The 1,091,036-nt window shown below is 44.4% G+C and overlaps 71 protein-coding genes, 16 long non-coding RNA genes and 30 other non-coding genes across 215 annotated transcripts; 60 read left to right on the forward strand and 57 right to left on the reverse strand.

Moving 5' to 3' along the window:
- Positions 1 to 471: 471 nt before the first annotated feature.
- On the reverse strand, positions 472 to 3,573 carry LOC119124432 (MOB kinase activator 2). The gene is made up of 5 exons (XM_037254416.1): positions 3,168 to 3,573; positions 1,708 to 1,847; positions 1,543 to 1,639; positions 1,217 to 1,341; positions 472 to 831 (listed from the first exon to the last, which is right to left on the reverse strand). The coding sequence occupies exons 1-5, from the start codon at positions 3,245 to 3,247 to the stop codon at positions 575 to 577; spliced, it is 699 nt and encodes a 232-aa protein (XP_037110311.1). The 5' UTR covers positions 3,248 to 3,573; the 3' UTR covers positions 472 to 574.
- Positions 3,574 to 4,964: 1,391 nt separating this feature from the next.
- ppp6r2b (protein phosphatase 6, regulatory subunit 2b) lies at positions 4,965 to 13,534 on the reverse strand. Of its 4 annotated transcripts, none has more exons than XM_037253973.1 (26): positions 13,081 to 13,534; positions 12,812 to 12,917; positions 12,510 to 12,668; positions 12,330 to 12,428; positions 11,847 to 12,033; positions 11,636 to 11,773; positions 11,507 to 11,572; positions 11,196 to 11,308; positions 11,013 to 11,126; positions 10,793 to 10,913; positions 10,564 to 10,725; positions 10,280 to 10,486; positions 10,150 to 10,214; positions 9,968 to 10,083; positions 9,736 to 9,821; positions 9,597 to 9,674; positions 9,425 to 9,522; positions 9,294 to 9,351; positions 8,990 to 9,111; positions 8,758 to 8,915; positions 8,524 to 8,674; positions 7,819 to 7,886; positions 7,531 to 7,735; positions 7,081 to 7,104; positions 6,334 to 6,444; positions 4,965 to 5,990 (listed from the first exon to the last, which is right to left on the reverse strand). In XM_037253973.1, the coding sequence occupies exons 3-26, from the start codon at positions 12,635 to 12,637 to the stop codon at positions 5,948 to 5,950; spliced, it is 2,718 nt and encodes a 905-aa protein (XP_037109868.1). In that variant the 5' UTR covers positions 12,638 to 12,668; positions 12,812 to 12,917; positions 13,081 to 13,534; the 3' UTR covers positions 4,965 to 5,947. The 4 variants fall into 4 exon arrangements, with proteins under 4 accessions (XP_037109868.1, XP_037109870.1, XP_037109871.1 ...); XM_037253975.1 differs by having other exon boundaries at positions 4,965 to 5,981; positions 13,081 to 13,532; XM_037253976.1 differs by lacking the exon at positions 7,081 to 7,104 and having other exon boundaries at positions 13,081 to 13,532.
- On the forward strand, positions 9,038 to 11,725 carry LOC119124250. Of its 2 annotated transcripts, none has more exons than XR_005098231.1 (3): positions 9,038 to 9,122; positions 10,174 to 10,734; positions 11,638 to 11,725. It is a non-coding gene; the product is annotated as an uncharacterized LOC119124250 (long non-coding RNA). The 2 variants fall into 2 exon arrangements; XR_005098230.1 differs by lacking the exon at positions 11,638 to 11,725 and adding an exon at positions 11,036 to 11,163.
- Positions 13,535 to 13,917: 383 nt separating the features above from the next.
- On the forward strand, positions 13,918 to 17,918 carry dnaja2b (DnaJ heat shock protein family (Hsp40) member A2b). Of its 3 annotated transcripts, none has more exons than XR_005098229.1 (10): positions 13,918 to 14,190; positions 14,934 to 14,993; positions 15,206 to 15,432; positions 15,579 to 15,659; positions 15,728 to 15,861; positions 15,945 to 16,141; positions 16,230 to 16,374; positions 16,465 to 16,592; positions 16,666 to 16,970; positions 17,003 to 17,918. XR_005098229.1 is itself a non-coding variant. In XM_037253980.1 (9 exons), the coding sequence occupies exons 1-9, from the start codon at positions 14,113 to 14,115 to the stop codon at positions 16,855 to 16,857; spliced, it is 1,242 nt and encodes a 413-aa protein (XP_037109875.1). In that variant the 5' UTR covers positions 13,918 to 14,112; the 3' UTR covers positions 16,858 to 17,918. The 3 variants fall into 3 exon arrangements, 1 of the variants encoding a protein (XP_037109875.1); XR_005098228.1 differs by having other exon boundaries at positions 17,007 to 17,918; XM_037253980.1 differs by having other exon boundaries at positions 16,666 to 17,918.
- Positions 17,671 to 21,834, reverse strand: LOC119124248. 2 transcript variants are annotated; one of them, XM_037253979.1, is made up of 15 exons: positions 21,751 to 21,834; positions 21,492 to 21,596; positions 21,068 to 21,392; positions 20,854 to 20,995; positions 20,696 to 20,791; positions 20,515 to 20,634; positions 20,350 to 20,449; positions 19,733 to 19,853; positions 19,487 to 19,671; positions 19,138 to 19,426; positions 18,712 to 19,064; positions 18,471 to 18,632; positions 18,306 to 18,410; positions 18,148 to 18,236; positions 17,671 to 18,062 (listed from the first exon to the last, which is right to left on the reverse strand). In XM_037253979.1, exons 3-15 carry the CDS (start codon positions 21,084 to 21,086, stop codon positions 17,969 to 17,971), a joined length of 1,875 nt encoding a protein of 624 aa, XP_037109874.1. In that variant the 5' UTR covers positions 21,087 to 21,392; positions 21,492 to 21,596; positions 21,751 to 21,834; the 3' UTR covers positions 17,671 to 17,968. The 2 variants fall into 2 exon arrangements, with proteins under 2 accessions (XP_037109874.1, XP_037109873.1); XM_037253978.1 differs by having other exon boundaries at positions 18,306 to 18,632.
- A 459-nt stretch (positions 21,835 to 22,293) lies between these two features.
- LOC119124245 (kielin cysteine rich BMP regulator) lies at positions 22,294 to 37,571 on the reverse strand. 2 transcript variants are annotated; one of them, XM_037253972.1, is made up of 46 exons: positions 37,274 to 37,571; positions 36,166 to 36,686; positions 35,658 to 35,730; positions 34,612 to 34,916; positions 33,982 to 34,150; positions 32,622 to 32,680; positions 32,292 to 32,385; positions 31,931 to 32,013; positions 31,728 to 31,824; positions 31,588 to 31,667; positions 31,438 to 31,523; positions 31,275 to 31,365; positions 31,100 to 31,199; positions 30,786 to 30,871; positions 30,607 to 30,700; positions 30,380 to 30,529; positions 29,972 to 30,078; positions 29,815 to 29,908; positions 29,566 to 29,739; positions 29,390 to 29,472; positions 29,154 to 29,247; positions 28,866 to 29,048; positions 28,591 to 28,761; positions 28,340 to 28,513; positions 27,800 to 27,882; positions 27,644 to 27,734; positions 27,425 to 27,507; positions 27,184 to 27,357; positions 26,742 to 26,921; positions 26,411 to 26,675; positions 26,231 to 26,313; positions 26,065 to 26,158; positions 25,752 to 25,925; positions 25,594 to 25,676; positions 25,407 to 25,527; positions 25,233 to 25,315; positions 25,061 to 25,160; positions 24,906 to 24,994; positions 24,741 to 24,843; positions 24,536 to 24,678; positions 24,246 to 24,418; positions 24,062 to 24,173; positions 23,892 to 23,993; positions 23,667 to 23,831; positions 23,060 to 23,360; positions 22,294 to 22,950 (listed from the first exon to the last, which is right to left on the reverse strand). In XM_037253972.1, the coding sequence occupies exons 1-46, from the start codon at positions 37,362 to 37,364 to the stop codon at positions 22,730 to 22,732; spliced, it is 6,282 nt and encodes a 2,093-aa protein (XP_037109867.1). In that variant the 5' UTR covers positions 37,365 to 37,571; the 3' UTR covers positions 22,294 to 22,729. The 2 variants fall into 2 exon arrangements, with proteins under 2 accessions (XP_037109867.1, XP_037109866.1); XM_037253971.1 differs by having other exon boundaries at positions 30,380 to 30,541.
- A 1,087-nt stretch (positions 37,572 to 38,658) lies between these two features.
- On the forward strand, positions 38,659 to 44,081 carry LOC119124894 (cadherin-related family member 5). The gene is made up of 16 exons (XM_037255265.1): positions 38,659 to 38,846; positions 39,060 to 39,157; positions 39,227 to 39,441; positions 39,953 to 40,009; positions 40,846 to 40,938; positions 41,010 to 41,096; positions 41,170 to 41,280; positions 41,352 to 41,519; positions 41,628 to 41,718; positions 41,788 to 41,894; positions 41,982 to 42,182; positions 42,263 to 42,394; positions 42,555 to 42,633; positions 42,696 to 42,886; positions 42,968 to 42,988; positions 43,086 to 44,081. Exons 2-16 carry the CDS (start codon positions 39,088 to 39,090, stop codon positions 43,914 to 43,916), a joined length of 2,454 nt encoding a protein of 817 aa, XP_037111160.1. The 5' UTR covers positions 38,659 to 38,846; positions 39,060 to 39,087; the 3' UTR covers positions 43,917 to 44,081.
- Positions 44,082 to 44,087: 6 nt separating this feature from the next.
- Positions 44,088 to 46,784, reverse strand: LOC119124895 (calumenin-A-like). 2 transcript variants are annotated; one of them, XM_037255267.1, is made up of 7 exons: positions 46,559 to 46,784; positions 46,153 to 46,304; positions 45,609 to 45,802; positions 45,368 to 45,534; positions 45,219 to 45,279; positions 44,554 to 44,747; positions 44,088 to 44,486 (listed from the first exon to the last, which is right to left on the reverse strand). In XM_037255267.1, the coding sequence occupies exons 2-7, from the start codon at positions 46,293 to 46,295 to the stop codon at positions 44,382 to 44,384; spliced, it is 864 nt and encodes a 287-aa protein (XP_037111162.1). In that variant the 5' UTR covers positions 46,296 to 46,304; positions 46,559 to 46,784; the 3' UTR covers positions 44,088 to 44,381. The 2 variants fall into 2 exon arrangements, with proteins under 2 accessions (XP_037111162.1, XP_037111161.1); XM_037255266.1 differs by having other exon boundaries at positions 46,153 to 46,296; positions 46,559 to 46,783.
- Positions 46,785 to 47,489: 705 nt separating this feature from the next.
- On the reverse strand, positions 47,490 to 74,639 carry LOC119124919. Its single transcript, XR_005098360.1, has 3 exons — positions 74,623 to 74,639; positions 65,227 to 65,230; positions 47,490 to 48,035 (listed from the first exon to the last, which is right to left on the reverse strand). It is a non-coding gene; the product is annotated as an uncharacterized LOC119124919 (long non-coding RNA).
- Positions 48,126 to 50,477, reverse strand: LOC119124916 (calumenin-B-like). Its single transcript, XM_037255294.1, has 7 exons — positions 50,364 to 50,477; positions 49,517 to 49,771; positions 49,123 to 49,316; positions 48,886 to 49,052; positions 48,754 to 48,814; positions 48,457 to 48,653; positions 48,126 to 48,334 (listed from the first exon to the last, which is right to left on the reverse strand). Exons 1-7 carry the CDS (start codon positions 50,465 to 50,467, stop codon positions 48,230 to 48,232), a joined length of 1,083 nt encoding a protein of 360 aa, XP_037111189.1. The 5' UTR covers positions 50,468 to 50,477; the 3' UTR covers positions 48,126 to 48,229.
- gtf3c6 (general transcription factor IIIC, polypeptide 6, alpha) lies at positions 50,587 to 52,127 on the reverse strand. Its single transcript, XM_037255296.1, has 6 exons — positions 52,015 to 52,127; positions 51,695 to 51,775; positions 51,526 to 51,589; positions 51,223 to 51,267; positions 51,021 to 51,119; positions 50,587 to 50,958 (listed from the first exon to the last, which is right to left on the reverse strand). Exons 1-6 carry the CDS (start codon positions 52,036 to 52,038, stop codon positions 50,891 to 50,893), a joined length of 381 nt encoding a protein of 126 aa, XP_037111191.1. The 5' UTR covers positions 52,039 to 52,127; the 3' UTR covers positions 50,587 to 50,890.
- Positions 52,548 to 54,532, forward strand: LOC119124917 (B-cell receptor-associated protein 29-like). Its single transcript, XM_037255295.1, has 8 exons — positions 52,548 to 52,647; positions 53,014 to 53,146; positions 53,325 to 53,425; positions 53,499 to 53,646; positions 53,723 to 53,858; positions 53,934 to 54,030; positions 54,176 to 54,276; positions 54,341 to 54,532. Exons 2-8 carry the CDS (start codon positions 53,055 to 53,057, stop codon positions 54,374 to 54,376), a joined length of 711 nt encoding a protein of 236 aa, XP_037111190.1. The 5' UTR covers positions 52,548 to 52,647; positions 53,014 to 53,054; the 3' UTR covers positions 54,377 to 54,532.
- Positions 54,776 to 71,701, forward strand: cnot1 (CCR4-NOT transcription complex, subunit 1). The gene is given in 50 exon segments (XM_037255291.1): positions 54,776 to 54,930; positions 57,030 to 57,329; positions 57,423 to 57,530; positions 57,758 to 57,856; positions 57,972 to 58,040; positions 58,136 to 58,190; positions 58,305 to 58,508; positions 58,618 to 58,786; positions 58,864 to 58,990; positions 59,074 to 59,184; positions 59,600 to 59,770; positions 59,870 to 59,997; positions 60,117 to 60,357; positions 60,471 to 60,590; positions 60,763 to 60,885; positions 60,972 to 61,123; positions 61,230 to 61,380; positions 61,455 to 61,668; positions 61,793 to 61,933; positions 62,622 to 62,746; positions 62,853 to 63,139; positions 63,220 to 63,298; positions 63,668 to 63,907; positions 63,981 to 64,121; positions 64,205 to 64,384; positions 64,464 to 64,580; positions 64,693 to 64,803; positions 64,876 to 64,953; positions 65,031 to 65,208; positions 65,311 to 65,379; positions 65,382 to 65,467; positions 65,738 to 66,034; positions 66,114 to 66,254; positions 66,575 to 66,679; positions 66,776 to 66,895; positions 66,990 to 67,184; positions 67,249 to 67,391; positions 67,527 to 67,635; positions 67,726 to 67,895; positions 68,038 to 68,269; positions 68,350 to 68,598; positions 68,688 to 68,851; positions 68,933 to 69,050; positions 69,136 to 69,237; positions 69,380 to 69,553; positions 69,704 to 69,853; positions 69,928 to 70,108; positions 70,174 to 70,306; positions 70,450 to 70,584; positions 70,764 to 71,701. Coding segments are annotated over 49 exon segments (7,173 nt in total). The 5' UTR covers positions 54,776 to 54,930; positions 57,030 to 57,227; the 3' UTR covers positions 70,843 to 71,701.
- Positions 71,909 to 74,300, reverse strand: setd6 (SET domain containing 6, protein lysine methyltransferase). The gene is made up of 8 exons (XM_037255293.1): positions 74,149 to 74,300; positions 73,744 to 73,815; positions 73,456 to 73,600; positions 73,246 to 73,387; positions 72,992 to 73,186; positions 72,775 to 72,913; positions 72,325 to 72,642; positions 71,909 to 72,249 (listed from the first exon to the last, which is right to left on the reverse strand). Exons 1-8 carry the CDS (start codon positions 74,173 to 74,175, stop codon positions 71,935 to 71,937), a joined length of 1,353 nt encoding a protein of 450 aa, XP_037111188.1. The 5' UTR covers positions 74,176 to 74,300; the 3' UTR covers positions 71,909 to 71,934.
- trnap-ugg lies at positions 74,484 to 74,555 on the forward strand. The gene has a single exon. It is a non-coding gene; the product is annotated as a tRNA-Pro (tRNA).
- Positions 74,640 to 75,247: 608 nt separating the features above from the next.
- On the forward strand, positions 75,248 to 79,647 carry tes (testis derived transcript (3 LIM domains)). Its single transcript, XM_037255292.1, has 8 exons — positions 75,248 to 75,460; positions 76,131 to 76,216; positions 76,864 to 76,936; positions 77,035 to 77,520; positions 77,741 to 78,142; positions 78,531 to 78,746; positions 78,852 to 79,010; positions 79,171 to 79,647. The coding sequence occupies exons 1-8, from the start codon at positions 75,434 to 75,436 to the stop codon at positions 79,360 to 79,362; spliced, it is 1,641 nt and encodes a 546-aa protein (XP_037111187.1). The 5' UTR covers positions 75,248 to 75,433; the 3' UTR covers positions 79,363 to 79,647.
- Positions 79,648 to 81,173: 1,526 nt separating this feature from the next.
- Positions 81,174 to 81,247, forward strand: trnan-guu. Its single transcript has one exon. It is a non-coding gene; the product is annotated as a tRNA-Asn (tRNA).
- Positions 81,248 to 90,840: 9,593 nt separating this feature from the next.
- Positions 90,841 to 93,106, forward strand: cav2 (caveolin 2). Its single transcript, XM_037255172.1, has 3 exons — positions 90,841 to 91,139; positions 91,540 to 91,727; positions 92,767 to 93,106. Exons 1-3 carry the CDS (start codon positions 90,987 to 90,989, stop codon positions 92,915 to 92,917), a joined length of 492 nt encoding a protein of 163 aa, XP_037111067.1. The 5' UTR covers positions 90,841 to 90,986; the 3' UTR covers positions 92,918 to 93,106.
- Positions 93,107 to 93,690: 584 nt separating this feature from the next.
- On the forward strand, positions 93,691 to 99,024 carry cav1 (caveolin 1). Its single transcript, XM_037254769.1, has 3 exons — positions 93,691 to 93,999; positions 95,270 to 95,452; positions 98,180 to 99,024. The coding sequence occupies exons 1-3, from the start codon at positions 93,964 to 93,966 to the stop codon at positions 98,519 to 98,521; spliced, it is 561 nt and encodes a 186-aa protein (XP_037110664.1). The 5' UTR covers positions 93,691 to 93,963; the 3' UTR covers positions 98,522 to 99,024.
- Positions 99,025 to 100,664: 1,640 nt separating this feature from the next.
- Positions 100,665 to 101,695, forward strand: LOC119124503. The gene is made up of 2 exons (XR_005098289.1): positions 100,665 to 100,741; positions 101,444 to 101,695. It is a non-coding gene; the product is annotated as an uncharacterized LOC119124503 (long non-coding RNA).
- A 1,842-nt stretch (positions 101,696 to 103,537) lies between these two features.
- On the forward strand, positions 103,538 to 131,132 carry met (MET proto-oncogene, receptor tyrosine kinase). The gene is made up of 22 exons (XM_037254643.1): positions 103,538 to 104,828; positions 106,478 to 107,486; positions 107,572 to 107,769; positions 115,528 to 115,731; positions 118,334 to 118,459; positions 118,566 to 118,742; positions 119,553 to 119,710; positions 120,071 to 120,188; positions 120,285 to 120,421; positions 120,541 to 120,705; positions 121,176 to 121,275; positions 123,222 to 123,431; positions 125,282 to 125,431; positions 126,755 to 126,908; positions 127,040 to 127,174; positions 127,245 to 127,499; positions 127,938 to 128,018; positions 128,589 to 128,770; positions 128,837 to 128,946; positions 129,021 to 129,186; positions 129,285 to 129,421; positions 130,235 to 131,132. Exons 2-22 carry the CDS (start codon positions 106,479 to 106,481, stop codon positions 130,512 to 130,514), a joined length of 4,251 nt encoding a protein of 1,416 aa, XP_037110538.1. The 5' UTR covers positions 103,538 to 104,828; position 106,478; the 3' UTR covers positions 130,515 to 131,132.
- Positions 131,133 to 135,381: 4,249 nt separating this feature from the next.
- LOC119124394 (F-actin-capping protein subunit alpha-2-like) lies at positions 135,382 to 141,634 on the forward strand. Its single transcript, XM_037254320.1, has 10 exons — positions 135,382 to 135,510; positions 138,706 to 138,769; positions 139,127 to 139,178; positions 139,314 to 139,377; positions 139,801 to 140,007; positions 140,215 to 140,294; positions 140,378 to 140,456; positions 140,529 to 140,600; positions 140,707 to 140,769; positions 140,882 to 141,634. Exons 1-10 carry the CDS (start codon positions 135,472 to 135,474, stop codon positions 141,020 to 141,022), a joined length of 861 nt encoding a protein of 286 aa, XP_037110215.1. The 5' UTR covers positions 135,382 to 135,471; the 3' UTR covers positions 141,023 to 141,634.
- Positions 141,635 to 142,395: 761 nt separating this feature from the next.
- LOC119124393 (suppressor of tumorigenicity 7 protein homolog) lies at positions 142,396 to 153,222 on the forward strand. 8 transcript variants are annotated; one of them, XM_037254312.1, is made up of 16 exons: positions 142,396 to 142,627; positions 145,733 to 145,768; positions 148,213 to 148,295; positions 149,438 to 149,597; positions 149,753 to 149,807; positions 150,196 to 150,311; positions 150,387 to 150,462; positions 150,663 to 150,817; positions 150,905 to 151,002; positions 151,099 to 151,228; positions 151,499 to 151,571; positions 151,911 to 152,013; positions 152,090 to 152,240; positions 152,397 to 152,489; positions 152,559 to 152,701; positions 153,039 to 153,222. In XM_037254312.1, the coding sequence occupies exons 2-16, from the start codon at positions 145,747 to 145,749 to the stop codon at positions 153,132 to 153,134; spliced, it is 1,554 nt and encodes a 517-aa protein (XP_037110207.1). In that variant the 5' UTR covers positions 142,396 to 142,627; positions 145,733 to 145,746; the 3' UTR covers positions 153,135 to 153,222. The 8 variants fall into 8 exon arrangements, with proteins under 8 accessions (XP_037110207.1, XP_037110208.1, XP_037110213.1 ...); XM_037254313.1 differs by having other exon boundaries at positions 142,396 to 142,624; positions 145,729 to 145,768; XM_037254318.1 differs by lacking the exon at positions 145,733 to 145,768.
- Positions 153,223 to 155,789: 2,567 nt separating this feature from the next.
- cttnbp2 (cortactin binding protein 2) lies at positions 155,790 to 177,108 on the forward strand. The gene is made up of 23 exons (XM_037254183.1): positions 155,790 to 156,363; positions 158,655 to 158,762; positions 167,094 to 167,324; positions 168,693 to 170,037; positions 170,709 to 170,969; positions 171,060 to 171,159; positions 171,244 to 171,394; positions 171,514 to 171,720; positions 171,791 to 171,908; positions 171,973 to 172,233; positions 172,320 to 172,415; positions 172,563 to 172,642; positions 172,949 to 173,035; positions 173,293 to 173,392; positions 173,473 to 173,628; positions 173,778 to 173,950; positions 174,070 to 174,248; positions 174,311 to 174,519; positions 174,599 to 174,769; positions 174,951 to 175,002; positions 175,111 to 175,210; positions 175,304 to 175,405; positions 175,628 to 177,108. Exons 1-23 carry the CDS (start codon positions 156,277 to 156,279, stop codon positions 175,847 to 175,849), a joined length of 4,596 nt encoding a protein of 1,531 aa, XP_037110078.1. The 5' UTR covers positions 155,790 to 156,276; the 3' UTR covers positions 175,850 to 177,108.
- Positions 177,109 to 177,236: 128 nt separating this feature from the next.
- Positions 177,237 to 195,367, reverse strand: cftr (CF transmembrane conductance regulator). The gene is made up of 27 exons (XM_037254185.1): positions 195,039 to 195,367; positions 194,568 to 194,678; positions 193,106 to 193,217; positions 192,734 to 192,949; positions 192,581 to 192,670; positions 191,723 to 191,886; positions 191,462 to 191,587; positions 191,101 to 191,347; positions 190,931 to 191,023; positions 190,556 to 190,726; positions 190,296 to 190,487; positions 188,456 to 188,550; positions 187,742 to 187,828; positions 186,663 to 187,446; positions 186,424 to 186,552; positions 186,314 to 186,351; positions 185,954 to 186,240; positions 185,807 to 185,886; positions 185,588 to 185,738; positions 183,901 to 184,128; positions 183,023 to 183,123; positions 182,692 to 182,919; positions 182,370 to 182,525; positions 182,104 to 182,193; positions 178,201 to 178,373; positions 177,969 to 178,074; positions 177,237 to 177,752 (listed from the first exon to the last, which is right to left on the reverse strand). Exons 1-27 carry the CDS (start codon positions 195,089 to 195,091, stop codon positions 177,537 to 177,539), a joined length of 4,524 nt encoding a protein of 1,507 aa, XP_037110080.1. The 5' UTR covers positions 195,092 to 195,367; the 3' UTR covers positions 177,237 to 177,536.
- On the forward strand, positions 182,086 to 182,962 carry LOC119124329. Its single transcript, XR_005098254.1, has 2 exons — positions 182,086 to 182,176; positions 182,348 to 182,962. It is a non-coding gene; the product is annotated as an uncharacterized LOC119124329 (long non-coding RNA).
- Positions 195,368 to 196,532: 1,165 nt separating the features above from the next.
- asz1 (ankyrin repeat, SAM and basic leucine zipper domain containing 1) lies at positions 196,533 to 203,886 on the forward strand. The gene is made up of 13 exons (XM_037253300.1): positions 196,533 to 196,640; positions 197,247 to 197,328; positions 197,413 to 197,535; positions 198,762 to 198,873; positions 200,189 to 200,300; positions 200,357 to 200,491; positions 200,606 to 200,718; positions 200,898 to 200,970; positions 201,328 to 201,384; positions 201,690 to 201,802; positions 202,696 to 202,801; positions 202,906 to 203,019; positions 203,516 to 203,886. Exons 1-13 carry the CDS (start codon positions 196,533 to 196,535, stop codon positions 203,678 to 203,680), a joined length of 1,413 nt encoding a protein of 470 aa, XP_037109195.1. The 3' UTR covers positions 203,681 to 203,886.
- A 250-nt stretch (positions 203,887 to 204,136) lies between these two features.
- wnt2 (wingless-type MMTV integration site family member 2) lies at positions 204,137 to 206,556 on the forward strand. Of its 2 annotated transcripts, none has more exons than XM_037254582.1 (5): positions 204,137 to 204,418; positions 205,023 to 205,243; positions 205,308 to 205,585; positions 205,761 to 206,031; positions 206,112 to 206,556. In XM_037254582.1, the coding sequence occupies exons 1-5, from the start codon at positions 204,342 to 204,344 to the stop codon at positions 206,315 to 206,317; spliced, it is 1,053 nt and encodes a 350-aa protein (XP_037110477.1). In that variant the 5' UTR covers positions 204,137 to 204,341; the 3' UTR covers positions 206,318 to 206,556. The 2 variants fall into 2 exon arrangements, with proteins under 2 accessions (XP_037110477.1, XP_037110478.1); XM_037254583.1 differs by having other exon boundaries at positions 204,324 to 204,827.
- Positions 206,557 to 206,851: 295 nt separating this feature from the next.
- cnot4a (CCR4-NOT transcription complex, subunit 4a) lies at positions 206,852 to 215,702 on the reverse strand. Of its 4 annotated transcripts, none has more exons than XM_037254581.1 (13): positions 215,447 to 215,702; positions 213,501 to 213,724; positions 212,896 to 213,093; positions 212,709 to 212,795; positions 212,230 to 212,331; positions 212,033 to 212,158; positions 211,811 to 211,935; positions 211,524 to 211,730; positions 211,377 to 211,434; positions 211,027 to 211,279; positions 209,646 to 210,149; positions 209,151 to 209,375; positions 206,852 to 209,050 (listed from the first exon to the last, which is right to left on the reverse strand). In XM_037254581.1, the coding sequence occupies exons 2-13, from the start codon at positions 213,672 to 213,674 to the stop codon at positions 208,716 to 208,718; spliced, it is 2,394 nt and encodes a 797-aa protein (XP_037110476.1). In that variant the 5' UTR covers positions 213,675 to 213,724; positions 215,447 to 215,702; the 3' UTR covers positions 206,852 to 208,715. The 4 variants fall into 4 exon arrangements, with proteins under 4 accessions (XP_037110476.1, XP_037110473.1, XP_037110474.1 ...); XM_037254578.1 differs by having other exon boundaries at positions 212,230 to 212,337; XM_037254579.1 differs by having other exon boundaries at positions 212,230 to 212,337; positions 215,432 to 215,692.
- A 386-nt stretch (positions 215,703 to 216,088) lies between these two features.
- Positions 216,089 to 221,345, reverse strand: zgc:136858 (uncharacterized protein LOC678543 homolog). The gene is made up of 19 exons (XM_037253147.1): positions 221,100 to 221,345; positions 220,959 to 221,031; positions 220,752 to 220,866; positions 220,498 to 220,672; positions 219,941 to 220,052; positions 219,635 to 219,741; positions 219,361 to 219,487; positions 219,159 to 219,279; positions 218,706 to 218,791; positions 218,494 to 218,621; positions 218,269 to 218,328; positions 218,015 to 218,078; positions 217,842 to 217,936; positions 217,586 to 217,714; positions 217,337 to 217,451; positions 217,120 to 217,257; positions 216,880 to 217,046; positions 216,683 to 216,765; positions 216,089 to 216,597 (listed from the first exon to the last, which is right to left on the reverse strand). The coding sequence occupies exons 2-19, from the start codon at positions 221,014 to 221,016 to the stop codon at positions 216,402 to 216,404; spliced, it is 2,076 nt and encodes a 691-aa protein (XP_037109042.1). The 5' UTR covers positions 221,017 to 221,031; positions 221,100 to 221,345; the 3' UTR covers positions 216,089 to 216,401.
- Positions 221,346 to 221,430: 85 nt separating this feature from the next.
- LOC119123825 (interleukin-17 receptor A) lies at positions 221,431 to 226,521 on the reverse strand. 2 transcript variants are annotated; one of them, XM_037253151.1, is made up of 12 exons: positions 225,855 to 226,521; positions 224,151 to 225,635; positions 224,038 to 224,062; positions 223,823 to 223,966; positions 223,624 to 223,742; positions 223,441 to 223,561; positions 223,161 to 223,208; positions 222,924 to 223,078; positions 222,770 to 222,844; positions 222,607 to 222,679; positions 222,444 to 222,539; positions 221,431 to 222,364 (listed from the first exon to the last, which is right to left on the reverse strand). In XM_037253151.1, exons 2-12 carry the CDS (start codon positions 224,265 to 224,267, stop codon positions 221,631 to 221,633), a joined length of 1,707 nt encoding a protein of 568 aa, XP_037109046.1. In that variant the 5' UTR covers positions 224,268 to 225,635; positions 225,855 to 226,521; the 3' UTR covers positions 221,431 to 221,630. The 2 variants fall into 2 exon arrangements, with proteins under 2 accessions (XP_037109046.1, XP_037109045.1); XM_037253150.1 differs by having other exon boundaries at positions 225,851 to 226,452.
- Positions 226,522 to 226,889: 368 nt separating this feature from the next.
- On the forward strand, positions 226,890 to 229,793 carry LOC119123828 (troponin I, slow skeletal muscle-like). Of its 3 annotated transcripts, XM_037253155.1 has the most exons (9): positions 226,890 to 227,278; positions 227,912 to 227,940; positions 228,043 to 228,046; positions 228,231 to 228,272; positions 228,347 to 228,478; positions 228,539 to 228,628; positions 229,291 to 229,461; positions 229,533 to 229,640; positions 229,740 to 229,793. In XM_037253155.1, the coding sequence occupies exons 2-8, from the start codon at positions 227,930 to 227,932 to the stop codon at positions 229,617 to 229,619; spliced, it is 537 nt and encodes a 178-aa protein (XP_037109050.1). In that variant the 5' UTR covers positions 226,890 to 227,278; positions 227,912 to 227,929; the 3' UTR covers positions 229,620 to 229,640; positions 229,740 to 229,793. The 3 variants fall into 3 exon arrangements, with proteins under 3 accessions (XP_037109050.1, XP_037109051.1, XP_037109049.1); XM_037253156.1 differs by having other exon boundaries at positions 226,890 to 227,940; XM_037253154.1 differs by lacking the exons at positions 226,890 to 227,278; positions 227,912 to 227,940; positions 228,043 to 228,046; positions 229,740 to 229,793 and having other exon boundaries at positions 228,182 to 228,478; positions 229,533 to 229,685.
- On the reverse strand, positions 228,013 to 235,437 carry LOC119123832. Its single transcript, XR_005098139.1, has 4 exons — positions 235,007 to 235,437; positions 234,479 to 234,673; positions 234,145 to 234,286; positions 228,013 to 228,383 (listed from the first exon to the last, which is right to left on the reverse strand). It is a non-coding gene; the product is annotated as an uncharacterized LOC119123832 (long non-coding RNA).
- LOC119123831 (troponin I, slow skeletal muscle-like) lies at positions 230,026 to 232,082 on the forward strand. The gene is made up of 8 exons (XM_037253159.1): positions 230,026 to 230,102; positions 230,324 to 230,350; positions 230,448 to 230,451; positions 230,529 to 230,570; positions 230,659 to 230,790; positions 231,363 to 231,452; positions 231,556 to 231,729; positions 231,801 to 232,082. The coding sequence occupies exons 2-8, from the start codon at positions 230,340 to 230,342 to the stop codon at positions 231,885 to 231,887; spliced, it is 540 nt and encodes a 179-aa protein (XP_037109054.1). The 5' UTR covers positions 230,026 to 230,102; positions 230,324 to 230,339; the 3' UTR covers positions 231,888 to 232,082.
- LOC119123833 lies at positions 230,801 to 233,461 on the reverse strand. The gene is made up of 3 exons (XR_005098140.1): positions 233,394 to 233,461; positions 233,231 to 233,274; positions 230,801 to 230,906 (listed from the first exon to the last, which is right to left on the reverse strand). It is a non-coding gene; the product is annotated as an uncharacterized LOC119123833 (long non-coding RNA).
- On the forward strand, positions 232,832 to 234,614 carry LOC119123829 (troponin I, slow skeletal muscle-like). 2 transcript variants are annotated; one of them, XM_037253158.1, is made up of 8 exons: positions 232,832 to 233,006; positions 233,282 to 233,317; positions 233,442 to 233,448; positions 233,627 to 233,665; positions 233,750 to 233,881; positions 233,951 to 234,040; positions 234,136 to 234,309; positions 234,481 to 234,614. In XM_037253158.1, exons 2-8 carry the CDS (start codon positions 233,307 to 233,309, stop codon positions 234,565 to 234,567), a joined length of 540 nt encoding a protein of 179 aa, XP_037109053.1. In that variant the 5' UTR covers positions 232,832 to 233,006; positions 233,282 to 233,306; the 3' UTR covers positions 234,568 to 234,614. The 2 variants fall into 2 exon arrangements, with proteins under 2 accessions (XP_037109053.1, XP_037109052.1); XM_037253157.1 differs by lacking the exons at positions 232,832 to 233,006; positions 233,282 to 233,317 and having other exon boundaries at positions 233,389 to 233,448.
- On the forward strand, positions 235,332 to 237,667 carry bpgm (2,3-bisphosphoglycerate mutase). The gene is made up of 3 exons (XM_037253152.1): positions 235,332 to 235,420; positions 235,843 to 236,456; positions 237,118 to 237,667. The coding sequence occupies exons 2-3, from the start codon at positions 235,862 to 235,864 to the stop codon at positions 237,291 to 237,293; spliced, it is 771 nt and encodes a 256-aa protein (XP_037109047.1). The 5' UTR covers positions 235,332 to 235,420; positions 235,843 to 235,861; the 3' UTR covers positions 237,294 to 237,667.
- Positions 237,668 to 241,221: 3,554 nt separating this feature from the next.
- cald1b (caldesmon 1b) lies at positions 241,222 to 247,777 on the forward strand. The gene is made up of 15 exons (XM_037253302.1): positions 241,222 to 241,530; positions 241,604 to 241,729; positions 241,804 to 242,122; positions 242,222 to 242,611; positions 242,693 to 242,740; positions 243,054 to 243,121; positions 243,279 to 243,528; positions 243,596 to 243,721; positions 244,353 to 244,396; positions 244,473 to 244,545; positions 244,615 to 244,731; positions 244,812 to 244,970; positions 245,429 to 245,503; positions 245,592 to 245,626; positions 246,818 to 247,777. Exons 1-14 carry the CDS (start codon positions 241,376 to 241,378, stop codon positions 245,622 to 245,624), a joined length of 1,983 nt encoding a protein of 660 aa, XP_037109197.1. The 5' UTR covers positions 241,222 to 241,375; the 3' UTR covers positions 245,625 to 245,626; positions 246,818 to 247,777.
- A 167-nt stretch (positions 247,778 to 247,944) lies between these two features.
- Positions 247,945 to 250,881, forward strand: tnnt2d (troponin T2d, cardiac). Its single transcript, XM_037253153.1, has 12 exons — positions 247,945 to 248,018; positions 248,628 to 248,697; positions 248,803 to 248,813; positions 249,002 to 249,023; positions 249,096 to 249,153; positions 249,237 to 249,353; positions 249,735 to 249,812; positions 249,888 to 249,998; positions 250,061 to 250,167; positions 250,240 to 250,330; positions 250,512 to 250,549; positions 250,620 to 250,881. The coding sequence occupies exons 2-12, from the start codon at positions 248,660 to 248,662 to the stop codon at positions 250,663 to 250,665; spliced, it is 717 nt and encodes a 238-aa protein (XP_037109048.1). The 5' UTR covers positions 247,945 to 248,018; positions 248,628 to 248,659; the 3' UTR covers positions 250,666 to 250,881.
- A 91-nt stretch (positions 250,882 to 250,972) lies between these two features.
- Positions 250,973 to 256,949, reverse strand: dnm1l (dynamin 1-like). Of its 2 annotated transcripts, XM_037253145.1 has the most exons (19): positions 256,728 to 256,949; positions 255,726 to 255,870; positions 255,508 to 255,537; positions 254,974 to 255,020; positions 254,764 to 254,835; positions 254,541 to 254,627; positions 254,299 to 254,461; positions 254,113 to 254,233; positions 253,901 to 254,032; positions 253,511 to 253,717; positions 253,249 to 253,369; positions 253,018 to 253,173; positions 252,860 to 252,949; positions 252,703 to 252,795; positions 252,568 to 252,621; positions 252,210 to 252,389; positions 252,022 to 252,131; positions 251,781 to 251,940; positions 250,973 to 251,299 (listed from the first exon to the last, which is right to left on the reverse strand). In XM_037253145.1, exons 1-19 carry the CDS (start codon positions 256,827 to 256,829, stop codon positions 251,243 to 251,245), a joined length of 2,127 nt encoding a protein of 708 aa, XP_037109040.1. In that variant the 5' UTR covers positions 256,830 to 256,949; the 3' UTR covers positions 250,973 to 251,242. The 2 variants fall into 2 exon arrangements, with proteins under 2 accessions (XP_037109040.1, XP_037109041.1); XM_037253146.1 differs by lacking the exon at positions 255,508 to 255,537 and having other exon boundaries at positions 256,728 to 256,948.
- Positions 256,950 to 257,456: 507 nt separating this feature from the next.
- dnajb9a (DnaJ heat shock protein family (Hsp40) member B9a) lies at positions 257,457 to 259,418 on the reverse strand. The gene is made up of 3 exons (XM_037255120.1): positions 259,253 to 259,418; positions 258,943 to 259,171; positions 257,457 to 258,656 (listed from the first exon to the last, which is right to left on the reverse strand). The coding sequence occupies exons 2-3, from the start codon at positions 259,157 to 259,159 to the stop codon at positions 258,238 to 258,240; spliced, it is 636 nt and encodes a 211-aa protein (XP_037111015.1). The 5' UTR covers positions 259,160 to 259,171; positions 259,253 to 259,418; the 3' UTR covers positions 257,457 to 258,237.
- Positions 259,419 to 259,850: 432 nt separating this feature from the next.
- LOC119124623 (calcium-independent phospholipase A2-gamma-like) lies at positions 259,851 to 269,509 on the forward strand. 2 transcript variants are annotated; one of them, XM_037254767.1, is made up of 10 exons: positions 259,851 to 260,026; positions 260,276 to 261,480; positions 261,922 to 262,071; positions 262,180 to 262,331; positions 262,684 to 262,778; positions 263,097 to 263,268; positions 263,345 to 263,402; positions 263,521 to 263,715; positions 267,710 to 267,908; positions 267,966 to 269,509. In XM_037254767.1, exons 2-10 carry the CDS (start codon positions 260,344 to 260,346, stop codon positions 268,232 to 268,234), a joined length of 2,427 nt encoding a protein of 808 aa, XP_037110662.1. In that variant the 5' UTR covers positions 259,851 to 260,026; positions 260,276 to 260,343; the 3' UTR covers positions 268,235 to 269,509. The 2 variants fall into 2 exon arrangements, with proteins under 2 accessions (XP_037110662.1, XP_037110663.1); XM_037254768.1 differs by having other exon boundaries at positions 259,855 to 260,026; positions 260,444 to 261,480.
- Positions 269,510 to 270,531: 1,022 nt separating this feature from the next.
- LOC119124426 (neuronal cell adhesion molecule-like) lies at positions 270,532 to 312,535 on the forward strand. Of its 20 annotated transcripts, none has more exons than XM_037254386.1 (31): positions 270,532 to 270,651; positions 289,218 to 289,294; positions 298,918 to 299,119; positions 299,444 to 299,455; positions 299,829 to 299,934; positions 300,012 to 300,205; positions 300,308 to 300,430; positions 300,519 to 300,689; positions 300,890 to 300,946; positions 302,041 to 302,152; positions 302,508 to 302,692; positions 302,756 to 302,890; positions 302,971 to 303,114; positions 303,397 to 303,508; positions 303,587 to 303,753; positions 303,815 to 303,962; positions 304,043 to 304,170; positions 304,279 to 304,308; positions 304,643 to 304,744; positions 304,844 to 305,044; positions 305,115 to 305,185; positions 305,369 to 305,594; positions 305,996 to 306,111; positions 306,175 to 306,379; positions 306,512 to 306,634; positions 307,004 to 307,180; positions 308,357 to 308,476; positions 308,621 to 308,782; positions 309,303 to 309,434; positions 309,628 to 309,706; positions 311,707 to 312,535. In XM_037254386.1, the coding sequence occupies exons 3-31, from the start codon at positions 299,008 to 299,010 to the stop codon at positions 311,960 to 311,962; spliced, it is 3,906 nt and encodes a 1,301-aa protein (XP_037110281.1). In that variant the 5' UTR covers positions 270,532 to 270,651; positions 289,218 to 289,294; positions 298,918 to 299,007; the 3' UTR covers positions 311,963 to 312,535. The 20 variants fall into 20 exon arrangements, with proteins under 20 accessions (XP_037110281.1, XP_037110293.1, XP_037110290.1 ...); XM_037254388.1 differs by having other exon boundaries at positions 270,533 to 270,651; positions 304,046 to 304,170; XM_037254387.1 differs by lacking the exon at positions 270,532 to 270,651 and adding an exon at positions 286,186 to 286,372.
- A 3,250-nt stretch (positions 312,536 to 315,785) lies between these two features.
- Positions 315,786 to 347,013, forward strand: cntn1a (contactin 1a). Of its 2 annotated transcripts, none has more exons than XM_037254474.1 (24): positions 315,786 to 316,291; positions 332,043 to 332,178; positions 332,777 to 332,815; positions 335,389 to 335,515; positions 335,992 to 336,170; positions 336,243 to 336,338; positions 336,792 to 336,998; positions 337,067 to 337,166; positions 337,237 to 337,418; positions 337,650 to 337,774; positions 338,091 to 338,208; positions 338,521 to 338,668; positions 339,382 to 339,509; positions 340,131 to 340,303; positions 340,578 to 340,701; positions 341,614 to 341,775; positions 341,972 to 342,121; positions 342,523 to 342,593; positions 342,782 to 343,016; positions 343,372 to 343,475; positions 343,548 to 343,737; positions 343,819 to 343,931; positions 343,995 to 344,154; positions 344,220 to 347,013. In XM_037254474.1, the coding sequence occupies exons 2-24, from the start codon at positions 332,121 to 332,123 to the stop codon at positions 344,294 to 344,296; spliced, it is 3,066 nt and encodes a 1,021-aa protein (XP_037110369.1). In that variant the 5' UTR covers positions 315,786 to 316,291; positions 332,043 to 332,120; the 3' UTR covers positions 344,297 to 347,013. The 2 variants fall into 2 exon arrangements, with proteins under 2 accessions (XP_037110369.1, XP_037110368.1); XM_037254473.1 differs by having other exon boundaries at positions 315,787 to 316,286.
- A 778-nt stretch (positions 347,014 to 347,791) lies between these two features.
- LOC119124466 (PDZ domain-containing RING finger protein 4-like) lies at positions 347,792 to 412,693 on the forward strand. Of its 2 annotated transcripts, none has more exons than XM_037254475.1 (8): positions 347,792 to 348,210; positions 403,624 to 403,877; positions 404,974 to 405,076; positions 407,398 to 407,496; positions 408,429 to 408,491; positions 409,618 to 409,719; positions 410,177 to 410,305; positions 410,618 to 412,693. In XM_037254475.1, the coding sequence occupies exons 1-8, from the start codon at positions 347,875 to 347,877 to the stop codon at positions 412,028 to 412,030; spliced, it is 2,499 nt and encodes an 832-aa protein (XP_037110370.1). In that variant the 5' UTR covers positions 347,792 to 347,874; the 3' UTR covers positions 412,031 to 412,693. The 2 variants fall into 2 exon arrangements, with proteins under 2 accessions (XP_037110370.1, XP_037110371.1); XM_037254476.1 differs by lacking the exon at positions 347,792 to 348,210 and adding an exon at positions 384,208 to 384,500.
- A 12,052-nt stretch (positions 412,694 to 424,745) lies between these two features.
- Positions 424,746 to 431,468, reverse strand: LOC119123879 (glucoside xylosyltransferase 1-like). 3 transcript variants are annotated; one of them, XM_037253249.1, is made up of 8 exons: positions 431,096 to 431,468; positions 430,674 to 430,766; positions 430,031 to 430,214; positions 429,768 to 429,899; positions 429,451 to 429,702; positions 429,040 to 429,163; positions 428,795 to 428,967; positions 424,746 to 425,147 (listed from the first exon to the last, which is right to left on the reverse strand). In XM_037253249.1, the coding sequence occupies exons 1-8, from the start codon at positions 431,305 to 431,307 to the stop codon at positions 425,100 to 425,102; spliced, it is 1,218 nt and encodes a 405-aa protein (XP_037109144.1). In that variant the 5' UTR covers positions 431,308 to 431,468; the 3' UTR covers positions 424,746 to 425,099. The 3 variants fall into 3 exon arrangements, with proteins under 3 accessions (XP_037109144.1, XP_037109142.1, XP_037109143.1); XM_037253247.1 differs by lacking the exon at positions 424,746 to 425,147 and adding an exon at positions 425,158 to 426,891 and having other exon boundaries at positions 431,096 to 431,467; XM_037253248.1 differs by lacking the exons at positions 424,746 to 425,147; positions 430,674 to 430,766 and adding an exon at positions 425,158 to 426,891 and having other exon boundaries at positions 431,096 to 431,466.
- Positions 431,469 to 431,874: 406 nt separating this feature from the next.
- LOC119123882 (YY1-associated factor 2-like) lies at positions 431,875 to 433,979 on the reverse strand. Of its 2 annotated transcripts, XM_037253255.1 has the most exons (4): positions 433,696 to 433,929; positions 433,299 to 433,427; positions 432,735 to 432,884; positions 431,875 to 432,639 (listed from the first exon to the last, which is right to left on the reverse strand). In XM_037253255.1, the coding sequence occupies exons 1-4, from the start codon at positions 433,767 to 433,769 to the stop codon at positions 432,399 to 432,401; spliced, it is 594 nt and encodes a 197-aa protein (XP_037109150.1). In that variant the 5' UTR covers positions 433,770 to 433,929; the 3' UTR covers positions 431,875 to 432,398. The 2 variants fall into 2 exon arrangements, with proteins under 2 accessions (XP_037109150.1, XP_037109151.1); XM_037253256.1 differs by lacking the exon at positions 433,299 to 433,427 and having other exon boundaries at positions 433,696 to 433,979.
- Positions 433,980 to 434,227: 248 nt separating this feature from the next.
- LOC119123881 (periphilin-1-like) lies at positions 434,228 to 466,540 on the forward strand. 4 transcript variants are annotated; one of them, XM_037253250.1, is made up of 10 exons: positions 434,267 to 434,327; positions 434,539 to 434,668; positions 434,825 to 434,898; positions 435,002 to 435,223; positions 435,320 to 435,381; positions 436,845 to 436,901; positions 437,002 to 437,144; positions 437,768 to 437,844; positions 438,070 to 438,207; positions 440,594 to 441,440. In XM_037253250.1, coding segments are annotated over exons 2-10 (966 nt in total). In that variant the 5' UTR covers positions 434,267 to 434,327; positions 434,539 to 434,667; the 3' UTR covers positions 440,786 to 441,440. The 4 variants fall into 4 exon arrangements, with proteins under 4 accessions (XP_037109148.1, XP_037109149.1, XP_037109146.1 ...); XM_037253253.1 differs by lacking the exon at positions 440,594 to 441,440 and adding an exon at positions 465,874 to 466,540 and having other exon boundaries at positions 434,228 to 434,668; XM_037253254.1 differs by lacking the exon at positions 440,594 to 441,440 and adding an exon at positions 440,330 to 440,571 and having other exon boundaries at positions 434,232 to 434,668.
- prickle1a (prickle homolog 1a) lies at positions 441,532 to 458,962 on the reverse strand. 3 transcript variants are annotated; one of them, XM_037253246.1, is made up of 9 exons: positions 458,746 to 458,962; positions 447,653 to 447,874; positions 447,208 to 447,418; positions 445,803 to 445,916; positions 444,976 to 445,113; positions 444,250 to 444,453; positions 443,908 to 444,094; positions 442,942 to 443,796; positions 441,532 to 442,854 (listed from the first exon to the last, which is right to left on the reverse strand). In XM_037253246.1, the coding sequence occupies exons 3-9, from the start codon at positions 447,400 to 447,402 to the stop codon at positions 442,028 to 442,030; spliced, it is 2,520 nt and encodes an 839-aa protein (XP_037109141.1). In that variant the 5' UTR covers positions 447,403 to 447,418; positions 447,653 to 447,874; positions 458,746 to 458,962; the 3' UTR covers positions 441,532 to 442,027. The 3 variants fall into 3 exon arrangements, with proteins under 3 accessions (XP_037109141.1, XP_037109139.1, XP_037109140.1); XM_037253244.1 differs by lacking the exon at positions 447,653 to 447,874; XM_037253245.1 differs by lacking the exons at positions 447,653 to 447,874; positions 458,746 to 458,962 and adding an exon at positions 450,729 to 450,950.
- LOC119123883 lies at positions 464,399 to 465,475 on the forward strand. The gene is made up of 2 exons (XR_005098142.1): positions 464,399 to 464,581; positions 464,682 to 465,475. It is a non-coding gene; the product is annotated as an uncharacterized LOC119123883 (long non-coding RNA).
- A 788-nt stretch (positions 466,541 to 467,328) lies between the features above and the next one.
- LOC119124577 lies at positions 467,329 to 467,750 on the reverse strand. The gene is made up of 2 exons (XR_005098297.1): positions 467,546 to 467,750; positions 467,329 to 467,404 (listed from the first exon to the last, which is right to left on the reverse strand). It is a non-coding gene; the product is annotated as an uncharacterized LOC119124577 (long non-coding RNA).
- Positions 467,751 to 473,965: 6,215 nt separating this feature from the next.
- Positions 473,966 to 480,832, reverse strand: LOC119124757. 2 transcript variants are annotated; one of them, XR_005098327.1, is made up of 7 exons: positions 479,834 to 480,832; positions 479,467 to 479,630; positions 477,842 to 477,886; positions 475,110 to 475,176; positions 474,934 to 475,032; positions 474,732 to 474,822; positions 473,966 to 474,266 (listed from the first exon to the last, which is right to left on the reverse strand). It is a non-coding gene; the product is annotated as an uncharacterized LOC119124757 (long non-coding RNA). The 2 variants fall into 2 exon arrangements; XR_005098328.1 differs by lacking the exons at positions 474,732 to 474,822; positions 474,934 to 475,032.
- A 5,623-nt stretch (positions 480,833 to 486,455) lies between these two features.
- Positions 486,456 to 488,172, forward strand: LOC119124756. The gene has a single exon (XM_037255018.1). It carries the CDS (start codon positions 486,780 to 486,782, stop codon positions 487,773 to 487,775), a length of 996 nt encoding a protein of 331 aa, XP_037110913.1. The 5' UTR covers positions 486,456 to 486,779; the 3' UTR covers positions 487,776 to 488,172.
- A 6,295-nt stretch (positions 488,173 to 494,467) lies between these two features.
- LOC119124992 (A disintegrin and metalloproteinase with thrombospondin motifs 20) lies at positions 494,468 to 560,980 on the reverse strand. 2 transcript variants are annotated; one of them, XM_037255400.1, is made up of 41 exons: positions 560,870 to 560,980; positions 555,281 to 555,452; positions 554,297 to 554,379; positions 545,272 to 545,621; positions 541,344 to 541,506; positions 534,265 to 534,503; positions 533,176 to 533,259; positions 532,971 to 533,095; positions 532,862 to 532,902; positions 532,568 to 532,673; positions 530,987 to 531,133; positions 528,468 to 528,609; positions 527,730 to 527,834; positions 521,120 to 521,265; positions 520,839 to 521,020; positions 520,564 to 520,700; positions 520,373 to 520,490; positions 518,698 to 518,793; positions 517,161 to 517,327; positions 516,299 to 516,428; positions 515,334 to 515,460; positions 514,967 to 515,177; positions 514,506 to 514,670; positions 514,235 to 514,405; positions 513,539 to 513,658; positions 513,224 to 513,331; positions 512,259 to 512,423; positions 511,387 to 511,656; positions 510,701 to 510,862; positions 510,027 to 510,206; positions 502,241 to 502,408; positions 501,245 to 501,418; positions 499,668 to 499,838; positions 499,402 to 499,593; positions 499,212 to 499,341; positions 498,400 to 498,494; positions 498,243 to 498,337; positions 497,517 to 497,650; positions 496,318 to 496,409; positions 496,149 to 496,253; positions 494,907 to 496,030 (listed from the first exon to the last, which is right to left on the reverse strand). In XM_037255400.1, exons 3-41 carry the CDS (start codon positions 554,376 to 554,378, stop codon positions 495,941 to 495,943), a joined length of 5,685 nt encoding a protein of 1,894 aa, XP_037111295.1. In that variant the 5' UTR covers position 554,379; positions 555,281 to 555,452; positions 560,870 to 560,980; the 3' UTR covers positions 494,907 to 495,940. The 2 variants fall into 2 exon arrangements, with proteins under 2 accessions (XP_037111294.1, XP_037111295.1); XM_037255399.1 differs by lacking the exons at positions 554,297 to 554,379; positions 555,281 to 555,452; positions 560,870 to 560,980 and adding an exon at positions 545,686 to 546,359 and having other exon boundaries at positions 494,468 to 496,030.
- LOC119124996 lies at positions 503,831 to 508,048 on the forward strand. 7 transcript variants are annotated; one of them, XR_005098396.1, is made up of 4 exons: positions 503,831 to 504,151; positions 504,684 to 504,730; positions 504,923 to 504,995; positions 505,321 to 508,048. It is a non-coding gene; the product is annotated as an uncharacterized LOC119124996 (long non-coding RNA). The 7 variants fall into 7 exon arrangements; XR_005098393.1 differs by having other exon boundaries at positions 503,833 to 504,151; positions 504,670 to 504,730; XR_005098398.1 differs by lacking the exon at positions 503,831 to 504,151 and having other exon boundaries at positions 504,657 to 504,730; positions 505,321 to 506,723; positions 506,795 to 508,048.
- On the forward strand, positions 553,415 to 555,038 carry LOC119124998. Its single transcript, XR_005098399.1, has 2 exons — positions 553,415 to 553,561; positions 554,658 to 555,038. It is a non-coding gene; the product is annotated as an uncharacterized LOC119124998 (long non-coding RNA).
- On the forward strand, positions 560,777 to 565,202 carry irak4 (interleukin-1 receptor-associated kinase 4). 3 transcript variants are annotated; one of them, XM_037255401.1, is made up of 12 exons: positions 560,777 to 561,051; positions 561,411 to 561,556; positions 561,627 to 561,806; positions 561,887 to 562,053; positions 562,129 to 562,193; positions 562,260 to 562,374; positions 562,441 to 562,550; positions 562,761 to 562,947; positions 563,094 to 563,156; positions 563,217 to 563,381; positions 563,442 to 563,507; positions 564,856 to 565,202. In XM_037255401.1, the coding sequence occupies exons 1-11, from the start codon at positions 560,891 to 560,893 to the stop codon at positions 563,496 to 563,498; spliced, it is 1,416 nt and encodes a 471-aa protein (XP_037111296.1). In that variant the 5' UTR covers positions 560,777 to 560,890; the 3' UTR covers positions 563,499 to 563,507; positions 564,856 to 565,202. The 3 variants fall into 3 exon arrangements, with proteins under 3 accessions (XP_037111296.1, XP_037111297.1, XP_037111298.1); XM_037255402.1 differs by having other exon boundaries at positions 561,893 to 562,053; XM_037255403.1 differs by lacking the exons at positions 563,442 to 563,507; positions 564,856 to 565,202 and having other exon boundaries at positions 563,094 to 563,139; positions 563,217 to 563,372.
- LOC119124995 (twinfilin-1-like) lies at positions 563,678 to 568,319 on the reverse strand. The gene is made up of 9 exons (XM_037255404.1): positions 568,178 to 568,319; positions 567,042 to 567,122; positions 566,760 to 566,938; positions 566,306 to 566,401; positions 566,122 to 566,226; positions 565,550 to 565,675; positions 565,030 to 565,180; positions 564,832 to 564,953; positions 563,678 to 564,747 (listed from the first exon to the last, which is right to left on the reverse strand). Exons 1-9 carry the CDS (start codon positions 568,200 to 568,202, stop codon positions 564,580 to 564,582), a joined length of 1,053 nt encoding a protein of 350 aa, XP_037111299.1. The 5' UTR covers positions 568,203 to 568,319; the 3' UTR covers positions 563,678 to 564,579.
- A 1,776-nt stretch (positions 568,320 to 570,095) lies between these two features.
- On the forward strand, positions 570,096 to 583,365 carry tmem117 (transmembrane protein 117). Its single transcript, XM_037254756.1, has 7 exons — positions 570,096 to 570,418; positions 571,679 to 571,811; positions 576,748 to 576,847; positions 578,389 to 578,486; positions 579,470 to 579,629; positions 581,599 to 581,728; positions 581,799 to 583,365. Exons 1-7 carry the CDS (start codon positions 570,139 to 570,141, stop codon positions 582,500 to 582,502), a joined length of 1,605 nt encoding a protein of 534 aa, XP_037110651.1. The 5' UTR covers positions 570,096 to 570,138; the 3' UTR covers positions 582,503 to 583,365.
- Positions 583,366 to 583,471: 106 nt separating this feature from the next.
- nell2a (neural EGFL like 2a) lies at positions 583,472 to 629,138 on the reverse strand. The gene is made up of 20 exons (XM_037254754.1): positions 628,704 to 629,138; positions 628,455 to 628,583; positions 621,383 to 621,533; positions 620,122 to 620,295; positions 619,953 to 620,052; positions 618,420 to 618,492; positions 618,266 to 618,348; positions 617,885 to 618,013; positions 616,169 to 616,271; positions 614,602 to 614,693; positions 612,730 to 612,835; positions 611,606 to 611,734; positions 601,567 to 601,692; positions 595,951 to 596,073; positions 595,479 to 595,574; positions 587,908 to 588,048; positions 586,926 to 587,119; positions 586,023 to 586,199; positions 584,215 to 584,439; positions 583,472 to 584,113 (listed from the first exon to the last, which is right to left on the reverse strand). The coding sequence occupies exons 1-20, from the start codon at positions 628,753 to 628,755 to the stop codon at positions 584,072 to 584,074; spliced, it is 2,445 nt and encodes an 814-aa protein (XP_037110649.1). The 5' UTR covers positions 628,756 to 629,138; the 3' UTR covers positions 583,472 to 584,071.
- A 2,572-nt stretch (positions 629,139 to 631,710) lies between these two features.
- Positions 631,711 to 632,516, reverse strand: LOC119123912 (prolactin-like). Its single transcript, XM_037253303.1, has 3 exons — positions 632,179 to 632,516; positions 632,004 to 632,105; positions 631,711 to 631,935 (listed from the first exon to the last, which is right to left on the reverse strand). The coding sequence occupies exons 1-3, from the start codon at positions 632,230 to 632,232 to the stop codon at positions 631,711 to 631,713; spliced, it is 381 nt and encodes a 126-aa protein (XP_037109198.1). The 5' UTR covers positions 632,233 to 632,516.
- Positions 632,517 to 633,113: 597 nt separating this feature from the next.
- Positions 633,114 to 636,036, reverse strand: szl (sizzled). Its single transcript, XM_037254200.1, has 4 exons — positions 634,213 to 636,036; positions 633,962 to 634,128; positions 633,706 to 633,798; positions 633,114 to 633,591 (listed from the first exon to the last, which is right to left on the reverse strand). Exons 1-4 carry the CDS (start codon positions 634,488 to 634,490, stop codon positions 633,278 to 633,280), a joined length of 852 nt encoding a protein of 283 aa, XP_037110095.1. The 5' UTR covers positions 634,491 to 636,036; the 3' UTR covers positions 633,114 to 633,277.
- A 449-nt stretch (positions 636,037 to 636,485) lies between these two features.
- mov10l1 (Mov10 like RISC complex RNA helicase 1) lies at positions 636,486 to 646,109 on the reverse strand. 6 transcript variants are annotated; one of them, XM_037254199.1, is made up of 27 exons: positions 645,412 to 645,764; positions 643,618 to 643,751; positions 642,377 to 642,495; positions 642,125 to 642,312; positions 641,755 to 641,914; positions 641,561 to 641,673; positions 641,288 to 641,475; positions 641,051 to 641,191; positions 640,694 to 640,948; positions 640,427 to 640,627; positions 640,038 to 640,152; positions 639,757 to 639,934; positions 639,613 to 639,683; positions 639,333 to 639,424; positions 639,211 to 639,266; positions 639,061 to 639,155; positions 638,900 to 638,975; positions 638,652 to 638,833; positions 638,405 to 638,551; positions 638,229 to 638,350; positions 638,058 to 638,157; positions 637,828 to 637,974; positions 637,566 to 637,739; positions 637,337 to 637,486; positions 636,960 to 637,067; positions 636,728 to 636,868; positions 636,486 to 636,620 (listed from the first exon to the last, which is right to left on the reverse strand). In XM_037254199.1, the coding sequence occupies exons 3-27, from the start codon at positions 642,462 to 642,464 to the stop codon at positions 636,525 to 636,527; spliced, it is 3,384 nt and encodes a 1,127-aa protein (XP_037110094.1). In that variant the 5' UTR covers positions 642,465 to 642,495; positions 643,618 to 643,751; positions 645,412 to 645,764; the 3' UTR covers positions 636,486 to 636,524. The 6 variants fall into 6 exon arrangements, 5 of the variants coding, with proteins under 5 accessions (XP_037110094.1, XP_037110091.1, XP_037110090.1 ...); XM_037254196.1 differs by lacking the exons at positions 642,377 to 642,495; positions 643,618 to 643,751 and adding an exon at positions 645,901 to 646,106 and having other exon boundaries at positions 638,900 to 638,972; positions 645,412 to 645,603; XM_037254195.1 differs by lacking the exons at positions 642,377 to 642,495; positions 643,618 to 643,751 and adding an exon at positions 645,901 to 646,105 and having other exon boundaries at positions 645,412 to 645,603.
- A 3,241-nt stretch (positions 646,110 to 649,350) lies between these two features.
- Positions 649,351 to 656,489, forward strand: nuak1b (NUAK family, SNF1-like kinase, 1b). Its single transcript, XM_037253304.1, has 6 exons — positions 649,351 to 649,423; positions 652,386 to 652,537; positions 653,484 to 653,549; positions 653,797 to 653,943; positions 655,236 to 655,368; positions 655,432 to 656,489. Exons 1-6 carry the CDS (start codon positions 649,351 to 649,353, stop codon positions 656,487 to 656,489), a joined length of 1,629 nt encoding a protein of 542 aa, XP_037109199.1.
- Positions 656,490 to 659,739: 3,250 nt separating this feature from the next.
- On the forward strand, positions 659,740 to 678,416 carry LOC119124922. Of its 3 annotated transcripts, none has more exons than XR_005098363.1 (5): positions 659,740 to 659,775; positions 660,541 to 660,749; positions 674,109 to 674,249; positions 676,103 to 676,182; positions 677,396 to 678,416. It is a non-coding gene; the product is annotated as an uncharacterized LOC119124922 (long non-coding RNA). The 3 variants fall into 3 exon arrangements; XR_005098362.1 differs by lacking the exon at positions 659,740 to 659,775 and having other exon boundaries at positions 659,792 to 660,749; positions 677,396 to 677,528; positions 678,247 to 678,416; XR_005098361.1 differs by lacking the exon at positions 659,740 to 659,775 and having other exon boundaries at positions 659,794 to 660,749.
- A 1,831-nt stretch (positions 678,417 to 680,247) lies between these two features.
- On the forward strand, positions 680,248 to 696,801 carry LOC119124722. Its single transcript, XR_005098324.1, has 5 exons — positions 680,248 to 680,376; positions 680,448 to 680,680; positions 683,292 to 683,389; positions 696,105 to 696,288; positions 696,466 to 696,801. It is a non-coding gene; the product is annotated as an uncharacterized LOC119124722 (long non-coding RNA).
- On the reverse strand, positions 681,286 to 702,250 carry LOC119124721 (overexpressed in colon carcinoma 1 protein homolog). Of its 3 annotated transcripts, none has more exons than XR_005098323.1 (7): positions 701,980 to 702,250; positions 699,431 to 699,455; positions 698,677 to 698,712; positions 698,488 to 698,567; positions 698,152 to 698,187; positions 696,807 to 697,834; positions 681,286 to 681,296 (listed from the first exon to the last, which is right to left on the reverse strand). XR_005098323.1 is itself a non-coding variant. In XM_037254948.1 (6 exons), the coding sequence occupies exons 1-5, from the start codon at positions 702,029 to 702,031 to the stop codon at positions 698,183 to 698,185; spliced, it is 198 nt and encodes a 65-aa protein (XP_037110843.1). In that variant the 5' UTR covers positions 702,032 to 702,232; the 3' UTR covers positions 696,842 to 697,834; positions 698,152 to 698,182. The 3 variants fall into 3 exon arrangements, 1 of the variants encoding a protein (XP_037110843.1); XR_005098322.1 differs by lacking the exon at positions 681,286 to 681,296 and having other exon boundaries at positions 696,842 to 697,724; positions 697,786 to 697,834; positions 701,980 to 702,233; XM_037254948.1 differs by lacking the exon at positions 681,286 to 681,296 and having other exon boundaries at positions 696,842 to 697,834; positions 701,980 to 702,232.
- Positions 702,251 to 703,963: 1,713 nt separating this feature from the next.
- appl2 (adaptor protein, phosphotyrosine interaction, PH domain and leucine zipper containing 2) lies at positions 703,964 to 712,685 on the forward strand. The gene is made up of 21 exons (XM_037254863.1): positions 703,964 to 704,115; positions 705,004 to 705,102; positions 705,203 to 705,262; positions 705,360 to 705,431; positions 705,947 to 706,034; positions 706,352 to 706,393; positions 706,467 to 706,525; positions 706,627 to 706,773; positions 706,835 to 706,917; positions 706,986 to 707,138; positions 707,781 to 707,969; positions 708,056 to 708,098; positions 708,173 to 708,229; positions 708,298 to 708,392; positions 708,496 to 708,651; positions 708,806 to 708,858; positions 708,964 to 709,138; positions 709,583 to 709,619; positions 709,695 to 709,859; positions 709,928 to 709,975; positions 711,474 to 712,685. Exons 1-21 carry the CDS (start codon positions 704,059 to 704,061, stop codon positions 711,603 to 711,605), a joined length of 2,010 nt encoding a protein of 669 aa, XP_037110758.1. The 5' UTR covers positions 703,964 to 704,058; the 3' UTR covers positions 711,606 to 712,685.
- On the reverse strand, positions 707,648 to 707,721 carry trnan-guu. Its single transcript has one exon. It is a non-coding gene; the product is annotated as a tRNA-Asn (tRNA).
- trnag-ucc lies at positions 710,246 to 710,317 on the reverse strand. Its single transcript has one exon. It is a non-coding gene; the product is annotated as a tRNA-Gly (tRNA).
- On the reverse strand, positions 710,408 to 710,479 carry trnag-ucc. Its single transcript has one exon. It is a non-coding gene; the product is annotated as a tRNA-Gly (tRNA).
- trnag-ucc lies at positions 710,570 to 710,641 on the reverse strand. Its single transcript has one exon. It is a non-coding gene; the product is annotated as a tRNA-Gly (tRNA).
- trnag-ucc lies at positions 710,732 to 710,803 on the reverse strand. The gene has a single exon. It is a non-coding gene; the product is annotated as a tRNA-Gly (tRNA).
- Positions 710,879 to 710,950, reverse strand: trnag-ucc. The gene has a single exon. It is a non-coding gene; the product is annotated as a tRNA-Gly (tRNA).
- Positions 711,024 to 711,095, reverse strand: trnag-ucc. The gene has a single exon. It is a non-coding gene; the product is annotated as a tRNA-Gly (tRNA).
- Positions 711,171 to 711,242, reverse strand: trnag-ucc. Its single transcript has one exon. It is a non-coding gene; the product is annotated as a tRNA-Gly (tRNA).
- A 3,447-nt stretch (positions 712,686 to 716,132) lies between the features above and the next one.
- Positions 716,133 to 728,952, reverse strand: tubgcp6 (tubulin, gamma complex associated protein 6). The gene is made up of 25 exons (XM_037254935.1): positions 728,761 to 728,952; positions 727,487 to 728,295; positions 727,200 to 727,363; positions 726,883 to 727,096; positions 726,074 to 726,232; positions 725,551 to 725,672; positions 725,404 to 725,467; positions 725,225 to 725,334; positions 725,059 to 725,150; positions 724,062 to 724,201; positions 722,528 to 722,677; positions 721,938 to 722,019; positions 721,448 to 721,536; positions 721,252 to 721,367; positions 721,032 to 721,170; positions 720,892 to 720,963; positions 719,119 to 720,817; positions 718,943 to 719,053; positions 718,719 to 718,878; positions 718,088 to 718,229; positions 717,810 to 718,004; positions 717,443 to 717,575; positions 716,696 to 716,909; positions 716,424 to 716,617; positions 716,133 to 716,356 (listed from the first exon to the last, which is right to left on the reverse strand). Exons 2-25 carry the CDS (start codon positions 728,264 to 728,266, stop codon positions 716,265 to 716,267), a joined length of 5,433 nt encoding a protein of 1,810 aa, XP_037110830.1. The 5' UTR covers positions 728,267 to 728,295; positions 728,761 to 728,952; the 3' UTR covers positions 716,133 to 716,264.
- trnag-ucc lies at positions 718,315 to 718,386 on the reverse strand. Its single transcript has one exon. It is a non-coding gene; the product is annotated as a tRNA-Gly (tRNA).
- A 1,844-nt stretch (positions 728,953 to 730,796) lies between the features above and the next one.
- On the reverse strand, positions 730,797 to 835,477 carry plxnb2b (plexin b2b). Of its 3 annotated transcripts, none has more exons than XM_037255251.1 (40): positions 834,951 to 835,477; positions 821,301 to 821,487; positions 807,549 to 807,675; positions 794,651 to 794,770; positions 781,189 to 781,285; positions 761,845 to 762,959; positions 761,574 to 761,762; positions 761,383 to 761,508; positions 759,703 to 759,803; positions 758,508 to 758,634; positions 758,024 to 758,183; positions 757,622 to 757,733; positions 756,609 to 756,720; positions 756,024 to 756,125; positions 755,860 to 755,949; positions 755,087 to 755,174; positions 754,766 to 754,950; positions 753,192 to 753,340; positions 752,379 to 752,490; positions 751,558 to 751,694; positions 750,499 to 750,681; positions 749,599 to 749,695; positions 747,177 to 747,374; positions 746,047 to 746,226; positions 745,241 to 745,377; positions 744,776 to 744,876; positions 744,480 to 744,709; positions 742,546 to 742,727; positions 741,208 to 741,274; positions 740,923 to 741,069; positions 739,978 to 740,134; positions 739,132 to 739,232; positions 738,104 to 738,188; positions 737,762 to 737,913; positions 737,528 to 737,688; positions 735,797 to 735,944; positions 735,653 to 735,717; positions 735,489 to 735,564; positions 735,095 to 735,169; positions 730,797 to 734,387 (listed from the first exon to the last, which is right to left on the reverse strand). In XM_037255251.1, the coding sequence occupies exons 6-40, from the start codon at positions 762,955 to 762,957 to the stop codon at positions 734,283 to 734,285; spliced, it is 5,550 nt and encodes a 1,849-aa protein (XP_037111146.1). In that variant the 5' UTR covers positions 762,958 to 762,959; positions 781,189 to 781,285; positions 794,651 to 794,770; positions 807,549 to 807,675; positions 821,301 to 821,487; positions 834,951 to 835,477; the 3' UTR covers positions 730,797 to 734,282. The 3 variants fall into 3 exon arrangements, with proteins under 3 accessions (XP_037111146.1, XP_037111145.1, XP_037111144.1); XM_037255250.1 differs by lacking the exons at positions 821,301 to 821,487; positions 834,951 to 835,477 and adding exons at positions 825,189 to 825,192; positions 825,461 to 825,471; XM_037255249.1 differs by lacking the exon at positions 821,301 to 821,487.
- Positions 835,478 to 841,686: 6,209 nt separating this feature from the next.
- On the forward strand, positions 841,687 to 841,827 carry LOC119125043. Its single transcript, XR_005098415.1, has one exon. It is a non-coding gene; the product is annotated as a U4 spliceosomal RNA (small nuclear RNA).
- A 522-nt stretch (positions 841,828 to 842,349) lies between these two features.
- LOC119125044 lies at positions 842,350 to 842,490 on the forward strand. Its single transcript, XR_005098416.1, has one exon. It is a non-coding gene; the product is annotated as a U4 spliceosomal RNA (small nuclear RNA).
- Positions 842,491 to 842,780: 290 nt separating this feature from the next.
- Positions 842,781 to 842,921, forward strand: LOC119125045. The gene has a single exon (XR_005098417.1). It is a non-coding gene; the product is annotated as a U4 spliceosomal RNA (small nuclear RNA).
- A 434-nt stretch (positions 842,922 to 843,355) lies between these two features.
- Positions 843,356 to 843,496, forward strand: LOC119125061. The gene has a single exon (XR_005098434.1). It is a non-coding gene; the product is annotated as a U4 spliceosomal RNA (small nuclear RNA).
- A 437-nt stretch (positions 843,497 to 843,933) lies between these two features.
- Positions 843,934 to 844,074, forward strand: LOC119125062. The gene has a single exon (XR_005098435.1). It is a non-coding gene; the product is annotated as a U4 spliceosomal RNA (small nuclear RNA).
- Positions 844,075 to 844,513: 439 nt separating this feature from the next.
- On the forward strand, positions 844,514 to 844,654 carry LOC119125060. Its single transcript, XR_005098433.1, has one exon. It is a non-coding gene; the product is annotated as a U4 spliceosomal RNA (small nuclear RNA).
- A 3,588-nt stretch (positions 844,655 to 848,242) lies between these two features.
- Positions 848,243 to 848,316, reverse strand: trnan-guu. Its single transcript has one exon. It is a non-coding gene; the product is annotated as a tRNA-Asn (tRNA).
- An 893-nt stretch (positions 848,317 to 849,209) lies between these two features.
- On the reverse strand, positions 849,210 to 849,283 carry trnan-guu. The gene has a single exon. It is a non-coding gene; the product is annotated as a tRNA-Asn (tRNA).
- A 2,405-nt stretch (positions 849,284 to 851,688) lies between these two features.
- On the forward strand, positions 851,689 to 879,532 carry shisal1b (shisa like 1b). 2 transcript variants are annotated; one of them, XM_037254853.1, is made up of 7 exons: positions 851,689 to 851,779; positions 853,849 to 853,958; positions 859,322 to 859,545; positions 870,884 to 871,114; positions 871,879 to 872,092; positions 873,298 to 873,594; positions 877,141 to 879,532. In XM_037254853.1, coding segments are annotated over exons 4-7 (579 nt in total). In that variant the 5' UTR covers positions 851,689 to 851,779; positions 853,849 to 853,958; positions 859,322 to 859,545; positions 870,884 to 871,047; the 3' UTR covers positions 877,142 to 879,532. The 2 variants fall into 2 exon arrangements, with proteins under 2 accessions (XP_037110748.1, XP_037110747.1); XM_037254852.1 differs by lacking the exons at positions 851,689 to 851,779; positions 853,849 to 853,958 and having other exon boundaries at positions 859,285 to 859,545.
- trnae-cuc lies at positions 852,291 to 852,362 on the reverse strand. Its single transcript has one exon. It is a non-coding gene; the product is annotated as a tRNA-Glu (tRNA).
- LOC119125047 lies at positions 874,436 to 874,576 on the forward strand. Its single transcript, XR_005098419.1, has one exon. It is a non-coding gene; the product is annotated as a U4 spliceosomal RNA (small nuclear RNA).
- Positions 875,051 to 875,191, forward strand: LOC119125046. Its single transcript, XR_005098418.1, has one exon. It is a non-coding gene; the product is annotated as a U4 spliceosomal RNA (small nuclear RNA).
- On the reverse strand, positions 875,412 to 875,483 carry trnaq-cug. The gene has a single exon. It is a non-coding gene; the product is annotated as a tRNA-Gln (tRNA).
- Positions 876,132 to 876,203, forward strand: trnaq-cug. The gene has a single exon. It is a non-coding gene; the product is annotated as a tRNA-Gln (tRNA).
- LOC119125048 lies at positions 876,471 to 876,613 on the forward strand. Its single transcript, XR_005098421.1, has one exon. It is a non-coding gene; the product is annotated as a U4 spliceosomal RNA (small nuclear RNA).
- A 1,060-nt stretch (positions 879,533 to 880,592) lies between the features above and the next one.
- Positions 880,593 to 884,446, reverse strand: parvg (parvin, gamma). Of its 5 annotated transcripts, none has more exons than XM_037254231.1 (13): positions 884,195 to 884,443; positions 883,640 to 883,728; positions 883,389 to 883,453; positions 882,702 to 882,804; positions 882,428 to 882,562; positions 882,184 to 882,299; positions 882,069 to 882,124; positions 881,970 to 881,998; positions 881,775 to 881,839; positions 881,347 to 881,415; positions 881,182 to 881,283; positions 881,032 to 881,101; positions 880,593 to 880,747 (listed from the first exon to the last, which is right to left on the reverse strand). In XM_037254231.1, the coding sequence occupies exons 2-13, from the start codon at positions 883,707 to 883,709 to the stop codon at positions 880,647 to 880,649; spliced, it is 981 nt and encodes a 326-aa protein (XP_037110126.1). In that variant the 5' UTR covers positions 883,710 to 883,728; positions 884,195 to 884,443; the 3' UTR covers positions 880,593 to 880,646. The 5 variants fall into 5 exon arrangements, with proteins under 5 accessions (XP_037110126.1, XP_037110125.1, XP_037110123.1 ...); XM_037254230.1 differs by having other exon boundaries at positions 881,970 to 882,001; positions 883,640 to 883,719; positions 884,195 to 884,441; XM_037254228.1 differs by having other exon boundaries at positions 881,970 to 882,001; positions 884,195 to 884,441.
- Positions 884,447 to 885,456: 1,010 nt separating this feature from the next.
- On the reverse strand, positions 885,457 to 894,562 carry parvb (parvin, beta). 3 transcript variants are annotated; one of them, XM_037254224.1, is made up of 13 exons: positions 894,355 to 894,562; positions 890,200 to 890,289; positions 889,978 to 890,048; positions 889,686 to 889,788; positions 888,840 to 888,980; positions 887,861 to 887,976; positions 887,727 to 887,785; positions 887,452 to 887,471; positions 887,275 to 887,336; positions 887,130 to 887,198; positions 886,825 to 886,926; positions 886,660 to 886,732; positions 885,457 to 885,784 (listed from the first exon to the last, which is right to left on the reverse strand). In XM_037254224.1, the coding sequence occupies exons 1-13, from the start codon at positions 894,449 to 894,451 to the stop codon at positions 885,708 to 885,710; spliced, it is 1,080 nt and encodes a 359-aa protein (XP_037110119.1). In that variant the 5' UTR covers positions 894,452 to 894,562; the 3' UTR covers positions 885,457 to 885,707. The 3 variants fall into 3 exon arrangements, with proteins under 3 accessions (XP_037110119.1, XP_037110121.1, XP_037110120.1); XM_037254226.1 differs by lacking the exon at positions 894,355 to 894,562 and adding an exon at positions 893,009 to 893,291; XM_037254225.1 differs by lacking the exon at positions 894,355 to 894,562 and adding an exon at positions 891,191 to 891,335.
- trnag-ucc lies at positions 888,196 to 888,267 on the forward strand. Its single transcript has one exon. It is a non-coding gene; the product is annotated as a tRNA-Gly (tRNA).
- Positions 888,440 to 888,511, forward strand: trnag-ucc. Its single transcript has one exon. It is a non-coding gene; the product is annotated as a tRNA-Gly (tRNA).
- trnag-ucc lies at positions 888,734 to 888,805 on the forward strand. Its single transcript has one exon. It is a non-coding gene; the product is annotated as a tRNA-Gly (tRNA).
- LOC119124352 lies at positions 889,962 to 905,363 on the forward strand. Its single transcript, XR_005098256.1, has 7 exons — positions 889,962 to 890,062; positions 895,232 to 895,658; positions 896,217 to 896,472; positions 896,557 to 898,311; positions 898,459 to 898,493; positions 903,414 to 904,551; positions 904,864 to 905,363. It is a non-coding gene; the product is annotated as an uncharacterized LOC119124352 (long non-coding RNA).
- On the reverse strand, positions 894,756 to 899,772 carry hdac10 (histone deacetylase 10). Its single transcript, XM_037254216.1, has 19 exons — positions 899,597 to 899,772; positions 898,165 to 898,299; positions 897,999 to 898,095; positions 897,798 to 897,895; positions 897,624 to 897,728; positions 897,485 to 897,553; positions 897,295 to 897,421; positions 897,157 to 897,222; positions 897,038 to 897,097; positions 896,888 to 896,977; positions 896,711 to 896,817; positions 896,579 to 896,646; positions 896,240 to 896,462; positions 896,085 to 896,160; positions 895,925 to 896,007; positions 895,803 to 895,859; positions 895,450 to 895,723; positions 895,226 to 895,385; positions 894,756 to 895,103 (listed from the first exon to the last, which is right to left on the reverse strand). Exons 1-19 carry the CDS (start codon positions 899,737 to 899,739, stop codon positions 895,075 to 895,077), a joined length of 2,067 nt encoding a protein of 688 aa, XP_037110111.1. The 5' UTR covers positions 899,740 to 899,772; the 3' UTR covers positions 894,756 to 895,074.
- aplnr2 (apelin receptor 2) lies at positions 900,278 to 902,050 on the reverse strand. Its single transcript, XM_037254222.1, has 2 exons — positions 901,725 to 902,050; positions 900,278 to 901,594 (listed from the first exon to the last, which is right to left on the reverse strand). The coding sequence occupies exon 2, from the start codon at positions 901,536 to 901,538 to the stop codon at positions 900,285 to 900,287; it is 1,254 nt and encodes a 417-aa protein (XP_037110117.1). The 5' UTR covers positions 901,539 to 901,594; positions 901,725 to 902,050; the 3' UTR covers positions 900,278 to 900,284.
- On the reverse strand, positions 902,443 to 907,116 carry pus7 (pseudouridine synthase 7). Of its 2 annotated transcripts, XM_037254218.1 has the most exons (17): positions 907,018 to 907,116; positions 906,157 to 906,456; positions 905,994 to 906,078; positions 905,735 to 905,854; positions 905,522 to 905,663; positions 904,877 to 904,894; positions 904,608 to 904,719; positions 904,453 to 904,530; positions 904,257 to 904,385; positions 904,026 to 904,151; positions 903,904 to 903,965; positions 903,669 to 903,829; positions 903,482 to 903,608; positions 903,306 to 903,407; positions 903,102 to 903,231; positions 902,914 to 903,005; positions 902,443 to 902,839 (listed from the first exon to the last, which is right to left on the reverse strand). In XM_037254218.1, exons 2-17 carry the CDS (start codon positions 906,444 to 906,446, stop codon positions 902,703 to 902,705), a joined length of 1,911 nt encoding a protein of 636 aa, XP_037110113.1. In that variant the 5' UTR covers positions 906,447 to 906,456; positions 907,018 to 907,116; the 3' UTR covers positions 902,443 to 902,702. The 2 variants fall into 2 exon arrangements, with proteins under 2 accessions (XP_037110113.1, XP_037110114.1); XM_037254219.1 differs by lacking the exon at positions 904,877 to 904,894.
- Positions 907,117 to 907,195: 79 nt separating this feature from the next.
- srpk2 (SRSF protein kinase 2) lies at positions 907,196 to 928,799 on the forward strand. 7 transcript variants are annotated; one of them, XM_037254206.1, is made up of 17 exons: positions 907,196 to 907,350; positions 908,269 to 908,469; positions 908,674 to 908,740; positions 921,300 to 921,451; positions 921,684 to 921,792; positions 922,439 to 922,526; positions 922,609 to 922,696; positions 922,805 to 922,911; positions 922,970 to 923,135; positions 923,551 to 923,591; positions 923,723 to 924,071; positions 924,431 to 925,186; positions 925,302 to 925,402; positions 925,694 to 925,801; positions 925,873 to 925,942; positions 926,766 to 926,858; positions 927,825 to 928,799. In XM_037254206.1, the coding sequence occupies exons 2-17, from the start codon at positions 908,454 to 908,456 to the stop codon at positions 928,007 to 928,009; spliced, it is 2,496 nt and encodes an 831-aa protein (XP_037110101.1). In that variant the 5' UTR covers positions 907,196 to 907,350; positions 908,269 to 908,453; the 3' UTR covers positions 928,010 to 928,799. The 7 variants fall into 7 exon arrangements, with proteins under 7 accessions (XP_037110101.1, XP_037110098.1, XP_037110099.1 ...); XM_037254203.1 differs by lacking the exons at positions 907,196 to 907,350; positions 908,269 to 908,469; positions 908,674 to 908,740 and adding an exon at positions 909,934 to 910,097; XM_037254204.1 differs by lacking the exons at positions 907,196 to 907,350; positions 908,269 to 908,469; positions 908,674 to 908,740; positions 926,766 to 926,858 and adding exons at positions 909,934 to 910,097; positions 927,062 to 927,154.
- trnat-agu lies at positions 907,784 to 907,857 on the forward strand. Its single transcript has one exon. It is a non-coding gene; the product is annotated as a tRNA-Thr (tRNA).
- On the reverse strand, positions 909,217 to 909,289 carry trnak-cuu. Its single transcript has one exon. It is a non-coding gene; the product is annotated as a tRNA-Lys (tRNA).
- A 257-nt stretch (positions 928,800 to 929,056) lies between the features above and the next one.
- On the reverse strand, positions 929,057 to 932,178 carry adck2 (aarF domain containing kinase 2). The gene is made up of 8 exons (XM_037254220.1): positions 930,979 to 932,178; positions 930,655 to 930,801; positions 930,454 to 930,582; positions 930,286 to 930,381; positions 929,952 to 930,221; positions 929,754 to 929,882; positions 929,641 to 929,694; positions 929,057 to 929,563 (listed from the first exon to the last, which is right to left on the reverse strand). Exons 1-8 carry the CDS (start codon positions 931,831 to 931,833, stop codon positions 929,423 to 929,425), a joined length of 1,821 nt encoding a protein of 606 aa, XP_037110115.1. The 5' UTR covers positions 931,834 to 932,178; the 3' UTR covers positions 929,057 to 929,422.
- A 1,848-nt stretch (positions 932,179 to 934,026) lies between these two features.
- si:dkey-82f1.1 (DENN domain-containing protein 2A) lies at positions 934,027 to 951,841 on the forward strand. 2 transcript variants are annotated; one of them, XM_037254201.1, is made up of 20 exons: positions 934,027 to 934,404; positions 942,159 to 942,245; positions 943,128 to 944,099; positions 944,746 to 944,873; positions 946,091 to 946,203; positions 946,831 to 947,028; positions 947,098 to 947,191; positions 947,254 to 947,304; positions 947,380 to 947,561; positions 948,015 to 948,124; positions 948,215 to 948,284; positions 948,377 to 948,454; positions 949,139 to 949,279; positions 949,353 to 949,501; positions 950,117 to 950,294; positions 950,363 to 950,404; positions 950,502 to 950,607; positions 950,683 to 950,970; positions 951,060 to 951,146; positions 951,288 to 951,841. In XM_037254201.1, the coding sequence occupies exons 2-20, from the start codon at positions 942,160 to 942,162 to the stop codon at positions 951,317 to 951,319; spliced, it is 3,105 nt and encodes a 1,034-aa protein (XP_037110096.1). In that variant the 5' UTR covers positions 934,027 to 934,404; position 942,159; the 3' UTR covers positions 951,320 to 951,841. The 2 variants fall into 2 exon arrangements, with proteins under 2 accessions (XP_037110096.1, XP_037110097.1); XM_037254202.1 differs by lacking the exon at positions 942,159 to 942,245 and having other exon boundaries at positions 934,029 to 934,404.
- Positions 951,842 to 957,250: 5,409 nt separating this feature from the next.
- LOC119124350 (transcriptional enhancer factor TEF-3-like) lies at positions 957,251 to 971,555 on the forward strand. Of its 2 annotated transcripts, none has more exons than XM_037254234.1 (11): positions 957,251 to 957,376; positions 961,879 to 961,943; positions 962,577 to 962,648; positions 963,730 to 963,864; positions 963,946 to 963,989; positions 964,249 to 964,310; positions 964,450 to 964,580; positions 964,904 to 965,077; positions 968,079 to 968,219; positions 969,458 to 969,610; positions 970,452 to 971,555. In XM_037254234.1, exons 4-11 carry the CDS (start codon positions 963,763 to 963,765, stop codon positions 970,563 to 970,565), a joined length of 921 nt encoding a protein of 306 aa, XP_037110129.1. In that variant the 5' UTR covers positions 957,251 to 957,376; positions 961,879 to 961,943; positions 962,577 to 962,648; positions 963,730 to 963,762; the 3' UTR covers positions 970,566 to 971,555. The 2 variants fall into 2 exon arrangements, with proteins under 2 accessions (XP_037110129.1, XP_037110130.1); XM_037254235.1 differs by lacking the exon at positions 957,251 to 957,376 and adding an exon at positions 961,220 to 961,361.
- Positions 971,556 to 971,795: 240 nt separating this feature from the next.
- On the forward strand, positions 971,796 to 973,442 carry LOC119124345 (MANSC domain-containing protein 4-like). Its single transcript, XM_037254223.1, has 3 exons — positions 971,796 to 972,025; positions 972,104 to 972,232; positions 972,384 to 973,442. Exons 1-3 carry the CDS (start codon positions 971,806 to 971,808, stop codon positions 973,196 to 973,198), a joined length of 1,164 nt encoding a protein of 387 aa, XP_037110118.1. The 5' UTR covers positions 971,796 to 971,805; the 3' UTR covers positions 973,199 to 973,442.
- Positions 973,225 to 975,977, reverse strand: mrps35 (mitochondrial ribosomal protein S35). The gene is made up of 8 exons (XM_037254227.1): positions 975,821 to 975,977; positions 975,264 to 975,316; positions 975,020 to 975,187; positions 974,761 to 974,821; positions 974,559 to 974,698; positions 974,105 to 974,214; positions 973,973 to 974,042; positions 973,225 to 973,602 (listed from the first exon to the last, which is right to left on the reverse strand). Exons 1-8 carry the CDS (start codon positions 975,951 to 975,953, stop codon positions 973,345 to 973,347), a joined length of 993 nt encoding a protein of 330 aa, XP_037110122.1. The 5' UTR covers positions 975,954 to 975,977; the 3' UTR covers positions 973,225 to 973,344.
- Positions 975,963 to 1,058,162, forward strand: kcnq1.2 (potassium voltage-gated channel, KQT-like subfamily, member 1.2). 5 transcript variants are annotated; one of them, XM_037254212.1, is made up of 21 exons: positions 975,963 to 976,073; positions 976,595 to 976,665; positions 977,414 to 978,022; positions 982,353 to 982,443; positions 985,805 to 985,931; positions 986,047 to 986,125; positions 986,194 to 986,290; positions 986,954 to 987,094; positions 988,146 to 988,256; positions 988,331 to 988,426; positions 988,487 to 988,624; positions 989,616 to 989,784; positions 991,321 to 991,347; positions 991,907 to 991,960; positions 992,137 to 992,254; positions 992,949 to 993,017; positions 1,017,847 to 1,017,922; positions 1,018,644 to 1,018,738; positions 1,019,413 to 1,019,453; positions 1,020,613 to 1,020,674; positions 1,056,722 to 1,058,162. In XM_037254212.1, the coding sequence occupies exons 3-21, from the start codon at positions 977,487 to 977,489 to the stop codon at positions 1,056,866 to 1,056,868; spliced, it is 2,274 nt and encodes a 757-aa protein (XP_037110107.1). In that variant the 5' UTR covers positions 975,963 to 976,073; positions 976,595 to 976,665; positions 977,414 to 977,486; the 3' UTR covers positions 1,056,869 to 1,058,162. The 5 variants fall into 5 exon arrangements, with proteins under 5 accessions (XP_037110107.1, XP_037110106.1, XP_037110109.1 ...); XM_037254211.1 differs by lacking the exon at positions 975,963 to 976,073 and having other exon boundaries at positions 976,434 to 976,665; XM_037254214.1 differs by lacking the exons at positions 975,963 to 976,073; positions 992,949 to 993,017 and having other exon boundaries at positions 976,434 to 976,665.
- Positions 981,925 to 982,520, reverse strand: LOC119124353. Its single transcript, XR_005098257.1, has 2 exons — positions 982,329 to 982,520; positions 981,925 to 982,141 (listed from the first exon to the last, which is right to left on the reverse strand). It is a non-coding gene; the product is annotated as an uncharacterized LOC119124353 (long non-coding RNA).
- LOC119124354 lies at positions 1,057,831 to 1,065,115 on the reverse strand. The gene is made up of 2 exons (XR_005098258.1): positions 1,064,779 to 1,065,115; positions 1,057,831 to 1,058,757 (listed from the first exon to the last, which is right to left on the reverse strand). It is a non-coding gene; the product is annotated as an uncharacterized LOC119124354 (long non-coding RNA).
- A 2,006-nt stretch (positions 1,065,116 to 1,067,121) lies between these two features.
- cdkn1bb (cyclin-dependent kinase inhibitor 1Bb) lies at positions 1,067,122 to 1,070,746 on the reverse strand. The gene is made up of 3 exons (XM_037254236.1): positions 1,069,999 to 1,070,746; positions 1,069,788 to 1,069,911; positions 1,067,122 to 1,068,553 (listed from the first exon to the last, which is right to left on the reverse strand). Exons 1-2 carry the CDS (start codon positions 1,070,429 to 1,070,431, stop codon positions 1,069,796 to 1,069,798), a joined length of 549 nt encoding a protein of 182 aa, XP_037110131.1. The 5' UTR covers positions 1,070,432 to 1,070,746; the 3' UTR covers positions 1,067,122 to 1,068,553; positions 1,069,788 to 1,069,795.
- Positions 1,070,747 to 1,071,113: 367 nt separating this feature from the next.
- Positions 1,071,114 to 1,073,627, reverse strand: yars2 (tyrosyl-tRNA synthetase 2, mitochondrial). Its single transcript, XM_037254221.1, has 5 exons — positions 1,072,832 to 1,073,627; positions 1,072,593 to 1,072,760; positions 1,072,369 to 1,072,524; positions 1,072,111 to 1,072,281; positions 1,071,114 to 1,071,888 (listed from the first exon to the last, which is right to left on the reverse strand). Exons 1-5 carry the CDS (start codon positions 1,073,608 to 1,073,610, stop codon positions 1,071,729 to 1,071,731), a joined length of 1,434 nt encoding a protein of 477 aa, XP_037110116.1. The 5' UTR covers positions 1,073,611 to 1,073,627; the 3' UTR covers positions 1,071,114 to 1,071,728.
- Positions 1,073,628 to 1,073,881: 254 nt separating this feature from the next.
- On the reverse strand, positions 1,073,882 to 1,090,395 carry pparab (peroxisome proliferator-activated receptor alpha b). 3 transcript variants are annotated; one of them, XM_037254749.1, is made up of 7 exons: positions 1,090,185 to 1,090,395; positions 1,083,459 to 1,083,722; positions 1,082,125 to 1,082,297; positions 1,080,902 to 1,081,040; positions 1,078,394 to 1,078,593; positions 1,077,405 to 1,077,858; positions 1,077,082 to 1,077,326 (listed from the first exon to the last, which is right to left on the reverse strand). In XM_037254749.1, the coding sequence occupies exons 2-7, from the start codon at positions 1,083,667 to 1,083,669 to the stop codon at positions 1,077,082 to 1,077,084; spliced, it is 1,422 nt and encodes a 473-aa protein (XP_037110644.1). In that variant the 5' UTR covers positions 1,083,670 to 1,083,722; positions 1,090,185 to 1,090,395. The 3 variants fall into 3 exon arrangements, with proteins under 3 accessions (XP_037110645.1, XP_037110644.1, XP_037110646.1); XM_037254751.1 differs by lacking the exon at positions 1,090,185 to 1,090,395 and adding an exon at positions 1,085,157 to 1,085,351; XM_037254750.1 differs by lacking the exon at positions 1,090,185 to 1,090,395 and having other exon boundaries at positions 1,073,882 to 1,077,326; positions 1,083,459 to 1,083,669.
- Between the last annotated feature and the right edge of the window lie 641 nt (positions 1,090,396 to 1,091,036).

A 1,091,036-nucleotide genomic window follows, 5' to 3' on the forward strand; every position in this document is an offset into this window, starting at 1 on the left:
CCATACGTCATTCAGTGGAGGATATAGTGTGTGTGTGTGTGTGTGTGTGTGTGTGTTTGTGTGTGTGTGTGTGTGTGTGTGTGTGTGTGTGTGTGTGTGTGTGTGTGTGTGTGTGTGTGTGTGTGTGTGTGTGTGTGTGTGTGTGTGTGTGTGTGTGTGTGTGTGTGTGTGTGTGTGTGTGTGTGTGTGTGTGTGTGTGTGTGTGTGTGTGTGTGTGTGTGTGTGTGTGTGTGTGTGTGTGTGTGTGTGTGTGTGTGTGTGTGTGTGTGTGTGTGTGTGTGTGTGTGTGTGTGTGTGTGTGTGTGTGTGTGTGTGTGTGTGTGTGTGTGTGTGTGTGTGTGTGTGTGTGTGTGTGTGTGTGTGTGTGTGTGTGTGTGTGTGTGTGTGTGTGTGTGTGTGTGTGATGCAGTCTTGACAACATTACAATTGAATTGGGTTGTCACTTAAAGTCCAGTGAGTCTGTGTTTTTTCTTTCAATTAAATAATGTCTTGGCTTTTTTTAACAAGATTTCAATCACAACTTTAACTATACACAACGAGAGCCTGATATTGTCGAGCAAAACTTTCCAAGTCATTATTTCTTGTCCTGTGTTCCTCCCTGCAATCCCAGAGCCGAGATAAGGTCCTGCAGCGGTTCAGTGTCCTCGGCGTCCAGCAACGCGTGCTGCCGGCAAAAGAGCGTGAGGTGCGCAAAGAGCGTGTTGAGATGAGCGTGCAGGCCCAGCGCGTGCGTCTGCCGGAAGTGAGACCAGTAGATGTGGGCCAGAGTCCTGAACAGCAACAAAAACACCTTCTGCGCCAGGAAGATGAAGCCGGTGGGGAAAACTGAGCCTGAAATTCAAAGGTGAGGGATTTTGAGGTGTTGAGGAAATCTCATGGTGTGCTACCAAACAAAACTAAAAATATAAATCGTGTCATAATGATGAAATTGGCTCACTTTACACACTAAACTAATTACTCTGGAATCTGGGACTGTTTAGCAATTATGATCTCTGCCCGCAGGCTTAGCTCACATGACGTCAACAAAAAAAGTTTTGTTTGTGATCTGTCTTTGATATTTCGTTCGGATTGGGACTTATAATGGGAGTTCATTGAGGACCTGGAATTCACCCAAAATTCTGCTTTCAAAGCAAAAATAAGTGAGCCTCTGTTCAATTCCAAGCATGACTGGGCCAGATAGAAAACATTTTTTAAAAACTATCTTCAGGATTTTTACCTGCTTTTGTGGGGAACACATCTTCATCTGTAAGTAGGTCCTGAATGTAAGACATGGCGTAGTCAAAGTAGAGAGGAGCCGAGCATTTCAGCTTCCTGCCATGATCATCAGTCCAAACATAAACTCTAAAAACAAAGATAGAAAGCGTAGTCAGTAAAGCATGCATGGAAGTGTCTATGTATCCCAAAAAAATTCTCTAATGCTTCACTGAGCAACAGCGGCAGTACACATAAAGCACGCGTGACTTTTAAAGGTTCATAACGACGGCATAAATAACAATATTATCCGACGGCTCCATTTCACGGCGTCGTGCACCATTAACTCACGTGTCGCCCGGTCCGCAGGCGGTCGGGCAGGTGGTGGGGGTGCAGAACTCGGACAGCGCGCTGGAGAACAGGTTTATGTGCTTGAAAAACGACACGGCTGCAAAGAGAGGGGCGAATGAAACGACGCGTCGTCTTTAACCGCCGAAAAGCGGAAGAGTTACTGACTGTTGCTGGCCAACCACTCGGCTTTGTCCACGCCGGGCGGTAGCGACGTGAGCGCGCACATGTCCGTGTGGTTGATGTGCTGACATGCGTACTCCTGCTGGAGGTACGGACGCGTCTCCAGGATGTTGTTGTTGAGCCCCCTTTGAAGGACAATGCACGAGTGACGAAGCGAAACATCGGTAGATGAGACATTTCACACTCGGTGGAGACATGCACCGTCTAATTGTTTTAAGCTCCATGTAAAAAAAAAAAGAAAAAAAAAATCATATTTGCCAGACATGCTGGAAACGAACGGTTTTATTATCTGATGAAGAAATACTAAAGCGTCTGTAAAGGAGAACATCGTGAGTGACAAGAAGACAAAGTGCTGTTTGATTGCTGTCTAGCAGATGTCACAATGTCGGTTGACGGAATTGCTGGGATTCTTCGCCTTAGCTATGTCACACGTTTGTGTTGCTAGGCTGAGTTTTTTTTGTACAGACTTTACATGATTTAAAAAATTTTAGGACTGATCAATTTGACAAGTACGACATAACCCTGAATATTGTCTTTGATTGACCTCAGAAAATAAATTGTCTCAATATTTGAATCAAACTTATTCTGCTGGATGTATTTTTCTCTTTACTAAAAACAAACTAATAATAATCCATCGCGAGCAATATGTTATTATATGTTTTGATTTGACAGAGCAAATCCTGAACACAACTGCATATTTGAATATCTATCCATTCATTTTTTTTAATACCACTTGTCTTTTTAGAGTTGCTGGTGAGCTGGAGTCTTTTTTGAGTTGTGGGGAAAAAGAAAACCGGCATAAGGAGGAGAAACCATGTCAGGTCCACAGACGATGGGAATCAAACCCAGAATCTCAGTATTGCGAGGCAGATCTGCTAACCACGCTGGCGCGCTGGATGCTTCAGGTAGGCCGTCCCTCTTCTTTGCATGCCCACTTGATATTTGATGCAAAAACAAAAAAAACTTGGCACTAAGCAGGACAAATGTGGGATGTCTGACTGTGAGGCAGATGTGCAAACCATTAGTCCAGCGGGCCTATTTCGGTACCCCTTAGTGGAAATTCCCCAAAAGAAAGCATGCTGCTCGCTAGAAGGAAATGGAGCGAACATCCTGTGCTGCCTTTAAGGCCTGGAGTTGTGGTCCACACACAAAACGCACAATGGACCCACATCTTAGTGTGCTTATGCGTAAACACGGCGCAAGTGGAGGTGACGTCTGCACTGTTTACCTTTACCCGGCTGGAATCAACAGCAAAGAGCAAACATTTGCGTCGTAACTCGGGCACCCTGCTTTCGCCCCGCGCTACTCGTTTGCCGAAGGAATTCACTGATGCCATCGTGCAAATATGTGACGCGCTTATCTGGACGACATTCCTGCTTTGTTGTTGTTTTTTTCCCTCAAACAATTGAAGCGGAGCATAAGAAAATGTCAAAAGAAAAACTTACACTTTGCCATCGCAGACGTCGGGAGGAGCTTTGCCGTCCGCTTTGGTGGTGGTGGTGGGGTAACTATGGCAACCCCCCATGGCGGACAGCTAAGAGCAGAGCCGGCCCCTATTTTCCATCCCGAGCACGCCTATCCGCGCGCACATTTACGCACAACATATGGTAGCGCAACTTATGGATCGGCACAGCTGGAAAACGTACAGCTCCTCCTTTTTTTTGACAACTTTGTTCGCCAAGCAGGGGGGAAAGCAAAAATAGTCCCAGGAGTTGAAGATCGATTCCAGCTGTCCAACTCCAGTCGTGTCTTGTGTGAGCGTTGTGTAAGTGTGTGTGTGAGTGAGTAAGTGAGTGTGTCTTCTTTGTCTAGAGTCCCACGCCCCGCAAGCGCCGCCTCCTCAGCTCTGAGCGGACAGGCAGGTTTCTCCAACACTAGTTGAAATAGTCAGCGCAACTCCACCCCTTCCCCTTTCCGTAGTGTGTGTGTGTGTGTGTGTGTGTGTGTGTGTGTGTGTGTGTGTGTGTGTGTGTGTGTGTGTGTGTGTGTGTGTGTGTGTGTGTGTGTGTGTGTGTGTGTGTGTGTGTGTGTGTGTGTGTGTGTGTGTGTGTGTGTGTGTGTGTGTGTGTGTGTGTGTGTGTGTGTGTGTGTGTGTGTGTGTGTGTGTGTTGTGTGTGTGTTGTGTGTGTGTTGTGTGTGTGTGTTGTGTGTGTGTTGTGTGTGTGTTGTGTGTGTGTGTGTGTGAGGAGCAGATGCTCATGACAAAGTAAAAGGCCACTGGAAAAGAGATGAGGGACTAACCGCCCGAAGCCACAAAATATTGTTTGTGTAAAACTTCATCCGATGATGGTAGCGCGGTGGACTAGTGGTTATGCAGGTCTTCCTCACAGTGCTGCAGTAGAAATGCAAGAAAACATTTCAAATAGAAAATTGAACTAAAATGCAAAAATAAATGTGGGAAACTGAAAAGCGGCGGCTCATTTGCATGAGACAATACCGCCCCCTCAAAACAGCCTGACTTCAGCATGGCCAATAGTGTAAACGACTAGGCCATTCCCAACTGAGCGTGACCTAATTTTCCATTTCAAATTGATGGATAGCCCCTTAAACAGAACAGCCATCTCATTTTCAAGGGGTTCGACGTACAACATAGAGCACATAAATAATCTATACAGCTATGACCACATCAAAACAACCATGACACAGTGCAACATGAGACAATTCAAGCGAGTCCAGCAGACTCTGTCTTGGCAGTAGCCCAGCGGTAGACGGGGGGGCGGGGTCAGTGGTCCACCCGCAATACGGGCTAATTTTAGCAAGGGCAGAAAAAGTATGTCAAGTGTGACACCTGGAAACTACTTTAGATTGTTTTAAAAAAAAATAAAAATATGTGGGCAGTTTGCAAGCACAGTGTCTCCTTACGCTTTTTTTTTTTAAATTATTGAATTGTGGGGAAACACCACTGTTTGGATTTTAATGGCTGCCAAAAAATAGAGGCTGGAACTACTCAAGGGCTTTGGCAGAAAGCAAAACGGAATCTTAACGTGTGTACAGTACATAACGTAAGCGCCACTTCACATTCTAATAGCTTGTGAATTCGATTCAAATCTACCCAAATCATTCTATTCATCTATTTTCCATGACGCCAGTCCTTATTTGGGTCACGGGTGAGCCGGAGCCTATCCCAGATGATGTTATGGATAATGAATTTAGTCTTCAATGAACCCAACGTGCGTGTTTTTAAAGTGCGGGAAAAGAACGACCGCTAAATAAACTCCACATTGGAGTAAACAAACAATACGCTGGGTACTAGCTGTTTTTATTTTGTCATTGACATCATATAGTAAGTACCAACAAGATAATGGCTATGCAAAAAAAATCTCAGCTGATTAGCTAACGCGCTACAAAGTTGTTAGCGCAATATTATGGAAGACTACACAAGCACACACTCCTCTGGAAATGATGCTGGAATACCAAAAAAAAACGTCATTATTGCCTCATTTCAACAACACACAAACGCACGTTACACACACATTACATTTTTCCATCTTTTGTTTCAAAAATAGATATGATTATATGTGTATATTATACATTGATATTACGTTTATTACCAAGAGTAGCCACAATCTAATACAGGAGCAAATATCACAAGAAGTACACTGATAGGTTCTGAAGGAGGACGGGTATGAATGGCAGCATGCACTTACGTGTGTCTTTTTGGAGGATGTTTATTTACTTTATTTATAATACAGTGTGTGTGTGTTCAGGTGTGCTTTCCTTTTGTATCAGGCATCTCCTCGGACCTGAGAGTAACCTCTGCACCTGGGACAGAGCTCACTCTCACGCGCACGTTTTAAAGTAGTGACTGACACGCATGATGCGCTATTTCATAATATAAATAAATATTTGCCTGTCACCGTATCCTTGATATGTACTTTAAAGTCCATGCACAGGACGCACTGATAGAACAACTTTTTTTCCATGACCTTAAGATGGATATCAAGGATATGGATTAAATGCGCATACAGCTTAGTTGAAATTCTGAAATGGAGAAAGAAAAAAATAGATTTGTGGTGTTTTTGTACTTTTCTTTTTCCAACAAGTCAAATGTTGCGAAACTCAGACCGACTTGTTTTCTTTTTAGTCTCGGGCCGATCATTAATGTGTAACCTCATTTGGCTGACGAGCCGCCGGACTGACAAACATGGCCGCTAAGAGAAATCATAGAACAAACAGCGAGGTTGCGCGTTGAAGGGCCCGTCATCCATATTGGCGATGATGCCGGTTAGGCCGGTCCGTTGGCGGAGTTCTGCTTCTCTCTGTTCAACCCACAAAGAAAAAGCAGATTTGCAAATAGGTTCATGTTTCTCTCCCATGAAAATCAACATTATGTGCATGCGTGACATTTCCGCATAGAGTGACCACGCCTTCGTTAAGTCTGTAGAATCTACACGTTGCGGATGCTCAAATGCCGCCGAGCTATTTGATGAGGAAACACCGCACCTAATACTTGCTTTTGAGTAAACGAAATACCGCCCAGCTGTTATGAGAAAATGTGGTACTGAACACCTCATGCCTGGTTCTCTCTGTAGTTAAGTAAACAAAGGCCCCTCGAGCTCATTTGAGGAAATAGCTCCACTACTATGTGCTCAGTAAATAGACACTACTCACTGTGCGACAGCAGCCGGCTGCTGGCAAGGACTTGGGCAGTCTCCGTTTTTCCTTCCAGATTCCGCATCCACCTCTCCTTTCCCTTTGTCTTCTGCTGTCTTCTCTGCGTTACTTCAAAACCCCCGCCCCAAAAAAAAAAGAGAATGAGAATGCGCTCTCGGTAGAACGAAAATAAACAGCCGTTGTACATCCTGGTTAAAAGCTCACCTCCGTTACCTGCTGTTGACGGTGTCAAGCCCCGCCCCCCCACCACCACCCCAAACAAGGATCAAATTGTCCATGCTTGAATAGGGGGTAGTATTTGTTAGTAAATCGCGTGCTAATGCATTGACTTGGATAGAAAAAAGTTTTTTCTTCAGAGCATGCCTTGTGGTAAAACGGGGGGTGGGGGGGGACCTTCTTTACTCACTCGCTTGCTGCACAGGGAAGACACGAGCTGTTTAATAGGAAATGATGCACTGGCTATGTCATTATTGCAAACATCTGTGGCACACATGTGAGGCCACAGACACGCCTTTTGCTATTTATGGATGTGTTAATGCCAGACTGGTGTTGGGAATAGGGACGAGCTAAGCTCATGGTAAGGTTTTGTGGTAGGTTAGTGCGGTCCACGGATGAATTAGTCTTGATTGTCGCACGCGTCCTAGTTCAAGGCAACAAGCAGAACACGCCTCTTCTCGTCTTTTCTTCTGAACGCTATTTGCTTTCTCATACAAACTTCAGGAAATCATCACACGCTTCACATACCGTCGAGTGGCTGGTCGGAATACTCTGAGGGCGAGGGGGGGGGGGAGGGGGGAACAGGTGGGAAGAGACAGGTGGGGTGATATCAGAACAGCAGCAAAGAGAGGGACGGAGAGGGAAAGCTCGGAGGGATAGATGAGGGACGGACGGACGCTCTTAGTGAGCAGACAAACGGTAGATTGTAGAGCTAGCACTGGTTATGTGCAAGGAAAGAATGTTTTAAGAGGCCATGTGGAATGTGAAAGAAAAGTTTAAGATCGCACTAGAAATAAATATAGAAATAGTGATAAATAAAATAAAAATGAATAAAAAAAATAAACAAATATTCTTACGCCACCCAGAAAACCAGGCTAGGCTGATTGGTGAGCTGTGTGAACCACTACACTGTCGGTGACTCAAATGATGAATTAGTGGGAAGTGTTGAGAAAAAAAAAAAGCATTCAAGTCCCGTACCTGCTGAACACGGCACGCTCGTTCTTGGCGTCCACAGTCAGCCGGATGGTTTCCTTGCCGTCGCCCCTGTTGAGGGTCTCGGTGGCGGCCGCGCGGGCGGACCCCATTTTGTTCTCGTCTTCGTCGGTGTCGGAGCTGCTGGAGGAGGAGCTGTCCGACGCCACCAGGGGAGCTTTCCTCGTCCCGCATACGCTCCACACGCAGGCTGGAGGTAAGATAAAGTCCTCATTGATTCAACAGAGCCGTTCATTCTACTCTTAACATTTGTATTGTGAAAAGAAATCTTACGATTCTGGCTTGGTTTGGCGCTAAGGTCCGAGGCCACGGGGGAGCTGCATTGAGGGCCAGCTTCAGAACTAAGGAAATATAATAACATGTCAAAAACTTGAGAGAGCGAGAGCACCGCAGACACAATGCAACCATTTTGAGCAGTCGGGTGAAAGCCCGAGCGGTCACATTCCTTGCATTCCCAGCTCTAAATTTAATTTCCCGACATGATCCAAACATTGAGCGGCTGACACCTTGGACGAGCGATACCTTCAGTGAACCCCGTTTATTGCAGGGTTCTAAACACACGCGGTGAACATTTGGCAGAGATGTCGTTAATTATATTGAATCATTATTTGGTGGCTCGCAGTGAGGGCATTTTATTAAGTATACTGGAAAACCAGTCAAAATAATTGCTTAAAGTAAAATATCGTGGGAAACACCATTTTCTTGTTACCACGTCCACCTCCAGGTAACCATTAATTCATTTGGATTGACTGTTCTGGATGTGACGCATCAGAGCGGGCTGAGTGCACTTTGGTGGTTTTTCTTTTGGAATGTGGCCGCGGCCTTGTTGTTCCCCTCATAAACGCCACTAACTGCACGTTGCTAAAGTTTGACACTGGGTTTTACTTCCCCTTCAAGTTGTGCGGTCAATGAGTGGAAACAAAAGTCTCATTCGCTTGGACCATTTCCAGCTCAGATAGTATTGCTCGGGCGGCTCACCAGCAGAAAGGCTGGAAATCTGTAAACTTGGCCCAGCCCTTCTCCTCTGTTTTAGTAGCGGCGGGCTGCGGACTGTCCCAGGCTGCAAAGCCCATGCCTGCCGCCGGAGCCTTTGAGTTCACCTCCCCAAAGTCCGCAATCCAGCCCGAGTCTGAGGAACAGTCGTCAAAAGCCGTCAGTCCCTCAGAGCGAACCAAACAATGGCGTGATGATCATACCGTCGTTCTATCTCACCCGTTGCGGCCTCTGTCTGACTGGAGAAAGGGTCCATGTCGTCTTTCAACTCCTCTCCTTCGTCAGAATCCGAGCTCGCCGCTTTGTCAGAAGTTGCCGACCTCTCGCACGCTTGGCCGGGCGGAGCTTGGCCTTGGGCTGCCTGCGACCCACCGAACCTTCGTTGAGTAGATCAAATAAATGAGCGTCGATACATCGCGACGCCAATTGTGTCTACAAACGTCCGCAAAACCTGTTTCTTGACTTGGTTTGTGTTGCATAGTTGAATTCTTTTTCCTCCCAGATGTCCTCTTCGTCATCGTCAAAGGCTTGTATCCTCTCCTTGGCGCAGGCGTCAAACGAAGCCGTATTAGCCTGTAAAAAAGGTTTGAAAAAATAAATAATAACCCTTGACCAGGACTAAATTTACTAATGCAAAATATCAACCATTAAAATAAATTGCAATTTCATTCATCAATACCAGCCCCCCGAAAAAAAATGTTTTATCATAATAAAAGCACTGTATTGTACAAAAACACATTCAACTGTATACTCACACTGTCTTGGCCCACGTCGATGTTGATATTTATCTCTGCGATTCGATTAAATGTTGCCCTGCAATAAGAGAAGCATTCGCTTAGTCCCGCCAAGCATCAAAACGCACGGCCACTGTAGCACACACACACACCCGATGCCGTCGTCGTGATCGGTGAACTCGTCATCGTTGAAACCAAACTGATCCACGAAATTTGCCGTCATCTGCTGAATTTGGTAATCTGAGAAAGCCTGAAGTGCAGATACAAGTAGATTGTGTTTACAGAGCATCCCAGCGGACACTGTATTTGAACGTGTGTCGAAACCTGCTGGAGTGTCAGTTCTTTTGGGAAGGGGCTTTCCATGTCGTCTTCCGAGGAAGACCGCGGATTACCGCTGCCGACCTAAAACGTAGCCGTGAGACTTCAAAGGCTCTGTTAGGTGGATGGATGGCGGGATGTTTACCAGATCGATGGTGTTTCTCTTGTTGGTCTCTGAAAGCGTCTCCGTTACAAAAGTCTCCCAGCGCCCTCTGCAGTCATCAGGTAGCTCTGCAGCCCAAAAAGAAACCAAACCAATAGAATTAGACGGAGGGGCCAAAATAGTTGCAATATGCAAATGCTAATTTGTGCCCAAGACGTATGTCGAAAATATTCATGTTTATCATTTCTAAATTAAATTAACGTCGATCACGCACCGCTGATGAGATCACTAATCTGGGTGTGAACCGGGCCTTTCTCCAGATTGTGAACAACCGTATTGGCGATCCTGGTCAGATGCCCCATGTAGCCTCTCCTCATTCCGCCTTCTGACCTGCAACAATGTCCAACCTTAGATCATCCCATGGTAAGCGGCGTTATAACCTCAATTAACACTTACTGGGTTTTATCGTTCTCTTCCCAGGCCAGGAGAATCCTCTGGACAAGGCGGCAATGCTGAAACAACTTTGCAAAGAGCAAATCCGGAGATCAGTCACGAAAACGACATCAAGATTCCCTCAGATACCTACATGCGTCACCAATAATTGATGTGCAGAATCGTCGTGGGTCCCGAGGACGTCCGCCGAAGCCTGCTCCTGTTGAGGAGCCTTGACGTCTTGGGAGAGGAGTCCTGGCTGAAGTCTCATTTCGTGAGCACAGGGCCGCAAGATGGCCGCCACGCATAGCTCCACTTGCAGGTGCAGGAAGTTGTTCCACGTGTACTTGAAGAAGGAGTTCTGAAAGTACGAATTTTTTGTGTGTTTTTTTTTTTTTTAATAACGGCACGTCATGAAAAGGCGTGGCTTGGTCTCACCAAAAGCAGGTCCATTGTATTGAGCCGGCAGAGTTCCTGCGCGATGACCGCGTGGCTGGCCGAGCTGGTGTACAGCAGGGAGGCCACGAGTCGGGCCACGTGCAGCCGAGTGTTCCCCAAAGGTTCCTCCAGCACGCCTAAAGTCGTCAGCATCGGATTTCGCTAGATGAGGTAAAGAGATGAGAGAGACAAATCCTTCCAAATACATTTAGGCTTCTTATTTACGTACTTTGGGAGGCTCCAAAAGTAGCTGGTGGAAATGAAGCAAGTGTGGCTTAATGGCCAGAAGGATGCTGCTGTTAATGTTGTAACTTCTCTCAAAGCCCTGCGTGTCCATGACGCCATCCACGCTGCCGTTATAGAGGAGAGAAAAAAAAAAAAACGGGAGCTTGAAACGAAGCTCTTCCCGCTAGCGGAAAGGTTAATGAAAGCAAAGATTGGCCACTCACACAGGCCTCCTGATTTCCAACAGAGTGAGCAGCACCTGAATCCCGTTGATGATGCAGCTCTCGGTCCTGCCCCCTGAGAACATGTTCCTTAGCAGCCGCTCCACACACTCCTGCCTGCGGAACAGAGACACGTGTCCTCTTTACGTATCCGAGGGCACAATCCGAAGCGTCCGCGCGACTTACGACTCGAGCACGGTCAGCAACGGGTCGGCCTGTGACATCTCCTGGAGCTGATTGGCCTGGTCTCTGCTTAAACGAATGATGTCGCACAAAGTCTGAGATGCGTTGGACTGCCTCTTGATAGAAATGAGACACACCCAAGTGGCTTTTCAGAATGGTAAAAATAGAGGCTCCATAGTGGTGCCTTATGAGTATCGTTCAAAGCGAAGATGAAATAAATTGGTTTCAGTGTGCTGGATTTGTGCCTTTATGGGGCTCGGCCGGAGCTCGGGTTTTAGTCAAGGCTATTTATAGTTAACGGAAATGAACAAAACCTCGTCATCCATCTCCGGGTGAATGATTTCGATGAGTCTTTGGGCCAGCTTTTCTTCATTCAGCCACTGGGAAGAATAAACACAAGATAATAGAACGTGAAATTGTCTGTCTGTTTCTTCGTCTCTCACAGTCAGAGTCTCCAGTCGAAGAGGGGGCGGCTCCACGCAGCTTATAAGTCGTAGCAGGACATCCATCATGGCCGACGTGTCGATGTGCTTCAGAACCAAAGCGAGGAATCCCTCCTTCCGCCGCAGGAAACTAATCACCTAAGCACAACAAAAACAACGTCATGAAGTCTCCTGCGCTTCTGCAAATGTGAGTTGTGGACTTAATGTTAACCTGCTCAGTCTTTCGCGCGATGAGGTTCCCAATGGTCTTGCTGAAGAACGACGCCAGTAGGGGGTTGAGAGGGGCCGGTTGCTCCAGGAAGGCATACAAGGTTTCTAAGAGAGGATCCTCATTGCCCAGCTTGTCGTTGATCACACCCACGTCACTTGTCAACAGCTCGCATGCGATATTTGAATACCTGTAAATCAAAATAACACACACCCTGCTAGTTAACATTAAGAGCGAGAAATGATTTGACTGACTCGGAAAGAATTTGTTTATGTAACCATGACTATAAAATAGCAGTGTACTTGCAAAAGCAACATGTAAAGCTAAAAGGGATGTTATTATAAAAATGTGACTTTTTGTTGCGTGTAAACTGATCATGGGAGTGATTGTCCACCTGTCATGTTTTAAAAAGCCTGAGTTAGAAAATCTTTTGGGAGATACCTAGTACCACTATATTTTACGTCCATCAGCATAAAGGGCACATACTTGAATCGCTTGGTGTCCTCTATACCAGCAGGAGGCTCGGTGGTAATTTTGCGGACCAGCTCCTGCATGCACTGGTCCTGGCATAGAAACAGAAGGAGTCTACACGAGCCACAATGAAAAGGAAAGTCAAAGTCAGTTGAGTCAGCCAGACAGCGGAAGCCGCAGAGATACAATAATGACCTCCTGTTCTGAGCCTTGCACTCCTGCAGCACATCGTCCTCGTCCATGAGCTCGGTGAGCGTGACATCCTCCTTGTCCAGTAAAGCCTCCAGATGAGAAGGTGTGTGTAGGTCAAATTTCCAAAACATGGCTGACGTCAGGGGTGGCTCGAGCGCTTAACTGTATGGAGAGAATTTGTGATTGGTGCTAGAAAACAACACTGCGCGTCTTATCGAGACAGTAGACACTATATAAATAAATAAGATCATTTACTGTACATCAAAACTAAAGCCTAGCAACCTGCTTAATCAAGCGTTAATTACCATTCATTCAATGAACACCACTGCGGGTTTTTAGTTGTCTTTATCTCCCATTTAGTACACATTCCCCAGTGAGTTTCCACGAGCGACTGTGGCGTTCATCTTATACCTTGAAGGAAAGATAAATATTTGACATATTAATACGACGACGCTATTTAAGCAGCAGCTAGCTAGCTGACCTCCTCAGTCAGCCTCCTCGGCTCTGCGTCATCACTTTCCACTTGACATTCTTTTATAATATACATCTATTTTTGATGACAATCCCGGCTTACCTTTCAGGCCTCATTGTCCTCGGTCATCGTCGAAGCTCGGGCTGTCAGGTCACCCGGAGCGGCCCATAGCGGGGCTCTCTTCCAGTTGTGGCGTATGTTAGCTTCACGCTAGCGGTGTCCTCATCTCACCATCCATCCATCCACCGCGAGCGCGCTGCTCTTGGAGACGCTGTCGACCGCACTGACACCGGCCCCAAATCAACTTCAACGGGCCGGCGACGACGACCGGTGGTGTCACCGATCAAAATGGCGGAGAAGATAAAACGTAGTCCATAAGTTCAGCTGTCCGTTAAGCCGTGTAACCATCAGCCTGATGACATTTTTTTTTCCCCGACGGAGGGGACGCGGTCAGCAGTTCCATCTCGAGAACGGGATTTTAAATCACAAGTACAGAGATTCACGTGACAGTTAACACAAACACAAGGAATACTCTAGAAAGATTCGACACGGTATATTTCACAATTCCAATGCTTTATTTCCATTCGGTTTCTGTAGTTATTGTGGTGATGACTTTAGGGAGTGTCATTCAATGTTATCATGTTGAAAAGAAGACTTTCGGGATACGTGCAGGAAAACAATGTGGGTCTCGCACTAAAAATTGCAAATACGTAGGTGTAAATGAGAGTTTGGGTGTGCATTTTGTATGTGTTTTTATTTTAATTTTATTTTATTTGACCTGTTCTACAATTGAGCAGCCCAGTGCGTCTGTTTTAGAAATCAAACGTGGCCCTGCCCACCCGTGGTGTACATTTGGTCTTCATACAAACAAGAGTTGCGCTCTGCAGTAGAGCGTCACAAAGAGCGTCATAGTACGCAATGCTAATAATAAAACCCGATTATGGCCCCGCGTGAAGTTCTAGACGTCCCCTCTGCCCGCCCCCTGGAAATGCGACTGCTCTGGTTTGGGGGCGTCTACGTCAAAGGGGGGACTTTTCGTATGAATCTGGCAACCCATGACGATCCCAGCCGGCTTAGCTTGTTTCCTTCCTCACTCATCTGAACGTCCGCAGAAGGTAGCCGGCCCTGAGCATCATGTCGAAAGTCGCGGACACCAAGCTCTACGACATCCTCGGCGTCTCACCGTCGGCCTCAGAAAATGAACTAAAAAAGGTGAGGATGTTGCAAATGGACAACAGTGAAGCGGTGACGCTGGTCACTTATAAAAATGGGCCTAAAAACTGCTTAGCCAACATGAGCTAGCTGGTTAGCTCGCTAGCTAGCTTGTTAACTCAGCGAAATAACTGTGAAACAAACTACGTTCCTCGCTGTGACGGTGGGACACAGTTCTGTTTACTCTCTATGGAATATGTCACATTTAATTTGTACCCTGAAAAGATATTGCCTGCCGAGTGTTAAACGGAAACTAAAGACACCACGAGTGTCATAGCTCACCGGATATTAGACGATACATTTCAGGAAATAGTCGTCGCCATGGAGTAATTCTCACATTTCTTCAATGCCACACGAAGGAGTTCAGTTGTGTATGTTTCTTCTATATCCGCTGTGTTTTGAAGAAAATTCTTAATGAAAATCTTAACGATTAATCTGGTCATGCCACTTAAAGACTGCTATACTTCTAATCCTAACATTGCAGATTCATAACAAGTGGTTATTTCATGCTTTTGATATCGTACTATCAGAAGAATGGTTTATTTGTTCAAGTGGAGCTCGTGAGATGAAAACTCAAGATGGTTGGAGGTGTCAAAAGCAGTGATGCTCCTGCTGGTGTCCTGATGTTTTTGACAGCCGGCCCACAAGTCGATGCTTTAGCATTTTTAGAAACAAAGCGTGACTTAAATAAACGCTCGAGTTAGTTCTTTCTTGTAGAATATTAACAATTTGGTTTATTACAGGCCTACCGTAAATTGGCTAAAGAGTATCATCCTGACAAGAACCCAGATGCTGGAGACAAGGTATGAAATGCTCAGTGGTGGTTTATAAGAAATAAAAATATGGTTTGGGACCAGATAGTTTTGTTGAAGGTGTGTCGGCGTTGAAATGTAAGGGCAATGTTGTAACATTCTAACGTCCCCACCTGCCATAAAAGTGGAGAAAAAAGTTGCATAATTACAATAAGATAATCTTCAACATGGGAGGTAATAATCCGTTTCATTTTGTCACCCAGTTTAAAGAGATCAGTTTTGCATATGAAGTACTGACCACCCCGGAGAAGAAAGAGCTCTATGACCGCTATGGAGAACAGGGGCTACGCGAAGGCGGAGGTGGCGGGCCCGGCATGGACGATATCTTCTCGCACATATTTGGTGGAGGACTCTTCGGGTTCATGGGGGGACAGAGCAGAGGACGCAATGGAGGACGGAGACGAGGCGAAGACATGGTGCACCCTCTCAAGTAATTGACTTTTAATCAGGGACACATTCTGGAAAACTGACTTTTCACAATTGGGTCTATGATGCAGAAATCAAGATTTCAAGCCATTTTCAATTATGAATGTGTTGTTGTATACTGATAAATCTTTCTACCCCTCCCCACCATAGAGTTTCACTTGAAGACCTCTACAATGGTAAAACTACTAAACTCCAGCTGAGCAAGAATGTCCTTTGTGGTGCCTGCAATGGGTGAGTGTTTTTTTTTTTTTTTCGTGTTGCTGTAAGAGATGGCTGACAGTCTGCCATTTGCAATCCAGTCAGGGGGGCAAGGCGGGCGCAGTGCAAAAGTGTGTGGCATGCAGAGGACTGGGTATGAGGGTTGTGATTCGACAGCTGGCCCCTGGTATGGTCCAACAGGTGCAGTCGGTCTGTACAGACTGCAAAGGAGAGGGTAATGTGACTGGAAAACCAAAATCACACAAATCTCATTTGCGGGATCAAAAAGGAATCATCTCAAATATGTTGTTTGTGCAGGCGAGGTCATTAGCGAGAAAGATCGCTGTAAAAAGTGTGAAGGTCATAAAGTGAGTAAGGAATCCAAGCTGCTCGAGGTGCACGTGGACAAAGGCATGAGACATGGACAGAAGATCAACTTCACCGGGGAAGCCGACCAAGCGCCCGGTGTGGAACCCGGAGACATTGTCCTGGTCCTACAGGAGAAAGAACACGATGTATGGAGAGAGAGAGAAAAAAAACAGACAGTGATGTAGTCATCAGTGAATCTGAGCCTCAGATCTTTGATCTTCTTCTCCGTGTCAGGAATTCCGCCGGGAAGGCAATGACCTTCACATGGTGCAGCGCATTGGCCTGGTCGAGGCTCTGTGCGGCTTCCAGATCACGCTCATGCATCTGGACGGACGGCAGCTGCTTGTCAAGTACCCGCCTGGCAAGGTCATAGAACCAGGTACACGTGCCGACTTCTCAAAACATCTTTTTAAATTGGTCTGGCTATATTTGTGGATTTTTATTGTATCGTGCCGTGTCGCTGTCTCAGGCTGCATTCGCGTAGTTAAAGGAGAGGGAATGCCACAGTACAGAAACCCCTTTGAGAAGGGAGACCTCTACATCAAGTTTGACGTGCAGTTCCCTCAGAACAACTGGATCAGCCCCGAAAAGCTAAACGTGAGGTCCCGTCGGTCACGCGTGTCCCTAAAAGCAACCACCGCCGATAACTGATGGATAATTCCTCTTCTAGGAGCTGGAGTGCCTGCTGCCGGCCCGCACCGAGGATCCCCTCATTTCCGCCGACGCCGAAGAAGTGGAACTGACGGATTTCGACAGGAGTCAAGGCTCGGGCGGTGGCGCCAGGAGGGAGGCCTACAACGACAGCTCCGACGAGGAGGCCGGCGGCCATCACGGCCCGGGGGTGCAGTGCGCGCACCAGTAGAAAAGACTCGGATGCGTGTTTACATGCGTCATTCCTCCAGCTCCACTGTTACCATGACGTTCAAGACCTGACACGCACATGCACATTTCTCTCCTGATATATGGGGTCTCTCTCTCACACACACACACACACACACACACACACACACACACACACACACACACACACACACACGCACCCTCTTCAGTTCAATGGTGCCCAAAAGAGATGCTGGAGTTCAAGTTGATTATTTTGTGTTTCATGGACAGTAGTGCTCAGCGAAGCCTCAGGCCAAAACTTGACTCAGACAGTCCAGCAGTCAGTCTACTAAAAAAAAAAAAAAAAAAAAGACTATTGTCAACTAGTGTTACATGGTTTAGTGTGATCTATCACAAACACAAGCATGCTGCTTACCGTACTTGCTGATGACATACAACCCGGGTCCACACACACACACGTGACATCACACAGACGTCAAGCCTGATGATTCCACACCGCCTCATCCTCGGCTACGATTTTCCAAAATGGTCCTTTGTGCTGTCACTGCTTAAAAAAAAAAAATGAAGTCCTGAGTTGTCGTACTTTGAAGTTTTATGTTCAAGTGTTTTCTCGTGAGCGCTCCACGTAATCTGTGGAGTCTCCGTGTGCGTTAACGCGGCGGCCCGTCAAGTCGGAGCTGCTTTGGAATGTGCCGGCTTTCCCACCCGCCGCCTTGTTGATGCTGTACCGTGAGCGGACGCTGTCACACTGTTGAATGTTTGCCAAGAAATTTCCCACGCCCGACTCGACAGCTCCCGACTCACTTCACATAGGCAAAAGAGCGTACATATCATAATTATTGCGTCAAAACAATATTCAGCCCCCAAAGCTTATTGACATCATTTTGTTGCGTGAACGAAACAGCGCCCTCTATCGTTCCAATCTTTTAGCGGCCAACTTTATTTTGAAAAGACTTTATGGCACTTGAGCGTGTACATTTGGCCACAGACTACCGGAAGTTGTTCTTGATTAAGTGGTATTAATGTCAATGCTTATGTTTGTTCAGATAATTAAACTGTATAATAAACAATCTGCAAGTCCAACATTGTTTGCAGAGCAAGAGTTTAATTTTCCAATCAGGCGCCTTCTCCTTTCATTGCAAGCCGTCGTCTTGGTCCGACCTCTCTTCAGTTCCTCTGCTTTGGAGATGTGCTGGAGCCAGAAGTTCCTTGAAACCAGCAGTGTTCCTTCAGAAAGAAACTCAAAATATGGACGCTTGCAAAAAATTGATCCCGAAATGTCATCAGACAGCCTGATATGCGAGTTCCGTACCTTTTTCTCCTGGACTGCATAATAAAGGAGCGTTCCCTCCTGAGCTGCTCCAGTTGCTCTCTGACCAGCATTTTCTTCTGATTCTCATCCTGAAGGACAGTCAAGATGTTCATTTGCCATCTTTTGTAGCCTACCAGCATTTCCAATGACAACTTTACCTGCGCTACATCTTTACGAAGATGTCTCATCCTCTCTGTGTGCTTAGGCCCAAATAAATCCTCGTCCGCTTTCCTGCTCTGAATGATGGACAGACGTTCCTGCACCTGAAAGCAAGAAAGGTCTTCCTCATCATCTTCATCATTCCACTCAGCACTTCCTGGTACCTTCAGCTGCTGTCTGTCTCTGTCCCTCTGCTGCCTCCTCTCCACCCGGCGGTGCACGTCCACCAGCTTCCGCATGGTCTTCTCTCTCTCCAATGCAGAAACTGGTTCTCTCTGTCTCACACCCTCCATCGCTGCCATCTTCTCCTTTGTGCTGCAATGGCCCTTCAGGAGAAGAAGCGGGAGAAATGTCAAGAAGATGGAATCAACCAGAGTTAAAGTTACTTTCAATTAGAAGACATACTGAAGCATGTGCGGTGACCTCAGGAGCTCCAAGTTCCTTCACCTCGTCAGTTGAACTCGCCGAGGCCTGCTGTAGATTTGCGTGAAAGTCATTTTCTTTTCCTGCCTCCTTTAAGTCTCCTTCACGGCGTTCGGCTGAAGGCTGCGTTTGCATAGCAACAGCATTTGCGGGCTTCCCATCAAGGTCTTCAAGATGTGTGCTCCAAGCCAGTGTAATCAAAGAGTCCTGTTCCTCACACTTCCTCGTTTCACCATCTTCATCATTGCGTCCACCTTCTCCGTCGACTTTAGACAATGAATCGGGAACACATAAAACCTCCAAATAGGGCAGACCTCCCAGTGTCACGCCGCAGCCTGGAAGAAGTATATCTTCATGTACATACTTATTTACTGGACACTTGATTAGGTACATCTATTTTAGCGTTACCTGCACAGACTCCTTGTTTATCAGCGACATCCTCAATTTGGTCTCCATCAGGTTTTGTGCCGATTGTATCGGCTGCCGTCTGAGATTCACGTGGTCCACCTGTGACGTTCTGGACCTCTGCCGGTTCACTCGAACTGGCCTGTTGCGGAACATGCTCCTGACTGCTTAAATTAGCGTGTGAAGAACATAAAGAGGCGTCTGGATTGAGAAGTTGGAGCAGGTTGGCGTGCAGGTGTTGAGCTTGGAGTTTGGACTGGAAGTCTTCCCTCAGCGCTTGGAGATGTTCCCTCTTAAAGCAAGTCAGATTATTAAATCACTTTGCATTTGATGACATCATCACTCACGTTACCTCATTCAACAATGTCAGGAGGAATGAAGACGTTTGCCTCTCCTGGATCTCCAGAAGCTCGACCAAGAGGTCCAAAGTGGCTCGTTCCAGCTGGTCCTGGGACCACACTTTTGGACCTCTGCTGATGTCCCACTGGGGTTGCTTCTCACTGCTGGGGAAGATTTGTTGCAGCCTCTTTATGCAACCTATGAGGGAAGAGAATATTTCTTTTTCCATCCAGTTCAAAGTAACTTGATGATGATTTACTTGTTTTCAGAGAATCTGTGGGAGCTGCTCTTTGTACGTCCTCCAAGGTGATTCCTTGTAACAGACGCACCAGCTGCTTTCTTTCCTGCTGCTGAGTCAGCACCAATAACTCCAGTAATGACTGTGGTTGAGAATTTCATTTAGGATACAACAACATTCACGCCTACACATATCACGACTCGTCCCCGGTTGTTTTATCATGTGTAGGTTGTCATGGTTTTTGTCCGCGTCTGTGTACTCGCCCCTCCCTTCCTGTGTCTACTCACAATCAATGTACTAATCACAGTCACCTACCTCTCGTTACCTGTCCTGTATTTAAGTCCTGTCTGCGTGTCACTCCCTTTTCGGATTGTTCACGTCTCTTGTGTCTTGGTTCCTGTCTTTGTCAGTTCTGTTTCGGTTAGCCAGTCTGTCGCTCGGTCCGTTAAGTTATGTCAGTTTGCCGGTTCTGTTAGTTTGTTCCTCTTATCCTCTCTTCCAACTACCTTTTCCCTTCTTTCGTCCAAGCTGCATTTGGTCGCTCTGCTCCATTCCGGTCAGTGACAACACATTTATTGGACGACATTCCTAACTTTATAGAAAGACTAAAATCTTTATTCTGGATTATTGAGCTGTACCTGTTTAGATAATTGATCATCACTGTGTTGTTGTATGTCGTCATCAGCGCGTAGTAATGTGGCAGCTTGCTCTTCTTTGTGTGGACTGGCAACACGCGGCCTGCAATGCCTCGGAATTAATTCGTATACTATCAAAAGCGTTGAAATTGCAATTGTTCGTCTCACCACGCGTGCCAGGATTGACCGACGGCCAAATATGCATCGTAGGCTCTTTTTTCTTTTTGACCTCTCAGTGTTGCTGATCGAATATACAAACACAACAATCGCAGACTTTCCTTGTCCAGCCTATAGAGACACAAAAAAATTTCAAGACAATCATTCAAAATGGTGGAAGAATTATTTGTACCTGTCCACTAAGGCTGTTAGTTCTTCCTTCTCTTGTCGACGACACGTGTTTAATTTATACAAGAGAGAAACTGCAGTGAAGCACTCTTTTCTGGAACTGGAGAACAGTAATGTTAAAGATGAAATGAGGAAAAAAAATTATGGAAGTGAAGAGTGCACCTATCGTATATTGTGAACGCTCCCGGCAGCTCGGCCAAAGCGATCATGTCGTCGCACGCTAAAGCTTCCTCTGCTAGTTCCTCAAGCCAAATCTCTTCATGGTGCCGTCGCCATGGTGTCAGAGCCTCCCACTCATGCACGCCTGTGACATCACAAAATCAGGTGTTCCACATTGTGGGGAGAAAACCAAAACTGTCTAACCTCTTGTCCTTACTGTGGTATTTCTGCAGCATTTCAGCATAAAGCAAACGAGTCACCGCGTCGTATTTGACTTGGTTCAAGAGGAGGACGTCTGAACGGGATGCCACGCCCCAAGCTTCATCTCTCACCGCTGACCTTTGAACTGGCCAGGAACAGGCCAGAACGCTTTGGACGCCTTCTGTCACCAATCTGAACTCTCACAAACACACACTCACTTGCAGAGTATCATACTGTGAGTTCTTCCCAATATTTTGACCCTCTCACTTGGCCCAGCTCTGTCTTGCCGCCTTTTGGAGCCGTCGCACTCCTCTCATGTCTTCTTCTGCATGTGTCTTCCTCTGCATGAATGTAGATGATGCAGAATACATAGTCAAGCTCATTAAACATGATTATTATTACTATGATTATTATAATCATGATGATTATTATTCGAGTACCTGTGTGGTTTGGTGTGGACACTTGAGCACAGTGCCAGGTGGACTGTTGCATACTTGCAGCGTGTCCATACGTCCTGCATTGAGCAGCTGGAGTTCCCAGTATAGCTGAACAAAGTTTTTTATTTCAAAATAATTTTATGTTTTTTGCTTTCTTTTCAGGGCTGCAAGTAATGTGTCCCAATAAATTGAGTTGCGATCTTGTTGAAAGAGCAAATTAAATTCGTAAGTCAAGAGTCGAGGTATATAGTACTTTCTTGACCTTTTCCTTCTCCTTCATGCTGTTCATTTCGAGGAGGACATCCAAAATGCGCTCACCAAAGCAGGACCACTGACTGTCTCCTTCTGAAAACTAATTGGTAAAAAAAAATCTCTTCTAAATTATAAATAAATAAATTAATACATTAAATAAATAATACATTAAATAAATAAAGTTGTCGGATTACCTTTGTTTTCACAGGCATGCGCACTTCCTCCTCGCTGTAGGTTACAAAACACTTTCTCCCAGAACTCGTCTCCTTCTCTCACGCCAACACAAGAAACAAGTTCAACATATAACCCTAATGAAATGATTCTCAATAAGACCCTTCCTTACCTTCTCCATGGTGCGCCACCTGCTGGCTCATTAATTATACAAGTTGTTGCTATGGTTACCACAGCCACCAAGAGGACAGAAGGATCAAGTGACAAATAGTGCTTCATGCTTTGAAATGATTTTTTTCAAATCGGTACCTTGAGGGACTCGTAAAGTCATATCTGATTATAATTAGCCGTTGATAATGGTGACTATAATAATTCATATAGATTGGACATTAGTAAGAGCTTTATTCACCCCCCTCCAAAAAAAGAAAACCTGAGAGAATGTGAGATTGCACAGTGCTTGCAGAACATGTATGTCCATTTGGAACACAGTACATAAACATATTTTAGAAACGTGTTTAATAAAAAGTAGAAGTGAACGTTCAAGTGAAACTACTACACCTTGTGGTTTATAAATAGCACTGCATCTTCAGTCACTTGGGCAGCACAGTGGAATTGGTGGTCAACGTGTCTGCCTCACAATTTTGAGGTTCCACGTTTGAATCTTGGCGCTGGCAGTGAAGTTTCTGCCTGCATTTTAAAACCGTGAGGACTCAAAATGATCAGTAGCCGTGAATGGTTGTTTGTAAGAGCTCTGTGATTGGCTGGCGGCCAATCAGAGAATGGATTGACGAATGCAGTCTTGAGTGGCGAATGAGGTGTCACGACTGGTTGCCGTGGATGATCTTGGGGCACTTGCTGGAATGGATGCAGTAGTTGTTGTGCAGCACCAGACCAGCGGGGCACTGGCAGCCCGGCACGCAAGGCTTGAAGCAGTGGCTCTCTAGCACCCCCAATGGCGCACCCACATTCAAGCAGGTGACGGCGCACGGCGGGCCGCACTCGTCAAACACGAAGCCCCTCTCCACCGGACACCTCACCGCTGTAGATGTATTACAACTATTATTTATTTCCATATGATAAATGTGATTTTTTAAAAACCATAAAAAGTCAATTTTATCGCAATATGCTTTTGGAGGTTTGCAACTCACCGCACAGCGAGGGTCCCCTCCAATGAAGGACCACGCCGGCCTCGCGACACTGTCCGGCGTAGGCCTCCAGAGCGTCGCACAGACACTCGTCGGTGTTGGCTCCGCAGGCACACAGGTCGTAGACGCAAGCGGCGTACCAGGCCTCGGGGGGCACCACGCGATGGCACGGCCTAAAGACCTCCGATTTGAGGACCTTGCAGCGGGCGTTGGCGTTCTTACGGGCGTGGTAGCCCGCCTCTTTGCAGGGGTCCACGTCCTCGCCCGGGCGGCACGATGCCAGAGAGTGGCTTCCGTTTGTTACCTGGGTGACACAATCACACAGTTGATCTTTTTGTCATGTCTCATTGGGAATGAATGTAACATTTTTTGTCATTGGATTTTAAGACAGAACCTAATAACCACTGTGAGAAATTTTGATTCTACCCTAATCATAGTTTGAAAGCCAACCTAACCCTAGTTTGAAACCCTAACCATAGATTTAAGCCCTAGTTTGAAACCCTAACCCTTGTTGCAAACCCTAATTTGAAACCCTAATATGACTTTGAAGCCCTACTTTGAAACCCAAACCAAAAAAAAAAGGTCCTCCTTCCAACATTGTCTTATTTACCCTCCAGCTGTTGCCAAAGTCTGCTTCCGACAAGCTTATCTGTCCGCCGGGCATGCGCAGGTCATCCTGATGGTAGTTGTTGAAGTTTCCACACAAACCGCAGGTGATTCCCTTGTAGGAGCCCGGAACGCTCACCTCCAGGTGGGAACGGCCGTTCCACTGCACCTGGACACGGGAGCGTTATCAATCCTTTGCCATTCCTCTCCGAGGAGAACAAGAGCAGACCTTGACGCCGATGTTGCTGTTGAGCAGGATGGTGTTGGCCTTTCGTTCCACGTAGATGTACGGTTCTCTGAGGAACGGTAATTTCACCGTCTCGTCGTCGACCTGAGGAGCACAATCGGGTGAGACAACCTATTCTTTTATGTGGAAAAAAACTGGTGTTCCACACAAACCTTTACTAGCCAATCCTGCAGCAGCTGCACTGTGACATCACCGACGAAGACGGTCACCTCTTTAGTCCACGACACTCCTTGACGACCGCGGTCGTCGTTCGTGACGTGGATACTTGAAAAAAACAAAGCAAAGGTGTCATCCAAGCGCCACGCGCTTTTCTTGTTGCCATGGTGACCTTCAGACCTGAAGTCTCCGCCCTGACAGTCCTGCGCCAGGACGTAGGTGCACGCTCCCTGAAAGTGCAGCATGCGTCCGTCGAAGGTACGGTAGTGAGGGTCGCCGAACGCGATGCACGTGGCCGGCCGAGGGATGCAGTGAGGGCAGCACAAGCCCGGGACCACCGATGGCATCTCGTCCTATGTATGCATTGCATAATAATAATAATAAATGATATTTCTTTTAAAATCATAATAATATTAATAAATTATATTTATTTGAAAATATTGCTTTTCACTTTTTTTTTTTTTCCTGACCGTATTGCAGCTTAGGGGAGGGCAGCGTTCACTGTGACAGTGCACATCTCCAGACACGCAAGTGCAGCCAGTGCACTCGTCCACCTGCCACTGCTCGTTGGACTGGTACACGGTGCCCAGGTGCACACATGACACGCCCCAATCTACAACACACATGTATGTAAACATGCAGCCGACGCACTACCGAGCTGTCTGGTTGTGTTACCTTGACATTCATGGCAGCATTTGCCTGCTACCTTCACTTTTTTCTGACCATTAGGACAAGGCGTGGATGGACAGTCTTCAATGCTACACTCGATAAAGCCCAACTGTATTACACACAAAAAAAGAAATTGAGAATTTGTCCCACCCCATCCACCATCCAACTTACGTTACAGGTGCAGGTGACACAGTCGTCGGCGCTATCCGTCCAGCTGCTGCCGCTCGCCACGCGTTGGTTCTGACCCTCGATCACACATTCTGCGGCATAAGCGGGATGTCAGCGTCAACGAGAAATCGCAGGAAGATGGAGGATGGTTGCGTCACCTTTACAGAGTGGGCAGCACGAGTCGGGAGGGGTCAACTGCTCGCTGGGAGGGCAAGTCAGCGGTGGGCAGCCTTGATGGAGGCACGTCCATGTTAGATCCTACACAAACACACACATGCAATAGAATGTCAAAGTGCCCATTTTGTGAAGTGTTGTGTTGGATTGTGTTACCCTGCACTGGCATGTGAAACAGGGGTCGTCTTTAGCCAGCACCTCATTGCCGTTCAGCGTAGTCGTGCAGTTACTCAGAGGCTCTGGTTACACACATACACACACACACATTTGCATAAGCATTACAGTCCCTAAATTGCAATGTTCATCTGTCGTGCAGTTTTTGCAACTGACGTGCGCAGACAGGACAGCAAGCGTCGGGTCCAGAGAACAAGATGTTGTTCTTGGGACAGTCCACCAGGCTGGGACACTGTTTACGATAACAACGCAAGTGCTGCTCTCCGTCTGGCATCACCTGCATACACACATTGTCACATTCCTGCATCACGTGTTTTTATGTGACTCCTTGTTTTTTTCCTACCTCACAGGTGCAAATCTGGCAGGGGTCTCCAGCCGGATGGAAGCTGTCTCCTGGGCCGTACACCGTCCCCTCAAACACGCAGTCTCGGCAAAGAATAAAAATCACATGACAGTGAAATATCACAACATGGCATCTACGTCATTGGTGAGTCGTCCTACCGGCGCACACGGGGCAGCATTCTCCGGGCATCTTGATGAAGTTGCTGCAAGGGGACAGGCAGCGAACTTCCGAGCACGTCGTCACGCCGTCCACGCACATGCAGCTGCGGCAGTGGGACGAGTCGGCGAACCAGCTGCTTCCTTCCGCGTACTCGCCTCCGTCGTACATGCAACCTGGTGTCATTTTGAAGTGAGAAGCCATCATCACAATTGAATTTTGCAATCAGCCCTACTTCGGAATGATAAAAATCTTTTTTTTTTTTACTCTGCACTTTTGAACAGACTTTTGTGCTTGCTTATTTCCCACGTTTACCTCTGCAGCGAGGACAGCAAGCCCCCGGCTCAGTCAGCTGATGCATGCAGGTCAGCCGGGGACACTGCGGAGCTGAACACTGCACATCGCCAGCCTGCAGCGTATGCAATAATGTCAGCCCTTGAAAATGTCCGCTACTTAAATCGAGAAACTTGACCACTCCCACCTGACAGGTACATGTGGAGCAGCGGTCTGAGGTCGAGGTCCATATCTGCCCGTCGCTGTACTCTTGTCCATCCAGCATACATCCTTACAACACAACAACACAATGTCTTTAAAAGTCCTTGAATGTCAAATTTGCAGCTCAATCTTGAGTTTTTTTGTTATCATAGCCACATTGCAGTACCCGTGCACTCGGGGCAGCACCGTCCCGGTTTGGTGACGGCTCGGCCGCAGAGGGCCGGCGGGCACACGGGGGGCACGCAGGTGACCGTGCCTCTGACGCAGGTGCAACGCTGGCAAAGATCGGAGGAGGGCGCGAAGGCCAGGCCGTGGGCGCGGACCACGCCCTCGTACAGGCAGGAGTCGCACACGGGACAGCAGGCGTCTGAAGGGACGGGGTGGGAACACTGCACGGGACAAGGTCTCCTCTGACAGCTCACCACCTCTTCCTTAAGTATGCAGACACGTATTTAATATTCTTCAATATCCCGCAGGTTTTATGTAAGCAGACTGACCAGACAAGAGCAGGAAGAGCAGGGGTCAGAGGGCGACAGGAAGGTCGAACCGGACTGGTATTCCCTGCCGTGATGGCGACACGTCCCCGTGCAGACGGGGCAACACTCGCCAGGGGGGGTCATCGGATGCGAGCAGGCGGCGCTCGGGCACGACACGCGTGTGCACAGCACGTCGCCGTTCTGCAGGCAAAATATTTATGTACATCACACGGACTGGACAAGTAGTTTCAAATTTGACAAGTTTTCCTCTTGTAACTCAGTAGCGATCCACTTTTTCAACAACATATTGTTAAAAATTGCCTTTCAAAATATGCATAATTATACACAACAGTAAATATAAGGCAGATGTTTTATTCTTAATATTATCAAAATGTCACAAAATATTTGGACACTCAATCTGGCCACCAATAATAACTAATAAACCAAAAAATATTTTTTGTACCTGACATGAGCAGAGCTGACAACGATCGGTTGGATGCGTGAATCGTTCTCCGTCCAAACAGTTCCGCCCCTCAAAGTTGCACCCGTCGCACACGCCGCACGCGCATCCGTCCAGCGCCGGATGAGAACAGGACACGACGGGACATCTTTTCTGTACGCAAGCCACCTCGCCTCTCTGAGGAGAACAACAATGACCATTTTGTACGTTTCTTGTGTATCTTGATGATGATTGTTACACTCACTGAGCATCTGCACTCCTGACAGCTGCTCTCTTCTCCTGCCACGATCTGACCGTCCAGGTAATCCACACCTTGGAAACGGCATCCTGAAATCATCCACAGCAAAGGACGAGCTCACTTGGACAGTAATAAAACAAAAAATTAATCGAATTTGAGTTTGTGGATGTCAAACATAAGGTCATAGACAAGCACAATGCATCCCATCATATTTTTACCACTTACCGTCACACACGGGACATCCGCACCCGTTTGGGACCGGGTGAGGACACAGCGTCACTGCACACGATTTTTTCACACAGTGCACAGTGCCAGTCTGAAAGCAAACGCACACATTTGGTGGCCGTAAAATGTGCAATGCGTGTGTGTTTTTGATGGTACCTGGCAGGTGCACTCCGAGCAAGGGTTCCCCGGGTCAGGAATGGACTGTCCGTTGTCCAGCACTGCTCCGTTGTAAAAGCAGCCTGATAAATGGAGACAACTATTTTGAATGACGACCACCATCTTCCATCCACCACTCTCGCATTAAATTTCCTCAAATTATTACAAGGAAAAAGAAATGATGTTAAAGGAGAAAATGAAAGAAAAAAAAATCCTACTCATATCATTTATGTATTTTTTTCTGGTAGTATAATAATTTTTGTAATATTACTATATCTCCTAAAAAACATTTCTTTAATAATTCAAAATATATTATTAACTCAAATTATTACAAGGAAAAAAAAGAGAAAAAAAATCCCACTCATATCATTCATGTATTTCTTTCTGGTAGTATAATAATTTTTGTAATATTACTACATCTCCTAGAAAAAAAATTCTTTTAATATTTTTGGCAATGACTCATTTGAAAACAGAACTCAAAACAAGATTTCATTCAGGTGGAATGAAATCCCCACTTGATGTGTTTTTGCAGCAACTCACGTTGGCACTCTCCACAACATTGTCCGGGCGCTTTGTACGGATGGCGGCAGTCTCCGTAGCAAGGCACCTTGGTGCAGACCACCTCGCCTGCGTAGCAGTAGCACACAGAGCAGGGGTCCTTGTCGTCGGTGAACTCCGTGCCGTCCACGTGTTCCCTCCCGTTATACAGGCAGCCTGCGCAAAGGTGACAATGAGATGTATTTATTTACTGCGTATAGTGTTGATGAATGTCCAGATGAAGTTTTGCTTACCCTCACAGGACTTGCAGCACTGTCGCTGCACAGGATGCTTACAGTTGCTGGGGGGGCAATGTTTCTTCTCGCACCTTACGGACCCCTCGTGGCAAACGCACGCAGCGCACGGGTCCGAAGCGTCGTCCCACATCTCCCCGTTGGCGCGCTCTCGACCTTCGTACAGGCAGCCTGATGGAAATAGAGCAGGCGGGGTGAGCTCAGCGGCCATGTTGGATTTTCAAAGTGGATGGATGGGATGCTTTGAACACAAAACAGGAAATCCCACGTTATACCTTGACAGGTGCGGCAGCAGTCCCGGGTGACAGGATGGGAACATGAGGCGAAGGGGCACGGCTTCCTCTGACAGTGCACGGTGCTGTTGTCGCACGAGCACAACTGGCAACGGTCCGACGGCGAGTAGAAGCGCTCGCTGTGTCGGTACGTTTGGACATCCAACTCGCAGTCCAGAGGCGGAGCTGCAGCCACAAAAAGTCACAAATTTTTTTTTTATCCAATTGAATTTTGGGTACATTTGTGCTTTCTTTCAATCTGAATTGTGCTTTTTGCTTGCACTTCCTCACCAGGACACTGGGGGCAGCATTCTCCAGGCAACACTTGCGGATTGGGGCATGACAGGTGTGGACACCTCTTCATAAGACATTGGACATTTCCATTCTGAAGGAGACAAATGGACTTACCACACAAATTTCATTTCATTCTTACATTTATATGAAAAAGTCCATTTTTAAACTGCAACAAATGACTCGACATGATTCGCTTAGGTAAGAAATGAGCCAGTGTGGATGTGAATAGTCACAATGCAGTTGCAGGTCCTGCATGCGTCAGTGGGATGTGCAAACTGTTGACCGTTGGGATACTCTTTGCCGGCGTAGCTGCATCCTGAATGGCGACAAGTCACGTCGTCACAGTATTATGCATGGCGACAGTTGAAATGATTTTTCAGTAGAGATTGTTGAGCATGGACGTGCTGACCGTTGCAGTCGTTCCTGCAGCACGCGCCCACGAGCGGCGCGTTGCAGCGCGGCCGAGGGCACTGAGCCCGCTGGCAGTCGACGGTGCCGCTCGAACATCTGCACTCTTCACACGTGCCGGTCGGGTTGGGAAAGGCCTGGCCGTCCACAAACACGTGCTTGTCAAACAAGCAGTCTAGCCGAGGGGGAAAAATACACATCGGAATCATGAAGGTGATCGGTTAGGATGAAACGAGTGGGAGATAGATACCTGGACATTTCGGGCAGCACTCTCCAGGCGCTGTGTACGGGTTGCTGCAGTTGAGGGCTGGGCAAGGTCTTTTCTCACACTCCACAGTGCCGTGCTGCAATGGGTGGGGGGTGAGCAGGAAGGAATCTGAAGAGGAATTTGTCAGCAGTGTGCTCACCCGGCAGGTGCAGACGTGGCACGGCCGCTCGGGCGTCCCAAACGTCTGTCCGTTGCCGTAGATACGGTGATGATACGTGCAGCTGTCGCACAGCGCGCAGCAGGAGCCTGACGCCAGATGCACACATGGATCGTTTTGGCTTTTTAATATTACAACTGTATTCGACTAGCTTGTATTTTGTAATGTTTGTAATAATAATAATAATAATAATAGAAATACATTTCTTACAATAATAATATTTTCTCAAAGTGTAAAAAAAATCTCATGTTTTTACTTTGTTCTACTTGAATTTTTTTTCTCTTACTATATATTTTTCCCATAAATATTTTCACATTTTCCGAACAAAATTAAGATTTTATTCACACTGTTTTGATCCCAACTTCACACCTCACATGGATGTTTAGTTACCGGCGGTCTTGGTGGGATGCTGGCAGGTGATGGGGGGGCAGTTCATCTGGGTGCACTGAGGGTCTCCATCCAGACATGCGCAGCTGGAGCACGGATCCTCGGGGTGCCGCTTGGAGTTGTCTTCGTATTCGGAGCCGTCCAACACGCATTCTGCGTGGAGATCAAGATGATGCCGCCGAAGTGTACCTAATGAAGTGTCTGCTGAGACGCACTGCGGGTGGTTCTACCTTTGCAGACGGGGCAGCAGCGATGCGGATCTCGTACGGGGTTGGAGCATCGCAAGGGAGGGCATTTTTCTTCGTGGCAAACGACGTTGCCGCTCTGCAGTGTGGCAAAAGAATGTCGCGGAGTAAAGCAAAATTTCAAAGAATTTAAAAAAAAAAATTTTGGTTGTAGGAGGACTTGCCTTACACCTGCACTGCAGGCAGGGGCCACTTCCGGGCGGGACAAACACTTTTCCGTCTGCATACACCTTCCCCTCAAACTCGCACTCTGTCCAAGCATTAAGATCTTATTTTTTGGGGGGGAAAATATTCAACTTTTTTTTCCTTGAAAATATACTCGATTTGTCTTGAATAAAATATTTTTTCTTACAAATTATGGCTTTTTCAGACAAAAATTAACTTTTAAAAGATTATTTATATTTCTTTTTATTCATATTTATTTATTTATTTCACACAGATACAATATAATGTAATCATGTGTTTGCAGATTACAAACCATTGCAAGTTGGACAACACTCTCCCTTGCGTTTGGCCGGGTGGCTGCAGCGTGACGGCGGACACGACGCCTCCGTGCGCTCACAGGACACTTCACCTGCCTGACAACGTAAGGACTATTTGCTTTCGACTCACGGCAACATAATACAACACTACTAACGCATTGCGCAACTCACAGAGCAGCGGCACTCGATGCAAGGGTCGCCCGTGGACGGAAACTTCTGTCCATCCAGGTAGACTTGAGATTCGTACTTGCACTCATCGCACCTACGAGTCACATCATATTTTGCAAATTGTTAAATAGAATTGATTGATTGATTTCTGGGTAGTAAGCATTACCGTGGGCAACAATCGCCGGCGCGGTGCACGGGATTTGAACAAAAGAGGGCGGGACATGGACGAGGTAAACATGCCACATTTCCATCCTGAAACACAACGTTTGTATTGACAACCACGCTTAAAAGATGTCACTTGAAATGTTGCCCATACCACGCATGAGCATTTTTCACAGCGGTCTCCTGTTGGGATCACAGCTCCGTTTGGGAACTGCTGACCATTCACACCACAATCTGGAAGACAGAAATTGACCATCATACTTAAAGCATACATGTGACAAGACGCGCACACACCGTGACACACTGGACAGCAGGAGTGGTGCGGAGGAGGCGCCGGGTTGGTACAGGGCAAAGGGGGGCAAGGCTCCCTCTCGCAGCGAACGCTGCCCTCCTGGGGGAGAAGCATGACGTCAAATTTTACTTATTGTAAAAAAAAAAAAAATATGTGCCTTGGCGGCTTGGGTCAATAAAAAAAAAAAAGGTTGGGGAAGACTCACCCAACAGTGGCAGACATCACACGGACTCTCATCCGGCTGCCATTTTGCTTTGTGGTCGTAACGCACGCCTGAGTGGACGCAGCCTGATGGACGACACAAATTCAGTCATGTGTTATCAAGCGAGACATTTCAGCTAATAAAAATAGTAATTAATCATAATAATTATTATTACTTATACATAGAATATACCCAAGGGTTTTTTGAATTCGTATAGCTCTTTTTCATGGGTATATGTATTATTTTTTTAAATGTGTCTTTTCCCAATGCCACTAAATTGACTATTTTTCCTCAAATTCAAATTATTTCTAAAAATTAAAACATATATTTTGACTCTTGGTTTTATGTTAGCGAACGTTGTTACCTGTACATCGCTGGCAGCACTCTCCAGGTACGCTCTCCCTTTGGGTGCAGTCCAGCGACGGGCACGCCACGCCCGAACAATCCTCCTCACCCCCCTGTGTTACGAAAAGATCCAAATGATTTGAGTTCAAAGTCGAAATATATTTTTTCTCAAAATATTTCACTTTTTCACATTTTTCTGTAGAACTACTTTTATTTTTGTGTATTATTATTTTGTTTAACTACAACATTAACTTTGAAGATGCATTTGTTTCCCGGAATAGTTGTTTTTCTTTTTTTGTACTATTGCAAACGGTTTGCCAACATCGATGTAAATCTTTGAAAAACTCACCCCACACGTGCTCACAGTATGGGACACGTTATGAACTCTTGTGTCCGGTGTCTCGCAGTCTGAGGAGAAGAACAAACGTCATGTTTGACTTATACAGTCGTGAGTATCCAAGTGATCCAAGTGAGTGCACTTCCTAACCACAAAAAAAAAAAGGAATGTGGAAATAATTGTGTCACACACCCCCTCCCCAATCAGCAGCAGGTTTTCACCAGGTCACACTGCACGGGCAACATCTGGCTCCACTCGTAATGACAGAGCGGCGCGCCTGTGATGTCACATTTTTCTCTGTGTGCCGAGGGAGGGAAGCCTTTGAGCATCTATTCCATTTCCTTCATATTAACCGCAAGGTCCGTGTACTAGTACACCCTTTGTCCCCACTAATAAGCTGTGCCGCACTAGCAACATGATCAGATCCAACCAGTAAGTGCACACTCGAAAGAATGAAGGGCGTGCTAGTAGATGGTCGGTGATAGATAGCTTTCCAGAGAGTCCACACTTATCTGGAGGATTTCCTGGAGATCGCGTATCACATACACACACACGTGCATTTACACACGTAGGAGTTCACCAATTGACTTTTGCTTAGCTTGAGATTTTTGGGAGATAATTACTTTAATTGTGTGTGTGTTGGTAAGAGAGAGAGGAAGACTATGAAGGCCTGAAGCCAATAAACATTTCCTCTAGCAACCCAAGAATGAATGAGATCAAAGTGTGTGCGTGTGAATGAAGTGCATGCATCTGGAGTCTCCTCAGGCCGACACACACACAAACAATTAACGGCGAGATGGAAGGGAAGACAACGGGAAATGATTACATGAGTTCACACTGGGGAGGCCAAGTGGGAGGCAGTGGCGTGCAAAGAGGTGCGACGGATCCACCTTTGTGTCAAACTGTGGCTACACAAGGCTACTTTTCTTCCACTTGTCCTGAACAGACCCTGTAATAATCCTGAGATTATTAGAGCATGAATTGCTGCGTCCATATTCATAATAGAGGATTAGGGCCATTCTTGCTATGTAGGGATTTCTGTCTTAACGCCTCTCACCCCTCCCATCCCCTATCCCATTGAAGAGTCCCTGTAAAAGTCATAATAGGGCAACAAAAACAAACTCCTTGACAAGAGCCAACAAAAATGAAGACTCGCTCACCAGCTGTGGGCTGTGAGTCATGAGCGACAGGCACCAAGTGTTTTTAATGGGATGAAACCAGATAGGCGACCAGTCGGGTCACACGGCAACACAGTTGTCCCGGTCATGGCAACAGAGCGTGTTATTCATCCAAGATCTTCACCTGCATTTCATGTGTCATCTGCTACTTCGGTGATTATGTAGGAAAATGATTTGGTCGTATATGCAGGTACCTCTGATGTTGGCTTGACACGTGACCGTTCCGGACGTGCACGTGCACACAGTGCTGACGTCGGTCTGCCAGCGTCGGCCGTCCTCTACCTCTCTGCCTTCCCACACACACGATCGCCGCACACACTCGCATCCCTCCAGGTGGCGCACTCGTGACTGTAGCGCCTCGTTCTATCACGACAAACACATAGCGTATATAGATTAAGCGGCAAAATAACTAGACAGGCATAAATTCTTTATCATCTGCGGAGAACACTTATTACAGCTGTACTGAGAAGCTGAAAGAGGAGCTGAGTCTCCAGCATAGTATATCCATGTCTGTATTATAGTGCCCCCTGGTGGCCAATGTGTACACGCCAGAAAACACAGCAATGGAAAAAAGCGTGACAAAAACGTTTTGTTTTTAATTATTTACAATTATGTCACGACTGTATGTTTTTAAAAATTAGAATATTACAGAGTCGTATTTTTCTCATTATGAAACATTTATTTTATTTGTTTAAAAAAATCCTCATTGACCCCAAAACTTTTGACTGGCACTGCACACAATTTTCATGAAAAAAACAATATTGTAAATATAAACACAAATGTGTATACTGTTAAAAAACATGGCTAATATGCATTGTCTCCACCTGAGCTTGAAGTAGGTCCATCTTACGAGCCAGGTCCTCCAGTCTACTCTCCAGCCTGCTCAGACCTTCGTCCCGGTGGACCTGGGAAATGGACTTCCCCCCTTGGGGGAGTCCTGGTGGGCCCAGGACCGCTCCCCTTTGCAGCTGCTGACTTTGGATGCTGTGTGGTGGATAATGAGCACTCTGGAGTGACGCTCTGTGCTTCCTTTTAGCTTGACCGCTGGTGGAAGGAGTCTCCCGTTGTAGCACTGGTCCACTAACATGAGAATCTGCGCTGTCAATGGAAGTGGATGCAGGCAGAGCGTCTAGAATAAAAAAAGAACAAATAGATAAATAGAATCCCTGCGTTACTTTTGTTTGAATTAAAAGCACATTTAGGGTCGGTATGTAAACATAATGTTCAGTGGACCCCCCTGCCCGAGGCCTTGGAAAGTTTCCAGGCCAAGTTAATTGACTTAAATGTTTGCATAAGCGTTGATGGCAAGACAAGATGTAAACAAGAAGCAGGAAATGACTGTCAGTGTGGCCTTCGGCACACTGAAATTGTTAAATTGACGCTAAAGCACGCTTGTGCTACCTGATATGTTGTTGAGTATACAGCAAATGCACATGTGCAGACGTGTGGAAGACAGATCACATGGAAAGAGTTCGTATAAGTCTATAATCTTATATTCTTTCAATTCATTTATTTTTTGAAGTGTTTATTTTAATCCTTAATATATTTTTATTTGAAGTTTTTATTTTTTGTTATTATTTTATATATATATTATTATTTTTTTTTAAATTGTATATAATCTGTGTTTATTCATTATTACTATATTCTTTACATTTGATTTTTAACCATTATTTGATTTGTTTCTTTAAATCTTTTTATAACTGATTTTTCTTTAATTCAGCTTTTTTTTCTTTAACCCATTTAAAAAAAAAAAAAAAACTTTTATACATACAGACGACCACACACATTCACGGCACCAGTCCATCTTTCATTTGAAACATTCTCAAACAGCCAGTTCCACTCACTTTTTTCAACAGTTGGAAATATTTACCTGTCACGTTGTCACAGTGCCAAGGACGTGTCTCATAGGCCTTTAGTGAGATCTCAGCTTTTTTGAACTGACCCTGCAAAAACAGAGCACATTGAGGCATCTTCTTGGTCTCCCTCTCTGTGTACCAATCAATCTGAAACGACTTAAATGTGTACTCAACAAACCACTTGACCCCTTTTTCACATTTCTAACCCTCTTCTCTTATTCACTTAATGGCTGTTTAGTCTCAATCCTTTGATTTGTAACTTTCTTGTTTGAAAATGTTCAATCCTGCGAGTTACTCTTTTACAGGATGCATCTGAACTTAAACGGTGTATAAACAAACTGATAATGGAAAATTTGGCATCCTACAGCGTAAAGTCAGGAAAGCCCAATTATCGCATGTGTCTAAAGATTTTCCGGTGTGATTATCTTTCTGTCGAGCACATCAGAAGTTTCTGGAATAAGGTGAATCCTATTTTTGAGCTCGAGAAACCCAAGTAAATATGTCAAGTGTGCAAAAACCTACACTAAATTTGCTATCTTTTCTCCCCGGTGTGCTTCCCAGGGTGATAACAACATCTTGCGGTAGTTCCAGCTCCAACTTTTCCTCCGCTTTTACGAGGACAACTTGGACTTCTTGACAGTCCACAAAATATACGAGCCTGTCTGGCTCCAGGCTGACGGCCAACTGCACCCATTCTCCTGAAGAGAAGGGATTTGTCTCTGGGAAAAGAAAGCTCCGGATACCCCCTCCTGCCCGGTAGTCCACACGCAGAACATCATCCAGGGTGGAGGAGGTAAGCTGGAGAAGAACGGACGATGTGGAGAGAGATAAAAGGGTGATGTTGGTGCGCTGAAGCTGCTGGCCCACCAAATGGAAGCCCATGCTTCCTTGGAATTCCGAGCGCAGGATTCGGGAATATTGAGCGGGGAGCGTCAGGTGAGGCGCTCTGGGTCGGATTCTGTATATGGTACCCGTGGGACTGTGCAGTCTGGACAGCCCGCTTTTTGGGTGGGATATGTTCAGAGCTGACAGCAGGTCAATCGCTGGGGGGGGGAACACATACGACACTCCACGTTATGCTCAAATATTGACATCAATAATGTCAGATGTTATTTACAGTAGTTTTGGGGTCTGATTTGTAACAGATGGAAGGGATCTTATTACTGTGTTATGGAATGTAACATTAACACAATGGGTGAGAGATTGCAATAGCGGACGGATATAAATAGGGTGAATAGAAAAATATGCAGTAACATATGAGCATGATATCACTTATATTACGTCACATTCTTGTGTCAACCTTCCATTCAGTTCTATTTTGTAGAAAAAAAAAAAAGATTTCAATCCTTTATCTGCTGACGTGTAATGCTGTATTGATCTAATTCTCATAGGACAAAATATCACCAATATAATAAAATAGCAATTTGTATATATTGTAAATAATATTTTTGCACATTTCTGAGTATTTTTTTATCCATTTTTAATTTGTATAACTTCATTCAACAAAAATGTTAAATGTACAGTAAAAACACGATGAAGTCATTAAGGTCAACATTTGTTCGTTATGTGCGTTTGGCGGGAAATACGATGCTCATCTCCTCTCATCTCGAAAGAAATCCGGAAATCTTACCCTTGTCCTGATATGGAGCCGCCGCCATCCCTTGTGCAGACATTGCCACCAACCACAATAAGTCCAACAACAACACTAGGACACTCTCCATTCTATCATTCAACAAGGAGATGTTCTAGAGAGCCTGCAGAGAGTGTGGAGACAAAACATCTGGATTCCCTCAGTGGGCCACACACAGCATAGCGCTCACTGACACTTTTGCCGTCTTCATTCTTCTTCTGCTTGTGAGTAAAGTTGCAAGGTGACCAGCGAGTCTTTTTCTCCCTTCGTTTTGTTGGGAGTCTCTCCACCCATCACGGACAAGCACTGTTGATTCTCACTCCCTAACTCTCTCTCTCTCTCTTCCTCCCCCTCTCTCCTCAATCCCCCTGGCTATCAGCTAAACCCGGTGTGGAGACTGGAGAGGAGCCATGAGACCCTGTGGACAAGAAACAGATGTTTGTTTTTTCTTCCCATAGGAAATAATGCTAATAGAAATGATCTGTGGCGGGGTCAAAATGTCAACGTTGTAAAACAATGTGCTGTAGCTAACCACTTTATTAACTTTGATGACACCTACTACAACACCATAAAACATTTATTAACAGTACAGGAAATGATTTAGTTGAGAGTTTATCGTGTTAACATGCCATATTAGTGGAAAAATAAGTGAACTGTTGTAATAAATGGTGCCAAATTAATACACCACTTTATGAATGGTGTTTCTGATGACAAGTAATGTGTTTGAAACATGAAAACCTTTGCTAACTGTCATACAGTGTTTTAAGTATCATTTTAAATCAACAAACTAGTAACATTTAAACATTTTTATCAGTCATAAAAGACTGAAAAAAAAAAGGGAAAAGGTCAACTTGGCACTTACTGTAACTACACTGGTGAGATCTGCTGACACCTGGTGGACAGTTCTCGTCATTGCATAATGTCACCTGTTGCAGCACCGCCTCGCCTGTTCGAATATAAGGAAAAAAATCAAGATGATGAAGTGTGGCGCTTGGATGCTGACTGGGTGGTTTTTAAACCTACATGACCAAGGGAAGGTTTGAGCTCCATGGGCAACTCAACTGTTGACACGAAGACAGAAAAGAACTCTGCATGACACAAAATACATCACAGCTTGAAAGAAGGACACAAAAGAATCATTGACTGTTTTGATTATCAACTTCTACCTGAGTGCTGAGCCTCATTTGCATAGCAATCTCTTTCTCAAGGTCAACATTGTCTTTTGAGCCGGACAAATCTTTTAAATTCACCGACGGCAACAGTCTGGGCCCTCAAAGGCAACGTCTTAATCTGATTGGCTCCATCTTACCCCTGACCAGGTAAGCCCCACCCCCCTAGAGGCTTTATCCCCTGAGCTGACGTTTATCCCTAGATACGTCCTTTAAGCTGCTGTCTGCTTTTTAACGTGCGTCGCCGGAGGCATTGGTGGGTCGCGCGGATGTTCTCCTGCCACTTCTGTTTTGAAGCTGTTGCTCCAAAAGTTTGTTGACATTTGTGAAGCAGCAATGTGTTTCCCGTCGGATGGAGGACATGGAGGCTGATGCTACCGCTGCAGAGGATTTAACAAAAGCAGGTTGGTGCGGGATGCCAGCTTGAACACTAATACATATTTTCATCACTAGGATGGCAATACTAGTTAACTCAAACTGTTAAAAGTACCACCATCATGTCCATCGTTAAAATACAGTTGTGTAGTTGACCTAAGTGTTCATCTTGTTAGGTGGCGATTGTTTCGTGTAATGACGTTACATGGGTTAGTCGGCTGTTTCTCAATCCTAACTTGCAGCCATCGAGACGTCTGTCTGAGCTGAGGGATGGCCACCACTGCCAAAGTGAAGCGAGCCCTCCTACTGATGCTCTTCCTGCATCTACATGCAGTCGCAGGTACGTTACACTGCCCTCGATGAAGCCACCGAATGCTTAATTCTGTGAATTTTCTCATGTGGGACGCAGGGATGTCGGGTTGGGGCGGTTGCTTGGACGGTCAGGATGTCTACTCGAGGGTGGCGGAAAACAGCCTGTGTGGGGAAGTGGTGGCTGACCTCATGGCCGACCCCCCGATGGAAGGAGTCGAGTGGAGACTCCACGGGAAAGATGCCGATTGGTTCTTTTTGGATGGAGGAGTCATACGTTTGAATTCATCACCGGAGAAAGTGCTTGACCGAGAGGTAGTTCCTGATCAATTCACGATCGCCTTGTTTATGGTTTTGGTTTTTGCAGTACCTGACAAATGTAGCACGTGTGATATTGCACAAGGTTCCATGGAGCTTTGCAGAACTGTGTTCAGTCGATTCTATACAACAAACACACACACAAAACACTAAGCAGCATGTCACACATTTTTATCCTATTCCTGTCAAGATCTGTCACAGTTTGTTTCCTTGTTTTAATGTCATAGTTTCGGTTCACGTGTCTGTGTGCTCGCCCCTCCCCTCCTGTGCTCACAATCGATGTAATTGCCGTTACCTGCCTCTCGTTACCTGTCGTGTATTTAAGTCCTGTCTGCGTGTCACTTCCTGTTGGATTGTTCTCGGCTCTCGTCTTCTTGTTTCAAGTCTCCCGTCTGTTCTAGTTTTTCTGTTCAGTTATTCACGTCCATAGTCGAGCATCTATAATTAGTCTTTTGAGTTCTTTAATAAACCCTGGTCCATTCACTTAATGACAATTGCTGTATTTCAGGTACTGGGTCCTGTGCTGATAGCGGAATTATCATGTTATGAAGACAACGTGCTTCAGGTAAACTTTTGACATGAAAAGTTCAGCGGAGGTAAAAGTACTCATTGTGTGGATTTGAGTAGAAGTACTGTTACAGTACTAATATTATTGGTACTGATTCAGCCTCTGGACTTGAGTCTGAAAATTACGGTATATTGTTTCTTCATTTGCAAATATGTTAAGAATTAGCAATAATGTGGAAGCAACCAGTTGAAGAATTTGGTATTGACTCCATTTTGTTTTTTAATTCCAAGTGTATCGCCACGTTTTCTGATTTTGCTGCCATTAGAATAAAACGGCACAGGTTTTGAATTCTAAATGCACATAAATACAAAAATTTAAAATATCAAGAAGAATTTTACCATAAATTTTATACAAAATCATATTTGATTAATTTATACTCTTAATGTGGGGGTGATTACGTCATATGTTTTAGGCTAGCTCGCATGGCTACCGTAGAGTGCTGGGACTTGGATAAAAGTTTTTTTTTTTTACCTGGTGTCAAATCCTGGTCTAGAAAATAAACTCCCCGCCGTAGTTTGGCTTTAGCTACAGGTGCTTCGAATCTACCAAGCCGGCAGGTAAACCGGCTGCCAGAAGCTAGTTTTGTTTACTTAGCGGTTGATTAGGAGCGCTTGTGGCTAAAGCTAAACTGTGGCACGGTTCACACTTGCTGGATCTGGATTTGACACCTGAGGTTTTTTTTTTAACCCCTCTTTAAGCCCTAGGATCGATCAAGATTCCAATCTTGACTGACTTTATTGTATATAATAGAAGTAAAAAGCTATCAGAAGAAGAATAGTCAAAGTGAAACCTGAAAATTGACATTAATTTTGTGTCTACAACTGTCACCGCAGAGCGTTTCCAGGATCGCAGTGGAGATCCTAAATGAGAATGACAACTGGCCCGAGTTTGTAGAGGACACCGTCCAAACTGTTGTCATCAACGAGGTAGGGCGCTCAGACAGAAAATAAATAAATAAATACTTAAAAAAAAAAATTTGATTCTGCTTTTTGTCCAGCTGACTCCGGTCGATACGCTCGTGATTACCGTCCTGGCAACTGATGCAGACAATGATCAGATCATTTACTCCATTGATCAGTCATCTGTAAGTTGATCTACAATGAAGACAACTAACATGAGGCTGATATCATGATCATACATGCTTATGTGTTCTGCAGCCTGACGCAGAGTACTTCAAAATTAATCTTCACAACAGCGGTGAGGTGATGCTCGCCAAAGCTCTCGACTATGAGAACAAAACTCAGCTCTTTCTCACTATCAATGCAGCTGTAAGATTTTTATTTTCGAGATTTTTGACAGCAAAACGCCAATCAAGGCCTTAACAATCCAACTCTGACAGGAAATGAACACAGCAGAGCACTTCAACACTAGCACCGACATCGTGGTGGACGTTCAGGATGGAGACGACCAGTACCCTCAGTTCCTTCCCTGCACGCTGTTTCAGGACCGCACCAATCACATTTGCACTAGTCCCGTTTACACCGTCAATGTCACAGAAGACAAAGAGGTTGGTTGTCCCCTGGCTTTAGCCTTTTGCGCATGTGGGCCGTAAATTGGCAATGAGGTCCCCTGACTCATTTTATTCTGGGCCATCGCCTTGGTCTGGTTCTTATAGGACTTTGTACTGGATTTCTCTCCTGGTCCAATCCATGCGGTGGATGGAGACAGAGGACTCAAGGCCACTGTCAACTATGCCATCCTCTCAGGTAGTGCAGTAAAAATGTTTGAGTCCTCTTCGAAGTAGAATTTTAACCATGCTGTGTTGTGCTTGCCAGGCGATGACCACGGCCGTTTCCTGATGGACCGACAGACAGGAGAAGTAAAGTTCACCCGCGCGGTGAAGGATAGACTCATCACACCAGCACTGCACCTTCAAGTTATGGTGAGTGTTAAGGTTCGACTTAAATTGTTATGACATGGTTTACGGCCCACCATCGAGAACTTCTCTTTGGACTCACTCGGTGTGCAGGCCTTTCAGGACAACGACCCCAGGAAGTACACCGTAGCCACTGTGCTGGTCCGTGTTCTGGCGGTGAACCGGTTTCATCCAGTATTCGACATGGCTGAATACCACGGCTTTGTGACGGCGGGGAAGAGTCCCGCCTCCCTGGTTTATACCTACGGCAACAGGGCGTTGATGTTACACGTGCAAGACCAGGACTTTAAACACGTAGGTCTACCGACACAACAGCCGCAGTACAATGAAGTCCTTGGCCCTTGTTCAATTGTCCTCCCTATCCCGTCTCGCAGGGATTTAATCCGATGATCTACTTCACCTTCAGCCCCACGTCCAATCACACGGGAATCTACCGGGTCACACAGGAGGGACTCCTCATTGCCAGGACCAATCAGCTCAAAGCCAGACAAAAACACCTTCTGCACGTAAGCCCCAGCAGCCAACAAGTGACTCATTGCGCTCCTTTCGATTCCGGTGTTACTGTTGCCTTGCAAACAGAGGTCAATTGTCTAACGAATATTAACAAGGGCAGCTGATAAAAATAAAGCGCACACACAGTATTGCATAAATATCAATATTTGGCAGGTAATGGCGAGAGACCGGGAGTCAGGTGATGCCGTTGTCTCGACCGTGGTGGTGGATGTATTGTCTGAAAGCCAATCAAGTAAGAATCCTCCTCAAATCCCTGAAACGATTGAAAACTATATTCAGGAAATTTCGTCACAGTTCCTCTGAGCGCTCTGGTAGACGACCGCGCCATCAGTTGCACCCTGGGCAAAGCCTTGTTCCTCAGCACGGCCTTCCTGACGGTAATTGGCTGCGTTGTGACCTTGGTTCTGTGGCTGAAGAGGAAACATAAGGGCCATCTGGACCCCCTGGAGAGGGGTTGCGTGGCGCAGGGCAAGCACCCCAACGTGGTAAGATGTCTGGACAATTAGGATCAGCTTATAAAGCATGTGAGTGTGCTTGTCTTCTTAATGTGCTTGTTTTGTCCGCAGAGCCTTCGATGGTTTCAACTGGTGAGTTGTTGAGTTGCGGCTAAACTGAACGGAATTTTCCATCTTGATGGTAACGGATGGATGGAATTGACGGATGCCGCTCACCTTTTGACATCAGGCGAATCCGAGCGGCGGCGCGCCACGGGTGGAAGATATGAGCTTCAGCAGTGAAGACTACGGAGCAACGAATCCTTCGTTCAGCTTCTCGGGGAAAGACCCTCCATCTTGCCAACGGCCGAACCAGCCCAACAACGGCGGCAACGACCTGTCGATGGCTCCCCTCGATGCCACCCTGAGCTTGGCTGAAGTCAAGTGTGCCACCATCACCTTCAACAGCGTCTCCACCCCCACCGGGAACTTGTCTTGCTTGTCCACCTTCAGGCCAAACTCTGTGGACATCAACCCTGTTGAGCCCACAGAAAACTCGGATTCACCTCCACCGGATCCATCTGTACCTTGCACCTGTCTCGACTCGCAAACAAGTACCGAGGACCCTGTTGACACATCCACCAGCCCCTCGCCCTCGTCTGCTAGTGTCCCTCGCATCCAGACCCGGATCACCTCAGCCGAGACAGAGAAACCTTTCAGCAAGCCTCGTGCGGCGTCATCACAAAACCCTTCGGACTCCCCGCGACTGCTTTCGCTGGTCGCCAAACCGACAACGCCGCCGCCCACCCCCGAGCAGCCCCCTTTGAAGGCCACGCTGGTTATGGTGGACGCGTCACCTGAACCATCAATGCGAAGATGGAGCGAAGAGGACCAGCCCTGCACGTCGCTGGACCATCCAGAGCAACCCCAACACCAGGAGCCGAACCGCGAGGACGACGAAGGATTTCTGGCTGACGAAGACGCCGACAAGAACAGCGAGGATGAATTTGAGGCGGACGACGAAGAGTTAATGAGGGTCATGTCTCGGTGCAATCCCATGTTTATCACGTTCAACCAGTGACGGAAGAAACGGATGCACGGCGGACAAAATGGGACGACTTCATTTAAGAGTGAAACCCGGCATTCAACTTTGAAAAAGTATTTGACAACCCACTAAATGTTTTTTTGCCTTTTAAATCCTAAATATTCTCCAAACCACAATAAAATACAATTGCAAATACACAAACACAAGAACCTCATGCTGAAGTATTTATTTTTAACTGACACAAATAATGCTTCATTCTAAACATTTTATCGCCCACTCTGAAGAAATGAATTAGCCTATCTGAAATTCAGACTTGTCTTTACTATTAAAGAGAATTTTCTAAATGAAGAACAATCACTAGTTGATATTCTTCCTGCACGCTACATGCTTAAGTTAACCCTAAAAATAAATTTTGTAGAAAAACCTGCCTTCAAATTAGAGAACAGTAATTAGCGCGCTACCAAATGAAGTCAACTGTAAAGAGAAAACAATCATAAAAATTTAGAACTCATCGTGTTGAACGAGGGCTCTTCCAAAATTGGTGGCCTTGCTGCTCACAAACATGTCGTAGTTGTCCAGGATTTCAGTCTTGGACAACTTGCCATCCTAGTGAAAGATGGAGTATATAGAAAATGAGTGTTGGTCATCGACGGGATGAAGACAAAGGGCTTACTTTGTCCGCATCGCACTCAGAGACCAAGCGCTTGGCCTCCTCTTCAGCGTGGATGTGATCGATGGGCTTGATCCATTCTCTGATCTCATCCGTGTCCAAATTGCCATTCCCGTCCTTGTCCAGGACCTTGAAATTGCGCTTGCTGAGCCACACCGACTCTGGTTCCGGCTCGCCTTCCTCCAGGTGCAGTTCACCTGAGAAGGTGAACACCAAGATGGTCGGGTTTTACTCGTGTTTCCCCAGCAGTTTCAAGGTTTAAAAATCCCATACCAATTATGCGAATTAGCTTATTAAAAATCCCATACCAATTATGCTAATTGGTGCATCTACCCTGTTGCTGATTTGGATATATGGTTTGGTTGAACATACATTTAAATCTAAATTTCTATTTTTATTTTAAAAAATCTAAAAGAAATTTGCCAAAAACTGATGCATGTCCTATACAATGTTAATTTTGCATGATTTGTTCAACTGAGGATGAAGGCAATTTCTGCAGTTAACTATTTTAAGATTAATTTAAGTCTAAAAAAAAAACAATCAAAATGACAAGGTAACAATTGTTTTTTGTACAGCACAACTAAGTATGTCATAAAGAAAATTATCACCTTTGATTTGATTTCATAAAGAAAATTATCACCTTTGATTTGATTTCATAAACAATTTACCAATATACTCTCCCAATTCAATCACGCCATTCCCATTGTCGTCCATGTCTCCCAGTGTTTGCTACAAGGGAAGAAAGAGTGCATAGAAATTTTAAACAGCTATTGACTCAGCAGTGTCATTTATCGGGCGTCTCGGTTTTACCACTCACACGTATGGCAGTCTCTTCCATGTGATCGAAACGCTCGGGGTAAAGGAAAGCGGCGTACTCCGCTCTGTTCACCTTCTGGTCCTCGTCCTGGTCGACAACCTTGAACCTCTTTGCGTCGCGCGCCAGCATCCATTTGAGCCCATGGCTACCCTTGGGTTCAGGGCGATCTGGGGTCAAAGCAGAGGGATTGGACGTCGGTTCTATCCAGGTGGATTTTTAAACTCTGCATTAGGGTTCTTACTGATACGCTCTCCGTAGGTGACGTTGGTGTACTCTTCCCATGACACCAGACCATCGGCGTTGAGATCGAACTGTGGCCACTGGTTGTCAATTCTCTGGAAGACCCACACCTTGTACATGCGTTTGATCCAATTACTCAGTTCCTCCGTGGTCACAAAACTATCCTGGTCGCTATCCATAAGCGCCGCCACGATGCTGCCGATTAACACAAAAGCAAACTGGTGAAAAAGTTGACCTAGAATATTGGAAATTGTGCTTTGATCACTCCCACAACGGCGCAATTGCCCCTTTCGGAGCATTTGAAAGAAAGTTCCACCCATACTTTTTGCTTAACATGTTCTGGGTATGAAGAACCTACCAATTTCCATTTATTATATGTTTTAAATACATTTTAAATTAAGAAGGCTTTATTGTTGGAGCAGGTGCCTGTTAATACCTTTTGCCAAAAAGCATTCATTTTGGGATATTGGGATTTTTCCATCAGATGATCAAAAGGTGAGAAGTGGCTTTTATCTCTGGCCTCACGTTTAGGAGCGCAACCTTACCTGAGGTGTAATTGGCGCTCCTCAACTGTGAGCTCGTCTAAGATGTTGGTTTTCTCCTGGTTGGTGAAGTCGTTCACCGTGATCTCGCCGTTGGCATCCACCACACAGAGGAGATGGAAAATGAAAAATGGCCACAGCCTCATCCTGCCAATCTAGATGCAGTTGTTAAATTGTTAGCATTGGTATTGACAAATAAATTGACAAAAATTTAAATAGATTGAGGAAATTTATTGAGCAAAAATATGTTGTATTAATTGTGATAATTGTTTTGAAATACCCTTGACGAATTTCCTATATATACTTTTATGTGCTCCAAGTGGGATAACTCTAACCGTTCCATTTCAATCCGCTCCAAATATTCCGGGGTTTTTTTCCACAAAAGTTCTGCATCTTTAACTCAACTTACTTCCAAGTTGTCTTCTTTGTCTCTCGTCGCTGGTACTGCTGCTGTACTTCAATGATGGCTTGTAAACCGATCTACCGTTTCTTCTGAATGTTGTCTGTCCAGTAGGAACAGCCAAGTACCCACCCCAAAACAAAACGTGTCATAAAGGTGAAGGTTTCGTGTGTTTATTACACTCAATCTTCTATGATATGTCATAAACCGATGAAAGAATTTTGACACGATGTAGAAATGACATCAGAACTTTAAAGAAAATGTTTTACCCTTTACACAACAGCCTGCTAGATGTTTATGTGACTCACAAAGCAAATGCAAAATTACAAACAGATGCGATGTAATAACCTTCAGATATTGCAAGATGTTTTTGTTAACCCGATCCTTCTTTTAAAATAAAGTCAATACAATTTGAATAAAGCAAAGTACTCAATTTAAAAAAAGTTGGTTAGTTCTAGGTAGATTAAAATTAATTCCAGGTAGATTAAATTACTGTTGCTTAAAAATAGTCAGTGTTGGTTCATATGCAAGTTAACACAATAGTCACTTATGACAGTAACACTGAGCAATAAACTGCATGATTTATTTTGACACTTTTGTGAGTGAATTGGTGCGATATACGTTAAATTAATTTAATCCAAAAAGTAAAAACTGTTGTTTTAAATCAGTAGACTGAAATTAAAGGGTAAAGCTTAATTCCTTGAAGTTGTGATGCAATGCAATCGTTCCTTTGTTAGATTAAAGTTTGAATGTAATAAAGCGCTTATGCTTTGACCTTTGTGATACTAGCTGGATGAGTTTGCGCTCACCTTTTCCATGGAATCTGTATTGTCACCCCAGTCCGTTTTATTACAGTGCGTGGTTGCCACACGATTGATTTCCATCCAGAATTTAAGGAGACAAGAAAAAAAAAAAGAGGCCAAACTGACAGACATTGTATATTTTTTACATCGTTTTTATTAAGATATTTTCAATCACAAAAACTGGACTTGATCGTCAGCTCAGTTTGCAGAACAACATATTTACATTTAAATCTCTACAAAAAGGCTTCTTAAGCAGAGAGCCAATAAAAAAAAAAACTCAAGAAAACATGTTAATGATGTAAAAGTATGCACAGTGGTTTTAAATGTTGGTGGTGATAATATCAGCATAGCAAAGACCTTTTATACTCAAGTGTTTGCAATGGAGAAATAAAGGCTTGTTTGAGTGTTTTTGGCTTGGCACATAAAACAAAGTGTATAACAATGCCAAAAGTGGATGTCAGTTGTCAAAAAAGACAAGAAAATGTACTGTACACACAAATACACAACTTATAGCAATGACGCAATAGAGCATTCCGTCCATAAATTTAGATGCCTTAAAACTTAAAGTGAACAAAAGGCTCCATTTTCAAAAGTCCAATTTAGCCCTTGTTACAAAAATTCAAACGGTGCAAACAACGTCAATAAATCAGGCTAGGTTATTGTCCAGTGCATTGCAAAAAAAACTAAATTCATTCCATTCCATTCAAACAAGGAAGCTTTGCAAAAGTGTGTGTGCGTGTGCATGACAAGAGACATTCAAAAAATTAAATAAATTAGATGACCTGTGTGTATATATATTAAAAAAACCGGTGATATCCACTGAGAAAAGGAGTAACGAGGCGTGGTGGACACAAAGTCTTTGCGGACGGCTGCAAATTTAGAACTCGTCGTGCCGAGTGAGGGCTTCTCCAAAGTCGGTGGCCTGGCTGCCCACAAACAGGTCGTACTTGTCCACGATCTCATCCTTGGTCAGGACTCCGTCCTGGTGGAAGGAGGGTTCAAATAAATGTACTATACAGAAAATTATTTCTCAAAAATTTTATATAATCTTTTCCAACTTTGAGAGGGTTCGGCAAGCCTTGCATGCGGGAGGCGAGGGCTTACTTTGTTCGTGTCGGACTCGTGGACCAGGTGCTTGGCCTCGGCCTCTGCGTGGTCGTAGTCGTTTGGCAAGATCCAGTCCCGTGTCTCATCCCTGTCCATCTTGCCATCTTTGTTCTTGTCCCGGAACTCGCTGAACTGCTCCCTCTCAGTCTTCACCCATTCGGGCTCGGTGGTGCCTTCCTCGTTGTACATATCACCTGTGAAGGGGAACAACAACATGGTCGGGTTCTTCTTGTGTTGCCCTCAATCAGCTTTCAGACCCCAAAGTGGCTCTTTTGATTTTCATGAAGAACTTACCAATGTACTCGTCCAGGTCAATTAGGCCATCTCCATTCTTGTCGATGTCTTCCATCGTTTCCTACGAGGCAGGGCAATGTAAACACTACTGTGAAAGTGGCGTGCTACCTGCCGGGCGTTGTTATCACTCACAATCACCACGATGTCCTTCATGTGGTCGAACTCCTCGGGGTGAATGAAGGCGGTGAATTCTTCTTTGGTGGCCTTCTGGTCACCGTCCTGGTCAGCCATTTTGAACCTCCTCTCATCCCGCACCATCATCTGTCTGTAGCTGAAGTCATCGTCGGGTTCGGGTTCATCTGCGGTCAAAGATTGAGAATTGGCGGCATGGTGGTGGATTTTTATCAAACTGCGGCTGAAGGTTCTTACCGAGAATGTATCCGTACGTGGCGTTCTTGTACTCCTCCCATGACACCTTGCCGTCTTGATCAAGGTCGTGCGTCTTCCACTGGCGGTCCACGTCCTCGTAGATCCACCTCTTTTGCGCGTGCTTGATCCACTTCTTCATCTCCTCCTCTGTCACGAAACCATCCTTGTCTTCATCGATGCGCTCCACAAGCATGCTGCAGACGACACAAGAGCAGATCGATGAAAAACAGAACGTGGGGGAAATAGTAGCAATATTTAAATCTGTCAAATGATGCTGAAAGAGCAGTTGTTTTTTTAGAACGTACTGACCAACACGACGAACAAGCATTTTATCACTTTTTAAAATCCTTGCCCACAACATAACTTGCACTTTTATCTTTGGTAGCAACTTTACCCGAGTCGCTCCTTGCTCTCCTCAGGAGTGAGCTGATCGAAAGACTTGGCCTCCTCCTGGCCCAAGAAAGCCTCGTGGTCGTAGTCAAAGTTCTCCGCGTCGTCATGCTCCCGGTTGCTGAGCGGGTCGTCGTGGTGGACGCGGTCCTTCTTCTCGGTGGGCTTGCTGGTGGCATACACCACACAGAGTGCAAAGCACATTAAAAACGCCCGCAGTTCCATCCTCCCCATGTAGACACGGCAACCCTCTCTGCACCTGCGTGGGTGAAATAGGACATTGTCAGCAAGGGAAGGAAAACAAAACTGTGAAACACCTCCATTGTCATTTGAGGTATTCATCTCCATAATTCATACTCTGGAGCTGATGAGCATTCATATTTTCTCAAGCGTATGGTGACTGGGGATGATGAAACATGGTGTCATTAGTTTGAGTTCGACTCCCATGAAGTCTTCCAACTTAGTTATATCGTGCCAATTCACAGAACTATTTTAAGTGCCAGATTAAAGTCAATCACGCTCCTTAAACAGAAAATTAAACCCTGCTGAATCACAAAGCAGATGCGACGCTTAGGTAACACAAATAACCACAGAGGAAGTGGCACATCTTTAAACGTACAGAACACGGTACTGGTAAACAAGTGATTGATTGGAGAAGAGTGACCGTTATATTCTCAACGGACTTGCTGGTGCTACATTTGACCGGCTAGCTTAGCGCAACATTTCGATAACATATTTTACTACGTCTAACGCGAAGTTGCTCCGGATATTGTGTAACACATACTGGCGATATTTAAATTAAACGACATTTGTGTTTTAACTGAGTCCAAATTTATTCCAAGATGACTTACCGATGTCTTGAGATAAGTTCGTCGATGTGGCCGTCGACTCCAGGAAACACACCCGATGGTCGAACGGCGAGTAGCCAATGACGTTGCGAGGACGCAGATGCCATGTCGCTCGCTCATTGGTCCACATCCTGTGAGCATCATTGATTGGATTGGCCAAAAACCGCCACGTCCTCAAAGGCAATCTTTCCTTTTCAGTCAACGTTTCCAACTACGTCCAACAGTCAAAGTAGGATATTTTTATTCAATAATGTTTCAAAACACATCAACTACAAAATAATGCAAATCACAGAATGTACATGAAAAAAGCAAAACATATATGCTTACATTCAGGGTGACAATGTCAATGAAAATATCAAAAATATTTGTTAAAGGGGCAGCTCCTTCATATTGACAGGGACACAGAGTAGGAAAATACAAATGACATTGTCAAAATGCCAGGTTCCTTAAATAATAAGGTGGACAATAAAAACAAATACAAGCTTGTTTCTTCACTTGGATCATCACCATCTTCATTGCATGTCTGGTGTTCATCCTTCCTGTTTTGTTTCTTCGACCGACTGGCAGACCGTGTCGCCCTGCTTATGCCCTTCGGCACCTGCCCACACAAAACCAATGTTATATTGTGATTTTGTACTACACAGCAATGTTATCTATTACCTGCATCACTTTCATTTTCTTTCTTCGCGCTGAGGAAGACCCGCTGCATCATGAGTTTCTTCACCGTATGACACTTGTACTGGAGCTCAGGTACACCGCCTTATTTTCCCGTAGATGTGCACAAACATCAAGATCAAGTATGACTGTGGCAAAAGCAGTGCCAGAAATCATTCAGAGAAGACATTTAGCGTGGAGACTTTACCTTTGCCTTCTCCCTCCTCAAAAAGCACGCATGTTCCTATGGCATCTTTGGAATGGGAAATTGGTGGAGAAAAAATATGGAAATAAATTATTGCTTTGAAAGTCTGTCAGTATCTGGTTAAGTGTGAAGATGTACAATAAAACTGCTGTTGTTGTTGTTTTTTACATATCTTGATCCATTTGGTCATGTATGGTCTGTTTACCATATTAATTTCTTGTCCTGTTACCTGACCGTTTTCTAAAGCTATTTTTGTCCTTAAACTTGTTTGAAGTTCTTTCCCACAACAGTGAAGCTTCTTCTTACCTTCATATTCACCTGCAAACACGTACTGGCCCACTTGCATCATTGGCTGCTCACTGTCAATATCCTATCAGACAAATGCAAATTAGTTGATTTAAGAATTGCAGTGCCAGACGTGTTTTTTTTTTTTTTGAGACAACGAACCCACCCCCCCAAGAAAGTCCAAACTTACCAGTATTTTGCAGGTGCCCCGAGACTTGAACATAGCATCATTATTTATGATCCCAGAGAGTTCTACAACAACAATCTGCTCCTGGACACAGGCACGTATCATATCTGTCAAAATTGACCAACCTAATTTTTTTTAAAGTCAAAAAAGTGCAATAAAGAACACAGAGAGGAGCGCAAGAAAACTGTTTTGGTGTAGACATCATGCACGTGCAACCGTGTCTTAAATCCCCCCCCCCCCCCCCCCCAAAACCTAACGTGCTGGCCACACAATTATGTTTTCCAAATCTAAAAGCATTTATTTACATTGCTAATATCACGTACCTCGTCTTCCCATTCGTCATCCATGTTTATTGTCACGTTACCCACGCAAGGGGGGTCAATGTTTATTCTCTTGCCGCCTGGATAAAACCATTGGCGCGACTACTTCCGCGATTGTTACGGTGGCCGAGAATGGAGAATGTGACGTCATTCTGTAATTGGGCTTCCTCACCAGTGAGTGTCGCTGTGGTCCATATAATTTACTCTCTTGTGGAGGACATGTCTTTAGGCTGCACCATACATTTTGTGCTTCATTTGCTGTTGTGTTTAGTGATTTTTGTACTACTGCTATTGTTGTTAATTAATACCTTTAAGAACAGAAAGAAATGAGTATTGTGTTTGATAAGAAATCAGTTCACATTATAATCCAAATAAAAATAATGTTTTTTTGCAGTTTTTTTTTTACCCAAGTGTAAAATATGAATAAAATACAAAAACAAATACACTTTTTTTAAAGAACATAAGCGTAATTTGACCAATGATTAATTAATGACACAGAGGGAAACTATTTTGTGCTCCTAAAGTGATTGACATACGCGACTGTTGTGGAGCACACATGCAGCTGTTGTTCGTGCATGTGTGCATATGTGTGTGTGCATGGACTTTTCTGTATGTGCTGTGCTCACGCAACTTCTGGTAAGTCAAACTCCTTGTAATCTATTGTTCTAACTTGCTTTGTTTAATTGAAATATATCTTACTGTCTCCTCACTTTTGAATTGGGTAATGAAATTTAATACTGGTTGGCGGGTGAGGAAAAAAAAGCACCTATAAATAGAAAAAAAAGAAACAAAGCCGAGTTATTCGATCTTAGATTAGTCCTCTTGGCAATTGGAACGAAGTAGTTTCTTTGTACTTACTGAAAAGACAACTATTTGTGCAAAGGTCATTAAAAAATAATCAAAATATCCACAACCAGCATAAGACTGCCATGCCTACACCCAATTACTAGTTCTGTCGCGAAACTGATTTTTGTTTTCTTTTTTGCTTCTTGACTCATATAGGAAAGTGCCCGTTCGGCCTATGACCTAGGAAACAGACCAAGATGACCCTTCAGTGGACGGCCGTGGCCTTCTTTCTCTATGTCGAAATAGGGATCAACCTCATCCTATGTGCACCTTTCGTATCAGCACAGAGGTAGAATATAAAGTTTACGATCATATTTGAAAACAAAAGTGTGTTTAGTGCTAGAATTGTAATACATGTAAATAATTTACATGTTAAATTATAGGTCACATTAATGGTGAAAAAAAAGTTTTAATTGTGTTTTAGGCTCTGTAAAGATTGGAACTGTACATATAAAATATTTTTGCAGATGGCGTATGGTATTCAGTTGGAGAATATGGAGGTGGTTATCCCCTTACTGGAATAAGTGTTTCTTCACCATGATCATGGTTCTCATTGTTCTTTTCCTCGGTGAGCTACCTGGACACCTCTGTTGTTCATCTCAACGACAAAATGTGAGTCTAACATTTTATCCGCCTCTCAGATGCTGCTCGAGAGGTACACAAGTACTCAAACCCCGAACCGATGCAAGAGGCTCAGGTGAACGCCAATCTCTTCGACCACCTTCACATGAGGCTCTTCAGAGCGCAGCGGAACCTCTACATCTCGGGATTCTCACTCTTCCTCTGGCTGTTAGTTTTATTTCCTACTACACATTGAAAAACATTGCTGTATTTGCCATATCTGTGCATTTTATGTATGTTCCAGTGTCATGCGACGGGTCATCGTCTTGCTCAACCAGGTGGCTGTTGCTGCGGAGAACAATGCGGGTCTTCAGGCACAGATGGAGAGCGCTGCCAAAGCCGCCAACAAACATCAAGAGGACAACCGTGTACTCAAACAAGTCAGAAGAAATCAAATTTTATGATAGGACTGTATCGGAAAGTATGACTTTGGTAAATGTAATCATTGTCCCCAGGCTCTCTCAGATGAGGAAAAGGTCATTTCAGAGAAGAATCATCAGCTGAAGATTGAAGTTGAGAGCCTGTCCAGTCAGCTGAAGATGGCAAAAGAGGGTGAGTTTTTGCCACAAAACGTTCTTTTCACAAAAATATGAAAAAAATAATTGACTGAAATAAGATCATGGATTGGAAGTATCTGCTTTTCTGAATCTGTTGCATTATTAGCAAAAAACTTATTTGTAGTCTTGCTTGTGTGTAGCCGTGCACAAGTCCCACACTGAAATGGAGGCCATGGGCAGGCAGGCCAAAGGTCTGGCCAAGGAGTACGACCGACTGCTAAGCGAGCATCATCAGCTCCAGGTAAATAAACATGAATCTCCTGATTCTTAACTTCTAATTATTTCATATTCTTTTTGATCCTCAGAATCTTCAGAGTGCTTCAGACAAAAAGATCCAATAAACACGGAAGGACATTGACAATTCATGAAGGGGATATGTTATTTATAGAAAATGTACTTTTTTATTGTTTGTATATAAATAGTGGTAGCTTCAGATAAGATGTAGTGGAAAAAATGTGCAATAAAGTCACTGTCATGCTTTTGCATGTGGGCAAGGAGAGCCACGGTTACGCGTGTCCTTTTAGCAGTTTATTGAATGGGACAAACAGTACACATAAATATAAAATGAGAGGCTGCACTAAATAAAAGGCCTCGTGCCCAGTTCAATCTATCAAATCCATCTATCTAATCTAATCGGTAATACCGAAAACAAATAGTGCCGCATTTATCAGGTGAACGTGCGAGAGCATCTTGAGTGCGTGCGTGTGCGGCGCGCGCGCGCGCACGCTCGCGCACTCTTCTTGCGGCGAGAGCGCGCCGCAACGGTGACAGTCGCCATTTTATTTTGAAAATCAAACTGCACTTGGAGGCGCCGTGACCCTCTTCCATTTCGCCCAAGTTTGTTTGGAGAGAACGAAGGAGGAATGAGCCACTGAATCACTTTCGTGGAAGCACTGTGAGTTTCGGAATAAATATCCGCTGACATATCCCTCGGTAGCTCGGGTTCAGGGTGATTCTAATGCTTACGGCAGCGATTTGAAATCAGCAGGACGGTTAGCCACCAGGGTCGGGGATCGACTATTTACTGGAAAGCAGCTGTCATACGTTATCAAATTGCTTAATTTGACAGTTACTCATGGATCATTCCTTCTTGTGACGCACCTATATATTGCACAAACTCCACTTTGATATATACTAGAATTAGAGTCGGGGCACTGTTCATTTGTTGGGCACAAAACGCTTGGACCCGAAGTGATTGCAGTTCCGTAAACTAGACGGGACTCGAAATGAGCTAACAATGCTAATGCTAGCTTTACCCGATCCATATGGTTTGTTTCTACATCTTACTGACGTTATTTTAACCCAGACCTCCTCTATAATTCATTACAACAACACTTCCCCGTAGTTCGGTTGTTTATTAAATGGGTATTTAATCAAAAGTTTTCAGCAAACAATCCTAACCTTGTTTCGGGCCTCAGAATCTAGCACGGTTAGCTTGAGTATTAGCGTGAAAGCGCTAGACTGTGGGTTAGCTTAATTTCCCCGATGTGTAACATTAGTAGGTATTTATAAATACGGGTAGCTATTTTTGATGTTGCGTAATATTGCCGAATGATTTAGACGAGCTCTAAATGTAATTGTTAGTCGGCTATAAGTCAGGTCAAGTTAAGTTATACGTTAGCTTCGACGGCTAGGTGTGCTCCGTGGACGACACTAGGAAACAATCTTGACTTCTAGAAAGCACGTTTGAATGCTGAATTGGGAATTGGGTTGCCAACTAACATGAGTTTATATCATACGTGTTAAATTCTGGTTGCAATGGGGCACTTGGATATATTTTTTAAGCCACGTTTCGATTCCTTGTTTATGGCTCGCGCGGAGCATTATGCTACCGTCCATGCACTTGCCCTTTGTTTCACTGTGTGTGTGTTTTTAGTTTATTCCTCTCTACACTATTGCGTCTCCGCGTGTTTGTTGTGTGTACGTTTGGATGTTTGTTGTTTAACGGGACCACCTTGTTAGGGGAGCGTTATCTGGAATCGGCTCTATCGATTCTGCGTTTTGTTTTAGCTCATCTGAGGCCTAGTGCGAGTGATCTGCAGCTTCGTTTTGGGAGTTAAGTTCTCATCCCGATTTAGATAGCCACCAAACTTTGGGGCGCATACCTCCAGATAGATCTGCCCGAGTTGGTTAATGTCACAGTATTGGATGTTGAAATGTGCTAAACGGAATATTTCCAGCTGTCATGCTCGCAGGCCTCAAAAAGCCTATCTTATTCTGGCATGACAAGAAGTTGGTAAATATAGTGAACACTTGCTGTTTGTGGCTATTTGGGACCAAAACCAGACGTGAGAAGGAACATATCAATTTCCTATAAATGATAAATTGAGCCTTAAATGCTCAGCTCTAAACTATGATTATGGTAATTATTTTATACTTTCGTGGACCTTACCCTGTAAAATAATTGGCTTACTGGTGATTTGATTTTGGGAAGAATGCACATATATCACCATCCTGTAAAAACACCAATTACTACTTTCCTTTTAGCCATGTTATGACATTGATGAATATATACACTTTTTTAAATCTGTTGCTTTAATTGGTCACAGCACCTTATGTAAGAGTGAGCAACTGATCAGCTGTTAACTTGCTGTTAACACGACTGCCAATACTCTTACGGACTTTTATCATGAAGGTTACCATCTTGCTTTGTGTGGTATCGGTTCCACAATGGCCCTTACCTGCTTTCCTCTACCCGATTTTTCAATCCCATGTCAATTCACTCCCTGTCCAGCTACCAACCGGTGGCTACTGCTTGGTTTATGGTGACTTAAAAGCATCTTTGGCCATTACAGAAAGTACATGAAAATGCCTAAATCGGTGTGAATTTTCAAAGAGTTTCTTTTTTACATGAAAATTTCAAAAGAGAAGTTGTGATTTTTTTTTTTTGGAAGCGGAAATGTCAATCATGTTTCCAGAAATGATACAGCTAGTTATATACACTGATCTCGTAAATAATGTGGCCATTACTAATTTTTGATCTCTTCATTGCAGATGCTGAACCTTATTTTAAACTGAAAGACTCTATCAAGGACCGGGAAGCCACTAACAGAAAATCTCATTTGGACGTCACTATTTTTTTTCACACCTTTTGGGGGGGGGGAGGAAAAGTAATCTATCACTGAAGTGACTAAAGGGGAATAATGGTGATTTTGCGCCGTGCTCGGCCGCCTGCTTCCGCCCCAACCAGCAATGAATCTTGACTCGCTCTCGCTGGCTTTGTCTCAAATCAGCTATTTGGTAGACAATTTGACAAAGAAAAACTACAGAGCCAGCCAGCAAGAAATACAGCATGTGAGTGTTTTTAGTTTTGGTTTTTGAATTACTATGACGTCGCGGAACGTGTGAAGGTGTGACGTTAACTCGCCTTAACGGGCCTTTTTCCAGATTGTTAATCGTCACGGTCCTGAGGCAGACAGGCATCTACTTCGCTGTCTTTTCTCACATGTGGATTTCAGTGGCGATGGTAAAAGCAGCGGCAAGGATTTTCACCAGGTAATTTTGTTTTAAAGCAAAATCAAAGCCCATTGAATATTTGTATTGACTGTGCGTCTGCATTCTTTTTTATTTCCCTTATTTTTGTCAGCCTGTCACCATAAATAGAAGAGTAATGTAAATGCTTGAGTTGTAAGCACTTGTGAGATTTCCCTTTTATAGCCCTTCATATGCCTTTTTTGTCTTTGCACTTTCCTCCCTGGCATGTTGTTTCCAACTTGCCCAAGACACAGTTTCTGATCCAGGAGTGCGTGTCGCTGATATCAAAGCCCAACTTTATCTCGACTCTGTGCTACGCCATCGACAATCCCCTGCACTACCAAAAGGTACACCTAACACTTCCTAAAATACAATGAGTGCAGATACATAAGCAAAAAAAGTTTCTTACAGCTTATGTTCAGTTGCAAATGAGAATTTTTTTTTAATTTTTTTTTATTTCAGAGTTTGAAACCATCTGCCCACTTATTCACTCAACTAAGTAAAGTTCTTAAGCTCAGCAAGGTTCAAGAGGTAAGCTACTCAAGGCAACTGCTACAATTAGCATGAAGTAATGCGTCAAAACATTCTGAAATGGACTAACATGCTTGCTATCTTTTACGTTATAGGTGATATTTGGCCTTGCACTGCTCAACTCCTACAACGCAGACCTTCGGGGATTTTGTAAGCAGTCCTGCATAGAGCTTGATGAAAGAGTGCTTCATTAAAAAAAATAATGCATATATTCATTTGTGTCCTGACTTTTAATGTGTTTTTTTTTTTTTAATACCTGCTCAGCTGCGCAGTTCATAAAGCAGAAGCTCCCCGACCTCTTGCGGTCATACATCGACGCAGATCTCGGCGGAAACCAAGAAGGTGGCTTCCAGGACATCGCTATAGAGGTCTTACACCTGCTGCTCTCCCATTTACTCTTTGGCCAGAAGGGAGCCAGCGGGGTTGGACAAGAGCAGATTGACGCCTTCTTGAAGACACTTTGCCGAGGTAAGTTGAATCCTGCAGTCCACACAGGTCAACTGTTATGGGTTAGGGTTAGGGTGTCTAGCGCCTAATATCAAATAGTTGGATTGAGTGTCATCTGTGTTGGTTTCAGATTTCCCTCAGGAGCGCTGCCCTGTGGTGCTCGCACCACTGTTGTACCCTGAAAAACGGGACATTCTCATGGATAGGATCCTGCCTGACTCTGGAGAGTTAGCCAAGACCATAATGGAGAGTTCTCTTGCGGAATTCATGCAGGAAGTCGGCTACGGCTTCTGTACCAGGTATGTTTGCTCTCGGCTTGAGTCGGTGTGTGCGCCCCTTCGTTGTCAGTACTGACCTGTTTGCACTTTCTCCTCAGTCTGGACGAGTGCAGAAACATAATCCACCAGTATGGGGTGAGGGAGGTGACGGCCAGCCAGGTTGCCAGGGTCCTGGGCATGATGGCACGCACCCACTCTGGCCTAACTGATGGCATCCCCCTACAGGTGAGTTACTCACTCGGTTGTATGCAATTTGACCGCAGAAATGTTTCGATACGTTCCAGCTTGTCTTTTGTATCCTCTCGTAGTCAATTTCTGCACCTGGAAGTGGCATCTGGAGTGACGGAAAGGATAAGAATGACGGGTCGCAGGCGCACACCTGGAATGTTGAGGTCCTCATCGACGTGGTTAAAGAAGTGGTAAGTCAACGCTCTTATACGGTGCGAAAGAAAGGAAGGCGCATTGTGATAAACTAGCAGGTTGATTGTGACAAGATCTCACAGTCAGTCATGACCAAAGTAACCAATAAATGAAGTATAAATCGAACATTTTACTCCAGCTCTCCGCTTTTACAATAATTACGACGGAACTGTGCAGAAAATGTATTAAAGAACTCTGGTGTGCATGCATGCGCGGCTCCAGGCATTAGTTAAACATTCACAGATCCGCTGGGAACACTAGCTTGTTACTGTCTGGCATCACACAGGACAGACGTTGCGAGTCATACTAAAGAAAAAATCTATTCAACATGGTTGTATATGTTTTTTTAAATGCCTTTTCTTCATTGTACTTCACTTCCAGCCTCTCCTCACTTTGCCCTTGTCAATCCTTTAGAATCCAAACCTGAACTTCAAAGAGGTGACGTACGAACTGGATCACGCAGGATTCCTAATCCGGGATAGTAAGGGCCTGAATATCGTGGTGTACGGCATTCAACGGGGTTTGGGCATGGAGGTTTTCCCTGTTGATCTCATATACCGGCCATGGAAACACGCAGAAGGACAGGTAACGTTAACTTATGGTAAAGTCAATGCAGACCCAATGGCTATAACTTTTGTCAAATGTTTGACTACCTCTCTAAACTCTTCCCATGTTGTTTTCCAGTTATCGTTCATTCAGCACTCTCTAATGAGCCCTGAAGTGTTCTGCTTCGCCGACTACCCTTGCCACACAGTAGCCATCGACATCCTTAAAGCGCCACCGGAGGATGACAACAGGGAGATTGCAACATGGTATGGAATTGGTCCATTTTGAGGTTTCTCATTTTCCAATATAATGGAACACACAAGCCACAAACCAATTGCAGACCACACATACACACACGAGCCTGAAACGTCTGAACTCCTCACAGGAAAAGTCTGGATTTGGTGGAAAGCCTGCTTAGGCTATCAGAGGTCGGCCAGTACGAGCAAGTGAAGCAACTCTTCAGCTTCCCCATCAAGCACTGCCCGGATATGCTTGTTATGGCGTTGCTGCAGATCTCCACCTCCTGGCATACGCTGCGCCATGAGCTCATCTCTACCCTAATGCCTATCTTTCTGGGCAACCACCCCAACTCTGCTATCATTCTGCACTATGCCTGGCACGGACAGGTTGGTTATGAAATGTGTCTTGCTCAAATATGCCCACAAATCAGCGGCAGTATTTATACCATGGTTGTGCACCCAAATCTGATGGTTTTTTTTTGTTTTCTTTTCTCCCCCAGGGACAGTCTCCGTCCATCCGTCAGTTAATTATGCATTCAATGGCTGAGTGGTATATGAGAGGTGAGCAGTATGACCAAGCCAAGTTGTCCCGCATCCTGGATGTGGCCCAAGACTTGAAGGTTTGTCACCACACACCGAAAACATTTGAAAACTGACTACAGCACAACACACATTTGATGAAAAAGTCAATATGTAAACAAAGTTTTGTTTCGTTTGATTTAACGGGAGGCTGTTGGACACTTATGTTAGTGGGCGTCCTGTCATTCTGTCCGTATTTTGTTTGTTCTCCAGTCTCTCTCGATGCTGCTGAATGGTACTCCGTTTGCCTTTGTTATTGACCTTGCTGCACTTGCCTCTCGCCGTGAATACCTCAAACTTGATAAATGGCTGACTGACAAAATTAGAGAGCACGGGGTATGTCTCAATGTTAATGTTTTAAACGCACTCGATGGGATCGGTATGGAAGTAATTTTGTGTTGTTGTTTTTTTCTCTGGGTCAGGAACCTTTTATCCAAGCTTGCGTCACATTCCTGAAACGGCGATGCCCATCCATTATGGGTGGTCTGGCACCAGACAAGGATCAGCCTAAGAGCTCTCAGTTACCTCCAGAGACCCTAGCCACCATGCTGGCCTGTCTTCAGTCTTGTGCTGGGTGAGTGCCCCTTGTCGTTCAATATTTGTGCTTGCTCCTGGCATTAAATAGTTTTATTTTTTGTGCACCATTTCAAACTGAAATTTTTGTTTCACCTATCGCTCAGGAGTGTTTCGCAAGAGCTGTCAGAGACCATCCTGACCATGGTTGCAAACTGCAGCAATGTTATGAACAAAGCCCGGCAGCCACCACCTGGAGTCATGCCGAAAGGACGGGCCCCGAGCACCAGCAGCCTGGATGCCATTTCCCCGGTTCAGGTATCCTCCAACAAAATAAACCGTATTTCACTGTATTAGCCGAACCATTCTCAATCCAACATCCCTTCTGTTAGGTGGACCCTCTTACTGGCATGGGCGCTTTGAATCTGGGCAGCACGGCCACCTCCCACACACAGAGCATGCAGGGTTTCCCCACCTCCCTTAGTTCGGCTTTCAGTAATCCCCAGTCGCCAGCAAAGGCATTTCCACCCCTCTCAAACACCAATCCAAGCACACCATTTGGCGGTATTGGCAGCTTGTCCTCGCAGCTTCCTGGTATGGACTCTGGTACTGTACTTTTTCCAAAAGTCTTTCTTGAATATGCGCAATGAAAGTAATGTCCTGATTTTAAACACTTCTCCGTTGACACTCAGAAAGGCTGTAGTTTAAAGCAGACTCTGTTTCTGTCCAGGTCCCTTGAGCTCAGGCATCGGTACGGGTATCGGTTCTAGTCTTGGAATGCCGGCAGTAAGCACTGATCCATTCAGCACCAGAAAGATGAGCACACCAAGCCTGAACCCTCCTACCTTCCAGCAGAGTAAGATGAAGGCCTGTAAGTGGCGGTGGTAGTGGTGTGACTGAGAGCCTCGCCCTGCGCTGCTCAGCACTGTATTTCCTCTGCAACTAATGACAATGTTTGAAAACCTATATTTTAGAGGGACATTGTAGTCTGGGCAATCATGGCAGTAAGAACCATCTTTCTTATATCTTTGACACATCAAATCTGTCTCTGAAATGCCATTTAACCTTGCAAATACTTTGTAGAGGAAATACAGGCCAGTCTTCCATTCCTTGTCCGCTTAAGCTGACAGCCCCACTTTAGTTTTTTTTTGCTTTTTAAGAGTCTTGAATACGCAAGTATACGTGTGTCTCAGTAAATTAGAATATTAAGGGTGGGGGGTGATTTTATTTGCTAGTTCAAATAACAAGTCAACCTGGAATTCTATGAATTCATTAAATGCATAGGAAAATTTTAACTATTTTATAATTAGAATGATGGGCCTAATTAAATCCCCAAATTTGGAATCTCTCAAGATTAGAATATTAAAACTCATTTCAAGTATCAAGTGTGCTTACAGAACAGGGCACTGTTGCATAATGGCATGTCTCATAATTGATTGAGATGCATCTGTATACTTGTGACTTGAGACACAAGAATCAATTACATGGCTCATGCTTTGCTTTTATGGAGTCACTACCTTCCAGTACATCATCTCAACTCTGTAATCTTCTCCTCCCAGCTGACCTTTCTCAGGTTTGGCCTGAGGCAAACCAGCACTTTAGCAAGGAGATAGATGATGAAGCCAACAGTTACTTCCAGCGCATCTACAACCACCCACCTCACCCGACGATGTCTGTGGATGAAGTAAGTAGCCAAATGAATTGATTTGAGTCTTCTTCATTGAGTGGATCTAGAAGTGGCTGGATTGTAACATGGCTGCCAATCACAGAGCAAAATTGTCCACCTCCAGGTTCTAGAGATGCTGCAGCGGTTCAAAGATTCCAACATCAACAGGGAGCGGGAAGTGTTCAATTGTATGCTTCGGAACTTGTTTGAGGAGTACCGCTTCTTCCCGCAATACCCGGACAAGGAGCTGCACATCACGGCCTGCCTGTTTGGTGGCATTATTGAAAAGGGTCTCGTCACCTACATGGCCCTGGGCCTTGCACTCCGATACGTGCTTGAAGCCCTAAGAAAACCGTATGGATCCAAAATGTATTACTTTGGAATTGCTGCTCTCGACCGGTTCAAAAACAGGTATTCAATTTTGTTTTGATTCATTCGACAGCTGTCGTGTCATGTTTGACTAAAATTGTTCAAATCCCGTGTGGTTTTAGATTGAAGGATTACCCCCAGTATTGTCAACATCTTGCGTCAATTGGTCATTTTTTGCAGTTCCCCCACCATTTACAAGAGGTAACAAGGTTTCCTTAATTTAGCAAAGTCTGGATGCCAGGGCTGAACGATTTTATCATTTTTTTTCATCAAAAATGTGATTCCAGTCAACGCGACCACATGATTGCTAAAGCTTCATGTTTTTTTTGCAGCGCTTCTGACTGACCCAGAATCTCTTGCATCAACTATAATCCCACACATATATGGTGTGTTAATAGTGTATAGAAGATAATAGTTGAATATCATCTGGCCCGTTCCATCAATTGCAATTTGCTCTTTTCCTGAAATCGTTCAGCCCTACTTGTTGCCCTAATATTGCCTGCGGTGATGCACTACTGAAAGATAGATTAAATCCTACGCTCTGCATCTTCCAATATCCTGTGTGTGCAGTATATTGAGTACGGCCAACAGTCACGGGACCCCCCGGTGAAGATGCAAGGCTCCATCACCACCCCAGGCAGTCTGGCGCTGGCACAGGTTCAAGCCCAATCGCAGCAACCCGGTATCCCAAAAGCGCCGCAGCCGGGACTGACAAGCACCCTCGTCACGACCACGACAACCACTACCGTGGCCGCAAAGACCACTACCATCACAAGGCCAACACCGAGCAGCTTCAAGAAGGATGTGCCAGTGAGTTTGACTCAACATATACGTAGTTGTTGGTAAAGTAAGCTAAGATAAACTTTGTATTCCCTCCTCGCAGCCCTCCATAAACACTACAAATATTGACACTCTACTGGTGGCCACTGACCAAACGGAAAGGATTGTAGAACCTCCAGAGAATGTCCAGGAGAAGATTGCGTTCATTTTCAATAACCTTTCTCAGTCAAACATGACACAAAAGGTAAGTAAGTGAGGGCTGGAAATATCAATTGATGTCATTGACTATAATAAGCTAAGCGGTTATCATTTCTCTCTTTTAATTAGGTAGAGGAATTGAAAGAGACTGTGAAAGAAGAGTTCATGCCGTGGGTGTCTCAGTATCTGGTGATGAAGCGTGTCAGCATTGAGCCCAATTTCCACAGTCTCTACTCCAACTTTCTGGACACACTCAAGAATCCCGAGTTTGTCAAGATGGTCCTCACGGAGACCTACAGGAACATCAAGGTTGGAGATTTGTGGGAACTCTACTGGAAATAGTGTGTGGCCTACAACTATAAAAGCTGCCTTTTTGTTCTCCATTCAGGTTTTGTTGACATCTGACAAGGCCGCTGCCAATTTCTCCGATCGCTCGTTGCTGAAGAACCTGGGTCACTGGCTGGGCATGATTACACTGGCCAAAAACAAACCTATTCTCCATACAGTAAGATGTTTGACCTCTTTAGTCCTTTGTGATCTCAGTTGGACTTTCAGTCAGATAGCTTCACCCCACATAATTTAAGATGACTCAGTGTTTCCTCGCATTGTTTTTTCAGGATCTGGAAATTAAGTCACTGCTACTGGAAGCCTATGTGAAAGGCCAACAGGAGCTACTTTATGTGGTTCCCTTTGTGGCTAAAGTTTTGGAGTCCAGCCTGCGAAGCATGGTGAGCCGCGATATGGATTGAGATGGTCGTGGCCCGAGCCTGCACCTTCATGGTTTCTTTTGACTTTTGTAGGTGTTCAGGCCCCAGAATCCTTGGACCATGGCCATCATGAATGTTCTTGCAGAGCTACATCAAGAACATGACCTCAAGGTGGATTTTAAAACGAATTGACAGACATGCAGGCATCTGAGAACACTAGAAATGCTGACCTTTGCTTTCCATTGCAGCTTAACCTGAAATTTGAGATTGAAGTTCTCTGTAAGAACTTGTCCCTGGACATCAATGACCTGAAGCCAGGAACCCTGCTGAAGGACAAGGACAAGCTTAAGAGTCTTGAGGAGCAGCTTTCGGCACCAAAGAAAGAAGCGAAGCCTCCCGATGAAATGCTCCCAGTCTCGACATCAGGTCAGTCTACATTTGAACACAACTTAAAGTATTTCCATATTTTGTGTTTGCCTGTGTATTCTTTCTTCAGATTTTAAATCAGACTTTTTTTGTGACCAACAGGAGACTTTGTTCCGTTTTCAGCACCACCCTCCACTCCGGCTGCCGCCACCACCACCCCTTGCACAACCACGGGCCCCCCACCCCACAGTTCAGTTATCACGACATCAATGTGTATGCCTTGGCAGGCCTGGCACCACACATTAATATAAATGCCAACGTAAGTAGTGGCTAAATTTGTCCAAGTACACATACAAATTTCTTTTGTTGTTGGTTTTTCTTGCGGGAGGTAGGATCATTCTCGATTTTTGATTTTGTTGTAGGATGTCGTCACATAGTTATTTAAATTTTCATACATTAAAGGACATGCAAAATTGACAGGAAAGAATTGCAATAGTTATTTTGAAATGAGGATACCTTATATATTAAAGTCCAATCAATTTAAGTGAATTGCTACTAATTTACTCCGTCTCTTCCCCCCCCTCTTTAGATCCCTCTTCTACAAGCCCATCCCCAATTGAAGCAGTGTGTGAGGCAGTCAGTTGAGCGTGCCGTTCAAGAGCTTGTGCACCCCGTGGTTGACCGCTCTATCAAAATCGCCATGACGACGTGCGAGCAAATCATCCGGAAGGACTTTGCCCTGGATTCAGAGGAGTCCCGCATGCGTGTGGCAGCCCACCACATGATGAGGAACCTGACGGCCGGCATGGCCATGATCACCTGCCGTGAGCCCCTGCTCGTCAGCATTGCCGCAAATCTGAAGAACAGTTTTGCGGCTGCACTGAGGGTAGGATCAGTTCTGATAGTTTAGCCCGCTTTCTTTGACAAATTATGAATGTTTTCTTTTTTTCTTCCCCCGTTGTCAGGCGCCGACTCCCCAGCAGAGGGAAATGATGGAGGAAGCTGCAGCCAGGGTTGCTCAGGAGAACTGTGAACTGGCATGTTGCTTTATTCAGAAGACGGCTGTAGAGAAGGCTGGCCCTGAAATGGACAAGAGGCTCGCCACGGTGAGGGTTCACAAAAGTCACATTTAAGCATCTATTGATTAGCTCTGGCTTTGATCAAAACCGGCAGTTCTTCAATATTGATTGAACACAGTGCATTAGCGTCTCACCACCAACCACAAATTAATTCGACCACACATTGCTTTTGAGTACACAAGGTGGGCCTAAAGTAGGTGCAGTATACAGTGGATCATCATTGATCCAAGATCCAAAAGAAATTCCAAATGTTTATTGAAAAAAAAATAAACATTCACCCTTGCATTAGACAGTACAGTAGGATAATATGTCATTTATAATCAACTTGTGTGTCCCTTGTCATGCAGGAATTTGAGTTGAGGAAGCACGCGCGCCAAGAAGGACGTCGGTACTGTGATCCAGTTGTTTTGACTTACCAGGCTGAACGTATGCCTGAGCAGATAAGACTCAAGGTAAATCAGCTCAACAGATGATTGATTTTAATGTCAGTTCAGTGTATGCACTACCTAACTTGCCGTACGGAGTCAAACAACGTCTTTGTTTTGTAGGTGGGAGGGGTCGACCAAAAGCAGCTCGCTGTGTACGAGGAGTTTGCAAGAAACGTTCCGGGTTTCTTGCCAAGTAATGATCTTACCCAACCAACCGGTTTCCTTGCTCAACCAATGAAGGTGACTTATTTGTTTTGTCCCAAGTGTGTCAAGTCGATTTACACAAAATGTCACAGAGCAGTATTTTATTTATTGCGATTACCTTTGTCAACAGCAACAAGCTTGGGCCACGGATGATGTCGCCCAAATCTATGACAAGTGCATGGCAGACTTGGAGCAGCATCTTCACGCCATCCCTCAGGCGCTCTCCATGAATCCCCTGACCCAAGCGTTGCGTAGCCTTCTGGAGGCTGTGGTCTTGGCAAGAAACTCCAGGGATGGTATTGCAGCGCTTGGACTGCTGCAGAAGGTAGGACTTAAAGCTCTCTATCCCAGTCCCTTTACCGTTGGTAAAAACCATGTTTGCGCTCCAGGCTGTGGAAGGTCTTCTGGATGCCACCAGCGGGGCCGATAATGACTTGCTGCTCCGCTACAGAGAATGTCACCTGTTGGTTCTGAAAGCCCTCCAGGATGGACGCGCATACGGACCACAGTGGTGCAACAAACAGATCACCAGGTGAGTGCGGAGTCATTTCAGTTACATAATACAGGAAGTCATTGTTATGACAGTGCTCCTTTACTTGTGGGATGACACCGTCTCATCAACTTAAGTTAGAAAAGCACTTTCTAATTGCGTGTCATTGATTGACAGGTGTCTCATTGAATGCCGGGATGAGTACAAGTACAATGTCGAGGCGGTGGAGCTTTTGATTCGAAACCACCTTGTGAATATGCAGCAGTACGATCTGCACCTGGCCCAGGTATTCGGCATATAATTGTCCCACGACAAACCAAAAAGGGGTGTGGCGGCTGTTTCAATTCACACTCTTCCATCGTGGTTTGCATTGCAGTCGATGGAGAACGGACTTCACTACATGGCCGTGGCGTTTGCCATGCAGTTAGTGAAGCTGCTGCTTGTGGACGAGCGCAGCGTCAGCCACGTCACCGAAGCGGACCTCTTTCACACCATTGAGACTTTGATGAGGACCTGCGCACACTCTCGAGCAAATGCGCCAGAAGGGTAAATTACACTGTTGGAATACAATGAACTCTCTTGTTTGATTGCGGTTCATCTTATGACTCTTCTGGAAAAATACGACACAGCCCGGTCAGGTTGCAGCATCTTGTCTTGTCTTCTAAAGTGTTTGTGAATATTTCCCCAGGCTTCCCCAGTTGATGGAAGTTGTGCGCTCCAACTACGAGGCAATGATTGATCGGGCCCACGGCGGGCCGAACTTCATGATGCACTCTGGGATCACCCAAGCGTCGGAGTATGATGATCCGCCTGGCCTGCGGGAAAAGGCCGAATATCTCTTGAGGGAATGGGTCAACTTGTACCACTCAGCCGCTGCTGGCCGGGACAGCACCAAAGCATTCTCTGCATTTGTAGGCCAGGTACTCAGCAGCTCATTGAAAAGCGAAGATCACCACTATTGTGGTTTTGTCTCAAAAGTCTGTGACATTCCGCCACTCAGATGCACCAGCAGGGTATTCTGAAGACGGACGACCTGATCACGCGCTTCTTCAGGCTGTGCACTGAGATGTGTGTGGAAATCAGTTATCGCGCGCAGGCTGAACAGCAGCACAACCCGGCGGCCAGCGCAGCCATCATCAGAGCAAAGTGCTACCACAACCTCGACGCCTTTGTTCGACTCATAGCCCTGCTCGTCAAACATTCTGGAGAGGCTTCCAACACCGTGACCAAGATCAACCTCCTCAACAAGGTACAACGTTGATAGGTCTAAATGTCTTGCTGGTGAACTAAAACTACCGTATAGTCCTCCCAACTCGAGCTTCCGCATTCTCCCACTAGGTGCTGGGAATCGTCGTTGGGGTGTTGATCCAGGATCACGATGTCCGTCAGACAGAATTCCAGCAGCTTCCCTACCACCGCATTTTCATCATGTTGCTGTTGGAACTCAACGCGCCCGAGCACGTCCTGGAGACTATCAACTTCCAGACGCTCACTGCCTTCTGGTAGGACCTGCGTCGACCGATGCCTTAGCAGGGAGGTTCTGGTCCAGCTGAGATTTTTGACCAAATTGCCCCCCTCTTTAGCAACACCTTCCACATCCTGAGACCCACCAAGGCACCGGGTTTTGTGTACGCTTGGCTTGAACTGATATCTCATCGCATCTTCATCGCCCGCATGCTTGCGCACACGCCGCAGCAGAAGGTTTGCCTTGCGCGTTGTCACAATGCAGAGGAACGCACCGCGCCAAATGTTACGCGAGTGTAAATGTTTTGTTGTCTCTCCGCAGGGTTGGCCCATGTACGCGCAGTTGCTCATTGATCTCTTCAAGTACCTGGCACCTTTCCTTAGAAATGTAGAGCTCAACAAACCTATGCAAATCCTCTACAAGGTATGTCTTGCCGTGTTCACCCTATTATGATCGTGGTACCTTGATTTTTGCGTACCTTATATATTTTTTCAAGTTACAAGCCTATCATTGTTTTTGTTCCCCCGCCCCCCCAGCCATGATTTAAAACTTTGTCTTGTTTTAGGGCACACTGAGGGTACTGCTGGTCCTGTTGCACGACTTCCCAGAGTTCTTGTGCGATTACCATTATGGGTTCTGTGACGTGATCCCGCCCAACTGCATTCAGCTGCGCAACCTCATCCTGAGTGCCTTTCCACGCAACATGAGGCTCCCCGACCCTTTCACACCCAATCTCAAGGTAGAAAGCACTCAACCGCACACTCAAGACAATAAAGAACAAGAACAGATGCACGCCGGGGGTTTACAAAGTATTGGACTTAGCTTCCCCACGATTATGTTTCTGCTTATATTTGTTGTGTGCTATATTTGTCTGTGATGTCACGTGCAGGTGGACATGCTGAGTGAGATCAACATCGCTCCTCGCATCCTCACCAACTTCACAGCGGTTATGCCTTCCCAGTTCAAGAAGGATCTGGACTCGTATCTGAAAACGCGCTCACCCGTCACTTTCCTCTCAGAGCTGCGCAGCAATCTACAGGTAATTTTTTTTTTTTAAAGGTTTGCGTTATTGGAAATCTGAAATCTTTTTTTTTTTTTTTTTTGGTCGGACAGGTTTCGAACGAGCCAGGAAACCGCTACAACATCCAGCTGATCAACGCCTTGGTGTTGTATGTGGGCACGCAGGCCATCGCGCACATCCACAACAAGGGCAGCACACCCTCCATGAGCACCATTACCCACTCTGCACACATGGACATCTTCCAGAACCTGGCTGTGGACCTGGACACCGAGGGTAACCCGTCTAGATGACTGAGCAATATTGAAGATGACACTGAACACGTATGTTGTGCTTTTCAGGACGTTACTTGTTCTTGAACGCCATCGCCAACCAGCTGCGCTACCCAAACAGCCACACGCATTATTTCAGTTGCACCATGCTCTATCTGTTTGCCGAGGCTAACACTGAGGCCATCCAGGAGCAGATCACCAGGTCAGTTTGTGTACTCGCTCACGCGTGGGCACAATCGCTTGAAATGATTCATTGCATTTCAATTTACTTGGAATTAATTGAGTAGATTTAACACGTTTGGTCTCCAAACCAATTCAACAGCGTTAACGCCTCGTCTCGCACAGGGTCCTTTTGGAGAGGCTGATTGTGAACCGGCCTCACCCGTGGGGTCTCCTCATCACCTTCATCGAGCTCATCAAGAATCCCGCCTTCAAGTTCTGGAGCCATGACTTTGTGCACTGTGCCCCTGAGATTGAAAAGTGGGTTTAGCTGAATCAATAAATTTGATGTTAATCTACTGTCAGTCTTTAGGGAGTGGCGTTTGTATGCACTGCACCCTATTTTTTTAATTTTTATTTTTTTGGTCTGTTGGGTTGGTCAAATCGAGGCATTGCCTATTGGCTTTGATGTGGTGAAAATGTCTCCCTGTCCTCGTCAGGTTGTTCCAGTCGGTGGCTCAGTGCTGCATGGGTCAGAAGCAGGCCCAGCAGGTGATGGAAGGAACTGGCGCCAGCTAGCCTGGCTCACGTTGCAGCTCGTAGCCCTCGAGAGAGAAAGAGAGAGAGAGAGAGAGAGCACACACACACGTATGCACCTCCCCCTTCACTGTTGGCAGCACTGGATAAACTGGCAACCACAGTCCATTGAGAAATGTGGGCTTAAGGACTACTGGTTCTGAAGATTTACATTTTTTGTTGATCCCTTTTGGAGCTAAGTCTGGAAGGAGATGATGATGATGATGGATGTGAGAAATGCTGTTTAAATACTTTTTTTGATGCTTTGATGTAAATATTTTGGGGGGGGTTGAGGAGTGGAGAGTGGTGGGACATGTCACATTTGTACACTGACATGTTAAAAAAAAAAAAAAAAATCTGAACATAATTTCATTCTACCAAAGCTTTTGGTTTGTTCCCTCACAAATCCTTTTCATCCCTCACTTTGTTTGCTCTCAGGCAGAAAGCTAAAACCGATTGAAGAAAAAAATGTTTGCTTTATTTTTGTTGAATTTTTTTCTGTCCTCAAGTGGACCCGAAGATGTAGTTTAATCTCCCGGGGGAGGGGCCTGATGTTTGTGCTTTTGGGCGAGATGCTTTACTGATGGTTTACTGACGGCCGGCGCTGACACGTCTCTCTCTCCCGGGCGCTTGTAAAATTGTGCAAAGTGAAAATGATTGACCTTGTATCTTGACAATTTGTACAAAGATTCAAATTGAAGAACAACAGAAGGACCAATACAGACCATTTTGTAACATTTTGAATGTTTTGTAAATGTATTGGTCCATGTGTATTTTGTAGTCCTTTCTAGTTTGCCTTTAGTTCTTGCTAATTAATTGCAGTATGCGTACATACAGTAAAATAAAGCATTCAAACTGCAAATCATGATTGTAATGCCTTATTTGCTATTAGATTGGGTTTATAAAATAGTTTCCCCCCTATCTCATAACTATACAGTATAAAAAAGTGAATCCATGAGGAGGTAATGAATAATAAGTTTGTTTGGGTCTCCTGTACTTTCAAATAGTTTTAATGACAAATTAAAAGTGTCTGCGATAGTTTAAAAAACCATGATGAAACAAATTAATGGACATTGCAGAGGAAAAACATTTTTTTCATGTCTTTGTGAGCTCCATGACTTTTTCCAGGATGCTTTTCTGTCCATATCTGACATGCAGTGCCTTCCTCTGCCTGCTGCTCAGTCTCTGTAGCAAAACCTGGTCTTCCATCAGGACTCTGTCCTGGTCCACATCGGGGTAGCCCCTCATGGTCAGACGCACCGCTTCGTGGATGAGCCACTTCCACTTGGTCTTTAATCCAGACAGCCCGTCATTGGAGAATGCCTGAGAAATGATCTCCTCGTCCTCCTCGTCCTCCCATCCGTCATTATCTTTCAACTCGGAGAACTCGTCCCTGGACATGCACAGCACCTAAAACCACCATACATCAGTACGTATTCCGACTCGGAATTCCCATACTTGCACTACTACAACCATGTGTATCACCTTGAGCACACTGTGCAACTCCATGTCGGTGAGGCAGCCATGTTTGCCGAAAACAAACGGTCCTTTATCCCGTAGCAACTCCCACATCTCCAAGAGTTGTGGATCTCCATCTGGCTTGGAATGATCATGAGATGAACCTGTTGTGGCCGCTTTGTACAGGTTGATGATGGGGATGTCGGCGGTGTCGTCAGTATTGTCGGAAGGCGGCTGGGTGAAGCCGTACATGTGCAGCAGCTGCCAGTTAGCCATTTGCCCGTACGTATTGAACACTTCCTCGCCTTTTTTGATGGGATGCACGCATACCATCTTCAAAGTGTCCTGAGGGGGTGAACAGAGAAGACATTTGGAAGCGAACTTTTAGGGGGAGTTGACAGAAGCATGTTGTAGCTATCGTAAGACACATAAAAAAAAAAGCATAATGTCTTTTTTTTTTTTAAAGTGTGTCTTTACTGGCATAAACTCCAGATTGGCATTGTGCTTGGAAACATGGTTGAGCATATCGGCCATGGGAACCATCATAGGTGGATTGGGAGCCTTTCCCTCATCATCATCTTCATCATCATCCGCTTCTTCTTGTGGCTCTTGGAAACTACACAGGGAGGGAATAAGACTTCGGAGAATGTTCAAAATAAACAGTGAAGAAAACTTTAAAGTATGTTTGACTAACCTGTAGGCCATGACAAAAGCCACTAGCTGCGTGTACAGCTCCAGAGTGTGCGTGCGGGTGTTCCACATGTCTGGATGTTTGGTAATGAAAGGCAGGACCACATCTTTGTATTCCCTCTGAATGTTATCCAGGTCTTTCTCCACTGCCTCTGGTATACCGGTTCCCCTCAGGAGTCCATCTCGCTCTTCTTTGGACCTGATTGGACCATTAACACCTTGTAGTTGTGACCCCATATAATTGTGTTTCCCCCTCACCAGAACATGGGGTGGTCCAGCATCTTGAAGTCGGTCCATAATGACAGGTATGGTTTCCATTTGGACTGCGCTGTGGTATATTCGTACAGCAGAGCTAGAAGGAGTGGCACCCAGCCTGAAGTGCTTTCCAAGGAGAACTTCTCTGAACAAAAAGAGATATGTTAGAAAAATGTGATGGAGGGGGAAAATATTCTATGTTGGAGGAGTTACCTCGCTCCAGCAGGGATGCGACGTGGGTCGTGCCCTGGTGAAGAAGAGCCGATCTGGGGATGGTGAACAACACTTCACCTTTCTCAATGTCATCCTGAGCCAACATCCCATAGTCGGCCACCACACCTTCTTTGCTCACTCGCACCTGCATACGCAGTTGAAATGATCCAACAGTTACAATATTTGCCATTTTTGTTCAACTACGCCTGCGATCGATAGTGACAAACAATTCAATGCGCTTTCACTTAATTGCTCCAATTAAGGATTCTGCTCTGGAAAGGAACGGACCTTGGTGCTGAGCACTAGACCTACGCCGTCGCACCACCGAAGGAAGTCCTGCAGGGAAGTGTCATCGTCCACCTGCACAGTAGGAAGAGGAAAATTAAAAATATATATTTGTAGCTAATTGGGTGACAATTTTGTGATGGAAAAATACGCATATTTATGCATAGGCATTCGTCACACAATCAATGTTTTAAATGTCAGATCAAATGATGTCAGGAAGTTTATTGTTATTTAGAATATATTGTCTTTATACGTCAAACGGTTTGACTCAACCTACACTAAGCTGTAGTATCGGTACTAGTTAACAAGCTATTTATCGCTACAGCACGTGTAAAGTACACACGACAGTTATCTACTGTACATCGCACTGCAGCATTACATAAACGAATTGATTTGACGAAACCGTACCTTGAGCCGCTTGGCTTCAGATGCCATTTTATGAGCTTGTTGAACTCCGTCAAGCGGCAAAGTGGATTTTAAACAGTTTCACGATCCATGGCAGAGTAACTCAAACACGTGGAGGCAGGAGGCAGGACCAGACCCGGAAGAAGGACGAGCAGGCAGAACGTGAGGATGGATAATCGAGCTCGATAAAGCTAACTCAAAATGTCGTTAGAGCAAAGCATTATTTTATGAATCACTGCTAAATGACAAAAATATCAGTATTTTCTTTAAATAAACTTTGGGATTCCCAAATCAGAATTTGTAATGTTATAATAGCAAGGATTTCCGTCAAATACTGTGGCTCGTTGGTCTAGGGGTATGATTCTCGCTTTGGGTGCGAGAGGTCCCGGGTTCAAATCCCGGACGAGCCCAGTTTTTATTATTTACTAATTTTGCCTATCTACATGATCTTTTACTAACCCAAATCCCCAGAGAAACAACAAAAGCACCCGAAAAGGACAGCACCGGAAATGTCCCGAGTTGCAAAATTGTAATGTCTACCTGTGGCCTCACAGAGGGCGCTGTTTCACATCCTGAAGACACCCAACTTGCCACATCATCAAGTTTTTGAATTTTGAAAACTTAAAATTCCTCAGCACTCAGTGATTGGTTTTGGTGACTTGGTTTAGCGAAACGATTCTGATTCTCGCTTCGCGTGCAGTTCTACTGGATCCAGCGTAGATAGAGTTGCCCCTATCCTTTGTCAGGCGGAGGGCCCGCCTTCTCTAACCGTCGATTGGCTGATTTCATTTCATCGTCTTATTGGCCTGAAGGAACATCTGTCAGCGCCTCTCGGGACATATGTGAAAGTGAACGGGACCCGCAGACTTATAAAGCTAGCGTGGAAAATGAAGAAGTACGGCATGGTCAATTTCAAAATAAAATAACTGTGAAGCTTTGCTATGATAAAAATGATGGCACGAATTATTAAAGAAAAAAGAAAAAACTATTACATTAGTATGTCGTGCAGAATTATAGTAAAACAACCGAAACAATCGAATAACTTGTCGTAAATGTATTTGATCTCATCTTATTATTTCCATCAACACCAGAAATGTTGTCTTTAGCAGTGATAACTTGACGGTTGTTCGTAGCGGGCTGCCTTCCCGAACCGAAAGTGGCATCAAAACCGGTCTGTTTGTAGTGTCCAGTGTCTCATCCTCTCCTATTTACCGTTAATTTGTCACAGTTTTCCCAGCAGCGTTCACCCGGTTCGGTTAGTGTGTTTACGAAGCCGAGAGAAGCGAACATGGAGATCGAGAAGGAAGTGAAAAAGGTGAGTCAACGCCCTGCTGAGGTGCGAGAGGAGGACGCAGTGCAAGGTGGTCGTCACTGGTCGCTAATCAAAAAGTTTTTCCAGCTAATAAGTTTGACACCTTTAATAAAATCGTGTCACTTTTTGAACTTTATTGAGTGTTAACTTTGCTTTTGTCTGTCGTAACCAAATTGATCATTTATGACATGGGTCTGGTTCAGTTTACAGTGATTTAACCTCGTAGGTTTAGTAAACACCACGTTTTTTGTTTTTAGTTTCAGATCAAATAAAATCAGTCCCATTTAGGGGGCGGGGCGTCTTTGTTCGTGTGTTCATAGACGCATGAACTGATGTTTTGTTGACCTGCCAGATGACCCAGACGGGTTTGCTAAATTATAATCCCCGGTGGCGATAAATACTGAAAGCTCATCCCCATAGCTGTCTTGTTGCACCCACAAATGACGTCACCCTCGCCAACATCTTGACGTGTTTTGACAGGCGTGAAGTTGAATGTTGATCAGTGATCTTTTGTGTTGCAGTTGAAAATTCATAAAAGAGGACGTGACACATTAGGAGCTTTTCTGAGTCAGCGTTATTGAGAAACCATAGACGGACCCGCCGACCATATTGGTCGCAAAGCAATGTTGCGTACCTAATGAAATGTCTTCTTAACGTATTATTTGTGTTTCAGATGACGCTGGGACATGAGTTTGGTGCGGGCGCCTCCTGCCTCAAGTGTAAAGATAAATGCGAAGGCTTCGAGCTTCATTTCTGGAGGTGAGAACTCCACCAAGGCTGAAATGTATCATCCTACTTTTCTACACGTGGCCCTCGAAAGTTGCTTTAGATGATTAATTGTCCACCCGAGCCTGAACTCACCGATTCACAAACTAACCGCAGGAAAATGTAAACACATGCTAAAAGAATAACACAGAGGGGGGGGGGGGGGAAATCCAAAAAGAAATACGAAGCAGCTTGTCCTTCTTGTTGAGGGGCAAACAGTCTCCAGCAGTGAAGTTCATTCCCAAGTGACAAGGCCGCTTTTGTTAAACACAAGACACTGACTCACACAGTGACTCACTTGCAAGATTCCAGCAAATTCCCAGCGTGTGGCCTTAGACTGGGATCAGTGGCTCGCAGATTTAATTGGCAACACTCGACTGATGTCACGACGCAGAGGCTCCCTTTTTTAGTGCCTTAACTTGTCAGGAATCTACTCTTGGCTAAGTGGTTCAGTTAATGCTTACGTAGTGGTCTTCATCTTCAACCATAATCATTACCATGTGAACCCACATCTATGTACACGTAATAGCAGTCATAAACAATGGTGATCATAATTGCTGACGTTGCCAAAATTCAACTCATTTGTCAGCGCGCATTTGGAAACACACTTTGAGTTGTTTTCCCATTTTCGTATGTTGCAGAAAAATCTGTCGTAATTGCAAGTGCGGTCTCGCGGAACACAATGTGCAGATGAACTCGGAGGAGAACAAAAAGGTTGGGAGACTTGCAAATTTCCGTCTCTATTTTAGATACAGATTTCTTTATCTCTTTTTTGCTCTTGCTCTTTTTGATTTGCCTGAATGTCCATGCAGGTGGGGAAGCTCTTTGAGGACACCAAGTACACCGGCCTCATTGCCAAGCTGAAGACAGACGGCGTCCCCGTGTATCGCGGCAACGCCGTCACCATCACGCTGGGCGGCCCCGCCACCGCCCAAACCGTGTTGCCGGGCACCGCCCACACCGTGTTACCTGCCTCCGTCACCGCAACAGTGCCTCACACCACCGCTGCCACCGCTGCTGGTTCTGTCCCGTCTGCCGCAGCCTCGGGAAGTACGGCGTCCGTCCCGTCTGCCGCAGCCTCGGGAGGTACGGCGTCCGTCCCGTCTACTGCAACTTCGGGAGCTACGGCGTTAGGCGGCGGCGTCCGGCCACGCCCGGCTGGCGTTGCCCCCGTCAAGGCGAACGCACCGAGCGTTTCTGTCAATACCACCGCTGCCAACGTGGTGCTTGTCGCCAACGAAACTCCTCTCAAGTCTGTCACATACGAGTGGGCGCCACCTGTGGCTAACAAATATGTGGTAAGTTTTCTGGAGGCATGGCCTTCAAAATCCATCAAGTAATCAATAAGAATTTGATTGATTAATAGTGGAAGTGAAATCTGCCTCTTTTTTTTTTTAACAAAGGGCTGAACATGCTGTGCTGGTTGTTTGGTCTCCACTCGTATCTTGCTCTCAAATATTTTCACGTCCCTCTTCTGTGATTGGTTGATGTATTTTTTTTTGCTTCCTTTCCTCGCAGGCGGTGCGCTACATCGAGCTGCTCCCGCCTGAGAAACGCCCCGTGGCGGGCACTGAAGGCGCCGCCTACCGCCGCCAACAGATGGCCCGCCAGCTGCCCGAGCACGACCAGGACCCGACCAAGTGCCACGAGCTGAGCCCGGCCGAAGTCAAACAGATGCAGCAGTTTGTGCGCAAGTACAAGGACGAGGCCTTGGGTATCGGTGACGTGCGGCTGCCCGAGGAGATGGTTCTAATCCAGGCGGCGGCGGGTCAGGGCGGCCCGGGTGCTGCTGGAGCGGCCGGACCGGGAGCAGTGGGTGTCAAGGGGGCCGCTGGAGTTGCAGGGTCCACGTCTGTTGGAGCTGCCGTGGGTACCACCGCTGGAGCCATGGGCGCCCCGGGAGCCCCGCAGCAAAGCTTCGTAAGGAATTTGATGTTCGTATTTGGCAACATTGTGTCAAAAGTCGATTTTAATACGCATCAAATGTGCAGCCAGTCGCCAATGTCACATCAAAGTATTCCGGTGATGGAAGTCTGGCTGTTGTGGGCGTACGGCGCATTGTGTGCTTGTTTGGCACCGAGCAAGGTTTTGTTCTTGGCGCAACAATGAACGCGACGCGCCAGAGCGGCTAATCTTTCAGCAACAATTAGCCAACGTTTCCTTGCATTTAACAAACCGGCGTGAGGACTTTTGATGTGTATTTTAGACTCCTCTCCTGTGGCATAGATCACCAATAATGGCCAATTGAATGAAATGTATTGAATGAAAGAAGAAAAAAAAACGGTCACCTTCTCTCCAAACCCCGCAGTCGTGCCGCCACTGCAATCAGCCGATGCGCGTCGGCGACCCGGCCGTGTACGCCGAGCGGGCCGGCTACGACAAGCTGTGGCACCCGGCCTGCTTCGTGTGCTGCACCTGCAACGAGCTGCTGGTGGACATGATCTACTTCTGGAAGCGCGGAAAGCTCTACTGCGGTCGTCACTACGGCGACAGCGAGAAGCCGCGCTGCGGCGGCTGCGACGAGGTGAGATCCGTAGAGATGGTACCGTTCTGAACATGTTTGTTCAAGTGTGTGTCATTCATCTTATTGTTCTTGATCAACATCTTAAGCGCTTTTGTTCCTCCGCAGCTGATCTTCTGTAATGAGTACACGCAGGCCGAGGGCCAAAACTGGCACTTGAAACATTTTTGCTGCTTCGACTGCGACCTGGTTCTGGCCGGAGAGACGTACGTGATGGAGCAGGACAAGCCCGTCTGCACGCCTTGCTACATGAAAAACTACGCTGCGGTAAGGCGGTGCAACCTCGGTCACGCTTTCTTTCTCGAAAGTCTCTCATTAGCTAGTTTTTTTTTTGTTTTGTTTTTTAAACTGGGTACTCCACCTTGGTCAATCTGCAAATATTGTTAGCGGTTTAACGCTGACTACGTTGTTTGTCGGTCGTCTACAGAAATGTTCCGGGTGCGGCGGGGCGGTGGAGCCCGAGGCTCAGCGCGTGTCCTACGGCGAGCACCACTGGCACGCCGCCCCGGAGTGCTTCAAGTGCTCGGGCTGCGCCAAGGTTCTGATGGGCCAGCGTTTCATGGCGGCCCAGGGACGGTTGTTTTGCTCCGTCGAGTGCAAGAAGAACACTCCCGCCTAGATGCCTGAGTCAAGATGGCGGGCGTGGATTTAAGATAGCCACGCGGCGTTGAGGTGAAGCCATTTGTACGAGGGCCTTCAAAGTCTGCACCTTTTTTTTTTTTTTTACTACAGGTCTCAGCCATGTAACTACTGAAAACTGCTTTTTCATTAAAATATGAGTTATTGACTGAATATTTGCCATATATGCATTCTGGTGTGAAATTTGAAGCATGTACAGTATACTAAACCAATGGGCGATACTAAAAAAAAATGAAATTTGGTACGCATGTTTATTATGAGTAGACCCACAAAAAAGGCACAAGCCATGCGTGAAAAGAGAGGAATTTTGTCATTTTGGTTTGAAGCGGCCATTTTAGGGTAATTTCCTTAAAAGATGTTTCTGAAGAGATTTTAAATAAAATTAAAACAAGGGTTACTTTGACGCCTGGGTGACAAATTTCGAAAAATAATCATGTTTTTGTTATTGCGTGTGACTGTAGCATAGCAAGTTTGATTATTCGCCGTTGTGCACCAGGGAATTTTGTGGAAACTCAGACCCCGGAGCCAGTGTCACATGGGAGTAAGAAATTTGGCCGATCAAGAAGTCTCGAGCCAAAGACTCAAGAAGTCTGCCTTTTTTTTTTTTTTTCCCTCAACAGCCATTTCCAGAAATCAAATTTTCAACATCAAAAGGATAAAAAGTTATGTTTGCCTTATATGGGTCATGTACTGTATGATGGCGTGATGGAAAAAATTGTCATGAAGCTTTCATGCTTTTTTTCTCCTGAGGTTGGAAACTATTGACAATTCCAGGAAGCTTCATCTCCCGAGGAACGCCATTGTCTCCGATGGCCTCACGGCTACTTCCCCTTCATTCAAATCTAATGTGACAACCACTTTGTCAACCAATTCAATGACTGCAATTGTTCCATGTGCCTGCAGGAGGCGCCAGTGTACGCAAGAAGCAAACGGAACTGCCAACACGTCTGTGAGGTCGAAGCAGGAAAGAGTTTGGTGGGCGCGGTCGAATTGAGATTGACAGGTAGCCACGTAGCAGCTTCACTCATTTTATTTACACACACATTTGCCACCGCAGTGGGTACACGATCTCATTTTATTCAATACCAAAATAGTGTGTGTCAAAACTTTTTTGCTTATAATTTATATTATTATTTTAAATAAATTGTTTATCATTTAGTTTTGGGTTGTTTTTCCCTAATGAATATATACAAAGTCATTATTTAAAAATGATTTCTCAGTATAAACCACACCGTAATATGTAATGTTTCACTTATAATTGTTAGCCTGACAAAAAAAATCCCTCAAAACTAGAAACTTAAAAATTTTAATAAAAATTAAATTCACACCCATAAAAATAGTTTTTTCATGAACTTTAACAAATCAATGTGATTGTTAGACTGCTGTTTTGTTTTGCATTGAGCTGCGTGAGGATTTGCGTTAAGAGGCGAAAAGAGAATTTGCATGATGCAAATTACTCCGTGTTCAACTCTAAAACCAAAATATCTTCCACGCTGCGTACTCTGGGATCGTAAATAACCTTTTGAATGTTTTATTATGTTCACATTGATGCGAGCGCACCTGTTGAACAAATGTGAACCGACTGACTTGCTCTTATCAAACCCAATTTTCCTTACTCAAATATTTCCGTGACGAAAGTGCAGATGAGAACTGAAGGCTGCTAGTGTAGTGGTTTTCGAAAGTGGCATTTTGATGGCAGATTTAAACATAATCTTTGTTGACTTGTTCTGCTCAAATGGTTTGACCTTTGTACCGAACTATGTGGTGTCAGTAATCGGCTTTGTCCGCATCGTCTCTGTGGCGCAATCGGTTAGCGCGTTCGGCTGTTAACCGAAAGGTTGGTGGTTCGAGCCCACCCAGGGACGCTTTTAGGATTTGCTTTCAAATATTCTACATTCAATTGATATATTCCAGGCTGTACAGCATGGCTAGTCAACTCCTATCCTCTTGTAATAATACTAACAAAGTAAGAATTTACAAGTTCATAAATAAATTATAAATATAATAATAAATTAAATTAATCACAAAATGCGATTGAAAGTTTGCGTTTCATTAAAACTTATTTCTTTATGTGCAAAAGTATGAACACTTAAGGCAAGGTTGCAGTACTTTTTTGCACGCACTCACACACACGCTTCCCATGAAGTTTCCCCTTCCTGCTATTGTGTGTGCTGCGCTGGCAAACATGGAAAGTTGGAAAAAGGGTGCAGCAGAATTCCACAAGCCTCAAACTCCCCACAATCAAACGATGCGCTTGCGGACCTTCGCCGGCGTGTGTAACAATGCGAGAGCGCGGTTCTGCCTCACGGCAACGCCGGTGAGCAGCTGGACCGTGATGAGTGCTTCCATTGTGTTGTGAAAATACAATGCAGCTGTTTGCCGTGACTCATTACCTCCGCCAAGCATGAAAGGCCAGAGGCATTAACCCCTTTCTCACCCTCAATTTCAACAGATTGATCATAGTACATAAATATAGCATGCGCGTGTGTCACCTACATGCGAGGAGTGGACCGTGGAAGTGTGGATTTTGTCACTGGCGTCCTCCAAGAGGTCAAAGGTAAGGTTAGCGTTTGTCACGAGGCGTCGTCGTCCACTCATGGAATTTATCAGCGAGTGTGGAAGTAGGATGGGAAATGTTTGTAGGATTTTAACCTGAACATTTGGGGGGCGGGGTTACACCATGATGGGACAAATCCAACCCTCGTAGTCACTCAGGCGTTTTTTTGACTTTTATTATGATCTGGATGCAGCACCTGACTGTCAACTAGTACAGTCTGTTTGCTGGGCGTGGTCGTCCACCATCTTCACGAGAACAATGTTATACAGCAGCTTGAGGAGGCCAAGGCAGTGCTCCATGTTTATGACCATACAAGGACTCCGCACATTCCTGACTCTGTCATGGAAGCGCTAGCGCACTTCTCGTTCTGCACAGAGGAGGAGGCGGAACTTATCTCGTTTGCACTCATTAGTTTGTAACCAGGGATAAGCTGAGGTCAAAGGTAAACCGGAGCAGGTCAAAGAGATGCTTCTGGTATGACAACTTTCCTTCTGGAGGTTTCCTCCTACAAACATTGGAACTAGATTGAGAGCTTCTCTTAGTGTTTTGCATCAGTGTCTCCTGCAGAGGGCGCTAGTGGTAGCGAGTCAGCTGGGAAATGAGGCCACATGGAGATAGCGCAAATTAACACGGAGCTGACATTGAAGATCGGTTACCGACTTTGCCGTTCAAATTGAACCCGGTAACTGCTTCCGAACGCTGAGTGTTAGGTGTTAACGTAAACGCCCCCTGGTGTCCATTGGCCATTAGCTTTTGTGACACTGTCACTTGTGTGTATACCGTTTTTTTCCATGTATAATGCGCAAAATTTAACTACCATTTTTTTCCCGTGTATAATGCGCCCCCATGTATAATACGCACCCAATTTTTTTTAAGTCCCAATGATCGTCACACACGCAGGAAGGCAATGGGTCCCATTTTTATAGTCTTTGGTATGGTCTTAACTAGGCTGGATGTATTTTTTTTGTTGGCGTTGATTTCTCCGACTGCCCGTAAAGGCACCACCGCGATCAGATGAAAAGAGAGGAAAGTGACGTGCGGACATGTGAAAAAGGCGGCTCTGTATGGGAGAGACGTTGAAGAGGAATAAAAACACCCTTGGAAACCAAAACTTGCCCCTCGTCGTGACTCGGAGCCGCAACAAATGTTTCGGATTTGTGTAGGGTACATTGTGACAGCAAACGAGCAGGTGATCGAGCAAGCGTCTGATACGAACGCAATGCTCTCGTATCAGACGCTTGCTCGATCACCTGCTCGTTTGCTGTCACAATGTACCCTACACAAATCCGAAACATTTCTTCGCTATCGAGTTTGCTAGCGCATGCGCAGTGATACTGACCGGCAGAATAACATTCGGTTGTTCCCAAAGATGATCTTTTTTCTGAAATAATTTTACGTTTACGGACTTAAGTAGGAGTCAAAATTTGGGTGCGTATTGTACATGGGTACAGGCTTTTTTCCAGCATCAACATGCCATTTTTAGGGTGCGTATTATACATGGGGGCGCATTATACATGGAAAAAAACGGTACTTTGTTTACATCATTCCCATCATGCTCAGGTTTAAGTCTTTTGAGTTTCGGTCCAACCCGCTCTTGCTTCTCTTCTTCCTCCTCCTGTCAGCATCGCTATCATACCTACAGCCAGACGCAATAGTGGTCCCGCTTAGTTTTTGTAACCTTTAGGAACGCGGCTGCAAAAACAACACTCGCTTAACTTGTGTGTTTTTGTTTTTATGAGAAGTGAAAGAACAATTCGAGCCTTAATCTTCAAATGTTAGCATAAAGCGAAGGTTCACTTTAGGGTCAGGAGGGCCTTTTGTTTTTTGTTGGCCGTTGCCAATTACAATAAAATTCTGATAACCGATTAATCAGCCAAATAATCGAAAAAAATTATTGCATAAAGTAACCAGATGATCCAAATATTACAATATTAATATTGTGTGCCAAATTGGTCAAGTGATTCCCAAACGGCACTTCCATCTGACCAACTCCCAAATTAGAAAAATAGAAAATCCCTTGTAAAACAAGGCTTTCATTGTCACTTTCCAAATGTGCCCAGCACCAACATACAAAGCTTTTGCCCCCACTTGCGAATCATGAAAGCTATGCTTCAGGAAAACAACCTTACCGATGAAGTCATCCAAAGTTTTTTCCACTCGCTTGTGAAAAGGGAAGGAGGGAAACTGTTTGGAAAATGTGCTACTCGCTCACTCCCGCTAATCCGGAGATGTCACGGCGTAACCAGTTCAACACTGGAACATTTCTCCAAGACTTTCCCAAGCCCACCGGGAACCCCCCCCCCCCCCTACCGCCACACCCATTGGCCGTCTTTTACCTTCCTGTCTCCAGGTGGTACGGCGAACTAGCGTGTTGTATGTCAACGATGATGCAAACAGCGATGACAGGAAGCAGATGCTGCTGATGTCATGTTGGTGTTTGGCATGCCAAGGGAATTTTGCCACCAAAGTAGGTTGAAATGAGTTGATGCCCCCCACCCCGTAAGGAGTGCAACATGGCAGCGTACACGTTCCCATGTCATTCCGAGCGAGGATAATAAGTCTTAAGCGCATGAACGGGAAGCTCAGTCCTCATGTCAGTTTCCAAGCTGGCCTCTTGAACACCTCCAATAAATACCGCCAACTCACAAAGAGCAGCTCCACGGAGCTTCGCAAGGAATGTGCGTGTGTGTGTGTGTGTGTGTGTGTGTTTACGCGTACTGTGTTGCCATTGTGTAAGTGTGCGAGCCCCGCCCGAGTCTCTCATCTGCACGCATTGTTTCAGCTATTTTCCTTGGGGCCTGTCAGGACATTCCAGCACTCAGGTGCTCTCAGAATATTTCCCCCCCCTTGTAGACAGAGGCGAAAATCATATCAGTTAGATACTGTTGCTGTTTACTTTGATATTTCTTTGGTTATCAATGTGTTTTGATATTGATATCATCATCGATATGTTGTAATATCGTATCTGCTGCTGATTGTGTTGTTTTGTTAAGGGTAGTAAAAGGACAAAATGTTGATATCGTGATACGGTATATGTGTCGATTATCATCCAATAGCTGTATCGTGATAGTGGGAGATATTCAGTATCATTGGCATCATTGATATTTTCGGAGTTCTGGTTTCGTATCGTGATATGATACCTGTATCAGTATAATTAGCTAAGTATCCCGATAATTTTATTGATGCAAGTCTCAAATATCAATTTTCAGTTTAGACATTGCAATTGATGATCAGATGTTATTATCAAAAATCACACAATTGCCTTATCATGACTTTTTTTTCGATTTTTGGTATCTCAATCTAATTTTATAACAATCATATTGATATTAAGCACTTGTATGCTGCGCTAGGATATTTAGCATCAGTGGCAAAGGATGTTGTTGTGACGTTTTTCTTTTTCCCAAGCATCACCACATTCCTACCTTTTGGTTTCAGCAGCTGGGATGTTTGTCGGGGATATTATTTTCCTCGCTCTAACAATAGACGGAAGCGGCCAGCTGATTCCCGCCTCTTTAAGCGAGGCCAGGAGGACCCTCTCTGGGGTGTCGTTTTGGCACGCCAGGGCTCCGGAAACACACAACGCTCGGGACACGACGAGGACGAGGGTGTGTGAGGAAATCCCTGAATTGAATGTTCCACGTGGCCTCGCCCAGGCTTTTCCCTCTTTGTGGCGCAGATGTGAGAGTGTGTCAGCCAGCGTGTGCGTCAACGCACTACTTGATGTGCTTTGGAAGGAATTCCTCGGGTTTCCCTCTCGGCCCTTTTGACAAACTCTCCCTCGTTTCTAAGGCGGGCAGAATTGCGGCGGACGATATCATGCTTTATTTCATTCCCAGTGACTCACTTCCAAATAATGTTCAGCGATTAGCAACATTTTGATGGATGATTCGGAAACATTGAACTTTCTCCTTGATGAAAAATAATAAACATTCGCTGGACAGTTAAAAGTAGCAGAAGAGAGACTGTATAAAGAAAGATTTTTAAAATAGTTTTACCACTCCCATGAATTTGAAACACATAAATCCTTTTCAAAGTTTCTCACTGCACCAGTTGCCATAAAGTACAAGGTGCTATTTTTTTAAAGTTGAAAACATTTAAAAAAATAATGTATGAATATTTAGGATGTAATCTGTCTTCTGTCACCATGGCAACCACATCACAGCAATCTTCCAGTGTGTCATGCGTGTGTGGTTGTGTGTGCGCGTGTGTGTGCCATCACTTTGGTGTTACTATTAAGTTTGACAGACTAAATAAATAATCGGTATGCACAGGTACGTATGGCAAGAGTGAGTCACTGAGAGGAAAGAACCATGACGACCATATTGAATTTTTTTTCTTTTTTGCGGGGATAGAGAGAAAGAAAGTGTGGTTAAAATGTGAAATTGCGAGTTTAAGGGCTGCTTTCCAATAGTGGAGAGCTCTGTTTAGTCTTTGAACACAAATGGAGCATCCAAGTGAAGTTTTCAAGAACAGGAAGCAGTGAAAGTTTACACCACTTCATGCAAGAGAGGTGCCGTGTCCAAATACAGGAAGAGACGAATCATCAGGAGCACGTTTTATAAAGTGGAGATATTCGTGCTTTTATTTTTTTGGGGGGAAATTTGCAAAATAATGCTGCCAGGCTATGATTTTGTAGAGTCAGTCTCTAGAAAGTGATGTCCATGCCTTTAAATCAATGCAGAGGAAAGTGGAGGTCTTTGTGCTTTTATTTTGCTGACTCTGGCTCAGTATTTGGCAGCTGTCAAATCATGTCTTTCCATGCTGCTCACTATTTGGGTGGTGTATACTATTTGATTCTTAACTACGCCGCTATGTGCTGCTCAGTATTAGGCAGGTGCTTCAACAGATGTTTAGATGACCCACCCAGCAGATCTCCCACGTTGAGTTAAGAACAACAAGGGAGAGGTCTCCTCCCGACTGGTTGCCTCCTCTTTTCCGAGGAATGTTGCTTACAAGCATGCGGAGGAGGCAGAGGAGGAGGAGGACCTCTGAACTTACACTTGACTCTGTTCTAAAGTCATCAGCTCCTCCAAAGAGCTCCCGAAAACATCAGCACCACGGCTATAAAATAAAAGCAGGAACCTTTCGATATGATGAGCTCACACTGCAGGAATTACGTACAGCTTCCAGGATGTGTGTAGCGGGTCCGATAACGAGACTGTAACGTGTTTGCTTTTTTCCTGCGTTAATGGCCCGTGGAATTGATGCTATAGCAAACAGGAAGTGTGAGCTTTGTTGTCATTGTTACAAGTGGAGGCCTTATCGCTGACCCCCCCCCCCCTCCCCTCTCTGAAACGTCATCACTCACTGGAATGCTAACAATAAATGCTAACAGTGAACATCGTTGACAGATAATGGCTAAAAAGTGTTTCGAACTTCATGTTAAAATGTGACTTCTTAAAACATAATGAAAGTCACAGTTTGATTCCCATAGGAGAATTTTTCGTCGTGGTTCCCTTCTTCCTAGACTCGCAAACACGTTCCAATGCATCGTGGTCTATAAAAAGCTCCCTCTCCACGCTCGCTTTCTTCCCAGCATCCCCGGTCAAGTCGCTGGACGCACACTTTCCTGGCGAGCGTTCAGGAAGCGCTCGCTCCAAATAAGGCGGAGGAGCAGCGAGCAGGCAGGACGGAAACCTTGGAGACGCTTCCTTGGAGACCGGAGCGCCATAATAAAACACTCCCTCAGCGACTGAGGAATTAACACAAGATACAAGTGTGGGAATGCTGGACTCAGAAAATGCACGAGAGGGACAAATGTGACACATGGTGGAATTTGTTGACTCAGAAATGTTGAAGAGGATGAAACGATGCATTGACAAAAGTATTGGGACATCCCACAGAAAGTCTGCAGAACTGTGTATTGCTCGCTAGCAAGATTAGCTCCATGGTGGAAATTCATGAAAGTCAGAAAAACATTCCAACAGGGTAGACAAAAGTATTTGGACAGTCACGGTGTATTTTAATAAGGCTGTCTATGTGTGTGTGTGTGTGTACAAATGTGAGCAAGCGAGTGTGTGAGTGCAGAATGATGACTCCAAATTACAGAGCAAGTCAGAACGTTTTTATCCGGGAGACCCCGCGGCCTGCTAGGAGGAGGAGAAAATGGCCGCCACTCCCTCACCAGGAGATTCCTAAGCGCCAGCTCGTGCTAACGGGAATTCTTGGCACAACGTTGCCATGGCTACCCATCAGAAAAGTCCAAAACACAAACAATATCCTATTCAAGATCAATTTTGTTCGGAAAAAAAGACTCACTGGTACAATTTTCCTACATTAGAGCACACTTGCCCTTCGTCTTCTTGACACTGCAAGCTTCAAAAGCACTTTCACATTTTTAGTAGCGCCTAAAAAGAAGCTTTGTGCTCCTTGGAGACGATTCCAGACGGATAAGTGAAAGCAGTATTCACTGGCCTGGATGGGATTCCTGTGGAAAACTACTGTGTGTAGGTGTGTTTGTATGTGTGTGTGTGTGTGGGGGGGGGCATTTTTTTAACTTTATATGTGGGGATTACATATATGAGGGGGTTATATATGTGGGGGTAACTTGACATGCAGTGGAGTTACATGTGTGTCAGAGAGCCAGCTAGGCCCTGCATGCATTCTTGTGCCTGCCCCAGGGTGACTGAAGCAGGAACAAGAACATCTTTAAACTGTCTTCTGCAACGGTGTGTATGTAAGTGAGCGTGTATGTGTGTGGATTAGGAATGCAGTGAGTCAGGCTATAAAATTCTGAGAAGTTCAAGTCAATATTAGTCAATTATTAGTATTTCAATAATGTATTGACTGGTGAGCAGTAGGTTTATGTTGTCTAAACATATGCAAATTAATTATTTATTTATTTCTGAGGGGTTGTAGCCTGCTAGAGAGTGTTCGAATTATTATTATTATATAGTGTAATTTATTTTTGGGTTTAGTTATTTCTGGAAAATTCTAAAATCACAATTACTTAAATGATTATATTGTCTATGTATGCTATTCCACTTGCTAGATTGTATCTTAAATAGCTTCAAAATGAGGCAAAGCTACAGGGTTGCATGTCCAGACAGTGTGACGCCACCAAAAAAAACTTTTTCAAGAATGTGCGCAAATTCAGGCCCCATGATCTAGTTTCATAATCATGTTGCCGCAACACAAAGAGCCTCCAAAAGTGAGAAAGAAAGAACAGCAGAACGAGAGCAAACACAAGCTAATAAAAAGTCATAATTGCTCTTTGTGACAAACATTTATGAGCGTGGCCCATCAGATAATCTTAAAAGGCGATGATGAAGATGAATGCTCGTGTCCCGCGGCCATGGAAAGCCAGCATGAGGACTGAGTGATAGACTGACTGATGAGACGGGTTGCGGCACGTCAACTCAAGAACGTCTTCGGTGTGCAAACAAGCCATAGCAGATTCAAAAATCTCATTTGGAATATTTCTGTACGAGAAATAGCATCGCACAAGTTACATAAACAAATGAGTCACGATGCTAAGCTAACATAACATACGGATGGCGCAACATATTATGGCTCAAGATGCTTTTATAATTGCTAAATATCTGGACCGTTAAGTTACAAATGCGTGGCAAAGTTATTTATATGTTGGTATTTTGGTTAATGAGCTAACAGCAGCAGAACAACTTTTACAAAACATATTATTTGTTGGCAGCAGAACAACTTTTACAATTTGTTGATTTTTTTTTTTTTTAAAGGACCACTTTTGTCCCTCCAAGTGCACCATACTTCCTGTTTGAGTCATTATGTACTTCAGGGGCGAAGAAATATAAAATGTTACTAAACTATTTTGACATACAGTTGAGATGACAAATCTATGTGATCTGATATTAGCATTTTGGCTAACATCAGCGAAGCAATTCATGATGAAATCCGAGCTATTGTGAAAATTCAAGTCATGGGATTTGACCAAAGGCATTGCCAAGGTTGACTGGCTGGACATCAAGTCTGTCAAAAGCCATTGCGGAACCGAGTTGCATCCGAGCCGTAAAAAAAACGGGAGGTCGTGCTGGATGAAGTAACAGTTCACATGGCCCTTTCCAAATCTGCCTCCAGATGCACACTTCCCTTACATGCTGTTGTGTCATAATTTGTTTTGAGCGTTAATCTAGCAGGATTGTGTTCTATTGTTCCCGCTGGCTGGTTTGAACCTGATGACTGGTTGATGTATTTCTGCTTAGCTGTCACTCACTGCATGGTGGCCCACTTCTAGCCCCCCGAACACACACATATTTCTCTGCGCCCCAAAACAATACCCGCACACTATTGTTCCCGATTGTAGTATGGCCACAAAAGCATGCCGCGAAAACAAATAAGATGCAAAGTGACACACTTTACGGAGGTAATGTGTGGTCACGTGATAGCAATCATGCTGTTGCCATGGCAACAATTGCACGATATACAGTGATCCCTCGCTACTTCGCGTTTGGTTTATCGTGGCTTCACTACATTTTTCCAAATTAAAAAGAACATTTAAAAGTCAAAATAAAACTTCTAAATTGAGGAAATATGTGTCTAACCTTTAGGACAATGTAGTATTGCTCCAAATGTTCGTTCACATTTCTTTAGTCCATCTTCGCGTGTTAGCACGATCGCGAATTAGCATCTTTCCGCTAACTCGTTAGCCTGCCCAGTACTTCTTGTTGGTGACCGTACTTCGCGGATTTCACTTATCGCGGGTGATTTTTGGAACCAATTATCCGCGATAAACGAGGGATTACTGTATTTGTATTGTAGTGGGGATAATGATTTTTTTTTTTTTTTTGTACACGGAGATGAACGAGAAAACAAGTTTTACCGTCCAGTCTTACTTAAGAAAAACTCTTGAAGAAGTAAATACGTTAGCGACTAGTGGCCGTTGAGTGACTGCACACGCACAGTCGCGTGTTTTGGCGCCGCCGACTCCACGCTGCTTTCCAGCCTGCGGGGCGGGGTGCTGCCTTGTCTGCTTGCATGCCTGCTTCTGTTTTGCTGCTGCGACTGCATAGGAGCGGAGCGGCTCGCTCACTGCGCACTCGAATCGCCACTAAAAGTCCAACACCAACTGGGACATGGGTGTGGAGAAGGAGAAGTCGGACACGAGCATCATCATGGACGAGGACGAGTTTAACAGGTCCATCGAGCCCATTCTGTCACGGAAGGGTCACGTGTTCGCGTCCCCGCACGAAGACCGAGACCCCGACGACGTAAACGCGCACCTCAAGGTAAAAAAAAAAAAAAACTAAATAAACCTAAACCCAGCCTTTCATTGTTTTCAAGTCACTACGCGGAAGGAAAAGGAGAATTGCGTTATCGATCACTTAGCTGTGGGTTCGTTGTTGGGACGGGTCAGGTGAGCTTCCATGACGTCATCGCCGAGGGGTGATGATTTTTTTTTCCCCCTCAAACTTTATAATGCACTGACTGGACATACTGAATATACTGTACGTACATATACTTTGTACATATGTACATTTATAAAAAATAGTTTGAATTTTGAAATAGAATATTTGACAAAATAAAAAAAGGAATGAGAATATGCACGTGCAAATCTTCAAGTCACCGTTATGCTTAAGTCAAAGTATAACTCTCTGACTTGTCCTCCCGATTGTTTTTTCCGGTCAGGTGGGCTTCGATGACGTCATTGCTGAGCCGGAGTCGGTTCGGACCATGGACCGGGTGTGGATTTGCAGCCATGCCATGTTCGAGGTGCTCAAGTTTGGCCTTTACCGGCTTCTCGGGGCGCTGCTGGCCGTGCCGCTCGCCTTCATCCTCGGACTTGTCTTTGCTGTCCTCAGCCTCATACACATCTGGTAGGGGGCCATCACGCTTGACAAATATATGTACAAATATAAGGTTTAAATATTTTTGTCTTAAAATGTTGGGATTAAAAGTTGTAATATTATGAAACAAAGCTATCTGTAAAAATCTAAGCACTAACACAGTTATGGAATTTACGATAGTTGATGCTATGCTAATGCACGGTCATTTGGGTTAACGCAGAATTGAAAGTGACCATTAAAGAGCCCAGCAGACTATTATGGGATATTTGCTCAAGCTCCCAAAGTAAACATTGACACAAGCTATTTATACAGATGACGTCACATTGCAAAATACTGAGCCATTCTCTCTCTACACCTATTAGAATCATGAGTCGTGTTTTTCTTTTTCAACTGATGACATCATCACGCGGGCCACCTGGATACTGTTAGGCGGCGAGCTAATGAGCTAACGAGCTAACCAAGAAGAGCTCTTGTTGATGGGGAACACTCGTCGTCACCTGCAAAAAAGTGAGCTCTAGGAAAGTTGGCCCAAATGTGGCAAAAAAAAAAAGTTCCACAGTGCAGGGAGAGTGGAAAACAGACACGATGCTTGACATGCTATTCGACACTGGAGTGGGACATTCTTGGGTCCCTTGGCGGCCATGTTGGAGGCAGGAAGTTCCCGCGGGGAGACGGGAAGTGCATTTTGGGCGTTGCTAGCAAGTAAGCTAGCTGCGTGAACAGTGACGCTAGCTAGCTCGGTCAGCTCGACAGTTCAGCTCATCAATAGCCGGTTACATATTAACTTGAGGTTGGTTTTGTATTTAATTGATGAGAGGTTGTTCAATTTTTAGACATTTACATGTTCATTGAATCATTAGAGATAATGTATTTTTTGTGATATGATTCATTTATTGTCGCTAATATGTTGTGACTTGCGTGAACCAACTTGACTAGCTTGAAATTTGGTGGTGACTCAACTAGACTTGCTTGATTTTTTTTCCCCCACAGTAAATCGAGACTTGAATGAGACTTGAAGGCTACGACTTGAGACTGTCGTAACGGTTTTGAATTTGTGGGCATCTCACAGGCTGGTGATGCCGAGCATCCGGAGTTTACTGGTGGTACTGCCGTCGCTGCAGGTGGTGTGGATGAGCCTGACGGACACGTTCGTCACGCCGTTCTTCCGCAGCCTGGGCAAGAGCTTGTCCTCCGTCCATGTTCAACACATGGACGAATAAATTCCGCCCGGGTGTCCCAATACTTGTGTGAATACGATGTCTCCTAACTGAGCGAGACCTAATTCGCAGTCATGCTATGTTGGTTGTATATATATTGTAAGAGGAAAAAAAATGCAAGCTTGTCGCACGTTCACTAGCTGCTTTTTTTGTCTGAATATCAAACTAATATAAATAAAGATGTTTATTCTATGTCTTCTTATCAATGATTTGTCATGCACACTATTCAATTCCATGGAACTGCTTAATTGTAAGCATAATGGACATTTTTCACGTAGTTTTTATTGTGATAATGTTTCATTTTTATCTCCTTTCCAAATACTCTCTTTCCATAACAATTTGTTTCTTCTAATGTTCTGACTAGAATTAAAAAAAAAATATAATGTATATAATATTGATTATGTCAACTGAAAATTATTCAGAGCTCGGGTCATTCACCTCTCACCTGTTACTGTTCTGAGTATGGTCATGTGACATTTGAAAGCTGAGCCGTGATTGGTTGTTACCTGAGCCCCGAGTCTTTTCAAAAGAGAACTTGATTTGACGTACAAGTAAATTGAGTTTTTTTTCTTGAATGCATCTCTTGTGCAGTTTGGTTTGAATCTATTCCTGCCACATTTTTTTTACCCACATTTAGTCCATGCGGCAAAGTGTTAGCGCCACTTGATCTGACTTGTGCAGAAGAACCGCGCGTATATAAACACCTTGTCTCTCCCAATTAACGCCCACCTCTCGCTCGACAAGAAGCCGCTTGTATTCTGCCTCCTGCGTGCAAGTCATTCCACGCCACATGCACACCAACATCTCCTTTTACCCTCCACGCGCACACGCACTGACTTTTGACATCACAGATCACATCAGTTCCTCCTGCAGCTTGAAAGCTCCTCCAAAGCTTCCTACGATGCCATTCTAATCACGTTCGGTGGGGGGAAAAGGTCGGGAATAAATCACCGTGGGAAACCCCACGCACACACACCTCCTCTTTCCCCAATCGAGCTCCACGCCTACTGGCTGACGGATTCCTATTTTGTCGCTTGAAGGACCACATCATGGCAGGAGGACCGAAGAACACAGACCCAGAAGAGGTATACGAATAGGCTTTTTGGGGAGTTGTTTGTATTTTGTATTGGAGCGGTTGCGCATTATGGGTGCGTCTTTGCGCTGCATTTTTTTTTATGTGCCCCCCCTGATCACTCGCACCAGCTGATTGAATGTGAAGGAACTGCGGCGCGTGTGCATTCGCACCACAATGCGACATTTCACCGCCTGTGTGGATTTTTTGCGCATGGACTTTCCGTGCGTAAAAGACGCATATTGCGCACGTTGTAAACTCTTAAAACTTAAATTAAAGTCGCTCGCTCGCATACACACATACAGACACACAAGAACGCCTGATGATGACGTCACGTTCCAACTAACACTGGTGACACTAGCAGCTATCACGCGCTACTTTTGAGCCACGTGCTGTTGGGCCACTTTGTAGGGCATTGGCGTGCAAAATCAGTCGTGTATTTTTTTCCTCCATATTTCATTGATTATTTTTTTGTTTAATACTTTCTCGATTAGTGATTCTCAAAGTGTGGTAAGCTATCCTATTACTTTTTATCTAGGCTACACTTCTTTTATATAAAGTAATAGGCTTACTTTTCAATACAATACATTTGCATTTAATGTTAAAGATTTGGGGGATTTAAAATACATTTATTCTACTTTTATGTACAATATATTTCAACTGAGTCATTTTTTCCCTCTGTTTAAGCTCAGTGTTCATGTTCAATATGCATAACGTGACAGTAGCTTACGTTACCTCCGGCATACTTTTTAGAAATAGAACGTCCAGCTTTTTTGATGAACACTTTGGCCTACTATACGTTACTGCATTTTCATGCTGGTCATGACATTAATAGTAGTAGTATTTTGAAGGGTTGACGTGGTCCTTGGTGCAACCATTTGGGAATCTCGATGGCGTAATGGGCACAAATCCCCCCCTCCCCCCCTCCAAAACTAGGCAATTTTTGACTTGCTGTGTGGTTTATATGGTTGGTAAGATAATGATGGGAGTCCTTGGAAATATGTCTGTCCTGGGAAAAAAAAGTTCCATCGCCTCTGTAGTGAAAGACAGTGGATACATTACACGCTGGTTAAAAGTTTGGGCGCACTGGAGGTGTTTCCCGGTGCGTAATTACGCACGGACAATGTGTACCCAAACTTCATGCGAGAGGGTGGTGAGGACCCCTTGCGGCTGTTTTGAGGGGTGTGGCTGCGCTCCACCCCGTGGAGCCACTCCACTGCGCTCTCTCACTCCTTCCTCCTCCTCGTCGTCGTCGTTCCTCACTCCCTCTCCGTCTCGCGCAGGAGTTTGTGCACTCGCCCTTCATCCGCAAGCAAGGCAACATTTACAAGCCCAACAACAAGCAGCAGGACGGCGACATGGAGAACGACAGCCTCAACGAGAAGTCCATGATGGACGAGATGCACACCAAAGAGATCGACCTGGTCAACCGAGACCCCAAACACATCAACGACGACGTGGTCAAGGTGAGGACTTTGTAGATGACGTCACCGTAATTAAGAGATGTTTTGCAGTTTTATGTTTTTAAACGCAGTCTAGAGCAAAAAATGACAAATTTCCTGTTGTTACAGTCGGAGTTTCCCCTACTGTGGAAATGTTTATTTAATTTAATTTTGCGACGACTAATAAAAAAAAAAAAAAAAAAAAAAGCGAGTGGAGGAGTGGCGCCACCTGTTGTCAGATGGCAGGAGAGAAGCGTGCATATACGTGTGTGTGCGTGTATGTGTGTGTGTGAAAACCTTGTTAAAGTTGGGAAACACTCATATTGTGAGCATGGCTTGTATCTTCATATAGCCACACCCCGCAATATTTCCATTCTCCTCTCCATCCCACGTGACCAGGACAGCAGCTTTATCATTACAGTGAATACACTGGATACATTCCAGACCCCACTCAAAAGATCATGCAAAAAGAAAAGGGGTGTGTGTGATTTTTTTCAAAGTTGATTCTAAACTTTTGATTGGTTCTGAACACATATTTTAACCCCACAAAAATTTTTTTTACCATCATCCAATGTATAGTAAATGCTGTATGTGTTGCAATGCGTGTGTGCGCATGTACCTTTAAGAGGCGGAGTCTGGTGGCTTGTAAGTGAGCTGTGCTTAAAATAAAAAAATGAATGAATGATTAATCGCATCATGACTAAGTAATTGATGCCACCGTAAAAAATCAAGGTTTATAATTGCCTATAATATCCACAAGATGGCGGCAAACTAAAACAGCAAATAGGTGTGTTTTTTAACTAGTAAGTGAATTTGCTGTATCGCCATCATGCGAAATAATGCCGTAGCGCAGGGACATTGAATGATCAAATCTTGTCAACTTTCACATGGTCTTTGTCACAAGACGCGTTGAATGGATTTTATAATGGGAAGGAAGCAACAAAAATGACGAGTGAATTATAAAAGACACAGACACATTTGTCGCATCATGTTTGCGTGTGGACACGATAAGAAGTAAAGTTCAATCTTTGTCTGTTCCGCCTCTGATGACAAATGAGTCATACTCTCCAACCTCCCCCACAATCGACCACAATGTTCACATCCCCAGTGGAAACATTTCATTACACTCTGCCTTTAATTATATGCAATACAAAACAACCAATGAGGCACAGTACACCCAGGATCGGTCGCCAGCCAATCGACCAGTCACACATTTGGACAGACACCTAAGGACAACAGTTTTTGGAGTTTAGCAATCATGGAGAATGCCAACTCATTCCCAGAATTGTTTAAGTGTGAGGTAGCTACGCTAACCACTAGGCTACTATGCTGCTGCATTTTGTATGTAAAAATAATTCAAGAGGAATTCCTTCAGTCAAGCATTCCGAGGCGAGGAACACCGTTTGGGCTCGCCGCCCACCCTCCGGACGGGAGCGTCAAGTTTTCCCCATGGTTGCTTGGCAATTTGAGGTCACTGACTCAACTCTGCCATGCACACACACTCACGCACACTCGCACACACACGCAAATACAGTGATTGAAGGGAGCCTCGGCTTCCGCAGCTGGTCTCAATCAGCGGGCTGCATCAGAACCACGCGGGCCGCTTGACTTCACTCGCTTGTGACTTTCCGTTCCGACGCGGTCTTTCCATAGCCCAGAGCGTCCGCTTGAGTTCAATAGAAGATCTGTGAGGCGGGCCGCCACTTGTTCATTGTGGAATTTGCTGGTTAAACTCGGCCCAAATGGCAACAATGGTTTGCAGCGCATCTGCCTTGCAGCACATGAATTCGGGGTTTGAATCTAGGCTCAGCAAGGTCCATTGTTTGTTTATAAATAGCTTGACATTGACTGGCGACCAGTCCAGTTCTTACCCAGTTTGGTGGGGTAGACTTTATTTTATTCATGACCCCAGTACTACGGAAAATGTTTAGAAAGTTAGCACAGCGGCTAGCAGTTTTTCCAAAACCATACCGGCGAGACAATTTATGGCTCTGTATTGTTTATTGTCATCATTTTATTGTGAAACAGGATGTGACCAGAGCCGACACTTCCTGTGACGCGTGAAGCCCCTCAAAGCAACACGAGAATCCATTAACATGCTTCTGTCTCACTTTGTTTGAAGATAGCGCTCTGAGAATAGCATGTCACTTTTGTTTTGGCCGCAATGACACGGTTGCCAGGGCGACGGGGGCCGTTCACATGCTTCCACGAGACTTCAATTGAGCTTCAGAAGAAGTTTTAAGATGTTATTCACGTGGTATTTTTTATTTGTTATAGTGCACGAGTCCGCCCTCTTAAAAACTCCAGAATGACAACATACAGCAGCAAGGATTCACCGAGATTTCCAAATAAACACTCAAGTGTTTCTACAAGAGCTCTAAAGTTTTATTATGCTGTACTGATACTTTTATACAAAAGTCCTTTTTGCCTTCAGTACACTTCTGGAAAGTGACTCTATGAATTAATCTAATGTTAATGGTGCTAATTTGCCTTAGCATTAGCTACAAAATGCTAACGTTCATATAAAACCTTGCTCTATGAGAACACCGTGAGGTCTCCAAGGTTGAGAAGGATAAATATTGACGGTGAGCTCATGAAGTAGCGGGGAGGGACGATATGGAGTGTGTGTTGTGTTGACGCTTCAACGTGTCCTTCAGTGTTCCCACCATGGCACGATTACGTTGCAAATGTGAGGCCAGATAAGAAAACCAGAAAACATTTGGCTTAAAGAAAATGTTTTCAATTCCTCAGGTGGACTTTGTGGACGTGATCGCCGAACCAGCGGGCACGTACAGCTTCGATGGCGTGTGGAAGGCCAGCTTTACCACATTCACCGTCACCAAATACTGGTGCTACCGCTTGCTGACGGCGCTGGTGGGCATCCCGCTGGCGCTGGTGTGGGGCATCTTCTTCGCCATCCTGTCCTTTGTGCACATCTGGGCGGTGGTACCCTGCATCAAGAGCTACCTGATCGAGATCCACTGCGTCAGTCGCGTCTTCTCCATCTGCGTGCACACCTTCCTCGATCCGGTTTTCGAGGCCATGGGCAAGTGTTTCAGCAGCGTGCGGATCACCACCGTCAAGGAGGTGTAGGCGCCATCTGGAGGAGGATTCATGGGAATTCATTGGGGATTGGGTGGGGAGGGGGGGGGGGATATCGGGGGAGGTGGGGGCAGAGTCTGATAGGACATTTTTACAGGTTGGACGTTCCAAGCTAAGAGACAGGGAGGGGGGTGGTATTTCTTGTTTTAGAGCTTTCCTTCATGTTTTGATCAATTCAAATCCTGGTACACACAACAAAAGCAACCTTCACGCTGACTATCGGAGCCAGATTTAGGTAAGGCGAGATGAGATGGTTGAAGTCGACTGCTGTCTTCTCATTATCTGAATGCATCAAGTCGTAGTGAGCGTTTGAAGTTGCTGTCCTAGCTTTGCCAGGAAGCCAATATGAAATGGGCTTAAGGATCTGATTTTGATCTTGATTTCGACCCGAACAAAGCCAGCGTAAACCGGCTTTTGTGTCCGATGTGTAACACTACGAGCAGGTCAAGTCACCACTGTATCTGAATGTGGAGCGCCACAATGGTTGTGTCAGTGTGAAATTTGACTTGTCTGACAGATCTTTTTGTTGTGGTGTTTTGATTGAAGAGTGTTTCGTCTCCCTGCGTGGATAACAATCATGGCCAACATTTTCCGATATAAACCCCTGCCGCCAAATCTGGCTTCAACCACAAGTTAAGGATTTAGCAGTTCAGCTAACAACTAGCACAGTGTCTTCTTTTACTCAGACAATTGTGGTTTTTATTGTCCTTCTGCGTGTACCGGATGTAGACAAATCGACATTCACCTTGTTCACGTTTGCTCATTGAGGGATGCTGGTCGTAGCGCTAGCTCGGCAGCGACCTGAATTCTGCCGACACCGCACAAAACCAAACAACCATTGATCCCTTTGTCCCCCCCATGACCTCTGATACCACCCCCAGTACCTCCTCCCCCGACCTGGCTTTGCTGCAGTCGGACACACTGAACCCGCCACCCCCCTTTTTTTTTTTTTTTTTTTTTGCCGTCCGCCGCCCTCGAGATCAACACGCTACCTGCTGCTCAGTCACTCGCTTTGTCTTGAATAAAAAATGTCCCAATTCACCTGTTTTAGCCTCCTGTTTGACGATGTGAACTTGAGGCGGTTAATCTTAGCAGCTAGCATATACACACATAGACTTTGGACTCAGACTCTCCATTATTGCGTATCAACGTGAAGAATATGCAATAAAACTTAATGTCACTGCCAGCTATCGTCTGTTTATTTTTTGCTTAGCACAACCTGCTAGCGTGCTAGCTAGCTCGGTGACGACCGATGTCTTGTAAAGACTTGTACACGTTTCTTTTTAATCACAAATGAAAGAAAGTTGTGTTGTGATTAGTGTGTTCTCGTTTTTTGTGAAGAACTAACATTTTTTCAAGTTAGTAAAAAGCTTATGCAATGTGCTTTTGTTGTGTCACCATTTGTAAACTCAATGTGGGCCTCTATCCCGCGAGGGGAGGGTTCTTTTCACGTTTGCACGCTTTTCCTCCCCTTCAGTCTACCTGCTGTTTTTGTTTCTTTCACAGGCGACTCAAAAGGTGATATTTTTATATATAAAGTTTTTTTTCCCCCTTTCTTGCCTTTACTTGTACAATATCACGCTGTGCACATTAAAGTTGAATATGATCACTTGTGTGTGTGTGTGTGTGTCTGTTGACATCAAAGTTTCTTCCTTTTAGGAAAGCGAATGAGAACATGTTGAAACACTTTTTTTAAATAACAAAATATAGAACGAAACTTGAACATTAGAAGATATTACACTTTATATTGTAAATTATTTGGTAGGAAAAGAAATCTGTCAAAATGCCTAAATCAAGGTGCCAAAAAGTATCACTCAGTTAAAAACATCGTAAAAGTACTAATAAACTTTTTATAATTCTTCAAAAAGAATCTTAATTAAATCCACGGAAGACTGTGCGTGACAAGGATAATTTGAGTGGATGTCCTATAGTTTACAGTGGATTGGCGTTTCTATGGGGTATTTGCGCCCCCTTGTGGTGTCGCCCTTCGTTGAAGAGATGATAATTTTGTATGATGAAACACTACCCTCTAGTGGATAAAACCGATAAATACAAACTCCATTGGAGCCGAACGTGAACGCTGCAATCTCGCCACTGGGAGGCAGTATAATACAGTTATGCAAACAAAAATAAAGTTAAGAGAGAAAGAAGTTTCCAGCTGCTGTCAAAAACGAGAACGCCCATTCATGGCGGCAGTTGAATGATATTACAGTGAGTCATATTTTGCAACACGGAGAACTGTGTGTATGCATTTGTATGTTAAAATATTTAAAATCGTAACTATTGATGCTGTAGCCGTTGGTATGCTCGTGGCGTTTTGCATTGTTTATTAGCATTTAGCTAAGCGAACTTTCCTAAGGCAAAAAAACACAACGTTTATTTTAAGTATTCAAAAGGTAATAATTTGTGTTTTTACATAGTTTAACACTGAAATTTATGTGGGAGTGTTCGTAAACACCTTCGAGCCATTTAAAAAAAAAATACAATTTTCAATATTTGCCAAACTGCTGCGTGTTTTTTAGATGGTAGTTTGTTCCAGCAAAAGCCACAATTAAAATGGTAACATCGTGTTGTGTGTCTTGTTGGGCACTTTTGAAGTTTTAGCCTGAACGTGTTTGTGACCTTAATTTTCCCCAAAACCACTTTTTTGTTTCTTTCATGCAAAACTACTTTGGCTTCAGGGTTGTTCTTTCTGTATGGAAATCTTTTTATTCAAAACCAAAGAGCTGTTTTTCTAATAACTAGAAAAGCAACTGAACTAATTTCTTAAGATTACAGTTATTTTAGGGGCCTGCACTCAAATGGTGGAAAAGTAAAGAAGTTGGAAGCCCAAATGTCTTTTGGTTGATTAATCAGCCGTGTCTCAATACTTTTGTCCATACAGTGTCAAGCACTGAATTATGTTATTTTCAGGGATGATGCGGTCCTCATCTGATATCCGCTGCGGTGGCTGCAATCAATCCATCACGTGGCCGTTGAAGATGTTGCACGAGATGAGCCAAACTGTGACGTTCATTCGGCATCTACGGCGTGAGGCAAGGTGAGGTGGAGTGTCCGTCTTGTCAGATGTAGACATAGTAGGAGCAGGTGCTAAGGCCCAGTCATTTCCTGTCGTGCGTGATTGTCTTACTTGATTTCCTGTGACTGAGACGGAGAAAATGGGAATAAAAAAAAACAAGCTAGTTAAATAGCCACATAGTATGATTTTTCATGATCATGAATATCTAGGCATGCATTTTTTGTAGCACATTAGTTTTGCAGGTGAGCTGGAGTCGATGAGAGCTGACTTTGGATGGAGGCCGGGTACACCCCGGGTTGGTCTCTCTCTACATACAGTGATTTTCTTAAAAACACATGCACAGCCATGTAAAGTGTTGTGTACATTGCAACACATGTGACTCATGCGTTGTTTATTATGACAGGCCAGCTGCACGCACAAAAAATAGAACGTGCGCATAGTTTGTCATGTCGCAGGTGTTGCGGTCGCAGGATGCCGTGCTGCGACATTAGAACTAGAACCAGAACCACAGTATGAGCTTTTCTACATTCCGATTTTGTCGTCCTCCTTCATCCCCGCTCCACACCGAAGCATAACAACGCTGATGGCCACAAGAGCCACAGAGACACACCCATTGGGCACACAAACACACACAAACACACACACACACGGGTAGACACACCCATGTGTGTAAGTGTGTGTGCCCCGAGGCCAAGCAAAACTGTGCTCTCTAATCAGACTGACTAGAAAGATATGAGGAGTTTTGGCTCGTCACTGCAACACCAGTGAACATAAAATAAAAATAATAAAATTATTCTCTTGCTTGCGTCATTGGATGTAATCATCAAACTTCACCGTGATGCTTTGCCCACACACGTAGACAAAAACTCAAATTCCTCACAATAAGGCGGCCCCTACTTATCTAGTATACCTTCTTTAAATTTATTAGCAAGTTGACAAAATCTCTCAAATTTCATTTTGCTAACTTACGCTAACTTGGGGGCGAAAAATTCTTTTGGGCGTGACATTTTCAGAATTTTTTGTGGGTCTGCTCACAAAAGAAATGTTCTAATTATATGTTGCATAGTGACACTGGGCAGGTGAGGTTGTTTTTGTCAGTGTTAGCTTAGCGGGCTAGTTGTGTATTTTAAGGGTGGTATAGTTGTTGTTGTAAACAAACACAGCTGAACTAACTCATGCTAATCCAGAGCTAAATGTTAGCGTAGCTTATCATAAAACAGCACACACGTTTTGTTTTGACACTGGAGTGACTTTTCAATCATTCAGCACTCTCGCTAATGATGACCCTGATGCACTTGTCGTCCTCTAGGGAGCAAGACTGTTGACTAGCTAACATCGATTGACCTAAACTAACCTGTGTGACGCTGAGAGACAAGTGTAAACATTAAACTTAACATTTAGGAATGCTGAGAGGCAAATATTCACATTACTAAATTAAGATAATGCTTATCTCTCCGCATGGGCGCTAAAGCTATTGTGGTTGGGAAAAACAACAACACTGTTCACGTCCACTAGGGGCGCATTGAACTCAAACCTCTGGATGCTTGTTTCAGCATTCATTCATGTCATATTTTTGTCTGCATGAATGATTGTTTGTAGTGTTTAAGGGAAGCTCTCAAGAATGTCAGTGAATATAAAAAAGAGGAAGCTACTGGGTTAGGGATATCATCAGTTTCACACGAAATGATGACAACCATCAATCATTTTGACAGTTGATCATAGTCATCACCATTTCCATTGTGGAGACTGTGGGTGGGTTTGTGTGACTGTGACTGTGTGTGTGTGTGACTGTGACTGTGACTGTGTGTGTGTGTGTGTGTGTGTGTGTGTGTGTGTGTGTGTGTGTGTGTGTGTGTGTGTGTGTGTGTGTGTGTGTGTGTGTGTGTGTGTGTGTGTGTGTGTGTGTGTGTGTGTGTGTGTGTGTGTGTGTGTGAGACTGTGTGTGAGACTGTGTGTGAGACTGTGTGTGAGACTGTGTGTGTGACTGTGTGTGTGACTGTGTGTGTGACTGTGTGTGTGTCGCTGTCCTGCTTTCTTTCAGGAAGTGGCACAAAGGAATGTTTGGCCGTGATTCACGACACTCCGCGGCCACGCAGTTCGTTATTTACGGCTCAGCGAGTCGTCGCTCCACGTGTGACTCAGTTTGTGGATGGAGGAGTCAGGTGCAGAGGAAATGACAATCACTGTCTCTGTGCTTCACGTTAACTTGTAGCGTTTAACGCTCAACCGAGCTGCGGCGTAATCGGGCAAAATATGTAGGACAAGTTTGCCAGTTTAAAAATGGCCACTTCAAATTGGAATGGGTGACTTTGTGGGGCTTTTCGGGCATGGCTCCTTGAGACTTTTTTGCGGGTCAACTCATGATGAACATGTCGACCAAATTTTATGTTGCTAAGTACAACTGGCTTTGGGGCAAAATCTCTCGCCTTTGAAGAACTATAAATGAAGTCAACATGGCCATTTTAAACTAAAATGGCAGACTTGGTTTTTTTTTCCAGGCAAGAATTTTGGAAAAAAAAAATCCTGAGTCTACTGATGAGAGACTTGTTTACCTAATTTCAAATTGCCAAGTACAACTGGCTTCAGGGGTAAAGTTTAAATAGACAAATCTGGCATACACTGCTACTGAACTATTGGTGAGTCATCAAACTTTGCTGTCATAATCCGCTTAGATGCAACAATTCAAATGTTTTACAATTTTTAAACTGTTGCAACACCTCTGATTCTTTGCACTTTATTGTATTATGTTACCACTCTATGTTTTTTATACAATATAAAATAGTATAGTTTTTCCTCATTACAAATTTTTGGAGGGGATGTGGAATAGAACGAATTAGTGGCACTCAATGTTGATCATGGTCATTTTATTAGATAAAACTGTAAAAAAAAGTTTGAGCAAACGTTTTATAGTGAAACCAAATACAAGAAACTGACTAAAAAGTAGTCAAGAGAGAGACGAAAAAAAAGTTTCACCTGAGCAGACAAACAACAGAGGGGCACCTCCTGACGTCACGGCACCGTGGGCGTGGCTTGTAGCCACGCGTGCGGTGGGAGGCGAGCGCGCACGCAACGGAGCGGCAAAGCGGCAGCATCGTATCGGCTACGCGCACGCATCTGCGCTCTCTCCTCACGCGCCAAGTCAACTGTTTTTGTTTGTATTTATCACCAAAAAAAGGAGAAGAAGAAGAAGAAGAGGAGAAGTTGACTTGCCTTTGCTTCTGTTTGGACTAATTTGGAGAACTTTCTTGCGTGGAGTATGATTTGAACGCCGCCGAACAGGTGAGCCCAAACCGCCGCATTACGTTTTATTATTATATTTAATAATAAACTTTATGCTGGTTTGAGTGGCTGGAATACAATCAACGTGTTGTTGACTTGGCTTTGTCTGCTCACGCGTGTGTGTGCGTGCGCCTTTGCTTGCCATGCAAGTGCATATATATGTGTGTGTGTGTGTACTCTGCATGACTCACTTTCCTCTTCAATTCGCAACTTTTTCACATCTTTTGTGCTTTTACTTTACTACCATTGTGTGTTTTTTTGCAGGTGCACCCCACACACATTTTTATGACCATACCATTATTCATTCACGCTTTAGCAGTCAAAGTGATTCCTCTCCTCTGTGATCCTCTCTGTGCGTCAAAGTTGCCCACAAGAAAATTTATGTCGTCCATGTCAAAAGGAGTTTGTGGATTCTGTTTATAAAGAGTATTTTTATCCATGGCCCCTACTCCCGACCTTCTCGATGCATACAGTATCGACTATATAAATTATAAGATGCGTTTCATCTTAATTAAAACTTTTTTGTTCTTTTTTTTTTTTGGTCCAAATATGTTTTATTTTGTTTAATATTTTAGTATTGTATAATAGATAGTATAGTATTTGTTTTGTCAGTGGACCCTCTGCCCCTCTTCCTTTCCCCTAAATGGACTTGATGATTTTGATAGTGTGTTCACATGCACTTGACATTTCAATATTTTAGTCAAATCAAAAAGGGGCTTATAATCCCACTCCCACATGGGGCCCCTATTTATCGTGACAGAGTTCATCTCCATCCCTCATGCAAAGCTACTCTTGTTTTGATGCCTTTCACGCCACCGCATGTGTCACAGCCACATCAAGCTCAACCAGCATTTTGCAAATTCTACAGTAGCACCGCAAAGCTCCCCCCCCCCCCCCCCCCCCCCCTCCAATTCGCCTTTCACCCACCCCGCGTGCCGCTATTGAGTCGCCGGGTGATTTATCATGTCCCACCAGGGTCCGTCCCGCCTCTGCTTTTAATTGAGTCTATCGTAATGCTCCCCGGAGGCCTCGCTGTCTTAGAACCCCTTTCACACAAAGGTCCCTGCAAAATAGCTGCATTCTAAAAATGATGGCACCCTCAAGTTTAGTGAGTTTCACACAGAACACAGCAAAGTCGAGATGTTGATGTGCACCATCACATTTATTGTTCACTTGTTCCATTTTCTTTTGCTTTGGTTGCTTTTATGCTTTTTTTGGGTGGTGTGTTCTACTTTTTGGTGGCCCACTTTTTGTGTTCCACTTTGTGCCCTTTTACATTTTTAGCATTCTATTTTTTTGCAGTCCACATTTTTCTTTCCACTTGTCGGCCATTAATTTGTTTCTGTTCTGTTTTTTTTTTGGTTCTGATCTTTCTGCTTCACCTTTTGTGTTGTCTTTGATTTAACTTCTCGTACCGTGTTCTACTTTGTGTGTCTAACTTTTTTTGTGTTATAATTGTTCTTGTTCCATTGTTTTAATGTTCTCCTTTGTTTTCCATTTTGTGTCTTGTTGTTGTGTTTCACTGTTTTAAAGTTCCAATTATTTCTGCCATCCAGTTTTTTCCCCACTTTCTTTTGTGGTGCTTTTCGCTCTCCACTTTGTGTTTTTTTTTTGTGTGTACCACTAACTTGTTTGTGGTTTGTCTTCAGGATGAGCCTGTGCTTCCTGCAAACGCTGCACGTGGTTTTGGTGTTGTGGTGGTCCCTGTGGTCGCCCGGCGCCAAAGGCCAGTGCAACGGGCCCTCCGAGTCATCCAAGGTCAACCTTTCATCGGACCACCGTCTCCCGATGTTCACCGCCGACTTCCCGGTCCAGAACATGGTGACGCTGGACGGCATTGTCTACGTGGGCGCCGTCAACCGGATCTACGCTCTGGCGCCCAACCTGACCAAGCTCTCCGAGTACCGCACGGGACCGCTGCTCGCCAACGAGACCTGCGGGTCCGGCGGCGCCGGCGGCGAGGTGGACAACCGCAATTTAGCCCTGGTGGTGGAGAAGATGTACGACAAAGGCTTGTACAGCTGCGGCTCGGCAGACAACGGCGTCTGTCGCCGCCACGTGCTGGACGAGGACAACAGTCCTAAGACGGTGAACGAACAGGTTTACTGCTTCGCGAGCAAGGTCAGCCCGGGCAAGGGGACACCAGCCGACGCCGACGTGGTGGCCGGCCCGTCGGGCTCGCAGGTGCTCAGCGTGGAGAGCAACATCATTGTGTTCTTCGCCGGCAATTCCGAGATTCCCGATTCGGGAACGCCGGCCGAGGTTGCCGCCCGGCCTCGCACTATCTCCTTGAGGAAGATGAAGACCAGCCAGGACGGGTTCACCTTCTTCTCCAGCTTGTCTCACATGGATCTGATCCCGTCACTGCGAGGGAAATACTACCTGCGCTACGTTCACTCCTTCCACAGCGGGCCCTTCACGTACTTCCTGACTGTGCAGCAAGTGAGCCGCGACTCGCCGGCGTTCCACACGCGCATCGTGAGGATGTGCTCCTCGGATTTGGTCATCCGCCGCTACGTGGAGATGCCGCTGGAGTGTATCAGCACCGACAAGCGGCGGCGGCGGCGCTCGGCCCAAGATGACAAAGTGTTCAACCTGCTGCAGGCGGCGCACGTGACCAAGGTGGGCGACGATGTGGAGCTGCAGCGCCATCTGAAGGTATTGATTGTAGCTTTGTAAGTTCTCTGCGTGTGCTCACATTTGTTTTTGTCATTGAAATTTGTCCTGATTTTTTTTTTTGGAGGTGGAGGAGGGCGACGACGTGCTCTTTGCCGCCTTCGCCCGCGGCAAGCCCGATTCCAACGAGCCCACCGCCAACTCGGCCGTGTGCGTCATGAGCATCAAGCACCTGAACAACATGTTCCGCATGTACATGCAGAAGTGCAACACGGTGGACCCGTACCACTTCACCGGTTCCGACGGCAAGGCCTGCTACAACGTGGTGAGTGACCCGCAACGCGTGTTGTTGGCAAAATGGCCGCCCTAGCAATGGATGAATTGATGGGTGGATAAAATGAGATACTTGTTGACAGTTGGGCTTTCATATGATTTGACAATTCCAACACGTGCATGCTTGATGCAAAGTGTTCTTAAAAGCTTCAAAGTTGCTGCTGCAGTATGGAAATGTTGTGATTCAAAATGGATGCAAATGAGGTCCATCGTCATCTGCTGTTGTTTTTTTTAATGCTTATTTATGCGCTGCTGCGTTGTAGCCCAAGACGACTCCCGAATCCTTTTAGAGCCGTTTTATCTTCCGGGATCTCGTCCTTGATTGCACGAATGGAATTTAGGAATTTTTCCGCTCAAGATGCGTGTGTATGGATGAAAGCGCGAGTTGAAAGTGCAACGGCGTTCGCTCTATCGACCATATTTGGTGCACTTATCTGGTGCCTTTTTTTTTTTCCACCCGCTTCTTTGCTCACATAAAGCGTCCATTTTAGGACAAAGTATCACAGACTGCAGCCAAAGCTCACCGCTGCTTTCGGGATCGATCATGTAACCCTGTCATGAGGGTCCGGGGGGGCATTCCAATACCATCGACAAAGCTGTTTATTTACAGTAGACATTTACGGCCCAACCCTTCAGCCGCCCGACCCTCCAGATCAATCAAACACTTGATCAATAATCACACGAAGACTTTACGTTAACTTGTTAGCTGTCCAGCTCTTTGCTACATTGCACTCTTGGGTATTATTCTAATCAGTGCGTGGCCTCCAACGAGGACATCTTTTAGTTTTGCCCCCGGAGGCCATCCTCGGTAACAGCCTCTCATCTCGTAAACACATTACAAGGATATCAGCGGTTGGATTTTACGTCCAAGTTCCTCTTAAGCAAACTGAACACCTGCCGCTCTGCTAGCTCACCTTAACGACGTCCCGTTAACTTTTTTTTTTTTTATTGAGCTTTTATTGCGCTCTAAATGTGAGGCCTGTTTGACTTTATATCAAGTTTTGTGTCAGGTTGGAGTGATGGACGGATGAAAAGAGGGACAGATAGACTGCAATTGTTTTTCAAGTACTCAATTTGCTTAATTCCATTTTTCTTTTGGCCCAAGTATCTGAGTTTTATTTAAGGTGGCACAAGTACACATAATTTGTGTTTATGACCCTTCAGATGAGCAGCTGGCAGGTAGCCGCTTGACTCAGATATGATAAGCAGACTCATAAATTCATCACGTTTGTCTGCAGTTGAAGCACTCGAGCGCACACAAGCTTATTTTGGTCTTTATTTTTTTTCATGTTGCTTTTTTTTGCCGGACGAAGTGGAAAAAAACGTCCCAGTAGAAATCTGGCGAGCATTGAAAGCGCAGCGGGAAAGAGCATCTTTGAAGTTTTTTAAGTGGCGGTTGTCAACGCCAGCGAGCCTCCTAATTCGAGGGCATGAGGGATGCTTTTAATGATGACTCACACATTGCTGGATGGTGGGGCAACATAACTTTCATTGAAATGAACGGGAGGCAAAAAAGGTCAAATAAATGAAAACGGCAGATGTAAAGACACTATTAAAATAGTACAAATTAAAAATACAGTTAAGTTTTTATGGGGGGGAAAAATATTTCAACAGTCCAGCTAGACAAATACAGTTGTGAAAATAAACTATACTATCCATATAAATCTGCTGACAATGATAAAGAGGAAAAAAAAGTAAAAGAATCGTACCAAATAAATGTTAATTATTTTCGGACAGTCACCAATGTTACTCCAAGTTTTTATTTCCATGAGTTGTGATGAAGAATCAATCCTTGTGCGCTTGCAGTGTCAAATGTGAAACCTCCAAATGTGTATTCGTATTCCTTATGTGCTTTTCATTTAATTAGGAACCACGACAGTCCAATACATCACAACCGTGCTTGCGTCTTTTTCATAATGAGAAATGATGGTCGCCCGGCGCGCAATCAATGTGTTGTCTATTTGTTCGTGAAAAGCGGGGGCGGCCAAAATTAAAATGGCCGTCGCTCAAAAAGTGCCGCTGCTAGCTTGCGTGGCGCCGTGTGATCAATCAGTCGGTAGATTGAATTTAAAAGCAATCAGCATTTGCTGCTTTTTCTTCCGATCCATGCTAATCGGATCGGCGCTTTGACCTCATGTGGACGTGGATCCTCTTTTTTTTTTTTGGGGGGGACTTTTGGGAACCTTGACATTCCGTGCCACACGGGACAAGAGAACGCTTTTTTTAAAGGCACATTTATTTATTTAATTAAATTTTATTTAATTAAATTCTTTTTTTATTTTATTTTATTCTATGTCTGAGTTCCCACCACATTTGGACACAAAAACCTGCACCTGTTGGTCCTCAAAGAGTCACGAGGGAATCTCGAAAGAATGAAAACTCGTCTTATATGTATGTCTACGCAACAGAGTTCTGAGTTTGGATCGGAAGCCTGGAAAGCAGGTGTGCTTCTTGCTGAGACGCTATCTCATTCATGAGCTAAGCTAAGTGTGCTATAGTCATCGCATGGACACCTGGAAAACCTACGTGGGGGTGCGTCCACCCTGAAGCGTGCACCACTTATTCCGTGTATCAGTCGTGGAAATTTGATGAGGCGTTTTAGTTGCTTTTGCTGACTAACCATGACGTCTTAGTTTGCTGGAGTGTGATGATACCCCCTAAATTTTAGAATTTTATCCTCTCAACTGTAAATATTCTCGAATTTCTTCAAAGCAGCGGTGCACACAAGCTCAATGTTTAATTTGCAGGTTTAGATGACGTAAGCTCCTTTCTGTGGGGCAAAAGTGGGGGGTGCTCTGTTGCTAAGGCGTTTTGGTTTTGGATCCAAGCATGCCCCGACGTGCCGTGCCAGCGTTGACGACAGGGCAGCGGTGCGGGCGGCTCCTCGGCAGGCACTAAAAGAATGAATGTTCTTATCCCGTCTTGCCCTGTCCTGTCCCTGCTTTTGTTCCACTCATCCCATCTCGCATCCATCTTGGGTCACGCTACAGTAGCATGCTGGAAAATAACGGCTCCTGTGAATGTGACATTGCGCAAGAAACGAAACAAAATGGTGTGAAGTCTTAGCGTTTTATCCAAGACGAGAAACGTGATGCCCTGGCATTGTCGGAAATTTAAAGCACTTATCAGCATCCAATCAGATATTGTTTTTCGCTATACTGCTTATAGCCACTAGAGGGCATAGTTTTTGAAATCTGATGCTTTTGACTAATATAGAAACTAAAAGACCATGGGTACCTTTAAAAATATTTTAACCCAATATGGGTCCACTAAGGACTGACACGACTTGATTCGGGTCAAATCAATAAACTACAAAACAACACATCTGTTTTGGTTGTTTTGTGGGTTCGTCATTTGAGCCACCATTTTGGGTTGAACGATTAACCCATAAAGTTGTGTCACTCCCTTATTGATCCATAATAGTTTTTTTTTTTTTTATTACGGCGGCTCTTTTTAGAGTGATGAAAAACAATGAGCGTCCACTCAAATTTCTCCAATCTCGCAGCTTCTCCGATCCATTGTTAGCTGTTGACGTCATTGTTCAAAAGATAATTTTCGACACTTCCGCGACACTTTTCTCCAATTTTCTCGTGTCCGCAGGCATTTCCCGGCTGTTTTTCCACATGAGTTGACAACGACTCTCCGTTTGGTTAATGATCAAACCCGGGTGTTCGCTTTCTTTCGTGTTGTCCAAGAACAAACGGGCAAATGTGTTATCTTTGTTATCCTTGATAACATGCTTAGCGGTCAAGCTGGGAAATGAGCAGCAGCCAGACGAAGGTTAATGTTTTGGGGTTAAACTTTGGGTTTTGAGATACCAATTAGGATTATTAATTAAAAGATGAACTATTTGTGGTTCAACATGAAATACTACACCGTACTAACCCATAACTCCAACACGAAATCAATCTTTTGCTTTTTCCCCCCATCACGTCGTCCTCTCGCTGACATGGGATGGCTCTCCTTCCTTGCCCTTTGAAAAACGTTCTAATCACAGAGTCCAGCTCGGCGTGCAGGCCTTTGGCCGCCGAGCTTCTCCTCTAACTACTAATTGAAAGCTTTGCATGGCTGTACGCACGCACGCGCACATACGTGGGAAAACGACATGAGAAAATGATGGAAATGTTGCCTTGAAGATGAAGCCGCGATTAAAGCAACACTGATATTTTTTTACGTCTTTTAAGCTCCTTCATGTACTTTGCAGTATGTTTTGCTATGAAATTTTTGATTTGGTCACCTTTCAACCAATTACATTACCCGAATCATCGCCAAAGTCTCAAATACTATGAGTTTGACCGCTATCTGATCCAATCCGCTCGGGATGTCTCAGGGTCCCAGGTCACATGGGAGCATGTTTTGACAGTCCGGCAAACATCTGCTGCAGACATCTCATTCCAACGTAATCCCAGCACAATGCCAGCACCCCTTCTGTGTGTGTGTGTGTTTGCGTGTGCACTCTCAAGTAGCACACACACACACACACACAGGCACACTGGGCACAGTGCATCCAAAACAAGAGAATAAAAAGGAGATAAACTTTCCTATCAAGACGACAAACTATTTATGTAGCGCTTTTTTAAAAATAACTAAACTTTTTTTAGGGGGTGGGGTTTAATCAAAATGGACAGATAGACATACAAGTGCAGCTGTAATTTCAAATTATTTACACGTTTGTTTTTTCTGTCATGTATTGGATAAGGTAGCACCAGAATCTAGCGCACAAAAGAAAAAGCAGTTTTATGTTTTGCATTTTATGGAGCCCGCCTCTTCATTTGTATAATCATGAGTTCCAAGCAACCCAATGCAAATATACAAGTCTGGGAGGAAAACAACCTAAAAAACAAAAACTCATTCAGCGGTTCTGGGCTTCGTTTCCATAAGCAGAATCCAAGCTTATTAAAATGGACAAACACTAACTAAAATTTAAAATAAATTTTCATTAATGAAGAAAACTAAAAACTAAAATGCTTTTATAAAAATGAAAACTAACTCAAACCATGTTTTGTTTAAAAAAAAAACTGATATTATTTGAAAATCCGTTAAAGAACACGACCCAACCCATTCCGCTCGCTTTGTATCACGCGGTTCTGGAACTGGTCTCCACATGTTCTGGCTCTAGATGCCGGTTCTATCTTCTGGATCTTGCTTGTGGTTCTGAGATCTGGCTCTTGATTCTGCATCCAGCAATTGGTTCTATCTGGGATCGTTTTTCGAGATGTTTCTAATGGCAATCACATGCTTCTCTGATTAATGAATGAATGAGTGATTAAATGAAGGATTGCACTTGGCTGAGGAGTGTTTGATGGATCTGCCCTCAGGAAGATTCCGGCGCTCCCAAGCAGAACCATTTTTTTTTGTCAGTGACCTGCTGACATTGTTCATTTGCTTCCGTGCTGTCGGAAAGTATGCGAATGGAAAAGTTCCGGAATACCCAAGAGTCCCTGCAACAGCTACAATATTCTTCACCTACCACTTCATTAGGTACACCTACACATGCACCGTGAATAAAAAATGATGGCGCACCCTATTTGTGTTCGACATGTTAGCGATCCATTTCCTGGCGTGAGATGACGTGAGATGATGGACTGTAGCATCTTTCGTTTCGGTGCAGGGTGTACACATCCATCACATTCCGCTAACAAAAGTGATATTTTATATAAAACAACAATTTGGTGTAGAGCTAGCTCACTAACGTACAATCTAACAGATAAAATAGCTAAATATATAACTGACTAATTAATGGGGCAAAAGTGGTTGTGTTCTCTGAATTCTGCCTAGCAACAAGCGGTCGCCATGTAATTAAGCTTGTTCGCACCAAATCCTTCAAATTAGCAACATTTGGCTAAGGACGTTGCTGTCTTCAGAGGCCACGTTGCGCGTGATTCTGGGCCAGAGTTGGGTCGCCGAGGATTTGCATGGGCGCCATCGGGCAGGGCGCAGTCGCCGCATTGTCAGCTGACCCTTGCGCTGTGACAATGGCGGCACACGTGCCGCGACAAATGTGCATGTACAACACGGAGAGTCGAGTTGCAGATGGACGTGTGTTGTCGTTTCACTTTCACACACACCCTCAAGCTAACAACCGCTCCAGTTCACTGGTCCCCAGTTCAAAGGTCACCCATACCGGTGGTTCCATTGGTACCAACTTTATTTTTGTCCAAGACCCTTGGCATACCTATTATACTATACGCATTTTAGCATTTGATTCATTCTTAGGACTTTTGTTTACGTAGCTATCTTTCTTTACATCTATGCTAATCTGGAGTGATATTTTTAGCGCTTCTGCTACAGCCGTTGCGATCTTCCACAGATAGTTTCCCAAATTTGAGCATTTTCGTTATAAGTCGTGGCCCTCTACGGGTTAAGAGAGCAGTTCCTTTTGGATCTATTTTGGCATTTTTGCTACTCAGGGAGCCAGTTTTTTGGTATGTTAGCATACTATTAGCACATTTGTATTTGATCCATTTTTGATCAGTTAGAACTAACCACAAGGCAAGATATAAAGTCCTGGATCTGGTTGCTATCTTGCTCTATATTAGCATAACACCTGTTAGCCTGTTAGCACTTTATTATTAGAAATAGTACCCGACAACAGGTCAAGATTTACATTACGGATGAGAAGCTGCTTGAGCCCTGACATGGCCCCTTGGCCACTTACGGCCATCTTGTGTGAGAAAATCAATCGTATTGTTGTCCACTCCAGACATTAAAAGTTTTCTTTTTTTTTTTTTTACAACCCACCAGCCCTTGTGATATAATATCAGACTAAGAGCTATCTACTTTCATACATTGGGGGGAGGTTGTGTGAGGCCTCCTGAGCTGCGCTAAGCCCCGCTTAGCTCGTCTTTCATCAGGCTGCGCTCGTAACGGAGTGCCGGATTGTGATGCATCATGGGAAATGGCCGCAACACTCCCCCGGCGAGTGGCACTTGTCTGAGAGCGTGGCTTTGGCCCGCTAGCCTCTTGTTGTGTCTGCGCCCGCTGGAGCGTCCAACAAACGCAGTGAACAGAACCAAAGTTTGATGTAGAAAGCCCCCCGCCCCCTTTTTTGATCTCTTTGTGTTTAGTCATGGCCTTCAGCGCTGGGCCTCGGCTTTCATTAATCATTAATGACCCACAAGGGGAGCTCTTAAGGTCCTTGACCTGACCGCTTGACCGCACCAAAGCTTTGCTTGTTTTCTCAGCTTCACTGCATCATGACCTCGGCACCGACGCATGGTTGGGGGGGTAACAGGTACGAGAAGAACCCTTGATCTACGCTAGGCGGGCAACCCTGCAGCAAAATGCAAATGACATGGCTTATTGGTCCTTTTATGTTTCATTTTTATGAAGCATTCACAAATGTAAATCTGGACTTCACACGGTGTGTGCAACTGCACCTGTGCATCTCACATTTCTCTCAGGTTTGTCGTGTGACTTGATTGATGGCGCCGGTCCAAAGTTCCGTCACCGTATTCGCGTCACCGCGGGGCGCCCATGTCAGACATCGAACACCACGCACTTAACCGGTCGCTATTGTTCCGACTACAACGGTAACATGATTGGGTTTCGTTTTTTTACACCAGCAGCCATTCGGGCGTAAGATGATATGTTGGACTTTAATGTCAAAGAGCAACGTGTGAGCCTGAAAGAAAAAAAAAAAAACAGTGCTTCACTTTTTCTTGCACGTGAGTGATTAAAAGAGTTTGGAAAGAATGTTGCTAATCTTCAAAGCTGAGATGTTTGTCTGATGCCCATCGTCTCCACGCAGACCTCGTCGGACGAGTGCGACCCGCACGAGGGCATCCACGAGGGCAAGGAGGGCAAATACCGCCTGCAGGTGACCCAGTTTGTCCAGCGTCTGGAGTACTGGCACAAGGAGCTCACGGGAACCCTGGTGACTTCCATCAAGGTGCTGCCCGTCCACGGACGCGCTGTTGCCTTCCTGGGTACCGCCGACGGACGCCTTATTCAGGTACTGGGTGGTAAAAATATCCAATTGGAATCACTGTTAGTAAATGAGGCCCGTTGTGTGTTTGGACCGCAAGAACCGCCGTCAAAATTGTAGTTCTCGGGTTGATGTATCTGGACCGAAGGGAGACACCTGTTCTCATCTCGTTATGGCGTGAGTTTATGAGGGCCGGAGAAGATATTGCTGGGGGTTAGTATTTCCAAGAAGTCCTACGGTCAAATGCTCAGCATATTTGATTGAAAGCTTTTCCAAGTTGGAAAGTGTTTCATTGGAAAAAAAATGTTTTTAGGGATGACAGGCCTCAGCTTGACATCTGCTCAGTGAGGCTGCCGTGTTGCACTACTCACGCCACGTTTGGCGTGTAGCGTGCACAAAGAGCAGCTGTTTGTTGGCGTTCCCACCTGCTGCCTTTCTTTCAGCGTTTTAACGTATTTAAGTCAGGAAGGACAAGTCACTGTTGTTAAAGTTGGAGTCGAGTCGCGCACGGCAAATCGTAAACTTTTGCTGCATGCAATGGCCAAAACTGAAATGTTCAGTGCTGCCCATCTGTCTGGACGTGCTTCAGTTCCTAGCAATAGGATAAACATTTCTTGGAGAAGTTTGTCTTTGAAAGACTGCTGGAAGTAGCCAAAATGGAAGGCTTCATGTCATGTTAAGCGTGACTTCTCAGACTTTTTTTGTGGGTCTACTCATCATAGATAAGCCTGCAAAATTCACAATACACAACACAAAATCATGTAGCATAAGTAAAACTTGTTCTTAAGGGGAGGAATCTTTCAAATATTCCAAGTAAAGAGTCCCTACAAATTAGCCTCAACCAAAATGGCCACCTGCTTTTCAGTCATCGCAGTCATTTTTTGTGGGTCAGCTCACAATTGACGACCAATTTAGTGAGATTAGCCTCTGCGGCAGAAATTCCAAAATATTCAAGAAGGAAAAAAAAGTTGCATAATTAGTCAAGTTCTAACCAAAATCTCTGTCTTTTCAGGCTTGACTTCTTAAGACTTTTTTTGTGGACCTACTTATTATAGACATGCCATACAAATTTCACGTTGCCAAGTGGAACTGGCTTAGGGGCCTGAATTTTCCCACACTGTCACCGCCAAACCTTGCCGACATGCCCCGCCCACACTCAATGACCAAAACAATAAGCTCTCGCAAACTCGCGTCAAATATTTGTCAAGTATACGTTCTTCTAATTCCAAATCAAAATCTGTAGAACTAATCCTTCCAAATATCCAAAATGAGCTCATATAGCCGCTTGGAATCAAAATAGCCTCTGATTGATTATTTTATCTTTGCATCTTTGTTTGTCCCAATACTTTTGCCCTTGTGTGGCATAGATGGACATTTCATTTGAAAGGACAGCTGCTGGAGAAAAACACACAGCAACAGCTGCACGAGACCCTCGCTGAGTTGGGAATGTCATGCGAGGGAACGTGTCGGTGAAGACCGCCGCTCGGCCATTAACGTGCCGATCAGCGTGAACCCCCCTTTGCACCCCACCGCAACTCAGCAGCTTCTCTCATTGGCTATGGCATCCCGCCATTTTCCATGCAGCTGTCGCCACTTCCCAGCTCGCTTGTGCTTCGCCGACACGTCAGCTCATTCACCTTTCGCTCGACGTATTGTTAATATCATCTCAGGTCATCTAATATATACAGGTCAGCAAATAGTATCGGAATTAAGTCACAAGGAGCCACACTGCCACAGGGAAATCGTAGTCACCTTATTTCAGGATTACGAAATTAATTTGACACAAATGTTACACGTGCAGCACAATATCGACAGCAGGAACATTACTATAATTATCACTGCCGATATTTTCTTATTAATATTTTAAGCAGACTGATAATCCTTTCAACAAAATAAGACATTTGCTCAACATTTTCCACCTAAGACTGAATCTTGATCAATTTATGGGTGAGAAAGAAATTGAGTGAATTTTAGGGGTCAAGTTTGGGACCTTCACAATGTTGGTGATTTGTGTGATGGGGAGGGGTGGTGGTGGAGGTTTTCTGTCTGGATGTGATTGTCTACATACTTCCTCATTCTCACACACATTGTCAAACGTGCAACCTCCCCAGCGGTTCAACGTTAGCTTTTGCAACAGTGAGAATAATGGCCGCCTGGAGGAGTTAATGGTGGTGTGAATTACAGCTTATTGTATTAGGCGGGTTAGGAGGGGGGGGGCTCGCGGAGGGGGGGTGCTGATGTTTGCCGAACAAACACTGCGACCGCTGTGTTATTCCCACAGTGGACTCAGAGCGAAGCCGAAGGGAGAAATGTTTCCTGAGCGCGGTGGCGGGGAGTCGGCGCGAGCAGGAAACTGAAATACAGCAAAAGCTGACAGCTTCAAACAATGAACGACACTCTCGCCATCTTTTTGTCGTTTTGCGCCCAGCGCAGGTGGTCGAGAGGTCGCCGGTTCCCAACATAAGATCCACTCATTTCTTTTAAATAGATTCCTCCTGTAAATGTATTTGTCACACACACAGCACACATGAGAGTGCTTGTGTGTTTCTAATGTGTGTGTTCGTATGCGTAGAGAAGAGCCTCTCGTGTGATTCCGATCGGTCACGCGCAACTTTGGCGTCTCTTCCAGGTACGCTTCTCACGCTTGGCCTCGCCGCACGTCAACCTGCGCTTGGACTCGCAACCCGTCACGTCCTCGACGGCGTTGCTCGACGGCCGGGGAGGCGGAGCTCTGCTGGTGGCCACCGGGAACAAGGTGATGTCGTTGAGGTTCCAAATTAATCAAATACGTTCTGACGATGACGAGGCACAATTTTTCAACGCTGCAACTGTTTTTTTACAATGTCCGACATTTCCAACAGATCACCAAAGTGCCCCTGATTGGCCCGGGTTGTGGTCAGCTGACCTCCTGCACTTCCTGTCTGCTGTCCTCGCGGGTGACCGAGTGCGGTTGGTGCGACGGCCGCTGCACTCGAGCCCACCAGTGCCACGCCCCTTCCGTCTGGACGCAGGACTACTGCGCTCCCGTGGTTACCAAGGTAACCGCCACAGGAAGTAGCCTGCACCTGGGAGTAATAATGACTTCAGGATAAAAAAAAACCTGTGCTTAGAAGCAACACAAGGGAGAAATAACGCACCAAGGTAACCATGGCAACCACAAAAAAAAAAACAGGCTGTCTGTTTGATGTGTGTTGAGTGCTGTGAAGCGGCGTGATGCCGTCACAAAGTCTGTTCCCGACCGTCTCAGATGACCGGCGTGTGGAATGCCGCTTGTGGAAGTGTTTGGACAGTATTCCATCAAGCAGTATTCCGTGGACCGCTTTCAGCTCAGATGGAGCTTCCCCGCCGACGCCGTTGTTGTTCTTGGGTCGTCCGCGCCAAGTGAAGATGGACACGCCACTGCTTTCTTTACAGCCGTGAAAAAAACTTGGGAAAACACTTTTCATCTTCTTTTCTGGGACGGAATGTGCATCTAACATTAAACACACAACATTAGCAACACCTGCACAAGCCAATCCCGTCCAACTCAAACATTTCAGATTTATGTTGACATTTGGAGACGCACATTCCTTTTGTAGCCTTTTAAGATGCTAGCCACAAATTAATAATGACAAATTTGACTGTATTTGGACAAAACTTTTCACTTCTTGCTGGATCCAAAACTTGATCCCAACGTGCCGGGTCAAATCCTCAACCCAACTTTGTCCCTTTTGGAACCAGCGCTGGTTTTGCTACTTCACCTAACTCATTCACTGCCAACCCAGTTAATAACTTTGACGTCTATAACCATCAGTGGTACTGAATGAGTTAAGAGTTCCAAGGTGAACGATGGGAATATGTTTCCTCAGGTGTCTCCATCATCTGGGCCTCTCCGTGGCTCTACCGTGGTGACCATCTGCGGTCAAAACTTTGGTTTCGACAAGACGGAGAGCTTCAAGGCGTCGCTTGTGAGCGTGGAGCTGGCCGGCAACCCCTGCAAACTTCCCAGACAAGACAATCTCAACAGGTCTGTGTGTGTGTGTGTGTGGATGCAACAAAGGGGTCCTATAGGATCAGCTTTAATGGAGCTTATTGTGTGTGTTAAAGAATGTTAAGAAGCCCCCCCAGAATCCCATCCCCCCCTGTCCCATCCCCGATTTCCACATTCAGCACATGACTCTGCTAAGTGGAAAATTGCTGGGAAAAAAAATCAGCATCCTGACTTTCCGCTCTTGTTTTCAACAAATCCACCAATTAAAAAGCAAAAAAAAAAACCCCACTTGCCAGTTTTTGCCAGTTGCATTCCTCCAGAACGTGATGATGTTGATTGGATTAGGCGCATACTAAGTCTTGTGTCTTCTGGGGGGGTGTTGTTGTGTTTTTTTAGGTGGACTGAGATGCAGTGTTCCCCCGTCTTCGCTGGGAACTTCACCCCGTCGGGACACGCCGTCAAGGTCACCAGTGGACACAAGGTCACGCACATGGAGGGCGCCTTCACCTTTGTGGTAAGCGGAGTGACGCGCTTCCCTAAAAGTCATCGGAATCTACTGTAAAAGTCTCAACATAAGTCACTTGATTTAAAAGTCGATCTCTGATTCTAGGATCCGATAATCCACAAGATCTTCCCGACCTTCGGGCCCAAGTCCGGCGGCACCATGCTGACCCTCACGGGCTCTTTCCTGGACAGCGGTAACAAACAAGAGGTTACCGTGGGCAACGCAGCCTGTACGATCCAGAGGTGATGAAAATTCAATTCAATTTTGGTGCTTCGAAAAGGTTTAAGCAGAGATGATTTTGCGCGCTGACAATTTAGGATGTTCGTAACCCGAATGTAAAAGTGTAATTTGGCGCCCACAGTTTGTCGTCGAGCATGCTGACCTGCAAGACGCCTCCGCACTCCGTCCCGTCGGCGCAGGCCGTCAAGTTGACGGTGGACTCTGTGGAGCGACACGCCCCCTCGCCGTTCACCTACAACCAAGATCCGCTCATCAACAGCATCCAGCCGTCACGCTCCTTCATCAGGTGACAAACATATCATTATTATTAAATCAAGGAAGTAAGAAAAATGGAAAGTGCAATTTAAAAAAAAAAAAATCTATTTTAACAAAACAATAGATCTACTTATTAATTTGAACTGAATTGAAGTTATGACATAGTATAACCTAATATTTTATATTAGTATTTTTTTTATTTTCTTTGGTCCATATTTCATGTCAAAATAACAAAAACTAATTTTATTTATTCAGATTTTATCTATCAATATTTTATGCTTGATTGAATTGATATTCATGTTGCCTGGCATGTTTTTTTCATCAAAAAGTCGACATTCACCGAGCGCAAACGTAACGTGACGTTCCGACAGCCCAAAGAGGAAGCGTGTGGGAGGTGGCTAAAAGCGCTAACGCTAACAGCTTCTACCTCCCTGTGGGCATCTCGCGTATCTCCGCGCAACAGATATGCTAACGCTAACCTCCGCTCCCCCCACCCCCCAGTGGAGGCTGCACGTTGTCTGCTCACGGCTTCTTCCTGCAGTCGGGCCTCCAGCCAGAGATGGTCCTCACCACCGGGCAGGATGCCGTCGTCTTCCATGTGGTGAGTGACATCACTTGAAGAAACTAAGAAGTCATTTGTAGCAGGAAATAACTTGCACCTAGAAGTAATTAGAGGTAAAAAGTTGTGACACGATAGCACCAAAGAGTAACCCAGGACCGTTCCATGTGGTTCCTCTCCACTCATTGCAACAGTCACCTTATCTTCACCCTATGGATTAATTACTCCCAACATGAAGCTCCCAGCTGAAGATCCAGCAGAAGGCCGTGAAGATGAATAGCAATAGGAAAGGAAATGAAGTGTAGCCTCGCGTGTGCGGCGCATGGAATTGTCATCAGAGGTCCTCACGCCCACTTGGAAGGGAAAAGACTCCAGTGTGTTGATGTGGACGGAAAAGAGCTAAATGGAAGACGGACGGGACAGCGCAAAGACAGGAAACGTCTTCTCCGCTTGTCATTCAAGTCCAGTAGCTCGGCGAGGCCTTCAGGCGCTTCTGGATTTTGCACGCACATAAGTCACGGCTACGTCGAGCTGCTTTGAATTATACGCGATTTTTTTTTTTTGCTAAGGCACAATATTGGCATTCAACGTCATGTGTACCTCTTGCGGCATCCAACATTAAGTTCCTTTGCATGTGAACTTGTGATGCTCCAACCAAGTATTCCCACATCAGAAGACACGAGTCTCTGGCGGATTGAGTTACGCTCCAGTTGGCACTCAGATGAAGGCGTTGAAGGTCTTTGAAAGGAAAAAGACACTTTTTTTTTTTATTGGCTACGCTAACCACTCGCTAACATTCCACATTAACAAGACCTTTCAGCTTCTTCCTCTTTGCCGTGGTGGCTTCCATAAAACACCACCATTGTCTTCTCCTGAAGGACAGCACGGCAGCATGCAAGCGCCAGCACGCTTCGGTTCCAACTTCACGTTGCGTCACTGTTTATTTGTCTAAATGTGTAACGGAACTTACACAACGGTACGGCAAGAAATAACCTGTACCAAGAAGCGTGTGTGTAAGCGTATATTTGCCCGCAAGGTTTTGTGCCGAGGACGTGCTGCTATGCTCCGTGGGGCTCTTATCTGTCACTGGGCTCCTGTTGAGAGATAATTTGAGAATTTGGCCAACAAAAACAAACACTACAACATGTCATCACACATCGCACTCTGATGGCCGCCGTTTGACCCGGATGAGTTTTCCTATATCCGATGGGAAAGTGTCGGACTGTTTTGTCTATTAGCGCTATTACCGCGTTCATTTATTGAGCTAAAAGCCTTGTTGTGGAAGTTGTCGCTTCCCCCAGAGGAGTGCTGAGTGCTGCGCTTTGCCTTGGCGGAGGTCATTTTGCAAACGAGAGGGACGTGTCAGCACTTAAAAAAAAAATAATGGAAATAGTGAAGAGCAGCACCTGCTGGGTGACGATACAGAGGAAGAGACCGTTGATACTTTACATTTTGCAAGTGTTACATTCTCCATCTTGCCAGTCCTTTCCATTGCAATGTGGGAAGTTTGTCTTCCTTACACGTCAGCGTGAAGATGCCAAAGAAAAAACACGCAGAGTTAGGGTGAAAGGGGATCTGCCGGAATGTTCTGTCCGTCTTAACTTTCCCACATACATAAAAGAGATTTCACATTTCCTCTCCGGCACCAGCGGAGGTTCCTGCACCGTCCGATCGGATCCCGGCGAGAAAAGCCAGCGCTTTCTTTTCACAATGTGAACATTTAGTTGGATAACTGAGCGCGATTGTGCATTGAAAATATCAACAATGGGGCAAATGGATCACCTGACAGGACAAAGACGCCAACAACAAACTATATAACGTCTTCATCCATCTACTTGGTGCAAAATTTCCTTTTTCTGTTTGTCCGTTACACAAAGTACGCAAAAATAGCATGTTTGAAAAAGTGTGCACAGTTTGCACCTGAATAAAAAAAAAAATCAGCCTTGGAAATAAGTGCTTGATATATTTTTGGTGTCTCCTGCTCGCAGAGTTGTGTCTACGGTGAGAACCGCACCTCCATCCAGTGCACCACGCCCTCCCTGGCCAAGCTAGACCTGCCGCCGCCGGTGGTTACCAAAGTGGCGTTCATCCTGGACGGCTACGCCACCGACCAGTGGGACCTGATTTACGTAGAGGACCCCCTTTTCCAGGACCCCAAGCTCACATCCAAGGACAACAAGAGCGTCGTGGAGCTCAAGGTAAGACCACGACTTAGAAATTATGTTGAAAATTTAGCGCCCTGGAGCTACTTCCGCTGAACTCTTCACGTGAAGTCTCAAGAAGGCGCCCATTTTGTTTGGAAGTAGCCATTTTAGGTATTTGTCGGCCATTTTGCAGGGGTTCTTCCAAGACAGATTAGCGACCAAATTTCAAGCACTTCTAGACAACAAACACCACTGAATTGTGAAATCATTCATATTTTATCTTTGCCCGTGGACGGAGCAAGGTAACAACATTTGCTGAGTCAGCATGAGCTCCACAAGGTGGCCAAATGCTAAGCTAATTTGTTGTTTACTCTGTGGCTGACTTTGCGAACATTCCCACGTGCACGCCTGTTTGGGTCACGCCGGGAAGGAAACAATACAGAAACAAAAACAGGAAGTGGAGTCTGTTTCCCATCGTTTTTTGGTTTTTTTGTCCAGTTTTAGTGGCTCAACCTTTATGTCTGCGAGTGCATTGTTGTTGCTGCCAAGGTCAAACCTCTTGACAATGTCAAATGAATTAACACAATGAAAACATTTTTATTTCTTTGGTCTTTTTTGAAAAAAAATATTATTTTACTCTGCCGACCACAGCAGATGCTTCGAGGCAGCTGCGCTGAAAGATTTTTTTTTTTTCTCCTGGGGTGACCTTGGCCCTGTGGTTAAATCCACCTCCTTCCTTTACGCCTTCATCGGAGACGGCTTTTTATTTGAGGCAAACTTCACACGAACGAAACAGCATCTGATATAAGTTTGAATTATTAGCACTGCTTAGCAAAGCTGACAACTTGACAAGTATTGTCATAATTGACTGTAAAATTTAACTTGTACTTTTTTACTTATACATTTTGAGTCTCTTCTTTTTGACCTTTACAAATCTGTGTTGCTACTTTTAGTCTCCCCCCACACACACACACGAAGCTGTTCTTCTACTTAAGTCAGGGGTGTGAGTACTTTTGCCACCTGATCACTTGACAAACATACTGTAAACACAAAGCTCAACACACGCCAGGCGTGGATGGCGTGAAGGAACGCTGGTATGGGGCTTCACGAGAGACTCCCTGGCATTTGTCGCTGCAACACTTTATTTAGAGGTTGGGACAGTTTCTTGCCAGGTTCCGTAACAAAGTTGTCATGGTGACACTTGGCTAATTCCGACAAATATTTCATGTCATTCATTTGTATGGTATGGTATATTTATTTGTTTGTTATGAGTATATTAAGTCATTATTTTAACTAGTTTATTTTTTCTTAAAGTTATATATTTTTTGCTCATGGATTTTATTTTTGTATTAAATTAAATATGAAATTATTTTTATAAATATTAATTCTAGTTTACATTTGTTTTCATAGTAAATCTAAATAATAATTTGGAAAAATACAGTAATATCGAACAAATGTTCCTGATAGAATGCAATATTTTGAAACATGAAATATGAAACAAACATCATATTGTTTTTAATACGCACACTAAGTAAGTCAATATTTCCTAAGAGTGTGCGTGCATGCATGTGTGTGTGGGAACAGGTGCGAGCCTCCGCTCTGTGTCAAATCTGGAAATCCTGAGCTGTCACGGCAGGAATGTGATCATTCTTTTTATTGCCTTCTGCTGCACTCAAACAAGCATGCCACTATATTGTGTATGTGCGTCTGTGTGTATGTCTGCGTGTGTGTGTGGAGTGTATAAGAAAAACAAAAGTGAGTAAGAAAGTGAGAACGAGCAAAGAGTGACTGGTGTGTTGTCGCCACACTATAATAAGCCACGCAACAAATTGTCTCCATGGCGATAATTCAGTTTTGCGTTTGCTTTGCAAGAGAGTTGTGTAATGACGCTGTGGCACCAACAGGGCGACCGCATGGACCGCGAGGCCATGAAGTGCCAGGTGCTGACCGTGTCCAACCGCAGCTGCGAGACCCTCACGCTGGTGGGCAACACGCTGGAGTGCACCGTCCCCAACGAGCTGCACGCGGCCACCGCCAAGGAGCTGCAGGTGGAGGTGAGCCACAAGGTCAAAGGTCACCCTGTTGATGTAAACGGAATTTTTGAATCACAGTAGATGATGCACCGTCAAACACACAAATATACAAAATTTAAATACTTGCGAATGAGCTGCTGTAGACCACAGCTCACATCCAGACGCTCACGCGCTGACTAATGGTAACCGGCCAACCCGACTCCTGCCCCTGATGTTGTTTGCTCGGCCATGACACATATCGGGGGATGGGGAACACATATAATTGACCCCCATTGAAAAGCATTCTGGCTTTTATATAAAACTCTGCGTTCCAACTCGAGACGAGCCTGATCTTTATAACCAAAGTCGCACGTTTCCACGGCGACACATGCCAGTCTCAGTCCACGCTGGACTTTTATTGTGAGAGCAGACGCCGGATGTCGAAGCCTTTCACTCGTCACGTCTCCTCCTGCTGAGGCTTTTACCACATTGAGCTATCTGTAAAAAGTAGACGGAACGCTCAAGGAATGCCGGAGAAGAAGTCAATAAAGACGCAGACAGAGACGTGTAAATCTCTATTTACGTCCCGGATCGTTTAAGTGAAATGCGACGGGAGTGGAATTAATACAGCGACATTTTTTGTGCATAATTGGAAGAAGGAGTTAAGAACATTCAGAGATTGATTTAAAATATAGTCGCTCAAAAAAGTTTTAAAATGTTTTAAAAAAACAAAAATTCTTTTATGGAATAACTCCCGCTTCATTGAGCAAAGCATGCAGTTAGCACAAAGCTAACAAAAGCAAACTTCAAATAGGAAATGCTCCCAGCCGACACTATCAGAGGACCTTTCTTTATCTTCAGGCTAATATCCTTTAGCTGTTTTCTTGCGCGCGCACACACAAACACATCTCAAGTCAAAGTGGTAACCTCATATCCACTAAATTTAATAAAAGCAGGGGCAATATCACTGATGTAATCTGACCTCAGATAACTGCGTGTCTGTGTGCGTTTGTGTGTGTATAAATAATCTGTCTATGGCTGTCTCAATAAGGCTCAAGGGGATCAAACCTTGCCTGAAGATAAAAGTGGTCCATATGAACTATTTAATAACACTCCGTTGGATTCAACATTGTTTGCAGTTTTGTCTTTTTAATTGTATACTATATTAAAAAAAACAGCTCTACTATCATGTGTATAAACAATTCAGTCCTGATTTTATTTAATTTCTTAGTTACATTTGTCTTAAAATCATGAAATTTAATAATTGATAACATTTTTATGAATTATATTTTTATTGTGAATATATTATTTGATTACATTTTTATCATCACACACCCTTGTGTCTAATCCAAAACTCTGTTCCAGTGGCGGCAGGCCGACTCCATCCGTCACCTGGGCAAGGTGACGCTGGCGCAGGAACAGGATTACACAGGTCTGGTGGTGGGCTGTGTGTTGGTCAGCCTGCTCCTGCTGATGCTTGCCACGCTGCTCATGTGGCGCAGGAACAAGCGCATTGACGGTGAGTTGGAGACGGTCAAGGCATCCTGGTGGATTGCTCTGCGCTAACTTAGCAGCTAATGTAATATGAAGACAATTTGATGAAGTCCGTCAAAATCAAGCTAAGTAAGAGTGAATGGTTCTCTCCTGTAGATCTGTCTGAGGTGTGGTACGACGGCCGCGGCGACATCCAACATCTGGACAGGCTTGCTAGCGCCAGGAGCGTCAGTCCCACTAACGAAATGGTGTCTCACGAGTCTGTGGACTACAGAAGTACACTGCTGGAAGGTACGTGGAAGCCACTTGTTGTCCCCCGCCGTTTATCATAAATACAGAAATGTCTTATTTGCCCCTTCAGACCAGGGCACGGAGCGTCCCGAGACGTGCCGAGCGGTCCCCGTCCTTTTCGGGTCCAGCCGGGAACTGCTGTCTCCCCGGCTGGGGGCGCTGGCCCGCGGGCTCGGGATGGAGGGCGAGCTGGTGTCGCCGCTGCTGATGGCGCCGGTCCACATCGACCTGTCCAGTCTGCATCCTGACTTACTGAGCGAAGTCCAGCACGTGGTGATCGCCCAGGACAAACTCCTGCTGCATCTCAACCAAATCATCGGCAGAGGTGAGTCGTAAACTCACGACGGCCATTTTTGACACCAATTTGTACGCGACGCAACCCTGCGGGACGCCCGCCCCAGCCAGCCCTTCACAATTGCCCCCGTGAAGGAAAAAGGAGCCTCCGATTTTCACCGCGACTAATTCCTGCGGCGCTCGCAACCCGACACCCTCGGCCATCTGCGACGGCGTGATAGGGGAACGTCGCGCTCATTTCGTTCCCACCGCCGCCCCCCTGAGAACTCCCATGCCCGCAAACTGCAGCTATAATTCATTGATGGGGGGGGGGGGTGTTAATGAATAAAGCCTGGTGTTGACTTACTCTTGCATGCTGACTTGGGAGGTGTGTAAACATGAGAGCTAATTTGCTACATTAGAGTTGAGATGTTAAATGTAAATTTCCTAAATATGAGTGTGAGTATGAAATATGATGTGTCCCCTGCAGGTCACTTTGGATGCGTCTTTCATGGAACTCTACTGGAGCCGGACGGTCAGAACCAACACTGTGCCATCAAGTCTCTAAACCGTAAGCTCCTTTTTTTTTTTTTTTTTTACACACAGGCAGCGAGGAACAGACATTCCGTTGCCATCCCGGCAAAACGTTTCCAATCAACTATGACATCACAATCAGGTTATCAGAGACTTGTTTTTTTTCTTCTAACCGCTAAAAGTGATGAATAAGCGTGGCCTGGTGAGGATTTTAATCTAGTAAAGATGACAGTAAGGGGACGGGATGGGATGAGGTCTTGTCCCCTGGGATCTCGACCTTTTGACTCTCATCTCTTTGTTGTCTTTTGTTTCATATGAAGGCTTCTTCCTGTCGCTATGACAACCAATCAGAGAACCTCAACATTATGTTGTCCCACTTTCATACAGAGACTCTGCAAAATTGCCACGTCGGCGTCGTAATGTTTATCCACCTGTGCCTTTTACACACAACCCAGTAACACAACAGTGACAATTGCGTTCAACATGAGCTGGGAAGGTAGAAAATACGTGGAGGAGGGTTTTATTTCCCGAGCCATCATTTCACACGGACATACTGACCCGCTTCCAGAAGTGCTTACTTCTTTGGCCGCCCCTGTCTCGCCTAAAGGCATCACAGACTTGGAGGAGGTGACCCAGTTTTTGAAGGAAGGCATCATCATGAAGGACTTCAGCCACGCCAACGTGCTGTCGCTGCTGGGCATCTGCCTGCCGCCCGAAGGCTCGCCGCTCATGGTTCTGCCCTACATGAAGCACGGAGACCTGCGCAATTTCATCCGCGACGAAGGCCACGTAAGAACAACAAGCTCGGATGTGACTCCTTGTGACATCACTGATTGGTCCGTTGCCGTCCCGCAGAACCCGACGGTGAAGGACCTGATGGGCTTTGGACTCCAAGTGGCCCGGGGGATGGAGTACCTGGCCAGCAAGAAGTTTGTCCACCGGGACCTGGCAGCCAGGAACTGCATGTGAGTGTCCAAAACCAAACCAAAAGTGGACCAAAGGGGCCGGACGTTAATTTTGTTTGCTTTTGCGTTGCCAGGCTGGACGAGAGCTACACGGTGAAGGTGGCCGACTTCGGGCTGGCGCGCGACGTCTACGACAAAGAGTACTACAGCATCCACAACAAGAGCGGTGTCAAGCTGCCTGTCAAGTGGATGGGGCTGGAAAGTCTGCAGACGCACAAGTTCACCACCAAGTCTGACGTGGTACCAAAACAACATCTAATTCATTTTGAAACTTAAACACTGATAACTTGATTTGAGAAATGTGTTTCATGTCTCTTGACTCTTGTTTTGCTTTTCAGTGGTCGTTCGGCGTGCTGCTATGGGAGCTGATGACCCGCGGGGCACCGCCCTACTCGGACGTCAACTCCTTTGACATTACCGTCTTCCTCCTGCAGGGGCGCCGCTTGCTGCAGCCCGAATTTTGCCCCGATTCCCTGTAAGTGGCATTCCGCTCACCTTGTATATCATAAAGGTTTTTTTTTTCATTTTTTCCCCAATGCTCAAACAAGTTAAGCATGACAGGAACAGTTCAAATATTTTTTTTTAAAAATTGTAAACTTAAATAAATAAATAAATAAACGTTTAAAAAAACAAATGTTATTTCTTTTTAAGTCATAAATGAATTAAAGCTGATTTCAATAAGAAGCTTCACACCTTTGAAAAATGATGCAGGGTGGCGTAAAATGTTCTGGTCATTGCGTCATCATGTTAGTTATATTGAAGGAGGAAATTATAAATCCGGAAGGTTCTCATCAAGACCTTTCATTTGAGATACAACTCAATGATTTATCAAATGAAGGTTTTTTTTTTTGCTCCTAGTGAACAGTTAAAATGGTTTCAAAGCAAAGATAGCGTGTGGTGCACATCAAGTGTTCCACTTCTGATTTATGAGCATGAGAGACAGGAAGCAGACAAGCAAAAACACGCGTGTTGAACCTAACGTGACGTGACAGCTGCCGACCAAGGCGACCCTTTTTCTTCTGCTCCTGGAAATCGGATGCCGGCTTTCTTTTTTCTTTGTGTTTCCTTATCTTGACTGGTTGCTTAGCGCTCAGCGCGCGCGGCGGCATTCCAGCCGCCCTCGTCAGGAAAACGCATCAATCAGGGAAAATGTCAAAGCCGGCAGAGATTTTCAATGTGTCTTTCCTTCTCTGTCAAAGACTATTTTTTTCCTCGACACTGAGCGAAACCTGATTGAGCCAAAAAAAAAACTTGTGCCTCAAATTGAACCCTTGTTGCTTCCTTTTAGCTACACGGTGATGGTCGAGTGCTGGCACCCGAAGCCGGAGCGTCGTCCCTCCTTCTCCGACCTGGTGTCCAGCATCGCGAGTATCTTCTCCAGCTTCAGCGGCGAACACTACGTCCTGCTCAACACCACCTACGTCAACATCGAGAAGATGACCCCCTACCCGTCCCTCCTCGCCACCACCGACCCGTCCTCCTCTTCCTTGTCGTCATCCCAAACCTCCACCTCCCTAACGTCCCACCCGCTCCTCTTTTGCCACCACGAGCGGGTGTGTTGCGCTTGAGGATTACGAGGGAAGAACTACTGTGGGTCCCAACACTGGACAGAGGACAAGCTCTTAATGTAAATAGATTGTTGATCGTCTCAAGTTGTTGACTTCCCGGACGTTTTTTTTGGGAGGAAGTCAGAAACCTTGAAGGAGGAGTGTTGCTTTCTTCTCGGTAATGTGAATTATGTTCAGTGAAAAAAAATGAAACCAGATAAATGTCAGTGGGTCATTTTAGAAAGACTTTTGGGACCGTTGTAGCCTTTTTTTTTTTTTTAAATCAACCCCAGTGTTACTTAGCAACATGGAATTTGGTAGGCATCTTTATCATAAGTAGACCCACAAAAAAAGTCTCAAGAAAAACGTGCATGTGGTTTGAACGGTCACTTTAGGCTCCTTCCCGGAGATTCTTCAAACTTCTGTTTTGAAAAAAGCCAAGTCATTTTAGGCTACGTTTAGCCATTTTCCAGGAGTCCCTCAAAAACAAATTCCGTCTAGAGAGTTTGTGTGAACACGTATACTTGACAAATGAACAATATTTTTCAGATACAACAACAAAAAAAATGGCCGCACTGACAGACGGAATGTTTGCTCCGGAAAAAAAAAAGTCTATTATATTTGTAGCGGCGACACGATGACGACGAACTCACTGCCATGTTGTAAATAAAAACGCGTCGAGTCATGTTTAGCCTGACGTTAGCCGCGATTCATCATGGAAAAACGCGCATGTTGACAATGTGTATGTGTGTGCGCGAGAGAGAAGCCTGGAGGTACATGTTCATCTTCTTACGTGATGTTATAAATAAATCTACATGAGTTTCCGACGTGCATGCTTTGCTTGCTCTAATTGAACGTCTTGCATGAACACACCTGTCCTCCAGGTGAATGCGCCACACACGCGTGTAATTACACGCGTGTGAATTATGGCCGCTGTCATTCACAGTTGCGGAGCTGACGGACAAGTGTAAAATCATACAGGTGTGGGCTACATAACGCAGACGTCAAAATGGATGTTGGACCTCAAATACCGGCTGCATGTAAGTCTTCTTTTCCCATTAGCAGAGAATGACCTATGACCTCATGTTGACCTCTCTTGACAGGTACTGTCTAGACAGTCCTCTCCCCCATGGTCATTTCCATGCCGGTTTAATGTGAGTCGTGAAGGTATTTGGCTGACAAAGGTTTGCCTGTACAGGTTTGTATTGACACTTTGTAAAATTCAACCCCCAAAGCTGATTTGGCTTGAAATTTTGATGGGCGTGTCAATTTCAAGTAACTGCACAAAGATTAGTTAAGAATCCATGCTTGAAAAGACTTGTAAGGTGGTCGGGGGGTGTCTGCCATTGTGGTTTGAAGTTTTCGGATCATTTCCAAAAGAACTACAAACTCTGTAGCACCTTCGGGAATGTTTTTAAAAATGTAGCCCCTGGAGCTAGTTTGACTTAGCAACATGAAATTGCGTGGGTATGTTTATCATGAGTAGACAGGTTGAGAAAAAGTAGTCAATCATTTGAAATTGACATGGAGGAGACTAGAAGCTTGTTTGGTTAACCCCCCCCCCCCCCCTTTCAATGTTTTCACAAATCAGCTCCTTGAATTTTGACTTAGCAACATGAAATTTAGTAGCTATGTCTATTACAAGCAAACCCACAAAAAAAGTCTAAAGAAGCCATGCTCAACAAGACACAAAAAGTCTAATGTACCATTTTAGGACTCATTTCCAAGTATCTTTCAACTTGGTAGCATCTTTAGAAAAAAATCCCAGATTTAACATTAAACACCCAACTCCCTTTATTTCATTGGTTAGCACTGGTAACCAAACAAGGTGCACTGAGCACACCACCGCGCTCAGCAAACATCCTGTTGGACATCTTTCAAAATCAATATGTTCTCCTTACAACAGTTGATGTTAAGAAGATAAAACCCTTTTACGGCGACCTTTGCACACAATAAGCGATGACAAGAGAGCGGTGGTCGTCATCCGAGTGTTGTTTACATGGCGACACAAAGCTGTTAGCTTAACTTCTTTACACCTGTGTCACATGATCCTCGTGGGCACGCCCATTCCAGATGAAGCTTTGTGACACACTCAGAAGTTGGAAATTTCCCACTTTTTTTTTTTTTCTATGAATGCAGCAAGTGTGCGTACTTAATAGACTAGCTGATTAAGTAGAGCGGATGGAATATTTCCCAGCTCGCTAGAACAAAGCATGCTTGCTGGGTATCCTAATATGATAAATCAATTAGGATACAGTTTCACACACACACACACACACACACGCACACACGAAGGCATGCAGTTTGTGTGTTATCCTAAGATAAAGCAACCAAAAGAATGCCAAGTAACATTCTGACCTACTGAGTCAACGTGCACCCATTCTGAGCTGTTAATGGGGCTTTGGCATGAGAGAAAGCAGGGAGGCGGATGGCACGGGGTGGTAACACACACACACACACACACACACGCGCATATGCACACATTGCCACACACTGCCCCCTTGGTTTATAATTTGTGAGGCTGACACTCACGTGTCTAAAGTTGAGGCTGGTTTGGGGTTGTTGTTTCTTTCCTGGCGGCTGCCAGTTGCGCAGCTCTTCTCATGAGCTCAGCTCACATTCCTCATGTGGGCCCATCTGATTTTCCACACCTGAATCATTCCACCATCACTCATCCAAAAGTGTAAAGAGGACAGGGAGTGTGGGCACAGGCAGCCAGGAATTCCACGGGAGTGCAGTCAGTCGGACCCCTGATGAGAGCTGATATCTTTTTCATATCTTGTCAAAAGTGAGGTATACTGACAGACACAGTGAAGCTGGAACAACACTTACTATTGTTTCATTATTTTTTTTTAAATGAAGTTTCATTGTATCCCTGACATTTTGTATCCAACTGTGGCCTGATTTTCAGGGAAATGCTGGAAGTAGCTGGCAGCCAAAGGTCATATCAGGTTTTTGCCTTTTGTCTGCACTTTATTATCTGAGTTTCCTGACCGCTAATGAGCGACCCTGACGAGATCCGCAGCACTTTTTCCGTCTGCTTGCTTCTTGGAAAACTGACTAAGTAAAGGCCAAGAAGATGGTGAGCTCAGTAGAAATAAAAGACACCATCTTGCTTATGCATCAATATGTCATATAGGAGCTTCTTACTCACCTTTTAATAAACTCACTTTCTGCTAAACTAATGAAGCAGTCTCAACACTATCAGGTGCATCCCCACCTTTTTATGCTCCCAAGGACATTTTGGGAGACAAAAAAAAAAAGTTACTATGTAGACTTTCATCTTTATATTTCATTATGCTACAGCTTTGATATTCCCTCGAGGTGATGATTGTCCAGGCGGGAACAGTGTCATGACTCAGCAGAGGCTGACGCTGAGTCACAGAGGTCGCCTTTCACAAGTCCTCAATGCTGCTTTGAGTCCCTTTTGCTGCACACCGCAGGATATTTTCAAGTTTGAGGCCGCTCGAACTCTGGTTTGCTTCATCTTTTTCAGATCTCCAGCTGAGTTGCCTGGCAACGCGTGTGGCATCTGTAGATGCCCCCTAGCAAGGGGAGAACTAGGGTAGACAATAAGGTATCACATGATGCTATATGATATGATAAGATACAAAAACACGATACTGTACAATACAATGTGGAACGAGACAATACTGCACAACAGTAACACCCAAAAGAATCTCAGGATGGTGGGCACAGTTACAATAGTTCACAAAAACTGACAAATAACTAGCCTGGGTGACATTTAATCTAATTTTCTTCTAATAAATGACTTTTTGTCTCGTTTGCTTTGAGAAAAGGAATGCCTTCTAAATCCTGTCTTACATTGCCATCTAGCGGACAGAAACGGCACTACAGAAGCCTCCGACAGGTAATAAACTTCAATTGATTTTTATTTAATAATCATAAAGCGTCAGTACTATTGTAAATGTATTAATACTCAATAAATACAAATATAATGAAATAATTAATAAAATAAAATAAATATCGTATTTAAATAATATTTTTAAAGCATGATTCGGCCACAATAGAAATAAATTAGACAAATGAACAGTGTAATTAGGCTACTCAGAAAGGAAAGTCTGTTCGCACAAGAAATAAAAGTTAAAACCAAACAAATATATGCTAATAAAATAAATATTTTCTGAACAGCTATTACTATTGTGTGCGTGCGCGCGCGCGCGCAGCTTGCCGGGTGAGCTGAGCCATACTGAGGGGAACCACCCATGGGATGACGTCACGGCGCCCTGACAAGCTGGTGTAGTGATGTGCATTCCAGTTGTTTTAAGTGAACAGAATCTTTAGAATCAGTTGACTCAAAATATTCGTTCAAACGAATCGTCCCCCCCCACACACACACTGATCCTTTATTTTATTTATTTTATTTGTATTTTTAACTTCAATAACACACAACTAAGCACATTTTTTTCTATATTACAACATCCCGTGGGAACAACATATACATCAAACAATACAACTACACCCCCCCCCCCCCAAAAATATAATAATAATAATTGGCTCGGGTAATTCACACATTTCTTTCTATAATACAACACCTACAGTTCACTGACTGATCCGTTGAAGCACGGGAAGGAAGGCAGTTCACCCATTGACTCGTTCGCGAACGGGAAAGTCAGGATTCGTTCCCTCACTGATCCGTTCTCGCGATGAACTGGAAATGCAAATCACTGACTCGTTCACTCACATACCCGTTTAGTTGGTGAACGGGAAATGCAATTCACAACTCGTTCGTGAACGGGAAGTTACGTAATCTTCTTCTTCGTTTTGTTTTACGGCGAGGTGGCACCAGCTTCAATCGGCATTACCGACACCTACTGGCTGAAGCCATATGAATTGAAAAAAGAACGAATCACTTTAGGAAGTGATTCGTTCACTCTCGTTCACTGAAAGGATACGTTCATTCGAACGACTCGTTCACTCACGAGGCAACACTTAGCTGGTAGTGCCGGAAGAAAAGATGGCGGATCAAGACGAGCCGATCAGCAACGAGGAAAGGGTAGGAAGACTTTTTTAATCAGTCAAACAAAACACAATTAGGATTGGACAAGCCATGCCTTTCTCAGGTGGCACTTGACCATGTTTTGGACGTTCTTCGAATGACGACCGTGTTTATTTGACGAGTGGCATTCGCGGGCCTGCCGTCGCCGCCGCCGCTCTTCTTATTTTTAGCTCAACTTCCGCTCATTTTAGCGAAGCTCCAAAAGGAGACTCCTTGTACGGTGTTGGCTGAAAATAGGAGCGGCGTTCGCGTTATAAACTCAGTTGAGAGAACATATAGCGCATTCTTTCGCCGAGCAGAACGCGTCGCTTGTCGTCCGCCCTGGCAAAGTTTTTGCTTCGCCAAAATACCTAGCTCGCGTAGTTTAGCATTTAGCAGCTTGGCGGCTAACAGTTAGCTGGACTAACTAACACGCCCTTCTGCTGTTTTGATGCCTCTTTTCTGATTTATACGCTGTTGACAGTATTTGCAACACAATTTAACATTTCACGTGATATTCGTGTCAAATCAAGGCGCTTGTGCATATAGTAAACAAGTCACGACGTTAAAATGAAGTTGACGGAAAGAGGTGCTTACATGTTCATAATCGAAACAGTGTTTTTATGATCGTATTTACTCATCACCCAATGGATCTGTATTGCTATTTACAAACTGTCCTCTACCTAAACAAATGTTTTATAAAGTGTAATACTCTGTACGTGCTGTAGTATTTGTGTGTTGGATGTGTGCCTTTAATGGGCGTGGCCTAATGAGCTGGAGTCAGGTAGTCTGTTTCTTGTGTCAGATTTATTTTCCCATTTGATATTAGTGTGTTTCAATAAATGGTTGGAAAATGTGTTGCGCTTAACTCTCCTTGCCCAAATGCGGACGCTCGCTCTTTACTAAAGCTTTGGCTCACATTAAAAAAAAGTGACGAGTGGAGGAATAGCCTAGCTTTGGTGACTAGTTTAATTGTTGTCCAGCTTGACCGAGAAAAGCAGCGTGATGTAAGAGTGGTGTGGAAAGCAAGGTGGTAAACTTCTTAAGATGATGCAGTGAAAGGTCTTAATTGTTATTGGCAGAGTTGTAAGTTCGCATCAGCTGCTAACAGCTAGCTGGGTGGGATCATTTTTGTTCGTCACAATGTTCATCTTCAGGCTGAACTGTGGCATCCTTGTTCCGTCATCTGCAATCCGATTTTTCTGAGGAAAATCTCATCGGCCTGAACTAGCTCCAATTTATTAAAAATAATAATAGCAAATGTAAGTAAATCACAACTGGAAAAAGAATAGCTTTCTTTTTGGTGTTTGTTTGTTTGAGCTTCCTGGTGGCTGCAGAAACTAAACCACACACACACACACACACACACACACACACACACACACACACACACACACACACACACACACACACACACACACAGTGCACAACAGGAAACTGGTGAGTCAATCTGTTTGCGCTGTAACATCACTGCATCATAAAGTGACTCGACAGCTACCTGTTAGCGCCCATTCCGAGTATCTAGTTTTTTCTATTGTATACAAATAGTATTGTGTTGTTGCTCATATTGTTGTGTCGTATTTTATTATGGCATATACTGTATTGTGTTTTACTGCCTTGTATACTGACAGGACTGTGGTAGGGAACTTGAACAGAACTAGTCGGGTTAGTCCACCCGGCTCGTTTGAACGCTTTGGCAGGTTTTGATTTAGGAATGTCTTCAAGAATTCCATCAGTGCTGTCGCATCCATGGCGACGCTTTTTTAAAGAAATAGTTTTTACTCAAGTTGTGCTTGCGGAATAACCTGAAGACCCACGTTTGTATGGATTCGCCTAAGAATCCTCTTTGATGCTATTAATATCATCGCAACACGAGGAAACACGGGGCAAAGTGAAAGCACCATTTTTTTTTCTCTCCCTGAAGTCCAGAATTCCTTCTTCGGTATCAGTCGAGCTGCTCAAAATTCATTCTCGGCTAGTTGACAGCCCCCTCGTATCTGTCTCTCCTGTCACTCTGGCAATTTAATATTCATAAATGACTATAAAGCTCCTCCCCATTTCCATCCGCCTTTTCAACCAGATGGGCACAAACCTCAGTTTGATGTCCATTGCTGTCGTGCAGATTCATTTGTTGGATCTGGAAAGGTCTGATAAAGTGCTTTTGATCGAATTATGACAAGCTTTAAGGGTTCAACTTGATTTCAGGTTGTTATTTTGGACTTAATAGTCTAAAATGGTGGACAGGGAACGGCGTCTGCTAGTTGGGGTGTAATATTGAAGTACAACAACAATAATATCAGTCGTTAGCCGTCTTTTTAAGAAAAGTGCAACAAGTTAGTTTTTGCTTTACAAACAGTGTCGCCTCAAAGCAAGAATGTTCCGGGAATGCCTGTCGACGTTTTCATGTTGCCGCTTGTGTGCGCGTTCTCTGAAGGTTTCTCAAAAGCTTCACTTCATTTGGGCCCGCTTCCGAAATACGGTGCTTAGTAGGTAGAGCAGGTTGTCCGGCGACCGAAGTCTCCGCGGTTCAATTCCCGTCAACAACTGCGGTTGAAGTGTCTTTTGGCAAGACAGCGCACCATACATTCTCTCCAGGTCGGCATTGTAAATGACAAACTGGTTTCAATTGCCTTGCTTGATTGAGCAAAGGAAATGACTTAACACCTTATTGGAAAAAAAGAGAGAGAAGAGAGAAGTAGTTGGGTATCGCATAATATTTTCCTTGATGCAGTGCATGAAATGATACCTTCTGGATATTCGATTCTAAAGAGATTGGATAGTGACACGCACACACACACACTGCTAATACGTGCCCCCAGGACACGCACACTAACACACACACCTTCCTCCCCCCCTCCGTTCATCGACATGCGAGAACCTGGCCGAGCCGTCGGGCGCCGCCAACGAATCTGGCACGTCTTCCTCGGGAAATTTTCATGTCCTTATATGGTCGAGAGCTATAGGAGGGGGTGGACGCTGTTGTCGCCTTGTCATGTGACCTAGAAACAGGAAGTGTGGAGCAAAAGCGGCAAGAGAGAAATGTAAGAGAAATCCTGCGGGTCTCGACATGCCCGTTGTGCATTAAGTTCTTCCCTTATTCAGTTCCTCATTTATTCATTCATTTATTTATTTCACCGCGAAAAAAAATGGATGCGGACTTTGTGTAAGAGTTCATGTATGAATGTAAATGTCTATTTTGTGTCTCGCCCCCAGTTGCGCATAGCAGCTGAATTCATCATTCACGCCCCACCAGGAGAGTTCAACGAAGTTTTCAACGGTGAGTTACACGCTTTGACTCTCAACCCAGTTGGCTTGTGAAGAGCTGCGATTAATGCCTTGGTGTTTGGGATCAATGGTAAGCTTAGCCTGAAGAGACAGGCACAAGTGTCATTAAAGCTTCATCCCACCACGATAAGCGCCCGCAGGGGGGGGGGGGATGTTGATTCCCCTCTTATCTCCCCTTGACAGACACGCACAACTCGAAACTCTTGAATGCAATCAATCCCCTGTCGCCACTTTGTCCCGCGTGATGTTTACGGGATTTTACAGCCCCTTCCAGCCTGTTCATTTGCTCGCGTTGACTCTCACTCTCTCCTCCACTAATCCCTCCTTGTGTCCTTTGCCATGTTTGTAGATGTGCGATTGCTGCTGGACAATGACAATCTCCTCAAGGAAGGCGCATCTCAGTAAGTGGCTTGGCAGGGAGCGGAGCTTGCGGGATGGGCGGAAAGTGTTATTCTGTCATTCTGAAAAATCGACAATTGCAAAGTCGACTTACTCGTTTTTATTCATTCGTTTATTTCCTCCTCCTCCCTTTGCAGTGCGTTTGCGCAGTACAACTTGGACCAGTTTACCCCGGTGAAAATTGAGGGCTACGATGACCAGGTGACTTACTTCAACACATACTCTTCATCCAATCCCTTTCGTGGCCTGAACCCTTCTCAACGCGGACCGCTTGAATCACGCATTTGATGACGCTTGTGGAGTCGAGGCTGAAGAAATGCGCGGCAATGATTGCAGAGCGTTACGTCGATATGTCATCATGTCAGCGTCGCTACTTAGTCCACGCGTTAATTCCCCCGCCGCCCGCCCGCCTTCCCTGCAGAATCGCTCGAGTGTTGATGCACATGAGACGTGATGAGGATGCGCTTAACTCTCACTTTGCACTCGTTCATATCAGCCACGTCTTCAGCTACGCTTTTCTTTTGAGAGATTTTTTTTTTTTTTGTTCGAGAAAAAATAAATCATGTATATTGTTTGAGGAAAAGACTTGTGTGTTGTAGTTGCTAACATTGTCCTCTGCGGCAGGTCTTAATCACAGAGCACGGGGATCTGGGGAACGGCCGTGTCCTGGACCCCAAGAACAAGATCTCCTTCTCCTTCGACCACCTGAGGAAGGAGGCCAGCGACCCCCGGCGTCACGATGTGGACGTCTCCATGGAGGAGTGGAGGAGCGCCGTGGACGCCGCCGTCAGGGCTTATGTCAAGGAGCATTACCCCAACGGAGTCTGCACCGTACGCTCTTTGTTTATTGAGACTCAAGAACTTGCTTTTATTTGTTTTCCGCATGTTGGCTTTAAGGACACTTGATTGGACAATATGTTCCCCCAAAAATCTGGGAACTGAGAGCTTTTGCCGCTTTCTCAAAATAGTTCAGATGCATTTTTCAGACATTCAGCCATATTGTTTCCAAATATACAACGTTATCTTTTCTTTCCTCAGATTTACGGCAAAAACATTGACGGACATCAGACCATCATCGTGTGCGTCGAGTGCCATCAGTTTCAACCCAAAAACTTTTGGTACTTTTATTTACTCACTTGCAGTTGGAGCCAGTCAGTCCCATGTGTCATTTTTTTTCTCCTCTCTGGCTTTCTGTGCTCAGGAATGGACGCTGGAGGTCCGAATGGAAATTTAACATCTCTCCATCCTCCACCGAGGTAGCAGGAATCATGAAAATTCAGGTAACTGGACTAGTCCGCTATGGTCACTGGCACTCTGGCGCCCCCTAACGGTGGCTTTGTTCGTCCACTCAGGTTCATTACTACGAGGACGGCAACGTTCAGCTGGTGAGCCACAAGGAGGTGAAGGAGTCCATGTCCATTTCTGTGAGTACCACCTTCTGCTTCCCCATCTCTTACACCAAGTACTGACTCCTTATTTAATGTATATATATAAAAAAGTAATTATCTATATCCAATTATTTCCTTCTAGAATGAGGTCACAACAGCAGAAAGGTTTGTCAAGATCATGGCGGCCGCAGAGAGCGAATATCAGGTACGTGATCACACTGCGACTCACCACGTGCAGCTCAAAATGTATATGTAGTTGGCCTTTGACCCTATTATTAGTATTAGTATTATTAGTGTTTTGCTGTCGTCCTGCACAGACGGCCATTAATGAAAACTATCAGACCATGTCGGACACTACCTTCAAAGCCTTACGCCGCCAACTTCCTGTGACGCGCACCAAGATCGACTGGAACAAGATTTTGAGCTACAAGCTCGGCAAGGAGATGCAGAATGCTTAAAAAAAAAAAAAAAAAACTAACTGCCCCCTTTGTCTCTAACACACACACACACACCAACATGCACACAAGAACAAACAATGTTGCATGACTGGATAGCTGTATTTGTACAAAAAAAATAGAGACGACAAAGAAGATGCAAGATGTCGAATTAACTCATTGGGTGTCTCCTTTTATTGATGTTTCTTTTATACACACACGCACACACACGCACACACACTCCTCCCTGCTATATCAGACATTATTTTGAAAGATATATACTTGACATAGGAAAGAAAGTTAACAAGGCAGCAGGCAAAATGTATGCAAAAATACAATTATTTGTAGTTAATTTCCAGAAAAATAATTATTGTGATTATTGGCAAAACATTTTTCCCCTTTTTATGGCGGGGGTGGGGCATTTTCCACTGCTTGTCACATTTTCCTCTCTCCTGACCGACTGAACGGCCTCATCTGTTTCCAACCGCCCGACAAGCTTGACTAACCCGGTCGCCCGCTGCAACTAATATCGAACGTTACGATAAAGACAAGTTAAAAAAGAGAAAAAAAAGGATCATTTTCTCCTCCTGTGCTTATTTTTACTTGACAAAACCTGTATTCTATGCCAATTAAAAACAACAACGACGAGACACTGTAATATATATACCTGTATGAAACATCCTGTCAGTTTGGTGGTTATTTCCATGACATCCATTGTAACTCGGTCACAGTTATGTTGCATTAAATAACAAATTTTCTATCCAAAGAGTCTTTGAATTTATGTTGTTTTCTATAAGTGAAGATATATATATATATATATATATATATTTATTTTTTATTATTTTTTATTTTTAATGGGACAATGTGAAATATAAATATTTAGTTTCCTATAATGCAAATGTCCTTTTTGGTGTTATAATTAAAAGTATTTGATAATATTAGCAATGAGAGTAAAAGTAAAACGGAAATTTGACATATTTAAGTTTTATTTTTTTTACTGCTGGTAACGTTCAATGTTTTATGTTACAAAAAATGTGATTAAAAAAATCAAAGGATCAAGTTTAGTTGTAAACAGGCTACATTGGAAATTAACACCAAGGGTCTTTCAACGATCCTGTTGTTTTTTGTCTTTAATTTATGTTTCTTTAACGTTCGTCACCTTCCTAAATTGGCCCAATTCATTTTTTTTCAATTCATAAAAGCTGAAACAAATCCTGATTACAATTTAATTTCAGGGGTATGCGGGGAATGTAGTCGATTTTCGATGTTTTAGGCCTAATCTATATTATTCTGCTGAAAGGGTGACGATATTTACGTTTTACGCCGATAAAAGTCTGTATGTTGTGTTACAAGGACGCCCACAGCGACACCGTAAGGCGGGCGGAGCTAACCAACCGGCCGTCCGTCCACATTGGCTTGGCTGCCTTACTGACTGTTGCTAGCTCGGCTAACGTTAGCCTGCCTCTTCCAGCGAAGTGCGAACACTCCACAGACAGACACGTCGCCCAGCATCCACGCCGCGAGACTACTGGGCACATGTTGGGACCCTCCGGAGCCACCACTCGGGGGGAAGAAATGCTAGCCACGAATAGGCATCTGAGCACCGCGCACTGAAGAAAAAAAAAAGAGGTGAGCGCTTTAAATAACCCTCCCTTTTACCACACCGCCGCCAGTATTTTAACGCCTCCACTGGTTTACAATTTAAAAATAAATAAAGTTCATTAGCCGGCTAGCTGGCTAACCTAAGTTTAAATGGTCACGGAGTAGCGCCGACTACATTTTAAAATGTTGCATGTGGATGGTACATAAAAAGGTGTATTAAATGTACTTTTATGTGCTGGCTTAGTACACAGTGTACAGTGTCAAACTTGACAGCTGCTGTCTCAACATTCTGACCATCTCGTGTAGCTAAAATAAGCTAAATGGCTAAGCAATTTGCTCACATTCAGGGGACAACAGTTGTGAAATAATGAAAATGGTCCTCTGTAGTGATGTACAGTAATATTTTTTTTAAAGATTTTATTTCAGTCCTTTTCCCCCCCAAACGACCAACTGTAAAAGCAGAGGTGGCAAAGGTAATCAAATAGTAAGGATACTCGTGTCACGCAACTTATAAGTTACTAAAAAAGTACAACTCCTGAAATGTACTAAAATAGGAATAGAAAGCACGCATTGTTTTCAAACGTAAGGAGGAACAGTCCAGTCATCAGGAAAATAAATACTTTTAGTACATAACAAAGTATTTGTACTTTGTTCTTCCCACCTATGTGTAAAAGCAACAAAACTTTGATTTGCATTTCCACTCTTTTTTTTTTTTTTTACATTCTCATTGGTCATACGTGTAAAATAAGTTAACCATTTTAGTTTTAAGGCAATGTGTCTTAATTTCAGTAATGTGTCTCGCATTTTTTTCATTGAACAGTACTGCAAGTGAAAAATAAGTACATTCATTTAAAAAAAAAAAAAAAAAAAATTCTGTATGGCAAATTTATGGAAGTGGACGGTTGTGTTGAACTTCTTGAACTTTCACTTCCTTGTCATTAGGGTCATTTACTTTCACACCTTAGTGTAGAACCCTCTCTTTCTTTACTGTAACACATTTTTCAGAAATCGTCTTGGCGCCGTGAACCTTTTTTGTTGGCATCTTGTGGTCAAAGTGTGTCTTTGCTGACGTGTGCTGCTTTTACATGGTTGCGAATATTTGACCTCATTTGCGAAAAGCACAATGACAACAATTTAGGGATTTTTTTCCATTGAATTATTTTTTTTATGTTTTTGGTCACACATTTTGCAATTTTTCCAGTGTAGCCCGCCAGCAGGTTTGATCAATTAAATTTTATTTTTCTAAAACCCATGATGTACTTACGAGGTCTTATTTTAAGGCCGTCTTTGCCTAACTTGACCTGGGTGGTTGGTCTACTTTACCTCCTAAAATTTTGGATATCAGAGACCGCTAACATTTCTCAGGTCCCCCCAAACTGTCACGTCAGAGCCGTAACCGACGACGTTCTTCCTCCCGCCATCTCCTCATCTTGCCTCTCGTGCTTTTCAGTTGCCTGGCAACTGCTAGCTAGCGTGTGATGTTAGTGTGGGTGAGGGGGGGGTTTACGGCATGTGCATTGTTCCCAAGTCTTTTTAACGGCTTACGCGTGAGGCACTTTTACACACCGTGTGCATGCAGCTCCTTCAGTGGCTGACATAATTAGCGGCGCTAATTACAGTTATACGTGTCAGCATGTTATTAGCTACGTTTAGAGCGGGCCATGCAAGTCTGTCTTGTTACAGTTGCCTTCTGAGTTTTGTTGAAAATTCACTTTCACTCTTAAGAGTTTTGTGGGCATGTTCATTAGGAGTAGACTCACAAAAATGTCCCTGAAAAGACCGGAAGTCTTCCATTTTAGGCCCATCCTGGTCATTTTCCAGTTAAGTGCTTAATGACGCAGAAGTGTAATTGGCGTGCACAATTGTTTATGCCGGTTGTCGGAAAATGATGTCTCAGTTGTCTCTACAGAGCTCACAGTACTGGTGTTAGGCCACAAGGGGCACAAGTTCCAAAAATTGCTTCAAGTGTATGCTCTTCCTCTTTGGGGAGGGAGCTCTGGTGTAATTAAATGCAACCCCAGAGGCATTTTGGCCCCAGCCATATGAAGCGTGACTCTTGACTCATTTATTCACTTTGCAACATGGAATTTTGTTGATGTGTCGAATATGAAAGGACCAACAAAAAAACTGAAGTCGCTACGCAAGAAAAGAAACGGGAAATCCATCGCTTTGGTTGGAAGTTCAGCTCACAAAACTGGTTCCACACACGGAAGCTGCTAATCATGTCTGTCACGAGTAGACCAACAATAACTCAATTTTCAAAGTTGGGTGTCCGACAAATGCAAACTCCTTCCACAGATTCTTCAGACTGCTACTAAATTTGAAGCATGTATACTACAGACCGATAGGGGGCGCAAGAAGACAAAATGGTGCCAACGACTGTTGTCATTTTGGTTGATATGATCTCCGTTTAGCGATTGAAAATGTGAACATTTGTAAACCACTTTGAAAACCGTTTCTGGAAAAAAAAATCTTTTACGTTTACATTATTCCTATTGCGATCGGCTTGACGTGCTTTGCAGATGGATCCTTTAATAATTCCTTGATGGTCGTCCATTGTGACATCAGTGCTCATTTCTTGTCCGTTCACATCTTTCCATTTACCCTTCATGCCTCTGTCCCGTCTTGCTCGCTCCCTCCCTCCCTCTTTCCATCATCCATCCATCCGTCCGTCCGTCCCAGCCGTGACGTCACACGTGTGTCGTGTGTCTATTGTCTGACTGAAGGCGTCTATCCCCGGGTCTTTCTTCCTTCATAGCCCCCCCCCCCCCCACCCCTCCTCCTTTCCCTCCCACGATCCCCCTCTTCCGTAGAGGGGGGCAATGACAACACAAAAGCAAAAAGGATGGACGCGAGCGAGCAAGCGAGCGGGAGGCGCCATGCCAGCCGCTAACTGGATCTGACCGGGGCTGAGGAGTGTCGGCGTTAAAGGCGTTTGTGAAGCTCCACCGGGCCTCTTTTGTATTTTTTGGCGTCCGGGACGTTTTACGCGTCTGGCGGGCGGCTGCATTGTGTTTCTTTGATGACCCCTGCTGTGTAGCTGCCTGCTCACCACCACCTCCTCCCCTCCTCTCTCTGTCATCGCCCCCCCCTTCCTCTCCTCCTCCTCATCCTCCTTTCTCTCCATCACAGCTCCCGATCCAGCCATGTTCGGCACAGAGTCGTCACGTAAGTACCGCCGCCGTCCGTCCGTCCTGCCTCTCGTACGTGTTGGAAGCAATGGGAGGAAAACCGCGATTGCATCTCGCTATCCATCCGTCTGTCGTGCATCTCCTCTTCCCCCTTTTCCTCTTCCTGTTGTTGCTGGTGGTACAAATCCGGGATCTACCATTTTAGCCCCACAAGCTAGCCGGTGGTCCCGCCGAGGTTTGCCTCGCATTCTCCTACTTGCCGTCTGCGCTGTGCGTGTGCGCGATGGGAAAGATGTCGGAAAATTGATGCCGTGGCCTCCCGTTGAAACACTTTTCGTATTTTGCAATGCAAACTTATTGTCATTGTGGTGACGATGAGCCTTTTCGTGTTGCGCTTTTCAAAAGAAAAAATTCCTGTGGAACCTATCTTTAGATACTTTCTGAAAAACTCAAGCTATCTGCTTTATTTTTCTGATCCTCTACATAGTAATGAGACAGGATTGCTGTCTGTTTGGAACGGCCATGTGTACTACGCACCCAAAATTTTGAAATTTGGATGACGGGCGGGTTCTGTAATTTTTTTTGTGTATGTAGGAAAGAATTTTTTTCTGCGATATCACCTGTAGTAAATCCCTTTTTGTTTTGTCTGCTACTCAGGGAAGCCCTTCTCTAATTAGCTGACAAGTTGCAGTTAAACATAATCATCAATAAGCAGCTTGGCGTTCTCTAGACACATGCGTCCAAATTCCTGTGTCACGACCTCAAAACTTGACTTAATAGGGGAACTCGCGTCAGAAATTTTCTTAGTAACAAAATGATCTTTTGTCTAAACTAGTCTAAACAGGCTAATGTGATTAATTGCATTTGCGGAGTGAGACTTAAATGGAATAATTCAGCGATGTACAAAAGCATCATTTTGGGAGAACATTTTTGAGACTGAGATTGAATGATCTGAAAGTCAACACAAACTAGCCCCTAATGTTCAGGCACTGTTTTTGGTTTTTCTTCTCTGGGACCTCATGATTGGTCCCTCATTGTTTTGATAACGTCGTTTCATAGCCTGAAGATAACAAATAGTTCAAAACAGGTTTAAAAACTGTATTTTGATCGAGCAAACATCTCCAAACCGGTTTGAAAAAAAGATTAAATATCCTTGACTTGAAGTGAGCAGTGTGTTTATTTTTGACAGCTCGTTAGCCCGCAACGTGAACGGCTCGCTAGCTGTTACAATAAATGTGATTTTCACAATCAATGTTTGATTGGCAGCCGCTCGTGACAGGGAGACACTCGTCCCACGTCATGGTCAAAAGGAAAGACAATCGCTCCAGGTTGTCCGCCATTGGCTAGCATCATGACAGTGAACGGGCTGTCTCTGTTGCCATGGTAACAAACTCCTTGAATTGAAAAAATAAATTAGAGAGTGGAGAGAAAAAAAAAGAAAAAAAAAAGTCAAAACAGCCCAGAGAGAGAGAGATCGTGTTTCTGTGGTAACTGCTGACTCGGGCTATTTTTGTCTTGTGCGCTTCAAGCGCAGCGAGCCACGGAGAAAGAGGAGGAGCACTAATGTATGGATTGGATATTAATAAAACAAAACCAAGCGGCCTGATGACTGAATAACATGAAGCCATATTGTCTTGAAAATAAAACGACAAAAATTAACATTGCCAAATGAAATTGAATATTTATTTTTTTAAATTAATTTATATGTTATGAATATTACATTTTGTTATTGTAAGAATGAGCAAATGGACTTGATTCGTAGGAACAATCATGCTTTGGCCATAGTCATTTTTGAACAACTTTTGTGAGCAAATTAATTTAGATCCTACATTGTTACATTTGAATGCATCTGTTTGTGACGTTGAGTGGGAGAGTCAACTGCCGCGTTAGCTTCTCGCGCCAGCCGCCATAAGGTCTTCACTTGAGATCAAAATGTTTTACGACTGACTTATATTTAAATGAAAATTGTTTGGGGAGTTTTTAATTGTAGCATGGTGACGCTAGAGTAGCGTTAGGCAAATCGATTGACTGTGAGGTCGGAAGAGGATGAAGAGTCAGCAGCAGCAGCAGTAGTGGTCGTCAATGGGTTCATTCTGAAAAAGACGAGAGGCTCCACTCCACTCAATGGCCAAGCAGCTGCGTTCTGTTTGCACACGTGTCAACCGGGCTGGCCCGCCGCTCATCTGAGTGCCGCCTTTGTCCCAACTACGCTCGCCGCCGCTTGATGGATGACAAAGCATCCACTCTAAACGCCATCTTAGAGATGTAAATCAAATACTAAAGTCAAGTATTGCCGATGGGATAGGTAGACGGACCGTTTCAAAAGTGCAGTTTTAATATTTTAAATGCTTAAAGACCAAACATAGAAACAAGATGTGCTGTAATTGGATGTTGCCCACAATAAATAACTTTTTATCATTTTTTTTTTCATTTTTTTTTTATTGTGCTTATCCGCCATCTTTCTGTCTTGTCTCTCTGCAGTAAGCATGTTTCTCAACACCCTGACACCCAAGTTCTACGTGGCTCTGACGGGCACCTCCTCCCTCATATCAGGACTCATTTTGGTAAGAGCGCAATTTTTCTTTTCACGTCGCAGTCACCTTTTAAAACCATAACTCAAAATATCCCACCTGTCCCGTTTGTCCCTGTTGGGTATGCTCACAGGAGGCGGTGCTAAACACTCTGCTGTCTGTTGATTGGTTGATTTGAGAACGAATGGCATGAAAAGCAAAAAGCAGCGAGTTAAGCCATTGCAAGTTGCAACCAGTTAACGAACTTGCCAATATTAACTGGCAGTCAGTTGACGACAAATCTGCTCGTTCTTATTTGCCTCTTGGGTTTCTGTGTGGCCGTGCGGCTTTAAAATAGCTCATCTGTTAATTAGGCTCATTTGTTCCCTGCAGGCTGCTCGGGTTCGCCCGCGCTCGAACTGAGACAATTCATGAAGGTTGTAATTCCGCTTAAGCGTGAGCGGACAGGTGGCGGATTTGACACCAAATTGGCGCTTATTAGCCAATGTTCTCTTTAAACCACGCTAACACACAGAAATTTGTTTTAAATTGATTTGGGTTATAGCCCAACCCCAGTCTTATATTTCATGTTGAGCCATAAAGAAGTGTTTATGTTTGCATTTTGCAACAAGGGTGCACTTAGGGTAAAGTGCTTGAGCGCTCGTTGCTATTAACATTAGCTTGTAGCATCCTCGCATCCAGACGTTCCCTTAATGGACTTCGTGTTGCGCTACAACTCCACACATCTAATTGAACTCCACCTCGTGTTGAGGCCAACATTCCAATGCATGAGTGGGCCACATGTTTGTTTTTTTTCTTAAATGGACGGAGGCAGCTCATTTGTAGATGAGGTAATAAAAAAATGGTTAAAGATAAATTAGCAAACTTTTTAATAAAATACATTTAAAAAAAACACAGTACATTTAAATACTATTTGCTAATTAAGAGTGTGGTATCAATGGCTTAAAATGAATTATTGCATTTTAATTGACCAATTTTAGGGGCAGAGGGCCAAATTTCTGTAATATATATTGCAAGCAAGTGGTGGCACTTGGAGAGTCTTGTATTATTCTTTTTTTTACTTGGTGTAAAAAGTTCTCGGCAGGACTCTTGATAATGCACTGTAATGTTTTGTCGGGCCGGATTAAATATTGAAGAGCCCTGTTCTAATGGTGGCTGCTTCTCCTTCACTCCAGATCTTCGAGTGGTGGTACTTCAGGAAGTACGGCACTTCCTTCATCGAGCAGGTGTCTGTGAGCCACCTGCGCCCCCTGCTGGGTGGCGTGGACAGCAGTTCCCCTAGCAATTCCAGCGCCAGCAACGGCGAGGCTGACTCCAGTCGGCAAAATGTGTCGGGTGAGTAGCCGGGACCTGAATTTATGACACATCATTTTTATTTTTATTTACTTGATATTCTAGTTTCCAAAACCAATCTAAAGTTCCTTTATACTTTATCTGCTATTTCTCCACTCACCCAAAAGTAAGATTTGTTTTTTTTTTCTCATCCGCAGAATGTAAAGTTTGGAGAAACCCGCTGAATTTATTCCGAGGAGCCGAGTACAATCGGTGAGTGACTGCGGTGAAAACATTTCACATCTGCTGTTGGTCTCTTTCTCTGACATTCGTTCTTTCTTTGTTGTCTCTTTCATGTTCATTCTTCGCCGGCATTCCTCCTCCTCCATGCCTTTGAAACGTTCCCTCTAATCGCGCTTGCTCATTTTTATTCTCTGCTGGTTTCCCTCCTCCTCTTTTATCTTCCAATGTCTCCATCTTCTTTTGTTCTCTCTGCTTCTTTCACGTTATATGGCCAAAAGTATCGGGACACTGTTTAGGATTGCATGCCAAGAAATCATCAACCACAAACTAGAATCGCAATATGGCTTACAGATGATTTGATTTCAGAAAAATGTACCGTCCAATTGTGATGTTCTGAGCGTGTCGCCACGTTCCTCAGGTACACGTGGGTGACGGGCCGAGAGCCGCTGACGTACTACGACATGAACCTGTCAGCGCAGGACCACCAAACCTTCTTCACCTGCGACTCGGACCACCTGCGGCCCGCCGACGCCAGTAAGTTCCACTTCTTTCTAGTGGGCCTTTCCCAACGTTCCTGCCGCTAAAACTCTATATTGTGTTTCTTTGCAGTCATGCAGAAGGCATGGAGGGAGAGAAACCCTCAAGCACGCATCTCGGCTGCACACGAAGCTCTGGAGCTGGAAGAGTACGTAACAATTTTCTTACTTCAAAAACAAAGGTCTGAGTGAAGAGAGCATTTAAGTTTCTTCAATATACTTCCTAAAAATAATTATGCTTCATAATGACAATGGTAGTGGTTGAAGCACGTAACCTTGCGGGACTCCACCCCTAACATTCAGCTGCTACAAAATGCTACTTTGAGCTAGACGCATTGTTACGCCACAGCTGCGCGACGGCGTACATCCTGCTGGCCGAGGAGGAGGCCACCACCATCATGGAGGCCGAGCGCTTGTTCAAGCAGGCGCTGAAAGCCGGCGAGGGATGCTACCGCCGCAGCCAGCAGCTACAGCACCACGGTACGCAGTACGAGGCCCAGCACAGTGAGTAGCCACACTCTTGGAAATAATAAAATTAAAACATTTACAATAGAGATGTCCCTTGTAACATGGAAGTGTTTTTTTCCTCAGGAAGAGACACCAACGTGTTGGTGTACATCAAGAGGAGACTGGCCATGTGCTCCAGAAAGCTTGGCCGGACGAGAGAGGCGGTGAAGATGATGAGAGATGTAAGTCACGAACGGCTACACAGATGCACTAATCTCCCTCGTTGTGTGGTTGCTGGATGTGTGTCGCCCCCTGTCTGCTATTACATGTAACAACAGTTGTGTGTTTTCCAGTTAATGAAGGAGTTCCCTCTCCTCAGTATGTTCAACATCCACGAAAACCTGCTGGAGTCGCTGCTGGAGCTGCAAAACTACGCCGACGTGCAGGCCGTACTGGCCAAGTACGACGGTATGACCACACATACACGCACACGCACACACACACACACACACACACACACACACACACACACACACACACACACACACACACACACACACGTGTGCGAGTCACTACACAAGTTAATTGGATCTTCTCTCATGAACTAATGAACAAATATACTGTACACTTTTAAGTAAATAAGTGAAATTGACACCCTTTAATCTGTCACTGCATCCAAAGTAGTAATTGACTTTATTTTTTTGTGTTGTCATTTTGTGTGGTGTATGTGTGTGACAGATATTAGCTTACCCAAATCTGCAACGATATGCTACACAGCAGCTTTGCTCAAAGCCAGAGCCGTGTCAGACAAGTGAGTTGCGCCTCTCGACGGTACACTGCACACGACACAGCAACACAGTGGCGACTCCGCACATCAACAACACAACAGGCAATGCTACACTTAACAATGTCACACCACAATGAACACACACACACGATATAACTAGGAAGTCAGACTGAAATTAAATGACGTGACACGAAACTATTACACTCCCCTACATGAAACAAGCAGTGCATTGCATGCTTGAAAATTCTAGCACAAGCTGTTAATTGACACAAATTAAAAACAGGGATGTGACACCACACGCTTGACACTTAACTACACGACATGACACTGAATGACACTTCTTGTATGCGTGCATCCATTCAGATTCTCTCCAGAGGCAGCGTCTCGACGAGGTTTAAGCACGGCAGAGATGAATGCAGTAGAAGCAATTCACAGAGCTGTGGAGTTCAACCCGCACGTTCCCAAAGTCAGTGTTACGACGCCGACGCGTGTCAACGGTCACGTGACTGGTTGTTCTCAACTCGACCGTGTGACTCCCTCAGTACCTTCTGGAGATGAAGAGTCTGATCCTTCCTCCGGAGCACATCCTCAAGCGAGGAGACAGCGAGGCTATCGCGTACGCCTTCTTCCACCTGCAGCATTGGAAGCGTGTCGAGGGAGCGCTCAATTTACTGCACTGCACCTGGGAGGGCAGTAAGTCTCTCACGCACACGTACAGTCCGCCAAGTTTTTTTTATTGCTTCACCTTTCTACATTTTCATATGTTATGTCCTTATTACAAAATGGATTAACATTTAGTGGGATTCCGGTTGCGGCATTTGAACTCATTAGATGTTTCCCTGTGCGTAGCATTCAGAATGATCCCGTATCCTTTGGAGAAAGGTCATCTCTTCTATCCTTATCCCATCTGCACAGAGACAGCAGACAGAGAGCTGCTACCCAGTAAGACACACACACACACACACATTTTTAAAAAAATATATAACTAACATTGTGCTTGTGCGTGTAAAGCAGTGTTCCACGAGGTGTCGGTATACCCCAAGAAGGAGCTCCCCTTCTTCATCCTCTTCACAGCCGGCCTCTGCTCCTTCACCGCCATGCTGGCTCTGCTCACGCATCAGTTCCCGGAACTCATGGGCGTCTTTGCCAAAGCGGTTAGCACACACACACACACACACACACACGATGTGTCACCCATATTAATAATCCATGAACAGAAATTGCCATTGGAAATGTTGTAAATAAAAATATTGTTTTCCTTGCTTAAAGTGTGCCCATAAAATAAAATGTCGATTTACTTGTTCACTGAGATGGATGTTTACAATGGACTGTAATGACTAACAGATCCCTATAGATGGCAGCGTTGCCCCGTGTTGGATTTGGGGAGACTTTTCTTGTAAAATTACGATTTTATTTCTGTCCTACTGTACCTTTGTTCCTGAAAGAATCCAAAGTATTTTTCTAGTCAATTTCCCGCTTGTGTGTTTACAGTTCCTGAGCACGCTGTTTGCGCCGCTCAACTTCATCATGGAGAAGGTGGAGAGCATCCTGCCGTCCAGCCTTTGGCACCAGCTCACACGCATCTGACAAACTTGACTGGTTTTGTTTTTTTTGTTTTGTTTATTTTTGGATTATTTAAAAAATTCTTTGTTGTACAAAAAAACAAGTTGCCATCATTAAAAAAAAAAAGAAAAAAAAAACACAATACAGTGTTCCCTCGCTATATCGTGGTGCAACATACAAACGTGGTGAGTAAATTCAAACATTAAATTTTGAGACCAAAATGCGATATGAAATACTGTGTTTTGACACAAAAATGATACTGTAGGGGGAACGATATCAATTATTGCCTCACAGCAGTTAATCATCCACTAGGAGGCGACACTTGTCCACGTAGTGCTCACATAACTGCTGCTGCTTGGAAATTCTAGAATTTAATTCAAAATCTTCAATTATTGATTATTAATAATGATTTTTAAATTGAATTGTCTCTTTTGACACTCACTGAGTCCCTATCCCCCACAAACTGACTGATTTTTCCAACCCTAAGCAGGTGCTTAGTTCATTTGTATCTCGGGTCAGCTCTTGTGGCTGATGCTTTCATACATTGTACAAAACCCGCTCACCGACATTCCTAAGATTTGTCAGTTTGATTGACAGGCTCATCTGACAGGCGCCCAGAGCATCATGCAAACAATGTAAACCCTTGTTATCTTTCACACTGCTTTTGGAAACCCCATCTTTGATGCTTGGCGATGTGTGTAAACAGAAATGTGATTGCAGGTTAAGTGCATTCCTGACACGTAATATGTAAGAAGAAGCTGGTGTAAAAGGACCACAATGTTGAGGAATAGCAAGCAGCGGCGGAATTGGATCGAAACTCCAAATTTGATGTAAAGTTGGGATATGTTCCTGCTGAGTTTTCAATTTCAGGAGTGCCGACAAGTCCGTCTCGGAATGAAAATGAGCCTAAGATGGTTACATCGAACCAAAATGGCTGACCTGTGTGTCAATTTCAAACACCTGCTGCCTGCGCGCCAGTCACAGGATGTTAATGAGACAGCCTCGGAGGAAGGAAGTGAGCTCTAAACACAGTGCCGTATCATCAGCGAACGAACAGAGGGCCGCTTCACATCTTACGAGGATCATCAAGCCGTGAGTTGTGGCCCACTTAGCAGTCACCCTTCCTCACTGGGTGCTTTTCTTTTTGCCAATGGACTCACTGTCCTTATATCAGTTCACTGAATCGAGTTAGTGTTTCTGGGACTTTCTCACTTCCTAATACTCTCCCCTCTCATCCACGATCTGTCTTGCTAATCCAATGCAGGGATCTGGAGCTCTTCCCGTTTGCAGACAACCGAGGCGGGGGTCATCCCGGGATGTCACCAGGCTCTCGATAAGTCTCAATATTTAGTTTGGCGGCCAACCGGGGGAATTTGTGCCATCCTGATCCCATATCAAACGCTCCATCGCAGAGGGACACTATTCATCCGTCTGCTCTTCGGGGAGCTTCCATGTGTTCACCTGGACTGTTATTCAGAGCGGCTCATCATAAAGGAGCTCTTGAAAAGGAGAGGACATGCTCTTGGAATGACAGAAGGCCGTCCTTGGCATGTCAGCGGTGGTCACGACCACTGATGAATGATAAGAGGCACGGGATTAATAGACTCATGGTGGAGGTGTGCTCTTCTGACAGCCTGTTAGGATTTCATACATGATCAGACAGCACACTACGTTTCTTCTACATGACACAACAGCGATGATACAACAATACTACTATGTATACATTATACTACATAAGCCTACGCTATGTATATTGTACTGCAACTACTACTACGGTAGCAAGTTCTTTGTCCCAACACCAAGCGCGTACGAGACAACTAAAATGGGGAATACGAGAGCGGCACTTGCTGCCAACGTTTGACCTAAATAGAGACGCGCTAACCTCATTCTGCACCAGCGGCCTGGATCAACTACATCCGTTAATCCTAAAACCACATCTGGGAGCCGAGAAGGCCTCCGTCCTCCCTTTCCCGCCGTGCCGCCAAGAATATATCCATAGCGGGGAGGTTTCAAGCGGGAGCTTTAACTCGTGTAAGATTAACGCTGAGCTTCTGTTTCCGTAGATATGACAATGACACATCGGGCTCATTCGCTGCCACTATCGTACCCTAAATTTTATGCTGAACTAGTTTTATACTACACAATACGGCACATGCAGCTCATTCGGAGTACACTGCAGTTCAGGAGAGATCAGAACATATCACTGTGGCCCTAAAGCATATTAGTAAACGTAGTGAATGTCGTTTTTTCGTCGGGGTTTGTTATAGGTTGCAAAGACGTTCGTCAGACATTCACAAACTGTTTTAATGGTCCCAACCAGATTTTCTTGTCGCCATAAAAAAAATCATGTGAAAATAATATGTCAGTACTACTGTATACAGTAATCCCTCGTTTATCGCGGATGATTGGTTCCAAAAACCACCCGCGATAAATGAAATCCGCGAAGTACGGTCACCAACAAGAAGTACTGGGCAGGCTAACGAGTTAGCGGAAAGATGCTAATTCGCGATCGTGCTGACACGCGAAAACGGACTTTGGAGCAATACTACATTGTCCTAAAGGTTAGACACATGTTTCCTCAATTTAGAAGTTTTATTTTGACTTTTAAATGTTTTTTTAATTTGGGGAAAAAAAATCCGCGATGTAGTGAAGCCGCGATAAACGAAACGCGAAGTGGCGAGGGATCACTGTGCTATACTGCTATGTTATGCAATGCTATGCTATACTGAACTATGCGACACAGAATTATAGAGATGACAGAATGATGATGATGATGATGATGTTTTCGAGCAGCTTTCTTTCCCACAAATGTTGTTGTCAGTCATTAGAAGCACGCGCCCCCTTTTACATCTGGATTTGTCCGCCTGCCTGGCTAGCTTCTCCGGGCCCGCCCCCCTCTATTACCCGCCTCCCTCCTTCCCATCAGCCCCCCACTCCCTCCATCGACTCATTGGTCTGCGGGCTCCTCTTTACGGCTGTCGCCCTCGACCCCTCTCGTGGCCCTCCTCGTCTTCTTCTCCACCTTGTGCTTTATCTCCCTCCTTCCCGGACTCATGTCGCCCTGGGCGTGCGGATGACTCTGGTCCAGCAGCGAACTAGTTAACGAGCGGCGGCGGATGAGCCCGCTCCCGCTCTCCGACAGTCAGCGCACCGCCACAGTACGAAGATGGCGTCGGAAGGAACCAGCGGAGAGCAGCCTCCTCCCCCGGTACAGCAAGCCTTGACCGCCGCCGTGCTGGGAAGCGTCGACACGGTAAGACACCGAGGGGGAGCTTCGTGGAAATCACTTGGCGGGGTTTTTAGTCAGAGCCAGGGCGAGAAATGTCGCACATGAATCAGCGGTGAGTGGCCGCCGGGCTTCTCGCGACAATGTCCGGAGGACAACAATCGTCCGTGTCGGTTCGGCCCAGATCAGAACCGAACCAGATAGCTCACCACCCGTGAAAAACACCACCTCCCCCTAACACATCGTAACCCACCATGACAAAATGACGAGCTTTCCCTCAGCTTGGCTTCCATTCGTGATGGAGAATTCTTTTGTTCGCCTCGAGGCTTTTTCGAACCTTCGTCCCGTGATGGAGAAGTGACACGAAATGGCTTCACATTGTAAGCAACGACATTTGCACATTTTTTTGTCTAAGCTACGGATGGCTTGACAGGTTAGTTTGTGACATGATGCTCAGGTGGAACCAAGCGGAACCTTCTCAGGTTCCCTGGGAAGCTCTTGGACCCTGAGGAGGTGCTATTTCTTCACTTTGCTGTGACCAGATGCTCTGGCTTCATTTGTTGACACACACCTACTTGCAATTGTGGCAAGTAATCAACTACAAAGATAGTTTGAGTTTGTACTTAAGTAGATTTTGCAGGTGTCTGTTCTCTATTTGAGTATTTGTTTTCTTGACAATTTTATTTTCATTACCAACAGCTTCATGTTGTATTAGCCATACTTCTGATTTCAACTATTCCCAAACCAAGGCCCTAATATTTTTTTTGGGGGGGGCGGCTTCAAGAAAGATTTCGTGGCGAATACGGTTTGCCAACCTAAAAACCACCTGGACTCCAAACTCATGCAGTTGACATGACTTTGTGGATTTATAGACATTTCTGCCTGGTGAGGACAGTCGGGTGCTTTTAGCGGTTAACACTCTGAACAGCGAGACGGTTAAAAGATCGGAAAAAAATCATTGCGTCTGTTGTGTCAGGGACGATTGTATTATATCATATTTACATTTCGGCATTCGTATTTTGGAAAGTATTCTGGGTTTTTTTTGCTGAAAATCTCCCACTTTCTTGTGTAACAAAATTACTTTGGCGCCATCTGGTGGAATCTTGGTATTGTTAGGTTAATTGAGATTGTTTCTTTTTCCCTATTGAATACAATCACTTATGTAACATGAGTTTATCCTTGTGTACATGCAAGATGCATGGTGTTGATGCTTTATGATCCTCTCCATTGTCAGTGCTTTGCTGCCATCTTGTGGCATCTCTACCCACTGTTTTTAAGTAATTTTATCGATTTTAGATTTTTTAAAATAAATTAAGCAGCCCTAGCCCTGGCTTTGCCATTAAACCCCTTATGCACCAGTTTGTTGTAGAGAAGCTAACTTTGTCATCAGTCTGGACACGCCATTGGTCGCCATGTTTGTCTGGGTCTGTTTAGCATTCCGGTTATTTCCGTGGCAGCTTTTACATGCAAGCAGTGAGTGAAAGTGCACGCGTGGGTTTGAGCGGCAGTACGAGGTGAAGAGCTGCGGAGGAGGTGCTGTTAGGGGGAGGTGGGTTGTGTTCACCAGACACCTTTCTAAATTGGTCTTAATTTCAGTGACTCAGCGGGCATAGCTGGGAGTACCGTGTCACCCTCCGTCTTGCCCTCCCCCCTTTGCGGAGCTCTCTCCAAGACACTTTCGCTTGGCGGCAAGGCGAAACAGGTGCACATGGTAGTCGAGCCTCCTCGGCTCGCTCGCTTCCTTCTCCGTGCCCTCCCACTACCCGAAATGAACCCCCCCGCCGCTGCCATACCTTGGTTAAATAAAGCACTTTGCTCTTTGCTCACACTCGCTGTCGCTGGCTTAAGGCAGGGGGGAAGTTTCTTGTTTGCGGGAGGCCTTTTGACACCATCCAACGCGCATCACATTCTTCTGAAACGAAAAAAACAGCTTGCTTTGAAATTTCATCACAGGTCGGACTTCCCGCCGACCCACCTGTCAGAAAGGACACCTAAACTGTTTGCCTTTCATAAGTGAAGCGGAAAAAAGCTTTTAATTGTGGCAACAAGTGGTGTGGTCAAGCCCGATTACAATCATCCTGACCCGCTAGCTGCAAGGAGCTGCTTAATGACCTAGCTAAACATAATTAGGCTCTAATCGCTGTGAGGTAGGACGAGATAGCTCGCCTAATTGGACGGTTGCGTTTAATTAGAGCAGTATGATGCCAGGAGGGGCGCATTGCAGTTGTGTCAATGCGTCTACGTGTTTTGGCTACACGCTATGTGATTTTAGAAGCGGTTGCCGCCGAAAAGCCTGACTGGTGTTTTTGGTGTTTCAGAAATGCAACTTCAACATGGATAACCTGAGCAAGCCGGAGCTGTTGACCCTGCTGAGCATCATGGAGGGCGAGCTGGAGGCCCGCGACCTGGTCATCGAGGCCCTCAGGGTGAGTCGTGCTCCATTTGAAAATTGGCAGTCCGCTCACTTGCCTTGCGCTTTTTAGCTTAGCCAAGCTTAGCTGTGCTAGGTGAAGTTTTTATTTCAAACTGCCGTTGGTTTTCATACCTGGCTGTTGCTGATTTCTTGTTGGTGTCATTTGGGTATTTTGTTGTTTTTCCTAGCTGAGATAGGAACTGCATGGTTTTACTTCCTGCAGGTATTTGCATTTATCTCAACTATTGGAGCTTTTTTCCTTTTTATGAGACTTCTCTGGTTGCCTCTCAATTAAAGATTAAAGATTAAAAGATTAAAGTCCCAATGATCGTCACACACACACCTGGGTGTGGTGAAATTTGTCCTCTGCATTTAACCCATCCCCGTGTGATTTTAATCCATCCCCTGGGGGAGAGGGGAGCAGTGAGCAGCAGCGGCGCCGCGCTCGGGAATCAGTTGGTGATCTAACCCCCCAATTCCAACCCTTTAATGCTGAGTGCCAAGCAGGGAGGCAATGGGTCCCATTTTTATAGTCTTTGGTATGACCCGGCCGGGGTTTGAACCCACAACCTTCCAGTCTCAGGGCGGACACTCTACCACTAGGCCACTGAGCTGTTGTTTGAGTGTGGCTGTGCGTGTGTGTGGCTTTGATTTGATATGATGTGCAACTTCCCGTTTCGTTGATAGCAGCCTGGACTTTTACAGTACCATAAAGTTAAGTCGATTGAACTCGCTGGTTTATAGGCCATGCGTATTACACGTGACAACAAAAACTGCCGACTGCCTTTTTCAGTGTTCGGGTCAGTCGCTTCTAACTTGACATTACGTCACTCTGTAACAAAAAGAGAAAGTATAACACTTGGGAAATAAAACCAACCATCTTCTCATGAGGTGCACTGAAACATGCGAAACAAAATTTGAACAGCATTTTTAGATGTATTACCCCACAAAAACTCAAAACCTTTGTCATTTTTAAATGTGACTTTAGTAGTTTTTATGATCCGAAAGACCTCCCTGGTGCCTTCTACCATCGTATGTCCCTTTTAAGACAAAGGTAATTAATCATTGATTTTGTCTAATGTTTAAATCTTGATTGCAATCTGCATTCCGTCCCGGCCAGGTTTCAGTGAGTTGCGCAATGATCCTGTTTGTTCTGGGCAGACCGGTGTCATTCGAGGCAGGCATGCGTAGCGTAGACTCCATAAGTGTTACGAGTCTCACCACGGCACCTGGAAGGTGATCCCACGTGAAACATCTCCGAGAAGACGCCAGCTGTGGATGTCAGATGAACTTGTACGCGGGTTCCCGCGAGGACGCACTAGCACTGATCCATCACTCGTCGCCAGGCTCCGTGGCGTTATTAAGCCGCTTCGGAGCTGCAGATTAATTAGCATGTGGCTAAAGCCCCGCTGATCCGCTGTATCGGGTTTCGTCCAAGCAAAAAGAAAGGAGCTTGTAAGCTGATTAGCCCGACAACAATGGTGACGCTGTCACATGATTAGCGCAAGCTCGTCAAAAAGGCGACCGTGCGTCTCTATGGAATTCTCTGCGTAGTTATTTTTAGATATCGGCAGGTAGAGCCGTGCGTGTAAAAAAAATTAAATCTGCAAGTGATGCTAAACGGTGCCCCGGTAAACGTTGACTCATTTGAAGGAACTTGGTCACACAACTGTTTGACTTAGTTGCGTTTCCCAGCCAAACTCAAGGGTGTGAACTCTGACATTTGAGTTGTCATTTCTAAGGGAATGTTAAAGAGGAAATGAAAAACTTGGACACTGGCTGCAAAGTCACCAGGAGCAGTCGATAGACCCTTGTCAACCCACATGGCAAAAGTTCCCCTTTGTGGTTTTAAATTTGGTGGGCATATCCATTTTGAGTAGACCCACAAAAACAGTCTCCATGCGTGAAAAGAACAGAACGTTTGCTATTTGCCCAAAAGAACACATGTGCTGTTTTGTTGAATAGGAAATATGGTTACTATGCTCAATGTTTTGGACAAGGTGAACATCTCATGTGTTCAACCACAAAAAAAATCAAATACAATGAAGTTTCTTATTTGCGGAAGGGTAAGGGAACTTCACTGGCTTTAAGGCTAATACATAGTGTGACCAAGTTGCCCTTTGGGAAAACAAGATTCACAATGTTGGCTAAGGTCTTGTCGAGTGTGGGACAAGGAAGTCTGGCATTTAGTCTGGATCAATCTCTGGATTTCCTCCAAATTTAATTTTGATCAATCATCAACTTGAAATTTGGCAGCCATGTCTATCAGGAAAACTGCAAAAAATTTGCCATTTTGGTTTGATCTAAAAAACCCTTACCCCCTGAAGTGTTTTGAAAATTCCGCTCTGAGGCAAATTTGATTGAGCAAAATGAAAAATAGTCTATCATGAGTACAGCCACCAAAAAAAGTCTCCATTTTGGATCATTTCTACCAAATTTGAAGCACGTATCCAAAACGACTTGATTGTAAGAAAAAAAAAAATTGAGTTTTGTCAGAGTGTGTGTGCATGTGTTTGTGCGATCGTAGCAGTGAAATCCGATGACTTGTCCACGTAGCACAGTTTAGGAATAAGTAAGAATAGAGTGTTGCTATGAAAGCTTCGCGAGTAGAGTTGAGGTCAACCGTGACGGGAGGTCTGAATTCTCGGAACGTCGGTCCCCGCGAGGTCACGTGATCCACCACATGACTAAGCCGCTGTCAGCGGCCGGCCCATACATGCTTGGCACGACGCAACGCAACGTAACATAACACATGCCTCGGGCGGGCGGCCGGGCGGCGTGACGTTAGCGGCCAGCATCTCGCTATTTAAGGCACGTCCTGTTGCTGGGCTTCTCCGGCGTTTGCCCTCAGCACGCTGCCATTTCTCTCCCTTTATCTTCTTTTTGTCCTCTCTGCCCCCACATCAATCGTTGTGTGTAATTGTGTCATTGCGTGTTACGCTAGCTGTTAAACCGGAGAGTGTGGCTCTGATGGAGTCCGTTGCCGTGGAAACTCTTCACTCATGCACAGGTTTGAACTGATTAGCGAGCCTTTGACCCGCATATTACAACATCAGTCTCCTAATGCTAATACTTAGCCTCTAATGTAATAATACTTTGTTTACATTTGTTCGCAATGGACCACATGTTGGGGAGGTTCTAAGACTAGTAAGATCCGAGGTCCAGAATGCTCGTTGATTTCTCATTTGAAAAAAAAGAAAAAAAAGTCATAAGGTATGAAACCTTATGAATTTTTTTTACTTTTCTTTTTCAAACAAGCTTGAAATTCAAGTTAAGAATTTTTTACATCACAAAGCATAAATCAAAATAAAATGAAAAATAATTACACATTGTCTGATATAATTAGCAAGTCAGAACAAAAGGGTTGCAGCCAAGAATGGGCAAGTGGCGTATAAATGAATGAAACTCATAAATTACCAAAAGAAAATCTGATCAAATATGTTTGCCCTGTTTTCTAGAAGGATTATTTTACAATTTTGACTTCTCAGCAACGCTGGGAATTCAATTATTCAACGATCGTGCCTTTCTTCCACGATAATTGGCATCAAATATTTAGCATCGACATGCTAACTTTTGCTCGCTGCAAACACGCACGCACGCAATGACACGGCATGCTCTTATTGGTGGGCTGCCTAGCAACCAGTCCTCTCTACCTGGACCCTCCGTAGGCTCCCATCCTCGTGTTTCACCGCCACCCACCGACATTCCGCTCCAGAATGAGGCTGAAAAGAGCCCGAGTGTCAATCTTTGCCCCCCCTCACCCACTCCGCTTCCATTCCCGGAAGCCTCCTGAGAGCCTAGCTTTTTTTTTTTCTCTTTCTCTCTCCCTCTCCAAGTGCTGTCAGCTGAAGGCGTCTCCTCGCTCCCACGAGGGGGAAGAAGCGTGTCTGAGTGCTCGTATGGATGCATGCATGATGCATTCCAAAGTCTTTTCACGGCAAAAAAAATATGCTTTTAGTACAAGGGATAGATTTTTCAGGGTCTCAGATTGACCTGGCAATATTTCGTCTTTGTCGGTACTATTGAAGATGTCAAGTTGGTTTTTTTTCCATTTTATTTCCATTCATTAAGTGTCTAATTTTCCGAATGTTTCCTCATACAAACGGGCTCACAGAACCAATTAAGTTTGTTATCTTAGTTCCCGCACTACAATAAATAAATAAACAAGTTACATAAATAGATATATTGCTTGCACCGTGATCTCTTATGAGTGACAGGTCGCAAAAATCCTGACGTGAAACGTCATTTTAAGCCTTCGTTCGTGTGCTTGTGCGCGTTGTTGCGTGTCCTCGGCGCGCAAAACCGGGTCGGCGATGAAGAGGAAGGATCGGTGAAGAGCTGAGCGGAAGTAGGTCATAGCCAACGTCTAATCTTCTCCACTTGCAACGCTCGCTCTCCTCCTCTTCCTCTCTTATTGAGGCCAACGTTTCGCTCCTTCTTTTCGTCAACGTCCGTAACACCGATTGGGAATCGAACCCGCCGCCCAGGATGCATTTGAGCGTGAATCGGCAGAGAACGTCGTCTTCTGTCGTGCTCTCGCATCAATTAACACTTTCCCACACCGGACGGTGTGCGACTGTGCGTGTGAATGAAGGCAGCAGCTGCGAGAGGTCCACTTCAGGTTACCACTGCCAAAGAAATGAAAATGAGGAGAAAATCAAACATTTCTTTTCCAATATGATGTTCATCTTTTCTGGCCGGCATCAAAGGAGAGAAGACGAGAGGCTTTCATCCGCCGCGCTTTGTGTGTAGTTGTGGCATCACAGACGAGCGAGCGTGGGAGTTCACCCGGAGTCGTTGCAACAAGAACACAACCGTCGATGAGAGTCGGCCATATTTGAGATTCTTACGTGAAATATCATGCGCTGTACATGAGCCGCCTTAGAGGCGTGCATAACGTAAAGAACGTCCGTGAGCATGGAATGGTGGTGGTGGGGGGCATCCATTTAAATGTCAAACCCTGCCTGAGTCACGACTAGACGGGCGGGAGGGCGCTTGGGATGTTGTCGCCGTGAGAGCGTGAGGTCAATGCCAGTCGATGAAGTCACGTGTGCAAGATCCACCATTTTGTTTCCATCTGATAGCCCTGCTTTGTTTATATTGATGTTTTCATGTTCTGTTGATATATTGTTGCTCATAAAAAACGGAAAAATATGTTGTAGCCAAGCAGATGTTTTGTGGCCAAATGCTCAAGCAGATGTTCGTGCCACCTGCTCGACAAGTGCAGCCGCCTCCGGGATCTGCATGCTGGATAAGGGGGGGTCGTCCCATGTGTGTGTGGAGGCTAACGACTGTGGATGCTCAGCATTAGATCAGGACAGGAAATGGCAGAAGATGACAAAGTCCTCCTGGATGTGGGCCACCATGTCCGAAGGGAAGCCCCGTGGCACGCTACAAGCCACATGGACTTCCCTCTAGGCCTTACTAGCCCTTGATCTGACTTTGTTCCACTTCTGTCACGTCGTTAGCAGGATTCATCACAAGGCTCTTTCACAGAGTGCCCGCAAAATGGACGCATCATCAGTTGTATCTAAGTGATTGCTCCTATTATGCATTACAAGGGCCAACTTCAAAATTAAAGCCGACCAAGGCTTCCCAAAGATGCACATCAGATAAACAGTCTCTCAAAGCAGAACAAAATCCTCCTTTTTTTTTTTTTTTAATCTCTTGTCAGTTCCGGACCCAGATTCACCCCCCGCCTTCACGACCGCCTGTCGAGCAATCACAGCGTAGCGTCGACAATTGGGTTTAGCTGAAGCAGCTCCTCCGTTATTATCCGCTTCCTCCCGCCTGGGGGCAGCCAAGTTTTTTCTTCCTCGGGTTGGTGTTCCGGCAGACGTGGGCGAAGTACGCGCCGTTCTCGGGCTCCCTCACAGAACGTCTTTTGTCTCGACGACCAGTTTCCCGAGCAACAGAGGCGTACAAGCTAGCTTCAGATACCCCGCCGCTAGTTGGCGGTACAGAACGAGATTAAGTCAAATGAATTCTGAGCTGAGTCAATTAAGTTTTGTACATCACAAGTTGTGTTTGATGAACGCCATCAAGCAGCTAGCTCACTGCCATCGCTTTGGCTCAGCATCAAATGTACACACAGTAAGCGTTGGCATTAGAGGACGCACCTCCTGCTTCCATCCCGCTGGTGTGCTAACGAGTCTCTGATTGGCGCCGCGGTGGTTTCTCGCCCTGCCAACGGTCGGCGCTAGCTGCCAACATTGTTTTGGACGGCGGAAGCCTTTTGATCCTTGGAAGGGACATCGTGGTCTAATCAAACATGACCACAGCTTGAAATGGACCCTCACCACGTTGTAGTTTTTATTGGACGCAACAGTTGGAAGCGTTATTTGGATACAAGATAATTTACGATTTGAACTTTTATGACCACTCGAACAAATTGACCTTTTCTAATCAGGAAATTAAATGCACATACTGGAAAAATAAATCAACCATGTTTGTGTATGTGTGTTTGAGTGTGTCCATGTGTCTGCGTTTACGGGCTTTATTGTGTGTGCTGAGCGCTGTGGTATTGTAGTCGATATTATATATTTAAAATGATCCCTGTTGGCTTGTTGTTCGGCCTTCCCGCATCTCGCCAACACAGTGGCGACCATGATACATGTTGATCCATGTGTTTGTGTACGTGTAAATGTTCTCATGTTAAACTAGCCAAGTGAAAAGGGATGACACAATCACAACAACATCGCTAAATCCATTTTCTGTTGCTCAAGAGCAAATTGAATTAATTCCTTCTGCAAGACTGATCTAACATCCTGTCAGGGCACATTTTCTGGAGTGAGCAAAACGCTGGCTACCGCTAATGGTAGGCTCAGACCACGGGGCTCAGAAAATTGAGATGAGTCGCATCTTACAGTAACTTTGAGTTGTTACAGGCCTACGCGCACACACACACACACACACACACACACACACACACACACACACACACACACACACACACACAAAGTGTCAGTATCAGATGTTGGGGGGGATTTTTGTTGTTTTGCCCATAGGGAAAACACAGTTTAATGAAGCAGGAAAGGGGGTTAGCAGGGGGGCCTGCATGGGTTTATGGTGCCATTAAACAGATAAAAATAGATAGCAAGGAGCTGCTGACGACGCACACACACACACACACACACACACACACACACACACACATAGCTGCAAGTCATGCTCGTGTATGTAAACGTACACTTGGGTGCAAAGCTTTGCGGTCCTGACGCTAGCCGAAGTCCAGCAGATGGTTGGGATAGCTAGCTTGTGATTAGCATTCATAGAGTAACACAAGACGAATTAGCGCTAGCATGCACAATTTTTGCAACATTGGCATGAATGTTATTGTTTTTTTTTATAAAGTAAATTAGACAGATCATGTAAGCTGTGCTAGCTTTTCTGCTGACACAGAAAATGTTTAGTTAAGTTAGCCATCCTGCTAATGGCAATTAGCCAACTGTTGACTGATGTCAGCTATGTTAGCCATTAATTATTCAATACGAAACTCGTGAAACATGTTAGCTCCACTAGCCATCCAGTCATGTCTCCCTGATGTCTAGTGTTAGCTAATGCTATTGCTAATGCTAACTACTTTGCGTTTACATTGTCAGGGCGTTTGTACGCTGGTCTCGGAATATAATTTCGAAATTTCCTTCTGCTTGTAACTCTTTCAAGCTTCTTGTTCTATTTCTCTGTACTTCTTCTTCAGATGTCTGTCCACTTTTCCGTGCTTCCTTACTAGGCCTTTGTTTGCCTCCCTCTTACTTTGTGCTTCGTTTTCTGGCTTCTTTCCAAATGACTTACACTTGGTGCTTCCTTTTTAGGCTTCTGTCTGCGTCTCTCATTTGTTCTTTTTCAGACTTCAATCTACTTTCCCGTCACTCTGCTCCTTTTCCTGACTTGCACGACACGTACAGGTGTCACAAGCGTCAAAGGAAGATTCCACTGTTTAGTTTACTCGCTTCGAACACACTGTAATCATCATTTTGCTCGTGAAAGATAAACACTTTAAAGGGCACTACTGACAAATGCGTGTTGTTCTTGTGTTTGAAGGTCAGCTACAGCGAAATGAGCCTGTGCAGCTCGCACACACACACACACACAGTCGATATATCGACGTGCTCGTCGTAACATCGCACAAGGTCTGACGGACAGGCGTGGTCAGTCCCCCCCCCCGACTCACTCTCTCGCATCCCAGACAAAGTGGCCGTCTAGAAGCTGACCGACAGATCATTTATGCAGCATATTTAATTAAAAAATGTACACAATATAAAAAACAGTGAACTAAAACTACATAGTCGAGTTTTAGTGGTCAATGAAGTTGCTTACATTTATTTTGTCCTTTCTCTGGTAGGCTCAAAGGAAAGAAGTGTTCCTGCAAGAGCGCTACAGCCGCTACAGCCTCACCGACCCCTTCCTGGCGCTGCAGCGGGACTTTGACTGCAGCGTCCCACGAGGAGACAAGGAGCGGCGGCCGCTGGGCTCCAACCCCATGTCCGTCCTGGAGGCCGTCATGGCGCACTGTAGGAAGATGCAGGAGCGCATGTCTGCGCAGTTGGCCGCTGCCGAGAGCCGCCAGAAGAGGGTAAGGCAGCTCCGGGCCGAATTGACTATGTCGCCTAGTAACTATGTCACCAATCAAATCTTTACACAAATTTGGTATGAAATGACTGGAATGGGCCTAAAGTGTGTGTGCCTACATTCATGTTTACACTACCCATTCTTCTGGTGCGTCATTTCTATTTTCACCGCTTGACTAAGTGTGTTTATGACTGCATAAGCTTTTCCTGGGGTCTCTTTGGGATTTTGTGCACCCCCGTCCCTCCCGCCGTGAGGTATGCTGCGGTGAAATTGTTTAGATAAAAGCAAAATGGGATTGTAGCATTTCAAAAGCGTGAGTAGAGGAATGAATACAGTGTGCCCTTTCCTTGAACCTCTTGAAAATTACAGATATGAAGCAGTCGAGAGCCAACTGGAAGGTTAAGTCAACCACACGAGAAGGGAGTAACCGCTTAAATATATAGAGAGCCGTGTTTTTGAATGTGCCTATGCATTCTGCATGTGCTTTAAATTACAGTTGCGTTCACAATCATAGCAGCCAGTTTAAAAACAAACTCCAAAACACAAAGCCGGCTGGTTGTAAACAATGTCCATGTTCACAGAGTACAAAAACTTTGGATGTTCCAACTTCCTGAAAAGATTGATCTTACTTTATCCTAAAACAAAGGCATGAATGATGCACTTAAGCTGAAACGAAGACAATATTTTGATGATTGCAAAGCAGCTGCTGGCGTGAAAGCGGATCGGTGGCACATGCGGGCAACAGCTTCACGAGGAGAAGAGCCTCACTGGGATCTTTGCGTTGCTGGGTAGAGGGAATTTCAGCCGCACGCTCGGCGCTATCTTTATCCGCACTCCCCTTTTCCGCTCTCGTCATCCTGCTACCGCGGGCTCGCTGATGAATTATCCTTGAGCTCAACACAGGCAAGGTGATGTCGCCCCCCCCACCACCACCATGTTAACATTTATCTCAGTCAAAATTCAATGGCCAGCCGACACGCCGTCTCTGATGTCATACAGTAGCAGAGTCAGCAGCCGCACGTGTGTGGGATTTTCCAGAGCCTTGGCGGAGGTCTGCTGAGAGTGCAATCTCCTGCCAATTAGCAGCTGGTGGCAACAGTTGGTTTGTTATGACCTCTTCACAATGGAAGGATCTTTTATTGGGGAGCCTCGTTAGCGGGGTGGACCCCTTCACCCTCGGCCCACGAGCTGCCGTCCGGCTAACAATAGCGCCGGCCTTCCAATTATAGCAGAACGGGTCATTGCAGTGATCAGAGGTCTGACCCACAACGACTAGTGTTACACAACCGAGCTGACGGCACAATTGAGTCATTTGGCTGTTTAGTTAGTCATCAAGTTTGTAAAGATGCTGTTTGTGTTTTTCCTGCGGCAGCTGGAGATGGAGAAGCTACAGCTGCAGAGCCTGGAGAAGGAACATCGCAAGCTGACGGCGCAGCTGAAGGACGAGCGCGAGAAGAACAAGCACATCGTCATGATGCTGGTGCGCGAGTGCAAGCAACTGGCCACACGCGTGGTGGAGGAGTCGCAGCGCTTCGACGAGCTCCAGGCCCGACTGGACGAGGAGGGCCTGGCCTCCGGGCGCCTGCGGGAGGAGCTGAGCGCCGAGCGGCAGCGCGGCCAGCAGATGGAGGCCAAGATGGAGAAGCAGCTGTCTGAGTTGGACACTGAGCGTGAGCAGCTGCGGGCCAGGCTGGGCCGCGAGGAGGCAGAGAGCCAGAACCTACGGCAGCAGGTGGAGCAGCTCAGAACTGAACGCGGGGGTGCCAAGGACGGGGCCCAACCTGCCGTCCCCGCCTGCTCGCCGCCTAAAGCTTCAGTTTCCGTGGCCACGGATCTCATCAGCTGTCAAACAGCTTCCTGCCAAACGGACCAGCCCCTCCCTGAGGTGGAGGGTCCCAAGAAGACTCCCCTTACCATAGCCGCCAAACCAACCACGGGCCCTTACGCCGCTCTCAGCCTGCCAAAAAGCACCGCTCGGGGAATCGTCCACAGCGGCTCGGCAGGCCCGGCGCAGAGCGAGAACGGCTCTGAGGCCCAAGCTCCCCCCCACGGCCTACCCACTGGGGTCAGCCCCCGCGTCCAGGCGGCCCGCTACAAGTTCCAGGAACAGGACCAAAATGGCACGGCCTCCCAGAGTCCCCCGGCCCGGGACCCTTCCCCCAACAACCGGGACAACTTTGCTGCCAAGCAACAAGCGCGCCACACGGTCACCCAGGTCCTGTCGCGCTTCACCAGCCCTCCAGCAGGGGGGCTGCGACCCAGCCTGCCGCACTCGGCCTCGGAAGGAGGGCCCTTCCCCAGCCGCCTCAGCCACCCCATTGGCCTTAAGTCCCCCACTGTGGCCAGAATCGACCGGGGAAACCCTCCTCCCATCCCTCCCAAAAAACCCGGGCTCTCCCAGACCCCCTCGCCCCCTCATCCGCCCATGAAAGTAGTGGGGGACAGCGGACGCTCTCATGGGGTGGGGCTCAAATCAGCTACACCCCAGCTGCCGCCCAAACCCACCCTGGACCTGGTACCAGCCCTGACGGCCTCTCAGGTGGGTACACAGCCCCTCAATCGCTCCCCGGGGCCCGACCAGTTTGCAGAAAGCCGCCCTGTCGTCGTCACCCCTTCCATCCCCTCCATCAACCCCCTTCCCTCCTCCCTCTCCATTAGTGCTCCATCCAACTGTAGTCCCCGTGCCCCCGCAGACAGCCCCCTGGCAACAGCATCAGGTAAAGGGGACCCCTTCCTCTTCCCATATTTCATCTTTTTCCAGTTTTCGCCTCTGCCTCTCTTCCAGCTCTCTTTGCGGCACCTAGCCCAACGTATAGCCTAGCTTGGGCTAGCATAGCCCAAGCGTTTACATCATATTATAGCATAGCACAGTGAGAGCGCAGTCCAATAGGAGGCTGCATTTTTAATTCTCCTCCGTCCTCTAGCGCCGCTCTATGTCCCACAGGTTAGCTCAGCTTTTTTGCTTGTGAGACAAAACTACGAGAGGGACGCACTGAGGCTTGCATTTAACTTGAAATATTCCTGATGGTCAGTCACCTCTTTCCTCCCTGAAGCTGATGCCAGTGGCTGCTCTCGCCTCGTCTACCCTTTGCCTTTTCCAACCTGTACTTAGCATGCACCCTAACGTCTTACCTCCTTCACTGGTCTTTCGGGTTTTTGCACTTCTCAGGTAAAACACAGTTCTCATATTTCTATTTTTGTGTTTCAATTGATGATGGCTGCTCTTATATGTATGTTTATGTACTCAGGCATGTTGTTCCCCTCCTCCTCCGCCTGTTCTTCTTCCTCCTCTTCAGCACTTCTAGTGTGATTGTCAACCCTCTCCTGGTTTAACCTGTTCCGTCCCTGCTCCCTCCGCCCCCCCCCCCCTCTCTGGTGCTCCCGGCAGGCTGGTGTCCCTCCGTAGTCTCCCCTCTCGGCAGCTGTGGGCCCGCTGCCCTGGACGGCGGGCGGCCGCTGCTCCTCCTCCAAGCTGCTTCCCAGGGAAATGTCACTTTATTGTCAATGCTGCTTCACCACGCCCACCCGATCACGCCCGACCACGCCCACCTCACCACTGCCACGGACAACCAGCCTACCCGCCACCCACCACAAGACCTCCACAACTTGACTGCTGCCTTGTTTGCTGCTGCTGACCACGGACACACAGGTGGGTAACCATTCCATTGTTTGGATTTGTGCAGGTCTTCCATCTCTATTATTGATTAGAATTTACCGTTTTTTGGTGCGTTCTGCACAGAGTGCGTGAAGCTGCTGCTGTCTTCCGGCTCGCCTGCTGATGTGTCCGACCAAAACCGATTTACACCTTTGCACTTTGCTGCCTCCCACGGCCACAGTAGGTGAGTACAGACAAAAAAAATGACTGACAGATATAATCACAGTTACACCTTCTACTGTTTATTTTTCCTCCCCCCCCCCACCAGCTGTGTGGAGGCTCTGCTGGCTGCGGGCGCCGCTGTGGACGCGGCCGCCGACGGTGGCCAGACCGCCCTCTTCCTGGCCAGCGGGGCGGGCAGGAAACACTGTGTCCACATCCTGCTGAGCGCCGGCGCAGATCGCTCCCGAATGGCCACGGTATAACTTTTTTTAAGGTTCTAATGACAGATGCTACCCAGCCATTATGGTACTAATAATGATGAAGAAAACAAAAAATGCTCATCACTGACTAGTTGATGTGCCGTGGTGCTCTGCAGGACGGCTGCACGTGTCTGCACGCGGCGGTGCAATCAGGTCACGTGGACACGCTGCGTCTGCTCCTCTGTCACCCCGGAGACCCCGCTGCGAGCCCCCGAACCAATGGAGCCGCTGCTCTGCCCGCTGCCCTGCCCGCTGCCCTGCTGAACCACGCCAACGCGGACGGATGGACGGCTGCTCACATGGCGGCCGCTCTCGGCCTGAAGGTGGGATAAATCAAACCCGCTCTCATGCAAAGGCTGTTGATGTTAATATTGTGCGTGTGTGTGTGTGTAGGAGTGTCTGGAGGTTCTGTGTAGCCACCGTGAGCAGGACATCGCGAGAAAAGATAAATGTAGTCGTACCATCCATGACGTTGCCACGGATGACTGCAAAGATCTCCTCGAAAATCTCAGTGAGTTTGAATTTTTTTTTTTTTTTTATTATTATTTTTTAAGTGTCACTCCCCCATGTTGCAGATCAGTACCGCGTCCTGGTGCTTCTCCAGTATTCAGCCACTTCCATGCATGATGATGATGATGATGATGATGTTGAGGAGCGGGCAGGTGAGCTTCAGTCAGTGCTGTGCAGACTGTCAGTGGAGCGCTCCATGCGCTGGTCTCAGCTGAGTGCCTCCATTGGCCACGCCTTCATCACACATTTGCATATGCTGTGTGGCGAGGACGCACAGCGCCCCCCGCTGGGCCTCACACCCGCCAGCATCACCTCTGTCCTAATTGGTGAGTAGTCAATGGTGCCTGGCTAATTTGACATTATTTCCTCTTCCTCCTGACATCAATGTATATGTGGGTCTGTGTGGTTGCAGGAGAAAGTGAGTGGCGGCCTGATCAGGAACTTTCTGTCTCACCTTGGGATCTCGTGCGAAAACCTCTTAGCCAGGTCATCACCGTCCGACTGAAAGGTACGAAAAAGCATTAAAACATCTTGTAACAGTGAATTTGCCTTACTAGCAATTCAAATTCCCCACAGCGCCATCTAGGAAACCTGCAGCTCACCGACTGCTCGTAAAATTGTGTATGTTCGTGATTTTTTTTTTGGGGGGGGTCAGGTCTCTCTGAGTCGTGTCTTGATGAATTGGCACTGGAGTCTCTCTTTCCACTGCCTGTGCTGCTCAACTACGTTCGCTTGGTAAATGCACACACCCCCGCACACACACACAAACACAATAAAATGCTGACAGAAGAAGCGTAGGCGCAAAAAGTGCTGCAGGGGTCTTTGGTCTTTGATGTGGCGGCGGTCTTTATGGCAACTCTAGCACCCCCTGCCTGTCATGTTTGTACAGATTTTAGTATTTTTAGTCCATTACACTGGGCAACAAAGACATTATGATCTCCATATTACACTTTGAAAATAATGTTGCCTTTTGCCTCATGACATGCATCTGATGTTGACGAGTCAAGATTTGTAACCTAAAGCGTGTGTTTGATGTGACAGGCGGAGCAATACGGGAGTGTCATCTTTCACGGCCTGGAGGACAGCTGTCAGGATTACATCGCCGCTCTGCTGGCTCGCTGCATCAAGGTGTGACGATGATGGCACTGAAATGTGAGATCGATGTTATAGGGTTGGAGTTTGAGTCAGGACTTTTTTTTTTTGATGGCCGACCCAGCGCCTAGCTGATTACTGCTATATGGATTATTAGATTATTGTAAAACACAGTCTTACAATATTATAGTATTTGTACAGTGTTTTGCTGGTTGCAGTTCTCCAGACGCATGTGTGAGATTGTCTTGAGTTTCCATGACACCCCCCCCCCCCCCCACCCTCCCTCATGTCAGTCTAAGCAGGAGGCGGGTGGTCAGGCGTGTGAGGTGGTGAAGGTAGAGGTGCAGCCAAGTCTGACTAAGGAGCAACTGCTGGACATCCTCGTCTCCCGCGGTGAGATCTTTATCATCGCCATCGTGGTCATGAGATGACGCGTCACCTCCTCTTCACCCTCGCCTTCCTCCCCCGCGCAGGCTTCCTGCTGCCGGCGTCGGCGCGCGATCACGGCGTCTGCTTGGTGCTGCTGCTGCAGGGTCTGGAGAAGGCGGCATCCCTGCCGGCTCTGCTCGGAGATCTGTGCCACAGCTTGGACAACAGGACGTCCAGTGTCCCCTTGCTGCTCAACGCTGGTGAGTACGCGTGATACGTGGTATTATTGTGTGGCACTGGACTGGACGATGTTAGCTTAACTAGTTAAAAACATTTCTGTATGTAATAGAATTCTTTTCATTTAAGAGACTGATGAGCGTGACAAGAAACTCAATCATTTCCTCTTTAGGTCCACATCACTTCTGCCAGCACAGCTTCCTGATTGGTTCCCTGTCAAAGCCCCGCCTCCAAGGCTCAGAGCTCCGCCTGCAGCAGCACTTCCGCTGGCTGCGCCTGCGCTGGGACCAGGAGCCTCTGCACGGCCTGCTGGCCAGACGCCTGCGCAGGAAGCTGCTGCACCAGGTCAGACAATTCTGGAGTCTCCATCTCATCCACACTGCACACTTGCCGATGATGTCACCAACGAAAGTAGTTGTCCCCTTTCTCGTCCGTCAAGTGGTCTCCTGCGTGTCCCCCTCCAGACAGGAAATGTGGTGTGGTCCAGTGACGGCGTCATGGAGAAGGCCGTGCTGTGGGTGGCTCAAGTCTGGCAGCAGCTCAATGCCTGCTTGGCACATCTAGGAACCCACGAGGCCTTGATGGGACCCAGACACTTCCTGGCCTGCCCTGTCCACACCAACGACGCGCACGGCATTGTCAGGTACGCCTGTGGTACATAAACACACACGCGCACAATACTAACGATTGTCGCGATGCGTTCAGGTGGTTGTCTAGGCTGTGGAGCTCGGTGGTGGTTCCTCGCGTAGAGACGGCGATCATCTCCCGGTTAACGGCCAGGCGCTCCTCCTCATCCCCCTCCTCGTTGCCCAGCAACATCGTTCTGAGCGACGGCCAGCAGGCGGTGCTGAAGGCCGCCCTCAGCATCCTGGTCAACAAGGCCGTCCTGCGGGGATGCCCCCTCCCTCGCCACGGTCAGAACTGATTGATTTTTTAGGATCATTATTTGTCCATTTCAAAATTACAAAATTAAAAACAAATCTCTCTCTTCAGAGGTTGCATTCAGGGGCGGAGCCATCCCTCTGACCGCCATCAACTCCTTGAAAGGAAGTGGCGGCGGCGGCGGCGGCAGGAAGTGTCGAGACAAGCTGCGACGATCCAATACCAGCCCTCGAAAGAGAGCAAGTCCCGTCTCCGGCTGGGCCGGCGGCTCTTTTAGACACGGTAAAGTTAATGTCCGCCGTCAATCATGTTTTGCTAAGGCTTTCGTGGACGATTCAAGCAACGTGATTGATGTCGTCAGTCAGCCATGTTGTACGAAGATATTCTTAATATGAATAATTAGTAATTCTGCCTTTTATCAGTTTGTAGGAAGGCATTATTAAAATCTTGGTTGTGTTTTCAGGCTCAGTATCCTCCACTGATGTTAGCTGCCCCACAAATGGCAAAATCCACAGGTATGTTCAATTCTAATATTACAGCATCTACAATTTCAGTATTGTTGATTACCGCGGGAGGTCGACTACAGATAAAGACATGTACATATGCGTGTGTGTTTTGATCAGGGAGGCGTCCGGTTTGTCTTTGTTCTCGGACGATGAGACTGACCTGATCCAAGAACTGCAGTCGTTGTGCTCCAGTAAGTCAGAACCGGACATCAGACAGGTACGCGCTGCATTACATTTGCGATTTAAGACATCATCAAATACAGAGAAAGAGAGATTATTGAGAAAGGCGTTATTTTTTTTCAATTTCCAGATGTGGGCATCCAAAGACGATGACACCCTCCTGTTTGCACCCGCCAGAGCTCCGCCCTCTACAACAGAGCAGAAAGTAGCCCAAGACCAGTCAGCTCAGTCGGTGAGAACACGCTGACGGGCCACAGGCAACAGGTGGCGCCAAACTGTCAGACCATTTAAGCCAATCACTTTTCAGAAATACTCCAAGCCAGTAATGGTGGAAGCGTGAGTTTGAGGTCCAAGTGGGCTGCATGGGAAGACTGTTACATTTGTTTGTCTTTTATGTTTTGTGATGAAAAAGAATTATGTGAGCCGAAATTTGAGTGTTTGCTGTCCCCCGCAGTCGCTGCTCACGCATGCGGTTGTCCAGAGCAGTCAATGCCGCTCGAGCCCTCGAATCAAATCCCATCTGCCCGTGCCCAGCAGGGGGCAGCAGCAGTCGCCTCGCATCGCCGCGGGCAACAACAACAACAACAACAGCAGCAGCAAAGCAAACGGCAGCAGCAATGTCAAGAAATCATCACAGGAGCACATCTGGCTCCTACAACAACACAATCACAAATGAACACACACACACGTACACACAGCCTCACCCTTCAACAGAAGGGCCAATCACACAAATTAATATATGAAGAAAACAATCATAAGAGGACAGCTAGTTCCACCATAGGGGAAATGATAGTGTCATACTTTAAAAACCTTAAGAGTAACATGAAAACAAATATGAATAAATGTCAGAAATATTAGGAAAATATTATAAATATCGTATATAAAAAAAAATATATATATTAGGAAATATCTCATGGTAGCCTGGTACACACATTAACATGACGTCTGGGAAATGAGCCACTTTTATCTTCAACAAATTATTTTTGCATGCAACACTAAAACGTCTGATATTTTCAAAAAGGCAAGACTTTATTTAAACGACAAAATTATACTGCCCGTTCAGCTGTTATTTTCTGAAAATAATTAATTACACTAGGTAGCGATTTGCTAGAAAATATAAGAATATGAGAAATAATTGTTCTTAGAAATATCTTAACATGACAACCCGCCACTAACCCAAAAAAAAAAATATTTAGAACATTCTCAAAAAAAAACTTTGTGTGTACCAGGCTAAAATGAACACAATGTTTGAAAATGTTTTTAGTCACGAGAAACAAAAATCTCATAGATTGGTATTCAATAAAAGCAAGAGAGTAGGTTCTTCAAATGTGTATCTGACGATATCTACAGTAAGTGGTGTATCAGTATTACTGTATATGACGGTGTGCACACGCTCCCCTCCCTCCCTCCTCCCTCTTAGCAGACCACGTTTGAACTGTTTGTACTTGTCACACTTTGTTGTGTGTACTTTGGGGACCACACTTTTGTTCTAGAAGCAATTATTGGGTTGTCGGTCGCTCTGCGTCATCGGCTGTTTTTTTTCCCTTTTGACTCTTTTTGTGTTTGCTCTGTGGCTTGGACATGAATCAGGGTTTTTCGTGTATATAAGAGTTTTAGCGTTAGCACGTCGTCACAATGACGTTTATACAGTAAACTTTAAAGAAAAGTGTTTGTAAAGTTTGAAAGTGAGTACTAGACGTGTACTGTAAGCCATACTACTACTACTACTACAAGCTTTCTTTTCTCATCAATCACTGTGTATGCGTTTATTCTCAACCAATATTTCTTTGATGTTTATAAATCTATGGAGAAATATATAATTATATACATGTATGTATACATATGTACAGGAGAGACGTTAGTCAAAGGTGTACAATGGCTGTTTGCGGTTTTTAAAAAAAAGTACCACAAAAAATATTAAAATATTTAAAAATTGCCACAGACTGAAAATCTTCCCTATACAAATTTGATGAATGTTCCTTGAGGAAAGGGAAAACAAACATGTTTTTATTAAAAAAAATTAAGATAAAAAAATAAATTAGGAAAAATTGAAATCCAACAACAAAAGTCAAAATATTTTATTGTAAATATATTTGCTGGAGCAATGACATTTCTACAAATAACACTTGTTTCTTTTCCTATGAAAGAACAGAGAAAAGCTTTATCCCAGTTGCGCATCCAGGTACCTGACTATGACAACAAAAAAAACCTAAAGGAATTATTGTGACTTGGAATGAATTACTGGCAACTTGTGCTCTTGTTCATTTAGTTTGAGCGAGTACCTCAGCGTGTCTCTAAAGTGCTTCAAACTCATGCTAATTCCCCCCCACCCGTTGGATGATACATCCTGTCTACTGGGCCCGCTAGAGTCGCGTGTCGAGCGCATCGTCCTCGGCCTCCTCAGGCAGCGAGGCGATGTTGGTGCTGGGCGGTGCCGTCCTCTTGGTGGAGTTGAGCCGGTGCATCAAGGGGCCCAGTCGTAGACGGTCCGACGGGCTCATGGCTTGCTTGAGCTGGCTCGTCTCATTCAGCAGCTTGTGGAGGTTCTCGTACGTCTTGATTGAGCTGCCCGATATCATCTGGCAACACACGAAAATGTACTTCAAAATGTACCTCAAATAACTTGCTTCTGATTCTCCAAAACAACTTTATTTTTATTTTTTAAATGTATTGCTTATCTTAACCATAGAGAGCCAAAAGAAGATGTAATTTTCCTTGAAGGTATAACTTTGTCAAAAATATTTCTCCAAGAGCTAGATTATTTTGTTGTGCCACGCGAGGGCGCTGTTTCTCACCAGGAAGGACTGACACTCGAGCAGAGGTTCAACTCGGTGCTCGGAAAGGATGACCGTGCAGTCTGAGAACGACTGCTTTAGCGTCTTGCGAAGCACCTGCAGCGTTCTGAACACAATGAAAGGTAACAAATGACTTTTTGTTGTAAAAGTTAATACTTTTTGTGACCCCATTATGTGTATTTTTTTTTCCCAGATACACTTTTCCCTGACAAGTTTGTGAATGGCAACTCACATGGGGTCGAGGTAGGACGAAGGTTCGTCCAGCAGCAGGATGCGAGCCTTGCTGAGGATGGAGCGAGCCAGACACATCAGCTGCTTGTGTCCGTTGCTCAGCACATTACCACCGTCCTCCAGCTGGAAGTCCAACTTATCGGGGAACTGCTCGATCACTGACTTCAGGCCCACCTGATAACCACACAAAACACATGCTAAGCTAACGCTAAGGTGCCCTCAAGCTGGCGGACCCGTGTGTATGATAGTGTTGGCTCGTGAGTGAACAATTTGTTCAAAAAAACGAATCTTTTCAGTGAACGAGAGTGAACGAATCACTTTAGGAAGTGATTCGTTCTTTTTCCAGTTCATATGACTTCAACCAGTAGGTGTCGGTAATGCCAATTGAAGCTGGTGCCACCTCGCCGTAAAACAAAACGAAGAAGAAAATGACGTAACTTCCCGTTCACGAACGAGTTGTGAATTCTTCTCTTTCGGTAATCTTTATTTCATAACACTTAAAATAACGTTTATGCATATATACGCCTAAATATTGTTATCCAATATATCTACTGCAATTTCACAATAGATTACTGGTTTGAAGTTTACTTTTATTATTATTATTTTAATAAACATTAAAACCTGTTAAAACTTGTCTGGTGTTTTATTCCTTGTTTTTATTTTTTTGGGCATGAAAACAAAAATCTGACATTTGGTTAAGTGCTTTATATGACAATATGCATGTGTTTTACGTTGTGTAATATGTGTTGGTGTCCCCCAAAATAAAGAGCAAGGAGTCAAATACACATTCTTGACACGTACAAAAAAATGCATAAACTTATTAGGTACACCTGAAAATGGTGGTGTACCTAATGGAGTGTCCGTGTAACGTCACAGATCAACCAGCCAATCAGGAGGTGGGGGTGAGGGCGGGTGTGGCACTTTTCACTTTCAGTTCAGCTTTGGCCATGATTTTTCCCTAATGAACTGGCCTGTTATTAGGTACACTTGAAAATGGCGGTGTACCTAATGGAGTGTTCAAGTGACGTCACAGATCAAACAGCCAATCAGAAAGTGGGGGTGAGGGCGGGTGTGGCACTTTTCACTTAAACCAGGGGTGGCGACCTCCAGTCCTCGAGGGGCCGCGTTCCAACATGTTTTCCAAGTTACCCTCGTTAAGCACACCTGCGTGAAAAGTTTTAGCTCCTTTCACGTTCCGCAGGAGCTAAAACTTTTCACGCAGGTGCACTTAACGAGGGAATCACACGGACACTCCATTAGGTACACCGCCATTTCCAAGTGTACCTAATAACAGGCCACTTTATTAGGGAGATATCATGGTCAAAGGTCACGGGTGTCAAGTTCTAGTCCTTGGGGCCGCGTTCCAATATGTTTTCCAAGTTACCCTCGTTAAGCACACCTGCGTGAAAAGTTTTAGCTCCTTTCACGTTCCGCAGGAGCTAAAACTTTTCACGCAGGTGCGCTTAACGAGGGAATCACACGGACACTCCATTAGGTACACCGCCATTTTCAAGTGTACCTAATAACAGGCCACTTTATTAGGGAGATATCATGGTCAAAGGTCACGGGTGTCAAGTTGTAGTCCTTGGGGCCGCGTTCCAATATGTTTTCCAAGTTACCCTCGTTAAACACACCTGCGTGAAAAGTTTTAGCTACTTTCACGTTCTGCAGGAGCTAAAACTTTTCACGCAGGTGCGCTTAACGAGGGAATCACACGGACACTCCATTAGGTACACCGCCATTTTCAAGTGTACCTAATAACAGGCCACTTTATTAGGGAGATATCATGGTCAAAGGTCACGGGTGTCAAGTTGTAGTCCTTGGGGCCGCGTTCCAATATGTTTTCCAAGTTACCCTCGTTAAACACACCTGCGTGAAAAGTTTTAGCTACTTTCGCGTTCTGCAGGAGCTAAAACTTTTCACGCAGGTGCGCTTAACGAGGGAATCACACGGACACTCCATTAGGTACACCGCCATTTTCAAGTGTACCTAATAACAGGCCACTTTATTAGGGAGATATCATGGTCAAAGGTCACGGGTGTCAAGTTGTAGTCCTTGGGGCCGCGTTCCAATATGTTTTCCAAGTTACCCTCGTTAAACACACCTGCGTGAAAAGTTTTAGCTACTTTCGCGTTCTGCAGGAGCTAAAACTTTTCACGCAGGTGCGCTTAACGAGGGAATCACACGGACACTCCATTAGGTACACCGCCATTTTCAAGTGTACCTAATAACAGGCCACTTTATTAGGGGAATATCATGGTTTAAGGTCACAGGTGTCAAGCTCTAGTCCTCGGGGCCGCGTTCCAATATGTTTTCCAAGTTACCCTCGTTAAACACACCTGCGTGAAAAGTTTTAGCTACTTTCACGTTCTGCAGGAGCTAAAACTTTTCACGCAGGTGCGCTTAACGAGGGAATCACACGGACACTCCATTAGGTACACCGCCATTTTCAAGTGTACCTAATAACAGGCCACTTTATTAGGGAAATATCATGGACAAAGGTCACAGGTGTCAAGCTCTAGTCCTCGGGACCGCGTTCCAACATGTTTTCCAAGATTCCCTCGTTAAGTGCACCTGCGTGAAAAGTTTTAGCTACTTTCACGTTCTGCAGGAGCTAAAACTTTTCACGCAGGTGCGCTTAACGAGGGAATTTTGGAAAACATGTTGGAATGTGACCCCAACTACACGAGGTAAAAAAAATAAAAAAAGAATAAATAAATAAGAAAGTGTAGCGAACGACTTGGTGAACGATTCTTCTGAACTAAAATTTTGAGTGAACCGATTCTAAAGATTCAATTCACTTAACTGGAATGCACATCACTAGTACAAAAGAGTGTAGGCGACCATGGGCCACCAGGTCGAAATAGCCGACTGGTTAATGCCGTGGGCTCTTGCTCGGTAAGAATTTGGTTCGATCCCAGGAGTGGGAATATTTCTACATGTGCTTTTCTTGTGCAATTAACCCTTTTTTTATTTATTCTTTTTTTTTTTTTTTTTACCTCATGTAGTGTACCTATTGAAGTGCCCATGAGGTTTAACAAGTTTTAACATAAATGTTTATTAAAATAATAATAATAAAAGTAAATTTCAAACCAGCAATCTAATGTGAAATTGCAGTAGATATATTGGATAACAATATTTAGGCGTATATATGCATAAACGTTATTTTAAGTGTTATGAAATAAAGATTACCTAAAGAGAAGCATAATCTCCCCGTTTTTGCATAACGGGGCATCCCTTCATGCAATAAAGTTAGCCGTTAGCTTGGAGAAAACGTGCATAAGAGAAGTGCTGTTTCAGTGTGTGTGAGTGGCTCTTTCTTTCCTTGGCAAATCGTAACTCGACATTCTGGCTTACACAGTTCATGCCAGGAGGGAGACGCAACACGTTCACCGACTGATCCGTTGATGCACGGGGGGAAGGAAGGCAGTTCATCTATTTACTCGTTCGCGAACGGGAAAGTCACGATTTGTTCCCTCACTGATCCGGTCTCGCGATGAACTGGAAATGCGAATCACTCACTCAGTGACTCTTTCACTCACAGATCCGTTCAGTTCGCGACTCTCGTTCACTGAAAAGATTCGTTCTTTTGAACCCATCGTTCACTCACGAGCCAACACTCGTGTAGGTGTTGTATTATAGAAAGAAATGTGTGAATTACCCGAGCCAATTATTATTATTTCTTTTTATTTTTTTGGGGGGGGGGGTTGTATTGTTTGATGTATATGTTGTTCCCACGGGATGTTGTAATATAGAGAAAAATGTGCTTAGTTGTGTGTTATTGAAGTTAAAAAAAAAAAAATAAGGATCAGTGTGTGTGTATGTGTAGGAGGGACCTTTGAGTGAACTGATTCTAAAGATTCACTTAAAAGTACTGGAATGCACATCACTAGTGTATGAGTACCTCATCGGCGACCCTCCACAGCTCGTCGTCGCTGTAGCGGCCGTGAGGATCCAAGTTCATTCGGAACGTTCCGGTTAGTATGAAAACTTTCTGGAGATTACAAACATGTCAAATCACAAACATGGTCACAATGTTTTCATGATTACGTTAACCAGTTTTCTGACTACCATTCTTGCCTACATTTGTCATCTACTGTCAGCTCAGCTGTCGACTTGAATCAATACTATTTATTCTTGCTGACTAGAATTGCTGCTTCCTCTTTGTACCTGCGGCACAACACCGAAGGCTTTCCTCCAGGTATGAAGCGACACGGAGTTCCAGGAGACGCCGTCCACAGAGATTTCGCCATCCGTGTATGCCAGTCGCAGAAGAGCCGACAGCAAGGTGCTTTTTCCTGAGCCCGTACGGCCCAGAAGGCCAACCTAGAGTCGAATTATGAGACTATGATGATTGTAGTGTGTATTTCTGCCATTAAATGCAAGACTATGTGTGTAAGACAGGAGCTGTATGTAAGACATTGTATTTAAAAATCAGACCATTTCTGGCAAGATATGTAAGACAGGAGGTTTTGCGAAAACCCAAACTGACGCTGTGTCCGCCCTCCACCGAGAAGCTGACGTCGCTGAGGATGGCGCGTCCGGCCTCCGTGTACTTGACGGTCACTCCCTTCACGTCCATTTGTCCTTGGTTGGGCCAGTAGTCTTGAGCGTGCGGGTTGTCGATGACCAGGTCACTTCCCGGTTTGCCTCCTTTGCCTGCTGACGGATCTTCCGACGGCAGGTCAATGAACTTGAAGACTCGATCCACCGAGCGCATCTGAGGAAAGGATTTGTTCATCGCAAAGTCACAGATTACCCTTGCTGCCTTTTGCTTTGATTGATCGTTCAGCGCTGATGTCATCGTGTGTACGAGCGCATACCAGGCTGTCCACGGTGATGCTGGTGATGACTGCCCACTGGAACGTTCCCAGGATGAGCATGGCCAGCGCCACGATGATGCCAACCTCACCCGGCTTGTCCTCTGTGGAAACAAACGCACACCGTGTAGTGACGTCACAGTACGCAGGATTGGCTCTCTCAACCGGCCATTAAATACTTTTAGCATACATTCAACAAAATGCCAGTGACATGACGCATGTGTGTATGTGTTTCCTCTTCATTTCATCCAACACACACACACACAGACACGAACACATTTCCTGTGCTGTGACATTGTATCCAGTAGGACAGCAGCAGTGGACACACTGCAGAGGTCAGATAAGCCTCAATAAGACACATCACACCCTGTGGAATTATTCTTTTAGGACATTCAACAATATCAGTATTAATGATGTTCACAGATACACATATTTGTCCATTGTTTGCAACGTATTGTTAGTTTAGGGTTTGGGTCAACCCAGGAGAGAAACAAAAGAAGCCCATGGAATTAAATGAGCTCCAATACAAAAAGGTCCAGAATATAAACAAGATGTCTATTATGATTTATATGTATGACAGACGATGGGGCCTACTAGTGATTTAATCATTGTCAACAAAGTCAGCAACTATCGTCTCCAAATAGAATCCAGAGTGTTTTGAGAGTGAATGGAAGTTGTGGTGGTGTATGATGTGTTAATCCTTAGATGCATGTGTGGGTAAAAAATGACCCGGTGAGGTTGTTTTTTTGAAATCTCTTTAAAGAAGTTAAAAAGTTCAAAATAAAGATCTTTAAAAACACATCGATTCTAATATGGGTCATTTGTAAGGGTTAATCATGGATCATGTAGTGGTGTGTGGTGTTTTATCATGATGTACTCACGGTTGGTTCCCACGGCGATGAAGGCAGCGGCAGTGAAGAAGAGCACAAAGATGACATCGCAGCGGAAGAGGAACCAGCGTAGCGTGGCCAGGTAGTGGAACCAGGTGGCCGTGTGGGTGTTGAGCGCCTTGTGGAAGAGCATCTCAAAGTACGTCTGACGCCCGAATGCCCGAATGGTCCACAGGCCCTTCAGCGAGATGATGACGTGCGAGAAGATTGTACTGCGAGCTGAATGGCACCAATTCAGGAAGAAAAATATTTGTGACTACAATTTGGAAATTGATCAACTGTGAGAAGGTTTTGTGTCAACTGCATGGTGCGTGCTTAGAGAATCCATTCATAATGTTTGAAACCCTAAGCGGTAGCAGGGGGTGTGAGCACAACCGCAGCAAACAATGAGTTCATCTACTGGGGGGGCTCAACATGAGTGATTAATGTTTTGCTGGGCGGGCATGCTTCTGCCAGGACCAGGATAGGGATGAAGGAAATCCCATTCCGTCCAATCGTGGCCAGCGCCCCCTCATTAGACTCAGTTCTTGTGGCAGGCAAGCTGGAAGTCCAAAAAGGACCAAGTGCTGTCTGTGTCAGTGGTACTGACCCAATTATTTTTATCTTCTGCAGCATTATAACCAGCCACGCTGAGTTAAACACCTCTTTAACCCTAACTTTTCTTATTATTTTTTTATTATTTTTTGTTAACTTACTATGGATGGTCAGTGGTTTTTATTTTTTTTATTTTACAAAAAGCATGGTCATTTTTAGAGTTAGGAGTTAAGGGTTGGGTGTCAAGGGTCAAAGGTCAAGAAGTGGGGGGTTAAGTTCAGGGGTCAAAGGCTGAGGGTCAGAGGTCAGGGGTGATTTAAAAAAGATTTACAATGAGTTAAACACCTCTTTAACCCCAACTTTTATTTTTATTTTTTTATTATTTTTTTTAACTTACAATGGATGGTCAGTGTTTTTGTTTTTTTTTTACAAAAAGCATGGTCATTTTTAGAGTTAGGAGTTAAGGGTCAGGTGTTAAGGGTCAAAGGTCAAGAAGTGGGGGGGGTCAAAGTTCAGGAGTCAAAGGTTGAGGGTCAGTCAAGGGGTGATTTAAAAAAGATTTACAAAAAAACAAACCTTCCTATACATTTACTATTTGTGGTCAATCTCATCACAAGATTTCGACTCAAGTGTCCAAACACAAACCAAAACGATGAATGATCCTCGCCTTCACATTGAGACATTAGTGCCAATATTAGTGCAACAATTCCACCGACACCAGAAACAGCACAGGCCAAATTGAAAACGGTCAGAAAGAGTGCTAACCACAGCTGTGTCAGACCTTTTTTTGTTTTTTGACGTGAGCTCACGTCAGGGAGGCTTGTGTCACCGCCTATCAATGTTATTTGTGCCGTGAAACAGAGCTCCGGTTGACTGCGGACTTCCTGCGGTCACCCTCTTCCATCATTTCCTCTGGGCTCATCTCCGCTCTTCCTCTCTCATGTTTTCCTCCTTCATGTTTGAGTTTCACCCAGAGTTCAATAAAGAGCTAAACAGTGCATCGGCAACTCGGGCGCTCCTTTCCCATACGCAAAACAGTTACGTCAAGCTTAAAAAGCTCGATGAAGGCACTACACAATAATCTGTCATTTGATGTCAACACTACAAAAAGGTTTTGTTTGTTGTTATAATCTCAAAGCTTCACCTTCAGCCTCCAGCAGTTTGAGTTGCTGTCCCGTCCTGAGGAAGTACTTCCTGAGGATGACAAAGATGACAGCCAGTGGGATGGCGGCGATGAAGATGTACGGACGTATGATGGACACGGTGAAGATGGCGCCCAAGACGATCAACGACAGCTAGGAAAAAAAAAAGTGAATTTTTGTTCGGCATTCACAAACACAGAGCTCCTCTTATGGTGTGTTACCTGAATGAGATCGAAGAGCACCAGAGGCAGCATGTCGTCGATGGTGGCCATGTCCTTGGTGAATCTGTTCATGATGCGGCCTGGCACGGAACGAGAGGGCCTGTCATTATCCGCCAAAATCTGCCGACCTAGCAACCGATCACTAACCCGTCTTCATGGTGTTGAGCACCGCCATGGGAGCGCGCAAAACGGAGCTCAGCATCTGATCGTGCAGCCTCTTGGAGACGGTGAGCAGCGTGTGCACCAGCGGCAGGCCTCGGAAGAAACCCAGCGCCAGCACGCTCTCCGAGGTGGCCACGAAGATGTAAATGATGTAATAGGCGCTGGTGGGCGTCACAATCACAGCCAGGTGGATGGGTGGCGACGAGGCGTTTGGGTGCTGCTCGCTGATGTAGTTGGGTGAGGACGGGTTGGCGCTGTCCCTCCAGATTTTTCTGGTGGCAGAAGTTCAGGGTTCAGGTGACACCTAATATGGTGCAACCCTGTTTTGAGGAAGGTCTCACTTACTCAGTAATGAGGTAAATGCCAATGACTGACCCTGCAACCTTAAGTCAGAGAAAAACCATTTGACTTTGATGAATCTTAATGCGTCAACGAATGCTTTGGGATGTGATTACCTCAATGACAAAGACCAAGAAGATGAAAATGAGGACGTAGACTAAACTCCGGTTGGTGGTGATGTAGCGCAGGTAGGTGCTCCACGACGTTGTCTCGAACACGCTCTCGCGCTCGTCCGCAAAGCATTCCTTTCAAAATAATGAGAGAGGCGGCCGAATGCCACTTAATAACTCCAAAAAGGCTTTTTGCAAGTGGATGCACGGATAAAAAAAAAAAAAAAATAGACACAATGAGATACCTCCATGTCTTCTTCGTCCACCTCCTCGCTCATGTCGCAGACGCTGTCCTTGGACAGACGTCGGGAGTAGATGTCCAGGTCGGGCGACAGGTCGCAGTGGGACGGCGCGATGGAGACCTTCTTTCGGAAGGTCGTCTGCACCTGCTGCTCGTGCCGATCGTGGCCTGGCGTGGCCGTGATGAACGCCAGCACGGACTGACGGCGCTGCCCGCTCAGGTGGGGCAGGTCGTGGTGGTAGAGGTTCCCCCGAGGGAGCACCTCCTCCACCTGTTCGTCCTCGGGCACCATGGAGAACTTCCTGTCGGAGAGATCCCGCACGGCGTCCTCCATGGATGCGGGCGGCGCCCCGTTGGTGTTCTGCTGCCCGATAAAGGAGAACTTGCGGGCGGCGGCCAGAGGGTTGAGGATCAACGACTGCTTGCGCTTTTCTGGGTAGCCGTCGCCACCGACTTGGGATCCGTTGATAATTGGAGGGGGCGGGGGGTGGCGGAAAGACTGCCGCCTGGACTCGGGACCTCGGAAGCCGGCGCTCTCGTCCACCGAGACCCTGCGGAGCGTCTCGGTGAGGATGGAGCCGCGGCGCTCGGCGTTGACGTTGTCGTAGGCCTCCATGTCCAGCAGCAGCGAGCTGAAGTCGGGCCGCTGCGCCTGGAGCTCCGAGAAGCTGCCGTAGAAGTAGCAGTCGCCGTTGTGAAGAAGCAGGATCTGGTCGGCGCGCTTCAAGTGCTCCAGCTTGCTGGTCACCACGATGCGAGTCTTGGAGGACATCAGATTGCACACGCACCTGACGACATACATGAGCACTTACAATTTGTTCTGTCGTCCTGAGCGTAACACAAACCAAATGTATCCCAGATAATTGTTCCCCATTGAAATGAATGGAAATTACATTAATCCGTTCCAATCAACCAACAAATTGTGTGATTTTGATCAGAAAAATATTGATGTAAGATTGATCATTTTGATGTCTGGATGACTGACAGTGTCTGATGTCTGTCCTTCAGAAAGTGTATTGTAACCTAAATATGATCAAATTTCACAAGTGTGAATGTGTTATAAATTGATCTGTGATACTTTACTTCTCAAAAATCTCTTTCTCAGTCACAATGTCCAAGTGTGTGAAAGGTGCGTCCAGCAGGTACAGGTCTGCATCTTTGTACACCGCCCTGAAGCCACACACACAAACAAAAAGACGGTAGAGAGGGTTAGCTACTTGTCAAGTAGAAAATAAATGAAAAAATGGACAAGATGGCTGCTAGCAGGAGTAAATGAATTTCATTGACGGGGATGAGGCTTCAAATTGACCGCAGGGAGGACACTTTGTGCAATTAATAAAATCTGTAAATTATGCATGACAATGTGAGAGTGTTGCAACACACACACACAAACAGACGCAAACACAGACACATACACACAAACACATTTGATGGGGTCCATAAAACCCTAATGAGACTTCAAACAGCAGCAGATTGGTGACCATAAAACACTTTTAGCGAAGATGTTTCCTGTAAATGAACCCCCCCACCCCACCCCTCATCACAGCGGATATGTTCCAGACTGATCCGCAATAGGTAAAAATCCGAAATGCAGAGAAACAACCTGATGTGAATTTTGCTCCTTGTGTAATTCCACCGACACATATGGACAAACAATGGACAATATATTTAAATTAATATTTAATGAGCACGTGTAACATGTGAGTTCATAGTTTGAATTTAACATCAGTTTTTTTCTTTCATTTTCTCACTTATTGAGATCCACCCTTGTACTGTTTTAAGAAAGACGGGAAGTACCTGGCCAAGCCCAGACGGGCCCTCTGACCACCGCTGAGGGTTACGCCTCCTTCGCCGACCAGCGTCTTATCCTTGTCGGGCAATAAGGCAAAGTCCTGCGTGGGCAAGCACAACATTGTAATGTCAACATTTGATAATGAAATCATGAAATGACTGTGCTGAGCTGCCGAGAACAGAGCGTCTGAGATACTTTGTTCGGTTTATCGGTGCGTTGTGATAGCGATGGAATGAAAGCAACACTTGAGTGGGAGAGATCATCAAACACCAGAAATGATGCAGCATTTATGGAAAAAGAAAAAAAAAGCCACATAAAACCACTAGTGACTTTTCAACATGTCCAGAGGTGCTTTAAAAAAAAATACACCAAGGATAGGATGCAAAAAAATGAATTCCAGCTGGGAACAATCAAACCACTTTCCTGCCTTTCAAGAACTATTTTCTAAAATATTGTTTTTAAATGACTAAAGACACAGTAGGCTGCATTTTCATAACATAACAGTAAGCCAAACTTTTTTTTTTTTTTTACCAGCTAGTATTCATGGAAGCACAGTTGGAATGGACACAAATGACGTCGACATCATTGATGGGGTCAAAGTTGTGACGATGGTTAAATCTTCTCCTACCTTTTGGAAACGGACCTTCCACACTCCTGACGTATTGCATGAGGGACCAAGTTGAGAGCGGGTTTAACAGCTCGTGATCACACTCATCTCGTAGATAATAAACAAGGCCACGTAAAAACGGCTGAGCAGCTCGGCAGTCTTTTGGGACTTTACAGTGGGGGAGACCCGCCACGGGGGTCTGACTGCTGCTTTCGGGGGCCCGACAATAGGCAGGAATTACAGTCAGTCGGCTCGGACTGAGGAGCCTGGCGTGGTTACCGTGGAAACGCCTTTTAATTTCTCCTCCAAGCTAATTTGGAACATCTTTCAATGAAAACAATCCACGATGGGCTTCCACCAAAATATCCACTGAAACCCGACCCACCTCTGCAGATATGGATAGCCCAAAAGCCGAGTCATCATTTTGTGTCAAAACATCAACGTGACATCAGCTGGCTGTCGCGTGTTGACGCTGACACCGTCCAGAGGGAACAAGATGGCTGCCGTCGGTGGCAGAGCCATGTGGATAGTGCACACTGTGTTTGTTTGCTGTGGCAACAGCAAATGTTTAAGAGCAAAACACCTTAAAGTGCACTCGGCTCCTCATCCGATGCGGCGTGACGGCCTGATCTCTGGTCACAGCCAAAACAAACATCTCATCTACCGACTACATAACCTATACAAAAATTCAAACTGCATACAGTGCGGGCATTTTACTCAGTATAGTCATCAGAAACACTATAATTGCATGATCAATCGAAATAAAATTGTCAAAATTCCACCATGTCGATATTTGCCTCTTCTCTGCTAGTCAAAACATGTTTTTAAGTTATGGTGCCTCGAGCGGACACTGCTAACTTGTGTCTCCCTCCCGTGTTGCCGTGTCCATTATGGAGGAGCAACCGGCTCATGTTACATCGCAGTGACAGAACAGCAACCGTTTCCATGGTAACAGAGTGGACCTTATTCCACCGAGGGGGGTCTTCACTCAACAATCAGGCTTATGAAAGTGTGTGCGCATGTGTGATCCGATTGTGTCTGGGGAGGGCAGAACATTTTTGAAGGCTTCCACGAGAGAAACGTGTGGAGAGTTAAACATGTTGGGTGGGTTATAAAAAAAAAGTGTATTGTAAATTTGTGCAATGTTGTCCCACTATTATTCCAGTTTTCCTAACAGCTCCCCGTTCGGCACGGCTATCCTTCGAACGCAACATTTCTGGAGATGAACACGCACGCACCTCTTCCAGCTGACAGGCCTTGATGACGGAGGTGTAGCGGTACTCGTCGTAGGTGAGGCCGAAGAGGATGTTGTCGCGGATGGTGCTCGGCATGATCCAGGAGGTCTGCGAGGAGAAGGACACGCGGCCGCTGTGGCGGATTTTACCCTCGGACGGCATCAGCTCTCCCAGGATCAACATGAGGAGTGAACTCTGTAGGAAAGAGCAGGTGAAAAATAAAAATAAAGGAAAAAAAACACCGCGAGGGAGGGAAGTCTCACCTTTCCGGAGCCGGTGGATCCGGCCACCGCCAACATCTTTCCTTTCTCCAGGTAGAGGCTGATGTTCTTCAGCACGGGCGTGACATAGAGGTTAGTGAAGAAGAGGCCGCAGTTGGGATGACCGCTCGCTTTGTTCTCCTGCTTGATCTTCTCAAAGAGCTCGACAATGCCCTGGAGTCATGCAAATGTTTTCATTAGGAGCAATTTTGATGATCGTGCTGGGCTGCAGCGTGGTGGAGAGTGGTTAGCACATCCGCCTCGCAATTTTGTTGTTGTTTTTGTTATTATAGGAGGGTGGCATCAATGTTTCTATTTCCAGGCCTTTTTTTCCAATTTTCTTTTTTCCGAAGTGGATGAGTGCCGCAGCTCGCTCACCTCGTCCCAGGAAGCAGAGACATTGATGAGTTCCAGCTCGGTGGTGGTCAGATTGTACTCCAGAACCCGGTATTCTTCCTTTATTAAGAAATCCTATATCAGGCCAAAATAAAAATCAATTAATCACGAGGTCCCACTTCTGAGTGGAGATGCTTGGGAGATGAGCCCACCTCGATCTTCTTGACCAGCGCCAGCGTGTCGTACCACATCTGGATGGAACCGGGCAGCTGGCGGGTGAGCGTCATGCGCAGCACCATGCAGTAGGACGCGGTGGTGAAGATGCGCCGCAAGATGACGCCGCTTCCCAACGCGAGCGGCACGATGGCGGACACAATCACCAGGATGGCAGAGAAGAAGTAGGCGGCGCTGTAGAAGTAGCGCAGGGAGCCGATCTTCCTTGTCAGGGTCACCTCGTCCCTGAGGAGGAGGAAAACGAGTATTAATTTGGTGTTAGCTCAATGCTAAAAATTCCCCAAGTACCATTTTGCATGATGCTAAGGCGATTGATTATATTTTCATATAACTTCTTACTGTCTGATGTTCCTGATGATGGTCTCCATCACCTCTTCCCAGCCGTAGGCCTTCACCGAGTGGATGTTCTCCACAATTTCCGAAGTTAGCGCCAGGCGGCGGTTGATCATCCCGGCTCGCTTAACACTATGAAATCAATCAATTGGGATGAATCTCATTTCAGATGAGAGATGGACCAGAAGGGAGGTTCTAAGTAGTCCAACTCTTCACAAGGACCATAAAAAGAGGCCACGATGCAAAGGTGACTTGTTTTGCCCCTACCGGTGAGGTCCCATCTTCTGCGCCAGGCAGGCCTGGACGATGCCGAGCAGCGTGAGAGCGGCCAGAGCGCAGAAGCCGTTCACCTCGATCAGTTCCCAGAGCAAACCCACGCACAGGATGCACTGCAGTGGTGTGATCCATACAAAGTGCGCCAAGCCCAGGCTCTACAGAAACACACACCAAGAAGAGGAGCATTATTATCTCCACTAAGGCCATCAGAATAGTAGCTAGCTTGAAGTCACTCAGTAAGAACCTCAAAGTACAGGTACGGTCCATTATATAAGAGTGAAAGAGAACTAACCCCAACCTTCTTCCTAGAAGTCCCATGTGCAGGATTGGTGTGAAGAAATATAAATAATCCTGGTCTTTCCCACAGGAGCATGAACAGGTTTGTAAGCCCCCCCCCCACCTCCTCAAAGACACACACAATCCGTCACATTGAATGCAGGCGCTAATTGTATGTCAGCAAGTTTCAGAGTGCTTCCACATTCAACGCGTCCCCGACAAATCTGCCTTCGACCCTGCGGGCTGGGTCGTTGCATCATCGGCAGTTCGCATCTTTCAGGCACAATAGCTGTGCGATTGTGTTTGTTTGTTTCTTGTCAAACTTCTATTGTGCACTCAGGGACCTTCGGCTGAGACTCGCCCACCTGACCCCTTCTCAGTTAGCGTTGCTAAGCCCAACAAATTCATCGACTGGACCTGACCTTCCCCAATATTGGCTTGATAGAACTCCCACTCTCCGGTTTGAGTTTAGCAATGTGAAAAATGGTCAGCGTATCCATCCCAAGAAGTCGGCCATTTTGTTTTGAAGCTGCTATATATGGTTGCTTTGTGCCTTGATGGCGCTGCGCTCACCTCATCCAGCTTGTTGAGGTGCGCCGACATCAGGCTCACCAGCTGACACGTGCTAATTTTATCCAAGACCCGACTAGACAGCTTCAAGGTCTGCACCAAAAAAAAAAAGGTTTTAGTATTGAAATTGACGTAAAATGGCGTCCACGCCCTCACCTTCTTGTAGATGAGGCTGAAGAGGGCGATGCGAATCTGCATGCCCAGATGATGCAGGCCGAAGATGGCCGGCTGCAGGAGCAGGAAGCGCGCGGTGAAGAGCAAGCAGAGGCCGAGTGCCAGGAAGTAACCCTGGCTGCGCTCAGGCGCGTGGAAAGGGTCGAAGGAGGCGATGATGCGGCCCAGGAGCTGAGGCTGCACGGTCTTCGAGGCCTCCTAGGAGAACAAATAGTCAGTTCACAAGACCTTGTTGTTAAATTTCACACTTGGGCACGCAAAGATTTTTATACAAGGACTCCAAAGGTTCATCATGTCTCCCGTAAGCACAATATGTCGACCTACCTATCTTTGTATAAAAACAAGATGGCTCACCCCGAGGTAGAGGAGGACCCCAAAAAAGGCAAAGGGGCAGAGGAAGCATCGTGCCAGTGCTCGCATCAAACTGGGCTTTTTCTTGGCCGAGACCACCTCTCTGTCCCATTCTCTGCGCGGACAAAACAACAACACGTTAGCATTAGCCCGCTTGCTACTACATAACAGCATCCAATCAGACGGGGACGTATTTTTTTGTAATTCTGACTTTGGCTCTTCTTTACTCCATGTGAGGGCATCAATGTGAGTATACTGTTAAAAACACACACACAAATACAACCCCATAAAATGTCAGATAACCAAAGAACACTTAAATCTCACCCTTTACTAGCGTTAACCTCGTTACATCGTTGTATTCGCTTCCCACAAACGGAGCGAGACGGAAGAAAAAAGGTCAAAGAAGCATCTTTGTTCTGCGGGGCTCATTTAGGAGCAGACTGACACGTTGAGTGACAGCATGAAAGGACAAGAGAAGGACATCAGCGATTAAAAAGAGGACTAAAGTGTTTGGTGAGATTTATACTGCCGAGAACTGTTTTGCTGTCTATGTGAGGCAAAAAAAAAGATATTAGGTTTGCCGTGACGAACATGGTTGGCCACAGTCCGTGTGTTGTTTTGAGCCTTCCCAGAAGAGCCGCTCTCACTCGGCAAACTGCACTTTGCATTTTCTTGCTTTTTTCATTTCCTGTCCGTCTTACGATTTGTTCTTGCCTCGCAGCTCTTTCGTCAAGTGTTTTTCTCCAGCCCAGCGAGTGATGTGCAGCTTTTAATAGAAGATAAAGTTCACGTTCCCAGAAGCCTTTTTTTTTTTACTGTGTAGCCGACTCAAAATAATGAAGCCAATCACTCACCGGTGCACTTTTTTTTTTTTTTTTTTTTTTTAAAAGGTCGAGTCTTTAGCACTTGCTGGCACGGGGCCGCTTGATGTGTCAGGGAGTCAAGGACACACTGTGGTCCTGTTATGCAACCACCTTTCTCCACTAAAATCAGACAATTTCTTTGAAGTCGGTCATGATTTGACCTTGTGGAGCTGACTGTCTTCGAGTTTTGGTTGCTGAGAATTTTTGGTGGCTCATGAGAGATAAGAACAGTATATTGAATCTTATCGTACTCACTGAAAGTGCCTTCAGAACCAATTCCTAGTTTTTGAAGGATCCCTAAAAATTTGGAATTTGCGTCCTTGTTTTATTGAAGTCGAAGCAAAAACATCATACATGAAAAAAGACCCAAAAACGTGTGTTTGTTTGGCACACACAGCTTCAGTTTATATCTGGGCACGTCCAAATGCCAGCCCGTATTTGAAGTGGTTGCTGAGAGAAGCAGGCGAGATGCCCCGCAACTGTAAAGAGGGGCAAAAGGGTGCACGTGGAACCAAAATAAAAAACTTGAAAATGATCTGATTTTGAGTTGAAAGTACGACACAAACTTGGATGTAAAACACACTGTGTGGGACATCTCCTACCTTTCGAGCCGCTCGGAGAGGTTACCAGCAAGATCGTATGAAGGAGCTTTATAAACGTCAGTGAGGTCCAACTTCTTCTTGAAGCCCTTCCTGAGCAGCGGAGACGTCCACCTGAGAAAAAAACAAAACAGACTCGTCAAAAAAAAAAAAAGACGTCCATTGACTCTCAAGCCGACTGGAACTAGAACTGTGTTGAGAAGTTCCAACTGTCTCGTTGGCTTGCACACCAACTTGGGCTCCTTTTGGATGCAGGGAAGAATTTTAAACATTAATTATCAAAATCTATTTTTTTTATGGAAATAATTGATGGTAAAATGTCACTTTAACTTTTGAACTAAAGTACATTTTTAAGTCTATCATTTTTAACTTTTACTTACAGGCTACAAGGATTGAGTACTAGTACTTAGTACTAGTACAATATTTACGTTCATATTCCATTTCACGCGCACGCCCGAGAATCCTGGAACGTACCAGAAGAAGAACCTGGAGAGGAAGTTGGCATCTTCCACGGGTGACTTCTGCATCCTCAGCTGCGTCGTGTGCACCTGAGAGCGAGGCGAGCGCGCCCCCCACTTTCATTTGTGGACCCCCACTTATCGGCGTCCAAGACGCGCACGCGCAGACCGAAGGGCTACTTTCCCCCAGTCCGAAAAGCAGTTCGCAATTAAGTCCCCAGCGTCCAAGATCACCCAAAAAAGTGTGGCGGCAAGGCGTGATAATCCACCGCAGAGTCCGACAAGAGCGCAGCCTCCACGGTGTGCCCCACTGAGTGTCTGGAAGCGTGTGAGCGCGCGTGGAAGCGCAGGCCATCCTTTATGTGGGCGCGCACGGCGCACGCGCGTCATCTCATTGACCAGAGCAGTGACACACCACCACCGCAAACACGCACGCGCGCACACACACGCGATTACTCATCTGTACCTGGAAAATTCGAATCGGTAAAAAAGGAACAGTTAAGTAATAAGTAATACAATTAACAAATAATTACTTCCTGATTGTTTGATTTCAAACTCAAATTAAAAAAGTCCAAATTAACGAAGTCCATCATTAGTGAAAAAGTAAACAAAAACAAATGAAAAATTCCAAATTAAATTGATTTGAACTGCTGGTTCAACTTGTTTTTGTATATGAAACTTCAAGTTAATACAAAATTAAAACATAGAACGTATGGCTAACGCTAATATTTGATCAATTAAACTAGACTATGACTTTATTCAAAATAAATGAATAAAAAATACATTAAATTACATTTATTTGGACTGTATAGTACAACTGATTCAACCATTTGGAAAAGAGAAAAGTGCATTAAAAATATACTAGTAATAATCACAGGCATCCCTCTGGGAAGGTGTGCCTTACAGATTGACAGATTTGATTTTGGTTTCTCCATATTCCACCACACCACACTAATCAGTAGAAAGAGTTCCGCTACGGGTAATCCTCTTAAACGTCTTAAACAAACAAAAAATCTTCGGTTTCATTCTACGCACAGTTTCAGGAAAGGGAGGACAAAAAACATTCCACAGGGGAACACCAATAAAGTAGTCATGGTGTGGTGAAGTCTTATCAGCGCTTTAGGTGTGTTCAAATTGTTTTGGTCCAATTCTTTTGAAAAGCAGTGGCTGACTCACGCTGACAGGGATTGTCTTTAATTAGATTGTCTCTTTTTGAAACCGTTTAAAATAAAACCTAACAAACACAACAGCTCGAGATTCTCCTTGAAGCTCTCAGTAGAGGAAACACTGACCTCTGCTGGACATTCATGCAAACACTGGATTGTGTGAGTTACTTTTTTCTTAATAAATTGCCATTAAAAATACCATATATATATAAACATAGTAAAATACAAGGAACGCGTTAATAAATATAAAATGCGTAAGAAGCAGTATATATTTATATGTTGTTGGCGCCACCTAGCCTGTTAATTTGCGTTCTCCGCTGCTTCGTCGACATTGCAGAGTCGACATGGAGGACTCGAAGGCTAATTCATTCCCAGCTGGATATGAGAGCGACTCAAGCAGCGACGACTGGTTCACGGAGCGCCCCCCTGACAAAAAGATTTACGATATTCAGGTAAGTTTGATTTGGAAACAAGAAAAAACTTCGTCATCCTACCGGATGTAGCTCGCTTGGCTTGCCCGCCATTAGCAATGCTAACAAGTCAACCTGGCCAGTTGCGTTGCTCGATGGCCCACAAAATGAGATTACTTTCACATTTCGAATTACTTTCACATTTCGAAGGTCAACATTCTTGTGCAATTGGATTGAAACAGATCACAAAGTAACTTATTTTATTAATTAGATGGTGTGCATTGATAAATGTGGCAAGCTACAAACTGCAGTCACTGCAAACATGTTTTTGTTTACCTGGAATATCTCAATCATAAATGCAAAAGTTCTTAAAGTCTGATTCAGTTGGGTCATACTTATTAAATGAGTAGGCTTAGATTTGATGAATATGGTTTCTGAAGTAGGAATGTGCCGATTTACATTTGTTCGGAGCCAAGTCCGACTCATTTGATTTTGAATATTTGCAAGAGATACTGCCTTCATCTGATTTCTTGACTTTGCAAGAAGATAAAAACAATTGTGCATTCAAATTGCCTGCATTGAATACATGATACTGTTGCATAAAAAACTTTTTTTTGTGTATAACGAGTGTATTTGTTATTGTGACAGAATGCTGATAATACCGTCAATTTGCTCAAATCGGCCATCAGAGAAGGCAACGTTGCTGCCATTGAACAGCTGCTGGACAGTGGCAAGAACCTTTTCATTCCAACAACAGCAATTAAAAATGTTTTTGTGAGCCATGTAGTAGTAATGTTGTGGATATTATGCACAGGCATGGATGTGGGGAGCAGCCTGGGCTTTGACTGCACTCCTCTGATGTGTGCTGTCAGTGTGGCGGACGACAATGTGGCCAAAGTGCTTCTGGACCGGGGAGCCAACGCCAACTTCAGCAAAGGTTTCTCTCGCGAACAAATAATCATCACATAGAACCACTCCAACATTTAACTTTCACTAAGACACAGAGCAAGCAGTGTCTTTGACAGTACGGACAGTTAAACGCTCAAGTATAGTTACTAAGGCAAGAAGAACACAGCGGCACGGTCAGGCCGCTAACAACAACATGGTTCATCTGACTTTACTTAACAGCGATGACGCCAAAGAGGAAATGTTGCAGAAACACCACACCTCTGATCCTTGGGAGTTGTTTTTAGTTCAAGCGCTGCTTCGCCATCCTTTGCATGTGTTGCGTCAAGGTCTGCCTGCTTCAAAAAAGCCGGCGGGAACAATTCTTTCATGGCGTGAAGGCCTACATCTCTACTCAGCGCTCAAACATCAGTCAAACATCACAAACAAATGTGCCACGCCGGCGAAACAAGATCCAAAGCAAAGTACTCCAAAAAAATTGCTCCATTCTAGTCAAAAGGAGCAAAATGAAGAAAGATTTTTATGCTACGCTGTTGTTAGCTTCTGAGCTAAAATGCTAACTATGCCATTAACACAACAGTTACATTCTCGAGCTTATGCTGGAATTTAATCAAAAGTGAGTTTACGACAATTTCATGGACTTGACGTTGGAGGCAGGTGTAGTAAACAACTAAATGCTCCAATGGCCTTTTTTTTTTGTCACGAATGAACGCATGAACGACACATCCCGGTCGCCACACTGCTGCCATTCCCGCTCAGCAAAATCTCTGGATCAGCATTTATTTACTCCGATCCATACACACACACATGCCGGGCTCGTCTGGTTTGCACCCACGCAAAGAATATATAAACAACAAAGACGCAGTTCCACATAGACAGATGGTGAGGCCCAAACACAAATAATAACACGAATAAATAACACATTGCCGGAACTAAATTGGAATTGAGCAGGAACAACTCCAGACGTCATTTGGAGCAAAAGATGCGAACGTAGTTAAATCCAATCTAAATCATGAAAAAAATGAAAATAACTTCAGTAATGTAAATCCCCACATAAGAAAATCTCAGTTGGGGGTGAGTACATGGTGCAAAAACTTTTTTGTCTGCCATTTTGGTTTGAAGCCGCCATTTAATAGGAACTGGGGACGTTGAAGCAGACTGATGGTTTAAAGTTGACAAGCTTTAGGCGACAAGTTTTACCCCATGGATGACTCGTCACATTTACTTCTTGAGTAAATGTGATCTTCCTGTTTGTAGGCGGCAGGACGGTGTTGATGGCCAGCTGCACTGCATCGGCAAAGGAGGACAAAATTGCTCGCTGTGTGGAGCTTCTGCTCTCCAGGAACGCCGACCCCAACATGGCGGACACGTGAGTTGGCTGGCTGCAAGGAAGTTCAATCTGGCTCAGATCTGGTTCAAATGTACGATTGTTGTACAAAGGAGTCAATCAGTTCATCAACAACTAATCGATTCTCTAATTCATTGAAACGGAAACTTGCTGCAATCTTCAAAAGTAACTCGTTTTGCCGTTAATTTTTTTTCGCGCTACGATGACAATGCATCTTCTGTTTAGCTTACACGCTAACACACTGTTGCTCTACCAGTGCCAGAGAAGTGTTCATTTCCCTCCTCAACCAAATATTTGAGCGAGGCAGTTTTGCAGCGATGACGACAAACCCCCCACGGCGGCAAGCGGCGCGTACGTTGATGTGGTTAGATTCCATCAAACGTCCGCCGTCGCTTACGTCGGAACATCTGACCAAAAATGAACACCAGCTGCCTCTGGTTGGGTGTAAACAAACCCGACGCGGACCCCCAATTGTTCACATGCGCTCACGTTTACTCAACTGTTGAGGCGGGAAGTGGCTTTGGGCTGCCATGCACATGTGAGTCTGGGCCTGCGACTGCCGTTCCGCCCGAAAGCCGAATAAATAAATACGACATAAAGATATTCCCGCTTTTAAAACTCGCCCGCTTTTCCTGGCATTGCCCGCGGGGTCGATCTGACCTGTGACATAACAAGATGGTTCCGTTCGCCTATTGAAACAAGTCCCGTCTACTTAAATCTCAACTTGACCTTTTTATGGTCGGACAGTCGCGCTGATAAGAATGATCTACGGTCCGGCTGATTGGACCGCTCGCACGGAAACCGTATGAGAAAGACCTCGCGAGGGCTGTCGCGCCGACAGTAGAAACGGACGACGCGAGCGTTCCCCGTTCCCACTGCTCCAAGAGGAAGTGCGCCGTGGTGAAGTGAGCAGGAATGTGCGCAAATTGACATCAAACATTAACTTTTGTCTACGCGAGGGTGATTAATTTGACTGTTTGCCGTCACGCTGTTTGACCAGCGCCGAGTCTTTCCCAGACGACTCACTAAATCACCGCTGCAAGTCAACAGTGAGCTCGCCGCGGACGTATGATGTGAAAAAAAAAGTGACTGATGTACAGTATAGTGTTTGTCTCAACTCTCATCAAGTGCGATTGCTGTTATTGAAAGAGGAATTGTCTTTAGCTTATATCACAGTCCACCAGTTTAAAAAAAAAAAAAAACGTCAAAATTACCGTGATGTTTTTTCAGGGTGAAAACTTTATTTAAATAGTCCAAATGCAAAATTCCTGCTTAAGTCAGAGCACGGTTAACAATATTAAAAGTGTGTAAATTCTCATGTTTTTTTTTTTTTTAGGTCTCAGATGACATGCCTGATGTTAGCCGCCAGAGACAACCACTGCAAGGTCCTCAACCTGCTGGCGTCTCACGGAGCTGACCTCAATATGCAAAACGCCAACGGATACACCGTATGTAACATTGTTGCGGTTCCTCGTGCGTGCGTGTAACCACGGTAACGTTTCAGGCCTTGTCGGTGGCCGTGCACCACGGCCAGGAAAAGGCCGTGCTGAAGCTCCTCCAGCTGGGAGCCGACAGCAGCATCGCCACCACCGAGGGGAAAAGTCCCGCTGAGCTAGCTTTGCTTCTCAAGCACACGCAGGTGGCGTCATCATGAATTCTCCAACTTCTGTCTGACCTATTCAACTTCAATGAATGCTTTTGTGTTTCAAGCTGCTTGTTTCGAAGTGTTCCGTTTATTCCAAAATCCGTGCAGATCGCCAGGATTCTCTCCTCAGCATTGAACGTCGATCCCGTGCTACCTTTCAACTCCACGAAGGAAAGCCTTTCTACGATCGTCAAGTCCAACACTCCATCTTTTGCCGAAAGGTAAAACACCACCAGTTCACACGGAGCTGGCTGTCTTCCCTGAAAAACGTCACACAGAGGTAACCTTTGTGTTTGGTGCCCTCTGTTGGATTCTCTCAGCAACTGCAGGAATCACAATTTTTGCCCTGATAAACACGAAATCAAATCCCTCAGTCACACTGTTTCTTTTTACGCACCAGCGTGCCCAAGCTGGATGAGCTGGAGCTCCTTCTTCACGGCCTGGATCTCGACTACCTCATCGACATCATGCATGTACGTCAACGCTGCTTGTATTATGTCTCCACTTTCTTCCGAGCGTTAGGCTAACAAAAAAACGCTTCGACACATTTCACATCATCCCTGGCTCCGACAGATTTTCAGGGTGGCCTTCCCACATCTCCCTGATGTCATCATATTGATTAATGATATCACGCGGTCTATCTTATTAGCTCCACAGGTGAGATGTTACAGTAGCAGCTGTGCGGCGCTCGCTATGACATTTTCATGTAATGAGGTGTGCAGTTTACATATTTTACTAGCACGGTACCTTGAGGGGGCTCAGTTTGACAGATGCTGGTGCCGGCCATGCAGGCGCATCGCTCAAGTTGTGCCGTGCTCCCTCCCTCACAGGAGAAGGACATCACCTGGAGCAAGCTGCTGACTATGGAGGAGGAGGACCTGGAGAAGGTAGAGGGTGACCGCAACCACTGTCAATCAGTTCACATGAGGATGAGGGTAGCTCATGCTGCACACGTATGACTGATACGCTCCTGTGATTATCGCTTCATGTTTGGCAGCATTTTAGGAATTTGACATTGTCGTCTTCATGGGAAACCTAAACATGTGAGCCATCTAGAAGAAAAAAAGAAAATCTACTTCTCTATGTGCCCACTTCTATTATACATTTTGGTTGTAGTTTATAAAAGAACTATATGAAAACAAAAATATTCTCGATCCAAAAATGTTCCCTGAGGTCATTTATAATCTTATAGGTCGGAATCACAGAAGCAGCAGACCAGAAGAAGGTTCTGAGCGCTCTGCAGCAGATGCATTTGGACAAACTGGACCTGGGCACCATCGAGCAACTCGGAGTGACCGACAGCGGGTTCGTACAACGTCTTGCCTCTCAGTCCGTAATTCTGGGCCAACATAGTCGAATAGCATCAAGCCAGTCGTTCCTCCCCCACTGGGAGTCGTCCATCATACCTGCGAGCATCTCTCATCCTCATTTGCGATCATCTAAACCTTTGCTAATGGTTTAAGTGGAGCTCTAATGATTTGTAAGGCGAGAGGCGACATAAGCTCGCCGCAGAGTCGTCTCGGAGCACCCAATTGCTCCGCGAAGACTCGGCGGACTGACGTCAAGAGACAGAAGGATGGTGGAAGGCTTGACCAGGGCCGGGCCTCACCACTTAGCAACATGGAGAACTTTTGATCAATTGAACGGGAAATCTCAGGATCACTTTTGTGCCGCTGAAAAGCAAAACACAATTTATAGGTTGTTCATGGATCCCAAGTTGGATGTAATAAAACAAACTAAATTAAAAAAAAAAAATTGTTAAAATATATTCACTTAGAATAATAAATAAGAAAAAATGTCTTGAAGAGCAACCAAAACGAGGAACTTAAAATGGATTAAAAAAAAAAAAAAAATTGACAGGCAGGCTCACCCATTTTTTCCCTGCGTAAAACAACAAAGCGTAACATAACATGAGCTATTTGTGCGGGCGTGCTGTCATCGCCGCGCTAGACAAACTAGGAGTAAGGGAGAAGGGAGGCTGCGCCGCCTGACACTGTTTACACGGCTCACCCTGACGGAGTGCGCAGATGGAGCGCTAAGATAACAACTATCAATAAGTCGCGCTGTCCGCTGCGCCGCTCGAAGGAAAACCCATCACTTCTTCGGCCAGCCACCTGTTTGCTGCTGCGGCGCTCCTCATTTTAGATAATCACTATCGTTTGTATCCATTCGATAAACTTTTTGTGTGTGTTCTTCAGGAGCGAGGAGCTGCTCAACTTCCTGATCAAGCTGAAGCAGCAATGCTGCTGTCTGACGGAAACCATCCAGGACACCACCCGCCGCCTCCCCCTGCAGGTCTTCAAGGTACACCGCATGTTTGGACACGTGCGTCGTCATCCAATCAGGTTCAATATAATGTGGAGCTAAAAAAAAAATTGCTTTGTGCATTTGTCTGCTTTTGTGTGCAGCTGGTCTTCGCCCTGGACCACAAGATGGAGGCCCAGGACGTGTGCAGCCAACTCATGATGCAGACCAAAGACCTGCAGACCGAAGTCAACTGCCTGCACAATATGCTCTGCCAGGTCGGTAAACTTGTGCATACTGTATGCGAATGTTGACAAGCTCCAGCACGTGTGTGTGTGTGTGTTCGTGGCAGACTTTAGCGTGACAGGAGCGAATCCTCACAGCCAATAAGTCAGCACCACCGTGACACAGCCCTGTCAGCACACAGACACCAGGAGGAGGGAAGATGGGGGGGAGGGAGGGGGTCAGCGTCGGTGATGCAGGTTGTGGGGTGACGGAATTTAGAGGGCTGATGGGTAGGGTCCGGGTTGAGGGGTGTGTAGAGTTGAAGGAGACAAATTGGGGGGGGGGGGGGGGGTACCTCAGCTGTGTCATGTCTCAGTGGGGTCCTTACCTACAAAGGTACCTGTAGCAAAGTTATGTGGGTCTGAGCTGGAGGTTGTGGAGAGCACAGTTCTGAAGGTCTGTTGGGGCGGGGCTGGAAATGGGTCGGTCCAACTATTGACATTACTGTCGAGCCCCAAGTGGACTAAAATAAATGGCTTTCCCACACAGATGAACAAGGCCCCAAATAGCTGTCGACTTCCTCCGCCCGTCGCCCGCGGCGAGAGGACACTGCCGGCCGTCGTGAGCGTCGCCGCAGCCGCACTGGGGGTGACCCTCCTCTTCCTCAGCCGTGGCTATCTGCCCAAGTTAGGGAACATCTTCACATTCTTGTAATCGATAATACCGTTATGCTGAACCACACGCATTTATTTGTATGATGCAAGCAAGACTTGTAAAGTTGAATCCTGTTTTATTTTTTTATAAAATGATGTTGTGGTCTTGGAAAACATAATTTTACAAGGGTATGTTCAAATGTATAAGTTTTGATTTTTAGGAGTTCTGAAGGAAATATGTTGATAAAGAAGTTTCAATTGGCCAAAGTATTTGTTTCCTGAAATGCATCAAAGCAAAAGCGCTTTTCAAAAAGCACAATTTGACGCATGATGTCCTTTACAATTAAATCACATTTCTTCCACTGCCTTTTATTTTTCAGATCCAAAGTTGCGTCATTCAACTTCACTTTGAGGTGCTTCTGATTGATTATAAGTGCGCCTTATAGTCCGAAAAATACGGTAATCGGCAAAACGCCAGCCAATTGGCATTGTTTTGAAAAGGCCAAGTAATAATCAGCTCCTCCATAAATTATTTATAAAGCGAGTCAGGAAATTAATGTGATTGGAACATTCCAGCGTCGCGGCAACTTTGCGCGCGCCTCGGCCACCCAAGCAGAACGACGTGAAGACTCGTTGGTGCTTCCCGCCCCGTTGCGCCGCCGCCTCATTTGCCACTCGTGCTCTCGGCGGACATGCAACAAAAGTGATCCTGCGCGGCCGACATGAACGCCTCGGCGTGTGGACTATGTTGGTGCGTGTGCGCGACCGTGTGTGTGCTGAGTGTCGACGCGTCTTGGTGGTGAGTTTGCATCATCGCGCTGCTCTGAAAGTTTGTAGCATTTTTTTTTTTTATTGGATGCCTTTGCATGAATTGCTTGTCATGAAGTTTTCTTGGCTGCAGGTTCACATTGTTGCATTTGACCTTTTGCTGTACTTTGCCCTCATAATTTTTTAGTCATTCCACTAAAGTTATCAAATGTTCTTGCTGCTGTCTATTGAAAGCCTTTACGGCATCTTTACAAGTCTCAACCGGTCTCTTGGTGCTTTTTCCCTTCACGGCAAACATTTCAACACCTCTTGCAATAATCGTACACGTCTGTCGACTATAGCCTCTCGATTATTAATTCCTCACGTGGACATGAAGCCAATTCCAGAATATAATCACTTGTTCGAGCGAATTCTAGAACCTGGAAAAGTGCTTTGTAGATGTAAGTGATTATGATTATCATCATTAGTGTGCTGCTTTTTTTTTTTTACTCTGCTTTGGCAAAGTGGACAATACATGGAAACGATAGTGTACTTTGTCTTCCTGTTAATGAAACTTACATTTGATTATTTATTTATCATTTGAATGTTCACTTGTGTGGTGAAGTGTACCTGCTGCCTGGTTACCTTCCAAACAGGTACATGAGCACTCTGGGCTCTCGCGTGATGTGCGACAACATCCCGGGGCTGGTGAGCGAGCAGCGGCAGCTGTGTCGCCAGCATCCCCGAGTGATGCAAGCCATCGGCGCCGGGGTGCAGGACTGGATCTCCGAGTGCCAGCACCAGTTTCGCAATCACCGCTGGAACTGCAACACGGTGGCGCGGGACCACAGTCTGTTTGGACGCTTGCTGCTGCGCGGTGAGTCCGGGACGGGTTGTTATCGTCACGGGTCCGGACGCTGATGGCGCCCGCTCCCCCTCAGGCAGCCGCGAGGTGGCTTTCATATACGCCATCTCGTCGGCGGGCGTGGTGCACACGCTGGCGCGAGCGTGCAGCCGCGGCGAGCTGGACTCTTGCTCCTGCGACCCGCGTAAGACGGGTTCTTGGAGGGACCGGGTCGGTGTCTTCGACTGGGGCGGCTGCAGTGACCACGTGGAGCACGCCGCCCGCTTCGGACACGCTTTTGTGGACGCCAAGGAGAGAAAGGAGCCCGATGCACGTGCCCTCATCAACCTCCACAACAACAGGGCCGGGCGCAAGGTGACGTCACGTCCCGCCCCTTTATCCTCTATACATGACGTCACTCAGGTGTCACCTTTGGAAGAGTAACGCGAAAAAAAGGGAATTTTACAAGTGGATGAGTGGTCAACAAATATTTTATATGACACGACATAGCAGCGTGACATGTGACTTGTGTTTTTTACACGCCCATCAGGCAGTGAAGCGTCTCCTGAGCCTGGAATGTAAGTGCCACGGCGTGAGCGGCTCATGCAGCGCGCGCACCTGCTGGCTGGCCATGGCCGACTTCCGCCGCACCGGAGACGAACTCAGGCGCAAATATGAGCGCGCCGTCCACGTGGCCGTCAACCAGTACGGAGCGGCTTTGACGACGCTGGGTGCGTGGGGAAGACGCACGGCGCCTGGGAAGAACCAGCTGGTCTACTCGGACGAATCCCCGGACTTCTGTGTGCCCGACCACGACGCAGGTTATCCTAAAAGCGCAATCGGTGACGCTAAATTGCCGTGGGCGTTTCAACACTGACCGTGACGCACGTCTCCCTCGCAGGGTCCTTGGGCACGGGCGGGCGGCGGTGCAACGTGACGTCTCGGGGCGCAGACAGCTGCTCGGTCATGTGCTGCGGGCGAGGTTACGACACGGCGCGGGTGAGCCGCAGCGCCAAGTGCGAGTGCAAATTCCACTGGTGCTGCGCCGTGCACTGCAGTGACTGCCACCAGGTGATGGACGTGCGCACCTGTAAAGACCATACGTGAACGTCATTGTCAGCAAAATCGAAACTCGCTCATATAACCCGGACACTGTTCTTAAAAGTTTTTTCCCCACTAAAATGTATTTATTCATTTTATTTATTGTTTTATTCCTCCTCCAGTTTGAAACGATGACGACCCCGCTATCGGGTTAGTGTATGCGAGTCGTACTTGTCTTTTTTTTTATGTGGTAGTGTTTTGATTCTTCATTGTTCAATTAATTTTGTAAATAAAAAGTCCAAAAATATTTCGTATACGACCACCATGAAAGAATATATACATTTTAATCCACATACATTCAACATTTTAATGTACTATATAAGATATTTATAATTACATTAATTAAAGTAGAAATAGAACACGAGAATGTGTTATTTCTTTTAAGATAACCTATAAAAAGCCAATGGAGTCGCCCTCTGCAGGCTAGATTAAGAAACACACGACATAAGCAGACTTGGCTGAGTGTTATGTCGCCCTCTGGTGGGCAACATTAAACACAGCTCAATGGGCCTCTGTAAATGACCACAGCAGACAAACACCAGGTTTTGAGTTTTCTGTTTTATTTAAGGTTCATCTTCCAGACCTGCAGAGGACAGTTTAACTTCCTTTTAAGCGCCTCAATTTTTCTGTTTTTTTCTTTCCTCCTCAAGGCATTGTGTTAAAACCCTATTCATGACTGTGGCAGCTTCTCCCATTTTGATCATTGTGAGTCAATACTGTTAAACGGGGGACAGCGAAAAGGGGAGGAGGAGAGCAAACGAGGGTCACAAATTAAGACTTGAAAAGAAGAAAGGCGAAAGGTGGCAGGGGATAAAGTCAAGATGATGGGGAGAAAAAAGGCTGAGATTCACCACTACAGTACTTTGTATTGCAGCACCTTTTCTTTGTGACACACGCTCAAGTTGCACACAATAACGTACCCCCAGACATGACAGGTAGGGAAATAACTCAACTGTGGTCACAAGATTGATAAAGAACAGACGCACAAAGTGTCATGAAACGCAGAACTATTAAATGACCATCCGCTAGATGGCAGAAGATACATAAAATTTAAGTATCCACTATTTGAGATATCTTTTTGGTGGTATGCTGGGCTGGGAGATTTACAGTGACACGACTTGCAGCCAAGGAGCGCTCCATTTGCTTAGCTGGACATTCAAATCAATATTTTGTCATTAATTAGGGCTTTGTAGCCACAAATTAGTGTTTCATGCCCGTGGTATCTAATTAGCATTGTGGACAAAAATCATTAGCATTTCGTTGCACAGTATTTCACCAACACAAATTTCTACTTCGCTGTCACAAATGAGTACTTTGTGTACACAATGTTTATTTTGGAGTCCCAAATTAGTAGTTGGTGCGTATGTTATCCCCAATTATTGATTAAAGACGTGTATTTTATTTCGTGGCCACAAATGATTTTGTGCATGTTTCAAGTGTCATTCATCCCTTACATGTCATGTCTGGGGCTCTCTAATATTGCAATCATAGACATGAGAGCTCACCTCCTCCATGCACCCGAACCCTGTTCTCTCTCCGCTCCATTAAGGCCTAAATTAAGCCCTCGCGGGTGGACAAGGTGGGGCGAGGGGCCGATCGCTCCCAACCTAGCCTCCCTAGTTAGTACTTAAATCCTCCTCTTCTCCCATCGAGTTTTCCTTCTATTTACTTGGTGGCCGTCCATGTTAGGGCTAGGCTACTGTAGGTACCACACGGTGGCACTGTGAGTAAGGAGTCTAACCCTCGTGCTCAGGATATGTGCCACCATTTCCCGCGGGGGCGGACTCCCCCCCCTCACTTACACGACCCTCCCCTGCAATCGGGCACTGCTCTACCCTCTGATACAGAGGTTCAGCAAAAATGTCCCCGGCAGAGCGAATCCAGGCCTCTGGAGCCGGGGGTCCTTTTGGTGTCTCCCTCCACCTTACGGGGAGCCCCGTGCATAGCCTGCGCCCTGTAATTCCCCGAAGCCTATCCCGCGTCGCCCCTCGCCAAGCAATAAAGCCAGGCGACAACTCTCATCCTTGATTCACAGCTTGCTTTGCTCCGAATAAAAATTGACGGCGCCGTCTGTCCAACAATGGTTCACACTTTAGGTTAGTTACGTTTAAAAAGAAGACCCTCACTTAAGCTTAATTGAATCTTTTGTCAGTTTTAGGGTGCTCAGTGCTATGTTGGAGTCCCCCTCTCCCCCATCTAGGTCTAAGAAGTGGTGATGGTAGCAGATGGAGGTTATGATGGATCATTCGTGTGCCACAATCAAAAAAAGAGAGAAAAAAGTGGACCAAAAGAAAGCATAGTTGTTACTTTGTTAATCATTTTTCATACTCTGCAGATTGATGTGTTTCGCTTTTGAGGGGGCGGGGGTACATCATGACTGGGATAAATGGGTGTAGTCTTGTATTCAGTGGCGGTCCGCAGCGGCACTCTGTAGCAACTCTGTGGCGGGCTGTCCCGGGGGTCTGAAGGCCGTCTGGAAGCCTGGCGGGGGGGAGTGGAAATGGCTGGCGGGGCTTGCTGTGGCGGGGGGCAGGTAGGGGGCCCAGCCGGCAGCGGCGGCTCTGTGGTGGAGGGGGAGGTGGCCATCTAGGATGGCGCCGTGGAGGGGCTGGGGGGTGGGCGCCGCCATTGAGCCGGCCGGACCGTCCATCTCCGTGAGCGCCTGCAGGGACTTGAGCCAGTGTGGGGGGTTGTCGTCCTGGAGACAGTCTAAACTGGTCCCCGCCGAGGCCGGGATGCCTGCACAAAATAAGAGTACAAAGTAGGCATCAGAACCGAGGCGCCCACCTACTGAACTGGCTCGCCAGCCCTTTGGTGTGCTTAGCTGTGTCCGACCAACCTGTGATGATAGCGGGGTCCATCCAACTGGCGGTGCTGTCCCAGCTCAGGCTGTGCGAAATGCCCGCCGGACCGCCGATGTGGTTAACACTGTTTGAGGACGACGAGGACGAAGAGGACGACGAGTTGGGAAGGCCTCCGAAGTTGATGTTGATGTTGGGCAGGAGAGCTCGGAGGCCATCTTGCCACTCTTTCACATTTAGGCCTTCTATAGAGCCGCTGTTTTCTGCAAGAGGGCAAACCACACGCAAACATCTGAGCCATGATTGGTTGTTACCTGAGCAACTGTGATGTCATTTCTAGTCCTCAGACAGCAAGTGGCAAAATGGTTGCACACGCTAACGAGATGGATGAAGAAAAAGGGAGTGGGGCATTAGTGGCATGAGTAGTGGTCAGGAGTGTCGCATCCAAACATCTAAAGGCAACGGCCGTGTCAACTGTTCATTTTAGCTTAAAAAGCGGACAGTGGGCCGCTAATGCATTTTGGGCGACGTACCTGAGATGGGGATCCCTCCCAGACCTGTGCTATGCTGAGGAGGCAGATTCAGGTCCAAGAAACTACTGTGTGAGGCAGCACTGGCTGAGTGGTTCAAGTGTGTGAGGTTATTCCGTGAGGGGATGCCCATCCAGGGGGGTCTGCCTTGCTGCTGTTGCTGTTGACTAGTCTGGCTGCTATGAGTGCCGGGGAAACTGCAGGAACTGTAGATGGCTCTGTGGTGGATCTGGGGGATGCGGGGCATGCCGCCGGGGAAGTGGTGAGAGTGGCCGGCGTTGCCGTTCGGGGGCAGCAGGCCGGGCCCGTGATTGTTCCCCTGGACGAAAGGGCCCGGGGAGGCGGGGCTCCGGTCCTGCACCGACAGCTCCTTCTCGATCAGGTCGGCCAGCGCTTTGCGGGTGACGTCGAACGGGTCGAAGCCCAGGTCGTCGTCCTGCTGTTTGCTGGACGAGCCGAAGCCGAAGGCCGCCTGCCAGTCCGTGGACGACGACACTGGTATCGTGTCTGCCAAGAGAGCAAACATGGATGTTACTGGAGGAACGACTGAAGCGGCAAAGCACTTTTTCTTTCGGCAAAGCTAAGATCTGTGTGAACTAATTGATTCCCCTGTCGTGTACTACGGCTGACATTTGGCCACAGAGTTTGCGGCAAAGCAATTTTTCGATTAGATATGGCTTTGGCTGGCCTGACTACAAAGAGGTATGTTTTTGTATACTCAATTATCACATAAACAAAAAACAAATGTAGACCAAAATGGAGAGAGAGATGAAATTCCAGCACACACACACATGCAAGTTATGTCCCTTTCTCCGCCTCAAGTGAACAAGCAAACTATTCAGCCAGATAGCTACGGCTTGTGAAAGAAACTGTTATAATTCCAAGCACTTCATCGGCCTTTATCCAACACTCGAGCACTTTTCAGACCCTGAGAACACAACATTAGCATTCAAGCGTTTGAAGAATGCCAAGCACCTCACGTATTTCACAATCACCGGCACATGGAGAGACACACACGGCAAATTGTATCTGCCGTTAATAGGTGCATCATATTTGTTCTCAGTTAACTGTCAGTCATTTGCGTGGTCAATTTATTAGCACAATGACAGACTTGAGACCCCAAAGAGACCGTGTGACTTCACTTTGATTTCAATTTGGTCCTAAAAATGTCAATGGGGTGTGCGCTCAAGGACGACAACATTAATTCAGCTACCGCTAAGCGTGATAGCGGTCGACGCAATTCATCCTGTCCCAATGATATTTGCCAACTACACAAACCAGCGAGGAGCATCTTTATTGGGCTGCGCAGATCCTCCAGCTGACTTAAGTGTGTGCCAGCCAACAACGACCACAAAAAGGAGAAGGAAAAAAAATCTTGCGTTACCTGACGTAAAGAGGCTGTGCGGTTCCGGAGTCATGGGCCAGTCAGAAGTTCGGGGGTTGCTAGGAAATGGGGGCAGACCACTGGGGAGGGGGTTGGGGTGTCTGAAATTGCTGTTGTCCGAGAAGAGCGACTGTGACTCGGCCGCCGCGCCCTCGAAGGGCGAGCGGGCCGTCAGATCCGACACGCTGATGGGCACCACCAGGCTAGGCTTGCTTAAACCCGGAGGAGGAGAGGGGGAGTCGCTTGTGGCTATCTGGAAGGGGGGAGAGAGAGAGAGAGACATCGCGCTGGTTTTCTTGTCCAACTCGTTCAATTGGGGGGAAAAAAAGAATTCTCTGAAGCGGTTCTACCTGTTGTAGAATATCTCCGTTCACCATAGCGATTGACTCGGAAGCCTTGTCACTGGGACTGCAGGCGCATGATTTAGTGCATTAATAGCACGACAAAAATGTAAAGCCTTTCGTGATACGTGGAGCTAGGGTGTCGCCCCGTCCTACCTGTTGCTGTCACAGTTTGAGGAGAAGGGCGACATGGCAGTGCATTGGCCAGGACCCAGGTCTGTATCCAGACCGTCTGAGGCGAGACCCTCTTGGTCCAGATAGTCTAGCAGCGGAGGGGACTTGCGGTCCTCTGAAAGGCCATTGGCTAGTTTGCTATGCCCTGACAACGTGGGCCACCCATCTTTACCGTTGCTACTGTTTTGTCTGTCAGAAGACAAGAATAAAAAAAAAAGTGAGGCATCACAACAAAAGCAGACGGCAGAAAGATGAAAGAAAAGGCTGACCTTTGCGTTAAGCCCGATTTACTCTTTGATTTTTCTGTACCACATGCTGGAGGTTGTAGAAAGCTAGGGTTTAGTTTATACAAGTCTTGGAGGAGTTTTTGCTCATATTCTTGATGTTTCCCGGCCTGAAAAGAGGAAATTAAAAAAAATAAAAATAATAAAGCGTCAATGCAAATCAATAACTAAAGCGGGGTGACGACACACCATCACCAATTGCATTACCTGCATTTCGTCTTTAGTGAAGCTAGCTGCTTCATCTCCTAGCTCATGTAGATACATACAATCGGGTTTAGGACACTGCATACTTTTAAGGAAGTAACTGCAGTACTTTGTCGTGCCTAAAGAAGCCTGCCGGAGGAAAGTGAAAATTTAAATAAGAGCAACTTAAACACGATTGCTGTCCTTTCCGGGGCGCTTACCTTGAGTGTTCTACCATCCACCACCACGTTGTTGACGCACTGTATGGCCCTAAGAGCGTCCTCGGGGCGGACGTAGGTGACATACGCGCTGGCGCTCGGACCCTGGACCATCAGAAGGATGAAGAGGAGACAAATCAGACAGACAGCTGCTGCAACCATTGAGTTTTTGCTGTAGTGTTGCGATTCCAAAGAGAAATGCAAGTCCCTCAAAATGTCTTGCAAATGTGCTCATTTTGGTTCGGCATAACAATCCAAGAGAACCAAAACGAGTCATAGCAAATTAAGCGATCTTACTGCAGCAAATAACAGAAGACTTTATTTGAACCACAGAAGAACTAAAGTTTGATTGAATGTGACCAAAACGTGATACTCCCCAAAACCTGTACAAAATTATTCAAAGCAACAGAATACAAGTCTATGAAAGCAGTCTTGGGGGGGGGAAAAAAGAAGACAAAATGCTATAATGTCTATGAACTCACCTGTGAGCCTGCATATGATGTACTATTGTTGATAACCACTTTATGGATCTTCCCAAACCTACCAAAATATTCTGGTCGTTTTAGGACCTGTAGGCGCAACCAAAACACTCGTGAGCCCATTCCATATACAATAATTATTTTTAACGCTAATTTCACGTCAGCACATCTCACGGTTCGCCGCGCTCACCTCGGGGTCGGCGAGGCGCTGTGAGAGTCCCACCACGAAGACCAGGTTTCTCTGAACAACTCGAACGCTGGCCAAGTGCTTGCGGTTCTCCGTCACCTTCTGCTTCTTCTCGTTCTGTTTCTGCTTCTTTTCGTTCTTTATCCTCTGGATCTCCTCCTGTGACAGAGGCTTGTACACGGCGGGGTCCTCTGGGTATGGCTGCGGAAAAGACAGCAAACGTCAAGAAAACAGCTTTGGCTGAATTTACGCTCAAGTCGCGACGGGCTGTGGCGTAGTCTGCCACTAATGCAGTAGTAAAGTCACTATTCCAGTAAATCTTTACATAAAAGGCCTAGGCCCTAAATAAAACACTTACAACAATCTCATACAAAAACATTAGGTACGCTCGACGCAACTTAACCTTGGTAACCTCGACACGACTGATGTCAGTCCCCTGTGTTCTATTTGTTTGCATATTGAGTTGCAGGAACTAAGTCATATTTTTTCATATGCTTGCATGAAATCTGGCCTGTGAAGTCAGGATAATACAAAATATATTTAAATATTGAAATTTTAAGGAACTTCAATTGAGTCAATTCCTGGTTTATTAAGTGAGTCTTCCTCACTTTTCTGCAGGCCGGGCAAAGGCCGTTCTCGTCTGTGCGGATACGGTGCCAGCAGAAGCGGCAGATCTGGTAGCCGCAGGTGCAGGGGAAGAAGTTGACGTCGTCGATCTCCAGCGGCTCCATGCACAGGGGGCACTCCATGGGGTCGTCCTTCATTTCGGGGCTATGGGACATCCTACGGCGCGCGGTGGTGCTGAGCGTTGAAGCGGTCAGGGAGCGCAGAGCTGCGAGGAGGAAAGAAAGTGCAAAAACTTTCTAAATCGAGCCATACTGTTTTGTAGCGAGGCACAATTCGGATCCTCGACGCTAACGTGTCCCCCTACGTGCTTGCTTTTAAACGCAATAGCTATCTGTTCCACTGCAGGTGTCGCCTGAGTGTTTTGACATTCACAAGCTTGAGCTGCAAAGCCACCGGGCGCTTTGCGAAAAGGGGGAATGCAGGACACTGGAAAGCTGTGAAAAAGGGGACGTCAGGCGTAAAAGCAGTGGCGGACATCTGCAAAGGGTCACACAAGGTCACGTAAGCACAAAACATCAAAACTACCAATCGTTTGGGAAATCTTGTCAAGTCATCCGTTTTCTACCGTGCTTGCGAACATTAGGTGAGCTGGAGCAGGGATATGAACTTCTAATTTCACAAATGTGAGAACCACCTCAAACCAAATCCATCCATTCATGAGAGGCGGGGTACATACACCAGGCAGCCAATTGTGCAAATAGGCTACGCTCACACTGGAGATCGATTCAGATTTTTTTTGCCCATATGTGACACGTATCAGATTCTCGTTAGAAGTGTAAACACAGCGTCATCATAGCCATAAACAAACTACACTTTCAATTCGGAGCCTTCGAGAACCTAATATGCATGTTTTTTGATGACACAAAAAAAGGTGTTAACGTCCCACAAGAAAACCAGAGCAGAGATTGAGAGCAGAGTTTTGAGCCTGGAACCTCAGAAATACAAGCCGAGCCCTGCAGCATTAAACGAAGACCCGGTTAAGCAACTCAAAATTTGACCGAAACGCCCCAAATACAATCCAACCGGGTCCCAAGCTCAAGTCTAGCACATAACATGACTATTGATGTGCTAAAGTCGTGCTTATCTCGGTTTGCTCCAGCGATACCTAACGCCTCGTACACATCGGCAGTGATTGTGTATAAATAACGTGTTGTTAGCAGTCATGCTCTACTTAGTATGTGACAACACGGGCTGCCAGAACTTGGGAGACCGATCAAGATTTGTGGAGCCCAAATAAAGCATTACGAAGGGGAGGAAAATAAACAGCAGCATTTCAAATGCAGTCCGCGCTGACGGCAATGCAGTTCTCAAGCCATTGTTTGGCCGGCGGACAGTACGAGCAAAGTGTGTCCCATCTTCCGAGTGGTACCTTCTTGACAGATGTTATTTGAGCAGCACCGAGGAGAAGCTAACATTAGCCGCCATTCGCATAAAGGGAAGCTGCTTTTATATAAGAAGGCAGGGAGACAGAGGGGGGAAAAGGCGTCCGTAGGGTGGGCGGCGGAGATTGTTAACATTCAAAATGTGCATGTGCAAGCAGAGTTTCAACACGACACTGATATTAACTACTTTATAAAACGGTTGACAGTGACACGACGTGACGTTTTCCCCCCCTTACATATTGACAGCTCGCTTGTCGATAACCACCTAGCATCGGCTAGCCTCGGGATGCTAACATCGGAGACGTACGGCGGAGGCTTACGGACGCGGCCTACGAATGCTAACGGTGAACTGGGCGCAACTTGACCGCGGATAAAACGTCTGACAGCGCTCTTACTGGCTCGGGGACACACCGGCGGGTTTCGAACGGACTCGAGGATCAGCAACGGCTCGGCGACTTAACAAATGGAGCCTTTTGGCGATTGGGAGGGAGGGTGAAGGCGAGTTAGCTCGCCTTAGCAAGTTGGCTTACGTTAGCGTTACTTACCCTGTCCGTATTTAGCTTAGGATTCCACTCCAAGAGAGTCACACCGAATTGGGCGGGGACTGCGAGCCAATGTGTGTGTAATGTCAAAATATCTCGAAGCGGTCACTTGGGACAACCGTAGATGTGTTGTTCCGTTTAATTAAAAGCTATAAAGGTGTTTTTTGCCCCTGTCTTTTCTTAGTATTGAGGAGACAATTTACGCTCAAACCACCATCTTAGCTAGCATTAAAATAGGAAGGAGGGAGTGGAGTAGTAGCCGACGTCACGGAGTCTGCGCAATGACAGCGGTGCATTTCGGGGGATGAAGTTTTTGGTATACTTCACGCAGCCTTGCCCAAGGGCCCGTCGCATCTGTGTACACTTGCAAAGAATCTTAGTTAAGTCATACAAAACAGTTTTTGTAGATTTTTCGAGCATTTTATTGATTTTAACAGTTTTTTAAAATCAAGTTGAGGCAATTGAGAACAGATTCTCATTTGCAATGCTGCAAAAAGCTGTAATTGTGATCAAATCATTCATCAACATTTAATAAAATATTTTTTGAAATGTTTGGTATTATTATAGCCCATAATTTTGCTCACCCAATATTATTATTCCTATGTACTACATAAAAGTATCTCACAAAACTGAATACACCTGTCATAGATTTTTAAATATTTTTATTGTTTTATATCCTTTCATGGGACAGCACTAAAGAAATGAAACCACGGTGCATAGCTTGTAAAACTGTAAATTTACTGTCCTTTATAAGCCATTCAACCTCTTGCAACAAAAGTGAGTGCACCCGTAAGTGAACAAGTCCACATTGGTCCTCAAGTGTCGATTTTGAGTGTGTGTTGAAGCCCATCCCAGCAAATTTTCGGGCAAGCGTTAATGAACCCAACATGCATGGTTTTTGGAATGTACACGCAAACTGAAAGTATTCAAAAGTATTTTGTGCCAACTCCAAATGCAGTCAGTCAATCCACATGAATCTCGGTGTGGGCCAGCTGTGCTTTTCGATGCGGTCGGGCTCTATAGAGTGCGTAGTCAGCACGGGAGCGATAGGATGTGGCGATGCGAGTGACAGGCGCGCGGCCAGAAGACCCATCCGAACACAAGTGTCCGTGTCACGACCCTGGAGGATCCCGGCCATCAAGGCGCCTGCAAGACTGCCCACAAGACCACGATGACTTGTCTTTTGTGTTAAACTTTTTTTCTTTTTTTTTTAAACATCAGAAATGTTTAACTTTCTACCTATCTCCTGCTCCTGAGACATTCATTGTCTCATGTGCTGCTACACTCAGGGCTGGGTAGTGGACAGCGCACAGCGTCCTCGTCTGTAAATACAGATGGTCACAATAAGATATTTTGTATGATCTTCTATCCATCCAGACATTGTTGTGTCATCTTTTGTGTTTGCATTTTGTTGGTTGAATCGGTAAAATTCTTGCCTTTGCCTCTTTCCTTGGCTTCAAGTTGACGGAGCCCGCGTGGTGCTCCCCGCATAACAACACTCCGTTCTTCCCCAGGGTGACCACCAGGCAGTGGAGATGCTCCAGAAGGGGGCGTGAGAGGGCCACGGCCAGACTCAGCACCTGCTCCAGGGAGTTTGGGAGCACTGATGGACACCGAAGCACATCCTGGCTTGCACATTAATCCAAAAGACAAACTATATTCCTTCAAGTGTTTACCCTCAGGCGTTTGGAGGCCAAGTGTTTTGTTCATGCTGCACAACTCCGGCAAGTTGGGTGATGTGTAGGACAGCGACTTCCAGGCGTCAGATAGGAAGGGCTTACAAGCTTTTTCAGAATCCGTCGGCTCATACCAAACTGCACGTTGAGGTTACGCATCAGAGTCAATAAAAGCTGTAAATTCCATTTTTGGCGCTTTTTTTAAGATCAAGCGCACCATTGATGTTGTGTCGTTTGGCGACGGAGCAAACATATTTGATGGTGGAGGCTGGGATGTTTCCATCGAGACACACCAGAGTAGATGACAAAAGCTGCGTTTCAAACTGTGACACCTATAGGGAGACCAGAAGAAGACGGATGACAATACTCAATTTGTTTTATTTATTAGTCAGTTTTTGAGATTCAAACACAGGACCTCTGAACTAATCCTCCAAAATCACTACAGAGTACAATCAGAAGCGCTTACATATTGTTCCGTTATCTGCTGATGAACGTCCATGTCGCCCAATCCGAGACTGAGTTCTCCATTTTCAGTGATCACGGCACAGTAAGTTGCTGTGCTTTGACCTTCCAACCTCATCACGCCGCTGGTGTCCTGATGCAGGCCAAAATTATTTATGGATCACAAACTTAAATAAACATTTTGTTTTGTCATAGGCAGGCATCCATGCAAGTGCAACGTTTTACAATTTGGGTACATTTTGCAATTGTGCAAAAGCTACCATATGTTTGCAGTAATTGAAGACAGCATCGGCGTGAGAATCCGATCCAGTGGCTGAGATGAATGTCGGCCGATGGCCCAGACGACTCAAGCAATCTTAAAAAAGACAAGTAAGACTACAAAAATGAGGTCAATCGGATTCCACATCATCAGAGCAAAATGAGGCAAACCAACCGGCGATGTTTCGGCCGACGCCCCCGTACGACTGACAAACGCTTCCTGGGTTGGTCTGTCCAAACTCAAAGTGATAACAACAAAATGACTGTTAGCTTTGTTCATCAAGATGAAGTGACCTAAAATGACATCATGTCAGAGGTTTGACATAAGGTTATATACGTGTATCAAGTTTTTATTACACTTTTGGTTTGCCAATGGCTCAATAAAAGTTGGAAACGCTGCTGTATGTGTGATATAGATGATAAACTTACTTGAAGTGTTTTGGTTTTTCCTTTTGCAATAAAATCCACATTTATCCCGCCGATGACAACCTGTGGTAAAATAGAATGACAATTGTTGCTAAGCCTGAAAACTTCAGAGGGAAATTTGATTTATTTTAAATGCCAACCAAAGTATTACTTTTGGAAATAAACAGGCATGTAAAAAAAAAAAAAAAATCTCCTTAGAAGGAAACACCTGAATCAGATGACACTCACAATACTGGATTGAGATTGTTTAGCGGGATGATGTAATGCACCACTTGACTTTCCTTTCTTCATCCGTTTTGACAGCGCGCAGGCTATCTGGCTGCCAACTTTAGCGTTGTTATGAATAAGAGCAATATCTAAACAAAAAAAAATGAAGGAGCAGTAACCTTCCGAATTGATGACTGTTTTTTTTTCTTAGACACCAATCATGAGAAGGATACTGGATTGAAGGGACTTTCCTAACGTCAGCTCGTTGACCCTTTGGAGAATGTACGGCGTCACATCTTTTCCTGCAATCCCTTGAGAACTGAGCGAGGAGAAAAATAGAGAGCATTAGCCTTTAAATAATGTTATTTTTCCATGTACGCTCATTTTCTTATTAAAAACAGCATTCTACAATATCGTATGTATGTTTATGACAACAAAGTTATTACGCAGTAAAATTGTCAATTCTGTTGTGCGTGCTTTGGCCACCTGGGGACAGTATAATACAGACATACAAACACCACAGCAACATTCTTCGCAGAGGATAATCAGTGTATGCCTGCGACTGTGAATATTGTTATATTTTCTGTTTATCATATTTTTATTCCGGAAATGTGTGCATGAAAAATGAAAAGTATGTAAGGCATAACATAATTTGTACATTCCATTCATGAATTTAAATTTGTCACCTTGCCTCTGCCACGGCTGTCTGGATTGCTCGGTCTATCCGTTGGCCCGTTGCCGAGTGTTCTTGAGGGATGGGCACGGCTATCAACACACCACTGTGGACACCCAGCGACAAAGCGCTCTCTAATGACAAATTTGGGACCGTTAAGACATTTTCTGACATCATATGGTCGTTGAGCTGAATATTGAAAAGTGTTGATTCACCAATGAGTTGTGCAGCCTTGTCAGGGTCGGAGACTTGGTACGGGGAGGTGAATCCACTTAGCCGAGAGAAGAAGGCTGGGAAATCTTTTGAGGTTCCGTAGGTGGCGACGCAAACACCCTGTGTCTCCTGATAAAGGAAAATACAAACTGGCATTTACCTTTTTTATTTTCTGGGGGGGGGAGGCAACTTTTGACTTTTCGAGGAACTACACTAACAATTAATTATGAATCACAGCAATACACGAGCTACCATATGTCTCCTCAAAGCTTTTACCAAGAACTCCAAAGTGCGTCCGATGTCTAGAATAGATTTGACCCCAGCAGACACCACAGCAATGGGAGTCCTGCCTAGTTCTGTTAGATCAGCACTGATGTCCAAACCTACACAAACACCAAACTTATTAATGTGCAAACATGATGATGATAAAAAAAAATAGAAAACATCCAACAGATTAATTAGCTCAGAACCAAAGTTCACCTAATGGAAAATAAGCACTATTAAAAAAGTGGATGGATGGATTTTTTAATTAAGGACGCACGGACACTCCAGTACTCCCAAATAAAATCGTGTCCATCTTACTGTTCTCTCCATCTCTGTGCACTCCTCCAATGCCTCCGGTGACAAATACAGGGATGCCAGCTCGCTGTGCAGCTATCATGGTGGCCGACACAGTGGTCCCTCCAGTGAGCCCCTGAAGATGATGATACATCATCATCATCATCACATCTGGTCAGTGGTGGGAAGTCACGGAATATAAAATGTTCTTTATACTAATATGTTCTATGCAGCCCAACTAGTCAAAACACTGTTTTGATGAATGTTTAGTTTGTAGATTAAGAATTAAACAGGCAAAATCCGTCTACTTTTAAGTATCTCTGGGGCGGCCATTTTGCCACTTGTTGTCAACTGAAAATGACATCACAGTTGGCAGGTCTCGGGTCACAACCAATCACGGCTCACCAGTTATCTGAAACTGAGCTGTGATTGGTGGAAACCTGGATACTGTGATGTCATTTTCAATCGACAACAAGTAGCAAAATGGCCGCCTCTGAAATGTATAAAAACAGGTACATTTGGCATCTATTGCATACGAGACATCAAGCTTTATATTTATTATTTGAGTGTTGCATTCTTACTTGGCTAACCACATACGGCAAGTCACGTCGAGACACCTTGACGGATCCCGCACAGTGGGCCAGGAAGTCCATCTCTTCCATCGACAAACCGACGTGAACCTTGCCCTCAATCACCCCGACAGTGGCGGGGGTGGCATCTTGGTCCCTGACGATGGCCTCCACCTCTCTGGCTGTGCTGCGTTGATCCGCTTACTCAGCGTAATTATAACACACAGAAACTTGCAACACAGCGCATTGTCATTCTTATCAAATACCTGAGATTGTGAGGATAGGGCATGCCGTGAGTGATGATAGTGCTCTCTAGCGCCACCACTGGACGCTTTTCTGCCAGCGCCTGCGATACTGATGGATGAAGTTGGAAGACGCTGTCTAAAAAGAGTCATCGTGTATTACTGGATCAGTGGTGGGATGTAATGAGTCCATTTTGACAAAATCAGGACAAGAAAGAACAGAATTCTTACCATTTTGAAATGTTGAAAGTCCTCTTCTAATTATCAATGTGGAGACTCGCTTCAGCATTTTGTGTGGACACACCTTGACAGAATAAAGAGAACTTAGTGACAATAAGCTAAGAGTAATTCGCACAAGAACGTTGTACTGACCTCCGCTGCTTCCCAAAAAAAAATGAAATGCTTGAAACTTTGCCCAGGAGGCTGAACTTTAATCCCAGACAGTGTTTACACGGCCACATAGCATCAATAACAGAAAACTGCTGGTTAATGAGTCCTCCAGAAGTCTTTTGGGTTACAACACATCATTTACGTCAAGACAAAAAAAGAGCTTCAAAGTACAATAATTGCACTATATGCAAAATAATTAGTTATTTTCTAATTTTCCAGGATTTATTTCACATTTCCAGGGAACATAATGTTTCTTCATCAGCATTTTTTTCTTTTTTTTTTTAATTTGTTAAAAAAAATAAAAAAAGATAAATTGCGGACCCCCTGAAATATCCTTTGCCCCCCCCAAGAAAAGAAATATCCTAGCTCCGCCTATGCAGGGAGGCTTTATAGAGAGGAAACATTTCCAAGGACAACCTCATTATCCTAATGTTAATTCAACTCAACAGAGGAGAATTTGGTGTGTTTGTTTTAGTTGTGCACTTAAAAAAAAGAGAAAAAGATAACCCTGCATTATAGGACTTGCTCCTCAACTTCCAAGTCCTCCACTCGTTCCTCATCAAACCACCTCGGGTGCTCCAGCTGGTACTCCCTGAAAGCCTCTAATGCCTCCTGCAAGGCCCGACCTGAGGGGCAACGGTGATACCCCCCCTCCGCGAGTCCTTCGATGTGACAAACTCGCCCCGGCCCGTGCTTTTCGGTGTCCAGGATTCTGAAGAAGAGCTCCTCGAACTGCTTCATGAGCTTGTATCGGACTGTGACGTTGAACGGCGGGGGGACGTCTTCCGGGGAACAAACATCTTCAAAGTAAGCCACCATGTACTTCTCGAAGGAAGCATGGCGCACCAGATGTGGGACGATGAGGCCGAGAGCCGGAGTGAGCATGTCGCCCACGGGCGAGCGTAGGTCCTCCTTTAGTAGAACCCGTTTCTCTCCACACATGGCTCTCCATTTGGCTCGCACCCCTTGTGAGCACAGGAGGAGGATCTTATCCGAAGAGCCTTCGATTCGTTCTCTCTGCCAGTCCAGCCACTGGAGACGGCCCAGTGTTCCCAGTCGGGTGGAATCCAGTAGATCCAGTATCACCTCAGTGCCGCATTTGGCTGTTAGGAAGGCGCAAAATTTGAGAATGATATTTTTGTATAGTGGGTGGTCAAGGGAGTAGAGGATGAAGACCCTTTTTCTTTCTTCCACTTGGAAATATTGCGGTTGTTGCTTGACAGCCAATGACGACGCACTGACGTGATCTGAGGGAAAGGAGGAAATGTATACTTTTGCCAGTTGCATTTTTTCAAGATGGCGGGGTCCACAATTTTGTTCAAATACCTTTGTAAGATGCGGCCCGGAGCAGATACACAAAACAAACACCAGCAAAGACCAGCCCCACTGAGCCCTTTATCATTGTAGTCCGTGGTGGAAAATCTACACATACAAAAGAAATGGGTCAAATTGTCACAAAATGTAATGGAACTGCAAAAGCAGTACTTACATGAACAGCAATTGATTTTTATCTGCTGTGGACGGCAGCCGTCATTTTTGCATCTTGTGAAAAATGGCTTAATCTTGGAAGAAAATAATTAAACATTAAGCTTTGATACACGTTTTTTTTTTCTGGGAAGGATAAAAAAATAAAAAATAAAAACACAATTTACCGTTATCAGCAGTTGACATGTCAAGAGCTTTGACACATCCAAGGCAAAGGTGACATTGAAAGATGTTCTGTTCTCCTGTTTGTGAGATTAAATAAGATATTAATATAATCTTATCGGATCTATACGATGCAATCCTCGTGTCATCTTCGAGTACCTTGGAGACATTCTTTGAGAAATGGATGCCGTCGCTCTGAATGGAGACTTGGTATATGTCCGAATGCTCATCCACCTCAAAGCCCACAAAAAGTGACAATTTTTGATGTTTTTCCACTGACAAAGCAGTCGCGACTTGAGCATCCCAAAGGCTACCTTGAATATGAAGATTTGAGAAAAAAATAGATAAAGCCGACAATCCCTGGGCTCTGTATTTTAAATATAACAAAGAACTCACCGTTTTCCAAACACATCTGGGAGTTTTGGATTCTTTTGTCATCACATCCTGATCATGACAGCAAAGTCAAATAAATAGAAATTCATGATTGGATGCAATCACATAGACCAGCTCTTGAAAATCAGATGCATCTAAATACTTTGCAAAAAGAGGGAAACTTGTATTCATTTTTATTTAACCAAGTCCCTTTTTAAACTAAACTCAACCAAACCAAAAATGGACAAACTATTTCACTTCTGATTTCAAGCCAGAAGTGTTGCTGTTAATTTTCAAACCTCACCTGGGATTGTCACTTGCTTTGTGATGGCGTAATCTCCAACGTCCGGTTTTGGCAAATTAAAAGCTAACAACGTATACGTTCGGCCTGGCTCCACCGCCAGCCCGGACAATGAAAAGGTCCACTAAGCAGGAAAACAATGTTACCAATTTGCCGCCGCTCAACTTTAAACACGAAGCTCCTTACCTTGCGAAAATTGGGATCGAGCTGCTGCTTGACACTGTAAGTAAACTGCACGCACACACTTTGATTGGTTTGCTTCTCAATAATATGCAACTGCGAGCCTTGGAGTGTTTGTAAACTTGCTGGAGAGGAGAGAAGATGAATTTGATTTTTTTTTTTTTCTTTTAAAGCTGTCAGGAGCAACTGGATCTAATTTACTCACCGTCTGATTTTAGCATCCAGGTTACATTCATGATGGGAACGGTCACGCGGTGGTCAACACCAATTCCCACGTAGTCCAGACCCCACTCAGGTGCGGTGGGGGCACGCTGTCGGGCCACAACCTTGTATTCGTCCGTGCAGTTATCTGACATTTGAAAACATGAGCGCCATGTTTACGTTGCTGACAGCTGGTTGTAGACAAATTTAAGCACTCACAATTAATCGCGCAGCTATCGAGCCCCTGTAAAAGAAGAAAAGGTGGTTGAGGACACAAACAACACTGAAGATCAGGTGGAGAAAGAATCAAGTCCAAGCGCTCGCGTTCTCACCGATTGGGCGCAGTCGGGCATCCAAAGGAAAGATAACGCTGCGAACGCAACCGGCAAACACGAGCAGAAGAATCCCACAAGGTTCATTGTGGTCTTGCAAGAGTCAATAAATGACATCGGTCAAGAAGGCACAACTTTACACTTGAGATTTGCTTGAAATGCTAAAAAAAATAATCGGAGTACTCAGGAAGGGCGGTGTTATCGGTACAATCATATCTCAGGCCACATTGACAGGAAATATTGCTCAAGGGTGCTTATTTTGCACCGTGGCGTACTGCAAACACAGATTATCATTCTCCAGACAAACATTTTTTTCCCCCAAGCTGAAATTGTCTCCAACGCAAAACTTTTATTAACTAAACAGGCAACGGATTAGAAAACATTTGAACACCCTTTGAAGGTTCCACTGTTAGTAATAAATAGATTTAATAGTGTTAACAAAAAGGCAGAAAAATACCAATTTGAATCAGGCAGGCCAACTTTCGGCGATGACTTCAGTTACAATTTCAGAAGCAACCTAAAATGCACTCCAACCTAAACGTCATTCTTTCAGCGATGAAGGTTATTTTAAGTTCATCATCAAATTTCGGAGTAGTGTAAGAACATGATACACAGATATCACATCGACGTCAGAGTTTGAGGAGTTGAATCAAAAGTACTCCCGAGGCTACGTTGTCCTCACTGAAGTTTGTTCGTCATCAAACTGCTGAGAATCTTCCAGGTTTATTTCCTCCCCGGTGTGTATCCTCATGTGTAACGCCAAGTAACGTGCGCTCGATACTTTCTTTTGGCAAAGGGAGCAAGAAAGCGTCGGTTCTCCGTTGTGTATTTTCCTGTGCGCCACCAAGCCGCGTTTCCCCGAGAATCCGGCGCCGCACACAGAGCAGGAGTAAACGTTCCCCTGGATGTGGATGTGTGAATGTTCCACCAGACTGGAGCGGTGTCTGAATCGCTTGCCGCACACCGGGCAACGGTGAGGCTTCTCCCCCGTGTGTCGCCTCATGTGCAACATCAGACTGCTCTTTTTGGCAAACTTCCAACAGCAAAGCGTGCAGGCGAAAGGTTTCACTCCGCTGTGACTCCGCAAATGCACGACTAAATCGGAGCGCTGCATGAAATTCTTAGCGCATATCGAGCACCTGTGCGGTCTCACGCCCGTGTGACTCATCGTATGCCTTTTCAAGCTCGCCCTGGAAGCGTAAGTCTTGCCGCAATCGCCGCACTGAAACTTCTTGATGTGACCTTGGGAGTCTGTGTTACTGTGAAGATTCTCATCCAACGAGGTTTCTGCTGGCTTGCTGTGATGAAAGTGCAGCGACCTGACATCATCACCTCCCCCGTTCCCAATTTCTCCTTCCGGGTTGGTCCAGAGTTCTTCCACTTTAATGTGGCAGGGCTCCGGTGTTTTCTGCTCTTCGTCACTGCCGTGCCACTCGTGCTCCTCAGGGGTTAACTCTTTTTTCATGTTTGTTGGCTGCTGTACGTCTGCAGGACACCATGAACAGACAAAAAAAGTATTATGTGAAGATAGATATTTACAGATTTTTTTAAAACTGGTAAATACATTCGAACGTACTTTTTAATAATGATTTGTCATGCTTTCAGCATCAGTATTAAGAAACATTATGGAGGGTATTTAAGTCGTGCTTTTAGCATGTGAAAACACATTGTGAGACGAAAATGAAAGGTACAATACAAACCTACGATGTGTTGTTGCACACTGGGCCGGAGAAACGCGTCCAGTAGCTGTCGCTGCCGCTCGTTTTCCTCTTTGGAGCGACACAGTTCCTCCTCGTACTCCGTTATCGTCCTTTCAAAGAGTCCAAATATTTCGTCGGCGGCTTCGGTTAGTCGCCTGGCCACCAAAGCCCTCAGCATTTGGACTTTACACATTTTTACGAGAGCACCGCTGTTGTGTTGTTAAACAATCGAAACCACTTCCGCAGTCTTCGGTTACGAAGCTAAAGCGAAGTTGACAAGCGTTGACGGAGATGAAATTATACCTACGGAAAGACTTGATAGTTTTTAATTATCAAACGCCATCGACGATGTTCGTATGAAACGGAATAACTGTTATGCAAATTATAGAATCGCGCAACCTCCTCTACTGAACAGAATTGACAACTTCCGCCTTTTCTTCTTCGGCGGTCTCGATTTTAGCTTAAAAGCCATGACGTCAATTTACTGCCACCATCAGGAGGGAATCTTTCGGTTGGGATAAATAAAGCAACGTGGGAAATTTTCTGGAATTTATTAATTTTAATATATATCATTCTGACACATGTATCTTGTTATTCATTTATATTGTATTGTATGTGTCTGTTTTGTAAAACTGAACCTGAAAGTGTGACTCGTTGATTAAAATATGGATACAAATTCATATTCATTTTCGATCGAGATTATGCCGATTTTTTAAAAGTTAGAAATTGCTATGTGGTTAAAAATATAGTACAAATATTCATTTCGACCTTCCAATGGCTTCACTGGCAAGAAGACTCAATAAAGTGTTTGAGCCTGCAAGGATAAACACCTCATGCCAATGGATAGCAGGGGATTTTGGAACAGCAGTTTTTAAAGCCCGGGCAGAGATTAGATGGTTGAACATAAAAATTCCTGTCACATTTTCTCCTGAGCTCGGCTGTATCAGTTGACACATAGCAGGAACACACACACACACGGTGTCTAACACATACAGTGGACAATACAGTGGCTCTCAAATGCTTAAATTTACTGTAGACTTTTCCATCCTCTGTACATCTATGTGTGGTGAGCAGATTATTAAAACTGTGTTCCGAAGTCATGTGGCGTCGGATGCCAAATTCTCTTTTGCCCAAACGCCAAACATGCTCGGAGCACCTGATCTCTCTGCAGAGAGGATGACTGACCTGCCACTTCGCTGAGGTGCATACTATACAAGGCCTGCCCTTGTGCTGCACAATAACATGCAATAATATGTTCCGACTCTGGATCGAATCCAGAATGGTTCCATTGTGATGCGCCAATCGTCAGAGTGGGAGTGGAGGGGATATATTTGCATGCAGAGATGTGGGTGTGACAATAAGTTCACAATTTGAGGGCTCGTTTGATTCTGTTCTCTGCCATTTGTTTTGATTGACTTCACCTTCAAGGTAAGCTGAACTAACAACACGGTAATATCAAAATAAATTCGATTCTATTGACCCTTGGCAGCCCTTCAGGTGTTTTGGTATTCGGTTCACTTTACGCGCATTGAATCCAGTGGCAATTGACTGCGGGGGAGACATAAATGCCTCTCGGCGGTCGGTATTCACACATCAAGCTTCTTGATGATCTCGCCATGCTTCTTGAAGCAAAGAAATGTAACACGAGACTTGACCTGCCCACGCAACGGCGGATGGCAACGGTGTGCTTGACCCACTCCTGTGACCCGTAAAGCTCGCTCGCACAAACGTTCATCCCCACTTCAGCCAACCTGTCATCGTTTTAACTGGTTGCGATTATGTTATGCCGGAGGCTTTGAGGTTTTTGTTTTGGCTAAGTGAGAAAAAAAGATTATTCAAGCAGAACCTTTTCTGTCTGACAGATGTTATGTAAGTTCGAATTGGTTTTAGAAATTCAGCCTTCTGTGAAAGCGGTGAAGGCCGTGGCAGCTGCATGTTGTCAAATTTAGCAACTCAGTAGCCTCGTCTATAACAACATGCATGTAGAAGTACTGTAATATTAATTACAAAACTAAAATCATACAAAGTAATGCTAACTTAATCTTTGTTTTCGCTCCAAAGCAACAATAAACTGCAGATATGTCTGAAGGGTGAGTAGCCGACTATTATTTTTTTCTTCATTCCTTTACATCATAATTTGCTTTTAATTGAATTTTTTTTTCTTTGACTGCCTGTCACATTTTCCACAAAAGGCCGGTGAGTATGACTAACAAAAAATTCCAATACGTTTCTTGTGAATGTTGAGAGATATCAGGGTTGAGGAAAAATATTAGCATAGATTAGCGTATTAGCAAATTGGATTTGAATCCACCCTGATCGCTCAGCATTCAATCAATAAGCTATTCCAAGCAGATGTGTAGTGTAGCCATTTACCTCGCAGAGAAAACCCAAATATTCGGCCACTCGCCGACTCCACTTGAAGGTGAGTCCAGCAGATACGATGTGAAAATATTTGAAAGGCCAGGACCGGAGAGTAATGACCTTCTTACGTTCAAGTCCATCTTGCTGAGGAGGGCCGGCTCCATGCTTTTGGCTGAGAGTGAAGAAAAAAGAGAAGAAAGGCAAAGATTCATCAATGAATATTTCCCTGATCCAAAGACTTCAGACCTGTCAGTTCAAGAACTTCAGGTAGCAACCCCGAAATGTCAGCATTTTAACTCAATCACACTCAATGTTTTTGCTTCGCAGGAACTGTGTAAAGAACTACACAGAAAAATTGATGTCACAGATGAAGCTCGTTATGATATCGCCATGAAGGTGGACAAAAATGAAAACGAGGTAAAGGACGCTGGAGCTAACAGAATCCCTAAATGGAAACATTCTTTTGCATTTCTACAAATTTGAATATAAAAAAAGTAAGAATATAAGTGAGTATATATAGTTAGGAAACCAGGTGAGTCATAAAAACGAACGGTCGGTTTCCCAAACGACTCATTTAAAAGCAGCCGCTGGGTCAGCATGTACAAATTCACACTATTGTGTGACCCACTTAGTTGGACGCCGATCATCTCTGGCTAAGCTTAGAAAGGCACGTTGCAAATGTGTTAGCATTTGACAGGATGCATTTTCCGAACTTCGTCATATCGCATCTCGCTCTTTAATACCGCGCACGCAAGTGCCAGCAATACGACCGCCTCCAGGACAAGTTGAAATTTGATTTGAGATTATAAATAAAAACGATAAATATAAAGCATTATAAAGTAACTACTTATTTACATCTCCCCCAAAATATTGTCAACAGATGGCAAACCACAGATTTTGTCCAAATGAAGTTCCTCAACTCATTTCAAAATAGCTCCAAGATACCACCAGATGGCGCCAGAGCAATAATAATTTCGTTTTGGGCGCCATTTTGTGGTGAATATAAAAATAATGAATAGTTGACTACAGCAGCAAAAAAGTCAATGTGATGAAATCACCAATCGCGTCGTTGTCCGCAGATTGTGTCACTGAAACAGAAGATTGTCTCGCTGAAGGGGGTTAGGCGTCCCAGCTTGAAGAGAGTGAAGAAAAGCACCGAAGACATGCTGGGCGCATACTCGGACCCTTCCAAGCACATAAAGCCCGATTTCAAGGTCAACCTTAAGACAGTCAAGAAAGAGGATGAAAAAGTAAGGCTCAAAGTTGAACGCGTGGTTAGAGAAAGTACAAGATGGCATCGAACGATGTTTATGGCCCGCAGCGGGAAGAAGTGACTGACTGGCGCAAGAATGTGGAGGCCATGTCTGGCATGGAGGGCAGGAAGAAGCTGTTTAATGCCGGCCAATAAGCAAATTCTTCATCGTAGCTGGTGAGTAGCTGTGAATGAACCATCATGACCAGCATTAAAATTAAATTTTATATTTTATTAACAATGATTTGCTTTCATTCTTTTTTTTTTTTTTTACAGGTTTGGAGCACTACATTATTTTTAATGGATGAATGCACTTTTTGCCAATTTGGACAACTCTGATTAAAATCTTACAACTTCACTACTTAATTTCATTTGTCTTTATCACTGAGTACATTTGTGTTCGGAATGAATTAAACGGCATCATTGCCGATTACAAAACTAATCGAGCGAGGGTAAGAGAGACTTAACTTGAAGTGACAGCATCGCGATACACTTGCTATCCTGGCACAAGAGTTCTATTTTAGCTGGCCACTCACAGGGCACACAAGGAGTCCTTGAATGTGACCTGAGAACTTCTCCTGGCACTTCGAGACGGACGCTGCACACCTCAACGGCTTCATTTTGAACAGCGCGAAAAAGGTACGTAAGAGCGGTTCTCACGGTTCTTCTGTTTTTAATCAAAGAATGAATGCAATTTATTAGAATTGAATGCATGGTTTGAATAACAGAGATTAGATGCAAGGCCACTTGTAATAAACAAATGTGTTTTTAAAAAAGAATAAAAATGTAATACAAAAGTTTTGGGGGGGAAATAAGAAAAAGCATTCAACAAATTGTGTTTTTTTCCCTGTTTTTTTCAGACAAAAGGCTTTCAACATGTCAGAGGCGTAAGATAAACTCATTTCGTTACATTCATATTTGCGTTATAAATAATTGGTTGCATTCTAACTTATTTTTTTGTTTCCCCTTCAATGACCACCAAAGACCAGTAAGTCATTCTGCTTTAACGACATGTTAACAGTTTGGCTTTTTTTTTTTTTTTGCAACTGTTGAATTTTTGTGCAGACAAAACCCAAGATTTCTGCATCTCGCAGACTGACCCTGAAGGTATTTTTTTTTTTTGTTCTTCCATTGCATTTGATCAACACTGAGTGACGCAAGGGCAACTTTCCTAATTTTTTTGGTCCCATTCCAGATCAAGCTGCTCAAGGCCGCAACCGTGATGTTGGAGAAGGAGAAGGAAAGAAAGTGCCAGGAGAGAGAAACCACCTTGAGCGAGAGACTGCCACCGCTGCAGCTGTCTAGCGTGTCAATGCAGGACCTTCAGGTACGTGCGTCTCGCCTGTCCAATAACGTGCTGGTCTGAATGTTCCACACGCCATTGCCAAGCGCACAAAATGTTCAGGGGATGCCCGCCGCCGCTGCTGCTGTCATCTACGTACGCTACATATTGAATTTCAAATTGACATCATTGTCCTAGGGTCTTTTTTTTTGTTAGGGGTGCATTTAAAAAGAAACAACTTCTTCCACTCCTTTATGGACCAGAAGTACATCAGTATGGGATAATATTTCCTCTTATTACTTTTTAAAATATTAATGATACCACTTTGAGCATAGGTTTTTAATACTGACTTTAAAAAAGATTTGCTGCCCTCTTGTGGAATATAGCTATTATAATTTTTTTGTTATTTCAAGTCAGGGATGGTGCTCGTGGATAAAGATGACAAGTTAAAAAAATAATAACAATAACAAATAAATATTAAATAAATAAGAAATACAAAAAAAACTTTGGGGGGGCGCCAGTTTCCCATAATATTAATTTTTTTTTTTTTTTTGACGTACTTGGAATGCATGTCCACTGGTACCACTGTACATTCCTGTTTTTGCAACCTCTAACAGGCTCTGTGCAAAGAACTGCACCATAAAATCGACGTGGTCGATGAAGAGCGCTACGACATCAACTCCAAGGTTACCAAGAATAACGTAGAGGTTTGGAAATTCATCTTTTGTTCATCGTCATCTCAAGGGTGGCTATAATTTAAAAATTAAATTGACCACATGGACTTAATAATTTTCCAACCGTTTCCTTCAGCTTGAAAATCTCTCTGCCAAGATCATTGAGCTGAAGGGTAAAATGAAGCGACCCGCTCTTAAAAGGGTGAAGATTTCAGCTGACGCCATGTTGGGAGCGCTGCTGGGCGCCAAGGTCAAGGAATCTGTTGACTTTAAGGCCAACCTTAAGACCCACAAGAAGGAAGAAGAGAAGGTAAAATCCATTTCTTTAAAGTCAAATTAGGACCCCATTTATCAATTTGCTGATGTTCCTCTCCTAAACAGAAAGAGGAAGTGACTGACTGGCGTAAGAACGTGGAGGCCATGTCCGGCATGGAGGGCAGAAAGAAGCTGTTTAATGCCGGCCAGTAGATTCAAAATGAATCAGATGGACAACTAGGAAGCCCACAGTAATGTCGCTGTGTTTGACCACCATAGATTAACACTAACACGCCTTAAATGGTTTTGTAAATTCCTTTTTGTAGATAATGTCAAAGTGTGCGCTATGTCCTTATAGTGTAGAAGGTGCTTGGAAACAATGCGATGAAATAAACAAGTTGAATTTAGTCATTAAACAGACCATCAATCTTTCTTTGCCTTTTTAAAAGATTTAATGGAATGTCACTACTTAAAATATTTGTACTTAAAATTATTTTATATTGTTTTTACATATGTTATAAATCTTCACTGGACTTAAATGTAGATGCTGAAGTTTAAGCTATTTTTTAGTTTTCAAACATTGACAGGCACCTGTCGAGTCCAGTTTGTTAATAGTGGTCACTTACGGTACTGCAGTTCTTCACTGCCGCCATGTGATGGCAGCAGAGGTCATCTTTATATTTTTGTGATTTTTAATTTTATATACGGCATTAAGCTATCAATTTGTGGCATCAAAAATAGTTACAGTATCTATGGCACGATGTCAATGGTATCTGTGGTAATACTGGTATTTGTCTATGGGATCAATAATGATCTATCAGTGTTATACTTACAAGGTTTTAGAGATTCCAGCAATACCTACAAAACGCCACTAGGGGGTGGTATTACTTCAAACATTTTCATGTTTTCCTACAGTACAGGCGTTTTCAGATGGTGTGGCTTTAATTTATTCCAGTTTTATCATACAGTTTTCAACTGTTTTATTTATGCTCGCTTGAATGAATAGGTTAGATAAAACGTTCCCTGTAAAGTTAATACTTTTTGAGTGTGGGGTTAATTAATTCACTTTACATTTGTTTTGACAATAGTTCATTCTTTCATTTCAAACCCACCAAGTGGCGCTCAACCTCCAAGCAGCTCCTCAAGAAAGCCTCACAGCTGAACATTTTCACACCTCTTACACGACGCCGGGCAAGAATGGTGAGGACATACTAGTGTGTTATTTTGGAGAGCCACTCACAAGGGCACTGGAATCTATATATTCAGCTTCTTTGTGTCCTTCTCATCGTGGAAAAAGCAGCCAGCCGGTAGTTTCATCCCATAGTGTGTAAGGTAAGAAAAAATGCTTATTACGTAACATTTGTAGAATCTATGTGATGTCAACAGTTTGTCTAATCTTGACCATGTTGATATCTTATTTTATAAAATGTTTTTTTGGTAGATTTTCTAGTTTGTGTCGCACATAAGTGATAAAGCACAAACCCAATTAAGTCTTGATGTCATTTGAGTATATTAGTATTTTAAGTGACATGTTTGACCTCAAGACAAAGTCATACCTTGTGTCCCCAATGTTCTTGAGATGTTTATTTTCCATTCTCACCTGACAGAGGGAGACACAAGAAAAGCTAAGCTATGTCTGAAGGGTGAGTATCACTCAGCTTCATTGTAATATGACTCACATTTGAAGAACTGTAATTAAAAAAAATCCTAATAACAAACTTTGTACTCTCCCCATGACTCAATGTCACCTTCTGCTTATGTGTGCAGGAAGTCGGTAAGTCAAATTTACCGTCAAAACCAACATAATAAAAAAATATATAATTTAAAATTGGAAAACAAAAACCAACTATTTTTGCAGATTTTATAACATGCTACACAGTAATCTATCATAAACTCATACCTAAACCTTTCTGTCCCCAAAATTTGAATATATGCACTGTTCTCTTTTCTAGAGACCCAAAATATCTGCATCTCGCAGACTGTTTTTGAAGGTATGACTAATATTTCCCTCAAGTTATTGTCATTGCTGACTGCGGTGTCATTTATATGTATAAAAAAAAATGCTGTTCAATCAGACCAAAATGCTAAAGAAGGCCATGGTGTTGCTGGAGAATGACAAGCAAGTAAGACAAGAGGAACGGGAAAGAATTCTGTCTGAGAAAGTTCCAGAACTTCAGATGTCAAGCCTGTCTGCACAGGAACTGCAAGTATGTTGTGGACATCAAAAACAAACTTAGTGTGTAAGATGGCGATTACGTTAACGTTTATGTCTACAGAGTCTTTGCAAAGAGCTTCACCAGAAGATCGACACTGTCGATGAGGATCGTTATGACATTGCTTTAAAGGTGGCCAAAAATGATATAGAGGTATGAAGCCAATAAATAAATAAGATCATATCTGCATGTACCTAACTCTTTTTGTCAAGTAAATGTATTTTCTTTTTTTTGAATGGAAAAAAAAGTTGCGGGACCTGTCTCAGAAGATCTATGAGTTGAAGGGGAAGATGAAAAGGCCGACCCTGAAACGGGTGAGGGTGTCTGCAGACGCCATGTTGGGAGCGCTGCTGGGCGCCAAAGTCAAAGAGTCGGTGGACTTCAAGGCTAACCTCAAGACTGTGAAGAAAGAGGAGGAGAAGGTGGGTGTTTGAATCTTTTTGGTCTTACACACAATGATTTTTGATACCTATAACTATGTTGAAATATTCTTTTGGAACCATTTGCTGACTTTTAAAGGAAGAAGGGAAAATTGGTTACTGTTATGCGCACAATTCCAGAGATTTGATTGAAAGAAAATCTTTATCTTACAGAAAGAGGAAGTGACGGACTGGCGCAAGAACGTGGACGCCATGTCGGGTATGGAGGGCAGAATGAAGCTGTTCAATGCTGGCCAGTAGACATTGGGCCTGTCGTCTTGGCGAAGGCATTTGGCACCCGACCATGCGGATAAAGCCGATGGCTCGACCGACTGTCACTCACTTTTCGAAGAACGCTTTTAGTGATCTGTGGAGGAAACATCACCAGCTTGTGTTATTTGTTCAAGTTTGAATTGTAAGAATAGTTACAAATTCTATTACTGACATCAATGTCAATATTAGGGGACATTCGAATCACTGATAACACTATTTCATTTAAGTGCAGAAATGAAATGAGAAAAAAACATTCAGATTAATACCAAGTTTACTTCCAATTTTGACATAAATATTTCAGTCATCATCCCCAATGTGTGAAATAAGTTGTGAGCACATATTAATGAAAGAATTACTATAAGTATAGATACGTATGATTTCAAATGTATGAAGTAATATAAAATAAACATCAAAAGCAAATACTTACTTGTTTGTCGTTACTTTTCACCACTGTTTTAATTGGAAAATGTCAAAGTTTCATACTATTGTAAGACGTAACAACATAGACTGAAAAACAACAGTTAAAAAACAAACAGGTTACGAAGACAAAAGAAGCTTAAATGACGTTTGCTAGCCATAGTTGAGTGCAAACCGTTCGTTTGTTGGCGCCATGCCATGGCCCCGCCCTTTTTTCGTCGTCTGCCTCTGGGGCGAATTAACATGGGCGTGGTCTCTCCTCCAAATATGGGCATGACGCGGCCGATGCGCTGGGCTCCGCTCTTCCGATTGGACCAGAACAACTGTCAATCAGTATCCCATCATGCAGACGCTTTAATGGCCGGGCTAAATATTGTCATAATCGTCCCGTCTACATTTCCACCGCTTCTAAAAGCCGCGTAAGGTAATCAGTCTTGCTCACAATACTGTTTTGTTCATTTTGCTTGTACAAGCTTATGACTGCCTGCTTGTTATGCCGGTAACACGCGTGGGGCGCTTTTTTATATATCGGGGTGCACGAGTGATAGCAGCCATGTTTGTCTTAAGTAAATAAAGCCGCAAACATCTTTGAGATAGCGTCAAATAACACTTCAATGCATGCACTAAGGTGAATACATATGAATTGCTCATATAGAAATGCTAATAATAGTACAGTTATACTGTGGGGTTCACTTCCAGCCTCCAGATATCAACTTCAATCGTTAAATTTGCATCAAAATTGAGCTTAAGTGAAAGCTGGAATATCCTGTGAATTTTTTTAATGGCACTAATTTCAAGTCTATCACAAGTTAATGCCCTCATTTGAACTTGATGTGTTTGTTTAAGGTGGTGCTGTGGATTCTCCATGTACAAACTCTTTTTGCTGAGACATGGGGAGGGGGCTTGGAACCGGGAGAACCGTTTCTGCAGCTGGGTGGATCAGAAGCTGAGCGAGGATGGCGTGAGGGAGGCCCAGGATTGTGGCCGGCTCCTGAAGGAGCTGGGCTACAAGTTCGACCTGGTGTTCACCTCCATCCTCAGCCGCTCCATCCAGACGGCCTGGCTGGTCCTGGAGGCCATGGGCCAAGAGTGGGTCCCCGTGGTGAAGTCGTGGAGGCTCAACGAGCGCCACTACGGAGCCTTGATCGGCTTGAACCGGGCTGAAATGGCCGCCCAGCACGGGGAGGAGAAGGTGAAGCTGTGGCGGAGGAGCTACGATGTCACTCCGCCTCCCATCGACAAATCGCATCCGTACTTTGATGAAATCTACAGTGATCGCAGATACAGTACGTGCGACGTGGAGAAGGACAAGCTGCCTCGGGCCGAGAGCCTCAAGGAGGTGTTGGACAGGTTGCTGCCATATTGGGAAGGCACTGTGTTACCTGAGGTCCGTCAAGGCAGGACGGTGCTAATAGCAGCTCATGGAAACAGCTGCCGCGCCCTGCTCAAACACCTGGAAGGTATGCTCCTCTGCTGGCGGCACTTTAAATTCAGGGCCTGGTTTACTAAAGATTTGCATTTGCAAATACATAACGGCTGATTACACACACAAAAGTTGCATAAGTGACTTGCCGTAATATTTCTCCGAATATGATGAATACATACCTGCGAATATTGTCACATTGTCTGTCTTTATGCCGACGTGTAGCGCTGCAACACCAATGCTAGTTAGCTGTTCAAAAGTGTAAAAGCTTCTATTAAATAGAGTATATCACTTTTACATCATTTTCCAACAGTACAATCTGCTGAATGGAGTTAACATTTGATTTTTAATTCATTCATCGAGCAGCAGCTCCCATATGATCGCGCTTGTCAAATATCGTGCCGTGTCAAAAATGGCTGCTTGACCCTACTCAAAAAAAGGTCACTTAGTTTAGGTTACATTGAGCATCCACATTGACCTTTGATAGTTCTGTACTTGTAGGCCACTCATTCATTTTACATTTAGTCCTCAGTTTACAAAGTTCAGTCAGACCTTGACTTTGTATACCAGAAAAACACTACACTTGTTTTTTTAACAGTATAGTATTATAGTATTACATTTATAAAAGAAGACTATTAGGCAGGAAATTGTCTAAAGTCTAAGTTGATGAGCTAAACTTGAATATTCGCTTCCGACAGGTATTTCGGACGAGGATATCGCCGGTGTGACTTTGCCGACGGGGATTCCGGTTTTGCTGGAGCTGGACGAGCAGTTGAAGCCTGTGAAAGCTCGCCAGCTACTGGGAGACCAGCAGAAAATCCAAGCGGCCATTAAAAAGGTGGAGGATCAGGGAAAAGCCAAAGCGTCAACTTGAAATGGATGGGAGACATTTGAGTAACGTTAGCATTAGCCGGTACAGGATAGCTAATGCTAACTCACCGAAGATGAGAATGTGGGAAAAGTAACTTGATAGCGACTACAGACAAATTGAAAGCGAGAAAGTCTTAATGTGAAATGAACGTGCGTCTGAGGTAGCACTTTGGAGAAGACGTCCGTTGTTTTGTTTCCAAACTGACGACTCGTGAGTTTTGGTAACAAAATGTGTTCATTGTAGCTAAAATGTGATGCAAGATTTCAAAAAGTCAGCAACCTGCTCTGTTACATGGGTTAGAGTTGTTTTACAGCTAGTTAGCATTAACATTGTGTCAATCCAACATTTTACTGACACCTCCCTACTTACTCCTTCAAGGGAAAACAAACAAACATAACATTAGCATTGCTAAAATATTGCGTGAGAGTAGGCAGTGTGGAATTTTCACTACGCACGGAAATGATATCCTTGAAACTTTTCAGGGATTTTCCAAGTTACTATCCCAGATGCTTAAGCTAGTCGCTGGTGGCATTTTACTGTCTTTGTTTTTGATGCACTTATTTGATTTATGTACTGTTACAAAATGCGGAAAACCTTACGCTTGCTTTTTTTAACTGCCACTCTTGTTTCGTATGCACTGGTAAAGGGAACGTACTGTAAATTGATTTGGTTGGAAATCGTACAAAAGTTAGCCACTATTGTATGTCAGCTGGTGTTTTTCAACAAAAGGTTCTCACTGGAGAAAAATGCAATAAGCTGTAGCATGTTGTCCTAATGTTCAAAATCACATTTGATTTCCATTGTTGTTTGTCACGCATCCAAAGTGGTTTTTTTTTTGTGTGAAGCAAATAAAAAAAGTTGCATTAAAAATGTTTGTTTCATACCTCGGCTTTATTTAGAAAAGCTATCATCCACCAATATAAAATTTAAAGCACATTTGTTTTACTTTTTGTAACATCTTAACACCAATCAGAGAATATTGAGAGAGAAAAAAAGGAAATGAATCTGTCTGATTTTCACTTTTTGAATCAAATGACCATTTTCTACAAATTAAATTTTACTGTAATGCACTTGTATTTTTAGGTAATGTCCTTAAACCAGCATCCGTTCTAGAAAACTGTTAAGGCAAGTAATAATCTGATCCCACAAAATTGACTCGCTGTTGGCGCTTGTAAATTAGATTTTAATTAGCCCCTGCAAAGTGCTCTTCACTTACAGTATATCTCAAAAATTCATGACCAGAAATGGGTAAGTTGACTGTTTTGAGTTGAAGGGGCCATTCTAGCCAAAATGTACTTCATTTTATTAGGCTCCATAAAAAAGTTTTAAAAAAATCAAGACCTGCACAAATCCAGTGGGAAGCATGCAGGCGGGGCCTCAAGCTCTCCCATTGGACTTAAAAACTTCTGCTTGCTCTCCTGCTCTTGTTTTCAAGTTGAAAACTGCTCGCTGTGGTTTGCTGTTTCGGTAAGTCTCCCACTTGGTCCATTCCTTTGACTTTTACTAAAGATTATTGTCTCATTGTGCCATCTAACTGGTCATGTACTTCAATTTCCCGCAACTTTTGTTGTGAGAAGCATATTTAATTGCCACTCACGTTACCCGTATTGATGGAGTACGTAATGACGAAGATATAAAAATAATTGTTTCATTTAAAAATAGACAAAAAGACCCCAAAAAACTTGTCACCCTGAAGGCAAAAATAAATATGTTCAAAAATTTGTTTAACTGGAAGAGTAAATCTGTTTTTCTTGAATTTGAAAATCTCATCTTTTTTTAATCTGTGTTTTAATTCTTTTTAACCCCTGCCTTTGCCTTGTGTATGAAATGTGCTTATTAAATACACATTGATGTTTTTTATGTGAGCTATTAGCTATATTTTATCTATACACATCAAGTCTCACATCGATTCTTCAATTTAAGGAACTTTAAAGTCTCAAGGATTGACAATTTAGGGAAGATTTGGTTTGTTTTAGTATACCAGTGAACCAGCAGAACATTTTTCTTACAAATTCTTGAAATTAAAAAAATAGAAATAATTTATAATAATAACTTCAAAGTATCACTCTTGACACTATCTAGGGATGATTTTATTTGTTTTAGCATTATGGACAATTTTCTTTTAACTTGGCAGTCACAATTGTGCCCTACAAATCCTGCCTAGCAACAACACCAAAAGTCTTCTAACTGGTTAAAATAGTATTTTATAATGAATTTGATTGTTTGTGTGGATTTGTCTTGTATGTATGCCACATTCAAATGACAAAGCTATTTTTTTTTAGCCTCCATTCATTGACAGTAAAGATGGCCCATTAGCCTCCCGTTCATACTTTTCGTTTCCCAAAGGAAGCAGCTGGAATGTTGATTCATGGCAATCTAAATGGAAAGAGGTTATTTTGAGACTGTCACTTTGTGTTGCAGCAGCAGATATTTGCGAGAGTAAACGCTGCTCTCCATCCATGGCCTTGTAGCTCGGCCAAAGCTGGGAGCAGCGAACAACAAGGGCGGCTGCGTGCTTCCTTAAAAGGAGGCCGACTGCACCGCTGGGCCAGATGATGGGCTGTGCTGTCCTGTCAGACCCCAAGCAGGAAAATAAATTGCAATTGAACCAGTGGTTCTCAAACGTTTTACCACTAAATAAAAAATTAAAGCGCTGCATGTATTTGCATTTACATAAATATTGAATAATGATTCAATTCAAATGTATTACACATCTAAGTGATTTTTTTTTTTTTGCTAAATAAAAGTTTATCAACAAACAGTTCCTAAATGCAAACGTTTTGAATTCAAAAGTTAAACCAACGCAAGTGTATTTATTGAGGGATACCTTTGCCTACCACTAGAGGGAGCCCATGTATAGTTACTGGTAGACAAAAATCACTTCATTTGCCAACAAAATAAAACATGCAAGCTTTTTATTTCACATAAAACTGAAGATTTACAAAATCCTCTATCCACACGCCCCCAAACCAAACAACCTTGTTTCCAACTCGAGTGGTTGCAAACATTTGAATAGGCACTGACTACAGTATGTCACCTCACATAAACTGTTTGGAATTTGTCTATTGGTTAGGTTGTTATTTTTTTCCCCCGCACCAGGTGACCATGTTTGGTCATGCTGAGGAAGCCGATGTGACTTCCAGATAGATTGTAAACGCTTCTCGGGGGGCAAAACCGTCACCCATATGCGTGCTGCCTTCTTGGTCATGACAGTTTCTCGGCCTATTAAACCCGACGCTGGCCTGGAACGGCTTGTTGTAATTACAAGAAATCGGAATTGAATTGCTCAGGCAGTTGGCGTGTCGTAAAAATGCGGCTAAAGGACCAGACAGAATTAATCGATTGCCAATTATAAGAACTCATAGCATCCAAATCTCTTTACATCATCTTAATCATGATCTTCTGTATGAATTAAGTAACACACCACAATGGACAATGTCAATCAAGCTTAACATCTAAGCCGTAAACTCCTGTAACGCCTCGGGGTTGTTTTTTTAAGGATCATCAAGATCAGAGTTGGTTTTGGTTTCATATTCTTTCATCACACCTTGTCAAGATTCCATTAGTAAGGTACACACAGTGAGTAGAAATCACTCATATTATTTTATCTTCTTGTGGAGGCAGAGGTTCAGTTTGTACACAAGGACAACTGGAAGTAACGTTATTTTAATCTATGCTCATAATATAAAAAATATTTTATGGGCAGTCGGAACAGTCAGCTCGTGTAAAGACTTGTTGAGTTAATCGCACAAATGTCAACAAATACATGAAACTGAGCTAGACACAGGACCTGTTACGTGTAAGGCGGAGTAAAAGTTGTCAAAAGTGATTCTGAGGGAAGAAGGAGGAGGAGGCAGAAGGAGCAGCGTTTCCTTTTGTGGTAGTTGAATTCGCTGGAAGAAGAAGGAGCAGGAATTCTTTGTGCAACATGAGGAGCGAGATACAATCCAGACTCGGCTTGATATATGGTCACAAGCCATGGCAGGAGTTCCCGGACTAAAGTTGGGCTACTGTTACGGAATTCTACAAATTGAACCCGCGTAGATTATTTATCCTCCGCAACGAATGGCGAATATGACTCCTTTATGGCAATTTGGTCTGATTTCCTACTAAATTCTCCTTATTGTATTTTGCTTCCCAGAGAGAAAGCAAATCTTTGGGCCATCATGGATGACGACTTTGATCACCGTATGGAACTGAGGAGACAGAGGAGGGAACAGATGCGCCTGGAGGCCGAGACGTGAGTCGAGATCCGGCAAGTTGATGTCACTTTTTCGGTTTCATTCCAGAGCATCAAATATGCGTTTTTACAGAATGGGTTACACCAACGACGATGACGAGGAGGCGGCTCGGGAGGAAAGGAGACGTGCGAGGGAAGAGAGGAAGAAGATGAGAGAATCGGAAGAGTGCGGAAGCAGCGATGTGATCAACGCCAACAAGTAGGACGGCAAACACAACCTGATGGATGTCTGACGTCTAAACGCTGAAACAACTTGATATACTTTTGTTGCAGTGTGGCGGAGAGCGAGACTTCTCCTTCCTCCGCCATGAGTCTGGCAGTGGAGGACGACGACCAGGCTCTGGAGGAGCGCCTGGCCAAGAGGGAGGAACGTCGGCAGAAGAGGATGCAGGAGGCCATCGAGAGACAAAAGGAGTTGGACCCGAGTTTCACCGCGGCCAACGGGCTCGACGGGTCGCCTGAAAACCAGGCGGACAACCACAGTGGTGGGCAGAGTGGTGCGGAGGACGAGGAGAAGGAGGAGGAACAGGTCCAAGAGGAGATGCTTGATGCCTCGTCTTGGAAGAAGGAGCAAGATGATACAAAGGAAGAGGTAAGAAACTGGTTATGATGCATTTTTCCTTTTTGAAATTGCGGAGAATATCTACAGAAGCTCATCCAGCAAAGTGAAACAAAAGCACTTCTTCTACAGGGTAAGATTGGCGACGAAGAAGAGGAGGAGGCTGCTCCCGAGGTTGACAAGGAAGAAGAAAATGAACAGAGAAGGAGGAAAGAAGAGGAGGAAAAACGGAGGATAGAGGAAGAAGAGCGGCGGGAAAAAGAGGAGAGAAAGAGGAAAGAAGAGGAAGAGAGACGGGAAAGGGAAATGGAGGAGAGAAGGAGAAAGGAAGAGGAGGAAGCGCAGAAGCGGGAGCTGGAGGAGAGGCGCCAGAAGGACGAGGAAGAGGCGGAAAAGCGAAAACGGGAGGAGAAGAAACGCAAAGAGGAGCAAGAAAAACAAGAGTTGGAGGAGAAGAAGAGGAAAGAGGAGCGAGGAAAAAAGGAGAAGAAGAAAAAGGAGGAGGAGGAGCAGAAGAGGAGAGAGATGGAGGAGAGGAAGAAGAAAGAGGAGGAAGAAAAACAAAAGAAGCAAGCCGAGGAGAAGAAGAAGAAAGACGAGGAGGAGAAGCGTAAAAAGAGAGAGATGGAGGAGAAGAGGAAAAAAGAGGAGGTTTGACTCTTTGGCTATTTACTTTCTGTAGGATGTCGATATGTTTTCCAAAAAGTAAATATGAGGCTTTGGGTAACACATCATTTATGATCAGAATGGATTTTTAATTTAATTTAGGACTATAATGTGTTTTTTTTCCAGGAAAAAATCACTTGAGTCGATTTGGGACTCGCTATTTAACAGTAAATTAATAGCAAAAAAAAGCCTGGGTTTGAGTTACTTTCCATAAAAACTAAAAATCATATTTTGTAATCTTTTGTATGTAGTTATTATTTTTCTACCTATAATTTGTTTGTTGTTGTTTTTTTCCAAGAATGTAGTGACCAAACAGAATGGAGCATTTGTTGAAAATAAGCTGAAAAAGCCAGACAAGCTATCCAGGTAAAACATCTTTTTTTTTTTAAATTCGTAAAATCGTTTTTGTAAAATCAGTTTATTTTCAATTCTAATAATTCTACGATTCCGACTATGAGTTGCTCGAAATATAAATTACAACTAACATTGTGAGTATTTTTGTGAATTTTTTTTTTGGGGCCAGCAGGGACGACGTTCCTTCGGCGGGGCAGGACGACAGTGAGCGGCAGGAGGCCGAGCGCAAGCTACAAGAGCTCCAGCGGCGGCGGAATGACGCGGAGAGCGAGGAGATGGAGAAGATGAAGAAGAAGCAGCACCACGCCGAAGCCGAGCTGGAGGAACTGAAGAGGAAGAGGGAGGAGAGGAGAAAGATCCTTGGGGAGGAGGAAGAGCAGAAGAAGCGAGAGCTGGAGAACAAGAAGAGCAAGGAGCAGGTGAGGAGCAACGTTTTTGCGCTTTTGGCTGGAAATGTGTGAGCGCCGACGGGCGTCTGTGCCGTAGGAGGAGAGGAAGAGGATGAGGGAGGAGATTGAGAAAAGGAGAGCGGAGGCCGCCGAGAAGAAGAAGCAGCTGGAGCAAGAGTCTGCCAAACCCTCGTTCAAAATCACCCCCAAAGGTTCATCCAAGGTAACGTTATATAACTTTGATTTTTTATATTTGTGACTTGTTCTAAAAAAAAAAAAAAAAAATCCTGGGAGCATTGTGATGGTTTTTTTCTTATCAGAATATTCTGACCTACTTCCACACGTACGTCTTTTTTCTTGAAAAATAATTCTCTGTACTATTAGAATATTATAAAACGTTGACCATTTTTCTCATAAAAATATTAACTCTATTTTTGTACTCAAATGATTGAAACTTTTTTGTGAAAAAACGTGTTACAGCTTCACTTTTGTAAAATTACAACTATTTTCTAATCAAAAGAATTTTTTCATTCATTCTCGTAAAACGTTCCCTCACATATTTGATATTCTCATACTTGAGTCGCGCGTCTCACTTAGCTTTACAACACTTGTAATGTTTGCACTCAGTTTGTGTAAAATGCTCGCAACCGGCGGCCAGATGTTCTTACAAGCAACAAACACAGCGGAGCTCCGAAATGATTCCCATATGCTGGCCACCATTTCAGTCCGCTCTCCTACAAAAACCAGACAGAAAAGTCAGACAGTCCTCGAATCAGCAGGGCAACTTGACCCGCTAGTCACTTGTTAATTCCGACTATTTTCATATCCTAAACCCGTGTTATTGTTTCACACAGATTGGGGAGAAGGCGGAATTCTTGAGCAAGTCGGCTCAAAAAAGGTGAGAAATTTTGGATGGTTGATGATGCAGAGTAGGTGTCCCTAATGAGGTGTCTGACTTTTCCGCTCGGGCCCAGCGTGAGAACGTCGAACGCCCCCGTCGTCTCAAAGATCGGCAGCAGACTCGAACAGTACGCCTCGGCCGTCCAGGTGACTCCATCCATCCCTCCCTCCATCCCTCCCTCCCTCCATCCTAAATGTTATGCCTACTTTCCGCAGGGGAACAAAGATGTGAAATCCCCCAAGCCTCTCGTGGCTGACATCCCCTCAGGCGGCACGCGTGGCATCAAGAGCATGTGGGAGCGCGGCAACGTGTCTGACAATCAAGCAAATAAGGTGCTAACCCTGCAAGAAGAAGATATATTGATATCGATATCAAAGCATAAATTCAAGTAGTAGTTTGGTGTCGTCTCCAGGACGCAGGGTCTATCAAAGGAAGCGTCGCCAGTCGGACGGCGAAGTCCGCACAGGCCGAGAAGACGCCGCTCGTAGAATCGGAACCGCCGGCAGCGGTGGCAACAAAGCCCGGAGCGAGGCCCGATAAATCCCAGCCGGCTGCACAAGCACGTACTAATGTAATTATTAATAATATTGCCCAATTATTTCTTCGATACACCCGGCAGTCACATTGGATATTAAATTTTTTTTTTTAATTTACATTCAGTACCTCTTTCTTCACCCTCCCCCCATGTCAACGATATCTTTAGGCCCCCCCCCAACAATAACTTTGTTCTCTCGTGAGGCAACATTTCCCCCTGTTGGAAATGTGCACTCATTGACTACTTGTGCTTTAACTAAGAATATTTAATTTAAATGTCATTATAACATCACGTGTAAAAAATTAAATAGAGTGTACAGATTTTTTTTTTTAAGACATTCAAAATGATTTTGTGCTATTTTCTCAGAAGGTTCTATGAGACAATATTTCCAGCAATAATAAATATAAACTCAATAATTTTTTCAGAGCACAGATCACCTTTGGTAAAAGCAAAATCGCAGCTCAATAACCAATTTTTATTTGGACTTGTCACAGGACGTGAATAAGCAAAGTGACGTCGGTAACAAGCCCAACATGTGGGAGACCAAGAAAAGCTCGACGCCAGCCAAAGTAACACACAACCTTTAGTTTCCAACACATTATTTTTTTTTTTTTTTACTGGTGCGCCATACTGATGAATTGTTCTGTGCTTTTGCAGGTGTTGGTTGGAGTCAAAGGCAAGTTTGTCTAAAAGTAAGTTTTATTTTAACCATAATCATTAAAAATGTATCAAAAAAATTATAAAAAAAATCATAATTACACCACAGTACACCATAATTGGAGTGAATAGTTTTAGAATAATAAAGGGGGAAAATCATCTAAAAAAAAAAAAAAAAGAAAGCTGTGTAAATGGAAGCCCCTCACTCTAAATTTAAAACAAGCAGTCACCTTGACCTTGTTTCCCAGAGCGCTATTAAAAAAAAAAAAAAAAAAAACATGCGCCGCGTGACAACAGTGTTGTCACCCGTGTCAACACGCGAGCCGTCGCTCGGTTATGCATACCGTCGTGCAGCTGCTTGATTGTCACATTACGACCGATGGCTCACTGGCTTAGCAACAAGTAAGCAACGAAACTCGGCCAAAGTACTTTCAGCTTATTCAATCAACGGCGATGACAAAAAACCTTTCTGCTACCAAACTAGATGAACTCCTTGGCTCACAAGAAGTCTGTCTCCGGATGTCAATTGTGCTCAAATAGTTTTATCGGCTACTCTGCGCCGTCAGCGTTCGTTCTTTATCGGGAATAGAAGGCAAAGGGCAGATGACAAAGTTACACCTTTCGGTGGACCGTCATTGTCAGCACTATTTGCTGCACACGCTGGAACAGATGGCGACTGAAACAAAGTGGTCTCACTTGGTGATTTACGTAATGGGAAACATTTGTCCAACTTGTAATTGGAGTAAATTGAGACTTGTCTTCATTTTGGGAAAGTAATCGTATTTGAATCGTAATTTAAATCGTATCATAATTGGAGAAAATCGTTTCATAATCGGAGTAAATCCATCCTCTCTTAATTGTGGTGAATGACATCATATCTTAATTGCATTTGTTGTGAATTGTATCGTAATTGGATTAATTGTATCATTTTGTAATGACAGAAATTGGAGTAAATATCATCCAATTGTAACTGTAATGATTCACATCGTATCGTAATCTGAGGAAATCATACCGCATCGTAAACGTAGCGAATCGTACCACATCATAGTTGGAGAAATTTGTTTTTTAGGGTAATTGGAGTAAATTTCATATATCGATTCGGATTCAATTGTATTTGTGTAAATAAGATGGTAATTGTACTCAACTATATTACATCGTATCGTAAAACATCAAGCATATGTTTTACAGTAATATTAAATCTGATTCTCGTTTTATCCTCTCTCTAGCATCGCAGCAAATATTCACCGCCTGCCTTGAAGCACGATGCCGAGTGAAGATCACATGATCTGGATAGGCTGCACTGTCCCATTGCCTTGAAGAGTTAAAGAACAAAAAATTGTCTGAGATGTTGAAACCGAGGGAACATTTAGTGTTTGTCAAGATGTCGAAACGTTTGTTTCTCCTTGTGAGCTTTTACAGTTCCGTTTTGCGTGCGCACTGCTTTCTGCGAGTTAATCGAGGCGAGACCACTAAGCCGCTTACATTTTTTTTTTAATGATGTAATTTTTTATTACTGATGGGTACTAAATCAAATACAAAACAAATACAGGATTAGAATTATTAAACAGTCTAAAGGCATTTGTAGCATAACATAAAAAAATGTCAAGCTATAGCGGATATCAAAAGTCTACACACCCCTGTTCAAATCCATGTTATTGGGATAAAACATTTTTTTAACTTTTTAAAAACCTGCCATTTAAAGGAGGGTGTGTTGACTTTTTATATTCACTGAATTATTCTATCTATCCCGTGTTTACAATGACACTGCCTTTTCATTTTGCTTGCAGCATGCATTGTTAACGTGTGTTTCTCTCAGGCTACGTTCACATGAACCCCAGTGTTAGTTACTTAGTACACCATAAAAAAAAAAACTTTTTGGGGCCAAGAACAGCAATTTAATTACATTCATGAAAAAAGCAGCAGACTACCCCCCACCCAAAGTGATTTCCACTAACAACCCAAGCTAAACTGCTACTTCTTTGACACCGATTAGCACTTGATTTAGCCAGGGGCTTTAGCACCATCTTGTGGTAGTTTAGGCTATTACAAAAAGAGGACAATAATTTTTGGAGTGTATTTGTTGAAAAATGCCTATGTACATGTGGACATAGCCTCAACCCGCTGCTGAGCACACGAGTAAGTCCCAACAATATTGTGTTGGATGGATATTGGATATTTTCAGCAATTAAAAAAAAAAAAGGCAAAAAAAAGGGTGTCGTCTTGTGTTTAAACGTGACTTGGCCAAAGTTGTCCTACGGCAGCCATGCTCCCCTTGGTGCAGAGCACTCATAGGGCGCTGATGTCACATGAGTACAGAGGGAGGGCAGGACGAGCGTACACTTGGATTGAAAGGAAAAAAAAAAAGTGGGGCCACACTTTGTTTGTCAAGATCAAGTAGGTGAAGTTGGCAGCACGCTCAGCTCGCAGGTAAGGACTTGAATTGTATGTATATAGATGTTGATGCTAAGAATATAAAGTTTTTAATGATTAATCCCTTAATATTTATATTTGTACCATTATTTGGATGCAAAAATGTTTTTGGTATTCATTGTAAATAATATTACATGTACTAAAAATTTGGTTGAAAATATGAATTTGTTATTTTACTTAAGTAAACAATATTAAGGTGTTTGAAATCAAATTAAGAGATTACAAATAAATGATCATATAAATAAAATACATGTTTACATTTTATTAGAAACAAACAAACAAAGAAAATGTTCTTTTATTTTACATTTTTAGCAGAAACATAAAGCAACACTATTTTGTCTGATTTGATCAACTAAATGCTTTTTGTTGGTGTTGATCAGAAATAAGGACAAGGTCAAGATAAGCTTTTTATGGGCAATTTGGAATAAAAAGGAGGAGCAATAAAAACAAGTTCTATCAATAGGCATGATTAATATTTATTTATCTGCATCTCCCCAGGGGCAGGGTGACGCTGCACTGGTCATACTCTAAAAATGGAACGGTGTGAATGTGTCACTATGCTGTTTATTGATCAGAAATATTTGTCTGTTCAAAATAAAAAAACAGATTTATTTTGAAGAGCGTGCCCGAAGGACACCATGTCTGACTCAGAAGAGGTCGTGTTCGGGGAACCTCAGTATGTTGCTATTATTACGCAGCACATTAAAGTTGTTAAACAGCTAGTATGTGGTCAATAGATGATGACTTGTTTTTCATTTGATTTTCTATGTTTCCTGTGAAGGGAGGAAGAAGGTAAGAGCATTCCCCTTCTTTTATATTTCTGTATGAACTTATTATTAAATATTAGAAAATAATGGAACAAATAAGAATGCCTCTTTTATGTAGCTAGTGAACAACCTTACTGGAATCCAATGGCGGAATCATAAATCCTGCATTAAAATCAATGTTTTTCTCTCTCTCTTTTTTTTTTTTTTCTAAAGATGACTCAAAGCCAAAACCAAAGTAAGTTTATTTCTGTTGACTCATTTCATGCTTCATCTGCTAATTATCACCTCTTTTTGCTCCATTACACAGATTTATGACAAATATACCCGCCCCAAAGATCCCGGATGGCGAAAAAGTGGATTTTGATGTGAGATGATCCTTAAAAAAAAAAAAAAAAAAGCAAAAAGTTGACGCATGTTGTTAAATAGTCTGCAATACTTGTAAGCGCAGGACATCCACAGGAAGCGACTTGATAAAGATCTGTCCGAGTTGCAGTCGCTCATCGAGGCTCACTTCATCCAGCGGAAGAAGGAGGAAGAGGAGCTTGTTGCACTCGTCAACAGAATTGTGAGTCAGGAAGTAAATGTAATAGTAACCCGAATATATCGCGCTAAGCTAGCCCTGACCCGTTTAAGGGGCACGGTGTTGTCCGCCCCGTTTTAGTCATTCAAACAAATTTGCGGTGGTCACATCTACAAGATACAGCGAAAAAGGTTATCTGAATTCAATCCATCAATGAAATCGTTTGTGGCCCTGGGGCAGTTCCAATTGTGCCCCATGAAGTCTGCTTAGCAACAAGGAGCCACACAGAAAAAACTCGAATTGGGGCAGTTCCAATTGTGCCCCATGAAGTCTGAAGGGGCCGCACAGAAAAAAAATCGAATTTTAGCGGTGAAGTTTCCGAATGACCCGGTCATTTTGTGACGAATATTCTAATTTTGCTTAAAGGAGAAGCGTCGCGCCGAGAGGGCGGAGCAGCAAAGGATCCGGGCCGAGATGGAGAAAGAGAGGCAGGCCAGGCAGGCCGTGAGTTGGCACTCGTTAAGAATACACCAGCGATGACCCCGAGCGTTGACGTAAGCGTTTCTGTGCTCCATCCAGGAGGAGAAGGAGCGAAGAGAGCAGGAGGAGCACCGCAAGAAGCACGACGATGACGCCAAGAAGAAGAAGGCCCTCTCCAGCATGAGCCAGCAATACGGCGCCGGACAGAAGGTCACCTAGCTTCGATATTTGCTGAATTCCGCATGTCCTAATAGTTTTTTTCCCCAAAACAGACGGAAAGAAAAGGCAAAAAGCAGACTGAGAGAGAGAAGAAGAAGAAGATTCTGGCTGAGCGTAGGAAGCCGCTCAAAATCGACCACTTGAGTGACGACAAACTGAAGTATGACAAACGAGGGGCTAATCAACATAATACCGAATACGATATGAGATGAACTATGGCGTGCGCGCGCAGGGAGAAGGCGAACGAACTGTGGCAGTGGCTGATGCAACTGGAGACGGAGAAGTACGACCTCAACGATAAGTTCAAAAGGCAGAAGAGTGACGTGAGTCCGTCGTTACCTACTGCAGCATTGCCTCATCGTACGAGGACAAAAACAAGGAGTAGGATAAGAACCATTTCAAAAAGGAACAATATCTTCCATTTATTTGATCTGATTCAAGTATAAAATTATAATCGGTACATTTTAACGCTGTTTTATTAATTATGTTTTGTGCTACTTGCAGATCAACCTGCTCCTCGTCCGTGTGCAGGATCACCAAAGGTAAAGTTGCACGAAAAGCTACAGTGAGAACGACTAACTGTTTTAAATGTTTTCTATTGTTTGTTTTTAGCGCCAAGGGACGTGGCAAGGGCAAAATGGGAGCCCGGCTGAGGTAAAGAGGGCGTCCGTCCTCGCCAAAACAGCGCACTGGTGTACCTCTGATCGCAGAGGGCATTTTGTTTGTGTGCCAACACAATACATGGGTGCCACACAACGTGTCTTACTGGAATGTGCTTACACAAACGTGACCGATTTGATGATCTTTGGTGCGATACTCTTGTGTGTGTGTGTGTCCTGTAGGTCAAATCAATAAAATATAGTGGAATTTGAAAGCTGTCCGTTTTTCTGGGCGGGGTTGGGGGGGGGGGGTGTTCAAAAGTATTATGGAAGTTAGTATGCAATATACGACGAGGACAACAGCTGTTTTTTATTTTGGGTCATGTCTATCTTTAATAATATTCGACACAAAATAACGGACAATAACATCATCCCTGTCGATAGTTTGGTTTATAAGAAAAATAGATTACTCCTAGTCGAGGGGTCGAGAGATTCCTCGTTATCCAGACTGTACATTCAAAACTAGCATTTCTTATACACTGTTTCGCATTTTGAGAACTGCGGGTCACTATGTGGACCCGCGTACCATCCATGTGAATTGAGAAAGGGGAGGAGCCTGAAGGAGAGCGGCTTCTCTCACCATAAGTGCGTTTCTCTGATCTCTGCAATCACCTGGCTGGCTTTCTGGAGGGCCTGCGTACACCAATGACATCGTCTCGGGTCAGGCAAGGTCAAACTCATTTTTATCGCGGGCCACTTTGTGGTTACGGCTTCCCTCAGGGGGCCGTTGCGATGGTAACACCAAATAAATGTTGAAGTGTCTCGTTGTTTCATTACATAATCACAACGAATCGATGGGTATTTGTTTGGAAATAGTTTGTTCATGTTACTGCAAAAAAAAATGTTCAATGTTACGTTTTACTATTCACGACAATTTGAAATTTTGGTACAGATTTTAGCAAGGATCCTGAAAGTTGACATGATTTGCTTTCGTGGGCCACAAAAAAATTGTATAGTGGGCCGGATCTGGCTCCCGGGCCTTAAGTTTTACCCCCATGGTTGAAAAAGTCATGTATTGCACTGGTGCACCTAATAAAGTAGCTAGTTTTTATTTCATAATCATGACTAACAATAAAAGCGCCACTTCGTGTGTATTTTGTAAGTTGGGGGTTACCTTGAGCATGTCCGCCGCCTCGTTGCGTCGCTGCGCCATGTCCTCCGATTCCGTCAGCAGGTCATCCAACAGTACCGACTTATACAACTGACCCACCAGCTCGCTCTGCAGGCAGTCTTTCACGTGGTTGACTAAGAAGTGCATCACCGCTTTGGGAACGCTGAGAAGCACGGCAGAGATGAACCATGAAGAAGGGGATTCTGATGCCGGATCACGTGACTGTATCGCGCTTTTTATGCACCTGTCCTGGATGTTTTTCCGCACGATAAGAAAATAGGACTTGATGAGCCTCTCGATGACCTCACAGTCTCTCTGTTCCCGAGCGGACAACTTCCTGGACACTGGTACGGGCTGAAGAGAATGGAAAAAAAAATGGATGACTTGACGGCGTCTTTATTTCTGCCGCTCCCCTTTTAAAGTCATCCTTACCACATCGAGCAAATTAATAGCATGGCCCTTCTGTGGGCTGGCGGGGAGGGCATTCTGGGGCATTGTCCTGTCACAGGATGCACTGTCCTCCCCTCTTTTAAGCATCCCTCTCCAGTTCCCCGTCCCGCCGCTATCTGTCTGATCCCCAGAAGACGCACCCTGAGCGCCACCCGCTGCTGCCTGCTGGCCGGAAGAGATATTAGCAAGGAGAACCCGGTCCGGTTGTAAGAAAAAAACAAAAAACATAACCCACTTTATATGAATGGAAATGTGTTTAGTGTTTTTTTAATAAGTTGTACGACTCGTGTTGGAGATTGTGATTTTTATATATATATATATATATAAATAAAAACAGTACCTTGTCTCTGGGAACGGCGGACGGTAGATCCCTCATTCTTATGCGTCTTTGCTCCTGCGAAAAGAAGAAGAAAGCATCTTATGTGTGTGAATGACTACTGTTACAAATCTTTTGCATTGAAAGACAGAACAGCACCTCAATGTTATGATTCATGAGGCCGCAGGCATCGGCAAAGTCGGGATGCTTGGTGTTGATATACGCCAACTCGATCGCAACCAGATTGTGAACCTCGAGGCAAAAATAATTTTTGGTGACGAAACGTGAATAATATAATGCAAGGCTGTTGTCCTACCATGTCATTGGTGACCGGTAGTCTCTTTCTCAACAGGGAAGTGACCACTTCCACGATGGCGTCGTGAAGTTTTGGGAATCGCAGTAACTCCTGCAATTCACAATTTGCAATATTTTAAGATGCACCGTCATCTAACTGCAGCTGTGGCCTGTTGTCACCTGTGTGCTGTAGTTGCTGCAATGTTGGATGATCCTCTGCATCTCCTCGTGAACCAGCTCCACGCAGCGCAGACTAGGTTCCTCCAGACGTTTCACTTGTCTCTTGACCAGCAACTCGAAGGAAACCTCAGGAACAAACAAAGCAGGCCTGGGCCCCTGAGAAAAAAAAAATGTCCGGCCGTTCAGACAGTTGCTAATTATGTATGGTGATCAGATTTCGCAGAGACCCACCGTTGCATTACGGATCGCCGTGAGTACGTCGATGGTCGTCAGACCACCCAGGGGATCGACAGACTCCAACGTGCGACCGAATGTCTCGTGGAATATATAACAGATTCTCGCCCCGCCACAGCTGAGGAGGAGAAGAGATGGAAGGCTCGGTCAAACTGATGTTCAGAAAGCGTCCAAAAGGGACGGATCGAATAGTGACAGGAAGACTACGTGTGTGTGAAACCCAAAGAAGTTTGAAACATGCGATTAGCGGATGACTCACAGTTCAGCCGTCTCGATGTACTTGGCTGTGCCCTCGATGGTGTGGCAGTACTCGGCGGCAAACTTGGTGATGAGCTGCAGCAAGGTGGCGCTCTGGTCCTCCACAGGCTCGCCGTAACTGTTGAGCAGCGACTGGTACTGCGCCGCCAGCACGTTGATCCTGGTTTTAAGCTCCGGGAGGCAATCTCGGATGTGGTGCATGAGCAATCTGCGCCCAAGACGACAAACTGAGTCAAACTCATTAATACGCAATCACAATAATATGTTATGACTAAATTTATTAATAATTAATCATTATTCATTAATAATAATGATTATTAATTATTTTTGGTTCTCATTTCAAGAGCAGGTTTATCTACTGGCCTCTTCAAACAAGAACTTCTACCCTTACCTATTCAGTGTCCTGGCCAGATATTTGGTTCCGCTTCTGTTTGCAAGGGAGGGGTACTTCTTTTGTAGAAAAGCGTACTCATCACGAATAGCATCTGCCACTGATTTCTTCTGATTGATATCCAGCTGACTCCTGGCAAAAAAAAAAAAAAAAAAAAATCCACAGTTAGCACGCCACATGACTGACGTGCAAATACACGGAAGGCCCGTCACCTGTTGACGACTCCAATAATGCCGAGTTTGACCGGAATGACTCGCCCCATCAGGATATCCATGGCGTCTGTTCCAGCGTCCATCAGATCCAACTTGGTGACCACCGCTAGCGTCCTCCTGCCTGGGAAGAATTAGGACACACCTTCGCGATATTTTTTCAGCAAATAAAAAAAGCAAAGCGTTTACCATCAGGATCAACTTCGCGGGCCACTTTGAGGGCCTCGGACGTCGCCATGTCTGTGTTGGCGGCAGTCACGGCCAGGATGATAGAGTTGGGGTTGGAGATGTACTTCACGATCAGTTCACGGATCTGAATCTCAATGTCTTTGGGCTGGTCTCCCACCGGCACCTGCAGATGAATAAATAAAAATAATTGAATACAGGAAATGTGACCACAATTGTGTTTGGGTGAGTTAAATTGATCCCACCTTGGTAATGCCAGGCAGGTCGACCAGTGTAAGATTGACAACATAGGGCGAGAAGACTTTGAGGTGAATGGGTTCATCACTGATACCCTGCGAGAAAACAAAACATGAAGGCTGCATTTATATTTCTTGTTTGAAGACAGGCAGCGACAGGCTACTACACAAAGTGGAAACCACACGAGAAACCGGAAGATGTGTTTGTTTGTTTTTTTGTAAATGTCCATACCTTGTTTATGCCTGATATTCTTTCTGTTTCTGCTTCGATTTCGTGACGTATCTCCTCAAAATTAGTGTAGACCTAAAAAAAAAAAAATATATATATATATATATATATATATATATATAAAAAAAAAATTAAATGAATAATAATAAGAAGAAATGAATAGGTGATCGGGACAAAGGTGGGCTCATTTGGCATTATTGTCTTCCATTTTACCTTGTTTTTGGTGTGCAAGAATTTTCCCCATTCCTCGCCATCGATGCCTGCAAAGATTAAAATTGAGGGCATCAGTTAATGATGCCACCACCAGATAGTGTCTATCTTCTTACAAGAGGAATTTTCTGGTGGCTAGAATGGAATGTAAAAACTCTTCAAAGTAAATAGCTGAGGGAAGAAAACGGAGAATGGAAACCATAGGTTTTCTTAGCTGGGTAAATAAACAACAGCAACACCCTTTCTAGCACAAAGAAGCAAGGCATGTTTGGGGAAGGAGAAAGCCAATCAAAGCTGCAAAGGACGCAAAAGGCGAAGCCCTGTTAGTCATCTCAGGTGAAGCTGGCCGTTCAGGACATTGCAGCTGTTTTGGGTATTCGGGAATGTTCAGAGAATGATAGAATTTCTTTTTCCAACCAATCTGAACTGAATGAAACCACACGGGTGGGCAGTTAATCATTGAAGGGGCGGAAATTGGGAGGATACGCTATAGTGTATACAAACACGATAAAGCAAAAAAATAAATAAAAGGGAGACCTCTGTATAAGCGCCCATTTTTCTTGAATTCTGTAGTTTAAGAAAGAAACAACAAATAGGTTATAACCACTTTGTCAAGGCTTTGGAAAAAATATAACTTTGACTTTCTATAACACAGTGGAACCTTACATGTTTTGATATTGCAATTATTCAGGACACCCAGTCAGGGATAAGATGCAATAACTTAAAAAATCTAAAACCGACTAAGCCGATAGTACCATTCTCTTCATTGGTCTTCCGGCGGTCTTCGGAATCGATGTGGACGAGCTGGAAGATGAGCGGCCGACGAGTCACGATGCCAGTGCCGCGCGGTAGTACATCCCTGCCGACAAGGCTCTCTAAAACAGAACTCTTGCCACTGCTCTAAAGGGGAAAAAAAACATGGAAAATGTTAGAGGGCAGTTTTGTTTACATTTGAAGTCAGGTTAAATGCACTGAGGTGTTTTTGTTCGTAAGTGGCTAGACGTGACACCCACAACTTGTACTCATTAAAACTTGGCATACGACACTTTTGGTCTTTGGAGCTCACTAGCAAGGATAAACCAGAAAAATAAAACATCGCCTAGATAGGCTTGTTGCACTCTAACATACATTAATGTCTGCCAAAAGAGCTGAGACTGCCTTATCCTATTAGAGGGTCAGAGAAAGTAAACACGTTTGGCAAAACCCGCCACTTTAAACCAATTAAGCGTTAGAGTAATGTGTTGAGGGCTTTTTTAGAAAAAGAGAGGCGTTTATTTTAGCCTATAGCAGTACTGCAGTGAATTTGGACGATATTATGTGCTAATTGCAGGAATACATGTCGATTAGTATTACTTGGGTAAATTTAGAGTAGCTGCTATATGAAATTTGGGACTATAAACTATTTATACATGAAGTGACCACACATGGGCTGTAGAATACTGCTGGGACATATTTTTCCATTAGCATGAGCTAAGTAAGAAACATCATACTACAAGTTACAACAATTGTCGTATTTATTACGATAAACAAACCCATAACAGATTAAATTATCAACAGCGGATATTATGAAGGTAGTTGGATACGAATAAATCACCAAAAATGTATGAGAGAACATACTTCTGATTGTTTTAAGGCTCGCCAACACACATAGAATCGATAAGTTACAGATGAAAATAAAAGCCACAAACTCAAAGCTGAAGTTTTAGGTATAATGCTAACTAACACGCTAGCCTCCAAAACAAAGTGACGTTTCTCACCTGAGTACCAACCACAACTATTTGCGGCAGCTGCATGATGTCGGCGCCCACCGTGTTAAAAACATCCTGCAGCTTGTTGATGACAGGTATGAGGGCCTCCATGAGCTCCGAAATTGATCCGGACCTGTCGAACAACGGGAGACTTCTGGGTTCTTCACAAAGTCATTCAATGTCCCGCGGCTGGCTAAGCTAGCAATTGACATCTCTTTTACTTTGCGGCGCAAACTACTGCGCATTGCGCCGCTGCATTGTGGGAGATGTAGTTTGGAAAAATCTCCGCGCTATGTGATTCTCGCGCAGAGGTGATTACTGAACTACATTCCTAGTAATGACGTCATATAACGTCGCGACCATAACAAAATCTCCTTCGCAACCGTAACCAAGGGTGCCACCAAAATATTTGTGAAACAATGAATGGGATTTATTTTTTGTCAAAACTTGTACGCGGGCTTAGTTTTAGTGAAAATCAATAACAATTTGAAATACAAGTTATGTTTTAGATTTACAGTACTTGTTCACTTACCACAAATGTTTGAATAGAATTCTTATAAAGTAAAGTTTCTTTTATGTTGAAGTGATTACAACAAATAAAATTAAAAAAAAAAACTCTCCACAACCATGAATTGTTGAGTTTTGGTGGGTGTTGGCGAAAAAAAAATCCTAACATTTTTACAAGTAAAATGACAACGATTTCATGAAGGGTTCAATAAAAACAAATAACAGGAGATACTTGGTCTTAACTTTTTATTTTTCATAACACAACTTCAAAAAGCAAAGGCTACCCTACAACCTCATAGAAAAGGCAGGTTTGCATTGGATCTTTTACAACATCAAATAAGCAAACAAATATTGCACATAACCGACAATGTTATCTCTCTAGCTAGGAATGAAGTAACATGTTACAAAACGTGTCTTCTCTATATTATTTGTACTACACTGTTCTGTGAGTTACAACTACAACAAATGTATGGTGATGTTTTCTACAGTATATTGACAAAAAATATATATACAGCTCGATAGTTTTTGATACTGCTTAACCCTCTTTTTTCCAAGTACATTTAGGAAAAAGTCACATTTGGGCCAGCAGCTTTCAATGTTCCATTCAGGGAGTTCTGAATTGTAACGTTAGAAACTTTCCATGGGAATTAATTTCGACTGTTGATTTTTAAGAAATAACCGAAACAACCAATCAGAGAAGGAATGACTGCTGAGGTGTCCATATAGTCAGAGCACACCGCCATGGCCTAACTCTGAGCTATTATCCTGGATTTTGGGAGCTTAATTTAAGATATGGTGGAATATCCATGAAATTAGACATGGAATTAGAAACATTTCTGCACGACAGCCACGTTTATCACAGCTTTGTGATTTGTAAATGATTGTAAATTTAAAAAAATTCAGATTACATTCATATCTTGCTAGCAGTAACACGGCAAACTCCCCCTTCAAATATTCAACTAAATCTTTCTTATTCGTCATTACTGTCTACAAGAAAGGTGACCTTTGCATCCTAGGATGCAGTGCAATCTGTGTACGTGGTCACCATATTCCCTCTGCGCTGCGTCACTGTTCTACAATGCTGTTTGGAGGCAGCGCGGAAGACACTTTCAGTTGGCGTGGCGCGCCTGTGGAAGGCGAATATCTTCTCAATGTCATCAAACAGGTCGCCAAAGACGCCGGCTCCTTGAAAGTGTCTCTTGTGTCGGCCGTGGGGTTCTCTCGGGGAATGTTCATCAAAGTGTTGCCTCTGCCGGGCATGCCGGCTGTTGTGGTTGTACATGTCAAAGTCCTTAAAGATGTCATCCATTTTGAAACTGAATGGTTGGTGCGCGTTTTGCGTCTGTTGTGGACCTGCTGTGAAATAAGAGGCACCGCCACCAAACCGGTCATACTCTCTTCTTCTGGTCGCATCAGATAACGTCTCATAGGCTGGGGGGGGAAAAATCCAAGAGATAAAAACTGATCAATTATAATTAAAGCTTGACTTATAGATTTTGTTTGTGTAAACGTTATGAAATGATCTACAGTTTGGTTCATTATGTCTGTATCTCAAATCAACGTTCTACATTGAAACAACTAGAAATGACATTAATCTGTGCTGCTTCCTTTAAAATAACAAAAAAAAAACATACATGTTAAGGTCATCGAAGATTCTATATTGTCCATAGGTGTTATAAAGATTAAATAGTGAGAGAATAACACGAATCAACTGTACCTTCTGCAATTTCCCTGAATCTCACTTCAGCGTCGGGGCTGTTGTTTTTATCAGGGTGATACCTCATCGCGAGCCTGTGAAAAGCTTTCTTTATCTGCCGCTCAGTCGCGTCTTTTGGCACTCCCAATATTTCGTAGTAGTCCTTCTCGGCAAGGAGCAGCTCTGCTATCACGAGGAGGCACACGGCCATCTTCAGAGCAGACTGAGCATTGGCCATGGCTCAGATATCCTGCACAACAAACACAAGTCAAAGGCAATCGAAATGATGGCTAACGTCCGCTCATTCGTTTTATACACGTCTCCTACTCACCTTTTATGAGGTCTAAGTGCAAGCCGAGCCTGTACTCTACTAAATATTTAACCCGCGGTATTCATGACGCAAAAAGTGTATTTGACGATTAACGTGACATCGAGAGTTTCAAGCATCGGTGATGGGCGCTCGTAAGTTACGTCATGGCATTTCTTCTTCGGTGCTTGTTCGCAAGCATGGCAACCAGTTTGTACGTGACTTCCCTCCTGTGGTAAATATTGGAAATACACTACTAGCTAGAAAAAAAAGGATTGAATTTAGGCATATTATTTCCACAATTTCATCGTGTCTTTCTTGTTTTTATGAGGCAGTTACAAGGCCTTTTCAAACCAGGAACTGAATTATACTGTTTTTAAATGACAGATAGAGAATAAGTCCTCAATACTGCCAATTATCTTGATTTATCTTGATTTTTCCAGTACCTTTGTTGAATTTGAAAAGAAAAAAAATGCCAGCCCGTGCCGAAAATACGCTTAATGTGCTTAAACCTGTAAATACACTTGCCTCCTCCTCTTAGTTTCACTGAAAGAAAACCAACCAATCAACTTTCCCGATTTTAGTGGGTCAAGCATTAACCAACCAATGGGACGCGTTTTCCCTCCCACGTGTTTGTTGTTTTTCTTTTCGGGCCATGTTACGTTGATGTGGAAATCAGGCGTCAGCTCGGACCCATTGCCAGCATGTCGTCATTTACTCGCTTGTAGTTAGGTCGCGGCTGAAGAAGAGGATGTTAAAGGTTGAGGCTCACCTTGAAACGACGATATAAAAGCTGTGGTATGTTTTGCGGCAGCGTGTTGTGTTTGGGGCTGTGTGTTTGCTAGCCTGTTAGCTAGCGGCAATGTCAATTTCATCACTTTTTCATGTTCTCAAAGAGCATTTGTTTTTATTTCCGTCATCCTTTAAGTTATCACTGCATTATAGTCTGTAGTGAGCTTTGTAATAATAATATTTAAGGAAGGTACGTGTTACATTGTCATTATCATGGTCTTCATTTCCTTCCATTGTTGTATTGATCATCACCAGGTTCATGGAAAGAAGGAGCGTTGCGTTAGAGTTCCATTGGATGGACTGAACTCTTCGCACGTAAAACGATGAGTCATACATGGTGTCTCAGTCCCTGGCTTAAACTAAATAGAACTTTCGACATATGGCGCCCTTGCAAACCAGCATCCTCACCCTTTCCCTTCCCAGGTACCTCGCACTGTTCACTTCATATCCAGGATCCTTCTTGCGGGAAGGCGAGCCCCCTCAGCCAGAAACATGTCCTTCACTCACGACTTTGGGCTCAGAAAGCACGCCTGTGCAGGGCGAACCAGGTCGTGAGACAGAAGCTCGGGCTCCACACCAGCAACCTGCGTTTGAACACTTCGGCATCGCGTTGGTCCACGGGCCTCAGCCAGCATATGTCCCGAGTAAAGAACACGTTGGACGCCGTCTCCAAAGCTGTGACGCAAACCGACCTCCTCTCCAAGATTGCCCGGCTCAAAACAAAAAAGGGTGGCAAAAATGTGAGGTCAACTCCTGAATCGAAAGTTGTGGAGATCGCCCCGGTTTCTCCATCTGCTCCCAAGCATCCAGCGAGTACGTCACCCAGTCCTTCCAGTCCGAAACCGGACACAGCTCCATCCCCTTCGCAACCTCATAACACCTCGCAAGCGAGCGCTGCTGCTGCTGTTGTGACCGAGCTGGAAGTAAAGGAGAAAAAACTGAAGCCTGTCGCCGCTACCGTCAAGCCAGAGGAGCTTCAAGAGAGCGAGAGTCTGCCTTCCAAACAACCACTTGCGCTTTTTCACCCCAGTAAATTTTCAGTAAACCTGGATGAAACATACAACTACCTAGCCCACCACATCAATTCCTACTTTGGCAGCAGCACACAGAAAAAAGTTGCGGAGAACCATGTTGAGGCATCATCTAAAACCCAATCTCAGACTCTACAAAAAAGTGACCCCGTGTGCAATAAACCAGACCCGGATCCTCCTGCGCCACCCGCCTCCCCTAAGAAAGGTTTCGGTCACTACCTGTCCTATTCTGCTCCCACCGTGCAAGCTTTTGTAGGCAGCTACATCGCCCCGTTGGTTCCCAAGTTCAGAACCGGGGAGGCAAAAAATGCCGCGGATGAAATCACAAAGTCGGAGGTTGCGCCGGTAAAGCAGATGGAGAAGGCCGTCAGTACAGAGCAGAAAACAGCGGAGGAGAAGGCCAAGAAACTTCTGGTCCAAAGGGAAAAGGTATGTTTGAATTCAAATTGGTTCAGTAAATGTTTTTTTTTTTTTTTTTTTTTTTTTTTTTACAAATATACAGTAAGCGTTTTGTTTAGCCCTAAATTTAATTGAAAACACCCTTCTTAATCTTTGAAAAATAATCACGGAATTTTCCCACCCTAACTAGTCACATGCCAATCATATCACGTCAACTGAGCATTGTCCAGCTGCTTCGCATGTCCAAACACTTTTGCGGTGTGAATTCCAGGAGTTAATTTATTTTTAGACCTTTCTTTACATGCCCAGGCTGTTATGGTGTGGCGATATAAAATCAGGTTGTGTTAATCTAAAGTGGGCTCCCTTCCAAGAAGTGTTGGTATGAGACATCAAACATGTGACCTAGTAACATGACACTTGTCAGTGTACCTATTATTGTGATTCTCAGAAACCGATTTTTTTTTCTTCCAGATCATCGCCCGGGTGAGCGTGGACAATCGTACCCGGGCTCTGGTCCAGGCGCTCCACAGGGCCACCGACGTGAGGGTCTACATCAGCAGGGTTGAGGACCTCAGCTACCACCTGCTGGAATTTCCAGAGACGTGCGGGGTTGCCGTTAAGGTACACCAGCGCATTTGAATTGAACTAGCAAAAAGAGCGATCTCGGTGTCCATTCCCTGCTTTCAATTTGTGTGATGAGTCAGCACGTGAAATGTGTGTGTTCATCAGGAGAAGGTAATCCCCTGCCTGCTGCGTCTGCAACAGGCCAGTGATCCTGGACTGAGGGAAGCCGTCAGAGAAGCTCTTGCTCTGGTGGGCTACCATAAGCCCGTGAAAGGCCGCGGCATACGCATTCTGTCCATAGATGGCGGAGGGTTAAGGTATATATATTTTTTGTTTTGTTTACTCATTTTATGTTTCTTCTTGGTTGTAGTTCCTGATATGTCAACTCGAGTTATTTACTGCCACCTAGTGGAACGACATGGTATTTTTCTCCCCCAAAAAAGGGTAAATAGAAGACGTGTCTATTTGAGGTGCAGCGATAATTTTTTTTTTAATTTGCACATAATTACTTGAGAATATTAGAGTGGAGGATATGAGTTTGCTCCACTCGCTCCCACAGGTGTTGTTATCTTTACAGTTGAGCATATGCAATGTCACGCTCCCTGTTTTTGTACCATGTTAATCATTAATATCGCTTTTTCTTGCTTTTTTTTTTTTCTCTCTTCACAGGGGACTTCTTGCCCTTCAGACTTTGCAGAAGTTGGAGACCATGACCGGCAAGCCTATTTATAAACTCTTTGATTATATTTGCGGTGTCAGCACAGGTGAGTTGTGAATATGAATTATTATTGCACAGATGATGAATATATAAATGTCCACATGGGGGCGCTGTGGACAACTTAATCCTCAATTTGTGCTTTATTTAGCACCATCTTGAACCACTCCATTTATCATCCAGATTGGCCTTTAAGGACCAACACAAGCTTGCACTCGCTCCAAATATCCATCTGGCCCACAGCTGTTCTCTTTTTGATCAAACACAATTTTTAATCACGGCCCCTCGCTACTCTTCTGCCATGATTATGCTTCTGTAGATCTTCAGAAGGAAAAATAACTGTTCTGATCTCCTTTTTTCATCTGAGGTGCAATCCTGGGCTTCATGCTGGGTGTTTTCCAACTCTCACCAAGCGAGTGCGACGATCTCTACCGCAAGTTGGGCTCGGAAGTTTTCAAGCAGAACGTGATTGTGGGCACGGTGAAGATGGGCTGGAATCACGCTTTCTATGACAGCCAAGCTTGGGAGATCTTGCTCAAGTTAGTGTTGGTGTCAATGTGGATGGCAGAAGGAGATGCGTCAGAGGAAAATGAACTCCTCTTTCCCCCCTGACAGAGAGAAAATGGGCTCACACCTTCTAGTGGAGACTTCTAGAAACCTGGAATGTCCTAAAGTGAGTTCCTCTCCGGCCAATTTGCCTGATATGCTAAAAATAGCATCCATTCATTGTTGCATGCGACAGAGTAAAATGCGTCAAATCGAATATTTGCAACTCCCCCTCCCTCCAATAGGTGGCAGCGGTGAGCGCCATTGTGAATCAAGGCACTCCTCTCAAGGCGTACGTGTTCAGGAACTACAACCTGCTACCGGGCGTGCGCTCCCACTACCAGGGGGGCTGTCAGCACCAGCTCTGGCAGGCCCTCCGCGCTTCCTCAGCGGCCCCCGGCTATTTCCAGGAGTTCCCCTTGGGCAGCGATCTCCATCAGGTCAGTCGGAAGAGACACTGCATTGACAAATAAAATCTGAGACTGATAGATGTAAACCTCTTTGGAGGGAGGAACTTTATTTCCTACCTGGTTGTTTTCTTTTCGCCAACATAAATGCTCTTAAATCCATCTCCCTTAAGCAGCTATGCATTAGCCGTAACATTCCCGTTTAAGCGATCAATAACCAACGCCACTCTCCACCTTTCCCTGAGTAAGGGCTTAGTCAGTAAACTTAAAACAGCATGAGTAAGACACCTTAGTAAAGTGCAATAATGCCGGAAGAAGAAAAAAAAAAAAGGTGTGTGTTTATGTATTCAATTTGATGTTTCCACTTTTGTTCTGATGGCGTCACACATGTCAACATCTCCTTGGGTTGACATTCCTCGCGCAGATGTTCTGCACACACACAAAGTGCGGATTTTAATTGGAAAGCCGCACGGGTTTGTGGCGGTGAATGTTGGAACGAGAATGAAAGAGAATGGTTGATGACAACACACCTATGTCGAGGAAAATGCCCCCACTCCGCCGTGTTGCGGGTGGCATGAATTAGCCAAGCTTCCCGCATGAAACGCTTTGAACCATACCAAGGCAAACTGAAGTGAACTTCAGTACTTAGTCAAGTCATGACTTAAGAAATGAAACAAGAAGGAAATCCGATTGGTCACCTAATTGATCTGACAAGTCAACATCAAGCCAAGTTTTGGTGACATCTGAGTCACACGAGCAAGAATGTGTGCCGCTCTCGCCCGTGAAATGTGAACACGACATGCCGTCCATCTGATGTCAGGATTCCCATCTGACAAGAGAGTCATCTCACAGTTTTCCACCCACGCCCGCAGAATTGTCCACTTCATTCAAGAGCCGGACAATCCCCCTTTTGTTTGCCGTGTGCCGAAAGCCTGCTTGTATTTTTCGAGCCATGTCTGATTGATCGCTGATGTGATCTGCGGGTCAGATTTGAAAATCCATTTCTTCTTAAGATTTGAAAATCCAGAATTCATAACTAAGTAATAAGAACCACTCTATTTCCACATGAAAGCCTTCACAGTCATTCCGGGGCATTAAATGACACAGTGACTCCAAACGTTTGACAATGACTCCGAGGGCCTTTACGGAAAGACGAGGAAGGGGCCCCGTCGCCATGGTGACGGGGGAGTGGGAATGGGTGTGTGTCTTTTGTGCCCACCACTGCCATCCTAATTAATGGCTCGAATGGGATTGTTGGACCACCGCCTTCGGTGAGCTCTCCCGAGAGTGCTCTGCAGGAAGTTTGAGAGGTGGAGTGAATCACATGTGAATCACATCACGAGTCACTGGCACTAAAACCAAGAGATGTTTCCAAAGAGAAAACAAAAGTAGACCTGGATTACTCCATTGGGATTGGAATTATGCGCCTTGGTCATCACATTCGTGATTGCTCTAATATGTTCTAGAATCGAGTCACACCTCGCGTTCGTTCGCATTAATATGCGCCTTCAGCCTCGTCTCCTTTTGCTCGCGGCGGGGAAATTAGAGTGAAATTACCCAGGAGATGACCCAGCAGATGGTGGAAATCAAAGCCATGTTTAGTGGTGTGAAGTCAACTAATATGTACACAACATCTCCCGGGAATCGAGTTGGGAGTCAATCGAATCAGATTGGGATTCATTGCGACAATACCGGTCGCCGCGTATGTGTGGTCGTGGATTAGTGTGGGAAAAGACAACGGCCGACAATAAATCTCAAACGCTTTCCCCGCCCGAGGCTTCGGTCCCCATCGACACAGATGAGTCCTGCCTCTTTTGTCAGTTTGGTGGGGGGCTCAATTGAACCTCGCTCTGACCTTTTTGCCCCTGTGAGATCCCAAAAGGAAAGGAGGAGAACTGTTTGGCGTAATGGTATAATTTGCCATGACGACCTTTGACCTGGACTGACTGCCACTCTTCGGTAGCACTTCCAACACTGACAATATTGTCACGCTCATCCTTTTCCGCTAACAGGGGTGGCCTTTATGCAATTTGGATGCTGTCTTGGCAGCTTATGTAGCTCAATGATTTACTTTCCCCGATGTTCTATTTGGCACAAACGGATTTTAGTAATGAAAGTCATTTTCTGCTTCCAGCGTCATTTCTTTTTAAGACTTGAATGACCATCGGGCATAATCGTATTCAGGACTCGCGAAGGCATTCTCGTGAGGGAGCGTCGGCTCGGCTTTTAAATTGCTGCCCCAGTTCAGCTTTGACAACATGGCCAAAGGCAATTTGTAACGACGACAGTCGTGATTTGAAAACCACGCCAGATGCGTGCAAAGGCCTCGTCTCATTTCTCATCTACTTTTTGTTTATTAATCCCTGAGCGGGGTATTCTGGGAATAAATAGCTTGTTTGGGAAACTGTGTTAACTGGACCTGCCCAAACCACCAAAGTACATATTTTATATACTGGTATGAAATGAATCACCGCTTGAATCGAATCCCATGTATCGAGATCAAATCGTTTATTATCGGCGAGATACCATGAAACTATACCGCGGCTCGGATTTGGATCGAAGCGGAACCTCTTCTTCAGCTCGGGTCTCTCACCAACCGCTGATGCATAGCTTCATGAAACGGCGATGCGGCGAAATGTGGCGCCTTAAGGAAGAAAATAACGTTTGCTCTTGTAGCTAATGGCGTTTGACGTACAGTCGGCCGTGAAATGACTTTTACTGATCCGGGCCTCTTTTCTATTGCGACGGGCGACCTCCCCTGCGGGGGCGACTTGGAGTGGCGTCGTGGAGATAAGCTCGCAAGATGAGTCTCTTCAAACAGCGCTGCCAATTTCACTTTTGTTTATTCAAGCCGGACGATATTCTCCTTACGAGTCTTCTTTCACTCCGAGCTATCGGAGCAATTACTTTGAAGACCTTCATTGTCAATCGCCAGACGTGAACCGCGTTCCCTTAGGTGAGAAAGGCCTAATTAGTTGAAAATTTGCTTTATGATGATCTGGTGTATGAGGCGAACATGGCAGAGCGCTAATCCTCCGGAGGATCAACCGTCGACATCGGCGGGAAATCATTAAGCCGCTTGCCATTTAGCAGTCGGGAACTTAGCTCGTCTTTCAGAAAAACGTGAAATTGTAGCTCACATCTGCCAACCTCAGCCTGCTCGTTACCTCCGAGTGAGATGTGTGTTGATTGCTAGTGACAGCCGAAGGAGAAAGAAAAAAGTCACAAGCGCCATAGACTGAAAAATAACAGCAAGTTTGAAACTTTTCACAACTTTCTTAATTAAACCCAACTCGCCGAGCAGGTGCCTTGAAATGGAACGTTCGACTCGGCGCTCGCAGGAGGAATCCGCCTCTTAAGTTCTAATTGTCCTTGGCCAACGTGTGGGTGAAACTGAGCCGCCGGCACAAAGAATCCCACAACTGGTGTGTCGCCGTTGAGGATATTGAGTGAATGATAAGTGATAAGGAAAAAAAAAATGGATGTGACGGAAATTACAATTTTTTTTTTTTTTTTGTATTGAACAGCAATAATGTAAGCGATTAAACACCAGAGTCTGGTAAAACATGCACCCCATGTGATGTCCCTCCTGAGACACTCAGGGAGGGGAGGGGGGGTTGCGGGTCCCACCCCCAGCCTGGCCTCTTTAATGAGGACTGGCCCCTCTATGTTTGATCCCACTGCCAACCCCGCAGCCTCATGCCTATTCATCAATCCCCGTCATCTCTCCTGTCGCCCCCCCCCCCCCCCTCCTTCCCCATAGCCTTAGGTAGACTGTGGATTCAAAGCAAAAGCACTCCTGGGCGGTTGTTCGATTTCAAAACGGCGTTGTGAAGCACAGTGGTGAAAAGAAAAACGAAGGGGGGAAAAAAAAAACGACTTCATTGTGTGCTTTGTCGTTCCGCAAACAGCTCGGGAGCCGCATTGATCTTTTCATTTGCTGAGATGGGCCTCAAAAATGTCATCCACGACCCAAATAAAATCCATGAAATGTTCCCAAGGCTCACTGGATTTTTTTTTTTTTCAGGATGGAGGTTTGCTCATCAACAACCCCACAGCGCTGGCCATCCACGAGTCCAAGTGTCTGTGGCCCGATACGCCGTTGGAGTGCGTGGTTTCGGTCGGCACGGGCCGTTTGGAAACCATGGGGAAGAGCAACAGCGGCACTTACACGAGCCTCAAAACTAAAATCAACAACGTCATCAGCAGCGCCACAGACACGGAAGGTAAGTGACTTGCCGGCTGTTCTCACACCTTCGAATCGTGACACCTCGGATCTCCAGAGGTCCACGCCATGTTGGACGGCTTCCTTCCCGCCGACACGTACTTCCGCTTCAACCCGTACGTGAGCGAAGACATCTCCATCGACGACAACCGTCAGGAGAAGCTGGACCTGCTGGAAGCCGAAGCCTTCCGCTACCTGGAGAGGAACGAGGAGAAGCTGCGGAAGGCGGCTCGGATCCTCACCAGAGAAAAGGGCTCGGTGCAGATGTTGGCCGAATGGCTCAGGAACCGGGTGGACACTTTGTCCTTCAACTCCTTTAAGTTTTAGCCACAGCAGAACAAAAACAAAACAGATTTTACCTCACGAGTAGGGGATTTATGTTCCTTCTATGATGCTTAGGACGTGTGAGGCTAACGTCATATTTCATCGTGTAGCATCCTCGCTTGTGTTTTTAACAGTTTGTTTTTAAGGGGGGTAAACGCTTTGAAATCTTTATGATTTTGTTTATCTTCTCCGTCAAGTCCGTCCATTGTAGTACCAAGACTGATCTGTGAGAGGCAGCGTGGTGCCGCAGAGCATCTGAACTGCCTTAAATTACCAAGAAGAAAAGGCAGCTAGAGAAGAAATGTAAAATATTTGGTCCCCATGTGATTCTAAGTGTTGAGCAGATTTGTTTGGGGGGGAAAATCACGATTAACACACCCACGAAATTGCTCAGGATAATCTTGGCCTTTTCTGATTTTGATCAGAAGAGGAAAATTGGAGTTAAATTTATCCCGCTTATCAGTATGCGTGTATGCCACTAATAACTGTAACACTAAGAAAAAAAAGAAAATGGAAATATAAAGAAATTCAAACTATTAATTTAAGTAATTAATGGGAGTGATATTGAAATTTTACAAAATGCAGCTGTAAATGTATGTTATGTTTAACGTTTCGATGTCTAGCAGAAGAAAATATTTCAATGCCAACGTCAGGAGTTCTATATAAATAACAACAGTGGACCTCACAGACATTACTTTTACTTATTTATTTTAGCCAGTCAAATGTTTTGGCTCTGCTGATGGTTTTTTTTTTTTTTTTTTTTTGCTTTGTGCACTTGACTGTCACTTCTCACTTCTCCATTTTGAATGTCTTGGCTCAGGCAGGTACTGTATATTTGATGCATCAGTGAATCCCCGAGGACAATTGATGAGATGGGTATATGGGGATTTTTCCACTATCGCATAATTCCACCGCTTCTTTGTAAAGACAATTCCAGAGTCGTCATATATGTAATTAAAGCTCATTATGCCTCTTTAACGTGATTGGGAAAAGCAGCTGTGAGTTGCACAGCATCTTCTCAGGAAGACGTCTCGTGCACGATTAATGATGCTCTCTGCTGGATGCTTAGTGACATTTGGGCTGATAAAACATAATTTACACAGTATTCCCAAAGTGCATGTCTTGATTTATGCTTAATTATGATGCATGTCGTGGTTCACCCTAATTCAAATGAGAAGAAACATGTAGCGACATGGCTTTTTAATCTGTTAAAACCAGTCCTCTTAATCATGATCAAGGGATGGTTTTTTTTTTTAAATTAAAGATTTATGGTTTTGATTTCTTATTGTCATTATTTTTTTTACTTTTTCAAAACATACACAAAATGTGATAGTAGAGGTTGGGGCTACTAAATCTAAGCTAAACAAATAACAAAAAAATCATTATTGATATACAAAGACAACAAAAATGGCAAAATTGTAACAAAATATATTTAGTTTAACTGTAATTGCAGATAAAGAAAATAAACTGTCCATTGAGAAACGATTCTGTCACCACATTGACGCTTTTGACAACTCGCTCAATTTACAAACAAATACACGCAAGATTGAAATTGGGGCATTTTCCCCAAAATTTCCTTTAGAAGAGTAACACAAATATGGATGCTCCATTTGTGTATTCAGTATTTTGCGTGCTGCGTGCGCTTTTGCCCCCCATGCATGTTAACATAGTTAACGACCAATAACAGCGTCTCCCACTCAATAGAATAAAAACAGCCTAATGTAATTACACAGCAGCCTGGAAGAGGAAATGCATCCTCTTCACATGTAACCCTGCCTAACTCATGAACTCACTTCTTTCTCCCGCATCACCAATTTGATTTTTCATTTGCACCGACATCCAGATATGTGCCAGAATTGTGCTGCTTCTCAATTACACCCCAAGCTAGCTGCAGCAAATAAAGGCAGCTCATTAACACTTCATTAGTTTTGCAACAAGCCATTGATATCAAAGGATGATATGATATAATTTGTTTTTCCCGGTGTTTTTATTTATTTATTTTGAGACAAGGGAGTCATTTTATTGATGAAACACTTGTCATATGTTGCCCTTGGGATTAAATCTTACACAACAGCCATTAAAGTGCATTAAAAAGACAACGTTTGGCTTTTTAAAAATTTACTATTATTTTTAATCTCCAAACTCACCCAGCTGTTGTCCATCTGTGATACTTTGGCATTTACAAAAAAAACAAATTAGACAAAAAAAAAAAGCGACATCAGCCGCGCGCACCCCGGAGAGTAAGATGCGCGACCCCGCGAATTCGCGTGCGCGCGCGTGTGTGTCTGTGTGTGGTAGGAGGAGAGTGAGTCAGTCTAAAAAACGAGCGCAAGCAGAGCGAGCGGGACTCCATCCGGAGACGAGGAGGTTGGAGAAGAAAGCATCGTGGACACTCCCACGCGTGGACCAGCGAAAGCAAGGTAAGCCCGCTGATTTGTACTGTCACAAATGTTTTAGTTTGGAGAAAACACGTGGAAGGCTTTCACTGGCAAGACTTTTTCACGAGACGCTTCTGCAAAAGCAACCAAATTGATGTCAAGCATCCCTTCGTGGACGTTTTCATTCATTTTTATTTCCACGCCAAATAACTTGCAGTATGTTCTCGCCCGCCGACAGCTTCCATTCAGCATTGTTTACATCTCGTGCTGTCAGCAGGAATTGAATGAATGGACGTTCCGACAAATAATAATAATAATGCTCAGTTTTTGATTGCTTACAGTGTTGTGCTACTGATGTTCCTAATATTTTGCTCCTCTACAACCCCAAATTGTCAAAAGTACTATAAATGCACTGCAGACAATCACGGTGTATCCCAGACCACGTGACTTAAATCAGCATCAGGTGTGTCACAGGAGACTCCGATAGCAATGTTAATCAATGGTATCTATAAATGTATCTGATATCCATCACATTACACATATTTGTTTCCCTTATCACCATTCTTGTATTTTTTTTTAAAATTTACAAATAGATTTATATTTAAGTAGTTTTTCCTACCCAATTTTACTAATACATTTCAATGGGCTTCACTGATACGTGAACTTTAAATATTTATGGGCTGTATTTTGTCCATATTTCAAATGACATTTTTGTCATAGATCTGGTTCGGAAGTTGCTGGTCCAATATGGTCCCTTGGTAGTGTTGATGAAAAATTGTGGACATCATTATAATATATGACATAATATCAGCAGATATATTTTTGTTGTGGATCAATTTTGATTATATATAATGTATGTCATCCTTCCTTATAATATGTATGTGCTCTACTCAGTGCTATGAAGTCTTTTTTATGTCGGCCGACGTTGACAGTTGTTTTTTTGGCCCATTGTCGGCGAAAAAGCCGCACACTACAAATCTCTAAGCTGCTTTTCTCGTCCACATTTTTAATTCCCCCTCATGTTCATATCACCACTCGTGACAACGGCTTGTTTGCGCCTATCGCTCCATTTGTTTGCTTCTCAATCTGATGAAAGGCCCTCACCCCCCCCTCCCTTTTTCCTCTCCCCCCCTTGAGGTTCACCAACAACACCCCATTCCGTGTGTTCCCCTTCGCAAAACAACTGCGCATTCCCACCCCCCCTAAATTCCCCCCCCCTCCTCCTCTTCATCCTTCTGTCTGGTTAAAGCCTCAGTCAAAGAGGGTCCTCACTATCACCCCCCCGCCCCCCCTTCCTCCTTTCTCCCAGCTTCTACCCCGTGTTCCCGCTCGTCCCCAGACGCTTTCTCTTGCACGCTACACACACACACCGGGTTCGGCTGCACACTTTCCCTGTTTGTTCAAATAGACACGTTAATGCCAATGCTAACGACCCCCCCGGCTTCATTGTTCCTCTTGCTCTCTCAACGTACTGACACACTTTCTAGTAATGTTTATGCACCCCGAGCAGACTACTGGTAATCTGTATAAGAAGATAACGGTGTCCCCGCTACTACTATGGGGGCCTTGTGTATTGCTGAACGGAAAAACAGGCAGTGACACATTTGTTTGTGTCGAGATTTTCTCTGTACAGTAGTGGCGGGAAGTAACAAAGGAAAAATATGTTGTACTTAAGCAAGTATCAAATTGGCTATTATATACACTGATGGCTTGAGATATGACTTTAAGTTGTTAAATTAGTTGTTTAAGTAGTTGTTAGGAGTTATTTTCTGTGATGCTAGCATTAGTATTAAGCTAGCAGGCTAAAGGTTATGTGGCAAGGCTAAAAAGAAGCAATTTTGCACCGTTATTTGCGAGTCAAAATGTTTACATTTTGTTTCTCATCAAAACATATTGACTAGCAAAACTGAGAAAACTGATTTGAAAGATTTTCTGAGAATTTAATCGCTGAGATGTCTCCAAAAGCTTTGCTCGCCTCCGCGCGAGTAGCCGCTACAGCTAGCTGGCATTTGAAAACTTTTATAGTGTCTGTCCTTTTAATTTCCTTATTCCAACAAAATAGGCTTCTCACGTTTGGTGACCCAATGACGTAAAAAAGCCAGAAATAGAAAATGCTCCAATTGTATTACTGTGTCCCCCGACATGATATAAAAAATCAGGACAAGATAGTGGCCTACATCGAGCTGCCGCCTTAACTTTCACCCGCAGCAGCTGCAACTGGCACCGGGCGGGGGGGGGGGGTGAGATTTGCATAACCCAGGGATTACCACCGCACGCGTTGGGGGTTATCGCCGAGGCACCAGTCGGTCACCCGGCTGGTCTAAAACCGCTGCCTGAGGGTGCTGTGGGAAAAGCTTGGGTGTTGGAGAGGAAAATGCCACCGATTTCAGTCCGTGGGTGCGCGAAGGCATGCAGACTGTCATCAAGGCGCCGTCTGTGGCACGGTGACCGCCGCCGACCACGGGTCAGGACAAAGAGAAGAGTCGCTCTTGTGTCTCTGGTGCTGACGTAGACGAACATCATTGCTGAGAGGAAATGGTATGCGACCTGGGGGCTTGTTACGTGCTCATCAAAAATGTTGATGCAAACTTGGTCATCTTCACTGACGTGTGCTAGTCCTGATTGGACCCAATCTAGAGCAGCCTAGTTCCGTTCTGCCACCTCAGGTCCAAATCTTCGGGGACTGATGAGCAGGCCACCAGCGAGCCGGGGCGTTCTTTCCCAGTCACACTGTCATTGCCCGGACCTTCACAGCAAGTGTTCGTGGAACTGATGTGGGCCTCATTAGAGGAGCACAGAGAACCCTTAAATCCCACCCCACTTGTTCACGGTTGGCTGAACACTGGCTCTTGTTGTATTTGGATAAATCTATGCAGGGAGCAAATGAGTACATGCAAGAAAGGATCTGCATGTTCATCTCATTCACGCAGTTGTCTCTCGATGGTTTCAAGCTGATGGGCACAATTAGAGCTTCACACTCAGTTAAGCATCGGGTCCGACGGGGATTGATACGGCGTTGCGGTTCTGCTTCCGCACAGCTGCAACTGTCGATGTTTACATGCTCCAGACGATTATCCGAAGAGGATGCTGACAGGTGACTGACTCATAAACACGAATTGGAGGTGATTTATGTGCTTTGCAGCGCTTAAAAAAAATCCGCAGATGCTCTCGCATGTCCTCGAAAAAAACACTGACTCTGGGTGAATAACCACTGATTGATGTTAGGTGAGTTTTGTCAATCACCTAAAAAAAATCCAAACTGTGTTCTGGCTTCAGAAAGAATTGGTGATGTTGACCTTTGGTTGGTAGCCCTCGGATGACCTCGGTCTTTACGCCAGTGTTCTTTACACACCATGGCAGTCCTCAAGATCAATCAATACAGGTTGCCATAGGAACGCCATGATCACTCATGTCAGGTTATTACAGTCTTTGGAACAAAGCATTAGTGATGCTCTTTTGTGTCCAAACAAATGCAGCTCTCTTTTGAAGTGGAGATGATGGAATGGGCCGTTGTGGGTTTGACTTTGTCTGTATGACCTGTAGAGCTCATTCCCCCAAAAATAAAGCTCGACCTTTAGGACCTTGATACGGACTGTGGGTTAAACCTGAAAACTGTTTTGGGGGAACTTTAGTTTGAGTCGGTCAGGTGCCAGTCGAGCTAATAATCTAGTCTAAAACCAATTTATACAGTTCTTGTTGTTTGGTTCTGGTGAGAATTTGATCTTGAAGCGATTGCAAGTAGCAAGTTTATCACCTTGTCAGCTGATTTTGAACAAAGAATAGAACCTTGAGAAGCTTTGGCACCAGTTAAGTCTAAGACTGTTTTTAAGGAGTGGAGGATGAGGCGGAGGGTTGGATCATGTGTCTAATTTGAAACAAAAGAGCCTCCAGTTTAATGAAGTTCACGGAACAAACGAGTGTCGGAACTTCTGTTTGAACAAATTGCACCCGCTGGCCAACTGTGGACGGGCGGCAGATGTTGTAGACGCGACCTGGTGCCGACCCACTCAAAAGGGCCGCTGGTTCTCTTCTTGTCATGAGCTGTAATTGGGCTGCACTCCACTGGCAGGGGGGTACGCCGGCCAAATTTAAAGGGAATTGTGACTGAATTCGTCCAAGCCTTCCTCGTATTTACATAAATCGTGTCTGCACATCCCGTTCTGTGATGCGACTCGCTTTTGTTGGCTAATGGCTCAGCAAATGTTTCCCGCAGCTCTTTTTCTGATCATAAAGCCAGCCTACCAAGAAATCCTCCCGAGCTTCCGCACTCTCCTAAGCCTCCATCCTGCCGAAACGGGAAGGCGTCGCGAGATAAGCGACGAGGAGGCGTAGATTAACTGAGTCGCCTCGGCGCACGATGCAACGACGATTGAATGGAGAGCGGGAGACACTCATGAATAAAGTTGACACAAAGTGGCTTTGCTATGGTTCAGAAGGCTCGTTGACCTCAAGATCTTATTTGGGCCATGCCTCCCCGGGCCCCTCCCACCATCCACCCGAGGGTAAAACACTATGTTAGCCGTTCGGCAGCCACCACCGAGGGCCCTTAATCCCGCAGAGATGACAGCTTGGCTCGAGATGCCGGTGAAACCAATGGGCTTTTCTTTCCCTCTTTTTCACCCCTCCCGTACTCGCCACCCAGCCCCAGGAATCTTGGGAAAAAATCCCCAGGGGGGAGACAAAGGGAACAGGATGGTAAACAAATCCCAGTCTAGATCGGAGATCCCGCCATTGAGCGGACGATGAATTGGCACGTCTGGTGAGTTATCAAAAGCTCGCTATACAATGACTGGCTGCTGCTGTTGTTTTGTCCGGATGTGTCGTCTTTTGGTGGGGGGATAATTTTTTTTTTTATAATCTATCCCAGATAATACTTGGCAAGACTTTATGACTATTAGGAGTTTGGGGTCAGAAAATATTTACATTTGGTTCCAATCGTTTTATTGTTTGTCATCATTGCCCTTTCACGCCAAGAACATAATTGTTCTCAGCCACCATGTGAAAGCAACTTTGCCCATGATTATGATTTATGATGACCCCCCCCACACCATATAACAGCGTGTGTGAGTACGTGTATTTGTGTGCACATGTGCGCCGTACCAATTTAGGATCAAATGCAAGCTATGGAAGAGCAATCATCGTAATCTCACCGAGGTCACTTTTCTGCCGGAGCCAGGCATCTATCCCGCCTGGGAGGACGTAATTGTCAGAGAGATAATTCCTAGCTGCAGACTAGACTCTTAAGAGGAGGCGGAGTATGGTCGGGATTGTGCGGGTGGTGGATAGATAAAACGACAGCTTGATTTATTAGCATTCCCTTTAGCTTTGATTCCACTAAGCAGTAGTGTTCGATTCCGTTCATTGTAAAAACGTCTCGTGTCCCATTTTGGAATTTGGGGTACGCTACATTATTCTTGAATTGGTTATCCATGGTGGTCCATGTTTCAGGCGGTTTTTGGTTTACGACGGAGCACAGTCGATCATTAACTCGCTTACGTTCATTTGAAAGGATGCTTGTCGTAAAACACAATGTGTGGACTATCACTTGACGGCACGTGAAATTGGCGGTTAAGTCCCGGTGCTCGCTTAAGACCGTAAAATGGATTTTGTCCGCTGTGTGAAAGTTTTTGTGCATTTTGATTGCTTTCACTGACTGCGACCACACTGGCCCAAAACGGTGTTTGTGTGAAGGCTTATAGTATAGGTGTCAAACTGAAGGCCCGGGGGCCAGATACGGCCCACCACATCATTTGATGTGGCCCGCGAGACCAATTTTGACTTTGTATCATTACTAAAATTACAAATTGTCTTCACTTTTAAAAAACTAGAGATATTGCTTGCTATTTTTATTACCATTCGTCTTTTTAAAATATTTCAACAGGCCCTCCGAGGGATGGATGGATGGATGGACGGACACCAATGGGGCTTTGTTTGTTTTGTGTCGTTCGGTAAATTTCCACCACCAACAACTGCTAATCGTCTTCTTCGACCTCTCCGAAGTAGAAAGAGGCGGTTTCATTTTATTATTTTTTTTAACATTTCTTTTTCCAAACAATCCCGCCTTTGTCAGGTTTGGATCCCGATAGTGAATGGTGTCCCTTACATTGGTTTTGTGCTGGCAGACATTCAAAAGGCTCCCCATGTGAAGTCGACCCGATGCTTGGGACTTCAAGGTTGACTGCTTCTGGGGCGTCCCGGGGCAAAAGGCACAATGACCGCATCTCGTCAATTGAGCGCACTCGCTACTCAAAGTGCAAGACGGACTTCGCCCCCACAGATGGAAACGGGGCCGTTTTTTCTCCTGAGCAACTGGTCGAAAAGTCTCGATTGTAGTTGAAATGTCAACGCGTGGAGACGTCAAGAGTTGCTCTTTAGATGTTAAGCCTTTCATGAAAACTAGCATAAATGAGTATAGCGCGTAATACGCATGGAAGGCTTTTTAGATTATTATGGAAAAAGTGCAATTGCGGTAAAAATGCCAATATGATGAAATGAAGCCAAGCTTTCAAAATGCTTATGGATTTATTCAAACGGCTTCTATAAGCTACGTTTGTACCCACGGGATTTAAATTGCTGAGTGGACTGATGATACTTTGATCTCTTCCTGACTTAGCTGCTAGCTTTACTTTGGATTCATTGCTTTTCCGAAGAACAATAGCTTCTATTTTCTATGAAGATTACTTTGAACCTTCCCAACCATTATCGTGACTTGAGCATGAATCATTTAGACTCAACAGAACAGTTAAAAAAAAAATTAGCGGAAATCAATCATGCCGAAATGCTAATGGACTTCTTTTTTTTTTTATTCCATAAAACTCCAGCGTAGCTAATGAAGTGAACCTTGGTGTTTGACAACATTGCACCTTTTAGTGCATTTGCGCCGTGTCATGTTCATGACTGTGCTGCCAAAAAAAACATCCAGTAAGCCCGTAAAGGACTCTGTAGCCTAGATGCCGGAAATCTTTTTCAAGCTGACGAAGCAATCGTCAAGTCACCGCCAGCGGTAGTTTCTTCTAAAGCGGCCCGGTCTAATGAGAACGTCTCCTGTTGTTTGTTCAATCGATGCAATTCCAAATGTCTTCAGATGTTTTTGCTCTCACACCAGACTATTTTTTTTCTTTCAACTCTGATCCAGCCTTCTGGCTAACTATTAGTATTCATTATATCCATATCCGAGTTCCTTATTTTCCGTCATAGCCTTTGAACATAGTTGCCGCTTGCTGATTTGCGTCTAATCAGACAGGAATGAGGCAACCGCATACAGGTTGAACTGATTGGATTCTCCACGGCTCTCAACAGTGAGGAAAAAAAAAATCTAATTAAGCCTTCGGCATCCCGAGTCAAACTCCTCAGGATTACCCTTGGCCCCGCAATCCAAACCCCCCAACCCTGGGAGAGAGTGATAACTCCACTCCCATAATCTGAGCTGTGAAGGACCGGTGATGAAATCAAGGCAAAGCGTCCGCAAGAACCCACGTTGTCGGATCAGGTTATCGGGGGAAGCCGGAAGATCTTACGACTAAATTACGCATCTGACATTGAGGTTTGAGAGTCGCTTGGCCATCTTAATGTTTAGCGCCCCAGCAGGATGGAGCTCACGTCGCCACCGCAGTGTGTTGCGGGGTGATAATGATTTGAGAAAAATGATTTCATGCTGAGTTTTCTCTAAAAGGCTCACAATCCGCTTGCGCTTTGAAGTCAAATTAAAACCGTGTCTGCAGGCTTGGAAACAGTACACAGATTAAGCCTGCCCTAAAAGTCTTCGGATTGAAACAAAAGCTAGCAAAGTGGCTTTGTTCAACTCGAGGATGACTTTTGATTGACTGTCTATTGATTGGATGTTAGCCGCGGTAGTTGCGCCTCAACGGTCCCCCAACAAGAGACCGCTATTGATCGGATGTAAGGTTGATGTGACGAGAGCGAGGGGTCACCATTGGGTTAAAGACCGGGGACAAAATGGAGTAGGTGGTCACGGAGAAACAGTTTGATTGACGCTGTCAATCCCCCATCAGACATGGTAAAGAAATATATTAAGTGTCTCTTTTACATGACACAGGACGTTCTCCATTGCACTATGCACTGCATTAATTCAAACCAGAACCACCTCAACATATTTGTGTTTTTGTGATGCTAAAATTAGCAAAATCGGTGGAATGTGTGATTGATGTGAATGGGTTGAAAAAATGTGGTGAGTGTTCACGCTCTATTTGTGGCAATTGAATGTTGTGTTAGAAATTGACATTGAATGTGAAGACAAATGGACTGGAATGCGTGGAAAGCTTAATTAGAAGATTGGAATTATTTAAATAATAATAATAGGAAAGATTTCCTGCACATTGTGGTGTTGACCGAGTGCTCTCTACTTTAATTTTGACTTTTCATGAAAACATGTTGTCCATTTTTGTTAACGTAGAAAATACTTTTTGTTTAAATAAAAATAATGATGGCGAGTCAAAAATTTATTATATTATATGATTTATAATGAAAACAGTCTGGGTGTCATTTTTGTTTTTCTCACGGTTGTCAGTGTCTACCTTTACAATGAATTAAGTTACTTTTGAAGCAAGCGATCAGTAAAGTCAGTTTTTTTGAAAAGTAGAGAACAAAATTCTCTTTTAGCTTTTCAACGCCAAAATATCATCTTATAACATCTTCAAATGGTTGCAAGCAAAAATGTCACTCGATGCACGTTGGCCTTTTCGTGTGTCCTTTACTTGTGATGGAGAGAATGTAAGGCGGTTTCCCGCAGATTGCCGCACCGTGCTGGATGATTTATGACTCGGTGGCAGTAACACCTCCAGCATGCTGCTGGAATCGAATGGAAATCCTCCGAGCAGTGTCGTCTGCCTCGTATCCCGGAGCTCACCGCAGCGTTCCAAAGCGCTCGGCTGCACCGAGATCGGACGCAAAAGCTCATTAGGTTCTGTTTGTCGTTTTGTCACTTGAGTCTTGTTTAGCTATGTCAGCCGTAGCCAAGAGTCAGGGAGTAGCTGGCGGGTTTATCAGAGCGCAACCCTCCAAGCTCGGTGTCACAGTCGAAGGGTAGGAGTGGGTGGGGTGGGTGGGCTGGGGGGGTCTTGGCTGGTCTTCAATGGCTCTTTCACTGCCACTTGGTGACAATGCATTTCTTCCATGCCATAAAGCAGATGCCGTATTATATGACTGCACAATGCTGTTTCCAGACCCAAAACTATTTACCATGTGAAAGGCACTCCGGGATCAGGGTGCCTACCACTGTGCGAAGCGTTTTGACTTGCCACTCCTCGGCGAGTGTGCAAAGGGGAAAAAAAAAAACTAGCAAGAGGTAGTGGGAGAGAGGAAGCGTTGAAGAAATGTCAACTAGGCCCGGGCTCTTGTTATTTATTTTTTGCAGAGCTCTGTCGATTGCTCTTGCATGAAATGAATTTGCCAGTCGCAAACATCCGCCTGTTCGAATGAAGCTTATCCCATGAATGTGTAAATGCGCTCTTATCCGCAATCTCGGATCCGAAAGTCAACAAATCAAGAGCCAAACGAGTGAAACCGACTGTGAAACTCGAGTTGTTCCGTGATGATCTGCTCTTTTTGTTTATAGTGCCAGTCTCTCGTTTTATCCTTCTGTCATTGACTTGAAGAGTTTCCGTCTGACATGTTTGACTTCTTATATACGGTGGAGTCTTTCCGTCGTAATTAAACCTGCTTGATTTGTTGACTTTTTTCCATAACATGACCAAAATCCGGACATTTTTCTACTAATTGAAAGCAATGACCAAAATCCGGCCACTAATTGAACACTCAAGCAGAAAAAAATCTTGAAAGGACCTCAGTCGACAGTCTGGTGGACTTTAGCAGTCCAATCCGATCCCAGACGTCATTTCAAGACCCTGGAGACAGGTGGCACTTGGTGATGCTTATAGAGTCCAGATTCCTTTTGGTCGCCAGGCGCCACTTGTACTGGTTTTATCCTCGCATCCAAGAGCCTTGTTGAGGTGTTTTGTGCGTGTCAGTCATGTCAAGGACACGGATGAAGCGTGGCGAGAGCCCAGGGAAATGTCACGCTTAACAGCTAAGACTGGAAGAATTATAGAAAGGCATTGTTGGACAGTTACCGGTCCATTCTTGTCCCTCCTTGTCATTGTAACGACAGTGCTTATCTTGTTTATAGCAAAGTCAAGCGCGCGTTCAGTTTGTGGGAAAAGGTAAAGTCGTATCGAAGTGTAATACGTCTCACCCAAGACAGTTATTTTCCCCTTTCCAGTCTTTCTACAACTTTGCTGAGGCGGCGCTCGCCTGTCACAAAAGTAATCAGCAGCAGGCGCAGTCAAAGACTATAGCGCACCAGCTTGCAGTCGAATTAACCTCGATGATTATGCGGATACGGGAAAACAAAAGAGCAATTGTTAAAAACACACACACACACACACTAAGTACTTAATATCCAAGTGAATAAATTACAAGACAATTCATTAATTCATACTCGTAAATCTACTTCTGGTAAAAAACAAAAAAACAAAATAAATATAGATTGTGCCTGCAGAGGTCAAACCTTCTTGCTGATGTTTACTCTTTGGGTGACCGCCTAATGGGCGCTTTTGAGTGCATTAGCCAATGCTAGCAGCAAAGCAGATCCATTTTCACCAAACATTTGAAGGGAATTTGCTTCTAAGTGTTTCCAATAAAGTGCTAATGGCTCATGTGATCAATAATTTCAGCTTTTGCCCCCGGTAAACACAAACGGGTACTTTGGCCTTGAGTCAGATAACACAATATTCTCGACATCAGCTTTTAGCTTTGGCTTTGTGACCGGTCGTATTCGCAATTGTTAATACGTAATTGTTCTAAAATAAGATGAGCTGTTCTATTTGCCTTACAGGAATCCCAGGAATCGTTGAAATATGAAAGTATATTGACACATAGTAAGATTGAATATGATAGCGGGTGCTCAGCTATTCCTTTAGCACGTTAGCAAGCCAAAAGCTAATTGAAGAAGGTAAATTCAAACATTGTAACTATAAAATATTAAGATAAGATAAACTAAGCTAAAATAAGATGGTCTTCTGGCCTGTTTGCAAGCCACCATTTACAGGAGGACATGATTAAAGTGCAAATGTTGACGTGCTAAGATAAACTAAGCTAAGACAATAGCCATGTACTGTAAATTGAAACACATGCTAACATAAGCTAGCATGATACCAGCCTTCTGAAAACAGAATAAAGTAAAATATAGTTCTAAAAGTTTGAAACCGATCCTATAAAACAGGTCACACCTAAAATCTCGACCTCTTTCTTCTTTTGTGAATCAACTTTTGACATTTTCCACATACTACCATGTTAAGAAATGTTTGCTAATTAGCAATAGCTAAGGCTAGCCATGGCCAAACTGAATCATAAATCCATTTGACCTGAAAATAGAACCCGATTCAAGCCGTTTAATTAATATATTTTGATGTTAATTGATTTGTTTAACCCGGAAAATTGCCCAATAGAAAAGAGGGATTCATAAAACATCATCGTGGCTGTTTACTGAGCCTATAATTGGTTCAGTAACTCAGGTCATTTAAAATACTAAGGGCTTCTTCAGTGTGCTGCCGCAGTGTGTGTGTGTTTGTACAATATTCTCCCTTCCTATTAATGCTATCACTCACTCAATAGCAACCCGTGCTGCGGGGATGTATGCATTTTGCAGCCCATCTAGGCGGGCGCGGCTGAATTATTGATGCAGTGTAAATCCAATCTGCCTCGTGGCAGGTGCGCCGTGCCCGTCTGTGTGTCGCTGTGTGTTTTTGTGTGTCGGTGTGCGACGAGCATTGTCAGGGAAAGACAGTGCTGCTGTAATTAAAAGGCAGCAGTGTCGACAGATCTGCCCACACGTACGGACGGACGCACATGACCTGCAGTGTTAGGAGGAGAAAAAAAAACCTCCAGGCTTTCCTCCACAAAGTTTTTACTGTATGAGACATAGCAGCAAAAGAACTCTGCGGTCAGAGAGTGATGGAGGAAGGTCATTAAGAGCAAAGGCTATAGCATAGGCTTAATGTAAGCTACTGCTAAGCTAATAAATGCTACCGTTGCAGCTTCGCTTACCCTTTGGTATTGACAAAATCTGGCCAAGATGGCGGGGGGAAAAAGATGGCTCCCCTCCCGTCCTAGTTACCAAGTCATGGGCAGATGGACAGATAGCTTGTATGCTGTCTATAGAAGCTATCTTGTGTTGAGCGTGGTGGAATTTCACCACCTCTTAACTGAATGTCTTTTCTCGCCAGCAGGCTTGTGTGTTGGCAGCACCTTCTGATTGGATTACAGCACACACACACTTGAAACACATCGGTGGACACACACACACACGCACGCGGACACATGGACACGAAGACAAATGTTCATTTACACACAAGCAACCTGCTCGTAGCTTCGGTGGCCTTTTCACTTGGTTTGCACTTGGCCTCAGGCCTTGCTCTTCTCTTTTAAGTGGGTGCCCCCCCCCCCCCCCCCTCCACATGTTTCTTTCTACACCAACATGATGTGCTGCAGGCTGACCCCCCCCCCCACTACTTGCACGCCAATATAGTAGCTTGACTGTCTAAGTCTTCTTTTCACACATTCAGGCGAGACAGGTGGCCGTCCCGCCCTCCCGCTGTTACAAACCTGCGCCTCGAAACGTGGCTTTCTCCAAGCACGGCGCAAATGAAAGCAATTAGTTGAAAGCCACACTTTCAGTGTTGGAGGTTTCAGGAGCATCTTTCGCACGTGGAGGGGAAAAGATGGAAATGAGTATTGGCGGGGAAGTTGGTGATGGGCTTGCCTGCCTCCACCTTCTGGCGGGCGCATATGGTCGCTCGGATTAGCGCCGGCGTGAGCAGGTACATTTTATAAAATGAGTTCATTATGATGGAGTGTTTTAGGCTCATCGCTTTTTTTTTTTTTTTTTTTTTGCAGGATTCATGGTTGCTAATCCAATATTTAGTCTATTTTGATACCCGAGACCTCCACGGTGGCCCTCGAGTGAAACCAAACGGGATGCTGCTGTAAGCAAAGACGAGAGGGTTGCTCCTCGTGTAAAGTCGGCCCATTGTGCGCCAGTCGGGGTCTCGTCGTGAAAAAGAAATACGATACAGGCCACGCCAGAGGTCCTTAACTTAAAGGATGGTCTGCTGCCCGTGTGTGGTAAATCTCTCCCTCCCTTTTGTTTAGTTTTTTTAAACGCCTCTCTTTCTTCCTCCATCCTTCTCGTCTTCCCTCCATCATCCTCTCCGTTGTCTACGAGCGTGTTAACACTCCAACCCTGTCAGTGAGCCTGGACGGCACCATGGAAACCGCCCTCGCCGCGCCATTGTTTACCGCCGCGTCTTTGTATGTGTTTGTGTGTGAATGGGCGGGCTTGATGGCCTTGTTTGGTTTTTAAAAAAAAAAAAAAAGGCGAGGTCGAGCCGGTCCCAAAGGGCCTCTTGCTGTAATTCATGTAAACTCCATCAAGATCCCGGTTTTGTTTCGCTCATTGTCTTCGAGCCAAATCCGATGTCTTCCGTGCGGTTCGAGATTCGCCTCGTCCGGCCTTTTTTTTTTTTTTTTTTTACACCGGGCTCCATATATCAGCAAACTACTCCACGTTGTTGTCCTTTAATGAGTTCTTTTACAAGAGTAAACAGACTCAAATTGACGGGAGGGCAATTACCGTCGGAGGCGTCTTGCATGTACTGAGCGTTAGATTTGCTAAGACAGGCAAAATACAACCCTTGCGTTCTTTTTAAAGCCGCCACGACCGCCCTCTGATTTCATCGCCGTTCTTTATGAGTAGCGGCGAGCGAAGCAGCATATCTTGCGAGTACTGACACATCATCTCAGCGTTGTTTGATTAATGACTTCTGTTCCTTCTGCTACTTTGTTCAGTGTATTGTACAAACAGCGTGTCATCGACAAGGGCTATTCAATCAGAGGCACGTGGGCCACATGCGATCCGGAAGCAAACCCCGAGTGGCCCGGCCTGTGGTCCAACCTGCTTGAGTTGCGTTTAAGAAATGCAGATGGCGTCTCGCAAGATTTCGAAAATTCCTACAGTGTTTGATACCGTGAATGCAACACTCACATAGCCTGGTTAGATACATTTTGTGATTTAAAAATGCGTAATTGATTAGCCCTATCACAGATCTTTTTTTTTTTTTTTTTTTAGATTTTACATGATGCCAGCCACAATTTACTTACATTTGGAGCCCATTTGTCTTCTATGATTTTATTTTTGCGTCTTTCTGACCTTTCAGTCATACTCACCTGATTTTAATCATATATATTTAGCCAATGCATATTTGCCGGCATGACGTAAAAATTCTCAGGCCAGGCCTCGGCGTGAACTTTCCCTTGTTAGAAAACTGCTATTGAAAAATTGTGCATTTATTGAAGTAGGAACAAAGAGCTGGGCGGGCTCCTGTCGCCGTCTCAGTGTGTGTTTGACGGAGCAATGGGCCGGCGGGAATCGCCCCAGTGTCTGGCGGTCAACAGAGTCAGCGTGCAGAAATAATGCCCATTAGACGTGCTCGTCCACGCCGCTGCCGTCGTGACATATCGGTCCTTTGACTCATTCTGCACAATCATCCATACAGCTCGGCGCCATCCATCATCTCTGGGCTTATGAACGCCTTTATTTACGATACACTTCTCTAATCGATGGCCTAACGTTTTTTTCGCCGAGACCCAAAAGTGCTGACGCTTTTCATTTGAGCCAGCCTGCAGGATTGCGGCTTTTTTGTGATCTCCCCCAATGAGGACGCAGGGTTCTCAAACTAGTTTCTGAAGAACCCCCCCCCCCCTTATAATCCAAACACCAATTAAACATCACGACCATGTAAACGCAAATATTTCATTTTTGAACATAAATATTTATGAGCGTGTTTCATCGCTGAACCAAATGAACATTTCTCAATTGCTAGCTTGTTACAGACACACTTGGAATTGTTTTTTTCATGTGAGCAAAGATTATGTTACATGTTCTTCGCTTTTGTCGTGCGGATCTTTATGTACGTCGGGTTGGGCAAGGTCTCGTTTTCAAAGGCATGGCCTCCGCCATTGTTTGCCCTCTGCAACCAAAGCTAACACACCTCAAAAGGCCTTTTTAGTGCAATTCTTTAAAGTGGGTTGCGGTAATAGCAGAGAGGAATAGCCAATAAATGAGCACCCCCCCTCCTTTGTTTTTGTTTGTTTGAGATTGGATCGCACCCGGACATCTGTTGGGCGGAGGTGAGCAGTCCCCCCCCAACACACGCACATATAGTCGCTCACTGTATGGAAAAAGGAAGTCATTGGCCTGTAGCTGGAGGCCATTTTGTTCATTTAATCGACTCCTTTTGAGCGTCTCGAACATTTGCACCGACTGTTGATGGTGCACGTTTGACCACCTGACACTTGAACCCAGCATGCACAAGTATGATCGAAACAAAGTGGTGGGTAGTAGAAAGTATGTGTATTAAAAAAAAAAAAAAAGAAAAATCCCACCCAGTAACTTCATGTGATACCAGGAAATGTTTAACCCTCCATTGTAAAGAGACAAAAGGTTGTTTTTAATCCCACTGTGAGAGGGGAGGCAGGCTCAGGGGAGGGACGAACTCGAGGGTGAGGGACGGCCGCTGGGAGGGTAATCGGGGGGGAGGGCGACGTTTGACAGGGAATCCGCTCTCCTCCCTCTCCCGTCACTCAGTCGCCTGGGTTGAGCCGAGGACTACATCGGCCGCTGGATTATGTCGCTTGACCTCTGATGCGCCGGCCGCTCTGGGGGTTTATGATATTGACTGGGATAAAGGTGATGTATTTATTTGGATTCATCTCAGGGCAAAGGCACTTTCTAGGGTGATGATGATCATAAACTGGCAATCACAGAGCCAGTCATGGGATCGGGTGAGCGTTGTGGGAGAGAATGTGGTGCTTTTTGCTTTCAAAGTAAGGAATTTGGAAAATTTGTTGGATGATTTTGATTTCTTTTATTTATTATTTTTTGCGATGGGGTGATAGTGATGGTTCTTCAGTTGCCACAATGTCACAACATAAGGTTTAATGCAGCCAGAAAGTAATGGAACTTAAACAATTTGCAATTTTAGGAATGTAAAATGAAATAAATTACTGTCATCACTGACAACTTGTAGATTTTTAGACTAAAAGAGTCATTCCAAAACTTTAAAATTGAAATTATTGATATTTATAACAACAATGTTAGCACAACAAAAGAAACACATTGCTGCAGTTCTTTCTTTATTTCTTTATTTATTTACTTATTTGTTTATGTTGTATTATTTTTTACTTGTTTTTTTTATTTATTTTTGTTGATTTATTTTTGTAGTATAATGACCTACTATATAAATACAAAGACACTTAATGTGCTATAGCTAACTTGGAGCCAATTACAAGGAGGAGTCTGCCATATAACCTATAACAAAACTAGTCATAGATTTCTTTCCTGCAACTCCTAAAGGTCTTCCAATATCACTTCCAATTCCATCACTTCAAACTTCATTTTGTGCCAAATGGTGGAAAACATCCACCATCGTTACACCTGTTGCCAAAAGCTGTTCCACATCATCTGTTTGAGTCAACATTCAAATTAGTGCCCTCTGTTTGGGATCTTAAGTGAGACGTTTTGACGTTTCTATTTCGTCCGCCTGTCTGTCCGCATTGGGACACATCTCAATCCCTTGTTATGAAGTCACGGCGGGATGCATTTGTGTTCCGGCCGCAACGCTTGTCTCCTTCTCTGCTGGTAATTAGGCTTCGTCAGGAGAGAGCTCTTTCCTCCGTGAGCTGCATTCTGCCACTCATTAGGCACCAGGCTAAAATTAAAGCCTCAGGTCAACTCGGAGCCTGCTCACCACCGTCGTTCACAAAAAAAAAAAACACTAGCCCAGAGAAGAAAGCCCACAGACGCTCATTAGAGGAAGTCTGCAGCAAGCTTGTTGAACCTGCAGGCTGTTTCTATTTCAGCCTGGTATTGGCCCTAAATGTTGACTGGAAATTGCAATCTTGAAAATATGTAGCGACTTGAAATTTTATAATTACTTATTCAACATTTTTGTGGAAAAAATATGACTATTTTTGTTTGCAACTTCCAAATTTTCTTTTTTTTTTCAATAATATTTTAAATAATGAAAATAATGATATTTTTAAGGGAAAGTATTTTTTTTTTCATTTTTAATAGTTACATTTTTCTATCAAATCTCATAGGATTTTAATAAGATTTTCTGTCACATGAAATGATATGAATCGTATTTTGAAGCTTAGTGATTTTTTTTTTCTGTAGACTATCATTTGGCTTTGCCACTTTGGATCTGGATGAAATTTTACCGACTTTTAGCTATCCTTTGGGTGATAAACATCCGAGGCCTTGGCAGAGGTGTGTGTGCTCTCTGAGTGCTCTAGTTAAGAATGCTAAATTGCCCATAATTTGTCTCTCTTGATGTCAGGCTGGCGTAGCATGTCCATGAATCCGCTGTTTAGCCAAGTGTCAAGCAGCATTGGCTTTCCTACGACGCTTTACGTTATTTTAAGTGGCAATTTTCTTCTCGTTTTGTTGCTTCTGTGGCCGCATATAATGAACTTTTATTGAGCGCGGTTAGAAAGTGATCGAGTGCGGAAGATTTTCCTTTCCAAAAAGTTGTAAACAGATGATCTATAGTTGGGGCTGTTTAGTCAATCCCAGGAAAGACATTAAAACACTTCATAATATATCCAAGGGGAGCCACAAAGTCGTTTTTAAGCATCGGCAGCTTCTTCTCATGGTGTGCATAACAATATTTCTACGGATCCTTTACGGTTGTTTTTACATTGAAGGTCTTTGGCCTACATCATAAAGTCGCTCACGAGCGCCCCCTTCAGGTGCGCTCTTGGAAAAAGGTTATTCCGGTCCATCTTTAAATCACCATGGCAACCAAGCCAAAGTGTCAGGCGGTAACCGAGGTCAGCACTGACTTGCTCTTTTCGATAGCATCGTCTCAGGAACGGGATGGAGGGAGGCCATTTAACAAAATGGTGGGGAAAGGCGGCGTCTTCAAACTCCGATTGAAGTCGATAAGCAGCAGCTGCGAGTAAATTGCACCGACGTCAATCACGTTCGTTTCCAATAAGAGTGGAATTAGAGGAAGGCTGCGAAGGAAAATAACAGCAAAATTGGATGCGATTGATACTGTTGAAATCAATATGTCAAGCCCTCTATCACTATGCCGCCCCCCTTAGGGCAGTCTTGGTACTGCAAGCGGTGACTCATGATGGTGGAGATATGTGTCTCCTTCATGTTGACCTTCATTTTTGAAAATTCAGGGAGACGCACAAGGAGATAAAAAACAACAACGTTAGGGGGTAGAAAGCAAAGATGATCTCCCAGAGAGCGAAGATGACAGGAGGTGATGATGGGAGACGAACAAAGGGGGGATGACATGGAGGTTTCAAGGGAATTAAATACATGATGCTTTCGCTCCAGCTTTTATCCGATATGAAGTCAGTCATTGAAGGGTTTTTGCGTTAAAAACGGCAAACACGGTGAAAAATGGATGGGTAAAGTCGAGTATCAATTGTAGACGGGAACATCCGACCTGACAAATAACAAACCAACCGAGACACGCACAACGTGCTGAACTTTTGTTTTTTTCCCCTGCCAACAGATTGAAGCTGAACAGAAGAACAAGACGTCTGACATCCGAGGAGGAGAAAGAAAAAAAGGGGATTCAAGTCTTTCCTGGTAAGTTGGAATTGTTTTGACTCTCTGGCGGACGGCCGCATTTTCCAGAACTGAGTGTTCCTTTTTGTCACGTTTCCACTCCCACAGCATACGATTGCACAAATGTCAGTCTGTGTGCCATATCTGGCAAAGGTCTCCCCTCTGGGTCTGGACAGCCTCCACCATGATTCTGCCAGAATGGCATTTTATGAAATATTAGCTCAGTCGGCAGAGCTAACAAGCCTGCAAACAGTGGCAAAGCCTTCTTTTTTTATTCTTGCTCAAAATGGAAAGGTCAGATCTTACTTGACTGGCGTTTGTCCACTAGCTGTGCGCTTTTGTGTTAGTCGAGCTCATTTGGAGGTGTGGGAGTCTAACTGCCTCTTTGATTGCTTTGGTTGCCATGGTAATGCGCACTCTTATCTTTGCCCAAACTACGACAGTGGGCCGCGATGCGAGAGATTTCAAAATAGCACTTGGAGACTAAATTGGGCATTCGTATGGTGCCGGTCATTAGCATGATACCAGACAGAAAATGAAGAGTGATACCACTTATCGGTGATGCTGATATGATGGCAGAAAGATTCAAAAAAGAAAATGAAGAGTCACATGCAACGTTGATATAACATCAGCCATGGGCAATACAAGTAGATAAGTGCAGGTCATAGGTGATACTGATTCAATATCAGATCGATCAGGAAACTTTATGGGCAATATCAAATTGATAAGAACTAGTCACATACAAATGATTTGTCATTCGGATATTATACCAGTAGTTTTTTCATACTGATATTGAACAAGGTGATGGTCAATAATCATGATACCATGTCGATACTGATATGATACTGAGTGATACTAAGATGATGACGATTAACTCAGGATAACAATGATTGTGAACGATAGCTAGCTGAGCTGCTTGGCTGACCCTGAGCAGGATGAACGGATGAATGGATGGATTTGAGGTCTGTGAGTTTCAGTACCGATATCAGATTCGGATCATTCATTCACATTATACAAATGATATTGCTGATTGTCTCTTCAAATATCATACCAGACAATCAGATACGTAATGTCTCATAAATTAAGATGACCGGTACTGATATCAATGGAATTCGGTACCGATAGAGTATCGTCTCGAAACTTCAAGTGCGTCTGGGATGCTACACGAGGTCGAGCTAATGTCGCGTGAGTACAGGTGAGACGCTTGGTGCTAAATGTCGACGACTCAGCCAAGTGTGAAGACAAGGATCTCACCTTGGCCTCTGGGATGAGGCCCGGAAGCTGCACACACAGCTGAGGGCAGACTTAAACGCTTGTGACGGCAACGAGCTCATCCGTCGCCACCTTTGTACTCGCTCACGCTCCGTCTCGCTCCATTTGAACATTTCTACGCTTGTTTTAAATCCTTTTCGCCAGTCACGGCACCGCTGCTGGTTGAGTCCACGTTTTCCAAAGGACCGTTTGAAGGCAAGTCAAGCGTGACGCACATTGTTTTTGTTTGAGGTATCCTTCGGATTTTAATCAACCAACCAAGCTTTGAGTCTTTAGACCGAGAGGATACGGTGTCACGATAATTGTAGTCCTCACAACGCCACTTAACCACGATGTCAAACCAAGACCCTCCTGAAAGTGAAACCAGTTCTTGGTCAAGTGAGGTGATCTGATATCTCCAAAAGATCTAAAAATAGTTTTAGATTTACAGTATGGGGACATGTTGGAAATGAGAGATCTGAAGGTTCCGTGTGTGAGCAGGTGGATTCTGGCAAGAGAGCCCCCCGGGGGTGGCTGCCAACATGTCTCCTCGGTGTGTGTCTCTGATACCAGCCTGGCGTTCCTCAGATGTGTTGACGTTCCTGTCGGCTCTGTTGTCTTTAAAAAAAAGGTAGTGCCTCGCGACTTGCCGGAGCGAGGTACGCGGTAAACAAATAGTCCAATATCTGAATACAAAGAGAGGTGAAAAGCATCCGAGCGACATGAACGAGGTCGACGCGGCCCCTCGGCTCTCCTCCTCGTCCTGCTCCGTCAAGTTCCTGCTTTCATGCGTAGCTCACTCACAAAACGTACTGCCCGGAGAGTCACAAACGATACTTTTCATTATCTGAGGCTGCATTTTGATCCTTTCTTTAACCTCTATTCAACTACACAACCTTCCTCCAGGCCTTGAAATGCTCTCGTCTGTACTTTTTCCAATATCTCTCCCCAAATACCGAATCCATAGAATCCACAGCTTTCCTTTTGTCCGTACCTCGACTCTTCCAGATGAATCCAGATCTTCCAGGGCAAACATTTAGTACTTGGTACTCTGGTTTTTCTCCAATACACACTTTGAACTAGTTGCAGACGAATGAGATGGCACACAACATTCAGAATTGCAGTCAAGAAAATAAACGGGCGGAACACTTACGGATGACCATGAAAAGCATGTCGTCATTTGTCATGTGATGCAGATCTGTCCGACCGAGGTGGTTCCATCAGTCCAGGACTGATGACTGTTATCACACTCATCTGTACTTGTCATATTTGGGCACTGGAAACCGGGGGTTGGTGTCCTTCCCTTGAGGAAGGTCTCACCTTGTCCGGTTATGCTACAGCAGGAACAGGAACAAGGACTGCCTCTTTTCATGTTGATTTTGGGCTAGTTTTGACTCGTTCTGACTCTGTTAGCACCTGACAGTCCAATATACTCGCATTGATAATTTCAGAATACACGACAAGGCTCTGCTGGGGTGAACATAAGAATTCCTTGACCTGCTTTGCAATTGCAAAACCGTCTCAGATGTTTACTCTTCATCCTTGATGGATTGTTGCGGTTATTTGTTCCGTTTTGCATATGAAAACACGAGTTGTCAAATGGAGCGACTATAGTTCAGGCAAACGCAATCAGAGCTCTTTCAGAATGGGCTGAAAGGATGTTTGCATCCGCCGCGCTCGGCGCATTCACAAGCGGACCGGGTTTTTTTATGCTGAGTGACGGCTTTGAGGGACGCCGTACGTGTTTACGTCTCGAGTGACAATTGCGCTTGTTTACCATCTGCATGACAAATAATTGGATTCTATTTAGAAACTGAAGCTGTTAAGAGGTGCTGTTTGCATTTCATTACATTCATTAGTGTTGGTTCCTCTTGATGGGAAGCAATGGAGGATGATCCAACATGAGAACAACTATCTGAGGATTTAATTTGTAGTCCAAGCATATCCAAAATCTGTTTTGGAATTTATCTAAAGTCAGCAGCTAGTTTTGTTTGAATTTTAAACACCTGGGAATTACTTTTTTTGTTGTTTTTAGTTACAATAAAAGCACTTGTGGCAATGCTAACTTAGCGTTAACGCAGTAAACAAGCCGGTATTAGTCATGGGGTGTTTTTGTTGTTTTTCCTCTGGTGTGGTGGTTTCTTGAGAATCTATCCAAAATCTGTTTTGGAATTGATCTAAAGTCAGCAGCTAGTTTTGTTTGAATTTTAAACACCTGGGAATTACTTTTTTTGTTGTTTTTAGTTACAATAAAAGCACTTGTGGCAATGCTAACTTAGCGTTAACGCAGTAAACAAGCCGGTATTAGTCATGGGGTGTTTTTGTTGTTTTTCCTCTGGTGTGGTGGTTTCTTGAGAATCTAGTTTGAAGTCCAAGAAGAGGTCAGAAAGGGATGGTTGAGTTACAGATCATTTTACCGTCAGGTCATACTGACAGTTTTGAGGAGTAGGACAAAAAGCATTTTTAGTTGAAAAAAGCAAACTGTAACAGTTATATCGATTTGGATTGTGTATGAACCGAGTCCATACAAACTAGAACCAAACACATGAATCGATCATTTGGATCTTTTCCATGTGACCTAATCCATTGCATCTATGTTGTATTTTTCCAACTGTGGTTAGCGTCCTCCATTTTTACCGAAAGCAAGATTTGATTTTTCTCACACTTTTGAAAGCGCCGTTGTCTGAGATTGGACGGTGCGCTCCTATTGGAAGGCAGCCGAGGGGAAATGATTTGTATTCACCTGCCGCATCTCAATGGGGTCGGCTTGAGGATTGGCGTGGAAGGGGGGGGGGGGCAGCTGTGAGGGGGCCGGGTGGGGGGGGGGGCGTTGACAATATAGTGCTTTCTTTATGTGATAATGGATTGCGGCACATTGTTCTGTGGTGTGCCCATCAGTCAAGAACTGCTACATATTAGGAAGGGGGTGGGGGGGGCAGATGTCATTAAAGACTCTCCAGGTGACGGCTCCCTGTCACCTCTCCAACGCCTCACTCCTGCAAATGAGTCCCCCTTTTTCCCATGTTCGTACTTTACTCTCCTTTTACATAACGGAGCATTCATTGTCCCCGGTTGGATTATTCTGTCAGCCGCACAAAAAGAGACAAAGTGGAGCCGGGGATGGCCGGTAATGAGCATCTCCTCTTCCCGTGTTACATGTAAGAGCAGCCACGGCTTTGGGAGACAATGGCGGGCTTTGGAGAGCGCTCTTTGATTGAGTTTGCTGGCTCTGGGGTTGATTGTGGAGTGGAGGCGGGCTGGGAGGGCTGCGAGGGCCCTCCTCTGTGCTGACCTTTCAGAAGCACAGGTGGAGTGGAAGGAGGTCCATTGTGTGAGCCCTCTGAGAACGGAGCGCTCAATAACACAAGATCTCACTCCACCTGCCTGGGATTTTCTCACCGTCTCGCTTGGTTTCCCACCGGCCAAATTGAAAACTGCTATTCTTCAAATTGTGTTCTTCTAATATTGTGTTCTCACCCAATATTTGTATTTTCTATATAAGCTACGATTATTTTGAGTATTTTTTTGCTGAATATATTTGTTTTAATTAGTTGTGTATTCATTATTTTTTGCAATTTTTTTGGTAATATTTGAGTATCTAATATTTCTCTTTTTAGTCTGATGTATATTTTTGTAGTCATTTTTAATATCTTTTTATTTTTGTAATTTTTAAAAAATATATATTTTTAAATCTTGTAATATATTTTAGAATGTTATTTCCTTCTTACCAACATTTTGGAAAATGTGGTGTATTTTTTGTATATTATCGAATATTTGTTTTCCTTTCTGTGTGTTTTATCGTCTCAGTTTTGTTTGTGTGCACGATTGTTTTGTGTTCCCTTTTCCATGCCCAGTATAACTCATTCCACCTCCCCCGGTATTCTCTCACCGGCTCCCTTACTTTCCCAGCGGCCAGATTACACGATGCCTCTAACAGGCTGGCTGAAAGCGATTGTTCCAGCATGTTCACCATATCTGATGCTGTCTGCAGATTTTTCACCACACACAAAGCGGCGGTGTGCTGCAAATGACCCGTCGCCGTCCGCATTCTACTCGTATCAGCACTATTCAAATTGGCCGCCGAGTCCGGCGTTTGCTGGAAACACCCTGTTGTGTTTGCTAGAAGCACACCGCATCGCATTAATTGTCAACTCCGACTGGAGCCGGATGGACACGGAACACCCCCCCCCCCCCCCCCCCCCGCGGGAGCTCATTTGCAACAAAAACATCCCGGTTGTTAGCGTCTCTCGACATTTTATTGACTGGGTCCCTTCCGCCGCTAAGCTCGGAGTAAACGCAACATATTGGCCTCGTCTTGGGGAGCCTCTACTTGTTGACTAAGCCATCCGGTCGGGACTGAGTCATGTAATCACACCTCTTTTGTTGAGCGCAAATTAAGTTGGGGGGTTTAAGTACAGTTTCAAGTCAAGGTTACCAAGGAGATGACAAATAAGTTTGGGCCTCTTGTGTATTTTCTTTTTTTTCCCCCAGTCCTGAGGCCTTCTTTGACTTTATTAGCATCTTGACAAGCTGAGTCGAGGGTTAATATCTTCCTTTTGTATTTACCGGCATAATTTGGATGTGTCTAAAAGTTACGCGAGATTCGTTGCTAGCTAATTCACATTTCAACAGAAACTAGATATGCTACAAATTCAGACATAGTCTGACCATAGCATGGTCTTTGCGGGACTAGCAAATGCTAATTGATTTTTTGTTGTTGTTGCTCAGATCAATGGCACAGACGTGACCCCACTGTCTGCTACAACTAATTCACATTTCAACAGGTCAATTGATTTGAAACTAGACATGCTACAAATTCAGACGTAGTTAGCATGGTCTTTGCGGGACTAGCTAATGCTAATGCTAATTGATTTTTCTGTTGCTCAAATCAATGGCACAGACGTGACCCCACTGCCTGCTACAACTTTTGAGTTATTTACTAGAACCGTGAGGCTCTGAGGAGAAACAGAGGAAGTGTTTTTTTACGCTATTAGTCGATGATTCTGCCTTCGCACGCACGGCTAGCCCCTCCGCTTCCCGCCTCGGAGGATTTGCTCGTCTCCTCGCAGCAAATTGGTTTTATGTTGATTACTTTTTTTTTTTTTACCCCATCCCCAATGCTAAAATGCGTCGTTTGATGTCTGGGTGCTTTGAGACCAAGCGCAATCAACCAATCCGGAATATCTGTCGTCTGTCCCGGACTTCTTCAAAGGAAAAATAAACTACTGATGCATAATTATAGCTATTAAAAAAAAGTTATGCTTTGCAGTTCCCATTCCAGATCCAATGAAACCTTTTTTCAGGTCATTTCATTTATTAGCGCTATGATCTCCTGCCCAAGTGCTTCGGTGACACTTTGCCACATAAGTGACTTTAATGCCTCGAGAAGCCTTTCGGTCAGGAGATGAAACGAGCGGGCTTTTATATAGCCGCCAATCTTGCGAGTACTTCAAGTGTTCAAAGGTTCGGATGCGATAAGATGGAAGTGAAACGCCGTTCAGTTCCATTTTACTTTAACAGGCGGGAATTTGCCAACGGATGTCGTTTCACTGTACATGCTAAAGAGCATCCGCCGCCTCGAGAAAGTCGCCACTGCAATTATTGTTCGGGGTGCCAGGGAAGGCAAAGCGAATCCCCGAGTGTTTTTGGCACACACAGGCGACAAGCTTTGTGAATACCAACGACTCTCAAGTGCAAGCTAATTGCTGGACACACAGAGGTTGGTGCATTGAATGAAGAAACCAAGCAATGCCAGGAAATAACCCTTTAATCTATAGTTCATCTTTTTCTCATTTAGGTTTCCCCCAAATACGCTTTTTAAACTATATGACGTTTTAAATGCTAGTCCACAAATTCACGTTTATTAAATCTAAGTGTACCATATGTCTAAAATAGGTTCCACCAAGCATCCACTAAGACCTTTTGGAATAGCGGCGCAATTTCCATGTTCTGACAAAATCAAAGCTGAACTTGTTGCCCCTGTGTTCCAGTTCCCTTCCTCCGTCCGCTCTGTCTGACATAAGTCAGCTTTTGCAACAGTCACTGCCTTCTGAATCTCCTCACTAACAGATGAGATGAATTAAAGCGCCCACTCGATCTTTTGCCATTGTACAGTGCCGATGAAAGGTGGTGGCCCCGGCGACAGGATGCCTGATTCATATGGTAAACATAGCAATTATTTGCATACCGGTCCGCAATTATCAAAGCTACTGAGAAGATTGCGGCGTAGGTGCACTGCGGGGTTGCCATTGTGGCACCGATGAGGGGCCCGGAAGAGGTGACATGATTCATTCCAAAACTGAAGAAAAAAAAAAAATATATATATATATATATACATATACACACACACAACACAACTTTTTTGTCCAAAAATATTTATTTTATTTTAGTTTATTATATATATATATATATATATATATAGTATATATATATATATATATAGTATATATATATATATATATTATATATATATATATATATATACACACACACACAACACAATTTCTTTGTCCAAAAATCCACTGAATTTAATAAAAGAGCAGCCGCGTAGTCAGAAAAACGGCGCGCTGTGCAAGTTGTGAATGACGTGCCGATCTGATATGAATCAGCAGCACATTTGATTCATCTTTCGGTTTGGGGGTGAGGGAATAAAAAAAATTGGCCTGTCAGCGCAGAAAAGTCCTCCCTGATGTTATCAGCCGTCTGACATCTTTTGGCGGAACACTCTAAACGAAGTTGTTAGCGTTATTGACTTTTTTGCTTTTCCGCCATCTGTTTTCACATGTGTGAACTTGCACTTTTTTCCCACGACGATGTGAAAAGTTCCCGTCTATGGTTGTTAGCATGCAGCTTGGATTTAAACACGGCAAAGTGTGTACATAATTCATATATATCTCATTGTTCTCAAGTTGAGAGCGCTTGCTTTCTCATCTTTAGTGTTTCTCTGAGATCCTGCTGAGTGAGGGGATGTGAGGGGTTGGGCCACGGCCTGTATCATCACAGCTCACGGGGATAATTATAGCACACACACATGTGCACACACACACACATCTATCTAAGTACGGCAAGCGGCTAGAGCGGCGCCTCCTCAGCTCATTAAATTGTGAAATAAATCTGCCCTGGAAGCTTTCCAGATAAGAATCACCATGCAAGGCTTCACCTCCGCATTTATAATTAACACTTTTATTCCTAATTAGGCTTTTTTTTCCCTCTTCTCGCAATGCATGCACTATCGGTGGCTATTTTAAAGTGCATGGCTGATTTCTCCTTTTTAGTGGACGAGCTCACAAGAGCAGTTAGAGCCTCGTTTTCTGTGAAGACGTGCCTGAAAAGTCAACGAAGAGACGCTCTCGCGTTTCTCTTTGCATGCAGTCGACACCAAACCAAAAGCAAGCGTAGCGGTTAGCACATCTCATGCTCAAAGTCAATCAAGTGACAAGCTAGTAGCAAAGTACTGATACCAGACCGGATCAATTCCTTTTTGTTGTTTATTTTATTCATCTTTAGCTGCTCCACTTTCATTTGTGGTGAAATCAGACTTGGTGTAACCTTTCAGTTTGTACTTTGTGATTCGACACGATCGTGTGATTGGCTCAGGCCCTCGGCCTAACACACACACACACGCTCTCCTGGGAGAGTGTGTGTGAAGGAAGCCGGGGGGGCCGCAGACTTGTTCTCCTCCATCACGGCCCAAGGGCAGCGCTGACAAACAAGTCGGTCCCCCAAAGGAGGTTCCGGGCGGGGGCCAACTTGTTTGGCTGTCAGGACCTCCGGTCCCAAACAAAAAAAAAAAAAAAAGCCGCCCCTTCCCCCCCTGCAACTGCTGCGTCGTGTCCGACGGGCCAATTTTGATTTCTTCTTGGAGTGGAGCGCAAAGTTCAATGTGCGCCGTTGCGATTAGAAAAATATCTGCCCTCGTGACGACTTTTCCGTTCCGTGCCAGCGGCTTTTATAACGAGATAAAAGCAAAGGCGGAACGTGACTCCCAATTTCAGTTTGCAAGCTATGTAAAGAAGAAATTATCCTGATGGTATCGATTTTTAAATCATTGCTGCTTGTTATGGCTATCAACTTTAGGTTGCGCTTGTGTGTGTGTACATCATCATTAGCATTTCCCAACAAGTATTCTGATAGCCCTTAATGAATGCCAGGTTTTTTATTCAACGTCTGCAACTGGGCTCGAAATGTTAAGGTCATTTGTGTGTGTGTGTGTGTGTGAGATCAATATGGCCCGATGGCTTGTGTGTGAAGGCTCACGCTGGCACCTTGCCGGAGCGTTCCATTATCAGCAATGCATGACCATTGATCTGTGTCCACTGTTGCAACGATGAGTCTCTCGCTCTCTCATTCTCCCCCTCTAATGTCCTCCCATTTTTGTCTTTCCGTCCTTGCAGTGTGAGTCAGCGCACACGTGTCCCGTCGGCCGCGTGACCGAGTGGGGAGAGGCGGGGATCTTTGGTGGCGGACCTTGGCGTCGTACGCTGATGATGGAGAGGAGGAGGATGGGCGAGACAGACTTGCCGCTGCTCCCGCTGGTGGTGGCGGCGGCGGTGTTGCTGGGACATCTCGCCGCAGCGCTGGAGGTTCCGCTCGATCGTAAGGCCATGGAATAAAACACCAGATTTGCGAAGAAATAAAAAGAAAAATTAAACTCACTTGAAAGGAAATATTTCTCTAAAATTATCTATTATTTATATATATATTTTTAGAAATATTTATGTATCAAAAGTACTAGTGGTATCGGTGCTTAGTATCGGTATCATTAGAACTGACAAACACAGCTACTTGGTTTAAAAATTTAAAAAGAAACACAACAAATATGGTAAATTTATTTTATAGAATTATTTCCTACAGTCAAATATTCCCATACTAATATATGGTTCTCTTCATTGTGACTTTTGCTGATTCTTTTGGGGAAAGTTCTGGAAAGATGTAAGTCCCGAGCCAGCCCGACGTCCACAAGGGGGAGCTGTTTTATTGTGCTTTAAGGATTTGCCGCAACTTGAAGCGATTTTTTTTTCTTTTGTGTGTGATTTTAAATTTTTTTATTTGTGATTTTAAATTTTTGTGTGATTTGCCGTGGCAGCATAATGTGTCTTGCATGCTTGTTTTGGATTCTATTTCAGTTGGCATGACATGAGCTTCCATGCTTGAAGTCGTGCGCAGCACTCCGACAAATTGTCTTCTGCATGCTTTATTTTATTTATTATTTATGCTTTATTTTACTGAGCGCGGTTATATTGCACGTGTTAAACGCTGGCAGGTCAAAGTTGAACATCGGCTCTGTCTCTCCGGTCGCTTTCAGTGCCGCAGCCCCCAACTATTACTCTCCAGTCCCCCAAGGATTACATCATCGACCCGCGGGAGAACATTGTCATCCATTGTGAGGCCAAAGGGAAGCCTCATCCCAGGTAAGAAAAGTGTGAACATATATTTTCCAAAATAATTTTTCAATTGTAAGCAAAGTCATTTATGTGCGGCTTCTCAGTTTCTCCTGGACGAGAAACGGGACTCACTTTGACCTGGATCAGCACTCCAACGTGCACATGAGGGCCCACTCGGGGACACTGGTGGTGGACATCAGCAGGGAGCGGGCGGAACATTACGAAGGCGCCTACCAGTGCACGGCTAGGAACAAACACGGGACGGCCGTCTCTAACGACATCGTGGTGCGGCAGCCCAGTAAGTCTCTCAAGAGTCACTTCGCCATATCACCCCTTTTATCCAAATACTCCTCATTCATACTTCACACATCAATTTTTTTTTTGTCTTAAACCAATCCAGGGTCGCCCTTGTGGTCCAAAGAGAAGATCAAGCCGATCGTCATTCAGGAGGGCGTGTCCTTGGTGTTGCCATGCCGACCGCCCGCCGGCTTTCCTCCCCCAATTGTTTTCTGGATGGACAACAGTAAATATTCACACGCGCACGTCACATGACAAACGAGCTTCATATCAATTGAATGTTTGAATGAAATGTATTTTGATTCTCGCATCAGACTTCCAGAGGTTGCCCCAAAGCAACAGGGTGTCGCAATCTTTAAACGGAGACCTTTACTTCTCCAACGTGCTGCGCGAGGACTCCAGGAACGACTACATCTGCTACGCCCGCTTCCCGCACACGCAGACCATCCAGCAGAAGCAGCCCATCACCGTCAAGGTCCTCAACCGTAAGTCGCACCGTCTTCATCCATCCGGAGGCCGGCACTCGGACTGAAATGTCATTTTGTCCGTTCCGCTACGAATCAGCAAAGCTATTCGCCATGATGGTTCCTCATCTGCTCCATGGCCTTTTAATTTTTTTTTTTTTTTAATTCCAAAGCATGTTCATGTGCTGGCTTGTTTGAATGCTTGTTTTGTTGTGTTTCAGTGGACGCGATCAATGACACAATGGAAGCTTTTTACAATGACACTGATTTGTTTAGTGGTGAGTTACGGAAAATAACCACGCCCCTGCCTTTCTCCCGGTACTTCTCCTGCAGTGGGACCTCCAAAGTTGAACGCAATTCGTCCCAACTGAATTTTTTGAGTTCCTGTTTTTGCTTTAAGCTATGAGCTAAATTTGACCTAAACTCAATTTTCAGATACACAACCTATCTAGAGAAGTAAAAAAAAAAATGAAACAATTAAGGCACTTTAATACCCTTAACACGCAAATACAAAATGAGAACACTCGGCGAGCTGCTGTTGGCCACCACTCACACACAGACACTCACACACAGGGTAAATTACTTTTAGCCACGCCCCTAAAAGCTTTCTTTTGTGTTATTTTTCTATACAATACACTCCTGTCTGAGAAATAACATGTCCAAGCCAAATTAGATCAAATTTAAGATTTATTTTTGAATTAAGTTTAGAATTTCTTAAAGTGGGGCGTTTGACTTTGGAGCTTTCACTCTACCGTATGGGATCCAGACTTTCCCAGCCACTAACCCGTCAACCTTAAACTCAAGCCTTCTCCTCACTACTCTAGTCTTAGATACCCGTCGCAACCCTGTAACCCTTCACTCCAGTTGATCCGACTCCCACTTTCCCCCCCCCCCACCATCCAATCAGAGACCTTCACTTCTGCATTTCTTGAATGAGCCCCGTGATAACATCTGTACAACATTAGCCACATCAAGAAGAAGAAACGTCTAATTTCTCGCTCAATTAACAATTCCGACTGCCTCCTCCTCCTCATATCTTGTTATACAGGACCTTTGCTTTCTTTCTCATTTGCCCTTTGGCGCGCAAGCTGTTGGATGAAATTGCTGGCATTATTGCCAGCAGCACCTGCAGATGACGCTTTTATTGTCAAAAAGTGTTTATCTCATTTGCGTCTATGCATTGCAGTGGCCGTTATGACCCCCCCCCAGGGGGCAAATCATTAGCCGTAAATTTTCCTGAAAAATGCAAATACTGGGCTGTAAAGTCAGACTAGAAGTGTGTGTGTGTGTAATGCGCTGGCTTATTGTGGATGCCAGTGACATATGGCCTAGCCCCAGAGTGATGATAACTTCTGTGTGGGTGTGACTGCAGAAGAGCCAGCGGATGAGCGGAAGCCCACGTTCCTCCTCCCGTTGGAAGCAACCAGCTCCAAAATGGTGCTACGTGGTCAGGTGCTGGAGATGGAATGCTTTGCGGAAGGACTGTACGTATTAGTCTTACTTCACATTATGCATTTTTTTTGTTACCATTTAAAAGAGTTTGATTTTGTCAAAAGGGTTAAGAATTAGAGCATACTTTACACATCCAGTTGCTTGTCCTGTTGAAATTAGCTAGTATGTTCTATACATGCAAAATGTTATTAAAGCAAGTGTTTTTTATTTTGTGTGTTTAAATAATACATATTACGCAATTAAGAGGCTAATAAAATTCAATAAAAAAATAATAAAATTATTTTAAAGCATTTCAAATTAATTAATGAAAAAATACAATGAAACTCAACTCTTTGCATACAAACAAATAATGTATTTTCCGAACTTTATTCCTTCTTCCCCTGCAAGTCCCACTCCTGAAATCTCCTGGGCCAAAGTGAGCGGCGAACTCCCGGGAGCACGCGTCTCATTCCTGCATCACCAGAAAGTCTTGCGTATCGTCAACGTGTCGGAGGCCGACGCGGGCGACTACCGGTGCACCGCAAGGAACCAGCTGGGCTCCGTCCACCACACCATTCGGATCACCGTCAAAGGTGCGACCTACCTTATGACCAATGCGGTGTGCACCATGATTAAATCTTCCTTCTGTTTTTCAGCCGCTCCATACTGGATCAGCGGCGCTCCCAGAAATCTCGTCCTGGCCCCGGGAGAGAACGGGGTGCTCATGTGCAGAGCCAGTGGCACACCCAAGCCCAACATCCAATGGGCCATGAATGGCGTTCCCATAGAGAGTGAGTGGAGAACCAGAAAGTCAAATATCTTGTTTGTGGTCTAAATAATTAACATATAATATTCCGTCCCCCACGAATAGATGCCCCGAAGGACCCCAGCCGGAAAGTGGAGGACGACACCATCATATTCACCGATGTGCAGATGGGCTCCAGCGCCGTGTACCAGTGCAACGTCTCCAACCAACACGGCTACCTCTTGGCCAACGCCTTCGTTAACGTCTTGTGTAAGTCCAGATTCAGGAAACTGTCTTCTTCCCCGTGGAGCAATTTAGAAGCAACTTGATTAGGTTGGGTATGAAAATCAGTGGGCAGAGGATAGAGGCACTGGTGAGGCCAGACAGGCTCATCAAGATTGAAGTTCTGGTGGAACTGCTCTGCCAAGATAGTATGTGGGGCGATAAATTCAGAGAGGTCTGCAAGCAGAAGCTTCCGATAACAACATGAGCCAGACGCGGATCCATTCACATTGATCAGCGGCATCGCTATTAACTCGCTTCGTTTTCCAGCCGAGCCGCCCAGAGTGCTGACGCCGGCCAACGCGGTCTACCAGGTCATCAAGAATCACCGAGCCCTGCTGGAGTGCACTTCCTTCGGCTCGCCCATCCCCAAAATTACCTGGTGGGTTAATGAGCCTTGAACCGGGCTGGCTAATGTCCCAGGATAAAAGTACCGATGGAGTTCCTACCTCCGTCTCAGGTTCAAGGAGAGTCGTTCCGGCACGCTAGACGCCGAGACTTACGAGGAGCACGACAACGGCACTTTGGAGATCCGTGTGGCTCAGCCGAGGAATAGCGGAAAGTACACCTGCGTGGCCCGCAATTCTCTCGGTATCTACGAGAATCACGTGTACCTGGAAGTCAAAGGTAAGCAGAAGTTGGACCCCTTATTCCGCTTTGAGACTAAAGTACCCGCTGTCCTCATCAGAACCGACCCGGATCCTGAAGCAGCCCGAGTACCGAATGGTGCAGCGTGGCAAGTCGGTTGTGTTCGAGTGCAAAGTGAAGCACGACCCCTCCCTCGTGCCCACCATGACGTGGCTCAAGGATGACGGGGAGCTCCCTGATGACGAGAGGTTAAAAAAAAAAAAAAGCTTTTTGTCATCTTTTATCAAAAAGCTAATCCGAAAATATGTTTTTTATGATTTTCTTCAAGCAGATTTGTGGTGGACGCCGACAGCCTGACCATCGCCGACGTGATGGAAAGCGACGCCGGCGTGTACACGTGCATCATGAACACAACGCTGGACCACGATTCGGCCAGCGCCGAGCTCACCGTTGTCGGTACGTTGAGATATGTTAGAGGTTTATTTTTACTCTACAGATGGTTGGCATTCATAACATGAATATTGACTTTAATTTAATATTCCGTCTCCCACGCCGACCCGACAGAAGCCACACCGACACCGTCTGTTGTCAATGGTAACACCTGAAGCGCACGTGGCTTTTCAGATGTGCTCCATTTTTGTTTTGGGATCATTTTAATTTATTTTTCTGTCAAGTGAAGCTTGCCCTGCGGACACCATTTGATGATTTATATTCCACTTTTATTTTCATTGTTTTGTATGAAGGTAGCTAGTGGCTAGTTAGCATGTCAGTTGAAATCATCCATTTGAAAAGCTTGACGTGTATTTATTCATAAGCATGAGGCTCCGCTTGCACGAGCACGTCTTCATTTGTGTCTTTTCGTGACACGGAACCGACGGCGGCCATCTTTGGCGTCGACTCACGTGTTGTGTGCCGTGTCTTTCGTCAGAGCGGCCGGAACCACCGAGCGACCTGGAGCTGACGGACCACAAAAAGAGAAGTGTTCAACTCACCTGGATTCCTGGCGACGAGCACAACAGTCCTATTGAGAGTACGTGCGAATCTGACGCTGAATGTTCTGAAAGTCCGAAAATCTAAATCGGTGTTAAGCCAACCACAAACAAATTTGATCAAAGGTTCTTTTCCCTAGAATTTTTGATCCAGTATGAAGACTCTCTCCACCACCGCAGAGGACACTGGCACAACCTTACCGAGGTTCCCGGGAGCAAGACCACAGCTCACCTGAAGCTGTCGCCCTACGTTCATTACACCTTCAGAGTCCTTGCTGTCAATTCCATGGGTGTCAGCCGACCCAGTTTCCCCTCCAAGATGTATAAAACCGACCCCTCAGGTACTGGAAACCCAGAGTGAAATCTTCTTTGCTACCGAATGTAACTTCTATTTTTATTCTCGCCTAAAAGCTCCAGATGAGAATCCGACAGATGTGCATGGATTTGGGACTGAACATGACAATCTTGTCATCTCATGGAAGGTAATTATATATATTTTTTTTAATGAAGTACCTCCGACTTGACAAAAAATGGACATTTATTCCAAAAGAGGTCAAGTGTGCCTGCTTCAAACTGTTTTTTGCCACAAACATAAAACAAAGAAAATTGCATGTATATTATTTAAAATAAATAAATAAATAAATAAATAATTTCTTTTCCCGTAGCCATTGTCAGGCCTCCAGGCCAACGGGCCAGGGCTCCATTACAGAGTGATGTGGAGACAAAAGATGATGGAAACCGACTGGATCACGGCAACCGTAGCCAACAACTCCAAGTTTGTCGTGTCCGGAACGCCCACGTTTGTTCCGTATGAGCTCAAAGTTCAAGCCGTGAATGACTTCGGCGCAGCGCCTGAGCCCGCCGTTGCCTTAGGTCTTTCTGGAGAGGATCGTAAGTCCGACTGCTCTTTTCACCTTTGCAAAGTGTGGCTGCTCAAATGAATATTTACACAGAAACTTTGTTCAGCACAAGGGTTGTGTTCTCGCTGAAGTGTTACTGCACATTTTTCTATCATGTCATTTTGGCTAGCATGCTAGCTAATATTGTTAATGAGCTTCATTTGATGGTTTGTATTGAATAATTTACTAAAATTACTAAATAGTTGTTTATGTGACATGGTTCATATGTTCGACAAAAATGACGTTGATTTGACGTGTTTTGGCACCATCTTGTGGCATCTAGATGCAATTACAACCGCATTTTCGAGGCGCATCAATTGTATGATTTTAATTTTGAACTTTCCTCATCCCTAAAAAACGCACCAATATTGTACGTTTGTTTCATCGCAACAGTTCCGATTGCAGCTCCAGCATCCGTGCAGGCGTACGTGCTAAACAGCACCCTGGCGGAAATCCACTGGGATCCCGTGTCTCCAAAACTAATCCGCGGATACCTCAAAGGCTACATGGTACAGCATAATGAGCCGGCGAATCGCCAGAAGCGCAAGACTGATGATCCCACTTTTTCGCAGGTGTATTATTGGCGAGAGCGCAGTCTGCACAAACACAACCCCCATCACACGGAGAAGCAGATCTTGACCTTCAGCGGCAACCACAGCAAAGGAAAGCTGCCTGGCCTGCACCCCTTCAGTGTGTATTCGTTTAACGTCAGGGTCTATAACGGCAAAGGAGAAGGTCCCCCGAGTCACAACCAGCAGTTTGAGACCCCCGAGGGAGGTGAGAGGAGGAATTCATGCCATTTCTATTTGAACTGATGTTAAGAACGGATTTTGAATCGTCGGTCAAGTTCTTTTTGTCCTATGAATCGTTTCAGAGTCACAATTGTGTGCCTCTAATTTATTTCCACAGTGCCCGGAGCGCCGACGTCCCTGATGGTCACCAACTCCAATTTGGACTCTTTAAGCCTTGAGTGGAAGCCTCCTCGGGACCGGAATGGACTCCTGACAGGTTACACCCTCAAATATCATCCGGGTGAGCTTCTCTCTTTTTTACTCATTCTTTAAGGACTACAGAATATTGTTGACGAGAATACTCGTCGACGGGATCCTGCGTCATTAATGTCAATGACGAGTATTCTCGAGATAATAAACGTCTCACTTCATGTAGTCTTGTACCGTCGCAAACGATAAAGAGGAAGAACCAACGAATCGCGTCACCGTTGAATAGGACTCAATCACACCAATTAACAAATCACCTTTTGTCATTCCCGCCTCTTGTACCTGAACCCTCTTTGCTCCGAAACACTTTTTCCACACTTGTCATCATTGACACTTGAATCCTACCTCCATCCTCCTCTTCCTTTATTCAACTTACCTTCCCAATCATCCCGCCATCTCGTAGTCAATAACTCCAATGAGCTGGGCCCAGAGGAGGAGCTGGCCCTGGCCGCCAATGAGACCTCGGTCACTTTGCCCGACCTCAAGTACAGCACGCGCTACAAGTTTTATTTGAATGCCAAAACGCGCGAGGGGCCCGGCCCGGTTGTTACGCAGGAGGCCATCACCATCGTGGATGAAGGTAAGCATGGAATGTATCCCAAATTGATGTTCTTAATTCAGTCATTGATATAATTTATTTGAAAAAGTCCAAATTTAAAAAAAAATCATATAAGCCCACAATAGGACAAGGGACTGTATATGTTAAAAAATCACATGACATCCCTCAGCCAATCAGTGAATGACAATAATAAAGATGAGCCAATCAGTGAATGACAATAATAAAGATTATTAAATGAAAAGTGCAGTCGCACCTTACTGAATTAGAATATGATGGAAAACTCATGTTTAATTATTTTATACAAAATAAAAAAAAATGAATATTTCAATTAAACATCTGGACAAAACAATACTAATCTATACACATCGAAATCAACAATAAACTGTTATTTGCTGTCATATTCATTTCAAAGCTACCATTACACAGCTTTTAAAAATTGCAGTCATATTCTGTGTTTTCAAATCGTCGTGTCATCGTCACGTTGTGTCGATTCTTTCTGCAATTGTTATTCGAGCAAACGGCATGATGCACTGCTCGATCCAGTTGCATTGCATTGCACCACCCCTGCCAACGTGTGTGTTTTGTGTACGTGTCGGTGTGTTTGCAAGTGTGCGTATATCCATATCGATTGTGACTTGTTGTTATTTCTCCATCTTATCTGAGCTCTCATGACTCATCTCGACAAAGACGTTGGCGCGGGAAGCAGTGGTATATATAGTGATGCATGGAATACGGGCATGCGCATCCACCCCCTCCCCCAGCTTGCACATGTCCTATCGTTTGGCATTGCAAAGAAATATTCCACTCATACCGAAAGATGTTAAAACGGTACAGTGGAACTTCCAAAGTTGAACATTTTTGTTTTGGGAAGCAGCAGTTCCTCAATCCTGCCTAAGGTGGATATTCCGTTACGGTTTCAGCAAAGTTGTTCTTCCCTCGGGTGCGATATTTTGTCAGTTTTGGTTCCAATGGAAGTCCCACCGTATATGACAAGTTCCCTGGCATGGAAAATCTTATTTGTTAGCCCCGCCTCCTTTTTTCTTTTTTGGATCATGCATCCCATCCTCGATGTTGCCCACGCATCATCACGTGTTTGTGCCTTCAATTCCATCCTCCGGTTGCCTGGAGCGCTTTCACCCCCGCTAGCACCTTAGCACCATCACGCCTGCCAACAGATGTTCTCTCTTGTGTGTTCAGCGCCGGCGGCCAGTCCTTTTGGCAGCGTTAACTCCTCCAGGGGAGAGGACGGCACCCTGATCAGTTGGGAGTACTGGGGCCCGGACAGAAACATTTATTTAGAATACATAGTGGAGAACAGTAAGCAAAGTCATTCATTTTATAACCTTAATAAAGTGGCTCATGAGCATCTAGGAGTAGAAAATAGTCACGATGGAGTCCGCCAGTCACATGCGCCGTGACATCTCCAAGTGTTGTTCGCCGTCCTCCCCCCCTCCCCTGCAGGTGAAGCCGAAGACGAGTGGCGCAAAGAGCCGGTGAACGGCTCTCAGAACTTTATGCTCAAGGGCCTGAAGGAGGGCCTCTCCTATAGGGTGCGCTTGGTGGCCCAAGGTCACGCCGACCAAGAGCCCCATCGCTCCAAGGAGCTCACGGTGACGGTGCCAGGTGAGGCGCGTTCCTGGGCCCACCCGAGCGTTTGCATTTTTTTTTTGCGATACACTGTATGGTTGCGGTTTCAAGCAGCCATGCTCTGTCGTGTTATTGGGAGTTGTCGTTTTGTTGTAGCGCTAATATAGTCGTACGCTACGTGGCTTGCATTAATATCTAAAAGTCATCCTTAGCGAACCTGTGAGTGTGCGGATGATGTCTGTGTGTTGATTTTGTGTTCTTGTGATTGCGATAAATCATTGCATCTTCCATGTAATATTTGATATGTTCAATGTTGGGCAAGTTATAAATTCAAAATGTTTCCCCCCCGCACACACAGACACACACATCACCCACCCCCACTGCCGTCGTTGCATTTTCACCCAACATTGGATATTTCTAACCCTTCCGTCATGAAAGTGGTTAGCAAGTTAACCAATCACGACCCACCGCTGAGCAAGTAGATAGAACAACGTTCCTCCGTGTCGCCATTGCAAAGCCGATGAGGTGAAAGCGTCTTCCTTCCTTTGCTTGTCAGCTGTGGCGAGCAGACAGGTGGACATCGCCACGCAGGGTTGGTTCATCGGCCTCATGTGTGCCATCGCCCTCCTCATCCTCATCCTCCTCATCATTTGCTTCATCCAGAGGAACAAAGGAGGCAAATATCCAGGTAAACTAGCATCCTCTTTCTGGATAAAATAACTTCTTCCATTTTTGTATTTGTGACCCGATAGAACACAAACGCTGCAGCAGCACATGTGGACAGACAATGTAGCAAACCCTGAATATCGTTGCCATAACAACAGCGGCAAAACACGTGATGCTATTTTAGTGGCTAATTTCTTTTCCTGTTTCGGGCGTAGTCAAAGAGAAGGAGGACGCTCACACAGACCCGGAGTTCCAGCCCATGAAAGACGAAGACTGCACTTTTGGGGAATACAGGTGAGAGAACGCGATCAAGACTCAGTTGCCCGTTTAAACCCAGCAACTTTCTAGCCGGGCTGGAGCTCTTTTTTTACCACTTATGACTGACAATGATGAACAGGAAATGCCCCTCCCCTCCATTAGCCAAAAAGCACTTTTAGTTTTTGGGGCGGGACGTCCGTGGATGGCACATTTTTTGGACTCTTTGCTCGATAAGACTCTTCAGGTTCTCAGGATGAAAGGAGGGTCTGTTTCTTCCATTCAATTAATTCATTTGCAACATAATATGAATAATAAGCTACTCAAGACAGCGATCAAAGCTCACCGTTAAGCTATGCCTGTTAGCATCCCGAATGAGGCTGCGCACAGAACCAAGCACTTTACTTGCAACATTTCTCGATATTGTCTTTGTGTTTTCATGTTTTTTATGATGTAATGTGTACAAATATGATGGGGTCCAAACAAGTATTTTTTTCTTAAAGTACTTTATATATTTTTTTGTATGTATATCCAAATGTGAGTTATAGAATTGATATTAACATGCATATCTATATGTACAGGAAAATATTTAGTTATATATATGTGGGATGCATGTTGTGAGCTGATATACCTTTATGAGGATATTAAAAATATACATTAGCTTATAATGTGTTGAAATGGATTGTTGGTTGAACAATGCATGTTGTAAGGATTCTGTTACTTGGGGAGCGGTAGCAACGGAATTGTATTTTTTTGGGGGGGGTCATAAGTAAGCCAATTTTTTTTCCAATTCCATATTTGCTTGTTAGTTCCTCAATAAGTCACATGCGAGACCTCTTTGCTCCCTGCATCATACAATTTACACGCGAATTCGTGTAGGGGGAATCCCTCATAAAAAGAGGTAAGGGTGATGTCTTACATGTGTGTTTGTGTGAGGGTGGGTGTCACTGTGGAGAGAAGAACAGAAAACAAAAAAAAAATTGCTCGCTTGAAAACGCATCGCAGGCTTGTCAGTCATCAAGTTGAATATTTGAATAGTCATAAAGCCTTTGTGGTGTCTGAACACACTGAGTCAGTTTGTAATTTGGATGTGACATACTTAAGTTGTTTGGGCAATTGTATTGACATACATTTTATTACATTTTTGTGGTTTAGCAGAAAAAAATAGTTCCTTGACATTCTCATAACAGCCAACATTGATATTTGCAAAAGCTGTGATCCAAGCACTTAGATAATGAAAAGAAGGGGCCCCGAGATAGAGCTGTGGGGAACGCCAAATAAAAGTTTATTGAGGCCCCAAACATACGTGTCTTGCCTCTTACAGCTCAGTCAAGCCTACTTTTGCTAGCATAACAAAATTCAACATCAATCAAGTCGAGAAGACCCAATACTTTTGCCCATGCCGTGTCGAAATTGAACAAACCTTTCAGCATCATGACGGCTTTATGCTTGTGTGTCATTGACGTTCAACTCATGCACATGAAGGAGAATTTCTGTTTCTTTGAGCCGTATGTTGAAGACAATCATGCTTGCTTCTGGATTGGTTGCATTTCTTTTGATGTCATTTTTTAGTTTGCAATCACAGCGTTTTTATGTGTCTGTGACGCTGCAACACAACACATGTGACCACCTCATGTCGAATTTGGTTTCAAGGGGAATCCAATCAGTGTGACATTGCTTGACTTCTATTCCCCTGTTGCTTGATGGAAACCAACGAATCACTCTGAATTTTTTTTTTTCAGACTTGGAGCTAAACAAATTCGAAATTGATACAAAATCTTACACCGGTGATTAATTTACCGCAGATATTGTGTTAATCTATCGATCTCTCATACAACATTATATCTCTTGATTTAGAGATGAGTAAATTTGAGTAAATTGAAATTATCCCCGTGAATCATGTGACCTCAGTTCCAGACACAACTTAAGCAGTGGAAAACGTTAACTGTTCGCTCCATCTCAAAAAAAAAAAAAAGTTGCATCCGGCACATCATCATCATCATCACCTCTAACGCCTTGCATGTCATTCTCTCCTTCAGTGACAATGAGGACCATAAACCGTTAAAAGGGAGCCGCACGCCATCGAGCGGGACGGTTAAGCGGGACGACAGTGATGACAGTTTAGTAGACTACGGGGAAGGAGGCGACGGCCAGTTCAACGAGGACGGCTCGTTTATCGGCCAGTATAGCGGAAAGAGCGCCAGCCGGGACACCACCACCGGCGCCGAGGGCCTCGAAAGCTCTGAGGCGCCGTCCCCGATTAATGCCATGAACTCCTTGAACTCCTTCGTGTAGCCTCACCAGCCAACAAAAAGGACATGTATGCGGCATTGCGTAACCTTCACTGAGACGCTTTTAGGAAGGCGATAACCGAAGGCCTTTACCATTAACATCCCCTCTTTGGACTAAATAGACATTTTCACCAGTATGGTTTGGTTTCCAGTCTCTCCTTTTGGAAGTGGCTACCATTTCTACCAACAGTTTTGTTTTTTCTGTTTGTAAGTTGCAAAATTGCTAGCTTGCTATCAGATTCGTTAGCACACAAACTAGCTATCTGTACGTAGCAAAACATAACACCATTTTCCAGAAAACTGTAATGGTATTTTAGCATTGCAACTGTTTGGCTAGCTAAATGCTAGCCAGCATACAAAACTTTGTACACATTTTTGCTACCTCCATGGTGTGCAAAAGGCACAAGGGAAGAGTTTTGGGGTTCGTTTGTTAGCTCGCTAGCCTACTTTTCATTCAGTTAGCGAAAATACTTTGCGGTGCTCAGGGATGGCGGCGCCAATGGAACAGTACCCCACCAAAATCATAATGGTACTGTCCATCCGTCATCTTCCATAAACCAGGAAGCAGGTTGCCACCTAAAAGTGGATACAAATATGGTGATAAACATTACAAAGCTCGTGGTGACCCAAGATTTTTTTCCCCGTATTAAGCGAGAGCATCACAGGCATGCTAGGCGATTGTTGCATCATGAACCGTGGCATGGCATGTCCCCATCCAAAACCATGCACACCCCTGCCGCAATGTGCGCCTTAATTTGACCTTTGCTAATTGGTGTGCTAGTGCCTTTACTTCATGCTAAGGGCCGTATTACATTTATGACAAAACACGCTGGGACATCAAGCTAGTGCTGTCTTAACTAAGCCTTGTTGCATGAGCTGATGAAATCCAATTTCAATTGATTAAAAGAAAAAATTGGATGAGTATAAAGATCCAGGATTTTGGGATAAATTTTGGGGAAATCAAACAAACCCAATATGTAAAATAATATTTTAACTCAGTTACAGATTTTCCTCAGCGGGGTTGAGTTGTCTGCCAATGTAATAAGATTTTTGCTTTTACGAGTTTTGTTTTGTCATTGAGGGCCGGGTCTAAGGGAGAAAATTTGGCGCAGATTTTTTTTTCAGGATAAGCAGCACACTTTCTTAATTGCTTGATTGAGTTGTCAACGCAACGACCACATTAAAAATGAAAATATACTGCAGCATCAACATGTTTTATCCATTTTTTTAGAATGATAATAATGTGTTGACTTGTACTAACGACGCTTCTTGAGAGCCTTTATATGGGATCAAGGTTTCTTTTTTCTTAACTTGCATCAAGTTTGACTTTTGTTTTTATTATTATGGTATGGTATGACTTGTAGAATATTTTGTTGAAATATGTAAATATACCCTTCAAGTGGATTGTACAGGGCTTGCGAGGGAGGCGACGTGCATGATTTCTAATGTTCATAGGACTGTATTAAATGTAGAGAATATATATATATATAAATATAAATATACAGTAATCCTTTTTTTGCTGTGCATTGTGTACATACTCGATGTTATTCGGTAACAAACTGGACAGAGACAAATCATATACGCCTGATTTAATTTTTTTTTTTTTCCCCCAGATATTGCTTGTCCGGGTGACATATTTCTACACTGCCAAAAAAAATGTTGTTTTCAACAATAGTTCAGCTTGGTTTTTTTTGTATTTAAGAAACAAATTTGTACTAACACAATACTTCAGTTGTTTGTATGTAATTTCTTTTTGTTTTAGTTAAAGTATGGATCTTCATACGGGAGCTCTATTGAATGAATAAACAATCAGGTTCCTCCAATTGTGACTCAAGGCTTGTTGGTGTTAATACTTGAGCGCCCCCTAGTGACAGCCATGCACTGACGCTGATGTAGACTAGGCCCTCTTACCACCCTTTTCTGATTGCCCCCATCCTTCAGTCCTTCAACCCCCCCACCCGTGCTCCCACCACTTATCCAATTCCCGGCGGATTCATTTTGCGTCGTCCGCCCGTCTGCCTCGGCGTCCATTATCTTCCGGCCTCCATGATTGAACTGCATGTGCAGCAGCTTTTTAGCTCCACCTGCAATCAGGTTTGACCTGAAACCTCTGAACATTAGCCCGTAGAGGTTTTAGACTTAGTGAAGCAGGATGTAGTTAATGATAGTTATTATTTTTAACACGATTCTAGGGCTTATTTTAATGTTTCGATTATTTTGTCAATTCATTGATGAATTGTCATTTCCAACCCTTTATTCAAAAACAAGCCATTATTTCAATTTGACGATGCAGAATATGCACAAATCCTCTTTAATGTGGGCCAGATGATCAAGCATGTCTCCAAAACCAAGCGGTGGTGACTGTGCCACATTTCCATTCCGATCTCAAGTCTTCTGTTCTTCAAGGCAAACAAGTCAGTCTTTCATTGTTCCATCTTCAAACCCAAACGTTCTTTGGTGCACAATAGTGACATCCATATCACCTCCCCCAGTCACATGACTTGCTTCGTTATAATCCTTTCCACACCCTGATTTCTATCCCCCAAGCTCCCCCGTTGAGTCCCATGTGTATATAGTTGAAGGGTGAAAGGGGATGAGGGGGGGGGGCTACTTTTGCATGAGCCCCTACGCAAGATCATTGAGGCTAAATCCTCATTTATCACCGCCAACCTCCTCCTCCTCCTTCTCCTCGGCAAGATGACAGCCTCCCATTCTTCCTTCCAGACAGCAGCGCGTTTGCTCTTCCTCTTATTCAACCTCCTGGTAACATTGTCGTACACCGGCGAGGCCTCGTTCGTCTCTGTTTGCTTGGTACGAGAAGTCGTGTTTGTTCGAGAGTTGAACACAAATTGCGTTTGGAATAAATTGAGCGCAAAATTGATGTTCTTGCTGTTCTTTTGTCACCAAGTCACTCTTTGCTTGGGCAGACTGCAACGACATCTCTCTCGGAGTGGAAAATTGTATTTACTCAGCAATTTCTTATTGTAAATTATAATATCCTCCTCCAAAAAGTTTTGTCGATGAAATGAGATTCGATGAACGGGAAAAAACTATAAAGCAAGTAAAAGGAAAAGTTAAAAAAAAAAAAAAGAGTAAAGCCTCCTGTTTGGTGCCATAGCATATCATAGTTCTGGATTATTTTAGTATTTATCATTTTAAGAAGAATTTATTCAGGCCCCCCCTCTTGCATCCAAGTGGGCTCAAGTCCTTTGATTAATTCAAGGCCACTCTCCCTCACAGATCACTGCATTATTGATGGGGGTGCTGTCACAACATCAGAGTATTATTTGCGCTGCGCTGTTTACATCCAAGATTTAAATGTAATCCCGGCGGGATTGTGGATTTGGACTGACACATGGTCACGGCCTTGCCATCACGAGATGTGCCCTTTTCATGTGGGCCCGCTGGAAACAGGCAGGTAAAGCCTTTAAACAAATAAATGTTGCTGTTGTGTACACTCACTCCATGCAGTAATGTGCTCATATAAAGTCATTTAATCCTTGTAAATTAACTGATTTTATCTTCATTGGATCATTAACGCAGGAGCTCATTTGCCTTGATTTTGAAAACAGTGAAATCAAAGCTAAAAGAATGTGTAGACTTTTAGTTTTTCTTCATATTTTTATTTTTTCCCTTTGTTCAGAAAATACTTTTTGAAATACTTATTACGAATTAAAAAAAAAACAGGACAAAATTAATTAAATGGTTGAAATTATGACGGAAGTGAAAAAAAGCGCAAACAGGAAGTGACGAAGAGATTCAAGATGACACAGGTGAGCTAAAACAAAAATGGTGGGGAAACAAGAACGCATCTCCTTGGAAACTGTTAGCAGCCTTCTTGGAATCACTTGGACATTAAAGCTAAGTGCTGCTACTCTTTTCTATTCTCTGATAAACAATGTTTGAACGATATTGGCCTTTTGATTACATAGAAAAGGTCTTAGATGTTCAGTTCATTAAAAATAGGAGCAGTGTTGCATTTTGGTATATATGACACAGTGGTAATAACTTTATTGTTTTCGTTATGACATTTGTATCTCGAACCACTTATATCGCAAATTATATTATTAAATTTCAATTTTTTTTACATTTCCGCTCGTTCATGACCACACGTTTGGCTCCCTCTAGCGGCGAGGGCGAACACTGCACCTTCCTCCCAACCCACTGGGGACCGGACCGCGCGGGTCTCTCACTCTCCCCTTCTCTTCGCGTCAGTTTCCTCCTCAGCTCCTTCCCGAGCGGCCGGCGTCGCGGTACTGGAGCAGATGTGAGCGTCGTTGTCCGGGACGACACGGACCCCCACGCACGAGGCTCGCCCTCCGCGCAAGGTAAGGTAAGGCTTGGCTGGCGTGTGCACATTTTGGATTTCCAGGGAATGTTGACAGATCGGCGGCTGCTGGTAATATAGTGGTGACGGATTGAGTGTTGTTTACATGTCAGTGGGATGGCGCTCGCACGCACCGCAATGCAGAATGCTAGACTGTACGTGCACATCAAATTGTGTTTTTATTTTTTTTGGTGCTGTGGTCGGACGGACGTGCAGTGGAGGGGCTTCTGTTCCACTTGCACAGTGGTGCTGATGATGCACGCACATCCTTGTGACGTGTGTTACTATGCACACAACACACCTTGCTTTAAAGTCGCCTACCTCTGATTGGGTCGCATTAACATGTAGAGTCACTAACTGCAATGCAAATGATGCACAGTGTGTCTCCAAGAGGGGATTGTGTGAGGCAATGGTTCATGACTGGACTGCAGGTGTGATACCCATGGGCGCGTCCTGTGCAGTGATTTTGAATGATACATTCTTGCAGGATGTAGAAATCTGTTGGTAACGCTTATTATGAGTGTCAGAGAATGTGTGAGATTGGTCTGTAATATTGTTGACACATGCTGATAAACAAGGGAGTCAAATTATTAGGAATACTTTATTCGACACGAGGACCACATTTGATTTTTAAAACAGATAACTGAGTCAAGTCATTAGTGTATTAGATGTGAAATTAAAAAAATTAATGTTTCCTTTTCAATGGTGCCTTGAGATAACTTATGCGTTTTTCAAAATCCAAGCTGTCCGAATGATTTTTTGTTGGTGTTGTTGTTGCGTTGTTAAGCACAAACTAGAGATGTGCTGCGCGGTGACTGTCAGATAGAATTTGAAAATATTCTTTTTTTTTTTCCTTTGGTAAAAAAAAAAAAGAGGTGTCAGGTTGTTTATTGTCACTCTTAGTTGGAGTTTAATGTCAAATTAAACAGAAAGCTGAATTACACGTTGTTTGTTGAATACAGACACTTAGCTTAATTAGCGTTTAGTTGGCTAGCTTAAGGCTAATACTAACAGAGGCAATTATTAGCGTCAAGGAGTTTGCTATAACCGTTTTGCTATCCTGTATCACCTCACCAACAGGTTCCGCCGGATGTTTTTCTTTTTCTTTGAGGGAAATTGAAAAATATCTGTCAGCAGCACACCAAAACAATTTTTATCATCGTTTGTAGTGAACACAGTATTTGACCTTTTGCCAGATTTTACTGAGCTTTGTGTTGAAAAGAAAAAAAAGCCAAAATGCTCCATCCTGTCAGAAACGATTGCATGGCCGTCTGTCAGGTGGAGCACTTTATGAATGTTGCAAGGAGGACTACTGCTAATGCATCTTGGGCTGTGTATTACCCCCCCCCCGCACAGCCTCGAGGACAGACCCTCTCCATCATGTTAGGTGAAAGAAAAATTTAGCCCTGCTCCAAAGTAGGTTAAACTCCTTCTCTTTGAAAATGAATTTTGTAATAAGTTTGCGACAATGCTGGCACGCATGCCGGCGCTAGCTAGCTGCGGGCTCCTGATGCATTATGAGGACGCGGCTCTTCTCATCCTCTTTCACTGTCACGACAAATGACTCAACACAAGCGATCTTTTTAAAGGCTCCCGCTGCATCTGTCGTCGCGGTTAGGCCGCTTGGCGTTCGATGGCCACAAGGGTGACGGCGATGGCTTTTTCCTCTAAGCTTAACATGGAGACATGGCCTCCCTTTTTGACATTTTCATGCGAGGGGACTTAGTAAAAGAGTAAATCTCAATCCGAATGTTTGTTTTGCCAGATGAAGGCCGTTGTCGAGTGATTTCAGGTGATTAGATGGTTTTCCAGATGTGATCCTCCGATTGAATTAAAGCCGGACAAAAGATTGTTCATGTGAAGGGAGATGTGGGCATCTGGCAGGGCTTGGGGGATGTTTTGTTGTTTTGGACGCTCAAGTTTGATCTGGTTTACTGGTTAGGAAGGATCGGTAAAAAAAAAAAGTGACATCACCGAGAGACTATGAATTCAGAGTAGTATGCCGCTGTAAATATTGTGTCTTATTTCAACTGATGCGCTCAATGCTTTGCGGTTTTCTTTCCGAGTCTTCGGCCGACCGACCAGAGTCGACCCGAAGAAAAGAAATAGAGTGCCCTAATGAAATGGTGCTGTCAAGTAATATTGAATGGAGTCCCACAGTTTGCCGGTCACAGTTGTACTGGCTCTCTCTGATTGAGCGGTGATCTGTATCGGCGCTCGTAAAAGGTCACGCTTCGGATTATATTTGCATATTTGCCCGGCCTTCCAATCAGAAATTGGAGAAGTGGAACTTGTGTTTGTTACATTCTCAACTCGTCAAACTGCAGCTTGATTGCGCAATCTTTACAAATGTCTTCTTTCTTTCCGTGCTTGCTCCCCCCCTCCCCCCTTTTTTTTGTTGGCCCTCCAGTTGACAAATGGACAATCAATAGCGAGATGCACTAATGGTACAGTTGTGAGGCGGAGGCACAACATGACGTCTTCGGCTGCAAACAAACACACATGGACAGACAGACAGCGCTCTCCTCTGTTCATGCCTGAGGAGGAGAAAGTCCTCGTTTGCACTTTATCTCGGCTCCTGGCTGCTTTCTGCATGCATGCGATGCCACAATGTGCGTGAGTAAAGTTTTTCCAAATGTGATCCCCTTTTATGCAAATCCAGCTTATTTATCCCAAGATGTTGCGCCGCTAACAATATCGGCTAGCAGAGAAAAAGACATTTCGACATAAACACCTTGCTCGATGATGACTGCGATACCAAGTGCTGATTTTCACATTTATGTTGGCCACTGTACTCGTTTTCGCCCCCCTTCTCTATAGGGAGACGGGGGGGGGGGTCTTGCTTTTATCGGCAGATTTGACATGATTACTCATAGTCACACTGAGTCAAAGCTGCTCAGCTCTAAACTGATTGAGCTCATCTGTAGTCTAATTCTCTGGCTGATTTTTTTCACGATAAACCTTCATAAGTGTTTCTTTTTAGTGTGGTTTAGGGGAAAAAGTATTTATAGTCTGGGACATGATACCATAGCTATTCTTGTTTTTGTCTATTTATAGGTTTAAAGCTGCTTGACAAATATATTTTGTAGTTGGCATGACTGCTATCAGACATTATAAAATCATGTACATTTAGAATGACATGTTTTGGTCAAAGGAGTCCTTTAAAGCATTTGAGGAAACACAAACACACATTCCAATGAAGACAAGACAATCTACACAAAATGAAAGGTCTCGAAGTCAAAATCCCGCAGATGGCAGCATGTTTGGTTAGTAATATGAAGAAGTTCGATTATTAAGTGCCTGGAATAAAACTCGAGGTTCAATAGGCAGCCCAGACTGATCGAAGAATAGCAGGACTGAGCAAACAGCGATATTTGCGGTATTGAAGACGTATTGAAGAACTTCAATAAGAAATCCAAGAGGACCTAAGATGGTGCCCAGGGGAACGCCATCGTCTCTGTTTACCTTCACTAACCATTTGTCCACTCTTCCTCCGTGATTCACATTGTTTGTTGAGCTTTCAAATTGATTCCAAATATGAGTCGTAATCCGATTTGTTCCATTTCCATTGAGTTAATGTACACCAGACAAGCAGGCGGTGTTCGGAAATTGTGTTAGCTTTCCTCGGTCACTTACTCTGGAAATTGGATGGCACTAATGTGTGTCATTAATGGGAGCTCATTTTTGAGTCGAGTATTTTTTAAGCAGTGCGTATATTTACGATTATCAACAATTAGCCACCGTCGTATTGACAAGTCATAAAGAAAATGAATGGACGGTTTTATATTAATCAAAATTATCAATAGCATTTTTTTTATGGCAAGTAGCATGCATTGAAGTCACCTCACAAAGCTGTACAGATGATTAAAGTGTAATACTTCACACATAAAAGGCATTATTTAGCCTCATTGCAAAGATTAGATTGCCTCAAGCATTGATATTCTCGCTAATCTGCCGCATTGTTGTCTACCTAATCCTCTTTGTTGTTCATCGCGGGATCGTTTCAGTTTACCGTTTGTTCGGATGCTCTCGGCCGCTATCTTTTTTTAGCGGCCGGGATGAAGAACAAGACGGACGGCGTTTGCGGGCTGCCCAATTAGATAGACAAGCCTCATTGGGCCCAAGCCACTCCCAGGGCCTTTGAACGCGGCCTGTTGCTATGGCGCTAAGAGCATACGCGGCAGACAGGAACACAAAACGTCTTGCTGCTTGATCAGCATTCAAGACTGCCGGGCATGATAATGCCGCCTATTATTTCTCATGCGGAGCAAACATGAACCTGTTTGTTTCACTGTCGTGATTCAGGTCAGATGAGTCTTCTTGATTTGAACGGATCCTAAACGACATTTGTGGGAAGACTAAAGGAAGCAGAAACGTCCTTGGTTGAAAAGCACTCGGTTGACCCCGAACCCTCAGGCGATGGATTTTTATGTGTGAGAATTTACGAACGAAGGGTTTAGGGAAGGACGTAGCCCGAAAAGAGGAAGGATTCCTTTTGGCACGTGAAGCGCATGCCGAAGGGGGGGGGGTTGACCTCCTGGGAAGTGTCGTTACACATTTCGAGGCGTTCTATTTTCCCTTTTTCAGGACAGCTGGAAGGCTAAATTGTTTTCAGATCAATAGTTTAGCTTCCTCGCGGACCGACAAAGTGAGTGAAGTGCATTTCAAGCATCGCAATCCCATTACGCTCGGCGAGTGCTGCCGCTACGCCGACTGTTGGTTCACCTGCATTGTCTCAGTTGCGACCACCCAAACACGGCTTTTGTTTGAATCAATTAACGGCATTCACTTAAAGAGATTAAATCGGATTAAAAAATCAAGTTGATGGTAGTGGGAAGAGTAGCAGCTCTGTCATCGCCTTGGCAACCAGATAATTTCGGTAGACAAGTGACGCTGCTGTACTTTAAAGGTTTACATCAAACTAGCATAGCTAGCTAGCATAGTGCTCCCTAGTTTGTTATGTACCTCGCTGCTGCTCCTTTATTAAATAATCCATTATGCGCTGTAATTTCCGGAACGCTCTTCTCACTAAAAGATTTCCTCTCTCGGGAAATCGATTTAAAGTTACGACCCTGCGTCACGCTGATTGTAAACTAACGCTACTAACTTGCTTTTTCTAATTCTGCTTCTGTCCAAAAGGGGGGGAAAAGGTGTTTGGTGGAACAAAGCATTTGGAGCTCTTCCTTCATTCCTTCAATCGGTGAAACGGCGAATAAAAGCTCCGGGCTGCGGGCAACCGATGTTTGTTTTGCTGGTCAGCCTCGGAGCTTCTGGAACCTTTTCGCCGCCTTTATTGAGCATTCGGTTTGGGTGAGACGGACAAAACGGCTCGGGTTTCCCGTCGGATCCTCTCCAAAGATCTCAAACAAACGCTTTTGCCGCATGTCTAATGTTGGCTCGCAAAGACGAAAGCTTAAGTAGCCCTCTCGATTGAAGGCCGGTCTTTGTCGCGGCCCTCGCTCTTCAACTGGCAGGTCAACCGCGCGCGTTAGCTTGCATGACGCCGCCGCTAGTGATGTAACCACCTGCGTCATGTTTTAGCAAACAATACAACAGCGCTAATAGCTAGCTTTAAAAAGGTCCCCACACAAAAACTTTGATATTTTCAGCCACAGTTTTCATCCTTGGGCATGAAAACCGTTAGGATGGATGGATGGACAGACTCTGGCTGACTTATTCATGATTCTTGTGGACTAATTGCGCTCCAGTTTTTTTTTTCTTTCTCTCTCTTGGCTCTCACTTGCTAGCTGCTGGAGCTTTTGTTGCAATCTGCTAATTCATGCTGCCGACATTACAGCCTCACAGTTTTGCTTAGCAACGGCACATTTGGCCCCCGAGAAGACAAACGGGTTCATGAAAAGCAGCAACCCATCCTGTTTTGGATTATAGAGCTCATTTTTGGTGTTATTTGAGGAGCAGGACTCAAGTCAGGGTTATGATAATATACCTTTTGCTCTCATTACTGGTTGACTGAAAGAGGGACAAAAAAAGCTGATGATGGTTAACAACCTTTGTTAGAGTTGATTTGAAAATTGAATACAAATGAAGGCATGAGTCACAAATTTGCATGTCATTGTTGTTGTCATTATCAGCCGTCTAGACTAAAGGAGGAGCCGGAAAGAGTCGATTTCCTGCGAGAAGGTAATCATCTCTCGCAGAGTCTGAAAACGTTCCAATCACCGGCTATTAGTCTGCTCAATAAAAGAAAACTTTCGTAAGCAAACTTCTTTTCCAGTTACTGACATTTCATTAGGTACACCCGTATAATCGAATGGGAGTTGTATAAAAAATAAGATTGCTAATTTCAGAGATCATAACGTAACACGATGGTCATATTTGAGTCCAGCTAAAGTGTTAGCAGGATTACACAAAGCCGACTTAATCAAGCTTGGAGGATGGGCTAAAGAAGAACCCCATTCAATTTACAGCTCAGGCTTAATGTGAGTATTTCGTCGCCATTTGTGGGATAAGGAAATGTTCACATTTTGTCGAAGTGACTAATGCAAAAAATGCTGGCACATGCAAAAGAAGGGCTGTGCCATTAAAATGTTTTAGTTCAAATCTTCATAAAATGTTTTATCAAAATCTTTTAGTTTTCTGTAACAGCACAAAATGAACCAAATCTAACTTTGAAGCCAGGTAAGCGGACTGATCTCAAAATTGACCAAATTAGCTGTACGCTAACTCGCTAGCTTGAGTGTTCGGTAGCAGACATTGTATCATGCGAGTGGCCGGCCACCAAACACTGTACGTGTGACCACTTGAAATGTGTCAGTGTTACAGTGGCCGCTGGAGCCAAATGGATTATTTATGAGGAACGTGCAGCAGCTGGGAGTGGCGCAAAGGGCATCCAGAGGTGAATCCGACTCGGACTCTCACCCACACACTGTCTCTTTGATACACTTGTGTTATCAGCGGCACACAGCTCCACTCATGCAGTGTATGCACACACACACACACACACACACACACACACACACACACTGGTGTGAAGGACACGGCATCATAGATCAGCACATACGACAGTCTTCTCAAAGACACACAAACGCACACATGAATACACAAAAGATGAAAAGGGGAGGGGCCACGCTTCTCCTAATTCCCCTGCCACAGAAGACAACAACAACAGTGAAAGGGCGGTTAGTGCTCGTTAGTGCTCCACCGGAGGCGGAGCTTACGGGAATGGTTCTTTGATACCATAGCGAGAATCGTTTTAGCTTTATAATTGCCCTTTTGTATTACTTCTGGTTTATGTTAGTGTTGCAGTACTCGCCTGACGTCGCCATGAGTACAGTTTAGTTTTTGAGTCCAAACATTTTGGACTTAAGTTTCTGCTGACCAGACATGAATACGTATGTCACGGCATAAAAGCTGTGAGTCACTCCTGAGAGTGTAAAGCAGTCAGTGGAGCCACAGAGGAGGCTTTTATCTGGCGCACTTTCAATTCAGGAGGATGTCTGAGCCCTTAAACTGCTTAGCTTAGCCCCAAAGTTGCGTCGTACAGTTCCATTTAAAGCTTTATTACTAGCGTAGCCTGACAGTCGATTTCTTCACATATTTCCTCGTGTCTCTTTGCATTTCTCCCACAAGCTATACATTGTGTTTTTTGCTCAGTCGGCGTGAACATTGCCCTATTTAAAGACACCCTACATGCCGCTCGAGACACGACGAGGCGCCGTTGACCCCTCCGCTGAAGCCCCCCCCACCCAACTCCTTTGAATGTTTTTTTTTTTTTAAAACACCAACATTGTTGTCTTCAGATGCTGCAGGCCATCAGCGATTGTTCATTTCAGTCCTAAAAAGAGCAGGGTGGTCAGCCAGCCTCTTGAATGCCAATGGTGACCTATATACGGTGTGAAGACCTGCTGGCTCAAAGGAAGAAGAGGTCGGGGCACATGCGAAGTAGCCACTTTAGTGAACCTTAAAGTCTACACGACATACAGCTAGCATTAGTGTTAGCTTAGCGACATAATTCACATTGTTGATTTAATAGGCAGCAGAAAAAAGTTTGGATTATTATTCCTACTGCATTCATTTGCTCATTCAATGGACGCATGAATGTTTTGCTGAAAAAGATGCAGGTGGAACATTGGCACCGAATCCCAGAGGGGGAGGGAGGAGAGCCATGCAGAAAATACACAATGACTCCTAAAACCTTATTATCTTCGCCTTAATGACTCAAGCGTAGGAATCAATACAGCTGGACCTGCTCCATGGGGGCAAGGTCCACTTGCAGGAAGTAGATATCTTCAGAACATTCATTATAGATGAGGGAAGGAAAACTGAAGGACAGAAGAGGGTGAGAGGTTGTAAACAGAAGCTGACTTTGAATGCCCACAAAAAAAAGTTTTATAGAAACCTATACATGCCCGAGGGAATGAAATCTCAGCTTGTATAAACGTATTCCACGAATCCTTCATTCCCGAGCCCCAATGTTGTGTCATGGTTGAGTGAATATACTTGTCATTCATTTCCATGGCAACGCACATTGTCGCCGTGGACGACACATCACTCGATGTAATAAAATGTGCAATATAAACGCATCTCATTTCCACTTTTATGGGATTCCCCATTGAAGTAATGTCACACTCGACACTCACCAGTTAGACGTGGAGCTTTTTAACTCTCTCGACAATATTGATGTCACCTCACCGGCAATATCCTCCATTTCTTCACCTCGCACCCCCTGAGCCTTGGTTAGTAGGGCACGCTGCAAAAGGTTAAGAATCCCGAGTGTGTGTGTGTGTGTCATCATTTTAAAGTCATTGGGAAAGGTTTCTTAAAAGTAGTAATTCGGATGAGGCAAACCAGCTTGTTTTATTTAATTTATATTGAGAATATGGAACTAATTGTAAAAGCAGCTTGTATTCCGTAACCTTTATTATTGTGTCTAACAACCAAAATCTCAGTTTAATAACTTGACAGCATTTGTGTGACTTGCTAGCACGTACATTTGTTTGCCTACGCGTGATGTCACATCGGTTTATGCTAGCATGTTATTTAAGGTAGTATGCTAGCTAATATTATTGATGATACTGAATCCATTGTTTACGCACCATTGGTTCATGATTGCGTACCGCCTACAAACATTTTGTGAATCCCTAATGAGTAAGTGCTTTGTTGTGGCATCTTCGCGCCAATATTTATCAATAATTATACTCGCCTCAATAGTTGAAGTGATGTTTTTATCAACTTTGTGACTTAGGCCCAGAGCAACAATCCAATTGCTTTTCTGTAGATTTGTGACACATATGCGCAAGTGACTTCTTCAATAATCTCTGCCTTTCTTTTCTTGCGCTTGCTTGAGCAGCTAAGGCAGCCATGAAATATTGATTGTTGAACTTGTAGTTTCTTCTCTCGCTGCTGTGCATAATGCGTTGAAGTCATATCAAGCCTTTGCCCTATATGCTCATTGAGGAAATAGCAGTCGTCATCATATGTCCGTTGTTCACTCATGTATGTTGTGGGATTGTTTCTCATGTCAGCATTATTTATTTCGACCAACATTGTAAGGTTGGACAATAAAAATTAGGGCTTTCTTTTTTTTTTTTGCTCAGAGAGCAAGGCTCTTGCGTGGGTGCAAGGTTTGTAGATTAGTAGGTCATAGCAAATTAAGCAAATGAGCTAAGTGTAGGGTTGATTGACTAAACGGTGTTGAAAGAATTTGATCATAATGATTTTGCCCTGGATGTTTTTGATTTAGTACATTATATAAAAGTATTCTCCCTCGGCAATTATTTATTCCACACTCGTTTAAAGAGTTATTAAAGTTTGAGCAATTCAACACGAGCTGATACAAAGTATTGGGTACTTCCACAGGCGGAGCTAGAAAGGGGGGGCTCGGGGCAATGGCACCCAGGTTCCAGGCCAAATAATTGACCTTTATTATTATTTTTCCACATTTGAGCTCATCCCCTCTAGGAATAAACATAATGAATTTCCATCAGCATTGTTTGAAGAATTATTCTGGTTTGTAAAAAAATGTTTTGCAGACCGCTGAGATTTTCTTTACCCCACCCAACCCCCAAGAAAAAAAATCCTTGCTCCGCCAGTGGGTACTCCCAAAAAAATCCTAATGTCTAATATTTAAGGCAAAAAAAAAAAAAAATCTGACGGTGAATAAGTCTTCCTTGCCAGTAGTTATTACATTGCGGCCGGTGGTTGCGTGGTTAGCCTCGCAGTCAAAAGGTCGCAGTTTTGAATCTTGGCTATCATCTCCTCTGCCAAATATTCATCAATAAAAAAGCACAGGCTGTCTTTCATTCATCCAAACCACTTCATTCTTCTCTTAATCACTGCAGACTGAGGTCAAATTGATGTCTTTGTCTTTTGGCTGCTCACTGAGATTCCAATCTTCTGCTCTGCTGTTAAAAGCTTGCAAAAAGCAATTTCTTTTTCGAACCGGCTCGGGTGGCCTCTCTCTGAAAACCTTTTGAATTGGATGTTTTATGTATATTGTTTATAACACTTATCTAATTCAGCCGTATCAAATGTGTGTCATGTTGAAATGTACATGGAAATAACATGAGTGACATGTAAAAACAAGCTAATTTATTCATGTTGAGCAGGTGGGTAATCTCGATTCACTGACCTGTTCTTAAGCATGAGTGCACGTTAAAGTGGGACACGGTTTCGGGGCCCACTTAAAACCGTTCCCGTCATTATTTAGGCGGGAAAGATGATCATTTAAGGGACACGCTGTGGTCTATTTTTCCGTATTTTAAAAGCATTTAGATTAGACTACCCAGACTATACAATATAAATCTGACGAAATCTGCTCGAGAACCCAATTTCAAATCTCTTTTCCGTACATTTAGTACACGCTTGGTTTTTTAACCAAAGCAAATAAATTCAAAAGCGGCTGATAAAAGATGCTGTAAGGTCTGCTCTTTTCTTTTTAGAAAAGACTTCACAAGAATGCATATAAATATGTATCTCTTCATATTTGGACAGACGCGGCAGCACATCAAGTGTGAAAGCAGGGCGCGGCACATTTCCGACATAACACACACGCGAATTGGCGTAGCAATCAAAGTGGCTGTGTAATCACCAGACAGAAAAATAAAGAGAATGTGAAATACTGTTACGCCTTTTTAGTGCAGGGCCATTTGGGCGATTATAGAGAGGATGATTTTTCAATTTCATAGCGATGAAGTGCAAATTAAAACAAGTTTAATGAAGGAATAAGAGGGAAAAATAAGCGTATTTATTTTTGCTCTTTTGTGTATCGTCGCGGGACTGTGTGATCTCCATTCGAGTTACTATATATTACAAAAGAAAAACATTTTTGAAACGGTACAATCATTGTCAGAAAAGTAAAAGAAATGTTCTTTACAATGATTAATTCTATGCGGCCCAGATTATCTAAACACAACATCTCTTTTGCGAAACATGAATTAAGCAGCAAAATCGAACTGTTTTTAGCCATCTCCGGCGGCGGCCATTTTGTTGTCCACTGAAAATGACATCACAGTTGCTCAGGTAACTCTCACTTTATCCCCTAAATTTGTCCAGTAATGATTATCTGAACAATATACTATTATTTCTAAGACTAGCAGCCACTGTGAAAACCCAAAAATACATAAATGTACATTCAGTGAAGTAGATGCTTAGAAAATGCTGATCATATGTCTGTAGCACTGCTGGGCTGGGTATTAGAGGGGGGGGGGGGGGCGGGAACAGGGGGGGGGGGTAAGAACGTCTTATGACGACTTGCGTGTCTGTGTGTGTGTGCTGGTGGGACAAGAGGGCTTAAAAGATTAAACAGCAGCCTGGCCACGGACAAGAAGGAAAGAAGACCCCTGACTGTGGGAGGCGTCTTGAGTTGCACCCCATTTGCATGAGTCCCTCTGTTCTGCCCGGGAATTAGCTTCTCTTTATTTCCCCACCTTCCCTGCCTCCCACCTCCATTTAGCGGCATCTCATTGGGACAGACAATGGAGCTCAGTATTTAGGACACTTGGCAGGGTAGGCACGTTTGGGGAGGGGGGGGGGGTGCAAAGTAGCTCATCTCGCCTGCAAGGTAAGCACGGGACACTTTTGTGACCTCATTGCCGTGTTTTGCTTGACGCTCAAGTGTGCTGACGTCGTCTCCAGCGTTAATGCAATTAAACACATGGCTTGTTTTGATGGGCACTTTTTGTCAACATTGGTTCATCTGTGGCCCAACGCTAGTCCGGCTTGGTTTAATCCAATCAGAGGAGAATGGCTTTGGACAGATCGGGGGTGTGCAAACTTTTTCCTCCCAGTGCCGCATATAGAAAAATCAAACGAAGCAAAGGAATGACATTCAAAAATAGGCTAAAAACAGTGGAAACAAAATATGGATGGCGGACCACAGATAGCCCCTCGGCCGTAGTTGGGCGGACTTGGGTGAGCCTGAACTGGATTCAATCAGTATTGATTCAAGGTAATTGCCAAGTGTGAACTCGCGCTACTAATGTCACCTACATTACACCACCATAACTGACTTATGGGGGGGGGGGGGGGGGGTCTTATTGAATATGTCTCTCCAGAAAGATTTCATCCCATATCTTCAATGAGCAGATGTGGCATGAAGCAATTAAGCCGAGCACTCTGCGTAATAGAGTGCGCATCTCCCACCGCGACCTTTGCCTGCGTGACAGTTTGTCATGTACGACGACGACACGTGACGGTTGAAGCGTATTTTGAAAGCATTTGAGGCTTCGTGATTAGAGGAATAGACAGACACAAATGTCAGGGAACCCACCCCTCGCAAGCTCTTGTCATTTACGATTAAAAATTCTAAAAATCATTTCAACACAAACTTTGAATTTGAATTACCGCACCCTTTAAGCCACGTGTGGGACACAAACGGTGCAGCAACACATGTTGACCGATAATACAAAACTACCCAGTCACATGTTCTTTATCTTCTGTGAAGAATGACAAAAATGCTATGGCTTTTTTGTGATGATCTGAGAGGAGTTGAGACGTCTCAATGAACAGTATATCCGTCCGTCAGTGTGTCCTATACTGCCCCCGAGTGGTCAAGGAAAGCACACCCGTAAAATGGCCATTCAATTGATGCAGTGGGACAGAAACGAGCTCTTGTATTCACAAATCTTTTTTGAAAACGATGTCTTTGAATCACCTCTCAATCTCCATCAGGATAAATGTGGAGCGTAATTGTCATTTTCCACATCCCTCCAGAGATATTCAATCAGATTGGAGTGTGACTGGGCCACTCAAGGACATTCACAGAGTTAGCCTGAAGTCACTCGTTTGATATATTGCCTGTGTTCTTTGGGTCATTGTCCTGCTGAAAGATGAACTGTCACCCCAGCCCGAGGTCAAGAGCAGGTTATCTTCCAGGACGTCTCTGCACATTGCTGCATTCATCTTTCTTGCGATCTTGACAAGTCTCCCGGTCTCGGCATTGATACTAAATCCGGCATGACGTCCCACTGGTATTCTCCTGACAGATTTAAAAAGACTCTTTGGTAATCAATACTTTTTGCCATCAATAATGCACGATGCAGACTTTTGAGCATTGGTTGCTACTTTGTGGTGAGAATAATCCATCCATCCATCCATCCATCCATCCATCCATCCATCCATCCATCCATCCATCCATCCATCCATCCATCCATCCATCCATCCATCCATCCATCGGGCCATTAAAAAATGTACAGTGGGCCACAAATGGCCCCCAGTCACTAGTTTGGACACCCCTGCTTTGAGCAGTGCACATCTTCCCTTTTCCGTCTGATTAGGACCAATCTAGCCTTAACCCCATCTTGGCTTCTTCTTCTTCTTGCGAGGATTACGGCAAATCTGATCTTAATGATTGTGGCTGTTAATTGTGCGTGAAATTCGATGGGGGTGTTGGGGGTCGTCGGAATGTCTTGTTTTTGAAGCCACGGGCTTCCCCACCCCCCTTTTCTGCTTAGCTGATAAGGAATGGTTCCAAATATCGGAGGAGGTGGGGGCGGTCCTCTTCGCCTGGCAACATAAGGGAGTTATGAGGTCATGATAACAAGCACAAATGACAGCAGTGGTCAGTGGAGGGAAGCTTCACAATCCCGCAATTTGCCCCCTGGCAACCGCCTCTTGATGTAATATGACTTCCAATCTCAACGTTAGGAATTCTGCAATGACTAAAAGGAGAATTGATCGAAATGATGCGAGCAGACGAAAGCTGCAGGCGCAGGAAATAGTTGAGGGGAGGGGGGGGGGGGGTCCACCAGAATCAGTAAACAACTCTAGCAAGGCCCTTGGTGTAATTTAAGAGGGTGAAAATATGGCTGCGTTTGATGCCGCTGTCACATTCAGGCCCGTTGAGTTAGCGTGACGACGGGAGGGTGAGGTCCAAGATAGATCCCCTCCCCTATTAAATTAAAAGTGATTATACGAGCATGCTTCTTCCACTGACACTATTGGCTGACGGCTTCCTAATGTGATGGACGACATCGGCCGTGCGCCCCCCCCCACCCCTGTGTTAAAACGAGGCTGCCCGTCATCTCCCCTAATCTCCTAAGTGCATCTATTACCGTCATGTATGATTCACGGCAGCGAGACGACTTGTTTTTTTTCGGCAACCAGACGAGCCGCGCAGAGGAAGGAAATGAACGAGGGCGAGTCGCCACAGCTTTGCAAGACTTCAAAAGGGAGGAACGCGGTGAATAGATGGACAGCGGCGGGTCATTGGGCTGTAAATGACTGTTTGCGTCGTTTCATTGCTATCGCGCAGTGCACAAAATTGCTCCTTTTTGGATGGTGTTGCTAGGAGACGCCGCCCCCCCCTTGTATCCAAGTAGTTGGAGAAGATGAGCGGTCACATGAGTTTCACACTTCCACTTGTGCGGTCGCCATGTAGGATTTCGTCCGTGTCTCAATCTGAGAATCATTTTGAAACAGTGCATCATTATCCGGCCTGCTATAAAAAAAAGACTCAATTTGTCTCTGTCTGGCGAGCGATGCTATCTCAATCTTTTTGTGCCGTCACACCTCGAAACTGCGGCGTCTGACACATCAGGCCCTGCACAAAGAATCGATAGTGTCTGCCTCGACGGTGTAATCAACACTACAGCGAGTGGACCGGGCCCGCTTGTGTGGAACCGATGCTCGTGCTACTCTTGTTATACACGTTAATATCGTTCCATATGTTCTACAGATATGGAAGGCAACATCTGCACCAAGCCAGATCATTACCGTGTAATTCCTGGGATTAATGTCATTGTAGCAGGAACATCACACGGTGATGAATTAAATTCAGCCATTATGAAATCCTAATTATCCTTCCCATTGTCTCCGCGAATGCTCGAGGCCTTGATGCTAAGACAGCTGTTGCTTTTCAAAGTGTGTTAGCGCGAGGTGCTGGTTCTTGTGTGGCGTTAATGTCTCGCGGGGGATGTCTGCTCTGATGAACCGGTACGGACGGTTTGTTTTGGCGACGGTCCACGTGTCAGTCAATTGGTTTGAGCCTCGGAGGCTGACGGGAAGCGGTTAGCGTGAAGATGCTAGTGACTTAGCATGAAGGGAAGTGTCAAAGTGGCACCTTGTTTTGTTGTGTGATATTATGGCCTGGAAAAAGATAGACAGCGTGACATCATCATTTAGATTTTAATTTATTATTTTAACTTTTTTAATTTATTTTATTTTTTTTTTAATTCAAATTATTTGCATTTTGTCTTTAACAATAGTTTGCATTTATTTATATGAATTACTATTGCATGTATTTGCCCCGCCTCCCAAATGTTATAATAACTGATCTCTCTTGCTGTGTCTCTTCCAGGAGAACCAGGCGGTCTTGCTAATGTTCCATCGGCTGATTGCCTAGCTGAAGCCCCTCCACCCGGCAGTTGTCACCATCATGCCCAACCTCATCCTCCTCCTTTATCTCCTTCTGCTGCTCTTTAGCTCCCCCGCAGGTCAGTCATTTTCTATCATGTGTACATGGCTCGTAACGTCAAAGATTTTTGTCCTTTTGTTTTTCGCCAAAGTGTGGTGGAATGAGCCAGGATGGAAACAAAGCCAAGTGGCCATAAAATATTGAGCGGGCAAAATGGATTGTCAGGAAAAGATACGGTGTACCTTGAGCCATTACTTGCAGCTAGCTTATTGATTTCAGATCAACAACAAAAAGGAAGGAATAGTCACGAGTCTCTAGTTTCAAATCACATTTCACTTTCATATACCATTTTACAATTGTATAGCTGCAGACCTCTCTTCTTCTATGCACATAAAAATGTAGAGTGCAGTCGGTAGCAGCCGACGGGGTCGTTATTGCGACTCAAGAACATTGCTTTGACATTTCTTTGAGGCTGAAGGATGAAGGTCGATGGGCAGCGTGACAACAAATACAAAAGTTGCAATTTCGTGGGAACGTAATTTCGATTTCTTTGTGTGTCTTGGCATGTGAAGAAATTGACAATAAAGCAGACTTTGTCTTTGAACTTGAGCTTTTTCTGAATCCAACTCACTGTGATGAAAGATGCTAACGCTGTTTTCCTTTGCTCACTATTACAGCTACATCTATGCTAGAGGAGGAACCCGATTTTTATCGAGGTAAGACCTATTGGCAATCATTTTGGCAGCCTTGACGACTCTAAAACATTACTGGACTTTAAGTAATGTACAAAATAGACGTTGCCAATCCAGAGTTCCGATAAGTGGATCTTAAACAAAGACATCAAATTCCCATTAAAACATGTCGACACTTTTATTCAATTCACAACCGAAGATAAGCGACTGCGCTGACAGTTTGATGACGCTCTGGCCTTCAAAGAAGGACACGTGCTGTAAATTTGAGGTCAAAGCGACAACATCTTTTATTATTATCTATCAACGGAATGTCATGTGGTACTTGGATCAAACCTGGTTTGAAAGATATAGCATTATATTAGCATATTAGCACACCAGTTCTTTAGCGAGGTAACATTTTTTTAATAAATTTGAAGAAGCTTTGTGCTATCGTTTCCTAGTGGTGGTCTATCATGGCATTTTACTCCCTACAATTTGTTGGGGGTTTTTTGGGCACAAAAAGTAAATTGTAATCAAACTGTCAGCATGAGGTGTACAGCAGGGGGGGGACAAAAGATAGCTTGCCGCTTGGTTGCCCGGAAACAAGTTGAACCAAAGGACAAACCATATTCCCCTCGTATTCCGGTCACAAAGCGTGCAAAATATTTCATATTCACCGATTTGGCATATTTATAGCGGGACGATGACGCATTCGGCGTGTAGGTGGTCTTCCCGCTGAGATCCGCGGCCGAGTTCTTTTCCTTTCCCTGCGAGCAAGATGTTGATCAGACCACTTCTCTAACGCTTCTCTCACTTAACACCCACGCGTGACTTTTAAAAGCTGTCTAGCTGGATGTTCTCAAAAGCGAAATTATAACTCAAGCTCAGCTAACTCTCATTTCACGCTAGCGTTGTTTTGAAAATTCTGGGCTTCAATCCATCGCAGAAGAGGTCAAGTCTTTTGTTTTGTAGCAAACAAATGGATGTTCCGTATTAAAGATTTGGATTTGTGGCGGGAGAACAAAACATTGTAATCAGATCAGCTAGTTGCGAGAGATGGCAGTCACTTTAGTCTCAGCGGAATAATTCCATTTGGGGCGCACATTTATTTCAGTCAGCGTGTGAAATTTTCACTTCAGAGACAATTCCCCGCCCTGCTTGCCAGTCGGAACGCTCTGTTTTTGTTTTCTCGGAGAAACGTTTCATTATCGTTTGGACTTGCTCGTCGTCAGTTAGCGTGCGAAGTCAACAATCTCTTTGATACGGTTGCATTCGTGACTAATTGGATAAAACACACATAAAATGACAACAGGTTTTTATTTTTCTAGTATGCGCGTAGGAGGAAGAGTCACTCTTTTCACCGAGCGTAAATAAACCATCGCCTGTTTAGCACATGGACTCGATTTACTCGGAGTCAAGTGTTGCCAAAAAGGAGGAGACAGAGCGATGTTGTATGTACAGCAATGAAACAAACGTTTGTATTCTGGGATGATCGTACGAAACGTCTTGGGTGTGGTGAAGAAAGAGGGAATTTAGTTTTTTTTTACTTGAATGCAAGGTCCAGTGTGAACAGGCCTTTTCTCGTCTCTCCATTTGGAGAAATTGTTTCGTCAATAAAAAGCGCTGAAGGAATAAAATGTCTGAAAGTTTTGCTTGTTTCAAAACTAGTATTGGAGACAGCTGTAAATATGCAAATGAGGCAGCTGTGTGGGTTGCAGAGAGGACACACAAGCGTGTCAGACACAAGTTCACGAGAAGGTGCGAGAGGAGAGACCGCCGTGTCTCCAGGCCTTCTGTGGCCTGCTTTGACAACTCCTCCCCCGCCATCTGTCATATCCCACGATACAGTAAAACAATTGGAGCGCCACCAGGAGTCATCCTAATACTCTTGTTCTACCTACAAATAATTTATTCGCAGCAGTCGCTAATGTTCTCCTCACTTGTGTGTGTGTGTGTGCGTGGACGCTTAGAATTTAAATTCCTTAAATAGAAAATTTAGAGCTGAAATCCTCCCTCGTTCCCAGAACAGATTTTCTCACTTAATTTGGGTCCCATCGGCCCTGCAGTGACTCATTTCTAGCACTTGCACTTTCATTTCGAAGGAAGCGTTGAGTCCAACCAGTGAGATTAAATCCATCTTGCCACTACTTAATTGCTACACGAATGACCAACCCAAACTCAAATCCTGACGTTTAGGTCTCCATGCAGCTGCATAAATAAATAAATAAATAAATAAATAAATTAACCACAAATAAATACATAAATAAATAAACTACAAATAAATGAATTAACTATAAATAAATGAATTAACTATAAATAAATAAATGCATAAATTGAATATGCCCCAGTTGTCCATTCATGCTTTAGCTTGGCAAATCTGAGAAAATACTGCAAATATGATAAAATACAGCAGATGTCCATTAGGGCTGCCACCAAAAATGTCAGTAAAGTCGAAGATCATTTTGAGAAGAAAAAAAAAATTTCCACCCATCATGCCAACCCAGCTGTCACACTCGCCCCAGAACTGTCACCAGGGCTCACTCTGACTTTGTTGATGTTTGTCAAAGCCGTCCACCTGGTCTCTGTTGTTGTTTACCTTCGGCCTCGTTCGCCTACAGATGAAGCCACAGGTTACGGGCCGGTGTTTGAGGAGCAGCCGGTGGATACCATCTACCCCGAAGAGTCACCCGAGGACAAAATCACCATGAGCTGCCGGGCCCGAGCCAGTCCACCTGCCACATACAAGTAACATATGTTCCCTCATACATATCATGACTTCCCATGACTGGAGTGTTATGTCTTTGAAGATTCACTCAAAAAGCAAACAAACAAGATGCTTAAGCATTTACCGCGTCTTTCCATTTCATTAGACGGCAACAATATGCAAATTCCCGCCATCATTTGTCCTCCCACAAACGACGATTTAACCGTCAATACAAGTGATTAAAGAAAATAGGAGGGAAAAAAACAAAATGTTGTTGGCACCAAATGACACTTCATTTCACAGTGCAGCAAAGCGGACGCTGTTTTATGATGAGCTCAGCCAATTTACATGCAAATGTATGTAAATGGCTTTCCTTGCCGTGTCTTCATACTCGTGTCATCGTTGTGCAGGCGGGAACATCAGAAGGATCATCGCAATGAATTAAAGTGCAGCATTAAACACCATGCACAAACTGTTGATTTTTATTACATTATGTCATTACATTTTACTCTGGCAGATGGATGCTGGACGGCGTAGAAATCGACCTGGGCGCCGAACACCAACACTACAGGTTGTCGGAAGGCAACCTGGTCATCAGTGAGCCCGTTAAAAACCAACACGAGGGGAGGTACACCTGCTTGGCCAGCAACACCTTCGGGACGGTCGTTAGCCGAGAGGCGTCGGTCCAGTTTGGATGTAAGTTTTGTTGAAACGGGACTGCGTGCTAATATTAGCTTACTTATGCGATTAAAATTTGTCATTTCGTAGATTTGGACCTTTTCTCGTCGGAGGAGAGGGAGTCTGTGTATGTTAAAGAAGGACAGGGGGCAGTTCTTCTCTGTGCTCCTCCTCCACATCATCCAGGTAAGCAAGATGAAGAATATAACCTCGACAAACTTTTACCACACTTTTTGGACCATATTTGCTCACAAGTTGTTCAAATTATGCATCCTGCATAATTTATTAGTCTTGAGTTAATTTTCTGCCGCTTCATATTCAAAGCTGAACGATTATATTTAGTCTCAACCCCGTGCTTTCATATTCATGCAAAATTATAGCCACCAGACAACATCTCTCTCTTATCCCTCCCTGAGCCAAGAGAATTATACGATTTTAATCTGAAAGGGCAATAAATGAATAATAAATCCTTTTCAGCGTCAAGTGAATGTGCCATTTTTTTCGCCTCTCTTCAAAATTTGCACCTATTCAGACGGTTCACGCTGAGCTAATGTTGCATTCAAAGCCTCGGCTATTTCCAGAGCGGTTGCTAAGCGTCTGAGGCGATGATTGACAGGCGGGCGTTTTGCGTCTGTGCAGCTGACCTGTCCTTCCGATGGATCCTCAACGAGTTCCCCACTTTTATCCTGCTGGACAAAAGGCACTTCGTCTCGCAAATAACAGGCAACCTTTACATCTCCAAAGTGGAGGCCTCGGACAGCGGCAACTACTCGTGCATCGCCTCCAGCGCCTCCATCTCCAAGAGCGTCTTCTCCAACTACATCCCGCTGGTTCCCCTCAGCGAACGTCAGTACCTTACTTTTCCATCCCAGTTGCGCCGATAAATTCCAAGTTGTCTTTTCCCCACGCCGCAGGTCCAAACCGGAAGTATCCGGCTGACCTCAACGTCAAGTTCCCCGACACCACCACTCTGGTGGGGAGCAATATCACTTTGGAATGCTTTGCTTTGGGAAAGTAAGTTAGAGATAAAGAATTGAAAAAAAGCCACATTATATGGTTGTAAATTGAATTTATTTTTGTCCAGCCCTGTCCCGGACATCCGCTGGAAGAAGTTGAACGGAGAGCTTCCCGCCAACCACGAGGTACGCATGGCGGGGGCTCACCTGCATCTGTACAACGTACGGCCGGAAGATGGCGGCGAGTATCAGTGCGAGGCCGTCAACTCCAAGGGAAAAGACTATCACAGCGCACATTTGTCTGTGGAAGGTATGTCGAGGCGGGCTTCTTTTCTTGCCTCTTGAACAAAAACAAACGCGCATGCTAACGTTAACTAGCTAGCAATGTTAGTAAGCTGAGTCTCGAGCAGCGGTGATGTTATTTTTAGTCCACAAAATGGCCGCCCCTTGATATGGATAAAAACAAGTGGAATTCGTATTCCACACAAACACAATATTCCAAATACCAAGTTTAGACTAATGGGGAACATTTTTTTTCCAGCTTTTCCCGAATGGGTGGAGCGCATCAGCAGCGCCGAGGCAGACCTCGGCAGCGCCTACACCATGTCCTGTTTGGCCAGCGGCAAACCCAAACCAAATGTCCGCTGGCTGAAGAACGGAGAGCCGGTAATGTTCAAGCTCGGCTGACAGACTGCTGGCACACAGCCAGCTTGTTATGTCAAGAGAAGTTCCCTCTTGCTTATGTGCTGCTGCCTGGGTAAACAATTTAAAAAAATGAAACAATGTGAATAGCAGTGACAGCAGAGCGGGGGTGTTAAAATATGCATTTGATACTTTAATGAAGGCCTTTCCTTGTCAAATGAGCATCTCCTCATCTGTGCGTGTCAACATCCGACAGTTTGAATTGCGGCCCTCTGCTCGACAATGCAATGCGGAGTGCTTTAATGAAGGGTACTTGATTGCGACTGCTCATTGTGCACAGTTGGATAGGGAGGTGATGGCGTTCAGCAGCCTGACGTTTGAAGACTCCGGGATGTACCAGTGCATCGCTGAGAATCCCCACGGGGTCATCTTTGCCAACGCTGAACTGCGTGTGTTTGGTGAGACATTTTTAGATGGATACTCCACATTGCTAAATATCTGCTACAATTTGGATTTTCATTCTCATTTGGAAGAATTAAAAAATTCCCGAAGGCACTAAGTACCCACCATATTGACCAATACAGTAGCATAGTAGGTGTAAGTGTTCAAGAAAATGATATTATTGCAAGTCTCTGAATATAAACTAAATATCAGAAGAATTGTACCAAAAAAAAGTTAAATACAACTGAACTCTACTCTGCCAGTGATTATTTTTAGAATAATAAAAATTTTTTGCTCAATAATCCATATTACTACTTCTCTCGTTCCAGACTGCGCTCCCACTTTTGAACACAACCCGGTCAAGCACGTCCTCGCTCCTAGAAACGGACGAGTGGTGATCGAGTGTCGACCCAAAGCCGCCCCCAAGCCCAAGGTCTCGTGGAGTAAGGACACCGAGCTGCTGTCCAACTCCAGCAGGTGAGCAAGACTCCGCCTCCAAAACGTCCAAAAGGCTGCCATGTTACATTTCACCCCTCGACTATGTGGGTCAAAATTCCACATGAAGTCCCAAAATGTGCTGTTTTAGGGATCGAAATAAGCTGCCGATTCCCTAATTCTGATGTGGTTTTCCTGACGTTAAGCTCATCCTGATGGGTAAACCCTTCTCTGACAAAACAAGCCTAATCTAGGGGAAGCCGGGAGACCCCCGACCTTCTTCCCCACCCCCACGGGTGGGATTCAAACGGCGATCAAATTACTATGCAGCATATGCCCCTTAATCGCCTCCGTGGCGTGCATGCTATTTTTCATGCATGAGGTTGAAATATGCAAAGAAAAAAGGGAATCCGACGTCTCTCTTCTTTTTGCCTTCAGCTCACTTTCACCCTCACGCGCTCAAACTTTATTTGAGAAGCATCACGTAGTCTATGACAATTTTTTCATCATCCACGCATGGATTAATACACAGTGGACTTTTAACCTCAACGTTTGCATTATTCAACATTCAAATTTGGACTTTTTTTCCCTCAATTAAAATGCCTTACAAAAATGCTGGAATGGATTTATGGGATTTCCATTCAGTTCAATGGCAAAAGGTTATTTGACATACATATCTCAAAGCACTACTTGAATTTTGCTCGTAAATTTGTTCGGCCTAGCTGAGAAGACTTGAACATTCTCTATCTCATCAGGATGTTCATCTGGGAGGACGGCAGCTTGGAGATCCTCAACGTGACTCGCACGGACGAGGGCAGGTACACCTGCTTTGCCCAAAACGACCGGGGCAAGGCCAACAGCACAGGCTCTCTAACGGTAACAGGTACATACAAATGTTTCTTTCTATTTGGTTTGCGCCATGTTGACCTTGGCTGGGAAATCATCACTCTTGCGCTCGCTGACCTTCACATGTCGACCGATGTTAAATAATGACACGTGGAGACACGCGAGTATAGTTTAGGAACAAATTGAATGTGCTACAAGCCTCATGGTATTCTTTCTTAAGGATTTATTAGCTTCAATGGCAAATAATTGTACTGCCAAGTAGATGCAATCTGAAAAACTCTTCGGCCTGACAGCACATAAGCGGTTCTTTGCTGCCCCCTTGTGGACAATTGCGCCACTAGCATAATCCACCATTTTTACACTCCACAAACAGGAAATACGCTTTATATTGTACATGGATGAGTAAAAGTTGACTTTTAAGATACATGGGTGCATCTCAATAAATAATATTATTTGATTTATTATTTTTTAATTTCTTGAGGGATGAAAAAGCTATAATCATGAATAATATTTATCTTTCTGTCTGTAATGAGTGAGTGTACATAATAGCGTGCAAAATGTTGCATTTATTTGTTGTATTTATGTAGATATGTAATCATGTATACATACCGTACATGTGTTATGGATGTATGACGCTTCATGTTGGCGCCCCCTACAGACTCCACAAAGATCACCTTGGCGCCCTCCAACGCTGACGTCAAAGTTGGTGAAAACGCCTGGATGCAGTGCGCCGCGTCACACGACTCCTCCCTGGACATCACCTTCATCTGGTCCCTGGACGGCCGAGTCATTGACCTGGACAAGGACGGTCAACATTACGAACGCACCCCGGTGAGAAACCATCGCATTCTAATTAAACGGCAATTTCTGATAGCATCCATCGATTCAAACCCTCTGCGGCGTGGCGGTCAGAGCTGTGGCCGCTGGCCACACACCACATTGGAATTTGATGGCTTTTACATAATCCTTTTTTTTTTCCCGCTCATAAAATGTGGTCGGCTTTGATTTAATACGGTTCAGGAAGTATTCATAACAGTATTTGACTTGCCGTAATGAGTTTAGCACACAGAGTTTGACAACGTTGACCAATCATTGCCTTTTGTAGAACGGAAGCTCGGACGGCGAGCTGATGATCAAGAAGGCTCAGTTGAAGCACGCCGGGATTTACACCTGCACGGCGCAGACCACCGTGGACAACGTGACCTCCTCGGCAAGCTTGGTTGTCAGAGGTCGGTCACCAACAATTTGTCAGTTGCTCCCCAAACAATTCGCATTCGCCACGCTGACGTTCGAGACATGACCGTATTTGTCAATATGTCCAAAAGACTTTATCTCTGGTGATGAGGATCTTTGGCGCCACTATCCAGGCCTGTCCAGATTCGGCCGCGGAATCATCTCAGTTTATTAGTGAAGCTGCGGGTTTGGAGTCAGGCTGATCCCTGCTATCAGGAAATGGGTTTTTTTTCCAGTGGAAGAAATGAGCGTTCATTTTGAAGGCCAACTGTTGGTCAGATCATTGGGCTTGTGTCAGCGTTTCCATCCGGGCGTCTCTACCGATGGCTTTAACTCAGAGGAACTTTTATAAACAAACACAACAAAGCAGTCGTTAAGGTGATCAAGGTTCCTTGAAAATGGACAAAGGGCTGTCGAAGTGCGGCAAGTTATTCATTCCATTTAGACTGCATACCTCCCCTTTGCATGCTAATACTTGATGTGAAACCAAAAAAAACATAAATACAATCATAATTAATAAATTAAATTAAATGTTTATAAATAAATTATAAAATAAATGAAAGAACATATATCTCTTAACATAGTTGGAAAATATTTGATTATCTGATGATAGCGTAATAATATTTCTTTGATTTTTGTTCCCTTTGTATAGTAATTATTAATATAATAAAAAACAAAAACATGCAATAAAATTAATAGTTACTAAATAAAAAGATACATTATGTATTTTTAAAATAATACAGTCTAAAATAAATTAGATTACAATATTATTATTCATTAGTTGTAGTAGCTAATCAACAATGGTAGTATTAGTGGTATTTATTTTTACTATAATTTATTATTATTATTATTATAACTTCAAGCCATCAAGCAACACTAACTCACCCCCCTCCACCTCCCAACCCCAGGCCCCCCCGGCGCCCCGGCGGGGTTGCGAGTGACGGACAAAAGCGACAAGAACGTAACGCTGCAGTGGAGCCGTGGAGCAGACAACCACAGCCCCATCTCCAAATATACCATCCAGTACCGGGACGCCTTCTCGCCGGCCGTGTGGAAGAACGCCACCACATGTGAGGACGCCGAATAAACAGCCCGCGGCTTTGTAATGACGAGCTATAAAGTGATCCGACACGCCGCTCGGCATGAAATGACACCTTCAAAAATGCTTTCCATAAATTGACGCCCTTTATTGTTTTAAAGAAAAAGTAAACAGAGCTCCTCTGTAACCCACCATCGATTTTTAAGACGTCAACCTTGTCTTTGTAGCTCCGCCGGACGTGGAAGGAAACGCAGAGACGGCCACCGTGGTGGACTTGGTGCCTTGGACCGAGTACGAGTTCAGGTTGATCGCCACCAACACGTTGGGCGCCGGCGACCCGAGCGTCCCCTCTCGCAAAGAGAAAACCCTGCCCTCCAGTAAGTTCATGCGAACGAGTCAGGGAACGGAAAAGCGCTATTTCGGTCCAGCTTTCCGTGCTGACTTTCGTTTGTTTTTGAGCGTCTTGAATAACTGCTCGGTTATGATGAGTATCGCAGTAAATACGACTCAGCGCTGACCTCTTCTGCGAGAAGCCCGAGCGACCGCACAAACCTCCGCAAATGAGCACTTTGAGGAAAGCGTGTTCCGAATGTCGAGACGACAATGAAAATCACAGACGCTCTTTCAAAACAAAAAAAAAACAAGTGGTGAAGGTGTTGCGCTTGGCACGAGGAGGAGATATTGAGAAGGATGTCGTGGTTTGGTAGTTACAGCCTGTGTGGGTTTGTACGCATTCTTTGCGTGCAGGCTCAGAGTTTTCGCTCTCTTGTCGACGTAGGTCCTGTGGTGGCGCCCTCGGATGTGGGCGGAGGCGGCGGTACCAGCAGGGAGCTGACCATCACGTGGACGGTAGATTGGGACTTTTACTTTTTGGGGATTGACTTCAAGTTTATCTAGCTAGCTAGCTAGATTTAGCTCTTTATCTCTCTATATCCATCCATCCATCCACCCGACATATGACATACTATCTTGCCATTACGGTCTTAAGATAATAATAATTAATAATAATAATGTCTTGCCATTACTGTCTTCCCCAGCCCGTCCAGGAGCAGTACTACTACGGTCCGTACTTTGGCTATATCGTGGCCTTCAAACCTCGAGCCGGCGTCGAGTGGACGCAGGTGACAGTGTCGGACCCTCAGGCCAAGCGCTACGTGCACAAAGATCCATCCATCGCTCCTGCTACCGAGTTCATTGTGAAAATCCAAGCGTTCAACAGCAAAGGGGAGGGACCCTACAGTCTGCCCCAGACCATTTATTCCGCACAAGACGGTGAGCGTTTCGCAGTGTGATGTCATCGTGAGGTCACAGGTCGCTGCCTTCAATCGATCTGCTGCTCAGCAAGTTCTCACGTGTCGATTTTGTGGAACGTTAATTCCCTCTTGAACGCGAGACCCATCTTCTGCCCTCTCCTCTTGTTTGGGGGAGGATTATCGAGATACGTGTACCTCGAACGGTTATTAACCTTCACCGACAAACTGTCGAGATAAGCACTCGCACGCCGAGTCAAGTCGGGTTGCCCTGGCAACACTTGAACGCAGGGCTTTTACTGCCCCAAATTGAGGTCGGGTGTCTGTTGCAACAAACAAGTTTTGTTTTGATGGAGGTCCTCTATGTTTTGCACTAGTGCCCACCGACGCCCCTGCGAACATCGACGGCAAAGCACTGTCTGCCACCGACGCCGTCGTGTGGTGGTTCCCCATCACGCAGAGCAACATAGACGGATACCAGGTCGGCGCAGAAACAGGACACGTGCGCGTGATTTGAAAACAAACAAAAGGCCAATCCATGTTTGGATCTCAGGTGAAGTATTGGCGGAAAAAGGAGGACAGTGAAGGCGGCGCCCACAGTGTGTCGGTGTCCAGTCGGGAAAACCATACCAGAGTGGACAACATGAAACCCGACTCCCTTTACCTCATCGAGATCCGGGGATATAACTCCGCCGGCTACGGCCCGGCCAGCGATCGCCTGGAAATCCGCACCAAGAAGCCGCGTAAGTTGTCAATGACGAGGCTCGGTTGCCGCGTGACATCACGCCATCTTAACCGCTGTTGTTAAAAAAAATTTCAATCAGCTCCGGCTCAAGCCCCTCGCATCATCAGTAAAAAGTTCAAGAGCACGAAGATCTCCGTCTCCTGGGAGCACGTGAAGACGCTGGCGAGCGAGTCACCGGTCAACGGTTACAAAGTGAGTACGCTAAAGCCTCAATCGGAAAAATCCCGCTTACCGACCCGTGTGCTCGACCCGCAGGTTCTGTACCGACCTCAACAGGGCCATTCCCCGGTCACGCTGTACTCGACCCCACACCGGACCATTGAACTCCCCCTCCACGAAAACGAGACCTACGTGGTGGAGGTCCGAGCGACTTCGGAGGGCGGCGACGGGGCTGTGGCACAAATCTTCATCACGGGTAATTCTTTTAGTTTCACCGCATTTTATGAGCTCGCTTGTAAAAGCGACACGTGTGTCTCTCAGGAGGAAGCGTCACGCCCGCCCGACCTCTCAGCACGCTCGGCCTGCTCCTGCTAGCCGTTCTCTGCCTGAACCTCTGAATGTAGCGACATCTTTGTCTTCACCTCCCACGTGAAGGACACTTTATCACGGTTGACCACCTAGAAAGACTTTTCGGGACTCTTTCCACAATCGTCCGGTTCCGCTCATTCCAACTCTTCCCCTTTCCGGAAGATTCTTGTGGGAATGGACGGAAACGCTTGGAAGTGGGCGGTCCTTATTTATCCACAAGAAGCTTCTTTGGAGGAGTACGAAAGGAGTTCTGTCAACTTTTTTCAAATATGCCTTATGTAAATATCCGCGCTTATCTTTCACAGATACGTCTTTCAAAATCACAGCAGTTCTTTGACATTTTTTTTGTTTTTTGTTTTTTTACACGAGGAAATAATCTGAGCTCAATTTGTGAAGGATAAGCGCACGTGTTTACGAGTATCAATATATTGTATGTCTTTCTTGACCCGCACTTCAGTTTCTGTTTGGTTGTTTGTTTTCATACTAAAAGTAAAGAAGAGCCTCGGCTAAGTGGGATACAGTCAAAGCAAAAAAGTCAAGATGGCCGACGTCGCCGAGACAAGACCGTATTTTCTCATGTAGTAGCCACGACCAGGCTTCTATTTGGGGTGAGGCATTTCTCGGAGGATGGCTTTAATGTATATATTTTAAATCATATTCAAATAATGAGACTTAATCATTTAAATGTTATTTTATTTATTAGATGACATAAATATATATATATATATATATATATTGGAAGGCATTTATTTGGGTTATTGGCGCGGTTTTCATTTAATCAAGCGGACGACCAACCCTGTGACCAATTGAGGAATCATTTCTATTCGATTTAAGGCTACTATTTGAGGAAATACGGTACTTTGATGAATTTTATGCTGCCAACGTTTACAGTAACAATTTGGGAAAAATATTTTCTCTTCCTATGCGAACGGACAAAAGTAAAGTTGGTTTTTTTTTTTCAATGTACTTTCTGTAGGTGTATTGACCATCTACGTTTGTCTTTCAAGTGTACTTAGGGTTGCAGAAAATGTGGCGATCTTTGAAAAGTCAGCAAGGATTCAGTTAACACGATACATACCGCCGAAATTTATGAAGCGAGTACTCGGCCACGAGCGGAGGAGGCCCTCAACACGCTGCTGACGCTGCCAAACAAACTGTTTGCTGTAACACGACCAACTGAAAAAGCACAAAAGCAGATGCTTGGATTGGAAAGTGAAGGGGAGGACGTGAAAAGTCATCTTCTGTCCTGGCGTGTCACTCCGAGCGACCTGAATTTATGACACTCGGCGCTCGGACGGCTTTGTTTTGGATGACAGCCACTCGCTTTGCAGGCTGCGTTGTCACATTTTAGCAGCAACTTAGACAGCGTCGACCGAGACAATATCTTGTATCGTTTGTCATTTATTCTTGTTGTGTGTTAATAAGTAAACTGGATTGAATTATTTCTGGACACTGAAGCATATGCAAGACCGCTGACATGTTCTTGTTTGTTGGCTCAAAGTTTTTTTTTTGCTTTGGCTGTATCATAAGAAACCCAGCAAAGGTTGGAGGTATGTTTGTTTACGTGCAAAGTTTCCATCAAGCAGTCCAGTACAGTTCAGTTCACCAGGGAACGTTTAGGATGGTTAGAATCCGACCGATCTCTGTCAAATCAGTTCGTGGACAACAGCGTGTACAGCGCCACCTTATGTGAGCAACTTGTATCGCAATAATTTGTTACAAACTGTAATTTCGGCTATATGATAGAAAAAAATCGAAATCAGTTTTTATTTTTAATTATATGTTCTCCAATTGTTATAAATAATAATAATTCTTGTTTTGAACGTGTGACGAAACACTGACGTCACAAGTGTGAGACTGAGTTGACTGTACGGCTGATTAAAAGTTCATAAATCATATCAGAAAGCCTGGTAATCCACTTATTCAGAGTCCTATACATTCTAGGATTTTTATTTAAAATAAAAAAATTAATAAAAAAGTGAACTGAACTTTGTACTGCTAAGTGGAAACAAAGTTTTCGCTTTGCCCGCAAGAGTCACCGTTTTAATTCCCATAACAGGACAACATGCCTAGCTCCTACTACTACCATTGTGTTATTGTTATAAAAAAAGTGTCATTCGTCGATTTTCAACTTTTATTTGTACAATTTTAACTTCCCTCAATGCTGCGTTCGGATGTGATGGTGGCCGTACGTGCTTTCCGTGTTGTGACCATCCACCGCAAAGTGCTTCTCCCAGTTTGCCCCCTTCCATGCAAGAGATGAGCGCAAAAAGGGTTGCCAAATGCATGATTGCCTTGAAAGTTAGCAACATATTTTTTCTTCTCACGTTCCAAGCTGTGGCGCTTACATTGTAACGTGCATGAGTGATACATTCCATCCTGCGTGGCGTCCCTTTATGGCAACTGAGTGTCCCAGCGAAACGTCGTCCGTGCTTTAGTTGCCTGTCATGAAGTTTTGGAGGCTGTTTTTTTTTTTTTTTTTCTAGAAAGAGCATCTAAAGCTTAGCACATGAGGGATCAAACTGGAATTGTTCTTTGACTGGGCAAGAAACAATAAAAGTGTAGTTAAACTATTGCTTGTGTCCATCTTGATGATTGAGCAGCTTAATTTGATTCCTTGTTGAGTTTGCCAGAAAGAAAAAGGGGAAAAAAATCTTTCCATGTTTTCTTTTTCCTCGTCACAGTTTATCTTTACTGCTTTTGAATCTATAGCAGATTTTGTCATAGCAATAAAAAATAGAAATGAGTGCATCATTTATGAATGAGGCTTAAATGACCAAGTTTTCTTTGCTCGGTTCAAGAGCGGACGATGATGATTATATACCAAACATTCAACGGATTTAAGATGCATTTCATCAATCTGTCAAAATGTCGGCGCCATCTTAAGCAAAAACATCTGCTGGACTTTAGTGTCCTCTCAGGTGTCCAGCAGATGAAAAGAAGATTTATGATGGCACTTAGCCTCCTACTTCAAATTCAAACAGATAAAATGGAACATTAAGATGAATAAATTAAGAGTGGCTTTTCATTACAAAGAAAATATTTGGTAAAAAAACATCAATTTGACAAAACATTGAACTAGTTATGTTTAAAATTATTTTCAAAATTATATATTTTTTATCATTCATAGGTTTAATATAATCAAATTGATACATTAATATAATTTAAAAATAATTAAAAATAAAAACATTACTCTATTAGTAAATGTCCGTTTTTTTTTTGGGAGTGGGGAATAAAAAATAAATAAAAACAAGTAAATAATTTCAAAACTTTTTCCACCATTAACATCACCTGTGACACTCAATTGAAAAAAAATTCCCTAAGGAGCAAAGTAAAAATAACTGAGATGATGTGATTGCATAAGTATGCACACCCTCTTCCAAATGGGATATGTGCATGTGTTCAGGATCAACCAATCACGTTAAAATCTCTAAATTTAGAAAAAAATATTAAAAAGGTGGGGTCAGAGTTCAAAGGAGCAGTGGGTGGTGAAAAGGTGAGTCTACGCAATGACGTCACACATCTCTCCACACGTCCGGACTGCGAACGCTTTCGAACCTTCCAGTGTGTCCAAACTTTTTGTCCCGAGCGGAAGCAAACTAAAACCATGTGCGCCGAATGCTCGACATTTTGCCGACAAACTCCGTCAGAGGCGAACCTGGATGAGAGGATGGAACCACAGACGAAAGGAGAACCGGCGAGTTGTCAGCGGGGAAGCGGGCAGCCCCAGCCGGGCGAGGGCGCCTCTCGGGCTGGAGCGGACTGCCTGGAGCAGCTGCTCGCCCTGACTGGCGCCCTGGAGGAGAGGAGATCCGCTTGGGCGCAGAGAGCTCGACTGTTGGGGCTGGAGGGTGTTGAGCCGCCGGGGGATCAACTCTGGAGGCTCCGTCAGTGTTTGGCGCACATGGACAGCATTGCACTGCAGCTCTTTGACTATTACCAGGTAAGTTTGCATGACTTTTTCATCACAATGTGGGTTATTTCAGAAATGTTCTTGTCAGCAAAGACGGAGTAGGTCATAAAAAGCAATTTATCCATTGCATCAACTTTGAATGTATTCACCATTTTGTATATTTTGGTTAAACCCTACCATGGCAGATGAAAACAAAAGATTTCAAATTTTGTTGATTAAGGAATAAAAAAAGGTAACATTTGACCACATTAGTTAGAAATCAATGCTGATGTTTGTTTTTGTAAGAGAATATGCTCAAATTTAGTGATACTGTTCTGTAAAAAACAATTAATCAATGTGTTTTTCTGATGAGAGTACTTGACTTACAATTTTCTATATGTATTTTTTTTTACATCAAGACTATGACATCAACTAGATCAAGTTAGTAATTTGGAGTGAATGGAAATGCCGTTCCCATTTACTAGGTCGCCATCACTTACCAAAAACTGTACAGAAATAGAACACAATTTAAGTCAATTACGATGACAGGTTAATTTCATTCCGCACAGTGCAAGTGGATAGGCGACTCGTCAACCTCTAAACATCTGTGGCGTGAAGACGACAAATTGACTAGTCTGCAACCAGAGTCGGTTTGAGTCACACACTCCATTCTGGCTGAATACTTGGAAAAAAAAAAACACAAGAGGGGAATTAAATGGGAGCAGCTTAGTAGCCATAGTTGTTTTTAAAGTGCTCGATAAATAAAGCTGAGTTGGCGTTGGTCTACCAGAGCAATTTACTTTGATGATGTAATGTCTGCTGAGTCACATGACTCAAAAAAAAAAAAATCTTCTAATCATATTTTACTGCCAGGGTGTGATGACACAACTTCATAGCTCACAATTGTACAAAATTGTTATCACCATTATTTATTTGGGGGATTTTGAGCCTTTTCAAATCTTTCTCGATGCCTTTCCGTTTAATTTTTGACTGCTGACTTAGCTCAGTCTGAATATTGACTTTGAAAATCAAGCCTGCATGTTCTAACGAAACTAGTGGCATCCACCCAAATGTATGTGAAATGAGTTTAGGGGATGTTTTTCTTTTTCCTCAGCAGATCATGTATCAGTGTCTGGATAGTTACTTTTTGTGTGTGCAAAAATTAGTGTCGTGTTCTCGTACCACTTGTGAATGTTTTTATGCCTGTGGAGTCTAAAAACTACAAACCCAAGCGATAATGTCAGGCACATTAAATAGCTTCTATAGCATTGGTGTCAAACCCAAGGCCCGGGGGCCCAGATACGGCCCGCCACATCATTTTGTGTGGCCTGCGAAGACAAGGCACGCTGTTTTTTGAGCGGAGCAAAAATGGACAAACCCACCTAAAAAGTCACTTTTTTTTTGTTCATTGTTGGGATTCGGTTGCTACCAACAAACAGCTGTCGTACGCTAGCAATTTGTTGTCCCGCTTTTGAGCTTCCTGGAAATGCCTCAGTGTCGGTTCTGCTCCGTTTGTCACTTGACTAGGAATTTACATCTGAGCTGTTTATCCCTCAAGCGTCACTATTTCCTATTCCCACTCCAATTCAACTGACATATGCACACGTCAAGTCCTTAACGCCAACATGAACGCGTGCGCTAGCATATTGTTTCTGGACGGATTGGACTCGGATGAGCCACTCCTCTTTAATGGCACATTTAACCTCACGCTGCCCCCCGTTTCATAGACGTTGGTTTGGCCCACGCGTGGAGCTAATAATGCATTATGCTGACATCAGGATTATGACAGGCTGAGGTTTTTAAAGTCAAATGCTTCCATGTAGGTTTTCGTACGGCATGTTAGCGTTGGCGTGGACTCCGTTGGGCCACGCTGCTCTGTTGTTCTAGGCAGGAGGTGTGAAAAATGAAACGTTCCAAGACCTCCGTAGTTGTAGCGGGAGGTCTTTTGGGTGATTTGGTCACTGCTTCTGAAAAAGGACCTATTGTTAATGGCTGATTTTCATCCAAACCTGATCCAGATTTGACATAAATTCAATATTAGATTTAATGTGGGCTTGTTATATTTTATAGAAGGGCGTAAACACATTTTTTCCACTTTTGTTTTATCATTTTAAAGAAGTATGATCATGCTATTTAAGGCTTTCCACAGATAATTATGAGCATAATTATTTATTTATATTATAGTTATTTTTCTTTAGATGCCCAACAGGCAAATTTCAACTCTCAGGAAGTGCTTCGTGAGTGGAGCAATTCATCATCTTTCGGGCAAAGCTCAGCTTGTTGGTCTTGTTTGCTTTGCAAGCTTGATGCACTTACCAGGTTCCTTTATGGCGCGGTGACATTTTTCATACTCTCAACAGCTCAAAGTATCTGGCCTCGATTAAATCCGGCTTTCAAGCATGAAGTTTTTACTCTCAAATTAAATTTGAGTAGAATATTAAGTGGCAAAAGTGTAGTTTGGGATGCAGGCGCGCTTGAATCTGTTGGATAGTACTCGTCTCTCACGCCCACTGCGATCTGGCTAGAATGTAGAAAGTGTAATGATGCCATTTGTCCAGCAGATGGCAGAAAAACCACACTATGGATAACGCACTGCCTCTTTTACAAACAGGTTGCAAGGTGGATGGATGCATAGTTGTATAAATAAAAAATAAATAAATAAATTAAATGAGAATAAATGAAAACAAATAAATAAATAAATGTTGCAGGGTGTACCCCGCCTTTGCCTAAAGCCAACTGAGAGAGATTCGGGCTGACCGGCAGCCATAATGAGGAAAAGCGTTATATAACCGTCAGACAAGTATAAAATGTGCTGAACCGCTGTATAATAAAACTGCTCAAGATTGAAAGAGTAACAAAAACTACTCACCATTTGATGACACCCTTGATGACAATGCTGCGCATAAACATATACATAAAGTAATAAGGGAGCCGGCAAGGATCTCAAACAAGCAAGTTAATAAAGCTCCAATGAAAATTTCTCATATGGTGAACAGTAAAATGCCAAGCTTAATCATTCTCCTTTTATTTGTTTTGCTCTTCTTTCCTTCCAGCCCCACTCTCCCTTTCTCCTCCACCAGACAATTTTATAATTATAGATGCTTCCTTTGGGTCTTGTTAAGTGCAAACTGTGCTGGTCTGCATCTTCTTGTAGCGTTTAATAACCTTTGGCCGCTGGCTTTGGGGGGCTTTCAAAAGAAAACACTCTACTTTCATATTGATAAAAGTTAAATCTTCCCACTGTCTTATTGTATCATGCTACATAATGCGGCATACACATTCTTTACCAATTTTTAAAATGAGACTCGTGTGCATTTACTGTGTTGTAGTACCAAAACTGACCAGTAAGAGGCAGTGTACAGGGCATTCAGACTGTTGGCAAACACAAAAAACGAATTTTAAGATGCTAGTTAGCTGTGTGGTTAGCTACATTTCCGTTATAAAATTTCCTCCCACGTATATTTGTTCTTTTTTGCGATCAAAGTCAGTTAAGGCCGTAAAACAATCACCCCTTCTGCTTTCCCGCTTTGTCGAAATGAAATCAGTCACACTTCATTTGCTTTACGTAATCTCATCGAGCCAATTCTCATCCCTGGTGCCTAACATAACCACGCTAGCGGACGGGTTGGATCAACAAATGCTTGCGTCCGCAATTTGGACTCTGGATGGGCAAACAATGATTTCTACTTGTTGAAAAAGCTTCCGTCGGCCCTATCGAGCCCGTGGGAGATACACGAGACAAATTCGCTTTCCTCCCATTAGTCTGCAGCAGCTGTTGATTAACTTTCAATAGACTCTCGCTCGTTGGTTTCCTCCTCCTTGCCCTCTTAATGAATGCCGGCGATGATTTGGCTGCCATTGTCTTTCCTCATCACTACAAATAGCGGCTGAGTGCTGCCGCACAGCGGAATCAATAGCGCCTGACAGAGCCGCTCTCTGCTTACTGATGACAACAATTCGGGGAATTTTAAATATGATTTTTTTGTTTATTTGCGGGTGGCAAACGCGTGAAGAAAACGATTCCATCATATGGAATTCTCTTTGTCTTGACTTAGCTACCTTTTCCAGGACGAGCCAGCGTGATTCATCATTTTGGTTTCATCGCATTTTTATACCCCGTGTGTATCAACCCCCCCACCCTTCATATTTTCTTCTTTCCCTCTGCATTTTAAAGCGATCTCAAAGATCCCTCCATCTTATCATTGTGCATGTTTGTATACACCAAAAAGGCCATGAATCAGACCTGCATTTGCACTCTGCATAATGTCTCATGTTTGGATGAGGAAATGTGGGGGATCTTATGAATAATACAAAGCTGCTCAGTCTTGGGTGCCAGTATGGGTGATAATAAAGAAGGTTTCTATTAATGTGGGCCAACCTGGAGAGCCCTGTGCATTAGCTGCGGACGGCCGGTGATAAATCAGCCGTTTGCACGGCGGCTCGCCTGGCGCTGGCCAATCCCTGCGGTGGTCTCCCGAAGCTGTGCCACATGATGAGGCGAGCCATTCGCAATACCCTCCTTACCCGGCACCGCGCGTCTCCGGGGTGGCTTTTAATCGCCACAAATGGGCGGCGATAACAACTGGTTGTATTTCACGCTCTGTCCGATAGTTACGACCTGCTGTAGATTTTACGACAAGATGTCAGGTTCCTGGCATAATTGGCTCTTCTATGTGGATTTTTACGAGTCTGTTTACTCTGTGTAGAGCACTCGTCTCCGGGATGCTCTCCTCTGGGTCCGCTGGGTTCTTCAGCTGACGTCTGATGGGGGAGATTTTGTGAGGATCCGATTCTGGGTAGCCTACTGATTGATGCGCCTTAGGCGAAAGCCGGCAGTCCTCGACGTGATCCGAGACAAACTCGGCGCGTTTACGTGTCAGCAGAGTCTCGCCGCTGATGGATGCCCGCTGTCTGGACGAGTCCATGACTATCTTTCACATATTCATATTAGGAATGAGAATAATTTTGTATAGCGTTTGTTCAAACAGGGGGAGTCGACGCCATTTTGAAGCAAAGGAGGAAAAATGAGTCTGTTGGACTCAAATACTTTGAGAGTGAAGCTGTGCCACCATTTCTCAGATAAACACGACAATAAAATTGAAAGTAACAAAGACGGAATAGATTTTGTTTGCTGACAAAGTTAGAATGTTATCCTTTTATTTGTCGTATTCACTCTTGGAGTACTCACCGAGTACCGATACCGCGAGTATTTTTGATATATAAAATTTCAATTAGCACAATGACTAAAAATTGTAAACAAAAACCTCTGTAGCAATTGATTATGTCAAGCTGACATACTATACCGCCAACTACTGGTGAGGATGTCAGATTTAAGTATCAGTAGCCGGTATCGACGTTCTCCACAAGTACCGATAGCACGTGTGCTTAACATGCTCAATTCGGACCGGCTGCGCTTGGAAAGTGGATGGTTTCATCAGCAGATGAGAAAGCATTAAAAATAATCTGTGTCTGTGGGGAACACTGCTGCGCATCTCTGAAGCCAAGGAGCCGTGGCAGAATTAGTTTTGTCTCCTGATCTGCGCGTCCCTTTTCATTACTCTGTGTTAAGTCTCTGAAAGCCGTGTTATTATTCAACATATCTTTTCATCCCACTCCCTGTCACCGAGAGTGGCACCCAGGTAAAAAAAAATCTGAATTATAATCACTGAGGTAATCTTCAATTGCTACGTTACAATTTTATTTTCGCGTCTTATTAAACTACAAAGTATAAAGGACCTAGAATAGACACCTGTGGTACCCCATTTAAAAGATGTCAGTGGCTTCCGATTAAACTGGAAATAAGACTCCTAAACTTGAGACTCCAAAAAAAATCCCCCTATCTGTCACAATAACAAACAAATTAACCTTTCTCGCCAACTATAAAAAGTGTGAGAAATGCCATATTTTTCTCTTGTAATTGTTTTGAAAAGAACATAAAATGTAGATGATGGATTCTGTCAACCTCACAAACCAGGTTCTGGTTGGATTTACGGTCGGAGATGTGACCTTATCACACTGTCGTGAGTTTCTATGGTGTTCATAAATTTGGGGGGGGACCTGTTATTACAGGAAGGGATATGTCAGGTAGTATGATGTTCCCTGCCCTAATCACGCTTCTGCAGACATTGCTTTGTTTCCTAAAGGTTAACCGAGCCTCTGGAGTGTTGCCGGATATCTCCCCAAAGCCACCCCCAGCCGCTTTATCTCTGTTGTGGAGAGAAGTGAGGCTTTTATGGGTTTATAGTTTTATGTTTTCTCCATTGGAGCTTGTCCGTCAGCAATAACCTTTTGAAAAGTTTTCAAAGCTGCGCGTTTTAAAAGCTAACTTTTATACACGCTTACGAGACCACACGGCGTTTTCCAAAAACCAACGTTGAGGGGGGTCAACTATGTTCTCCTATTTTGAATCAAAATGGAATGTTTTCAGATTTTCCTACTTGAGTCAAGGTAGCATCATATTTTTTTGATAATGTCAAGAGGTGACAGAATGTACTCGGCCTGTCAAGCGGAGCTCCCGACGGAAGACAACACCTGATGTTCCCGTAGCGAGCGTGGCGCACTCGGGCTTCAGTCACTCCTTTTCATTTTCCTCTCCGACGTTGCCTATGTGAAGCGACTCCCCTGTGTTTTATGACACACCTCACCCACCGTGTGTGCGTTTGCGTGACAATGAATGTGTGTGTTTGCCCTTGTCGGGTTTGGTGCCGCTCGTGCGGACTCCTGCTGTGCAGCGGCGGCGCCGCACCTGCTGCACGTCTTATCGCACACATCAGTTCAGAAAAATACTCAGTTGTCAGCGTCTCAGACTCACACACACACACACACACACCTCAATGAATAATTAAGAAGGCAACCGTGTAGATAAGAGGCCAGCGTACCTGGAGGAATGTTTTCCCGTCACCTTTGTGTCAAACACATTTGGATTCAACAGGATGTGTTTTTGTACTTGGCTTCATGTCAAAGTTCTGGAAGCATGAGGCACAAAAACACTTGGTTGAGTTAAAATGATATTTATAGCTTTTTTTGGGGGGTTTCTTACATACAATATATTCCAATCGGGTAAAGATGATCTGTCTCAAGTGTGAAACTAATAACGTTATAAAAAGGCTTTTTAAAAATGATTTATTTATTATTATTCATTTATTTATTTGATTAAAAACTGTAAAAGCAAATATCTATGTTTACGTATATTTGTAGATGTCGTCAGTGTATAATGGAGGACGCTGCTCTCATGGCAGTCGTACCGCTGAGAGCCATTAAGGGGCCAGTTTTTTATGACATTCTGGATTATGGATGCTTTGTGCGTGCAGCTTCATCTGAGGTCATAAACGTCGGCCCAGTCAGCAAACTTGACTCATTATGAGACATTTAAATGTAATTATTTATTGATAACGCTTCTGATCTATCGTTCCGGTCGCAACGCAACCTTTTGGCCGAGGTAAGCAATATTTGCTAAATATTCTTCAAGAAACGAGATTTTATTCTGCTGTCAAGAAATCATAATTATTTTCATTATATTCCAGTTGTATTAAAATATAGCAGCAAAGAGACGGAAATAGTTTCAACAAACTATGTACTTATCCATAATTCATTTAGAAAAAAAAAAATCATCACACATTGATTTCATGGAGCATGTAAAGTTTTACTGGCCATGTGATGAGAGACTTTGACTGAGTGCCAATGAAAGTGTGCCCGCTTGAACATCGGTCAGCAGCAGAATAATAAAGCCGTTGAACCGACACGCTTTATGAAAGACATTTTTGCTCACTTAAGGTTTTATTAGGCTACAGTAAGCCGCGACCGAGCTCGGGCGAGCTTTGTTGAGGAAATGACATTAGTTCAACGGCCGACCGACTGTTTTCCGAGATGAGCGCTCACTTGTGTATCAGTTGATAAACTACTTCAAAGCCGTTCTTTACGTTTCGAAATGTAAGCTGATTAAAGATAGCTGAGGTGGAAACTCAGACCTTAATGAACATGATCATTGAGCTCATGGCTAATTACGTAATTGACTTTTCTCGGTCTTGGATTAATGGCGCAGACGAGCTCTTTGGACAGTGACATGGGTAGCAAGCCTATTATTCAAAAACAGCAAGCTAATATGTTTTTTAAATGACTTTGACATCCCAAGCAAACGTTTTATACATGTCAAAAAATGCCTACATCAAATTTGTTCCATACTTTTGTATAATTGTGTTCTGAGTTGTTGGTAAACGTTTGCTAAAGAGCTAACTTAAGTGGCATCGTAGCAAAATAGGTCATTTTTTTGCAACCAGAGCAATGCGCTAATCAACAGCTCTCTATGTGTGTTTCCTCGAAATGACAAAATACTGCTTGCGACTCGTCAGAAATCATCCAAGGTCATCTTGCTCCTCAAGAAGATTGAGACCATGCACTATTTCATCAGGATATGACAGGATATACCACTTCTAGCTCAGTGCTTTTTCCTGCCAAGGTGAACGAAACAATCAAATCAATCACAGAGATATTTATCTATCAAAGAAAAGACGGAATAAGATCCACTCCGTTGGCATGGAAACCGGATATTTTTTCACAAAGGCATGCCAGGCACTATATTACACAAACAATTTCTTATCTGTCATTAAGTTTGAGTGGAGGTTTGGGCAGGAGCTCTCGTTGAAGTTTAGAGGGTGGTCTGCTTGATTATGGGTGAGCCCAGAGGGACGGGCCAGCCCGGGCAGATAAAAGGAGGGTGGCAAGAGCAACGATAAGCACCATCCATCACTCGCAGCGATGGCACGTCAGCCACTTTTGCACGCTGTCGTAAGCTGACGGATGACTTCTTCCATGGGGATGGAGACGTTGGAGGGCTTGTCATTACTGAGAGATGCCCTGAAGCCAATGTGGCGAAACCCCGAAACTGGTCATGGAAGTTGGATTGTTGAAAACATATCATGATCAACTGTTTTAATTTGGATGTTTTTGCAGTCCTTAGCTTGTTGAGGATTTTTCAAAGTATGTTGGCTCCCTCTACTGGTACATTTTTGTTTTTTGATAAATGACAAGCTCAGTCATCTAACCGTTAAATTGAAATTTTTTTTTTACATGGAATTAGCATAATTCGTTGTATAATGGCTAATTTTGATAGCTAACTTCAAAAGAGTCTCAGTTTGATTTAGTTCGGTGAAAAGATACCATAATTGTCAATTTGCTCAACCTGTTGTGTTTATTATGCAACAAAGTATCGTGACAATCTTGAACCACAAAGTAAATCATTGAGAAACTGCGCTTACCAACATGGTGCTACGTTTTGATTGGTTGTCAAGCTAGCACATGACGTGGCGCTAGGTTACTAGCATAAAACCTGAATAGAACTCCACCATGTCTGACTTGTGTGATTGTTGCGTTGAAAGGCCAAACGGTTCCATTTAGTAGATGCAGCTGAAATCTGCATTTGTCTGTTGCAAAAGTTAAAATAAGTTTCCCAGTACGGTCATCGTTTCTAGGCGATCCCGCTAACAAAGCAGCGAGAATATAACCCTTGCCCTCTCATACTAGAAACAAGTCAGCAACTATGGATGTTTTCCTGCATCTGGCGCCACACGGAAGCAAAATAATCGATACGGATGTGATGTTGGATTCCTTTTTAATTAGGCTATCAGAGGCAGTTCGAGGCTATTTACCATCTGCGGAGCGCCGGGCTCATTACCTTCCCTCGCCAGGTTTTTGTCGTGCGTCTGGAAAGAGATGTAGGAATACGAAATACCTCGCGCTGGATCGTCTTAATGCACCGCCTAATTGAGATGGATATGTTTTTAATGACCACTGCCGGCTCGTACGAGAGGAAAGAGCATGAGGCGCTAATAAGGATGCTTTTGCTGAAGGTTGTGGTTAACGTTCCTATTTGGATTTCATTTGATATCCTCTGCATTTTTTTTTTTTTTCTTAATGATAGCGGCGGTAATTGCAAGTCTAATTCGCTCTCCCGCAGTGGCTCGCTGCACATTCCTAGCGCGAAGGGAGAGCAAAGGTGCTAGCGGTTAAAAAGCCGTGACACCGGGAGCTCATTTTGCTGTTCACTGTTTGACAAAGTGCTCACCCTGCTTGTTATTGACAGAAGCGGAGGCCCCGGAGTGTTGCTGCCGTTGACTAAGAGGCATGCACACCGCTCCATTTTGCGGATTAAAAGATAAACATAATTAATCCTCTTTGGGTCGATTAAATCGCCCCGCATTAATGTTGATGCTATCGCGGGCCGCCGTCATTACAGTGCGCTGGCTTGATCAATGTGTTTGCAGAAATGCTACAAAATAGAAAACTCCAGTAAGTCAGAGGTAAGAAGATAGATAGCCCCCCCCCCCCCCCAATATTACGCTTCTGTTTTCCATAAAACTTTGCCAGGGCCAATTACATTTTGGTGCACATGGGAATAAACGCATTGCGATACTTTCTTGCTAGCCTTTAGCATTACGTCAAACATGTTTATGGAAAAAAATTATTTTTGGCATATCAATCCTTACATTTTGACTGAGATCTGCGCTCGACAGAGTGCCTTTTTTTTTTTTTTTCCCCCCCTGCCGTGGCACCATAATAGTGACCTGCAGAGAACCAGCGGCCGCACGAAATATGGCTATGATCTGAGCGATGGAGCGAGGCGTTGTGTATGTCACTGGGCCTCATGTAGCACAAGAGATATGGCGGCGTGACGGCTGCAGATCATTAGGGTCTTACAGCCGGGAGAATAGCCTTCAGTCAAGCATTTATCTCTGCTCGTAGGCTCCGCCGTTGAAAAGTCTTTGTTCGCCCTCTGTACCGTTGATGGAAGCCATTCCTTTTACGTGTCCTCTGAAATCAATGTAAAGAATGATTCTGTCAGTCCTTCTTTTTAGTCCATGCCGGAGAATAAAAAGGAATTCTTTTCCCCGTGCCCCCCCCCACCCCACGCACGTTTTTTTTTTTTTTAAATGATCCAATTATCCTTGAAACGTTAGCTTCATTACAAATGCACATATCTTGTCACCTCATTACCGTACCATCGAATCTTCCGACTCCCTTTCAAGCGAGTAGCCCTTAATTAGCTTCGTTTTCAGTCGTCTGGAGGCTTCACCTGAGATAGCGACCGGACGGCGCTCGGACCGCCGTTTCATCACGCCGAGCTGTGTTCAAGCGCTCGCCAATTCAAACTCTCGAGGAATCTCGGCAGAAATACGTCTCGTCCGTACAATGAGCATGTCATTGGGTTGCCCTTTATGTATATGAATGGGAGGCCTTGTTGTGCATGTCGAGCAGGATCGTCATACCAGACTGTAGACATTAAGGTGTCCTCTGAGAGTCCAAAACAAATAGCTTCGCTAACCATGACCTGTGCTCTAGCTGGTTGTCATTGTCTTCTAAGATTCCAGGAAAATGGCTGCCGTTCTTCATTTCTGAACAGTTTCGCAGTCACAAACATACATACCATAGCTGTAGCGCAATTAGTAGTTTGCTCAAAAGAGAGAAATCATAAATTCAAATAGGTTATGACATAAAGTTGGCATTTAAATTAAAGATGATTTGAGCAAATTTGGTGTGTTAGCCCAATACCAAAGAAGTAGCTGTCAGTTTCAAAAAGTTAGCGGCCCCCACTAAAGCTAATCCTGCGGTAGTCTGTGAAAAAAAGACTTTGCTAAAACGGAATCAGTTCGGACACGTCCACTTTATGCTGAAACAGTCAGGATTTGTACTGTGTCCAAAACGTTACCATGAAGACGATTGCTGATTACAATTGGGCAACAGTTAGCTAAAACATGAGCAAAAATGCTAGCAATCAGTTAAGCGACAAGGAACTTAAGGATAAACTTGACTGGAGTCCAAACTATTTTGAGAAAAAGCGTAAACTTGACAATGCCGCAAACAAAACAATAACTGTCGAAGCTGGAACACGGGCTAATCTTTTAATGTGTTTTTGTTTTGCTTGTTGTAAATGAATGCGACACTCGATGAGGTTGTTGCGCTTCAATTATCATATTTTCTCAAAATGCAGCCTGTCTGCATTTTAATACACACTAAAACAAGGCTTTATGTCCTCCTGTTTTTTTGGGATGCTAATGTTCCAAGTACCAAAATGAAAAGTGCAGGAAAATGAAAACGGCTGCTTTTTCTATTAGTTGACTCACACAGATTCCTCTCAACTCTAATTGAAACCTTTTTTTATGTCGGCTTTAGAGTCAATAATAATAACAACGTCAATCAAATCAGTCCCTCATGCAAGATTCCAGACTTTGCATCCCCAGTCCACCTGTCCATTTATTCATTTAATTCTAAATCCCATTTTCATGAGTGGAGGAGACCTTTCATTCGGTATAAATGAGATTGCTGCCGGTTGCCATGGAGGAGCACCCTATCTGCCTGCGTGGTGGTGGTGGTGCAGGGGCTTGGGCGAAGTGGGCGTACGAGCAGGAAGGTTAGACCGTGGACTTGATTACTTTAGGGCTGCCACGGCGGAGGAGACCAATATGCCGTTTGTCCGGCTGCTTTTTTTCCCCCCGATGCCGAGATGGACTCTGAATGGGAGGGCGATGAGCTTCTCCACTCGGGAATGAGATTGCTTTCATTTCCAAAAAAGGGGGAAGCCATGTGAAGGCAATGCACCTACAAGTTTTTTTTTTAAGGTTTTTTTCTTATTTGAACATAGACATTTTTAGATTCAATGTGATGTACGTCTCTTCGAATGGTCTCTCTTAGTGCTTCAGGGCCTTTGTTGGTGGAGGGTGGTCTCCTGGGTGGGGTCAGGAGAGCTTTGGTGGTGATCCTTCCTCTGGCGGAGCTAGTGGGTGGGTCACAAGGGCAATGGACCCCCCTTGAAATATGCTTGGACCCCCCAGGTGCCAGTCCAGATAATTGATTTTTGGGAGTCTTTATCAGCATTTTGTGAAGAATTTGGGGGTTTTTGCAGACCCCCCCCCCCCCAAAGAAAAAAAAAAATCCTAGCTCTGCCACTGGATCCTTCCTGTTTTGTACAGTAGCCCGCGATCAGGCGGCAGGGCTGCGACATCAACTAATACACACACGTACACACACTCCGTATTTCATTACTGTGCTGCTTGAACGGCGAGAAAATTGGGATTGATGTTGAAAGAGGGGGAACAAGGAGGGGAAATAGTCTGAGGCATGAGAAGAAACAGGCACTTTGATAGAATATGACCGCCCCCAAGGTATAAAGAATAGGGTGCGGGGGGGGGGAAATGTGAACTAAGGAAATGGAAGGTGTCGAAATATGAGCTATTTTCTTTTGATTGCAGTCCTGCCTCGCTGATGTTGGGCCAGATAACGGCTAGCGGGCAGTGTTTGGTGTCTGTGTAATTAAGTGATATCATTGACAGATATGTATATAATATCATTACTGATGCTATCGCAGGCCCACGCTTCCTTTCTCTACCAAAGAAACAAATACCAGCCCGCACTTTGATTTCCTATTTGTAGCTTCACGCCGGTCCTCCTGGAAAAGGTCCGAGGTCTCTATTATCCGTTAGCTAAGGGAGCGCATTAGCATAGAAAAACACAGGGTTATCTCCCACGGCTTAGTTAATTGAAGTTAATCAGAGGCAGTGTTTCAGCGCGTGGCGGTTGTTGCCAGGGTGAGTCGCTCTTTGTTCCCTTCAAACACCTCCAAGGTTCCTAATTAAGCATCCTGACACTCTGACACCGAGGCCTCTCCTCAGGATCGACTTGACAGTTAATTACAGCGCCAGGCGCAGGAAGCGGTGGCGGCGACGACAGTGGCGGCGGCGGCTGAGCCGATACGACGGCACGGGTGATGTTTGTTCTGGCTCTCTTTGATGAGCTCAAGTGAATTCGTTGAAGAGTGAACCACCACCAGGAATGCTTAGTCACTACTGAAGATACCGCACGCTCGACGGACGTGTAAAGCGACACCCCAAATGGCGTTCACTGGGATTAAGTAGCAAGCTGTTGTGATTTTTGAAGTTGGCTAATTTACATAATGCTATGCGCGCGAGACGATGGCGTGACCTCTCGTGACTCAAGACTGGTTTTATTTTGGTTAATTGCCTTCGTGGAATATTATTATATTTTATGTCTGGATTGGATTTTCTCAGATAAACATCCAAAATGTGGGATTTTTTTTTGCTGAATATAGAAGAAGCATTTAAAGTAGTTTCCTCCCCTTTAAGCATCTTTAATGCTTCATTTCTCACGATTCTTTGCCATTGGACGAGGATCCCAAAGGACTTTTCGGAGAGCCCAGGAAATTCCCAGAAGCAAACGCCACATACGGGCAAAGTCCAAAAATTTTAATTGCTTGTACAGAGGAGTGAAAAATAGCAATAAATGATTCGCTTAAACGGTCTTAGCGTAGGTTGAAACGGACGCGGTCGACATCAGCGCGTGTTGTTTACGCCGGGAAATGGATGACTACAACAGCTTTTACACTCACAATTAAATATTATGTGCGCGGATCATTTTTAGCCAAACTGCCGTTTGTCTTTTATGATGCTTTATAAAGCCTTTATGGTGACATTTAGCAACAAATGCCATACATTTGCATGTCATCATCACATTGAAGTGGATGTGGCGTTATGAGATACATAAAAGCTGTGTGTTCAGTACAGAAAGGATGCTTTTACTTGGTCATGAATACTTGGTTTTAAACCGATCATACGATTAAAAGTGTCCTATGGTACAAAACAAAATTACTAAAATATAGAGTGAGGTATTAAGGCATTTATTAGGGGCAGACATTATTACAAATGGATTATTTAAATTTGATTCATAGGTGGGCCTCAATTCTGGTTATGGCTCCAAAGATAATCTTATCAGATTATCCTGCCATGTTACATTCAGATCTTTTTTTTTTTTCCTAATTTTGGCTATGGCTAATGTCGGCCGACAATGTTCAAATCCTGCCCTGCTTTATGCAGGCTTTATGAATTGTAATTGCTTAGAGTACATAAAATAAACAATCGTCCAACATTGGTCGATTATTTTTAGCCGATTAATCGATCGGGCCCTAGAATTGCTTATATTGTCATGGAAGACAACACGAAAATGGCTGGCAATACGAGGAACTCTATTATTTTCCCCATTGCTGACGCTGCCTGCCATTTTATCGCAATAATTCCGAGCATGTTCAAAAGATTCCACGGCCATCTTGAGTTACGAACTATCTCTCGCATAGTCTGCTATGGGGATGATGTTGAAAAACCGCCGCATGCCTAATGAAGCAGAGACATTTTTATTTTTTTATCACCCCGCAGTTACTGGATCTGCCGGTCAGCCACCGTAGCCAATGGTGCAAAAAATCAACACCAAACAGGCAGCATATGCGGCGTCAGCGTCTTGAGGCGAGATGTTTATGAGGCCTAAGATGAGGATCCGGTAAATCACCGCTTGTAATCGGGGCCGTTGCCATCGCTCGCGTATAAGATGACTTATGAGTGATGCTCGTCGTATCGCTCGCCCGTCGTACCCTTCATTCACTCACACGGCGAGCCGTGCGAGGCTATCACCGGCGACCTTGCCGCCGCGCCCCGGCTCCAGGTGGAAGTGATAGATACTCGCCCTCCATGACAGCCGGGCATCTTCCGAGAAGAAAAGCCATATTGATTCATGGGCCAATAAATACGGGCACAAGCAGTTTTGCTTCACTGACTCCGCCCTCTCCATTTAGTCGCCCCTCTCTTCCTTTTTAAGAGGCAAACCTGTAAAAAGCTTATCTGACGATCGGTGCCAGGCACGGCGGTAGAAACAATGGCCGCTCACGGGTACGAGGCCGGCGGAATGAATGACCTTAGCGGGTTGGATAACCAAAGGGCCATTCCCCTCCGCGTATTAAATATCGATCATAACAATTCTAGAATGGAGTCATTATTTTCTTTGGCGCGCCATTATGGAGGTCCTTGGCACTGGATGGCCACTTGAAGCAAATTTTGGATCGCTGTCATAAGTCATAACAAAAGACAAAAGAATATCTGTGAAAACCTGACGGCCCCTTTAATTAAAGTCGTATTGATTTTAATGTAGGGCGTTTGAGAGCCACTCGCTGAACGACACATGCATCACGCGACTTGGACTTAACTGCTTTTTTTGTGCTGATATGTACTTTGGGATTGTTTATCAGTTCTGTGTCCAGGGGGTACCCCCCCCCCCCCCCCCCCCCGAAATATGCCAGGCCATATAATTGACTTTAATGTATTTTTCCATTCTTCCTACAATCCCAACATATGATGAATATTTATTACCTTTTTGTGAAGATTCTTTGGGGGTTTCTAAAAATTGTTTGTTTTGCGGACACTCTGAAATACCCCCCCCCCACACACACACACACAAAGCCCCCCCAAGGGAAAAAAGAAATCCCATCTCCACCAGTGATTACAGTATCTCACTCATCTTAACCTCGCGCATGTGCTTTCAAAGCTTTTTGGCTCCGACATGACGACTATCTCAAGCTATTAGTGTGGAGACGATGCAGGTGCACGCCATTGCCACAGCAACCAAAACGTTCTGGTCGGCCATGTAAGAAAATGCAATTCAGTCCCGACGGGCATAATTTAACATCAGAAATAGCAAACAAACGCACTATGACAGAGGTCCGCCTTTGGAAAATCCAATTTTCCAAATATCATATGTCTTGCTTTGCAGTAATGATAGTTGCAGTCCTCTTGGCTTGAAATGTAAAGGATGAATGAAATGTGACTGCCTAGCATTCTGTCTCAGAGTGCCGTGGTTGGGCATCAAACTATTGATTTCTGGAGTATTCCTCATCAAATAATATAATATACTCCACGTGTCATACATGAGCGCGTCCTTACTGCGACCTCTGGCTGCTAACGAGACGACGTAGTGACGGCGGCATGTCGCGAGACACATCGATTGGGATTGGATGGCGGTTGCTAATATTAGCGTCGTTTCACTACATCTTTCTTATTGCTAGCGAGTTTGGACAACCATTCGTCGTGATCAGCTAGGGCAGGGGTGTCAAACTCATTTTTTTCGCGGGCCGCATTGTAGCCATAGCTTCTTTCGGAGGGCCATTATGACTGTCAACCCAATTAAATGTATGCGCACCTCATATTATATACAGTAAAAGCTACGAGTAAAAACTGGTCAAATATTTAAAAAAAAAAAGGTATTATTAAAAGTGAAGACAATTTGCAATTCTAGTAATGACACACGAATTTGATGCACAATTTGTCTTCGCGGGCCACATAAAATGATGTGGCGGGCCGTATCTGTCTCCCCGGGCCTTGAATTTGATACCTGTGAGCTAGAGTGAAGTGAGAGACTTGGCCAAAAGATGACATGCATGACACTGTGGAACTTTGTGGAATGATTTGAGTTAATCATTATTACAAAAAACTGATTAACTTTTGTAAGGTTGCCATCTTTTGGAACACTGTGACTAACAAGTCTGAATACTTCAATGACAACATAAAGTGACATAAGCTGAAGACAAAAGCATCAAACGACATCCACTGGAGATGGATCCACTCATAAAAGAAAAAAAAAAATCAATGCTTTATTTTACATGGCAATTTAACCTAATGCAATTACTTGACATTCTCGTAACCGGGCCGCTGTAGCGTCTGTGGTGGTTTTGCAATCGAATTAACGTCTTAGCCGCTACAAGGCTCAACGCAGCGGGAGCGCGGCCAATCACATTTGTGTGAGAAATGAGATGGGCCATATTTTCAATTACATTTGGGCATAAAGGGATTGTTAATCCTGTCCCCCTTTGCTGCAAGAAGCTGTTAATGAATTTTTGTCTCCTTTGAGATAACTGCCTTTCTTTGTCCCTTCCGCACATTACGATGGATGCAAATCTATTCGCGGCAAGGTTAAGCGCTTTGTTTGTCTGTTTATGCCAGATGATGTCATAAGGCTTCGGGTCTCCTCTCACCCTTTCTCTGCTTTATGGATTATAGCCTTGTGAATATTTTGTCTTGCTTTCGTGGGCTTTTAACAACCGGGGGATAGCGATATTGAATTGTTTTTACACCTCATTTGCTTTATATTACTGGATTTTCATCTTCTCGTGTCATCAGTCGTGTAAAGTCGCTTTCAAACTTTATTTGCGAAGCACCTTTCATGGTTGCATGGCTTACTGGTACTAAAAAGTATGGCTGTGAGAAATGGTACCACGTGTTTTTGGTGTCTGCGTTTCTCAAAGTTGCTGCATCTCTGGTTTGACAGATGGCCAACATTTGTTCAAATAAAATGTTTGTCACGTCCAGTTTAGGTTAACTGACACCCAAAAGAAAGAGAAAGAATCAACGAACGTCTGCTAGTTTAATGCTAACATTTGGTAATGCAACCGCCATAGACTGGCTAACCAAATTTTGGCTAAATGTTCAATTTGTTGCATTCCTGCACATAACACAAATGTAGACGATTAATAGATACAGCTGTGTATTTTTTTAATTTAATGTTTTATGAAATTATAGTTTTAATTCAGTTATTGTGTATCAATTAATACAAATAAAGTTCAATTTTGATGCCATTTGATTACCTGATATTTTAGATTTAAAATGTCAAATTTTTCATCTGAACATGAAAGTCATATCAAATTCACAATTATTGTTTCGTGACAACAATAATAAAAACGTTCTATCAAGTCTGGATTGTACGTTCTCAACTTTGTTGGCCTCTACTTGAACTTGATTTCGCCGATACTGTAAAACACATAAGGACTGTAAAACGATCATTCTTTCAAATCAACTGCACGTGGCTTCTTTTGAGGGCCGTGACTTATAATGGATCAAGCAGCTGCTGGGATATGCATGTTAGCGAGTCTGATAAGGCTCGGGTTCCCCATCAGGATTCCGGTCTAGTCCGTCCGAGGCCTGAATCCGTCAACAGTTGGCTTGATGATCGATGGTGCTTTAATACGCTGTTCCTTTCAAACTGTCGCTTTGAATTTCCCAAATTAGGCCAAACAAATGACACACACACACAAACCTTTTCTTTAGTGTCTTGTCATCATTCCTCCTTCTTGTGAGTGACAAGTGGTTGAAGCCTATGACAACATGATTATACATTTTTTTGTGTCCTTCCACAGAATGGCGGGTTGTTAACGTGTGTGTGGGCTCGAGACCATCCTTGCACACACACGCACATGCATACAGAGATGACACGGTCACCGCCATTAGACCTTCACAGGCATCTGCTGGCGCTCGCTCCGTGACGTGATCCTTCACCTCATACATGACAAGTCGGCCATTTAGCGCAAAATGTATGCCGCCCGTGGCCTTTATCAATGCATTCTTGCTTGTGAAAAGAGGAAAGGGAAAGGGGGGGCAACTCGGGGATGTCACTCGAGGTCCGAGCTTTGATTTGTGTCATTGCTTTTTACTCAACTAGACATGGTAATGACATGTTGAGCTTGGAAGCAGCTGGTGGTTGGTATGTCCTTGTTGTCTGATTGACCCGACGATGTAAACACGGAATTACACGGTTGCAATCTACTAAAACATACGTGTCAAACGCATACATCAGGAAACATTCATTAAAGAGTGTTGAGGTGTCGTGCTCCTTTACCGCAAGGTCCTTCCTTTGCGGGCTCCCAATCTCTTTTCCCAAGGCTGGACTGGGAAAAGTGATTGAAATCAAAGCTGCTGGAGTGTAATATTGAAATGAGGTCCGGTCATTGAGAGGAATCCATAACCGGGCTGACACTGTCGCCCGGGGAACCTTACGTCATGTGGACGAAAATAAATGCCAAAATGAGTGATGTGCTTTTTCCCTTCAGGATTTCTTTTTTTTTTTTTTTTTGCTGTCTGACTCTGAAGTGATTATTGTAGGAGAAAACATTTATGGTAAGCGAATTTGTCGAGAACAACACTTTGTGTCCAGAAAAGCTATTGATGTTAAATTTTCGTAGCACTCCTGGATGGATTCTTCAACACTGATGTCATACGAGCTGAAATCAAAAACCAAGTCCAACATTTACGAAGCTTTTGTGTTTGTTATCGTAAAATCCAGATCGTCTGCCATTTTTTTCTCGGCTCTATTCCAGCATTCCACACATATTCAATCGTAATGAAAATTCCGCAGCAGATCTTTACCGTCTGGTATCAGAAGAACTCAAAGTGTGAATGGCCTTATCCTTATTACCCATTGTGAAAATGAGCCTGCCGGGAAAGTCTCATTCACGGGAGCCATTCACAGAGGAAATTTGTGCGACACAATGGACTATAGGGAAAAGAGAAGTGTGTCTGGGAATAAAGATTGGCAGAGCGTTGTAAAGCTTTGTTTGAATTGAAAGCTGTTTGCACTAGTCTGTGCTCCAAAGGCCAAGGGGAAGTTTTCAGATGCAGCACCACCAAAACTTCAAGTTAGCCTTGGAATTTCTCATCCAGACATTTCAAATCTAGTTTATTGTTTCCCTCAAATCAAAGTTTGTAAATCTTTAGTCCCTGCGGTCAAGTGGCATTTTCACGAGTGCTCCATTGTATAGAATCTCCTCACCGCCATCCATAAACTGCAATTTTTGACAGATCTACAACTTTTTTATTGACCCCCGCAAATGTTATTTACAACAGCAATATACAGCTCTGCATGCTACTAATCAAGAGCTGGTGACAGAACGGCCACAAAGCGGTCGTCAAGAGGCGCGAGTCGCCAGCGGAAGGTCACTAGGTGGAAAGGGAGCGGCCCTGCGTGGCCTCCGCTTGTAATCATCCGTATTAATTCCGGGTGAGCTGTTAGCAGAGAAAACACATCTGTCTACAGTGACGTATTGCTTTCATAAGCTAGTGAGCGAGCTCTCGCAGTGTAACCGGGACCAACTCCCGTCTCGGAAGCCGAAGCGCGAAACCTTTGGCTTATCCTCAATATAATTGGCTGAAGAAATCCAATTTGGCGGTAATTGAAATTTATTTTATCAAGGCGACAGGAAGCACAGTGACGTTAGCTAACAGTAAGCTAACAGCTAGCCTAGCTTCTTTTACGTCACTTTTTCTTTCCTTTTTTTGTGTTTTCCTCGAGTCTGGATTCCCTTTGGCAACGTACTATGACGCAAGTAATCCTCAACCGTTGGCTTTTCATCACCCCACAAGTCTTGCTTGTTACATGCCCCGATAGCATTCAAGCGGTGCAGGCCCGGTCTAATATAGCCGTCGCCGTCCGTCTTGATAAATCAACATTAGCGTGTCCACGGCTCCGTTACCCTCCGAAGGATGTCGGCGAGCAAAGTAGAGGCAGCGATTGGATCGCCCTTCACTCCTCGCGGCCATGCCAGGCACGCTCGGTACGAAGAGGTCCATTACCTTTACACCCCCCTCCCTCTTGCCATCCTCCTGCTCTCTGGCCTTCACACTTTAGAGAAACAAAACGGGGGAAACCAAAGCATCGTTGTCTACTGGCCGAATGATGCGACCGATTAAAAGACCAAACGAATTACGGCCCCGCGAGCTCGTGTTGTCAATCAAAGTTACTGGTTGAGATTCCTTTGAGAGGCTTTATAACATATTTTCACTTTCCATTTGCATCTTTGTTAAGTGGCTTACTCACGTACTTGGTTTTAACATCTTAATCTTTTAAAAGTGCCAGACCCTACATGAGTAAACCACACCAAATGACCAACACACCTTTGAATGACGTTAATCAATAAACACTCAAATACTGCCCGGAATCTAAATATTAGTCGTTAAAGCGATACAAATTGTTGCACGATGATAAAATGGCTCTCTCGTTCATATCCGATATTTTTCTTATTATTAAACATCTTGTCCCGCCCCCAAAGACAAATTGAAAGTTACTACCCACATGTGTATCCATCGAGACGGTGAACGACGTGGGTGCTTGACAGGTGGGCTCATAACGTGGCTCCCCTCGGGGCGCGGTGATGGAAGTCGTTGCTTTAATTGCTCGTGTAGCGCGCTCGTCCATATTTTGTCGCCTTTCTTGTTTTGCAAAGGAACGAATGCCGCCTATAAGTCAGTCGTATTTTCTATAAGGTTTCGGGATGTTTCATAGTCGGGCTGTTGGTGTGTTTTATGCGCGTCAGTGTGTTTGTGTGCAGCAACATCTGGCGCTTGTGTGATTGGTGCGGCGCCCCCTCCGGCCTTTTCATAGGTGATAGATGACACCTATCACAACCTGTCAGCGGGGACCCCGACCGGCCAACTCGCAGACCAATCCGAAGCCGCCTCTCCTCCATCTTTACTCCCCTCATTTTGTTTTCTTTTTTACTGCCGAGCGAGATGGAGTGATGGCGCGAGTGCTGGGAGAGAAACTCGTTTGCCTTTTATGGATAGCATGCGGCACATTTCAGCAGCGAGAAACAAAAGATATTGTAAAATAGAATGTCCCGCGAGAGCAAGCTGACATGACTATTGAGTAGGATTTTTTTTGTAGGCTTGAAGTTTGTTTGATTTTCTTTATTTTTTTTTTATTTATTCCATTCTATATTTTTAAACAAATAATTATTCACTTTTTTTATTTGGCTGTAGTATAGTAAAAACATATTTTTGCTCTTTATATTCCTTTTTTTAATTTTTCCGCAAAACACCTCCCCAGAACCAAATACCTGCAAAATTATGGTTCACTTTCCGTGATGCTGTCACACGCTAACCATCATCACAGTGAATACAAATGAGAAACCATGATATAAAAAAAAAAACCTCAAGCTCCAGATGAGCCGTTTCGTTGGCATTCAGGAGTAGGCTGTGTCGTAATGCACGAATCCAATCTGCCAACCAGCGCTGAGGCTACGCTTAGGAGCCATCTGTTGTGCTGATTTCTTCCCTCTTATCTCAAGCCTACCTTTATTGGAGGCTTGAAAATGATGGGACACGAATTGTTATGCTAGTTTAGTGTTGCAATAAAGACACAAAAAGCAAGAGGTAATCCTCAGCTATATTTTTCACCTAAATATTGCTCCAGTTTTATTTGGACCATGGCGCCATGAGGCGAGAGGTGCTAGCCACTAGCTTACTGACAAGCTAACAGGGGTCTCCCCTTCGCGGGCTTGTCTGCGACGTCACCTTCTCTTTTAAAACTTTTTTTCTTTTATAACTTCTATAACAAGTTGTTCCGAAAATTGAGGCAGACTTCGCAGATTTAAGCATAGCTTGCTAGCTAGCTAAATGCTCACTGTCGCGTGGTGGTGGTAGAAATGGGCCTTGTAATAATGAAAGCAAAAGTAGTAAGTCACATTTTCAGCATTTATTCTCAAACATTTTGAGATAAAAATCTTAAATTTAATCTTTTTTGGCTCTTTCAAGTTCTCAACAAATGCCAGTTTCTCTCCATTTGCTGTCTTCACCATTTCATTGCTCCACTAAGATGAAGTACAAGGTTCCAATATGTAACGCTAGTAAAATGTTTGCTACTGCTTTTTATGGTATTGGAAACGCTCCCGTCTTCCCAACATAAGAACTATCCTCGCCGTTTGATAAATGGTTACCTCAGGGCCATGCTGGTTTTCCCTTTGCCTGATAATAATTGATGGATGACTCCGCTACAGGACATTGACAGGCTGGTTGCCTGGCCTTTACCCTCTGCTGGCTGAACCCTTACATGTGTGAAATAGCCAATTATTCCAACACGCATTGAAGGTAATAAGCTGATGAGCAAATGGCCAGCGTGGGATGTCTGTGGATCCTCGTAGGAGTAGCAAGAAGAATAAAATGACTCCGTCAGGTGCAATTCGGCTGGCTGGACACAGTTGGCAGGAAAAAGGTCAGTTAGGTTTTTATTCATTTTTTATTTTTTACCCCCTCTAACTATGTTATCCCCTTTTTGTATTGACTTAAACTTTATGATCCATGCTGCACTCATGTTATACAGGAGCTAATTTGCCAAAATAAATCCCTCCTCTTAGGGGGTTGTTAAATGGCTAATGGAAACAGCAGCGGGTGTGCACTCTCGGGGAAACATTAAACATGGCTTTTGCAAGGGAATGGAAAGTCACAGGCTGTGGAGCAGTGAGCTAACGCTAACCAGTCATACCATATTGAAGGAATGCTCCGTCATTATAACACACGTCAACCAGTCCAATCTATTTGCTGAAATTGTTTTATCAGAAGCAAAATATGAATATATGCAGGAGTTGTAGCATCCCAGTTAGAAATGTTGGCGATTGGATCGGTTATTTTTTGTTGCGGATATCTCAGGTTGCGTGTTGACATGCGGTTGTCACATTTCTTCCAAACCCCCAAGTCAGTTTACGCCACGTGTTTTTTTCCCCTCAAATCTGATACGAGTTGTGGCAGCATTACAAGGGAGGGGGAAAAAAAACGTACATGAAATTTGATGTCCTCAAATTGGAATTGAGTTTCAGCCAAAACTTGGTTACCTTCTAACATGTATCAAGTCATCTGTCAATGTGATTGATGAGGGATCCAGAGGAGTAATGCTGAGGTTAACCTCATTTTACATGTGCATTTAACCAAACATCCACTAACGAAAGTCAGCTAGCTTAATGCTAACACATTATGGGAAACTCTATAGACGGGCTAACAGAACTAGCATCGGTATTATGGTTCTTACTGTTCATTGTATCATATGTAGGACTTGAAAATATATTTTTTTGTAGTTCTGCTGCGTTGTTGGTAAAGTACGTTGAGTTTTGATTTACATCGCTGCCGTAGGAACAGTCCTGAACTTGGTGACCCCTATACCATTGATTCCTTGCTTCTTTTTTTCTCTCGCTCTCGCCATGGTAAAAAAAAAAAAATTAATAGTGCCCTTGAACCATGTTGTGTAAAGCCAGCCTCTAAACCATCTTCATCTTCCCTCCCTCCATCCATCCATCCAACCAACCCTTGCTCCCCCATTCATCTTCAGTCTCTGTCATTCACTTTCCTCGCTCCACTCACCCTCATCTATTGTGCTCTCCCCCCTTTTGCAGCCCGCTTTCATTCTACAACAAAGGGTAATTGAAAAATATTCCAACGAGGTCTGAAAACAAACACTGATTGGACGCTGATTGTGCTTGAATGTGACCAAAGGCATTCAGTTAGCGCCGATTCAATTGCCGCGGCCGACGTGAGAGTCTCGGCGTGACAAGCCATCGTTTCATTACGTCTGCGGTCTCTAAAGAGTTCGACTTCATTTCCCATGAGCGCCCACTCTTGCAGAAGCTTCCCTTATAATCCAAGCTGACATCAACTCTGTTACTTCCAATCTTGAGTTTCAGACAGTGCCTGTCTTTGGCATGACTACCATGAACAGTTCGTCAAATAAATAGTGTTGCTTGCTTCAAGCTGTTTTCTGCTACTTCCCGTTGAAGTTAACGTGAAAAATGGACCTAAAACTGAGAATTACATTTCGTGGTTTTGACCAAATCCCATAACTTTCTTTTATAAAAGACTGCTAGCTTAATGCTAACAGATAATGTGAAACAGAGGTACAAAATGATTTCCTTGGTTAGATATTTTTAGCCGTACTATTAAATCCATCCAAAACCTTAATTTCCATTGTTTTCTTTTGGACAATTCTTTATTCATCCAATTTAGCTCCTGGAATGAATCATTTTGGACCTCAGAGGTTCAACTGCATTATTGCAACTACTTGGCTTTATTACAAGTGTTTTTGAAAAATCCATTGAAAATGTTTGACTCTCCATTAAGATTCCCAATACAAGGTTGTGCCGAAAGTAAAGGTAATGAAATTACCTCAAAATAGCCAAGGGGCTCATTGGGTCCATTAGATGGATTTCCATTACATTTCCCTCAGGGTGACTCTTAATAGCTTGGGCGATTCCGTACGTTTTCATTTAGTCCCATTGCACTTTTTGTCATTTCAAAACGTCTTTAAGGACCCTCAACTGGCAAAGGTCACTCACTGCTATCAGTAGAAATAGTTTGCACATCCTGATGGAAGGATATTTTATGGTTAGCCGATAACTGCTATTGCTACCCATGTTTAGTTGGGAAAGTAATTATTTGATTCCTTGGTGGATTTGTAAGTGAGCTTGCAAGAAGAACTTCATCAATTTTATGGTTGTTTATTGAATATGGTAATACACCGTATCCATTCGATTTGTTAAAAACTATTTTGAATTCAGATCTTTAGGACTTTGTTTTGGGTCATCGTCACGGTCAACGACCCAATCCCAACCTGTCTTGAGTGTTCTTGCCGAGGACAGGAGGTTTTCATCCAAGAATTTACAGTCCATGACTTTTCTGAGTGTCATGTGTTTGGCTGCTGCTGGCATATCTATTACTGTCGCTGTGACTGACGTGGGAAATGGGGCCTGGGATTGGAGATGGCTGAGTGGAGTGTTGGCGTGAAGCTCAGTTGTGTTCCCTTCATTAGACAGGCCAGAGGAATGCCCCTCACGACCCCGCGTTGACCCTTCCAACACAATTACTAAGCACAGACCTGGCCGCCGCTTATTGATGCCCGTCACCGACATAAGCTGATGCACAGGTCGAGCTCGCTAATGCGGTTGCCTGTCAAATGTCGTGAACTATGGACGCGCACACTGCAAAGAAAAACAAGAGTGGACTTATTGATTGAAATTTGGATACCTAATAGCGGTAATGTTAGTGGGTGGAATGGGAGATAACTGGGGTAAGACCAAAGAGTTATATTATGTTATTATTATGAAAAATAATTATATTTAGGGATGGTGGAGGACCAGGTAGCGGTATCGGGCAGATGCAGGCTTTTTTGTAAAGTATTGTGTACTGATACCAGCCACTGATACTGCAAAAAAAAAAAATGGACAAAGTCCTCCTCTGCAGTAGATGGCGCTATACTGAGACAAACCATCATCTTTGTCGGAAAGAAAGATCTTAATTCTCAATTTTTTTTTTTAAATCATAATTTATATATCAAAAGTACCAGAGGTACCTGGTAATGATTAATTTGAAAATATTACACAAAAGCAAAAACTTTTCTCCTACACAAAAAAAAAAACTGAACCCATCTCATGAGCATCCCTGGTAATCAATAAATGAGAACTGCAAAGTGAAATGCAACCAATTCTAATTACACCCGTTGATTCTGAGAAAAAAAAAAATCTGTATCCTACTACATCCGCTTGAAGCCTCTTAAATGTGTGGCTTTGCTGCACTTAGTTGGAGAGCTCGTGATGTAATATTCTGTGCTTCGGGTGGGAAAAGAAAACTAATAAAGCAAAAAAAAAAAACCTACCTGCTGCTTTTGCTTATCGTCTCATTTTTCCCTCAGCAAGTTGGCAGCGCTCCAACACTCTATCGATTTTGACCACCTCGACTTGTAAAATGAAACCTGAAATTGCTTCCCCGTCCACACACGTAAAACACATCTTTCTTCACTCACTCGCACGCTGAAACATTCGACAAACTTCGCACCGAAACAGAAATAAATACTGCAAAATCTCTTTCCGGCACCATTGTTTTCCCTTTTTTGCACCGCAGCGTACCCGAACCACTCTTGATTCCAAATGGATGCAAGGGATGCCTATTTTTTCCCCTCACCGAGGTAATAATGAGGAAGCCCCAGCCCGTTAATGAGCTTTTGTGGGCTGCGCCTTGATGGAGGGTGTCCCAGCTCCAGGAAAAGTGGCCTGTGTGATTAGTAAATTGTCCTTAATTAGATAGATGGAAGGGGCCACCGGCAGTGATAAAACCGAGAGAGCCGTTGAATGATGGCGGGTGTCAGGCGAGGCTTATAAAGGCTGAGTGCTCGAAGAGTCTAGTAGCCTTTAATAGACGGTCATTAAGGGCAATTAAAATTGATCAGACTAAGACAGAGCTGTTTTCGCCCCTTAAAACCAGTCCTCGGATTTTAATACTTAAATTAACTCCACTCAAAATCAAAAGTGCTCTATACAGTCCACTCCAAAAGGTAACAGTGAGCGGAAATTCCTTTGTTACTTCTCGGTTCTGGTTTTCATTTGGTCACATCTGCGACTTGTATGAATTTAGTCCAAATCTGAGACTGAAAAGTGAAACGTTCCGCTGGAGTTATTGTTTGAAAAAACAGAATGTGAGGAGGCACTTGCCAGACAGAGTAACTTCATGTTGACCGCAGATAATCAAGACGCTCTCCTACTATTCAGCAGGAGGAGGACGAGGACGACGTGGGTGGAGCAGAGGCGAAAGACGAATGGCAAATATGAACTAGAGTGAAGAGATGAGATTCATATCGGAATGAGCGTGAAACCGATCAATCTCCACTATCGCGCGTCCGCCTCCTATCTGACTTTGATTTATGTTGCCGGCAACACGCAAGTGAGTGAGACGAGAGATAGATTGAACACTTGTTTATTTGCAAACACCGGACCGTGCGCAATTAGTTTTTTCGACCATATGGACCTCCCACTCCCATAATTTAGCTAATATTTATGCATGGGCTATATAGGAACGTATTTATATGAACAACTCTTGGCTACCTGGTTGCTAACATAGTCTAGATTGGTCAACAATGCACTGCGCTCTACTAAGTGCAGTGTGAAAAGCTTTAAAGTTGATGCACCTGGACTTATTTGTCCCTCAAGTCCACCTTCCAGGTACCTGACTCCGGGTCACTGGTTGGCAGCAATTAGTCCACAAAATGGCTGACTGTAATTCTCCTGCGGAAAGAGTGAGTTTGTCAAGGGGCACCCAGCGTGAGCGCCGCAATGAGGAATTAAAGACAGTATTAGCTGGAAGCGGGGAGTGAAATAAGTTGAGGGAGGAGGAGGAAGATGGTGAAGATGCTCTGGCTACACACTCGCACTGGGAGCTGTATACTTTACAGGCTCCTGTGTCTTGCGTACATATAGAATAAAGAAGTAGTGATGACTCTGCAATGGGAGTGGGTGGGAATCACCCAGGTGAGACAAATAAAGCCATTTGCATGTAAAGAGCAGCCGGAGAGTCTTAAAACCTCTTCCTGCGTGGATGTCGCTTCTTCATTTTCAGACTCTTCGTCAAAGCAGAGGTACGAGACTTTTTGGGATTCCTTTGACGATTGCTGCTTCACTTTTATCTGTTTACGCAACATTTTGTACGCAATCTAAGACAATATTAACTATCCATCCAGTTTTTATATCCCATCAGTGAGATGTAGGGAAAAGCTGGACTGGTCGCCAGCCAATCCCGGTCCACATTTAGTGAAATCATTTGCACTCATATTGACACCTCTGAGTAGTATCAAAACGTACAAAGTTTATGTAAGTCATTTAATTATATTTAAATTCCCAGGTACACATAAGTGGTGCACCGGTTAACGGGAGCATTGAAAATATTGCTGTCACATCAATTTCAGTTCATAACACACTCATGGTGGACTACGAGGCGCTCTAGCCACACCCGAGTGCATCTCTAGGTCCCTTTTTAGCGAGAGTATTTAAACACCAGAGTACATGTTGCCTAAGAAATATGTTTTGAAAGCGCGTTAAGAAAAACATGACTAGCCTCAGAATAATATCCCCCCCCCCTCGACATTAGAGGTGTACTGTCACATAGTCAAGTCGTTTGCAGTAAATAAAGTGCCAGTTGAAATCCGGCGACTGCACTGGTGACTTATATGCAGTGCGGAAGGCGATGAGACAGTAATTTAATGAGCAGGTGCGGCAACGCTACCTTTCCGCGGCGACACACTCGTGCATTAGTGTGATTTGTTAGCGCGCCCGTGGCCATGCAAAGTGGCAAAATAAGACAAACGGGAAAACCTCCACCACCGTTATTGGGATATTCTGGGATGGCGGCGCTACATGATGCATACGTGTTTCCTCTTATAACCATTGTCTGATTTGTGAATATTGCCCCTCTTTGGTTCAATCCGCCATGTGCTATGAGGCGGAAAGTATTCCCAGAAGGCGGCCGCAGGGTGCGGAGGCGGGGCGGCGGTGTTAATTTATCTCCTGTGTATTAACCGGCAGGAGAAAGCATCCCCGACCTTCTCCTTGCTAAAGTAAACACGGAGGAAAAGCTGACCTGCGTCGACCTAAAACCTTGAGAGGGAAGTCCATTAAACGATGAGCCGGACCATCATGCCGGTTTTTTATGCGTCACCTCGCCGCATTGCCCTGCCCTGACAGACGTTTATTCGGTGCTACAAAGTCGCTTATCCCCTTGGTGTATGGCTGCAGGTCTACACTGATGGGGGTCACCCTTACGCATGGCATGCTATGTCTGAGTCTTCAAGGACGACAGAAGAGCGTCAGTTTGTTTAAGGGCGCCCCGAAGGCTATACGAGGTCCATCAAGCAGAACAACAGGGGAATCGATAAAACACCACCATTCAAGATGCATAATCCTATTATAAAAAGGAGGCTCCCAAGATGTACGGCCTTGAATGATTACGTAGTAGGTCCATGCTTTAGATTTAAAGCCGTGCCTTTTTATGACTGCCGGACCTCACTTTGTCTGTCTCGTAAATCAATTTCTTTGTGCCTCCGTGATGATTTGTTACTTCAACATAGCAGATGTAGTGCAACGTCCGAAGTTGAAGTCTCCCAAAGAGAAATGTGGTTCTAATTTAGAAAACAATGCCTTTTAAAGTCAACCCGTCACATCTTACGAGCAGCAAATGATAACTAAGATCAGATGTAACCATAAAACTGAAAATTTTATTTACTCAGAGTCTGGGTGCTTACTAGAAAATGAGCAATACAATTACGTGAATTCCATCAAATAAAAGAATTTTACAAAGCAGAAAAACAAACTGTGTAGTTCCTAATGGTTTTGTGATAGCAACATTTAAAACTGGTAACCAACTCTTTTCAATTACAATAATTTTCACTACGAAAAACAAAAATCGATTCTGTATTCATGTTTTGAGGTTCCTCTGTAAACACAATTCGTAAAATATTCTGTTCCAGTCTAAAACGTCTCCATAGTGGTCAAACTTTGTCGAGTTGTTAGCATGCTAGCTGTAGGGCTAGCTAGAGGTCATGTCTAACTCCTACGCAAAGTTTCCTGTCTGTATTTAATTCTTTTTTTTTTTCCCCTCATAGAAAACATTTATGTCAGGACGGATGGTTGTCATGGGGACACAAACCGAGTAGTGCTGCCCCCGTTGTTGAGAGCAATGCTTGATCACACGGACGCTTAATCATCTGTCGTCCGATAATTTGGTGTTGTTTATAAGTGAAAAATCAATAGCTCCCCTTTGGGAGCACACAGAGTTGTTTGTTCACCATTGATTGTTTTTAATATCAGCTAATTACGATCGATGAGCAGGTCTCATTCCTTTTTGTCTGTAATTGCAATGTTAGATGTATATAGTCTACTTCAAAAATGTATCAGGAGCCCAATGATATTATTTCATCACTTGATGAAATTAAGTAAATTCAACACAAACTTTTTTTTCAGTGTTGCATGTACTTTTCAAAAAATTGCATGATGATAATGTCCGTTATGGAGAGATTACCCGGGCCTTATTAGTTAGCAAAATTGCTTCACGTTGGAGAGGCCCGTCATTTTGGAACAGATTAATGTCATTTCCATTCATTTAAATGGGCAAAGTCGATTTGAGTTACAAACGTAAGCATCGAATGAGTTAAACTTTTGAGTCAAGGCAGAATATTTCCTTTTCAGTCTTACCAATACTTTAGTTAAGAAAAAAACTCCCAACAGGCATTTTGCACGTTGATTACTTCAACGGCTTGGCCTCGTCTCCTCTCAAGCACAAACCTCTCATGCAAGCGTCAGGTGCGCATTGGCGGGTTATTGACGAGCGCTCTCTCAAGAGTCTGAAATCAATGACGCGACCGATGTGCACGTTGAGTTCCAACACAATGCAGCCACTCTGAAGCGTGCACCTCTGAATAGCAAACAATGCCTTTTACATGAAGCTGCTTCATTGATTTCAAATACGTTCCTGTCGTTTAGTGCATTTGAATGTTAGAATGACACAAGGTACTTGAAACCAAATATTTGAAGGAGCAATTCAACCTTCAAATTTTCAATGTGTCTTTTTGAAACCATGAATTGTCATTACTCTTTGTCCCTGCAAGTTTAGTCTATTGATTTTGAATGATACCCAAAAAAAAAAAAAAAGAATGCGGCAACATGCCTAAGGTAAAATTATCGAGTGTTCCTTATCGACACTGTGTTAGTTACAACCTGTAGTCATGATTATCCTGTATGGAAGCAAGAACCCTACTGATTTCCAATGCTGTACCACAAAAGATACCGCTGCAGCCCTGCAAGTCGTCTATTGATTTTGAGGGATGTCAGAAACAATATGGCCGGAATGCTTAAAGTTGGATCTTTGCGTGGCAGGTCTCTATTCGACATTGTACATGAAATATAATACTTTGTATCTTGCCATAAATGCAAATATATATTGTTTTATATATTAAAATGATCAACTTAATCATCCTAAATGAGGATGAATTACTGTCTAATTCAATCATTTTCAAAAATAACAAACAAAATAAATAAAAAGAAATTAAAAATATTTACTTGGCTGGCTCACACTTGATGGCTTGGCAGGCACTCCATAGCATACAAAAAAATCTAAAATATTTTTTATTCCATATCATATCTTCTTCAACAGTAGGAATTTGCGTTGAAATCAAAGCTCCAGATCTTCAATGTTGATTGCCTGGAAAGCAACAGTGGGGTGCGTTATCATGCACAATGTGCTATTTATATCCACGGCCATGTTCCCACATGAATTAAAGATGCAGTTAATAATTTATCACCTCTGAGAGAGATGTTTTGGTTGGCTTCCCGCGCTTTTTGACCACCGCCGAGCGCTCGCTTTCAAGCCGCCACATGTACGCTTTGCATACCGACGCAGCTGGACCGTCCACTTCCAGACCTGATATCCGATGATATTAATTTTTAAAAGACGGGCGTTTAATTACTCCCAAATCAGGTCATATAGGTTCTCAGAAGCCAGTGGGTGATCGCTTTGTGTGAGAATGCTTGGTATTCCATACAGACATGGCCGCTCACTCCAGGGATCACAGCTTGGAACGCATTTTTATTACACTTCCCACTCTTTAAAGGTGCTACCCTGTTGCCTAGGTTACGGAAAGCCAGCGTTGGGATAAAGACGTCTCTTCTGCCAGCATGTGATGAGCCTTACTCATCTGTCCTAATCTGGAGCTTTGCATCCATTAAATTTGAGTCTGATCTTCTCAGCCATGGGCTAGCTTGTTAGTTGACGCAACTGATGGAAAAGTTAGCGATGAGGAAGCCGGAGTAGTCGGGTTAACCCAGCGCCAAGCACGGTGAGAACTTCACCGAGCGATTCCAACTCCTGACTGTGACCACAATTTCACCGCACCATTGTTTGACTTCACTGTACTCTGAAAATATTCAAACGATTTTCCGACACTACACTCTGACTAACATCTTTGCTATCACTGGTACATTGCGGCTGTCAAACCTTCTAGAAAACCTGTTCTGTTATCTCGCCATTTTCCGTGTCAGAGGGGGGGTTAAAAAAATGAATAAGGTTTTAGCGGCACATATCGGGTTTACAGCTTGGCTGTAGGCGAATTCCACACTTGGCTGAAGGTTATACCTTGAGGTTTTAGAGGAGCTTAAATATCAGTTTGTCACCAAGGCAATTGAAGAGGGCTCAAAATACAGCCATCACGGCCGGGACGGATCGGCCGGCCGTGCCTTGTGATGTGAGGCCCATTAACTGGGGGAATGAACACGGTGGCGGGCTTGTTTCTACCTGAGCGGGCAAAGGGCTGTCCGGCTGATGAACGACTGGTGGATGCTGGTAAAGGACACTGAGGAGACTGGAAGGCCGTTGGTATAAATTGGATCGAAACAATAATAGCGCAGACAGTGAATTAATTGAAGTGGTTTTAGCTTAATAAAAGAAACGACTCCCACAGATCTTTGTGGGAGCTTAAATGAGGCTCCTATTGACTCCCACGTAAGTTGAGTCCTGATTAACAACATTGCATTTTAAGCACTTACTGACAAACATGTTAGCTAACTGTTTTAGCAGCTAGCGAAGCAAACGCAGCGGTTTTTACTTCAGCGCTGGTGAAAAGTCGACGATGATTCGAATCAGTCCTTTGCTCGTTTGGTTTATAGTGATGAGCAGAAAGAATATTTGCCGATAGATAATAGACGGTCTACTAATCAATTCTAGTTTTGTTTATCTGGTTTATGAAGTTTGACATTTTGTGTTAGCATCAAGCTACCTGATTTTCTTCTGTGGTATAGCTAAATACACAATGTTACGGAAATTGGATGGATTGATGGATTTTGTTTTATGTTTAGTTTTACTGAAACTGAGAAGCTAAAAAGCAAGCACATGGTCCTCTTTTATGCAGAATTATTCATTGGCAAAAAAAATGATGTTGTATTCATCCAGTCACCATGTCAAACCGACAGCAGTGAAGTGCCTGGGAAGAGCTTTTATCAGTTTTAATGCACTTTCCAAAGCGCATCAGTCACTTGGCGCGTCCCATCGAGTAGCGCTGCTTGACCGCAGGCAGAGGGCTACTGTATCAGTCTCGCTTCACGGATGATGAGATAGACCATTTGGCTGACTGATGAGCGTCTTAACCTCAGGGGTCACTGATTGCCCCCCCTTACAATGTAATGGTCATTTCTCCGCGGCAGCTAATAATGGACATTGTCAGCACATTCCGGGGTTCTTGTATTTGTCTTTGTTGCTGAGAGCAGGTTGTGTTTGAATCGTCTTTGCCATGATAGAACTGATGGGAAGAACTCGTACATCCTGGTGTTGATACCATTTTTTTGTTATCAGTGTTTCACATTTTTGTAGCTTTATTTGGGTCTCGTGGTGTCTTATTTACTAGCTGTCACACTCAAAGGCGCTCATAAATGTATGAATGATTCCAAAAATGCTATTGGCTGAACATGCAAGATGACGCTGACTCAATGAGAAACAAAATGCAGACTGAGTCATGAACGCATGGGATGCTTCTCGATTCTGGGAAATGAACGGCTGAGTCAGACGTTTTTAACTGTACAAAAACGAAGCGGGTGTCTTAAAAACTGGGCGAAATGACGTTGAAAAGTCATAATAAAAATGTTGAGACTGAAAATGTGAACGTATCAACTTTGAAAATTCTAAAAATTTTGCAAGGCTAATTCCCAATGGCAGATGAATGTTTTTCTTTGTGAAATACGCTTATGCCTCCCAGCATGACCCACTATTGTCACTTTTTGGGTTTACGATTGCCTAGCAACAGCAGAAAGCTCTCTCCTTGTTAATTCTTGAGGATGTTTTGATATGGATGTTGGACAAGAGTACAGCAGAGTGCTGGATGGTATTAACCGTAATGTGATGTCACTTTCTGTTTGGCTCGCCTCCAGGCAGTCGCGCAAAATTAAAGCCCAGAAAATCGGATTACGAGCATCCCCGGGGGTTGTAGGGACGCCATGCCCGCTAGCCGCCTTGATGAACGCTCATCTACTCTATTCGGCGCAGCGAGGCCCCGTCAATGGCCGGGAGGCCAATTTGTTAACAATTATTGCTCGTTAGCGGGGCTTCCCGCTCGCCGGAGAAGAGTTCACGGTGGAGACAATAACAGTGAAAGTAGAGCGAATTATTGCAGTTTGAGCCAATGTGGATTTTCTCTGAAAATTCACTCATGCTGTTTGCCAATTTGTAGCAAACGCGTCGTTACCATTGACACATGTGGTGTCCGCCACATATGGAGTATTTATATGGAGTAAGCGGTTCACCCCCATAATTATTTTTAACCCTGTGCCAATTTTAACGAAGAAAATGTAGTTGTGACCGTTGGGTGCTGAAGATGTTTAAATAACTGTTTAAATTTGTTTATAAAGTTTTTAAATTGTAAAAAATTTTAATATTTAAATTTATCAGCAATTTAAATGTGGCAGAAAATGTATCAAAAATGAACAAAATGAAATAGAATGAACACCATAATAATTCATTGAGAGACACCTATGTTTCTTGGCCTTTGAATTTTTTGATTAAATTTATTACATTTTATAAATTTAAATGTATTAAATTTAAATTTATAAAATTCATCTATCCCCTCGTGGATCAATCGAGTAGTCAGTGAAAAGCTCCTCACACAAAGGAGCCTCAGCATCGAACTGCGCGTCGCTCGTAATGTTCCAAGTCCCTCAGCCTCACTGGTTCCGCCTCTTTCCTCGAGTCCCCCGTCCTTGCTCCCGCCTCCCGTGCGCCTAAACCGTCTACCGAATTATTCATGAGCCGCGAGCTCGGTCGTCATCACGTCCGGAGGAGTGTCCCTGGCATCGCCACAACTCCAGCGTGCGAGTGTGCGTGTGAGCGGAGCGCAGCGCAGCACACGGCGGCGGATGCTGAAGCTGCGCGCACCTCCTAGAAGATGCTGGCCGAGGAGTGACTGATGAGAAGCAGCGCGGCGCGGACCCTCAACTCCCCCCTCTCCCCCTTGTGTCCGTCACCGGGGAGAATCGGACGCCTGCCGTTCCCACGACAACTATAATGGGCTGCAATCTGTGCACTTTACAGAAGCGCGAGGAACACTACAAGCTGCTGTACGAGATTGCACAGGTGAGCTTGCTGTTGCCACGATTGAAATGATTTGCGAAAAAGAGAGATGGAAGAGCCAGTGAGGTTTCTCTGGTGGCCAGCAGATGTGTTGGCGCGTAATGAAGCTGATAGAGTTGCTGGTGTGCAGCTCATTTATCCTGCTGGAGGGGCCGTGCTGAGGGAGCAACTTTTGTTTCTTGGAATAACACCCCGAGGCGTGCGGGAACATCCCTACGGTGTCGTCGTGCAAATTTGTCACGCTTCACTTCGGGGTGTTTGAACTTTTTCCTCCAAGGCCCGCATAAATAAATTTGCTGTCTCCAGTAAAAGAAAAGAAAAGAAGGGAATTTACTTCTTAAACATGTGAATCGCGATTGATCAACTGCTACATTACAGATTTTTGTTCATGGTGGTTAGTTTTGGGGACAAAAAAAACAAAAAAATGCATTATGTCTAAACTTAGTTTTTATACTTCCTATTTTGGGGGGCCATTTTTAGCCATTGATTAAAGAAGTCAAATGATTAATTGCTTTGTATTGGAATATCAGATTAAAGCCTCAATGTCTTAATTGGGCCTTTTATTTCTCTTTTGGCTTGCGACAAAGAACATGACACGTAAAATAACCACATTTGTGCTAAGCTAACAAGGGAACAGTGAAATTTAGTGACTATGGATGACTGGCTCATTCACTTTGTGTCTTCTAAAAAAACTTGAATGGCGGTGTGGTCTAATGTGAAATGACTTTATAAGTCAATGGAGATAGTTGTTTTACACACTTTTGAGGACAATGGGTCAAAGTGGACTTGCTAGGTTTTCTCTGGACAGCTAATCCAATATTTTATGCATGGCTCCTGACAGCTTTTTCATATCCAATGCAAAATAGCGGCAAAATAGTGTGTGTGTGTGTGGTTATGCCTGATACATCACCGAGCACTCACCTCCACACCTCCGCCACCGCCGTGTTTAAGTGGCAGGCTAATAACTGTGAAGCACCCCGTTCCTTTGCCTTTGCTCTCTTTCTCCGTAACGCCTGCCTTCACGCCGCTGTGATCGCGGCTCTCATTAGCCGTTTTATACAACGCATTAATTAGACGTGGAAAATATCCCGCGCGAAGCATCCTCGTGAGTGGATGCGGAGGCGGCAAACAAAAGATGGCTCAACCGCTGCCTGCGTGTGTGCAACTTGACACGTTGCCAAACTGGAGACAGCAGTGGCTATTGTTGTTCACTTTGGAAGTGGCCACCCGGTTGTTGTTATATTTGGAGGAAAGGAAATGTTGCATCCATTGATGGTCTGTTAACTACGCGATATGAATTTGAGTATCAAGATGAGACATTGGTTTGCTAACTGACGGAAATTCCTTCTCAATATTATTCGTGATGGACGGATGGATTTAAATTGTGAAAGAACCCGCAAACATTCGAAAAATAGAAGCGATAAAACAAGCTAGCCTAGCTGCTAGCTTGTCTGGCAACTATATCAGTCACAAATACTTTAATTAGTATTATTTATTAATAAATATTTAGAGACAAAATTTCAAATTTTTTTATTTTTAAATTGTGAAAGACCTCACACACGCACAGTCGAAAAATAGAAAGAAGCTAGCCTAACTGCTAGCTTGTCTGGCAACTATGTTGAAGTCACAAATACTTCGATCAGGATAATATTTAGAGACATCCCACAATCGTACCTCGCTTGACCAGTCCACATTTCTATGCTTCCAACTTTGTGGGGACCATTTTGGGAAAGGCTGATTGCCCTTACCCAGCGTACAACGCGAGGAACTCTCGAATGACGAAAGAATTTCCCAGAAAAATGTAATAAGAAACCAACTCCCTATTACACCCCATTTTCTGGAACCTTTCTCTATATTATAGAGCAAGAAAAAAAGCTTGGCATTGGGGGAGCATCTCTCCTCCTTAGGAATGGAGTGCATCTTCTGCACAGTGTGCTAGCAAGTAGCCTTTTGTGGTGGACCGGTGACGGAGATTAGCTCCACGGGGTGGGGGTTAGGCCGAGCGGGCAGTTTGCTGTTAGAGGAAGCTCCCGGTCGAGTGTGTCCGCCCGCTGATACGCTGAGCCGCTTTACACGGCGGCAGTCACAACATCAGCATCTTCTCTCTGATTGCCCACGGTGAGGGCTAAAGCCTGGAAGACGCAGGGGGATAAAGATTGTGAAGAGAAAGAGACCAAGTGAAAAAGATACTCCAGTCAGGTCAAGGGCTGGGACAATTCTCTGCTTCCAATTTTGTGAAAATGCTTTGTGAAAGTGTTGTTTCTTGTCCAGGGGTTGTAAAGACAAGTGTGACCAACGTTCAGGCCCAATGTTCTTGTGATTGGATGAACTCCCACAGGCACACTTCACATCTTGTAGAAAGTCTATGAATCTGTCTAGTCTCTGAATCTAAGGCATTTTTCCTCAGTCTTGTCTTGGTCTCAGACAAGGTGGAGTCTGGATTTTTGATCAGGTCCAGTCTCTCCAATCTAGATCGTGTCTTGGTCTATCATTGATGTATGACTTGATGAACGCTTAACAAATCTTGTTGGTCTATTTGTCTGGCTTCAGATGGCTTCCTACTTGGCTATTGTTGATGATGATCTATAGCAGAGGTGTCAAACTTATTTTTGCAGTAGTCATAGTTTGCTTCAAAGGGCCATTAAAATTGTCAACCCAAATAAATGTATGAATGTCTCATGTTGTGTATATATAGTATAGGCTACACAACAAACTGATGAATAACTAATTTTCAAAACAGAGACTAATAGAAACTGTTCAAATATTTAAAAATGCAAGATTGGAATCAAATCAAATATTAAAAAATACAAATTCTTTAAAAAAATGAATGGGAATAAAAATTGCGAACAATATCTCTATTTTTTTAAAAGGGAAAACAATTTGAAAAAATTGAATTTGATGCACAATTTGTCTTCGTGGGACTTGACTTTGACACCTGTGATCCATAGACACTTGTAACAGCACCAAGTTCTCGGATCATGACCGAATTCCTCACTTTTCCAATTGTCTCAGTTCCTACCATCCATCTATTTTCTTATACTCTGTTAGAGAGGCACACCGTCTACCCCGGCGGAGTTCCTTCAATGTGTAAATGCAAATGAGGCAGATGTGGTTTTGCCGGTGTCACAGCGTGACCAACCGCCGCACGATTCAGGGAGCAGAAGTCGGTCACGGCGGTTGGTTCCCCCCCCATAGCCATCGTCCCCCCCCCCCTACACACCCATAGCCAGTTTTGACACCCCCTCCTCTTTCTCATTCCCTCTTGCCTGACCCTATGAGCGGTGGGAGATTTATGACTTTCTGGCTCCATCCCATTGCCTCCTCGCTGTTCTCAGAACCGTGGGTGTTCTGCATGGAAGCGTGTGCACCTGCAAGGAGGACATTTTTTATTTACAGCATTGGATCAGAATTCCCGCATCGATTTAAAGACGCATCTTTTGTAAAGCCGCGGTTGGACTGTGTTGGGTCCACCAAGCGCCAATTGATTCCAGCAAAACTTTGTGTGTGGGTATTCTGCCATTTTGCTATCCTGTCATTGACTGAACGTCATTATCGACCAAAGTTTGGCGTCTCGACCGCACAATCAGCCAGATTTCCTTTCTCTGACACTTTTAGCTAAAACTGTATTTGATTGGCTGTCTGCTCTGGCTCAGCTTTATCCCGCGAGTGTCACACATCTTCTCTGAATTAGCGAAACTCACTGATGTGTGTCTTTTTAGGCTTTAATTAGCAGCACGGCAGATGTTGATAACACCGCACTTTAAACTCGAGAGATTTTTGCATCACATTTAATAGTCCGAAGTGTCGTCGTAGCAAAATCTGTTTCCCCAAAAGTATTCAAGTGCATTTCTCAAGGTGTCACAACTTAAATAGATGTGAGCCAGGTCATTTATTTTCCAAGGCTGAGCTCGCTACCGGTTCTGCATCTCGCCGAGCCGACTGTTATAAGTCTTATTAGGTGAACGGGGGCACTTCTCTGCTGCATTTGAGAAATAAATGGGGAGGAAGCTTCACGGTTCAATGAGGCACAACAGTCCCTGATAACTTGCTGGTGCATGAGAATGAGGCGTATGAATGAGGACTGGATGGATCGGCATGAACCCGCAGTTGGAATACACAAAACTCCTGGTAAGAGTCAAAATTGCGAAGAACTGAAAACAATATTTATGTGCCTAAGAGCTAAGGATAAGTTTGACAGAAAAAAAAAATGCAAAAATGGTTCATGATTCTCTGGAGAGTCAATTAAAAACCTGCAATGTTGAATCCATTCCAGGAGTAACTTTCCAATTCATTTGTATTTCAAAACAATGGAAATAACTGACATCTTTTATGAAGTGAAGCCACAGATCTCCATCTAGACAGAAATGGAATCAAGCATATCCAGCATGTGTCGGAGAAAACCTCAGGAGTGCCTCTGTGTGTGAGCGAGAGATTATTGTGTTCTTTCAAGTAGCAGCAGATGTGAAACTCTTGGACCGGAGAAGGTCCAAGGGGATCTCGCCGGACCTGCTGCTTGTTCATATGTCACCACTGGTGGCCATGTGTGTAATGGATATGCATTCCGTCAAAGGTTGGGAAGCAATCACCGGCACCAGACGGCACGAATCGGTCTTGCCGGTGCTCGTATCGACGGTGGATGATCGCTTCAAGGTTCGGTTATCGGTGACGACTTTCATTTTCTTGCATCCTCAGCAATGCCATTAAAAATGGACTTGAATTGCAGAATTTGCATGGACATATGTAAGCTTACTAAGCCTTTAATCATGTTGTAAAGGATTTTTTTGCTGCTACCTTAGCGCTATCGTGCCAGATGGTAGTTTGACTACAAAGCTGCACGATGCGATGAAACAACTCGGTAGGCAGCGAAAAAGCCAAATAAAGGACTAGCTTTTGAAAATACACACATTTTTCTACCCCCCCCTGATGTATTAAGATACTTCAACAGTAATAACTTAAACTAAAGCAAGTCCCGACATTAAATCCATTGAATCTTGCACTGCATTTAGCCCCGCCCCCTTTTTGCTCCACCCTCGCAACCTTCCGGATGGTTAGCTCCAAATGTTGTCATCCATCTTTGGTGTCCCATTATGTCTTTTGAAGGATGTCTCTCGAGCACTAAAAGTGATTGCTCGAGTGAAGAGCGTGCGTACTAGAAACGAAAGAAACGCGCCGCTTGATTGATCTGCAGTCCATCGACAGAGAGAGAGGGAAAAAAAATGTATCGCTGAATGTAATCTGGGCTATCGGCACCGCTTTCTATCTATTGCCAACAAACGGACATTATTTTTCGAAGCCTGCCGACAGATGGTCACACATAAAATTATTTGCTACGTGTATTTTTATTTTTGTTAGTCTTTGTGCACTTTAGCTTACAGCCTCAGGTCGCATTGGGTTGATTACAAAAATAAATTTGATGGCTTCATCTGGCTTTGGCAGCTCCGCACGTAAAAATCAAACCGTTGTCTTTAACTCTACAAAATCGTGCTTACTGTTGGCGATTTTTGTCTTTGACGAGCTCAAGGCTGAAGTGTTTACGTTTAAACCCTAAATCCAGTCAGTGGTCCCCAACCACTGGTCCGCGGCCCGGTAGTTGTTCGTGGACTATTTGGTAGTGATGAGAAAATGAGGCTTCATGAACCAATTGTTGTATTGTTTGGCCCCTCTAGATGGCAATGTTGGTTTAAAGTGAGTGCCATCTAAGTAAACAACAACGGGTTCATGAATCATCTTGAAGCTTCATTTGCCCATCATTACTATTTGGTACCACGGGGAGACAACTTTTTTTATTTTTATTTATTTTTTGGTTTATTTATTTGTTTGTTTATTTATTTTTTAAATATACATTAACGAAGGCCTTGTATGGGCAGATTCCGATAACATTGCCACACACAGATGCTGCAATCCGATTGGACAAAAATGTACTGCAATCTCTCCAGCACGGGAAGACTTCACTAGTGGAGAATACCGATCCTTTAAAGCCGTGTAAATAAGCTCGGGATGTTATTATCCAAAGGTGCATTATTTACCTCCTCACGTTGAGCCTGCCCGCTAATACTATTCCGCCACTTAGCAGGCTGAAGATGCCAGCGCCGCACTACTCTTGCGTAAAGCGCAGCCTCACGCTGACTGTGTAATTGGATATTTCATAGTCTAATCGTCTGGTGGAATTGAAAAGCGCACCAATACCCAGCTAACGTCAGATGGCTGTACGCACACGAGCAGACATGAAGTCAATGACTTTTTATCAGCGGGTGCACTAAATCTCGAGCCGAGTGGATTGAAGAGGGGAGCTAATGATGAATTGACCTTTTTCCCCCTTTCATCCTTTCCTTATCTCAATAAGAACCCGGCTGACCTTTCCAGCCACACATCAAGTTGGACTGACACTGCCCGACCTAGCTCATTCCAACACTTTTTTTTTTTTTAATCCCTACCTGTGAGCGCATCCCCCCTCCCCCACCCCAAACAAGGCGTGACACACTGTTTTAGCCTTCCCTGTTGGAAGACTTAGATAAGGGATGATGGAAGCGCCGGGGTTATCATCTAAAGCCCCGCTTCCCGCTCGCCCCCGTCTTCCATTTCGAATATCTCGTTAATTCATCGGGGGGGGGGGGATGGTGACATCAATGTGGCGTCACCTGCGAGTAATGCACGGACCTCCTGTTCTCACGCGTGCCATCAAAGTTACTCCATAAGAGTTAATACAACATTCCCTCGGGAGTTGTCGTTTTGTTTTCGGGAAAATAGCTTTTTTACTTTCTAACGCCATATTTATCATCTTCAAATTAGCACCGCTAAGTATGTTTCTGTCTTCCCGCTTGTTGTCGACTGACTTATCTGCACCTTGCAATAGGTTTTGCGTCCAACCCCCCCCCCCAAAATAGCTTTAAGATATCAGCTGCAACACCTGCGCTGACATTTGGAGAAATAGCACAGTGTCAGGCAAGGTGCTGCTTGCGTGATATACGCTCGATAAAGAGATAAAGAGTTCACGGGTGGCGCTGCCGATGCCTCCCCGACTCTCTTTCTCTTCCATCGCTCTTACTTTTATGCCCCTGAGACATGGAGGTGTGTGTGTGCGTGTGAGGCGGCAGCGCCTGGTGTCACTCGGCAGGTCAGCGCCCTTCCCCTGAAGCTCCCGTGATAAGCTCAGCCTGCCAGGTATTTGATGAGAAGGCTGACACGTATTCACACACTGACGTGGTCATTGTCTATCTGGGGACCGCCTCGATACCTTGCCTTTGTCCTTCTACGTGCTTTGCTTAGCTTTTGAGATAGGAACCTTCTAGACTGGGTGTGAGAAGGGTCAGGAAAAAATCTGGGAAAAAAATTAATAATAATGGGGACATTGTGTTTTTTCTGTTTTGGAACTGCCTTTTGTGGAGGCCGCAGCTGTTGCACGCTTTTAATGAGCCGCATTTGTGATGAACATCACAAAGGCTTTCACCGTTGTCGCCCGAGATCGTCAAGCAGGCGAGCTAATTTCATTCCAGTCCGATAGCATCAGCATCTGTGTTAATTAATTTGTCGGCGCTTGGAATAAATTGCCGTAAACGTCGGCGTGTTGACGAGCAAAAGCAAGGTGACACATAACAACGCGGCAATGCGAGCAAACTATTTTTACGCGGAAATTCACAGCAGGAGCCTAATGTGTTTTTTTGCAAGGTTGGAATGGCGACTGATTTCTCACCCCTGCGGCACCGGAGTCGAACCCAGCACCTCCCACGCCAGCCAGATTCTCGCACGGAGTCATATTGGCAGACCGAACGAAGCCAAAAGAGGAGCACAGTGTTACTCCTTAGTTGCCATCAACACAAATTTAGCCCCACCCCTTAGGAGAAAAACAAACAAATAACTGTAATCACCTCATTTGGTAAATGCGCCCATATGTACTCTTTTGCTAACCAAAACAGCAGCTCCTAGTAAGCCAGAGGATTAATACGACCCCAAGTCAAGGGCATACACTTATGAGGACCTGCTGTTGTCCACAGCTCACATCCAGACACTCACACGCAAACTCCCCAAGGTTCCACTAAAGCCCACCAGGCTCCGCCTCTTAAAGGCACATGCACACTTAAATATATATGTTGCCCTTGTAACTTGTTTTTTGTTTTTATATGCAATCATAGTGTGGTTTTAAAAAAATATGCTGCAACTTGCAAGTGGTGTAAACGGCCTCGATTGCTGCGACTGGCTGAACATAGGAAAAAACAAAGTGATGCTAATGAACTTGTGCAGCTGACAAGTGAAGGTCTTTGTTTGCGGAGTAAACACCACGTCAGTGAGGCCTCAGCCGACGTCCTTTCCCATCGATCGCAACGTCCTCTCGGGTAAAACGGTGACTGGGTGACAGCGGCGCGACTCGAGAATGACTAGACGGGATAATGTCAGGGGAGTGCCGAGTGTTAGTCCATTAATGTCACCGACGCGTCATCAACTCTGAGCCTCGAAGACATCGGCCGGCGTACAGTTTGCATCAGCAAACGCTGCTTTCCTCTGATTTATGCAGCTTTGATACGATTGGCTGCGCTAAAAGATCCGCTATTGACCCCGGAGCTGACACCGGCTCAACGTAATCGTCGTTAAACACGAGCAAATTCAATGCGGGAATGGCATTTTCCTTGAGGGAGGCCGCCGTGGGGGATGCAGCAGATCAATCGCGGCAATGTCCGATTTTACACAGAGTATTTTTAACTGAATTAATCAATAGTGGAATATGTTTGGGAGTTTCTTGAAGCGCCTCCTCCCGAGAGCTGCGATCTATCAGGGCGCTGACACCACACGGAATGGCAGGTAGCTCGTCTTTGACACTTTGCTGTTTGACTTTCTGTCCGGGAGTGTGTCCAAGTGTGCCAAAACACCTTTTTATAGCTCCACTACATTTGCTCGCTCTTGGGAGAGACTCGCAGACAGTGTGGAAACACCCCCAGTTGCTTGGGGAAAATCTATCATGCTAGCACTTCCTCAAGCTAGAAATGAATTTGGCAGGAAGCAGTTTAGCATTTTTTTCCTGATTTATTCGACATGTCTGCACTGAAGCCAGTCTTAAAAATAAGCTTATTGATAGTGAGTGGCTCTTTTACTGTCATATTAATAGGCAACATGTTGAAACTGAATGCTAACACAATGACGTAAACATCGTTAGCTAAATCAAACTAGCTTAAAACCGCTAGTTGGAATGTATTGTAATTCTTCGACATGTGGTTAAGGATATGCCGTACACAACTGCCGATGCATTTTCAATCATTTTATTGAAAATAGTAAGAAAAAAAAACACATATGGTAAGCGTAGTCATACTCATTCACTCACCAACAAAGCCAAACACACTCAAAGTCATAGTGTAGAATCTGAGGATGGCGACTGAAAGAAAGCATCTGAAGTATATTTGTCCTATTAGCCTACCAGTAGGCAACCTTTTTATATTCATTATTATTATTAATAATTTAAATATATTATATTTATAGTAGATTTCATTTTATATTAACAGATTGTCCTCTCCTGTTACTATCTATACACATCATGCTTGTGAAAGAAAGTCCAGGAAGACTGAAGTCTTTGTCAGAAATGAGCTCCGCCCCGCCCCCTCCAGGTGTCTCTGGATTCCCTCATGCCGCAAGTGTCTCTTCATCAGCGGGTGAAGAACTCCGCGGAGAGACTCTTAATTACGTCCTGAAACTCATCATACCATGTCCATATGGACTCCCCCTTTTTCTCCGCCCACTGAGCTGTCACGCTCCCCTCGCTAAATGTTGCCGTTTGGCAGAGAATAAAATGTGCAAAACCGCGAGCGTGGAAAGTCGGCATACCAGATGTGAGCGAGCTTTAACAGGTTGCCCCCTCTGCTGTTTGAGACCAATTAGCGTTTGTCATGACACCGTCGCGTGTTTGTGCTTTTTTTTTAAACACGGCTTCATTTCCACTTGCAATATGGTTCATATTTTATGAGTCTGGCTAATTGTTTCTGTTTAGCGCCTGTTTCCAACTTGCGAAAATGTTTATCAGAGAAGCACAGTGGAGCACACGCTGCGTTGCCAAGCAATTGAGCTCATCAAATTAGAAACCCTGAGCAGATGCCCTCAGCAGTCTGCCCTCTTTGCTTTCCAATGGCGAGAGCCATTTGGTCTCATTCTCGTGTTACATCGGCTCCACGTGGAGCGGTCATCCCTGCCAAGCGGGCCGCCTGAACCAACGCCGTCTCCTGCCAAACATGGACACGCAAAAAAAAAAAACACCTTCCATTTTTCCACGTACCCCGCCGTTAGCCGGCATGTCAACCTTTCTCAGGCGCTGGGTTCTGGTTTCAGAGCTCGTGTTTGCGGCGAGGACTGATAGTGGAGTGCGGGCAGTTGCTCTACTTCCGAGTGATTAATCGTTTTTACTCTTGGCGCCGCAATTAAAGCTTACAAGATAAAACGGCTTACAACACTTTGCAAACTATTAGGACAGCGAGGAAAGTTTTAGAAGGTGATTACAAATAGTCTTCATCTCTGCTTTTCTTCCTCCATTCTTGACCCAAATATTCCAGACTCAATTCCACTTTGTTAGTGGAAAAACATCTTTTGCTCAGTCACTCCCATCACCTTCAGCCACGATCCGTCGAAGCGAAACAAATCGACGTCCGACACGCCTGACTTGCTCTTCATAGTCGGCAAACTTTCGAGCATGAATGAAATGGTCGTATTCATCCTGAAACGTTAGCATGCTACAATAGTTCATCGCTAATGAAGTGATTTTTGGAGTTTGTTCAGAATCGGGTCAGGTCGTCACGTTGTTCCCATGAGTATGCCAATTTGCCAGACATTTTTTTTTCCCCCCAGAAGCGTTATTTGTTTGAACACGGCTTTAAATCCCTCAGGCCCCGTCTTCGCCTGGTCGTCTAGTTTTTCCTTGGCTTCATTACCCCCCAATACCTTGCGCTCCGTGCCGCGGCGCCAGAACAGCTGTCATTCCTCTCTGCCAAGAGATTCTATTTACCCAGTCCAACCGATGTCCTTGAGGACCGCTAAGAAACACCGTCCGGTCCAGTTGCGGGCGTCTGGAGTCCGTTTACGCTCTCACGGGATTCAAAACGTGGCAGTGATACGGTTGAACAGCTGATAACATTTTAATCATGGCCTTGCAGCAGTCTGGAGAAAGCCCGGTCCAACAATACTAATTATGCGCAGGAGCAATCGCACTGTCATAAATCTACCCCGGGATGAACGGTGGAGTGGAGGACGATATTCCCCGTCGTGCCGCTGCACTAATAATTTGATGCGAGTTTACTTTCTGGATCCAGCGTGAAGACGCTTGCTGCTACCACGCACGCATATGTTAGCATGTTCCCCATCAGATGCAAACACACTTGTCGGAATCTGAAAATAGTGCCGCCCTGGATCGCATCCATCGGCTCAATATGTTCAGCGACATTTCGAGCGGAATCACTCAAGAGGAACTTCCGAGCATCTTCTGCTGTTTATTTAGTGATTTGCAACAGAAGACTGGTCTGGCTCACCTGTCAATCACAGGAGTAGCACATGGGAATTATACTGGGGGTCCTCGCGAGACCCCACGAGTTTCCGTTGCTACGATACTGATGCTAATGAACGAACGAGTTTGTGTCGCAGCGGAAGAATAAATGGAATGAGTGGGGGAAGAAATTAAGAGGTCCATTGGAATCTCCGCCGACTTTTTTCTAACCTCATCAGAAGATTATTTATTGTCCATTGAATTATTTATATTATTATTAATTAAATAAATAATTTGAATTATGCCAAAACAATTGAGTACATGGCCGTTGAAGCCTTTTCTGACATTCAGAAGAAGATCAGGCCTCTCCAAAATCTATTCCTATTCTTCGACTGTCTTGGTTTGCGTTCAGCGTGGTCTTAGAAAGACTTTGATTGGTATTCAAAGCCAGAACTTTCTTGCAATTAGGCTCAACACACACTTGGCAGATACCAAGTCCTGCTCCGGGCAATCTTAATAAAAACTCGTGGTTTCAATTTTGTTTTTGCACACATTACTAGCATGCAGCAGGTGGTCAAAAAAAAAAAAAAAAGGTAATGTTACAGCTCATTTGCCGCACAAAGCTTCAGGTGGTGAAAACGCATCCCGACAGGTGTTTCATTAAATTCTGAGCATACTGGCGTGGCGGACAGTGTTTGCTATCATCAGAAGGCGCACTGTTGTCACGCCAGTTGGATTTTACACCAGCGATGGCCAATAAAATCCTTTTCTTGTCTGCCTTGACAGTTGTCACTCGCACGTCGACCAGCTTTGATTTCCTTGTCCAAATCAAACAAGAAGGAGATTGTTGATCTATCATGATCGGACAAAAACTCTTCTTAACTTTCCTACTAAAATCCCCTCAAGGATCTTGAAGATCATCATCAATCAATCAACTCAAAAAGATTGTTGACTTGAGTTCCACAATCAAAGGCATCTCTGGTGTGATGCAATCACAGCTTGCTATTTATTTAATAAAGTGGCTCTTCCTCTCGTTCTCATTCTACTCATCATGTCTTTCTTCCAACTGTGTAATCAGGACACAGCACGAAGCAAAGAATTGTCAACAATTTCCTCTCGCTTGCTTTTGTTTATTGACCGAGTTAAGCTTAGTAAGACTGGAAAGAGAGAAACGACTACAACCACTCTGGCAACCTCTTCTCCTCTCGCAAGAGACTTTTTTTTTTTTTTTGCTCCTTCTCACGAGAGACCCATCAGGGTGCCTCGAGGCAGATTGATGACACCGGCGATCCCACTCGGAAGATAATGTCCTTGGTTTTAATCGTGCATTGTGCCACGGCTTGTTACGAGGAAAAGATCAGGGACAGCAGCTTCATCAATGTCCTCTTGTGAATGCCACCAAAGTTTGGATCTTTAAAACCACTTTGTAGCTCTTCTTTTTTTTTCCCCATCATTCTTACCGAGACATCGTAAAGTCGTTTTTTGTTCGACATAAGCGTGACAAAGATTGCCGTTTGTCAATATTTGCGGTCAGGGGGGTTTGATCTATTCTAAGAATTTCTATTTACTTGGTGCCAACTTTGGATCTTGTTGACGGAACAGTCTTACCATCGAGCAACATTTCTTTTCATTGTCACAATTTTGTGAAGGAAATAATTTGTGTCTTGATTATCAGTCTGCAAAAGTGGCAGATGAAAATCGTAATAAGTTTCAAAACATCCAAATCGTTATCCCGCCATTGTCCTGATGGTCGTCATATTTGCAGCAGGCTGCCGAGCCGCAATATGCAAATTAGTTTGCTTTTCAGAGTCACCATATTTTGGTTAATGACAAAAATCTGACCAAATTACGATCGCGGGGAAACAAACAGGATGTTAGGCTGATTTGAATTTGTAATTTTCAAATTTGGCAATTTCCACCAGCCGTCCTATAAAAAACTACTCCTAGGGGGCAGTACCAAATTTCAAATGGTTATAGTGGACAGATGGGAAGTGCTGAATTATAGTTTTGATTTTTTTTCCCTTTGTCAATAAATGTGGGCAGAGTCTGGCATCAACTTGGGTAGAAAATTACACTTTCCATAACTGCATTCCAAATGCTCAGATGATTTTTCCAAATAGGTGATGATAGTCAATAAAAAGACTTGATCATACTATTGTACAAAAATAGTACAATTATGATGACTTGACTCCACAACAACCTTTTAAAGCTTGAGGTCGAATAAATGAAATCTTGTTTTTTGCATATGCAAATATATATCTCAACTCCCAATTAGCTTGACTCGCTACAACGCTCCGGTTCATAAGGCAACACAATCAAAAAGTAGGAAAAATAAGATGGGTTTTGGATGAAAATAGCGGTTAGCCTCGCTAGTTAGCCAGCCGCCACTCCCTTCCCTCACAGCCCGTTGGCAGGGGGGAAGGACTGGGGAGGAGTTGTCTTTGTTGTGCTCACCATTGCGTCTGGAAGTGTGTAAATAGTGCTTATCCACTTTTAATTGCCTCATCTGCCATCTTGAGCATAGAGCAATAAAAGGGGATCATACCCAGGACCACCACACGGGGACTGTCCCCGGATGTCGGTGACACAACTCATTTGCCATCTGCCACCTGTGTCGACTCGCCTTCGGAACCCCGTGGGAATTTCTTTTTTTTTTTAAAGATGGCGGGATTAACAAGGAAATTTTGCATTTCATCGCCTTGCTCTCAGTATTTTAAGTGGCGATCCGGCACCATTAGTCGTCACAATGTCGATATGCACATCTGCACCCGGTGCCCCTTCACCAATCAGCAGTAATTAAAAACTTTGGCCCTAATTTGATTTTCTCCTCCATTCCACACTAAAACACCATGTGATATTTTTATAGTTAAAAGTGCAAAGATTAAATGAGCATCTCGAAATCTCCCCAACAAATATACCCCTCATGTACCATTAACCTTGAGCAAGCTTATTAACTTGGCACTCCCCCACCAGTTGAAACCCGCCATAAGATTTCCCAATCCACCCATTCCCCTTCATTGAGCAATAAGCCGTTTGTGACCAGGATGAAGCAGAAGATCGGTGGATGCTCATGAATATCTTTGCATGTCAATTTCCTCCACTCCCCATCTTGCTGTACTCCGACCTAACACGCCAGAGAATATTTTTGAATCGTTGTGGGGAAGGCATCACATTAAGGCTGCTTGGGAAAATGCGATTGGATGAAGATTGCGCATGTCACTTGCATTTGGGGTCGACTAAATGAAATAAATAAATGCTAGCTTGAGGGATGACCGGTACAAGTGAGTGTTGTTTACAATCTGTCCATAACCATCGCCATCCTGCTCTGCAGATATAGCACGAAAAATAAATGCTCAAGTTTATTTATTTTTTTACAACAGCCATCTTTGCGCCAAGCGATTGGATAGTAAAAGCAACCCACAAAGGCGGCCGGCTGGAAAAAGGTGATCCATGTTGAAGGTGCGGCTCACTCCATCCTGAAGATTGGTGCTCTGGGAAGAAAATTGGCAGAATTCATCAAATCTTCTGCTGGTTGAAAACGGCGCTAGCAGCCTAGCGCGGAGCTTTTAAATGTGAAAATAACCCGGGCTGCCCCGCGGGAGTGTGTTTTATGTGGTTGGAGGGGTTCAAGTGGGGCTCATATATTGGTTTGTGTTGAGATGTCGGCGGCTTTGTCAGCTTTCCCTAGCGTCCGTCGCTCTCGGTTTCATGTCGCTGGAGCGTTTCTCCGCTGACTGCGTGAGAGTGATTTATGCAGTCATAAGAGCGAGCGGGCCGTGCTTCATCCTGACACCTATTATCAAAATGAGATATTTGAGTGTGACGAGGAAACAAAGCAGGGGAGGGAATGAAAAAGACTTGTATGTTTTCACAAATACAATTTGGAGCCATTTTGGGGCCTAGCAATCCAAGCTAAGCTAAAACGCTCAGCTAAAACTTTTCACAACTGAAAGGCGGCTTACACTCGAAACTTTTCGCCCGTCAATCACTTGTTTGTGTTTCTGAATGCAACTTGAGTTTGATGTTCAAGGGCGGAATGGAAAATAGGTTGATTCTTTTGACTTCTCGTGCGAGCAGGAGTGAGAGCGTATAGCTTCTTCTCTGCTCCGTTGCCGCTCAGACTCAGCTGAGAAAAACAACCAGACGATAGCGAGGCAAATTGGGAACGGTTATTTTTGCTACAATGCGCTCCCGAAAGTATTAGTCTGGTTTATTCTCCGAGTAGATGCGAGTGGCTGTGGGACGACGCGTCTGAGGCAGATGAATACTCCAAAAGCTTTCCCGGGAGCTTCCGGACACCCCGCATATAAATATCTCCCTCCTCCTGCTTTTGTGCAACTTTATCTCCAGCCTCTCATTGGCTCTTATCTATATGCTGCCATTCCCCAAATGAAAGGCCACCAAATACGGAAACAAATGAAGCGTGGTGAAACAAAAACGTCTGCAACCTCAGAGGGCTTTGGATGCTAAGCTCGTCGGGATGCGGCATTTGTTCGGCTACGTGACGGCCGAGCACTCGGGCTTCGGTGGCACAGTCGTTACTTTGGCTTCCTTCCAGACACATTTATGGGATGAAATGTGTCGGAATGAGTCGAAAGAAACGGTCTGAGAAAGGCCCGGTGCATTTTCCATTCATTGGTTTCCTTGCTGGAGTCAGTCAATTGATTTTTAGGACCAATAGTTAGCTTGTTTATTTCAGAGTTTGAAAGTTTACATTTAAAAGATTTATGAAGAGTTACGAAGCCGTTTCTAGCGTATTAGCATTTCACTCGCCGGTTAGCATTTGGCTGTCTTCATGTGAGGGCTAACGGTTACACTCAGGGGTCATGTTGGCCTTTTATTCTTCCTCTTAAAAAGAGGAAAAGCTGGCGTGTAAGCGCCGCACTCCCGAGGCTGGCTGACCTACATGTTCGACTTCCTCCATCTGCCTGCGTTCACTTAGCACTCGGCAGGCCGCCACTCACGCAGCAGGTGCCGGCACACGGAAGCTTCGGGTGTGTCGAGTGGAATGTGGATATATTTTGAGGAAAGATACTAAAAGACAAAGTCAAGGTCACGCTGGTTGGCTAAAATGAACGCCAGGATACCACTCTAGCCTTGTTTGGTTGTGAATAACGATGACCTTGCTTCATTCGTTCCAATTGCGGCCGAGTCTCCGCCCTCCTGCACCTTGAAAACAATTAATTAGTATTCAAAGCCGTAAAGTAATATATGCAGTTAATTCGCAAGCATTAAAAGCTAATGGACTGGCTGTGTCTTGCGCCCTAAGCCGCCGCACAGAACGAGTCCATCAATCACTTCCATCAGCGATCCTTCGCCAGCTGACGGCTGTGTCGGCGCATCTTGACAAGCAAACGGAGGGCCGGGCGGCGTCCGGCGCTGCTTCTGTTGACATCTCGAGAGATGAACTGGATACATTTCACTGCCTCTGTCACTGTATTGTGCCTTGGCTCTCTGATGAGGAGTTATTCGTGTACAGTGGTACGCAATCCGTTACATCCGTGGCAAGTCCATCCATCCTTGTCCTGCGCGGCTTTTCCGATTCAGGTGAAAACGGCACGAGCAGCTTTAGGTGATGTCATGTTCGGCAAATTGTTCGCGCCTTTGTTTGCAGAAAAGGGATTTCCTCTACTAAGCTCGAGTTACTCTCCCGAATTTCCCCTTGGCGTCACTTGCAGTTGTTCTGCCTTGAGCGGAAAAGCCGCTTCAGGCCGCAGCTGTTGGATATTCTCGCCAGCAGATGCGTCTTGGCCTTGCTGCTCCATTCAGACGCCTGATCCTCCGCTGGTTCGCCAAATGATTTGTGGTGAATAATTGTTTGGTTCCGGACCGATTGGATAAGTTGACTCCGCATATGGAAGACTTCAAGCCATTAAGCATCTGCACTCGATCAACGCAACAGCTGCTTTATTGCCTGCATGAGCTTATGAATGGAAGAAGAAGGGGATGAGGTACGTGGCTTGAGATGTGCATCAACAGCAAAAACCTGTAAGACACAAATCTTTTTTCAAATTGCTCATATTAGCCTACAGAGAATCTGTGTGGGCTCGTGTGCGTTTGCTCGACTGACATCCGCCATCAGATTGCCTCGTGCAGTACTTAAGGCCACTTATTATTCATGTGTTGATTGGGGATTATTGTTCCATCTGGCACGCGAGGGTACAGAGGATTTCAAAAAAATAAATAAATAAAGCAGCACCTGATGCCGGGGCTAGCGAAGAGCCCAAGCACGGGAGTCGGATTCTCCCAGGGGAGCGTTGGGATAATATTTCTGCAGGTCTGCGAGGTGACTGGCATACGCCTTGAATTGTGAAAGCGCCTCATTTTACTTGTAGCATATATTGCATTGTGAATAAATGCTGAGTGGCTAAAAAGTAGCGCTAATGAAAGATGCTGCTATGTTGTTGCTCCACATTGCTGGAGTGGCTGACCCAGTTTATCTGCTGCTCGGGTGATTAATGCAGCATCACTACAAATAAAGGTCAGGGCCGGAGCACCGCAGCTGAGGGAGTTGAATATGATTTGTCTTGTGCTTACTGACGATACAGACAGGTAATTATTCCGCCAAGGAGCAGGTTTTTTTTTTTCCTTGCCAGACCAGTCTTGTTAACTTGTTTTCAAAACGCTGCGCTCATCAAATACTGAAGCCCCTCTTCAATTTATTCTTTTAGTTAACGATTCCATGTGGGGAAATTTGAATGTAAGGTTAAGATTTTAAAAATATACACCATTTTTGATAACGTTACAAGGTTAGCTAGGTTAAGTGGCTCGCGGATAGAGCGTTAGCCGCTCATAGCTAATGTTAGCTGTCAGACATTTTGATCAGTTTGACATTTGCAACATATTTTTTTTTTTTAGTTGAATTTCTATTTTGAGTTTGTGCTGTATATTTGGCAGTTGAGTCTTCATTTCCAAAATCACCACTTTTTAGGAATCACACCAAATTCTTTGAGCCATTAACATTGCATTGCAGTAAGCGTTTTTTTTTTTTTTTGGGGGGGGCAGGAAGCGTTTTGTCACAAGTACTTTCCTCCCTTTTTACGCGCGGTGATGATCCATCCATTTTCTACCCTGCTTACTTGCTGCGGTGAGCTGGAGCCTGTAATATGAACATTTTATGTGGACTAATCCTAACTTTAGTTGAGCAGTGCAAGCAGGTCTAATTAAAATACATAAAAAGTGATTATTCCTCTCCATCCTTTATCTAAATGATCATCTTCACTTTCACATCCACCCGGCGTCTCTTCCGGAGAAATTGCCGCGGCTAAATGAAGCGATGATTTTCTTTACTCGTGCCAGCTGTAGCGCAAATAGTCTTCAGTCTGCCGGAAAATTCTGCTCCTTTCATGGAGATAGGAGGGATTTAAGGAAGACGGATTGAAGAGCGTGTGAGGCTTTGAAGAGCTCCATCGTGTTGTAGTGTCAAATGGGTTTTTGCATGCCCTGCCGTGCTTGGAGTTCTATAAATAATCAGAATCGAGAAAATGTTATTTGAGCACAAACGGTGCAGCAACACATGTAGACAGACAAGGTAACTAGACTTCAGAATTCTGCTGCTACCACTTTGAGCTACATCAATAAAGTCTAGCCCATTTCAGAAGAAGATGCGAGATTATTTTTTTCCGAAGTGGTTCCCAAAATGGATGGATGGTCTCATGATTTTCCGTTTCTCTTCAGGTCAATGGTAAAGAGCTGTCCAAGTCCAGCCATGAGGAGACGTTGGAGAGCTTCCTCCCTGCCAAGGACCCCGTCGTGGTCCAAGTCATCCGGCGGACCCCCAGCGGCCGACCCCACGGCCCGCCTCAGGAAATCCATGTGGTGGATGTGTGCACTCAGACCGACATCACCTTCGAACACATCGTGGCGCTGGCAAAGCTGCGGCCTACGACGCCTCCCGTGCCTGACGTCTGTCCTTTCTTGCTCAGCGACAGGTGAGCGTTCGGACAAGTTAGAACACTCGGAACTATACTTGGGAGCAGCGGAATTAATGACAGGAATATTTGCATCAAGCGAATCAACAAGAGGTTCCCTTTGAAAAACAACAACAGAAACAGGAGTCGTTATTTCCCTTGGTGTCACTTTGATTTTGTGTTCTGCACATCACAAAGCAGCAAAGGGGAAAAGTTTAGCATATTTTAAAAAGTAGGTTTCATCTCCTGAGGATGGAAAACAGAAAACTTTTCTTTTTGTTTTTTAAATTGTTTTTCTTTTCTTTTTTTACAGACGCGAGTAATTATTCGCCCCGCAATCGTTGCTCCACCGTTGCTCTGAATCTGAGAATTATTGACACTTGAATGTATCGCGCAAATGCAAAATCCCCTACGGGACCTTGTTGGCAATTATAGCAAGATGGCCCATTTAAACTCATCGAAGGTTTACTGGGTGATTAAAGCAAATGGGCTCGTAAAAAAATATAATAAATAAATAAAAACTGGGCAACAGATTGAAGCGGGCAACTGGCAGCCCCGAGTGCAAATGTAATCAATGCGCCCCATTAAACTCACTCTTTCATCTCTACGATCAAGTGTGGAATTCAATACGATAGATATGACAAATGTTGTGTCACGCCTGATTACGTTCCTCGCAGCTGCTGCCAGAGGTAGTTACCTTTTCAACATGGCGGCTTTGCGACAAATCCGAGTCTAGTTCCAGTAAGAAGACGTGTTGTTTTTGGAATGCTCCGATTCGTGTAGTCCACTTGAGATTTTTTGTTTTTCTTATCTTGTGTGGTCCTGATGCTGCCTGGTATGATAATAGACTTGCTGCACAATGAGTGTGTGCAAGAGGGGGCGGGCGCTTGTCAGTCAAGAGCAGCAGGCAAATGATGGGAATGAGCTGTTATTAGTGAGCGGCTTGACTTTTAGCGTGCACACTCAAGCACTACGGCGTCTTTCTTCGGCGGATTGCAGCCGAGACAAAGGCGACGGGAAATCCTGTCACTGCTCGCCGTTGAAGTGCTTTGAAAGAGAATGAACCAGAGGATGTAACTTAGCTCCGCCTCTTTGTCTTTGGCCCCCCCCCTGACAGCTGTCACTCCCTTCACACCATGGAGCAGGATTACTACGAAGGCACCGACTACCTCTCGCCGCTTCCGGTCGACGCCGACAGGACGCAAGAGTTGGAGTATGAGGTAACGATTCCGATTACAACACGATATTTGCAGTCAATCGATACGAATACGATTTTGCGATAATCGTCACAATGGGAAAAAAAACACAGAAGCAGGGGGTTTATATTTTCTGGACCTAAATGTATTTATTCAAATTATTTATTTATTTTAAATAATGGTTTATAATTGATTTGTTTGGTTACAGAACAAATTAAGCTTGTAATACGTTCCAAGATGTTTTCCAGTCAAAACTGTTTATTCCACGTTGGCAGTCCCCCGTTCCCATAGTGATGAACACTCAAGGCTGACAATTTGTTTTAGTATCCCAAGTCATCGCCATGTTAGCACACAAAGCCTGGTGACAGCCCGCCTCACCTCTGTCTTTATTTGTTGCGTTTGAATTAGTAGCTCTGAAAGCTCCCACCCACTGAGCCCGGCGACGCGGCAAAGAGATTTGCGCACACACTCGGATCAGCGTGACACCATGCTAGCATACAATACAGAATATGAAAGGCTTTCTGTACGCCTCGTTGCGATTTACAAATCCGATTACACTCGGCGGGCTCTGTTGCCCGTTAAAACTCGTCGATGTTCGTCCCCCGTGGACATCGGGCAGACGTTTCTTTAAAATGACTTTACTCGGAGGTGTCACTTGAGGAGAGCGTGCCGCCGCCACTTCACCAAGGAACCATTGAAATCCAATTCACCTTTGCGGCCCGGACATGTTTCCATCAGTGCAATTCCCCCACCAGCTGAAGTTGTTCGGTCCCAATCCTGCACCCATTTGTTCTTCTTAGAAGTGGACGTCGAGATCTCACTTGCCCTCACTGTGGCCTTAGATGCAGTTTTCGTTTGACTCAAAAAACAAGCCGTTTTCAATCCGGGAAATGATCACCAATTCATTAGGAAAGCAACCCCGAAAGGCAGAATCCAAAATGCAGTGTCAAAGAGCGAAATGACTATGTTAGCACAGCGCTACGTTGCTACAATCACAACAATAAACCGCGCAATTAAATAAATAGCTCTCCACGAGCTCTCACTTATTCACACGCTTAACTTGCCGAGTGATCACGAGCTGCCGTTTAGTAATTAATCACCGGGAGGAGATAAACCACGGCAATAATTGATGTCTCTTTAGCTTTTATTATCGTTGATGTGTTGAGAACTGTTCTAACAAATGAGGCCCCGTGCGTTAACGTTGGATATATTTTGTTTGATATTTGGAGAGTAGGGGTAAAATGGGACCTGACCATCAAGAGGGAGGAAATCTGGCCAACCTTGTTCTTGTTGACAGGCTCATCTGGCAGTCTGGGTGCATTTGTGGCTGCTTTTTCAATTACGGCTAATCAAAGGCGCCATTACGATGACAGCCCACAGCGCGCCTTGATGGCGGGGACGACACTTTGCGCTGTACATTACGCCACCGCCGCCATTAATTTACTGTCGGCTCTTATCTCTGTGCCGTGGGCTCATCTCCTACTGGGAACTTAAAAAGCAAATTTGGATTTTCAAAAGAGAAAAGCGCTTTCACTGCTGCACTTTGTTCGAATGTTAAACGACTGGTTTTGTTTTCTTGGGCAGCCTGCTGGGCGTCGTCTTGTTTTTATATTTTATATTTGATTGTCGCAGGCACGGGGCGGGCAAAAATGTCGGAACCCAAATGAGGGCTTGATGCAGATGTGTGCCTCATGGAAGTCAATTGTTTGTTGATGCCTCACTGGGAGGGAAACGAGGAATTATTTAGTACGGCGTATTCCGCATGTACCCCCGCATTCCGCATGTACCCCCGCCCGAATTAGCATAATTTGATCGTATTTATGGTTTGATGCTCTATATTTGGTGCCGACTTGAGGAAGAAAAAAAAAAAAAATCTCCTGTGACATTTCAATTCCCCACGCATGAGAAGCGTCTCTCATGATCAAACGCCTTCCGACTCCTGAAAGTCAGAGGCAACTTTGCCTTCTCGTACGTTCAAAGTTTAGGCAGAATTTTCTGCTTGAACTTGAGGAATCAATCTTGCCGTTTTGTTTGATCTTCTGTGCGGTGGTTCTTTAAAGCAAATATTTGACTACTCGCTGTTGGTACCGATACTTGCTCATGCCACTTTGATCAAAAAATCATTTCAATCGAATACTGTTGAAAAACTGTCGTTTTATTATTTAATTGGTTTATGTTTGATGACGATTATGTACCGATTCCTTTCACGTGTAGGCCTTTGTAAAGTGCCGGAAGGATCGATTAAAGTCGCAGTTAAAACAAGCTCAAAGAATTGACGAAGAACCGCAATTTCTTTTATCTGTACAACGCCCACGGCAACATTTCATCCCCTCTCCTCAATACAGGAAGTGGAATTGTGCCGACTCAGCAGTCAAGAAAAGCTGGGGCTGACTCTGTGCTATAGGACGGATGAGGAAGAGGACGTTGCCATCTATGTCAGCGAGGTGAGAACACATCAAAGTACCGATACCAGGTTTTAGTATCGGGCCGAAACCGGGCCTTATTTTAAGGTATCGGTACTCACGACGATACTGTTATTTTCTTTAAAATTATTGTATCGTATGTTTGATAGAAAATAAGTATATTTGAACAAATTGGAAAAATATAATAAATTTATGTTAATTTAAAATACTATATCAGGATTTATAGGAAATGTTATGTATCAAAAATAGTAGTGGTAGCGATACTTGGTTTCGGTACTGGAAACTAAGAGTCATTTTATAAAGATAGACTTGTGTATCTTGTGACTTTTTTTTTTTTTTAAATAATATCTTTAACTATGACAATGATGAGCACCAGCAAGGTAACTACCTTCAAGGGTTTTTCTTTTAGCCCGAGATGAGCACACAGACTCTCTTTCACATGTTGCAGTCCTCTTGCCTCCATTTCTCTTAACTTTTGTCTCCGATTCGTTTGAAGTTGAAAGCCGAGCAGAATATAAATTTATGCTCGACAGCTACTGGCAGCGTTTGTTGGCGAGAGGTGGTGGTGGGAGTTGATTCGGTTCAAGACGAGTGTGCTGCATTTCGATGAAGTGGCTGAATGTCACCGTCTATGAGAGGTGTTGCCCTCTCGTCCATTTTGGAAACCAGAACAACAAAGTGAAACACACAGCTTGTGAATAATTTAGGCGCTGCACTTAAAAGTTTTTTTTTTTTTTTTTTTTTATTCACTCAGAGATTCAGAGCCATCTCGATAAGAAATCATCAAAGTGTCTCGCGAATTCCACACTGTTGATTTCCAACGTTCACTTTTTTTTATCTTCCTTTATGGAAAACTTTTTTGGGCAGTTTTAGAGCATTTTTGTGAGATTGTAATTCAATTCTTGCTACAATTTTTTTTCATCAGAACGTATGACTTTGCTCTCCTTTCGCAGATCTGTCCCAACAGCATCGCCGCCAAAGACGGTCGCATCCGAGAGGGGGACCGCATATTACAGGTAAGGTGGGGGCGATTGATCACAGTCCACTGCTGTCCCCCAGCATGAAGTACCCCATTCATTTTTAATGGCTGCACATTAAAGGGGGATCTTTCCACCCACTGTGACTGTTAAAAGGCGAGAAAAGCCCCCGTGGCTGTTTTACTTACAGACTCAGCAACAAAAGCTTTTTTTTTAATTTTTTTTTTATTTATTCTGGATGGTTGCTGTGCTGCAGCTCGTGGGAGAGTTGAGAGGTTTGACTTCACGTGTTGAATCCCCTAGTTGGCCAAGTAGTTGCATCGTGCACTGATTTGCTTTGGCGACTTGGAGGCAGCGAAAAGGATTCGCGTTGTGTCGAACAGCACGGTTGTTACTCATCTTCTAAATAGGGCAGCCCAAAAATTCCAATTTGGAAATATTGATGATTTAAGGGTGAGCTACATTTCACAACAGGTGGATTTTTTTTTTCTGAAACGTCATAGTATATATCAGTATTTATTTATTTTTGTATTTATTTTCTTGTATTTATTTATTAATTTTCTTAATTAATTAATTTACAAATTTTTCCATCTTGTATTTATTGGTCAAACTTCAAAACAACAAATTACAACTTTATTCTACAAGTTTTTCCTCTAAATTTGATTGTTTTTCTCGAAACATCCCGACTTTCTTATGCTCTTGTTAACGCACAACTTTCTTGATTCGATTCTCGTCTCGTTACAACATTATTGACGTTAGACACTTTCTCAATCTTCATTTATTAATGTAAGACTCCTTACACCACAACCCACCAAACAGTTGTCTCTAATTGTTCAGTGGTGTTGGTGGAGTGATCTGATCCAGAAGTGGGAGTTGAGGGGGTTGTTTACGTGTACACCGGCGCCATTATCCGCCGATGACAGCGCCATTAGTCAGGCCGGCGAAAAGATGGACGCTCGCTGTCAGTGGCCAGTTAATTGTACGGCGAGATGTATGTATGGCGCCGTCTCGCCGTCCCATTCATAATAACCGCCGCCACCGCGGTGTTGTTGTCCCGGAGGCTTTTTATTGCAGATGAGCTGACCTCTTTTTGCGTGTGTAACTACGATATGCGCCCGTGTACACCTTTTGTCTGGCTCTAATCCACTTTGGTTGTCATCTTCAGATTAATGGGCAGGATGTGCAGGACCGAGAGGAGGCCATGGCTGCGCTCTCCAACGAAGAGTGCCGCAGCATCGTCTTGCTGGTGGCCAGGCCCGAGATGCAGGTGAGAAAGCAAGCCGCACAAACATGTTAAGGGTCAAGCTCATCGGTGCGGAGTGGTGTTCCCTCCCTTTTGCTCCACGCCAAGACCACTCTTGGAAGCCACCAGTGAGCCACACCTCATCAAGCTACTGTAATTGACTTCCGACGCTAAGCAATAAAAGCTAATGGCACGCTAATGCCGCACGGGGTTCATTCAGGCCCGCGGCCGAATGAGCGGAAGGACACGTGCCGCACTGCAGCTGAGCCGCCTGCCATTTCTAATTAAAAAGCATGGCTCTGTCATAAATTTGAAGAAAAAAAAAATCCAATGCGGATGGTTCTGATCCAGTGGGAATGAATGGATGGACGACACGGAGGCAAACGCTATCTCATTATGTCGCCGGTTAATCCTAACAGAACGTTGGCAACTATTTTGTTTTTGACGTCGGCGCATAAATAACAATTTCCTCCGTCTGCAGCTGGAAGAGGCCTGGCTGGATGATGAGCACAGCGAGTTCCTGGAGCAACTCAAGATGGAAATGCTGGAGGAACAGCGGTGCGAGGAGATGGAGTTGGCCGCCTTCCAGGAGGAACAAGAGAGCGGACAGGTTGGACACACACTACGGGCGACTGCATGACTGACTCTGCTCTGTGTGTGTGTTTTATTGGATCATCTACATGAAAAATGAAGCCTGAATATGAGGAAAAACTTGTGACCTTGACTGATGTGCAATGACAATGATATCCAATCTAGTCCGACTTTTCAGCCCAATTTAATCACACTCAAAGGTCACAACATTAAATACATTTGCCCAAGTGAATCCCCACCTGTTCAATATTTATTATTTATGTTATAATATTTTTCACAATTAAAAGCAACAGAGATCAGGAGCTAAGGGCGTGTTTGTTTTTGTTACCAGCGAGAAGATGACGACAAGCCCACCTGCTCCACCCTCACCCAGCATCAGGACAGGGGGCGGATCCTGAAAGAGAGACAGGACAATTCCGAGCGGAACGTCCTGGCGCAGATCCAGAGGCGCCTGTCGCAGTGCCTCCGGGACAACCGGCGCCCGGAGGATGAGGACGACGGCGAGGACGTGGCGGCGGAGGGCGACCGCTACCAGCAGCTCCTGGAGCTCAAGTGCCAGATCCGCAACAGCGGCGAGTACGACCTCTTCTACAGCCGGCGCAGCACCATCGAGTGCAGCCTGGGCGAACCGGGCGGAGTCCAGCACGAGCTGCGCATGCTCAACGAGGAGCTTCGCAGTATCGAGCTGGAGTGCCAGAACATCATGCAGGCGCACAAGCTCCGCAAGGGCCAGCAATCAGCCAGTCCCCTTCGGGGGGAGCCCGGCAAAGGCAAACTGGCGGACATCAACGGGCGGCTGGAGAAGTCGGACAAGGACAGCTCCAGCGCCTATAACACGGCCGAGAGCTCCCGGAGTACTCCTCTGGCTATGGATCGCTCCCCTGAACATTCCCTCCAGAGGATGGTGAGCCTCACCAACCAGAGGAACCTCCGCAGCAGCCTCGCCGCCGGACCCTCGCTCAGTCCCAGCCCCGTCCCGGGTTGCCGGGCCCCGTTGCTGGGCAAGAGCAGCAGCCCGGACCACAGCAACCCCTCTGAGTCGGACCAGATGCTTCAACCCGAGGAGGAGCGGAGTCGAGGGAAACCCAAGGCCCGGGTGACGCAGATCCCATACTTCTCTCCGTCGCACAGTTCCCAGCAGCGGCCGACCAACATCCCCGCGCACGCCCGCCACTACCAGAGCTACATGCAGCTCATCCAGCAGCGCTCAGCCGTGGAGTACGCCCAGAGCCAGCTCAGCCTGCTCAGCGTGTGCAACAAAGAGCCGCAGGCGGCGCCTCTCCTCCTGGACGAGCCCAAAATGGAGTGGAAGGTGAAGATCCGCAGCGACGGCACGCGTTACGTCACCAAGCGGCCAGTGCGCGACAAGATCCTACGGGAGCGAGCGCTGAAGATCAAGGAGGAACGCAGCGGCGGCATGACCACGGACGACGACGCCATGAGCGAGATGAAGATGGGCCGCTACTGGAGCAAGGAGGAGAGGAAGCAGCACCTGGTCCGCGCCAAGGAGCAACGCAAGCGGCGCGAGTTCATGCAGCGCAGTCGCTTGGAGAGCCTGAAGGAGAACCCGCAGAGCAGCGGCGAGGCCAGCATCATCGAGTTGAGTCACAAGAAGATGATGAAGAAGCGCAACAAGAAGATCCTGGATAACTGGATGACCATCCAAGAGCTGATGACGCACGGGACCAAAGCTCCGGAAGGGGCGCAGGTGCACAACGCCTTCCTGTCGGTCACGACGGTGTAAAAAAAAAAAAAAAAAGCGTACTCTCTACCCGTGCTGGGTGATATGAATCTAATTGCCTCGTTCAATGTGGCATTTTTATGAGGACGATAGGAGTATTTTTCACACTTTGTACACCCAGATAGCATTTTGTAAAGAGTTTATCCGTGGCACTATGGCATCCCCCTTTGACATTTTTCTACAGATGGATGACATTGTCGCCTATTTTCCCAGTCGCATCCAAAACCAAACAAACTCGGACGTGAATGTTTGTTTTTCCTGCAATGTTTTAAAAGGCAGCATCTGTTAATCTATGTGGACATTTATTCAATAGGCCGGAAACAGGAAAATCAGAAAATAAGGATTCAGAAAGTTTCCTATTCAGTTCACAATTGTCTTTTAGTTTTATTATTTTCCATCCCTGGATTGTTTAGTTTGCCACTGAGCAGGACTCAGCTGATTGGATTTCTTATTGCAAGTATAAAGTCAAATTGAAATTTATTTCCATTGCTTCAAAACGGAAATCTTGTAAATTTCACATATGAAACGGATCCCTTTGTCTTTGTTTCGAGTCCGTGTGCCATGGTCTTACGTAAACACGTAGTCGGCAAATGTGTAGCCAGTTGGAAAAAAAATGTGATGGTGCTCTTTGCAAAATAAATGACAATAAATTGTCATCTTCTCTTCTTTTGGGGCAGCTTTGATGCTGTGCTGCTTGTGTTTTGTGAGAAATGTCATGTTTCTATTCATTTGCACTTAATTGGAAAAGATTTTAAAATACATGGCAAAAGTTTTAGACAAGGAGCTCACGTGGAATCGGTATGAAGGGTTGACATCAATTTCTGGACGGCCCCCCTTATGTGAAAAGTGAATTAGCGGTGGCGTGAACATCCATCCTCGCCTCCTGCCAGCGCGTCCGGCCGTTCAGCTGGAGGAGATTTCAATTAAAATAGTCTTCCACTCGGGTGGCTTTATGTTCATTAGGAGGGAGCGGCCACTTCATCTTGCGTGGTTACGCACAGGTGCTCAGTGTGTTGTCTTAGTTTGAATTTTTAATGTCAGCGCTGACGGTGAGCACGACTAATATAACTCTTAGCATGGCTCGTGAGGTGTGTCCTCGGTGTGTTGGAGCCATTGACCTTTTTAGAATGTTGTAAACAATAAGGCCCGGCCGGTGTACTTAGTGTTTAGGAGTAATTAAGTACCGCTGACATCGTCGCCAATGGGAAACAAAGCTTTCATTTCATTTTCTCACAGGTATGTATAAAATGTTTGCTTGGGTTGTCTTGTTTGTAATTTAGCAAAATATAACAGCAAGCCTGTTTTTTTATCTTAGCTAGTCAATGACAATCTATTTCAGGGTCAAACGTTTGTGCCATTGATCCAGGCAATATTTAAATCTTTTAATCCGACAGCTCCTCAATGATCATGTTAACTACTCAGAATTTTAACCAACTTAATAGTTTTCCCAATCGCCAATCTACGAGGGTTTGTTTAGAAATGATGCAATCTTTTGGGAGTACCTGTGACACGTTGAAAAGGTCTATTGCCGCAGTAGTCATTTTTTGGTGAGTCCCCCAAGTGCTCGCCGGCTAATTAAATAGATCTGCGAGTACCTAACGGACGCGATCAGGTGTAATTAAAAAGCGTCGAGGTGACAGCCGTGGCATTTGTCTGAGCTGTGGCAAGTTCAAACAGCCGCGCTGGCTCAAATGTCAACTAGATAGCGGCCGTCCTCACAACTCACACATACCTTCTGTTATGAATGTTTGCTCGTGACCTTTGGGAATCCCAGGATAGTCGACCACAAATTCTCTGTCCCCTATCCCAACTCGTGTTTATTGGAAGCCCCGGAAAAGTACAACAACCGATATTTTAATCCAGTGATGAAGTTTAAAAAAATAAATAAAAAATTCTGAATCAGGGATATAATAGTTTTGGACATCATTCTTGTTAGTTTTTGTTTTTACTTTTTTTTTTGGAGGGGGTTGATGTATTATTATTACTATTTTATTGCATTTGTTTTATTTTATTTTTTTATTTTATATATGTTTTATTATTATTACTATGTGTATTTTATTATTTCTTTAATTTTTTTATTATTATTATCATCATTATTATTTGTATTTTTTCAAAAATGCTTGATGTTGCCGTGATGGGAGTTGGGTAAGTAAAAATGTTCCACCTAACTGCACCACAACTGTACTTTTTCCGCAGCTAGCCTTCATTTTGAAGCATGTAGCTACTCCCCAGTATACCTCATTAAACTCCAGTACAAAGAAGAAAGTAAGTTGGATAGTGACCTAACTACACGGGTCCTTGCTTCTACTTTTAGGCACATTATGATGAATGCGTTTGCGTCTTGCGCACTTCTCTGCTTTATAGCCTTTCACCACCTTGGGATTTGGACTTTTCTTGGGAAGCTTTGTCTAAATCGCCAATGCTCTTGTTGGGGAAATAATGATTCTTCTTGAGGTCAGAACATCTCGGGGACGCGACCCCCGGAGAAGAATATAAAACAGCTAATACAGTCGAGCCGTGTAATCAATTACCACTGTATGTCTTTAAGCAGATTGCTGCATAAAGTCATTACAGAGCGGAAAATTTTCATTATCTTGAGTGCACGCAATTTTGTTTAGGCCAGCGTTTGGAAGAAACATCTATTACTTCTGGCTCATATAAACTGATTGTGACGCATGCGCCATTGGTCAACTAAGAAACCATTAAATGTGTTGTCATCATTTTCAGGACGGTGAGGTCATACAATGAAGAAGTATTCGTGAAATCTGAGAAGTACAAAATCCAAAAGTAGAGACAAGCCTGGTTTGCGCATGAATGGTACCTTGTAATATTCTCTTACTTCTCTCACATATATAAATATATAAATGTAAAAGGTCTCGCAGACACATACTAAATTGGATTCTGTTTAACGGTGTAAGATGAATAGCTGTTCTAATATTTTCTGGAATGACGGGGAAACAGAAAGACCAGATAGCCGTTGGTGTGTGGACTATTCATTCACTGATCCATAGAACCCGCCAACCTTGTCTCATTTCATTTCCCGTTCCCGATGAGAATCAAACAAAAGCAACCCTTATGGAATTTCTGAGTGTAAAGGTTTTTCGGTCGTAAGGTTCAGTGAGTGTGCCGTCGGAATTATTCGCATGAAGCGAATGGCGCAATCATAATTCAGAACGCTCCCGTATACATCTCGGTGCGTTATGGTCTCCACGGCGTGGTGAAATGAAAGCTTCAAATAAGCGCAATGAATCCTCCGCAATAACACAAACAGCGACGAGCAATTGTTGCAAAAACCCGAATGGCCTCCGGTTGCACGGCGACCGACATAACCGTTCATCATGCGTCCGTCCGTCCGTCACCAGCCGCTCACGCGGGATCCCGTTTATGGTTGTGCATTTCAGCTTGTCTCTGGGAATTACCGCATCTTTCCTCAGCAGTGACAGTTTATCTGATTACTGGCGTGCAAAACATCCGAGTCGTGTTATCCTACTTCGCTACGGCATCACTACGGGTTCAAAGACAATCAACGAAGACTGTAGAACTGGCAGTTGGGTCAAAGTGTCTGTCCAAGACCAGGACAGAGCTAGTTGATCTAGACTGGCTTCTTCAAAGTCTACAAAGAGTTCTTGGGAGACTACAGTGTCATCTTCTGTGAGCTCTCTGCATCATTTAGTTGTTTACCTTTTTTTTCCCCCGTATCGACCGAGCAAAGCCACCCACTCCTGCTACAGCGGCGTGTTGCTCTCCCCCCCCCCTTAAAGAAAAGTCTTTTCTTTCTGTCAGGAAACACGGAATACGCAGCCAGATCTGAAGCTGCCACCTTCCTGCCACATGCCTCGCTTATCATTCCACTAATGGCTCACGTTGCATCGACGTGTGTGTGTGTGTGTGTGTGTGTGTGGCAGCTGTTTGTTTGAAGATACCTTCACAGCTCCTTCCCCACGAAGCAATGTTATAAGCTGATTTTACCCTCTTGTTGGGTGTCCTACTTCACGCTCCTCCAGGTCCACATCCTCACAGCGCGGCTTTAATGTGACATCACAGGCTGCTCTACCTGGCTGGGCCCCCCCAACCCGAGCCACCCCGGCGTGCAAATGCAGTAAAGAACTTGGCACGGTTTGTCTGTGTGGGTTTTGTGTGATTTATGTGGCTTTGTTTGTAGTGAGGATGAGGGGAAACTGGGGCAAAAGGTCATAGAGGTGCCATGAACTCACAGACACAAATATAGATTCAAAATCATGTTGTAAACATTGTAAATGAAAAATTAATTCATTGACTGCCAGCGCAGTTAAAATAAATATTTGAAGTCTAAAATCGTCATTGGTAGTGAATGAGTTAATTAGTATTATTGATTTTTTGGGGGAAATATATTTTAAAACTATGCTAATGGTCTTGATCACTGAATGGCTTAGATCAAAACTGCAGAACTATACTCAAAAGTATAAATGCACAATGTGATATGAATGAAGATTCCTTTCAGCGACATTGGAGCTTTGCAGGTGGCCCCGCTATGAACTTGCTTTGGAATAAAACGGGGAAGAACCCCCCCCCTCTCTCTCTCAATGGAGTCGAGATATAAGTCTGACAACATCTCAAAGTGGAATTGGAAAGTAAGTGGAGAGGCCTTGGCGGTTCAGTGGACCTGCAGATTAGAACTCACCAGCTGTTCTGGTGTGCCAACGTATCTTTTGTTTATCTGACAGGCTCTCTGGCAGCCGTGTGAGAAACGACGGGAGGCACCTGTCAGAATTCTACGCCGAACTGCGCAAACAATGTCTGCGTCTACCAAATAGGTGGTGCGTGAAACATGAGGTACACCTAAAGAGTGACCCAGAAGAATGACTGACAAAAAGGTATTAATTAAAATATTGGTTGTGTTATTGTGGTTTTAATTTCTCACAGGTAAGAGTTGGAATTGACATTTATCAACGTGTCAAGTCAAGCGACAAGCAGGTGAGTAGTAATGCTGTGTACTTCAAAGTCCAGGTAAAGAGCGTCAAGGTCCACATAAAGTGTTTTTGAAGATGGGAAAGAGCTTTGATGCCACGTCGTGTAATGCTCCGTAATCCATAACAGGAGAGAGAAACCTTGTTGGTCTTAGAGCAAAACACCACAGAGCCATAGGGACAAGCAAACACGCTGAGCCCCGTGATTGGGGGCAGAAGACTGAAGGGATTCCTGAGAGGATGACCCGGTCAGAAAGGTCAGGGCAGAAGAAGATTAATCCAAAAAAATATATATAGTGGAAGTACAGATCAAATCAGAGACTAGTAAAAACTGTTCAAATGTTTTAAAAAGGTGAATTGCAATAAATAATATATTTTTTTAAAAAGTGAAGACAATTTGCAATTTCATTATCGACACGAATTTGATGCACAATTTGTCTTTGCGGGCCGTATCTGGCCCCCGCCCCTTAGGTTTGACACCAGTGCTCTAAACTGTCCATAGTTGTGAAGGTTGATTTGATTATTTGTATTTACCGACAAGTCCTAGTTTTAACCCGCCTATCATCAGAAATCGGGCTGAGGCAGCTCCAGCTCACCAGAGGCGCTAATGAGGTCACGCCCTCTAGAAAATGTACTTCCTTCCTTTAAACAAAGATGATTGCGCAAGAATATGATCTCCTATTGAATTATTTAGATTCGGTAGCCGCATCGGGTGAATATGGTCAGGTAATAATGAATAAAAAAAGAGCGAGTTATAGTGTCGTACGCTGCTACATAACGTATGTTTCTGATTATGCTCCTGGTAGATAATGTTGTTTGCACATGAGTTCATTTCCTTCCTGGCTGCTTCTGTTTGGCTACTTAATAATCAGAGCGCTGCAGTAGATTTCATAGCTATGTATGTGCATATGTGCATGCAGCACAAAAAAATAAAAATCGGGATTGTGTGGCTGCTTTCCAACTATGGAGGCTCAACTCCAACTTTTATTTTTAATAACATGGCACGATTATCAAGGACGTAATGCAGTAATCCCTCGTTTATCGCGGATAATTGGTTCCAAAAACCACCCGTGATAAGTGAAATCCGCAAAGTACGGTCACCAACGAGAAGTACTGGGCAGGCTAACGAGTTAGCGGAAAGAGTCGTGATCGTGCTAATACGCAAAAACGGACTTCGAAAGGAATGTAAATGAACATTTGGAGCAATACTACATTATCCGAAAGGTTAGACACGTTTCCTCAATTTAGAAGTTTTATTTTGACTTTTAAATTGTTTTTTAATTTGGAAAAAAAATATCCGCGATGTAGTGAAACCGCGATAAACGAAACGCGAAGTAGCGAGGGATCACTGCACATTCCGATTCTGTATTTCCATTGATCTACTTTTCTCTTTTGCACTTGAACCTAGCATCTCCCAAGAACGTAGTCTCACTGAACGGTGACATTTATAACATCAAGACTGTCGACATAAATATTCTTCTGAGCGGACTCAGGCGCCTCTCGACAAAACTGAGAATGACCCAGAGACGCCACCATTATCCCATTAGAGAGGCTCCGAAATAGCTTTGTAGACAGTGAATGAAAGAGAAATATTAAGGTGGGGGCGGTGAATAGATCTGCCGGTGTTTTCAAAGATAGGAAGGCGCCGGGGAATGAAAAAGCACAGCAAATAATGAATGCGCTGAAATGGCGGAGAATAATGAACCTCTTTGATGGGCTCGATACGTTGTCAGGTGCAGCGAGTTATACGGGAGGAGATAGCATCATTTCATTCAACCTGTCTATTCATATTCACAAGGCGGCGGCATAAATAGCAGCGGAACACGTGTATAAGGGAGAAAACGTATTGTCAGATAGATTTTATTATGACTTTACTGAATATTACTTCAATATGAGAATGTAATGAGACAGACGGCTGGTGCAATAACGCTCACCGGCGTGTTGACATCGGGTGAGCGAATCACTTTGATCCGTAGCTCGTGTGGAGTGAAAGCCCGGTGAAGTATTGGCGGTTTATGGAAAAATATAAAGGCCAACTAGTTACACTGCACAAAAATCCAGCATGTGTGTGTGGGTGTGTTTTCAGACAGATTTCACATCTTCTGCCTCAGAAGTTTGGTTGCACAGCCAACTACTTTCTCTGCATATTTTAAATCCAACAGTAGCCATTTTTTGTCTCAATCAAAAACAAAATTAAAATTAATTATAAATAAATTAGAGATTTCTTTTTAAATAATTTGGAATTTTTTTATTTTTAAATATTTTATCTAGCCTCAAAAGAAAGAAAATAAATAATAATTTGGAAACTTTTTGGGGGGGTGATATATAATATCACAAGTTGTTTGGATTTTCTGCAAAAAACAAATAAGTTATGGTTATTAAACATTTTTATCTTGACCAAGTAGCACACTAATAAGCATGTGACAAACTTTGCATTTGCCGAATAATGTTTACATGCAAAAGTTTGTGCTAGCGGAGAATCTCCTGTGCGAGGCTCAGCCATGCTCAAAGGTTTCATTATCTTTTTCCCACAGACAAAGTCATCCATGGGCTTTATTATGAAAACACAATCTAAATGCAAATGAAGAATTGCTTTCTGATTTTGTGCTACCGATTTCTTTGGGTCTTTGTTAAACGATTAGAGGTGGTTTCAGTGCCAAGGGTGCTAATTAGACTTCTACGGTATTGTGAGGCAGACGTCAGCGGACATGCTCATTTGTGTTCAGATCTCAGGGAAAGATCCAATAGGACAAGAGAATGAATGACAAGGCTGAGAACGGGAATCTCTATATAAAAGGATTTTTTTTTTTAATGTCACTTTCAAGACATTTCAAGCATGTGGCAGGATTCTGATTGGGCCACTTAGGGTGTGACCAATCCAAATCAATCGAAGAGTGGCTAAGGGTTAGGGGTTGGTTGAACCTTTGATCAGACACCTCTAGGTTTGTAATTACTGGCCGCTGTTGTTCACAGTTTGATTCAGTGATTTCCTGTAAGCGAATTTCCCTTTGTTGGTTCAGCGACTCGCCGTGGCTAATTTAGCTCCATTGTGTTTCCAATCAATGATGCTCTCGCCTTTGTGACCTCCAAACTGTAGCATCTCAAATGAAGTGAAACTCTTTGGGGAGATACAAACGGATCTGAGGAAGACAGCAATTAGTGTTCACAATATGGAGGAAATTGATTCCCCGTTGCAGTAAAGCCTTTTGTCAATATGGTCGCCGATGTTGACAATTTGGGAAACATAGCTACAAAAAAACAGAATAGGTTTAAAGTCAGCTCTGGGAATGTATTTTCAATTGCTAACTATATCTGTGGTATCATTTTGAGGACAGTCACCTTTTCCCAAGATACCCCCCCTCCTTCCCTGTTGTAATATTTCAATCGTGTCTTCTGTTTATAATCCATTCAACGCACTTCTATCCCCATCGGAGCATAGCTGAGAGAAAGCGAGCCAACACAAAGGAAGTGCAGAAGATTTGGTGGCCGGGAGGCAATTGCACAGAGATAAACCTTTTCTTATCGCTACTTTGAATACATGTAATGCTTGCGAACGAGAGAGAACGAGTCAGTCATAAGTGGATGGTGGCTGCAATTTTCTGGATTATTATACCACAAAAGGCAAAATCGTGATTTTACGGCAGAGATGTGAAAAGTAGAAACAAGTCAGTATTCAAGAAGAAAAACTGCATTACCCTGAGATACCACAAGAGGGCAACAAAGCAAAACATGATTTTTTTTTTTATTATTATACCACAATGGGCAAATCGTGATTTTACAGCAGAGATGTGAACAGTAGAAACAAGTCCGTATACAAGAAAAAAAAACTGCACTACCCTAGGATACCACAAGAGGGCAACAAAGCAAAGCATGATTTTTTTATTATTATTATACTACAATAGGCAAATCGTAGTTTTGCGGCAGAGATGTGAACAGTCGAAATAAGAATACAAGAAAAAAAACGGCACTACCCTAAGATACCACAAGAGGGCAACAAAGCATCGTTGAACAAGAAAGTAATACAAGTGATGGGTCATGTCAGGGTCCCGTGTGGATGCAAAAAGTGATTTCCTATACAGGTGAAAGCAAACAAGTGATTGGCTGTAGGGTGAAAGTAAAGCGATAGCCATTCGTGAAAGAGACAAGTCGTACCCTGCAGCAAGTTAATGATTTTAAACTCTCTTAATTGAATTGAAGTTACTCTCCAACCACGGTGAACAACTTTGTAGACAAAGGCAGTTTTTGTGCTCATGTCATTAGTTTCCTATTTGGTTGTGACGTGACGACAGCTGTTTCATTATAAAGTCATCTGGCATTTCTTGCCATTGATTATTTCTGCTTTATGGACAAAAAGCAATTTAGTTTTGAGACGAGATGTCATGTCATACAAGTTTCAATTGCAGAAGATGTAACAGTGTAAGTGGAACACGGCGATGGCTGTGGGCAAAAAGAACACTGATGAAGTCACAAAGTAGCCCCCTTCAGGCGAGGCAAGCTGGAACCGAGCTTGGCGAGATAATTGGACTTTGCGGAGTTAAATTCCGGAGTTGTCGAGGCCCTCGGCAAACACTTGACGTGATTTCTTGGTCAGGTCGCCGCATGCCGGGGCCGTGTAATCATCCGACAAGAGCCCGACTCAAGATTACACAATCTGGACGTAGAAGGGTCTTTAAAAAGCCGCATTACAAAGGCATCTGCAGAATAAAATTTTCTCGAGAAATATTTGATTAAATGCCGCCGACAATCGGCCCCCTTAATGCCCCGAGAGTACATCAATAATGGTAATGACATTGATGAGGATCCATTTCGGGCCTTCCCGGTCAAAGTGCCCTTGCAAGTAATGAAGGGGGCCTGAAAAATGACTTTCTCAGAGCCATTTGTCCCGTGTTCTTTGGCTCATTATGCATATATACCCTTAAATGGCGTTGTTGCCGCAATGCGTCTGATTAATCCGAGCGCCCTCCGAGTAGTAAGAAACGCGACGGGTGAATTAGTTCTCGAGATGAGGTTTTCGTAATAACTTTCATATGTTTGCACTAAGTCCGCCTCATTGAACACTTCCTTCACAGCCAAAGGTTTATGGGGTGGAGAGAGATTTGTACGACAATGTCGAGTTTGTCCAACAGCCCGTTTAGTCACGGAGATTTCCACACGCTACGCTAAAGTCGAGCGCTAGCAAGTTGCATCTCAGCGAAGTTCTAATTTGACCGTGAATGTTTTTCAAGGTTTTACAGAAATTGCCCCTTTTTTGTGTGTCACTGATAAACATTCCGGCAAATCCATCATGTGGCGTCGGCTGTCAGACTCGGGAGGGAAAAACAATTAAAGGTTCCTCACGTAGGTCGAGCCGCACCGATAGTCAATGAAGCAAACTGCCTCAGAGTGTGTGTGCGATAGATTCATTAGGAAATGCCAGCCAGGCGGGGATGCGCGCGGAAGACAATTAAATGACCTCCAGCATGAGGTTGAGGTCTCGAGGGGCTTTTGCGGAGAAGCGAGAGAGTAAAACGAACAAAGTCTGGCAACTTGGCTGCAATTATAAAGCAATTAAAGCACCAAGGGTCGAAAACGACGACGCGACTGAAATGAAAGTCACACGGGCGATTCAGTCAACAAATTAAAATGACAAACTTGTCTTATATGCTAAAAAAGTCACACATTTCAGTTAACGGCAGTGCACGAGCAGCGATTTTAGACCTACTGAGGCCAGCAAATTGACGTCTATATCCGTCAATGGTACTGAATGAGTTAAAGTGTATGATCAAAAAGCTGTTGTTGCAGCGGTATGGTTAAAAATCAAAAGGACAAGGCGAGCAGGATGTCAGTAGCTCAATAACCCGCACACAAAAAGGATAATACATTCTCGGGCATCTGGCCAAGTTACAATTTATGCCATTGACAATAGATGCCGGTCATTCGTTAGCATGAATACACTTTGCTCATTTATGCAACGTGTCAGCGAGGGTTGATGATGCAATCGGAGGGAGGTTGGCGTAACATATTGTTTGATAACCGCGAACTTGGATTCCAAACAGCGGCCCCCTTCAGCCTTAACGCGCTAAGATGGGGCTCACTGATGAGACGTTTTATCAGGGGAAAAAGGTCAGCTCAAGTGATTGATATCTTCTTTTATGAGCGGTAATACGGACGGTATTCCGTGAACATCGCCAATGCTCCATCTCAATGACATTTGCTCCAACCGGGCCGTAAAAGCGGGAATATACGAGAAAGGCTGTGTAATAACATCCTTATGATTGTACGTTTGAATATCATGCATCCATAAAGCATGTTTCAATATCGCCGTGGCGATGGCGGCGGAGGCCATCGCCCCCTGGGTCAGTGTGGATGCTCTTTGAGTGGTTGTTTATAGAGTGTGAGGAGAGCAGAAGTCGCCAATGGATTCTTTTCTTGAACTCCACGTATTGGATCTCATGATCTGGTGCAGTTTTGATTTGAAACGTCAGACAGTCTCCGCCATAATAAAAAGAAATATTAAGCAGCCGTCAGCAAGCCCGTACGATCACCGGGCTCGTAAATTGATGATGTGTGACGTTATCACCTGGCGAGATGACATCTATGTCCGCCCACGGGGGGAAAGCGAGCTAGCTATATTATTTTATTTGCGCATGCATATTTCTCGGGGCTGCTCTGCTTACAGTGAGAATTTCCCTTTTATCAGCGCAGTGCAGACGGATCCGCCCGGCGGTAAATTACGCGAAGTGATTCCGAGGGTTGCAATTAAAAAATGAGGGGTAAATGTAATGTTGATCAAAATGATCACTGCGGTATGAAAAGTAGGGAGTTGAATAAATTCAACGCTTGTTTACTTACTCACAGCCTCATTAGCAAGTGTTTATAGATGAAATGGCGTCACGGAGCCATTAAAATACAAACGTAGACGCGAAGCTTTGTACTGTAAAGCGCGAGTAAAAGCCAACCTGCCGCGTCAATCCCGCACCGACTGATTTTCAAAAGGAGTGTTTTTGATTAAATATTGAATGGCTCATATTATTTGCTCTCTGTTGAGGCCAGACGGGATTCCCGTAGCTTTATCAACAAATCATAAACATTACCCAGCAAACATAAGACCCACTGCGTAATATTTTGAAAGTAATGGACCTTTGTTGTTTTAACTTTTTTTAATTCTCAAATTACCCCCATGGTGACATAGCAATTTCTATGAATCAAAAAGATGTTGTGGTGTGAAATGAAATTGGGCACAAAAAAAGGCAACGTGGAAAATGTGTGGTGGACGTCAGCTTCTTACTACCACAAAAGATTTCTTTTTATATAATTGCGTAATTCCCCTGAGGTTTCAGCTAAAGTCATTTCCCTTTAACCGCTTACAAGAAAACACCCATCAATGATTTTTGCCCTCCCTCTCATATTGCATATTCCTAACTTTGTGACCCCTTTTTACTCTAACTGTCAAGCCCTGTGACTGTTTTAATTTATGCCCGGGCTTTAAAAATCGTTATTGAGCAATCGAGAGGCCAAGTGGTGCAAGCAATAACATGAATAATCCATTAGCTGTTCCTGTAAGACTGAAGGAGAACGAGACCTCAATCACCATCATACTCAGGGGGAGCGTAACCAGGCAGTGGCAGCATTAGCTTCCAAAGTCAACCAGCAGGTTTACGCCCATCTTACTATTCGCTATCATTTTTTCTCCCCGCGCCGATATAATCACTTAACGAGAGATGCTAATCGATCTCCTGTGTGTTTTTAATCACTCACTGTGTTTGGTTTTTATTTTCGATTTTGCCTCGTCAAAGTTTAAGGTTGACTTTCGTAACTCTTCGTTATAGAAGTTGTTTTTTTTTCCTCATATACAGCACACTTGCTTGCCGAGAACTGAAATATTTAAAAGGTTCTTCGGGGAGAAGTGTTTGAAATTCATCTCGTTGTTGATCCGAGGCGTGTGTTTGTCTGTCTGTCTGTCTGTCTGTCAATCGGCCTGTGCAAATGCAGAGCCGAGGGCAATGGAAGCCAACACATGAGCTGCCTTTTTAATCATCTTTCGGCATTTCCTCAAGGTGTTATGCACTGATTTCCTCTGGTCGAATTGCAATTTCAGAAATGAGAGAAATGTTTGTCATCCAAAATACTACAGACGATCTAAACCGTCAAGTTGTGGTCGTGGTTGTTCCCACGAGATAGCTACCAAATTGATACTGATACCAATAAAACACTCGAGACTTTAATGGTTATTCGGGGATACAAAAAAATGTAACAATACGTGTCAATAATACACAAAAAAATTTTCACATTGACAAAAATGTTTCGTAAAGCAACAGGCTGGTTTTAGCTAATGCTGGGTCTACACCGCGTCAACGTAGCATTAGCGCGGGAAACATAACGGCCATTGGAAATACTATTCTTCAACGTAAATAACACAATCTTGTATCACTGGCGGTGATTTTAAATAATGTAGAGACCAAATACATAGTTTATAATTCATAATGTCACGCTACATAAATGCTACACGGTACCTGTGAACACATTCTCATTCTCAGTAGAAATAATGTTCATTTAAAATGACAAGTAAAATTCAGATTTGTAAGGTAAATTCCCTTACGGGTGTGGCCTGAAATAATGCTGGACACCTTTTCGTGCGGCCACCAAAACTCCTCATTTCAAGACGTGATGATGTAGCAGACAGGCTATGGTTAGCATGTACATTCATTTTCTCTTTGTGCCTTCAAAAAAGTTCATTACAAAAAAGTTCCTCCTTATTTGCGCTTAAATGTTGAAGTACGCCTCGATGACTTTCCAAAAAGCTTAGGCGAACTGTGCAAAGTGATTATCGTGACTTGACTGTGATTATAAATCTTTCTTAAAAACAACCTGATTGTCTCAATCCTACTGCTAAATTAATCACCTCCGCAGAGGCAAAGTAAACTATGTTTTGGACGGTGGTATTTAAAAAAAATAAAATAAATACAAAAAAAAAAGGGAGTGATGGTGGTGTTTTATATGAAGCAGCACTTGAAAACACAGAAAAAATTAAGCGGGTTGCGCATGACTACCAGCCCAATTTACACAGTGGAAAAGTTGTAAACAGATAATAATTCAGGAAGCCGGAGCCTATTAGTCATCCGCCTTATTGGCCCCCGCGTACCAAACGTTCTTAAGGGAAAACCCGGCAGAAGCTCTTAAAGAGCTCAAAAGGATGCGAGCATTAAAGGAAAACGCCTCGCGCCTCTCTTTTTTTTTCTGTTCTTTCCTTTAAGTCTTCATTTCCACAGGGAGACACTAAATAACTCATTACAGATGAGAAGGTGGACTAAATATAGATATTGCCATATAGTGCGCCATTCCTTTAATCTGGCAAATTGGCCGACATATCCGGGAAGGTCAATTGCAGTACTTTATGCATCTAGTTTGAAAATACTTGGACAGAAAGTTCCATCTTTATATTAACTTCATTTTTTTTTGGGATGCTTTTTTGTCTGCATCACGGCGGAGACGATCTGTCTTTGAATATCAGCTCAGGCCTTTCAACGCAACCTTTGCGATTTCCTCCCTCCCGTCATCTCTTTCAACTTTGTCCTGCGACTTTTCTGTCAGTTCTGTCATTTCAGTTTCTACTGTGCAGGGGACCTTGGCGTGAATAACTCATCGCTACACGTCTCTGTCGACGTCGTGCATATCGCACCGCTTCCAAGGTCGGCGTACCCGACCTTGAGTACGTAACAGGCGGTCCAATAGCTCGGCACAGATTTTCTAGAGTGAGAAAACCCTTCCCAACCCCCCGGACAAAATATCTCATGGCTCCCGTCGAACAGACGCAATACTTTGTTTGAGGCTCTTGGTGAACAAGTGGCTCACCCGTCCACAGTAGGTATCGGCGGCGGTCCGAAGAGCTGCTTCCAGCGGCTGAAGCAGTGACGTCTCCATGTTCTCGCCAAAGGGGTACTGGAAAAGGAATTGCAGACGTTACACAGCGCCGATGCTTTTTAGCTCTTGACTCGCATTACAAAGTGCTTCCACCAGCAGCTCCATTTTGGGACTATTTGCCTGTTTTATTTCTGCTTGTTTTTTTTTTTATATACCCTCACATAATCGCATTCTACATTTGGTTCCTTTTTCTTTAATACAAGATTTATCCGAATGATAAATATAAATCGAGCCATCTGTGAGGGAATGTGCTCGAGTAAGGTGTAATCGTATTAGTGCGCTCCTCCGAGCGCCTTTATTGTAAACAAAATAACAAAGGTCGCTTAAAATGAGCCTGGCCGAGATGAAAGATCCAGACGATGCGAAAAAACGATGTTGACTTTTGCTTTCAATCTTTTACTGCTCTCCTGTAAATACGGCACGATGGCAATTTTACGGCACCTCATTTGACTCCTGTTTGGCCAGGCATTAGGTTACTCAAAGCACGCGTTCTTTATTATCTTTCATACAGCGCCACAGGCTGTAAAGCACCATTAACGGCCTCGCATCGATTTTTATGTGGATGCGTCGTCCGCATCGCCATCGTGATGCCTCTAACTAGCATCAGCACTAAAGATTTTACAACTCTTTTGTGGGCCGGGCCGGGCTGGGGTAATGGTAGTGCCCTTTATTGCACGCGCCTCGGCTGGACGGGAGACGTTGCCTGGAGACGCGGAGGGCTGGCTGGCGGACTTGGTGGGAGGGAAATGAAAGTTTCTTCCGGAATTGCCTCCTGTAGGCTTTCGCAGCCCCGTCCCCGAAGGACCGAGTGGGAACAAATTGTGAGTGGGCTCGGCGGGCCGGAGCGAGGGGAAGCGCTAATAAAAGTGTGACATAAAACAGTTTGTAAGCGGGGATGAAACGTTCTAAAGGCTCCGCGTATTTTATTTTTTTTTACTTTACATGTGTGATGATTGTGCAAAAAAAATCCCGAATTGTGATTGCGTGGGATGCGGGTTTGCTCTGTCGAGGAGTGACGGCCGAGTGCTCGGTTCTGGTTTTCTTAATAGCTGAGAACGTCAGCGCTGGTGGCTGGCGGTAATGGATGGGGAACAGCTAATGAAGCCCCCTTTTTTTTTTTTTTTTACTCCACAGATTGGCGCCTGCTTGTTGACTGGCGTACGGGATTCAACTCGGGGCAGATCAAAGGCGACCCGACCCGAAAGGAAAGAGCTTTCCGGCTAACTGGCTCCGACTGTGACTTTCTAATGGTGGCCGACTGGGGGAAAGAAAAATGGTTGAATGGGACTTTCTGTGTATTGGCTAAATCTGAGTTATTTTTTTTTTTCTTCCCCAACTTGTCATTTCTAAGGCAACTACGGTTATTGGAACCCAAAGTTCTGACGTTGAGGATTTTGAATCCAGGGCTGAAGCATCCTCCCATGTCACCAAGTGCTCAAAGATGTGAGTGCGAATGTTTAACTGACCATACGTAAACTGTGATTGGCTAGCAACCGATCCATATCTCGCCAAAATTCAACTTGGATTAGTTTTTTTTCTGAACTCCCACTAGTGGGCCTGATTTGTTTAGAGAGGATTAAGAGCAAGTCATGGAAATGTTTAACAAGCTATTGATTGCGCATTTTAAAAATAAACAAATAAATAAGCACAGGCTTAGAGTGCATATTGACAGGCTGATTATTTTTTTCCCCTCATCCAAACAAATCTGATAATCCACCTACACACCTGGCCCTTGAAGAGAAACACGATAGCAAATCAATAAGCATAAGTACGGCCCTCAAGCTGTCAAATTATTCCTCCATTGCGACAGACAATGTCTGGAAAACTCAACAAGTGGTTAAAACCAGTGTTACGAAAACGCCTTCTCGCAAACGTAAGCACTCGTTACTTTACTAATTCAGATTTGTTCATTTGTCCGTACCTGCTTGATGGCCTCGTAGACGGCTCTAAACGCCGGCTGCTTTTCGTTATGGTAAACTCCCCTGCTGCCGTGGAGAATGAAGACTCCATCTTCCTCTGCCTGCTGACAGTTAAGGCCGTAGACGCAGTGATCCGGACGATAATTCCACGGGCAGGGGAACACGTAGAGGTTTTCTGTAAACGTGCGAGAGCGATTCACTTTAGTAAAAGTTCACTTGACGGCCGGCCAAATGCATGCACACCTACCCGGGTTGTGATGAAAGATGATATTGAGAAGGTCCTGGTCCCCCCAGGTGATGTTGAGTTTATATTTTTGAAGCAGGGGCATCAGCATTTCACTCCATTGAAGTGCAACTGTTGTCATGCCATTCTAGAAGGAGTCATAAAAAAGTTTGCCAAAAACAAAATCATGTTTTTGCTTCAGCTTTGACATCTCCCAACACTTCATCTGACTTGAAGGAAACGGTTGCTTGATGGGAGTTCATAAATTTAGAATTACAGTGACCTCAAGTGGACAGTTTTGGTAGTGCAGCCACTCCTACAATTTTCTTTTTAAACCTAAAAACAACCACTCCACTTTTGTATGCTGTGGAGCTGACTTTGTACACCCTGAATATATTAATAATACTTCAGGAATTAAATCCAATCCACAATCACCTTAAAAAAACCTTTCCTGAGGCGTGTCATGTTCATGAGCATGACTCCCGAGTTGACGCCAGTGTTGCCATAGTAAGGATGGCGAGCGAAACGGTTGTACCAGCCGATACGCGGCTCCTCATGCTCCGGGGCCATGGCAGCCAACTGGCTGGAGTTGAACCGAGAGAACGCGGCCCAGATGCCCTCCACAGGGTGCAGAAAGAGGATATCTGTGTCCACGTAGAGCAAAGAATCCACCTCCTTCAGTATTAGCTGGAAAGACAAAACAGACTTGAGGACATTTGGCAAATGTGTCCTTGCTGTTAAAATGAACTTACTGGTAAAAAGAGCCGTTGAGAGGCACACGGTTTGAAGAGCTTCTTCCACTCGTTCTCATTCCCGCTGGGGAAAGTGATGGGGTAGATGGTGAAGTTAAACTTGCTCTGAATTGACCTTGGCCAGGAGTGCAGCTTTAAAGAAAATGACAAAAATATATATGTTATGTTTCCAGCACTGTGTCCACGTTCATGGAGACATTTCACAACTTAAAACCGTCCCCGGCTGTCTTGCTTGTGTGTGTCTCACTAGACTGGACCCTCACCGAATTCTGGAATCTGCCTTGAAGCTCTTCATCTGCAAAGATGTGAAACTTGAGCGGCTTTTTGCTGAACAGGAGGGCCGACTTGAGCATGGTGAGCGTCTCATCCAGCCTCGGGCCACAGGCCACCACGGCCAGGTGACTGCTTTCATCGCCGCCATCTTCTTCTTCAGAGTTTGTTCCGTCTCTAACAACCAAGGCACATTTAAATTAGACTCAGCAGTTGTTTGGATATCAGCAGACTCACACTGAGCTCAGTTGGGATGGACTTGCCATTAGGTTTTGGGGGGACGAGGACTTGCATGCTAATACAGTGTACCGCATCCAAAACACTAGTAGGTGGGAGGAAAATAAATATCACCTGACTTGTTGCATGTCGATGGAGAGCTTATTAAAGCCATCAATTCAGTTGTTATTGTGTAATAGGCATTTACTGTATTCATGTGTCAATGACACTTTACAGTCTGTAAACACAAAGTACAGCACAACGACTGTGATTGTGCAATAAACGCAGCTAGTTAAAAAGCTCATGAGGCAGCAGCAGTACTTTAATATCTCTGCGTGTGGCCACTAAACACTTGCAAAGCTCCTTATTGCAATCCGAAGTGTATTTTTTTTTTTAAGAGATGCACAAAATCAGTCATACCTAAAGGATGATTCCATAAAGCGGTTCAGTCCACAAACATCAGCAGGCAACCTCCAAAACGGATTCCAGTAAGAGACTGACAATGACTTACACCTAACAGAGTAAAAAAGACCATCTTTTGGAATCGATACTTTTTGGGGTCTTAAACTTTAGCATTGTGTGATGGGATTAAGGTAGTAAGACTTTAATTCAAGCTGTTAACAGATGGCGTTGGTTTAAAGAAAATTAAGTATTAGCGAATTACCGGACAATAAACTAATTGCTGTCGTACAAAAATAGTATTTTCTAACAGTACAGCAATAAATTATGTATGTTGAGTTTTTTCTAATGTGTTATCGTTTCGATTTCAAATTCCTAAATTTAGCAGGAGCATATTACAGACATATGGTTGTAAGCAATATGGCTAATGTAGCTTTAGCTACCTGAACGGCAGGCGTACTCGACGGCCTGCCGAACCGGGCCTTTTCCCGAGAACGTTCCCCGAGTCGGGACTGCCTCCGTCTGGTGTCTTCAGCTCGCTGAGGCGCCGCCCGTCGGTGTCCTCCAGGCTGGATGCAAGATGATTGAACACGTAGAGCGATGAAAAAAATGTGAACGCCGAGCACAGGAGCAATGCACGCCGATAACGGCGCATCCTGTGTTCCGTGGGCTGTCGCAAAAATGTCGGTTGACCTCTTCCGCCCACATAGATACGAACTTACTCAAGTTAATCTTTCCTTCTTAGACAAAAGTTAAATCAGGTAAGCGTCTGACAGCGTTGCTGCGCGAACAGGTCCCGCCTACTCCACACGCGCGTGCACTCGGATGCCAAGAGCGCTTCATAATTTTCTGCAAAACCACAACTCATTGTGTGACTCACAAATAACCTTTTATCGTTGGGGAAAGCAGGATCAAATGTGGTAAAACAAATACGCTAACGTTGTAATAAAGTGCTGTCAGTACAACCATGCCATTGTAGTCAATGGGATAGTATTGAATTGACCGGTGCAACGATATTATGTATTGTATGACAATGTTGGTTTTAGTTTATTCTAAAATTGCCACTCAAAACAGATGCTGGAAAGTTGTGATAAAAAAATAGGCTGATTTTTAAATGATGTGTGATGGTCTGGGATGACAAAGATGGATTAATGAGTTCCTGATATTTTGTTCTTCCCAACTACAAGCTTCATCATAAACTTGCACTAAAAAAAACCTAATGTACAAGAATCTACAATTATTTTAATTCACAGTATTTTACAATATAAACCATTCCATAGATTGAATCATGCTCTGATCTAGTAGAGTGAAAAAGTAAATTGTTCAATGTTTCTTACTAAATTGTTAGACAGGAAAACATGTATTGCATCCAAAGACATGATGAGTCCAAAAGTAAAAAGTGTTATGATTGACTAATAATAATGATGATGGGGGGCACAGAAAATGTCATCATGAACCTCTCAAGTGCAAAGAACAAAATTTCTAGCGTAAACTACAACATGAAATAAACTTCACATTGCTTTCTTAATGCATCACTTTGATGATGTCGCACCGTCAGGGGCTATATAATGTTCATTCGGTCCGTTTATCGGGTTTGATCTGGCAGTTAATGAAACCCAAAGTATCACCAAACCCCCCCAAATGTGGAAGCCAATGCTAAAAAACAAAATGGCAGTTAAAAACATGCATGTCAAGCTCCGGTTGAGTGCATCAGAGTGGCTTTTGCCGTGTTGGTAAATCCGAGGTTCAATGAGCGTCCCCGTTGACTGACGAGCCGTCACCCCGCGGCGAGGAGCAGCGCGACACCCCTCGCTCAGTGTTGTCGGAGCTCGAGCCGCTTTGATTGTGCGGGTCGCCGGCTGCGGCGCTGGTGGAAGTAGACATAGGTTTGGCTTTCTCCTTAAAGTCTGTGATTATCACCGTTAGGTCACCGACTGTAACCTCCAAATGCTGAGCACTGCTCCGGTCCACGTTTTTTAACCTTGGTCTGCAGAAGAGAAATAACAAGAATTTACCGAGGATGACATTTTTTGGGTGTATATTGCCTAAAGAACTGATACTGATGAATGCGGCGACTGATACCTCATTTTTTTTAGGCTTTTCTTCCTCAGCGTGAGTTCTTTGTCGCTCTTCTCTGATCTTTCTTTCTTCTCCTTTTTAAGCAGGGTGGGCGGTGGTGCATATTGCTGATTTACTTGCTGTACCACCAACTGGGAAACGGGTCGTGGTTTTCTAAAAGCATACAAACAAAAAAGGACAGTGTGATGGTTAGACTTTGGTGCATTTGTGAGATAGGTGCACATCGGGTTCAATGGATGGGAATTCAAAATGATTGCATCTTTGTAGCTTTGCAGTGCCGTTTTTTTGGTACTAGAACTGATTTAAAGCCCCCCCCCCCCCTTTCCAAGTGGGGTGTGCAGAACGTTCTCCTATGGCGCCCCCCCTGCAGGTGTTAGCATCCTACAAGGGCACTTTTATGATGCCTTTACCGTGAAAGGAAAAAGGCAGACGCTGTGTTTTGTGTTTACAAATTGAGAAACATCCGATACGAACTGACCCAAGCCATTTTAAAGCCGTCTTTAAACTGCGTAATTACGTTACAGCCCTTCCTTTGTCCAAACATCACAAGACTTGGCACATTCATACCTCGTAGACGTCCCTTTCCTGACATCGCACATCGTGCACTTGAACGCCTCGGCGGTGTTCCTGAAGGTGCAGACACTGCAGTCCCAGTAACCATCGTCGGCTGGCGGCTGTTTCGGCAGCCGTTTCGGCCTTCAAACAACACAAAACAACAGCGGAGCGACGTGTTGTAAAAACCGCGTGCGGGTAAAATTTAAACCACGGCGGTTAGGCTATAATGTTTTACAACTCTGAAGTCGGCGAAGGAGCGTTCATCGACACGGCAGCCCCGTATTTAACAAGCTAGCCGCCATGAAAACAGTTCAGTTCAAAAGACCTCCATCAATTTTCCGACGCGCTTTCTTTTCGGGACTAGCCTGTAGAAGTGTCTTAATTCACGCACTGCATTTTTTTTTTTTACCTTGTAGGACTCTTCTTGTCGCCCATAATGCACAAGTTGCCGTCAGTGTGGTTTAAAGGCTCAAACGTGACCATTTAAAAATATAATTAGTCGGGTTTAGCTGCTACTCAGCTGTCGTTGAAACTCCGGTCAAGGAGAATCACGTGGCCGGCGTACAACCAATCACGTTAACGTAATCGCAACATCGCTCCGATAAAGAAAAACCTCAAGGAAAATACTCACATAAATGAAACACAATAATGCTAACCATTATTATATATGTATATATTGATCTTTTAATTGTATTTAATCTCTCTAATCGATTATTTGTGGCATCCATTGAAGGACTACGGCCACTTCCTCCATTGTCCACCGGGAGATGCGGTTTAAACCAACCTGAAATTTATAGCGCAGACGCGGAAACTATTGTGTTTCATGTTATCTGATTTTTAACTTTAAATACCAAAATTAATCTAGGAAAATATATGGAAATTTGCAATCAGGGTTTCTAGTATGGTTCTTTTTGTCCACAACCTGGTTCGCACTCCATACCGCTAGTTGGCGGTAATGTACCAACACGTTTCTTGTCAGCGGCCATTAGAAAAAGAAGAAGAAAAGAATAACATCGCCATGGTTTAATGCAGGGGTTTAATGTCCGTAGAAAATACATTTACACTAGTAGACTAAAACACAAATTTAGTCTGGTGTAAAGCGGTCTAATTCGTGAAGATTTTCCTGTGGCGTACACCATGTTGTGTTTTGCTACTTCCTCGTGCAATGTTATGCTAACTTGCTAATCGATAAGCGTCGTCTCTCACGCACTTGCGGCCTTAAAACATAATTTATTTGTGATCATTTAACCAGGTATTTGGTAAAGTGTGGCTGTGTTGGCACCGTTGTTGAAAACCATTGGGGAACTTAGGTGCAACCTCACCAACATTGCTTGTCGGTCCAACGCACTGTACTGATCCATCGTATTGATATCGCAACAAAAGTAAGTGAAAGTTTTTATTGTGCACGTATTGAGATCAGCATGTGTTCGTTCCTTAGTAGAATGTGTAAACTAGTTGCCAATGTAGTTCTTGAGTCTTCCTGTTAAATCAATGACGAGCAACCAATTGCTTACAAAGTAATCACTTTTTTTTCTCAGTGGCATTCAGACAAAGATGGCAGTCGATACGTATGCGTTATGAACACCAATACGCACCAGCGGATACAAGAGAGGTAAGATAATATAATGTGTTAAAAACCCTCAGGTTCGTTCAGGCCCATGTGACAAATATGAAAGGTGTAACCTTTGAAGAAATGCACTCACACTATTTTTCAGGTGACAGTACGTAGAGTGGTCAACATTTTCGAAAGGAGCGCTCCAGGCCCCCCTGCAGCGGGGGACTATGACAGACAATTTCAAGAAGACACATGGTTTGATGACGGCCCGGGCTTCCCCCCTGAAAATTGTCCCAGGGACATGAATTATCCATCAGACCGATATTACGATGGCAACCCCGATTATGGCAATTTCCACAGACACTCCCCACCTCACCACCAAGTAAGACAAGACCAGGATGTCTGAAACCAATTCTATTTCTACGCATTTTCCTGTCATGTTATTTAGTGAATGTTTTCCCCCTCACTCATCTCTTAGGAGCCACACCATCAACGTCCACATTACGACGGAGATGATTTGAGGCATCAAATACGCGGAAGGTGATTTTTGTTGCTTTACTGTTCAAATTATTTACTTGGGTCACTGGTTTTGTTCCTTACCTCCGCTTAGGATGTTGTTTCGTAAAGTTAGTGGTCCCTGAGAAGCCAAAATATTCTGTGAGTAACTTGTCCAGTTTCCATGTGTTACAAATTTGTTTTTGACCACTAGAGGGAGGCAGAGCGCCACTAAACAAAAAGTCAAGAAAAAGACAGCCGTGGCAGTATTTTAGATTTGTTGGAAAAGTCAGTTTGCACTTTTACTTTCAATAACATGTTTCAGGATAGAATAAAAATGTCCCCACCCCTGGGGATCAATAAATATTCAATCAATCGATCAATCAATCAATCAATCAAAAGACAACATATGTATTCTGCAGTATATTGAAACTGATCTCTCCGGGAGGTCCCAATATAAAATACATATGTTCTTTTGGTATTTTATATTGAAACACGCTTGGTAATTTAAAGAAAAAGTGCACATTAACTTTCTAAACGCACTAATTTGTAAGTAGGGCTGCACAATATTGGAAAAACTTGCGATATGTTCATTGAGTATCGCGATACCGCTATTTTATCGACAAATTGTGCAGCTTTATTTAGGAGCCTTTCTTTCTAACCCCACCGCTCGTAAACCTGGAGGCTTAACCCCAGGCGGAGTCGCTAAGTCCAGCTGCTGTAAAGCCGACATCAACGCACGCACTTCTCACCTCGCCAGCTTCAACATACCAACAGTTTACGGGCCCCCCACCACCGGCAGTCTTTTTTGCTAGAAGTCATACCAGGCTAGAATAGGGGACAAAGGGCACGAGTGTCTACTCACGCTGCCAAAAAAAACCCAGCATCTGCCCTAATAGAAAAAACAGCCGCAGCACTCCCTCTTGAGCTAAAACGGCCATTTTACGTTTCAATCCGAAAGATGCGAGGCCTCCTTCGATATGATCTCTTTTTAAAATGCGCTTTTAGTTTATGTTCAGACTGAGGACTCGACAACCAGGTGCCCGCGGGGACGCTTAAACATCTGGCTACAGTCCCACGCCGTCGTCAGCGGTTGAATAATGCGCGGAAGTGGCGTTGCCGCAACTCCGGTGACAGCGCTCGGTGACTTCAGCTTTATATTTGGCTCTAATTAAACAGTGCCTTCCATTGAGGACAAGCGCTGACTTGAAAATTGGTGCCGAGTTGAAAATTGGGCCTTTTACGTGTTCCAAGGGCCAAAAGTGGAAGATTGCCTCCGTTCCACAAATTGATCCATGTGCCCTACTGGCTCTGAATTTAAATCTGTGGTTTAGCCTTCCGCCCGTTCTTTTTCACAGCCCAACCATTATCCACTTTCCCTTCTAAACCTGTAATAATGAATTTGACGAGACTTGAATTAATTGTGTGCTCTGTTCTCATCGTTCTGGCTCGAGCTTTCTTTAGCTGCAGCAAACTTGAACCCTGTCTGTGTTCTTTTTTTTGTGCAGAAAAAATGGCCGACCGGGTCCATATTTCAATAACAGGGGTCGAGGCAACTCTCACAAGTAAGTCGGTTCCCTTTCTAATTTCTCCCAAAGTTATTCTGCAATGATGCACAAAAACAAAATGATGAGATCAACCTAACTGCGCTGTGGTTCGTTGCGGTCGCGACGACCAAAATCACTTCAGGTACTCGCAGAACGCTAAAGGAGACTGGGATCGCTCATCGGGAAAGAAGAAAAACCAACCACCGCCGAAAAAGAACGTTTCTCCTGAGGCGGAAAAAGGCGCTGCAAACGCTCCAAAAGGTAAGTCGTTATTTACGTGGTTCTTGAACATCCCGAGCGATGCCATTAAGCACTTTTTTTTTTTTTTTTTTACTAAAGAGTGCTCGGGCAATGTCACAGGGATCCCTCAGAAGCCTACATTTCACGTCCCTTCTTTTAGACTTTTACACGATTCTGCCAAAAATAGTTAGAAAGAATATTTTCAGCGGAGTCGACACGGTAAAGGTCACGAGACTAAGCCGAAGTAATTTCTTTGCTTTGATTTGCGCTGAGCATATTTATGTGCCGGAAATGTCGTGCTTTGTTGTGTGCCAGCCTTTTGAAGATGCAATAAAAGAGTGAGAAAACCGTTGTACCTCCCACCTCCATCTGGAACACTAATTAGGCCAGTAAAGCATGTGGAAATGGGGTTCTGGCCATTTTCTCTGCGCATACTTCTATTTGCTCTCATGCTTTCAGGGGCGAGTAATTAATAACCTTTTTTTTTTTTTTAACATAGTTTGGTAGACTGACTTAAAGTTTGTAGTAACATATCGTGAACTCTTCGTGACCCCAACATGCTTAAATATGACTTAGCTTAAAATAATTGATATGGTTCTTGCATTGCTGACCATTTTTTAATAATTGTGTTTTTCTTTTATTAGCGAAGCCTGCCGCGATATCGACCCCACCCCCAAGTGTCCCCGCGGAGGAGCCTCCCCAAACGTCTTCATCGATAAAGGTAAATATCAGTATTTGCTTCCGATGCTCTCGTATCGTCGGCTCCACTCGGCGTTGACATGTGGCGCGCATAATGAGGCTCGTAGAAAGAAAAAAAAACAACAACAACTCAACACTGGTCAAAGAGTTAAGTTGTCTCTCTCTGTGCTTGGAAAGTCTTTGAAATCAGAACCGGTTTCTGAAACTGGTGACCTCACCCACTGACCCACGACCTTTACCCGACTAGGAAAAAACTTGTGACGCCGAACCGGAGAAGGAGGAGGAGGTGGCTCCTTCCAGCGTGGAGCCTGAGAAGACGCAAAACGAAGAATTAAAGGCGCGGCGCTCGGAAGCCATCAAAGCCAAAGCATTGGAAATCGAAAAGGTACATTTTACTTTGGGCCGATACTCTTGGCTTGTGCAGGATAATGTTTTTTTTGGGGGGGGTGATGCTTTTAGTGTCAAATGAAGCTTACCTACTACTAGTAAAATATGAATCTGTTAAAATAAAAGTTATACCACCTGCCCACCAATGACTGGCAACACATTTTGGTTTCAAAATGCCAGTCAGCAGGTTGCAAAAGGCCTGCTATTTAGCGTAGCGCTTTCTTCCCCCCGCCCCTTGGCCCCTCCCCGCTACACTACGTGCCACTTATCTGTTCCTGTTCAAGCGGGGCAGGAATTGGCCCGCGGGATGTCAGGCGGCCCACCCGCAGCGTGGTACGTCTTTTGGCATCGGCGCGTACACGCTTAAACCCCGCAGGTTCCCAGCGCCGCCACAGACGGCGAGCGCTCCGCTGCCTTTACGGGAACATCTGCCTCCGAGCTGTACGCGTCACATGGCGGGCAAAGTGGGTAACTTGTAAAATAAGTAAGAAAGCATACAGTGCAGCTTTCTATTCCGAGAACGGGAATCAGTTTTTTTTTCTTTTTTGTGCCCAAATACTCCTCAGCCTCTCTGCGTGGATTCTGAGGAACAGTCATTAAATCTTAAACAAATACAACATGCCCATAAATGTAACTGGCATGAAAAATAAAATCAAACCTTCCTTCCAAATACCTCATTCATGATGTCATAGATGGTCAGATACGAACCGCGGAACAAATGATCATACGAGATAAGTCTCAAAGTATCAGAAATGGCGAGGGATTCCTCAGGGAACCGTACCGATGAAACTTTTTAACAATTAGCTGCTTTTCGAGATGTTGGCTTAGCAGGCAGCTTTTAATTTCACCTAATGCGTACCAGCCCTCAATTAGAAGGCTTGTTAAGCGGGACCCCCGCCTGCCTCATTTAGATTCTCACATGCGAGCACCGTGTGTGTGTGTGTGTGTGTGTGTGTAATCTCACTCAGGGCCCCAATTTCCCAAGACCACCACCCCTTCAGTACCCCTGAGTATATGTTCACAATTTGGACCTCCGCAAACATCCGATTTGGGTTGGAGCCCGCTTTTTCAAGGCTCCCCCCTCTGCATTTTCGCAGTGTTCCTCTCAGGGCTTCTCACCTCTGTGGCCGCATAGCGGAGGGTTTAAAATGGAGAACCTCCAAAACTAACACTTTGACAACATCCGGGTCAAAAATCGACCTCTGTTTTTGCTAGCAAACGCACGTGTCCCATCAAGGGAAAGCAGATGAGGTCATACTCATGATTAAAGACCCCAGAATTCAAATTCAAAATCTACTTCACAAGTTGTACCACTTTTGAGGCGTTCCGCTTTGGAGGTTCCACTGTACTTGCTTTGCGTAAATGCTCAGAGAATTATTTTCCAGGAAGAAGTTGTTGAAATGCCACCTGAGGTTTCAGCTGTGTCATGTTAAACATTGTTAAAAATGAAACCTTCATCCTAAGATGTGGTTGCACACCCAGTTTGCCGTCTATGTTCTTCACGGCGCTGAGGGCCGTCATTATGCCGATCAAACGCATCCCACAGTCTCGGCTATTTCTGTCGGCCTCGGCGAGCGCGAAGCACCTTGTCGGAAAGCGAGAACGACAAAACGCAATGATCGGATTAATGAGCTGCGCCTGGTAGTCGCATTATCTTCTTTGCGTTTCATTCTAGATGACATACTACTTATGCGACCGTGGTCTTCTGTGAAATTAGCTTCACGGGATTAGCAGTTCAGAAGATGAACGCATGAATGAATAATTTAAGTCACACAGTCGACGTACAGATTTAATAGAGATGATCTCATTCCTTTTACCCTGTCAATCATGTGTCACCCACTTTTTGAATCGTATTATTTTTAAGTCTTTTTTTTTTTTTTTAACCAAAATTCAAAACCCTAAAACACTCAAGGGGTAAAGGTGATCTGGATTTAATTACCACAACCCTGGAGGACCCGGCTGTCCCAGCCTGACCCCTTTGCTGCCTTGTCTGGCTGGCGTGGTCCTAAAAACCCTGCACCCCATCAGCATCCCCCTCCGCCCCTCCCAGGTGATAAAGAAGTTGTGAGCTCGCACCTGGGACACCTACAAAGAACTTAACAGCCACTTTTGGTTGGCAGTAAAGTCCTCGAGGGATGCGAGAGCTCGTTACAACGTGGTGTGAAAGAATGCCGCAGTACGACGAAAGATTTGACACCTCGCCGTCTCGTTCCGTTATGGGCCGACTCGCTCACCTGTTTCGTGGAATACGGCACTTAAGCAAGAATGAGGTCACGAAGTTCACCTTCAACGAGAGGGACGCTCCGCTATATTTCCCCCCCCAACCTGGCACATGACCTCCACCTGTAACATTATTTTCAATTTTTTTTATTTTTTTTGTGCAGCACCATAGGCAGGATTGCGAGACATTCGGCACAGTGGTGAAGATGTTGGTGTCCAAGGAGCCCACTTTGGAGAATCTTATTCACAGTGCTCTGAATGCAAACTTGTCTGAAATGAGACAACACTGCTTAGCTGCCCTCAGGCACTACGTGAAAGAACTCGATGAGGCGCTGGAGTCAGACAATACAACTTAATGTGGACATTGGATTATTATTATTTTTTTCTTCACCCTTCAACAAGTCTCGTTCCATTAAAACAATGCGAATGGAACGAGACTTATTTTTTTTGCTGGTTCATGCTATTGTTCATCAAATCTTTGTTTTTAATAACGTTGGTATATATATATATATATATATATATAAAACCGCTGCACTTTTCCAACTGACAAATGTATTTCACAATCCATTCCAAATATCAAACTGTTAGTTGAGCAGTAGTGAAAACGGATTCTCAAAACCAAAGTATTTTACTGTGTTTTATCTTGACACTAACATTTATGATCCTGTGATAAGATAATGTAGGAAAGTTTTCTGATTGAAAATATGCAGAAGTATTGTAATGAGAAAAAAGCTGACATATATTCAGGTTTCATCGAGTGCCTCTGCGGTGATAGACTTTTTTCATGTTGCTGCATCATACCGTATAATGATGAACCTTTCATGTAATACATTAAACTCAACAAATTATGTATGCGGTTGGCGGTTATGCTCTATATAGCCCGATTAATGTTTGTGTATCATATTCCAAGCAAAGACTTGAACAGTATTGTGGGACCAGTTGAAACTCACTTGAATAATCTATTAAAACGTATTAAAAGTCCTCAATATGTATTTCATTTTTTGAGTTTAATCCTTAATGATTTTTTTTTTTATTCACTGTTATCCATTTTCGTGTACTTTTGCCCCCCCCCCCCCCCCAACCCCAAAATAACACACATTAGGACATTGTTGTTGTTTTTATTACAATTACGTTAACCTTATACTCCAGTTTATACATTTATACAGATTACAATAATTGTCTTACACTACAACATGACCACCACTTAAGTGTTTGTATGTGTCGGTGCTGCACAAACCAGTTAAACATCACATATTTAAAGACGTAAAGATCACAAGTCAAAATATGTGGCACCTTCATTGAGGGAAGGGGGAAGAATAACCTACCATTAGTTTAATGTTAATGCTGTTTTGGTACATCATTAAGCCAAGGGTTGAAAAAAATATCCACTTTAAAAAAAAAAAAAAAATCTCTACAGTATATACATTTGGTAAACAATATATTTAGATCATGTTTTTATAAATATGTCAAATACTGAATGAATCTACCAGCAAGTTGTAATGCCACAGAGGCGAACAAATCCAGACGTTATCGTATATAAAAACTATTTAGTAGAACAGTCTCGGGGGATGTGAATGACCCAAATCAAAGATTATCACCTATGAAATGATACAGTTTTTACCCTTATGCCCTTTCTTCTTCTTTGACTTAGTCCGAAGTCCATAAGGGAGTGGAGACATTCCTGCCAAAGGGCTAGGCAAGTCTTCAGTATAGTATTGTCTAAGTGGCCTTGGTTGTGGGATGGGCTGACCCAGGAAAAAGCCTTCCTCCTCAGAATCGGAAGAAGAGGATGAGCATGTCGAGCACCAGTCGTCATCCTCCCCGTACAGATCTAAGAACCTGCCCATGGCTGAACCCTGAAGCCTGTAATCTGACATGGTGCCCGCTTGTGGGTGTCCATGGAAACCATGATCTCTCCTTGCACCATGTGCATTTTGTCTGCGGTCCATTCCGTAGCCCATTTGGGCTCTCTCTTTTGGTAAAAGATTAAGAGCATTGTCAGAGCGAGATTTGCGGCTGCGTCGCCTCCTGTGATGGTGACGGCCGCACCCGGAACGACTTTCCTGGTCCTGCTCCTCAAAGTGGAACGCTCTGCGACGAGTTCGTTCACTCATCGGGGGCTGTCTCACCTGGAGATCACTGTAACTGTCTTGCACATCATCAGAGAATTTCACTTGCTGCTGTCTAGCTTGTGAACGTGTCCTCCTGAGCGCGGGGACATGTGGTTTTGGTCTTTCCACCTCTTCGGGAACATTTTCCTGCTCGGATACAAGGCTCTTCAATGAATTGGTACTTCTGTGTAACATGGAGGAGTTGAGAGTTCCCATGTTACTGGTTTTCTCACAGTCCTCTGTCTCCAACTCATGGAAACCTTGCATGGAGTAACCCAAAGGTCTGTCTTTACTATCGCCGTCAACAGAGGTCCCTGAAAAAGACAAATCCGTTTTGAATAATCCTGCACATACTCTGGGTTTACATTGGTATATAAAAATCGAGCCACGTTGCTGCTCACCAGTAATATTGGAGAGGGCCAGTGAGTCCATAGAGTCTCGGACACTCTGATCCTTTTTCTTGAATTGGTCTGTTATGCACTCCAAAGACCCACCGTACCACTGCGACTCATCTTCCACGCTTGCTCCAGCTCCGTGGTCGAGCTCAAGGTCTTGGATCTTCCTGCTGCTTGCCGGGCCAGGGTGACTACCATAGGCTGAGTCCCCTAGCCCGTCTTGGGACTGGGCCCAGTACATGTCAGCTTGGTACTTCTTGCTGGCCAGGCTGCCCCTTCCTTCGCCACTACCGCTACCAGCTTGTTTTGACTTGGGATCTCTTTCTGCAACCCAAAAATCTGTCGGTCTGGAGTCACCGGCTTGTCTGAAGACACCATTTTCCCCGAATTTCAACAACAACTGAGTCATGTAGTCTTCATGCTCCGCCCACTCTTCCCCCTGATCCTCAGGAGCCTCTGTCTCCTCACCACGCCCCCTCCAGAAATGCTCGTCAGATAAGTTCAGGTGGGAAAGCTTGTTGGTCAGGGTGTCGTCAGGGTTTTCACTAAATCCAGGAAACTTGTAGTTAACCGCAGGTGAGAAAAGGAGCGACTGGCGACACTGGTCGGCCGATCGGCTGCTCTTGCCCATGCGTACGCTGCGACGGGATTCGCGGGATCGTGCCGACTGGAAGGCCGAGTCGGAGGAGTCGGAGGCGTGTACGTCTTCCCCTAGGCTGCATGCCTTAGAGCAGTAGATACGGCCCTGGTGTGGCAAGAAGGGGCATCCCATGAGGGAGCTCTTACACTGGGCACAGCTGAAGCAACTCTCGGTGGCATGCCAGTGGAGACCGTCGTAGGTCATTTGAGCATTGTCAACACCTGGAAAATAGGAAATGCTCAAGTGAATTGCAGGTATAAGCCAGAGCTATTCCCGTACTGTGACTCCTCGATTGATTCCCCTCAGTTTTAGCATACCATTTCCAGTCTTACCGATATGTTCTCCACATGCCTCACAGTACTCTGCATACAGAGACTCGAAGCAGCCACAGCAATAGGGGCGTCCGTCCTTCATGATGTAACGCTGGCCGCCCAGAATGGTTTCGCATTCAAAACAGGCAAAGTGCTTCATGTGCCAGTGACGCCCCTCAGCTTCTGTGCATTCATCAGCGAAGATGATCTGTAAGGCAAAAATATGTATAAGGACGTTTTGGGGTCACCTACGAATCGTGGAGGTCAACTGTACAGTCATTGTAGCAATAAACGAAGAATTAGTCCCTCCCCAAAACAATCCGTTAGTTGTAGTTCCCCCTAATGTTAGTATTGCGGTTTTACCTCATCGCAAGCTGAGCAACGTGGTTTGAGGAGCTCAGCGTGGTGCCGTCCACAGTGGATCTTTCCGTTATGGTAGAAGTAGATCAAATCCACCAAAATTTCACTGCATGTGGAGCAAGCAAAGCAGGCCGGGTGCCAGCACAATCCAGGGCCCGACCTGGCCGCAAACACTGCCATTTCTCCACCATTGATGTTCTCACCACACTGCAAATATGTACACATAATTAGTCTTTTGCAAAACATGATTGATTCTATTTTCTGGCCAGACGTCATCATTTGTCACAGCTTATATTTAAACTATTCTAACCACTGTGAATAGGATATTAAGGCTATGTAATCTCCAAGGGAAGCTTTGGCAAGGCTGTTAGGACAAGATTAATATCCCCCTTTTGGGGGAAGCAGTGTTCATTGTTAAATACATCGTAGAATACTGTACTGAACCACTCGAGCCGAAAGAAAAATTTGCTTGAGTATACAATTGTATAAATTGTACACATGATACTGAGCATTCAAATTCAGACTAGAATTGCATTTTCAATTTTTGACTAGTCTTTTCATCTTGTTTATTTGAAACGGGACAATGCATATTCGTGGACATAAAATGTAGATAAGCCAGACTTTAGCTCAAAAGCTCAAAACAAAGCTTTAAATCGGATGCCTATGAATTATGTTATTCCGTGAGGTGATCATTTGTAGTTTTTTTCTGTGATCCACTGTGGTACGTACATGCTCACAGACGCTGTTCAGACGACCTCGGGGTAGCATTTTCGGTGCTCCCCTCCCCAGGGCTTCCTTCTTCCTCTGGACACTGAACATATGTAGCTCCTTCTTCTCTTCCTCACTGAGAGACTGGCAGTAACGAATCTGCCAATGAATGAGACCATTCTGAGTTATACATCGGACAATTTGTTCTAATGTGTTAAATGTTGCTGAGGCAATGTTAGTTCAGAGTACAGGGTTGTAAATTTAGCCTGAGGAGAGGTGAACAAAGCCAACTCTTGACCCTAGCTTGCCCTTCCTACACCCCTAATACATCTCCACCCACTGGCCCTGATTGACAACCTGAGTTTTACAACAGGACCTCTTGATCTTTCCCCAAAAGACTTAACAAGGGCCAAAGCAGACGTTTACACAAACAAGAGCCTCTGTTTAGAGTGAAATCGAGAAGGCGGGCAACAAAGGGGAAAAAAAGCGAGCCAAGTGGGAGCGCCGTGCCACGACAATTGCGGTGGCATCACATAAAGCCTCTTTCAATCAGCGTCCCTCTCCCCTGCTGAGTCATCCTTGTAAAAACCCACTGCTAGGACAAGAATCTAGCCGGAGGTGTTGGGGGGGGGACCATGCCAAACATTATACAAGCATCTAGTCAAAAGTTGCATTGTGCCCACGCTAGATGTCTACAAGATGGTGCCACCACAATCCCACAGCAGGATGTCGACTAGGATGCCACAGGGGGGGGTTCTGAATCTGAATCAGCCACAAGAATAAACATACCTCGACTTACAAGTTTTCCGATTTTTGTTGCGCTGAAGGTACGGTCGATGAGTTCTTACCTCATTATCGTGCGGCGGTAGTTGATAGAGTAGCTGCTTGATTCGGAACTTCTCTCCCGGGCTGTTAACATATGGGACTTTATCCTCGGGCAGGCATGAGAAGTACAGCTGGACCTAAGGAATTAATTATATAGACATTGTAAACAAATGTGTACAAAATATTTGACTCTGAAAATGAGGCAAAAATAGGTTCCATATGTTCTGTTATGGAATAGAGGAGCAGATTCTCCATAAATCCACACTATAAAAGTCCAAAAAGTTTTTTTTATAATTTGAGCATCATAAGTTTGTCTCTTGACTGACTGGACAAAGCAGCCTATCTCTGTGGCACTTTGACCTTTGAAGCTGGCAACTTGGTGAGCCAACTTTATGAGGGAGGGGCCATTACAGCAGGCCAGATAAAGAGGTGGGACGTGCGGGTCTTATGTGTTTGGGGACTTCCTGTAGCTCAAGCCGTCTAAAGAAGGGGAGCGACGGCAATTTACCCTGACAATCAACCTCAACATTGCCCCCGTCCGTCCCCATCATAAATTATGCACATTCTGCTATTACCCCCTCATCCAACTCCCCGGGGGTTGAGGGAATAGGCAACTATGTGTTTCTTTACCATAACGATGACCCATCATGCACCATTCAAGGCAATGAGTGCAGTAAAGACATTACAGTTGACCCATGCATCGACCAAACAAAAGCATGTTTGGACTTCTCTCAGATTGTGAAACCCTTCTCCTCTGGCCCATCACCCCCTTATTTGCTTCCATGTGTGTGGTTGAAAAGCAGGATGAAGTTAGTTACAAGAACTCAAGAGAAGAGAGAAACGCACAGGCGGGTTTAGGAAATATGCCAAATTAGGCCGGCTGCCCTCCAGGCTTGTCTAACTGCCCTGCTTGTATTTGTGTGTTTGTGGAGGAAAAGGCTTGTTAAAACGTCCCCCACCCCGCACCCCCCCCAAATTCTCGATCCTGCCCGACACACACAGTCCTCCAAAACAGATCTCTGATAATCACAAGCAGACTTGACCATAGCACAGTTCGTAAATAAAAACTAGACATCCTGTCTGTTAGTGGCTGTGAGGTAGACCAACAAGTTTGCCTTCAAGTGACCTGCCAGGGCTTTTATACTGATTATTGTTCAAGGGTTTGAATCCACTGCGACACCAGTGGTAACTTGCTGTGCACCACTAATTAGGGCCCAGCAGAAACCTGGTGGGAAATTAGAACTGGGTCAAAGCTGTTTTTAGTCCCTACCAAGAGTATACATAATGAACGATCCTAACAGATTTATACTTCACTTAATAAAATGACAATTATCGGAGAGCTGCAGTCGGTGAAGTAATCAATACATCATTAGGACCAGTAGCAATCAGTAATCAGTAGCTGTATAAGACACTATTTTGCAACCTCACCTGCTCAGGCCGAAGGCCGGGTGGTACCCAGGCGTACTCCTCCAGCGCGCAGCCGGAGTCGTCATCCGAGGTAGAACTGCGCTGGAAGCCAGATGTCAGTTTGCTGACTTTCTGCTCCATGATGGCGTCTCGCTGGCGTGCCCCGCCTTGATAGCCAGATGCTGACGCCGCCACTGTCGCACTTGCCAGGCTCATCAGATGCCCCTTTTCACTAGATACAAGAAAAGGAACAATCTGTCATTGAATTAAACCATTCATTTTATTACAAGGCACCTCATGGTATCTTTAGGAAGCATTGTCTGGTTTGCATTTCATCGTATCTGCTCCTTTGAGTCCCTCAAGAAAATAGGTCTGGGCTAGTTTTTGGGATCTCATTGTATTGTGCAGTTGTACACAAAGTTATGTTTTCCCATGTAGCGCAACCTAAAACTAAAAACAAGCCTACTTGCTGTGTGTCCTTCAATGTCAGAAGAGAGGCCGCCGTAAGTGACCCGCGTTGGCTAGATCAGTTGAGCCTGGGGTCTGTCTAAACACTGGCCTGACAATGGGACAAGGCCACCATATGAGGAATGTCCACAAGGCCAGTTTCTCTCCCTTCATCTCTCCTTTTGCTTGTGGCTGTTTGTTTTCCAACCTGCTGCAGCCACTGTCTGATCCGTCCTTTCATCTAGCGAGCCAACACAGAAATGGCAGACAGGTGAAGCTAGGAAAGAAGGCTCGACGGATAGCGATGTCAGAGAGGGAAAAGCTGGAAGGGAGATCAAACAGTGTTTACTACACAGGATGGCCTTGTGTACTATTTTCACAAGCACATCTAGGTTGTGTAGTTGACATAGATCAGGTATAAAAGAACCAGTGAAGTCTGTGATCTAGTGTCTTGTTAGTCCAATGTTAAAATGACATCTTCAGGTGGTTTTAATCTTTGCAATGCCGAACCTAAGCCCTTAAACCCATTAAATCAAACAGCTGTAAATTGTTTGTTTCTACTTTGCAGCGGTGTAGAAACTGCAAATGGGGTGTTTCTAATAGTGATCATAATGGACTTCTTTAGATTGATGGGTGCACCTAATGAACCTCCTGAAAGACACATGAGAAGAATATATGTCCAGTTGTGGCCAGTCTTCAAAGACCAAAGGACTCTAGCTGAGATCAAATAGGAGTCCGGCCAGCGTCCAGCAGCCTGGACCCTTGACACCCCTCTTACCTCCCCCTGTCTCTGCGCCCCCATATGGCCAGTAAGGAAGGGCACACGAGGCCACGGCAAGACAGCTGACAAAACCAGACAGTCTTTGAACACAGATGTGATTGTTGAAGAAGGCCGAAGATATGGAAAGATGGTTGACTTGGGTATGCACATATTTATACAAAATACTAGTAACAACCTCCAACCCATAAACAGCCTGTCAGCTGTCTGTATTTATTTATTTCCTGCTTCTCGTTTATGGCGGCAGGCTCTTAGCGGAACCGCCAGACCCTTCTAGGCGTGATTTGAAATCTCAATTATCTGTCTTTGGCCTGACATTTCTCTCTCAGGTCTGGCATCACAGGTACTGAGACTGACCACTAGTGTCAGACAAGTGTGAGTAGAAATTTTGCAGAAACTGACATTACTACCTTGGTAGAGTTACGCTCTCCACTGATGGCCAAACTAGTTCTGGATCTGTGACTGGCTTTATGATATCTCCCATTAATCACCTCTGATGTCCTAAACAGTGGCGCCTTTGTTGAGGAATTTGCTGGTGGCTTGTTCTATCAAGACCTTGTTTATCTGACTCTGTCTTTTTTTGTCCCGTGCTCTCCTGAAGCTGTGCTGTGTTAACTCATACATGACACTTAAAGTTCACCAAGGCAGATAACCTGTCCCTGAAAGAGGGAAGAAAGACAATCCCTTCTTCCGCTCACCTCCATTGACTTGCAAATTAGACCAAAATAACCTACAAAAATGCAGGCATACTTGAGAGCTTGAGTGAACTCCAGGCCTGTCTGATCTCACCGCTTCATTAAGACGTTTGGTTGTTTCATACAGACGAAAACCTGAATCACAGGCACGTCTGGCTTAGGTTTCAAATCATAAAACAGGATATTTGGCATCTGTGTTAGCCAAAGCCCCCCCACCCTTCTTTTCTTATACAAGCACATCTGCTCACATGCTAATTTTTCCATTAGTTGTCATGCAGCTCATTTCCTCTCACTTGAGCCTCCAATGCTCCCTTGAATGACAGAATCACTGAGCCAGCTAACTTGGCCATGCTCAGGTTGACTTGCCAACTCACTGACTCATCACTTGTGTTGGCTTTTAAACTTCCCCCCCCCCCCTGGATGAACAAGGGGTCTATGTTTTCTGTCATTAGTTTTAACCCCCCCCCCCCTCATTCCTGAACCCTCCACCCACACAAGCTAGACCCCTGCAGTCCTGAATGTTAACAACCCCTCAGCTCTTTTGTAAAGATGCTTGTTAACATGGCTTTGGATGCTGCAAGCCTGCATATCTCACTGATCTGCCCACAGAGGGCAGAGAAGAATCTCTTTGCCCGGGGGGCGGGGGAGTTGGACTCCTTGAAGCCAATATCGTTTGAAAGATGGAAACTCATAAAAATGTGTTGTAATACATTCAACAAGAGTTTCTTATGCCAGAAAGTGGTCAAAACAAACTGCTTCTGAACAGTGAACAAAATACCCATTCACCTAGTCGTCACATCATGTGTCATCTTATTTATTACTCTCAAACATCTCACAGGACCTCATACTACGTCATACTAATAAATACAGCCGCATTTGGCGTTTTCAAAACTATTTAGCAACACTCTAAATCCAAGTCCTGTGATGTCCAGACACCAAAGCTTAACAAGCATCATGAGGCCGTGGAGGATAAATAAGCAGCTTCTGGTCTGAATCACTGTCTATGCGAGGAAGGATGATGGACGTGCGGTACAAACCAACACAGTGCTCTCAGTCAGTTTGGACCAACCCGACTTGTTTAACTTGGCTCCTGCCAGCTCAGCAATGCAGGCTCTACTTGACAAAGAACTTGATTTTCTCTTCAAAGTTCCAGAGCTCGGACAAATCTGTTTTTGTGTCTGACAAGATAGTTCAGCTTTGAGAAAATAAACAGCGCTAATGTGGCAGCCTGTCAACAAGATATTGTTGTTGTCTTGCTGGGAAATTACAAAAGAAAGAAATACAAATCAGAATTCAGACAGTTGCATCACTGTGTATACCCGAACCTTCCTGAATAACAATTCAAAATGGCCTGAGCAGGATACCAGACAGACTGTTTGGTCTGACCCTTTTCGTGGTTAGTGGAGTGTTTTTCCAAGACCAAATGGATGGGAGTGTCATCCCAACCAGAGGGACCACCTGCATGTCCCGAACAGGATGAATGAAGACACACATGCTGCCATCACTTAGCATCCCAGCCAATTCACTTTGGACTTCCAAGAACTAGTACCAACAAGAGACTTGTTGACAGGATCAACCCAAAACTAAGAATCTCTCATCTGTCATTTCCCTGCCATTCTTACCTCGGTTCAGGCCAACTCTCCAGAGGCAAGCAGGAAAAAAGATCTTATCAGCAGTCTGTCCTTGTGTCTTCTGCAACTCCTCAGCTCTGTCTGTACTACACATGATCCTCAACACTCTTAATCCAGAGCACCGGTCTCCACCAGAGCAGTCGGCACAGTGCCGGCACCATGTCACAGCGGCGGTAGTATTTAAGAGCTATGTGTATATGCAGGAGCTCAACCAGATGGCCATCCCATGCCCGTGTCTCTCCCACTTCCCCAGATCCAACCCCCGCTTAACCTCAGCCCGGCCCCCTTCACCTCAGATCAGCCAGTTACAGGAGGCTAATTCCTCCGCTTGACCCACCCCCTCGTACTTCAAACGCCAGTTCCCGAATTAGAAAAGCGCCAGTTGATGGAAGGAGCCGAGAATCTTAAGTCAACCGACACAGGAGCTGGTTTTACCTCACTGACCACTCGCTTACCCGCAATGGCTTCCGTGCGACATTCCTGTTATGCTATAGCGATTCAAAGATGCGGGAAGAGTTGGGATTACATTGTTCTCAAATGAGCAATGATACCAATTTTTTTGTTTATTGCGTTCAAAGGCACAGAAGCGTATCTTAAATCAACTGTACATACCTGCCCATCCAGTAAAACTCCCCAGGGAGTTTGTAGCTGACCTCTGCCTCTCCTTCACCTCTGAAGGAATGTCACAACATGAGGCTCTTCCTGTTGCCTCAGAAAACAAAAGTGACCGCTTCTCTGGAAAGTTGCAACTTGTTGCACTGTGCTTTGTAGATTTGAAGTTTCATCAGATTCGAGCTACAAACTGCACGTCAAGCTAAATTCTGTGTCTGATTGACAGCATCTCATTAACTGTCTTTGCTGTCCTCTGTCCCCTCACACACTTTTCACATTCAAATAAAACATTGTGGGCGGGCGGCTGATGCCAGCTGTCAATTTTCTGTCCAAAGGAAGCTTATTTAAAAAAAGGAAAAAAAAGTGTTAATACACCACCAGTGAGCTTTTTGGTGCTTCTGTCAGTCATGTTTGCTTGCTAAATGTGCTTTAGCCCCAGTGTGGCGCTCTTACTGTAGCCACAAAGCCATTGTAGCAGCCAAGGCCAGGGAGGAGAGGCCCGCCATTCACACTTTGTGCTCGTCCCAAATACTCAGCCCCCTGCGCCTTTAAGGGGCGGGTCAACACAAAAATCCAAGGAAACAGCCTTCATTGTAGCTGCTACCAAAGTTGGAGTTATGAGGCAATGATATACTTGGCTTTATTACACTGTGGATGAATGAATCTTACTTTCCAAATGTAGCAGTCGCTGTGAGGTGTTTTTATAGCCTGGCCAAATCAAATCCTCTCACGGGCGGTATAGCGTCCCCACCTCATGATCTAAGTATCTATTGAGCACCCCGGAATGTCATGCTTAGATACTGCACCATTGTCAGAGGTACGAACACAGTTCAAGGTTCACCTCGGATGCTTGAATAATATAAAGTCATGCATCCCTGACCCGTGACCTTTCCAGAGCACCAGATGACCAATAAATCTATCACCTCGGGGCTTTACGGCCCATTCCCCGGTCATAGCCACAACGACCTGAACGGCACCTCACACCTGGTCCGCACCTTCTCGTCAGTGTAAAAAGCTAGCGGCGAGGTAGCCAATGACCAGCGTGACCTGACAATGACAGGACAAGTGGGAAGGCGATTGTCGTCCTCAGAGACACCAGACCATCAAACGGCATTCTTCTCTGGTCCAAACACGTCCTTCGCGAAAGGAAAGCATCCCATGGAAGCGGGACACGGCGGCAAGAGTTCAAGCCTAATGTAATCTATTCAAACGAGTCAAATTAAAGTCCCAAGACACGTCGTAAATTCAGGCCGGCAGGAGGGGCAAAGGGAAGGTCAGTCTTTAACTCGCCGTCATTGAAGACCAGGCTGAAGAATGCCTCTCGCTTGTGTGTGAGCTACCTTATAAAAAGTAGGCATTCTGCAGGTTTAAATGACTCGCCGACGGGTATTAGCAGGACACAGGCCCGACAAAAGCCACGGTTATAAAAGCCAATAAAAGCCTATCACTCTACTGTAACAACAATCCTTTTTACGCCTCGAAAGGAGGGAGGAAAAGGTCAACTGGTGGGGCAGCCAGCGTCTTGATATTGACTTAGCTGGTTTGCGGCCGACAAACTCGGGTCAGACCGGAGGCTTGTTAGCCCCCTAACCCTGGCGTAACCCCTGCTTTTACGGTTACGCTGCGACACGCCGCAGACAGCTGATTCTTCCATCTCGGCTTTCTTTTCTGCCATGGTGTATTTATTGGAACCCAAGAAAAATAATGTCACAGGGACCTACTGGGGATAATGCTGTTATTTCTTTCTGGAAAATGTCTTCCAGGGCGCGGGGAGCTGTTACATTATAAACTGTGAGAAACTGCTTTCAGTATGATGCCGTGGAGTTCGACACCACAGCATACAGAAAAATATTTTGGGAATGTGGTAGGGTGTAATAATCCACCATGATGGATTTTTTTTGTGTGCAAATGGGTTTTGTCTTGAAGCAAGGAAGGCCAAATGGAGAGTAGTATGGCGCTGAAACTAGTTTGCCGTTCAAAGAAAGACAACACGACGAAATAGGTGGTCAGAACATTCAGATTCTCCCGTCAAGTAATTAATTGATCGGCCTGTTGTTTAATTAATCGGGTACTGTTCACCATTTCCAAGGATCTTCAAAAACTGCGATTGTTTTCAGCTAATGCCCAAAACTATTCTGATGAGAAGAAAATTGCCAACTGAGCACGGCTATGTTAAAGCAGAATATTGACATGCTTCTGATAATCAATCACTGGATGATTACCAACAATAAAGATCCGCTCCTAGTTGTCCGATACATGGGTGTCATCCCGTAAAAATCCATTTGGATTCCGGATCTCCACCCCTCATCATCCATCCATCGGCTTTGGCAAACTTCGCAGGGACGCCCGATCGGCAGCGCTCGTATTTCACTCTCAATTTGACACCCTCTCACCTAGTTGTAAAAGTGGGACCTCATTGTGGAACAATGGGAAGTGGAGCAGCAGAGCTCCCGGGGGCTGTTAACGGGAGGAAGCCCCCTTTATTTGAGGGCACTATAACTCAACAAAAGCCTGTGGCTGTCTGACGGTTCTGACACTGCGCACCCGCGCTGACAAAAGACGCAAAGGGCCAAGCGCTGTCATGTGTGGTCTGCCTGGACAAACTTGGTGAGGTCGAGTAGGAAAAGTGTGCGCTTTGTTGTATTGACCGGCAAGATGTTGACAATGAGCAGGAAATAGTTTGTACCTGTGTGTAAAAGTTGGACCGTGGCTGTTAAAAAGTCACTCCTGACACATCTGGGACTTAGAAGCTTAACATCCTTCTCACATGGCCAAGCATTTCTGTCCCTACAGAGGGCAATGAGCGACTCTTTGAAGCAACAGAAGACATCCCCGGGACACACGTGGAAGCGTTTTCAGCCTCCGAAACGGCTTCAAAAGGCAAAAAAAAACGTGGAATCCGGCGATGGTCTGTAACAGTTAAGTGCTTCTCAGTCGGGATCCCACTAATGATTAACATTCCTGGAGAAAACACTCGGCTGCAGTCTTTTTTTTTTCGCAGCGTTCTAATTAAGCACATGCCCCAGTGCCGCTGCACAGAGGGAAGCAACCGGACCGCCGCTCCAAACGAACATGCTTGTCCTAAATTTTTATTAACTCGGAGAGGACGGACAGTCGGTTAGAAACAGAAACCGGTTCAGTGCATGATAACGGTTGCATTGAGATTTGTATGGTCACTATTTACAAGATGACAAATAGATTCAAATACATTCATACAAGCTTCCGAAGGAACATATCATAGTCGTTGACTGTAATCAGGTTTTGTGAGATCCCGTCCCAAGTTCTCATGAGGCCTTCTGTAATGTTCCAACCATGAGGTCATTATGTGTGTTTTGGGAAGAAATGGAAAAAGGGACCCAACTGGTGGCCTTATCACTCCTACAGTAAGAATGGCAGGCCATCTATGAAAAAAAAATAGTTATTTTTGGAGACACCAATTATCAATTGTAAGCCATTATAAAGTGTTCCATAGACAACCTCTGTAGGTGAAAGGCAAAAATGGCAAAAAAAAAAAAGAGATTTACTAGTGTGACACACTTTAAATCACAGGTGTGATCAAAGTCAAGGCCCGGGGGCCAGATCCGGCCCGCCACATTATTTTATGTGTCCTGCAAAGGCAAATCATGTGTCAACTCAGTGTTTCTTATTAGAATATCAATACTGTAAATTGTCTTACTTTTAATAACAGTGAGTTATTGCAGTATTTTTCGCCACTTTCAAAATAAATGAGAACATTGTTGAACTTTTTAAATCACTGGATTCTGTTGTATGTGATAATATGAGGGGCCGTTCATTTCTATTTAAGTCTTTAATGGCCTAGCAACATTTGGACTAGCAACATTTTAGGAACTGCAGGAATTTCTGGCAAGGACTTTTTGCGTCCATTGTGTGGACCTCACCAGAAATGTCCTCAGTTGCCCTCGGTTAACGTTGACCCATTTACCCTCCGACGTGTCAATTCAGCCTGACCACTTCCGACGGACCATAATGAAGATTATTATTGTAAGCCGGTGGGGTGCATGAACACAAATGAGAAGCAACCTAAACAAAGCTCCAGGAATCCAGAGAGAAAGTTGTTTGCTGTTATTTTGGGCTATTGAAATATTTTTCTTGTTAAATATAGCTCTGTATGATTTAGCAAAGCGCTTTTGTGTTGCCCCTTGATAAGAAATAGCAATAAATTACTGTAAGATGTCCCGGCAGGAAATCACTTTGTTGTCGGTCCATTATTAAACCCCACTGACCTTTCTCTCTTATCGCCCTTGCCCACTGACTCCACTCCTGCGACGAGGCCACCGTGGGTCGGGGTGGGGGGGGATCAAGAGGAAGGGCCCACAGGAAGGGGTTGGGATAATGGTGTTTGTGAGCATGGTTTCCATATTTTCGGGACGGGGGGTCTGCAAAGCTTTTGCTCAATTTAATGACTATATTTGCTCATGTTTGCTCCTACCAATGGTCACTAGAAAGTTTACAAAATAATTCATTTATGATTTTATCTTTGATTCATTTTGGCATGAAAAGTTTTCTAACGTGTGGAAAGTGTTGCAATAAAGTAGATTTATTGTTACTGTTTTTGACTAAACTTTCAATAATATATTGTAATTCTAAATATATATGGCAAATTCATTTGAACTTTTTTTCCCCATAATACCATGGAAAAAAATTTGTTTTGTCGAAGCACGCATTATGAATTTATTGCTAAAGCTCATGCATAAACATGTCGGCGATGAGTGAATCGTGTGTGGGGCGAGGACGGCTTTCAACAACGCGGTGGTCCGACAGTTAGTGCCACAATTACCATGTGCGGTGAGCGTCAGGTCCCCCGAGCGTGTGAGCCCCAACCTCACTAACATCATCCTGCAGAGCTATGCGCCTGCAAGCGCTAAATCGCTAACTACTTTTAATCACTGTGGAGTAATGCTTCGCATGTGGCTACAATGTGTGCAGGCAGATGCTGGAAAAAGCCAGCATCCAACCACGGCAAGCTGGAATCAGATGCCATCAGGTCAAGCTGACATCCTTGCAGCCGCTAGCCACAGATTGAACTCATTTTATTTATAAGCGAAAAGTGCAATTACACATTCACTACAGTAGATGGCAGTAGTGCCCAGCAGTCCCTTTCCCTCAGAGAGTCAGTTTACAGCTCTGTCTCTGCTCTATGCCACATAGCACCAAGCGAACTGGACCCAGTGTGATGTATAAAAGTCTGCCAAAGTGTTTGTCTTAGAGGGAATTTACGGGAACGAGAGGAGGCCGGGATGATTTGTTCTACTTTTTTAAATCAACATGCGGGACGCTCTGCCAAGTCAGTGGACGCTCATGCCGTGTCCAGTCCGAAGCCAAACATGACACACATGCATGTATGTTTATGTCTGCCGTTGGTTTTGGGCATGCAGCGCGTTGTTGAAGGTGTGGAAGCTGCCTTACAAGGTGCTGCGACTGGAAACAGAACTCAGTTTTGCCCCGTGTATGAAACGATACCACAACTTTGCCCCACGTGTTAAACATTTATTCCACAGGGCTCTTAAATGTCACACTGTATTGTCACCTGATAAACTGCTACATAGAATGCAATCTCAGCGTAATATTTTTTCCAAATTCAACTTGTAGTATGGCCTGATAGTTTTTGTCTTGAGTTGTGAGCAACAATTTGAACTTAACTGGCAAACTAAAAAGAATTACAGAAAACAAATATCCATCAAAACATAACTTTGACATAACTGCTAGCTTAATGCTGACATAGAAAACACCACAGATGGGCTACTCATGGTGAATTAATTTTTTTTTAGGCAATTTACACATATAAAAGATGGATGGTCAACTGTTTTTTTTCTTCAATTATTTTTACTGTCAACATTTTATTTTTGGGCGTGAAACTTCCACACCAACTGTCGGTCAATGTTTCTATTTGTGGTGCCTTTAATTCCCCTGGCGTTGCCTTTGTTCTATAAATATCTATCTAACAATATCTCCAGCCACACTGATTCTAATTTGGGAGACCAGTTGAAAGCTGAGTGCGTGCATAATTGCACAGTTGGGTGTTAAATGCAGGAATTAATGAGCGTGCATTTGTGGCAACCTCCCTTGTGACCACTAGGTGACACCATCACCTTGGCCCTGTGCTCGCTCTGGAGTTTGTCAGTCCTTGGCATCCTTTGACTTAAACTACTGGAAAGTTTCAAAACAAAACAAAAATGGTAACAACTGCAACCTAGTGATTGAACTCCATTGGCCCAATGCATTCATGAGCATGCAACTTTATTAGAAGCTCAGTGTCCAAACTAAACTCATTCAGGGCCTCTGTCTAAACTCACAATGCCCTGGATGGGTGACATCATCACCTGTGACCATAGCAACTGAGCCTGGCTGACTTTTGGTATGTGCAAGACTTTAATTAGGTTCATAGCACTCTTCATTACTCGGAAAGTACATTTGTGTGCTCAAACGTTCTTTGTGGGTGACGTTCTTCTGTGGTGTGAGGGGTGAGTCTCCACTAGTCATATCATTAGGAACACATCCGCCTTTGCAAATTTAATACTGCTCAGTTAATATAATACACCCTGCGTTATTGGCATTTTGTCCCACTCAGTTTGAAGCAGGATTAGATTTGGTCAGTGCAAGCGCATTATTTTGCTGTGCCAATTAGCAAAGAAAGTTACTTTTTTAAAAAAAAAATATTATTCTGTTACATGGTGGGAAAAGAAGCGCACGGGGTGTCCAAATTCAGCCCACTTATTTTTTTAATCTGGCTACCCAAGCATTTACATTCTTAATCTAACCACACCCCCCTCTACAATTTTACATTCAATATTTTAGTATTATTGCAGACGGAAACCACCACCATCATTTAAAAAACACATTTGCTCATCTTTTTTTCATCATTTAGCTGTCTGGTTGTAGTTGTTTCCAACAATGCACTTCTCGACACACATCGAGGGTCACTTCTCCTGCGCGTGCGTGCGCGTGTGCGTGCATTCCTATTCACACAATTCCACGTTGCCCTTTTGACATCCACCCAGTGGCGCGCAGGCAGCGGCGGAGCAGTTGTCACCCAAGTGACAGGCGACAGCTGAGTCCATACATCTGGAGCCCCGTGGGGAGGGGAGGGGGGTTGTTAGTGTTAGTGGGTGGGGGTCCCCTTCACACCACCAAACCACCCTGAATGTTTTTATGAGCTTATTTTTCCAACCTCGCACAAATAAGAGCAGGGAAAGTGAAACGAGCCCCCCGGCGTCTGTGCGTAAAAGCGCACCGGCGGACGACCTAATGTATAGGTGAAAATATTTTTCCGTCCCTCGACTCTCATATGTAAAATACAATTGTTAAAAGTTACAACCTCATTAAAACAAACATGCAAGAGTTTGTCAAAAGTACCAAAAGAGTCTCAGCCACTCACCTTTAGTGGTGACAAACGCGAGAATCCAAAGCCAATAGTCCCGAAAAGTGATCCACGCTGCGTTTCATCGGCGTGTGGCTCCCCCCGAAAAAAGTGTCTCGTATACGAGAATGAGTGTCCCCCCCAACCCTACGTCCGAGCGCGCTGTCACAACATCGCCCGCACTTAAGCGGCGCACGCTGCGGCTGTGCTTGTGTGGCGCTCCTCTACATTGACATTACTGCGCCAGTGTGTGCGAGTCGAGAGCCGCTCCCCGCCTATTGGCTTAAAGCCGCGTGCACCCCCCCCCCCCCCCCCAAAAAAAAAAAAAAACTCCTTCACCTATCGCACATAGAAGGAGCCAAACATTTGCTGGCAATTAACTATTAGCGCAATGGGGAATTGCGGGCGCAATTTACACACGAGGTAGAATGGATGAATAGTTTGTCTTTTTTTTTTTTTTAAATCTGGCATTTGAACAGGGGTGTGTAGACTTTTTATATAGACTGAATAGATAGATTTGAATGTTGCATGAACCAGGAAGTGGAAAATAGACCAGTTTAGCCCACCTCTGTAATTTTTTTAAAAACATTTTTTTCCTAAAATGTAGTGGCAGAACATGTAACGCCAGGCCTGCTGTCCATTAAGCCCCGCCCCATAACACATAAATGAAATGGCAACAGTATAGACGATCACACTTGCGCTGACCTTGCTTGCTCGTCAAAGTCGGACCTGACGTGACCCTGTTCAAACGCTGAGGCCGTGACATCAGGTGTGACATCGCGCCCAAAACAACTCAAACCAAATCTTAATTTGCCAAAAAAAAAAGTCTTTGAAAGCAAATACGTGAGCATTGATTACATCGTATGCCCTTTGACTTTTCCCTCCGTGCCCGTCACGTCACCTGGACTGTTGCAGATTTGTCTTAACTAAGACCAGTTCGGACTTCCTGTTCAGGCTGTCACTTAAAGATTTCTTGTCGCCAAGAGTTTTCAATTGATCTTAAACCTTAAAAGTCCATATCTGGAACCAAAAAGCGGCGCTCTTTTCACATGACTGATGGTTGCCCCCCCTTAAAAGGAGAATGTTGAACCGGCCGGACCTGAAAGCTCCAAAATGTCATATTTATGACGCCGACAGCATCCATTACACAATCACGGGCCATAAATAAAAATGGATGTCCGGCATAACTTAAAAACTCATGACTTCAATCTGCTGATTTATGGCTGAATCCAGTTAACAAGAAAAGGAACTTAAAAACAAAAAAAGCTCTTCCTTGGTTATTTCGAGCTTGTCGTTGGACTTCAATGACTGCACGTTTGACTTTTTGACCGGCGACGGTGTTTGCTCTGCTTATTTAAAAAAATAAATAAAAATTATGAGCAAATGTGTGTTTACGTTGGCTCTGGTCAAGCTGCTGGACTGTTGAAGGTGACATGGCGGGATTTATTTTAATGATGCAGGTTGAGAGAGATGAATATATGCTGTGCGGACACTTTATTAGGGACGATCCTAAAATCCTTTTTTGGAACTAAATAAATTATTCAGTTGATCATTAGCATTTTCGACCATGTTCGTCTTACCCGTCCCTTTGAGTGGTCTATCCACCGAATACAAATCTAATAGTAACTCACTGCTGTTGCAAATTGAGCGGGATTTTATTTTCCAAAGGGATCGTGTTTCTTGGAGTTTACACGAGAAGTCTCTAGAGCAAACAAAGGCAGGAAAACAAACAAACAAAGTGAGCAGGACGCAGGGTTAATAGCCCGAAGTTAAGGCGGCCGGGCAGCTGGACCTCTCGACCGGGCTCCCGTCCGTACCCAAACAACGTTTAGCAATTAGCGGCTTCAGGTGGTCCAAAATAACCCTACCCCAAAAAATATTTTGCTTCGCCATTTGGCAGAAATTAACCAACTTTACCACTTTAAAATATTTTAAAAATGTTAAAAGATGGTCAAGTCCGCAAAGCCGAATAGCTTGTGTGTCGGGAATGGTGTGAATAGCGGCCCATTATATCCGACACGCCGCGTATTAGCCTTTGTATCCGCCGCCTGCCTCGTGCCATCCTGTTTCTGAAATAACTCCAAGCGAGCGGTGAAACAAGAGGAGGCTTTTGTTCACGTCCAGCGGTGTTAATAGTAGGATTGTTGCCACCTGTTCATTGCGTTCATTATCATATCTGCTTGTCTTTGGCGTGCGCTTACGCAGATAATCATTAGTTGCCAACAGGTTCCTTCTAGCTAGCAACATGCTAGCTGGTAAGAATAGCAACAAGGGCCGATAAATAGCTCACATCCTTCCACAAAATATAAATCTTTTCACTTTTGGCTTCCTGTAACTATTTATTGAAACAATTCCGGATACATTGTTAATGTAGCTGAAGCGCACGCGTGACATGTATTTTCAGTTTGCTGCGCAGTTTCACGAGAAAGGTCCTCATTCTTGCAGTTAGTCCAAATAAATGTCATTTCCAGCTCCAGCTGTAATAATACCTCAAATGTTTCCCCCAAATGACTCTTATGAAAGAGCCGTAGCCTTAAAAAATATTCTCGCGCAAGCTCCCCACCCTTTGCTTTTGGTGTTTTTATCTCACTTACTTATTAGGGTTTTTAGGGTCTGTGCACATGCTGCTAAGATGCTACTATATAAAAACAAATTTAAAAAAATAATGTATAAAAAAAATATATATAATATAAAATGTATTATATAAAAAAAAAAAATAGCCAAAACTATACAGGACTTTTGTAGCATCCATTTCGTGGCCATTTCCAGATGTCCTTAAAAATCCAAATCTAATTCTATCCAATGGCGACCAAACGTCAACCATGTTTAGTAGACACGCAATGCTAAATTGCAAAGAATTTAAGTAAAAAAATTAATGTGAAATTCAATCTTTAAGACTCATCCAGGTCGCGACGTTTTCAATGTATTTACAGTCTGTTCGTGTTCGTAAAAGCCAGACAAAGGTGCTCCTGCTTCCATACAACAAGACTTTAAAGTTTACGCCAATTTGTGGGGCTTCACATGGAGTAATTTCATTAGGAAATGTATAAATGCAGACAGGAAACTGTAAGGGCTTGACAGCATACAATGCTCTCCCAGTTCTGAGTTGGCTGTGACCTACCGAGAGGCTCGTTGGCTTCCTGGCAGGGGAACCAGGGGCGCTGGGGGAAAGACAAACATGAATCCATGCCACCAAGCACACTGAAGCCCAGTGGACAAGCTGGCCCATTTTTCTGAACTCGGCATCTTTCTACATCTGACCTAAATCCAAGTCGCTCTCAAAAGTCTAAATCATAACGTCAGATGAATCATCACATCTCGAAAATTTCACAGTCTGCCGCTACTTCCCCGACTTCATTTGGACAGGCAACGTTCCCACTGACAGTTTTCTGCTGCCTCTGAGGCAGCAAAGGCATTTACAATGAACAAAACTGACATGTTCCACTTAATTTGCTCTTAATTTGAAAAGAAAAATGACAGTGAGGCAGCAAGTGAGAGCATCTTGAAGCAAGTTCCGAGATGTTGCCTGGGAGCCATTTCTATAAATTCCTAGCCTGCAATATCGATAATCCTTTTTCAGGATCATCCTCCTTTTTCCGCGGAAATGGGACGCATTTGTAAAGTGTCAACGCACCGGATCGAGTTCTTCGCGGGGGTGGTTGGAACTCCAATCCTTGGCTGCATTAAAAAGTACTGAGCCGTAACATTGCTGCAATGAAATACTATCAAAAGCTAAATTAATAAAAAAAAATGAGGTCAGCTGTGCTCCCGGGCCACATTTTTTTTAAAGTTCCCGTTAAAGGCTTAAAATAGTTTCATCAGTTGACTGGCGTGACAGTGCAATTTCGAAATGTGCCCCGTTGAAAGGTGTCTTTGCAAGCAGGGTCGAATTCTTCGGGACCATCAAGTTGGGTCTGCGCCAGTAGACTTCTTTCCGCACCTCCGATGGGGAAAGGTGATTATGTTTTAGTTGGGATCTTTAGGAATGGTAGAAGCCTCTCACAGGTCTCATTCCCTAAATTCCTGCTTCTGAGGTTTCTTGGAAAAGTTGAGGCCTGCGCTCACAAACATCCCTTCTGGAACTCAAAACGAATCAATATCAACAGCCGATTATACATTTATGATCAACACAGACATAACCAGAAGGATGAGATGTTTTTTATTCCCCCCCATACACCATAGGTGTCCAACTCAAGGCCCGGGGCCCAGATACGGCCCACCACATCATTTTATGTGGCCCGCAAAGACAAATTGTGGATCGACTTCATGTGTCAATCATAAAATTGCAAATTGGTTTCACTTTAAAAAACGACAGATATTGCCAGCAATTTCTATGACCATTCATCTTTTTTTAAAATATTTGCAGTTTTTACTAGTCTCTGATTTCAATGCTAGTTATTCATCAGTTTGTTGTGTATCTTATACTGTATATAATATAAGGCGTTGACAGTCATAATGGACATCCGAAGGAAATTATGAGGACAATGCGGCCCCTGACAAAAATTTGTTTGATATCCCCACAGTGTACAGTTTTTCCATTGTCGATCCGAGTCGATGAATCCGTGACATCACTGAGACTTGTTCAACACGTCTGAACTCTACCAATTGTTGGAAAGTTTTTTTTTGGTAGCCTTCTTCCAATCCCCATGTCCTGTGGAAATGCTGCCACTGCCAGATGGTTATCAGCACATGCATCCCCGGCTGTTTGCTTTTGTTTGATTTCACCGAGCAAGCGGTGACTAAGCCAGGATGAGGGCCGTCCATGCATGTGTGACTCGGCGGCTCTAATGCGAAACTGGTGTCACTGTGCTTCAGACGGCCTTTTTTCCACGCTTTGAAAACTGCTGCAAACGCAAGTCTGTGCCCAAGGCGGCAACTTATTGCGCTGCCTTTGAGTTGCAGATGTTTGCGCCTGCGGTGTTGCGACACTGTCACAACAAGTCATTGGAAAAGTCAGATATGAAATATGAACATGAGCTGTGGACGGATGGAAGCAAGCATGGGAAAGGCCCCGTTAACTAAGTGTGACTATGTATATTTGGGACTTTTGATGGCGGCGACCTGAAAGTAAGTTGAAGAAAGATACTTGATGGTCATTTGCAGAGGTAGGCATTCTGTCGAACTGGCAATTTTAAAATTTGTATAATTGTAAAATTGTTTAAAATTACCTCCCTTTACAAATTAGGGTTTCAAACAGGTTAGGGTTTCAAAGCAGGGTTTCAAACTAGATTTAAGGTTTCAATCTAGGTTTTGGGTTTCAAATGAAGTTTAAACTCGGGTTAGGGTTTTAAATTATGGTTAGGGTTTAAAACTAGGTGTTTAAAACTAGGGTCAGGGTTTCAAACTAGGGTTAGAGATTCAAACTAGGGTTTAAAACTAGGGTTGGGGTTTAAAACTAGGGTTAAGGTTTTAAAGTTGGATTTCAATCTATGGTTAGGGTTTCAATGTAGGGTTTAAAACTTGGGTCAGTGTTTCAAAGTAGGGTTTTGAACTCAGGTTAGCATTTCAAAATCGGGTTTCAAACTTGGGTTAGAGTTTCATAGTTGGGTTTCAAAGTAGAGGTAGGGTTTAAAAGTAGGGTTTTAAACTAAGGTTAATGTTTCAAAGTAGGATTTTGAACCCTCCATTGTCATTGTTTTTAGTCATTTCAAAATGGTGCCAAGTGCACAAACATTTAGATGAATTTGTTTTTTTTTAGGGGGGGGGGGCTTGAAGGTCTTAACTGTACACCAGTGACATCATCAAACAGCAACTTCCTTGACTCACTGAACCTGGCATGCCACACCCTTGCCATCATACCTTCAGGTTCTGAGTCACGCAACGGCAGCCGATGTCACTCAAAGAACGCACTTGGGTAAAAGTCTTACGGCGCTGACAAGGCAACAAAACGGCGCTGTCGAGTGCTTGTCCATCAGTTGAACCCTACACTACTTTACTGTCTCCTGCACAATCAGCGCAGTGTGGAGTGATCCGCCCAACAGCCGCCAGCAACCCCTCCCGACTGCATTTTTGGGCATTGGAACCACTCAGCAGTGGATGATGCACACGAGGCCTTGCCAGGTGACGGCGAGAATGTCGAGGGCGGCTCTGTCATTGCGGATATAAGCTGTCACCGTGGATGCTCTCGCTGCTTACATTAAGTGCTCTCGGTTTGCGCGGTCACGCTCGGATTGAGACAAACGACCCTTTTCGCGAGGGCGCTGAAAAAAAGCAATTGAGATGGACAATGTAGCAGATTAGATGACTATAAAGATAACAGATGCAAGAGTATTGTTCATTGTCAGCATTTTTATATGCAATGGAGGTCATTCCAAAAGACAAAAAATATGTGAGGTCTGTGTTATTTTTAAATAAATCCAAATATAAAAGTGTACTCTTATATTTAGCCAAGGTTCTTTTACTTTCAAAGAGTCTTTGTGTAGCCTCGCAACTCCAAGGACTTTACTTTCTTGTGCTCTCTTTTGGTTTAGCGAATGAAATCATCACCGGAGACATCTGGTGCCAAGGAACATAGCGTGGGTGCCAGCTCGTTGCATCAAATCGCGGTAGCGACAAACCCAAACAGACTCCGCAGCTCCTTCCGTCTCTGTTTATGTTTTATGGGCCGCAACTCTTTTTGTTTTGGCTCCTTGGTTCCGGCTACACTTATACACTATATACGTGCAAGAAGATGAATGATGTGTCTGTCCCTCAAGCCAGGTGCAATGTAAACAACCACAGAACTCATTTTTGTATCATTGAAAAGATGGGGGAAAAAAAACACCTGAGATGGGATTGAACCAGGGTCACACTGGAGCAAATCAGATGCTACCCATTGTGCCACCAAAGACTCACTTGAAGGTCTTTAGTAGATTTAATATATTGAATGCCAGCTGTGGAAAAGAGATTTTTATTGAAAAGAAATACCTTGGAATGGACACTGAATTGTATTTAGTCATACTGGTTTAGTTCACAGAGATTGGTAGGTTTTGAACTATGACCCTCTGAACAGAGGCTCTTACCAAGTGAGCTAATCGCTAAACACAGATGTCTCTTAATTTTTAGTTTGGAAACCCTAACCCTAGTTTTTAACCTTTAAACATTGACCCTAGTTTGAAAAGATTCCTAAATGTCCAACTGAATGGAATCTCTTCTTCCTCTGGACAGAGGAAATTTTTTTTCCACAACCCTGCCATCTAAGTGACAAACCGAAGCTGTGTTGAAAAACACCACCTTCTTGTCGGAGATAATCACGGCCACAACACGGGACGGTGACGAGCAGACGTCGCCTTCCAATGAGACAAGTGATGATGAGCGTGATAAAGTGGTGTCATGAGAGAAGTGAGTCATTTCCCCATTCTGTCACATTCGCTGGCATCTGACCGAGTGGGAAAGGAGAAACATTTCGCCTCTGGCGTGGGAGGGAGTGGAGAGGATTTACACCAGCAAAACCGCAGCTGCAATAACCCTGAGATGGTCCAAAACATCAAAACAGTCTGCGCTATTCACAAGTGACTGATCTTCATCCCTAAAAAGAAGTGACTCTTTGTAATGAATCATAACAATCCCAATGTTCTGGAGTGAAATAAAGACTGGAGTGTTTTGTTTTATGGAGGAGGGATGGGAAGGGGAAGGGGAGGGGCTTCAGCTCCCGAACTGGTGATGGTGAATTCTTCAGTCCACCAGCTGTGTCCACACCCTGCGCCTGTTGTGTGAAGTAAAGTTGGCTTTGTCCTCCGCTATAGTGATGTGCATTCCAGTTCTGTTAAGTGAACTGAATCATTAGAATTAGTTCACTCAGAAGATTCGTTCAAACGAATCGTTCAACGAATCGCCACACCCGCCCTCACCCCCACTTTCTGATTGGCTGTTTGATCTGTGACGTCACTCAGACACTCTATTAGGTACACCGCCATTTTCAGTTGAGTGACAGACAGCGTTGCTGCTATGCTAGCCGACACGCGTTATGCCGTTGATGTTTTAATTTTGTATTTGTTTGATTGTAGTTGATGGTGTTATGCCGAATGCGTTTGTGTCATTCATCTGTGAGGTATACTGGATGTAGTGCTATAAGGTACACATCCACCATCAGAGGACGCTGGTGTTGCATGTCAAGTTGCTCCCATGTTATCTTGCTCCCCGTCTCGAGTTACGACTGTTATTGTAAGGTGAGTTGCGCAGTTTTGTGTTTTGCGACTGCAGATTCGTCACAGCGACTTGGAACTTCCCTGATTCCAAAACTGTTCAAATTCTCAATAAAAACGATGAACGAAACGTCTCGTTTCCATGTCCAAAAAATAGTAAACACAAAAAAAAATAGAAAAGTCATTAACGGGATTTGAACCCGTGACGCAAAGACCTAAGAATACTTTAATTGGCGGAGCCTTAACCGCTGTGCTATCGTGGCACACAGCAATTACAATAGATAATGTTGAATATAGCCAACAACACTAAATTACCCGGCGAGGGTACACGTTGATCTGACCCGCCCATGTTAATTTAGGGGGGCTAATATTACCACTGCCTGATGGGAGATCAGCATCAGCTGTCATGCGATATTTGGACGCTTTAAGGTAAGCAAGATCTAACACAATAGAGTGCGAATGTAGTTTTTTTTTTAACACACATATAAGTGCTTATAAAAAGAAAGAAAAAGTGGCTCCAGACCATTTTAGCCAATTTGGTTGTCACTTTCAATCTCAAACTATTTATAGTATTCAGGAATAAATAATGACCTCAAATGTAATGTGCATGTTAACAAAAAGGTCAAAACTGCATAAAAGATATACATTTACAACGTCGCCCTACAGCGTCATTACCGACATTTAATGCTGCAGACATTAAAGATGAGAATGAAACATAACGACGACCATACTATAGCGCACATGCAGACGTGAGGAGCGTAGAATTCAAATAACCTCTCGATTTTATTCCATCAGTACGGTGAAGAATTGAACTGCAAACGCATCCAAAATGAAAAACCATGTCACGAGTGGAGCAGAGTTAATGCTGATGACTTTGAGTTCATCAAGTCTCTGGTCTATTCGCTTGACTTGAGTTCATCAAGTCTCTGGTCTATTCGCTTGAGCTGCTCCGTTAAACTATATATGGTAAGTTCCTACCAAGCTACAGGAGCGTGGGTTCCATAGTGTAGTGGTTAGTGCTCTAGACTCTCGCCCCAGCGACCCGAGTTCGAATCTCGGTGGGACCTCAAAAATATTTTATCATGGAAAGATTTGCAACACAGGATTAGTGTTAGGGTTAGAGCTAGGGTTAAGGCTAGGGTTAGGTTTTGAGCTACGATTAGAGCTAGGGTTAGGGTTAGGTTTAAGGTTAGAGCTAGAGTTAGGGTTAGAGCTAGGGTTTGAGCAAGGGTTAGGTTAGAGCTAGGGTTAAGGTTTGAGCTAGGGTTAGCGTTAGAGCTAGGGTTCGAGTTAGAGCTAGGGTTAGGGTTAGAGCTAGGGTTAGGGTTTGAGCTAGGGTTAGGGTTTGAGCTAGGGTTAGAGCTAGGGTTAGGGTAAGGTTAGAGCTAGGGTTAGAGCTAGGGTTAGAGCTAGGGTTAGGGTTAGAGCTAGGGTTAGGGTTTGAGCTAGGGTTAGAGCTAGGGTTAGGGTTAGAGCTAGGGTTAGGGTTAGAGCTAGCGTTAGAGCTAGGGTTAGGGCTAGGGTTTGAGCTAGGGTTAGGGTTTGAGGTAGGATTAGGGTTAGAGCTAGGGTTAGGGTTAGGGTAAGGTTAGAGCTAGGGTTAGGGTTAGAGCTAGGGTTAGAGTTAGGGTTAGAGCTAGGGTTAGGGTTTGAGCTAGGGTTAGAGCTAGGGTTAGGGCTAGGGTTACCTAACCCTAACCCTAACCCTAACCCTAACCCTAGCTCTAACTCGAACCCTAGCTCTAACGCTAACCCTAGCTCAAACCTTAACCCTAGTTCTAACCTAACCCTAGCTCAAACCCTAGCTCTAACCCTAACTCTAGCTCTAACCTTAAACCTAACCCTAGCTCTAACCCTAGCTCTAACTCGAACCCTAGCTCTAACGCTAACCCTAGCTCAAACCTTAACCGTAGTTCTAACCTAACCCTAGCTCAAACCCTAACTCTAGCTCTAACCTTAAACCTAACCCTAGCTCTAACCCTAACCCTAGCTCTAATCGTAGCTCAAAACCTAACCCTAGCCTTAACCCTAGCTCTAACCCTAACACTAATCCTGTGTTGCAAATCTTTCCATGATAAAATATTTTTGAGGTCCCACCGAGATTCGAACTCGGGTCGCTGGGGCGAGAGTCTAGAGCACTAACCACTACACTATGGAACCCACGCTCCTGTAGCTTGGTAGGAACTTACCATATATAGTTTAACGGAGCAGCTCAAGCGAATAGACCAGAGACTTGATGAACTCAAGTCAAGCGAATAGACCAGAGACTTGATGAACTCAAAGTCATCAGCATTAACTCTGCTCCACTCGTGACATGGTTTTTCATTTTGGATGCGTTTGCAGTTCAATTCTTCACCATACTGATGGAATAAAATCGAGAGGTTATTTGAATTCTACGCTCCTCACGGCGCTATAGTATGGTCGTCGTTATGTTTCATTCTCATCTTTAATGTCTGCAGTCGCAAAGCATTAAATGTCGTTAATGACGCTGTAGGGCGACGTTGTCAATGTATATCTTTTATGTAGTTTTGATCTTTTTGTTAACATGCACATTACATTTGAGGTCATTATTTATTCCTGAATACTATAAATAGTTTGAGATTGAAAGTGACAATCAAATTAGCTAAAATGGTCTGGCGCACTTTTTTTTCTTTTTATAAGCACTTATTTGTGTGTTAAAAAAAAACAACTCCATGTGCACTCTTCTCTGTTAGAACTTGCTTACCTTAAGCATCCAAACATCGCATGATAGTGATGTGCATTCCAGTTCTTGTAAGTGAACTGAATCTTTAGAATCAGTTCACTCAAAAGATTCGTTCAAACGAAACGAATCGTTCAACAAATCGTTCGCCCCCTCCCCCCCCACACACACTGATCTTTTTTTTTCTTTCTTTTTTTTTATAAATCAAATAATCCAAAATCATGTTCAAAGCTTCAAAAGTGCCACACCCGCCCTCACCCCCCACTTTCTGATTGGCTGTTTGCTCTGTGACGTCATTCGGACACTTATTAGGTACACCGCCATTTTCAGGAGTACCGAATCACAGGCCACTTCATTAGGGAAATATCATGCTCAAAGTTCACGGGCGTCAAGCTCTAGTCCGTGGGGCCGCATTCCAACATGTTTCCCAAGATTCCCTCGTTAAGTGCACCTGCGTGAAAAGTTTTAGCTCCTGCGGAACGTGAAAGTGACCAAAAACTTTTCACGCAGGTGCGCTTAACGAGGGTCACTTGGAAAACATATTGGAACGGGCCCCGAGGACTAGAGTTTGACACCTGTGGCCTTTGACCATGATATTTCCCTAATAAAGTGGCCTGTTATTAGGTACACTTGAAAATGGCGGTGTACCTAATGGAGTGTCCGTGTGATTCCCTCGTTAAGTGCACCTGCGTGAAAAGTTTTAGCTCCTGCGGAACGTGAAAGTGGCTAAAACTTTTCACGCAGGTGCACTTAACGAGGGTCACTTGGAAAACATATTGGAACGCGGCCCCGAGGACTAGAGCTTGACACCTGTGGCCTTTGACCATGCTATTTCCCTAATAAAGTGGCCTGTTATTAGGTACACTTGAAAATGGCGGTGTACCTAATGGAGTGTCCGCGTGATTCCCTCGTTAAGTGCACCTGCGTGAAAAGTTTTAGCTCCTGCAGAACGTGAAAGTGGCTAAAACTTTTCACGCAGGTGCACTTAACGAGGGTCACTTGGAAAACATATTGGAACGCGGCCCCGAGGGCTAGAGCTTGACACCTGTGGCCTTTGACCATGCTATTTCCCTAATAAAGTGGCCTGTTATTAGGTACACTTGAAAATGGCGGTGTACCTAATGGAGTGTCCGCGTGATTCCCTCGTTAAGTGCACCTGCGTGAAAAGTTTTAGCTCCTGCGGAACGTGAAAGTGGCTAAAACTTTTCACGCAGGTGCACTTAACGAGGGTCACTTGGAAAACATATTGGAACGCGGCCCCGAGGACTAGAGCTTGACACCTGTGGCCTTTGACCATGCTATTTCCCTAATAAAGTGGCCTGTTATTAGGTCCACTTGAAAATGGCGGTGTACCTAATGGAGTGTCCGTGTGATTCCCTCGTTAAGTGCACCTGCGTGAAAAGTTTTAGCTCCTGCGGAACGTGAAAGTGGCTAAAACTTTTCACGCAGGTGCACTTAACGAGGGTCACTTGGAAAACATATTGGAACGCGGCCCCGAGGACTAGAGCTTGACACCTGTGGCCTTTGACCATGATATTTCCCTAATAAAGTGGCCTGTTATTAGGTACACTTGAAAATGGCGGTGTACCTAATGGAGTGTCCGCGTGATTCCCTCGTTAAGTGCACCTGCGTGAAAAGTTTTAGCTCCTGCGGAACGTGAAAGTGGCTAAAACTTTTCACGCAGGTGCACTTAACGAGGGTCACTTGGAAAACATATTGGAACGCGGCCCCGAGGACTAGAGCTTGACACCTGTGGCCTTTGACTATGCTATTTCCCTAATAAAGTGGCCTGTTATTAGGTCCACTTGAAAATGGCGGTGTACCTAATGGAGTGTCCGTGTGATTCCCTCGTTAAGTGCACCTGCGTGAAAAGTTTTAGCTCCTGCGGAACGTGAAAGTGGCTAAAACTTTTCACGCAGGTGCACTTAACGAGGGTCACTTGGAAAACATATTGGAACGCGGCCCCGAGGACTAGAGCTTGACACCTGTGGCCTTTGACCATGATATTTCCCTAATAAAGTGGCCTGTTATTAGGTACACTTGAAAATGGCGGTGTACCTAATGGAGTGTCCGTGTGATTCCCTCGTTAAGTGCACCTGCGTGAAAAGTTTTAGCTCCTGCGGAACGTGAAAGTGGCTAAAACTTTTCACGCAGGTGCACTTAACGAGGGTCACTTGGAAAACATATTGGAACGCGGCCCCGAGGACTAGAGCTTGACACCTGTGGCCTTTGACCATGCTATTTCCCTAATAAAGTGGCCTGTTATTAGGTACACTTGAAAATGGCGGTGTACCTAATGGAGTGTCCGTGTGATTCCCTCGTTAAGTGCACCTGCGTGAAAAGTTTTAGCTCCTGCGGAACGTGAAAGTGGCTAAAACTTTTCACGCAGGTGCGCTTAACGAGGGTAACTTGGAAAACATATTGGAACGCGGCCCCTCGAGGACTGGAGGTCGGCACCCCTGGTTTAAGTGAAAAGTGCCACACCCACCCTCACCCCCACTTTCTGATTGGCTGTTTGATCTGTGACATCACTTGGACACTCCATTAGGTACACCGCCATTTTCAAGTGTACCTAATAAAGGCCAGTTCATTAGGGAAAAATCATGGCCAAAGCTGAACTGAAAGTGAAAAGTGCCACACCCGCCCTCACCCCCACCTCCTGATTGGCTGGTTGATCTGTGACGTCACAGGGACACTCCATTAGGTACACCACCATTTTCAGGTGTACCTAATAAGTTTATGCATTTTTTGTACGTGTCAAGAATGTGTATTTGACTCCTTGCTCTTTATTTTGGGGGACACCAACACATATTACACAACGTAAAACACATATGCATATTGTCATATAAAGCAGTTAACCAAATGTCAGATTTTTGTTTTCATGCCCAAAAAAATAAAAACAAAAAATAAAACACCAGACAAGTTTGAACAGGTTTTAATGTTTATTAAAATAATAATAATAATAAACGTAAACTTCAAATCAGCAATCTAATGTGAAATTGCAATAGATATATTGGATAACAATATTTAGGCGTATATATGCATACATGTTATTTTAAGTGTTATGAAATAAAGATTACCTAAAGAGAAGCATAATCTCCCCGTTTTTGCATAACGGGGCATCCCTTCATGCAATAATGTTAGCCGTTAGCTTGGAGAAAACGTGCATAAAAGAAGTGGTGTTTCAGTGAGTGGTTCTTTCTTTCCTTGGCAAATCGTAAATCGACATTCTGGCTTACATAGTTCACGCCAGGAGGGAGACGCAACACGTTCACTGACTGATCCGTTGAAGCACGTGATGGAAGGCAGTTCACCCATTGGCTCGTTCGCGAACGGGAAAGTCAGGATTCGTTCTCTCACTGATCCGTTCTCGCGATGAACTGGAAATGCAAATCACTCACTCACTGACTCGTTCACTCACAGGTCCGTTCAGTGGTGAACGGGAAGTGACGTCATTTTCTTCGTTTTGTTTTACGGCGAGGTGGCACCAGCTGCAATGCGCATTACCGACACCTACTGGTTGAAGTCATAGTTCAAAATCACTGTAGCGGACATCAAATCTCATCTAAGCACCCAAGCAGTCCCATTGCTCAGACATCATCCCCATATGGTGTGTGTGATACATTAGCATTACAGTCCTTCAAGGCATCTCTCAGCATGTACATGCCATTTCTGGTTGAACAAGATGCTTGTTGTTATTGTGGTTGAAGCTGCATAGAACTACACCGCATCTTCATGGGTAAAGTCATATTAGAAACAGCTCTCAGTGTGACGCCGGGCGGCTCTGCGCCGCTGCACATTGAATGATAACACATTTGACTGTTGAGAACAGCATGTCCATGTTTAAGGGGGGGGAGCGGTGTGGTCTCAGCTGCCAAAGCCTAGAAAATGACAGCCAATTCCACCTTCACAAAATAATGGCGCAGATGAATAAATTCCAACATTTCAGCATTTTTATTTGTCGAAGCGCTTCTTTTGTAATCCCGCCACATTTGCGCGCAAGTCGTAGCAAAACGGTGGCTTTGCCCCTTCACAATATTTGACAGCAAACTTTCAACGTCTTAGTCAAATAAGTAAACAATGTGTCTTTCTGAATTCAATCTGTCCTCGGGCCGTCCTCAGGGGGTACGTTTAATGATTCCAAAGATTAGGAACAGCCTGGCTAAAAGTGTGAAAAACACAAATAAACGGCGTTGGCTTCTGCGTTGCTGTCACCTTTCCTTTTGGCGAGGCCGCGGCACGCAAACATGGTGAAGGAAAAGAGTGGCCTCATATGGTTTCACTTTGAGGAATATTCCTTCGTCCACTCTCAAAGAGCTCATGTTTCCATCCGTGTAGGTGTGGTCTTCTATTTGGGTCACAACGGAGACCGGAATTCCCAAAGTGTCCGCGTGAGCAAAGTTTTTTTTTTTTTAATGAAGTGCTTGGTGATGGAAATGGGGCTGTGTTATTTTTATATGAAGGCAAAGATGTCGCCGCTTTATTGTGAGAGGTGTCCATCGAATCCTTTCAGGAGACAGCTGGGCCTGCTCAAGAATCTTGATGCTGAAACCCAAACTCTCCTGTCAGGTTATCGGACTAAATAGTGCACGCTAACAGGCTTGTGTCGAGGGCAGAGGTGAAGCACGCAGACTTCTTTGGTGACTCGGTTTTTATGGCCTTCGCTGCTCTCGGTCCTTTAGGACTGCGCTGGGGTTTATCCTCGCAGGCGTGAGCTATAAAAAACAAAACCAAATGACAAAAGTTACAAAGCTGCTTTGAAGTCGGACTTGTATTATTTTTGTCTTGAAGACGTCATTCGGATCGAATAGAAGAGGCTTCAAGGTCTTTATTGGTACATAAAACAAAGACAATTATAAAAGGAAACTACAGCAGTCTCATTGTGTAGGTGAAAAAAGCAGGATCAACAAGGATGTGCCATTCAATAATCTTCAGCTGAAATAGTTCCAGATTTTATTTAAATGTTACAGTCAAACTATATAGCCACCTGCCATCTAGTGGTCCACATTGGCGTTACACTCAAAAGAAAGGCAAAAGAGAAAATGAATCTTTCAGTTTCTGTGAGCATCATTTTGTCACCGAGTATGTACATTAAGCTAAGCGTGAAGAACAACATTGGCTTTCTAACTGGATCCCACAGACAAAAAAGCTTTATTCGGTTTGCGTCATCTGAACATCACCTTGCTGGAATGCTGATCATCAACAGATGTTCACTTCCGAGCCAGCTCGCCGCTGTAGCTCAAGACCGAAACATTTGCATGTTTACCCTCACTGAAGCAATGAACTCAGTTGAACACAGTTTTTTTATTTTAATCTCATGAGCCAATTGCTGTCAAATGAACACAAATCGTGAACACACACACACACACACACATGTTGTACCGCGTCTCGCCACCAGGGTGGATTAGGTCTGGTCTCTGGCTCTCATCAGCACACCCAGGACACGCTGGTGCATTCATTGCACCTTGTTTTCATTCCACTCTACCACCACCCAAAAAAAAAAGTTTTCTCAAGTCTCAGCATTCCAGAAAAAAAGACATCCAAGCATTTGCACACACCTTTTACACGCACCGTGGCTTTCTGCAATTACGCCACCCGGACATGAACATGTGCGCTGGTCGTTCTCTGGACAAGCAAACAGAATGTAGCTTTATTAAACATTTCAATCCATCTTGGACAGATTTTTTTTTTCTCTCCCACAAAGAGCCTTATTACTCTGTTAGCACTGTAAAGCTCCGCCGGAAATATCAGGGCCTGTAATTATAGTCAGATGCCGAAGGTGACTGAATATACTCGATCGGAACACGCCCTGAACGGACTAGCGAGCCTCAGCAAAGAGCCTGATCGCTTCTCTTCAATGCATGAGGCACTTTGGGGCATTCGTGGACAGCTGGCAAGCTGCGGCACATCCCGAGCGTGCAGATGGCAGAGTTGTTTTACTGGAATCGCACTCGGCTCAACACCTGCCTACTATTACACTTGTCAGTATGCTGGCATGCTTGATCGGAATTTCATTGTCTTTGGCGGTTTTATCCGTGACGCTTATTAAAGTGTCAACTGATGCAGAGTTGGCAATCAGGCAATTTAGGTCAAGTTTCATTTTGTCTTTTTGTCAACCCAGGTAGAAGAATCCGTCTGCCTGCACTAGGATGGAATCGACCACCTGCGCCGCAACTTAGACCCGCTTTCACCTGGTCTAAAATCGATTCTACTTTCTGTCACCAAATTGTCAATTCAGGATATTAAAATGAAAACTTTTTTCCATTTGGGATACTTGACTCTCATTTCGACATGATGCGTTTATCTCCCTCAAAGTATTTCATTCCAATCCAGATATAACCTTCTTTTTCATCCTGTTTTTCTTTCTGAAACGACTTTTGAGATTGCAGGTTCGGATAAAAAGGGTAACACAACCTCCACATATCTCCCTCCCAGGAGCGTGCATGCATGGTCGGTATGGCGGTGACAGTGGGGGTTGCCCCTATGGCACCGCTGTTGACCTCATACTAAAGGGATAACGCCGCTCTGACTAGCTGAGATTCTCGCACCACACAGGATGATGATGATGTTGTCATTGGCTAATACGAGTCACCAGCAGCAGGTTCCTGGAAGCCTCCACGAGCAAATAATTTCTTCTTGTATCCAATCCAGTGTCTGTTTCCCATTTTAAAATCAGTCACTCTGCCACAGACCAATGACAAGCTCCGTTTGGGGGAGTAAAAACATTCTCCCCCTATTTGATGTTGATATGATTCACAGCTCCGTTTCCAGCAGAGCTTCAGGATCGGCCGGCCTCAAAGCGGGAGGCCCGGGGCGCTTTGTTGTGGTGGGAAGCTACGCTGCTATCCGGCCAGCCATCTCTGTCGCGTGGATTTCGGGCCGCAGGAAAGTCAACACGGGGAGCTTTGTGAGAAATCCCTTCAACTCGGTGCTACCATCTTCCACAATCGCCTCTAAGGTATTGATGGCCGCGACTGTGACGCATATCATGACATCATGGTCTCAGTCTTCCATCCAAGCGGCAAGAAGCTTGACCTCCTGCAACCCACATCGGTTCACCACCGCAAACTTTCTGGCCTGCGGGGTTAAAGGTCAAAAGCCTCGAGCTGGGCCGCAGCCCGGGCAGCTGACATTTAAGCTTCAAGATCATACTCAGCAAGTTGATTTGTGAGGTTTACGTAGAGCATAGGCGGGATTGTCAAACAAAGCTGTTTATGGTTTGAGTGTTTACCGACTATGTCCTGCCTGGGGGAAAAATACATTTGCCAGCCTATTATCCGAAAACCGCACCATGTTAGAGGTCAGGTGAGCTTCAGTCCCGGGACGAGAACATTTCAGAATCACGGCATGCGTATCTCCAGCCTTTTTCTTTTGTTCCTAATTAGGTTGACGGCAACAGAAAAGTGGCACGTTGCAAATCGAGGACTTTTTGAAGAGCGCTCTCATAGGTCCTGCTGACCCCCAGGCTCAAGTAAACATTCCATTTGGCCTTCATGACTCGCCCGTAATTACCCAGACTGCCCCGGGGCCTGACTCACTCACTGCCCGGCCAGCCAACTGGCTCGCTGGATGATTTTTTTTCTCTCTAGCAGACACACAAGCACATGCTACAATGAACATACATGCAAGATTCTCATGTAAAGTCACTCATTGAACTCAATGGGAAAAAGCTTCATGTGCAAAATGAAAAATGAAACACACACACGCACACACACACATGCACACACACACAAGACTGATTGTCCCCTGTCTGGCTCCACTCACTCATTATCTGTGTAACTGCATGTCTGGGAACTTTAGCCTAGTACACAAGCATTGGAGGCAAACCATTGGAGCCGTGATGATTAACCTTTAGGGCTTGAATGAAACATCGGAAAATGACGCAAAAACAATGTCCAGACTCAAGCTTTTCAGCCACAAAAGCTTTTTAAAAGAGCTTTGGGATGAACAATATTGACTGGCAGGCATTTAAGGCCACTGCTCATTGTCAATGTGCACCACTAATCACTGAAAATATATTTAAGCCCCCAGATATTTGTCAGAATGTATTTTCTGGTAGATATATTGATAATAATCAGGGTTGACTCAACCTAACCTGAATCTGACACTACAATCTTCATTTCCTTCACATTTTGCAGCCATGCCAATAAGCAAAAAATAAATGTGTCGTTAGCTTGATGGATGTGTGATTCCCGAGCACCCACACTTTTTCCAACATGAAACCATAAATCACTCGTAATTAACTGTTGCTAGACGGCGATAAGTTAAATGTATGTAACTGTGCTGTTACCTTAAATTTCATCAGTGTCAGCCATCAGTCAGTCATTTGTGCTCCCTGGGAAAAAAAAAACGGCAAAATGAGCAATACATAAATGTCATAAAGGTTAATGCAACAATGCTGTTTATGTGAAACATCACTGAAATATTTTCAAAGGGTTCTGACACGAAAGAAGTAATTGCCGTTGTGTATAAAAAGGTGCTACACAAATACACCGGTGTCGCTGCTGTGAATGTAGTCAGTGTTCACACAAGGCCCTCTCTCAAATGCGTGTTTACACTGGCGGTCACATGTCTCGATCGAGGCAGAAGAAAAGCGCCATCACCTTCTTCCAGACAGATTAACCTTCACATTCAGGTTAACAGCCGTCATCCAGCACAGGAAATTCCCCTTGCACGTTACAGAAGGCTAAGCATTTTTTTTTTTCTTGCATTAGCAGAATTCTGCTAATTTAGCTCAGCTGTGCTACAAGGAAAGTTGAGTCAAAAATTGTTCTGTAGGTCACCAATAATATCAAGATTCTGACTAACATTGTGTTTGTGGAATATGACGGAAGCATCCTGTTTTTATCCATTTTAGAGGGCGGCCATTTTGCCACTTTCCGTCGACTAAAAATGACATCACAGTTGCTCAGGTAACAACCAATCATGGCTCAGCTTGCAGATGTCACATGACCAAAAACACACGTGCAAATTTTAACAGTTTTTGCTGTATTTGACAGTATTTGGTTACCTAGAAGTTACGCTAATTTAAGTTTGTAACATTCACCAGCTACATTAGCAATTACGCTAGTGCTAGCAGAGGTATCCCAGCCGGTCCGCTAATGGTTACTACAGACATGCTAGTATTCTGTCCAACAAACCAGTTTGAACTATTTTCACTTTATGTACATTTTGCATCATACAAATCAGCTTTGTTTCCATTTGGTGCGGTATTGTCAAGGCTTCAAGGCTTTGGCTCTCCCCGCTGAGACCTTATAAGGAGGCTTGCTCATCAACAGAGTGGGACATTTGATCCTCGCAGACAAATGGAGAGCACTTAGGCTGGAAACAGTGGGCTGGCGGAGGGGGGGGGGGCGGGCGGCGCTGGCTGGTGGCGGGTTCTAAGCCACCATGGTTAACCATCCTGGAGATATCGCTCACACGTCTCCAGGCGCTTTTCCAATGACTTAAATGTGTGGAAGAGTTCAAAATGGCTTTTTGCCACGCAGCATTAAAATTCACTGAAACAAAATCTCTGCTGCTAAACATGCAAGCAGCACACTTTGCCTCAGCGCCCCCGCTGAAATCTGAAAAGTGGCAGGTGTTCTCCGTCTTCGCCACGACATGTCACATCACAGATAAAAGCGATAAATACGTTCATTCCCCCATTGCTGTTGACAGCAATAGTGACGCTCCACGTCGGGAAAAACAGCTGGCCCGAGACTCTCCTCTGTCCGTCACTCTAAGAGCTGAGTCAACAACACGAAGTGGTCGGAATTAAGTAAATACGAAATCTACTGAGCACCTATCGCAGACAGTCGACCGTTATCTCAACGAGTTCTTTGACAGGCATCGCGAGGTCGACTGCCAACAGTTTACATGAGGGAATTTTTTTTTCTCCTCTGACATGTGTTTGCGAGACGTTCTCCGTTTTACCATCGTTCTCTCTTGGCCCGCCGTTGAACTCGAGGGGTGCAGGCCAAGCGTAGGAGTCGATGACTCGACGATTAGCTTGGTTGACTCGTCGGAGTGACCTCACGCTCTTATCAGCCGTCGCCTTTGGATCAGTCACTGGAAGCCCGCCACGGGTTCTGCATCACCTGAGTCGAGAGGGGGGGGGGGGCGAATTGTGTTAAGTGAGTGCCGCAGCTGTGTGGCCGGCGGGCAGGTGGGCCGAGCCCCTGACACTTAACAGTTAGAGTCCAAGCTGAGGCCTGTTCGTTGCTCGTAAAAGACGTAGCGGAAAGATGCAAAAAATGCATCATTCCATTTTATGATTCTTATGTAATCATTCCTTTCGTACAGTTTTCCCCCTTGTTGGATCCTTGCGGCGGCCGGACGAGTTGATGACAGGCCCTTCAGCGAACAGGCTGCTCGGCTCGGCCGTTCATCTTGCCGTCTCGAGGGCGCTGACAGCTGGAGTTGCTGATGGAACAATAGCAGCATGAAGAGCTCCAGCAGAGAAAGATGGCAGCCAAAGACCTTCTCTTGGCTCCAAGGCGAGGTCAAAGTCTTTCATGTCTATTCTCTGCAGCATTGGGATTAGTAAGGCAAAGTTAATACTTAGTGTACACCTTTGTGTTAGGGGCAAGAGGAAGCCCCGCCCCCCGTCTCTCCCCATTAAACATGAAATTAGCTTCAGTGGCCATTTGGGCGTTCTAATTTGAGATGAATTATCTTGACGTGAAATATAACTGCAGACCGATACCAGTAGATTCTTCCAGAACTTTTGATAGATAAAACCGCAGTAATTATGCTCTGAAGAAAACATGCTGTTGTTACTAAAACTTTTTTTAGCCTGGAAAAGGAAAAAAGTGAAACTACATGACTCCGCAAAATCAAAGCGAATTGGATTCGTCCCGCTGTGCTTTGCTTAATTAATCCATGTCAGACTTTGGTTGCCCGTGAAAATGTTGCATACAATTTTTTTTTTTTTGCCTCAGCTCAGCAGCATATAAATATTCAATTGCACTTGGCCGCCTGAGGCTGCTGCTAATCCTCCTCCGAGGTCGCTGTCAAGCAGGAACATATTTGAGGGCAGCTGGGTAATAAATCTAAGCGTTGCTTTCCCGAGCCCGTTATGCCGGGCGACAAAGGCTGTGACGGGATTCGTGCGCCGGGGACCGTCACCGCCGACAACCGGATGGTGTCAAGCAATAACGGAAACATGGTGGAAGACAACAGCAAGCACGAGCAAAAAATGAGGCGCTTGCATTCCGATCCACCCTTGACCGTAGCAACGTCAACAACATTTCTGGTTGTAAAACAGCTTGACCCTCCCTTGAAAGCGCCATAATATTTCACCGGCAACACTTTCATGTGTGCTGTGCTCCGTCGTCGGGTACGGGCGGAATGCGAGGAATGGCTGAGCGCTCTCTTATGAGCACGCGTAATCCCTCCGAGGACAGACGAGTCATGCCGTCTCTTCCTCGGGTGCTATAAAGAGTCATTTATTGTCACAGGGACGAGAGGAAGAGTGTCGAGGTGCGGATTTTGGATCATGCCGAGCCAAGTTCATTCAAAATGGTAACTTGGCAGACCTGATTGTTGTGCTTCACGCACAATGACTGCCAAAAAAGGTCACCGGCATATTTGAGCCTTGCTAGGGGTAAGAAAAAAAGAAAACTCAAAGTTTATATTCCCAACCCATAATCAGTGTGTGACGATCTAAATTGGAGCAGAAAATCAACAGGTTGACCTTTGACCCCTTCTGGTCCACCGCGGCCTGACGACCCCTCTGCTGATGTCAATTAGGGTTTGCTCACCCAACGTCCGCAAGGTCAGCGCGGGGCCAAAGTACCTGTGAGCCGGGGTCACGGAAAGGATGGAAGAATTTGAAAGCCTGATAACATTTGGCTTTTATTAGCGGTGAGGGTCGGGTCACTGTTACGCCGGAAAGGCCGTCTCGCTCCAACGGGTCGGGACAGTGCCGAGTCTCCGAGAGCGGAAAGAAGGGAAGACGTCGCTATCAGATAGCATGTTGTGAGCGACGACGTTAGCAAAGTGCCGCCGGCTGGCTTGAGACGTCGCGCTAGTTTGCGACGCTAATCAACCAGTGTGTGTGTGTGTGTGTCTTGTGTGTGTCCACAGTGTTGTGCGGCACAGCCGTTTTCACTCACACTGGAGAGTATGATGACTGACGGGAAATGCAGTATGTAAACAAATGCTATTTTTATCCCGCTCCACCACACCGATGCTGACGGGGCTGAAAACTCCAGCCACTAACCACACAAAATAAAATAATCACAGTAATATTCAATCAAGTTGGAATCATTGGAAGGACAAAAAAAAGTCAGTTATTTCCACAATCCTGCGTTCAACAATTACACAATATATAAAAAAAAAAAAGAAAGCTAATACTAAAAAAAAGAAAAACAAATTGCCAACTGAGGAATTAAAATAACAGATTTTCTTTTCCACGCTTTCACTTTTCAAGCAGAAATTCATTTTTGGCATTATCTTCCCGTAAATCTCTGCCAAAGGAACGTGTTGACAATTTGTTGGCCTCAAGTCAAGCAGGGAATGTAATTTTGTGGGACGGCGTGTTCTCGCCGCCGCGTGTTGTTCTCTTTATCATCTTTCCTACGTTTACGCCGTGACTTCATCGCTAAAATTGAATTTCTCCCTGTTGGCATCTCATCACCACCGACCACGTATCGGTATGCAAAATCGTGTCTAAGGAACGATGATTTCCAAATGGCTTTTGCAAACATCATTTGATCGCGTTGTTTATCCTGAGAACTTGTGAGCACTTATTTATCGTCCCAAAGAAAAACAGCAATTTATTTCCAATGGCTTTAGGTGGGTTTCGGAGCTATCGGTGCTATTTGGTCAAGACTTTTGGGAATGTTAGCGCAAACACAGCACACTGAGAGTTTATAAGAACTGTGATATCCTCAGATTATCCATGAACTCTGCGTTACCTGCGCTCGCTAAGCTATACTTGGCCGGCTGGGGTTGACACTGAGATCAGGTCATATAACACATATTGCTGGCTCATATTTTATTATTTTTCAGATTAGAGAGGGATTAGTTTTTTCTTCGTTTTGCCTATAAATGGCAGATAAGGTTTCCATTCAGATTTTTATTTGGAGCCCCTGAACCGCATCCAAATTTTACAAGGGAAGCTTTTGGTATGCATTCGCAATATAGTCCCGCTGTACAAGTTACCATTAGGACTGTAACTGACAATTGATTATTTTGTCGATTAATCGATTAATCATGTGTTGTTTTCTCCAGAGTACTTATTTGTGTGCTATCTTCAAAGCTGAATGTTCTTCGCTTTTGCGCGGTTACAGCTAGGCGTCTGTGAAAAGTCGACTCCGCCAGCTGTGTCAATCTTAGGTTAGCTTAGCCATTAGCATGGCTTGTCGTCTTGTATCCTATTCGCGGCCACAGGGACGACAATTATTGACTTGGAAGCGATTCCACGATGCATTTAGGCATACCGGTAGCCAGCCGATGCACGTTGCTAGCTAGATGCTACAACGTAATGAGCACAGAGCTAGTTTCGATCAACCGTGAGCCGAGCGTTCATTTCTGAGAACAACAGAAATTGGAAAGTAGCTGTTGTTAAGAAGCTGAAGTCGTTTACCAAAAATAATTAGCAATTAATCGATTAATCGTCTATTATTCGTCGCACCTCTATTCGATATGTATTGAAGCAGTGACATTGGCAAGTTGTAAACAAACTCTTGAGGAGAGTGAAAGTGAAGGCGTATCATGAGATCAGCAGAGGTTGAGAGGCCTCTGTGGCATGTGCAAGCTTTACTGTTTTACAACAACATCTCACTCTTATCGTTGACCACGCCGCATTCCTGTCGGGGGCAGACCGAGTTTCGTCGCCCCCCCCAAGTCTTCGTTCATAAGATTTACAATCGCGCTGACAATATCTGTAATTTGTAGGTGGGCGTTTGGAGCCAGTAGCAAGCCAAACATTTGGCAAAAACGGAAGGCCAATTGTTTTGAAGGTGAACGGCTCTCTGTTTGTTCATTTTCGACATTTCTGGTTGTATTCAAGATGAAATCAAAGGCAGCAAATGTACTGCAGAGAGCAAAGGAAATTTCAGTTTCTTGCTCAACTTTTGTTTGACTTCCTTTGTCCAAAAATAGTTCAAAATACTATATCCGATTTTGGTAACTCTGCTGTGATCAAGCAAGGCGCTACAAAAAAAATGAGCATCACAGACAAATGAAGAGGATTTAAAGTCGCTGCTGAATGGATTTGTGTTCCAGCTGAGATAAGACGTTCCCTACATGAGGCCACGCGAAGGCCTCGGTGATAAAACATTTATGAGGCACAGCTGGTTTTTTTAAGCCAAGTTTAATGAGAATATTCCACATCTGAGACGAAGAGAGCGGACACTTCATTAGGTACACCTGCGCAATTTAATGAGGGCCGACGCGCCGAGAGCAGAACACAAAAACGTGCAAACAGAAATGGAGAAAGACTACTTTCCCTTCGGCACGTCGGTTTTTTTTTTTTCCCCGAGGGATTTTATCGCTGTTTACGTAGATAGAATCAGCTGACGCCGCACCCATGAGGCCGTCCGTCTCTTCTCAAACACAAGCTTATCAGCAAGAAACCTCAAAGGTATCATCTTCAGTGCTCGGTCATCACCCAGATCATTTTTTGGATGCAAGTTTGTTTTTGATCAACATCAAGTAAACAGATTGAAAGCGCCGTGACCTCTAGCAAAGGAGAGCAGTTTGTTTTTGTTTGCAGAGGATAAAGAATATATGCCTGTTGGAGCAAAAGGCTCCAGGTCCTTTGTTTAAACTTGAACTCCAAGTGACCGACGGGAGGTTTGTTCTCGGCGGAGATGGAAATGAGTGATCGCCCGCCGTGCAGTGCCTCCCCATTGCACATCAAAGATGCTCGTCCTGCCCTCGTAGATATTGTGCCTCAGTGACCAAAAGCAGCCGGTCCGAGCATGACCAACATGACACAACCTCCTTGGTGACGGCAAGCGCGATAAGCCCTCGGGCCCAGCGTTGCGTTTGAAGCGCCCCCCCCCCTGACCCCCCCTCTCAGTTTTCTCCTCCTTCTCCTTCCAAACAATTTAGAGAAGCGTGTAATGCAAGAGGAAATATCAACGGTGATCTCTTGAACTCTGTCATAAAACAAAGGTCTGTTTTTTCTCTCTTCGGCCATTTTGGGGGAAATAGCGGGAGCTCAGAGGGAATGCATGACAAACGCTTGTTTCCGTACTTGTGTGGGAGATCTTGTCCAACAATATCATCCCATATATTCACGCCAGAAGTTTTTAAATGTTCTCATTCGCTTTCTGTAACCTGCAACTAATTTCCAACAGTAACTGTCTGGCATGTATGAAATTCAATTAAGCAATAATGTCATGTAAAATCATAACACATGAAAATATTCATACAATTTGCCAAAATATTTTTTAAATTCTACACGTCTTTTGCCAAACATCAAATCATAAAGACATATTTATTTTTAAAAATAAATTATTAACATTGTTATGCACTTGATTAAAAACAAATCAGAATCAAATCAATAACATTAATAATTAATTTTGCTGAGCTGGCTAGTCAGGTTAAGTAATGCTAATTTGTATTTTACACAAAGTACTGCTGGTAGAAAAATTTGCATCAATACAATCAAAATAGAATTTAAAACAGTAACGAGTATTAACAAGCCTAATGCATTCAAAGAACACTTTTTTTTCTCCCATAATTAATCTTTAATTGGAAGCTTAGGGAAAAGCCCAAAGTTAAGCAGATCAACTCCTAATTGCTGACTGGGAGCAGGGAACTCCCTAATGTGCTTACTGCCACTGTTAAAAAAATACATTTAAAAGTGGCCAGGATTAGTGGCTGGGCTCGGCTGAGCTCGGCTAACACCGCTGCCCTCTGCGCCAAACACCAAATGCCCTTTTCATTGGGCAGAGGCCCAAAGAGTCTGTCTGCGGGTTAATTGGCCCCCTTTCAAGCTTTCGGTCTGCTCGGCTGATGTGTAATTTAGAGGCCGCAGATGGAAGCTGACAGCGGGATGCTCCAGAGCCGCTTGGACCAGACGTGACTCGTTTTTAGAAGACCTTTGGGGATGAAAACGTGATGCCCCCTTTCCCTTCCCGTGATTCAACGAGTGCTCGGAATATTCTCTTTTTGTTGTTTGTCCTAAAGTAATTTATTTCCCTTTTTATTAAATAAAAATTTTATTTTTTTCCTAAAATATATATATATATTTTTGTAAATAGTCAACTTCCAATGCTTAATATAATACAAATCTAGAATCATAGCCATAAGTGCATCTCCAAATTAAAAAAGACGCAGATGGAAAGTTTACACAAAGGCTATCATTTGTGGCATGATGAAGAAAAACAAAAATGCTGACTCGTGGAATGCTTTGGTGACATAACTATCATTAAAGCAAAGAAACTTATTACACGTTAATTATATGACATAAAACAGCAGCGTGCTCTTCTCTGGCAACACCTCGTTCTTATTTGCCAGTTGGCCCGATGTCATCTTGGACAGCATTTGCGACGAGGAATTCGTTGCATTTGGCCCCCCTGCGGACATAGCTGACATTTTACATGCATCTGTTGCCGCGGGGAAGGAAAATGCGTAATGACGGCGAAACAGAGCCAAACAGGTGTTGCCGCTCTGCCCATTTTTGACGCGACAGAGATTTACAGAGCCGTCGTGAACCGACGCTAATTGTCGGAAAGTAGAGAAAGATGACAAATCAACTCGTGCCAGGTTAGCCCGACGTCGACAGCGTGCTTTACTGGAAACACTGCTGGGGGATTTTTAGGCAACTTTGAATTGGATGACTGATTTATGTCATTTACCTCATAAAAAGTTTTATAAACCAGAATTAATTTTGATTATGTGTCTCCACCTTGCCAATGTGTCTGCTACGGTCATTTGAAAGCTTTGACTCTTTTCCCACAAAGACCCGCCCACAACAAACAAGCTCCACCCTCTCCGGTCGATGGCTCAGGTAGGAGCAATTCATTTTCTTTGCTTTCTGCAAAATATTATTCATTATTTGTCTTAGGGAACTGGAGTACCAAAACCGTCCATGCAAGCACGGGACGCTTGTCTGTGAGTGTTGCAACACGACAACACTCGCTGGCGTCTCCGGGAAGTGAAAGTGGACTTGATCAGCGCAAGTTCCTTCCTCTGGAAGATTTACAGGTTTCACAATGTTCACTTGTTCCCAGTAGCCTCCTACACTGCTTGTTAGCTTTCTGTCTCCTTTTTATACATCTCGAGTCATGTACGCCGGCATCATGCTCTTCGTGATTGCTCTGCGTGGATCCTTTGCGAGCGCCGACAAGGACACGTGTGACTTGTACGCCGCCGTCGGACAAATGGTGGAGCTTCCGTTTGTTTATAACCAACTGGCCAACACTGACGCGCTGAGCTGGACTCACAACGGCACCATCATTTTCAACCGGGAGCAAACCAGAGTGTCCATCGGGAAACCGGAGGACGTCTCCAAGACCGGATCGCTCCTGTTGAAGAACCTGAAGCTCTCCAGCGGGGGGTTGTACCAGGCCATCGTGCGCAAACCCAATTGGACTCTGGTCAGCGAGTGGACCGGCCGTCTCTGCACCTTGGACAAGGTGTCGCAACCGCGACTCGGTTACCTCTGTGACCTGCAAATCGGGTTTGTCAATCTAAGCTGCCACGCGGCCAATCCTCACGATTTGTCCTTCTCGTGGTCCGTCAATGATATCGTCTTATCGGGTGCCACCAAGCAGACTTTGAACGTATCACTGGACAGGGAGAAGAGTTTCACATGTAGGGTAAGGAACAGATTCAGCACGGAGAAGAGCGACACTGTTCGTCCAGTTTGTAAAAATCCACTGGCGACTTCACCGGCGATGCCGTCAACTCTGTCTTGTTTGACATCCAAAACGATCATCGCCATACTGGCGGGAGAAGCAGCGCTGTTTCTTCTTCTGCTCGTCATCGTCGCCGCGTTGTGTCGTCGGCCAGGACGGGACGAAACGCGCCTTTCGGGGAAAGAAGGTTTCAGAATGGTTTCCGTAAAACAGCAGAGATCTGAGCTCAGCAGCCCAGATTACGAAACCATGAACCCCGCTGATGTTGGCGCTCCAGCTTTTCCAGAACCTTCCACCAGAATTTGCCACCCGAGTGCTTCGACGCCCGGTGAAAACCTTCCACAGCCTGAGCAAGCTGCTACCAAAGACCCCTCACCTGTGCCAAAACCCAGGACCAAAAACCCACAGACACCAAATATGTGAAGTTCTTAGAGGGCAATGAATCGATTGCAACTGGACCTTTCTGGTTGTCTTAGAAGACGTTTTGTCTCTCACCCAAGCAGGCTTGATCAGGTGAGATCCGAAACGTCTTCTCAGACAACCAGAAGAGTCCAGATTGATGTGTTCTTTGAATTCAGTTTCGTGGGACAGAAATTGTCCGCATGCGTCTGTAAATTACGTTTGTCATGATGTCATTGTCAATGGACGTGGAAGAAATCTTTCATCAAGACCTCGAGAAAATGTGTTGTCGTCATCTCCATGTTATAAATATTGCTGCATGCCATGTCGATGTAATAATGTTTAACATATGTATAATAAATGTATCCATGTGTGTTTTAATTTCATGTTGACGTTAAGACATCCTTGGAAAAAAAAACAACACTTCTCACCATCTGGTTAAATTTGGCCTATTTTGGAGGTGGAACTGACTATTATCAGCTTTCTAAAAGATTTCTATAGATAAATGTATCATTAAAATTCTTTTAAAAAATACTATTAATTTTGTTTTTATTCTACTTGTAAATTTTGTATTTGTCATTTTTTGTAAGTAAATTGTAAATTTAACATTTGTAATGTTATAACCCAGGTCAAACCCCCAAAAATGTTTAGATTCATCTTCAATTAATTTCACAACGTACTCCAAAAAATAGGGTAATTTTGCATTGATATTTGACTCTACCATTCTAGCAATTCCATTCTTCGACGGCGTTGCAGTGAAATAAAGTCGATCTTCCATTTCAAACTCGGCGCAGTAAGCGGCTTATCTGTGTCAAACACCAGCCTTTGTTCCGGCTTCTTACATTTTCAACATTCTCTTGCTGAAAATGTGCTTGCTTGCAAGAAGTTATTAAAAGAAGCAACAAGCACCAAAAAAAAAAATCAACAGAGGAAAGGATTAGCTAAGGCAAATATCTATTATCCGCAACGGGCAAGTGTTAATCCGCACATGAAAGTGTCCGCCGTCTGGCCTAATGCTGTGTGACAGCCTCATAATGGAGCACGGTGGCAGAAAACCAACTCGCAATGTCATCTTTTGTCCACGCCGGCGCACCGATCCGTTTGGGAGCGCCGAGCCCGCCGACGCGTCTCCAAGAAGCCGGCACGCCACTTCCGATTGCGTTTTGTTTAATGAGACAAATCTCATATGCATTCCGCAGATTGGCTCTGAGACGGCGTCGACCTTTTTGATGGCGGCATGCGGGTAAAACAAAAAAAAAGTGGCTCAATTACCCACGGAAAGTATTTATGCCCGCGTCAGATGGATCGCGAGGCCGCCCGCCATCTGCCAAGTCTGCGGAATGTACCGAGCAAATCAGAAAATCAGAGGTTAGCGGACGCTGCAGGCTGTTTGGAATCAGATTCGTCGGGGAGGGAAACGGTTTGCATTCTTGCGCAACAGTTTGTTTATCTCAAGTCAATTTGGATTTTTTAATGATGTCGACCCAAGATGAGGGATTCAAATGAGGTCGATTGAAAATGAATTGAAATTCTCACACATGGTTCGATTCTTTGAAAAACTGCAGTATCAATTTTTTGGGGGGGTTTCCGCATGACAAAAGTTGCAGACTGGTTGTAAAAGTGCATTCAAAAGTCCGCTTATAATAGTATACGGGCTGCAATCATTAAAGTAGTCAGGATGTTGCTCACTCTTTTATTTGTCGCCAGGTGGAATTCGGCGCTTTGTATTTATTTGGGATGCGTTTATGAAATCCAGGTGAAGTGCCTACTCGCCATCAGCTGTCGACTCAAAAGTTCAGTCGGCCGGTGCTTTTTAAAGCTTTTAAAGCTGCACTATCATTTCCACCGGCTCTCTAATAAAAAGGCTTCTATCGGGGCAAATTACCCATCCATGCTCTTGCACCTGATAGAAATCAGATGGAGGAAAGGGAAAAAAAAATCTAACTTGTACTTTAATCAGCATCTCGTGTGTACACACACGACATTTAGCAAATGTAACATTCTTGTGCCAATGTTAACTTAAAACGTGGCACTGAATACAAATATTTTTTTTTGTATTTTGGCTGGGGTTTGTCCCAGATTGCCAATATGGCTTTTTTTGGTGTAGATAGTTTGAGGTTTAAGTTTTTGAGAGAAAAGGGGAGCCTTTTTTCAGCCTTGTCAAGTCAAGTCAAGTCAAGTTTATTTGTATAGCCCTAAATCACAAGCAGTCTCAAAGGGCTTCACATAGACAAAAATTGACAATTATTCTCAAGGCATCCCCTGGTCTTAAGCTCCCAAAAGGGCAAGGAAAAACTCAAAAACCCCTGCCCGGGGAAAATGAGAAACCTTGAGAAGGGACCACAGATGGAAGGATCCCCCTTTCAGGATCACCAGGTTGTAATGGATGCAGAGAGGGCACAAATAATACATAATATGAAAATCAAAAAAGTGGATGTCCAAGTCAGAGCGAAGGGCTGCCGGAGGAGCCCTCTACTATCCTGGCAGTGGAGGTTGAGCTGCAGTTCCCCCAACCTGAATTGGCCCACGAGAACGTATTTATGTGGGGGATAATGGCGTGTCGGTGAATCCGTGCGACAAAAGATGAGAGAGGTGTAAAGGTGTGACGGGGGGAGCCTGACAACGCTGCGTTTTTGCTTTGGCTATGTGACGTCTATCTCGGGAAGCATCAGTGCAACACAACGGGAGGCCTCGCTGTGTGGCCCGGTTTCTTCCCTTTGAAAGCCACTCTGGTTCCGAGCTAACCTCACCTGGAAAAAAAATGCTTTTAAAAGTACTTTTATCTCTCAAATAGATAAGCCCAATAATGTGTTTGTATTTTGTTCATGGTTACCATGGAGATGAGCTGGGCTGTTTTTTTTCCACAATTGCTCAGGAATAACCTTGTCAATTGAAATCTAAAGTGAGTCCAAAATGCTAACATTTGGGATTCTAACATGAAGCTAGGTTGATTGGAACTTTCTGTTCACCTTAAAAGTCTAATGCTATGCTAACAATTGGTATGCTACTATATAGCAACTTCCATTTTGTTGACCACTGCAGCCCATTCAACAACAAACGCTCATGCTAACGTTAGCCTTACACATCGTAGTGCCTTCAGCGTTAGATATTATAGTGTCAAACTCCTCTAATTGTTTAATAGCATGTATTATTCTAGGGCTGATATATTCAGTGTGGCATGTTTTTCTCCCCTGTGGTATTATTTAGAATCAGAACACATGTAATCACATGTCTAACACATCTTCCAGGCCAATAAATCTTAGTCAAATGAGCTCCTTATGGCGGCTGATAGACATTGACGCTTCTTACGCCAGCAAAACGTGCAGGCGAGCAGCTGGGAGGTCGACGTCGTGACTCACAAATCCCATTTAGGCCGTTACGTAGCGTGTGAGGAGCTCGTGAGAGTCCTTTTCACTTAGATTTCAGGCAATATACCGAGATGTTCTTGTGAAACGCAGTTGATTTGCAAGCATGTTTTGAACCGACGAGGGGAAGTTTAAATGGATTTTTGTTGTGTAGTGAAGTAAATGCACGCTAGTTACGTTTCATGTTTCCGAACAGCTGTTGTCGCTCATCGGGCGAAACCTCAAGTTCGGTTTGTGTGTAATTTTTCTAAATTACATGTAAATCACTCTGACACATAATAGACTGGATTTTTTTTTGGGGGGGGGGGGGGGGGGGGATTTATGGAACGTTTACATATATACAAAAAAAATGCAACTTTTCCATTCATTTATCCGAAGACACCTTACGCTCTTGCTTTGACACAGAATATTAATACTGTTAAGTAGGATGTTCAAACGCAATTGTTCAAAATACATTTAACCGTGAGAAATTTCTTGCGGTAACGCAGGTCAACGTGGTTGACGTGAAAAACAGAACAAAGGTAACATTTAAACCCCTCCAGAGTGTTAAAGCTGTTAAAAATAATTAGGCCACCTTTCTCCAACTCCACTAGTTTTGTGGAGGGTCCTGACTGCTCCCACACTATCGCCTATGAGGACCTTTGCCGCCTTTTTTCCAAACTATGCTGACACAGAGCAACATTTTCCAGGCGGAAAGTATTTTCCATGAGGAAAACACTGTGCCACTGGTGCTAATTGTGTGCATGTCCTTGTTTAACTCAGGATGGTTAAAACCTCTTGGATAAAAATCTTGACCCAACTCGGCCAAATCCTCAACCCATTGTGCTGGGTATATAAATGACCAGACATTGCCTTGGTTCCTTAACCAGCACTTCCTCAATCATCTTGTGTCCAATATCATTCATCAAATCAAAATGACCACTGAACAAACCTCCATGAAATTTTAAAGACGAGCTGAAAATTGTGAGTACGCATGACGCCCCCTCCCAGGGGTCCAACATGGAAACCATTTGCCCCTGAAATATTTCCTGGGTGGCACTAGTGTCTCGGTGCACATGTGTGTGGGGGCTTTCGCGGATTTTCGAGTAGACATGGAGCATTAAAGATGAATTTGATACAGGGGAAGACCAACTGTTGCGTTGTGGGGTGTCTGCGAGATAAGAGTTATGGACTTGATCGGTTTTATGTTGAATTAGTGAGAATGTGTTGATTCTTTTTTAAAAGTAACATACCCAAATAATAATACATTAAAAAAAATTCAAAAGTACTGTTCATTATAAATATTTATTTATTAAGGGGCAGCGAACTCAATAAAAAAAAAAACATTCCACATGCCATTTGTGTCGGTAGTTACATGTTGTTTTGCCACCATCTGCCGGCAGTACTAAGTAATTACACTACATTTAGGACGTCCCCGTTTATTTGGAATCATTAATTCGTGTACTTTAATAATTTTTATCATTAATCAAGACTTTCGGTTTTCTTTCGATAATTATATATTTTTGTTTAATTATTCTGCGTTTTGTAATATTTAACCAATATTACAATTATTAAATAAATGTCTTCATGATAATTTCTTCAATATAATTTTCCCTTTTTCTTTTAAATGATTATTTTTATTTAATTGATTTTTTAGTTTAATTTCGGAAAGGATATTTTAATAATTACGTACTCCAGTGACGTGCGGTGCGGTACCCCCCCGGGTAAAATTTGTCCGGCACCTGACCGTGTCACAAAAAAGGTTGGGGAACGCTGCTCTAGTGTGGCTTATTCATTATTTAATTTGAACTATTTTAATTAAAATCTCATATCAGCAGTCTTCACACATAAAACCACTCAATAAAGCATGTTTTCGATCGTGCGTACCACTCCGTTTGAAAAGACATGCTCCGAAGTCCCGTTGTCCGAATCATACCTTTTAACTCCGGAGTTGCTCTTCCTTTACTGATAACCTCTTGCTTCGACCGAAAATCCATCGTTGAAAATCGTTTGGATATGTAATCCTCCATTGTAAAACGAAATGTAAAAACGGAGGAAGAAAACCAAACAAAAAAAAAAAAAAAAAATGTAAAACGAAAAAAATGGACGACGGCTCCTCAGGTGTTCACAGTAAATATCTATAAGATCTCTTATTCTACAGGCAGGTACATGAAGCATCCCGGGATCACTAGCACCCCCTGCCGTAAGGCTGGAGAACCTTTTTTGTAGCCTCCGTAAGGTTTCTTTTCAAAGCCGTTTTGTTCATCTAAAAAACACAACGTTACAGACAGATGACAAAAAATAAGATATTATATACACCAGCTTAACTACGGAAATTAGTTAATATAGCCACAGTGTTTGAACACTTAAACAGCGACATAAAGACAGAGAGCAGTTCTGTCTAATTGCATCGGCAGCCGTGTGATTACGCAATCCTCAGAGGCTAGACAGGAAGTTGGCTCCTCCGAGCGAATCGTCTTCGATTTTAAAATAACTATAAAAATTCAGCAATTTTGGTTCAAAATGATTCAAATTTATTGAAATTAAAAGGAAAACGACTTTATAATAAAAACAATTGAATTTGTTTTTCCCCTTTTCATGATGGCAGGGGAGGCCGTAGGTGCCTTATCCAATTATACCCGCTAGATGTCACTGTTTACCCAGAAAAGAACACTTCTGTTGGGTCACAGGGTACAAACCGACCATCAAGCACATTTACATAAATACTTCAACAAATTGGCAATGTTTAGAGAATTCGCTTTTTTTTTTTAAGAATGTGAAGCATACAATTGCTTAAAATTGTAAATCCGTCTTTTTGATGAAATAACCCCACTAAAATTACATTTGATGTTTCATTTTTAGAGAGTCAAATGTTAGCATTTTCCCCAAGCATGTGGCAGATCATGCAAGATTGTGCAGAATGCATTTCATAGTAAACATCAATCATCGCCCTCTCTTTTATGACAATTCTCTTTGCAGCTCAGTTTGTGTTTTATGCCGAGAAACCTTTTCCTGAGCGGGGAAGATAAGTGCGACTCTTAAGAGAGCAAAGCAGAGGGAAACAGCTCTGAAGGGGGAGTGACTGTCATGCATCAGGTCCCTAAATCCTCAGATTAGATTTTTAGGAACAGAGGCGGCCATCTGGCAGGAAATCAAAGGGGCTCTTGAAGGACCAGAGGATCTGTTTTCAATGTACAAAGTTATCTCTTATGAAAGCGACTGCTGCATAAACATTGCCTTTTGCTGAGGTACCTGCACCTTTGTCCCAAAAAAAAACAAATTCAGTGAAATTCAGTGCTTGGCTAATGTCGCTCATGTGTCGTGACACAATGAGTCATACGGCGGAACCTTTAAAAAGATGATTGAAGGGATTTCATTTCATGATTTATTATTCCTTATTCTCCAGTGTTAGTAGTGGCAAGACATACGATTGTACGATTAGTAAGAAAGCACCATCATAAATCATTTCTTTTTTTTTTATACAGGCTACATACTGTACTGTACATACTGTATAGGTAACATTAGCATTCATTAAAAAAAACATCTTTGGATAAAACGGCAGGCAGACAAGCACGCTCTCTGCAATGCCCATTTTTCATACTGTACTTAGCGCACGGTTCAAGTATGAATATTACAAACAACAACTCACATCATAAGTTACAACTCTTCACGGTTATTACAAAGAACAGGATTACATCTCTACAAAAATGTTTGGCACATAGTGCGTCAAGTATTCTTTACATTTTCTGATACAGACCTCATAGCATGGTTGGCCTTCATCCATATGAAGGTTTTCTAGCTGCTCATTGACTTTTTTTTTTTTAATATTCATTTCAGTTTTCTTTTATTCAACCAATACAAGCTGCGTTGTACTCCATCTAACTTTGGTTAAAGCTTTTTTTTTTTTATATCGAGTTAAGCTAAATGATGCGGGTAGTAACGATTCTTACGGCAATACACGGCTCGGACAAAAGTAATGGGACATGCACACCGGTAGTGAAAATAGAAAATAAAAAATAAAGATGCTTGTTTCAATAATATTATACAAATCTATGTTATACCAGCGACCTACGTATAGTGAGAACCACTCTTAATTAGTTTTGCGTTCAATTAAACAAGCACAGATTTCAAAGCAAGAAAGTAAACGTGTGATTTTTGTCATGTAAAATACATGTGTGGACTCAATAAAGGTTCAGAAACAACAAGCCCTCATTGACTGTCCCAAAACTTTTGCCCATGAAATTTAAATCCGATACCCTTTGCGGCTACAACCTAATGCAAGCTTTATTTTGACGGCCACGGTTTGCGAGGTAATCATTCGAGCACCATTCAGGACATTGGTGGTTATTTGCTACACAAAGCGGACGCAACAACAACAACAACAACCTGGCGACGGCTGCTGCTTCTGAATTTGTAACGGTTAGCACGCACAGGTGGTTCCGAAATAAATATGGTCAAACATCAAAATGCGGAGTTAGGGGATGCGGGTAACATTAAACGTGCGCAAACGAGAACGTGATGTCTGTCAGTCAGTCAGTCAGTCACTTCTTGAGTACTTTTGCAGGGCGGGGAAACTAAAGTTAAAAAGATATACTGTTGGTAGTCTTCCGGCGATCTCCAGTGTGTGAATTATTTAAGGTAGGTCAACAGTCTCTCATAAGTGTCAGGCGTCTTTGATTATCATTCATCAAATACCGACAATTCCACTTTAAAGGCATCGTAATAAGACAGTCGCCGCGTGCTTTGGTGAAGTCGATACAGTTTTTTCTTTTTTCAACATGCTGGCAGATGTCGATGGGGTCCTATCAACTATTTTTTGCTGGTCAGTAGCATTCGACGAGATCCTCAGTAGACCTGAAGGAGGAACCCGTTGTGCGCCTGAGGAACGCACTTCCCACAGAAACCACCGCAGCGGCCATAGATTCTTGTGCCGTCCTACAGACAAGTGGGACAATGGGGAAATATAAGACAAGAAATGTTCTTCGTCAAATTCCCCTACTGTTTTTGACTCATTGAAAACAGCCACTTAGGTAAGTAACAAACAGTTCCATACCTCCGACCTGTGGACCTTGACAGAAACGTAATTGCCCTGAGATGTCCATTTGGTGGCCTCGGCCACTCTGAGCCCGGTGCCGATCAAATTGATGCTGAACTGTCCCTGCAAGTATCCACAAGTCAGTCCCTGTGCCATAAAGGCAAGAGGTCGAAATTGTTTCACCAACCTGTGGACACTTGGCGGCGCTGTAACAGTCACCGGCCGTGGCAAAGGGCACAGGTCGACCAACAGGAGTGTGGGAGTAGCGTAAGTCGGTGACTGAGCAACAGCAAAGAAAAAAACAATTTAAGGACGGCACCAAACTTCTGAACAAAAAATCAACATTAGGTGCTCATTTTGCAGCTTTTTTTTGTTTTTTAACAAAATAACTTAATTCAAAGTTGTCATATTATTATGGTACTATGTTTGTTCGACTCAGGAAAATATTACAGTACAGTAAGACGCACTGTAAACTCAACTAAGAAACATTTGCCATCTAGAGGTGATTGGTGATACTACAACTTAAAACTATTCATAGTTTGGCACATGCAGATTTGCATATTCGCTGACTTTTTTCAGCATAGATTTATTTTTCAGGATTCCCCCAGTTTTTAGTTGAAAAATGTAAATTGGAACTTCCATCAGTGTTTATAGTTTTGGGGTTTGTAAAATAAAGTCTTTGGGAAAAACCAATCAAGAGGCCACACAAATGATGAATGGTAACGTCAAACCGACAAAAGCAAACATAACAGAGTAAACATAAACCCGGCACTGAATTTGACCCCAAAACTATTGAATTATGCATGTGAGGACTAAAAGAATAAATTTAGCCAATCCTGCAATGAATCATGCCAAAAAGGGGCCAACCCCAATTTTTTTAAAATTGATTTATGAATTGATTAAGAGGTATATGCCAATAATTTCAGCGCGGGAAAAAAAACGACTCGAGGCACAGAATCTCATCAGTCTTCATCTTGAAGTCATCTTGCGTCTCTCCGCCTCTTTTTCAAGCTGCCAAATCCAAATGAGTACCATGCAGAGGGAGGATGAGAGCACAAGCTATTTGGATGAAGAGAACGGGATCGCTTCTCCGCACACATGCTAATTCACTAATCACAGAAGGGAGGTCGAGCTGACTCTTGTCATCACTTAGCCCTCGGATGATTTATTGATCAATATCCGATGCTGATGCGACTCATATCGTGATATCTCGCCCGGGCGCATGCCTGCACGTGCACACATGGAGGTGTTTGGAATGAGCTCAGAAGGTCATCTCAACATTTTTTTTTTTTTTGCAAAGGGGATTTTGCGAAACCGATCCCCGATGACGCACTCCCGTGTGTGGTCTGGCTGTGGCAGACGGGCAATCACTAAGTAATTACTCACTGAGTATCCTCAGGGTGCTCAGGTCCAGACGGACCTTGTGGAAGAGGGTGTAGCCCGCCGCGGCGTAGTCGTTCCTGCAGTTGCAGTCCTGCCTTCGGCTGCCGTTGTAGGGGCATTCGAAGGGGTTCAGCAGCCTTCGCGGATGAGACGATGACAGTTTAAGCGGGGTGATGCAAACTGACAATCGGGTGAAAATTTCAGCATTTTCCTTCCTTTGCGATAAAAATCCGCAAACACAAGATTCCTGAGTGACAGTTATGATTCTAATTTCTGTCTTTATGTGTAACTAGCCTCAAAAGTGGATCACCCTTTAGGAAATAAGAACCAATGCTAACAGCTTCAAGCGCCCCCTGGAGGCCAATCGAATGGAGCGCAAAGTGCACTTATTACTACAAATGATAATGCGAATCGCTACTTGAAGTCAGTTTTAAATGGTAGCTGCTCATTATGCAACAGATCAAATTATTTAAAGCATAATTCACAAGTTTATTGTTTTAATAAGTGTTAAAGTACAAATTATTAATACTGCAGAATTCCCACATGCTGTATTAATGTGCAGTTTACTACTCCTTTGCATCTGCTAACCAAGATTTCTCTGTAATGACAATGAAGTTGTAAAATAACCAAAAAAATAGTAAATATTACAAGTACCTTATTAGGGTTGACATTTTAATGTTTAAATCATGATAATTATTCAAATCTGACTCCCCCCTCTCCCCCATGTACCTGTAGCCGTACACCTCCGAGTAATTATCCGTCTGGCCGCTACGCAGCGTCACATACTCCTTGGGGGAATCGGTTTGCATCTCCGCGCAGTAAATCTGCAGAAGAAGAAAGAGCAGGTAAGTACATGCCGAGACTCACAAAGTACGTGCAGACACACCTGAAGGATGCGCGACTTGACTTTGAGGTAATATTCCCCGTCCATCCTGACGCCTTGCCGTATCTGGACCTCCCGGCACGAGGCGAATAACTGGCCTTGAGGGGAAACAATAAGACGGCAGGTGATAAAACACAGTATACTTTCAAAGTATTTGCCTTCTTGCTCTGTCTTGACAAGACTGATCCCACCCTCGGCAATTAAAAGTTCATGTCGGAGGAAGTTGTGAGTCATAGGAATAAAAGTCTTATTGATGGAATGAAAAGATGAACTTGACAAAGATAAACATCAACATGATGAATGTTTCCTTAAAGGGAGAGCTGTTGTATTAAATGTTTCATGATGTGTGTTGCCTGCTCCAGTTTGCCCGGAGCCCCTCAGTGGCTGTATCGTGCTGATTAGCATTAATACTCCAGCGCAGTACTGGCTCTCGTCCGAGCATATCGTTTTAATTTCGCCGCGGACCGACTTGGCAGAGACCGGCCGGGCAAACGCGCAAAGTCTGGCCCGCTGCCGACTTGTGAAGAGCTCGCAAGTTCACAATGAAGGCGGCGTTTGGATAGGCCCGACCGTGCGGAGAGTTTGTGGAAAAGCGCTGAGTGGCCATTTATCCTAGCGCCAAGTAATGACTTCAAGAGGCCTCTCCGGCCCGAGACGCCGTTCTGGCAAATGTGTCAAAACGAAGCGAAAAAGGGGGAAAACACTTGAGTTTCTATAAACACAATCAGATACGGTGTTGGCCAACATACACAACACAGTCAATTTGATATGATTACCGCGAGGGAGGGGGTGGGGGGGGGTGAGTGTTGACTTACATTCTCCCGCTTGACACGCAGCTTGAGACTCTGGTCTTTCCGAGGGACGGCACTGCTTGGACGCGGCTCCTTTGGAGGTCACACACTCCACGCTGCGCTCCATCACTCCTGCCCCGCATGTCTGAGAGCACTGCAATCGACATTAACGAGTCACTAGAATACAACCGAATCCACCTGAGTGAGTGCTAACCTTTCCCCAAGGTCCGAGTTTCCAATAGGAGGCCTGCGGGCAGTCCTTGAGGAGGCAGGGCCTGGAGCTCAGAGGACGAGGCTCCGGGCAGCGGTCCCCGGCGACGGCGTAGAGATGCGGGGCCCGAGATGAGGGTGTTGCCGAGCAGGTGACCGCACGCTGCTGGTAGCCAACGCCGCAGCTAGCGGAGCACTGACGCGCACAGGTTGACAGCGGTCGTTAGCATAAATTGTATTAAAGGTCGTCATGTGTATTGAAGTTCTAACCTGCGACCAGTCCCCTGCAGTCCACACGTGGCGGCACGGAGCCGCTTGGCAGGGCTGACGCGTCGGCGGTCGGGATGACGGCTCGCAGTAGTCCGCTTGCGCCGGCGTCATGGCGGGGCCCACGCAGTTCACCGCCCTGCTTCTCACGCCGCCTCCGCAGGTGGCGTTGCACTGCAAGTAAACAGAAGGAGAGTGAAGACGGGACGGGACGGGCTGACAGAGCGGGGGCACTGTTGGGCTTTCCAACCGCCTTGAGTTTATCCAGCTGGACCCGTTTAAGGATGCAACATGTGTTCCTATTAAAAAAAAGAAGTTCACCACTAGCGATGATTTAAAAGAGCATTTATGTGGCCCTAAACATGAAATAAAAAAAAAAGCAATTACTTTTCCGCTGGTTTTGAACATCCTGCAAATTCATAGTTTGACATTTCGCAAATTCAGTCATTCACAGATTTTGTGTCATCTTGCTAGCATGCAAGCTAACACTATTGTCGAAGGTGGTTGGTTTATGTTGAATAAATTAAAGACTGAATACAGATGTTCACGATTGTTGTTTACATGCAAGATGTATAGTGTTGATGCTTTATGGTCCTCTCTCATTAAAATAATTTGCTGCCATCTAGTGGCATCTATAGGCTATTACCATTTTGGGGCAGGCAATTCGTCACAGACCTTCGCTAATGGCAGCAGGGCTTGGTCCCTATAGTCCATGAATATGTCACAAGTTTTTTTATGTGACTGACTGATTTCCTGAGCAATAAAACAAACTCTTTTCTGGTTCTCAAGGCAACGTGGGCAGGCATGAGTAAACGTTTGTGCAGGAGAAGTCCTTTTGCACGGCGATCCTCTTTTATGCTTTGCCATTGGAGGACAAAGCAACACGACAGCAACGAAGGGAAGATGAAAAGCGGAGCTCGGAGCTACGCGCAAGTGTGATAGTACTCAACCGGAATAAAAGGCAGTCAAGCCTTGTGATGTCATTTAAGGTTCCCGGGAAGCCTCTTGAGCAAAGCAGGAGAGCGAGAGAGCCTTCAGGTTGTCTCTTTAATGATACCAAGAAAGAACCAATAAAACAGCATAATGGGATGCTTTAGCATGTGTACATCTGCGTAATAGTAGGGGGTTGTTAGCAAGGATGTTGGTCAGAGATGTGAAAGACTAACTATTTCCCCTTAACTACTTGTTTAAAGAATGTCAAAGTTTTATGTCCTGTTTTATGCAATCTAACTCCCGAGAACACGAAGAAAACAAACTATCGAACGACTAAAAAAATGAACAAATCGACAAACTAATAAAAAGCTACTCTGCAAACAAGAAGTGAAGGAACTAAGGCCCACCTGTTCTGAGAAGTTAATAACCTAACTAACTAAAAAAACAACCCTGTGCCTAAGAAAAGAATATGTCACCAGCTAATTAACCAAGCACTAAACAAACAGGTAACGGAATTAGCTAAGAAGTTAACTAGTCAAGCTGTTAACTAATAAACATGCTAACTTCCAGGCTAACAAATTAAGAAATGAAAAGATAAAAAACTAACGAGATAAAATAAAAAAAAAATAAAAAAGTGTCCTACTCACTTCTTTCCACGGAGAGGCGAGCCAAGTGTAATGGGTGCACTCTGCAGCTTGGCACCGCTGGATGACGGCGGGCCGTGATGGAGCGTCGCATAGATCTTCTCTGACCTTTCCGCTGCCTTTGAGCCTACAGAAGACGCCTCGGCTCTGGAGTCCCACTCCGCACGTGACCGAGCACTGGTGAGCAAAAAAAAAACAACGTTTGTGTCTAGCAAAAATGATGACATCGCCAGTCTCAGAAGATATGAGACATTTTCTAGAATTTTACTCAGTAAACACAGTTGAAGGCTCATAATGGCGAGAGGTCATCAAAAAAAAGATTGCAGATGTTGCAAAGCGTTCAAAGGTGTCATGAAAATATAGAACATACTTTGCATGTCCGCATACTCACAATTTCATGGTGGATTTTTGGAGGACCATGATTGCTTCCAGAACTACACAATACTGCGAAAGAGGAGGAGGAGACCCGACAAAAAGTGGGGAGTCGAGGGCGTCAATGGATCTTTGGGGATTTTAGTTATTTGAGTAGAAGGAGGAGGAAGGGGGGTGGGGGTCTTTGGGGGGACATTAAAGTGTGGCTGCTGAGGTGGGGGAAAAATAGTTTGTGTGCATTCTGTGTATGGGCCATCACACTGTGTACTTGTTCTTGGAAGATAAAGCACGTGACACAGTTTTCGTGTTCAGGCTGCTCTGTGACTTGTGATATACTTCTGAAAGAAGGTCGGCGGGAATGACTCAGAAACCTTCTTGGATGAGTGGAATCATTTCGCCCTCGAAATATATTGTACGTGATAACATGAAGGTTGAATGAGTTCAATTCCAATTTTCAAACAACTTTGGAAACCGCCATCATATTATGTGCCTCACTAGAAGTAGTGACAGACAAATAATAATAAAATAATAATAAATAATAATAAAATAAATTCATAAATAAATAAAAATATATATAAATTAAATAAAAAAAAAAAAAAAAAAGGATTATTAGATAATTTCACATACCTTGCTCCATCTGTTGGCCTTCCACGTAGGGCACCCGCGGGCCCGGCAGGTTTTCTCAGTCTGGGGTCGAGGAAGGGGACCGCAGTGTGCCTCTTCAATTTTGGTTTGGTTCTGGTCAACGCAGATAATTTCCCGCTGCTTGACTCCTCGTCCACAAGTGACCGAACACTACAAAGAAAAGGAACAAAATCGGACGAGTCAGCAAAATCCAATCAGAGTAAACAGCATTTTAAATGAGGTATGATGGGTGGATATTGAAAAAAGTAGCTGTATCTATTTTGACAGATCACAGAGGTCACTACCGATGCTTGGTTTGGTGGCCGGGCTTCCTCGCTACATTTCACGGCCAAACGAGCGTAATGCAAACGCATCGTCTCGGCTAAACAACCTAAAGAGACCGCTCGCGGTCGTGGAATGCGTCCGGCTATTTAACCCGTAAACAAACGGATGACTCCGAGGAGCTCCTGTAAACTAAGTGCAGCATCGCAGAACCAAACATGGGCACTACGGCGAGACGTTCATCTGGTACCAATGAGGAACCTCGGAGAACTTCAGCGACTGATGAAAGCTCTGAAACGGGCCAGAGATGGCAGATGATTCTGGCTACCCCCTCCACACTGAGGCCAGACAGCAATTAGGGTATTTTTTGCTCGACGACTGAGCCTTTTTGTGGCCCTTTACAAACAGGCTTCGAGAGACACGGCGAAGCGCGTTTTGTCTTGGTCCATTTTCCAGTCCAGATCATCCGCATAATAACGTATTGTCCTCTAACGATGATCTCAGAATGTTGCGTAACATCAAACACAAGACAAGAGCACTCATGGAAAAACGGTTGGATATGGACTTTAGAATTCGTTTTCGACGCCACGTACAACGAGTTGGAGCCTATCCCAGCCGACTTCAAACAAAAAGCCCGGCGCTCTATGGATCGGGTGCTGGTCAATCAAAATTGTCTGGCAAGATCTTGATTAACTGAAAAATCAACTCCAAATTCTTATTTACAATATGTTCTATGCGGTAAGAATTAAACAGCAAAAGCTACAAATTTTTTCCATCTGAGGGGGCGGCCATTTTGTCACTTGCTGTCGACTGAAAATGACATCACAGTCAGGGGACAACCAATCAAGGCTCAGCTTGTCACATGACCAAACTCAGAGAACAGGTTATTTTATTTTCTCAGTATGAGCACTATAAAAAAGTCGAAACAGTACTTTTCCAGTGTTTAGTTTGTTTATTTAGATTTTTTTATGCGTAGCCTGTTTTGGAAACCTGAATTTACTTTGAATCTGTACTTTGACTCAAGTCAAGAGCGTGAGTACTTTTGGCACGTCTGGTTTTGAGTACGCGTCCAAACAAACTGTTTTCCATGTAGCGGGTGACACTGCACACACATGCATCACACACACTGTAATTAGCGAGGCATTTTAAACACAGGGCAGCCTCAGCTGACGCGCAACATCAAAAGCTGGCAGATTCCCATACCCGCTACACGCACACACACACACACAAAGATAACTCCCTCCACCATCTCAGACTGCTTTTTGTGGAGGGGGGGGGGGGTGTTGAGAGAAGAGCAGGCCCCTCCTCGGTGCCGTAAAAGAGGGAAGGAAGAAAGAAAATCGCAGCCATACGGGCTACGCTCCCCTGGCTGAACTTTATCTGCATTTTAATGGCGGGAGGAGGGAGAGGAGTGTGTGTCTTTGTGTGTGTGTCTATGGGGGGGGTGGATAAAGACGGCTATATGTGCTCCTCCCTCGCATCATATGTCAGCCATTAGTGCATCTCAGAGAGCTGGCACAGCACAACGCAGTTTACTGAAGTGTAGTGGACTGCAAGACCGCTTCAACCTTTCAGACAAAAATGAGGGGAAAACACGCAGCTCACCTTTAGGACCCGAGAGCAACCACTCAGGTAAGGGCGCCCTTTGACAATTTTCAGAAATTTAATTGCTTATAAAATTAGACAAGAGCTATACTTTTTGATTGTAATGTAAATAAAGTTTAAAATGTGTGTGAAAAGATATATTCCGCATGCCTCACATGGGAAACACATTTTGCCCTCCCACGTTGTCACGGCCATTAATTTCACATGATTAGCCGGCTTACATCTGTTGTAATCCGGGGTGGGGAAGAAGGATTCATGCAAGGATTAAAGCGGAATCACTCATTCGGCGTGCATAAACCAGTAGAATGGCGGCCAAGGGAAAGAGCCATTCTCCACATAATGGAGCAAGAAACTCACAACGATCCGCTTTAAGTCCATCCAGGGAGACATTCCACATTTGACAGTTTCACAGTTCTCCAACAAATCACTTAATTGAGTGCTGAAGCAGACACGCTTGATTTAAAACAGACACACGGAAAGTTAATCAAGCGTTGTTACGGATAATTGAACATTTATTGCTGAATTTCTTCTTTTTTTGGTGGGAGACGACTTTGTGTAGGAGTGGCAAGCAAAAGATGATGCCGCCCACTCGTTGTCCGCCACCAGGTAAGCCAATAAGAACCATTAGAAATTATTACAGACCTCTGAAAAAAACTAAACAAATGGTGACAATCACCGGAATGTGGCGAATGTCTGTTTTTTTGGTTTTCAGGTCGTGACTTTCAATCTGGCTTTTGTCTGATGGTGACATTTGAGATGACCTTTGCAGTGGAATCTGATTGTTTTCTTGCTCTGTAGACTAACCAATGGCCTTTTTGGACCATGCAGTCATTAGTCAAAGCTTTTAAGGGAGACCGCAGCCGCCCAAAAGGTGAGTGTCAAGGTTACGTGTCAATCACACAGTGGCTAACACGTTTGGCTAAAAGTCCGTTAACTGTATGTTTAGATTAAGGGGGAGGGGGGGGGGGGGGTTTAGAGTCAGAACCTATTTCTGAAATATAACAGACACAAGCTGAAGAAAAAAACAGCAAATACAATTCTGCCTAGTTTCTTTCTCTATTTTTGAAGACGGGCAAATTCAAAAATGTGTTTGCGCCGTTGTGGGAGTGAACAGAACGGACTTGATTCCCAGCCGATTCCGATTCATGGCCAAGCATAAGGAACTGAGCTCCATGTATGTTTTTGTTTTCTACCAGCATGAGCACGTCTGGGCTCGATGGAGATGAAACACGACGCGAGGGAAGACGATAAAGAGTCACAGAACATCTCGATTCACGTTTGCAGGGAGCTCGCAAAAGACCTGAGTCAAAACAAAACTCGACGGGGGAGCAGCTGGTAAGAATGTTGTCGTAAGAATGTCAAGAGGCATCGATCTGTTCTCCGGCCAGATGTGTTTTTAGCTAAGTAGGGTGAAATCCGAACTTGGTATCGAGCAAGTTCTCTTTGCTTCATACACAAACGCTTGATGACTTTCAGATGTGACAGTCACGTTTCGTCTCGACCAAGATCGTGGAAATGATTTTCTGTCCAAGTCCAATTCCGTTTCTGTCAACTGGTTTCGCCATCTCCGAGCATGTACAACGTCTTTCACGTGGTTTCCTTTTTAAGTCAACAGCACTCCGAAGTGATATAGCACATCGCCATAAGTCAAAGTGAAATGCCAAAACAACACAGTTCCGGCCTAAACATTCCACAGAGGCCGACCCCCCCCCCCCCCCCCCCCCCTCCCTTCCCGCCTTGGGGCTACGCAACACAGACAAAAATGAAAGATCCTTGCACAAACAGCATACGTCTCGAAAAACACGAACGGATTTTGGCAGCAACGTCACAAAATGGTTGACCTTTGACGTCGACAAAGAGCTGAACTTCCTCTTGCCGCTAAATGCTAGCCAGCTGTGTTTCCACTCAGTCGACAGTTCTTAGAAAAGCTTCAAGATCTCAAAACATGGACACCAACAAACAGATGCAAGAGTAAGACTGTAGGCTTGTTTTATCAGGATGATGTTCATTTCCGGGCTTTAACTATCCCAACTGTCTCCCGTTACAGCTTTTTCGGCCTGTCGCTGGATGGGAGTCTTCAGCTTCGTCTTAAGTAGAACTCAGTTCTGCAAAATGGAGAGGCTACGTTTACAAAATCCAGGTTCAATGTCTACCTAAAGAAATTCGACCGATAATAACATTTGTATTCAAATTGAAAAGATGATTCTATGAGCCCTAACTGGTTATGATTGCCAATTCCAACTAGCGATTATTTAAATAGTCGATTAATCTGATGATTAGTTTGCCGATTAATTGATTAATATAATTAAAAACACCGATAGAATATTCCTTTTTAATATATCCAACAAGAAGTTGAAATTCCAAATCAAAAAATTTGGCTAATTTCAATTCATCGATTAATTTGATAATCAATTAGTTGTTAATTAATCGATTACTATTCGCACCTCTGAAAAAAGTCCTCTTGTATTTACTGGCAAATTCACTGCTAGCAGTTTGTATTTTGGGAGTTCCATTTTAAATGGAACTAAATATATTACTGTCTACAGAAAACATCTGTTCTCCTCCCGTCCCGAATGCGAACTATGACCTTAAGCCCAAGGTACGTACCAAACTCTGATTTTCAGTGTGCCGTTAAAGTTAAATGCCATGAGGTAATTCCAAACTACATAGTACCAGTCCAAAAGCTACTCGGGAGCATGGACAGGTCTGAACGGCACCAGATTCAGGCTCCACCGAGTCTGCAACGCTACCTTGTACGTGTAAGAAGCGCTCCCTCGGGTCTAAAAGGTGCTCGGATGACGGACGTTGACAAAAACCAGACGACCCGTGACCTTGGTCAAAGAGGGGCCGCGGACACTTTGGTCCCTTCAGGAGCACCCTAAAGAATTCCAGACCTCCACATCCAGCCTCGTCTCATTCGTCATCAGGTCCTCTAGCCCGAAATGATCACAATAGCCATCGTGACTAACTGCAGAACTTGTCATGAACATTTTTTTAATGCAATGACATTTGTCCTTTTAGGGCCACCATCTCACCAATTACTTGACACAAGCATAAAAAAAATGACCTTATAGCTTTCCGTACTCACTTTTAAAAAAGGTAGGACATGCAAATTGCTCAGAATTTCTGTTTTCAGGCCGCATTGATTTTAGGACAAAAAAAACTTTGTAGCCTTAACTGCCCCATAGTAGGCCTAGTGGTTAGCACAAAGTTCTGAGATCAAGTCTCAGCTCCTGTGTCAAATGAAGACTCCAAATCAGCGGTTCTCAAACAGAAATGTGTTTGCCTTTACGTGATTGGCTGGCAAATAGTCGTATGGGACGTACAGCCACCTTTGACCCCAATTTTGTTGTACAATGACATTAAAGGCTTGAACAACTAAAAGGAGGTTGAAACGAGAAACATGAGCCCAGTGATGTCACAGGCAATGGACGTAGCGAGTACGTGTGTGTGTAACAGGTTTAAAGGCAAGTTCTACCCTCAGGCCAAAGTCAAATATGTCAACGTTGCGCATGTGGCTTTCATTTGGGATGAGTTCAGGGTCGCTGTGCGTCCGTTGGTGGGAACGCAGCTCACCAGGAAACGCCATGTTTTTATTAGAAGCCAGCAAATGACTGAAATTGATCTTTTCCTGGCCAACTGATCCCACGCGGAAGGCCAACAATACACACACAGCTGACACTTTGGACATTTTGATTTTCTACCGTTTGTGCAATAAATACGCCGATTGCTTGGAGTGTTTTCTTTGAACAAACACGATTCAATGTGCGATGATGGAGGGAACAAGAAAAGTCACGGCCAATTCGGGTGAGTGAAGAATCACCGCAAATGCCTTGAAATAAAGCTTCAAATCATCATTCCCTAAACAGAGTAGTAGCAAAATAAAATGGGATTTGAAACTACAGTCCATCATTCATAATTATACAAATAAAAATTGCAGTTTTAACAGGTAATGAACGCCTCGATGAGAACAAACAAGAGGTACTCGAGCAAGGTAAGGCTACTTGAAAAAAAATAAAGGAATAATACAAACAAGTGGGCTATTTTTATATATATATTATATATATTATGCAGTTTATTATATATATTAAATATTTGTATATATTTTTTACAATATTATATATATAAATAATATAAAAATATATGTATTCATACTTATACATATAGACGTATATATATATATATATATATATATACACATATATATTTTATATTACACACACACATATATATATATATATATATATATATATATATATATATATATATATATACGTATTTATAAATTGGGTTGAATGCCTGAATACTGTATATTGGTAATTGCATAATAAATTGTTTCAAATACTTGATGTGGCCTTTTGGTTGTATTTTCTTTTTATTTTTTTTATTTTAACATTAAATCCTTCTTTAAACCTGTGTGATACTTTGTCAGCATGGAGAAACGACACAAGTGTCACATTTTGGGTTCTTTAATCAACTTTACAAAGGGGGAGGAGGTGAGTCAAACTTTTTTTTGCGTTTTGTACTCCTCTGAAATAAATAGCATCTTGGAATAATGAAGCAAAACATGCAAAAATAAAAGACGCTGACGTTATGCGATGTAAAGGGTGCGACGATCTTGTGAGGACAAGACGCGCATCTGCGACGCGTCAGTCTGAATTAAGCGTCGCCAACTTCTCGCCGTCGCCAAGGTTCGCATCGTGATTTACGACTGCTCGGGATTTGTTTCCTGTAAAGCTGCATGTCACAGCGGTGGAGTCACGCTGCGCTTTTATGGAGGCGTAAATAAGAGCACCCCCTCAAACACACACACACACACACACACAAACCTGACACAAGCTATAAAAGCCTTTCTGTGTTTTACCGCAAGTCGTTCCATGTCTTAACATTTTTATTGTCGAGCTGCTGCCTGAAATGATGCAACCTTAATTCAGAGATTGTTTCAATTGCTTGTGATATTAAAAGTGCATTATTGTAACTTCAGCTGTCTGTTATTTTTCCCCTTTTTGTGGAAGCATGAGTTACTATGGACGATTAGTGTTGGGAATCTTGTTTTTGTCGTGTGACTTAAGTTGCAACACGTGTATTTGATGTAGACGAAGAATTTAAGTGTTTTGAAGTGAGACTAAAATCATTAAAGCTGCAGTATTTATTAGTATCATCTACCATAAACAAATCATATTTTATGTGTGGGGGGGGAAAAAAACTTTTAATAAAATAAACTGGTATTTTTCATTCTATGGTGTGAACATTTGACTGACCTGAGGTGAATGAATGAATGAATTAAAAATATATATCCATCCATCCATTCTTGAACTGAACAAAACTAATTGGAAATATTTTCCTCTGTACAAGACTGTATTGACTTTTAAAGAGATACAAGAGCACCGGCAAATGTTTTTAAATAACCAGTAACGAGAACTAAGCTACTTGTGGGGGGGGGGGGCAAAAGAAAAAAAATTCCTGTACAAAGATACATATACAAAATACAACAACAGCCTTTTGTCGCTGTTTGATAAAAGGCATAATTTGAACTCTTATACACAAATATACACTTGTGTATTTAGGATACATGATGAAAGCAGCGACAACAGCATTCATATAACATTGACTGGGCAAAACCGTCCAAAAGAAAAAAAAAATGGGATGCATGTGTTTGTAATGAACGCTTAAGAGAAGCACCATTGTGTCTTTGTGTGTTTTAGCTCTTTTGTTTCTCCTTTCTAATCAGCACCATGTCACCGCAGGGCCCCGGCGTGGCCCAACGCATGCCAACTAGCGCGCACGTGATAAGCGGGCGCTCAGTTGAGTCTCGCCGCGGCGTTAGACTAAATACACATCGGGCCTATTGGCGGTGACGCGTCACCGGCCCAAAAAGGCTGATAAGGGAAGACTATCGTACCGGCTTCCATGGTCTGCGCTGCCAGGAGGCGGAGCCTACGCAGGGCTGCAGGTTGCACTGCTCCATGTCCAGCGGCTTGTCCAGGATGTCGCAGTTGTAGTCGTTGAGGCGCTCGCCGCTGGGCCGCTGGCACACCACCAGGCGAGTTCGCCTGCCGCCGCCGCCGCAGCTTTGAGTGCACTGGGGGGGGCAGCGAGATGCGTTTTAGGGATTTAATGCCACCTTGACTTACTTACTCAAAACACTTCATGACTGTTTCATTCAAATAAGACATCTGCAAACATTTGCTTTCAATCGGCATGAATTATGTGATATTGCTTAACTGTTATTTACTTGTGTTTTTTTTATCACTAAATAATAAAAAAAATTGGTTACAGTAATCAGAGAAAATAAAAATCAGTTACGGTAATTAGAGAGAATTTTTGTTTTTAAATACATGGTGATGAAAATAAAATAGTATGGCAATTATTCGATTAATTGATCAAATAATAGAATCGTCTATTAGTGACAGCCCTACTTGACTGCTCCTCAGTGTTGTGCAATTCATCAGAATTGGCAAACTCTGCAATTGGCCGCGACACCACACAGACACAATAAACAGAAATGCGGGAAGTGTAGTAAGGTTCACAGCGATTAAGAAAGAGCAATAAAAGCAAACAAGAAGATAAACTCACCTCTCCCCAGACGCCGTAGTTCCACAGCGGGCAAGGACCCGAGTTGCAGCTCTTGGACTCGGCCGGCTTGACCCTCTCGTCGCAGTAGCTGTTGCTGCGGCCCTCGGCGTCCTGGCAAACCACCACTCGCCTCTGGAAGCCCCCCGCGCAGGTGCTGGAACACTGAGGAGAACATAAAAATGCACCGTCAGGGCCAGGGAATGATTCACTGAAATGCATTCTGCAATGCCGAGGATGATAAATATTCATTTTTACTGCCAAGGAGTGTTTATGAGCTGCGCAGAGAAGGATTCCAAGCATTTTGCGGCTCCAGTGCATAAACATGTACATCGCTTTGCGATTCCAAAATTTTGACCACCCATGTTAAAGGCAGTTTCTCGAGCCAAAGTTGTTCTTTCTGTGGGCTAACCGCCGAGCGACGCAGCCTTGACCTCGGCCCCCCCCGGCATCCAATTACAACGATACGCCCCGCCGTCAAGAGGGCAGGGGAGTCGGCACGTTCGGGAGGACAGCGGCGAATGAGCTTGAACAGAAGTGTTTTCACTCAACGCTGGGATAGGTGAGATTTCGCAGTGGAGTGCTGGCTTGGAAAAAAAGAAAAAAACTCCATGCCACAAGAAATAATGATGCCGACATTAAGACAGAATAAGAAGTGCAGCAAGAAAATGCAACTCTGCTGTACATACTGCGCCCCAGGGTCCGGTCCTCCACTGGTTGTCGGATGACGGCACGTTCCAGCTATTGTGGCCGGGATGGCGCCCCGGGTCCTTGGGGTATCCGTACGGTTGGTCGTTGATGCGCTGGCGCTGGTAGACGGAGGAACAGGGCGCCGCCGTGCACTCTTGCTCCGTCGCAGGCATCTCGTCCGGGTCGCAGAAGGACTGGTCCACGGGCTGGTGGTAGTTGGAGCACAGGACTTGTCGGGTGGACCTCCCGGCGCCGCATGTCGCCGAACACTGTAGACGGAACAGACCCAATCTGTCAAATGTCCCTTTGGAGCATCTATCAATAAGTCAATAGACAGCGCTGATCCTGAGGGAGACTTTGGGTGAGGTCGCCAATCACAGGCCACATACAAACCATTCACACACATTTGCACACCAATGGATAATTTTTACCAGAGAGAAACCCGGATAGGTGTTAAATTAAATGTTTTTTTTTTTTGTGATCGACTATTTGGAAAGCCCCGTTTGGTTGTCAAATGAGAAGCTTAGGTTGAAAGCGGTTTTGACAGAACCACATTAGCAATGACAGCCATGTGACTGGTAAAGGGGCAAATGATCACTGTTTGTGATTTCCATCATGACTCGCGCATCAACAGGCTGAACCTTTTATATCGAAAGTTGACTTCATCCCCGCATGAACTGATTAAAAGACGATTCCGAAAGAGTCATCCCTGCCAGTGAAACAAAACACACAAAATTGCCCCTTTGACATCATCACGACCTGATGTGAACAATGTGAGCGATTATTGCAAATCTTCGTGGCAGGCATGCAGGCAAACAAAAAAATTAAAAGTAGTGATTGGACACAGCAAGTTGATGTTCAGCTCACTCACAGGCGACCATTCCCCGCTACGCCACTGGCCACACGGGCTGAAGCAGGTGGAGGTTTCGGGCGGTCGGGGCAAATGGACGCAGTAGGACTCGTCCGCCACGCCGCCCTGGGAGTCTCTGCAACTGACGTAGCGTGCCCGCTTCCCTTTGCCGCAGGTAGCCGAGCACTGGAGGGACCACACATTTTTATTTATGTCTAAAACATTTCTCGCAGAAACTACGACAAAATTCTTTCAGCGCTAACAGCTAGCATGCTGGCATATACAGTAACATGCTAACAATCTGCGGAGGTGTGTTGTACAGTAAAGAAGCAGTAGATCATAAAGAAAAACAATATTGTTATAAATGTGTTTCCAAAGTGCACTTCAGTCGTGAGATTCCAAAGGGAAAACGTCAACACATTGCACACTGATTTTTTCACTTTCCGTAATTTCCCACCATTCCATTTGGTGTAAGGATAAAGAGGACATTTTGCTCTGCCCGAGACAAATTATGCGGTATCACGCACCCGCCGCTGCGTTTGATTATTAGAATCGCTTCAATAAAAGACATCTTACAAAACACGCTCAGCATTTTGGCTTTGTTTATTGGTCGGGTTCCCCGTGTTCTTCAAAACAGCCCAACCCAGCGTTTATCAGCCAAGACTTGCATTGAACTTATTGCTGAATTAACTGCAGATTATTAGAAACAGCTTTGTTGCGGGAGCAGCTAGCCGCCAGCGTGCGATGACAGCGCATCACAGTAAACGAGGGCGCTAATGCAATCAAACGGCTCGGGAACTTTCGAGTCCTTGCATATCGGCCGATGTGTGTGGTGTGCTCGAAGACCGCAAGGTCAAGTCAGACTGACAGATGGTGTTCAATCTTGGCATTGAGATGACATGTGGTTCTCATTTGCGCTAATGTTGTTTTTGTATTCATTATTCAGAATGTAAAGTAATGTCAACGATTGATATTTGCATCCTTACCGCTGTCCAGGAGCCATATCGCCACTGGGTCCGATGCTGAGCAGAGTTGTCTGGCGGAGGTGTGCTTTGGACCGGAGTGACCCGCGGGCACGCCGCCATTTCACAGTCCTTCAGAACAAGCACACATAAAATTAGTGTGCAGTAAATTTCCTTCACACACACAGTAGATAAAAATGATTTACTGTAGATTAAAAACAAATGCTAATGTTACTTGTGTCTATATAGGAAAATAATTGTGCATTTTTCTTACAGCATGTTTGCTGCCCCCTAGTGGCTTAATTATTTTGCAGTGTGATGTTTTGTGTGTGCGTGTACCTGGCTGTCGCTGGGCCTGGCTGCAGCGTTGCACTCTCTGTCATCCACCGTGTTGCCGTAGCCTCCCGACAAGCACCTCACTGCTCTCATCTGGTAGCCATGGCCACAAGTAACGGAACACTAGAAGACACAAAATCACACACACACACACACACACGAAAAACACATTTGATCTCAAACATCATCTTGCTATGTCAAGATAGATACATCAGACGGGGCATTGTGAGGATTACAAAGTCGACATGTATGCCATCACACACACACACGGATCAGGTTTAGTCTGACAGGATATGAGGGGAAAGTGAAAGTGGCGTGGAGGAAATGGCAGCTGGAGTCGGAGCACGTCGCGTAACTCTTTGCTGTATCAGGTTACAACGCACAAACACACACAAATGTGAAGTATCGACTGTCATGTCTACCCAAGTTGCCTCTGTGACCTCATACTCCATTTGTCTGATAAGTATTGATAAATTATAAATAATCGAGACAGGGGGAGGAAAAACAAGTCAACTAAAGTAAATTTGCAGTTAATTTGCTACAAGATATTTATTATTTGTATAAATTTGAACATTTTTGTTTGTGGTGTGGCATGACAATGTTGTGGTGTAAAACGGGTGCTTTGGTTTAATCAAGGTTGGAAACACGTGTAGTTTTTTTTTTTTTTATGCACTACATAAAAAAGATGAAACCACTCACCGCTCCCCACACGCCGACCTGCCAGGATGCACACTCGGGCAGCTCGCAGGTCCCGACAGACGGGGGCTTGCTGGACGGGTCGCACAAGTGCTCGTTGAGTTTTTCTTCTCCGGTGGCCGCGGAGCACGAAACCTGCCTGTGTCGCCTTCCTTTACCACACGTCACCAGGCACTAGAGGCCAGTGTCGAAAATTTGAAACACAAGAGCCAGTTCCAGTTTTTGTTCCATGAAGCGAAATGAAGTCATTTGTAAAGAATGAGACTTTCCCCACCTCGGTCCACTCGCTGACGGTCCACTTGGGACACGGCTGGTCGTTGCAGAATTCCGTCAGAACTCTCTGGTATTCGCCGCACTCCCTGTCCACCAGCCGCCGACCCAGATTGTTCATGCAGTACGACTCTCGGCTGCGGCTGCCTCGTCCGCACGTCTTGGAGCACTGTTTTAAACGAACGTGACATTAAAATTAAAATGTATTGAATTGAATTCATTTATTAAAATTAAAATTTAAAGTTACTCTTTCGGTCAGGAATTTTTTTTAAAAAAATGGGCGGTCTGCTATTATAACGAGAGTATTTATTGTGTAGAGGCTGAAACTCCAAGCATTTGGGGAAAAAAAAAGGATCAAAACGATTCATCGATTATCGATTCCCTTGATAATTGATTTGTTGTCGATTAATCGATTCATTCTTCAAAAAAAATGTTTTCTTACTTTAAGAGCCTGTCATGCCATACCTGTGACCAAGCACTGTACTGCCAGCTCTTGAGAAGACAATCGCCGTGGCAGCTCTCTCGAGTCGGAGGTTTGACGATATCGGCGCAGGAGCTGGCCTCAACTCGCTCGCTCTGCCTCTTCATCAGGTTGTACTTCATACACTGCACGTCCAGGCTGCGGTAGCCCGCCCCGCACTTGGCCGAGCAGTCGCTCTTCCCGGCAACATGCCACCTGTTAAACATGACTTCGATATAATTCCACACGATGACGTCAAAGCACTACCTCTGTCTAACAGAAGCTCTTCAACTCAAAAAGAATTCCTGGCGACAGAATGCCACAAGATGGCGGCTGTACATTTTCCTCTCAGTGTCCGCGTGTGCATCTCACCTGACTTCACAGTCGTCGTTGCAGGGCTCGGTGACAGCGGCGGGACGTGGCAAGTGTTCACATCTCTGCTCCGATACTTCCAAGTGATCGCTCTTGCGCACACAGGCCGAATTCCGCCGCCGCTCACCTGCGCCAAAACACGGATTGGCAAATCAGTCACCTAAAATGTCAACTAGATCCCACGGAGAACTTTGACCCATGAAAACCGGCCTTTAAAGGAAACTTGGTGGTGGGCAAAGGTGTCGAGCGACGTGAGACGCTTGGGTCGGACTAAGGTCAACAGGAGGGGGTTCAAGAGAGGGAGCGCTTTCTTTTTAAACGATTCCAGAGGTATTTTTAAGTGACGCTAATTTGTACTGACACTTCAATCTGGGTACTAATTTTCTCTGTAATAAGAAACTTTATGGTAAATTGAAGTCACTTCTGCTTCCATTTTAGCGGCAGTCACAATTTGGGTGCACCTTTATAAATATATTTGAAGTTTTCTATTAACTGCCAACCCAGTTAATATCTTTGACGTCTATAACCGTCAATGGCACTGAATGAGTTGGGATTTTTGCACGAGAAATAGTGGTGGAAAACCACAATCAGCATAAATACCTGTGCCAACATGAAACTAATAACAAAAAGTGGGGATTTCTTGGCATTCCAAATTTGAACGAGGTAGTCAATGCAGGATTACATTATTACGATTCCTTCTGGGAACTCGTGCGACCCCTTCATGAAATTTTATAGAAATCAGTTATGTTCTTTTGGCATAAGACTGCGAACCAAGAGAAAATTATGAGCGCTCGAGTTTCAGTGTTTGGCAGGGGTAACAAACACTTAACCTCCTTGGGAGAGGATCTCTTTTTTTTTCCATCGTGAACTATGTCACATTTCATATTCGACCCTCTTGCGGGTATTTGGCTCAAGGTCAAAACGACGAGGTTGAAAAAGGTGACGACATCCAGTTGAGGTCGTACCCTGACAGATGCGGTTGCACTCCAGCCAGGGACCCGAGGGATCCCACACAAAGTGCTCGCTGTGCTCCTCGATGGGTATGCTGAAAGAGTAGCGGACGTCTGGGTTGTAAAGGTTTCCCACACACAGGACCTGCGATGATGGCAGGGAGAGAGGCAAGGTCACAAAAAGCTTTTTTTATTTTGTCTGTGCAGAAATTCAACCTTTAAAACAGATATCAGCTACAAAGTGCTGATAAACAAAAGGGGAACACTAAATCGAGCCATCTTCCAACAAGTTTAGTTCTATTGTGTGGATCTGACGATTATGATTCCAATACCAATAAAGTATCCCAACTTTTATCGGCACAAAACCAGAGAGTGACTCTAATAGTGACTGAATCGTTAGTACATATCACACAAATCCAGGATTTTTTTTTTTTTTGCTGTAAAGAAAAACTATTTGAATGGACAATGTGAAATTAGCATTTACGCCAAAGCTGTAAAGGTAGCGCGAAAGGAAAATATTACTAATGTAAAAAAATATATATATTTCCAAAGTTGTACACTATTAAATGAATCTGCAGTTGTTGATTTCTGTTGGAGTAAAAAGCAGGACTACAGAGGGAATGAATTTTAGTCATCTTCAACACAAAGTTGGCTGTTTTCAATGTTTAGCCAAATTTACAAACTGTGTCGTCGTCTAGTGATCAAGAGTAGAATTACACCACAAAAAAGTGCTCTGGGAAAAATCGAGTTTATGAATGGGACAAAAAAATAGCAAAATAGCACATTGCATTTTTGTAATGATTGACTAAGACCCACGCCTGGGAACCAAACTCGATTGTAAACCGAGGACCTCCCGTGCAGTGATTAAGAAATGAACCTGCAGAACGAGCTCCTCTTCGATACGCTCCGTGCAGTTGATGCGCTCCACTTTAGTGTCCGAGCCGCTGTACTCGATGACCGTGCCTTTGAAGGTGATCTCCCTCTTGAACATGGCCACCACAAAGTTCCCATTAAGCAGGAAGTTGGACTGGCTGTCGGATAATGCTGGAAGCAACGACAACAACAATCCATTGAAAACATGGGAATGGCGGACACGCTGTTGTAAACAGTCGTCCCGTCGCCAGCTCATTGTTCTGGAAAACCACACTTGCAGCACGTAGAGACACTGGCAGTCATGAATTGCTATGAACTCCCTCCACTTTGTTTACATTTGAGTTCGCATGTAAGCGAGTCATCTTCAACCAAAAAATGATTGCGGGTTTTGGAAGATGCGCCGCAAAGAGTCAAATGTGCAAAACATGAGCACACAGCAGTTACAGATATATAAATATATAAAAAAATATACATATAAATATATAAACTATATATATATTTTTTTCAAATATATTTAGATATATTTTCTTAAATATATTTTTTTATGTATATTTTTATATATATGGTATATGTTTTTTAAATATATTTTTAGATATATACAAGGACCAGAGGGACAAACATGACACAGCGTCGTAAAAAGCCACCGTATGTTTTTTTCAAGCCACATGTGTTTCCTGACGGAGTGACTGGAGAAAGTCTTGAACCTCACTTGAACTAAAACGTCTTCATTTTCTTGCCCGCCTTCGTGCCGAGCTATCCGCTTTCGCCCACATGCGTCTAATTAGCACCTAGCGCCGGCTCATTTATCTTTCTCCAGGGCGTCTGACACTCCATTTACTTTCCCAAGCGGCGGCCCTCGCTGCCTTGACCAGCCGACCCCCATCCGTGTACACTAAACGCAAGAGACAGTTATTGAGTGGCTTTTCGGCAATAGTTTACGTCTCCTTCACTGACAGCTTTCCTCGTCGGTCGCATGGGTCACCGCAACGGGGCATAATGGCATTGACCTAACTTACTGCGAGGCATCGAATGTTAGCGTACCACCAGATGGCGGCAGCAAAACGTCACAACAATCATCAATTCACATTGGTTTCTTCGTAGTGGGAAGTCAATATCAGTTGGTGGCACTATTAGAATAGTTTGCTAACCTGCCAACTGAGCAATATTTAGCGTTTTTGAAGGCTGGAACAGATTAATTACAATTCAATTCATTACATTGGGGAAAGCCGATTTGAGATACAAATGTTTTGAGATCCAAGCTACTCTTTAAGCTTTGACAACTTTTGCAATCACAAATTTGTAATAAATGTATGCCTTTTCCCTATGGCCCTCATTTCCCTCCTTTCCAGACAACTGGACTTTATCATCCCCATAAAAGAGGATTTATTGCTAATGTGACGTTCCCCGATGTTTTTTTGCATGTTATCCAACTCTGTTCCTAATAAATTGTAAAGCGAGCCGCCAGTTTCAATTTTGGATCAGTGCTCCAAGGAAAACTTGATACTACTTTAAAAAAAACACGCATCTTCGCTCCGACTCACCGAGGTAGTTGTCGTCTTCTGGCTTTCCGGAGTAGCTGACCTGCTTAATATCAATGTTGGTAGCACCGGCTGGGATGCGGACCACTATGTTATAGCCTGAAGAGGAAAAACAGACAGAAAGCACGAAGAGATCAGATGCATTTTGAACTTTTTTAATAGTTTCACCATGCTCCAAAAGGGATGTCCGCTTCCAACCACCGGGGACTCACACACTTGGAAAAACACCCCCAAAATCAGGTCTCGTTTCAAATAACCTGCGGGAAGGCCCGTTGAAATCTCAGAGGCCCAACGGTGAAATGACATGTAATTATTCCCTGAAGCTACGATTTGGCCTGTAATTACCACACCGAGCGTGTTGTCGCGTCATAAACTAACACGGAGAACAAGTGGGCACGAACACATTTGACAGAAAACATCTGAGGGTGTATTTTAACTGTGAAATCAAAAACTAATATATACGAATGTACTTGTTCAATGGGGTGGGAGTAACATTAAAAAAAAATCACAATAATTTCTGAACATCACTGAACATAATAAATAAACTCATAAAAATTAATATAAATAAATAATCATAAAAAAATACATATATATAGATAGACATGGGCAAAATGGTTAGCGTGTCTGCATCATATGGTTCCGAGTTGAAATCTCGGCATTTGGAGTGGACTCCGGTTTCCTCCCATATTCCAAAAACATGCACGTTAGGTTTAATGAAAACCATAGGTAAGACAATGACTTGTTGTTTGTCCATGTTTGGTTGGCAACCAGTCCAAAGTAAACCCCACCTCTCACCCCAACACTGCAAATAACACAACTTGTATTTTGGCGGGCTAAAACTGTATTTTTTTTCCAACATTTTTGATGTGAACAGAATTATACAATATCCATCCATCCATTTGCAACACAGAAGGGCCCTGATGGGATTCGAACCCAGAATCTCTCGACGGTGAACTAGACTCAAGGCCATTGTCGTTCCTGCTATACCAAAACGAGAGCAGGGCGGCGGTAAAGGGTGTTGGTGTGACTTCCACACCACCAGCCACAAGGGGGCAGCACTTGGTTTGCATATCATCCACCTATCATCTACACAAGTCACGCCAGTCTCACCTTTAAAAAAACAAATAAGCACCTACGTACATATTCGCATTTGTTCTGGAGCTCATCCCAACTGACTTTCGAGGTGTAGTGGTACAAAACCGCCCACCCCCCCACTAAACAACCAAAAGAAGAAAAAAAATCTGAGCAGCAACTTGATGAGGCTTAGAATGAAGCAATCAGAATTTGGCCTCGGATGAAACGCCGCATCACAAAAGTTTGTTAAAAAATGATGAGGTCAGGGCTGTCATCTGAACATTGGACAGTTTTAGACAAACATCGGTCCCCAAATTGGACTGAGGCCCGACTATTCTTTTCGGAACAATCTGCGCGCGTTTAAATAACAGAAGGCACGACATGACCATAAGCTCGGCCAAGAAGTCTTTCATTGCCACGTGTGTGTTTGTTTGCCAAAGGAGATATGAGGAAAAGAAGCAAGGGTAGAAGCCAAGGACGAATCCTGTAGAACTGGGTGTAGTACATGATGGGGTTCAAGTGACCCAATTAGTTAGCTAGCTAGCGAGCTATGCTAGCTCTTCCCTCGGATAGACAGTCGGAGCGGCGAAGGTACACGACTCACCATACTGAGCATCGTTGAAGGTCCCTGCCTGTGTTTTGCACGAGGAGTTGTCCCCGCCACATACACCACACTTGTCATTCCTGGCCTTCGAGTTCAGGACGTGATCGCATCCCGCTTGCTGGGGACCAAAAGTTTGGATTGTGTACAAACTGTGGAATCATAGTGCAAATTGAAATGGTCAAGCGACAAACCCTGCAGAGCCCTTGGACGCAGATGTCGTAAGTGTCCGTGCCGCAAGGCGTGCCGTCGATGACGCGGTCCTTCAGCTGGTAATACGCCGTCGTCCCGGCAACCCGGCAGAAGAGCTTGCAGCGATCGTTTAATTGGACTAAACAGAAAAGGAATGATTAAAAACCAACCAAAAGCTAAAGCCCAAGAATTCCGGTTTTTCTTTTGAAATCAAACCATTACCAAATCAGGATTTCAAAAGGTCCTAAAGTTCTTCAAAAAGAGCAAGTTGACTTACTGCCGCTGTATTTGGGCACCCAGCGGACGGTTGGGGGTAGACCGTTGATGTTGAAGTGCTTGCCGTCGAAATGAGAGCACTGGTCTTCGCGGAAGTCTTTGCGTCCTCGCGGACACGGTTCAGTGTTGCACGAGCGGAACTTCATCCGTCGTCCAACGCAGAACTTACCGCCATTTCTAGGCCTGGAATAAAAAATACCCCGGGATGGGAGATATCAGAGCTCGCCTGGTTGCTCTCGAGCAGAGTTTCAGTTTCATAGGCTTCGAAGTTCCGAGTCTTACTCTGGCTTGTTGCAGTCTCTGGTGGTGCTCCGTGTCCCTCCTCCGCAGGACCTAGAGCAAGAGCTGTAGGGTCCCCAAGCACCCCATTCCCCGTGGACCGGCTGCAGGTGCAGCTCCTTGTTGATACACATCCCGTGTCTGCAATACTGCAAGACGATCATCACAACACATCCCGTTAAGATTTAGGATGAGCACACCTGGGAAAGGTGATCCGCTTTGACTTTAAAATCCTCTGTTTACATCAAGCTGTATTTGAAAAGAAACCCTAATTCCGTGCTTATCCTTGGGGGAGGGGTGGATCCAATTCCACCAGATGTTCAAATACAGTGCCATGTCAACCTTAACGGAAATTTACAAGAATTATACGGGAATTTTACTATCACGTGTGAAGGTATGAAAATCTTGCTTACAATCGTTTCCAGAGTGGAAGAAAACGTCACCAAACAAGAAGCAGAGAAAAACATGACTTTGATGCTAACATCTTTTGCTTTTCTGACAACTCAAACTACAAAACAACTCAAGACGGCGAATGGGCTTTTGATAGTAAAAATAATAATTTGACACAGACCCGTAGCATGGCTGGAGTTGAATGTCAGTAGATTTATTTACATGCCGTTCTTCATTCGCTCCATGACCGGCATTATCTTTTCTCACGGTCGCTACAAACATTCTCTGCTACCTACTGCGACAGACTTTTTGTCCATACCGCAAAATATACAAATTGTGTTTGGGTGGGAGGTGCCTAAAATGGTGTAACTTCAAATCCAAAGCGTCTATCTGTTCGTCATTACAGTTGTTTACGATCCTGACTTGCGCAAGACCCTCTTCCATGCCTACCCGCTAGAAATCGTACTTGACGGATATTTCTGTCGGTGGCAGTAATCGGCACGATTCCAGCCGATTCCGATTCAGTTTGTTTTTTTCTATCTTAATTCCCACAACTCAATCTTGGAAAATTCCCGTAATTTCGGAGCTCTATTCCCAACAAGCGAGGTACTTAGTATCAGAACCACATGAAGGGATAACAGCTCTCTTTTTGTGCGTAACCAAAGCCTATTCTCTTCCTAAGTAGCATATCAGACGGGTTCTGTTCGCTGGAAAAATGCGGGACATGACGGCAACTGAGCCTGTCGTCCGGCGGCACCTTGATAAGGAAACCCAAGCGCTAGCTCGTGATAAGACCAGAAAGCCGAGTTTCCAGCCGTTACTCCTTCCAGATGACAAATCTACTGTAGCTAATATCGCTCCCATTGGCCGACTTCCCGTCATACATCATTGGCTTTGCTTCTGTGATTAAACTCGGGAGGATACAAGTAATCTCCGGGGTAATGGCCAATCTACGAGATAAATCCAACGGTATCACGGGAGACAAACACCTGCACACCAGACACAAAGTAGCTTCTCTCTGCAAGGCTTAAGTTGCATGTGTGTTTTCCAAACTTTGCACACCTAATGATGCAGTGTGAAGACATTGACAATGACGCACAGGTGTGAACCGCCGCGGGGTTATCGACTAAACAAGCCGCAATCATTTCCATAATCCCGACTGTGACGTCCTGGTCTTTTTTCCCCGGATCTGTTGGAGCGCTAAAGTAGAAATGAGATCCAGCGAGGGGTGAAATGGCTTCCACAGCTCGATAAAGCAAACAGGTGTTTTGTGCATTTTGGTTGCCGATGTCAAATTCAAGATCACGACGGCTTCAAAGGTTTCCCACAGCTGCGGTAAATTACACGTACATTGTACGTACGACACAAAAATAATAAGTATTTTACAGTTTTCGATTATTTGAAATTAAATGGTGAAAGTGTGCTTTATATTCTTAAGTTAGTTAAAAATAAAAATAAAAGTCAAGTTAAAAAAATGGGTTTTGAAATATGAATTAACATGTATTAATATTTATTGATGTAAAATTTCTATTCAACTTTCATGTGCATGCATTCAAAATGTATTATTGTTTTTTTATTTTCCTGTAATGCTAAAACTGTACAGAATGTAACAGTGGCTTGCAAAAATGAACAAAAGCACGATTCGGAATAAAACATCTGCCTCATTTGTCCCCCAAAATATAACGACATTTCAGTTTTGCTCATTCTCGTACATTCGAGCACTTTTAAAACTCAGCATTACGGGAAACCGCCCCATAGTAACCCCTGTGAGCGAAGTAACGGCACGTTTGGAATACGGAAAATTAATCCCCTTTTTTCTCACTCCAAAGACTTTCCTCCTTACTATTAAGGTCACCACTTTCCCTTCCATACCTCCCTATGTAAGGGCCACCGCGGCGCAGGCAGCCCCCAAAGAAGTGTCAAACATGAGAGGGGGTGCCCGTCCGTCAGAGAGTTGCAAAGCCTGTGTAAGCCTCTGAGGCATTCCACTCCCTCCTCCCTCCACTGTGTTTACAAGCGCTGCGTTTGCCTTCAAAAGGGGATGCGCCTGAGAAGAAGAGGATGGACGGGAAGTTGGGAAGAAGGCAAAAACATCTGTGTGAGACGATGCGTGAATGCCAAAGGTATTTGGTGTCAGAAGTGAGATCCAGAGGCCAGCGTAAACTGAACGCCGGGCCGCAGATTGCTCTGCCAGCTTGGCGGGTGATGTATGTGTCCCACGAGAAGACGCTTACACATGCTTTGGTGGTGCTTTGAGATACAAGTTCAATTTGGTCTGTGTTCATGGTCATAACTCAAACAATGTTTTACCCATTGAAATGAATGGAAATGCTATTAATCCGTTTCAGCCACCCCTAACCAACACACTCGAAATTATCAATGTATTTTCTCATAAGGAAATTTGCACTCTATAATATCGCACATATGCTATATTTAAATAAGTGGAAAATTGTGGGAAAAAAAATGGAAAAAATCTGAGCATGGCCACCGGGGGCAGCATAATCCTGCAGACACAAATCAAGAGTTTTAGAATGCAAGTGACTTAGTTGCTGTTGAGGATAAAGAATATATGCACGATTAAACACGATGAAATTGTCTGCATCTGTTGCTCCGTCATTCGTTTTCAAACATTTGTGGCTTTTAAAATCGCATTTATTGACGCCATCATTTCAAAAGCCGCACCAATGATTCATATAAACAATACTCAATGAAAGTGATTGAGTGGACCCCCGGCGGCTTCTCATGGCGGAGGCAGGGGCACGCTTAATTCCAATCAGCTATTAGTCGAGCGTGCTGACGTGAAAGGCTTGTATTGACTTGACTTTTCCTAGAAAGGTTGTCAAAACATTTGACATTTGAAGGTTTTTGCGAGAGGAGCCCGTCCAGCTGCGACGAGCGTATGTTTCAAATTCGGGATTTGAAAAAGACGCATGTTGACTGGCTGACGACACGTGCGCACGTCCGCCACATTTCTGGGCCCTTCAAGCACGCCCGGAGGCTTTATTTTTTTAGAGAATTGGGTACTCGCCGAGGATGTCGATACCAAATCTTACATTGAGTAAGTCCTCCTCGGCAGTAGGTGGCAGTAGGGAGGAAAAAATATTTGATGATTCGAGGATGCTTGATATTTATGTAACGTGTAATAAGTATGCAACATGGAGTCAAACCATGCAGCCATAAGAGTGGAAGCTAACACAAAGATAGCATCTGAGGATGGCAGCATCTGCTCGCAGCTCCTCGGCTGGCTGCTTTGGATGCTCGCGGCCTGTAATTGACAGGAAACGGTTGCACAGAGCAGCTCATTTGAGGAATGACAAGGCAGCCGGCCCATTCAACAAGGCCGTCACTCTTTCATTTGGCCCATCGCGACACGGAATCACCTTTCATGTCAGGGCCGACTCGTGGCATTCTGTCCCATTGAGAACCGGAGCACAAGAGGATTTGCGACTGGCACGTCAACGGCAACTAAAAAACGCCTTGTCTTGTCCACAGTGCAACCCTCGATAACTCTCAACAATGCAACTCGCATGACTCTAAGATTCGTTTTGATTCGAGTCCAAAAAGTTCGATTCGCCGATCGCATTTCCACGCCCGCTTGAATCCGATCCAAGCCAGATATGAGAGGCCCTGAGAAAGTGATGACAGTGCATCAACTCCAAATTCGAGTTCACACATGCACGCCGTCCACCACAAGTGTGTCACGCTGCCGAGAGTTTGGCTCGGGCCAAACGCTCGCCGCTTCTTCGGCCAACAGACTCCATTCTGTCCCAGCTTTGCTTGTCAAGACCTGGCTGTCTCACTCTAATTGGCTCAAACAAAAGCAGGTTGTCATTCTGCCCTCTGACGGGATGCTCTGGAAACATATAACGACTCGCCGTTTTATTGAACACTCAATTGAGCAGCCACCAAGAGGATCCCGACAGATAAATAGAAACGCTTGGTTCCATTCAAGGGCTTTTTGGACGAGTCGTTTATCAAGTGCCAGCGTCTTCTTCTGCCACCCACTGCGTGGCTACGTGGTGACAAGCGGGACCTTCAAAAGGGTCGGCATGTGGATGCGAGGGCTGAGCGGACCCCGGCTTTGGCTTGACAGGCCACTATTGAGCATGCTTGCTGGCCCTTAAACTCCCCCCCCACACACACACACACACACACTTACGTAAAGAGGGCCACCACAGGCACGTACACGCAAAAAGAAAAAAAAACATCAAAACAGACTGGATCCTTTTAAAGGTGGGGGGTGCAGAAGAAGAGAAGATGGGGGGTGGCGGCGGTATTTATAGGCAACAAGTGATGGGATGCCCCCATTAATTCACGGCTCACTGAGCCAGATGACAGACACGCCGCCAAGAGGTCATGTGACCGCATTAGTCACTCCAGCACCCTGTGAGGGGGGGGCTTGATGAGAGCGGGGATGGGGGGGGACACAGTGCCCCATTTCAACTAATCTGTAGACAGACGTTGCACTCTCCATCGATGGAGGAAACGTCCCCCAATTACATGACATGGTTTGTTCCGTGACCTGAGAAGAAACGCTTCTCAGAATGCATAATGTGCATACAATTAATTCCACATGTTGGCCGTTTCTTTCCATTATATTATATTATATTATATTATATTATATTATATTTTAAATCATATAATAATTTTGAGCGAGTTTTAAGGCTTCAAATTTGAGTCCTGAAATAAATTTTGCCCAGAATAATTATTTTTCCAGGCAGTTTTCAGGCATGCAGATGTGCCCAAAAGACTCTCTTTTAATAACATCATCGACAGTTGACCTTTCAAAATGTCATCTCTCGATTGCTCCATTTTTAGTCACACATGATAAGTTGTCAGAATAGGCGTAGGAATTCTTGAATGGTGGCCAAAAAACATGAGGTGACCTTTGACGGCCAAATGATAATTAGCTCACGCGTGCAAGGCGTGGAAATTCTCTGAAGATGAAGAAACAATGGGAGGAGAAGAACACAGCTGCCAATTGTCGATGTGCAGACGTCGCACATTGGCAATATTGGAAGGAGGAATCACTACTTATGAATCCTGCAGTGATCGTCATCACAGGTGTCAAACTTAAGGCCCGTGGGCCAGATATGGCCTCATGATCCCAAACCTTTCTTCAATTTAAACAACGGTAGGATAATAAAAAGTGCTAATGCAAGCATTACTGTTCCCAATCACACTTTTAAAATAACTGACCTTGCCTGAGAGTCAGTTTTGATTGTGCTAAACGATACACGGTTCCAACCGAATCAATGTTTAGACAACTCCAATGAAGTTTAATCATCCATTTGACTGAGCTGGGCGCAAGTTAGGTCAAGGAGGCTTGATTAAAAGTCTCTTCAAAGCGTGAGACTCAAACACCGCAGGGCCATTACTCTTTAGTGCAGTTGTTGTAGTTGGATTAAGACGTTAGCCATCACCGGTTAAACTCAAGCGGGAGACGCACTGGAGACAAAAACGAAGAAGGCCGATATGATTTGGAGGTGAGTTGGAGAAAGACGGTGAGAGGTCAGGAGGTTAAGAACGGGAGACTTGCTTCGTTCAAGTCGTGAATACTAAACTCCCTCTCGCGCCTCCTCCTGGCTCTCCTCCCGCAGGAGCGAGCGAGCTCCTTTGTGGTGGGCTCCATTACAGCCCTAACCGCTGACCCACTCAGCCGCCGCTTAAAGGTTTGGGGGTCACGGGTTCACCACAAGGTGACTCGAGTGTGATGGGCCGGCCATCTTTCAAAGGCGCCGCCGCGTCTTCACCTTTCCCTTGCTTTGTTTTTTTCTTCCGATCTTTCATTTTCCGCAACCTTCCCTCCTCCCCTTCCTTGTTTTTTTTATTTCTGCACGTAACCTCAGCAACTGACCCACCGTCTCAGCTCTAATTAGCATAGCACCCCGGGGCGAGGAGAACATGAAGGCTAATGGGGGTTGGGGCCTCCCGACAACACGGAGGGGAAAAGAAAAGCGCTGGTCACCTGACTGGTTTACATGGAGTCCTTCATGCAGAAACACAATAAATCGATTTTTTTCTCCCCCTCCAGGATGAAGACATACGACGGAAAATAAATGTTTCATGAATTGTGTACAAATATGTTTAAATTAGCCGGTGGGGGCCATGAGCCTACGTTAATCAAGGATGCTGATTTGTGAAATGACCTACATTTATATTCAGGTAAGTCTAACTTGACAATTTAAAGTCACATTAGAGGACAATTTTTTTTTGCACTCACCATTCCATGTCCGCATTCAGTCCCGTCAGCAAGCGGCATGTGCTGTGTGCGACATCCTTTATGGTCTCCTTCTGCACTGGTACACCACAGCCTTTTACATTGTTTCTGCGTGAGAGAAATGGGAAAAAAAGAGAATTAATCATCTATAATTTGCCAGGTTTCCAAAACAACCCATAAAGCATTTCAGCCACGATTGGAGTTTTTAAAATTAAAAATCAGAGGCGGTAGTCATACTGTGTTTTTAAAATGTTTTCCTTTCATGTCTTGGGGATTAGGAGTCGCCCCTCGTTGCTCTCTGAGGCAAAACTCATATCTAAAAGTCGGAGTTTTAATTAGCAGTGGTGCCACAAATACGAGGGAGTGCACTGGTGATATTTCAAAAAATGCAATTTAAAACATAATCAAAATTGAATGTGTCAAACCGCAATTATTGGGAAATAAATAAATAAAATTAACCAAAATAATACCATCCAAATAAAATATACTATAAACTATATTTGAATTAAAATAAAATGAAATATACAGCATGTCATTTAAAAACAATGAAATGGTTTAAAAATATTAATAACAAATATATGATAACATTTACATAAAATGTAATATACCATTTAATTACAATAAAATGTAAAAAATACCAGCCGATTAAAACAAAATGAAATACATTAGCCCCCCCCCCAGAAAAATCATATTTGAGAAATTTCCACCAGCCAACTTGTTCTACAACACAAGCCCACTTACCATGTAAGGGCAAATTTGTGAGCCGGGTCCAAACATGAGTTCACACTGTTTGTTGGCGTTGTAGATTTGACCAGGGAGGAGATTGGGCAGATCATACGTCCTGCCTACGGGCTCATCCAAAAGGCACTCCCCGTAGCCAGTGCTGCGTTAAATAAAAACACCAGCCATGTGAATGAATAACAAATTCACACGAGCATGGGTGGAGATGGACAACAAAGAGTGCACAACATCAGATGGGACTGAAAAGGATCCGCGAGACTTTTGATTAGGGCGTATTTTCTTCGCTGAAGGCAAACAAGAGAATTTGGACTCGATTAAATTGGCTGGATCCTCGACAGTGCCTGGATTAGGGCGTAATGACAGACTGCTCCCTAGATGAACCTCTCCCTCAAACCACCGACGTGCAAACACAGCTGGCGTGAATGTACAAAATCATCACTTGGCACTTGTGAAAAAAGACCAACACGTGCGAGGATCTTTTTTTGTCGAGAAGTCTTAAAAGAGGAAAGGAGGTGGATGAGGCGTGTCGTTAAAAACTTCATCCTGGAAGGAGAAGCTAAAGCACCTGTGAGCACAAAGCTAAGACCGCAACGACAGGGCGGCGATTATGCGGGATTATCCTCGGCTAACATCGCTTTGTGTCGCTCCCCTTTCATTTCCGTGCGGAGAAGGGTTGAAGTTTTGACAAGTGTAGCAAACGTCACTTAAAACGAGACACAAATTCAAGTTGATGGGAAATGGATGCTTGTCTCGGATTGTTTTTTTTTTAATTGCTCGTATACAGACGGTTGGGAATCAAATGTGAACAAGTAAGAATATATACTTTTAATCTGAAAACTCGTTCCGGTTGGTTAAATTAGCCAGGGGTTGAACATCTGCGCCACAGAGTGGATCCAATTACACTTAAAAGTGACAAATGGGAGTCAGGCCCTGGTTGTCATGGTAACAAGGTCGACGTACTACCAAAGAATATGTCATATAGACAGACGGCCCCTTATTAGCACATCTCTCAGCAGCAGTCGAATGGAATTCATATTATTACGTTGAAGGCCGAGAGAAAGATGTCATTTTGACATATTTTTAAAGACCATCAATAAGTCTGTTCTTACAGTCTTGCACACCTGGCAGCCGTCCGGAGACATGAAAGCGGTTGATCATCATCACATGACTTTTGGTGATGCCGAATGTGTCATAGACGAAGAAGAAAGTTCGAGAGAAGTGCGTGGTTGTATCTAGTGTAGTGGTTCCCATAGCTGACAGATTTTTTTTCTTTTACATTCTTTTATTCTAAATTAAATTTTAAATGTAATTAATTAAAATTAAATTTAAATAATTTATTTTAAATTCTTGGGGTGGGTGTCGCTGTTTACATAACTGACTTTCCTACAGCTGGCATCCATTTCCATTAAATAAGAATGTGTATGACTATCCCAGGAAGCTTATAAAATACTAAAAATGTGTCCCTTGAGTTAAAAACTGCAATATACACAGTGAAATAAATATTTAAAAATAAAATGCATTTTTCAAAAGGGTAACATCATCACACGCATTGCTGACGACAACGTAGTTTGTCACTGATGTCCTCTTTAAGACTTCTACATCTAATTGGATTCAATCAATCGGCATCCAGCCAGGAGCGGGATGAATGCTTTCTTTATGTCGGGTTGGACTCTAAATGACATTGCAGGTTTTTTTTTTTTTTTTCTCCTGCAACAGTGATGTCAAAAAGAGGACGTTTGAGAGGTCTTTTAGGGGGGGGCTGCGGATTGAATTCGGGGCGAGAACGTGCAGTCAAAACATGGACGTACTCGAACCAGGTGGACCCACAGGAGTAGTCTGAATCAATACTCGTCATTGTTAGCTTGAGAGCGACTTCAAAAAGCGCTCTCGAGGGTATTTCCCACCAATGCACTCGAGCCGTCGCTACGCAAGCGCCATATGCTGCTGACTATTTAACAGACTCACATTGTCATGGGTGCTGCACAGAAGTTGCAGAAGAGATTCACAAAGACTCATGAATGCTGGAATGTTCCATGTCATGAAACCGCAACCAAAATGGGATGCTCGGCCTTGTAAATGCAAATGAGCATTCGCCTAAAAACGCCTTAACGAGATTCAACCGGTTAACAAGGCAGCCCTTTGTGAATATTTACACAATTAGTTATTGTCCATTTGCTCTATTTCCAATCAAAATAATGTAGCTAGCCCCATTAGCAAAGTTGCTAGCACCATGGATAGTAGACAGCTATGTTGGTTCAAAAGCTAGTGTTGCTAATGAGCTAGTGGTATTCAATAATTATTTAGCAGCTCATTAGCTATTTTCTATTTATTTATGTATCTGTTTATTTATTTTTTCAGTAAATGAGCAGCTTGTGAGTTTGGAATCCAGGCAGCCGTTAGTGGTAGCCGCTAATGCAGCGAGATGTTACTTAGCTAGCTGTTTTGACATCATCACTTATCAAATGAGCAGTTTGTGTGTGTTAAGTCCAGACAATGTGGCAATATTATCGTGTACATACTCAAGGAACTCTGTGATGTACTTGCGGCTGCACTTGGACCACGACCAGGGGTTGGTGTCATGGTTAAGGGTGGGAGCCATGACATGGTACTGGTGCTTCATGCCGGCCTCTTTACATTTGGGGTTATCATCGTGGGGCATGTTGAACCTGGTAGACAGAAGAGACAGTAAGAGGGTGAGAAAATTGATGTAGACCAGTGATCCTCAACTTGTGTGTCAACTGTTAGCATAACAAGGGTTTAATAATCATCATGTAAAATACTTCAAATCAAATGTAATTGGATTTATGCAGATTAAATCCTATCATTTTGCGTAATGACCAAATTATCTGGTAATTCTTTTCGGTTGCTCTGCTAATCTTAGCTAATCCGTTATTGGTCAAATGGGAGCAAAAATGTTTGACCCAGTCTTTTGGCATATAAAATAAAACATATGCCTCTCATGACAGAGTCAAATAAAAAAAGCCAGCGTACATTCCCCGGCTGCTAATAAACAAAAAAAAACAGAGCTGATGTATATAAAACAAAGGGCGCCGCCGTGCATCTGCAAATTAATGAATTCATCCTGCTTGTCTGCTATTGGCAAGCTTATAAAAGTCCATTTTCTTGATGCTGTGCAGAATCCGGACGGGTCGCTCTGCTTCTCGCATGCACGTGCGCGTGTGTGTGTATTTACACACAGCAGCCCGGCGCAGCTGTAGGATGTCTAAGATGTTTACAACAGGATGTGGGTCAGCGCTGGCTGCAATGTCAGTGTGCATGTGCGTGCGTGCATGTGTGTGTGTGTGAACGCTGATTGACTTGACGTGAATTTACAGCATGCAGTCTCGAAGGCCTCAAAGAGATAAGAAGCTGTTAGTGTAATGAGGCCGTAAATCAGCCAGTTCGGTGCCTCCTCGGGGAGGGAGCGCATCATTTAGGAGAATCAATGGCGGCGGCGCAGCAGGCATTGAGTTGGAGGCATCGCCGTGTCATTAGCACAAATATGCGTCTGAAATGCCCACTGAGGCTCGCTGGAATGTCTGCGGGTTTATGACGACGCTTCCATTCTGGAAGTATCAATTAAATGAGACATTTTTACACAAAGGAAGATGATCCAGACGAGCACCTGCCAAAAAGGGAGGGGAATTATACTATAAATCCAATTCTTTTCCCATATTATTGATTGCCTCTTGTCAATTTTGCATATTTACGATTCAAGACATTTAACCTCAAACCTGATTAAGATCGACTATCAACGCTTGGGGGGTCCTCCGAGCCATCTGAGAAGGGCCTCCAGTCCATTAGTGCAAATTGGGTCCCTAATCCTGCGCAATTCTGTTGAGTGGCTCCCACTACCTGACACGGGCTTTCCCAGGCCCGCTAAATAGTCTCGCCTGTGAACGCGGCGATTAAACGCGCTGAGAGGACCGCGCCAACTGGCTCGAGCCGACTGACTCGACAGCTGCTGAAATTAAAATACATACGCAGACAGGTAATGAGATTCTTTACAGCCAATATTTTGGTATGTACGAGAACTGAAATCTGACCCCCTTGGCGCCCCAACTTGGCCCTATCCATCGCAGTGACGACGTGCAACTTACACATGGCCCAGCTCGTGAGCGATGGTGAAGGAAGCGCTAATTCCGTTTTCCTCGCTGATAGAACAGCTGCGGTAGTGGTCGCACATGGTCCCCAGTTCTGCGAGCCCTGTAAACACGCAGACGTTGTGCTCCTTTGACTATTAAAACGTTTGTTCCGCTAAGAGAGATTAACCCCGCTTTCTACCACTCTGCCCCTTCACTATAATGCTATTAGCCGTCTTGCCATAAACACATTACTGCACGCTTTATGAGCTCGGAGCGGAAAGTTCATTTTAGGGAGGGGAGAAGTCTTACCGAGGGTGTCACACTTGTCTTTTGCGCGGCAAATATCTTCCCTAAGGGAGAGAAAAAAATCAATCAATATATATTTCGGAAGATGATTGATTTTTAGCGGCAATTGTACCTGGTGATGAGGAGGGCGGTGTCATGGTGAGAAGGGTGATTGTCGTCCTTGACGTTTTGCTTCTGCTGCCAGGTGCAGAAGTTGTGCAAAGTGGTGGCGGCGTTGAAACTCACCGTGGGGCCATCCTGGGAAACACATAAAACCATCCATGCTGATTTCCAGGAGGATTGTCAATGTTTACAAATCGCACCGAAACGACCAAGACCTGTTCATTGTGGATGACGATCAGCTTGACAATCAAGATATTGATGAGGTTTCCCACGCTGGGGTCCTTGTACACTGCTGCTACCTGTAACAAAGACAAGGCGCAGACAAAAAAAAATGCAAACTTCCAAAAACCTGAACCACTTTGCGCTTGGAATGCCAATAATACAAATTACAGTCCACTGGGGGCGACTTAACGTGACCTGATATACCGTTCAACATATCCAGGGTCTTAAAAGTAAATTTCATTAGCCTCCTCAACAGGCGCCTTGAACACAGCGGCCGACTTAAAGCTGAGCGCCGGCCAAACATTCCCTCGCTCGTTTTCCCCTCCACTTCCCTCGCCGTGCCGGTGCACCCCAGTCACGGTCGGCAAGCGGTCTCCTCGGGCCGTGTGCAGCCTCCTGACAGGAACTCATTAGTACACTATAAACATTTCACTCGTCTCAGCCCTGAGGGGGGGACGTAAACAGCGCCCGGGCCTGTCTTTGCTCGCTCTTCGTCCAACTCAAACACAGCACCTTGCTCCTTCTGTCTGGCCCCCGTTACAGTGGTCAGAAAAGTCAGGTTTTCTAAACGTTCACCATATATCTTCCAGAGTCCCTTCAAGCTAAAGAAAAAGCTCAACGCATCCCCTCCTCGATGTTAAGTATTATCCAAATACCTGAGTCAGCAGCTAAAAGTCTTCCTGGATCGGCACCAATGAGCTATTCCTACTAAGGCGCTAGTTTTATGACTCCGCTGGGAGCAGACGTCTACATTGTTGGTCGGCTCGTGTAAACACTTGCGGGAGAAATGTTGGGATGTCAAACTGTTTGCTTTACAGTCCCCACTGTACCTGATCGGACTATTTTCAGACACAACGATCTTTGCTCGGTCACTCGAGATAATGAAGGGATGTTCTGCTTTGACCCGAGTCGCGCTACCCCCCAAGTAGTCAATTTTAACATCACTCATCTTGGTTCTTGTCAATAGGAATGGCCATTCGACTAAATTAACTTGATTATCGTAACCACTCAAAGTGAAGCACATCTGCCGAATAGTTCTTTGGAATTTCTGTAATAATGTTTAGAAACATTATTTTACTTACTACTGACATGATTGTTAGGATGTAGTGTTCCAGGTTGCGTCCGTGGTGACGTGCCATCTTGGCGTCGGCCGTCACCATCAGCTCGACGTAGCGAGGGTAGGAAAGGAAGCGCTTGCGTCGCCGCAGGTGCTTGGGCTGCGTTGCGTTAGCGGCGTTAGCGTCCACGGCGGCTCGGAGAGAGTTTAGCTCGTCGCCCATGTTCCCTCGACTCTCCAAAGACACTGTCGTCTTGCTGTCATCTGAATGGAGACGGAAATAGAAGTAACAAATGTTTACTTGAAATACGTAATAACGCGATTTTCAATATCAACACTAAATGACATTGTTGTGCGCTAAAATCAGCTTTTTTGTTTAATTTCAGATAATAAGAAGAATTATGCAAAAATCTAAATCCATTGACTAAAAAAAAAAAAGTATAGGTTTAATGATATTCTAATTTAGTAATTTACAACACTGGTGTAACAGACATCTGAAATATTGCTTTAGCGCTAATATTAGCACTATCGCTAACACAATGTATTTTTGAGCTAAATTAGAAGATGCCAATTAGCAATTTAGCTATAACTTTAGTTTTTGTTACTTTATCAATGTCGGAGGATTTTTAAAAGCGTTTTGGTACATAGAAATGTTTTTTTTTAAATTTATGATTTCTGTAGTTTTTATGAAGGATTAAAACCTTGGGCAGGGCACCTCTCATTTTTTGCTAGCACTAGTGTTTTGCTAGCACTAATATAACTCGGGGTGAGGGTTTATGCTCTCGGAGGTCACATTAACTTTTTCCTTCGGCATTTTCTAACACTTAAAAGAAAAGGAGAATCCAAATGAAACATAAACAGACATTCATGGAGCATTTTATGACTGAGCGCACAAAAGGCGAGCATACTTTGGAGTCCATCGACCTCACCAACCGCCTCAACTTTTGGGTGAAGTGTCCCTTTGTCTTGTCTGCGGTCAATCTTTCCAGACAGTCAGACAGAGAGAGATTGTGTGAAACTGTTAGCTCAGTGAAAAGCCAAAAAAAAGAAAGAAAGAACTTGTTGAGATTATTCAAGCGATGCCCCCAGCGGGCACGCGAGGCAGAGCGTGACTCCCTGGCACAATGGCCGCGTAGCCCCTCGCTGCCGTGAGGCCGAGCCCCATGCCAGCGCCTGTCTCAGAGGAAGAGCCAAGCCCGCCTGTGCTCGTGCACACAGCCAGAACAGAGCTTTGTATTTTACAGGAAGAAAAAAAAAATCTCTGGAACCCAAAAGCCTTCGCTAAAGCCCTTAAACAGACTCATCTCCGTAGATAGTCCGACTTCAAAGGGATTAGCATGTAAGGAGAAGCTCGAAGAAATTGCCTTTAAGTCGAGATAAAAAAAAAAAAAAATCAGAAGAGTGGGAGGTGAAAATATGGTCAGTGTTTTAATAGCCTCGAAATCAGCGCAGATTATCCGGACATAACCTCTCCCAAAGCGCATTAGGTTCAAATCGGCCTCTCGCCGGGTCCTGAGCTGCTACTTACACCATGACAGGACAGAGGCGACTGCCCTGACTCGCACCGAGACCAGGCGTCAGTCACCATTCACGACCAATCGGCATCCCTTAAAGTAGCGGTCGCGTTAGTCGACGATGTGAACGGCTTACAAGCAAACAGCCCTGAACACAAATTTTCATGCTAGCAGATTAGCGCTTTTCCACAAAAAAGCCAACTCATCATCAGTATGGTTTCAATCCAACGAAAATGTCTTTGGCCGTACTTGACGCTTTAGCGCTTTTGATCCGCTGAAGCAAAGTAGATTTGATTCGCTGGTATCCGATAGGCCACACAGATCCGAGCATGTCTTGGCGGCTATATCGTCGGATAAAGTCTATATCTTTAATGGCTGCCATGTGTTAGCGCTTATTGAAGCCGACGTGTCGTGTCTGTGGAGTTGCCGTGACAGATTCCAGCTGGGTTTATTTTCTGCCACTGTCGACTGTCTGGGGCATTCTTAAAAAGACCCGTGGAGGAATGGCTGGCTGCGTCTTGATTGACAGTCAGAGGTGAGGAGATGTGACAGGTGAGTGATGGTTCCTCATTGCCTTGGACTGGGGCCAGAGAAACATCAGCGTCGTCGCCTATCGATCGGTTGACAACTAATGTCAACGTGAACTTCTGACCTGTTGAGATCAGCTAATTTTGTTTACATGAGCTCTTATTATGTTATTATTCATTTCATTTTGAAGTTCTTGTCAAAAGTTCAATAAAAAACATTTTCCCTTTATATTTGTATGGGTTTTCCGCAATCCTGGTTGAATTTGTTTGATTTTATTCTGTTTCCTGAAAATCTTTAAAAAATTATGCAATTTTGCCTATAAGGCTATTATTATTTTTAAATTTTTCTTAAAAATGTTTTTGTTGTTAAAATGTCCTCATTCTTGCCCATATACGCCTTGACTGCTCCGATAGTCCATATCAGCTGGAACGATAGCTCCCACATAGCTGCCAAGCTGCAAACGACACAAAAGCAAAGAAAAAAAAAACGACACTGGCCCCTCGCCAGCTTTTGTCATTCACATTCATCACAAGTACTTCGGTCCACTCCTCCAAACACATTCTTGGACAGAGCACCGCTGAGCAGTTTTCAGCATGTCTCCAAAGCACTACTGTAAGTCTACAAAAGCAGACAAAAGTTGAGTCATTTAATCGACTGGCCTTTCTTTCATCCAGCCACCACAATTGCACTTAATCGCACTTTTCCTCTTAATGGACGGTAACCGGAGTCTCTGGCCTTGCGTGGACGCAAAGCACTACCTACGCTCGGCGTAAGGTACACTGTCTGCTTAATTGGCACCCTGGGACGGGAGCGCTTTGACTCTCAGCGGGCCGTTGTAAAAGAATGTTAATTAGTTCAACAATGAGATGTGTGTTTGCTATTGTCGGCCTCTCGGCATTGATACTCTTGACTCGGAACTGAGGGAGAGTCAAAGAGCAACGCTTTGATGTGGAGAGGGGAAACGGCGGCGAGATCATTTGCGATGAATGACTGCGGAAAGCCAATAATCCATTTCGTGCTTTGCTATATTGGCTTCTTGAGCTTGTTTTGCGATGAAGACAAGCGGGCACTGGAGTGGAAGACCGCGGGGCAGCTGGAGCCAAGCAAATGACAACATTTATGAAAGGATACACGCTGGGCGAGACTCTTGTTGTTGTTCTCGGTTCTGTGGAGAACCGCCAGGCCCGACGGGTCCGCTGGCTCATTAAGAAGACAAACTGCGGCGTGTCACAGTTTCTGTCATCTTCTTATAGCTACTGGTGTTGGCTAGTTTAAAAAAAAACAAGCTAGGTGTAACCCAAGTGAAAAAGTATCGGTGTAGTAAGAATCAAGTACAGGACCAACCGCCAAACGGGACTGAATCCAGTCATTAGGCCACGCCCCCAAGGCACCCCAACACTTATTTCTAAATTTACTCTAAGAAGACAATAAATATGTGAGGTCGGGGCTGAGGTAACAGCTTCAGATGAAAACACTCAAGGCTGCAGTATGCAGACGAAAATACAGCCGAGTGAACATTTTGACGGTTAAACAATGTTTGCCAGACTCAAGGAGGGTCCTGTCACTCCAAGAAGAAGAGGGGAGGGGCAGGAATGAGAGGACGACTAAACCTCCAGGAGCCAGCTGACGTTTACCTGCGACTCGGAGATAAAGGTGAACCTATTGGTCATCTGTCCATCATGACCTTTAAGAGTCACTTTCCCTGACCTCTGTAACATGAGCGAGGCCCAGCTTTGCAAACCAGCTGCTGACTGTGTACGACCAAAAAAAAAAAAAAAAAACTGAAGGTCACGCTACCCCGTCCTGCGAGTGACAAACAAAGCGGGAAGTGAGGTTACCAACAACAAGTGGCTCTATTCACATACATGAAAGCGCGAGGGGAGAGCGGGACAGCGATTCAAGTCGGCTCGTTCAAAACCGACCCCGGGGCGAGGGAGGGCCCTTTTTCCATGTAAATGAACCCATTGAACAAAATAAAATAGAAGAAAAGAAAAAAAACCTGATGCTGGCATTTGAACTAGCATGTATGCACAGTGGGCACCGAGGGGGCAATCCCATACAGTGATTATGTTGAGGGTCAGGGGCCACTGATGTCATGCGGGCCCAGTACTGCCCCATCAAAGGCGCTCACATCGCTCTTCCCCGGCCGCCAAACAACACAACAAAACAGGCATCAATGACCGCCGACAACAAAACACTGGGACGCTAGTGTTTAGCTATTCAGCTGCTAATGTTTGCTGTCAAACTGTCCATATTCAATTTACTGTTCCTAATACATTCAAAGTATGGCAGTGAGTGAGGCTGGGGGACTGACGGGGGGGGGGGGATTCGGAGTAGCAGACAAAAACAGCGAGAAAGAGGCTCCCTCTTCGTCTTCAAATGGGTTTGTAGGAGAAAATAATCTACCCTCATTGTGGAGACCCTCATCCTTGTGGCGATCTCTATCCACTCATGCCCGGGATTCACATGCAAGCTCACGGTGCCGGGCAATATCGCTTAAAGTTGTGATGTAATAAATAAGTGTAAAGATTATTATGGAAATATTTATGAACATACATTTTATATAGTATATACGTACAGACATACTTTTGCTTTGGCTCTCTGGAATGTTTGTACAGACGAAGCGTTCAAAACAGCCGAGCACTCAACGATGCAGAAAAAGCATGTTAAGATTTGTAAACAGCCTCTCAATTGCTGAAACAACAAGCGAGGGTAACACTTTTAAAAGCTCTTATCGCTGACACCTCAATGGGTGCTTCGGAAACATTGACTTACTCTGTTTCCGACGCATATTTCTGCGAAAGACGACTGTACAAACTGTGGAAACTTGAAGGCAAACAAGCGCCCTTGTTGTCATGTCGTCAAGCCGTCGTACCTGAGTAAAAAAAATGTATCCCCGACTGCTCCCTGCGTATCTGTGCTGATAAACATGTTGTTTGGCTTGATAACAAGCAGCCCATTTCATCTTGGTCTGATACAAAAAGATGTTTCACTCTAGAAGACATTAAAAAGAAAGATGTTGTGAGTACTTGGGCAATGATAGTTGCAAAAGGCAACCTCCTGCCCCCCCCCACTCCCATTCCCCTCATTATTATCCATCTTTCAAATAGTAAACTCCTCTTTAAAAGCACTTCAAAGTCCAAAGCCCACCGGACCATTCAACTTTCACACAGCAGCTACCAATTATAATTTAGTACCAGGGTCCTCTTCACAGAGACGTAAAGTGGGAAGAGGGGGAATAAAAAGACAAGGGGACTGACCCCCCACAATATGAGAGTTTCTATTGCTTCTCCAAAAAGACCACGATGCCAATTCTCTGGCACATCATTTGTGAGATGAGATGAGATAAATCTGATTTGCAATAAAAGGAGAATGCGTAAACAGTTTATGGACCAACAGGTAAAATGTTGTACAATGAACATAATTTGAATAGTAACTTGTTGCTTTTATGGTGATTACCATTTTAGTGGCTACAATGTTAGAAAATGACTAAATGAAATAATTTCACAGACAAGTTTACAGACCTTTTCTTCATACTTTTGGTCACTTGTGATTTTTCAAAACATAAGGCAAGAAATGACCAAAGCAAACAAGTTTGTTAGCTTAGCATGTGGCTGTTTCTTTGCTCTGGACCGTTAACGTTAGCGTAGCCCGTTGCCACGTCTTTGCTCTGGTATGACATTTATGAAGACAAACATATGGATGACTGAGGGCAAGATATGACTAAAACGCATACACGTGATTATTAGCTTAGCATGTGGCTCTTTCTCCGTTAGTATTTCACATTAACAAATGCTACGAACTTCTGAACGAAGCAGACCAAGAAACAGTCGCTGCTCGAGATGTTGTATAAGTCGAGCGTCACACAATCGCTGTTTGCATGTCGCCTGCTAGCGATAGCGTGTAGCGTATTCCGTGGCTTACAAAGACAGGAGGGGCCTGCTCACTTTGGCTCCGTGTGGCCTTCAAAGAACTTATTTTATATCGCCACATCTGAAGAGGGGCCCTATCTGATAAGGCAGAAGAGTCGCATCTCAGGACACTTCACAGTCAATGCTAGCCCAGTTCCACGGGCTCTTTAATCCCTTCGCGTATTGTCTGCCTGATGTCTTTACATCAAGACGGCAAGGCGGCACGTATCGTACCGTAGTCACGTATCAAATCATCTTTCATTCATATCGAACACACCCCTAATATATACGTATATATCCTGATAAAAAAGCCACACGAGCAAAATTTGAATCGAGGACTCGTTCCCAGGGAGGCAGACGTGCTATAGCCACAATTGAGACAATCTACATTTCTCGTCTCTGTTTGCCGCACACAGACCGAGTGGCCGAAAAGTCAAAGCATATGAAGGAGGTCAGTGCAAGTTCTTTAAATTGTCAAGGCACACAATAGCCACCACGGCCGTGTGACAATGGCCCAGCTCGAGACAACAAGCCAACGAAGCAGCTTGCACACACAAGATTTATTTGCATCCCTCCAACAAAGGCTGCCCGCCGAGCTTCTCGCTAGGATGACAACAGCGACCGGACTCCGCTCGGTCGCCCTTTTTTCAAGGGCTCTTCACCACCCAAAAAGAGGTCACGACAGATAGAATTTGGACATTTAATTATGCAAATCGATGACAACCATTGGCCACAGTGGTTGTCTTTACTTTCTTTCCTCATTTTAAAATCAGCATTTGTTTTAGAGTCTGTACCCGTTCAGAGAGGAAACCTGCCGGACCACTTTGTCCTTCAAAATCAAAGGCCTAGTGTAATCTGTTTTCCCCAAAGATTTCTATAGAAACATTCAGGCCATGACGAAATCCTAAAATCCCCTTTGGTTCGTCATCTCATCACAACCCAATAGCTTTCCAAACTGAGTTGAGATAAAGAACTTTGGCAGAAACATTGACTGCGATCAAGCTCTTTTACGAATTAAAGCGATTACGTTTCAGGCGGGACACTCCCCTTTAATGAAAGACAAATTGTGACTGGGTATAATTTACATTTCAGGGCGAGGTCATGAGGCGGTAAGTCAGCCAGACGGCGGTTACGGGCAAGACGTCTGTTACCTGAGGCCGAACAAGACTCGCCGTCGCTGGAGATGTTGCGCCTCCTCTCGTGTCGATAGACCAGATGGGGTTTGTGGTGCTCGTCGTCGTATTCCTCCTCCCCCTCGGCGTTCAAGAGGGGCTCCAGGAAGTATTCGCCGTCCGGTGTTGTGAAAGTGCCCATCTGGAGAATAAAATGCGTATAGGGTTAGCATAGATTTGCATTAGCAATCAGCACCAGGGTTACCTTGTCTGCTAGCTGATTGTTTACACTAATTCCCTGAATAAAAAGGATCAAAATTGAAAATATATTGCTCATTCCAGGTTCCACTTAGCTTCCATACTTCCAATAGCTGCGGTCTACGAGCTCGCAGACCCCCTCGAGGCGTCACTTTTGTCTGTGATTGACATGCTGACTCAGACAAGTCTTGTCGGAAAGAACGATGTAACAAACACATTCTTATCCGTTGCAGTTCTGACTGACAACGTACAGTTCCCTGCCGGCAGCAGTTACATCATCATCATACACGGATTGAGGAATGCTAATATTGATTTGGCAGCTCAGGACCTCGCAAAGCGCCTTAGCTCACTCAGCCATGAGGCACAACGCTGTTTGCATGGTCATATCATGCGCACGCTTGAACAGGATATCACACGCTGGAATGTTTCCTTTGCCTCGTTATTCCGCAGTCGTCCGAGCAAAGTGACACTTGATGGAGAGAAAGAGGAGGGGTGCGATTTGGAGACGGAAAACGTGACTGTCTTTCAAAGGGTGGAGGATTAGCGCAGACGGTGATTGCTACAAGGATCCTCGAAAGCGCCACGTGCCTCGAGTGCTACAGTACATAGGTTGAGTGCTGAGCTAACTAGTTTTAAAATCAGGGACTAGTAAAACCTGTTCAAATATTGCTATGTCTCTATTTTTTTATTAAAAAATGAGGACAATTTGTAATTTTAGTAATGACACAAAGTCGATGCAAAAAAAAAAACATTCGCGGGCCACATAAAATGATGTCAAGGGCCGTATTTGGGCCCCCGGGCCTTGGGTTTGATGCTTATGCTAAATGGAAACTGGAAGTCAACATTGGGGGCTGCAATGTTACACGATAGAGATGATTAAACTATTTTTTTCATTCGTGCAGGAGTCAACAAGAAAATAAATAAATAAAATAGAAGTTGTATTTTCATTGTCATTATTTACCCAGAATTACACTCCCAAAATAAAATTGTTGAAGCATGCCGAACTTATCAACTCCTCAATGAATCTCCGAGAGCCGGCGGAAAAACGTTGACTTGTTTGTCCTTCTGGATTTCTCCTTGTCAAGGCAGTAATGACAAGCATCTTTGGCTGCACTCATGCTTGACCTTGTAAACAGTTGTCAGGATCAGCATCAAGTCAAGGTCTCCTCAGGCTATTTGCTTCATTTGTCATTCTCATTTGGGGGAAGTCTTAAATAACCCAACTGCCGTCTGCTGCCGCGATTTAAAGAGCATCAATGATTTATACGTAGTAAGTGGTGGTAGATGTTTACCTGTATCTTGTAAATCACTATCTATGGCAAGTTAACTTCGATCGGAAGATTCCGTCTGCAGAAACAGGAAGTCGTGGATTTTGGGTAAAAGGGTGGGCGTGGGATTGAGGTGGCAGAGTTTCCACACAAAAAAAAAAGACGGGGGAAAAAAATTGGGCTGGACACAAAGGTTGCTGTTCAACAGTGAGTGCTGAACTGGACCAACGCCTGGAGGAGGAGGGAGACGAGGTGGGGGGGGGGGGGGGGGGGGGGGGGTCCCGTTTGAAGCTTGACGTGGGGGAAAAAAAAATTGAGTTTTGACTTACAAGTCGAATTTGTTTTGTGACCATACTCGTGACTCAAAACACTTAACTGGTGGACATTCAAAGTGACGTTTTAAATACACAACGTGAAGGCTTAATTCGCTTGTTTAGTTTGACGGTAAACAGATTCAAGCCGCTTTTTTAGAAGAAATAAACTACTGCTTGTTATGAACTAAGTTGAGTTTACACTATCTTGAATTTTGGCTTGGATGACGGAAAACAGAAAAAGAGGTTACAAGGCCGAGGTGGCGCGTAGCCCCGCCCACCCAGGCAGCGTGATCTTTACACAGGGGCGCATCGCTGGGCGTCGGAATGACGATGGCCCCGTTTGTCAGCGGGCCTGACTCGCCACACACTTCTTTTATGCCGGCTCCCGACAGCCAGCGTTTCCCACGGTGCGAACCGGTCGGCGGTTTTACCAACTGCTCGTCCTTCACGTCGCTTCTTCTCTTTCAAGGCTCATTCCGAAAAGGCCAAATGGTCCTCGGGCACGGCCGTTTCTCAGCTTTGAGTAACTCCGGGCGAGGAAAGGGGAACCTGCTTCTTTTCGGACCTCAGAATGACTCCTTTGTTTTAGGGTTTAATTATTCCTTAATGACCTCATCCTGACAAAAAAAAAAAAAAAAAAGCGGCCCAGGCCATTAAGGTCCAGTGATCAGATAGGGACACATTTATGACCCAATAGCCTCTGGTGCCATCTCCATTGTGCTGTCATTCTCAATGAGTGATGATGCGGATAACCAACAAAGATTGCTTAAAAAGGATGCAAACATGTTTGGATAAGCGAGTCATTCATCAAAGTCAAGGCAGAGGGGTGCAATTAAAGGCTGATTAGCCTGATCGATTTGGCAAACCTCAGCTTTTAAATTGCTTTGCAAACATGGAGATGGAGAGCTTTATGGAGTGGCTCTTTTCTGCCAGTCGATGGAGCATTGCAGCTGAGCTTTTACAGGTTGTTTGCATTTCAATACATTTTGCCCCCTCCCAAAAGAAAAAAAAAAAAATCAGTTACCTGTATTTTTATTATAATTCATCCTGATCTACTTTTTTATATCACACAAAAAAAAAAACATGTGCACACTTTATATATTCACCATCCTGGTACAGTACAAGGCGCGGCCATCTAAAATAAGGATTATGTCACCGATAGCGATTCTGCCCCGGGGGTTATTACTGTCCCGCCAAACAGTCCCCCGCGCCAGAATCCGGTGGGAGTGGCAGGGGTCAAAACCGCCATGCCTCTGGGCCTTATGTGACCCATGAAGTCATCTCCCTTCATTGCTTCTCACATTCTCTCCAACAGTATCCCGGCACTAGTAACCCCAGCAACTTATATTGGGCCAGGAAAGTCATGATGAACCAATATATTAATAATAACCTGAAATTATTTATCTGCAAAGATAACAAGGCTCAGTTACGAACGACTTGAACATTATGTTATGGTACTTCTCGTGTCACTATGCAAGCTAAGCAAAATCCTGCATCCGAAGCAAAATCAGCAACATCGAACAATATCATTGGTGAAACCACAAACAAGTCACATGACAGTGTGCAAGTGCTACACAAACCCGGCCGGGACCTCTTGACCGTGAGCCGGGCGTGCAGCCCACGACTCCATCAAGCCGCTCTGTCGAGTGCTTGTCATTAGTGTCACAGATGACATGAGGCAGGGCACACCCTGGACCAGAACCGCTCACAACTAAAGAAGATCTTGAATTAAACAATTACTTGTTTTGGCCACGTGGAAGGATGCGACAACACACAGAGTCCCTATCTGTCATAGGCGAAACCAACAAAATCATACAAGCACAAATTCAAGCCCTCTTAACTGTGAGCCATACATGCAAACCACTATCGCAATTTACAGCAGTAAAAATCGAATCATCTCTAATGGTAAGTCCCAACATTATTATCTTAACTGGTCCAAACTTTTGCAAATCTATTTGTTCATATATTTATGCCACAGATGTATAATGTCAGGCATAACAAATTCTCTTGACTTGGCAACCCGCATTGCAAAACTTGCGCTAGACTGCAGCTTTATAGGCGACACGGATGGGTGCAAACGGGGTTGCAGCGAGAGGGAGGACGGGGGGGTGCTCGGTGGGTACTCACCAGGCCGGTGCACAGGCTGAACACCGCCGGTTGCTCCTCCCGGGAGTTGACGTGTCCTCGGAAGAAGCAGTGGCGCATGTCCGCGACTTCTTCCGACTGACTCTCGTCGGCCGCTCCAAAGTGTGTGACCGCGTAGGCGGGCGCGATGAAGTCCGAGTGCGCGCTCAGGTTGAGGTGGAAGCGTTGTCCGAACGCGTCGATCCGGTAGTGGAGCCGCGGCGCGGACAGCTCGTCGTTTAAACTTCTGCGTCTGCGCCTGTAGTGCAACGTGTGCGGGAAGGACTCTCCGAAGTCATTGACCCGCAGCGGGCTGGTGATTTCGTACGATGACAGCTGCTTGATGAAGACTTCTGCAAGGCAAAGTGGACAACAGAGTTGTCACCGAGGTTTTCTCCAAGTTGCAAGCCGGCCTACCTTGTTTCGGATGCAACCGGTACTGCGCGGCGAGCCGCACAAGCGCTGACAGATGACACGCGAGTCCCACCAGCCAAATTGCACACTGCATGGTTCCCACGGCGGTGCTGTCCGCGGCGGCCCCTTCGTCGAGCTCTCCCCCCTGCTCCCTCTCCCCTCGTCCGTCCCCCCAGGCCGGCCGGCTTGTCAGCAGCGGCAGGTCGCCGGATCGAAGGAGGCTCTTCGCTGCAGCGCAAGACCCGCGTCGTGCGCGCGCCTCATCGCATTGCCCCCCCCACTCCAAAAAAGTAGCAGCCCAGACTATTTATTTATGACACATGCATCCCACCCCCCCCGCAAATACACACACGCACACATACACACACTTGTCTTTCCCCCCTTGCAGGGAGTTAGCCGCCCGCTGCAAACTAACTAGAGAGTGTCGGCTGAAAAGAGGGAGCGGTGCCAAGTATGCTTTCCCTCAGCCATCCCCTCCTCGACCACCCTGTGCAAGCTCAAGGCGCACACACACATACACAAACTCACACACCAAAGCCCGGGAAGCAACGCCCCCTCCGGCCCCACAGAGCTAATGGTGAGACAGAGAGAGAAGAGCTCCATGCGTTAAGTCCAGCCTTGTGGACTGCATGTATACAAATCCAATGACAATATTGATGCAATAAATGGTGCAAGTGGTAAGCGAGTCGATGTTACGTTGATAGCATGACTTGTTCAAAGTGTTACTGACCAGGTTGTTGGTAATTTGACAGCGACACACAAACTGGCGTGTTGAAAAAAAAAGGGCAGATTGCGCTGTTGTGGGTGTGAACACAACCAACGCCATTCAGTGTCAATTGATGGGATAGTATTTTTTAATGAAATGTGACTGGCAAACACAAAACTTAGAATCTGTCTGTGGACCGATAAAATTCAGCCAAATTATATCTTTGGGAAAATGTAGATATCGTCCGAGCATCATTTCTGCCATTTGTATTCTCTGCATACAGTGAAAATCTAAAGATCGGGGACTGATATTTTTTTTTCACACATTTTGCTATTATGCCAGTTGGAATCATCACTTGTGGGAAAAGGGAGCCAATCAAAAGGCAAAAGGAAACAAAGAGAGCGGAAGGCATCGTGGAGCCATCGTTCACTGTCGCCTGCCAGAGGAAGTCGACTCACTCGATCACCACGAGGCACTCAGCTTGTCGTTAATCATTTTGGTCGCGTTGAAGTCTTATGCAAAGTCGATGGACATATGAAAAGCACTTTTGTCTTTCACATCTTTTTGAACAGCCAGCATTGTGACTCATTGGATTCGCCGGGCTCACCAGATTTTTTTTTTTTTTTGGGGGATGCTAAGCTTCCTGGCGCACAAAGCAGGCCCATGGTGTTCCTTTTTTTTCTCCTCAAAACAAAAAAGAATGTGACAGATAAAATCCTGACACGGTCAAACTTTAATTAGCAGTACAAAGTGTGACAGTATTCCAATCGGTCTTTGAAGTCCATCCATCCATCCATCCATCCATCCATCGACCTTCTACTGCTTAGCTCTGAAATGAAATTTTTCGGCGGCTATAGCAATTACGAGATCGGAAGATATTGCATAGCCTCATATCGTCCAATCGGATGGCGTCAGCTACGGCTGCTGTGATTTCTTGCCGACTGATGTAATCCTCAATTCCTTGCGAAAGGGTTTCCCATCTGAAAAAGTTTACCCATTCATAGAAGATGAAGATCTGGCGTCGTTTCATAAACATCTGCTTTATAAAAACGGAACCCCCCCCAACGGAGACACACCTGGTAACGGTTCAAACACGGACTTGCTCACTCTAACCCGATGAGAATGTTTTAGATCTGTAATAAGTATCATCGTCTGCTATTGAGAAGATAAATCCCACGTTGACTTTCATCACCACTCATTCGAAGTAGCTATTGTCATGAAGACGACCTGACCATCCCTCCGACACGGACATTCGAAATAAATCCACGCAAGATATTCAACAACATACTACAATGACTGTGGAAAAGATAGATTTATGTTTCTGATGCTGAAGCGGTCTAAACCAGTGGTTTGTGGTCTGTTTTGATTTTTGGAAATATGTACTTGGCTGTAAATTATTGTTCCTAGAATAAACCAAAATATGATGTACATGGTTGTCATTGGATTGTGAACGCTTCAGTATGGCGTCCCACGCGATGGACCACCCTCAGGCCCGCCACACACTGAGTGACGCCGCTGAATGCCACTAAACTAGACAATTACGACAAAATTACAGTTGCTAGCTTACCACCTGCAAATCGCAAGATTCTTAGAAAACCAAAGAGTCGGTAGACCATTCGCCGAGAAAGAATCCATTCGAATTCTGGACAGATCCAACAGTTTGCATATACTTGGGTTCTTCTCGACAATAATGAAAGGTTGGGGGTTGAAGGGCTGTTCCAAATGTGCGGCATGTCAAGCATAATAAGCACTGCGGGGATGTTGACTCTTTAGATTCCGTACAGCAAACAGGTGCCAAGGACTTCAACCATCATTTGAGCTTCATACCTGTTCTTACTAACGAGTTTACATCCCCCGTGGCATACTTTAAAGTAAACCATGTGAGCCCAGTCAAGCTTGTTTGGATTGTTGTGCCTATCAGTACGCTCATCTGTGACTGCACTCTTCTCCAGGGTTTTTGTCTTGTGTGTTTATAATAAACTTTCTCGGAATCCTCCAATTGGGAACGAGCCCTTGGTACAAAAGGTCCGAGCTGTTTTGGTAATGCGGATTACGGACTAATGGCTGCGAGTTGTGCAAATACCAACTCGGTCCCTGTTGAGTTGGGGGAAACGCATCAATTTCTCTCACAGATGTGGCAAACACAGCCTTCATCATTCTCGGGCTGAGGTCATTGCTCGAAAGAAAGCTCAAATTACTAGAAACTGGAAAGTCAGTGTTTTGGGTGAAGGAGGTCCGAGGTTCTCACGTGTTAAGCATCTCTGGATCTCATATAGGAGGGTGTATTGTGCAATCCTCTACGTAGGCTTACAATGGGTAAAATGTTGAATTGAATTGAGCCTTCTGGGTCTTCTTTTGGACTTTTGACAGCTAAAGCCGAAAATGGCACTGGGCTAAACCTCGTCATTAATTTGGGATCTTCCTGAAGATGTGCACCTGTTCAGTCCCAAACTTTTAGGAAGACAAAAGTCAACCAATGTAACAACTCTCACTCTCGCGGTTCAATGGGTTAGGGATCCATACCGCCTGATACACATCGGAATCTCGCCTTTAATAACCTCGCTAAGCAATCTCGTAATCTCAAAACGTTTTGTTTGACAATCACATCATCTTAACCATTCTGGTTTATCGCAACTGCAGTATTAGACGGTATCTTAAGCGACTTGGTGTCACAAGTTTGGACCATCTGAGGATCAGCATGAATGGAAATCACTGAGGTGGAGACAGCGCCATCAGTCTAGAAGTTACCATAACAAACCATACCACAACTCCCCCCCTAGACCCCTTCCTTGGTCCGTTCAGGTGGCTCTCATGGTGCGGTGATCAAGGAGTTCGGCCACCTGAGACTTGTGTTGGCTTGCATTGCAGATTAAGCTTCGCCCCCTCCCGCACCCCAACACCCGCTAAAGACGCTTCCGCTTCCCCCCTCCCAATGCCGCAACGAGACTTCATAAGCAGCAGGATTCCTCTGTGGTCTTTAAACACAGTAGTCCATCAACCTCTTTTCCTGCTCCCATAGAGCAAGCTAGTGTCTGTCAGAGCCCCGCAGACGGCAATAAAACAAGGTCAAAGCGGCAGTGCTGCCATCTCGGCGATGAATCATCACATGATGGTCAAATAATGAAGAAGATTACTGTTTACGGAGAGTAAGGGGGAAAAAACATTTTTGACAGCATGAGTACTGTAAGACCATGACATCATAACCGACCTAGTGGTTTCAATTTTGCATTGGAGATGAAGGAAACACAGAGAGAACTTTTAGACCTTTTTAAAAATGGCAAAAACAAAAAACAGATAATAGGCGATTTCCAACTATTCTATGTAGTCGGTGTAAATGACCGCAATTATAGATTTGAGAAACAAAAACAATTTTCCAGAATTAGCTTTGACCCCAGCGTACTCAAATTTCCCCTCGGGATTAATGAGTGAAGAACTTCAAAATAAAAATGGAACCTTTAGAAGAACTCTTCCCAAGTTGAGATCTGACAAGAAACGCAGCAGACTGTGACCCAATCCAATGACGCCTGGTCGCTTCACTCTGACTTTTAATAACGTGTCGACAAGGAAAAATCAATTACAGATCGACATGGTACCAAGAGCAGAACCCTGCGGGATGCCACATGACGGAGACTCATGTCTGACATGAACTGATCCATGGAAACCAGAAGTCCCTGGCAACACGTATGAAAAGCAGAACCACTGAAAACAACTGTCATATCAACAAGACAGTGAAGTTAAATTCCAGATCTATCTATTTTGATTTTTATGATTTTTTTCTCGTTCACCAGCATTGTGTGACGGATCGTGGTTGACCTCAGCGGAGCTACTCCACTCCAATGTTTGCTCAAGATTCATTAGCTAATACCTGCTGATAGCTACTTAGAAGCCACTTTCAAGCCTTTAACACCACATGTGTACCGTCTGTCACTAAAAACTTTTAACAGCATGATCCTGCATGTACTATACACTATTATTACTAACTCCCCGGTGTAATTTGTGGGCTCTGAGCTAATGCTTTTTTTTTTCTGCCCCATACCATATGTTCTCTATTTATATTTGCTCGGCTAATAGGGGCTCAGCGTGAGGGCATGTGTTTGGGTTAAGGGATGGGTTTAAACGGGAGACGATGCGATGCCGTTTATAAAAAAAATAGATATATTGTATGGCTGTATCAATGACAGTTAAAAAAGATTAGTCACTATGTAAGAGAGGAAAGTCATAAACCCTAAAATAAAACATCACTGTCACGAAGAGTGGATCCGAGCCGGGAATATTCCCTACTACGCTCACGACAAGTCATGTGATCACCTGCCAGGGTTTGGTTTCACCAGGGAATTCTTGTTACCCGAATGTTTGAGATGAATTTGGGATAATTTGCTTTAGTAAACATTTCAAGTTTAGGCAACGCGAGTTTGGAGGACAGCGCAGTTGACATAGAGCTAGCTAGCCAGTCGCGGGCTAGCTTGCTAATGCGAGAAACCTCACAGTAATGTAAAGTTGTAGTCTGCCCATTTTAGTTTGCATTTCCCGGTGTAGAATCCGTCCGTCGTGTTAAGTGGCGTAAGCCGTGCAGTGGACAGCTGCCTCGTGTTTGGGATATTAACAGCCGTGAACTTTTAAACTGGCAGAGATTCAGTGGCAGCGTCCCAGTGACTTATTCTCATCACTTCCCATGAGTTCAGGGATTTCATTACCATTTCTAATTTTTATGATATCATCACACAAACAACATTCCTCGTCATTATAGTATCCTACTTATTCACGTACGTATTCTCACAGTAATAAGCCATAGCTACATCTCAAATGACCCCGAGCAGGACAACTGGTGTACTATTTATGACTAGCAACCAAAATAATACAGGTCAACATGAAGATGACATTGTTTTTAGCAATGTAGATACAATTTAATGATCTACTGCTACATTAATATACCATACATACTAAATTGCCCCGATTCCTGTTTCTAAACTGTTGCTAGGTGGAATTCAATGAAAACTTTGTCCATATAGCCGTCACTGTACAGACAATAGTTTGAAAATGGAAGAAATCCCTAACAGCAACTATATATTTTTTTTATTCCGTCTCAGTCAATATTTATTTTACAGTCCGATCAGTCGCCGGTGCTTACTTTAACCCTTCGTCATGGCAGCAGCACATTTACCGGCTCTAAAAATAATTCCAGATAAAAGTTTCTAGTTCTTGATACAAACTGAAATCTTGGAGTGCATTTGGTGCTTGGGGACGACACAAAAGGACACTCTGTTCAGTCTCCAGTGAAGAGCACACTGTCAAAGCTGGCCGTCAACATGTCCGAGGTGTCCCCTGATGAAGACCACGGTGAAAGATGGCCGCTCTCGTAGGTCTCGAAGGACGGGGAGGGAGACAGTGATAACCTGGGCTAGGTGATAGCAAGATGTCTAAAATTAGTGTTGGCAGAATGCTTTGTGATAAGATTGTTTCGAGATGTCACACCTTCTGTCACTTTGCTGGAGTCGCACTCAGCGCTGCGCTTCGTAAGCGAGGAAAATGACCTAGCTGACAAGTAGCTGTCTGTTATAGCCTACTTTAGCTCAGCCTAAGCTAACATTAGCATTAGCCATATTTTGCATACAATGCATCGTCCCAAAAGTGCCTCGTTGTGATGATAACAATGTTGTATGTTCGTACTGGCAGATAGCAACTTGAACATGCTACACCCAAACATTGCAGAAAAGATGTTCGGTACAAGTGTACAAAGTGCTGTTGTCAGCCTAACTCGACTCAACTTGTCATACTCCAAATAATCAAACGGCATTCTTTTATTTCCGTAGGTTTCCTGTTTTCATTCATTTTCTTGTTGCATAATGAAGCTTCTACAGATCTTTTCTGTCCATTGACAAAACGGTTTTGTAGACTTCAGAATTCATTCTGCCGTGACCGTAGCATCAAATGCAGAGCCGCCATTGGGTAGCACCTTCTGGAGAGGCCTCCACGGCGGGAACGCTTCTTTATGGAAGCTTCAAACGGGTGCAGCCGTTGTAGCTTCAGTCCTGAGTTGTGTAAACAGGTTTAAATGGCAGGGAAGCCGGCAAACATCTGAGAGCTGCTCTGATCAAAGGTGCCTTCACATGAAACCTGCGTGACACTGCGCTGCATACGTGTGTGTGTGTGTGTCGTACAAGAAGATGACAGACATAGATCTGTCTGGTGTGGTTGCTTCACTGCTCCCTACCCCTCGCCTTCCCCTTCCCTCCTTTCTTGGATTGTACCGCCTGTGTTTGCACAACAGCAGTCAATGAAAGCCCACCTGCCCCCCCACCCCCAAGCATCATGTGACCTCCTCCCGCTCTCCTCCACTGGATGCTCACACACAGCAAAGCTCATTACAAGTATCAACACGTGGTCCTTTTCACAAATGACTCCACGAATGGACATGGTGTCATGAAATTGCATGCATTAAAAAATATATATATATGTAAAAAAAAAATATATATATATATATATATTTTATTTAATTAAAAAAAAAAATATATATATATATATACATATATGTAAATATATATATATTTTTATTATATATTGTATATTTGCACCCATGTTTGAAATTATTTAAAATGCAAATTAGGACTATACTAATTCACTGCACCACTAACTGTTTGAGATGTTACTTTGAATGCACACAATTATACATTACAACTGTCGGGTGACACAAAATGACAGCGAATGTGCACATTCAACAAAAAACGACAACACCATTCTTTTTTTTTTTTCTGTGAAGCTGGAAGACTTGGAAGCCGAAGAAACCCTTTCAGACAAAAAGAGACCGAGAGCATAGAAAATGTTCTTCCAGGAAGTCTGAACTCTTTTGGCGCATTGTTGGAGGTGACACCTCATGAGAGCTCTTTTAGCTTCCATCAAGTCCAATCCCGAGGTGAACGGACCACCCATCCACTTGCTCATTCCTTCTCTTGTGCTTATTCACAGGCCTGCCCGGCTGGCTCACTGCTCCTGGTCAGGTCGAGGGGAGGGGTTGGAGGGCTGCTAAAATTATAGACGGGGGCAACTGCACTCCTTACACGCCACGGAGTGGACCGGGGTGCTTCAAGGAGGTCTCCTGCCGCGGGAGGCTTTGATTCGGCCGCTCGGCTTCACAGAACAATCGTGGAGCGGCGCTCCCCCGGGGTGGCGGACTTGGTGAGTGGTTAGCAGTATAATGGGCTCACGTCTCGTAAGTGCTCGTGACATTGACGGCGATGGGTGGGGGGGGGGCAACGTGGGGACCCAGAGTAGATCACGTGTGCATTGGCAAAGGTGGCAAAACGTCCAACATAATGAAAATCCCATTATTTCATTGCGCTTTGGCCACTAGGGGGCAGTATCACACAGACACAAAAGAAGCGTTTCACAACTAATTGACTCAGTAAGTTACAGTAATAATAGTCGCGTGTTCGTTAGCCCCTTTATGGTATTTTGCATTTAATGTTAGCATTATGCTAGCAGACAATCAAAGTCAGATTGTTGTTTCAAAACGATATCTTTAAGTTGGATATTAATCAAAGAGAGAAGAAGTCTTCCATTGACTGTCATAATAATGTTAAGGACTGCCTTGATGGAGCCCACATGGCCCCCCTCACAGATGGGCTGGGGCCCACCTGAGCTAGCTCACCCTTCAGCGCCTGCTTCAGATTAAACGCTGACAACATGGCTCACGTTCTGGGAATCTGCAGTGTTTTCCGTGGCCAGACTACTTATTCATTGCGTCGTACGGGATGACCTAATCACTTGGCAGCTCATCAGTTGAAGCAAAGCTCATAAATGGACCCCCCCACCCGTTTTCTATTCTTCTGGACTGCTTTACAATGTATTTTATCATGTGTCGCGACAACTGACTTTGCTTATGACAGATTAGAGCGTTGTATGGTTCGATACCTGGCAAGGAGCCCGTCGTCCCTCGAATTTTGTGAGCTCGGTGCGGCGTGGTGGTCTTCAGCGGCACGATGAGAATCTGCATCCTTTACAGAGAAAATTGTTTAGATTTCAATTTGACTTGTCAGTGGTCCTCATGGAGGACATCACTTTTGTCACATATTGTCACAGTGTACAGTACATGCACTCTAGATTACAAAATGCTGACATCAGCAATCTTCAAAACATAGAACCTTGATATCCAACTAATGTGCCCCACCCGCCTAGAATGCTGATAACTCGCCCCCTCCTCCCTCCGCTATTCACGAGCACTCCGGTTGATTTTTTTTTTTTTGTGGGGCTCCATTGACTTTCTCCTTTTCAGGCTCCCTTTAATCCCCGGGTCTGTGTCCTCGGTGACTTGCTACAGAGGGGCTATTATTCGGGGCCTTATTACTGCGCCCCTCGCGGCTTATCTCCTTCCTGGTGACAGTCTTTTCAAGCCTCCCCCTAATGACCTGGGGAAACTCACATGCTCAACTTCCCAGGACTGCGTGGGCCTGGTTGATGTCAGAGAGGGTGGAGAGCACGGACAGGGGTCCTGCGTCCCGCCGCAGGTGACTGAGCAAAGTTGGGAATGAAGTTGCTGATTGGGTTGGACGACTTTGAAATATCGTCCAGTAAAAAGTTGATTAAGAAAAGTAGTCTGCTGGCACTGTCATAACGTCCTACAGCCTGAGGGTTTAATTAAAAGTCCTCTATTCTTCTTCTTTTTTGTCTTCTTGGCCAAGTGCATTTATTCGAGAGAAAGCCCATTTTGATTTAAATCACATTCCCAGAACGGGCCGGGAATTCAAAAGCGCGCATTTTCAGCATGATCTTGGTTGAGTTCCAAATTAGGGGGGGGATTTTTTTCCATCCAAAAAGTGCAGCAGCAATATGATAAAGCACATTTAAAAAATTTTAATGGTCATTCAAGAGTAAAAAAAAAAAAATCTATGTACTTGCCCTTTGACAGTATTCCGAGACTGAGCCTTCGGGTGGGACCAGAATTGGGGTTATTATCGCAGACACACCAACATAGACGCCCCTGAGAAACATGACACAGGTGTCCGTCCCGCTGCTTCCTCGCATGGCATGCAAGCCCATCGGCCCCTCGAGGTCTTTGGTGTCTGCGTCTCTGAATCATAAAACACAAACGATGGGTCCCATTAAGAAAGTAATGAGTTTAGTGAGGCAATTTGCACGGACGAGTAAGGTTAAACCCTGGGGGAGGTAATAAGGGTCGGAACTTTGCCAATGACGGTATCGGGCAGCGGGGTGTCCTTGGGGTTAGCACATCTGTAGCCCATTTCTTACCCCACAGTGAGGCATTAAATAAAATATCTACAAAATATTTTTGCCTATTTTTAACCTTTTTAAGCAACGTGACCCATGATTTTTTTTTTTTTACATATCCAGAATAATCTAATAAACTAGCATTCAGCACCAAGGCTACTCAGGGGACGAAAGAATGCAAAGTGACACCCTAAACGTAACACAAAGATGTATTTGCTGAGAGAGCAGCCGGCAAACTAAAAGCTAATCAACAGCGGCTCGGAGCGTCCCAAACCCCCGCAAGTTCAACAAAGCTGCCAAACACACCCAAACCCAGTGTGGGTCTGGAGGCCATCACTCTAGTGGCAATCCATTTTCACCGTGAGTTGTTTTAGTCTCACACAAAAGCATCATAAATCACATTTTAAAAAGATTATTGTCTGACTTGTGGCCATTAAACATTTGTATGGTGACATAAATCTACTCAGTGGACACTTCATTAGGCAAAACACAATGATTTAGGATGGATGGACTGTCCAAATTTTGGAATTTGAAATTATTGTCTATAATGAGATCCAAGTACTTTGTTTCATGTGATTACTTGTTCTGTTATTTGATTTTTAATATGCATCGTAAATGTGCCAGTAGATAAACGCAGGGAAAAAATATTTTTGATTGAAAAAAATAGTGGACCTAAAATTGATCTCTGTGGCACTCCCAACTGAAGTCAATGGGACACGCACACTGTTGTTTCTCTTCCAGGTCAGATTTAAACTACTAGTTACAACATTTTCACAAATATATTTTTCTACATTCTTCAACAAGTTAAACACTATCAAAACAATGAAACATCTTGATGCGTGTGTCGATGCTATTTGCGTGACTTCTTGTGTATATTTTTCGACGTGCTCTAATCATAAAAGGAATTAAGAAACACGCACACAGTCTAGCCAGGTCTTAATCATGGCCAAGTCAGCAGTGATTCCAGACTTCTCACACAAACAAATTGCAGGTCCAGCTTTTCCGGTGAAGCATCCTGACAAGTCGGCAGATTCAACAAGGCTGCGCAGTTGTGCTTCTCTTACGCCATCAAAGGCGAGGGAGGAGAGGGATGCCAGATAATAACGGAAAGTGTTTTGACATCGAGCTTGAGGTCATTATTGGATTTAGATAAGCGGGGAATTCCATCCGACGTGAGGTAAAACAAACAAAGAAAAGAGATTGCCAACGATTCCGGAAACAGCGCGAGTGCCCGTCGTGGCCTCGGGCCGCTCAGATTGCATCACGGACGCAATCGCACGTGGAACAATGGAAACATGCGTGTTGGTGCAGCGCTCAGGGAGACTTGCGGGCTCCCCGAAGGGTCAACAGAAGGCCACCAAAAGGTCGACTGTTCATACTTTCTGCTAGGTGGACCAAAGGCGTGGTAGCGGTGATCGGCGGTTATTTTTTTCCCGACTCCAAAACAGACTGTGACTGAACATGTTCGGCATCCTGCGTCGGCTGTTGTGTTCTCTAATTTGAAAACGTAACGTGTAATCATACTTGCTTGTTTTCCCCAAAAAGAGGTCAATTGGAATTCAAGTGAGTGGAAAGAAAAATCTGGTTCCAGCATGTACCCGTCCGTGTGTTGGGGAAAAATAGCCACGTGTTAAAAATCATACAAGTCAGTGAGGCTCATAATGATAACAGATATAAAATATAATGTAATAAAAATATATAAATAAATATAATATAAATATATAAAAACATATAATATAAAATATAATAAAAATATAATAAAATATATTAAATTCCAAATCAATTAATTAATAATCCTCTGGCATCTGTGAACTGCTTAAATGTTGATTAAAATCCAATCTGTACAGTATAAATAAAGTTTTATTAACAATGAGTACTATTTACAGTATTTCTAATGGGGTGGAATTTGGGCTAGTTATTTTCCATATTACAGTTTCTACTGTACTAAAATCGCTTTGTATGATTTTTTTAAGTCGTCGCAGCCCTTTCTCCCTTTGTTTTTTTTTTGTTTTCTGCTAAGCTTTGACCCAGTGTTGACCATCGCACTGAACATAATAACAACAATCACTGCAACCGACCGTCGCGTGAATGCTTGCATTGGAAATAGCCTCCAAACATACAAACAAGCTGTTTGCTTCCATCACACTTAAAATATATGAGCCATAAAAAGCCCGGGCCAGTCTCTCCATCACTTAACTCTGGCATCTGTCCGAAACGCCCCAATTTGTCAACGTTAGCTCCCAGAGGAGGACCCCGTGTGATGGTTGTATGTGTTTACTGAGGAGTTTTTGAGCTTTACGTGGGCCAGAGAGCATTCCCTGCGATTAGTGTTGGACATCCATCACTTTGGAGCCAAATGGAGTGTGAGGAGCTGGCTCCAGCATTGCCGCTGTGATGCCCACTGCGATAAGAAGCGAGGATGCATGACAGGACTTTCTTAGCTGGCTTTAGCTTGGACTCCCCCCACGCGCCTGATATCAGATGATCTATTTAAGAATAGTCGCCACTAGATGGTGCTGTTTTTCAATATTTCTTGACTACATTCTCGGTAAATTGTTCAAATGCTGTGTTCTAATGTTAATGTCAGACTGTGCAATGTATGTTTGTCGACAGAAATGGAGTTCGGGGTCATCTTGCGGCTTTTGATCGAGTCTGTAATTACAGCTTGTAGCAATCACCTCCATTTACCAAAAGGTAGTGAGTGAAGTTGAAAGAAAACATACAAATAGACTGACACATAATGGCAAGCGATCTGATGCACTTGATTCTTTTAACTCGCACTATTATTTTGATTTCTATTTGTCGGTTTGTTACTGATATACTGATTGCAGAAACGTTCTGGTCTGAAAAACAAACGCACTTGTTTTGTTTTACCCTTTGGATCAGAAATTCAACTTGACAGATTCCTGGACTCTACTGCCATTTATTTTCCTTTCTATATAGATAATTTATTCTACTTCTTATTGCTGACCTCCTAATATTGCAAAACGCCATTTTGGTTGAGGAGGACACCTTCAGATTGACACAATCGGAAAAGTAGTCGGAAATAGAGACATGAGATCGGTCACCCCCACCCTCCACAAAGGTGATGTATGAGTGACTGAGGGAAAAAAAAACATACTGTATAAATAACATGATGTCAGTCTTAGCACATTAGCGAGGCTTCAGATAATCAGGACGATGATGTATTGCGTGTCATCTCTACACTGCTCTGTGCTGAAAGGCAAGAGGAAGGAATAGATCGCTATCTGCTTACAGCCTATTTGCAGTGCCTGCTTTAAAAAGTCGACACAGACACTTTAAATCACCCCAGGGTCAAGGATAATAAGATGACAAAAGGGCTCTTATTTTCGTGCCCAGCGCAAGTTTAGCGCAAAGTGAAATCTCACATGGGTGTGATTTTCCTTCTTTTGGATTTGCGCCGTTGTGGGCGTGAACACAGCCAAGTTGATTCCCGGCCAATCGAAGCGGCTCCTCTTATTCCCTTTAAAGCCGGCATCTCAACTGTCTCATTTGGAAAGCGGGCTGCTTTCCAGTCACAACGAAACATCCAACTTCGAGTGTTTTGGACCCGTTCGCCACCTCACAGAGCTGGGACACGGTTCGAAAGACGATTTAGCACGGGAAAACGCTTGACTTCATCAGTCTATTGAGGTTCATTCACATACAGGGACAAGAACTTGAGCTTGTATACAAGACGAAATGCAAGGCTTTTGAAACTAATCCGTAAAACGTGTGGTGGTTGGTAGATCACCCATCTTGTCAATACCGTTTAAAACTGCCGGGAAGCCTCTTTAATTGCCGTTGAGATGAGGCCCCCTTTCCCCGGAACGCAAGTTCTTCATCTGGGTTGTGGAGTGAGACTGCTGCTCCCAATGAGAGAGGGGCAGGGAGCTGCTGCCCTCTATGGGTGAGAAGGGGACCTACAGCGTGCTTTTAATATTGGCCTTTTTAATGCTTAAAAAAATCATCAGCTTTTTGAAATTATAATTAGGGACAACCAGCTTTGTGTTGCTGTCCTCTGGGAACTAACACGCTTCTCTTTTCGGCACATTTGCAATGTAACATGCAAGACCGCTAATGAGCTGGGCGAGACGGCTAATTAATCACAGCAACCGCAAGATGTGCTTCTGCGGCTGACTACTGAGCCATTTTTAAGTGGGTTACGATCACTGTTGATTAAGCCCCGCCCCCACCCCGACTACGCAACTTAATTTTTAGGACTAGAAGCTATTTTTTTAGTGAACATTTGGGCCTACTATACAACTGCATTTTAATGTTCGTCATGTTGGCGGTACAAACCCAAGAATGCTATATTTTGGGAGATGGTACTGACTTGATGTCAAACCTTTGAAAATCATCGCTTTTTGCTTTCTCAGGCCGAAATCTTAGCACACACCTTTCATGACACCCAGCTGAGTGCTGAATGAGCTCATAAAGCCAGGTTGATGGGTATTAAAGCAAAATAAGGATACACGCACCAAAAACGCACTAATGACTGTAATTAGGCTTTTTCATACAAAATAGCTTAATTGAAGTTTACGTAGTGATGTCTTTTTTACATGGAGGTTAATTCTCACCATCTGCACAGTGAAGAAAAAAAAAAAGACTATTAAGAGTGGGAGAATGTAGTCATTGCTAGTTCAAAGCCTCACTAATGCCTTTCAAATTAAGTACTGTGTCATCCACTATAATGTTAATACGAGGGACACTTTCAAAATGAGGCAATTAAATGAATGTTTCGCACATCTTGATTACATCATTTCATGTTTTTTCATCTTTTATGCTTTTTGGCAACCAGTTCCTTCTTGTTTGCTTAGTTTCCAACTTTGCATATTGACTTGGGTGACTTCATTATATTTTATAGCGACCCTACTTGCCGCCATTTGGTATCTTTCAAAATAATCAACGTTATTTGCATTGATGAATAAATGAATGAAACTATGGAGTGTAGTCCTAACCGCAACCGCTAGATGTCAATGTAACGCAGTTACAAAATGTGAAAAACTAAAAACTCCAAACTTTTACAAAAACACCTATAACACAATAGTGTTCATTATCCTCATCTATTCTAACACGGGGTGTACTAACACATTTTAGTAAAAGTAAAATTACATTTTATCTTATTTCCGCAAAACATGACGGAGGAGGAGGCACCTCACTTGTTTGAGGAAGTTGCTCAATATCGGAAAAACACACACATACAGTCCGCCACACTTATAAAACATGTCGTCGTAGAGAAGCGTAATAAATACTCACGAGCTCGTGTTTTGTGACACAATGAACGACTCGGTGACTCGCTCGACTTATGTTCGTAAACTTCCCTACAGTGTACTTCGTCAAGTGGCCGACTTTTTAGACTCTCTAGACTTGTGGAAGAACGTCATCTTTTCTATCCGGAAGTCGAACGGCCAGTTGAGGTACACTCAGCATCATGTCAGGTATGCTTTCTTATCTATCTATTTTCTGCATACAAATCTATGTATCTATGCATCATGTCAGCCAGGTACGCTTTCTTATCTATCTATGTATCTATGTAAAAATCTATGTATGGCTGTCATTCCATCTATCCGTCTGTCTCTCCATCAATCTCCATTCTATCCCCATTTAGTTTTGTTTCTAAAAAATAAAAATGCATCTACTGAAACAAAATTAAAATGAAACGAAAAGATAGATTTATACATGCCAGGTATAAAACTAAATAAAATTGATAAAAAAAAATTTTTTTATAAATATATATTTTTTTTTAGATATCCAGGCAATTGAATCCCATTGCAAATTTTAATGTGTGTACTTGTAGGCGTTTTGAAGGACTTGTTGCTCAGGGGAAGAGCCCCACAGTGGAGCTGCTGCGTGAGTGGGGCATGTTCAACGCCACAGTGGGAGAATTGGTGGACATTCTCAAGAGTCACAAGTTACTGGCGGCCGCCAGTGTGCTGTTACCTGGTACGATCCACGTTCCAAATGTCAATAAAAAAGCCGTATTGATCCATATGTGCTACGTCTCCCACTCCAGAAGAGATGCTCTCCGCGGAGCCACCATCACCTGCTTCTCCTGCAGCAGAACCCAGCAGCACACGTTCAACTTTGCCGACCTGTAGGATAGCTCCGACAGAGAGGACGACGTTAGAGCCAGTAGCTGATGAACGACATACGCCCATCAAGCCGAAGAATGATGAACCAGACCACACAAGAGGTGGAAAACAATTTCATTTGTGCCTAATGCTAACATAAAAAGATTTCTTATGAGTACATTATTATCCATCTGCTTTCAAGTGACAAGTTTTACAAGTTTCTCATACAACGAGCTGAAGGAAATGACCCAAAACTTTGACGAGCGGCCCACGTCCGACGGCGGCTGCCGACTCGGAGAAGGAGGCTTCGGGACGGTTTTTAAAGGTTTCTTGCGGGACAAACCTGTGGCTGTGAAAAAACTCAACCTGGTGTGTAAAAAAACAAACAAATTTTGCACCCAAATCACACACGTGATGTCACATGATGAATGAAATTTCATGCAGATAGAGGACATCTCGCCCGATGAGCTGCAAATTCAATTCAATCAAGAAGTTCAAACGCTGACGATGTAAGTTTTGAAGCGAATGTCTGGCCGTAGAAAAAACATCCATCCTGAACTCTATTTTTTTGACAGATTGAAACATGACAATCTGGTGGACATGGTGGGCTTCTCCAGTGACGGAGAATACCCGTGTTTGGTGTATGTCTACATGGCCAACGGATCTCTACTGGACAGACTGGCTTGCTTTGTGAGCGCCATTTTAAAATTGTTGCTCTTGTTCTTGGCAACTTTGACCATTTTTTCTTTTTAATAGGAAGAAACTCCTCCGTTGTCCTGGCGACAGAGGGGCTTCATAGCGAAGGGCACAGCAAATGGTTTGGAGTATTTGCATAGCAACCATCATGTCCACAGAGATGTGAAAAGGTATCATAAATGTTGACTAGTGACCTTGCTAGCTAGTTTCAGTCATTTCGCTTCCAGCCGTGTCCTAATTGAGCACGGCCGAACTATCTCCTTTCGCCAGCGTGAGCATGTCAAACCAAAAATGCCGAAACCTTTAAAATATGAGCTGAAAATATGAGTCACCGATTCCACCGAGCATATGCAAATTTGTGTTCTCGTCCTTTTCCGCAGTGCAAATATCCTATTAGATGACAATTTGGTGGCCAAAATTTCAGACTTTGGTCTGACGAGAGCTTCGGCCAAGCATACCGCAACGACCATGATAACGGAAAGGATCGTCGGTACCTGCGCTTACATGGCACCCGAGGCACTGAGGGGCGAGATCACGCCCAAATCGGATGTCTTCAGCTTTGGAGTTGTAAGCTCTCTCAAAATTTGACAAACTGTTAACAACCAACAACAACAAACAAAGGAGTCCCTCAGGGTTCTGTTCTGGGGCCCCTATGTTCTCATTGTAGATCACCTTGCAAAACAAATAATAATCCTGCTCCTTGGTGTCCACAGGTACTATTAGAAATACTGTCTGGACTCTCCCCGGTAGACCAAAATCGTGAGCCGCAGCTTTTGGTAATACTCCAAATTCCATACTGTCAGATTTTCTCAAATGACACCACCTCATTGCGGCAGATGGAGATGCGGCACGACATTGACGACGAAGACGAGGAACTCACTCTGGAAGCCTTTGTGGACAAGCGCATGAGCGACTGGGCTATGAGCCAGGTAGAGAGTGTCTACTCTTTGGCCGGCAACTGTCTGCACGAAAGGAAGAACAGGCGGCCGCTCATCACACAGGTACATTAAGCGTTTCTCGATAAAATAATACCCAACTAAAAATGCCGTTTGTGCTGACAGGTGCTGTCCGAACTCAATGAAGTGGTCAAAATAATTTCACTGGAGTCTTACGCATAGGACGAAAAGGTGAATATGAACATTCTGAATTTGAATCCACACAGAACATGGACTGACCAGTAAAGTCTTTTTAAATGATTACGAATAATCTGATTACTTATTAACGAATCACGGCACACGTATTTGTCACATGAAAACAAGGCTGCGAAACACACGTTGCAATAAATCGATAGAAAATGTGCAATTTAAATATTTTAATTCTTCTTAAAAAGAAAAACATCTGTAGGAAAACAAATAAGACCACATATGAGTTTTCATCTCTAGTTCTAGTGACACTACGTTTTGAACATGAGGTGAGCTTGGTAGTTTATCTAATGTTAAGTCATCAGTAGACGAGTGGCTAACTGTGGCAACATTTTGATCAACACAAATATTCCCTTTCCTATTCTGTAGCAAGCCCCTCCCCCAACTCTTTCTGGGATTCTGATCGCGTGGAACATGACTGATGGATGACATTTTAATGGAAGCCCCTCAGCGACATGGTCACCAGAACACACACGCATACACACGGCTACAATATGTACAATTACAGCACTTGCATAGAAAAATAAGATTCTCAGCAGACGATTTTTTTTTTTTCTCTCTCTCCAGGTAAACTCGTGATATCAAAACAAAATTGTAATATAAAATGCACTGTTAAAATCAGGAGACACCATTTGGATCATTACATCATCTCTGCTTTCGGAGCACCTCGAGGTTGTGCACAGTTAGATACCAAGTGATGGATTTGAAGGAATGCAAGGTGCAAGGAATTTTTTGTTTTTAAGATAAAATGGAGGGGGGGGGGGGTGTTGTTATTTTGGCTAAAGTTCACATTAGTCACACTAAGAGCGGGCAAAAAAGGGGCTCAACTTTGACTCATTGGGAATGTAATTACACGGACTAATCGGCTTCCATTTGGCAAGCTACAAATGGAAACTGCTTAAATGTGCCGTTTGCTTCGTTGTCCTCTGCGTGCATAGCTGGCTCGTTGATGGGAACGTGAGATCGTCGGCAGAATTTTTATTTTTTCCGTGTTATATACGATCGCCCCGATCTCAGGAATGTTCCACTATGGAACGTGTAGACGCCGAGGTCGAGTTTAATCGTCCTCTTGGCCGTCGCCGGGGGGTCGGGTGATGCGGCGGCCGCCCCGTTTCCCGGGAGGACCTTTGGGCTTGGCGAAGGCCTGCTTGTGCGCGTGCTGCTTGGGATGCACCTCCTCGTACATGAACTCACCCGTCAGGTCGTCGCCGTTGTCGATTTCCAACTAAGGAAAAACGAGCATGAGATTCATTGTAGTTAAATTATTTTTTTTTTTTTAGATATGTTGGTGATGTAACAAACTTTTCACCTTTTTTTCAATCTCAATCTTCAGTTTGTTTTCCACCATGTCAACCAGAGGATTTCGGCAGCTGGAGTAGAGCATCCTCTCTCTGATGCTACACTTGTATCCCGGCATTGAATAAATAAAGACTGCAAAAGGAGAGAGAAGGATGAAGAGCGCGCCACAGCACAGGCGGAGGCAAAAAACGCTCGCCTGTCGACTCACCCGTGGACTCCAAGCAGTCGCCCTCGTGGGAATGCTTGTAGAGGAAGAAGTGGTAGCGCGCCGCATCTTTGGGGATCCTCGACGGCAGGCTCCTCAGGTCTGTTGGCTCGGTGCTGCACAAGCAGATCAGCTCCTTTTCGGCGTCGACTTCCTGGCGGGCCAAGGTGACGGAGTTGGCTTTTGTATGGTAAACACGCTAACGGCTAACCTCTTCAATGCAACCAAATAAATTGAATTTTCTTCCATGCACAGAAAAGGCATTAGCAAAACCGACTGGATTCATTTCCAATATTTCCCAAATGTAAATCAGAAAGCTCAAACACAATTAGCTTTTTGTACTGAACACTCGCATCATGTGGCACAATGACAAACAATCCTCACAAAGGCCTTTTAGGCCCCCCCAAAAAAAAAAAAGCCATTGTAACCAGCTATGCACAATGCCTCCAAAGAAGACGTGACAAAAGGCAACCGGTCGGATCGTCCGATGTAATGTCACGTTGCGGCTTCTCCTGTCACTCACCAGTTGCACGTAGTTGATTTCTTTGTCTCTGAAGCGCTCCAGTGCCGAGACGGCAGCGCGGTCCATGGGGAAGGCCACGCCTTGGAGAGTTTGGTGCTTACTGTCCACGCTAATGTCCGTCTGAACCTGAACGCACCGCAGACGTAAAAAGGAAATGAAGATACACAGCATTTATAAATATTAGCTACTTGAGTCGCCAACAATCAGAATCCATATCAACACGTTCACTGCCAGCCCAGTTAAAATGGTTCTTTAACATCTAATGGCAGTGAATGAGTTAATGTTACGTCCCCTTTCGTGAGTGGCGCAAAGACACCGCTCGCGTCTGCTAACATTTCCATATATGGTCAAAGACAAAGTCATCGTGTATTGGATGTCATTTGATTGTGAAATGTCCAGAGAGCGTATAATTGTTTATACCCTCACCGGGGACGGGCGAGGTTTTGCTATGGGTGTGACCTGCATTAGCCCAGAAGTCTCTCTCTTTCTCCTGCTGCCATTCTAACGAGTCAGCATCTTTGTTACTGCTGCTGACCTTGTGTGCAGAGCATGCTTCCGTTCTACGCGTGTACCTCGTGTAGCCTTATCTGTCTCAGCTCTTCCTCGGCAGCGGTGAGGGGCAGCGGAGCCGCCTGCGAGGTCAAATATTTCCTGTAGCCATTGAGGTTTATGTCGTCCTGCGGGACAAAAGGATTGGTTACTGAGAGAGAGAGAGCGTAAGAAGATTTTGACCTATTGATGTGAATTGTGACCAACTTTTGTAGTGGCAAAAAGCTCATCCTTGATGTGGCCGCCACCAAATTCTTTCTTCAGTGTGGCTCTGGTAGCAGCAAAAAGCATTTTGTTTCTCACCTGTTAAAAAATACAAACGAGTGGTTATTGTCGGGGCAAGTTTGTATCTCAAGATCTGTGACGTGTTAACCAAAATGTGATTTTTGGGGCATCTTTCTTGAAAAACGCTTGCTTTGTGGGGGTTTTTTTCCTTCAGCTTTAAGAAAACACGCCAAAGCTGCTCAGTCATGTTTTGAAAGGAGTTCACACGTTCCGGACAAGCCTGAGCCTGCACTTTCAGCGCCAAGAATGCTGAACTCAGTCTCGTTCTGCAGCCGTCAAGCTGGTAATGCAGAACCAAAAACACTTTCCCGGGAGGCATGGAAAAAGAACCACACCCGTCCAGATGTTAAAAAAAATAAAATAATAGCAGCCTTACAGTAGAGCGCTCCGGACTCCAGGCGAGGAAGATCCACTCGTAACCCTGGTTGTTTTTGGAGTCCAGTCGGTAAAGAATGTAACAGGGGACGCTGTCCTCCAGCAGGGGGAGCACTAGCGCATCGTACTCCTGGTCCCACATCTTGGACGCCTCCTTGACGTCAGCCAACATCAGCTGCTCTGGAGATGCACACCAGTCAAAACACCACAGTTTTGATCACGCGTGTCAACGACTTGGTGGTCACTAGATTATAATGGTTATTGGAACTCGGAAGGCGCTTACCATCATCAATTCCGATCTTCAACACTCGATACTGCTCTCCGCTCTTGGCGCTGGCAAATATTTGCTTCACATCATTGCCCGCTGGGAAAGACAATTCAAAATCAAACATTTGACTTTTTAATTGGCTCTCTGTCTTGTAAACATTTGTTCCAAAATAAATACTCGTGTTATTCTGAGCAGCCAGACTCTTTCCAATGAGTGAGTGCCATTTCCCCTTCGAAGTAACATGTTCCTCTAATATCAGATTCTATGGGACCCTTCGGTGTTGGCATCACATTTGAAGCGGGTTGAAATTCAAATCATACCACGTGACTGAGGGTTGCACTTGCTCCACTTTGCAAAGTGATATTCATCAACATGTCTCACTTTAATCTCAGTGCCTTGGCCTGTTGACAACAAAGCTATTATTCTGTTCTATGACTGGCAACAGGTTGCTACACAAGTTAATTGTATCTTCTGCCATCTAGTGGAAGAACATTTAATTGTTCCGCCTGTCACTATAGGATGCCACATAGACAGGTAAACAAAAACAGATTTGATCATAACATAATTTGGGGAACAGTGAAGCGAAATGAGCAAATCCAGTTACTTTAATCAGAAAAGAAGGTCAAATGGAGGTTTCACACGATGGAGAAAAAGTATTTCAATCGTTTTATTGACATGCCCTCCGATACAAATCAATCAAAGGGGCTAACACAAAAACAAACATACCCGCGACTTGTCAGTATTTCAATCGTATCATACACGTGATGCATTTACGAGACCGATCGATCCCATTCATGAGTAAGCACTTGCTGGTGGAACAGGCCAGTCAGACACTGGTTGGGTTGAATAAAGGCGTCACCCGTTCATTCTGATGCATAACCTGTCATTACACAATTTCGCGCTAGGATTAAAACCACAACGAGACATTTCGCCGTGGGAAACACATTAAACAATCACGACTTAAGTCACTACTGACTCGATTTAAATTCCCTTAAAAAGTGTAAACCTCTCATCACACATCAGGCTAAGCTCAAGCTAGCTGCGATTAGCGAACTTGACCGCTTTGGTTGGTTCCGCAATTCCTTTACTTTGAAATACAGGATCGGATTGGCACAACAAAGCGGGTCTAGTCAAACACGCCGGGACTGTACCTTGAATGCCCGTCTGGTGTGACATTGTGTCCGTCTCTCGTCCGCGGAAAGGCTCGAGCAGCTGAGATCAGTCAAAACCAGGGAAGCGAAGAAGTAGGAAGCGAACGGCAGCCATAAGACCCGCCCCGGTAGCGACGTCAGCATTTTATTCATATTGGACCAAAAAAAAGTTCAATTTACTACTGACACGATTAAGAAATCTACATAAATAATGCGTATAGATTGAACGTCGTTAAAAATATTGACATATGCAGAGAACTGGCAGTGATTTAAAAAAAAAAAAAAAGAGAGAGAGAGAGAGAGAGAGAGAGAGAGAGAGAGAGAGAGAGAGAGAGAGAGAGAATACAATTACTAATAGAAAAATATCAACTTTAAAACTGAGAAAGACGGATACGATCCACATGAATAAATAAGAAGAGAATATGACAAAGACGCCATAAGACGTCACAAGCCATTTTCAAGTTCAAGAGGAAACTAAAAGGATGACGCACAGTTACGTCGGTTAACATCAACGTATATGTACGGTCATTATTGTTTACCATGACGTCATTACTGTCACTATTATAACCACTGTCCAGGAAACAAAAGACTGAAAGTTGATGGGGAAACAAATAAGAAGTAACTGCGAGGGCAATGAGTAGCAATTCTGTCATAGAGCTCTAAATTAACTTTATCGTCAGAAGTTTAATCAAATTCACAAGAAAAGACGTGTCATGAACATCTAAAGTAAGTACATACTTTGCTGAAAAACAACACATTTAGGCCAGCTCGAGCCACTTTGACTTTATGGACATAATGAGCATCCAATAAATGTTCACGCTGTTCATATTTGTTTATTTCCGCGCAGGTTTATGTTTAAACCCCCAAATCATAACGTAAATAATGGATTGCTTCTTGTATTTGATCATTGTGGACTCAAAGCGGAGGTTTTATACAAATTTGAGATCAGAATGTGCGGATGTACCCCAAGGAAGTGGTTTGGCAGATCGAATGTGCAAATACTCGTTTTATTTTGACAGTGCTTGGCGGAAGTGGTATTGTCGTACCCTAAACCTTGACGTCAGCTGTTCGCAAAGTGCAGGCAGGTTACTTTGCGTTTCACTGATGCTATGTGTGATTACGGTCAGCGTGCTATCCGAAGCAGGACATCTGCACCTTCCGCTGGCATCGGCACCGGTCCTCTTTGGACGCACTGGTGCGATGGTGCTGCCGTAAGGTAGCCACAAGGGGTCTCGCTATAAATGGATAATCTCGACATATTCCGGCCGCATCACCTCGTCTGGAGGTCACCGTAGGGGTCTTGATGTGGCTGCCGGGGCGAGCGAGAAGCGGCGTCGGTAAGGTGCGTTGGACGGCCGAGCTTGACAGAATATGGTGTGCGCCCATGATGCGCACAGGTAGGAAAGACCCCCCCTCACATACACACCTCCACCCCTGCCAGCCTCTAATGCAAAATTGCAATGGGTTCTTATCAAGTCCCATTCATGAGCAGCAACTTGTTGAATGTCTTAAATACAAACATTCCAATATCACCTGGCCTCATTCATTCAGCAATGGCATTATGCCGCCATGTTTATTGCAGTGTATCATGGGGTCCTACAGCTGCTCTCAAGTTCCCAGCCTAGAGTTATTTTTGGAAATCAGAGTACTGGCGCGAGAGGTCCAATCCAGTGCTGTCTGAGGGGTGGGGTTGTTAGTTTAAATACAAACAGAGCGGTGCTGTTTTACTTTCTGAGGGCATCACACACCCTCACAAACCACCGCTAAGATTCTTCCATGTATGTGATCCGTATCCGAAATGATGCCGCCGAATTTCATATAATCCCGAGTCCAAACCTCAGCATCGTTCCTCACGATCTAATCTGGTGCCGAGCGACGTTTCCCGGCTAATCTGACTGCGAGATGCTCTCTCTGCCTCCCAGGTGTGGCGTGGGTGGCGGCGGGGGGTGTGGCTCAGCAGGATGGAGCCAGCCAGTCGCTTACGATATTACTTCAGGCACCCGTGGTCCCGCATCGTGGTGGCCTACATGGTCATCTTCTTCAACTTCCTCATCTTCGCCGAGGACCCCGTGTCGCACAGTCAGAAGGAGGCGCGCATCGCCGTGGTGGGCAACTGCTTCTCCTTCCTTTTCAGCAACTACCCCGGAGCCGGATGGAGCGTCCTCAAAGTGGTGTGCTGGATGCTGGCCATCTTCTCCGGCCTCCTGGCTGGAAAGTTTTTTTTTCACCAGCAGCTCTTTGGTAAGTCATGCACACTGGAATGTGAGTCAAACATACACGACTGTACAGAAGCTTTGTTGATTCAATAACTTTTTCACAGCAGTTACGTTGACATAGTATTAAAAAAAAAGGCCCACAATAGCCAACACATGAGAACTCTCACACAGGAAGGCCAGAACTGAGATTCAAATCCAGAATCAGAACTATGAGGCTGACATTTTAACTACTAGTTATCATTAACATTATTGTTGCTGTCCTGTAGACCTTTTTTAAATCACTTACGTACACAATTTGTAGAACGAGTATTGGCCTATCTCGTTGATTGGTGTGATGAATCTTCGCTTTCACCGCTAGATGGCGACACTGCTCTGTCATTGTATCATGTGGCTGCAAGAGGTGTGCCTCGAAATGATTTTCACGTGAATGCCTTCCCGCTGTGACTGAAATGAAAAACTCTTAACGACATAGGACGTCATTTCCACTTTCCTGTATGTGTTTTTGTGTGGCCAGCTCATCCATATGCACGGTACCCTGCTGGACTGAGCCTGCATCTCGGAGAGTAAACATGAATCATTCCTTATCGGGGGCGCAGTGACTCAAAGTGCACTGATGGGCTTACTGCCTTAACCCCTTTTTTTTTTTCTTTTTTAAGTCACATCTGCAGATATATATTGTGCATGTAGCTCTAAAAGCAGGCCTCATTGGCACTGGAGGCAATTAAATCTAGCCATGCAAGTGAATTCAATTATGCAACCGCGATGAGCCTTGAAATACCACAGAGCAAGACGTATGGTCTGGAATCTACGCTGGTCCATCCTAGTTATCTGGAATTGATGTTGAACATAGATGTTAGAGGGCAGGGCCTACAGAGCCTAGTCTTTATATGAAATAATATCCACAGCAAAGATGGCTGCCTGTGACGTCAATACAAAAGGGAGAACCTCAAAGTGAATGCGTACAAAATATATCAAGGCATTTGATTCCGAGGCAAACACACCACAGGTCACAAGATGATCGTCCAGCACAAGCGGTAGCAGGCGAAGTGCGAGTCGAATGTTTTCCCCGTCGGGATTGCCGATGATGAAAGACAATCACTCTCGGGTTATGGAAGCGACACCTCAAAGTGGTCCTTCATCTTCATTGAAATCCCAAAGGGCACATGTCCGAGAGAGCGGCACGTTATCGATCCGAGGAGATCATTCATTGAGTTTAATCTCTTTGACGCTTGACAAGATACTCCGACCGCCGCTGACGGTTCCCGCGTGTCCTTCTCACCTTCAGGTCGATACCTGCGCCTCAAAGCCTTCCACGAGGACCATGGTTCCTGGATGACTATGTTCTTCACAACCATCCTCTCCATCTTCATCTTCTCACACATCTACAACCTCTTCCTGCTGATGGCCGGGAGCATGGAGTAAGCCACTTACCCCCCCCCCCCCTCATCCTTACATCCATTTGTTTGTGCCGATTGAAACAAAAAGCAGGTGGATGCTGACAGATTATTTTCAGCTCCACATATTCATCTGAGATCTTTCCCAGGTGAGGCCTCAGCACCTTCGCGTCAAGCTCCTGACAGAAATCCATTTCTGCATTTGTGAGGTGTCTGTCAACTAAGGGGGGGGGGGGGGAACTTGCGTTTCAAGCCAACTGAGCGCGGCGGATCTGTCTTGATGTTTGTTTCCGTGATAAAAAAAAAAAAAACTCCCAGTCCTGGTTCCAGCGCAGCAGCCAAAATAGCCTATCAATCTGGCCAATTCGATTCCAACACCCCCATCCATCCGTTGCTCCTTATGGAAGGCTGCGAAGCTTTATAAATACCAACAGGGGGCGCTCTGGTAGCGGCTGTGTTTGCTTTCTTTCTTGAGCGCCCGGACGTTGCCAAAAACTGTTAATGTTCTCATTTCTGTTCTCTTGCGACATGTAAGAGCCGAGTTTACGCCTTGCCGGGATGAGCGCTGGCCCCCTGGTGGCAGGAATGCCTGCGGAGTGACTTTTTAAAAAAATATATATATATGACGGAGGCAGAGCAAGAAAGATGAGTAGGACTGCCTCATGCACGCAGTGAAAGTCAAGTCTTTTGATCTCCATCCCAACCTTATTTGCATCACCCCCACCTCAACCACTCCCCGCAGCCTGCAGCATGCTTGCCACCGCACAAAGAAAAAGTTCAACGTGCCTTTGTGGCCGTTGGCGGCTCCCACTGCGAGAACGGGCGTTCCTGCGCATATAGACGCCATGAACAAGCTGCAGTCAAATCTTTTGAAAGGATGTTGTGGGCTTTTTTTTTTTTTTTTTGGCAGGAGATCACTGTCGCCAGGATGTGCGCTTTAGGGGATCACACACACACGCACATGCAGGCAGGCCACGTCTCACACCTCGCTCAAGGTAACTGTGGGAACATGAATGTGTGACCTCAAGCTGCAGGCCACCTGTGCCCTTTGTCATTGAATTTTGGCTCAGAGGGTCCCTTCAGTTTATTCTAATATTTATCCTACCATGTCAAATATGGCAAAAGGTCATTGTGCACAAAATCCATCCATCCATTTTTCTCCAAGATGGTTGCTATTCCACTTTTCTCCCAAACAGCTCATAGGTTGTCTTACATCTGCTTCTAAATGGCACCCCAAGGATAGTAACTCATCAACATTCGAACGTTTAGCGTATATTTACTCCGACGCTACATCGAGTCAGAAGAATAAAGCAAAGCAGGAGCTCTCGCGGCACGTCATCCGTTAGCCAACATCATTAACAGCCACCTCTGGGTCAACAGCTATCAACCTGTTACCTGCCGTGTGTCATTTCAAACTCAGCCCGTGGTGGCTCACTGGGAGCTATAATCCATGTGACGGCTATTTGCATCTTAATGTAACTCAGAATGAGAGGTGGGAGGGAGGCAAAAGGGGGGGGGGGGGGGGTACTTGTATGTGAAAGCAGGCCAGTAACCATCCCAGGAGCTTGACGGGGCTCGCCAACATTCGGTTAAATCATGCAATCCCATTTCTCCGTTTTACAGTGCCATTAGCAGCCAAAATCAGCTTCTAATTAGACTGTGTTATTTAATTAAGTCGACGCTCCCATTAATCATGAGTAATATAGAAGGAGGCGGGGCTCAGCTGTGTGATCGTGGTTGGGAAAGAAGGTAGCAGCTGTTATGTGGAATCACATCGACGTCTTTTAAGTAGCCAATGTTGTCATTCACAAAGCTGACTTCATTCCAATTCGGTGTTGTCTTCCAATCACCCTGTGATTGACTGACGGGCCAGTCAAACGTGGATTTGGTTTTCCTCTTGCAGCCCCTGTCATGAGCGCTGGGGAAAAGAATTGGATGCATGTAGGGGGATTGTATATGTGCAAATGGGGGGGGTATGTTTGAGAAGAGCGACACCCTGAAGGGGATTAGAAGCCATCACGGTATTTGCCGTTGTTAAACATGATCCGTTTTGTGCACGCGTGTTGTGTCCGATCTAAACCGGGCTAATGCACAGACAAATGGATTCAAATGGCGGAATAAATTATGTTGAATGTCACCTGTTGCACGCAGTCAACGTCATTGCAACATTTGACGGAAACGCGTCTGCCTCGCATGCACACTCCTACACACCAACAAATCTCACCAAATGACTCATTAGATATTAAGGCGCGCTCCCACGTTGGCGCCGACGTGATTTACGAGCATCTGGGGATACCCGGCGTTATTCGAAGCAGCGAGGTGACACGTTTCTTACCTCGTTATATTTCTTCCTGCTGCTTTCTGGGACAGACAGAGAGGGAGGGGAGGGGCGGGGCGGTGGGCCACGTGTGAGCGGACCGCTCCATATGTCACTGTGGCAAACAGCAGCAGCAGGAGCAAACAATAACCGTCATAACCTTGACGTGTCAACTGGGAATGGTTTCACTTTTTTTTTTTCCCCAGGAGTGGAGCTTTGGGTTTTGGCTTTATTGACAATTTTACATTCCACAGCAACTCCTCAGTGTTGTGTGCTATAAATATGATATTAGCCGGCATGCTCGAAGTGCTCGAATGCATTTCAATGCCGAGTCGTCCAAGGTCGCTAACGTTCGCAAGGAGTCGAGTCGTTTACAGAAGCGGGGGCGGCATGAGGTCACTCGCGTGGTCACGGTCGCGGGCTAGCTGAAAACACTTGCCCTCAAACGCCACATGATGTGAAAACGGATCGTAAAACGGGAATAGAAATCAAGAGTGCTGGATGACTCATCGGAGGGAAAGCTTTTAGTATGCCATTTTACAACCTTTATTGACGGCACCTTGATTTATCTCTCGATCCTCGACGTTTCATTTTTAGCCAAAGCTCAAATTCAACTCGAACGTTTTTAAAGACGAAGGTTAATACGCAGCGTGAGTGCTGTGCTACAAAGAAATGGAGTCATGACATCGTCTAGCCGAACCTAATTCATTTGCTCTTTGTGTGTTACAACAAAACTTTTTTATACTTTATTCCATTCAGAACAATTCCACATTTACCACATATTAAAAAAAAAGTGGCAGAAGAGAAAGACATTTAACGTTACCTATAAATTTGATCGTCAAACAACGATTCTGAGTTTATAAGCGCAGACGTGAGAAGCCTCCACAGAGCATGCTAATTGCGTCAATGTAAGACTTTAAAAAACGTCCTTGAATCTAACGACGGAACAAGCGTGGTAAACCCGATAAGATCCCACAGAGGATCCGAGCTGGCAGAACCGACTGGCGAAGCCGCGGGAACCATTTTGCGGCTGATTATTCACGACCCTCCCGTACTGTAATGTTCCACTACACTGGATTCTCTCATTAGGCTAAAAGTGACTCCAAAGGCCATTAAAGTTTCAGTCAGCATGAATAAGTCAGACTTCTGTCTCTGATCATGCAGCGCAAAGAGTCCCTAAACTCATCTTGGGAACCCGGTGAAACAAAAAAAACAAAGCGAATCTTTCAGCGCTGGGGTTGCTCAATTAAATATGTGTGAAGGGCGGGAAGTTGGCGCCGGGGTAGCCTTTTTAGATTTAAAGCCCTAGCGTGCGCTTCCAGGCAGCATTTCTACGAGTATCGATTAGAATTTTGCTGCGGGTAAATGACTCCCGACGGGATCCACGGCAGTTAGGAGATGGCTGCCGAGCCACGGAATGTCTTACAGGCTTAATGTGCGACCCAATCAAGGCCGCTTTATTGCCCAGGCCGAGAGACATTTACGCCTCTCAGGTTTGGCCCCGATCATGCAGTCACTGATGACATGTAAATAACAATGTCCAAAAAAGGGACATTTTGCATTTAGTGTAACAAATAAAAATGAAGAACACTGCTTTGCTGAAATGTATACACAACATGCAAAATAGTAATGCAGAACTCAACGCCGCTGGAACGGATTAATGCTACTTCCATTCATTTGAATGGTGGGTCATGATTTGAGTTAAAACATGGTCACCGACCATATGAAACCAATCGTTTGGTGTTTCATGAATTTATTGGGTATTCATCCAATTCTCTATTGCTTGTGTTTCTGTTCAAGTCCTCCAGCTTTTCAATCATTCATTTCCCAGTCAGTCATTCAGCACAATGCCTTTGTTTGTGATTATCTGGATGAAGACATGCCTCATCTGCTTACGTCGGTGAACATGATGCAGTGAGGTCATGTTCAAGTCATGTGTGCAGAAGAAAGCATTCTTATTGAGATTGGTTGAGAGAAACCAAGATGAATGGAGCTATTGACTTCAAATACAGCTCCTTGAAAGCCTCGCCAGTGCGCCATCCATTATAGTCCTGACCTGCAGGGGTTGTGGGGGGGGAAGGAAGGCGCCCACCTGCTCCACTCCAGTCCGAAGACGGCCGAGAGGATCAAGGAGCCCCCCGCCTCCGACTCGCCGGCATTCATCTGACCCACTTCACCTCCAGAGTCCCCTCACGCCGCTCCTTGCCTTGTGTTATTACAAAAAAATGGAGCTGCGTGGTTTGAGTTTGCGACGCCGCTTCTTCCCAGAAAAGCGTCTCAATTCATATCGCTGCGACATCGCGTGGTCCCAATAATGGTTCCGAAACCGGTGTTGATTTGCAATCATTTAGACACCAGGCAAATTGGCCATCGCAAATGGATCATTTGCCAAACTCTTCATTGTCAAAATGGAAATTGGCGCTACAGGATCAATTGTGTTGGCGCTGGCGTGGATTGTTTACGGCCGTCGAAGGTCGAAAGGCGGCTCGTCTCTTCACAGGTTGACATTGATCATGATTGGCTCAGTCAGTTAGCGTGAGCGCACTTGGCCCAGGCAGCTAGCATGAGCGCACTTGGCGCCACTGACTGTTTTCTCCGTCGCCTACTTACACATATTTTTTGCTCTTCTCTCACGTGTGGTAGGTCTCACATGGTGACGGACCAAATGGGCATCAAAAACACCAGCTTTATGAAGATGGCTGCCGTGGGCACCTGGATGGGGGACTTTAGTACGGCGTGGATGGTGAGAGTCAACATATTTATCGTTTGATTTTTGTTTGACTCAACAAAATGATTGATGCTTACACGTCATGACATGTGACCTGAACAACACTGACAGTCCTAAGAGCTTAAATGAACGCTCATGGCATTTCAGCCAATCAAAATAGTACATTATTTAGTTCATCCGCTAACCATTTTATTTCTACAAATGCCAAAAATTCATCAAAAATTGCTGATGAACATTCACTATATGCTCCCTACTTTGGACAGTGGGAAATGTGGGATAAAACATCTGAAGATACGGGCCCTAGACAGTCAAAGCATATTTTTTGTGAGGGGGACAGCGCCCCTGTGGCCCCCCCTCTAGCTGTGCCCGAGGCTCGTAATATAATTATAATGCTAAACACAGTAAGATTTTTTCTTTGCATCAGCTACAGCTGCTGATTATGGTCAATGCTCATGCTTGACCCCAATGCAAGTTGACTAACGGCTGGAATTTTTTTTATTTATTTCCACGCAAATGCAAGCAGTCAACAGCAAACAAAGCATGACCGCAAGTATGAGATGTAAATAACATGTATCCGTTTACATTTGTGTTTGCCAATTAGTGAACCCGCACGCAGCCAACTGCTGCCGCATAACTGACATCATCATATTGTCTCTCGAGAGGTACGCGAACGCAACATTAGCTTGATTCAAGTTAAGCCGAGTCTGACCGCGCAGGGCTAATTGGCAAGATGAATTGGTTGTGTTATGTGAGGCTCATTGAATCCCTTTTTGAATGAACCCCGTTAGCACAAATGACATTTTCCCGCTCATCCGATCCTCCCATTTTTTGCCTCAGCGGCTTTCAACGATTTAAAACAATTGTCCTTTATTAAGTCTTTGAGAAGGGGGGTAACTCCGAGTAAATTATATGAAGCAGTAAAACATCCCATTCAAAAGCACTATAAAATTTCGATTGCGTGTTTTAGCACGCACTTCATTCATAGGTCAGGTTTATCCTTTTCGGTGGCATTAGTATTCTGCGCGTACTGCGGAGAAAAAACAGGCCGTGGGATGAGAGCAAGACGTCTGGCCGGAGAGGAAAGAGCATGTCAGGCCGTGGCAAAGCACCCATTCTGCAAATGATTCTTCTTCATTTGCGCTTTCCATTAATTCAACAAGGCGCATTAAAGATGCGTCTCCTCCACACGAGAGGGCAGGAAGCAACGAATACAGCCTGCAGCAGAGTGGATACTCGACGGGCACTCTCTTCCTAAAACCTCGACACACACACACACAAAAAAATAATGAGATAGATGACGTGAAAAAGGACACAGGGAAAACATGGCAGAGATGACAAAACTAAACGAAAACAGGCCACAAGCCAGTCTAATAACATGGATGGAAAATTAGTTGATCGCCCTCTAGTGGACTGGAGGAGCTGTTTTCAATTTTAATGATTCAAATGAACATTTCTGGCTGTCACAATAATTTAGCAGAGCAAAAACGATGCATAGCCTGAATTCTCCAAACAGCTTAGTCCACACTCGTGATCAAGTCTTGTAATTATTTCTACAGGTGACAGATATGATGCTTCAGGATAATAACTACCCACACTGGGGGAAAGATGCAAGAAGGTTCTGGAAGCAAGGCAACAATAGGATTGTCCTCTTCTGGTAAGATGGCTTGATGAGTTATTTAAAGTAGCTCCCAACATAATTGTCACTCAGTCTAGTGTGTAATGTGCCCAACGTGTGTGTACGCTACAAGCAGCCAATAGTTGTGTTAATCATCCATCATTCTCGTCAGCACCTTTAAACGAGAACAAGGCGGAAATCGATGAATGGGGCAAGGTCACGTGGTAAATTCTCTCCCAGGCTTTTTTTTGGTGTTGTTGTTCATCATGACCTTTCAATAAGTACTAAACAAATGCTGCAAAGCCCGGAAGGCAAACAGATTGGAGGATCACGGTCTCGGTCACGTTTGTACGTTTGCCCCTATCGGGGAGGTTAAAGTGTGTCTCCATCTCAGGCGCGGCTTTCTTTTCCTCTGCAATGAAAGCCAGGTTTTCATTTTTTTCTTTTTTTCTTATATACATTGCTCATTTGTTCAGTTACTAATTATAATTAAAAATAATTATTATAATTATTAATTATGACTCAGTTTGTTGTATTACAGTCAAATTATATATTTATTCTCAGTGAAAGTATAATTCAGGCGTATCCATTGGAGGAGGTTCTCACTCTAAGAAATGTCGTTGTAGTTTTAAAGACTGCCAATAACTTTATTGCTGGTGGGGAAGACACCAGGCACTCAATCTTCTGGCTGAATATTATCGCAACATTATGAGCGGAGGGGGAAAAAAAAAAAAAGCCTTGCTTGCCGGTTAATGTGACATTTATAATCACGGCGGTGTTTAGAAATGCACGCGCAATTACACTTCATTTATCTTGTCTTCTGTATGTTGCTTTTCACTCCATTGGCTCCCTCTGTAGCGCCTCATTCTTCTCCTCGTTCGCCATGTAATAAACGAGCGCCTCATCTCGTTTGGATTTGGGGTGGAAAAAAAAAAAGAAATGTTTGTTTCAAGCTTGGCTTCCACTCTAATTCATTGGTAAATCTCATCTCTCTGGCTCCCGGACCAAACGTGCCGCCGCAGGACCGTGCTTATCTTGCTGACGACATTGGTGGTTTCAGCCATCGCTACCGACTGGCTCTGCTGGGATTGCCTCAACCGAGGCTTCCTGCCCAGCGATGAGGTCTCCAGAGCCTTCCTGGCCTCCTTCATTTTGGTCTTCGACCTCCTCATTGTCATGCAGGTAGGCACGCTCCCCAGTGGCCAATTAAAAACAACACACACACACACACAAATGGGAGTCGCCGGGATGTCTCTCGGTCTTGGTCTCTGCAATTTCCCGTCCTCCCATCCCCCCTCTCCCGATTCATCAATGACTGGCTGTGGTGCCGAGCAGCAAGAGGAGCGTTTGATCATGTTCGGCTGGCTTGGACACAAATACATTTTGATCTATTTTCCCTACATGTACTTGGTCAGTCCCACCCAACAGGAACCCTCTACAATTTGAGCTGCCTTCATTTCCTCTTATGATGACTCACAAGATCATTGGACACACACACACACACACACAAACACAAACCGGCGCCTCCCATAGGAACATCACTCGGGCCTGTCTCATTGTGGCTCATAAATATGCAGATGTGTTTGTCCAGGCAAAAACAACAACTTCAAGGAGCGGCTATTGAGCGTGAATAAAAAGTCTGATTGGGATTGTCGTCACTCTGTTAATTATTTGCCTTTTTCCGCTTCACCGTACTTAAAACGGTTCAACCGGGCCGTTATCGATCACTTGGGATTATTATAAACACGGCTATGGTATTGTTCTATTTTAGGAGACGTAGACTGGAGAGAAATGCCAGACAAATGCTAATGTTAGCATAGCGTGACAGTATGAAATAAGGGCAGGACAAAATTGAAATGTAGCTTGAGTTGCTAAAGCATTGGAAGCTTCGTATTTGGCTGAGGTCAAGCAGGGGTCACGTTCCGTAGTAACCCATTCGCTACCATTGACGAGAATAGACGTCAAACATGACTTTGTGCTGGGCAGTGAATGAGTTAAGCGCACCAGAAGGAGCAAAACCGATTTCTTATTAAAGCCCGATGCTAATTTGCATGGCCGCTAGTGTGGCGAATTTCGCGCAATTATTCCAATTTTAATATCATTAATTCCTTCTTCCACTCGAGTGAATCGCAACATTTCTTCACCGCTCGCTTGCCAGTCACGGCTTGCCCTGGAGTGATTGATTATTTTGGTCTGTCGCGACGCCTCCTAGTGTTCACCGAGACAACCCCGCCATGGAGGACGCTGCGGTTCAAACCCAGTTAATCCTCCCTGAGAAAACATGTGCGCTGTTGTTCTCAAGCTAATTAATGGATCTGTTTGAGATTCCTGCCTCCAAGCTACGGTTTACTTTTCTACCCGTGTCTTTGTAATTACACTGCTAAAAAAAAAACAACTCCTTTGTGTGGGTGTGTGTCTCGCAATACAAACCCAAAGTGTTTATTATCTCCATCTTTTGTCACTTTGGCTCGTTTCTTTTGCCGGAGGAGCCTAGAAATGCCACGCTCGTTAGCGCTGCTCATGGCTGCGGCCTCCGCGGCACGCACCGGACGTCTGCTGGGCCTAATTACTATCTTTGGACACTTTCACCAGGCTCGCCGTGACTTTGACTCGTCGTCGAGGGTCTCCTGAGTTCGGCCTGATTTGCACGGATTGCCTTTTGCACTGCACATCTTTATATTGGCTCGTCCTCGCGCCTGTTTTTGTCGAAAGGAACCTCTACGGTAGTGACCGAGGACTGGACTTCATTAATAGCTTGGGAGTTGCTATTCCCTCCAGAAATATGAGCACATTGGGAATTGCAGTGTGAATTTTAATATCATAACACACACTAGGCGTTGCGGTATATGAAGTGACGCTCGGTCTATGAAATCCCAAGTATTGGACTTTTCTCAGTAATAAGTCAACTAAAGTATGTTTTGATTCATCTAAGCCCTTCATGGATTTATTATTATTAAATATTATTAAATAATTATAATTGCATCACTCTCAACAGAGTCATACATGACACTTTTTTTGTTGTTAAATTTTTAGACTCAGTTGTTTAATTTCACACTTGAAGGGAAGGCGGCTACTCCAGCGAAGAAGTCCCATTTTGATAAGATGTCCTTTTTTCAGAACATACCTTTAGTTATGCTCTGCGTGTACGCAGGACTGGGAGTTCCCTCACTTCATGGGCAACATGGATATCAAATTGCCAGGACTGCCAACAGCACAGTTGAATTTCAAGCTTCCTGTCTGCAAATATATCTTCAAAGAGGAGTACCGCATTCACATCACAGGTACGGTGACTTTTATTCTCAACGTGATTTGCTCCGTCGTGAACAAATATGTTCTTGTGTCCCCTCTCAGGTAAGTGGTTCAACTACGGCATCATCTTCCTGGTGCTGATTTTGGACTTGAACATGTGGAAGAACCAGATCTTCTACCAGCCGTACGAGTACGGTCAGTACGTGGGGCCCGGCGAGTACATCTTTAACGTGGAGAAAGCCGAAAGCCTCAGGACGTTGAACCGCAGCACGCTGACGTACGAGTGGCGCGCCAACAACGTGGACCCGAGCACCAATCGCTCCTATAAAGAGCAGGACCTGTGGCTGCACAGTCGCTACATTGGGGCTAGCATGGCGCTCAAGTGCCTGGCCTTCCTCCCCAGCCTGCTAACGTTCATCAGCTTCGGTGGCTTCATCTTGATGCTGGGCCGATTCTCCGACAGCGAGACCGAAAACCAAGACAATAGCTACGAGAGGATGAAGCGCAAGTCGTCATGTGGCAAAGAGACGGCCGTCACCCCCGAGGAAGGTCAGGACGTCGACGAGTCCGACGGCCTCAAGCGCTCGGGAACGTCCGTACCGCTGCTGACGGAAGCCGAGGACGCCCCGGTGCCGCCCCCCGCCAGCGACACGGTGGAAGAGGCGCATCCCAGCGCCGCCGGTGACCTCGAGGCCTCCGAGGAATCGACCATCTCTCACGAGATCGCCTTCCTCAGGTGGCTCGGCATTGAACGTGAAGCAGAGGAAACGGGCGTCTCTCAGGACGTCGCCCACGACCCGCTGTGACCTGCGAACCGTATCGCGTTTCTACTGATAGTTTCTTACAGCTCTCATTTGAAACCAAAACCGGATCTTTCCAAACTGCGGCCTGGTGGATTTTTTGCATTTCCATTACTCGGTGTCTTATAACGGAGGCCTTTTCCTTGCTCCCCACCGCTTCCAGGTCCAATCAACAGTCGTGCCTTGACAATCATCCAAATATAATGTCAGCCTTCTCCATCAAAGTGGAGACACGCTTTTGCCTCGATCCAAAGTGCCTACTTTTGGCCTTTTATTTCGTTGGGATATTGTTCTTTAAAATCTGCAACATTTATATTCACTCAACTGCTTTCTGACATTTTTCTTTTGACCCCCCCCTCCTCCCTTCAAGATAAAAGACGAATTTGCATACATTTGTGAAAAGCTCATACAGAAAAGAGTCTTAATTGAATAACAGCCGTATTACTCACAGACATAAGTGCAGTAATAGGATTTGCCTTTGCATTCATCCAAATTATAATTCACTCAATGCATGATGCTGTAATATTCTCGAATGTGTGTCATTTTTAAAAGGAGGCAAACAGAAGAATAAACCAAGAAAGATTTAGGCACTTACAGGAATAATAACTGGGCTGCGGAGAGCACAAACGTGTGTGTGTGTGTGTGTGTGTGTATGCACGGGATGAAGAGGTGGCTGTATTTGCCATAATATTCTGGAAAACGCTCGGCTGTGTAATTTAAACATGAAACATCACTAAGGAGATTCGAGTAGTTAATGTGGAAACGTCTCTTCCAGTTTGTGTCATTTTTATTCGAAGCGGACAAAAAAAAGTTGTCATTGTTTGAATGAATTCAAAATAATCTGCTGAAGCAATAAATTTGTACATTTATGACATTTTTAAGATGTGATCTTTGGTCAATTTCAGGGTGGCGTTTGTGAGAGAAAAAGAAATCAGCAATTTTGCAAAGAAGGCACAAATGAGAGAAAAAAAAGCATGAAAGTTAAATGTACTTTATTTCACTATGACACAATAACAAGCTGGGAAATAAAAAAAAAAGAACTAACAAACATATGACTAAAAGAGAAGTGCAATAAAAGCTACAAAACAGCACAAAATACAGACGACTGGTAAAGTGGCAAAATAAATCGCTAACGGGCCTCTAAGGAATCATCATCATCGTCATCATTTTAGCACTTAAGAAATTTGCAAAAAGAAAATCTTTTGGACATCAAGCACAATCATGCCAGTTAATATTGATATTTTACAAGGTTCATGTGGATGCTCAAACGGGCCTTCATCATCATCATCATCATCATCATGTTAGCTATCATAAACGTTTGGTAGAAAGACAAGTGTTAGTATTTTCATTTAGATTTTTTTTTTTAATGAACGCACCAATCCTGCTGGCATTGACAATGAAACAATAACAATAAATTTCCGCCCTAAACAAGCCTGACGAGATCAGTGAGGAGACATTCAAGTGGGGGGGGGGGGGGGGGGGGGGATATTTGTTTCCCTTTTTTTTTTTTTTTCTTCCCCTTTAACTTTCTTGTATTTTACATGGAGAATGCTGTACAGGTGCCTTTGCCAGCCACTAAAGGCACATGGGGTCCACTGAGCAACAGATGTGTCCGTTCTGTTAACACAAAGACAACAAATCGCTGATCAGCCACAGACAAATCCAGCTTGCAGACTCAGCAAAAAAAAAAAAAGTTTCATCTTGGGTGTATCCGTTACCTTGCATTGACACAGGGTGCACTCGGTGCCGTGCTTGACCCAAGAGGAGCCGCTGAAGCGCGGGACGCCGTGCTCGTCGGCACAGGTCTTGGTGATGTCGTTGCGGATGGTGTCCGCCTGGCAGGGGTCGCTCACGCAGCGAGGGCAGCACTCGCCTTCGGCCACCGCCGTGAACTCGCAGTCCACGGGCGGGCACGGCAGAGGCCAGCAGTCCACCTGCCCCTGCTACGCAACACGACGACAACACGGACTATTTTTAAAAAGCTAACGTCGCCGACGAATCAGTGCGGAGCGATCGCAGTAAACAACAACGTTGGTAGAAAGTGTCTTTCGCGAATCGCTGTTGAGTCGAGTCGCATATTTCCCGGGAACGAGTGTCTTCAAAGCCGACGCTTCGGGTCAGGCTGCAGAACGCTTCTCCCCAATGCCATGAACCATCAAGCTCTCTTTTCAAGCCGGCACAGCTGCAGGTGGCAGATAGACACGGCGGGATGCGTTTTGATGATCTGGCCATTTCTAGAAATTGACAGTCGCCAGCAGTTCGCTTCTGGGTAAAGACGAGCACAGTCTTGGACCTTTTACATGATGACATGTCCTTATGCAGATGTGCGGAGGCTGTGCCGCCCCGCTGAGGCCGGAGCGGCATCCCCCCGTCCATTTCACGCATCATCATCGCCACTGGAGCTCGTGGTCCGCGGTCTGTGCGCTTTAGCGGCCTGCGTGTTACCTCCCGCCGCTGTCAACACGCACACTGAGCGCAGCACGCTTGGCCTTGACCTTTTCAGATTGTTTGTAAACAAGAGACGGAAAACAATTTCCATGCAGCCTTTAAAGGTAGGCATCTGACTTTTTCAAGATATCATTTTAAAATACGGCGTCCCTAATGAAAAGGCCAGTCAGCGATGGCATAAAAATAAGCCGATTTGTGCGTCACTCAACAGACGGCGTGAGACACCAAAAGTGGGAGAGACGCAGCAGCACGTAAAGCGTGACTTTGCCACTCTCGGGAGTCTCTCACGAGTCCGCCTACGTGCTACGTCGACAACGTCGAGAGAAAAAGGGAAACAGCGGACGCTTGACCCGTGAAAAGAGTCAAGCGGCGATCTGAGTTTGGACCCACGGCACAAAAACACACAAGCTTGATGAACACAAATCTTCGCCCCTCCCACACAGAATCGTCTGCAATCGTGTTGGGCCCGTTAAATCAAACGACCGTGCGAAAAGGTCTTTTGGAATCCTCCTCCATCTTCAATTCCTCCTCTTCATTTTTTCCCCCCATGGCCGGCTGGTCCCCTCGCCAAAACTAGAAACTCTTACGCCTCCGCCGGTGTTTCTATGGCGACCGCAGTGCTGTCAAGTGTTGCGATACGATTTTGTTTTATGTTGTAAACAACTCCAAAATCATGTGAAGCGTGCTGCGAGAGATGTTTTCAGTGACAAATGTAGGCATCAGCAATGACACCATGTCGGGAATCCCCCTCACGGGACCCCTCTCGACTGGCGGCTAGTAGCGAGCCTGCAGAGACGACCAGGACAGGACTCGCAACCTCAGTAGACACTGCAGTGACATGTCTGTTTTCGGGAACCCCCCTTAACGGGCCCCCTGCTTTCAGGCCGATTAGCTAATTTAGTTGTGATTTTTGTTTAGCCTGGAGTGCACCTGGGGGGGTCTACAAACATCCCTGAATGCAAACATCTGCGCTAGCAGTGAGCTGCTGACATGATGATGAAATGACGATAATAATAAAAAAATAATAATGGAGTAAACAGGAGCAACTTTTGTGCAATGCATCGTGTCGTGCGCTCACCAGGCACTGGCACTGTTGGCAGTTCTCCACCCAGGTGTCGCCACTGCCGTAGGTCAGCGCTCCGTTCTGGTGCAGACACTGGCTGCTCAAGCGCGGGTCGCACTCGGGGCAACAGAAGAGGTCAGCACTGGGGTTGTCGCAGTCGCACACCATCCTGCGACACATCACCTGGCCGGCCTGTCCCCAAACCAAAACAAAGGTTAGATCGTCGACCTGGCATCATCTTTTGGATCTCCAGCCGCGCCCGCCACCTCGCAAACAATTACTTGTTTACGCCGAGCGCTGGGCTCGACTAATTTTGACGGGCGGCCATTCCATCTCTCCAATCAATTAATACGAGGCATTCCATTAGGGAGCCACTCTTGCCCCATTCTTTTGTCATCAAATGAATAATTTTCTGCTTGCTCATTCGCTACCGACACTAATCTGCCATAATCGCATTCCGCTCTCACCAGGCGTGGCATTAGTGACTCACATGGCATTGTATACATTTTTAGCGAAAACAAGATTGTCTGTAAATTAAAGCCAGATGATGTGACATTTTGCGAAGAAAGATCACCGTTGTCAATTCCGACGGCGTGCATCGTAAAGATGGCCGTCTTCTCTTGCCCACACACAAAGAGACGATTAGTTGCAACCTTGCCGCACGATTCGCAAACGTTGTACTTTTTTGCGCCGGTGCGTATTGTTTCAAATGTCACTGATTGTTTCAGCGGGAAGGACGAAAAAAAGGACATTACAAGTTGGCATTTGCTGCTGATTGGCCCGTCAGGGGACACAAAGAGAAAGAGAGAGAGGAACGTCTCTCCTTCAGCGCTTTGGCAGACGTACAAGAAAAGACTTGAAACATCAGCATCATCGTACCCCCCCCCCCCCTAAGTGTAAAAGGAAGACTCGGGTCACCTGGCAGGAGCAGACAGAGCAGCGGTCGTTGTCCAGCACCCAAATCTGCCCGCTGTGCTTGACCTTGTTGTCGTGGACGCAGTCGCCGGTGCAGTTGTGGCCGTGCGGGCAGCGGCAGTCGTAGCCTCCGTCCAGGTTGAAGCAAACCGTGTCGTTGGCGCACGTGTTACGGCCCGTCTTGCATTCGTTGATATCTGCTCGCCGCAGGGAAACACATCCTGATCATCAAGCACCATCTGAATTTTGACGCCGTACGGCAGCTAGCTCATTTGCGTCACGGGCCACATCGTAGTTATAGTTTCCGACGTCTTCTATGTACAGTTTAGGCTACAAAACAAACTGATGAATAACTAGATTGAATTGAGAGACTAGTAAAAACTGTTCAAATATTTTTAAAAAGACGAATGGTAATAAAAATTGCAAGCAATATTTTTAACGTGAAGACAATCTGGAATTTTAGTACGACGCAAAGTTGATGCAAAATTTGCCACAGAAAATGATATGGCGGGCCATATCTGGACCCCCGGGCCTCGGGTTTGACACCGATGCTGTACGATGAGGCTGAAAATTGTCGACAGTTTTCATTTAGCGCTTGAGCGTGGCCAAATGGAAGCTTGTTTTTTTTTCTTCTTCTGACGTGTTCCCCCTCGCCCACCCCGTGAACTCAAAGTGACAGAGGCGGGATGGGGTCAACGGGCGGCGAGGCGCCAGCTCTGTTGTTACATCGGAACGCTTGCGTGTTCCTCAGCAACAGCGGGCTGCCTCTTGACAGCCGACACATCTTTAGACAGACATTTTGGAAAAGGAGCGTTCCGGGTGAATTATTTCAAAAAGAACATTTTGAGCATTTGCAGGTATTGTACATGCAACACATTCTAAAGAAGTGTAAATAATTGTAATTTTTTTTCTCTCTCGAAACGATATCAGGCCTCGAATGACGATAAGGAGACACATTTGTCGCACGTGTGATATTGCGACTCACCGACGCACGACTCTCCGTTGGCGGAAAACAAGCCGTTGTCATGGTAGCCGTCGCGGCACTCGCAGTGGTACCAGCCGGGCAAGTTGACACAAGTGGATTTACTATCGCACTCCACAAAGCCGTCCGCACACTCGTCGATATCTGAGGAGGAAGGACGTGACGGGAAGAGTTCAAGTCACAAGATGTATTCGAGGCCGGCGGGCATCCTTCGAGCCGTTCATAATTTGATGTCTGGCTTTTGAATGAATTTCATCTTATTGATTAAAGCACAGCTGCATTGTTGTGAAAGAAGGACGGGGCGCGTCGATATACGAGATGGCAGCTAATGAATCCAACGCTGCGCTGCGTGAGGCCGCCCGGGAAAGCAAAGCAAAAATATAAAAAACATGAGTACAGTGAAAAGAAAGACAACTTAAAAGTTTATGTGTGATGTCTGTTATAAATGAAACGGAGCTGCTACTGAATCAAAAAGATGTGAGGAGATAAAAATAAAAATGAGCTCAAGATAAATGGATTTGGACCACAAATACGATGTTACCGAGATGTTGTAAAGGGAATAAAAAGAAATATTTTCTGGGGGGAGGGTTGTTAATTTTTCTTCCCAGAAAGAACGTTTTTCAACACACACAAACATCTTAATAAAAGTCTAAAAAAAAAAAAAAACTAAAATAAAAGTCAGACTGTTTTACATTTGAACAGTCTTAACTGTCATACAAGTTTTAAAATAAGTCAACCATTCAAAATCATATGAACAAAATAGTTTCTTGATTTTTTTTGGAGTAAGGTTAAGATTCTGAAATCAATAGAAATCTTTTTGTCATGTGGGGCAAACAAAGGAGCGCAGCCATCAATTCGTTTCATTAGAAGGAAACAAAAAACACAAAAGCAGGTTTTAGAACAAACAAAAATGCTATCTGAACAAAAGACCGACATCACTAAAACATCTTGGTTGGGCTTGAACGCGGACAAAGAACCCGCGCAACAGAAAGATGGCAGCTAAATACAAACCAACTGACAAGGAGCACCTGGACAAAAGTTTGGAGGGAGCTGATTGGCTAACACCAGGGACCAGGTAAACCAACACAGGTGGGTCTGACATTCGCTAAAGCGATACAAACCCGATAATTTCTAGAATCAAGCATTTGGTTTTTAAAAGTGGAGTTTGCAATTTAAAAAGAAGAAAAAAAAAAAACTTTTTATCAGCAGTTGAGCATCAAATTCGATATTGAAAAAAAAACAAGCGCCCGAAGAAAAACAACCAATCGGGTATCGACTGCATGACTTCCACAAAGATATCCGTATCAATGTTATTTTCCAATCGCAAAACCCGCCGAAATTAATTGACTCACTTTCATCATTAACTTCAACCAACATCAACGAGGATGAAAATAGAGCAGCGTCCTGCCGTTTCTCCACAAGGTAAAAATAAACATCGAGCGACATCGCCGACATTTAATTAAACTAAAGGGCCAGGCCCGCGTGAGCTTGGGATGGGGGGGTGGGCAAAGCCAACAGGCTCAGACTTGAGCGGAGATTAAATGCGTCTGCACGGCTGGCTTTAATATTTTTCTTCGCCATGCACGATGCCCCCTCCCCTCATTATAAAAACGGCAATGTGTGCCATGTGACCTTCTCGGCGACGGGCTGCCCCGCCTCCCCGCCGAGGTCCCCCGCCGCCCGGCCACTAATGGGATTAAGGTCTATTGGCTAATGAGCTCTCAGCCTTTTAATAGAATTTCCGCAGCGGATTAAGTGTTGATCAAATGCGCCGCAGATTAGGGCCTTATCTATTTCAAAGTTAGCCTTTTTTTTTTTTTTTTCTTTGCCGGGAATGAGGTAGGGGGCCGGAAATCTATTTATTTCAAATGAATCTAAATTCTGCTCGAGAAGAATCCAAGTCCGCAGGTGCATTACCTCATCCTTGGCTATTTATAGGCCGTGTTTAAAAATATGCCAATGGTATTATTTTCAGCCCGTCACGAGGTTAGACCTGCGACAAACGAATCGTCGTTTTTTTTTTTTCCCCCTTTCATCCGTGCGAGGCTCGTCGGTTACAATTAGCACGTGGGCCCGTGTTTTCGGGACCTCGCACGAGTTTGGGGCAGCTGCGACGGATGCCCGCTTGCATTATTCACAACTTGTTTATGTCTTGGTGACCCTTCAAAGAAAAACAAGGTTATGAAAATGTAGTAAGGACGAGGTCACGGCGAGGTAGACGGATGACGGCTCGCCGTGGTTGTCCGTCTTGCGGTTATGGCGAGTGGCAAGCCTGGAAACAAGCCTTCCATTATGGCGGCTTCTCCCGAGATAAAGCCAAAGCGCCCGACGGCCGCTCGTTTGTCTTTGCTTCCACTTTCTGGCATGTTTCCGCTTTACTGCAACTGTCTGTCATTGTCACGCTGAAAGCGAAAAAACAGTCGTCACCTTTGCTGAACCCTGCACTTTTCCTTAAGGATTTAAAACAACAAAGAGTCATTTGGAGTTTTATTGCTCTCTGCCCGTTTCTCATTATCTGGCCCTTTCATCGTCCTGGCCGACCCGCTTCGCTTTGTCGTTCTTTTCTCTTCCTGGGGAAGTTAAAGATTTCCCTTCTTGTTTTCTCCGTGCTTTGACTGGCAGATCGCGCAGCAGGTTGAGATGCGGCCGCACGGCAACGTTCTGTGCAGAACTCATTACTGCTGACACCCCCCGACTGATTTCCATTGCTACAGACGAACACCTGATAATACCGATAAGACCCCACGGAACATTTTCCTGCGGCTTCCGACTTGGATTTGATTACAAGTCAGATCTCCCTTCAAGTCAATGATAATGAGTACACACATTTATTTGCCGTTAACTCTAATTGGCAAAAAAAAAAAGAGTGACTGGCAACAACCTTTTAAAAAATATACAGAATTGCAGATATTAACAGTTAAATACACCAGCGACTATCATACAAAGATCTGAATCTCTCAGTTTAAGATGCATCATTTTAATAAGACTTCCTTGATACCAATTACTACTTTCCTAACAGCCATGCACTTGGCACTATCCTGTGACACCATTGAGAGCACAAACCCTTATGAAGGATTAAGCATCTATTTGTCAAATACCGTATTTTTCGGGCCATAAGGATGATAAGGCACATTAAGGGAAACAAACCAGCGCAGCAAATAAGTCAAACTTGAACACGAACTTGATTATAAGGCGCACGGTCGGATTTTGAGAAAATTTAAGAATGTGAAACACGCCTTATAGTTAAAAAAAAACCGGTATAATGCGGATATTCTTTATACCTGGAACACACCGTACTGGTGCTCGACTCCGAGAATGTCTGGCTGTGTTTTGGAGGTACAGCAGGAGCAGGTTGCTCGGGGCTAAGCGGCAGCTCCCGCCATTAGCGACATCTAATTAACACACGCTAATTAGGAGTGACGGATGGATTCCTTTGTAAGGCCCTTGCTAAATAAATAACGAATACATAATTATTGAGCTTAAACAAGCCACTTGAGCTTAAGCAAGTCCCCACGAGACCTTGAAGGGGAGGCAGAGAGCGTTGAAATATTCACGAGCTCGGCGTCAGGTGGGAGGTGGCAGCTGCGATGCTCTCAACGGCTGCCGTACGTGAAATGAAAAAGGGATGCGCGTTCTTTTCCCGTCTAACAAAGCCGCGCTTGTAACCTCCGTGTCGCTTTGGGACTTGGAACTCGAATGCGAATGACGTTTTATGGAACGACGTTAAAATGAACCGAAGCTAAAATATGAACGGAAAAATGATGTAACATCCAGCATATAAATAATAAAAATGTGATATATGTATATATATATATAAATCTATATAATAAGAAATAAATATCCAGCAATAATAATACAAAATCTATCTAGCTAGCTAGCTAGCTAGCTATATAGTTATATAGCTATATAGATAGCTAGCTATATATTATCCATCCATACATTTTCTATACCGCTTAATAAACATAAATATATATAATTCTGTCTGGTGGTCACAGCTAAAGACGAGTCATCTCAAGCCTGAAAAAGCTCCAAGAGTGAGAAGGAGGCCCACGTACGTCTCGGACCGTAAACGCCATTTACAGCCTCCCCTTTCGAAAGCTAACAAATTGAACACGTTCAGAGCCGCTGATCAAAAGTGTCTGCGGCGTCGCGCGACAAGATGAAAGATGCTCGACCGTTGTCTGTGATCTCATGCTACGTTTCTGAGAGGCCCGCGAGGGACAGCGCTTGTTATTAGTTACAAGCGCTACAAGTGTACCGTCTCAAAATCACCTTCAAAGTACATGGCTCGTAAAACACCGAAGCAGACTTCAAGTTTTTTACGAGCTCCTCCAGCCCACTTTTCTTAATGAGGCGGACCAAAATGCTTCACCGCATTAGAAACCATTACGGACCGGCCCACCGGCGTAAAAACGCCGTCATTGGAGAAAAGTGCTGATTTAGGATCTCATTATTCGACAGATCACAACACTGATGCAAACAAAACGCTTTTACGACTTCGATGTTTCGTCAAACTTGTCTTTTCGAGCACTCGACTTATATAAACACAACATATATAAATAATTAAAATTGCTTTGTGGATTTGAATTCGATTAATCGTCCCGCCCTATTCCACTCTTACAGTCTTCAGTGGATCTAAAGACGGACTACTCAAAAGAAAACTCACCAAAGACTTGCGTATGTTGTCAGTGGTTAATACAACAAAATAAAAATGTCAATTTCACGCCCCAAAATAGCGACGAAAAGCAAAAGTGGTCTCCTAATTCTTTCCAGAGTGGTCCATTAACGTCAAGAGGACACGGCGCCGCGTTGCCACACTGACTGGGCAGCCGTGTTTGGGGGCACGCGCGACATGGCGGCTCCCTGCGTACATTTAGATCCATAACTCAAGTGTGTGTATGTGTGTGTGTGTGTGTGTGTGTGTGTGTGTGTGTGTGAGTGTGTGAGTGTGTGCCCTCCTCTGCTGCGTGGTGCATAATTCATGAGGTATCACACTTCTAGCTAGCGTCTTGTCTGTCAGCAGCACACACATACGCACACGATAATGACGAGTCACACAAACCGTCACAATTCAAACCCACCAGCACCCTTACGCGTAATTACACAAACAAAACACAAAGGGGAACAATCCAAAATGGCGACTGCTACAAGGCGATACATATATATATATTTTAGTCATTTTTTTTATGACGGGCCGTCAGTCTGCAGTGGGACGAGTCTCAGGGGAGACTTCTAAAAGCTGCCAGGCTTCTGAGAATAAAGACGACCGAAGGGTTGGGCTTATGCTCTGAGTGAAAGCATTTCCATGTTCATCCACCCGAAGCCACCCTTCGTCCCGCAGCCGGCGCCCACACGTGTGGGTGGAGGAAACCGGCATTATCCCCCGACCCGTCACTCTGCACAATTCCCATTCTGTCACATCAGGAACATCTCCGTCTCCTACTTTCCACTAACCCTAAGCCTAACTTGTCTTTGACTCGACAAGGAACAGAGAAGCCAGTATCGAAATGCAAAAAATCTATTACCGTAGTTTCCAGAGTATAAGATACATCCCCCAATTTGCTAGGATTTACGTTGTGTACGATTATATGCTGCACAAAAACTCAAATCCAATATCATGACACCACGGAGTAGCCGTACAAAAAAAAAAAAACATTCCCGCAGCATTACTAAGCAAGGACAATCAATTACGTTGGGTGCAGACCACCCCAATGACATTTGGGTTTGCAGTACCGATGTGTGCACAGTACTGAATAGTTTGTATCTCAATAAATAGACTGCAGGAATCTAAATGATGCATCACTCCCCCCTCGCTGGGAGCTGCTGTCAAGCAGACAGGAGACAGTAAAAAAAAAAAAAAAAAAACTCCCTCTTGACCCCTCAATCGAACTAAATTGTGCCAGAGGCTTAGAGTGTCCCCGGTGGTGCTACTGGTGCTGGTCCAAGACATTAAAAAAAATAATAGCGCGCGCGGGGATGCTAGCTGTCACCGAGCTGACGAGGATGAACTTGAGGACAAATAAGATGTCCAAGCGCCATGTTGCGCTGGCAAACATGTCGCCTTGGGCGCAACGAGAAGCTTCGGCTTGTTCGAGTTGTTAGTTATTCTGCGTGTGTGCAGGCGTGAGTGTGTGTATGCATGTATATACACACTGCTGTCCAATGTCCAAATGCAGACATTGTCTTACATGACACCAAAATTGCTAAATTGCTGCTAAAAGCACGAGCATGTAACTTGTGCAAACACATGTTAATAAAGTTGTCAAACAGCGAGTCTTATATTTCCCCCTGAGAGTGTCTGCTGGAAAATTACACCCTTATAAAGAAAAGAAAAGCTTTCTTGAGTGTGAGGCGTAGCTCAAAAGGCTTCCGCTTTGACTGAAACTAATTAGCCCGAACAGAATTATCGTCAACAAAAGTGGCCCGCAAAGAACAGAAGTGGCCATTTGAAGGACGGCCCGTCAAGAGTAAAGCGAGCTATAAGAAAGGCTCGAGACAGCCTTCTCGGACATCCTCTGCTTCCTCAGCGGAGAAAATTCATTTACTTTGAGATGGGCAGTAAAAAAAAAAAAAAAAGGCCTCATAAAAAAGGACCTTTATGGGCAATCAATAGCCGAAGCAACGAGTGAGGACGACAGGCCGGCTTCCCTTCGCTCAAGTGCAAAGGGAAGCGTCTTGACTTGACTTTCTATTAACGCCGGCGTTTGTCTCTTGAAGGACATTCCGCCAGAGGTTGAAATTGGATGTGAGAAAGCAAGTGATTAGACGCAGCCGTCCAGATGAGATTGTGGCTTCCGAAAAGCAGCTGGTTAATTTTCTGAGGGGATGCGTCGTCACGAAGTGGTTCCCGCATTGGGTGGATTTCAATGTTTTTGTTGTACAGGCCTTACGTAATGTTTTGCAATTTTCCTCCTGCCTTCTCGGAGACATTAGCGGCCTGGTATGTGGGCCACTTAAATGTCTCGGATCAAATAGGACACTTGTTTTTCCCCCTTCGGGCTTCACTACATTGAGGAAATACCGTATGAGTTTTTTTTTTGGGGGGTAGGGTACAATTTGCTACTAAACTCCAGGCTCATATTTAACATCGGGACCGTGGCTCTGGCCTGAGCCGATGAGGATGAAGTCGGCGCTGATTAATGCGTGATATAGAGTAATTCCCATACTGCTGCATGTGCACTACAAATCCTCCATCGTGGCAATAAAAGAGCTACAAGGCCATTATTCACTCGGGTGTGCAGCCGCACACACGCACGCACGCGCACATTACAGATGAATGACCAATAAGCACATCGGTGTGTGCATTTATTCATCAAGCGGGGTGGGCCACCTTAACCTATCAGGGGACATATCAAGTCGATACTAAACGCGTGAAAATATACAACGCGATGATTGAGCATTGCTTCAAACATTGCATCGTGTTTTCATGCTGCATAATAATGCTCATAATATAAACAAACACATATACATGACATAATAATGTCAAATAAAAATCGGATATATATATATATATATTTTAGCACGCCACTTCCCCAACAATGTCCGTTGCGGAAGGGCAATTTAACACCTCTCACCTGTCTCACATCTCTTGCCAGTGAATCCTTGCGGGCAGGCGCAGTTGTTAGGTGAGAGGCAGGTCCCTCCGTTCTGGCACAAGCCGTCACACATAGCTGAAGCAAGAGCAAGGGGGGGGGGGGATTGGGGGGCGGAGTCATAACTCACAAGGATGAATGAGCATTAACTATGCAATTAGAGCAGCACCGGCGTATGTACGTATTTGCATACGGAATAAGAGCTAATTCACCAACGTGATACACGATATTATTTTCCGTGATGAATGAGTCTTGCCAAGGTTAACGCAAAAAATGTTCATCATCCACGCTTAGGCTGTTAGCTAATGTGCGTCCACAAGATGATGGAATGCCGTGGAGATAGATGAAGCGGATAATACCGATGCCGTGTGCTAGCTCGGATGAACAAATATTAAAACTTAATTTGGGGCTGAGCTTCAAAGTGATACATAATTTTGAAAACCAGGCCGGGTACCTTTGCAGACGGTGCCGTTGCCGGCGTAGCCCGGCTTGCACGAGCAGCTGTGTCCTCCCACCATGTTGAAGCACAAGGCGTTCTCGTCGCAGTCGTGGAGGCCGCTCAGGCACTCGTCGTGCTCTGGGAAGGACACAGAAGACTCTTTTAAAAAAAATTAAAAAAATTCACGCATACAAAACACGTGACAATGTGATGTTGGATTAAATGACTCTGGAGGAAGTAAATAGACGTTAGTCGCTTGCATCTCTTCTGCAATGATCTATTTAAGCTGTTTCACTTTAATTTGTTGTTATTGTTTGGGAGCTGACAGAATGATAAATCAGGCGTAAATGGACTTCTTAATGTGCACTAATGCATCAATGAAGACATCTGCTTTGCTTTGTCATTTCCTCAATGAGCCGAAGGCTTCCGAACGTGGATGTGTTTGTACCGTACGTTTTCACAAGTGTTTCTTGTGGAAACATAACAGTTTACACTAGTCTATGGAAATTCTACTCTGCATCCTAATTAGAAATTGGGGGGCGTATCCTGTACATACACATTTAGTACAGCACACAGTCATCTTCATAACATAAGCGACAAATCCCCTCATATAGCGGCTAAAAGCGTTCAAAGTCAATAATTATATCCAAATAATTATGTCCAAAAAAATGTCCATTATAAAATGAACACACAGGCATCATTTTCTGTAGGCCTAAAATGTAGGATTCAAGAGTAATTAGCAGACTTCTTTCAAAATGTACACAATGTCAAACGTATATTGTGCTGCCACCAGGTGGTCGACAGTGAAATTACACGCAAAATAAACGGGAGGCAGAACAAAAAAAAATGACAAAAATGGAACTTGCAGTGTATTTATTTGTTGTTTTTCCACGGTGGATAAAAGATACACCGCATGATAAATTAGATAGCTGTAGCTAAATCAAAAATAAGAATCTCACAAGTCAACAAGCTTACAGGTGCAGGATTTGAGATTAAGTAGCAAGTTAGTCTTAGTAAAATTCGGTTTAGCATTTAAATTTAAAGGCTACAGATGGCTTCATGCAAAGTAATCTTGTTTAGTCATAGCCTCCAGCACCTCCTTATAAATATTTTAACGATTAAGGAGTCCCGCACTTAATTTCTCAACAGATAAGGAACATCATTTATAAAGTGGCCTCCAGTGGACTGGAAAGCAGACATGGAGAAGTTGCGCCACTGCTCAAATACGTGACATCGATTTGTCGAGTCGTAATATATAAGATTTGCGTCATTCATATATTTGAATGCACTGACACGGCAACAAATCTGAAAGAAAAAAAAAAAACTCTCAATTTTCCGTCTGTTTGCAGCATCTGGAAGAATACTGCAGCTTTTTTATGGGAGAGAAGAACAATCTGCGCCCACTTAATGAACCCTTCTCCTCCCGGGCCTGGGCCGTGTTTGCTTACGAGGTGAAATGTTCCTCTTGTCTCTCAAATCCCTTCGGCGGCGGCGTAATCTGAAAACCTTATCTTTGCAACCAAAAAAGTACAACGTTGAAGAAACAACATTTCAAGCGTCCGCCTGAGTGATGACGAGGCCTTTTAACGAATATCCTTCACGTGCCTGTGAACGGACGCGCATCGTCCATCAGTCAATTGCTCTAATGGGGAAGGAGTGTTTTACCAAGGTCGCGTTAGCCCCGCCCCCTTCAGCGTTTTGAGTTATTTTGATATTTTAGGGGGTATTACACCGGGAGCAGTGCAGGTGAGCGGCTTGGTAATTGCTCCCTGGCGCCGGTTCCTGCTGCTCAAGGCGTAGACAGACGAACAATCAATTATGTACAGTCAGTCAGCGGGGATGCGAGCGTCTTCTCCTGCTTGACTCGTTCCAGCCTCTGACAAAACAACAACCTTTGGGCCGCCCCGGTGAAAAGACTCCATTGTCGTCTTTAACTGGTGTGACAGCAGCCCTTTGAAAATGCGTCGTCGTTGTTGTTTTTAAACATATTCCGCCATGAATGAAGCATGTTGAGTTTTGACACTCGAAACTGTGATTTCTTTTCATTTTCTTGATCCTATTTTTGTGTCCCAGGGTGACAGCATTGTTAGCATAGCAAAGTCAAGAGTAGCATCATGTGAAAACAATCACTTGAGGGGAGGGGGGTGTTTACGCTACTCTAATTATCATATCAGTCTTCCGTTTGTTCGTTTTTTAATTGCACGATTTGGGAAGGCCCCGCATTCCAACGTCCTTCCTGCAGTCAACCATCCATCACTCTGTCAGAAGCTGCTGCGCCTCAGGAAAAAGCACGTCAGGTTATCTCGGGATTAAACAAGGACACACAACCCGAGCGCGGCGGCGTACACAGCCCCTGGACGGCCCGCTTTAATAACAATCAAAGCGAGTGCAGAGCCGAGCCTCCACCTTTTATGGATTAACGACTAATCTAAGGCCTGAGTAAAAGATGAAGACTTGAAGAGATGACCTTCAGTGTATGACGGAAGGTTTCCCATTTTAAGTCCGGCCACTGTGCAGAGTCACCGTGACCCGATGACCTCTCACAGCGCAGTTGGACCTGGGGTAAAAACAAGGCGACGAGCCGAGAAGAAATACAAGTCGGGGCTCCGTGCTGTTTGGTCTGGATTAAATCTGCCAATCTGCCCTTTAATCCGCCGCATAAACACTGAGCCATGAAATGAACTACCGTCAACTTAATCCTCTTTGCCAGGCGGCCTCGCGCGAAAACCCGGCCGGCCCGTCAATACGACAACATTGTTTTGCGCTGACTTTGCAATCTGTTAATTGGCCGAAGCAATTGAGGGAGATAAAAAAGCTCATCCATCATGCGAATGCGCAATGTCAATAAAGGTACCGCCGGGGGTTGCTTTTAATGTCTCTCTTCCACCCGCTGTAATATTTCTTGCGCGGTCAATTTGGAGCCATCAGCACTCCCCTCGGGCTCTTTTTCAAACAGCGGCAGATGTCCGATGGCCGCGGACTCTCGCGAGCCGCTAGCTTAGCATCGTGATTGTGCTTATTGTCAATTACCGCCACCGGTGCTAAACAGGCATGCATAAAGAGTCGCACCCCGGAGCGTGCTCTATTATTAATTTGAACTTTTTTAATGAGCGCCTGGTGCGATGTTTGCTTTCACTGACAATCGCGTTAAGTTGATTTCCTTCGCAAAGACGGTAATGAAACCGGTGTGTTAAATCGCAGATGTCCAAACGTGGGATCGCAATTGCTTCTCAGAAGGTAAAAACGCTGAAGGCCATTTTATTTTCTTAGCAAGGATCTTCTTGAGTAGAAAATAGGAGAAAAGTTGAGCCAAAGTTTTTTTTTTCACCATTAAAAGTTGCTTGACTGATATTCATAAGCAAAGCGTGATTATTGTGGCGACCCGATTCATTTGTGTTGCGTTCCTGATGATTGCGCATTTGTTATCAGGCACTCAATGGCCAGATGCTAAATGTATGGGAGCTGATAGTCCAGAAGCTCAGTGCAAAGATTACCACTGTGATTCGACTGATGCGGCGAATGAGTTTTGACATCAAGCCCACCCGGGTTTAATCACGCATATTGACTTTCATAAGGAGACGTGCGGCCTCGGCGTACTGCGGTGCGACGATTCGAAGCCGTTTTAATAGAGCCTGCATACGAGGCAGTGCTGCAATTTTAATCCACTGGTTTGGGATGGTTATTAATCTCCATAGAGAATCTGGGGAATGAGCACACGGTGGCAGACAGCAAGAACAGTGCGGAAATAAACTTTTGCTAGCGGCACAGATTAAAAAAGCGTCGGATTGCTGGTTCAGTGCTGCTGTATTGTTCTTATTCGGACGGCTCGGAGATGTTTTGTCGCGTCCGGAAAACAGCAGATGTCTTTCACAGGCTCGGTAGGTGACGATTTTAACGATAAGCACTAAAAAAAAAGAATGGTTTTCTTTCCAGAGGCTTCAATTTTTGTGTATTTCTTGACAAGGATATTTTATTGACGATGGGAGTCGTGTGGCCGGTTGCTAAGCAATCTGGCGCCACATGAAAACAAGACTGGAAATGAGCTGAGCCAAGAAACAGCACGACCTCCTGCAGAAGTACATTTAAGGTGACTTTTGCTGTACTTTTGTCTTTGCGGGAATTAATACTGCAGAGTAAGCGGATTGACAACTTTAAAATGACATTCAGGCCTAAACAAGCGGCGGAATTATGCTTAAATTCAATATAAAATGTCTTTTGTCATGTTTGTAAATATCCAGTGTAAGCGGAATATAAAATGTTGCTGGAGTTACACTTTCAAGCCTGAGCTTCTTGTTGCTCTTGTTTCCATTGACCTTAGTTTCAACTTTGATCAGGAATAAATTGCTCTGCCGCTTCCATCACGGTTTCTCAAGTTCTCTGCCATTTTCTCTTCTCGACTCATACACAGGCAGAGCACGGCGTATCCCAACCGTCTCCACACACTCATACAGACACTATAAATACTTGAAAACATTTTCTTCAAAGTTTCCAGCGCCGTCGGAAAACACTTCAGTAGTTTTTATAGACGATAGGAATCGACGTTAGCTTTCCTATAGCTTCATTCGCTTGAGCCTGAACAATTTTCTTTCCCATTTTATTTGTGCGCGCGCAGCCTCGCAGTCAAATGTTTATCGGCATTGAGGGGGCAATTAGTTGTCCTCGCATGGGCAACGAGAGGGCCATAGCAGTTCAAGAGCCCTTGCATCTTAAAAGGCAACGGATTTACACACTGCCAGCAATTCTGCACTTCGGTGGCACTTAATGAATCCCACGCAAACTTTTCTTATGAGGGCACATACGAATAAAATGACAAGGGTAAACTGTGGGAAAACATGTTGGATTTGATAGAATACGGGATGAGGGTCATGAGGGTCCTTTGGATTTTTTTTTTTTTTTAGCATCTCAGCAATTGTGAAAATCTTCACACGTGGCACCAATTATGTTGGTGCCACTAATGATGGGCAAATGAAGCTTCAAGATGATTCATGAACCCGTTGTTGTGTTTACTTAGACCTCTAGATGGCACTGTCTGTTCATCGAAGAGCTGAAAGCCCACCGACTTGCCATTTCTTGAAACCCTCACTTTAAACCAACATTGCCATCGAGAGGAGCCAAAGAATATAACAACTGGTTCATGAAGCTTCATTTTCCCATCACTACTTCATGAGACCAAAAAGTTCCGTTTATTTACATTACATTGCAAAAACTTGGCTCAATTGTTCCCCGACATGCTAAACGAAGCACCGCAACAAAAATGAAGACGGTTGGTTGTAAAACTGCAGACCTTAGCATACTTGGAACCTTTGACTGATCAGGCAGAATCGGTTTTACTCATAAAAAAAAAAGGATAATAGTGAGTAGAGTTGCATCAGGCCACGTAAATATCAAACTGGATGGTTTTGTAAGACTTGAAATAGCCCAAGGTCTTCACTATGCACTCCAACTTGGGTCGTCCTGTCAAGTGGTGGAAGGAGCTGGAAGCTTATTTGTAATTTCAGACTCTTTGTGTCCACTGTTGCTATTCTGCTGCCAAGTGTATCAAGCTTTTCAAAGCTTTCTTTCATTGGTCAGCCACTCTGGTGTCACAAAGCTCTTGTAATTACATTCCAGGGCTGCCGTTAAAGAACTCACCTGTGCAGGAGTAGTCATCGATCCTGATGTAGCCCGTGTGGCAGATGCACATGAAGGAGCCGGGGGTGTTAACACACATGGTGTTCTCCCTGCAATAGTGTTTCCCTTCAGCGCACTCGTCAATGTCTGAAAAGGAAAGTGGGCAAGCATAAGTCGACGCTGGGTTGGATTGGATTTCTCAAAATGATCTGCAGTGTCCATTGAGCAAGAGCACCGACAGTATTTGGCTAATCATATCAGAAAGGGTCCCGTCGATTGACCTTTGTGTAAGAAATGATTCGGATATTGAATAGCGGATTACGGTTTGGCGCCTTTTTCCAGGTCGCATAATACCTTGTTTGGAATCGATATTCTATAAGACAAGGTTGGTGACTCGTCATTGATTTAACTTCCACATTATTTTGTCACCTTTAAGTAAGCGGGAAGACGTTTCAGACATGCTAGCCTTCCTCTAATGTTTCATGGTTCTTGGACGATAAATTGTTTCAAGAGTGGCAGTATTAGCTGATTTTGCTGGCTGAGATGAAAATGTTGGTTCAGGTCAAGAATGTCAAAATCAATTCAGTTCAGAAACCACATCCGCCCCAAATTTAATTTCAGGTTGACTAGACTGAATATATTCACAGCTTGATAAGATATGAATCATGACAATTTCACATTTTAGTAATTTGTGGGAGAAAGTAATTACGAATACGTGAAGAATATATTCAATAGTGGAAATTGTGACGAACAAAAATGGGCAGGAGGGAAGAGGGCAGCTTGGTGGGTTTGCTCCAAAATTCTAAATTTAAGAACCTGTTATTTGTCTACATGTGGCCAGTAATCGTCTGGAGACCAGTCCAGGGTGTCCCCCTTTTTGCCAAAGTCAGCTGGGATAAGCTCCAGCTCACCTGGGAGGACAAGCTTTATAGAAAATGAATGGATGCAAACAAAATGATGTTTTCACCAGCCTTGATTAAAATTGCGCTGTCCCTTTGCATTTCTAAGGTGTCTTTTTGAGAAATAGACGTCTTGAGAGGTGGACCAACCTATCACAAAAAAACACCTTGTCTCTTCACAATATGGCCTAAAAGGAGATTTAGGATCCTGTGAGGAAATTTGGTGGTAAAAAAGCTATTTGTCTTTGTGGATGTCAAGCAAGGGACAAAATGCAGCTGGTCCCGTCCGTGACAATGACGCAGCGCTCGATTTGCAATCCCTTCAAAGTAAGAAAATCTGGCAACGGCTTGCTTACGTCAGAAGTGTGGAAGTAACTGTTCATAAAGCAAAGTCGAGAGTACGTTAATGCGTCGGACTGCAATATAAAGTGGCTTATACGGCTTTAAGAATGTCATTTATTAGTTTGGCCTTCTCACGCTCACAAATCCATTTTTGGATGTAATAGCTGTTGCTAAGGCAACGGCTATTCCTGGGCTTTAAAACGGCGTGCCTTTGCATCAGACGGGCGAATCGACAATCTCGCTAACAGTATAAAAATTAATCTCGGTAGAGTGATGCAACCCAATGTAATTAGAGCGAAATCAAAATGGAGCAAACAAACACGGCTCGGCATTATCCTCCGGGGTCTTGTGACCGTCCGTGTCGATTGTTCGGGTCAATAATGGGCAAAGCTCGCGAGAGGCCGTCTCCACGGTGCTCGCTATTACTAATCATTAGCAATCTATTATTCATTTCCTCGATTTCGTGTCTCTGCTCGGCTGCACAAAGACATTCAACCTTGAATCGGTTCCGTGCCAAATGCCTGGCGTGCACTTGAAGTTGAATTTCAATAGATTTGCATTGGAAAGATTTCAGCTCGCGTGTCCTTGCACAAACCGGGAGCTTAAGTACCTGCCCGCAACGGTTCCATTCACATTTCTTCATTGCGCAGTCGCATCGATACGAGAGTCTTTGCGCTATTGAAAAAGCCTTCGGGAGAAATACTGAAAAAATCTCTCCACCTATAAGGAACATGTGTTATTCACTAAATGAATGGAGGCTAAGTGAACCTTGTCACTGGCCTTGAGGGAACCTGGTTGGAGAAAAAGACAAGTTGAGAGCAAAAAAAGTGTGAGATAAAGAAGTGAGCGAGATTGTCACAAAGGAAAGGGTGTGGGTAGGTTATCGTGGATTTAATACGGAAGGTTAGGAAAAAAAAAAAGATAGCCAATTGCAAATGCTGTCACTGGTCTCAAAGGACGTTGAGGGTTTTGATAGTTTTGGAGGTGAAAAGAAGTAAAGGGAAGAAGAAAACTTCAAGAGAGACAAGGGGAATAAATTGGGAAATAAGGAATAAAGAGTTCAAATAGCAAAATTGTGAATTTAACATAAGCAAAGAAATGACCAACTAAGAATTTGACGGTGAGTTTTGGGAAAATGTGACGTACATGTAAAAGAGAAAAATTAAGGATTAAAAAAAGGAGATAAAGAAGTAAGAGACAATTGTTTAAAAATTTAACATCATAAGAACATAAATGAATGGCCAATTGAGAACCAGAGTTTTAGGGATGAAAAGAAGTTAAGAAAGGAGGACAACATTACAAAACCAAAGAGCTACGGGTTGAAAAGTCCACCGGTTGAGGGAGATAAAGCCGTAAAAACAAAAGAATCGTACCAGAGATGAAAAGGTTAGCAAGTAAGCGATAAAGTGGGAAGAGCGATCGTCCTCTTGGAAAGGGCAAAAGCATGGCTTTAACGTGGAAGATAAAAACGAATGACCATTTGGGAACGCTGTCACTGGCCTCCAGGAAAGTGTTTTTTTTGCGGGAAGGTGGACCAGGGAAGGGCAGAACCACAAGATTGATTGTCCAAAAGTGTGGACTCAGTACAACAGTCGGGTAAGACAACAAATGGCCCATTGAGAATCCTGTCACTTGAAAATTGAGCCTTTAGTTTTTGGGCTGACACCAAGTCGAGGAATGTGTGAAAACCAGAAAGACAAGTTGGTATAAAAAGCAATCGAGACGTGAGAAAGATCGTCTTGGAGGAAATTGCTAAAGCCGAGATTTAAAAAAACCAATTCAGAACCTCGTCCGTCACTGTCCTGAAGCAAAGTTGAGAGTTGATCCCAACCATCCGAACAACACGTAAAGACAATTTAGTTTTCTGGATCCCAGTCAGCTGTCCACAACCTTGAGCTGAGGTCTGGAGGTGACCAGCCTCCTTCTGATTGGCTGAGCCTGACGACAGCTTGATTGAGAGCCTTATAGACGCCATCCATCCCCGCATATGGTGGCAGCAGTTCGGGTTTGCTCAAACAATATATTAGCGGGAGGGGGATTGGCGCTCGGACAAATGGCTGTCTCTCCATTAGGCCGTTCCATTTTCTTGATTGGCTCGTCACGTGGGCAGCAGAAAACTGGCCTGGAGTCAACAGGGCAACTTTCGCCACTCGTCGGAGAAACGAGGTCAATCTTCGGCCTCGGCTCGACCGGAAATCGACTATACGCACAATTGTAGCTTGACGTAGGCTAGTGCATGATGTGATTCAAGGACGTTTTGGTTTCAAGTGGAACAATTTGGTTCAGTTTGATTCGTCGGGATTCCGATCGGAATCGATACAGTACGGCTGAGTTTGTGAGGGTATGATTCTGTAAATGAGGTATTTCCTTCAAAAACCATTGGATACATATACGGATATTTTTCAAAGTGGAACAATTTGATCCGATGCACTCGTTTCTTTTAAATCAAAACCAATTTCCCGATTCAAGTCTTTTCTGTTGTTGTTGCAAACCTGTCCGAGATAAGAGCTGTCGCTCGGCTTGGCGTGAACGGGAAGAGCGGTATATAAAGTGGACAGATGGATGGTTTGTCAAATTCACGGGTTAACTTTGACACTCCATCTATTCTACGACCATGTCGTTCACAAAAAAAAAAAAAAAAACAGCGACCTTGGGAAAAACCGGGGAAATTCCCGTCTTTTACTAGGCAGTGCTAAGGAGGAATTTAATGAAGATTATAATTGTTCTGACATTTTCACTTTTCCCTCTCTGGCTCATTAAAGTTATCCCAACAGGATATAAATAGAGGCTTTATTCGTCTTCATTTGCATGGCATGTAGCTTGCAAGAGCGCCCTTGCTATCTTGTGTCCCATACTGCAGTTAAGCAAGGTCTGGCAGAAGGGAGATAACGCCACCATTGCCGTTGGATATCCCACAAAGAAACGCGATTAGGTGACATTCCGTCAGTCGGCCTCCTCTTGCATCGCTTCACCTAGCAACTCGCTCAAACTTTTCAATTCGTGGCGGAATACGTCTGTCAGGCGTGCCAGAACATTGTCTGCTATTTCTCAGTACGCACTCGTAGCGGTCGGATAGACAAAGAGCAGCATAATAAGAGTCCGTCAATCAGTTGCCAATGCTTAAGTGGAACCTCTAAAGTCAAACGCCCCGGAAATTGAACAACCAACGCCGAGCGAGATTTCAGTGGAGTTCCGAATTACGAGCGCATTGTTTGCGGTAGCTTGATTGGAGGTCACGTACGTCTTGTTGAATTACCTCTTTAGTTTCAAATGAAAAATCATGCATATTGAAATTTGTTGTTGTTGTTATTATTGTAGCCGCTTTCTTTCTGCACGCTACATTTAGTAGCAATTATTGTTTCCAAGTCTGATTGAGTGTAAACACTCGTGTTAAAAATTGATCAAATGAGTGAGGGATATTGCAAGTCATCGCCTCGTCATGAACGTTTTTCGGCCAATTTGGATTATCACTCCATAATTAATGGATTGAAATTTTTATTTTAATCAAGTTGAAAAAAAAAAAGCCCTCGAGAATTAAAACAAAAAAAATAATGCAGAAAGCTTCATTGCTGGAGATGGAGCAGGAGCCAATTAAGATGAGTGTGTAGGAGGAACGAGTTAGGAATCTGCAGACTGAGCGCGGGGCTTGCAAATTGTCTCAATAATGTGCACTGGCTGAGATCAAACGCTCCAAATGTGCTCTCTGACTTGGAAGGATGCGTCGGGGAAAAAAAAAACAAAAAAAAAAACGAGGATACGTGAGTGTGTGTGTTTCCGGGTGTGAGAGAAGATGTGATGCATTTTTAAAACATACACGAGCAACCGTCAGAGACAATCACGTGTGTACATTTAGAGGAGCATGACTGCAACTATACATATACTTAGAAAAAAGATTTGACTTAAGGCTCTTGTGTGTGTGCGTGTGTGTGTATATATATATACCGTTTTTTTCCGTGTATAATACGCAAAATTTAACTAATTTATTGTCCTAAAATCTGGGGTGCGCATTATACATGGGTACAATTTCTTTTTAATTTTTTTTTTTTAATTTAATTATTTTTTTTTTTTTTTTTTTTTTTAAGAAAATCATGGTACTGGTACGAGTATTGATTTATGTATTGTTCTCTTCTTGTCATGTTGTGAAAGAATGTGGGTTGAATACATACCGAAAGAACAATAGTGTGTTTGTACTGTGCTCTGGTCATTTCGTCAAAGAAGGGATAATAGTCCTCTTCTCTTCTTGACTGACAATGAATGTGATAGCTTAATACAATCAGCAAATAACAAAATGCGTATTACAGGTAATATTTTATTTCACAACACTTTGCCTTGTTCCTTTCGTCTCTGCTGTTCACTTCAAACACGCTCCATACGAACGCAATGCTCTCGTATCAGACGCTTGCTCGATCACCTGCTCGTTTGCTGTCACAATGTACCCTACACAAATCCGAAACATTTGTTGCGGCTCCGAGTCACGACGAGGGGCAAGTTTTGGTTTCCAAGGGTGTTTTTATTCCTCTTCAACGTCTCTCCCATACAGAGCCGCCTTTTTCACATGTCCGCACGTCACTTTCCTCTCTTTTCATCTGATCGCGGTGGTGCCTTTACGGGCAGTCGGAGAAATCAACGCCAACAAAAAAAATACATCCAGCCTAGTTAAGACCATACCAAAGACTATAAAAATGGGACCCATTGCCTCCCTGCGTGTGTGACGATCATTGGGACTTTAAAAAAAAAAAAAAAAAAAAAAATTAAAAAAAAAAAAAAAAAAAAAAAAAAAAATTGGGTGCGTATTATACATGGGTACAGGCTTTTTTCCAGCATCAACATGCCATTGTTAGGGTGCGTATTATACATGGGGGCGTATTATACACGGAAAAAAACGGTATATATATATGTGTGTGTGTATATATATAAATAATATTTCTCACTAATATATATATATAATATTTCTCATTAAATCTGGGACATGATAATTAAAATTAAATCAATGAGGTAATTTTCTATAAAGTACACACTATTTTTTTCCAACCCAATTATCACTGTGTGGGATTAATAAAAATCAGCATGTTAAGCTCCATGAATGTATTTGAAGGCACATTCATCTTCTTCTGTGAATTAAGGTTGCCCTCTGTGGCATTTGCAGTGGACAGATGCTGTTACTTCTACACTAGAGTGTGTGTGTGCATGTGTGTGTGTGTCGGGGGGGGGGGGGGGGCGTACAGTCTGATAAATGGCTGGAATGTTGCTTTTGGGTGACATTTTGGCAGGGTCGCACAGGTGAAGTGTGGGCAAACATAGCCAGATGCTTGCAATATGTCAACACTTGCTTGTGTGTGCACAAGTGTGTGTGCATGTGCGTGCGTGTTACTGCAGGGCAGTGATTGAGTTTTGCAATTGGCCGTGCTCTTCACTATGCACCAATTAGCCTGCCATCACCTTGTGACATTTAAAAGATAGCGCGGGCATATTGCATATCGCTGCGTGTTTACATATGACACGCGCACATTCAAGGATGGATGAAATAGTAATTGAATTGAATCATACTTGAGTAAGAAGAAAATATGGAACCGAGAGTTCAACAGTGTCCCCATTCATTTCAATGGGATTTTTTTTTGTAATAAAAATTGCCGGAAAAGTGGAAATTTGAGCAAGCTCAAGCTGAATATTTTGACATTGTAAATGAATCCGTCGAAAAATGTGGAAAATCTCGAGGGGAAGAAAAAAATCTCCCCAGCATTCAATTACATGCCTAACGACATCATGGCCGTGAAAAATCCCATTTTAAGCCTGCAGTGAAAAGCAGGCTAACTAAATCCCGACGCTATCGAGGACGCAGCGCTTGACATAAATTCACGTGACGATCAACTTCTTAAGCGAGACACAACCATTGAGTCGGCGTTTCTTGGCCGGGAGTCTGCTCGGCGACGCGGTGGGTGAATAATGGTATTATCTCAACGTGTTGAACTATACTGATTGTTCCATTTAGACACAATCACGCAGACTGTCACTTCTCCTCTGCTCGTCCCTCCGTCTAATTCCATTCGGAAGATAAACATTTGGAAAACAAGGCTGGGAAGCCCGGTGCCAATTTCAATCTTCGGTCAAGACAACTGTGTCAAATATTGAGAATCGATTTTGGATGGCTATATTAATTTATTATACTGTATTTTCCGGACTATAAACCGCTATTTTATGCAGAAGCTTTGAACCCTGCGGCTTATACTCCAGTGCGGCTTATCTATGGATTTTTCATGATCTTTATGATATTGTATGATTTGTGCATATTCTCTTGTATATAGAAATTAAACATTAGCACACCTGCGGCTTATAGTCCAGTGCGACATATATATGAACAAAACCAGATTTTTTCCGTATTTTAGCTGGTGCGTCTTATATCCAGGTGCGGCTTATAGTCCAGAAACGACGGTATATTATTTATTATTTATAAGACTTTAACCTAATGTGGAAAAAATAAAGCACTCTCGATACTTTGTGCCCCTTGAGAGCAAAAAATAAATAAATGAAAATCCAAATGGTGCCATTTAAACATGAAGTGTTAATCCAGCCACGGTGAGGACTGGATGGAGACTGGAACACGCTCCATTTATGTTCCATGCATGCAAACGGACCCGCCCGCACTCACACTTGAGCTCTCAAAGGCTGCGCTGGCATCCCCTCGAGTTTTGCCTACTGCTGCTCCGATGAAAAATTTACACAAAAGTGATGTCACGGGCTATTTCCAGCTCATCTCTGACCTCGGAATGTTTTAAAGCGCTCGTGAGCGTCTCTCGGTGTTTGATGATATATTGTGAGTGCGGGCCTCTGTTTTATCATCTCCGGGTTGTTTTCAATAAACACAACTCCACATCTCATCTCCCCGCAGTGCCTAAGTCATCCAGAAAGGAGATTTCAATCAACATTTTAGCAACTCCATGAGGGCGGCGGACATTATCTCGCAGTCGACAGGATATTTTGACAAAGTTATTCTCGTTTAGACACAGAACAGAGCGCAATCATCTTGCAAATGACTTGCTGACGAATAAATTGTTTATGAAAGAAGTGCGGGGAGCAAAGAGGAGTCATTTTCCATTTTTTTTTTTTTTTTTTTTGTCGGCGTATTGTGTCTGGAGCAAACAATCACCGGCAAACCCGGCAGCCTATTTGGGAGCGTGACTCTCGAGATGAATGGCGCCGCTCTGAAGTGTTGGTATCGGAGGCTCCGGCCTCGCACGGGTAATGGGATGGGTCGGACAACAAAGGCCCCGGCGGAAAAAAAAAAAAGCTCAGACGACACAGGTTTAAACGGCGGATCGAAACAAAAGAGCAAGCGAACCGCCAGCTGCCTTGTTTTTGAGGCTGTCAACTGGACAAGGGACCAATTAAAGGCCACAAAAGGATTGGCAAAACTCGCCATTACGCGGACAGGGACTTGAAAGCGAGGGAAATAGAGCCACATGTTACATTTGTCAACTGTTCCAATAGGAAACAAGAAAAAACAACGACAGCATGGTGGACTTGTGGTTAGCATGTCAGTTTGAAAGTTTGTGGTTCCGGTCTCTATGCAAGCGTTGTCCAGCCTTTTTATACAACACATAAAGGTTATAATGTAAAAAAAAAAAAAAAAAGTTTAGCCTCAGGTTACTTTTGAAACTTTCCAGCCCTTCTGATCCTGCAAGAGCCGGAAAAAGCTTTTCTTTATGATGCAATGGTGTCGAAGTATTATTTGTTGAATTTTGAGCGAGGCTGCCGGCTCGGTTCGAGTAGGTCACAGTGTTACTATTTTAATGGGACTGTAATATAATACAATAATGCATATTTTGCGATTGATTGACAACAACTCTCGAGCCGTTGTCCAAATGTCTGAGTTCAGGCTCTCAAAAGTAATAATTCCAAAACGCAGACTTTTGTGTATGATCAAAATAAGACATTTGCTTTTACTTTGGAAAACAATGACCATCAATAATACCCAATAGATTAAAATACTTGCTTAATAAACAATAATTGGGGAAATTTAGTTTTATACTAAACTTTAATGCAAATAAAATGTTATCCGATTATTCGCTTAATAACATTAAAATAAAAATTAAAAACATATTCGATCGTGCCAGCCTTAAAACATTTGCTTGCCTTGCTCCCATTTTGGGATTAATTTCGAAACAGTCCATGAAGGGCAGTGTTGAATGTCCTTGTGTGCAACACGGCTGGAGACATCTGGCCCTCGCTGATGCCGCATGCTCGCCCCAGCAGAGAGAGGCCGAACGCACGCAAACACACAGCGCGTAGGCTCCAAATCACAAATTAATCAACGGAATGAGAGGACAAACGCCGACCTCTCAAATTGTGTCTGTGAAGCACTTGGCGCGTGTTGTGGGCACAGATAATGAGAGGATTAAGGTCTTCCATCTCAAAAGGATTACGCGATACATGCACAAATTCGGGGGCATTCGGCAGTCTACTATTTTTTGCTCAGTTTTAATTGTTTCCTCCAGGATTAGCACACTCCAACCTTTATTTCGAATGATCGTAAACAACTTTGCTATGGCAACTGACCCTTCTTCGGTGATTCACTCGAGCTTTTGCGTCTCAAGATTTTGAAATTTGGACCATTTCCAATTTTGAGACTCCCCAGAAAAATAGAAATTGGCTTAGCTAACGCCGCACATGACTACCATTAGCATTTTTCCTTAATGAGCAATTTTATCCCTCGATTAGCAGTTGCAAACAAAGACATGCTTGTTGGTTTTTTTGTTTCCAGCCTTTGGAGGGCAGAAACACTCCAACTATCGATGTTTCAGTCCCACGGTGGGAGGTCCTACCTTCACAGTAGGCGTTATCGTCTCGCAGGGGTCGGAAGCCGTCCTTGCAAACGCAGCAGGCTCCGGCCTCGAGGTTGACGCAGTCCGAGTGCTCCACGCAGCCGTGGCCCTCTGAGCAGAAGTCGTGACCTGCAGGAGGAAGACGCAATCGATAAGAGGCGGGAGTACTTCATCCCCCGCGAGGGAATCAGATCACCGGCTGCGTTGTATGACTGAGAGAAGAAAAATTTCCTATTTTGCCATCTGCCATTGATTTGTTTGATGGTAGTAAAAAAAATATGCTATTCCAGGGGGAGCCCGGCTAGCCTTGATGTCTTGGAAAATGTATGCTGTCAGGAAATCAAATGTAGAGAGCAAACAATGACGATCAGACGAAAAGGTCAACGATTTAGGTCTGGGCCGCTCTAATCTTATGTGTTTCCATCAACAAACCAGCAATGTTTTTTTTTTTTTTTAACCAGGCCCAATCATGAATACCAAAAATCTGCAAAAAAATTATCATTATAAAAAAAACTGCAAATAATTGTCATTATAATAGCCATGAAAAAAAGAAAGAAATACAGGATTGGGTTAGATAAAGAAAATCTAAATACGCAAGAGTTTTTTTTTTTAATAAAAAAAATCCCGAATAGGTGAACACCCAACCATAAATATGCGGGAATTCATTTTACCGGATTATATTTCATTTAACCACAAAAAGATGATGCGACTGTCAAAAGATGAACAGGAACGAGAAAAAAAACTTCAAGAGGTAATTATTTTTTCTCATACAACAGCCGTAACGCTGTTTTTCTTTAATGTTGACTAGGTACAGAAACGCGTTATGTATATCACCCTGAACTTTCTTCCTCACCTTCAAAGGTTTGCCGCCCACTCACAACGCTGCCCCAAATAAACCATTTGATTGGCATAATTGCCACGCTGGAGAACATGTTTACTACGGTAATGAACACAAACCGCGAGTGTAAATCCCACAAAAGTTGCACGGGTCGAAATATTACCTATGTAAATGGATGCAAATATGAGCACTGATGTTACTGAATGGAGCCGGCCGGTATCAACGTCCCCGTTGTGATGCCAGATGGTTGAACAGAAATGGGGGAAGATGCTTGCTCCTTACTTACCTCTGCAGACTTGGCAGCATCTGTCACTCAAGGTGATCTGATCAGACTCGGGACATTGGAGTTCGGGACACAACTCGCTGGGGACCACTCGATGCGTCGTCCTGTCCTGTGACGGGCAAACAATGGCACGTGAGACGCTTCCTCTCTTTCACCCAATTTGCCCTGGACGTAATTGCGCTGCTGATTATTCATCCTCCGCGTTTCCTCTTTCTGTTACCCTCTCGCCCTCCTTCCAAAATGCAATTAGTCACCGGTCAATAGTGGTCTTAAGTGAACCTCTGCTGAGGATGTGGAATAGTTCTTTTTCAGGATTTCATGTCGAGCTTTATAATGCAGCGGGGAATCGGCGGCATGAATTATTCCTGAGATGAAGTGTTTTTGGTGAGAAGTGCTGTACATTGGAATCATTTTCCCAGCATGCTTGCGGTATGTCAAGCGCCTGAACAAAATTACAGTGGAAACTATAAAGTCCATGCATCACGTGGGGCTGTGCTATTTCCACCGCTGCCATTGCTAACATTAGCTGCTAGCCCTAGCCATGAGCTGTATTATTTCACCGGCATTGAAATAGAAAAAAAAAAAGAAAGTTAGCTGTTAGCATTAGCCACATATTGGAACAGTGCTATTAATCCGAAGAAACACAAAAATGTTCTGTATTATAATCTATAATAATCTATATCTATATAATGATCTATATTATCTGAATTTCCACCTTGTCTCTTTTTGAATCAACTCGTCAATTGCGGCAGCCCTTGCTTGAAAGCAATTTCTCAAACATGTCACATTTTCAAACTACGCTGGAGAAAGCTGACATCATCCTTGAAGCCATGTAGCCAGTTCTCAAACGCTTTGCCTTAATCAAATGTTACAGACAGCGTTTGTTGTTTGTTTTGAGCAAGGCGAAACTTTGTGGAAGTTGCGGCAAACAATTCTTGGCGCCCGTCGGCCCAAACTTGCACCCCGCCATGCAGTCAGCCGGCAGGGAGGAGATGAGAGGCATGACAAGCATCTGTCAGGGGAGGCTCGGAGCAGCGAGCTGACTGACTGACGGTGCTCCTCATCCTGGTTTCTTTGATGTGTCAGGGGACCGCCGGTTTGTTTCGCGAGGGCCACAGATGGGCCAGGTGTGGGTAGGGTGGAACCGGGCAGCTGTCGGTGCTTCTAACCGAGCTTTGTAGCCTCCGTCGGGGTCACCGGTTGATACGATTGAGTTAAGTGAACAAAAAGCTAGTAATCCAATTTTTTTTTTGGTGATTGATGATACACCGCCTGGCAACAATTAAGAAGTAAAGTTAATTAACGGCAAATGCAAACAAGCACGCCAGCTGCCGTTACATGGCAAGCATTCTGAAAAAGCGAGGAATGAATACGATTTCAGAAAGGTAGGGAACAATGACTGCCGCGTTCCGACTTTGTCTTCTGAATGTAAAGTCAATTAGCGGGAGTGTGCGGATTACGAAAAGACGAAGATGACGGGCGGGATCAGTACAATTCAGATGATGTGTGGAAGGCTGGCTTGCTCTGATATCAACTATTTGCAGAAAACTGCCTTGAATAGCAAAAAAAAAATTGCGTAAAATAATGGAAGTAATTGTGATATTTTATATAATTTGTGACAGCAATTGATTTTTACAAAACTACCCTTTAAAATAAATGCTCTCTCTCAGTTGAAGACGTAAAACTCTATTATCTATTGGCAAGGGAATATTGTGGCGTCCCAGGGGTTTACAAAAAGAAGACAAAAATAAACAAATTGTGTTTTTCAGCGAATATATATAAAAAAACAAAACGAGTTCACTGTATTCTCACAGGAAGCAGCCTCACTGAAGGGAAATTTTGCAAGCTGGAGGAGGTAAAAATGAACTGACATACCTTACACTCAAAAAGCAGACACCTGCCCGAGGAGTCACGCACAGCCTTCTGATCGCCCTCCACCAGCTCCTTCCCACCAAAAAGGCACACGGCTAGAAAAGAAACAAAATTAAAAAAAGTTTTCATGTAAAAGCACATTTCATTGTGAATCTAACACTGATTTGATTATTGTTCTTTTATTCAAGAACAAGCTCATTTAGTTACTAAGTTTCAAAATAAGCTTATAAAATCGACACGTACCATCACCCGCTTTTTTATTTATTTATTTTGTTTGTTTGTCCATTCACAAACTGCACACGAATAGTCAATTCATCGTGTGACTAAGCAAAGGACAGAAAAATTTCAAGCTCCTCCGTGCAAGGCTTTCAAAGCGTGCCTTTGAAGAAATGAGCTGCATGTTTGTCTACCTTGTTGAGATAAGAGAGGACGGTGGGCGTTGCGGTTATTAGAATGGCCTGGTAGACTTTTAAAGAAGTGTAACACCTCAGCAGATTTGGACCCGGGCGCCAAAAAACAATTCAAGCCAGCTCTAATACTTGCTCCCTGATAAGGAATACATGCCGGCCGGCTATTGTTTGTTGCCCGTGCGTCAGATGGCTAGCCTACGGCAGTGTGTGTGTGTGTGTGTGTGTGTGTGTGTGTGTGTGTGCTTGGAAAGCGCTCAAATAATGTCAGTTTGCAGATGAGACATTCAGAGGAACAGTCAAACCAAAAGCACTTGCGACAGGAAATGTAACGGTAGCTAATTAGGAAGCTAATTCGTTTACGCACAAAAACAAAACAAATCAATGTACGTTGAGTGTTTCTATATCATTAGTCATTCACTACAATAAAAAATGATGAGGAAAAAAGTTTGTAAACAAAAATGTAACAGTTAGCTTCGCTTTCTTCTACTCTTTGTATTTTACAGCTAGCTTGAATAGCGCCAGCGCGACATTGCATGGCTCGACTTTACGATTCTGCTGTATTTGTTGTTACTATTTTTTTATTTTATTTTTTTACTCAATCCCTTTACGATCATACCTCGCTCATATTGCGAAAGCTAATAAAAGGCGTCATTCTGTGCCTGGGCAAGATGATATTCTAAGAATGGACAGCTGCTTTTACATCTCTTTAATTTGGGTTAATCGAAGAACGTAAGGGTAAGAAAAGTTAATATCCTTCAGAATTTCATTTTCACTGAGCGGGGAATTGGGAGCTCGTGTGACGGTGAGGAGGCTAATAAGAGTTCTTTGACCCCTTCCTCAAATCAAAAATAAAGAAAGTGGACCTTTTGTGGAGCAATGTGATGAAAAGGAATTATTTACCCAGCGACAAGGTATGAAAGTTGGAGAAGTGTGTGTCATTTCCTGCCGCATAAATATGAATGAGTGGCTGGCAGCCGTGTGACTGATGACCATCTGTGTTTATAAATCCGCTTGTGAACAACGTCACGTATGCGCCACGGCGGAGATGCCATGTTACGAGGTAGCTTAGCAACACGACAGAGCCCCGTTTGCTAAGAGCCAGGCGGGCCGCGGCGATGACGAGATATGTGAACGGCTGGGGTTAAGAGTGCTCCACTCACGCTGACACTCCTTGCAGCAGGCGCCCTTCACGTAGGCTGGCAGCGTGCCCGCCGGGCACTGAGGAGGTGGGCAGGAGATGGCCTCGCATTGCACCGTGCCGTTCTGCCGGGGACAAACAAGACCAGGCATTGTTTGATGAGAACCTTTGGAGTTCTTGTTAGTGTGAAGCACATCTTGAGTCGGTCGTGCATGTCGGATTGCAAATTTCCACGCTTGATGGGAGAGTTGCCTTTTTTCATTTTCTGTAGTTCTCAAAATAAAATTGACTATTTAGTGATGCCAAAAACACTTTTCGGTGGACCCTTGCAATTTACAGGTTTAAAAAATATACATATTTTATAATTTTCAATAAAGTTTTGGGGAAGGCTGTCAACCCTTCATTTTCTACTTTTTTCATAGAAAACACCTTAAATGTTTTTGTTTTTTTCACGAATTCTAGGGGTTTACATTTTTTTCCCCGCACAATCCATTTGAATGTGACTTTCATATATTAGCTCCGTTACAGCCTAGAGTCGATTCAAAGCGTCACCTGCATATCGAATTTAATTCAACACTATCTCCAGTTCAGACTGGATCTGTAATTAGCATCTTTACGGCTAGAAAGCCCCATGACGGCGACATCCATGAAGCAGCCGCACATAATGGATAACATCTTTCCGCACGACCTTTGCATTTGAAAAGGTCACAGCTAATTGCCGCTCGCCAGGTAAAGAACATATCCGAGCCGATTCCTTAATTGCGGACCGTGGCGACCGTTGCCGGCGAGTGGAGCCGTTCCATCGGCTGAACGGACGAAATAAATCCCCGATGATGATTCCGTCTGTCAGGAGCAATTAGCTGAGCGGCGTGTCGAGATGATGTGTGATTCCCGCGTTCAGGGTAAGGCAACTCAGGAGGTTCAGTGATTTAGTTTCATCATCTAAAGCTGAGAAGACTGACAGGGGGTGAAATGTTTGCTGATGTGCCTCAAGCGCCACATCGCCAAACTGCTTGTAATTCGTTTTTTTGGGGGCCGATTATTCACACTAGCCGCAGCGTAAAGTAGACCCTCGAGAAGGCTAAGCGCCGTTGTTGATGCATCTAATCTGGCAAGCAATATGGAGCTTTGTAATGCGACTTCTTTGCCGGGGTAGCTCGGGCAACGGCGCGCGGATGAAATGTGGTAACGATAAAGAAGGAAATACAATACGGGACGAAACAACACAGCGCGCGCCCCCCCGACCTGCCCACTACACTTGATGAGCGGGGAGAGGAAAAACATACGAGCTGCTGTGAATTTTTGTCCGCTCGTTTGGTTTCCGTGGTGTGTGTGTGTCCTCATTATAGTCGCAAGTGACTTTGGGCGAGGGAAGCGGAGCTGACCCGACACACACAAAAGCAAACATTCAAGCTCTCATTCACACCTGTGGAGTTTGAAACTTCTGTGTGAGCTACTGGGACCAGAATTTTCCTGAGAGAGCAATTCCAAAGGATGAACGTTGAGTCAAAGTCTAACAGCACCTCTACTGGTCGCAGCCAGGAAGTGCATTCTAGTTGCGCAACTGATTTAAGTGTGATAACTGGTTAATAAACTCAACAAACATCCATTCAGTATACGACACGCTGGGTCGTAAACACGTTCAAACGAGCGCTTTCTCTCTTCATTAAAACTGAACGAACATCTCGCTTTTTTTTTTTTTAAATGGCTCCAACGCATCAAGACGTGGAGGGCTGACCGTGCAGGTGCAGTTCTTGCAGCCGTCCGTCCAGCCCTCGTCTTCCCGGTAGACCACCCCCTTGACGCTGCAGGTCCTCTCGCAATAGCAGCCGTCCAGCCCGTTCATCTTCTCCTCCGCCCTGGACAGCTGCTCAGGAAAGACAAAGAGAAGACCGAGACAACATGTCAGCTGGATTTATCCGTACATGTTGATTTGGCGACATAAAACGCAGTATGGTTAGCATAGCATGCTAGCTCATCTCACGCCGTCGCCAATAGTAACAATATCTCGGAAAGTAGATGACAGTTTTGACCTTTGACCTCGTGGAAGTCCATTTCACCAAGTCAGTGCATGAATGGAGCGCTGGATGTTTTTGTTAATTACCGAAGCTGACTTTACCTTACTGGATGTTTTAGCCAGGATATCTTGCAGCTCCATGATCTTCTGTACAAGTCCGTGAAAATCATTGCAGGTCGGGCACGCTATATGCCGAGGGAAAATGTAGTTAGATCTCACAATTATTTTGGGTGGGACATATCGAGAGAGCACTCACTTCTATTCAGGTCCGGACACTGGGAGATATATCCTTGTGGCATGACCACAATTTCAACATCCTGCATCACCCCCTGAAAACACACACACACACACGTAAAATATAGAAGTGAGCCTAGCAAAGTAAAAGTGATCGCAATAAGAGAAATGTGTTTTCCCCCCACTCCGGAGTGTGAAATGATAATAATAAAGGCTCCGAGGAATAATCATCTGCCCGGCAGGAGGTTAAGCGACGTGGACTGCGGTTGCAAATTCTATTTTGCCACTTTGATTCTATTGATTGCGTCCGGACCCCGAGAATATTTGTTTGCACACATAGGAGCGATGATAGCCTGTCTCCATGGTAACCATCCATCTCCCCATCTTCCATACGCTTTGTCCTCATTTGAGACCTTTGCCCAATCAAATCGTATTGGAATCAAAACATTTCATTACATCTGCGGTGCGTATTTGTCGACATGTGCTAATCATTTTGAACTTACGTCAAGATGTTATGGCTACTCAATGACCAAATTGCAAAACAAAAGATGATAATTTACTGCTATCGTGAGCGAAGTAGCACTCACTCACTCACTCACTCACTCACTCACTCACTCACTCACTCACTCACTCACTCACTCACTCACTCACTCACTCACTCACTCACTCACTCACTCTTAAAATCTTGCGCACGCACACTTGTCAAACATTTTGATAGTCACTGTCAGAGAGATTCAAAAAGGTATTTATATTGATGATAAGTTGCGGCAGCGGCGCTCTTGCCGTCAGATGCGTCGGCGCGTTCCACTCTGTTTCCATCCCACATCTGACTTTTCCTCGAGCCGGATTCATTTTGCTCTCATCAATCACGGAGGAACCGAAGCGCTTAATCTCTTTTGGACGCTGATAGCAGCCCACTGTTTTGTGTTTTATTTTTGTGAACTACAAATGTGCACCGGAGAGCCGTGAAAGAAAATAGCGTGTTGACAAGACTCAGGGTACCATAAGCTTCGACATAGCGAGTCGTTCTTGCCTGGGGTGTTGATTGGCTAATCGTTAGTCTCCCGTAGGGCTCGTTGAATTGAGTTTCGCTCGAGCGAGAAAGCGCCGCTTAAGGTCATGAAAGCAGACAGAGGTCTGCGCGCGGGAAATGTGAGCAAACATTCAGCCTTGTCTTCAGCATGCGGGAGCTTGGGCTGATTGATAAAAAAAAATATTCTAGAACCAGCCTAATGAGCGCAGTCCGGAGGCTATTCAACGATTTCGCAAGAATCGGCATTATGGAGGGTCCGTGAGCTAATTGAGCTGAATTCTAAAGGAAAGGAATAGGAAACAAACAACGCCGATGGCAGGCAAGGCAAAACTAAAATTAAAAATGGCTAAGCCTTGAGAAACGCTCGCAATTAAATCCAGCTCCTCCGTCATCGGCGCTAACCGAACAAGACGGAGATGATTTAGGAAATAAGATGGAGGCGAGCACTTGGGCTTTACAACATTATCAGTCTTTTAGAAAACAACACATCCAAAGAGAAAATTGATCTCCGTCTGCGCTAACCTTGAAGAATCCATGAGCGGAGTTTCTCTGTCCGAGCCAGAAGGAGGCGCCGTCTTCGGGTATGTCCATGTCGGGGGCCTCCACCACCCGCTCGTAGATCCTAAAAAACACAAAAGGGATTTTTTGTTTTTTTTCTCCGAACCCCCTGACCTCAGAAAAACGTCGTTACCTATTGCAGTCGACGTGCAGGATGACATGCGAGGCGCTGACGGCGACGGAGACTTTGTGCCATTGGTCGTCAGCCAGGCTGTAGGGGAAAACCTCGGTGCGGGCCTGCGAGCCTTTGGTGCGGTAGTGGAGGCGTACCTCGCTGCGTTGTCCGCTGCTCTCCAGCTCCAGGAACCTTGCCGGGAGAGAGAAAAAGCACAAAAAGGACAAAAGTGTCGGAATTCAGCTCTCAGCGCCGCGTTGATTGGCGAGCGTTTGAATTTTAATCAACGACGGGAGTGGAGCAGAGCGCCGCGATGGCAATTAAGTGCGGCGTCATCAAAATAATAGCGGCGTTCGGATCGTTCGTGTCGGCCGGCTCATCGCCTCTGCCTTTGACATGTTTCAAAGTCACCAAAGTGCCAATTAATGGACGTGTAAAAAAAAAAAAGTGTGTTAAAAGAAAAGATGGTGCAATGACGTTTTTGGGCATTAACAAGTCAACAGGTGGTCGATCGGCGCGGCGAAATCACAGCGGCGCCTTGAGCCTGCGGAAATATTTTACAATGACACCTGGAACAAGGTCACACCTCAGAATATCAGAAAATTGCAACATGTTTGAAAAACATTCTATTATCTTGTATTTCTTAATTATTTACGCCTCGTTGTGCTTGTTGCTTTTTTTTTTCCTCTCTCATCACGTTTTGTGGTCTCATTTTAAAGATGTCAGCTTTAGTATTCAAGGGAATACCAGAAATGCGTAAAAGTGAGCTTGATTCATCTCCAGACCTCATCTAATAAATGTACTCTTCTGAGGTCACGCATGTGCGAATGACACTAAATTAGTCACCGCCACGCGTTCAAAAGCGAGCGCCCCGCTTTGCCGCATGTAAATTTTCCCAGGCGGGCTAATCGGCGGGCGAAGAAAGTCATTACCGTCGCGGCGAGGTCTCTTTTTCTCAGGACTGACTTTAATGTACAAAGTGTTGTGTGATCGTTCAACGGGTCAGCTAGCTCCGACTAATGGAAAATCGGGCCCCTAACTCCTGCTACCTTCTCATCAGTTTCCCGCGCACGATTACGGGTTCCGCATTGATGGACTGTGAATAATACATTAGCGCACGGGATGATTTGTTCTGTTTACCCGCCTCGCCTTGTAAAACATCGAAAAAACGGGACTGGCAAATGAAGATATTAAAGCTTCAATCAATTCGGAAGCGATTGCGCTGACTCGGCGGTGTTTTTGGTGGCGAATCCGTGTGTTTGACAGATAAATAGCCGACCTGTTTTCCGACTGATGGACAGAGAGGATGACCCCCGAGTTGAGACGTTCTTGTTTGAGGGTCACCAGCACGCTGAACTCGTTCTTGCCTTTCAGTTTGCGGACGATTTGCTGCGAGACGTCAGCGGCGGCTTTCACTTCCCTGGAGGAACCTAAGTTAGGAAACAAAAATGTTGAAATCGTCTTCTATTTGGACAAATTCAAAATACAATGCATGATTTGAACGTTCCAGCTGATTTGTTCCAGCAACACAAACGGAGCGTGCGTGACTCACGCGAAACTCTCGGCAGCCTTGACTGTATTCAAACTTAATGCCCTTCATTCATTATTTAGCCGAAAGAAAAAAAGTAATTATGGAAAAATATCTCATTGCTTGTGACACGTAACAAAGCGTTGCTCAAATACATTTCCCGCCTGATGAGAAATGGTTTGACGTTTTTTCGGGGTATGCCAACGAATGCATTTGTGTGAGGATTTTGCGAGCTATGAATATTTGACACGCTCTTGATTGTGACTGAGGAAGAATCTGAATTCATAAATGAAAAATCAATGTGGAAAAATCCCCAACTGGTTTCATCAAAATATTTGCATTTAAAAACGACTTGATTCTCTTGATCACACAACGTATTGGCTTGGAAAAGCGACAGGAAGAAGAAGAAGTCAACGAGGTCGTGGTTCTTCAGCTTTTGTTCTGCTTGCCCAAATCTATTCCGACTTCTCTGCTACTTTAATGGAGACATCAATAAATGATGACGTTTCTCAGAAGCCATCACGTCAACGCCTTTGCTTCCAGCCACGAGATGCATGCGAGACTCTTGGGCGCACCAGGAAGCTCGCGTGGAATCTTTATTCGCACTTGATTAACACGACAGAAAAACACAACGCGGTGAATACCAGAAGCGCTTTTTTGTCCGATACGATCCAGTTTCATCTCAATACTAATTTTGTTCAATTTTCTGCCAATGAATAAGTGATCCAATTCCGTTCGATCCAATAAAACAGTCTTCAATAAAAACAAAAGTGCTTTTTTTCTGATGAAGTAACGTTTACAAAGCCATCAACTGATTAGCTCATAAAAATCAAACCGGACTTCTCGGCCATCGTTTTATGTTGCCAGCTCGGTGTCGTTGGCTAAAACAGGGCAGATGGTCCGGTTACTGCAACGGGAGTTTGACCTGCCGCCTTTGAATCTGCCGCGTCGGCAGATCCCGCATAAAAGCTAAATGCAAATGACTGCTATCCGCGCTAATCCGTAAAATTGATGACAAATAGTTCCTGTCGATATCTCGAAAAAAAAAGTCTTTCAAGGGGGGTCGTATGGGTCAAGTGAGACAATATGCTCAGTTCAGCGAGCGTACGCCGACATGAGAGGAACAAGCGCAGTGGGAGCAGGTGTTGGGGCGGGTCCACATGGAGGGGGGAGCGCTAGCATTGGGCGGCGCCCCAACTTGGCAGCCACGAGCCTTTGATCTATGAGTGGATGCCTCTCATCAGCAGGTTGAGTAGGAACGCGGCGGGGGGGGGCTTGCCTCAAACGGGACGTAACGGGGTCACTTTTCATCGGCTTTGAGCGATGAGAGTGAAACGAAGGAATCGGTTGCAGCGACGCCACGCCACGCGCTCGTAAAGAAATAACACGAAAGGGGGAAGTCGTTGACCCCGCGCCGCCGTATCCGGGCATCGTGCCTGGAATCATAAGCTAATGGATGACGGTCACGGGGACGTAATTGCTAACGTAGCGCCGCCGCGGTTCACAAAGCTCATCGCAATCAATCAGCTAATCTCTGCTGCTCCGTGATTGACTGGCCGAGGAGTCCGCCGTGTATTTCGCCGTTCCTTTCCTCCCTGAGTCAGCCGTGACTTTGACCCAGAACGGGGACAAGCGCTACCAGAAACGGATGGGAAGGAAGGCATTGTTCTACATAAATTACCTATTGTGATTGCTTTCGCCTCCTCCTCGGCGATCCAATCTCAAAATCATTTTGCGGGCCTGACGAGGGGTGATGAAGGGAAGCCTCGTCCATCTTGATGTACAGTCGAGCCGTCGGTTTAGTCGCTACGGCCGCTCGGCCTGATCGTTTATCTATTGGCAGGAGCTGAAACGGAGCGGCCACCTGCTTTTGACAGCCCTCCCGCGGAGCGGTAGAAGAACCGCTACGATTAGATTGCACGATAGGGACAAGCGGGCTAGCCCGTAGTCTCGATCTCGCTGGAGACTTTTCCGGCCTAATCGTACGTCTTTAGGGCGCTTTAATGGGTTACACTCTAGAAGCAATTTCTATCCGTCCTCTACACTTGTAATCTGTCCCGATCCGATGTGGTCTTACTTGGTGCTCAGTACCTGCACCTCCCCGTTTCTACATCCTCACACAGAAGCTGGCCCATTTTGCATTTGGAACAGGTGCCCCGCAGCATAGCTTGAGAGTCCAGATACATCGGGGGGGCTTTGCAACAATCCCTTTCTCACACATTGCTGCCGCCTCGACCGCTATTTACAGCGCGGGGGCTTTGTACTAAAGAGAGCAGAAGAGAATCCCCCGCTTAGCTTTTTTTTTGGGAGCTAAAAAGAAGCTTTATGCCAGCACAAACTTTAAATTTATGTTCATTCACGCCTGCTTTTTAAAACCTGATGACTACAAAAACCCTTGGGCTTACTAATAGTTTTGGATGACGGTGAGATTGGAATTGATTTCCATTCATCAGTCAAACCAATTCTTCAGAATCATTCTTCAATTCTCCATCGACCAGGAAGTAGCCCGCTAACAAAGCAAACTCTTGTTTTTGTCCATGCTTGTTTAGACTTGGCAGAGGTTGTGAGAAGCGTCTGCTTCAGATAATTCAGATTATATAAAAATCATAATAATAGATCATAATCATCACATAATCATGTGATCGATGTATAAAATAATATCAAGAAAGCATGAAAACACTCACAATCCTGACACAACTCCAATACTTAACTGTTTTATTTTACCACCGCCAATTTTAAAGACCAACTCCCACTACTTTGATGCATTGACCTCGCTCACATCCGGCAAAGAGTCAGCGAGCCGCAAGGTGCGCTTAAAGAGGCCGAGAGGGGTCAGCGTAAACACGGCGGTCCGAACGGCAGCGGACAGCGAGCGCGTTACGATGATGAAGGCGGCGGAGTGTAGTCTTTATTGTGTAATGGCATCCATTCTAAAAATAACAGCGTATATTGCCGACCACATGTTTTATGTGTCAGGCTGAGCGAAAGACGAGGATGTGAGTAGGAGGGTTCGACGAGAGAACATCTCTCCAGAGGGCTTAGAGTAATGATCAACTACTCCAAACCGTTCATTTGCGTCAACACGCATTCAAGGTGTGGGCAGGGATCAGGGCGAACCCAGAGGCCACGGTGACCGTTTCCGGGGCGATCTGCATTTGACGGACCTGCCCTGCTGTGCCGCCGCCGCCGCCGCTCTCTTGGAACGAACACAAAACACAACCAAGGGCACCTCCAGGATGGCTTAAGCCAGCAATTCCCGCGCAATCCTCGCCTTCGCTTTCCTCGATGACGGCCTCGCTTGACATTCACATATGCGGAACGCACAAAGCTCAACGCGGCGGCGGCGGGCCAGATGCACGACCGCCCCGGGAGGATGGAAATAATGCCGCCGCACAGCGGTGGCCGGAATGCTTGATTAGGCTCGCCTCGAGGGGGCAGCCGGCTAAACAGACTTTGACCTCGGGGTGTTGGGCGGAATGTCACTGAGCAGTTTGGAAAGGTTGGCTGGCTAACTTGTTGTGGAGCGACCGAACAAAGAACGAAAGAGAACAACGACAACCCCGCCCTGAGCAGTTGAGGCGTCGGATCATTGCTCAATGGCGACTTTTGGTGGCTTTCTTTCAACCAAGCCAAATATCTGATTTGAATTGCCGCTACTACTAACCAGGAGTTTATTAATCGATTCATGTGTCAATTAATCGATTCATGTGTCAATTAATCAATGAATTCGATTAGATGTACGTAGATTGACAGTTCAGCCTTAAACAAAGCCTCAAAGCGATTATCAAAATAGTTGTCGATTCATTTGATAATCGATTAGTTGTCGATGAATAGATTAATTTTTGCACTTTCAAAAGAGCCCATACGAGAACACGGTAAAAATAGGGAGACGTTTTGGCTATGGCTCCTTTCCAAGACAATTAGCAACCATTAGGAGAGTGTCAACGTGGACTTGCTGCAACACAGAGGAGATCACATGCCCCTTTCAAAGCTTACAAGCCAACAAAAAATATCGACAGGATTCTATGGCTACCTAATAAAAATAAAACACCTTACCACGACATTTCTATCGAATTATATTTTGCAAACGCATTCCTCGTAGGAGTGGAAGAATGGAGTGTTTGCAAAACACACATACACACACACACTGGGCTTTTTATTACAAATTTGTCTCTGCCTTTCTGCAGCACTTCAGAATGAATGCTGTCAGGGACATGCGCGCTCACGCACACACATACTCTGAGAGGCAACTACAGAGGAGCCTTGACAACGGCAACAAAAAAAACAAAGATGCTCTTGTGATGTTTGCACCTTGAATGAGTTTGGTCGGCACGCTTGCAGCCAGAGAGGAGTTAATAAGAGTGTGGACTGTGGGGGGAAGGGAGGCGCAGCTGGGTGTGGCTCCTGTGCTTTTTTTTTTACCTCATATTAAACGGCGAGTGGGGGAGGAGGAGAAGTGCTAATGTTGGGATCATTTTCTATAAGCTAGCATCGGATGGGCGTGGGTGGCGGCCAGAGGGGTTTGCAAACGTCCGTGATGCCCGTCCCCGAGGTCCAGCTATGCACTGGCCCCTTACAGCTACTTCAAAAAGCATCAACAGGGGTGCGCTCAACAACTGCCCTCCCCACCCCCACACACTTGTGCATTTGACTTACAGATGCTAAAACAAAGCAAAACGCGAAGGCAGTATATATACTGGATACACTCTGCAGAAAATAAATGGAGTGAAACTCCAATAAAAAATCGATTGGATGCCAGCATCATAATAAATGCCTTACCTCTAATTGAGTCACGGCATTAAATCTAATAGATGCCGTGACCCGATTAATCGTCAGGTGTCCCATCCACATAAATGGAATGAAACCCAATTGGAGCAGCCCGCCAACCCCCAACATAAAGTGCAAGACCTCATTCTGCAATTTCTTTTCAGGCAGCATGTTTGTCCTGCATTTCATTCGAAATCTGCCAAAGATTATGAGGCCTACAATTGGCAAAAATCCCGTGCAAGCGCAATTGCTTGATGTCTGCCATCTAGTGGTAAATAGTGACATTACAACTTTTTTAAGAATTAAATAAGGGGCCATGCAGAGCGCAGACATGGGGCCGCTTTAACCCAAGGAGACACCCGGTACTCCGCAAGTGAGTAAATGGACACCGCAGAAAAATCGACAATTTTTTTTGTCCTGTGTGTGTCCTCTTTTTGCCTCCTCCCGCCTCCCGGTCAGAACACCAAGGCCTTCCCCTGAGGCGGGCAGCAGGCAGCAGGCAGGCGTCACAGGGCACAGCAATGAAAATATTCTGCCTGCAATCTAATGAGCGCGGGAATGTCACCGCGGGCCCGTCTGCCGGTGCCGGCCGGCCGGCCGCCCGCCTCCAACATCCATACATGTTGAATCAGCACAGCTGCCAGACGGCGCTTCCTTCCTTCCATCCCTTTCTCTCCTGCTTTCTTCCTTCCTCACGTCCCGTCCCGCTCGCTCGGCGTGTCTATTTCTATCTCAAACACAAACGCAGGCCTCCCCCTCACCCCCTTAAACGAAACGCAGACATCCCGAATGTCTGCCATTAATAAAACGCCACCTTTCTCGTGTCTGGCTGTGTGCTTGGTGAGGGCAGACAGAGAAAATTAGAATAAATGAGAATAAAAAAACAAGTGAGCAGCTTTTGGTGAACAGCCATATCAATACATTTTCTTTTTTGTTCTCCATCTGCACCCCTCCCCACTCACTACCCATGTGGACAGAGCACTTGTGATGATTGTTTTGAGTCTCCAAAGACGATATCAAACAGGCCGACGGCTGGGGCGGCTCGCTTGTTCAACGGCAGCAGATTGGAAGATATCAGCCAGAAAAAGAGGAAAAAAAATAAACGTCCTGAAACAGCATTCTCACTTGGTGGACAGATTCTTCGTAAATGTTGGCACGGCTCCGAAAACCTAAACGAGTTTTTCTGTTCTTTTGGCTGCTTTTTTTGACAGAGAGCTTTGTCCTCCTCGCGATGAATCTTATCATGGTCTCAATAGATCAACCGAGGAGGTTTTCATCAACGCTGCTCTGTGAATCCTGACAACATTTTTTTTTTTTTATAAACCTGGATTTTTAGTGATGGATGATGCTGGCCTTGCAGGGATATTACAATACAACACACACGATGATTATGTCATAATGAAGAGGAGCATCGACATCCTCCAAGGTCGGCAAATCCCGATTTGCATTTGAATCCTAAGCAAAACTATCCATGCAGCCGGAGCTCATAGTGGAGCGACGAAGAAAAACCGCTCAGACTTTACACAGATCGGATCGACTGGATCCACGAACGTTTTGCATTTTCAGGCAAAATTAGAAATCGCTCGTAATGTCATGTCATCCAATCAATGACGCGTTTGCTTGCGTTGCCCCGTGTCAATGCTAGCTTCGCTAGCCCATCTATGGCTTTATGTGTTGTGTGTTAGCATTAAGCTAGCAAAAGATGTTTTTTGGGCGGTAAAGTTCATTTTGAGTGGTACCGAACAGTTTGAAGCAAGCACACTTGGCTTCTTTTCTGAAGAAATATTCACTCTGTTTACTTTTTATATGATGCGCTTTGGCGAGTAATATAGAACACACACGTTTACGCAACTGTTCACACATTGCACCGCATCACTCACCAATGGGTGACTTCTACTTGGGGGGGGGGGCATGTTCCTCACTCTCAACCCAACCCGACGACGCAACCCCCCCTTTCAAAACGGCAAATAATATGCATGCTGGGGGTGTGACATTAGGTTAAAGTGAATAAAGGGCAGCAACCTTTCAAAAAAAACAATTTGCGGAGTTGTCATACCTTGAAAGTGGAACGCTCTGGATTCTCTATGGAAGCCTTGGACCTGAGTAACTCCATCAAATCCATCTCCGGCGAGGAGTTCATCCAACACGCTGATGCGCAGAGCTGGGTCGACCCCCAAACCTTGCACTAATTTGCAGAGATACAAATTGTCAATGTGGTAATTCTTGCTTGACAAACGCATCAAAACAACATATGAATTAATGATGTGAGGCAACATGGCTGGATCAGCCATGGCAAGGTCCTTACCTGAGGAGGCGCACAGTATGCAGAGAACCAGAAATAGCTGTAACAATCCCATGGTGAATGTTATGGTTGAAAAGAAAAATTAGTCCATATTTTTGTCCACTTTTGACAGATGGAGTTTGATGCTCAGAATATTAGCAATCCAGGATGCTGAGCCAGGGCATTATCTAAACTTTACATCCCCGGCGATGAGGAGGCGGTCCAAAAAAAAATAACAAAGATGGAAGTCCGATGATGTTATTATTACTCCATGTAGGATGTGCGGATCTGCTCCATGAGCGCGGTCCGAGGGAGGGGGGCACAGGTGGATGCGCGGAGGATGCACAAAAGGAAACGTGACGCTTGCCTTCTTTCACCAGCTCAACAGACGGTCCTGCCGCGGCACGGGAGGAAGGAAGAGAGGGAGCTGCTGCTACCGCTGCCGCCCAGGGTGGAGGGGAGAGAGGAGAGGAGAGGGAGGGAGGGCCGGAGAACTCCCCCTGTCCTGCTTGGAAGAAGAAGAGGAGAGTGGGGGAACTGCGCCCTCTCGTGGTGGGACAATATAAAACTCACACAAGCGTTTACAGGGCGGGCGCCCGCATAGTCGCGGTTCTACACCCGCGGAGTTGCATATTCACAGATTTTACTTCTTTTTTTATTTTTTTGCATATTGAATGTTTATCAACATATTTCTAGAAAATGTTTGGGGGGGAAGGTGCATTTGGTATTTGCAGACCAGCCCACTTTGTTTTTTTAATTCATCATCAAGGAAGGAAGGAAGGAAGGAAGGAATATCGTACACTTGCTCTTTTCATATTATGTGAATGTTTTTTGTCAGCCCTGCGATTGCCTTGCGACCAATCCAGGGTGAACGCCAGCCTAGCCCGAAGTCAGCCGGGCTAAGCTCACCCGAGACCCTTTCAGAGCATAAACGCTATAGAAAATGAATTACCTTTCCTCCTTTTTGAGTCTTTTCAAATGACTGAGCGCACAGTCCCATTTTGCATGCTTAAGGGATCCCACCATCACTTTTGTTCTTTGACAAGTCATCATCGTCATCCGCTGTCAGCTGAGCTTTGTCTTTTTGACATATGGCAATGAAGTAGATTAAAACGGGCTGCTCGGCTGCCTGCGACACCCATTGTGAACTTCTTTTTTTAGAGCTTTGAATATTACTTCAGTCAGTGTTAAAATTGCATCCTCCTCGACCATGGGAAGACTTACTTTTTTGAAAGAGCCCTTGTGAAGTTTCTCGTGAGGAAACACGCTTTCTCTTTTGCCCAGCATTCTCTGCCAGATGGACAGGAACAAAAATGCTCCTCTATAACGCTATCCTAAATTGACAACACACTTCAGCCAATCCCTGAATGACTTGGAAAGACTTTTGTTGGCTGTGTTGGCCATGTTGAAGTAGCTTGTCAAGCGATTCTGGGGAGGGTTCCAGACCCCTTCCTGTGCTCAGCTTTTGTCCCCTTTAGAACACCCAACGTATCAGCATTTGGATCTCCGTCCCGCTCCACAATGTCTATACTCATGCCAACAACATGTTCTGCGATCACTGCGTTTTAAAAATAGATGATGATAAAAGGAGAAGAATCTGCTGCATCTTGCATTTATGTGCACCCCCCTGGACTCTATGCATTATTAATACAATAACATTTCTTTTAGGTCCACCCAGGAAATGTAATTACTTTGTATTGCCCACAAGTTGTCATTTCCTGTAGAGCCATGGGGAAAATATGAACAAGTCCCCAGCCCAGAAAGAAAAGTAATAAGAGCACAAACCTTTACTCTTGAGGAGCACACACACACACACACACACACACACACACACACACACACACACACACACACACACACACACACACACACACACTAGTACAGGGGTCGCCAACATTTTTTAAACAAAGAACTGCTTCACGGGCAGAGATTAGTCCAAAGCCATTTTGTTGACCTCTGCATTACACCACAGTTCCTCAAGCGAAGTACAGTTCATTTCACTTAACTCAGAAGAAATAGTTACTCTTACATCATGTCAATGAAATGTGCTGTATAAAATGTATTTTAAATTCTCATTATTAACTTTAACTATTAACATTACTATAGTACTCGGATGTTTTTGTTCCCCCAGCGCCATCTTGTGTGATAGACGGCGACTTACAGTTGGCTGACTTGGGCACTTAATGACTTACAGTTGGCTAACTTTAAGTCATTAAGTGCCTAATTGGGACAATTTTTGAAGACTGCTTAACTTATTATAGCGTATGTTAATGTTATACCGTATTTACCTTTGTTGTAGCCTACATCAGAAGCGATAGCTCGTTCAACGGCGTGCTACTTCTTCCCCCTTTGGAGCGTAATGGCCGTCAATTTGTACTGCCTGCGTTGCGTATAAAATGCAATAGATAAAATAGTATGATATCATACTATATAATATATATTAACATAGGAACCATGCAATAATAGACATGTTACGTGACTGCCAAAATAAATCAGTCCACCATAAAAGATGAAATGATAAATCAAATTAAATTAAAAATAAAAACACCTTTTACCTTTTTGAATTGAAGGGACGAAGGGGTGTGAGGAATAAGTTTTCCCTCGCGTGCTTCTAATCGCTATACGAAAAGAATATTCATTCTCCAACATTAAAAAATTAAAACATATTAACGATTATTTTGTAAGTATGAGCTTCAAAAGAAATAAATGATCGAAATTAGAATATTTATTTGCTTTGCCACCCCTAAACGAGGAGTGGTATCGTCCGTTTCAGCGGAAACGTCATCAACAAGCCGCTGAAAGTCCAGCTTTGGCTGAGCACACCCTGAAGCTTCATCTAAAGGCAGGAGAAGGATGGGACGGGAGGAATTTTACTCCAAATTATGAATATTAATCAAGATCCACTAGGTCATGATTATTTGAAAACATGATGTGTATTTATTTCTTTTATTTAGCCATATTCAGGGTCATCATACAAACAAATGTGATTTATTATTTACACGGACAATAAACCATGAGGTACACCACCAATCTAACGTAATCCATCGCTCACCTTCTCTGCCATTTTTAAGACTCCAACCCTCAGCTCTTGCATCACGTCACTCATCTCCAGAGCCTTGTTGAAGTTCAAGCGGATTAAATCCCGCTCACGGTTCTTGTTGCGGTTTTGGTCCTTGAGCATGCTCTGGTGCAGCTGCGACAAGGGGTCCCCCCAGGCCCCCAGGAGCCTCAGGATCACCTCGGTCAGCTTCTCTCTCTGCACGCACGGGGGGGAATTCAGCTTTAATTGTTGGAACATTTTCAACCAGGCGTACAAATACTCACATCCAGACTTTTTGCATTCTGTTTGTCAGCCGGTGTCAGGATATCATGCGTGTGACATTTCCACTTTCCGAGCATGTTGCGGCTGGGAAGCAAGTAGTGGTCCTGTTAGACTAGAGGGAGCGAAACCTTTATGAGAGTCGTGTACGGAATGTGATGAGTGAGGAAAGACACTCACAGATTGCGAGTGGAGGTCAGTGGGGATGCCGTGCATCCTGGACGACTGTTGCATGACGCGCTCAAAGAGGTCGGCCAAGGTGGGAAGGGGTCACCCGGCTTGTCCGTAGGCACACATCGGAGCGCTGGCCACGCTGAGGAAAAGCTGGGTCAGCATCATCACGGTAAAAGAAACTAGAGAGGACAAGAAAATAAGATTTAGTATCCACATTCCCGATAGTGTGAATGAATGAATCGTACATTTTGTCATGGCTCCGCTGTTTTGTCTTCTCAAGGACTCGGTTCGGCCAACGAGGCGGCTCAGCGCAATGACGACGCTGATGAGACAAACAAATTTATACACTCGTTTAAACATAAAACGTCATGTGACTCGCTTATGTATTTGCGGACTCAAGCGGCAAATCAACGACAACCACAGGCAATTTGTCTACTGGACTGCAAAGGGCATCGGGGTTAAGCTTAGATCATTTTTTTTATATTAGCTCGATGACAGACAAAATAGATGCTTACTTATGGCACGCTGTTGACAGCATCATGCGTTAGGGCTTTTTTGGGGCCTTAGTCAGGGGAGGGAATAATGAACAATTCCAAATAGTATCAGCACCACTGGCGGAGCTAGGATTATTTTCCTTAGGGTGCCCGCAATTTCTTTTTTTTTTAAACCCTCAAAAATACTTAAAAGTCAATTATATGTACTGGCACCTGGGGGAGGAAGTGCTCTCGCAGTTCCCCCTCGGGCTCCGCCAGTTATCAGCACAGAATCTGGTACCAGCTAGAAAGAAATGTCAAGAAAATCCTACGAGAACCACTGAACTTTTTATGGTAATAATTTTACAAGTTTGAATGTGATTGGTTAGTCTGCCACATTTGAGTTCGAAGTGTGTGTGCGCCCTTTAGCGATATTGAAGGTGCTGTTGAAAATGAGTCCAATTGCAAAACAGTATCTAATAGTTTATTGTTTTCCTTTTTAAATAGAAAATAAAATCTTGAGTCATTATACATATGTACAGGTTGGAGTGCATTCTAATACAGTGTGCTATAGGAGCAGAGAACCCTCTCCCCTCCCCTCCCCTCTAAACGCTCCACGTGAAGATTTACGCTCAACATCTGTGATGCTTCCACTTGCGTGTGGCCCCGGCGATGTTGGCGTCCTTTTTGTGCCAGGGGAAGAGGCGGGCGATATCGAGGGTGCCGTCGGGCCGCACAGAGCCGGTCAGTACGTAGAGCTGCGAGCGTCCGGGTCGCGCCAGCGTGTTGGCGCAGCCCAGGTTGATGAGTAGCCACTGGTGCAGCAGGTGGTGGGTGTCATAGGGCAGCAGCGGGCCCTGGCGGATGAACTCAACACGGCCCTCGACCTCAAACGCGGGCTTGCCCGTCAGGAGGCGGCGACGGTGGTGAAATTTTGCTGTAACAGCTGCGGAGGAGGAGGGGGGATTAATAATCTGTAATGTTACGTTAATAATAATAATTTGCCTGGAAATATTAAAATGAAATAAATAAATAAATAAAAATGGCTTCCGATTATTACCAAAGTCATGCTGGCAAAAAACATCCAGGACTGTTCTCAGAGCTGGAGCTTCTTCCACCATGGGACAATTTTGACAAGTTGCTTTGGGTAAGTCTGCAAGTGAATAAAATACAAATTATTTGATCAATTAATAGACAACAAAGAACCAACTGAGCTGCAATGAAAAAAATAAAGTATAACTTCAACAATTATTAGAGTTTTCATGAATTATTTTTATATTTGAAAATCCCAAAATAAAAACACGCGTGGTATTTACCTTTAGGAAAATGGCCGAACTTGGCGTGCGGAGACAGGCACGTGTCTTCTTCGGTTGGGAAGCGATCACAGTCGAGCGCTTGGGGCCAAGGGTGCCCCTGGCAGGCCAGCACGGGGGCGCAGCTCTCCCTCACAGCCACGCACAGACTCCGACAGGGCTGGATGAACCTGAAGGCGAGAAATAAGCGCCGTGATGTTAAACCCGAGCGAGCGAGGCCGCCGACGTGAAGTCGAGGAAGAAAAGGAACTTACGTGTCCAGACAGACGGGAGCGATGAGGGAGCAGAGGAAGGCCTGAGCTTGAGGGTGGCAGCCAGTCTGCAGTAGGGGCCTCCAGTCTTCAGAGCGGGGTACCACTTCACCCTCCAGGTTACTGTGGCCCAAGAAGTTGGGCAGCCGCATCTCAGAGTAGCCCACGTCTTGACACACCTTCATCTGGTTGGGGATGGTCACGCATCGGGTGGACTGGCCCAAGTCGAAGGCCTCCAGCGGGGCCAGGAGGGTCGCGGCGAGGAAGAGGAGCGTAGCCATGTCGAGAGCGGATGTGGCGGAGGAAGCCGCCGGCCGCTTTATATACAACGCGAGAGCCAGCCCCGTCAGTCTCTAAGTCTCTTATCACGTAGCTATCAAAGACGCCGAGACGATGTGTTTGGAGACAACGGCTTTTTTGTCATGGCTGCAGACAGGAGGGGGGGGGGGGCAGCCCCCCCGTGTGTGAAGCCGGGGGACACAATGACCCAGCTTTCATGGAGTTGAAAGAAGGAGCGTGTGGGCACACCGCTTGGGAGAAAACACACGCTCAATTGCTTTTGATTTGTTGCTCATCTCACATAAATAACCTGACCCGCAAATTTACCAGCTAAATGTGGACTTCCATTTCAAAATGGAAAAGTATGCACCAAAACGAACAGTGGGAAAACCTAAATGTCAACGTGTATATATATACACACAAGACCAATGCGAAATCGCATCACAAAATGTCGGATGAGCCGTGTTGACTTTGTCCTTGTGATCCATCAATAGAATGACAATAGGATTTTGGCTTTGGTTTGATGTCATCTGTCTCTAGATGCCTCTGGACTTTCCGCCAGACTCTATCCCCTGCACCCTCCACTGATTCGGACTTGACTTTTAATTTGAGCCCCCCCCGTTAAAAGCGGACTAGCGCCGCCCGTCTGCTGCCGCCCTTTTACAGCCCCTGTCGATGACTGGGCGGCCGGTTCCAGCTCGGCCCGTCAGAAGGGGGCTAACTGGGCAATTAGTCACACAGACCAATTTGGGAGCACAATGGCTCCACGTATTTAACACGTTCCCCCTGCCGGCAGCCCAGCAGGGGTGTGTTGTTGGGCCTAATGGCTGCCATGTAGACACCCTGTCTGTCTCGCTAATGCACTGCTGCACTCAAGAAGAAACACTTGCAGAATGCTGGTGAAACTAAAATACTATAAATTAGTTGATCACTCTTGGTTTCTTCAAGGAATATTACAGATTTGAAAAAAATCGACCCGAGTATGTATTCTAATGAACACAGTAATGAGTGTCATTATGCATGTTTTAAAAATGACTCCATTTTAATTCAAGTTGTAAAATGACCAGCTCAAGTTGCTGTTTTAAGAGCATCAAATAGGATTACAAAAGATGAAAATATAAGAAATGTAATTTTCCAACTATGTTAGTTCAATGAATTATTTTAGGTGAAAAATATTTCACAACTGAAGGAGAAAGAAGTTGCTTTATTAGGGGTCAGTCCAAATTAGTTGTCATTTCAAAAGAATGACCTTGTAATTTTAGGAATACAGAAAATCACATCCATTAGCTTGACCTAATGTCATTATTTTATTTTATTATAAATTGATTAAATAAGCAAGTTTGAAAATGAATGTCACATATTAGGCAAGTAAATGTACTTTGTATACAAAGTTTGTCAGGCTTGACATCAATTCCTCCACCCCCCCCGTGTTATTTTGGCCAAGAAAGCCACATCAAAGTCAGTTGTGGAAGAAAAGACTAAGGTGGTATTTGGGAGCTCACATAAAAGCTGTCTCCTCCCAACATATAAGAGACTCTATAACTTAACAAATTGATCCCCCCCTCCCTCCCTCCCTCCCCTTTTGGGCTCCAGCAGGACTGACAGTGTTGGTGCAGACTGTCACTCACACTCAATTGTCACATCCAGTCTCCGGGAGCCTGCCTCGAGAGCAGACGCCGCCGGGCCGAGACGCCCAAATGACCAAAAAAATAAAAAATAAAAAAAGCACCTCTGCTCGGCAGACTCCACTAAAATAAGAAGCCGTACTTTAATTACAAGTAGACACATAATATCGACTGACGTTTCAATTGCGCTCCAAAGAGATGACGTCCTGTTAGCACGCGGCGGCGGTGCTCCCTACTATCCCAACTTCACTCTCATAACATTTACGTTCTCAGGGGTCATTTCAGTGTGGCCGTATTACGTCCTGTATGTTAAACATGTGCGTGTGAATCTGTTCAAGGTTGAACTGCTTACTATAGATAATGACATCATAATAATAGTAATCATGTGGAATTTAATAGGATGAAACACGTTTACATGCTTGAGTCTCTTATGGAAGGAGGGGGGTCGCAGCCCAGATATGCTCCCTTGGTGAAACAATAGTGAAGGAGTGCCCTGAAGCATGTATCCTGGGGTGCAGGCAAAAAAAAAAAAAACATACATTTAAAAGATTTGAATAAAGAGCAGGCCTAGTTGCAAATTTAATGTTTTGTTTGTTTTGGGTCTGAGTACTCACCCTGACGAGAATGTGGGGGTTTCCAATGATGACCAACAAGGCTTTGGCGCGAGTGATGGCCACGTTGAAGCGCTTTGGGTTGGTCAGAAAGCCCAGCGCATTCTGCAGGTCGTCGCTCAATTCCAATTCGTTGGAGCGCACCTGTCGCACGCACAGGGAGGAAATACGATGTGCAAAATGCAGTGAAATTTGACCACAGAAGAAATCTTTCAGCCAAACCGTTTGGGCCTACCGTCGACATGATGATAACGAGAAATTCTTGCCCTTGGAACTCTTCCACGGAGCCCACTTTGATGTCAGACAGGCCCACCTTACCCAGGAGGACGCGGATCTTCTCGCTCTGGAAAACAGGATTATTTTTTTTCTCTTAATAGTTGTGCATTTAATCAAAGGTTGTTTTTAAAACCATTTTTTTCAGGCGCAATTTTTATATACCGCTTTTATGAGCAATACCTTTCAACTTAATCATAGTACTTTTTTTTCTTCTATGTTTAAATATCCAAAGGTTACACTCGCTTGCAATATCAAATGCACTTTTTAGGACTAAAACATTCATCTCGTTTTTTGGATGAACACTTAGGCCTACTATGCTACGGATTGCAGTGTTACTTGTTTCCTGTAGGGGGCGATGATTCCGATCTGACTGGCATCAATGGGGTTGTAGAGTTTTTTGGTCATCTGGCAGCAATACAACATAACCTGCACAGCCTCGGCTGGGTTGAACCACGACGGGTTGTTGCCTTCCCTCATTTCTTTTCCCTAGAGGAGAGCATCTGTGTTAATAAAAAAAAAAAAAAAAAAGATCTGATGCACATTTGAGATGTTTCAACGTACTCACCCGGATGCCATGAAAGAGGAGAGGAAAGCCTTTTTTGGGAAGAGTTTTCCAGTGGCAGAGGGAATCTACGACAGCTTTGGGGGCTTTGGCGCACAGTTCTCCGTGGTAGAACAACTTGGAGGGCAACGCGAGCAAGGCCTCGTGAGATCGGTAGTTGTAAATCAGCTTTGTCACCTGGAGGTTTTTCCCACAACATCGTATTCTTTGACGCCGATATTTGTTTTACTTCATAAAAATAAAAGTTAGTGACGAGTGCACCCACTAGATTTGGGTTGTATCCCCACTCGTGTTTGGCATAAAGCGGATTGGCCATGAGCCGCTCCAGCATGGACAGGCCCAGGCCGAAGGCGGAGGCCATCTTGGATTTCACTATTGGTCCCAGCTGGCAAGGGTCTCCGGCCAATACTATCTGAGCCCGTCCCACATGAAAAATCAATTGAGAGAAAATTCATCTGGCAGAGGAACGCAAAAACATGTTCAATAAGAGCTCACCTGTCCATCTCTTTCTGAAACGAGGCTGAGGGGGATCAGGGATTCCGGTTCTGTTGCCTGGCCTGCCTCGTCCAGGAACACGTGAGTAAAATGTCCCACTCTGAGGGTGACGAAAAATAATAATAAAAAAAAAAGTCACTGTTGAGAAACTGTGGGTTGAAGAAGACTCACTGGAGTCCGAGATTGAAGAACAAGCCGGCGCTGGAGCAGGTGCTGACCACGATGCGGTGGAAAGAGGCGTGACTGAGGTCCTCGCCGGCCTTGGAGTACTGCCTCAGCACTTCGGGGATGTACTGCCGGAGTCATAAATATTAGAACGTGGCATTGGTTACGAGGCAAGTCCGTACCTTCTCCTGTCTATAGGAAGCATTGACACGGGCCAGGCTTGCAGCGTGCATGAGACCGCTGTCGTGCAGGCGGACGCAAATGAGGTCGGCTGCGCTGTTGGAGGGCGTGCACACGAGGACGCGGCTGCTGGGGAGAAAGTGGTACACCTGCAAGTGGAAGAATTGGACTGTCCTACTAAATTCCAATGACTTGCACAGCCCTGTCGAAGGTTGACTTTGCGGGAGAATTTCTTTTCTCATTCCTCACCTGCAGTATGGCCTCGATAATGGTGATAGTCTTCCCGGTACCGGGAGGTCCAAAAAGCACATAAGGTGTGGGACGGCATTCTGCGGCCAGGATTCTCTTCACCGCCTCCCTCTGAGCAGGGTTAAGGTCGAGGTTGAAAAATCGGCCCCGGCTGGGGGCGGGCTTGGACGGCTCGGTGCCATCTGGAAATGAATACGCATATTTTGGGATATGATGTAAACACCGCCAGGGGAAGCGTCACGGCAAACCTTTCGTTTGTGTGCCTTTTGACTCCGTATCGACTATCATGTTTGGTAACCAGCCATTTACTTGTTCCCCGGCCTGCTGATAAAAAATGAACACCCTTGGGAATCAAACACCTCCTTTCCTTGACGTTACAACCAAGTGGGTTAATTTTTTTTTTTTTTACCTCATTTCCATCCAACGTTGTGTTTTGGTCGTCTTCATCTAACCATTTCGCGGTCCACAGAGGGGTCTGAGTATTAACTCGAGAGGGGAAGAAAACTACACAACGATGGTAAGGTAATTCTTGCAGTATTAAGAATGCCCGTGCACTTACTTTCCATAAAGGGCTTGATCTGCTCAATTGCGTGGTGACAGCGCCTCATGGTCACTCTGGTGAACGGGGAGAGCGCAGAGAGGGAGGTCATGGAATAAGCGAGATGCTAAACATGATCTCACCTGTTGTAGCAGAACTCCACATCCAGCGGTTCGCCGAGGTAGCCATGATGGAATTCCGAGTTGACTTTCAGACTCACGTCTTCGTCGTTGATCTAGCATTTTAAATAGACCTTATTTTCTTAATTTAAATGTATTCAAATCCCAGAACGCAAAAAAAAAAAACACCATTCTTTGATGATTAAAAGAAAGCACTGCATTGTACTCAATTTAGGAATATTTATAGAGCACTTGAAGCCTAAGTGGCAAAACTAAAATCAAGGCACCGCTGGAGGCATTTTACCTCGGAAACACAGCTCACGTACTCCATCACGACGCCGTCGCTCTGTGGACTCTTCAACACAATTCTGTCACCTGTAAAGCAGCAAAATGGCTCAGCAAGACGTTTTAGGCACAAACGTGACGTTTCGCAGTATTTATGACTGGCCTAAATTGAGATAAGGCCTCCCCTCGGCCAAGCCGAGGACCTCCAGGTGGAGATAGACGGCTCCTTTCCTGAGCAGAGCTCCTTGGATGGCGAATTCTGACATCTCCCTCTCGTGTTGAAGCTCCTCCAGCCACAGCAGAGTAGAAAAACGGGCCTGCGCGTTGGAGACTGACAGCACCTGGTAAAAAACACACACAGGAGTTAAAAATTTAAAAAAAAAAAAACAAAAAAAAAAAACTTCCAGCCTGTGTAAATGTTCACGACGTAACTGGAATTCTAACCTCTCCTAAGCAGGGCTGGACGACGAGGACGTCTTTCTGCCCGGCCGCGCAGTCTCTCAAAGCCTGCGGCACGTCGTAGAAAGGTAGGAAGCATGGCAGACGGCGGATCGGAAGCCTGGAGGAAGGAAAGTTCCATCATGTAAACAAAGACCACAGTTTGAAGCAGAGGCCTTCAGTCATTTTAGGACCTTATGAAGATTAATTACATTCGGCCCTGCTTTTGCAATTAGCGCTAACCAATGGTGCAACAAAAATAAAAAGTTAAACTACTGCCATCTATTGGAAGAGCTTTTCACTGTTTTGTCTTTCACTCGACTCATAGGAACTAAAAAAAAGTTTAGGCTAATTTCCGGGGGGATTTGAACCGACTTTTTCAATAACTTTGCTACCTGAGTGTGACGTCTTTCGGAGCGGTCAGAGTGATGATGCGAGAAGGTGCCACCGGGACCGGCTTGGCTTCGGCGGGGGCGTAGGGCGCGCGAGGGAGTAGCAGCTTCTCGTCCTCGCTGCACACCGTCACTTGCAGGCGCCTCCCGATGACGAACGAGGAGAAATGCAGCAAGAGCATCTCGGAGCAGCTTCCCAGGCTCCTGTAAATCCAAGCTTGTGTAATTTCCAGCTCTCTGGGCTATTTCAAAAGTTTCAGCCCAACTTACTTTGCTTGGCATCCCACAACAACAGACAGTCGCTCTCCCGGAGGAAGATCTGCCTCTCTCTCTTCTCTTCTCAAACCGAGAGAAGGCTTTGTCTCCTCATCTCGACTTCCTCGCTCTTCCGCGGGAGCCGAAGCGGAGTCGTGCCTGGCTCGCTCTTTCTGTGCCGTCTCGCCTGGATCCAGATAGAACTGTTCTTCTGAATCCCAGCCGGCAAAATCGCAGCACTTGAGTCGGTGTGTCTCTGAGCTTTTGTTCCTGTTCGGAAAGCAGGGAGAGGATTAAAGACCACTGTGTGTACGGCTTTGTGGATGAAAGTTTTCTGTTAATATCAATCCCCTCCTTATTTTTCTCACTTACTGTATCCATATCGTCAGTGTACAATACTCTCCCACGATCAAATCTCTAAACTGGCCATAACAAGTTACATCCAGGCCTCCTTTGTTTTCCATTAAGCTCTCCAGTGTCGCTGCGGGCACGTCAGTCAGAGTCGGCGTCAGACTGCAACCCAAAAAAAAAAAAAAAAAACATTTTCGATCAATCGAGCAATGCATGGAGTTTAAAGTAGACGTACAGGAGAAGTAGCTTGCGTCGTACCCCTGAGTGCACGGCGCCATGCACAGAGCTCTCCAGCGGTAGATGGACTGGTTGCTCTCCATCATTACCAAGTTGACCAGGTGGCCCGGTGAGGGCTTGTAGGAGTCAGGCCGCAGCAGGGAGTCCAGGCAGAAGAATACTCTCTCATCGACCACACCCTTGTTAGCATATATGCTAGTCACGCAAACCTGCACACATCGCGAGGGACGATGAAACACGGTTCCTTCAAACCGACACGAAAGAATTAATCTGACATGTCAAGGAGGAAGATACCCGATTGAGACGGGAATAGCGCAAAGGGGCAACGGAATGAGCCTGGCTGGTCCACTCGTTGGGATTGATGAAATATTTGACTTGGACCCAATCTCCCGTCATGGGCTCGTAACCTAAAGACAAGAGTGTCTTCATTTTGAACAAAACTTTTTTTAAAAACCATTTCACTTCAGCGTGTCAGGCTACGCAAGTACCTTCGCATAAATTGGCGCTTGAAAAGGAAGTATTCTTGTTGATGTAGCCGCACTGGCCGTCAAATGACGTGACGGTGCCGATGAGAGGGCGCAGCTGAGCGCAGTCGTCCTCCAAAGACGTCCCGTCTGCAGCATCCCACGCATCGGAACTCTTCTCAACCTATACAGCGCAATTTAAAAAGGTCAATATGGCATGTGAGTTTATACGGATATAAAATGTCATTTTTTCTTATAAATTAAAACGATATTGATATAGAATAGGCCTGGTACATACAAAGATAATGGCTTGTTTTTAAAGAGTACTTTTTACACCTCTGCATACAAACAAATTAAATTAAATAGTGTACATGTTGACATCAGTGCTGCTCACCCTGAGGGCCTTCCATCCACCTTGGGCGCCATCTCCCACGGCGATGCAGCTCACAGCGTCCCCCACTTTAATCGGTACCCCACCCAACACCACGCCATTCGTAAAGTAGATGGAATCGTCGATGAGGCCGTGGTCCAGGCCCAGCTGGGTCACCACGCCGTCGGTAAGGTGGCGAATGACTTTAGAGTCTGCGTAGCAAAGTAATTGGAACAGGCTAGGACAATACGGGTTGGGAAAATCGAAGTTATTTACCCGCTGCGCCGACTTCAGCCTCCACTTCTACTGCACTCCACAACGGGGAGACCAGTTTGGACAACATGCACTTCACGGTTGAGAGCATATTGGCTAAACTGACTCAAGTTGACGAAAACCTGCTGGGGGGGAGAAGGTCGTAGTCAAAACATTCTGAGAAATTAAAAGTTCTCCCCTTTTCGCTCAGGTATGCTCATAAAAGAAATGTAGCACCTGTTGTGTTAAACGTAGCATTAGCTAAATTCGGCTAATTTGGATTGCAACGAAAGTGCTCAACTCTGGGACGCCTGAATAATTACCTACCGAATAGTGATTGTTGGGCTTTAAACTGCGTTCTTTACGCACGATGAATTAATTATATGAGAAGTCCACAGCATAAAAAGTTCGATGTCGGACTTGCACTATTCTTTTCAAGCGTGAGGATGAAGGACAGGTATGTCGATTTATGGCGAGGGGAGGGGCAGAGGGCTCAGCTTAAAACCCGCCTAGCCTTTCTGTACTAGCAATAGCGTTATTGTTAAATTGCAGTCCAATTTAAAAATTTAAATTCACACAAAACGCAAAAATAATAATAATTATTATGAAACGATTACAGAGGGGTCGAACAGCTTATAGCTAGTAAGCAGGAACACGTGACCATCGAACCTGCCTTTTTTTGGCTAACGCAAACTAGCATGCTAAGACTGTGTAGCTGTTAAGATGATCCAATAATATATTCACTCCATAGTGGCACGAGTATTGGGACAAACCTATTTATCACTATCTTACGTTATTTGGGAAAAAAAAGTTGTTTTAAACTTGTCATTTGTCAGATCTAAGTCGTAATTTTACAAGAATAATGTTGTGTATTTTCATAATAAGTTGTGTATAATTTTTAAAGTAATCAAATCAATGTATATTTTTTTAAATCATAGTTTTACAAGTGTAAAGTAGTATATTTTTTAAATCAAAAAGTATAGTATAGTTTCAACTGAGCTATATTGTGGCCTTAATAGTTCATCAATTTCAGCCTCTTAATTTTGTATCTCTATTTCTACACTACACATTTATTTTTCTGTATAGCTGTATAAAAAAAGGCACGTTTTAAATTGTGTTTTATTATAGATATAATACACTCATCACAACAACTGTTTTTCATACCATATAGAATTATATTTTAGTTCATAAATGTCATATGTAAAACGTTCGTATGGCCACAAGAGGGCAGTGTTGACCCGCAAAACAGTCTAAGGAGCCGTCACCTCAAGCATCCATCCATCCATGAAAGAGCTCAAACAGCTCGAAGCTGTTGTCATTTCCAAGACAACAAAAGCAGGATGACTTCCATACTTTGAGGATGTGGTTTTTCCAACCGTTAGTCCCTCTGTCACTTTATCTGTAAACAAGATTACACAAACGGTAACAGGATGACTTTAACCACCCAGTGATGAGTGTGGTGTGGGCTCAGGAGGAACCCATTAAATGTTGGTCTCCCCCTTCCCCAAGAACATTTTGTAAAAGTGGCTAATTTTCTTTTTATGTTGCAAATGGTCTACTATTATCCAAAGTGTGCGCAAAAAGACCCCCCATCATACTCCAAAATTGTCTGTCGGGTTCTTGTAAATTTGAGAGTTTTTAATGTGATCTATCTCGTCGCTTGTGACTCTGTAGGTTCACATTGGAATCTAATATGTCTGTGGACAGTGAGACAATCCTTAAGTGATATAACCAAGCATCCCTCATGTGTGGACTTTATTGTAGACCACATGATATTTTCGCTTTGCTCCTCATAATTATGGAATCCAGTTACGGGCCGGATTGGAAAGTTCGGCGGGCTGGATTTGGCCCGCGGGACACCTGTAATTGTGGACAATACTAGAGTGGCACTTAAAACAACCTGGACAGGTTTTTATAATGTCAGGAACAACCTTTCACGACATGATTTCTTATGGAGAACATTTTTAAGTTGCAAGTCCATCACCACTCAAATGAAACCATTTAATGTCGGGTTTTTTTCTGTGCTTTCAGTGCAAATTGGTTAACGCTCCAAGTCTTGAGAGCAGATGGATGAATGCTGAGGAAAAAGAGGAGAGGGGTCTGCAGGGGAGTCGCCAGCTACGCCCCCCCTTGCTCATCAGCTGCAGCGGTTTCGAGAGGGAGAGAAAGAGCGAGAGAGCGAGCTCACAAAGGAGGAGGAAGACACCAAAGGAGGAGGATGACTGCGCAATCCCCGCCCACCGGCCTAGGATCCTTCCTTCCTTTACGTTAAGTAAAGAGGAAAAAGGACGAGAGAAGAGGATCAGAAACAAGCGAGAGAGAAAAAGCCAAGGAAGGAAGGGAGCGAGACAGCCAGCCAGCCAGCCACAGCAAAACGACCATGGCATTATCCACAGCGTCTCCGCTCTTGATCGCGTCCGAGCACCGCACACCTCAACCCGGGTCGACCACGGCACGGAGCCCGCAGGCGCACGGCGAAACGCGGCTGAGTCCGGATGAATGAGCAACGGGCAACCATGAGGGTCATCTTCATCCAAAACGCCGGTTTCGTCGCAGCTTTCTCGCCTTGTCGATGTGAGTCAGTGATGTTGGCAGCGTTCAGGAGCACAGAAGATGCGAGCGAGCCCCAAATGACACACGGACAGACCTTACTAGTCGATTGAGGAGTAGCCTATGTGATATATTTATGATTAGAGGCGCATTATAGACTATATATCATCTTAAAGTCGAATGATCGACTGAATTTAATATAATACCTTATTATTACGCAATTAATATTCTTTTTAATGAAATAAACGCCATTTTTTTTGTAGACTTTTGTATGCTAAGTAGATGGTTAGGACGTTAACATGACAGTGATCGTTTTTTAAGACAATCTGGAAATATTTGCTTCCACGTGGACGAATATGACAAGTAGCTTGTTCGTTATTCCTTGTAATTTATTTATTTATGACTATTATTAGGCCTATAAGTATTACTGTATATTAATTTCTTATTGCGAGCTAGCGTCTGATTTATAATAAGACGCGCGTTAGAATAGTGAGATGGAGACCGCCTACCTGACGCCCCGCCGGGGAGCGAGTCGCTCCGAGCCCTCCAGGGGCCAAAGTTGTGGGGGTCCGTCACCGCTGCCCACCGGACGCTCCCCCGAGGAGACCCCGACGGGCGGCGATAGCGGCAGGAGGAACCCTGGCGTGAAGAAACACCACCACAAGCACAACCTGAAGCACCGCTACGAGCTGCTGGAGACGCTGGGGAGAGGCACCTACGGCAAAGTCAAGAAGGCCATTGAACGCCACTCTGGCAGAGAGGTAACGCGTTGATCATATAGTAGCTTGCACGCGTGCATGTTTCTTTTTAAATGTCCAGTGATGGAAAAACATGGAAAAATACTCTGCACTTGTTCATTTTTCTGACCACTTTTCAATTTTACCGCCTATATGATATATTTCTTATATATTTAGAAAAGATTTTTTCCACCTTTGTTTATGTCTGTCATCTGCATGTGCGCCGGGGATACCCCCCCCCCCCCCCCCCCACGCACTTACGCCAAAGGGCCCATGAGACTAACTGCACACACGCCTCAGACCATGCAGTGGCCCCTCGACCGGATGACTGAGTGCAAACCAAGCTATTGCCTCTCTGACACCAATGACCTTCCCCAAGCCACTCCATTACACCTGCACCAAAAATAGGCAAAATGTAAAAGTACACTTTGACGCTCACTTTGCGCTAAGGTCAAAACAGGAAAGATAAAGTAACCCCAACATTCCCAGTTATTTGTTTATGCAAAACACATTGCCCGCCCTTGACAACAGCATCATCACGTTTGAGATGTACGATATCCCGACAGATGACCGATGATTACCATGTGTGGCAAAATTTGACCTCGGCTGCCCAACCTGGCAGGACACGAGGAACTTTCCATGTGCTGAGAATAGTGAGGGAGAACTAAATATAGGTCACCAGTGTTGCCCCTCCCAACCTCATCGCCCCCCCCACACACACACCAATATTACATAGCCCCTGGCCTTCTCTTCCATGCTTGACTTTGTTTTGTTATTGACATTTCCGCAGCTTCACTGTGAAAATATTTTGCTCATGAAATTGCGCAACGTATACTTGTGGTATCACATGCAGATAGTGAATGAGCTCATGCTTGGCTTAAAGGCAGTCTGGGTATGATTACTTACTCGAAAGCTGGCTGTTTAAATTATCGGGGTTTTTTTTCTTTCTTCCAAGTCATGCTAAAGAATGACAGCGCTGCAAGGAAAAGTAAAGCAAATTATTATCATTCAAATTATTTTTTTTGGGGGGGGGCTACTCTTGTAATCTGGTTCTTCTGGTGGCAATAACGAACATTACAAACTCGTACCAAATACCACCGACCGCATCTTCTACTGGCCTAGCGCCCTGCTTGTTCCCAATGTAAGCGGACCGTAAATCGCTACGCTAGCAATCCAGTCCGGAAATCAGTCACAGTATGCACCTAACCAACCGCAAAAGTCGATCAGCGCATAACATGACCGTAAAACGGAGGGGGAGGGCGAAGAGGGTGAACCCTCAAGGAGAGCCTCTTTTCGGAGCCTAACAATATTAGATGAAAACAATCTTAAAGCATCACATGACATCATGGCTCAACAACGGAGAGGTACTGGAAAGGGAAAACGCCGACATTCCTACGCTCTACGCAGCCCCGTTGATGAGGTATTACGATCTTTGGGCTCGTTTGGGAATACATTTCTTCCGAAGAATGAGGGGGCCTCTTCCTCCCCCTCGCCACGAACTGTGACTCAAGTCCAATACAATACATAAGAGACGCCGGGGACCTTTTGAAAACACGGGGATGGGCGAGCTGACGATGAATCTTTCATCTGTTTTAATGATCTGAGAAAGAGCAAGAAGATGTCAGGCTCCAGTGAAGCGGAGCGCCGACTTTCACTTCAAACGGCTTGTTGCAAACCGGGCGGGGGGTCGGTCGGCCCCATACCTGGCGTGGGGGGGGGTGCAGCGCCTATTGACTGTGAGTGACAGTAATAGGGTTGCACTTAAGGACAAACGTAGCTGTGTTAGCCAGCTGGCGAATGGACGGTCTGCGGTCCCGTTTAATAATCCACGTCGGGGTCAGGGCGGGAGAACACGAGGAGATACGCAACAGATACCTGGCTTACGCTCAAGACCCTTTTGTGGGCCCGGCGTGCGGGTTGGCATCGCGGCGCCAAAATTAGCATCACTACAAGATAGATTGTTCCCCCAATTGAACAAAACCAAGGTGAAAAATGCTAACTTCGCTGTGGCTGCAACCTTTATAGGTCATTACTCAGGTATTTCCTAAATTAGTGAATTCCTGATTTAATAAATCCAAGGAGGATGACTCACCTTCTGCAACGTTGCGGATAAAAAGCTCGTAAATTTAATGAAGAAACACAAACAACTTTTACTAATTGTCAACACAGCGCCCGCAGCTCCATCTTGTTTATTCTCGTATAATTTCTTTCAATTGTATGTAATCAAGCATGCCGTGGAAGAGCACCATTCCGGCTTGGGCTTATTTTTATGGATGTACACGATAATTAGCTTGGCACCGGCTACTGCCCGTGGTTTGGTCCGCTTGAAATATAAAGTCAGGGCTCCTCAGAAGAGTCGTGCTAAGATAGCGAAGGACAAAAGTTTAAACTAACAAAAAGGAACGGACTGCGTTGCGGCCCGCATCAAAAGAACGCCAGGACTTCATGCACGAATGTTTAGGCTGCAATTACAGTGACATGTGCGCCGCTGTATATTTGATCGCGTTATTTGGAGTAGCCTCTCATTTAAGGCTTGCTAGCATTGCCATGACGGCTTGACCTCCTCGTTGGCAAGCCGAGGAGGCGGCGGCTCATTCGATCTTGCGTTCCCAGATTCTTCGTTTGAAGAAAAAAATCCCAAAGCGTTTTTCTTTTTTTTTTTTAAATCCCCTAAAATAGAAGGACTAAAAATAAGTGTGGTGATTTACTGTCCTTTCAAAGACTCTGACAGGTGAGGAAACACGGCCTGGTGCTTTTGGCTCACCCTAACCCCCTTTGCCAAAACGACAAAAGACCTTCTCACCTTTTTGTTCTTTTTCATACTCAGCTGCTCCCAGGTAGACAGTTTTCCCCCCCCCCCCCCATCTCTTTCCCTCCCTCTCTCATCTCTCAAGGGTGACACTGACTAATACCTGGTTAAATATAGGCTGGGAGGAGGAGGGGGGGGGCACCCTGAAGAGCACAAAGCAAGCGTCCATTATGAACCCCCGCACGCCAGCACCTTCATCTTGTAAATTACACCGTGCGAATGACGCCTCCTCTTCTGCGTCAGCAGAGGCAGCTGATAGGGTCAAAGAACGCCATGACGTAACAATCAGAAAAAATAACCGCATCAAATGTCTTCCGTTAAAACAGGACAGTCACACAAGTCCGTGTAAAGTTCACTGATAAGATTAGGTATTGATTTTTGTTGTTGTCGCACAGCAATGTCGTGTTGTGTTTCTCCATTTTCTCTTTTGGAATTGGATTTGTGTGGTAAATGTGAGAGAAAATTGCTTGAGTTATTTTACTTATTGGGTGCACGCTAGCGAGATTCAAGTTGGTGTTTGTATTTTCCATAGCACTTGCCCTCATTAGCAAAATTAGCATTTTGAGCTTCACATAAACACATTGAAAAGTAAAACTGCAAGCGGCCATAATGCGCTTACGTAATCCTGTTAAACTCCGCTCCTCTAGGTGGCGATAATGAGAAATAAGATGCAAAATGCTACATGTCCAATCCCCCTTCAATGGACAGTAATAAGTAAAAAAAAAAAAAATACATTAGCTGAGTTGCATCAACATTAATTCATCTTTCAACATTAGAAAATCTTAAGAATGTCTTCTCATCATTATTCTATTTTTAGCTTGTTTGGCTAACTAAGGCCATTTTATTTTTCACAGGTGGCGATCAAGTCTATTCGGAAGGAGAAAATCAAGGACGAGCAGGACATGGTTCACATCCGCCGTGAGATTGAGATCATGTCATCGCTCCGCCACCCGCACATCATCTCCATATACGAAGGTGCAACAAATTGCCACGCACGCTTCAACACACATGAAACCAAACGCGCATGTCCACCCTCATAGCATTGCCATGTTATGACAAGCAGATGTCATTTCGGAAAAAAAAAACTCTGGATGTTATTCATCTTCTCCGCCTCGGAAAGTTAAGATGGCTTTCGCCGGCCTTTGTGTGCACGGGCACGCACGCGCGTTCCGAGGAATCGCCTCTCCCACATCTGAGGTCTCATCCTCGGTCTTGATCTCCGGGCCAGACATCTGCTGACGCTTAAAAGACAACAGCAGCTGCGAACCAGACTGCACTTGTGAAAGTTGCACGTGGAGCCCCGTTTTGCGTGTGCGTCTTCCTATATGCGAGTGTGTCGGATTGACCCCAGTCACCTCGTCTGACTGCTATCCACCGCTAATGCTAAGAAACCACGAGGAAAGACCTTAAGTCTTCCCTGGAGCCATGTCAGCATCCATCTACTACTCTTTAAAACCATCAAGACAGGTCACGCTAAGTCCACGAATATTTGTAAAAACACACTTATTCCTCAGTATAAAAAAAAAAAGTGCTCACATTGGCATTTTAACAGCATTTTTTTTTTTTAAGCTAGCCGTTCCTGAATTAGGTGGAAAAACAGCTTTTGAACACAAATGCTGACGTTTGAAATTTGAGGGGCTTTTCCAGTGTCTGTTAAAGCCTTCACTGAGTTGAGCGGTGTCTGAAATTCTCCACCTTGAGCGAAATTTACCATAAGGTCAAAATGCATAGAATAATATTTGTGTCTAAAATGACCTGACTACCTTGCTCGCGGAGATTGCAATTAATGGCCAGTGTAAAAAGGCCAAACAATTCCCATTGAATTTTTTCCAACGTATCGCTCGCGGTTCATCATCCCTTCAGAATGCAAAAAGTCGCCAAAGCGCTTTGGCTTGATTTGTGACCCGCGGCTATTTTTACTGACAGCTGGCCCGGCACAATGGCTGGCAGGCCGCTTGTGTGCCAAGCGCCAAACTGGTCCAACCGCTGTCCCTTTTGTCGCGTTGCAAAGTTGTTATCAGTCGAGCGCCGACAACAAACAGCGGTTGGTCACGGGGGCGTACCCGGCGGGCGGTCGTTTGAAGAACTGAAGCGCAGCTGCTTTATAAACTTCCCCGAGCGACTCCACAACACAGCAGGCGCTGGTGTGCCCACGTAAACGAGGCCCCCGCATTTTGCCTTTCGAAGAGCTCCCGCCCATGAAGCAAAGTCCGAGCAGCCGAGCGTGCGAAGACAGAGTTTTACCACACCCTTGCCGCACGGCGCTTTCAACAGAGGATTTGTTGTACCTCAGTGACCCCCCCTTCCCCCCTTTTTGTAAAACAACCACTCTAAGCTCTTAGTGTTGCTCAAATGCTCGTATTGCGGTCGTGAAGACTTCGGATGTCAGTCTGAGCCTTTGAAAAATGATCCAAATCTTACAAATTGGCATCAATTTATTTTGCCTTTTAATAGCATAATAACAAGTGGTTCCCCCACCATAAAATAAATCGAATTTATTTGTTAGCCATTGATGATTGAAAGATTGCTTTGCAAAATAATGGAACTTTTCCCTGCACAGTGGAAGCTGCTTAGTCAAGTTGTAGAATTTTAAAAAAAGAGACAAAGAATGAAAGAATTATTTTTTTCCAGTTTTTTTACACTTCACCAATCAATCAGTCAGTATGGATAAGGTGAACAAAGCCCAGTTGAGTGATAGTTAAGTGTTCGTTACGTAAGCCTGGTAATTAGTCCAGCAGTGGAGGTCAAAGGTGAACGGGAGTGCAAGCTGAGAATGTTCACATCAAGAGCAACTCCGCTGGGGTCAGGTCACGGTGCATGTCAGACAGGGTCGCAACTCTCCTCGACCAATCAGAAGGCTCCATCTACTCACCCCCTCCCGAGCCCCCCCTCCCCTCCACATCCCGTCTGTGACTTCCTCAGCGTCCAGACAGTCAATCAGGGAGCATTACCATCACTCAGCAACTGTGTGTTTTTGCAGAGGATTATATCTTTAAAAGGACCCCGGGAAGAAAAAGGAGGGGGGGGGGGGTGACAGGCTATGAAGGTGCTCACTCAAGGGTGCGGGAAAGCCGAGCCCCTCACCCCCGGTGACCCCGCTGTGTGGGGAAAAAAAAACTCAGGCCCCGCAATATGGAGCAGACATTGCCATCTTGCCACTTTCATCCTCTTAATAGGTGATGTCACCAAGTTGAAACGATCTGCCAGATGGAGAAACCTTGACGCTGCTTTTTATCGTTAAACGTATGCAACACATGCATGGAAGACTCATTGTCCACGTTTTGGCGATAATGGACGGCTTGAGTCGTTCTTGGCACTTAATGAGTTCATGCACACGAATAGTTGGAAATGTTTTTTCATGTTATTGTGTAATCCTTCATAGGAGGCTATCAGATGCCTCGTTTGGGAATGTGGGAGTGCTTTGAGAAATGTGGTGACATGATGTTAAAGTGTGACGTGTCCAGGGCATCGTTTGATACAACAGCCGAGAGTTTGTTTGAGAACTCCTTTGGCGGGTCTCTTTTCCCTGACCCGCCGTCCCCGAGGAGCGCTTTTGATTGAGTTAACAGGCCCTCCCTTACTCTGATGGGCCAGACGGCGCGTGAGGTGCTCACTGGGAGAAGTGCACTATTCCCACCGAAGAGGCGTTTTCGTCTTTTGGACATGTTGATAATGTCACCCACTCTTCTGTTCCATTTTTTAAATTTATTTATATATGTATATATATATATATTTATATTTATTTTTATATTTTTATAAAAAATCTATTTATATATATATATATATTGTTTTTTTTTATATTTTTGTTTTTTTATTTTTTATATTTTTTATTTTATTTTTACATTATTTCAATATATATATATTTTTATATATATATATAATATATTTGTATAATATGGGGGACACACTGTGACCAAGTCTCGTGCTCGCCCCTCAGTGTTTGAGAACAAAGACAAGATCGTGATCGTCATGGAGTACGCCAGCAAGGGCGAGCTGTACGACTACATCAGCGAGCGGCGGCGCCTGAGCGAGCGGGAGACGCGACACTTCTTTCGGCAGATTGTCTCCGCCGTGCATCATTGCCACAAGGTAAGAAGGTTTTCATCCGGATGTGGTTTTCAGGCTCCGCCGTGTGTAACGTTCACCTCCACGTTCTAGACAGTTCATCTGCAAGCTTTGTATGCTTTTCTTGGCGCTCTCCACCAAGAGAGTCATCTGTTTCGGAATGAAGACGGAACACAGGCCAGTTTCCTCATCTGACACACCATCCGTGGGTGTTCCAGGATACCCCGCTAAACCCGCCCGAGATCTCCCAGAGGATTTAAAACCGGCCGCGCCCGTGTCAAATCGGGTTTTCCGCACCTCTGTAATTCCCCGCGGATTGGCGGGCCTCGTTTGGACGGGCTTCCCTCTTGTCGTGCCTGAGCTGGAGATAAGGATGATGTCACGGCCCCCAGATAGGGGGAGTCGCTCACAAAGAATCATCTCTCATCCTTACCAGATAATCGCAAAGCGGGCGGGGCAGCATGACTCACCGCCGCAGCGAGCAAATATATCTCGGTGGGATCAGCCAATCGGGCAGTGTCATGCAGATGTGGCCCGCTGGGATCGTGACCTCAATTTAGGATTCACACACAGGCTGGAAATTACAGGCCGCTGGAGTTGTTTGTGACAAAGCCACAGCAGATGTGAGCACGAGTAGACAATGAGAGACTCGGTTTCACTTTAGGCCAAAGTATCACTTGATAAAAGTGAATTCTGAGAAATGCTGAGCTTCAATACTAAAGGCACAATGAAATGTTACAATGATGTCACTAACCCCGCCAAAAAGCCACATTTTGGCAATATCGTTGCTTGCGCACGACCCCATGTAAGCACCCGCAAAACCCCAAATAAGCTCATATTTGGGTTTTTAAACAACCGGAATAAGAGCTCTGGTGAAATTAGGTGAGGTAATGGCGTCAGTGAGATTGCCTTTGGGAAATATGGCACCGAATGGTTCTTTTTAATGATTGACTTGCGTGTCTGCTTTCAGAATGGAGTGGTGCACAGGGATTTGAAACTGGAAAACGTGCTACTGGATGAAAACTGTAATATTAAGGTAAGCTTTAAAAAAAAAAAAAAAACTCTTCATTTATGAGCGACCGGTAAATGGCATTATTTTTTTTTATTACAGTAATATTAAAGTAACCTTTAAAAAAAAAAATCTCTTCATTCATGAGCGACGGATAAATGGCAACATTTTATTTTTTTGACAGAAATATTAAAGTAACCTTTAAAAGAAAAAAAAAAAAAATCTCTTCATTTATGAGCGACAGATAAATGGCAAGATTTTCTTTTTTTTACAGATTGCTGACTTCGGCCTATCCAACCTCTACCACAAAGACAAGCTGCTGCAAACATTTTGCGGCAGCCCGCTCTACGCTTCGCCCGAGATCGTCAACGGGAGGCCGTACCGCGGGCCGGAGGTGAGCGCCAATGACGCCGACTCTCAAGTGCGTTTGCTACTTTCCGTCACCGTCCTTAGCACCCGGCGGCGGATCTCGCCGCGTCGTTAACACCTTTGTAATCGTCGCCAAATTGTACGGTAGGCCCGATTTGCAGTCCTTTGATGGGATTAGCACCCGTCCAGTCCTCTTCCCTCTTTTGATGTGAGAAAGCGGAGGATATATATGCCGCTCAACTTCCCTTCCGTCTAATTGGATTGGAATGAGCGCTATTGAATCAAAGAGTGCTGGTGGTCACATGAAAATATCTCTTGAGGAGGCCTGCAAAACAGGACACGGCTAATACAATTTCACTATCATCCATCTTTGGCTAACTTCCATTGAATCAATCTGCATTTATTGCTGAAGCACAAACAACTGAGACCAGAGAGATTTCATGTCACAAGAATTCCGAGTGACCACACCAAAGCATTTTATAGCCGAAATGACTTTCACTTAGATAAAACAAAAAGCTCCCACTTGAGCGTAATTCACTATAATTTCCTTGAGATTCCTAAAAAAACCACCGCCGTCCAATCTCTATTGGAAATTACACGTCCACGGTCGGGTTGAGGCCACGAATTGCAGCGAGCGTTTTGTCAGAAATAGCACACAACAATAGAGCGCGCCCTCGTTGGCCCTCGGACTCGATAGCAAAAAAAAAAAACGCACCATGTACATCAAGAGCCTTGGAGGAAGTCTCTTAACTGCTCTTATCTAATTTCCTCTTTGTTGACCTTGTATCGGGACTCCGGAGGAGAAGATTCCTTTCGATTCCGCCCCCCCCCCCCCTCCCGCCCGCTCGACGCTGACCAGACGCGTCACCGTCACGTCGCTAATCAGCAGCTCGTACCTCGTCACGCCCCCGCACAGCAAGTCTTATGTAACCGCAGTTAGCTCGGTGGTCACAGCGTACGGAGCAAAAAGGAAAGGATTTATCTGGATGGAAAGGAGCCATTTCCCACCGGAACGCCGGCGTTTGTCATTACAAAGTGCAAAAGACGTGTCGGTGAAGCATCGCGGCCTCTCACGGTCGACTAGCGAGTACGGAAAAGCCATTGGAGCGCTTGTTATTAACGTAATCTCCTGTGCATAACTCAAAGGGGTCTGTTCTGAGTTCTTTCCACAACATTTATTTTAATGCCATGAGTCATTAATCACCCTCAAGACCACTAAGTCGCCGTTGCATAACGTAACATTCCACATGCGTAGGTAGCGTCAAAGTCACGAATGCACTTGCGGTTTTTTTCGTAATTTGCGGCGGCGAGTGACGGAATGGAATTGTCGGGGTTTTTCTCCAGGTGGACAGCTGGGCGCTGGGGGTGCTGTTGTACACGCTGGTGTACGGAACCATGCCATTCGACGGGGGCGACCACAAGAACCTCATTCGCCAGATTAGCAACGGCGACTACAAAGAGCCCACGCAATCGTCAGGTACGTCGAGATGACGCAGCGGAATTCCAAAATAGTTTCAAAATGGTTTTCATTTTTGTTTAGATGCTCGGGGATTGATCCGTTGGATGCTAATGGTGAACCCCGAGCGCCGAGCCACCGTGGAAGATATTGCCAATCACTGGTGGGTCAACTGGGGCTGGAAGAACAGCGTGTGCGACTGCGACGCCCAGCGGGACCGCGGCGGCTCGCCCATGCTGGCCCGCTTCATCGACTGGCAGAACCGCACTGAGCCACGCGGTCCGGCCGCCTTGCCCCAGCTACTGCGCCAGAGGCCCAAAAAGTCGAAGAAAGAAGAAGGCGGACAGGCGGATGGTGGCGGCGAAGACAAACCGGGACTGAAGAGACCCAAAGGCATCTTGAAGACCAGAGCGGCGGGGGAGCAGCAGTCGGTCGGCGCCGAGGAGGGCCGGACGTCCGGGCCTGAGCAAGCGCAAGGCGGCGGCGGCGAGGCCTCCAGTCCAGATCGGGAAGAAGAAGAGACGCCTTTTGGGGGAGGCTCGCCGGCAAAGATGGTGCCCACCCTGCCCAAAAAAGGCATCTTGAAGAACAACCAACAGCGGGAATCAGGGTACTACTCTTCGCCCGAGCGCAGCGAGTCGTCGGAGCTCCTGGGCGGAGCCAGCATGACTCTGCTCGCCACCTCGCCACCCAAGAGAGCCATGGGAAGAAAGGGCATTTTGAAACGTAACGGCAAGTACTCCACCTACAGCGGCCCCCCCTCGGCGGCGGCCCTGGCGGCCGGAGGAGCCCTCGGCGAGCCCCCTTCCGCCGCCGACTCGGGCCTGTCGCGAAGTCAGAGTCGGCCGTCCAGCATGGTCGGGGAAGACGGCGGCTCGGTCAAGTCGGCAGAGTGGCACCCCTCCACGCCGCACCTGCGCCCCAACATCAGAGCGTGCGTGTCGGCCGAGAACCTGCTGCACCTGGCCAACTTCGCTAGCTTCCAACCGCCGCCCGCCACGCTCCAAGGCGCCAAGTTCGGCCGCGGCTCCAGAAGCAAAGGCTCCCCGCAGGACAATGGCAGCTTCTCGTTGCTGGGGGACCTGGAGGACATGACTCAGGTGTACCAGCAAGCCCTGGACATCAGCAGCAACCTCACCTAACACACAACTCCTGCTGTGTGTGAGCGCGTGTGTGTTTTCGAGGCATTAACGACCGGTGTGTTACTGGGATAAAAAATTGGAGCGGTTATCCAAACAGGGCTGAAATCTCGAGGGAATTGTTAGGCCAACACACACACACACACGCTCACACACTCATAAGCGTACTTCGGAAGCGTATTGGTGGCGTTAAAAAAAAGGCTCAGTATCATGAAACGACGTGAAAAATATGGAACGTTTACTTGAAATTTGTAGAACAGTCTTCTCACATTATCACGGGAACTTATCTTGCATTTGATATTTTTTATTTCTGCTGCCACAATGGCTCCACCCATTTCAAAACACTCACTTTTTTCAATCACCCTAGAAAAATAAGGTTAACTCATTCACTGCCAGCCCGGTACAAAAAGTGATTTTTGACGTCTATTCTCGTCAATGGCACTTAACGTGTGAAATTTCGATGAATCACCAAAATAAGTCATTCTTGCTTCATCCATCTCGAAATGATTGGATATGTTCACTTTTTCATGTGAAAAGACTGTTTTTGTTGGTGTTGTCGCAATACGCTGCCGTTGAGTACACACACTCAAGTGCACTTCTCAGGCCAGTGGAATATCCGTCAGGGCTTTTGTGAACAATCTTGACATACGCACACAAACACATACACACTTACACAACGCCACCCAAGTGTGTTTCTCAGCTCCCGGTCCCCTGTCCACTTTGCTGCGTTTACACACTCGACAAGAAGCGCAGACCCCACCCAAAAAAAAAAAAAAATCTCGGTCGTCCGTTTACAAAAGCACCTTAAAGAACTCACACAGAGCACACAGGCTTTTGTGATCTTGACTTCCTTTTTTATGATGGCTTTTTGGAAGACGGGATTACAAACAAACCAGGGTCTTATTCCAAAAAGTTTTATTTATTAATATTTGCGTCGCTCTTTCTTTTTTTGTTGTTGTTGTCGTCGTCGTGCAAAACTTGACGGGCGTTTGCTATTACTGGAGTCCAAACTCTTTATTGTTTTTGTTAAGGATACAACCGACACTATAACTGTCTGTGCATTATGTTCATAAGACTCTGCGTGTTCTCGGGGTGGGAAGCAGGTGCCGATCACAATGGCACTCAGAAAAGGAAATGTCATTTGGATCCAGGTGGAACGATACCTGCACATGACAGTTGATGGGGAATATGGAGGAAGTGCCTTTTTTTTTAAACGTACAATACAAAATTCAACTTGTCATGGCTGCCCCCTATAGGCCTGGAGGTACACACACCACCATTTATTTGTGTTGTTTTCTTTGTGAGCCAGTTTTGGTTTTTTCCAAAGACTTTGTAATTGTCAGATTGGGTTTTACCCAAAGCGTCATCGGTAGAGCTAAACCAGGGGTGTGTTTATCAGCAATTTTTTTTTCATAACTTGCAGAACAAGGCCCGCCCCCTCAGCTAAACTACCAGGTGTTTGTTTGTGTTTTTAAACCCGTTGCTGACTAAACCAAATGTCGGGGCCCCGCCAGGCAGAGATGGGTGTGCGGCCCTCGAGGGTCGGCCATGTCAAGCGAGCACAATTAGCCGGCTATTGTTTGACAGAAAGTTGATTTGAGGGAAGAGAGGAAAGTGAAAAGAGGAATTTAGTGGGATCTGGTTTGTGTAGAAGGACTTGTGAAGTAGATGGAAATAGATTAGAAAAAGTCAGAAGGTAGATGTTCTCCAACCAAAGATGCGAGCAAGATAATTTACGGGGCGAGGGAGTTGCAAGGACCCTCTGGGAATCCCCCGGCGTATGAAATCATCTCAGCATTGGCGTTAGCTTACGTTCTGTTGTGTTTACGAACCCCCCACCCACCCCGCCCTCACCCGAGGGCTGCCGATAGAGCTTTAAAACTACAAATGGCTGATGTTTGATTGACAGCGTACCTAAAAGGTTTGGGAAGGCGTGACTGGAAAAAAGGTGTTGAATAAATGTTGCTGGTGTCTAGGATGGCTCCTCTGGTGCCCCCCCCCCAAAAGAAAACATCAGACACCTCGCGTGTTGTATTGCATTCTATTGCCTTGTTTTTTTTATTGTTAACTGGATTTACAGTGATCAGATTATACTATGTTAGTATTTTACGTTTATTATGCTTCTGTTTTTGATTTTACAAAATATAAGAACTTTTTTCTTTTTTCATAGCAAGGCTGGGAAAGAGTTTTTAATTTTGGTCGATTTGGTCACAGTTTTCCTCTCTTTGTGTTGGTTCACTAACACCTTGAATAAACCAAAAAAAAAAAAAAAAGGAAATATCAAAATGTATTTACCAAAGCGCACGTGTCCAAAATGCTGGAAGAACATAAAGATGATAACGTGTGATGATGAAACTGGAAAAATATCTGTTAGTGAGCAGGAAGTGGAATCATAGGAAAACTTGACTGGAGATTGTTATGACAATAATAAGAATAAATTAGTATTTTGTTATTTAAATATTCTTTCTTTTCTTATGGCTCATTAATCTTGTTGCCATTATTTTGATTTATATTTTATTTTTGGTGATCCTGGACTGCCAAGGTGGATTAAGTTGTGTGCCTTTGGTATCTTCTATGTACTTTTTTTTTTTTTTTGATAATGCAAATGATTATCAATGTGGTTTTATACTTGTATTTATTGGTGAGCAAGCCATTTACATTCAGTCATGCTTTTTGGCCTGTTTTTGGGAAACAATGTTTGGAATAAGCATCATCTCAATTGTCAAAGCAACAAATTGAGTTCAACTGTTCAAGTGTCTTAAAAAAAAAAAAAAAAAATCCGGCCAGGGTTCAGCACAATATGTGCAGTGTGGTAACAACAAATCACAAAACAATAAACAGATCTGGAACAACACAAGTCGTCATGTTGTCTTTTTTTTTTTTTTTTTTTAAATCTTGGCTTTCTTTTAGTCCCCCTTCAACCCCCTCCCCACAAAAACAAAATGTTTTCATAACATAGGTGGCAAGTTGAGGTCTGGTTCTGCCACTCTGTGAGCGATGATGTCATATACTGTAAGGGAGGACTTTTCATTTGGGGGAAAAAAATATCCCCTTTTATTACCTTTTATGGATTATTTCTGCCAAAATAAGGCAATGGACTGTTAATGCGTCAGAGCTCACAATTGTATATTTCCTATACATAGCATTTACCTTTTGGAAAATGAATCAAAGCGTGTAGTTTCCCATTCCTGCTCAACCTCCCACCAAAAACGTCAACTTAAGCTGGAACTAATAAAACATGTTGCGGTTGCTTGGGGGCTCTTTTGACCAGTACACCTTAACAGGACAAGTAAGTCTGCATTCATTTTAATTTTTTTAGCAGATGACCTGAGAGTCTGAATGCATTTAAAAGGTTCTTAGCAGGTCTTCTATGCATGCTTGTTTTAAAAATGACAAGTACATTTAGAGTTGGGTAACTTTTTTTTGCCAGCTGAAGCACATTAATCACGGCAGCAATTACTCACGACGACACTGTTTGCTTGCTTCGATGCAACTGCTGACTTTTTCTTAGGTAGCTTCAATCATCGACTTGTCATCGCGGACTCGAGCGAGCCAACGTTTAGGCTGTAATGTGCTAATGGCGATCTGTGCATTTGGTATCGGAGCCTTCGGTGCAATTAGAGAAAAGGCCATTTGACAGCAGGCAAATGCACATCATCAAAATCAATATTGTTCTAATAACATGTCAAGAAAATACATCATACTCACCCACAGCTGCTGATTATCAAATGTTTGCATATTGTATGTTTTTCTGCTCGAACTTGGCTTGCTTTCAATAATCAATCAGAGGATTTTCTGTGAGGTGAATTTGAAATAAGATTGGTTAAAGAATCGGCATCAAGTAGCTTTTTATGGTAAGAAGGAATACAAAATCTGCTCCTCAGTCGTCTCATAAATCGGCAAATACGCTCTTCCTAAGAATGTACTCAAGAAGAATCACTTCCCTGTGTCGTATTTCACGAAAATGATTAAAGGGGGAAAAACAAAAAAATGTGTGTCCTCTCCTCAGCCATTTTGATAGCAACACTAAATGCATCTCGGTGTATTTTCCCAGCCAACTTCAAAAGCCGGCAGCCAATGCAAAGCTAGTAGACAAGAAGAACATCTGCGTCTTTGTATTCCGCGCATTCTTGGTTGATGCATACTTTCGATTGGAACACAACTTGAGTCGCGATTGATGATGTTTCGCAAGATCACAAAGCACGGACAAGAATGAAAATGGAGAAAGTGAAGCTAGACTCATTGCTAGCTTGTCACCTACAGGTAATGTCAATCATAAGTAAGGTTTTATGTGTGCTATCTTAACACTTTATCAGTTTTAACTTCCTTTATAAATAATAGTAGTTTTTTTTCTTCCTTTATTGTCAGTGGTCCAACGTGACTCAGTTGGTGTCATTAATTAGCTCAGTGAAGACGTAGCCAGCTACGTTAGCTTTTTGAGCTAGCCAGTTGCTATTCACCGACTGTTTTATGTGTTAATTTTACATTGCGTTAATGGTAAATTTAATTTTTGACTTTTGTGAGGTGAAAAGTGACTCTACAGTTAATAAAGATTTGTGTTGGAGCTTGAAGTTGTATTTTTGGGAGGCCTGCCACATGACTGCAATTATTAAAATCCACTATCGAAAAGTAATTTTTGTGTCATTAGAAAAGTGACAGAGTCAAACAAACGGCGGCGGATGACACGGAGTAGAGAACACGGTTCACGTCTGGTCCCCAGGAAGAATCAACAATGTCTGTTTTTAGGATTTTTTTATTTTTTTTTAGTGGGGGAGCAGGCGGGCCTTGTCGAGGGGGGAGAAAGCTGCTGCTGCTCCTGTCGGGTTAATTTGATCCACATTTTTTGCGAGAGGGGGAGTGAGTAGGTGGGCTGGAAGTGCTGCGGTCTCTTGAGGAGCTGATGATTGGACAGCTCTGCCTACTTGTAAAGCAGCACGATTCTTTGGAAAACAAAAATGGCGGCACAGTCTACCGAAGTGCAAGATTCATGCAAAGCAAGGAATAGTAACATCGGAGTTGAATTCAGTGCAGTTAATTCAGATTTTAATCACATGAAGTAAAAAGATAATCTAATTGGTCCTTACCTGAGCCCTGAGCAACTGTGATGTCATTTTTCAGTCGACAGCAAACGACAAAATGGCCGCCCCCGGGATAGCTAAAAAAAAACAGATGGCTTTTGCTGCCTAATTAATAATCCACAAATGTAATATTATTCAGAATATGGTGTTTTGACTAGTGTGGGCGCATAGAACATAATATTGTCAAAAAAGTTTTTGACTTGACGTCTCCTTTAAGAAAACAGACACAAAGAGGAAACCGTGAATATTGGAAAAGTCACCTTAAAGTAGCAGGGAGGCTTTTTTTTTGGGGGGGGGTACATCTCATCCAAATTCACCCTTTTACAGATGGCAATGAGGGAAAGGAGGAGTTCGGAGGCTCCCAGCAGATGGACTTTATTTAAAGGTCAAAAAGTGAAGCAGACATATTTTTCTGAAGACATGAAAAAGACGAAAGGGGGGAAAAAAAAGTTCTCCTTTGAAACTCAGATCATATCAGTGTCACGAGTGCAGCTGCTCGCCGTTTTTTCCTTCTTCCTCTCGTCTTTTCCTAACAGACGTGTTTACACTGAATTTTCTTGCACATGACTGACAGACTCTTACAGTAACAAAATGTTATGAACGCTCCTCACGTTACATCACAGTGGATTGGATTAAAGCACGTTAAAAAGAAAAAAAAAAAAAAAGAAGTACTGGTCCAAAGTACTGCTCATATAAGAAGGTGTGTCAAAAAGCTTTTACTGATACGCTACGATAAAAAAAAAAAAAAAAACACTGACTGTGACCAAATGCAGATAAGAAACTCCAAAAATAAATTTTACTTTTCTTCTCGAGCTGTGCAGTTGAGGTTAATTTGTGCACACGGAGTAAAAAAAAAAAAAAAACAGCTGAGGATTTGGCCTGCGTTCGCAAGCAGGATGTTCCAGTGCTCTGGTTTAGTTGTAAATGGAGCTGTAGAAAAAACAAACAAAAGATTTGAGTCCACAAGAAGGTTGCGAGCTGGCACATTGTTTAACTGCAAAAAAAAAAAAAATCTAGTCCTGAAATATTTGCATTTAGTTCCTCGCCACCACTGCGCAGCGGTGCCTATTTTTTTTCGTCTTCCTCACTCATTCTCGCAGGTTCCCAGTTCACATCCCTGTTGGACGCCTTTTCCCCCGTGATAACATTGTGACTGTGTACGTTGGAATCAAACGCCCTTTTTTTTTCCTGCTCGGCTCCCAAACCGTTATCGTCCATCCACCATGCACTCTCTCTCTCTTTCTTTCTCTTCTCTCTCTCTCTCTTTCTCTCTTCTCTTTTTCTTTTCTTTTCTCTTCTCTCTCTTTCTCTCTTTCTCTTTTCTTTCTCTCTTTCTCTTTCTTTTTCTTCTCTTTTCTTTTCTCTTCTTTTCTTTCTTTTTTTTCTTTCTCTTTCTTTCTCTTTCTCTTTTTTTTTTCTCTTTTTCGTTTCTCTCTCTCTCTCTTTCTTCTCTCCGCTCTCTCTCTCTCTACTCTTACTCTCTCTCTCTCTTTACTCTCTCTCCTGTCTCTCTCTCTCTCTTACTCTCTCTCTCTTTCTCTCTCTCTCTCTTTGTCTCTCTTTCTCTCTCTTTCTCTCTCACTCTCTCTCTCTCTCGCTTCCATCCCTCGCTTCTCGCTCCTGGTCCACACACAGAGACTATTTAGCGGCGGCGCTGCTATTCTGAATTCGCCTGTGCCTGCCGGGTGTCTGGGCGTCGATTCTCTTCTCTTCAGGAATGTCTGGCCCCGGCTCAAACCGCTGCAGAGTTGCTTGTGCGGCCAGGGCAGCCAGCTCGCTCGCTGCTGGCTCTTGTTTCCAGCTTGAAGTCTGAGGAGGGGAAAAGAAAAAGGTTTTCTGTTCTGTAGTGTCCAAGTGGATTTGTCTACGGCTGAGCCTTTGTCCCTCCTCATGTTCACATGTGCTTTTCCCATTTTGTCTTGTAAAACCTGATAGGGAATGCTCCTGTGGAGGAGACAAAGCTCTTGTTCCGACAAGATAAATCATTACTTTCCATTCTAAACTTAAGCGACCCCGAATTCTGTACTTAAAACACGTTTTGGTTGAGTTAGGTCCTGTCAGCATTTTATAGCACCGGCCCATTGTTTTATTCATTTATTTATTTATTATTGTACTCTTGCAATTGACCGAAAATGACATGCATTGCTGATCACTTTTCATGACACTTTTTTTATCAAGAAGTGAAAATTGCTCTGAATATCAACTAAAAATATCTTTGGGTTTCAAAACGAAAACAAATCGGCATTCAAAAATTGTGTGGACGGCATGTTCTTTCTATTTTTAGAAGGTGCCAAAATAGCGACTATACCTGTATATCAAAATATCCAAATTAAGCATCGTTAGCACCTTAAAATTGGCACAGGCACTTTCTGGTTGTTCATTATTGATGTAGGTCTTCTGTTTTTGTCCCATTTTATGACCGTAGCAGAGGTTTCATGCTCGTTGTTGAGAACCAGGCTTGCCTGTTAAAAAGCGTTAAATAGCCAATAAGCGCATTTGGTTCTGGAAGTGCTGTGCACTAAAACGAGCTTGTAAACACAAAATGACAGATGGGTCTTGGTCATGAATGTTAACCGTAGCAACGTTTTGTCATCGAATAGATTTTTTTTTTTTTTTTTCGTGTTTACTATCGAGAAGCCACAAAGAAAACCTGTTGATGCATTCTGTGCTTGTGGTGAACATGAGGTTAAGTTGCCAGGAAATGAATGAAAGTCAATGCGGTGCTTACATATTTTGTGTGTGTGGTCCACAAAGAGAAAATAAGCATCACTAATGGCAAGTTTTTCCTGTCCTGGATCACGCCAGAGGCTTATTCGAAGCAAAATTGTTTGCAGCAAAGGGAAAACCGTCCAAGCCCACCTGTTGCTCATGATTGCGCAGATCCGCTGGAGCTGAACCTTGTCAAGAATCGCCATGCACTGTACAACTCACGTCACTTGAGTCAAAGCAAAAAAATGCGATGATAAAATAAAGCCGAACCGCTGAAATGTTTTTCGAGGCTGCCCGATCTTTGATCTGATCTTACATGGAGAAAAAAAAAAAAAAGCACTTTGTGGCGCTAGCCATTTAGAAGCTAGTCCGCTAAGCTAACGTAGCAGTCTACATCTTCACTTACTGCTCCTTCATGGCCAACTTCACAAACAGTTGAATCATATTTATTTCGCTCACAAAAAACGACCCAAAAACAGGAAGTTGAAACCCACCAAAATAAAACCTTAAAAAGGCTTAGCCAAAGTGACCCAGTGCCATCCATTGATGACTGGAGACCACTGAACTAAAACGGGAAGTACATGATGAAATCACGTATGACGAAAATGTTGGCGGAACTCCCAACTTGCGCATCTCGTTTGAAAGAGAATGCTCAGCCGTCACGTCAAAGCTGTCAGCGTGAACCTGCGCACTCCCCTTGCAGATAAGAAACTCCATCCCAAAACATCTTGTTCTTATTAGCATTAGGACGTATGTTTGAAAAGTGAGCAGTCAGCAGCCCGAGCGCGGACGCGAGCTAATTGGCCTTGGCTCCCATAAAGGGGATGTGGGTTTCGCTCCGGGATGGCGTACCAGAACCGAGTCTAGCAGGGCCTCGGAAGGGGAACGAGAGGACCGGCAGGAAAGCCGTGAAACGGACCAATCGGGGAACGATACAGCCTTTAGCCTTCAGCGTCGTGAACGCGAACGCCGTCTCTCTGGGGTGTGAAAGGAAGAGGCGAGGGAACGGGATATGGAGTCGTTTCTAGGCCAAAAGCTCTCAAAGTATGCGACCCGGCTACTCTGGGACGGATTCCCATCGCCGCAAGGTTTTTAGCGCTGCTGGTTTTATGTTATCCTTCAATTTGTGTTTCTCAGACGTCCTCTCTTCAGCTCTGCATTAAGTGGAAATACAGCAGAGAGACTTGGATGCGAGGATGTATCCTCCAGCTGGCTTACATTCTTCTGCTTTCCACTTGTGTGTCTGCTTCGGCTTCTTTATGGGTCACTGTTTCGCTGATCAGAGTTTCCCCACCAAGTTTTTTTTTTTCCATTCATAGCCTTCAGTTCGTAGTTTCTTCATTTGAATGTTAATACTTTACATTGTGTGCTCCCTCTTACGAGCTCCAGTCAGGAGGCGAGCGGCAGGAGATGTTTGGAAAGGATTCCTAGCAATATCTCTGTTTTTAAAAAGTGAAGACAATTTGTAAATTTAGTAATGACACAAGGTCGATGCAAAATTTGTCTTCGCGGGCCACATAAAATGTTGTGGCTGGCCGGATCTGGCCCCCGGGCCATGGGTTTGACACCTATGCTGAAAGCAACGATCCCGCCGTTCCCACGGTATGTCACATCACCTGGAAACTAAATCTTATCATCCATGACAACTGACCAGTCGTCCGTCTTTTAACTCGCATTTCAGTGGCTGATAAGAGCACGGGCTCTGGCCCAGCTTCCTTTCCGCTTTCCAGGAGCGGCCGGTTCACACGGAAAGGGAGGGGTAGGGGGTGCGGTGGGTGGGGACTGTCCGCATAAAAAGCAGATTCAGGTGTGAGTTGCAATGCTGGGAAATCTGTTTCCAGCAGGAAGCCCTTATCCTTAAATCGGTATGTAATACACGCCCACAAGAAACGAGGTATAACTAAGATTTTTTTTTGTGTGGTACGATGTCGGTAGCAATTCGATGAAATGTACAAGACAAGTTTGTTTGCAAAATGGGTCTAAAATGGTCGCACCCTCAATGATACAAGTCAGCTGTGATAAGTTCCAGATGACCCTTGACCTTACCGAGGACAGGAACCATAGAAAATGGAGGACCTTCAGGCAGATAAGGTGCAAGGCAAAATCCAGTAACCATCCAGGGTGGTCCGTCCTCTGTTGAAGAAGAGGAGGAGGAAAACAAACTTCCCAGGAGCATGTGGAGCCTGACATTTGCTATCCCATTACCTCAGACACACACATGCGGGTACATGAGACAACGACATGGGACACAAGCTAATGAAGCGCTAACCGCTTAGGCCATTCAGTCCCCGTGTTTCCATCAAGGCTTATTCGAATGTCACCAGCGTGCAATTTCTGCTGAAAAATGAAAAATATGCCCCAAACATGGCCAAATTAAAGCAGCTCACAAGGAATCAAGATGACATGATGGATGATGATGATCGAGCTGGGAAATGGTTTTGCCTGTAAAAGGGATTACGCAATTTGTTGGTACCACTATTTCGTGACCATATCTATAGTAATAAATCACAGCTGGAGCATTCGAATAGGGTTCATCGTTGACATCATTTTTTGGCAAGTTGTTAGCGTACGTCTGTTTCTTAGAAATAGTATTTATGAACTCAAAGGTTTTTAAACTAACAGTTTTGCAAAGCACATTTTATGGAGGTGTTTGTCTGTGGAGTTGTCTGACGTTTTTTTTTTTTTTCTCTTCCCGCTTCTGCAACATTCTCTTTATGACTAATGACCATCTGGGCTACTTCTTTGTCTGTCTACATTTTCTTTATTGCCTAGCTTTGTTCTTGCTCTCAAATAGTGGTGACTTGTTGAAAGGCAACAAATGAATACTTTGAAATTGGAATCCCGGGAATGAAAACAAAAAGTCAAAACCTGTTAACTGAACTTAAGTGGCTTTGTTTTTTTTCCACTTTTGTTTTTTTTGAGTCTTCCACTTTACAACTGGCAATTATCGGCCATTGTCACGACACTGACAAAAGTACACTACTGGAGTTTTTTCTGCTTGGAGTGCCAGCCAATGCGATACAGCGTGTCATGCTAAGTCACGCTAAGCTAAGTCACGCTTAGCTAAGTCACGCTATCTTCGGCGATTTCCAGCGAGTGTCTCAGCTTCAAAGGGAACCGTTCTGTGATTAGCAGCGACTGGACTCATTAAATCGGCAGCCACTCGGCAGTCAATCCCACACTTGTCCAAACACACGTTTGACACGTAGCGTGGACAAAGCTGGGAAGTATTGAGTTGAGTGGCGGACATTCCTGACGGCTGACATCAACGATGGATCCAAAAAATGTGTTCAATATGATGTTACAAAACCAAACAGGATCTCCACGGACCACGTGAGAGCTGATATGTTTGGAGCGGGGTGGTCCCGGCGCCGGCTATCCCAAAGGTCAATGTTGTATTAACCCTTACGTACTGTTCTGGTCAAAGCTAGCCTGTTTAGACATTTGATAGAAATTTCCAAAATGTCGTTCTTTCACCCTGAAATATGAGGAAAGGATGTGTGTCTGAACAGTTCAAGGAATTCCAACCTAGGTGAGAAGGTTTGGGGCGTGTTGACCACAACGTAGGCTTTCTAACCTCAGACATCAACGCCCTGCTGAGGTGTCCTCCTCGCTGCCTGTGTGGTACGAGCGGACCCGTAGGCGGACGCAGCTTTTCATAGCATTCTTCTATCCCCGCTTTGGGACAAACTGTGGTTTAAATCACGCCCCGAAGCTCCTCAGTCTGAAGGCTGACCGTTTATTTACACGTCAGCGCGGGGAAAATAACGTGCGCACGTTCAAGGCCGAGTCACGTGAACCCTGGAGAAGAACTCAAGCACGGGGTGATTGTTCATCCTGTTGCGTCCTTGAGGCGGAATAGCGGCCATCTTTTTTTTTTTTTGCAGCCAGACCCCAACCATGATGATAATCACGTGCATCTCTTCACACAGCTGTGTCAAGATGGGAAAGCTACGCCTGCTTGTTGCACCTCATTGCCAAATTCTAACCTAAAACAAAAATGTGTTCTCCGCTGTAATGTGGTTCTGTTGCTTCACCACCCAAGTACTTATTGTGTTCTGGTACGACACAAGTTTTACATTAGCTTAGCGGTTAGCATGGCTTTTCCGGCAACTACTGTTCCGTCGTGTCACCCAATGTGTCCCAATGGCTCTTCCAGCTCGCTGGTCAGATGTGCGGGAAATCATTTTAACACTGAGACAGATATGATGACATCACTTAATGTTAGTCGGTGTTGTCCAAATCTATACCCTTGGCAAATTTGATGCCTTTCAGTACTTTGAGACAGAAATGCCAAACACTCTCCAACTGAAACATTTCAAAAACCCACTCTTTCCTTTATGTCTAAACACCCCACGATGGAAGCAGCGTGTGGGAGGGAGAGAAGAAGAGTTCAGTGTTTTGGTGGGGGGGCCGAGGTCGGTCCGCTTGACTGCTGTTTGAACATTTGTGAGTCAGGCTGGAGCAATGAGGGAGTGGAGTTTAACAGAGGCCGTGAATGGGCCTGCTTGTTTATGTGGGTCACTGGGTTGCCCTTTTTGACGCTGCAGGCCGCTGCACAGGAAGTCGTCCACGCTCCACTCGAAACGGTTACGCCTGACTAAAACCTATAAGACAAGCACTGCTTTGTTACTGTACTTAAGTAGAACCATTTATAATTTTGGCAACTTTAATGCCTAAATGACAAATTTCCCATATGCATTTTGGTTACTTATTGGAATTATTACTACAAAATAAAATCCGAAGAAATTGTCGTATCAATGTTTTTTTAGTTTATATAAGTTTGTTTTTGCATATGGTTAATATAGCGAGATGGCTCGGCTGATGCATGCTAGCTAACCGCTCATTAGCCAATGCTCACATCTTGAATTACTCAATTAAAGTAAACAATTAAAATAAAATGCTCATATCATGAACAACTCAATTAAAGTAAATAAATAAAAATACAATTAAAATAAAATTCAAATAAAAATTACAGTCGCTCACTTTTTAATAGTTGTACTGCCAGTATTTTTGTACATTTAATAATAGAAATTTACTTTTTACATAATGTACAGGAAACTTCAGATGCTTTTACCCAGGTAATATTCAACAAGTTATTTCCTGTTAAGATATTTGCGGAGACTCACTAAAGATACATTGCATGCATGGGAAAGGAAGTCCGAGTGATTGATTGTCTTTCTTTATCAAGCGTTTATCGCAACTGATCTCCCCGCCGGATGTAAACACAGGAGTTCTAAACTGACATTCAACCTACAGTCCAATGTGACAGATTTTTTTTTTTTTTATACGTTAGGCATCACATGTAGACACGTGACCTTTTCTGTTTACCCAGCTGCTTTATACAGAGAGCATTCCAGATAAAACAGACGCTTCATAGCTGGAAATAGCACCGCTAAGTATTAGACACGCACCTGGTGGAGGTCAGTCAGTGAAGGAGCGAGCGAATGCTTCTGACCCCCTTCGGGACAAATTAAAAGAAAAAAAAAAAGGAGTTCCGGTAATTGGCTTGGCAGCTTTGCAAAGACTGATTGCTTTGTGATGGCGAGATAACAAGCTAAGCTACTATTTTTCTAGCTACTAATTCAATCATCTGTGGAAATGAAAACCTGACCTAATAGCTTCACGTGCATACTCTAATCGTGTCTTCAATTTGATTGTGCATGCATTACCAGTCAAAAGTTTAAACCATAAATGAAATCCATGTTTTTGGTCAATTCCAATGAGCAATAATCTTTTAAGGAGGATAAAATGTGGGTGTTGTTGTTGAATGTTGGGGGGGTCTTTTTACTCCCACTGATGATTCTCAGCAACATTTTCTTTAAACAAGAAATGTCACCCAGTCGGAATGCGTCGACTTTTTTCCACAGACTATTTTTACCTAATACATGGCGCCAAATAACATTTTGTTTTGTGACCAGAATAGATGGTGAGTCAGTACGTTGATTTTATACACAAAGTAAACTAAGATGTGGTGACAGCATTAAGGTCGACCGACGTTATAAACACGACGTAATTAAAACTTTGTAGCTCGTAACTAATAGAGACATCAGAATATGTGGAGTAACAGTAGCGGGCAACTTTATTGCCATGGTTTTGAGGTTGTGCTTAGCCAACACCAACTGTGTAACCAACTACCACATCAACAATTTAAGGAGTAGAAATAAACATGATGGTGTGTTAGTCCAAATATAGCCCCACTTTTGAAACCATGAAAAGTGCGAAGTTTATATAACCATGCTACATGGCCTCCACACAGTTATAATTTTAAAAGTTAGGAAAATGTTATTTTTATTTTATTTATAGACCTTTTTTGAAGAATTGTATTTATTTATTTATTTAAAAAAATACAAAGAATAAATATATAAATGTATTTATTTATTCATTTTATTTAATTTTATAGCCACAATTGCCAAAGCACTTTCAGCCATTTATTGATTGGGACATTCATAAAACATTAAATAACAAAATAATTGACCAAATTTGGCCCACCAGTCTTCAGCTCCTGATGTCGCCCGCTAGGCCACGCCCCTTAAAGGCCGACATCCAAAACACAAATCCTACAATAATTCCCCTTTATAGAACCAGTTTAAAAGTGCCATCTTGCTTTATTAAAAACAGGGAAGAAAAACACAACAGCAACCAAATAGTTGCTCCTTATTACAAGGTCAGTGTACCATCAAGATGAATTTTTAAAAAGCGTTATTTCAAGGTCAAGTTACTGCACATTAACCACAAATGGGATACAATCAGACTCGCCGACCGCAAAAGACAACATAATCTGTAGTGGTGCTGTTTCCTTCGTGCTCAATGTCGTCTTTGTTTGTCTTCTGCGAGAATGCCCGAGATGAATTAAATTGTTTTCTGGCTGCTCTGTGACTAAATGAGAGACATTCAAGAGTCTTTGCGTCCTTGGCGGAGGGAAAAAACGGCAAGCAATGTAAGTTAAAAGACTTTTCTGGGTTGTTTGTTGTTGAGAGAATGTTAAAAAAATAAATGTATTTTTTCCGTGTGTAGAAGCGAATTGGCTGGGCGACATTATTTTTCCATGGATATCAATTGTAGTCAGCAAAGTCAATCGTTTAGGAGGTCACTTTTTTTGCAATTAGTCATATGAGGAAAACAAAATAGAAATAAATTACATTATTTTTTTATGTATACTGTTTGTATTTGCATTTTTAATTCAATTAAAAAATACATGAATTTGTGGAAAAAAATCAATATTTTTTTTAAGAGAAAAAGTTTTCAAAATATTTAGAAAGATATTTTTAAAAATACTAACTAAAAAATTTCACACGCTCAAGTGAACGTGACCTGGAGGGCAAAGGAGGAAGCCGCGGGGGGAGTTAAAAACTGACGACGGTAGACACGGATTGCACGCACCCCCTCTGCGATCAAAGGCTCCTTACGGAGATGACTTCGCCGCTTGTGAGGTGATCCCAGACGGCTTCAAAAGATGAAAAAGAAAAATACATCAGCATGTGGCGCACGGCCAATCACAGAAGAGAGCTGAAGCCGGGTCATTGATGACTGACATGGGTGGAAAAAATAATTACGATGGGAATCTCATTCATTTTCTTACGCTGGTGTAGGAGAGAAGTGAAGGTGTTTTAGTTAGAATCTTTGACACATTTGTTTTATTCCGACATGCTTACAAAAACAGCAATATTGGTCATTTCTGATGGCGTGATGAATGATATCGGAACGGGACAAAGTTTGGGAATTTTGGGATACTAATCATGACAGAAACTGAATCACTCAAATTAACCCCTGAGGTCCTCGTGAGTCACAACCAGGAAGTACGGTGGCCCGTGTGTGTCAAAACACATTGGGAAAATGTCTTTTAGGCTTTGCGATTATTGCCGATAAGCAAAAAGTCGACTTATCGTTCGGATTGTAGTTCGGCCCCTCCGGCTCGACAACGCTCATCCCGAAATCTTCGAGTGAAATTGCGTTCGCATCTGTTTTTCCTTTGTGTCGGCTTTGCAGGCGAAACGAAGAAGGCGGAATTCATTCAAAAAGGAAAAAAGGGGGATGAGCTCACCCGCTCCCTTGGGTGTCACATCATTGCACAAACCCAGTTAAGGATGTTTGATTGATGGCAAGGTTTGATGAACGGATGAATTTGGCAGTGAAAGACAGAAAGACGAGTCACACCCGCACACACATGGATTCATATGGAAGTGTGGAAAAAAAAATGGCTTCCTGGGAGATCACATGCAGAGAAATAATTCATCACTGCCGCTTCGCCATCATTTCTTCTGGCATGGACAGACGACCTGGAGTCGCGCTGGATCACTTCTGACTTTCTTTGGGATTTTGAGCGTTACGTTACACACACACACACACACACACACACATACACACACATACGGGAAAATTAGTAATGAGAGGCGTCAGTACACATCTGCCTTAAATAATGAACTGACTTCATTCAAAATACCCGATAATGCGAGTCGACATCATAAAGTCACACTATGCCAGTGAACAATTAAAAGAAGCATACTGAGGTCATGAGGTCATAAAGAAAATGTGTTTCTGTGTCATCTTTAGTTTGGCTTTTGGAAAAAATCCTGACACTATAACATTTGGTCGAACTTTGGACCGTCACACAGTTATCAATCACTCATTTTGCATTAGAGATTTTGCGTGTGAATTCACGGTGAACATTGTCAAATAGATTTGAATGTTCCATTCAGTCCAAAAGAAAACATCTGTATCATCTCCTTTAGAAATGGCAGATTTAAAAAAGTCTCATTTTCTCCTCCCAAACAAAAAGTTGTAAAAACGCTGCATGGTAGCAAATGCACCATTAAGGTCACTTGGTTACAAAATGTCACGGCTGAGGCAGTTTTACAACAGCAAGACAAAAAGAACGAGATTGCCGCATTTTGTAATTTCAATCAAAGCGGACGCTGATGCCAAAGCACGGCCGCCACTTAATTGCTGATTTGTGGTGCAAACAAACGGCCAAAACTTCCAAGGCATGAAGTCTTTCATCTTAATGAAATAGCAAAGCCACGGCGGCCTTGTTACCTCCTCCTCCGAGGTTGTCATCTTTTGTGAACTAAATTGATTTCCAAGACACTTGCATCCTAATCACCTCGGCTGTTCTTGAAGCCTAAACATCATCTTACGTAAATGGTCTGTAGACATGTTTATTGCAACTTTATTCTCATAACTACAATTTAATTTTGATATTATTGTTACCATTCACTGTGATATGATGGAAAAAATGATTACCGTATTTTCCGGACTATAAGGCGCACCTAAAAACCAAATATTTTCTCAAAATCCGACAGTGCGTCTTATAGTCCGGTGCGCCTTATATATGGACCAAATTCCTAAATTTAAACTGGCCCGAACATTGTGTCATAAAATCAATCGTAAGTGGCCCGTTGAAGACTATGAATCATGAATCAAAAAGACTATGGATCATTATTTTGTGATTATAAAGTAATTTGTTGCGTCCGAAGTTGAAATAAAAAAGATAAAATGGAGAATGATTTGATTTGGATTAAAAATCTGACATGATGCATTCATGGTGCGCCTTATAGTCCGGTGCGCCTTATATAAGGACACAGTTTTAAAATGGGCCATTCATTGAAGTCCGGAAAATACGGTACCTACTGTGTAACACAAAATTCGGTGGCTAATCGTCAGACATGTACAGTATGTAAAAGCCACTTGTGTGCGTGTGCTGACAGAATCCATTATCCTGAGTTAACCCTGGTTTTGCTTCACTTCAAGTGGGGGTAATTAATGCCTCACTAAGTGCATTGGCCCTTTTTATTGAGCCATGGCTAAGTGGACCCCCCCCCTCCTTTTTTTACAGGAGTCTATACGTGCTTTTTAAGGGTGGGCGGTGTGCTGGATTGGCCCAACAACACACGGCGAGTGACAGTGATGAATGAAGCCTTTGCACGCACTCATCCCCTCGCATCGCATCATCGCGGGCCAAGGAGGCGGACCGGAGGTTTGTGGGGTTTTTTTTTTTTCCTTTTTTGTCGAGAGGTGATGAAGCGGAACGAGGTGCGCACACCGCGATGCGTTCGGGTGACCTCTCGTGTTCTTGCGCACTGTAACATGTCGCCGTCATGTTAACACGAAGTCCTCGCTGCCAGATGACAGAGGCTCTTGTCATTGCACTTGTATGCTATTTTTCCCCTCTGGCCCCTGTGTAAACACAACTTTGCAGCCAGATTGGAAATAGTTGAGGACATGAATAACCTGGAGCAGGCAACCCCCACACCAGCACCACCACCTCCCATCTAATGACTTTGCCCCCTCCAGGGTTCTTGAATGCAGCATTTCATTTTAGGAGCTGCTGGTGATAGACAGATAGGGGCAATTTGTGTTAGGTAATGTAAAGTTAGAAAATCCTTTTGGGTTAATGATTCGAGTGCTGCAAAAAGGATGTTTTGGTTTTATTCTTAAGGGTGGAACAGAATAGAAAGAGAACGACACAAAAAAAAGCTGATTTTTTTGGCAATTTTTCCTGTTCATCAAATACTAAACGCCACAGTGGGGAAATTTGCGAAACTGACATGATGATGTCATCCCAGGTGTGAACTACCAACCTTCCAATTACTCTCTAAATGTGCTAACTAATTGCATGCATGACCATTTTAAAGGTACGCTATAATTTTTTTTCAAAGTCAGCCAGGCTCCAGCTTAGCTTCGACTCTAATGAGGACAAGCACTTCTGAAAACGTTCCTACTGCATTTTCAATGAAATTGTACGGTAATCTTAAATGTTTCCATTAGCTAAGGGTGGGAGGGACCCGGGTGGGAGGGACCCGGGTAGGAGGGACCCTTCTGGCTGTTCAAGGTGCAGGCTGATGAATGCACACTCAGGCCTGCAGTAATCGACCTCAAGTACTCCTTTCATCTGGCCCAGGAGCAGAGCAGGAATGCCCATGTGTTATTATTCTTGGCGTGGCGTATATTTGCCCGCGTTGAGTGTGAGGCAGAAGAATTACGCCGGTGCCAGATCACTGTCATTATAAAGTTCGTGTCGTCGTCATCACGTAAAGGTGGCTCGTCTCGTGCGCTCGCCGGTGATTCACCTGATGAATGTGTGCAGTATTCTAATCACAAAGCTTTTTCATATTTAATGGTGTGTATGTCATTTGATGGCAAGTGTAGGGAAAAATGAGTGAGGTTGAGATTGTCATTTTTGTCTTTTCTATCGGTCGACCATTAACGAAAAAGATCCTTACTAGTCCGTATTACCACTATAGCAGTTTTCTTTTCAGTTTTCTTTCCTTTCTGACTATCTGCCCATCAATAAGACGACTGACTTGCGACATCGGTTGACGGCTAGCATCCATCACGCTATGGAACACGGATGCATGCAGGCAGGTCACGACCTTCCCAAAATTCCTGCTCGGACGCCGTACCCGTTCCTATCGTCAAAGATGGATTTCGGTGTCGTTGACAGACGAGAATAGCAAGAAACCAAGACACCTGTGAAGGGAGAGATAAGCCTTAGCATGACCGTCTTTGTGCCATCTATGATGTTTATCACAGGAGAAACGCTGGTTGAGTTCCACTTGTGTGCAGATAACACAGTGATAGACAGAAAAATCGCTTTATTTGATCTGTAAGCAAAAGTTATGTTTAGACAACAATGGTTAACGTTAGCAGCTAACGGTTAGCTGTTAGCTTGCCACCGCTCACCTAGCTTGTTCTGTGCATACAGTGTGAGCGTTTTTTTTTGGACAAATTCACATCATTAGTGGTTTACTTATTTTATATTTGTTACTTAAAGCATAGCATGCTGGGTTGATAAAAATTTTAGGATGAACACTGAGCTATTTTTTGCAGGTCACAAGCCCTGGGTGGAGGAATGAGAACACCAGGCTGATAATAACTGGCCTAGTTGGAAATTGGGTGCACCTCTCAAGGTCAGCTGGCCCTCATGTTTGTTCTTGCTCATGTTCAAGTGTCTTTGCACATTTTTCCACATATTAGCGAGCAAGTTAGTGGCGAGTTTAAATCGAAAGTGCGGCAGAAAGCGAGAGGTATGGCTACAAAGAAAAAGTCCCAACTCAATTATGGTAAGTGGCCCAGACTCAAAAGGAGAAGCGGGTCTGTTTCAAATTGGGCCTGGTTCTACTCACAAAACACCCGTTTTATCCCGCCAAATGTAACGTGAGCCTCGTCTAGATGAGACCTCTTTCGCAGACAAAAGGCAGCCGTCAACATTTACTTTAGTTTCGATCTCAACACGCGAACGGCGCGGCCGAGATGGCAAATGAGCACCAACTGTCAACGGTGAGTCACGTTGCTTTGAGCTCGTCTCGCCGTCCCGGCTTCATTGGAAAAGTGGATTACAGTCAATGACTTTGCTAGGAGGACCTTGAAGTTCCAGCCCACCAAAAAAATCATACAATTTAGATGCAGAATTTCTGCGTGTGGTGGGTGACCTAACCATGCCCTTTATGAAGCTCGAAAACAAAATAAAAATAAAACTTTTCAACTTTATGATTGACTTAATCTCCTCCAGAACTGGGTGTGTTCAATCCAGATGTGCTTGTGACAAAGGATGCCTTTACTGCGTGGCTGATGACCAATCTCTGCAAGCCGTCTGAAGTGAAGGTTGTTTCAGGGCTTCTTGTCGGATGCTTGCATAGGAACATGTGTAATGTGCGCATTTTTGGTTTGCCTCTAAATATCTGCAAACACTTATGAGCTGCAGTGCGTGTCTATGAAGTACATTTGAAATATTGGTGGGGAATAACAAGGCCATTCTAAATGCTTGATCGAGCTCCACAGGAAAACATTTAAAGTAGCAATAACATAATATAATATAATATAATATCGTATAATACAATACAAGTAATATGATATAATATAATATAATATAATATAATTAATATGATATAATATAATAATGGAAAAAAATCAAAGTACATGTTATACATATACGTGCTACTGATTGTCCTCCTGCATGAGCGCTTACTTTGTGTGGTTGTGTGTTTTTTTTTTTTTTTTTATGACACAAGGATCCATAGAAAAATGTGTGTGTGTGTGTCTGTAAAGTGATAGACCCCCATGTCTGTTTTCATCATTTCCCTCTCTGGTCTCCCTCCACCCCTCCCCTCCCCATGTTGTCAGTTTGCCCACTAGGCCAGCTCTTCGGGATAGCCGCCACGAGGAGGCCGCTCGCTTCGGTTTCACTTCCAAAAAGTGCACTCGGCAGACCCTTCCAACCCGAAGACGGCAGCTTGCGAGCAGACTCTCGCAGGAGGTCAGTGGAGGCGTTAAACGCTTGGTGCAGCCAGCAGCTTGGATCTCAATAGCTTGATTGTGTTATAAAGAGTCGTGTAATCAGTCGGAATGAAGATGCAAACAGAAGATAGATGGAGAATGCAAACCGGTTGCCAAGTTTGGACTTTTGGAGGACGATCAAGTCATTTCGTCTGTCGAAACATGTTTGTTTTTAATATACCCGCGCCGGCAAAATTCTTGGTACCCTTCCCTTTAAAAAAAACAAAAAAAACCCAACAACTGGCAGCGCATCTGCTCTACTGTATGTGATAGACACTCAATATTTCAGGCCAGAGCTGTGGTTTGAATCCCAAAATTAGAACTGCGAAGCAGGCATGCTAACCACTAACGCACCAAACCGCCTTATTATTTTCTACGGAGAAAAATATTTTCATAAATCAAACGATTGTGGACTTTACTTGCTCACAGGTCTTGTGTCAGTCATGTTTCAGGAAACCATAAAAATGTTGAAGTGCTTCCGTGTGTCCATCACGTTCTTCTGTTGTCAGAAAGAACCTACCTGAATAACCCAGTCCTGAAGATTTATGAGCTTCCCCACCCGACTGGGGCCCCCTTGTTAAGGCTCCTGGCTGTCTTTGACTTCCTTGCTGTCAACTTCCTTTTGCTGCATCTATCTCCTTAACTTGTCTCCTCTCATATCTCTTTCACCCGTTCTCCCCAAAAAATATTTGTGCCAGACTTCCTGGCCAGCTGTTTCTGCAGACAGGGCGTCTCCTCTCGAGCCTGCGGCGACGGGATGCTTCTCAACACCTCTGTCTTCTGTCCTCACCCCGGAGTGACCCGGACGCCGCCGCGTGACGTGAAGCCACCCACGTACGCCAAGCGCTGGATGGATGCTAACACACCAGTGAGATACTTTACACCTCCAAGTTTAGGCATTCCACCCAAAAAAAATAAAAAATCATACAGACACCGGAAACCAAAACGAGTGGGTTGGATTTTTAGCGGGTAGTCCAAAACACATGGATAGTTACTTGGAAGCACATTGCCCCTCGTAACGGTGGCTTGAAAACCAAATTTGGATCTTCTGACCCTAATTTGAAAACCAAAACCAATTCTAAAGCTTAATTTGCAAATTGAACACCAGTTTAAAAATGTATCGATCTGACCTTTGATTTTGAGAACCATCATTTGCACTCTTGGTCTGACATAGAGAAAATCAAAACATAATATTTTACAAGTCTGGTATGAGCAAAACACGTTTCCCAAGACTAGGACAACATTCGACGTCAATCTCGTCCGCAGTTCTCCGCAGTTGGCTAAGTTAAGCTCACACGCCATGGGCCATTTTTCAAATACGATACCCTCTAATAATTCACCATTTCTTTGGTCGCCATTGCTGGGAAATAATGACCTTCACTGTTTACTTAGCTGTGTTCCAGGTTTTTTTTTTTCCCCTCCCCAAAAAATTCCAGGATAATTATCGAGGCAGGTCAAACACGACATTCCCATCAGCTAAGGAAAGGAAAAACAAATTGGCAAAAGAGTTATGACTTTGTTATGATCCGTTTCGGGAGCGACACCTTATCAAAAATATCGCAAAAACGCTTTGGGCAATACCCTTCAAAGCGTAATGAAAAGCCAAAGTTGAAAAATAGGTGGTAAGGGAATCTGCCTCCGAGTTGTGAGGTTTGCGGTTCGAATGAAAAAAAAAAAACCCCGACGCTAGATTGAAAACCTAATATGTATTGCCCACCGCCATGAATGAACGGAGATGGCAGCATCTGCACTCCACTTCCTCTGCGGACATGCGAGGAGGGCTTGGAAGAGCCGCTCCATGCCGTCACCGCCATCTAATGAGGTGGTTTGAGCTGCAGCAGTAGCGAGCGAGTTTTCAGGCCTACTCTGTAATTCCGCATCGGCCGCTACTCTGGCCAGCCTGCGTCACGAGTGCGTTGGTCCGTATTCGCCATGTCGCCCGCAACGCCGTCAAACACGTCGAGCGGCCGCCGCTACGAGGTGCGGCGGGCGTTCCAAGGAAAAAATTGGACAACCCAAGCGAGCGAGTCAGGCGTTCCGGAACGATAGTATCGATACATTTTCCCACGTACGCAACAAGAAGCGTGGATTGGACTTTTTGTCCCGGTCTTGATGTTTTTGGCAATCGGCAGATCGAACCACCATAATCGTCTAACACTGTGCCCGTGCCGCGCTAGCTAATGATAGCTTTGGCTTTCCAAAGAGCTTCGCCAGCAACGAGTAGAGTCGCTCCAGGGTGCAGCGAGGGCAAACTCCAATGTCTCTTCTTATAGCCTGGAATGAGTTTCAAGTCTGACCCCAAAACAGGAACAGATCATTGTTCGTATAAGTAAACACAAAGCATTTGGGAGTACGGAACACGACTAAATCGTTTTTGGAATACAGGTGGAAGCCAGAAAATCCAACTCAGTACCTTTTGTCTGTGATACAAAAGTGCTATCCGTCGTGTGCTTTGGAACTTTTTGATATATCTCATCCGTGTCCTGGAATGACACCCGTAAGTTCTCACTGAAAGGTCACGTGGGAAACGATTGATAGTCAATCCACAGTAGATCCTCCAGATTGAAAATTCCCGATTCCATCCTGGTCGAGGAAGAGGGTCTCCATTTGAAAAACCTTTGTTTCGTATGGACGGTAAACTCCACAGCACATGTCGGATACCCCCCCTACTTTGTTTTTATGGCTCCCCGGAGACGACTCAAATGTAAGCGAATCTCCACCTCGAGATTCGACGCTGAGGAGGAGACAGGCTGTAGGATAATGTCATGCGCATCATCCATCATTTCTGCCAGGAGACGCACGTGCACGTCTGGCTTTCTGAATCTAAGGTATGCATTCACGGCATTTTTTTTCTTTTTTTGTCCTCGGGATTTACGAGCCTCCTTACGCACTTTCCCAGCATCCAGCAGGCCGGATCCACTTGTGCCCCGCAGGCGCCCCGCTTCCACGCTTCCTCAGCAGAAAAAGGTGAAGCGAGGAATGAAGGAATGTGTCTTTTCATCAAGACTGGCGCTGCGTGAATGTTTCGCAGCGGCAACATGATTCCTTGAGCACAAAAGAAGCGAAGGGAACATCGCTTCCAGGCGCCACCTGCTTTTGCCAAAAAAAAAAGAAGACGCTGGAAGATGACAGGTGACAGATGTTGATTAAATCCCTACCTGGCCGTGTGTAGAAGATCTCACTTTACCGTGGAAAACCATCTACGCGAGTCCAGGCGTGCCTTTGTATTGTGGATGGAGAAGAATAGGTGCGGTTGTGGACATAGCAGACATTCCGAGCCAGGCAATAAAGCCCGATAGAAGGTGGTGGCGATGGGGAAGGGTCGGGTCGGGTGGCGAAAGACCGGCTCGACTGATACCTGAGCGGCGAGAAACTGGGACAGAGAAGGTTTAGCCCGATTGGAGAGGTGCTGACGGCCAAAAAGTTTGGAAAAGATTAGGCGGACTTTGCCCCATTTTGCAGTCAAGCCAACACAAAGTAGGTTAAGCTCCAATTCGGACTCAAAAATAGACAAGTTTGCCCTAAAAAGTGGAGGGTATTACTCTTGTGGGCAGCACCACTGATCCAATAAGATGAAAGTTTCCAAGTGTGTCGAATGTTTTGGTCGAACGGTACCGGTTTTGACGCAAACGCTCAGCCGAGGGGTTGATATCCGGGATCGGCCGCTGGCCGTACAAAGCCCCGACAGATCCATAGCAGATAACAAGAAACTGAAAATAGTCTTTCAAAATTGCAAACTGAGTGCTGACTGCGTGTTATACGTGGAAACAGTGACCCATTTCTTCGCACGATATTATGATGAAGCCAAAACAAATGTGCGCTACGATATTTATCAGGTGTTACGAGTGAGTCCACAGTGACTACCGCCTTATATTGAAGCAAATATCTTGTTTTTTTCTCTACTACTTAAAACTCAGGTGTATTAACATTTTTGTGACATACCTTTGTCCAAATATTAACAATTATAGTAGCATTTTAAATACATTTCTTGCTAGTAGGCCTCACTTTAGTTAGCATTTTGCGCTAACAGAATATCATTAGCATATATGTTCTCCATAAAGAAAAAAATTCCCCAACTATTTAAAACACTTCTCAGGTGTCTTAATAACATTTATGTGACGTACATTTGTCCAAATATTAACAATTATACACCTTTCTTGCTAGTAGGCTTCACCTCAGTTAGCATTTCAAGCTAACAGAATATTAACATATATGTTCTACATAATACAATGTATGTTTACCATAAGGGACTCAACTGACTAAGTCTACTGAATGGAAAGAATATATAAACAAAAATGTGGGCTTGTATGTCAGTCACATCAGTGCCAGCAAATCCGACACAAAGCTGCAGTTTGTGCTAACGTCTGGCTAAGACTCAGAGAACTTGACTGCGCCAGGTGCGCACATAAGCCTCACAAAAACTGCGTGTTCTTTACTTTTTTTTTTTTTTTTAAACAAACAAGCTTTACAGGTGCTGGAAGACGCATTTTTCGCATTTTACACAGCTGTTTCCATTTGGTTCCAGCGTTTGGCTAGCTTAATTTGGCAAGCTTCTGCGACATTTTTCACGTTGCTACATTTTTGGGGCATTTTTGGCGAGAGCAATGAATAAATCACTTATACAATGGTGTCACTTTCGATAAATAGCTCTCTGATAATAGTCACCATTTAAATAGGTAAAATAGGTCTTTTCAGGAATAGTTTCTATATATGACTACAATAAGTGCCGCTGCTTGGAAACACTTAAATCAAGTGTTCCAAGAGAAAACATTCAAATGGGATGCTAATTTGCTTTGCTTTGACTTTACTCTCGAGTGCGTGCAGTGGGAAGGGAAGTGCGCCAAATCACTCAAGGTCTTCAAGGCCACAAAATTGAGCGAAAGGCTGCTTTCAATACTTTTTATTCATCGTGCGACTATAACATCATTTTATTCCTAAAGTTATAAAGCAAACTTTGGTTGTGCACGAAGCTCTTTTTCCCTTGTTCTCCTTCCCAGCTGTCACACACTGTTGGCTGAATGCGAGCCTCCACATTTAATAACAGATCAGAAGCGTCAGAGTAATATCGTAGCGCTCGTGATGACACTCGAGACGTTTTATGACATCTGGATCGCCTTTAAGCAGAATTTTCAAAAAGTTCTTTACAAAAGACGTCAGTCGGGGGCTTCTGTGCGATGGCCTGAAAACGAGACCCCGGTAAAACCAAAGTGGGAGGGAACGGTGGCAGCCCCAGCATCAATGGGACCCCCACGGGGTACGTTTGATTTACAACCCTTCGAGTCGTCCGCCGTTACAGTTGAACTTGGATCATGTTCACCAAAGTCATGTTATCCAAAAGGACATAAAGATAACCAGTCAATCAAATCAACTAAACATTTCCAAATATTTATAGAACGAAAACTTTCCATTCAACAATGCACATTTTTATAATATAAACAACCAGCTGTTGTTGTATGTTTACATTTCTTACTGTACCAACGTCAAGCAGCAAACAGTAAATTTAATTTCTGACTTGAAATCTTCCAAGATAAATTATTCAAAATTTAATGGAAGAATTAGAACCTGTGTTACATAAGATCAATGTTGGCAGTGTTATTTTTAGCAACACTTGATGCTAAATGACTCTAATCGAACATTTCCTGTTGTTGTAACATTAGCCGGCCTTGTTTGCACTCTCGCCATTAAGAATATTTTTGATGCGTGTCTCGTGGTGCGTTCAATGCAATATGTTTTTTTTTTGCAGTTTCCCGTGGCACTATTGATGCCATTCCCTCCATCGATGCTTTTGCTTCTACGGTCATCAAGGGCGTCTGCATTTCTGTATTTTTGACAGTCTTCCAGGTATGTCCTTCTAAAAAATTCGGGGCTCTTTCTTTCCCCCCGGATGGTCATAATGTAAGCCAGATTGTGAGCGTGTGGTGGTGGGGAGAGGAGGAAGGAGGCGGTGGTAAGGGGGAAATATAGATCTCATGATTACCAACAATTGACCAATTCATTTGAGACCTCCTCTGACATGCCATGTGTGCAGCTGCATTTGAGACTGTGGTTATTTTGTGCGTCTGTGTTTGCATGTGTATGTTTAGGCTCAATCACTCCCACAATAATAAATCAAACCCGGGGCCTCGGTAGCCTTTGGATCACGTCGGGCCTTGGGCTTTTTTGGCGAGAATAGATTCGCCCTCAACGCTGATTGAGCCACCGAGAGCGTTGTTTGGATTAGAATGAGCCGCTACGTTAGCTAGACGGGGCGCCGGCGTTGGAGTACGTGTTTACGAGCGACAATATTTTGTTTGAATACGCCACCTTTAAGCCCGGATGAGTTAGCTTGCGCAAGCGGCGAATTCTGAAAAGAAACAAAGGTAACATGATGAGCACTTTAAGCCGAGGGCCTTTGTAGCTTTAGCTCGGGATAACGTCGGAAAGCCCGCGCGCCGTAAAATGTGAAATAGGGAGAGACTTTAATGTCCTGAAATGAAGCGCCGACGTACAAAGAGATTCCGCAAATGCCAGCAGAGATGGAGAGAGCGCCCACGGCCAGGTAGCTCTCCAAAACATCCTCTTTGCTTATCACACACATGTGCACAGCTGGCACGCAGCTGCTCCTCGCACCTATGCATGCTCCGAGGAACAAAAGACGTTTTGTGTTCTTGTTGTTTCTGGCATTTCAAAAATGTTGACACGAGCAGAAAAGATCAGTTCCCCCCCCCCCCCCCCCCCCTCCGTGTCGCCTCCAGACCTCTTTGTTGCTGTGGTAGCCGCTAGCTGTCTAGCGCTAACGTTTCATTACAAGACATTCTGTACGGTAACGTAATTACATCTTCGAGCCTTTAAGAGAGAAAGACAAAAAAAAATGTTCTTCCCGAAATGAGGCAACCACAGATAATTCTGGAATTATTTTCGGAACTTTAGCTGTGTTACTTGAGATTCAATCAAAAGTTTACAGCTTGAAAGTGAATCTTTTATAAGGTCGGTACTGCAGGCGGGTAAACACATTGGCTTTTATGTAAGCACAGCTCGATTTCCTGCACACTTAAAATTAGGCACAAATTGCATCATCGCGGTCAGCAGGAATAAGCCCCTCCCACTAAGTACTAAGGTGTGCCTGCACTTTCCATCCATAGTATGTCGACTTGACTTGGGCGACACATTAGTATGCACATAAAATAGCGCGTCACTTTAATAGCTTGATTTTTGAAGTATTCTGACTCCAGTTAATGCAATAAAAGGAAGCCACGTGATTTCTGTCCCACGGTCAAGCCAGATAGCGTGCGATGGCTTGATCCCACCGTAACACAACGCCGTGCGTCAAGACCACATGGAGAGCGCCGTGTTGTGATTTTTTTTCTTCTTCTTCTTTCATGAGTGGGAGACGGACTTGTAATACATTCCAGACACCCGGCCCTGCTACCTATAGGCATCAATCGTCTCCTCTTTCACTGGAACAATAAACCCGCTACCTCCGAGAGAGAACTCATATCAGAACACCTCCTCAGTGGAACATTGCATGCTCGGTCCATAAAGCTCAACCTTGTAGTCGCCTCCATAACGGGCTGTGAGGGGGAATTTGCCCCTCTCCCCTTCCAATGGCAACTCCAAAGCTTGACCTTGCAGTGATTATGTGATATGTGACCCCCTAAATGAGCACCTCATTTAAAGAAATGTTTTTAACGGTGTTACATAGCTCAGATGAGATTCGGGATGCTCAATGAGGCCCAGATGGAAGACGAGATGAGTTTTGAAAACAACACCTTTGTGCACCTCCACCAAAAGTCCTGCTTACGCGTTAATCCATCCACAGTGATTTGCAAAGTGTGGTTGCTTGGGCCCCCTCTAGTGGTACAAGAAAGAATCTCTGAATTAAATGGCTTTTTTTTTTCAATCCAGTACAAATATTTTTAATTTTCAAAATTGCATTTAATCATTTAAACATGTTGTTTCTAAACAATTTGTTGCTATGTTTATTTAACTTTGAAGCGCAATAAATTTTAAAGGGGAAGTCAAGTTACAAATATTCCTCACAATAATTTGTTCTATGCGGTGGCACAAGTCTAAATAAAATAAATGTTATTAAATAATAAATAATAATATTAATTAAATAATGATAAAATATAATTAAATAATAATGAGTTCTTCATTTTTTCTGGCGAGTCAAGTCCCTCATTCCAGCTGTGGTATTCATTTTTGGAGTTCCCGGAACGTTTTCTGACACATCGGCAAAGTCCGCACATGTTGGCCCAATTTGTGATTGAACGCTTTCAGCTCTTTGGTCACCATTAATGACATGATGGATGAGCGTTGCCTTTTCAGTGGTCTTTTTATGCAACTGAGAATTCTTTTTTAAAACCTCATAAAAAAAAGTTTTGTACCAATGTATTCCTTCACTATGTAACAGTCTCAAGTGTCTCCAATAGTGCAAATCTTAACGACTCAAGTTAGCAGCTCTAGTTTCGCCGGGTTTGACCCGCCTGGCCGGGTCGGACATTCATCGCCCCGCATTCATTGTGACCTTACGGTAACTTTATATGCGTTTCACACTGACTTTATTGTGAAGGGAAGCAACGCTAGCTTTGTTTGGCTCATATAGTTCCGAAGCGCCCCCCGCATACCTTCCAAAAACACCTCCTTAAATCAGACGAAGAATAAACACAGCAGTCATGAGGAAATCCCTGCATCGTAACACATCCACGTCCTTAACGGCGTGATGGATGGCCCGTTTGACGGCTTGTCATTTTGCAAACCGGAGGTGGCAGTTTGTAATGTTTGCTTGTGAACGGGGGAAATTCTACTTAGTGGTAAAAGAAATTTATTACGCTTGAATGGAAATGTGATACCATAATTGAGGTTAAAATATACTGCCAACTATATAAAAAAAAGGTCAATTTGGCTTTTTTAAATTATTCGATTAGAAGGGGCATTACTGCACATTAAGGGAAACAAAGCAGTACAATCATACTTTATTTAACTCCAATTTGATTTCTATAAACATGGCGTACCCGCCTTATAATCCGATAAATACGCAAAGTGGGCTCCTGTGCAAAATTGTATTCTTATTAATATGAAAGAAAAAAAATTTTTGGGGACATTATTTATACTCGCTGCGCACACTCTATGAGAGCACCACTGCCACCTACTGTAGTGGATGTGCAATTACAATTAATTTTTGTATGGGGGAAAAAAAACTAGAATATGTACAGCATTCTTTGTTTACTTGTTTTTTTATTTACAATATCCTACTAAATTCTTTCCATGGCTCATTGGTATCTAATTCATAAAATTGTCTTGAGACAAGGCAACCATTGCAAATGTTAACTCACACATAACTTTCTCCGTGCATGTCCGGTTTCATAATAAATCATATTCTTGCCTAAAAATATGAAGCCACCTTGGAGTCTTGTCCTCTATTTGGCTTCAGAGAATTCACATCCAAACTTTTTATTGACCTACTTAAGAGGTGGTGCAATGATGATATACGGAGCAGAGCTTTGCTAATGTGGCAAGTGTGTGTGGTTGCATGTGTGTGTATGTGTGCGAGCAAGGAGTAGCCTTTCACCTCTCGGGCTGTGTGCCACCTTTGTCTGTGCAGAGGAGGATATAAATCACCGCAAGTTCATTACTGGAATGAACAGTCAGACGAGGAGCGAAAGAACGGGAGGACGGGCTGTGTGTCGTAAAGCTTCTTTATAGAGTTGTTCCATCAGCAGATTTAGGGCATGTCTACACAAACGTGGGCACAAAATGTTTTTGATGACATGTTGACCTTTTTGTCTACATGCTATTGTTTTAGGTTACTGGAATAATCGGACTTTTTGGAAGAGCACACTTGTTGTGACTTTAGGCGTGTCCCGTCAGGGGTCGCCATAGTGAGTCACTTGTGATGAGACGAGTAAATCTTCTCATTTTGCGAGCAGCCTTTGTCTTGCAGCGGGAAGTCAACTGCTGATGTTGCATTCACGCTGTGTCCCCGGCGACCACGGCAATCACAACTCAGGCCCCTGTGGACACAACTCTGCAGGGATGGATGTTCTCAAAACACCCTTTAAAATAAATGGATTAGAGATTTTATCATTTCATTCAACTGCACGCAAAAAAACACCTGAAAGCGACTCGGGAAGAAAATATCAAGATAGCGGGTTGCGTCATTTGTCAAGCTGTCATCATTAGCCTCAGCTGTCACTCTCCAGGCCGCGGATTATAAAATCGGCGATGCTTATTGTCCGTTACGCAAGGCAAGGGAGCCTCGCTGACGTGTTTTGACAGGTGAGGCTTTCGTTAAGGATGAGGTGTGAGATGTTTGTCTCCATGCCGTTACATAAGAGACGATTGGTGCCAAAGTATTTTTTGGGGGGGATGGAAACGTGTCAATTGCGGACTGTCGTGCAAATTTTACCAGCTTCCTGCATGTAAACTAAAATGAACAAGTGACTTTCAGGTGCTAGCAACTGTGACTAGCTCTTATTTTGAAATGACAGGAAGAAGGAGACATGTGCACCTATTAATTTATCAAGCTAGCTTGTCAATGCTAAGTGCCACATCGCCTAGAAGTGACATATCTTAACCAGCTTATCTCATCTTATCATATCTTAGTTTATCTTATCTTAGTTGATCTTATTTAACAATACAGTACAGTCTCCAGGAATAGTCTGCAGTAGCGTGTCTTCAAATCGATATAAATGAAGAGCAAGCGGCTGGGCGGGTTCCGGGGGTGAGGGCAGGTGTGAGCTGCTAGCCAGGTGCAGCTCCACAGGCGTTGCACGCAGCACCCGTAATCAGCACGCCGGGGTGCTAATGACAGGGTGATGCTGTCTGACGCGCAAACAACTCCCGCGCCTCGCACGCACGTCTTATCGCACGCCGTTTGCTACTACCTCGCACAGGTCAGCACATCCATAATCAACTCGAGAGGAATAACAGCTGTGCGCTTATGTAAGCCGCTCCCGTTCGCGCCGGCGGCTCGGTCCAAAAGGTCAAACAGCACTTGAGGATAAATCGGTGGAGGCGCGAAGATTGTTGGTTTTCAATCCAGCGCTTTTAGTGTGTCACTTGAGTTGGTAGTCGTGCAGCTCTTCTTTTCTCTGTAAACTGAAAAAAAAATCGAATTTTCTGAACAAAAAAAGAAAAGCCACAAGTGCCTCATTTTTTGTCCCTTGTGGTGATGTCAAGACATGTAATGAGGCAGATCGGGCCTCCAGTCTAGCCCGGACGCCATTATGAGATACCCGCGTCACCCACATGCTATTTTTAACCCCGTCCCTTCCCGCTCCAACCGCACTCGCATCCAGCCCGTATGTTTTTCTTTACATTCATTCTTTTCGCCCTGCGTATAGATCAGCTTTTGTGTGTAGGTCTCAAACACATATTTCTTTTTTTCTTTTTTTTTTTATTACACGCCCCGATTCAAACATCCCCCAAATTATTATTATTATTTTTTTTATTATTATTATTTTTTATTATTAACAACACGCCCCGATTCAAACATCCCCAGAATTTTGAGTTTGGAAAGCAATCGTCCTTTGTGACCCTCGCCGACTGCAAAAACTCACCGGGGCCTAATGTGTAAGCTTCACAGCAAACACGACCCCTGACCCCTGAGACCTTGCTCAGGAAATAATGAGTTCACCTTGGTAAACACGCCAACGAGGTGTAAAACTAGGAAATATGCTACTAGGGGTGTCAAACTCAGTGGTTTGGGTTTCCATCAGTGGACTGTTAATACAAACAATAAAATTATATTAAAGTAAAATCACTTCATTATTTGATTACATATTTAATACACAATTAGCCTTGTGTATTTTAAAGTCTAACGAAGTAACGTTTCTCTTTAACTCTGATCTCATTGGCCCATTGGAACTGTTATTCATCCATCCAGTAGGGGGCAGTAATCACAGATTTCAAACAAATAGCCAAGTCTGCCATCTTTCCTAAATATAATTCCTTTGCAATTTTAATCCGATTAACTAGCGAATATAACGTTTTCTTCCTTTCATCGAAGTTTCGCGGAACTTGTTTCGTAAAGCAAATCCCGAAAAAAAAAAAAAAAAACATGGCCAAAACGTAATCTCCTTGTAAGGTAATTAGGGGAATTAAAGCACATTACCACACATTTGGGCACGTTGACCAAAGTTCCGCCATGTCTTATGTAACCTCACATTTAGCTGTCGCCACCTCCGCTACAGCGCAGGCATAAAGAAAGCCCCAAAAGAAAACATCTGTCTGCAACACATTTGTTTTGAATTCTTCTCATTGATATCAAGCCCAAACAAGGGCAATGGCAACTTTTTTTTTTTTTTGTGGAGGGGCCGGGGGGGGCGAATGTATGCACACTCCTTGGCAAGAGGACGTTTTGGGTGGGAAGATGAGAGGATGTGGAGAGGACAGTTGTGGCTTGGCACAGCAGCTCTGCATTGGAGGCTTTTTATTTAGTGAGAGTGAAAAAGGCAGAAAGGGATCATTATGGCTCCTGGAATAGCATAATTAGAGAGAAAAGCTTCACTGTCTCGGTTTTTTCTTCTTCTTTGGCTTCCTACGCTGTGTCCCAGGTATTTGTTCAACATTTCATCTCTGGCTTAAATCATAAATAGGATTAAGGAGGTTTTTTTTTTTTTTTTTTTAACGTGTCCACTCTCAGAGGAGGCAAATTCCCCCCGCCATTAGAAATAATGGAAATATCATCAGTCCTGGGCCATCATAAAAACTTTTAAGTTCCAGTGGCACAATTTGTTGCAATACGTTTTGAAGTATGAAAAAACGTGCAAAAGTAAAAAATAGTAACTGACTTTGGATTGATCGATTAATTACGCAACGCCAATTTTTTAGCTTTTGAGTTATCATTCGCTGATTGCATCACTGAATTTTATGTTTGGATTTTGGGTTTGACTCGAAATGACATCACAGTCAGTGCCTAAGGGCTCGGCCTGCGAACATCCCATGACCAAACCCAGGAAACATGTAAACCGGGATTGGTTGTTACCTGAGCCCTCAGGCACTATATTGTCAAATGATGTAAACATGTGCCATAATTCTTCGCCATTATTTTCATGAAAGCATATCACAGATATTTTTAAAACACCCGGGAATGAATGTTGTGAAAATGTTGCACTCATATCAAAAACAGATTTTGTATTATTTTTATTTGGTTGAATAAAAAGAAAAAAAGCATTTGATCATGAAATTTATGATGCAAAACTCTGAATAGTCTTTGCTGAAACAAAAAGTGGTTATTGTGTCCAAACAACATACGGAAGAGATCCTTTTGCTGCATGATTTGTGTCTGATTAACAGCCGGAAACATTTTATCAGAAAGTCAAACAACACAACTTGGACGGGTCTGGATCGGAACCGCCACATTAGGCCAAGATCAGACGCGGTAACTTAATCACCAGGGAATCTCGGGAAGGGAATGTTGATTCCACGGCGGCTCCACACACACATATGCTGGCTGGCTTCAGGAAGTAAAGAATACTTTGTTGCTGTACTCACGTTTTTTTTCGAGTCTCACCATGGGACAAAAAAACAATCGGACGCAATGAAAGTTGGTTGGTTAAACAAGCGTTGTGTATCACATTCGCGTTAGCACTCACAAGCTAAATGCTTCGCGTACTTAAATAGAATTTCCACATCATGTATCTGTACTTATTTATAATGTATATACTGATTTTGTTGCTAGCCCAACCAATCACACAACCAAAAAGACGACAAAACGCTAACATGGACGGGTTTACAGAAATTGTTTTTGTACATTATACTTAGCTAAAGGGACAAAAATGTTGCCATTCATAAAGTTCCATCCAATCTGGTTGGGTAAATTCAATTATTCAATGAAGTCATATTATTGTTTTTTTAGTTGTCATTACCTTGATTATATGTTGGCCAGGCTAACCTGCTAGCTAACTTCATTAGCTAACACGCAAATCTTCAACTACACCACTGAAGTAAACTAAATAAATAAAAAATACTTCAAAATACTTTTACTTCCAAGATACATTTATCAGAAAATTACTTTTGATAATATATTCCGCAGTTATTTATCCTCAAGTATTGCTTTTAGTGGTGTTAGCTAGCTTACAACTATAGCTGCCATTATGACTCCATTTGCAGTTGTGCTTGTGCTGATGAAAGACAAAGAGCTGGATGTGTCACCAGGGCAAAGGTCACTGTTTACACAACAATGGAACACCAAATTTGGCCTTAGTTAGACAGATTGGAAGCCTAATCTAAAACACTCCGTTCCAAACTCTAAACAGGCTCTCCAGGGGGTCGCCCGCCTTTCTTCCCCAAGCATAACATCTCAGACTTCAAACGCTTCATCGGTAACCCCAACCTCTGGGTGCTACACCCAATTCTTCATGACCCATCTGCCTCTCCCCAATCTGAGGCTGATGGACCCCATGTGAAGGTGCAGCTGTGGGATGATTTATTGCCGGGTTAATTGTTGGGTGAGAGGCAATTGTTGCCGCCGGTGCTCGTCTGATTACGGGTTCACCTGCTTTCCGATTGTAGCGTGCACTCCATTAGCTCCTTAATGGCTTACGTGAACTGGGAAGGTTTTGGGGGTGAGGAGAACACATGGTTTTGTTGCAATGGCTCCGTAATTACGGGTCAATCTTTTGGGGGTCTTCTTGCAGAGAAGCCAGCTGTGGAAAAAAAATATCAATGAGGAACGTCCAAAGAAGAAGAAAAGTATTCGATGATACGGATATAAAAATATTACTCGTTAGTATAAAGTTATATTTTTTTCTTATGGGACTCTAGGAATAAATTTTCCTTGAGCTCTGAGTATTTTTTTCAGAGAACTACGATTTTAAAGACTAACCATGATAAATTCCTCATTGTGGTTTATTAGGAAGAGAATCACGCCAAAGCGTAACCACGCTGCTTTGTGTCTCCTAAGTCTCCGTTATTATCGCGATTCCCCGCTGGAAACTTTTGATTGTGTCTTCTCGGGGTCAGCCAAAACGACAGGGGACTCTTTTTGTTGCTTCTGAAACATTTCATATTATTCGTACTATTGGCACCGCAGACGTAGCACAAGTTCATCCAATGTGGTGTCCCTTACCATTGGTGGATTTTCTTTTCCACCTTCGTCTCGTTCCAGCTTCGAATGCAATTGTGTCAATTGTGACAGATCATTTTCCTGCTGTCAAATGTTGTTCCAAGCTGGCCTAACATGATTTTTGGCCAGGCAAGAGTAGTTTGAAACTGTTTGGGAAAGTGGTAGTCACTGGCTAACGGCACAAAGGTTTGTCACTCAAATCAAAACCAAAACTCCAGCAGCCAGGATCTCTTATTGAAGTCAGTCAAGAGAATCGAGTAAAAACATCCTTCGGATCAAAAAACGCTTTTAGTGTTGTTCTTTTTATGATGTCTATTGACGATAAAACTTCGGTATTGCCGCCTTTGGAAGGGCGGAATGTCTGAAATTCACGAGTAAGTCAAATCACTGCTTGGAAAATGGAAAACTCCAAAATTGTAGTACATTCCACTGTAAAATCTGTGATGTAGCGCTATCATGCTAGGAGAACCGTGATTCAGCGCTGGAACTGTTGATGTAGCGCTATCATGCTAGCAGGACTTTGATTTAACGCTGGAACTGCTAACTTTCCGCTCAATCTGAAATGGCAGGATGGACATGACAGGTTGGGATGAATTGAGTCGGCGCAATCAGTTGCTCAGCTCAAATCAAATTGACTGTAATCTTCTGTTTCCTGATATTAACTGCCACCAGCCATCAAACGGCGATGGGGGGGAACGTAACCAAATGAAAAGCCATATGTCTAACATCTTACAAGCTTTTTTTTTCCAAATGTCTGCCCGTTCCCAAATGTAATTAGATGAACATGTCAGATTTGTGGGCACAGTAAAAACAAAGACAAATGGGCCCTTCTCGTCTTGCCAATTAGCCCTAAAGAGGACTGAAAAAGAAATCCATGTCAGCCCTTATTTCTATGTTTAATACATAAAAGTTGGATTGGAGCATGGAATTTTTAAGTGGGTGAATTATCTGCCACAGTCGAATTGGTTCTGGCATCACTTTTCCCCCGGAATCTTTACGGTTCTATTTCCCATAACATAACCGATGGAGGAAGCGGAGTGCAAAAAGGTATTCCTCTGATCTATCAAATCATCGCTCATATACGTCCAGACGACACCGACCGGGCTTCCACCCAAGCTAAAAATACTCCAGCGTGTCGTCTTTTCTTTCATCTTCGCCCCTTTTTCATGGCGCACGTGAGTGCTTTTCTTGGCCGGGCCGTCGAGCCCTACGAGGGAACGCCGTGCCAAACATCCGTTGATTTACTGCTCCGAGCACACGCTATGTCTTTTGCTCTATCCAGCTATAAACGCTAAAGTGTTACGTCCAGATCCCGCTTGCTATATTAACCTAGATTCTTTCCAACGAGTGGAGTGACTATAACCACATGGCGGACCCTGACGGCATGAAGGGCATCTGGAAATGGAACGACAGGATTGTAGACTGATCTGATCTCCGCTTGACCTGCTATGCTATATTAAGAGAGAGTCAATAACATTCCTTAAAAGATACACATCGTTGTCTTTGGGACCTTGTGTCCCCCCCCCCCCCACCTCCATCCTATTAAATATTTCCTCGAGTAGGTCCGCCGAGATCCAAAGTGTAAGACACGAGCGAGCCCGCAGGCACTCTGCGACCTCTTGAGAACATTTTATGGAGGTTCTTATTTTGTGGGCCCGAGTTCACAGCTTGCTTTTGTTTCTTTGCTGATCAAATGGGTTTTTGGCAGCAGCGTTTGGATGCACTTCAGCAATAAAAGCAAAGACCAAAATTGTTCTGAAGTTGGCTCGGCTACACATTGGGTCACGTCTCAATTGTGTTGATATCCAAAGCTGTGAATGTTCAAAGTATCCTACCGATGCTACCAACCATAGCATCCGTACCTACGGACTTTCCTATGGACCGACAGCAACCTCAATTAAATCGATCGAATTGACGAATGTGTAAATTAGTTCCCTGGAGCCACAGGTCCAAAATCTGGCACGCTTAATCTCAAATCACCAAGATGGTTCTCTTTGAAGAAGTGGGGAGACATTGCAGTGGACATGGCAAGAGGATCCTTCAACTTCCTTCACCTCAAGATTAGCTCTTCTGTGATCGAGCGCCATTCTTCTTTGGTCTCTGGAATGCGGCGGATGACGGATCTATTTTCCTACATTGTTTCACCTGCTCTAAACAGAACCACATGCTGCTCCGGACTGGACTGCCTCTCCTTTGTCTCTAATTGAAAGCACAAGTAAGGCTCCAGAGTTGTACAGTAAAGTTAGCCATAGCCATCGTGTCTTTTCAGAGCCGTCCAGTCCCGAGTTGCTCGAAATTGGAGTGATGGTGGTGCGTCTGCTGAGGCAACGAGGCCTTGACATGTTTAGATGAAACGAGCGGTACTGTACTGTTAATCAGCATTGGCATGCCGCATCTGCAATGAACACATCACGGATTAAATCTTATATCACCGGTCAGTTATCTCCTCAGTGAGGGAAAAATGGACATCAATCGACAGATCACACGTGGGTTTTTTTTTTTATTTTTTTTTATCAATGATATCATTGATGAAGGTGGAAGAAGAAGAGATCTCTGTTCTTTTTCTCAGTGAATGTTTGAGCCAGTGGACACCTGTTTCCAGGATTCTACGTCATCCTTTTGGAAGACAATAAAAAGCCATCTTAATTAGGACTTGACACCATCTGTAAACTCGTCAAGGTAAACCAACGGGAGCTTCCAAGCCGAATTAGGATCTTGTCCAAGGGTGTCCAACCTTGGACCGATTATTATAAAACTTAGAATCGAATCCGACCAGGAAGAAGTTCAGACAGAAGAGAACATTCCAGTTCCAAGTCCAGAGCAGAGACAATCCTAATTGTCACTGGAGGATGTTGTAGTCCTGAAATAAGGATTTTGTCCAGCTCAAGCCTCCAGAAAAGGTTCTAATACCGATTAATGGTTTTTTTGTCCAGAGAGGTGATAATAGTCCACTGGATAGACATCTCCTTTTTCATGGTTCCAAGAGAAGGTATACATGTCTGCATCCTGCTTCAGAACAGTCAGTGTATTAGCTTATGCTGCAGTGCCACCTGTTGGTTAGGAGGCATAATGTCGCGTGACATCACACATTGGCACAATGATAACACCTAGTGGACAAACGTATTACTGCAGCTTTTGTAGAACAATAAAGGACCTTGATTGGATAATCACTTATTTAGATTAGTCCTGAATTAGTCCTGAATACCAATGATTGTTTCAATAGAAATAAACTGGCATTCAGTGCGGCCCGAGTCTGGAATTTGAATCCATAAAAAAAAATCAATAACTTCCTCCTGGGTACAAAAGGATGATTGGTTTCCAATCATGATGACGATAGATTGGAGCAGCTGGGATGTGATCATGTTGAAGATAAAGGATGTGTGCTCCAGCACGTCGTCGTCGCATCCGACATTAAGCATCACTCGCCTTCACGGTTCGACTGATTTTTAAACCGAAGATATGATTGAACGGGTAGAAGAGAAGCAATCATGTGTCATGGTGTTCCAGGTTCTTCTTTTCCCACGGTGGCTTGTTAAGGAGGCTCGCACAGAATAGCAGTAGACTGTTAACGCCTCGCCACATCATTCCATGGCCGCCGCTCGCTCCCACAACGCAGTCAATTTCCCCTACGTGATTGATGGCAGAGCATGCGGGCGGATTTCAGCCAATTCTCGCTTGAGATTGTCCCTCGGTGAGCTCTCATGAGCCGGGGAAAGATCATCATTGTTTATTTTTACTCCCCCTATCGAAAATTCACTTGTACAGGTTGTATAAGTCAAATTAATTATGGAATATTTCTTTTTAAACACCAGGGGAAAAAAATAATCTGAACTCAATCTGTGACTCGCCTCCATGTTCTGCTCCCCAGTGTGCAGGCCAATGGCGGTGACATTCATCATAGACAGCAGGAGCTATCTTAAAGGGCAAAGCCGTACGCTTGACGGAATCCAGAGAGACAGGAAAAAAAAAAAAAAGCAGGTAACAAACTCGAGCGCAGAACAAGTGGCGAAAGAAACCATCATGGTGTTAGTTAACTGTCGACTTTCTGGTTCATTTTCCTCCTTGGATGAACGACTCATAAGAAAATGGTGGCAGCAAATGATTTCAAGTCTCCACCACGTTGCTCACGCAAATCACTTACGACTGATGACAAAAAGCGAATCACTTGAGTGTGGAGTGTTTAAAGTTGGCCTAATTTCACTCCTCCACCGGTGCTTTCAATTCGAGGCGGGTTGTCAAGAGTCTGCCTGATGAATGATCTTGACCTTGCACACTTTGGATTATGTTTTTCGGGAGGATAATGATGGTGATTTTACAAATAACCTCTCTTTTGTACAACAGATAAAATAGAAATAATTTGAGATTTTATATTATTTAAAGGTGAGACAATAAGTGGCATAAGAAAAAAAACAGGATCACAGCTATTATTAAGTGGAGAGGATGTCTTGCAAATGTTCCTCTCAGCCTTCAAATTATAGTCTTGTCATATCCGTGTTGAATTAAGGGGAACATATTACAAGGTCAGTGCATTTGTTTTTTTCATGGGACGATTTTTACCAAGATAGTAAGAGGTAGAGTGAAACATCACAAGGACAATCAGAAATGTCATGTACGTCTGTGAGGGTTCACTCAATGGCCACAACATTAGGTACACCTGCACATTATTACGTCACTATATTTCTGATTCATTTTATTTAAGACTTTTTATTTTTTCCTTAATTTGTTGGATAGTAAGGCGTGAGATTCGTGTAGGTCTACCAAATTTTATATTGTGGCCTGTGAGCGTAGCTTGAAGGACCACCCGACGGTTCTCTGACATTCTCGTTGTGGCCCGCAGTGAGTCACTGATGTGGCGATTGCTATTTGCGGCCCGCTAATGAGAGAAAAAAATAATCAAATCAAATCTTAATTGGCCAGCGACATTTCATCACGGTGACTGACAGGTCCGGTCACGACGCTCTCTGCCCGTTGCTGCCTTGTAAATCCCCTAGAGGGCGCTTGTCCACTTCCATGCCCATCTTTTTTTTTCTTCTTTTTTGAAGGATGATAATTGGCGTCCGCAGAGCTCGGCTCTGTGTGGCTGCACCTTCCGTAACGAGTCCACGAGGCAAAGCCGTCTTCTGAGACCTGACGAAAAGTCTGCATCTTGACTCAGGCGGCGCGTGAAAAGGGCTGACGCGTCACTCACTGAAGTCACCAAGGTGGAGTCCATAGAGGGCGCCTCAAGGTGAATATGCCTGTGAAGACAAGCAATATTAGTTTTTTTAATTTATTTTTTATTTTTATTTATTTATTATTCACTTATTTGTTTATGTACCCATTCATTTATTTGTTTATTTATTTATTTACCTACCTGCCCACGTATTTGTTTATTTATTTATTTATTTATTTGTTTGTTTATGTGTTTATTTTTTTATTTATTCATTCACTTATTTATTTATTTACCTATTTATTTATTTACTTACTTACCTACCTACCTACCTGCATATTTATTTATTTATTTATTTATTTCTTTGGCGAGTGATTTTGACATGATTGAAAATGGTGCATGTACCTCTGTTGGGTGTCCTCTTCACTGATGACCGCTAGTCTGCAAGAAGACAGGTCAGATCACGAGACGAATAATGGTAATGGAAAATAATAATTTAGTTCACTAAAAAAAAGAGGTCATTGTTGTTGTCGAACCACAGAACGGTAGATACAATGTTTTGAATTGTCTCGGCGAACGAAATGACATTTTAAGAACTGCAGCAGATTGATGTTATGATTGCAGTCATAAAAACAAAACAACACATGATTATCAAGACTATGTTATGGCGTAATCATGCTGCAGGCCACACGCTAACATTGTCCTCATTTGTCCTATAAGAGTGGTCAGCAGCTTTCGCACCTTTTCGGCTCGGCTTGGACTGACTCGCGGCCACCGTGGTCAAATCCGCCGGGAGCCCCACGTACACGCCGCCATAGTTCCTGAGCGGACAGCAGATTGAGTGTTGACTTCATTAAGTGCGCTTAAATCCCTGCAGTAATATAAAAGCCAAAGAGACTTATGTGTTAAAAGGCAGAGGAGGAAAAGTACCTTCTTTTCTCATCGTCTGCCAAGGGATCTTCTGTCCTGATTGAGAGAAGATGCACATGTCAGCTCAAAGCCTTTCCACTCCCCTCCACACCAGCGCACTTGTGAGATTTACTCCGGTGTTAGCAACTGATAGGCTTGATGATCGGATTAAGCGGCATGTTATGATTACGTCTGGCTTATTTATGGCTTTATTTATTCATTTATGTCTCTTGGGGGTAAAAAACCTGCTTGATGTCACTTTTACTACTTCACATAATTCACACTATGTGATGTACTAGTCGTTTTAATCTCATGTTTCATATAGCGTGTGTGTGTTTGGTGATATTTTGCTGCGTCGTGAGGTCTTCTTAACATGCTGCTGTCAGCTCTTACTGTTCTGATGTTTATCAAGCAACATTTACACGGACACAAACTGTTTCCGGAAAACATACAGCCCCTCCCCAGGCTTTGATAAATGTGGCCTATTAAAGAAAAAAAAAAAAAAGACTGGCTCTGTGAGATAGGAAAAGGAATTTGCTTTCATGCTCACATATCCTTAATTTAATTTCATTTGGTCATTTGGCCGCTTTTATGAAGCCAGCATGTGACTGAAAGCGATTAGTAAATGCAATTAAGGGTCAGGGCAGACACTTTCCCTCACGTTAAATGGTATAAAAGTGATGGCGGTTAAAGTTATGTGATAAATATTATTATTATTTTCCAATGCAATGAGGCAGAGAGAAAGATGTAATGATGTATTGATCGATGTACTCACACATCCCTGGAGGCTTCGGATGGCCCTGAAAATGAAGAAGAGGCAGAAGAAAAGACATTTATTCTTTGTTAATCCAAATCATCGAAGGCCTCCTGGCAAATAATCGCAGAATATTTGCTGAGGGACTCGAAGGTATTTTATTGTGTCCTGAAAGAAATACTTATTTTACAAGCAAACAATTATTTGACAATACAGTTTGGGCCTTGACATAAGAGTGACCTGATTTTTTTTTTTGCTTTGACTTGTGAGCTAGAAATTTGAAGCTATTCTCTGTTGCCGGATGCTAGCTTAATGCAAATGCAAAATGCCCAAACAAGCTAACAAATAGCATTATTAGTCTTTTTCCCCCATTATGTGTTAGCATTAAGCTATTAGACAAAGTCATGTCTTAAATGAACATCTTTTTAAGATTTGTTTTATGTTCAGTTTGACAGCAATCCTTGACTGAGAGTAGCAAAAAATATCTCAGAGCTTCCATTTTGAAGTCTTGCTCACTATTTGCCAAATTACTGTTATGTTGTGAAGGAAGTTCACTTGAGTTCACTGCCGCCTTTATAAATTGAAGCTCCAGTTCTTAAGATAAATCTTATATATACCAAAGGCAGTTTTATTCTTTCTTTTGATTGATAGTTCTCATTTATATCATTTTCAAGATAACAATAATGTTTGAATTAAAAAGAATTAAAAAAGAAACGCGCCATGATGTCAGGCTAGGACAAAATGATAAAAATGCACTTCAATCTTAGAGGAAACCTTGCTAGCAGTTGATTTAGAAACATCTGGAAGAGGCAGAGGCACCCCCAGGGACTTGTTGACTTTAGAATAAATCTTCTGATTAGTTACACCACGGTTCCACATTACGCTTGTTCTGTAGCACAAAGGCAACAACTGTGGCGTGTTGTGATGCGCAAAGTTCGGGGCACTTTTTTTTAGAAATTCCATTTTCCACCATTTCAACCACTTTGACTTGTCTTAACTCATTCGCTACCATTGACGGATCTAGACGTCAAAGATCCATTTTTACCTGGGCTGGCATTGAATGAGTTAATCGGAGTAAACCGATTTTAAAAGATCATCCTGACCGATTATTTGATTGTGTGGTGCGTATTTCCCTCACAATCTGCTCAGAAAGTGGTCAGGCTGAATAATCATCAAAATACTCCACTTTGTTTTTATGACCACAAATTCTTTAATGATTCAAATTCAAGATAACGGTCGACAGATGTCCTTAGCCAGTAATTTGAATTTTCACTAGATATCCCAAGTATTTGCACGAGTGGAAAAACAGTGAATTTCCCTTGGAGCTGTCAAAAAAGCAGTCTGCTGACATGACACAGGGGCCCATTGAGAGGCCAAACAAAAGCTCTTTCATATCTCAGGAATTGCATCTGTGTAAATAAGGGCAAGGATGAGCAGTACAGCGTGTGCATGGCCGGTCACTTGAGTCCGCCGAGACCGAAGCTTGAAATTGAAAAAATTGACGTGCGTGACTCAGCTTCCTGAATGAGGCATGATTTGATTAGTTGGGTTGGAAACCGTAAACGTGTGCCGCCACCAGGGAGTTGAGCGTGTTGCTGCATCGACAAAGAAATTCTCGGACTTTTGACTTTTGAGCAAACACTTGACCAGGAGTTCCAATCGTCTATTTTTTGGAACCCTTTCGTCGATGAGCGGCCATCTTGCCCGAAGGTCGAATTGACAGCACAGTGTCATTTCATCTGTATCCAACGTCTTACGACGATACATATCCAATTCATCTTGCCGTTTAGATATGTATCACGACATAAAAAAAACTCCATTGTATATAAAAATCCCAAAATGAAAGGGAAGCCTGCAAATGGAGTGTCAATATAAAATTTATATTGCAAAATCCATCCAAAGTCTTTTAAGGAGCGAAAACGTGGCTGTAACACGCTCATGCCGAAAAGTAAGCACCTGCCTCAACCTTCACCGTTCATCATAACGATCACTAATCAGCACTCACACACGTACACAAAACCGGTATGGGCAAAAGTATCGGGACACCTTCCTGTTTAGCTCAATTTCTGTTCTAGTTCATCCTTAAGGTGTTTGCAGGATTCTTCCACACCAAATTCAAACAAGCATGTCTATTTTGGACTAGAAAACAAATGAGGGGCCTTTGCTAAACCGGTCCCCCAAAGTTGGATCCATATGTCTCGATAATATGATGTATGGAATAAAGAGGTGGAATTGAACAAGACAGTTTGGGTGAATGAATGAGTACAAATAAAAAAAAAACTGTCAACATAGTATTTTTATGAATGAAAGCCTTGGATAGGATATTCTTGAAGCGCTTGGGCGGAAGCAATCAATGTGCAATTTAACTCCAGAATTGGGATCACTGGAAGTCAAAGTGGGCACATTCCCTATGCAAATGCTTTCTATTCATTCATCAGTGAGTCCAAGCTCGACGCTTTTCATTTACATTCCAATCACCTTCCAGCTTTGGTGCAGACACACACACGTAACTACCGCATGTTTGTGTCTTATATTCCTAAAAAAAAAAAAATTCAAACAAAAACACTCACCCCCTCCTGAGGTGCTGGCGGCCGACGAATTTCCACAACCCATTTTTTTCATGAACGCAGCCGTCGTCCAAACGTCAGACGCCCGGTAACGACGACGAGGAGGTGAAGAATGAGCAACACATCAGGAGAGGAGGAGAGGGAAGGTCAAGCAAGCGTCTCTCACTGTTACACTGAGAGTACGCCAGGAAGCACAGTGCCGCGGGCTTTTATACACATGCTGGGCTGGGGAGTGTGTGTGTGTGTGGGGGGGGGTTACAGTGGGCGAGAGGGAAGAGAGAAAGATGCTTTGCCTTAATGTGATTTGCTCGTCTGTTACACCCTGACATGGTTGCCCTGGAAACCAGGAAAGGAGGGAGTGTGTGTAGAAGTATCCAATGGAGAGGCATACACACATTTTTGTCCTTAAACATAAACACTTACTATAACCAAATGTGGCAAATTGAAAAAATATATATATACGTATATTCTTTTTGGAGGGCTAAAATGATCATTTAGGTCGGAACATATTAATTATTGAAATTGATGAGAAAAGGCCTCATGAAAACCCGATGATGGAAGTTGGGTTCCCAGTGTGGGGTCCGTCCGTCTATTCTGCCACTGGGCAATCTTATGATGTATTGAGTTGACACATGACCAAATAGAAAGCGACAAGTACTCTTGAAACTTTGGAGACAAGCAAACAAAAAAGTCCAAATCCAATTACACTGTAATATTGCATTGTCTTCTTTCAAATTAGAAATTAGGTAATTGTATCTGCATTTTTTCCTGACCACTTTGAGCCACGCTTGCAAATACTTAATCATCACAGTCATCTGATTCGGAACCACCACATAAGCAATTAAGGCGCCAAGCCACCCGCTGGGGAGGGAGGAAGGAACAGCACTCCAGCCCAGGCCATGTTTGTGCTGCCTGTCGAGACTTGTTTTCTTTGTCAATGGCTGCCCTGCAGTATTTACATTGTTAATTAAATCGAGATTGCGATTCCAAAACATTGCAGATTATGCAAAGAATGCTGCTTTTCCGGTTTCCAAAGAATTTTTAAACGATATGCTTCGGTTAATGGTTCAAGATACTTATAACTCTTTATGTGCCACCCAGCTAGTAATTTTGATGAAATTAATGTATTAAAACGCTTATTAAAGATTAAATGCAAATGTGCTAAAGTTAAATAAAATAACTCCTGCAATGTGCTCGTGTGTACCTCTGGTTGGGAAACACTGCATTGGATGCTGCGTACCACATTTTGAAATGTTTCCATTCTTTTTTCTTTATTACATTTCATTAAAATATATGGTAATACGAACAAAAATATATATACTACAAAATAAAAGTAAAAATAAATACAAACTAAATATATGAATACATTTAAAAATCAATTTACTCGTTTTTTTGTTTTTTTTGTTTTTATTTTCACTCTTATTTAGTATTTTTAATTTATGCGCCTTGGTCCTCCTTTCCATTTGTCTCGTGCCACTAGAGGCCGCTGTATACAACCTAAATTCGGAACCACGGCCAGCGCTACACGGCGGCCTTTGACTTGTGTCTAACTTATTTTTATTCATCTATTTATTAAATTATGCCCCCCCCCCCTTTGAAAAACGATCCTATTCAATTATTCCTATATGATTTATTGCAAAAATTTGCAAAGTCAAAAGCCATTATTTGCGTGTTTTTGAAACCATTGTGTATAAAAGCATATCTACTTTCAGTATGGTGCTAGAAACAGAAAAATTGTCAAATACTTTTGAAATCGTGCTCTTATTATAATAATGTTTTAAGTCTCCTTATTTTTATTTGAGAATAATGACATCATTTTTTCTGTGTTTTTGACAGATTGTGAAACAAAGAATTACAAAAAAAAATTCTTTATGCAAAAAAAATCCGACATGAACCTGATATCAACATGAATTTGTGATTAAAAATGTTTTTGTTTGCTTTCTGACTGGATAAAATGCTCAGTTTCGAGACGCGACAGAGTTCTACTTCCGGCTCACCCGCGCAGAGATCTCTGGGAAATAGAGTCCGACGTGCTTAATAATTCAAGACCTGATTATTCATTACTTAACCGCCGCTCACAAAATGCCGGCCGTACACCACAAACTACTCCTGGAGGACGCTTTGCAGGACAGTCCCCAGGTAAGCCTGTGTTGCTTTTATCACCTTCACGTCAAACATACGCTGCAACATGAAGAAAAATAATGAACGACGCTAGTTAGCTAGCTAGCATGGGCTCCTCCTCTGTTGTAGTCGATGACAGCACCCAGTTGTTACGCTGTTAGAATAATGATAATAAACTACCCGTTCCGCTTTAAATTTGACATTTCTTTGAGCAATTTAGCTGAGCAAATGTGTAGTGTGTCATATAGCCGACGCCTGTTGTTCGCTACGACTGTCACGTATAATGTAGATATGTAATAGCTCAGCAACAGTCGTATTGCTCCATTTTATTGGACTACGTACTGCCAAACTGGGTTTATTTTCTGGGAGCGGAATTGTTTCCATTGTTAGGCTCGACCAGTCAGCAATAAACGTCATGAGGCGCTGTCACTGGTTATTAATTTATTAATGGGGTTCTTTTTTTTATGAGGGCTGGAAAGTCATAACATCTATCTATTGTGCCCCAGGCCTCACATGCTTGATATAGTTTACTGTTGTTGTTATTATTATGCGCATGTAATGCTTTACTCATACAGAGGCTTGCATGGAGTTGGGATCTTAATGCTTTTCTTAAGTGCAACTCATGCTGGAGGCTCATTTTCCTTTTACACCAGTCAGCTCATTCTGAAGTTGAAATGTGAATATGATGCCAAGTATAAATTCCATATTCTGCTTTGAAGCAAATATGTTTATTCCTTAATAATAATAAGATATGAAAAGGTAGTAAAATGCTGTTATTATGTGCTTCTGAACCATCAATCTGAAAAAATCCGATTGTAAGAAACCACAATTTGTGAAAATGACTCAGTCAAGGATTTTATTCAACTGAAAGTGTCTTTTTTTTTTTTCCGCCCCCGCAACCCTCAGACTCGTTCCTTGCTCAGCGTATTTGAGGAGGATGCGGCCAACCTCACGGACTACACCAACCAGCTGCTGCAGTCCATGCAGCGTGTCTACGGAGCTCAGGTACTCTCATTCAACATTGTACTCACAACAATAAGATGGCATTACAATGCGTGGGTGTACCTAATATTCTTTCTGTCTTGTGCATTCCTAAAAAAAAAAGAGCGAGATGGGTTTGGCCACAGAGCAGCTCTCACGCCAGCTTCTTGCCTATGAAAAGAAAGTAAGTACACGCTAACGGACGCTAAAACTAACCACTTAAATGAATGTCACAAATGTTTCAAAGTGTAAATAATTCATTCTTGATTTGTCCATTTTAGAATTTTGCCCTCGGCAAAGGTGATGAAGAAGTGGTCTCCACGCTGCAGAACTTTGCCAAAACTGTGCAGGAGGTGAGACTTTGACCTGCCCGGGAAGAAGTGCGGGCTTTCTCAACTACGTGGACCTTGCTCCATCTTTTATCGTCGTTCACCTGAATCCTTATCAAGATGGAGCGACATCCAAACTCTCAGACTAGTCGGGCCTGAATTTGAATTTTAGCGACATGCATTAAACACACGCGAATTTAGAACAAGCATAATCACGCACAGGCTAAGTTCCAAGCATGAATTAGCGCCGCCGCTAGCAGCTAATCTGGTGAACTTTAACTCTTGCGCCATTGATAGACCGCCTGCTTTTAGATAAGCGCAGAGGATTAATGGCGGCGTGAAAGTAATTACTCTTGTGCTATATGGAGTGCGGTCTGCTTATAGAAAATTGCCGTTGGTAGCGTAACAAACATTACTCTGTAAGTAAGGACATTGTGTCAAGATGTTTGGCCTCCATGCTTTTCGTTAAGCCTTTGTGCGTGCGCGTGCTCACGTCCTTCACATGTTTTTTGTTTTTTTCTGCACAATGTGCCATTCAGCTGAACTCGCTGCACTCGGATCTCGCCAATCAGATGGCGGACACCATGGTCTTCCCCTTGATCCAGTTCAGAGAAAAAGATCTGACCGGTAGAAACACACACACACACTTTCTCCTAACATTAAGTCAATGAATCTTATTTTTTTTTATCTTCGCAAGACATTTTGGACAATTGTGGAGGACACTCAAATATGCCTCATAAAATGAAAGCTCCTTTTTTTTCTTCTTCCATTTTCACTTCCTGATTAAATTACCAGCTGTCCCAATACTTTTGTTTTTGATTCCCATTTTGCATCTCCCTAGCTTCGCACACTAACAACAACTCATATTCAAGTCACACTCACCTCCTTCCTCTCCCGACATGCCGACTTTGCGGCGTGACTTTGTGTTGTTCTGGATTTTGCAGAGATAAGCACGTTGAAGGAAATCTACGGCATCGCCACCGACGGCAAGTCCACAAAATGAGGACTTCATCTCTCGTCTGCGTGTCATTTATACGTGTATGTCTTTTTATTATGCAGAGCACGAGGCAGCCATGGTCAAGTACAGCCGCTTACCCAAAAAGAGGGAAAATGAAAAGGTACCCCCCACGCCTCCCCCTTCCGCTATTCATCTCTAATGGAACTGCAGTGCTCTCGTTCACGAGCCAAATAAATACACTTAATCTTTCTCGGGTAACAGCTGAAGGCCAACATGGTGAAGGAGGTGGCGTACACGCGCCGGAAGCAGCACCAGGCCTCACTGCAGTATTACTGCGCCCTCAATGCCCTGCAGTACCGCAAGAGGGTGGCCATGTTGGAACCCATGCTAGGCTACACACAAGCGCAGGTACGAAAACACGGCGGAATAGTTTCTCCGTCTGTCGGACTCACACTTGCTCCTTCCTCAGGTTCTTTTCTTCAAGAAAGGCCTGGAGTTGGTGTCGAGGAAGCTGGACAACTTTCTGGTCTCGGTGTCGCACGTGACGCAAAAGTAAGACGCCTCATCGCCGGCCGGCCGGGCAAGCTGCCTTTTGGCTCTGAACGGCGCGCTGTGTTTAGCATCCAGGCTCAACTGGACGCCGAGGCTGAGGCCATGCGCATGACCCAGAAGGAGCTGCTGTCCGTGGACGAAGCCGTCTACACGCTGGATAACGACGGCGAGCCGGTCAACCGCACACTCATCCAGAAAGCTGGTTTTCTCAACATCAGGAAGTAGGAATGCCTCCATGTCTCTTCGCGGAAGAGAAAAAGGAGGGTTTTGTTTATTACGGTAAAAAGATTAGGGCCATTGAAGAAAAAAAAAAAAAGGGGGAGTGACAGGATTCTGAGTTTTTTTCCTCAGAATTCAAATTAAAGTGAAAATTCCCACTTTAAAGTCAGAATTCTGAGAATAAAGTCAGAATTCTGACTTTAAAGTCAGAAAATGAGAATTCTGACTTTATTCTCAGAATTCTGACTTTAAAGTAAGAATGCCCACTTTATTCAGACTTCTTACTTTAAGGTGGAAATTCTCACTTTAAAGTCAGAATTCTGAGAAAAAAAGTCTGAATCCTGTCACCTCCCCCTTTTTTTTTCTTCACTTGCCCTAATCCTCTTTTGTCGTTTAGATAGTTCTTAATACCAAGAATTACTTTTGAGGTCAGACAGAATTGCAAATAAAGGTCATCACGATTGATTGTCACTAGTTATCCCCAAAGCAACTCGCCTTAAAAATCCAAATCCGTCCCTGGGTGGGCTCGAACCACCAACCTTTCGGTTAACAGCCGAACGCGCTAACCGATTGCGCCACAGAGACACACTACACTTGTGATGACGAGTCTTATCTGACCCATGACCCAAACCTGCTCTGTCCAGCAAAACCGGCCTGGTGACCACAGCGTGGGACCGCCTCTACTTCTTCACTCAGGGGGGCAACCTCATGTGTCAGCCAAGGGGGGCCGTGGCAGGAGGCATGGTGCTGGACCTGGACAACAGCTCCGTCATGGCCATCGAGTGCGAAGACAGACATTACTGCTTCCAAATCACCTCCCCCACCGGAAAAGCGTACGCGCGCTCATCCTCGCATGACGTCTTCGCCTTTACCCCCCCCCCCCCCCTGCACATGTTTATTGTTTTATTGATGTCCGCAGGTCAATGATCCTGCAAGCGGAGAGCAAGAAGGAATATGAAGAGGTAACAACCCAGGAACTCATTTTATGACGTGAGGACAGTCGTGAAGCGTCAGCTCTCTCGTCTTTCCTCCTCAGTGGATTTGCACCGTCAACAATATCTCCAGACAGATCTACCTGACTGACAACCCGGAGGTAACTCCAACTACATTGATGCCTTTTGCTATTTCCTCCACACGATGCAATTTTTTTCATGTCACCAGGCCGTGGCCATCCGGTTGAACCAAACCGCCATCCAGGCCGTCACGCCAGTCACCAGCTTTGAAAAGAGGCAGGAAGGCTCGCCCGACCCTGACAGGTCTGTTGAGATGTTCGTTGTAAATCCAAAGTTAGTTTTCGTATCCATCACGTTTGAAATAATCTTATGTACCAACGTTTTGAGATATTGCTCTCCGTTACAGGGCCAAGCCAGGGGGTGTTTTCTCCACCAGCACCGCCTCCCAGAAGTCCGGAGCCGGTCCGGAGCCGGAAGACCTGATCGTCCCCGGGACACCCATCCAGTTCGATATCATGCTGCCCGCCTCTGAATTCCTGGAACAGAACCGAGTGGACGGGAAGTAAGCGCTCGCTCTTTTGACAAACAAAGCCAAGGTTGACTCATTTTCTGCGCGTTGGATTTTTCGTAACTTCTGATGTCATTTCCAGGAGGCCACGATGGCTCCTAATGGGTCAGTGAAGTGCTTTAACCACGATGTTTTTCCTTCCTGGCAGACGCACTAATCCATTTGGCGAAACGGATGACGACTGTTGCCATGAAAGCGACGGTAAACAATTTCTCTTATCATCCTCAACTAATTGTATCTCTTTTGTGGTGGGCTTTCCGTACATAAGCCTGCCTGAATATTTCCTTTCTGGGGGGGGGGGCGCAGACTCCCTCTTGCAGCAGGTGTTTGCCGTGCGTTTCCTGGGCTCCATGGCGGTGCGCTGCGGCGACAACCAGGAGGTGATCTACGAGGCCATGAGGCAAGTGCTCGCTGCCCGGGCCATCCACAACATCTTCAGGACTACAGAGTCGCACCTGATGGTGACCAGCAGCGACCTGAGGTAATGAAAGTCCCGTACAGAGTGAATAACAGATAACCTTTAAGCAGTTTGCAGATTCACACACTAGGTGGCGCTGCAACGCCAGACGACACATAGTTCCATCTAAAAGGGCATAAAATAGTGGTTTGCCAATGGCAGAAAAAAAATCGAAATGAAAAATAAAGGACATTTATTTCTTCACCACATATTTAAGGATAAAAGTAAAACAAATAATTAAGTATTTAAAGCATGCAAAAATCGAAAAAAATAAAGGAAATTAATTTCTTCACCACATATTTAAGAATAAAAATAAAATAAATAATTAAGTATTTAAAGCAGAACAAAAATACTTTCTAAAAATTCCTTATCATAAAAATTAGTTTAGTGAATTCAAGTAACTTACATACAAAGTGGCAACTAAAGCACCTCTGAATGATCAAATGTCTCTTTTGTATCTTTGACTAGGCTGATAGACCCTCAGACTCAAGTCACAAGAATAAGCGTAAGCAAAGTGCCGAGTTGGCGTTTCCTCTCTGTCTTGGTGCCATGACATACTTGTATGCTCTCGTATTTGTAGTTCCAGCTGGGGGAGATGTGTCAGTTTGCGGCCCACCAGGAGAACAGCAGGCTGATGGGCTTTGTGGTGGAAGGCCGCGACTGGAGCGGCGGCGGTGGCGACGACGAAGGTGGTGAACCCTCCTTTACCGCCTTTGTCTTTGAGAGCAACACAGAGGGAGAGAAGGTGACATTTTATTTCCTCCATTTGTCAATAACATGTTGGTAAAATGTCACTTTGTGCTCTGACTGCAGATATGCTACACCATGAGTTTGGCCAAGGATATTACAGAGGCCAAGAAGGTGAGTTTGCCAACGCATCGAAACGGGGAATGAAACTTGTTTCTTGCTATTCTAAAATATAGGCATATTTACAGTCTGAAATAATTTTATTGTGGTCACAACTTCCTTGGTAGCCAAAACCAGCCTCATCTAATGTGCATGCAAATAAGCTAAAAAAAAAAGAAAAAAGTCATCTACTTTGATGCTAACAACAAAAATGAGACTGAGAAATGTTATTTAGAGATAAATAAATGTCATGTAAAAATTAGGGGAGAAAAAAAAAAACTTGACTGCGTTGGCCGGGAATCGAACCCGGGTCAACTGCTTGGAAGGCAGCTATGCTCACCACTATACCACCAACGCACTGCAGATTAGCGCAGAGAGGCTGCAAGAGAAGAAAAGTGCAACATTCCACAGCTGCAATCCTGCATGAGCGGGAGAAAAGAAAATCATTGCGTTGGCCGGGAATCGAACCCGGGTCAACTGCTTGGAAGGCAGCTATGCTCACCACTATACCACCAACGCACTGCAGATTAGCGCAGAGAGGCTGCAAGAGAAGAAAAGTGCAACATTCCACAGCTGCAATCCTGCATGAGAGGGAGAAAAGAAAGTCATTGCGTTGGCCGGGAATCGAACCCGGGTCAATTGCTTGGAAGGCAGCTATGCTCACCACTATACCACCAACGCACTGTAGATTAGAGCAGAGAGGCTGCAAGAGAAGAAAAGTGCAACATTCCACAGCGGCAATCCTGCATGAGCGGGAGAAAAGAAAATCATTGCGTTGGCCGGGAATCGAACCCGGGTCAACTGCTTGGAAGGCAGCTATGCTCACCACTATACCACCAACGCACTGCAGATTAGAGCAGAGAGACTCCAAGAGAAGAAAAGTGCAACATTCCACAGTGCATGAGAAAAGAAAACGACTGCGTTGGCCGGGAATCGAACCCGGGTCAACTGCTTGGAAGGCAGCTATGCTCACCACTATACCACCAACGCACTGCAGATTAGAGCAGAGAGACTGCAAGAGAAGAAAAGTGCAACATTCCACAGCATGAGAAAAGAAAATGACTGCGTTGGCCGGGAATCGAACCCGGGTCAACTGCTTGGAAGGCAGCTATGCTCACCACTATACCACCAACGCACTGCAGATTAGAGCAGAGAGGTTGCAAGAGACGAAAAGTGCAACATTCCACAGTGCATGAGAAAAGAAAACGACTGCGTTGGCCGGGAATCGAACCCGGGTCAACTGCTTGGAAGGCAGCTATGCTCACCACTATACCACCAACGCACATGAGAAAAGAGTCGAGAGACTGCAAGGGAGCAAATGTGCAACGTTCCACTGCTGCACGAGAGGGAGAAAAAAACTTGGCAGGCATGCCTCAGTATGACGTGGCAACTGTAAAATACACCACAATCAAAATATGCATACGACATTTGCAGACGCTGGATAACAATCCTGATCATTTCAATCAGGTATGTCAGCAGCAGATCACTTCCTTAATTTTGCTGTCATTGGCAGGACCCCGCGGCTCTGGCCCAGCTGATGAAGAACATGCCGCTCACCAACGACGGCAAATTCCTCCTGCTGGATGCCGAGAACAGCGACACGGCCGACGGGGACGGACTAGACGATCTGGAGTCGGAGGCCTAGTAACCCCACAACCCACCCATGCCCTTACCACATCAACCGGGACCGGATTTGAGCCCAAAGTGGTTTTCCACTGTTGGAACCTCACAATGGTACTTTCCAGGTGTCACCATACTGATGTCTTTTTTTTTTTTTGGTTCTGCTTGAAGCCCTGCTTGGTAAAAGTGCAATCCAGTTTAAACAGGAATTTTGAGAGCGAGTTACATAATTGTAGTTGGCTTTCTTTCAAACTGAACTTGAGTAAATACGGTCACCTCAGCTCAAGTAAATGCAGCAACTCATTTAAAAAGCTTATTTCATTCCCTCTAGGAAATATAAAAAAAAACTTCTTAAAATATATAACACCTCTCAACGGTATAGTTTAACAACTTTATAAATTCCAACGTTATATTTTTCTGGGATTTTTTTTCTTGCATCTTTAATTAATAACATTACAAACTACATTTTGGGCAAAGCAAAAAGTAACGTTTTTTTCATTAGACATGAACACAATTATCAAATTTATATCTGGACTACTAGACACGTTAAAGCTGCTGTTCACCCCCTAGTGGTGCATTTTAGTATAGCATCCATCAGATATTCAAGCACTTGATAAAAAATGGTGACGGTCCTTTGCATAGGTTTACAGATATTTTCTACTTCTATTGTTTCTTGCTTATGTGTGTTCATTTTACTACAGTGGTATCGTGACTTTGGAGTTTAATTAATTGTGTTTAGTACTCAAAAAGTAAATCATTTTTCCCAATTGAAATGAATTTAAATGCCATTAATCTGCTTTACGTCAAGGTACCACTGTATTGGAAAATTTTCTCTCATGTACATTTTGCACACACAATAAAAAGGGTTAAATCTGTGTTGTAAAAATCGACTTTGAAGGCTACAGATTGCACTAATGAATGAATTAAACATTCCATATTTTGCCTCATTGGATCTTGCATGTGACCTCCGGAAAATGAAACATTTGGATTGTGGTGTAACATTCTGTCTGTTTGTTTATTTTGTAGAACTCTCTTCAACGTGATCTGTATGTCAGCTCCTGTGTGCTGTTGACAGATTAAAAACAATAAGATCAGTAGCTTTTGGGTTTGCTGTGTGATGCAAAAACCAGGACATGGTTCACGCCGATCCTTCAAAAGCATTAATTCAATCTATCTACAATGAAGGCTTTAATTAGCATTAAAATGTCCTCAATGAAGGTCTTAAATTGAAATGAAAATATGGAGTCTTTAACACAAATCCTTTTTTTCTTTATTTTTATTTTTTTACAAATTTAGTGCAGGCAAATGCTTAAGTTCAATCTTTACATCAGTCAAAGTCATGTTGTGGCATCGGCACATACTCAGTTTATGTGTGTGTTGCTGTTAGTGTTGGCTCGTGAGTGAACGATTCGTTCAAAAGAACAATTTCTTTTTCAGTAAACGAGAGTGAACGAATCACTTCCTAAAGTGATTCGTTCTTTTTTCAGTTCATATGACTTCAACCAGTAGGTGTCGGTAATGCGCATTGAAGCTGGTGCCACCTCGCCGTAAATCAAAACGAAGAAGAAAACGACGTAACTTCCCGGTCACGAACGAGTCGTGAATTGCATTTCCGGTTCATCGCGAGAACGGATCAGTGAGGGAACGAATCCTGACTTTCCCTATTTAATGGGTGAACTGCCTTCCTTCCCGTGCATCATCGGATCAGTCAGTGAACGTGTTGCGTCTCCCTCCTGGCGTGAACTATGTCAGCCAGAATGTCGAGTTACGATTTGCCAAGGAAAGAAAGAATCACTCACTGAAACACCACTTTTATGCACGTTTTCTCCAAGCTAACGGCTAACTTTATTGCATGAAGGGATGCGCCGTTATGCAACAACGGGGAGATTATGCTTCTCTTTGGTTAATCTTGATTTTATAACACTTATAGTAGTTTTTAAATAACGTGTATGCATATATACGCCTAAATATTGTTATCCAATTGCAATTTCACATTAGATTGCTGGTTTGAAATTTACTTTAATATGATGATTTTTCATTTTTTTTTAAATAAACATTTATGTTCAAACTTGTCTGGTGTTTTATTCCTTGTTTTTATATTCGCCAATTAAAACATGACAATCAGACATTTGGTTTCCTGCTTTACATGACAATGTGTTTTACGTTGTTATATGAGTTGGTGTCCCCCAAAATAACAAACGTCGGCATAACGGTTTTTTTTTTCAACGTTTTATTCAAACACATTCAGTAAAATAACACCATCTACTACAATCCAACAAACACAAAATTAAAACAATGTCGGCATAACGTGTGTCGGCTGGCATAGCAGCAACGATGTCTGTCACTCACTCGTGAATCTTTGCGAATGAACCTGAAACTGGCGGGGTACCTAATAGAGTGCCCGAATGACGTCACAGATCAAACAGCCAATCAGAAAGTGGGGGTGAGGGCGGGTGTGGCACTTTTCACTTTCAGTTAAGATTTGGCCATGATTTTTCCCTAATGAACTGGCCTGTTATTAGGTACACTTGAAAATGGCGGTGTACCTAATGGAGTGTCCGAGTGACGTCACAGATCAAACAGCCAATCAGAAAGTGGGGGTGAGGGCGGGTGTGGCACTTTTCACTTAAACCAGGGGTTTCGACCTCCAGTCCTCGAGGGGCCGCGTTCCAATATGTTTTCCAAGTTACCCTCGTTAAGCGCACCTGCGTGAAAAGTTTTAGCCCCTTTCACGTTCCGCAGGAGCTAAAACTTTTCACGCAGGTGCACTTAACGAGCGAATCACACGGACACTCCATTAGGTACACCGCCATTTTCAAGTGTACCTAATAACAGGCCACTTTATAAGGGAAATATCATGGTCAAAGGTCAGGTGTCGACCTCCAGTCCTCGAGGGGCCGCGTTCCAATATGTTTTCCAAGTTACCCTCGTTAAGCGCACCTGCGTGAAAAGTTTTAGCTCCTTTCACGTTCCGCAGGAGCTAAAACTTTTCACGCAGGTGCACTTAACGAGGGAATCACACGGACACTCCATTAGGTACACCGCCATTTTCAAGTCTACCTAATAACAGGCCACTTTATAAGGGAAATATCATGGTCAAAGGTCAGGTGTCAACCTCCAGTCCTCGAAGGGGCCGCGTTCCAATATGTTTTCCAAGTTACCCTCGTTAAGCGCACCTGCGTGAAAAGTTTTAGCTCCTTTCACGTTCCGCAGGAGCTAAAACTTTTCACGCAGGTGCACTTAACGAGGGAATCACACGGACACTCCATTAGGTACACCGCCATTTTCAAGTCTACCTAATAACAGGCCACTTTATAAGGGAAATATCATGGTCAAAGGTCAGGTGTCAACCTCCAGTCCTCGAAGGGGCCGCGTTCCAATATGTTTTCCAAGTTACCCTCGTTAAGCGCACCTGCGTGAAAAGTTTTAGCTCCTTTCACGTTCCGCAGGAGCTAAAACTTTTCACGCAGGTGCACTTAACGAGGGAATCACACGGACACTCCATTAGGTACACCGCCATTTTCAAGTCTACCTAATAACAGGCCACTTTATTCGGGAAATATCATGGTCAAAGGTCAGGTGTCGACCTCCAGTCCTCGAGGGGCCGCGTTCCAATATGTTTTCCAAGTTACCCTCGTTAAGCGCACCTGCGTGAAAAGTTTTAGCTCCTTTCACGTTCCGCAGGAGCTAAAACTTTTCACGCAGGTGCACTTAACGAGGGAATCACACGGACACTCCATTAGGTACACCGCCATTTTCAAGTCTACCTAATAACAGGCCACTTTATTAGGGAAATATCATGGTCAAAGGTCACAGGTGTCAAGCTCTAGTCCTCGGGGCCGCGTTCCAACATGATTTCCAAGTGACCCTCGTTAAGCGCACCTGCGTGAAAAGTTTTTGGTCACTTTCACGTTCCGCAGGAGCTAAAACTTTTCACGCAGGTGCACTTAACGAGGGAATCACACGGACACTCCATTAGGTACACCGCCATTTTCAAGTGTACCTAATAACAGGCCACTTTATTAGGGAAATATCATGGTCAAAGGTCACAGGTGTCAAGCCCTAGTCCACATTCCATCAGGTTTTCCATGCACATCACTAGTACAAAAGAGTGCAGACGACCAAAGTGCTTACAGGTCGAAATAGCCGACTGGATAATGACACGGGTTCTTGCTCGGTAAGAACTTGGTTCGATCCCAGGTGTGAGAATGTGCATTTATTGTGCAATTAACCCTTTATTTATTTATTTGTTTACCTTGTGTAGTGTACCTATTGAAGTGTCCATGTGGTACCTACACTAGTCTAAAACAGTAAACAAAGCCATATTGATTCTTTTGGATTTTGATCACAATCACTTTCAATAGTTTATTCCTTACACTGTCTAAAACCTTTTTTCAAAAACTGTCCCTTTCATTTACAAAAGAAATACAATTGAAAGAGTATTTAGTATTTATTTTTATTCAATTATTCGACTCTCCATACATATATAGGAATAGAACTTTATGTCTTTTGTTGTAATACAACTGATTTTAATATAGAAGCTGGTGTAACACAACAGATTTTTGTTGGTGGTGTGCCTCAGAGATTTTTTCCAATGAAAAGGGTGTGATGGAATGAAAAAAGGTTGGTAAACACTGGTGTATATACATGTACACAGATCTGGGGGCTGTTGACATAAAGCTGCTCATGAGTCTTTGTAGTAATTGTTGAAGTTGATGCGTAGGAGGAAGTCTTCCAAATGCGGCTGGTAGCCTCTGTTCACCAGCTTGGTCACCACTGAACAACAACGATAACAACAAACGTCAGCCGATGGTTCTCTGACGTCCGTGGCGGGTCACCTCACCTTTGAAGAGGAAGTGCGAGTAGTACTTGAAGGTGTTGTACGATTGCTGCATGGCGATGAAGCTTGGGTGCACTGTCTCCCCCTGCTGGCTGGTCCAAGGAAGCGCAATCAGTTGTGCACGGAACTTTAGGATCAGGCTGAAGATGCTGTGGATGATGTTCATCACCGGAGCGGCCTTCTCGGTCAGCAGAGCCCTGACAACCAAGTCGTCGATAAATCAATAAACAAATAAAAATAGTGGTCAGTGCTGTATTGAAGGAAAGTCGACTGACCTAAAAATGGCCCTGTTAAGGTAGTCGGCGTGTGTGCGATGGATGGCGTCCAGGTCGCAGGCGGCGGCCATCTTGGCGGTGAACTCGCTCCAGGACACCTGCAGGATCTGGTTGGCGATGTAACCTTGGATGACCTTGACGAAGTGCTGCATCTCGTGTCGGTACAGCTGCAGCTGGCGGAACTGCACCGAGCGCCCGGCGCCTTTCACCACCGCTGATATGCAAGCAGTGGACGCACACTTTTATTATTGAAAAAAACACATTATCTGAAGAGTTTAACTATATTTGAAATAAAACACCTCCTATTGTAATACCTCCAAATATTTTGGAAATAAGTGAAAGTTTCATTTCTCATTGACTTTGAAGTCCTTAAAAGAAAAAAGTTGGGTGACATTTCAATCAGCCTCTTATGGCATCTGACATTTTATGATGACTTTTTTCCAAAGGTAGCAATCAATGTTAATGCCGTTTTCCGTACACATTTTCGCTGCGTTTGAGCCTTTAACACGTTCGCTGTTCAAACCCCCTGCGGGAGCTGAGTGATAACAATCAATACGAGCGTTATGCTTTTTTCTTTATGCGTGAAAGGACACGCGTTGAGTGGCCTGAGCACCGCCTCACCAATCAATAGCGGCGGATCCATAAGGCCGCACGAGGGGAACGAGAGGAAAAAACAGCAAGTTGATGGTTCTTTATGAATACAAAGTGTGTGTGTGGGGGGGGGGGGGGCGAGCTCGGTGCACTCACCCGTCCTCTTGAGATGGAACCAGACGTCGCGCAGGCTCCACACCATGTGCTTGAGCTGCAGCTGGAAGGAGAAGAGCCGGTTGTACTTGTTCATGCAGGTGTCGGTGATGATGATGTTGAGCGGCCAGGCCACCTGGGGGCGCCACACACAACAGCACTTCATTTCACATGTTAGCAAACATACCATCATAAAAACATGCAATGGTGTGTAAATACTTGAATCGTTTTTGTATTCTGATTTCATGCTTTACAACCGGTGTGCACAACCTGGCCAGTAGGGGGCAGTATTTCACACATTATTTCCATTAAATTCATCTAAGCAGTAGTAACATGAGTCGTTTTGGGTTGGTGATGCCGAGCGTGTGACCTTGTAGCGCAGCTCCAGGCAGTTGAGGGAGTCGGGAGCGTGCGGGTGGAAGGTGTCGGGCAGGAAGCGCAGGGCAAAGGTGAAGTTGGCGGCCAGCGGCGTGTCGCCGTGCAGGCTGTACTGCAGCGCCTTGCTGAGGATGGAGTTGAGCACCAGAGGGGTGAGCAGCTCGCCGGGGGTCTGCCCGCTGCCCAGCTGGGAGGGTTGCAAGTCACATTTGACTGTTACGTTCAATTCACTTATTGGAGAAGGCGAGAAAAGATTGAGCAGGGCCTCACTTTTTCAAACAGCCGATCACTGAGCGACTGCGCGAACTCGCCGTCCTCCATCAGCAGGAAGTGGCGCAGGGCCTCAAAATGTCGCTCCACCCCCAACTCCACAAAGAAGTAGTCCACCACCGCCTTGTTGACCAGCGACACGCTGCAGACAGAGCAAATGCAAGAATGTGACGCAAAATGAAGTAAGCAACTCAAATGTCACAGAGAGAGAGAAAAAAAAAAATAACTGCGTTGGCCGGGAATCGAACCCGGGTCAACTGCTTGGAAGGCAGCTATGCTCACCACTATACCACCAACGCTGTGTGCAAAACAGATGTGGAAACTTTGTAAGAGGGGAAAAAGCCTGAAGCATTCCAGAGGACAAGAGTAGGAGGGGGAGGGGTGGAGCAGGGGAAGGGAAAAAAAGAAAAAAGGAAAGTTGTTTGCTTTTCTTGCTGGGCTACAAGACGGAGTAGTAGAGGCCCCATGGAATTTTTTTTTTTTTTAGTTAACCAGCAAGAGCAAAAAAGTGTGAACATGAAAATGGAACTTAATGTGACAGGAATATGCTCACTTCGATGAATATTACGAGCAGCTTTTAAGTATGTGTAGCTCAAAACGGCAGCAGTTAATGGTGTTGTTAACTACTCACTGCGTGATGAGTGGGGCGGTGACCGAGTGTTTGATCAGAACCGGCAGGGAGACCATCTCGTTGAGGTGCACGGCCATGGCGTCGGCGGCGTGGCGCAGGGCGGGCTCAGCGGGGAGGCCCCGGATCACGCGCTTGAGTAACTGGCACTCGGGGGACGACGCTGTCGCAAAAGATGAGTAGTGTCAGACCCGGCCAAGAAACATTCCAAACGCAAACGGACTGACCCATGAGGCTGGAGCAGTCTTCATAGCGCTCCACCTGGTAGTGAGCGGACAGCGCCAGGAGATATTCTTGTTCGGATTTCTCTCCGGGGGACAAGTCAAAGCTGACGGCTTCTGACAAGAAGCATAAGTTAGCATAACCGTTGACAAAAAAATATTCCAGCGTTCCATTTCAATACCTTCGGCATCCTGCTCGTGATCCGCTTTCCCTTCCAACTGGCGTTCGGTGGAAAGCGACGGCTTTGGTGCGCCCAACACAACGCAGCCCACCCCGAGAGCAGAGTCTGACGAGTGCCCGTACTGACTGCCCGGCAGCGGGGACGGAAGCGGCTCGCTCTGGGTGACAACGCAGCCGCTGCCCAAGCTGGAGTCCGAGACGTGGCTTAGGTCGCTCTCGGGTGCCGCGGCGGGCGCCGAGCCCGATACCACGCAGCCCACCTGGAGGGTGGAGTCGGAAGTGTGGCCGTGTTTACTCCATCGTGGTCTAGCTTGGGACACGTCGGACACGTTCTCGCCCACTTTGATGTTGGAGTCGGAGGCGTGGCCGTGGACGTTGGGCACGGGCAGCGGAGACAAGAAGTCTGAATCGTTTCCTCCGACTTTGAGGTGGGCGTCGGAGGCGTGGCCGTGGGGGTTTCGGACGGGTCGCAGCTGGACAAAGTTGGACACGTTCTCGCCCACTTTGATGTTGGCGTCCGAGGCGTGGCCGTGGACGTTGGGCACGGGGAGCGGAGACAAGAAGTCTGAATCGTTTCCTCCGACTTTGAGGTGGGCGTCGGAGGCGTGGCCGTGGGGGTTTCGGACGGGTCGCAGCTGGACAAAGTTGGACACGTTCTCGCCCACTTTGATGTTGGCGTCCGAGGCGTGGCCGTGGACGTTGGGCACGGGGAGCGGAGACAAGAAGTCTGAATCGTTTCCTCCGACTTTGAGGTGGGCGTCGGAGGCGTGGCCGTGGGGGTTTCGGACGGGTCGCAGCTGGACAAAGTTGGACAAGTTCTCGCCTACTTTGATGTTGGCGTCCGAGGCGTGGCCGTGGACGTTGGGCACGGGCAGCGGAGACAAGAAGTCTGAATCGTTTCCTCCGACTTTGAGGTGAGCGTCGGAGGCGTGGCCGTGGGGGTTTCGGACGAGGAGCGGATGGACAAAGTCGGACACGTTCTCGCCCACTTTGATGTTGGCGTCCGAGGAGTGGCCGTGGACATTTTGGGAAGGTTGCGGCGCGTCCACGTCTGAGACAAGCTCGCCAATTTTGATGTGCGAGTCTGAGGGATGCGCCGGGGAAGGGACGGCGATGCGCTTCAAAGGTGACGCTAAAGAACAAACTCGACTACAAATGGAAAGATGGGGCGCGTCCTCTTTGCGTTTCGCTGCCGTAGCGTCTTGAGCACCCACCAGTTTGTCTCGCTCCAGACGGACAGAAGCGTCGCCTTGCCCGAGCAGCGTGGCGCCCTGAGGAGGCCCTGGGGTGTCGTGTCTGAGGGAGAAGCTGCACTCGGAAACGTGGCCGAAGGGGCTGGCCGCGGGGAGGCTCTCCTGGACCAGAGGCACATGCTCCCCCACGGGGAAATGGGAAAAGGAGGGATGGTTGCGGATCACGTCAGGTTGCAGTTGGAAAGAACCGCAAACGGGCCTGAGCCGGGCCAGGGATGGCTGGCCGGCGATTCCTTCCAGAGGGCTGAAGGGGGCGCTGAAGTCGTAGTCTACGAGCTTTGCTGTGGGACACACCTCCCCCATCTCCTCCTGCTTGGTGTGGTCGACGGTTAGCGACTCGGGGAGAAAGTCGCCGGAGATGAAGGCGCTGGTGTCCACTGAGTGAGACTCTTTGGATTCTTCAGGATTCTCTGGTTTCTTTTCCACTGACTGCTCTGAGGGACTTTCCTGCGAAGACAAAATCCTTTTTTTTTTTGTGTCAAATTAAAAAATGCCAGTAATGGCGCATCATGTTGTCATACCAGTGCTGGCGGCTGCTGAGGTGATGACACTGGAGGTCTCTCTTGGCCCAAAGGGTACTTTTCCAAGATGGCCTAGTAAGAAGTCACATGACATTCGTCGCTAACCTATCCTTGGCATTTAACGGCCTCAGGCAACACACCTGCAACTCTTGCTGGTCCCGCGCGAAGAAGTGCGATCGAGCCTCGTCCAGTGTGGTTCTCTGCGACCTCCACAAGGCCCGGCGCTCCTTACGGGCCGCTTCTTCTGACAGGTGGCTGTACTGGGCAATCAGCTCCTTCCTGCGGTTGGAGTCACGTGCACATCGAAAGTCCGCTAAGCCAGATCATGGCTTATTCTCAATCGGGTCTTAGCGGTCAGACCTGGCTCTCTGCTCCAGTTGCTCCTCAAGCGCTTGAAGTCTCTTCTCGCGGTCCCTCAGCTCTCTGGCAAAGCTGAAGTCGTCTTCCTCCTGTTTCTTCTTGGCCAAAGTGCACCACTGCGACAGGAAAAGCCCGTGTGCTTTATCTTCGATCTCACAGACCTCAGCCCTGTTTGAAATCGAAATTTTTTTTCTACCTCCTGCTCCTGTTCCAGGTGCTGCTTCAACTCCTGGAAGCTCTCCCTTTTCCTGGCCTCCTCAGCCAGACGCTGTGACACCTGGCGCCCTGCAGGAGACAGAGCGGAGCGCCGTCAGCTGCTTAGAGCAACGTACGTGGAGTCTCCCGCACACGCACATCAAAAGACGTTGCCATCTGCCTCAAACAAACACAGATATACAGCTACCGTGGTGCCAAGGCCCGTAAAGGGAACGGGGGGGGTTAGGCCGCCCGACTTTGCCTGGCATCTTCTCGGGTGCTTCAATGACGTGGGATGTTTGTTAGAAAAGCCCGCTCAAAAAGATTCCTCAGTGTAATTACGTTCTTAAAGCAGCCAATCAACATGGCAACATGGAGCCTAGCCATTTGGAAAAAGGTGCTCTCAATGGGCCAGGAACCAAGGCTGTATATCAAACATCATTAGACATGCTGTGTGTGTTGGTGTGTGTGTGTGTGTGTGCAACACTAACCGCGAATGCTCTCCAGGGTTTTGGCTGCCGACGCCCTGACCTGATTGATCAGCTCCTGGCGCGCTTCTTCAGCTCGCTGGGCCTACAAGCGTAAACGGCAATCATGTTTAAACAAGATGTGTTTGCCGGCGCCTTTACACCAGAGGGTCAAACTCAACATGCGCTGTAGAGATGAGGAAAAAAAAAAAGAAAAAAAAGTAGTTTTAAAATGTAATTTTAGATTATCAGGAGAAATATGCCTTAAAAGTTACTGGCGGAGCTATTCTTTTTTTCCTAGGAAATCTCAGTGAGTTGGCAAAACAAATGTATTTTTTATTTATCGTAACCCCCCAAATTCACCTTCTAGATGTTTCCTACTAGGGAAGTCAATTATCTATTATTATCTATTATTATCTATTTCAGGGGGGCCAGTGCCCTCGCAGCCCCCCCTCTAGCTCTGCCAGTGTTAAAAGCCACACCCAAAAAATAAATAAATAAAAATAACACCAGAAAGTCTCTTTCAGGGGGTCCAGTGCCCCCGGGCGCCCCGCCAATGTTGAAAGCCACACTAACTGAATACATTAGAATGCTGACTACGTTGACCCGCATACCTGCACCTCCCGACTGACGGCGCTGTGCTTGGCGATCCTCTCCATGCGGCCGCGGTACACGGCGCAGTCCCTCTCGATGGCCTCCACCTCCTGCAGGGAGAAGGTGACGGCGATACGAGGCACGGGAAGCTCCGACAAGCAGATGTAGTGCTGCAGCCACACGGGAACGAGAGAGCTTATTAGACGCCGGCTCCATATTGCAACAAGCGCCTCTAATGCCGCATATTGTTTGATTGTATAATCCTTCACGGTGGGATTTCATTTTAATAACATTCGCTGTCACGTTGCAAGACAAGAGGAAAGCAAGTGGGCAAAACCAATTTCATTTCGCTCCGTTAACTGCCCCACGGTTGGAGTTTGCAATGGCACACAACTGCACTGGATCATACCGTGAGCAGGTTCTAATGCGGTCATGTTTTCCACTACAAGTTGAATTTGTTCCGTGACCATCCTCATAAGTGAAATCGCTCTCATCTAAAATCACCTTTCCCCATTTAAGTGAACAGACGTTCCAATAGCAATTCTGAGATTACATTGCATGTGATTTAGCCACCAGGGGGCCGTATGACAATGAGATCGGCTACACAGTTTCTCAACTGACTCAGTGCACTTGTGAGGTAATCTGGGTCAATCAAAAAATGGAGTTAAATTTGCTGTTATTGTGCTAAAGCAAAAGCTAAAAGATTTGACTCTGGCGCCATCTTGAGGCAAGGAACTGTGTTGAAGTGAAGAGAGGAGCTTGAGTGAGTTTGCCATAGCCTTGTCTCATCAGGGGGGGGGAAAAAAGTGCTTTGTCGCCATCTTGTGACATCTACAGACAAATCTGCTCTGCGCAGGTGTACCTAATATTGTGGCCAGCGACTGAGCAATATGCCCCACGTTCAAACGCAAGTCACATGATCGTGCACATATGGAATCAACAGGGGAAAATTAGCCGGACACAAAAAGCAGAGCAGTGTGCTGCGAGCCGTCACACTCAAGTCTCAGCACGTCCAGACGATGCTTCATCACAGGGACGTTTGTGTATTGATAAGGATTTGAAAGAGACGCTCGGTGTCCCTGTTCTGTCTCAATATTGATTTGTCGTCCCTTGCAGGCGCCTGCCTCGCCCCCTCCCCCCCTGCCTAAATGGATGACAGCGACGTGAACAGCAGAAATAATAACGCAACAGGCTTTGAAATATCACATTGACATGAAATACGGCCGGGTTGTCAACGCCGATGACGTTTTTACGCTTAACGTCATAAAATATAGCGGAACCCCTGAAGAGGTCATATTTTTTGCAATTTGACGGGATCCTGTGTTAAAAAAAAAAAAGAAAAAAAGACTTCAGCTCAGTGAGCAGCTTCAATATTAATTCCGCGGTGGTTTCGGTTTTCTTTTTATGTGTGCTGATCAGGCTAAAGTCTAATTTTTAATGGGACTGAAAAGAAATAGCACAATCATTAAACAGAACGGAGCAAGGAAAAAAAAAAAAATCAGGAGATGCTGTCCATTCAGTCATTCAAAAAAAAATCGTGAGAATGCGGCGAACCTGAGGGCAGCAAATTTTCAGGAGGTTGATGGTCTTCCCGCAGACGTACACGTCGTTGGCCATGTGCCTCAGGAAAACGGGCACACAGTCCTCCACGTCTTGAGAGATCAAAGTGTAGCCTTGGACCCAGAAATGTTTGTCTGCAGAAAAAAGAAAAAAAAAAATCACAAATATAATGTGAATTAAGGCTGGCCGAGGATTTTACATCCAAGAGCGTTTTGTGCATTTTCGCCTTCTTATCCCCCGGCCGACGAGATGCGGGAGCGCGGGGTTCAAGCGCCGGGGAGTTGATGAGGTGGAGCCGACGAGCAAATTAACCTCTTAGCCAGACAAAGCGAGCGGCGTGGCGTGACCTTGAGCGGAGCGCTGCGTGACAAACTACATTTGGGAGTAGCGTGCATGCTTGTGGCCACTTTTATGGATTACTGCTCAAAGACAATAATTGCAGTGAGCTGGAAATGTCACCTTTGCGCTCTAATAAAAAAAAATAAAAAAAAGATGAACATAATTCTTCCCATGCAATTATCAAAGGACTTCATATTAGGTTGTGAGCAAACAATCCTCAGAGTCAAACAACTTTCAAGGGGACGTGTTATGGGAAATTGATTGTTTTGTACACAAATAGTTGCTCCGCAAAATGGAAAAATCGAATAAATGTGGAACAAAAAATGACCAACAAAACACGGCTGGCTGTTTTGTTCTGCTTAGCGCTGATAATTGTCCAATAACTTGATGCAAGTCTCGGGTACTTATTTGTGCAAATATGCTGGCTAGGGTTGACTTGGGAAGTGTTAATATAATATAATATAATACAATATAATATAATATAATATAATATAATATAATATAATATAATATAATATAATATAATATAATATAATATAATATAATATAATAAATAATGCTGGCTGGGGTTGACTGCAGTTCAACTTGGGAAGTGTTTAAAAAAAAAAAAAGAAAAAATCAATCTTTATCAACTACGGCAACAAATACATACCTCTGAAGCCGAGGTACTCCTCATTGACTTGGATCATGAACTCGCCATAGACGTCTCGAAACACGCCACTGTACACCCAATCGGACACGAACCTGACAAAAAGAGAGCACGTGATCCAGGTAAGCAAGAGGATTTTTTTTTTTTTTTTGAGACACCGCCGACAGACCTGGTGTACGGCTCACAGCTGCTCTTGAGGAGAGACAGCAGCACCGGGTAGTTCTCGTTGCTGCAGTTGTTCTGCACTTCGTTGTACAGGTGGGAGAGCAGCTTCACGCCCTAAAAGCAACACCGGGGCAGATTTAAGTCTTCTGAAAATCGACGCGGGCGGATGAAAAATCAATGTACCACAGGGAAGGCGGGCCGGTCGCCACCGGGGGGCCCGTCCACACGGCACAGTTCCGACAGATACCTGAGATGGAAGCCCAGCAGCTTGTTAGCATCTCATTGCTAAAAGATTTTAAATTCAAGGAGACCTCAAGTCAAGTAGTTCACCTGAGTTGTTGGCCGACTTTGCGGAAGAGGAAGCCAACAGTCAGCAGGCTGATCCTGGGCGGCGTGCTGAGAACGCACGCTCGGTAATAATGCAAGTACTTCCTCAGGCCTCCCGTGAACGCCTACCAGACACACAAAAATAATTTGTAATTATGAATGACACTCCACTGACATTTTCCAGGATGCCGAAATTGTTCTATTTGTATCGATTCATTCGGGCAGAATGAAGTTAATTATAAAGCTTGTTTTCCCTGCAACTTAATGTTCAATTAAATCTTACTCCAACAATCTTGTGGACAATTACATGAAGTGGCCTGTCTCGGGCGGTGAAGCTTTATGCAAATTTTACTTAATTTAAAACACGAGAAATGACTGAACGCGCTCAAGTGTGAGATGGGACTTTACTAGGCTGTATAAATGTTTGCTGTCTTTGTTTCACTTTTTATTGAACCGCAGCCCGTCTAGGCGGCAAAGCGGAAAGGGCTCTCAAAAGATCAGATGATAGCGGTGACGGCTTACATACCTGGAAGACCAGACCCTTCTTTTCGGGGCTCTGCAGCGAGAAGCGACTGAGCCTGAGGTAGTAGGTGCCGTACTGGGCCAGCTCCCCCAAGAGACGAGACACGCTTTCCGGAGAGGCTCCCGACACGCACACGCCGGGGCGGACGTCGAACTCGACACTCTTAGGAAGACGACACAGAAGCCCGTTCAGACTCATAACATTTCATCAAGTGAGACGACATTACATTTCACACAGAGTCATGTCCATTGCGACTTTATTAATACACGCTTTGGTGTTTGTTGTCCTTCTTATGGATTTTTGATGAGAAGTTGCTGGGCGGCACTCTTTGGGGAGACGCAATATCGCGCAATGCAATTTTGCAACAACTGCCCGAGCTTACGTGGCAGTGTTCCTTGAGTGCGGCAGCCTGCGTGCAAGACACTGTAAAAAGAAATAACTCTCATCTTCTGGAGGTATATAAAATCTTTATGGTGAAGCCGCAAATAAAAGCTCCCTGGTGATTTAATTTTTTTTTCTTTCTGTAATGAGTTGAATTTTTAATGGCTTATTTTATACGCGCTTGTGCTTTCTGCTGTTCTTAGATTAACTGTATCGTATCAATTTGAAAAACTATAGAAAGGGATGGGCAACTGGTGGTTCCCGGGCTGCATGTGGCCCCCGACCACAATCTGAGTGGCACCTTAATCAATAAAAAAATAAATAAAAAATAACCATGGGGGGTTCCAGGAAAAAAAAAAAAAAATCATACTTATAAAAAAATTAAAAAAATAAAAACATAACAGATGGAGAGCGAGAGGGTCGAGTCGTACTTGGTTGAGAGGAAAAGTAGCGGACGCCACGCCAATCAGCACGTTCAGCAAGTCGCCCACCAGCTCCCCCTGAGAGTCGACGGGCAGCGGGAGAATCGGGGAGGGCACGCTGCCGCTGACCACCCTCATCTCGCCCTCCCACAGTCGGTAGAGCTGGTCAAAGGCCTCTCTGCCGCTCTCGCTCAGGTACAGAGATTCTCTCCTGCCCGGTGGCCTGATCACACAATAATTGGATTTGTTCTTTTGTCCTTCAAGTGATTACCAGAACCTTGGCAAAGGTGTCAGGGACTCCTGAGATCAACAGACGTAAGCCTCACCAGCCGACCGACTCCCAGCAGCAGCGAACGCCGGGCTCAAATGTCCGCAGAGCCTCCCACACATCCATCTCTGGACCGGAGCTGGGCTCCGACAGAGAGTCCGGCGTCAGGTTGGAGCCAGACTGGAAGCCTTCGTCGTCAGACTGATCTAAACACGGCGGGACCTGCACCAAGCATGAGAACGTATTTGACTGCTCGATAGTCCTTTTACAACACGCTGTGTTATCAAAATGGAAAAACTGCCCAAATAATAAACAGCCCTAAAGGCATAGAAACAAAATGTATACCCTAATGGAGAGCCCAGTTACATCTACGTCGCTGGGCACAGGTGGAAGGTCCAGTCTGATGTCCAGGTCTGAGGTTCGAGTGTGCTGCAAGGCTCCAAACAAGGTCAGCCTGGTCTCCTTCTCAAATCTCTCCTCCACGTCTGTTTTAGTCCTGAGAGCCATCAAGCCTGCACCTGGCTGAGCTTCCATCAAACCCTGAGTTCCGTACAAGCGCTCCAAGGACGCCCACTCCTCCCCGCAGACCAGCCCCCAGGCCCGGGCCTCCAGCCTTTGCAGCTCCTCGCTCTGGTAAGGCCAAGGTGCGGGTCTGCGTAGCACGGGCCTCTCCCGCCTCATGTAGTCCCGACTGAAGGAGGGCGGCGGCGGAGGCGAGGTACCGGCCAGGAGCACCAGAAGCTCAAGGACGGAATCCACCTCATTCAGGCCGGAGGCGGCCCCTTCCGGAAGCTTCTCCAGCAGATCCTCCAGCCTCTCAGCCTCCTCCCCACAGCCAGCTACTCTCAAGTCAAAACATATCATCAGGACTCTGTTTCTCGGAGGCGAGCTAGGCTCCAAGGTGACGGGTGGCTTGGCGCCATCCTGGAAAAGCTTGGACAGCAGTGCGCCATAGGCTCGCTTCTTCAGAGCTTTGCGGAAGCCTTCTCTTGAGACGCCTCCCAGGGCCCGACGCTTCCACGACACGCCAGCCAGGCTGCTGTCACATAGAGCAGCCAGCAGCTCTGTGATGCTGGCGCTGGTGTTGCAGCCGGACTTGATGGGATGATGAGAACTCGAATACATGGTGGAACTTCGTCCTCCAGTCAGGATCACTGGAAAGATGATTATTTATTCATTTAAAAACTATTTACAGTATACACACACAAAATGATATTGAGACTCTCAACAGCGGCTCTACTGTGTTTTTATACCAGACCCTGTCACTGAACATCCCAACATGATGTTTCCTCGTGCTGTCACTGTGGTTGCGCGTGGTTAAATTTGGAAGAAACACATTTATTTTGCAGAGCTGCATGAACATATAACTTCCCGGAAGCACTGACTGTACACATTTGGCGACGAGCTAGTTGGAGCTAACATGAGCTAAACTGCCCGATATCAAAACATAAGGTTAGCAACAGATAGGCGTGTTTTCAGACTGAATCACGCAATGTAATATGAATTGTTTACCTTCAAAATGTAGATTAATGTTTACTCATTCTACAGACAGGCTCGATAGTCCATCCAGGATGCTAGCTCATGCTAGTTGTTTTTAGCATCACCGGTCGCTATCCTACCGTTGAGTTCACGAGCGTCTCATTCCGAACACGGTATCGGCCCGCTTGCTCCACGCCAAACGACCCTTTCTTACGTGTATTTGTTGCTGGGGAGTGTGAAAAGAAAAATAAGTTCGTGTATATGGATAATGGCTAGTCTGTCATTCATTTTTGATCTTGCAACTCTCCAAACCAGAAGTGAAAGAGCTTCCTTGATGGTGATTGGACAAGAAATAGAAACGTGGCGTTTATTGGCTGATTTCTTGTAGGGTCCACACTGATTGGTTGGCTCGGTCAGTCATACAACCCGCCGAGGTAATGATGCATTCACGTGAGGACACAAAAATAGTAAATCCCAGAAATACTTGAGATACTATTTAAAAACAAATTTACTTTATTATTATTTATTTTTTGTTGATAATAGTGATCAATATTTTTTTATATTGTACATACAAATATACATCTTACAATTTCTAATTCCAGTCCAATTAGTAAAAGTACAACTAAGTGGGCCCTCTGTGGCCCACAGACAATATTTAATTTCTCCCTATAAGAGTTATAATGTAAAGTAATGTAGCATGCCAATGTAAAACATTACACAAAATCAAAATCTTACAAAACTTAAAAATTTAGTCCATAATATGCAATCCACAACAGAAAGTCCTGTATCTGACAGTAAAACGGACGGCTCATGAAAGAAAATCTAATTTGATGAAAATGCAAGCATCCAAACATGCATTGATATATTATTCAGTTGCCTCGCTCTTCCCCAAAGGTAGCCCCAAAAATCAGAGAGCTGTCTAATTAGAATGTTTTTTGAAGCAGGTGGAGGTCGAAGGCTGCCAGCTGGTAAACAAGCGTCCTGTGCAGAAAGCGAAACTGGAAGCTGAGAAGGAGCATTGCAGGAAGGAGGCCGCCTATAATTGTCCTGATTTGCACTGAATCAACTTTGAAAGTTTCCTTCTGCTATTTCAGGGCGGTGTTCAGGATATTATGCTTCCAGTGGGAGACTTAATCCAGCTCTTTGTATTGCCACCATAATCACGTCGCTATTATAGAAAGCATTGACAACATGGTCAAGTCAAAAATGAGTTTGACTGTGTTTTAAAAAATACATATTTTCTTAAAATGGCGGATTTTTGCCACTTAATTAATTGGTCGGGTCAGTCTTGCTTCAATGAGAGGAATTTGTCACCTCCTCAAGTGTGGAGGTGATCATCCACAGCCGTTGGTGCTAGGCAGTCAATACCAGGCCCCTCATCTTTCTTTATTCCCATTTCATGCTTAGCTGTCAGCGCCTAATTAATGTTTTCGCAGTCATTCGTCAACCTTCAGCGGGGACGACAGGGATGCCGGGCGGCTATTTATATTCTCAACTCATTTTGCAAAGCTTTGTTTTATTAGGCCGCCTCATGTGCTTTATGAAGACTGACAATATTATTGGAGGTAGCTGTGCTCAAAATATGACAATACAAGTGGGAAGCAAATAAACATGGCAAGATTTAGCACTTGGCCTTGAAAATGAAATGGAACGAGCAGGGATTCTCAAATGGTGGTCTGCGCCCCTCAGGGTGTGTGAGAGAGTTTCCGTAATCAGTCTAACAATATTCAAAGGTTTTTTTTTTTTTCAATTGAAGTTAGTATGTTGTTTATAACAAATAAAAAGAGGCTACAAGACACTGCAGGTTATCCGTTGTCATATTTTGCACTTCATGTTTTCAACACGAGACAGGTCTGGACTGCTGGCAGGTTAATGAAATATTTGTTTTGCCCTATTGTGAATAGACACATAAAAATGATCAGAAAGCAAAAAAAAAAAAAAACACAACATGATTGTTTCTGCAAGTCTAGCTGGTGCGCGATGGCGCCCGCGTGAGAAAGCGAAGCGCGGGAATGAGCTGCATAAATACCAGTTAACTTCAAAAAGAAATTGGCCGCGTGGCAAATAGGAGTCGGCAGCCCAAGGTGATTGTAAATCATGCAATATGCATGGGCGGAGAGACTTCCAATTGAAGCCAATCACTATTGGAAAAGTGAAAAGAAACACAGGGGCGATATGAAGGGCATATTGGCCTCCAAGTTTATTCACACAGGAGCGCATGATGAAATCTGGGTGTAAGAGCTCCCCATCCACACACACATGCGCGAGCACGCACGCACCGCCGCATTGGTTAAATTAAATTAACACACGCAGATCAGATACAAAAGCCGAAGCAACTTTGACTGCTGCACGTCATCCACAATAAAAACACATTCAATTGGACTAAAAAAAAAATAATAAAGACTCAACACAACAGCTTCATCTTTTTTTTTTTTTCTTCCACGACTCAATGCATAGGAGTATACAGTCAGAATACAGTATTTCAACATGTTTTACAAAGATTGATACGGTATAGGAAACGAGAAATCATAAAAAGAAAATAACTGCACAGCAGTAAGAAAAGTCATTTTGTGGAATATAGGTATAAGTCATTTATCGCACACACTGTGGAATAGCTAAGAAAACACAGGGTGGGAAAAATCAACACCACTGGAACAATTTTGCGCTCTACTACAGAAGAAAAAAACCCGCCCACCTGCACCCCCACTTGTCTTATTTAGGAATGTTAAACATTTGAATGGGGAAAAAAATTCATATTTGGCTTTTTTTTGACCTACAAAGCTCACACCACAGACACCCAAAAGAAATGCACACTTATCAACACTGCGACCATCAATATATATATAAAAAAAAAATCACTATGAAATGTTTTCAGCCTATTGGCAGTCGGGGTGGGATACGAGATTAATACCAGCATTAAAATGGCGATACAGTTGCCGTCCGATATCAGATCGGTATAAACATCACATAGATACGATTATGTACCTTTTCCTCCAATATGCAGTGATTCTCAAAGTATGGTAGTCACATACGGTTCATTACTTTAGTAGTCACTATTTGAGTACTCACCGATACTCTAGTACTTTTGATAAATACAATTTTGTGATGATGTTTCAAAATTGCTGGGGTATAGCGCCAACTACTGCCAAGGAGGACTTTACGTTATACATGTAATTTGCCTTTAGTATCGGTGGCTGGTATCGACAGGCTCCAAAATGACTCAACACCTTCAAATAAGGCCGGTATCGGTCCGATACCCAGTCGGTATTCGCCCATCAATAATTAGCATTTAAATTTGACGTCAAATAAATTTGAAGTAAATCATAATTAAATACAGTTTTGATTCATTTCCTATACCGACTAATGTGATGCTACAGCGTGTTACAATAATATAAAATCCACTTTCAAGAAATTAACCTCAGTCTTGTTGCTACTGGATGTAAACGGTTTGAGAACCACTGCAATGTCGGAATTCTTGCTGTATCAGTAAAATATTGCGATTCCCACCCCTAATTGGCACACACACGCACACACACACATACACACACACACACACACACACACACACTCGGCTGCAGCAGGGCATCTAAAGCATTTTAGACAGCACACACAATATCACAAGTCCAAATACATTGCTGTGTCTATAGCACTATTGTCATCATAGGTTACCGAGAGAATAATTTAGAAACATTATATGTATCATCCTATTCAATAAGGCACATTTTTGGTCAAAGAAAGGCTCTGAAAGAAGCTTCTTGCATCGACTCTGCCAGTGAGAGGAGTCAAGAGAACCGCCCGGCCCGGGTCCCCAGGGCTGATGCCGTTAGGTAGGCTTAGCTGGGTGGGCGGGGCCAAGTGCTGTCGTGTTCTCGATGTCAGGGCGTGCAAGGCGGGACAGGTAGGCTTGAGGTCCGTGCACCCCCCCTCCTCCCCCTCCCTCGCAAAGGCAGGGTTTAACATTCTAGGGGGGGTTCTCTCTGGAGTTTGTTATTCTCCACAGCTACACACAACCACGGTAAGGTTCCAACATGACCATAGAAAGGTGACTAGACACAAGGTCGGGCGCTCATCATAATCATGCTACACACTCCTACAATGACATCATCCATTTTCCAGATGATGAAACGTCACCGGTACTCGCCCCCCCCCCACCCTGCTTCCACACAAAAAAAAAGTCTAACGAATATATACAAGCCATTTTGTTCGAGATGTACCGCTTGAGGACCAGCTGTATCCTTCTGGCAGATGATTGACAGCAATGAGCAAAGGGCTATTATATAGCTTCAAGAGGCAGGATGCTTGATGAATATTTGGACAACAGATATACATACAAAAAAAAAAGATGACTGGTACAGGAGCATCTTAATAATACTAATCCAATGCAAACATCTTGACTATTATTCTATTGCTGAACTGCTACCATAGGCGGATGAGTTTAATCAGCTTCTTGTCACCAGAATTTAGCAGGTGACCTTTTCAAACTAAAAAAAAATGCTTATGATGTCATTACACAAGAGCGTATTGACAAAATAATTACAGATGTGGGAAGCCTTTACCAAGACCTTTAATTTGATACGCGACATGATGTGGTTTGTTGCAATTGGAGTTTTGACCTTACTCCTAGTGAATAATGAAAATTCATTTTTTTCCACCCCCTATTAAATTCTGGTGATGTTTGTGAGCTGATGAGATTTGAGGGCAGCTCATCGCAGGGCTGATGTGAATGAAAACAGTAAGATAGCAGCAAAACGAAAATATTAAAGAAAGGGGGGAAAAAAAAGACGTTGAAATGTTCTTCTGTGCTTTGTTTTTTGAAGTGGAATGTACCATGGCACCGAACACTAAAGGGAGACAGACTGACAGCGCTGTCTGTCAGCAGCTTCCACAAAGCACGCACGGCTTAAAAAATAATTAAAAAATATATCTTGCTGAGTCGTCATTCACACGAGCCTGTACATTGTCCTTGTGTGAGGACCCTTTGGTCTCAGTCAAAGTGGGGGCGCGGGCTCCTGTCAAGGTGGAGGGGGCGGGGCTTCAGGAGAAGGGGTGGGGTCTATTGACAGGAAGCGGGCGCCACTCGGCCCTCACGCCCGACTTTAGGCATCCCGTGCGCACGCATCCGCTTTTCACACATTGAAAATCAGCCGCTCTCCAACCCCGTGTAAGAATAAAAACACGATCCGCACCACCGGGTGATCCATTTAAAAAGATAATTTGTGTGTATGTGTGTTTCCTTATAAAGCTCTTTTTTTTTTCCGGCGATAAAGACAGATTAAAAAAAATAGATTGTACAATTCTCCGAAGGAAAAGAAATTGAACATCTGATTATCTCCTGCCACAGGGGCTTACTTCTCTCTCTTTCGACATTTCCCGTGATGCGTGCTTGAGGTTTGGCAAGTGAGCTTTAAGGCGTACCTTTTTTTTTTTTTGTTCCCTGTCTTTGTCGACAGTGTAACACATCATCAACTCGCTTTGCTCTCCGTATGCATTTCAATGATATACCACACGGGAGAACGTTATTATTATTAGAATATTGTCCCAGGGCAATAACGCACGCCACTCCCGTCTCGCTGTGATTTATCAAGCGGAAAACAAGAAGAAATAAGCCCCTGTAGTCACTGGCAGGATCCCGCCGATTATCCCGCCCGTCTCCGTCTGCCCGTTAGAGATCCGTCACTTTGTTTTCCAGGGTGGCTGCTATGTGCTGGAGCCGCGAGGTCAGCTGCTTATTCTGCGCCGCCGGGTCCTCTTCCAGGGATGAGATGATCTGGGAGGAGGTGAAAAAGGAGTTGGAGGTCAAGGACACCAAGGGCAAGTGGAAGAGGTTGTTGATTAAGCGTGACGCGGCTCGACGCGATTACACGCCTCGTTTCCATCAGCGGCCACGGCCAATCAAAAATGTCATGTTTAATCACATGATCTTGATCCGGATTTTTTTTTTTTTTTTTTACATTTAATGTAAGATCTTTCGCAATCAGTAGTCAGCCAACCACCAGGGGGCGACACATGATTGGTTTCAAATAAATTAAAAAAGAAATAAAATGCTAATAAAAATAAATAAATAAATAAATAAAATACTAAGTCCATGTACTACTGTGCACGATGCAGTCTTTCACGATAGAAATGAACAAAACGACTAAATATAAGCCACAAAGTAACTTTGCCCGAGGCTCAATGCCCAAATAGCCAGCTTAATTTAAAATGTCATCCTATTTCTTCATAAGCTTTTGTTGATCCCTTCTTTTTTTGTGACCTCAAGTGGCAACACATAATGGACACTTTCAAGCATAAAAAAAAAAAATCAATTCCCAGGGCGCAATTTTCCAATTCACATCCTAGAGAAATGATTCCAATTAAAATTGCACGCAATGACTCTTCAGGCATGTCAAGCAAAGGAGGCGGGAGGAGGGAAAAGCAATAACAAAAGCGGGCAGTGGTGCGTTCATTGGATCGGTGCGCCTTTGGGCCTCTTACCCCGTCGTAGTACTTGCTGGCGTACCGGTACAGCTGATGGAGAGCCACTTGTGTGTTCAGCTTATCCGTGTGAGACTGGCCGCAAAACGTCGACAACAACAAAAAGACAGGAACAATTAAAAGGCGTAGGGTGTAAACTGGAAACAAACGCCAGACAAAATGGATGCAGGATCATTTATTGATTTATTTTTTATGATTATAATAAATAAAATATTCAATTAAATGTGTTTGCTTATTTCTTTTCCCCATAATTACTGAAAAAAGCAATTTAAAAAAAGATGACCAGACTGACTCAGCGCTAACCTTGCCTTTTGTCACATGCGCGACTTTTCCACCGCCACTATTAGCAGCGTAAGCAAAAGGAAAATGGCGGCTGCGTGTGTTTGTGCCTTACCCGCGAGACCTCTGCCAGATGAGTGTTCATATCCTGGTCACTGACGGGGACCATCTGTCTGATGCCCTTGTAATAGCTGCCGCACACACACACACACACATGGACGGCGTTCAAATTGTGAAAGACACTGACATCTGCGAGGCTAAGTTGCTGACGGCGCTTACTCATCCACCATCTTCTTGTAGGTCGAGATCTCCTTTGCATAGAGAAGTTTGTTACTCGGGGAGTCCTGCAGACACAAAGAAAGATCTCGTAAATGATTAAGGAGGTGCCTTGGTTTGAGCGCGGGCTGACGAGCGAGCGCTCACCCGACTGAGCTTGTGCTCGGTCTTGGTGCAGGCGTCCATGAAGGTCTGCGCGATGACGGAGAGCGAGGCGTCCACCACTTCCGACACGTGCACGTCAAAGATGAAGTGCGGGTTCTTCAGGATGTTCACCCAGAAGCGCAGAGGCAGGCTGCAAGAAATACAATGGGAACACAACTCATTAGGCAAAACTAACTTTTGTAAACAGTAAAAATTAAATAGACTGAACTTCTGATCAGATTATGTAATAGTTTTTGTTTTTTTTTGCTCGGGTGAAGCCGAACAATTTAAAAGTCGGCAAACAATTTCTGGGAAAGTTGAAGAATTTTGAAAGCCACAGCGTTCTGGCACCATCAAACAGAATCAATAGCATTTCCTTTAACTCAATTCTTAATCATGAATAATTCAGCGGGAGCTTTAAGCGCTCTCCCATCCCCTACAATCAAAAAGACAAACACAAGTGCTCCAAAAAAGCAAACAAAAGGGATCTGAGCCGAGCCGAGCCAATCCACGGCCATCCAGCCACTCTCGTCGGGGCCTCGCCAAAGTCTGACCTTCAAAAATCCTGCGGCAACTTTGAGAGCTAGCGACGGCACGGCGCGCAACGCTCGACGACGCGAACAGATTTCCCCTCTGAAAACAAAACTTCATTCTTTCCTAAAAATAAGGATACAAACATACAAAACATCGCTGATCTGCCCAAGTGAGACATGAAAGGTGTAGAGTGTAAAATAAAATGCACACCGGGCGGGCAAAAAAAACAACAACAAAAAACCCCTCAGGAGGGTGTACAACCCAAGCATAAAAATAACACCGTTGCAACAATCCAACAATTAAATTAGCTTGGGACACAATTACCATGTTTGTTTGTTGTTCTGCCTCATACGCACATTCATATTTAATACATGGCCCCGCACTGATTTGATAAACATGACGGCTGGATGCCGAGTGCGCGGCGCCGAGTAATTAAATCGCTCATTGCCTGTCCTTGTGCCAGCGCTCGCTCGCTCGGCGTCAATCACAGACATCGACATGCAACACGTTGTCTGGGGCGGCCCCAACTCCGCCGGCGTGACACTAATTTATGCGCTTAAATGTCACACGGGAGCGGCGCGATTGCAAATGCGCAAGATGCGTTTGCATCTCTTTCTTGGATAATCAACTTTTGTTTCTTGGGAGAGTTATTCCGCACACAAACGTGGATTAGACACCTCAGTGGAAAGTTGGTGCTGAAGTTCAAAGTTTTAATTTGTAATGTTACCAGAATCAATTTGTAATACAAGGCAAAAAAAATTAATTATTTGAGAACAAAGTCTTGAATGACAAGAAAATAAGTTTAGATTTTATAAAATAAACATAATTTGAAAATAAAAAAATTCATAATAACACAGAAATAGTCGATACGATATGAGACTTGTGTTGTAGTATTGTGTGAAATCACAATAGTACAAGAAAAATAAATAAATAAATAAATCGATAATGTAACAAGACAAAAGATGTAAGATTATGTTAGGGAAAAAAAGTCAGAAAAAAAAACCCAGAAAAAACAAAACCAACTATGTGCTTTCCAACAAACCACCACAAGAGGGCGCCCTAGCAATACTTTTACATTAAACATGGCTTTGGCCTGCCACTCCAAAATATGTGGGGGTTCACTGTGCATCATTTTTAAAAACTCATTAAGAGTCCAACTTTTCCTTCCCAATTTCTTGCCCACTTTAATCAATAGCTTACCTGTTGGTCTTCCAGATGTGTATCGTCTCATCGTCCACATTGTTGTGCTTCAGCGCCTGCTCGTCCAAGAAGTCAAAAAAGTACTTGACCGCCGGTGGCACCACGGCCCCGGAGCACAGCACGCTGCGGAAGAAATCATCCACAAACTGCTGCAACGTTCCCTAAAAGAAACAACAAAACCCAAACGAGTCAGAGAGAAGTTAACGTGGCCAAAAGTGGCGAAGAAATGTGCACCTTGACTGAGAGCAGTCGGGTGAGATAAATCTCGGTGATGGCTTTGGTCATGGACTTGTCCTTTATGCTGCCCCGTTTGGACTTGACCTCATCCAGTTCGTCGGTGGGCCTCACCAGGTGAAACACCTTGTCGTCATCCAACAGAGCGTTCCCTGAAACGACACTCGCGTCGTTACGTGAGCGTTTGTCGGCGCCCGGCTGAATTTGAACCAAGGCGCAGAGGATATCAAAGACAAACGTCGCGGGTAAAAATAAATAAAATACAATAAAATAAAATTTAAAAAAATATAAAATAATAATAAATTAAAATAAATAAAAATAAATAAAAAATAAAATACTTACGCTCCTCGTGGTTATCCTGGTACTGCTCGAAGTTCTGCTGAGTGTGGAGAACCCGTGACAAGACTATGGTGGAGTGGTCGCTGACCTGCAACACACAAAACAAGACTGATTTCGGACCGGACCTCCGCCAAGAACGATGTATCCTTGGCCACATAAATCAGAATATTATGAAAATAAAAGTTGTGTGGGGAGTTTAGTTCCAAAGTTAAAGTAAAAATTGGGAAAAAAAATATAATAATTTTGGGACCAAAGTAACATTACAAGTTCTTCTTTGGCGCCTCCTTTGAAACTTTAAATTAGCTAGCCGGTTTCTGCATCAATAAAAACTCGGTCGAGGTACCGACACTCCAAGTCCTCACATGGTCGTCCTCATAAGTCTTCTTTCATGGCCTTGAACTCAATCCTAATCAATACAAGCGAGTGGACACAGCAGCCACGGCGGGTCTTCACCCGGCCATTTTCTTCACAAAACAGTGGCATTAACGGCACGCGGGGACCATAGATTCAGCTTTTAACGGACAATCCGAGAGTTAACGAGAGCGGGGCGTCGCAGAAGAATGAAGATTTAGACGCATGAAAGGCGCCACAGAAGGGGGGGATATTTGTGGCTGACCTTTGTTTTCACAGGGTCGATGCGATGAAAGCAAGATTTAGAGGGCTTCGATTTGAACTAAATGCTCCTGAGGAGGGATTGGAGTGCTTTTCTCCTTTTGGTCCGCCGTGTAATTCGAGTGGGACGGCTGAACAGCCGCGACATTGGGTATACCCGTATGAGCTGAAACGAACACTATGTGGCCAAAAGTATTTGTAAGGCATTATGTTGTAATATGACAAGAATAAAATAGCTGAGGCTAGCATGCTAGCTAATGCTAATAATCAGTAATCACGAATGAAACTTAAATTCATATGAAAACAAATCATCAAAATGGAAGAAATATTGAACAGTTTTTAACCCTGGTACTTGTAAAGTGACGAGAATAATGTCGTAGTCTTATAAGAACGAAATAAGTTACACGAGCGTGACGTACGTTGTAGTGAGCCAGTGTGTTGACGCGTTTCCATCTGCCCTCTTTCTGGGAGGTCAAGTCCAAATCGGACAGAATCTGGCCTGTGGAGCCCGGACGCCACTCTGTGGGGAAAAAAATGGGAAAAAAATATTTTAATAATAATGAATATATATTAATAATAATAATATATAATAATAAATACGAATTACTATTTTATATATATCTATCTATATATATATATATATATATCTATATCTATAATATATATATATATATAAAATAGTAATTCATATTTATTATTATTATATATATATATATATATATATATATATATATATATATATCTGTCTGTGTGCAGACGAGATAGCTGACTTTGTCAGCAATATTGTAAAAGTAATTCCAAAGCTGATTGGCAGCTCCGCACTTTTGAATGGAGATGAGATTCAAGCGCGGTGCAGACCTGGGTGAGGGCTCATTTACAATTAGCGCCACATGAGAGGGTTATCGTCCCGATGCGCTACCAAAGGCGACAGATCTGCACTTATCTGAAACGCAGAACGGAATGAGATCGGCTGCGTGCGTGGGAATCGGGGTGGGGGGGGGCAAAAAAAAAAATGTCTTTGATGTGGCAAAAATGTCTGTGGAGATTTGAGCTTTTGAAGTCGGCTTCCCCTAGGTTTGCAACTTTGGAACTTTGTTTGGCGAATGAAAGCTTTTCTTTTGTGCCGTTATGAATAAACCGTTGCGAAGCTGAAAAAAGAAAATTATTCAAAGCATATTTTCAATAGGAAGTCACAAATTCTTCACTATGTTTCGAACTGTAATATAAGAAATTCCAAAACGTCCGACTTGAACCTCTTCACTTACCCAGCGTGACGCTGTCCACCTTAGGCCGCGTCGAGTAGGGCAGGTTCCTGTAAACCTGCTCGATGATCTTTTCCTTCACCTGCGAAATGGTGTCGCAGGTCAGAACCTTGACGGGCGTTAGATCGAGACCCTCGTCGGGCACCAGCACTTGCAGTGTCTAAAAACGAGACAAAACAAAGTCTGAAACTCTCAAACAGGAATCCTGGCATGATCAGTTATTTCAAACACACACACACTCGATAGGAATTCTGTCACCTCCGCCCCGGCTAATGACCGCGGCTAAGGGAGAGCAACTTGAGTCCCGGAACTAATTGACCACTTGATGCAATCAAAAGAATGGCAAGGGTGGTTGACGTTGATGGGAGGTGTGTGTGTGTGTGTGTGTGTTGCGGCCAATCCAATCTGACTCGCTCTGCATTTGAGTGTCAATGTGAAGAGCAGTCCGTGAAATCCCAAGTAATCGTGGATGCCTGTGAAATCAAGCCCACGGGGGGGGGTGGCAGGGTGTGTGTGTGTGTGTGTGTGTGTGTGTGCGCCTTGCTTTCTACACTGTAATTCAATCACAGGAAGAGATCCATCACCATGAGAGCTAATTTGATAATTGTCCTCGACATCGCCATTACCCACTGGGCTTTTTATTTGTTTTTTTATTGTGTGTGTGTGTGTGTGTCCCGACTTTCACATTTAGCCTCTCCGTTCCTAAAATGCAGGCAGAGGAAAAGTCCAAACGGATTTGAAGGCACAGTAGCGCTTGCTAGCCAGCGTGGTTTTCCCTACCCGACTACATGACACTGAAAATGGATGTCGTACAAAAAGCAGCTGGTGGCCTTAGAACGTTTTTTTTTTTTTTTTCTTCCCATCGTCTACAGATATACATCCAGTTACCATGGCAACCATCAAGCATGACTGTATACGCTTTAAGCAGCTGTTACGTGTTGGTCTCACCCGCACAGAGTACTCCACGTCATCGCCCAGCAGGCCCGTGTCGTTGAGGGTGTACTTTGCTTTCTTCAATCGGGCGTCGACGGGTCCTTTCTCGATCTGGTGCTTGATGGCCCGGAATAGTTTGTATAAGGGCTCGCCCGCCGAGTCCTGACACACAAACGGTTGATGCAGTTCAGCGCGTTGTGAGTGGTTTTGGGTTAGAAACATAATAAGCAACCTCGGAAAACGATTTGACAACCGATTCAGAAAAGTAGACAGTGAAGGCAGTAAAAAAAAAAAAGTTACCTTCAAGAACTGGTAAAGGCAGATGGACATCCAGTTGGACAGCATCCTTTCCACCACCGTCTCAGATCTAAAACACAAATAATATTCCTGAATTTACAAATAATCAAATTTAATTTTTGTTTTACTTGATGTACTTTAATTATTTTTAATAATTTTTTCCCTAGAAAAAAACTTTAAATGTGCAATGCAATAATCTTCATATTTTAGATTACAACACATTACAGTCATATATTTCAACAATCATAACGAAACGATTTGTAAACCACGATTTAGACCTTTTTACAGCCATCCCAATCAAATTGATGCGTTCTTATTTTTTGACCACACATCATCTTTAAAAGCGTCCTAATAAAAACCAACGTAATCATCCCTTCTAATCTGTTCCGATGGGAGCAAATAATGTCAAGGATGCTTAACGAGCGTCTTTTTTTTTTTTTTTTTTTAGTGCTGCTGGGTCAATTATGGCGCTGACAGCTTGGAATGCGGTGATGCACATTCCAGACGGCCTTCCTGCACAATGTTGACGAGGCATTTCTGCAAAGCCTGTCAGTGTCGCTGTCCATCAAACTACTTCTTACTCGGTTGACACTTTGACGTATTCTCATGACAGATGCCCACCGGCGGCGGCCTCCATCGTCCCAATGCATTGATAGCGGTTAGCATGCCTAATTAGATGTGTTTAAGAAGGAGGGGGGGGGGGGGGGGGGGGGAAGGGGGGGATCGTGTTGGTGCAATGACCTAATCAACATAATGAGCCTCTCCACTGAGGGATAATTAAGACGCACGTTCGTTTAACAGCCAGCGGTTAAGTGGCAAAACACGGCAGAGAGTTCGAGTGATATAAGTGCGTCCCGATAACAACTGAGGGATGACGAACAAGATTCCTGCGTTGGGTTCTTGGACGTTTACAAGATGCAATTGTCAGTGAGATGACAAAATATGTATCTTTCAGGCTATTTCAGTGAAATAAGCCTCCAAAATAACTCAGCACTTAGGCCCATACCCAAAGGTCCTCTTAAAGGTATTACACAAGTCAATATTACCATTAAGTGCCTTTGAGACTTTCTCATTTCACTCCCTTTATGACAAAAAAATACATTATGGCCAAAATTTGCACAAATATCCAACTAATTTCCATTAATTAATATGGAAAGTTTCCAACATACCCAAATGAATATTTACAAAATTTCTAGCGATTACCACAAGAGCAAGTGCCTCAGGCACAATGAATAGAAAATGAAAATGTGTATTTATTATTAAAACAAATTTTCTTATACCTCTTCTATGAACAACATGGGCGCTTTGAATAAAAAGTTAGCCCAGTTAGTCCTTCCTTACCGACGCAGCATGAGTTTGGGATTTTTGCTGTGCACGTATTCCTCCATGAGCTCCAGCAAGAGCGTGCGCATGATGTCCGTGTAGTACTCCAGCTTGCCGTGCAGAGCCACGGTCAGCAGAGAGGCGAAATACACTTTGGCCCTGGCGTTGAAGTCGTTACTGCGCTCCAGGGTGCGGATAAACTGCAAATGGCGACACACAAAATTAGCAACATGAAGAAATATTCCAAATATAACTGCATTATTTAAGTTGGTGAACAAAAAACTTTAATTAGGCAGTTTGTTATGTTTAGGAAGGAGTACTAAGTCACAATATAGACCACGGGTGTCAAACTCAAGGCCCGGGGGCCAGATACGGCCCGCCACATCGTTTTACGTGGCCCGAGAAGACAAATTGTGCATCAAATTTGTGTGTCATTACTAGAATTGCAAAAAGATATGACTAAAAAATGAGTCTATATTATAGACTGTTACAACTAGCGACAAGCTAGCTAACCGCAACTGGTTAGGCCATGTTTAGCCCTGTTGCCTGTTTTATTTTGGTCAGTTTCTTGGTTCAGCCACTATTGATCTTTTTTTTTTCCACCAGAACTTAGATTTGAATATTTTGTGACTGCTGTTGTGAATTCCCATTAGTTTTACAAACCGAAGCAGAGTACACGTGTTAGCTAGCTGTCTTGTTTGTCGCTTGTTTTTGTGTTATGGTTCAACATTTCACACTTCATTAGTGGATGGTTTTCACTCGGAGGTACCCCCATAAATGTTTAAAAAAAAATAACGACCAACGGCAAGCCAATAATAACGACGGCGGTAAACATGGCGGGGCTCTGCAGCAAAGCTTAGGAAAAAAAACATAAATGAGAGGCAGTGGAAGCTCTCGCAGATTTAACACCTCCAAGGCTGCTTGTGTGCCAGCACAGTTGGATTATTAGAAGCCTTCCAATCTGCTTCTCTGCCGTGTCTTCAGCCGTCTAATATTGGACCCGTCAGCATCTGACAGTGGGCGCCAGGGTAAGACAGGGCGAGTTGAAAATAGGAGCCAATAAAGGATTCCACACTGAGATGTAGGAGTGTGAACAGGCACAGATGTGTGGGTTTAACAAGGGGGCGATAAAAGATTTAACTCGCTAGTAAGACCCGAGTATTACTTATACGAGTTGTTTCCTCACAATTAATTACAAATATTCAGCGGCGCAAAACAAATCCAGTTTATCACCTGATACAATTTTCATGAGGAAAAACATCACTGTTAATACGCCCCACAAGGCAAGTTAGCAACTTGGAGTTAGCATGCTTAGCATAAAATAACAGCAAAGTAACTTTACGTGATCAAATTAGTTGGATAAATCTGGAACATGTAAGATAGCATGTAGCATTGAGAGGGAATGGAATCATTTAAAAAGGCTGAAATATTAATAATAATATGGCTAACATGTAAGTTAGCATGTTAACATTAGCAACGTAGCATTGAGAGGAATCATTTAAAAAGGCTGAAATATCAATAATAATCTCCAGAAACCGTGCTCTGTGGAATATCGCACCTTTTTTTTTTTTTTTTTTTTATCTGATCCAGACTGGACAGTTGGCAACACTCTCAATTTCAAATGGAAAATCCCATCGGACAGGTCGAGGCCCAGACATGTTAGCCGAGGCTTGAAATGTGTTGATCTTAAATCGGATCTTGTGAAGTTTTCCACAGAGCGGTTTGCTGCTTTTATTGACATGATGCACCTTTCCCACGGTTTTGCCATTTAATATTAATAATGGCTTTTATGGATTTTATTTACAAAGCACTTTACATTTGAAGGCAAATCGCAAAGTGGTAAATACAGTTTTGATGGTAGTAATACGCCGCTAAACCCAGACGAGCTTTTCATTATTTTCCACCAATTGCACTTTATTGATTTAAAAAAAATAATAATAAGGCACGCTTACATTGATGAGGAAGGTCTTGGAGTTGAGGAGGTTGGAGAACTGGTTGAGCGCCTGCATGATGGCGGCCCGCCGAGCCTCGGGGATGTCCAGCTTGCCCGTGATCATCACGTCGTTGGCGCCGTCTTTGGAGGGCAAGAAGAAGACGCGGTCCGTGTATGTCTTGTAGTCCAGCAAAGGAATGCGACCCTCGCTGAGTTCACTGGAGTGGTCCTCCATTTCGATCATCAGATCTGCCGTACACATGGAGTGAGTTGAGGAGCTCCACTTACGGCTTGATATGATTTTATTTCCCTTACCTGTGAACTCTTTCTTGCAACGATCTCGCACGCTCTCCTCCAGGTTCTCCAGCTGGTGCTTCACCTTCTCGTACTCCCTCTCGGCCTGTTGACTCTTCCTCCTGCACACGGGTCAGCGTTACCCTCAGACAAACACTTGAGCCGGCGAGGGATTACACTTTCTGTTCAAAAGCTCATTTCCTAAAACCACTTGTAGAAATATTCGCATTTGTTCACTCTGCCACCGATTGATTTTTGAGTTATGTCAAATGAGTCTTTTCAACCGCAGTTGGTGTAATTATTATAATGATTTTGCCGGTGTGTCTTTTCAGCCGAAAACATGATTACATGGCAACGGGAGAAGGACTCGATAAACACACAGCTGTGAGCGATGCTAACTTATGTTGGTATGTAAATATTAAATATTATCATAGAGGAATTCAAATGTTGTGCATTCAAAATATCTCGCCTAATTGAGCGACTTACCTGTAGCAGTAGACGGAGATGGCGATGATGAGCAACATGGGCACGATGACGGCGGGGATGATGATGTAGAGCGACAAATCGTTCTTGGTCTCGTACTCCACCGAGCCCACCACCCACTCCCCTTTGCCAAATTTGATCTGCGGATAAACGGCATAAAAAGAGAGGGTGGAATGTTATTATCAAAGCCGCTTTAAAATTTTATTCTGGTACGGAGGGGGTCGTGGTTGAAAGCGACAAAGGATGGGGGCAATCTACATAATTGTCATGCATTTTTTTTTTGCTGAACAGCCGTGGGGCGTTTGAGTGTTTTAAAGCGCTGTGAGTTGGTGGCTCCCGTATTGAGTGAACAAATCCATGACTGCATTGTGTCTGACATAAATCAGCGGAATTTTCCGGAGGAAGCATCCTGCGCTGTCACGAGTCCAACCGTGTGGCTTTTTTCGTACGCTGCCGAAAACGAAACAATAGCTCACTGGCAGCTGAGCTGACGGCGCCCTTCATCATCGTCGTGGAAGCAAGACGATGAAATAGTGAAAATTTGAATTTTTTGAATTCATATTGGGTGGAACAGCTAACAAGATTTCAATGTAGTTGAAAGGTTGAAAGGTTAGTATTTTTCAAGCTATAGGGCACAATTAAAATCATTTTGTTTTCTAAAATATCATAGAATAAAAGTAAGACATTTATAATATTTTTTATAAAAATAAAAACTTTAACAAAATTTGATAATAAATACATATATAATAAATATTATATTTTTTATTAAAATAAAAAGTTGAATAAAATTTGATTAATATGTTTCTGACCATGAGATCCAACAACTCTGCCCGAGTGTCTCGGCGCTGTCTCCGGGATCGAGCGCGAGGCTTGGTGGGGGGCGGGTCCAGGAACAGCTTGTCGTCCTGAAGAGTGTTAACCAGACAGGGAACGTCACCCACGAAGGCCTGAGCCTCTTTGGACGTCATGGCTTTGGAGAAACCTCGACCCTGCAAGAGCGACAGTGTTAAGAATGAGTCAATTGTCACAACCCGAGTAGCTACCGTGACTAGCTTGTTTGCAGCTAGCTTTCAAAACAACTAATAGGTCACTGCATTGGTTTTTCGTGCTGTGCATTTATTTGTGCATATTCGGTCGTTTGGCTGTGGATTTTGATCAACAAATACTATTTTGCATTTAGTAAAGAAAGACCTTTGCGGAGACGTTATGGCCGCTAGCCACGCCCCCGACCCTGACTTACTGTAATCAATAAACAACTAGAACAGGGCTAATTAGTCAAGAACGTATCCACAGGCACATTTTGTCAAGTTATTATAATATTGTGTTAGCCTTCTCAAATGTGATGAATTTCTTTTCTTTTTTATTTTAATAAGGTGCGTGGTGTGTTGAGAAAGGCGCGTCATTGCCTCTGGGATGTTGAACCGGGTGCCTGGCTCCAAAAGTTTGTGAAAGGCAAGATAAACAGTACACAGAATAATTTCCATGTAATTCTGCGTTTACCTCTCATCAGCCTTTTAATCCTTGTATTTGAATGTGCAAAATGTTCATTTTTTGACTTGATTTCAATGGTAATCCCTTCGCTTACATTTAAATAAAAAACAGGAAGTCACCAAAAATAAAACCAACAAAATGGCCGCTCTATACATCGCTTGTCACCCCCCTTGAATGGATCCTTCAACTTTATTGAATTAGCAAGCAGGAACCGATTAAACTGAATGTCTAATTGGACCACAATTGTGCGAAGAATAAACGCGCAGCGATTGTGCAATCGTAACCCCGACGGAGGAGGGAAAAGTGTCATTTTCCCCCCCCCCGCCGCTTTCTATTTATCCCCGAGCGTCCCGTCAAAACAGTGACTCAGCAAAAACCAAGCGCTGTCACACCACAAGCGCAACGTCAACAATAAAGCCGTTTCCGATCGTCTTTCGCCTTCACTCACGGTGACGATGATGATGCTGGCCTCGGTGAAAACCTTTTTAGGCAGTTCGTAGAAAACCGGGTCCGGGTGGTAGTCGAAGTTCCTCAGGTCCCTCTCCCAGTTGTCCAGCTTGATGTACGTCCTGACGACGTGACCCTGGGAGTCGTTGACCGGCGGCGAGCGGAACTGGATGACCGTGTCGTTTTTCTCGTGGGCGACCTGCCGCCCGAACGGCGTAAGTGTTAATAACGGAACTTAGGCTGACATAAAAGGCATTAAAAATATATGAGGCGGTATATTAGCTATCATTAAACAGGTGGGCTAGCTTCCATTTATGCCGTAAAGGATTCGAGTGTGTGTTTCATGCACTTACCCACTTTGAGCATCATATTTAACATTTACACGCAGTTAATTTCCGTGCACGCATAGTACGTATGTTCAGGGTCAATTTTGACAATAGTGTCCTTATAATAATTGTCCGTATCCAATTTTTTTTCACTTCCATTAGCATCGTATTCCTTGATTTGATGCTCACTGCTAAGTCCGTGTGTCATAACCTTAGGGGACAAAAACTTTGTAGCACCTGTGTACAATTAAATAACATTTCTAGCTTTATTTATTTATTCATTAAATTCTTTTTATATTTATATTTACATTTATATTTATCCGAAAAGACCAGATTTGCAATTGTAGATATTGGAAGATGCGGCACATCTTCTTTCAAGGTATCGGTACTTTCTTATGGCCCTCTTGTGGTCGTTTTACAATTAGAAACTAGATTAGAATAAAAATGTATGTTAATTTAATCAAATTTTAAGGGAAGTTTCTACATGGGGATATATAGGTTTTTATTTCAAATCATTTTAGATGGAAGCTTGCTATTGGTATCGGTACTTGGTATCGGTATCAGTGACAACTCAACTGAGTACTTTCACTGGTATCGGTCTAAAAAAATTTGGTGTCGAATATCCCTACATTTGAGCAAGAATCACATTGACTCATCCACTTTCTCGTTTCTTTTCTTTTTTTTTTTTTTTTACAATAAACAGACTGAGGAAGTGATATTTTTGTCACTGCATTGACACCCAACAACATGCTTCCTGCAGCAACGCAACAAGTTCAACTCGTCAATCGCAGGGGCGGCAAACTTTCACACCGGCACTGTCGGCGCCTCCGTCGCCATCTGCTACAGAGACGATGCAATGTGCCCTTCCGGAACATTTACCCCCCCCACCCCCGGATTATATCATTAGGTACGAAAAGAAATCTGCCCTTAATACAAACAAAAAAAATGATTTAACATATGCAACATATTTTTTATTTTTGTTTGCAATGGTGCAATGAGACCTTTATCGTGCACGCCCCCCAAAAATTGTCTCGCACTGACCTTTCGGAGCTGAGTTATTAAGACATTTATGTCTTAAGGCCAGTCATTAAATTTTGCCGGCATACTCGACACATAAGCAATGACGGAAACCAAAATGAAATAAAAAAGTCAGCCTTAACACTTCCTGTCTATTTTCTCCTTGAAACTTTTTTGTGGATCGACTTATGATTGACGCATTCCTATCAAATTTCAGGCTCCAAAGGGAAATAAGCTTAAGGGACTTTTTTTTTTTATTATCAAGTATGGGAAAACTTTCCAGACTGGTGATTTATTTTATATACAAAAAAAAAAAACTATCATGACTGTAAGAGGCTAAGCAACAATGCACTGTGCATGTTGATAGCAGCAAAAATATTGTGTGTAAACATTTAGGTGGAGTTCAATGACTTAAAGCACAAGAAGCTTAAGAAGGTGACCAGCCGAGGCCTTTGAGATAACAAGCATCTTAGCCACTTCTCTCGCCGGCCTTGGCAACACAAGAGTTGGCCGCGAGCGTGGAGCGATAAAGAGCGACACAGCCACATAATCTCCCGCAAACCTTAATACCGGCATTAAATTGAGCCCTGCAAAGGAAATGATCAACATTTTTCTGCTGCTTAGCACCGGCCGCTAACACTGGAGGACAGCCCAAGCCGCTTTTAAGTTCACCCCGCCACAGTCAATCTTAAGATGGAGGGGCGCGTTTTATTTCGCCGCTATCTGCAATCCTACAGGTTTTGAGGATTTATGGACCGGGAAGTAAGATGAGGTAATACTGGCTTAAGTAATCTGCCGGGATCTGCGGAGGCTGGCGCCGACAGTAGTGCGAGGAGGGGGGGGGGGGGCGGGGCGCAACGTCGGCGGAAGAAACGCTTGACGAGGTTTGAATGAATCACAGCTGTCTCGAGATGGATGGACAGGCGGGAGCAGGTTTAAAAAAAGGATATAAAAAGAAATGCATTCACAAGAGAAAATGAAGTGAGGGAAGAAATGATGATTGCGAGAGAACACATAGATGGGGACAATAGCGAGGATAATTATAGGGAGTTGAAAATGAAATGGAAGGCGCGCTCACACCTCAAATGATGTGGAGTTGTCTTCTCCCTGGACCATCATGACGGCTCTCTGGATGATGTCGAAATTCGAGCCAGTCACCACGATGTTTCTCCCGCCGCTGCGACACGAACATGACAACAGACACGCATGAACAAGCTTACAAATTGCATTGAAGCGATGGGGGAGACTTACACAAACAAAAGCGGCGCTACGGAAAATAATGGCGTGATCGGAGAAGAACTCGGATGTCAAGCCGTGCCACCTAAGGGCATTGTATTTCATCTTTAGCTTTTTTCTTTAAAAACCCATTCATTCATTCTCTCATTCACTAATTTGAGTTTATTAGTTGCCAACTCGGTGGTTTGGTGATGAGTGAGTGAGTGAGTGAGTGAGTGAGTGAGTGAGTGAGTGAGTGAAAGTGTGATTGAGTGAGTGAAAGAGTGAGTGAGTGAGTGAGTGAGTGAGTGAGTGAGTGAGTGAGTGAGTGAGTGAAAGCGTGATTGAGTGAGTGAGTGAGTGAGTGAAAGAGTGAGTGAAAGAGTGATTGAGTGAGTGAAAGAGTGAGTGACTTAAAGAGTGAGTGACTTAAAGAGTGAGTGACTTAAAGAGTGAGTGAAAGAGTGAGTGAGTGAGTGAGTGAGTGAGTGAAAGAGTGAGTGAGTGACTTAAAGAGTGAAAGAATGAGTGAGTGAGTGAGTGAGTGAGTGAGTGAGTGAGTGAGTGAGTGAGTGAGTGAGTGAGTGAGTGAGTGAGGCACAATTCAATTGACCGATTAATGTGACCAACTCACTCACTGTGTAGTTGTCATGACATTTTTGAGTGAGTGAGTTAGAGTTTGTGAATGAGTTAGTGAAGGAGTCAGCCCAAACTAACAAATAAGAAAGCACATTCTGTGTTATTGATGTTGTGTGTATCACTGACCAGACAAAGCTGGCTTTTGGCTGGAATTCCAGCACGTTGGGGTTTTCCAAGAACTGGAAGGCACTGCGGATGTGTGTGACGGCAACCTTCCCGTACTTCACTGTGACAGCCAGCAGGTCAGAGGGCACCTTATCAGCCAGATACTTCCCCGTTCTGCAGGTGATTTCTTCACCAAAGTGCTCCCTGTCGACAGCGGGGGGAAAAAAAAACTTCAGCGGCGGCCGCAGGTGAGAGGTGACGCCAGGTCGGCGCGGGCCAAAGCGGAAACGGCCCGACAGCTTGTTAAATCTTCCCTGGCTCGTTATTTTTACCTCTCCCGAAAAATGTCACGGCGGATTGGTGTTGTTGGAATGCCGATGTGACACCAAAGTTAAGGTCACCAGAGAAAAGAAAGTTAAGTTGAGATTCAGCACCATATTAGCTTTAGCGCGGATAATGCTAACTTTAGAGGCATTCTTTCTGGTTGTATTTTAATGAGGTAAACAAACTCAAATGAACCAGAGTAAAATTATGATTTTTATGCACAACTAAGATATTTGGTTATTATAAAATGGATGCTACACTGTACACAAAATGTATTTTTACATTCTGATATGGCATAAAATTCAGACTTCTGTTAGCACTTTTTTTCATAATATTACGACTTAAATCCTTGGAATTTTTTGACATTTTCTGGCAAAATTGTGATTGCATTCTTGTATTATTTTTTACATTAATCTCAAACATTCGTAAAAATGACTGTTTTCATATTTTGATATTATTTTAAGATTCAAATATTATTCTTGCATTTCATACGACAGACACTACATAAATGGGCAGTTCTCAGAAAGTGTGGTCTGAGTGAATGGTCAAAGATTATTTTTTCTAACCCTTTCCAATCAACCACCGGATTCAACTGCTTACAATATCGCAGACATACTGCAGCCATAAAGCAAAGCGCATCTTGATTGTTGAAGAATGTCAATGTCACCCGGTGCTTTGATTTTTCTGTTTGCGGCCCTCAGAGGATAACGTTTGTCAAGCTCTAACAGAGAATATTGATTGACTGTAAATCCTTACACAGCACAGCCCACGTCGCCGACGGTAACCTGGATGTCATCTTTACTGCCCGTCTCCAAAAAGCGTCCCTTGATCGTGATGAGGGTACCTCCGGCTTTGGGCCCACGACTGGGCGTCACCTCCTCGGGGATGGGGTTCTGTGGACGAGAGGCGACGGGTTTTTGGTGTCAGTGAGACTGGCCAGATGAAACACGAATATGAGCATTACGAGTTAAGTCACACACGCGTGGCGGCACGCAGGACTCGCGGCCCCCGAGGCAAACACTTGTTCGTGCACATGAGAACAAGAGCGGCGTGCTCCCATCCTTGATTTCGCGCTCATCAGAAGCGTTTCTCGCGCATAGATCGCACATCTGCCTCAATTTGCTGAGCAAACACTTAAGGCGGAGCAATCTCCCCCGGGGGGTGGGGGAGGGAGGGGGCGGGCTTTAGCGCCGCCGGAGATGTGAAAGGCGAGTTCAAAAGCAACGCCGCCTGTTCGTCTTACAGAGAAACAAGGTCGGGATCTGCTCAAAACACAGACGCGGCTTAAGCCGAGGATTCCCGATCGGCTGCGTTGCCGTGGTTACCTTCAAAAAAGTCACTTCATTACTTTCTTGATGACTTTTCAACATTCACAAATGCAGCAGGATGAGTTTGCGGGCGCTCACTGTACAATAAATCCACCTGTTGCCATTCATACAAAGTCGGGACTTATTGTGAGAATTGGATTTGATTCTTTGAGACAGCGAGTAAAAAATAACCGCAATCAACTAAAAGCGTGCAGCGCCATTAAATCTTGCGGTGCTCGAGGAGGCGGGCGGGAGATTTACGGTGTTTACCCGGTAAGTGAAGAACATGGAGGAGGTTCCTTTCTTTCCGCCTTTCACCTCCACGTCCACTTGGCCCCAGAATTGCTTGTCGAGGGCCACCGGGCTGATCTCGCACACCACACTGAGAAAAAAAAAGGGGGGGGGGGGGGGGGGGCAACGTATTTTGTTGTTTTTTTTCTCGCAAAATTCCACCTTTATCCTCACGCTATTTTTATTGCAAAAATAAAATGACAGCTATAAAGCAGTTTGCAACATTTCCAACAGGTGCAGGTGAACGTTTACAAAAAAATTTAAGAGTTCCCAGCCCGCCCGTAAATCCAGCGCCGTGTCACGGCTCGCAGATGGCGGCACCGAGAATTTTGCTCTCGCTTCCGTGCCGGCAGATGTCAACACTTGCGGTCGGCATCTTTTCCCATTTCCTTTTCACGGCCCATTTGTGTGACACCCTTGCGACTCAAATGCATTGACTGTTTCCCGACCCTGAGGGACGCCACTGGACAGCAAATCTGCAGCACTCCCAAAACAAAAAAAACGACCATTGCGAATACGTGGTCATCAATCACCAGACCGTATTTTTTTTCCCAGAGCACGGTGTAAAAGCATATCGGCACGTTTGCAGGCGGAACGAAGACTGGTATTCATCAACGGTCACATTTGGATGATTGATGGGCCTCTCATGTTGAGAGTGCGCTGTGGTTGCTCATTTGAATCCGCAAGTTAACATTAGCACACAATATTGTAGCCGTCGTTTTATTCCGCCCCATTGGCCTGACTGTTAAAATTACAACGCTACATAGCCTAAATTATTTTTTGGGGGGTTACCTGGTGGAGACGGAATATTTATCCTCCTGGTGAATGCAGGGCTCGCCGACCACGGTGATGTGTTGAATGTCTTCCTTGTGGATTCCAAGGTTGGAACCGCGAATGGTGATGGCGATGCCGCCTTCCAAAGGGCCAAAGCGAGGGATGATCTGCACCACAAAGAACAAACATTTAAACACAGTTCAGATTTATTCTTATAATGTCGACTTTATTTTCGGAAAACTCTGACCTTATTCGACATTTTACTTAGTATTTAACAAACCTTTAAGCGATTAATTTGAACACAAACTATAGCAACGATAGTACGAGTCGAGGTTTATATATTATTTGCAAAGGTTAGGGTTAGGTTAGGGTTGCTGCCCCCTGGTGGACATAATGTCCATTGACTTATTACAATGCACAAATTGTGTCAGTCTTTAATTTCCCTTTAACTATTATTGTCGCATGTTTTATAAAGCAGAATAATGCAAAGTTCTTTTAAAAAAAATTGTTTTTTGGGGCAGATGGATTCGTAAATTTAGGCAGCAATGCATTTTGAGCCTCGGGCGTAGCAAAATCTTTGTTGTATTCGCTCTCATGAGCTTGCACAGCAAATATGTTTTGCAGTGGAAGATAAAACTTTATAAACATAAGTCAGTGAGATGTTTTTTCACGTATTAAAAATGCATGTAAAAGTAAACAGTCATTAAAAAAAAGGAGCTTGTCTGTTTGTTTGGCCTTGGTTGAGCCAGCACACATTGGAACATGGACATCTTTTGATTGCTGAGTCAATACAATTATTTTCATGTTAAGGCCTTGCGCAACTGCCATTTTTTTTACCCCATACTTTTTCTCTCTAAATGACATAAAGGCCGAGCGGAGAAAACATTGATCCCGTGCACTTGTGAGGTCCTCAAGGAAAACAAACTTCTGCTTTCAGACAAGGACAACATATATATAATAAGAGGTTGCCATTGATTATTTCAAGCCTCACAGTCGGCACCTTTTTGCAAACTAACATTTGGCTTTAGCTTGCAAAATTAGAACTTTGCCCTCAGTAAATTGGTAAAAAATAATACTAAAATTCTTTATTTCAGAAAATTACAATCGCTACATTTCTTATCAAATGGCAAGGGTTGTCTTGACGTACATTTGCGACTTTTTATAATTAAATTATAAATTATATCTTAATCATAAATAAATGAAGCTTTTTTCCCCCACAATATTTTGACAAAATCTAAGTTTTGTTGGACTTTTTTGAATTTATTTTAAAATATTTGAATTTAGTTTGTATTTCAAATTTATTCTCTATATTACAAGTTTTCTTGCCAAACAGTTGAATTTAGTCAACTTTTTTACTTTAATCTAAAAGGATAATCAATTTTTGTATTATTAAAAACAACCAATGAATTTAAAAAAACAAAACTTCTCCAAAGTCTTTTCGAACAAAGTATGATTTGATCCTCAAGGAGAAACAAACTTATGCTGTCACACAAGGACAACATTGGATTATAAACTGCTCCAATTGAAAATCCAATCTTCGAAGGAAACGCCTTCCTGCCACTAATCGCCCACGCAAGTGATGAACAACTCACGTCCGTGATCTGGGGGGCGGGACACTCGGCCTCGCGAGGGTCCTCGGCGTCGTGCTGGTCGGGCATGCACAGCCGGTCGTACACGCACGCCTTGTGCCTGGCGCACCACACGCATCTGTAATTGAGGTCGGCGTTCTTACACAGACTGCAGTCCTCTCGTCCCACCGAGCAGTTGTACAAGGTGACTAAAACACAAAACAAACCAAGTCAGAAAAAGAGAACAGAACATACGCCAGAAATTGTCACGCTGGTATCGGTGCGTAAGTATCGGAGTATATTTAAAAGTCTCCATACTGCGCCTCAAACCGTTTGCGAACATACCGTTTAATGTGCTGTCCATCTTCTTGCCAAGCTCCTTGTCCTTCACGTAAAGAACAACGTTTGTCTCCGGTGATTCATCGTAGGAAAACTAAACGTGGGGAGAAACATGAATGATTAATGATCTATCCGCTGATTATCGGCACTTAAGCCCTTCAGATGTACGCTAGTCCGCCGCTGCTTATGTAGAGGGAAAAAAAAAAAGAATATTGAGCATATCTTACTTTTACTTTACTTGAATTATATTCGTAGCCTATTGATACCCACAGAAATAGACATTCATGTTCATATGATTTTACATGACAGCTGTTTACACTCTATATGCTAATTAATTACTCCATGTGCCCTTCTGGTTAGAAGCAATCCGCTTTTCATTGCTTAATCTAACGTGCAATTTGAGGGTCAGCACATGCGGGACGTTTTCATGTGTGAACAAAGCCAAATCGGAAATGAGCGGCTGAGAACTAGAGTGGCCCATTTACATTTATGTTTTTGTTTTTGCAGGGGAGTGGAATTAAAGTTTCATGGCTGCCACTAAATGTTCAGTGCAATCGTGGTTGAAGTCCAAATATTTTGTATCTTCACCTTTTGCGTAATTTATATATATTATATAATAATAATAATAATAAATACATAAATAAATAATATTATATAATATATACTTATATACTATATTATATATATTATTGGAATAGGCAGTGTAACTTTTAGAACGTAATATTTCCAAATTCTAAGAAAATTGCATTGAAATGTATTGAAGCCAGACAAAAACTCACGTTGAATCCACTGAAAGTGTAAAAAGGTCCGTCCTCAGAGATGACTTCTTCCACATTCATGAGCTCCGTGCCGATGGTGAAAACCCGACCCTGAGCGACAACGCACAAAGGATGATCCCGACCAACCTCGCTCCGCATAGCGACGGGGTGGAACTCGGCGTTACCTGGTAAAGGTCCAAATTGATGCCCTGGAAGCCGATTGACTGCTTGTAGCCCACCGGGATCAGCATGGGGTCGGGATTCTCAAACTGAGGACACTTTCCTCCCTGGCGAGGCATCACAATGTGGATTTCAACGTGATTATAGTCGAGCCTTTCGCACAGAAACTTGCTTTTGGCACTGGGCGGCGCTCAAGCTAGCACAGCAAATCACCCATGTTGGGAAATCAAGTTTTTCATACGATGACATCACCGAGTTGTACCCCAGCATGAATATTTTTGCATGCCGCTATTTCCGTCGTGAAGTGTCTCTGATTGCTCGGCCTTGGCGGAGGTCTGCGCTCGACTGGGCACGTAGCGTCCTAGTTTACAATGCAAATGCGGGAAGCGCCGCGCTGTAACCGAGAATCTCATCTGCAGCGGCAGATAGGAAGCCTATCGGGCTAACATCTGCTGACTTGTAAATTGACACAGCCGCCAATAAATGTCCCGCGAGATGACGACGGCTGATAGCGGGATTACTTTTTTTTTTTTTAAATGACTTTCTCAGTCAGAAACTTTTTTTTTGGGCGAGCGAGGAGACCGACCGACCTTTCGGTCTTTGATGATGCTAGGGGACGGGGCGCTGTCGTCCAAATCGGTGCAGGCGTGGTTGTGCGTGTTCCACTGGCAACCCCACGGACTGGCCACGCATGACATGCACCTGCAAACACATGACTCATTTAAAAAAAAAAATCATTTTAATAAATGTACATTTGTTGTACTATTTCCATTGTCTTTCTATGTGTAATGTTTTTATCTATTTTTGTCCAATATTTGTCTATTTTGTCCAATTTATTTTATACATATTTTATATTTTATTTTTCTCAATATTTTTGTATTCTGTCTAATAATTTGTGTATTTCAGTCTTTATTTTTAGTTTTTTTTTTTTTTTGTCCAATACTTGCATCATTGCATTGTTGCATCAGCTATTATGTTGTGCACTTAATGGCAACCAAGAGTAAAATTCTATTATCAAAACAATCCATATTAATATGCATAATAATAGCAAACGACAATTTCCACTCACACTTAATGGACATTTTAGAGCTTGAATGCATTTATGGGGAAAGTGGAAGGAAAACAGAGACACATTTAAGCTCAGGACTGGGATTCAAACACGGAACCGTTGACTGCGACGCAGACTGCGCCCGTGCGGAACTTGTTATCTTGTTCCGTTAAATGTAATCTCAGAAGATAAAAAGCGCATGTTTAAAGATGCAAACGCATCAAAGGGCATCAGGCATGAAAATCCATGTCGCTGACAGCAAAATGGATCTGGCCCACGTCATATAAGCAAAGCTCGTTCATCACCGGCGCCGTGGTGTGAAAAGGGAAAAAATTGGAAGCAAAGAAAGAAAACATGGCCAAATCGACTTTCCTATTTTGATTAATGAAAAGGAAAGGGGCAATTTCCATCCCTTGGTAATAATAATAAAAAAAAGGAGGGAGGGGGGCGCAGCAGGCATTACCATTTCCATTCATCTGTTTGCACGCACACACACACACACACACACACACACGCGCGTCTCAGCAGGATATCCGAGTGACAGGTGGCACTCACGGCGTGTTTTCCGACTTCATGACGGTGGCGGCGCAGTTGTAGAACTGATAGTCGCGTGTAGCCAACTCCACCGTCTCGTTGACGAAGATCTTCACCGGCACGGCAACAAAATCTGAGGGCGCGTCACAGCCACTTTTAAGAGTTTGTGTTTGTTCCGCAATGTGTGCTGGAAGCAACTTGAAATAATAACAATAATAAAATAATAATAATAAATATAAAAAGAAATAAATAAAAAACGAAATAATAAAAAAGAATAATTGTGGTCAGTAGAAAAAGCACAAGTGCATATTTTCCTCTGCTTTATATTTAATACAGGTGGGCTCATTTATATTTCAGGAGGGTGATTTATTTATTTATGAACGTAACTCCCTCTCGGGCAATTGAATAAAAAATGCAGCGTACCTCGGTGCCCGCTGGTGTGCGGGATGAGCCACGGCGGCGGCAGGTCGCACGTGACCTGACCCGAGTCGGACATGACGCCATCGCTGTGGAACGTCTTGAAGGAGCACCGCAGGCGGTCCGAGGGGCCGATGGCGGGCAGGGAGGAAATATTGATCTTCACCTAGGACGCGACGGAACGTCAATGAATCAGTCGTTTGTATTATTTTGGAATTAGTTTTAGGGAAAACAAATTTGGGCGGATTTCAGGTGCGTACATTTAAAAAAGGCAAACACAAGAATCAGGAAGTAGAAAAAAAAGCACGGCGAAAAATGGAGTCTCTCCGTCTTCAAGGGCTCAGGTATAATAAGCCGGTTCGGGTCGATACGGAGCAGGAACAAACCTGAGCCCCGGTTTTTGGACTCGCAGTGGCAAGTGTTCACCACCGTGTGAAGAACAAACAGATGGAACAAAAATGGAAAGAGGAGAGCCGAGCGAGCGAGCTACCTTCTGGGTCTTTTTGCACGAGAGGTTGGAAGGGTAGAAGTAGACGATCTTGACACATTGCTGCCGCGGGCTCCACAGCCAGCCATTCTTCTCCTCTGCCCGCCGGCACTCAGACCTCCTGGTGCACCTGCAGACGCAGCGTGAGCGCACACGCACGCGCCCTAAAGCGTCAGTTCCACATCTCAAAGCTCAACACGCACAAAAAAGCTAAACCCCCATTTTGAAGATCTCAGAAATGCTGAACGATTTCCCACAATGTGCTGTTGGAAAGAACGACGAATACTAAGTCCACCTGACAAATTTCTTCCAGCAAAAAATGCAACTTCATTTTTCTAATAGTTCAAGAAATACTCCATCCATCCATCCATCCATCCATCCCCCATCCATCCATCCATCCATCCATCCATCCATCCATCCATCCATCCATCCATCCATCCATCCATCCATCCATCCATCCATCCATCCAACTGCTCCATTCATCCATCCATCCATCCATCCATCCATCCATCCATCACTCCATTCATCCCTTCATCCATCCATCCCTCCTGACCTCCATCCATTCATCCATCACTCCATTCATCCATCACTCCATTCATCACTCCATTCATCCCTTCATCCATCCATCCCTCCTGACCTCCATCCATTCATCCATCACTCCATTCATCCATCACTCCATCATCACTCCATTCATCCCTTCATCCATCCATCCCTCCTGCCCTCCATTCATCCATCAATCACTCCATTCATCCCTCCATCCATCACTCCATCACTCCATCCCTCCATCCATGACTCCCTCCATCCCTCCATCCATCACTCCATCCATCCATCCCTCCCTCCCCACTTAACAAGGGTTGAAAAGCGCTGCACTCATTTCGTGGTAGCATAATGCACATTCTTCCAAAATGAAGCTTCAGGCCGACGAGGCAGCTATTGATCCCCGCAATCAATCCAGGCAAATATGTGGCAAACATCAGCATTGTACGCATGAATAGAAGGCGGCGAGAGTGCATTTCGCCGCACGCGGCTGACAAACTGCTTTAATTTCTGCTGGCTGCACCGAGCGAGAGAGACGGGATATTAACAATGTGGGTTAGTAAAAACGTCCGCCGTAAAACATTGTGCAAAACATTCCCATGTGTTGGGGAGCTGGAACTTTGCCTGTGTGCGTGCGTGAGTGTGCGTGTGTATTTCTCACCTGCCCTCCAGCACACACCAGCCACAATAAGGGTCCCTCATATTGACGCAAGACTGGCAGTCCTTCTTCTGCAGGCACGACTCCACGGGGACCTTGGTGATCTGCGGCATGAGCGCACGTCACGTGATCAGTCGGCCGTCACCCGAGGGAAGACGAGCGGCCCGGCGGGTGAGGCTTCGGAGGCACGCGATGTCACAAAAGAAGCCTCTTTGAATAATCCAGCCGGTACTTCTGTCACGGCCTCGAGGAGTCAAAATCTATTTGGTCTATTTACAATCCAGTCGGATTATCATTTCTGTTGACAATGGTGGAAATTTTCCGTTCATGAATTCACACAGCTGCTTTTCTGTAGTTTTTTTTTTAATCATGCCAAAATGGCAACATATTTGAATTTTTAAAATATTAATAAAAAATAATTTTACAATATTTTAAAGGATTTTAGTTTGTTTTAAATAAGGTAAATTATATAGTATAATAATTTACTTTTTAATCATTTATATTTCATTAATATTCTTTGAAAAAAAGATTTTTTTAAAATTATTTAATTCATTCATTTAATATTAAAAAGTTAAGGTATTTAAATATTACAAAAAGATTAATTCATGAAAAAAATGGAGATGCAAGGCTTCTATTGGACACCACAATAAATCAAAAATGACTTTTTTTAGTTCAGGAAAAAAATGTTTATACATTCATTTGATTGAACCTTTTTTTTACCGATTTACCAATATTGTTTTTTGAGGGTAGAAATTAGACACACGTCCTGTCTCTCAGTCCACTTAAGCCCCAAAATATGATTCTCCTGCTCTATCACGGCAGCGGCAGATGTATTTTTCACGCACACTTTGACTTTATGGCGCAGCAAAAGCGAAGAAGTATTTTTTTTTTCCTTCTGGTTTTTATAACCGTTGGACGTAAGGTGTCAGCGGCGTTAAAACCTCTCCGCCGCCGTGACTATGATGGGGATTTAGAAACAATTTATGAGCAGTCGATTATCAGACAGGCACAGCAAACAGCTCTTTCCTCTTTGGCGTACGCAATTCCCGCACTTTCCCCTTAGGGATGGTTTGAAAATTAATTTCTGGGCGTCCATTATGGGTTTTTTTTCCGCTGCAGGTAATGCACAGGTTGAATTTGAGTGCCACGCGATAAATGTCAGGAAGGTGCATTAAATATTCCGTATGTTTTTTTTTCGTGAATGAATTTGCCCGCCCATTTTATAGGAGGAAAAACACGAGAGCGCCGCGTGTAGCACCTCGATATGCGCTAACGTTTGGTCTGCTACCTTTTTGTTTTGTCTCGTCGTAACCCCAATCGTCTTCAGCCTAACTTATGATAAATAGACTCGCTTGCTCCTCATAACTCCTAGCTGCACATCTTTGGAAAGTACCAAAGTTGAACAAACATCATCTCGCCTTCCTTACACCTCCGAATGACCGAGCAGCTTCTCCCCGCTATTCTGGAATCCAAACGGTCAGTAAATAAAATTGTGGTAGTGAGGCAAACTGTATGCCTGAGTAAATAACTTTCTTTTGTGTCAGGCATACAAATAGTTTGGCCAGCCAGCGTGACAACAAAAAGTTCTCAAACGTTGAAGTTCAAGGAAAGAAATGACCCTCTCGGCCATTTTTGGTACAAAGCAAATTTTCAAGCTGAGTAAATGAAAAATAATGGAGGCACCTTTTTGTCTGTGGTGATGTAGAGGTGGCTCTGGTCCATATCGAAGAAAAGGTTCTTGTTCACCTTTTCCCCCAAGGTGTCGCCGGGGGCCTTGCCGTACACGTACGACGGGGAGGTCAGGTGAGCCTGCAGAAAGAAAATAACGAGATCCGTGGATGTGTTAAGAATGGTCAAGCCGGGCTCAAGTCCACCTTGACGACTTCTCCCTGGCTGTTGCCCAAAAAGGCGATGGTGTGATCGTTCTCCACGGCAACGGCGACCGCAGTGAGAAGGCCCGGCTTGATCAACACGGAGTTGGATTTCAAGGCGAAGCGAGGCTTGCTGGCCAGAGGCGTCGGCAGGAAATCGCCGCCGCACTTGTACTGCTCCAACATGTCTTTCTGGATGACAGAAGAACACAAAGATATGCTTCAACTTTCTGATGGATTCTACCAAGAGGTAGGAAAAAAGAAGGGCCCTCACCGCAATCTTGGACGTGCAGAACTCTGCTGTCTTTGAGGAATACGGGATGTCCACGGCGGGGAACCCTGAAATTTTCCCCGAGTCGCTGTAGCAGGCGGTGATGATGTCCACCAGACGCTCGTTGATGGCGTTGAGCGTGTACACGCACAAAGCCGAGTCGCTGTGGTCGTCTTCCGAGCTGGCCACCATGAAGAGAACTTTATTCCAGGGCTGGACTTTCCCGTACGTGCCCCATTCCGTCATGACCCGACTCAACTCCTTGCCCGGCGAGGCCACATAGGCCGCTTGGACTTTGCTGTAGCGGTTGTCCTGACCGCACATGAGCTGCAGCTCCGTGTGGGAATACAAATGGTGGTCGTTCTCGCACAGGCGAGACACAAAGGTCACGTTTTTGTTATCGGTACCGTCCAGCGTCCGGGAGAAGACGAAGTAAACGAAGCCGTCGGCGGCGAAGGCGTGCCTGAAGTCGTGCAGGTACCTGGGCCCGAAGGGCATGGTCTGGATGGTGGAGGCCTCGATGATGCTCTCGAACACCACCCAGTCGCGGAAATCCTGCAGAATGCGCGTGGTGATGATCTTAGTGCTGTCCAGACTTCCGTAGCCTTTGCCCACCAGGAACACGTCAAACTTGTGCGCCTCCTTGACGAAGGTGGACATGACGCCCACCACGTTGACGTTGTCCTCGATGCTGGCCACGTAAGTCCGCTCGCCCTTGTTGTCGCTGTAGTAGAGCTCCTGCTCCACGTTGGACAGGTTGAGCAGGGAGCAGATGCCCCGGTAACGGCTACCGCAGACGATGAGCGAGCCGTTGGACGGGTGCACCAGCAGCAGCTTGTTGATATTGGCCATGAGCTTAGTGTCCTGGCAGGCCGAAGCCGGCGGCGTGCAGGTCCTGGCGTCCTTCCGTGGGCCCGTCTCCGCCCGGGCTTCGGGTCGCAGCGACGGCCCCAGCTGGTAGACGGCGTTGACGGCGCCCAGGTACACGCGGCCAGTGCGCGGGTCCCGCACCGCGTTGTTGATGGCCGTGTCCGAGGTGAACTCGGGGAAACCCTCCTGGGAGGCGAATGTCGACTGGCAAGCGAGGAAAAGGAGGAGGTAGACCCGGCTTGCCATCTCTGCGGGCAAACAAAATGAAATAAGAACTATAAAAGAAATATCAATAGCGGTGCACCACCTGGCACGATCTTAAGTACCCTATTTTTTTCCTAACAGTTTTTTAGTTGAAAGTTACATAAGAATGGAAACAAAAGAGTTGCAAAGGTGGCGTTTTACCTGCCACACTAACCCAAGAGACACAACTTCACTGTGACCTCGTTACACTATAAATAATCCCGACAGTGACCTGTTTTCTGGAGAACTATTTTGTTTAGGGGCAAAAAAAAAAAGTAGTTCATGTAACAGCTGTTCACTGTGACATGCATGGATTACTTCGGTTGAATGCCATTTGTCATGGCTATGAGCAGCAAAAAAAAAGATGAAATTTGCCATTAAATATAAATATTTGTGTGTGGATGCAAAGCAGCAAGGGTGTTGCACACTTTGCCTCCAAAATGGGTGAAGTTGCTGTTATGTAGATTTAGGTTAGCGGGATAAAAGATTGCCTCGAGCTAATAAGGCCGCCAGGAGGCAAAGGTCGGCACCACCTGCTCCCACTCGCATGACAGTTAGTTACTTTGAACCACTTTAGACAGTGGAAAAACAAAAAGTAACTCGGTCGGTTTTTGAGATTTATTACCTCCGCCAAGGCATGATATATTGTTTCATGTGCTTTTCTACTTTCTGCCGGTGACAAATCACGGTCAAAATACTTCAGAGGTTCTTTGAGATTGCTTTTGCTGAATGCGACTGAAGCAGACAATTGGGAACAGATTAGAGTTGGTGACTTATGTGTCACTTAAATATTTGTGGGTTTTTATTAAATAGGTTTTTAGGTTTATTCTTTATCAAGGTGGAGTATTTGAAGGTAAAGTTTGTGTTTTGGAAGGCGACATTTAATGGTTTGGGATTTTAGTCATTAAAGAAAGTTTAATTAAATTCTGTTGGTTTTAATTAGTTTTTTAGAGCAAAATTTATTTTGTCAACAAACATGTTTTTTTTTTAATTTTGTTTTGCTATTTGTTAGCTTTCATCACTCTTGGTTTGAAAAATAATTATCGTGACTGCTTTGAAAAATCTATTTTCTAACTAGATTGGAAACTCTGCTTTGCCAGAACCTATTTGCATTGATGTACAATCTCTTCACCTTGTTGTCTTTGAGTTTTGTAATGAATTGATACCAAACTAAAGAATGATCGTAAATGGGCTCTCCGGGGCTCTGGCTGGCCCGTTTAAAAAGCTTTGGACCTGTTCCAAATTCAGCGGCATAAAAAATGATACCGCCACAAGTGCTTCGAGAAAAAAAATATGAAAAGATGAGCCTTGTAAAACACCGCCGTCGTCGTTACGGAGCAACAGCTGAGGTTCGGGTGTGTGCGTGGGCCACGCTCGGCGCCGTTTGCTCAGGTGGAGGTGAAAATGGACGCGCACGCACATTTGCAGCTAGCCCGCTAACATCTCGCCTTCTGCATAAATGTCTTATGATGGTTTAAAACATTTCATCAACATCCAAATTGAGCAATAAAACGCTAGTCTGTGCCCATCCGGCGTTGAAATGTGAGCAATTGTTTTGTTTTTATGCTTTAATTAAAGGAAAAATGTCGAGTTGGCAGGTTGAGAGATGCCGTCGCTAAGCGAAAAAGCCCGAGAAGTACATTAAGGGGACGTTTATGTGACAGACTAATAAAAGCCAACCTCCTACGTAGGACTTTTTGGAGTCAATGATTTGCATTTATTTCAGCTTTATTTCGATAGTACGGTGGGCTGGCGATGGTCGAGAACTTGTGAGGTGAGAGAACCGCTTTATTGGATGCTCACTGAGCTGAAGTCTCTGATTTCAACTTCTCTGTTCCGCTTCTACAATACTTCTTCAAAATATTATTTCAATTATGTTTCCAGACATAAACGTTTGAGGAAACATTTCAAGGATGGCGGCGAAGAATGACAACGTCAAATATGTGACGGCTATTATAGCAAACACAAGGAGCCGCTCTGGTTTTTGTTAGCGGGAACAAGAAGTTCATAAGAAAGACAAACAAACAACAAAACGTTGGGGTGAGAGAGGGAAACGGCGGCCGTAATAAAGTCGATCAAGCGTGAAGATGAGAAATGTTGGCTGCCGTGAGCTATTCAGAGCTGGATTTTTAGCGCAGAGCGACGTTTTGGCAATGAAGCCTGAAGACCTCAGACACTGGCGCGACAAGGCAGAAGGCCTTCCCAGAAAAAAAATAATAATTCAGAGTGGCGGCAAAGTGACTTTCATAGACATGTTTCTCGTTTAGAGGATTCAACGTCGGTGCAAGCTGTGTGGTGAGCCGGATGACATTTGACTTCTTGCTGTTTGGGTGTTTGTGGGCTGCGTTTTGAAAACACTTGAGCCTTGAAAGTCAGGCATGTCATTATTTCTGAATTACTGGAGGAAATGCAAAAAAAAAAAAAAAAGTTTGGCATGTCATGCTAGTTCCTGGTAAACTCAATTCATATATTTGTTTCTAAATACATTTCCATAATATAAAATAATGAATAATAATAATAAAATAATAATATATAAGACATTTTAGATAAATAATAATAAAATAATGAACATAAATAAAAATACAATAATAATTGGGCAATCCAAAAAAAAGGGAAGGCCAGCAAGTCTAAATATTGGCCGCTTTAGTAAATATGAACAGTAACTGGAGCGCGACCTCCTCTCTGACCACATTGTTGACCGTGCAGTTAATAGGACAATATTTCCATTACACGGACGTCCTCTAAAAAGTTGGATTCTGATTTGTTCTGTGAGAACAGATTTCAACAAAACACAGCCTGACAATGTCAGGGCAAACCAATATTTGCAGAGCAAAACTCTTCAAAGAAAATACAAAAGGGAATATGAATTTCCCTCCGTTGCTTCACTGTGGGTCAGCGCACAGGCAATTCTTGACATATTTCAAAGGAGCCCGTTCCCTCCTCGAATGTCTCCGTATGTCCCCGGCACTTTTCATCCTTTTCCCTGCGCCTAATCCTGATCACAGGAGCTAAAACGGCTTCAAAGAGCAGAAAAGAAGCAAACGTCTGGCGGGCGAATGAGCGCAGATGGAATCAAACCAATTGCTACCTTATTATTTTATATTTTTTTTCTATCCTCACGACAGGTGGGAGAACACGACAAGCGGGCAGCTCATCCAACACGTGTCTATTTGGGAATAAATGAAAGCTGCTAAAATTAGCGAGCCATGTGCTGCATCAGCCAGCAGCTAATGAAGCTTCTCGCGGTCGGAGATAAATAATAGCGCGACGCGTCATGGGCTAATGAAGACGGGCCTATTTGAAAATGTGATTCTATGAAAGCGGCGATTGTGGAATAAATAACAGACCAAATGAAGACGAATGAGACCTTTTCCTCTGCGCACATTTTTTTACCGTGTTGAAATGACACCGGGGTCAGCGCTAATGGTGCTTTTCCACTTCACTGGAATCTACCAAAAAATTGACCGTATTGATCGGATAGAAACACGCTGAATTAAAAAAAATAACAGATTGCTAACGTTAGCTTGTGAGTTCTTTTTTTACTCAGTATCCTGAAATATGATTGATGTGATTCCTTAACCTGTGAGGAGAGTGTAAACAAAGTGCTGAGTCATCGTTGAAATTCAAATAAAAATGTCGCAGGGCTGCATGCACAGACATGGAAATGAAAGTGTGTCACTCCGACTGACGCGGCGGTGGTGACAACTGTCATCTCTTCTTCCAGATGTGTGCATCCACTCGTACAAAAAAGCACCTCTCAGCAGAAGGAAATCAAAGATGATTGAAAAATGTCAGACGTGCAGCCGACATGTACAGGTTTTAGGGCTTTAGCGGATAGAAAGATGAACACGCGCACACACACGGTTTGAAGTGCTGACAAGGTAATCCGACTGTGACCACCACCACAGTACCGCACGGCGATCTTGTGACAGAGGCCATTAAAAGCAGCAAGTACACCACACAAAAGCACACAGCACTCACGTGGATCTATCTGGAGCATCGCACAAACATGGAAGGTTCAACATGTTTGGGGAAAAAAAATCAAAAGCAGTTATAACTTGGACTTTTTACAATGGAGCAAAATGAGGGTGGAAAAAATCATTTTTCAAGATTAACAGCATTTTTGAGCCCATCTGTTTGACAAAATAGAGCACTGCTACGTTAGCTTTGGTGCTAGCCAGTTAGCTTGAACCCGAAAGGCTAGCTATTACGTTGTGATCAAAGGTGATAGCAAGTTAATTAAAATTAAGATTAATTAATTAAAATTAACCGTAAAATCTTCATAACTGCCTATATTAAGAGTATTTTAAGCTTTCTAAACCAAGTACCACTTCAACAAAGTTCCACATTGCGATGAAGTAGCTTAGCATAATGGTGCTCATCCGCAAAATATACGTATCTTATCTATTCCTAAAGACTATTTATTATTATTGTAAGCCACTATAACATTATAAAAAGTTGCAGTAGGACAATGAAAAATGTAATTTTGAGAGACAACAGTATTTTAAGCTTTTTAAACCAAGTACCACTTCAACAAAATTCCACATTGCGATTAAGTAGCTTAGCATAATGGTGCTCATCCACAAAATATATATGATCTATTCCTAAAGACTATTTATTATTATTGTAAGCCACTATAACATTATAAAAAGTTGCAGTAGGACAATGAAAAATGTAATTTTGAGAGACAATGTTCTACTTCCACAGCAGTAATAAACACAAAAGCTGAGTCAGCAAGTTTTGAGCCAGATACATGGAAAGCCAAGGCTCCCGAACTCTAAGAACATAATAGGATACAACCCCATACTGCGATCATATTCACAGTCAGCACTTTCTTTATCTAGGAGCTGCTTTTGACACACGCCGCCTGTGATGCTGATGTGTCTACGTTCTTGTAGCAGCCAGATAAAAAAAAGCGAGCGGCTATTAAATGAGTTGACCCCGGAGGCCTCACAGCGCGGCGGGGGGGAAGAGGTGAACAAGGGGTTAAATACTTTCAAGCACATCTTGTCTTTGGCATGCGTACGCCAGGAGGTCTGAAAAGGCCCGATAGCGTGTGTACAAGGCGACGTGACAACGCGGCTGGAAATGAGGGCTTGCTCGTAATTCAGACAACTCGCGCTCCACTGGGTCACATTGTTGAGGATGAAACGTGAAGTGCGTGGGACTCTCTCTCTCTGTTCTCTCGGAATGCTCGCTCGTCCCATCTTGGGTAAAACTGTTCTCGGAGTTTTGTGACGCGCAAGCCAATTTCCATGGGAACAATTACCTCGCCGTCAGGCTTGGCAGTTCATTCGTTTCAATTTGACAGACTGGGAGAAGCAGCAGCAGGGCCAGCCATTGTTTTTTTCTTTTTCTTTCTTTAGGGGGGTGCAAGGTGATACCAGTGTGACAGCCTTTTTTGAAAAATAACTTCTTTTTGAATCCTTTTTGTTTAATATTGCAATCAGGTTGTTGTTTTTTTCAGTAGATTGATCCGCACTACTGATACATGCTTGCCTCGACACTCACCAAGCTAACTCTGTCCCTGGTTGTCATGGTAACAAACCCCGGATTGGCCATTGGCCATTGGCCATGGGGGCTGGCGCGCTTGCATGAGAGAAGGCCACCCACTCAAATGGGGTGATTGCAGTAAGACAAGAAAAAATATGTAACGTAAGCTCAGTGCAGCTGGAGCAAAGTATCTTGAGCTGATCTTCCAGATGCTAACTTGGACGTCGTAGCTCGACCGAGCGTGCTGGGAGCTGTTTTTTTTTTCTTGTGTTTTTTTTTTAACGTACGTGTTTGCTGTGTGGACACAGCTGGCGCGTGGCAGGAAGCCGATTAAACTGCCCGAGAGAGGAGCTCCTTTTCGGGAGCCAAGTGCACCTCTACTGCGTCCAGACAGAAGCTGATACACACAACACACGCACACACACACAATCCACTTGCAATTGCATTGGAAGAAACTTAATTATGTTTAGAATGAAACAGTGGAACAGAGGTTGATCTTAAAAGGGATATTTTATGCGAAATTGACTTTTTAACAGCTTGTGTACAAATAGTTGAGTGCCTGCTCATCCGATAACTATGAAATTAAGCAACCCAGCAAATTATCTGCCTTTTTTCTGAAAATGTCTCTGTGAGCGAGCACTTATGAACCAGATGTAATAATTGAAGTCTCTCTGCGCATGACTTAGCCGCTAGGCCTGGCGAAGATTCAGGGCCACTTTCAAGCAAATCCAAAAACGTAAACAGAGCTGCATTGAGTTTTGTTGGATGCACAGATTAGCCTGAGCAAACAAAGTTAGCATCTGATGAGAGAGAAATACTTGATTTCAACAAACTCTTGATTGCGTGTTCAATCCCACAACCTGGTCGTCATAGCAACACGACCTATTCTCACCATCGGCTCAGCATTACTGTAAATGGGGCGACGTTTCTTTCTTGGGGAGTTTTGACAAAAACATGTCAGACTGAAAAAAGTGTGAACAATTCACAATACGTGTCTCCTTGAAATAACTTTCTTCTATTAATATGAAACGTGTTAACACACTGGAGGGGGTGTTGAAATAGGCGCTGGCTGATGTCTCCGCTTCTTAAATCAAACATCTTTCCTGTCAAGCCTAAAATATGTTTACGATGAAGGACACTTCATTAGGTACACTCACTCAATGCAATACAATATAAGAGCTGCAGCAGTAGGAGAAAATGTGTTTCAGGAGAGCAACTTTTCCGCAGCTTGCCTATAAGATTTAAATTCTATTATCAGCCGTCTGATTTAGAAATCAGGAAACAAGCGTTCGCGCCCATCTATGACTCGGCCAGCGTTGCCCTGACAAAGCCGGGGCCCGCCAAGGCTAAAAGCACACGACGCTGCGTGGCATCACGCCTCATTGATGCCGGCGAAGTGAAATCATTACAGCCAATAAGGTGTGTAATGGATTTCTTCCCGGCGACCATTCTGCCTTGCGTGACTTCTTAATTGCGGCGCCGGGTGCTCCGAGGCTCAACGCCTTAAGGTGGGTGAGCGTTAGGACCAAATGCCCCCACCACCTTGCCAGAGGAGAGATTGTAACATTGTATGTCTTTTAAATAAATACCAAACATAAAATGTAAGGATTCCCAGTTGTAAATGCTAACACAATGCTAACGTGTGCTTAGCTAGCTTGCCATTTTGCACACACTTCCATTCACGATTGGTCTTCAAAGGTCTTTGTGAAGCACGATAAACTTGAATTTACTTAAGGTTAAGTTCCAGTTCAAAATTTTTAACTTTTTAACTAACTTTGCCACGTATTTTTGGTTCAGATGAGTCGTCGTTAATATACAGGGTTGGTAAGTGCGCGCCCTTGCGAGGCCCCGCTCGTTTCGGGATTGGAGCGAGGCGAGACACCTCGACGAAGAAGGCAGCAAAGAAGGCGGGATGACAGCGGCGCGGCGAGAGCCAACAGCGGGAAGGCAATCACACGTGTCATCGACTGAGCCGCAATAGCTCAATTGTAAGGAGCTGCCAGGTGCCCGTCACTTGTCAAAATGTGTCAGCGTGACGGATGATGAACGAGCGTCGTCGGCGCGGAAATGTTGGCCGTCGCTCGGCTTTTTACATTTCATGCCGTCGGGAAATACACCAAAAAGATCAACGGGGTCGTATTTAGGCGACTGAAAACAGCGCCTTCATGTGAAAAAGAGATTTTTGCTTCTTGGGGAAATGTGCTTTTTAGCTAACAAAACGGCTAGCAAACAACAAAGTACTTTGCTGTACAAAAATACATTTATCGAGACCGCTGGGCATTTTTACTTCAATATGTAGACTATGACAAGCCAATTTTCTTCATGGACTGGGAAGCCATCGTAAATCGAAGACCAGAAACTGTGATTAGTGATTTGTATGTGTGGCTAAAGAAGCCTCACGGTGAAGTTGATGAGGCCACTTCACCCTCTCACTTTCCCCCCGCCCCGATAAGTCCGCTGATTACCCCGCATGTTGAGCCGAGACAGTTTTTCTCCAGACCCGAATGGTTCATCTGCGTGCCCGCATGTCGGGAAGGCACATTTTCCGATAAACACATTTCACGCACCAATCAGTGCTCGCGTGGCGGCAATCCATTGCCCGGCCGGCCGCCGCTCGATCGCACCTCTGATCGCATTTCTGGAGCGTCCGCAAACACACAATCAAGTGTGATTTGAGCAAGCGGGCCACTTAATGAGAGTGGGGGTGATTAGGCCCGCTGAGAATAGGCTTGACCTTTCCTTGCTCGGGTTTCTCTGTTGCACAAACGTACGTTTATGAGTCAGTGGCTCCGAGGCGCTCCGGCCTCGCGCCGCTTCACATCAAATGTCACCGACTGAAACGAATCAACCGAGCGGGCTGGACTGAGTGAAAATGATATTTCAGAAGGTATGTGGCATGACAGGTAGACAGGAAGTTCTTTTTCCCCTTTAACCCAACACTGCCACCAAAGGCCAATATGATGTCATGGCAGGGTTTGCAGTTGCTCACTTACATGACCTAATTGCTAATTTTAGCAAGACCAGGAGCACATTGAGACAAAAATTCCTTGTTAAAACACCCTAGAACAGTTTCAATTTATAAAAAAAAAAAAACGCATGTCTCCTTTAAGTAATCGTGTTGGTAATTCATACAATAGGATGAGGAAACATCATTGACTCCATTACACTTAATTGAGCAGATAATTCATTAAGACGATCAATAAATGGCAACACAACTTTAAAGTGTTTTTTTTTAACAAAGCCCTGACGAGCCCCAACTTTTTGGGAGAGGCAATTATATGAATCAATAAACAATTACCCAAGCGTGTCGTGCAAATATTGCTCACGCATTGTAGACGGACAGTCGAGAGATCTGCTGCTCACCTCTTTACCTCCGCAAAGTGATTTTCTCAGCTTCGACCTGTCTGATGGTCTTACGCCTCGTTGGACTGAAGAGTGCTTCGGTGACGACAATGTAATCCCGACGGTAGAGATGAACACAAAGCAAAGACTCGGCTAATGAGCTGTAATGTTGGAATCGCTTCGTTTCTTTGTCATTACTCTTCGGTCAAACGAATCGTCACGTCGACGACTTTCTCATACTGGGAAAAAATCGATTTCACTATTTTGGAGACGTGTTCGTCGTAAAAAAGTTGAGCGGGAGGTTGGGAACTATCGGCCTAGACAGCTAGGTGGCGCTAAAATGCTAAATGAACACTGGAACGCATTAATTGCATTTCCATTCAATTGAATGAAGAAAGATGATTTGAGATGCAAATGTTCAGGTATGAGATAAAAACCTCTCGCTTCTCCTCTCCGTTATGAAAATCAGTGGTGGGCGGGGGAGACGTGCTGCATGACGGCGGGGTTAATTAAGTTTGAAATCAGGCAGATGATCTGCCAAGCTGCCACTCAAACTGCCAGACGCTCTCCGATGGAAGCGAGTTTCATTGTCTGTGAGGGGGAACAGATTTGAAAAGCCAACGATGATGCGATGATTCATTTGTGGATTAGACACCATCACGTCGTCAAGATGGAGGAGCTCCACCAACGCTCCAGTTAACAATACAGACTGTCGACCTTTATCAAGCCAAGGCGGTGGAAACCGGACGATTCCTCTAAACGCACCTGACGACAGTGGAAGCGTCTCCAACACGACTGGAAACACATAGTTAGCTACGAGCTAGCAATTAGCAAAGCTAACACATTAGCTCGTCATTGCGTTCGTTCACAACTACTTGTCAAATCGGCCCGACATCTCAGTTTTGATGAATCGCTCATCCCTCCAGTGATTACCATTTGCAATCAAACGCAGACACACAAAGGTCATCAGGAATTAGCCTCCGCTCATCGCATCGGTGGAAAGAAATAAGCCGCTTTAATCAGATTGCAGATGGCCCGATAAGGAGCAACCCGGGCACGGGCGACGGATGCGTGGCCGAGGCGTGTCGGGCGATAGCATCTGCGCGCCGTCTCGAAAGGTTCCACGTGTCAGGTAAGCGCGGGAACATTCTGTCACATCAAGACGCTCGACGGCAGAGGCGTCGGCTCGACCCGTGAGCTCGGCTGGCACATAAACAGCAGCCTTGACCCGGTGACAGCGTCACGTTAGATAGCGAGATAGCGTTGACGTCCGCCAGCGAAACCTTACGTTTCTTGGCTTTATCTCCTTCTCAGCCTTCTGCCGATAATTACAGATGCTCTCGAGGAAGGAGTCACGCCGAACGACGAATTATCACCTGGGCCATCACGAAAAGCCACCAAGCCAAGGTCAGGCCCGGTGTTCAATTTCACTTTGATTCCAGTCCACCTTTACTTTCTCCTCTAGCACTTATCCACTCCTCCCTCCTGGCCCACGCATACGGTCGCCTGTGAATTTCACTCCCAAGCTAACCTCCATTTCCCGGACAGCTTGACACTTATTCATTTATAGCCCGACAGAGTGGTCGCCCCAATGGAAATTGACAACTCCATTTAAGAAAGAAATTTCTTCGAGACCTTTCCGGGTTGGCCTTTGTTTCTTCCTCCGCCAAAGCTAACGCTTAGCGCTAGCGCTTAGCTTCAAACACGACGGCTGCAATAAATGTGGTCGGAAAGAGGCCGTCGAACAAAAATCAACAATCGAACGAAGGAAGGAGATTTTCTTTTCCGGAGAAATCTGAAAAGATACTACCGGAATTTCTGGACTATAAACCGCACCTGAATATAAGCCGCAAGTGTTTTAAATGAAATATCCTCATTTCTATGACCTGTATTACCAAAACAAATACTTTTAAAATATCATAAAAATCATTAAAGATTCATAGATAAACCGCACTGGACTATAAGCCGCAGCTTGTGCAAAAAGTATCATCTTATATTCTTATATATCATTTCTATGACCTGTATTACCAAAACAAATACTTTTAAAATATCATAAAAATCATTAAGAATTCATAGATAAGCCGCACTGGACTATAAGCCGCAGCTTGCGCAAAAAGTATCATTTTATATTCCCGAAATGACGGTACTTTTATTGTATAGTGTGGCGCGTATCACGTAAGCTAACATTAGCATCCATGTTTCTCTACGTCATGTTGCCTTTGTGAGAGCAGCAAGACAACGAAGCAATGCAGCCAAGTGGAAACTATGAAGCCTTAAATTTCACTTCAGGGGCCAACATTTATTTCCCATGAGAACTAGTAACTTGACACACATGCTTGACGCAGAGTGGTCACGGACAACTCTATTCTTTTGGAATCAAACTCAAGGATTGTTTTGTTTTTTTTCAAAGTGGCCCTTTGCATCCCCCCCCTCTCTTTCGTCTGCTGATGCTCTGTTGCCCATTCTGCCAGCCGCCGGGGCTGCCTTGGTCTGGTGAATGCAGCCAATTTCTCCGCTTGCATGGAGACGTGGGAGAGAAGGGCGACAGCTAAGAGCGGCTTAAAATGCCCGCCGGCGTTCAGACACCTTCCCTCGCCGCTTCATCACTAACAGGCAAACATTTGTAACCAAAAGCTTTTTTTACTCCCCAGCTGGATGTTGTGCGGCAATTTAAAAATGATCTATGCAAATGCAATTTCACTGTGTGTCATCCAACACGGCCAATTAATGAGGATGCTTCTCCGGCCCGACAGTAAATTAACATGGCTCGAAATAATGGCGGGATTAATGTGTTTTTCTAGCACTCGTCTAATTGCGGGAAGACTCCGGTAAGGCTAACGCCAGATGCCTCGTTTCTCCGCGCGAAAGCTATTTAACTCATTCAGTGCCATTGATGGTTATAGACGTCAAAGATATTAATTGGCAGTGAAAGAGTTAAGTAGCTGAGGGATCAACGCCATTAACTCTTCATTTATATCAACTTTTGTGGCTCTTCAATTGGCATTCATCGGATTGAATAGCTTTTAAAAATATGACGGGCAGATGTGTTCTTTTCAGTCCTTCCAAATTGTTTTCGAGAGGAAACGAGTTGTTGCGGTTTAATGTCGAAGTCAAGATCACATTAACGATGTCGAGACCCAGACTGAGGCGGAACGAGCGTTTGGTTGCATTTCACAAACGAGAGACCTTCAAATGTGAATTAGTGCTTTGTGGCGATGAAAATGACACTCGCCGAGTCGAGGTCACGGATGCTATCAAATTTGCCGATGGCAATTCTTGTATGCTGTTTTTTTTTTTCTTTCCAATTACAGTCAATGTATTCACAAAAAAACACTTTAGTATCGGAGATGAGATATTAAAAATACAATTTCGAGACGAGGTCCCCCATCCAAAAGTAGCTTTCATTTATCATCAGACAACTAATCAATAATTGGTCTGCGTGTATGGATGGCGTGTCTGGTCATGAAAAATGAATGTTACATTCAGAGCGAACATGCATGCGGAGGTAATGGAGACAGTAAAACTGCCGGGGGGGGGGGGGGGGGGGCAACCAATGAGGAGCCCCTTTGTTTAGAACCTCTTCACCGATTGTTCTCGTCACTGAGGGTGCTATAATCCACCGTGGAAAGAGGAAGCGAGAGGATTCACTGAGCATCCTTATTAAAGGGACTTGGCTGATATGGCTAGCGAGGAGTGTGTAAGTAGCTGGCGAGCAAGACGGGTCTCGTGCACTTGGGAAGACACCGTGGGTGCTGTATGAATCTTTAATATGAGGTTTAATGCCGAGGGAGGGCAGGAGGAAGGCGTGGAGAATATTAAGAGCGGAGTGGGGAATCTCGGGGGAGGTGAGCCAGCGAGCGAGCCACCCCGTATCACAACACTGCTGATAAGTAGAGGCCTCCCAGGATCAAACCTAATTCGGCAGTGCTCTCTTTCAGAATGGCACGCCGTCGGCAGACTCGCCCGAGTCTTCAAAAAAAAAAAACCAGACAGGGCCTGATGTTCTGATAAAAAAAAAAAAAAATTAAGATGGAGGTTTTTCATGTGTTGCCTTTCTTCATCTCTTTTGTTAAACACACACTTTGCGGAAAATTTGGCTATGCTACGTTGTTTTAATTACACGCGGAATGAGCCTAATGAGTTATATCTGTTCCACTGGAGGCTAACACACAACTAATTAGACCCGAATCAAAAAAGGCCGGTAGAGTTAGACAAGGAAAGTGTGCTATTCTTTGTTCTCCCGCACTATTCATCAAGTAACTGCCATGCGAAAGACGGCGCTTAACTTCCCAAAGGTGCTGATGTCACCATCAGATGTGCGAAGTAATTGAAAGTATTTTCTGGTGACAGCGGAGGCGGGCACAGGTGGCCGCCCGCGCTTGTCGGCGGCTCCAATCATTCAAATGCTGATGATAATCACACGAGTGGAAAAAACGTTAGAAACGCTAAGCGACGCACCTTAGCACTATTCTCGTTGCGATCACTTTTTTTGCATGGTTATTTTCTAATATTGGTGTGTCTAAAGATATATTTTATTGTAAATAATAGAGATGAAATCATATTGGAGCATGAAAAAGATGTAGCATAAAAAAGTTAGCATTAAAAATGTAGCATGAAAAAATGTAGCATACAAATTAGCATTAAAAAAGTAGCATGAAAAGATTTTCCATCGAAAAATAGCATGAAAAAATGTTGCATAAAAAATTTGCTTGAAAAATTGGAGCATAAGAAATAACATGGAAAAAAAGCACGATGAAAAAATTAGCATGAAAAAATGTAGCCTAAAAATTTTGCATAACACAATGTAACATGTAGCAACAAACATATCCATTGATTTTACTTTGCTTGCAAAATGATTGCTTATTTCCCAAATGATTTACAGCAAACGAATGTTTTTCTCTAGTACGCCCTTGAAGAACATCTTTTTGTCCAGAAGGGATTTTGAATCATCCACGTACATTGGTGCTTTTTTGTTGTTGCGGCAACAGAACATGTTCTCAAGCCTTTTGTGAAGTTGTAGCATTTGAGCAAGCGTAAAATGCTTTCCCGCAGGCGGCACAGCAGCCGAGCCAGAGAAAAAGGCAACGAGTAGGGGCTTCAATCTCCACAAGTTCCGCCATTAGCCATCGACTTTCATTCGCCATCTGCGTGCGCTTTCTCAAAGTTTTTCTCTCCGACCTTGATTACAGGGCACGGCTCAAACTCCCACCGAGGCGTTCTTGTATCTTTTTAGTGGCCCGAGAGTTGAATCAAGTAGCCGCATATAAAATATGTAGCTGCCCATATGCTCATAGTGGCGGTAATGTTAATGATAAGTGGCAGCTGGCGGAGTCGGTCCATTTCCTTGATTAGTTCTCTTCCTACCTCCGTCTGCGAGTTTATGGCCTGGCAATCGGCACGGCGAATCGTCCCTGACAAGTCGTGTTTGAGTGGTAGGCAAGGTTGGCGGGTTGGGAGGGGGGTCTGTAAGTGCCCTGATTGTTACCATGACGACCGTTGACAAGAAATGAGAGGGTTGGCCTCGGCCACCGTGGCGTGCGGCGCTCGATAGCCGCGTGAGGCCACCACGTGGGAGATATTCCCAAGGTTTATAATCACTGTCAGCCGCCGACTCGAGCGGTTTGTGCGCAAATGTGTATTTATATCCGCCGCCTGCCTGGGAAAGTCATCTGGCCTAAGCTTTTCCAAATCCCCAAAATCCAACTTAGCATCTTTGTCGTAAGCGAATATCTCAAAGAGGAACGTTTGAGAAATATATCAGCAGCTGTGTTTATGTGCGCATTGAGAGGAGGGAGCGCTTGATTTTCGTTACCCGGCCACCTCCGCTTTTTGAAGATGACAATCATCAGCTTACGCTTCAATGTAAGGCGTGCGCGAGCGGTTCACTCAAATATGCTCATCAATACAACTTTACGACAAAAAAAAAACCAACAACTGTCCACAAAGTACACCCATAAACTAAATGCAAGACCAATCTTGACAAATAGTGAGCGCCGCCACATCTTGCCTGCAGCTAAGGTTGTTGCTGGCATAGACAAAAAAAAAAAAGAAAGTCATTGCACTGAGGCATGCCAGATGAGACTCATCTCCTCATCAACTTGCACACCCAAGTTTCATTAGCAGACACTTAATAAAAGACAGGCACGTTTGTAATCTCCCCCGGTGGTGGCGGAGGCGAGGCGGATGGCGTCGATAAGGCAGAGTTAATCTCAATCACAATAAATAACATTGATTACAACAGCTCGATGCTAGGGGGGGGGAAAGTTCTTGAAATGAATGCGCCCAAAAAAAAAATAGGAAGGCGGCATGACAGGATTATGAATCAAATATAATCAGTTGGGGGTGGTGCCAATGATGCCAGAAGGTCTCTCGCTGAAGGTCAATTTGGATTGGTAAAAAACGGGGAGCAGGTTCAATTCCACTCAAGGAAATTTTCAACAGGTTCGAAAATCGGTTGGCGAATATCTTCGCGACCTTGAACGAACCCAAAACTCGCTTGGTCCTTAACCACGCCGAGACAAACGGGCGGCTGGTTTCCGCGTCAGGCCAAACGTGTAATGACAAGCGTTGTTGCGAAATCATCCGCGCCCGCTTTGGGTGCAGAGGCCATTTCTCGGCAGTTCACGCCGGGGTCACAGCCGAGACGGATTGTACCTCGACTAAATCCAATCGCGGCCTGCGTCAATAAGTTCTTGGCGGCGGGGAAGTGGCGGAATTATTCTCCAGCCGCGCCTGAATGGGGTACACGGCAACGGCGGCATATGATTACCGCCAGTTTCTTATTCATTTGATCTGGCGGTGAAATTGCTGGTGCGTTTGCATCATTGCGACCTTGCCGAGGTACTCGCTATGCCGCCCGTGTTGACAGTACGACGGCGGCATGCTCGACATCACCGATGGGGGATTGCGCCGTTTGTTGTAAAGGGATTACCCGGCTGACCTTTGCAGTTTTCATCCATTTAATCGTTTCATCAGAAAACAAAACACACAAACGGGCAAAGAAAAAAAATAATAATCATAGCTTTGGAGGTCACGTGACTGAAAACAAACGCGGTCTTTTCATGACAAAGACACGAGCTACACTCAAAGCACAACCGCGCTGAATGTGGAAGCATTAATCACCCAAAGGCTTACGATGGACATCGCATAGTCGTCATTTGATTTTTTTTTTTAATACGTTTAATATCAGAGCTCTTTATCCTATATAGAACGGCGGCGTGATTTGACGCGGCGGAGCGACCAATCCTCTTACTGGCGTCTTTATGGGGTCAGCAGAGGAAATGGACGGAGTTCAGACAGATGGGCCCTGAGGGGATAAGGCGGGGAATAGCGATAAAAAAAAAAAGAAAAAAAGGCAAGGGTGTTGAGTCAAACTGGAATTTGGTGCTGAGACAGAAATATGGTTTAAAAAAAATCTAATCAAGACAAGGGAGCGGCATGTGGGGGAGAAAAAAAAAAAAGCCGATTAGAACTGTCAGGATCCATCAACGAAAGGATCAGCTTTGTTTGCTCACTTGCACAACAGCTTTGCCGACATCAAAATATGATTGTTAGGCCAAAAAGATGACAGGACAGGTGTTCGCATGATTGATTACTTTACTTTTTAATTTGATGACATGCGACACATCAAGTTAAGGGCCAACTGAAACTGTGAACTGAGATTTGCAGCAATGGGACTTTTTATTTATTTTTATTTTTTTTTATTCATATGTTTATTTATTTATTTATTTATTCTTTCATTTATTTGTATGTTTATTCATTCATTTATTTATCTCTATATTTATTTATTTGAATGTTTGTTTATTTTTTGTTTGTTTGTTTATTTATTTATCGCTCTATTTATTTGTGTGTTTATTCATTTATTTACTTATTTATTTTCATTTTTTAAGTCTTTCCAATAAAAGACAGTTTGAATGATTCATGAGAGTCATCAGAGTAACAATGCTTTTTTTTTTTAAGCGTCGCTGCTTGTCTTCAATTGAGTAGCCTGCCCGTTAACTCCGCAACCCCCTGAAACTTCACGTGGTCTCTTCTCCAAGCTCCCTCCCCCCGGCCATGAGGTCTTTGGTGGCCCAATGCTCTCTGAAGTGAAGCTTTGATAAAAATGTGCCTTTTTTCCACTTGGACGCTCCGGTCTGCTGCAGAAATTGCTAGCGCCGCCCTCTCTCCAGCTTCCTGCATCTTTAAGGCAATGAAAGATTCAAGCGGCAGCATCTCCATTCTCAGGGCACAAAACACAAGCCTGACAAGGCGACAAGCAATCCCTCTCCGCAGGGCTGTCCAAAGAAAAAGTGTCGATGCTAACAAAAAAATCCATGACAGCCGCTCACTTATGTTAACGTAGAAGCGGCATCCGGCTGTGGTTTTTTTTTTAGTTTGGGATGAGTGCGGACTTGGAAGAGGGAGGACAAATGGGCAGGCTGAGATGGGGTGAAGGAGATGTGGGGATGGAGCGCTAGTTTGGGGAAAGGAGGGGGGGGGGGGAAACGAAGCTCATCAATATCCTGTCACGGCTGCCTGGGCAAACGCTGCGCTAGAGAAATGCTGAGATAACACAAGATAGATAAGTTGACTCACTGGGCTTCTAATAAAGGCCCACGACGGCAAAGAAAAAGTTGACTTGACCTCAGCTCGGTGGAAAACCTATTAAATAATGCTCGTTTGGGGGCATCGCATTGCCAGTCGACACACAGCATACGGCGGCGCTACATCCTCAAAGTTGAAAACAAAGTTTCCCACTGAGATCTGACATTGTATTTGGAAACAATTACTCCAGTTTCACTGAGGGGTGAGCAGTTACGCAACGAGTAGGACAGAGGAAGCAAGATGAAAGAGACACTGCCAACATGGATTCATTTTTGCTCTGTTTATGAATGCGCAATATTCTAAAAAAAAAGTTGTGTAGCTAACATGTTCTAAAAATATCTCTCCGGGGATGAGATACTGTGACTTGCCAATTAGAAATAAAACACTAGAAGGCTAACATTTATTCACATATGTATTTATGGATGTGTGGGGAAATTGATTTGTATATTTAATTAATTCATTAAAACTTAACATGGTACATGTTTCGTGATGTCCAAAAAAATTCTTTATTGTGTTGAAAATGAGAATAGACTTGAAAAGTCTCTTGAAATTTAAAAATAAAATTGAATTATTTGAATTAATAAATTTTCAATTAATTAATTGTAAATTATCAATAAATTAAATAATTAATTGAAAATAAAACTTAAATATTCCATCATGTATTTCCAAAAAGGACATTTTAGCGCTTTAATTTCAGTCCGGTGACAATATTTTGAGATGAGGTGATGGCTTGAGTGATGTTTTTTCCTAATTCCACAACCTTTTGGAGTACTTCAAGACATCACTGTTATTAAAAAATAGATAAGCACTTACCAGACACTTGATAAACGACCAATATCCTAGCGTGGAGTCATTTAAAATGGCCGAGGCAGCAGCGGCGGCAACAAGTGAGCCAATCCCTTTGTTGGACCTGCAAACAGACAACAACAAACGTTAGACAAGAGCGAGCTGGGAGCACTTTACAAAGTCTGCTAAAAGTTCCCACTCGTGACACTTGCCTCGTAATCCTTTCAACATGATCAGTCGTTCAATAAAAGAGCTTTACCAACACGTGTTTACAACCTTTTGCGTGAACTCCTTGACAGAGGAAAATGAGCCGCAAAGCTCCTGTAATTGACAATCATTCCGAGAAAAACAAAAGCAAAAAATTCTTCCGCTCTGTTTTTATTGTAAACACACGTCGGCAGGGTTGAGACACTCATCATTCCAGCCGCCGGCAGTTTTGGGAATGAGGAAACACTTTAGCCATGATATCAATTGACATGCGCATTTTTTTTTTATTAGTGATACAAGTCAGCGGAGCGAAGCCAACTTTCAATTCTGCATTCCAACCAATTACGCATGCAAGAAAAGCGCCACTCCACACAAAAGATAGTCACCGTGCCAATTTCTTTTGCTCCAGTCTCCCACCCCCCTCCTCCTCCATCCGCCGACGACCAAACGACACATTCAAGCCAAAAGTGCCTATTCCGAGTAATCTAAAGTGAATTTGCGATGGGGAAAAGGAACCCGTCAGTTCAAGTAAAAGGCCAGGCAAGCGCCTTTGATCAAGAGCGAGGGTGGATTAGTGTGGATTCTCCACAACTTCGATCCAAAGAAGGGGCTACGTTGGAAAAGCGCCAATAAACTCACACGGCAAAGATCAGAAAGATTACGGATTATCTCGACATGTGTTTTGCTTTTTCTTTGGTTTTTCTAAGGAGTATTTTTACACCACGATAAGGTAATCAAAGATCCTAAAATGGAAATATGTTGGCCAGCTGTCAGCCGTAAAGGGGTAGTTTGATTTGATTTGAATAATTTAACATGCACGTTTGAAGAGTGACATTCATCTTAAATGTAGGAAACTTTGAATATTTAAAAAAAAATTGTAGTTGAGAAACAGTTAAGATTAAATGTGAATGATTTGTAGCAGTAGTTTAAAGTTAAATATAACCGAACTGTACTTAAAAAAAAGTATTGCACATGAAAAGTAAAACAAATATAAAATAATTTACCATCCATTGGATTAAAAAAAACATTCATATTTACAAAATATTAAATTCAGTGATTATTTTGTGTGATACATAAAGGATCAATCGATTACCAAGAAATAGTTGTCGATCTGCAATCATTTAATCAAAAATAATTGAAGCAAATTTTCTTTCCAATTCTCAAAAAGGTTCCTTAATGCTATGTCAATGTTTACTTGCCGTGACGGAAAATTAATGTTTTATTGGATCCTTATGTCTTGGGGTTGTTTCAGGCGAATTGTTAACACGACGATATTGACTCTGCATCATTTGAAAATTGTGATGTTTTCGTCCGACAGTCGCCCTGCGGTTTCTTTTGAACTTTCAGAGTCATACCATCAACAAGAAGAAACAAAACCAAAAAAAAAAGTCCAGCAAGGCAGACTATGATGTCTGCGGGGGCGGACTGATGAAACCGCCATTCACTCTCCGCTGTTGTATCGTCAATCATCCTCACGTATATACAGTAAATGATTTTTCCACGCGCCGCCGGCTGATGGATAAGCAGAGCGACAGGAGGAGGTGGAGGACTTCTCCACTCGTTTGAAGGTGAACGAAAGACGTCGACGTGGCTCGGCTCTCTTGCTGTGCCGCGCACGTTTTTCCATTTGGGGCGCTAAAATGTAGCGCCCTGGGCCAAAGCCGTGATGGATTCCCCCTCACGGCGGCTTCCCCGGCTTTCAAAAGGGACGAGGCCAGAAGACCTGAGAAGCTGTCGGGAGATGCTACACATCTTCATCAGGCCTGGTGGCGCTTTGTTGATTGGATGGCAAATTTAAAACGGCTGTAAAATACACAGTATCGCTAACGGGCTAGCTTGCGGCGCACCATGTTGGACGCCACCTTGAAAAGGCGCTCGGCAATTCTTTCTGCCTGCCTCCGTCCCCAACTGTAATTGCGTCAGGTCAATTGATCTCGTGAATGTGTGAACAGTGGGAAGAAAAAAAAAAAAAAAGAGAGAATTGTGGGGGCGACGTGCGGCTCAAGGCAGCGCAACTCCAGAGAGAGCGCACGCTGACTCCAAGTTGAAAGCATCCCTCCGGTGACGAAAAGGCCGAGAGAAAGAAAGATGAAAGGGAGTCAGTCCATGCTAATTTACTCAGCGCCGCCGTTTGCAATCTTTCTCCGTACACTCGCGCGCCTCCCGTGGTGCGGCTCGTCTATTCTTCGGCATTCGGGCACAATTAACCTGGAGACGCGCTGGGTGATCCAATGGAAATGTTTACTTTGAACGGATGCAGCAATTTGTTCATGTTGGTGACGAACCTTTCATTTCATAGTAGGGCAGGAAAACAAATGCACAGCTAATTTTAACCTCCTTTAAATATTCACCCTCATTTGTCCCTAATGACGATTCGAAGATGGTATTTTTGAATTTGTTAGTAAGATCCACATGAAAGACACAGCTGCACGCTTTGAATAATAAAATCCACAAGTATAAAGAAATAGGTTTCAAAAAATTGTCAGTTGGGAGGCAAGGGCGTGAACCTAACGATTCTTCCCGAAAAAAGGGCTTTAAGCTATTTGTTTCCACTCCCGTTTAAAGTCTCCTGTCAAGCTAATCATAAGACAAACGGAATGCAAGTTGTGTTTATAACACCCACACAGTTTAGCCTTTCAGTTTCACTTAATGTTTGTTACCCAATATGAACTCCCAATGTGAAATGCCACAGGCGTGCTCACAAATAGCATCTTTATGGCAAGGGAACAAATGGTTGAGCAACACATGTAGACAGATTATATAACGCTACTCACAAGTCTTTATCCTCTGTGGAGAATGACAGATATTACTATTACGAAAGCCCACTGAAGAGTTTTGACCATCTCCAGCTGTACATATTTGTCGGTATTATACTGCCCCCTGGTGGCCAAAGCTCACGCACCAGCAGGAGCAACCCGATATCCTCAAAAATTCTGTCTGTATGTACTACACTGCCCCCTGGTGGCCAAAGCTCACACACCAGCAGGAGCAACCCAATATCCCCAAAAAGTCTGTCTGTATGTATTACACTGCCCCCTGGTGGTCAAAGCTCACACACCAGCAGGAGCAACCCAATATCCCAAAAATTCTGTATGTAGGTTTTGAGACGTTTTTAGGATAATTTAACCTTTATTAGTCCTAGAATGTATTTTTTGTTTATTTTAATGTTAATATTTTAATTTAAATGTTAAAAGGTTACAATCCCCCCCACCACCACCAAATAAAAGATGATCAATTTATCATTCTATCCAAATAAATTCAGCAACGCCAAAGAAATCCAGTGGGCATGCCGGGTGCTGACAGTATTTTTGGGCGACGTTGGCAGCTCGATGACACGGATTTCAAGTGAAAGCATTACTCCAGAGAACAATTTCTCTGACATTGTCAAGAGCGGAAAGGGATGAAGGGGGAAAAAAGACAATGACAGTACTTAACATCTCTCCCCATCTTGGGAAATGTCATGCAAATAGATGACGTGCAATCCCACTCAAACGCTGGCCCGCAAATCACTTAATGCAGCTGGGATGGGGGGGGGGGGGGGGATGAGTCGGGGATGGACATTTGCGAATCGAGATGGCCAGATTGCTCCCGTGTAATTCCAATCCATGCTCACTGCCAGAAAACTTCAACATTTGCGGCGATGATTTCAGAGGCAGGGGGAGGGAACGGCACAAAAATAAGTGCTCTGCCTCGCGGCTTTTCACCCATTTGTGGTTGAATTATTTTTAACTTTCGCAATCCATGAGAAAGGGAGAGCGAGAGGCTGCTGGATTATTGGCAGCTTGTAAAATCCCATCAGAAGAGACGAGGAAGAATCAGATCATGTCGAGTTACACGGCGGCGGGATGAGGATGACGCATCGGACCCCCCGTCGAGGCTGAAGGAATCCTGTTTGGATCAGCAGAATTCTTCTGACAATGACCGCATCGGAGGAGGCAACTTCTAAAATATATCTAACAGTAGAAACATATCTGCCATTTCCCTCTAGATCAACTTCAAAGTTGGAACTAAAGAGAGTTGTTGAACGTGGTCCATCACGCTAGCTGCTAGCATCTAAAGCTAGCTCATTAAAACAAAATGAGGACTCAACCTTTGCCTCCATATCTTTGCTCCTCTTCGCAAAATATTGTTTACTATCCAACGTTGCCGGCACGTGGTCGAACGCGGTCCATCACGCTAGCTGCTAGCATCTAACGCTAGCTCATTAAAACAATATGAGGACTTAACCTTTGCCTCCATATATTTGCTGCTCTTGGCAAAATATTGTTTACTATCCAAGGTTGCCGGCACGTGGTTCATTAAAACAAAATGACAATGATTCCGCTTCGGAGCAAACAAACTCTGGCAGAAGGAAGCAACAGTACTTGTATTGTTAGTCATCCACTCAAAATAGGAAGTTTCTCATCCGTTGTGGGCGTGTGGTTCATTCAATGTAGCTGTGATTTTTTTTATGTCTTCACTGACTCACAAAAGTGACTAGGGGAGGGAGAAACTAGTGTTGTCAGTCATCTCCTCAAATCATTCCGTTCTTCATCCAAGGTTGTCAGTACTTGAGTCATTAACACAAAGTGGCCGTGATCAACTTTGGTCTTTACCGTCTTTGCTCATATCTGAAGTCCATTTCTGCCAAAACGTGTCCTTCTTCCAAGAGCACTCGGTTCATTAGAACACATCGACGGCTGTCGAGACTGATCTTCAAAACATTTTTAGAAAAGTTTGCTTCCAAGGACATTTCTGGCTACCAGTGGGGATCCTTTTAAAAGTACCAAAAAATTGGAGATAGATGTTTCCGGAGACGATATCCTGTTGCTTTGCTGTGCCTGTTCTGCTGGCTCTGAGTCAATTCCCTGAGAGGGCCGCACCATTCCCCAGGAATTAACCCCAAAGTCATTACGCCGGCGAGGGTCACTGGGTGCGAGGCATTTGTGGACAACACCGGCAGCGTTCTGGCTCCAGAGTGCCGCCTCAGGCGTCCTCTGTCCACACTCACACACACTCTGTGATAACACACGCACACAGCCAACCAGGCGTGCTGCCCAGCCACCAGTCAGCCTGCTTAATAGGGATGGCAAATAGTCCCTACAGCCCTAAAGACACAATAACGGAACACATAATATTCTCTCTGTCGCCGCTTTAACAGTCTGTGAGTTCAGGCTAACGCGGCTAAAGGTTCCGAGGGCTAAACACACGCGCTCCATTTCAATTAGCGCCGTGTTCACTGGGGTGGAGGACAAGGCTCTTGCTAAACCGGCTCCACAATGTCACAAGCAGAAACGACAAATATGGCGACAGTGGCTAATGGCGACGGTGGCTAATGGCGATGGTGGCTAATGGCTAATTTAGTTTCGCCTGCACAGCTCAATCGCCCACTCAAAACTATCCGAGGTGGTCGACAAGATCAGCTTTTGTTTACCTCGGGTCGACTCGGTTCGGAGAAAATAAGCATTTCTTCTCAGCCGGCTGGAAATGATACATTCATTAGCGGAGGTTTATTAAAATCAATGAACGACTGCAGTCTTTTGTATTCGCCCACTTTGCTTGTCTTCAAAACAAAGTGACGATTGAGGAGGCGGACTTCATAAATCTGCTCAAAACAATACATTTGCTTAGCAAAGTTGTCTGTTTTTGCTTTATTAAAATAATGACAATTGTCTTTTGTCTTCTCCATCTGAGGCAAACTCATTTCAGAGAATTTAGTATGACTCCACGCTATGTTTGTTTTATAAATCTCATCCATTCCTCTTTTACTCTGGCTCAACGTTTAAACAACATTTATCAGATTTGATAGTTTAGCCACAGACTGTTCCAAAAAGTATTGTGCTTCTCTTTTATGTAAATTGTATTAAAATAAAGATAAATAAGATCGCCTGGCTGGGACTTGAGCACCTCTAAACTTCTGACCTCAGAATCAACCCGGATGGTCACCTTCGAGAGGTTCGCAAAAATGGCCAGAAAAATAAAGCACATTTCCCGTCAGTGTTGAAAACAAGGCATTTCTAATCCAAGGTTATCTGCATCTGCTTCATTAAAACATCATAATGATTGGCTCTCGTGTTGCCGGGGGCGACGGGGATTAGTATGAATGTGATTGTGCGGAGAAATCAGTCATAGTTTAACAGCAAATGAAGACACCTGATTTTGTCCGGCGGGCATGAATCCGAGTTTTCCTTTTCATCAAAGATTCGGTTGAACGATATCGGGGCCTCGAAACAATGAATTCAGGTGGGTTCATTAAAACAAAATAACGACCATCGACACAACGTCGCGGCGAGAAACTCTTGATTCGCGTGATTACTGAGGTGCGGGTAGGCAGGGCTATGAATAATGCCCGCGCTGCATTTTTAATTGCCATCCTTCCCGCGGCTTGTCTCGCGCGGCGTCCGCCCGGACCTTTGCTCCGACATCGACGGCTTAAACTTCATCAAGCGCTTGCAGGAATAACCAATTTCCGCACACCTGCCGTGAAATGCCTTTCAATATACTCCTTGCCCGTAGCAATTTTCCCACTCACTTGGCGCCGGGGTGGCAATATGAGGGAGCAGATACTCGCCCTCGGGGGCGTCATTATACAAGACGCGCGAGTAATGGAGCTCGGGGTCTACCTGGCTCGTACCACCTTTCTCATATTGAAATGGAAGAAAAAGGCGACGCTCGGAACACTGTTAATAAAAAACCAAAAAAGCAAGAAATGCCCAAGGCTTTGCTGCCCGATTATGAGAACTGGCCGTGAGTCAGGAAAAGCAAGGGGGGGGAGGCGATCGGGCCCCGGTTCTGTCATCCGCTGGGCCCGGTCTGCCAGTTCCCAGAACACAAGGAGCCTTTTTTTCCACCGCCAATCACAACCAGATGTGCTCGCGCTGTTACCAATTCCGATCTGTCACTCTGCTTGCTCTCCAGAAAGCAACAACAACTCAGCGCTGACAAAAATACGCGCAGTCTCTGGCAGGCCCGGCCCCAACGTGTAATCACAGGGTCCCCCGAAAGGAATCCCGAGCTCCGATAACATGCTTTCCAATTGGCTGCTTTTCTCCCGTGGGACGGAGAGCCAAACTTGAGGTGACAGAGACTCGAGACCTCCAGGCCCGACAACCAACGTGGGACGTCTTGGGGCTGGAAAGCCGAGTAAACGCTGCTGTTGAGGCAACAGTTCGCCTCTGGGTGTTATTTTTCTCTCCTAAATATTTAACATGAACATCATGTATGCCCGCCGGCTAAAGAAAAAGCGTCCAAAAAAAAAACATTTTTCTCGACGGTGTGAAGTGGGGGCAATGCAGGTGGTTACGATTAACTATTCATTTGATCAACGTGATTCACACATGCGGCTTTCCACAGTACTCCCAAAGCTCCTTTTTTTTCCCCGCCCCTCTCCGGCCCGCCCTCGGCGTCCTCTCTGCCGGCAAAACGCTATCAGCCACGGCCATCTGTTACCCCCGCAGCAGAAAAGTGGAGCTGCTCGAAAGTCATCTGGCGACTGATTACGGACAAGACACAACGTTTCAGCTTGTGATCGTTTCAAATGGGAACCGCGACGGCTTATGACACTGACCTGATTGTATTTGCGTCACACAAGCGATGTGCGTCATACAAGTGTGAGTATGTTAGCGATTATTCCGACTAGTTTTCTTTTCCGTAATGAATCGTATTTTTGAGAAACATGGACAAGAACTCAAACAATTTTTGAGGTACTAATTAATGTTAATAAATGAATGAATAAATGAAACAGAAATGACAATTATTTTTATTTTATTTTGTATTTTATTATTTTTCAAATTTATTCGATTAATCGATTTTGATTCTGTTACCGATTAAGTACCGATTTGGTATGTCAAAAACGATGCAAAAATATTGGTAATTGGTTTTCAAAGTAAAAGCAGGTTTGAAATCGACGCACACTCAAAAATCGAATACAAACATCGTCTCTAAGCGATAAATTGATTGTCAATCGATTAACATGATCTTTGCAATCCTCATTTATCGCCTGCCTTGGAGCGTTTCGAGTTGAGAATTGTTGCTGTGTGAGCATCCCAACTATAGAGACCCAAGTCGCAAACAAAACGATAAATATAACCCGCTAACAAGATGTATCGACACCAAACTGATTAGTAGAAGAAGTGGAAGTAAAAGTAAATACATTTATTGATCTTGTGTTTAGAACGCCATAAAAAAACATCCATACATCTTATCAATGGAGTCCAAGTCGAATATTCATCCTCATAAAGCACTAAATTGCGTGAACAGCCGCAACTCAAACATTAGATTTTGTTCTCGGGAGACCTGGGAAAAAAAAAAAAAAAAAAAACACAACCTCCATGGCTGAGTTAATTAAACATCGCGTAAATAGTGTCGGGCAAATCCCTTACGTCTCACCCTCGAAAAGAATCATGTCACAACAACAGCTGTTGCGCACACACTTCGGTCTGTCTAAAAATAAACATACCAAACTCTAAAATAAGGAAAGTTGATTAAACACAGAATCAAGTTAGGCTTGAATAAAACCAAAGCATCCAAGGCTAACTAGAAAAGAGCAGTTGTGAGCTGGCAGTAAAATATCCTTATCTCTTTTATGTTCAAGATCATTTTCCTCCCAAGAACCTTTTTTTTTTTTTTCTTTCAGCAAACGCGTTATCGGCAACGGGCGGTGGATGGTGGGGAGGGGGGGGTGATAAAACGCGTCGCCATACTTGGTGGGTGTCCTGCGCCTGGAGCAGAGACGACTCCATCTGTTTTCAAGGGCTTCCACTTAGACGCACGGACCTCATTATTTGCAACATGCAAGGCCCGTCTTCCGTCTGAATATCTATTAGGAGGAGAAGCGTATTAGATTGCTGCATGCGCCATGCTCAGCCAGCAAAAACGCTGTTAAGCCAGCAGAGCCACGTGGAGCACTTAGGAGGAGCCAGCACGTTAAGCAGGGGAGGCAAAGAGCAGCCATTTGTTGCAGGAGAGGCGATGGCGAAGGGGGCTTCTCATCCCCCCCCCCCCCCCCCCCCCCTTAGGAGGACAGTCCATTGTGGCGAGACTGTACAGATCGATGAATCAGGTCAATAGATCATTAAGCAATCCCTATGTGCCTGAAATAACACAGGGATGAGAGTGGAGATAAGAGCTCAGATCGATGTTCTGGACAGATGAGAGGTGGACAGAGGCTGGAAATGGGAGTGAGGGGATGGACCCATTTAGGGGACGCTTCTGAATGTATTTTCCCGCGAATTCTCGTTAGCAAAACTGATATGAGATTGTCCTCTGAGCCACACCCTGAAAAAAACACAGGGGGGGTCCAGGATGTACTTTGGCTCACTCACTCTGTGATAGCTTCAAGCTCACCCTAATGAGGAGATGTAGTCCAGAAAACAGATGGCCGGATCACACCACGGGGCTGTTAGCACTGAGCTACGAGCACCCATTTTGCAAATCAGTATGTGCGACCCGCTAACGTCCGGTGTCTGCAAGAGTGAAGCTAATGGAACTTAATGCTCGGATGTTTTTAATACATCAATGCCTGGACGGGCTTTGAGGACCAAAGCGCCAGCACGGCTGAAGAGCGATGAGGGAAAAGCGCATATTTATTTCGTCGTGACCGAGACGGGGGTGTTAAGGTGCGCCAGGTGGCGAAGGTGGGCGGCGAACTCGGGACAAGGGTCTTTAGAAAATGTGTCGAGCCGAGACGGAAGAGGGTGTCGGAGCGGCAAATGGGAAAGCACAGCTGGATGTAAATGACATAATCCTTTCGGATTGGGGGGCAGCGGTGCGCTGATTGCCTCCTTTAAATTCGCTAATACTGATCATTCTGTCTGGTTAACTTATTAGCATGTGCGCTTTGTCTGCCAAACCACTTAAACTCGACGTGTCCCCTAAACTGAAGCGCAGATTAAAAAAAAATATGCTTCATATAAATCGCTTAAGGGGCGTAATTACGCACACAACAACATTGTATTGAGTAAGCAGAATTAAATGTGCCGCCTCTTGTGAATGACAAACAAGTGCAATCCATCCATAATCGGATGGATTGACTTCAAAAGGTCAATGCCAGCGTTCAACCAGACAATTGTCTTCCCCCAAGAAAAAAAAAAATACTGAAGCATTGATTTATAAATAATGTAGGCATCAAATTTCTTTTGAATTGATTTTGGTGACTCATAAGTAAACAACATTGTACCGCTGAAGTGGGAGTAGAGGGGTTTAGTGGCATGAGCTGTCTAGTGAACTGGCTAGATAGCTAGCTAGCTAGCTTCATCATCCAACCATCCATCATCCATCACTCCATCCATCACTCCATCCATCCATCCATTTATCTGTCCGTCCATCAATCCATCACTCCATCCATCACTCCATCCATCCACCACTCCATCCATCCATCCATCCATCCATTTATCTGTCTGTCCGTCCATCCATCACTCCATCCATCACTCCATCCATCACACCATCCATCCACCATCCATCACGCCATCCATCCATCCATCCATCACTCCCTCCATCCATCCATCCCTCCCTCCATCCATCCATCACTCCATCCATCCATCCATCCATCCATCCATCCATCCATCCATCCATCCATCCATCCATCCATCAAGGCCTGCCAACTGGGCAAGAAGCAGAAAACCGTCGAGGAGGGAGGGTGGTTGGTGACGGGTGGTGGTGGTCCGCCAAAAGCAGACGCTTCACCCCTAAAGAGGAACAGCATGGCAGCCTCGGAGGACATCTGCTTGCACAGGTGTGCTTACCCGATGTAATTAAGATGGCCGCTGCACACGCATTACCCGAGCGATGACGCGCGGCTACTCGAAAACCAACTCTGGAGGCGCGAGTGGCGATGGTTGGAGAAGGGAAGCACAGATGGAACTGATTGGAGTTTAAGGACGGAGCAAGCGGAGGAGAAAATGAAGGGACAGACGAGAAGAAAAAGTTTGCTTGGTAAACCACGGGAGCGTTACCAGCACATACAGATGCTCCGCTTTTGATCCTGAAAAGACCGGCGGTAAAGCCACATGCACGCTTCATAGAAAATGACAACATGCGGGGAGGAAAAGTGCTTCTATCTATAGCGCCACCTATGGGATGCAATAAGCCCCTGCTATTAGCAGAAAACTGCAGCACCTCCTCTCTAAAAAGTTTGTTATTGCCTCACAACAACTTTACAAAACGCAGCCAAACAAATGTGGTGCAAACATAAATCACTTAGTCATAAATCAAATTACAACAATAACTGAAACAAATCTGTGCTTTCATCGCTTCAACTTCTCATATATCATATAACCGTGGTGACCCGCAATTGACCAATAAATAGTAACTGAGGGGAAACAATGTTTTCACTTTAATGCAATTAAAAAATCAACTGATGGAATAATCTATTCCAGAAAGTTACAGCTTGGAACCACCACCATACAAAAAGGTTTTGCGAATGGTTGTGGTTCATTCTTGCATGAATATTGAACTACTTTCAAGCTGATGCAGGTTTTCTAAATTAAAAAAAGGTATTTAAAATGATAAATAAATAAATAAATAAATGAATAAATAAATGCGTTTTAAAAAATTAGGTGAATTCAGTTTGTGCATATAGAAAATAACGGAGGAAAAAAAGCATCTGGCCGTATTGGCACTTATCCAAAAAATGGCTTTGCGGGATACAGTGGAGTCAGACAGCAGCTTTGGCAGCGCGCTTGGCCACTTGGAACGTCAACACACCTGTTTCCACAGCGACCAAAGGAAAGATCGATTCCGCTCACACCGGCGGGCCGCTTCACGCTTTAACCTAAAGCGACAACGTGCCCGAATTCATTTGTCGCAAGAAGACAAAAGTCCACTCCCTAAGCAATTGATTCAAAACAAAAGGAATACCAAAGTAATTTTCGTTATTTATGTTAGCTCAACCGCTCGACTCTTATTACTCCCACTGAACCGTAATTCTAGCCTTTTTGTTTTTATTTTTTTCCCCGGAACTTTCAAGCCATTTCAGATGACCACACCACGCAACAGCGACAAAAAAATATCTCCCACAAACGAGAAAGAAAATCCCATTTCACAGCAGCCGGCAAGCGAGCAGGCAGAGAAATTGGAGCTCGGAATAAAAAAAGCCGCTCACCACGACATATTCCTCCTTAAAAAAAAAAACGAAACAGAGGAGCAGACCGATTTAACGCTAAATCATCCCAACTGTAGCGTTGCAACAGCTTACCTTGCGCTGACAACTTGAAGGGAGGATGTCGGGCTCTCTGCGGCTTATTAGCGCTAGTAAATACCACTTTGCTCGCCTTTCAAACTCGCACCTGCGACTCAGATCGAAAAATCTCTCATAAGGCAACCAGATCTACGGCTGACAAGGAACGGGGCGGGGAAGCTCCTCTTTACGATCGTCTTTTCATGTTGCTATTGTAAGGTTGGAGTTACACTGTAGCTCCAAATTGGATTTATTGCCTTATCCGACTTTTTGAGTTGATACCAACATTGTGTCGACTCCCCGCATAAATATCCGAATTATTTCGCAGCAATGATGTCATTATCTGTTGCTGATAGGTTGTTCATCCACGGGCGCGGTGGTTTTTCAAAAAACAAACAACCATGGCACTCGATATGAAAACAACCAGAATTGGGCCCCTTGGGGTAAATAAATTTGGGTCACCTGGCAGCAAGGAACAACAGCGTTATGTCACTTGGGAGAAGAAATATGTCAGAATCAGGGTCGGTGGGGGGCAAGAAATATTGTGTCGCTTAAAAATCAAAAACATTGGAGCCGTACTGCTTGGCGGCAAAAACCAAAAAGCATCCAAATTGTGTCACTTGTGTAAATGCGGCTTGAAAATGATGATAGAGGCGCCACTGACTCTCTGACATCACGCTGCAGGAGACAAACACATTTTACTGGCCGACCAAATCTCCGTTTGGGATTCCGTCTGCCGTGGAGCGCAGCCCATCACCTTTCGGGGAAAAAAAAAAAAACACTTCCCACAACTATAACGGGCTCCAATCTGGTCTCACTTCTCAACTCCCAAAGTAAGCGTGTGGGTTGAGACGTACCGTATATATTTGCGAGTGCTAATGCTAGGCCGCACGAGTGGGCTGCTGGGCCAGCACCAGACAGATGGTTGTGTGAGAGGCAGAAGATCAGAGAAACGCTTGCTCCCTGTTGTTCTTTGGGCATGCGCTACATTTCGCGGAGGAGGCACCATGCGAGCTCCGTGTGGCACCGCACAACAAAATATCCGATCAATCTAATGGAGGGGACTTCTTTCACTCGCTATTATCAAACGCAAGCTAGCTGGGAATGACTACAATACAGTTAGCTTACCCCGTTGCTGAGCCTCAGCTCTGGATGATGCGGCGTCGTACTCCACAGTCTCCGCTTTGCTGCGACGCTCCGGTTTTCTTTTTCTTCCTCTGTGTCAGTTTCCTCTATCCCCCAAAAAATCTGAAACGACACAAATCAAAACATGACGATGTTAGCATACCCTGTTCCTGTGCTTGGACACTTTGGACTCAGTAGGATACTCCGCAGTCTCTACTTTGTTGCATTGACCTGATTTTTTTTTTTTTTTTGCTTCTTCTCTAATATGATCCAAAACATCACAAATAATCACACAGATTAGTGTTAGCTACACCTGTTCCTGTGCCTGAAAAAAAAAAAAAACACACTTATGCTAATGTTAGCTTTGGACCCTACACTTTAAGGCATTACCTAGTTTTGGCTATACCTTCTGTCTCTGTTGTATTTTCCCTTTAAATGTTATTTTGTAATGTTGTGAAACAGCTTGTATACGATATTAGCCGTGGGCCACTACAAAATGTCCAGCGGGACCCAAACGGTCCCCGTGCCGTTGATTGGGCACCAGATGGAGCTAAATAAATAAGAATAACAGATTGCGTCTTTTGTTTGGAGGGATTTTAGTCTGCTTTCTTCTTTCCCACTTGGCTTGTTATGACACCTCTTCGACAGCTCGGGTCAAACAAAGTGCAGGAGAGCTTAACAGTGCAGGCTCTGCAGAGAAGGCATGCTTAAACAAATACAGACAAAGGGATTTCATTCGCCTGCCACAAATTTGGTCAGTGTCCGGAGACGCCGCACTCCGCCGCTTGTGTCGGACAGTTTCAAATGAAAAGACAGTAGCTGAGAACACCACCTGATGCAAAGTTGTTTACCCCGGCGAGTTTCCTATTGTTCAAATTGGATGGCTTCTGCTTTTGTGTACTTGTCTGACCTTTAGCGGGACCGCTGGAGAAGACAAAGTCTAGCGTGCCAAGAGGGAGGGCGAGTGTGTTGAGCACTTGACGCGGCTCACACAGATTGCAGCGTTGGCGCGGCCGACACAGACTGCCCGCTGACCTGGACGCTCGCCGGCCCATACCTGACCTTGCTACTTTATGCCAACGAGCAGTCCATCACCTCCCGAAACTAAAAATACATTCTTTGCCCGGGACGTGATTTGAGAGTACATTAGTTGATGATAGAAGCGAGGAGGAAAAAGAAGATTGGAATGAATGAGGAAATGACAACGGACGGAAGATACGGGGGAGAAGGTTTGGCAGCCGTCCATGAAAAAGACAGCTGGCAGCGTCATCCTTCACAAACCTGGCGGCGGCGCAATCGGCACGACGGAGGCAACCCTCCGGAGAGCTGGAGGGAAGAGGAAGTGATGTGGCGGAGGGGAGGGGGGTAGATAACACGGGCTTTAGTCTCAAGACTCTCATGCTAATTAACAAGTTCTACAGACAAGTGCCCCCCCCCCCGCCCACCCTCGTGTTGCAACACACAAGGCAGCCGATTTCATCTTAGTTCTCCACTACTGGCCTGAAGTTTCAGATTGTTGGCTTCCTCAATAAAGGTCCAAGTCGTACTTCTCGAAACTGTAAAAACCGAGCCGCATTGAACGCAAGGAGACACTCAAACAAAATGCTAATATGAGGAAGGAGGTGACGAGAGAACCGCCGGCCTCGTCTGAAGGTGAGTCCGCCGCCCCGCCAGACGACTGCTTGGTCACTGTGGCGCGAAGTCGAACGGGCGGGTGGGAGATGAAGACAAATGAGAAGGAGCTCGGAGGATGCTGATCACCAGCCGGCCATTCCGCTCCGACGCTCGCCTCATCCGGAGCGTAAGAGACAATGTGGAGGCGCCCAATGAGGCAGGACGGGTTTAGTCATAACAATGCAGACGTAGGCCTTGGTGGTGCGCCATTAGTGCCAGAAGGACATCCATCAGAAGCAGTCGACAGCGGGAACAAGACGACCAAACCAAGCGCAAAGATGCGGCCGTGATGATGAATCCGCTCGGGCTACGAGCGGGTCATTTTCGCAGGATTCCAGCGCGAGAGAGTCGAGCACTTTTGAAATTGTTTTGGAACACCCTGCGCCCGTCCGTGGCATTGATGCTCGCCAGCCAAACTTGGCACTGATGACTCCGGGGATGGACGGCGTCTGTTTTCAACCAGCCTGAAATTGGCTATTTCATTTCGCGCGAGTGTGTTGAGGCCACATCAAGAAAGCCTGACACGTGTTTTTAAGTGGAACTGCCAGAAAATAGATTCGTACACTTCAGACAGCGGAGGAGCCTTGGAAAACAAAGGACCTAGCCTCCATTTTCACTTTTCCAGAGCCACCTGTGAAAATCTACAATATAGAGAACATCGAATTTTTTTCGACACCTCCAACACTCTTTAAAAACTTTTAAACTTAAGAATATGCATTTTCAACACCTCTCTGTCGTTAGCATTAGCATAGCTGACTTGTCGTTAGCGTTAGCAGACTTTAAAGGTAAAGTTTTGAATAACTAAGCTTTTAATTTATTCGACGTGATAACAGATAAACTGTCTACTAATATTTTTGCCTTTAATACAGATTTCTTCATTGCTTGTGGAAAAACAACATCACGGGAAGAGGGCCTTGAAGAAAAATGATTGCTTATTAAATCTCAATCACAATGCCGAAGGAAAGACAAATATTTTGCTTTGTTTTTCAAAATGGTTCAGCCTTAGTTTCACATTCATTAGGACTTCAGCCGCCAGCCTTTCGCATCTCATAAAAGGCCGCATTAGCATGTACGCGATTGAGATTGTCCGGCTTTTAGCAGACAAGGCTGGAATTTAGTCATTAGGATTTCCTCATTGTAAACTCGGATGCTCTATTAGAGCGCCGCGTGGCTTAGCATCTCCATTCGGAGCAAACGGCCTCATTAGCATTAGCGCGTGTAATAACCTCGATTGGGGATTTCCTAACCCAGATTCGAAAACCGCACCCAAGAACAAGCTCGGCGACGGCACGTCAGCCAAAGTTGAGCATGTATATTGTATGAAGCACTGGAGGGAGCACTTATTTGTATTCAGGTGGACGTCTCCGGCCAAGATGTGCGATTTGCATCGGCTGCCTTCCAGGGAACTCTCGGCAACTTGCGGGGAGCGAGCGCCAATTCGACCTCACACACCAGTGCGCTTCCACTCTGTGATCCAATTAATTTCACATCCGTAAGAAACACGTCTCGGCGCTCAGCAGCGCCACAGGAGAGGAAACGGAAGTTTGGATGTGGGCAGGGGCAGGAGGAGGAAGAAGGAGAACAATTTACAAAACGAGGAAGTCGGCTAATGGGTCGCAGTGGTTGGTTTGTTTTCTGGTCAATTCCAAATGTTTCTGCTTTTATGAAATCATAGCTAGTGAGAAATCGGGAAATTTGGATGAGTTCAATTTAAGCCACGCCTCCAAACGATGACTCGATTGTATTCAAACAGTTGCCGATTAATCTGAGAATTGATGAGTTATTGAATTTTGACCCATCTAATTGCTTTATATACAGAGTTCCATCACAACTAAAATTCTGGCCTATGATCGAAACTGTTTTCCTTCCCCTCAAAATCCGCAAGCAAAGTTTCCACAAGGAAAATTGACAAAATTCACTTTCCAAGCCCACGTGTGCCTTCCAATGCTTTTCAAGCAAACAGGCTGCAAGCAAGTTAGCGGTGGAGCTTAGCGCCGTCGTCGGCTATGCTAATCGAGGCTCCCGGTGCATTGGAAGAAGGCGACGCAGAGCATTAGCGATGTAAGAGGCGTGCCCAAGCCTGTCAGGGGAGATAGGGCATAATGACACACTCAGCTGGGACTTGAAAGCAGACATTTCCTGTGGTGATTTGCCCGATACGGGGCCCGACAAGCGCTTAGTCACACATTCCTGGGAGCAAAACAACGGGGGCCAGCTGGACGCCCCTTCCTTTGATGGGCAAAAGACAGAGCGTTGGAATTAGGAAGCTTGTGTTTATTTTGGCAGCACTGTCGCCAGCCTCTGGGTTAAAGCTTCGGCAATGCGGTTGCAAGGCTAGTAGGAAGCTAACCCAGCGGGGCACAACAATGTCATATTGTAATACGATTTTTTTTTTTATGCCGCTTATCCTGTTCAGCCCAGCTGACTTTGGGCATGAAGTGGTGCAACTAATTCATTGTTATATAAATATTTATTAGATGTACTGAACATTGTGTACTTAACCTACCACGAGACAGCTATGTCTGATGAAATTCTAGCCTAATGCTAACGCACAATGAAGAACGCCATAGATGGGCTAACAAAACTAGCATCTATGGAAAATAAACTATAATTTAACCGCTCGTTAAAGCCAAACACTGAGGCCCACTTAGCAAAAAATATATATATTATTGCGCATTAATTTAATAAATATAATTTCCACTGTGATTATAATTTATGATCTTAAAATCCATACACAATGTGAAATCATGTAACACTATCCTAGTTACTAGTTTGGATTGTGTTTCAGTCAAGCCACACAAACTTTATTGATTTCGTTATTCCCCCGTTCGCTCCATGAGAGAGCAATCAAGTCCCTAGCGAATAATTATTAACAGCTCGATTGCATATATTGTTACAGGGACGCGATGGTGCATCCAACTATAGCTTACCCGGCCCACTCCTGAATGTTCATTAATAATCAGAGCGGCGCTTCATAAGCGGCTATGTACGTAACAAGTCTAATTGTCACCAAAGAGAGTTGCTTATTCGCTATTTCAATGAATGTAAATTAGCCACTTTGCTCATTTTCTCTCATTGACACGATGTAGGCTAATCTCCCCCATTCAGCGCCGAGGATGTCAAAGCGTTGCCGTGCCTTTGAATGAGCCACTCTTGCATTGACTTGTACGACTACAAATGTTCTATTCAACTCCTCGAGTCTCTTTACAATATAAAGTCGCTTTTCAAAAAGGCTTTGTTGAGTGTTGTCCTTGTTATTTGATGGTCACATACCGCTGAACCTTCTTTGTAATGTTTTTTTCTTTTCTTTTGCTATCATATCTTGGTCATTATTAAGGACAATTGGTAACTTGCACAAATAAACAATGTTTAGAAATACAGATCGCGGATAATTGGTTGCAAAAACTACCCGCGATAAGTGAAATCCGCGAAGTACGGTCACCAACAAGAAGTACTGGGCAGGCTAACGAGTTAGCGGAAAGATGTTAGTTCGCGATCGTGCTAACACGCGGAAAAGGACATCTAAAAGAATGTAAACGAACATTTGGAGCAATACTACATTGTCCTAAAGGTTAGACACGTTTCCTCGATTTAAAAGTTTTATTTTGACTTTTAAATGTTTTTATAATTTGGAAAAAAAAATCCGGGATGTAGTGAAGCCGCGATAAACGAAACGTGAAGTAGCGAGGGATCACTGTAAGCCATAAAGTCCAAAAATGTTCATGCGTGTGACCTAGCATACAAAAAAAAAATCCAAACAAAGAGCCATCTTCCACACAAGCGCACGAAAACAAAGTTTACAAGAGTTGTGGCCGTGACTGGACTACGAAGTAAATTCGGGCGTGACATCTGATGTTAATCACTGTTTGGCCGCGTTTGCCTTGGGGTATAATCTCGTCAATCTGAATGGTAATCTTCGAAAAAAGGATGGAAAACCGAGCTGTCCAAATGTAGCACGTTACGCAAACAAATAGCAGGCAGCGCGACTGCCTGACCCAACTCTTATCAGATGCCGAGCCGGTGTTATGAAAGCCGGGCGAGCATGCACCGAGCGGGGGCACGTCTACGCATGACTCTGTGTCTTGTGTGCAACGAGGGGAAAAAAAAAAAAAAAAAAAAGCAAATCACCACACGTCGCGAACAAAAGCTCACATCTGGTTCTATTCAGGATGCCTGGAATTATTTGCCTGCTCGGTTCAGATTACTCGCCCCGGCCCCCATGCTGTCTGTCTGTGCAAGAGTGCAGATAAACTCTCGCCGCTCGGCACAATGCCTCGACTATTCTACCAGCAAGAGCGGAGGCTGGTCGAGGGGATGGAGGTGAAGGCGAAGGGAACAACCTAACCACCTTGATTATGGTAGTGAAAAAGCTTAGCGTGCAAGACATCGTCAATACGATCCGGAAATTACTCATTCCCGTATTTTCCCGACTATAAGGCGCACCGAACTATAAGGCGCACCTTCAATGAATGGCCCATTTTAAATCGTTGTCCTTATATAAGGCGCACCAGACTATAAGGTGCACCATTAATGCATCACGTCAGATTTTTAATCCAAATCAAATCATTCTCCATTTTATCTTTTTTATTTCAACTTCAGACGCAACAAATTACTTTATAATCACAAAATAATGATCCATAGTCTTTTTGATTCATGAGTCATAGTCTTCAGCGGGCCACTTATGATTGATTTCATGACACACAATGCTTCGGGCCAGTTTAAATTTAGGAATTTGGTCCATATATAAGGCGCACCGGACTATAAGGCGCACTGTCGGCTTTTGAGAAAGTTTTAGGTTTTTAGGTGCGACTTATAGTCCGGAAAATACGTCTTTTTTTTTTTTTTTTTTTTTTAAATCACATCTACCCTCTGATTTAAATCTTTTGATTGCAAATGTGTTTCATAACAATGTACATTCTTAGCTAGCTTCTTACTTTGCCTTTGAATGTTTGCAGCTGTTTGTTTGGAAATACTTTCAGGTGGGTTTTTTTGTGCATTGAGATGCCTTTTGTATAAAAATGTGCCGCAATATAAATACAAACGCCTCGCCTCGGTGGTCACTGCTCGATTTCTTCATTTCAACTCAACCAGCTGTGGTAAAGTGTCGCTCGACAGAACCAATTTTCGTCAAGGTTTCTTTCTTATAGGGACTTTTTCTTCGCCTCTGTCGCTCACTAATGTGAGGTTAAGTTTCCCTTCGAGGAGTGAGATCCTTGACCGGCGGGATGCGTAAAGCGCCTTGGAATAACTTCTGTTGTGAATTGGCACGATATGAAATAGACTTGACAAAAAATATGGACATCTTTAGCAGTTTTCAGTTTAAAACCACCTCGGGTAAAAGCCTTCTTGGGAGCCCCCCACCTCCCCCCGCCCCTCAAACACAAGCAATATATTTTCTCGACAGCGCGCTCGCGGGCCTTTTCGTATATACAACATGTCAAGCGCAAACTGGTCCAGTGGGAAGAATCATAATGTCAACTCGCGCCCCCTTGAATTCCTGGCGGGAAACCACCCGAAAAAGAAGCTGTTTGGAGAGTCGGACTCGCACTTCTGTTCAGAGCCAGAAATTCCTATAAATCAAGCCGAGTTTAATTTTGCTTTGGCTCGAGAAGCCTCCCGATGCGACGTTATAAATAAGAACATTTCCATCCGGGAATGAAAACATCTCGCCGCTACAAACTAGCTGTAGTTATTTTTTTTTCTCTTCTATACATTTGCGACGCTCCCCGCTCTCCAATTTCCTGCACTCTTATCTGGCGGCTTTGACAGAGTGATGTCTTCAGCCAGAATCACCTTGTCTGCCTCGCTTCCCCAGGAGATGGAGTGCCAGCCGTGGAGACGATTCAATCGGCCAGAAGTGAAAGAGCAGATCGTAGACAATATGCCGCGGCCCCATTAAGACCCCCCCATGCCCCCCTCCCAGTCCTCGCTTACTGCTCAAGCCCCCCACCTAATGGCCCATAATATCATTTTACACCATGTTCTTGCTTTTTTTTATCCTCACTCTAAACATAAGTGTCTCACAGAGGCGCAATAAAAACAGACATATTTCTTGATTACTCCTCAAGAAGCATATCAGTGAGGAAAATAATGCTCGCTCAGATGTCGGACCCCCCCTTTCCCCCTCCCGCCCCAAACTGGGCTCACGATAGCTAATGGACATTTTATTATAATCAAACCCAGGCCATATCGTCGCCATAAATAGCCTACTTAAAAAATAATTTTCTTCCCGATGGAGTCCGTCAAAGTGCAACATGTTTCATTCACGCTAAGGGTGAAACTTCTCCGCCATCCCATAATCTCACATTTTGTGGTTTTATTATAGTCCGGGGGGAAATGCCAGCGGGCTGCTAGTCTTTGTTACAACTTCCTGTGCGGGATTCCACTTGAGCGAGAACAAGTTATTATTCGCAACTGGGAATGGCTCCCACCTTGGACCCGATACATCATCTGCTCAGACCACAACATTTACACCCGTATGGAGATCCGGGGAGAGATGAGCGTGCGCGCCAAGGGTGTCGGGGGAAGGTGGGTGGGGGGATCCAATCTCTCACGCCGAGGAGCCGAGACAGGCGGGAAGATATGCTGCCGGCTCAGGCTAACCCGGGCGGATGAAATGACAGGATTACAGCGGGTATTAGAAAAGCTGCCGAGATGGTTGATAACGTTGTTTGCCGACGACCGTCACGCCGATTGCGGCCGTGGAAAAAAGTCAAACTGTTTGGCGATTGGAAATATGGCGGAAGCGCCAATGTGTGAGAATTTCTAGAAAAATAAGATAAATAAATAAAATATATAAAATATAAAGGCGAGGCAATTTTATTTATCCAGCATATTTCTTATACAAGGCATCTCAATGTGTTTCGTACAACTCAAGCAGTAACAAAGATTGTTTGCTAGGTGCTGCTGTTTTTGTTACCAATAACATTTATATGTGCTCAGCAATTATTTTCTTTAGACTTTGGCTTGGATAAACACTTTCATGAGTGCTCCCAGCTAAAAAAAAATGCCATTTTCTTCTCTAGTGGGCAAAAGAATAGCATTGGGTCCAGGGCATTGTAAATAATAATCATTACTGGCCTTGCATTGCGCTCGCCTTCGTCTGCTTGACAGCTTTGTCCTCATTAGCCACAACTACCAATTACTGGCTCGGCTTCTTGATTTCTATAGCGACCTGGAATGAGAGGCTTCTTTGACGCACCTGCTGAATCATTTTCCCATTGTTCAGTTTTCTTTTGACATTTTGAAAAGTGAGTAAAAACAATAATTGTAAAGCCTTTTTCTCGCCGGGTGATTGATAACGTCAGCGGCGACAGCTTTCATCCTGTGAAACTTTCGACATGTTGTATCAATATTCCTATTTTGACTGGAAAGCTACGCTTGGCTTCCAAACATAATTAAAAACGTCACTTGAAAGCAAAGTTTCTATATCGAGCGCGACCGCAGACAAACACGGCGACTCTCGCAGATGTTTTCCATCAACGCCGGCTGCCAAAGCGATGTCGGGCCGTGGCTGGAGGGGGAGGGGAGAGGGGATGGAGAGGGGGGGGAAGGACGTCTGGAGGTTCAACCTGGCAGATTATCACGCCGGAGATTGGCATCGCTTCAGATCTTTGCTGTGAAACTTATTTTTGACGGGTCTCGCATCTTAAAAGTGCTGATTGGTATTTTGGGAAATTGTCCAGCGAACCAAGTTTTGATTTCAGTGCCAATTTGGAAGCAGCGCAACATCTTTGTTGACAAAGCGGAGGCGATTGTGCAACAAGCTCCCACAACAACTACTAAAATGCTCAAATGCTTCTGAAACCTCAAAGTCAGAATTTAGACAATAATTGTTGTTTGCAGGGGCCGCAGCGGAGGAGCGAACGAGGCCCCCGAGGCTGACCGGATCTGGTCCAACTGTGCCCTGGCAAGAAAAACACGAACAGCCCTGACAGCTTGGCTAGTCGCGGGAGGCCGTGGAAAAGTGCAGCCGCCCCCCCCAAAAAAAAGGAGTTTTAAATTGTTTTGGTCGAGTGACATTTTGATGTGTGGTTGGCTTTTATCATTTGATGGGTGATTTTCAAGCATGTCATCCGCGGCTTGTTTATCACAAGGCTCGCTTTGATAATGAGGAATTGTCAGCGGCTGACGACGCATTGTTCATTTATTACAAAACAAAAGAATGACATCGTCAGCAGGGGGACAGAAAATTGCACGGCGCTTTGAATTTACTTTGATTGTGTCGGATTAATTTTGCACTCTGTATGGGTTAGATTTTTTTTTTTTTTTTTTTGGACTGACAACAGAATATCATTTTAAGGGCACTTGTCTGCTCTGTTAAGAAATAACCCTGAATAAAAAAAAAAGAATTACAGACATCCAATTGATGCCTGATTTTTAAATTGCATCCTATAGTCACCAAAGCGTGTGTAGATTCTCCATCGCATCGCATGGCTGTCCCTTCAACGGCTTTATTTGCAATTCTCTCACAAAATAAATTGAAAGACGCATTACAAGACCAAACCTTCCAAGCGACAGCACAGTTGGGTGTTGAAAGCAAGATAAAAGTCAATAAGCAGGTCAGCTCCACACAGGGGGGAATAAAAAATAATTTGACGACAATAAACACAAGCGGCGTCGTGTTCGTTCTCCACCGAGCGCCTCGTTGCGTCGAGGTTGCGCTCAGGCAAAGCCTCGCGGGAGCCGTGATTGACACTTCTCGACGTGGCAAACACCGTGTCGTTGCCGTGACATTTACAGCATCTTCTGGGACGGGAAACGACAACAAAGGGATCGGCATGATAATCAACTCTAAAAATAAAGAGTGCAAATGTCCTGGGAAACTCTAATAGCTTGAGTCAACTAATCAGTTTGGCGGAGTCAGAATGTAACACAGTGAGCGACTATGAGCGGCATCAGAAAATACATTTCAGGGGTAGTGTCATTTAAAAAAAAAAAAGAAAATCTCATAATGAACATAATAATAGACACCAAACATTTTTATTACTTTTACTTTTTTAAACAACCACATGGCTAAGCCTTTCAGCCTGCTAGCTTAATGCTAATGCTTATCTATCTATCTATCTATCTATCTATCTATCTATCTATCTATCTATCTATCTATCTATCTATCTATCTATCTATCTATCTATCTATCTATCTATCTATCTATCTATCTATCTATCTATCTATCTATCTTTGCTAGGGCAGCTAATATTTGAGTGACTGTCAGCCCATCCCCCTTAAGCACCAAGCTAGATATTTCCCACTTCCGCCCTCGAGTTATTAATCAAACACGCTCGCCATTTAATCATGCAGATGAGCAATATAACCTCGGCAATTACAGGTGGCTTTTTAATTTGCCAACCTTTATACTCCACTCAGCTACGCCGGGCGTACTCTCGTTTGAGTGAAATACGGACAGGAGAGCGCTTTAACAGCCGTTGGTAGAAAAGCATTTTGGCCGCAGTTAATTGCCAGGGATCTTCCTATAACGAGCACCGGCACGGACTTTAATGACTCGCGCGCCTTAATGAAGGAGTGCTGGGCGGCAAGTAAACAAACTTTGGACACTATATTTTGATCAAGTTATGATGCTCAGCCTCTAATTGGGCGATTGACCCTTCACACACAAACAAAGCGCTGACTGTTTACTTTTCAAATGTGTTCAGGAGGTATACGTTGTATGTAAACTCAAAAGTTTAATGTGAGAGTTTAACTTCAACCTGGAAAGTATACTGTTTTTTATCTATAAAATATGTATTTTTTTTATTTTGAAAACATTTTTATTCTTGTAAAATTTAAAAACTTTAATATTGAAAATATCTGACTTTCTCAAAAATATATAACTACTTAAATGAATTAATTTGAATCTAAAAAATATTTTTAAAATGATCTTAATGTGATCACTTTCAAAAACATGAAATTATATTTCTAAAATTCTAAAACAAATTCTAAAATTCCACTTTTTCCCCCCAAACTATCTTACTGAATATCTCAAAAATATTTTTTTTTTACCCATTTAATATTACTACTTTAAACTTAATATTATTTTATTCTGTGAAATTCTTGACAGTGTTGTCTAAGCAATCCTGGGGACTGTTGCACAGAGTTGATCAAAAGCCTGCGACCTCGACTGTCTCCTGACAACCAAACAATAGGAGCCACATCTGGCTTGAGGGGGGGAGCAACTAATTAGAGGCACCCCGCACACCATGAAAGCGCGATATAGCTCCAACACCACTGGGGCTGTTGGGAGAAGTGAAGAACTGGCGACAAAGGTGTGTTTTCATTGTATTGTGTGTGTGTGTGCGAGATTGATGGATGGCGAGCTACGCTAATTGCCGAAATCCTTGAGCTAGCAAGGAGCGAGTGGGCCAAGTCAAATGAAGTGAAACAGGGGCAAAGCGGGAAACGCGGACCTCCACCTGTGTCCTAGCAGCCTCGTTTATGCTCTGCACGCATATGAAGTGGATCATGGAAACGTTGCAAAAAAATCCGAGCGGCTCGTTTCAAGCCATTTCTGCACGCGTGCAGCTACATAAAATGTGTAATTTCACATTTGATGAGCGGGCGGGCGAACACAAAGATAACGTTAGCTTAATTGTCACTAATTGCCGCTGTAATTTTCAGGAAAGAACCACGCTTACAGCCACGTGACAACAAATAAACAGGTTGGCCTCGGGAAATGAACAAATTTCACTTAATTGGCGTGAAAATTATTATTTACCGACTTCATATGACGTATGATGCTCTTTGCTCGCCATACGTTCCATCAGTAGCCACCTGTTGCTGTAAATACAACCGAAACAGTCACGGCACGTTCCCAGCGAGTAAATAAATGTATGAGTACATTGAGACGAGGTCATCATTATTTCAGTACACTGTACGGCTATATGCTAATTCTCCTATACGTTCTTTTGCTAACTTTAGGAAGTTATTTATTTATTTATTCATTTTGAATTATAATGATATTAATATATATTAAAATGAATATATATTAATGTATTATTTATTTTTAATTATAATTATATTAATTATTATTTTTTTATATATTAATTTAACTTTCTTTATGGGAGGAAATGACTCCACATGCAATGGGATGAGAAAGAAGGAGAAGAATTTGGAGAATTTGAGGTCGTAAGACAAAACATGGGCGCCAAGCCAAGGACAGTAGGGGCAGAATAAACAGTAGCAAGTCGTGAGTTGTGTAAGTGAAAATAAAGGCGCCGTGGGTGCTACTCACGCGGGGAGAGGCCGACGTCGGGTCCCAACCCTCACTTGACACTTCAATCACCGGCAGCCGGAGCTTCGGGCAAACTCGCTCCAATTAGCTGGACGCTGCCACTGACCCCCGGCTTCATTAAGGGTTTCTGCAAAGGAGAGGGAGGAGAGGGTGAGGAGGCACGGTCGACGACACACACACACCCATATCGCGTACACACACGAGACGAGGTGAAACTCAAGGTTACAGATAAACCCAATCAACTTTGAAAGAACATGTTCACACTGGTACTCCCGGCGGGCTTACACCCAACGCTGATGGCGAGGAGGGCTTCGGCGCGATTGAGTGCAGAGGTCGCGGTACTCCCCCCCCCCCCCCCCCCCCTCCCCCTCCCCAACAGGTGCGACCAGCAGACATGCAATTACCGGGCTGAGAATGTGCTTTTTTTGTGTGACGGAGACGAGAGGCCATCAGAGGAGGAGATCAAAAAGCGGGGGAGCAGAGGTGAGAGTCGACTGCTAGCAGGAGCCTGAGGGGGCTACGCGAGGAGCAGCGGAGGGAAATGTTTCACTTGAATCTCCACGTCCGAAAGTCCATCGAGAAATGAAAGAGCAATCGAAAAAAAAATGTGTAAGATTTATGACATGCTTCTTCTTATGACACAAACGGGAGGTCAAATGTTGGTGAGCTGAGAAGCAAAAAAATGTGCGACATCACAAGGAGGGCGGCCGCGTCCGCATAAACAAAGCTATTTTGACAAGCGTGTTATTTCGCCATCTATTTCAGTCTTTCGTCAACACGCACATACTACGTACGACGAGGCCCGCCAAGCGTCGCCGTACAGCCCGGGACGGTCCAAACATGTTGCTTGGACAGGTTTTCGAAATGTGCTCAAATTCATTCTCAAATCTGTAATTCATTCAAGACAAAAAAATAAATAAAAGAAAATAAATATAAATATATAAATAATAATAATAAATAAATATTAAATATGGACCACCCACAAGTCAGCAGCTAATATCCACCATGTTCTTTTTCCCGCAACACAATCAGTACCATGCCAGAGAGCAGCAGTGTTGTTGGATGCACAGATTATTGTTAGCTAACAGCGCAAACCGTGTTGACCTCTGCTTGCCGTCACTTCAACTACAACAAGAAAAACATATATGACCGTCCTCAGCGGTGGTCATGCTAATATTTTCTGCGCTGGCCAGCAACGTAAATGCCTCATTTTTGGATTATACCTCTTCGATCAGGCTAAACGCAATGTTTGTGTATGCGTTGTCATCGCCGGGGCAATTGCCGCCGTCACGGCCGGCCGGACAGACACTGGCTGGCCTTTTATTCGGAACAAGCCGAGGATGAAAGATCAATGGGCCCCATTGAGGCCATGAATTAGAAAGGAAAGTTCACAAATAAAGTGGAAGATTGTACGAGATTAGAAGGGGGGGTCGTACGCACGTCTCGGAGCAAGCTGCGTATTGATCAGAGGAGCCGTACGGCTTCCAGCCATTCATCACCGACTCCTCGGGCCAACAGCGTCAGATGAAAGTGCTCTGCTTGCTGACCGGCTGCAACTTTCCACATCCATTACGCTTCAAAGTATGAACGGCCGAGAAGACGGTAAGAAAATTGTGAAGGCCTCCAGGGGGAAAAAAACCTAACGCGGACACGTGTTCTTCTCCTCCGAGAGCCAGGAGAGTCATTTTTGCAGGTGACTGTCATGGAAGCAACACAAAGCGAGTCTGGAAGTGTTAGAAGGTGATCGGGCCGGTTGGGGATCATCCATAATGAGACGAGGTCAAGAAAGACGGGGGGAGGCCAAAGAGCCACGGCTAGAAAGAGACGGCGACGGGTTTGGAGCCAGAGACGAGGCCCCGACGGAGCAATTACAAGAGCTCCATAGAAGGTGTGCTCAGACACAGGCACCGTCTCAAATGGCAAGTTGCCCCACCGCACACACACGCAGAGCGGCAATAAAACAAAACGCCAGAGATGAAGCAGCGGAGGAAAACATGAGAAAAGCCAAACCATCCTTGGTTGGGAAAACCCCACGCAAGAATTTTGTTTAGTCGTCATGTCAAAGCACAGCTAAAAACTCCAACGAGTGCGTTCAAGGCTCGACAGAAGTGAAAGGTCTGTGAAGCCTGCTGACAGCCTCGAAAATGTTTTATCAAGCATACTGCTATTTTGTTTATTTGAAAGCAACAACAAGCTTGTTTAGACACACCTTAAAAAAAAAATTTAAAATCTGAATTATGCATGCCGGATCGGGAATAGGTAATCAAATCTAACAATGGAATAAAATTCAACTATAAACTTAAAGACACAATTAAGATGCTCAATGAAGACAGCCAGACACAAAGCAGTTTGGCGGCCATCTTACGTTGCCGTTTACTAATCAGGCGTAACTTGAATAGATTAGGCCTTTATTTTCCGTCTCTCCGGCAAAAATAACCGAACTGCTTTATTCTTGAGGTGAATGACGTGAAATTCGTGTTTTATTGACAAAAGGGAAATTTGCGTTTTGACGTTAAAACGCGACATCACAATTAGCCTTCCTGTTCATCTGAAGCAATCAAATTTTGCAGGTGGACTTGAACCCGCCCTCCCCCATCTTTACATTACACGAGCCAGAAACAGATATGGGGGGGAAAAAATGAATAAAGAGAAAAGTTCTCCAGCCCGGGTATGCACCATTGATTTCCTATTCTCTTGGAAACATTTAATGAGCTTAAATAGGAGCCTCGTTTGACACTGCCACAGCGAGTCGTCGGGGGCCTCCCAGTGAGAGGAAATCGTTCAGCTGCTGCGACGGCAACCTAAGAAGGTGGAGGTGGGATGAGACGTGAAGATCTGAACGCCAAATGAAGCGACGTGTAGGACAGACATTGGATTAGGCTCGGCGTAGTTCTTAATGCAGAGGAAGAAAGTGAAGGGTGTCTCTTGCAAATGGAGTCTTGGCTTCCTGTGTACGAGGCTGACTGCTTGTTTAGTTTACAGGCACTTAAAATCACAAGCAGCATCCGCCGTGATTGACAGCTCCTCCTTGACTGCTGCACTTCACCTCATTATTTCCTGAATGACTCCCCTCAACCCCGCCCAGCCCCCCCTCGCCTATTACTTGGATGTTTCTTCAAGTCTGCACAGTTTTCCCAACACTCCCCCTCCCACACACGGGTGAAGCTATTGTCACTGGAGAGAACAAAGTCCAGAGGTGCTTGGCTGCACTGAGCCGTTGATGAGGGCCCATTGGGAGCAAATGCTTTATGAAGCTGTCTGCTCGAGAAAATGCATTCACTGGATCCGCCATAACAGCACGTGTATCCCCCCCGGGGGGGAGTGCAAGCCCTAACCCCAAATACTCCAAATACTTTTATGAAGCTGTCTGGAAGAGTAAATTCAAGGGTGCTGCCATATCTTTGCAGAATATCATCATAATGAAAGAAGGAGGAAGTGAGGGCGTGGTTCTTCCATCAACCGGTTCCTGTGATGCAAATAATGTCGAGGATGAGAAAGAAAATCTCAGGCGAGATTGCTACTAGCACTAGCGTATGAACTTTTTATTGCATTTGAGCCGAGTAGCAGCGTCCCAATACTTTAGTATTGGTGGTCTGAAGAGGAAAGCCACAGCCGGCGTGTTATGATTCCATTGTAGATATTTTTAAGACAGCCGGCGGTCTAGTCGGGCCTCACAATTGTCATGTAAACTAAAGAATGCAGAACATTAGCGGTTTGCCGCTTGGCAAACATTGAAATATGCACTTCTCGTTTTTAAACTGATGTTTTATGCATGATTTGCTCTTGGCAAATATTGAACTGTAGATATTCATCCCCCCTCTTTTCCAGCTTCCAACTTTGTCAGACCCATTTGCCGATTCAAAGTGTACCGTTCCAATTGGGTCTGGTTCGAGCATTAGCGGATCTGGTCCTTGACCTGAGTCAATAACTGAGAAAATACTGTCAATATCAACCCAAGCCATTACAAGTAAAAAATGAAGCCATTTTAAATTTGAACAACCATAGCTAGCATAGTTAGCATCTCTTAGCGCAATTAGCGTCCAGCTTCTGGTGCTCAAAGCGCACAAATTGAAAAGACAAAGACACGGCTCATGTTGCCAAGATACAAAACACGACAGAAAAACGAGGGGATAAGAATGAGGAGCATATTTAATTTGTTTTGTTAGAATGCAGGTGGGAAATTTATTCAAGATAATTAGCCTGCGTGGTAAGAAGACGGGAAAACAAGAGAGAGAAGGGATCGCCGCACTAAGTACACTCATTCGAGGCATGTTTGCTTTTTGTGAAATATAAATAAATAGACTTGTCCAAAAAGTTGGGGCTATTCAGCTTTTGAACGAGATTTTAGAAGTGCAACTTTTACAGGTTAACTAAATTTGACCTTCTCGAAACCTTCAAATTTATATATCCAACTGTTCAATGTTGGAGTGCTTTTTCCCCTTGCTTTTCTCAAACAAAGCGCTGAATGGCAAACTTTTTTTATTTAAATATATTTTTCTTATTTTCAAGGTTTCCTAGCCCTCTGCTTTCTTTGACTCCTCTACTCAACCTGCTGATGACACTCCGTGATGCTCGAAACTTGGCGGCCATGTCACTCTGAGAACATCCGTGAAGCTAGCTTTGAACTGATGACGTCATAATGTGAAAATCATTGTTTCATACTACCGTATTTTCCGCACTGTAAGGCGCACCTAAAAACCTCCAATTTTCTCAAAAGCCGACAGTGCGCCTTATAATCTGGTGCGCCTTATATAAGGACCAATATTGAACCACTACAGCAGGCGTGTCCAAAGCCGGACCCGCGGGCCAAATGTATATATCTTATATATGGACAAAGTTTTAAAATGGGCCACTCATTAAAGGTGCGCCTTATAGTGTGGAAAATACAGTACTCATTAAACCAGGAATACATTTGCTGCAACTCCTGGTTAGAAAACAAAAGTGATGAAATAAAATAACTGCAGCAAGCCGGAAATGTTTCTGAAAAGCACTTTGGCTCACCGTAGGAATCCGGAGACCAGCACGAGCCCGACAACAGTCCATACTGTCACTCATAGCTCCATATGTAGCCTGCGGCGAAACGGCCATTATGGAAACAGAAAGCTGCGTTTTATAATTGTGCCGTGCTTTTTACCCCCCCTTTGTGAAATTGCCTCTCCGGAATATATTCGCCGGTACTTTAGCCGCCGCTCCTTATCCCTCTTGTCCGTTGGAGAGGGCTATTTTGACAGGGCGACCGGCTCTCCTGATGCAATAACCACCGTCCATTTATATCCGAGCGGGGAGCATTAACGAGGCAAAGTAATCAGCCGGCGCAGGGAAGGCAGCCCGCCCAACCGCCAACTGCTTTTATCACTCTCTGCTACGAGGGCTCGCCATTAGGCCACAATTAGCGCAGAGGACACTCGCAAAGAAAATAACCTCATAAAGACATATGGCGAGAAATTGATGCAAAAAAAATAAAAAATAAACACAAGGAGTAACCTTGTAATGCAAAGAGTAATCAATTTCTTCAGGTTCTTTTCATTCTGATGAGTAACACGGTGTGGCACATTGGAGACGCAACGGTCATGCTAATCATTTAATGTTACGCCCAATCCAGGTGAATTTCCCGTCATTCGCTATGAATTGCTACCACATTTGCTGTGGCTCCTTGGTGTCTGTTACACGCCCGGAAAACGTTTGGCGGCTTAGAGTGGTTCCAACGCCGGCCTCGCAGTTCTGAAGTTCAGGGTTGGAATCTCAGCTCTGTGTGATGGTCAACATGTTATTTCAGGTTCATTGATGCGTCCAGATGTGGATTCATTTTAAAAACAAATGATGTCCGGCCAGTTCAGTATTTACCAAAGTCCCTGAAAGCACCGTACCAAATTAGCTGCTGATTGGTGGAGAACCAGGAAGTGAGCAGTGTCTAGGAGTAATCAAAGCAGCGTCGGATGGATTTCGGGTCTCGAAGTGTTCTAATGGGCTGACGTTGCAGCAAATAAAAAGACCCCAAGACCCCCCGAGTCTTAAATCAAAAAACCCCAAGGCCGAGTGTACCGTGAACCACAACTAAGAGTGTCGCTGTGAGGCTTGTTCGGTTATACAAAGCACCACAACATCTCCGCATAACATCTCGGGATATTTATCGGAATATTGCTGCTAACGCCAGCATTGGTATGCGGGCGAAGGCTCGGTACACAGACAAAAAGCTTCCCTTAGGACTGTGGGAAAACAAAGCAGAATGTGCCTCCCTGCGGTTATTTATGGCGCGCTGGCCGCGGGCAGACGCCGATAAGGCTTTAGATCGGTGGAGGCTGACACGCTGCGATTATCTCCTGCCGCTGGAACGGAGCGAGCGTCCATCAGTCGGGGAGCGCTGACTCAATTGTTGCCCGGGATGAGAAAAGAATGATTCATTGACCTTAAAAACAAAAGTCTCCTCGTATACGCCGCCGCCCGGGTATCGCCATTCACATTTTGCAAAATGTTCATCGAGCAAGAACAAATCACTCCGACATATGTTCTCGCTTTCTCTCTTCACGGAGATCTGAGAAACCCACTCGAGTCTCAGGCCGCTTTCTTGGCAGGTTCTGGACTTGAAAGCAATCCCGCAGCCCGGACGGAGTTTCAGACAGAGAGGTGGAGGTGAGGGGGGGAGGAGAGAGAGAGTGCATTCTTTCTGCTGAGAACCATCTGGAATTGGAAGAGCTAAGATAAACAAGTGAGGTGAGCCGCATCGCATCTCCCTCGTCCGTCGGCCCGAACAGACACGGGCCCGTGCACAATGCGCCGGCGCCGGCCGGCACCACCGCCAATCTTGTGCCAAGCATTGTCAGGGATTGGGTCTTATCAATCGTTGGCCAGAAGCGAGAGGAAAACAAAAAGGGGGAGGGGAGGAAAGGGGGAGCGCAAATGCCGACGACAATGAGGAAACACAAACCAGACGATGGCTGCGAGCCACCCGACAGCGCCGGCTACATTTAATCCGGTCAGGTTGGCTTCTTAGTCAGTGACAAGAGGAAAGTTTTCACGCGGCCAATCCCACCCAGAAAGTTAAACAAGTGTTGAGACTTTTTTTTTTTTTTTTTTATGGCGAGTCACACTGCTTTATTTGAACGAGTCAATTTGCATGCACCCCGGCTGGCGAGAAAAATCTCCGGGGGCAACGTTGGCTGCTGCCGCTACTACGGAGAATCCCTCCATTTTGAAGATGCTTCGCTACGCTGTAGCAATTAAGAGTCACAGTGGAAATATGATCCCATCAGGGGAAATTGTCCTTTCTTTAGGTACGATCGAAAAACAATGCGCACATCAGTCAAGTTACGCAAGTGATACAAACTTTTTCTGCTGTGGCTCATTAAACTCAAATTTTGTCACACTTTTTCCTGAAAACCGTCTATAGTCGTCACTGGGAGTGAACGAGTTAAGAAAGTTAAGTCAAACAACTTCGGCTGCTTTGCAGATTTCATTCAGCTCCATCTCGCCTCGTCTGCTCAGTGGTTGAAAAAAAAAAACCCCGTTATAGGCGTGACCCAAATTTCCAGGCCGGCTTTTTGGCACGCTGCCACGCTCTGCTTGCACCTTTTGATCATAGCCATTGAAGGAAAAAGCATCCCGAGCAGCCAGACTGAGGCGAGTGTCTCCTCAATCCGAATAATAAGTGGTCCTCAAGACACTCCGAAAACGCCCCCCCTCCGCCCGCCCCCTCCTTGAAAATGCATTCCCCTCTACTGACTGCACGCCGGGATTTTTTTTCTTCTCTATTCTGCTGATGGCCCAATATGAGCTGACAGACACCCCTCCCTTCACTTTTTTTTTTTTTCTTCCTCCTGCCGTTCTTCTTCCCCACCGTCCCTTCACATCTGTGGATGTTACCTGACAAGTCTCATTTGTCAAGCCCTCCCTCCCCTTAGCCCTTCTCCTTCCGTCTGTTAGCTTCGGCCACCTGATCCCTCCCTCCTGTTGTTGCGCCCCTGCCAACAGAGCCGAGGAGCTAAATCGGCAGGCGGGGTGTGTGTGTGCGTGCGTGTGTCCGCGTGTGTGTCCAAAGACACTGACTAAATGGGGCAAAGCAGCGGAGCACGTAGGTGGAACTTTCAAGGGACGTCTGCCAGAATCTCTCCACGGTAGAGCTCGATGTTCACGTCAGAAGGACTTAGGACCTTTATATGGCTTCACTTAATTCAGTACTTTGTGAGGGGACTATTGAAAATATTGCCCTGAGTAACGAGACACTTCCTGTTCTAATCATAGCTAACATCACACTTTTCCTCTTTTCCGGTGTTTACACTGGCAGCACACACAAAAAAAAGGAAAAACAAAAACAAAGTTAACCCGAAGTCTCGTAATTGTCTGACATGATCAATGTTTGTAGTTTGGTTTGACTTTGGAAGCGTATTCCCCCCCCCCCCCCCCACTATAAATGATTACTATGCGCATTCCCAATTCTCAATATGTTTTGCTAAAGTCTCGGAATTAAGCTTCAAAGTGACTTTGGCTAAATGAATACGCAATTGTGTATTCGTACCTTGATAAATGCCCTTTGTCTGCTGTTATTAAAGACCAGTGAGACTTGGTTGGTCCCCACGCCGAGGCAAAACTAATTAAAGGCAGGCAGATGTATTTGGACACAAGTGTCTCTCATATACACACACGCAAACACACACACACACACACACACACACACACACACACACACACACAAACACACACGGGCACTAAATGGGCTTTTAACACGTCCACTGAGCAATCGGTGCCAGTTGATGAGCTGCCACTGCGCTAACTAGACCAGGTGAGCGAAGCCAAATCCCAACTTCATTGCGGGAAACTTTTTGTTTTGTCTGCCAGAGGCCAGAGAAGACAAAAAAAAACACCCTTTCCCCTCGGTGCCTTATTATCCTCACTAACACCAGTCAGGCAACACGCCTCTCTGTTGTTTTGCTTTCTCCGAGGCAGGTGATGATGAGCATTAGCGCTAAGAGCGAGCGTTTAATCTTCAGGGGAGCACATGTTCTTGCTTTTGTTGAGTCATGGCTATGAAATTGCATTTGCATGTACAGAAACCTTTCATCCTCTGCTATTTTTCCACCGAGAATAAACAAACCTCCGACGGCAGCCCAGGTAGCCGAGGGTAACGAAGAGACGGCGCCGGTCTTCGATCTTCATTACGACTATCGGTGTCAACCTTGTGTAATCGCGGCCATCCCGAGGTCAGTCGTATACACCGGCAGCTCTGTCATCGTCTATCCGTGGACGCAAACGCCCATCTGGATGAGCCGTTCCCGAGTCCGGATGACAAAGCACTCACGGCTGCAAATATGGGCTAATGCCTTGCTCCGTTTAGCCAAACAGGTCTGAAGGGAATTCGGGATATGACCTGACTCAGACGATTGGTGGATTAGAGAAATTCCCTCATCAGGTGGAAAAAAAAAAACCTGCATGGCTGATCACTAAAACCATTTCCACCAAGTTGGGAGCAGTAAATCCTGCTTGTTCTGGTTTACAAGAACAAAAAATAAATAAGGAAGGTGTCAAGCCTACTTTCACTCTCGCGGCGTTTCCACAGAAAAATTACAGTTCCGTTTTGTCGTGCTGCAGTTTGGATCCGCAAGCTCTCATGATCTGGCTTGCATTTGATGAAATGATACGGCACCGATCAATTCTCATGTTGACATTTTTTTATGGCTAATAAAAATGTTGAATGGCAAGAAGCGGCTGAGCTAAAAAGTTCATCCTGTCAAGGGTAGCTAGTTTGTGTTACAAAAAAAAAATTGGACTTTGTAACAAGTCAAAAATAAATGATGTATACATTTATATGTCGAAGCCTCACGTTAGCATACACGTTAGCATACACACACAACATTTCTGTCCATTCTTACAAAGGAAGCATATGACAGCATGGTTAATAGGCGGAAAACGCATCTCGATGAACTAACAAATGGGTCGCTTTGTGTTTTGCCTCAAGCGTCAAGATGGCACAGTCGCGGCACACATAGTTAAGAAGAGACACTTTCATGGCGCTAGCGACCTAAAGGAGCCATTCTTTGTTTCCTAAGCCACGTGGGGAAGCTACGCATACTTTCATTGAAGGACGACGTAACCAAACATGATACACAACGAGCGAGACGAAAGAAGTCATGCTAACGTCTAAGCTAATGTGACATTTAGCGAAAAGGACTTGGTTAGTTTATAGACATAATATATGTTCGCAAAATGACTTTTTATCAATGTTTTTGCTTTTCTAGGTTGGTAATTTTAGCTTTTCCTAACCCATTCGGTCACTTTTTGGACAACACACAACAACAATGGCGAAAATGCTATAAAAAGAACCTTTGGAAAGCTTCCCCTGAACTGGAGTTTTCCTAAACGAAAACACATTTGATCGAGCTAAAATGTGATAATGGTTTGCTTTTGGAATACCAAAGCGTATACGAAAATAAATGTTTTTAAAAATATCTCTTGTGATGATGTGGTCCGCGGCGGCTTTAGTGCCTGGATACAACTCTCATAACAGAGCTTGTGAGTCATGCGCACTTAACAAGAGGAGCAGGAGTAACATAAGAGGCCTTTGTGGATTTTAAGGAGTGCAAAATCCATTTGACACTAACACCAAATTTTAAAAACAAATATTTAACAAGTCATTGAAAACACTCAATGCCTGTGAACGGTGCTTGAAGCTAACAGGTTGGCATCGGTTTTAAGTGGAGATTAAAAAAAAAAAAAAAATATATATATATATATATATATATATATATATATATATATATATATATATATCACTTATCAAAATGTGGGAGCAAAATATTCAATGCGAGTGCAAGACAATAGGCAAAATGCGATACATCCCAAACTCGGACCTGAGGTGGGCCTCTCAGGTTTCTTCAGATTTTTTTTTTTGCATAGGAGAAGTGAGTCTCCTCTCACCCTCGCCGAGGGGCGAGTGCGTTGGTGATGACATCGCACGCACTCTTTCACGCCACATAAAACGAAGTCAAGGTGCGGCTTGGAAGACGAGCTGCTGTTTCACACTGAGGTCCAACAGCGAGTCGTTACACAAAGCTCGGCTGTTCTGAATAGGCCCGCCTGCGCCAAGACGTCTTTTTGGCGGTTAACGCAAACGCTGCCGCATTAAAAGGTTACGAGAAGGAAATTGCTCTAAGAGGCAAAGTCACGCTCCAGTTCCAGCAAGAACAGTGGAGATGTTTGTCATTCCAGAACGAGAAGCATGTCTGGACTGGCTTGAGAACATTCTTGACGTTATCTATGAAAACATCCGGATGAAGGCTGCTTTCTTATTAACCAATCCTCAGCAACTTTTACATACAGTTGTCTCGTTCGTAACCTTTTGGGGTTTCTTCTTTTAATAACTTCAACGAGATTTAACTAATATTTTCACATACTCAATGTTAAAGGGATTTACCAGACTTTACCATATTTTACCATATTTTGACTTTACACAACTTATTTTAATCCCTACAACGTTGATGGGATTTATAATATTCTTTTTATTTTTTTACCATGAACAACCTTTATAAGATCCAGGAAGAGTTTTTGTTGAATTTACGCGACTCATCTTTTATCCTTTATACTTTTATTGGTATTCAGCGGCGCAATTTCAATGGGAATTAACATATTCTTGTTCTAACATTTCAATTTTAAACAGATTGAAAGTACTTTTTGGACATTTAAACTTTTTTTTAATTTACTGCAGACATAGTATTTTAATGCGTGCTACTTCTACGGGCTTCCCAGTAGTCTTATCTTAACCCGTGCAACTTTGAAGAGATTTTTTTTTTTTTTTATAGCCTTACTTTCACCGGCGCAACTTTTACTGGACTCAAGATAGGATGACGGTATTTCAACCTGTCTGACTTTGAAAGGATTTACGCTAGTCACAAGCTATACCGGATTTACAGTAGCCTGAGCAACTTTTAATTGGATTTTGGAACTCTTGTTTTGCCCTCTGAAATTTCTATGGGATTTAGGTTAGTCTTGTTTCAACCTACGCAGACTTTTTGGTCATGGGCGTGAATTATACCAACAACCAGTTGCGTCGCTCACGTGACTATTCAGCCGATTGAACGGCTTATTGAACTCGGCAAATGGACTGAGTGGATGTGTGCAGCGAGGCAAGCAGGCGGCAAGTGTGTTCAGAGTAAACACACGACGTCCTGCTTTCAAGCAAACAGAAAAACTAATGAAAAGGCAGTTAAAGCATTTTAGTTGGAAACTATTAAATTGATTATACAGTATGGGAAACGTTTTTTTTTTTTTTTTAGATTACAGGAAATAATGCATCAGCACAAATCTTTTTTTACTCCACCGACCTCTTTAATTTTAATTGAGAGGCCCCCGACGCTCAGATGGCATACCCTGATTGATTGAGAATGATGACGATGAAAAAAGTTAATAATTACAAATGAGGGGGCAAGGGGTGGATTATTCATGGAGGAAATATGATTTACAACCAAAAAATATGTCATTATCTACAGCAATAGACAATAGACACTCGCAATTAGTCAGAATGGTTTGTTGATGTGACATGACTGCAGATACGGGATAAACCATAATTGATATTCTGAACCCATTTTGTTAATTAACGCGCCGATTATTCCGCTAAACGGGCCTCGACGGCTAGAGGCACAGCTTTGGCCTTTAACAATAATACAAATAAATAATACAAAAATTAATCACACATCCACAAGCCCAAATCCTTTGAGGCTTTTGGTTTTTAGGGGGTTGCTGGCTGGGCTGCGACGATATGTAAACAAACAGAAAAACAGCAGACAATTCCCAAATTAAGCTTTGTTTGTTCTCGTCACAAAATGTTAAGACTTGGTCGACTGGGAGGGGGGGGGATTTGTGATGTCATCGGGGTAAAATGCTCGCTTACAGCACATTAATGACTCACTTAGTGGCTTGCGGTTGATCATAAGTCAAATTTTACCGGCCCTCAAACTGGCTTGTGAATTTATTTTTGATGTTGAGGTTGTTGTAATAAAATGCCTGTTGCATTCTTTAGCATAAATGTATTTGTAAAGTGCTAATGCTAACATGCGAATCACCTTCCTTTCAATGACTGATGTTTGTACTAATACAGGGAAAACAATATTTTATTTATTTATTTATATATATCTTTTTTTTTATTTGATTTAATTTTATTTAATTTTATTTTTCTTTTATTGAGTTTTTTTTATTTATTGAGCAATCTTGTCAACCGCATGATGGGAAATCCTGCATGCCTTCCAAAGAAAGAAACTTTTACTTCTCCACAAAGCGTAAAAGTAAACTAGCGATTACCACCCACATATCTTTGGACTTGAGCGTCTGCGCATCACAACAAAAGGTGGACGTGTGGCCTGCGGACGGCTGGGTCAAGGTGGATTTACTGTACAGCGGTTGAGGACGGGGCGCTTAATGGAAGTGACAGTCAGCAGATAGCAGCCGGGGGAGGGGGGGGGGTGCTTCCACTCGCAAATGGTTGAGTGTAAAGAAAAGGAAAATAAAATTAAAACGTGCACGCGCACAGGCGCCTTTAACTGATTACGCACTCAAGAGCCAAACATACCAGGAAAGAGGAAGAGAAGGGGGCGGTGAGGGAGTGAATAGACGAAGAGTGCTGCCAGGGTCGCTTTTTAGATAGCATGCTTATCAGCCAGGAGAGCAGCAAGAGAAACAAAAGTGGACAGTTTTTTTTTTTTTCCATTCTTCCAAGGGACAAAATCCCAAAGGCAGACTGAGGGATAACAGGGGGATGAGACTCGTAACCTTCAGGAGCGACTTGTCTTTCCAAGTTAGTCACACAGCAGCACACTTTGCCCTTGGCTCCAAGTCAGCCCGGTTCACGGCGGAGTCCAGAACGCGGAACGCATTCCTGACGAAGCCGCTTGGTGCAGTTTGGCCTCCGATGGAGAAACTCAATGTGGCCTTTGATCACAAGCCTAGTCTGGGGAAGCTAAAAATGGACCGAGAGGAAGTCGTGTTTGTTGGATTATTCCGCTGTTGTGACGATAATAAATTCCAGAGCATTAGAAGGCCTTTTACACTTTCATCACAGGGGGAAAGACGCGATCAAAAGCCTTTAAGAGCCGGTTCAAGTTTTCAACAACAAGAAAGCCGTGCCCGTTAAAGTTTATTGTCAGTATTTAATCGAATTTTAAACAACCGGGGCTCCATCGTTTATTTATTTGGTGACAAAAGAAATAAAGCTGTTTTAAAAGGCATGATTGCCAGACACTAATTGTCTTTGTTTTGCCGCCACAATGGCTCCACCGGGGATGGTAAACAGGATTGTGGCTAAAGTAGGATAGAACGCGCCAATACGGCTAAATCCGTGCATCTTTGCATTAGTCCTTGACCCCGACAGATGGGACTGGAACCTGCGGTGAGACGGACGGAGGGTTCAGACACAGTTCGAGCCAGCCAGCCATCCCTCCTCAGACCGGGCCGCCTGTCCGTCCATGAAGCAAGCCTCCCTCCCTCCTCCTCACGAGCTGCCTGAAAGCTCACCAGAGCTCACTAATCAGCCAAGTTAGCCGCTGACCTCTCCACAGGCTTCATAGCTTTTAATGAGACGGCCGCTTTTGATTGGTCCGCCCGCCCGAAGGGAGAGGCGTATCGCACGTAGAGTCGGACAAACATTCCTCGTATTTTGCGTGGGGACGCTTGTTCCCGCCGCGTTTTGGTGTGCGTGTTGTCGTGTTTGTGTGTGAGCGGAAAATAATGAACACGATCGAATCCACGTTGGGTCGAGGCTACAGCGCTTGGATGAGAACACAACAGCGGATGAGAGCGCACAATGACATGAACTGAGTGAGTCAGTCGGACTACCTTGACAAAATCTGAATGTTGCTACTCAAATGAAGTAATTGAAATAAAAAAATATATATATATATATGTATTTATGTATTTCTTTCTTTATTTGAAGTCAAATCAAGTTTCTTTATATAGCCCTAAATCAATGAATTATTATTATTTATTTAATTATGTATTTATTCATTTATTTGATAGACTTTTTAAATACTGATTATATTTTTATTATTACTATTATGATTATTATTTATTTTAAAATATTGATTACATACAGGATACCCGTTATCAGGTTCACCAAGTGTAAAAATCTCACTTTTCCATTACTGTCCATATAATGTGTACTGTTTGAGAAAAAAAAAAAAACAACAAACATATATCACAGCAGACCACCCAGGAAAAAAGAAAGAATAAAACTCTTTTGCGTTTCATTTTTCCCTGATCGCTACTAAGAGTTCATTCTAGGTAGAAAAAAAAAGAAAGAAAAAAACCAGGCCACTCGACGTGCAATCAGTTGAGGTCCCTCTGTATGCATCACCTCAGCCAACTTGATTGATTCAGTGTTTGCTCCATCCTGTCGGCGTGCTGGCGACCGCTGCTGCCCCGCGGAAAAATAATGTGGACTCTGACCGAGGGGGGGTTTTTACAACCGGCCCGGCCGGCACAAAGGTATCCTCACAAATAACACAAACGTATGCGAGGTCCGGTTTGCTCGGACGTCTCCGTGGGGTCCTCCTTGATGTCATTTGTTGCTTGATCAATAATTCAATTCTGTTTGTGAGCAAGCATTACTTGAAGCGTTCTCACCTGCTCGCCCCCTCCCCTCCCCGCTCTCTTATCTTCTTCCAGCGAACTGTACGTACGCTTTCCGAAAGGACATGCCCTCCTAATAATGAAGCTTATCTCAGCAACTACAAGGTGTATTTTTATAATGCTGATGTCATTAGGAAGGTAGCGCTGATCAGCGAAAATGTTCCCGAGCCCGGGAGAGTAGAAACGCCACAGTTTGGGCCTTAAAAATGTCGCTGCGTGTTAATCTGGATAGGATTTTTGTAACACAGACACGTGAAATAACCAACACAGCGGTTTTGACATTTACGGCGAGTTTCAGCAAATCCTGTTTGAAGTATCCACTGTAGAACTTTTGAACTCTCCGGAAGAAAAACTTCTTCATGTAACTCCATTTTTTTGTCGTTTTCACTTCCTGTAGGAGCAAAGATCAAATTGGCCCGTATGACGCAGAAAGAAAAGAAGAACTGAGCCGGATCTGGACAAACACGGCAGGAAGTTTGATGACGTTTGATACAAGCAAAAGGGAAGCAGAAGATCCAAAGAGTTGTCTGAACCAACCATGTGTTTCATGTTAACATGACCCGTCATAAGCCGATTGACCACAATATCACACTTCCTCTGATGGCCCGCGCTCAAACAGAAGCAAAACACTCCTGTAATTAATTTTAATGGAATCAGATTCTACCCCGACAACAACTCTCTCTCTCATAAATACAATATTTTTAATAATCAAGCTGTTATTTGGTGATTAGCTTTTGCTTTGTTTACAACACACCCACTGAACAGATGTGTTTTTTTTTTTTGCTTTTCCTGGCGCGCCACTCTCAGGGGTGGTTAATGTTTTGTTTCCAACTCTGAAGGTGGAGATGCATACGAGGGCCCAGCGGGACAGGAGACGCGAGTTCGTCTTTTCCCATTACTTGACGAGAAGGCAAACTCCACATGACTAATTAAAGAGGCAGAAGCTCAAGAAGGCATCACGACACCTCGCCGGTAGGCAGGACGTCGTGCTTGTCGTCGCGAGTGAAACAAAACAGAGCCTGGGTAAAAATAAATACAAGTGAGGAGGAGAAGGAGCTGTCAGTGGCAGAAAAATGTTAATGGAGGTCAAGGATGGTGGATAAATGGTTCCTCTGGCCTTGCCGGAGCACCAATGAACAAGCGGCGTGGCCTCTGGTGCACCACTTTGCTTTGTCTAATTGAAAACTGGACCGGGAATCTCGGGGGTAACTTTGGATATATTTTACGACTGATAAAGATAATATCGCCAGACGATAATTACGCAACCCACTGGTGTTCCCTAATTAAATGGTCTGTTCCCCTCTAATGTAGCATATTTACAGCCTATTTAATAGTCAGCGCTAACAGAATTTTCGAAGCCTCGCAGCCCAATCAAGATTCGGAGAGATTTGACGTGAACCCTAAAGCGCTGCTTCTTACACATTTTAAAATGATCTAAATATTTGAAAAAAAATGACTGACTTAGCTGCCAATCAATGGCAGAAATCCCATGAAACCTGTCTGTAACGTAACCTTCACTGTGTTATGATTCTTCATCCCAATACAATACAACTTTATTTATACAGCTCATTTTACAACAGCTGCAGCTTTAACAAAGCGCTTCACATCTCGCAATGGGAAAAGCACCACGACAGCAAATACATCAAAAACAGCAAGGGCCCTAAAATAGAGCCCTGCGGAACACCATACTGCAAACAAGCTAGCAGAATACTGTAAATTTGTCACGTAGCAGTAAAACGTGAAGTAGCCATACACACAAAAATAAAGTTGAACAAAAGCAACATTCATGTTATATTAAAAACGACTTTTAATCAACTGGACTTTGAACAGCAACCATTGCACGTGTCGGACTGCACTGTAATGAGGCAATATATCGTTGATATTCCACCCCCGCGCATGTGACACATTTTCCTTATCTTGACAAACATTGCAGAAAGCTAGACAAGCTCAAAAAAAAAGAGACATTGCTAATAAGCTTCTCTAACCTTGAACAGCAGCGAGCATACTCGAGCTAATTACTGTAATTACAAAGACCTCGCTTCCACTGACGGATCGATGACGTGCGATGGCCTCAGACGGCAAGTAGAACATTGGGAGCGAGAACAGACGTAAGAAAGAAGACCACCGCACGAAGAGCGAACACACCCCTGGTAACATGCAAATATAATACTTTAGTATCGCAACAAAGGACGTGTTCACTTTCTAGATGGAGTGTAAAAGAGGAATCCGAGGAGACGCTTCCTCAAGGGCCATAAATAAACCGTGGTTGTCTGCATGATCATCACGTGTGTAGCGCACTGTATAACGAGAAGGGAAGGACGTGGTGAAAAATGTCTGAGCGATGTGCGGACGCCAGCAAAATGGAGCTTAAAAAGAACTTTTTTCTTTCACTTTTGAAGTTGCGAATGGCTAGCTTTGAAGCGGGCCCAGATGAGTCAGTGAGGAATAAAGCGTCATCAAGGCCGAGAGAAGAGGAGAGTGAAGCTGGGGGGGAAAGAAACGCAGACTCCCAAGACAGAGTTATGATGACACCTCGGCGGATTTACATTTCAGAAGATGCGTAGGCGCCACGGGCAACACCGGGATTAATATCTGCGTAGGCGAGAGAAACTCAAGAGTGAAGCTACACACGGACCGATTTTCATCACCTTAATTTTTTTTTTTTTTGGTCAGAGACGCCAAATATGAGGAAAAAATCAATGTATTGTCAATTACGTGAAATCGGTTTTAAAAATGTCCATTAAATAGTCGAAGCAAAAAAATTTAAATAGAATCAATAATTACTATTCTAAATTATATGCTTGTCAATTCAAAATAATCTCCTGCTTTAGACAAGCAAAAAGAAGAAATGTTGGATAGCATGTTTCCCGATTCAGCAATTGGAAAAAAAATTTGAATTGAAAAATCCATTTTCAAAATGACTCAACGAGCAGGTCCAAAAATTGAAAAACGTCCAGTTAATCCATGAGTTAAGCATTAGAATCGGCATCGGCCGATCCCACTCATGGATGATCGTATTGGAATCGTCACCATAAACAGCTAATCGGAACACCCGTATAATTATGTTGTTTTCCGGAAAAAAACCAGTGTATTTCCAAATCCACATTTAATGGCTTTACTGCTGTTCTCAGCGTTCCCTAGACTTTTGTACGAGCTGTTTTTACATAATCCATCTCAAACACAAACAGTGCAGCAATGAAAACATGACCTCCTTGCCTTAGCTAACAAACAGTGAGCGAGCCAGCTAAGCCAAAGCATAAATTGTCTTGAACCTCATCATATTTGCCACCGAGGCCTTCTCTTCTTGCCCAGTGTACTGCTTGTTTTGCTTTCCGTTGACTTATCGCGTTCCCCGCCGAGACTGGCCGCTGCCCTCGGCCCTTAATTTCCCCCGCGAGGATCGATAAGCGCCGCCGCCCTTTACCCAACTCAAATATTAGCGACCGTATTTGTCAGCCGTGGTCGCTAGCAAATGTCACCTTCTAAGGTGCGCGCGGTAGCTCTTCGCAAAGTTCCCGGCGTCCTCTGTAAAATGCTCTGGCAGTTTGCAGATGAGTAACGGAGCCGTTGACATTTAATGAGATTCTCGCTAACTTCAGCAATTGCTATATGGACACATTTTAATAGGTCCCTCTTGGATGACGGCTGACCGGAAGGCCACCCACATTCGGCTCATTTAACAGCGACGAGAGGAATACAGATGATGACTTTAAAAAAATTCATTTTGGTATTATCATTTGATTGCTGGCAGCAATAAAGGCGGACAGCCTTATCTGCATATGATAATATCCCAGCGTGATAACAATAATATTAGCAGAGACTTGTAGACACTCATCTCGTTGCCCGTTTGTGTGGTTCATCCCGCATTAGATTCAATTTCATTAAAATCACCGGGAGGTTTGAGTCTTAAATGCTAAAACGGCTAAAAAAGCTCAGAGTATGAAGAACAACCTAAAACGCGTTTTGCACCATGGTAACGCTTCCGTCCACCTTTACAGTTAAGGCTGCAATTAAACCTCCAACTGTGCTTCTATTATCATTTCAAAAATACATTTTAACCTTCAAATTGAACGGACGGGATTGTGCACAGAATGCATCGGTTGAGCAGTGACTAAAAGGGTTGGAATTTGCGAGCAGGCTATTTCTTGGTCTGTGTCATCAAGTATTTTGTTGATTTGTGTTAACATTGACATCAGCACAATGTGTTCATGTCGTCGGTTCTGGATCAGCCGCGTCCCTCACGAGGATTTATTCATCGATCCAGAAATGTTACTCATTTATTAAATATTATTTATTTATTATGAAATTATTTCCATTAAATATTATGAAATATTACATTAAATATTATTTATTTATTTAAATGTATTAAATATGTTATTGTAGTTACAAGATATGTAAAAAAAAAAAAAAATTGTGTGGAGGTAAATTTTCTGCCACATTAGCAGTTCATGTTAGACATCAGTTTTCAAATTAAAAATAATTTAATTAGAACATGAAGGAACTTATGGAGTCACGCTGCCCATTTTATTCACTGAAAATTACAAGTAGTTCCCCTCAAAAATATTTCTTTTCACTGTATTGCAAAATTGTGGCACCTTTGCGGAATGTTGCATGACTATTTTTTTTTTTTTCCGCATTGTCATGAGTGATGCATCTTGACAACAAAAAAGCCCCCCAAAAAAAAAAAAAAAACCACGATGATGATACGGGAGCTATTTTCAGTTGCTGAATAAAATATAAAGAGCAAGTGGAGTCACTCCAAGTGACAAGACGGGCATACGTTTGACTCTCAAAGGGACTCCTTTGTAACCTCCATTAAGTACAGTCTCCATTAATTCATTAACTTTCCATCATGAAATGATTTAGCACCATTGTGATGTTTAAAATATTTGTTGGACAGCAACAATGGGGCAGGAGAAATGAGTGTCAGGTGTTGGACTTCAAATGACTCAAGCCCATCCCACTCAGCGTTTATGCTAAATTAGAGCTGACACAATTTCTCTCCCTGTGTTTTTTTCACACAAAATGTCTTGGATTACTGTACTGTTAAAAAAATGTGCGATTTTACAGAACTGGAAAAAAAAAAGTTTGACATTTTTTATTATAGATTTCCTTAGATAATCAAATAAAATAAGCTGTAAACATGCACCTCCATATTTTTGGATACGTAGCATCAGGGGACACATCTGGAGAAGGCAAGCTCAAGTGTTTTTCTTCAAGAGGCCATCTGTTCTTAAAACGCTTGCGTGGTGCCACAATCTGCAAGTAAAGGACTCCCCGTGTTCCATGTGCTGCTTTATCTCCTCTATAAAAGTTTCACATGAGCTTATCTCTCACCCTTCGCCATAGTACCGTGTGGCCCCACTTTTTTTTTTTTTTTTTTTTTTGCTCCCCCAGGTTGCTGTGACCTTCATCCAGCTGCTGCCGGAGCAACGACTCCTCATGCATCTGTCATCCACCAGTCCTGGCTGACGCTCACACTCTGTACTTTATAATTAATCGCCCAGCGTGCATGGAAAGAAAAAAGGGGAAAAGCAAGCGATGGCAAGGGGGGGGGGGGGGGGGGGACGCTCGACAGCAACTATCCTATTAACATGAACCAGCTGGATGTCTTATTAGCTGTAAAGCTGGGGTGATAATTAAAAATGATCTGGGGTGGACTAAATTGGTCAGTTTGGGGATTAACTATGAAAAGACTGATAAGGATGAAAAATGAATTGAGACCATGGGTGCCGGAGCGAGAACGTACCGGCAAGGAAATCAAATTTCCCACTGAGATCAATTATATTTGGGTTCATTTCAAGTCAGATTCTAAACTGTCGCCAGCATGAAATATTTGCAGGGAACTGTGCGCATCGCTCGATTAAAATACGATTGTGTCGGTTCGATTTCGCGGATTACGATTCGTTTGGATATAGTACGGCTTAATTTGAAAGGGTTAAATTTTATAATTATTTTCTTGTATAACAACAAAAATCTTATATAGTTTTTTTCTTTAAGGTTAAAGGTCAGACTAGAACGAAATGAAGTGTTAATGTAAAACATGAGACAACACTCGACCTTTTGATGAAAAGCAGATGGAAACGAGGCAGTTGTGGCGAAGACAAGCTTTAGTCAATTCTTCTTGTCATGCATCACAAACAGACATATGCACAACACCAGATCCATCTGAGAGGTCTATCAACTCAAGGATTTATCAAAAAAAAAAAAAGATTAATAACGCTTGCCAAAAGAAGAAGCAATACTTGACGACTGGAGACCGACCATCGCAAATTGAGTACACAGGTCCATTCACACATCATTTCTGAAATGTCAGCATCTCATAAACTACGGCAAGAAAATCTTGTTCTAATTTGTTTTCAAAAGTGGTTATGTGTCAGCGGCTGGCTGCTAAAAGCTGACAACCCTCGCCCCCACCCTCGTGAATCCGGGGTCAATGACCTTAGAGCTACTTCTTGGGCAAGGGACTGATTAATGCGTTAATTGAAATGGACTTATGAAATCACAAATTTGCTCAAAGGTTAATGATTCCACCCAATAATTATTTATTATCTAAAAAGAGCTGTATCCTGCTGTTTTAAGCTTTTAACGGTTAATTATAGCCATGTAGCCTATTTGATTGCTATATATTACCTTTGGAACAATCATGTGCAACTTGAGCATATGGCAGAAAATACTCGAAACATTTTCAATTCTATTTGATGTCTCAAAATCCGCCGCATGTCAAGTTACACGCACAGCTGCTCTGGAAAATTGGTCATATGGTTTGTCTGCAGGGGGTGGTACGAGGGGGGCGGCTCCTCACATTATGATGTCACAAAGTGAGGACCCGGTCGTTTTCTTGGATGGGGCGGGGCTGCTGCTTAGCGAGGAGGAAGGAACAGGAATGCTTCAAAATGAGTGGATAGAGGACCAATACAGAATCAAAAAATGAAAAAAATCCATTAAAGCTCAATATAATGGCCATTATTAATTAATTAGCTTGAGCCTCAGTCGACTTGAAAGGAACAATAGTGACGGTAGGAGCAATGTAACAGCACACTGTCGCATCTAGCACAGGCATACGACATTTACACCGAGAGGAAGCCTTGACTCATCCTCAATATGTTCAGCCCTCAGAGCAGCGGGGTGTACCTAACCCCCCCAAGCGTGATGCGATTGATCTGCTGTTAAGTGATAACTTCCCTCTGGAGTGTTTGAAAGGGTTTGATGGCAATCTATCCTTAATTCACTTATCAAAAGCAACACGATAAAAAAAAAAATACATTAGCACACCGATTTTCTTGCCAGCGCAAACAAACAAGATAGCGACTTCTGGATCCGAGTCAAGGCGACGCCACCTCGGCCCACCCTGTGTCATCGCTGCAATTTAATAGGCGTGAAAATGTGCCAAGCTTATGAGCAGGTGGGCTTGAAAAAGAAAAGTGTCAGTTCAGTTGCCATGAGCACAGACGTCTGTAAAGCACCGGCGTGGAGTCAACGCGGCCATGAGGCTGCTGACAGACAACCACAGCTCTCAATATCAACAGTTAGCGGAAGTTCCCATGATAAAGCTTTTCCGCCGCCCTCACGGTCGTGAAGAAGATCACAGCACTTTGTTTCAGCACTGCAGAAGAAGCTTTTAGACAGCAAAGTCTCACAAAGTTTTACTTATGTTATGAGGTCCTCGCATTAAAAGAGAAAGTCAACATTTTTCTTGACAATGTATTCACACGAGTCTAAACACTGATTTATATTTCATTTGTAGAACCTGATTTAAGCAGCAAAATCCAGTTTTATCACACAGTTGCTCACTTCTTTTCTGATTTTGGTCATATGATGTCCGCAAGCTTAGCCGTGATTTGTTGTGATGTCATTTTCAGTCGACAGCAAATTCCAAAACGGCTGCCCCAACACTCAAAAAATAGCAAACGAGCGTGACTTCTTATCTTGTATCCATGTCAGGGGGCGGCCATTTTGCAACTTGCTGTCGACTGAAAATGACATCACAGTTGCCAGCTCTGCGGCAAAATGGCCGCCTACTGAGATCGATCAAAATTGCCGTACTTTGCTGCTTAACTCATATCAACATATTATTGTCAAGAAAATTTCTGAGTTGACTTGTCCTTTCAGCATTCTTGAGCCGTTTGACACTGGAAAATGCGGCATGAAAATTTGTGAAACATACAGCCGACTGCTTGAGGTAAAAGCAAAATGAAGAGTACAACTCGCCCGTAATGATGATTGTGTTTGGAACCTTGCGGACAGAATTCTTTAAACTGCACTGGCGTTTGTTCTAGCCATTGCCGGGGCAGTTTAAACAACAAGGAAAAATCATTTTGGCCAAGACAACACTGTTTCGGAGCCTAGAAACACAAATCTGAAAGGAACACTATTATAGTTTCCACGTAGTCTTCGCAACAAAAACAACAATGGTGGACCACAGGGCTTGCTGAGTTTCATAACGCTTTGGCGGCAAAGTGTTATTTAAGTGTGTAAGCGCGCAGCCACGGCAACCACATCACTCACACACGTCGAATTCTAAAGCCACATGTACCAAAGAAGGGTTTTCTATATACATAAATTAGCATAGCCATTTTTTTACACAGGCAAATATTAGCCATGCAAGCTAACATGAGTTATCGTATTTTCCCGACTTTAAGCTAACTGTGTAATTAATACAAAGTGGCTAACGTATGCGTACATTTATTTTATGGCTAAATGTTGCTGTTTTTATCAAAAATACGATATTTTAAGTGAAGAAAAATGACAGGCGAGCCTCCAAATTCTGGGTATGCCACGGAGGCAGAACCAACCACTGTTGTCAACAATCGTTTGTGACAAATATTGTGTATGCATGTAAAATATTAATAATAGCATAATTTGTTGCTACTTGAAGTGGAGCAGCGGACGCCGGTGGCAAACTGCGTTGGTCCACGAGAGTTGAGGGAGTAAGCATAATAGTTAACGCGATCACACCTCCGAGGCTAGTCCAACTTTATCTTTTATCTGAAGAGAATGGAGGAGGGAGGGGAGGGGCAGTGCGAAAGTGCTGAGTGGAAAGGGTGTCAAGGGTTAGCTGTGTGAAGTGCAAACAATGCCGCACTGGAACAAGGCGCTAAGATAAGAAAGTTTGGAAGGAGGGAGCTGAGGACAAAAGGGGGCAGGGGGGGTGCAGTCAAATCCAAGGACAAGGGTCCATGCGGAAGAAGATATGATCAAAAATCCAACTCAGCGTGACGTCGCCTCATCGTCAGCTAATCCTCAAACGTGAAAGGACAAACCGAGATCTAATCTGGAGGAAATCTCTATTCCCCAGATTCCTCCGGCGGCCATTTAATGCCAAGCCAAAAGGACCTTGGTGCTTCTGTCCAGCGGTGGAGGATTGCAAATGGGCCTTTTATTCACGCATGCCACGCCCCCTTTTATGAGCACTCGCTTATAAAATGTATGCCTGAGTAGGAAAATGTTGGTCAAATGGCTTCCAAGCATCTAACAGTCGTGGCTTTAAGTGAAAGTCGGTTTATGTTGACATGATGATAGTGATTTAGGTCACATCCTGCTTGCCTGTTATGGTGGGAGCGAGCGGGAAGATTATCTTGTAATTCCAAATGAGCTACTTGCCATGAACCAATCGCATAAACACTAATCATGCATCGGCTTGTTTTCTGACGTTTTTTTCTTCTATTTGTAGGCTTGAGGTTGCTCGCGAGGATTATGTTATTTGGTTTTTTTTTCTTTCAGTAATCCAAACAAAACATGGAAAAAACTTGGTTCAAATTGACCTAGGAAATATTCTCTCAGATAAAAATGCGAGGCCAGCATCCAAGACAGAACACGTTTTGAAGTATGAGAGGAGGAAAAAAAGACAATAAGCACATTAAAGAGCTTAAGAGCAGAGTTCACAATTTGCTTCTCTGCTGGTCAGACTGAAAATAGTCTGAGTGGATTTAACCAGACTTCCATTTCCAGAACTCGTGGTCTACTGCTGAAAAACAGACTGTCATGCTTGCCTTGCTCATCTGGTTCATAACAAACAGGGCACACGTGGTTACCCTCTCCTTTAGGGATTGCTTAAGCGTGTCTTCTCTAGGCTGCGATGAAGAAGAGCGCTGTGCTTTGCCGGGTAGCGGGGGGGGAGAAAAAAAAAACATTTATCAGCGCTCCCCTCGCCACCGATAAGGAGTCTCTATTTATCCAGAGAGGACCAGATAAAAGCTGAATGAAGCATTTGTCGCGGCGACGGCAGGGGAGAGGGTGAGGTAACTTGCGTGCGTCCGTGTGAGCAGATGGCCTCGACTGAGAGAGCATCCGTACTCCGGCAGCCCCCCCTCCAGCGAGAAACAGCGGCCCTCTTTCCTGCTTCCCCTAACCCCCGACCGTCATAATCCGGGCCCTCTGCGAGACTGTTTGTATAATGTTATTTAAAGGGAAATAATCCCCAGGGGGAAGGGGAAAGAGGTGTGCGCTAGGCCTCCAGGGGGCGCTATGACGGCCGGAATAAAGGGACGATTTAGAGAGAGAAGTAGGCAGAACAGAGGTCTGTTTTAACTGAGGAGACGCTCGCCATGCAGGGAAGACACGCTGAATAGATCTTCATTATTTGCTCAACAGACAAGAAAGGAGGAAGAAAACGAACTCAGACAACACTCAACAACTGTTGACAAGCTGTCCACAGGCGAAAAACACAAGAACTGTCTGGACATGTTGCGACGACCATAATGTCATTCTTCCCTCATGGCTACTTACTGCTCTTGAGTGTTGTTGCTGGTTTTTTTTTAAATAATTTGATTATTTTTTATTTTCTTTGGCTTACATGTTCAATGTCAATCAGGAGTAATGTCTCGGGGGTAAATTAACGGTTGTGAAGATGAAAATAGCCAATTGGAGTACATGTTGCCCATTTGATTGTAGTATTTATTATGTTGGTGGTACTTGATGTAAATAATGAATCAATAGATTGCATCAGTAAGGGCATCTGATGTAAAAATTGCGGCCAAACGAATCATGTGAGTGACTTTTTGAGGTCGGAGCCCCTCATGAGACAAGCTGGAAGTTGCTGTTTGTTGTACCTCGAAAAAAAAACAGACCGGATTTAAAGACCGTAGTAATCCAACAAGTGGTATGTTCTAAAGTCATTTTACAATATCTGTTATGACATGACCCATTCAGCTGAAAAATGATAAAGTCCACGTGGATTACAAGAGCATTACATGGTGATTTCACGTTAAATCGATTGAGTGACAGCTTTAATATCCATCCATTCATTCATTTTCTATCCCGTTTATCCAAACTAGTCATGCATGAACTAGAGTTTATTACTCTCCCGGAGAGGTTCACCCTGGACTGGTCACCCGTCAATAATAGTAGCATAACAACACTTGGACGATTTTCGACAAATAACCTAACGTGAATGTTTGGGGAAGGTTGGAGGAAAAAGTGCACAAACAATGAGACGAACCAGAGACTTGCACGACATCGTGCTGCCTGACATTACTTTGTCACGCCCGGGCATGTTTAGCCATACATTGTACCAGACGGCATCCCAATGACTCAAAACCAATCTTGACCTCGGAACTAGTATGACCTTTTTGGCTCCTGAGCCTAAACGTGGGAAAGTCTTAATGACATCCCCCCCAGTTGTAGTGATCCATTTTTACACACATCTCATGACGTATGGGGACAATGCAATCCTTGTGAAATGGAATAACAACTCATTGTGTTATCAGAATGAAAACTTACTGAGAAACGGTGAAATACTCCAAAAAGACCCACCCCCCTTCAGAAAGAAAGAAAGAAAGAAAAATAAAAACTCACCTCGGAGACGGGAAGAAGGTTCAGCGCTCCAAAAGCGATCCAAAAAAAAGTCCACAAGTCTCTTCACATGTTCCTCCTCGTTGTGGGCTTCTCCAAAAAAGGCACTAATTCCTTTATAAAGAAAGAATCGAAAATGCAAGCGACTAGGAAGGAGAATGACGGAGGGGGGGAAAGGGAGAAAAGTCGCTCGCGTGTTTGGACTAGCGATAGCGGGGAATGTTCCTTCCTTCCACGCCCAGGTACCGAGTCACATGATCCCGACCAGGTGTGCTTCCTGGAACCGCGACACACCTGTGGGAGTCGCCGTGGAGATGCGGTAGAAGAGGAGCGGGGTGACGGTGGCTCGCCAGCGGCTCCGGGAATGACCGAGATCCGGTGTGGCCGCCGCCGCTGCTGCTGCTGCTGCCGCTGCTCCACGCGAGTCGCAGCCGGCAGAAAATGATAAGGATGAGGAGGAGGATGAGGAGGAGGAGTGGCGAGCGGGAAGGGAGAAACTCGACTGTGAGTTGGGGTTGACTTGTCTGTTTGACTCTCTGGAATGTTTTGTGCGGGCGGTGGGAGAGAAGGAGGGGGAAGAGCAATGGCCCAACCAGCGAGGAGTCCAGGCGAAAGGAGGCGGTTCCTGCATGACATAACAGCCGGGTCCTTGATTTGCGAGTTCAAGTCGCCCTGGAGATGTGCTCGTAACTCAAAAGACTGGAATCTAAATCCTATTTTCCCTCTGAAATTAATGCAATTAGTCTCATTCAGCCCGCCCAATACACACCAATATTTTTATGTAATGTGTTTAATTAGAAAATTATAGCACTCGATAATATTGTGTTATTAATAAAATAAACAGGTTGTGCCTCATGAATCCTGCTTGAATGCCCATTAAAATGCACAGACAGTGTCTTCGAAACTCAGTAAGCTGCAGGAATATGTTTCAAAGTGCAGAATTTATTTGATATGTGGTATGGACCTTGGGAGAAAAAAAGGTTTCCTATTCTGCATTACAGGTGTGTCTAATGTGTGTGTATATTTACTTGCATCAAATATTAAAACACCACTGCACTCCATTTTTTGTTTTACAAACCCAACTGTGAACTGACACAATTTTATTTACGATTTTTTGATGCCTCAGTTACGCAGATAAACCCTTGACAACAGATATTTTTAAACCCAGTGAATCACAAACGTGCCTGGCTTTCTTGTATTATGTATTCATGTCTATTTGATTTGAATTTGGCATCATTTAAATATTGCATATTATTTTTTTGTGACAGTTTGAAAATGCTATAGCTGCTAGGAGATACCAGATATCCTTTTGGGATCAATAAAGTATCCACACGCTCTACTGCAGCATTTCACATTCTTTCATGCAATGATTTGAAAAGCGAGTCAGAGGAGTCAAGCAAAAATGAATCTACTTTATGACCTTGCATCCAATATCATATAACGCAGTAAGTTTTGTATCTTCTGCTGGGACTCTGGGACTTGTCACTTCTGTGAGTGATTTATAGGCATGCAAATAAGGCTGCCCGTTTGGGGAGCCGCTCCGCGTCTGCACGGGGTGGACCGGCGACGTCGTGAGTCACACAAGGGCTGCTGAGGGCTGACAGAGGCACAAAGCTAGCAGAGATTCACGTGGCAAGATGGGGGGAGATGGCCTTCACAGTTCCTCACTTTGACTGATGAGCTCCAGGAGAATGTAGGCCAAGCCAGACAAGTGTCAGGCGAGCGGACACCTCGAGTCGCACACCCTCCCCATCCAAAATCACAAACAGGAGAAATGTCTGAATGTGTTTGTGTGAAGAGTAATGAGGTTACTTACTCTTGGCAGTGCTGGCCCGGAGGGATGTCGCTAACCAAGAAAGGCTAAGTGGAAACAAAAACTGAGGTTTACCTGTAGATGAGCGGAAAAAATGGTTTTAGCAAAAATAATTCTCTTGATTATAATTAGTCCCTTAGACATTGAGTCCTTGGAGTCTCGATTGTCTTCACTCAATAAAAACATGAATATTCAGTTCATTTAAGACTTTCAAGTCCCTTCAATATTCGGTTGATTGAGGACTCAGGATTCAGTTTACAAAAAGATTCATTAGAGACTCAAGTGTCTTCAACGTCCATTAAAATGCGTACGCTTGGGTGATAGAAGATACTCAAGTGCTGTCAATGTTTACTAAAACTAGCCTGTTAGCTTCATTGAAGTCTCTCATGAAGAAAAAACACGCAGTGAAGAAAAGCTGTTGAGAAAATGGCTGGATATGGATGCTGGGATTCATCTAAGCCTCTCAGTAGTCTTCAGTTTTCAACATGTCGTCTCTTATTTTCAAAAACACAACTGTTCTGTTCATCAACAGATTCTGAAGTGTCTTCAGAAAAGATGTTGGGTTCACCAAAGGCTATTAAATGTGAATGTGACCACATATTGATCGCTGCTGTGCCTTCCCTTTATGTGACACACATTGAGATGATGTGTTATCACGCCCCTGGTGTCAAGCGGTGCCATTTGTCACGGGGTGAGTGAATTAGAAAACATCTGACTATCAACACACACTACAGGACCTCATTTATGACTCAGCAACTCTGTTGTCCGCTGTGATGTAGTGGGACCAGTCAGATTCAAGGTTCGGCCCGGAGATCGATTGCCATGGCGTTATACTGCCCCCTTTTGGGCGCAGCCTGTAAATTCCTTGTCACTAACGCCGTAAAAGTTGATTTGATGGCATTTTTTCAAGATAACGCAGGTATTAAACTTGAGGGTGTTTGAAATGTTTCCTCTCTTCCGAGACATCCGATCCAAATGATCAGTTTCATTATCGGGATCCTGCCGAGCTTGCTGATGAGCTTAGTCTTCAGTGAATCAATTATAGTTGGAAGACACATCCAAATTGTTTTCAGGAAAATTAAATGTTCAATCAATAAAAGGCTCTATTTTGGTCAATGTTTACAAAAACGTACTCAATGGAATTGGTTGAATGTGTCATTCCATTGATTGGCAAGCGTTGGATGGATGGATGGATGGATGGATGGATGGATGGATGGATGGATGGATGGATGGATGGATGGATGGATGGATGGATGGGTGGATGGATGGATGGATGGATGGATAGATGGATGGATGGATGGATGGATGGATGGATGGATGGATGGATGGATGGATGGATGGATGGATGGATGGATGGATGGATGGATGGATGGATGGATGGATGGAATGGATGGATGGATGGAGTGAGTAATGGATGCTTATTCTTTCCAGAGTGAACTGCCTCTCACGCTTGTCTCCTCAACCTCGCTCCATTGCCGTCTAATCATTATCTATCTGCCCTGTTATTTCTAGGTGAAGCTTCTGCGATATATTTGCTTGTGGCAAATCCAAGATGTGACGGTGACAGATGGAGTGAACTTGTCAAGGCGGTAGATGCTGGCAAAGTGTGAAGAATATCTCAGCAGGAACATTGAGGAAATGTATTTAAAGCGACCCAGGTTCCGCTTTCACTGGCTGTTGAGTTTTACTAAGTGGGACTCAAACTGTCAATACTTTTCATAAGTGTATGGTGGTATACAATACGGGAGATTTAGCCTAGTCAGAGAAGAAAACTGGCAAAATAGTAGGTGCGATAAGAAAACATCAGGTTAGTCAGAGAACAGACAGACGGGCTTATGGTGGCAAACTAGGAATAAACACAAAGTGGGAAAAGCAAGATGGCAGCAGTGAGGGGGTTGGTGAGAACAGAATGCAAGAAGAGACTGGAGTCACAATGCGGGAGTCTGGCTGGGCTAGCTAAAGGTTGATCTGATGTAAAGCACTGAGGTACCTTATCAGACGCCGCTGTCACTCCACACAAGAAAAATGTCAACGTTATGCTCCCCTTTGTTTAGAATGCAATCGAATCATGGCCGCTCCAGCCCTGCCTGCATTGTCCAGGTGGCCTCTCACTATCATTTAATGTCCTTTAGCTGGCTGATGTGATGTAGCCCAGATCTCATCATGCCTGGCCTGTGCCCACCACACACAGATTACATCTATTTCCTTCTTTAAAAGAAAAAAAACTGATCAGCAATCCAAACAGGTTTTGCATTCTCGACAAGCTCTTTACTTTTAACATTAGTGCTCGAGAGCAGCCTTCAAATTAGATCAGTAACACAGACGGTGGGTTTGGCTAACAAGCTTACATTTCCACAAAAACAAATTAGTCTGAAGCTCATCTTGCAAATAGGTAAGCTCATGAATTTTGCTTTCAAAGCTTGAATAGGAGTGGAAACACTTTCAGTCGAGGCTACAAACTCTGGTTGGCCTTCGTATAAATAATATTATATGTTATGTATTATTACATCACAACACAAAAAAATGATTGCTTGGTTTGATGGTCGATCCACCCGTATGTTGATTAATTAAATTGTTGGTTGGTTGGTTGGTTGGTTGGTTGGTTGGTTGGTTGGTTGGTTGGTTGGTTGGTTGGTTGGTTGGTTGGTTGGTTGGTTGGTTGGTTGGTTGGTTGGTCGGTCAGAATAATACAGACAACTATTTTAGAATATTAAAAAAAGTATTGAATATTAAGCACTGAAGGTAAGTACTGGGGTTCCACAGATTTCTGACAGGGCCAGTTTATTAATGGGGTGGGTTATCATTGTCAAATAACCATAAGCCAGTATAGTTTCAAGATGTCTTGTCAACTGCATCATGGTGCGATATATTCGTTGTGCTGAAAATTGCGAAACTCTGGTTTTCTATGTGAGGATGAAACACAAAGTCTGACGGGATTCATTTAAGATTACTTGGTGTAATCCCCTTATCTATGTAACTACCTGTCCCGGAAAGTGATCCAAGCGTACCCCGATGAGCCTCATTGGCTCGCCATTCTGACAGCAGCAAATCCGCCGTCTAATGTAGACTGGCACACCGAATCTTATCTGTTGAGCACCTGCTTCATCCCGCTAAAGCGGCACAACAGGTGAAAAGGCCTCTAATACCAACACTGCCATTACAGTTCTTGGTATGACACCGATACAATATGCGTAAAGTATGTATGATTGAAAAAACTATATGACCTCTAAAAAATGAACCAGCCTATAATCTAGTTTTGTCTTTGAAGCTGGCTCTAGGACATTATTTAAACAAAGCATATTAAAGAAATTGTACTTTTTAGTGTTTGAATGATATTAGATGGGTGTCTTGGTGTTTGTCCACGCATTAAGTGTAAAATTAAACGACCAAGTAAATCTTGGTTATTTGCCTTTTTCTGAAAATGTGTCTGTGAGCGAAATGAAATCAGTTTTAAATTGTTAAAAAAAAAAAGAAAAAAAAAAAGCAACGGTCTCCATTAATGGCCATTAATGGAGACCGTTGCTTTTTGGTTTACTTTCTTTTAGAGCTTTTTTTTTTTTTTTTTTTGCATTAATTTGACACGATGTAACCAATTTAGAAAGAATAATACATATACTTTTAAATATAAAATTATTTAAACAATATAAAATTCGATTTGTTACAACGGATGTAGCACATAATTCGCGGGTTCTTCGGCTTCCGGTCTTTCCTGTTTCCTTGGCAGCGTCGAAAGCTTAATAGTTTTGGTTTATACTGTTAATTTAATGAATTATTATTAATTTAGCTTTTGTAGGCAATAACTACTTCAGATACAATGTGACACTTAGATATTGACATTTTCTTGTCGTGTGGAACTTTTATATTTTTATTTTTTCATTATTATCCTACAACTAAAGAAAGACCTCTACGCAGATCGGTAAGTAAAGTTTGGCCGCTAACATGCTAGCACGTACAGCTCACATTGGCTCATATTTAGTGAATATTCCGCACTCTTTTTGTCAAAAAATAATATTTTGTGAGTGTGGGTGTCTGTATGTGTGTGTGGGGTTATATTGTGTGTGTTTTACTGATAACTTACAGTAAATTTACGTAATTAGTCGCGAATGACTTTTTCTGAAGGAAAATTGGGTTTGATTTACTGAAGTCAACGACGACACCTAGTGTTTCTTTCCGGGCATAGCGTCATTGGTGTCAACTACCACGGTGGTGTGTAGATAAACCTAAATAAACGTTCGTGTTTTAGTACTTGTGTTAGCCACATAATGCATTTTTACGTGATAACAAAGCTCTTGTGTCAACTATGTAGAAAACAAGATGACTGGCGTACAGCAGTGCTACATAGACTGAGAGAATGTTGATAGCGAGTTAAAGTGAGATAAAGTGAAGTCACACCACTGTTCTTATGTTCAACCGAACTGTTAATATTGGAATATGAAAACCTTTGGATAGATAATAGTTTATACATACAAGCTATTTAAGTGATTTCAGCAAAATATTGAATTAGACGCGCATGCGTACATGTAATTTTCGGGTGAAGTGGAAGTGTGGATCTCACCAAGCGTGGCTTTTTTCGCATAATTGGTAAAACAAAACTTTGCGATGAATTTCAAGTAGTTAATTTGTATTAATAAATTGAGATGAGGCTCGCAGTGTGCAAGCTTCCGCCACATAATCCTGAACGTGTCACGTGACAGCCAAGCTAAACAAGGAAATCCCAGAATGCATTGCAACTCAAAGATTTTTGTTTGTATCTAAACGTTTTCTGAAATATATCGGAAACAAATACCGCATGCATGTCGCAGTCAGTCGAATAAAATGACGTTTTGTTTGGCGTAAAATCTCTATAGTCCGATCATCAGTTGTGAAGACCATTACTATGACACGTAGGCTGGGTAATGACACCCCTCACGCTTCCGTTTTGACGTTAGCTTTGCGCAGTGGCAGTATCGTAGCCTATGAGGTTTATCCGAGGCGCGATTATTGCTAGTTGAAAACTTTACCCAATACCCCGCCTTGACGACTTGAAATATAGTCGGCTATGGCAATTTTTGACGGTCTCTACGGAGACTAATACTTTTGTGAAAAATACCACCATATCCTTACAAATAACTCGAGACTACGACTACGCAACTAAACTTTAAGGAGCGTTTAACATGGGCGGTGACTTTGGAAAAATACGTCATCCCGCGTTCGTGCAACGTCACTCACGTAAACTTTTAATTAAATTTCGCATTGCATTTGTAATACGTGTTTGCATATGGTGCTCAAGTATTGGTACAAATATGAGCAGATGTTTCATTGTCAGCGTTGGAGTTTCCATTGAAACAGGTAAAATGCACGACCCCGCGTTTTGTGGATGAATCAAAAGCCCATAATGCATTGCGTCGCAGTACTACTTCATATTCACAAGATATAGAACGTCAACGTGTTTAGAGGCGTATTACCAAAATGTAATTGTTTTATGTGCCTGTCGAATTTTGCTAATGTGCAATTTGTGGAGGTTGTTTTCAGTTATTATGTACACATGCAGACCGTCACTGTGGAACGTATGCGGTTTGGTGACATGATTGTCCGAAAAGAACAATCATCAGCTTTGCGCAGTGGCAGTATCGTAGCCTATGAGGTTTATCCGAGGCGCGATTATTGCTAGTTGAAAACTTTACCCAATACCCCGCCTTGACGACTTGAAATATAGTCGGCTATGGCAATTTTTGACGGTCTCTACGGAGACTACTTTCACTGTTAAAGACAAATGAACTATCCTAGTGATGAGAAATAACATCAGCTAAGGCCATAGTTGTTTGTGAATTTAGAAAGAGGCCAAGTTATCAGTATCTACTGTTAAAAAACTAAATGACTTTGGAACCAATTCATAACATTGACATTCACGGCGCAACAAAGAAAGCAAGATGTTTGCTCCCCCAAAATTTGGTTGTTTTCTGTTATTGTGTACATATGCAGACCGTCACTGTGGAACGTATGCGGGTTGGTGACCTGATTGTCCGGATGAGCTATTCGTTAGCTTTGCGCAGTGGCAGTATCGTAGCCCATGAGGTTTATCCGAGGCGCGATTATTGCTAGTTGAAAACTTTACCCAATACCCCGCCTTGACGACTTGAAATATAGTCGGCTATGGCAATTTTTGACAGTCTCTGCGGAGACTATTTTCATTGTCCAAAACAATTGAACGTACCTCGTAATGTGGAAGAACTTTAATTAAGGTTGTAGTTTATTTTAGTGAATTTAGAACGAGGCCATCGCAATGTAAGAGGCAAGTTATCAGTATGTATTGTTAAAAAAGTAAATTACTTTGGAACCAATTCATAACATTGACATTCACGGCACAACAAAGAAAGCAAGATGTTTGCTCCCCCAAAATTTGCTGAGTTGATTTTTACTTTTACTACTTTTTTTTTTTTAAACCATGTACCTTGACACTTTAAAGCACTGGAATCTGATCTAGTCAAATAAGATGTACTATGGACACGTATAGAGAATTGAAAGAAAGTGACATTTATGAAACTGTTAATCTTGAGACCGTCAATGTAGAACATAGGCTGTTTCATGACTCGATTGTGTGAAATCCAGGTTTGTTATCTTTGCGCAGTGGCAGTATCATAGCCTATGAGGTTTATCCGAGGCGTGATTATTGCTAGTTGAAAACTTTACCCAATACCCCGCCTTGTCGACTTGCAATATAGTCGGCTATGGCAATTTTTGACAGTCTCTGCGGAGACTATTTTCATTGTCTAAAACAATTGAACTTACCTTGTAATGAGGAAGAACTTTAATTAAGGTTGTAGTTTATTTTAGAGAATTTAGAACGAGGCCATCGCAATGTAAGAGGCAAGTTATCAGTATGTATTGTTAAAAAAGTAAATTACTTTGGAACCAATTCATAACATTGACATTCACGGCACAACAAAGAAAGCAAGATGTTTGCTCCCCAAAATTTGCTGAGTTGATTTTTACTTTTACTACTTTTTTCTTTTTTTTTAAACCATGTACCTCGACACTTTAAAGCAATGGAATCTGATCTAGTCAAATAAGATGTACTATGGACATGTATAGAGAATTGAAAGAAAGTGAAACTTATGAAACTGTTAATCTTGAGACCGTCAATGTAGAACATAGGCTGTTTCATGACTCGATTGTGTGAAATCCAGGTTTGCTATCTTTGCGCAGTGGCAGTATCATAGCCTATGAGGGTTATCCGAGGCGTGATTATTGCTAGTTGAAAACTTTACCCAATACCCCGCCTTGTCGACTTGCAATATAGTCGGCTATGGCAATTTTTGACAGTCTCTGCGGAGACTATTTTCATTGTCTAAAATAATTGAACTTACCTTGTAATGAGGAAGAACTTTAATTAAGGTTGTAGTTTATTTTAGTGAATTTAGAAAGAGGCCATCGCAATGTAAGAGGCAAGTTATCAGTATGTATTGTTAAAAAAGTAAATTACTTTGGAACCAATTCATAACATTGACATTCACGGCACAACAAAGAAAGCAAGATGTTTGCTCCCCAAAATTTGCTGAGTTGATTTTTACTTTTACTACTTTTTTTTTTTTTTTTAAACCATGTACCTCGACACTTTAAAGCAATGGAATCTGATCTAGTCAAATAAGATGTACTTTGGACACATGTATAGAGAATTGAAAGAAAGTGAAATTTATGAAACTGTTAATCTTGAGACCGTCAATGAAGAACATAGTCTGTTTCATGACTCGATTGTGTGAAATCCAGGTTTGTTATCTTTGCGCAGTGGCAGTATCATAGCCTATGAGGTTTATCCGAGGCGTGATTATTGCTAGTTGAAAACTTTACCCAATACCCCGCCTTGTCGACTTGCAATATAGTCGGCTATGGCAATTTTTGACGGTCTCTTCGGAGACTAATAATAGTGTGAAAGTAACATGCATTATGGTAATGTCGAAAGTATTTGAACAGCAATTATAAACTCTAAGTAGTTTTGTAGTGTGCTATGAAAAGCAAAAACCTTAGTCTGGTCGTTCTCCCATTGGTGCTTAGCATAGCGTGTAAAACCGTGATTGACCGGTAGAGGGCAGTCTTGCTTAACCTCTAACATCTAACGACGATGCCGCTCGTCCTTTAAAGTGCATCAGGAACAATTTGTACCGAGTCTCATATTGCCATTGATTTACCTCGTGAGCCGACAAGTGCAAAATGTAATTAGGTCATATTAACTGAGATTGTAGTTGAAGTGTTAGAAATTAAATGGCAACATGTGGCTTTGTTGGCCTTAAAGGAGAGCTTTGCCAAACATGAACACATTGAACCGCCCCACAGGATTAGTTCCTAGGTAACCATGTGACTGTGCGCACGGTCGCTATGGAAACCAGTGTATCTACTCACCGTCTCTACCACCTCTCCAAGTACTTTGAGGAAAATGGCCTTTCTTGTCAATTGGCTTTGGTGTTCGGGTCATAAGCCACCAAAGTCTTGACTTGTGTGTTCTGATACATTTTAAATATCCCTCACAGGAAGTAAGTGTGTTTTTTTTTTTTTTTTGATACCCCCATCCCCATAAAATATAGAGCACCCAATGAGCTTATGTATGAATGGGAATGTCCCCTCCATTTCCTACTTGAATACTCTCAGGATAGATTGGATTTAAAAGTCGTAAAATTGCATTCACGAGCGCCTCTATATAAAGCGGATTTTACAACACGGCAAGTCATCGTATGAAGATAAAATTTACATGCGAATTACAGTAGCAGCCTCCATGATGCGTAAACAAACTTTGATGTGGTAAGTCGGTGGAATGCCCGACTCGGGGAGGCGTGCGTTTATTTGGAAAGGGTCTGGGCTCCATTTCTACTACTCGACAGAACCGCAACAGGGCTCAGCTGTGAAATTCTAACGATGCACATTATTTTTGAGGGTGCCATGTCAGGAGGGACACCTTCCCCCTCCTGCCCCCCCCACACACAATGTGCTACATCTGACTCCATTGTGTCATGACCCCCATGTCTCATCTGTTTTTTGTCACTTGTTATCAATGTTATCAAGTTAGAGTGCATCCAAACAGCCTGTGCTACGTCTAAAAATAAATGCCATTGCTGACCCATATTGTTCTCTTCAGTAGTTTTATAACACTTAAAAACTCAGTGAATGGTTGCTACAATTTTTTGTTTTTAAATTATTGGGAAAGTAGTGCAAGTATTAACCTTATATATGATGTACGTTTTTTTTGTAGAGGTGCAATACTGAAGTGCGGAAACATTTATTCGAATAACTAATAATCCCGGTACAAAATTCAGTGGAAGCAAGCGGTTTGCTAATTAAACTTAGCCTATTGTAATACCCCCGCAAATGGTCAAGGATAGACACAGCTGTAATCTGAATCGCTCTATTGACCAAATGCTAACAAAATAATCATGTAATAAACTTATTCATACACAAGCTACAAATGCCACAACTGCTCTGAAAGTTAACGCACGGACTGACTAGCGGTTAGCCAGTTAACAGCTAGCTGTTAAGCGACTCCCACGTCACTCACCAGGCCAGCCCCTCCTCTACAGTAAAACCCCAGATACACTCATATTATTGTGTGGGATGTGAGAACGGCGACCCCATGTGGACAACAATAATACCTGCACCTCACATACGTAATGAAAATATGACTAATCGATTGAACATTTAAACATATTCGATATGTACAGCTCAAGTATTAAATGTAATTAAGTTATGTCAATGTTTTTTGCTGTTGACCTGAAATAAAATTGGTGTAGCCTTTCCCAGCAATTAACACGATGGGACTGACTCGGACTGACCCACCAGCTTCTGTTGTTTGCTTGTAATTTTCCCATCTTATTGATGTTGAAGCGGCAGACATCAGGGAGCTCGTCACGATGATGACGGTGGTGAAAAATGGCAGAAACTCAGTCCCTACAGTGAAGCACTTTGCGCCTTTACAAATACTCCTTCCCGCGTTGCTGTCAACAAATTGAGCCGCCGTGCTCGGAAAGGTCATGACGCAATTATCCTGCTTTTATTTCTCGGAGAAATTGGAACCCGTCTGCGCTGAAAATCGCGCACATCATTTGTGTCATTAACTTGAATTACGGGGCCAGTCAATAACATTTTCCGTACATATTCCACACAAAGGATTTGGGCTTAACCAGAAAGTAGATATTTTAGACCGCTTTCCAAATGTCGATGGAAGACTCAGCGGGCAGCCGTAAGCCTATCGGATATCTGTCCAAAACGTCCACTTGAGGAGGTGACTATCTATGATGTATGATTGTGTTCCCAATGGCAGCCTGTGTGGTTAAAAACTCACATGAACGCGGTGGTCCACAATCGCACAGTGTGAAATAACTACACCATCTGGCCATACAACAGCATCCCTTGATCCCCCGAGATATCGTTTATAATTGGCCTACATGGAATCCTCTTTTCATTTGTACCTCTACGGTTAGACAATTTTGCAGGAATGGTGAAAGATATTTTAAGTCCAATCGACAAATCGCAGGTTCCTCCACTTGTAGCTTCAAAGCTTGCTTGTATTAGCTCCTAAATGTCCTCTGGGTTTCCTCTTGCTATCGATCCTCAAAATGACAGTTTTCGAGAACATGAACATTGCCGCACAGATGTGTATTTTTGTTTTTGTCTGTCATCACACATATAGCTCCTGAGTATCTGGAAGCTCAGCCGTTTGCTGACCTCTCCCTCCTGTTTGCTTTGGCGCTCATGCACAAAGCCATCTAAGCCGCAGGCTCGTTGACTTAAGACATGACCGAATCCATAGCCCCCTCGCTTGCGGCGTTCGTCTACTCTCCGACTCTTTTGTCACGCGGCGGTTCGGCTAGCTCCGAAGGTTAGATGAAGTCCTCGTTGTTTCTCAATTCATTCGCTGCCGTTTAGTGCAAGTGTGTAGATTTGAACCAAGGACAATCGCCATGTCAAGAGTTCATAAATCTCCTGAGCAATGCTTCAAATTTACAGGAAGAAAAAAATCTGTTTTGCTAACAGGAAATGCGCGGACAGCAGTTGCTAAGAAACCGCCGAGGTGTTGGTGTTGGACAGCGATAATTATACTACTAGAACATGATCATGTGCAAAGAATCTGGCATGTGATGAAGAGACAAGAGCATGCAGCATGTTCCCGAGTAAAGCAAGCCATGCTTGAATAGGCCCGCTGAGCGTTAACCTTGCCAGACAGTGTGATACGATTGCGTGGCTGCAGGAAATGACAGGCCGCATCAGACTTCATCAGGAGATGGAGCACACAGATAAGCAGTTAGATGACTCCGTTTAAATTCAAATCTTATATACAAACAATTTGTACTTCATCTGGGCAGCTGGATGTTTACGTCATGGTTTTACAAGTGTTTGTTTTAAATTGTGTTAGCCAAAGCCACTAAGTATCCAGAATTTCGTTGATACATTTTAGACTATTTCCAAGTCTTAATCTAGGTTGAATAGCGTACAGCAAAAACAAACAGTAAAAATCGTACGTCCCTGGGTGGGCTCGAACCACCAACCTTTCGGTTAACAGCCGAACGCGCTAACCGATTGCGCCACAGAGACATGTTGCAGCACTTGTCAGGATCTTGTGCTCTTGTGTGTAGCAAGGGGGCGGGGCTTCACATTCCAGGCAAGCAGACTTTCAAGCGCTCTCGCCAATTCGCTTGTGTGCTGTAGCCTTTTGACAAATGCTAGTTTGAGGTCAAAGTTCAATCTACTCTACCCGCTGACACGTTTCCCCTGTGTCTTTGTAGTCGCTGTGAACATTTCATTGACTCAATGGTGCTAAAAGTGTCACGGCTCAGCTGGGGGTTACTTGCTTTTCTTCCCCGCCTTGTAACCCGCAAGTCCACTAAAATAAAACATCCCCTTTTTTTTCTTTTGCCTCAAATCCTTTCAGTCCCTCTAGAATCCAATCAAAGCAGACAAAATGGGATTGACTCACAAATTGATCAGTTCAAAGTACGAACTTTTCAGTCAAACCCAGGAGGTTCTCTCTCATGTGCATCTTCAATTTCTTCTTAGCTATTGATTTTCGGATGAGAACACCTGTCGCGCCTCGTCAACGTTGTTGTGCAACGGCGTATTCTCTCGGTGGTTTTCATTTCCCTCTAGATGAAACGCTCAGTGACCCTTTCAATTTCAACTCCAAGAGATTCTAAAATACCAGCGACTGACATTTCACTTTCAGTGTAAATGTCAAGGATAACCACGGTCAAAAAGCCTCACCCGTTGAGGGCATCTTTCTTCACCGTCCGCTGATTCAGCGCAAGATGTTGAAGGGACACCTTGAAGAGATTGCGTTACAGAGACACATTCTGAGTTTTGCTGAAATAGTTCCCAGAGGCTAAATCTTGTGCTTATTTTTTCCTCACCATACATTTGTTGGATTGTCTTTATCCTGTTTGAAGCTTCGGTGGGGATCACTTTGTTATTTTCCTGGCAAAATAGCTCAGCGTCCCTGGGTGGGCTCGAACCACCAACCTTTCGGTTAACAGCCGAACGCGCTAACCGATTGCGCCACAGAGACTCATATCTTCCCTTTTGGTTCATATGCAACTCAGTGCAAAGTTTGAATCCACGAGAGCCATAATATGGAATATTGTGAGTTTTATTTCCTTTCTCTCAAATTACACAGATGTCTCTTTACCCTTTTTGGAAGATACCATATGAGGTCAAAACTAAGGCTTTTTTTTTTTAGAGCCTTAGGATTTTTGACCAGACTCTGGAACTTGGCTGGATGGCTTTCACAGCTGTGCAAACCAGCGTCACCCTCAGGCTTTGGTTGAAAATGTGCATCACTGCACAGTTGGTCTGCTCAATGCCGGCCATCTGGTCCAACACCCGCCTTGCTTGCTCCCCCGTGTTCTTTCCTCAACTAGTGTGTGAAGAACTTTGGTGGCAGGTGTGCCCTGATCAGATGATGGAGGACTGGAAATACCCAAGCCAAGACCACAAACCTTAAACCTAATCCCCAACCAATATAACCTGAACCGTAACCCATAAATAAGACTTAATGCTAACCTTAGCCTTTAGCACGCCAGTCTTTAGCCATCTAAGATCTGTTCTTCCTCATCATCTTCTTCAGATTCAAAACGAAAGTCCAGATTGACATCATCACTTGTGGATTGGAACAAAAATGCTTTAAATTAAAAACTCAAATTATTGTCGCAATATTACATACAATGTTATAATAAAACAATTTTCTCTATTCCATCTCCATAATCTGGATAAAAAGATAATGAGCTTTCCTAAATTGTCTTGTTTTATTCCCAAAGGCTTGTTGTCACAAGATAGTTGAGCTATTCCTTTCTCACACGCATAACAATAAGGATATTAACTATGTGCCGACCATTTAAATATGCCGAGTGGATAACTTAATTCTCTCACCAGTTAAAGGTCAGCCTCGCAGCAACTTGGCAGGCAAAACGAGACAGACAGAATACCAAATAGGGAGAGCAACGTACAAAAAACAAATATTTGGAGTCAAGGTATTGAAGAATGTATAATGATGGAAACAATTTGTATGACGCAAGCATTTATTTACATGACCGCCATGAATTGTATTCAGTGGCATCCCTCCAGAGTGTCTGAAGCGCGGAATACATTTTGCATGAGCCGAAGCTAATCCACAGCGGGCTGATTAGGTGCTAAAAGGGGGAATAATTCTCCAGATAATGAGTATTGCTCAATAAAAATGCCCGGCAAATGTCACCGATGACGTATAATCCCTCATTAACTGTCGCTTTTTTTTTTCTTATTCACTCATGGATTTTTTTTTGTGGTGTTTTTTTCTTCCGTGCTCAAATGAGGATGTTGAGATACAGGTCAGCTTTTTTGTCTACCGTCACCTCAAGTGTTCAAATATTTTTTTTGCTTTCTCAATTTCCTGTTGTGCATGATTGGATTAGTCATTTTCCATCCAGCCGAATTGGCAGAAGATGAGCTAATATTGAGTGTTTTGTTGACAGCCGGTTAAATTATCGTACAAAGTTTTGTTGAAAAGCAAGATATCGCGAGGTTCCAACAGAGCTATCGGAAAAATCAAGCAGCTCATCATGACACAAATTAAAGGCGGAAACACAATGGCGCCTCCTCAACAGGTACGCACGCTTTAATCAGGAGAATTTGCCAAGTGTTCTTGATTCAATTATGGCACAAAAATAATTATTCATTGTCGCTCGATTTAAGTCGCTTCCATTTCGGACGTAGTAGATTCATTTGACGTGACGATGTGTGATTCTCCTGTGTGATGGTGTCAGACTGGAGGAGAGAAGACAGGGAAAACCTTTTCAACCAAGGGAACTCCTTTTCCATTCTCCGGTTGTCATAGTAACCTATTAGCCCACGGGAGGGTTAGCCTGCTTAGACCTCGTTGTTTTTCACATGTACATCATCTGACATATGGAGTGTGCTTTGCAAACCAACATACACTTGCTTGCCACAGAGGGAATCAAATATATAAACTATGTGAAATATTTATTTACATATATATATATATATAGCTTTTTATAACAGCCTCGTAAATACAAGCTGTTCCGCACGGGCAGGCCACGATGACAGCAGCTGCCAAACGGGGTGGCCATGTTTGACTCAACGCAATTAACGCAACACCCTCGTCAAAAATAATTTGCTTGAATTCTAAGTCAGTATTAAAACACTTCCCCCAGCCCGGTTCAAGAATGACATGTGGACGATCGAAGTCATTCCCAACTCCGAGCACTGCGTTATCTCCGTTTGGATAGCCGGCTTAATAGCCGCGCGGTCGCCATGGAAACGCAGCGTTTTTTTTTTCCTGACAGCCGGAAGAAACGAGGCGCCGAGCCATTGTTATGGTGTGAATACGCTCTGATTCTACGGACACAATGGAAGGTATTTCCTTGAGACATCCTGCTTGAGTGCAATACTAACAACTGTCACTTGTGTTTCAGGGGAACAGAACCGCAGGCCCGTCTTTACGGCCAAGACGGTCTCGTAACTGTTAACGGAGCGTGACCCCCCTCGGAGGCCGACACTTCCAGCTGAGGTACGGTTTGTTTTGGGGAAGAACTTTTTACTACTTTCATTTGAATTGCTAACATCAATCCTTGATCGTTCCGTTATATATAACAATGTTTGAGTTTGTCCTGAAATATAAAATTCGATGTAGTAACTGAGCCAAAGTTGTCAATTGGACTTCCCAATGAGTCACAAGTTTGTCTTGTCATCTGTCTCACTTCCCTTGTTATCAAAACGCTGGCTCAGGTGAGCACCTCAGCTCTGATTCATCCTGCTAACAACCCCCCCCCTCCCAAATTTGAAGCTTTGCTATTTGCGGACATCTCCTTTCAACGTCTGCAGAGCTAACTCATCCAGCTCCAGGAATAGATTGGACTTGCACACACACGCATCTCAAATGCAATCCAGATGAGCAGTTGTCCGCCACTGTTAGTCTCCTGTCGCCGTAAAGTACATTCGAACGAGGCCTCTCTTCATTCATGTCTGCTTGCTGGACTCGGTTCTTGTAAGATAGTGTAGAAAGGGGAAAAAAATTCACTTTCCCTGACCGGGAATCGAACCCGGGCCGCGGCGGTGAGAGCGCCGAATCCTAACCACTAGACCACCAGGGAAGCTGAAAGTATCTGCACATATGTCAGACAAAGTTGAGCATTTCCAAAGTTTTTAAACCCGTGAGAGAATCTGCCCGTCAAAGTGAAAATATCTCATTTGAGCGACACCCCAGCTGTCAACACGCAAGCGTGTGTGATAGATGACCATGTCAGAGGAGTAAAGGAAGAGAAGCATAACGAGTGACCCCTCCGCCCACGCCCGCCGGCATGAAGCACACCTGCGAGAACTTCATTCCACTCGAGTCTTTTCTAGAAAAAATATTCCTTCGGCTGCCTCGATGCCTCGTAGCATCTAAAAAAAAAAAAAATAACTGCACCAATTATCTTAAGACCTCCATACCCATTGGTATAAATACAGCAAATACATGAAAACCAAGGCACAGCTGAACATAGTATTTATTTCCACATGGTTATTTGTGACCTGGCAAGCTTAAGACAGACACCAAACCGCTCAACTGTCATCTGTCGTCACGAATCAACGTGCCCTCGAATCTCTTGTCAAGTCAAATCAGAACGGCGTAGGTACATAAAAAGTCTGAGAAATGTTACATGCTATTTTCAAAAGTAGCGTTTTTTGTTTTTTTTTTGCTTGCGGCCTTTGCTCTGCATCCTTGAGCATGTCCGCAGTGTCACTGTCATTTTAGAGAGCTTTGATGGCCAAGCAATCAAATAGAACTTGACCATGGTCACAGACCGAACGCGGACCTTGATCTCGCTTTCGGAACTGACAGACAAAAGCAACCGTTCTCGTCAAGTACATTGCAATTCGAAAAATGTGCACTCGAAACCAAATGTTGGTGTGCCCATCTAAGACAAAGAGGGTATTTTATTTTATTTGATCTACAGCCTTACTTTGGCACATGCCAACTTTCTTTCCTTTCTTTTCTTTTTCTTTTTTTTTTGCCTGCTGACCGATGACAAGCCACCGTCTCGGAAGCACTGTTCACATCGTTTATAGAAGCACTTGGCACATTTCAAAGTGGCAAGCTGGCAGCACCTGAAAGCGTGTTTATGCTTGTTGGCTGTGATTAGTTATTTAAACAGCCCTAACGCATTTAACTTTGCGCTTCATTGACATGGTCGCCGCTCACTCTTTATTGCGCCGCATTGCTTTGTGGATGTCATTAAAATCCTGTTTGACAATCTGATCCTGGCGACGACCTGTGATCTCTGACACGTCCGTCTGATTGTCGGCTATGAAAATACGGGAAGGAGGATTGGCATTTGTCGGTAAATTACGTGGCCGTGATCTCAAGGACACTGGGTTCTTTCGCCTTATACCGAATGATTCCTGAACAGGAAAAAAAAAAACGCTCCGTGGCTTTATATGCTCAGCGGTGTCGTATTTATTGCCCCGCTAGTTCTTCGCAGTAACTCAGCTCTCTTCGCTTCGCCTGAGCAATTAAAATTTATATTCTGGTACTCCGGCATGATCTCGGAGATGATGATTCAGTCTTGGATGATTTCACTTGTTTGTCTTGTGCAGCCAAACACTGGAAGGAGCAGAACAGCCAAAGTTTATATATGAGAGGAGCCTGCTTCTTTTTACTACCGCGCTCCGTTCAGACTGAGGCCAGCGAGAGGACAACGGAGGAGGTATTTTGTGCCCAATAATGTTCTGGATTGAATCACATTTGATTCATGCTGTTTATTATTTTTCAAAAGTTTTGGATTGGAATGCATGAAAATAAGAGACACGACTTTATTTGCATTTTGATACTGTCATAATAACTCCTCATTACAGAGTTTAAGTACAGCTAATATTTGTGCTCATTTGTAGTCAGCATCAGAATGACCTTTTATTGATTTATGATAATGTAATTTAAAGTATAATTAGAATCCCCGAAATTGCTTAACAAAGCTTGTCCTCTCGCCATCTATTGGGGTGATTGGCTCGCTTTATAAGCAGATTTTAGAAGCAATAAATAATTGTAAATCGGAATGAAAAATATAGCCTATTTTCATAACGAGTCCCTAATTGACATGCTGTCACTAAATTGGAAATGATTCACCACTACTCGCTTACTTTTAACTCATTCAGTGCCATTGACGATTATAGACGTCAAAGATATTAACTTGGTTGGCAGTGAATGAGTGAAGCAATGTGGATATTTTTTGAGACATGAAAGACAACTCGAAGCATAATTATGATCTTGTATTTCCCTCATCCGAGGTTCGCTTACATGACCTTATCTGAGCCACTCTGCAAATTGCGTTTGACCCCAATCAGGCTACCGATGACATTGAGCTGACCCGACGTTGACACACTGGCCACTCAGAATATTAATACACTCTCGTCCCTCATTTGCTACTCATCCAGCTCAGCTCTACGTATGTTTACAGCTTCTAAACGCACGGCACCTTGAAATGCGCCAGCATGACACGGAAGGTCGCATCAATCAGTAGTTTTGAATTATGGACCTTTTCCGACACGTGGACTTCCTCTAGCGCTGAGCCACGTTACGACCGATGAAATGACAGATTATGATGACACCAACAAAAATCCGGTGGAACTTCCAAGGTCGAACGGACGCCACGTGATTGTAACAGATGAGTTGGGAAAGGAATATCTCACATGTCGTGCCTCCTTTAAAAGTCTCAATGCAGAGTTCAGGATGGCTCAGAAGTTTTTTTTACAAGTTTCTGCGAGTCATCAATCCTCTGCTGGCGCGGTGGCGCTGTTGTAGTTACAGAGGACGTTTGAAAGATTTGCTCCCCACACCAACGACGAGCTATTACACGCAACGGCTCTGGATACATGTGGCCTTAAAAGCCTATCAAACATAATATAAATAGTTCTCTGCCAGAGCTAAAACGTCTTGGCGATCCCCCCCCCATTGCAAGAAGCTTCCTGGACGGCTTCTGCCGAGGTTAATGTTTGTGTCACTGAACTGAATTCCATCACTGCTGCTCCATTTAACTTACAGGCGACTGGAGTGTTCACTTTGACATTCAGTTTAATCACAGCAGCAGCAGCAGCAGCTATCTTTGTTGCATATAAATACCATCTGTGACTTTCAGTTTTAAAGATAAGATCTCATTCATAGCGGAATCGGAGGGTGAATTATAAACCGGTCGACCGTTTCTTATGGGGAATAATAGAAGTTGAAAGAATGTTTGAGATTCAGTCTACCACTTTTGTACACTCTAAATATTAGTTAATCACTATGAATAGCAACACAAGTGTAAAAAAAAAAAGAAGGATTTCAAACTGCAAGTAGAAAGTAAACTCAAATCCGTCTGAGGCTAAAAAAGGATTTTGCCGATGGTGTAGTTTGTTGTTATTGGTCATTTTATTCCTTTTGTATGTTTTTCAAGCACATTTAGGAGCACTTCAGATATCCATGGCAAAATCATCCCGCAGCCCAAAAACTCACGCAGGCCTTCACCTTTCAAAACAGGCCTGACTGACAACGACGCCTTTGTGCAGCCTTCACAGTGAAAAGAAGCCTGACGAGTGACTGCGTTGCGCAGCCTTTGTTGTTTACACGGCAACAGGGATGAATAAAGCACAAAAACTATTGGCGGCTTTTGAATATTTGATGGAGCCACCCTCCGCTATTTGACATTTTACTGTATCCATTTTGAGGGAGAAAAAATGGATTGAAATGGCCGTACAGTGTCCTGGTGAACACGTCTGTGTCACACTTCTGTATCAAATCACTCAGGATCATGTTTAGCTTGACTTACATGCAAAAATAACTCGACTCATTTCATAGCAAGCAGCAATTTGAATTGTTCCAAAAGAAACGTCCAGCTGTTTATTCCCACTCGCCGTCAATTGTCAAGATAATCCAAGGTAAATAAAATGACATAATGCAGCCACTACTATTGAACACAAGCGGTTGAGCAACACATGTAGACAAATAAAAAAAATTTCATCTAATTCATTCATTCCGTTTTTGAGTTACAAGTGTGGTCATAGCTGTAACTGAACTCGTATCTCAAGGCACCAGTCAAGGTATGAAACAATAGTCTTGTTCCCTTTTGGCCCAATGTTTTAAATCGATTGCTCTCAGCCGATTGACCCTTGTTCCTCTGAAGCTTATTAGGAAGTCGGCCCTGACTTAGCCAAGCATTTGATGTGTGGCTTTCCCCGGGGACTTCTCTGATGAGCTTGTAATTGCCTCAAAAGTTCCTGTTGCTTGTTTCAAATCACGTGGGGCGTCACTTACCATCAGCAATCACAAGACTCGATCATAAAGGACTCAGCTAGCTGGAAAATAGCGGCGCGGAAATCTAAATTCCCCATTTGGAAAGGCAAACAAAGCTGCAGAGCACGCCGCATGCTTCTCGGGAAAATGAGAGGCGGACAAGCTAATTAAGCTGCAGTGTTGCGGAATGTGACTGAAAGTTGTACCATTAGATGAAATCATTGTTGGGTAGATGTAATTTTCCAAGCCTGGTGTTTGACTGACAGCGTTATTGCTCGCTGTGTGATGGACAAATTGGTCGTGGCATCTCACCAAAATTGCTTGTCGTTCCCAGCGTTGGGCCGTCTAAACTCTTGACGGCTGCCATTGTGCTATCAAACAGGTCAGGTCCTGCGGTATGAAAATTAATTGGTCAAGATAAAATAACATCAATATAATTTTGAGATCAAAATGCAATGCTTTTAAGTGTCATTAGAGCTAGTAAAAAATGTTTTAGTACAGTGGTGACCAAACTTGAGCCTTTTAATTTTTATTTAATTTTATTGATTTATTTTTTTACTTCCGAGCAAAAATTTTACCCAGGACAAACCCTGCCTAGTAACAAGTTTCCTTCTTATACTTGGAATCTGCACTTTTTCTGGCTCTATGCCACTGGATTGTTTTCTTCTGGCCTTTCCTAAGTATAAAGGAAATTGTTTTTTTTATGCAATCTGCTCGCCCTCACCCCACTCCCAAAATATCAATAGAACCACTTGGTGGTGGTAAGAAGTGCGCCTCAATATCCAAATGCAGGATGATTGTCCCCACCGGCCAGAAGGGTCCAAATGCACATAAGCAGCATCCTTCCAAAAAAAAAAGGACGTGCAATTACTCAGCACGGATTTGCACGCTTCGCCGGGCCTCCTTTGACCTCCATCTTGAGCGCTTTAAGCCGGGGCCCCTGAGAAATGATTTGGCGACAACACTCACCGGCTTGATCGTCACGGGACGAAGCCGCACATTTGAAAAGCATCACTTCCGTCATGGCCGTGGAAGAAAAGAAATAATCATAACAGACGTTTCCCAGAACGGCTACCATTTAATACCAAACTTAGCCTGGAGTGTGTTTATATTTTAGAAAGTGAAAGTCACATCTGTATCAAATAGCCTGCGGGTAAAATGGCCGACGATATAAGCCAATCCTCGTCCAAAGAAAAATATAAAAATAACGAGAGCTTGCTTTCCTGAAATGTGCAGGCGGTGTCGATAATAAGAGTTGATGAACATGCGCACGGCCCTTTTGTATAATTCATGCCATGGAAAACAATTCAAGCATGGATGCCGCTCTTGCTCTTCTATAACCTTACTCACATTGTTACCCCAAAACAATGACTGCTCCTGTGACATTGTGACACGTGTGTGTGTGTGTGTGTGTGTCGGATCTTAAGTGAGCAATCCACACAGCCTCCCTGCTCGCATTCATCCATCATGACCTCATTTCCCAAGTACATTTCCCCTTCCACTCAATATTTCATAAGAAATGTAAGGAAGTGTGTGGCTTAGGCGTCACTGTTTGTTATTGCAGTCCAAGCTTCGTCATGTTCTGATCTCGCTGATGGGTCCGCGTGATCACTTTTTTCTTTTGGTTGAAATAAAACATTTGTGCTAGCCAAGTGTCTCCCTCACGCTGAATGTTGATTCGATGAAGAGCGCCACAAAAGATGTCATGTGGAGGAATGTACTCGGCGGCACATGTTTAATGTTTCAGAAAGAATCTCGCGCCAATGTTGCGCAAGCAAAGAGAGCCTGCTGTTGCTTTTTGCCAGCAAGATCTCTCACACAGGTTGCCTTTGTTCCCGCTTCCCGGTCGGTAAAAGGAGCCGTTGACACCTTGTAGTCGTACTTAACTTCCACAGTCGTCGTTTTGTCACAGTTTGACAGTGTTCTTTTTCCCGTGCGCTCCTCTCATCAGTGTTTTTCCGTTCGCTTCTTCCTCCTGCTCCTCTCCTCCGATCAACCGTTCCCACCTGATCAGTTCACCTGAGTACAGGACAACTTTTAATCTAATGCGCGAGACCTTAATCGATCCGGCGCCTCTCATGTCTATTGATTCAATCGGTCTCGGAACTCTTGAGAGACACTTAAACCCGGATGGCTTCCTCGTCACGTCGCAGAAACGCATTATCGCACGATCGCCGTGACACAGACACACCAAAAGCACGGGCAATTAAATGTCACAAAATGTCAGCTTTGTTCTATTGATGGAACAGACAAAAAACATAATCCTCAGGGAATTGATTCACCAGCCAAGTCTAATAGTCGACCTCTATTTGAGTAAAACGTGAACTAGCATGAAAACTTGACGGGGGGGTGTGGCACGAATACATCATGGGTGACCCGAGGGAGAAACTAATGGACGCTAATGTACCATGGTCAAACTATCGCTCTGATAAAACCTTTATACGTAGATACGAGCCTTGTTTGAACATGCTTAGTCATGCAAATACACTTCAGTCGTAGCAGAATAGTTTGATGTCATCGTGAACAGACATCAGGGTTGGGGTGAAAAAAAGCAAAGTGCACAAAATGGATTTCACTCAGAAGGTAAGTTGAGCCCAGCGCTAACAGGAAGTGTGTGGCCCTCGGGAGGAATGACGATTGAAGGAGAGGAGACATACAGCCAGATAAACAAGCACTATGGAGAATCCACACCAGCCCCCTCCCTCCCTCCCTCCCTCTCTCTTTTCCCCACCCTCCCTCGCTCTCTCTCTCTCTCTCCCGTGTGTTGTTTCATCTCACTCTGTCTTTCGCTCTCTCTTAACTCAGCTGCCGCCGCGCTCCGACAGATGAGGGAGACACCGCCGCCGAGGAGGAAAGTCGGGGGCGTGAAGAGTGCATTCGCTTCCTCATCCGGCCGCCTTTCCCTCATGAGCAGCTCGTCAAGTTGGCCCGGGAGGAAGATGAGGAGGATCGGCGGGTGAGGGAAGAGACGCAACAGGGTGGCGACAAGCTGGGAAGTGAACCTCCCCGCTTCTTCATGCTCCAACAAGGTCAGCTGCGCATCACCCAACACTTCACGCTGGTGATTTCGGGCTCGGAGTGATGATCCAAACACACCGTCAGTCACTTTTAATTGAGAACACAAGTTGGACTTTCACTTTTGACTTTTTTGCCGTCTGAAAGTGCATTGAGGCGCTCAGGTGGAGTGTGTAGTTTTTTTTTTTTTTCCCTCGAGGCATGACTCGGAGGCTAATAAGCACAATTGGCAGGTAGGTGGTGTCTCTGGTGTGGTGACTTGGAAACAGGCGTGTTGGATTTAGGCAAGAAAACAGAGGGGGGGTGGTGTTAGGGAGGCAGGAGATTCCCTTTGTTCAGTCACGTCAAAAAAAAAAGAAGCTTGCTCTTCGGTGAGATATTCTTGCCCAGGGGCGGTCGCTGTCAGTTTTAATGATTCGGCGTGACTGGGAACAATGTTGCAGAGTACGATATTGCTGGCATGGCTTCGAAGATGCCTGTAATGTGCCTTCATCCACGCACGCCGAGAAGATTCACTCCCTGGATGATGAGCTCATATTATTTTGTGCTTCTTCTAAAGGCGGTGAGGCCTTTTATGGCTTTAAATGGCTGGTGCTAGGCAGAATCTCCAAATTTGTCACTTTTCAGGAAATTGTTCAAGACCTATTAACGTTGCGTCGTCAAAGAGAGCGAGATATTTTCAACACCGTTGATTGGTCAATATTTTGTAAAACATAACAATTTGTGGAGAAAATATGAAATTGACCAAATTTGGACAGTGAAGAGTTCCATCCGATAGTGACGAAATGATATTTTTTTGTCCATTTTTGAACTAGTTAATAATCATCATTTAATATTTGTGTATTATAATAGCAGCCAACAAACGCATGTATCTTCAAAGTTTACGACCGACATAAACATCCCCACCCGAAAAAAATGTTTAGATTCAGAATGAAAAGAAAAACAATCAATAGAAATGTACGTGCATTTTTAAAAGATATATCATCACAAATCAATATATAGAATAATATACCGTAGATTATGGCCTCGGTCATTCACTAAAGTGTCGATCAACATTTATTTCTTGCGCCGCTCCCAACCTGGATCAAATCCAGGACAGCATAGTGGTTAAGTGTTTAGCACGTCTGCCTCACATTTCCGACGAGTGACGTTTGGGATTCTCCCTTGCGTTGCTTTTCAGACACTTCAAACACTTTACATTGAACGGATGGCGTGCGTGGTGGCACAGGATGACCCGTCAAAGTTGGCGTTTTTATTGGGGCCAATTGTTTTTAAAAGCAGCTCGGGAGCCATTTATTGTCCCGCCGCTTCTTTTGTGATTGTTTGGCTTGTAGCGGTTGAGCATCATTACCGCGCACTGAGCGTGTTTAGACACCAAAAGAAGAAATTGCGTAAGACGTGCACAACGCGCTTCATTTGTGCGCGTCTGCGTCGAGCCGTTGTGTTTATACAAAGACCTCTAAAAGTAAAAAACGAGCCCTTCCCAGGATACTAAACATGCTCGCGTGTTATCGGCTCATCGTCGCCTCGGCGGGAGCCACTGAACACGCACGAGGTCACGTGGGTCGTGTTTGGCCATCAGTCATCAGCGGAGGCGTGCGTGTGTTGTGTCACCTTGTCTCGCTCATCCGTGAGTGCGTGTCACCTGACCGCTCAAACAGAACCTAGGAGAACATACTGTACTGTATATTTAATTCCATCATTTTATGTGGTGAATTCGATACTGCACCGATTATGGTAAGTACGTTTCTATTTAGAAAGACATCTTCACAAAGTGCTTTACGTGCTTGAAGTGCACAGTCGTAAACATTATACAGTCAATAAAAAAATAAAAAATAAAGCTAAAATGGGTTTAGTCCCTACTTGAATCGCAGCAAAAACGGTTACTCGCTTATTTTACGAGACAGCAATGAAAAGCCCAAACATAAGGCTCTCAATTAAGATAGCTTTTTGACTTCTTTCAGTTGCCGTTATTTAAACGGGATGATGCACATTGATAAATGCTAGTATAATACTTTACTTGTGTAAAAGTTAGCATATGGCTTATTTACATTTGTAGTCCCTCGTCTGCTGCCGTAAACTGTTGACAAGATATGTTGATAAGATGAAAAAAACAATTCGCACTTTGTCATTTAATCAAGTCTTAAGTGTGCAAGTAGTGAAGTGTTGCCACATGCACATAAAAAATCTGGAGAATTTTTAAAAATCCACCGCTAATTTCTTCTTTCTGTTTTGTGCAGCGCCGCCCTGTTGGTGCAATATCAAAGTTGCAGTCAAAGATAACAGCTTAAACACTGGTCAAATAACAACGCTTCACCTATAAATTGTATGTAATGGAAAGCCAGCAAACAGTATTGTACGTGCTCAGATTTCTTTTTCAACAAATGATTCATTCATACCTCGCTTGCTCAAAGGGATACTAATCAAATGCAGAAGCAACTACAATATGTCATCATGAGATGAATACAGTCCCAGATTCACTTATTAACAGTCCTTTGTGGGAACCCTAATGCTGATGTGGCCTCTGGATGAAAATGAATCTGACAGCACTGCTGTAGTCTACACACACACACATACACACATGCATGGGGGAAAGCAGAACGAAGCGAGGCGTCGTGACCGGTGCCTCGGCAGAAGCTATCAAGGTGATCATTTAGAGTGAAGAGCTCTTCACATTGGTGCTGATGAAAGACAATCATCACGTGCCTGAATGTCAAAACCACGCATGCCTCGTGTTTAACGCTGTCTCGTGGATCATCACGCTCCAACGACATAAAAAAAAAGGTGTTATTCGGAGAAAGAATCATACTTAGTATTTTCTTCGCAATTAAATTGGGAGTAAAAGGCAAAGAGGCAGCGGAGCCCGAGGCTGCGAGCTAAACGGCTTTGCATCGAAATGTACGGGGCCGAATCGAAACCTCAGCCTAGTGATTCTTCCGGAAAAATAAGACGTCAACGTCAGCCTCCCGCCAGTCCTGCGAATGAAGACAAACGAAAGTTGCTACAAAGCAAACATTTGACAGCCTCCCTCTGTCCGCTTTGCTAGCTTCGCTAACTTTTAGCTAGTCTTGGGAATCTCACGCCATTCATGATGGCGAGCTCGTGAGCATCGCGTTGCCTAATTGTGTGAACGCTGTCGGGCTGATTGATGAAACCATCGTCGGCTGAATCATTATCTTCCACCGTATCAAACTCAACGGCAGCTGTTGTCATCCACCATTCACGCTTTACACGAAAACGCCGCCCGTTTAGCTCATCGTAGCGTTTATTTGGCTTCCTGCCAGAGTTCAACTCTTGCATCCCGCTCGCGCGTTAATGAATTGATGACCGCTTGGCAGAGCTGAACGAGAAAACGTGTGTCACAGTTCGAGGGATGATTAATGACACCTTTGATGCTACTTTTCTTTCCGCCCATTAGATATCATCTAGCCAAGACAATCACACACACACGATTCGATTTTCGAGACGAAACGGCGACTCCCAGTTCCAGTGTCCACTTTATCTTGTCTTATGTGGCGCCCGCTACTTTATTAGCAAGCCACACATTGCAGTGGAAAGAAAAGTACGATGTCTTTTTTTGACAGCAAAGACATGTTAGCATTTATTGATCTGCTTGTTGCTAGGCAGAATAGAAACGAGCAGTATAAAAAAGAAGACAGGGAAAGCATGAAACGATCACGACGGCTTCTTTCCCTACACGGCTACACCTCTCCAAAGTTCATAGCTGAGAAAATGATCAAATATCTATAAGACATCAAGTCAGCGCATATTTACACACACTCGCTCTTTGTGTGTTTACGTCGAAGGCTGCGAGCGTTCTTTGCGTGTCGCTTTGCTTGATACGCGCGGAGAATAATTAAAAAATCAACAAGCTGTTCTGCCCGTCGGCGATGTTTGAATAACAGCGCCTCGTGTGTGTGTGTGTGTGTGTGTGTGTGTGTGTGTGTGTGTGTGTGTGTGTGTGTGTGTGTGTGTGTGTGTGTGTGTGTGTGTGTGTGTGTGTGCGTAAAAAAAGACTGATTCGGATTCTTTTGTCGTATTAACCCAGCGGAAAGAGTGAAATCACGCTTGAAGGAGCATTTGAAACGAATACTCGGGGAAATCATATACTGAGCAAATATTTATTAGTCGAGCTGTTTTGTTTTTTTCCCTCTCGTACCCGCGCCAGGCGTTCATGACATAAATTATGAAGCATTGTTTGAGAAGCCAGCCTTTCTCCGCCTAATTGTGACGCCGCGGGGTGTTTTCCCGAGGCCGTATCGACGTATCGGCGTGTAAATGTTCCGTGACGCCGCGGCCTTGCTTCGCCGTTAACTGGCCCGCGGGCTCAACCTGTATTTAACCTCCTATCGAGTGACCCCGCCGGGACCACTCCTACATCATTGTTAGAGATGGAAACGGAAATGCCCGCTACTTTGTCGCAGCCGTTGGGATTCTTCCAATTTTCAGTGTTTATTCAAGTAAATATTTTTTGTTGTTGTCTGTTTGATTTTACACACATCCAATTCGAGGGCTTGACTTTGCATCCGGCCGATTGTTCACCTCGCGAGAATGAATCAACAGCGGCTTTCCTCGTTCCGGCTAATTAGCACGCTCCATTTTGTCTCACTTGCTCCTAGACCTGATTAATCTGCAATTAATTTGGCTAACTTAGCGCTGTGAAAAAAAAAAAACCTCTCTAATCGGCGCAATAATAAACATTGTTAAATGAAAAACTGAGATTAATTAACATTTTTCTAAAGGAAGATTCATTGTTTTTCTTTTTTTGAACCTTGTATCCAGATTAAAGCACAGCAGAGGAAATCGGTACAAGTGCAGCGCAAAAAATCCGCTCAAAGGTCCCCACTCTATATAAAGCCATTGATCTAAGCGACCCTCCCGCTAGAGGTGGCGAAGAAAGAAGCTCTGCCCCCGCGGGGGTCGCCGCGCGAGGGGTTAAGCGTCCGTGTCAGACTCTGGCTCCTGATTAAAGAGCCAGACGTGTCACTGCTCCAGCCTTTAGTCACTGCAAATCACTTCTTTTTGTCGGCCTGAGGAGAGGAGCGTGTCGGTCAAACCGGCTTTGTGAACTCGAGGAACAAGCTGAACATTTGGCCTTCTTTTTAAAAGTTTTTTTTTTGCCCCCTTGCTGTATTACAAGTTGATAGAACTCAAAGTGCTGCTTCCGACAAGAAAGATAGGCAAATAACAAACAGGGCTTGTTTGCGACAGATGGCGCTTTTGTGTGTTTATTTCTCTCTGAAGGCTCGGCCTGCTGTGCTAAGTACAGCATGTAGCAGGAATTCCCTTTTACCGAGGCTGTAAACCAGTTTGTGATGTGCGGCCTATAGTGCCGGGATTCCCAAACTGTCCCAAAACACATTGAATGTGTTATCGTGTTTTCGGTTCATCACTCCCAGTCGGCGTCAAAGTACACACAAAACAAAAATCACACACATAGCTTGGCCTTGGCGAATTTCGTTTAGCTTAATGCTAACAAACAATGTAAAACAGCATGGACAGGCTAACGAAGAGTGCTGCGGTGTTATAACTCTTCAAATCAGAAAACCTGAACATAAATGGTGGAGCAACACATGTGGATAGATAGTTTGGGCATTTCCTGGCTTTTTTCAAAGTTTTCAAAATAGTCGGATAGCTGTCAAATTTGAGCCAATTTCATTTGTTGGCATTGTAGGCCAGACTTACGCTGTAGGTTGCACACCCCTGCTATGCCGACTAGTCAGTCCAATTCATAATGTGCAATATGTGCGCAAAGATAACAGCATTTCTAAAACGCTCAGTAATTCCTGAGTCATTATGACCTCAAATGACAGTCATTTCCAATCCACCATGCAATGCCAGCGCCCACCATAATCCTTCCCTGCAGTAATGACTAATAATAAATCCTTTTGCATATTATTAGTCAAACTGCAGGTTGCTGCCATTGTTAATTGGCATCATAAAACTCAATTCACAGTCTGAGAAATGCGCTGAAGGGCTTTTTTCTTTTTTTTTACGAGTCGCCGCAGAGTTGTCGACGCACAGGAAGTTATCATTCACAAGCGTGCCAAAAGCCAGCCGGCGAGAGTTCACTCACCGGCGGGTCAAAAGCGGAACAGCCTGCGTAACGATGAAAACGATGGCAGGTGGAGCAGCACTTCTCGTAATTATCGTCATAAAAATAATACCGACTGGACGCATCTGCAAGCGCCGCCTCGGATTTTCTCGGGCCAGGTTGTATAACAGGCGGCCAAAAGGATATTATGAATGTTCCTTGTCGGTTTGCTCTGAAGGTAGCGGGGGTCCTTGCGTCACCGCGGCGAGGTCGCGCTGCCCTCGGAAAACGATGTGGAGGCAAAGCGATCCGCTTTTATTGTTTTCTTGCTAGCTTGTTGGGTTAATCGTCTTAAAAGTTTGAAAGCAAGCGAGTCTCCCCTGAAGTCTTTAAATTTTGGAAGGTGTTAATAGTTTCTATGGCAACGTTGGACTTGTGGGACAGGTTTGATCTGTTACGATTGTTCACTTTTTTGATCACAAGGGCATTTATATTCTCAGCGTTAAGTGTTTCTGCGTCACCGTGTGTTGCGTAACGACTTGATTGTGTTGGCTACAGGGGGACAATAACAAAGATGATAAAGCCGCTCTGTTGTTGCCATTCTGTGTCCTCACGTCATAAGAATTTTTTTTTTTTTTAATTCCCAGCAGGCTGTTACTTCGGTGCTATTTTAAATCCAGGGTCAGGCGGATGTCAATCGGGGGAGGTTTCCAAGAGAGATATCGCGCAAGGCCCGGCTGGGGTGTTAAAGTGAATCCGAGCAAATAATGGCGATTTGTGTCCGTGAGATAGCGAGCGGGTGGGCTTGTCTGCATGCATCATAGATGACGATAGACTGCGGGAAGACAAAACGAGCTGACTTTGGGCAAGAAGCGAAATAGCTGTCGGCATATCTGAACTCAAATTTCGCCTCGCAAATTTTGTCGAAACCGATCGTGTCGTATTACTTGATGAATTCCACAATTGGCCCTGAGAACGTTTTGGTGTGGAATGTCAGCCTTGACCGCTTTGATAGTTATTGGATGCTCCTCAGTAGCACAATTATTGAGGCGTTTTTCATTTGAGTCCAACAAAGCATGTCTGTATTCTCATGAATCATCATCCCATGACCCCGAGTGGGTGGGAGCCGCACGTCGGGACTCTCTGTGATTTGTATCAATGACGGCTGCAAAACTGCGCTTCCTCAATTTAAGCTCGCTGACTATTAAGAGGAGTTGTGCAGATTTATGATTCATAAACATCTCAGGCAAGAAGACGGCGAGCAATTGTCGCCACAATGCTTCCTCCTGCGTGTGCTGCTATAATTACACTTTCACGTCGTGACATGGGATCGAATCGGCAGAAAATGTAGAACCCGCCCCTCCGGCAATCCCCCCCCTCCCCCACCCGCTATGCATTTTAAATACTGATTTGAATGGAAATAAGGTGCTGCAGGGAGAGCAGGTAGTTTCTGACCGGAAAGATCTAAACAACTGTCTCGGTTTACGCCGGAGCAGATTGGAACAGCTGGATATCACGCTTCACTTTTGATTCAAATTTCCTGAGATTGATTTTTCAAGTGCAAGGATAAGGCAAATAATGGAAATAGGAATCATCGTTTCAGGGATGGTGCATGTGCACTTTTCAGCACTGCGTTTAAGGAGAAAGAAAGAAACTTTTGCCTGGACTGAGATGCGGAAATATTTTGCTGTGCCGAAAGATATTTACATTGTTGGATGAGAATATCAAAATGATGGAATTTGGCGACGTGTGCTTTTCCAAAAAATGTACCCCCCGTTTTTTTCATTTGTTATCCCAAAAAAAGATCACATAGTGTTGCTATTCCCCCCCCCCCTTTCACAAAAAACATCCATTTTGATCCTCCGGTCGGCCTTGGCCACTGACGGCGCTTGCCAGACAAAATCAAAACAGCGAGGAAGCCGACTGGCTTCCATCACTGCGACGGCTCTCAGCAGGTACAAATACAGCCTGCAGATGCGAGTTTTATTAGCATCCGTAAAGCTAACAAACCATTAGCGGCGTGAACGCAAAACAGGCCACCCGTGCAGTGAGGTGTCTACGGTGCACAATAAGCCAGCCCATTTATGCAGCCTCGTTGGCACTATGGCAACCCCCGTTTTGTTGCCCCCCCTCCCCTCCGTTATCTTTTTTTTCTCCGCCTTTTACACCTCTCGTTTTACTACACCGCTAATTAATTGATGTTACACTCACTCCTCGTATCTGGCGTGACGTAAATGTCTCCCAGGCAACATCAAGCCACCAGACCAAAACAATCTGCCGCCTCTGGTCTTTATTTAGAATATTTGATGTGGAAAATTTATTCAGCCGACCGATCGTATAAATCTCGCTGTCGGGGCCTGCGTGTTGTAAAATATACTGAAGCTAATAATGAAAGAAAAAAAGCAACTTTGTGAATTTAATTACTTTCATAATTTGATCATTTTTTTGTATGATGCACTGTAACGTGTGTCGATTTTAGTTTTGTCTGTGAGGACTACATTGAGAACGACTAAACAGCTTTTGCTGGACAGTGATTCATACTTTTATGGTTGCCGTAAAATCTGGAGAAATTTATATCTTGGTGATTGATGTGACTTTATTCCACATCTTAATCAATATTTCATGTTCAATGAAATGAACATTAAATCCTAACATGGCCTCGCTATTCCGATAATGTAGACCCGCCTGACTTTGGTATTCGGAGTCTCAGCTCAGTTCCCACTCATGTGACTGTAAACGGTTGTCTGTATCGATTTGTCCCCCGAGATGGCCCGGCAACCAGTCGAGTGCAAGGCGCACTTTTTTCACCCCCATAGTCTCCAGCTCCTCCACGACCTTGAGTGGAAGCGCTTTTGAAAATGGATGACTGGCCATCGATTATTGCTTCTTCGCCGTGCCGTCGTTCAAATATCCTGTCGGCGCCGAGAGTGCTTTCCGCTCTGCTGCACGGACATCCAGAAGAATACGGCATGACATCATGCCTGTCAATGTCCCTTTCGTGAGCTCATATCCTAATGGAACACCGCCAGGATGTTTAATGCCCTCCACTTTCTTTTAACGATTCCATGTTGAGGAAGACTGATTAGTGTATGAGCTCAAGACACGATTCCCATTTCCAAATCACTTTCCACACATGCTAGCAAGAATGACATCAAGTTGAAACGTTAACAAGGATGTGTTCATTTGTTGGTGGAGGATGACAGGACTGTACCATTTTTGTTTCCAGGGTAGGGGGGGGTTCCATTGTAACTTATGACATAAAAGCTTTTGAGTCAATCTCACAATTTTTTTTCTTTTCCACAAATCACAAGACAAAATCAGACAAAATTCTTGCGTGAAAACTATTTTGTTGCCGGAATGGACTACACTGCCACCCCCCCTTCTTCCGTTATTCTGCTTGGCCCTCAGTGGAAGAAGTTTGGACATATCTGATTTAAGGCTTTTATAGCTCCGGTGTGGTCCGTGATGAAAATGCTTATCATGGAGTTCGTCGCGTGCGATGAAGGGGTCAAGGTTCTCCTCTTTCCCGTCCGAGCCTTGTTTACCGAGTTTAACAAGCTCCCGGCGTGTAAAACAAAAAGCATTTATTTGTCTGTATTGGTCACTTGTGCTGGCACCGAGAAATATTAAGTGAGCAATTACCGCCGGTGCCGCCGAGGCACTTAAAGAGCGCACCAATCATCGCACCGCGGCGAGACGGGGAGGTTTGATTAAGGAAACATTCGGGGACGACAAAAGTACATTCTGGTGCGGATTGTACGTGTTGAAATATAAAGTCCAATGTCTGACAAGAGACTCCTTTGCTTTCCATCAATTATGATTTATTCATCGCAGCCAGCCTTTTAGTTTTGTCGCTCGCACCTTTATTATTTATCAAAAGCACAGAAGAAAAATGTCTTACATTTTGCTGCAACATTTCCTCCTCCTATCTTGAAAATGAATTTACAAGCACAAACATGGCCCTGCCTTGTTATTTCAGTTTTGCTTAATTTACGGTGGAAACATTTCCAGCCTACTGCAGACTAAAAAAAGGCTGGAGTCTTTCTGATTCCTAATCCTGTTTCTATTCCGTCGCAAGCAAACACCAAAACGATCCAGTACATTTCAGATGCTGATTTCATATTTTATCTCAAAATGCTGCAATTACTAGAAAAGTGGCTTCCTGGATCTTTCTTTGACTTGTTTTGAAATTAGAACGGATGGACTGACAGAGAGGGAAAGAGTGGGAAAAAATATCCCTGTCTCCCGGGACATCAGCTGGCTTTTAGAAGAGGGAACAGCTCGTCCAATCTAGCGTGCTTTTTAAATATAAGACGAGCAGCCCGATGTGTGTTTGCGTGGATGTGTATTGAAGCTTTCGGCTCCTGTTCTTTTGATAAGTGGGAGCTAGCGCAGGTCGAACTTTAATTTCCTTCACCGCGCTCAATTAATAACGTACATTTTTCATTAGCGTTCCAAGTCATGCAGAGCCACATTTCACTTTGTGCTAGCTGCTGTGTGAGTCTTTAAAAAATGACTGATTGGTGCTTCTACTTCCCACCCCGATGGGACATAATGAAAATATAAATACAGTCATTGTGCCTTGAGATCGGAATTCAAGTACGAGCTCTCGGAACTTAGCAACCGCCATTCTTCCAATTCTTGAGTCTCAATCTTTTGACATATAAACGTGACCGTTGCTTCCTCATCCCTTTGACCGCCAGCCAAGTCTGTAAAAAAAAAAGAACAAAAAAAAAATACAAACTGGCCTTGGTGACCTCCTAAAAATATTCCCTCAGAGAATCTTTTTAACTTCCTGTCTTTGCTCTCATCACTTGTAACCTCTCCCCCCTCCTCCGTGCGATGTTGGTGCTCCAAAACAAACCACCGCCGCGGCGAGTTTACCCGTCTGCCTCCACATGGAGCTTTTTCTCAGGGTGACGAAAATGCGGCAAGTGTTGATGCAAAAGCCCAAAATGAAAGTCTGGGCGCTCCTTAATTAGTCACAACAAACTTTTACGCTAACTAGCGTGCACATGGAAGAAGGAAGCATTTATCGCTTTAGCCGTGCGCAGCTCTGCTCTGCTTACCTGTCAGTTTAATAGCAGGGTGTCTCTCACTGGGGCCGGCATTATGTAAATTGTATTACATAACATTTTCAAATATAGCCAGATCACCCAAAAAGATTTTACAACAAATTGTGGTCACTTAAAGCAGCGAAGAAAGATTTTAGAACAAATCGCGGTCACTTAAAGCGATGCAGCATGCGGTTGCTTGTGGAGAAAGAGCAAAGAGAATAACCCACTCTCCTCTTTGTGTGCATATCTCCTTCCCATCAGGGTTCCTGACTTCCAGCAGCAGCAGCATCATCATCAAGCATGTGAGAGGAGCTCTCAGCATGCACGGGACGACCAGGTCCAGCTCAAGCTGAAGCAGCTGCCCGAGCCCCCCACCAGCCAAGCCAGCCTGCCTCCCTCCTCCTTTTCCACATGAGCGCGAGAAGATGACTATCACCAGTCGGCAGTCCTTGAATGTCCTGACGGTCATCTTCCTGCTGCTGTCCACTGCAGGTCTACACTTTTGAAGATACTCAATTTTTAGTGGCACTAATGCCAGACGTCATGGCCCAAAAAAAATAATAGAAAAATCACTTTCTCCAAGTTTTTTAATATATTTTATTTGATATATTTTTATTTTTTTATATATATATTTTTTTTATAAATGTTTCCAAATTTTACAGCGTGTTCAGAAAGTTTGTGCGAACGTTTTTTTTAATATATTTTATTTTATATATTTTCATTTTTTATATATATTTTTTATAAACGTTTCCAAATTTTACAGCGTGTTCAGAAATCAAGCAGGTCGGTTACAAAACAGCCTTTGTCCACTGAAGCAGCCAATTTGACACTCACTTTAATCCTTATTAGAATTTATTGTCAATTTTTTGCCAGCTCAGCCCACTTTTTATGCAGCAGGATTTATGAGACGCAAAGCTGCAAATGAGTCCGGTTACATCGTCCGCAACACGCGTAGCCAGCGTGAAGGTGGAAGCGAACGTTTTATGTTGCTGCACCTAACCGTCCGCTCGCCGCTCTGTTCGCTTTTCTTTCATTGTCCTCGTCGGGTCTGAAGATGGTTGAACCTAAAAGCGATGGCCTTTTTTTTTTTTTTTTTTTTCCAAATGCTGATCTATTATCATCTGCACTTAACCTTCATCTCATTCTTCTGCTTCCTTTTGAGCTCAGGCGATCAAAGCAAACACAAACATCGATTGATCTGAGCAGAAAGGAGACATTTGATGCTTTTTTTTTTCTCCCTCTCGCCTCCACTGCAGCCCTGTCAGCTCACTACCGAGTGTGCGAGCCCTATTCGGACCACAAGGGGCGCTACCACTTTGGCTTTCACTGCCCCCGGCTGTCGGACAACAAGACGTACATGTTCTGCTGCCACCACAACAACACGGCCTTCAAGTACTGCTGCAATGACACCGAGTTCCAGGTGCTCATGCAGATCAACCTCACCACCTCCTCCCATGGCTTTTCACACAAGTGAGTCGGAGTAATTCATCTATGACGTGCCTTTTGGAGGCAGGAATATTTTGAAAATATAATAATATAATATATAAAATATACTTAAATATATATATATATATTATTTATATATATAATATATAAAATATAATATTTAAAAAAAAAAATATATATATATATATATGTGGATTTGGCACCAAAATAAACTTGGGATACTCTAGTGCTGGATTTTAGTCGAGCTTTTGCTTCTTTCACCAAAGTCATTTCATATTCATTCCGCACTCTGTAAATGAGAAGTCCTCGGAGGTTATTTTGTTTCCTGTCTTGTCTCAGAGCGAGCAGGATCGAGAAAAAAAAATTGAAAGGCCTGCATCCAAACGAGGACAAGGGCTGGATTTTGGAACATGAAGCGTAACGTATTGTTGCAGATGTGTTAAGCACGGCAGGGGCAAAAGCAATTTATTTTACAGTGGCCTTAGCGGATGTACGCACTCCTTCAGAAAAACATTTTCATTCAAATGAAATAGCGTCTCAGAGTGCGCTTGTGTCTCAGCAGGAATGTCCTTCGCACTTTCAATTTCTTCAACTTTCCCTTTTCCGCCATTCAAGGCTCATTGTCGATTCTTACGCGATTGAGCGACAGTCTGTTCGTTCCTCGTGGCTGAAAGCATCCGAACGTTGTACCCGCCATTTTTCTTTCTATGCCGTGTTGAATATGGAATAACATTTGCTTCCGTCGCAAGGTCAAGATCGATCGAGTCGGATCGATGTGTTTGCGTGTTTTTGTATGCTTGTCCTCACCTTGACTCAAACACAAGCCTTGCATTAAGCGGCGCTCTCGCAAACTTTGTGTGGAGTTTGCCAAAAAGACTTTCTGGGTCATTTGATTTTAAGGCCGCGACGATGAATCGAATAACTCCGAAAACTCAATTGTGTGCAGGGTTAGTGCTACTTTCCAGAAGCTAACGCTAATTCGTCCACCTAATAAAAGTCATTGCAGCTCTGCTTACCGTTTGACTTTGACCTGATAGCTGGAGAAATTCAAAATGGCTCGCTGACAGAAATAGGCGTATGAGTTACCAAAGATTTACTGCGATGTTCAATTTCCCACTTGATGGGTGGCGCCGGGCTATCCAGCTATTTGTATACAAGCCGTTAAAATGTCACTTTTGCCTAATCCGCCCCATTAAACAGGCAGCGTCAATGTGTCCATCTGTGCACAGTAATTACACAGCGCTGGTGGGAGTGTGGATCTACGGCTTTTTCGTCATGGTGCTGCTGGCTCTGGACTTCCTCTACTACTCGGCCGTCAATTACGAGCTGTGCCGGGTCTACTTGGAGAAATGGGGCCTGGGGGGTCGCTGGCTGAAAAAAGCCCGCAGTCAGTGGCAGCGCTCCACCTTGGACGAGAGCCAAAGCCAGGCTCAGCCCGTCGCGCCCGGCCTCTACCAGCCCCGACACAGTCTCCGAGGGGAGAGCCACAGCCCCACGCTGCTGCCCTACAACACGTCCAGCGCATGGTCAGTCGTTTTTTAATATTCCTCTTCCGCTCTGCGCTTAAAAATAGCTTAGTTCCTTACCCAGCCTGTTATTAATCAGGAAAAATGAGTAACATGCTATCTCACATCAGTTTTTTTTTTTTTTTGTTATCTGTCCGTGGCCTTGCGTGAGCATTGTTAGCACATCCGAGATGATTTACAACGTGAACTAAGAACCACGGGAGGGATCCGGTCGTATCCTTTCGGGAGCCTCGGCGCCGGAAGCGATGCAATCATACTGAGCAAAGGCGCGTTTGCGTCCCGCGCGTTCCATTTCTCATTCACTTTGCCACACGTCGGTCCGTTTCAACTGCGCCTCTCGGGCTGCCGTCATTTCTCGTAGCCGCTTTTGACAAATGACTCCCACGGCCGCGCAAGGGTCTCCTCCGCCTTACGGAGAGACGCTTAACTAAGAGGGAACACGTCCGCGGGGTCTCCTCATTAGGCAAGCGGCTCAGCTCAGGGCGACGGCGCTCATCAATCCTTCCGACCCGCCGAGGCAGCTTTAAGGCTATAAAAAGTGGGCGATGGCTGAGGAAGCTGATCTATGGCAAAGTGGGCCAAAGGAAGCATCGTGCGCTAAGTTAACCTATGCTAACTCACGCTGTTGACGGCCTTTGCCCTTTAGAGACAGGGCCGTATTGACAAAAGAGTAGAAAAAAATATGTTAACCACGACATTAATTGTTCCGAGCCTTGCTTAGTTCAAGTCGAGCGCTAAGTGCAGTCTAACTGCACGTAGGTGGAGTTCATTTTATATGGAGACCGTCACTGTGGTTCGTACGCAGAATGGTGACTTCAACGTTTAGCACCTTTTACTCATTAGCTTTGCGCAGTGGCAGTATCGTAGCCTATGAGGTTTATCCGAGGTGCGATTATTGCTAGTTGAAAACTTCACCCAATACCCCGCCTTGACGACTTGAAATATAGTCGGCTATGGCAATTTTTGATGGTCTCCGCAGAGACTAATTCTCTTGTTAACAATATCATAATAGCCTTACGGTTGTCACCAAGCTTGGGCTGTGTCTTGGGAAAATGACGACATCCCATGTTCGCGTAGCGTCACTCACGTAATCCTTAATTAAGTCCCACATTGCATTGCATCTGTACGTGTTTGCAAATATTTGGTAAAAATATGAGAAGATGTTTCATTGTCAGCATTGGAGTTTCCATTGAAAGAGGTTAAATGCACGACCCCTCGTTTTGTGGGGGAATCAAAAGCCCCTAATGCATTGCGTCGCAGTACTCCTTAATCACAAGATATAGAACATCAACGTGTTTAGAGGCATTTTACCAAAAATGAAAATGTTTTGTGTGTCTGTTGAATTTTAATAATGTGGAATTTGTGAAGGTTGTTTTCTGTTTTGTATACATATGCAGACCGTCACTGTGGAACGTATGCGGGTTAGTGACCTGATTGTCCGGATGAGCTATTCCTCAGCTTTGCGCAGTGGCAGTATCGTAGCCCATGAGGATTATCCGAGGCGCGATTATTGCTAGTTGAAAACTTTACCCAATACCCTGCCTTGATGACTTGAAATATAGTCAGCTATGGCAATTTTTGACAGTCTCTACAGAGACTACCTAATTCTGTTAACAGAAATATTTTTAATGTTAGGTACTTGAATGCTATTCATGCTTGCTGTTAAACTAAATATATTAGTCACTCACTATTTAAACTCGTCAAAGGTGAGTTGTTTACTTTAACTTTACTTGACTTTTTTGAAAAGCAACTGTATTTCAATAACCTGTCAAACCAGGTGACGATTCTAAACTGAGGCTGTGTAAAGAGAAATATCTAGGTTCCACCGAGATTTGAACTCGGATCGCTGGATTCAGAGTCCAGAGTGCTAACCATTACACCATGGAACCACATAAACATGACACCGCAGTTAAATGTTCCATACGCTCTGCTCATGCTCAATCAGCTTTATTGACCAAGTTTGGGCAATTTCTGGCACTCTACGAAGACAATGTGTTTATTTCATTATCTATGGTATTGAATAGTCTATATAAAGGTTTTTTGTTTACTTGGCATCTTGAGTTGATAGATTAAGGCACATATTTGTTCAGCCTTGTGAAAGTACTGCATGCTCCATGTTTTAATTTTGGGTCGAGTCACATCTCTTCCCTCCCCGATTCATCTTCAAAGCGTCCCTCCCTCTATATTTCATTCGGCTGCGTTATTAACACCAAAAATAATGAAAATGATGTAATCATGTGACTCGAGAGCCACGCGCCGAGACCTCGGCAAAGCATGTCAACGCTGGCCATGTGGTGCCAGTTAATTAACGCCATGATGCACCCTGGGAAGACGAGTCGAGCCGTTTTCCAAATCAATCCCTTCTGGCTTTGCCGCAAGCACGCGGATTTGAATTTTTAGCATCTTTTATTGGATGTTGTCACACAGAGTGCTGCATTACAATGTCTTTCATGTTCACTAACTTTCACTCCTTTCTTTGCCAAAACTCACACAAAGTAGAGCGTATGGAAGATTTAACTTCAATGTAATGTATATGTGGTTCCATGGTGTAATGGTTAGCACTCTGGACTCTGAATCCAGCGATCCGAGTTCAAATCTCGGTGGAACCTGAATTTTGTTTTTACACAGCCTCAGTTTAGATCGTCGCCTGGTTTGATAGGTTATTGAAATACAATTGCTTTTCAAAAAAGTTAAAGTATATAACTCACCTTTGGCGAGTTTCCAGAAATGAAACTGTTATGTGTGACAAATTTGAGCTAAATGTGGAATTTGTTTTGGAACCTCCTAATGTTGCTGTTTGAGCTTAAATGTGTTGAAACCGTCACTGTGCATCGTGTGGCGAATGGTGATGTGATTGTTACTGCCAACTTGGAAGTAGCTTTGGGCAGTGGCAATATTGTAGCTTATGAGGTTAATCTGTGGCACAATTATTGCTTATTCAAAACTTTCCCCAATACTCAGCCTTGATGACTTGAAATATCATCAGCTATGGTGATTTTTGATTTGGTCTCTATGGAGGCTGGATTTGTTGTAATGAAAGTTTCTAAGAGAAATTTCAAGAGGTTTGCTGCATAGCATTGAAAGATAATGGGCACATCTTCTCAATTTTAGTTCAGATGTTTAAAGAGGAATAAATTTAGCAGCTGCAGTAAATTCAACTGAATATTTAAATTATCAAAAGTAATGAGCCGCAATCTACTACTTTTGATTTTCATATTATGTATTATTTGTGCCCTCTCTGCATCCATTACAACCTGGTGATCCTGAAAGGGGGATCCTTCCATCTGTGGTCCCTTCTCAAGGTTTCTCATTTTCCCCGGGCAGGGGTTTTGAGTTTTTCCTTGCCCTTTTGGGAGCTTAAGATCAGGGGATGCTTTGAGAATAATTGTCAATTTTTGTCTATGTGAAGCCCTTTGAGACTGCTTGTGATTTAGGGCTATACAAATAAACTTGACTTGACTTGACTTGGATGAAAAATTGTCACCCCTTGCATCGTTTCAGTTGCCCACCCCAACTCTAAGTGTTTTCCTTTTCCACTTTGGACAGAGCAATGTGGCCGGCAGAAAAGTAGCGCGCCGTTTCCCAAAGGCGACCCGGAGGAGGCGACCCACCTTACAGACGCTCTGCGTCCACACTTACATTGGCAGCCTCCAGGAAGTCTTTGGCAGGGACGCCCTCTTTCCCCTCTGATGAGCACAAGCCAGCCGTGGACTGACAGCGGCCGCGTTTAACAAGCCAGCTGAGAGAGCGGCGGCCAGTCTGAGCTGAGCGACTGAGGATGACGCCGTCACATTGGCAGGTTTCCAATCTGAAATGTTCCTCAGACTGTGTCACTTTGTGTTGCGTAGCTGTTAGACACGGTTTGCGATTTTATTTCTGTGATAGTCACACAATGAGCGGCGACCCCTGGAGAATACGTGATTGGTTGGGTCGATGCTGAGCATCTTACGTAGCTGTGTTTCGTTACCTGCTGGGACACGAAGTCGCACGGCAACGTCATTTTTGATGGAGACGCGCCGCTTTTCCTGCTGTAGCTCTAAAAATATCCGTAGATTTTTCACGTGTGATCGGTGTTTGTTGTTTAGAGCAGGGGTGGGGGGGGCCTACAATGAGAGCAAAGGGTCTGCAAACAAGTAAAACCTCAGAGGAACTCATTAAAAAAAATAGTGTTCAATCTGTTCATAATAAATTACAATATAAACAATTCCATCACATTCCTCGACGACATTTTTGAGAAAGGTTATCTCAACTGAAGCAGTAGTGAGCATCAGGGACCCCCAAAGCAATCCATTTGGAGCCTAGTTGCCATGGTAACCTCCATCAACAACCACTCCTTGAGCAATACAATGCACGTTATACCATTGAGGAGTTTAAATACACGCCCATTAGTCAAATTAAACATCAAAAGTTAACTGTCAGCAATAATGTACAGTAAAGTGAAGGATGACAAGGTATCACGGGGCAAAGAAGTGCTACAGACACACACACATGCAAAATGACAATTTAGTCGGATTTTGTTCAAAGATCGCTTTGCATTCCTGACTTTTTTCATAAATGTTGTGACAACAATCTGTCCCCATGCAAAATGCAGTAAAATAATTCCAGACTTCTCAGTAAGAATTAAAAAAATATGTATACATTTTGTGGAGATTTTTTGTTTTGTTTTGGAGAACACAATTAAAAAAAAGATGCTGTTTTCTGTATAGAATTAAAATGAAACCTAAAATCTTAGTTGTCAGATCAACATGAAATGTAATTATATTTACAGTTTTTGGGAGGGATTTAAAAACAATTTTTTTTTCTGTTCTGGTAGGGTTAGACTAAAGATTGTAAATCAATTCTCAAAATTAGATTTTTTTTTTCAAAATGTTATCATCTTTGTTGTTTTCTAAATGGAAACAAAATGCTCACAAATGTGGACTTTGCATATACAAATTAAAAACTAACAATAATATTCTTTTCTTAATTCAAATTAAAAAAAAGTAAAATTCTAGGACCCCTTACCTCGATTCAACCTTTTTACAGAAAACTGAAAATTTACAGTCACCCAATTATCAGCAAGAAAACAAAAATTTGTCTTGGCATCTTGACAGTTAAAATGACTTGAGCATAGATGCCATTTTACTAACAATGTTGTTTCTTGACTTGTACACACCAATAATAATAATAATAATAACGCATCCGCAATCCTCCACGGTTACTAAAGTAGGTCACGCTGTGTCACCATAGCAACAACAGAGATGCTGTTCTCCGGATGACACTAAGGTTGTCATTCTAAAACTTTAACGACTACACGCGGCGTTGTCACGGAGTTATCTGCAATAATATCAGTGTTTGTCGGTCGGGATGTTAGCGGCGAGTTGAGTCCCATCGGAGGGGCGAACGTTTAATTGGCTGCCCGGCGCCGCACGCTTTCACAGCCACGCCAACACATTTAAAACACACGGGAGGAATAATTGGCCTGCGGATCAGCGGTGCTTTTAATTCACGCTCCCTTGCTCTTCTGCCTTCGCAGCTGCCGCCTCTGTTCCCGGCTCAATCGGGGTAACTTTTTTTCTTTCTTTCTGGGATTTTAATTAATTGCCAGTCCTAAAGAAGATTCCTAAAGTAGGCAAAAAGATTGTGTTCTCTCTGGGATATGATGTAAAGTGTATCATCGCTTCCCTTTCTCCCATTTTCTTGTTTTTTGTGACCCCGCCGTGATGTGACGCTCCCTGCAAACTAAACAGGGGGTGATGACCCGCGGGTCGTCATGGTAACCGTTGCCTTACAGTTGAATAGCCACCTGTACACATACTTTTGCGAGAGTGGTAAGTGTGCGTTCCGTCCACCGTGTTGACGACTAGCTAGACTGTCGCGTGCCGTTCTCAGTTGATTGCACTTGTTGACTTTGTATCGTCACAACAGGGACAAATAAAGTTTTATCTTTTACACCGTGTTAAGGAGCCCTCTGTGTGTCCACTATTATTAACAGAAGAAAATTAACTTTACATCTTGTGGTATTTTTCACCGATATTTTTCAATTTTGTCTGTTCCTGATTTTTTTTCCCTCAAATATGTTATAATATTTCTCATCTAATTTATATTGATTTTCCCCTCCCTCTCAAGTATTTTAAATATTTTTCGGTTTTACACTTTTGATCGTTTCCATAGGATTTTGGTGGGTTTTTTTTGGGATACTTTTTAATCCCAAGATCCTTTCAGCTTTTTTTTTTTAAAAACATTGCTTTGGCTTTAATTTGTGCATGAGTATCTAATTCGTCACTCCCAAAGCCAAACATCGTGTATTTTCCTTATCTCCTGATAATAACTAATAGATAATAAATATTTGATCGATTTTTACCTACGAGAAGCTAGCTGACGTGTCACGTGACTTCCCGTCACCTGTCTGCTCTTCATGTGACCACCCGAAAGTTTGTTAGCACGCCGCTAACAAACCCGAACTAGCTGGGGCAATGATTTCATCCCGTTTCTGTCAATCACGCTGCCTCCGTTCCCGTGCTTCTTCCTGTGTGCCAGTAAAGTGTGCGCGAAACATCTATTTGTCATCCATCAGCGCCCAAACGAAGAAAACAAACCATCCCATTTCCTGCCAATGAGGAGCCCTTGGCCACATCCTGCCGTGGTGAGTCTATTAAAAGTCCATTAAAGTCCATCCGCTGATCTGCTTCATCGCATTAAGTCCGGATTTATGTTGTTTGGTAAAAGTGGCCACTGGGTCAAACATTGAAATAACCAATTGAATGTCTGGTTGCAAAATGGCGAAGTGTTTGGCGAATATGCATTCATTACATCATAAAATTTACTTAATACAAAGACGATAAAATTCAAGGATAATATCAACTTTCGGGAGTCTGAAAGACCCATTGTGGTGGTATTGACCCATGTAAGTAGCAGATCTCGTATTACAGCCCTAATGCATTTCTGATGGACTTCTGTGTGCAAAAGTAAGACAAGCCCACAAAAGCTGCGTATTGCTTTACAAAGGAAGTGCAGACAAAGTTTCTTTGGGTGGGTAATAAGGTTCATTTTGAGTGCAATAAATGAAAGTCTCAGATAGATATGGCAGCCATCTTCTCCTCTTGCCTTGCGTGCTTGTTAAAAAGAGCAAAGAGGACCTTCAGGGTGGCCGCCACGTCCTGAGTGACGACATCTAAAAAGAAAACGTTGACACGTTAGGGTTTTTATTTTTTTTGTTTTTTTAATCTACAGGTTGGGTTGCTTGGGCTTTACAATCAAGCACATGACGTCAGACTGAACATTAACGCGTGCGTAGTTATTTGTAGCAGTACCTATAAACTGCCACTAGGTGGCGAATTTCTGCCCCCTCAAATGACGTGTGTGGCAAAGTGGGAGTAGTTGGGAAGAATGACTATTTTAGTTGCAGTTACACGCGTGTGAGTTGTAAGGCGTGATGTAAGAGTGTTGTGACGTCACCTCCTGCTTGAATTGATACGTGCAGGCCCAGATGAGTGAGGAGGCTCAGGGCCAGTGACACATTGTGGAGCTACAAGGATATAAAAAAAAGAATTCCAAAACCTGACTCATTGGATAACCCGCATGAAATTGGCATAATTTGGATCGTACCATTTGTGCGTGGTCGACGGGGGTCAGACTGAAGTCACAGAGAGGAATGAAGAAACCCTCCAGTTGGCCAATCAGTAGCAGCAGAATCACACCATCAGAAAACTGCACCAAAACAAAACGCAATGATTACAGTCCATTTCATCGTGATCCACGTCACGTTTGTACCTGCTTATCCAAGTCGGACACTTGCAGGCCCAGGCCGGCCATGCTCCTGTTTACAAAGCCAAGCAGTCCCTAAACATGGGAAGACATTTTGTTTTAACACTACTGCCCATTTTTAAGCACCATATGATTTGTGTGCTTGCAAATGTCATAAAACCAAACTGGCTGTTTGGTGGACACCAAATTCTTTGTGAAAACTAGATGCAGAACGCCGCGCTCTGCTACACGGTTCACACAAGGTGGGCCCGAAAAACTTTCTGCCATTAAAATGCGCAAAGGCTCGTAAAACCCAACAAGGCCTGAGGGTTAAAGAGCAAAAGTCCAACGAGAACGCTGCTTAATTGCCTTTCCAACACTTGAGTGCCTCTGGAGCTTTCTGTAAATTGGCACCTTTGCTCTCTTCCTCGTCTCGCTCGTCCTTGTTTCCATACCTGTTTCACCAGCGCGACCTTGTGAGCCTCCATCTTCAGCAGCTGCTCCACGCGATTCGCGTCCCCTGCACGGTGGAGCACAAAAGCGCATCATTAAGACGAGCACTTCTTTTTTTTAAAGTACCAATATAGTGTTTGAATTTAAAGTGGGGCATCTATAAATAAGAAAAAAAGAATTTTAGGAACGATATTCACCATCGGTTCTGCTGACGTTCTCTGAATCGCTGCTGGAAACAAAAACAAGAACAATGTCATGTTCTCCTCAGATGACCAGAACTTCAGAGTGGTGGTCACCTCTCTTCCGTCAGAACCTCGGTTTGAACGTCTGATCGGATTCCTTTCCCGCTCACCTGCACGGATATCCGTGTGAGCAAACACTCGACCCGGAACTTTTTCGAGCCTGACTTACCTCCACGAGCGCAACTTGAACCTTCACGCCAGTAGGCAACTTCAGCTCGGGCTGGAAATGTCTCACCATGGCAACCAGCAGATGGAGAGTGGCCAGGAGGTTTTTCTTGTGGATCGCTGAAAGAACGGCAGTTCAATTACGGAAAATGGACCCTTTCAAGTCATTTTTAATTAGATCTAAAAATACATTCCTTTCAATGGACGTCAATTCTGCGCGGAATTGTTTGTTTGTCATCGTGACTCACAGCTGACGTCCCACTTGGTGTGCGGCTGGTCCAGTCTCTTGTCCAACTCCTCCATGACGGCTTCCAGCTTTCGAATCTGAGCCGAGCTGCTCCGCGCAATCTCCTCCAAGGGCAAGTGCACATCGGCCAACCTGCCTGCAGGAAACAAAGAATTTGAGAGGATTTTAAATCTCATGAATAAGAAAATGTTTAAAAAAATGCTAAGTGCTAACAAAATAGAAATACGTTGAAAACAAAAATCCAAAAAAGACAACGGATGTTTTTGAAAACTGACCGAGGAGATGATGAAGAACCAGCCCGTCGTACAGATCCTCATCCAGACTCCGAACCACGATGTGCTCTTCTTTCAGAGTGCGATTGATCCAATCCACCAGTGCCTGGCCAGACAGAAACAGACGCTTTCTTTCATCTCTCTGCATTGAGCTCTTTGATAGCCCTAATTAATTTTTCCGAGATAAAACCAAATGGAAAAAGAAGCAAAGGAACTCCTCTATATTCAATCTGACAACATACAAAGAAGCTTATTTATTCATTGGCACTTGCAGGAGACACTTTCTCCGAGGTGGTGGGGGGAGGCTGTCATCCACAAGAGCCTGTCAAGCTGCCCCCCCCCAACTTGTGATCTACCTCCCATAATTACCTTCATTAAAATTTCAGGCAACCTTCCACCTGCCTGCCTGCCTGCCTGCTCCAAGAACGTATGATTCATGCAGGCTGTGGAACGCAATTCTCGGCCAACCTCAAGTGTTCACGTCATTTCAAGAGTTTTTCAGTGTTTTGGTAGTGTGTGAGAGTTTGTGTGAGAGTTGGTGTGAGCGTTTGAGTGTGAGTGCAAGCAGGAGTGTTCCCGTAGTGTGTGTGTGGTAGTAGTGGGGGGGGGGCATAAAAGTTATGTATAAATGAGAGCGTTTCAGTGGAATGTGTGAGAGTAGTTTATCGCTGTGTGAGAGAGCAAACTTACCTCCTTGAGCTTCTCCAGTTTGGGGTCTTTAAGAGACGTCGGCTGAATCATTTTCGTCCTTGCAACTGTTTGGAGGACAGGCACATTAAATGAATGCTAAATAATATAACATCAGTCAATACAAAGAAGAAATGACATGAGATGAAATAATAAACATGATGTAGTCGGTGATAGCAACCAGCTAATCTTCATTCAATCATTTTCCATCAGCTTCTCCTCACTACTGATAGAATCCAAAGGAACTTACTTACCCTGTAAGCATTCAGCATCCATACCTCCGTCTTCTTGTTCATTGTGGGCCTGAGCCACATCCGCCTCCATAGCGCCCTCTCTGGCAAGACTTGATACAAACGGTCGTTCAATCATTCATCTTCGGAACTGCCTATTTATTTTTTAAACTGACTTTTTTTGAAGATATATACGTATATATAGTATATATATATATATATATATATAAAGCATTTGGCACAATTCATATCTATGCAGGATTTCTTTTTCTCAGTTCTGCAAAATGTGGTGAGAACAGCAAAGTCCAGTCTGCGCTTTATTTCAAAGGCTACTTTGAATGAAAGTTTTTGGTCCTTTCAGCTTCAAAAATGAAAACCAGTCAAAACATTTGACTTGAGTATGACACCTTGGCTCTCTTCCTTCATGTGTCATATGAGAACACACATGAAAGTAACACGTGGTGACAAGTCAGACCTTCACATCCTCTTTTGCAGTCTTTGTGAAGCCTCTGACTTCCTTCGTTTTCTTCAGAAAACAAGATTACCGACAAAAAAAAATCAATTTTTCAAGCTGCTTACCTCCCCCGATGGCTTACGGCTCCCGAGAAGAAGCAGAGGGATGAATAAATACGTTCAAGTTCAATTTTGTGTTTTCCGATGAAGAGCTCTGTCAGCACTCGGGCGCTTTTTACAAAAAAATAAAATGTCAGCAGGTTAAAAGTGAAGCCACACACTCACTGGAGAGGATGTGATGTAGAGAACAGTAGCACTTCCTCAATTTTAGTGAGATGGCACTTCAGTACAGTGCACAGAATACAGAAGGAAGCATTACAAACAAGCGTGGCACACGGAACTACTTGTTTTATTGTTGGGCTCTTGCAGAATCACAATCGACTGTTCATGGATTTGGTTTTAAATATTTTGGAGGGAGGGAGGGAGGGATTGATGGATAGAGCATTCTCTTGCAAGCGCAGGCAAAAACTCCGGGAAATACTCAAAGTCCCACCCCAGAACCTCAGAACTGTGAGGCAGACGTGCGAGCCACTGCGCCACCATGCTGCTATGAAAGACAAAGTTCACACTGTAATCTTTTAGTAAAGTCCCATTAAGCATTCCTACTAACGCTGTTTCCAAATGAAAAGACCGAGACGCGACACTGGGCGAGTTGGAGCACTCAAGGCAAAGTGTGTGTTGTGTGTGTGTATTAGCACATCAATTGTCGTCCCATGCGTCCAGCAGCCTCCATGAGACCCACCAAAACAGACAGGAAGTGCAGAAAACAAGCTAAGGTGAAAAAAGGGACCACCTGACAACCAGATGAAGGGGCAATTTGGTAGGGTGGTGGGGGGTTATGTGGAAGGTTTCCATAGCAACAAAGAAGGGAGTTCTAAAATAAACCTGACATTCCTTTGCCCAAATTGGTGGAATGCTTGTGAGGCAGCGCTAACAAATTGTCACTTTGGTGATTCCTTACAGCGCGTTGACTCATCTGCTCGTTCAATAATTCAGCCAGGCGTCAGAATGCGCAGCTTGTCTTCCCAGTGGCGCCAGCGGGCGAGGTGGGGGGGGGGGTGTAGCCGGAGATCTCCGGCCTTCTCTCGGGGCTCGTCTGAAAGGTCAGTCGATGGCAGGCCTCTTCGACTGCGGCCCACCTGGGGCGGCGCCGTTTTATAAAGCGTTTGTTCGTCATCTAACGTGAGCCGTTTTTTTTTTCTTCTTCTTCAAATAAAGATGGCGGCCATCTGTTCAGACAAGTTGCCGCCATTGCCAGCCCACATGGAAATAATTACGAAATTTGGTCTCAGGCTAGTTTGAAACTTTAAATTTAAGGAAAAAAAAAGTAAAACATGTCTCCTTTAATATTCACCCAAAAACTTTGAGAAAGAATTTCAAGCATTTTGGTGAACGTTAGCACTTGTGTGTACATTCAAGATGTTTTCAAGTTGATGTCAACGTTCATAGTTGCGCATTCAACAACTTTTCTAACAGGAATAAATAAACAAGATGTTTTTTTTTTTTAAAAAAAGCGTTCCCAATCGTCTCTGACACGACCGAAGAGTCCTTGTTTGTGACCTCACACGCGAACACGCCGTCACTCGGAGTTCTTGTAGTTGGTGAACAAGTTGTAGAGGACCCTGAGGGTGGACTTGAGGTTCAGGTTGACCACATCTGCACAAAAGGTAACAAAAAATGTCCATTCATCAAGCCATTCAATTCCAGCTCCTCAATTAACGTTGCCTTCTTCATATGGAGCGCAAAGTAGGCCAAAATATGAATTTCCTGATAATTACCATAAGATACATTGCGATTGCATCCACAGGGCTTATTTGCATATTGTAATTTTCTCTGCAGAACTAGGACCTTGGAGATAAATTGTTTTGGTGAAGAACAGCAGAATGGGCTGCAATTAGGATTCAAGGTGAAACACGAGTTGGCTGCAAATGACAACAACAAAGAAAAAGAAAAAAACATCGTCCCCGTGGAGGTACAATGCTGTGATGGTAACAAAAAGATGAGAGAACAAATGAACTCGATTGTTTTTCTGCTTTAGGAAGGTCTGAGTGGATGACAGAGAGCTGAAACGCGACCCCCCACTGATGATAATGTCATAAAACAAATGTATCGCTTTATCTTTCCATTGCGGCCTCTGACTGTAATTGCTTTAATGGCAGCAAATGTTGATTAACCTTTAAGTATTCCATTCGTCACGACTATTAGATTTCTCTTCTACCTAATATTCCATCCTATAATATCATCTTTTTATGTATATTGATGCACGACGTGCTACAGGCTGCCGATGGTTCATTAAATTATAAGACAGAAAAGTGATGGCCAAGCTCCGTTTAGCTTGGCGCTCGCTTCAAATATGACGCGAGGTTTCCCTCTAGTGGAGAAGAGCAGTATTGCAGGAACTGGTCCTTATAAATTTCTTACACTAAAAAGTACTTCCCAAAAAATGTGTCAAGCCAAGCTTAAAATAATATATATAAAAAAATAGTTGTATTCCATAAAAAATATTTAACATTGTTGAAAACGGGCATTACCTTCTGGTCTGGCTTTGGGTTTTTTTAGGCCGCCATCTTGCATGAGCTCAAAGGCGAATGCCACATTGTGGACCTGATTCAAAAGATGTCATCTCAGCTTGGGATATCGTTCACAACGTGCAATAATGGATTTTTTGTTTTTTCTTCATGAAGGTCAAAAATCACCTTCTGGTCAAAGTTCTCTGGGGTGAGGAAGAAGTTGTACAGAGGTACGAAGTAGTCCTCCAACAGCCCCATCAAGAGGATCAGGTAAACGCCATCAGCAAACTGAACACAATATTACATCATCACAGTGACTTGATTTAAGAGTTGAAATTGTTGCATGACCACGATCTTAAGTCAAAACATTTCATAAATTTGCTTCCAGTATTCCAATAGACATTCCAAAAGTTGAATATATGTGCAATTCTCTTCATTTTAAATTTCATTTCCACTGAAATGATGGTGGTCATGTGAGAAACTTTGAATACCTGAGATTCCAGCTCAGTGACTTCCAGGTTCAACTTGTTCAAGTGCTTGTTCACAAAGGTGATGAGTGACTAAGGGGGCAGCAATCGGATCATTTAATGGGGGGAAAAGAAATCTGAGTCTGAATTTAAAACGGGATTTTCTTACCGTTTTGACCACGTTGAGTTTGTCAGGCGCGTGATCCAGAAGCGTATCGAAAGCATCTCGTTCTGTTGAAGCAAACAGACATTTATTTCGAATAAGTAAAGAGTAATCTTACTAAATTCGGATTTTGGAAACTTTACATAAAAATCACCATCATACATAGAAACTATCATGACTTACCAAATCTCCCCATCATCATTCTGGAAAGGAAACAGAGCCAAAAAGCACAATTCAGTTTGCTACGTATGTTAGTGCAAATTTAAGATGATTTATTAAAATCAATCTATGCATTATACTGCCCCCTGGCGGAAACGGCACGCACTTGCGAATTAGCAACACGATGCCCATTGAAATATGATACTGTTGAATTCGTTGCGTTGGAATACAACATAGATTGATGTTTTTCTTGTAAAAATATATTTAAAAAAATATTTTTAAAAAAAAACAGCGCTCACTCGGTGGTGCTGGTCAGCTCCTTGTTGACGAGGGCCGTCTGCAGGAGGCCATCTCGCTTCTGCTCAAACATTAGCATTGAAGTGACGTCACATTGCAACGTCACACGCGGAGCACGCACCCACGCACACCTCACCTTGACGACCACCACCTTGACGGAGACGTGCTCGGGCAGCCTGATGGCCGCCTGGAAGTGCATGGCCAGCGACACCAGCAGATACACGATGGCCACCAGGTTCTTGCAGTGGATGGCTGCAAAAACATTCACGCTGAGGATATTGACTGCAAAGCAACTACAAATATTTTGATTGCATTATTAGAACAAAAATAAAAAGAGCGGCAACCACAAAATTAAAAGTATTGTTAAATGGACTGCGTGGGTGTGCCCAATGAAATGTCTCATGAATGTGCGCGACGTGGCAGGAATGCTCACTTCGTTTTTAGTGACTTACCACGTCCATTGAGCTAACAGCGTTGGTGGTATAGTGGTGAGCATAGCTGCCTTCCAAGCAGTTGACCCGGGTTCGATTCCCGGCCAACGCAGTTGATTTTGTAATTTTTATTAAAAACAATATTTTTCGTCGTAGTTTATAATGTAATGTTATTTGTTCGGGATTGTTTTGTTTGTATGTTTTTGCGGATGCAGATGAATGAATGTGAAAATGCAACTATCGGTCGGAAACAGCTTTCTTAAGGAACCAGATCTTGAGAAGAAGCGTTGGTGGTATAGTGGTGAGCATAGCTGCCTTCCAAGCAGTTGACCCGGGTTCGATTCCCGGCCAACGCAGTTGCTTTTGGATCATTTCTATAACAAATTATTTTTGGTCATAGTTTATAATTTAATATTATTTGTTCGGATTGTTTGGTTTGTTTGTATTTATGAATGCAGATGAATGAATTACAATTTGAAAATGCAACTATTGAAGCGAGTTTACAATGGATGACTGGAGGGGGGAAAAAAAGCAGTTTCTCATTGAAGGAAATAATAATAAGAAGCACTGGCACACCAGCGTTGGTGGTATAGTGGTGAGCATAGCTGCCTTCCAAGCAGTTGACCCGGGTTCGATTCCCGGCCAACGCAGTAGCTTTTGGATAATTTGAAAGGGAGCACTCACAGTCAACACTCCACTCAATTGACCAGCCATGGGGACGCAGCAGCTCATTGACAGCCTCCAGAACCGTCTGGAGCTTCTGCTTCTGGCCGATCTCCGACTGGGTCACTTCGGCCACGTTCAGTTTCCGGCCTGACAGCTTTTCTGGGAGGAGAACCGTACTTCAAATAAGACCGTCTATTTTCGTCCCACAATGAGACTTGGACATAAAAATAAATTTACTGTGGTGCAACCAAAAACTTTATTTTATTTTTTTGCCCCAAAGGCTCATACGGTATCAAACCCTAAAATACTTTAGCTAAACGACCCTAAAACTAATTCCCATTCACTAACATTGTATCCTAAAATCACGACCCATGCAATATTGTTTTGGCCACTACGTCCGGCGGTGGCGCTGCAGGCACGTTTGGGACAAAAAGTAACAGGAGGCGGTTTGGCGTTTTCCACAATTATATCACGTCAAAGTTGTAAAAAAAGGCCTGCTAGAGGACTGTAAGACTGGCTCCTTTAAGATGTGCTTCAGATTGTGCGTAAGAAAGTAAGTTCTTCTCGTTGTTTTATTCTATAAAATACCTGCCTCTTTGCCTGCTAATTAGTGATACGCAATGTGCTTTAGCATGTTTAAAAGAGAGCTATCGCTAGCGCTTGTGTGTACATCTCTAAGCTGTACTTACGTAGATATTGTGTTGTGATATTTACAGTATTTAGACATTAATACTATAAATGAAGTCGTTAATTATATTAAAAAAAACGCACATTTTACTTACCGTATTAGTGTGGACTCTATTACCGGTAACACGTAATGGACACTAGAGGGCGCCCACGAACGCAGGGGATAACCTGACTCACCAAAAAGCTTCTGCAGCACTTGTCCGTCATAGCAGTCTTCCTCCAGGTCTTTCACGATGATCCTGTCTTCCTCCAGCTCACTGTTGATCCAGTCAATCAGCACCTGTAGTGTGCAGTGGATAGAAAAAGTCTACACACCCCTGTTCACATGCCAGCCTTGTGTGATACACAAAAGAAAATAAGACCTAGGTTCATTTAAAAACGTTTCCCACCATTCTTGTCAAGTAAATCCTGTTCACCTCAAATTCCAAATTTCTAGAAATATCTTTTGAGTATTTCTACTTCTTTTTACCTTCAGCAAATCTTTAAACTTGGGGTCATCTCGCGAGGTCGGGTCCAGCATGATCCTCTCGGCGTTCTCCTCTGGCAAAGACAAGGTGAGACAAGTTTTTTTTCATCCCCTTCACACATGTTGAGTGCAGACATGATCCCACGTGAGAGTTAAGATTTTTTTTATTGCATGTAAATGAATACAAACAAATTAAAAAATACATCAAGAAATGTGTGTTGCTACCTAGCAGAGTGTCCTCGGGATGGACGTTTGTCCCAGAAGGAAGCATTGGAGCATTGATGGCATTTTTGCCTTCCTCGTGGAGGTCACTCACTAGTCGCACGGCAACACAACACACACACAGACACACACACATATGAATAGAATGCACCATGAGTAATGTCCAACAGCAAATAGCACCTAAATATAAATTCCATAAAATAAATGTTATCTTGATTCATCAGCATTGATATAGTTATTTCCTTTGACTGTTAATGTCACTGCTTCTGTTTTCCCCCAAGATTTTTTAAAAAGTACTGCCAGAGACACTTGGTCACTTTTTCCACGGGCCACATGATGTTCCATCAACAAGTTTATCTCTTCATGTTTCCTGTTTGGCTACAAAAACGAAGCCTTCAGCAATCTTGCTAAAAGAACGGCGCGTTTAAGTGCAGACCCAAATGGAGGAAATAAATAAAAGTAAACGCCACGCAGATTGAAAGATAATCAATATCTGCTATCACGTTGAAAAATTGGGCTTTGCCCGCTAATGGACACATTGATTTTTTTTTTTTTTAAGACTCCATTTCACTTGTTAGTGCGCTCTCTATTCGATAGTTATTTTATGCAAAAAATAACGTATTAATCACTGTATATTATGTCGAACAATTACAACTTCAAAGCAGTAGTAATGTACATTTGCTCGGGGGAAGGCGTCCACGCCACATTTCCGATCTGATACCGTCAGTTCTTTTTAGCCTGGAATCTCCTCATGGCTCAACATTTGGCTGCATAATTACAGAGCAGAATTGCTACATTTCATCCTAATTGCGTCGCTTCCTCCCCCGTGGCTCATCTGCTTACATTACGCCCGCTTCCGAGTCAAATACGACCTGCATCAAAGTCGGCAAAATCCAACAGCCACCTACGTATGGACAAACCCCTTAAAAGCAGTTTAAGCCCAACGACGCATCATTTGTGAGGCACGTCCGACTTGTCATTTCTATCAAAGTACCTGGTTTCTTCCTCTTGGTACCGCAAAGTAATCCCGCCATGTCCCCACTTTGAAATTCCTGCTGGTTGCACGATGCAGTAAATGCATGCACAGTTATATGTCAATATGTGTGAGGGTGTGTGTGAGTAAGGCCGAACAGTAGCTGGGGCGTGTTTATTTCTGTCACAAATCTCCTCCCCACCTCAGAGGTCTAGTTACTGGAGATGTGTGTGTGTGTGTGTGTTAAGAGTAGAATCTCCAATGGACGCTAGTGTGATGTAATGGTTGGAAATGAAAGCCTGAGTCTGTTGCACCCTGTTTAGCGCTGTTACTACTTTTATTTTGGTAGATTTCTATTTCCTCTTTTATTCCCACTATCATTGACTTGATAGTCAACTGGATATTTTGAAAAGAATATTAGGGACGGGTGAGTGATGGTATCGTTATCGATATTTCAAGGTATCAGTACTTGCGACAGCAGCTGATACCAGTATCAGACGCCATCTTGTGGCCATTTTATTATCAGGAACTGGAAATTAGAATAATAGAAAATGGTCATTCATTTCATAACTATAAGGGAATGTATAGTTTTGTGTGTAGAAAGTATTGGCGGTATCAATACTTGGTATCTCTACCGATGAAACTCAAGAATTGAGTACCGGTATCGGTCTGAATAAAAAAGTCGTATTGAACATCCTTAAAATGTATTGACTTAATTTTAATGAACAAATGAGTTCAATGTTTACCTCGTGTGTGGTGCTGGTGCATGCTCATCATGTTTTAACCCCCCCCTTTCATATAAAAAACAGTTTTTCTTCTTGTCTATCTGATGGTCTAACTCAGCATAAATTTTGCATTTCAATGAGCCACCAAATCAAGCCTCTGATACTTCTTACTTGCGGCAGGCAATCAATCAGGCAGTGACTCTATTACCGCTAACACAATTCCACTAATTCAATCCCCGAGCAAAGCCGGCAACCCAGATAGAACATGAGTTGTTTTTTTTTCGCTGACATTGTATTACAAAAGCAAATGAATGGACAAATCTTGGAGTCAAATTACAAAATTTCTTTTTTTTAAATTAATTTATTACACCTCTAGCTGTGGCTCTATTTACATATTAGTTATCAAACTGTAAAATGAGGAATCAAATGTACAGTGCCTTTGTGGATGCCTTGTATATATTTAAATTATGTTTACTCTTCAAAGGCAAAGATGTGAGCAGCATTCAAAAACAACAATGACGCTCAAGTGACCCCCCATTAGAGCTCTGGGACAGGAGGGGGAGGGGGTGAGAGGCAGTTTACTGGTTGAGGATATAAATAAAGTGGCAGTATATGGAGGCGACAGACAGGCTCTTGAATACAGCGCAGGTTATTTACGTCGGCAGCACGAGACTGGAGAGCAACAGAAGCCCAGAGATGACCGGGGGTTAGTAATAGGATGGGTGGATGGTTTAAATCTGCCTCCTAGTGGCGGGGAGCAGAATGGGTGCTCGCTCTCTTTGCTCAGTTTGCAATGATCTTTGCTTTTTTGAAACGTGATCTCGTTTTAAGCCGACAAAAGTAATAGCCCGGCACAATATTTAATTTTTGGGGTTTTAGCTGTCTTTTATTTCATGTGCATCACTTTGCAAACTGCTGTGGTTAATTCGATTAAGTTGAATAAACCGCACTAACAGGAGAAGCAAATGGCCACACAGAGATGAAACGGCTCATAATAAAGAAGATATAGATATTATTATATAAATTATTATTATATATATAGATATTTGCCAATGTAGTCGTAAACAGGGGAACCCCCCCCCCCCCCCCCCCCCCAATTAAGAACACAACTTACTCTTTGCGGTCATCATTCCAGCAGCAACCGAGCAAGGTTTAAGTCGTACTAGTGAATGTCATCAGCAATTTGCGAGACCACATAGTCAGGATGTGAGCGCTGGTTCCTTATAAAGCAACTCATGGATGTGACAGACATGAACAGACACTTTGGCCTTGTCATAAAAACGCACACTTCCTGTCAGTTTGTCACAAGCAACCCAAGAAAAGTGCAGCAATCTGAGCCGAGTGAGAGAAAGTCAAAATGTTCCCCATTAAGTTGTGGTCTCGATAACTTGACAACGGGGACAAAAAACAAGAAGACCACAAAATGCTGACATGGAAAATGAGTTTTCAGCAAAAGGTTACGCAACTTTTCCCAACGCTACTCATCGTTAGGGTGTTTCCTCTTGAGAATAAAGTCACCACGCCTGACAGAAAACCCCAGCAGCTTGCAAGATGAACCAGTAGAAAACATTACCTTTAAGTTCAAACGTGCTGTAAAATAAAATATACTTGAGCAATAAAGCACAAGAAATGGTAGTACTGCATAAATACAGTATGTCAGAGTATCATACAGTATTGAACTTTACAAATCGCATTGACTGTTTGGTCCAACAGTAAAGTTGAATAACGTGCTTTTTTTCCCCCTTGTGTAATGGCACATCCACTCCAGTAGATGGCAGTGGCGCACTCATGTTTTTCAAATTTATTTGAATACTTTTGCTCATACTATAGTGTTGGCATACTTCTACACTAGTGGTCTTCAACCACCAGTTCACACCCCAGTGCCAGTCAGCAAGCCATTTGGTACTGGAATGCAAAAATGGATTTAAAATCTCTGCAGTAATAATCGGAATAAACATCAGCCCATATTGTAGAATACTTCAATCCTATTTAATTTTGTGCAGTCCTCGAGCAACTTGTAGCTGACCCTCAGTGAATACACACACAGGCGTTAAATCTCGCAGCTGTTTTTTTTTTTTTTATCACACGCGCGCGCACACACACAAAGGCTCAAAATAAGTCAAGACAAACTCTGACAAGTGTTTAAAATGTAAATAAGCCCACCTAAATCTATTTGAACTTCCTCTTGACTATGTGGCATTATTGTGCGCTTCTATTTATGTCCGTTACCTCACATAATAAGAGCGCGCGGTATGCTTTGTCTCGGACGTGATTGTTTGCGGTTACGAAAGAAACTAATATAAAAAACCGACGTCATCAATATTGTAAACGAGCCCGCAGCATTTAACTGGAGTGCCACGTGATTGCCGCACATATGAGCGCTAAAGGAAAATAAAAGAATATGGATGACTAAAATAAGATCATTTGGAAAAGAGACGAAAATATTAATAAATGACTTACCTTCTTTGGCTTTCTTCCTCCGGACCAAAGTGCCCCCGAGTCTGCCTAGAAAAGACTCGTCTTTTTTGCTTTTGGCGGACTGCGAGCTGGTGGACATCTTTTGAGCGTGTGAGCGTGTTTCTGTCACACACGCCACACACGCACGCAATAGTGATGATAAACAGGGAACGGTGCCTGCGAACACACACACCGGCCAAGTCAAGGGCAGAGACGGGCTGGGACGTCGTACTGTGTGACGAGCATGGACCAGTGCGTCAGTTCACAGCGCCTCCAACAGGCAGGACAAGGGACTACATACGATGTCATGATGAAGTAAACTGTAGGCCTCCTTCAGAATTTGGGATCCTCGGGCAAGGGTGTAGCATCGAATTATAGACCCATACCACCAAGCAGACACATAATTGGATTCATATGAATTATTTTAATTTTGTATAAAAAGATGTCTCAAAACAACAACAAAAAATGGTTCATTGAAGATTTGTAAATGTGTGCTATGGGTCAGTCAGCAGGGATTGACTCCAGTTTACCCACAACCAGAATGACAAGCACCATATCAAAAAAAATAAAACATATATAAAAAAATAAAATTAAAATAAGAATGGATGGAATATGAATAGACACTGGCAGTGGTCCTATGATTAGCATGTCTGCCTTTGGCCTTCCTATGTGGGGTTTGGACCATGTTCTTGAAATGCAATGGAAGGAATACATATTGAAGCTTCAGTTGTCCTCACTTCCACTTTCTTGTACTGTTTTGATGAGAAAATAGCACAATACAGTTTTTAAATGAAATATTGAAGAGATGATGCGTGTGTGCATGACGAGCACTCAGGTAACAGCAGCTTGGCACTGACTGTTATTTTGCCTTCACCTGAAGTCCTCAGCAGCGTCCAGTCGGCCTGAAGGTGGAGTCTCAAGCGCTCCAGTGCCTCAACATCATCAGCTACTGGAGCAGGAAGTTGCCCCAGACTTGGCGCGGGACTCCCAGAGAGGGACGACGCTGTTGGCTCGACTAAAGCCTTTTCATCCTCCTAAAATGGAAGCCAGGTAAAAAAAAATCCTTCTAATCCATCTACTGCTGCCTCTTCTCCTCACCTGCACCAGCACAAGCATGTGACCGCGAGCCAGGCCGCCAAGGAGGCTGACCAGCTGTTGCCACGCGCCTTCGCTGGGGCCGCCTGTGCCGGGAAATCGCGCCAGCAGCACCAGAGCGGGGTCGTACTCGTAGGCCAGAGGCAGGAGGAGCCCGAACGTGGCCTGCGCCAACCCCGAAGTTTCGCCGCAGCCGTTCTTCAGACTCACAGGTATATAATGTTTGCACCTAGGCATCTCTAGCGCCCCCTTGTGGATGTCTACTGTAAGTGTTGTCCTAAAAGACATGAACGCGCTTGATCGGTGAAGCTCATTTCATGACGATAAATACACGACAAAGTAGAAATAATATTCACCCATCTTCTGGCAGGTGACTCATGACTCCATTGCCACCAACGCATACAACCAAAACGCTGCAAAAAAGGAAGAACTTGTTTTTGTTGCTAATCCAGTTACAGTTGCATCCACTTTTTTTTACCGTTGTTTGAGAGCGGTTGCATGCTTGATGACCGTCTCCAGTGCCACAGAGACGTCACTGACCAAGGCCAAGCCATTGCGGATCTGGTCGGGGGGTAAAAAAGTGGCAATATTTTGGAGGGAAAAGCAGCCAGTCATAATTAAAAAAAAAAAAAATTGACCTCATTTTTCTCCATTTCCCCAACAAGCGCAGTAAGACTGGATAGTTTCGTGACAGCATCACCTTCAAAATCCTCTCTTATTGGAGAGAGCGACAAAGATAATCATTAAGGAGCCTTTTTTTGTTTGTCCAGGTGAAACAAAAAGAGAATCGCACTTGGTTGAGCGCGAGCGGGCATTATTAGGCAGGTGGAAGCGTTCGCAGCCGTCCGGACAATCCACGTCCTCGGGGATCACCACCGCCGTGCGTACAGGAGGCGCGACGCGCTTCTCAGGCTCGGGCCATGTGACGTGGTCTTTGCCTTCAGCTGCTTCACCGCTTTGGAGCTTTTCTTCTATCTTAATGCGCTTCGTGCTGACGTCCGAAGGGGGCGCTTCAGCTGGAGGAAGGTACAAAAATATTTCACTCAGGGGTTCGATATATTTGATGTGTTTATGAAATAAATGAACCAAGAGTTGGTATGTCCCTTCAAGGTTCCCTTCATCGGTCCAGTACCTGCATGCTTGAGACACGACCAATACTTGCGATGAGCTGCGCGCACACACTGAACCGACTCCAGCGTGCTGAAAGAGAAACACTGTAAGTCACGCCGTCATGCGCAAAGTCAAATTGCCGACACGGCTGAACCTCTGACAGGGTCCTTGAAGGTTGGCGGGCCGGGGCGCCGGATCGCCCAGTAGACTTTGAACCGTGACACACACGGACTGGCCGAGAGAAGTCAAGTTGTATCCGCCCTGCCAAACATTTGCGAGATGCTATCAACAAATTCAAATGCTTATTGAAAATGTAAAGAATGTGTCCGACCTCCAACACCATGCACAGTTTTCCCTCGGCGAGGTTCATCAGCAGGTGGGTGAGGTGGGCGAAGACGTCTGGGGTGGCGCACATTTCACCCTGGAAAATAATAATAATTGATAAAAATGCAAATTAAAAAGCACGGCGCTTTAAATGTACCTCTGGGTCCCCAATGGCAGAGTCAAAGCCCGCACACACCAGCACCAAGTCCGGGCAAAACTGCAAGAAAAATCACTCGAGTCCAGTCAGCCCCGTTACTTTGCGTGAATTCTTCTCACCTGGTAGGCGACGGGCAGAAGGACGTGACAGAAGACGGCAAGATAGTCCCCGTTCCGCATGCCAACCTGGACACAGCGGACATACGACGCTGACTGGAAAGCGAATGGAAAGGTTGGCAAATTCCGCGTGTTACTGACCTTGTTCCAAGGCACATTGATATTAAAGCCAGCACCTTTGCCCTCGCCGACACTGTCATAGTCCGATTCTCTGAGTTCAGGCCAGAATTTCTGATGCTCGTAGCGGTGCCAAGAGAAATAAAGCACGCTGTGGAAGGAAAGCCATTGGAAATTCTGATCACGTCGAAAGAAATCTAGTCAATGTGCGAACCTTGGATCATCCTCAAACGCATACTGCACCCCCTGACCGTGATGTATGTCCCAATCAACGATCAGCACCCTGAAAAAAAAAAAAATCAAATGTCATAAAATAGAAAGACAAGCTCCAAGGATGCACTTGACCTCGTTACCTTTGAGCGCCGTACTTTTGCTGGGCGTATTTGGCTGCTATGGCCACATTGTTGAACACGCAGAAGCCGTTGGCGGCACTGCGCATGCTGTGGTGCCCCGGAGGTCTGCTCACGATCAAACACACGAGACAATGCGCTCAAATCGAACTGAGAGACTGGCTTCAAAGTTCTTACCTGACTAGAGCCATGCCATTTCGCACCCTCCCGCTCATCACGGCGTCCACCAGTTGCAGTGCGGCTCCCGCTGCCAATAAGGCGCAGTGATAGCTGTTCTGTCGCACAAAAATGGAAGCATTAAAATGGCTGCTGAGTCATTTGGAACTACGACTCAGTTTTTCCACAATGTTCCATAGCAACAATGTTAATACCACTCACTGGGTGGAAATAGACGTATCCATATTTCAGAGTGAACTCCCTCAAGTCTTCCAGAGTCATGTACGGCGTCTTCTTCACCGCTTCGAGGTACTCCTCGCTAGAACATTTTTGTGAAACTTCAGAAGGCATAAAAAAAACTTCTGAGAATTAGAGGTTCAGGACTCACCTGTGAATCAGGAGAATGTCGTCGTCTGTGGCTTTGCGGACGGGTACGGAGATACATCGAGCAGCCAGACCGCTCTGGACCAATGCTTCATAACTCACTGTCAGACGCTCGGGCCTCTCGAGCTCACAATCTGGACTGGAAGCGCAGGTTTGAATTTGTAAGATGTGTCTTTCTGCTGCTGCTAATCAATCATAATTATTTATATTACGAAATTCTGCAACAAGCGTACGGGTTAATAATTTTATTTTTTTTGTTCTTTGCATTCATAATTATATCTGTTTTCATTTCATACAGCTGAAGAAACTGCTGTAGGTCTGTTTCCAGCCAAGGTCAGTCTGTTTTGCTTACATTTTTTGGTATTTGCACAGCTCTTTATTTAAATCAGTTTACATTTACTGCCATGAAGCTGTAGGTCCATGTTTTCCTGCCAAAGTAAGCCTGTTTTACTTTACATTTGTTATTTGCACAGCTCTAATTTTTAAAATGTAAGCTATTCGTATTATAGATTTAAAAAAATGTTTAAATACTATTGTACTCTTTATATTTCTGTTCTTTTCCCATCTGTGCTTTGTTGAGTAGAAAGTGGAACACGTGGTGTTGTGTCTAAATTAAACACTTTGCACATTTTGTTTAAAATACTGAAATATATCGTATATTGCCATTCAGTCTAAAAATACCAGGATATCAGTTTTGGTCCATATCGCCCTGTCCTAATTATTAATCATAATTTTATTCCTCAATTAATTTGGTCGTATCTGTTGATTTCATCTTACTTTACAGTTATGAATGGAAAACCTATGACATGGAACACCATTAAGAAAAGACAAAAAGTATTAAATGAAATAAAAACATTTTGACTTTACATTTAAGTAATGTCTCAAACAAAATAATATCAACCTAAGTGAAATAATAATAGAATGCGATTATTTTGCACCAAGCGTATATAAATAGTCCCAGCAGAAACAACATTGCGATAATCGGTTCCGACCATTTAAACGCAACACCGGGCAACTGCTCCCACACGGCATAACACATAAACTTTACTTCTTTTAATTTGACCACAACCAACAAATATATTATATATATTATATTATACACCTTCATTTTTGGAAAGAAATAACACATTTAAAATACTGGTGACGATTAGCTTACCGTGCACCAACCTAACTCATCTGAGCAACAACAACAACGATATAAAACGCACACTTTTCCCAACCCAGTGACAGCACCAATGTATGTACACGCGTAAAAAGATGCACAAGCTTGTGCTGCAGTTTTTAAAATAAAATCAAAGAGAGCACTAACGAAATAACGCTCCTTGCTAAAAAAAAACCTGGCAGTCGTTGCGCTGCTGGAACGTTGTGCCCACCAAGCAAGAACTTGTGTCGGACTTATTAGCCAAATGGCTGCTTACTTGACATCTCATACTTACTCTAACCAAAGCAGTTTGTAGCGGGTCATCTCCTCGTCGTAAATTAAGGCTGTTCCCATCTTAGATGTCCTGCAGTCTCCTGGAAAAAAACTGAAAAGCTCAGATTTCTGAAGCCGAGCAGGCGAAACTTTTTTATGGGTCATGGGTCACAGCATCCCCCTCGAATATAAAACGGTGCTGCGCTTTGCTTCAAAATAAAATTATAAATCTATATAAATTCACGATGTCAAATTATACATACAAAGATCAAGATATAACACATGGAATCACTTCAATTCACCATTAACAATCAAAATATAAAATACATAACTTGAATATAATACATTGAATAATAGAAATTTAAAAAGATACTATTAACATTCATTTGTATTTTTTTCAGTCATTACTACATTTTATATCGAAATTAGTCGAGACTTAAACAGCTCTGTGTACATACTGCACAGTAATTAGCATTCCATAATGTACGTGTTCTCAAGTTTTCAAGAATTTAAACAACAAAAAACTTTTACAAACACATAGACTTCTGTGATTTTGCACCATTTTATTTTTAATACAAAAGCAAGAGTGCAACTATATAGTAAACATGAAAGGAAAATCACACATTTACAGTAGAATAGAATAGAATAGATCTTTATTGTCATTGTCACACATGTACAACGAAATTTAAAGTATAAATAGTTGAAGTAAATCATATTTGCTCAGTGGCCACGTCCACTCCCGCCATCTTGTCTGCCGTTTCCTCCTGTGCAGGGCCATAGAATTTCCCCCCCTCCTTCTGTGCCTCCTTTCGTTTTCCCTTCTCCCGCCTTCGTAGTCCACACATCAGCAGCAGCGTCCGCCTGCATCTCTTTCGAAACGATGGATCGCAGGCGGCGTAGAGCAGCGGGTTGAGGCAGGAATTAAGATAGGCTACGCACGTAACGTACGGGTGGGCCGCCAGCAGGATCTGATCCAAGGTACAAGAGTACGGCAGAAACCCAAACTCCAGGAGCAGGGACAAAGTCTTGTTGACGTGCAGAGGCAGCCAACACAGGAAGAAGGCCAACACTAGAGTTACGATGACCCGGAGGAGTCTGCGCTGGCGGCGGCGGTCGGGTCGAGGCCCGCGGCCAAAGTGTCTGCCGAGGAGACGGGCCAAGGAACAGTAGCACACCAGCAGGACCACGAGGGGCAAAAGGAAGCCGAGCAGTGTGGATTTGAGGCTCAGAACCGCCGCCCACCACATCTGGGCGCGCTCCCTCTCGTCCTCATCTGGCTCGTCTCCCATCAACATGGAGTAGTCCATCCTGCAGGCTGTAGAACACGACTCATCGGGCCAGTCGGACTCCTGCACTGAGCGCAGAAGCAAGCCGGGAAGCGCCAGCACCCCTGCCAGGAGCCACAAGCCCGCCAACGGCCACGAGGCCCGGGTGGGAGGGTGTTGGCGAGGGCACCTGGTCAAGACCCAGTAGCGCTCCACACTGAGCACGCTCAGGCTGAAGACGCTGGCGTACATGTTGAGGGCGGTGAGGAAGCTGCTGAGCTGGCACAGCGTCTGGCCGAAAGGCCAGTGGTAGCCCAGGGCCGTGTACGCCGCCCACAGGGGAAGGGTCACCAGGAAGCAGAGGTCTGCTAATGCTAAGCTAGCTATTAGAGAGTCCGTCAGGGAGCGGGACGGGCGCGGGGCCCCGAGAGACGAGGAGCTAGAGCTGGAGGAGGCGTTTCTTCTGGACTCTCGGCAACACGGAATGGCAAATCCCACGGGACTTCTCCTCCTCCCATCGGCTCGGTCCAGATAGGCCCACAGCACCAGAGCGTTGCCCGGGCAACCCAGCACAAAGGCCAGCAGGTAGATGGAGGGGATGATAGAGAAGGAGGGAGACCAGTCTGTGTAGTCGCATTGGAAGAAAGGAGGAGGCGAAGGGGAGGTCAGGGAGTCTGCGTCCGACATGTTGGACTCCATTTAATCGTTCTTGCCGACTCGCATTAGTTGGCTCTTCTCAGATCCGCTCTGCTTTTCTATGCAAGAAAAAAAAAAACATGAACTCACCGTCGTCATATCATTTAATCACAGCACGAACTAATTCATAATAACAATTTGGCTAAGGCCCGAGTCCCGTTAGTTTTGGTTAACCTAAAGCTCACTTACCTGCAGACACGTCATCAGCTTGAATTGAAATCCAGTGCAACGCAGCCAAAAATCAGTTTCTCACTTGTTCTTTAGAAGCTTTCTTTCCGAAATCTGCAGCTTGGTGACGATGGTTCCTATCTTATAAACAAGCTAACCCCCCGGACACTCCCCAATAAACACACATCCGTCCTCTTACTTGTACGCATAGCAGACCACACTAGTGGAGCTACGTGACCTGCAAACAGCCCCCCCCCCCCCCCCACAACAAACACACACACACATTTCCCAGGACACACAAAATGCGTCATTGTCTTGCACAGACACACATAAATGCAAGAGGCTAATTCAACGTATCCAAATGCTGGGCGACTAGCATGGGGTTACCGTGCAAACAGCCCAGATGCCGCAACAGTAAACAGCAAGTGCAGAGGTCACATTAGCATCGAATTGTTGTTACGGGAACAGATGTTACCACGTACATTCCTGGCTTTTCTTGAGCGAGTCAACCCACACACACAGACACACACACTAACATTGTAAAAGGAAATTTAGTGGTTAGCGCAAATAAAGCGTTTCTGAGGCGCAAACAAGGCTGAGCACGTGAGTGAGAAGCAGCAAAGAACTAAATAAATAAAATAAATAAAAATATATCAATGATTCTTTATAATTTATTTTGCTTTGATTGGCCGAATAGAAAATGTAGTTCTCTATGCCCCCCCCCAAAAAAAAGACAGACTCAGCTTCTCAATGACTTTAATTCATCGTCTTTGCCAGTCGCTTGTACATTTGATTGAATGTTATTTTAAAAAAGAAAGCAGTCTCAAAATTCTGCACAAGCAGATAAAAAAAAATATCATCTCTGCTCAAATGTGATTTAGAGAGAGTTAAACCATCAGAAGTAAAACGTTGGTATTATTTTCGACGATTAAAAAAAAAAAAGTCAGACACACTCACACTAACCCAGGAAGTGTGTCAAATCGCCAAACAATCGACCCGTCAGTTGAACCAGGTGGTGTTGAGCTGCGTCTGTTTCTTAATGCTGGTGTCCAACTTGAGGACTTCCCGTATGGCCATGGTGGCGTACGTGGAGGGCGGTAGCGAAAACTCCAGCCGGAGACCGCGGTACTTCCCTTCTGTTAAGAGAAAAGAAAATTGAAAAAGAGCTTTGAGTTTGCTGTCGGCAGCAACTTCTCTTCGGAGTCCTGACCTTTGTTGAAAACCGGCGCTGGTTTGTTCTCAATTTTCTCAAAGTCACTGTGGACCAGAGAGATTTTGGGGTCGTCGTACTCGATCACCTCCCTACAAAGGAAACACAAAAAGCGACACCCAGTTTTAAGCGAATAATCCGCCTCAATTCAATTTGAACCCACTGCAGTGATTCGTTGGCGCACTCACCAACTGACATCGCTGGGCCTGATGATGACACGTCTGTAAGCTCCGGCCAGCGAGTAGTCCTTAATTTTGTGTCGCATGTTGTCGATGTCCAGCCCGTCTGCGCTCAGCATCTCTCTGTAACCTTTCCCGACTGGCGCAGAATATTTTCCTCATATTTATTTCTTTTCAAACTGCCAGCCTGGTTTGAAATGTGGCTTTTCTTACCGTGGTGCGACGGGTAGATGACGTCAAAGCCAGGGAGCGGCATGACGATGTCGTGTACGGAGTGGCTCTTTGCTTCTTCTTCTGACAGGACGTGTGCTGTGGCTTTAGGGAATCGATCGGCATTGATTCTCAATCGATGATAACACAGTGAGCTAGAGATACCGAGAGATACTGACTTCCTCGGAGAACCAGGTCGCCTTCCACGGCGGTGAGCCCGAAGGCGTCTATCCGGCGGCTCACCATGGTGTTCCACACCACACTTTGGTAGCTGTGGATGTACATCAGCCGGTTGTTTCGGGGGATCTGCACAAAACCACGCAGAACATCAAGACGGGCTTTTGATTCAAATTGAATAGAACTCACCAGTCCGAAGGCGGTGACGATGTTGTTTTTGCCGTGCTGGGCCAGGCCTCGGAGGAGCTGGCCTTCCACGCAGCGCTTGTTGGGCAGCTTCTTCAGGGCCGCCTCGGGGTCCTGAGTCTTGGCCCACTCCTCCCTGCAGCGCACCAAAAATTCTTTCTCAGCTGCGGGGAGACAAGACGGAAACGTCAGCGTGACCACAAAATTCCACTCCAGGCGGATTTAGGAACTTCAGTACCTCCGGGACGAGGCTTGAGAATTAAATCCACCACTTGCTTCCAGTCGTTCTTCAGGATGGCCCTGACACAGAAACGTCGTGTGAGCGGAGGCGGAGTCTCGGCGCGGGACGGCGTCGGTTACCTGCCGACTTGCTGCGTGGGAACCGCCGTGGTGCCGAAGCGCTGCATGCCGTAGTAGTTGATGAAGCCCGTCTGCTTGAGGGACGTCACGGCCTGATGGACCTGGGCGTCGCTTCCTGAGATGTTCCTTACGCCAACACATTAAGCGACTATGAGAAGCAGGACAACTGAAAAATGACGAGTCACCTAGCTCATTCCGATATTGAAAAATAAAGCCCGACATTTGGCGCACCTGATGATCACAGTGAAGTGGTTCCCCTGCAGCTCGCCCAGCTTGAGAGGGTGATTCTTGTAGGAGAAATTTCCCAGCTTGAGGTTCATCAGGCACTTGTTGAGGTGGGCCAACCTTTCTGCTGTGATCCTGAAAACGGAGAGCGTTGGCGGCGTGAGCTTCGCCGCTTGCGCCCGAGCGACTCGTCCACACTCACTTGAGCACGGCGATCTCCTGCACGGTGATGGCCCTCTTGTCCTTGGTGCCCATGTAGGAGAACATGTTGGGTCTGAGCCTGGCAAAACAACATCGAGACGTAAATCAGAAGAAAAATCCACCCCTTATAAATATATAATGTTGAGACTAGCATACCTGAGGAACTTTGAGAGCACATTGATGGCATCCATCGTGTCCTTGTTCTCCTTGTACAAGACAAAGTGGCAGAAGCTGCCGCGGTTTTTGGGCCAGAAGTGTTTCCTTGGTGCTTTAAAAAAAACAAAAAAAACACAAAAGCGTGAGCTCATATCTAAGACATTCGCCTTGACAGAAACAAAAGTCTACTCCTGCCTTAATAAAACGGCAAAAGTAGCTTTAACACCCGACACCTCCTGTGCTTTCTTGTGTGCAGAAGAACTTCTTACCTGCAGATGTCTTCACCTCTATCCCAAGAGGAGCAAAATATAGACAATAGAAGAGCGTTACTCAGCGCAAGATGTTCGGGAGCTGAGCCGCATGCAAAAGCAAACCCGCGAGTGGACTGAAAATAGGATCAGGTGAGCATTCGTGGCGAGCAATCTCGGATGGGAACCTCAGTGATGCCTTGACATCCCGGAAAGACTCATGCACGTGTTTTTAGACTGGATTTACACTGCAAGGCTCAGGCGACGATTCAGATTGTTTTGCTCTCCAATGGCACAAAGAAAAACATTCGTTTTTAGTTATTTGATTAATCATGACAGCCATTTCTTGGATTGAACATGGAAATAATAATAATTTTAAAAAATCAATTATAGACATTAAATTAGGACATCTGACCCGCAGTGTAATCCAGCCTTATCATCATGCACATGCCGTTTGATTTCTTAAGGATGTCATAAAAATATGCATTGAAACCTCAAAAGTAAAAAATAAATCTGGATTTTTTTATGAAAAAGACGCACGAGAAAATGATTTGCTGACTTCACTGAGCAACTTATACGACTTCATTATGGGGTTTAAAATGTTGAGCAGATTTTCATTATTTTGAAATATGAACTTGGTGTTGGACATTTGCTGTCTCCGCTCACCAGCCAGAGCCTTCTTTCCAGCTGCATGGTAGGCCACGATGAACTTGCGACCGTCTTTCTCTTCCGTCTTTGTCTCCAGGCCGGGGAATTGAGTTTTGATGGCTTTGTGTACCACGGTCCGCTTTTCCTTGGACTCATCTCCCTAGACGATACATAAAAATGGATTTAAAAGACTGACCCGAGATAAGCGATAGCCAGCAAGTGTAAAGTCACCTCGATGGAAACGAAGCTCTCTTTGTTCTTGAATAGTTGGAGTTCCCCGAGCTGCTTCTTCTGATCCTCTGTCAGCACCGAGCAATCGGCTGTTTCTTCTTCTTCTGCTGCCGCTGCTTCCTGGTAGAACCAACACACACAATACAAGATGAGTAGCTCTCGCTTTTGTCTCAACCGCTGGTTGTCATGGTAACCAAAGCCATACTCTGTATCTCCATCTACCAACAAGCATTTCAACCAGAGTGAATATTTTGCTGACCTGGGTCTCTTCAGGAACCGAGAGGTCGTCTAAGTGCACTATCTTTCCATCTTTGTTGATTTCATTCACCACAAAATCTGAGTACCTGAGTGAAAATGATCATACATCAATAGCTCGGCGAGAAAGGAAGTGGAAGAAAAGGGTGCGGTTGTAGAGAACAAACCTTTCCTTCAGGATTCCCGAGAAGCCCTCGTGGTCGCTGACGTACTTGCAGATGCCCACGTCCAGCTCTGTGAGGCCGTGCTTCATCATGTCGGCAAAGGTTTCGCCGCTACCGTCCTCCTCCCCTTCCACCTCCTCTTCGGCGCTCTTTGCTCCCCGAGGAGCTCCGTTCTCGTGTTCATCTTCAACTTTGGCTCTCTTGCTCACCGCCGCTTTGTCTTCCTCATCCTCCGAGCAGCCTCTCTTCTCCCCTGGGTGGACTGGAGCTGTTGCGGGCTTGGATTCATCCATTCTAAGCAAGCTGAGACACAAAGTTTTTTTTTTTTTTAGTTGTTATTGGGGGCACATCTTACTGGTGAGAGGATGACAGACAGACAAGAGATGCCAAAGAGGTTGTTTTGCCTGCACTCACTGACGAGCGATTCATCGAAGAAATTTAGCCCTGCTGTTACGCGTACCATTGTCACCAAAATGAAGAGAGCTCTGGCCCAAAAGCCAATGCTCAGACTATACCCTTGGTTGTCATGGTAACGAACGATGGACTCATCATTGTCTGAGCAGATGAGGCGGCTTGCATGAGACATTTAGTGTGTAAAGTGATTTATAAAACATCTAAGTAATGTTCAACAAATGGTAACATAGATAGATAAACACACCCATGTGCAATCACTAAAACGATCTTACGATTGACCCTTTAAGAAGTGTTACTTGTAAAATTGAGGTGAGTAGCTTAGCATGTTTGCACAAGGTACCAAAACGCAGGGGAAATGGGATCTAAGGTGGTAGCAGCGATATTTATTCAAGAATGGAACTAAATGGCGAATTAAATGAACAACAACGCCTTAAACCTGATTCAAACTACCTGAGTGTGGAGAGTGGAGACAGCACAGGATCAAGCGAGCGAATGTACTATACAACACGTGTGTGAGCATCTGCGCGTGCGCGTATTTACTTCCGGGTTTGACCTCAAACCCCGCCTACCAGGCCAAAAAAAAGCCTCAGTCAGAAAAAGGCGAGCTCAAAGCATGCGCAGGCCACGTTACCCTCACATGACGCAAAAATGTGTTTCTATGACTAAGACACTTGAGTAATTGGTGCACAATCAACCAGATTACGTTTGTCGTGAGCTCGAATACCCGACTCACAAGATGTGAGGCGATACTTGTCTGTAAAGCATTAGAATGTGCATCGACGGGTGAGTGAAGAAATTTGCGACAGAAGAGACGCGTTTACGGCCACCGTACACTGTTATTTTGAATCCAGTCAAATAATATTGAACGTATTGGAAAGTGTGTGCATAATACTAATGAGTTAAAATAGTTTCGTACAAAATAGGCATAATCTAACAGAGTCCGCATTAAGAAAGCGACCAGAGTTAGAGGAGACGTTTATACTTTGTGTCGTAACACAAGTTGACATTTTTGGATGCAGTTGGTCTAGTACTTGTACTTATCAATGCTACAATCTATAACTGTATATTTGTTCGGATAAATATTGGTGAAAATCATTCGCGTCAAGCCCCTGCACTTGTTTGCTTAAGCTGCTCGTCGTAAAAAAAGGCGTCATTTAAACGGCGTCGTCTTGGTACACATGTAGATATTTGTTAAAATGTGGCCGAAGATGGCGTCGGCGCCGTGGCTTAGTTGGTTAAAGCGCCTGTCTAGTAAACAGGAGATCCTGGGTTCGAATCCCAGCGGTGCCTTTTCTGTCTGCTCCTTAGACAATCAAGCTTTTTGTTTTGTGAGGTTTTGTAAGTGTTATTCCAACTAAATTTAGCATCACATCAAGAAAAGTAGTGTCAACAGGAAGTACAGTGACCATAAGAGACTAAAAAGTATTTCAGGATAAAGCATGTAAAATAATATATTCTCAGTAAACCTGATTAATGTTTGTTCTGAAGTGAAAACATATGCCATAATTTATTTGATCTACAAAATATATTATGCACTGCACTATGCAAGTCATATGCCGCCACATCCTGTTTTTAAATGTTCCTTTTAATGTTTTCATTGTTGAAACAGCAAATACAATGGCGGACCTTTGCACAGTACTGTATTGTTTCATTGTTTGGGCAAGTTGTTTTGTTGAGTCAACGCTCTGTTTGGGTTTTTAGCACCCCAAAATTCCAGATCCTACAATCGCCCCTAAATCAGACTGGAGTCGAGGAGTTGTTCCTGGAGTTCCCACTTTGACCTGCAGAGGGAGCCAAGAAAGAAAAAAGAAAAAGCACCGTGTGGATGTAAGAGTGTTCGTGTCTGTGCTGGCTGCTCCGGCCCTGGGAGGAAGAGGAGGAAAAACATGATCTCCAGGAAAGGTGCGTTGATTACCCGCAAAGCCCATCAACTCCAAACCCCAGCGCGTTTGTGCTTGCTTTTGCACCGAATCGAACCGGAAGTGGCGTCTTGGATTCATGTCTCGTTCTGACGCGTGTTCTCTCCTCTATCATCCCCTGTTCCCTTGCACCCTTTCCCCTCGAATCGGGACGTCGCTCATGCCCTGCTCGGTGTCAACCCGCTAGTGCTGGCCATGCAATCCAAGAAGAGGAGGCCGAAGGGAAAGAAGGAGAAGCCGGGTCATCATCGGAGGTAAGCCGGGCTGTGCGGTGCAGGGGTGGGGGAGCGTTTGTCTGCCGCCGTTCGGTGCTTTTGACACGGGTTCGTTTGTGAGCGACGCCCGCCGGTGTACGTTTGGATGCTGCAGATAAGTTGCAACCGGGTTGACAATGCACAGCTGTGCATATTGAGCAGAATTTTGTGAGAAAAATACATTTCCGCATTTTCTCAACATGTTGGTCTCGGTACTGGGTGTGTGTGGTTCTGCTGTGGAGAATTTTATCGGTGTCTGCAGTGGCTGTGTAAAGTGCATGCGAATTGGAGTGTGTGTGGAGTGAGCTTCATGGCGTGACGTCACTGACTGGCACCAACAGGAAGCGGTCTGTTTTGCGCACAATCTTGTCGTGTTGTAAATATGATGCAATTACACTGCCAAACGGATTTAAAAGAAAACGTCACGTTGGGAAAGAAACATGGAAAGATTGTTGTATACATTTGGAAAAAGTAGTCGCCCAACGTGGGGCTCGAACCCACGACCCTGAGATTAAGAGTCTCATGCTCTACCGACTGAGCTAGCCGGGCAGATGCTCCCATTGAAGCGATTGATTGGCTTTGTAAGGAAATCATTTTGCATCGAAAAAGGATCTGACTCTTCTCCGAGGTTATACCTAATAATACTGTGTTCCTCTTTTTTTATCCTGACTTAAATCAAGTTTGTTTAAGCTTTTACTTATTTACATCACTTCTGTAATGATATACTGCATTTACTATTTTATCACTGTGGATGCAGGATTTAGTTTCAACCATGATAGAAATTTTGGTAGAAGCAGCTAAGGGATTTGTGAGACACAATTTGGCCAGAAAACAGCTCTGTGGTACATTGGATGGATTCTGGTAGAATGCATTTTAACCACTGGTTAGATGAACATATGGAGGTTAAGTCAGTATCTTAGCAATTGGCCTAATATTGGTAGGAGGCAATTTAGTAATTGGTTTAGCAGATGTTTGTGGGATGGAGGAATTCTTGTACCATGCATCTCATATTGCCCAAGCACAACAAAAGTGCTATGACGGCATTGAATGGGCACAAAATGGCAGACATCTCCCGAAAGCAAGTTGCTAGGTTTCCTCTGCAGTTTCTTATTGCAGCCTAATCCCTCCTGTCTTTATTGCTTTAAAACTGCTCCCTAAAATAACGTCCCACCATGCCATGTGTGTGTTGTGCGCGTTACCATGGAAACATGTCCGCGAGCAGGCCCAAATACTGCAGCAAGCCTCAGTCAGTTGCCGTGATTTTACTCTCTAGTCGGGACAGTGAAGTCGTTGTACGTCGTTTTTTTAAATTTTTATCAACAGCGCATCCGTTGACCTGTTGTTGGTTCAGTAGGCGGTAAGTTGACCTACGCCCTTTTCAAAAACACTCAAAACAATGCTGTTAGGCTCTTTTAGATTTCCATGGCAGCCCCTGTAGAAAGCCAACTAGTGCAACAATACAGCCTTTTTGATTTTAAAAAAGTCTTGCAAATATTGGAAGACAGAACGGTCAGCAATTGGTTGTGCCGATTCATGCCAGGAAGCATTTACGGTCGTCTTAATTGGATTTCTATGGCAACACCTTGAAGCAACCAACTATTCGGGCTTGAATTGATTGCATCCACGATAAGAGAAATAAATCCCACAGCGTCACCCAAAAATGTTATGCATTGTCACCCTGCTGCAATGGCAACCGAAAATGAAGCTTAACAAGTTTTTTGTGTCGCAATTATTGTTTTATCGATTGGACCACCCAGCTTTAAACATCTCTTCCTCTCCGCCGACCGCTAATGATGGATGCCGGCGCGGCTACAATAGTCGATACTCATTTTGAACTGCTCCGGCTCTGCTGCTACCTTGTTTGCAACCTTACACGTATGTGTCACTAAAATATGTGATATATAGAAATATGAATATATAAATATTCACCTATAATCACTTTAAACCTGTTTCTTTCATTTGTTGCAACAAAAAAAGAATTGATAGGCAAGAGAGTATTGTGAAAATATGTTAGCATATCTTAAAGAGAGATCAAAACAAAATGGGGAAGAATTTACAATTTTGTTCCTGCTTGTATGTGCAGATGTTTGTATTACACATTGTAACCGTTAGGGGGCAGCACTGTACCGTGGATTGTAGGTAAAATGATTCCACTGCAACGATAAATGAACATCTGTCTCCATTTTGAAATATCATTTCATAAATACGGTGTGCGTGCTCCATAATTTCACACCGTAGACTTACTCCTGAATTTCTTTTTGGTATGAGGGCTACACGATGTTGAACGATCTGTAAACAACCTCCTTTGTTGTGGCATCCATCTTGAGTGAGGTAGCGAGGTAATAAGCTCTTACTCAGCAGGTAAAGTGCTACCCTAACCCCCCCCCACACACCCCCCCCCCACTCACTGTTGCCCATTGCACGCTGCCATCTGCAAGGAGAGTGATGACCCACATTTGTAAACAGATGGGGGGGCGACATTACATTTAGACTTCTGGCAACTGCAGACAATAGAATTCTCAAATGGAAGATGATTCCATTCTATTCCTCCCTACGTTGGCATTTTTCTCTTTGTGGCCCTTGGTAGCATGTTTGGACACCCCTGATCTAGACTACTGAACATACAATTGTGTGTGTGTGTGTATCCTCTCCCCAGCATGCATCCACCAGGCAGTATGGAGAAGTAGGCCGCTTAAAGATAGCTCGCGGCAGCCTCAATACTGGTTCCTAAAATATATCTGCTCATGAGAGTCATCACCCCCCCGCCCCCTTCTATCCCCCTCTCCTCTCTTTCGTCATCTTTCCGAGTGAAATTTGCACATGGCTTTACGCGCTAGGCCGCTTGTGTGTCTTTCTTAACACGTGTCGGAGTGTATGTGTTCCTCACGAGGACTGTCACTGAGATACCGCATCCCTGAACGCCCCAACTGCCTGCTCGTTCCGTGCCCTGACCTGACCCGAGAAACGCTTACGTCAATGCTCACAACCGCACAAAAACACTAAACGAGCGCGGGTGTTGCCATTATTTTGTCTGGTCATGAAATATTTTTAAACCATATCTTTTTACATACCGTAATTTTCGGACTATAAGTCGCACCGGAGTATAAGTCGCACCAGCCATAAAATGCCCAAAAAAGTGAAAAAAACCCATATATATGTATATAAATCGCTCCTGAGTATAAGTCGCCCCCCCACCCAAACTATGAAAAAAAACCGCGACTTATAGTCCGAATATTACGGTACCTCGGTGGCATAGATTTGGGTTAGATCTCATGCGGGACATGTAGTTCGTCCCACTGGTGCATCATCAGTCAGGCGATCCCCAAAAAGTGGGTGAAAATAAGATACATGCAAAAGAAAGAAAGCTACCCCCTCCTCCTCCGTCTCAAGTGTTGCTCTGGTGCTAAAGCTAGCTTAGAGCTATACTGTTGGCCCACATGAGCACAGAATGAGGACAATAGTTTGGCTCGGAGACATGATGTCCTTTTATGTGGGAAAGTGGAACTCCTGTTTTTTTTTTTTTGACATGGAAAGCGTAGCCTTTAGGCTGGCAGTCTTATTATCAGAAGATAGATTTTGCTTAGATTAAAAAAAAAAATCAAGCATTCACTTGCATTTGGAATTGAATTTTTAATTGGCATGATAAAAAATTGTGGCCCCCTCTCGACCTTCCCCCTATGCACTTTGAGGATTACACTAAACTCAGCATTCGCACGCACGCACACACACACACACACACACACACACACACACACACACACACACACACACACCTACGTAGAAACGCATCGGTGCACCCACAGACTAATATTGAGGTCAGACCGAGGGATTGAGACAGGACCCCCCCCCCCCCGACCACACACACACACACACACATTCAATAACATCATGGCACGCCCTGTGGCCACCTCACAGTGAGCTGATCACTCATGTGAAAGCGCATCCATCTGCCCAGAAAATACAGCAGCGAAAAAAGAAGCAGCGACAAAGATGAGGTTGAGGCAAAAGGCAGTGAGGATGCCAGATAAAGAGGCGAGGGAAGAAGCACAAGGAGGGGGGGGGGGTGATCTGTGTCTCGTTACCCTGAGATACAGGATGTTGTAATAAGGCAATTGGGAGAGCGAGGTGGGGGAGGGACTAGGTCGGGAGGGGAAGAAGGGGAGGGGAGAGCGAGTGCGCCAGAGGGAAAAAAAGCATTTATTTCCCTGTTGCTGTCATAAGGCGACACCCCTCCACACGCGCGCGCAGTGGAATGTTCCGCCGGGCTCTCAGTTCTGTTGTTGTGCAGAGCCGCAGAAGGCCTGACACGGGCGGCGAGATCCGGAAAGCACCCTTAGTCCCGGACGGACAGTCTGCTTTTCGTCGGCTTGGTGGACCAGGGGAGGGAGAATGAGAAGGAACGAGGCGAGGTGAAAGGGGGTAAGGAAGGAAAGGAAAGGAACGGAAAGGAAGGGGAGGAAGGAAGGAAGGTGCTCCTGCCATCATCTTCAACGCAGTGCTGGTTTTTGTCCTCCATCCTCCTCGGAGAACGAGGACAGCAGAGGAGGAGGCGGAGGGGACGGGGGGGAGACGGTAACCCTCTCCTCTCCTTTCACTCAGACCCACATCAGCAAGATCCAAACACCCGGAGGGAAATAAACAAAAAAACAAGCGCTTCCTCTGTTCGCTTCTGGTCTCTTCGACCAGCGAGCGGCTAACACGCTCCGCTCATGTCAGTGAACTCGGAGAAATCCTCGTCCCCGGAAAGGTAACGTCCTCATCCCCCCCCCCTCCTGGTGTGTCCGTCGGCATGTCCTCCTCTTGTTTCCGTACCAGCACCTTGCATGCTTCGGGCCTCCTGGCTTTACGTCCTTGCCCGGTTTCTTCCATTGTCTAGCTCGACAAACAAACAAACAATGCAGTTTTGCATGCTGTTGATGGAACAGCGCAACATAACGGACGCAAAGCTTTGTCTCGCTCGCACACACACACACACACACACACACACACACACACACACACACACACACACACACACACACACACACACACAACAACCGTCCATTTTCTACTCGTCCTGCTCAGGGTCACGGGGGTGCCGGAATCTCTCCCAGCTGATTTAAGGCGACAAGCGAGGTACACGCTACCAATCGCACAAGCGTCACGTGCTGTAAAGCCAGAAACGACTTGGCCTCCGCCAAGACTCCCAATTGTCATTGTTGAAGATCTAACATTCAGTTGTGGCGACTGATTTAAATGAATCTAATATACAGGATATGATTCAGGACATGATTGCGTCCTTGGACACAAGACTGTCAACACAAGTCAACATTAGCGGCTCATTTACCCCCCGCCCGCCCCCAGCGACGAGCATTTGCCAGACAACGGGGCATCTCCTCGCTCATATGCGTTGAGAAGCGCCATGTGGCGAACATTCTCAGCTGCTCGACTTCATAGCAGACAGAATGACAGAACAACTCATAGCACGTGGGGGAGGAAATCCAAGCAAGATATTTCTGTTACACTCCTATTTCATGAGCAGATTAATATGCTCCGTATATACTATTCAATGAGCAAAAAACTAAAAATAAAAAGTAGGACGATTATTCACTCCCAAAAAATAAATGACATGATAACATGTTGAATTTTGGTTTTGTGATGGCGCTTGAACGGAGTGATGGAATTTCTACTTTTAGCGTTGTGACAGAGCAAATTAAACTTGTGAGTCAAAGCAACATCTGTTTAGATGCCAGCTGACCCAGCGAGGCCTTAACCGTGCTAGCGTTGAAAGATCTCGATCTGACGGGCAGCGCCGCGGGCCGAGGAGCAGACAGAATGACTCAGGTGGCTTCCGATGGCGTGCCAAGTACCATCACAAATCTTATCTATCATCTTGCTGACATATGGCGCATGTGAGGTGCAGGTATTTATTTTTTTGTCCCCTTGGGGTAGCCATCCTCGAGGTGTGTGCCTTTAAAGGGCGGGGCCTAGCCCGGTGAGTGCCGTGGGTGTCAGCATATTTGAAATTGTTCTAAAATGAGGCTAGGCAGGCTGTTATCTTGCTAACCGTTAGCTTGTGTGCATGTTAAATGGCTGAGCTTCAGTGTTTTTTCTTGAGCACTTGTGGGGCCGTTACAAGCCCTAAATTGAACATTGGAATCCAAGCTAGTTAAATTTGGCACTTTAGTCATCACCATTTTGGCACCATGTGATTATTAAGATGAATGATAATTGTGCGTGTCTGAAAAAGTAGACTTTTGTATTTCGTGCGTCACGGCGCAATCACGGTCTCATCTCTGCATCACATTGTTGAGCTGGCTGTTGTCTGACTGTAATTAAGAGGTACACGGTCCTCCATTGTTGCTGGGTTAGGGTTAGCCAAGAGCTCCACTCCCACTGGTGATTCTGTCCTACATATCAAATAACAACACAGCCCGGTGTGTGTTTTCTCTACGCACATCGACCAGTTTAGAAGCTGCATAACCCTATCGTGACTGCAAGGGAGGGGGGTCACGGGGTCTCACCCTTGAGATGTTCTCCTAGAATACCCAACAAAGATTTATTCATCAGAGCTGGACCAGGTGGTGTGACATCGAGAATTCGGGTCGTGTCTGCTGATATCTAAAAATAGACCATTAGCAGTTTATGGAATAACAAAGCATACGTTGTCAGAGGGAAACTGAGTTGAGGATGAGACCACGGCCCCGTTATGTATAACAAATAACTGCAAGCAAGCTTTTTGATGTGGTAGTCATAATTGTGTTCTACCAGAACTGGTTTGTTTGAAGATTCAGGTCTTGCTAGCATACGTGACAAACAGTAGCCATGAGTTAATCGCTGCTAATTGTTGAAGCAATGCAATTTCAGCATTTTTCATGACATGAATGCCGACTACTGCTTTCATCTAAAGCCAGTCCTCGGTTTTATAAAAACAGTTTTGTTCTTATATGTCCAAGACAAACAAACAAGCTCACTCTTTGGTACTTTTGTCTCTTGTTAAACTTATGACAAACTTTTTTTTTTTTTGGGCTCTCATGATGCTTGTGTCTACGACTCCATCTGATCCTAAATCGCTCGCATGAAAGCTTTGTTTGATGAGAGATTTAACGACTTTGGTGTGCCGCAGAAAATGCTCAGATGGATGATTGAACTGATTTGGGTTTTAGGACGAGTATGATGTTTCCATCACTGGAGAAAATCCTTTCTGGTAAAAAAAGTTTTCTGGCAAACGGAAAAGAGCAAGCCAAGTTAGCAAGTTTTTTTTTTTAGTGGGCAACAAAAACTTGTTGAGACATTGGGCGAACGTTGACGTGTTTGCTTCGCCTTTAATTGTGTACGGTGTGTGTGCTCTGTCAACACACTTGAGCAATCGGTGGATTTAATGGAGCGCAGCGTTCAGTTCAGGTGAAAGTTGAAAAGCCAACACAAAGTGAGGAGAAGAATCAAGGGATTAAGGTTCATGAGGTTTTCTATTTATTGTCAACCATTTGGTATGGATGAATATATAGCACACACACATGTGCAGCTGTTTCCAACATGGACCAAAATGTTCCATCTCATCTCCTCTTTCGTCTACTCGACACCCGTCTCGAAACACAAGTTGCATGTGCTGACACATGGCCGGCCGGCCGGCCGGCCTCCTTCCCGTGTTACCCGTCGCCGTCTTGTTCATTTACGACCCGGAGACGAGACTGATTAACTTTGGATCGGAGGGCGAAGGGATGCAAATGTTTTTCAAAGGGGCGGGGCTTGTAGAGGGTATATTTTATTACGGGGACAACTAATGGCTTCAGTCCGACCCCTGATTGATTTGTTTGTTAAGGGCTGTGTCTTGAAACCTTTAATAGGATCATTCATTTATCTTGGTGTTTCCTGGTTGGAGTGCAAACAAGGTTGTATTTAAAGGTCGTTTGGTGCGTTTGTTTGATTAAATTGCTGAAGGGATGAAGGCTAATAAATTAGTCACCTACCAAAAAAAAAGTTTTCTTGGCACAAAAAGAGAGAATGAGCAAACAAAACAAGATGGATGATGAGAAGACGAAAGAATTCTGTGAATGTGCGAAATCTTCAATACGTGAGCAAATTGCACCCAAGCAGAAAATGTCCGGACAAGAGCTTGAAAGTATTTCAGACGGCGTGGTAACTTGCTGATATCACATTCTTCTTCTCTTGTAATTGTTTTTAGGAGGTCACAGTGTCCAATCACTGCCAATCTTTTCTTTAAAAGAAATAAATAAATATAAATAAAATAAAATGAATTCAAACAGAACAGAATGAAAACATTGCATTAAAAATGAAGTAAAAAATAAATATAATAATAAAATAAAATGAAAACAGAAAAGAATGAAAACATTACCTTCAACAGCGGCTCAATTAAAGATGATGCACGCTTGTTAATCAGTAATGGGAATGAGTGAAGGGAACAAGACACCCGACAGAGCAGCCCGCTGTCGCCATGGTGATACCCCTGATCGGATACACCGGACAGTTGCCTCAGCTGGGCCGCTCAACTGGGTTCAAAGGTCATCTCCGGGGGCATCTTAATGTAAAAACATACAATGCAGGAAAATGAACTATTCTAAAATCAAATTTATAACTACAGAATTTTAAATATTTAGCAATGTCTCATTTGTTGACCACGAGCTGCACCCTCACTCTAATCACGCCTGTCATTGTGTCGCCTCTCTTCTACTGTGATTTTTAACAGTATCGCAAGCCGACAATCGCCACCATTCATTTTTTAAAATCCCAATTTAAACGCGTTCACTCTGTGCTTTTTTTTTTTGCGCCGGCTTTGATGTGAGAAGATAAAGAGAGGAAGCTGAGGAAAGGGAATAAATGTGTGAGAGGATAACTAGATAGATAGCCTTTAGGGAGAGAGATGATAATGGCGCCAAAAGGAAGAGTGAGGCGAGAGGGAAAGGCGCAGGAAGATGAGGGTGAAACGCGTTAAGATGGCGGGTGATGACGGTGGCGAGTCTCTGCAGACTCGGGTGACGTCGGGTCACTGCTGCATCCAGGCGGTGGAATGTTAATGACCTCATCTCTGGTGTGTGTGCTGTTGCATAATGCGTATTGTGTTAAAAAAAAAAAAAAAAAAATTGTATTGAGCTGAGTTTGCTCATGTTGCTCATGCCCATAAATTAAACTAAAATGCATAAAAATTAAATAATGAATAAAAAATTAAGCATAAAATCAAAAGATAAAATAACTTGAATAAAAAAATAATACATATAATTTAATGAAATTAAATTTGAAATAAAATTGTTTAATTGATATACAGTAGTATTTAAATGCAATTGAATTAAATTACATTTAAGATGAAAGTCATGCACGCACGCACGCATGCACACACACACACACGCACACGCACACACACACACACACACACACACACTTGAGTGTGTATCGGGCTGAGTCACAGTCGACCGGACAACAGTGTTGATGTTGTGTCTGCAAACAGTCTTTCAACTGTTGGTGTTGGTGGGGCCCCTTCCTGAAGCACATGTGCCCGCCACACACTCATTGTATTCCCATTTCACTTCTTAGAACCTCCACCGTGGAGAATCTAATTAAAACATTTTTTTTATTATTCAAGCCTTGAAATGAAAATTTAGTCGTTGCTGTGACTCATTTCTAATGACAGGAAAAGACCCCGGCGGGCAGCCTATTCCCGATGAACCGGTTTGTCTGATTACACAATTTGACTAGCGGCAGTCATTCTTTTGCATACGCCACCCGCTCTTGCATGCCCCTCACTCAATGATTCCATTGTGTGTTTTCAGCACCTCTGTCGAGTTAAAAGTCGGTCGATGCGTCGCTCCACGTGTGGTCTTGTATTTATCGGAGGCCCGCGGGCAGAAGTTGAGCGTCGGTCGATTGAGCCCCCGTATGGATCGGTGAGACTCGGACAACGGGGAAACAAATCGCGGCCTCTTTGTTTTATTTGCAGACGTCGCTAAGATGCCGTGACCTTTAATAAACTCATTCACTGCCAACATCTCTGACGTCTATAACCGTCACTGGCGTTGAAGGTAGTGAGGAGTAGGATCTTGAAATGAGAAGATTCGGATAAATAGACATCGAGTTCATGACCTGGAAAAAAATCTCGAGAAAAAGAATCCCAGTTTTAGGTGGGAGGTGTAAAAAGGACTGATGTGTCTTTCGGCAGATCCAAAATAGTGTCGAGACCTGCAGGCGGGTGCATCAAAAATGGATGCGGAGAGGTTACATCCTGAGAATCGTGTCGGGTCTCAGGTGGGGACTCAGACAAATGCTCCGGGAATGAGTCAGCTGTCCCGCCGACACAGGCCCGAGATGGAGGCGAAAAACGGCAAATCAATGGGAGACCTCTGGAATGTTTGGCAGACCTGAAGGACACCGGCGCCGTGAATCCCACGCTTTAAGAGCCAGCATGATGACGACCATCATCGTTACTAAGGAAAAATCCCTCTGTTACCAAGGTGATAACTAGACGTGTTCGTTGGGGGGGGTGAGTCATCACGTTTGAAGCATTCATCCTAACAACGTATAGGACCTGATTAATAGAGAGCTCCAAAATGTCTGAAAGCAACTCAAAAAAATTTCCTTCACAGGACAAAAACCTGTCAGTCAAGATGCCAACGCATTCTTGCAAGTTTGCCGTGTTTGTGTTTGAAAGGAGCGTTTGTTTAGAGGGTAAATCTTGCAAGTTGTTGTGACATTTCCAGCCGTGCCCCGCCGAGTCAGCGCTTTTACAGCAGCCAAAAAGTGCCCAGACGCAAACAAGCAGAGCGCTGTGCGATGCCATTCTAATGCGGCATGATTGGCAAAGAGTCCTTTGTGTCTGTTTCATGATTGTCACACCCCCGTCGCATTTGTCAAGTGCCAGGCATCCAATCAGCAGTTATTCACTACTTTACACAATCGCGAATGTAGCTTAGGTCATCGGGTCGTCGCAGGGTGTGAGCAGAATCGCTATTCTTCGTCTTCCTGCCGTCCCGTCATGAATGATAACCTCATCTGTTATCTGCGCTCAAAACATTCCATCATGCTTGATCGTAACCTCGAGACAAACACGACAGTTTGACCTTGATAGATGGCTGGATTTCATTCCTGGATCATCAAAAAACATCTCCTTGGGCTTTTAAGACATGTGGGTAAATATTTGAACGTCTGGAAGATTCGCTTTCAGTCATCTTCTGATCCAGCCGTTGTCGTCCTCACTCTCGGAAGGTCAATCACGATGATGGTTACGTTGAAACTGGAGCCAATCACGGTCGCTATGGCGACTGTGTACACATTTACACTGGAGGCGTCAATTGGTTCTTCTAATGTGAATAATGAGTCGCAATTAGGGCGACGGGAAGTACTTCTAGGGGGGCGGGGCTCATCACAAGTGCCGAATGGCACTTTTGAAGATGTCTTATCTTTGACCTAAAATGCATCATGAGCTTCCGGGCTTCTGTTTTGCCTCTATACAAAAGATGAAATTCCCCGGCTCGCTAAGTTGTGGGTGTCGTGTTATCATCGGCTCCGATGATTAATTTTTTTTCCGACAGTGCAACTCATTACATGTCAAGTGACCTTATATCTTACAGTCGTCTTTCTCCGCGGCTAATTTGGTCGCCGCTTTTCCGTCGTCTCACAGGCTGCGGAAGTTATGAGGGGGGTGGGAGGCGTGGCTGAGTTGTGATGGCAAAATAAATAAATAAATAAATAAAAGAGCACACGGCGTGTTTATAGGTGTGACGTATAAACAGACGACGTGACCGCTTTGGTAAAGACGCGACATCTTGCGGTGCAAGGACACAGCGGCTTGTAAAAGATGGACAGTGAAATCTCAATGCCGTTATCTTCTGCCCTTCACGTCAGCTCCGGGAAAGCCGATGTGGTCGCTGTCATTTTTAACGCTTTGTGTCCCGGATTCCCCAGGAACCACCCCCATAACCCAGCAGCCGCTGCAGTTGCCACGGCAACACACGGAGATCATGTGTCTAGGCTTGTGACCGCCGTTATAAGCAGCTCTCGCTTTGTGTTTTGATGCCGATGTTTTGTTTCTGATGATGAGGATGTACAGAACATATCGGTCTTATTTACCAATTTAGTGCGTACATCATTTTTGCGTTAATGTAAATTGCCTTGAGCTACGAATTTACATTAAAATGAAGGAAAATCACATTTTATGATGTAAAAACATAAACATCTGCTTTTGTGTGTGCCTTCGGAGGGCCATAGCATCGACATTACAGTGCCTCAATTATTACTAAAATGAAAGGATTAAAGGAGTGATGAGGTGAATATGTTTCCGTTGATAACTTCATGAAATAATCAGCTGTGGCTTCCGCTCATCCAGTTGCAGAGACTCTAATGACATCATTTCCGGGGCTTTTCTTATGGTCGGGATTCCTGTTGAGCACCATCTGTCAGACGCGCACCATTTTTTTTTCTAAAAAAAAAAAAAGATATGTACAGAAAATTGTCACAAGTTCTTATCTAAGTCTGAGTCACACTCGCATCTCCCGCATCCAGCTGTGAGTCACAAAGACGGAACGACATTCGAGGCTAACGCTTATATTGTCGCCTCGATTGTCGTCGGCAGGCCTGAGACGCAGCAGAAAGCCTCGGCGAGTGTCCCTTCTCCCCCGCCGCCCCCTCCGCCTCCCCCTGAGCCTGCGGGGCCCCCGGAGCCGGAGGAGGAGATCCTGGGCTCCGACGATGAGGAGCAGGAGGACCCGGCGGACTACTGCAAAGGTCAGGATGGAACACACAGTTGCTAGCTAGCTGTCTTTTGTAGCTAGCCAACGAGTCAGTATAGTTCTCTATTAAAAATTCACCAATATATATTAAATTTGTGTTTTTAATTGTTTTTCTGTCTATTTTTTTTTTCTAACCTGGCAAAGTTGATTGAGTGTTCCATCAAATCCTACAAAATGTAACAATATCGTTTTCTGACCACCTCATCCCAATTTTTTTCGTCTTTCAGGAGGCTACCATCCGGTCAAGATCGGAGATTTGTTCAACGGGAGGTACCATGTGATAAGGAAGCTGGGGTGGGGCCATTTCTCCACCGTCTGGCTGTGCTGGGACATCCAGTGAGTTCAACACACACAACAACATCTCCACAAAACTGACGCACACACTGCAACGACACTAAAGCTCAGAACCGATCTTGGTTGGCAGGCCGCATGAGCGTAACATTAACCAAGTGTCAGCTTTCAAACAAACAAACACGTATTTACTCACGCCGTCGGTGTTAATTACAGTAATGGAAGTCTTGCGAGCCGGCGTCGAGTTACTTGAAGAGTGCGAAGTCATCAGTCTTTATCGTCGATAAGTAACCGTCCCCACTTCGAGTCACCGTGTTTGTACAAGTCCTTCACGCAAACAGTGTTAACATTATTTTTCCATCCCCTAGGAAACAATGTTTATTAAATAGCAGGATCCCGTTGCCATGACAACAATGATATCCGCAAGACAATACGAATGAACTATCAAAATATATGAACACATTTTGCTTCTTTTCAGAGCTAAATTAGTTCAGTGCTTCCTCAAATTGATCCACCAAATAAAACATTTCTGGATTTCCGCATCATTAGCTAATGAGTTCATGACGCATCGTCGTCTTCTCCGACGCGTTTGCCTACTCGGTGTCATTGTGGGAGTGTGATGAAGGTGATGAGGGACGTGTCTCATTTCTTTCTGAACAATCCGATTGTTGTTGCGTCTTTGTTTGTGTAGAGTAAAGAACTTTGTGGCTATGAAGGTGGTGAAGAGCGCCCAGCATTACACTGAGACGGCCTTGGATGAGATCAAGTTGCTGCGATGTGTGAGCAGCCCGTTCTTCCATTTTTTTTCTCTCTTTTTTTTTTTTTTGGCCTTCTACTTACATTTCCCTTTTTATTTTCCAGGTGAGGGAGAGCGACCCCTCCGACCCCAACAAGGACATGGTGGTCCAGTTGATAGATGACTTCAAGATCTCTGGCGTCAACGGCATTCGTATCCTGTCCGGAATTGTGTCTGCGTGTGTGTTGTGTTCTTTTGTGTGTGTCTGTTTGTGCATGTGCACACGTCGGTGGCTACACGTGTCTTTAACTCTCGGTCCAGATGTGTGCATGGTGTTCGAGGTGCTGGGTCACCACCTGCTCAAGTGGATCATCAAGTCCAACTACCAAGGCCTGCCGCTGCCGTGCGTCAAGAGCATCATCAAACAGGTGAGCACGCACGAAATATTTCATGAAGAAGCCGACAAATGGGATTTTTGTGGGGCAGGTCTTGCAAGGGCTGGACTACCTGCACACCAAATGTAAAATCATCCACACGGACATCAAGCCCGAGAACATCCTGATGTGCGTGGACGACACGTTTGTGAGGCGCATGGCCATGGAAGCCACCGAGTGGCAGAAAGCTGGAGCTCCGCCCCCTTCCGGGTCAGCGGGTAAGGACGCCGTGAAACGTGAAGTCATATCGTCCCCCCCACACACATCAAGTCGAGAAATAATTGGGAGCGCAATATGTCTACTCCAGCCAGCATACAGGAATCGGTTTTATTGCTCACTGGCTCCCCCTACAGTTGTGATGTGTACTTTACATGCCCTGTCATGCCACTTCCGGCTGAATTCTGCTCTTGTTGCAGTCGACGCATTTTAAATTTGGATCTTTCCTTTGACAGCTGAGTATGGAATTTCTAACACTTTTAATCTCAAATCAAAACAAATATTGTAACTTTGTGAATTGTGTGTCCGACAGCCCTTGGTAACGAACGACATTACAAAGAGCCGCTTTTGCTTGCGTATGTTGTGACTCGCACTTTGAACGTATCTGATGGGTGTTTCTCCTTGTGTGTGTGCCAGTTAGCACAGCCCCCCAGCTCAAACCGGTGAGTACGACTGATGTGAGTATGACATGAGAGGCCACACACGCACACACACGTACACGTACGCACAATCGACACGCCTGTCTTGTGTTGTCAGATGACATTTCGGAGCTGCGGTCTAACTAACGGGTTTGCTGCTTTGCTCCCAGGTGGGCAAGATCTCCAAGAACAAGAAGAAGAAGCTGAAAAAGAAACAGAAGCGTCAAGCCGAGCTGCTGGAGAAGAGGATGCTGGAGATCGAAGCCCTGGAGAGGGAAGCTGAGAAGAGGGGGGAGCGAGCCAACGAGGAGGGCGACGAGGAAGAGGAGGAGGAGGAGGAGGAGGAAGGGACGAACGAAGAGGAGCGGCCGAAAATTGAGCGACCGTCCACGCCCCGTCAACCGACGCCGCCGGGCCCCGGCATGGCCCTCGGAGAGAGCGATGACGACGACGATGAGGACGGGGAAGAGGAGGAGGAGGAAAGTAGTGAGAGGCCCACCAGGTTGACCAATCATACATGTGAGTGTCATGGACTCATCGTTGGCACAGATGTTTTGTTTAGACAAAGATGACCCAAGTGAGAAAATTATTTTCAGAAAAATCGATAACGGAGGTTTGGTTCAGAGGAAGTGGGAGTTTCAATGTCAGTAATTAATTCCACATCGACAGTTTCACTTGTAAAAAAGTGTGTGCACTTGTGCAACAAGTATCTCATTTATTTAATTTTATTTTTTGATTTAATTTTTTATTTTATTTTTTCCTCTATACATATGTATTTTTGAATTGAGTTGTTCAGGTTATAGTTCACATCACACATTTCCATCACAGGCCTCCAAAGCTGCTGCTGGTTATGAATGCTGTTCCTTCCATGTTTTCAGGCGCAGCACACAACGAGGAGCCCGGTGAGGAGGAGGAGGAGGAAGAGGAGGGAGAGGGACCCCGCATCAACGATGATGACCGTGACGAAGATGCAGAAGAGGAGGCCACGCCCGTGGCCGAGAAAGACGCTCCCATCCCTCCCGGTAATGGCGATTTCATCCAGAAGGAGAAAGAGGAAGAGGAGGAGCCGCCCAAAGGGCTGGAGATGAAAAAGGAGGTAGAGAGAGTCGACCAGGAGGAGAAAGAAAATGAGCTAGAGGAGACGGAGAAGACAGACGAAGCCAAGGAAGAGGAAGAGGAGGAGGAGGACGATGAAGACGACACCACCGCCGAGCTCCTCACAGACACGAGCTCGCCCGTCAAGACGCCCACCAACCAAACCCACGTGGCCAAAACCAACGGCCACATCCCGCCGCCGGCCTCGGAGGGGCCGGGCGCCCGGCTGCCCACCACGCCCGAGCCGCTCCTCTGCCCCTTGGTGGAGTCCGAGCTCAGCTACACCGACAGGGACCTGTCGCTCAGCTCCGGCTACGAGATGTTCAACGGCGAGGCGGGCGAGCCGGGGCTCACCAACGGCGAGGGCCAGCGCCCCAGGGCCGCCGTGGCGCTCTTTCCCGAGTTGCCTCTGGACCCGGAGCCGGCCAGTCCCGTGTGCGGGGGCACGGGCGACACCGGAGCGGGGAAGCTGCCCGGCAGCCCCGCAGCGGACCGCAGCCGCACCGTCTCATCGTCCAGCACGGGAGAAACGCCCAAAGGTACCACATTGCTCTTAATAGCTACAATGGGAACTAAAAAAAAAAAGAAATTTATCTGTAACATTATCCGTTGCACTAAAAATATCAAACATGACACGACTACTGTTTTCAGCAGCTCGAGCCCGAGCCGCGGACCTCCTGATCAACCCCCTTGACCCCCGCAACGCCGAATCCATCCGAGTGAAAATAGCTGACCTCGGAAATGCCTGCTGGGTGGTAAGACCCAAATGTCACTTGAGCACTCTGATGTGGATATGAAGATTTAATAGGATTCTGTACAAAAACAAATTGATCATTAGTAACAGTGACTACATTTGTTTTCAAATATTTGTTTTTTCAATTACTGATGCCGATTGAAAATTAGCGACTCTGACTCTGCAGTTCATCGATATAAAAACCGCTTACGATTTGCAATAGTTGCCCGTGTGTACAGTACAGTGTCAGCCGTGTGAATAATTCATGGCAAACATCATCGTATATTAATATCCATCCACTCGCGCATTGCAGCACAAGCACTTTACCGAGGACATCCAGACCCGACAGTACCGCTCCATCGAAGTGCTGATAGGAGCCGGTTACAGCACTCCCGCCGATATCTGGAGCACCGCCTGCATGGTATACATGAAGCAGCCGACCAGACCACACGTGTGTACTGAGTAACAACAGCGCCCTCTTGTGTCTGGCAGGCGTTTGAACTAGCAACAGGGGACTACCTGTTTGAGCCCCATTCGGGCGAGGACTACTCGAGGGATGAGGGTGAGGATTACCGCAGTGTTTTGAAAGCGCAGCTGCAAATTTTTTGAATTTGTGTGACCCACCCAAGTGCTTTGAAATGAAGGCTCTCAAACTGGGGTACCATCGGAGCCCCAAAATTACAAAATGTCGCTCTCGACTGGCCGTTGACTCTCGGCCCAATGTTGGCGGTTCCACTGTGTTAAGTACAAAAGAAGATTCATCATAAATATGCAAATAAGTGTCAAGAAGCCCCGCCCCCTCTGGTCCCAGAACACCTCACTGTCCACTTGTCATCTGTACTCGACTGTGAATCCTGTCTTTCAATTCTGATGTCTTACCTTCACTCATTTTCACCCTCAACTTTTGAAGGAGTAATGGTAGACTTTTTTTTTTTTTTTTTTAAGCGGCTCACAATTGGGAATTTTACCGAATTTGTATTTTAACACGCGCACAACTTTAATCTTATTTATGACATCATCATTTTGACCTTTGTAATTTGTACGTGATTTAAGATTCTTCTATTTTAACCTGCGCGATTTTTCATTCGCGATTGTCCTTTTGGGAAGTCTACGTAAAATTGCGCAAAATCGAATTTCGGGGGTCAATACGAAATCTGAAGGCAGATTAGATCGACATGACAACACAGAGAGGCTGGAATCTGATTGGACAACTCCCAAGCGGATTTCTTTGCTGAAATGCTGTTAGCTGCTAACAACTGGTTTCTCTCCTTTACTATGTGTGACTCTCTGCCTCTTTCCCGCCAATCATCCCCTGTATTTTACACCTGACCCCTCCCCTCCCTTCCCCACCCGACCCGACACACACATCCTTCTCTCCACCATAGACCACATAGCCCACATCATAGAACTACTGGGCTGTATCCCAAGGCACTTTGCCCTCTCCGGAAAATATTCCCGCGAGTTCTTCAACAGACGAGGTAGCGCTGGCCATAGAGCCAGCGGGATTGACACACGCGGACGTCAAAAGGCGGACACACACACTCGCGCGCACACGGAGTCCAACGTGACCCATGTGGCGTGGTCCCTGGCAGAAGCGTGTGTCAGTCCCGTTTGTGTGTGTGTGTTTGCATGCTGTAATGGTGCCTGTTCCCTCTTTGTGGTGGTGGTGGTGGGCATGCAGACCACATCGCTCTGATCTCGGAGCTCCTCGGGAAGGTCCCGCGCAAAGTGTACGCTGCCGGGAAGCACAGCAGAGAGTTTTTCTCCAAAAAAGGTAAACGGGGACCCCTGGGCTCACCGGGCGCAGGCGCGAAGGAGACTTCGATTGCACCTGTGGCACTCAACCAATCGGTCACACCTCCTTGCATGATTGTGTCAATGTGAATAGGCAATAGGGAGGGGAGCAGGGGGGCAGAAAAAACATAATCTCTTACTGGTTGTGCAGGTCTGCAGATCAATTAAATTATTGGATTGTATCATGTCTAATAAAGCCTCTTTTAGGCTGTTATTTTTCAGCTTTAACATTGACAGTAAATTAGGTTGTGTTGGGTCCCCGGCGACACAGCAGACTTGTTGGGAGTAAGAGAACATGTTTTTTTTTTAAATTGTAAAGAAGTTTTATATGAAGGAGTCCTCGGGCCACATTGAAAAGAAAGATAATTTTGCTACAAGATTCCTGAAATAATTCATAATATTTAGTAATAATAAAATAACAATTTTTCTCATTTTTTTAAAGAAAAAGCATTTAAAAAAATAATAATTAAAAAAAAATTATTTATCTATTTATTTTTTCCCTTGAACAAATGAGCCTTTTTCCTTGTTAGCTTGAACTTTGGCTTTTGAGGCTTTTAGTTTTCTTTTCAGTGTGAGCCTTACTCCTTGGTTGTTTTCCAATTGCAACGACTAACAGGGTGCACTCCCCCCCCTCCCTCCCCTCCCCACAGGCGAGCTCCGGCACATCACCAAGCTGAAGCCGTGGTCTCTTTACGACGTACTGGTGGAGAAGTACGGCTGGGCGCACGAGGACGCCGCCCACTTCACCCAATTCCTGCTGCCCATGCTGGAAATGGTGCCGGAGAAGCGGGCGTCAGCGGGCGAATGCCTCAACCATGCGTGGCTTAACTCGTAGCCATGCACGCAACCCCCCTCCCCCTCCCTCCCCCCCTTGATGGTACCACGGCTACTGATTTGAAAGACGCACCCTGGCGAGCCCCTCCACGAAGTCCTTTACGGAATGTAAAGACGAGTGTACGGATAAAGAAAAAAAACCTTGTGGTTGTCTTCCGAAGAGAACTTGTGGAAATGGACCTTATTTTGGACAAATACTGCCCAGAGCTGCTCCTGCCATGACCTTTGAACCCTTCAGTCGTAACGGGGACCTTCACTGGACGCTCTCGGCGGGGCCCCACATAGTTTCCTCTAAGAGCTGAGTGGTCGCCAAACCTCTAGGGGGCGCCACTGCAAAATAGAGTGAGGAATGACTAAAAAAGAATACAAACAACCATGCATGGTGATTGGATGCAAGTAATGGCGGTACGATTTTTGCTGATTATTCCCAAATTGGATGAAAAGGAAGGCGGGTGTGCTCTCTGGGAATCGTCAAGTGTTGCTGTGACCCCCTCCCCTCTTTACCCCAATGACAAAATGGACGTACGCAGCGGAGGTTGCACTTGTTGTCCTTCAGGAATCTGAACATTTTGTACATTTAAAAAAAAAAAAAAGCAAACGAGACATGGGAACACATACACGCAAATGCATACACACACATTCCAAATGAAAAAAACAGGCTGTGACCCCCCCCCCCTTCCTGCAATGACACACACACATACACGTACACACACGCGTGCGTCTCTCCCTTAATCATTCATCACAACTAGTCCAGTTGCCTATTTTTTGCAATAAAAAAATATATAAGTAAATTGTGAGATATTTTTCAAAAAAAATAATTCATTAAAAAAAAAAAACATATAAATCCGCTTTTCTCTGGTTGTCGTAACCGTGAAAAAAAATCGTATTCTGAGGTGATTGTGTTTGTCTATTAGAGATTCTTTGCTGTTAATTAATATAACTATTATGAGTTTTTTAACACCTCTCCCTCATTAGCTGATCAGCGCTGCTCTGTCTGGGCTCTTTATGGTGATTTAACACACACAGACACACACCCACACACACACAATTAAGTTTTTGCAATAAAGGTATGTAATTTTATTTTTATTGTCCCAAAAACCTCCTCATTTCATCCACTTCCTCAGCCATGCTGACTGTTCTTCCCGATGACGTCTGTTGTCTGTGTTTTTCATTGACGGATTTAATAAAACGCTAAACGAATGGCTTTCGTCACCTCCATCGCGTGTCGTCTATTGAAACCAAAACGGCGTGCAGACCGTTGATAGCCTTTATTACGTCCACCCAAATGCAACTTATGTTCATGGATATGTTACAGTACATAGTGATGTAAACAGCTTGACCCCCGCCCCACCAAAAACTCGAAAACGTTAAAAACTTCAATGAGGTATGTAAGCATGATTGAATAGGTTCGTGTTTATACAAGGGAGGCACAGTTTTTGAGCAGCAGCGGTTTGGCCAACTCCAAGATGTCCAAATTGGGGTCCAAGGAGCGACCGAGTCCCTCGAGCACCATGATGGCAAACACGATGGATGCAAAGTTACTCTCCAACTTCACCTGTGAGTACGCAAAACAAAATGGCTCATCATTAAAAAAAACATTGATTCCTTCGCTGTGATGATCCCGTTCTTTACCTTGTGTTTGATGAGCAGGCCGAAGACTCTGGAGAGCAGGTCGGCCACTTGGATCTGGAACACACGGCATGTTAAACCAAAAGTTGCTGAAAGTCACAAAAATGCCAACATACCTTTCCCAGGGAGAGGGTTCTGCTGAGGGCTACGTCCACCAATTCCGCCATCTCCTTTTTGAAGCGCGGCACGTCTTTGCACTCGTTAGCGCGAGCGTGATGGAGGATCAGCTCTGCTACTCGCTCACCCTGGCGAGATAAAGAAAGCACAAGAAGGTGAGTGAGCTTGGCGGCTAAGCGGAGCGCCCGCTAGCTCACCTGGCGCCGCACAACGGCGGTGAAGACGGCCTTGAAGTTGTCCAGATCGCGGCTGCTGAGCTGGGCCACGATTCCGGCGTCCAGCAGCACCAGCTGGAAGGGACACGGCTCGGGTCGGACGCTCACCACCACCGTGTCCCACAGGTCGGTCAGGGTGGTCTTCCCGCCGTCTCCTCCGGGGACGTCTAAGGAGCCGGCGGCTGGTCCGCAACGCTGCACCAGGATGTTGCCCGGATGCAGGTCGGCATGGACAAAGTTATCCACAAAAACCTGAGAGAGAAAAATCCACAGTCGTTCAGCTACTTGTGTTAACCTCTCCCGAGTGATAACTCACCATTTTTAGCAGAGTGTCAACTCCCATCCTGGCAATCCTTTGCTTCACCTCCTGAGGAGTCTCGGCGCTCAGGTACTCCGAGATGGGCTCGCTCTCCTGGATGACGGCAAAAAACAACTCATGTAGGATTGATTGCCGCCAATCATTAGCTTGACCCTTTGTACTCACTTCAAACGTTTCCACCAGAATCGCTCTGGTGACAAAAGGCCTCAACGGAGTGGGGAACTTCACATAATCCACGTTGCGGAAATTTTCACGAAAACGTTCAATGTTCTTGGCCTCGAAGCGGAGGTCAATCTGGAAGATGGAGAACTCTGTCAAAAAATGTCGCTCCCTGCTTAGCTGTGTGATAGCCAGGGTTCACAGTACCTGCTTGGTCATGAGCTTCTCAAACTCGTCGACTATCTCGCGCAGGCTGAGCCACTTGAGTCCGGGCAGGCAGTGCAGAAAGCAGCTAGCGGCCTTCATCAGCATCAGGTCCATCTCCACCTGCCGTCTCAGGCCGGGATGGAGCACCTACAGTGCAACGACAAAGCGTCATTTGGCTTCAAAAAGTTTTAGAAGTGCAACGGTCATTTTACAGTTTGTCTTCATATAATTTTGGTCACCTTCCAAAAGGTCACCTTTGGAACTACCAGATGGAAACATTCTGGATTTTAAATGGGCCTTTGCCTTTTGCTACTTGTGACTCACCTTGATGGCCACGGGTATCAAGTGATCCTTCTGTGAGGCGTTGTGCTCATGCAGCACCTCTTCATCTTCCTCGCTTCCGCCCTTCCAGAGTTTCCACAGAGAGCTCGGCACGCCACTCAAACCGGGAATCTCCCACGCTTCCAGAAGATCCTCCCTGTCCAGCTCGTCCACCAGCATCTGGAAGTCCGGGTCCTCCACCTGGTCCTTGTTGGCCCAGCCGCGGTAAACCTGCGCTACGCAGCCCGAGCCCACCGGCTTCTTGCTCTCAAACACCAGCACGTTCTTCCAGTCCTCCCCGAAAGCCCTCTTGAGACATTGCTTGGTGTGGGCCCAGGAATGAGGATGCACCTTGACGTGGAGTCTGGAGAAGCGGTCGCAGAACTCCTGAGGGAAGATGTCCCGCCTGGTGCTGGCCCACTGTCCAAGTTTAATGAAGGCCGGGCCGGAGCTTTCGGTTACCCACAGCAGGGCGTCCAACCAGCACGAAGCCCAGCGAGCGGAGACCAGAACCAAAGGGGAGAGGAGCAAGATGGGAGAGAATTTCAGGAACAGCACAATCGCACGCAGGCCCAGGCGGAGGAGAAAGACCAGTTTGTCCACTTGAAACTTGGCAAGAGACTTCTTGGTGGTGATTTGGGCTGGCAGAGAGGCTTGTTGGCATTGGGCTGAGGATGCACTGACTGTGCCCCAACACAGCAATGCAACCTTGGGGATGTTGGTCAGAGCGTGCATCCTCTTAACTCGAAATGACCTGGACGTCTGGACGAATCTGGTTCGACCAAAAAGGCTTGCTCTATGGAGGCTGGTCCTCAGGTTGAGAAGAACCGCTCTCGCCCCTAACAACGCCACTGCCATTGCACCGGGCGCTTGTGTCACTAATGTACGACTTTTAATATGTAACTAACATAATATGTAACAAATTAGAAAAAAAATATTAACCATACCGCCGCTGTCATTTTACAGTTAGCGCGAGGCTACCTACGTTTAGCTATCGTTGACGTGCAAAAGAGCATTGACCTACAAGAAAAACCAAACATAACTGCAGTTGTGGTGATTTATTTATCCGCGTGTATCCGCAGTTCAAATACTACCTAATGTTAATAATATTTACTAATATTTGATAACGCCATCGCCACGACACCCAAACTCTACTAATGAATCAAAACAAACGCCGACGCTTGTACTTCCGGGTGTGACGTTGCGTAATCAATATCACGTGGTTTGCCCTTAAAGGGACAAGCCATTAAAATGGCTAAAAATAAAAAACGTATTTATTTTATTTGTTGAATTCGTTTCTAGGGATAGTTGTTCCTTCTTCGAACGGAATTAATCATTCATTAATATTCATTTTGTGTATACGGTCAAATATTTAAAAATAAATAGAGCTCGCTAGGTTAATTTGGTCAACACAAGTAGAATGACGACGCACGAGCCATGGACAGAATATTGACGAACTTTCCCCCTCTAAGGTAAGCTAAATAACCACAAAGGTGTAATTATATATCATTCATCGTTTCCAGCAAACTACTTAAAAGTGCAATGACGCCGACTGTCCGACAGATAGCGACGAAATACCCAGAACTTCCTTTTCTACTGATACTTTCCTCCCTATAAACAAATCGTCAAAATATGGAGCGCATATGTTTATGCTGGTATTGTTTGACGTCTATTGTTTGTCATTTGAATTTAAAGTCTTAGTTGGGTATCTGGCGTGAATCCCTGTCCACCAATTGTAATTAAAAAAAAAAAAATCTTAAAATGGGTCTGGTAACGATGCGTTGTGCACGTCACACAAGATGTCGTCACCCTGACCAAAGCGTTTGCCCACCAACGACTTGGCATCTAGGCTATTAAACCCAAAAAGGTAAGAAGAGCTGTTTTATGAGCACCGATTACCGTTAACAAACAGTTTTGCCAGCATGATGCTATATGGCTGCTCGACAACAGTGTCATTTGGAAGAAAGACACATCCCAACGCCGAATCTTCAGACTTGTGTGTAAGTCCTAAATTCACTGCAGCAAATAAAAATTAGGCCTAAACATATAACTCCGTGGTGGTCCAAATGTGTTTTAAAAGGACGATTATGGTTCAAATGAGCGTAGGTGTATATTGGTCATAAAATAGCAGACTGAGTCTTTGTAGTTCCATATGTTGTGGATATGAGTGGAAGTAGCACAACTTCCTGAGTGGATCCTCCTTTTTCCTGACTATAATTCCCCGTGAAGTCACTTTGGTGTTTCAAAGCCGTGTATCGCTACGGCGGGCAAATGCTTCTTGGTCATTAAGGACAGGAAATGAAGAGGCGGGGGCCAAATGTTGATTTGTATTGTCTCTGCTTTTACAGGAGCTCTTGCATGCAACCTACAAGGAGTGACGGGAACCCGGTCTCACCATCTTCCCAGTCACGGGTCATTCCCCTGGACAGCGCACTCCTGGAATCCCAGCTGGAGGCCTGACCGAGGACACTGACTGCAACACAATAAGGTGGGATCGATGCCAAACAGATGTTACTCCCACCAGCTCCTCCTTCCCGGCACAGCTATTGATGGACACGGCAGGATTTTTTAGTGCTCGCTTTTATTTCAAAGGCAGGGTCACTGATTTGCGCTTAGGGTTCACCAGGGATGGAGACTTTATGAAACGTTGAGATGTTCTGTCTCTGACGCGTACGGAAACAAAAAACACCCATTCGATATACTTTACGTTGATGACATTTTAACAGAACTATATTTACTTACAAGTTGGCTATTTTGGGAGCTAGCCAGCTAGCTACTAAAAGCGCTATCATGGAGCTGCAACTCAGCGTTCATCAGCATTCATCACTGTCGATGACCAGTCCAAGTAAATAAAACAAATGTGCGGCACGTTTCAGTAGGAAATAGGAAGGGCCACGTTTGGAATTGGAGGGGGGGGCGCTTTGGTTTCCTTGACAACTCGTGCTCCAATCCCCTGTCCAGCTGCAGATTAGTTCAGCAGTGGGGGGTTTAGGTTGCGGTGGGAGGAGTTGAGGAATAGTGGGGTGATGATGGAAAATAGAGCGAGAAAGAGAGAGAGAAGGCAAGAGGGGGGTGGCCTGAGGAACGCGCCACTGGGAAAAGTTTTGAGAAACAGAGAGAGATAGGGAGAGAGGGAGGCATCACCACTGAGAGAAGTCACAGACAAAGTGGAAGGAAAATGAAAAAGGCTGTCAACATCTGAGGCCGCGCTTTGGTCGGGAGGAGGGATTTTCCGGACTTTTTCTGTCTCTTTTTCCTCCGACCCTCGGGCCGGCAGGACAGGCTTTGGAATGCCTGCCGAGAGGCGCCGGGGCATACGGAGTGAGGAGAGCCATGCGAGACGTGGATGCTGCCTTCTGCTGGCTCCGTTTACGCCAAATGAGGGACGAACGCGGGAGCGCTTCATCGGGGCTGGGCCGGCTCGGAAAGGTCAGGAGTCATTTCTTTTCAGAGTGTGTTCAAAGATGGATGAAAATGTGACCTGGGTGGGATGAACGGATGGTATGCACAGTTTTTGATTTGGACCGTTTTCCTTCATCCTCATCTTCTCAATGGTTGGCCCCATAGTGTAGATGAAAACATTTGGATAAAAGTCAGAGCGCATGCTGAAGCCATCACAAATTGGCAGGTTAAAGAAAAGGGGAGGGGGGGTGTTAAGCGGGGATGAGCATTCTTCGCAGTGAACAAAAGCAGCACTTTGAACAGGGCCCCTGCGCCTGCCTTGTTGCGAGGAGACACGGGCAAGCGTGGAAAGCTCTCCCGCGGAGCGCGCGGGAGTTGCTGTTTCAGGTCATTCGACTCGTGGAGCCAGAAATGCCGGCCTGTCATTTAATATGTATTCATATTAAAAGTAAACAAACACAAAAAACTTTAAGTCTGCTGAATAACTTAATTAACATTGTTTATGACCTGTGCACACTTTGTCAATGAGAGCTTACTGCCACCTACTGGAGTGGATGTGCAATGACACTTTATTTTAGTCCAGCGGAACAAAAATCTGCTAGAATTTGCGTTTAGTGTATTTTTTTTAACAGATTTTTTCTAGATTTCATTTGAGGTCTGAAATTTTGATATCCTAATTTCACAAAGTACTCACACTTTGCTTTTGACGCCAACAAGTGAAGAGTGGCGCTAATGTCAGGCACTTCTATCGTCTACTACTCACACGGAAGTAAAAATTCTCAGCACCGTAACTGGTGTCACCTATTTGGACAAATAAAGGCCTTACTTCAAAGTATGCAGAGTTCTCGCTCTCCAACAAAAAAAACCAATCCAAGGCCCCCACCTGGCAAATATTTGAGCAGATCACACACATGGAAAAAGTCCAAACGACTGACGGATGGAGCGCTGCGACTCACGCAAGTCACTTGATGACATCTGGCCGCCACTGCACAGGAAGCGATGCATTTTTAGCATTTAGGGCTTTGTTCGCCATCTGCAGCCAGCTCACGTGACATCACCGCCGAATAATACACACACAATCCGCTTCTAGGAACCAACAGCGCAAGAAATTTATGCCGTCCATATGTATTTTTTTTCTAAACCGTGCGTGTAGAAAATGTGGTTTCCTTTTCAACTAGAAAAAATGTGGCGTTCATTTTTTCTCATTTTCTCTTTGAACTCTTCTCCAACAACACTTTAATATACATTTACATTGTTAGCGAGCACTACCGAGGTCAGACAATGAAAAAATGATTACATGCTAGGAAGTGCTGTTGCACTCCAGTCCTGTAGGTGGCAGCGGTTTTTAAAATGGCCCGATGCAAACAGACAATATCAATCAAAACCTCCCCGTTTCCAAAGTTATCAAAAATAAATAAATTAAAAAAATGGTCAGATTCTCAGATTATCATGCAATGTAGCATTTAGAGTGATTTTTTTTTTTCCCCTCCTCGCTACATTTGTGACACGAGCAAAAACTGTTTTGGTTTCCTTTAGTATATTGAACATCGAAGCAGCTGTGCATCTCGCGTCCATCTTTGCGAGCGTCAAGGGACGTTGTCTTCCCCCCGTTAGCTAACTATCAGGAATGTCTGCTATGTCCTATAAGTGCAGACCCAGACCAGATTCTTATCACTCAGCCAACATAATTCATTTCTTTGGCTCATTTTGTGTGATTTGTTAACGACCAAAAACAGGAGCGGGACATTTGATTTACTACCCCCCGTCGCAGCCAAGGAGTCCTTTGAAATTGGGACACACATTTTGTACACTTTTCAAATGTGAATCGGATGGCCCAAAAAAAAAAAAAAAAGCTTTTGCAACACACTAGTGTGTGTGTGTGTGTGTGTGTGTGTGTGTGTGTGTTCACTTGAGGCTGCAAGTTGACAGTGGAGAGACGGTTTACACAAGTGGAGATAAAAAGCCAGGGACTGTCTGCGAGACTGTCATAAAGTGGCCGCAATCTCGTCACGGCCGGCTGGAGCGGAGCCATTGTGTGCCGGAGTGGCTCGGGTGTTTACGTTCAAAACAGAGCCAGTGACTAACTGGAGTGTTTACAAGTTGTCGGATGCTTTTAAAGCATATACATAGTGCATACTAGATCCACACATCTATGTGCACCGTGTGCAAGAGGGAATTTAAAAAAGTAAGGCCAGATGCTTGACAAGTTAGTGAATCGTCTTTTTGGTGGGAGGAGAAAGTGGATAAATGGATATTTTTTGTGATGACTCACAGGACTCCACTAGTCATCCAGAAATCTCACAGTGGTTTTTGTTATTGTCATTTAAGACATGTTAAGGTTGTAATTTTCACCGCTATATTTGCATTCTATGATTTTAAAATGACCTTTAAAACCTCAACCCCTTCAAATATTGGGCCAGACTCCTCCACATGTTGTTCCATTTCTTGCACTGGAATGTCCAGATGTGCCGTCCCAATACTTTTGTCTGCACGCACTTGTCAAGTGGGCGCAACCTGTTTGTTTTTCCCCCCATTCTTTTCCAATCAAAAACAGTGACAGAAGTGCCGAAGGAGGTTCCGACCCTTTGCACCCTTGCTTCCCTGACAGGAACTTACTCTTTGACGGGCACTCAGCGGGGCGGCGTGCTAGACCGTGCCGCTGTTGCCACGGCGACACTCTGAAAAGAACGCGTCCTGCGGTGACGGCCAAAGAATCCAGATATAGCGTGGGGGGGCATTGTCTGGCTGTCATATTGGCAGATGGCCATGGTTCAAGTCACGATCAAAAACACCCGGAACCCCTTACCCACCCACCCACCCACCCACCCACACACATGTGCACACACATGGCTAATGCTAACCATATTACTGTACACACATAACCACATCTTAGACAGATGCATTGAGCAACAAATTCCATGTTCTGATCTGAAAGCTTGAAGAGAGATGCAAAAGCAACGTCACTTGCAGTACGATGGCAGGAATGTTTTGTGTCGTTTGCCAGAAACATCACAAACACACACATACCAGTTCAGTTTCTGACCATTGCGACCCAATGTGGCGGCAAACACACCCCATTAAACACTTGTATGCGACTTGGAGGAGCGGAATAGGATCGCGAACGTACATTTAGGCTTGGCGGAGCAGCCCGGGCCCGCTTGCGGGCGCCATCTGGAAAGGAATGCGGCCATCCGGGTTCAAAGTGGACCTCAAAAGTGGCCCCGCTGCTCTTTGATTTAGTCCCGGTTCGCCATATTGCGGAGAGCATTCCAAACAAAATGGGAAAAGGTTAGCGCATGCTTGGCTAGTTTGACTTTGCGCGCCACAATGTTTGATATGGAAACGCTGTAAGTCGGTTAAGTAGTTCCAGACGCGTTTTTTTGAGAAATGAATGCTTTGAATCAGTTGCTTGAATAGAAACGAGAATGACAGTATACATGGCATGGATGACTTGGGCTGTACCATTTGTTTTTTGGAGCCTTAATTTGATCCTCAATTTGCTGCCGATTAATCGTTACACCTGTATTACTGACGCTTGTTTTTGAAATAATCGGCACAAATGGTGCATTGGATTAAATCAGGCGCTAATACGGAAATATATCCAACATATTTTTATTTTTTTTAAACCGGGGCATTCCCAGAGAAACCGAGAGTCAATCTCCATTCGTCTCAGTCGGTTTTCTTGGCTCAGGCTCGTCGATTTTGGTCAGCGGGTGTGTGGAGGTCAAAAACGTCGCCTCTGACTCCAGAGTTTACACTCCGGAAGTGCACTTTCCCAAGCTCTCGCCTCATCGAGCTCCCCCGGGATGCTGGGTGGGAATGACAAAAATCTGTGTTTGGGCTCAGACATGAGCAGCAACGGGCCTGCGAGGGAGCTCTGGTGGGAATTTGCAACAAGGAAGCAAAGTTCGATGGTGAGGAGTTTGGCTATGCGGCTCTGTTAAAGAGACCGTGGCTTGGAGGAGAAATTTGATCCGGAGCCCAGAGGATAATGTTAGCAAGCAGCCAGGTTGTCGGAAAGACTCGGAGGTCTACTTTCAGGCTGTCTCTGGCTGTGGAGAAAACTTATGACCATTTCAAATCAGAATTTTAAAGTGGGTCAACAGAATGTAGCATTAGCTAGCTTAATATGCTGGCTAGCCATCTAGGTTAGTGATTTTACTCTGTCATGTTAGGTGGGGATCATCGCCAGCAGAATTGTTGCTTCTGTCAAGCAAATTTGGCACCACAGAAAGAGCCGGACTTTGGTTTCCATGTAAACTCCTATGTTAGCATATGTAGCTAGCTGTTCGTTGACTGGCCCATTTGCTTCATCAAACGGTCCAGTGGTTTTTAATTTTTTTCATTTAATAGAATAGAAAAGTGAAGAGTTTGTTTAATTCATCTTTATAGTAGTTTTTGAACAGAGTCATAATTTGGCAAATTTGGCTCCACCGATGGAGCAGGACTTTGGTTTTGATGTCAACGGCTAGCATCTCTAGCTAGCTGCTAGTTGATTAGTTGCTTCATCAGTGGTTTTTAATGTTTTTTTATTTACTAGAATAGTTTCAAAGTCAAGACTTTGTTTAATCAATCTTCATAGTAGTTTTTTTTAACAGATTTATATTAAAATGTTATTTAAACTATTGCCCGTACAGTTAAGAAATTACATTGAACTCTGTATTGGATCCATTTCTGAAGCTTTTTGCTTGCGTACGTCTCAAGACGCGAGTTGTTTCATCTGACACAGGCAAATTCTGTGGATGAGCTTAAACGGGCCAACGTGAGAGCGGTTTAGAGGAGGGCCCTGAAAAACCGTTGGCATGGGCGCCTACTTTGTGGAGCCAGTGGGATAATTGAGAGCAGACCCAGGGATGAGTTAAGGGCTCGGCCGACGGGATCTTTTCTGACAGTCGGGACCGGAGGAGGAGCCGACTCAGCATCTGCGAAATGTAACGTGATCTCCGAGATGGAGAGCAGGAAGAGATTTGTTTGCTCTGCCTAATAAATTTGTCCTCCTCTCTTTCTAGCTTCACAGGGTTCTCGTTTTATAGATTTTTCCGATCTCAAAATGAGCATCAAGTAATTGTCAGCTTTTGCAAACTCGGTGTGTTTGTTCCCATTTGCGCTTATCTCCCGAAAGTACATCATTAGCTAGCAAGCCGCTGCGTTTACACAAAGCGTACTTTGGAATCGAAGTTAGCCAGTTTCGGGACGACCATCCGTAAATTCTCGACAGGTGCAAAGGCTTCTCTGCAGATCTTCTCTAACCTTGCAAAAAGCCCATTTTTAAGCAGCATTTTTTTTCTCTCTTTGCTGCTTGAACTTGCATTTCCATCAAGACACAAAACACGTCTCTTCTGTCTGCTGGTGTAAAGACAACGAAGAAAATAACCGTTCATTACGCGGCGATCATGAGAAGCCCGCATTGTCGTGGCGCTCGGTCGGATCAGAAGCCTCTGGTGTATAATTTGGTGTTTGTTTACGCCTTCTTTGAGGTCATCATTTCGCCCATTCTTAAAAATCCCACAGATGCAATGAGAGGAAGCATCATGTCCCACGTGAGCTCAGAAACACAGCACCTGAGTTGTATATTGTTTACTTCTGATGTCCATCCTTCACTAATTATGGAGCTAGACCAGAGGTGTCAAAAAACTTTTGTCGCCGACCACATAAAATGATGTATCTGGCCCCCGGGCCTTGAGTTTGACACCTATGAGCTAGAAGATGGAGAGCGAGACGCGGGTGCCGTTAATAGTTTTGGACTGTGTCTTGGCCTGCAGGGTGCATCATTGGATGGAATCCATCCAATAAAAGGTCCCCATTCCAATTAATCACACATGCAAGAGGTACACAACAGTCGCAGAGTTGGCCTGCTTGGCTCTTGGCCAAAGCCTCGCTCTGAAATCAGCTTGGGAAAGCAACGGGGGCCCCTCCAGCAGGACAGAGACCCAAACAGGCAGCGTAAAAAGAGCGAAGGAGACTGCTGAGCCCAGATAAAATTCCATTGTTTATTTGCCCGAACCCCCCCCACCCCCTCCTCCCCATATGTCCCTTCCTTCCTTTACCGTCCAGCCTTCCTTTGCTTCTTCTGCAAAACGGTGAGCAAGAAAGACACTTGGCCAAACATTCAGGGTTGGATTAAATTGATAGCAGACAAGGACAAAGCGGACCAGATCTTTAAAGGATGGGGGTCCTCTACCCGGTGTGGGTGCAGGAAGAAAGTACAGAAAATAAACCTTATCCCCACTTTTACATTATATGAATCCAATTATGGCATATCGTGTTGCGCAACTTTTTTTTTTTTTTTTTTTACGTGAAACCGCACTTTTTTTGCATTCCGAGTCTGACCAAAAGTGTTGAAATGCAGCCAGCGACTTTTGTCCTTTTTAGGCAAGCAGAAAAGAGAGAGAGGGGGGGGGGGGGAGCGCATGACGATGAAGTCACGTTTAGCTGTTCCTGGTGTGATGGAGCCTCGGATGGTTATGAGAAGCAGCTGTTGGGGAGAGAACCGAATCACTGACAACAATCTCGAAGCTCCAGGAAGATTGACGAGTGAAACTGGTGCGTTGGCACGAGTCGGCGCTTGTCTTTTTACAGCCAATGGAGCATGCGGAATCTTTCGGGGAGCGTCATCGTTCTCTTAGGTGATCGCTCGGTCAAGTGAAACGGAGCTCGAGCAGGTGTAACGGCGCTTCTCAAAATCGCTACCGATTTGGTTTGTTTGAGTCCAACTGGGGATCCAAATCTTCTGCAGGTTTCCTGTCAAGTTTTTATTGGCCTCAGCCAGCTTCCTTAACCCCTCTACACATTGTTATGACGGCCATCTTTCTAGAGAGGTTAGCGGGGTCACCATGGCTGCCGTTTCCTGAACGAGCCAAAGCTGTAAAACCGGCCAATCAGATATAAATAGAGGTGCTCCTTGACAGGTTCTAGCAAGTATCGAGGGAGGCAGCACGCAGTAGGAATGAGTCCGGAACATGTTCAAACGCCACCTCAAGTGCATTCAAAGAAATCCTTTTATTAGGCTTGAATTGATTTAAAGTTGGGTTTTTTTTTTGGCATTCAGATCATTTTTTTTTCTCCTGTTGGCCTTTGGGCCCCAACCATTGAACCGGGACTGACTGGAAGCGTGCGCTGTTTTTGTAGCGCCACCGTAGACTTGTATTATTCTTTCCAAGATCCACTTTCCTTTTCAGTTTTGACAACCCCAGTCGCCCCCCCCCCCCCCATCCCCCATTTTCAATTCCTCGCATCTTTCCGTCGTCCATACGATCACAAAAAAACTCCCAAGGTTCTTCATACATTCTCGAGAACACCCGCCTTATGTTTCCCAGTCCACAATTGATGTTATTAAAGTCATTCAAGACAGAGAAGGGGAGTGAAAATCAAGTCTATGTTTGCCTTCAAACATGTGACCTCTGCCCAGCTTACATCTGAAAATAATTTGGGCCTGCAGGCCAGCCAGTCGATGCCTGACGCACACCCGGGTGTTGTGTATGTGTAGGGGGGCGGGGCTTAAGCCAAATGAGCTGTGGCGTGCTTTAGTGATAAAAATCTGAGTGACTCTCTCTGGAGGAGACAATTGTAAAACTTAAAGATCTCACAAAGGACTTTCACTAGCAACGAATTTTGTTTCAAGCCTTGACTTTAATGGATAGTGCAAAAAAAGTTTGTCCCTTTGATTGGTCGCCTGGTGCCGATCATGTCTGGGATGTTCATTTGTATTTCCTGCTTGTGTCTCCTTGAATCTTTTGTAAACAAAAGGAGTTTTCCTGCTCTTCTCTTGTCTGCTCTTGCAGGATGCCAGCTGCTAGCACAATGACTGGTGGGAGGGCGCTGCTGCTCTGTACAAACACTGACAACACTATCTACCAATCAGTCAACGGGTAGGTCGCAAGTCATTTTCAGCACTTGGACGTAGGATTTGATTTTTATTTTTGGGGTGGAGCTACTTGATCCAATGGATGCAGAATGGTTATTTTATTCCTGAAAATCTGTGACGTAAACTATAATGGGGGCTAGTCGGCCATCTGTTCTCATCCTGTCACTGTTGCCATATGTCATCTTTTTAATGCTCATTAGTGCTATTTTGATTACAATGAAGAGATTTTGTGTTGACAGAAGGCAATGTCTGGAAGAAGAGTCAAATGTTTTTTTAGGTTTCAATGGATTTAATCATTCTGCTCCTTGAGTGTTAGCTCAGCTGCTCCTTTGTGTCCTTATTTGGTCTCGCCCCTACCTTTGCCCTCGATGACCCCCATCTCGGTCTTTCCGAAAAGTATTCCGGATTGCCGGTTTTAACGTCTTTGTTCGAAGATGCTTGCCTCATCATAAATTTACCTTTATTCAACCCCCCGCAGCTACTAAGGTTTGACCTACTACCCCCCCCCATCTGTTGCTTCATTCATTATAAAAATTGCCAACATGGAGGGGAGCGAAAACAAGGAGAGCGAGCCAAACTAATAAAAGCAAATGCAATTTGGACTCGGCCTACTCAGTTCCGTCGGTTTGTTGGCCATAGTTTCTTTTCTTTATTTTTTTTAATTTATTTCTTTATATTTTGGTTATTTCATTTTATTTTATATTTTTATATTTTCGTTTATTTATTCATTTATTTATTGGGTCGTTTTGTCTCCTCTGTCACTTCGACTCGGCTCTGTGTCCAGCTTGTAAACTTTGACCTTCCGACTAAGAGTCGTGACCTCGGAATCGTTTTGGACTGACTCACAAGCACCAGATGTTCATTTTGATTTCTGTCCCTTTTCCAGACTCCATTGCTGCGGCTTGAAGATTGGGGAGACTCCGTCGTCTGCGGTGCCCCGGCGCCAAGAGGTGTGTGGGCTACCAGGGGACGGACACAAGAGGGACTCGGGTCCTCCCGGCAGCATGCTGACTCACAGGAGAACGGCCAGCGCCAGCGCCCCGAGGACTCCCAACGTGGAGAACGGACAGTGCGGCAAGCTGAATAAGGGCCAAGTCGGAGTCAGGGCCGCGAGTATCCGCGATAAAATCTCCCAATGGGAGGGCAAAAAGGAGCCCAGCCAAGCCATTTCCGTGGAGGCTTGTCCGCTAAGCACCACGCAGAAGGAAATTGAGTCAGTCAGAAAAAAGGAATTCAAACCTCCGGAGGTCCAACGGACAAACAGCAAGAGATTTGTAAGCTGGGACAGGCAAGACTCAGGAAAAGAAAATGCCGGAAAGCTCGGCGGGGATGCGAGGACTAAATCTCCAGAAGGCCTGAGCAACAAGGACAAAGAAATCATTCTGGAGCGAGGACTGCGGGCTACTAAGGCGACGCAACAACCCCAAGACAAGAAAACTGTTTTAACTCGCGTTAAGAAACTGGAAAGAGCGACACAAGAAGTCCAGAGTGGGATGTCGCTGGCGTTTCCGGGGAATTACTTCAGCCCGCCATCAAAGGATGAGCTGGAAGAAACAGAAAAGCGCCTCACCGAACCAATTTTCGGGACAGTCGGCTCCAGGTGGAGGAAAGAAAGCGATGGCGAGAACGTATATAGCGAGCCGGGCGCCCCGTCCATCAACCCTCTGCCCAAACCGCAGAGAACCTTCCAGCACCACACGCCGCCTTCCACCCCGGTCTCGGGGTTCGGCGGTTCCTGTAAAGGCAAGAGGACGTTGCCTCCTTTGCCTTCCTTCCCCCCTCCGCCTCTACCCACCTGCCCGCCTCCCGGAGTTTGCAGGAGACCTTGGACGGACAGATCCCACCATAGCAGCAACAGGTAAGAATCGGAACGGAGAATTTCTGATACGCCGCCGGGATTAGCGAGAACATCCACGAGTTGCGCAATTTTAGTTCCGAGGAAATATCGGATGTTTGGATGACCCGCGCAACCCAAACAAACAGCCGCTCGGACATCTATCGCAACATCTGCCGTACATCACAAACAGCGTGGCGGCGACGACATCACTCAGTTCCACAGAATTAGCTCACTGGTTGGATGCGAGGAACGTGCACATAACTCACTCGGTCTTTTGAAGCCATGTCGAGAGGCCCCTTCTTAACTCATTCACTGCCACCCAAGTTAATATCTTTGACGTCTATAACCGTCAATGGCACTGAATGAGTTAAACAAAAGCCTTGGCGTGAAAACGACCACATTGCGCACATGTTATGAAGAAATGATTTTGCACAATGAGAAATTGTATATGAAAAAGATCGCCCCCCCCCACTCCATGACCTGGATTCTTGTGCACTTGAAGCTTGGCTCGGATCGGTTACATTCCAAACCCAATGTGGAGGCTGCACTCTCTCAACTTTTGTTTTCAGCTTCAGACCCATATTGGGAATTTTGTGCAACACTACATGATCATAAATGTTTTTGTTTTTTTGTAATAATCATATTGATGTTTTGGTGTCCGCTTCAGGAAGTCTTACGAATTCGAAGACCTGCTCCAGTCGTCCTCGGAAAGCTGCAGGGTCGACTGGTACGCACAGTCCCGCCTGGGCCTCGCACGCACTTTATCGGAGGAGAATGTCTACGAGGACATCATTGGTAAATCATACGTGTGGTGATGCAAATGTGTTTGTTTTGCGCGCGTGTCACAAGGGGGGGGGGGCGAAGCCGTCTTTGCTCTGGTTTTAATTTGGAGCCACGCTGCTCCACTTTTATTAAAAATGAGATGCCAAAACCTGACCTACATTCCTGCCTTATTGTCTGCGGTGTTATAGCAACCCCACCTCGAGCCTGTTTAATATCATAACATATAATGGCGGCGGGCGCTCGCGTATGGTCCAAGTTGAGATAGCCGGGAGGAGGCATTTTATTGGGTGAGAGCCACGGCACCATTAGACTTGGCATTTTTTTAGCCATTACTACCTCATGAACCAGTTTTTTTTTACCTCACTCTTTGTATAAAAAAACACTAACCATTTCCCTTTCTTTAAATCAATAGCGCCATCTAGAGGGGAAAAAAACTAGTTCACGAAGCATTATGAAGCTTCATTTTCCCCTTCGCTAGTCTCTAGCACGCATCTTATGGCAATTTTTTTATGAACCCTCCCCAAAACACCAAATAGTTTGCCCTCCCTACTTGTCATGTCTTCATGTCTATCAGTGTTTCCAGATGGAGTGGAAAGCGAGTGTCATCATTATGCTGACACATTCCTGCGAGACTGATGCAAAGCCACATGTGCACAGCACGCACGCAAAAACAACAACTAAATGTTACGCAACATTTGATGTTTGTTTGACTGATGACAAATTAGGGAACAAATTCATGCCAGTTGAAGACATTGGAGCATTTCCAATGGCTGTACAGTAAGGTATGACATCACCTACAAGTGATTCGATTTTCTCGGATGACACCATCGCCAGCCACATCGTTTCCCCCCCGTCCGTCTTTTGATTTCCTTTCAACTCCCGCTTGCATAAAAGGTCTCATATATCACATCCAAAAAGAAGAGTAATAACTCACTGGTCCCCAGAATGAGACGCACATTTTCTCTTTGGACTTGTAATCCATCGAGAGACGGTCGCGTGATTAGGGGTTGTTAAAATATGAGGCGCAATAAAAATCTGGAGGGGAACGCTACTTTTGTTGGCCGCTCGGTTCGCTTCATTGCCGCAATGAGCTGAGTCAGCACGACGCCGTGTCTGCTTGCTCTCTGCGCATCTGGAGTTGGAATTGTCTGGCTGATATGGAAATATTTTGCGGGTGATCTTCGGAGAGGCGATTTCGTAATATTTCTGTTGTTATTTTCTTCCCGAAGACCCTCCATCTAAGGAGAATCCCTACGAAGACATCGAGCTGGAGAGAAGTTGCCTCGGGAGCAAATGTGTATCACCTGCCTCCTCCTCACCCATTCCTGACACTCCGGCTAAGGTACAAGACTGACACAATGCATTCAGATAATATAATTATTAATGTTATAATTATAATACACAATTATATAATTTTATATTATGACATATTTTAAATATACTTGCAGGTAAATATTCAATATTTTTACAATATTTACAGTACAATAATTTTACCATAAATATACAATATTTATATTTTGTATTTAAAAAAAAAAACAACTTTTTGTCATACATTTTAAAGCATTCAAAATGAAATTATTTTAAATATACTTGCAGGTACTTTTACATTTAAGTACATTTCTGAGCCAGTATTTTTTACTAAACAAGACAGTTTTTTTTTGGCTGTCTGTAATCCTACTTAAAGGGCAGTTTGCAATTTATATATTTTTTTAAAAAATCATATATTTTAAAGCAGTCATTATGAGGGGACACATGTTCATGATAAATGTGAGTTTATTTATTTTTATTTAGAAAAAAAGTTTCTGGCCCCATTTTGTGCCTTTAATTTGATTTACAAGAAAACACCGCGTCTGAGGAAAAACAACCAATCAGAGGCATAAGCTTTGATTTAATCTCGCAAAAAATAATACTTCCAATCAATGATCTGGATTCTCACTCAACCTAAGTGAAAGTTTTTGTGCACCAACAGTTGTGCTCCAAGCCTGGCTTCTTCAGGCAGAACTCCGAGCGACGGAGTTTCAAACTCTTGGAGTTACGCAAGACCAACAGGGACGCTGGCGTGTGTTCACCGTCACGCGTCAGCCCGCCGTCCACGCCAAGCAGCCCCGATGACACCCCCTGCCTCTCCGGGGACCCGTACAACCGGCGACGGAGGAAAATCCCCAAGGTATCGCTTTCTTATACATCCCAAAATGTTTTCCGAAATCAATTTGTCAAAAATGAATTCTCTTTGCAGATGGTGATAAAAATCAACGGTATTTTCGAGGCTCGGAGAGGGAAAAAGCGCATGAAGAAGGTGTCTCAGTCCACCGAGTCCAGCTCAGGGAGAGGTGAGGCGTCACTTTCAAGTTTTCTCGTCCCGGAGTCATCTCATGTTTGTTTTTTCATGTAGTGACCGACGAGAACAGCGAGTCAGAAAGTGACACGGAGGAGAAGCTAAAAGGTGAGAAACAGCGCTCGGGTTAGACCGGAAAAAGAAGTCTTTTGTCCCTCACCCATTTTTTTTGCTATCCTTTAGCTCATAGCCAGAGGCTGGTGTCGGTCCAGTCCATGCTGAGGCAGACGGGGCGGTACCGGACCTTGGACAGGGATCTGATGGAGGACAGAAAACTTTTCGAGTACTTCATTGTGGTGGCACTCCACAAGACCAAAGCTGGAGTTCCTTATCTGCCGGAAGTCACGCAACAGTTCCCTCTTAAAGTAAACAGCCAGGATTCACGAAAAACAAACACGCAAGCGCCATTTTTGCCAATCACAATCTCTAAAAAAAAAAATTCCAAAGTACTATTATTATTATTATTATCATTATTATTAATTCTATTATTATTATTTTTGTTTACAATGATTTAATCTGATTGTTTTATATTAAAAATGACAACAACAAAAATTATGCCGCAAGAAAAATACCTTAATACAAAAATACATTTCCCTTAAAATAATGAAACCCACACCTGCCAGTTTATGATACCTGGCAGATATTTTTCTACGGCCCAAAAAGATGAATGAAATTCTCCAATTTTCATTCATGCTTGAGCATTTAACCACCGCAAGAGTTTACACTGGCAGCGCAAGCGCTTATCAAACAAGACTAAGGCTATTACAAGCGCTCTTAGAGAAAATATAATGATAACCTTGTTGCCTTTTCCAATCCAGCTTGAACGCAGCTTCAAGTTCATGCGGGAGACAGAAGACCAGCTGAAGGTCATCCCTCAGTTCTGCTTCCCCGACGCCAAAGACTGGGCGCCGGTCGATAACTTCCCCAGGTGCAAACTGGAAATCAAAAGATGAGATGATAAATTTGCTTTTCTTTCTGGGAGTGCCATCTTACATGATTTTGTTTTTCATATCTTCAGTGAGACATTTTCATTTGTGCTGACCGGTGAGGATGGAAGTCGTCGATTTGGCTACTGCAGACGATTGCTGGTATGTACCAAAACACACTTTTTTTTTTTTTTTTTTATAAATAGAAGTAGTTTTACAGATCTGGATTGATTACTATTAAATTTTATCTACAGCCCAGCGGTAAAGGCCGAAGGCTCCCCGAGGTCTACTGCATCGTCAGCCGCTTGGGCTGCTTTGACCTTTTTTCCAAGGTACAGTACAAGCACATGCAAAAAAAAAAAAAAAACACTTCAACATCCAAGTGGCCATGGTTAAAGTGAAGCAGCATGACCACCCTCTGCGCCCGCAGAGCCACACCCGCCCCCGTGTGCGGTCTTGTATTGCCTGGCCGGCCTCGTACTCCAGCACGGAACCGCGTCGCACATGTGTGTGTGTGTGTGTGTGTGTGTATATGTGCAGCTGCTGTGGTTGCAGCAGTGGAAATGAAAGCTTTACAGGCATTTCCACTTGAAATGTTTACGCACAGCATCGCTTAATTAAATATGCCCTTGAAGTGGTCCTTGTGCTTTGCAGTTTTGTTCAAACGAATGCGACCACTGAATCGGGCGGGTGATATCACATTTAATTGTGCTGTAAAGATTGTAAATTTTAATTTGGAAAGGGGTGGCAACACTGGTGGAGCTAGTTTTTTTTTTTCTTTGGGGGGGCCACGGTCTGCAAAAAAAATGACAAACTCCAAAATTCCTTCAAAAAACGATCGAAACAGATTCTGTGTGTTCCCGATGGAGTACGGTGGAAATGTAGAAAATAAAATCCAGAAAATACCCAAAAGTCAATTATTTGCACTTTTGAAAACTGCACCAAACAATTTTTTTTTTTCTTTTGGTAGCGTACTGACTTGGATTTTACTAACACAAATCACTGGATGTTGTCAGATCCTGGACGAGGTGGAGAAGAGGAGAGCCATCTCACCTGCGCTGGTGCAGCCCTTCATGAGAGGCATCATGGAGGCTCCTTTTCCTGCACCGGGAAGAACAATCAGTGTCAAAAACTTCCTGCCTGGCTCGGGGACAGAGGTGAGATGAGGTCAACGGTATTGCCGTCACCTTCGCGTCCGCTTTTCACCTCCCCGCATAATTTCGTTCGCAGGTGATCGAGCTGTGTCGGCCTTCCGATTCTCGACTGGAACATGTCGACTTTGAGTGTCTCTTCTCCTCGCTGAGTCTGCGTTTGCTCCTGCGAGTGTTCGCCTCCCTGCTCCTGGAGCGCCGGGTCATCTTCACCGCAGACAAGCTCAGGTTGGCCGCAGCGTGTCGTAGCAAATCCTCAAGAAACTTAACAAATGCGAGAGGAAGGAATGCCGCTGTGTTATTCGGTCGCCGGGGGAACAATGGCGGCTTCTTTGGAAAACCGTCATGGATGCCAGAGTAGAAAGAGTCAAGCGACCACACAGCTCGCTAAAGCTGTTAAAATTCGCCGGGCGTTAAGAGTAGCATAGTGGCCCCAAGCTGTGCCACACCTGGTTCAGCTTCAGTAGCAGCGGCCATTTAATCAGGATTTAATAAAAACAACATGTTTTTCATGAATTAGATGTGAACAGATGAAGCGAGCTGCGTGCTGCTGGACCTTTTTTTTTTCCCCCAAGCACAGCATTCCATTCTTGCTAACAGTGCATATTTCCACTCATTTTTTTCCGCTTGAACGACAAAGATCTCCTTACACTGAGCCAGTGTAGTCTGTCGCCCTCGAGTGGCGGAATATTGCAATTGCACTCTTTTTTTATTTTTCACCGTCACCAATTTGCGGGCAAATTGATTACACAATATATGTCCAATATCCTGAATGATGTGGTGGGAATGTCATTTATGACGTGTCAGTTGTCTAATTAAACATTCCCCGTTGCGTCTTGACAGTACCTTGTCGCAGTGCTGCCATGCCGTGGTGGCTCTCCTCTACCCGTTCACCTGGCAGCACACGTATATTCCCGTGCTGCCGCCTTCCATGCTGGATATCGTGTGCACACCAACACCCTTCATCGTCGGCCTGCTCTCCAGCTCTCTGCCTCGACTTAAAGAGCTTCCTATAGAGGAGGTCAGAACAAATAAGGTGGTACTTCATGTAAAATTTTGGGGAGAACCACTAAGTTGTATTTCCCGCAGGTCCTGGTTGTCGACCTCGGCAACAGCCGCTTCCTACGACAGGTAACACACCTGAAGATAGCCAATTGGACCACATGTTGTGTGTTTTTTATTTATTTCATTTAATGTGAGATTTTTTTTTTCCCCCGCCCTATTATAGATGGACGACGAGGACTCCATTCTCCCCCGCAAGCTGCAGGCAGCTCTGGAACATGTTCTGGAGAAGAGGAGGGAGCTGGCCTCGGACAAAGGAGACCTGCTCAGTGGTGAGCCTTCATCCTTAATGTTCTTTAACACAGAGGAGTCAAATGGGGGGGCAGCACTCACTTTTCCCTTTTCAGATTCCAGTTCCCTCAGCACAGTCGCGTCCGAGGCATTTGTGCGCTTCTTTGTGGAAATGGTCGGCCATTATTCCATCTTCATGGGAGGCTTAGAGCGTGAGGACGAGTCACCCAGCCCCCCTCCTTCCTCCTCCTCCTCCTCTTCCACCTGTTCCTCCTTTCAACGGGAGGCCTTTCGTAAGGCGGTCACCTCCAAGAGTTTGAGGAGGTTCCTGGAGGTGTTCATGGAGACGCAGATGTTTACGGGTTTCATCCAGGAGAGGGAGCTGCGCAGACAGGGCCTCAGAGGTATGAGAAAAACAAATATCAACACAGATTTATTTATTTTTTTCTTAATATGACGCATAACGTGACCAATGGTGTCCTCCTTCCTCTAGGTCTGTTTGAGGTCCGAGCACAGGAGTACCTTGACTCGCTTCCTGGCAGTGAACAGCGACGAGTCAACAAATTTTTAAAAGGCTTAGGTGAGATTTTTAGTCCACAAAATAGACTTGAATAAAATATCTTGCATTATTCAATAGGGATTATTTAATAGTCATTTATCCCCTGCACCTAAAAACTTGTTTTCTTCCAATTATCTTTCTTATTTTTGTCTTTTTATTTAGGAAACAAGATGAAATTCCTCTCCAAGAAGTGATGCTTGGCGATGTGATGATGAAAGAAGGCGGCGAAAATAAAAAGGGTCGTTTTCAAATGAAAGCAGGAACCTTATAATGGAATAAACTCATTCCTAGTTATGTGTGAACTCTGACCCCAGATGAGCTTTCAGTGTAAAGCAAAGCACAGTGTAAATATTTCAGAAACCTTCTGGACAACTCGTACATTCCAACTCTTTCCTTTAGAAGTTTTGACATAATTACAACTTCTTCAACAGGAGGCTTCACGTTAATTTATATCCTTTTTTTTTTTTTAAGTAAATGTAATCTGTGTAAAGAAATCTAGTTTGTTCATAGACTTTATTTAACAAGGTCTAGACGCGGTCTGTTGTTTGTTAATGAATTGTTTTGTATGTTTACCATCAAACGAAAGGCAGAGGAGGAAAATGTGAAGACGAGCAGAAAATGAATGTGTGGTAGGTCAATCAATATCCATGGGTTTGCCTTAACCTTTGAGAATGGAACTTTATAAATAAAGTTGTAAATTTGTATTTGATGGGTAACACTTTGATTTGGACTTGGGTGTTTTTGTATTTGAAGCAGAGTGCACACATACTGACACAAGACAAAGGGGGCAGTGCCTCTGATTAACCCCAAATAAATTTAGGATGTTCCTGAAGATTAAACCGGACTTTTTGCGTTCTTAGGGCGGTTTTGTCAAAATGTAGTCAGCAAAAAGCCTATTACAACTTCTGAACTGGGCAGCAGCGGTTCCTAGTCTAACCGCTAGGGGGCCCCAAACGTTCACAAAAGTCCAAGGACCTTGGGTATAGATATTAATTCATACATTATATTTAAAAAACAAAAGTCATCTGGTAACTATATGTAAGAAACTAAGGGGAGAGCAACTTTTAAGGAAATAGTGAAAATCTATTGAAATATTTTTATTTTCCCGCAAGGTTTTCTGGGGGGAAAAAGTCAGTCATAAAACAAAAAATATATATTATATCAACAATGACCGCACAATATTAACATATTTTAGACATCTGACTGGGAATGTTTGACTCTCAGCGTTCACATAATGAAAGCGCCTGCCTCCCCTCCCCTTCCCGACCCCTCCCTCTTTCCTCACCCCCACCACGATGACGCGGTGACGGGTCAGACGTGCCTCCCCTCCCGCGGTCTTTTCTGGAGCTTTTTTCTCCAGGCTTCATGTCATACCACGGCTAATTCCACAAATTCCTGCTCTGCTCGCGCTTCAAACAAACGCCACCGGGAAGGAGGCTCGGCGGCTGCACAACAATAAAAGAAAACAAAAGAGAAGAGAAGTTAGCTAACTGTTGATCCACCTGCGAGGACTCCCAGCAGGTAAGCGCGGGTTTGACACATCTTGACCAGGCTAAAGTTTCTCAAATGTAACGGGAAGCCATTGTTTAAATTTATTTCCCCGTTAAGGGTGATTCCTGTTGACCACATGACTAGAATTTCATTTTAAAATGGAATTTTACACATTTTAAAGTCCCCGTCGTGAGTTGGCTGGCTTACTCGGCGGGAAGTTTTTTGGACTACTTTTTTCTAATAGACTCACATTATTGCTATTTAGCCGTGTAAACTTTGTGGAAGGAAACTAATTTGGTTGGCCTTATTTTTATGGCGTACAATTTCCAGAATTCCCTGCGTTCCCGCGCCGGCGCTCGGCGTGACGTAGTTAATTAAAACACCTGAGGCTGCCTCAGTAATGGCGGATGAAGTAATGACGTAATATACAGTTAATTAAAAAATAATAATTTCCTTAGTTCGGTTGCTAATAATTAATAAAAAAAGAAAGTTGCTAAGTCTTGGTCTATTGTTGTACACACATCTAACACAGATACACATTTTTAAGTTAAAACTAACTCCATGTTGTGTTTAAACAAACAAAAGCAAACCCTCCAAAAACTGCCCACATACAGTTTTAAAATTTGTGTAAATTGCAGGGCTTTAACACACACTTATGGTGTGTGTGGTGGCACATTGGCCCGACTTGGTTTGGGCCAGTGTGGGTTCAGTTCTTCTGTTGCTGTGCTTTATGTGGTCTGTGATTGACTGGCGACCAGTCCAGGGTGTAGTCTGCCTTTGGGATTGGGTCCAGCATTGGATGATAGGATAAAGAAAATGGATGGACATGTTCAAATTCCTCTTCAGTTCGGGGGTTACAAATGGCTATGATACAAATATGTAATATATTAAGCATGCTAAATATTCAGGGTTCATTTCAATTGGTAAAAATATTGTTTTAGGGACTCAATTTTCAGGCGTTCAAATTGTTTTTGGCTGCATGGCTGTGGAATGTGCGACCGAGTTGTGCTTAAATGTTCAAAACTGCTGTGTTCATTTACAAAAGTGTATCATTTTATAAATCGATTATGTGTGAATGATGTGCGTTTATTTCGGACTTAATGTGGGTTTAGTTTGCAGAGTTTGCATGTTCATGTCGGCCACGTGCTTCGTGCCGGGTGCTCTGGCTCCCTCCCATATTCTAAAAAAAAAAAAATACATTTCATTGAATACTCTAAATTGTTCATTGTGTGAATGTAAGAAGGACTACTCTGTTGTTGTTTGGCTACCAGCCAGTGTGCATTTCTTCAAATCTGTATTTTGCAATCCCTGTCTAAGTTTAAACCTAAAACAAAGAAAAGTAAATATTGTTTGTTGTGGTTATTCTAACGATGAACACAAATGGTGCAGCAATACAAGTAAACAGAAAATATTTATTGAGAAAATGACATCACATTTTTCCTCTTTTGCCGATTAGTTTTCATTTGAGGGATCCATAACTTAATTTTAATCTGTAAATTGGGTCAATTTATAATCGAACGGGTACTGGAACACCCAAAGCACATGCACACACTATGTACAGTACAATGGTAGTCTGTATGTCCAACCTCATGTTTGACTAAACATTGCAGTCAGTACAGCTGCTTGAGCTGAAAGGTCGTGCGTGAGTATTGCCAGGCAAGGTTCGAGCTCGCAAGCATATGTGTGTGTAGTGGCGTCCCGCAGGGCAGCTGACACAAGTGTGCGTTGCAATGGGTGCAACAGGTGGAAGCCGTGGAACGCGAATGTTTGAATACTTTATTGTTGGTGTGTTTTTTTAATATTTTTTTTTGGAACTGCAATGTACCGACTCTGCTTTGTTAGTGTCTGTGTGCGATGTGCGTGTGGGTGTAAAGAAGGAGTCGCTCTGAGACGCCACGGCGCTCATCCCACATAGCGATCATTCCTCCTCGGCTCGCATGAGAATGAAGAATAATGCCTCGCATATGAGCCTCCGACAACAGACGTCGCCCTCCCTTTGTTGCTGCGTTTTTGTGCTAGGCGGGCAAAAAAAAAAAAAAAATGCCAAAGAAAATTTGTTTTGTGTTGTCAAACCAGTTGTCCTTTGCAGCTTTGTTAAGCAGTCCGAGCGGTCGATTTGTGCGTCTTGTTGTGGTTTGCCGTGCAACAGCTGAGTTGAGACTAGAACTGCAGTACTGAAACGTTTTACAATACCGCCATGATGGCCATGGATTTTTTTTTTTAGATCCATACCAGTGCAAATATTCACTCTTATACAGAGTTGAATACCTCCAGTAATTTCTTAAAGATCTCATTTACCACAATAAACAAAATAATGTGAACCAAGATTTGTTTGCCCATGTGTCAGATTGCCACAGCATAGCGCCACCTACTGCCGAGTAGGACTTAATTGATGTCAGATTTCCCCCCCCCCCTTTTTAAGTATCCATGAATGGTGTGCACACATATTTGTGTGAACTCAGCAAAACAGCGACAACAAAACCGGCCCGCTGGTCTGGGCAGCCTGACCCCATAGCGTGGCCGTATTGACATCGACATTCCCCAGATGATTAGTGCAGGTCGAGACAAACCAAAAAAAAGAAAGTTTCAAAAAACTAAAAAAAAAATTATCATTTGTTTTCCTGTAATGAGATAAGCAAGAGTTTCAATTGCTCGTCTTTCCCTGTGATGGGTTTCATAATCATAAAAAAGGTTTGTGATATGGTTTTGAAGTATATTGTTTTGGTGACTATGACTCTTGTTTGTTTCGACTGGGTAAGCAGTTGTGTTGCCGCGGCACCAGCTGGGGGGATTATCCCGTTGAGCAGATCCAGGCAAGAGGGGCCTCGCTGGGGGTGAGTGGAGAGAGCTTTTTGTTAATTAACCTGCTGGACAGTTTGACTTTGCGAGTACCAAGCAGAATGCTAATAGTTTATTGTAAAAATCTTGCTGACCCTGTTGAGGAGCTGAAGCTGGTTTGACAAAATTGGAATTTGGAATACAAATTATATTTGTAGGAAGCGTCTGTCTTATTTCAATATCTCGGAGGTTCATATTTCATTTTTTTAATGTATTTAGTGGGGCCGCGTAGATGTTTCATTTTTGGCATTTTAATCGAGACTTAAAAAAAATGTCTCCTGGATTCTTTAGAAATGTACAGCCAATGCATCACAGGAAAAGTTAGAAGGTAGACCCTTGACAGCCCAGTCTAATCTTCTTTGAAGCCGCCGTCCTTTACAAGTCACTCACACTCATGTTTGGGCTTACGAGTGACGTGGGCGCCCGCCTCCCCCCCCTGCCCTTTTCTTGCCCTAAATGGGCAGGCTGGGGAGTCCGAACGCGGCGGACAAAGCTCCAATTGTACTGACTCATGAGGTCCTTCTCCGCAAGGAGCTTCCGTCTTGGCCCCTTTCCATTTTGCACGCACATCCTCAACAACATTGTGTCGAGAGCAAACAGGATGTCCATCTGTCGCTGGACATGTCTGCGCTTCCGCCCCGTGCCTGTGTAGCGCACGGAGTTCAAGGGGCGTCCAGCTTAATTAGCATCATTTAATTGGCTCTTATGGAATGTTACGCCTCGACAATTAAGAACTCAGAAAGCAAGAGTGAAGGTGAGGAAATGGGCGAAAACAAAAATCTCCCTCTGGCCTTAATAAGCTGCGTGTGTGTGTGTGTGTGTGTATGCGAGTCTGGATGGTGATCCCTCTTTAATGTGGCTCCTCGTGTATTGACTTTGGGCCCCCGCAGCGCTCCCTCCTTCCCCTTCCAGCTCATCTTCGCACCAGGCGCCGCTTGATTTGTTTTCTCGCCTGCACTAACCCAATCAAACTGACTTTTTATATATACGTTGCTTTGGACAGCTGTGGGCTAGTAGGGACTTTTATGGCAATAGCAAAGGACCCGATGGGTTTTGTATTTAATACAGAGTCGTTGTTCAGGTAATGGTTAGGAGGTGTTGATACCTGATTGTTTTCTTTACGGCTTTACGGAAACATGGCGGAGACCAGAATTTGCCATTCCGACTGTCTATTTGTTGGTCGATGGGGCAGTTGTACCGATGATATGAACTCTGCCTAGCAACTGGTGTCATGCAAAAAGCATAATGTAAACGAGAATCTTCTGAGAAATCTGGGGAGAGTTAAAATAAATAAATAAATAAATAAATAAATTTAAAAAAACTCTCTGACTTTGAATGTGTATGACTTTATTAGGCCTCAGCCAGCAAGTGAGGTGGGTGTCGAGTGAAAGTTGAGTTGGGTTTTGTTAGCGCAAGTTAGCTTGTGTCAGGGCTAGCTGTTAACCGGCTAACCGTTAGCCTCTCCCGCAGCCGTTGCGTTTGAATGTTTACGAAAAAAGTGATGACAAGCATGGCTGTAGCTAACCTTGGCCATTATCTTCCTTTCATAGCACTATTTTTATTTTCTCTTTCAGGGCTCCCCTGCCAACACGATCACGTTGCTGGACTCCACACAAGCAGGAGCGAACCATCGAGCCAACCCATCTCTCTTTTCCACCCTCACCTGTCCCGAAGCACCTCCCGAGCCTCCCAGCCCTCGCTCCGTGGTCCCCTTCCCCTCTTCCCACCACGTCTACGGAGTGGGTGCCGGCTCCCTCCCCCAGGGCTGGGAGCGAGGAGCTGGGCGACCCGCTAGACAAGCCCTTAGAGAACGATGCGGAGGGCGTGTGGAGCCCCGACATCGAGCAGAGCTTCCAAGAGGCCCTGGCTATCTACCCGCCTTGTGGCCGGAGGAAGATCATCCTCTCTGATGAGGGCAAGATGTACGGTACGCCCCGCCCCTCTTTCACTTTCACTTTCACATGGATGACAAAAAGTATTTTACACACGTGCACGCACATCGACCTACTTGGGTTCCCAGCACAGCTGTCACTTCCACTCAGTCCCACTTGCATTGTGAAACATCTTGCAAGTCTGTTTAGAAATATATATTTTCTAATCTGATGAATTGGAAGGTGTCGTGGTTCATGATTACCATCCCGACAGTTTTCTTCTTTTTGATATTTTCTTAAGACAGGCAGCCAACTGATTCTTGTTAATGAAGGTATTAGAATATATAAATAATATGAATAAATAAGAATAAATAAATAGTCATCATAATTATTCTACGATGTGAAGAATGTTTTTCTCTTCGCTTTTCCATTTGACCAGCTCAGCAAATTCAAATAATGTGTTAGCGCCGCCAAGCAGGTGTCCGCAAAGGTAAGCCGGCGTTCATTCATGACATGTCGCTGAAAGACATTTGCCACCAAATGGCCTTGGCATGGCGTGTCCTGTCTTGGACGGATCCGGTTGTTGGAAAACGCATCGGTTGGACACGAGTATTGGCGCTATCAGACGAGCTCCGTCATCGCCTAGCGTTGGGACGGCGCCAAAGCGCTACTTGAACACGTAGCATTGCCACCATACCTTGACAAGATCACCATGGACGGGCTGTGGGGGGGGGGGTTCTTTGCCACGGGGATAAAAGGTTCCAAGGGGAAAGTGCGATGGTAGAGTGGGGAAAAAAGCGGAGGGGTCCGGTCTGGGGGAGGGTCGGCCATCGCACCGGGGAGCACACTGGACTTCCAGGAATGGCATGTGCACTTGGTCGTCCGGGGGTTCAAGGCAGCTCAGCTGTAACCCTAAACCAGAATAGACGTTTACCCTTTGAGCGCCTGGAGGGGAGGGCGGGGGCAAATAAACACCAAGGTGGACAGTGGTTTCTTGCACAGCTCACCCACACCTGTCCCCTCTCTGTACACGAGCGCTATTTCAGGGATTTACCTCGTCGTCACCTCCCTCTTTGAAAATCATTCTACCTCTCCAGCTCTTCTTACTTTTCAGTCCCCCAAGTTTCCTCACACAACCGTTTCCCCGAAGCTGACCAGACGCTTCATCGTTTGTAGCCCCGCCCCCTCCCTCGCAGTTCCGCAGGTGCTCGCTAAATCACCATCTAAGGTCACCAAGTCGAGTCAGTCAAGCAGCCGCGATCAATGCAAAGCCACTTTGGCGGTCTTTGGTCGTCTCTCGGGGGGCGGCCAAATAAAATGTCTACCGGGCGATGAGTTGCAAAGGTTACCTCGTGGCCTTCCGCTAGCTAAATACGGACTCGGAGACAAAACAGCAAAATAACAATGCGACATACTCTGAATTTTAGGCCGAATTCCCGGCTGAGGAATGAATGCCTTTCTCTGGCACAACTATGACATTGAGTCTCTCAGGGCGGCATCGTCGGAGGAATGTGGGCTGCCTTGTAGCCATTGTGAATTCCGTAATTGAAGGGAATGTTTTCAGCTCCCTTGTCATACATTTGCCGCATTCTTCCCGGCCCTTGAGCTCATTACTCAGCAGGCCTATTAGCTGACGGTTTCGAGGATATTGTGGCGGTTCCGTGCGCCCGTGGTAATTCGACATGCCGTCCCGCCAAGGAAAACATTTCCTGCCTTGTGTGGCTCTCACGCTGGAGTAATAGAAAGAAGAAAAAAAACAGTTGGTTGTCGTGTGGAATGTGGCGTATGAAATGAAATGTTTGTTCGCCTCCGTTCAAGATGCGTTATTCGCTCGCTGACTCGGGTCGTTGCATCCTGTTTGATGCAGCTGTTTGCTTTGGTCACACTTGAGTCGCTAACAGCTGTGAGAGCAGCTCTTATCCGGGATTTGGACCGTTTTGTTCATGTGGGATAAAAAGGAGAGAAGGCTTTCCTTGCTCTTGTGAATCAAGTCAAAAAGCTGACAGGATTTTCACACAGTTTTGTAAACAAAGAATATGCGCGCCGCCAAACGTTATCCCGCTAAGCTCCTTCGCGTCGCCCGTTATTCCATTGTTGTCTTTTTTGTGTGCTGATATAAATATGTTATACGGCTCTCAAGGGGTTCTCATTAAAAACGTGACGTAAAGGTCAGTGGGAAGCAACGGGGAGCCCTTTCGCTCGAGTGTAAACTTTGCCAGTCAAGTGAGAGATTCAACGGCAGTCTTGACCTGGTGCCGCTTGAGCGAAAGCATCAGGAAGGCAAAAACAACCTAATTTGGGTTAGAATTGGACAGACCCAGGAATTTCCACCACTAAACTTATGGCTACTACTGGATATACAAAAAAATGCGGAGTTCCGCAGGGCAGCTTTCTAGAACCATTTGTAAAGTTTGTCACTAGACTAGTATTCAAAAACGCAAAGTAGTTATTCTTAGTAATAAATGAATGCAAAATGAAAATAAACTACCAAATCTTTGATGCAATTAGGTACATATTAATATTATTACTCATCGTTCGAAGCATATCAGTCACCCTGAAGATTCTTGCATCATGGCCACTGGTGTGTTTGACTCATTGTTAGCATCGACATGACTAGCGTCTTTTCGGAGAACAAACAAACCTCACGGGGGTGAGGGAGGGAAATCACACTCAACCAAGACATTCCGTCAGCCTTAATGTGATCTTCCACTGAGAGCAGTGGAAGGAAATCTGAAAAAGGCACTTTGCATGTTTTGATGTCAGATTTTGCTTCAGATTAGTTATGTTCAGATGTATGGTCTGCAGGGTTTGCACAAACAGGACATGGACCTGTGGGGCAATGTCGGAGCGGCAGATGCAGAAGTCAGTATATTGGAATGTCGGGAACGTCCTGATCACGCTGGGCCATTGAAGTAGATTTATGACCTGCCTGGTCCAAGGATTGACTGCGGAGGGGGACACCAGGGTGTGCCCTTACTGACTCCGTCAACCTACACCAAAATGCATGATGGACCGAGTCAGAGACACCACTGTACAGTCGGTATAAAAAGTCTACACATCCCTATAGCAATTGAGGCTGGTGACTTTTTGTATCCACTGCATAATGTAAATTGAATCAAATTTATTTTTACGTGGAAAACATCGTTGGTTAGTTGATAATTATTTTTGGTTGGCAGCCGTTTGGTAATGTGCAATACCGCCACCTATAGGATTGGAGTGGAAGTCATAAAATTGCAAAACCTCCTACACGTCACACCGGGTTGGCACAAGTCGCTTGCCTGGCTAATTCTCACTAGATGATCTCAACACCGAGTGAATGACTCACTTCTGATCTCGTGGGTGTGTCGGAAAATATTTTTAACGGGACCTTCCCCAAGCATTCGGCCAAGAAGTGGCGAGCATCTGATACGAGAACAAAATCAACACGTATTATTGCTTTAAGTCACTTTCCAATCTGGGCCCCAGTTTTGTATTGCAGTCTTTCTATAAAGTCCCTTCAGAGCATCATTTTTAGAAACCCTTGTAGTAATTCTACACTTGTTTGTGGGTTCGCTCTTTTGGCTAACAGATGTTATATTAGCATCAATCTAGAACTCTAAAAACTTCCTGCTTCTTTACCTGAAGGATCATTTTAACTTATAAGTTTTCAGAACGTTCTTTTTTTTGTTTGTTGAAGGCATCTGGTCTAGTCTCGTGAATCATATTCCTGATTTTGTGAAGATGATGGGGCTGAAAGGGAAGCGCATGACCGTTGCCCTCCGGCGTAACTGGAGCCTCTCGGGCGAGGGTGACTGCGGCGAGGGGAACGAGGCCAAGATTTACTGTGGGCGTAAAGGCCTATTCCATAAACATTGACACACACACGCCAGCTGCCTGGCAGTGTCACTAGACTGGGCGCCCTTTTGGTGCGGTGGCCTGTGCTGTCTGTCCCGGGTCGGGTCCCGAGGATCTGATAGCCGCCGCGGTCGGTCGCCACCTGCTTGGCCAATGTGAGCTGTCTGTCATTAGTGGACGTGCGCTGATCCGCACCGGCTGCGTCAGTACAAGTGTGGACTGTCACTCTTTGACACTAAAGCCAGCCTTCACGCAGGACACGTGTACTTGGACGTATATATCTTGCAACAGACCAGCGTGTCCAGATTTTATTCTCAATGTCGCACACAGAAAAATTGACTGATGTACCATTTTGAAAATTCGGCGACTTTTATTAAAGTCAAGTTCAACACAAGAGCCACTCAATTGAGCTGGTGTGACAAAAATTAATTATTCTATTTAATTATGTCACCACTTTGTTTATTTTTATTTAATTTATTTTAATTTTATCTTTTATAAGAACATATTTCCATTCATTTTAATGGGAAAATATTTTTGAGATACAAACGGATCGTCATAGTGACTCTGCAGTTACACAAGGGAAAATTGTTCATACCGCTCCGAATTGCATTTGGTCCTCTGAGTATAAATGAATATTCACATTATCTGTAAAAAAAAAAAAAAAAAAAAAAAAAGTGAAAGCAAAGATGCATCTTAAAATAGTGTTGTTTTCATTCCAGGACGTAACGAGCTGATCGCACGCTACATCAAACTCCGCACTGGAAAAACGCGGACCAGGAAGCAGGTGAGTCCAACCATCCCTATTTTTGAAGCCCTTTAGAAAGTCCTCCCCTGCTGAGTGATGCTCCCTTGGGCAGCCGCCATCCCGATGACTGATTCGGGGCCAGCCGCCCGGCCTACGGATGCAATGGGATCGCGCGTTGGCGCGTTTTCTTTTTTGCGCCCCGTCGCTTGTTAGAAGCGGCGAGAAGCTGGGGAATACGGCCGTGCGGGTCGGGCGAGGGATTTGCAACGCTATCCTCAAGCGTGGCATCTGATACGCACGGCCTGATGTAGTGGTGGCAATGATGGATGAAGATCAGCTAAGTCATCTGGCACGGTCGCTGTAGGAGGGCTGCTGACGGATCCGAGGCGGACGACTTTCTTGACTTGAAAATGAGAGGACAACTTTTCCGCTCTTGTCAACATTTATGAAATGCCACTAACAAAAAATGATTGCTACTTATTGGCTGTTGAGCGGTGCAACTGTGGAGCTTCTGGATGATCTCAGGATGATCTGACTTGAAGCCATAGCACCTGCAGTTTGACAAAAGTCCTTCAAAGTCTGAGGCTGACCGTTTTGTTTGCATTTGAGACTTTTATTAGGTAAATACTGGTCATAGATAGTTAACTTTTTTTTTTTTGGTGTGTCCTCCAGGTGTCCAGTCACATTCAGGTGCTTGCACGTCGGAAGGCCCGGGAGATCCAGGTGAAGCTGAAGGTACGCTACGTGAGTCAACCTTTATTTCCTTACTTTTCTTAATTATTATGAAATAGCAGATGACAAGATGTTTCCAACACACAAAAAGTAAGTTGCAGTAACATATCTTGATTATTTTTTTATGATTCATTTTTTATTTATTAGTATTTATTATTATATATTATCATTTTATTAGATATTTGTTTATGTATTTTATTTTATTTTATTTTGTCCTGTTCTTGCTATGAAGAAGGGGCATCGCTTTCAGTCCTAATGGAGCGTGTCATGTATTCACATTCCAATTGGCCGATTAAATTGCAGCCTCTAATTGAGGTTTTTAATGGTGACGTTTCATGAAACTTATTTCAAAAATCCCCGAGGCGTTACCGTGTACAATTATGAGCACGCCGAACAAACCACAATTGTCAGGGAACAAATGAATCCCCCCGTGTTATTTCCCCCCCTCAAGCGATGACCACTCCAAAGTGTTCCGGTGTCATCCCAGTCCCTCCAGTACTTTCTCAGTTTGCATTTCTCCCTCACATAGCCGCTTTAGCAGCCGGCAGCGGGACGCTTCCTTGTCATGCGAGCCTTCAGCTGGCTGAGCCTCTCATGAGTCACGGGGTTAGCCAATACGACGGAGGGGCGATTTTTAAAATACTCCTCTGCTGTAACTGAGATCTGGAGCGCTGGCAGCCCCGCTCCCATATTTCAACGATGAAGAATGCGTCGGGTGGCCTTGCCGTTAAAGTCCGCTGTGCTTTCAGGAAACCACGGCGGATTTGGGCAGAGGCGTATCGCATTGCCACAAAGCACAGGACAGACGGTTGACGAGCAGCTGACGATGTTGTTTTGTTTTTCTCTTTTTAGCGACATCTTTTTCGTTTTCTCCCGACCGTAATGATTATATCACCTCGTTACCTGATTACTCCTCCAACATAAGCTCCTTGTCGTCACCCCGACAAAGCAATAAAGCAAAGAATATCACCTTATCTTCACCTGCGCCGCAAAGTAGCTTCCGGCTCTTCGGCGCCCCCTGCAGGAGCTCCGCGCCTACTGAGTGCTCCCCCGTTTGCGTTACTGTGTCCCCCTCTCCGTCCTCCTTCCATAGGACCAGGCCGCCAAAGACAAGGCGCTACAGAGCATGGCCACCATGTCCTCGGCCCAGATCATCTCGCCCGCGGCCTTCCAGAACAAGATGGCGCTCCAGGGGCTCTCCAGGTCGGCTTACCCCACGAGCGGTGGGGTGAGTCGCTCGACAGTAACCATCAAAAACACATTTCCTCACATTCCACTTTATCTGAGCTACTCTGCCCATTTCTTGCAGTTTTGGCACGGGGCTCTCCCAGGACAGCCAGGAGGCCACGAAGAGTGAGTGAGCCGCTCTTGGCGTTTGTCGATCGTATCATCCGCGTCTCATCCGATCCGCTGAATGCGCATCAGATGCATTTCGGATTGGGTGCGCAAATTAGAGCGCCTGGGTGTAAATGATAAAGTCAGCTGTCAGACGTCAGGCATGCCGCCGTGCCCCCTGCGCCTTTAGAGGTCAGGCGGTCCAATTAGTACATGAGACGGGGTCGCGAGGCAGCCACGGTTCCTGACATGCCTCTCTCTTTCTCTTCTCCCTCAGCATTAAGCCCTTCTCCCAACAGAGTTACGCCATGCAAGCGTCCGGCCCGGCGCCCATAACAGGTGGGTGTCGTTCTCTTCCTCACTCCTGTCGTGTTGACAGAGCGCCACGGCGCAGGCAATATAATACGTGATGATCGTAAAGACGCGGCCGCGCCCGTCTTTGCGTGTTTTGCACTCAAAGCGCCCGCTGTCTTCCCAGGTTATGAAAGCACTGCGGGGCTGTCCATGTCACCTGGTGCCCCCCCTTGGCAGGGGAGATGTATCGCCGGCTCCAAGCTGCGAATGCTGGAGTTCTCAGCTTTCCTGGAGCAACCTCAGGACCCGGAGACTGTGAGTGGACAAACAGTTGTTGACCATGTGAAAGTCTTTCTAGTCTTTGATTCATGTACTTATCACTGGCGGCGCTAGAAGGGGGGCTGTGGGGGCACTGGACCCCCTGAAATTTGCTTGGACCCCCCCAGCTGACTTTTGGGTGTTATTTTTTTGTTTTTAATTATTTGGGGGGGGGTTTTACCCACCTGAGAGAACATACTATATCAGCATTTTATGAGAAATTCTCTTTTTTTTTTGTTTTTGTTTTGCAGACACCTGAAATATCCTACATTCACTGAAATTTAATGTGACTAACTTTTTTTTTTTTTTGCCTCCCCCAGTTCAACAAACACCTTTTCGTGCACATCGGCCAGTCCAACCCCAGCTACAGCGACCCGTACCTGGAGTCGGTGGACGTCAGGCAGATCTACGACAAGTTCCCCGAGAAGAAAGGAGGCTTGAAGGAGCTGTTTGACAAGGGGCCGCACAATGCCTTCTTCCTTGTCAAATTCTGGGTAAAACACTTACACTCATGTGTAAATGAGCTGCAATGGTTTATTTATTCTACTAAATCCTTAAATTGGAGCCAGGCAGTCCCTCCCAAAGTCATGAGGGTAAAGTACAATACGTGCTCCTGCTAATGTTTTCTCGCACCTGTCGGCTGTTAATGGTCCTCACTGGCTTGCAAGAGTTGCAGTTAGAGGACATTAAGGACAATTCAGACAGTTAGCACAATGACCCGGAAAAAAAAAAAAACGAGGCATTGATGCAGAGCTCGCTTTTGCAACGTTTGTATTTTCCCCCCTGATGATGATGATGATGATGATGTGTTACGGCAGCCTTGGGGAGACTGGCAGCTCTGAACTTCACCAGAGGAAATGTGAGCCCGGCCACCTGTCCCTGTGCGATTACACCCGGTCCAACACTTTTGCGCCCCCTCGCCCCCCCCCCCCCCCCCCCACTCCCCCTGCTCATCCTAATGTACTTATTTATAGAGCAGCTCCACCCCAAAACACACATATATGTGAGAAGGGCCAAAGAGCAAAGCGCGATGACCGAACTCAACTTAAGACGGTGACAGATGAGACTTTTCGCAAGTGTAGTCTGCGGCCACGTAACTGCCCTAAAACACTTTATATAATATATATTTTTTATATATATATTTTTAATTATTTTTAAGTACTATAATATTTAAATAATAAAAAATAAATATATATATATATATATGTTTATATTTTATATATACGTATATATGTATATATATTTTTTTTAATAATATACGTCAAGACTACGTTTGAGATTAGATCAATTCACCAATTGATGTAGTAGTTCAGTCATCAATATATAGTCTGCAAATATTCCTGTCAGGTGACCACGTCTCCCCAAACTGTCCTAGACAAGCTTCAAGCCATTCTAGCGACAAGGAATTAACAGATTATCATGTACGTGTCTTGGCGAGAAGTGTGGGGGGGGGAGATTCTTACTGAGCCAATTTGCCAGCCTACATTTTGTTTTTCTCATAAAGCTATTTTTGATATCGATAAAGACGTGAGAGATCGACGACGGAACATCAAGTGTCGATTGCTGAATCGGAAATAATTCAACGTCATGTTTTGCACAAACTTCGCCAGGATAGACTCCAGCTCACTTTTTTTTGAAAATGAACAAACAGACGCTTTGAGCTCATTGTAAAATATACAGAGGTGCCGACCCGTTTGCATCGCAAGGTGTCGTGAATGTCAAGTTGAAAGCGCCGCCTCGCCTTTTCATGCCTGCCAGATGGCTTTTGTACGTATGGGGTTACCCTTCTCACATGTTGGACTTCCGCATTATTTATCGCGGCGGGATAAAGGACATTTGTGAGTGACAGCGTTTTGGAAGTGCTCTTAGGCGGGGCCTTTGGGGAAGGGCAGCTGGTCAGATTCCCCGCTGGCATTTGAATGAGAGAAAGACGAGAGCCGTCATGTGTAGATCATCGGAAAAAAAGACTGTCATAAAAGTGAGCAGATAGAACTGGAGACTTGGAGTGTGAACCAGAGAAAGGGATCAGTCAGTCAATGAAATTTTAAGTCGCTCCCTTCCCCGGGGGTTCACCTAAGCCACGTTTTCAGCAAGTTGCTGTTTGCTTCGGCGGAGCGCCATTTTCTTGATCGCTCTTAGAATAGTAGCGAGAAAGTACGTAGCTACGTCATGAATTCGATAACAAAAATAAATATCTGGAAACAAGCGACGCAAATGGCGTGAAATGGCCTCTCTGGCTTCAAACAACAAAAACGAAAATCACCTTTTCTTCACCCTCATAAAGACACGCCATGACTTGCGCTGAAATACAGGTTGGCATGGCGACGGTGACAGGCAGATGACCCGCTACTAAAACTATGGCATTCCAAATTGAATTTCCCACAAACGCCCCTGACGGCCACCGGCTGGACCGCCTCCCTCCTCCCGGCCCCTCCCCCTTCCCTCTTTAGCGCCCGTAGCCCTGTCCTAACAGATTGTCGCACGCTTTTGAAGTGCCCGGGGAATCTGATTTGAGCCGCCTCTGCTAAATTGTTGCACAGCCGGCCGGCCCGGCGTGATCTAATCAGCCAATTGTATGCCGCTGATTGTAATTGGATGAATTCCCTCGCAGGCCGTAAGGCGGGCCGCGACGCTTGGGCGAGGGTGGCCGGGGCCTCGGGGATGAAGACAAATAGCGGAATTACAGCGGGTCCAGATGAAGACGAACGGGGCGATGAAGAGATGAGGAGGATGAGCAGTGTCTCCATGGCCCATTAGGAGGCAACGGGGTGGGGCTGAAGGCAAAACAGGCCAGCTGTCAAAGTGGCAACGCACCTCAATCACGACCCGTGATCGGATTACGCTCCAACGTGAAGAAGCATCTACATGCGCTCAACTTGGAGGCGCGAATTGACCTTAAGAAATCTCATTTTTTAACATTTAGAGTTTACGGATTTGGCTTTCAATTGGTTTAGCGCTTGGGACCATTGCAGCTGCATCCAAGCACCAATATGAGATTCGAAATGGGAACGGCCTGGCCAATAGGAAAGTAGTAATTGGTGTCAAGGAAATATTATCTCGACTGATAACAAAATATTCTATGACCAGTTTGAAATGCTGTTTTAATTTTTGGGGCATCACCACTTCTATTTGTTCCTCAAGTGCATTTAGAGTCAAAATTGCACCATCAGCAGATCCAAAGGGTTGTTACTAGTTAATCCAGCCTGGCAAGACGCGGATCTCACAAGGAGGCATGTAACATCTTTGGAATCTTGAGGTTGCTTTGGCCGCCTTATTCAAGGTCAACTGGGCTCGGCACTTTGAATGCCTTGTGGCTTTGCAGAGAATTACTCTCCAGCTTGATTGAGCTGTTAGATTCTTTGTCCGACTGACTCGCACCACTTGGAGGAAGTCTCCAGGAAGTTCTCTTCTCAAAAGACGTTTGATGTTGTTCTGGGTGTTGGAGGTTTTTTTTGCTTATCAAACTGAGTCGGACCTTTTGTTCCTTCCGTGTAGGCTGACTTGAGTGTGAACCTGCAGGACGACAGCAGTTTCTTCTACGGTGTTTCCAGCCAGTACGAGAGCTCTGAAAACATGATCATCACCTCGTCCACCAAAGTCTGCTCCTTTGGCAAGCAAGTGGTGGAGAAAGTGGAGGTAAGGAGAAGTCACTTGGGCAGCTTATCCAGAAGTTGAGATACGAGTGTTTTATGCTGTTATTTATTTCTTTTATTTATTCATTTATTTATCTATTTATTTTATTTATTCATTTTCATCCTATGTGAAAATACTGTCGTTGATTCCTGCAAAGACGCTTAGAGTAGGTGTGAAAGTCTTCTTCGTTTGTAACTGCGTGTCTGTATTATACTGCCCCCGGTGGCCAAGTCACACACAACAGAAAAAGTCACAATGAACTAATAACTCGTATTAAATTTGTGCATTCTCTTAACATTTGTTTGTTCCAAAGTGCAAACATATGTAGTGTTAGTTTCCTAATCAAAAAAACACAAAAACAATGTTTGATTTGACTCTGCACATTTTATTACTTTCAACTTCCCAGTTCAAAACATTACTAAAGTTTCACCCCGATAGCAAATCAGTTATATTGTCCTATTTCTTTTCGGGGCAAACGATTTCAAATCAGAAAAGCGGTTTTGTGTTTAGTTTCAAGAGTCCAGTGTAATTTCTAGGACTGAGCTTCTCATATCCCCAAGTGAGAGCCAACAACTGCTACATGGGCAAGCGCTAAATCACTCGTGTTGTTTGCAGCCAGAGCGCAGCGGCTTGTGTAATGCGCTTAAAGGGTGTTGCTTTCCACTGCAGACAATCGCCACTTGTCCCGCTCAAGTCCACTTTCATTCTGGCCGGACAGCATTTTAATACACCGAGCTACCAAATCTTGAATCACTCAAAGACAGTGAGTGCACGCGATGTCATGGATTTGTGGCGGATTCCAGTCAACAAGCACTGACCTCTGGTCAGGAAGTTGACGTGAGGGAAGAAAAAAATTCCCTCGATGACTCACCCTGACTCTTCCCGTTAAATATACACAATGGAGGCCCTGCCTCCACCTGCTCCTGATAGATTATAATATACAATAGAAACACACACACACACACGTATACACAGTCGACCTCATCGTGACACTTACTGGCATCATGATCTGATTATTCTTGTCATGAGAATTATGTTTATTGTCACGTCCAGCGCTATATGCTACATTACATACGCTTTATTGCATTACACTTATTACACTTCATCACGCTCGGATGCATCAACGCACACCATTTTTTTTTTTGCTTCAAAATATATTACTCTTCTGTTTACCCTTGAAATTGCAAAATATATTCTCACCTAGGTGACATGTTTGTTTGTTTGTTTGTTTGTTTGCTCAGACCGAGTACGCCCGCTTCGAAAACGGCCGCTACATGTTCCGCATCCACCGCTCGCCGCTGTGCGAATACATGATCAACTTCATCCACAAGCTTAAGCACCTGCCCGAGAAGTACATGATGAACAGTGTCCTGGAGAACTTCACCATCCTGCAGGTAGGCACACACCTTAATGTACTGATACAAATAATCGAACAGTTGTAACTTGGACTCAAGATGGCGGCGAGCGGGCTTCAAAGACACTGGTGGCTTGCATTCCTCCTGGCACAACGACAAAGGCCATATTGAGCCCACACGGCCGACGACATGACAGCATGTCATTAGGCCTCTCAATGGACTGATTGACTTCCTATTGACTGTGAAACATGCACACACACACACGACACAGCACAATGTGTCCGCGTACAACAAGCTGTGTATTTGGCATCAGACAATTGTGCATATTGTGGACTAACAAAGCGTGTGCTTGTTTTATGCTGCAGTGGCAGGGACATAGTGTCTCGTCTAGTCTATGGGTGGAGACTTTTTGGGCCTTTAGAGCCACCGTAGTTATCGCCTTTTAATTCTACTCTGTGGAATTGCGCCCCCCCCCTTCCAAAATTTTCTCTCACGGGGTAAGCCCCATCTCTCTTCATGCAATTAAGTAGAATGCAAAAAATTGAAAATTTCAGCCACATTTTTTTGCTTCAATTTGATGAACATTGTGCTGCTCTTTATGACCACCTGGGGGCAGTATAAAATGGCCAAATGGATATATACAGTGCATGAAGACCTCAGTGCTGCAAGAATATTAGTCATTCTTTTCAGAGGATAAAGAATATATGCATGTGAGTATTGTATTTTTCATCTACATGTGTTGCGCCACTGTTTGTGTTCAGATATCCATTGCTTGAAGTGTTCTAACACAGCGACAAATTAAGATTTTGTTTTCTTGTGTTTCATGTTTAATACATTGAACCATAGAAGATCGCACTCTCCTTGTTACCTTCCCGCACAGGTGGTGTCCAACAGGGACACCCTGGAGACCCTGCTGTGCGTGGCCTACGTCTTCGAGGTGTCCACGAGCGAGCACGGCGCCCAGCATCACATCTACCGGCTGGTCAAGGACTGACACCACGACGGCAACTTTGCCGCTCCTCCGCACAAAGACGCGCTCCTCGGTGAGCTTCAGGCACGAACGCGACCCAGCTCGAGGAGCGCCAACATTTCCCAGGGACGAAACTACTGAGGATTGCCAAGACCAGGAACCGGGCTCGGTGTGCGGGACAGTGACGGGAAAGGACCGTAACGCACTGGGGGTCTCCATACCAAAGCCTGGCCTTGAAAAAGACCTGCATGAGAACGTTGCCATTGGTGTTTTCTTTTTTTAAAACTGATTTTAGTAGCGCTTGTTTTGCTTTGTCATGCATGTGCCAGGAGTTAGGCTGACTCAGGGTGCCACCTACTGACTGAAAGATGAATGGCACACGTAACTGAAAATGTTGGCAGAAAATTGCACAACCCGTTTTGTTTTTTGTCCCCGTGCCAATCACGTGTGTGCGATTTGAATCATATTGTAAACCTGCCACAGATAAGAGAGAGCCTGACTCCGTGATCAATCGTAATCACCTTTTGTGTTTGTGTGTTTGCTGTTTGAATGTCTCGTGTTGTCTTAAGACTCCCAACAACAACAAAGGCACATAATGATAATAATAGTCATGGTGATAACACTGCTACCTTGAAGCACAGGACAGTTGGGTTTTTATCTGGATTGCAGAGGTCGTCGACTGTCTCGTGTTATTTGCCCTGAAGTGTCAGATGAAAATATAAGTGTTTCTTACGAAAAAAAAAAAAAAGACTAGTGGTGCATTTTTGTTTGCAAAAAGGCTTTTACAACTAAAGGCCTTTAAAGCTTTCTTTGCCATGATTACATTTTGGATTGTATTCATTTTTAATGTTTTATTATTGGGCATTTGCGTTACTGCACTTATTACATTAAACGTGAATGTTTAATACACTGCCATTGATTTGGATGGGTGCGGATGAATATTGTGTAAATCAATGGTTGTAGCAAACGATTTGTTTTTTGTTAGTGTATTAAACACGTTTAATGTAACATGTACAATTTTTATATTGATTTGATTCGCAACCAGATTAGTGGCATCTTTTTTTTATTTTAATTATTATTGCAGCACACAAATGCATTCAGTTATTTGAATTGTGTTTAGGCAGTAGTAGGTATACACCCATGGCTTGGTTCTCCTCCTCCAGATGCGAGTCATTGACCCACCTAAGAGGTGTGTGTGTGTGTGTGAGTGAAAAAGATGCCCACCACTTACGATACTCTGTTTTCCAATCACGCGAGGGGCACCATGAACGTCGCATGCGGCTTGCTGACGCTTTTGCTTGTCGCGTGGCGGGCCGAGTCGCGCTGCTCGCCAACTTCTTACTACAAAAACTGCTGGATTCGGAGTTTCCCTGGAATCGTCGTGGACACGAAGGCCTCCGAGAAACGAGGGGCTCGGTTGCTCAGGTCTTACCGGGAGGAAGGCGCGCTGACATGCAGCCGCAGTTGCTGCTTAACGACAAATGGTGAGTTGCAAATCAACAGTGTTGCGTTCAAGTTGTATTCTCATGCTCGGTGAACCAACAATCTGTCTTTTCTTTGAGCGTCCTGTAACGTGGCGGTGTTTCACTTCGACGCCACGACAAACAACTGTTGCCACTTGCACTGTCCAACTTTGGAGAGTTGCCTCATCAGCCACAGCGCTGTTGCTGTCCTCTACAACGTCACTCTTGGTAAGTGTATACATTAAATATATAGAAAGACGCATTTTTAAAATTTAATAATATTGTGCTGGAGTAACGTAAACCATTAAGCCACAAACATGTACAACTTATGCTTATTGGGTTCGCGCAAAGATCTAAACGTGGGGAACAACTCGTTCAGGTGTGGATCCTGACTTGTTGGTGTTTGGCAAACACCTCGCGTCCAACATCCGCGTGGGTCGCGTCAACTCTTCTGAACTGCTTCCCTTGGACAAGCGACAATTTTTCCATCCACCCCCACCTGTTGCCACCATGAAACCAACCAGCACCCCAAAGACCACCAGGAGACCCTCAACAGTCACCCCGAAACCTCTTTCATCATCTGCCACCACGTTCCAGTCAAGCGTACCTCCTCCATCCAGTTTAGCTTCAACACCTACTTTCCTCTCCACAATCACCACCACCTGTCCTCTGACTTCTTCAACGTCCACGGGCGGCATCAACAGCAGCGATCTGATGTCGGTCAAAGAGCCAGGCGAGAACAACTCCACCACCCAAACGTGGATTCGAGACCGAGGCACCAACAATCCGAGCAACCAAACACCGGTTAAAAATGGAGCCAAAAACGAGCCGAGCACCAAGAGGTCATTTCAAACGGCAGACATCGATGATCCAAGCACCCACACATCATTCGAAGACAAAAACAACAAGTCAAGCGCTCCGACGACATTTCAAGAGTCAGACACCGAGGATCCAAGCACTCAGACCTCAGTTCGACAGCGAGTTTCAACTCCGGACGGAGAGGACACCTCGGCGGATTTGGGACCCGGGTATCACAGCCTGCCCGTGGTGCTGGTCACCTGTGTGGCGGCATTGCTGGGCTGTTTGATTTGGCTGGTTGCAAGCCGGAGGGCAAAGAGGAGGAGGATGGAATGCCATCGTGCGTCCGGGACAAGAGAGACCATGCGTCTGATCAAGTATGATCCGAAGGTTTGAAGGCGGGTCTGATCTGGAGGGCTGTATTTAGTCGCAAATCAAGCCATCTTTTTATTTTGGTGAAAGGACGCAAAATTACATAAATACATCAGATGGTGTTGGAGACATTGCAACAAAGTGATATATTTGCTCTCTGTTGCAACTTGTTACATCTTGAGCACTTTCTTGACGGCCTCTTTGTACTGCAGCACTGCGCTCTCGCTGTCGCCTTGGTTCTTCAGTCTGCTTACCGAGTCCTTGTACTCTTGCACTTCGTTTCTTTCCAGCAGACGCTGGCGTTCTTGCTCGCCGCCGTCCGGCTCGCGTAACAGCGTGTCCAAGATGTTCTTCTGGGACGGGCTGCCCTCCCACAAATACTCCTCCATGTCTGCAACCGTCTTGTCGGCCTCCCACGCCTCGGTTTTCTGAGAAAAGCAAAATATTAGTCACTTTTAGACTAGACGTCACAATATTTTTGCTATATTTATTAAGCACAGTGTTTATGCTAATATGAGCTGGCGAGCCTTCTGTTCCCACGAAGTGGGAAAGCCTGAACGCCGGATTTCAGCACCAAATGGAGGTATACGGTCACCTCGGTTGTGGCAGCTAACAAGTCGGCCCTTTGTGGGCTAGCGTTACAAAAAAACATCCTGACGCTTGCACAGGGACTGTGCCGGTCATTGTTTGCGCTAAAGGTCACCAGACGATTTACGACTCCCGGCCAAGTGCATAATGGGGAAAACCAAGATGCGCAGGTTGAGTGAGGCTTCTTGCTCAAACTGTATTTGCACTCACCCAGGACTCGTGGTAGAGGACAGTCAACAGGTACATGGCGTAGTCATAATTCTGTTGTCTCAGTGGACAGCTGAAAGGTGCAAAGAGAAAGTGAGTTTTTGTATAAATAGTGATGAGTGTGTGAGTGTTCACCTGTCGTTGGTGATTGTGAGGACGTCCGACTGTTTGCAGTATCGCTCCCCGACTAGTTTGATTATTTTCTTCCGGGCGTGTTCATCCAGGTTCAAACTGGACAGCTTCACCTGCGAAAAAAACAAACAAGGATGGTCACATGATCAATACCAATTAAGGCCTTGTTTTTATATTCATGGGTTCAGTGCGTTTGAAGGCTTGGCGGAATCAAATTAACCCGTAGTATGTCCCTGTATTGTACTGCCCCCTGGTGGCCAAGGAAGTGCACGGATGCGTGAAGACAAATACACATGTTGAATCTGTTTTAAAGACTTTTCAGTAAACAATTGCATTACCTTAGAAATAATAAACAAACAAAAAAAGTTTCTGGCAATGGAGAAAATTCATAAATAATCCATCACAAAAAATTACAATATGTTGATTCTGGAAGTGACAAAAAAAAAGTAAAACTCACTCGGAGATGAACGACACGAGCGGCGGGGTTTCGTATGGAGAGGCCAGCCGACACGTAGTCGCTGCTCTCCACCTGGATGGGGAAGTGCTGCTCACACTTGGCGTCTGTGTCCAAAGCGGACGGCCACGCATTGCAGAACGCTGGCGACACACGGTCATTAGGAGGAATTTTTTTTTTAAAATAAATAAGTCATCGTGCTTACGTTTGAGGGCTTCACAGTGTTTTCTGATTGCTGCTGGTGTCAAGTGGAGAAAGTTGGGAATCTGTTGAATGAGACAACACATACAAGTTTTTTGAGTCTCATGTCAAGATGGTTTGTTTGTGTTGGGTAATTTACAGTAAGTACTGATTCAAGTTGATTGTTACATGGGTCATGATTGTGTAAATCCCAGATGCATGGTGTCGTGGATTTTTTTTTCATCTATGCTGTTTAGCAGAAATGATCAATACCAGCTTCCCACCTTGAGCAGCTCCAGGTTGCCCTTCTTCTCTGGAGGGACCCCTCCTTTCACAGGGTAGCCCATCCTCACAGGTAGGGGCACAGCGGTGGCTCGGAAGGGGGTCGCTGCTGGGTAGACTGCCGTCCAGTCCTGGTCCACTACCATCTTGTCCGTCCTTGGTGGTCCTGCCTGAGAGCCCGACCGAGCCACACACGAAGAAAACAAGTTAACATCATGTTCTCAGGTTTCATGAAATCTGACTTACATCTCTTCTTGGCCTTTTGGTAAAAGTTCCTCTGTCGCCTCTCCCAGGAAAATCTGAAATGAATGATAATGGGGAAGGTAAAAAAAAAATCACACGAGAAAATTAAAAAAAGAATACCATTATTACAGTCAAATTTGAAATGGATGTCAAACCACGTGATTTGTCATAGCCTAACAAACATACAAAATATAAAAAATTATCTAAAAAAATTACATTTAATGACGTGCTGAGATTTTTTTACTGTCCATTTAATTTGAAAGAAAAAAAAAAAGTCCAATTAATGAGCATAAATAAAGCGGCGCACGAGAACAGCGTCGCGTTCGTTGCGTCATCAACGTGTGCCGAAGAAAGCGTCTGACATTCCCCCTCATCTGCCGCCTCAGATCAGAGCTGAACACATTGGCGAGACACGTTATTCATAGCTCCCTCTCTAATTTACAAATAGAAAAAGAAAAAAGGGATTAAGGACAACTAGACGCATATTATTTGTAGTGACCTCACCGTAGCGCAACACTTAGCTGAGCGTGAACGACAGCAAAGGCGTGTGCAATACTCACTTTTATTGCCACCCGAGTGTACAGGCAATGCCGTCGCGTATGTCAGCCTGTTTGACAAATGCGCTTGTCCAACGCCGACGACGTTTAGTCGATTTAAGGACAGCAGCATTGCCTTGCTTGCGTGAGCGGCCATGTTTCCCCAGTCACTACGGATGCCGACAAACGACAAACCTCATCTGCCAAATGGCGAAAGTGAATTTCCTCGTGTTACCGTTGTTAAGTGTGCATTACATACGAGAGGAAAAGCCGAACAGTAAGTGTCAATTATTGTCTGTCTGTAAAAAAAAAAAAAAAAAAAAAGGCGTTGTGATTCTGTCTGTCTGTTTGTCTGTCTGTGAGCTCTCAACCAGCTGTGATGTGAGACGTTCACTTGCCCTCGTAAAATGACATTACCATGGATCGTACTCGCTCTGTAACGTCCGCCGAACAACAACACTTTCCCTGTAAACGAGTCACGTTCAATACGGATACAAGTAATGAAAGGTCACCTTGTATGCTCGATGTTTCTCGCGGTTCAAAAAAGCAAACACGCGGAGGATTTGTGCGGAACTGAAAACTATCGAGTAACCTTGAACTCCGCATAACGGCCACGGTCGAGCTGCCAGTGATGCTCTTCAAAGTCCCGCGAACGGACTCCCGACTTAACGCATGTATGTTCTTTCTTTGTCACATTTTGTTGTTGTTAGAGCTAACACTGAATGTTTCCTCACAGTTTAATCTCCATATAACCATATTTGGATTTACCTTTCATTTAAATGTGTTTTTTTTTACTAGCCGGACTTGTGCCACAGTTGAGGATACATTCATGATTAAATCTGCTTTTGGCGCCGTCTTCGCGTTTGAAGGTAAGCCATTTTACCGAATGAACATGTATATTTTTATAGTTTTATTGGGTTAGAGGTCACAATAAAGGTGTGTAAAAAGTTTTAAATGTATTTATTTCGGTCTCAGTTTTGATGTATCACAAAAAACCGTCCTTTGAACAAGGGTGTGTCGACATTTTGTATGTCTACTGTATCTCAACTCTGCATTCATATCAGCTCATTTATTTTCCAGCCTTGGTGGTCATTTAGATGTGAATTCAATGTGCCATTGTTAGACACTCAATCGACACGATGACAGCAGTCCATGTGGTCCTTGTCATGGGTCCCTCAATAGCTGTGGACAGACGTGACTTTTTTTCCATAACAGCTTTTCAAATTGCTACCATCAACACACACACACTTGCTGTTTATATATACCTGTATGTATCAAGTTCAACGTCTTTTCAGAGACAAGACACTGATCTCCTGTTTTGTCCTCATCCATAGACTTCTGTTTAAATGTTTCGTGTCATTTAGAATTGCCTTTAGTGGAGCTTACGGTGAGTCCACGCATATTTCCGACGCATTTAAAAAACCGAGAATCATTTGTAAGCCATTTATCTTTAAGGGTAATGTTGAAAGATACATTTTAAATATTTTGTTTATTTATAAGCATTGTGCTTTCCATCTGTTGTATTTTTCATGGCCAGTGGAAATAAAGCCGGGTCCCCCTCATAATGAAGGGCCGGGCTTCTTTCAGTCACGTTATCGCCACATCTCACCTCTCCAGGTATGGACGCACATGGTGGCGGCCTGCCAAGTGAGCGCACATCCGCAACCGGAAGTCCCCCGAGATCGTCCTCATGACCTCCTCCAAGTGCTCCCTGCCCTCGGCAGACCCTCCCTCGGCTCCGTCTCTGAAATTTGGAGCTAACATGGGAGAGAGACGGGCGCGCTCCTTCCACATGACGTGCCACCTGCAGCGGGACTACGGCACCAGGCTGGGGGGCTCCTTCGCCCGCTACAGCCCCAACGGCTACGCCGGCACCAGCCTCAGTCTGGACCAGGAGACGGATGCTGAGGATTCGCCACCCGTGGCCGGCGGGGGCCTCGTTCCCGAAATGGGCCGCTACTCTCCTATTTCACTGGAACTGGACCCCGCGGCGGTGAATAATGAATCAGGCGTCCCCCGCTGTCCAGCGGCCAAGGACCGGGCGGCCCTGCAGATCGGCCACGACCAGCTCCCCGCCGCCTCGGCACCTCTGCCGCGTTCCAGCTGGCTGCATCGCCACCAGAAGGAGTTCCAGCGGCCGTACGTCAAGACCAGCATGCAGGGCGATGTTTACAACTTCCTGGAGAGACCCGCCGGACTGAAATGTTTCCTCTACCACTTCCTCGTGTAAGTACCACTCATCAGACCTTTAGTAAATTAGTTTGCTCTAAGCAACTCTTGTGGCACACCGCAAAAAATCCCAAGTAATGACAATCCTATTTCAGTTTCATCTCAAATGTTCTTATGTCGGGCGTGATGGGCGGATGCCTGGTGGGCCGGCGTCTTTGGAAGGTTGATTTTATCTTCTGATTGAAGCAGGAAATGTATTGGTTGATTCAAACACCGGTTTTGATGATGCTTAGAATTGATTGCGAGTTCAATCAATAACTCCTTGTCGGTGCGCATTGATGTGCAGGTGGACCTCATTTTGTGGCCGCTCTGCGGGTACAAATGCTTGTTCGGGGTTTGTTGTCCCTCTCTTGTTAATTACATCTAGTACAGTATTAGGTTCTGTCTCTCAGAAACAGAAGTCTTGTGTGTGCGGTGAGCTCATTTAAAGAGCCAACCAGAAGCAGGTCAGCATGATCTGGTACACCATATCCAGTAACTCCTGGCCCGGCGTCTGCCGTCTTGCGCTGCTTCGTCCCGCTGTCAATAAATGGGCGGCCTCATGCATGAAACATGGATGAGCTTCACTTTAAAAAAAAAAAAAAAACACTCTTAAAAGAAAATGTCATCATGTGAATGCGAGCAATGTTTTGGTTTTCGCCAGTGTGGTGACGGCGACCTGGCGGCTAGCGTCTCACTTTAACAGGATGCGGCTGGATTAGCGCTGCTGTTGCTCCACATGAAGACTCAACTGGGAATCAACTCCATTGACTGTTTGATGAAATCCCAACAACCAAAATAGATTGCAAATTTTGTAGTCATGTAAAAAAAAAAATGTATACGTTGGAAGAAAGGAAAAAATACATCGTCCGCAGATCTTTGATTTACAAGATTAATTATGACGCCTAATCCGACTGTATAATCCATAGCAAACATTTTCTTTCCAATTTAACAGAATGTTACAGTAAATTTAATTTAAAAATTTCATTCCAATTATTTTATCTTAACATTCTGATTTAAGAAAGCAAGGAATTTTTTTTTTCCTGTTCATGTTTTGTGAATGTATCGGTCGAAAAGTGATATCAAATATCCCAATTAGTTTGGGTGCCGCTCACTGCTACCCTTTTTTTCACCCTGTCATCAAATTTGATCAACAATGGAAAGCAAGCGCTCATCTGCGTGAAACCGAGCCCCAAGTGAGAAAGGAGGACTCCGTCCTCCCTCTTCACATATTATCCCCTACCTGTTGGCAGTTAATGGAAACACCGGGCTACCTCTCATTTCCATTGTGTGCCGCGTTGCCGATGAACCCCCACCAGCAGTAATTGAAGCTCAAATGTTTCACCCGGACAAAGAAATAAGAACCCGAACCCGCCCGATCGCTTGTCGATGGCTATCAGCGGGGAGGGGGGGCTCTTGAATAATTGGCGGGGGGCCGAGAGGGAACATAAAGGCTCAGATTGTGTCGCTCATGGCGGCCCTTAATAGGCCTGCTGCGCGTTAAGATGAGTCGTCACTCAATCACGGATCGGACGGACGCGTTTTCCACCGAGTCGAGAATACCATTTTCAAAATAGCCGCCAGCGACTGAGGAAACTCAACGCCACACACACACACACACACACACACGTCTTTGGGAGATTGCGTGCAGACAACCGTGGCCCAGAGATCACATTTGGACACTTCCCTTGAGTCTTTTACATAAGCGGAGGGAACAAACTGTGCAGTTATGATTCCAACTGAAAGCATAATCCGACCCTTGAACTCATTCGGACGCCTCATCTAGCACTCGGCTTTCTCCGTACTGAACGACACGATTTTAGCCGTGATAACCTCATTTGCTGTGGCGAATTCCAAAGGTTGGCGACGGACGACACACCTGTCGCCCTTCCGTCCGTCCTGGCCAAAACGCGGACGCCCAGATGTTGTCTGCAATACTTGCTTTAGGGCTTTGTGTAATTATAACCCGGCAGATTACTGAAATCAGCCTCCGGGCTTGAGCCTCCTCCTCTGTGCGTATGCACGTATGCAGAAGCAAAGCCATATATTGCATATCTACTTCGGAGAGATTACGTTTGTGTGGGCCGCTTCCATTTCTTGTCGGTAAGTTGATGGGATGTGTTTGGAGTCGCTCTTACGTATTCATCGCGGCGGCACACGACGCCAAAAGAAAAATAGCGCTTATTACCCATATCTCATTAACTTCATCAGTGTCTTGACTTCCCGTGAATGAAATAACAAACTAATATTGCCCAATTAAATCCATCTGGCCCAAACAAGAGAATTTCAAGAGGTAATTTGAGCAAAAAAGTGTGTAATAATAAGAATATGAAGCTAATAAGCGAATCAGAAGCTCTCGGCTTCAAAACGTTTGCTGACCCCTGTTATAGAGATTCCTCAGAGGTTCTTTCGGCTGGAATATAAATAAACGAGGCAAGATTATCGTATCAGATCATTAGCGCTACCAAGGTGACTGACCGAGAGCAATATATTATTTAAAAAAAAAATGGGTTCAGCCATTTGCATTCTCAGTGCAGTTCCACTTGTAACCTTGGCCCGCTTGTTGGCTCCAACCTGTTCATTTATTTCCCCAACTATTAGGTGGACAAGATGATGGTTAAGCCAGGATAGAATAGCTGGCTTGCAGGCTGATGTGCCGTAATCCGTCTTTAAGCTCCTCCCATGGATGGGATGGCGATGGCTGAGCCGGGGGGGGGGGGGGGGGTGCTCTGTCTCCGACATGCTTGCTCAACAGTCATGGCCGGGGCAATTTGTGTGCGTTGAGCTCCACCATAGACATCTCAGCTTCTTGTTATGATGGTGCGTGTTTATATCAGAGGCCCAGTGGAAAACATATAGCAAAATATGAAGAGTCTAAATTCATAATAGCCTAAAAGGATTGCAGCCAGAATATAAATTAAAAAAAAAAACTTTAAAAAAAGTTTGGCTTATCAATACCTTTCACTTAAAAAAAAAAAAAAAAAAAGCTCAGCTATTGCTTTCCATGTGGTCTTCACATTTGCATTTGTGATTATTCAAACTAGCTCCGTGTTCATTTTTGAACGAAGCTGCGCGCTGGGATTTTGAATTTTGTCGGTAATTCTCACTAAAGCCCCATCTGTTTTCTTTTAATCAGATCGCACAGGTTTTATTGGCCCCTGGGGCAAAGCAAGGTTGGATCATGCTTTTAGCGTGACCCCGTCCTGTCCTGTCCTCCACATCTGTGTGCAACAAAAACATTTCCCCTCGCTAGCGCCGCAGTCAGCGTTGGAAAATGCCGACTCACTCATTGAAACCATGAGTGGACACAAAGAGACGCTTCTTCACCTGTGCGCTCGTTCCATTTTCAAACCGAGGGCCTGGGACGCATTCACCCGAGAAGCCTCAACTCTCGCATTTCGGCACGCGTTTGCCCAAATCGTGTGTGTGTGTTTAGGACGTGGCATCTGTGTGCGAGAGGGGTCAAGTAATCCTCAACCCGTAAAATCACACGCCCATCTGCCCAATGTGTCAGCAACTTTGAAGTCGAGAGTCTTTCCCTTCCATCCCCCCCCCTAAGTGGACAGATGGAGACAAAAAAGCAAAACAAGAACAAAAATTCAGAGGGGGAAATTCACACACTCCACATTAGCCGCTTTGCATATTATGGTCATGTTTGTTTGCGCAACACACACAAAAACCTTTAGTCTGAAAACAAAACAAATTCCTCACTAGCTTGAAATTGCATATTTGCAACATTTGTAAGGTCATGATGCAGTTCAATTCGAGTCGAGTCGGTAACCTTGCTGAAGTAGTTTACTTTCTACGCGGTATGAATGGGAATAAACAACGGACACTTACATAACCCCTTTTTAGCATATGGCGCGTAATCCAGCTCGGAGCACGCAGACACATAACGTACCTTCTGCTACTTGTACATGTTTTCTTTTTTCGTGTGTGTGTTTGCTGAAGCGAGCCCAATCACGATGCCGCTGCATGCAAACATTGCTGCCATGTCATGTAAAAGCACTCCAAAGATGCGTCCAAAGGATTATTTCAGGGATCGTTAAAACACACGAGTGATTCCGCGCTTAATCCCGCTGGGGTTTCGAAAGAGACCTGGCAAAGCTGCAAGGCCAGCGGGATGTGAGAACAACCCTGTTAAAAGAATGGGAAAATGAGATTTAAAAAAAAAAAAAGATCATTTAAATAACCACTACATCTACGAAGCGAGCGTGCATGTATTTTTTATTTTTTTTTACAGTTTGTTCCTTATTTATTTATTTCATTTTATTATTTGTAGTTGTAGTATTTTTGATTTGCTCTTTTGTCCAGTTGTACTAACCTCGTGCTGTGTTCCTCTCCACAGCTTCCTCATGGTCCTGGTGTGTCTCATCTTCAGTGTCCTGTCCACAATCGAGCAATATGCCGACTTTGCCTCCGGATCTCTTTACTGGATGGTGAGTAAAAATATTGTGCTTCAAGAAACACTTCACACTTACTTTTGCTGTTCTTGGCTGTTTTTCACCACGGCTGTGTCATTACTTGCATAGGTTCCTTTTTTTTTTTTCTACGTCTGATTTCTATAAACATACCCTGGTTGTACACCACGGTACTTTTAGAAAATAAATAAAAAGATATATAAAGCCGGATGTGATTGTAAATATGACATGTAGTACCTGCTCTTAGCCACACGGTGGCAGTGGAAGCTCTCGAGTGGCGAGTGACTACTTGTTCGGCCAATTTTGCTTTTGAATACGACGGGTCATTAGTTTCTCGTTATGGTTTTCATATTCACAACGGAATAGGTAACTACGATGTAGCCTACAACAAAAATGAGTTTGACACCTCGTGGGTACGTGCATGATTAACATGAGAACGACATTACAAAGTGACGTGGCTCCACCAAAGTGTTGGAAACTGTTAAAAATGTCTTTGTTAATATAGGCCCATCCTCGGGGGGGGCTATTAAGGCTGTTTAATGACGCAATCAATCGAGATCTTACAACAGGTGGAAGGACGTGAAGGCTGCTGGCTTGGAAACTCTTCAAAGAGCTTGCATCATCCTTTTTTTTTTTGCCAGCACACTGGGAATATAAAGTATAAATACACATGCAGCTACTGCGCCCACACACACACACACGCATGCACACACAGTTTATGTACCACCTCCCGAGTTGTACGTGGGGGCCAGCCAAAGGACAGGATTGAACGCCGTGTTCCGTAAACTTTTGGCCAGTGCCCTTCGACGACCTTCTGTCGTGGTTATTCATTTATTTATAACCGAGAAGAGCCAAATCAAGCAGAGTATTGTACACATGTACCTTCCCGTCTTGCTTTCTTTCTGATTTCAAACATTGACATTTTGGAGTAAATTAAAACAAGATTATACTATAATTTATTTTCTGCAGATTTGTTACATTTTTGCTGAAAGAAAAAGTGACTAGTCCTTATTCCATTTCTCCCCCTCATGTCCCCGAGTCCTTAAAATGTACTCTTTAGTTGGCCACCCTGCGCCAATTTTATTCCCCCATATCGTGTCATAAAAGCCGATAAGATAAACGATTAATCGACCATGTGTGTAAATAGGGGCGCGGCCAAGTATTGCGCCGGTGATGATTGGCGGCCGTGGCTAAACTTAGAAAGTTCAGGGTCTGCTGTCATGCGTGAAGCACAGGCTGCTTGTTTTGGATGGCACAGAAGAGGGTGGGGGGTAGGGGGGTGGGGGTCATTGGTCCTTGAGGATGTTTGGCCTTGGGCGCAGCTGCCAAAGTAAAGCAAAGCTAGCCATGGGCAGGAGGCACACACACACACACACACACACACACGTGCGCACACACACACACACAACGGTGTAATGAAGTAGCTCATCTGTATCTTGTGTGGACCAGGCAACATGTCCTCACAGTAGACAAACATCCACACAATAATGTTGCACGTCATAGGTTGGAAGACACTAAAAGGCTTTTTTATTTTAGGAACAGTTCAGACCCACTTGGCTAAATCTCCTCTCTAATCACTTTTTCTTCTAATCTGTACTTTTGTGCCTATGATCGTCATCTGGCTGTGGCAGATTACCGCTGTTTTCTGTCAACATAATATAGTTTCCACGTATCCAATACGCATATGGGAACAGCATCTGGGTGACCCATTTTATCGAATTATGACTTTAATCCTCTCGCACATTTTTTCAGAATTCGGGGGCGAACTGTATACCCTTGACTGGAAAATATAATCCAGATGTCGATATCGAAAGTACTGGAAAGGAGACGGAGTTGATATTTTGAGGGCCTGCTGGTTTTTGCTCAAATAAATTGAAGGTACATTCATGTAATCTGAAAATAAATAAATAAGTCATTTCCAAAATGCATTTCCGCATAAACATTATTTTAGAATTTATTATAATGATGAAAATCTCAATGAGGATGCATTACCTAATTATTTTAACATTTAACCCCATACTTTTTTTTTTTCCCCCGAAAAAACAAATTAAGATTGCTGTGCTTTCTAATTGATTACATTCATTTTTAAAATAATAAAAAAATACTAGATATTATTAGCATGAATATGTTCTAGAATTTAAATGATTAACATTTTAAGGGTAAGCATTTCACTACCCTTAATTAACAAAATAAACCCTGAAAATTCATTAAAATCAATTACAAGAAAACTTTTAATCGGATGAGAGAATCTCCTTGTGGAAAAAACAGAGCAAAAAGAGAACAACTTTGGTCCTGTGTTTGCACGACAGTATTTTAACTGTAACAACCATTTCAATTCAGTGCCATGGTCATACAGCAGAAATATAATTAAATTACAAAAACAAAAAACACAACTTGTCACTATTGGTATCTCCTCTCCATCCCAAAATGCTCACTCACATCACAGACAACCCTCAACTGTGGTTTATTGACAACTCGCTTCATTAAACTAACTTGAAGTCGTAAAGCGCCACTTAATTACTCCACTGTCTACATTTTCCGCTAATAAAAAAAAAAAAAAAAGCACGGTTGCTTCTGTCCAAATATTGCTGCCTCTGATGGACAGGCCATTGTTTTGCGGCTCCACGGTGCCGTGTTATTGCAACAGGGCTCCCGGGGATCGCGTTTCATACGAGGGGTGGCCCTTTCGCGAGTACCCGCCGGCCACCCACACGCCCCGACTCGCCGCGCGCTAGCTAAATATTATGCATACTCGGCGACCACACCATCTGTATTGTGTTATATTGTATTGTATCTCTATCGGGCCCACTCAATTAAGTCACACATCATGATTTTTTTTGTTTTTCCAAAGTGTGCCACAGAGTGGAACTTTGGTGGGAAACGCACCAGAGTAAAAAGTAGCTACACAGGGGGTAATTATAGCTCGCAATAGAAACAGATCTTGTGATTTCAAATGACTGCATGTCAACTTGCGGTTTCACATACAAGGGCTACTATGGGCTATATTTTTGCAGACCCACTTGACAGCTGTGATGCTTAAAGGGAGTAAAAGCAGCTGCTAGGATTGGCCAGAATTAATAATCAATTAATCTGACCACTCCCACAGCGGCGCAGCCCTCCATCTTGCAATTATTAGCAACAAAAGAATTAACTATGCTAACTATAATAATTCAAGTATGAATTCCATCATAAAGCTTTTGGCCTGAATTCAGACTGAACACGGCTTGTTATCAAGTCCCAGCTTTCCTTCGAGGTGGTCCACAGCTGGCCCGCCGCTGCCTTTTGTGTCTCTCGCACACTTGTCGCGACCTGCCGTCTTGTTGTATCCGCTTGCCGTTATCTCCACGCTAATGGAATCACGTCGCCTTGTGTGGGGCAGGAAATTGTGCTGGTGGTGTTCTTCGGCAGCGAGTACGTGGTGCGGCTGTGGTCGGCCGGCTGCCGCAGCAAATACGCCGGCCTCAGAGGACGCCTCTGCTTCATCAGGAAGCCCATCTCGATCATAGGTGCACCTGGACTTTTTTTTTTCTTTTGCCCCCATTGGCAGTGGCAGGAAGTAACAAAGTACCTTTTGTTACTAGATATTTATTTATGTATTACGTCATCATTCTCTTGTCACAGACTTGATTGTGGTCATCGCCTCCATCATTGTGCTCGCCGTGGGTTCCAATGGCCAAGTTTTCGCCACATCTGCCATCAGGTAGACCTTCTCCAATATTAGCCGTTGAGCCAAAAGACTGAGGTGTGTGGTTTTTTTTTTTTCCACAGAGGCATCCGTTTCCTGCAAATCCTGCGCATGCTACATGTGGATCGACAGGGTGGAACGTGGAGGCTCCTGGGATCGGTGGTCTTCATCCATCGGCAGGTGTGTCCGAAATAACGCAGCAGTGTCACATTTGGATCGCAATACTTACATTTTAGGGATAGAACCTCAATTTCAATGAGCGCCTGTAATGCTGCTCATTATGGTAATGCTCGCTTCGCCCACTTGTTGGTAAAGTCAAACGGCTTCACAGCGACTAATCCCGATCGGTGCACACATGCACAAAGAAGCCAGAGCAGTGCAGGCTTTATAAGGATAAAGCCGAACGCAAAGCAGATCGTCAATGGCTGAACGCTATGATTGGACCTGACGTTCAGCTCTCTTTGATGCACCACGAGAGGAGTCAAGATGGTGTGTTAAGATGGACCGTGGCCATTCCGCCCTTTGTCGGATGATCCTTTTATGAAATGATGCGCTCTGCTTAGCAGAAGTGCTTGGCACTTTTTTCCCAGCGCAGGTCCGTAGCGGCCTTATATGTAATAGTTTCGGATTTTTTATTAGTTTTTATTGCATTTGGACTATGCTGTTAATTTAGCGCAAACACTGTTTTATTTTTTATTTTTATTTATTTATGGAGCATTTGTGGAAAAATTTGCAACATAAAGTTCATTCCATTTGTGTGCAGAATAACCGCTAAATGCTGCTCCACTGTGTTTGCTTTCAAACCTGAGCGCCACTAATTATAAATATTTTTTTTTCTTTTAGGAGCTGATAACCACACTCTACATCGGCTTCCTGGGCCTGATCTTCTCATCCTACTTTGTCTACTTGGCGGAGAAGGATGCTGTGGATGAGGAGGGCAAGACGGGCTTCTCCAGCTATGCTGATGCCCTGTGGTGGGGCGTGGTAAGCAACTATGCCGCCATGTTTATCATATTTTGGGGATATTGATCAGTGGTTGTGCTACTGAGCCACACGGAAATGTAGCTAGCTAGATAGCTAGCTAATGCATCTCTGGCTGGGATCTTTTCAAAGAGGTACTTGGGCTTGGTTAACACACTTGAGCGGCCACATGACATGGACGTGGAAAAAGAAAAAAGAGAATTCTTGCGCTGAATAGCCACAACAAATTATCTGTACAATGCTCTTTCAAGTGTGGTTGTCGTTGGGGGGCAGAGTCTGACCACCCGGGTGTGTAGCGTTATTGAACCTCTTGTGTTTTTTTTTTTTTTATCCCCCCGCCCTTTTGCGCGCCGTGTTGTGATGCCCCGCTTCGCCCGGGCGCAAGGGCTCCAGTGTCCCGAACAGTTAATTAAACATTTGAATGGAAAGCGAGCCGTAATGAGAAACCTATGGCGGTCTTGTGCGGGGGATCGGGCTGCAAACAAAAGCAAGGTAATAAAGCATTCACCTTCAGGCTGCTTTCCCTCACAGAACTCTTCGAGCCGCAATATAAAGTGTCGCTTCTCTTAATCAAAACTTTAATTGCGGGATTACGGCCTTTATGTAACGAGGCTCGGAAAGGGGTCACGGCACTCCGTGCTCCCGATCGAGCTCCCCGTTTGAGCGGCGCCGCTCACAATGCTCCAAGAAGAATCGCAACAGCGGGGGAGGGTTTGCACCTTTTTTGTTTTGCTGAAACTGTAAACTGGAGAGTGATGATCTTCGGTTCCAGCAGAATGAGTTGTTAATGTGTGTGTGCTGAAAAAGAATGTCAGTGCACTGAACTTTGGTACACCCCCCCCCCCCCCCCTCCTCCTCCTCCTCCATGTGCAGGTGCGGGACACAGCTGGAGAGCAAGCCAATGCCAGGATTGGATCACATTCCCCCGTTTTCTCTCACTTTATGCTCTTGGGCCATTCAAATTTCCATTCCATGATTTCCAAAATCTGCTGTAAAAGATACCTTGTGTTGCTTCCAAGGTGAAGACAAACCGTCATCTCTCGTCTCTCCCAAGGTGACCGTGACCACGATCGGCTACGGCGACAAGATTCCCCAAACGTGGATCGGCAAGGCCATCGCGTCCTGTTTCAGCGTCTTCGCCATCTCCTTCTTTGCTCTGCCGGCTGTAAGTGTCACCCATCGTTCCCCGCCGGCGTTGTTTCGTCGCCCGCCGTGATGCGAGCGATCTTCCCGCCTCAGGGTATCCTGGGATCCGGTTTCGCCCTGAAGGTCCAGCAGAAGCAGAGACAAAAGCACTTCAATCGACAAATCCCCGCCGCGGCATCGCTCATCCAGGTAAGCGACTAGGTCGTCTCGCCGCATGGATTTGACTCAAATAGTCGAATTCTGCTTCAGACGCTTTGGCGCTGCTACGCGGCCGAGAAACCCAACGGCTGCGCGGCCACGTGGAAAATGTACGTGCTGACCCCGGAGGGCATCAGAGCGGCCGAGTTGGACAACTCCAGCCCCACCGTCAGGAAGCTCAACATATCGGTAATTTTTCATTCAGTGTTGACGAATTGGGGGGGGATGGCCAATTAATTCGCCGTTAAAACTTTATAGAGCAAATGGATCGACACTGATAAAGCCATTGTGCATCTTGATATGGCGCCACAGATAATTACTGCACGTAAAAGCAAAAGCCTCCGATTCACATAGCGTGCGACTTTGCCACATCCAATATGGCGGCCCCTGAATCGTCTGCATATTTTTAGAGCATTTTTTTTTTTTATTGTGGCAGATTTGCGCGTCTGCTAGCGTTGTTCCTTTCACAGCAGTATTATCTGTGTTGCAGCATAAAAGGGCAAGTGAAGTTCCCACAAACACACACGCACACACACACGGTCCCCCTCCTCTTGACTCCACCAGGATGACTCGACGCCTTTGTCTGTTGCGCACAAAGACTCAGTCAGTGGAGATGATGTCACCGCCGCCTTTCTCATGGGAGTAAACCTTTGTCTAGCACAACAACAACAAAACAATCTTTGTGTAGCATTGAACCCGCACCTAAAAAGCAGAGGGGGGGCTGCTGCCGAGGGAGCCCGCTTCCGCTCTTTTCTGTCGCCACGTGACACCTTTTGTCTCTCCTCCCTCCGTATTTGCCGTCCTCGCTCTTCCCCTCCTCGCATAATTGGTTTAGCGCTCGCTTCTCCTTTTCATGTTCCCTCCATCCTTTTCATTGCTATGAAATTTTCCTCCGTCACCGACTCCTTCGAAACGACTCACTCGACCTTATGCGCTCTTTCGACCTAAAGAACCATGCTTGCGTGTGTAAAGTCAGTGAGAAATTTTGAATTAGTCGGATGTTGTATAAAATCGTGGCGGTAATTAGTTACGTCGTAAAGTTAGTGAATGATCCACAAATAGATCCATTTGGGTCTCGTTTGAACAAATTCAGCCAAAACGGCAGCTTTGATCCAAAATGTCTGACGTCTTGTTCAATTTTGGGAACGTGTCCTTGAGACTGGTTTGTTGCGCGTTTCAGAAAAAAGGCCCCAAGAGGAGGCTGAAGTCGTTGCGAGGCAACGGCTCCCTCGGTGTGTCGTCGGAGCGGGCCGTGTCCATTCCCCAAATCACCTACGATCACATTGACGACTCGGCGGAGAAGAAGGACGTCTCCTTCTTCGCGGAGGAGCCCACCAACACTGTGGAAGGTATCTGCTCGACTGTTGCGCAAATGTGCACCTCCCCAACTCATTAGGGAGACATGTTGGGGAAAAAAAAAAGTCGGAATTCATAAATCAAGTATATTTATAAATAACTTCAATGTTTTTGGACACCGTAAACAGTCACAAGCATCCACTCTGTGCCAAGATGACCGCCAAGGGTCTCAGGTGTGACATCTGGACGCTATTAGTGTCCCGAAGAGGTCGGGGGGCCGTTGACCGATGCGTGTCCGTACGTGCAGTGAATTCCCCCCCTTCCGTTACGCGCGCGTGTTGTTAGCACACGTGACTCAAACGAAAAGAGCGTTTATGACTCTTAGCAAAGTGGGCTGTGTGTAAACTTCCTGTTGCTCAATGGCACACAAACGTGACCCGACACGGCAGGTTCATACTTGAGCTTTCCGTCCAAGCGTGTGACCGGGAAAAATATTGAATGTATTGAAATTATTTCTTGGAAGCAGGGAATTGAATTTAAATCAATGTGTAGATGCGTTTAATTTGTTGAGTTGATTGTTTTACCGTATTTTCCGCCCTAAAAGGCGCACCGGGTTATAAGGCGCACCTTCAATGAACGGCCCATTTTAAAACTTTGTCCATATATAAGGCGCACCGGATTATAAGGCGCATAAAATAGAAGCTATACTGCATCAAACTGAGGTTGACTAGGGTTGCGGTATGCATCCACTAGCCAATAACCAACGAGCCCTCTGTAAACAATCGCGTTTCTCAAACGATCCCCTATAAAATGATCAGAACTGACTAAAGTTCGATCTAACGCATTGGTACTACTTACCTATGTTTCCCTTCCATATCGATCCGTAGATTTACTCGAAACATTAACAGAGCAGCCTATTTTGACATGAAATAGCCTGGTACGTATAGCAGCTATCGCAATAGCATTAGCCATCCGCAAAGTCTCACGAGCCTCAGCTCGCAATCTCCCATGAGCCTCAGCAAAGTGTAAACAATCGCGTTTCTCAAACGATCTCCTATAAAATGATCGGAACTGACTAAAGTTCGATCTAACGCATTGGTACTACTTACCTATGTTTCCCTTCCATATCGATCCGTAGATTTACTCGAAACATTAACAGAGCAGCCTATTTTGACATGAAATAGCCTCGCGGGTACAACAGCTATTCGGTGACGCCCCCTGACTACAGTTGCCGTAATGCTGGGAAGCGATGCGACCTTGTAATTTACTAGTCGTACTAAAACGTACTGAAACATTTTGGCAGAGCACTGTGTACAACCAGTATGGATCAACAAATTCATCAGTTGATCCATATATAAGGCGCACTGGCCTATAAGGCGCACTGTCGGCTTTTGAGAAAATTTTAGGTTTTTAGGTGCGCCTTTTAGGGCGGAAAATACGGTACTTTAAATGAATTGTGTGTTAAGGAAAACCAATCAACATTATTTGACAAAACAATCATTTTGTTATGTTGCATAAAAAGCGGTAGCATATATTGTGACTGGTCATTTGCGTTCCCTAAAAAGATTTCCGTTCTCTCGCTCTCTCAGGACTCACTCGGATGTTCAAACAAACAGGTGAGTTGACTCGACTCGACTCGACTGCTAGCTTGAAGCTGACAAACACAACTACGGGCAGTTAAAATAAATTCAAAAAATTCTGAGAGTAAGACTATTACTTTTTTCTTGTATGTCATCTTTTCATCTGTCTTTTTCTCCTCTTGTATTCATCCTCTTTGCCATTGTCGTCTTTGTCGTAGGCTTCTTTGTTGTCTTTTTCTCAGGCAATCGTGTTTCCCTGTGTATCATCTTCTTGGTCTTCTTTTAAATCATGAGCTGGCCTGCCTCTTTCATGAGACCCAGACACCATTTTAATTAGACATGCAGGCTGGCAGCACCATTGTCCCCAAGTGGACCAAACGCTGCCAAGCAAATAGTCCAGTGTCCTGCCAGCACTGCTCGGCTATCGTGATCGGTAAACTGCTCATTGTCTGGCTCTCAATGTTTGGCCGCTCACGCAGATTCTCCGTCAGGTTTCCATGAATCGGAAAATGCCGATGGAAAAAAATGTATAATCGATGTGTTCTGTCCGCTGTCTATTTGCTTGAATTGTCTTTTTGCATTGAATGGCACCCAGGCCCTCGTCATCATTCTTGGTCGTCTTTCACTCTGAGCTGTCCTTCCTCTCCAGGTATCTTTCTTTCTTTTTTTTTTTTTTCTCCATTGTATCACTCAAAGAAGCTAGGCTGATATCGAAAATATCGCGATACAGAGATTGCGTATCGACAATATACCACTGTCACATTTTTTTTACAGCAAGAAAAAAATGCATCCCAACCTTAAGGCTTACCGGGTTTTGTTTTTTAGTGAAGTTGAGCCACGACAACAGCATGTCCATGGACATCACCCGCACTAGCAGCCTGACTGACGAACTGGACTGCATGTGTGAGGATATTCCCCTCTCTGCCATGACGGACAACGCTCAGTAAGTCACAATTGCTTTTTGTATATAAAAAAAAAAAAAAAAGTAGTTGGGGTAGTCTGAAAAGTTGCTAAAGTACAGAGCTGAAAAGAAATGGCATTGTTGATCCGCTATGACATCACTGGGTCTTGCAGACCTGGCTCGAGCCACTTGTGTTCTCCGAAATGTCATTGCGACAAAGTGACATTTTCATGGCTTCCTCCGTTCCTACGCTAACACGCTCACAAAGAATCCGCAAATAGTCTCCAGCGAAAGGTCCTTAGACAACAATTCAACTCTGTCGGCGAAAGAATAGTGCTACTGTTTGATTACTTTGAATGATTATTGCACAGCTAGCTAGCAGTGAGCGCTATGCTTTGAGAGATCATCAGGTGTGCCTTTAATTAAACCAAAAATTGTAATTTACTCACTACAAATGGACCTTTGGTCCGAACTGTAGCTTCCCCACCCTCACAGATTTGACTTCTATTCACTCCTGGCTTTGCATTTTCACTCCACTTTCTGTCCCCTCTTGGAAAGAAAAAAGCCGAGTGAAGTGTTTTTGTTCCAAGGCACCTCATGACCTTCTTCTGTTCTACACTTGCTGCTATTGTTCATATCTCTCACAAGAACCGTCTGGGTACCTAAAAAAAAGACCACATTGATGCGTCTCGAGGGACATTGCGAGCATCAGATTGCTTGTTGTTTCTCTTTGCAGTCTTTTGACCTGCCCGTTCGTGGCATCGGTCCAGGACTCTTTCTCAACTCACCACTTGAATTCCACAAGGTACTGTACTGGCTCTCATGCTATTCTTCTTCTCCTTTTCTTTACCACCACTCTGCCTCTTCCTTCCTTCCTTCCTTCCTTCTCGCCACCTTCCACCCTTTGTCCCATCATCCACCTTAGTAGGACATCATGGGAAGTTTTGACATTCCAAAAATGCTCACACGTTTTTTTTGTTTGGAATATTTGTGGCTCCAGTAGTATTTATCTTTGTAAAAGTATCACTAGAATTTCGTTTTTTAGTCGAAAAACTTGGAACGAGTTGTCTCATTGTAAATTTCAATTTGACTGACGCACAGTCACCAGTAGATGGCAGTGATGCATCGTTTGAGCTCTGATATCCGCCCAATTTGTGAGTCCATCGGGAGAAATCGTTGAACTTGATGATCAAAGAATTGAAAAAGGAGGGATGTAGCTTCCTGTTGTAACAAAAATACATTTTTTTTTATTGACAGGCATCTTTTTAATTCCCATGGCATATATGTGTCCTTGGTCCCAAAAGGCCTCAAGCAAAGCATATTGAAAACGTGGCATGTCCATTGTGACATGATTTGCGGTTGCGTGCGAGTGAGCCGGTCGGCCGGCCGGCCCTCAAGTGGGCGTTGGGAGACAGTGCGCGCTTGTGTGTTCGCGCAGTGCTCGCTAGCTCGCTCGTAAGTCAGCTTTAATGGCCCGGCTCAAACCGGAGCCGTGCGGGGCGCTCCCAAAACAGCTGCCCTGGTGTCCCGCCATCCGGGCAAGCGCTGTCATTTTGGACTCCGTATGGCGATCTCCACCCTGAACCGCCCGAGGGCGCGTCTACTACAAATCACGCACGCCAACTTTCCCCTCTGCAACTCCACCGAGAGTTCCGCTGTTTGTTTGGATTTGTTGCAGAAATGAGACTGTTACTTTGCGGCTATGTGGGAGGAGTGTTTTTTTTTCCTTTCCTCCTTTCATATGTGTGAGAAGCGTCAGCATAGTCATCAGCGGGCCTCTGAAGAGGAAGTGGTGCAGGCTAGCGTATGCGTGCAACCCTTCCCCAAAAAAAAAGAAAATTGGAGAAGGGAAGACAAAGCTTTCAAGACTCTCTCGCCACCACCCAGGAAGTTCTGCTGTGTTCTCAGCGTGTGGGTGTGAAGAGGATTACGCAGATGGAGAGTAAAGATAGCCACTTTCAGTTTGGCCTTGTGACTTTTGTTATTTTTGTCTCTTTGAGGACGACTACTTACGACACTACTACTGTGAAGTCATTTTGTATTTTGGAGCTGCCGAAATATGCAAACCCCTCAATTTCTCTTCCTTGACTGTTTGGAAAATATACATACATTTATATAAAGCCCATTTTCTTTCTTATTTTTATGGTTTTATAACCGTGCATTCATTCTATTCATTTAGATTTTTTAATATTATTATTTTTAGTATTATTATTATATATTATTATTTTATTTTAATATTTTTAATTATTAATATATTTTTGTTTGTAATTTTAATCATTTTTCTCTTCTTTACTATCATGAATTCTTCTGCTTTACATCCATTCATGATGAATTCAACTGGCCTTTTCTGTTTTATTAAAAACCCATTTTCTTCTATCAATTAAGGCATAACTAAAAGTTTTTTTTGATAATTGTTTTAGTTGATTTATTTGAACTCTTTAAATGAGCCCATGACATATATACTCCAACCGTACCGCGGCACCGAGTCGGCGTCTGTCGTCCTTCTTACCCCTCTCTTCTTTCTGTTCCATCCTCGGACCTGTAAAAGCCTACACAGCCCACCTGCAGGCAGCTCTTAATGAGTTCCCCCCTCTCTCCCGAGCTGACCGGAGATAAATAATGAAAAGGCGCGGCGGCAGCGCCACGGGAGCCACTGGAGGCAGACGCATGCATCACGGCCCCCGGGGGCCCCCTCTGCCGAGCAACTGGCGCCTTTTGTGCGCCCGTCGCTGTGAACAAATTGACTTTTTGTCTGCGGCGGCCTCTGTATGCTCGTCTTGTACACTGTACCGCCATAGCCACGGCGCGGCAGGGGGGCGGTGCCGGCATACGGCGCACAATGTGTGCGGCGGCGGCGGCGGACTCCTTTCAAACCGTCTACAAGCGTCTGCGCTACTTTGTTTTGCTGTCCAGCGCATTAAATGGCATGTGGACTAAATCAAATGATTGGCATGTCAAATTAAACATCAATCCAGATTCCAGACTCGGGATAGATGCCGCCTTGTCCCTGTGAGGTGTCCAAGCCACCTCTCTGTGATCTGACATTAGTGCTGACACCTGGATAAATACACTCCATTTTCTGGCCTGCCCTCCCCGTGGATGAAAAGTGTAGTGTGCCGCAGCCGCAGCACCTGAGCGGCCTGTTTGTACAGCGCCGACGGCGAAGGCTTCCTCCGCACTGCTTTTGGCTGGCCTCCTGCACTCTCAGGATTTCACGCCATTTGATGTGGATTTGGAGGCTGGCTGGGGGTACACGGGGGAGGAGGAGGGTTTGTTCAGGTGTGGCGACCGGTGCCGCCGCCACCCCGACCTCTGATGTTGCGTCCGTCGGCAGCCAGGTGCCAGAGCTCCGTCAGAAAGCCCCCTCTGTTGTTCCGGCCCTGGAGATGAATGGAGGGCCTGTTGACAGAGCTCGTCTGTGGGGGGGGACTGCATGGGCTCGGAAGACCACGCCCCCTCCCCTGGCAAATGTTGGCCTGTTAACCTGCTCTCGGAGCTTGAACTTTGAAGAATTGTGAGAGTCGCTGAAAAGTCAGTTTGCTACTTTGCACTATTGATGGAGACAGATGTGTTTTTTTTAGCTCAACTGGTTCCTCCTCGCTCGCGTGTCTGTCGCATTGCTGGCTGATGTAATTTTCCAGTGCTGTTAATAGGAGCCCATATAGAGCAGTTTATAGTGCGAGACCTCCTCAGATGGGTCACGGCAGTAAATGGGACTATTAACCCCCCCCCCCCCCCCTCTTCTCTGGTGCTGAAAGGCCACAGTCTTTATATGCGGCAAATGTACATGTGCTGTAAAAGTCTCGTTCTGAGCACGCCTGCCATTTTTAAAGCTCATTTTCTGGCCAGTATCAAAAGCGGAGGTCGCCAAGTCAAATGGGGGAGCTGCAGGGGTCCAAAGTTGCAAGAAAATAAATAAATAAATAGATGAATACAAAATTTGGTGCGGTAACTAAATTTTAAACAGTGATTAAAAGGCGCTCTGTTTATTTTGTATTATACGAGCTCAGTCTGCACACCAAGCAAATCGGTACATTATAAAAAGGACATATAATTACATTTTTTAAATAATTTGTTTTAGTCAATCAATATTTGCGAGCAACAAATGGAAGGCGTTGCGCAAACAGCCGTTGAAGTGAAATGAAATTCAGCTGCGCATTGGGACAGCATCTTTTTCCCCAATCTATAGTATTTTTTTTAGTATTTTAGTATTCAATAACATTTAATTTAAAAATCTATTAAGTAACATCACCTATAAATGGATGAATGGTGAGCGTGGAAGACGCGGACTTCCTTTTATGACCAGCAGGATGCGCTGTTGCAACATCACTCTGTTACCTCTGAGCTCCTCACTTGACGCTTTTGTTTTTGTTCTAAAATCAAGATGCCATCATCCCTGCTCTCATTTCCACCCAGAGCGCGAAGGATATGTTAAGTGTAGTGTTTAGATTAAGTGGAAATGTCCTTGTAGAGTTTTTTTTTTTTTCTCTTTTATTCCTCCTCTTTCAATTTCCTCCCTGACTTTTGGTGTCCAAAGTCAGGCGTGTCTTGGCGATCTCACACCAAGCATTAGCGAGCGACGTGGCTCCGCTCATTGTCATATTTTCTAGCCCACTTTTCCATCCTGCTGTGCGGAGGAAGCAGAAAAGGAAAATAATCAAGGAAACCACACTTTTCCCTCTCTATCAAAGCTGTGTTTTTCTTTGCGCTCTGCGCCAAGCCTTCACGGCCTTTGCGGCGGACGGCGAACAAAAGTTGCGGTCGCTCCCAAGCACCTAGCTAACAGGAACTTCATGTTTTCTTTTCATCCACGGCGATCCGGCTTGGAACAAAGTGTGCATGGTTCAAAATGTACGCACACTTGATATACTGAATCTTTTTTTTTTTTTTTTTTTTTTCTCTGTGATTTGTATCATTTTGCCTCATTGTCTCCCACCTTGGGTCAGGCCGCAGCACATATTCTAGCAGTCGTCATTTTCAGGAAGAGCGCCTCTGCGGCAGATGTGTGTGTGTGTGCGTGTGTGTGTTTAAGCCTCTGCTTACGGGAAGCATATCTGCAGTCGGGGATGAATGTGGATGGGTGATGCCTGCTTTGTTATTTTCCCTTCAGTGTGTGTGTGTGCGTGTGTGCGTGTATTCCGTTGTTTAAAGTGGCAATACAGTAGAAGAGAATAGAGCTGAGCTGTGTTAAAAAGCAGCACACAATAATAATAATAATTTGATGGATTATAAAACACTACTCTGAGTTAAAAAAAAAAAAAAAATCAAGTGGCTATGTTGGGTTTTAATCGCTTCCGGGTAATTTTGGGTCACTGAGTCTTAAAATGGTTGAATTGGCTCTAGCGTTTGAGATATTAATATTTTGGACAAGTCATTGATTGATAATTTAAAATGTGTAATTTTCCTTGGGGGGGGCAAAAAATTAATTTGCTACTAAAAAAAAACATACTTAATTGAAATCTATATAATCCATCACCAATGTTCCGTCTAATGAAGTCCAAAATGCTGGAAGTGAGAATCACTACGCCCCCCACCCCCCCCCCTCCCACACACACACCTATGGCCACGCTCTCAGCCCCAAGCAGGGAAAAGCAATAGGAAGCCATGGCAATAAAAGCCTCTGACATTGATGTCAGCCTTTCCCAAACACTCAGGACTTGTTGGGGGGCCCCCACTAGTTGCTGTCGCCATGCTGTGGAAAAAGATTGTCCGTCTCGGTGTCATCTGCGAAAGACGGTGGTGGCGGCGGCTGACGTTGAGGAATTTCCCGAGTTTAGCCGAGGCTTTTCGTAGCAAAACGTAGACTGTGCGCAAATTATACACACAACTGCGACGGGGGGAATTCTCAGGGAAATTAGCGCGGTCATTTTGTCACGAGAGTCTGGTGAGAAAACTAATAAAGCGGAAAAGAAAAGTTGTGCTTTTCTGCCATGGCGCTTAAAAAGTAACCTTCATTGTTTTGTCACTTGGAGCTTTAAAAGACCACCCAACCCAACCGATTTTTTATTTTAGCTGTTGAGAAACTCGTTAATCCCCTCTGTCATTCCATTTTGACGGGATTAGGTTCATGCACAAGGCCCCTTACTCATGCCGGCGGATTGCTTATGACAGGCCCTCATGCAGACACCTTGACCGCCACGAGCAACGACTTAAACCAGGCAAGAGAGCGCTGTGATCGGGGGGGGGGGGTTGACTAGCTAACTCTCCACACGCGAGCTAAGTCGAGGAAAGAGAAACAGCCCGTTGCTAATTCTCCCTGATGTTCAAAAAAAGAAAAAAAAATCGTTTTTGTTTTCCTTCCGAGCAACACTTGGAAGCAATCTTGAGCTTCACGGGTGAATGATTGTTGACAATTGAAATAGCGGAAAGATAAACCGACGGTGCAATTTGCCAGTGGATTTGAGTCATTTTACATTCCGCTGCAGTAGGGGGCAACGTTGCTCATTTCGGATTTGTGTTTCTACCTTTTCTGCATGAACGTTTGTCAAATGGCGGTGCAGTCTGACTTATTGCGTTTAATCCATCTAATTGTTTCGTTTCGTAGACTAGAACCCGGTCTGCCTCGGAACTAATTCCGTCTGGGTATTCTATTTAATTGGCCACACTGGGCTTTAAGCTCTTCTAAAGGCAGCCTGCGCCCTTTACCCCCTCCGAGCTCACCCTTTTAAGAATATAAACCCCTTATCTTCTCCATTGTCGTCCCGACGGGAGCGAGAAGGTGGCGGAGAGCGCTCGAGGAGAAGTGACGGGTCGCAAATAACGCTATCAAACGACACAGCGCAGCGTGAAGCCGATTGAAATTGATCCGAAGGGACTCAAGCCACGGTCACATGCGCGGAATTCAAAAGAACAAGACCGCTTAGACTCGGGGGAAAAAAAATCCAAATTGTTTGGTGGAAAACAATGCTAGGCTAGCGGGAGGGAGCGGGGAGGAGGAGGGGGGGGGTTGATTGGTCAGTTGGTTGCGTGGCTGAACGCTGATAATCCACAGTGGCAAATCCCATGCGTTTAGTCAAATTATTCCAGGCCCTTAAAGCTCCCATTGTGGCCGTCGGCGGGTGCGCTGCTGTCTGAGCTCCCCAATATCCCCCCCCCACCCCCGCGGGGACAACAATGCCGCCATTCAAGACCGCTCGCCGCTGCTTGACGACCAACTTCAGGTGCGAAGCGGCTTGCAGAGCCGCTGGCTTATATTAAATGACCTTAGAGTTAACCTCCAAGGGTATGGAGATAGAGAGGGAGGGAGGGGGGAGGGACAAGAGAGGAAACAGTAAGTATTTGTAAGAGAGATTAAATGAAAGAATGGCAGTGCCGCTTGTCGGATTGAAAAGGAATGCGACAAATACTGATTGCAAAATTTGTATATATGCTAAAGTCACGGCGGGCCGGGTAGGTACCGGCAAGAGCCTAAGGTGGGCCTGGCAGCTTTGATGGGATCTGTCAGTAGCACAGCTGCACTGAGCTAGCTGGGAGAGCCCCCCCCTCCACCCTCACACACACACACACACACACTCAAAGCATTGATTAGCCGTACTTGCGCCGAGAAAGGTTAACTGCAGTTCTCCCTTGCGAAGAGTCTTGGAATGACACCTTAACTCGGCTCGAGCTGCTCCATTATGTGCATTTTTGAGTGAACGGACGTCTTCATGTCGGGCCAGTTCTCTCTCTCTCTCTCTCTCTGTGTCAGAGAAAAGAAAAATACTTAGCGGACGTTTGCTTTCAACTCTGCGTCCGTGTAAATGCGCCATTGGGAATTTTGCTGGGGCGCTTGCCATTGCCAAATGGAATCTGTTTTCTCGGCAGCTGCGCGACTGCGTTCAAAAGACGGCCGTGTGTTGCAACCTGCTCCAGTCAAGTCAACCTTGGCTCACCTCGCTAGCCGGAGTCGAGAGCTGCTAGCGAGGCCCAAGCCAACGACGCTTAGCTCAGCCCAGCCAAATTTCAGCAAGTCTCTATTATCCACGCTGCTTTTGCGATAGCTACGTAGCGGGCTTTTCGAGTAAGCTAGCCACTCATGGATCCAAATTAAATGAATATTTTGACGTCATGATTTTTTTTTTTGTTCCTAACGGTCACTTCCGTTGTTGGTTTGTTAGCATATCTCGCACAGACTGATTTTTTTACTGATTGCAAACTCGGTTCCATCTTTCCTGTCTGTCGTCATGGCAACCGCTGTGTACACAAAGACTCCCGTCACCTGCTTTATTTTGCTTGGCCACTCCCCCCCCCTGGAGCCTCCGTACTAGGTGCTTGACATGTTCAATGTCAATATTAGTTGTGAGCAAAAACAAAGTGTCCTTTTTCAAGCAAAGGACTTTTTTAAAAAATGTTCCGCGGAGCAGCAAATTCATGTACAAGGAAATTTGGATGATTTGACTGCGCTTTAAAAGTCCGATGTGTCGCTCAGCACATATGTCAACATCTCGCCTTCTTGTTTGTCCAGCTCGAGCGTACGCCCGAGGTATTTTCCTCCTCGGCCGCGCTCCGCTTCACACTTAGGCAATCGGAGCGTTTTCGCACCCGAATGCCTGCCAGCGCCACGCTCAGGTCCGGCCTCTGCCGACGTATTTTGACTTTCCCAGGCGTCCCGCAATTCTAAGTTGTCAACAAGCGGCCACCGGCCATCGAATGATTCAGCCGGAGTGCGTTAAAGCGCTGTGAAAGCAATGAGGTATGGATTGAAGGGCAGATGACTGTGCTGGAAAATGCCACTGCGTACGTTAGCATGCCCCTACTCGCTAGCGATGCTTTTCAAACTGGCAAAACCGGGTCAAACCAGTTGGTCAATTGCGATTAGTATTGTAATTGATTAGGTGTGTGAATGGTTTGTCGCCGCACCTTGTCTAAAGTCTGCTTCGGTTCCAACTCATTGACGATAAGCGGTGTAGAAAATGGATGCTAACGTTGACTTAGCCTAATTTTGTGTCCTAGCTTCAGGCGCTTCAATATGCCGCTCGTTTTTGTTGTTGTCACAAATTCGACTTCTTGCTAAAAAGTAAAAACCGGAAACCCTCATTGCCGTTCGTTGACGTCGAGTGGCGACGTGTCTCGCTCTGACCAACATCCATTCGTTTTCGCTCTTTCCCGCGGGTGCTATTTGGAAGCGGAGCGCCAAAAAGCAATTCACATAAAAGTGTCCCGAACTATGACAGATGTCTCGGTTCAGATTGCAACTCAGTCGGGTCCAAGCGTTTACACGGAGCGGTTTTGCCCTAAATAGTCGGTTGCAAAGTGCAACTTCACACATCACAGTGCTTCATTCATCTTTGTCCGTTCAAGCGACCCTGATTCATCACATGAATCATATTTAGCGCGAGCGTGCTCAAACCGTCGCCGAGGTTCACTGAGGTCACTTTGGCACGTCGGGATTGGAAAACAAACTCTCTTCCCCCCGTCGTTGGTACTAATGTCGTGATTGGGTTAGTTTGACTCTGCCCGCCGCTTGACCCGTGTATGCAAAGCCGCCATCTCCAACACATCTGTGCTTCGTTAAACCAAGGCTGTGTTTTGGACCTATTATAGTCGAGGAGACAACACGGCCTGACTGCTACTCTGACCACTCACCCTTGTCTGACTTGTGCATGTGGTCGGTCGCTATGGCGACCCGCTGAAAAGGACTGCTTCCTGAGACTATGTTGTGTTTGAGGCTTGGCAAGGCCTCGCTAACCTAGATATTATTTTTAGTCCATCGGCGGAGTCGCGGCGTGTGTCGACCGGAGTGCCCTTTTTGAAAAATTTTCAAACACGCTGCCATCGGGTCGTTTTGGATTTATGCGCGTCGGAGGGCCGGGACATCTGTCGGCAGAGTCATTGAAGTCGTCGGCAGACGTGACGGCATGTAGAAAGTTCTTCTGTTTGCCGGCTCGTCGACGGCGGCGGGGTTGTCCCTCGTCCATCTGTGGCCTTTTATTGCCTTTCTGGCTCTCCATCTAATAAAGGTTTGACAGGCTGAGCGTGAAGGTCACGGTTATTAAATGCATTAGATTGTAAAGTCGACAGCCGCAGCTGTGCCAGGCAAAAAGTGATGAGTCGTTGTGTGTCCAAGGGGGAGGCGGCGGGGGCAAACAATGTTTTTTTTTTCTTCCCCCCTTTCTTTCCTTTTAGCCACCTGGTTTGCTGAGGGGACCTTGCAGTCTTTTGATAAATGCGCAAAAAAAGGCGACGGAGTAGCTCATGACGCAAATTCAAGTTTGCGCTTGGGATAAATCTGAAGATGGACGCTACACCTGCTGCTTCTCCGACTCGATTTGAGCTTCCGTGTCCAAGGCTGCAAAAAGGACACAAATGCGGGGGTCAATCCCTTTTTGATTAATGGGAACCAAATCTGCCACTTGTATTGGCTCCATGGAATTAACTCATTCAGTGCCAGTGACGGTTATAGACGTCAAAGATATTAACTGAGTTAACCACTTATACGTCCCTCCATTGTTACTATTCAGGACATTTTTTTTTCTGTTGAATATGCCGTAACCGGTAGAACAGATAGCCAAATTTTGGCTGAACTTTTAGATGAGTTGTGTTTTGACTAAATGGCGTGAGAAAGAGCCGAGTCGTCACAGCGGTGCATTCTGTAGTCCGTCGCCCTTTTTTTTCCCCCCTCCGCTTCTGAAAAACAAATCATCACCCAAAGTGCTCTCAAATGAAGTCCTCTCCCACCTCATTTGCATTGATATGAAATTTGGACAAACATCTGATGAAGGAGGGGGAGCAGCACCCGGGTGATTAAAGGGTCACTAGCCAATCATAAAAGAGAATCCCTCCACGCCGTCCGTCTCGGACAAGAAAAGAAACACGGCCAATACGAACGCTCGGCCGAGCCAGCGAGCGCTCATTGTGTCTGCTATCTGTCGCCGCACAATGAACCGTCTCATGCTTGGGGATGAGTGTCACAAGTTCAGCCTTTATCGCCGCGACCCGCGTTTGACCTCACGCAACGTCGCTGAAGAGGCCGTGTCAGCGCTGCGGAGAGACGCATACAAGCCCCCGGCCAGCTTTTTCTTTTAGGATCATCGCTCAAGAGGAGACAGGAGACACACACACACACATGCGCATGGACGTCTACTTGGATGCACGCCACAGAGCGCTATTTGTGGGTACTAGCAAAACACACGTCAGGCCCCCCCCCCCTTCCCCCATCACGTCCTGTGACGGACAGATAGAGAGGTTAAGTCAACAGCAGCGGCAGAGTGAAGTGCAGCTGGAGAGCAGGTTGGACTGGATATCAACGGAGGAGCTCTTTGACATTGGAGGAGACAAACATCTGCACAATCTCACAATGGATACCATTGTGCTTTGGACACTGTGCTTTAGGTCCGGGTGGGCGGACAGGAAAGATATCAACACCAAATGAAAACCAGTTCCAGTTTTGGTGCCTGATTCAGGTTACGCTTCCTGCTTCAAGCACCGAATGAAATGTCCTGCGCTGTAAAAGCTCAGATTTGGAACGTGGATGGTGAAGACATTTTTGGAATTCAATCCTGCCTTGGATCATCAGTTCTTCTTTTCTTTAGTCAGTCCAAGTCTTTGTGATGATATTACTCCGATGCCTCAAATCTGGTTTCTTGAAGTTGTTTACTTTGATATCGTGTCTTCATTTTGACTTCATTGGCATTCCTTGTTGACTCAGCGTACATACACTCGCTCCATCACACTCTCGCTCTTGTCTCCTTGTGTCAAGTCCAGAAAGAAAAACCAACACGCTGTCCAAACTCTGCCAGTCGACTTACCTCCTCTCGTTTCAGTGTCGCTAGGCAGCCCCTCCTCCCCCTCCCTCTCGGCACATCCTTTCTCTTCCTCCTTTTGGCGTGCCTGAAAGGGGTCAATGCCTCTGCACGATGGGCTAAAAGTCTTCCGAGCCAGACACTGGAGGAGTCCACTACTAATTGCTCTTAGCAGATCCCAAAGCATTGTCCCCCCCATGGCTGGCTTTTCAATTTGAATTTGAATGGTGCTGGCTGGCTGGTGCTGAGAGTGTAAGGTACACAAATGACTGTCACTGGGAATGGATAGCGGGGGAACTTTGGCTTTTTGGCTCCGCGTAGGTCGAGGGAGCGTTTGCAGAAGCAGGCCTGGCTCAAGTCGTATCGGACTGAATAGGAGACGTTTTGTGTCAAAGTGATTTATTTCTTTTTTGGCCTTGAGGGACTTTCTCCACATTTTTGAAAAAAACGGACCACAAGAGATAATATTTAGAGAGAGATGCATGAGAAAAATAATCAACCTTGGAGGCACTCAATGTTTTTCTTTCTCTTCCTCAATGGACACTCCGAGTGACGCTCGAGTCAATAGTTACCCTGCGGACGACAAACTAGCCAAGTCTGTGACAGACAGACAGCTGAACAAATTGCCAGACCTCCCCCTTTCTGCAACTCTCTTGTTCCTTCTCTATAGAGGCCAGGTTCCTGGTCCATGTCCCCCCCCGTCACCCCTCCCGCCTCGGTAGTGGTTAATTGAGCCCCCAGCAGGCCTCGCCCCTTCACCGCATTCAATTGTCAGAGCCTGTAGGTCTGAGTGATGCCTGGGACTCTTCACCTCCATCTCTTTATTGCTCTCTTCATCTTGTTGAGCAAATTTTATTTATTTTATTTATTATTTATTTATTCTGATTTATTTTATCATTTTATTTTCGATTTTTATTTATTTAGATGTATTATTTTAATTATTATTATTATAGATCTATTTATTTATTGAAGTCAGCCCCAATTGCCTTCAGTGACCTCATCTCCACCACCCCTGACTTATTTTACTGTATGATCGTATGAACCAGAAACTCCGAAGAGCCTCGGGCTGTGTCGTACGTACGAGCTACAAAAGGTTACGGCGGCGCATAATATCATAAAGTGGACATGCGTGACGAGAATAGTTGTCATCACGAAGATCTCACGGTCATAAAGCAGCAAAAACAAACACAGACGTTTTATAGTAGGTAGTGTTATTGTGGTTTATGGCTCAACTGTCTTGGAACCAAGCCATAAATTACTTTCCCCCTTGTGCAAATATGACATGTCCGTCTTGCGGGCGTGTGTTTCTTCGTATATATGTGCGCTCACAGGTTCCGCCCACGAAGAGGCGCCCCGCCCCCCGCGCACACGTCTTTGTTGTGGACGGTCCGGGTTGTGGGAATGAGCCTGGCTTGGCTCTCTCTCTCTCTCTCCCACGCTTTCACCCTCACCATGCCCGGTGCACCTCTGTCTCACCCCTGGTGATGGGGAGGGAGGTGGTGTGGGGAGCCAGCGCCACACTGGAAAAACTCATGTGTATCGGACCCTGAGAACTGGGACTGCTGTTTGTGTACATTTGCACTCTCCCACTTCAGCCTTGTATGGCCTAAGGTGTAATTAAAGTGGCTTTGTCTTTTCCAGCGGTCACGCCTGCGTTTTTTTTTTTTTCTTTCTTCACAACCACACAGAAGCTGCTGTTGGCCACAGCCCAAGTCCAGAAACTCACATTTTGTTTCTGTAAAAATGTGTGTGTGTGTTCCAATCCATTTACAGTGTGTTTGAGAGGTCATTACATTACAAAAGAGGTCATTACTCCAGAGAAAATGACCCCCTTGACATTTATGACGCCGTGTGTTGCCAATAGGCCCGCTTCTGTGTCCAGTGGCCCGCTTTCCATAAGTCATAGCTGCTAAGTGGCACCTTGCCGGCATTGGCACTGCCCATTCCGAGCTTGCCATCTGGCCCAGCTCCGGGGTTTAACTTGACGGCTGCCCAAAGACCCGGTCCCTCCCCGACCCCCGCCTCTAAAACCCGAGCCTACAGATGGGGGGTGTGATGTAGAAAGTGAGAGAAGGGCCTTTATCAGCCAGAGCCAGCACAATTGTGGGAGTTGGGGGAGTTAACTCATTGTATGGATGAATAGGCAAAGGGGGGCCTGAAACACTAGCATCTCGCTAGGCCCCCCCCCAAACACACACACAAATGGTGGTATGTTTTAGGTCAGGGCCATCTCAGGGCCCCCCTGGCCCTCTCTTCATGGACAAATCGACAGATACCATCAATTACCAAGGTCGTCCCCTGGCCACCATATGGCCGATGACTGTCGAGCGAAAAAAGCTCGGTGACGTCACAGCGCCGCATATGCATACGCTTGCCGTGGCTAGCAGAGATGCTGTGCTAGTGCGGTGTGTCTTTTGTAAAAATGTGTGCGTGCATGCCAAAGTGTCAAGAGGTCAGGGTAGAGTTACAGGATTGGATTCTACCTGTGTGTGCGTGTGTATGTCATTGGCTTGGTAAATATCTATCTTTGTGAGGACAAATCTAGAGAAAGTGGAGCTATTTTGTAAATTAATAAATATTTTTTATTTTTTTTATTTTGTGTGTGTGTGTGTGTGTGTGTGTATATATATATATATATATATATATATATATATATATATATATATGAGATATATATATATATATGAGATATAGGATTGGTAGCTCGGTATTTCCTGTAAATAAGCAGCAGAGGTCTCGGTTGACGGAACGCCAGGAAGTGATCTTTTACAAAATAAAAGCACATGCGGCACAGGAGTACAAACTGTCTTTTCGCGCTGGGCTGTGGAAAAACATAATAATCTAATTAAACGTGTCTGCTTGAAATCACGGCAAGTGAAATTTGAAATCGTACGTCTTCCTGGGCCTCCGCCGCTACTCACTAAGGTCATTAACAAAAAACACATTGCCGTACGGGGAGAGCGAGCAAGCAAGAGAAAGAGAGAGATGTTTCAACTTGATATGTAATGTGAGAAAGGGCCAACAGCAAAACAAGGAAACATCTGGGTGATTAATCCTTTGGAAAGAAGGAAGAACAGGGAGGCAAATAGTCCGTACCAGCTAGCATGAGCCCTCGCAACCAACACTGAACAAAGACATACAGCTGGAAAGCAGAGATAGACATCCACGTGACTCGGGAGTCTCATTAATATTAAATCAGACCTTTGGACACGAATCATGTGTATTTCTCTTGCTGAAGTTACAATTGGGAAGTAGTCAGAATGATCCAGTTCATTTTTTTATCTTTTGATTAGCGGTCCGTAAGTTTCTGGTAAGCTCGGTCGTCCTCGCTAGCCTCAACTCTAACGACTCACTGTGAACTGCGAAAAGGGCGCAAGGATGAACTCCAAGCCAGATTTGCCAACTCATCAACCAAAAATGAGTTGAGGGAAGAGCTCTTAAAATACGTTTTAGAGCTTCGGGGAGCTGGCAAGGCGTACGGCGCACGCAAGACCCTGAAAGGGAACTTAACGAAAACCAGATTGGAGCTTTTTTTTTTTTTTTTTTGCTTTTCACGCCATCATGCCAGTCATTGAGTCAAGTTTCTTTTAATAGCAGGCTTGATTCATCAAATCCCAGGAAAGTGTTGTTCTTCATTTTTTTATATCTGCACCTAAGGCGCTTTTACTGGGAACATATGCTGCCCTTATTGGATCCAGCACCACCGCAGTAGTTGGGGGGGGGGAAAGCACCTTGCGAAGGAGGGAAAGTGTTGCTCACTCAAATTAGGCCTTTCGTCAGAGTCTAACCGCTAGTCAGGCCTGCGCAACGCAACCCCCACCAAGTGTTTACGGCGGTTCCCGGCACCTTTGGTAGGGATCTAACCGACGCCGCTGAAAGGTCAATACGACACAAAAAGGCAATTCAGAATCAATAACATTTACATTCAATACATCACACTCAACAAACATTGCAGATTGCTTTGCTAGTCACACTTGACCTGCCTTGACCAACCAATCAGAGGATGGAAAACGATGTCACTTTGTGCTCTCTGAGGCATAGTTTGAAATTTGATTGGTCCAAGAGACATTCCTGTCACTCATCTCGCAGTGGTCACCAGCACTGCTTGTGAAGGCCAGACAGAAAGAGAAAAAAAAAATGCATACAAATAGTTTTGATATGATTTAACTTGGCCAAATACCAAACTATCTTGCATTTAAGCGTGGGGTGTGTAGACTTTTGAATGCAGTAGTTTGTATTTCCAACTGACTGACAGCACTCTATTCTTTCTACTTTCACCTTAGCTACACTCCTCGCTTTGTGGCAAACTGGCCAACTCTAACCCCCCGCCCCCTCCATTGTGTTGAGGCTTTCCACTCAGACACAATAGCGATAGAGCGCCTCACCAGTCTTCCGTGAAGCCAGCTCCACAAAAAAAAAAAAAAAAAAAGCACGTGTGCAAGACCAAAACGGTGCATCGCAGCGACTAACAAATGGCTAACAATGCAAGTGCAGTAGTTGGACATCCTTAATGAATGTCCGATTTGGCGCATCAACAGAATATTTCTATATTTGATTTTATTATGTTTTATTTTAATTTTTATTACTTTTATTTATTATTTTATTTATTGATTAATTTATTATTTTATTTATTGATTGATTTATTATTTTATTTATTTTCCAATATTTAATTTTGCGACCGGAGTTATCCTTGGGCAACTATCAGATTTGAAGCTACAACAACTCTCCCACAGTCGTTCAGGTGGAAGCGGCGAAGCCCATATCCCCGCTTCCTGTCCCCGTTGCCGTATACGTCTGTCTCTCTGGACTCGCCCGATCGTTCCTGTCGGCGGGGACAAAAAGGAGCCCATCCGGTCACACGCTGTGAAAAAGCACCCCGTGGGGTCGAGGGGATTGTCGCCGGGTGCGAGCGCGGCAGATTGTTATCGCTGGATAATCCTGGCTGAAGAGAGCCAAGGGCACATTTGGCGCATGGGCTCACACTGCACCAAATTATTTTGGATGGAATATATTGGGATTGTTAAAGCTTGTTAATTTGGCTAAAATTCGAATGGCTAAAAGCTTCACATTCGACATTAATTTGTAAACTCGTGAGTACATGTTAATATTTTTGCGTCATTTCTGTTTGTGTGCCTTCGCTTGACCGAGTTTGGGAAACGGCGGGGCTGGCTGGAGGATCCATAGCATTGTGTGCAGGAAGCGGCTCTCCGGCGGCGTTGTTGCTTTTAGGCAAATCCCCGCTTCCCCCATCTCAGCCGCATTACTGCCACTGCCGCGAAGCCGGAGCCCTCCGTGTGTGGGAGAGAACAGAATTTGGTCTCATCTGCAGCACGGCACAGAATCCGTCTTGAATATCAATGTTTATTTGCAAACTGACTTTCAAGCTTCCCAAAAAAACAAAAAAAAATATCTCGGTTTTTCCGTTTACCACAACGGTCACGAGCAATGGCTGCTTATGCCGTCGTGGCCGATTAGCGTCAAACTAAACTGGCATGAACGCTTCACTTCCTCTGCCCTGGCAGTTGGCGCAATGCGCCGACGAGAGTGCGAGCGAATCCAAGGAAAAAGCGGCCGCACATGTCTTGCATTTGGACTTTAAAGCCGCTATTAGGAGATTATATCGGAGACTTGGGAGCAGAGCTCTCACTCACCAAGACTTGATAGCAGGTTGACTTTATGGCCTGCAAGCAGACTTGACCGGTAGTGTTTTACTCTTGAGGTGGTTTGAGCCACTGTGGACTCACTTTGAGCTTTAGTTTCTTTCATTTTCCCTCCAAAGCATTTTAATAATAATCCACTGTCAGATCATACAGTTTTAACATATATGCATGACAAAAGGTGTCATGTATTTTTGTTTTTATTATTTTTATTATTTTTATTTTTAATTTTTTTTATTTTAATTATTCATATTTATTTAATTTCAATTTTATTTATTGTATTTTTTTCTCAACTCCTCCTTTAAACATCCCACATAGTGTCAGGGTGTGCATGTGTGCGTATTACACAGGAGACAAGTTGTTCCAGCTTTTAAAGAGATGAAATGTTAAAAATGTTGAGAGAAAAAAAAAAAAAAGGAACACCAACCCTCTCAAAAAACGAGTGTGGGCTTAATTTGCTTGGAGGTTGCGGGCTTCATCTGCAAACCATCATCCATGCAGCATGTGCACTTGGACGGGCTTCTTGCACCTGTCAGCCCCGCCACCCCCTCGACCCCTCCCTACCTTTGTCAGTGTGACAAACTCAAATAAACATGCAGAATTAATCACAGCATTACCAGCAAGTCCAGCAGCCATCTTCCTCTTGTCTTCCTCCTCCACCCAGAGCAGCTGGGATTTATTGCACTATTCTTTCCCTCCGTGTCGCTTCTTCCATTCCTTTGCTTGGACTTATAAAAGTCCCATGTGTATTGGGAATTATTTTTGCAGCCTGTACCTTGATGTTGCAAGCGATACTTTTTTTTTCTCTCAGGGATTTCGCAACGACTTAACATTGCATGCTCTTAAGACTCAAAAATGACTCTAATCGTGGATTTGAGTAAAAAGTAAACAAGCTGAGGCAGTGTTTGTGTGCATGAGACAGGTGTAGCCGAGAAGAAAAAAAGTCACTTCCTCATCAGGATGTGGAAACAAATTATCCGCCGTCGCACGACTGGAGCGAGCGGCGCGCTGGTTTTGTTTTGGCTGCAGGTGTCATGATGTCATGATTGCGCCCGTTTGGGATCGTGCGAGCTTCGAGCTCATCACGGAGCCGTCTTGTTTTTTTTTTTGTAATGGGCGACAGGACAACTTGGACGAGCATACGCTGCACTCCACATCTTTTCCATTACACTTGTTAGCTTGTTTTCAGGGAGTTGAGGACCACAAATCGAAAAGCAGCAGGACATAAAGCAGGCCGTGGCGTGTTCTTGTCGGAAATAATCTGTTCACTGTAGCAGTCACACTTTTTTTTTTTTGAAAGGCTATACCGTGTGGGCAACAGGCGTGGTCGCTGCAACTCGACCTGGCACGTAAACCGTAACTGCAGTCAGTGTCTGGTCCTAATTTGTAAAGTTGAAAGGTCAAAGTAAAGTTGACTTTTGCAGGAGACTTTTCACCTTTTGAGCAGAACGATCCACATGCTACATTAGCGACGGAAAAAGACAACGTTGGGTGCAACTGCATCATCTAGTCATGACTGCCAGTAAAAAGATAATTATGAAATTAATCATGCAATCATGACACACTTTTAACTTCCCCGCGTGTGTGTATTTATTTATTTATGCATTTATTTATTTATTTGGTTTAAGTGCGAGGCGACTTCATAATGGACTGGAAAATCCAAAGTTCACCCCCTAATCTTTATCTTCTACTCCAAAGTTGTGCTGAGCTCCTCCTAATGGCACTTTCTGTTAGCGAGCGGCGGCACACCTGTAGCGGGGGGGAGGTGTTCATTACAGCGGGCCTGAGTGATGGCTTGGCCCACGGCGGGCCCTTGTTCATTGTCGTCCGCCTTTCACTTAATTAGCCCCTCACTCACAGCGGGCCTCTGAGGGCCCCCTTTGTGCGTCACTTCACACAAACACACCGGGGGTCATGTGATCCCCCACGCACGCACGCACGTCACCTTATCTCAAAAGCACCTGTGCGTCATTTAGAAAGACATTAAAGAGGCCATTGTGGCGCTGACAGTAGATGGAGCGAGGTTGGGGCTTCATCAAGTTGACTTTTAATTGCTCGTCTTTCAGCTCATTTGGGGCCTACCCTCGCTTAGCGGCGAGGAGAAAGAACCTACGCGCCAAATACGAGCAAAGGGAGACGCTCTGATGATTCATGTCAACGGCGGTTAAGAGTGTTGAAAAGACACACGGTTCGGACAAAAGAAGAGCCCGAGACGGGCCGCGCCTGTTGGGCGTAGTAGGATTCTTGCACTTTGCCGCAGACTTTGCGTGCTGCTCTCGGGGTCAATAAAAGTCAGAGAGGAGGAAAAGGAGAATTGACCAAAAAAAAAAGATGATTGAGTTTTGCTTTGAGTGGGCGGGCTTTTCCTCTTCCCTTCCTCTTCCGCTGTCAGGCAATATTGGAAACGTTAGCGGGCCCACGTTGGCGATGAAGTCGGCGCACGCGTCGCCCTGACACCTCCCCCACCTCTTCTTTTGCTTTTTTTATTTTCCTTTTTCTGCTTCTCCCACCCCCACCTCCTCTGGGTTTTATATTTTCCAGCTCAATGTGTGCTCTGAAAACACATCTGTCAGAGCACACATGGCCTCTGTAAAACCGAAGTTGTCGGCCTTCCCTCTTAATTGTCCCTAATCAATCCACTATCAATTTTTTATTAGGATATTACCACTATCCTCAATCACGGAGCCAATCAGCTTATCTGTTTACATGTTTTTTTTCTTCACTACAGAGTGAATGAAAGCAATTTAGGGATTAAGTGCGTTTCCTCATTAGCTTCTAATGTTTTCCCCCTTGCTTATCTTTCATCGCCGTGCAAACGATCCCAAAACAAACGAAAACACGAGGCGACGAGCCAGGAGGGATGTTGTTCATTAGCCAGACACTCGTTGCTAATTTGAATCAAAAGCGAGATGCAGAAATGGGTCTGGAGGGAACTTCTGAAGAAGGATTTCCATTTTATTTATTTTATTATTATTATTATTAATTATATACTAATATATAATAATATATTAATATTATTATTATTATTTATTATGTTATTATTTATTTTGTTACACGACTCTCTTTTAATGATAAAGGATGGTTCAAGTATTTTTTAACTTTGGGTAACGTTCTCTTTTAAAATTCAGTTAGTCAGTCAACAATACCCGAGCGTCTTCCGTGCCTCGTGTTATCACGATGATGTCGCGTTAAGCCTTGACGTGACAAGCAGTAATCATAAGCCACGGCGGCCCCCCACGGCGGACAAAGAGGCTGACCCTCGTCGCAAAGCCTAATTAAGGAGCCAAATTAAATGTCAGCCGGCCCCCGCCCCTCCCCCACCGAGGCCCGAGTCACGGCAGATAAACGCTTGACCGTAAACAAGCATCACGTCAACGTTGTCATGCGCGCTAGATTGCCTTTAAGCCGGGCTGATGTTGCGACCGGCACCACCGGCGGGCCCTTGAGACCCCACCTCCCCTAGGACCAATGGGGCATTGTCCTTGCCGCGAATGGCCGTCCATGCGTGTTGGCATGACCGAGCATGTGCTTGGATTATCGGAGCGCTATGAAAGAGAAACGGCCAATTTAATCCAAAAAATGGCGGCTGTGGGGCCTTTGGTGTCAGGGGTTATGCCAGAAAATGACTTGCGGGGCACAAATTGAAAGGCTGCACCCCCCCTTAAAAAAAAAATGTTCACCATCCGTGGGGGGAACCCCCCCCCCTCCAACTGGCAGCAATAAATAGATTCTTTCTCTAACATGCTTAATCCTGCTAAACAGCAACAAATCCTATTAGGCCATGAATGATAAATCCTTGCAATTCCTCCCCCATGCAGCCGAGAAGAAGGACCCAAATCGCCTTCCTCTTCCTCCTCCTTCTCCTCTTCCTTGATGAAGGTGCACACCCAGACACGCTAGAAAGCAGTCCCCCAATCGCATGGCTCGTCCATGAGCCATTTGCTGCCAGGCTGCGTAAAATGACTGAAAAAAACAAACAATCAACAATTGAAAAAAAAAAAGAAATCAACAATTGGAAAAAAAAAAAAATCATGGCAGCTGCACTTTACAATTATTTATTTCAGTTTCCTTTAAATCTTTAGGGGAACAAAAAACGGAGGCGTACCAGCGTCCCAAATTAAATCGTTCAGCTTTTGTTTGTATGTCAGATAATTGTAAACGTGGCCTGTCAAGGAGCTTCGATTCCATAACAGGAAGACGTGGAAGCCCCGAGACGGCGTAACAAAGGGGGTCTATCTTACAAGCGGTGCAGCACAGGTGTCAGTTCTGCTTCTCTGGCCGGCGTACACTGGCCGCATTGTTCAAGGAGCACTTGCTGGGAGTTTTTGGGTGTGGTCCGGCGCAGTACTGTTGGCTTCATGAAGTCTGCTTATGAAGCAACACTTCAAATAATATTTTAATATTGGGTTTCTGGGCCGCTGTGTTGACAATGATGGTGTCCATTGTGTGTGTCAGATGTCAACAAAAAAAGTAGTTAAAGTAAAAAAAAAAAAATCTAACTTAGCTTTGGACTCATTTGAATACTCAGGCCCTTGACTGAACCCACTCATTTAACAAAAATACCACCTTGCAAAATTAGCCTTAGCCACTCCCAGCTTGTTGTGTGACTCAAGGTCTCAAAGTTCTACCTTCACCTAATATTCTGAACTCGACTGCATCTGCAAAGGGTGTCAAGTGGAATTCAGTCGTCATTAGCGGACTTGTTCAACACGTGCGCTTCTCTTCAATTTTCTACCGCGGCAGCCGGAGGAGGTTGACAGGCCGTGACATGAAGCCCGGTCCTTAAACACTCATTACCAACACAGACAGAGGGCGGGGGGGGGGGGCTCCTGAGGGCGACGACGCGTCCGCCGCCTCATCTGTGGCATTCTTCACAAGTGTTAGCTGATGTAATGACACCTTTGAGGTGTTCAACTGTCAATGAGCAATGCGACAAACACCCCCCCCCCCCCTCCAGAAGCAAAGATTGACCTTGAGATGCACTTTTTGACCAGAAAGGTCATCATAGTCGGAATGTGTGCGGCATTACCACGCTGGCTGCGCGTTCTAATTCATAGCACGCCGCAACTTTTGGACATCAAACATCTCTGAAAGAGTGTAGTCATCTTATCCCCCCTGCGAGATGTGATAAAGGGATGTCTGTTTTGGGGGGAGAACAGAAGGAGAGCGCATCTCTTTGATGACCAAAGCAGCACAAGCCGTGAAGCTCCGAAGGCCGACTGCCTTCAAAGATATTCGGCACACATTTGATGGTGTTTTTTTTTTTCTTTGGGGGTGGGGGGGTCCTTTAGCAACTCTGCCATCTCTAAAGTGGCAATCTCAAAGTATTCATGACTCCAGTGTGCATGGAGGGGGGAAGAAGGACGGGGAGGGAGAGGGGGGATGACGGACAAGGCCGCCTCTTGACTCACAGCAACTTGCAGTTGATTAAGAGCGAAGGAAGTGGCCTTTAATCCACGGCTCATCCAGCTGGGAGCAGCCCAAACAGCAGCGGACAAAGGAGAAGTGTATTAAAGTCGCCGTGTTTGTTGCCGTGTTACGGCCCACTTCCTTCGTCTGCGTAGTCACGGTGGGATAACCAGGACCAAGCTTTCCGGGCTCTATTTTGGTCACTTGGGTGAATCCAGCGCCGCGCTTGCCGTGGGGACGCCGGTTAGAGCGAGCGTTTGTGGGGAAAAAGGGAGGTCTGCGCCGTTGTGAGAGCAGATGACCTGATTCGCCGCCACCTGTCAAAGCGGCTCCTGTCGTTAATTTTAAATGTGGCGCAATGACGGTATGTGCGGAAAACAACCCGGCGATCCGTGTGTGACTAATATAGGTGTGGCAACATAAGCGGGTACACTCGTTAAATACACAATGAGCTTGCTACTGAAATGTGGCTCAGACCTCAATTGTAGAATCTCTTCTTTCAATTTGACACAATTTTCTGGGTAAAAATAAAAAAATAAAAAACATTTTGTACGCATAATTTGCCTATTTTTTTACACTAATGTTTTTTAGAATTTCAAAATTTGGGATAAAACACAATCTTGATTGGGAGAGCTCATCTTTGCTCGGTCTTCACTTGCGCCGATTGAACATACGTGTGCACCAGCGTCAAGCCCAGGAAACAGAAACACATTTCTTCTCCCCTACATGTGTTTTGTCTCCCAATTAGACTCCGAGCTGCTGAAAAAAACATTATCAGTGTTCTTGCTGGTGCTGGTGTGTGTTTGGGGGGCATGTGGGGTCGAGGCAGAGGTAATTTTCTTTGCCCCAAACTGGAGAGGGCCTCATTCTTTTCATGTTTCCTATTGTTTGTGTGCATTTCCTCCTGTAGCCAAGGCAGGAAAACAAGACAACGGCAGCACACACATACTTTGATGTGACTGTTTTATGCTCCCATGTCAAGGCTTTGTCTCTCAAGTCCTTTTGTTGCCGCGCCGCCTAATTAAGACCTCAGAGCGACTTGATGACTCCACAAAGAAGGCGGGTGCGTGTGTGTGTGCATGTGGGTGTGCCTGCTTTGGCTGGGACATAGCTGGAGTGCAACACGGATTAGCCCCCCACCACCACCACCACCGCAACATACAAAAGCATGGGCTCGCACACAAGAATGGAGTCATTCATTTACTGTTTGAGGGCCGCTCAAGTGGAGTGTAACGGCGGCGATGTATTTTTCTACTTGTTTATTGGTGGATCTGTGCCGCACTTTGATGAAAAGTGCTTTTTTTCAGGATCTTCAATCCCACTTTTGGTCATATCGAGTATTCAAGTCTTGAGTAGTCACTGGTAATGATGCCAAAAGTTTGATAAATTCGATATATATAAAAAAATTAAAAACTATTTTAAAGACCTATGACATTTTTTTGTCAAAATTGCATGAAATAATTGTTCTATTCCTTCTATTCTACAATTTTCTATTCTTCTACTTTCTAGTTGCTGATCGTACAACAGCCACAAGAGGACACTGTTGCACGTACCGGTACTTTGAAATAAGGCTAATATCGGCACTGATACCTGGTATCGGAACTCGCCTTTTCCTTTAATATTATTATCATTATTATTATTATTAATAGATGAGTACGGTGACACTAAACTCAACATTACCGCGAATGACAATTTGCCGACTAAATTGAAGTACTGTGCTTGCGCCGTGCGTTTTAAATGGCCAAGATGAGCACAAAGCCACACGGTCAACAAAATGTTCCACGCCGCCCGGGCTTCTATTTACTCTCGCAAATCATGCAAACATGCAGCTGTCACACTCTGGGCTCACACGGACGTGCGCCTCCACGGGAAAACAAACACACAAGTGCAAGCCGTACGCTTGAACGACAGAATACGAGGATGCTACGCGCGCGCGTATGTGCGCGCGTTGTTTGTTTCTGGCGGTTTCTGCTCCAGCATTTAACTCCATACCAGTGGGCCTTTTTTTTTTTTTTTTTTTTCCCCTGCCTTTGTGTTGACACAGATGTGCTGCTCTGAGAGCAAGGGACACGCTTCCAGGGAGCCTTTGGATGCAAACCTGGCCTGTTTTTCCTCTCGTTGGCTTTGCACAAGGCTGCAGATCCATTCGGGAGTGGTCGTATTTACAATGTAAACGTACACGTCAAGTCACGACACGCTCGCCGGCGATTCACTTTACGGTGCAGCGCCGACCCCTTTTAGCCGGAAAATTATAGTCCACTCGCTCAATATTTGACATGCTTTTCTTTTTATTATCAATTTTCTTTCCGAACAACTTAACCACAAAGCGAAGGATTCGTCCGCGGAATACATTATGCAACAACTCGGGTTCCACTTTAGTTGCAACATTTTTTAAAATCAAATAAATTTGACTTGATTTTCTAAAAGCTCCTCACGATTGCGCCAAGACACACAACGTGACATGTCCGTGGTACAGCAGCAAATAAAAATGACACAACATGAAAATGATTTCAAATTCGTCTGTATTTACTTGGCGATCGACGTATCAAGAAAACGGATGCCGCAACGTAAATCAACGGACTCGCTCGAGCGAAACTTGTCGCTCGGCAGATATTCTACTCGGGCCCCATTTGGCGCTCTGACAGCTTTCCACTGTCTTACAAAGGAGAGCGCGCGCGGAAACCGCAATGTCGACACTTTTTCACGTGTCGATATTCTCATCAAGCTCGAAAATGTGGCCGATATCCAACAATATTAACCAGCTTTTTTTCACCACAGCGCCACCTGCTGCACACACAGAAGGTTATTTCCAGCTAAAAGAACATTTTTTTGTGTGTTTGTGCTACAGGTTGTCTCACGCCCAGAGGTCCGCTGTGAAAGTCCTGCGTCGCATGCAATACTTTGTGGCCCGCAAGAAGTTTCAGGTACGTGAAAAGCGAGAGGGGAGAGGCCACGCATACATTTGCCGTTGCACAGGAAGACGAGCGGGGGGAAGTCCCGAGAGAATACATCAGCTGCACTGTTGCTTTGCACATGCTCTTGTGTTGTGTCTGTGTGTGTGTGTGTGAGTGTGTGTTCTAATTATTATTTAGATGCAGTCCACAGACTTGCTAAATGAAAATCACCCCACGCTACTCGATGCGCTTGCACTCACGTTGGACAACGAGGCACTCTAATGCGCCGGCGGACTCTCCGACACTGAAGTCAATGCACGTGCCACAATACGGCTTTTGAAATTTAATCCTCATGTATGACGTCGCGATGAGTACAGTATCTTGTGCAGTGTTTTGCATATGTGTGTGTGTGTGTGTTTGTGTGTGTGTTTTCAATTAGGGCCCTTATAAGTGATCTCAGCTGCACCCTAAAGAGTTCACCGGGTTCTTTCTAACGGCGCTTGTATCCACGTCACACCAAACAAAGCTGTGAAAGGACCCTAATGTGATTGCTTTCTACGTTACCATGCACTTGTCACTTCACGCGCACGCACATAGCGAGTTAACAATGAAGCCTTTGCACCCGTGGGGGGTTGCGCTTTTTTTTTTTTTTTTTTTTAGGCAGTGAGCACCAGCGCAGGGTCGACAATGGCTTTTGTACGGGCTTCCACATGTGGTTGGTGTTCTTACGTATAGTTTGTGTGTTGGGCAGCAAGCGCGCAAGCCGTACGACGTGCGCGATGTGATCGAGCAGTACTCGCAAGGTCATCTCAACATGATGGTGCGCATCAAGGAGCTGCAGAGAAGGTGCGGCTTCTTTTTTCCCCCAAAGTTTCGACTCTTTTATGCTTTTTATGAAATGCGGGTGCCGCTTTTTCTTTTTTTTTCTTCTTTTTTTTTTTTTTTTTACAGGCTTCCCACTCTCTTATTACACAAAGCAGTTGTTTTTCCCAAAAAAGAAAAAAACCCAAAAAGCTACAAAAAAACAAAGTCTTCATTTGAAGCAAGTTTTATTTGTTTGTCTGCATCATAAGACCTAAACGGTTTGTCTCTTAGTTGCGTTCATGTCACAACTCTTGTTGACGGAGTAAAACCCTTCAACAGTTGCAGGAACAGATGCAACCAAAGAAGAATTACAGAGCCAAAACAAAAATTTTCTATTTGACTTTGGTGTCGAATTTCTGCCCTGATTTATTTATTTTTTGTTCTCAAACCTGCGCAAGATTGACCTTAAAACCTTAAAGACCTTAAAAGATGAGTGCTCCACATGTGCACATGAAACCCCTGGGGAAGAATACTGCTGGAATTTTCCATCCCGTTTTATTGTTTTTTTTTTTTATGATAGATGGGCGCTGATATCCATATGTTTCTTTTTATTGCTACTATACAGGACATAAACCAGCATGAGCGTATGTGTGTGGATCTCTCGACTCAAGTTATTTTTGGCTTATTCCTCCCCCTCCCCTCCCTCCCCTCCCTAGGTTGGACGGCACACTGGGGAAGCCGGGAATGTTCCTCCCAGGTAAACACAGAGCAACGTCCAGCTGACAAACAGCCATCGCTCTTTGAGTCCAATCCATTTTAATCACTACACACAGTTTTAGGACCCGCAAGATTTTAGATTTGATTTTCTGTCCTTTTTTCAACCAGCTAGTGTTTACAAAGTGTCATGCTATTCATTTAGATTCTTTAAAATTAGGAAAAATACATGCTAGTGAGGATTGTAAGGTTGTCTGTCTAGATGTGTTGCCGCACCGTTTGTGTTCAACGACACGTTGTAACCCCGCTAGCTTCGTTAGCCCATCTAAGGCTGTTTTGCATTGTGTGTTAAGCTAGCAGACAGTTAAAGTTATGCGGTACTTTTGACATCGGCCCATCTTCATCTCACTACAAATATTTCCAAATGTGAGTCACCCCCCCACACCGCCTACAACCCCCACCGAGCTCAGAATGCAGTACACTGGCCACTATTGGATATTTTATTGAGCAATGTCAATGTTGTTAACAGCCCCTCTGTGGCAATAGCCCCAACTCCCCCGAGCGCTCTTTGTTTATTGCACTCACTAACTTGTTATCTGAAGCGGAATAAGCTAAATGTAATTAGAAGAGGCCGTGTGGGAGCCCCCCCCCTCTTTTTTTTAAATTTATTTATTTCTTTTTTGACATGGGAGGTGGGGGAGGGCGGGTGTCCTCAAATATTTGCCTGTCCCGATTGTGCGGCCCCATGGGCAAATGTTGAAGCGGCTTCAGTGTGGAAATGACATTTGCAGAGCGCTTTTATTTCACACTAAAGGGTAATGAAAGAGTGCCAAATGCTCTCTACCGAGAAATCTTGAAATTAAATCCTTAACACGATGAAATGTTTGCTCAGCCGTTGCGAGGTTCCAACTGCAATGGTGCTTGATTGCATTTCAGTACAAATTGCTCCGGCTGCTAGCTTAATGCTAACACATAACAAGTCATCACAATGTCACTGCATTTTTTTTTTTATTTTAAAAATTAATAAAACAAATATTTTTTTTAAATAAATTAAATTAAACAAATTAAATTAAAGAATTAACTTATTTTACTGGTGATGGTTAAATGACTGACATGTGCACAGTATTCCGTGTTATGTTTCTGGAGGCTAAAACGTGCTTATCAGTATCTTTATACGCAAATGTTTCTCTTTCGTTCCCCAGGTAAAGGAGAAGATAAAGAATTCCCGACAATCGGCGCGCGACTGATCCGGCTGGAAGATAAGGTAGTGTACCTTGTTTCTTTCGTCTTGTCACGCCGGCAGATAGCATCGCACGTGGGCTTCACCACGCTTACCTGTATGCGTGGTACACGTTTGTTTTTTCCTTCTTCAATTGCTTAAAAATGTGTGTTGGACATTGATATCGAGTTGTGAAAAATTATGAAATTTATCATATTTACGTATCAGAAAGGTTTTACCCGACAGTAAGAATTTATATAATATATAAAAATAATGCATAGTTACCGCACAGATGTTTTGAGGTGAGCTGTTTTTAGCATAGTATGGGGACTACAGTAACATGGCGCTTGTTTTAAGACTTGGTCATATATTTTTTTTAATTTTTTATTTATTTTATTTTATATTTTTACTTGTTTTAGGAAATCTTCCCAAATCAAATTTTACTTTTAATCTTTTTTTTTTAATTGAAATTTTCCAAATAATTTTGCTTAGATAAGTTTGTTTTTTCTTGCGTGTTATTGTCCTGTGGCGCCAAGCAGTGTGATGCCAGTGTGACGCCTGTCTATCAGTCAGTCTGTCTGTCTGTGCCCCACTGCCAGTTTTCCACTGCAGCGTTTGTACCCGTTGAACCGGTGCGTGCTAGCGCCGCTTGTTTTTTTTTTGTTTTCCACGCCCAAATCACAGGGTGTGAAGTGTGTCGCCGGGGCGTGCGGCTCGCTGTTTGTTTGCGCTTCAAAGGAAGCTCGTTCATTTTGGAAAACGGGCACTCCCGGCGTTTGTGAGTCAGGTAATGCAGGCCTGAGCGATGGCGCTCTTGTTGCTTTGCTCCAGGCTAGTTGTTAGCTTTACACGTTCAGGAGCGTCTCGCTGACCTGTGGCTTCTCTCCTTACAACCGCAAACACGTTCTCACAATCCTGACATTCCGCCAATCAAACGGCAGAAGTTTGTGACAGTCTCAGCGGCCTTTCCTTGGGAATCAGTCCATACTTTGATGGGGACGGCACAGCTGTTATATGGGAAGGGAAAGCGGGCAGGAGTCTGGCTTCCTTTTTGGCCCCAGGCAGCAGGTGGATGAAAAGTCAGCAAGAGAACGTTTTGAGCTCAAAGCGAGATGTGGTTGTGAAAGCCGAAAGCCATTTCACCATCCGTCGATGTTTACAGCACACGCAAGGATTCAAGTGAACTGGAGCTTGCGCTAACCTCCAGCAAGGTTGCGGTCATTTGCTCGGCCCCCCCCCCCCCCTCCCCGCCTTCTTCTCGTAAACGTCAAGCTAATGACACATGGTGCAAACCGTGCTGTCACACTTGACTCACTCTTAAGAAGGATCTTTCCCAACAGCCCTCTGGAATCATTCATGTGCCTGTGCCCGAGCCTGTGCATACACACAAGAGTGTGTTCCCGCTCTCGGCATGTCTTCCAGGCACATTTTCTAACTGAAAAGTGGCAGGTTTTTGTGTGTGTGTGTGTAGTTTTTATTAGTATTTATTTTACAGTATTGACTTAAGAACAGAATGCGAGTAGTTTTGCCTCCCTCCGACAAATCACCACAATTCCGATCCTGCTAAAATGCCAGCCGCTAACTACTCTCACTGCTTTATGCAAGCACGTCAGCCCGTAGATGTATTTATCTTTTATGGGCAGAAGGGGAGACTCAGCCATTGTGTATCCAGCGCAAGGATGGACAATGATTTATCACAGCGAGACAAAGACACATGAGTGGAGTTGATTAATGGCTGATGCGTCCGACCCAACGCTCTCCAGATTGAATTCCCCGGGAGCGGCTTGGAAACGAAGACGGATGGCCCCCCCATGTGACAGCGTTATCTTTCTGTCACAAGCACTGGATGAAAAATGCCCCGGCGAGCGGCCCAAACAGTGGCCGGCGTCTCCGAGCTTCAACTTGGCCTTTCACCAGTTGACGCGCTTTAGGGCCGAGATGAGGCCCGCCGAGATGAGGCCCGCCGCTTGCGCTGCGTCGCTCACTTTTATGAGCAACAGGATGTTTTCGCATGGCAATAGGCGGCCAAGTCGCTGCCTGTGAATGTCTAGTATATAAAATACAACAACGGCCATAAAAGACGAACCGGAGCAAGCTGGAATACGTTAGGCAGTGAATAATTAATAAGGGTTACAAACCGGTTGAGCGATTGCCTGAGAAGGAAACTGTCTTGACTAAAATCTTTTACCGAGATGTAGATTGAGATTAACAGTCTTTTTTTTTTTTTTTTTTTGGAAAAGGATTATAATTGGTCACATTTACATCTGATAGCACTGCCCTCAATAACACACAGGAATGCGCTTACACAACAGCATCAATAATCTCATCCGATCATCTCGTGTAACAAGTCGGTAAAAAAATAGAAAATGGAAAAAAACAAATTATTATTATAGAATATCATTATAGAAATATTATTTATTTTTTATTTTTTTATAATTTATTTATTTTTATATTTATTTTTATTTTTCTCAAAGTTAAAAATTAAAAAATATAGAAATATCTTTTTTATTATTATTTTTATTTTTTATTTTTTTTCTCTCAAAGTATTATATTTAGCACAATGACTTTACTAGAATCTAGTGCTATTTATATCGACACGTACACAACATGGCCACTGTGCGGTTGGAATCACTTGGGCCGAATTAGCCAACACACACATTATTCCCCTTATGTGGTGTATTAAGGACTGGGACCGAAGAATGCGTGGCATGACCTTAATAGCGTCTCAATTAGATAAGTATGCTGTAAATTACAGCAAGGCCAAATACTGGGAATATTCCAGGAGCGGGTGTTTGTTAGGAATCCATCTGCAAGGCATTTCGGGCCCCTCATTGCTGTAATCAGGACCTGTGGGGGGGTGGGGGGGTGGTGTTATGTGTGTGCGCGCCTGTTTAAACCCTCCACTCGAAACCCGGTGCCAGGCCAGGCCTTGGATACAAGGCCATAGTAAACACACATGCTCTCATATACATATTTATATTTGACTACTAAGTGGATACTTGAACACACACATAAATATACAAAGGCTAAACATTCTCACGCATATGTTGACTCATAGTTGTTTTCCTTGTTCATGTTGTTCATGTTCATTGATATAGCAGAGAATATTATATTTTATTTGCTGGTCCTAAATTTTGGATTTTGAAGTTGAAAAGTAAATGTTTGCAAAAATTTGCTTGCTGCTATGCATTAAGGGAATTTAAGACATGAAAACTTGAGCAAAAAAAAAAAAAAAAAGACCAACCCTGGGATTAACAAACTTGTTTTGCCAGAATATAAATGCGATTAAAAATAAATAAATAAATAAAATCAGCTCACAGTAATGAACCCAATTTGCGCAAACTGCTCAGTTAAAAAAAAAAACCTCAGGAATTTTTTGCCGTGTGAAAATGTCCTTCTTAAATAAAACCCAACATTTCACGGACGATGACACATCAGGTGCACTCAACACTTTCTCCCCATCATTACCGCAAAGGCCGCAGCCCCCGATTGTTTCAGCTCAAAGGCTTTATGGCCACTTGCCAATCTGCCGCCATCCAACTTGTTGTGATTTATTCCCAAATGGGTATCCCCCCCCCCCCTCTGTTTTTGCCACTGTTCCCAGCGCCTCTTTTACCAATGCGAGCATCCTGCCGGTTGTTGTGATGTGTTTTGATATATGCGTGTGTTTGGCCATCGTATGCACAGCGGGGAGCCAGACGAACCAGGCCGCTCTAAACAAAGAGAGGAAACTTGGCAAAGGAAACACACGCACGCACACACTCAAATCCTGGAACAGGGCATCAGTCCTCTCGCTGACCCACGCCTCAGACAAGCACATACAGGACCTTCCCGGCATGTCTAGACTTGGCCTTCCAGATCTCCGCAAGGCAACCCACCTTGCACTTCCTCCTGTTTGTCCGGATTTGAAATCCTGCGTCTTCCTGTAGTGTCGTTGTTATTTCCCCCCCTTTGCCTTACACAAGTCTGGCAGCGAGGGAGTCGCGGTTCCTGCTTTCAGGCGGACAACAGAGGTCGTTGTTCTCGACAGAGCTTTGGCGCGCTGGCACGGCAGCGGGCGGGAGCCGACCGCAGTCTTGCATCAAATTTGCAGGGCTCCGAATGGATGTCAGTGTAGTGAGCGTGAAGGTAGTCAAGACAAGGGCAGCCAAATAGTTCTTTGGATCTACTTTGGGGCAAGAAATTAAATCATCTTCGTTCTTTATTTTTCCACACAAAGCATCACTACTTTAAATTTGACAATCAGTGAGTCACTTCTTAAGTCATAGCTGTATTTTCCAAAGGATTAAAAAAATAGTATTAAGTATTTTTTTTATTGTCTGTCTACATGTGTTGCTCCAGTATTAGTATGAATTATTATTTTTTTTTATTATCTCTCCATGTGTTGCTCCAGTATTTGTGTTCAAATAACCATAGCCATATATTTTTTAGCTCATAGCATGCTAACATCGTAGGCTAAAGTGTAGTTATGTGTTTGTTTTGACCACACGTTGTGTTATTCTCTTTACTTTGTTTATTTTGACCATAAACTTTAGCTGGGAGTGGCCAAAAAAGAGCTTGAAGCCTCTTTTTGAAGAATTGCTCTCTATCTGCAAAACTGCCGCTTGTTGTGACAGAAGAAGAGAAGAATGCCAAAGCTTTTTTGTTTTTCTACTTACGGCCATTCCTGATCTATAACATGCCAACCTACTTTTGACACTTCCTAAAACATGTTTGTCTTTTTTTGGTGTACACTGAATCAGACCTTCTGACTATGTGGAGCAGACCTGGTTTTTGTCATGGGGGGGGGGGGGGGGGGCACGGCACGCGATGTGAATGGCGCGCCGCCGAGCGTTTGATAGCGTGCAGCCCGGAGTGCGGCCCGGCCGTAAATCACGGCGGGGCGATACGGTGGGGGATGCAGCTCCTGGCAGCTCCCAGACGGCCTTTGGCTCGGGCTCCCTTCTCTTAGCGCCACTCTCTAATTTCAGAACCGGGCCCTTGCCCACTACTGTGTCTTCACCACATTCCCACAAGGCCAGAGACGGATAGTCTGCACGTCTGGGCGTTTGCTGCCTCTCCATCTCGCATTGTAGCTCGTTTACTGATTTTTTGGCTTTTGTCGCCGACCCCTCGCTCCCTCTGGGCTTTTTTTTTGGGTTTCTTGTTGCGCATTCGAACAGAGGCTTCCAGTCTGCAGTCTCCTATCATCTAAATCATGTCGTACACATCCAGGCTCTCTCTGCATCTTGTAGCAGCCACTTAAGGGCTTGCTCCTTGGCTGTAAATAAAAATCCATGCTCCATTTCCTCTGGACGAACCAGATCGGACTAACTTGGGACTTTTTAAAGGACCAGCTGTTGTTTGGGCAATTTTAATAGTGTGACAAAATTATATATATATATATATATATATACTTTTTTTTTTTTTTTTAGACTGAGTTGACAGAACATTCGGACTTGTCAGATTTGTGATCTTTTTTTTTTCTTGGTTTGACCTTTGCTGCAAATACGGCTAATGCTATCCTGCACCCGGCCACCACAGGACCATCCAGCTCATGCCATTAGTGAGCAAAGTTATGAATGCAGGCGTTTACGACCCTGTGAAAAGCTGACTGGGCCACTTTGGGCTCAGACGCCGGCCCAGCACGGAACTCTTAGCTGTGTGTGTGTTTGCACTTGACCTAGCCTATTTACTCAACACCACATCTCCTGTCGCCTCCCATTTGCTTCCCATGTTCCCATTTCTCATAAACGCTTGTCAGAATGACACAGCATGTTTTTTCATTCTTCTTGATAAGTGGCTAATGATTTTATTTTTTTTGTACTTGGAGTGCGTTTTATCCAGCCGGGCCTGTGCTTCAACCCCCGTGTAGCGCAATTTAAAGTGACACGCCTTGGCAATTGCGTGTAATTATGTTTGAAGTCTGCTCAGAGTGGAGATGTCAGCCAGGCTGGATGGTAGCAATCTGTTGGATGGAACAAAAGTAAATTGTCAAACTGGTACTTGCTTGATGGATCGGTTCTAGCGTATATTATTCATCAAACTTGATTTTCTGTATGCGACCCGCCAAGGCAAAATTTTAGACACACTCGGCGTACTTGTTTTGAGAGGACGACAGATAAGCCGTGAGACAGCCGGGGTGATCTTGACACGTCCCGTCCATGACTCACCGGCGAGGAAGTGGGAGGCCGACCGTGTCTGCGCTCCAGTCGGCTCGATAAGCCAAACAGATAAACGGTTTAAGTTTCGGAGGAGGAGGGGAGGAGGCCAAAAAGAGACGGAGAAGGACACGCCGACTGTGGAGGCCTATCTCCTGGTTCACACCAGGAGGAGGCCTGTCGAGAAGACCAGAGAGGAGAAGCTAGAGTCTGCGCGATAAGGCTTGGAGATAAGATACGCCGCTGTCATTTATCTTCTCATGGACGCTGAAGCTGTCACATCAACTCGCTGAAGGTTTTCACCGTAAAGGACAAAGAGCAGCGGCAAGTGAGGGATGAACCCAAAAGGTTACTGTCGGGGGTCTGAGAGGTCACCCCCACCAGTCTGATGGAGGGGTCATCTGTGTGGAAGAGCTCCTCGGCTCGCCTCACTCAGCTCCTTGACATTGGCAGCAGGCCTCTCCAGCAAAATCTGCTGCCTCAGCAACTTTGCTACCTCCTCACTCCCACCCTCTCTGATAAAGTTTCAGAAAAGCGGGGGCGTGCTGATTGTTGACTCGGACTACTGTGGGAATGCAGATGCTTTGTGCGTGCGACGGCGACCCCGCCCACCAAGGGGGGCGGGGCCAACCAGCTGGGCCGTCTGACGTCTGTCACACACCGCCCGTTCGTTGGCATGACAACGTGGCAGATGGCAGCCAAAAAATACTTCTTAAGCATCACGCGAGCGTGGCTTTAGCGCGGCGTAATTAAATGTCGCTGCGTGTTTTTAGTACACGTGTTAATTCGTTCTGCAATAAACAATGTATTTCCTGCAGTAGAGGGAATAAGCTACGTGCTAATTAGCGTTAGTGCCTGTTGACTTCATCTCGATGTGTGATTCTTATTCTTTTAAAAACTAATCAAAATATTTACAATTACCATAATTCTCCCTATCCTTAGTTATTCGTCCCCTATAACATTTTTGCGTTGGATATTGTTCAATTACAGGTGTGCCTAATTTTTTGGTCAGTGACTGAAAACAAATTGTTAGCCGCACCGTTGTTTTCTTTCCATGGCTCAAAGTAGCTTGCACTGCTTTTAATGATTTTTCCTTTTATATTTGAAGTAAAAACAATTTGAGCCTACCCCCCAAAATTTTATGATTATGGTACACATTTGGGCATTTTAATAGTGTATATAGTAAAAAAAACTTTAAAAGCATAGTATAATAATGGGTGAATAAAATGAAAGTTGACGTTTATTTCTTTAGCACACTTTTGTGCTGCACAAATGGATAACATGTGGCAAACCGCAATAAAGCGTGCACTGGAATCCAATAAAAACATGACAATAAAAGTACAAGACAATCAGATAGATAATATGCGATCGTGTCTTGATGGACAACGGTGGCGTATGTGCTCCAGTCGACGCTATCTCTCGCAAAATGTCTCGCCGCCAAAAAGACGCCAACCGCATTCCTCGTCCGATTGTGACGCATGCCGAGCGTGGTCGCACCGCCGCATATTTTTGTTTTGTTTGGGATTCTTTCGAGCGACCCACATACCTTGGCGTGTTTCTATTTTGGTCCTGTGACTTTGTTTTTAATACACACGAAGGAGGTGAGGTGAGCCAGTTATCTTAAGACTTGCTGGAAAAAAAATGTCTGTTAAAACTGAAGACAAATAACAAATTCATTGTAGATTTTCTGCCCGAAAATTAACCCATTTAGCAAAAACCACAAAGTCGACAGACACCTTATTTTTATAGTGGGCCGGCTCTGGCCCCGGGGCCTCGAGTTTGACACCTATAATTTAGAGTTTGTTTGTCGCCGTTCGCCATTGAGGCTGATTACACCTCCTATAATGACACCGCAATACAACTCATATAATCAACATTAAAGAGCCACAACCTCACTTGATTTGGCGACTTTTTTTATTTGTTTCACTCTCCCCTGCAAAAATCACACAACAAGTGGGCCAAAAAGCAGTAAATTAGCCCGAAACCCAATATGGACTCCACCCTGGAGATTACACAGTCCACTCAGCCAGCGTGCACTAGAATAACAGCCTGGCGTGCCCTCGCTGTCCCTTGCCCGCACTTTGCGTGTGTGGCTGTGTGATTTGTTGCAGGTCGCACATGCCTGAGCTGCTCCAAATAGTCGACCTGCCCCTTGTATACATTGTGGCTGACCTCCAGCTAGCGTGTGTGCGTGCGTGCGCACGGCATTCCCCGTCAGCTGTTGAGCACGGATGTGTTGTCGGACAAAGTGTTTGTCTGTTGTCTGACGCATCGACACGCACGTCTGTTGTGAGGCGCTCAGACATGCAGACACGTCTATGCTGTCTATAAGTTTGTCTCAAATAAATACATGACAAAAATCATTAAAAAAAATATATATTTAACTTACCCAATATAGTAATGGTGAATTTTACAAGATGTACAAAATTCATTAATTTACAAAAAAAATATTGTAACTATTATGTTGCAATTAGTTGTTTACGGAAAAGGTTTAATCATGACCATATCATAGCTGTAAAAAAAAAAAAAAACTTTGGAAAATGAAGTGAATAAACCAGGAAACAAAAATATGGATTTTTGACATTGATATTTTATTCCGTCATTTGACGTTTAATGTTCACTGTGGCTTGATTGTAACATCTCAGCACTCACTACGCACACTCGTGCAGCGCTACATACGTGCTTGAAGATCACACACACATCATAAAAATCACGTCGACAGGATATGACAGTCAATATAGTTTACGACAAGCGGCGTGTACGGCTTGGCTTGAAAGGCAGGAAAAGGCCTGTGTTGATTTGGTTTGGGAGATTACACTGGGCCCACTTGACCAGGCAGGCCGCATTCAGCCCAGCTGCGGCGACCGAGGCTCGCCTAATAGCTAGGTCCGCCGCTCTCTGGCCAGCCGCTCATTACTTCCAGCCACGTTGGAGGTAATGAAGCTTTGCTGGTTGTCACCATGCGCAATTACTCACACGCGCACGCACACACACACACGGTACGAGTGAGTATTCACACACATTTACTTTGGTGTGAGCATGTTTTTCGCTTGACACGCTTGTCCGTTTCCAATTAAGGTTCGCAGGATTAAGTTTAATGTATTTTTTTTTACTTCATGGCGCACTTGCACTTTTAAATCCTTTCTTTCTTTTTTTTTCTCTCTCAAAAATCAATAGTAGGCCTTTATATTTCCATATATAGACCTGTTCATTGAGACTTCACTTTATAATGTGGTGCAAAAATAAAACAACTAATATTGAAAGATGCAGCACGTAACTTTTTCTGTTTGTTTTTTTGGGAAATTATGTAGCGGAAATTACACATTTTCCTAAGCAATGAGAAGAATGCGGCTTCTTGTCCCCCATTAGTAAAGCCAACCCAAAATTAATTTGCATTCCATTTATTTAATCCCCAATGGCTGTCCTTCAAAACAGAATTGCTGACTCCTTGTTTCGGAGTTATTAGACTTTTGTGTAAACAATACCCGTTTTTTTTTTTTGTTTTTTTTACAGGTGATTTTCATGGACATAATAATGACAGTATTGTTTTCTTAGTGTGGATCTGCTAACTGGAGTCATTAAAGAGGCTGAGTCATGCTTACGCAGGGAGCATGCAGCCACGCTTGTGTGCATGTTGTATCACAAGATGTAGTGTGACAAGCTTGCAAGGGGAAATGCCGACACACACACACAAACACAGGCACACATCAAGCCTCTTGCACAATAACAGAGCAGAAGGGGAAGTAAGCCTCTTAGCTACATGCGGACAGAATTAATTCCAGATTATATTTGACGCTAATGTGAACATTTAAAGGTCCTAAAAATTGCCCTGTGCTAAGAAGTTCCATTTGCATTGGATTGTAAAATTCGTCTGTGATGACAATGGGCCTTATCCGCCGACTGTAGATCGCATTAACCACACATAAATACATTTCACCATCTTCCCTTGTTGGAATGTATGTAATGTAATATAAGGGTGTAGTCGTGACAAGGCAGGAAATACAAAAAAGTATTAAAAAGGCATGCTTGGGAAAGCACAGGAATTTGAGCATTTGGGTTTGAACAAACTATTTCAGGGCCACGTTGTGCTTTTCTAAGACGAACAAGTCCTTGAGATTCTGATGACTTGCCACCAAGTCTGAACCATGTCGACTGGACAGACAGATCAAAATAGCAAGAATTTTGACTTTATGGGTGGCAAAATCTCAAACAAGCGAAAATAGTGAACAAACAGCGAATTAGAAAAGTTTATGGCTGGATTTTTTGCTGCCTTTCTCTACTACCGTAATTTGAATATGTTGAGTGTCAGTCAAAATGTTTTGTAGCTTTTCTTTTGCTCAGATTAATGGCACAGATGTGCTCATTTGCTGCTAAATGGTTAGCATGCTAATGTTAGCTAGCAGGCTAGCCATTATGTTTTGGTACATTAATCAAAGACATTTTATACGTTTTTGTGAGAAAATGTCACTTAGTGGCGACAGGAAATAACGGAAATTGCTCAGGTGTCATGCTTCGACAAAGTTTATCTGATTGTGTTAAAATTCTAGCATAGTATTGAATCAAATGGACGACCTGAGGCAGTTTAATCACTGAATGCGAGTGAAGCATGGCGGCTAATCGCACTTTGTTGTTGAACATCAAACGCTCATAAGTTCGCTCCAGAAACTCCAGGAAATGCGATCGTGTGGGTTAGTGGGTTAGGCTAGTGGAAACAAGCTACACATTTGCCGTCAGCCACGCGTAGGACGTTATCTACACCGCTGGCTGCCGAGCTCATAAAACTTTTACATGCCACATAAAATCCTTCAATATGATACGCTAGTGGAGGAAAGATTAAAACCTCATCCAAAATGAATGCCTTTGGTTACATATTAAACGACGCTGGAGGCACTGGAGCAGCTACATTCACTAAGCTTGATAAAATACTCAGAACTGCTTTATTGCTTTTCTGTATGTACATAAGAGACAGTGTTGCCATAGTTCCCTTGAAAACGTAACTTTCCTGATTAGTTGACTTTGAAAGTTACTAAGTTAACAATTTGTTGATTTGAAAGCTTTCTGAGTCTTATGTGCTTATCACCGCTGAGAGACGCAATCGGCCATTTTGTTGTGTTTTCAAGATGTGTAACTCATTGACCAGCTCCACTCGAGCCTTAAGAAAACAAGCCGCTTCGGCTTATTCTGTATTGCTAAAGAGCTGGAATTACGTCTTCGTATGCATCGGGCCCGATTGTGTAATAATTGACTGTAACTGTGTGTAACCAGATGATGCAACTCCGAGTGACACGTTTGCTACTAAAACAGACACAATGACTGACGCCTCACACCGATGCGTTGCTTTGTTTACGCCGCAAAACAACCGTACTTAGCGCTGTGGGGGATGGAAATAAACACATCACCGCGGCGCAGTAAAACCCAATGACGGCATGTCATCTTTACAGCCCAAGCCCCCAATTAGACATTCCTCTAAATCTCTCAAACCCGTATCATTACGTATGTGTCACTGCTTCTGTCCTACACTGTAATCAGCTCGTTAAGGCCTCACGCGATCTGCCCGCCGTCTTTGGTGCTTAATAATGTGGCCAAATGATTTTGTAAATTTAGCATCCATGGCAAACGGTTTGACCGTCCGAGTCTGTCTTTGAGTAGGACCTGTTGCGCTTTTGTCCCGCTCACATGTTTGCATACCGGTGCGTCTCTCCACTTTGCATATCAATAGACGGCAGTTCCTGCAAAATGTTCCCATAAGGCAGCGCTAGCTAGCCGCTTCCATTCACCGCTTTCTAAGGACGAGAGTGCCGCCCCTTACCCCCCTCCCGAGTTCATGAATGGGCTGTAATTACAGCTTGATGGAAAACACTAATGTGGCTCATAAAAAAAAAAAACAAAAAAAAAAAAAAACAGGACACTTAAGGCTGTTACGATTACTCTTTCCAGGAGACAAAGCCAAGAAAATACAGCCTGCACATGCTGCACTCGCAAGTCAACGAGACTTGTGAGCGACAAACACCAACGGCGTCAATCCCGACTCGTGTTTGTTTTCTTTGCTCCTTAAAAAGCATAAGTGCACCCCGCCCACCCTTTGTACTGAAGCTAATTTGAAAAGCCACCATGAAAGACAGCGCTTGCCCGTCGTTGCTATAAATCTGTCTCGCGTTAACAGACAGTCAGGGTTTCATTAGTGTGACTCTGTCATGCTCATGAAAATATCCTCGGCCATTTTGCCTTGAAATGAAAAAATCAGGCAAATTTATTTTTTGTTAAAAAATTTGTTTTTATTATTTACACAAAAAGAACTAACCTATAATTTAATGAGATAAATGAACAAATGTAATATGAAGATGAAGTTATTAGCCTTACTTTCCAACACTGTCATGTAAAAACCTTTGAATATGGCATTTTTGAGCAAAATGGCCCGGGGCGTAACGACTGAATTTCTGAACCTCTATAGGTGCTTTGTCTGACTCAAAAGTTGTACGGCATCTTAAACACTGGAGGGAATTTGTCATTTGCAGCTCTTGTAAAATCTCCAGTGTCACTGTTGACCTGAATTAGTCACGAGGTGCACTCGGTTTTCGTGACCTTTCGACATCTGTGTTTGCCGAGCGCCAAAAATCCGGCAATGTCAATAAAAGTTAAGCTAGCCCAAAGATGTCTGGATGAGTAGAGTCAAACTAAAGAGGCTAAACAGAGCAGAACATGGAAAACGGCGCTTATGTGTGTGCATTGGTGTGTGTTTGTGAGTGTGTGGTCGGCCGGCCGTTCCCGTCCGCTTCCACCGCACTCTCGCTGACAGCTCTGCCTGACTCACAGTTCCCATGGAGTCCGCACGACTGACTCGTCTTCCCGCCACCGCTGACCTCCGCCCGCTCTTTTGTTTGCAAAGATGGCCGCATTATTTTTATGCACTTGCACTAAATTATGCCCCGCGCCGAGCGTAATGAGTGTGCCTCGCTCCGAGGGCACAGCCTTGGAGGCCTTCCCGATCCCGCCGGCGCGGCTGAGTCGCCAAAGCAATTTGGTTGGATGCCACAGACAAAGAGGAGCTTGTTAGAGCCTCACAATCGGCGGACGGCCATTATAGTTCTCTTGACTCATTAGGAAAGAAGACAGTAGCGTGAGAGACAAGCAAGTGGTGTTACATATCTGCACGAATGGCTGGGAAGCTATCGGTGCGTGCAAAATAGGGCGCCGACAGTTTCCCGCATATTTTCTCATGGCCTATGCCTTGCCGCTCTTCTTCTGACTCACCCTCATTATTGTGTTGGTGTAACAGTGCTGTGGTGCTGCAGCTTCCCATGAGGTTGGGGAATTTTGGAATAGTCGGTAAACCTATTTTGCTAGCTAGCTTGCTAGCTAACAATCGCTATATTTATATATCTTGCTTACTTAACCATCTGTCCGTCCATCCATCCATCCGTCAGCTATGTTCACACCCACAACGGCGCACATATTTGCGGTTTGTTTTTTCCATGCCAGTCGCCCGAAGCCTCGTTCCCCGCTATATTGCATTCCTCTCAGGTTGTCCATCACTGGCACAAGGCCTCCGCTTAGCAGCAGAGAAAGTCCTCGGGGTCAAACCATAATGGGCCTAAATGCAGCTCATTATCCTGATACGCAGGTGGGGGCAGGCTAGAGAGCGTGGGGTGAGAGGAGAGGCGGCCTGGTCGGCTGAATGGCGGCCACGCAGCCTCTTGACAGGTACGCCCAGCAAGACGCAGGCCTATCTGATGGACTCTTGGATCCGGTTGCACCGGCCTGCTGGTCCATGCAGCACAAAGGCAGGGAGGGAAAACTGCATGGGGCTCAGAGCCAAAATGACGCCATTGAAACATGACGTGGTGAGACTCGCTGCAGGCGTACACCCTCTCCAAACTTATAATTGGACAATTAAATGACTATAAATTCAAACGTATGCTTTTTGTCACTAAATCATTGGCTGTCTCAGTTTCCCTGGTTTTATTTTTAGGGTATGGTTGATTTATGTTGTTCAGATTTTTTTATTCTCACACCCCTCCGCTTGTCGTTTAGATGTAATGCACCATTGAGATGCAAATTAAAATTACATAAATCTATCAAATAGGGCTGTTTTTTTTATTACGCAGCTGATTTATGTACAGGAGTTGGTCTTCGGCCAACGGGGAACAGTTTACATCATTTTAAATTGAACACTGGGGCTTAACAAATTGGCGAAATCATTTAATTGGAGTTGTCTCACACTCACTATCGCAATCAATGTGTTAGAATTAATTTTAGAGGCTTTTTTTTTTTTGCAACTGGACTTGAGCTTATGTCCCTTGTGTTTACTTGGAAAGTTGGAAAAATAAAAACGAGTGCATTGCAAAAGCTGTGAAACGTTCAAAACGATCATCCATCATGTCATTTTTTGGCACCGTCACGTCATGGAGACGTTCCATTTATTATTCTCATCTTGCTGCTCTGCTTACCTTTTGGCTTTGACATGCTAAAAGCCTATTTTGTTTGTGATGGTGGGCAGGAGGCAGATTGTGGGAGGGGGGGGGCACCTCTCAACAGCCTCGGGCCCCCGCGCGTCAACCTCGCCAAAGATTCTCTTACAGCCAGATGTCATCCATATCAGGGCCGCAAAGTCACACAAATCAACATTTTGTGCTCAGCCATCGCACGCCGTCTGCCCTCAGGTGCGTCACGCCGTTTCGGATTCCTCCGAATGCATGCGCGTGTACGTGCGCTTACCTTATTAGTCCGAGGTTGACCCGAGTGTGACAGCCGTGGCGTGGAGGGCGCAAATTGGATTCCTTTCTCTTGCCTTTGGCTCACACTGCTGTCATATGTGATGACAGGGTAAGGGATACGCTTTGGCAAACACGCACGCGCACACCATGCAGGAGGGGGGGAGGGGGCGCAAGGATCACGTTAATGGTTTTATCCTTAAAGCAACACTGTGCATTAGTGACTTTGAGCTCTTAATATCAGGTTGCACTGGATCGGGGTAAGTCGCTGTCATTGCCACAAGAGCCCTAATTACCTGCGATACAATTCTCCCCCCCCCCCCCTTCCTCATAATTAAAGATGTCTTAAGTTGGGTACTGCAATGCTCAGCAAAGTTATTAAAGTTAAAAAAAAAAAAAGACTATAGCTGAAATGGGAAAAAGAAATCGAGAAATAAAAAAAATTCTTTTTTTTTTTAAACAAAAAGAAAACTTACCAAAATTTTTTGCAGCTCATTTTCGTCTTTGTCAATTACTATTCAAGCATAAGCTTAAATCGGTGCCGCAACGTTTTTTCTTTTTAAAAAAATTGCTTTTTGAACACAAAGTGTGCAGCAGCACATGTTGACAGACAATACACTAAAACTCACAAGTGTATATTGTTTCTAAAATTAAAGACTAAGTTACTTCAGCTGACTAGTTGTCTACGTTTATCTCTGCATGATAAATCCTTATCGTAGTCTGTCCCGTTTGAACGCAAATAACAACTGCAGGGGGAGCCCTCGAGCAAAAGAAGCCCGGTGTGTTCCTCAATGTTGCTATAAATAGTCAGCAAAGACGACGTGACGCTTGATTAAGCATAATTGTTTTTCCTTCTTCAGTTTTTTGATTATCAGCTGCAGACTCGCTCGCTGCCAGCGCCAAAGCACTTAATTACGGCTTTCTTTCAGACGTGCAATTACAGCTGTACTTGTCTGCCTTTGCTCTACCAACACTTTTAAAAGTGCTCATCTGTTATTTACATTTGAATCCCGGCCAAGGCACACGTTCAAAAATATGAGTGGCAAATTTGATGTGGATGATGCCGCGGAAAATATGCACGTAGATAAATCCTTCATCAATCAGGGTTTTTTTTTTTTTTTTTTTACCCAAAGTATGATTACATTTATTCAGTAAAATGTGAATTAATGCATGAATCAAATTGTGAAATATGGTACCGGTCAAAAGTTTAGAAACACCCTTCTGATTTATTATTTAGAAATTTACTGAATTGTAGATTAATGTTTAAGTTAACGCCAAATATTGATGATAGTATTTGTTACAAATATTTATATATCTATCAATCAAAGCAGATTGTTACATTTTCAATTCTTCAAAGTTGTCACCTTTTGCCAGATAACAGCTTTTGCACATGTTGCTATTTTCTCAGTCAACCTTATATTGTGCCCAGGGGTGGAGCTACAGGGTGGCCGCATTTGGGCAATTTTTATTTCATCTGTGTGCCTTGAGGCACAGAAGTGTTCCCCATCTCCTCCTGCCAACATGGGCACTATTTCAAATCACACTTGTGCGCTCCTCGCTTCCCACGAGGGAGGGCGGGCCGTGTAAGAAGGGCACGAGAAATACGGGAAAGGGTGAGAGTTGACCTTGGGCTCTTGTTGAGGCAAGCGCTGTAAGTGAGGGGGTGGGTGGCTGAACTAAGTGGCTGATTCATTCCCCACAGAGACCCCCCCCCCTCCCCACCCCTCAAAAACATACACATGCAAGTTGTAAGTCCAGTGATCCAGGTGCTGGCCTCGACACACCACGGCCTCCCGTGACCCCTTATAGGGTGCCCCCGTCGGGGTGAAAGGTCACGGCAGGATCCACCCACTATCTGTCCGTGTATGTTTTTGGGGCTGAGGACCACAGGCGGAGGCTCAGGAAATATGGCTGCCACCAGGCCCCGCCTGACCCCACCGCCATTTATTCACCTCGTCACTAGGAGAAAAGATTTAGGGAAGCCATCAGGCTTCATTTGACGCTGTGCACGCTGGGCCTGAATAGTTTCAAGGAGATATATTGGGCATTTTCTCACAGTTTAAAACAGTTCCCGGGTTTCATGATGCTGGTTGTTACTTCTATGCAGTGCTGAAGATGGGAACTAACAAAGGAACAGTTTCACTCGTCTTGGTCTACAGAAATAATCTTGAAACTTGGGAACAAATGGCCTTCTTGCTTTGACATAAACATGTTAGGGTTTCATCATTTTATTTATTTTAATTTTGTATATATATATTATATTTTATTGTGTGTATGTGTGTTTATTTAAACATTTACTTTTTTATATATTTTTTTTATTTTGTGTGTATGTTTATTTTTTTAATATATTTTATATATTTTATTTTGTGTTTGTGTGTTTTAATTTTTGTATATACGTATGTATGTGTATATTTTGTGTGTGTTTGCTTGCACAAACACACTTTGTGCACTAGCAGGGAGGTATTATAATAAGGATAAAGAGACGTGATATTCTCAAGCGCCCCTTCCATGGCCCAAAGATAGCTCAAGCAAAGACGCTGAGTGACAGGAAGAAAAGGGAGCAAAGAAGCTCAAAGGAAAAACCCGAGTGGCACCTCGTAAATGAAGAGACAGCACGGTCCTTTACTACTTCCTGCTGCCTGGCAGCCCCAGCCGAGAGGAAGATCCCCGTCGCCTCCTTTTAAGGACGGCCAATTACACGGCCGGCCCGCCAGGACTTGTTACACGGCGGCATAAGAGAGAGTTTTTTGGAGGCGCATATTATAGCGCCCGGGCGTAGCCAAATCTCCGATGCCCGAGCTGCGAGGGGCCTGTCCCGTTTTCTTTTTGTGCTTTTTAATGAGAACTGAAAGCATGAAGACGCAGCCGCGAGAAAAGGCCCCCCACAGTAAATGAGCGGCCCGCTTCCCAAGTCGAGCGACTAGCTAGCTCAGGAGCTATCCGGGGACAATGCGCCATTCATGCCACTGTGGTATGCTAGCTGCTAATGTCTTTATCATAACTGCTGCGTGATGAAGAAAGGCGAAAGGCCACGGGGACAAAACAAAAATGTCGCAAAAAGTTTTCTGGCTCGTTTCATGAATGACACCAATTTGAACACTTTCCGCCGCTTTGCTGTCGAGGAAACCTTTCCTCCAGATTGTCCCTGAAGTGAAAGAAAGAGACGCAGACAAAGTGAGAAAATGGAAAAAAAAAAGAGCCGCAAGCGAATTATAGCTCTAAAAGACAGCGTGAGGGTCTGCTGGTATAAAAACGAAGAAGAACCAGATGTGGCTGCCTTGCCAGCCGGCGAATGGCAGCGAGGCATGTCCCCGCCGACAAAACGTTCCCCAGATTAAAATCTGGTTAAGAAGGAAAAAAAAAAGCCACAGGAAATTTCCACTTCTTCTTAATGTGTCAGGAACTAATTACAGAGCCAAAGTGATACTTGACATCAGCGCCTGCCCGAGGGGAGGGGGGGGGGAGGTGAGAGCATTAGCAGCCCTTTTGGATTGACCCGAGAAAACCGGCATTCCCGAGATGCCAGACGTTGGAGTAATTGAAAAAGTCTACACACCCCTGTGCAAAAAAAGAAAAGTGGAACAAATCACATCCATTTGTTTCTTTACAAGCTGTACTACACAAAAATCTTTTCAAGAGGGCAAGTGAAACCAAATAACTGAAATAATGTGTTTGCACAAGTGTGCACACCCCATCATAGCTGTGTTGACATTTAGACTCATGTTGAATTGGAGTCAGGACTCAGCGCACACCTGCCACCATTTGAAGTCCCTCTGAATAACCCCAAATGATTTTCACATGTTCTACTTGACATATTCTGCCACTTTTTGCATTTGAGCTCAAGTCGCTAAACGTAATTTGAAATGAATCCAAAACTGCGCTTTACTGTCTGTCAAATCATAACGAATGTGGGGTTAGTGCACAAATGAAGCGTCTGCAGACGTCCTTGTTTTCAGGTTAGAACCACACTGACGACATATAGTAGAGCGACATTGGAATTTGGAGGGAACGTCTGAATGAGCGGTCAGCGATTGGGAATGTTCTATTTCGACGACGTCCCTATTCTGGGAATCCAAACAACTCACGAGTCATAACACCGAGATGGCCGATAAGATGCCGCTCAGATGATCTCACTCCGGGGGAATGCGTGTGTGTGCGTTTGGACGAGGGAGGGACGCACGTGCAGGTGGCCAAGAATTCGAGTTTGACCAAACAAAAACAACAATAGAATGCGATAAGGGTCAACATGAAAAGCGGGCAGGAGGGGAAAAAAACGTGTGACGGTCAGGAGAAAGTGACGTCAGGGCCACTTTGATGTCTGATGTGAGCTTCCTGTTTCACTGCTTTCCACACGGCATGAGAGGAAGGGGGCCGGGCCCTGCACGCACGAAAACATCACAAACGGTGCGCTGTTTAATACTGAGAGTTGTTTCGAGAAAGTTTGGAGTAGCCATTTTGCTTTGCCACTCGTATGCTTGAAAATAGTCCGCACACGTTTGGTGCCCTATGGAATTATCATGAGGTCATGTTGTGGTTTTCTAGGCGGGCTCTACTACATAAATACGCCTAAATCCCTCGAAGAGTGTCAAGGCGTTGGCCTTAGTCACCTCCGCATTGTGTCAACAATTGTGTCATCAGCCTGTCCTCAGCTCCCTCTTCTTCTGAATTTGTCAAAATCAACATGAGACCACTGGCGGAGATAGCAATTTTTTTCTTGGGGAAGGCGCAAAACAAAAAATTATATATATTTTTTATCAAATATATATAATAAAATATCAAATATATTTATTTATTTATATATATATATATATTATGTTATATACATGTATAATATAATATATATATATTTATTTAAAATATATATTTTTGCAAAATTCCAAATATTCTGTGAAGAATAAAATTCGACTTACATTTCCCATATCGTCCAGTTTAGGCAGATTTTTTTTTCTTTCTATCCATAGTTTCCACCAGTGACACTTCTACGTTCCACTAGTTTTCCTTTTTGGGCCTTGAATCGCACTCATAAAGGTGGAGCAAAGCCGGGTTGTTTTTTCAGGGTGAAGTCACGCCACCATCATCGGCATCATCTGCTGTCAAGGATGCGGTGGCGTGAAGAACCCGCCCACCTGACATCACGCGGCACCGAAGGCTTAGCACGCTGCCAAGGAGGTGTCCCGACATTCAAATGCCACAAAAGAGGCTTTAATGAGCTCTGCGTGCTAACGGTTGCCAACAGGAGGAGATGCTGAAAGACGTTTTGGCGTCCTAATTGTGCGCTTTCATAGCGATGATACACTGGCCACTGGACGCCCCATGCCTTTGGTTTCACCCCAAAATGCTCAATTGGCATGAAGATGAACTTCCTGGCACGCCACGTTTAGGTTTGCCAAGCAGGTGACGCTTTGTTGTTTGTTTGCGGGATTATGCAAAAACTTTTGAAATGGGGTGTTTTTGTTTCATCTTCAGGGAGAACTCCAAATCCAATTCGAGGGGGGGGGGGGTTTGATTGGCTGGCATGATGCGTGACTGTTCCCGCGCTCGAGTGGGTCGCCCTCCCTTCTCATCGCGTGCGCACTCAGGAGAACATTGCATACCAAATTACCCCCCCCCCCCCCATCCTAAACACGGATGACTCACCCGTGTATACATACGCGAACAATTCCAGTCGCACCCTTCCCCCAAAACTGTTTTCTTTATTTTTGACATATTTACCGAACCCGAAATAGAATTTATTTTTCCATCTCGCTCGTGTACTGAGGCGGCGGCGGTGGCGTGTGTCTGGCGCCGCGTGCCAACACGGCGTGCTTGCGGCTTTAGCTACCTGCGGATATTCCCCCCCAGTCGAATTTCCTCTCGCCTTCTGCATCAACATTCATCTAAATATGGACTGTCCCAACTGTTTGCTTCAAGGGGAGGGGCATGGAAAGCGGGGGCAAAAAAAAAAAAAATGACCGGAGTAATGTTTGGCTCTTTGTTTACTACATGCTAAAAATACTACGTGGCCTTTTTTGCAGGGGGTGTGAGGATAAGGAGGTGGTGTGTGCGTGTGTGTGTGTCAACAGCTGGTGGGTCATATGTGATTTTGAGGGTGGGGGGGAGTAACAGGTGGACACATGTTTCTGGCTGTTCAGGACTGTCCAAAATCCAGAGGCCAAACTGTTCCATGTAAGCTTGTTCTAAAAATAGCACACTGGTGACGGGACTTTGTGATCAGTGATGTTCGTTTTTTGTCTTTTGTTGAGGCTCTCAGAATCTCCGAGGTGATATTTTGGATGATGAAATGCATTTCGGTCAGATATGGCCGACCGCGGAGGGAACGCGCAGAAGGTGAAGCCTGTTGTTGACATACCTGGAGCACTTGGCGGGAGCCGGATGATCGCGCCCACGCTGGAAAAAGTGTTGGGCAACGAGGCCGAGATTAGGAAATGTTTGCGCAGCAAATGCAAAATCATAAAAACCAGGAGGATTAAAGCTATGACTGTTGACGAGAATTTGACCTTGGGAGTGAGAAAATGGCATGTCGTGGAAAGCGGGCCACAGCGGAGCGAGCGTTTTGACCCCTGAGCGCCGAGTGGACGGACAAGATGAGTGGAATAGTTTCATCTGGCCTTATCAGTTTCATGTCTGGTTTTGTCTGGCGGACAGAGCGTTGGTCTTGACGAAGGAATGTAGAGAGGGGTCATGGTGCCAAACTGGAAAGAGTTGTTTTCCAGGCTGTCTCCCGGACGCCAGACGCCAGGGGAAATAGCCGTCTGTCCACATCTCCTTCCAGCCGCATTCTCCGCATGTACACAAGTGCTCGCCTTCCTTCATTCACATTTCCTCAGCGCAGGCGGACCTCCACCGAGCCTTATTTGCTTGGCTAGTAGCAATGACTTGCTCACGCGAGGCCCAGCTGTGCTCCGCTGCCGCGCCTCTTTGTCTGGAAGCTAATGGCGCTAATGCTTCTTAAAAGGAGCTTCTTCAAAATGCGTCAGAGGGCGCCGCGCCCACGGATCACTTGGCACAGTGTCGGGGGCCTCCGTGGCACCAGGCGCTAGCCCGCTGTCTCGGGCGGGACGGACAGCTGGCGTGAGGCGGGCCTCGCAAACACACAAATCATCGTCATCATCTTTAATCCCGTGACAGCGCTTGTTTACATCCCTTGTGCCGTGCCCAACTTGAATCTCTTTTTGCCACATCTAAGGCCGTTGGGTGCATTTTGGACCAGTTTTGTGGTGTCCTTATAATAGTTTGGGGATTTTTTATTTTTTATTTTTGTTATTGTCATCCTAGGGGCCAAAAATAACCCCGGTCTGCAAGTTTGACACCCCTGAGATAGAGTGAACAACACCAGCCATAGTAATAATCCAATTTCTAGTATTCTCAAATGATCCCCTCCACAACATTCCCTCGGAAATCCCAATGTCCCATTACTGTTAATTGATTGAGCCGCGGGTTTTTAAAAGGATCATTGACTGCATGTAAACACAGTCATTGACTTATTTTTGATGACTCTTAGTGTAACGTTGTCTTCTGGAATTTCTGCCACGTTTCAATACTTTGCCCTAGGCTGACACATTTGGTACGAGACCCCCAATCCGACTCCGCCCCAACATTTATAATATCAAGCTGACTGGCCTATTGACGGCGCCAACAAAGCCGCAGTGTCGAGCGGCTGCCATGGTGATGTGGCACCTCCCCCGGCGACGGACCGTGTGCCACGCCGGCTGCCACCACAGCCTGGCGAGGAAGGAGGAGGGGGAATGCGCGGGTGCGTTGTGGTTATCACTCCTGGGGGTGTGGGGGGGTATCGGGTGCTCGTTCGTGGCAGCTGGTGAAGGAGGAGGAGAGTCATTTTTAACAAGTCGCCTGTTTGAGGGCCCGGAACGCAGTCTCCAACGATCCGTGACGTTGACCGAGAGTCCATCATTGTTCTCGGAAAGATTACAAGTTCATTTCCTCGGCCTACCTTTTGCAGTGTAGCGCGTCAATGGACGCTGTCAATTTAAAACTGAAAAAGACTCAAATTTATCCTATGATGCTTTTTTGTGTGGTGTGTTTTATGACTCATCGCTAAAATGCTGCATTCTCACTGAACACTCATTTTGTGACGTCAAAAGCCTTCTTCTGCTTGTTGACCTTCGCACGCCGCTCGAGCGCGCTGTCACATTGCCAAGCTCTTAATGAGCCTTAAGGAGACGCAGCGTCCTTTCACGATGCGACAGCGCTTAATCTAAAGGAATATTGTCACGTGTCTGTCTCGACGAGAAGACGGCACAAAGGAGTCCTCCCTGTTTGTGTACCTAAGTGACTCCAAGTCAATGGAAAACAAACATTTGCTAATGACAGTGTTGAAGCGCCCCACTCGGGGGACCCATTAGGAGCAAATCACGTTCAGCTGTCCTTAAGGACAAATGGTCTCTTGGCCTCCTCCCTGCCCATCGTGTTTACAATCTATTAAAGCGTCGGCTTTTGAAGTTTGAAATTGGGTCATACAAATTGGGTAATCTAGACGTTCTGGCAAATTCCCGCTGGGCCGGACTGCTACTCCAGCCCGCCCGTCAGTTCTTTCCAGCCCACAGATCCGTTTTGAAAATAATAGATATTCAGCGTTCACGATGGCGTGGTCCGATGTAGTTTTCCGACTCGGTTTTGCGGAGTGCGGCTAAATTGCGCAACACGGGGTGTTGTTTTTATACGACTACTTGAACGACAACTATTTTACGACCGCTTCCTCTTCATGCAAATGCTTCTGGTTTGTTTTTGCATACAAGTGGTACATTTCCACAGCGGCCCGGTATACTCCTCTGACAGCCGCTTCATCTTTTTGGCAGCCGCAATTTTCTTCCTTGGCAGAACTCCACGGGGTCTTTTACACAAGATAAGCAGACGAATCTATCTGATTGGCAAGAGCTGTTTCAAAGATTGGAAAGCCCCCGCAGGCCTGTCGCCAGTCATTTAATAAAGACAAGAATGTATTTGTAAGCGGTAAATATTTAGCCCCCTCCCCACCCCTGTTCGCTCGCTCTGGTAAAACTCTGAAAGCCATTTGTAACATATTAACCAGAATAGTTTTTATAGACTTTTGATGAGGCCTTTGTAAACGAAATAAAGTCTGTGCACCAAGTTTTACCACACAAATATAAAAGATTTTGGAAACCCTAATATGTATATTTATATGTATTCATTTTAATTTCTATGTATATTATTTAATTATTTATTTAGTTCGTTTTTTCAGGTCACATGGACACGTCAGCCATTTTCACACATTGGCTACATTAGCTGGTGGTTTTCAACTGCTCCTCTCCATCGGTATGGAAACCAGAGAGGAAGAGCATATTGAGCTCACGGAAGCGCTCCAATTTAATTGTGGAAAAGTCCTGGAAAATATCACTGAACTTTGTGGGGACCCTTAAACTTAAACACACAAGGGGATAAAAAAAAAAAAAAGTAGACCCGTTTGCATGCAGTCTTGTTCTCGCTACAAATGAGCGTGGAATTAATAAACTCCACAAAGAAACTTTTACACTATTTTACTCTTTTAGTATATTTTCATCATCTTGGTGTTGCATGATAGAATATTACATTTTTTATTTATAAATAGAGATTATTTCTGCATTCTACATGCATTCTTTGTTGCGGCGGACGGCTTGAGAGGAGGTAGCGGCATTTCAGTCCCATCTCACATGTCAGCAATTGCACAATGCGCTCACATGTTGGATCATATGGAGTCTTGTGACCACCCACGTATGTGAGGAAAGAAGTTTCTGAGACGCCTGATTACAAGCCTGGCAAAGTTCCTCTTAAAATACAACCAAGACAGACTGTCAGATGCGCTCAAAAAAATCAACTCATTAATCTTGAAAATCATCTTCACTGATACTTGGAGAAAAGACCAATTCAATATGTTCAAGGGCAGCATTGAGTCAGCCATCTTGGAAAATGTACCAGATTTTGTATCAGATTGTATCTATTCTTGAAAACAGGTTTTCCATGACGGGTTAACCTCAAGTATGGTTTAGTGCTAAAGAAAAGTAACCCCCCTAACCCTAACACCCCCCAACCGGGGGGGGGGGGCGAGTGTGTCCAAATGACTAATGACTCAGAGCGCTGCCCTGTTACTAAGTCGTCTGCCATCACTCAGCATGTTGGGTGCTGAAAACACGTAATGGTTTCAGCATGTCAGCGAGCCGCGAGCCTTGTTTTATCCCCCCCCCCCCCCTTCTTTTTGCATTTCTTCCACTTCCTCCCACTTCTCCATTCAGCGGTGGTGTGTGAAGAGGGCTGGCTGGCAGTGGGGGTCTGTGCATGGGCACATTCACCTGAAGTGACCCGGGCTACTGCCACAGTTACATAAAATGGAATTGATTATGTAACTACTAGATTTAGTAGAAATCTAGATTAACTGGATTTCAAAATAAAGTTGCGTCTATTGTCCGAGGTCAAAAACAGGCGATATAGATCGATGTTTACGTTTAGCATCGATGCCAACAAATCGTAGAGCATTATATCGATTAATCGATGTGTATCGATGAATCGTTACACCCCTAGTTTCAAACTACTTTTAGGGTTTCTAAGAATAGGGTTTCTAACTAGGCTTTCAAAACTAGGGTTAGGGTTTCCGACCAGGGTTTCCAAGGAGTTTTGCCATTGCTAATTAGGGTTTCAAACTAGGGTTAGGGTTTCCGACTAGGGTTTTAAACCAAGGTTAGGGTTACAAACTAGGTTTTAAAGCTGGGTTTAAGGTTTCCAACGAGGCTTTCAAACTACTTTTAGGGTTTCTAAGATTAGGGTTTCTAACTAGGCTTTCAAAACTAGGGTTAGGGTTTTCGACTAGGGTTTCCAAAATTAGGGTTAGGATTAGGGTTGGGGTTAGGGTTTCTAACTAGGCTTTCAAAACTAGGGTTAGGATTAGAGTTAGGGTTAGGGTTAGAGTTAGAGGGTTAGGGTTAGGGTTACTAACTAGGCTTTCAAAACTAGAGTTAGGGTTAGCGTTAGGGTTTCGAACTAGGCTTTCAAAACTAGGGTTAGGGTTTCCGACTAGGGTTTCCAAGGAGTTTTGCCATCGCTAATTAGGGTTTCAAACTAGGCTCAGGGTTTCCGACTAGGGTTTTAAACCAAGGTTAGGGTTTCAAACTAGGTTTTAAAGCTAGGGTTAGGGTTTCCAACGAGGGTTTCAAACTACTTTTAGGGTTTCTAAGATTAGGGTTTCTAACTAGGCTTTCAAAACGAGGGTTAGGGTTTTCGACTAGGGTTTCCAAAGTTAGGGTTAGGATTAGGGTTGGGGTTAGGGTTTCTAACTAGGCTTTCAAAACTAGGGTTAGGGTTAGAGTTAGAGTTAGGGTTAGAGTTAGAGTTAGGGTTAGGGTTAGGGTTACTAACTAGGCTTTCAAAACTAGAGTTAGGGTTAGCGTTAGGGTTTCTAACTAGGCTTTCAAAACTAGGGTTAGGGTTTCCGACTAGGGTTTCCAAGGAGTTTTGCCATCGCTAATTAGGGTTTCAAACTAGGCTCAGGGTTTCCGACTAGGGTTTTAAACCAAGGTTAGGGTTTCAAACTAGGTTTTAAAGCTAGGGTTAGGGTTTCCAACGAGGGTTTCAAACTACTTTTAGGGTTTCTAAGATTAGGGTTTCTAACTCGGCTTTCAAAACGAGGGTTAGGGTTTTCGACTAGGGTTTCCAAAATTAGGGTTAGGATTAGGGTTGGGGTTAGGGTTTCTAACTAGGCTTTCAAAACTAGGGTTAGGGTTAGGGTTAGGGTTAGGGTTAGAGTTAGGGTTAGAGTTAGGGTTAGGGTTAGGGTTAGGGTTACTAACTAGGCTTTCAAAACTAGAGTTAGGGTTAGCGTTAGGGTTTCTAACTAGGCTTTCAAAACTAGGGTTAGGGTTTCCGACTAGGGTTTCCAAGGAGTTTTGCCATCGCTAATTAGGGTTTCAAACTAGGCTCAGGGTTTCCGACTAGGGTTTTAAACCAAGGTTAGGGTTTCAAACTAGGTTTTAAAGCTAGGGTTAGGGTTTCCAACGAGGGTTTCAAACTACTTTTAGGGTTTCTAAGATTAGGGTTTCTAACTCGGCTTTCAAAACGAGGGTTAGGGTTTTCGACTAGGGTTTCCAAAATTAGGGTTAGGATTAGGGTTGGGGTTAGGGTTTCTAACTAGGCTTTCAAAACTAGGGTTAGGGTTAGAGTTAGGGTTAGGGTTAGAGTTAGGGTTAGGGTTAGGGTTACTAACTAGGCTTTCAAAACTAGAGTTAGGGTTAGCGTTAGGGTTTCTAACTAGGCTTTCAAAACTAGGGTTAGGGTTTCCGACTAGGGTTTCCAAGGAGTTTTGCCATCGCTAATTAGGGTTTCAAACTAGGCTCAGGGTTTCCGACTAGGGTTTTAAACCAAGGTTAGGGTTTCAAACTAGGTTTTAAAGCTAGGGTTAGGGTTTCCAACGAGGGTTTCAAACTACTTTTAGGGTTTCTAAGATTAGGGTTTCTAACTCGGCTTTCAAAACGAGGGTTAGGGTTTTCGACTAGGGTTTCCAAAATTAGGGTTAGGATTAGGGTTGGGGTTAGGGTTTCTAACTAGGCTTTCAAAACTAGGGTTAGGGTTAGGGTTAGAGTTCGAGTTAGGGTTAGAGTTAGGGTTAGGGTTAGGGTTAGGGTTAGGGTTACTAACTAGGCTTTCAAAACTAGAGTTAGGGTTAGCGTTAGGGTTTCTAACTAGGCTTTCAAAACTAGGGTTAGGGTTTCCGACTAGGGTTTCCAAGGAGTTTTGCCATCGCTAATTAGGGTTTCAAACTAGGCTCAGGGTTTCCGACTAGGGTTTTAAACCAAGGTTAGGGTTTCAAACTAGGTTTTAAAGCTAGGGTTAGGGTTTCCAACGAGGGTTTCAAACTACTTTTAGGGTTTCTAAGATTAGGGTTTCTAACTCGGCTTTCAAAACGAGGGTTAGGGTTTTCGACTAGGGTTTCCAAAATTAGGGTTAGGATTAGGGTTGGGGTTAGGGTTCTAACTAGGCTTTCAAAACTAGGGTTAGGGTTAGAGTTAGAGTTAGGGTTAGGGTTAGAGTTAGGGTTAGGGTTAGGGTTACTAACTAGGCTTTCAAAACTAGAGTTAGGGTTAGCGTTAGGGTTTCTAACTAGGCTTTCAAAACTAGGGTTAGGGTTTCCGACTAGGGTTTCCAAGGAGTTTTGCCATCGCTAATTAGGGTTTCAAACTAGGCTCAGGGTTTCCGACTAGGGTTTTAAACCAAGGTTAGGGTTTCAAACTAGGTTTTAAAGCTAGGGTTAGGGTTTCCAACGAGGGTTTCAAACTACTTTTAGGGTTTCTAAGATTAGGGTTTCTAACTAGGCTTTCAAAACTAGGGTTAGGGTTAGGGTTTTCGACTAGGGTTTCCAAAATTAGGGTTAGGATTAGGGTTGGGGTTAGGGTTTCTAACTAGGCTTTCAAAACTAGGGTTAGGGTTAGAGTTAGAGTTAGGGTTAGAGTTAGGGTTAGGGTTAGGGTTAGGGTTACTAACTAGGCTTTCAAAACTAAAGTTAGGGTTAGCGTTAGGGTTTCTAACTAGGCTTTCAAAACTAGGGTTAGGGTTTCCGACTAGGGTTTCCAAGGAGTTTTGCCATCGCTAATTAGGGTTTCAAACTAGGCTCAGGGTTTCCGACTAGGGTTTTAAACCAAGGTTAGGGTTTCAAACTAGGTTTTAAAGCTAGGGTTAGGGTTTCCAACGAGGGTTTCAAACTACTTTTAGGGTTTCTAAGATTAGGGTTTCTAACTCGGCTTTCAAAACGAGGGTTAGGGTTTTCGACTAGGGTTTCCAAAATTAGGGTTAGGATTAGGGTTGGGGTTAGGGTTTCTAACTAGGCTTTCAAAACTAGGGTTAGGGTTAGAGTTAGGGTTAGGGTTAGGGTTAGAGTTAGGGTTAGGGTTAGGGTTAGGGTTAGGGTTACTAACTAGGCTTTCAAAACTAGAGTTAGGGTTAGCGTTAGGGTTTCTAACTAGGCTTTCAAAACTAGGGTTAGGGTTTCCGACTAGGGTTTCCAAGGAGTTTTGCCATCGCTAATTAGGGTTTCAAACTAGGCTCAGGGTTTCCGACTAGGGTTTTAAACCAAGGTTAGGGTTTCAAACTAGGTTTAAAGCTAGGGTTAGGGTTTCCAACGAGGGTTTCAAACTACTTTTAGGGTTTCTAAGATTAGGGTTTCTAACTAGGCTTTCAAAACGAGGGTTAGGGTTTTCGACTAGGGTTTCCAAAATTAGGGTTAGGATTAGGGTTGGGGTTAGGGTTTCTAACTAGGCTTTCAAAACTAGGGTTAGGGTTAGAGTTAGAGTTAGGGTTAGAGTTAGGGTTAGGGTTAGGGTTACTAACTAGGCTTTCAAAACTAAAGTTAGGGTTAGCGTTAGGGTTTCTAACTAGGCTTTCAAAACTAGGGTTAGGGTTTCCGACTAGGGTTTCCAAGGAGTTTTGCCATCGCTAATTAGGGTTTCAAACTAGGCTCAGGGTTTCCGACTAGGGTTTTAAACCAAGGTTAGGGTTTCAAACTAGCTTTTAAAGCTAGGGTTAGGGTTTCCAACGAGGGTTTCAAACTACTTTTAGGGTTTCTAAGATTAGGGTTTCTAACTCGGCTTTCAAAACGAGGGTTAGGGTTTTCGACTAGGGTTTCCAAAATTAGGGTTAGGATTAGGGTTGGTGTTAGGGTTTCTAACTAGGCTTTCAAAACTAGGGTTAGGGTTAGGGTTAGAGTTCGAGTTAGGGTTAGGGTTAGGGTTAGGGTTAGGGTTAGGGTTACTAACTAGGCTTTCAAAACTAGAGTTAGGGTTAGCGTTAGGGTTTCTAACTAGGCTTTCAAAACTAGGGTTAGGGTTTCCGACTAGGGTTTCCAAGGAGTTTTGCCATCGCTAATTAGGGTTTCAAACTAGGCTCAGGGTTTCCGACTAGGGTTTTAAACCAAGGTTAGGGTTTCAAACTAGGTTTTAAAGCTAGGGTTAGGGTTTCCAACGAGGGTTTCAAACTACTTTTAGGGTTTCTAAGATTAGGGTTTCTAACTCGGCTTTCAAAACGAGGGTTAGGGTTTTCGACTAGGGTTTCCAAAATTAGGGTTAGGATTAGGGTTGGGGTTAGGGTTTCTAACTAGGCTTTCAAAACTAGGGTTAGGGTTAGAGTTAGAGTTAGGGTTAGGGTTAGAGTTAGGGTTAGGGTTACTAACTAGGCTTTCAAAACTAGAGTTAGGGTTAGCGTTAGGGTTTCTAACTAGGCTTTCAAAACTAGGGTTAGGGTTTCCGACTAGGGTTTCCAAGGAGTTTTGCCATCGCTAATTAGGGTTTCAAACTAGGCTCAGGGTTTCCGACTAGGGTTTTAAACCAAGGTTAGGGTTTCAAACTAGGTTTTAAAGCTAGGGTTAGGGTTTCCAACGAGGGTTTCAAACTACTTTTAGGGTTTCTAAGATTAGGGTTTCTAACTAGGCTTTCAAAACGAGGGTTAGGGTTTTCGACTAGGGTTTCCAAATTAGGGTTAGGATTAGGGTTGGGGTTAGGGTTTCTAACTAGGCTTTCAAAACTAGGGTTAGGGTTAGAGTTAGAGTTAGGGTTAGAGTTAGGGTTAGGGTTAGGGTTAGGGTTACTAACTAGGCTTTCAAAACTAAAGTTAGGGTTAGCGTTAGGGTTTCTAACTAGGCTTTCAAAACTAGGGTTAGGGTTTCCGACTAGGGTTTCCAAGGAGTTTTGCCATCGCTAATTAGGGTTTCAAACTAGGCTCAGGGTTTCCGACTAGGGTTTTAAACCAAGGTTAGGGTTTCAAACTAGGTTTTAAAGCTAGGGTTAGGGTTTCCAACGAGGGTTTCAAACTACTTTTAGGGTTTCTAAGATTAGGGTTTCTAACTCGGCTTTCAAAACGAGGGTTAGGGTTTTCGACTAGGGTTTCCAAAATTAGGGTTAGGATTAGGGTTGGTGTTAGGGTTTCTAACTAGGCTTTCAAAACTAGGGTTAGGGTTAGGGTTAGAGTTCGAGTTAGGGTTAGAGTTAGGGTTAGGGTTAGGGTTAGGGTTAGGGTTACTAACTAGGCTTTCAAAACTAGAGTTAGGGTTAGCGTTAGGGTTTCTAACTAGGCTTTCAAAACTAGGGTTAGGGTTTCCGACTAGGGTTTCCAAGGAGTTTTGCCATCGCTAATTAGGGTTTCAAACTAGGCTCAGGGTTTCCGACTAGGGTTTTAAACCAAGGTTAGGGTTTCAAACTAGGTTTTAAAGCTAGGGTTAGGGTTTCCAACGAGGGTTTCAAACTACTTTTAGGGTTTCTAAGATTAGGGTTTCTAACTCGGCTTCAAAACGAGGGTTAGGGTTTTCGACTAGGGTTTCCAAAATTAGGGTTAGGATTAGGGTTGGGGTTAGGGTTTCTAACTAGGCTTTCAAAACTAGGGTTAGGGTTAGAGTTAGAGTTAGGGTTAGGGTTAGAGTTAGGGTTAGGGTTAGGGTTACTAACTAGGCTTTCAAAACTAGAGTTAGGGTTAGCGTTAGGGTTTCTAACTAGGCTTTCAAAACTAGGGTTAGGGTTTCCGACTAGGGTTTCCAAGGAGTTTTGCCATCGCTAATTAGGGTTTCAAACTAGGCTCAGGGTTTCCGACTAGGGTTTTAAACCAAGGTTAGGGTTTCAAACTAGGTTTTAAAGCTAGGGTTAGGGTTTCCAACGAGGGTTTCAAACTACTTTTAGGGTTTCTAAGATTAGGGTTTCTAACTAGGCTTTCAAAACGAGGGTTAGGGTTTTCGACTAGGGTTTCCAAAATTAGGGTTAGGATTAGGGTTGGGGTTAGGGTTTCTAACTAGGCTTTCAAAACTAGGGTTAGGGTTAGAGTTAGAGTTAGGGTTAGAGTTAGGGTTAGGGTTAGGGTTAGGGTTACTAACTAGGCTTTCAAAACTAAAGTTAGGGTTAGCGTTAGGGTTTCTAACTAGGCTTTCAAAACTAGGGTTAGGGTTTCCGACTAGGGTTTCCAAGGAGTTTTGCCATCGCTAATTAGGGTTTCAAACTAGGCTCAGGGTTTCCGACTAGGGTTTTAAACCAAGGTTAGGGTTTCAAACTAGGTTTTAAAGCTAGGGTTAGGGTTTCCAACGAGGGTTTCAAACTACTTTTAGGGTTTCTAAGATTAGGGTTTCTAACTCGGCTTTCAAAACGAGGGTTAGGGTTTTCGACTAGGGTTTCCAAAATTAGGGTTAGGATTAGGGTTGGGGTTAGGGTTTCTAACTAGGCTTTCAAAACTAGGGTTAGGGTTAGGGTTAGGGTTAGAGTTAGGGTTAGGGTTAGGGTTACTAACTAGGCTTTCAAAACTAGAGTTAGGGTTAGCGTTAGGGTTTCTAACTAGGCTTTCAAAACTAGGGTTAGGGTTTCCGACTAGGGTTTCCAAGGAGTTTTGCCATCGCTAATTAGGGTTTCAAACTAGGCTCAGGGTTTCCGACTAGGGTTTTAAACCAAGGTTAGGGTTTCAAACTAGGTTTTAAAGCTAGGGTTAGGGTTTCCAACGAGGGTTTCAAACTACTTTTAGGGTTTCTAAGATTAGGGTTTCTAACTAGGCTTTCAAAACGAGGGTTAGGGTTTTCGACTAGGGTTTCCAAAATTAGGGTTAGGATTAGGGTTGGGGTTAGGGTTTCTAACTAGGCTTTCAAAACTAGGGTTAGGGTTAGAGTTAGAGTTAGGGTTAGAGTTAGGGTTAGGGTTAGGGTTAGGGTTACTAACTAGGCTTTCAAAACTAGAGTTAGGGTTAGCGTTAGGGTTTCTAACTAGGCTTTCAAAACTAGGGTTAGGGTTTCCGACTAGGGTTTCCAAGGAGTTTTGCCATCGCTAATTAGGGTTTCAAACTAGGCTCAGGGTTTCCGACTAGGGTTTTAAACCAAGGTTAGGGTTTCAAACTAGGTTTTAAAGCTAGGGTTAGGGTTTCCAACGAGGGTTTCAAACTACTTTTAGGGTTTCTAAGATTAGGGTTTCTAACTCGGCTTTCAAAACGAGGGTTAGGGTTTTCGACTAGGGTTTCCAAAATTAGGGTTAGGATTAGGGTTGGGGTTAGGGTTTCTAACTAGGCTTTCAAAACTAGGGTTAGGGTTAGAGTTAGGGTTAGGGTTAGGGTTACTAACTAGGCTTTCAAAACTAGAGTTAGGGTTAGCGTTAGGGTTTCTAACTAGGCTTTCAAAACTAGGGTTAGGGTTTCCGACTAGGGTTCCAAGGAGTTTTGCCATCGCTAATTAGGGTTTCAAACTAGGCTCAGGGTTTCCGACTAGGGTTTTAAACCAAGGTTAGGGTTTCAAACTAGGTTTTAAAGCTAGGGTTAGGGTTTCCAACGAGGGTTTCAAACTACTTTTAGGGTTTCTAAGATTAGGGTTTCTAACTAGGCTTTCAAAACGAGGGTTAGGGTTTTCGACTAGGGTTTCCAAAATTAGGGTTAGGATTAGGGTTGGGGTTAGGGTTTCTAACTAGGCTTTCAAAACTAGGGTTAGGGTTAGAGTTAGGGTTAGGGTTACTAACTAGGCTTTCAAAACTAGAGTTAGGGTTAGCGTTAGGGTTTCTAACTAGGCTTTCAAAACTAGGGTTAGGGTTTCCGACTAGGGTTTCCAAGGAGTTTTGCCATCGCTAATTAGGGTTTCAAACTAGGCTCAGGGTTTCCGACTAGGGTTTTAAACCAAGGTTAGGGTTTCAAACTAGGTTTTAAAGCTAGGGTTAGGGTTTCCAACGAGGGTTTCAAACTACTTTTAGGGTTTCTAAGATTAGGGTTTCTAACTAGGCTTTCAAAACGAGGGTTAGGGTTTTCGACTAGGGTTTCCAAAATTAGGGTTAGGATTAGGGTTGGGGTTAGGGTTTCTAACTAGGCTTTCAAAACTAGGGTTAGGGTTAGAGTTAGGGGTGTAAATCGCGGGTTTTGTAACAATACGATATCATATCGATACAAAGAATCACGATACGATATTTGCCGATATCTTAAAGCCTGCTGTGATTCATTCACGATACATCACGATATAGTGCTCTACGATCGATATAGAACAATATCCTGATTTATAACAATTCATACGCAAAATCAACAAGGTACTGCAAACTCTTTATTTAGGAAATTACAAAGTGCTTCCAAACGAATGACTTGAAGCCCAAAGGGGAGCGAATTTCCTCGTCTTCTTGGACACTAGCCATAGCACCAGCCCAGGAGCCGCGTAGTTGTCGGCTCCCCTTTCACGTGCCTGCTCTGCTCACAACACAACACGCCGCGCACTGCTCCCGGAAAGAGGAAGCAAGCAACAATGAACTGGATTTCAAAATAAAGTCGCGTCTAATGTCCGAGGTCAAAAACGGGCGATATAGATCGATATTTACGTTTAGCATCGATGCCAACAAATCGTAGAGCATTATATCGATTAATCGATGTGTATCGCTGAATCGTTACACCCCTAGTAACTACATCAATATTCATTTTGTTCCCTACGGGGAATGGGTGAAAATGTTGAAAATAAAATTAGGAAATACCCCCAATTATCTGGCCTGACACCTGGAGAGTCCAAGAATATTTCAGGGGGGGGCAGTGCCCCCGCAGCCCCCCAACTAGCTCCGTCAGTGAGACAAACTACAACTTTATATTTATATATTTATATTTAAACACACTTAAACATTTTATTCTAGTAGTCTTTAGTGCCTGTTCTCATTCTCTCGCTCGCACGGCTTTCCGACCACAAGGCAATGACTGAATACTTCAAAAATAGAATCAAACAGTTTGCATTTAAACAACAAAAAGTTCAGACAAACCATTTTATTTTGTCCAATGAACATCTGTAAGCTCAATGCTAGCAAACAGCCATTGACATGCTACAACACCTCATCTCAACAGATGGCGCTATGACTCGTGGTTGTTTTATTTTTGCCGTCCAGATGCCGTCTTTGGAAAGTTGACTGCGAATGGAAAGCGTAACATTCATAACACACCGCATGTGTCATGACGGCACCCGCTGCGTCTCCAGCAGGGCTTTTAAAAGCAGCTCGTGTCAAACGTGGAGAGGATGTCATAATCTATAGCTGACACTCCACCACTCTTGTTTTCATACAAGAGTTTCAAAGTTGCCTTCAGGGACGATCATGTCGATGCTTTCTGTCTCCTTCCATTAGCAGTCCTCATCAATCTAATTTGGAATCCTAATGGAAGGGCGTCGGAAAAGGGAGTGTACTTTTGGCAAATCTTAACTTTGGCTTTGAGCGAAGCGGCGCATCCGTCCACCCGTCCATTTTCTGAACCGCTTAGCCTCAACCGATCTGAATTAAATCAATGTGATCAATTCAAGATGGATGGTGAACTGTCATCGAAAATGTAAAGCAGAGGTGTCAAACTCATTTTTGTCCCGGGCCGCCTCATAGTCATAGTTTCTCTCGAAGGGCCATTATGACTGTCAATATCTTCTAGAGACATACAGTATAGGCTACATAACAAACTGATGAATAACTAGTTTTGAAAAATAATTTTAAAAAAAATTCAAACATTCTGAAAAGGCGAATAGTAATAAAAATTACTAGCAATGTCTCTATTTTTTTTTAAAGTAAAGACAATTAGTAAATTTAGTAATGACATAAAGTCGATGGAAAATTTTTCTTCGCGGGCCACATTTGGCCCCCGGGCCTTGAGTTTGACACCTATGTTGGTCCGGAAGGAACTGCTCCACTCAAGTGGTCCTTCTGGAACCGCCATTCCGATGCCACCAAAAGTCACAAATAAGCGCAGAAACAAAACAAAGATGTCGGGGAGGGAAAATAGCAGCAGGTGCGGTGGACTAATTAGCCACAAATGGTTGGGCTTTGTTTTCTGGAGGACACTTCACATATGCGCCGATGACCGCAATTTAAGAAGGAATGTTTGGCTTTTAAAAATCGCCACCTTCTTAAGCTAACGGCTAATGTGTTTTTTTTTCTTCTTCCAGAAAACATGAAAAACCAAACCAACTTTGAATATTTGATTTATTAATACTTTCAATCCATGGGTAGAATTGACGACAGTGTGTGCACAGACGCAAAGTCGTTCCTCTGTTCCGTGCGACTCGTATTTAATATTTTATGCATCCTACTATAGCCATCGTATTTCAACCAAACGACTCGCTTCTAAACGTCCCGCTGGGCCGTAAAAACGTCCGGCCCGTCAGACGCACACGCTTAATAGACGGAAAAGAGAGGGAAGGCATCCAGGCTGGAGCCAACCTAAAAGTGCCGTTGACGAGCGGCGGGCATCGGGTCGTCGTCACGTGTGTTCCATCTGTACTGAAGAAACCCTTTTGTCTTTCCAGGTCTACCAGATGGACCAGAAAATGGACTCGGTTCTACGGATGCTCACGGAGCAGTTCCTGCCCAAGCCGGAGATCATTTCCAGGCCCTCCATCCGTCGGGTGACCATCCAGAAGCGCATGGGGGTCAGCATCGACGAAGGCCTCTAAAGGTTCCGCCCCCAACCTCCTCATTCTGAATTTTAACATGAACCTACAAGAGAAAAACCAAGAGCAGGAATCACAATGGTCGCTCATCTAGCCCCTTTTTTGGGTCTTATCTTCGGGGTCGAGATCCTGTTACATTCCCTGGCACCTTCCAAAGCCGTGACTCCATTTGCCATTTATTTTCCTAAAGGGAATTTATGTGTGCCCGCTCCTCTCTTCCTAATATTATTCCTACGCTAGCTAGCGAGCGAGCAAGCAAGCAAGCAAAGCACTGACATTCCCCAAATGTGGAGTCCATGCTGCGACGCAGGCATTCCACAAATCATTCCATTTATCTTGGCATCGTCCACACACACACACACACACACACGGCCATCTAGATTTAGACTTTGTTTGTTAGAGGTGATCGAATAACACGAGCAGGGGAGGACTTCATTCAGCCCAGCGCTATCGTGTCCTGTTTGGAAATATGACTTGCACTGAAGCTAATAAAACAAAAAAATGGCTGCAGCAGGGACGGACCTCTCTTGGCAGAGTTGTGTTTACGCTGGAATTGTTCAAATGTCCATCAATCATCTTTAAGCAGCACCGGCGGGAATCTTCTTTATATCCTCCCAGGACCTACTTTAAGGGGCTTTTTGTAGTTTCAAATAACTCCGGTCCAAACTGTGGTCCAAAAATGAGCCAAGAATTCGGTACGTAACCAGAAACGAGCGGGGGAGACTGCTCATCGTTTGTCCTTTCACGTAATGAATGTTATTCATGATAACCGAGCGAAATAGAAAATAAACAATGGTTGGAAATAATCTAGGCAACCAGCAGGGGGCAGAAGAGGAACTTTCGGTCAAGTCCAGTTCAGATGGCCTTGTGTGAATACGCCCTGGGGGGGCATCAGCTGATCTCAGTTTTTGTTTTCTTAGGCGTTTTGTTTGTGTATAAAGCAAAAGTACTCATAAAAAGGAAGCTTCACAACTTTGTTTTACTCGCTTTACTGTTCACAACTGTGGTAGAACTTCAATTTAATGCTGCTAGTGAATTCATTACCTGTACAGTATTTAAAAAGTTTGAAAATCCTCCTGGAACGATTTGTGAGTCCTGGTGTTTTGAAAAAATGTGTATTGATGCAATAACCCACCTCGCTTATCTTCTCTTCTGTACAGTTTTGTAAGCGATGTAAATAGAGACGTTGCCTTATTGCACTGTAATTATGATCCCGTGGAAACGTCGGCACTGGAAATTATTGTAAATGATACGCACTCTCAATAGCTTTGTTGTCAATCATTAAAAAGGTGAAACATGTTGTGGTTTTTATTTGAAATCGAATCAAGCACAGCAACTTGGAATAAAGCAGACCTTGACTTTGATATTCCAAACAGCCGTTTTCATTTTGGGGTTTCATATGCCAAAAGATGACTGAGGATGTCCCAAGATCAGCAAGGGGGAGGGGGGGGTCATCCCGGGGGATAGGCGAGGAAGGGGCAAGGCGGGAGTAAGAAAGGATAAGCGCCAAGCCACTTTCAATTAGCCGCGGAGACGACACGGGCCGGGGGGGCGGAGGGCTTAGAGCTCGCCCTCTGGTTTCCATCACCGCAGGGGGAGAGTGAGAGAGAGAGAGGACCTTCCGTCTGCAGAGGCCAGCGCCAAGCTGCCCGCTGCTTTCATCTCAAGACCAGACAGACAGACAGAGCAGACAGACAGAGAGAGAGAGAGAATCCAACTTCAAAAGGCAGTTTGATCTCAGACCTTCACTAAAGACACACCCGAGGGGGGACACGAGGGCCACCGTTTCACAGGCGCTGCTTGCAATCTCGGGAAGGAGATAGAAGTTGTGGGTTTGAATCTCAGCTCTGGCATTCCTGTGGGCAAGGACGTGCGGTCAGAGGAGGCCTCCCCTGCCATCATGAAAAGGGGAAAAACAAATTCAATTGTTCTTATGATAAGGTCATTTTCCTTTTAATTTCAATCATTTTGTATCATTTTGAACTAAAATCGCAGACGTCCTGTCTAGCCTCCTCTGAGGATTGCGTAATCACACGGCTGCCTATGTTGACAGGCTATGCAGTTAGACTGAACTGCTCTCTGTCTTCATGTCGCTGTTTAAGTATTCAAACACTGTGGCTAATTAATTAACTTCCGTAGTTAAGCTGGTGTATATAATATCTTGTGTTTTTTGTCATCTGTCTGTAACGTCGTGTTTCTTAGATGGACAAAACGGCTTTGAAAAGAGACCTTACAGAGGCTACAAAAAGATTCTCCAGCCTTACGGCAGGGGGTGCTAGTGATCCCGGGATGCTTCATGCGCCTACCTGTAGAATAAGAGATCTCCAGTTCAAATTTACAGTGAACAACTGAGGAGCAGTCGTCCATTTATTTCGTTTTACATTCGGGCTTTTTTTTTTTTCGTTTTTACATTTCGTTTTACAATGGAGGATTACATAGCCAAACGATTTTCAACTATGGATTTTCGGTCGAAGCAGGTCATCAGTAAAGGAAGGCTGATGTTACCATTGCCTGATGGAAGCTCAGCATCAGCTGTCATGTGATGTTTAGATGCTTTAAGGTAAGCAAGTTCTAACAGAGAAGAGTGCGCATGGAGGTTTTTTTTTTTTTTAACACACATGCTTATAAAAAGAAAGAAAAAGTGGCTCCAGACCATTTTAGCCAATTTGGTTGTCACTTTCAATCTCAAACTATTTATAGTATTCAGGAATAAATAATGACCTCAAATGTTATGTGCATGTTAAAGGTCAAAACTGCATAAAAGATATACATTTACAACGTCGCCCTACAGCGTCATTACCGACATTTGATGCTTTGCGCCTGCAGACATTAAAGATGAGAATGGAAGATAACGGCGACCATACTATAGCGCACATGCAGACGTGAGGAGCGTAGAATCCAAATAACCTCTCGATTTTATTCCATCAGGATGGTGAAGAATTGAACTGCAAACGCATCCAAAATGAAAAACCATGTCACGAGTGTCGCAGCGTTAATGCTGATGACTTTGAGTTCAACAATTCTCAGGTCTAGTCGCTTGAGCTGCTCCATTAAACCATATAGTGTACTATCTTCCGAGCAACTCATCCGTGGGTTTCATAGTGTAGTGGATAGTGCACTGGATTCTCGTCCCAGCGATGCGCGCTCCAATCCCGGAGGGACCAATAAAATATTTTGTCATGGTCATTAACTCTGCTCTCGTGACATGGTTTTTCATTTTGGATGCGTTTGCAGTTCAATTCTTCACCATACTAATGGAATAAAATCGAGAGGTTATTTGAATTCTACGGTCCTCACGTCTGCATGTGCGCTATAGTATGGTCGTCGTTATGTTTCATTATCATCTTTAATGTCTGCAGGCGTAAAGCATTGAATGTCGGTAATGACGCTGTAGGGCGACGTTGCAAATGTATATCCTTTATGCAGTTTTGACCTTTTTGTTAACATGCACATTACATTTGAGGTCATTATTTATTCCTAAATACTATAAATAGTTTGAGATTGAAAGTGACAACCAAATTGGCTAAAATGGTCTGGAGCCACTTTTTCTTTCTTTTTATAAGCACTTATATGTGTGTTAAAAAAAAAAAAAAACTCCATGCGCACTCTTCTCTGTTAGAACTTGCTTACTTAAAGCATCCAAACATCGCATGATAGTGATGTGCATTCCAGTTCTTTTAAGTGAACTGAATCTTTAGAATCAGTTCAATCAAAAGATTCGTTCAAACGGATCGTTCAACAAATCGTTGTGATTGGGTGTTTGCTCTGTGACGTCAATCGGACACACTATTAAGTACACCGCCATTTTCAGGTGTTCCTTATAACAGGCCACTTCATTATGGAAAAATTATAGTCAAAGCTTAAATGAAAGTGAAAAGTGCCACACCCGCCCTCACCCCCACTTTCTGATTGGCTGTTTGATCTGTGACGTCATTTGGACACTTGGAAAACATATTGGAACGTGGCCCCGAGGACTAGAGCTTGACACCTTTGACCATGATATTTCCCTAATAAAGTGGCCTGTTATTAGGTACACTTGAAAATGGCGGTGTACCTAATGGAGTGTCCGCGTGATTCCCTCGTTAAGTGCACCTGCGTGAAAAGTTTTAGCTCCTGCGGAACGTGAAAGGAGCTAAAACTTTTCACGCAGGTGCGCTTAACGAGGGTCACTTGGAAAACATATTGGAACGCGGCCCTGAGGACTAGAGCTTGACACCTGTGACCTTTGACCATGATATTTCCCTAATAAAGTGGCCTGTTATTAAGTACACTTGAAAATGGCGGTGTACCTAATGGAGTGTCCGTGTGATTCCCTCGTTAAGTGCACCTGCGTGAAAAGTTTTAGCTCCTGCGGAACGTGAAAGGAGCTAAAACTTTTCACGCAGGTGCGCTTAACGAGGGTCGCTTGGAAAACATATTGGAACGCGGCCCTGAGGACTAGAGCTTGACACCTGTGACCTTTGACCGTGATATTTCCCTAATAAAGTGGCCTGTTATTAAGTACACTTGAAAATGGCGGTGTACCTAATGGAGTGTCCGTGTGATTCCCTCGTTAAGTGCACCTGCGTGAAAAGTTTTAGCTCCTGCGGAACGTGAAAGGAGCTAAAACTTTTCACGCAGGTGCGCTTAACGAGGGTCGCTTGGAAAACATATTGGAACGCGGCCCTGAGGACTAGAGCTTGACACCTGTGACCTTTGACCATGATATTTCCCTAATAAAGTGGCCTGTTATTAAGTACACTTGAAAATGGCGGTGTACCTAATGGAGTGTCCGTGTGATTCCCTCGTTAAGTGCACCTGCGTGAAAAGTTTTAGCTCCTGCGGAACGTGAAAGGAGCTAAAACTTTTCACGCAGGTGCGCTTAACGAGGGTCACTTGGAAAACATATTGGAACGCGGCCCTGAGGACAAGAGCTTGACACCTGTGACCATTGACCATGATATTTCCCTAATAAAGTGGCCTGTTAAGTACACTTGAAAATGGCGGTGTACCTAAGGAGTGTCCGTGTGTACCTAATGGAGTGTCCGTGTGATTCCCTCGTTAAGTGCACCTGCGTGAAAAGTTTTAGCTCCTGCGGAACGTGAAAGGAGCTAAAACTTTTCACGCAGGTGCGCTTAACGAGGGTAACTTGGAAAACATATTGGAACGCGGCCCTGAGGACAAGAGCTTGACACCTGTGACCTTTGACCAGGATATTTCCCTAATAAAGTGGCCTGTTATTAAGTACACTTGAAAATGGCGGTGTACCTAATGGAGTGTCCGTGTGTACCTAATGGAGCGTCCGTGTGATTCCCTCGTTAAGTGCACCTGCGTGAAAAGTTTTAGCTCCTGCGGAACGTGAAAGGAGCTAAAACTTTTCACGCAGGTGCGCTTAACGAGGGTAACTTGGAAAACATATTGGAACGCGGCCCCTCGAGGACTGGAGGTCGACACCCCTGGTTTAAGTGAAAAGTGCCACACCCGCCCTCACCCCCACTTTCTGATTGGCTGGTTGATCTGTGACGTCACTCGGACACTCCATTAGGTACACCACCATTTTCAGGTGTACCTAATAACACGCCAGTTCATTAGGGAAAAATCATGGCCAAAGCTTAACTGAAAGTGAAAAGTGCCACACCCGCCCTCACCCCCACTTTCTGATTGGCTGTTTGATCTGTGACGTCATTCGGGCACTCTATTAGGTACACCGCCAGTTTCAGGTTCATTCGCGAAGATTCACGAGTGAGTGACAGACACCGTTGCTGCTATGCCAGTCGACACACGTTATGCCGACATTGTTTTAATTTTGTATTTGTTGGATTGTAGTTGATGGTGTTATTTTACTGAATGTGTTTGAATAAAACGTTGAAAAAAAAAACGTTATGCCGACATTTGTTATTTTGGGGGACACCAACTCATATAACAACGTAAAACACATATTGTCAAATAAAGCAGTAAACCAAATGTCTGCTTTTTATGTTTTAATTGGCGAATATAAAAACAAGGAATAAAACACCAGACAAGTTTGAACATAAATGTTTATTTAAAAAAATGAAATAATAATAATCATATTAAAAGTAAATTTCAAACCAGCAATCTAATGTGAAATTGCAGTAGATATATTGGATAACAATATTTAGGCGTATATATGCATACACGTTATTTAAAAACTACTATAAGTGTTATAAAATCAAGAGGAAGCATAATCTCCCCGTTGTTGCATAACGGCGCATCCCTTCATGCAATAAAGTTAGCCGTTAGCTTGGAGAAAACGTGCATAAAAGAAGTGGTGTTCCAGTGAGCGGTTCTTTCTTTCCTTGGCAAATCGTAAATCCACATTCTGGCTGACATAGTTCACGCCAGGAGGGAGACGCAACACGTTCACTAACTGATCCGATGATGCACGGGAAGGAAGGCAGGATTCGTTCCCTCACTGATCCGTTCTCGCGATGAACTGGAAATGCAATTCACGACTCGTTCGTGAACGGGAAGTTACGTCATCTTCTTCTTCGTTTTGTTTTACGGCAAGGTGGCACCAGTTTCAATGCGCATTACCGACACCTACTGGTTGAAGTCATATGAACTGAAAAAAGAAGGAATCACTTTAGGAAGTTATTCGTTCACTCTCGTTCACTGAAAAGATTCGTTCTTTTGAATGACGTTCACTCACGAGCCAACACTATCGCATGACAGCCGATGCTGAGCTCCCATCAGGCAATGGTAACATTGGGGGGGGGGGGGGGGGGGGGGGGGGGGGATGACGTCAGTGCCTCCCCATTCATGAACCTCACCACACGTCACTACTGCCTGTGGGGTCTTCTAAGATTACTGCCAGAAAATTCCTGGATAGAAACATTTTCCTTGAAAATTGTGCAAGTGATTGAAAGATTGAAACCCTACTTCCAAACCCTAACCCTAGATTGAAACCCTACTTCCAAACCCTAACCCTAGATTGAAACCCTACTTCCAAACCCTAACCCTAGTTTGAACCCTGACTTCAAAACCCAAACCCGAGTTTGAAACCCTTACCGCATACTTGGAACCCCTAATATGAAACCCTACTTAGAAACCCTAACCGTACTTTAAACTATGTACCTTGGGTCACTAAAGGTCAGGGAATACTGATGTTAAAAGAAAATTTAAAAAAGTCAGGAAAACCAAGCCTGTGTATCTCCTTGTCAGTTTTGCCCTGGAAGAGGCTTATACGGTGCTGAAAATAGTTCTCTGCAAAGACCAATTACTCCAAACGGCAGCCGTAAATCAGACGCAAACAACTATAAGCGGCCATGTCAGTGGTTTGCACAGCGAAAGAAAACAACAGCACCAGCAGCCCTTTCTCATTACACCGCCGCATGTTACTCAATCTATAAAACTCCAAATCAAATTGGTGACACTCAGAGGACTCGGACCTCCGCCAAGGCCGACAAGCCGCTCCATTGTATTGTATAGGACGTTCAGAGGAGAGCTGTGGGGGTTAAGAAAAACCCAGCTCAGCACAGATACACATTTCTGATAGAGCCGCCGCTGAACAAAGAGGAGCATTTAGCCGCTAAAGAGCCAGTTATGGACACCACATGTCTCTCTAGCCAGGCCCGAAACAACTTTTTCTCTGATCCGTTTGAGTGAACTTTGCAATTACGCTCCTCCCGACATGGCCCAGCCGGGTGAGCGTTTGTCATTAGCGGCCGGTCCGAGTCCAGCTCGGGGTTTGCGCGGACGCCACCTGTCTGGCCAGGCTACGTGCTAGCAGATACCAGCCGACAGGTGCGCGCCCGCGTGTGTTTGTCAGCCTTTGTGACAAACGGAGTCGGCCAGCGGCAGCTGAGGGCGAGCCGCTTCTGTCGGCCCGCGTCCGCAATTAGACGGAGCAACAGTTGCTGGCATCGCAGCTGCCTTGCCTGCCCGTGAGTCCACTTTGAACGTGCTACATTTACCTTCAGTGGTGTGCTGGACTTTGGTCTGCAGGCTGTCTGTCCACCATGGTGGACAGCTGCATCACGGAGCTTCTGGACAAGAGAGAGCACTTGTACAAGTTAAGCAAACATACACACACACAATGACAACGTGGTTGGGTCTGTTAGCGTCTGAAGTGTGTGTGTGTGTGTGTGTGTGTGTGTGTGTGTGTGTGTGTGTGTGTGTGTGTGTGTGTGTGTGCACTTGTGTGGGAAATGCAAATATTACAAAAGCACGTCCAAGTATGGACAAAGTGTGTACATAAGCTTACTGGAGAAAAATATTAAAGTATGTATTAACGTATATCTTTGCTATTTAATGACATTACATACATATGTATATTTTTCTTTTCTTTTGCATTTTTTGCACCGTTTTTCTCAGTATTTTATAAAAATGTTTAATTATTTAAAACTTTTTTGTCGTCTCAAGGAAGAGAAAAGAACGTGAGCAGCGTTACTCAGCAGAACAAAAAAAAAAGGTTTGAAAAAAGTTTTCTTTTTTTGATTTTATATTATTTATTTATTTATTTATTTATTTATTGTTATTATTATTACTATATAACCGGAGAGATTTTTTTAACCACGGGTGAAGCTGAGCCTGATGACGCAGTGAGGAAGCTCAGGGAGGAACTTGCGGCTTCATATGAAGTGCTGGGGAGGCTAACAGGAAAAGATAAGCAAGAAGTGGGGCACTTGCCCGGGCAGACAGCCGAGCGGACTTTACAAGGAAAAGAACAGTTTGAGCCGAGGAGCTTCACTGGAATTTCCTCAAAGCTGACTGTGGTTGTTTTTTTCGGTGGCGCCGATGGAGTGTGACGGCAATTACACAAAAAGAAGAGGTGAATTTTTCTTCTGCAAGAACAGACACTATTGCATCATCGTGGGTGAACTTTGACCCTTTGACTTTTTTTTTTTTTTTTTTGAAGTCACGACCGAGTCATTCACCGCAGAAATCAGTCAGACTTGTTTTAGCAAGGCTGTCATGAATTTTGTTATTCCTTCCTCCTGGTATGCTGCTTTCTCAGCAATAAAGTCCATTTTCATGTTTATCCAAGTGTCAAAAAAACAGGAAATTGCATTATTAACTCAATTTTAAGAGTAAATAGTGTCTGTCCATTCACATATGCACAAAAATTTTAAATCCTGTTTATTCATTTACACACACACACACACTTGCAGTCAGTTAGTCAAGCAGCAAGCCAACTAGTCAAGCAGTCAGTGAGGGTGTAGGTTTGTAGACGTGGGGGGTTGGGGGGCACCTTTGTCTGCCCAGACACAACAGTGGCCGGCCCCTGGCCCCTTACAATGGCCCTCGCTACAAAGCCCCACACACTGGGACAATGGGCCCGGCTCAGGGTGGGGGTTGACGGCTTGAGCTGAGGTTACCCACCTGCACACTTCAAGACTGGACGCAGATCCGTGGGCCCGGCCCGGCTCGTGCACAAAGCCGCACGGCTGCAGGTGGCTTCCTGTGGTTGCCTGGCAGGAAGTGTGGAGGCAACAGAAGGGCAAGGGTGGAGCGTCTTCACTTCAAAGAGAGCATCTTTGGCAATGACAACAAACTTTCCACAACAAAGAGGGAAAGAAAGTATTTGCAAAAATATCAAAACAAAGTGGAATCCTCTCACTTGATGTGCTTGCTCATCTGTCCGGGATCTCCATTGTGGTATTTTAATAAGGGCCGAGACAGTTTCAACGGGAGACCGGTCTTGGATCGCCGTCTTGTACTAGCAGTCATTTCCTACAAATAGATTTTTAAAGTACAGTTTTTGTTCTTGTTACACACGAATGTTTGTTTTTTACTTGCACACACACACACACTTCATTGCCTGCACATGACCCATTTTAGAAGACATTAAGCTCATTGTGCAAGTTTGAAGTGCACAAACCACAAAACCGTGCCAGTTACCTCCTGATCAGTTTGTTTGTATCCGCACTAAACCGAGGGGGTGGTTCATGAAAATACATTTTTTTTAAAATACTCAACACATTTGTGCTTTTTGGTATTTACCTCTTCTGTCATGGGCTCATTTTTCTCCGTTTCTGTTAGCAATTCTACAATGTCAGTGGCTGAGGAGTGGTCTGCTCACTGCTCGCTTTCTGATTGGACGAACCACCTGTCAATCATCACCATAACGTAGTTTTACACTAGGAGGGAATTCACATGCGTTCTAGTTTTTTCGCCACCCAGTCGAAGCTTTAACAAATTACACAATATACATTTAAAAAAAAAAATAGGCTGCAAGTACATTTAAATTCAATTTTAACTTTTTTAATTGATTGCAACAGATTTTATGACCACACATTACAAAAAAAAAAAACCAATGCACATCAAATATCTTATTAGGCTCAGTTTGCAACCTTGTTGATAAGAAAAAAAAACTACCACAAATATGCTTTTAAAAAATAATACAGCTATAATAAAGTAAATGCCACTTTGGATAACCGCAAATTAAAAAACTTTTTTATATTCTACATTTAAAAAAAAAAAACGGCTTATCATAAATAAGTTAGTATAATTTCTGTGTTTTTTGTGTTTTGATGGGTTTTTTTTCTTACAAAATAATGTACAAAGGAAATATTTACACAAAAATACACAGGCAATTTTGACTGCATTTCTGAGACGAGCTGGTGTTCCTCCATCTGGTCCGGTTTGACACCGGGTTCAGAACATTAGGCCAAAAAAAAAGAAAAAAAAGAAAAAGCTTCTAGATGCCAACATAAGCATCCTCAGCAGGCTGAACACAAACAAAGTTATAAATGCGGATTTAGTTCAAGGTTATCACAAAGTCAAACTATGTGAAGTCAAAAGAAGCACTTGGCAGCCATCAGTTTGGTCTTGTAAGAACATTCAAACCCAGATTAAGGCAGGTGATGTGACGAAGAGGAGGACTTGAACTCGCAACCAAGAACGACCCTTTTGCACCGTTTTTTTTTTTTTCCTTCAGAAAGTACCTCACAACTCCATCGCACTGTTCGAATAAACGCTGAGGTGTGCAAGGAACAACATAATAGGATTCCGAGAAACGTCCAAAAACATAATTTCTCCATCCCAAGTATTGGGGCCATTTAAATAAGAATGTTGCAATCCTGTGAAAGAAACATAATAAAATAGGTTGCTACATTTGTACCGTTCTTCACTAATGAGTTTGGAAGTGTGAAGATACACTGTCGAGAAACTGAAGCTATGTTACAATTTTTTTGAAAAATTGTGTCCAGGTCAAAACTGCCTTTCAGTAAATAAAACAGCATTTTGGAAATCAAACTACACTGCAATTCTTCAAGTCAAATCAAAATTCACACCTTGTCTTTTTTTTTTTATATATATATAATATATATATATATGTATATATATATATAATATATTTAGTATAAAGGATTTCTTTTCAAATCACAATGTTGTCTTATGTGCTACACATGGAGAAATTATAATTTATATACACACAGGTAGTACAAAAAGGAGCAAATGAAGAGAAATCCAACCTAATTGCACACTGCTACATCAACTGCTTTTCAGAGGCAGTAACTTTACACAAAACAAAAAATTGCTTTTGAGTGCCACAACTCGTTGTTTTTTTTAGTGTTTTTTGTAATCAGTGCTTCAACAGCATCCTCGAGGAGAGCTGATATGTTTCTCATGATGTGTATACTTCCTCTTCTTCCAAAACGAGAACAACAACAACAACAACAACAAAAAAGTCGACCGACAATAGAGGGTTTCTCCTCCAACGTACGCCGAGGAAATGCATCTTCAGCTCTGTGAGAGGGAGGAAAAAAACAAACAGACAAAGAGTTGTTCAGATTAGACTCGGGACATACAAAGCATATCTATTGTAGACCTCATCGCATAAATATACAACACGGAAAATGATCCAACACGCTTTCTGTTATTGTAATAACAGCAATGTAGCATAAATATTTGAAGTACTACAAGGGTGCTCAAAGAAGCCTTGATAATGTCACTTTAAAGTTCTCCTTGTGAGAAAATAAAGCAAATTTAGACGTTTGAAATAAAACAAAACAAAATGCAACAAAACGCACATCTAATGTCCTACGTCAGAATTGCAACAGTGTGCATTCTTAACACTATAATTTTCAATAAATAAAATACAAATGGCTCCCTAAAGAGCCATAACATGCAACTTGGGACATTATAGGCTTCTGAAATGGTACTATTCTTTCAATTGTGCAGAGGCTTCAGCACAATGCAAGAACCTCGCCCTTTAAAAACGACGCTATTAAATGCAGAATAAATCAAAACAAGAGCAAATGCTACACATGCAAAACTTCACTCTGGAAAAAAAAAAACCCCCGAACCACCCACAAATGAATTTTGACATAACACGCAAACTAATAGGCTGCGAATATCGTCAATTAGTAGAGCGTGCGAAGAGCATGCGTACAAAAAACAAAACAAACCCCCCCACGACTATTAACTACAAACGCACACAAAAATCGTGAGTTTGTAGTTGAGCACTCAGGGGCGTAGACAGATGTGCGCGCAGAGAACACCCCCCTCCCCCACGCGTGCACGCGCATGAGGGCAGTGGCTGCTGACGTGTTACTACTACTACTACTACGACTACTACTACCACGCTCTCGGTCGCGCACGCGAGTTGTTTACAACTTTACTAACCAGGTGCAGCGAAGGGAAAACCGTGCACGCCGGTACGTGCGCGTGCGTAGGCGTAACCTTAGCAAAACACCGTGACGACGACGACAACTTGCGTAATAGTAACATTTGAACTTGGCACGCGATGTAAATCAATTTAATTACACAATAGTTTTATTTTTATGTCAAGCACTTTTTAAAATATATATTTGATAACGGCAATAACATCTGAATTTCACCTTTGGAATCAATTACGGGTATGTTAATTTCTTAGGAGCATTCCCAATAAACTTGTACTATTTATATTGTAGCAGATTAAAAATAAATAAAACAAAATCGCCATTTTGCTCTATGTCCATGAACAAAAACAAAGCCTTACCGTGCGTCTCACGTTTGCCTCCCCGGGCTTCCGCTCCTCTTTCTGGGCGTGTGTTCGGCGGAGCGACTCCGGTTTGGATACTCAGCCGGGCTGCTGTGCGACCTCTTATTTTGGGTAGTGGGCTCTGGGGAAAGCATTAAAAAGTGTCAAAAAAGGAGAAAAAAAATGTGAGGAGACAAAATTAGTAGTAGTCCGGTAGGGTGTTAAGTACCGTGGCTGGCCGGTCTCTTCCTCAACGCGGTACACTGCTCCGGGCACGACGTCGGCCCACCCGCACGCTCTTCCGCAGACTCCCGGACAACACAGCGGTGGTTCCCGTTTACATCCACATGGTTATTCCCCGAGCCTCTTCGCTCCAGCCGCGGCGGCCGCGTATAGAAATCCGGCACGTTGCGACAGTCCACCAGCTCCCAGCGGTATCCGGTGTCGTTTTCCAGCTGGATGCCCGAGCCGAAGTCTATGTTCCACTTGGCGGCGGCGGCCTCCTCCATCTCCCGCTGGTGTCTCTTGAAATCCCGTTGGAGCTCGTCGTGGTCCACCGAACCGAATAGCATCCGGCAGGCTGACGGCTTCGGGTGCTCCGACAAGCGCGGCTCGTTCCGCTCCAACGTCGGGCTGCCGTTGGAAAGTCGAACATCGGACATTTTTTGTTTTAATCCCCCGCCCCCCTCCACCACCGAGAAAGACGCACAAAAACAGCCGGGAGGGTCCACTTTTTGCGGGGCGAAAAAAACAACAACTTTTCGCTGGGTAAGATCCCAAAAATAAAAGTAAAACGCAATGTAGGCTGAAGAGGGGTAAAAAGCTGTTCACGCCATTCAAACGTCACCTCCGTCAACTCGCAGCCGCTTCTTGTCACTTTAAATCCGCTGAGGGGAAAAAAGAAAACCCAAAGAGAGGAAAGTGCACACAGCAGCTTCCTCGAAGCCAATATGGCGATTGAGTAGACGTACGTTTGGGTTTGAGAGCTTGACGGCAAAGTGGAGAGGGAGGGGCGGGGACAACCAAAATGATTGACACGCAAATAAAGGTGAACCCTCATTGGTCCAAAGCCTTATAAGCCCGCCCACTCCTCTTAAGGTGGCTCACGCAAGATGGGAGGGCGGGCCCAAACAACCACCCTGTTTGTTTTGCTCAATGTTACATGCGCCCATAAAAAAGGCGTTTACATGTGACGTAACAAATAACAGTGTCATAATTTTCATCACGGTTGGCGTGGATAGTCCATTTATCACGATTGGCGTGGACAATCCACTTAGATTGCAGCCTCGAAACGATTTTGTTATACGTGATGATAATAATTAAAAACATCAGCAGTGAGAAATGTTTTTTTAAATCCACTTTTAAAAATTGACAGGTCAGATAAAATGCCTTCTTTGACCACACTTTTTCTCCGACAGTTATTTCTAAGCGTAGATAAATAAAAAAGTTTTGGCTCTCCAAGTATCATCATCATGGGAAGTATTTTTGAAAGCCACTGTAACATTATGCATAATTTGAATGTTAGCAGGGTGCTTAAATAAAAATAAAATGGACCCAAATGAGGATTCACTTAAAATGTATCGCACATTAAACACGATAAATGGACGTAAGTGAATGTTGGAAACCTTTCAATGGAAATATATTGTAGCCAAACGTATTTCAGTCACATACATGTCGACATTTTTTTTAAAACGTTTCCATGGCAATGAAGGGTGTTAGCATAAAAAATATTCTATCTATTTCACAAGGCACTCAACCCGTTGGAGCATGTCGCGTTCCAGCATTTTATGTTAAGGACAATGGCTCCCCCTGCTGTTCATCTCTCAAACACTTTGAGTTGCAGTTTAATAGTGAGCAGGCAAGAAGCCGAAACTTAAATAAATCATTTTAATAACCAAAGCTAAAGATACACACGATCAACTCTAAAGTATTTATAGGCAAACATATTCTATATACCTTTCACAGACTGAGCCACTTGATAATATGGAAGTTTTTCTTGCCCACTCGGAGCAGCGTGAGACCGTTGGCCAGGATGTGGACCTTGGGGATGAGCACCTGCTCCGGGTTGTCTGTCCGCTGGTGGTTGAGCCACACCGCTCCCTCCGAAACCATCCGATACCTAAAAGTCCAGCAAAAATCAAGCCGTCAAGTCAGCGCGTGCCAATGGCGAGATGGCTGACTTCCGAGAGCTGAAATGACCCGCTGTGGTTTTCAAAACTCATAAACGTTACCATTGCTATTTCATTTCGAATGGTTCGATTGGACCTGCAACCTAACAGGAAGCTTAACAAAGTTCCACTCAAGCTCAACATTGGCTGTGTGTGTGTGTGCTCGCCCGTACCCTTTGGGACCGTCTGGGATGGCATTGACCCTGCGGCAGGCATCGATGATGGTGGTCCCTGGTTCCAGCAGAAGTTCATGGAAGGGAGCCTCTCGGAAGAGCTCCTGCAGCTCCGAGTCGCTCATCTCCTCCAGTGCCTGCACGCTGCTGTGGAACAGAGTATTGGTGCACCTGTACACACACAAAAAAAAAAAAAAAACACACACATTTGCATCTATTGGGCCCAAAATGAAGACGTTGACGAAACAAGATTGTGACCTCTTGGCACTCTCCAGGCCCTCCTTCCCATGGACCAACTTTGTCACTTCAGCTGCGAGTCGCTTATGCGCCAGCCGTTTACCGGGATCTGCTCGCTGCTGCTCCATCAGGTTCTCCACCTCAGCCAGCGGCAGAAAGGTGAAGAGCTTCAGGAACCTTTGGGGAATACATACGAGTCACAAACACCCGACTCGGGAGTTGGGGTTTTGCGGCGCCTCACCCACCCTTCCACGCTGGCGTCAGGCTGCCGCAGAAAAAACTGGTAGAGCTCAAAGGGAGACGTCTTGTCGCGGTTGAGCCACACGGCGTTGCCCGCCGTCTTGCCCAGCTTGTCGCCTGTCGAGCTGGTGACCAGCGGGAGGGTGAGGCCGTACACCTCCTCGCCGCTCACTCTGGGAAGCCAGCAAGAAGTGCTTTCATGTTCTTAATGGATTTCACCTACTGGTTTGAAGAGGGTATTTACTTGTGAATGAAGTCGTGGCCAGACATGAGGTTTCCCAGCTGGTCGGTGCCTCCCAGTTGGATCTTGCAGCCGTAGAGTTGGTTCAGGTGGTAGAAGTCGTACGCCTGGAACGCCTGGTAGGTGAACTCGGTCAGACTCATTCCTTCCGAGCTGCGCAGCCTGGACTGGACGCTGTGGCGGCTGAGCATGGTCCCCATGCGGAAGTGTCTCCCGGTCTCAGACAGGAACTTGACCACGTTCCAGTCTTTGTACCAGCTCAAGTTGTTCAAAACAGTCACGGTCCCTTGCGTCTTGGAGCCGTCGTGGAAGTGCAGTTCGTGGTTGGTGAAAATTCTGTGGATGCTCTCGCGGATGCCGCGCGTGTTACCCTCCACGGCGTCCGCGGACAGCCGTTCCCGCTCACTGTTCTTTCCGCTTGGGTCGCCAATTTGCGCAGTGGCCCCGCCGAGCACGGCGACCACATGGTGACCGGCGCTTCGGAAGTGCAACAGGCCGATGAGGGCGAGCAGGTGGCCGACGTGAAGGCTGTCGGCCGTGGGGTCAAAGCCGCAGTACACGGTCTGAGCACCCGACTGAAGCAGGCGAGGGAGTCGATCGTGCCCCGCGTCATCCGGGAAAGAGTCCTTCACGAGTCCGCGTTTATTGAGTCCGCGTAGAAGCCCGTTGCACACAGAAACCGAACGGTGGAATTTGCATTTGAGTGTAAAGCTTGTAGTTTGCTGAAAGCAAGACCTGTGTCGTAAAACATAGCGGCAAACTCTGGCCAAGGAGGCCGCCATGTTGAACACGAGAACGGAAGTAGGAGGAGTCAAGGAATAGCCATAAATGGTGGTTGCCCAAGAGCGATCGCCCTCTAGTGCAGCGGGGTCGCAATCGCACAAACTGGTGCTCCGCACATTAAAACAAGCGCCACAAACCTTAGTCTTTACACACCATTTAATCATTATTTAATCATTATAACAATTTAAAGTGAAAGTTGAACTTTGTTAATTTGTAATTGAGGTGCTGCAATGTTAATGTATTGTCAGATGGAATCCAAGTCCACAAAAGTTCATTCAAAGTTTTTTTTAATTTTTGAAATCCATTCAATGTTCACCTTATCAGCTTATTGTATCATTTAAATGACTAGCTTTACATTCTTTCCTCATATACATTTACAGTATTTTGTACCAAGCCACAATAGACATTGACATCACATCATCGTTTTGTCTCCATCTTCTCCATAAAAGCAGACTTACAAAAACAGTCACATCAGTTTATTTGTATTACAACTGCAACCAAAAACAGTATTTAGCCAGAATTGAGGGGGCGGGGGGGATAAGTACTGTTTAAGAGTTATAGGTGACATCAGTTAGAAAATGAACAGTACTTGTAATGGATCCTGAGTTCAACAAAGGAACACTCGGTTTCCTTGATACGTTTCAACAAAATCCCTCTCAACATGCACGCAAAAAAAAAAAAAAAATCCCTTTTTTGGGCCCAGTTTGGGTACATGACATTATTTTGCAACCTATTTTAAAGCTGTGATTCCTCACTGATACCTTGTATGATCTACAGCATAATCTTGCTAGGACCAGTTGAGTCACACATGCATTCCCAAATGTGCACACAATCTCTATTGTAATATATATGTTTTTGCACACATGGTAAGGCACAGACTGTTTGCAGCTATTGTCAAAGTAATCCTAATCCCTCGTAAGAATCTGTGATTGGATGGGGAAACGACGTTCATGAGGAAGCAACTATATAGAGTCTTTGAAAATGATGCCCTGGATGTGCCAGCCGGCATGGAAAAAACAAATCTGCGAGAGATGGAGATACGAAAACTCAAAAATATTTGTCAAGTACCCTAAAAATATTTTCCAGTATGAGTGCATTGGTTTTTGTATAAAATCCTACTAAATTCAGATTAAACATATACTGCATTTTCATTACTGCAATGAGATGTGAGCATGGTTTATAGTGATGTCATACATATGCAAATTAGTCTATATTATTCCAAGGATCATCATTGTATGACCCGAGAACATGGTATCCAAGTGGAAATGCTCCAATGATCAGTTAATGACAAAAGGTGAGGGGAAAATGTGATGAAAAGAAAGAATGGTTGCAGTTTTGGTGGGTCACTCACAAAGCGGCAAAGAACACATTGGAATGTCCCTAAAGGGAATCTATGGATATTCAAATGATGAGAATCCTGGCTGCTCTTCATTTTAGTTGAAACAGTGAGAAACAAACGTACTGCACATACACGCCGTGGTATAAAAAATAGGATCCAATTCAATTGAACACTATTAGCTGGTAGCTAAAGCAACAACAAACATGACTAATTTGCGGTACAATGTTTTCCCTGGATTTTTTTAGGGGCAGATAAATTGCATGCATGTTTTATTAAGTTTTCTCTGGACCAACAAAGTCACACTCAGAACACTTCAGCTGGGAAACAAATACAGTATAAGGGCCACATTGCATAGAAGAAAAGGAATTATTTTTCAGAAAATCAAAACTAAAAATAAATTTGAGAGAAAAAGGAGCAGGAATTACAAATTTAAAAAAAAATTGTAAGAATTTGAGCGAAAACACTTTTGGGACCGAATTTTAAAAGAAAATCTTTTTCAGCAGGAAAACAATCAGAACAAAGCAATGATGTTCTTACATTTCACAATAAATAATTTCCTTTTTCCAATGTGGCCCTCGTACTCCTAAACTGCAATGATACAAAAACATTATCCACTTGACAAGAAGTGGAGCATGACTTCAGATTAGCTTTGAATCTCTTCCAGCAGATGAAGCAGAAAGACACTTGTCACCTTGTTATAAAAAATGTGTACAAACAATCCCTGAATGCTAACCGAATGGATGTTACCAAGACCAAAAGCCAAATTATTTATTTTATTTAGCTGACTTTGTAAAACTAACAAATGAGTATTATTGCTATTGTGCTTCATTTTTACAGTTAGCTGTTGATATGGCAAAGCACAATCATTATTGGAGCACTTGTGCTTTATGAAGAAAAAAAAGCATGTCCCTTTAAATGTCACAGGCCAGCTTGTGTGCACTGAGGTGGTCAGATAGAAAATAATTCGGATGGATGTTGCTAAAATGAGGTTAGTCGCACATTCAGTGGATATAAATAGTCTGTACACCCCGCTTCAAATGCTGAATTTTTGTGATTCAAGAACAGCCGAACGCTACAACCCAATTTCAAGTGGGTGTGTACACTTATGCAAACACATGATTTCCAATATTACTTCCTTTTCTCCCAAAGAACTTAAGGTCACAATAGTTTTGAAATTATTTTTCATGGTCTGTTTTTTGTTTTAAATAAAAAAAACTGGCATTTTAACAGGGGTGTGCAGACTTTTTATACCCACTATACAACCACTAAGACGGGAAATATGACATGAGTACATGAGAACAAGACGTATCGTGGCCGCCATCACGGATTCCACTTGACTGCAAAAATTTTATGGCTTTAGATCACTCTTTATATATATATGTATATATTTTAAATCTACATTCTGTTGGAGTGATAGTTCACTCTTCCTCATTTTCGGGTGTTTCAGAGAGCGGGGATGCCACAAAGGCTGACCCCAAAATGTCTTTTAAAAAAAAAAAAAATCTGCCATGGTGGAGTGCAGCAGAGTCAACCTCTTGTTGATCGCAGGCCTCAAAAGCCACGTTACCACCAAGGAGTGCAGTTCAGCTCTATACGTTACGACGCTAACCGTTTAGAACGGTAGCTAGTTCCTGGTTTGAAGAATGACATCATCAATGCGAGCCCACCAGTCAACTCAAGAGGAAGGGCGCAATGTAAACAACTGACAACACATATTTGTTGTTTGTTCTTCTTGGCATGTGACGTTTGTCTTCTTCCTCTTTTGTTTGACTGTTGAGCAAGGCTACGTACAGGAACCCTAAAAAGTCAAATGAAAATGTTTAAAAAAAAAGTCAACTTGGGAAAAAAAAAAAATCAGGATCTCAGCAAAAGCAGCTTGGCTGTTTTGAGTCCGTATTCGTCATACGTTCTGTCCGAAGACTGAAGCTCGCTTTTTATGCATTGGAGTACGGTGGCCCTGAAGGCTCAAAAGGGGTTCAAGATCGGCCTGATGGAACCAACCCAGGGAGTGCAACTTCCACGTCAGTGTACCAAACTAAAAGCGCACCGCTTGGTGGAAACGAGGCTCATTATTAGCTAGCGCTCGGAAAGAGAGTGCCGGGGGTCCGACCCGAAGAAAACGACAGAACGCTCAATACATGTCTCTGTAGATCTCTTGCAGGAGCGGGTGTAACGACGTGTCCTCTGTCTTCTTGATCTCCTGCACCAGGTGAGCGTGTTCGGTGACCAGCTGCCGCAAGTCGGCCAGTTTCTGCAGAAGCTTGGGGAAAAGGAACAAGTCGTCTGGGTGGTTGGCCAGCAGGTGGAGCTGTAGCACTTGCACGATGCTCTCCTGCATCCGCTCAATGTGGCTCACGTTCACCAGGCCCGGCCGGTCTGCGTGGAAAATAAGTATTTTTTGAATTACATTTTAAAACTGCAAAATGTTTCTTGTTTGTTTTTCTGTGGCCTCACCTCCACAACAGATGATGGTGGCCACAAAGAGCGCCAGGTCGCTATCATCCAACTCCAGGGCGTTAAACTTGGTGGCAAACTGGAACTTAGGCTCCATCATGTCGCTGAAAGGCCGCCGCAGGCTCTTGAGGAATTCGCGCGTGATGAAGCCCGAGCCGTACGCCACCAGCAGCCCGTCTTTGTTCATGCACGAGGCCAGCATGGCGAAGAGGGCCTCGTAGACGCCGTACTTCAACAGTGTCACCTGGTCGTTGAGGTCCAGGTCGGAGAAACCGGGGACCGACTTGGCGAATTCCGTCAACTCGGTGACCGTTTCCACTGAGGTGCACTGGCAGCAGTGGAAGAGGCGTACTTCGGCCTCGCGGTCCTTCAGGACCTCCGCGGAGCCCACCATCTTGGCTACCAGGGTCTGCTCTGCCAGCTGCAGCGTGTCCATGTCATGGATGACCAAAGGCTGCCAAAGGACCGTACACACATTGAGAATCACGTCAACTCAGCATTTTCTTTCAGCGGGCACGTGCGAGTCAATACATTGAGAGTACATACGTTGGAACATATTTGCAAATATGTATTTGTGACCCTTCATAAATTACAAGCTTCTTTCATTTGATCTATTGGGCAGTTCCAGTTGGGTTCACTTTGAAGGTCTCTGGGTCCATTTGGCAAAAACAAAAACGCTGACTAATTGAGTTCAAAAGGACATCGAAAAGAGACGATGCGGGGGAAACGTTTGGGACGCGGTTTGAAAAAGTACAGGGACGGAGACAAAAATAACAGCAAGTCTCTACGGCGTTTTTGGAATCCCCTCGCGCTTGAGTCACTGCAAATCATCGGCGTCGTGACAAACCGCCAGCGATTGAGACACAGATTCTGAGTGCAAAGTTGAAAATGTGCTAAGAAGCAGCGTGAAATCACTCCGGGGAGGGGAAGAAATATATTTTGTGTCAACAAGAGGTGGCGACCTGTGACGAACGCAAAAGTCAACCTACCGGGGTGCTGGTCTTCCCCGTGAGGATGGTCCGAGCTTTGACCTTGTTCATGTTGAAGTTCTTGAGATAGGCCTCGTAAATCTGCCGAGCTAGCGTTTTCTGGTCGGCCATCTGGGGGTCCTCCACCTCGCGGTCCGCCGTCACCATCTCAGCTTTCAGCTTCAGCTTCTCCGACTGTGGCATCCGGCCAAAACGAATGGCTGTGTGGAAAGCGACGCAGACACTCATTCAATTAGCTACCGTAATTCTGCTACTTGCTTTTAAGTAACAGAGAATTCATGAGAACTAAGTGGCTATTGGAGTAAAATATGTCTATTTTTAATTGTTCAAGCTTCCGCTACGCCTAAAATGTATAGCTTGCATATATTAAAGCCACAAGATGGCCGACAAAGCACTTGGAACAAAAAGGATCATAAAGCATCAACACACGCCTCTCGCCTGAACACAATTATGGGCCCCTGCTAATTTTGCTCCTGTAGTCCAAAAAAAAAAAAAAAAAAGGCAAGCACAACCTGATGTTGTGCCACCACACTAGAGCAAAAACAATACACACCTAGCAATAACACCGTGATTCCACCAGATGGCGTATGTTGCCCCCTACAGGCCTATACACGTTTCAATAGATACAAACAGAACCTGTAAATTCCATCCACTGTAATGATAGGGTTCTTTTCTGCAGCTGTGTTGCGACCCCATCAATTTGTTATTACAGTCGGGACAAAACATAGCATTTGCTCCGTTCCAGTCACTGAGCTGTTTTTTTTTCTTCCTGAGACGACACACAGACAGCCTGATCCCATCTGACTAAGAAGATTGCAAGTGAACTGTATCTCACCTTGCACACACAAAGTACAGCTTATAAGTATAGTTCTGATTTGATCCGATAAGCGGGAAAACAGGTAACTAGACGCCATTGCATGATGGATCGTTCAGAAGATGGGTGTCGGATCATGTTAAAACTGCATAGCAAGTGACTGACTGGGAAGGAGCCAAGTCCAATTAAGTTCAGAGGAAGTGAGTGATGCTTAGATCAGAGCCAGCGGTCTGAAATTTTGACATTGATAAGCACGCTCACTTTATTGACACATAACATGTAATTAATTAGCTTTGTGGGTTAGCATGAAGCTAGTGGACTAAAACAAAAGTTATTGTATTTTATATTTAATATACTGTATATAGATGTAGATATCTAGATATATTGTAATAAATATTGTGTATTGATATAGTATCCAGGAGGGTCCAATTTAGCTCTTGTGTATCCATTGCAGGTCCAAAGATGACGGTCCAAATTTAGCGCCCAATCCGCCCCGTCGATTGTCACGAGACTGCTCATCAAAGGATCCCGTTGCACCCATGAGCTCAAATCTAGGCTCTTTTGTTACACTTTAAGCCATGAAACTCAAGAATGAGGAAATAAGGGATGTATAAAATTGTGAGCTCCATCTTAAAGGAATCAAGAATAAATCAATGAAGAGCAGACCACAAGTGACGTGGTGGAATATGTGGTCAGGGTAAAATTATTGAACGCGCTGAGCGCTCGCATGTCATCGTCCAAATGTGTTTCTAATCCCGACCATGACCTTGAACATGGGCTGGCATGTCTTGTATGCGTCTGTCTGTGTTTACACAGTGTCAACAGAAATACAGTAAACCTCCTGCATGGCGGGAATTGCGCTCTACAGCGCCCCCAACGCACAAGTGAGGTACTTGCGAGCAATAGTATCCATGTTTTTACAATTTTGACTTTTGTTTTTAAAGTTTTATTTCATATTACAGTACTACAAGGATTTAAAAATATTTCACATTTTGAGAAGAACCGAGACAAATACATATGAATACGATACTAACAGCCAACATAGTCCCATTTTGTCATGTAGTAAACGAATTTTTAAGTGTGCTGCCCCTAGTGGCGGCAAATGGATGTACACCCCAAAACAACTTGAGTACCCCTCCTCACTTCCTGCTCCTAGAAGGTGTTGAAAGGGTGCATGACTGGGGGTTATTGAAACGCAATCAGTCTCAATAGTTTGATTTATATTTATGTTTTATAATTTGTAAGAAGTACAGATACTTGGCTTAAAAATGAAATGAAAATGAAAGTACTGATCCAAATGCTGAAAGAACAGACCAAAATGTACTCAAGCATACAAGTTTAAACTGGATTTTGTTTCAACAACTTGCCACAATAAAAAAAAACAACATCCCAAAATAGTTTCCTTGTGTTCATACTAAGAAGAAAAAAAAAAGCTAGCGCTGCCGCAGGCTTTTTAGCAAAACGTGGCTTTTCCATAACTTTGCTAATGAGTTGCACAAAAAACTCAATCCATCAAATTCAAGGTTGACTTGAGGCTAAATAGACCAAGAACAATTTGATGTGCTAGAGAAAAGCAAAGAGAAACGAGAGGACAAAGTGGTGAGGTGCCTCAACTTGTACGCTTAATTGGAAATCCCGGCAGCGGTCCCATTTTAAGCGCAAAGGAGGGAGCGGCTCGGCCTGTTTGGACTCACCGTTGTGGGACATGCCCACCGACAGGCACTTCTGGAAGCGGCAGTATTGGCACTTGTTGCGGTTCTTCTTTTGGATCTTGCAGCGGCGTTCGCATTTGTCGTAATCCAGCTTGAGACGGATGGTCCGCCGAAAAAACCCCTGAGGGAAGGACAAAAATGCTCAGCGCACATGCTAATTAAAGCATGAAAACAATTCATAGCCGTGTTTAGACATGCAAATACCAAAACCACAGAGTTTCAGATTTCCACAGGTAGCGGTGGAAATTATGACATCGCTCATAAATTAAACATCACTTTTCATCATGTGACTAAAGAATGAAGAGCAGATATTTTGCGTATAAAGCTCATGTTTACGTTTTATTTTCTTGCGTGGAATCGCCTTTAATTTTTACTTAAGTTGAGTTTCAAGGCAAGGTTAAGGTTTCGAAGTCAGTCGAGGGGTTGCCTGCCGATACAATCGGAAGGCATTTTTATGCTAATTATTACGCAATAGTGCCGCTGTTAAGTAACACTCAACTCACATGGACATGCTCGAGTTCAAAGTTATAGCAGCACTGTAATTTTTTTTCAAACCAGGACAGTTTAGTTGTAGTAAGAACATTACATTTGAATTCATTTTTTGGGCTTCTATTTATTTTGTCATCTTATACAAGCAGAAAATATTTTCTTTGTTCTAGCATTCATATATTTGCGATGGGAGGTGTGTCCAGGGAATGTTTGTCTTGACAGCTTCCAGACACTTCCATGAACTGATTGGAATTTTGCTGCAGACAACACAGCAAAGTCACACCCAATGTGCGCGTAACCCTCCCACAAAAGTATTCCAAAAACCGAAACTTCACCAGCATCCAGCCGTGTGGATCATGCTTGGTGAACTGGGAAACTTTTGACTGGCAAAAAAAAAAAAAAAATCCAGTATACATGCAGACATGGCGCTCGTTTGGACTTGATCCGGCTACACAGTTAACAATTAACTCGGGCTTGCTTCTGTCACATGACCAACATGTCACTCCCCAGCATTGTGCTTCAAGGTTGGAAAACTGAATGTTTGCAAATAGAGGTGTGCCCCATATACTGTAAAAAGATTCTTAAAGCAAGGTGGTGTCAGGTCCTTGTAGAAATCTGTGGATGGACAAGCTTTTTTTTGCCAACATGAAACTCAAGTAGAGAAGGGCTTGCTTGTTTGTTTGAATAATTTAAGTGTGGAGTCATTGTCTTCTCACCTTGCAGCCCTCGCAGGCGTGGACGCCGTAGTGGTAGCCTGAGGCCCGGTCGGCGCACACTCGACACTCTAGGCTGAGCGAGGACGAGGAGGACGAAGGCGAGAAGTCCTCCTGGCTCGCCGCCAACCCGTTAGCCACCGAAGACGACGGGCTGGACGCCGGCGTCAGGGCATCTGATATGATAATGTGTAATAATATTATATGAAAAATAAATAATATTTTTGCTTTCACACAACACATCGATGGATTTCAAATTTGAAACAGTTTGAAGAGAAATTAAATTGTGCTCTAATTATTTTATGATTATAGCAGATTGATACTTCAGTTTTTTTCCATTGCTCTTGACTAAACTCTCAGTGAGGACTGAGAAGATTTTTGTGATTTCTGTCCCACATTTGACTCTGTTTGATTAAATAAAAGTGCGAGTGAAGATGAATAATGAATTTGTATTGTTTTAATAATTTACATGCTTTTAATCTGTGTTGGTCTGTTTAGAAGATATTTACAATGTACTTTCTTTATGACTGTTTTTATTAACAGGCTCTTATTTTACAAGACTATGTTAACCTGGGTTACACTTTCATGTTTGATTACAGCTCAGTTGATCACTTGAGATATTTTGGCTCCTGCCGGTATAACAAGAAGTTATTTTCCATTCATGTGATTGACACCAGTTTGCCCATTCCGTCATGGGTACAGAAATAGTCCAGTAGACTGGCACAAAGCCGCTCCACGTGACTTGAGAGATGCCCATAAAGCAGCCAAAAAAAAAGTCCTGCCGGTTGCACATTTAGCGTAACAACAACACTGCAGCCATGTGTCTTTTTCATGATCGATCATTTTCTGTCCACTAGCCCTCCTCTAGACAAATATGGTGGTGGTGTGGATTTTCCCAGCTGTCCACCTCATCCTCTATTCAGGAGGGAACAGAAGCCCAGTGGATGTTTCCCGAGAGGTGGTTTGGGGTGGCTGTGGAATGCGGTGGGGAGGGGATTGCTAGTTGCCGAGAAGAACGAGGGAGCGCATGGAAATCAAATCCAAAATAAACGCAATGAAGTTTCAAAAGCAGGGATTGGTCATCAATCTTCCTTGTTATGATCGTATATCCGCATTCGGTTGGAGCAAATGAGGGATTAAGAAACTACCGCGTAAAGACAATCGCATAGCGATTACGCTGAGCTGCTGAGGAAACGCTTAAGAATGTGGGAGAACACCACAGATGGCCCAAAATAACTTTTAAGGGATTGCTTGTCTTGTTGTATTTCACCAATTTGTACCAGTTTTAACAAGTTGGATGGATGGATGGATGGACGGACAATGAAAACATCCCTCACCAAAGACAGTGGAGCCTTCCGAGCCGTTGCTGGACGATTGGTACTCGGGGGCATCATAAGAGCTGAGGGTACTTCTGTCCATGGACTGCGAGATGTCCTGGAGCTCCTCCATGCCGCCGATGAAGTTGTCATCGGCGTACAGCGGGCTGTTGCCCAGCATGGAGTCCTCCAGGGGCGAAGGCGGCCGGTACTGACTCTCAACATCGACCATGACCGCGTCCGGACGAGGAGGGGCGGGGTCGGCCGGCGAGCTCACGCCTCAGGCTGAAAGCGATGGAGAAGAAAGGGAGGGAAATATTGTCGTCTAACATCGTCACGATTTTGGGAGTGTTGATTGAAATATCAAATACCGATAATCGAGTTTGAGTACGTGCGATGACAAACGGTCGATAGCTAATCAAGCAAATGTCATGAAGAGAGCTTAAACAGAAGGAAGAATGTAGGTCACTAGGCTGGAAGACCGGAACCGGGTCGACAGTCGGCGGAAAAAAGCACTTTTTCGACGCGGCGCTTTCCACCTGGCCTTCAAAACTTGAGCATGTAAACTAGGTCAATCTTCAGTAAGCCCCTTTCATCAGGCCCCGTTAAGTCCATCAAAGACGGGGATGAGGGGGTAGAATAAGGGGAGGGGGGGGGCAGAAGAGCCGGTGCGAGGGTGGGTTACCGACTCGAAGCCGTCCGATGGCAGCTGGCAGTCGTTGCACACGGCTCGCCTCGAGTTTGACCTAAACTTGTCTTTACGGTACAAAGTAGAATCATGGCACACAGGAAAATATGAGCTTTAGCGTTAGCTTTTTGAAACTAAGAGCTACTTTGCGGGCACACATTTCCTTCCGGCGACGGGAGACGAATCGAGCCGTACAAGAACGAGCGGAGATTGTGGTCGTAAAAGGTGTTATGTCAACAGACGGCCAACGCAAACATTGTTGTATTTAAATAACACACATACTTTTCTTAGCTTGTGACCTCGCCGCTGTGAATCCAGTTAACCTTCTGTGTCATCAGCATACGTTTTTTATTGCGGAATATTTCAGGGGCCACATATATTCTGTGTTTAGGTGACTCTTCGGGATGATGCTAAAATGATAACCAAAAACGCCTGTTGGGCAAATTGTGCAAAAACTACTGAAACATTTGGATAAAGGTTTCGAGGTTAAATTAAGTTCACCTGTTAAGATTTATCATGCATTTTAGGTCTATTTCACCCCAAAAATCCAATATCCTTAACTTTTTGTTGAGTACTCTTTTTAGCCTTTTATTCACCATAAGCTATTATGTAATATCACACGATACAGTTTGCTGTTTATATAAATGTGATGAACTGTTACGACAAATAAAAACCATTGTTTGCTCATTTGTTCTCAGTTACCAAACGCACGCACGCACGCACGCGCACACACACAAACTCATCGCAGCGGCACGAGTTCCAGCTGAGGAGAATAAACACGCCGAACAGACGAGCCCGCCTCGTCGACGTCCTCTGACTCTTCGCCCCCCTCCAGGGATGGAAGAGGAACAATGCGAGGTTAGTTTTTACAGCCGGCGCGGGGAACAAAGGAGTCACAAATCACCTGTGATCTTTTATACATATAGCCCCTAAAGCAAATACTATTTTATTCTATTCTATTTTAAAAATATTTAATCCCATTTATATTGAAATAGTTTTTGTACAAATTAAATTAAAATCAATCATCCGACCTGACACTTCCAAAAACGTTCCCTTGAGCGTCTCCTGACAAAATATGACATCCCCGCCGTCTCTTCCTTTCCAAGAGTTCGTATGATGATTACTTCACATTCACGGGTCAATGTTTAATCCTCAGTTCCTGCGGAGTGAGTTCTGACAGGACCGTGAGAGGAGCACAGGGGTCAGGGCGGTGGTCTCGGACTCGGACGGCGACTGCGGGCCCACGTGGGCTGTCACATCGCCTGCCGGCTGATGATTTGTCTGAGTCTCGCCTTACTCATCTCGGACCACCGCGCCGGCAGTGTAAACACTGAAGCGGGCCGTTATCAGGCGGAGCTGATATGCCGGGCCGGCTCCTTATTGTTGCCATGACGACGGCGCAAAGTGCAAGGCGGCGGCGTGCGATTGACATTGGACTTTAGTGGGGCTTAGTGACCGATGGGAGGCCTGATAGCAAATTGATCAATCATTGTTTCATGGGTTTATCATTTGAGCAGGGGTCAGCAGCAGTGCTATTTTTAGAACAGGCAATCTGAATCCATCCATTTTCTAGTTGTTGGTGATAGTTACACACATTTCTATAATGGAAAATACAACATCACACGAGTCCGAAACTATTTGGTGAGAGGAACCGAGCCCCCGGCGTTCGACATCGGTGCTTTGCAACAAAATGCCACAAGAGGGCACCAAAACAGTATTCAAAAACTGAGCCAACAAATCACCAATTTCAGTGAATAGCTGGGTTAACCAAAAATTCTTTATAAATGTCTGTATTAATAGTTTAAACCACAAAACTATCATCCAAAAATACTCAGAAAGTGGGTCATAGCATTTCAAATGCAAACAACCGCTTTGTTTCCCCAATTAGCCGCAAATCAATGGACTCCATTGCCAACGAGGCGCAACTATCTTGAAATGACAAGCGAGGGTTACTCAAGACGAACTCTCACGGGCGGCTCCACATCTCAAAGTCACGTTACAAAAAAGTCTGGCGGACTCTGACCTCTGCATTGACAGCGTGGTCGTTGCGGAAAGAAGAAGCCAGCGCAAGCTGCAAGCCCAGTGGAGCATGCAACCGCCCGAACAAGGGTGCACTGTGTCAGGGTGTCGCATTACCGGCAAACATCTACGATGACCTGCTGTTTATAGCACACACTGTGGTTAAAAAAAAAAACAGAAAGTGCGTCACAGAGTCCATACATTTCAAGCCATGCATTTAACTCACCAAAGACAAAAGCAATCACACTTTGCAATGTGTAATTCCACAACGACCCCCAGCAAACGGCGGCGATGATAAGACGATAAAAATAGTTGAAGGCTCTATTTAAACCACAGGTCGGTCATGCTTTAAATAGAAGCCGATATGCGAGTCAAAGTTCACGGCGCCCGTCTCGAGGTAGGCTTGACCCACAGTCCCGACTTGGCCTGTGTCATGCGTTACGCAATCGCCATTGTGATAACTAAGCAACGGTTAGTTTCGTCCTCCCGATTGGCAGCTGCTAAAACGGGCAGACGGTTTGCGACGGTGACCTTGAGCCGCACCAGGCCACTTTATATTTCCAGAGCCCCACGCTTGTTTTGAAACATCTCGGCAGTTCATCCAGACTATAAATCAGGCAAAACCGCCGCGCACTCCACGGGACATTGCATGCTGCGCAATCAAGAGCTGAGTGAGTGAAATTAGCCACCGAATCAGATCGGCACAGATCCAAAAATCTCTTTGAACATAACTCACTGAAGTGAGGCACGACTTTTTTTGCCTCACTTACAGTTTTGCTCGCCGAAACGACATCATGAAGACCACTGGCCAAAACGATCCGCTCAAAGGTCACTTAAGTAAGCACGTCTATTTCCTCCCCACCAATATATTTGAAGAGTTTTCTTAGTGGTGCTGATAATGAATCATAAAAGAAATAACTTACACAAGCTGAATTAATCGATTAATCGACAACAAATCAATTACCAAATGAATCGCCTCGTATTTTAATCAGAGTAATTGTTTCGAGACATCATGTTTTTCAACACGCTTTAATGTAAAGAAAATTTTCTGCGATTGTTCGATTAATTCCGATAGTGACATCTTTACATTTATGCTAACCATTACGCTTCTGAGCTGCCAAAGCAACTGTCCTGCGTTTACCAACGACGCAGGAGAGATTTTTGGATTGCGGAAAGGCTTTCGAAGGCACGACCCTAATAAAGCAAACTCTGTGTCTCAACTCAATGCACCTTTACCTTCTCCCCCAGAGATAAAAATAGTGTCAATGTGACCACCACAATGAACACATCAAGGCGGTGTGTGCTGCTAAAGGGGAGGGAATGTTCAACGGGGGCTCTGCTCGCGCCAGCTGTTGCGTGCCAAGGTTCAATGGCCTCCACGCTGCCGTGACGGCGGCGCTGGAGGACCACGAGGACAGCCCGAGCAAGAGCGTCCAACAGGAGATGTTTCTATTTGCTATGACAGCTGCATGTGTCTCTGATTACATTTTCCAGCATGACGCTGGAGTGCCGAGTCGCTCACGTTGAGACGTCGGGATCGGCTTTGCCAACCGGATCAGCTTACCATAATATCATATTTTAATACAAACAAATGACAACAAATCATTAAAAATACAACTCACCGTGATCAAGTTGTGCTTGTTTTTTTCTTATCATACGGCAGTCATCTTGGGATGATGAATGTATTTTATTTTCAAGCTTATTTCAGACTCTCATGACCAGGCCACCCAAAAAAGAGGTTTTGGTTTGCTGGTTTTGTGCCGGCGACACCGTTTATGTACCCAGAAACCAAATGCTTCCTTGAAATGTTGCCCAGAAAGCAGGCTAAGCAAGCACGTCTTTGCTTTGATGCTTTTATCAGACACATAATCACATCATAAACCAAACCCACAAAGAAGCTGCACCAGCTGATATCTTCTGGCTTTGTCTGCTGTTGTGTAAACAGGCCCAAATAGAAGTTCTCATCCACCAACAATGTTTGACCTGCTTTAGTCTTTGCATGCTCAGGCTAATAATGAGACCAGTCAGTGCCCAGTTTACATCAAGTCTATTGGAACATTTTGAGCAAAGCTCACACTAAGCCTATATTAATCTTATAAGGTTAAATCGCCTGATTATGCCAATGTTTATTGTTTTGTTTTAGCGGAGAACAGAAGCCATGCTAACCGCTAAGCTAAAGTGAAAGGTAGAAACACCTGAATAATTGCTAATCATGAGCAATAAATTAGCCAAAGAAAATAATTCCGGAAAGAAAATACACAGCTGCCACACGAACAAAAACTACAAATCAATTGAGTAGTTTATGTTTGTTGCTTTTCAATCTATTTTTATCAGTTCCAATTAGCTAACAGGCTAAATAACCAATTGGGACATACTTGGAAGCGAATTCTTACACACATTTTTCTATTATGATCCATTTTGTTAGTGGAGGGATTTGAAGCATGCAAAATGGACTGAAACAACGACCTGTGCTTGCAAAAGTTTAGGGAAAGTCAAAAAGAATTTTTTATTATTATTATTAGTTGTTGTTTTTTATCCCTGCCAAAATTTCAGAATTGTTCCATTTTTATTTGGAAAACCTGATAACATGATCACATGTTTTGTTAGCCGTTGTTCATACATGAGTAGAACAAGGTATCGCACCCACCGCGTTGTAAAATTGACCGAACAGAAGTAAAAACAAGAGTTCGGAGATTTTCCGTTAAACGGTAACTAATTATATCTACATTGAGCATCCGGTGACCCTTGGGTCTTCATTAGCACAGACAATCTCCTCGAGAGCTGCTTACAGTAAGTCTGGCTGGAGGGCCTCAATCCTATTGCCCGTCCCACAAGGACTTTAACGTAAGGAAGGCTCAGAGGGGCCTGCGTGAAGGTCAAAAGCTTGTTGATAGAGGTCACGGGTTGCACAACAAAGAACAGAAGAAGAGGGCATAACATGTTGTACAGACAACGCTCAAAAGGTGAAACGTGCATATTTGGTTCCATATAGACTCGAAATTGTTATTAAAGAAAAAGATCCAATATAATGATGCGAACATCTTCCACCACTGGTGCAGGTGTGTGAGGAACTCGTTTTCGCTCAGCCGGTTGACAATAGGCCTCTTCACCCAACTCAATCCTAAACATTTGAAACTTTTCCGTCAGAGAGAAACCTGAATGTCCAGTTTCACCACATAAGAGGAGAGAATCCCGCCTCTCATTCTGTTCTCGTCTTTTACGTCCAACTATGTAAATGCTCAATTTGTGGGCAGACGTCAAACTCTGCTATGAACTCAGCCCGCAAAGCTATTTTCCTTTCAACTTTGATATAGAGAATTGAGTACACATCTTCGATATATCAGCCACAATGGCTCATTGAATGTGATGTGGTGGTCAGAGTCCTAAAAAGACAACGCCAGTGATGGACAACTATATCAACTTTTCCGGAAATCGCCATTTTAGACCAATCTGAAGCACTGATGGAAAAAGTCTGACTTGAAGGCATTTCTCGATCCAATTTTTTTGCACATCTGCCGATACCAAGTCCCGATCTGGCACCGGATTAGGAAGAAAAATAGAGCGGACATTTATATTGTCTCAATTATCTAATGTTTTTAATTTACAGTAGCCCATCATGAAACATTTTATCTTTTATATCTCATTGTGATGTTATTGTGATGTGATTTTCGGCAATATGGCACATGTTAAGACACTTTGAAGTTGTTTGTTTTGTGCACAACCTTACAGGAGATTTTCTCAACTAATTCTTGCTGTGCACAATTACCGTAGTGTAATAATGGTTTTGCACGAGCGGACGCAGCCATTGTGCAGATGCACCGACTGACTGGCTTGCTTACATCACTGGGCAGCCTGCACCCGATCTGCGCAGGCGTGCAACAATAACAACAAGAAAACTGAAATCAAGCGTGCTTGCATGTAAGCACCACTTAATGCATGATCAAACATTGCCTTGAAATAGTCACGTGACTCATTCCAGGAGTGTACGTGGGTGTGCGCACGGCTCGCGTTCTCAAAGCGCGTAAAAGAAGGCGTCTTACCTGATTTGAGGACGCTCGAACCGGAACCAGCATGTCGTCGGGTCAATAGGAGAGAGGGAGACCCAGGGAGGGTGCAGCTGAGCCCGGCCGCGTCCTTGTTTCGTTTGCTCCTGTAGCGCTGCCTGCCTGCCACCCGCTTGCTGTCAAAAAGAGAACCAGCACGTCGGTACAAAAGCAAGGGGTGTCCGCTGAGGCTCACGCCTGCCGGAAGTGACGAAGGCAAAGACGCGGCGTGAAAGCCCGCCCCATTTCCGCGTCTGAGGGAGACACACCTACACTTTCAGCCAATAGGGAGTTGCTATCTTACGAAGTGCGGCCCTTTAACTTTGAATTCAAAGAGGAGGCGGGAGAAGAGAGGGGAGGGGCGGGGGGGAGTGACGTGACGCCCACTCCCATACTCTCAAAAGCTGGGCTGTCCTCACATGACCCTTATCATTAGTACGTCCGTCAAGATCTAAGAATGAATAAAATGCAGGAAAGCAAATTCTGGAAAAATAAGAATAAATAGTAAAATATAAACGCTCGCCCCACCAAATAAAAAAAAACCTACATAAAATAGGCAAGTATATAAAACGCGCCTTGAAAATGGTGAAACATTTTGTCTGCTGAATGCGCTGAAAGTCATCTACGAGTTTGTCAGTCTTGTCACTTTTCCTGCAATCATCTTCAAAAATGTATGATGGATTTCAAAACAAATCTCTGAATACAGCTTAAAGGGGACTTTTTATTTATATCCACACTGGTCCGTGAAATTATGCACAACTCTAAACGTGACCCTGTGTAAAGGTCATATATATTGTGTAATCAGACCCCCAAAAGTGACCATGAAAAATTATGTCCATGCTATCAATC

Source organism: Syngnathus acus, chromosome 6 (assembly GCF_901709675.1).
Source record: "Syngnathus acus chromosome 6, fSynAcu1.2, whole genome shotgun sequence".
Taxonomy (NCBI): Eukaryota; Metazoa; Chordata; class Actinopteri; order Syngnathiformes; family Syngnathidae; genus Syngnathus; species Syngnathus acus.

Coding starts and splice junctions, on each gene's coding strand:
- cnot4a (XM_037254578.1), bottom strand. CDS start 213,674: ATGTCCCATAGCCCCGAAATGAAGGACGACCCCATGGAGTGCCCCCTG. Junction 213,094..213,500: donor TTTGCCCGGCCTGCAGAAAA/GTGAGGAAGACT, acceptor TCTTTTCCGCAG/CCATACCCAGAGGACCCCGC. Junction 211,731..211,810: donor AAATCGGGCTTAACGCAAAG/GTCAGCCTTTTC, acceptor GTCTTCTGACAG/ACAAAACAGTAGCAACGGTA.
- LOC119123882 (XM_037253255.1), bottom strand. CDS start 433,769: ATGGTCACGTTTGAGCCTTTAAACCACACTGACGGCAACTTGTGCATT. Junction 433,428..433,695: donor GACAAGAAGAGTCCTACAAG/GTAAAAAAAAAA, acceptor TGTTGTTTGAAG/GCCGAAACGGCTGCCGAAAC. Junction 432,885..433,298: donor AGGAAAGGGACGTCTACGAG/GTATGAATGTGC, acceptor GTATGCTTTTAG/AAAACCACGACCCGTTTCCC.
- dnaja2b (XM_037253980.1), top strand. CDS start 14,113: ATGTCGAAAGTCGCGGACACCAAGCTCTACGACATCCTCGGCGTCTCA. Junction 14,191..14,933: donor CAGAAAATGAACTAAAAAAG/GTGAGGATGTTG, acceptor GGTTTATTACAG/GCCTACCGTAAATTGGCTAA. Junction 16,375..16,464: donor TGGCAAGGTCATAGAACCAG/GTACACGTGCCG, acceptor TCGCTGTCTCAG/GCTGCATTCGCGTAGTTAAA.
- tmem117 (XM_037254756.1), top strand. CDS start 570,139: ATGGAGCCAGCCAGTCGCTTACGATATTACTTCAGGCACCCGTGGTCC. Junction 570,419..571,678: donor TTTTCACCAGCAGCTCTTTG/GTAAGTCATGCA, acceptor TCTCACCTTCAG/GTCGATACCTGCGCCTCAAA. Junction 578,487..579,469: donor AATAGGATTGTCCTCTTCTG/GTAAGATGGCTT, acceptor GTGCCGCCGCAG/GACCGTGCTTATCTTGCTGA.
- parvg (XM_037254230.1), bottom strand. CDS start 883,709: ATGGAGGCGGATGTGGCTCAGGCCCACAATGAACAAGAAGACGGAGGT. Junction 882,805..883,388: donor AACTGGAGAAGCTCAAGGAG/GTAAGTTTGCTC, acceptor CTGTCTGGCCAG/GCACTGGTGGATTGGATCAA. Junction 881,416..881,774: donor AGGTCGCGCTGGTGAAACAG/GTATGGAAACAA, acceptor TCCCATGTTTAG/GGACTGCTTGGCTTTGTAAA.
- cald1b (XM_037253302.1), top strand. CDS start 241,376: ATGGCAATTTGGTCTGATTTCCTACTAAATTCTCCTTATTGTATTTTG. Junction 241,531..241,603: donor ATGCGCCTGGAGGCCGAGAC/GTGAGTCGAGAT, acceptor GCGTTTTTACAG/AATGGGTTACACCAACGACG. Junction 243,122..243,278: donor AAGCCAGACAAGCTATCCAG/GTAAAACATCTT, acceptor TTTTGGGGCCAG/CAGGGACGACGTTCCTTCGG.
- appl2 (XM_037254863.1), top strand. CDS start 704,059: ATGCCGGCCGTACACCACAAACTACTCCTGGAGGACGCTTTGCAGGAC. Junction 705,432..705,946: donor TTGCCAAAACTGTGCAGGAG/GTGAGACTTTGA, acceptor TGTGCCATTCAG/CTGAACTCGCTGCACTCGGA. Junction 706,918..706,985: donor GTGTCGCACGTGACGCAAAA/GTAAGACGCCTC, acceptor CGCTGTGTTTAG/CATCCAGGCTCAACTGGACG.
- mov10l1 (XM_037254195.1), bottom strand. CDS start 646,027: ATGGAGTGGCTTGGGGAAGGTCATTGGTGTCAGAGAGGCAATAGCTTG. Junction 645,604..645,900: donor AGTCTCATGGGCCCTTTGGC/GTAAGTGCGTGG, acceptor GCCTCTCCCCAG/CGTCTCCAGCAGCTCGTAGC. Junction 640,628..640,693: donor GTTGTGGGATGCCAAGCAAA/GTAAGTTGGGCT, acceptor TTGGATTTACAG/GAGCCTGGGAAGCTGCTCCG.
- cav1 (XM_037254769.1), top strand. CDS start 93,964: ATGGCAGGAGGACCGAAGAACACAGACCCAGAAGAG. Junction 94,000..95,269: donor AGAACACAGACCCAGAAGAG/GTATACGAATAG, acceptor CGTCTCGCGCAG/GAGTTTGTGCACTCGCCCTT. Junction 95,453..98,179: donor TCAACGACGACGTGGTCAAG/GTGAGGACTTTG, acceptor TCAATTCCTCAG/GTGGACTTTGTGGACGTGAT.
- LOC119124756 (XM_037255018.1), top strand. CDS start 486,780: ATGTACGCCGGCATCATGCTCTTCGTGATTGCTCTGCGTGGATCCTTT.
- cttnbp2 (XM_037254183.1), top strand. CDS start 156,277: ATGGCGTCGGAAGGAACCAGCGGAGAGCAGCCTCCTCCCCCGGTACAG. Junction 171,160..171,243: donor GCCTCCCACGGCCACAGTAG/GTGAGTACAGAC, acceptor CCCCCCCACCAG/CTGTGTGGAGGCTCTGCTGG. Junction 175,406..175,627: donor AAGACCAGTCAGCTCAGTCG/GTGAGAACACGC, acceptor TGTCCCCCGCAG/TCGCTGCTCACGCATGCGGT.
- LOC119124350 (XM_037254234.1), top strand. CDS start 963,763: ATGGCCACCATGTCCTCGGCCCAGATCATCTCGCCCGCGGCCTTCCAG. Junction 964,311..964,449: donor CGGCCCGGCGCCCATAACAG/GTGGGTGTCGTT, acceptor CTGTCTTCCCAG/GTTATGAAAGCACTGCGGGG. Junction 969,611..970,451: donor AGAACTTCACCATCCTGCAG/GTAGGCACACAC, acceptor CTTCCCGCACAG/GTGGTGTCCAACAGGGACAC.
- prickle1a (XM_037253244.1), bottom strand. CDS start 447,402: ATGAGCCTGGCAAGTGCGACAGTGGCGGCGTCAGCATCTGGCTATCAA. Junction 445,917..447,207: donor CCGGCCTTCGGCCTGAGCAG/GTGAGGTTGCAA, acceptor TTAATTCCTTAG/GTCCAGCTGTACTTCTCATG. Junction 445,114..445,802: donor TACCGCCGCACGATAATGAG/GTAAGAACTCAT, acceptor ATTCATTGGCAG/ATTCGTTACTGCCAGTCTCT.
- cdkn1bb (XM_037254236.1), bottom strand. CDS start 1,070,431: ATGTCCGATGTTCGACTTTCCAACGGCAGCCCGACGTTGGAGCGGAAC. Junction 1,069,912..1,069,998: donor GAAGAGACCGGCCAGCCACG/GTACTTAACACC, acceptor TGCTTTCCCCAG/AGCCCACTACCCAAAATAAG.
- LOC119124426 (XM_037254386.1), top strand. CDS start 299,008: ATGATGGAGAGGAGGAGGATGGGCGAGACAGACTTGCCGCTGCTCCCG. Junction 299,935..300,011: donor AAAGGGAAGCCTCATCCCAG/GTAAGAAAAGTG, acceptor GCGGCTTCTCAG/TTTCTCCTGGACGAGAAACG. Junction 303,963..304,042: donor GAGCTCCCTGATGACGAGAG/GTTAAAAAAAAA, acceptor ATTTTCTTCAAG/CAGATTTGTGGTGGACGCCG.
- nuak1b (XM_037253304.1), top strand. CDS start 649,351: ATGGTTCACATCCGCCGTGAGATTGAGATCATGTCATCGCTCCGCCAC. Junction 653,550..653,796: donor ATGAAAACTGTAATATTAAG/GTAAGCTTTAAA, acceptor TTTTTTTTACAG/ATTGCTGACTTCGGCCTATC. Junction 653,944..655,235: donor CCAATGACGCCGACTCTCAA/GTGCGTTTGCTA, acceptor GTTTTTCTCCAG/GTGGACAGCTGGGCGCTGGG.
- LOC119124917 (XM_037255295.1), top strand. CDS start 53,055: ATGACCCTTCAGTGGACGGCCGTGGCCTTCTTTCTCTATGTCGAAATA. Junction 53,647..53,722: donor TTCTCACTCTTCCTCTGGCT/GTTAGTTTTATT, acceptor TGTATGTTCCAG/TGTCATGCGACGGGTCATCG. Junction 53,859..53,933: donor ACAACCGTGTACTCAAACAA/GTCAGAAGAAAT, acceptor CATTGTCCCCAG/GCTCTCTCAGATGAGGAAAA.
- LOC119123912 (XM_037253303.1), bottom strand. CDS start 632,232: ATGCAACAGTCGTCCAGGATGCACGGCATCCCCACTGACCTCCACTCG. Junction 632,106..632,178: donor CTGACCTCCACTCGCAATCT/GTGAGTGTCTTT, acceptor CTAGTCTAACAG/GACCACTACTTGCTTCCCAG. Junction 631,936..632,003: donor AGAATGCAAAAAGTCTGGAT/GTGAGTATTTGT, acceptor CCGTGCGTGCAG/AGAGAGAAGCTGACCGAGGT.
- LOC119124916 (XM_037255294.1), bottom strand. CDS start 50,467: ATGGCATCTGCGTCCTCGCAACGTCATTGGCTACTCGCCGTTCGACCA. Junction 49,772..50,363: donor GAACTTATCTCAAGACATCG/GTAAGTCATCTT, acceptor TCACCCACGCAG/GTGCAGAGAGGGTTGCCGTG. Junction 49,317..49,516: donor GAGAGCAAGGAGCGACTCGG/GTAAAGTTGCTA, acceptor TGTCGTCTGCAG/CATGCTTGTGGAGCGCATCG.
- bpgm (XM_037253152.1), top strand. CDS start 235,862: ATGTACAAACTCTTTTTGCTGAGACATGGGGAGGGGGCTTGGAACCGG. Junction 236,457..237,117: donor CCTGCTCAAACACCTGGAAG/GTATGCTCCTCT, acceptor CGCTTCCGACAG/GTATTTCGGACGAGGATATC.
- LOC119124432 (XM_037254416.1), bottom strand. CDS start 3,247: ATGGGGGGTTGCCATAGTTACCCCACCACCACCACCAAAGCGGACGGC. Junction 1,640..1,707: donor CGAGTGGTTGGCCAGCAACA/GTCAGTAACTCT, acceptor CTCTCTTTGCAG/CCGTGTCGTTTTTCAAGCAC. Junction 1,342..1,542: donor GCCTGCGGACCGGGCGACAC/GTGAGTTAATGG, acceptor CTTTGTTTTTAG/AGTTTATGTTTGGACTGATG.
- LOC119124345 (XM_037254223.1), top strand. CDS start 971,806: ATGAACGTCGCATGCGGCTTGCTGACGCTTTTGCTTGTCGCGTGGCGG. Junction 972,026..972,103: donor TTGCTGCTTAACGACAAATG/GTGAGTTGCAAA, acceptor CTTTTCTTTGAG/CGTCCTGTAACGTGGCGGTG. Junction 972,233..972,383: donor CCTCTACAACGTCACTCTTG/GTAAGTGTATAC, acceptor CAACTCGTTCAG/GTGTGGATCCTGACTTGTTG.
- tnnt2d (XM_037253153.1), top strand. CDS start 248,660: ATGTCTGACTCAGAAGAGGTCGTGTTCGGGGAACCTCA. Junction 249,813..249,887: donor AGAGGCAGGCCAGGCAGGCC/GTGAGTTGGCAC, acceptor TGCTCCATCCAG/GAGGAGAAGGAGCGAAGAGA. Junction 249,999..250,060: donor AATACGGCGCCGGACAGAAG/GTCACCTAGCTT, acceptor TCCCCAAAACAG/ACGGAAAGAAAAGGCAAAAA.
- gtf3c6 (XM_037255296.1), bottom strand. CDS start 52,038: ATGGATGACGAATGGGAAGACGAG. Junction 51,776..52,014: donor ATGACGAATGGGAAGACGAG/GTACGTGATATT, acceptor GCCTGTGTCCAG/GAGCAGATTGTTGTTGTAGA. Junction 51,268..51,525: donor GTTTGCAGGTGAATATGAAG/GTAAGAAGAAGC, acceptor CCCATTCCAAAG/ATGCCATAGGAACATGCGTG.
- LOC119123879 (XM_037253247.1), bottom strand. CDS start 431,307: ATGCGCCGTTATCGGCGTGCATTGCTCCTGTGCTCGGCGTTCACATTT. Junction 430,767..431,095: donor CGAGTACGCCTGCCGTTCAG/GTAGCTAAAGCT, acceptor TTACTCTGTTAG/GTGTAAGTCATTGTCAGTCT. Junction 429,900..430,030: donor AAGGCAGATTCCAGAATTCG/GTGAGGGTCCAG, acceptor TTTTCTTTAAAG/CTGCACTCCTGGCCAAGGTC.
- LOC119123831 (XM_037253159.1), top strand. Junction 230,791..231,362: donor TGTCAATGCAGGACCTTCAG/GTACGTGCGTCT, acceptor AACCTCTAACAG/GCTCTGTGCAAAGAACTGCA. Junction 231,730..231,800: donor ACAAGAAGGAAGAAGAGAAG/GTAAAATCCATT, acceptor TCTCCTAAACAG/AAAGAGGAAGTGACTGACTG.
- shisal1b (XM_037254853.1), top strand. CDS start 871,048: ATGACTATCACCAGTCGGCAGTCCTTGAATGTCCTGACGGTCATCTTC. Junction 871,115..871,878: donor CCTGCTGCTGTCCACTGCAG/GTCTACACTTTT, acceptor CCTCCACTGCAG/CCCTGTCAGCTCACTACCGA. Junction 872,093..873,297: donor TCCCATGGCTTTTCACACAA/GTGAGTCGGAGT, acceptor ATCTGTGCACAG/TAATTACACAGCGCTGGTGG.
- irak4 (XM_037255401.1), top strand. CDS start 560,891: ATGAACGACTCGGTGACTCGCTCGACTTATGTTCGTAAACTTCCCTAC. Junction 562,375..562,440: donor TGGACAGACTGGCTTGCTTT/GTGAGCGCCATT, acceptor TCTTTTTAATAG/GAAGAAACTCCTCCGTTGTC. Junction 563,157..563,216: donor ATCGTGAGCCGCAGCTTTTG/GTAATACTCCAA, acceptor TCATTGCGGCAG/ATGGAGATGCGGCACGACAT.
- tubgcp6 (XM_037254935.1), bottom strand. CDS start 728,266: ATGTATTCGAGTTCTCATCATCCCATCAAGTCCGGCTGCAACACCAGC. Junction 722,678..724,061: donor TGAAAATTTGCTGCCCTCAG/GTTCGCCGCATT, acceptor GTGTGGCTGCAG/CACTACATCTGCTTGTCGGA. Junction 721,368..721,447: donor ACCTGGAACAGGAGCAGGAG/GTAGAAAAAAAA, acceptor TTCCTGTCGCAG/TGGTGCACTTTGGCCAAGAA.
- wnt2 (XM_037254582.1), top strand. CDS start 204,342: ATGAACGCCTCGGCGTGTGGACTATGTTGGTGCGTGTGCGCGACCGTG. Junction 204,419..205,022: donor AGTGTCGACGCGTCTTGGTG/GTGAGTTTGCAT, acceptor CCTTCCAAACAG/GTACATGAGCACTCTGGGCT. Junction 205,244..205,307: donor TGGACGCTTGCTGCTGCGCG/GTGAGTCCGGGA, acceptor GCTCCCCCTCAG/GCAGCCGCGAGGTGGCTTTC.
- nell2a (XM_037254754.1), bottom strand. CDS start 628,755: ATGGGATTGTTACAGCTATTTCTGGTTCTCTGCATACTGTGCGCCTCC. Junction 616,272..617,884: donor GCAAGAACTGCACCTGCACG/GTCAGCCCTCCA, acceptor TGTCCCCGGCAG/AACGGCACGGTGCAATGCGA. Junction 584,114..584,214: donor GCACCCTGTGTCAATGCAAG/GTAACGGATACA, acceptor TTGTGTTAACAG/AACGGACACATCTGTTGCTC.
- cftr (XM_037254185.1), bottom strand. CDS start 195,091: ATGCAGAAGTCACCCGTGGAAGATGCCAACTTCCTCTCCAGGTTCTTC. Junction 188,551..190,295: donor AGGCCTGTCAGCTGGAAGAG/GTGCGTGCGTGT, acceptor TTGCCCACGCAG/GACTTTGCCTTATTGCCCGA. Junction 186,241..186,313: donor GGCATTTACCTCATTACTGA/GTAAGTGAGACC, acceptor TTCTGCCACCAG/AAAAATCTGGAGGGACAGCG.
- LOC119124245 (XM_037253971.1), bottom strand. CDS start 37,364: ATGGAGAGTGTCCTAGTGTTGTTGTTGGACTTATTGTGGTTGGTGGCA. Junction 31,366..31,437: donor GCCGGCGATTGTTGCCCACG/GTAATGCTTACT, acceptor TGTGACTCGTAG/GTGCGATGAGTGCAAGTACG. Junction 27,735..27,799: donor GCTCGGAGTGCACCTGCCAG/GTACCATCAAAA, acceptor GTTTGCTTTCAG/ACTGGCACTGTGCACTGTGT.
- cntn1a (XM_037254474.1), top strand. CDS start 332,121: ATGCCCAACCTCATCCTCCTCCTTTATCTCCTTCTGCTGCTCTTTAGC. Junction 338,669..339,381: donor CTGCTGTCCAACTCCAGCAG/GTGAGCAAGACT, acceptor CTATCTCATCAG/GATGTTCATCTGGGAGGACG. Junction 341,776..341,971: donor GTGGAAGAACGCCACCACAT/GTGAGGACGCCG, acceptor TTGTCTTTGTAG/CTCCGCCGGACGTGGAAGGA.
- parvb (XM_037254224.1), bottom strand. CDS start 894,451: ATGTCCACCAGCTCGCAGTCCGCCAAAAGCAAAAAAGACGAGTCTTTT. Junction 889,789..889,977: donor AGTTTAAAGATTTGCTGAAG/GTAAAAAGAAGT, acceptor TGCACACTACAG/GTGCTGATTGACTGGATCAA. Junction 888,981..889,685: donor AGTGCTGCAGAAGCTTTTTG/GTGAGTCAGGTT, acceptor TTCTCCTCCCAG/AAAAGCTGTCAGGCCGGAAA.
- LOC119124721 (XM_037254948.1), bottom strand. CDS start 702,031: ATGAAAAAAATGGGTTGTGGAAATTCGTCGGCCGCCAGCACCTCAGGA. Junction 698,713..699,430: donor TCCGAAGCCTCCAGGGATGT/GTGAGTACATCG, acceptor TCTCTCAATCAG/GACAGAAGATCCCTTGGCAG. Junction 698,568..698,676: donor GCAGACGATGAGAAAAGAAG/GTACTTTTCCTC, acceptor CTGTCCGCTCAG/GAACTATGGCGGCGTGTACG.
- pus7 (XM_037254218.1), bottom strand. CDS start 906,446: ATGGATGAATCCAAGCCCGCAACAGCTCCAGTCCACCCAGGGGAGAAG. Junction 903,966..904,025: donor CCCACGCAGCAAGTCGGCAG/GTAACCGACGCC, acceptor TTTCTGTGTCAG/GGCCATCCTGAAGAACGACT. Junction 903,408..903,481: donor CGACCTGGTTCTCCGAGGAA/GTCAGTATCTCT, acceptor GATTCCCTAAAG/CCACAGCACACGTCCTGTCA.
- zgc:136858 (XM_037253147.1), bottom strand. CDS start 221,016: ATGCTGAAGCGAGTCTCCACATTGATAATTAGAAGAGGACTTTCAACA. Junction 218,792..219,158: donor ACAGCCGTGGCAGAGGCAAG/GTGACAAATTTA, acceptor CTCCTCGCTCAG/TTCTCAAGGGATTGCAGGAA. Junction 218,079..218,268: donor GAAAAACCAAAACACTTCAA/GTAAGTTTATCA, acceptor TATCACTTTGAG/TTTGGACAGACCAACCCAGG.
- yars2 (XM_037254221.1), bottom strand. CDS start 1,073,610: ATGGCGGCCTCCTTGGCCAGAGTTTGCCGCTATGTTTTACGACACAGG. Junction 1,072,761..1,072,831: donor GGCCACGACTTCATTCACAA/GTAAATACCCTC, acceptor CTGGCTTCCCAG/AGTGAGCGGCGAGGAGGTGT. Junction 1,072,525..1,072,592: donor CCTGACGCCAGCGTGGAAGG/GTGGGTGAGGCG, acceptor TATTCCCCAAAG/GTTCCTGAAGCTCTTCACCT.
- si:dkey-82f1.1 (XM_037254201.1), top strand. CDS start 942,160: ATGCCAGCTGCTAGCACAATGACTGGTGGGAGGGCGCTGCTGCTCTGT. Junction 948,125..948,214: donor CCGGTCGATAACTTCCCCAG/GTGCAAACTGGA, acceptor TCATATCTTCAG/TGAGACATTTTCATTTGTGC. Junction 948,285..948,376: donor GCTACTGCAGACGATTGCTG/GTATGTACCAAA, acceptor TTTTATCTACAG/CCCAGCGGTAAAGGCCGAAG.
- LOC119123825 (XM_037253151.1), bottom strand. CDS start 224,267: ATGTCATTTATTGACTCTTGCAAGACCACAATGAACCTTGTGGGATTC. Junction 223,967..224,037: donor CGATAGCTGCGCGATTAATT/GTGAGTGCTTAA, acceptor TTCAAATGTCAG/ATAACTGCACGGACGAATAC. Junction 223,079..223,160: donor CCAGATGTGTTTGGAAAACG/GTGAGTTCTTTG, acceptor TTCATATTCAAG/GTAGCCTTTGGGATGCTCAA.
- hdac10 (XM_037254216.1), bottom strand. CDS start 899,739: ATGACCCATAAAAAAGTTTCGCCTGCTCGGCTTCAGAAATCTGAGCTT. Junction 897,896..897,998: donor GATACGTCTATTTCCACCCA/GTGAGTGGTATT, acceptor TTTGTGCGACAG/AACAGCTATCACTGCGCCTT. Junction 897,729..897,797: donor AATGGCATGGCTCTAGTCAG/GTAAGAACTTTG, acceptor GATCGTGAGCAG/ACCTCCGGGGCACCACAGCA.
- LOC119124393 (XM_037254312.1), top strand. CDS start 145,747: ATGTTCGGCACAGAGTCGTCAC. Junction 150,463..150,662: donor GAAGCTCTGGAGCTGGAAGA/GTACGTAACAAT, acceptor GTTACGCCACAG/CTGCGCGACGGCGTACATCC. Junction 151,229..151,498: donor CGTACTGGCCAAGTACGACG/GTATGACCACAC, acceptor TGTGTGTGACAG/ATATTAGCTTACCCAAATCT.
- LOC119124248 (XM_037253978.1), bottom strand. Junction 20,792..20,853: donor GCGTTCACAATATACGATAG/GTGCACTCTTCA, acceptor ACTGTTCTCCAG/TTCCAGAAAAGAGTGCTTCA. Junction 19,065..19,137: donor TAAACAAGGAGTCTGTGCAG/GTAACGCTAAAA, acceptor TACTTCTTCCAG/GCTGCGGCGTGACACTGGGA.
- plxnb2b (XM_037255249.1), bottom strand. CDS start 762,957: ATGGCAAGCCGGGTCTACCTCCTCCTTTTCCTCGCTTGCCAGTCGACA. Junction 752,491..753,191: donor AAATATTCCGTCTCCACCAG/GTAACCCCCCAA, acceptor TTTTTTTCTCAG/TGTGGTGTGCGAGATCAGCC. Junction 742,728..744,479: donor CCAAGACCTTCCTCATCAAT/GTAAGCGTGCCT, acceptor CGCCATTTGCAG/TTTATCCGCACCCTGGAGCG.
- ppp6r2b (XM_037253973.1), bottom strand. CDS start 12,637: ATGTTTTGGAAATTTGACCTACACACACCTTCTCATCTGGAGGCTTTA. Junction 11,309..11,506: donor ACCCGGAGATGGATGACGAG/GTTTTGTTCATT, acceptor ATTTCTATCAAG/AGGCAGTCCAACGCATCTCA. Junction 9,352..9,424: donor GATCACGACGACGGCATCGG/GTGTGTGTGTGT, acceptor CTCTTATTGCAG/GGCAACATTTAATCGAATCG.
- LOC119123829 (XM_037253157.1), top strand. CDS start 233,416: ATGTCACCTTCTGCTTATGTGTGCAGGAAGTCG. Junction 234,041..234,135: donor TGGCCAAAAATGATATAGAG/GTATGAAGCCAA, acceptor TGGAAAAAAAAG/TTGCGGGACCTGTCTCAGAA. Junction 234,310..234,480: donor TGAAGAAAGAGGAGGAGAAG/GTGGGTGTTTGA, acceptor TTTATCTTACAG/AAAGAGGAAGTGACGGACTG.
- srpk2 (XM_037254203.1), top strand. CDS start 909,949: ATGTCCGCGAGCAGGCCCAAATACTGCAGCAAGCCTCAGTCAGTTGCC. Junction 923,592..923,722: donor AACCGGTGAGTACGACTGAT/GTGAGTATGACA, acceptor CTTTGCTCCCAG/GTGGGCAAGATCTCCAAGAA. Junction 926,859..927,824: donor CGAGTTCTTCAACAGACGAG/GTAGCGCTGGCC, acceptor CCCTCCCCACAG/GCGAGCTCCGGCACATCACC.
- dnm1l (XM_037253145.1), bottom strand. CDS start 256,829: ATGGAGGCCCTCATACCTGTCATCAACAAGCTGCAGGATGTTTTTAAC. Junction 255,021..255,507: donor AAATGGGCGCTTATACAGAG/GTCTCCCTTTTA, acceptor TAATCTTTGCAG/GCATCGATGGCGAGGAATGG. Junction 253,174..253,248: donor CGGCGATCCGTAATGCAACG/GTGGGTCTCTGC, acceptor TTTTTTTCTCAG/GGGCCCAGGCCTGCTTTGTT.
- pparab (XM_037254750.1), bottom strand. CDS start 1,083,669: ATGGTCGATGTTGAGAGTCAGTACCGGCCGCCTTCGCCCCTGGAGGAC. Junction 1,082,298..1,083,458: donor GGAAGGCTCCACTGTCTTTG/GTGAGGGATGTT, acceptor TTATCATATCAG/ATGCCCTGACGCCGGCGTCC. Junction 1,077,327..1,077,404: donor CACCATCATCTGTTGTGGAG/GTGAGGCCACAG, acceptor TTTTCCACGCAG/ACCGGCCGGGCCTGGTGAAC.
- mrps35 (XM_037254227.1), bottom strand. CDS start 975,953: ATGGCCGCTCACGCAAGCAAGGCAATGCTGCTGTCCTTAAATCGACTA. Junction 974,043..974,104: donor CTCACAATCACCAACGACAG/GTGAACACTCAC, acceptor TGCACCTTTCAG/CTGTCCACTGAGACAACAGA. Junction 973,603..973,972: donor TCCTCTACCACGAGTCCTGG/GTGAGTGCAAAT, acceptor TGCTTTTCTCAG/AAAACCGAGGCGTGGGAGGC.
- LOC119123828 (XM_037253154.1), top strand. CDS start 228,203: ATGTGTAGTGTAGCCATTTACCTCGCAGAGAAAACCCAAATATTCGGC. Junction 228,479..228,538: donor TGTCAGTTCAAGAACTTCAG/GTAGCAACCCCG, acceptor TTTGCTTCGCAG/GAACTGTGTAAAGAACTACA. Junction 229,462..229,532: donor TCAAGAAAGAGGATGAAAAA/GTAAGGCTCAAA, acceptor TATGGCCCGCAG/CGGGAAGAAGTGACTGACTG.
- szl (XM_037254200.1), bottom strand. CDS start 634,490: ATGGCTACGCTCCTCTTCCTCGCCGCGACCCTCCTGGCCCCGCTGGAG. Junction 633,799..633,961: donor GTTCGGCCATTTTCCTAAAG/GTAAATACCACG, acceptor ATTCACTTGCAG/ACTTACCCAAAGCAACTTGT. Junction 633,592..633,705: donor TTTTTGCCAGCATGACTTTG/GTAATAATCGGA, acceptor CCTCCTCCGCAG/CTGTTACAGCAAAATTTCAC.
- LOC119124895 (XM_037255267.1), bottom strand. CDS start 46,295: ATGAGGCTGTGGCCATTTTTCATTTTCCATCTCCTCTGTGTGGTGGAT. Junction 44,748..45,218: donor TGAATTGGGAGAGTATATTG/GTAAATTGTTTA, acceptor TCACCTTCTCAG/GTGAACTGCACCTGGAGGAA. Junction 44,487..44,553: donor CTGAGTGCGATGCGGACAAA/GTAAGCCCTTTG, acceptor ATCTTTCACTAG/GATGGCAAGTTGTCCAAGAC.
- LOC119124394 (XM_037254320.1), top strand. CDS start 135,472: ATGGCGGATCAAGACGAGCCGATCAGCAACGAGGAAAGG. Junction 139,179..139,313: donor CTCAAGGAAGGCGCATCTCA/GTAAGTGGCTTG, acceptor CTCCCTTTGCAG/TGCGTTTGCGCAGTACAACT. Junction 140,601..140,706: donor AGGAGTCCATGTCCATTTCT/GTGAGTACCACC, acceptor ATTTCCTTCTAG/AATGAGGTCACAACAGCAGA.
- LOC119124992 (XM_037255399.1), bottom strand. CDS start 545,776: ATGCAGTGTGCAATTTGGCTGGTGGGACTCGCGTGTCATCTGTCAGCG. Junction 534,504..541,343: donor CGAGTCTTGTTCGGCCTCAG/GTAACAGACGTC, acceptor GTCTCCATTCAG/ATGACAGCAAGACGACAGTG. Junction 499,342..499,401: donor AACTCGGACCTTGGGGAAAG/GTTAGCACTCAC, acceptor TGTCGATTGCAG/TGCTCTCAGACATGCGGGGC.
- LOC119123881 (XM_037253250.1), top strand. Junction 437,145..437,767: donor CGCTGCAAACGCTCCAAAAG/GTAAGTCGTTAT, acceptor TTCTTTTATTAG/CGAAGCCTGCCGCGATATCG. Junction 437,845..438,069: donor AAACGTCTTCATCGATAAAG/GTAAATATCAGT, acceptor TTACCCGACTAG/GAAAAAACTTGTGACGCCGA.
- aplnr2 (XM_037254222.1), bottom strand. CDS start 901,538: ATGGAGTCCAACATGTCGGACGCAGACTCCCTGACCTCCCCTTCGCCT.
- LOC119124466 (XM_037254475.1), top strand. CDS start 347,875: ATGTGCGCCGAATGCTCGACATTTTGCCGACAAACTCCGTCAGAGGCG. Junction 408,492..409,617: donor AGGGGGACCGCATATTACAG/GTAAGGTGGGGG, acceptor TGTCATCTTCAG/ATTAATGGGCAGGATGTGCA. Junction 409,720..410,176: donor TGGCCAGGCCCGAGATGCAG/GTGAGAAAGCAA, acceptor CTCCGTCTGCAG/CTGGAAGAGGCCTGGCTGGA.
- LOC119124995 (XM_037255404.1), bottom strand. CDS start 568,202: ATGTCACACCAGACGGGCATTCAAG. Junction 566,402..566,759: donor GGAGTCCGGAGCGCTCTACT/GTAAGGCTGCTA, acceptor ATTTTTTAACAG/GTGAGAAACAAAATGCTTTT. Junction 564,748..564,831: donor AGATTGAGATTGAAAAAAAG/GTGAAAAGTTTG, acceptor GTTTTTCCTTAG/TTGGAAATCGACAACGGCGA.
- LOC119124623 (XM_037254767.1), top strand. CDS start 260,344: ATGAGTCATACATGGTGTCTCAGTCCCTGGCTTAAACTAAATAGAACT. Junction 262,072..262,179: donor CGTGCGGGGTTGCCGTTAAG/GTACACCAGCGC, acceptor TGTGTTCATCAG/GAGAAGGTAATCCCCTGCCT. Junction 263,269..263,344: donor GCTTGGGAGATCTTGCTCAA/GTTAGTGTTGGT, acceptor CCCCCCTGACAG/AGAGAAAATGGGCTCACACC.
- met (XM_037254643.1), top strand. CDS start 106,479: ATGAGCCTGTGCTTCCTGCAAACGCTGCACGTGGTTTTGGTGTTGTGG. Junction 120,189..120,284: donor AGGGCGCCTTCACCTTTGTG/GTAAGCGGAGTG, acceptor CTCTGATTCTAG/GATCCGATAATCCACAAGAT. Junction 121,276..123,221: donor ATGCCGTCGTCTTCCATGTG/GTGAGTGACATC, acceptor TCCTGCTCGCAG/AGTTGTGTCTACGGTGAGAA.
- LOC119124894 (XM_037255265.1), top strand. CDS start 39,088: ATGGCCACCACTGCCAAAGTGAAGCGAGCCCTCCTACTGATGCTCTTC. Junction 41,895..41,981: donor CACTGCACCTTCAAGTTATG/GTGAGTGTTAAG, acceptor CTCGGTGTGCAG/GCCTTTCAGGACAACGACCC. Junction 42,183..42,262: donor AAGACCAGGACTTTAAACAC/GTAGGTCTACCG, acceptor CCCGTCTCGCAG/GGATTTAATCCGATGATCTA.
- kcnq1.2 (XM_037254212.1), top strand. CDS start 977,487: ATGACCTCCTCCAAGTGCTCCCTGCCCTCGGCAGACCCTCCCTCGGCT. Junction 988,427..988,486: donor CCGCGGCATCGCTCATCCAG/GTAAGCGACTAG, acceptor ATTCTGCTTCAG/ACGCTTTGGCGCTGCTACGC. Junction 991,348..991,906: donor TCGGATGTTCAAACAAACAG/GTGAGTTGACTC, acceptor AATGGCACCCAG/GCCCTCGTCATCATTCTTGG.
- asz1 (XM_037253300.1), top strand. CDS start 196,533: ATGGAGGACTCGAAGGCTAATTCATTCCCAGCTGGATATGAGAGCGAC. Junction 200,301..200,356: donor AAAACGCCAACGGATACACC/GTATGTAACATT, acceptor GTAACGTTTCAG/GCCTTGTCGGTGGCCGTGCA. Junction 202,802..202,905: donor TCCCCCTGCAGGTCTTCAAG/GTACACCGCATG, acceptor TTTTGTGTGCAG/CTGGTCTTCGCCCTGGACCA.
- cav2 (XM_037255172.1), top strand. CDS start 90,987: ATGGGTGTGGAGAAGGAGAAGTCGGACACGAGCATCATCATGGACGAG. Junction 91,140..91,539: donor ACGTAAACGCGCACCTCAAG/GTAAAAAAAAAA, acceptor TTTTCCGGTCAG/GTGGGCTTCGATGACGTCAT. Junction 91,728..92,766: donor CTCAGCCTCATACACATCTG/GTAGGGGGCCAT, acceptor GGCATCTCACAG/GCTGGTGATGCCGAGCATCC.
- adck2 (XM_037254220.1), bottom strand. CDS start 931,833: ATGGCAGTGGCGTTGTTAGGGGCGAGAGCGGTTCTTCTCAACCTGAGG. Junction 930,382..930,453: donor TTCTGGTGGAAACGTTTGAA/GTGAGTACAAAG, acceptor GCCGTCATCCAG/GAGAGCGAGCCCATCTCGGA. Junction 929,695..929,753: donor GAACCCTCTCCCTGGGAAAG/GTATGTTGGCAT, acceptor CGTGTGTTCCAG/ATCCAAGTGGCCGACCTGCT.
- setd6 (XM_037255293.1), bottom strand. CDS start 74,175: ATGGCATCTGAAGCCAAGCGGCTCAAG. Junction 73,601..73,743: donor GTCTAGTGCTCAGCACCAAG/GTCCGTTCCTTT, acceptor CTGCGTATGCAG/GTGCGAGTGAGCAAAGAAGG. Junction 73,187..73,245: donor CTGGACCACCCCATGTTCTG/GTGAGGGGGAAA, acceptor TGGTCCAATCAG/GTCCAAAGAAGAGCGAGATG.
- dnajb9a (XM_037255120.1), bottom strand. CDS start 259,159: ATGGCCAATGCTCAGTCTGCTCTGAAGATGGCCGTGTGCCTCCTCGTG. Junction 258,657..258,942: donor ATTCAGGGAAATTGCAGAAG/GTACAGTTGATT, acceptor TTCCCCCCCCAG/CCTATGAGACGTTATCTGAT.
- tes (XM_037255292.1), top strand. CDS start 75,434: ATGGAGATCGAGAAGGAAGTGAAAAAG. Junction 77,521..77,740: donor CTGTGGCTAACAAATATGTG/GTAAGTTTTCTG, acceptor CTTTCCTCGCAG/GCGGTGCGCTACATCGAGCT. Junction 78,747..78,851: donor GCTGCGGCGGCTGCGACGAG/GTGAGATCCGTA, acceptor GTTCCTCCGCAG/CTGATCTTCTGTAATGAGTA.